This window comes from Plectropomus leopardus, chromosome 3 (assembly GCF_026936395.1).
Source record: "Plectropomus leopardus strain MGB_pleo_1.0 chromosome 3, ASM2693639v1, whole genome shotgun sequence".
In the NCBI taxonomy this organism is placed as follows: domain Eukaryota; kingdom Metazoa; phylum Chordata; class Actinopteri; order Perciformes; family Serranidae; genus Plectropomus; species Plectropomus leopardus.
Genome location: NC_142178.1, coordinates 27,075,827 through 28,162,265, shown reverse-complemented (window position 1 = coordinate 28,162,265; position 1,086,439 = coordinate 27,075,827). Strand labels below are relative to the sequence as shown.

General features: G+C 38.2%; 14 protein-coding genes and 3 long non-coding RNA genes across 22 annotated transcripts; 11 read left to right on the top strand and 6 right to left on the bottom strand.

The window, feature by feature from the left end:
- Positions 1-2,075: 2,075 nt before the first annotated feature.
- On the bottom strand, positions 2,076-32,052 carry prss12 (serine protease 12). 2 transcript variants are annotated; one of them, XM_042485972.2, is made up of 13 exons: positions 31,437-32,052; positions 28,570-28,708; positions 27,376-27,548; positions 26,336-26,486; positions 25,557-25,735; positions 24,036-24,177; positions 23,705-23,925; positions 19,904-20,045; positions 13,880-14,085; positions 13,123-13,201; positions 12,208-12,330; positions 7,385-7,680; positions 2,076-3,485 (listed from the first exon to the last, which is right to left on the bottom strand). In XM_042485972.2, exons 1-13 carry the CDS (start codon positions 31,768-31,770, stop codon positions 3,154-3,156), a joined length of 2,517 nt encoding a protein of 838 aa, XP_042341906.1. In that variant the 5' UTR covers positions 31,771-32,052; the 3' UTR covers positions 2,076-3,153. The 2 variants fall into 2 exon arrangements, with proteins under 2 accessions (XP_042341906.1, XP_087932114.1); XM_088075988.1 differs by lacking the exon at positions 13,123-13,201 and adding an exon at positions 9,169-9,256 and having other exon boundaries at positions 31,437-31,823.
- On the top strand, positions 3,372-13,869 carry LOC148190013 (uncharacterized). The gene is made up of 4 exons (XR_015776285.1): positions 3,372-3,510; positions 11,997-12,109; positions 12,217-12,336; positions 13,128-13,869. It is a non-coding gene; the product is annotated as an uncharacterized LOC148190013 (long non-coding RNA).
- A 928-nt stretch (positions 32,053-32,980) lies between the features above and the next one.
- Positions 32,981-43,489, top strand: mettl14 (methyltransferase 14, N6-adenosine-methyltransferase non-catalytic subunit). The gene is made up of 11 exons (XM_042484301.2): positions 32,981-33,434; positions 34,960-35,048; positions 35,640-35,727; positions 37,415-37,492; positions 39,474-39,561; positions 39,646-39,736; positions 39,859-40,000; positions 41,033-41,125; positions 42,332-42,448; positions 42,637-42,847; positions 43,007-43,489. The coding sequence occupies exons 1-11, from the start codon at positions 33,369-33,371 to the stop codon at positions 43,306-43,308; spliced, it is 1,365 nt and encodes a 454-aa protein (XP_042340235.1). The 5' UTR covers positions 32,981-33,368; the 3' UTR covers positions 43,309-43,489.
- Positions 43,490-60,069: 16,580 nt separating this feature from the next.
- LOC148190012 (uncharacterized) lies at positions 60,070-63,095 on the top strand. Its single transcript, XM_088075130.1, has 2 exons — positions 60,070-61,845; positions 62,943-63,095. Exons 1-2 carry the CDS (start codon positions 60,070-60,072, stop codon positions 63,093-63,095), a joined length of 1,929 nt encoding a protein of 642 aa, XP_087931256.1.
- Positions 63,096-63,138: 43 nt separating this feature from the next.
- Positions 63,139-64,240, top strand: LOC148190011 (uncharacterized). The gene is made up of 4 exons (XM_088075127.1): positions 63,139-63,437; positions 63,627-63,958; positions 64,001-64,146; positions 64,232-64,240. The coding sequence occupies exons 1-4, from the start codon at positions 63,139-63,141 to the stop codon at positions 64,238-64,240; spliced, it is 786 nt and encodes a 261-aa protein (XP_087931253.1).
- A 17-nt stretch (positions 64,241-64,257) lies between these two features.
- LOC148190010 (uncharacterized) lies at positions 64,258-65,054 on the top strand. Its single transcript, XM_088075126.1, has 2 exons — positions 64,258-64,925; positions 64,997-65,054. The coding sequence occupies exons 1-2, from the start codon at positions 64,258-64,260 to the stop codon at positions 65,052-65,054; spliced, it is 726 nt and encodes a 241-aa protein (XP_087931252.1).
- Positions 65,055-65,181: 127 nt separating this feature from the next.
- LOC148190009 (uncharacterized) lies at positions 65,182-78,037 on the top strand. Its single transcript, XM_088075125.1, is given in 29 exon segments — positions 65,182-65,430; positions 65,432-65,519; positions 65,774-65,860; positions 66,984-67,144; positions 67,361-67,425; positions 67,730-67,878; positions 68,004-68,477; positions 68,719-68,924; positions 69,084-69,148; positions 69,380-69,528; positions 69,654-70,043; positions 70,288-70,493; positions 70,652-70,716; positions 70,963-71,111; positions 71,246-71,635; positions 71,878-72,083; positions 72,216-72,280; positions 72,455-72,603; positions 72,718-72,807; positions 73,512-73,762; positions 73,956-74,020; positions 74,111-74,256; positions 74,369-74,757; positions 75,076-75,140; positions 75,231-75,376; positions 75,490-75,881; positions 76,465-76,529; positions 76,643-76,785; positions 77,036-78,037. Coding segments are annotated over 29 exon segments (5,169 nt in total). The 3' UTR covers positions 77,140-78,037.
- A 5,439-nt stretch (positions 78,038-83,476) lies between these two features.
- LOC121941614 (5-hydroxytryptamine receptor 4) lies at positions 83,477-84,535 on the top strand. Its single transcript, XM_042484440.2, has one exon. The coding sequence runs from the start codon at positions 83,477-83,479 to the stop codon at positions 84,533-84,535; it is 1,059 nt and encodes a 352-aa protein (XP_042340374.2).
- Positions 84,536-85,754: 1,219 nt separating this feature from the next.
- On the top strand, positions 85,755-93,611 carry LOC121942318 (uncharacterized). Its single transcript, XR_006105798.2, has 3 exons — positions 85,755-86,260; positions 86,540-86,639; positions 93,474-93,611. It is a non-coding gene; the product is annotated as an uncharacterized LOC121942318 (long non-coding RNA).
- On the bottom strand, positions 92,119-102,325 carry adra1d (adrenoceptor alpha 1D). The gene is made up of 2 exons (XM_042485489.2): positions 100,583-102,325; positions 92,119-93,677 (listed from the first exon to the last, which is right to left on the bottom strand). The coding sequence occupies exons 1-2, from the start codon at positions 101,538-101,540 to the stop codon at positions 93,127-93,129; spliced, it is 1,509 nt and encodes a 502-aa protein (XP_042341423.2). The 5' UTR covers positions 101,541-102,325; the 3' UTR covers positions 92,119-93,126.
- Positions 102,326-206,557: 104,232 nt separating this feature from the next.
- ctnna2 (catenin (cadherin-associated protein), alpha 2) lies at positions 206,558-600,164 on the top strand. The gene is made up of 18 exons (XM_042485341.2): positions 206,558-206,870; positions 237,062-237,168; positions 270,963-271,158; positions 276,382-276,548; positions 278,852-278,971; positions 281,406-281,672; positions 317,521-317,724; positions 485,607-485,687; positions 503,451-503,603; positions 556,448-556,540; positions 558,263-558,419; positions 559,096-559,296; positions 569,998-570,149; positions 576,400-576,513; positions 583,856-584,037; positions 586,442-586,547; positions 597,296-597,430; positions 599,047-600,164. Exons 2-18 carry the CDS (start codon positions 237,067-237,069, stop codon positions 599,332-599,334), a joined length of 2,718 nt encoding a protein of 905 aa, XP_042341275.1. The 5' UTR covers positions 206,558-206,870; positions 237,062-237,066; the 3' UTR covers positions 599,335-600,164.
- lrrtm1 (leucine rich repeat transmembrane neuronal 1) lies at positions 444,651-449,075 on the bottom strand. Its single transcript, XM_042485342.2, has one exon. It carries the CDS (start codon positions 448,930-448,932, stop codon positions 447,355-447,357), a length of 1,578 nt encoding a protein of 525 aa, XP_042341276.2. The 5' UTR covers positions 448,933-449,075; the 3' UTR covers positions 444,651-447,354.
- Positions 600,165-612,769: 12,605 nt separating the features above from the next.
- On the top strand, positions 612,770-727,498 carry LOC148190008 (uncharacterized). Of its 3 annotated transcripts, XR_015776148.1 has the most exons (5): positions 612,770-613,074; positions 662,810-662,915; positions 688,610-688,735; positions 713,256-713,478; positions 726,837-727,498. It is a non-coding gene; the product is annotated as an uncharacterized LOC148190008 (long non-coding RNA). The 3 variants fall into 3 exon arrangements; XR_015776149.1 differs by lacking the exons at positions 713,256-713,478; positions 726,837-727,498 and adding an exon at positions 688,974-689,967; XR_015776150.1 differs by lacking the exons at positions 713,256-713,478; positions 726,837-727,498 and adding an exon at positions 688,971-689,967.
- Positions 727,499-1,015,212: 287,714 nt separating this feature from the next.
- Positions 1,015,213-1,042,077, bottom strand: suclg1 (succinate-CoA ligase GDP/ADP-forming subunit alph). Its single transcript, XM_042485845.2, has 9 exons — positions 1,041,925-1,042,077; positions 1,039,238-1,039,338; positions 1,035,345-1,035,461; positions 1,034,922-1,035,134; positions 1,034,234-1,034,291; positions 1,032,985-1,033,068; positions 1,026,810-1,026,961; positions 1,021,695-1,021,883; positions 1,015,213-1,015,639 (listed from the first exon to the last, which is right to left on the bottom strand). The coding sequence occupies exons 1-9, from the start codon at positions 1,041,956-1,041,958 to the stop codon at positions 1,015,613-1,015,615; spliced, it is 975 nt and encodes a 324-aa protein (XP_042341779.1). The 5' UTR covers positions 1,041,959-1,042,077; the 3' UTR covers positions 1,015,213-1,015,612.
- A 3,525-nt stretch (positions 1,042,078-1,045,602) lies between these two features.
- Positions 1,045,603-1,051,489, top strand: cisd2 (CDGSH iron sulfur domain 2). Its single transcript, XM_042485468.2, has 3 exons — positions 1,045,603-1,045,878; positions 1,049,868-1,050,082; positions 1,050,293-1,051,489. Exons 1-3 carry the CDS (start codon positions 1,045,776-1,045,778, stop codon positions 1,050,380-1,050,382), a joined length of 408 nt encoding a protein of 135 aa, XP_042341402.1. The 5' UTR covers positions 1,045,603-1,045,775; the 3' UTR covers positions 1,050,383-1,051,489.
- A 992-nt stretch (positions 1,051,490-1,052,481) lies between these two features.
- Positions 1,052,482-1,069,956, bottom strand: LOC121942296 (sodium/hydrogen exchanger 9B2). Of its 2 annotated transcripts, none has more exons than XM_042485466.2 (13): positions 1,069,807-1,069,956; positions 1,067,319-1,067,584; positions 1,065,695-1,065,896; positions 1,065,043-1,065,213; positions 1,063,289-1,063,431; positions 1,062,904-1,063,031; positions 1,061,400-1,061,575; positions 1,060,347-1,060,453; positions 1,059,207-1,059,356; positions 1,058,722-1,058,830; positions 1,055,772-1,055,908; positions 1,054,506-1,054,728; positions 1,052,482-1,053,570 (listed from the first exon to the last, which is right to left on the bottom strand). In XM_042485466.2, exons 2-13 carry the CDS (start codon positions 1,067,451-1,067,453, stop codon positions 1,053,509-1,053,511), a joined length of 1,743 nt encoding a protein of 580 aa, XP_042341400.2. In that variant the 5' UTR covers positions 1,067,454-1,067,584; positions 1,069,807-1,069,956; the 3' UTR covers positions 1,052,482-1,053,508. The 2 variants fall into 2 exon arrangements, with proteins under 2 accessions (XP_042341400.2, XP_042341401.2); XM_042485467.2 differs by having other exon boundaries at positions 1,054,545-1,054,728.
- Positions 1,069,957-1,069,992: 36 nt separating this feature from the next.
- bdh2 (3-hydroxybutyrate dehydrogenase 2) lies at positions 1,069,993-1,082,049 on the bottom strand. 2 transcript variants are annotated; one of them, XM_042485741.2, is made up of 10 exons: positions 1,081,922-1,082,049; positions 1,078,364-1,078,454; positions 1,075,891-1,075,969; positions 1,074,775-1,074,871; positions 1,073,493-1,073,601; positions 1,073,074-1,073,134; positions 1,072,819-1,072,932; positions 1,071,720-1,071,778; positions 1,071,456-1,071,548; positions 1,069,993-1,070,331 (listed from the first exon to the last, which is right to left on the bottom strand). In XM_042485741.2, exons 2-10 carry the CDS (start codon positions 1,078,433-1,078,435, stop codon positions 1,070,278-1,070,280), a joined length of 738 nt encoding a protein of 245 aa, XP_042341675.2. In that variant the 5' UTR covers positions 1,078,436-1,078,454; positions 1,081,922-1,082,049; the 3' UTR covers positions 1,069,993-1,070,277. The 2 variants fall into 2 exon arrangements, with proteins under 2 accessions (XP_042341675.2, XP_042341673.2); XM_042485739.2 differs by having other exon boundaries at positions 1,078,364-1,078,451; positions 1,081,922-1,082,048.
- Between the last annotated feature and the right edge of the window lie 4,390 nt (positions 1,082,050-1,086,439).

Sequence of the window (1,086,439 nt, the reverse complement as noted above, 5' to 3'; positions counted from 1 at the left end):
ATAAGCTCATTAGTGCAGAGTGCTATAGCCAGAGGCTCACTGGGAATAGCAAGAATAAAAAGACAAAAGAGGGCAATGCTTTCTTGTTCTGTACATCATTTCATTCAAATGTTTATGCACAATATTTTGATTTTTGTATGTTAAAATATTACAATAATAATAATGTTAAATATTATAATGGAGCAGAAGCACGGGAGTTTGGAAAATTAAAATCAGCAGATATTGCAGGAGAGTGTGCAAAGATATCCAAAATCTAACATCAAAACGAATGAAAGAACAATGCATAATAATAATAATAATAATAATAATGCCATCACAGTTTTTTTAATTGACATTATGAATATTATGAATTCCCTAAAATCTTAGATCCTATAAGCATTTAAATTGGTTTTGTACGTTTTTGTATGTTGTTTATTCATATTTTTTAACATTCCATTCACATGTTTGTTATTTGTCTGTTTATTTCTGCCATTAGACTCATGGGGCTTTTAAGTGCCTTTATGGAGTTTTTAATGCTTGATTGAAAAAAAAAATTATAAGCACTTAAAATGAGCGCTGATGTTTGTAATGTGTGATAATGGCCACAGGAGGGGGCTCTCAGACAATAATGACACCTGTGCTCAAGCAGTTCTTCAAGGTTCAGGCAACCAGTTCACCAGCTGTACAACAAGATAACTAATGATGAAGTTGCACACTTACTCCCACAAACATCACCCCTGCCGCATGCTGTGCCTTCTGGGCTTATCTGTTAATGAACTATCTGCCTCTGTGATCATGTGTGTTCATGTGTGTGCAAGACACCTTAGCACACTATACCAGTGTGCTACCATCGTGTGTGGTTAACACATAATTCAATTTAGATTGAAAACAAAGGCAGTAATGCATGGTGATATTTGCATTTAATTTTTGACAGTGTGTCTCATAAATTCAGTATCTTAAAATCTAGTACAAGCTTATCTAAACACAGGGCCAGGACATAAGTCACATTAGTCATCACTTTGAGAGCTTAATGTAATATGTTAACCACAAGGTGGTGCTATTCTGTTGGATATTAAAACCAGTGGTGGACAAAGTACACAACTCTACTATTTGAGTCAAAGTATAGATCCTCTTTTAAAAGAACTTAAGAATTCAAAGTACTTTTTTCAATCTCAACATATTGTTGTATATTGTCAGAATACATTGCAAACAACCCATTCAATGAACTGACTTGCTTGTAGAACCCGTAGAATGAAAAGCTTGTTGAATATGTTGCAACGCCTGTAGAAATGCCACTGGCAACACAAATTGACAACACAAATAGCGGCTAATGAAAGCCTTCAACAAAATGTAGTAGAGTCAAAAGTACAAGATTTGTCTTAAATGTAGTGGACTCAAAGTAATTATTCAAAAAAATTATACTCAAGTAAAGTACAGATACTCAAAACCGTGTTTAAGTGCAGTACTTACGTAAATGTATTTAGTTACTGTCCACCACTGATTGAAACATACTGTAGTCATATAAACACTGTGCCAAGGAAGTATTTGGCTTATCAGGACAAAAAAACCAAACAAATAGTAAATGCTTCACATATAATGTGCTTTGATACAAGAAGCAAAGCTACAACAAAAGCTAGTCAAAAGTCAATAAATTGCATTCAATATATTTTTGCACATCAGGGGAGAAACGCAAGTGCTTAAAAGATTTGATTTTTATTTATGTTGCCAAGATTTCATGCTGCTTCCCACTGTAGCAGTTGGTCCCAGTTCTTGCAAGGGTGTTAAGTCAACACAACATGTTTGCCTTGTAAATGAGGACAACTCAGAAAATGGCAGCCATTCCCGTCGACACTGTGTGACAAAGCCGTGACACTGTGTGTGGGTGTGTGTGTGTACACATTGTCTGACATGGTGGTGCTCACTTTGACAGTTTGTAGTCAGAAACAAACCTGAAAGAGCTCTCTTGTTCCAGCTGCTGTCCCTTTTTGGATTGGTGGGAATTACACAACATGTAACATGAAGTGCACCAACCACTTAGAGAGTATATACAGTGACACCAACATGGTTTAACATTAAAAGACTGTAGCCATTATCACTTAACTGCTATGTTTCTTCATTAAAGAAACAAAAACTCACTTTTTTATTTTGAAAAATGTACATTTATAAGAAACGTTACAGTACATTAAGCATAACACATAGTCAGTAAACACCAAATAGGAAGGCATTGTAGTTCTTCAAGTGTACCAGATTGTCTGCATTCAGTTGCCAGAACCTTAACAACACTTAACCATCATAAGGAAATTGATATGAAAAATCAACACTTAAAAATGTTATGTGCTTTGATCAGAAAAACTGAAGTCCCTTCCTTTCACTGCAAACGTCGAGAAGCACTGAGACATGGACAAATACTGACTGGAAGTAAATATTAAATGCCTGAGTAATAACTAAGACCTGAAATCTGCTTTTTACACATTAAAACAATGCAGCAACATTATATAAACAATAATGACATGAGGCTGAAGACATGTTTCAATTTGGCAAATGTCAATATGACTAGAATGCTTAACACAAAAATACTAAATATCATGCATAAGTACCAAAAGAGGAGTTTTTAGTGCAATTCTGCAAATTATATCATGCCATTATTTACTGCATACGCATGAGTGCATGCATACTTACTATGTTTGTTTTTTTTCTTTACTGTGGTCCCTTTTCAGCATTTTAATTTCTTATCATAAATTACATAAGCAAGCACAGAAAACATTTCAGAAATACTAAAATGTAGTGTCGTATGCAATGTCACAAAAGACAACAAAGATATTTAAATTACACAGTTACAAAGTGGCTTGAGTTGAGCTTTAACGTCATCCAAAATATTGTAGCTCAAGAAAATATTAAATTGTTAAAATAAGTGCTCATGACTTAGATGAGAGAAAAGACAAAAAAAGGTTCCTCTTTCCAAAAAAAAAAAAGTATAAGAAAATATCTGGGAGGAAAAAGTCCAGCGCTGCCTTGTGCTTTCCATTTGAAAGTCAGATCATAACATCATGACATCAGTTATTTATGACTGAAATATATTGTTGTCTCAGTTGTCACCTGACCAATCGAGTTAAGTCTTAAGTGTCATATTCTCTGTGATCGAGAAGTCAGCTGTTTCATTTTGTCATTCACCTTTCATCGCCTTTTTTCTTTTCTGTCGTCCCGTCCAATCACCTTGCCTATCCAGGAGCTGAAGGCAGACACTTTGGTGTAGACGCCAGGGGACTGTTGCGTCCGGCAGGCTTGACCCCAGGACGTGACCCCGTAAACCACCCAACCCCCTCCCGGACGCTCGCACACCAACGGACCTCCGCTGTCACCCCGGCAACTGTCCACACGCTTCTCTGACTGGATGCTTCCAGCACAGAGCATGCGGCTGGTGAAGGCGCTGTGGAAATGCTGCTGGCAATAACGACGGGGGAGTAAGGAGAGGGGCGCCTGCTGGAGGGTCTTGGAGTATGAGCGGCCTGGGAAAGAGGCAAAGTGAAAGAGGTTAGAATATGATGTTTGGAAGAGTGTGTGTGAGCATCATATTTATGTTCTAGCCATGATAGGGGGATGGCTCTTGGAATGACAACGTAGGCCATCGCCTCTAGCGGCATCAGCAGGTTGATGGGTTTGATTTTGAGTGAAATATCTGGTCAATTTTTGGTTGTTTTGCATTTGGTACAGATATTCATTGTCCCTAGAGGGTGAATTCTAACTTTTTTGATGCCCTTACCGTTCCACGAATGCCATCATCCAATCAAAATGTATCCAAACACTTTGGTTTATGACTAAATCCCTGCAAACCAATGACATTCCCATAAGCCTCAGCTGTATTTGTTGGATGCTAATTAGGGTTTGCATGCAGTAATTAAAGATGGTAAATATTATAACTGCTGAAAATCAACATGATAGCATTATAGCATTATCACTGTGAGCATGTAGACTCACCCACCAATTCTATTGTTTGTGCAATCAAAAGCACGACACACTGAGGCACACAAGCATTCCCAACCGCCTGTTTTTTGGGCTCAACAGCTGCACCCTGAGATACAGAAAGTTTAACTTTTGTAACACAGCAATGCCTGGAGGAAGAATCCAAACTTTGGATTTTTGGTAAAAAGGCTATGATATGGTGCTGGTTATGTTCGCTAAGCAACCTGCATTGGTGCCCTTGAACACTGGCACAGAGTACGCTCAAGAGTATCAAGAGTAGCACGCAGTGACTGACCTGACCTTTTCCAAGCGATAAAAGACATGACATGTTCTGGCTTGGAATAATTGATATTGGATTTTTTTGCCGATGTGCGATATGCTGTTATTTAACAAATCATTTGGCCAATAACCAGTGCCGATATATATATATACATTTTTATCCCCACATCATTTTAGTGAGCATCAAGTCTCTTCTTTAGTGGAATTAACATCATATTATGCATACATGGCCCACCAGCAGATGGAGACATGAAATTCAATCTTTTCAGTGTACGTAATATTAATTTATAATGCATGTTCACTTTGTCTTTAAAAGAATACATATTGGCTTGTGATATTGGCAGAAATTAGCATCTGGCCAATTCCGATATCTCGTTTAAAAGTCAATATCTGCCAATACTGATGACGTGCCAACATTATCGTGCATCCCTAATCCTGGCCCTGAGCCTTATTTTTGTGTGCATGATTGCTGTGTGGTTTTCTGTAACTTATAACTTATACATATAAGCATATGTGCATGACTTGTACATTATCTCCTTGCCTGTGGGCAACAGACTCCATGTCTAAGTCACAGTCCTGATGACTTTTTGGGAAGACTGGACTGAGTATTTGTCAGTCATTTTCTGTAACCGCTTGTCCTCGTAAGGGTCGCGGGGGGGCTGGAGCCAAACCCAACTGTCATTGGCCGGAAGGCAGGGTACACCCTGGACAGTTCGCCAGACCAACGCAGGGCCGACACATATAGACAAACAACCATACACACTCACAGTCACACCTAAGGGCAATTTAGAGTCACCAATTAACCTGAGCTGCATGTCTTTGGACTGTGGGAGGAAGCCGGAGACCCCGGAGAGAACCCATGCAGACACAGGGAGAACATGCAAACTTAGAGGGGGCCCCCGCCCGGACTGAACCCCGTTCTGAGTATTTGTAAAAGTCTTATTTAAGTAACATATATGAGTTAGTCTGACGTTTTCCCTTGGTTGTTTTATTATGAGCAGATTGTGTTTTCTTGGTTCTTGGATTTCTGTTTACTGTGTTCTTCCTCTCCTGTGCTCCTGCTGCCTCTCCCTCATTTACCCAACTACACACCTGCCTTGCATCAGCCTCATGACTCCTCCCCTACTCCTGAGTTTTTCCTTACCAATTAGCCCCCTTCTTCCTCTTTTGCCTAATCAGCTTATTCCCCTCACCTGAGTTACTCTGCCCCATTCTCCACCTGTACTTCAGACTAGGTTTTTAATTTAAGTTCAGTCTTTGTAAGATCCTTGATCCAACCTTGAAATAAAGAATGATCTGTTGGAGTCTGGCCAAGATGTCTGATACCCTCATCTTGGCCAAATCGAAAGGGTTTGACGTCTTCAATGTACTGGATCTGGAGTCTGTTGGACATCTACTTTATTCAGCCTAATTTGTCACATTCTCATCAAAGGCCTTTGGGACCTTTTTTTTTTAAATTAGAGGAGCTGTATGGTGGTGATGGTTTCTGGCAAAGACAAAGAGAAGCTGTTGTTCTTCTCATCTCATAGAGGTTCCCATTTTCTACATCTTTTAATCATTTCCCATGCATGCAGACTGTGTCACTTTATTGTTGACCTGACTAAACACAATGAAGGTGACCAATTATGAAAACTGACCCCAAGCTACAGTGTTGAGTTTATGGCTCTCTTCATGACCACATGGTTACATTAACTGTCAATGGTAGCTGAGGCTGGTGTGTATGAGTAGAATTTGTTTGTGTGTGTGAGATATCAGAGTAGCACATAGCCATCGTTTCGTCTTTAGTTAAGCAGTTACACACTCTAAATAGCCTGTGTTGTCATCACAGTGAAGTAAACCCCCCCCCACTCACACACACACTCACACGTGACTTGAAAAGACACGCCCCTAAACAGGGACTGCATTGCATGTTTTAGCAGAAGCGTGTACTGAGACCCTCTGCGGCCCTCTGTGACTAATTTGCTATGATTAATGACATCAGCATGTAATTTAAAGATCACGAACAGATGTGTGTCGGTGTACACAGTCGAGTGTATGGATGGATACAGAGCATGAAGTGAAACAAGTGCAATTATTGGTTAAGGATTGTCGTGTGCTTTACATGCATTTACAGATAACCTTCAAAATCACTCACATATGGTAGGAATAGTGTTGTTACAGCACATAATTGTCCTTAATTAACTTACTGTTTTTATATCACTACGGTGTTCGGTAATAGATTTCCAGAGCTTTCAAAACCTGTAACGTATCTCCTGGATTCCAAAAGCCCAGGTAAATATTTTGAATTAAATGTGTGTATTTACAAGATGTCGTGATCCTGCTCTGTGTCCAGAGGCCCTCAGACTTTATGTTTAACACTATCTGGCAAATATCTTCAAGATATATTTGTGATTTGTCTTTGTTTTCATATGTTTCATTATTATGAGGATTTGGTTTTGTAGGTTTGAGGTTTTCAGCGTTTTTACTGTTTTATTTTGTTATGTTCTCCTAATGTGTCATGTCTGATTTCACTTCCTACCTTTGCAAGTTTTCCCTCCAGTCTTTATTGTCTGCCTCGCCCTGATTAGTTTCACCTGTCCCTCATGCAGTCACCTCACCTCCTGCTCACGTCTTTGCACTTCCCAATCAGTGATTCCCAAAATATTTACCAAACTATTTCATTTGTTCTTTATCAGTTTGTTGTTAGTCCAGTGCCAAGAAGTCCATTTTCAGAGTTTGTTTCCTAGTGTTTTGGAGATCCTCTTTTTCTTCTGGATTTGCTCGTTACCTATTGTTTGACTGCTTGCTGTAAGTTTATTATTTGAAAGTTGAATCATTTTTCAGGGCTGCCCCCTAAAAGTCAAAGATTTGAGTCACAACTGATGGGTGTTAGTTGCTGGGGTGACAGTTGCAGAGTTGGCCTGTTTTTTGTTTGAAGGTAGTTGCTGGTGGTTAGCTTGCTAAAGTATCAGCCTTCCCATCTCAGCATTGTATTACTGCTTTTTAAGATATCTCTTCTCTGCTTTATATAATTAAGAGTCGTGAATGTTTTACACCTTCCCGTGTACAGTGCTGCTTATGTGTTAAATACAGGAGGGAAATTAAATAATGTTGTGTTTTGCACCTCAGGGCCAGCTTACCCTCCTCCCCTTTACACAAAAACAAACACACACACGCACACCCTCACCCGTATCACCCCAGCCGGTAATGTGACAGTTGCTGGCTTGTTTGAGCACTCTCTCTTTCCTCATGGGCAGACAGGCGGGAAGAACATGACGGCTGAATGACACACACTCTCCCGGCATCTGGCCCACTGCCCCCGGTGACAGACGAACCAAGGCCAGGTCGTAATCGTTGCTATGGGAGTGGTAGCTTGGGTGGAGGACTATCTGATCAACGCCGTACTCCTCCTCGTATTCCTCGGGGACGAGGGAGTGGTAGTCGCCTACTCTGACTTTATACTGCTTGGTGCTGTTTCCGTACCTGCAGAGAAAAATAGAGGGATGGATCAAAAGGGGCCATAAGGGAAACAGTGTGTGTGTGTGTGTGTGTGTGTGTGTGTGTGTGTGTGTGTGTGTGTGTGTGTGTGTGTGTGTGTGAGAGAGAGAGAGCGATCCCACTGCTGATACATAAACCATGAGCGATAAAATGACGAGCTCCGGCTGGGGTTACCTCAGCAATAGTTCATCTACAGCTGGAAAAAGTACAAGCATGTTACTCTGATCGCACACAGTCATAAAGTCTGGGCTAGTTGCATATGAGTAGTGGAATATATTTTAAGGTTTTTTTTCTGATATATTTAAGACTTAAGCTTGTTATTTTTCTCACTGTGGTATTTTGGTTATTTTAAGCTTAACCCTGATGGGACACTGTGTAGCCTGAGATCTTCATGGAGGTGTCTCATGATTGCCCCACCAAACTGCCTGATTTTAAAAAAGTGACCTGATTCTTTGGAACGGTTCATCTTTGGTATTATGTTTTCAAGTTGATTTTTAGTTATATTTTCCATTATATATTGTGTTGTGTTCTCTGTGAGGAGGGACCAACCTTGAAGGAGACGCAAAACAACTAAAAAAGACACTAAATTACCTCAGAGACACAAAACTCCTGTAATGAAAAGCCACCAAATCACCTCAAAAAGACACTACATTACCTCAGAGACAAAACTATTTTGAAAAGAGAAAAACCAAGACACTAAATTACCTCAAAGAAAGGCAAAACTACTGAAAAGAAAAGCCACCAAATGACCTCAAAAACACACTAAGTTACAAATGAAAAAAGTAGCTTCAAGAGACACAAAACAACCAAAAAAGACACAAAATTAACTCAAATAATGATGAAACTAATACAAAAAGACACAAAAATCCAAAACACTACACTAAATTACATCAAAGCAAGACAAAACTAGCACAAAAAGACACAAAACAACAGAGGAGCCACTAATTTGCCTCATAGAGTCACAAAATAACTACAAAAAGACAAAAAACAACCAAGAGACATACCATTACTCCAACCAACCATTACAAAAACCAACCACAAAAACACAAATTTACCTCAAAGAGACAGAAAATCACTACACAGAGACAAAATTAGCCCAAAATGACACTTAACTTTTCATTTTTGTGCCTAGGAGCCTATTGTCTGATAATCCACTCATAAATCTCACTGCCCTGCACATCAACATCGTTCACCGTCAGGGTTGCACACTTCTTGCACAACTTAAAGGGACTTTGCAAACTTGGCCAGAGATTGAGAATAGGCAAGAATGATAACAATAAATCTGTCATTGTGTCTCTGCTGTTTATGCTTCAAACTGACTCATAGCTTGACATAATGGAGTGTTTTCCATGCTTTCCGTTTAGTTGTTGGAGATGTCTGGCCTTTTTGAAACAGAGTGGGAGGGAAGGAGAAGAGAGGAGTAGGGGGGCAAGGAGGGAGGAAAGAGAAGGAAGAGGAGTAAAGGAAGGAGGCCTTTCGATTGAGCCAAGTCTTCGTGTCCAGTTACAACTGGTGGGGTGTTTCCGGAAAGATCTCCTGACCTGTGAATGCCACAACGTTCCTGGCAGAGCAGAGACACTGCTGACCATTCATTTATGTACAGTACATACCGACCATAAAGGCAAAATCTCAGGATTAGAATGGAGTTTAAATGTGACACCTGAGTTACCTTTCTCACGTTATTGTTGTTGCTAAAAGCATTTCCAAATCTGCAGGAGTTGTGTTACTGTTGGAAAGCCTCCGTCTGTACGGCCTCAAGGTATAAATAGGTATAATGTGTTGACAACATGTGAGCTCTGACCTGAGGTCAATCTTTATGAACCTAATAATTGGTAACGGTAATGTATAGGATAAGGTGACATGTTCGTGTAAGTGGCACCTTAACATGTCACTATAAAATGTGCTTGTGTGCCCATTCGAACAAACAGAATGAGTGTGCCAGTTTGCTTGTATATTATGCTTTCTGTGTATTGTGTGACTACATGACTGTTTGTTTGTTTGTTGCTGCATGTGTTTTGGTTACCATATGTGAAAGGTGACACTGTTAAGTCGGAAGTCCCTATCTTGGTCTGCATGCTCTGGCTTGTGTGCAGCAAATTACTTTTCAAAGCTGTCATAGCTGAAGCTAACAGCTTGGAGCAATGAAAACTGATATGTGATCAGGCAGGCAAGAGGACTTTGTAGCATCTGACCTTCCTTGTCTGCTTTTAGTGTCTATAATAACAAATATCGTACATAAAGCTACAAATACCTTTCACAGTTTCTGTGGCATTAATTTGTGGTATTTAGGTGTGCACTTAGGGTATCTTTTGAGCAACAATGAACATCTATGATAATAATTAACTGTTATCATCAGATATTGTTGTGTCTTCATGTTGCTGTGCACATTTTGAGCCAACCTGCAGCAGTCAGCAGAATGCTGCTATTGTAACGTTGTCAGTTTGGATCTGATAAATGAATTCGAAAAGCAACCATCAATAATTAAAACTCATTCAATATAAAAAGTAAAGCCTGAGGCAGTAGGTGAGTAAGCATCTAGGCTATTAAGCACACACCAAAATATAATTAATTTTTTCTGGAAAGCCTATCATTAAATTACTCTTGCACAAGCACGCTATGGTATTTAACTTCAAGAACAGTCTGTTAAAGCTGTAGTTGGTAACTTTTATTTGGAAAAAAAAAAGTGTTGTCATATTTTCTGAAACTGCCAGCATATTTACACATAAATAAATTCAACATAATCTATGATTAAAAAAAATATGTTCCTCTGCCTACTTTATCGCCTTAAAACCCTACAAATGGCATTACAGTACATAAACAAAAACAACCAATCAGAGTGGTTGGAGTGAAGGAGTCTGCAAGGCAGCTTTCAATCATTGCTCGTCAACTGCAGTAAAACTGTCAAACTGGGCAATGCTTATCAAAAATGAACAAAGATTCTTTCACTCCATTGCTTATTTCTTGCCCCAAATGTTTCCAGAAATATTTTTTAGGCAGTGCTTGGTACTTCCGTTGACTTTGCAATATTTGCGTGAGGCATAGTGCACCTTAGTTTTAAACTCAGATTTTTAGTTCTTTGTTTTTGCTTTATTTATTTTTTTAAATCTAACTTTTATTTACTTCTAATTTTATTGTTTTGTGAGAACACAGATTATGTGTCTCATGTACTTCTTTTGGAATACAGTGACAGTTTCAGAAAATATAACAAAACATTATTTCCATAAAAGTTAGCAGCTGTATTTTTAAAGACATTGTTATGGTTGAAATTAACTCTTCTTGCTACCGTAGTGTTTCCTCTTCAGTCCAAGTAAAATTAATTCCTTCAATCTGTAATTACACTGATGGTCAACTGATTGCACTGTTTGTATTAGTCAGTCATAGAAGTCCTGATTACTACATCCCACGTGGTCTTCATTTGCAGCTGTGTATTTCCTGTGTGTCATTTAAAGGAAGAGGATGTTGGAGTCACATCACAAAGTGGATGTAATAGGAGTACTACTCTGGCAGTGGAGAGGGCCTGGGAATGGCTGGAGAAATGGCATTGGAAAGGATTTAGTGAATAACCTCTTCCTTTCTTAAATGTGGAAACATCAGGATTTATAGTGGTAGAGCTGCCAGGGCCTGTAAGTAACTCTGTTTTTCCTAACAAACCCAAACATCGGTCTGATACCCAGTAATGCAACCAACTTACATTGTTCTGAAAACCTTACATGTAGTCTACAAATATCAAATGCACACTCTGGGGTTAGGGCCCCCACAGTATTTTTAGCTCTTCCTTCTTTGTTCACATAATTTCCTTTATATTTTCTTTCCCCTTCCTTCTCTCTGTAATCATTAGATGATTGATTTCAAGCTGCTGGTGCCATGTGGAGGCCCCCAGACCAGAAGTAAAAGTTGAAATGAAGTGACTCTGGCGGTCTCCCGCCGCCTGCACCACAGCCAAACCACTACTGATCACTGCTCACATCATTGAGGTTCTCATGCCTCTGACAGACTTTACTACACTGAGGAAGTCATTAAGTTGTGTAGTTTGGGTGCAACTCAAGCTGCAATAGATGTATGCATAAGCACACCCACTCTTTCATGAATAAAGATGACAATGTAACAGAGAAATGCATTTGTGTATGCAAATGATAGGCAGCTTTAAAAGTGGGTTCACACTCTATGTTTAGAGCACTAAATTCTTGCTTGTTAAAATGTACTTAATGTGTTAATGGTATAGCCTATTATGTATTAATGGATGTAGAATGTGACCACACTTAACAAGCTGCAGACTAACCACTAATCACTGATGCTGACAGGAGGACAGACCAACTGACAAGTGTTGTGGATGCGTTGAGCAAAGCAGCAGATGGGATGACAGAGAAGATGCTTGCTAGGTGTTTTGAAAGGCCGGTAAACAGATAAAGCAAAGGTACGTTATTATTTCCAGGCCTCCAGACTGACCCTGAGCCTTTCAGTCTTTGACAAAACATATATGTGTGTAAGTAAATGTAAGTGTGTGTGTTTGACCTCTTGAAGCAGTGTGCCGAGGTGAGGACCCAGCAGGTGTCAATGAGAGTCGCTCCACACACCAACCTCCCGTCTCCTCGAGATCCTCGCAAACGAACAGCAGCCTGCCATGGCCAGCCACCCCTACAGGTACAAACACACACGTTTACACACAAGCAACTGTAAAAGTGCACAAATACACTAGAAAGTACTATGTAGTAAAAAGTCAGCACATGTGGTTGTTGCACCTTGACTCATAAAAACAGAACCTTAATAAGGCAGCAAACATAGCAAAATGCATATTTTACCCAAATATAATCAATGTTTTTTTCATTTGAGGACACTAAACGTTCGCAGAATGAATTTACATCGGCTATGTTAAGTGTAAACATGCAGGATATGACTTCTAAACATGCACACCCACGCACACACACACACATACACAAATATACAAGTAAATACTCAGTATGAAAAACATTCTTTGGTTTCACATGGGCCCATAAAAGTGACCACACGCACTCGGTTGCATAAATATTGCTTTTATCTGTTTATCCCAATCTCTTTCCCTCTCTCTCTCTCTCACTCACTCACACACACACACGCACACGCACACGCACACGTACACACAGAGCAAGGCGATGAAAGTCATAACCACAGGACTTTTCTATGTTGGCCATTTATGCCTGTTTCTCTTTAATGTAAATCAGTGTAAATGACAATCTCACCTTTCTATCTTACTAACTCACATGCTCTTGCCTGCATATAGTTTGTGCGTGGAAGAACATACAAGTGAATTTCTTTGCCTGTAGCTTCAGATCAGCTGTTTTCCATCAAAGTCTCGTTGACCTGAAAACGTGTCCAATATTCTTTATTCCATACGTCTCTGGCAGCCATTCTCTGCGCTGTTTCTAATCCCTCCTGTCCCCTCAATCTTACCTCAGAGAGTTTTCTCCTCCTATGATTCGGCGCTGGCGAGTGTGTACGAGCCGCAAACCACAAATTGAGCTGACAGGATCTGACAGAGACAAAAGAGGAACCTTTGGGTGTATATATGTGAGAGTGTGTGGGAGCGTCATGATTGTTAAACCATACATTCGGGCTCAGATGTTGCTCTTATTAAATATTTAGACGAATCGAAAAAATAATAAAGTTTGACATTTGTCTTTCACTACTACATTATGAGCCTGAAATAAAGTAAATTAAATAAATGAGAGATCATTTTCATAGTGTGTGTGTGTATGTGATGTTAAAATCTACAAACACAGGCTGAGTGCTTTCAGGAGGTGTAATTTATCGTACTGAAGAGACAAAACACCCTCCTGCACTGGTTTGACTGTCAGTATGTGCACGTGAGAAACAGGAGTAGTAGCATATGTGCAGGTAACAGATAGCATTGCGTGAGTCTGCCCTGATGTGTGACAGACAGGGTGAAGCAATAACACTGCGCTCACTATTTTACCATCTGGAAACACACACACACACACACACACTCAAGTCCTGCCCGCTTTCCTCTCAGAATCTTACCTCCTGACTTTTCTTTAGTCATTTGTTTCTAATTAGTTTTTTAGTGTATATGAACTATGGAAATGTTTGCCAAACACACTATAGTCTCATGTACACTCAATGCACAATTATATGTAAATAAATCACAGGGGCTCCATTTATTTTATGTAAAACAACAAACCTGACTGACCTTTGACCTCTCTGTAGCTTGGCTGCGATTCACCATAGTCACAAATGACTCCAGCGTCCTCACTATGGCGACAGTTGTGTGTGCCGGGTGCTTGTTTGATGCAGTCTGCTAACGAACGCTCCTCGCCACTGCACTTCACATTGTCCACATGGATTGGCCCTGTACCCTCTCCGAAGTATGCCATCACACGGGCCTTTGCCACCCCACTGTGGAGGACAGACAGGACACCAACACATAGACATTTCTTTGCCATTGCCTTATGAAATTATATTAAACTGAAAACCTGTTAATACTATATGAAGGTTGGAGATAAAACGAACTGCAAAAGTATAAGTCTTACAATTAAAGTATTAAATCTCGAAGAGCAAGGAGCAACAAAACTGATGTAACATCAGTAAGAAAGCAAAATCTTGGGGTGCCTGGTAGCTCAGTGGATAGAGCAAGCACCCTATGTATACAGGCTGTGTTCTCGCCGCAGCGGTCCGGGGTTTGATTCCAGCCTCGGCCCTTTGCTGCATGTCACCCCCTCTCTCTTTCCCTCTTTCACATTTGTGCTGTCCTGTCGATTAAAGGCAAAAACACCCCCAAAAAATATATATATATATAAAAAAAATGAACGCAAAATATTAGTAAGCTGAACTGGATGATCTACTGTAATAGTAAAGCTGCTTTCACTCGGCTGTGCTGTAACTCAGCTTCCAGTGTTTCAGTGAGGGGAAGCGGTTGTTGTCCACATGCAGGTGCACAGATTTTGCTTTCCCGCCTATAGTTAACGTGTTGAACTTCTTGCAATTGCTGCCTTGCATTGGCCTATCAAATAGCAGACATCATGGTGTCAGAACGAAAACAATACGGGGAAGCTTATAATGTTGGTGTCTGAATTATGGGCCTGGCAACCAGGAGAAAAAATGTAGCTAGGATGACTCAAACTTTTGATGATCCTTATATTGTCCTAATATGTAGAAATCTTTGGTGTCTTAATTTGTCTTAATACAGTATGCAGCTATAAGCTGACTCACACTTCTTGCACCTGAAACAGACACTTTTAAAAATGCTTTGCTTTTTTGGGGAACACTTTTGCAGGTAGGCAGCTGTCTGTGCAGTTACCGCGCAGCACTGGGAAAGCAGTTTAAGTGGTAAATTTTCCCAAACTTTTGGGGAAAAACCCCAAATTCTTGGTGTCCCTTCATTTTAAACTTAGGTCTTAGAACATTAAGCAGACACTGGTTAGCTGACCAGAGAGACATCAATTAAAAAAAAAGCCTTTTGTACCCTGATGAAGTCCTTAGGGTCGAAACTGGTTGGTGTTTTATTGCAAGTAGCCATGTTTTTCAACCTAATTCAAGTGCATGTGTTCCTGCTCGCATGAGTCCCTTAAGTCTGTGTTTTCCTTTCATGTCTCGACCCATTTTTAAGAGCATTTTTTCTTTGGTTACATATGGTAAAGCCAGTCTTCAAGCTCACCAGTACCGTTTTTGCACAAGTTAAGTTCAAAACTGTTCCTTCACCTAGAGCCTGATAGGTAAGAACCTAAACCTTATAGTAAATTCTAAACTCCACCAGTGGTTAATGGAGAGAGGCCAGCACTGGAGTAAAGTGCTCCCTGCACTTTGTTTTTGTTAGAAGACAAGCTGCAGCATTTTGAACCATTTCCAGATGAGCCACAGCTCCTGTCAGGATTTGAAATGTTTGTGTTGTGCAATAGTATGATAAGATTTTGACAATATCGGACAAATTAAATTCTATTTGCTCGCATTGTTGCTTTGTTTAAAAAAATCACTTATTCAATTAACTGATTACAATTCTATTATGTATTTTATTATTATTTATATCTATATATATACTCTCCAAACTACCATTAATCATGTCACTAACAAAAACATTCAATAGCTGAATGCTTGGCTGTCACATCTCTGTGTCTGCACGTGCATGTATAGATGTTATTGTTTGACATTCTCTGGCTGTGACGCAAATCAGGTCAAACCATTTTTGAGATCTGATAAGTTTTTGTATCACTTTCTCACCTCTGACTTTAATTAGCAAACAGCTAACACGCAGAGGCCTGTAGGTTGCGTCTGTGTGCCTGTATAGTAACTGTGATTTTAATTAAGACTGATAGATAACCGACTGAGAGGATCTCACGTTGCGTCCCTGGGGTTTGATGGGTGGCAGGTCCTGTAGCTCCAAAGGGAATCTCATGTGTCTTATTGAGACATCTAGCATTGTGTCTGTGTCTCCAACAGCTCCCTGAGCAGTACTTAACATGCAAAGGGTGAACCGTCAAGTCACTTGGATCGAAAGAAGAGCCTGACATCAAGCCCGCTCTGTGTGTTTCTATGGCAACACACAGTCACACGATATCAGTCAAACACAATCTGCTTTACACACTAAAGGCTGAAGTTAGAAAGGAAAAAGCAAAGTGTTTTCTCAGAAACATATTTCATGTACTCTCTATGTATTGTGAATTATTTTTCCAATTCTGGCCACTTCTTTGTTAGATCAGTTCTAAATATTGCAAGGAAGGATAGAAGAAACACTTCAGTGATTTGGATAGATTCAGCCACTTATTGTAATTTGGACAAACTTCAAAAAGGTCTTCAAGCAAAGCAAAACCTCTTGCTTGTCCTTTCTTATCACATGGCAACACATTCACTGTAGGACTTTAATAGCAGGCTTTCACTAAAACCCTATTATTCCCTGCTGCCCTCTTAAGCGTGTTGTTTTTGAAAATGGTTTAGTTGATGAGGTGCATGTACTTTGAGGTAGATAGGTAAGCTATAGAGGATGAAGAGGGTATACTCCCCTACATACTCTAGTGGCTTATTGGCTGATTGGTGGATATACTGTTAACCAGAAAAAGACATGGCTTTACTTCATATACTTGTGTGTACCCTCCACAATACCACTGGTTGTTTTTATGTATTCATTTGTATTTTCAATAATTGTCTTTAAATTTGTTTTCAGTACAATCTGAAGTTTAAGTGTAACTAAAGCACACCAAAACGTTCTCAGTATATATAACATATAATTGTGCTATTCAAATAACATTTGTGTTTTTGCCTACCGCTACAGTAGGACAAATTAGTTCACTTTGCCTTTAAGTCAGTTAATTTTTGCGGTATAATAATATTTGTAATGACTATAATGGAATCTTAAAGGACTACTTCCCAACTTAAATGACCATGTTTATATCAATAACTCATCCTCTATTTTGTTGTATTTATGCAAAAAATGTTTTTTTGGCATGCCCCCAGTGAACAAAGAATCCAAAAACAAAATTCTTGATGAATTAAAGTCATAGGGGTACATGTTAATAAACAGCAAAACGATACCAAAACACCTGTTCACAAACTCCCACAGAACTCATGCAGTATAATCTCATTCATAGTTTCATTTATCTCATTTATCTAGTCATATGCTTAGTCCTTTCCCAAAGTGCGGATTGACCAAAGTCAAACAATGACAAAAACTACCATTCAAGGCAGCGGTAGACCAGCAGCTCCTATGTTCGGAGAGGTAACATTGCTGTTTTTGTCAATAGAGTCTGGCTTTGAAGAAAGCATTGGTAAGTTTCATTTAAGGTCAATTCTTTGTCTAAAAGGGTTGACTGTTTGGGAAGTACTGAGCATACGACTGGGTAAATTAGACTTGGTATTTACTGCATGAGTTGTGTGAGTTTGGAAATGGATGTTTTGATGTAGTTTTGCTGTTTTTAAATGCAGACCTTTCTGTTTCTCAAAGTTTCTCCAATTTTCAATTCTTTGTGCAACAGAGGCATGCACGAAAAAAAAAACATATTTCTTAACACATTCAGCATAACAAGGGGTGAGTTTTTAATATACAAATGGTCATTTGGGGGGTGAAGTAGCAGTTGTGGTACAAGTATGAGTCAGTCCTCATTACAGGCTTTGTTTAGACTGTTAGCTAATTAGATTGTTAACAAATTATGTTTTCAAGTTCGATGCTGGCAAAAATGTCCCTTGTGAGTGCGCTGACAGTTTCATAAAGGTCCTTCTCCAAGGTGACTCTGGGTCAAACTGTTGACTTTGAATATAATTTGTGTGAACATGTCTAAGAGTGTGTGTCTGCATATATTTTGTTTTATCACTCCCAGAGCAGCCTCTTACCCTCAGGGACCTGCTGTGTATGTAATGACCTTTCACCACACCCTGTGCAAGACAGAATGATGACCCTAACACGGATTTAACACGCCTCCAACACGCTTCCTCTCTCTCACACTTATGTGCTCCAGATGTGGCTTTCATCTACACGCAGATGTGTCACAGAAGACTGGGTGGCTAAAGGGATGATGATGTCCCATGCTGAGCGCTGATGAGAGTGAAAATGAAGACAGTTTGTTATGGCACAGTTCTCCCTTGCCATCCCTCTGCCGTTGTTTTGGAAAATGGGACAGTGTCTCAGAGGGAAGAGCTAATAGGACACAGAGAGGATGGGATGAGGTAGTTTGCTTCGCCTCAACATATCTGTCACTGTGAATGTGTCATAGGCACAATTGGTCTGCCCTTTAATAGGATGTTTATCTTGGCTCTGCAAAAGAGCATAGCTAAAACCCCCAATAAAGGCAGCTGGCAGCACATCAGAGGCTCGTAAGAAGTACTCAAAAACTTTAGTGCACAATTTGTAGAGAGATTGGATAATAAAATATAGTAATGTTAAATTATTTAAAGCATACTGTAGTATTTTCCATTGTAGGTTAGCATGAATTTCAAGATATGTATGATGAGGTGAAAACTGAAAACAGAGATGGGCTGAGAAATGGACAGATGAAAGACAGATGGAGAAAGCTGGTGCGAGTGTAAGACAAATGCCAGGTCTAAGAAGTGGTGATTGAGTTTGCAAACAGAGAAGGCAGTCTGGAATCACTTAAGTGAGGGTAATGTGTAGCGCGATCACAGTACAATGCCACAGCTCACAGCTGAAACTTTCTCCACCGTGTTACCTCTATTCCAACACCCCACCAGGACTGAATCTAAAATACAGTTTTTATTTTTCAGTTTCAAGCAAGCATTTTCCCAAATTGATCACTTTCAAGTGAATATTTGCAGGTTTTCTTTGCTTTCTATGATAGTAAAATGAATATCTTTGGGTCTTTAGATTTTTACTTCTTTCTGACATTTTAGCCTCTTTTACACTGCCTGTTCAAAACAGGATAATCAGGTCTTGCAATTCTGCATAAAAGGTAAAATCCCAGAATGCAATTGATATTGGTGTAAAAGGGACAGCTGGCAGGACAGGTTATGATGTGTTATGCATGTGACTCATCGTGGGAGATCTAAAAAGCAGCTAGTAGCAGTTACGTAGCAGCTAACTCAAGAAGAACAGCAACCAAAATTGTCTGCAAATTGGGAAAACAGTGAGATTTGGGAGCTCCTTATCTTACTGGCACAGGATGAGATCAGCCACCATATAACAGGGATGGCAAATGACTGTTATTGCCAAGTTATGCCGTTGTTATTGTCTAGAAAGTGCTGCAGGCGCATATGTTTTATATCACACTAGCTGACTCAGTTGGGGTTAAATGTCAAGTCTATCACACCTGTCATGCCTCTTTTGCTTCTGGGATGCTATCAAGTTATCTAAAATCAAACACTGGAGCAGGATGATGCTGCTGATGTTTGATTCTGTGTAAAAATGCAAAGGTGTGTAAAGAAGGGTTTTTGTAGCGGCCCTATAACGCTATGTTTTTGTACCAAAAGGCTTTTGTTAATCAAAAGATTTCATTGACAGAAAATCAAATGCACCAGTTTCTCCTAAAATGCTGTAAAATGCATCCATCTCTTCAAACTTCATAGGTCATCTTTCCTCCCTACTAAACATACATTCATACGCAATACGTGAAATTAGCCTCTTCCAACAGCTTCGTCTGCCCATATGGCAAGCAAAACATTCTTTTGGCTCATGCTCCGGGGGAGTCCCTGTGCTTGTTGTAGTTTTTATCATGTTACCCAGAAACACAAGGCTAACATACAGGCTACTTCGACACACCTGTGCATGCATACCTACCTGTATCCCAACTGTCTGCACACCACGTCTGCGTCACGATCAGTCCATCCATCGTCACACACAGTCCCCCATTGTCCGGACAGATAGAGCTCCACCCGGCCTTCTCTGGGGCTCTCGCCTCCCACAAGTCTTACTGGCACACCTGAAGAACACACATACACACAAACGCTGACTACACAGAGTCACCCTGTTGGCAAAAATGTATTCCTGTTCTCTGAAGTTACCCCAGACCCCTGAGTCTAGAAATACTAAAAGACACTACACATACACGCATTCCCTTACAAACCTGATCCTCCAGGCAAACGTGTCTTGTGAATGGGGCATGTGCACTCATGTTCTCTACTAAGGAAGTAGCTTGAACACCTGTCAGTTCTCATGCACGTAACCACTTGTGTGTCCAGGAGGGGAAATTGTGAAATTCCTGTTGCTATGAAAAGATCATTTATTTCCATCGCCGCTCTGTTTTTCACACGCTTCCTCTCTTGTTCTTTCTCCCTCTCAGATGCTATTCGCTGTTAATCGAATAAGTCTGGGCTTTAGGTTTAAACCATCCATCATCATTTGTCTGCACACAGACGCCCAGTCGTGCACACACAAACACACATAATCTCATTTACGTGAATGCCAATGTCTTTTCCATGTGTGGACACTTTCAGGATCAGTTTACACTCTCGGTGTCTCAGGTATTTTAATGCTAGGATATATATAGATGGTCGTTGTGTTTTGTAGCTCAAACACTGAATACAGTAACACAAACATTTTGTGAATTGCATATCCTGGAACGACTTCAGCAGTAGTCAGTGTAGCTTGAAATAATTCTCTATGACTGTATTAAGTTGAATGGCATTCAAACATTGTGTGTGTGGCACATAGGAATTGTAGGAGGGGGAGAATAAGGTAGGGAGAGTTAATTGTGGGAATGTTTACTTCATTGTTTGTGTTGGCTATTGAGGAAATGCTCATCGTTGTCCTCTCCCTTCGAAATACAAACACTCAGCACACACACACACACACACTGCTGCTCTAATACAACGCTAATGTGATGGTCGAGAGAGAGAGTGAGGGAGAGTTCAAAGCACAGCCTGGCTTATCTGCTTTTTCTCCTTTTCCAAAAACAACAAAAACCAATCTGCCTGTGGCATGTTGCGCGGGAAGGAGGGATTTGCGTACACACACAAACACTCAAACCAATCCACACAAACAAACACACAACAAATGCTACGTGGTAATGACACAATTCTTTAGTGGGTGTTTGTGTCCCTCAGGCTCCTGCCAAAAAACATAAGCTACCTAAACCCAATTTATCATCACTTAAAAAACATGATGTATCCTTTCTGTGACATTCACCAGACTTATCAGACTCTGTTACAATCAGTATCAAGTTAAATGGTGGAGAACTGAACAGTTATATACATGTATGAGGTGAAATCTGAGCCACTACTGGTTCCATCCAGCTCTCTGCTAACACATCTTTATTGGTGTCTGGAGGCAGACAGGGGCTTGATTAATGGTGCTGCCATTTAACCCTTCCTCCCTCTTTTACCAAGTAGTAACACCACTGAACTCATCTGTCTCATCTTATAAAGGGTTAAGAAGTGTTTTGTTTTGGGGTAAAATATCAACCCACTGGTGCCAGCTGGTTATGGTTTATGAACGGTTGCATGGGGGAGACATACTTTAGGTAAAGGTTTGCAGTAGGTCCATTTAATCATGATGACTTTACAAGAGGCCCACTTATTAAGGCAGGACAAGCCAACTAACAGCTGTGCCTATTAGAGTCAGCATGACTTACATCATCCTCTATCTGTCTCCTGGAAAATGTTGGCTTCCCTCTTCTGAGTAGATGAGATCAAATTGACTGCAGGTTGGCTGAGATCTTAGAACCAGATTTCAGATCAGCTTGCACTTCCACTACCGGGTTTTATGAAGTGACGGGAAATTACATAGATGCTTTCATCGTTTGGTTTCCTGTTCTTCATCGCCTATAAAGTTTGTGTACTCTTGTGCAAAGTTTAGCTCCTACAGTGCTTATTTTAAGCTAAACTTATTATGGATTAGCGCTGGGCAGTGTTTTGATATTATATTGATGTCGTGATATGAGACTATGATCTTAGATGTTGTCTATCCCTGGTTTTAAATGGTACATTATAGTAAAGTAGTAATGCAGTTTTCCACACTTAGCAGACTGTTTTAACTGTTACTATTTGCCTTTACCCATGTAGTCATTATATCCACATTACAGATGATGATCTATCAAAAATCTTATTGTCTAAATATTTTGCGAAAGCACAAATAGTCAACCCCACAATATCATCACAATATGGATATCGAGCCATTTGGCCAAAAGAAAAATATTTGATTGCTTTCTTACTCTAATATGTCTTATTTCTAATCTTTATTCTTATCCTTATTATTACAAAGTGCGTGAATAAAAATATATCAATATAATCAGCAAACAAAGTATTTATTTCAGTAAACAGTGGTTGATTTAAAACATCTTGTTAGCCTGGTCTCATCCGCCTCGTTATTTCAGAGTTGAGGGGCCCCGATGGCAAAAGCTGATAGTTTTTAGTGTCCACCTGGGAACCACAAAAAAAGAACAACTAGGATTTCTGGCAGATCTCAGCTAATAGGGGGATAGAGGGGCAGTAGTCAGGAACTAACCCCATATGAGCCATAAAAGTGATTAAAATACACATTCACATCCACTCTGAAATGCACAGGTTGCCAATGTAAAGATGCTAAAACAGAGTTTTATAATCTTAAAAGGAATTTCAAAAGGAGGCTGTGACATCCACAAACTTGTTAAGAATTCATTGTTTTAAACAGGAAAAGAGAGAATTTCAATTATCTAGATTTAACAGATCAAATCTTGTCATTTTGAATCGCTGCGCTGAATTACTGATTTCAGGCATTCATCAAGTCTGAGTTTATTGTTTGATAAATAAGAAATGGTCAATAATATCAAAACTAAACAAAAGATAAGAGCGCTACAAGATCATTAAGAGCATCCTGGTTGCAGTTTCGGTGTCATGACCAACTCTAAAACCAGAATGGAGTTTTTGATAAAGACAATTTCAGTTTATAAAGGTAAATATATGCATCAGAGCTGAATGTCCTTAAATACTGGTCAGTTTAAAGATTGCCCACCTTTTCGCTTGCTAACTTGCAAACCTCCCATCTGTAACCTTAAACATCCCCCATACAGACAGCACATTTCCAGGTGTATAAACCTATGGTTTCAAGGGGCACTGCTCTCTGTTTTTCAAAGTACGAAAACAGTAATGGTATGCACTTAGATTATATAGATAATATCAGAATCTATAACTAACAACTTCAAGGTTACATTAAAACACTCTTGCCCATCCAGGTTTTCTATGTGATCTATAACCTTGAACTCTTTGAAACCTGGACTGAGATCGCTCTTATGCTGCTTTTAGAGGCCTTTCATCAGTATTTTAACCTTTGAATCCTGAGCAAATCAGTGTAATTTCTTTCAAAAACATGGGGGCAATAAGGCAATGAGCAACTTGGCAGGAAATATTCCACAAATTGCGAGACATTGTTGATTTAGAAAATTGTTTTAAAAAAAGCTAGGGGACAATGTTTAGGGGGAAAAAAAGAAAAAACTATTATTATTATTATTATTATTATTAATTTGGACATTTCTGTAATTTCTTCCTAATATTTATTCTTCTTTTGTTGCTCATTGCCTTTCTTCCTGTTTTTAAAAAAGATCAAGCCAATATACCCAGGTTTCAGAGTGTTAAGGTCTTACAGTATAATAAGATTTTGTCTTACTCGTTGGAAGACTCTCTCCATTGCGATCAGGGCTGCATGCAATGTTAACATCTTCATGGTGCGTGCAGTCATGACGGAGCCACTCCTTTCTTTTGCACAGCAGCAGGCTCGGCTCTTTCCCTGTGCAGCTCACATCATCCAGAAGAATTGGACCTGACCCCACCCCAAAGCGAGGGACTGGGGTGATGTCTAGTCCTTCAGAAAGGAGAGTCTCGCCTATTCTGCAAGGTAAACATGAACACACACACAAACACACTTTATTGAACTTTTTAATAAGCACTGAGGGTGCTCATGTTTGTTCCTGTCTGAATGGATGAATACTTTATATTACCTGTAACCAAGCTGTCGGCACACGACTTGTGTGTTCGAGTCTGTCCAGCCATCATCACACACTGTCCCCCACTGGCCGTGATAAAATACTTCTAAACGTCCCTCATAGCTGCTTGTGCCCCCAACCAACCTCACAGAGCCGTCTGGAGACAAAGAGAAAGACAAACAGACAGGCAGAGAGTTAAACAATGCCCTCACTCATGAGAATACTTTGGAAAATGTTTTTTCATGGTCTTTTATCTCCTCAAACCAGCTTTTAAATTAAAAAAAAAATAGACATTTTAGTCTTTGCACCCTCTGAGAGATAGTGTTATTGATCGCAACATAGCAACAAAAATGCTGAAAATTGCATCGCAATTAGTCAGACGACACACTGTTAATGCAGTTATGGTTGGCTGCAGTAATGACCAGAAAGCTCTGAAAGATCCTGCTCAGACTCAATAGCCCGTGTCTGTATTCAGCATTCAGTCCTTAAGACTTCTGCCTTCACACATTGGTCACTTGGCAACACACCAGAGTCTTACTCCTTTGTCTGTTTGAGAATTTTTTCCTGCATTGTTTGCTCAGGCTCAGTGATAATCCAGGCCTGGCCACCATAAGTTTTCCTAAAAGTGCACCTCCAATGCCTTGCTGACTCCACGAGCAAGCTAATGTGATTTTTTTCCTCTCTTAAAACCAAAAAGGTCAATTGCAGGGACACTCAGCTTGCTTTGACAGGGGGGCACTTTGGCAAAATGACAGGAGGCCAGGGGCCAGTTAAACAAATTGCAGTCCTGCAAATTACAGGGGCGTATCTAATAATTGAGATCATTCACAGCTTTAACCTGGACCTCTGTCTGGGGGGTCAGGGGATCCTTCCTTGGCACTTTTTTTATCAACAAGCTTTCTTTTGATGCTTTTTATACACTCCAGTGTCTTATTTACATTCAAAATACAAAAAAAGTTTCAGTGTCAATCAATTTATTTAAATTGTGAATTAGAAAATGGCCTATGTGCCACCTGGCACCCTTTTGCAGGCCAGATTTATCCTGTGGGCTGTAAATTAAATTAAATGTTTGTTTATTTTTAAAGGGACAGCACACAATTGAAAGTAGTTGCACCAGACTTAGCTAGCAGCTAATTGGCATCTGTTGTCCCTGGGAAGGTAAAAAAATAAAACACTGAACAGCAAATAGCCTACACTACCTAAAACATGACAATATGTTTAAGTCCATAAATACAAACATTTCTCTATATAAAACAACATGATACATAAAAGACCCATGATCTGAACATAACATCACATAAACATTTATTAGAATAAAATCAGCATGACAGACAGTTGAGTACAAATTTAGTATCACTGATCAATTGTCTCCTGCAGCAAAGCTTTAGCCGTCAGGATTACATGCAAACCAATCTGCCACAATAAGGTGGGAATTCCTGGACGGGCTTATCTCTCTATGTAAAGTTTGTGTGCATTTGACTTGCATGTCTTTGTGAATATTATGGACTGCTTATACTGAGTCAGGTGGTGTTGTACCTGTAAGGGGGCTGCAGGACACTCCTGCATCCTCAGAGTGCAGACAGTTGTGCTCCCCCCAGGCACTCTTTGGACACTGCTCCAGAGTGAGCTCATTGCCCGTACAACGCACCTCGTCCAGCCACACACGGCCTGATCCCTTGCCAAAATGTGCCTGGCCCCATGCCCTCGCTACCCCGCTACAAAGACAAAAGTAGGTAGAGAAAAAATAGAAGTTTAGTTTGCAGTACTGCAGTTACAATGAAAAACAGATGTAACGACCAACCCTGCCTGACCTACGAAATACAGGGTATAGGATGCAGTATGTGCTTAATCCGGAAACTAATTGTAATTTTAATAAATTTTGTGAAAATTGCTCATCACACACATCTGTGCATGCATAAACATTGCGACAACACAGTACCATACACCAAAAGTGCACATACAGACATGTGCCGAAAGTGCAGTGTAGCTAAATATGCATATCTCTGTGGTACTAGAATTCATGCAGGAACAATGAGCCTGATTCATTATCTGACCCCCAGATGTTCTTTACTGCTCGCTCCTCTCTCTGTGTGTGTCCGAATGGAAAGAATACTTCTCATACTTTTGGAGACAGAGGGAGAGATAGACGACTGGACACCCACATTAAGTCATCTCAGCTTCTTAGTCGATCTTTCTGTCACAATTTTCCCTCTTTTTCTCACGCTCACACTTTGTATTTCCTTTATGCTAATTACTGGCATTAATGTGAATATTAACAATAACGTGTGTGTGTGTGTGTGTGGGCGCCCTTTCACCTCAGCCCCAATTGTCGACACACCACCTCTGCATCACTGTCGTCCCATTGGTCATCACATATGGAGCCCCACTGCCCTGCATGGAAGACCTCCACTGTGCCCTGTGACCCCGACCGACCTCCCACCAGCCGTATAGGCAGCGTCACCTCCGCTGAAATGACGGCAAGCATAAAAACACATTCTCACATAGACTACAAGACTCCGGGCTGGCAGAGATGAAACTAATTAATTGATATCACCATGTAACTTCTCCAGTTGATTACTTACATACAGTAAGGCATTTTTTTTATTGCAGGTTTTCTTGAATTTTGTTTGAATATGCAGATATCTCATGTAACTAAATATGCATTGATTTACATTTATTTCCAGAACAAAAATCTGAACATTGGATGAAGCCAGATTCAAGCTTTTCATTTTATTTTATCTACAAATTAGAGTATTTTTTTTTACTGAAGGACTTTTGGATATATCATTTTATTATTCCATAAATAAGAAAATACTGTCAGTAGCCATAAAAAAAAGCCATATATATATATATATATAAATATTTTGAGAAAATGGCCATGTAAGATGCATATTGTAAAATTCCATACATTTTTAGACAAAAAATAAGTAATCAGATAAATAGGTTAAAAATTTAAACTAATAGATATCACCATGAAACTTGCCCAGTTTATTACTTATATTAAGAAAAATGTTTTCTGCATTACAAGCATTCTAAAAATGTTATGTTTTTAATATGCAGATGATGCATTATCTAATTAAATATGTGCTTTTTTTCCTACACTACTAATCTGAACAACCTAAATGTTTATTTTGGATGTTTTTTTTCCACTACTTTGAAAGTATAAAACCAAAGTAGCCCAAAATCTCAAAACTGACCAGTTTTCACCTGTGGTGTGTAGTATATAGCAAGGGCAATTCCAAAACTGAGCACGGGTTGGATAATTGTTAAATTTATAGTTATCAGATGTCATTATATTCATGCAAACCTCCATCCTTCCATCACAGACCCATAATTCCCCATGAGGAGTGCCTACTTTGTGTCTGTGTGCAAGTGATGGCTGCAGCCTGAGAGCATTCCCCTCCATTCCAGGTAGTCTTAGGACACTGGAGCAGGTCTGGCTCCTCTCCCTGGCAATGCACTGCCCTCCAATGGAGTTTGGCCATGCTTGGACGAAACAGCGGAACTGGACGTGCATGACCTGAGATCCTGGAAGGAGATCAATAAGCAAATGTTACTTTTACTCATCCAAAATGCTTTTTTTTTCAACCTACAACTGACATCAAACAGCAAATCCAGTCTCATCTGATAAGAGGTGCTTATCAAGAAATTTGGACATTTCTTCATGGCACTTCTGTTTTCATTTGAGATGCATCCTGCTGTCATGCTTAGGGCAGCCCATCTCAGAGAAAAAAGTAGCAGCCGTTTTGGCCTGGTAGCAGTAACCTTGAGCCATCTGTATGTTCATAAGCTGCCATTCCAGGGCCATTGCGGTCAGCAGTTTTACACCCAACAGCTTCAATAACCGGCCACGTGAAAGTCATCACCAACGATTCCAGCTGACATATGGCTGACATTTGCCCTCTTTCCTTTCCACTGAGAACTTTCATTGACTCCTGTGTGAATATGCACACACAGGCATGTGTTCATGTCAGCATGCGTGCCAGCGCTGGTGTTAGTGTCAACATGTGTAGCAAGTGCACAGAACGCCTCTGTTCTCCAGGGAAATAAGACGCTTTCTCAGCTAACTACACCCCGGCTTATGAATACTGTCAATATGTATGATCCGTCTGCGGGCTCCCTCGAGATCCAGCAAATCAGTGGCTCGTCTAGCATGGAAACATCTCAGAGACCATATGACACATCATGTGTTTGTGTGTGAGAGAGAGGGGCAAAGAGAGAGAGGGTAACAAGGTAAATAGCTGAGCACTGAAGGTATTTAAATACCTCTGGGAAATGGGGGGTTGGAATGCAAGGGTCACACAAGAAAAGTACAAAGACTGTGGAGAGAGTGGATGCGTGTGTATGTCTGAAGACTTGTGAAAATCGCCAACATTCCCAAATTTCCATCACTCTTTCACCACATGTCAGACCTCCACAAGCAGCTTCACACTGTGAATTTATATGTCAATTGTGATCACACTTGCACCTGTGTCTGAAAACATATGTTAGAGGGAGATGGCAAAAAGTGCATGTCTGAAGGCATCTGTGTGCATGTGTGCTCTCTTACCCCTTGCCCAGCTGTCTGCAAACCACTGCGGCATCTTCGTCCCCCCAGTCGTCACTACAGATGGATCCCCAAACCCCTCCCAGATAGACTTCCACCCTGCCATCGAGCTTGGAGCGGCCTCCTTGCAGACGCACAGAGCCTGGGATGGAAAGGTCAGATATATACTGCAGCACATATAAAATGAGGGGAAAGAGTTGACATGAATAGATGTGTTTGTCACACTATATCAAAATATAAAAGAGGGGGAGTTAGAAGCATGCAAGATAGGAAAAAATGAAAGGGGCAGAACTGGATGCAAAGCATATATACAGGTGCACAACTGTCTTCTAATAATCCAATAAATCTGTCTGCATCAAAACGGCTGCATATAGAAAAGCACTTCATTTAATAACATCTACTGACATAATATTTTATATATGTGCTGTCACATCACAACCCGTCTGTAAAAAGAAAGAAATTAAGACATAGTGCTTTTTAAAAAACACAACTATACAGTGTGAGCGGCTGTTTAACTACATCCCTTCGTTTGTCTTTTTTGTTGTCACATCTAGTGACATATTTAATGATCCTCATAGCATTTTTTTTTCTTTTCCCCAAAGGAATATTTTCTCCTCATATAGTTTATACCTTACTGCCATAGAACTGGTACTATCACTTATTAAAATACTTCTAGCCACAGCCTAGCCAGTGTTGGGAATTGAGTGTTTCACAGTTGTGTAGGACTGCAAGTAACAATTATTTTCATTGTTGATTAATCTGTTGTTTATTTTCTTCATTAATTGATTGGTTTTTTGGTAAATGTAGAAAATGATGGAAAATTTTGAGCCCAAGATTACGTCTCATTTTGCCCACAACCCAAAGACCATCATAGACAGGTAGACTATCAAAGAAACTACAAAATATTCAAATTTAAGAAACTGGAATCAGTGACTTTTTAATCTTTTTCTTACCTCAAACCAGTTAATAATTTCTTAAATTAGCTGTGATTAATTCAATCGTTGGCAACTAATCAAATAATCAATTAATGATTGTAGCTCAAATGTTGTGTGTGTAAACAGTGGTGTAGTGGCAGTTGATGAGAATCAGATTCAGACAACTTTATTAATATTGCCAGGGGCAATTTGTTTGAACAGCTTGTTGTTTGCACATATAGTAACATGTAGACACATAAATAATTAGTAATAATTACAAAATAAAATTAAAAAATATGCCAAGGAGTTCGCTGTAGGTGGGTATACTGCTAGATTGGGAGGTTACCAAAAAGTAAGTGGGTATACTCTCCTGTATGTTCCAGTGGCTTTTCAGATGATGGGTAAGTAGGCCTATACTATAAATGGCCAGAAAAAGAAGCAGGTATCTCCCTTATACCTGCATATACCCTCCACCTCACCACCGTGTGTAAAGAAGTCATAAAAATAACAGTGTGTGTCTGAGTGCATTAAGTTTATTGTTTTGTGTACATCTATTGGATATATTTGGATTGTTACGGCAACGGAAAATAAAAGGGTACATGTTCACCTACACATATGCATAGGCGAGTGCCTGCCTCCTACTACCACCAGCATATCTGAAGTTAAATTAAATATATGCTGTCTTGCAAAAGGTCATAAACATAACAGAGAACAGAATTTGGACTCCACATTTGGCCACACCTCCTAAAGGTGTGTGATTTTCCAAATGTCTTTAATAACTGGCCCAATGTATGTCAGTTCCATGTATCATTTACCGGAAGATAATTTACCCACACTGTGCCAACACACTACAAGACTAAAAATACCACAGGCTACTTGTCTTGTGCCAGATGGAAATGACACACTCTGTTCCTTTCACCACTCTCTCCCTCTTACTTCTCCTCCTTTCATCAATCCAGAGATGTAGGGCCCTCTTTAACCTCACTTTTCATTTTAGCAACACTTAAAGCTTGTAGGCATCGATGATGTCATGTACCCCGTGTCAAATTATTGTAATGTGAGAGAAGTGATTTCATTTAACCTACTCACTTTTACACTGGTGATTCCTTTAACTGTTCCCAAACGCACCATATAAGCAAATACCTGTGTGCTCATTTGAGCACAAATGTGCTTAGACTTGCATCTGCATGCATTGAACTCACACCTGGGACACTGAAGGTGTGTCCTGTGCTGTCTAATTACTTCAGCATGGGCCTCCTAAGTTGAACACAACTGAAGCTTGAAATTCAACACAGTTGCACAACAATGCAAAAAGAAATGTAGTGTTATTCGCTCTTCATCAGGACAAATAAAAATACATATATAGAGATTTGTTGCATTTGTGACAGCCTGCATTGATGTTTAACCCTTTGAAAACTGGATCACCATCACTTTTCTTGAGCAACTTCGTGAGAACTATTCCGCAAATGGCAAGAAATTATTTTGGGGATTTTTTTTTTTTTAAAGAAGCAAGGGAAAAGCGGCCATAGAAAACAAATATTTATAATTATCATATTATTTTTAAAATTATTTTACAGATTTTTTTTTTTTAGAACTTTTGGGGGGTCATTTATCTGTTGTTGTTTTTCTGTTTGTTTGTTGTTTTTTTTCCCATTTCACTTTATTTTTCCTTGGTTTTATTTTCTAATTTTCAGGTAATTTTCCAGTACTTCTTTTTGTTTAAAACAATAATTTTACTAGCTTTTGTGAAATTTCTTTTTAAGTTGCTCAATGCCTTTTACCTGTTTTTTGGAAAGACATCAAGCCAATTTTCTTAGATCTCAAAGGGTTAAATAACCATTCAGTTCATTTGGAGATTTCAGCTCATCTGTATCTAATTCATGTTTTCGACTTATTTCTACAGATTTATGATGGTAAATCCCGACAAAAATACAGTATCCGTGTGGGCCTGTTTACCTTGTTTACAGTCGCAGTAACCCCAGTCCACTCTGCCTTTGTGGTTCCTAAAAAAGCACCAGGGTCGGATCCTGCCGTCCGGGTTGCGGCAGTGATTGTGCTCTCCTATTCCTTTGCCCGGGTAGCGCTCCTTGAAGCCGGCCACTTCGGTCCAGTTCATGCACTGAGTCCCGGACTCGGTGACGTCTATGGCTCCCCGGTAGAAACCGTCTTTCCCACGGCTCTGGACGCAGTCAGTGAACGGCAGGATGAATGAAGGGACGCTGCTGGAGTAACACAAGCCGCTATTCGCAGCCAAAAGCGCGGCTGTTAGAGCAAGAAACGCCAAATTCATGTTAGGTTTCTGGCGGTAGCAGCTGCAGAGAGGAGCGTCTATCACCAGGAGCTTCTCTCATCAGCTCAGGAGACGATCTTCAGTCAGCCTCATCGTCCTGCCGGGGACGAGAGTGAGGACCGGGAGAGGAGAAACGACGCGGATCAATGAAACTCCTATTTGCGTGGGCTAATGGGCAGGCAGCCCCCCAAGGAAAATTCAATAACATATAGGCTATGTTCGGAGTGATTTTGTGCACCATATTAATTAGATGTGACAATTCTATTATTATTATTATTATTATTGTTATTATTATTATTATTATTATTATTATTATTATTATTATTGTTATTATTATATTGTGATGATTAATATTTATAAAATGTACAACTATTTTACTTACTATAATTACCACATTTAATTATTTTTTTTTCATAGGCTAAAAACACTATTTAGAAAAATTACAGGGAGTAAAGGAGGAGCCATTATGTATAATGTGAGGATTAGGTAAAAATAGGTCATGTGTAATGCCTAAAATGAGAAACTGCCCTTTTTTGAGACAACGTGACCATGGCCAAAATGTTCTTTGAGTGTTTATCTTTTGTGTACTTATATGCCAGTGATCCTCAATTTATGGCCCACAGGCCAAATTTGACCCCCAATAAGTTGCTGAAATGTCCTAAAATCTTAGATTCGTCCTAAAATCAGAGAAATTTTCTGAATTCCTAGAAACTTCCTAAAATCCTGGAAACATGTAGGCCTCTTGGGCTGCTGCACTTGGCCTCCTGTCATCTTGCAAAGCTAGATGAGAATCCCTGCTATAGCCAATGCCCTATGACTTCCGATGCTCATTGTCATTTTAAGCAACGTCCTTAAACACCTGTGCTACCTACACTAAACCCAGCCATCCTTTCATATCATTATTTACTTACTTACAAACAACGTCAAAGGTCTTATTAATAGGGAAGCGCAACACCTCAGATGATGCTGTTTGGTGGATGGCCTCTTTATCTCGTTCTCTCTATGCGTGTGTATTTCACATCCACGGTATTTCATGGACACAGTAGTGTATTTGAGATGAGAGGCACACTCAGTGCAGACGCAGCGCCCCCAGTGTCTATATATGTATTCTCTGATTGGAGCAGGGAGGAGGGGATTTGGAAACGTCAAATAGAAGCGACCAGATGACATCATTACACCGCGTCCATTCAATCTCAAATATGTGCACTCCTAAGCCAAACCGGCGTACACCGAAACTCGTCTTGGTTGGTCGTGTCAGCCCTGGAAACAATGCTCTGACCCAAACGGGCTACCAAGATCGCTGAGGATGCAAAAATTCCCCCAGTATTCACGAAAGGGACAACAGCTATCGAGTCGTCGCGTCCGGTTATCTTTAACACTTTATTTAAGCGGCTACGCCAAGGCTTTGAAGCGAACCCGAGCACCCCGGTGCGCATAACGAGCACACCCATTGTGATTTTTAGCGGCTATCACACTTTACTGATAGTTGGCTACCATCACAGCTGGCTAATCACGTCTGTATGTAAAGAATAAAAGAATTAATGCAACAGCGACAAAGGGTGTTGAATAGTTAAATACAAAACTTTACACCTGAAGAAATGAACAGTCGACTGCAAGAGATTCGCGAGCGACAGAAACTCCGGCGGCAGCTTTTAGCTCAACAGGCAAGTGGACAGTACGCCTCTTGTTGTTAGCACGAAGCTAATCTTAAATTCACCAGTTAGCTAACTTCAGCTGTAACGTTATCTGCTGACCGTCCATGGAGCCGCTATATAACTAAATGTTGTATGAAAAACGCATTTTCCACTGTGTGTTGAACAAAGAGTTTGTCGCACGCATGCATCCACGGGTGATGTAAAATTAGCAGACGTACTTCCGCCAAGTGTTTAAATTGGACCTAAAGCGCCAACAACTGTACTGTAAATATAAATGAACTAAACCAGTAAGCTCTTTGACCTATAAAGCTATATAGCTATATCTTGTTATTCTTGGTGTTTATTGTTACAGCGTTGCAGTGATATTTATATTTTTCAATCTTTCACGTGCATACCAGTTTTATACAATGTATTGCACCATGTGTGACACACTCAGCACATTATCAATATTATAATTTAATTATTTACATATTAGTGCTAATTGTTCACTCCTGTACTTCTTACGTTTGTATTTTTACACACCTACATACTCAGCATATTTATTCTAAATATTTACATTCTTGTTTACTCTTGCTGTATTTCTATATAATATCTTTAAATACTTGTGCTGGTACTTATTTTTAATTTCAATATTGGAAATAATGTACTTATTACTTTAATACTTTAATCTGGCAGCTTTAGTGGTTTATAGATGAATATGTTTGCATTAAAAACACAAGAATAGTGTAGAAATTATGACGTTTTGTTATAAATTAAACTACCCTGTAATTTAAGCAAGTACAGCTAAAATGATTGGTTGATTAATCATTTAGCCAAGTGGTATCTATTTTGATAAACATTTAAGTCATTTTATAAATACTTTTTAGTTTTAGTTGGTTTGAGGGTTTTTATTTTTATTTTGGGTGGATTGGGTACTTTGGCAATTATTTTAAGAAACTTTTAAGTCATTTTCTTTTTTTTAAATTGTTTTAAGTTTAAGCGTATTTTTTTTTAATTTTCTGAATTGGGTACTTGGGCAGTTATGTTAAGAAACATTATACAACATTTAAGTAAATATACATTCTTTTTTTCTTCTTTTAAATAACCTTGGATTTTGGGACTGTTTTCTTTCTAGATTTTACTGAATTGGGTACTTTTACTTTTCATACCTAAAGTACAAATTTTTCTGATTATACTTACTTTCACTCAGGCAACATTTTTAATGCAGGTCTTTTACTTATTACAGAGTATTTTCAGTGTGGTATTAGTGTAGTTACTTAGGTAAAGGTAAAGGAAGTGATTACTTCCTTCACCATTGAATACATATTCAGGGAAAATATGCCAAAAGTAATTTACAGTGTATTTATATGATGCAAGATTATATTTTTCATGCCATGGGAAATTGTTGAAGCTGCATCTACGTAACAGTAAAATATATTGAGACAGAAAACTTTGAATACAGCAATTAATTATGTAATAAGGAGACAATATCACAATTTTAACATTTGGGAATAACACAACATAACATGACTTTCCCATTTTTTTCTAACCACAGTTGGGAGCTGAAAGCGCAGACAGTATCGGAGCTGTCCTAAATAGTAAAGATGAGCTAAAAGAGATAGAGGAAACAAGAGAAATATGCAGGTAAGATATGATTCAATACCTGCAAAAAGTGGGGGGAAAGGCTGCAGTTGCTACATGTGTATAAATGCGGGGGACTCTGCATGAAGAAGACAAGAAAGCTTGAAGTGCCAAGCTTGTCATCCAGAGAAGCTGCCAGTAGGGCTGCAGTTACAGTTATTTTCATCATTGACTGATCTGCCTATACAAATAATCAATTGTTTGTTCCATAATGTCAACAAAATGGTGATGTTTTCAAATTGCTTCTTTTGTCCAACCAATACATTTTTGCCTGAAATTTACCTGAAACAGTCAATTGGTTATCAATACGGTTGGGGATTAATTTTATTTCGACCTGCTAATTGATTAGTTGAGTAACTGTCACAGCTCTAGTTATCAGTTCAAGCCTTTTTGAGTTCTTAATGTCATATAGTCCTTGTAATTGTGCACATATTGAGCATGTCAGATTCACCTGCTTTCCTACATTCAACATGATTTTGTGAACATTTTTCTATTTTGCTTGGCAGTTTTGTTTTGTCATCACCAGTGCTAAAATGTTGATTTTGTGCTCCAGCAAGACACTGAATTTCTTAAAGTACTGTTTGTGTTTTGCAGGGCTTCATTTGACAGTTCAGTCGTACCTTCCAAAAGGAAGGGACAGATGGAGGGTGAGGACACAGAGGAAGATGTGGAAGAACAAAAGGTGAACATTATGAATTTACATGGGCTAAAAAGGCTCTAACTGACTGTTGGCTGATAATAAACCTGATTAATATAGCACTGTTCTAACAAGTTCACTTCAATTCAATCCTTTCTTTCAGACTCCAGGTCCATATATTAAAAAAAACATCACAGACAATAGATACATAAACAAACACAGTATAAAAATAATAAACCAATATATATGAATGTTTTACAAAGAGACAACTATACCACCGTCCCCACAGCTGGGATTGGTGACATGTAGTGCTGTACCTTATGTAGGGTATAAATTGTATTATTCATTCTCAGAGTCATTAAGCAGGCAGATAAATGTATACATGAGATTCTTTGTGACAGCTTGGAGGTTAATCACTCTTGCAGTCACAAACATTTCACTGGCACTACACCAACAAGGTCTCTGGAGTAATATTCTCATGGTGTTATTATAAGCTACATGCAAACTCTGTAAACTTTGCTTTTAGTACTTAGACCACAATTGGGCAGTATAAAGTGGTGTACAATATGCTCTGAACAGAGATATGAACACATACTTGATTTATGTGAGGGAATGTTTACCTGAGCATACATCATCTGGCATTGCCTCTGAATATCATCATTGTCTGTCATTTGTGCTGTTATAAAATGTCCAAGATATTTTACTCCATTGCATACATCGAGATTATTATCAGACAATTTGAAGACAGGAAATTTTAGACCTTCGTCCTCTTTGGTTCTATAGATCATGACAACACTCTTATCAGCATTGTGTTTGATATCATGCTCTACACCATATACTGAAATTTAAAGTACGAAAACAAAATTAGAGTGTTAAAAAAATTATCAGAGGGAGACAGCACAAGCAGATAAAACAGAGTGTGTAACAGACGCAATGAGAGAGCAGACGACTAAACTCAGGACACATATTTGAAAAAGAATGTATGGGGGAGTGTTTTAAAAGATGACAGACTGAACAAAAACGTCTTCTCAGGCAGGTTGTTCCTAAGGGCACCGGAAACCAGATTTCGTCCCTCCTAGTCTGTTGTCTGGGCGGTGGGCCTTTGCCTGAGGATCTCAGGCTATTTGCTGGCTTTTTTGAAAGTAGTCTCAGCAGCAGGTTTATGATTTGCTCTTAATTATTTGCTACAGATCCAGATACAGATAGCTACAGATATAATTAATGAAATATTTTCTGGATAATGTCCTCTTTGCAAGTCAGTGTGTGTGTTGCTCTGCTCCATTTGGCTGTATGAGGCTTTAGCTGCAGGCTGTGAATGTAAATTTGGCCACCACCCAAAATTGTTTAACTCAGACAACATAAGCTGCTAACATGATTTATTTGACTCTTTAATATTTTTTTTCAGGTGTAGGATTTGGGTAAATATGACATGTGGGCAGAACAAGGGGGTCAAAAATGTTCCCGCTTACTCTTCTGGCTGACTGTTTTGAAAATTAGAATCTTTACTATTTTATTGTCAGCCCTTTAATATGCTTGGTGTATTTCCCTCTCTTTGTTACTTATTTATTTGTCAGTATGGGTAGTCCCCAAGTGATTGTGATTTCACTCATGTTTGATTTATGATCAGTGTCTTTTCAGTTGAATTCATCCACCACCCACACATGCATCACGCGCATATAAAGGTTTGGCTCGCAGACAAAAATATGAACCTCATTGTGTTTTTGTGCGTTAGGATGAGGTGGAGGTGCAGCAGCCGGATGAAAGCAACCCATATGAGGAGGTGTACAAGGACTCAAGTACTTTCCTCAAGGTTAGAAAACGTACTTTTTCTTTCTCTTACACACACGACGTCTCTTTTTATACATATTTTATATCTTGTCTCACTAATTATGTTGTAACACGGAAAGCCATGTTTTTGTTTTTCACTGAGGTAGATGAACTGGCTGAGTGAATGTAGAAAGTAGCTACATTAGAAAATATCAACAAAAACTAATTGTGACATTTTTGAAATGTTTTTTATTGGATACGTTGGTGTTGTTTTTGTGTTACTCATTTTTAGCCATGACAAGAAACATTTCTAAAAGAGTAGCAGGAAGAAGAGCCTCATAAAAAGATACATATTTCAAGTTTTCAGATTGGGTTTTACTGCCTGACAACTCAGAGCATTCAAAGCATTTTTGGACTGGAAACTTAACTGGAATGAGCTGCTGTGATATATTCACCTGCTGTAATTATTTGTGCCTTCGTGATTGATTGTGGAGACTGATTATATTTCAAGAACTGCATATTTGAAGGTGGCTCTGTTTACAAGTGTACTGCTGTACAGTTTTAAAAGTGGAGATGGTTTTAGTTAGTTAGTTAGTTTGTTCTTTTCCACAGCTGCACACACAGGTAGGAAAGACCGAGTGCATATCACAAATACATGACGAGACAAACAAATGAACTGGTATACGAGACACCACACACTTCAATTGCATTACATATGGGGGGTGAATTATTAAAAGCTTGTATGGCAGAGGGAACAAAACTCTTACTGAAACAAATCCTTCTGCACATACACCCACAAGGAAGGGGAAGAAGTTATGGTGGAGTGGATGATCTGGATCTTAGGTGATAGTGAGTGCTCTGCAGATCAGGGATGAGGTGACATAACTAGATAGTTCTTTTATCATGTCACATGCAATAACACTGTTTTATTCTTAAAGAAATAAGTAATTATGATCCTTTTGGGTCATAATTGTGCACCTTTCATTTTCCAAGGTTGTACATTACGTCTGTAATGTATATTTATTAAATGCGTCTCTTTCAACTTTATAATAACAACAAACGAGAAAGCAAGGCATGGCCACATCAAGGGGAATTAGGTCAGACACACACTGCACATGTCAACAATTCCTGATGTCTTCTACTGCAATGTTTACTTAAAATGAAACAATTCTTATTTTAAATTTCAACTTGCTAAATGTCAGAAGACGCTGTGATGGTAATTAGTCAAAAATCCAAACTTACCCACATTCACAAAATGCTCTAACTAGACTTGGTGATGGTATGATGCAAAATGGAAACCTGTTGCAGCATTTGGCTGACTTGAAAGACCTAAAACAACCCAAACTTTCAGATAAAGTCTGGGGTGTACATCAAGAGACCATTGGCCATTCCTATCCCAAACCATCAAACAGTGACATAAACAAAAGTTTTTTGAAATACCTGATCCAAAACTGGAACGACAAGTTTTCTTTGGCAGGTTGAATCTATGCCTTTCATTTAACCTTGAGCTAAGTTAGTGGAATGTCGCTAACAGTCACATGACTCACCTGGCATCAACCTGTAATTTCAGACTGCAGCATGAATATAACTGGTTAGAACCAGTTTATCGATGGACATGAGCCAGAGTGTGTAATTTCACTGTATAGAAACTATTCATGCGTAACTAGTGGGAATGAGTCACTAAAAGCCTCTGACATAAAGCACACACAAACATAGCATGTGATTACGTGCACACATGATCTCCTTTTGTTGAAGTAAATAGTGTGTTTGCAATGCATTATTTCAAAATTCCAAAGTGTTGTTCAGTCACATAATAAAAAACAAAAGCAAGGTCCTTATGTAGAAAAGTATTTTTCCTTATTAAAAAATTAAAATGTTAAAAAAAATTGTAGATATTGCAGAAAATGGATGAGAACTTGCAGTTTCTGTTAAACCTGCCAAACTAAATCAATCTAATGTGTATTAAAATGCTTGAGTACACATCCTCCTATGCATATGTGCATTGTCACTTTATTCATTTTCAGGGAACCCAGAGTTTGAATCCTCACAATGACTACTGTCAGCACTTTGTCGACACAGGGCACAGGCCTCAAAACTTCATTCGAGATGTCGGTGAGTGTATGCCTGTGTGTGTTCGTTTTATGTACATGTTCATGCTGGTTTGTAGTTCTCATTTTGCTGTTGTCTATGGTCCAGGCTTGGCTGACCGATTTGAGGAATACCCTAAGCTTCGAGAGCTGATCAGACTAAAGGACGAGCTTATCTCCTCCACCAACACCCCTCCCATGTATGTTAAATGATGATGTGAATACTTGAGTAAATATTTACCTGAATGTCACTGTGATTACACCCACAGACAATAGCTTGAATTACTGAGACCGTATTTAGAATGTGTGTCTGTGTGTTTAGGTACCTCCAGGCTGATCCCGAACACTTTGACCTGCAGGATCTGAAGTGCAAGTTTGATGTAATTCTGCTCGAGCCGCCCTTAGAGGAATACTACAGAGAATCAGGCATCAGCCACACTGAACGTTTCTGGACCTGGGATGATGTATGTATGCATGTTAGACTGGTTTGCATTCAGCTGCTTGTGCTAATATGTGAAAAGATAGAGAAGAATAACAATAAAAGACCAGTGTTTTGATTAGTTCAAGGACCACAACATAGAAGGTAGGTAATAATAGTATGACAATTCTAAACTGACATTATATTATATATATATATATATATATATATATATATATATATATATATATATATATATATATTAAAGTAAAAATAAAAAATCAATGTTTTGTGGTGTAAAGGGCAGTGACAGTGAAGTATACAAATACACTTTTAAAAAACTCAAAGCTGCAATTTTTTTGGTAAACGTAAAATGTGTCACAACATAGCATTATTAATGAAGCAATACAGTACTACAGAGATGTTCCGGTCTACAAATTGTATTCCAGCTGTGAGGGAGCATATTTGTTTGGTACAGACCCCGGCAGAAGTCCCATCATGATTATTTCATTTTCGTTTTCTTTTTCTGTGAAAATGAAACGCAGAAGTTACCAACTCTACTAAAACTGCCACTCATATCACAATCTTTATCCATCAATATAATCATAATATGATGGATTTCACATATCATGCAGCCCTAATCACAAAATATAGAGAGAATAAAGACCACTAGACATAATTTTCTTTGGATGATATTTTGCGTTACTCAGACTAATTTCATGCTTAATAGTTACAGTTCTGATTGTTAATACTTTTATTAAGATCACAGTGAAAGACCTCTAACAAAAAAGTAAGGTGTGTTTAATATTGATATGGACATTCCTAACAATGTCAACAGCTTGGGAGTACAAGGAAATAGGAGTGTGCTGACCCTCTCCCAGCAGAGGGCGACAAGGATCCAGAATGACCCTGCCAATGTGCAGACCTGATTGGGATGGCTAAAATCACCTGTTTTTTTTCTCTCGTGACAGGTCTGCCTAAGGGAAAGAAAGAGTTAATTGATTTATGAATACTATATTCACTCTTATGACATGCTGTCCCCTCACACTCTTCTTTTCTCTGCTCTCTGCTGTTGTAGATCATGAAACTGGAAATTGAGGAGATATCGGCTATACGTTCCTTTGTGTTTCTCTGGTGTGGCTCTGGTGAAGGCCTGGATTTGGGCAGAATGGTAACGTGATTCCTTATTTAGTCAGAAGCATTTTTTAAATGATATGCAAACTCTAACTCTATGTTCTTACTGGTTTCATTTGGTTTTGCAACTTCAAGCATGCAAGTTATTTTTAACTCTTAACACATGCTTTGAGTCATTCAGGACCTCAGTGCTTCACTTTGCATCTGACGACTGAGTTAGGCAACTCTTTGTTTGATGTTATGACAATAGCGTTGAAAACCTTTTACGTTTGTTCATACCGGAATATTAAAGGCTTTAGACCCTCCGCAGAGACACCTGGGTTCATGTCCAGGAACCTGTTAGACAAGCGGAGTTATTTACTTTATTATAAGGTTGTCAGTCTGTGTGACGCATCTACTCTTTGAGCTGGTCAATAACACTGAGTCACACTCTTGACTGTGTTTGAAAATAGATTTTGTTGTAACCTTTACCAGGGCACTGCATTCTTTCAATAACTTTATGGTTCACATTAAAAATGTGGACAGGATTTTGTGTATTCTGTGGTAACACAAGGGCAAAGATCATTTAACCAAATATCGAAATATGTGTTAAAGCAAGCTGATGTTACATTTACATTTTAACTTTTATATATTTTAGTGGAGAAAAGGTCACAAGAAAGGAGTCATGGACTAATAAAAAAAACAAACTGTTCCAAACAGCTAGTGCATTTATCACAATCACTAAAAGGTAAGTATCAACAAACTTTGAGAAAGGCAAGACTGATTTTGTTTATTTTAAGATAACAATGTGTTGACAGCTGCTTTTACAGTGGCTTCTCAACAATTCTGTTAACTCATTCAACTACTACAAAGAACAAGCAACCAGCCAAACTGGTATGAAGGCAAAACGATCTTTTGTGTAGATTACTGAAAAACTTGGTGTCAATAACACTGGAAGAATCACAGGCATTATTCCTTAAAGAAACATAGAGTTGGTCATGCACTTTTCAGCCGTCCAGAAATGATTTTCTCAGAAACAGTGGGTTTTGTAATTAAATCTACATTATTTTAATTTGCTGAGCAAAGTGCAATACAATAGATAGGTCAGGAAAATCCTTACTGTGCATGCACTGTGTTGTCTTATTAATACACTAATCCTCTCAGATTAATCAAAAAGACTAACCTATCAATTTTAACATCCCTAAATTGAGTACTTATAATACAAAGTCCATCATAATACCTACCCGTATTACACCTGTTTCAGTGTTTGAGGAAGTGGGGCTTTAGGCGGTGTGAGGATATCTGTTGGATCAAGACCAACAAAAATAACCCGGGAAAGACCAAGGCACTGGACCCGAAAGCAGTATTTCAGAGGACCAAGGTATGGCAAAAATGTCAAATAAATGTTCACGTACATGTAAATATTAAATAATATAATTGATTTGATATTTGTTTTGCTTTAAAAAGGTAATGTTAGATGCACAATTTAAAGTTTACAAGAGTCATGATGAATTTGAAGTTAAACCAGTTTAAAAATGTATGTCTAAAACTATATGACATTTCTTCAAGGAACACTGCCTAATGGGAATCAAAGGAACAGTACGTAGGAGTACTGACGGCGACTTCATCCATGCAAATGTGGACATTGACTTAATCATCACTGAAGAGCCTGAAATGGGAAATGTAGAGAAGCCTGTGGAGATCTTCCATATAATTGAGCATTTCTGTTTGGGCCGCAGGAGGTTACACCTGTTTGGACGAGACTCAACCATCAGACCAGGTGAAATGGAGACACTCTTTTGTAGATGATACCTGCATGTTTGCTTTTAGTCTCAGTGTCTTGCCGTCCTCTATCAATCGATCAATCGGTCTGTCTATCTTTCTAACTATGCTTGTGTCTCAGTAACCATGTTGTTGCTTTTTTGTTTACTTCTCCCAGGCTGGCTGACTGTGGGTCCTACTTTGACAAACAGTAACTTTAACCCAGAGACCTACGCCTCGCATTTTGTCAATTCTCACCTATCTGGCTGCACAGAAGATATAGAGAGGCTGCGGCCCAAATCTCCCCCTACAAAACTGAAGTCAGACCGTGGTGGCGGAGCACCCAGAGGGGGACGTGGTGGGCCAAATGCAGGAAGAGGTGGAGACAGAGGCCGTGAAAGAAACCGGCCAAATTTCCGCGGGGACAGGGGAGGGTTCAGGGGCCGTGGAGGGCCACATAGGGGCTTTCCACCTCGCTAGACGAAAGAGCTCATTCCAACCAGACTGATACTAGGAATCCCCATCTGCCAATTGTATGGTTAGTATGTAACAACTGAAAAGTTAGTGATTGTGATTCACCTTTTTGAATCTTTTTCTTTTGTCTATATTTTTCCTGGTAATTCAATGATTTCACTTCTCTAATTAAACATTCTTTTCACTATTTGTGTTTGTTTGATAATTTTTGAATTAGTTTTTTGTCTTGTCCTTGAATATACAGCACATATACAGTTATGGAATTATTGTCAATATTACAGTTCACTAATATGTAAAGAGAGTGATTAAAAGTCATCATGAGCAAATGAAACTTATCACAAACACTACTGTACAGATACAAGAGCATTTTATAAAGATAATACCTTAATACTTCAATTTTCAAACAGATTCTTTTTTTCATTTCAGCATGCTGTTACACTGTTGTGGTGACAAAATGTGTTATTCTAAACAACGGTTGATTTAATAGGCAGCTAATCACTGATTATCAGAGTTCCCTTAAAAAGCTGCTATTATGGCCTTTAACATTTGTATTCACACATGCATGAGTCTGTGAAAGCTGATTGGCTGTTGTCTTCTGTTCATGCTCTTTCTGCTTGCTGTTGAGCATGTATAGAGAATGTCAACCAGGCAGAGTTAAGGCGCGGTACCATTTGTGGAATGCTGACCTATTCCTTCAATGCAACCTTAAACACACACTCTTTTGAAATAATCCTTGGGTGTGAGTCTGATGTTGTTGCTTAAGGGTTATCTCTTCAAAAGGTAAAATGACCTGAAGCAACATGAGGTCACGTAGCGGTGATCTGACCTGCAACAAATACATTTTATATTGATGTAGGTGTCAATAACTTCAGACTTTCAGATAATAAGAGTCAAAAAGTATAAATGTATAAATAGTAATTCCATAAATATCAACTGTATTTAAAACCGTATTCTAAATAATAGATTTGAAAACATATCAAAACATAGTTCAATAAAACTGGAAAAGATCATCAAAAACCAGTGACACTAGAATCCAGTTGGATCTCCCTGAAAAAACCTGCTCTTTATGTACTGTTTTTCTTGACCTATGAGCTTATATTTAGCTATAGCTATAGCTATATAGCTATTTATGACAGCGAGATAGTTAGAGGGAGGCTGTTGTCACTGTCTTTACCCCGATCTGATCTCTGTTTGATATCTATACCTGCTCCTGTCAAATTTTTGACATTGATCCTGTCTCTGGCTTCTCTAAAGCACATCTCTCCACATTTGTTAACCTTGTTTCATTGTTCTATTTTATCATTTCAGCATGGATTTGCATTTCAACCAAATTACTGTATGCTGTCCATTTTTTTACCTCAGGTCATTCCCGTTACTCACATAATAGTGTTTAAAGCATCTCTTTAAGTGCCCTTTACAACAATACAGTCCACCCCAGGGATGGGTGCATCTGAATTTTGGACAATTTAGTCTTCTGATGCTCTTTGGTTTTTTTTGACACTGTAATGGAGCAAGGCAAGCCCTGCCAGTTAAGAAAAATCCAAATTTAGTCTGTCTCACAAAAAGTTTTTCACTTGTTCATTTCCACTCAAGAAGGCCAGGTGCCTGTTTGGTTTTATGGGGCTTTTAACATCCATTAACTTACAGACAATTGATGCAAGTTTTTAGAACACTGCTGCAGAGTTGGATTTGCACTCCACTAAGGTAGGACATGTAAATGTTCAGCACATAGTTGCATTGCTTTTTAATGCTGTGTTTAATTTACTTATTTTATGTTGAAAAGGCTCTCTAGGATAACTCGGGTAGCATCATCATCAAGAAATTATAATTATCTTCAGTTATATATATATATATTATTTATTATTCCACAGAGAGCATGCACTGACATTGTTAGTTTTATCACTGCTGATGGAGGGTTGAGACAGCATCACTGCAGGACTGTTGCATTTTTCTATTTGACAAATATCTTAACGATCACTTTACTTTGTGGTTTCATGTTGTTGAATTTGTTGGCACATGTGAGCACATCCATAGTGTGATAAAACACAAACATCTCTGCACAGTGTAATCTGTGCCATTTCATTAACTCGTCTTTTAGTGTTTTTCCACCATTTTCTCTTCTGCTATTTCTAAGATTTTACTTAAAATTTTGTCCCTAGGCACATTTTTTTGTATAAAGAAGATTTGTGAATATGGTCCCTAGTTCACTAGTTACTGAGGAAAGAATCAGGTTGAGTGTTTAAACCACATTGGAACCGCATTGTCTAATCAGTAGCTTAAAAATGCATTCAGTGGGTAGTTGACTGTTGAGTTGCATTATAAAACCTTAAAGGTTTCTTTATTCTAATCAGTGACACGATTCATTCTTGCCAATCATTTATCTTTTTTAATTTGTTTTCCAAAGTGATTTTTAGAATTGATTTTTTTTATCATTAATTTTATTACACTTGTTTTTGCCTTGGTAGTTTTATTAGTGAATTAAATTTGTACTAGCCTGTGTTGCTTTACATTTTTAAATTACAGGCCGACAGGCTACAGTGTCGAACATATATATCTTGTTGTTTCTGGCTATTTTATTTGAAGTGAATGAGGTTTTTATGAAATAAATGGACTTTAAAACATGGAAAACTGGGACAACTAGGGACAGTAAGTCCAATTAATTCCTCTTCCAATATTACTCGGACTTGATATAAGGAAATATTAATTGGTGACTGTATATTTTATACTCTATATTGATCTTGACATGAAATCATTGTGCACATTTTTTGTCGAGTCAAAATTTTTTGATAGTGGCTAACTCATATACTGTTTTTTTTCACAGGGAAAATGGATAATATGCAACCTCTGATGTTCCTTCTGCTTGCAGGTGATTGTTGGTGTTTGTTTGCTTTAAAGGCTGCAAAGGAAAGAGGAGAGGGAGAGTACTTCAAAAATTAACTTTTTTTGTTCTCTTGCAGGATTATTGGGAAGATCAGTTACAATGCAAAATATATCTAAAACCACAACAGGTGAGATATCAAACGTAAATTTTGGTTTATGTCAAAATTAAAACTTTATTTTTTCAATTAAGTTACCTTGGAAATCATACATTCGAAAAAATGTAGTGACACACATATGTACTATTACAACACAGTCAAAATACAGAACACTATTTCAGCTTTGTATGTAATTTAGTTGTTCTTTTTTTTAATGTCCTTGCAACTTCAGCACCTGTCATTGAAACCGTGCCAACATTGAACACCACTTCAGTGCAACTGAGTACACCAACGCTAGCCAATGAGACTTTATCTCAGGATCAAACCACTTCATCACAAGCAACTCTGTTGCCTGTGAACACAACAGAAGTAAAATCATCTTCAGCACCAGTGGTAACAACTTTGGAGTCAATCAAGACAACTCTACCACCAGTCTCTGCATCTTCATCTCCAATAAGTCAAACTTCACCTCCCCTTTCTTCAAGTCAAGAGCCACTAAATGCAAGTTTGCCAACACTCAACACGACTTCCTTGCCCCTTGCAGAAACTTCACCAGCACTGGGTTCAAGCTCATTACCGACCACTTCAACTTTACCAACAATCAAGACAAGCTCAAAACCTCACACAAGTTCATCGCAAAGCATTGCAACTTCAGCACCTATCACTGAGAGCTTGCCAGCAATCAACACGACTTTAGTGCAACTGAGCACATCAGCGCTAGTCAATGAGACTTCATTTCTGGATCAAACCACTTCACCACTGTTAACTTTGTTGCCTGTAAACACAACTATAACAAAAGTAAAACCATCCTCAACACCACTATTGACAACTTCAGAGTCAGTCAAGACAGCTTCACCAGCAATAATGTCCACTTTACCACCAATGAATGCAACTCAGGCTGTCACTGATACCTCATCATCAAAAATGTCAACTGATGGTCCATTTACTACTCATGTGAATGTCACGTCAGAAGCAACATCACAAACAACTTCTGATTGGGAAATAACTACAATAGCACCCACTCCACCAGAGCCAAAGATCAAGCTGGGATTTAAAATACAGGAAACTTTTACAGCAGAACTTCTGAATCAATCATCATCTGAATTCAAGAGTTTCGCCAACAAAGTAACTAAAGCTGTAAGTATATTTACAGTTCTCCTATGTAGAAATTTCAGCATAATTTCAAAGTTAGGTCAATTTCCTCATATGTACTATTTTTGTGAAAACTACAAATTACAGGTATTCCTCACTCAAACATTAGCCATATCAAGGATGTTCACACAGTCTAGTTACATTTATTTAACTTTTTCATTGGTATCATGTCATTTTCTCCATTTTCCCCAGATCATTTAAATACTATCTGAATTTGATTTGCAAATTTTGTTTTACAGTTGGACGAAGTCTATGCAAAGGAATTTGGGGATCTCTACAATCGATCTGTTGTCAGATCTTTAAGGTAAACAATGTTTTTTTTTGTTTTTTTTGGGGTTTTTTTTTAATTTTACACTTCAAAACCCATTAATTTCATGTATCATATAAGCTGGTTTCATATAATTCACAAGTATTCCAAGTTTTTTTTATACGCAATGCAAAAGCATGATATCATAGTGTGTCTTGAATGTTTTTGTTTTTTATTATATTCTAATCTTTGTTTTGAACTGTTTTTAACTTCAAATTCAGTTAAAGCTAATACAAGGCTTAAGCACTGTGGATAAGTCATTTAAAGGGGTTACTTGTCAAAGCAAGAGTTTTCAGTGTGAAATGAAGCATTGAGTAATTAAATGACTACTAAATATACCTTGTTTTTTTTTCAAATGCATTAATTGAATCACAACATTGCATACTTCAGCAATAGGAACAGTAATACTGAAATTGTAATGGAGTCACAGTGGTGTTTATAGAATAATTAACAACTGCTTTGAATGTGGCTCAGCCAATGTTTATAAAGGACTAGAGCTATTTGCTTCACAATATACTTTGTACTGTAATGCAGGCAGAGTTTTCTTTTAGAGCTGTAGTGGGACGTACTGGTGGGACGTATGCATACTGGTTCCATAGATTCCTTTTTTAAGACCAGGTGTTTTTGTTCTGTTTTTTAATAGACACTATGTACAAAACAAAATGTAATTATTATTTGTGTAAAATTGTCTAAGATATTTTTACAAACTAACCCATTTGTTTTCTTAATATTTCAGATACATCAACATCAAGTAGTCCTCCCCATCCTACAGTGTTCTCACTGGCAGTCTTGTCACTTGCACTGTTGGCTGTGGCACACGTGCTGACAGATTTGTAGTAGGATCCAATGACTGTCATTAAGTGGATGAATAGATTTTCTATTGGTGTCAAGAGCAGCGGGAGAAGACACCGATGTGCAAAATGGATTTGCAGATAGTGCCGTGAGAAAAAAAAGTGCAGTAGACAACTTTGCACAAAATTTTATTTTCTGTATGTCTGGCTTACTTTTAAGCTCACATTTTCTTCCCATATTATTTAACTCTTAAATGTTAATGTACTTTTGTAATTTTGTTAATTTTTATAATTTGTTCTCATGGAAAGTTTTTAATACACAGTGCTGACACATAATGTAACTAGATAATGTACTGCCACTTATTATGTGTTTTTTTAATGCAAAATAACTTAAATCTTAACTGCAACTCAACAATTTAGTACTGTATGAAAATATTGTACTTTCTTTTTAAATTGTTGTTTATTTGTTTGTTGTTTTGGGTTGGGTTTTTTTTTTTTCAAACCACCTCATGGCTTCGCTCTCAGGCTGCAACTAACAACTATTTTTATAGACAAATAATCTATCAATTTTTGAAACTAATAATTAAATGTTCAGATTGTAAGATGCACAGTTCCTCAGTGGCTCGTATTTAGTAATCAGCTCTCAAATTTAGCTTTAAGTTCTTTTATGCATGGGCTAGCCAACAATAAAGATCAACATTTCGCTAAAAAATACATCTTTTGATGACATTCTTCATCTAAAAGTCTTGACATGGATCACACAGGTTGCTATAAATCAAGCAATCAATCAATCATCAATCTGTTAGTCAACCAACCAAATGACCAACCAACCAATCAGTCAAATGAAATTATGTGAGATACAATTCCCTGACCTTTTGCATGGAAGCATTTGTTGTATTTTGTTTTCATATTTTCACCTTGACAAGATGGCTGCATGGTCCTTCCTCCCGATCACCAGCAGCGACTTTGCTCCTCAGCTGCCTCCAAATGACATATAGCAGTTATCCAGTGTGTCAGCTTTGCAAATATTTCCGTTTAAAATCTTTTGTGGCTTAGTTATCAGTGAAACATTCCATCACTGCTGGGAATTCTGGAAGTGAAGACGTTGCCATGGTCATAAACAGTGTCACTACTGTCATCAGGCAGTGACTCACAAAGTAGCCAATGATTTCACCAATTAAATTATAAATGATAAAAAGACTGTAGGTCATTGGTTTTTAGCTCGACAATGAGATTTACCTGGAATGCTTTGAAACAATAAGTTTAACACCATCTTTTATCATAAAGTGGTTGACAATGCAGAAAAATAGCTACATGAGTGAGGCAGGATGTGGGGTTGTTTGTGGAAGTTTAAGTTCTGGGTTAAAAGCTGAATATGGGAGGTTCAGTTTTCAGTGCCATTTGAGGCAGTTTTTTTTATTATTTTTTTTTACAATTTCTACATACGTACATACATACATACTGTTGTTAGTGTAACTAAAATTTACTTTAATTATTGCCCTTATATGTAGAATTGTAAGTTAAGGTTTTGATTGTACAAGATCTGTCATGTTCTTAGTGAAATGATGGATAGTCATTATAAGGGGCTGGCTCTGCTGTTCATTGTTGCTGTCTGGGCAATGGGACCTTTCATAGCAACAAAAAACAAGAAATAGGCAGTGCTGAAAGATTAATAGAGCATCAAAAGAATCAGTTGAAAATAATAATGCTGAAAGTTTTTCAGCTATAGGTTTACATCAGAGCATGCATAGTGTTTTAACGGCCAGAGATTTTTTAACAGTAACTCTCAAGGAAATAACAGCACAGATGAATGACAGACCACACCCAAAGGAGTGTGACTCTCATAGCCTCAAGGGGGAAGTAAAGAGACAGAAGACAGAGATTTAGGCCAAGTAACTCGAACAATACACACTCTAGTTTTCAGAAATTATTTTTTCAGTCTCACACCAGGTTAAAACAAATAGTGACACTACATTGTCATTTACATCTCAACATACAGTGGATGAGGAAATGACAATGTGCACCTGGATTTGTGAGACCTGATTCATACACTGTAGTTCCCTTAAGTACAATTTATTAGCCCATCTACAAGTGACATTTTGAGCTAATGCTCCTCCTCAAACTTAGCTATATACAAAGACGACATCTTTAAATGCATATGTTCTGGTCACATGATAGCCACATTATGATTCTGGTGAGACACAAAAAAACCCACCCAGTTAACAATTTCCAGTATATATACATTAAAGTGCATATAACAATATTGCCAAGAACACTTGCCTTAAGGGGTAAGAACATATATATATATATATAAAAAAAGAACACTACTGGGATTTTAAAAATGCCTACAGGCATTAGTGGCTGACAATACAACAATTCTACTGTATATGTTTTGCTGTAGTGATTTCTTTTAATGACATTTTGTCAGTAATTGATCAGAATCACTGTTGATTTCTACTATTGTACACAACTGTAAAATGACAAATTTTCATAAATAGGGATTTAGACACACATTGCTTTTCTGGGTGTGGCTTCTCTACACATGTAATGCATGTGTCAGGTAGAACAACGGTTGTCATGGCTTTCTAATATGTATTTAAATGAATGCATACCTTGTAAAAACAAAAGCCTTTTTGACAGATACATAGCAATAATTTAAAAAAACAACACAAAACTTTCCTCTTGGCAATGGGCAGTTTACTCTTGATTGGAAACAAAACAGTATAAAAAGGAATAGTGTAACAGTTAAATTAACATTCAATCAGTTTTTCAAAATTGATTTGCAAGTTTTTAAATATAGAGAAGCCTTTCCTGTTAAATTCATGTAAATGAACATAAAACCTTGCTCATTTAGTGTGCATATCAGCAGCAAAGAGACAAATACTTTGTTTTTGTCTAGCTCCAAAGAATCATCATCAGAATAACTCATTTAAAGTCTAATTTGACCAATTCCTCCTTATGTCACAAATGGACCACATTTTCATCTTTATAATGACTGAGTTTACAAGAGGAAAAGGGAAATAAAAAGAAAAATTCCTGTAGGTGGATCATATACCTGGAATGTTGAAAAGCCCCTGAAGCTTTGAAGCTCTTCTGGTAACCCAAAACTTGTCCCTCCAGAATGTTAGGAAACCTGTTTCAGTGAAATTCTTGTACTTTTTTGAAACTATGAGCACAGGGACTGTGTGTGTGTGTGTGTGTCATAGACATACAAACACCAAAGGTTTTGAAAACTGGGACACCCAGGGTCTTCCATTGTGTTCTTATTCTATTCTAATCCTATTTTATTACTTTTAAGATGTTCTGATGTGATATTTATTAACAACACTTTTTCTCTTGGTTTCAGCACATAGACCCCTCTGTGTTATCAGTTTCTCCATCTGAGAAAAGATAAAGTCACCTGCTTTTAAGTCACCTGCTTTTAACTGCTTGTTTGGCCACTTTTTAAACTTTAGTAACAATATGAAACAGACCAATGGGTTCCCATAGACTTCATGAGCTCAAGAAGATAGATCAAATTATATTTAAAACAATGCATTTCTCTTTTAGAGTACATTTTGCAGAAGGTTAAAAAACCTAAAACTTAAATAAAACCTGTGAAATAGTAATTTGGTCTGTAGTTCCTTAATCATGACAACTATGTAATTAAAAAAAAAAACCAACCTGAGCAAATTGGCTTTATTATTTTCAAAACTTTCAAGACAGTGCTACATTCCACAATATGTTAAGCATTGTGCTGGAGTTACAGTTATTAATATTATTTATACTATATTCAAAAATATCCTTAATTAATTTAATAGAATGTAATAAATTGAATGAATAATAATAAACGAAAATACATTTAATTTAAAGAATGCCTTTCAAGGTACTCAAAGTCACTTTACAAAAGACGTAAAGCTAGCACATATCATAGCAAATAGAGGCATTTCTTTTTTTGTGAATCATACACCTTAGAAAACATATTTTTTGTTGTAATCATTAATCACATGTTTTTTATGAGTACATCCCATACATGTGTCATGTGCATGGCTAGTGTCATACTATACAATGGCTCTTAAGAAAAAATGGTAGAGATTTTTTTGCTATTGGATGTCAGGGGTATAACAATGTAGTCTAACCTGCTAACTGTCAGTACAACATACATAACTCCATCTGAGCAGGGACAAAACATCCTACCCACTGGAATTATGCTCAGAAGGCCCTATGCTTAAGTGACATTTCAGTATTAATTTCACATTTCAGTAGTAAGAAAAAATATTGCCAACTTCCTCCTTCAAACTAAAGAAGCTATAGAATCAATTGTACCCAATGCTGCATTTCTTATACAGAAGTACTTCAGAATAATTTAAATCGCATACATTGCACATATGGGATCTTTTCTGCACTGGCAAAAGGAAACAAAGACATTATTTTTAGCATGAGCAACAAAAATCCTCTGGACATTATTGTGATGTCCCAGGGACACTTGTCAGTTCCTGTTTGGCCTGCCTGTGCTCCTTGTTTCAGGATCCCCCTCCCTGCTTGGTTCCTCCCACCTTGTTATTGGGGTCCACCTCACCTGCCACAACTCTTTTTAAGCTTGACCATTTCCAAGATGGCTTTTGTTTCCTTGTGGTTTGAGGTAGTACCCACACACTTAATGCACCCAACACCCACACCTCATCATTGACTACTGGCCTATATCTTGGTTTGCTTTTGTTGCATTATCTTTAATAAATGTGTGGTTAATTTAGATGGTTACTGTGTGGTCCTCCCTTCTTTGTTATGCTCTTGAATGAGCTGGACATAACAATCGCTGGGGTGCGAGAGGTCCCGGGTTCAACTTCCAGACAACAGACTTGTTATGACACCAGCCTTCCAGGAGTACTCTCTGTGACAAGGTAAGGACAGAAGTTTGGTACTTCACTGTACCAAGTTAAATCAGACCTATTTATCCATCAGGAACTGTTTTGAGAAAACTGCTTTCATCCACTAAGAACAAAGGAAAAGGCCAAAATGAACTAAGTTAGTCACTTTACATTCATACAATCAATTTTGCCCTTATAGCCAATGGGAAAGGGGACACATCTCATGAGTCATCAGCAGTCTGAACTCTGGAACCACTGTTGTTCTGCTGGATGAACATGTGGTGTTTTTCTGTTATAGCATTTTTCTGCTTAAGTACACAAATATCTTTTAATTAATTCCTGTTTCATTTTCAGTGCATCTCATCCACTCTGAAGAGTCCAAAAGGGGGTTTACAGCATGTCAAAGAGCGGATGTCCATGCAGCAGGTGATTAAAGTTGCTCAGAACGTCATTGGTACTCATCTAAGCATCAGTGATATCAATGAGATGAGGTGCCTAGGTGTCTTTGTTGACTTAATGAGAGTCAAGTACCCTAGACCAGAGGTCCACAAGTAGGAACCATAATTGATTAAATTGAACCATTACTGATGCTATACATTTTACCTGTGATTCTCCAGATATAACGAGTCAAAACTCTGAAAAAGTCTACCTGATGAAGAAGCATTCTGGGGACTGGGCGACATTAAAGGGAAACCTTAAAGGCAGATTACGGTAAATCGTCATGGTCTTTTTCACATGATGGGAATGGTGTGGTTTTCAAACAAAATATATAGGCAATGGTCACTGGCATACATAGCAAGAGCACTGCACAGAGCAAGCCACCAAAGGAAAAGCTAAATCATTGTATTTTTGATCAAGATTGTTTTTAAAGGGTTTCTTAATTTGTCATCATCCTAGGTTTATTTGTATAGTGAACATTTGCTCCATGAGCATGAATGGATTACTTAACAGGTCTACTGGGCACAGGCTCAGGGGCCCAAAGTGTAAAAGGGACCCCCCAGATGTCACCCGCAAAATCTCACTCAAATTAGTATGTACCACCTGGGAGGATACCCTAAAAGACCACAAAGAGATAGAAATTGCATTTAGACACAAAATAAAGACAAAGGGGGCAAAACAGCCACAAAGAGATACAAATTGACTGCAAAGAGACACAAAGCAACCAAAAAAGCTACAAAATTACCCCAAATAAACTGACTAATGACTATGAATAGATGCATAATCATCACAAACAGACACAAATTACCACACACAAAATTACCACAAAGACACTGAAAGATGTATAATGTCTGCAAAGACACAGAAACAACAGAAGATGAGGTAAAACCACCTGAAAGCCTGCATGTCTTGCTCTTACATAAGAGAGGTGGTGGGGGTTTTGGCATATCTATGCCCAGGGGCCCACTGTGTCATCATTAGCCTGTGTCCAAGAGGAGGAATTGTCCTTTTGTTAACTCCCAGTCCTTATTTGATTTGAATGTTGTGCCATCTTAGCTGATTAGCTAGCTATGAATCGGTCTAAAATCAGGAATCTCCTGACTTTTATTCATAATTAGAAAGTGTTTCTTGCTTCTGCAAACAGTTACCTTGACAAAGCTTCCTGTTGATGGTCAGTTAATTATTTACAAACCACAGCCTAGCTACCTGTTTAACTACTATGTGTAATTAATTTTTAATTAAAATTAATTAATGTGTTAAATGTGTATCCACAAACCTTTTCCAACAGTCTTTCAGAGCCAAGAGCTGTTGCAGACACTGTCATAAGTAGTTTGAAAAACTACTTAAAACTATAGGCTTACGTTACACAATGTTTCAAACTTTGTTGCTACCTTATCTATCCCCTGAAATAACAAAGAATAATAGTAACTATGTGCAGCACAAAGCATGTTAACAGTGTAAATTGCTGCTTACCTTTCAAAAACTGTTGGTCTTTTGTCATCTTTTACATCATGGCACATATGACAATGTGTCGAAACCATAACAGGAAATGGCTAAAATTAGTTGTGGTCACGTACGTCTAGTTTTGTGATGAGTTGAAAATTTATTGTGGATATAAGCCTTGTGAAAATATAGTAATGATAGAATTTGTTTGATAAACAGATTTTTGCAGAAACTGAGAATTCTAAATATGTTAATGTTGGACATATATAAAAGCACAGCATGTGAAAAGAGGGACAATAAATCTTTATCACCTGATTATGAGATGCGACAAAATAAAAGACCTGATGCCTTCAAGCAACTGTAGCAGACAACCTGCTACAGCTGCAAATTAATTAAATCAATTAAAATGAGCTACTAAGCGTGCTGAATAGGCTTAGTAAACCAGGATAGTACTGACTTTTGAATTTATAAAGAGAAAATAAGGAAAACTACATTAATACAGACAGCAGTTGAGAGGCATTGCTTAAATGCAGAATGCATTAGATGAATGGTCATGGTAATGGCGCTGATTATTTTTGAGGATTTGTCAAAAGTTATTGATTTCATACAATAATGTCTGTGCTGTTACGGACAATTAAACTCTGCAAGACTTCAATGATGCTGGTGAGTTTTAGCACCAGAGGCTGAGACTATATGGTAACACCTTATGGATGTTTGAGATTGCAAGGATGCTTCTTTTACTCACACTGCATTGGTATTTACATAGCTCAACGCCCGTCCCCCACTTTTACATTGTGTCTCAAATTGAAATGGAAATAACAAAGCAGAACAAGTCCTGCAAGTCATGTCAGGGGTTTACAAAACTAAGAATCTCAGTCTGTCTGACAAAATCCTCACTCACTGACAAGTCTTCATTTTCATCCTCACATCCTCCAGGTGTCTGGTGCCTTCTCAGTGCCAGCTTGTTCCATTCATTGAGCAGTTGCTGTGAATATAACAATATTGGTGCACAATTGGACTTGGGAATCCACTACGGTAAGAAAGCATTTATATTGATATTGTTTAAAACGGGTCATTTTAAATAACCACAGGGAATTTGTTTACTTTTTTTTTATGGTGCTACTAATTCACATATTTAGCAATTTGTTTTTTCACTGTCAAATGCTGGATGCATTAAGACTGCATCTGTCTTGGTGATTTTCTGTGCATTTTTTGTGATTGTGCATTGATTTGTGTGATCTTTAATGAATAATTTCAATTTGGGCTCAGAAAGCTATGAACGGAATTCTTATTCTAATTTGTAATTTGTATACCACTTTTAAGTCTCACACACTTTTGACTTCCATTGTGCGGTTATACCATAACTTTCATTACAGTATATACTTAACCCTAATTGATTGCAATGCTTGTTCTGGTGTGGCTGCTCTATAGGCATAGTTTTCTTTCAGCTGAATGCAGTGAATACAATAAGCAGAAATTCTTGCGCTGTTGCAGCTAAGATTGTCTGATAGTTTTAATTAATTAAACCTTTAAAATAAAATTGCTTCATTATATTTTTCACTTCATTTTTCAGTTTTGAGAACAGCGAGAAACCACGGTGATACATAGTTAAGCCATTAATAAATATACAATGAGCGAACAGTACAATTGATTTCTTTGACAGATACATACTGATGACATGAAAACATGAAGATGGTTTCCAATAAGCAAAAATATAAAAAGTATAGATGTGCATGCTAATACAAATTACCTCATTCAAATTCAGTTTTCACACATGCTTTTGGTTCTCAACTTTAATGTGTTTATGGCTTGAACGGATTAATACCACATCAGGTTTGGAGACTAAAATGATTCATTAGTTTTTCTGTCTGATTTAAATACCCATTTAACTGTATCATTATCAGATGATAATAAAATGTTGAACTGCAGAGATTGCAGAGTCAGACTCTAGATCAAAATCCAATAGTATCGTATAATAGTATTATGTATTGTCATTCTCTGCTGAGCTGAACATCAGCATGATATGATAATTCACTTGTTTGACAGACACCTGGCAGAATCTCCTCTCTGATTTTGGCCTGTATGAAAAGTAGTAATTATTTGTTCCTACAGGATGAACTGTTGATAAAGCTTATGAATGCCTGAACACCAGCCTTTCTTAGCTGAGACTAGCTTTGACAAGCAAGTTAAGTAATTATTATCAGAATATCATTTGAGTGTAATTTGATAATTTCCCCATAACTTATGAATGAAACAAAAGAATCAGTAGAAAAATATGCCTCCTAAACTGGTCACTGGTAAAAGAAATTATTTTCCTTTCTGATCTGATATGATGCTTTTATGCCGTGCATAAATGTTGACCTTAAATGTGTGTATATATATATATATATATATATATATATATATATATATATATATATATATATATATATTCTTCAGTAGTCTTGTGGGCGGAGGATAAACCTGCTGTTGGAATCTTGAACAGCTTCTGGGGTGTGACAGTCTGACAATGTGAGATATAACAAAGTTACCCAAACTTGTCTCTCCAGAATGTTAGCATACCCAATTCTGCATGTCTCTCCCTTTGTTAGAGTGCATCAAATCTCTTAAAAGCATCTGCTTCTTTATAAGGAAGGGTTTATCAGTTACTCCCACACAGAGGAAGAGAATAGAAAACCAGAGTTATTAAGTCAAAAGTTTTCTTTTACATTTGAGTTGTTATACCATACGCTTAGTTGCCAGTTCATTATATACATTATGTGATATTATGTGATAAAACTAATGCAGTCTAGTACAACAGCCCTGCAATAAATCCTGCATTCATAAAGGTTTTAAGGTTCCTTTTTTGAAACTGTTTTAGAGTGGTATTTATTTTGGAAGCTGTTCTCTGTGGTGTGTTTGCATTTTATTATGTTGTGCTAAGATATATTCAGTACCCTTGCTGCTGGGGTAGGCTAAATACAACAAATAAGTGAGGAAGGTCTGTTTTTAAGACTGCATTAGTTAAAAGCTAGGTGTATCTAATAAACTGGCTACCAAGTGTATATTAGAATGACATCAGTATGCACTTGTTCTACATGATAAAATGTATTCAAAATGTATTTAAAATTACATATATATTGACATATATATGACATATTTCACAGGAACCAGAAAAAGGGAGGATGGATCCACTTATATTCCTTCTCCTATTAGCAGGTATTTGTTGGAGTGCGTGGCTGCATGTGTGTGGCTGCATGTGTGTGTGCATGCATGTGTTGACAAATGAGAGAGAGGGAGACTATAATACTTAATAATATTATTTTGAATGGAACTGAATTTAATTTTGATCATTGTGACATTTTTTCTGCAGGACTAGTGGGAACAACATCAGCTACAACCACCAATGAAACAGGTAAAATGTTAAATAACACATATTACATGTCATACATTTAATATTTAACATTTAGAATGTTAAATTTTCAGGTAAATTTCATTTACTGATTTCATTCATTCATATCAGAAATCCACAGACAAGGCGACACATCAGTGACTATGTACATAAATAGATCCACATTTATTTACTTATTTATTTTTATTTTATGTAGTTATTGAGAGTGAAACAGTTAAAAACTCAACCATTCTGCTTCATTAGGAATGTATGGGCGTGGGTTTGTTTTTTTAGTTTGTTTTTTTAGTTATGTTTACAGTGGCCTAGCAACATAAGTATACAATTGCTTACTTGTTTTATTTTAGATGTTGCCAGGGTTACATGAGGTACTTGCATGCTTACTGTTTAATTGTTTGGTTCTTATACACCATTGGGTTCCTAAATGTTACTACAGTAGATTTACACAAACCAACAATCCTGCACACATTAGGCCACAGTGCATCAACACTGGAACAGGTTCAGTGCCTTTCTCAATTGCCAGCTAAAAATCAGAAATGTGATGGAAGAATTATATGTTATTGATGCATCTTGAAAGCAATGACTGATTCCCTAAAAAAGGTGAATGTGTGGAACCATGATAGAGTTTGTCATCACTATAGCTATTAAAATACTTGGTAACTGATTTTGGTTTAACATATGCCAGGTTAGCACTGTTGCCTCACAGCAAGAGGGTCCCTGGTTCGAAACCTGGTTGGAATGGGGAGTTTGCATGTTCTCCCCGTGTCTGCGTGGGTTCTCTCCGGGGTTCTCTCCGGGGTCTCCAGCTTCCTTCCACAGTCCTTCCGCAGCTCAGGTTAATTGGTGACTCTAAATTGCCCTTAGGTGTGACTGTGAGCGTGTATGGTTGTTTGTCTATATGTGTCGGCCCTGCAATGGTCTGGCAAACTGTCCAGGGTGTACCCCGCCTTTTGCCCGATGACAGCTGGGATTGGCTCCAGCCCCCCCGCAACCCTTACGAGGACAAGCGGTTACAGAAAATGACTGACTGATATGCCAGTACCTCCTGTACGAAAAGGGTACGCAATTGTGCTCCTTTATAAAAGATTGGCTGTATTAAAAAGAACAAAGCCAGTTTGGGATGTTCAAGACTGACTTAAATGTAAATGTGAGCTGGCAAATAATTATTCATCCTCATTCACAAACCAAATTAAAAATATTGTATTGATCTTGAAATGATTGAAATTGAAATGAGATTACCATTTTAAGATAATAAAAGTGAGGCATAGGGCAGACATGGATATTCAAAAGAAGAGGGAGTCAGTCATTGTTGGATGCTTTGGGGGAAGTTGATATTAAACCAGACAATAAAAATGAACATATTTAAACTAAAAAAAAGTTAAATTCAACTTTTCTGGGTAAATTCCATTCCACATGTCCACCAGCCATGACAACATCATCACCGGTCAACGCATCATCATTGCCAGTGAACATCTCAGCACTTAATACAATCTCACCACAAGTCAATTCTACATCAAGAACAATCAATCAAACATCAGCAGTCATCACATCACCACCCCTCAACACTACCTCAACATCAGTCAATACAACCTCACAACCAAGGATCACAACCTCTCCCACAAGAAATGCAACATCACCTCATCTAAACATGACCTCACGACCAGTCAATGCAACCTCATCACCAGTCTACATGACTTCACCACTCATCATCGCAATCTCAACACCAGTCAATGCAACCTCTACACCATACCACATGAGCTCACCAGTCAATGTAACATCGGCATCAGTTAATGCAACCTCACCACCTGTCAGCATGACCTTTGCACATATCAATGTGACCTCACCACCAGTCAACATGACCTCACAAACAATTTTTATAAACTCACCACCAGTCAATGCAACCTCTACATCATACCACGTGAGCTCACCAGTCAATGTAACATCGGCATCAGTTAATGCAACCTCACCACCAGTCAGCATGACCTATGCACATATCAATGTGACCTCACCACCAGTCAACATGACCTCACAAACAGTTTTTATAACCTCACCACCAGTCAATGCAACCTCACCATCAATAAACAGGACCTCACCACTACTCAGCGCAGCCTCACCAATGATCCCAGTGACCTCATCGCCAGTCAATGCAACCTCATCACTGGTCTATATGAACTCATCAACAGTCAGCGCAGCCTCAAAACAAGTCAATGCAACCTCACCACCAGTCAATGTGACCTCAATACAAATCCATATGACCTCATCACCAGTCAATATGACCTCACCATCAATTAATGCAACTTTGGCAAGAGTCAATATGACATCGCCACCAGTTAAGTTGTCCTCACTACCTGTCAATGGAACCACACAACCAATCAATATGACCTCACCACTTGTAAACCTGACTTCACCTCTAGTGAATGCAACCTCAACATCAGTCAATACAACCTTACAACCAAGGATCACAACCTCTCCCACAAGAAATGCAACATCACCACATCTAAACATGACCTCACGACCAGTCAATGCAACCTCATCACCAATCTACATGACTTCACCACTCATCATCGCAACCTCAACACCAATCAATGCAACCTCTACACCATACCACATGAGCTCACCAGTCAATGTAACATCGGCATCAGTTAATGCAACCTCACCACTAGTCAGTATGACCTCTGCACATATCAATGTGACCTCACCACCAGTCAACATGACCTCACAAACAGTTTTTATAACCTCACCACCAGTCAATGCAACCTCTACACCATACCACATGAGCTCACCAGTCAATGTAACATCGGCATCAGTTAATGCAACCTCACCACCAGTCAGCATGACCTCTGCACATATCAATGTGACCTCACCACCAGTCAACATGACCTCACAAACAGTTTTTATAACCTCACCACCAGTCAATGCAACCTCTACACCATACCACATGAGCTCACCAGTTAATGTAACATCGGCATCAGTTAATGCAACCTCACCACCAGTCAGCATGACCTCTGCACATATCAATGTGACCTCACCATCAGTCAACATGACCTCACAAACAGTTTTTATAACCTCACCACCAGTCAATGCAACCTCACCATCAATAAACAGGACCTCACCACTACTCAGCGCAACCTCACGAATGATCCCAGTGACCTCATCGCCAGTCAATGCAACCTCATCACTGGTCTATATGAACTCATCAACAGTCAGTGCAGCCTCAAAACAAGTCAATGCAACCTCACCACCAGTCTATGTGACCTCAATACAAATCCATATGACCTCATCACCAGTCAATATGACCTCACCATCAATTAATGCAACTTTGGCAAGAGTCAATATGACATCGCCACCAGTTAAGTTGTCCTCACTACCAGTCAATAGAACCACCGAACCAATCAATATGACCTCACCACTTGTAAACCTGACTTCACCTCTAGTCAATGCAACCTCACCACCAGTCAATACGACCTCACCGCCAGTTCACATCACCTCACCACCAGTCAACATGAACACAACAATCCATATGCCATTACCACAAGTCAATACAACCACACAACCAGTCCATATGACCTCACCACCTGTAAACTTGACCTCACCTCAAGTCAATGCAACCTCACCATCACTCAGTGCAACTTCATCACCTGTTAACATATCTTCGCAACCAGTCAATGCAACCTTACAACCAGTCAATATGACATCACCTTCTGTAAACTTGACTTCACCTCCAGTCAATTCGATATCACCATCAGTTAGTGCAACCTCACCACCAGTCCTTATGGTATCACGATTAATTAATGTAACTTTAGCAGGAGTCAATACGACATCACCACCAGTTAACATGTCCACACCAGCAGTCAATGCAACTTCACAACCAGTCCAAATGACTTCACCACTGGTAAACTTGACCTCTCCTCTAGTCGATGCAACCCATAAATATGACCTCAATACCAGCTCTCCACCAGTCAATACAACCTCACCAACATTTCACATTACCTCACCATCAGTCAACATGACAGCAGCAACAATGACATCACCAATAGTCAATGCAACCACACAACCAGTCCATATGACCTCACCTTCTGTAAACTTGGCCTCACCTCAAGTCAATGCAATCACACAATCAGTCAATGCAACCTCAGCACCAGTCTATATTACCTCCCATTCAGTTAATGCAACCTCACAAGCAGTCAAAATGACCTCACCATCAGTTACCATGACCTCACAACCAGTAAATGTGACCTATCCATCAGTTAATGCAACCTCAATGCCAGTCCATATGACCTCACCATCAGCCTATGCAAGCTCACCAATGGTAAATATGTCCTCTCCAACTGTCAACGCAGCCTCAACACAAGTCTCAGCAACCTCCCCACCAGTCAATATGACGTCATCACCACCAAGTTCATATGGACTTATGACCTCACGCCCAGTCAATGTGACCGCAACATCAGTTAATGCAAATTCAACAGGAGTCAATTGGTCATCAGCATCAGCCAACATGACCATACCACCAGTCCATATGACCTCACCATCAGTCTATACCACCTCCCCGGCAGTCAGTATGGCATCATCACCTGTCCACATCACCTCACCACTAGTCAACATGACCTCAACACCTCTGAACATTACGTCACCACCTGTCAATGCAACCCCACCACAAGTCCATATGACTTCACCATTAGTTAATGCAACCTCACCGACAGTCCACATGACCTCACCACCATTTAACATGACCTCCCCCCAAGTCCATCTGACCTCACAATCAGTAAATTCAACCTTGCCACCACTCAACATGACTTCAACATCACTCAAGTTGACCTTACAACCAGATAACATGACCTCAGCACAAAGTAACATGGCCTCAACACCAGGTAATGCAACCTCAACATCAGTCAACATGACCTCACCACCATTTAACATGATCTCAGCACCTGTTCATGCAAACACACATCCAGTCAAAATGACATCACCACTAGTCTCTATTATGTCACCATCAGTTAATGCAACTTCACCACTGATTAGCATGACCTCACCACCACACAATATGACCTCAATATCAGTCAATCTGACCTCGCAATCAGTTAATGTAACCTCAGTACCAGTCAATATGACATCACCACCAGCCTACATGACTTCACGATCAGTTAATAAGACTGCACCACGAGTTAATGCAACCTCCCCACCATTTCATATAACATCACCACCAGTCAATGCAACCTCACCAGCAGCAAACTTGACCTCATCTCTAGTCACTATGATTTCACAACCTTTCAACATGACCTCACCACCAATCAATATCACCATAACTTCACCACAAAGTAATGTGACTTCGCCATCACTCAATGCAACCTTACAACCAGTCCACATGACCACACCACAAATAAATTTGACCTCACAACCAGTCCATATTAACTCACCATCAGTCAATGCAACATCGCCACCTCTCAATATGTCCACACCGCCAGTACACATCACATCACCACTTGTTAACAAAGCCTCAACACCAGTGCATTTGACATTACCACCAGTCAATACAACCTCACTACAAGTCTATATAACCTCAGCCTTATTTAATGCAACACCACCAACAGAACACATGACCTCAACACTATTTAACATGACCTCACCACCACTTTATGCAACCTCACATCCAGTCAACGTGACGTCACCACCAGTGTTTTTGTCCTCACCATCAGTTAATAAAGTATCCTTGCCACCAGCAAACATGACCTCACCACCAACTTATCTGATGTCATTACAAGTCAATGCATCCTCACTACCAATCCAAATGAGCTCATCATCAGTTAATGCAACCTCATCAACAGACATTTTCTCAACATCAGTCAACATCACCTTACCACCAGTTAATAGGACCTCACCACCTATCAATGCAACGGCAGAACCAGCTCACATGACCGCACCCCAAGGCAACATGATCTCACAACCAGTTCATATTACCTCACCATCAGACAGTGCAACCTCATTACCTGTCAATATTTCCTTACCGCCAGTATTTGTCCCATCACCACTGGTCAACATTACCTCCCCACCTCTCAACAAGACCCCACCACAAATCAATGTAACCTCACCGCCAGACCATGTGACATCACCACCAGTCAGTGTAACATCACCAATAATCCACATGACCTCACCACAGTTCAACATAACCTCAACACTAGTCATTGCAACCTCACCATTAGTTAATGCCACCTCAACACCTGTCAACATGACCTCACCACTCCTCAAGAAGACTCCATTACCAGTTAATGCAACCTCACCACCAGTGTACATAACCCCACCAACACTCAACATTACCTCACAACTAGTTAATATGACCTCCCCACCTGTCAATGCAGCCTCACCAGCAGTTCATATGACCTCAACAACAGTCAGTGTGACCTTTCCATCAGTTAATGCAACTTCAGCAGGAGTCAATTGGACATTGCCACCAGTTTACATGACTTTTTCCCTGGTCCATATGACCTCACCATCAATCAAAACAACCTCACCATTCATCAGTGCCACTTCACAACCAGTCCGCATGTCCTCACCATCACCCAACATGACCTCGCCAACAGTCAACATTACCTCAACATCAGTCAGTAGGACCTCACCATCAGTCAATGCAAGATCCTCACCAGTCAGTATGACCTCACCATCAGCCCACATCACCTCACCGATATTCAACATGACCATACCCCCTGTCAACATGACCTCACAACCAGTCCATATAACCTTACCACCAGTAAACATGACGTCACCACAATTCAACATGACCTCACCAATAGTCCAATACGACCTCACCATCAGTCAATGCTACCTCACCACCATTCCACATCATCTCAATCATAGTCAACATATCCTCACCACCTCTTAAAGGTAGGAGAGGGTTATTAAAAAAAACAAAAAAATTTCAACTAGAACATCTCATGGAGTACTCTTTCACAAGCCCTGTTTTTAGAATCGCAGGTCACATTTATTTTTGAATCAATAATATATAACGCTCCACCATAATGTAACTTCTGGTTTAATAAAAATACACTACAATAACTGTAAGGTGTGATTGGCTAGACTGAACAGTCAAGCTTTTATATATAACTTAAATTCTTCTAATTCAAATCTTTTATTTGCAGTTGGCACAACCCCATCATCAGTCAACTTAACATCAACACCAAGCAACACAACATCTCCACCTCCAGTCACCACAATGTCATCTCCAGGTATTGTATCTCCTCCCACAGTCAGTATTTCACTGCTATTTTATTTAATTTCCTAGAACCTTACCTTCAGGGAATTCAAGCTCACCACCAGTCAATATCACCTCACCAGCTAATATGACCCCATCAGAAAACCCAGCCTCCCCACCAATAAACATGATTTTACCACCAGCCAAAACAACCTCACCAGTAACCCAACCTCACTGCCACTAAATATGACCTCACCACCAGCCAATGCTACCTCACAACCACAATCCACAACAAAACCTTTGTCAAGCAATCTCTCCAGCAATCAGTATACCATTTAATTTTCATTACCATCATTACAACTTAAGCACTATCCGCTTTTGAGCTAAGGTGATAGAGCGCTCTTTTTGACAAGTCTGTTTGCCTTTTTTGGGATTGTAGTGTAGTGTAGGCAGTTGCTGCCAGTACAAGAATAGCAATTTTCTCTGCAGGATTTCTGCCATTAAATCAGGCTTTTATGGAAGGGATGCGCAGTTGTGTCTGCATCTGAAGAACGACAAATTGGAACACCTCTCACATAAATGACTTGTGACTTTTTTTTTTTATTGAACCATTTGGTACAAGACTTTCAGTATGATATGCATTACAAAATATACAGCTTAAATTGTGTTAGTTACAATGTTCTCAGTGCCACTGCGCTCAACAAGGCAGCCCACATAACGTAACATGCAATGTGCTGTCTAACCCCCCCACCCCCAGGAGAGATAGAGATGGGGCGGGCAGCATGCATATGTGCACAGCATGCCTGTATATGTGTGTGCATGCGACACAAACCAGCCTGGACTATCTCGAGTATTTAAACTTGATGGCTGTATTAGAGAACAGCAGCAAAAGTTATTTTCAGTTAGAAGATTATACTTCGCTTTTATCCCTGTGTTTGGGGTTGAGCTCTTTATTTTGTGAACCATCACACCCGAGTGCAGAGGTGTACTGCTTGTCTAGTGCCTCCAAGTACATGTGGATTATAATATGCTCAAACTTAATTGTGGAATTTTTTTCCATAGTAACGATAAAAAATCCTACCTATCCCCAACTTCCGTGTTGCATATCTTGCTCTAATGTCATGTTTATTACCACTAAATATTGAATTATTTTCTAGGTAATGCAAGCTCTTCACCTGCTAGTGGAACATCAGCACCATCTGCAACAGTGGAGCCGAAAATTAAGTTGGAATTTAAGTTGCAGCAAAATTTTACAGCGGAGCTTACAAACAAATCTTCACCAGAGTACAAAGAATTAGAAGGCACAGTGACAACTGCTGTGAGTTCATATAAATTCTGTTATTTTTCATCTTTTTATAATCAGACTCCAAATAATGCACAAAATATTATGAAATTATATGTATGTATGTGTAAATATATATATATATATATATATATATATATATATATATATATATATATATATATATATATATATATATATATATATATATATACAGCATATATTTTTAATATATACAAAATTCATTTACAGCTGGACTCGGTCTACTCAAAACAGTATGGAGACAGCTTTAATCGAACGGTTATCAACAGTTTCAGGTATAGAATATTGCTAATTTCACATTATGTTGTATATTGTATATATTATATTATATTGTTTATTTTGTTTGCTAATGAATTGTTGTTGTTGTTGTTGTTGTTGTTGTTATTGTTGTTGTTATTATTGTTATTGTTGTTGTTATGAATGAAAAAAGAGAGGCATGTTGAACTTTGTTGTTATTTGTGATATCGTATGATCTGTCAGTCATCCTTGTCATAAAGCCTTAGCACACAAAGATGGACAAAATAGCACAATAGGAATACAGTATTAAAATGTAACTTTTCAAATATGTCTCTGTTACAGTCCAGGATCTGTTGTAGTAGATGCTGAGTTGGTATTCAACAGTGTGGCTGCAGTACCAGATGCCAGTTCTGTAGCTGACACTATGGTGGCTGCTGCTTCAAACCCAAACTTTACCCTCACTGTTGACAAAACATCTATCACAGCAACCGGTAAGATATCATGCTAGTTCACAAAAATGAATTTTGTAAATGATTATTGCAAGCAAATGCTGACAATATGAAGAAAAGAACATATTTTAAGGGAATTTAATTTATGTGGTCATTTTTGTTTTCAGCTGTTTTGGCACCGACCGAGGCTCCAGTAACAGATGCACCCTCAACACCAGCAGTCAACATGACCTCACCACCCCTCAATGCAACCTCACCACCAATGAACATGACCTCACCACCAATGAACATGACCTCACCACCACTCAATGCAACCTCACCACCAATGAACATGACCTCACCACCACTCAATGCAACTTCACCACCAATGAACATGACCTCACCACCCCTCAATGCAACCTCACCACCAGTCAACATGACCTCACCACCAATGAACATGACCTCACCACCACTCAATGCAACCTCACCACCAATGAACATGACCTCACCACCACTCAATGCAACCTCACCACCAGTCAACATGACCTCACCACCAATGAACATGACCTCACCACCACTCAATGCAACTTCACAACCAGTCAACATAACCTCACCACCAATGAACGTGACCTCACCACCAGTCACCACAATGCCTTTCCCAGGTAAAGTAACCCCTTTTATAATCTATACATAATTTACCTTGAATTACAATCATCTTAACTTTACTATCAGTCAATTAAAGATCATCCTTTTTATACTGCTAAAATGCCTATACTAAAATTATTGAACTGTTTTGTCATTACAGTAGCACAAGCACTGAGTGCCTTTTCCATACTTTCAATAATACAGATATTTTTCTCTAATGATATATTGATTACAAATGAAAATTAAATCTATTTTTAGGTAATGCAAGCTCTCCACCTGTAACTGCAACATCAGCACCACCAAGAAACACAACTATTGATGGTCCAGCAACAACTCCAACAACTGTCACAGCAACAGAGCCAAAAATCAAGTTAGAATTTAAGTTGCAAGAAACATTTACACCACAACTGTCAAACAAATCTTCACCAGAGTACAAAGAATTAGAAGGCACAGTGGCAACAGCGGTGAGTTTTTGAACATTGTAAAGCTTTTTTCATTTTTTCACAATCAAATTGATACATGAAAAAGTTGAAATGATCATATATCTCATTGTATCAGCTTTCTTGCCTTGTATGAATTTTTGGAAATTTCATGATTTTTTTCCAAATTAAACTCATTTACAGCTGGACTCGGTCTACTCAAACCAGTATGGAGACAGCTTTAATCGAACTGTCATCAACAGCTTCAGGTATAGAATATTGCTCATTTCACATGATAAAAAATATTGTTTATATTGTTTGCCAATGTATTGTTTTGTTGTTGTTGTTGAAAGGCATGTTGAAATTTGTTGTTTTTTGTCTATTTTTGTATGATCTGTCAGTCATCCTTGTCATAAAGCCTTAGCACACAAAGATGGACAAAATAGCAATATAAGAAAACAGTATTAAAATGTAACTTTTCAAATATGTCTCTGTTACAGTCCAGGATCTGTTGTAGTAGATGCTGAGTTGGTATTCAACAGTGTGGCTGCAGTACCAGATGCCAGCTCTGTAGTTGATACTATGGTGGCTGCTGCTTCAAACCCAAACTTTACCCTCACTGTTGACAAAACATCTATCACAGCAACCGGTAAGATATCATGCTAGTTCACAAAAATGAATTTTGTAAATGATTATTGCAAGCATATGCTGACTATATGAAGAAAAGAACATATTTTAAGGGAATTTAATTTATGTGATCATTTTTGTTTTCAGCTGTTTTGGCACCGACCGAGGCTCCAGTAACAGATGCACCCTCAACACCAGCAGTCAACATGACCTCACCACCCCTCAATGCAACCTCACCACCAATGAACATGACCTCACCACCAATGAACATGACCTCACCACCACTCAATGCAACCTCACCACCAATGAACATGACCTCACCACCACTCAATGCAACTTCACCACCAATGAACATGACCTCACCACCACTCAATGCAACTTCACCACCAATGAACATGACCTCACCACCACTCAATGCAACTTCACCACCAATGAACATGACCTCACCACCACTCAATGCAACTTCACCACCAATGAACATGACCTCACCACCACTCAATACGACAACACCACCAGTCACCACAATGCCTTTCCCAGGTAAAATAACCCCTTTCATAATCAATACATAATTTACCTTGAATTTCAATCATCTTCACTCTACTATCAGTCAATTAAAGATCATCATTTTTATGCTAAAAAAACACCTATACTAAAACTATTGCAACTGTTTTGTCATTACAGTAGCATAAGCACTGAATGCCTTTTTTCCATATTTTTAATAAAGGAGCTATCTTTCTCTAATGATATACTTATTACACATATATACTAAATTAATTTTTAGGTAATGCAAGCTCTCCATCTGTAACTGCAACATCAGCACCATCAAGAAACACAACAATTGATGGTCCAGCAACAACTCCAACAACTGTCACAGCAACAGAGCCAAAAATCAAGTTGGGGTTTAAGTTGCAAGAAACATTTACACCACAACTGTCAAACAAATCTTCACCAGAGTACAAAGAATTAGAAGGCACAGTGGCAACAGCGGTGAGTTTTTGAACATTGTAAAGCTTTTTTCATTTTGTCACAATCAAATTAATACATGAAAAAGTTGAGATGATCATATATCTTATTGTATCAGCTTTCTTACCTTATATGGCTTTATGAATTTCATGATTTTTTTTCTAAATTAAACTCATTTGTAGCTGGACTCGGTCTACTCAAACCAGTATGGAGACAGCTTTAATCAAACTGTCATCAACAGCTTCAGGTATAGAATATTGCTCATTTCACATGATAAAAAACATTGTTTATTTTGTTTGCTAATCAATTGTTTTTGTTGTTGTTGTTGTTATGAATGGAAAAAGAAAGGCATGTTGAACTTTGTTGATATCTGTGATATCGTATGATCTGTCAGTCATCCTTGTCATAAAGCCTTAGCACACAAAGATGGACAAAATAGCAATATAAGAAAACAGTATTAAAATGTAACTTTTCAAATATGTCTCTGTTACAGTCCAGGATCTGTTGTAGTAGATGCTGAGTTGGTATTCAACAGTGTGGCTGCAGTACCAGATGCCAGCTCTGTAGTTGATACTATGGTGGCTGCTGCTTCAAACCCAAACTTTACCCTCACTGTTGACAAAACATCTATCACAGCAACCGGTAAGATATCATGCTAGTTCACAAAAATGAATTCCGTAAATGATTATTACAAGCATATGCTGACTATATGAAGAAAAGAACATGTATAATGGGGGAAAAAACCCAATCATTTATTTGATCATTTTTGTTTTCAGCTGTTTTGGCACCGACCGAGGCTCCAGTAACAGATGCACCCTCAACACCAGCAGTCAACATGACCTCACCACCAATGAACATGACCTCACCACCACTCAATGCAACCTCACCACCAATGAACATGACCTCACCACCACTCAATGCAACCTCACCACCAGTCAACATGACCTCACCACCAATGAACATGACCTCACCACCACTCAATGCAACCTCACCACCAGTCAACATGACCTCACCACCAATGAACATGACCTCACCACCACTAAATGCAACTTCACCACCAATGAACATGACCTCACCACCACTTAAAGCAACCACACCACCAATGAATGTTACCTCACCACCACTCAATGCAACCTCACCAGGGGTCACCACAATGCCTTTGCCAGGTAAAACATATTTTTCTAAAATAGATGCTTTATTTAATTTTAAATTCTATCATGCCAATTTTACCATCAGTATATCAAAGATTATCATTTTCTTGTTGAAATGACAGGTATACTAAAATGTCACAGCCATTTTGTCTTTATTTTATGACTAGAGCAGAATGCACTGTCCATATGTGCACAATGGCAGCCTGTCATGCTCTAAACTCATATTTATCACAAACACATATTGAATATTTTTTTAGGTAATGCAAGCTCTCCACCTGTTACTGGAACATCAGCACCACCAAGAATCACAACTATTGGTGCTCCAACTACAACTCCAACAGCTGTTACAAAAACAGAGCCAAAAATTAAGTTGGGATTTAAGTTGCGGCAGAGCTTCACACCACAACTTACAAACAAGTCCTCACCAGAGTTCAAGGAATTAGAAGACAAAGTGACAAAAACGGTGAGTATGTATATAGTGTATACAGTATATATATTTCTTTTGCTTTTTGTTCATACCGTATATCTCATTATTTCCACCATTTCCATGTGCATTTTAAAATTTTGTACTTTTTTTAATGTCATTATTTCGCAGTTGAACTTAGTCTACACAAACCAGTATGGAGAAAGCTTCAATCGAACTGTCATCAACAGCTTCAGGTATAAAACTGCTCACTGTCAAATTCTTATATTTTTTGGTAATTTTGTGATTTTTTTATTTACAAATATATCAGTAATCCTTCTCATGGAGCCCTAGTTAAACAATAATGGGCATTATAGCCAAATAAGATTATATCATTAAAAAGTGACTTTTCAAAACTATTTCTGTTTCAGTCAAGGATCCGTTGTGGTAGATGCTGAGTTGATTTTCAATAATGTGACGACTCTACCAAATGCCAGTTCTGTGGCTAAAACTATGGAGGTCGCTGCTTCAAGCTCAAATTTTTCCCTCAGTGTCAACATATCTTCTATTACTGCAACTGGTAAGACGTCACATCTTTCCCAAATATTGTATTTGTAAATTATTATTTTATGCACATACTGATTATGTTATGACTCAATTACTTTGTTGATAATTGTTTTGTTTTTTTATTTAGTTGTTTTGGCACCAACTGAAGCCCCAGCCACTTCAGCACCACCAGTCACCACGACCCCAGTCGAAACAACCTCCACCATGCCACATCCAGGTAATGCGAGTTCTCCAGAGGTTACTTTTGTACAGTTTCCTCGCTAAGTATGAGTCAAAAGTTAAATAAACCTGACTAATGACTGAGGCACAAAAGGGAGAGAGTGGATGTTAACTACAAAGAAGATGGTCACTGTGGCTCTGCCTCACCCTATGCGTGTCAAGCAGGAACTCTTGAGTTCACTGTAGGAGTGAAGTTATTTGTAAATGCTAAATTAGCGCATATGTGTTTGATATAGCCAGCAATCCTGCCCATTGTGGATGACCAAATCTTGGTTTGTGTTCAAACTCCAATGGGTGGTTAGGTTTAGGCAACAAAAACATTTTGGTTAAGATTAGGGGAAGATTATGATCTTAGTTAAACGTTTATTTAAAAACATGTAATACAGTAATGCTGCTGTCACTACAAGTGGATGGTGTATTGCATTGCATTGATTGCTTATTTTACTAGCAAACAAAATATATATTAAACATTAAACATTAAACATTTTGCTGATACATTCAGTATCGACCATGTTTGAAACTTTCCAGGTACATTAATGAGCAACATTTCCTTGTTATATTAATAGGAAACATAATTCAATATTCAGTACCTTTCCCTTAAATTTGTATATAAACATTTATGGGAGACAGGGCGAGCAGAGATGCCTTTATTTCTGCACACAAAGCTTCTGCAATTGTAACAATCTGAATTTGTTGTTACAGGAATTAGTACATCAACATCTGCACCTACATCTGTTCCAACTACACCGATCACCTCAGCAGCCGATCCTAATGCTACAGATGCTACCACTGCTGCACCAACAACTTCAATCACCACTGAATCAACAGATCCTCCTACATCCAGTGAGGGAAGCCTTGGCCTCACGTTTAGTCTCGACCAAACATTTACATCAGATCTCGCAAACTCATCCTCAACGGCCTTTAAAACTTTAGCTGCAGAGGTGGTCAAAGAGGTAAGCTGACAAAAGTGGGCTATGTTTTTGACTCCCAAATAATTGAAATAATTTCCTTTAACATTCTATGAGCATCAGAAGACAAAAAAAAAGTTTATTTATATTACATTACATTATCATCGTCATACATTAAGTTAATGTACAATGATGACAAGATGATTCCCACACAAATCACAGTTTTGTTGTCTTTCAGCTTAACAAAGTGGGTAAAAGTCTGTATGGATCATCTTTCCTCCGCTCCCTCGTTAACGCATTCACGTAAGACCATATTTCAATTCCTGTATTATTTTTTTCTGAATATTTGCCAGTCACTTCCTTTAAAAAGAGTTGCTTTCTCTCTCATTGAAGGAGTGGATCAGTGGTTGCAGACACAACGCTTGTGTTCAAAGATCAGAGCTCAGTTCCCCCAGCAAGCAGTGCAACTTCAGATTTCAGCAGTGCACTTACAAGTAACTCCAGCTCCCTGAATGTCATACGAGGCAGTGTTAACGCAAGTAAGTAATTGGAGATTTGAAAATCACACTTAATTTATGTGTTTATCAGTCTATTTAAATAAATGCATGAAATATTGTCATATTAATGAACAATCCAATTGTATTTGAACAGCTTCCACTTCTTCTGCTGCTGCTTCCACCGCTGCACCTACTGCTTCAGCTGCCCCAACCGCAGCACCTAATGCCACAGATGCCCCTACTGTGGGCCCAACTGGGGCTCAAACTGCAGCTCCTAATGCTACAGATGCCCCTACTGTTGCTCCAACTGCAGCTCATAATGCTACAGATGCCCCTACTGCTGCTCCAACTGCAGCTCCCGATGCAACAGATGCTACCACTGCTGCACCAACAACTTCAATCACCACAGCATCAACAGATCCTCCTACATCCAGTGAAGGAAGCCTTGGCCTCACGTTTAGTCTCGACCAAACATTTACATCAGATCTCGCAAACTCATCCTCAACAGCTTTTAAGACTTTAGCGGCAGAGGTGGTCAAAGAGGTAAACTGATAAAAATGGGCAATGCTTTTGACTCCCAAATAATTGAAATTCAACTTTGATAAATGCCATTCTGTGAGCATCAGAAGACAAAAAAAATGTTTTACATTACTGTAATGCTAAAGAGTTCAATCAACTGCCCCAAAAATTTGGCAGTAGAGTCTGGTAGGTCATCTTTAATCTTGTAAACATATTATGTATGCTGACAATGATGTGCGATGATGATTTGATGTATGGAATAGCCTTCAGGCCAAACCAAGCAAAAGTTGTACATTTGTTGTTAGCTATTCTCTCACAAATCACAGTTATGTTGTCTTTCAGCTCAACAAAGTGGGTAAAAGTCTGTATGGATCATCTTTCCTCCGCTCCCTCGTTAACGCATTCATGTAAGACCAAATTTCAATTCCTGTATTATTTCTTTCTGAATATTTGCCAGGCACTTCCTTTAAAAAGAGTTGCTTTCTCTCTCATTGAAGGAGTGGATCAGTGGTTGCAGACACAACACTTGTGTTCAAAGATCAGAGCTCAGTTCCCTCAGCAAGCAGTGCAACTTCAGATTTCAGCAGTGCACTTACAAGTAACTCCAGCTCCCTGAATGTCATATCAGGCAGTGTTAACGCAAGTAAGTAATTAGAGATTTGAAAATCACACTTAATTATTATGTTTATCCATCTATTTAAATAAAATACATTAAACATCGTCATATTAATTTACAATCCAATGGTATTGGCACAGCATCCACTTCCTCTGCCACTGCTACCACTGCTGCACCTACAGCTTCAGCTGCCCCAACCGCAGCTGATAATACCACAGATGCCCCTACTGCAGGCCCAACAGCAGCTCCAACTGCAGCTCCCACTACCACAGATGCCCCTACTGCTGCACCAACTGCTGCTCCTAATGCTACAGATGCTGCTGCGTCAACTGCTGCTGCCACAGAGGCTACAACGGCAGCTACTAATACAACTGCTGCCACTACTGCTACTACAACTGCATCAACAGATCCACCTACATCCAGTGAGGGAACCCTTGGCCTTAACTTCAGTCTCAATCAAACATTTACATCAGATCTTTCCAACTCATCCTCTACAGCATTTAAGACTTTGGCTTCAAAAGTGGTTGAAGAGGTAAGATGTCTATGCACATAATTGTATGTTGCAAACAAATTGAGGTTGTACTTAGTTACAGTAATTGTTCATGGATATTGTAAGGCAGAGAATCAACTTACTGCACATTTTTTAGCAAATATTGCTGTTGGGGAAATAAATCTTGTCAGTGAGCACAGTGAATATGAGAATACTCATGTGGCTAACATTTTCGTATTAATTTAAAAGTTATCTCCTCATTTTTTGCATTAGGAAACAACATTCTCAGAATTCCAGTTATTCAATATTTTCTTAATTTGCCCAATATTATGATAACTGAATCTGGTGAGCCTTCTTTAACCTTGGAAGAAAATGCAGGTAACGATGGCTAAGCTAAGCATATAGGATTCCATAGCCTCCAAACAAAACAAAATATATTAACCACTGATGAGGCTGACCACATCCTTCAAACCAGTTTAAGCCCAGATCCCCGTGGGGCTCACCTGCAATTGTCCTCAAACCATAGCAATCTCTTTGCCTTGCAGGGTAATTCAAGGAAGTTGCGCATTTGTGTGAGTAATTTGTCGTAATTTTATTTACAAATGACATTAATTTTGTCTTCCAGGTAAACAAAGTGTCCAACAGTCTCTATGGATCAAGTTTCCTTCGTTCCATTGTTAACGCATTCACGTAAGACTAAATTTCCCTTTGAATATTTTAATGATAATTTCACTAATATACTATTACCATACATTTGGCCTTCACTTTAACCAAAATGTTGCTCTCTCTCTTTGCCCCTGTAGGAGTGGATCAGTGAAAGTCGACATGACCGTTGTGTTCAAAGATTCAGGCTCAGTTCCTTCAGCAAGCAGTGCAACTTCACAATATAGTAGTGCGCTTGCTAACTCTACCTCCCTTGATGTTGTAGCAGGCAGTGTTTCTGCACGTAAGTTAATTGAGACCTAAAAGTCTGAGTTTATGAATCTATGGTTTACATATGTTAATCTATTTTAAAAAATTGAATGCATCTTGCAATGTCATGCTTGTAAATCTCTGGCCATTTTTAAATGTATAAGTATGATAAGGGCTCAAGGTCGGAATGAAGCTTTCTTTTAGATTGCATATTGAATTTCTGAAGTTGTGATCAATCCAGAGAATTTCACTGACTACAACCTCTGCTTTCTCTAATTTTTCAGAGTCAACATCAACATCAAGCAGTCCTCCTCGCCCAACAATGGGCGCGTTGGCATTCTTTTCACTAACACTGCTGGCTGTGGCACAGATGCTGATAGACTTATAACCGGCACCGAAGGCAGATGCACTGACTTGGCCAATAGTTTTTGCCATCAAGAGTGGAAAAAAGTGGTTACCAACTGACCAAAAACAAGAGACATGAGTGTGCATAATGAAATTTACAATGTCATGCGGTAAAAAGATGTGTACTGTGTGTCAAGGACAGGTTTTCAGTATTTTCCACATTTGATGTTCCAGTACAATCACTTGTGTTTGGTTTCCATTTTATTTAAAATAAGAAATAGTTCAGATTGTAATTTAAAACCACCATATTTGATTTTCTTTGTGTGTGTGCAATGTTCATTTTGTGCATTTTTTTTCTAACAGATGCCATTCAATGCTGTGTAATGCTGTTCTTTATATGCTTTTTTTAATGCAGCATCAACATTGCATTTATCAACATTTACAAATGCAAATGAATATAGGATAATGTACTGAATATTTATTGCAAATGAAAAGCCATGTACAGTACAACAGGGCACAATTTGCATCCAATGCAATTAAGTTTGAACGGAGGAGTGCAGTTAACACAGTGTGGTGCAAAACATTAAGGGTATAGAGGTAACATGAACATGATGCTGGAGACAATTGATTCATATTACAGCTGAGACCAACCATTAGGTTTGTTCTGTTACATATTTAACCATGAAGACAATTATTTCTGAAGCAGGACCATGTATCAGCAGCACGTGAGAATACTGTAGGGAAGAAAGGTTGCCATTGAATTTTGTAGAATCATCTAGTATCTTGTAAAAGGTTTGGCAAGTGGATTGCAGATTGCAAGTTTGAGAATGTCCAGGTACTATCATAGAATTTAGAAAGATTATTGATTGTAATTGAATAACAGTTCTTCCTGTATGTTTTGTTAGAAGGGGGATTATAAAAATGTGTATCTTTGTTTATCAATCAAGTATTAAAATGTTGCCTTTAAAATGACTGGTGGTCTTGCAAATTTTCCTTTTTGTCTTTCTAGTCTCTCTAATAGATTTTTTAAAGCCCAAAACCAAAACATTATAATCACCAGTGGCATGGATATGATATATTTCAACCTTTTCTTTATCTAAAACAATCTACAACAAGTTTTAAAATCATTGCCAAGACTTATTGCGGACTTAAGGGGGGAATGCAAGGGAATACTTCATAATGTAAAAGTCAAGAAGAAGAAACTAGCCTTTTGTTAACTTGGACCCTTTCTTTTATTTGATTCACATCAGGTGCAGTTCTATTTTATTCTGAACATCAAATATTCAGACCATTATGGTTAATTGTCTGCAATTTCCTGTCATTAACATAAACAGCACATGTGTAAGAACTATTGCCTTTTTTTTTATTGCCTGAAGTGAAATCTTAGTTCACATTTAACGACCACCCCCATGTATTTGTGTATTGTAATATATTGTATTTACTTTAATACTATTTTAAGATGTTTACTTACTAAGTTACTGAGGTGTTTATTTCCGGTTTTATGTTTGTTTAGGTGGGTATGTGTTCTGTGTTTTGTGTTTTGTCTCATATCAGAATTTATGCATACATGCAACATACATACAAAGAACAGTGCAGAGTCATTGTTCAGTCCAAAAAATACATTCTAGAGTTAGCCAGAGCTAATTAAAGACGTCAGTAATTTCAGTTACCCCAATGAACTTTCAACCTTAGTCTTGTCAGAGCAAAGTTTACTCTTTATGTATCTGTTCCCCCACTGAAGCTCTGCAAGGAAACTGTAAGGCATAAAAGAAAAACTACATTGTAAAATTCTTAGTGCTTAACCTTCATTACGATCGTCTGAGCCACGTTCAGAGCAGTTGTAAATTACTCCATAAAGATACAGCTGTGGCTACAAAAGGTTTAAATCTCAATACATATGATAAATACAAAATTTATAAGCAAGTTGTTGCCTTCTGACAGCACCTTGTCATGTGTCTATAATGTACATGCAATGACCCACCAGAAGAGGGCTGCATTGCCCCGAGGATCATCCAAGTCTGAGTATATATGCACATGGGCTTTCATCCCTAAATGTTTTATTCACAACTTTATTTGCTCTGTTAGTCACGCTCTGCAATAGCTATGATTTGACATGAGTTTTAATTTTTTTCTTTTTTAAATAAAATAGCGAGGGAGAACAATTTTAAATTCCAATAAAAATGACAGTAGTTCACAGATTAATGCTGATCAGATAATTTAGAAACAAAGTATGTAATACAAATAAGGTACTTTCCTGCAATGAAATGCTAAAACAATCATCCTTGTACAAAAAAATAGAATGTGGATGAAGGTTTTTTGTTTGTTTTGGGCCTTGATATTTTTATCACAGACCTTTTACTGCACTGATAAATCAGACTTTGTATGGTAACTAAGTACAGTTCAGTTGAGAAAAGGGTGTCTAATTTACTCCACATTATATAAAAAACAAACAAATCAAAAATGGAAACATTTTGTTTGAATCAATCAAAAATTGCCCAACAACAAGTGTATTGCAAGTTCTCTCCCTGTCTGCTAGAAATTCCATTACTATTCATATGTTTGTTGTATTTTCAAGGAAAAATAATTGCCACCTGGATTATGTTCACCAGACACATTTTTGCAACTTTTCAGATTTGTTCATTAAAATAGTTTACTCAAGTATTTTACTTTTAGAAGGAACATGAGGTATAGTACTTTAATGAGTATTACACTGCTGATAATGATATGTGTAATCAGGTCACTTTTATTTGCCCCTTAATGTAACAAAGCATGTAAATCAACCTCTGCCCACTCCTCTTTCAGAAACAAAAGAACAGATGTGCAGCCAGTCTCCCCTGTCTGTAAGGCACACTTGCATTACACATATCAATGACTGGTCTGCAAAGAAAACGCTAGCTATTGAGCCAATGTGCCTTTTATTGCACCCTTCATTAAAATCCCCCCATGTTTAATTAGAACACATCCGCCACACTTGAGATACGTCTGTCACTGGCTGAGGCCCAAGGTATTCAAGCTTGGCAGGATTGACTGTGCTCTACTGCACGCTGAAACACATGAAAGAGATGATGAGAGCTGTTTTAGGGGTATTAAGAAAGTGAAGTTGCACCCATTCAAAACTCATTTAAAATTAGAAGTCAGATAAGTATCTGTGCTTTTTTCAAAATAGGAAATTTGGTTGTGTTTTTGTTTTCCCTCAGTATTATTTAGAGTGGAGTAGGGTATTTTTTTCAAATTACTTGAATTTTATCATGCAGAATATTGAACCAAAGCAATACACAGCATTTTTGCAATGCAGTTTTTATCTGAGCAAGAAACTGCAGTGCTTAAAGGGATTCTTGACTGATTATCAACTACCTTTGTATCATAACAATTTGGGGAGTGTGAGTAAACCGAAACTTCCCTCCATCTCTCCAGAGCTTTGATTTCTCTGCTCATCTCTCAGCTCAAATATGCAGTGGATTTTTCTGGCTCTGGGGATGTATTTGTTCTAACTACACATAGTACTTCCCCATTATTCTTATGTCCGCCACCACAGACACAAAGAAAAGTTGACTGAGAGAGAGACCTGACTTGCTCTCTCAAACGAAGACCAGACTCAGTTCGATGGTAAAACTAGGCAGTGCTGATCAAATATAAATCAAGATTCTGTTACTGTGTTGCCCATTTCTCATCTTAAAAATCTTCAGAAATATTTTTTAGTGCACGGTCTGGTATGGCGCAGTGCATTGTTGTAGGTTTTCTACCTCCTCTAAATGTAGTGGATCTCTGGGTAAGGGTCATTATTTGTAAAGAGTTGGTCATCACCGTGTGTGTAGGATCAGAGTCTCCAAAACGTCTGAATTATAATGATTACAAACTACTCATGCCTGGTTAAGTTATTACAAATAATCCTAAAGGGGTCATGAATGTCTAAACTGGATATCATAGTCAATCATATAGTTAATATATATTTTACTAAGATAGTGAGGTAAGTATGTTACACAGTACATAAGTAAGATATATCTTCTGGGTACTATAAATGTACTGTATATAAAACAATTTTATGACATAATGTTGGACAGAAGTGGACTGAATGACTGGTATTGCCAACCTTAGAGCAACACAAAAAATATGGCTAGAGTCTTTTCCAGAAATCAGAAGAAAAAATAATAATAATTAGTTCTTCGACTGATTTCTACAGAGAAAATATTAAGTGTGTTTTACTGTATAGCATATACTCAGCCTGAGCAATCAAGTTTATTGATTTTCACAGATCTTAATCACTGTTTTTTTAGTGTTGTGGACAACATGATTTTCAATGCTGTGCACTTTTCAAAGTGATACAGATACAGGCACCTTTAATCAGCATACCACAATTAGAATTTAAATGTCAGTCATTTGAATTGAATTGGCAGGGGATCGGCAGCAGACTGTATTTTGTTACTGTGATTATTGTTGCATGCTTTCATTACAGCCCACTTCCCATCTCTCCCATCCCTCTCGTCTCTGTGTAAAAGGTTCAGTATGATGCAGACATGAGGACAGACGATCATCTTTCTTCTTTACAGGTGAGTGTCACTGTTTACACAGTTTTCTTTTGTTTGATGTGAAGTGGTACATTACAAACCTTTGTTTTTAAACTGTATTCAGAAGACCCTGTAGGAAATGTTATTATCTGACTGAGCTGCTCTTCATAGAATCAGATGGAAAGATGAAGAATCTTACTGAAATTTTTGATGTGGCTTTTTCAATTGTCACAATTATTATATCTTCTCAGTGGAAAAAAAATGCACTTCTTGCTTTTATTTTTTACATACCATATAAAAATACAAAAGCCTGTTAATGAACATTATAAGTATTGTTTTCTACAGTATTACTGCACAGCAAATGATGTAACTAGCAAGAATATCCACAGCAAAGCAAATAGATGGTCAATATCTTTTAAAAAATATATGTTAAGGGAGTTATATTACTACCGGGCATATAGGCAAAATTTTACATACTCTTAATTACATTTTTCTTAAGATTGACAGTGAGACATTGTGTAAAGTTTTGTACTAATTATTGTCTTCTGGCAGTGTAAATCACTAAACTGACATCAAGAGCATGATGTTGTGGACAATGACAGATAAGAGGTATTGTGCAAGATTAACAGACGTAAATACAACCGAATAATGCAGACGTGCTGTTACTGACATAAACAGAAAAATTAGAAGGATGGAAGGGAACAATGTGGTGTGCAGGGGGTGAGCTGTCGAGATGACTGCCAAAGTGACCTCTACCTCCCTGAAGAGGGAGTGACTCTATGTATGTATATGCATTATAATGTTCGAGAATAAATTATCGGAATATATATGAATTTATGGAATGAGCTTTGAATGCATTTAAAATGAAACTTGTATATACAGAATGAATCATGAGTATACAGACTGAAACTTGATTACATGGAATGAATAAATATAAAGGCAAACCTGGATGGTGGTGGTGATACGATCTTTACAGAGTGAATAAAAATTATATTTATATATGTATTACTCATTACTTATGGTGACGTGTGTTGGTTCCACTCAACAAGTCTACAAGCCAAACAAAAACCTACATTTCCACTCTGCATCACTTTCCCGTCACCACTGCATGGCCCCTGCGGTGTTCATTAAAATCTATTCCAAGTCAGGTGGAACATCTGCTCCCTGTTCACACCACTGGCACTGGAAATGTAATATTATTCTGTTCATAACAGTCATATGTGTTCTGCTGTGTGATATACTGTGGTGTGCAATGACTGAATCAAGAGGAGCAATCTTAATAAATGCGTAATTGTTCCTAGGGGCAAACACAACTGTGAAATATAGCAAATTACTGTTTTTTTAAGAGAACTCCAATGTTTGTGATATATGTCACAAACAGGATTCAAATTCCTAAATATATCTACAAGAAAAGGTTCCAATTCAACAGACCTGATGACTCAACTGGAGAATTCTATTATGTGACACTTGGTTTGTGTTTCTTGGTTTAGAAGACACAAACAAAAAAAACAGTCATATGTCATTCCCCTCATTAAATCAAGATCTGTGTTGATGAAAAGAACATCTGGTTTTGCTCTCCTCACCTAGCAAAGAGATGGCATTTTAAATAAGGCAACTACAACGAGGAATTTTCACCCACAGTCTCTTGTGATTCCTACATTGAACCAAAGTTTACAGCCAAGAGATTAATTAATAAGAAGTAACCATGGAGCAGCAATTGGCTCAAAACAAACAGAATTCCGGGTGGTTTGTCAATTTTTTCACTGTTAATGTACCAAAGAGGATTGTAGGAATTGAAACATTTCACTTACTGCAAAGTCAGACTGCTCATTACTTACAACTGTATCTGTGTGTTTTGACAGACTTGATAAGACCATGGATAACAGCAGCTTGGGATTGTTTGGAGATGATAATATGTCTCTTCAGACTGAACTTCAGTCCTGCACTACATTGAGGAACCAGGCCTCTCGTGTTTTCCTATATGTGTTCCTCTCTGTTGGCATCGTCTGCACAGTAGTGGGCAACTTCCTGGTGGTCTTGTCCATCGCCTACTTCAAGCAGTTGCAGTCACCCACAAACTCCTTTGTCATGTCCCTGGCAGTAGCTGACTGCCTTGTTGGCCTGGTAGTGATGCCATATAGTATGATTCGGACAGTGGAGGGATGCTGGTACTTTGGTGTCCTTTTTTGTAAGCTTCATTCTAGCCTAGATGTCATGCTCTGCACAGCCTCTATATTCCATCTCAGCTGCATAGCGTTTGACCGCTACTACGCTGTCTGCAACCCATTGGTTTACTCCTTAAAGATGTCCCGGAGTCGGGTAGCTCTCCTTATCGTTGTATGTTGGGCTGTTCCAATGCTCATTTCCTTTGGTCCCATAATGCTTGATCTACATGTTGCCGGTGTGGACATCCTGCTCCCTAAAGATGTATGCGTATTCTTGGTCAATCGCATTTATGCTGTCATGGCTTCCTTGGTGGCCTTTTATTTGCCAATGGCTATCATGCTAATAGCCTACTGGAAGATCTTCAAAGCTGCCAAACGGCAGGCCATGCAGATCAGCGCCATGGAGAGCCAGATGGCTGCTGGAGTGGGCAAAGACTCAAGCAAGAAAAAAAGACACCGAAACACTATGAGAAGGGAAAGAAAGGCAGCAAAAATTTTGGGCATCATCATGGGAGTTTTTCTAATCTTCTGGATGCCTTTCTTTACAGTCAATATTGTGGACCCCTTCATTGATTACAGTACGGAAGTGGTCGTCTGGGACATATTTTTGTGGCTGGGATACATCAACTCCTCTCTGAATCCCTTTTTATATGGTTTCTTCAACCGTTCCTTCCGTAGGGCATTCCTCATGTTCATGGGCTGCAGGGTATGCCTGCCTGGATCCTCCCCTGGGATGGAGCTATCACACACTAGAAAAGAACCTAATTAACGTGCAGATTAACCATAAAATAAAGATAGTATCTGTATATTAGATTTTGTTCAGGCATAAAAAGATCAAGGATTGAGGAAGTGCTCTAACAACATTTTTTTGTTAGCATCATGGAAAAAGGGGAAATTTTAGTTACAAAGGACTGCCACCATGCCTTCAACCGTTATGTATAAAATTACCTCTTTTCCTTCCATGTAAAGGTACCATGCTCTCTGGCACAAACTTTTTGATTTTGTGGCAGAAAAAGAGTCTGGTTTGACTCTGCCACACAGGCTTTTTCCAGTTCCACTTTTAAGTAAATTAACTTTGAATTATGTCCATGTGTTCATGGCCTTTGAGGAACAGTTGCCCAATGTAGGTAATGTGTCAATGATATTAGATGGAAATTTAACCTGAAAATGGTTGTTCACTTCAAAAATAACTTGGCAAAAGATGGCTATCTACCTGCCAGTCACAGTGTATATATTATGTCTATGTCTAACATATGAAAGCAGAATCACTGTAATATTGACCACTTGTATATAGCAACAATAAAGATAAAAAATAAATCTAAAAAATAATTTTTCAATAATAAGGGGAGCTTCAAATGGATGGGGTCAAACTGCACACCGCTCACAACACATCAAAAGTTACAAGTACATAGCACAAATCATCCAAAAACAATGATCATAAGAACTAACAATTGAGAAAAGTACATAGAAAAGTAGAAAAATGTGAAAAAAAAAAAATGAAAATTCATATTTTCTTTGATAGATTTTTGTATTGTCTATTATTGGTCTATTATTTTTTTATTTTTTTATTTATTTTTTTTTTACATTTTTTAACAATCTAGAAAAGTACATAGAAGAAGTATAAATAGAAACAAATCTGAAAAAACCTGAGATGAAAATAAGAATTTTTAGTTTTTTCATACTGTTTCTACTTTTTCTATGTACCTTTCTAGACTGTTAGTTTTTATGATTAGTATTTTTGGATGATTTGTGATATATACCTGTAAATTTTGATGTGTTATGCTCAGTATATTGTACTTTTGAACTTTTGATGTGTTGTACTCTGTATATTCTTGTATAATATTGTTTTGTTTTGTTTTTTTGTTGTTGTTGTTGTTGTTGTTTTCCATGGGTACATGTTCTGTCCTCCATGTGGGAGTGTCAGAGAGTGCCTGTCAACTCTGCTCTGATTGGCCCAATCTGAGTTTTTCAGCCTGAGAATGGACTGTCTCTCAATCAAGCAGATCACAATCACCTGAGAGATGAATGTGTTTGTGTCTTTCTGTGGCTTGCTCTGCTCTGTGGTGAATATTTTAAAATGCCTGACAAAGATCTCTGTTAGATCGAGATCTTGCACAAATAAAATTTACTGGGAGCTTTTAATACAATGCGCAGATTTTTTTTGACTCTTGCTTCAATCTGATCTTTTGATCTAGCACCTGTAAAAGTCCTTTGGATGTGAATGCGCTCCACCTTGCTTGTTCCCAGCTTCAAATGGATCCAAGAGGATGTCATAGCAGATGGGGCCTACGTATTGCTGCTGCTAAAAATAATTTGGTTTCTTCAATCTACGCAAAATTAAGGACTGGAGGAAGATGTAGCCAATTTCACTTTTATGGGAGAGAACACAATTCTCAAGCATTAAAATAGTGCAAAGTAAGATGCGCAAGGCAAGACTTGAAGAGGCCAAAATCAAGGGAGTTTCAGGATGACACAACAGAGATTTGCATCTCAGGTAAGAACCTTGTTGACATTTATAATTCTGCTCTTCCAGGAGACACTGAGTCATTCAAAACCAAAAATTATCTGATAAACAGAAATGACAGAAACTTTTACTTTTAGTATCGTGACCCAAACTGGCTGCATCACAAAGGCTGATAACAATGTCATCCTCTGTGATCAGATAGGCTATATAATAAGAGATGAAAAAGATGATTTGTTGGTCTTATTTAATTGATTTTTAATGTCTCTGTGTCATTACTAAAAATATATCACGTTTTGGAACTCCTTTTAGAAGTCTGTCAGGCTGCCTCTTGGGTCTTCAGACAACTGCAGGACAATGAAAACATCCTGATGAAACCTGCAGAATAGAGTGAATGTGCACACATTTGAAGGTAAGTGTTGTAACAAATAAAATGACAGGCAAAGCACAAATTTGACTGTGCCTGGCATATTTATTGAGGCAATATGTATAACTTTACTGTCAGATCTGCTAGTTTCATTAGTTACACAATCACTGCCTGAAACTGACCCCTTTGCATTTTGCAAGTGAAAGAGGAGCAGTAATGGGTGCAGTTGTTGAACGGGCTACAGCAGGAGCCATGGGCAAAATGTAAATTCTATGAATTTGCATGAAAGCTTACTTCATTAAAATCAAAGACTAGCCAATTTTTATACCCAATCAAAAATACATTGTTTTTATTTGATTCACCAGGACGACAAACTACAAGTTATTGCCACAACATGTCAGTTATTGCATACAAGGGTAACTTAAACCAATTAAAAATATGACTGTACTCCTGTAAATTGATGTTTCGAATAACTTGTACTTTTGGCAAAATGCCAGTGACTAATATAAATTCTGGTATTATGACAGCTGCTGGCCAGCTGCTGATATGAGCTTAAATGTTTCATGCTTGAAAAATGAGCAGTGCAGCCTCAGTTTTCTGCCTTGTGTGAGACAATTTTGGAATAGCCTTTTGCCATTTGAAAATAACTCATGCGCTAATAAACTAATTAATAACTCAAAACTGAAATATAGATACTTCGCCACCTTCAATGTGCTCCTGTCAGGTTCAGCTCAAATTATAATAATTTAGGTGGCATCCCTCCAAATGTGCTTCTTGAGGTGGAAATAAGGTGAAATTACAAACTAATAAGCATAGCTTAGTGCCTAAGCATGCCTTGTGAAATACCTCTCAGGGCTAAAAATGAGAGTGGTTATTAGGAATGTAATTAATATTTATGAGTCCAAAACACTCTGCATATCTGAAATGTTGAAAACGAAGTTTTAATTCAACATATTTTACTCTTAATTTTAAATATAATGTAATTTAATTGGTTGTGGTGTGTCAATGACTTTCAAATGTAGCACAGACACTTAGTTTGAACTAAATTTGTGGCTTTTCATTAAATTTTTTTGTGCTGTTAAATAAAAGATGAGGTGGATTTAATAGGACGAAAACAAATAATAATTTGCTTATCAAGACTATAATACCATTGTGTCATGTTAAACATTGGTTAGTGTGTAATCTTATAGCAAGATTACTTGTCTGAACTCGCTTCCAAGATGGAGTCTTAGGCTATTTATAGGAATATAAAATGAGCTTGTGTTCTGATTTTTCAAATGAAAAGATTGCTGTTGGAGACAGGACAGACTGAATTCAGGAGTCACAGTACGGTTTAGCCACACTAGAAATAACAGGATGTATTATTAGACATCAAGCTGTTGTGACAAAACAGCAGGTGGTGGATGATTGAGTGCATGAGCGTGTATATTTTATCAAAACAATTAATGAAATCCGAAATAAAATACACTACAACTTAATTCTTAAAGACAGCATAAATCTAGGCAGTAATTATAATATATATTGAGGGAACACATCCATTTCCATATTGAAATATAATTTTAAAAAATACCCCAAAATTATTGATTTAAATGGTTTACGACAGCTCAACTGCTATGAGTACACTCACTGTCAAACACTGTACTGTCTCTCGATTTCAGTACTTTCAAACATATTAAGAAGTACAAAACTAAAATATGATATGAATGTTATGTGGCTAATATCAGGACTGATATAGTTTTTGTAAAGTGTTAGAGTGTCATTAAAAAAAGCCATACTGTATGCATTGTTTTCTGTTTGGCCCTCAAACATTTGCTGACTCCCTAAACTGGCACTTAGTTATTTAAACTTTGAAAATCCTTTATCTAGGGTTTTTGTTTTAAAATGCTATAAAGTGGTCTGTTAAGCTGTTAAGTTTCTAAAACTATTACTAGTACTTTCTATCAGAAAGGGAATTCCCCTCTGACCACCCTAAAGGTTAGGGCTGCAGAAGGTGTGGATTAAATTGATGCCCTGACAGATAAATACATTATTTAGTCTAAAGCTGATATTTAACAAGGAGTTTAAATTTTTTTTAAAAATTGAAAAATTTTTTAAAAAATGAATTTAATGTGTCCCATATCTGAATCTTTCACTTGCAACATGTTGCTTTTCTAATCTTAGTTACAAAGTATCTTTAGGTTAAGTTGTGTCATAATGATACACGATGCCTCCTATATGATGGCACAAAAGGCCCTAGATTAATGTATGAACATTTAATAGACTGAGATTTTATCTTGCACAAACTATGAATTCATAGTTTAAGACAGTTTGCTGTACAACTAATACATATAGGTAGGTGTAGCTATGGGTGTTTTGCTTCACATTATAGAGCATATGCAAGTGATATTTTAGATTGAAAAACCTGCATTTCTTTTTAGGTTTTACTCAAAACAGTTATTCTGTGGGCTTTGTAGTCTTGCTCAGTAAGAAATGTACTTGTACAGGGATATTGTTTTGGTATGCCAATGTACTAAATGCATTTTCATGGTGGAATGAGGCTAATGACAGGAAGTAACCGGTTTACTGGTTTTGACAAAGCTAGGATTTCTCTCTCTCTCTCTCTCTCTCTCTCTCTCTCTCTCTCTCTCTCTCTCTCTCTCTCTCTCTCTTTCTTGCTCTCTCTCTTTCTCTCTTTCTCTCACTCTTCCATGCTTTCTAAATTGTCTGTAACCTAAATCTGTTCCCAAAATCACATTCACTGTGTTATTGTAGTTTTTTTTCTCTTTGAGTCACAGTCAGCTCTGTGGACATGTGTTTGGTCCTGTAGGCAGCATTAGAGTTTCACAAACAAAAAGGCGGACTAACTCTGGCTAAAATGCTAAAAATGTTTAGCTTTAAGATTAAAAAAGCAGCCAACCTAACCCCAGGCTATCTCTGATAGAGCTAACGGCTGTGTTTCCATGGTAACACACTATCACATCTGCTGCAACTGACAAAAAGAAGGAAAAGTGATTCCGTTCATGGTTTAACATTGCTGTGAGGTGATGAAGATTTTTGGAAGTCCTAGGAACTCGAAAGTATATGTTAGGCTCTGCTTTTGCTTCACTTTCCTTTTAATTTGTAATCTAATCCTGCGAGGCACAGAGATACCCAATGCCCAGAATACATATACTATTCAAGATAGTCATGGACCAGGCAGCTCTGTGCAAATGATGACATGAGATGTTTATCTGCAGTCTGTTTATTAGCTCTAAGCCATAGTCAAAGTCTATCTTTGTTCAACTAGCACCAGTGCTGTCAGTAGACAATTAGGAGTCAAGGCAGAGTCTGTCTCTTTGGCGCACTCTGTTGCTTTGTGAAAGTGTTCGAACTGTGAAAGTGTAACAACACATTGAAACCCAGATAATTTTATCACTCAAGTTAGAAAATAGCTTTGATGGAGTTTTGCTGTTGTTTCAAGTCTGTTTTCTTTGTGAGGGACAGAGGGGTAAGTGAGGATAAATGGAAAAATGTTTCAAAGGGCATTTGGTAAAGACCACAAGAAAGAGCATTTAAACCATGAAGGCAAGCTTTGTTTTTTGCTCGGTTTATTATATTTCCATACATATATTTCTACCATTTGTGTCTGGATTTGAGAGTAAATCCCATATTCTTGCAATAATTGCTGCTTTTAGCCTTTACTGACAGCAGCTAGTATGTGTTTGGTTTTGTTTTGTTTTTTTTGTGTGTGTTTCGGTCCATGATGGGTTCTCCAACCACAAGAACTATTTGTTTTTGTCACCTTATTGCTGTCCATGCAGATCTTTTTCTGTCATCTATTAGTTTCTGGTCATGATTACAAATAGAAGAATAGTACAAATTCAGCTGTTCGACATTCCCCTTTATCAAAAAAACATTTAAACCCATGGTGGAATGAAGCAAATAACAGGAAGTAATTGAGATTTATTAGTCTTGACAGTGACTCTTTTTTTTTTATCAGTTTCTCTACATCTGCCTGCAGCTCTAGCCTTATGTGAGGGTGTCTGTTTGTCACTCTCTTTGAATTCCCAAAATATTAATTTGTATTTATCAGTCAGCAGATTCTCACTACCCTGTTCAGCTTGGCTGACACATGCATTTAATTTATTTACATCAATTTCATTGGTGTTTTGTCTAAAATCAGACAATTTTTTCTTCCCCTCCTTAACTTTCAAACAGTGTTGTTTAAGGTTGCAGGGATTGTGCAATAGTTTCATGATGCTTTAACAACAGAATATGTGCAATATGTGTTAAGTGCAATGTACGTGCAATATTTTGCATGTAAAATTTGCATTATGTACATTTTATTTGGTGATTTGGCTCAGTGCTGTTTTGTTCATATATGGTTCGTTGTATTGTGACTGTGAAGGCATTGGGCGCAGCATCTAAATCCAAGACAAATTTCCCAACAGGGACGATAAAGTATATCGTATTGCATCGCATCGTATTGTAACGTAACATATCATATTGTTTTGTATCATAAGTCTCTAAGCAGAATAGATGCAGGAGGTAAAACACTGCTGGTTGGGGGAGCTTGTTGTGTTGTGTCAGTGGTTCCTATCATACAGATGAACAGTCAATTGTTAGTTTTTCTAATCATTTTGTTTAAAATTAGATATTTGATGCTATAAAAAGGGAGTGTGAAGTCATGATTGACTCGTAACTGACACAGGCGTGTGTATGGGCAGGGACCATATTGTCTGTAAAAAGAAAGAAAATATGACCTGTTGGTCTTAAAAGTGAAGCCAATGAAAACATGCCTTAAACCTGCATTCTTTCCAATAGCCAGCAGGGCATGACTACACTGTTTGCAAAAAGAGGTCTGATTGTATAAAAGTCTGTGAGAAAAAGACCCTATTTCTCATTTCATTTATTATTATATAATGATTGAGTTTATGTAGACAGTAAAGCAGGGCATGATTTATGGCGTGGCTTCCTTGTGATTGATAAGTTGCTACCACAGTGGTGTCCTGGGGTTCTCGATAAGATTCAACTTAATATGATCACTTCTGGCTCCAAAAAAAAAAACAAGATTGTGACTGCCAAAATTCCAAACTAAAGGCTTTAGAACAGTAGTCCACAAATCAAAAGGTGATGTCACAGCGAATTAACTATTTGTGTGAACTTGATACTGTGGTTCCCCCTTAATCACTACTGCACAGACTCTGGTTCCAAATGAGGACACCAGAGCAAGATGGCAGCACCTTTATCTGGGAAATTTTGGCTAAATATTTGTACAGTGGGAGTGGTAGACTTACTGTCTGTCTTTACATGCAGTCTATCTGTCCTTCTGCCCATCTTTCCCATTCTCGTGAATGCAATAGGAAGGTATTGCATTACAAACATTAAATTGAACTTAGGTTTGAATTGATGAGAAGTTGGTGATCAGAGTTCATTGTGACCTCATAAAACATGTTTTTAACCATAACAAATAATTCAAAATATATATAGTACTTTTCATTAAATTCCTTAAAAGTCTTTACTACATATTCATATAAGTCAGGACATACGTGGATGAAAACCGCAACTTTATTGGCTGGCAGAGGCATACTATGCTATTATAGTTTTCTTAGATCGTGAGTCACATTACACAGGTGTTTTACTGTAATTTAACTGAAAAACAAAGGTGTTGCAACTTATTTTCCCTCATTTTTATTTCTCTTTTCATCTCACATAAACAAACATAACATCGAAAAATACAAAAAAAGCATGTTCATTTCACATTAACACTCACTTGGCAATGCAAAATACAGTTACACAGGCCAAGTAGACACATGAGTTTTTATTCAAACAGTATACATTTCACTGCCAAGTTCATTTATAAATCCAACAGTTTGAATAAATACTGTGCAGCATCTTTATCCTTAGCCGCCATCTTATCTTTACAATGCCTTGTCAAAACAGAAAAATGGCAGATGATGAATCATAAATTATTCTAACAAATGACATCTGATAAAATCAAGACATTCTGGCAACAATAAAAATTGCTTGTATAACTCTTATTTTACTCTGTTAGTTTTCAAAAATATTTGTTTCAAAAATCAGCTGGATATCAAACAAAGCAATCACCAGTAATCATGTAGTGTCAGCTGGCTTGTTTAAAAGACATGGAGACCATCTGATGTAAAATCTGAAGAAATAAGCAGTAATAATGAGGACTGTGTTAGCTGTCTTGCAGAAGATGCGAACACCTGTCAACTGTGATCTGTGTAACATTGATGCACAGTTCTTCCAAGTGACAGCACTTGAAGTAAGTCCAAGAAGATGGCTCCTGCTGCATCCACTTCCAAAAAGTGGCTTCAAGCATCTCACAAGACATTTCATCTAAATAAACATGACCGGAATGAAGGACTGAGATAAAGTTTTAGTCCTGTTTGTGCTGGGATCAAGACGTCATTCTCTGTCCACAGCTTTAATCAAGCTATGATTCTCAGATGTTTCGTTAACACAAAAATTATGTCCTATCGCAGTCTTTCCTGCATGTTGGTCCAACGTGGCCCTTTGAAAAATAAATAAAAGATTCTCTGGTGGCCGTCTAAATGTCAGTCTCCTTCAGGCCATAGCAGTCTGCCAGATCATAGAACTGATAACTGTTCTGCTCACAGGAGTTGTAAATCCCCATAGAGACTGTGTCTACTATATCAATCCGACCTACTGCAGGTGTGGTTCCCTTTCCTGGCCCTCCCTTGATTTTATTCGACAGATTGTTCACTTTCTCTTTGAGCTGGAAGGAAGATTTTTGCAGTGGTGGAAACAGACTCCATCTCTTGAAACTTAGCGAGCGCCCTTTCCCCTTGTGTAACAAAGAGCTGCCACAGGACTCGTGCACGGCATAGCCGGGCTTACAGTCTCCCCTCTGATCCCTCGACATTCCTTTGACAGCTGTCCGCCACCTCTGGTTGTAGAAGCGACGCAGGACCCTCTGTCTTTGGTGACACTGGCACCTGATGAGCCGAGTGAACGCCCGCTGGAACTCTTTGCTGGAGCAGGGATAGATCATGGGGTTGATGCAGCTGTTGAAGTAGCCCAACCAGAAGACCACCTTAAACACAGTGTCGGATGGCTTCAGTGCCGGGAAGAAGGCACCTAAAAGGAAATGGAGCCATGGCAAAAAATTGTGAGTTAACATACAGAAAATACACAATACAAGGACAGCATACTGCTGTCATTTTTTTTTTTTTTACAAAATATAGTGGTAAGAGAATATCTATAATCATTTATTTATAGTAAATGCTAAATATCTGACCATAATTTTTGGTAAACGGATGTTGTGTGCCAGTTTGTCAATCTGGATTTGAATCAGCTTCAAATATTTAAAAATGAATTGACTGGAATACTTTATACTTTATAATAATTTGTCAAAAAATGCCTTAGTCCCGAGACCCAAGCTTTTGTTTGGTTTGCTTTTTTTTTAATCTCTCATAGCTAGTTGGGATCAGTATCTGATATGTATATATTCAAAAAAAAAAACAACTAAGCATTGTCCTTAAACAGTAAGTAGTTTCGGGTAGACAAGTGATGTCCTCATACAGCAATGGTGGGTTTATTTTCAATAGTCACCAGTGTGCAATTCAGCATAAAACTGTTTATTTCAAAGTCTAAAGATTGTTGTGCAAAAACAAAATAGCAAACAATGCAGCATTTGTTCAATGTTTTGTAAATCTTAGGGTTAGGGGTTACTCTTCAAGTCTAAGGTTGTTCAAAACGGTTCATTTCAATGCCTGAACACGACCACACAAAACTGCAAATATTGAACACATATCTAAAAGTTTTGTGATTTGTTTATTTTGTAACTCTGTATAAATTTTCCTTGCTTGATAATTTAAGCTTGGAATGTCCTTTATGTCTATAAGAACAATCTGTCACACTTAATTAGCTGTGAAATGCTGCAGTAATACAATAATAAAGTTCCAATTTACAGTGTCTTAGCTTGTTACTATTGCTGAAATTAGTCAAATTTTATCGGCTATAGACTGACTTGGCAGGGATGGTCGCCATCTTGTTTTTACATAAATTATAATACTTTTCTACCACTATATGGCACCAAAAAAGTGTCCACAAACAAGAACAACAGGTCTAACTTGAGGAGACAGCTGTGCAGGAGGTTAAGCATATGTACAGCTGTATTATGTTTATGCTACATATTTATATTTTTCATTCCTCTGACAGTAGTATATTCGCAGCAATATGGGTATGATGATTTATTGTGCGGCTGTAGCTGTTTGCTTGTGTTTATATATGGAAACAGATGAGGTTCTGACATTTTGTTGACTTTTATTGATGGGGACAGATATTTACGGAGCATGCTTCAACTTGCAAGCCCCAGTGCACACAACTCTTTTCATGACACTTTTGCTTTAGTTGAATATATGTGATGATAAGACATTTTCTTATTAGTGCGAAGTGTTTGATGTTTTTTCGTTGAATGGCTTTAATTGATGCACATTTATCTGACATTAACCAGGCTGTAAAGAACATAAGGAGGATTTAAATGTCCATGTGGTGTGTGATTTCTCTGACGGGATATGGTCAAATGTACACCATGTTTTAATGAGTCAGCACAGAGGTAGTGTGCCAGTACCTGATTCTGCATGTAACACATGTACACTGCCTTGAATTGCACAGGTTTACTCAAACCATATCTTTGTCATTAGTGTCGGTATGATGGAAATTCCTGCCATGGATAACTTTAACTTGTCATTATCAGCTTTTGGGTTGATAGAGCATTAAAATTAAATAGCTAAGACTCTTTCTGGGACATTAATTGTCTAGCAGCATTTTAGAAAATTTGGATTGAGGCCTTTTAATGTACTTACATGTAACAGTCCAGAATGCAAATATACCATTAATTAGTACATACAAGTTTGAGTCAAAGGGTCAGTTTTCTTTCTGCATGCTATCAAACCAAGCCCTAGCTGCTCAGTAGTGCCCTGAGAAGAACCTCTTTAATGCTGTTTTAGTTGTCTATGTAGGTAAGTATAAAACTGGTGCCCTTCCTGGGGGCTGGGTCTAGTTTTACAAGATACCACTACCTACCACTTGTGCCATGGCCCCACCTTTGTGGGTGCACCACTGTAGCCACTCCAGTCCAGTCTCCCCTGACCTGGACTTAAAACAGCTGCTGACCTGGACATGGAGGCAATGTCACAGTGCTAATGTCGAGTCTGTACTGCCTGGGCCCAGAATTCCATTTTCAGTTTCAGTTCTAATGTGAAAGTATACAATTGGCTTGCATGTGATTTTCAAAGTAATGGTTTCCAGCTGCTTTGACATCAGCTGCAAACAACATACTGTGCACTTGATTGTGGCATTTACTCAGAGACAACAGCTGCATATTAAAACAGAGGTCACACTCTTACTTGTAACTTTTTTCTGCAGCATGAACAGTATCCTGAGTGTAGCATTGTTGCATCATTACTCTGCTTTCATCGCTACTGAAAGCGAGTTCTGGCACAACACAGTTAAAAATTAAGATGAATAAAGTGATTAAAGGAAGTGATGTTCTCCATTAACTCTTTTTACTGAAATGACATCACCTTCAAGGCAGACAGCAAATGATTCACCACTCTGATGCACAATTTTCCTATCTTTTAGATTTTCTTTGCCTTTTAGATAAAATTATCCTTCACATCTCAATGTCTGTAAGATAAATGCTCTTTTAAATCTTCTGTGTGGACAGGGTTTTTTAAAAGTTCACATTGGCTCATATCCTAGAACATAAATGAATGCTTTGAATACATATTGAAGTCCATCAAGGAGTCTGGGGACCTGTCCAATTTTTCCCACAAAATTTTGTGATATCTCTTTTGTGTGATCAAACAGAATCCCAATCAGTCCACATTTACAGTGCTTAAAGAATAATCTGCTTGACATCAAATGCTCCAATTGAGGGTCAGCCTTTGATGGCTTTTTAAAACTCCAAAATTGATCATAAATATATACTTTCATTATTTTTAATGGCTAAACTGTTCACTGAAACAGCTGGGTACTGTAGTGTCTTACAAAAATGACTCCGACAGGAATACACAGTGTACATGTTGGGGAATAATTTCGGCTGCAAATTTGCTGTGTTAGTATTTAGAGCAGCAGGACAGAGTACTGAAAATAAACTACAGTGCCCATGTGCATCATAATACAAAAACATGTCACCCAGTGCAACAGTGTAACTCAGTGATTTGTTTTTAATAATTCTTGTACAACAAAGGAGGTCTCTGGCACAGAAAAATTAGGTATATCAGACTTTGGCTTTAAAAGCTACAAATGAGAGCTGCAGGAATGAGTCCTAAATGAGTTAGCATTTTAACACTCCAGGTCTCCTCATCTCAAAGTCAATGGGCTTTTGTCAGATGCCTAAAATGAGATCTGTGGTTAATACAAGCTTCGGAGCCTTTCACAATTTGTTATACAACATAAAATACATCAGCAATACCCCACTCGTGAATTTTGAAGCTTTTTGAGTGTCTTTAAAAAGGCGGTTGCTAACAAGTGCCTACATGAGTAGTGGCTACAAGTGGCTTGTCATCATGCCAAACACAGCTGTAGCCTTGTTGTGGTGGTGACATGGTGGTGATTGCATTCACGCTCAAAATCATAAAAGTGGTGTTCATCTGTGAGGACTACCTTACTGAACCAAACATGTAATCATCACAAACTTTTGTTTGCCACAGAGCAACGCTAACTTCTGTGAAAACCACATAAAACTCATTTAAAAATTTCAACTCATGTAATATTTAAATACATTTTCTGCAAAACAAAGTTATCTCTATCAGACCAATTATTTCAGTCTTCCAGAATATGAAATGCATAATATACAATTTTAAAACAAAGGCAGTCAACAATAAACCTTAATAATCTAAAGCTTGAACATGTATTTCTTTGTGCCTTTATAGTGGTTGGATTTAAATCAGAAACAAATAAAGTAAAACCAGCCTATTATGATACCGTAAGGTATTCATACTTAAATTTTGACTCAACATTCCCAGTGTGATATGGTAGTACTTGAAACTGAGGGACAAATGGCATTCAAAGTAATTCTGAAGGTCTGTTTCCCCGTATTCCATCAGTTTCTAGTATTCATGAGCCTGGTGCACTAATATAGGCAAATCGTGTTAGGGCACTCTCTGGAGCTTCAGATGAGTCAGACTACTCCGTCTAGATTTGCATCATCACAGAGAAAGGGCTGATTGGCACAAGAGGTGCTAAAAGTACATGTCTGCCTCTCAGCAAAGGTTACTCATTAATGATGTGTCTCATCAACAACATCAATCTGTCTGACTGACCAAGTATGGGTAAACAGGGCTTGGAATCGGAGGTTGGGACTATTTCATTCTCGTCAGTCAGTCATTTAGGAAACAACCCCCTAAAGGGATGAATCCATAAAACATAGTGACACGTTATTGATCCCTATGGGGACTATATCCTTTAAACTACTTCCTCTGAGGTGGTCAGCACTCAGCTAAGATTGCAGGACAGCGTGTCTGCGGGGATTCCGCAGGACAGATGGTTTCCAGTAAATTCCTAGTTCCGAGATTTCAGCTTTAGCAATCACATTACAGAGTCGTTCTTGTGGTTTGACTCATATTATAATGCAAATTAGAAACCTCTACCATCTACCAGGATTTATATGTTGAAAACAACTTAAGGTATTACCAGATCTACGTCTTAATTTGGCAGAGCTTTTGTTCTCTCTTTTGAATACTGATTTTTAGGAGTGCCACTCTGAGTCATAAGCCCTTTCAGACTTCTGGGTGGCATTTCCCAAGAGCTGGCTGTGTAATATAATCACAAAGGCATCATATGATAATGAAAATGAAAATGAGTTTGTCAATCAAGGCATGTTTCAGATTGGCCTCAATTTGTATAACCGATATAAAGCATAAAAATGTTCCAATTATATGATAATGTGGCCTATGTAATGTGATGATGTGTTTGTGCCATTGTACATTCATTTATGTTCTTACTAATTTTCAATGACAAGAGAAGTATCTATCCATCTTTGATTTCTGGATACAAATAATCTTGCCCTTTCCACTCCCATTGAGTGCATCAAGTGATTACCAGCTCCCATTCATTTCTTGCACCCTCCCTTCTCTCCCTGCAGGCTTTGCTGTAATATAATTTAATTAAATAAATGTGGAGGTGCAGCAAGAAAGAGAGTGCTGTAAGTGCTACACTCAGTAAGATACTGGCCATTTGTTCATAATGTCCCTCACAATCAATTAAGTGAAATATATGCTAAATTAAAATTCATGAGGCCACATTAAGTGTGTGTGTGTGTGTGTGTGTGTGTGTGTGTGTGTGTGTGTGTGTGTGTGTGTGTTGTGGTAAATACCATTACTTTCTGTAAGTGCAGCATTATATGCATATTGCATACTTCACTTTGATTTATGTATGATCTATAATGACTTGTATTGGTCATTCCAACTGGAGGGCCTTTTTCAACTAACCTTTCCTCATCATTTCCGATACTGCTCTCCATTTAAAAGCTGTTTTTAACATAAACACCTTCATTTTAAGTTTTCAGCATGAATAATTTCTTATTTTTGAGACTTCCAGGTAGAATTTAATGTTATAATTTAGCTGTGACCTTTCCCTGCTGCAAATGGAGACTATGAAACAAACAAATAGTGTCTCTTTGTTCACTTTTTTATGTTGCTATGTGAGAAACAGGGTGTCGCAGTGGGGTGAAAAGTGGGAGCGATTACCTAGGGCCCCACTGGGAGACGGGGGGTTCTCAAAAAGCTTTAATAACAAGTTTTATTTTGTTTGCAATATGTTATTTCTAGGTAAGTAGTGCAATAATTAAATTATATGACTAAATCAGTTGAAATACTAAATTTTGTGTAAAAAAAAAAACAAAAACAGAGGAAGCTCTCTGGGGCTCCATCTCACCCCTTAAAGGTGCAGTACAGTTTAGTCCACCCTTGTACTTCCTTTAAAAGCAGTTAAAGCAAACTTAAGAGTGACAGTCTATGCTACTGGAGCACATAGTCATGTATTTCCCCCAAAAAGAAAGAAATGAAGGAAAGGGAAAGAAGCAAACCCCACCCCCCTACCCGTGGGTAAGACTCTTACTAAAACAGGTAACCCACTGAAAATGATATATGGAATGAGCGGCTATGATTGATGCAAGCTGCTGGAAGCATTTTGGAGTACTCATTAGTGAAGAATGTCAGTCTGTTGTGACTGCTCTTTAAAAAAATGTTGTAATAACCACCTGAAAAAAAAAAAAAACTCCCAGAAATATAACATGCATGAAAACAAGCCACATGAATGGTCACATTACAGATTTGACCTTTTCTGGCCAGAATATTGTTTTTTATAATCTAACAATCTTAGTTTTGATTACTTTCTGGCAGAGTTCCTTAACAATAAATAAATAAACTGAGAATGGAATCCGGCAATCTTCTGTTATCTGCTAGGGCGTAGGTTTTGATTCAATACTGAGGGGAACACATCTTAAAATAGGGGGTTAGGGGTCCTCTGCAAGAAAATTTTGAGCACGTAAAACTTAATTTCCTGTATTCTGTTCATTTTTTTTTCACGGATTTGTGCCTTTTTGCATAAACTTTTTATGCAAATGAGCCCTCAGCTACTTTCATGCTGGGGGGGGGGTTACACATTTTCTAAATATTAAAGGGGATAAGCCCCTGTGATCGTAGTTGTGGTTCGTTTTTTTTAATACTGGCAGCCTCACGTTGGACGCTGTGAAGAGAAATTTTACGCGGCTCTCAAGAGGAGCTGCAGGCTGAAAAAGTTGAATCACTCCAGGTGACGCAAATGCATTAATTACCCGTGTTAAAATTAATAAGCTCGAAAACATATAAATGCAAACGATTTAATCAGTCCAAGGTGTTGAATTAAAAATTCAAATAGGTCACTGGAAGGATTATAATTTCCAAGGCAAAGTACAGGACCATTCATGAAACTTAAACATCCAAAGGACGCACTGGTGTGCAATTTACGTTGAAATATAAAGTTATAAGACATACCCATCGGCAGAAAGAAGAAAAAGGGCAGCCAGCACAAGATGAACATCCCCACAACGATGGCGAGGGTTTTAGCAGCCTTTTTCTCCCTGGAGAACTTCATCAGCCGCACTGAGAGCGAACTTCGAAAGGGATGGTTTTTGTTGCTTTTGGAGCTGGTCTGGCGCGCGTCCTCCAGCACGCTGCGACAGTGTATCCGGAGCACCACTTCCATCGACTTGTTTCTCTCTCGTTTGACGCCCGCTTCGAGGCTTTTGGTAGTCCTACGGGCCACCACGTAGACCCTAAAATACATGATGAGGATGACCAGGAGCGGGAGGTAGAAAGAGAAGAGCGAGGAGAAGAGCGCGTAGCCCGGCTCCTCTGTGATGCTGCAGATCCTGTCATCCACAGGCGGCGGTTCCTTCCATCCTAGCAGCGGTCCGACAGAAATGACCGTGGATGACACCCAGACTAGCACTAAAATAGCCACTGCCCTTCTCTCTGTCATAATAGTCGGGTATTTAAGACAGTGTTTAACACCTATGTACCTGTCGATAGAGATGACGCAAAGGCTGAGGATGGATGCGGTGCAGCAGAGCACATCCACCGCTGCCCAGATGTTACAGAAAACCCGGCCAAACACCCAGCACCCCAAAACCTCTAGAGATGCAGAAAAAGGCAGCACAATAATGCTCAGCAGCAGGTCTGCCATAGCTAGGTTGACAATAAAGAAGTTTGTGACAGTCTGCAAATGTTTATTGCACAGCACAGACAGGATAACCAAAATGTTCCCAATAATTGCCACCGCAATGAAAACAGAGAGAAAGATCCCGACACCGACAACCTGTGAGTCCATTGTGAAGTTCGGGCATGTTGTGATGCTGTCGTTTGGAAAGATTTGGTCCAGGACAGATCCATTGAAAGCTTCAGCAAAATAGATCCCATAGTTGCTTTCGTTCCTCAAGTTAGAGTCTGTCATTTTAAAACGCCATAAAGAGAACTTCAGAGTAAGTTTTCTAAAGAAAGCAGCGTAACAGGCATTGTTTCATCTCAGTCTCTCTTCCCAGTGAAGCGGGCGTCCTCCGAGTAATATTTGAAAAACAAAATTAATAAGAAAAGTCCTTATGAATGTAGGCGAATGCATGCATGACTATGGAGCTGTTGTTTGGGGAAAAATTAAGAAAGAAACACTTAAAATATGATTCAGGTTTTCATTCTGTACTAAGTAAAAGTATAATTTAGCCACAACAAAAAAAGAACAAAACAATCAATTACGTTTAGCCGCATTTTCACGCATTTCTTCCCTGCGATGGTTTTCCACTGGTGGCATCCTTTGCAACAACTCCCCGATCAGAGTCAGAGCTGGTACAGCGGGTCTGAACCTACAGCTCCACCCACACGTCACACATTTACTGTTGCGTTCACAGACTCCAAAACAGAGCATGTCTTTAAATCCAGTCACGAATTCTAAAACACATACTTATTGAACCTGGACTGCCTCCTTTTATTTCTTTTTGGACTTGGTTAAAAAAAAACAAAAAAAAAAAACATCTAAGATGTCTACCTCTGGAGTCTCATAATGCCCTCATGGAAAGCTCCTCGCACCCATCCATCAAAGACAAGACAAAGCAGCAGCAGAATCAGTAACATCATCTAAACAGCCACCGGGCACCAGCAAGACAATTCTGACCACTGGAATGAAAAACTGGGCGCCTTCAGGCAAAGCTGTGATGTTCTCCAGCGACTCTGCAGCTGCCATCCTCAGGCCTGTGTGTGCATTTCTTAGGACAGGCCTGTACAAACCACTGGGGAGCCTGGAGGAGAGGAAAGGTCAAGAGGCAGAGTCACAGAGCGGACAGACAGTCCCTGCATGGGAAAACATCAGCTCAGTGAGTGTAACATACCATCTTTTAATGTGTGCTGTGATGGACTTCAGTGGAAACCTATGAGAAGTGAATCTAATTCCAAATTTACAGACTTTACTCTCTGCAGAGACTAGACTCCTGTGGCAAACATCACATCATGCTGATTGTTCCTTGCTGATTGTAGTATGCACATCAGCTCTCCTTATTTGATTTGGAAGAAATTGATATAATTATCTGAGCATGAGCTGCAGTTTCTTGCAAATTAACCTGTAAATTATCCTACCTGTAAAATCAGTTACTGCCATTATGAACAGTATTGATGGATTGCCAGATATGTTTTATTTGAAGGCAAGGCAAGTTAATTTATGTAGCACATTGCAGCAACAAGGCAATTAGAAGTGCTCTACATAAAACATCAAAAGCATCAAGACAATGTGCAAAAGAAACACATTTTAAAATGACATTTAAATACAATTAAAAACAGTCATTAATTAGCCAAGAGAATAGAAAATAAAAACAAGCCATGATAGAAAAAGACAGGTGTAACATACAAAATAAAAGTTAAAGTGCAGTGTAAGAAACAAATAAATATTTGATAGTAAAAGGCAGCAGCAAACTGAAAAAAGTCTTTTTCAGGAAAAAAAAGAGACTTTCAGTGGAATTTCAGTTTTATGGGAGTTTGTTCCAGATATATGGTGTATGAAAAGTTAACGCTGCTTCAACATGTTTATTTTGACTTGGTGGATAGAATGCAGACCTGTCCCAGATGACCTGAGAGGTCTGGATAGTTCATAATGTAGCAGAAGAGCAGAAATTTGTTTTGGCTTTGTTTTAAACCATTCCTTGCTTAATAAACCAACAGTGGTACTTATCGAGAAATCAATTCTCTGACAGGCATGCAGCCAATGTAAAGACCTCAGAACTGCAGTGATGTGACTCACAGTGGAGCAGCAGCGTTCTGAATCAGCTGCAGCAGATTGATCAATTTGTTTGGGAGACCTTATAGGACACCGTTACAGTAGTCTAATCTACTGGAGATAAATGCATGAACAATTTTTCCAGATCCTGCCAAGACATAAGTCAAAATTTTAAGATAAACTTTTGGGAAACTTCAGTTTTTCCCACACAAAACAGCCAGAGCCCACTAAAGTCCAGAATTACATCTGAGACTGGCTCAAAAAAGTCTAAACATATCAACCATCACCTCCTTGCATTTGTGAGTTTCCATCTTTATCTGCATATTAGTCAGTGTATTACCTACAGTCGATGTAGATGACAGCCGGCATGCTCTCAGTTCAGAGAAGCAGTCTGGAGCCTGAAGCTAAGCAATGTACTGTTGTGGATGACATACTGTATTTTAGCCACCTAAAAAAGTCCCACCTAAAAAAAAATCAATATCAGTTTAAGTGTACGCAATGTTGAGAGTATTTTCACCATTTTACCTTCCTGTCAGACAGCTAGTTTTGACCGGGAAGCCGTTAGCTGCTTCAGTTCCCCATCTATGCTGTTGTCAAAGCTGCCAGTCTCCATTTATTAAAAACTAATTTTATCTCACAGAACACTGGAGCTGCTGGCTTACTGCTGCTTCAATCATTCTGTTATTGTGTGACTTTTGTCATTCCAAAGTGACCCTTTCAAACAGCAAAGTCACACAACAGCGCAAACAAAATAACTGTGGTAGACTATCAGCTCCTGTGCTCAGTGATGTTAAATCGTTGTTTTTCTCAGTGGAGTCTGGCTTTGGAAAGAGCGATATAACAGCTTCATTTTCCTATAGGAAATCCCTATCTGGCATTAAGATAAAGCAGTGAAAATACTCTTAATATAGTGTATATCTAAACTGATATTGATTGTTTTAGGTGGAACTTTTTTTAGATGGTTTAAGTAAGCTTTGTTGCTGACCCCCATCCACAGCAGTAGATTGCTTAGCTTCCATGTGGGACGCCAACCTGCCTGTTTGTAATATACTGTCTGTGGATAACATACAACCCAACATCTAAAGATCTCTTTAATTTTAGGGCCTAAAATAAGGCTTTAAATTCTGATTCAGAATTCTGAAGAAAATATAAGCTTGAAGATGTGTGTCAGAGCATTCAAAGATCATTAAGCTCTAATGCTGATTACACCAGAAAAGAAAATTACTGGATGGATGAAGAATGGAGACAATGTTGCTATTCTTGGATCAAATGACTGCAGCAAAAAAATGTTAAACTTGGCCTGAGAACGTTAATATTGGACCATCTCCCAAAAGTCTGAATAATGTTCAATGCCAAGGTTTTAAAAATGCTTGCTTTCTGCAATATCTGTGAATGTCAGACTGACCATCCATAACTACTGCATTAGCCTGGCTGAAAAGCGCACAATATGTTAGATATTAGCGAACCAGGTCTAATATAGAGTCACTGCTCAGGCTGTGGGTGGAAGCATGTCTGCTTCTAGTCACAGTGAGTCTGCTCAGCTGTCAGAGCACATCCTCATTATTGGATTTTTAAAAAAAGCTACAACCTCATCCAACCCACCTGCTCCTCTGTGTGAGGGGGCTAAATTTGCAGTCATGGGCCACACAGTACAGGAGAGCTTTATTGATGGCACAGAGCATGAGCCTGTGAAAAACGAGCATGTTTCAGATGATGTATGGGATTAATTGTAGTTAAAGGTCACTAATGGTACAGTACACTGTGGCAATGGTAATGCTCTTCATTAGAGTGTTTCATTTTTCTGCTGACCCCTCTACTCCTAACTAATTCTTTTCTGAATTTGTTACTCGAGCTTGTTGAAAGGAAACAATGACTGACTTTTACCAAGCATCAGCCTCTGGAACTGAAAAATAAAGCCACTGTGGAAGTGCCATAAACTGCCATTCTTCAAATCGCCACTTGCTGGCTCTATAAGCAAGTCAACCCTTATAGACTCCCATGTTAAAATGTCTAACTTTTCAGAAGAAATAACAACAACATAATGTTTACAGCCGGTTCCAAAGAAACAGTTTGGTCTCACAATCTCAGGTTTTGAGTTATATTGTGGACTTTGTGTTATGTTATTTGTGTTCTGTTTCCCGTTTTATTTTTGAATTATCTATCCTCATATGTTATGTCTGATTTCATATACTGTCTTTGTGTGTTTTCCCTGATTAATTTCGACTGTCTTTTATCAGTGTCGTTTGTCCTTCTGTTTTAGTCTTTTTTTGTTCCACCCTTGTGTTACCTGCCACACCTGCTTTGGAAAGTTTAAGGAGTTTTATAATTGTCATAGCAAAATGTGCCACAATTGGTTGTCAAAACATTTTTTGAGGGAACCCAAACATTTACCTGGTCCTCCTCACCTGATGTGCACCCTTGACTTTAAGGGTGTTTTAGGGTGTTCAAATCCATAATAATAATAACAATAATCCTAAATGTTCAGCTAAACAAGCACTGACATTTTTAAGGTTAACAGTAAAATGCACTTGACAGTTTAATTGAGCAAGCTATATGTTCCACTTGCTGAAAACCAAACAATAGGCAAAAAGATACCAAAACAAAAATCCTATCCTATACATTATGGTTCTCCATAATTGGGGGTATGCATAAGAAAAGTGCTATACTCACTAATCTGATGTTGACCTGCAGCCCACAAATGAAAGATTAAAGTCAGTACTTTAACCTCATAGCCATTGTTTAGTTGCATATTGATTGTGCTGAGAGCCAAAATAACGAATTACTTAGTGCACCCTGGAGGTATTTTCCGCTTTTTTGCTGTGTAGCTGCTCAGTGTAGCAGAATGCATGTGATTGACTGACTAACACACATCAGTGAAAGGCTCATGTAATGCTCTTTCAGCGTATCTTACAAATGGGTTCAAGGTTTGGCAACACAAGGCTTTTTTAGCCTTTAAATTAATTTCCAGGAGATGGATGCATGTATTTCATAATGTTACACTGTATTGCTGCAGTAATGATGAGTGCATTCCCACCACTCCATTAAGTTTCACTTTTCTGTGATCTTCATTTGTGCATGTTTGCAAAAGAAAATGTCTGTATCATACACAACCTGCTCTTTAGCTGCACTCTACTCACTCAAGAGGCTTTTGACCTCCATCAGAAATGCCTGGTATTTCCTGTGATAATGTACTATGATGATGTACAGTAGGAAAAACATTCCCAGCCGTCTTGCCTGTATCTTTCTGAATAAGTAATTACATCCGAAGTTATCTGTCAAAAAGTCTGTTGTCAGTGTGTTTAGGTTAAAAAAAATCTTTTGAAGGATTTAGCTGATTCTGTGTGTGGCTTTAAATGTTCAAAATGATGTTGTAGACTGACAAGGAAAGGTAGGAGGGGCATTCTGTTGCCTACGTGTATTTCAGGTCCCATTTGTTATGGTGCTAACCCAGATATTTGCACATTTACACATCACACATCACACACACACATGCACACACACACACTTTCACACACACATTCTCTTGCTCTCTTTTCCCTTCACACTCTCAATATGGTAATCTGCCCTAGACTTTGACTGTGTGCCATCTTATCAGTCCTCCACAGAGCACTGGGATTCAGTCGGCCACGAGTCATGTCGTGTTTTGATATCACTTCATACATGACTGTTCAAAGGCTGAAAAGAAAAAGGTCAAATGGTGAGAAGTTTCTCATACTGCTTCTTGGTTTGCCACATTTTGTGGTCAGAAAGACATTTGATCAGCACTGCATTTTGGTTTTATTCACGAAAGTTCTGTGGGTGTCCTCGTATAGCATAGCAAGGATCTGTTTTTGCTGTAAATGGAAGCCTCTTTGCTTCACGGTCAAACTCAAGTTTCACTGCAAAGCAGCAGCAGCAGCATCATATGCTTCTCTCCCTCTCTGCATTCAAAAGTGTTGATTTACACCTTGTAACGGTGCCTGAGAGAGCACTCTTATCAGACGGGGGAAATTAGTTGCATTCACTGTTTTGTGTTAACAGTGTGGAGATGGTTGCATTTATCACACTTTGCCGATGCTTAATTAATGCCATTACAAAAAGGCACCTATCTCCAGGTGAAGAAGGGTGGAAAGAAGTGTGTCATTACATCGTTACCACCTTTTATCAGAAGAGTGCTGTCCTCTCTGGCTTTGACAGTGCAGAGATTTACATTTTTTCTTTCATGCTGGCAACCAAGGTCTTGCATATATATTTTAATGATTAGAGCACCTAAACCAGTCCATGTGATTTAAAATATGATTTATACAGTTTTTGTTTTAATTTTTTGTACTGTTGTGAGGTTCTGAAAGTTGTTTCAATATGTACAGTTTTGGAAGCTTTCAATAATTTGATGCATTTTTACTTGGCAAGCCAGGTAAAAGGATAAAGGCATTTTTGTGACCCTGAGTCAAAAGAGTAAATGTTGGCATTGTACGTTTCTGTAAACCTCGGACATGTAACATTTTTACGCTGATATGTAGTGTATATATCATGTTTTGGGTGTTTTTGTTACACAACTGCCAATAGAAATGCATCGATGAAGTGCTGAAAAAACACCCATTTTTGGTGGCACAATCATAGCTAAAAATGCAGCTAATGTCTCACTAAAAAAAACAACCAGTTTTGTTGTTTGTTGGTCTTAAACAGTGATCTGCAGCTTAGCAGTCATCCTGCCAGTTTCATCCATCATTCCCTCCCCATTTTGTTGAAATTGTCAGCTTCTATACATGTAATCACAACTCCATCACTGTATGTTTATGATACATGTGAATCCTACAATTGTAACATCTCCATTTGCAAAAACAAACAACTTTTTCTTTCAGCGACTGGGTTGTTGAAAACAGTGTCAAATAAGGACGCAATTACTAGGGCAGCAGTGGAATGCAAATGATGATTGTCAGTTTGGATTGGCATGTTATGAGATTATTCTGTTTGTCTAAGAGTGCTCCAGGCCATGGCACTGGACCTGAAAGAGACCAGAGTACCAGCACGCACACAAGGGAGAATCTGAAGCACTTGGAATGATAAGCTTTAAGAATTAGCAATGAGCTACACTGATCTGCAGATATTCTTGGAAAAATCACTTTCCTAATGTGATCATTTTCAGGCCAAATTGAGGGTACTGAATACTTTATTTTAGGATATTATGAATGTGGAGAAATACTGCAAGAATCCAAAACAAATCTAGAGATTTTTTTTCCCATAAATTAACAAGTTAGTGGTTGATTGCCCTGCTTTGTTGGTTTGGAATCTGATTTCTGATCATTTGAGTGCAGGTATTTTAAATAAAGGGAATTGACCCTGGTACATTTATTAGATAATTAGTAAAAACATACTAGGATATACATTATACATAGTACCTGAAACATATTTCTGTTCACATATATGAAGGGCCTCAATACCAAACAATGCAATCTTTTGTTCTGCATTTTGTAACACTGCACGCCTGAGGGTGCAGATAGCAGTGCCTTCTACAAATGTGTTCACTGCATGTGGCTGCAAAGATGGAGCAGTGCTCGTACAATACAGAGCCTTAGACTAATGAGCCACATCCAAAAGACACAAAGCGTCTCCCCTGAAGGTGCCTGGTGTTTGGACCAAATATCCACGCCATCTATTGTTGCTCAAAACAGCAGAAGTGTGGAACTCCATGAAGTCAGTACCTGCTGGCGGTCTGTCTCTCATACATGGTCCAGAAATGGATTGTGAGCTTGCCAGGATGCTTCTTCTGTGCATGTCTGGCCTGAAAGCAAGCTCAATGATGGCAAATAAAGCACATGTGGCTCAGGTGGGAGATGGGGATCCCCAAATTGCTTCCAACTAGCTTTCCGGCATCTTTAATGGCAACCATGAGTGTGTGTGTGGGTATATTAGAGGCTCTGTAGAATGCTTTGTCCAACTGGACTGAGAAGCACTGTGTGAATGCAGTATCATTTACATACTAGTGGACAATGCAACAGGTGTGTGTGGTAGATTATAGATCATCACCATCTGCTATGATACACAAACATACAAGCACCCACACACAATGCTACTACTAGAGGTGTCTCTCCCCCCTGGAGAGAAGACTGGATGCGCAGGTGGGACACCATCTGTTTACTGGAAATCGGCCATGTAATTATATAAATACACTGGCTCAAACAATACAGAAAGATGTAGTGAAGCAAAACAGCAGGGGGAAAACAGACAATTGCAACATAGGCTTAAATGCCATGAGCAGTGAATATGAGCCCCCAGAGTGTTTTGTTGTGTTGGTTTTAAGAAAGAATGATTGGGGGCGTGGGGAAACAGTGCTGTCAGGCACTGCTCGGCAGATAGTCATTTGAAATGTTGATTTATGTTTTCTTGTTAAGGTTTACTTTGGTGTCTTGTTGACAGCCTGATACACCAACGGCAATGTGAGTTCTCTTTGCATTTTAATGTGTTTCAGGAAAATCACAGCTTGCACTGCAGTTTGTAAAAATTCAGTTTTCCTAAAAGATTATTCTGTGCAGTTGCATGCCTATATTTTCAAGGCTGAGATATGTTTGTATTTTCTCTTAAGGCCCAGACACACCAAACCGACATCAGAGAACTAGTGGTGATGGAGGCCAACTGTAACATTGCCCCAGTTAACCTGTGTCTTAGCAAAAATGTTGCACTGAACACAACTTAAAGACTATACCCAATGGCCAACTAGCACATACGTTCTGCACTTGCATGAGAAGACATAACTCTCCATAGAAGCAGGCAGCAGTTTTTTGTATTTGTCATTCAAAAACAAAAACCAAAAGAACGACAGATACAAGTTGCTAGTTAGCCAGTTAACACATAAACAACCCAACCCGATGATGAATTAACAAGTGATATTTAATGTGAGTGTGAATGCGAACAATAACACAAACTATCATAAACCATTTCTGCTAAAAAGCTAAGTGGCAAAAAAAGAAAATCTTACATTACATAACACAATTTCAATCTCTCTTGACTTAAGCCATTTGTTTACTTTTCTCACTTCTGTTTTTCCTCTTGTGCACTGAGCTGAACTGCCAGTCACAGTGTTTTTATTCACCGGAGGGCTCCATCATCAGTGAAGGGCCAATGGTGCAAAACATGAAGCAAAAACTAGAGTGACAGACACTAACTTATGGCCCCAAGATTGATCAAATAGCCAACGGTCAGCGTGGTGTGTCAGGGCCTTTGCATGGAACTTTTAATATGCTTCCTGGGCTGTTGTAATTGACTGAGAATATACAAAAGTTGTCTGAATCATCTGAAATTCATACTGGGGTGAAGTTACCCCAAGATAAGGTGACTCACGAGTGTCCCTGAGAAAAAAAAACTTGGAATTGGGAATGTCAAATTTCCAAAATGGCTATCCACTTGGGAATGATGTCACACAGGGAATGAAGTCAAAGGTATAATGGAAGGACACTCCCATGCCCTTTGGCCAACAGGCTTTACTAAAGCGGTTCTACTGGATCCAAAAGAAACAGTAAAGTTTCATGCTGTGTTTTCTCTGCTCGAGTGGACAAATATGGTAAATGTTATTAGCCAGTCAAACGATATAGATGAAAGTTGAACATTCTTGTTTGCTTTTTCTTTAAAAAAATTGTTGGTACTGTACATGTAATGAAAAAGGGGGAGAAACATAACAGCTCAAAATACAGAGAAACGAAACACCAACTTAAATTGACATATGTAACATGATTATACATGAGAGTTCAAATGAAAGAAACTCCTCTGGCGTAACATCAGAGACCTCACGTAGCCCTGTCTTGGACATTCAACCTGATTTTTTCTTCTGCTCACAGAACTCTACAAATAAAAACTAGACACAGCACTATGGAATTCCCTCAAACACCAAGGTACCAGGATATGAGATTTTCCATCTAGATTAGACCTGTGCCAGCCATCTCACAGGCGAAATAGTCCTTGAATTTTGGTATTTGAAGACACGCAGTGAATCTATACACTGTAAATTACAGTTCAGGGAATGTGGTGGTGACTCAGTGCAGCCTGGAAATTTTATCAAACCAGGAAGCACAGGTTATAAATAACTCTAACTGCCCCTGTGAGGCATTCAGTGCATAAACAGCATTGTAACGTAGTATAATGTGGCTGTAAGCACAAAATAGAAGAAGTTTATTGAAGTAATACATTTGAAAAGACAAAGATTATAGTCATTTGTTGACATGTGTCTCTGGATGCATTAACAAAGCATGAATATTAAAGGACTACTTTATATGTAAATTTATTTTTTTCTAATTACATTAAGTAGCATAATAAATTAACTTATATAAGAAAATGACACTGTGGCAAGCTGCAAGCAGATTGGTTCACACGTTTAGACATCATAATCAATCCTGGGAGGCAGTTTACAATTATGTAATGTATGTTAAATATTTTTTAGTTGAATAAATGCTCATACAAGGATTAAAATTTACAACCAGCATTAACAAATACATACAAATGTAAAAATGTATTTCTGGACTGCAAAGGGAGCAGAGAGAGCACAAAGTATTGCATGCAAAATTTTTCCATCCGATGTTTCTTGTGTGGCATCACAGATTATGGGGTGGCAAAGAGTGAAATATGCTTGGAAGTTTACAGAGACCATTGTGATTAAATCGGCATTAGACCCCTTATTTCAATGCAGTCAAAATAGCTATAAATCAGTATTCTGCACACAGTATCATAAGTGCAGCAGAGATCTAGTCTGGATGTGTCACATTAAGATGTGACAGCACTCATGCTTCGGGGAACATCTTAACTATAAAAAAAAATACATTGAGAAAAAATTATCCCATATTCCCTCCAAGTGGAGATTTAAACCCTACTAACAGTGGATTTGAACAATTTGGGACCTTATACAGTTTTGGAATTGAGTCTTGATGTTTTGGCTGGGTGGGGGGGTCTAGTTATGAGGGGTCAAAAGCAGGACACAGAGACAAGGCAGGTAAGGTTTAGCAATAAGAAAAACAGGTTCAGCAACAGGTAAGTTGGAGCCAACAGGTCAAAAAGAGGAGCAGACAGAGACTGACAACAGTCAGGGGTCATGACACACAGGGACAAAGGTTGCTGCTCTCAATCAAATATCACAGGTAATCAATCAAAAGGAATGACAGATTAGGACTGACTATAGGCAGCTGTGAAAATGACAAATTAATTTTACTTATGTTGCTGAAATAGTCTCTTTTGTTTTTTTCTTTTTGAGTAGGCTAGCCTATTTTTTCAAATCTGAAATTATACTTGTGGAAGTATTTTACTGCTGGAAAAATAAGGCTTTTTTAAATAATAAAAATAGGCCTCTATGCTGTAGAAAGACACAAATACATTTGAAGTGTGTGTTAAATGATCAAGAAAAAAAGAAAGGGGGTAATGCATTTACTTTTGTTTGAGATGTAAAATGAGACAAGCACATTTGAGGACATTTCTAGGTTTTAGGGAAATTTCCTGGATTTTAGGACATCTCTAGGTTATGAGAATCTTAGCAAATCCTCTATTTTGATGCAGTTTTATGCAGTTGCTCTGGCAACGTATATATACTGAGAGTACAAAAACAATCCCTAGTGTGAGTCACTTTTTTTTTTTAAATGGCTGGGGCCCACTTGTCCTTCTATGGGGGCGGATTTGGCCCGCGAGCCGTAAATTGAGTATCACTGCCATAGTAAATAAAAAGCCCCCCCTCCCCGATTCAAAGCAGTCTAGAACCGGCCCTGTTATGGTACAAAACTGGTTGAAAATTCCAAATTATCATTTTTATTCTATATACATCATGCATCAAGAATTGTACTCCTGCTACATTTTAAATTACACATTTAGAACAAAAGCTACATAAAACAGCCATGATAAAGTGTGCGAGAGAGGAACAAAAGACAGAACCTAAATCACCACCCGGTCAAGATGATGAGTGACATAAATCAAACGCACCCTCGACAGGTGCATGCTGGGTGCGACTAAAATGCTAAATTAGCCAAATCTGCGGTGCTGTGGCCCAGGAGGTCGAGCTGGCACAAACGTGACCTTTGCAGTCTAAATTTGCAAGTGTTTGACAAGATACTGAACCCCAAATTGCTCCCAATTTGTACCTTAAGTAGGTGAGTGCGTGTGAACGCGTTACTGATGAGCAGGTGGCACCGTGTATTCAGCTGTAAACTTCGAGTGGTCGCAAATACAAGAAACACGCTATATAGATGCAATCCAGTAACTATCTGTTCAATATGCTTACATATTGAACCGTTGAGATGATTTTTTCGAACTTTTACATTCGGGATTTTGGAGGAGGACTTTCTACTATTTTGGACAAGACTCCCTGTTATAACGGTGCCTGCAGAAACCCACTCAGCTCCAGATGTTTGTGTGGCAAATGCAGCGTCATGCTTTGAGACTGAACAAGCAGAGAAGTTGCACCTGGAGCAGACTGTGGAGGACTTCGTGGTGCACCAGACTCGCAGAATGAGGTCAAGATGGGTGAGTACAACAACACTAACTTGTGTAACTATGTACAGAGGACGTTTACAACCACTGTGTTGCCTGGAAACGTAGAGTTGTGTGTTTTGGAGCCTACTAGCGTGCATAAAACTTTTATTTTTTTTGCCTTAATGAGTTTGTTTATTGCTGTAGAGTTTATAAAAACACACTCAGAGGTAGAGAAGATATTCAGATCTTAACTGTCAGAAGTCCTGCATAGATGTTTTACATAGAAGTATGTAGTAAGTACCATAAGGAAAATGTATAAGTATTAAAAATGAAAGTATTTAATGCAAAAAATGTCAGTTTAATAAATCAAGATAATCAAAATGAAAGTTATTGAATGAAAAAAAACTTAAAATATCAAAATATTTGCTAGCTAATTTCCTTATCAAATGTCTAATATTTCAGCTGTCCTTGTATTTTTTCACGTTTTTTGTGAAAAAAAACAAAAACAAACTAAATTTGGAAAGTAACTCTACTACTATAAAACACAATTATATTGAAGTAGAAGTAGAAACTTGCTTGACATTGGAATATTCAAGTAAAATTTAAGTACTTTAAGTTTCTACCTAAAAATGCCAAAGTACTTGAGTAAATGTATTTAGTAACATTACACCAGTGAATGCATCTCTGTGTTGTGTGCCTTGTTGATTTTTTACTCTGCTGTTGTTAAATGTGTTTTTAAATCTATGTTGCCTGCTTGCACCCGCTGCGGTACCCTTAGCTCTTTTGTGTTGCATTGTTGATTAATTTGTCAAAATGTCTGGATTTTGTCCTTTTTTCTGGTTGATTCTGATATAAAGGCTATAAAGAGGGAGTAAGTATGATTGATGATCAGTTGTTTGCACAGGTTGCAAAGGTCTGTCTGTAGAAGAGGCATTAAGCATGCTGTTGGTTTGTTTTGGATGTAGTCTGTGGTGATCTGTAGCGGGATGTTGTTCCACTTGTGCAGCATCAACATTTGTCAGCCCAAAGACCTCTTAGCTGGAAGGGAGATGGAGCAGGAACCCTCTTATACATGTATCGTTTAAAATTACATTTCATATCAAACTGGACGGATGGAGATTAGCAGGCAGAAGGCCATCAGCCTCAGTCTTCACTTGTATTTGCTTCTTTTAAGGAGAGGGAGGAAACTTCACTTTCACAAAGACAAGTTGTTGCAAAAGGCAAATAATGTTGGATTCATGTTAATGTATATCTTTCTATTTAAATTTTTGGGAAAAAAACAAACTTTCAAAAACTTGTCAAACAATAATGTGGCAGCCCCCCTGCAGTAACTGAGGAAAGCCTCGGGGTCCTGGACCCCCTGCTGAAGTGTATATGCTGACATGTTAATGCACTTTACTTTGTAAAGCTTGTTTTTACTTTGAAAGCTCAATCACATAGCCTTATCATCATAATGTAACCCCCCTCTCCTCCTTTTTGTAAAAATGTAATGCAGTAACATTATAGTACAGAGGACATTTTAACTAACCTAGACTTTAATATCATTTAAGTACATCATACCATGATTTATTTTTATTTGAGTAATAATGAAGTAATTTACAAAAAAAAAAAAATCTAATTCTCTTTACTGTGATATTAGGTCAGGGGCTATTTTAACATAACAGAGCGTCACTAAAAAACTGTCATCACAGGAAAGGGCCCCGCGGAGAGGAATCTTTCTTATAAACATGCAGACACAAACACAGTGACAGAGGAAGAAAGAGAGTCATAAACATCAGTGCAAGCTTGTCAAAATGTTCATTTTCTGGAAACTACAAGACAAGAATGAGGATCAATCCATACAGAAGTCAACGAAGTGTGTGTTTTCAGGCAATTCTATAAAGACTGAATAGAGTCTGCTAATTAGACTGTCCTATTGTCTCAGCACCGCCATAGGAAAAAAAACCCTTATTACTGCAGTTTCTACTGCTAGGACCTTGGGCTGACGAGCAGTGTTTGGTAGATGGCTCTCGGGGGCCTAACAGCGCTGAGGTGGGTCAGGAGTTTGAAAATATAGCCAGGAGGAAGGACGTGCTTTGACAAGATCTGAAAAACAAACTAAAGAGAATTCTGAAATTGATTTGTAGACTACAAGCGTATGAGTCACTCCCACTTCTGCTCAGTATTAGGTGCTTGATATTCACGCTTTATATCCAAGCGGAAGTACCATGAAATTATGTTTAGAAGATCATTCAGAAACAGCTAAAACTAACATAGTGCAGCATTTTGTCGAAATTGAACGCACAGGCATGAATTTACTGTAAGTAAAACAAAAGCACTCATCACTTTTTATCTGCTTGTTTGTCCTGCTGGCCTCCGTCCGACACTGTGTAAATCCCACTTAATTACGAGCCACTGACTGAGTTTACTGAGACATCTCTCCTGAGATCTGCTCTGTGTACTCTGAGTGTCCTCCAAAACACAGGGACCCCGCAGCGCCTTTCTCACGCTACATGCACTTTGTTGAGTGTGTGTGTCTGTGTCTGCGTGTGTGTGTGAACAGAAGAAATCAACACTATCCCCTCTAGACTACGCTGCTAAACACAACACACACTCATATCTCCTTGGCCTGTATTTAGTGTGGTGTAAATATCATGTGATTGCTCAACATGGACTCATTTGCCATGACGGCATGTCATTGTTTGTTTGTGTGTGTGTGTATATGTGTGTGTGTGAGAGAGAGAGAGCGAGAGAGAGAACAAGAAAGGGATTCTCATCCAAATTCTTTCCAACACCATCTCCTATTTACATCCATCATGTTTGATGATTTAATCACCTCCTCCATAATTAGAATTCATGCTTCCTACCTACAGTAATTACACACGCAGTCATGTTGCCCGGGGTTGCACTTTCACTTCAACACAGAAATGAATTCCTTGAAGACTTTTTGGCTTGGAAATTAATCAATCAACTGACACTGTTCACTTAAATATAAACCCCAAACTATTCTTCATCTGTGAAACTGTGGGTTTCATTATTCCAGTCATTACTCCAGATTAAAAATCACTCATGATTTGTCTATTGTAAGTGATGGACACATATTTTCCCATTTTGCATATACCAGTATGAAAACCAACAAACTTTTCACAAGTGCTGAGATGATCAGCGATTCAAGCATTGTCAGCTTTGCAACAAGAAAGCTGTTTGGGGAATGTATAAGTCTGGCATCTTTGTTGTCAGTTATGACAGTGCCTCTGCGTCATTGCCGGCTGCAGTCTTGCTTTGACAATGAATTATATTACTGAAAAGGGCATAGATGCAATTTCTGCCTCAGCACTGACCTTGTGCAATTTCTGCCTCAGCACTGACCTCTGTCATTATGATCAACAAATTATAACAGACCATTTCCTCCGTTTCCATCTACTCCAGTTTCCTAGCAGGCAGGGCAAACAAATTCAGACAGAAATATTGGCAACTCTTTATGATCTTACAACTAGCGTTGCTTATTTGTCTAGTTTAGGCATAGAATTAATGATTATTTTCATTATTGATTAGTCTGTGGATTATTGTCATGATTAATCGATAGTAACGTTACAAAATGTCTATGAAATGTCAAAAGCAGTAATACAGTGTCCATCGCAATTTATCAGAACTAAGTTGACATCTTTTCAGCGACTTGCACCAACAGTCCAAAACCCAAATTTATTCAGGCCACGGTGACAAGGAAGAGGGGAATGGGGACAAAATACTTTATTGTTCTTTTTAAATGTACTTGAAATGTATTTGAAAGTCTTTTTAGATTTTTTCCCTGAAATCCAGCCTGATAATCCTGATTTATTTTTGGATTTAAGATATTCCAATCCTACAAAAAAGTTTCAAGTTTTGCTTCCTTTTTATTACCTCAGATTTATTACTTTTACATTTTCCTAATGAGTTATTAATTCATCCGTCGCTGGTTTCAAATTCACATCTGGAAAAAAACCCCCAAAAAACAAGATGGTGACGACTAAAACAGTAGTACACACACCAATGGTTGGCATCACGGTGGCTGCGTTCACTTCATTTTTACAGTCTATGCTGTAAGCAAATGCTAAACAAACATTGACTTGAGTTGTGTCTTTCAGAGTGCAAAAACAAGCTAAATCTTCTGGAAACTGATTGTATTTTCAGGTTGAGAGTGTCTTCTAACAAACAACAAAAATACAGCATCAGCAATTTACGCGCTTCATATAATATTTATGATTCACTGCAAACCGTAGGGCAGGTGGGCTGTGCGCTGTTTACTTTGTTGCACTTATTGATCCAACATGTACTCCATATTATGTCTCAGGAAAGCAGAAGTACAGTATGGAATTCACAATAGCGAGCTTAGAAAGGAGAGTATTTGGTGATGCAAGACAAAAAAGAAAGAAAATAAATGTGTAAGCTGATGGTTGCAGCTGTTAGAGCAGTACAGAGTAACAGATTCCAGTGCAAGGCGTGCATATAGTATTTTTATATCAAAGCTGCCTGATAAGACACTGGAAATACCAAATAAAGAACTCTTTCTTACTTCCTGTGCTCTACAAATAAAATAAAACTGTAAAAGATACATTTTGTAAAGCTGCACAATGCTGTGACTGATACCTCTGCACACTGTCACAGCAAATTTTAAATACTTACATAGCAACACAGCAGATACACTAAGCTGGACGGGATTTTGTTTTTACCTCTGTGCTGTTCAGGTGCCATGTCTAACACAGGGTTGACACTTATTTACATATAACAATGAAATCTGCACTTTCCCATTATCCTGTCATCGTGATCATACCAACAGCAGGCCTGGTTGCTATGACAACAGCAGCTTGACATTTATCATCTAATTTTGGACAATTATTCTATTATTGGTAACATGGTAATATTTATAACATGCCTGTATTGCTCTCATTGGGGAACACATTTTCTACAGCGGCTGGCTTTTTACTGTAACTACAGAGCTTTAAATGGCAAAGGCATTGACATTAGGAGTAAACCAGTTTTCTGCTCCTCTGAGTATACTAATATGACTTTTTTTATGCTGACATTGGCATTATTTCTGTGCTATACTGTTTGGGGCTGCACGCTGCAAAGCGAAGATTTGAATTATCAGTCAGAGACCCCACAGTTGACTGGAGATTATCAAAGTTTAGCAGTCTTTTTTTTGTGTTTTTTTTTTTGGGTCAATCAGTGTGCAGAGTACTTCTGGGATGTTCCAGTACCCAGATTTAGTGACAGATTGAGCACTCTTAGTTTTCATGCTTGTACAGGCAGCTGTAGATTTTGTTTGATATTTAGCATCAGCAACAAATGTCCTTGCAGATTTTAGATCTGTCCTCAGTGTTGTTGGCATGCGTTAGCTCGGAGGGTTAACTTAGTATGTGTAATATATTTCTATCAGCGTGGCTGTCACCCTGAACGTCCCACCAAACCCCATCAAAGCACTCAGACTCAATATGGAAAAAAAAGGAGAGAATAGTTGAGTATTTGTATGAACAGCCAAATCTATTTTGACATAATTTTACATAATTCTGATTCAGGCACAACCCTAATACTGTTACTTCACAGCACATTTAAGGCAGGAATGCATTGCATTGTCAGATTCTGTGGCACAGTTATTAGCTACAATTAGTCGTTGGTTATTTTGAATTGTATTTTTTATATTTTCTTAGCAGCGGTGGAAGTAACAGCAGCTGAGCAGCTTTGCTGGGGACGTATAGCTGGTCATGGCACGAGGGTGGACAGCCCGTTCTCAGCTCATCAGATATCGCCACTTGGTCAGACATTTCGGTGTTAGACACTGATGCAAAAACAAAAGAAGAAAAAACCTCAGTTTATAATGCCATTAGTTTATAATGGTGTCAGTTTATAACACGGCCAGACGGCAGCTTTGGTGGCGGTTTGATTCACCGCTAGATGGCGTGAGTTGAAACACCGTCGGCAATGAGGAAACAAGGAGAGGTGGGTGAGTCAAAAAAAAAAAAAATTCCAAAATCTTCACCTGGAAGCTCGCTGTTCACCAAACCTAATGTTTTATCTTAACGTAACCCCACTCTTGTGTTGCACATGGAAATAAACGGAAATATAAGGTATTTTAACGACATAAGCAGTTTATTTTGAAAAACTGTATGCATCTAATGAGCAGAAACTGTACATTTCCTGTGAAAACTAAAATGTGTTTTGAAAAAGTACACTCAGGCCTAAATTGATATTATGTCCTGGAATATATCTAAACCTGCGATATTTGATACGTAGGGATGAGAATGTGTCGAGGAAGAACAAAATTTCTGAACTTGACTAGTGTCACTGAAGTGTTACAAAAACAGAGGGGACTAGGGAAACGATAGGGCAAAAATCAATACAATGTGAAAAAAGTTGTGACAAGATGTGGGCAGAAAGAGTGAAATTGATGTCCACTAAAGCGAGAAAAACACTGAGACAAAAACAGACAGCATTCTGTATTACCACAAAACAGGCAAACCTCCTGAACATTGTTCAGTAGTTATATAGAAACGTAAATGTATCGTTATAATACCAACAGTTCTGTTGGACATTTTGTATTAATTAAGGAGAAAGTAGAGGACAAGATGGGTCTGCATATTTAGATTTGAATACACAAGAAGGTGGGAGTTGCTCATCAAGGATTTTGTATAGATGCAGAAAAAGCAAACAAATACAGATTACATTAAGGATTGGCCTAAAAACCCAAAGCATAAATAAAAAAGAATGGAAAGTGGAGAATTCTTTTAAATCAGTCAGTAATCAGAGTAATCTGTGGTTTTGTGGCAACATAAAGCAGCCCGGTGATCTTTGGTGCAGGATAACAGCGTCAGAGTGTGTGTGCCTGCATACATATATGCACCCTGCTTTAAATTGTTCATTCTGTCCTGCGGGATCAAGGAAGCGTTAAGCCTCGGGCCGTATAGACCTGCGTGAACATGAATTCCATCATGCCAACCTGTCTCTGCTTAAACTTATGGAAATGTTGATGAGTAAATCTGCACAGAGTCAGAGTTCATACCAAGCAAATCTTGCACTCCTCTGCTGCAGCTCCTTTACTCCTTACGATAATTTTTTGTGTAAACAACCATTGCAAGATCAGCTGAGGAGCTAAGTCCCTCAGATGCCGGTGTTGCTCAAATCAACAGCTTGGTTGAAGTGGATTGCGTTCTGTCATGCGTAAAACTTGCATACGGAAATAAAAGTCGTACAACAACAGACATTTTATCTCCCTCAACCCTGAACAACCCCACTTTGTTTTGCTTATTAAAAGCAAATACCCGGTCAGAAAGTTCAGAGACGCAGCTAAGTCTGCTTTTTATTAGATTTGTATTTTTTGTATGGTATATTGATCTTTTATCTAATTATGTTATTTGATGCGACCTTTACCCTTTACCCTGTACTGCTGCAACACTTGAATTTCCCCTCTGGGGATCAATAAATGATTATCTTATCTTATCTTATATTTTTTTAAAATCGTGACATAGAAGACACTCTAATTCATTATATACTGCAGCTAAATGTTATAACATGAGTGAGATCATCAAGATCAGGCAGGTGACATTCAGCTTACTGTATGTCATTCTAGTTTGACTGGCACAAAGATGGGTCTCAAAGGATTTACCATATCTCTTATCTCTTTGGATTTGGATAATCCTTTTCAAGGCACAAGCAAAAAGATGCAGCTGCTTACCTCTTTGTGCCCACAGCGCATGTTTATGATTGCATGCTTTAATCAGGGTCTGAACTACAGGGAAGCCAGGGGGAGCCTGGTTTCTCATAACAAGACATGAGCTCCCCTAAAAACATGATTTGTTAAATTTTCCATAGTCTGTAAAATATTGACACTATGCCATCTTTTCCCTTGCATTTCTGTTTTTCTGTATCTTCATCATCACTGATGATGTGTAAAATTAGGCTATTACTGATGTATGAATCATGCATCGAGATGAGTCATCACTAATTCACTTTTATAAAGATACATGCTATTTCTGCCATCACCATAGAAGTGTGGTGGTGCAATATCATAAATTTCACTCACTGACTGAAAGATCAGACAAAAACAAACTTTTTTTAGTCCGACCTAGTCTTCCTGCTGAATTACTATTATTAATTTATCTGATTTGTAGTCAGCAATATTCTTAACATAATAAGGCACCTTAAAATATTTAATGCTCGTACATCTTTATGCTTATATTCTGTTTTACTATTTGACCTATCAGTGTCTTATTTGTGTCAATCAACTATAGAATATAGTACATTATTCTGCAGAGTGTAGTTGGGCTCACTGTATCATACTGTGATACAACACACACACACACACACACACACACACAAAAGTGAGCCTTCTTCAAAGTCATGATAGTTTGCACAATGGCCACAAGCATTTTAAAGGTGCATATTTGAGGCAGTAAGATGTAATTTTGCTGATTAAGTCCAAAGTGCAGCAAACAACAAGAGTCGCTCTGTTTTCAGTCTTAAAATCCATACAGAGCGTAAACTGTCCATGAAATTACACCATAAGTATTTTAACTAAAAGCTTCTCCTTTAAGTGTAGAGAGGGTTCACCTAATACAAAACTGGTTGCTTTTATTTTGGCATTTAAAGGAAACACTGCAACCAAAATCTGATACAGAAAGACTTTTTATAGTGATGTCAATAGGTGAGGCACAACAGTAAGAGTCTGTTTCCCTCACTTTGTGTATAAGTGCATTAGAAATTCACACAGCTGAGAATCTGTATCGCTCATAGATTTACTGTTGATTAGTGAAAGGTGCTTATTAACGAGCTTTAATCCCAAACTGAACGAAAACTGCTACCAACCAGGTTAGCTGTGCAGCATAATACTGCGACTCACCATACCTCGCTAAAGCACTGAACTCTTTTTGTGGTGCACCCACAGGGAGCATATTTTTAAGTCACACTGGTGCTCTTAGTTACTAAATTTAGGAGCACTGTCTCCAAGAATAGTTGCAAAGTGCAACTAAATTGTGGCATTTTAAGGCGCGGCAAGGAGCTATGCAACGTCAATTAACAGGCTAGCGTTAGTAATGTTATATGACATTAATGAGACGGGAAAGGGGGAATGAGCGAACATCATACAGCTTGCTGTTAGGTACTGCAGATGCTGGTAGAGCTGAGGTTGATCCGGCTTTAAAGGCGAGGCAAGGCAGCTTTATTTGTACAGCACAAATTCATACGACAGGGCAAAGTGCTTTATAGAGCAATATATAAAAACATAGCGCAGGATACAGATTTACAACAAAAGGGTAAAGAGATAGAGAAAGATATTAAAGTTAAATTATATACTAAATGATTTAAAAATGTTAAAATAAAAATCACCATTAAAAAAGCAAGAGTGCAGACGAGGTGCAAAGAAAAAAAAGATTGTTTAAAATGATTTAAAATCAAGTTTTGAATAAGTTTGTAGTCATAACCGGATGGAGTAGGCAGTGTGAAAAAGGAACATTTAAAGCAGGTTGAAAGACAACAGAGTATCATACAAGCATGAATCCATTAAAAAGGTAATTGACTGAAGATGCTACTGTAATTAAAGGAAGAACAATTTCTGATTGGTCATTAATAAGTGATCAGGAGACTGGAAGGTGGACAGATGTCACTCAGCCTTCCAGTGTTTGTACCTCCGGAAACGCTAATGATAACTGACAGGCTTGTCTGATTACTCCACAAGCCTACGGTGGCACCATCAACTATTAATGTGCTGTGTTGAGGAAAGATTCATCTACAGGAGTAATCTAAATTTAAGGGTAAAATTTCCTTGAACGTATGGGTGAACAGGTGTATGTTTTCATTAGATGATTTAATCTCTCCTCAGTCCGTGCCGACTGCCTGTTTGGCTCTGCTGATTTGTGGTAATTACTGAAAATAATTTTGGCTCTTCTGCCTTCACAGCTGACTGGGGGAAAACTGACAGGTGTGAGAACCCAGGGCAGTTATGTGATACGAGGTGTGTCCACCAAACTATTACGCCTCCCCATTTTCTGTCGAGTTAGACCTCACACACTCCAAACTGAGGTGCATGCTCAGAAAACTGATGTGAAAACAGTGACAGACGAACTTTTGTAAAAACTCCTCCCTAAATACATATTTTTTATTTAGTTAGGTCTCATCAACATTCTAATCCACACTTATTTTGATAACCACATATTCCTGTATTCCTGTATCAGGTTTTATCGTATTGTCTTAATCTATGGCTGAAGCATTTTTTGTTAAAAAAAAAAAAAAAGTCCAATTTAATTATTAGTGATTTAGTTTTACTGAAAACACTTGAGAAGTTAAATTAGAATATCTGGCCCAACAGACATGTTGGCTGTACGATTAAATCGGCAGATATTGGCCTATCACAGATATATCGATATCAGCATATATGCTGTGCATTATGTACATTTTTTACATAACATAATGCAGACAAAGATGCTTGGTGTAATTTATAATTCTTGAATCCCTGATGAAGTTCATTGTCTCACTGCACTGATGACATTTTTTGACAGTTTGTTGTTAAACTGTAATGTAACTGTAAATGTTCCTGCCTCCGTAAGTGTTTGATAACCATATTTAAGAGATTATTGCAAAGAAATGTATGTTTTTATTTATATATACTATATTCAGGGTTCCCATTGTCATTAAAAAAAAACAACTGGAAAAGCAATGGAATTAACTAATCTTATCTTCCAGGCCTGGAAAAGTCAAGACATTAGTAAAAATCATTGAAAGTTTTGTAAAAGTCAAGGAATTTTGACAGAAATCTTCATTTGTGAGATATTCTTCACCATCAAGTATGTGTCTACATTTTCTTTCAGCGTCCCCAGCGTATAGGCATGCTAACTTGCTAACTGGAATTATGTTTAATAAAACTTAATTGTCTGTGTTTGAAAAATTCCCAAAAAAGGGGGGCAAAAAATCTTGTCGGCCCTTGAAAAGTCATAGAAATGTTTTCAATTTTGTCCATGAAAATGCGTGGGAACCCGGTATATTTGCAATCTCAACCAATATATTGACAAAAGAATAGTTTACTTAGTAATAATGGTATTGGCATTGGCCCCAAAAATCCTGTATAAGTCGGTATCTATTAGAATATGAGGGACCTTACATAACTTTAAGTGGAAAGGCAGACTATGTGGAAATATTAATGTGGGTTTAGATGTATTTGAAGCTCAGCAGAGTAGTTATGTGCACACCCAACTTGTTTTGAGGCCAGGTGCCAGATAAAACGACATATAAACGTAACAAAGAGAATGAATATTCGCTCTTATAAATATTTGTTGGGTTGAAACATGGTAATGTTGTAGTAATTTCAATATTGGAAGCTGCGCTTCAGTGTGCGGATATTTATTCTCTTTGTTTAGATGTGTTTGAGTCTTATTTCACAGGATATAGCTTGTGTTTCTAATTTTTCTTATTGTCAACAAATCCCATGAACAGACGAATCTGTCATCTCAACACTCAACTTCCCTTGTATCTCTCAGCTTCAGTTGTCTCTTTTGTTTCTACTCACACCAAACACCTCAAAAATATGTTTAAATTTTTATGAAAGATTAAATATTTTACTGAAACATCTGGGCACTATAGTTGTTCAGCAAACAAAACAAAGGGAGTAAAAAGTGCATCTTTAGTGGACTTTTTTCTCCAGCTGCAGAATAATGCACATTTGGTGCTCGAGTGAGTATTTACAGCAGCAAGACAGCGTATGTGGTGTTACACTACAGTTCCCATGTTCATCATGTCATCCAGTGCAACGGTTCACCTCATTTATGATCATCAGCCTTGTCCTTTACTAAATATTATTACTTTGATTATGCACACTCTGCAAAATGATGTGATTCTGTTCGTGTTCTCTGTTCGTCTTAACCTCCATCTACATTTTTTAAATTGTGGACTTCAGCAGGTTTATATTGTGACATGTTTATTTGAGCAAAATGTGTTTGGCATTTTCTCGTTACCAGATGCATGTTCTGTAGATTGGCCCGCGGGGAAGCATTTCTCACAAAATCTGTTTATTCTTTTTGGTTAGCTGTGACTCCCAACGTCCCACTTGCAGTATGGGAAATGACTGCTCTTCTCTTTTTGTTCTTCCCAGCAGTTTGCTTTTATCGGCTCTGTAACATTTACAACAACAAACACACTAATTAGCCACTGTAACCTTGGCCCACAGAGGGAGAAGAAAGCCTCTGTGGTCGCTGTATCTTGGCCACAGAGTGTTCACGTGGGTCAGTTCACATAACCTCAGTTTTGTGCAGAGGAGCTAATGTTCGTCTTTTATCTGTAGCTGTGTGTGTTTGCTGCTCTGAGCAGTTGTCTATTTCCTTTTTCACACATAGTTCCCAGTAAATTACTGGCAATACCTTACAGGCCCCACTAGCGATTTTCAGTGTTCACACATGTATAGCTCCACTCAGGGACATTGCTGTCTTGCGCCTGTTCACACATTAAATGGCAATGCAGGTAATAGATGGTGCAGGGCCGTGGGATAAGGCCAAAGAGTAGGTGGCAGTATACACCCTCAAGCTGGGATTTCAATCTGCCAAAAAATGTACCAAAGAAGAAAAAGGGACAAGGCTAGATATACGTTTAACGTACGCAGCAAGTTTGCTTTTGACCTCGCTCTTCTGCCTGTGAATGGTCAACAAGAATGTTTGTAATTTTTTTGTAAACTACGGCGTCTCTCACTTCCATACAGCTGCCAGTAGGGCTGTGCCAAAATGACGAAATGTATTGTCTGACAACAAACATCCATCATTTCATATTCATTCATATTCTATATCATTTATTTTGTTTACATCATCTGATAACGCTTTGTATCAGTTCCTGTGGCTTAGGGGGTGTCTACACAGTGCACGGCACCAAAACAAACAAACGTGGAGGAACTAGAAAGTGATGGGGACTGGGGGTTCTGTGGAAAACTGTTCAGTGTTTTTTTGCCTATGGAGCACCAGTGTGATTTGCAAATACTATTAATATATGAACTGGAGAGCTGTAAGATTTTTTTTCCAGCTTATATTGCAGTTATGGTTTTAACTTTCTGCTAATGCTAACATCCTAACAACTCAGTCAACATCCAACTGTTGACTGAGAAGCTTCAAGTCTGCAGTAAAACCATCAACGCTTCCAGCTCGAGGCGAGCTGGGACCCTCAAAATAAAGGCACAATGGGTTCTGCTTTAATTTATTTAATTATAACAATACTTTATTTAACTTTACTATAACAGTACTTTATTCAACTTTATACTTTATTTAACATTATAACAGTATTTTATTTAGCTGTATTATTACAGCAGTTTATGTAACTTTATTTCATGGCAGTGGCTACTTCATTTGTACTACTTCATTTGGTTCATTTAATGTTTTTTTACTTTAATAGTTTACAGTGGTTTAGAGGAGATTTCAAAAATCGAGATATATATTGTGTATTGTGATATAGCCTAAAAATATTGTGATATTATTTTAAAGCCATGTTGCCCAACCCCAGCGTCTGTCCAGTTTTCAGCCATTGTTGAACAAATACGTCGGTATCCGTGTGGCTCGTTGTTGAGGCTGTTCTTCACAGTCGCTGAGTCGCTGCTGTAAACAAGTTGTGGATTAAATGCGTCATCAGCATCTTTCATCACAGGCATAACTCTTTACTTGCCCTCACCAGTAATGTTCCCACTTCCATTCACAACACAGCCTATAATGTCACAAGGTCTTGAGGTGGGAAATTGCTAGTGCACATTTACCAGAAAATCAATTCTGGCTTTCATTCAGACATGACGCATTACTGGGAAAATGCAAGAATATTACTGGGAAAGGATGCATGTGTGAATGAGGCTTAAGTTTGTGTCTGTTTCAGCATTTTGTCATGAGAAATTCCAGCAAAGGGGGCAGAGTGATCATTTTTTTCCATGAGTTGGAAGTTTGATTACAAATCAGCTGGTGCCCCCTTAATGTCTCTAGCGAATTGCACCTTTCCAATACAATATCAGTACATCTTTAGCGGAGGAGAACTACACAGAGGATGAAAGAGCATTTATCTCAAGGTACTAATGTCCTCTTGACAGAAATCCAGTTCAATTTACTGCAGACCTGTAGTTCATCATAGAATATGATTACAGGATTACATATGCTGCAAGGCAGACTGACTCCATCTGCTGCTAAGATGTGACAAGTAATTGACAATGTAGGATCATCCCTCCTATCTGCAGGCAGTACCGTGTGTGTATGTGTATGCTTTTAAAATTCTTCAGTGTTATGCTTAAGTGGTAAAGACAAATCAGTCAAAGTGAAGCTAAAAATAGCACAGGCCAGTCATTGAAATTCCACATGGCACAGCATCAACTTTAATGGACACGTAGAAGAGAGTACATCTACAGAGACATTTCATTTCTGCATCAGAAACAATACAGAATGAAACAGCACTTTGTGTAATAAGGTATCGTCAGTCAGTGCTGTACAGAGATATGCCCCCCCAAAAAAAAACGCACTGAAAACAATAAACTTTCAATTTCCTCAGTGCTCCTGTTGAATAATGAGATGCTGGTTAAAGAACATTTGGCTGACTCGTGATTGGTGTGATTGCGGCTGAACTGTGATTGAATCTGTTGTCAAAGAGCAAGAGGAGAGTTTGTCAGCTATATGAGATGGAAGAGACAAGAGTTTGAACAGCGTGGTGGTCTGTGAAGGTAATAAACACACAAATCTATGAAATTGTTTTTTTTTCTATTTAGAAAAGACAGTTCAGACTCAAGCTCCCTATGACAAGATGGACATGGCCACTCTGGAAAGGTGGAAAATAAATTTGGGTGAGAGTGCAGGGAGACAGATTGGAGGAGATATAGAGGTGACATTGTTTGACAGTGACACATTTGTTTGTTGTTCTAGTTTACTTTTCTTCTCTTCGGGTTTTTTCCTCCGTGTCCCACAGTGCATGAGCTCGACAAGGCAGAAAAATTGTTGTAATGGTCAGTTTTAGGCTTTTCAGGGTGTCAGGGTCCTTAAAATGTCTTAGGTTTGGTTTTTGTCAAAATTAGGTTTTAAAGTTATTAAATTGTCTTAAATATAAATTTGTGGTGTTCTAATTGCCACAAACATTTTATTTAATATATTTTATACATACTTTAATGTATTTTGGTGAAAATGACTCAGTCGCTTTCATCGACTTCTGATCATCAACATCTTTCAATCTTCCACTAAATCCAAAACTGTCGTTTTAATTTTTACTCGCACCTGTTGGCGAAATGAAGATTGGCTTAACTCAACCTTACAATTATGGTCCTTTTAAAAAACCTGCCGTGTGTGTGTAAAAAGTAAAATGCCCCCCAAAAAAAAAAAAAGTTCTTAAATTTGGTTTAAAATTGCCTTGAAAGGGTCTTACAAATCATTAAATCTAAGTGTCTGATACCTTAAGACACCCTGGCTATTAGTTCTGTTTAGGTCAGACCCCCCAAAGAAGGTAAGACAATTTTATTTTGTATTTTTGGTTGTAATACTATCTCTATGAGCGCAGGCAGAGCCCTCAAACACCAGGACAGGCCCATCAATCCCTCAGTATACTACTACAACTACTTTACTTTACTACTTTATAAGTGCAAACATAGCAGCACTGACCTTCTCAAGAAGGTGAGGGAAGGAAACAGGGAGTAGAACAAGCCCCCACCGGTAAAAAAACTGTGAAAAAAATCCTGTTTTGATGCAAAGAAGGAAAATGACAAGCAGCTCCAGCTGATCTACTTTTCCACATTTTGACTTGCTAAATGACACGTTCTGTAACGTTAATCAGAGAATGCACGGCTGTTAGTGGAATGTTCATTTTCATCAGCATTGTCAACAGCTTAGTAGGAATATTGTCTTTTTCGGAATAGGAGCAAAAACTGGACTATTTTGTGCATGGAAATGTACTCATTGACTCCTATCTCTTAACTGTGTGCAGTTAACTGCGGTGGCTCAGACAGAGTGGGGTTATATAAAGGTGGCTGGCGCAACACAGTTAATAAACTAATAATAAACACTTTTGGACTCTGGCTTTCCGTTAAAGGTCAGCACTTTCCAGGTGATTTGCTGTAATTGGTCAGCGGCTCGTCAGAGTTCACTAAAGTTGAACTCAGTTCCAAGATTCACATGGATGTGGTTTCTCCCTGCAAGCACATCGGCTGATAGTGGCAACAACATTATTTTAATTTCCCTAAAATAATGTTGTTGTTTTTTTAAATGCTGGTGTGACTGAGTGCTCTAACTTTGACCTTGATTGTGACATTGACTATTAGTGTGTATTTTGTTCATGTTTTATTCTTAATGTAATTCTTTCTAACACTTTGCACCCATTGCATACACCTCTAACATTTTATTCCCTGTGGGAATTATTCGCTTTTTCTCATCAACAGTTAGACATATTAACTTGTTTATTGCTGTGAAGCAATCTGATATTGTAACTGTGACACCACAGTGGATATCATGCATCCCTGCTGGTGCAGGTGAAGTTTAAATAAATGATGTGAAAATATCGATTGATATTCCATGAACTTCTCTGCTCCAGGGGCACTTCAGTACACCTCAGCCTCACATCCATGCCAATGAAGGATAAAGAACACAATGAAACTCTTTTTCTTTTTTTGTACTAGAAATGCATGCGAAATACAACCTTGTCTTTTAAAGTCCATATCTTTTCAGCAGTCATGACAGTGTAGAAAAGATGTTTTTTTAAACTTTTTTAAAATTGCACCAGGACATCTGATAAGTTATGCTTTATCAAAACCCTGAAATAAGCAGTTTTTTGTTTGTCTGCTTGTGTTACCTTATTTATGCAGTTATTTATTCAAAAGGTGTGACAGTGTGCCCTTCAGAGTGTCCTCTTTCGCTGAAGTAAGCATCTGCAGGGGAAATAAAACCAAACACAGTGTCACTGACTCAAAACTGCTAAATTTACTCAAATACCTCTGAGAGTTCAGCAATATTACAGAGAAAAGGTGAGCAAATGATGTTGGCTCACTGTGTCCTTTTTAGCGAGCCTTCTAATGGTCACAAAGAGACTTTATTGCCGAATTACAAAAGTTGCAAAGAAAGTAATTGAAAACAAAAAACGCAGTGGTAGATACGAGTTCTTCAAACCCATTGTTTTGTTTTATTCTTGAGTTTATAACTTAATATTTTGTTCTTTGCACACCTTGTTGTACATATTATTTTTCACTCTCCGTCATTGATCTCTATCTCATTTCTTTTTTGTGTAAAGCACTTTATAAACTCATTTTGAAAAAATAAAACATTCCTTGGCTTTTCAAGAATATGAATTATCTCAATAAGACTTTTTTTGGGTTATTGTGCAGACCTGAAAGGACTGCATGTTCTTTGTCACAAACAGCTGCACCTTCATAGTGAAAAGGACACTGTACAGCAGTGCATTGCAGAGTGCATGTCTTTTTCAAACGGGCTTCACTGCACATTTTGCATTTTCCCTGTTTTTCACCGACTTTCCGTAATTGTATTTCATTCCCCTGAACGACCTCCATTTCCGAGAGGTCAGCACAAACAAGGCTCTGCAGTATCATGCCTTGATTAGTACATTCGTCATATTGGCAGACTACGTGCTCTTTGTTATACCAGTTCACTTTGACCCGTGTGTGTGAGCCACATGTGTGGGTACTATGATGCGCTGCCAGCAGTGATTAGTGCTGTGCAGAGGAGGATACGGTTCAGATAAGGTCCACGGCAGCAGCAGCAGGGAGTGAGCCTCAGCCTGAGGCAGCTCTGCAGAGAGTCAGTAACTCACCAAAGAGAACAGCTTCATGTTGATTTTCATCTTCTCAGATAAATGCAGTCTGGATGCTCAGACAAAACAAGGAGAGCATTATTCTGAAATGCTGAATATAGTAAGTGTGGAATCAACAGTTAGAGCTGTTAGGAGAATCCAAGAGCCATTTGTCTGCAAATAAGAGCAAAGTGTGTCAGACTCAGGTGACTGAGGCGATGGATGCCTCTCGCTGGATTCAGAAGAGTGAGGAGTGAAGAGATTTCCAGAAATGGTGCTGGTGCAAAATGGATGCGTGTCGATGCTGCGCTGTTACAGCATATCTTGTAGAGCTGCAAAGTGTTTTGTCTGAGATCAGTACTATCTTTAACCCTTGAATTGGCTAGATATCTTTCAAATATAGAATTGGAAAGTAAAAACTACAAAACAAAACAAAAAACAAGCAAGGACATGACCCGAAAAAAAACGCCTGGCTAAAATATAAGAATTTTGTAAAATAAATTTAAATATATAATTATGATTTATTGTAAAGTTCATTAGACATTTCCCCCAAGCTTTTATAAAAATCATTTTGTAAATTTCTTGCAACATTTCTTGCCAAGTAGCTTGTTGCATTTTTCCCCATATTTTTAAATATTATTTTTATTTAGTTTTTAAAAATATTTTTTTAACCACACCAATTCGCTCAGAGTTCAAAGTTTTAAATACTTGTGAAACGCATCTTAATGCAGCACAAGAAAAGTGATGTTGATGTACGTTTTAAAGGGTTAAAGGTTGTGAACAATCATTTTCCTAATAATCTGCCCTTTGCTTCTTAAATAAATCTGTTTCCACTCACACTACTGTAATTGTAACCTGCAATGGGAACAGTGTTGTAAAAGAACCCCAATTTTACAGTATACAGCAAGAGCACAATGAAGAATAACAACAAGCCTATGACAATTTGAATTATTTATATGCCTTTACTCCAGTTCAGCATCGGGGCTGAACACACTAAGGGAAACCAGTGAGGCAGTTTGACCGATCCATCTGAAGTTAGAGTGATATGTGAAACATGAAACAACCTCCCTATGTGCTTCATTTAGTCACCCCACATGTTCTGTTTCTCTTCTCTGTCATGCAGACATGGATTACAAGAAAAACATAAACCCTGGAGCTTTTCTTCATCCCTCTACCCAACTAAAGTAATCTAAGACAAAGCTCCGACTCCTGGGCATACCAGCAGGCAAACACCAGAAAAAATACCTTTTAAAGAAAAACTCACTCTTTACCTCTCATGTGTAGTCCAGCAGCCAAATCTGAGTTTTAGAATTAGCTTTGAACTTTTTTAAGACCTCGATCATGTGGATACACTTGTCACCCACTGAACAGAGCAGTGATGCAGACAAAGACAACAAAAACATTAAGAGCAAAAATGACAATAAAGCACAAAGAATGTGCTGTGCTCCACATCTTAATTAGCTTTAAATGGGATAATGATATGACGATAATTAAGTTTGAGATCATTTAGCTCAAGAAACCATCCAGCATAAAAAATGATATTATTTGTGCTTCTTCAATCCAGCCTCAAGTCTGATTGCTCAATGTAGATATTTTTAAAAACCTTAGGTAGCTTTACTTGAAGTGTTTCCAACACAACAGTTATCTTATTCACTTGACATATAGTAAAAGCACTTTATAAGTATAAGTATATGTAGTGTTTTTTGTGTGTTTTGTCAGTACAGGGTCAGTGTGTATTTAATCTGAGGCTATATCCTGGAAATATACTGCAGCCAGGGATGGAAATTAGCTCTCGTCCTCTGCCAAATGTGGGTGCAATGGGCTTGTTGAGGGTGGATAGCATCGACCTGTTAGCAGTTAGCAGGTTAGAAAAGGGACAAACAGTTGAAATGCTTTACTAAGGTTCAAACGACGCACACTGCATCTTCATTAGTCGTTAGTCATTTGCACCTTATGAAATATTAAAGTGAATCGTGTGCTCCAGAAGTTTCTTTGGGTGCAGTCCTGCAGTCCAGGCCCATTGAATTGTTTGCTGTAATTTGGCCATTCTGTGAGCACCAACCTCCGCCTGAGGAGGGGCTGAAATGCAAAACATTCTTTCAAAACTGAATTGCTTTGTCTAAACGAGGCTTGAAAGCAGCGGGGATGAGGAGTTTGGCTTTCAATTGTTTTTTCTTGTCTCAGTCATTGCCACATCTTTTGATGCAGTGCGATGCGTTTGGATGTTGGATGTTTTTCCAACTCTCTCTTAGGTGCTGTTGTAGCTGCTGATCAGGATCCCACAGGCAGGTCTCCCCGATATGCCATTTTATTTGGGTTCATTTAAGTGTGTCTGACTTATGGTTCTGCATTACGTGCATCAATCTACATGCAAACCAGGTGGCCTGACAAACAGTATTGTAGGAATTTGATGAAGATTCTGATGAAGAGAAATTCTGAAGCAGAAGAGAGGGATAGAAAGTGTGTGTGTGGTAGATTTTTAAAGTTGTGACTTAAAATGGATCCACATTGCACAGCTGTTAGGGTTTCTGGGTTGTGTTTTTGGCACATTTTAAGGGTATGTTTTGTATGGTTTGAGGAAGGTTGAATTAAAAAATGTGTAAGTGAATAAGTATTTAATTTATACTTTTTATTGGAAAAAATTGTATTAGTATTTATCTTTATTTCAAAGCAGGACAAACGTGTCCGGTCGTACGGAAAGTTCATTTCCAACACTGCCTGCAGTGTTCTTTCACTGTTTACCTGCAATAATCCTGCAGTTGAAGAGCTGAGAATTGCTGAAGAATATCTTTTTTGGTTCAGTCCTTACACCACATTATAGATCAATACTTTCATAAACAAAACAAAGAAAAAAAATGGGGAAAAATGTGTTCTTCAGGGCTAGGAGGTGGTAAGAGCCCCGAGGCTCAGGATCATCCTGTTTCACTCCAAGCATGTTAAAGAGATTAATCTCTTGGCCGCCCTCTCGTTCAGTTGTGGGAAAATTCCTTGGATGTCATTAGGGGAAGCTTCCTCCTTCCGGCCGTACACAAAAAGTGTCAGGAAACTTCACTTAAACGTCCTAAAGTTTTCGCCTCAGAGCAGCAGGTCAAGGACAGTGTTGCCAAACAAGAAAACAACCTACAGTAATGACTGTTTCTCAGTGCAGCCTGAAATACCCGAAACAGACATCTACAGTGAGAGCCACAGCTCCTGTTTAATACATGTATATCTTTTTGTTTTATACCTAAATAATTCATAATGGCAGTAATTCTAAAGCTGTCTGTCAATCTTTATTTGCATCTGCTGTTAAAAGAAAGCAGACTAATGACAGACTCAGTGTGACAAAAATATTAATAGATATAAATACTGTGTGAAATATCTTTGCTTTATTTAAGCCTACCAAAACAAATAAAACAAATAAATAGGTCATTTTATAATTGCCTTCCAAAACAACTTATGAGTTACTTGCTTTTTTTTTTTTTAATCTAGTACCTTTTTTTTTCAACAGGACAGCAATACTTTCCAAAACGTGACTAATCTACCATCTCAATAGTTGAGGATGGGTTAAATTTAGGTGCAAAAACTGCTTTGTTAAGCTTATGGAAAGATGGCTGAAAGACAAAACAACACTAAATGGTAAGAAATGTGCCACAGTAGCATACTTGCCAAGCTTTTGATGGGACAACATATTGACTGCCCACAAACAAAAAATCCATACACAACTACTCTGGCCTAGTTTGTTGCACTGGGCGGCAAAACCGAATGCAAAGATTCATTGACATCACAGTCGACAGTGATAGTCCATCTGCAATATTTAGAGGTTATAAAACATTTATAACGGACCAGCAAACACTAATTGGCTTTTGCTTTGATTTGACCGGCCTGTGTGCTGTAGATCACCCCATGCTGTCATCAAAACAGCTTCCAATCATTAAACCACTTACTAAAATCAGGCAGTAAACTCTGGGTCTGGAAATTTAAACTAATACAGAAGTGCCAAAAACAGCGGTTCTGCAAATAGCCAAAAAGATAGTCAATCCCCATCGCCATTCAATGCCCAACTTTACAGCAGAAATAAATATGTACACAGCTTGGTACAAAAAACAGTTTCCGTCTCAATAGCTAATGTTTGTAACTGTTTAGGGTTAAATTAATGCACAATTAAGGCCATGGCTGTTTGAGGTCAGAATTAGGTTTTATTGCCAAGTACATTTACACAAAAAAGGATTTTGACGTGATGTTTGGTGCAAAACAATTAACATAGAGGAAGAATAAAAATAGTAACTTTAAATAGAATAAGATCAAAATATAGAATACATGAAATATGAAAATATAAAATGAAGAATACAATATAAAGAACACAAAATGTTTGTATGTGACAGGCTGTCTGCAAGGCATCCCCGAAGTCTACGAGTCCCATCAGCCAGAGGAAAATGTTGGCATTGTACGTTTCTGCAAAGCACAAACGTGATACATTTGTATCAATGTTCCTAAAGTGACGGAATATGACCTAACTTTGGCATTATGAGTAGGAGGGGGATGGTGGATGGTGTGGCACCAAGGTGAGATTCCTGCAAAACTGCATATGACTGTTCAAGATCAACAAAGTCATCGTTGTGTTTCTGGTTTATTTTTAGCTGCCAAATGTGAATGTTTTTAGCAACCTGCTGTTGCTGTTTTCCCACCCTGGATCCCTGGATAGAGCTGCAATTTTTTTTATTTTGTTTTTTATACAGAGACCGAAACATCACTTAGATTCCAGCAGCGGTTGTGACGAGTGTGCTTAAGTTTTAACCACACATTAACCAAAGTGTTTTTGAAAAATACTGTTTTGATGTACTCACTACATAATAATGTACAAATGTAATGAACCCATGGTTTGCAGAAAAGTCAATGCCATTTATTCTCGCGATTGGGTCGGTCAGATCCACCCTTCACTCCTTCAAAGCTCCACCCTCTTGTTTGAATATGGTCACGTCTGGCTCAAAAAAATCCAACACGGTGACTGCCAAAATGCCACACTCCAGACTTTACAATGTGAGTCCACAAACCAGTCGGTGATGCCACTGTGGCTGCATTCCTTATTTGTTACAGTCTGTGAATAGAAAAAATATCATCCTCAACAACTGTTCCGCATACATTTAAATAATGTACTGGGTCAGAGTAACAGGAAGTTTTATAACTTAATTTTTAGAGTTAAAACCCACTGGATTCTTGTAACAGTGGTTCTCATGGAAGGGTCAAAATTATAATTGTATTGTATAATCTTAGCAAATCTTATGCAAAGCTCCAACGTCAAGAGAATAAGTCTAATCAGCAAAAGCAAAAAAAGGCAATTAAATTGAAATGAAAAAACAAACTGAAAATTCCAATCTTGAAGCAGGGGTGACCAGGAACCTATAGAGCTAATTACAGTTCCACTCCATATATGGCAGTTTCAGGCTCCTGTTTTTACACCTAGAACTCTGTTATTGGACCACCCAATCTGCTTTACCTAATATTAGACAGAGATTACATAACAGTCATCACGTAAACCCAAGTACTTTTTTTCCTGCTGATCTTGCTGCCAATGCTCAAAGAAACCGTATTGAATTCCCACTTATGGTGGGAATTCACACCCCATTCATTTCAATAACAAAGGCGACAAGAAGCATTTGTCTTGTGTTGTCGCAAATAGGTTTCGCCTCATTTGTGTCCCATAAAGTTCCATCTGTTTAAACTTGTGAAATGGAGAGTTTGACCATTGCTTAGCCAATTTGAAAGACAGAATGGGATTGACTGTTTGGTCAGGAGGTAAAGAACGTTTCTAGCAGAATCAGAGGGTTGCTTGAAGGCTGGCCGTGAGCGCTAAGACAGTAGTGAAGATAGTGTTAAAAAGGTGCATTCATTTTGGTCTGGATGTAAAATATTATCTGGTTGATAATTGTGCACAAGTGCATTTTGTCCAGCCGTATTACCATGTCTTCCCATAATTTCTGTACAGGAAAGCAACTGTTACAATCACCCACTGTGGGCTTCTGTGAGTGAAAAATTGAGATGATTAACACTCAGTTTACAGGAACTGGGGAGGAGGGCAACATTGTCAAAATGTTTTTACACCTATGTACTAACTTTGAAACTGAAGATAAAGAAGAGAGATGTGAAAACGTTATGGACCACAATGTGGATATGTTCCTTTGGTTTGACACATGCCATAAACACTAGGGCTGTAAGTTAATTTTATATGGGCTGTACCAAACTTAAAATTATGCCAGTTGAATGAAATTCGGTGTCAATATGAATATTTGACAATTTGCATGGGCAGGTGATATTTGCCTCTTTTGCCTGCTTTGCTGTCTATTCCAAAGTTTTGCTTTTGCTCACAGTCATCACAATACCATTACCAGATAGCAATAAGTGATTTAAAAAGAACGGTAATCTGCTCAATTCCAATTACATTTCAATGCCAAATAAGGCTGTAAGTTTTGTGTTGTTTTCACTGTATTAGTTCTCTGCTGCATGATTCAGAGATGCAGGCCATGAAATGTACTAAAGTATAAGTTTTTAAGAAAGACGCCTCCTTTGCTTCTTTCCGTGATATTCCATACATCTGCGGCTCATGATTACCACACTGCACAAATATTTAGATAAGGCTGCTTTTCGTAACACAGGCTTAGAACCTGATATTAGTTCATAATGAGTTAATCACACAATCAATATTGTAGCTGCGTGTATGTTAAGAGAGCTGCCAAAGGAGTTGACACAGCGCGGACCATTAGGCCCTATCTGATTACAGCTCATTACCAAGGCAACAAAGTGCTGTTGTGGTCTTATCCCGCCAAAACCCTCTGCACGACTAAGAAGCACAAACACAGGGCACTTGCTTTGGCCAACCATGAGAAGTTTCAGATGGTTCAAATTTTCTTTCTAAACCAGAGAAAAACAGCAGAATACGGTACAACATGAGCCAGGATACACAAGAAAGAAACGAAACCGTAATGTGACAGCAAATCCTCTGCTCGGGGGATTTTTTAATTGCTACACAGAGATCTGGAGGTTATTCCTGGAACCGTTCCCCCTGAAGACAAGTAGCAAGCCAAATAAAAAGCCAGAATGCCTCTGCCGGTGTATGGTGGAAAAAATACACCACATGCAAACCACAGTGAATAAGAATGATCATTTCATGTAAGTTTTCATGAATTTTACCATAATGAATGTGTCCTAAATCAAGGTAATTACATGCCATGGCTTTACTTGATTTGTTGCTCTAATTCCAGTATGACATTGTATTCTTACAGCAGCAAAATCAAACAAGACACAAAACATAACCATAAGTCTCATTGGGCCTCTTTCACCAATCATTCTTATGAAGAAATTTCTTCTTAAAATGCACTTATGCAATTTTTACAAAGATTCTGACATTCATCCGTGTTGTCTTCTTTGGGATTTGTTTTTAGGTGAGAGCATAATCTATGCACACAAAAAAGGCACTCCTGTGCACATTTTGTCCTGACATGTTTGTGCAGAATAATGGGTGTTTTCTTTATTCTAATATGAAATTATTTATAATAAAGTAAAGTGATAATTTATATTATCTAATATTTTTATAATCATTTAAATTATTTGACAAAAACCATGGTCATTTTAAAAGTCTTCTTAAAATGCGAACCATGCCATTTAATAATTGGTGATTGAAATATCACTGGTGAGGATGGGACAGACAGAGACAAAGCAAGCAAGAATTTGGTTTCATAATTAATTCTCTCAACTTCTTGTTTCCATCCTCAGTATCTGTATGTGCACACAGCCCTGCAGGCTCATGTCCTTTCATGGGGATTTGGGGGTGTTTACTTATGCAACTGGCACCATCATACAGTTTACAAGGACAATGAGATTTATCATTATAAGAGCACAGGTGCGAACAATTCTGTTTTGGAATCCGATGTAGACTTTTCTTAGGACATTTCTTAAGATAAAAAAAAACAACTTCTGTGGACTTGGTGAATGAGGCCCATTCTCTGTGATATTGTCATAGGTTTGTCAATGTAACCTTTAATGAATGTGAAAAGCTGTGTGAACCTGTGGCTGTCAATCTGCTTTTGCTGAAAATTAACCCCAAATATTTGTTGGGAAGCACTGGGTCCCCAAATGGGACCAGGATTACGCTCACATCAATTTCCAAGCTAATGGGGGGCATGCAAAACAAGTTCAAACCCATGTATAAATTATATTTCTAATTTTATGTAGACTAACATGACCCACCCCGTGGTTATGATGCTGACCACATCCACAACATTTGTGTTTTGTCCTGCAGGATTCGTGGTAATGCTCTCTCTTTGCAGCCCTGTACTCTGAGAAAATGCAATAACCGTGAAATTAAACTATTCTTTATTTGCAACGAACCCCCTGTGACCCTGTCTGGGACTTGCACTTGACAATCTGCAATATGAGAATCCTGGTAGGCAATCAGCTCCTCAGACAAGATCAGGAGGAGACTCTACAGGGTGGATCTAGTTTCGAAAGCCACTCATTAAAGTGCAGAGTTTAACTGGTGTAAAGTTAGATTAAACAGCACGGCATGTCTGTCTAAGTATGGCCAACTTTTTCTAACATTTCTGAAACTTTAATCTTTCAAGCATCATGTTACTGCTCATCACTCAAATTCAATATTACTTGGATATTAGCACATAATATCTTGCATAAATATTACACAATCTACAGTACCTAAGACATCATCAAATCACCAAAAGCGGCGCTCTGTTATATAACAATGTTTCTTTGCCAAGCACAGCAATCTTTTAGATTTCTTGGGCAGTTTTAAATATTTTAAGGAATTAAATCTCAGCAATGACTGGGGGAAAAGCAGTAAGGCATTTTGACAGTCTTCTTTATGTTGTTCTTAAAAAACAAAAAAATATATTGAATTTTCACTGGCACTTTAAAGGGCACTCCAGTGTTAGCATTTAACATTTGAGGCAGTTTAAAAAAAGATCAAAATTGATGCAGTAGAACCAGAGTTGCTGTTTCTGTCTTTTTTATTCCATGCATTATTCCACTGAGTTACCACTCAGCCTTGCAGCTAATTAGTCCCATTGGCCACTCGCATAAACAAATCTCCTACAGCCCCCACCCCCCCAGAAAACATTTTCCCACTGGACCATAATTACATATAAGCTTTATTATTTGTGATTTATTTATTTTTTTATCCATGGAGGTTTTATATTTGTAAAACCCTCTCAAAGCCTGGAAAACTGACTTTTTAATTTGTGTGACATCATATAAAGTCTATGGGCCGAGAGGGAGTGTGTAGGTGGGGTCTGCAGGGAAAAGGCTAATCCGTATGTGCAGTGGGCTGCAAACAATGAAAGCAAACCTGAAAGTTAGAAAACTTTTTTGGCTTATGCACCAGAAGAGCATGTTTCACCACCCGCTGTCCAGTTCTTGTAATACATCGATGTGTGTTAGAAGCGGCTAATGTGACCTCGAGTTGCTCGCTTTAAGTAGAGATAACAGGGCCTGCAGAGGTCTCAGAAACTTACTTCTTTCTAACTCCAGACTTTCATTTTTAATTTTGTAGTTTTCAGGGCCATCTTATGTTAACTTAAAGGCAGTGAGGTTGCACAACTTAAAACTTCTCCAGTGTGCCAAGATCGGGAGAACTCTGGTGATGGACGCAAAGTGCAAAGGTGCTATCTAGAGCCAATGTTTGATTTGTCAGATTGTTTACTAGAGAAACAACATAGTGGACTCTGTGGGAGAGGACCCGCTATTTCGGCCCGTTTTCAATCCAAACCTGTCAAATAACGCCACTTTGTCAGTGATTTCAGTGTCTGACAGTGACATACTTTTTGCAGCAGTATGATAGGCCACCGGGCAGTGTCATTTTATAAGGGTATCTTTGAAAACGATTGTATGCAGAAGTGTCTTTTAAAAAGACACAAAGCATTTAAGACATATCATTCAGGAAGGTCAACAACAAATGACACCTGGCGCATCACATGTAGATGTGAACGGCCCCAACCAAGCAGCCATATTTGACAAGTTGGGGTGAGAATGTGTTGGCTCACTATGTACTATAGATATAAATGGCTCATTTCAATGCAATGAAAATCCGGTGATTCTTATTTTCAGGTGATTATACACTAAAGAAATATGAATATGCCAAAAGTTGCTCCTAAATCCTGTACACTGGACCTTTAAGTGACATCACTTGAGGCAATTTATCAGATGTCACACAACTCCCTCTGGAGCTTTATACAACTCTCTTCAGGTTTGCAGTAATCCACACCAAGACCTGCAATACATATAAAAGAGCCTGTAAACAAAAGTCAATTGAGTTCCCATTTAAAGTACAGCAGCATCACAGAATTGGACTTAACTTGCCGCTAAAGTAGAGGAAGGCAAAGTCAAAACTTTCTACAGTCGGCTTTGGTTTATAGTGCAGCAAAAGATTGTTAAATGCGTCGACTTTATTCTGCTTATGGTAAGTCATTTGATTTGAGGCCCGTTGGGGCTTTCATTTATGAGCTGCAGATAATAATTCATGAGTAGAAAAGATAAGCGGTGAATGATACAAATACCTTTTGCTCCAAGAAATTAAACTTTGAGAGCCCATTATGAGCTTGAATCGATAAAGAGGTGAATAGTAATTTCAGGTCGACTCAGTGTCGATTTCTGTGATAAATCCCTGGTTTGCCACCACTGACAGAACTGTGTGGGGCAGATTGATCAGTTAAACCTCTAGCAAATCCCCTATCTATATAGGACTGTTCTGCAGTGCAAGGTGGTTATTAAGCTTTGAATTATTAAATGTTCTGTCTAATGATATAAAGGAACCAGGAAAGCTCTTCCTGGGAGCATTTTCTTTTCAAGTATTCTGGCATAAATGGTTTTCACAGCACAAGTTCTGTTTATGTATTCTGGTAATAAATATAGCACGTATCCATGGAGGCACACTTATAGTTGCAACTGTTTTTATTGATAAGTATTAGGTTCAAAGATAGAGCTGTACCCAACTCAGAATTATGCCACTTGAATCAGATTTGGCAATTCAATGGGAATATCCCACAATTTTGTTTTTTATATGTTTATATGTAAGTTTTGCAGTTTGAATGAGGCTCAGAGGGATGTTCAGTGTGACAGCGCCAATCACGTTATATAGAAAACAAGCTAATGGCATTGACATTAACATTTTTGCTGACATTTCTATGTCTTTTGATGTGAAGCACTTGCATGTGTAATTTATTTCTCCTAAAGCACATTGGGCTGCATTTCTTGTATGAAAGATGCTATGCAAAAAAGTTTATTATTATTATTATTATTATTATTGTTATTACTACTGTATTAGATATCAAACAAAAGCCAGAGACTGTATCAAATGAACTTGCTGTGCTCTTTAAGTTCACCACTTCTTCACTTTTAACTTACAGTGCTGTATCTCACTCTCTCTGTGCAGCTTGCTGCTGCTGCCTGCACTTCTGCTGCTTGTGTTAAAGAGTAGCGTAAAGGTCAAGAGTACTCACTCTGCAGCAAAATCTGGAGACCAAAATATCCCCAGAAGCATGCTGTACACCACACTGCCGCCTGAGGGCACTCTATCTGATGATTCATGTCTCAGAATATCAAGAGGCAGCCCTATTTAAAAACATAACTCTCTGGGTAGGACAAACACAAAAATGGTAAAACTCTAATTTTCAGAACAAATTTACTGATACCTTTTCTACATTTCTGTGGATATTCAGCAAATGCTCGGCTGGGTTTCTGGTTGATGCTTTCATGATACCTTGACTTAAGTCCATGCTGCTAACCATTTAAAGGGTCTTGCAAAACAGAAATCCTTCATCACGCTAATTAGTTTCACAAATGCACAGATAAAAAATGTTCTCGTCCATATGACGCTTGTTAAGACAAATATACAGAGCTAATTTTCAACATCTGGATGATATCAAATGGGATCATTCCAAAACATTTTCCGCTCGGCTTTTGATGAGTGGCTCTGTTCCCCATGCATGAAATCAAATCAGTGATTAGTGTGACACTGAAGACAAAGTGTGTGCTTTTAGCTATTGCACCTGGCTGTAAATCGGATTTTCCAAATGCTAAAATGAAACAAAGACATGTTTTGCTGCTACTATAAATGATACATTGCTAATGCTGGAAAAACATTGTGATACTTAGATAAAGGCTCCATATTTCTACAGGCACATCAAAGTTATTGTTATCTATTGCACTTCATTTTTCTTAACAAGGATCTCTATTTATATCTTAAACTTTGCACTCAGCACATATTTCTCCATGCCGAAATAAAAAAAAAAGATCTTGAAGAACTCAATCCAAGCTCTATTCAGAGCAAACCAAGCACTGCCAAGCCATCTCGATCATTACTGCCATTATTCCCATCACAGTCTGCCGCCCAGTTGCTGCATCGGGCAGAATTTCAATCAGGATTCCTTTACTGTGCTCAGTAGCTTCAGCCGCTCCATTGGAAAGTCCGTAGCCAGACAGTGGCAGATAGAGAGCGGCATTTTCACAGACGTAAGTTATGTAAGACTGAGTGTGACCTGACTGCAAAAGCGGGGCCATGAGTCACTGTGTGTGTGTCAGGTTGGAGGTCGAGGCGTCTACACCTGACTGATGATGGGGTCTGGGTGGCAGAGAGACGAAAGAGATAGATGAAAGGAAGATGGAGGAGTCTTGAGGAAGGGGTGAAGACTGTAAATGGGAGGAAATAACAGTGCCGGATGAGCAGAATCATTAAGAGAGAATGAAAAGGAGTTTCTGTGCAGCTTTTCATCTGAGCTTCAACAGGGGTCTTCCTCTCTGTGCACATGCAGACTTGCATTTTGTAGTTACTAATGTATGCAACCAGATCACTTTTCCAGTCATAACATAAGGAGAGTATCTTGATGTATCTGGAATGTCTCAAAATGTTGTTATTGAATGTAGCAGTAAATTGTTTGATTTGTTTTCTGCCAAAAAAAGTCTCATCTTATGATACCATATCTGCTTACAGTGATAACAGCATGCTGAAACATATTTATGGTTTTGGTTCTGCACTTTGAGCACCAAGGTTAGATTATCAGCATTTAAAGGTCCTGTGTGTAGGAGTTCAGGGCTTATTTTGGTAGAAATTGTATGTAATATTGATAACTATGTTTTCATTCGTTTATAATCACCTGAAATTAAGAAAAGTTGTGTTTTTGTTAACCTAGAACAAGCCATGTATATCTACATATGTGGAAAGTCAGATAAAGTGAACATTAGCTCTAGAGAGGGCTTTTTTGCTTTTTTGCACTTTTACATTATCACATTTTTGTGTTGACCAATTCTCCTAAATGCTTGGCATGCAAAGATTTAGTTTTGATGGCTCACCACTTGATGCCATTAGATCCTACATACTGGACCTTTAATCTTTATAAACCGATATCTGCATATGCAGAATCCCTTGCAAATGGTAAAATATTTTGGTGTTAAAAGCGTTCTTTTTCCTCTATTAGTCCAGTTGTAGTCCAAATTGTATTAACCAATCATGTTTGATTGGCAGGTAAACACTTTGTATGGGGAGTTGGAACACATTTGCTGAAACGCAGCCTAACATCTGTCGTCTGAGAGGATTTAGCTTTATATCAGCTTTTGTGTAAAATGTATCTGCATTCATATGCAGATATCTGTTTACAGAGATTAGCAAACATGATCAGTGTCTTGGCCGCAATATCTGCTGGCTACAGTGGTTCCCCTAAAATATTGGTTGTTGCCCCAAGACTCTCGTCAGACTGATGGTTTCCAAGAATGATCAACATTAAATTGAAACTCCAATCTCTCCCAAACATAAACCATGTCCGGGTCTGAACCCTGGACTAGAATGTCAAAGCCCTGCACTTTGTAAGACTGCCTCCACCCTGACCACCTCCATCAATGTAGCGCTTCATTCACTCAGAAAACGGTCCCTCTGAACATAATCCAGACAGCAAATACGTTTTCCAGCACAGCATAATTGGGAAAACAATTTAGTCCAACATAAATGGAATTTCTAGGAGACAGACTGGGGAAGCTGGGTGGTTTAATACTCCCAAAGCCACTATGTAGACCTTTGAATTTAGATTATTTTGTTACAAAAGCAGGTCAGTTTTAAAACATGTCTCAGAAAGGGGTCTGAATTTAAAATAACTTCAGAAGTGTTGCTTCCACTACGGATGCTCTGTCCCAGTGGATGTTCCGTTTCCATTTATTGCACTGACTTATATTTTGTGAGTATACAATTAATGCAAGTGTATACTTTAATTACTAAAACAATACTTTCTGAGCACAATGCAAACTAATCCACAGACCCCCTCTTTAATAACTTTCATTTGAAAATGGAAAAGTTTCCACATCACGGTCTGTGGATTTTTTAAACCAGCCATGACATAATTTCTAAAAAGACTTTATCAAAGTCTGCTGTTACATACTTATTTTCAAATGCAGTTTTTAGTGTAACACAACACAGTTTTATTAATGTCAGCTATTTTGAGGTGGCAACAGAATTGCAGTGGCAGATATCAACATTTTCTAATACATGAGGACAAAACAACACAGCTATGTGTTACCAATGTTAAGTGGGATGGAGTGTTTATCATTTTCTCTTAATTTGGATGATCTTACACTTTAGTTTTCTCTTCTTAAATGCAAAAAATTAGTAGTGTAGTAAAATCAGAGGATAGCTGTTTCCTCAAGGTTTGGGTACTTCTTTCAAATTGTCAGTTATTCAGAGAACCATAAAAGTAATAACACAGATAATATGGCACTTTTCCAATCTTGCGCCCTAGATTGCACCCCACTAGATGAATCTCCTGCACCACTTCAGTACCTATTATATGTTTGGATAATTTCATTCCTCCCCAGCAGCTTTGTGTGATCAGTCCAATGTATGCTGACCTGAATGTAGATAAAAGGTGCCCTTGCCCTTATCTCCTGGCCCTCTCCTGTCTATATTACCCTGAATTTCCACTTACCATTACAGCATAATGTGTGCGATTGTGTAATACTTTGCTAAATGTTTGCAGAAAATGGCTGTAATTTTCACAGTCAAATTACCTGTTCTTTCTGTGGAGGATGTGACTTGCCAAGATGTGCAATTTGAATGGTCAATAAAGCAGTTTTTTCACACGTTCTCTCACGTGGAGTCATAGAGAGTACTTTATTTCTTCTCCTATCTCTCAAAAGTTTTGAGTTTCAAAGTTGCGTTTTAAAATAACAGCTGGTTATTACGCCGTTGATCATTTTTGCATTAAAAAAGACATTCATCCATTTAGATTACAATTAAGTACAGTGAAGTGGAACAAACTCATAACATTTCTATGTTTACCCCGAGGATCCTAAAAATGATTAATGCAAACGTATGCATCAAATAAGAATTCTGCAAGCAGCATACTGCTTACGTAGGAGTTCCTCTCTGCTAAATGCCTGTCTCGAAGGTCTGCCAAAGTGAAAATAGACTCTTGACAATAAGTAAATCTGAATATATAAATCAGAAGTATGTGATTAAAATTCAAAGAGGTCCAGTTACTAAAATTTCCCTCAACACACAACAAACTCCACAACTCAACAACATACATTTCCAGATCATTTCAACAATCAATTTTCAAAGTAGGATACTTTTTATGTGCAGACACAATATTACACGATACACGATATTTTTTTTTATTTACCATAAATAAAATAGTCCATAAAGCTACAGTTGATAACTTTTTTTTAATACTACAGTCCTGTTTGTTGGAATTGTCACTATATATTTACACAGCACGAGACAGGTAATCGGTGAAAAAAAAAAACATATTCCTCTGCCTATGCTACTGCCTCTAACGCGTCAAATGGCATCACTGCCAGTTAACAAAAACAACCAATCAGAGCTCAGACGTGTCTAACATACCTGTTAGTCATTTCAGCCATGACTCATGAATTCATGTGATTTCTGCAAATTTTGGTCGATCTTTTCAAACATGGCAGCCTGATCACAAACCCCGATTTTACAGATGAACAGTACACTAGAATATGTTTATGAAAACATGAGGTGAGACAGAGGCAACGCAGTTACAGAATCTTAATTCACATTTGATCAGAGCAGTTTGACTGCAGTTTACGAGCAGTGATTGACATGATTAACAGCCGCATTAGAGACCCCTCGTCTCTGATTGGTTGTTTTTGGTGTGCCATGGTAGATTCTGGCAAATGCCATTAGAGGTTGTAGGGGGGGAAACATTTTTTCTCACAGATTATCTGTCCTGTGTACTTCTTTCAGAATAAACTGACAGTTTCAGAAAATATGACACAAAACTATATTTCTAAAAGTCATCAACTTTAGCTTTATGGCCAACATTTCAAGTAAAAAGAAAAAAATCTTCTTTAGGAAAGAGTACAAACAGAGCTTTATACAATCCTTTTTCACTTTATTGATTTATATTTATTTGCTTTCTGTCCTTGAGATAGAAATGGGCCTTGAAATGCTCTTCCAGTAATTTAAATCTTGGCTTGAAAGGTGTTAACGCCATACTCGTGCACGTATAGGTGTTCACTGGTGTGCCTGGATTGGTACAGTTCGGTTTTTAACTTGCATCTGTGTTTGAATCAGTGTTTTTTCATATTTCTATGGTTTTAAAAACCACACTGTCATGGAGATCTAAATACACAGATTTTTGGGTCTGAAATGAATCCAGCAACCTTTTACAGCAATGTATCTTAATGGAATAAAGATTATTGCTTGAAACGTCTGGCTCACTTTGAAAAAGAGATTACAGAGTGAGTCTTTGTGGAGCCTGGTCGTCATACCTTTCAGTAATCCCTCTTCATTCAGCCTGAAGAGGGAGTCAAATTCATATTCATAGAGTCACTATGAACCTGAACATGTTACTGATGCAGGCGCACATTAGTGTGCATTACATCTTTGTAACTTAATTTTAAACTTTAAAGTACGAGACATTTCTGCGTGTAACTGCGCAACAGAAACCCTGGATGAAAGGAGAAACTTGTGACTTTCAGGCAACGTAACTACATCCAGTGAGAAAATATACCTCTATTTCTGTGTTTGTACTTTTTTATCATTAAAAATCCAAGTGTTAGCTCTGTGGACTCTCCACAGCTATAATTACAGTGTGCTTTTAACAACATACAGTGTAGGTGTTTGCGGCTTATGATATCGACCATATTATTTGCATGTACACTCTATATTCCTCCTACATGTCAAAATGTCACATGTTTTCGGTCGTCTAGTACAGAGATTTTACCAGGCTTACCACACTGTTATGGATTGACAGTGAAGATTTCTAAATGAGCAACAGACTCACACACATTGCACTCCCTGTAGTTTGGTGTGACATTGTTATTCAGTTGGGACAAGGTTTAAAATAGACTCTCATGCCATTCTGCATGGCATTTAAATATTTTTGCATGGTTGTATAATAGGCTGGACCTCTCAAATTCCTACCTATTTCTGTCGATGCCAGGTTCACTTGTTTGCTGCGGTGCATAGTACCAGATTCTGACAGCATCAGCCAACAGGATCTGTATTCTTTTTTATACCTGCTAACTGACAGGTGAAGGGTGTTTTACATTAGTCCACAGGGCGTGTGTGTATGTGCATAAACACACGCTGTGCGTGTTTTTGCCACATGCTGTTTCTAAAACTCTACACCTCCTTTTCTCACAATAAAAGTAAACTTGTCTCATTACAAGAAATCTGCGTTTTAAATGAACAATAATTTACAGGCTTTATGTTCATCTGTAGAGCAATCAACCTGCATGCAGATAATGTTTTTTAACCATGTGAGGGTAGAGGAATTAGCTCTATTGAATCCTGGCAATCAATAAACACTTGAATCATCAGACCTATCCAGTTTTTATGCACAGTGACCAGAAAATTGGATCACATCTACTTAAAATACATGTAAAACCGAGGAGCACTGTTCATTTGCTGTGTGCCTGCTTCGGAAAAAAATCCAGGTTTGAATCCCATAACTTCTCTATTTATGTGTTGATATTTGGTCTGTTGAGCCTTTTTCCCCTGGTGTTAACTGTCAAAATTGCTCTCTGCACTGTGTCACAATGTCTTGTGACAACAGAATTGCCAGAATAAATGTTGGTATTTTACATTTCTGTTTTTACAGATACATTTTATTTGTAAGTTTATATGTAACAGACACATTGAAACCACAGACTGTAAAAATAATGGAAGGTGGCATCACCCATTGGTTTGTGGAATCCAGTTTTAAAGTTTGTTATTTTGGCCATTACCATCTTGTTTTTGTTTTTTTGGGGGTTTTTTTTGTTTGTTTTTTTTGTTTGTTTTATGGCCAGAGGTGGCCATATTTGGTTGCTGCTTGAATAGAATGTAACATTTCATCAGTGCTGTGGTTACTGTGTCTTTAGGTGTAGGCATAAAAATCACCTGGTTATTGTCAGTAAAAGTTCATGTTTTTGGCTAAGAATGTCTGGTTTTGGTGGCATAAACATAGCAATGGTGAGAAACAACCTCTTTACGTAGCACTGTCACTGGTTGAAACACAGTAATTAAATTAAATTAATTAAAATATATAATTATGATAAAATGATGAATAATTACAAATGTAGTTCTCTGGAAAATGTCCCTAGCTTTTAAAAAAACCTTTCAAAATCTACCAATTTCTTGCAATTAAGAGGACATTTCTTGCCAAGTTGCTCATTGTTTTTTTCCCCCTTATGTTTTAAAAAGAAACCAAATGAATTTGTTTCAGGTTAAAGGGTTCAGATACCTGTCAAAGGTATCTGAATGCACCACAAGAACAGTGTTGACAGTCCAGGTTTCAATGGGTTAACAAGCACCCACGTTTGGTTGCTATAACACTCCTGGAAGAAGCAGTGGTGACTCATTAAAAAGCTTCTGGTTTTGTTATTTTGTTGATCTCAAGCAGTGGTCTGCAGCTTGCCAGGCATCTTGCCTAGGGGCCTCACCATCCACCATCCCCTCTCCTGCCAGGTGACAAAATCAGCTTGTGTATTACATCACTTTAGAAAAATGATACAGTAGGATTCATAAGCAACATATAAATGTAACACATCGTGGGTTGCAGAAATGTACAATGCCAACATTTTCTTTTGGTGAATGTGCTGCTTGTGAAAGGTAGGAGGCGGAAAAATGCTACAATGAAATACTGAGAGGTTTATGATTTATTTTAATGCAGCTTGAGGGGAAAATGTCATGTTTTGCACAATATTTACATCTAGTTTTAATTATAGCAGGCAGCCCAATTTGACTGGGTAATTAAACTGTTCTTCATGATGCATGTTGTAAAACCACAGCTCTTTGATGTTTTTTTTTGTTTGAATTAACTGCAACAGGGTGACACAGTGTCTGGTAAAAGACATATCTGAAATATAATATATTCTGCATGTTATAGTTTCCTTATTTTCTTAAGAAGTTGTATCAGTCTTTGCTCCTATTACAATACAACAAACCTAATGGAAGCACATAACTAAATAAACCTCAACCCTTTATTTGTTACATGCCTGAATTAATTTGGCTGTTCAGTGATATTCATGTTCAAATTGCACTCAATAACAATTCAACCTTTATTTCATAACATGGAAATATGACGTGGCCTTTTGTTATGTCATATGTGCAATAAATGTGTACATGATGCATTCATGCTGAATATTTCACAGTCTCTGACGCGCTTGTCACAAGAGCTCAGAGTCCACTCGTGTGAATGATGCTGATCAGCAATTAGCAGCAATACAGAGGGAGGCAGCTATCTCCATCACCGCTGACCTCATACTCACAAACACACAAACAGGCAGAGAGGAAAAGAGCGAGAAGGGAAGGCAGCTTAAGACACAAAGTGGAAAGGAAATGAAATCACTGATGAGACAGATGAAGAGGAGCACATGCAAAGCAGAGGATATGAAAAAGGGAAAGTCAAATTACCAATGTTTGATTCAGAAATCCTGTATGAAACGGAGTGTGGAAACGTAGGAACACGTGTCTTATGCTGTTCGTGCATTTTACAAAAGTGCAGGGTGACATTCGAAGCATTAAACTTGTGTTTCTAAATTGTAACACTAATACCATGTAGAGCAAGATTAGCATCTGCAGGAGGTATTTTCCCTCTTTTGTTACTGTGCTTTTGACCTTTAGCATTCTTATTACCTCATTATCTAAGGAAAATGTTTCTGGTTGCTTGCTTTGGCTAGTGTTTAATTTCCCCTCATTTCTCCTACCTCTCTTACATAGATATTAAGCTAGAGGTGAAAACTCTGGAAAAAAATACCATTAGGCTGAAATGTGTCACTGTGCAGCCAGGCAGGGACTGAGAGTCGAGGGTTAGGCGAGAAGGGGTTTATGACTCATACCAATGATTACATGGCGTTGCTATGTAGTGATGGAGAGCATGGGGGTGTGTGTGTGTGAGAGAGAGAGAGGGAAGCAGTTAAAAGAGCCACTTGATGCCAACAAAAAGCACAAAAGGACCAGCGCTCATCTCTCCTGTCCGCTATCTATTACATGTGCTGAATTACAAGTGTTTTCTCTTAAGGCCCTCTCAGAAACATGGTGTATCATAGTCAAGTTTATGATCAGTGATGGGAAAGTCATTTAAAGTCCTTTTTATGACTCTGCACTGGTAATAGATGTCGCTGGAGGCAGTATATTTTTGGACTGTCCATCCGTCCCTCCCATTCTTGTGAATGCAGTATCTCAAGAACGCCTTGAGCAAATTTCTTCAAATTTGGCACAAATGTTCACAACAGATTAGATTTTGGTAGTCAAAGGTGAAGGTCACTCACCTCAAGAAACATATTTTTGCCCATTACTCAAGAATTTGTATGCTGACTAATACAGAATTTAACAATTTTGTTTGTTTAAAAGGATAAAATAATGAAGTTTTGACATTATGTCTACAAGGTCAAAGGTTAACTTCACCATGACACCATCATGTTATGCAAAAACGCTTTTCTAGCAATCAATTAATGTTATAACTTAGGAACTGAAGGGGAGACGTGTGGTCAGACACTGAATTGGTGACACTAATCTCGGCTGTCCACCTTGAAAAAGTGGTGACTGAGTGATTGAGAGTGTGTGTGAAGCATCCATGTTTTCACAGACATGGATGTAGACTGTAATTTTAACTTGACGAGGCCGTAAATCCAGCTCTTAATTGGCATTTCTGTGTGGACAGTCATTCTGTGGCATAATCTAAAAAAGAAAGTTTTAAATGTGAGTGAAACGTGATTGATGGCATTAAATCCAGTAGATACACAAGTTGCATTTGATGCTGAACACTTATAAAATTTGCTACGTAGTCACATGCTTGGTGTTGTACTGTATAGAACTCTCCAAACAGGATATTAAACATGATTAATTTGATCAATGAGATTTAGCGTCTGTGTTCTTGTGAATGCAGTCTCGACTTTGCAGCTATTGTAGATTTTTTGTCTTATTTGTGCTACAGAAAATTGTGCCTCAGAGTCAAACAAAGCTTTGATCAGAACATAATAGACAGTCCTAACCTTGTTCTTGCTGCAAAAAAAGGAAAGAATCTGCTTCATTTCAGCTTTGTCCACCAAGAAAAGAGCCTCTCCAATTATTACGTTTCCAGTATTTTCGATCTTCTTGCTTTATCCATTCAGTGCTCCTGGTTTTTCCCCTGCTGTCTCTTTTAACTCCCTGTTGTTCAGCTCTGGAGTCAAAGGTCGTGAAAACCCCCCCCCCAAAAAAACCCACTTCTTTCTACACTCTGTATCAGACCAGACAATGCTGTCAGGAGCACAGGGTAACCAGGATACTGTTTATGGAGAAACGTCCCCACGTGTGTACTAATAAATCAGTAAGCGAGACCATTTACAAGCAGTTATTTCATCATTATATCTGGTGTGCTTTATCAGTGAGATTTGACATTTTTATTAATACCACTCTTTATATGGTTGACTTGTTGCTTAAACAACAATGAAATAAATAATACATGTTCCTACGTCTGTCCTAAGTTCGATGACTCATCTTGAATTTAGGGTGTAAATCTATCCAATAAAATGTGAGCACTTGATGAATTGTAGTAGCCTCTTATATGTCAGAATTTCAACTTTTTTTTTTCCCTTTAATGCTTTACCTGATCTGCGCAGGTGAGGGAGGGGTGGACAGTCCTCTACAGCTCCAAATTTCTCTTCATATGATTATCACATTGTATTCTCAAAGCCCTGTCCACTTTTGAGCAATCCAATCAAATCTGAAGGATCTGATTTAAATTCCTCAGGAAACGATGCCCTGCTCGTACATATAGTTTCATTGGGAACCACTTCACACATCGAGTACAAAGAGCTCTAACTTCTGTCTCGCTGTGACTGTAATGCATCATGATGGACAGGTTGATAACTTATAGCAGCAAACTAGGTCAAGACAGCAAACAGCACTTGTACGTGCACAGGTGGAACTAATATTTTATCAAGATGTGTGAGCCTTGTGAGTCATGGATCTAATCCATCACGACAGAAACTCTCTCCTAAAACTCATGCTGTTGTGTCCATTTGAAAGGTTAATGTATAATTTATATTCCTGTAACACTGATGGGATGAGAAATGTGTCATCAGCTTGGATGAATTGTTGAGTGAAGGGGAGTGACCATGAAAGTAGTCTCTGCAGAAACATCTATAGATAAAGAAAGAAAAAGTAGAGAAGTTTTAAGATTTAATCTCTACCTGAGAGGAAACAGCCCTACACATTTGTTCTCTTCATGTCTCATCTTTACTTTTATAAAATAGATATGTATTATGTGAGCTCCTTCTGTTTCCATCTTCCCACTTTTCAGTAAATCAGATGAGAATTATTAAACTTGCAGAACACAAGCTGTGTTGAGCTCAAATCAGAGACAGGAGGTGTCAGGGTGGTAACATTAGGCAGCAAATGGAGTTGCAGAATCAAATAAATGGAAAAAGCCTTTCTTGTTGTGAATTTATGGCAATGTTATTCGCTCCAATCTTTCAAGCATGAAGACTGCTGAAGCACCACCATGCCCTTCCCCTACAATGACCTTCATCAGTGCATTGTCTGCTTCCTGTGATGTACTGCTTTCAGACGCGGCTTAAAAGCGGGTTTGTTGTTGAATTTCTAGTTTGTCAGAAACTGTTTGGAAAAATGATCTCGCTAAAGCTGCTGCTGTCCTGTGAGAGAGCTTACCAAAATTCAAACCTTTACCAGAAATTGATTGTTGTTACATGCACAAAAATATTGTTTTTTGCCCTTATTCCAAAAAAGACAATATTCCTACTGAGCTGTTAAATGAAAATAAATATCCCACCGATTTTCTTGTTTCCATGCAGCCATACATTCTCAGACTAATGCACTCTGACATGTCGGTTGTCAGGTCAAAATCAGGCATAAAAAAACATCAAGCCAGTGCAGAAGTCTATGTTCCTTGAACTGCCACTTGAGTCTGGCTCCAAAAGCGGGTAATCCCCATACCATAGACACTCATGTTAAAATGCCCAGCTTTACCACAGAAATAAACATGTTTATAATCTGTTACATAAAACGGTTTGGGTCTCTATTGCTCATTTTTCTGTTCATGACAAATGTACGGGAGTGGATTTTTCTAAAACTCTGCTGTTAACATTTTATTAAGGCTTTAAGTTACACATAATTAAAGGTGGGCTGCTTTGACTGACAAGCTGTCTGCAGATAGTGTGCTTTGCTTTTCAGTCAGATCCATCCCTCACTCCTCCACAGCTCCACCCTTTCGTCTAAATATGGTCACTTCTTGCTTCAAAAATTTTAGATGGCAGAGCCAGAAATGCCAAACTCAAGGCTTCATAACAGGATTCCACATACCAAAGGGGCAACATTGTGGTTGCTATATTCATTATTTTTACACTCTATGGTCAAACTATGGAAAAATTGAACCACAGCCAATAGTGACATTTTGTCTCTTGCAATCAAAAGAGGATTTATTAAAAGCTTCCCACTAGAGACGACCCCATTAAACAGTGTTAACACATCCACCCTCATACCTTTAACCACCTCTTCAAAAAGGCCAGCTTTGTGATATTTGCACATATCAAAAAACCTGTTAATATCTAAATCTTTCATGATGTTTAAAAGTAGTTGTGTTTCTTCTCCTGAACAGAAATGTGAGCTTCTGTTACAGGCATACATCTCTACTCTACCCCAGCCCTGCAAACCATTGGTTTGTGTACAACATATTCATGACATGAAATAGGCGATATTACATGAGTTGCAAACTGTGGTGAAAACCCCATTTGAGACACGTATTCCGAAAACGCTGTTTACATGTCCAAAAAAAACTTGAAAAACCCAAACAATACCGACATATCCCACATGTCTTAATCAGAAAATCCTAGATTCAGAAAAAGGCCAAATTTCGAATATCTAAACAGAATAAGCTGTTTACATGACCTATATTGTGGGATATTACTGTGCATATAGTCAGCTGTATTTCCTTCCCTTGATCTTCTGTTTTCACTGGTTCATGTTTGCTTATTGCCTGCCCCTCAGAAGACACATACAGTCTCACTGTGCTGGTATGTTTTTGTCTGCCCGCTAATTTGCATGTCTTCCCCTCTCAGTGGCTTGTGTACCGTCTCAGCAGCACTCATATAGAAAGCCCATGGGATCCAGTAGGTTCGGAGGCTAAGTCAAAGCTTGTGGGAACTTATCTTTACCAATGCATTCTCTTCCGCTCAGATCACCATGCATCTCAGACTGGGGTCATCTCCAGTGTCCTAAACCGAGATCTGATGTTTATGAGGAATGCAGTCAGTAGCTCGGCTGAATGATGGTACTCATGTTTGATATGAGAGGAAACAACTGGTGTCTGTTTAACATTTTTTGGAAGCATACAAGGATAATAATATACAAAAAATCTTAAATCAAATATCAAAAAGCAATTCATTTATTAAATAAAACTGAAATTATGTATTTTATTTTTTAAAAATTGAATGTATTTGTCGTTGGGACTATGTTATTAAGCTCTGGCACACACTCATTTTTACTCAAAGCACCCAAAATGTCCAAATGTATACATTTTTTTTGTGTTTAGAATTCTAACTTTAATAATGGGTGCTTAACCATAATAATTTCCATTTTCATTTAAACCTGCAGGTAAATGATTTTCCCCCTTTTGCTTTCATTAAACTTGTTGAGATTGGGAGATTTTTTCGATAGAGACCTCCGAACAAGAACAAATTTCATGTATCAAACAACCACACAACCAGCCTAAAAACACAGACAAGGCCAGACAACCACAACTGACAAAGAATTTAAAAAAAATAATCATAAGACTCATTAAACGTCAGATAAATGGGCTTTAAAATCTTTGAGAGTGAAGAACAGAATCTAGCTTGACGGCAGCTGCAGTTCAAAAGGTGCAAAGCACCTGAAAGCAGTTCTGCCAATATTTGTATGTGGACATGGAATACCCAATGTCGAGTATTTATTGGATTGTGTACCACAGTTACAGTATTAAAATAAGAAATTATGGAGGTTTATGTCTTACTCAGTATGGATATAGAAATTAATGTGACTAGTTTTGAAACATCAGTATGTCCAACCCTACCCCAAATAGTGCCACCTAGTAAAGGTAGTAATTGCACTACCTTATCTCATAGAAATATGTGAAATGTCCACAACATCTTAACAGTGAATTTGAAAGTCAATAAGGATTCTTTGTCATCGTGGACTCTATGACACAGTTTAACAAGATCTCATAATGGGCAGTGGATACTTTTACAGCTCCATAGGTTTTATAAATCCTGAGAAATTCCACAGAGAGGAGTTCAGGCTGATGGATGGGTCAACAAACACAAGACTTTAACCCCAGACATCACTGTTTGTGTCCCATGTGAAACTTAAAATCACTGAAAGCTTTACGTACTTATGTCCTATTCACATTTCAGGGTTTTTCACACATTCATTTATTTGTGGTGACCTGCCAAGATTAAAACACCATGTGTTGATTTTACATTTTTGGGGCTGGGCCGTTAATTATCTATTAGAATATCAATACTGTTCAGTTGTTCGGAAGCTTAGAGTGTACTCTTGGCACAGATGAAGCAGTAGAACATATAATAATAATAATAACGATAATAATAATAATAATAATAATAAGCACCTTTCATACAAGAAATGCAGTACAAAAGGCTTTACAATAAAAACAGGCTAGCAAGACAATTCAGCATAAAAGGACATTTAAAACAGTTTAGGACAAAACAAAATGAAGTGCTTAAAATCACAAGATAAAATCATAAATCATAAATCATAAAATCAATCAAGATAAAGATTTTACAAGAATTGCAGCAGTTACATGTGCAGAGAAAAAAAGAAACTTTACTTCATTGCTCTCATCCATCGATCTGATCAGCTTTGACCAAAACAACAGATCAATTATCCACCACCTAAATCAGATAGCTGCTTTGGAAATACTCATGAAGAAATCTGCCTTGTCTATGTTCACAGGTTTGCAAAAACGTTTTCTGGCATGACCCTGTCAACTACAACCACACTTAGATTTTAAATCTTTGGAAAGCAGTGCGTTATGTGACCCTCTAATCTTAGCCATGCATTTATGTCCTGTATGCAACAAGCGTAGTTATTTCAAGCAAAAACATGATCTTTTTCAAAACCAACAAAGTAGTCTTGGTGCCTAAAGCCGACAGTACTGCCAACATGTAATTTAATACATAACATGCCACCACCACGAAATGCTGTGTTAACAGTTCCTGGTCATTTTTCTGTGAGATCACTTTGCCCTCCAACTAGTCTATTCTAATCACTTTATACTTCATTACTCAAATTTACAACATAGGTCTCTGGAGAAAAGCTGTCCAGATCACCCAAAGCAGAGGGAGCTTTAAATCAAATGCGTCACAGGACTGAGAGTTTCAAGTCATCTTTATTTTCAGGGTCATTTATCTCCCGAATTGGCTCATCAAGCAGCTTTGCAGCCAGAGCACTTAATTTCCCCTTTACTTCTCCTGCACTTTCCTTGATTTATATTTGATGATCTCATATTGATGCACTGTTTGTTGTGCGAGCTGTGAATGAGCTTGTGTTTAATGTCCAAATGTTTTATTGCCCTGAAAAACACCTGATGTCCACTGCACACTAACCAAATATGATTTAGAAAGAGATGGAGAAGACTGACACAAGCAAAGCAGTACTTTTTATGAGCACTCTGATGTTGACTGTTACTGTCAGCCCAGCTGTACTTGGATTTTGCACTTGTGCTTAATTTTGGCCACACGGGGGCAAAAAAGCAACAACACATACTGAATGATAAACACGTATCTGCAAGTGTCTGCAAGCAGCTCACAAGTGTTTGCCCCCTGATAAATGTTGGTAGATTATTCACCTTTTAGCTCTATTTTGGTCTCTACTAACTAAAATAGACTTTAGTCTGTAACGTGTTTGACAGTCTCCATCAATAAAAGTTCCTGCTTTTTGCTGGGTAGGTAGTGTAGAGATAGTTAATCAGAGTTTTTTTTTTTTTTTTTTTAATTCAACTACCTGCTGAGCTTGATGACAGAGGGTGAGACTCAACAATAGATAGGTAACATGAAAAATATAAAATAATAGCAATAATAAATAAAATGATAAATAATAACATAGATAAAACCAAAAACAATAGTCCATTAATTCTATGTTGATTTGAAAAAGTAATTACATTTGTCACAAGTTAAAATAATACTCTTCAAATTGTAAAAACATAGTAAATTTTTGCAGTGAGCGCATTAATTAGCTTAGAATGTCGAGACAGTGACAGTGTCGCAATTCTTGTAATTTACAGTCAAGTTTTATCAAGTGCAGCCTGCAACTGTGGTGCGTGCAGCTGCCATTTTGTGTCAATTGTGAATTCACATGTTCACAGCTTTGGTTGTCTGCTGCCGGTAATAATGGAGAAAATAAGCATTATGTCACATGGAAATACTTAATAGGCTACGTAGCGATTTTCAACCATATAACCGTATAATTGAATGGTGGTAAACTTACCCCTATCTTGCCATCGCCAGATCTCCCTTCTCATCTCTCAGCTCATCCAGATGATTTTTGCCATCTCTATCTTTATTGCTCAAACTTTTTCTTCTACTTTAGGACAATAAGATTGGTCTGGTGCACCACAGTGCATTCTGGTAGTTGTAGGTCTTCTTCCTCCTGAGCAAAAGTAAAGTATTTGCATCTCCACTGCATAGACAATCCAGTTTTATGAGAAGACCATCTTTCCAGCAGCAATATTCATTTTTAAATATGACATTCTCCTGTAGCTTTTTATTTGTACTTGTGATAAAATGATGTTTTTTCCAAATATATTTGGGTGGACTTTCCCACTGAGGAAACACGACACTGGGTCAATCATAATTGTTTCTCCCCATTTTTCAAAGGCCTAAAAAACTCAGGAATGAAGTGGCATTGACTTTTCTACTTTGGAGAAAGAGCAGCACATTTGATATTTTATGCTTAAGGCTTTGTTTTTTTTTTTCAATCTTCCTAAATTTCAATTTATCGTAAAAACCACTAAAATTCACTGCTAAGGTCGCCAATAAAAGTGTCAGCAAAGACTTCAAAAATGGAGTCAGTCTGACAGATTCAGCCTTTAAGTCTGTGTAGATTCTTCCGTCAATTGACACAGAATAAAAAGCTTTCTGTCAGAGCAGCATGTAACATTTGTACCCAAAGGTACCTCTCTTGCTACAAACACCTCAAACAAGAGCAAAACAGCACGGTATCATAGCAACTTTATCAGAAGACATTCCTTTTTTTCTCCCTTCTGGTATTTCTTCTTCATAGTTTTGCACTTTTATTATAAGTTTTTAAAGGTCTTACTAAGTCAAAATGTCTTTCTCCTAAGCATTAATACTGGGCTGCACGTTGTACCAGAAAAAACATTCTATCATTCAAATTTTTAATGTGGAACAAATTGCTGTTTAGTGTTGCCAAGTTTCACTGTGAGATTCAACACATTTGTTGTAAGAGGATAAAGGTGCCCACCTTGCTTGTACACAGCCTTTGTCTCTACAGAGGCTGACACAAATTAAAATGCATGACTGACTTTTTAATCAGCCTGCAATTTACAACAGGGTTTGTTGATATTGGGTAATGATCAATTGTGAATGCCAAGCATGATGTTTTAAAATGCTCCATCCATTATTAATTCATGTCAACAGGAAGTGGAGAGCAAAAATGCAGCTTGAAAATGTTTAGAAAAAGACATTTCTGTACATTTTTAACCAGCTTGATAGTGGTTCCTAAAAACCATTCAAAATTAATTTGTAAAGTCATTAAAGAACATGTCAATCAGTGAAGGACAGGGAACACAGCAGACTAAAGGAGCTAGTTTAAGACATCACCCGCCTGGAATGAAGAGAATTAGTTGGACGTCTTGTGTAGTGTTCATGTAGTGAGCTGAAAACCTATTTTGAGAACAAAACCCCTCACAAAAAACAACAAGACACACACACACACACACACACAAAGAAAAGGGTCTACTAAGACTGCCAAAAGGCCATAAGCCAAGGAAAGTCATTACTGCACCAGTACCTGTTGATAACAAGCTCTCCCCTGAGCTTCTGATTTCTCATCCGTCTCTCACTGTCGCTGTTTTCTCCAGGGGCTGATCAATGAAAATGGCAGGACAGTGATTAAGAGGCCCAATATATTATACAAATTGGTTTGAAAAGACCCCACCCCCCTATTTTTTGTTGTATTTTAGGTACCTGCTGCCATGTTGCGTGTGTTTTAAGGCACAAAAAGCTGTTGTTTTTTACCGAGACCTTGCTGTTTTCCCTGCTGGAAATGTGTCCTCCAAGAGCAGAGATTTTATTACAAAATATGATCTTTTCCTAACCTAACCATACTATTGTGCCTAAACTTAACCACATCATCTGAATTGGGTTGAGTCCTCCCCAGGCCTCTCTTTCACCTTCCTTCTCAATTTCTTCTCTAAGGATTTTTATTTAATCAGAGCCGTGACAGCATTTTTTGTCTTGATTGAGTGTCGTTTGTGAGATGATAGCACCTGTCTGGCTGGATGGATGGTTCATTAAAGGGATTTTTAGTCATCAGCGTGATGCCACAGATGGCAGTGCTCAACACTTAGGGGCACGCTGGCAATTCTGAGGCTGCATTAAAACATGAAACTCAATTAAACCATCGTTACACAGCTGACCCAGCTAAAAATATCACAGTAGGCTAAAGAGGGTTAATTATAATCATATTTCTAGCCATGTTTTTCCTGGTATATTTACACTGGCGGAGGAAAATAAAGCCCCTCTTCAGGTCAGCCTGTTCTCCACTGGCCGCAATATATTTTCACTGAGACAGATTTATAAAGAGCTGAAAAGGAAGATTTTTATTGCCTCATCTCAAAAGAACAGAGAAAAAGTCAGTTTTTTAATTTAGATGGAAAAATAACACTTCCAGAAGCTGCTGCGCTGCACAAAAATACTGCAAAGAGGTCAGTCATCTTCAGACTCTGCTGATCAGCACAAGTATTCATAGCATACACATTCACATATATTTGTTGCAAGCTGGATATTTTCCACAAGTATATTGATTTTGCATATTTTCATCCTCTTCAATTTTGCTTCATAATTTATTTATTTATTTTTTGCACATTCCTTATTTAATTAATTTTTTTGCCAAGCCATTTTGCCTGATTCTCTACATAATGCCATGTCACATATAAATGCAGGACTGTGTAGATTTTTAAAAAATGGGAACACAAGGAACAGATCACGTTATCCGTTCTCCTTAAGTGCTCTGAGTTCAGCCAGTCTAATGATATATCTCATATATCATCTTATTGCTGTCAAACCCCGCTGCAGATTCTCAAATGTTATCTTTTCAATCAAAGTCATTGTCTGCCCGGAGGCTTCACAATTGCAGAACCCTTTCAGGTCAGAGCCAAACACCTCAGAAGAGTGATCCATGATAAATGAAACAGAGTAAAGGTTAGTCAGGATATTATGTTCATTGCGAAAAATGTCAAGAGGAAACACTGACATTTTCAATCCACTAAGATGTGGCCGGCCTTTGATCAAACTATTGGTGGCTGTGACACGACTTGTTTCGCCTACATGTGCTGTATATTGGCAGTCCTGTTGCTCCTATATTTTACAGTCAATGGTACAGTTTCATTACTGCGTGCATAAAGCAAAACCAAGACGTGTGATATTCCTGCACGCGCACATAGTTGTTTTCAATTACCCCGCAACATTAGACCTCTTGTCAGGTTGAAGCTAGGTGGACCTATGCATGGAATTCTGTCTGTGGTTTCACTAGAACTCCATGAACAAATGTTACAATGGTGATTAATTGTCCGGTCTTAAAATTATAAGGAAATTGTTACACAAGTGTGAATTCCAGCATGTTCTCACTCCCAAATCTGAGGTCCCACACACTTCAAACTATGATTTGACAGTTCCAATTTCTGCTCATTAGATACTACAGTGTCTTCAAAATAAATGCATGTCTTCACAGGAAATGTAGGTTTTGCCACCAAAACTACCTCAGGTGCAGGCAACAATATGGCTTCTCCCCCGATACTACTTAAGATTTATGCAACAATTCTACCTGACTTTCAGTTTCAAAGGGGACACAAACAATGAAAATCTGCTATTGGTTTGACCCAGTCACCCCTCCCTCCAGTCCTCCCTTGCTACTCAGACGTTTTGTACCGTGTTATTGCTGTGGATGGGATTACATCTGTGTTTGCACAAAGTCCTGTTTGTCTTATACAGTCGTGTAACGTCTGCAACACACTGCATGCATGAGCAGCGCGTGATGTCAGCCTCGCTGAACTACAGCGTTTTTCATGCTCACGATGGCAGCGTTGTGGCATGACGCTTCTGCAGGGCTGCCTCCTGTGATGAGTTTTGTCTTGTTTACTCTGATAAAACCCAAAGATATTTAATTTTCTCTATTACAAAAACAGAAAATATTTACATGTAGGAAGCTTGAACCAGATAATTCTGACATGTTGTCAAAAATATTATAATATTATTCTAAACTATTATTAAGTGATTATCGAAAGAGTTGCAGATGATTTTTCTTTTGATGGACTAATCATCGGTTAATCATTGCAATCATAATTACATCTAAAAATAATAAATTCTGTCTTGTATCTAAACTGTTTATGACTCACTCAGTGCATCAGATGTTTAGTCCTCGGTTGCTATGTGGAAAACAGAATGCAGATTTAAAATAAAGCTGTAGCAGACATTCCCTTTTTAACCATGACTCTTGTTGAGGGGAACTAAAAAAATGAATTTTCAGATGAAAGAATGAAAAGATAAAAAAAAAATGTGTTGTCATAAATCACGTACACCTTTGAATCGCAAAGGAGAGGTTATGAATTATTAATATGGCTTTGCATTGTTTATCAAAGGTCATTTGAATGTGCCTGTATTCAGTTGCTCACGGAAGTTCAGGGATAAAGGTGTTATTCACATTCTGTCTGGGTTTTTGTTATTTCAGTTTCACTAAAAGGCTCATTTTTCACCATTTCACTCAAGTGGTGTTCCTCCTGCTGAGGTCTGCTCAGCTGCTCCATAAAGACCGATTCTTCATTCGGTATACTTCATTCGTCCCTCTTTTCCTTTCTTGACCTGGCTTTCTAACCTTTACTGTGTTATATCTACAATGTCCAGAGGTCTGTTTACTGTCTGCACTTCTGCCATTATCCTGACATAAGAGTTTGCACCTGCTCATTAATAATTTAATTGAATGAACATAGGAAATATTCTCATTCAAGTAGTAAAAATATCATTTAGTCTGCACCTCTGAGTGTGTCGCAGTGACCCAGCTATATGCCACTCCATTTTTTTATATAATATACACTTATTTTCATTACTTGCACACTATCAGTTGAGGTAAACTTCAACGTTTCTAATTGTGTTTAGATTATAGACTGTAGTGCTGCTCATAACTGTCCACATCAAAATGAGCTATGGATGCCACAATATACATTATTATACAGTTTGTTTACGACCAAAAGTTTTCCTTTTTTTCAATCTCATGCAAGAACCGCTGTATGCCTTGTTGAGACAGGACTAGGTTATTATGTAATATGTAATAACCCCCTTTAATTAAATTGGAACGGGAACAAATTGCAAATGAAAAATAGACTCGGGCTTTTAACTCTGACCGTTTAACCTCCATCGTCCCGTAATTAGTCAAGAGACTGAAAACACATTTTCTACAGTGTGTTGTTCAAAAAAGGTAAAGCTTGTTGGTTCAGATGTGCTTTTTTTTTTTTTTACAGTACACTCTATGAATGTGGCAGGTTTGTGAGTATGAGAGTTGCATAGGTTTTGATTATATAGTAGATTGCTAATGTGACCAATGGAATTCAAATTGCATGATGGTTTTGTATGTATTCACAATGAGTTTACGAAGTTTGAACTTTCTATTTCTCTATTTACTCACAGTAACAGCAAGTCATCAAACACCAAAATGTGCTATTTGTTTATGCTTTCCAAACTGACCAACATGACTGGGCATTGCTCATTGTAATGATTGCCCAAAATTTCAAAGTTCCGATAATCTGATGGACACAAAGCCAATTTCTCCGGCAACCCGTTATCCCAAAAACAAACACCCATTGCTCTGAAGTCCTGTTTCTCTGGAATTGCACAATTCCTGTGGTTAAACAACCCAGTCACCAGAGAAAATGTTTACAGTGTGCATTTCTGTAAACCACAGATACATTACATTTGTCCACAATGCTTTAATGAGTGTGTGGTTAGATTTAGCCACAAAAAAAGCCTATAGTAATGGAGGGGAAAACAGTGTTTTGGCTTAAAACACACATGTTTGGTGGTACAAAAGTCGCTGGAAAAGCAGGGACTGGTTGGTGAAAAAAACAAAGGCTTTGTGGCTTAAAGACAGATAGGAAAGGGTGGGTAAAAACTGGGAAACAAACTGCAGGCAGTGGATTTTCCAAGAAGCTGGACTTTGGAGCAATGGCTGTCGAAGAAATTGAATTTCCATCCAATGGGACATTATTTAGGACTAGTGGAGTTTCAGGATTTGGTTCTGTCAGAACATGCATGGCATATGACTCACTCCCTTAATTATGTGTGGGTGCACAGTTATGCAATAAGACTTCTACTAAAGGTTAAAGACAGGGCTTGACCTGAGGTCTTTACTGGAAGCAAATGTAAAAGTGAAAACAGTATTGGATAAAACATTAGAAATTCAAGAATAGTCAATAAAACTTGAAAACAAATGATACCATAAACAAGAATCAGAAGGTCATGGTAATTAGAGATAAATTAACACAATAACAAATGAACTAGATTCGAAACATTTTATTTTTTAAAAAAGAACAACATGAAAACTGTAGATCCACTATATGTGAATAGTCTTACGTGCTAAATACAGAATAAAAGCTGAGATAATTTACTAATGTCACATACTACATTTGAGGACAGATTTATTATGAATTTAAGCAAAAACAAAACATCTGATTCAACAGAAGTTTTCCCCAAAGTTCTCAAACAAAAAAAAGAGGAATTTCTTAATGCCAGGAGCTCTGTTTCTGCAATCAACTGCAACAGGTGAAAACACAGCTAACTCCACCAGACCATCATGAAAGGGCGCTGCACACACTCCAACTGTCTTTGTGAGTTTCCAAACTGCCTCAGCCGTTCTCTCCCACTCTTCACCTTTCCTCTCCTCTTTTCTCATGTGTCCCCTTAAGATCCTCCATTAGTTTCACTTAATGTATCTGTGTCAAATGGCAAATCAATACTAAAATGTTGCGGGATCACAGGATGCTGTTAGTCTTTGTGCTGCTCACCTCCCTCCGTCTCAGGGTCATCTGTATTAATTATTGTAAGTTACGGCTACAGCTTGTATTGCAGAATGAAAAGTAGTGCAGACATGTAATGATTTATAATGGAAAAACAACGTCTGGTTTGTGTTGTCAATGAGCAAAAAGTATTTGTACTCATTTCCAGTCAAGTGTATGATTGCTGCGTTTATTTAGGGAGGCATTCATTTAATCTTTTTCACTGTGAAATTAGCCTTTTTCTATAGAGTCAATTCAACAGATTTTTCTAAAACTCTAAAGCCTAAAGGGATTGAATGGTTGTTGTTGTTGTCTCACTTTGAGTTAAACTGATGGGTTTTTTAAATCTACTTTTTAAATGCATCATATTTGGGGTGGCTAAATTGAAATCTTAAACTCTTATTTGACTCTTATTTGGGTAAACTGATCCTTTAATCTCCTGCTTGATTTGTGTCCTCATGTCTTAATGTTTCCCTAGCTCTTACGTCTTTTATCACCATCACCACTCTCTCTAATGTGTCTCTCCATTGCAGGTCTCTCTTTTGACCCAAAGTGAATCTTAAAACATAGGTGAAGAATTAATCATGCAGGGAGACAGAAGAGACACAGAAAGTGAAGCTAAAGGGTTAATGGACAGGAAATCAGATGCAAGAGGGTTTTAAAGGTTGTCTGGTACAGTTCAGTATCTGACGTCAGAGAAGATGTAAGCTAATTTGCAGGACTTTGTACAAAAAAACCACACACGTCAGTGACTGTTTTAGCATGCACAGAATCTTGTGTTTTTCGCCCATATTCTGACTAAGACAGTATTCTTACTGAGCTGTTGTATGGCGGAAAGTGAATACTCCACTAATACTCCTGTTTACGTGCAGTCATGCATACTACAGTTAACATGTTGTCTATAAACTCGAAATATAGAAAAGTGGAATAGCTGGAGCTGCTTGTACCATTTTGCTCCTTTGGAAAGATTTCCACCTGGTATTGGTCTGTGCAAACACAGCCTCTTCCTTGCATTTCTTCAACCACCTTCTTGAAAAGGTCACTGTTGCCATATCAGCGAATCATAGGTTTTCTTAGGACCTGGAAATAGTTTTCTGAATGTGGCGTGAATGAACTTGACTGGTCTGCATGCTGAACAAACTTCGAGCCAGCCCTGCCCACTTCCAAATCAATGTCCAACCCCAGTAATGCTTTTGTGGCTGAATGGGAACGAATCCCTGCAGCCGGCTTCCATAACTTAGTGAAAAGTCTCCCCGGAAGAGTGGAGGCTGTTGTAGCAGCATATTATTAGCCATGGTTTTGGAAAAAGATGTTCAGCACTCACATATGGGTATAATGTTCAGATGTCCATATACTTTTGAGGTACTTTTGTTCAAGTAATCTAAAAGGGGGTATACTATGAGCAGGTGTAATCAAGAGTTTTGTTGATTTCTTGTTTTGCTTTTGAGCTTGAATCGAAACTTTAAAACCGTTACTAATAGCATATACAGTATGCATGTCAGAGTCAGAATCTGACCTGACAGCAAATGACTGCAAAATGTGTTTGACATAAACCACATTGGGCATGAAATCTTCAAGCAAAATTAAGCTGAGATGAGTTTTAGTGAACAGCTGAGCTCTCACGGCATGAGATGCAAATCATCAAGGCACTCTGATCAGTTTCTGGATCCCTGCTGGTGGCACCTTAGATAACAATTATTAAACTCCCAGTCCCAAACCCAATCTCTGTATGCAGTATACTTGCAGAATCGGACATTGATTATAAAAATAAATAAAAGCAGTGATTTTGAAATCTTACAAGAATTTTGTAGGTGTGATTGGGAAGTTTTCTTGTACGAAACAGCGACACTGTGGCCCGAGTCTAAGGGGGCTTTAAGACTGACACTCTGCAGCAAAAACATCTGCATTAAATTAAAAAAAAAGTTGGTTCCAACTTTTCTTTTTGCTTGCTTTACTTTTTAAGTTAACTTTGCAACTTGTATTGCCATGTAATTAGTTTGCCTCACAGGCATCGAGATGGAGAAGAAAATTATTTGTGCCATGCTTAACGTTGCATAGTTGCACTGTAAACTGGAAGAGCTGGCTAATATCTCACATCTTCAAGGTCTTAATGCTGTAGCAACACCCCCGCACAAAAGCAATGATGTTTTTCCAAAGTACAATTGACAGTGTAAACCCTCCCTGGCTGTTTGCATCATTTTCCTAATTTTTTAAAATGATGTGCTCGTGTAGTATTTGGCTGTAAAACAACTGCAACTGACAAATATTAAAACAAGCAAAGAAATAATTTGTCAAAAGAAGCTCTCCCTCTGATGCTGTAATCTGCAATGAGACAAATTGCTTCTACAGTGACTCACTGCCAGTAATTGCAATGGAAGCACGTTACATTTGCTTCAGCGATGCCCAGCTCAGTCTGTAAATCTGCGGTTGGAAATACTGTGAAGATTGAGAGTAATACTGATGACTCAGTCAAAGCTCAATACTGGAGAGTGACCTGTGCTCAAGTCTCATTCAAAATTCAATACTGCCTGTCTAGGTGTGTATTGCTCTTCAATGATTCATCATCAGGTTTCCAATACCAGCATACTCAGTACATGGCTCTGAAAAACCAGCACATGAGCAGAAGATGCATTGTTTTATTCAGCCATGGGGAGATTAAAGCAATGCTTCACCCTCAGAATGACCATTTCTGTATCAAATATTTACTGCGTTACCTTGAATTCATGAAAAAAAAAGTTTGTTTTTATAGCATTCAGCATTCTTCATGAATTGAAATAAACAGGGTCCACATTTAACAACAGAAAAATAACGGGGGACACATCCCCCTCAATATTCACAACGTGTGCATTTTTCCTGCTCAAAAACGACATGAAAGCAGCAATACATGTTTTTAATTTGACATTCACACCATTACTTTATGTAGAAAAATTCACAAATTAGTGCATACAAATTTACCAGGATGCAGGATTTATGGGTTTGATGCTCAACAACTTTTGGCAGAGGATCCCCAAATCTCGCTCAGTGTTGAAACAAATTATGCACTTGTCTAAAAGTCTGTTTACAAACTCTTACAAAACTCATGCAGTGTAATCTAATTTGTCCAATTGTATGCTCAGCACTGCCCAAAAGCATGCATTTTTGTTAAAACATTACAATTTAAAACACCTCAGAACAAACATTCTCGTGTTCAGTTGATTAATATGCCCAGTTTGCACATGCTTTTGAACTATGCCAAAGTGGAGTTCGTACGCACACGTGCTCAGGCATGCTAAGGGCATACTTCTTGTAGATGCAAGTGTTTTGTTCGATTTTCAGCAAAAATTGATGTATTTTGGAAGTATTAAGCATACAACTGCATAACTGACATTTTGACTATACTGCAAGTTAAGTTGTGAGAGTTTGTTAACTGATGTTTTGATATAGTTTTGCTGTTGTAAACCTGCGTCTTCATGTACTTCAATAAAAAATGTAGGTCTGTAAAGAATGTTCTTTTTTGATTCTCTACTCACTATGGAGGCATGAAAATAAGTTTTTCTCAAGGATTTACAGTAACACACTGTGAGCAATCTAAATACAAATGGTCATTTTGTGAATGGAGTATTCCTTTAAATATAACTTCATCTTAATCACAAAAACCCCAACATTCTTCGACATACATGTCAGTGGTAGCTTGCCATGCAGACAATTGCCGTGGTATGTCCTAAGGGTTTGAAAAACATAGTAGTCATGCACATCTGAATGCCATGTGAGGCAGGTGCTGGACAAGAAAAATAGCCGTCAACAAAATGAAAAAAGTCTTCACACTGTAGCTCCCATAAGTGCATTTCATTTACACATCCATAAGTGATGTTTCGAGCCCACGCTCTTCTTCAGTGTGGATGAGTCAATAAATTGCACATAAGGGAGCCACAATGTGCAGACTTCTTTTGTGTTATGTCCTGATGTTTTGACATATCTGCACCTGAGACTTTGGATATCTCCCAGTACAATTAATGTGAATTGAATCAGTCCCACACTGACTTCTGTTGATTGTCCTGATTATACTAATATGTAATACGCTATAACATTCTGTTACTTATGAGCTCATTTTAACAAATTGCCAGAACATTTTTTTTTGTTAAGTTAATTTTTGTGAAGTTTTGTGTTAGTCATACAAAATACAATGCTTTCAACAATTAGAATCTGTTCAGTGCTTGCTGTTGATTACCCTACGGGATCTAAAGACAGCTTTCCTGCAGCTCACATGGAATCTTAATTCTTACGATAACCACTGGAATGAAACAGCTATTGTGAATTAATTGTGAATTTAATCGTATCTAACGCCATCATCTCAGATAGGATGCTCTTGAGGCAGCATGATTTTTAATGAGATTCTGATGATTTTGAGGCAATTTGCATGAGGAAATGAAAAACATAGTATGAAAATTTACTTTTCTTTTTCTTATAATTTTTAATTTTACCAGCGAGCACCAAAGGCATACACATAAGCTGCTGGATAGCATTAGTGCAGTACTAAAAGTAAAATGTGTGTGTGTGTATTTGTTTGTGTGCCCGCGCATGTGTTTGAGTGCAGACACTGCTTAAATATTAGAGAAATAATGGTTGAGTTCTACTGTTGGGAGCATCAACACTAACAATGCAACAATATACACACCAGCTTTTAGGCAAGGCAGAGACTTTAGTGTGCCCTCAGGAGGCTTTTGATCAGGAGGTTTTTTTTTAAATCAAATGATAGCAAATGTTATTGACTATTCTCTGTTTTACAATATCAAAATCATTGTACCATACCAATAAATCCAGACTCGTAAGACTTTTAAGTATCAGATATCAATAGTTAGCTCCAGTGCTTTACTTGATGCTACAAATGGAGTGTATGGACATACATAATTCACATGATATATAACCAATTAGCGCCCTACTAATGACGTTAAATACCGAGCATAAAGTTGTGTATGTTAGGTTTAGGCAAGTTTAGGTTTCCTAGGTTGGAGTGGAAAAAAAACATGGTGACAGCATTCCTTAAAATAACTCAAAGTTCATGTGGTATAACACGGGACACAAACAGCAGTCTCCCAGGTGAAAGTCCTTCCTGATTTACTCCTGTCAGTGCAATGGTCATGTCAATGCAGCCTTACCGATTACATCTAAATTACTGGCTCATGTTAATATGGATTATAAACAAATTCTTCTTTATTACTTTTTGTAGGTATATGTATGAGTGTTGCATGAGAAAAGCCTGAGAAATGTTAACCCCAAAGGAAAAAAACGTAAATCTTATTTGGATACAGACAGTACTGAAATGCAGGAAACACCTCTGGGACAGGCTTTATCAGTCAATCAATGGCTTATATAATATTTTAGATTGCCACTGTGATGTAATTTAATATTTTCTGCTCTGATTAATGAGAGGTTGTCCTCACTGTTTTTGGCAAGAGGTTGTTGTAAATACAGTTTATTTTTTCTGTAATGGCTTTCTTTTGGGCAAAACCATCCCAAGCTATTCGCAGGGGAAAAACTGATTTTTTTTTTTTTAACTTTACTGCTTCTTCCATTCAGTGATGATTTGATTTTTTTTCCATTATCCCTGATTCTTTTCACTCACTGAACTGAAAGAACAAACTTGTTTTTCCTCAAATAAGAGCTTACTTTCAATTATCTGTGAAAGTCTAGTTCTGAAAGTCACCGCTGTGTTTTTGTGTTTTTGACACAGTTTGGTGATTACAAATCTGGGGCTCACTTTTGTGTTACATCGCTGTTTGACTGGAGCTGCTGGTTCTGAAGGAGATCACAAAGATTCCTCATTCTTGGCTTATGATGTTTGTGTAGCCTCGGCTGGGTGAAGGCTGAAAAATGTCAACAGTGGGTGCCTTCCCCGTGGAGGTGGATTATATTATCACAACATGAAGTAACATTTGTGTATGTCTAACCTTGTATTTACCCAGCCCTGTGTTCTAGAAAAATTCATATACAACTGACATGCAAACATGATTTATGCTCACTGGGAACATTTATTGTCAGTGATGATGGATGTCCATTGTGCTCCAGGTTCACACCAGTTTTTTTCTAAAACTTCTAGTCAGTGTTGATGATATTACCCTCTGAGTGCAGTTCTGTCTTGTACTTCTAATAAAGATGTTTTTAGTGCCACAAGTTACCAAAAAGTCTTAATGATGCTCTATAGTTGCTTAAAGCTGACAGTGTATAATATAAAAAGGAAAATGGTAAACAATTCTTAGTTAAAACAAGACAATGAGACTACAGCATACATTGTATAAAATAATGGAGGTGTAGCCGTAACATCACACAGTGGTTTGTGGACTCCCATTTTGAAGCCTTGAGTTTGACATTTTGGCCGTTGCCATCTTGGATTTTTTGGAGCCGAAAGTGACCAGAGAAAAGAGGCTGAAGCTAACCCTAATGCTTGTTTTTAGCTTGGTTTGCACGATGCATTTACAGACATAGTTAACAAAGACAATGCAAATCCAAATTTTTGCTTGTGAAAAACAAGCTTTAAACCGTTAAAATCAAAATTTACTTTATCTAAAAGACAAAATAGTCTATGCAATTCTATAGATAGTTTTTACTACAACAAAATGCTTTACAAGTCTTTTTTAGGGGACCAAAACATTAGTTATTTTCATGAAGTGGAAACACACTGAAATAGCAACGACTACAGCCACACCTGTACTCAGTGAATCAGGGATTACACCATAGTTATGTTACCCAACCAGCACCGTTGCTGTGATAGTGACTTGTTAATGGACATCACCCACCTGTCAGTCCAGCTGCGGCCTCAATTATGCATAACTTTAAGCTTTAACATTTCAACAGTGGGTTTTGAAAAAAAATGACCCCTGTACAGTTGCCATGAAGCTGGAAATTAGTTATAGAGACTAAAACTGTTTTTGCACCCAGCTGTCAACATGTTAATTTCTACCATAAAGTCATTCTAATTTAGTGGTAGTTGGGGATTGAGTCTCACGTGGTCTTTAAGGGAACTACATTTTTTGCCTATGTTTGCTTTATTGTTAGCTCCAGAAGTCATTAATAATACTCATGTAAACATTGTTACATGCTCACAGTAACAAAGCTAACATGCTAATGTAGCAATGTACCATGCTCACCAACTTAGTTTAGTGTTTCAGACCAAACCGCCAGAGTCAAACCTATGGCATCATTATAAGACAAGTCAGCAGATCACCAAAGTCATTAAGATTCATCCTTTGTAAACCTTAGATGCCTGTAATACATTATGTGTCAATCAGTCTTATAGACAGATACTGAGATAATATGTTGGATAAGTAAAAATTTGGAAATGCTGAAGGTGTTAGATAAAAAGCCAGGATCATCGGAGTGAGTCGGATTCATCCACTGTGTCTGAGTGTCTGAAATATAACAACCCTGGATGGAGTGCTTTAAAATGTTGTACAAATAGATATTTCAGTCTGTTCCAAAGTGGGAGACTGACAGTGAACATTTTGCAGCCATGTACATGCTGATTGAATCTGCCAAATCCTCACTGTGGTGTGAAAGTTTTCATTTTTCTTTCCTTTCAGTATCTAATCATATTTTGTTGATAAAAAAATGTTCCCAGGCATGATTAAGTTTCCTTACAAAGAAATAATTGCACAAAAAAGTTAGATGTGAATTTAAAATCTATTATTCCAGCCTTAATGTTCATTCACTGATTTTTCTTTAAAGTCATGAATCATACATTGCAAATTAGACACTGCACATATCAGGAATGTGTGGGAACTCGAAAACATTTTCTGTTTAAAGGTTACCAGAGAAAAATCTCAGTGGGCCACTTTGTTAATGCTATGTCTGTTCCAGCAGTAAAGATGGAGTCTGATTGCCAGTGATAAGGATACAGTTTACAAAGCATGTCTCTGTCTGTAACTTATTGCAGCTGATAAGAATCAGAATGCAGTTTATTGAACAGTTAGGTGTTTACATACAAGGAATTTGCTTTGGTGCATCGGTGCATAACAAACATAGTAGGAGAAAATAAAAATAAAAGTAATCTTGCAAAAATCTTGGAACTGTAATGTAGAGCACAAGAAAATTATAATATAAATATAGGAAAAATACTGTAAAATATGTACAAGACATCTGAATAAAAATGAAAGACCTGTGCAGTTCTTTTTAGGCATGATAGTATGTGCAAAACTATCCAGCGGATGAGCAGAGGGTTCATAGTATGAATTATAAAAGTATGAAAAGCATCTGATACTTACATTTGTCAGATATAGTCCCAAAGATGTGCGTTGACTACTGAGACAAAGCAATCATTTTAAATAACAGCTACAAATGTGTTTATTAAGAGAGAGTGGAAGTGGGAACACCAAATATCACCGCTATTGCTTTTGCTTTGACTATATATATTGTTTTGTCCTTCTTGCAGCTTTCAAAGAACTATTTATAATTTTATCAAACAATCAAGTTTACTTTCAGCTGTGTCATTCAGTGCAAAAGAAGTTATCTGAGGGTAATTTTATTCCCCCTGTTTCACCTTCTCCGTTCACTTGATGACTATATTTATATAAATCTGAATATGTTTTATTTTTCCTTGGCATTAAAGTATACAGTCAGAGGATCAATGTTATGTCAGTGTGCTTGTATGTCCACTGTGCCAGACACATGCAGACTGATACAGTCAGAAAATCTAACGCTGGGTAATAAAAAGCAGCACAGCAGCTATTATCTTTTGTCATTTGTCATGCAGTTCATGTTGTATGACAGCATAATCAGAGAAAAAAGGTGACTGACAAAGATAACACATCCCAGCATCCCAAGATCAATGCACATTTCATGATTGTTTCTCTTCTCGTAACCCCTCATTTATCATCACCTACCAGTCTTTGGTAAAGCTCTCCTGCCCCCTGGTGTAATACATAATGATTCAGTCACTTATCATCCACTTTGCTATTTAGTCTGTCATGTTCAACTTTAATATACTCACTATTCATGTCACTAATTACTCATTACAAATTACTTAACATCTGAGGCAACACCAAATCATTTTTAATCAAGACCAAAACTATTGATGTTTGCAGCAGAGAACAGTTCAGAGATCAATTAATTACTGGAGCGCAGCAGCCCTTCATATAACGCTTTTAGACATCAGCTGATGAACTCTGCAAAATGTTATATTCCAACACTAACATTTTGCATGTGATAACTGCAAAATAAATGGGGACCTTAGACAATAGTTAATTTTTAGAGTTTGCCTTTAAAGCACATCATAAGTTAAAACTGATTTCACCATCATTTAACTCCACTGACTTTTTTAACGTAATGTTTTGGCTGTTAAATGTATTGTCAGTTAATGCTCAACAATGGAGAAGTTTGTGATTATAGCCTACCACCTAGTGGCGATGTTATATACCTACACACCAGTCTGCAGAGTGTATTGGAAAAGGTGTCATCATGGATCCATGATAACAGAGTACACTGTAAAGCAAGGACATTTTGATTAGTTTTTATTGTTAAATTAATATCATCCTTGTAGAAAACATTATTAAATGGGGCACTACATGGGCAAAGGAACCTAATTGGACAGAAAATGTAGATATATGCTGTAGATATCATATATTCCACCTCATATGAAGTACTATTTAATCAACTGAATTACATTCGTAATCTAACGAATTGTTCATCTGTATTCCAGAGGGTATATTTGAGTATTTTTAAGTTAATACACGGTTAAATATTGCCACTGTTGCCTTTATACAGCTTGTTGAAATCCAAAATAAAAATTCAAGGATGCTCTCAGCTCTTGTATAAAGCATGTTTTGAATTAAGTAATGACTCATTTCAAGCTATTTTTGTATATCATTGTTATCTCTATGAGGTGTCTAGACTTGCCAGTACAGTGAAGGGGCTGTAATTGAAAAGTGGTTTATAAATCTGCATCTTCCTTTTATGAAAATAAACTCAGGAAATGGAAGAAATGAATTGACATAAGGAGAGGAGAAGTGTGCCTTCGGGCTGTGAACTTAATTTAGGAGACAAAGTGCTCAAACCTAAGAATTCATGATGTTACTGATTTGGGGCCTTTTTTGAAGACTTTCGTCATGACATTAGGAGCACTGAGCTGCAATTAAAAAAAAACAAAAAAACTCACACTGACAGCTGTCACAAACTTGCATTCATAAACAGCATTAGATAGAGTAGCAAACTTTAAATTGTAAGATACAAATTCACATTAAAGGGACACTTCACCCCCCAGATCAAAATGACATATTCCTCCCCTTAACTGTAGTGTTATTTATCAGTCTAAATCATTTTGGTGTGGGTTGCCCAATGTTGGAGATATTCACTGTAGAGATGTCTGCGTTCTCTCCACTATAATGAAATTAAGTGGCACTCCACTGGTGGTGCTACAAATGCTGAAAAATACATTTGAAAAACTCAACAACATCAGCAATATTTCCTACCAGAAATCATGACCCAGTTACTCAAGATAATCCACAGACTTTGTTGTGAGCAGTTTAATGTTGGAACTATTTTCTCTTTATCAAACTACACCCACCAACCGATTCACTGCACAGAAGGAACTGTGAAAATACTGCTAGCTCACCTAACACCACTGAGTAAGCTAACGTTACAGCTCAGCGAAGCAGGGCGTCATTGATCTTTACGTCACATGATGTCCAGATGCAGGGCTCTTGTCCATGAGTAGATGCACGTTTCCCTCTGTGCGGTGAACGGTTGGTGACTATAGTTTGACAGGCAGAAAAAAGTTCCAACATGAAACTGCTCACAACAAAGTCTGTGGATTATCTTGAGTAACTGGGTCATGATTTCTGGAAAAAGACATTGCTGTTGAGATTTTCAAATGTATTTTTTTGGCACAAGCCGAGTGCCGTCTAGTTTCATTATATTAGAGAGAAGGTAGACATCTCTACAGCTGATATCTCCAACTCTCAGCAACTCTAACCAAAATAATCCAACCTGATAAAAAGCACAATAGGAAAGAGGGAATATGTGTATTGTTGATATGCGGGTAAACTTTCTCTTTCAGCAAACTGAGTCTTCAAGACATTGTATTTTGGTGTTTTTCTGTTTATCAGCTCATCAACTTTATTCTCTGGCCTCTTGTCACTCTCCTCAAACTCATGCCTACACAGTGCGCTTCAGGTACTCCAAGAACAACAAACACAAAGTTAAAAACAAACAAATAAAAGAAAAGCCCCCTGGCACTAAGTTTATAGACTCGTACACAGACAGTTTTTTCGTTCTCTGTCTCTCAGCCGCTCCTTATTAATGAGAGAGTTGTAAAGGGAGTGATTTGGCTGTTAATCTCGGGGCAGTCAGGAGGTGTGTAACATTCACTGTGGTTGTAAAACCCAATGTCCTGCTCTACAGAGGACGTGCTTCATCAGTAAGAAACAAGTCACATAGATTTTGAGATTGCTGGCAATGCTGTTAACATTGTCCATGGACTTCAACAAACATAAAACCCCAAATATATATTAGAAGATTGCTGACAGTGTTTTTTTTTTCTATCACACACTTACAATGCTCCTCTATTCTGTCTGATCTTTCTTTAGGTTCAACTAACAGAGTCATACACAGAAGTACCTGAGGGAAAAAAAACAAACAACAAAAACAATTAACATAGAATTGAAGGTTTACTAGTTTGTATTTCCTGTCTTCTTTTTTATGAAAAAATAGGAACCTAATAACCATGTAAACATCTGTTTATTTCTCTGCGGTTGGAATTAACATATTCTTTCTGCGGATGGGAGTAGCAGGAATGTTGGTGCCCAGGGGCACATTGAAGTGTTAATATGGCCCTGAGTGCTCTGATTAATAAATTTGTTCTTTGATTTTGAAACAGTAGCCTTATGTAATGTTGCTACAGGCTGAATTGTTGAGTCCCTGGACATCACAATTGTTTATGCCACCACCAAATTTGTAGCCACAGAAAAAATCCTGGGTTACTTACTACTAAGTTGTATTAACAGGCATCAGCTCCATTTATGCGTTATCTGTGACATAATTTAGACATCTTTCCAAGCTTTAACCTTGTTATGATGAAGATTTATTGTTTTTTTTATTGCACGATTTTGAACTATATTTTAAAATAATCATTAAATATATAAAAAATACATAAAAACCTGAAAGTTATTAACAAATGTACTGCATACCCCAACATTTACATTCTGAATGTTATATACACAGATTCTGTTTACACGCATATCTAGGCTGAGGCTAAACATACTAAACTTCTAAACGTCAAGAGAGAAATAAATTTAAATGTATAAAGACAAACAGATGTATGATATACATTTATTAAACGTCATTTTAACAGTAAATTGCTCAGTGGGCTGTTTTTCCAGCAGATTAGAGACTTAACAGCTGGCAGAACCATGCATGTAAAAAAAAAATATATATATATTTTGATGAAATGCTTTTGGGCATGTAAACGCATATTTTATCAGATCACTTTTAATTTTTTTAAAATTAATGTAAACAATTAAGTCGAATTCTCTAATCAGACTAATTTCAATCAGACTGAAGTTATATTGCTCGTGTTACCACAGCTACTGATAGAGAACATAATCTGGCCAAACAAAATTGGCCTAAAATACAAAACACCGCCATCACCAAACTTTTCCACAAACACCATTTTCAAGACAGTATGCATTTTTCAAAAAGTGTTGTCACCTTCAGCTTGCTGAGGCGAGGGATAAAATCCGCCACCAATATGAAAGGTATTGTGTTTGAAGACAGGATTGGTGCCAACCGGTTGAGGCTTTCTTTCTCTGCTGGCACGCTGTATGTTTAAGAAGTGAAATCTCTATTAAAACATAATAGCAGGCTGTAAATAAACAAACACCATCTGTCCACTGTTAGCTTTCAGAGCTTTTTTTCTTCACTTTTCACTCATCAAACTTTACATTAAAAGCAGCAAATCAACAGATTTACCATAGCCAGATATATTAATTTAAGAAATTACAAATGTAACAATTAATAATTAAATTTCGGTCATTATTATCAGGACAAAAATACAATGACATGAGGCTAGTCGTGGACAAAGTGTGGGGAAGAGACCTGTGGACGAGTGAAGGGAGATTTCTCCTGTGAGAATTTGTATGCAGCTTCTCCACGGGCTGAACAGACGCCTGGAGGCAAATGACAGAGATTTTCAAAGGTTACCTCTTCATGTGCCAGACAAACTACACCCTTCTGGAGTCAAAGTGATGTTGTTTCTAAGGAGAAAAAAAAATAACACACACATCAGTCAGGACAGGAGCAAATTACAGGCTGTTTCAGACAGCTCTGAATTCTTCTTCTTCTCCTATCTCCGCTGTCTGAGTTCTGCTGTATTGAATTGTTAGTAATGGCAGGTTTCTGCAGTAATAGCCAGGGTGGTATAATTTGGAGCCACTAATATGAAATTTACTGATATAATTTACATAACTGAAAGAGTACATTTTGATTAATGATGATTTACTTTCTTGCCCTGCTGATGTTCAAACAAATGCCACAAAAAGATATGCCACCATTGATGAAATGAAAATCAAAAAAATAATAGCACTGTCTCTTCCTTAATTTGACTTGTGGCCACAACTTAAAATAATCTAAATGATAACTGACAATAACACTACATAAGGTGAAAGATTTTAACTCCACTGTAGATGGAACTTGTCACATTCGTTGCATCATTTTCCTTTTTAGGTCTCAGAAAAGGAAAACATTTATGCGTAAGTGCTTGCAGGCACTGATAACAAATAACACCAGCAAGTCTCTTGATATTTTAAACAACGCAAACTCTCTCTGTGTATGAAAGCGAGAGTGTCTGTGTATGTGTGTGGAGCAGATAGGATTGGCTCGTTCCTCCCACAAGGCTGTGCATGGGCGCTGCTGTTCTTCACTGATACATTTCAGTTTCTCTGATCATATTCCACGTCCCTATCCGTACACGCATCCCGGGCCAACATCAGCATTTTCACATATGCTTGTCCGATAGAGCCGTGTCGTTTGCAGCATTGCAGCACATCTCTGACTTTGAACCGAAAAGATTTTTGCATTTTTTCAGCATTATCTATGAGCTGCAGTGACAAAAAAGGACAGAGAGATGGAAGGAAACGGAAAGTTTTTGCACTCTCACTGTTGTTTAACTAACGAGATACAGGGGATCTGGCCCTGCGTGCAACCTTTTTTTTCTGGGGCAATACTTCACTGAGAGTGTGTCTACAATTGTAACTCCACCACTGGACCTAATTCAAATAGCTAATGAGCTGGAGGATTAGCAGCGAGGTTCATGCTAATGGAGAAGTGATTTCACTGTGAGACAGTTAGAAACCTCTCCAGGTGGAATTAGCCTATCTTCCCAGGCTCTTTTGAAATCCGCTTACGTGTATTAAGCTAATGATCCAAATACAGAAATAATTTTCAATCACTTCAAAACAACACAGCGTGAAACAGTTTTGCCCTCTCAAAAATTCATCCCTCACAGCTTTTAGCAACTCTTCTTACACTTGTCATGTGATGTGGATAGACAACACAGCATTTAAGTGCAACCAAAAATAAGACCAAAAATAAGTCAAAGGAAGATTTGGTTAAAATGCATTTAAATTTCATCTGCAAGCGCAGGAAGAGGGCTGCTGAGGGTTTGCAGCTCCTCCCTGCTGGCCAGAAAAAAACACAGTAGAGCATTATCTTTTTTTTAAAATAAGTATTTTACAGCTGGAAAGATTTTTCATGAAACTGGTCTGTTTGTAAAGTAGGAAGATGCAAATACTTTTGAAATTGGTGCCATATGACAAGAGAAAACAGAGAAAAATAGTATTTGCTTTTGCATAAGGGGTCGAAAACCTACAACTACCACTGAACCGCACTGCACAGAGCCACTAAACGCTCCAGTTGGCAGGAGACAGTTGATTTCAGTTTGTCAATATAGACAATATAGAAGCCAGCTGGTAACAAACAATCTTGTATTACAGCTAAATAGTTCACAAAAATAAGAGCAATGGTCAATACAGTAACAGGATTTTGTTATATTTGATCAGCACTGCCTAGTTTTACACTTTAATGTGAGTTTGATCTGAGTTTGAGAGAGAGAGAGATAGATAGGTAGGTCTCTCTTTCAATCTGTCTGTGTCTGAGCAACAGCCCTCCAATTTATTGTCGTGAAGCGGATTTTTGCTGGTGAACCATCAGGAAGATCTGACAAGACGGGAGGGAAGTTTACCATAGCTCATTTACACATATTACCCACATTGTAATCACACAAAGCCAGTTGAAAATTGTATTTCTCTAATAAAAAAATAATTTTAATAGTTTCTGTTTTAAATGCTTGTTGATTATATTGTGTTCAGGGTTCAAACAACACTGAGTTTGAAAAATAAATATCTGGTTTTCCACCAGAGTATCCTGATGTCACTATTGCTTTCACACAGACTTGATGAAGAGCTAGATATGTCTACTTATGATAGTTTGATTGTGACATGTTTACACATATCATTTTGGCTTAATAAAGTTTAAATTTTGATGAAGTAAAGGAGGACATCACAGTATAGCTGTAAAGTGGGCCATGAGATGGTGCAGTTGTGAAAAAGTGAAGAATGAAAGGGAAACATGATGATCACTGAATGATGTTATTATTCTGCAGGTTGTACATGTACCGCTAAACGGTATAAAACTGTTAAGTGTCTTCTCACTAACCACTTCTGTGTGCCTCTGATGAAGGCCAAAACACTAGTCTTTAAGTCAGCATGATGTTTAAATAAAATGTGGCCCCTCTTTTCCGTTATGTCAGACTTTGAAGGCCACCAGCGCCAGCACAGATCTGCTGGGGTTGAGGTGCCTGTTTTTGTTTTTTTCATCTAAATCAGAGATCTCATAGAAAACTCAAAGAACCGACAGCTGCTGGTACTATTGCAATTTCTGGCCTTGTCAAAGTCTTACCAAACCAGACTCTTTCACCCCTTATTTTTATGTGTTCATTGAAGACACTTTCATCAAAATCCCGAGCGAGCCATGGCACAGCTGCCATGATCCCAGACTTGTGTTCATGTAATCTTGTTTCTACCATCAATTCAACCTCCTTTATTGGCTAGAAACCAGTGAGCCAGTCCCATTAGCTGCCATTAATGGATGGCTTCACACTTACTAACTCCTATTGAGCTAATTGGTGACAAGCTGACTCCAAACTGCATTGCAACAATAACAATACCACACACCACAGACTCTGCTTCTCCTTGTCTGCTTTTACTAATCAGCTGTTTAGCGCTTGTTTTTTTTTTTTTTTCTCCATTCACTTAGAGAATAAGAGGCAAAGAAATTTAGCAATTTCTTTCAGAAGGTTAATTTCTAACTGACATAAAAATGAAATTGCAGGAATTCAACCACCAATTTGCTGGATGTTTCTCTTCAGTGTAGAAGCTGAAAACCTATTTAATTAAAAGCTGTTTTCTTGCGCTGTTCGTATGTGTGCCTACAAAAAGTATTGCACCAAAATTCACATATAACCTGCATAGTTTTAAGACAGTAATTTGTGTATAACTCATGAAATCAGAAAGGCAACAATCATGTGACCAGTGCGCTGATGGGATTAAGCAGGACTTTATATAAAGACTGAAAAGCCGTGTAAGGAAAAAGATTGTGGTGGTGGCTGGGTCATACAACACAGGACTTTCTCCTTTCCCTTGGGAAAATGGCATTCGAAACCATGTGAACTTTACTTTAAGTTACTTGCCTAAACCTAACCTACGTAACTTTACTTGCCTAAACTTACCCTATGTAACATTACTTGCCTGAACCTAACCTACGTAACTCTACTTGCCAAAGCCTAACTATGTAACTGTACATTAAGTATATGACATAATTTGTAGGTTGCCAATTCATTCGATATCATACAAACCATTGTATGTGCATTTTTATAAGATATCATTCAAATTGTTGTATAGAATAAATTGCCCAGCATGCACTGCATGAAAAGCAACAAAACCTGTTTGTAATTTACTTCAAGCAAGTTACCTGCTGCTGCTTTATTCCCTCTCTTGACAAAAACAACTTTGTGCTCAGGAACATAATTGTAAAACATACAAACAGCTCACACAGCATTATTACACCGCACTGCCTATTTCCTTTAATGTTATATTGACATTCAAACTCTGACTCATGAGGTTTGCTTGTACTGTAGCCTATAGTTGATATTCTTCAATTTATATGCAAATCCATGAAAGGTACATATCAAAATAATCCACAAAAGCCCACCTTATTGGTGACATTTTGGTTTCCACAGTGACCTGTTTTCAAGCAATAATTACACAAAACATCCCTGTGTCTGTGCATATCTCCTTCTAACATACAGGGTGACAACATCACCATGACAACAGAGGACAAGGTGGTATTCAACAGGCTGAGAAAATCGCCCTGGACACACTCAGGTTTTCCCCTCAGCGGCTCAGGTATATCTTCTGCAAATGGTTTTGTGTTAGAGTGGCTTCATTATGGGAATACTAATGAAACACACATATTTAGACAGTAGTTCACTATCACAGTAGACCCAGGACTTGTGAAGTGAATAACTATGGAGGATCTCACATCCTTTTTTCACCTTGTGTTGATGCTGGGTGATGTGAAGGTGCTATGGAGAGGGCATCTGCTGTGTCTTGTCTCTGCTGCGCCTCACACTCTGAAAGGTAGACACAGATCCCCTGTGGGCACAGATGACAAGTCCACAATTTCAGGATGTAAACTGGAGTAAATTGAATGATATAGCCATAACAACCAGCAGAAAATGATATTGGATCTTTCACAAATAACAGCATTCCAGCTTGTCGAAACACCTTCAAGCAAGTGCTTATTTGTTTTTCATTTTAACATCTCTCGTTCTCGTTCATGCCAGTGTCTTTGGATCTATTACAATTATTTTAAATTTTCTTAAAGCTGTTTGGTTGTCTTCTGAAAAGGGCAACAAAGTCAATAGAGCCAAGATCATTGCTTTTCAGAACTGCATATGACATCATGTGGCATCAGTTTTTCCCTTTTCTCCTCTCTGCAACAGTACAAACAGAGACATGCAATCACTAATTTCCTCCTCACCTGTCTCTCTTTACATGGTTTATTTATTTTATGTGCTCACAGGAATTTCCTGGCATGACCGAGGAAATATGTAAATAATTGATTAGAGGATTAGTGAGGTGGATCTTCTTGCTGGGACATGGAGAGGCCTCACAAAGTGGAGCCTTATGTCATACATACTGTTTTTCAGTTTTTTTTTCAGACAGACCTTGGATATGTGTACTTGCTCAATTGAGAGTGCAGGCATTTTTGGACTGGAGGAATTTTTCCATAGTTCTAAGGACATAATTAGAAGAACCCCTTTTGTTATTGTGTCCACATCAAAAGAGCTAAAAATGATGAGTATTCCTTGGATACCATTTTGAAGGACTCTTTTAGCTCCTATTTCAGGGTAGATACTCTCTTAGCACAAGAGGAACCATGAGTTACATGAATGTAGATTGGTTAAACACATAAGCTTGCAATCACCATTTTTAAAAAATGTTTAAATAAACAACACAACAGCTCGTAACAAATAAAATTAAAAAAAATGCTGACAGATGAACCAACGGTGAAGTTCAGGCTCTACTTAGCATACATGTGCCGATGGAAATACAACATGATTTTTACTCCTCCAAGCGAAATGTTAAGAATATTTTATAGCCGGTTGATTAGTGCTCTTGTACCCTATTGAAAAACAGGTTACCATTAGAAAATAAGGAGCACATGTTGATACTCTATTTTAACACATTTATTTGAAATTTCATGGGTAGTATATTTTGGTAGACCATTATCCCCTATGGAATAATACTCCTACTACAGAATTATTTTATATTACACCATTACTTACTTCATGTATACTTTAAGAGTGTGTAGAACTGCTGGGTATCACGTCTCAATAGGCAGCACATATAGACAGAACACCAGCTCCCCTGTGGCAACGTGATGTCGTCCCTACTTATTATATTTTGCCGCTTGGGCAGCCTTTTGCGTTGTATCTTGATGCAGAAGGGGTTGGTGGTAAGAAGGGGTCAGCAGTTAGGATTAGACAACAATGCTTGGTTGTGGCTAGGACAAGATTGCAGATGTCACTAAAAACCACACCTGGCTCTGTATGTGGCAGTAAGAATGGGTCAGCAGTTAGGAGTAGAAATTAAACTACCTGGTTATGGTTATGAAAACATTGTGGATGTTGTAAAAAAACACCTGGCTTTGAACAGCACAGATGCCACAAGATAATGTTGTGTTGGTCTTGAACAACGCTCTCCTGGGTCAAAGTCCAGTGACCCATCCACTTCCTCTCCCACCCAGGCTGAGCGGTCTGTCGTGCTCTTTAAACTACGCCCGTTGCTTTGAGAATGTAATGATGATACAGATGGGATTAGATTGGAGTTGGTGGAAAGCTTGGTGTGTCACAGGTAGACACTAAACATTGTCCCCGGCCTCACCTATGATGTTGAGGACATTGCCAAAGTGCCTAATTTTGACGCCTTGGGAGTGAGCCAGGCTGCCAGGCAGTTCCTCTCAGGGGGTCACCAAGAGAGTTTGGTCCACGCTTTGAAATGCTTATCAGACACCAGAACAATTTGTTATAGTCATAAAAAGGATTTTACAGTTCTTACACACACACACACACACACACACACACACACACACACACACACACACACACACACACACACACACACAGGGCTACTGTTGATCAAACGTGGCCTAACACTACTTCACTGGTAATTCATGAAATCTCTAACTGCATTTCCTATCCAGTATCTTGTGTTTCTGGACCTCGTCTTTATTTTTCCGCCTATTAATGACAGGTACAGGAGCTGTAATGGGCAAAACAGATGGCACATTAAATCCACATCACTCTCAGCCAGCATGATATGTAGCAGGCAGCCACAAGGACAAGGGGAAGCAAATTACGAGAGCAAGTAAATAGGAAGACATTCAGCAAGGAGGACAGATGTGATGCAGCAGACAAAGTTGGACACTGGCAATAATTGCAGCTCTGTAGATGCTTTATGTACATAGTACTGTCGAGAAGCCTGGAGTGCACACAAGCTAATGGCTTGTAAGTCTCTGAGATACTTTAATTGTACACAGCAGCAGCAGCAGCAGCAGCAGTCAGCTCTCTTGACAAAAGCTACTCTTCGACAACACCACTGAATTGCACTATTATCCATTTCCACAAGAATTTGTTTTGCTTTCAAAAAACTGTTTATCAAGCACTCAGTGAAAATATTGTGTGTTCTTAAGCTATAATGCTGGGATTTACACTGCTAACAATATAATGGTAAAACTGATTTTTATTAATGTCTTCTCTGTTGGACTAAAGGAGTCTGCGACTTGTATAAGCAGTACCAGATAGGTCAAGAAGCTGTGTACTGTCAGCTTTTTCTTCCTTTTTTGTTCAGCAGGGCTGCTGCTGGTGCATAATTTTATAGCTTATTTGTTGTGTCTTCAAAAAACAAATGATTCGGGCATGTGGGTGTGGGAGCTGCCAAAACTCATTCATTTTTACATATTTTATCCTCATTTTTTCCATTTTCACAAAAATGAATCAAATTAACTGGTCTTCAATCAATTCAGTGCTGGTAACCCACCCAACATAGTCAAGATCATAATAATTCAACTCCCGCACTAAAAATATGAAGTTTAATCAGGAACAGAGAATAAACCACACATGTGCCAAAAAAAAGAATGCATGAATGTAGTTTCGATAGAATACTTAAAGAAAGTATACTTTTTATATATTTTATTCATCCATAAATAATACGTTGTGATAAGTTGTGAGATACAAACCATCTAAGATGTAGTGCACTTATGGATTAGAGTTGTATATGGTTGAATATCTTGAAACTATGCTATTCATGTCGGCTATAGGGTGTGCATTTGGCTCCAAAAATAATACACTATTAATCATATTTTTGTTTAGAGCAATACTCAAATTACATGAAGTGATACACAACACCTCTTTTCCTAAACTTATTTTACTCACACTAAGAGTAAACATACAGAAAAAACAAACCAACAAAATACACAACATCATACACTATTTTTTAAAGGTCCAATGTGTAGCAGTAAGTGCCTAGTGGTGAGGCTGCCGGACTGAAACTACACGAAGCATAGACATGACATGACGGTATCTGCGAAAGAGAATCTGCTATGTATCTAGACATAAATGACTCATTCTGAGGAAAAAAAATGCAATTCTTTTCTTCAGGCAGTTGTATAGTAATGAAAACATAGTTATTATAATATATACCATTTCTGCCAATAGATGCCCCTAAATCCTACACACTACCTTTAAATAATTTGTTTTCTAAAAATACATATAGGGAAACTATTTTTTTTTAAAGCATTGCTTCATTCCCATCCACATAGAAAAGGGAAAGGCTTTGAAAAGGCTGTATGCACAACATTTCAACAGTGTGGCTGAAAACCTGTAATTCTGAGCACTGTAATTCTGAACATATGTGACCACAGATAGTAGAGCTTGGTTAGCTACTGAACTAACAAGAAATTGCAAAGAGCTCTTGATATGTCAAGATGACATGCCTCATCTCCAGATCAAACAAAGGTCCAGAAATGCACCTACTGGTGGAAGAAAGACATATTGTAACCCTTTGTGAGACACATCAGCTAATAAGGGACATATTTATCGTTTTACGCTCTGCTACATCCAACCAATCTTTTCTCATTCTGGATTTGAACTCTGGCCATTTGGATGAAAACATCCTAACTACTGGACCATGTGGGACAGCAGAGATGAGGCACCAAGTTCCCCAAGTCCTAATCAACAAAACAGAACATTTGTCATTGCTTCCCGAAACAACCTATATGAGCATTTTCTAATCTGGAACCAGTAATGTCAGGGCCTTCCAAACAGCATATAACCATAAAAAATAAAAATAAAAAATCACATTGAGGACTTTATCTGCTATATTTATGGTTATGCTTCAGTTACACATAAGCAACTAAAAATGAACATTCAGCGTAAGACATAGATGCTTTAGTTTCAAATAGATGGATGTAAACTATCTATTGTAAAAGTTTATTTTATAGTTATATGGATAAGGTGATACATGCTTTTGGACTGCTCTTAAAATATCTGTATCTTACTCTCTTTTTGCAACACTGAATCATGGCGGGTTGCTTCCACTGTTCTGTTCCAGTGAGGAATAATAGTTCATTCTTGATTTACAGCATTGGGTATCCTGCCAGCAATCGCAAACACCGGCTTTCTCTGGGAGATAATGGAAGCCATTGTTTCAGAGATAGTAAGCTGACCACTCAGCCCTTCCCGCACAGTCAAAATGGTTAAATCGGAAGCATAGCCATCCTTGGCAACCCTGTTGTCTGACAAGAACATGGAAGTATAACTTTTGGACTGACAGGGCGATGCTGATGCCTGTTCTGCTTTTCTATAATTTCTTCAATCCAATCCTGCGCCGAGGTGTGCTATTTTTTAGTATATTCTGTGTAGCCTGTATCGAAGTGTTCCTGGTAAACTCTGTGTTCAGTGATGTTTTGTTGTACAGGGTGAACAGTTTTGCTTTTGTCTTCTCCAACTTTTTACAGCATATTTGGATTGGATATCAGGTCAGATTTGGCAACAAGAACTACATTGATAGTTTTAGAAAAAAGATTATGTTTTAGGTAAAAAAATAAGTATGTAACTTAACAGCAGCATAATGTGATCTAAGTATGTTACTTGAGTGAAGTCAGTGCGCGATGATCATGCATAAATAATGTAACTTTACCTTATAGCAACCTTGACTTTTGGTTTCACACAGTATGTAGGTACTGTATGTAAGTTACATACCAAAAGGTTAAAACAACACTGACCTTAGGTTACAAAGGGGATATGAACTGTGGCCTCCTGGGTAACTGGCTCACCTCCCTTTTACCATACATGGACATTCTTGTTTTTCATACTACGCTGGTTGCTGTCAGTGTCAAATATTGCCGTGCATGGGTTTACACTGGCATTTGCTAAAAGCCCAGTTCATCTCATGAAGATGTTTAAGGGTGCCTTTGGCATTTATATTACACACCAAGGGGCGTAAAAAAGGGTCTTTACTTGACAACCTGGAGATGAGGACTGGCTGTAGCATGCCAGCTGATTTTTAACATGACCTCACGCTTTTGCTGTAAAATCATCTTCCACTTTCACAACATCCAACTTGGGAACACTCCCTTTTCTGCTTTAGCTTAAAATTGTCCTTTCGGTTTCAGCTGCATGTCATCATTCTGGATTTTATTCTCCATTTACTTGACATGTTTGTTTTCTGGCTTTACGGATGCTCTTTACTTTCCACAGACTAGATATGGCTGTGGCTAAAGTGCTAAGGAACGTTTGCTTTCTGATCACATGACTAATGATGCATGTCAATTGACTTTAAGAGACAGCGGCTACCTTTTAGAATTAAAAGATGACTTGGTTATATTCATGATAGATGAGGTATTCTCAGCCACAATGTTTCTCCCACAAGCTCTCTGTAATACAAACCTACCTACAATACTGTTTTATTTTGGCATTATTTGTAGTTTTTCCTTGATTTTATTCTGCGTTTATGTTGTAACGTTGTATGTTGTTGGCTTTCATCTCCTGTTTTATAACATTTATGTACAGCTGTCATCCTGAGAGTGACCAAACATAATTTTGCTGAACATCTACAATGACAAAAAAAAGTTTCTTATGTCAAATCTCTACCACTCTTACTTTTTTCCTTCCTTCCTTCCTTCCTTAGATAACTGTAAGATAGGGGGAAACTGAAACAGGTATTGTCTTCGGTTTTTGTAAAATTGAAATGGAAATGCATCTATCACAGCATGTTGTTTCTCCAGTAATATTTCAAACACTTCAGCCCTCACTGTTTTTTCGAGACAGTGATCAAGAGTTCTGCCATTCAGCATTGCTGCACAGTAATCTGTCTGCATTTGTGTAGAGCTGTATTGTTGAGAGAGAGAAAAAGACATTAAGGTAGGGAATTTATCTTTCTGAGAAATCTTCCCCTCACTTTATACTGATGAAAGCCAAAAAAACATAAAGCTTTACCTTGTTCCCGTTGGTGTTATCAAGCGGAGGTACTGTTTTTCATTTCTGAGACTTTCCACATAAGAACATCAGGAATGAGGGATGCAAGGAGTTTTCCAATTTGGCTTCTGTTCTGTGCTCATTAACAAATACATTTTACAATCTCACAGAGCAAAATATATCTTCCTCTAAAGAAATTTATTGTTCTCATACAGTAACAGCACAGCAGTATTCTTGTGCAATGGAAGCACAGTGGCTCTCTGCTTAGCAGTTAAACTGTCTGGAGGTTCGATATAAACCAGCGATGCTGCACTCCGAGCAAAGCATTCGCGTTGAGACCTCCCTGGAGATCTGTTTATAAATGGATGAGAGTCATTGAACAGGACTTTGTAACAGTGTATATTTCAGATCAAGTGACAGTGCACATACCATAAAACAGCCAGTACTCAAGGCTGTGTGGCCTCCAATCTAGAGTGGCTGTCTGCTGGCATAGTCTTTGTCCCACAGTTTTTATTTGCTTCTGGCTTTATTAGGTGGTGCAGTAAACACTAAAGCAATACATGAACAGTATGAGATGCTTGACATTTAATCAGTTTAAGAAGTAAAGGTGATCTGGTTTCCATGGCAAATCTGATGGAAATGTTCTAGACTAAGACTCAGTTTCAGTTAATTGATTGGATATGTTACATCTTAATATAAATATTGAGCTCAAGGATTTGTATCAGTAATTCCATCAAATGCACACTTCAACTCTTTATTATCATAAGCATTACTTCCCAACTATGATGGCAGTGTGTGCTTATTTTCAAAAACTGAGATTTTAAAAAGATGCTCACTTAGATTAGAATCACTCAGAATAGGTCAATTTCCACTGACTTTGGAAACAACTTATATGAATACCTCCCCAAAGACATATATTACCTTTTTAATGGTTGCAGTTTTAACATGTTCTGTACATCATAAAACGGCCGCAGTTCTACTCCAAAAAGAGTTTAGAGAAGATATCATGGTTCGACATTAGACAAGTACTTTTATCACTACATCCTGTCACATATGTCATGTATGACGTGTCACATAGCTAACGTAGCATGCTACACATACCAACATACCAGGCTATGTTACTAAAAGAGGTCAGCATTGATGTTAAGACACAGACACCAGTTTCTTGGGTAAAAGTCTTGTGTTTGTTTGACCCAACTATCACATGCCTACCCTATAGGGGCTTCTTTGATAATTGTGCAACATTAAGTAGACCTTTTCACTATGCCACGTTTACCTTTGCTTCCTTAAAAATTACAACATTCACTACAAAAAATATGAATATGGGTTGTAATAAGCTGCTTGTGCAGTCAAACTATGTTCATTTTTTGTGAGTGTGAGCTGGATACATTAAAGAATAGACAAGTTCCATGTAGAAAGAAAATAAAACACGAGAATTATCCAAGTACTGTTGATATGCAAATATGTTTAAAAGGTAATTTTAAAGTTGGCTTGGTACCTGAAAAACCTCAGAAAAAAAAACTTACAATGCACAGACAAATAAATAATTACCCAAACTCTTAAACCATTTTAATTGAAGTGGCTGGTGCCTTTTTGTAAAGGTTCAATATGCAGTTCTGGTGAAAATTAGTTGATTGTTTAGTCTATCTCCCAAGTACAAAGACAGACAGTCTTGAGTTGGCATTTGGCAGTTTAGGAATGAGATCAAACAATCACTTATCCTTCTGCACCTTTATCAGATTTTTTAAATGTAGCTCTGTAAACCCAAGATTCACTTTGTGAGCCAAATGACTTCTATAAATCAAGATTATGAAGTCAGGAAGCAAATCTTCTTGCCATATTGTTGCAGATGCAGTGGCAAAGACAAATGATGACCTGCACAGCATCATCAATTGAGGTTAGCTGTCTCTCCGAGGGTGCTTGTTGTCTTGAACTACTTTCACAGCAGCAAGCTGGCAACACTCAGTGAATGCATCTGCCACTCATTTCAGCCATCCAGGAGCCCTGAGTAAAGTCAATTGTGACTGATGGTCACAGTGTTTGCCACTGAGACCTTTAATTGCCACTTCACATATTGAGCAATCTACTTATGCAGTGAGAGGAAAGTGGAAAAAACGAATGTGAGGTTAATAATGAATCCTGCTTTTACATATAGTGGCAGTCATGTTCTTGGTATTTGAGTCAAGTCATTTTGACCTTTATACTGCTAATTCTCTTTAACATTTCAGATATCACAAAAATAGTTGCTATCATTTTGATAATGTTGAAGCTTCTTGCCTTAACTGCAATTTTATTATATTAATTCAAGTGACAGCTAATTTTATAACCACCAACTCAATATGTTATAGTCATCTATTCCTCAGTGGAAAGTTGGCTGCAACCTTTTTCATGCTGTCACAGAAATATCTGGTATAAATAAAACCTTGAATTTTCTTTTTCATTGAAGCTCACATTTCTCAATATTTCCTGAAGACAGTTAACATTATTTTGTTCCTATCAAGTGCAATTCTCATTTTCATTTTAAAGGCAAACATAATTTTGTCTTGCGTTATCTTTTTCTATGGCCCTCCTGTAGTGCAGGGAACAGTACATATATTCTGCAATCATGTAATATAATCATCTTCTCAGTGGGGCTGCTTTCACCCTCTGTTGAATCACATTATTGCCGTACACGTGGTTGCTCCATTAGAGTTTCTAAGTCTGTTGTATTGCAATGAAATAACTCTCTGTTTATGCAATGTGTGCTTGGTTAGGAAAAACCCTTTTTTATTTGTACTCATCATTTTATCATTAAGGAGAGATACCCAGAGGGATTGGTGTAAAAAAATTTTAACTGATGTATTATCTAATTAAATATTTGCTCTGCATACATTTCCAGATCATAAACAAATCTAAACAAAAAAAAAAAGAAAATATCAAAATGAAAGAAAATATAAAAAACATCTAAATGTTTGTTTTGGATATTTTCTTTCTACTAGTCTAAAAAAAATAAATTATGGCAGCAAAATAACCCAGAACATCAAAATTAAAAATCTTTTCACTCTGAGCGTTTCTCCTTAAATTTCCATACATATGCAACATCTTTAGTTAAGATCAGTATTATCAATAACTATGTCAACTAATAATGTAATATTACCATAAAGTGAGCATATATAATAATAACTATGTAACAAATAATATACAACACCTGAATAGAGAGTGGTTTGTGCATCGCAGTTGTCTTAGTGGCTTCTTAAACTGGAATTACCAAAAAGCAAATGTTTACAGATGTCAGTGAGCATGTGAAATTTTAGTGATGCTACAAATGAAATCAGTGATTGTGCCGACACTTTGACACGCACACAAACAAAGAAAAAAACAGTAAAAACAATTTTACATATATTTATATGAATCTATCTTACTTTGTAGCTTTGGCAGTATGGTGTATGGTGTCGCTTAGAGTAGAGAAATGTACAGCGCATGTGTGTGGGAGGGTTTTATCAATGTGATGGGGGTTTGTAATCAATATAAAGCGAGGAACATTTGAACACTTTGATAAGTTGATGTAAATGAAATGGACAGTGTTTGTGTACTGCTGTGTATTGATAAAATGGCCAGAGACAATTCTGGCTTTCCTCCTATTTTAGGGCTTTCACAAGGAAAATTAGCTGCATTTCCTGGAAAAAAGCCAGAGAAGTAATTACAACACCCCCCTAAGGCCTTGTTGGTACATTTACTCAGAGTCCTGTGGAGTGAATTTTGTATCTGAGAAGTAAAAACCTCTCTGGAAATAAACCTGTGCCCCCCCCTCCAAAAAAAACCAAAACATTTTCTATGGATTGTTTCTAGTTTGAATGTACAGCTGCATCCTCTGAACACATGCGCAGGAAGTATGAATAATTGATGCCTCTTTGTCTGTTCCCTTTTCCTACATTCCCTCATTCTCTGTGCTCTGCAATCTCCTCTTGTTTCTGACAGCTGTGAGGAACTAAGGTGGTCTTTGCTGTGGTTGTTCTTGTCTTCCTCATGAAAGGTCATAACATTTCGAGCACAAAGTGCAGCTCCTCTTCTTCTTTAGCAGATGCTAAGGTTTCTCACATCTTCGGAGGGATTTTCTGTCTGTGAAAGATCCAGTATGACATCATCATGCAGCTTTTCAAGGAGCTGGCGGGGTGACAAACATGACTCATTCATGCAATAACAGCTGTGTGTTTGTTTCTGCAAATGTGATGATGAGGGAGGGAGGACTAATACCGTCTTCAATTTCCGGCTTTCACTGACCTTTTGTATGATGGTGTGTGTTACACTGGTTCTCTGCAAATCTCTTCCTCATGTGTAAAGAGGTGACAACTCTAACATGGAACCTTATTTTCTAAAGAAAGTGATCCCATTTCTAAGCAGGTTACAATTAGTGAGAACAACAAACCATGGCGATTATAGTATATAATTATAGTATATGATGCGTGGAGTCCAGCTCGGTCTGCATAACAACAAATGTAATATACAATAAAAAGAGAACACTCACCAGAAATGACTGCCAACAGTGTTTAAAAGAATACTTCACAAACAAAATGACCAATTGTGTTTCAGTAAGTCATGCCATAACCTTAAATTTGTGGAATTTTTTTTTATTATTTTCTTTTTTCAAACCTCCACAGAAAATGGCGTACATATTAATTTATGGATAAACTGGGGATCACTTTTAAAGGTGCAGTGTCTAAGCTTTAGGTGGATATACTGGCAGAGATGCAATATAATATGATAATATTATATTGCATTGATAATGATGTTTTCTTTAGTGTTTAATCACCTTAAAATAAGAATAATTGTGCTTTTGTTGCCTTAAAATGAGCCGTTTATATCTACAAAGCTTGCTTGTCCTATACAGAGATTACCATGTTGCACTGCCATGTTTCTACAGTAACCCAGACTGGACAAACTAAACTTCCATTGTGTTTGCATCAGAAACAAGGTGAGCACACATTAAGTTATCAGAGAAAATAGAGAATCCTCAGTACTTCCCAAACATTTTGATAAAACTTTACTTTTTAAAACTGAACTGAAAGTGAAACTTAAAGATGCCGTCTTCAAAATCAGACTCCTATCAGATATTTTTTTTTTTGGGAAATGCATGTGTTCAGGAAATAATGAGCATATGACTGCATAGATGAGACTGGGCTTAAACTGCACGAGTTGCGTGAGGTTTTTGTTGTTGGATGTTTTGATGAAATTATGCTGCTGTTAAATGCGTTCCCCAATCAATCATTAAATCTATTTGCTTTTTTCTGTGGAGGCATGCCAGAAAAACAAAGTTTTCTTCACAAATTGAAAACAGCACCACTTATTGATATACAAATGGTCATTTTGTGGTTGAAGTATTCATGAAATCAAGCAATTTTTTACTTTTTTGTAGCATTACAACAAAAGCGTATATTTTCAACTTAACCTCTTATTCAGATTTTTTGAAAAGTTTGTTAGAATATTATGAACAACACTGCATGTATTTTGTACTGATTCAGAAGAGCTCACAGATGTGCTGAATCTAGAGACAGACATGAGCCGGGACCCTCAATTCAAGGTTGTGTGTCAGTGTCAAACAGCCACTGTGGTGCCACAAATTGACCTCCCTTCAGCTTGTTTGGCCTGAAGACAAGGAATGCTTGAATAAGGTGAACAAAGGCTGCTTTCATATTTAAAAGTTTAACCATGCTCATCTCATGAAATACTTTGAATTGCACTTGGTGTCAGCAAAATACTTTTTTTGAAAAGTCAAGTGAACATTTTATCTTAAAATTCAGAATATATTCTTGTATAAATCTTAGCAGATGGCATTACTCGGTTCTCTGAGGGCTGTGTTTGGGATCCTCAAATTCACAAACACGCAGACAGAATGATGGGCAGATGCTATTTCATTCTCATATTAAATCCCATTGTAACGTGTGCATCTCTGGGAGATGCCACACAAGCTTATCTGGTCTGCACACTCCCAACAACCTGGGCTGCTAACAAAGCAAGCCGCCGGGTGATGCAGAAAGGGTAACATGATCACAAATATGCCATCTCTTCCCTGAGTGCATAATAATCCACAGTGCGTTCACAAACATAACTGCTTTTTTTACTGGAGTGGAAACTGGCCCTTCAAGCATTTTATTAGATTGGCCGAGACGGATGGTAAAGTAAGTAGAAAAAAAAGTCTGACATTACTATGCTCTGGTATTTTAGCCCTTGAAGGGATGGATAAATGCACCTTCACACGCAACCGTCTTGTCCTTGAGCACGCTGACCTTATGCTGTCGTAGCAACACAAGTGGGGAAAATGTAACGCATAGATACATTGCTTTCTAACGCGATCCATTAGCCATAGCATCACTGTCAGCAGCTGAGCAGTAATATCAGCAGTAGAGAAAGGTAATGGCGTGTTGTTGCAGTAAAGATTCCACTAACTTGTGATCCATAGACTTGAGAACGTTCACTGTGATATGACTTCACGCACACTCCAAAGGGATAAAAGGTAGCCATTAAACCATATCCAATAATATATCATGTCTGACAGTTGTCTAAATGATTAATTTCATCTCATGTATTAAATCATAGGCAATCTTTAATTCATGAATCAAGATGCTACAGAGGCCGTCAGCAAAAAGTAGAGTGCATTATGCTGAACCATAAGGAATACTTTTTCGTGCAATGTATCGAGGCGATGGTTAAAAAAAGAGATTGAACAACGAATGTATAGTTAAATGTCCAAACTAGTACAACAAATCCTCCCTCAGGTTAAAGGGATAGTTAATCTTTTGAAGTGGGCTTGAATGGGGAACTTATCAATTGACAGTATATTTGACACTCTGACTGCACTGGAAAGCTCCTTTCCTGACAGACTGCTCCATCCAAAGTGTGTGAAGGAGCGGCACCGCAGGTCCTTCCTTCCTGCTTCAGTCAGACTGTACAACCAGCACTGCTCCCAGTAGACCACACTCACACACACACCAACTGGACTATACAAAAAGTGCAGTTTTTCACAAGTGCAATTATCTCCATGTGCAATTAGTGTACATATTTTTTATATATATATATTTTTTATATATATATATATTTATTTTTTCCTGTTTTTGTTGGCATATGGTAATTTTATTTTATTCATGTCACTGTCTTTGCACCTTTTTTTAATCATACTTGGCGCCTTGTTTTTTATTATCTAACATTTTAATGATAATTTATATATTTGTAATTATTTTTTATTGTATTGTTCTTTTGCTGGCTGCTTATCCTTCTTCATACCTCATAGCTGCAGTAACATTGTGAATTTCCCCACTGTGGGACTAATAAACGATTATCTTATCTTATCTTATTTCATACAGTAGATGTGATTGGCATGCCCTCAGTCTGAGAAAATGGCAGAAGTCCAACACTGAAGCTAAGCAGTGTATTGCTGTGGATAAGGGTCAATAACAAAATGTACTTAAGCCTCCTAAAAAAGTCCAACAAAACAAATCAATAAAGTACTTTCACTGCTTTACCTTAATGTCACATAGTGATTTCTGACATGAAAATGAAGTTGTTTTATTTCTCACTTTAAGGCCAGAGTCCATTGAAAAAATACTGATTTTACATTGCTGAACCTCAAGAGCTGCTGGTCTATTGTTGCCCCAAACAGTGATTTTGTTTGTACTATTGCATGCTTTGGCATTTAAAAGGGTTAGTTCAGATTCACCAAAGTCACACAATTACACAAAATTACTAAATGATCTAAGTCGTCGTAGTGCAGCAGCTTCTACGTTTAGCGAGCTAAAATGACTGTTTTTGACAGTTGTGATGATGAGAGCACAGATGGGGAACTGAAGGTGTTAACAGCTCTCCTATTAGAACAAGCTGTCTGTCGGAAAGGTGGAGTGGTGAAAATACTCTAAACGTAGCCTGGATTTAAAGTGATTTTGATTTACTTAGGTGGGATTTTCTTTTGTTGGCTAAAATGGATTAGATTTTTTTGATTCGCGAAAGATACCCCTCGAATATGAATAGGTTGGTACCTGTAAATGATGTATACAGCAGAGAGCTGTTTTGTTTTGTTTCCTTTTGTTTGTTTATTGACTTATTTTTTCTCTTCTTTTGTTTATTTCTTTTTCGACTCTCTAATTTTGTTAGAGTAATTAATACAATTATTTTATGAAGTTGGTGCTGCTTTCCCTCATTCACCTGAATGATAAATGGTTGAATTGAAATCAAACACACATGTTTTGTACCCTTTCTTGTGGGATAAAGACTTGGAAAACATCCATCCATCCGTTTATTTTCTTCTGCTTATCAGGCGCCAGGATGCTGGGGCAAAAGTATTCCAAACATCCCTCTCTGTCCCTCTCCCCAGCATATATTTACAAAATATGTGATAAAATATTTACAAAAATATGATGGTGTGCCAACCATCATCTACTATTACTACTACTAATAAAACATTTTATGTAAGGGTGCCTTTCAGGACACTTAAAGTCACCTTACAGAAACAGCAATAATAAAACAGCGAACTATCAGGGCATAAGTAAAACAATATACCGTAAAAAGCAACAAAAAAGTACTGAATGTAATACACCATGGATAAGTATCAAAAACAACCCCACTTAAAAAAATCTGAACTATCCCTTTAAAAAGGCAACAAGGTTAGACACAAGACATTTAACTCCAAAAGAATTCTGTTTTAGTGTTCCTGATTGAAAGCACAGAGGTAATTGTGAGCCTCCCTAAAATCATCATGTAAAGTGGGGCGCTCATTTAAATCTAATCACTTTCGCTCTTGCGCTCTGCATTGAAAAGCAATCTGACACACAACCATGCAGAGACCCTTTTATATATCTTATCTGATTGTCACGTTGAACAAGATTTTATTTTACCCCACGTTTAAAATCTATTTAGAGAGAGGGTGAACAGTCTCAATAATAACCCAGACCCAACGATTCAGTTGTGTTGATGTTAGGATAATGATAACGAGCGAGAATGAAGGGAATGGATTCAGAGGAAATGATATGATGATTGCCGCTGTGATTACATCTCAATGGATGAAAAGATGTGCCTGAGACCCTCCTGGGATTAAAATCAACAGAGGGAAAACTTGTGTCCATTGATGACACTATCAAAAGGCACACCCTGGCCTGATTCACTGATTATGAACTGCCCTCAGGAAACGGATAATGAGTAAGGGTTCAATTGGAATAAAATCTTCACTAATGTGGCCATACATTCTAGGAAGTACTGTGCTGCCCTTCTCTGGTCTTGACAACACAGTGTGTGAGCCTTTTTCTTTCTGCATTTCTTTGCTGCAGATTAACTTGATCCCAAATTAAAGGCCTTTTTGTTGAGAGATTCATTGTGTGTTTGCAGCAGCATTGAAAGTATGATCAGTCATGTCTGTCTTTTTGAAGGCAGTATGAAAAATCACATAGTTTAATAGGTCTTTAACCTTTTCCATTCCTCCCATCCCTATCATAGATCCATTTTTGTCATTTTAGGGGAGACAGGGTGTCTTTAGGGGAAAATAGCAGATCAACAGTATATGCTACATAGATGTTGTAGATATCATCTGAAAGCTGGAAACCTGAAGATTAATTTGGGATGTAGCTAAGCACAGTGTGTCAAGTGTTTCTACTCATAAATGTGCAGTAAACATTTTGTGTTGGTTAGGTGCCTATTCAAGCTTTTAAGAGTATAGGGACTCAGACTATTATGATGGAAGCATATGATGGCCATTCCCATAAATTATTTCTTAGAAGTTCTAGCAGCACTTTTAGGGTCATTTGTTGCAAATATTTTGTGCAAAGCTTAACCATTTTTTGCACTCAAGAATTTCAGAGGATATATATGGGGAGATAACAGGTCAACAGTATAAGTCACATATTAGTGGTATACATCATGTGAAAACTGGGAATATGGAGATTAATTTGGGGTGTAGTTTTTCTTGTCATCAAGCTGTAAATTAACATTTTTTGATTTTGCACCTATTCAAACTTAAAGTTTAGATATTATATGGATATTATAATTGAACTGTATGATGGTCATTGCCATCATGATCAAGTGTGTCTCATTAGTTATTGCAGCAATTTTCTGATTAATACCATTTGTTACACAGATGTGGTGCTAAATTTAAGCATTTTTGACAACTCAAAATTGATTTAAAAAAAAAAAAAAGTTCACAAATCCCCCTTAAATACCACACTAAGAAATCAAGACCTTGAGAAACACAATGGAATGTTGAATGTTGATTTGGTTTGATTTCTGTTGAGAATTGCATTTTCTTGTGATTAGATGGAAAGCACTTCTGTTTTGGAAACTGGAAAATAGTTTGTTGCCTCATGCAGTTTTGTGGGGCAGTGATTACCCTAAAGTTCAAAACAGGTCATTTTATACAGTGAGGTCAAATCTTTAAAAATGGTCTCACTGCAATGAAATGGCTCCCATGGGGTCTAACATTGTTACACATGAATAAAATTGCACTCATTATATCCATGAGAGACTCTGCTTTCCAGTCATACCCAATGTACGCAATTGGCAAAAATAACACATCTCAAAAACAGCACAGTTTTTGCCCCAAACTGCAATCAATTACCATAAAGTGAGCATATATGTAGACAGGAGACTCATGGGTGTCCATAAAACCCATTTTCATTCAGATATATTTAGGTGGGAGGTCAAGGGACCCCTGTGAAAATGGCCATGCCAGGTTTTCCCTCAAAGAAAAAAGCCAAAATAAGCCTCTGAAAGGCAGTAATGTTGGCTGAAGACACTGACATCCTTACAGAATGGAAAAGAATACGCTGCATTACAAGATAAGTGTATTAAGTAACTGGCTATGCGTTAAATAGTTTTTCCTAAGCTTTTACCTTTTAAATAAATGTTATGCACTTACTGCAGTTGTGTAATTTCTTTGCACATTCCTTCAAATAATTCTCATCTGCATTTTAAAGACAATCTCCTGGTTTATTATTTATTAGTCAATTAGTCAATTAGCTGCTGAATAGCATTCATTATCTTCGGGGTGGAACCTTCAACTCTTTCCTAAGTGCCAATACTTTTAGCTGCAAGGCCTCCAGAATAACTCTGTCCATGACCATTCTGGCATTGGAAAATGAAATGGCTCTTGACTGCTGTTTTCAACAGATGTGAATGACTCTCATGTCACAATGGAGGGATTAAAAGAAACAAAGCTCTTCCTCTTGAGATCTGAACTTCCAATGACAGTTTTCAAAAACTGCAGCCCCAACCCTTTTGTCCTGTCCTCTGCATTCTCATCTCTTTGAATCACAGGATAAAGCGTGAGGTTTTGAGAGCCAAGAGACTGCAAAACTTTATTATTCATCCCAAAAGTACAGCGGGTTGGGTGTAGTGATGACCTCATTATGTTAAGAGAGCGGTAGAAGCCGGTCCAGGGACATTTTCTGATTGCAGTCCCTGGAGTGCTTCTCCTCTGGGTGGAGGGGAGGGCCCAGCTGGACACTGTGCAGGAATGTGAATATGTGTTTGAAAACAGATGGGGTTTTATATAAGCCATGTGTATGCACTGCACTTGTTACTTTTGTGCATACATAGCCACGCACACATACGGCACCCTATTGTAGTACATACACGCTGGATGAATAGCGGTATGCTAAAATCTCAGAGGAAATCTGCAGCGTGGGGCTGTGCAGCTTTACAAGCAAAAAGGAGCTTATCTTGTACTGCATTATGCTGCTTGCCTTGTTCTAAATATAATAAAGAAGTTGACAACTCCTCAAAACTCGAAGATAGGTTTATTCCCAGTGTAGCTTTGCTCCAGATGGATCAGGCCAGTGAACCAGATAGTGAAAGGCTGGAATACACTGTGAGACAACTCACTACAGTAACCCTACAGTCACGGTCCCCTAACTGACAAATGAATAATGGCTTGCTAACATGTTGTGCTGGATTGCTGCCACGCACAAAAACATGAGCAGATGGGAGACAATGGGCTGCTGTTGCTGCACTTTTGCTCTCCCAAGACAAAGAAATAAGGGAACAGATAAAGAAAATGTTGGGGCTAAAAACAATACTAACAACTGGCTATAACAACTCACCAATAAGCAATTCACCGTTATCATTATTAACCCCCTCAAATTGGCTTGATTTCTCTCTCAAAAAAAGGGGGTGAAACAAGCAGTTTAACAAGAAATGGCCCCCCAAAAAATCTGTAAGATTATTTAAAATATGATGAATTAGAACTATAAATATAATTTTCTGGACATTTTTCTCAGTTTTTTTTTTTTTTAAATTCTTTCGTCACCTTTTTTTCAGGTTTGCAGAACATTTCATTATGTTTTTCCTTTTTTTTTTTTTTTAAAGAAATCAAACCAATATTCTCAGGTGTCAGAGGTTAAAAAAGGCATCTGAATGCAGCAAGAAAACTGATGCTGATCCAGGTGTTAAGGGGTTAACCATTAGATCTTGGTTCTGCACCTTAAAACCTTTCCATTTCTCTCACCCTTTGCCTTGAACTGGAGACAGTGTTTTAATACTGTTAATGTGAGCGTTTTCCTAAACGATTGCTAATGTTCAGCAAGAGTTCTTCTGCCACAGCTGCATAGCATCAAAGGTCCATCTAATTCAGCAGTATCTTACTGACCTAATATGTTGGCTGGAAGTCCGTGTAATCCAATTTCCTTGGGAGACATAACTTCTCCAAGGCTTTCAGTGATTACCTGCTCATTTCAGACTCTGTAATTGTCCTCAAGTTCAGCAGAGCATGCTTGAAAATAACGTGGTGTGTCTCTCCTCCAAGCCTGTCCTGTGAGCTGACATTTTGATGAATGAGTAATTAATATGGCTCTCTGCCCAAATTAACTGCTTTAGTAAATATATAAAAAAGTGGTAAGATGTGTATGTAATGGTTTGATTAGGTAGATATATTAGGAATAGAGGGGATGATTTGATGCAAAAAGAGAGAAATTTACTCAAGGCATCATTTTTATGGAGAGATATAGTTTGCTTCAAAGTTAAACAAAATAGCTTAAACTATTTTTGAGTAGCATCCCTCCTCATCATGCTAATTGGATGTATTGCAGTTAATTGTAGTATGGCTTACAAAATGCTTAAAGGTCCCGTCTTATGCTCATTTTCAGGTTAATACTTGTATTATGGGTTTTAACAAGAACATGTTCACATGATTTAATGTGTACATTATTTTTCTCTGTCTGTCTGCCAGAATATACCCATATGCAATCTCTGTCTGAGACACTTTGTTTTAGGGCCTGTCTCTTTAAGACCCCCTCCTGAAAAAGCCCAGTCTGCTCTGATTGGTCCGTTTTTCCAAATCTGCACTTTTGTTCGGTCATAGAGTGCCCTAGGGATGACGTTTTTCAGTGGGCTAACCTGGAAGCTGATGTCGCCCTGGTTCCCTCATACAATAGCCTATGGGATTTTTCCATTGGATTATGGATCATTGCAGAAAATAAGCTCTGTGTTAAAAAACCAACGAACAAAAAACATTTCTGATACCCACAGGCTTTGTTCAGCAAGCTAATCTTCACAACTGAACACCAATTTCAAGATATTTGAAACCAAAATGCAATTGTGTGTGTGTCCCACTGGTGAGCTAATCACTGCCACTCTGCACTATGCTCATCATTAGCTTCTAGCGCAGTTAGCTTCTAGTGCAGTTAGCTGCTAGCACAGTTTGCTGCTAGCTGCCAGCTCAGCAACCTCTATGTTGAGAGCCATGTGCAGGCGATAACAGCCCAGACTCCACATCATAGATATGCTGTGAATGTTGCATACAGCTACTTTAAGGTGGAGCAGGAGATCGACAGGTGGATTGCCGACTATGGTTATGCACACACTTCACTTGGGTTGTAGCTGAGCCTGAGGGTAAAGTTCAGGATTAAACTGCGCAATGTGTGATCAAAACATTGCTTATGGCCATTAGCTCTGGGCAGTGGGGCAGCCAAAATGAGTTAACTTGCATTTGGGCTCACCCAGAGGGACAGAGTGAGGAGCTGAGATAAAGTGCTCAGAATTGAGCTGCCCCTCCTTTCCATTACATGTGAAACGGACCCAGTTGAGGTTGTTCAAGCATCTGATTAGGATGCCTCCTGACAGCCTCCCTGTGGACAAAATCTGGGCACATCCAACTGGAAGAAGACCCTAGGGAAGAACCAGGGCAAGCAGGGCGGACTAGGCTGGATTATGTAGCTATGAAAAGGATTGCACAGCGCCCTGCTACTACGACCCAGATCTCGATGAGTGCAGGAGAATTTGAGGGATGGATGGGCATGTTTAGATTAATGCTAGGTCCTCCAGTTATCCAAATATAATCCGTGTTGTCACTGTTGAAGTTCACTTCTGCTGAATTGAACTTTTTAACAGATCCTAGAACTGTATCTGCCACCAGATGGGAGGAAGGGAGGCTGTGCTCGGGCGCTAGTGAAAGCTGCAGCCACATATGACAGCATTCATGTCAGAGTCTGTTAGAGTGGGAGAGGAAACCCCCGTGTTGATATGCCAAATGATGCAAAAACTGTAGGCTACAAAAATACATGTGTTTTTAGAGCTTCTTTCAGCCAATGAATTATATACAATCCCTCTTCTAGGATCACTGTAATGTTTATAGGGGTACTTTCTTTCAACCAATGAATTATATGCAATCCCTCTTTTAGGATCACTGTAATGTTTATAGGGGTACTTTCTTTCAACCAATGAATTATATACAATCCCTCTTTTAGGATCACTGTAATGTTTTTAGGGGTAATTAGCAAGTAGGTGGTCAACAGCGAAAGGGGCACTAATTACTTCAGAGGCACTTAATTTTTCTTCCTCTGTGAGTTTCTGTCTTCTACACTTGTTTCCAGCTTTATTAATTATGCTGTTTTTTTAAGTGTAGTTCAGAAAAATCATGTTTACAGTAAACATTTTGATGTCTGTGAGGCCCTGTCACTGCACTCTGCAGCTGTTTGAGTTGGAACTGTTAAACTGTTGGTCCGACCCAGGGTCATGCATTGTCTCACACAACAGCAGCTGTGTGTTTTCTCAGAATTACTATATCATTTGTTTGTTTTATAGCAAATATATTCTAAACATCTTGATTTTTCAGTGATTTATGGAATCTAAAAATCTGGTTTTACTCCAAATGTTAAAGTGATTAAAGCGCATAATGAAACATCTTGATGAGTTTTATTGAATGTTTGTTGATGTCGCTGTGCCTCCCTGCTCTGACATAATGCAAAACCTCATGAATCGGTAAATGTGCAAGCTCTCTGTTTCAGAAAACGGTATTATCCAGGCTTTAGCCAACTCTGAGCTGAGCTCAGTCAGGTTTTCATCCAGACTGCTGAGCCACTGGTGCTCCATTTTTTTAGGTTAATTCAGAGCACCTTTAACACAAAAAATTGCTACACCCCAACCTGGCACAGCAAATTTGCACCCAGCAACTTTTTTTTTTCTGTCCTCACATTTAACCCTTTGAAAAATGAAAAAATTGACCTGATTCCTCTTATTGTTAGAACATTGTAAGAAGGCAAAGAGTAATTTTACAAAAAAAGAAAAATATTGCCAAGAAATTACCTAAAAAAATAACCTGAAAATTTGCAAAAGAAAATAAAAATAAATTTAAAATTGACCCAATGTGTAAAGAAGCACTAGAATAGATTTTTTTTTATTTTCATTTGTTACATATTTTTAAAGCAGAATTGTAATGAGTAATAAATACTGTTTTCATTATTTTTCCCTGAATATTTTTTTTTCTTTCTCACTTCTTTTTCAGATCATTTTTCTTGTCACCGTTTACTAATTTCTTGCAGTTTGCAGGACACTTTTTTGCCAAGTTGCTCATTGCCTTTTTGCCATATTTTCAAAAATTAATTATAACAATCTGCTCGGGTTTCCAATGTGTAAATGCGTTTAAAAGTTGTCTGAGCGCAACACGAGAAAAGTAATGACGATCCAGGTTTCAAAGGGCCAGCGGACATATTACTCTACTTTCATTTCTACAGTAGGCTAAACATTTCTAAAACATTGACCTCTTAGTCTTTATGTAAAATCCATATGCATCTTTGATAGAATATTATAAACACAGTTACAGTACGAGATATTATATCGATATTAACATCACTACAGCTGGATTGAGCATGCACCCTCCCAAAAGAGGAGCTCAGAAATCCTCCCCACAATGTGCTCACTGGCAGAGCGCATCCTCACCCTGAGAACCACGCATGCGTCAACGACGGCGGCTCTCCTGATTTGACAACCCCGGACCCGACCACACAGCCCACTATATTGCAAGGCTCTCCGCTACTAGCGCACCATCATCTGCACCTGCCTCCTCCGTTGTTGTGGTCGGAGCGCTGGGAGGGGTCACTATTTCGCAGGCAGCCGTAGGAGGAGGAGGCATTTCCGAGACACCGACAGAAGCGTGTAGCTCTCAGATTCAGCACCACAAGATTGAGGAAAGCGTCCGGATTGAGTCGATTTTCACTCTTCACCGTGGGTTATCTGAACAGGAGGACACCATTTTTGGGGGGGAATACTCAGTGAAACCAAGCGCTGCTACACACTTTGTGGACCTGCAAGAGGTGTCATCTCCAACGGTTAAAGGTGCGTAGCGCTGGTTAATTGGATGCTTTGGTTTGTCAACTGGCTGATATTTTTTGCTAGCAGCTTGGTAGCATTACACTTGAAGCACTGACTGACCCGCCGTGCTGCTAACATTAGCTTAGGCGAGGTCCGGCTTTTCATTTATCATTGTGCTGCTTGGCGGTGTAAATAAATGCCCGCACGGACACACTTTGCTGCTCACATGGCGTTTATGTGCTGAGCTGGGCTAAAATCTCAGTGTCGCCCACTCTGCTAATGTTGTCTAACCCGCACTCGGAGCACTGCTATCCAGTGAGCACAGTGCTGAAAGCCTGCTCCCACTGATTTGTGTGAGCCTGTCGGGGAGACACAGGCTAGGCTGCTAGGCTAGTGGCTAAGCTAACTGACACCGGCCACTTTTATGCTAGTAAAACAACGGTCACACACCTGCATTCACGGGTTTTTAATTGCTCTCGAGCTTGTTAGTAGCGTAACCTTTAAATGTATTTACTTGTGTAGAAACCGTTTTGCCACCCTTGGTGTGTTTGCAACGCTTTTCAATTCCTTTGTTTGATAATTTTGCCTCTGTTTAATTCACATTTTCACGCGCGGTCTAAATAAACTGCCGCATGAATTGCAACTCATAGCCTGCTAATCTTTTGCAAATAATTTTAAATTCTTTTTTTTTGCGCCGTCGTGCATTGTTTCAAGTTGCGAAGCACACAGCCTTGCCCTCACTCTGCAAGTGTATTTCATAGTCAAGTCTCTATTTTGCTCTTTTAACAATGGCAACAATTAGTTTGAGAGACCTGGCAGGGCGTTGCAATTTCAGCAGTCAGCTGCCCCTCACTATATTATGAGGATATATATAGCCTATATAATAATGTGCATTCAGAGCTGGCCTATTCAGCCAAATCTCTGATGAGAATATGTTGTTCTTTCATATCGTATGTTCAGTTATAAATCTCTTCTGTCTGCCTTGTGTGTTGCACACTGCAGTGAACTGTTGGCTTGTGATTATGATTCCATCAAACCCTGAAATTGTACATTATCACTGGAGTTTGAAGGTGTGTTGTAGTGGACTTGTTTGCGCGCACACTGTTTGCATTCAGCAGCACAGTGCAGCAGAAGTCAAACCAAAGCTTTTGTGACCCACTGTGGTGTGCCACATACTCCTCCTGTAACTGGAGATATGGGGTCTCAGATGCCTCCAGGGGTCACATAGTGGCTGTATTTAGAATCTGAACTTCTGATTGGCATGGAGGCGTGCTCCGACTCACTGTCAGGACTGTGTGGGTCTCTGTCTGTGCTCCTCAGTATGTTTACTGTGTCCTTTAATCAGCTGAAAGAAGGGACAGTCTCCAAAGACTGATGCTCAAGAATCTGGAAATTCAAATACGTGAAAAATGCCACTGCTGTGTAGTGTGCTGTGTCTTTTGGCTTTTAAATTTTAGAAAAGAAAGTAATGTGGGTGTGACGTTATTTTCCATCATTCATAACTAACTTGGCAGGCATCACAGTGCATTTAAAAAAATTAGCAAGAGCTAAAACTAATGAGTATTTTCATATTCATATACATTTGTTTAATTATTTTTTGTTATTTATTTATCATTTAGTTAAGGCCAGACTGCAATGAATAATCAACTACTTTTAAGCTATTCAATTGATCAGAAACCTTTGATAATCAATTAATGGGTTTAAGTATTTTTTTTTTTTAAAGAAAAAAGCTCAAAAGTCTTCTGATTTTGTTTGTTTCTTTACTCCTCTAAGACAGTGGACAGAATATTTTTGGTTTTGTGACCTAAAAAGACATTTGAGGACATTATCTTGGGAAATACTGATCAACATTTTTCACCAATTTCTGACATTTAGTAAAACTTGATTGATTAAACGAGAAACTAATCAACAGACCAGCTATTGTTTGGTGTTTCCGCCTGTAAAATGACAGCAAACAATTAATTGATTATCAAAACTGTTGTTGATTAACTTTTTGTGGATTCTCTTATTGAATAATAAATGATCTCAGCACTTTTCCTATCTTTTATTTTGACAGAATAGTGAAATGAGTAAGAAAGTGTGTATTTACAGTAATTCTGCTCAACAAGAACTATATAAACTCCCAAATGTATCGTCAAATGAATATTGACTAGAGGGAGAGAAGGCGAGAGTTGTGATTCCAAGTTGCCAAGCATGGACAGACTCTCCTCTGCCCTTTGGGAAAAAAGTTGCATATGTGTATCACTTTCTAACCATCTGCTTAAGACCATCTTTTATGCAAGGCTTATTTCTTTAACCTTTGGGATATTTTTTTCTTTTTCAGTAGATTACATCCATATTCAGCATAGTTCTGTTACACTGGATTGTTAACCATTGCTAAGTATGCTTTAGAAATCAAGATGGCATTTTATAATTGCTGTGTTTTTATCACTGTGCTCCTCTGGGCAAACTTTACAATTTGGTTTTATTTAGGAAAGAAACCACTTGTACAAATTGAAAGGTAGCACATTTGACAAATGCTGTCAAAATGCCCAAAAAAAAAAACCTCATTGTGCAAAATAGTCAAGTTTTTCTCAGACAGAATATTTAATCATCTAAATGTTTTTGGCTTAGTTACTTTACACTATTTGCAGTATGCAGCCTGGTTCTGTTTGCGGGGATACGGAAAAGCCATAATTTATGGGTGAGACTATGCAATCAATGGCAGTCCGGAGTGCATTGTGTTCTCGGTCTCCTGGGAGAGGAAGCGATATTGGCTGAACACCATGGAACCCCCTGTTGTTGTACTGAAGCAGAGCTTTAAGGTAGCCATGGTACCCCCGCGTACTGGAACAGCATTACTTCCCCTCTTAGGCCTTCTCTCACTCCGGCACAAATGTTTGATACTGTTTAAGAGATGAGAGATGAGGCAATCGAAACAACACAGAGCAATCAATACTTGTTGTGCTCTACATCAATTTTAACCCCGGGGTTTGTCCGAAGTTGCAATGTGGAACTGCAGTCAACTGACATCAAACATCCTCACTGACTAATTTTGTATTTCCTCATCTTTAAGGCCACATATTGTGGGTTGTTGGGGGGTAGTTCATTACTTAGCCTACTCAACAGCATGTGACATGAGCATATGTTAGATCGGGTAGATTCATCTGCTGCTTCTTTAACTGTTTATATGACATTATCCCACGCTGAAGTATAAAGTGGAAGAAAAAAAGAAAGAAAGAGCACTTTACTGTTTCAGGGGGACAATAAAGTAGATGACCCAGCAGTGCTTGAAAGTATCGTGTCAGCAGCAGCTTGGTGCAGCAAGAAAGAACGAGGTTATTCTCTTAAGTTCCTTTTCATGTCTATTAGCCTGCCCGAGACCACACCCACATGCAGTTAAAGTTTATTTTGTTACAGCGTAGCTTTATTCTCTATAGGACAATCATTAAAAAGAATCAACCCATCCTTCCATTTCACTGTGGGTGAATTTGATTTAATAACATTTAATCAAGAAACTGCTCGCAAAGCATTGCAAGTCATCAGAAGTCAGGCTGATGTTTTGTCATTTTCTTATGAAGCTAATAGAATTTAAATAAATGAAAAGTGCAAAAGTGTGTGCGCCCCCTGTGTCTTCACAACTTTTCTCGTGTGAAAATATTTTGATAAAAGTTTAATATGTTATGCAGCTCAGATCTTATATTCAGGTTGGAGCTAAATTTTTAACAGCGCTTCAGAAATGTGGGAGTCCTGCCCTACAAACAAAAGCAGCTAACAGATATGCACAGATTTTAATGTGTCGGATGGATTAGTGTGGAATAACATGTTGACCCCATGGTGTGGTGTCCAGATCTAGAAGTCTCTGAGAAGATACTCCCCTTCTGCTGCACTGATTTGCCATATGTGTTTAATAGTTTTCATTCAGCATTAGTCATCTAGGTTGCTTTTTCTTGTGGTCAGTTGATGTAATATGACTTCGCCTGTAGCAGTGTAGTTTATGTGGGATGATTTTCAGCAGTGACCCATCATGGTTTTAGTGGAGCCAAGTACCTTTAAACAAGGTAGTCAATTTCATTCCATGATTTAACTAAATAAACAGTGAAACTTTTAGTGACCATCTTGTAAAGCTGACTATTGATTTGTATTATCCTGTACAGTAGTTTAGTGTACTGTTTTCATTTCCAACAGATGGGAGCCTAAAGGGGATCATGCGTTTGGTTTTGTGTGTGTGTGTGTGTGTGTGTGTGTGTATGTGTATGTGTATTTGTCTTTCCGTAGATGGTATAAACTCACAATCTACTGAACCAGTCAACCCTAATGTTTTGTTTAAACAGATTTATATAATCAAGGACCACGTGTGGTCACTGTGGGTAGCAATTGTTGGAAAAAACTTTTTTTTTTATTTTTTACTTTAGTTGCATTGTTACTGATTGCAGACTCCTTATTTCTCTTAAACAGCTGGGAGGGGCCACATGTTTTTCTAGGCTAAAAATAATAACCTTAACCATCTTCTGAAGGTGTCATTTTAGCCTTTGTTGTGGCTCAAATACTGACATCAGTGAAAAATTTGTCTTATTTTTAACCTAAGTACCTACAAAATAATTCCTTTCCTGGTACGTTTCCTGATACGCATCATGATTTAGTCAGTTGTTTTGTTATCTTTGCCGCCATATCGACTGTCAGGGAGCCCGAAGGGACAATACCACTGGGCACAGCTGTGGTGTGTTGTGGCTGCAATCGCTGCGACCCGGTTTTGTTCCATCTGCTCTGCTCTCTTATTTGTAGGTTTTTCAAGATCAATTTACCTTTTTTTTTATCTCCCTTATTATAATAGATTTATTTTAACAATTTTTTTTTTCTTCTGTGGAAACCATATTCCCCGAATTTCTATCTATAACTTACATTGGGTTTTATCATTAAATGTTTCTATGCAGGGGGTGTTTGAAATGCTAGCTGCTGAAATGTTTCTATCTTTAGCTTGAAAACTGACCTTTTTAATGATAGATGAGCTGGTCTGCTTAAGCGCAGAGTGATAGCATATTGTTGTCATTGATTTGTTTTCCAGAAACTCACAAATCTATGTCCTCAGGCATTTCCACCCTATGTCCTCGGTCCTTTGTCACAAGGGTTTAAGTATCACTTACTGGTTAATAAGATCCAAAGGGCTGTGGTATGGTAAGATTAGGCAACTTAAACTACTTTGTTATGGCTCGGGCTAATTGCAGATCAGGGGTTTCAAGCTCAGAAGACAGTTAAGGTTAAGCTTACTACTGGTACTGTAATACTGTGCTACCAGATTGTACTCTTTGCTTGATATGTTAAAGGTTGGGGCATATGATTATTGTTTTTTTTTTATATTAAACAGACATACAGTAGGATCTTTCGAGAACATAGTCTTTGGTGCATGCAGTGAGTGTGCTCACTTATTGACAAGGAACTTCCAGTTGATCGATTGTTGTTGGAAATCTTTCAGACTAGCAAAGCATGGAAACCAGGCAGCTTTATATACACAATTAAAGTTGTTGTTTGATAACAGCTTTAATTAAAGGGTGAAATTACCTGTGATAAGGTTTTAGTTGTTATCAGTGGAAACAGGGCGCAAAAGGAGTAGCATATCTCCTCAGAACTGAGGGAGAAAAAATTTTCGGTGAGCAGACAGCATCTCATCTCATTGAGATGTTGTAACTGGAGTGTGATGCCAAGCTGCTGCCAAGATTTTTCGCTACTGTTTTAATGATTCTCCCACTGCCTCCCACAGATGTCACAGTCTCTGGGGGAAAATTATTGATTTTGACATGACTAAATTGTTAATAGTATTTTCCTTTGTTGGTTGGTGGCCCCATCGGTTCTGAGGGTATGAAGTGACAACCGAGCCTTTGTTCAGGCAGAACCACCTTAGCTGGTTCTCTGACTTTATCCATCTGATGTGGATCATTTCATCACCTTTATAGCTGGCCACGTTTCGCTTTAAGAATTCATGTTATACATGAGGACCAGGATGCCTTGAACTGTGAGCATCAAAGAGTGTCTTTTTAAGGTTGGAGCTGCATGTCCAAGTCACTTTGAATCTGGTAGTCATGGAAATACATGGATACACTTCAAGGCTTGTTGACTTGACTCTCGAGAATGACTTGACTTTATCAGTGCAATTTGTCATAATGATTACTATAGGTATTTTTTATTCAACATCAAATTGCCTCTAATTTTAGGATAAGGCCAATTAAGTAGTCACTTTAAAGGAGCAGTGTGTAGGAATTAGTGGCATCTAGAAGTGAGAATTGCAGATTGCAACCAGGCTCCAAGGAAGTGCACCAGGCTTTGAAGGTGTATTAACTTCATCACATCCTTCCCTGTGGCCCAGACAGATTTTTTCCCATATACTTTTTAACTCGTTTTTTATACTTTTTTTTCCTGCTATATATGGCGAAGAGACATCTGCAAATCAGTGGATACATTTTTTTGGAGTGTGGCAAATCCTGGTAAATGACTAATTTCTCTTTCTGGGTTTAATTCAATTGATCCAGTAGCATTTGGAAAGTCTATAAGAACCACAGGAGTAAATAATTTTATCTCCATTAGAGTTAACAAAGCGCTGAACTGAAAGCAGCCGGCTCAGCTGGTGGAAGTCTTTAGTGTGCCTGCTCTTTAAACCACACAGTGCAGAAACACAGGTGATCATCTGGGTATTTTTATACACCATGGTTGAACTTTTTTGGCTTCATGAACCACTGAGCAACTTTCATAGGGTGGGGCCCCACCTCCAACACTGTATCCAATTCTCTTAATAAATTCATGACTGCAGCTGAAACTTCTCCAATGTCCAAAGTGTGAATTCCTGGTTAGAATTCCTTCAGTGTTCATAGTTCGTTTTTACCCTTAGCTGAAGTGTCCACAGAGGTCCCTTCCTCTCCAGAACAAACAGACCAGGTAATTTAAACCAGTAAAAACAATGAGTAAAGCAGTTTCATGTTAAAAATCAGTGTTTTTCAATGATGTTCAGCTCATTGCAGAGGGGCTGCTATGGTAACTGAAGCAGAAATACGAATGGCCCTGTCTTAAGCAAGTGCTTGGTTTCTCCACACCGGGCTACTGCAACAAGTGGACGAGGACACACTACCTGATATAAGAGGTTCATTCCAAGGGAAAAAAAACAAACTCTTATTTGCAGGGAATTATACACTAAAGAAAACATTACATACATTGTTGCATTTTGGGTTCTTCTAGTTCTGGTCTGGTTACTGTTCACACTGACTTTTTTACAAGTGAATAAAGAGAAGTGAACTTGAGGTTATTTAGGCTGATAGGTAACTGGTTGATTTGACAGGTTCGGTGATTGTCATTCGTCATTATCAGGACCGACATGGAGAAATAAAAATCTGGGTTTTGAAGTTTATTCAGCACTTTAACGCTTCTGATTTGTATGTTGCTTGGTGTCACAAAGATTTCACACAGAAATGAATGATTATGAGCATCGTTAGAATTATTAGACTGGAAATGGACTGCATATTATAAATAATGACTAACAGGTAGAGACAGGACGAAAAAGTAAGCGTCTTGCTCAGTAATGACTCAGGGCCTATTACTGTGGGATCACCGTCACACTTTTTAATGAACTCAGTGAACTCAAAAAGTTGGATACAAGCAAAGCAGTTTCAACATAAGATTTTTAACTTTAAGGTATTTATTCCTAAAAATCAGGGAACATCTGTCCCGATGAATTCTTGTTACCCTGGTTATTAAATGATTTTCTTAAATCATATACCTTATACAGATCAGTTATGAGATTGTGTCCTATGTAGATTTCACAATCAGCAGAAGCATTTATTTGTACTTAAGTTTTTGAAATCATGCTAAAATCACATATCTGACATCATGAAATTGTTTGGTTGGTGTGTTTGTTTTTACCCCTCAAATGGACCTTACCAAAGTCCACTTAGAAATGAACAGAGATGCACCTTTTGTGGTGGTCTTGGTTTGGTTATTGAGTCCACACCAGACTTTGCTTGACTTTCACACCAGCCTAAATGAGCCCTGAAAACAAGGCAAACAGATATGAGTTTGTTTTGGGTGTGAAAGCACCGTTGAGCAACACATTTTTGTTTTCTGCTTTTGTTTCCTTAACTTGTTTTCCTTTATGCAAGCAACAGTATTTCTCCCAGGTGAATGTGATATGAAATCTGTTCATGTCTGTATCTCAGATCGCTGCAGACATGATTATTTCTTACCTGTTAAGACGTTAATGAAGTTGCAAGCAGAGCAAGCGTGGGTGCAGTCCCAGCCATGGGTTTAAACTCGTCAAGGCCATACAGCTCATAAACTAGTTTCTGTCAGTCTCAACAGTGAGGAGATCTGTCTCACTTCCATGGAAACAGGCATCTGATGAATTTTGTAGATGTAGCATGTAGGCATAAATGAATAGGTACTAACAATGCAGTTTGCTGAACTGTGCATAATTTGTGTGCAAACATCCAGTGTCACTCTCACTTGCAGGTTCTATGAGAGGTCAGGGTAACACACTGCTGCTACTAGAAAGTTCTCTCTCTGCTTCTGCTGTGTCTCTGTCCTTTGTTTGCCACCCTATTGTTTTGATTCTATCAAAAACAAATCTGTGCAGAGAGTCTCGCTAGAGGCCATTCAAGTGTCTCATCCTCACAGTTGTTCTGTCCTTCTGAGGCCTCACGTCTGTCTCATACTCCCTATCCACCCCCACCATAGGCTACATCTGGGACCAGTGAGGGCCCCAAGTGTTGGCACAGCACCTCCCCCACACTGTGTGAGCTCTGTCTTGGTGCATTAACTTTTCTATTGTTAGGTGACTGCTTTTTTTCACTCCTCTTACAGGAAATCAATATGCTGACCAGGGGCGATTCTAGGATTTGACATCCAGGGCTTAGCCTTTAAGCTTGAAGTAAGGGGCTGGAGACAAATTCTTTCAGGGCTTTTTTCCCCCCAAAAGTTAAATACATTTGTTTTATGCAATTTGAAATGAACCTCTTAACTCCAGATGAGATAGATCTTTTCTATAAATAAACCCAAAAACTGGGGTGTTAAAGGCTTAAAATGTGCCAGCTGCTCACAGATTTTCCCAGAAATGCCTGACGGTGAAATGAGCGCATACATTTTTCAGTGTCTTCCCCACTTTCTCAGAAAATATCCTCATATGTTTGTGTTGTGTTCTTCCTGTTATACTCCTCCATCTCTCTCTGCATCTCATCTATGGAAGAATGAACCCACTATTTTATAATCCTGTAAAAAGACCAAGAGACCTTTGCTGTCAATTTTTAAAGAAGAAATAAAATTCCACCCATAGTTTAGAGTGAATTTCCCAACTGCTTTTTAGCTCATTTTAGCTGTTTTCTTTTCAACAAGGGTGTTATCTTGCTTTATTTTAACCAATTCCTAGTGACTGAAATTTAAGCCAGTTGAAGAGCTCTAATTTCTGTAAATCAGCCTAGATCTAATCTGTGCATTTTGCCATTTTTGTGGCAACCAGTTGTTATTTTCTAACTTGAGAAATAGCTGTCAATGTGCCCAACACTAGACCTATTTGAATTGCTAAAAACAATCATAAATGTAGGCAGTGATGGCGGTAGCTCTTAAATTTTATAATATGTTGAAGTGTAAGTCTTTATTTTTAGAGCTTTCTCAGGAAAAAATGTTAGGAAAAAGATTTTTTCTCTGTCCTGAGCTGAAATTGCCATTACTGGTTTTGACTGTGTTGAGTGTGACTTTACCAGCCCCCACACACAGCCAATACACACAGCCTATATAATGTCCACTACAAGGGCAGTGCTAGAGATATTCGGGGCGTGGGGACAGAAAAAAATGACCCTAGCAAGGCCAGTCATGCATGTTGAACATCAATCTAGACATCGAAGGAATTCGGTCTCTTGTTTGCCTCTACTTCCTCACTTGGCAAATATGCAGCTGCAGCTGCAGATGTCTGTGTTTAGGCTTTGTGTTTTTTGGTATTTTGTTACTTCATTAAAAAGAAATATCTGAATAATTTTACACTGTGTCTGACATTTAAATTCATGGATTTAAAGCGCCGATATAGCAATAATTGAAGATTTAGTTGTTAAATGGACCATTTTGGGCATGCAGAAATGCAAAAATCCAAGACCACCTTTTTGAAATGTGTTTAATTTTTTTCCCCCAGCAAATAATTGTTGACTTTTTTCTGTCAGTGCTGGTCTACATTATAAACATTTCCTGAAAGTACATTGAAAATTTAGGGAGAGTAACAAAATTTGTGACTGATATTGTTTCAGGGATGCACTGGTAAAGGGTTGGTTTATATTTTTGTTTTTGTTTGGAGGGGTTTGCCGTGGCAGGACTTGTATGTTGATTAATTGACAGCATTGTCTGTCTTTTGTTTTTCTGTTTGTATTTTCTGAGTCAATCATAAAAGAGGATAAAAAAAGTGCTATAAGTCACTTTCAATACCAAGGGGTTATATCAATAATGTAATCATCCTGTTGTAACAAATTGTAATCCTTCAGCTATTAAAGAAGCCTGTACTCTGTCTTTCCAATCAAAGCGGAGCATTGTCTGCTGTATTGACAGCAGGACTGCAAAGCTCGGTCCGATGACTCATTGTCCCTCTCAGACCGATGGCAAATGCATTATCATCTTGTCAAAACATTTGTGTGAAATGGCTTTTAAAAAGCTCCCTGACTTAACAAAGTGCAAAACAATGCTTGAACCTGCCAGGGGTCAGAATGGAAAGTTTTTAAATTTAAGTTGTATCAATATTATTTAACAAACAGAGGTTGAATTGGTGTTTGAAAATGAACACTTTGAATGATGGGCAAAACAAAGTCTTGCCTGCAAAGCGGAATAACAAGTCAATTCATTAGTGTAACTCAAATAGATGAAGTTGTTTTCACAGTATGGATGAACATCATGGACAGATTTTGTTTAGATAACAGATATGTAGATTTAATTTGAGTAAAGACACTCTGTGGAGTTTTCTTGTAAACACAATTTAGGTTTATATTTGTGTTTTTTACCAAAATGCACTTTTTGTATGTTGAGGCCCTCAATCATGCACTGTTTCTGTTCATGTTTATAACCGACTTCTTTGTCTTTTTTTTTTTTTTTTGCATTGCCATCTTTGTTGGCACATTCTTGCAAGCAAGCATCGATAAGAAGAATCACTGTGTGTGTTTGTGTGCACGATACAAAGAAAACGGGGACCCAACCAAAAAAGCAATTCTCAGTAGTGCTACTAGTAGTTAACAACTCTGCATGGTGCCTTTTAACAACTTGCTCCTATTTCTAATCTCTGAAAAGTAAATAAACATTCCTTCAAGGTTGTGAGTCTTGTCACACTAAAGTAACAAGCACAATTGTTTTAAATTCCATCAGTTTGTCACAAAAACGGGTGTACAGTAGAAAGCCTTTATCTCTATAAAGTTGCAATTAAAGAAGGATTTGCCTTTAATAGCTTTCCAAAGGAAAGTTTGAATGATATTTGCTCTCACAGTGCATACTGATGCATTTAAGAGTTCATCTTGGGAATTAGTTGGGGCGTACTCAAGTGTTCATCATATGCTTTGACTGCAACATCTAAACAGAACACTTCACCAGGTATACACTCATCCTCTACTTTGTGAATCTCATTTTTGGCATTCAGGCTTAGTTTGTGTCTGAAACCTTTTTTTCATATAGAGCCTTTCATAGACGGGCTGTTTACAAACAGTGATCAGGGTTTGTACAAGGTGCTTGAAGTGCTTTAAGTACTTGAATTCGATGCTCCGGAATTGAAGTCCTGCAAAGCCTTCAAAATTAGACATTTTTTAACTTGGTTCTTGAAAAAGGCCTTGACTACAATGAGGTGAGGACAGAACGATAAATTATTTTATGAAATGCATTAGATAAATGTTTTAAACTAGGAAGCAAAGAACTGTTCTGGTTAAAATTTCTTAATTCGATAAACAAGCATTGATTGTTTGGTAAACACCAGTAAATAGTCAGTGCCAGAATGTTTCACTAACCTGAAAAGCATTCACATCAGAGCAGCATCAGCTGTTTGCATGAGATTTCATTGTAGTTTGCCATTAAATAAATGGCAGTTAATGAATAGCCAATTTTTGGCCCTGTAGGGACGTTTGTTACATTTATGAACTTTCAAAATTTTTCTTGCAACAGATGGTTGTGGAGAAAACTATTCATCCCTGAAAATAAAAATCAGCACTTGAATAAGTGCTTGAGGGTCCTGGAATTTGACTTGCCCTTGTCTGTAGGAACCCTGAGTGAAGGAGGATAGGACCGATTTATATAAGACAGTGTAAAGCACTGATTTGATTTGATAAACACTGACTTGCAGGAACAACAATGTATTTCAAACGTGTTTGAGGTGTCCCGATGTAAGAGTTTTATGGGCACATTCCAGCCAATCAGAGGCAAGTGTCTTAAGACGACGTGTTTTAAGAGTGTTTATTCAACTTTGCAGTGTGTGTATTATGTTTTTTAAAGAAGGTTTTTGAATTCCTAAGAGAACACAACTGCTTTGAGAATTTCACAGGTTGTGCTCTACTTTGATCAGCCTATTTTGGCCGCTCTGAAAACATGGCTCTGGAGAACAGCGATATGACAGGTTGAGCCTTGACTTCTGCTTTTAGAGACTCCCCCACTGCTCCACAAAAGTGTGTGTATGCGCTTAACTCCGTTCTGAATCTGGGTCAATGCAGTGTCGGCATATTAACTTTCCATAATGACAAATGACAGGGATTGTAGTCACGAAGTTAGTGTCATATGGTTAAGGAGCTCTGATGCCCATTTTATGCTTTGCAAGCACAGTTTTAAACTCTGAAATATTTTTATCTGTGACAAATATGCATGTATTTGCAAAAGTCCAGGGCCAAGAATAACCCGAGAAGAGTTCTGTCTCACAGTACATGCCATATTAAAGACAGTTATCTCATATTTTACTAAGACAAGGCATGAGCTTAACTGCACTTACTTCAGTGGGACTCCATCTCTTGCCACATTCCTAAATGTTGTTGTTATTTGTCTGTAAAGATATTAACATTTAAGTCTTTGATTTGAATCTTAAAAGAAAAATATTAATAAGGTCTCACCCTCAAAGGTTCTCATTGTGCTCAGAATGAGTAATTATTTAAACTTCTGTCCATGTTTTTGTAAAGAACTATTCAGTTTATAAAAAATCTAAGGCTGCTCTTCTCAACAGCAAAGGGTTATCTACTTTAAACCTTAAAACTGCTTTATACCAATCTTTTAAACTTGGATGTGATTACAGAAAATTGCATGTTTTAACCTCAGTTGCTCCTGTATTCTCGTACACATTGTTGCATAAATACTGTGTTACTGCCACATGTAAATAAACATACGTATGCTGCAAGTGTAATACTAAACCCCATCTGTTTTAGCACTTGGTTTGACCTTATTTCTCCGCTCCCTGAGTGCTTATCGTGTATTAACCTCATTTGTTAATACATTCATGGCAGTCAAGTTAATCCATGGGCTCACAGAGAGATGAGTCTTGATTTTGATTTCGCCTTCAAGACCACCAGATGAGATATAAGTTAAGAGATAGTAACCCCAAAGGAGCAAACTGAAATCATACTGTACCACTTAATGAGCTTTGAAAATTCAATTGATATATTTGAGATATATGTCTGAATAAATCATGAGAGTTTAAAGATGGATCAAGTGGGATATGTTGGTTTGTAAACACAGCATTTCAACCCCCCCCCTCACCTGGAAGATACTTTTTATTGGCTCCTGCCCTCAGACTCTGGGGTGGCTATGACTCAGCAGAAGGTTGCTTGTTCGATCCTAGGCTCCTTCAGTCAACATGTCAAAGTATCCTGGGGAACACACTGAACCCTGACTTGGTCCCGATAGCTCCACCATTGGTGTGTGATTGTGTATGAAATGAATATTTAAAAATTGAGTAGCTGGTGGCACCTTGTAAGGTAGCCTCAGCCAACAGTGTGTGAATGTGTGTGTGTGTGTGTGTGTGTGTGTGAATGGGTAAATGTGACTCGTAGTGTAAAACCCATTTTAATGGTCGAATGATTACAAAAGAGCTATACAAGTCCATTTACCTTACTTACTACCTTACTAACACACTGTTGTTGTCTGGGAGCTTCATTCCACTGCCTAAAAGTTGACGCCCAGAGACTAACCAAACACAGCAAGGCAATAAGATACAAGCAGAGGGAAGAGCCTCTGCAGATTTAGACATTGCCACGCATTTCTCGTGGGTTATAAATGATGACCGAGAGGGATTATTTTCATTGTCTTTACATCTAGTTTTAAGGAAAATCCCACTCATTCTGCATCGAACATAAATGACTAAGCATCACTGTCTTTGCTATGCATGAATGACATTTTCCTCTGTTGATTGACTGATTTTATATATTGAGAGACTGCCCATGAAATGACAGCAGATACGGATCCAGAAATCCATCAAAATACAAATAGACAATCATGCTGATTGACCATGTTTTGTGGAGGATACTAGAGCTGTCACTATTCAAAAACTCAAGTTCAAACAAATTTGATCTAATGGCCAGTCCCCACTGAAAGGGTTTTTAGAAGCGTTTTTTATGTCTGTCACTCAGGTGTCTCACATAAGATAGACTTCTGCTTTATTTTATCAAATGTACCCATTCACACTGACCTGTTTTTTTTTTTTGCGCTTCAAGACCATTTTTTGTTGCATTTACTGAAGCATAGTCTGCGTAGAGAGCTTTTTAAATCACACAAATATGCTGCTGTAGTTTGTTTGGAATTTAGTGAACAGTGCCAAATTAAGGCTTGCAGCCGGTCTGTGAACTTGCCTGTTTCACTACAGGCAGAGTCACCTCATTTGTTACAGTGTGCAAGGAAATAAAATGGATGGATGGATGGATGGATCAATACATACAAACACTGCTGATTTCTTCCCATCAAGCAAACATGAAATTTCTATATTTTGGTTCAGTAAATTTCTGCTGGTGAAGGCAGGTTACCCATCCCATGTCTATTCAGCTCCCCAGGAGCTGCTGCTGACAGATGGCTGAGATGGGCTGAAATGTCCAAACGCAGACAGCTGTTTAAATAATACATTACATGTTGTGAACCTATCTACAACTATCGGTTTAGTCCCACTGTTTCATCACAGACTTTCTGCACATCCCAGAACAGCCCACAACGTCTGGTTATGCATTTACAAAAGACAGAGCTTGCTTAAATCGCGCTTCTAGTGGGACTCCCAGTAACACATCATTTGTTGGAATCATTTTGTTAACCATACTATAATGTGTCAAGAGCAGATACAGGCTACAAGCTATGCCTGTAGTAGAAGCATGTTTGGCCAAATACATTGTTTTTGACCCTTCAATATTGTCCTTGTACAGTATTTTCTTGAGTGGTGTCATTCATTGTGTCTTGCAAATCAGAAGAAGTTCTAAAATTGATGTTGCTCCACTGTTACGCCCATCCGCACGGCTTTGCTTACTACATGGTGGTGCTGCTATTCTGGATCTACACCAAAAAAAATGAGTTGTCCATCATAAAAATTCTGCCAAATATCATTACCACAATTTGATGACAGACATCAAAGATAATGTCCTTGTCAGATGCATTCATGACTCTTTTTCGTAGCATTTGGTGAATTCTGAAGTGTAAAAATCCATCTATTCATTCCTGTCTGCTTGTCCTTCTCTTGGCTGTGGGGGAGCAGCTGCCTAACCCAGCATGCAGTGGGAGAAAAGCAAGGAACAAGCCTGAGCAGGTCACCAATCTGTCAGGGTTAAAAATGCACAAAAAGTCACATATACATTAAAAGTTTAGAGTTTCCAGTTTCCTCGCCTGAGGACACAAAAAATGAAGTGTTTTTCATTGTTGTGTACATTAATACTTGTAACTTGTTACACAACTACATGTAAATTGTTTGCTGACCTGTGAGGTTTTGTGTATGTGACTTCCTCTTAGAGACTGTAAGCATAGTCAAGTGGCAGATGGAGCAGTGGCAGAGGGCAGCCTGCATGATGCTTTTCCATTAAAAGAGCATTTGATTTGGTTCTTTGACTTAGACAGAGGGAAGGCTGCAAGGACTTTAATGTGATGATATTGTGATGTGGTAAAATGGTGTATATAAGTATATAAATGTGTGTGCATAAACAACCAAACTATGATAAATGCCTTTTGCAGTCTTTACATAATTGAATGTAGATATATTATTTATACGTGTATACTGCCCCAGTTAAGTATACACAATTTAATGCATCACAATGTGAAATGTTGAACAATTTATAGATGTGATAAACTATATCTGAATACAGCATTCTCAATATTTACCTATTGCAGAATTTGTTTAAAGCAAGTGGAATGACAAATGGTATTTTTCCTGCTATCAGGCAGTCAATAATCATGTTTAATGAATAATCCAGTGCAGTAGTGAAGCTACAACATCAAAACCACAGGCACCACACATGGCGTAAACAGCAGGGGCTTTCTGTTTGTGTTAGCTGGGCCAACAGTGTTGAATAGTACTTGTCATTGCCATCTGTTTTCTTTGGTATTGCCAACAGACCGCTGCATGGAGCGGCTCTTAGACAGGTGCTCAATCAATACAGACACACAAACAGAGCTCTGAGTCAGCAGAATCTGTCTTGAATGCTAGCGCTGTATTTACCTGATTTGTTGAGATGCACTGATCATCCTGCTACATCTTTTTTTAGTTAGGTGTCTTAAATACCAATGTAGTCTGTGAACAACAAAAGGCTGAGAGATTTTTTGAAAATGTACTTCTTTTCAGACAGGCTATAGAGCTAAAATATAATTACAAACTTGTTATTTTGTTACGTGATAAGTCTCTATGTCTCTATGTGGGGAATAAATGTTTTGACTTAACATTTAGACTTCTTAGATGTCTTTTTTCAATATTCATGAATTGAACTCCGGCTTCTGGATCACTGTTTTTTTGCAGAAAGGTTCCTTGTGGTTTCAGAAAACTCCTTTACTTCTGTCTCCAGGAGATTTCGTATTCGGCAGTGACTTCACGCAAGGGTTCAGCTTGTGCCAAAAAGTTACCATTGTACCACTCAACTATAGCCATAACTTTGTCCAGCTGCAGTGCAGAAATACCCCTCAAGAAGCAGTCTGTACTTGATTTCCTACTGTGTCAGAGATTGCAAATTCAGTTGGTGAAACAACTCTCCTGCTTGATTTTTCTTCTGCAACATGTCCCTCAGGTGTGTAAGGTGTGTCATTTGATGTTACATTAATCAAAGTGTCACTGAGTAAATGACTCTGTACCTGACAAGATTAAGTCCATGAGTTGATGGAGTTCACTGTAGGCTAAATGGACATCTTAATGAACTGTCAGAGGCTGTTTCTGCATCTCTCTGTACTAGTTGTTATTAGTACAGTTGAATTTAGCTTGGTCACTTTCAAAATGAGATCTTCAGTTTAAGTTGAGTTTGCTGAGCATATAAATCTGTGTTGAGTTTGTGGTTGTTTACATTAGGTTGATCTATGACAAAAAATCAATTCAAGAATGAGGAAAGCTATTATTTTGGCCAATGCAGTTTATTTTATACCTTACTTTTCTGGTGAAGTAGAACGTTACAGTGCAGAAGCCCTTGTGGTGTTATTAGTCTTAAAAGTTTGGCACATGGCAGATGGGCCAATAGCCCAGCAATGTCAACCTTTGTTTCTGATCCAGGCATTCAGGAGGTTTTTGCTGAGTGTTGAATTATTAGTTGAGGCCTCAAAAACAGTGAAAAAAACAGTTTCACATTACAAATCAGTGTTTCTCCCATGCTGTTTGGCAAGTGGCAGATGAGTCATTAGCCATGTCCCTGCTACTGTGTGCTCACCTTTTTTCTCTGATAACTTCAGATCCAGAAGTTCAGGAAGTTTTTACCCTGAGCTGAATTATCTGCAGAGGTCTGTTCCTCTCCAAGACAAACATACCATGTGATTTAAACTGGTAAAAACGCTGTATAAACCAGGTAAACATTAAAGAAGTCTGTGTTTTTCTGACGCTTACATTGCAGAGGGGCTGCATACTACAATGGCCGGTGCAAAAGGCGAGTAGAGCTATATAGAGCCAGTTTTTGGTTTGTCCATTCTGGGCTACTGTAGGAACATGGCAGTGCAACATGGTGATCTCTGTGGACAAGGACCCGTCTCCTATGTCTATATATACTGTGCATTTCAGGATAACAAAAACACAGTGACTCCTATTTTCAGGTGATTATACTCTAAAGAAAACATAATTATTATATTATATTACATTTCTGCCAGTATATCCCCCTAAATCCTTCACATTGGACCTGTGATACATGAATAAGTACATGGTCACATGGCTGTCTCTAATGTACTTTGTTTATAGATGGCAAGTTCTCTCTTGTTTACTGCAATGAATAATTACAATTTATGAAGTGAAACTATAAAAAAACGATCACATATTGTTTAAAATTCATCTCAAACCACTGCTTGTCTTGGCAGAAAAGAAAAACATGTAAATCCCATCCTGGTCACCCAATCCACGCAAACACACAACACACACAGCTTAGTTAACACCTGGTTGACTGAGGTAATTACTTTACATCCGTTAGCAGTTGTCTCTCTGCCATGTCATCAGCATTATTTCAGAGAAGAGCTGACACAAGCAGAAGGTAAGGTAATAATATTGTTTAATGGGCAATAAAAAACAAACAGTATCGCGAAGACCCTACATTAGGTGACAAATGAGCTGACTTACAGGAAATGGCAGCATGTGGCGGGCTCGCTACAGATGCCATTGTTACCACTCCTACATTGTTCCCACCCTTGCATTCTGACAATAAAACATGTCATTCCATCAGCAGTGACAGGATGTTAAATGTTTGTCCTGCTGCTCTCAGCGTCTGTGTACACAAACCCTTCATCTCCTCAGTTTTGACTCACGTTCCTTTGCCCACATTCACAGTTCAGTTCTTGTTATGGATATTTGGCTAAAATTAGATGAAAAAAGAATTTTGAGGGAACAGAATCAAAGTCACTGGAAGCAATCACAACAGTAAGCATTTTGCAGTAAAAAGTTTAATGTCTTGCCCTTCTCAACTCTAGCAGTGACTTGCTTACATACTCTGTCACATTTGTGCAAAATTCAACACCACTATTAGGTTAGAGGGGGCAGGACAGCAATGCAGCTTTGAAGGTGCTAACTTAGGAAAAGGTATGTGAAGCCAGAGATTTAATACACTCAGAAAATAGTGTGTTTCTGCACACAAGGTTGTATGATTTGTCAGCATATGATTTGTTATTTCAGCTAATTTATGTCTGTTTTGATTCCAAAGTGCAACTAAAACAGAATCAGTGTTCAGTATATGTATGCTAATCCATTCATTACTGGACAAAAAAAAATCCAGACTAGAGTTTATTGCACAGGTGTACATTGGTCTGCATTAAAGTAGACTTTAGAAACCTTTAGAAGTGTTATGATGTGCAGCTGGTCAGGTGGACGATGCTTGACTTGGCCGTAGATATGGTTATGGGCAGTGTCAGTTCATGACACAGCTAGATGGAATCTGTTCCAGCCATATGATACGCTGGACTGCGTCAGGTTGAAACACAGCTTGTTAGAAGGTACTATAAGGACTGCAAAGGTGCTTAAAAGGCAGATGGAAGGGATGGCGGATGTGTACAACAAAACCCCGGACTTTTACCCCAGAACCTGGTGTTTGCTTCACGCATTAATTCAGAGCCAAACCATAGCATATTTTCTAAACCTGACCACCCATACCTTTGTTGCCCAATCCTAAACATGTGCTTTTGTTTACATCCTGGCATTGGTTGCAGCAGCCTGGAATGTCACCAGCACATGCAGGTGGATGCCTAGAGCGTAATATGTAGATGTGGAAATCCACTGATAAAGCGGTGATATTTGCCAACTTGAGATGAGAATGTGTTGACTGACCATAAAGTTTAATAGGTTAGGTTTAGGAAAAGAAACATGGAGATGACAGACTTGAAAATAACTAAAAGTTCACTTGGTTTGACACAAACACCAGTCTCCTGGGGAAAAGTCCTATGTTATGTGACCCGTCCACCACCCCAACCTGCCTTCTTCGGCGGACTGTTTTGGTTTGTTCATAAAAAGTCAGTGTGAGCAAGAACAAGACTAGAACTGAAGTGCAACAATGTATCTTTTTCCCCCCTTGGAAAAAACAAATAAATCAAACTACAGGTGTGAAAGCACCCTAAGACGGCCACTTTGTAGTCTCAGCCTTACCCACAGTATTAAGTTTTAGACTGAAACACCTAGAGTGAACCCACTTAAAAAAGAGAGGGATATGGACATTCGACACAGCCCTGCAGCACTAGCCACTGAGCATCTGGGCTGCCCATCTGTGTGCTTATCCCATTACATAGTGCTTCTATAAAAGAATTTACAAGAGCAACAATATCATAACCTTAATCAAGATGTTTTTATTTTATATGTGTATTTAGTTGCTCTTGTCTTATGATGGGTACGCTGTACTGCATTAGGTTAATTATGATACTGTAACAGATTCAGTATCATGCCAGACTCTCTAGAGGGTATGCGTCACCCCCCCGCCGAACACGCCCCCCTCAGTCTGACTGAGTGGCAAAACATCCATCAACCTGGCAGAGTTTAGCAGTGGAAACGGCAAAACCAGGAGTAAAACAAATGATTATCTGCTCAAATTAAGGGACGTTGGACTCAACAATGATCCTTATGACTTACCGAAGAACCAGTGGTCCATGCACATTGACATGTGGCCAAGAATTGGGTATCCTGACATTTATATGTACCTGATTTTGATGCCGGGAAAATACACGATGCAAAAATTGAAGGCATACAAAAGCCTTGACACATACGTATTATAAAATGTATTTGTTTGATCAGCCACTTAAAACAAAGCAAAACTGGTTGTCGGTTAGGGATTTTGGAGTCTTGCCCCTAATGAAGATTTTCTTTGGGTGGTATTGAGGAAGAAAGGCGGTAATATGTGATTATTAATTCCATATTCTACACAATAATACCTTTTTTGTGATTTGCATACCTAGTTTTTAGTTTTTAATGTTTTAAATCAATCCATTAATCATTCCTTTATTTGTCACATGGAATTACATAAGGCACATCTCCATTGTTGGCTGCTGGTTTATACTTGTCCATGTTTCTGGTAATCCATTGTGTGTGGTTGTGGTATGATTTAACTGTCCACACATAGTTTTCATTATTTAGGCTTTCCTTTTACCATTAGAAAGAAAAAACACTGCACCAAAACTTCTTGAGTAGGTGGAAATGATTAATGACCGGAGATAACATGAGTATTAGTTATGCCAACAAGAAACCTAATGATCAACAGAACTAAAGTTTGGCGATCATTTCTCGCCAAACACAGAAGGAGCAATATCTGCAGGCTAGTGATGAATTGAGCAGTGAGAAGCTGCTTTCCAGCATGCACTGAAACAAATTGCAGAACACCAGCAATTGGTTGCACCACCAGTATCACTTTTAAAATGCTGAATTAAGTTGTAGTTTAGTTTTTGAGGCCGCAAGTAGCTGTGTTGTTGAATTAGACCTGATTCAGATTGAGTTTTATTTTACATACATGAGGGGGGTAGAATATTCGCAACACATCTAAATGTAATACAATGATAATCACAGTAACTACAGTGTAAAATGAGTCTACACTCTGTTGAGGTTGTAGTACATTCATTATGAACACTGATTGAGTGAAATTAGCATGGCAATACACAGAAGCCATGAGTGCAAGCAGTCAGGGAAAGCTCTAGCACTCAAGTTTCTCTTTTCCTCACTTTACTTGAATGTTTGTCTATATATCAGTGTCTACTCGAGAGGACTAGAATATTTATGCGAATACTTCTGCTGTGCTTTAGAATAAATCCTAAAAACTACCAGATGGCCCATTTTCCTCCCTGCATATTGTGTTACTCAAAAACCTTCTGAAACTTCCACAACCTTTCCCAAAAGCCTGTCCTGGGGCTGAAGACAATGCTCATTCCATTTATTCAGAATGTAAGGAACATGACAGTAAACAACACTTGCTTTAACTGTGCACCATCAAAACATAGATTTACAAACACACAGTGCACGTACATGCAAAAAGACACACATTTTCTTTGCAAAACACATGCAGTTGCTTTTTTAAAAAATGCTCTTAACACACTCTATCTGTATTCAATCTTATTTTTCTCACACCGTAAATGAATAATTTTCTGTTCTACTGTCTTGTTTTGCTCTGATCATTCCTCAGTCTCTCTCTCTCTCTCTCACACACTCACACACACACACACAGTTGTACACAGCAGATGGCGGGACATCTCACAAATTACAACAACTCAAATCTGACTCATGCTCTTCACCAAAAACATGTTTGTTGAACAAAACAGATCTGAGAGTAAGAGATTTTATCCCTCCTCAGAAAAAGGCTCATGCTGCGGTATGGGAATACCTTGGAATTTGTATAAAGGACAGACTTCAGATCAGTGAAATCCTGTGGAAAATGTGGTACCACAGTGATAGTGGACAAAATAGGATGCATTACTGAACTCGTGACTTACCTGAACATCTTGATGCATTGCATGTTTACCCCTGTTTTGCTATAGTACATCGCTGTGTAGGGTAGTGCTGATGTATTTGTGCCAGATTACTTCTCTTAGTTTTGTGGATGTGTTTTAAACATCTTCCAGTGCTGACTGTTGAGAACACAACACCAACTCATTAAAACTGTGGGACAGAATGCATGTTGCTCCCCAAACTGTCAGATCACATTGTGGTTTTATTAAATTTTATAGACAGTGCTGATGTCATAGCTGAAAACCTGTCACCTTTTGGGAAATTTGATAGTTTAAATGAGAAATTATTGGACCCCCAGCAGATCCAAAGATCCTAAAGTTATTATTTGGGGCCAGGGGATGTCTGCACTCTGCCTGCAGTGCATTTAAGGCAGCTGCACCTACTTGACCGTACATGTAAGGAAACAGTTTTACTACATTAGTGAAAACGTTGCTGTTTATAGGGGTCGACTGACCCGATGTCAGTAGAGATTTTTAGTAGTTAATGAGACTGATTACTGATATTTGGAACTGATCTGCATTTACAACAGAAATATTTCTGTTGAAATTTAGAATTTGGAGTACAACAAACAAACAAACTTCAACACAAAACTTTGTTGAAATGCCTTTAGCAAATGTGTAATCAAAACTGAAACTTTCATGTATAGCATCTTCCCAGCAACCTTTTTTATAAGGTTCAATGAAAATTTAAATAAAAAATGAATGAATGAAAATAGCAGCCTGATGTTTTACTGTACATTGTAAGAGATCCTCCCATGATGACACTTTCTTTGCATGTATTGCAGACTGCCTTCACTGGTGTTGGTTGAGTGTAATACGCAGACTTTTTCATTAGTTAATCAGCAAAATGCCAAATATCAGGCCTGATAATCGGACAGGCCAATAATCTGCCAACCCCTAGATGTTTAACACATTCTGCAAAGGTACCTTCAACTACGGCCTCAAATTCTCCTACAACCCTCTATTCCTTCAGGTTGCAAAAAATGCAACAGATGAGTGAGAAAGCAGTGATTGTAGGAGGCATTGTTTCATGGCACAGTATTGAGTGAAGTGGGGACTAGGTCAGAAGACATTAGGGAGACTGACAGGCCACCACTCATTGTAGGAAGGATAGTGACGTAGAACTGGTGGTCAGAGCTAACAGCCATGAGAAGGTACTGACAGTCTTTGTCTCTGTGCTGGAAAGACAGGGAGTCTGTTGAAGCTTTGAACGCCACTAGAGGCACATGTAGGGCCCTTTGAGAGTTACTGTCTGGGTACCTTTGGTATAGGTGGGCTTGAAACTCTACTACAAGAGGCTCTCTGGTGCTTTTGTCTGAAGGAGAGTGTCGTATGTAAGTGTACGTAGCCATAGCCATGCTGTTTATCGAGGTGGGAGTCACTGTCCATTGCTTTGAATATGCTTGTCACATTAACTCTAAATAGAGCACTGGTTAGTTGTGGGCCAATGTGTTATATTTACTGCTGCCGATGAACAAATATTATTTTTGTAAGACATCAGTTTTCAACACATTCTCACACCATCTCATCTTAATAATCTTCCGTTTTCACAGGAAATGTGCAGTTTCTGCTCATTAAATTCATAGTCTCTTTTAAAAAAAAAGTCATTTTTATGTTTACTTCATTAGGTTTAGGCAATAAAAATGAAAGGTTAAGTTTAGAAAAAAACATCATGGTTTAACTTAGAATAAGTCCATTTGTTTCTAACGTAATGTAACATCCCAAGACATACTGTAAGTCACATACTCCATGTGACATATGTGGTATGGTACACACACAGTACTAGAACACTATGTTGTTATTAAAATGACTTGATTGACTTGGATTCACACGAGACACGAACTCTGTTCCCCCAGGGGAAAGTCTGAAGTTTCTTTGACCCATTTATCACCCCATCTGAATGCGCTGTACTGACTTTTTTGCTCTTTTTGCTATGGCAGTTGCTCTGAGCATAAAAAAATGCCGTTGCCTGGTGTGTGTCATATCCCTGCTAAAGGCTTCCTTGGTGTGTCTTGTGTATCTGACGCTGAATGCCTCTGACCAAGTGACAGTATTTAATGAGTTGACAGTAAGACTGGGTTGCATTTTAGACCACAGAGATTTCCCTAGTTTGCCAGGGAAACTTTCAAATCCAAGCAGACACATAATGCAAACTTGAGCAGAAAAGGCTTTTTTTTTATACACACATGAATAATAAGTTAAGTGTAGCTAAACTCTGCAACATGGATCTCAATAAACTTGGGAACGACATAAAGTTTGATGTATGCCAACTGTGCGATGACATCAACTACTGAATTTCAGACCAAGACCTATGTCGATCGACGCAAGTACACAAAAACAGATCATTGTCAGCGTGCGTCATCGCCACTTTAATGGTAAGAGAAAAATGTAAACAAGCAAATCAAGCCCTCGCTATAGTGGCATTTATGTGTGTCTAAAAAAATCTGAAGAAGAGTTGGAGAATGTGGACGTGTTTGTGGCTGAGGAAAAGAGTCCAACTTGGCATGCTAATTTTGCAGCAACAGCTGGAGGTAAATATTAGCATCTACTGACATTAAGCGGTGTTACGCTAATCAGTGCATCATTTCATGCTGCATTTCTATTGGTTGGTTAGTCGACGTGGGTCGTAACAGCAGTCACACAGTGAGAGGCTCATCCTAAATTTCTGACACTGTCAGAATTTTATCCCAGGCTGTCTTTGATTGCATGACTGTGACAGCAGCTATCCTTGAACCTCTCTCACTGTGCAATGTAGGACCACCGCCTTAGAGCCATGACCAAAGACATTGCCACTTTATGTCACAATCATCATCTTTTGTCTGGGATAGCCCAAAATCACACAATGTATACTGGGCTTTAGACACACTGGTGTTAGACTTGTAGCCTATTTGTATGTTAATTTTTAACTTCAACTATTCTATTGAGCCAGAAGGCATGTTATTTACAAGGTAGACGTGCTCTTTCATTCAACGATAAATGGAAAACAGACTTTAACAGAAATTTATCTCAGAAATGCTTCAGGATATCATTCTGTATCAAAACATTTGTTGTTAAACAGTGCAGCTGAATAATGAGATTATAGATGACAGTGTTTTTGACAGATGACTGTCTCTCACCTTTTTTGTTCTAGCTTCACGAGAGACTCCCTCACAAACACCTGTGATGGAATTTCACTTTGCTTCGCTGATTATATTCTGCATTATCTGAAACCTCAGTTCTACTGGTTTTGAAGATTTAGTGTTTTCCATAATGTGGCCACATTACAAATACAATGACAATGATGTTATACAGAGTGACACATTTTTACAATTATAAAATATTGGTGTAAAAAGCGTTCACAGATAGAGTCATTACATCTACAGAGATCTCCACCAACAATAAACTATATGAGTCACCAGAACATTCGATGTCACCGGCACTGATATAATACTATTATGCACTATGATAATCATGCTTTGCTTTCAGTCTGCTGTCTTTCGGTTAAGCTGCTATTGTAATGATGACAGCATTTGTGTTTAAATCAGATCAAAATTTTCCCCCAGTAGCTATAACACTAGGTCATCAGAAAAAAATCTCTTGGTCCCAACCACCCACCCAGAGCTGAGTAAATCTGCCTTTTCCTATCACACCCTGCAAGCTTGGAATGAGCTGCAAAGCATGCTAAACTTTAAAAATTCACCCTCTCTGGATATTTTTAAAAATAGTTTGAATTCAGGATTTACAGAACAGTGTTACTGCTTTAAACAAGTGCCATCCTTTGCCATGATTATTTTAAGCCCCTGATCCCTGTATGTTTTGTCACTGTTATTGTTTTTTTGATATTTTTGTAATGCTGTCTTTCTCCGTGTGTACTTGTGTTTGAAACATTTAATTTTGCTGCCAGTCTCGCCCAGGACTCACTGGCAGAAGAGATATTCTATCTATATTTCAGTAGGACCTTCACAGACAAATAAAGGATAAATAAATCATTTTTTTTAATCCATTGGTTACTTCCAGACTCTTTAAAGATTTGCTGGACCTTCGTTATAGAGAATCATAACTAGCATGATGCCAAATGTATTATTTTTGTTTAACCAACAATTCAAAAGCCAAAGGCATTTAGTTTACAATGTAATGAAACTGGGAAAAAAGGGATATCCTTACCACAGAGAGACTAGAACCAGAAAATGTTTGGGATTTTTGTCTTCAAAATAGTTAAGGATTGATTTTTGTGGTGATTAAATAATTAAATAATCAACCAATTGTAAAAATAATGAAATAATATCTTGCCGAACATCTTCATAGTGCTTTTTGTTCCTTTTCATAGGTGGCTTGTAGTTGTTGCCGAAGCATTTGTTTCCCTCCTGCTTTTTACATTATTTGTATCATCTCTGCCGGGAAACCTTTAGTGTCATAAAGGAAAGCTGCCAAACTGGTCTTCAAAAAGAGCAGCTGTCAAAGGCATCATTTATTCTCAGTTACTATCTAACCAGCTGGCTGCTAAAGTAAGCTACCTGAAACTGACATCAGTTAGACTGTTACCATAGAGAGACTACTTTTTTTATCCTTCCTGAATGGCAGAAAGATGCAGTCTGTTTTGAAATGGCAACAGTAAGTTCCAAAATGACTAAAAAAAAGTTATTTTCTCTGAGAAATTCTACATAAATTATACACACACTGGCTCACAGAGTGCATTTATTGGGAAATAATCCACAACTTCAAAGTAAAATCATCAAATATGAAGTCAGCTCTTAGGAAGAGAATTTTTTTTTTTACATACTTTTTTCTATAAATATGTTTTGTAGTTTTGCCAGAAGTTAAGAGTATGAAACTGTATTCAACATTCATCACCACCTTGATACATGTAATTTTGAAAATGTCAGAAGAGCAAAATTACATGTATCATTCTCTCAGGTTCTGTCAAACTACTGTGTGTGATAGATTGATAAATTGAGAGATGCACAAAACCCAATTCATTCTCCCTGTCCACACTTCCCTTTGGGGACAAAAATGAAATGGCACCAGCATAAGTGATGCCCTTACATTTTTTTTTTTTTAATCTTAAGGTCCATGCTCTTTTGAGAGAACTATAATGTCTGGAATGTGGTTTCATCAATAGTGCCAGGTTGCCAGATTTCCTACTGTTCATCCATCTTTAACCCACTGTGTGTCGTATTAGAGGCCTCTGGCCCAGATCTGTCATTCTTATTCACATTCTTTATTCCCTTCTGCCTCATTGACATTGGCAGTAGACGGAGCCAGTCCCAGCTGGCTCATTCTGAAATTGCTTACTGTAGAACCACATCCCCACAGTAAAACAGACTGCTTCCCCCATGCCAGCTGTTCAGCCCTCACGTTCACCTAATATAACCCCAGTGAGCTTAAGGGTTTTAAAACTGTAATGAAAAAAATATTCCAAGTTAAAGAGCAGGTTGTCAAAAGGACTTTACAATTGAGACTCATATTGCAGAGCTCAGCAGCACCTCAGGAGTGCATCTTCTTACTTATATGACTCGTGGTTCTCTAGAATACAGAAATGTGGATCTTAAGATGATTGTTGGATTGGCTGAATGAATTGAACCTCAGGTTAATTTTATCACCAACTTTTCTTCTGTTAATCTTTGCTTTTACCTCCTTTCCTTGCTATTTTTTCTTAATTTGGACTCTCATAGTGCAACACAATATAATGTTTAAACCTGAATGATTTTAAGTAATCAGCAATGTGGACAAGTCTATGCCAAAACTCCACTGAGTGACATCTGGCTGGATTTACTCAAGCCTTACTCAGTAAGTTCCAGCTTTGGATAGATACATTGTAATGATGGAGTTAATTAAAAAAGTTAATTACAGAAATTTAAGGCTAGAGACGTGACCATTGGTTTATTTGTGGTTTGCTGGAATTGTTGATTGTGCTTTGTTTTATTTGATGTGCACAGCCAAGATGTGCTGACTGTTAACGGTTACTGGACACCCACAAAAACCTTGCTGTTGAGCCAGTAGTTTTGGACCTCATTGTATTTTGTGGAATTGCTGACATGTCAGTGCGGTTACTGACACAAATCTCATGATAAAATATAATCTCTGAAAATTCTAGTTTATTACTGGTTAAATGTTATTTGCTAAGTAAGGAGTAATTAATTACAATACAGGTTATGTGGTCATTGAATAGATAACTTAATGACATAAAGGCTATTCTCTGACACAGAGGGGGACTGAAAGGCTGCACTACTTTTAGAGCGACAGAGTGGTTTATCATGTTTGTCCCATGGCCAGTTTTTGGACAACACAATTTTTAATTTGAAATTCCATGACATGACACTTTGGCCTGTATCCTAGGCCTCATATACAGCCTGGAATCTGTGATCAGTCATCCGCAGGCTGTTGGGGCTGAGCGCTTGCACCCCATTGAATTGTTTACTCTTTCATGCCATGTTCACGCAGTAAGTGTGTACTTGTATGTGCCTTTAAACACTGTCAATTCTATTTCACAGTGACACAATGCTGATAATATTCATGTCTAAAGGCCTGCATACATCAAGGGCTTGACCAATAAACAACACAAATATGCAAAAAAAACTTGCTTGCATCAAAAATATTCATACCAACAGCAATGTGAATTTGCAACAGTTGCAAAGGCCCTCCGTTGTTGTGATGTGTTGTTCGTTATGTAAAACTTGAAGCTTTTTTTTGCTGGTACAAAAGCTCAGAAAAATCAACCATGGCCTTAAGTCCCTTTTTTGGCTGTGTAATATCCACATTTTGTGTGAAATTACTCTTGATAAAAATGATAGTTTGGAAAAAAATATATTAATGTAAAAATTAATAGCATTAAAAAAAAATCACCTAGTTTGTTTTGTTTTACTTTACTTGTAGTTTAATAGGATTCCCATTCACTAATGCCCTATCATCTGGTAGTTTTCCTGGGATGCTACACATACATCATACAAATTCACAAACAATGACTGTATAATATAATGCACACACATTATATATATTCAAACATGACATTACATACAAAAAAAAAAGAATATATCAAAAGGCCATAAAAACAGTAAGTCAACTTACAGAGAAAAAGTCTGGAGTCTGGCTTGACACAGTGACAAAAACTTCGCCGTCAAAAGAACATGAAGTTGACATAAGGAAGACCAGAAGTATTACAAGGTGAACATCCCAAATGATCACTTCTGGTCATCAAACAACTCCTTTCAACAGAAGTGCCTGTGGTGATACAGTAGGAAACTCAGGAGAGCTAACCTGGACCAAATAAATGCTGTCAGTTTTTTACCAGTGCATTACGGAAAACACACCATGTGCACACAGTGGGGTAGCAACACTGCACAGGTGTGACACAACTAGCACTTAAACAACACAATGCTACCCTAGCAAAAGCTTCTGTATCTATAGGTTCTGTTATCTCTGTGCTGTCTTATCAACCTGTCAGCTTTTTAGGAACATCTGTACCTGCAGACTAATATTAAAAAAACTGCTTCTTTTTTTAAAATATTTTCAAAGAACTGTTACTAAGCTGAACACTGCCTACAAAATTTGTGAACACTTCTCGCCACCCTGTCCTCCAGGGCATGTGTAATGTGAAATGTGAACTGTCATAACGGTTATATGTCTCATTGAACTGAAAGGTTTTCACATTTTTCTAACCATTCATCTGTTTTTGCTTCCAACAGAGACCATGACGACCGCCACCTCCCCCATCCTGTTGAAATGGGACCCCAAGAGTCTTGAAATCCGCACTCTGACTGTGGAGAGGCTTCTGGAGCCCCTGGTCACACAGGTAGCTCAGTTAACTCTGTGATGCAAATGTAACTAAAGAGTTGCTGATGGGACATTTGTTATAGTTCATAATGACAGCAAAATTGATTACTTTGTGGTTGCACCTTTGCTGGATCACTTGTTGTAAAGATGTTTAACTCTACTGGGTAACTGCCAAAGACTTTGGCTCATCGCCACTGACTTTGCTTGTCTTCTTTCGCTAAACAGATTGCTGAACATGACTTTGGTCACCCTAGCTTCTGTGACAGAGTGTGTCTAGGGTTGGGTATTGTTTTGATTTTGTGGTTTCTGAACCCAATGTGTATACTGAGTCTGGCCAAAGTCTTACTGAATCCTGGTTCAGATGATAGTCATATTATTTGACAAAGAAAAATAAGAGCTAATGCATTCTGTAAGTCAGATCCACCTTTAGCCTCTTCAGATTCAGGTTTCTGAGAGAGTTTTTCACTTGGTGCAGAGCATGTGTAAAATGTTTGTAAGGTCTAGGATTAGGGTCAAGTCTTGGAGGTTCTTACAAGGCTGCTGTAACTGCTGTATATCATCCAAAGCAGAACTTGGGTTTTTGAATTGATTAATGTTCTCTCCAGCATCTGCATGTATCATCAACTGCATTACATTGCAGCAGTAACTAATCATAATGGCTAACTTCGTCATAAATGATACACAATTTGCTGTTTACAGTGATAATTTAACCCATCTCAGGCAATGTTTAATGCTTACCAACTGCAACAATGCATGATGACTGGTACTGTTTCACTTTTTTTGAGTGTGTGTGTGTGTGTGTGTGTTTTCATGGCATATGTGCTACTTGAGATACCTACTGTAGCTGTGAACTACCACAGAAGCTGTTTTGAGTATTTTGCCAGTTGATATTTCTGTGTGTCTGTCTGTGAACAGATTTTGTTAACGCAATAGCATTGCAACCATGCAAAATGCAGATACAAAACTTTACAGGTGTGTAGTTGAGAGCAAAATGAAGGCTGAGTTTGAAGATGGGTTTGGTCTGAGCAATGGCGCTGGAAGTAGGGGGGTAAGAAGTATGATGAAGAAGTAGTATGAAGAAGTATGAGGACATTTTTTAGGATTTAGTGGCATCTAGTGGTGAGGTATTAGATTGAAACCAACTGAAACTTCCTACGTGAGCCAAGGAGATCCACGGTGGCTGACTTGAAAAGATGATAGCCCAACTAGAGTCAATGTTTGGTTTGTCTGTTCTGGGCTACTGTAGAAACAACACGGCGGACTCTTTAAAAGACAGCCTGCTCTGTATGTACATATGATTGGCTCATTCTAAGGTAATATAAACACAGTGGTTCTTAGATTCAGGTAATTATACTCTAATGGAAACAATGGTCTAAATATTAGATTTCATTTCTGCCAATATATCCCCCTAAACCTTAAACATTGAACCTTTAAGTTGTGGACCACTGTATGTCAGCTGGAGTGATCGATTTTCAAGTTCATGGTGATGCTGTGCTGAAAGGAAATGAAACTGATGTCTACCTAGAAGGTACTATAGGAGACAAACACAGTCAGAAATCTAAAACTCTTTGGTCTTCTTTGGGAAATAAATAAACACTGTTTGCTTGGTAACAGAATAACAGAACACAGCAGCTTTCCCTAGTTTTTCAGAAATCCCACCACAAAATCAACCAGACTTACTCACAGTAGTTGCAAAATGAGCGCAGCATCCAGGTGGGACTGTACCTCTTTATTCCAGGCCGACATCCTTGGCAACTATCCCGTTATTTCAGGATGTCTTCATAAAGCTGCTTCATTGAAGGTTGTGGCTGACCAACTGACTCTGGTGGTTATTAGATTTGGAAAGGCTAGATTTACTCCCAGCCAGGGACTCAGAACACAGCCTGTTTACTCTTTGGTCCCCTAGAGAATGTATTGTTGGTATTGATTGTAGACTTTTCGCCAGCTTTACCTGTTACAGCAGCAATACACAACCGTTATATCTCCTATTGTCAACTTTTTATGTTTGCTTTCTTTTGGAGACAATGGATTATTATAGTGTCTGGGTTTATCTGAACTTAGACACAAAACCCTGATATACCCTCTTGTTTCAAAACCCTTTTACAGTATATGACTCAGAACTGTGATTACTAAGTGATTGTTTTGTAACTCACAAAGAAGTCTCGGATCTTTGCACTCAAGCCCACCATCCTAAAGAAGTCGTAATGCATTTTTCACTAAATTAAATTTAAGGTACAACAGGAAGTTTGTCAAATAGAGAAAGACATGGTTCATAAAATTTGTCCTTATTACTTTTTTAAGCTTCCATTGTTATACATGTGTAGCCTAGAGACACTTCAGTAAACAACAGAATACAAAAAGCTGTTGTGCAGTTACACATGAAATGAGATGGATGCTGTTTTTAAAATACAAAATGAAAAGTGCTGAACTGAACATTGCAGATTCTTTAGCGCAAACATTAGCAGGAATTGATCTTATTCTTCTGAGATATAATGTCTTTGCAAGCTTTCTGTAGTAGCCGATGCTTCTGTTTTAACAGATATGTTATTAGTAAAGACACCTCCACTTTGGGGTTGGGTAGATTAATACTGCAGGTCTTTTGAGTCCCATGGCACCAAGTAAAATCATAATAATTTGTCCAAGTTGAGTTGCAACCCTTTTTGATATTGTCAAGTCAAATCACAACATTTGTACCTCCGACTCAGGTTGGGTCTTTTAACTCAAGTCCAAGACTTATATTGAATGTGTTTTTTGCTGTTATCATATAGTGACATTGACAAATGCATGACACCACAGAAATGCAGGCTCTGGGAATAAAATCTTCTTAGTGTTATGATGTTCATATTAATGTCAAATATAACCATAGAAAGGGTTGTTAAGCTTTTGAACAGGATCTGTACAGGCAGACATTGCTTATTTAATCAATTTAGACAGCACTGTATACGGCATGCCTGAGTACAAATCCTGACCATCAATGAGCAAGTTTTTCTCCTAGAAATTATGTTTGTATAGTACTAGTTGTTTTTTTAATTACATTGTGGTGAGAGAGTAATCACTGCCTGCACTTTGTTTGGAGACAAGAATTTTCTGAGTTAGAAAACTCTTTATGTACCACACTGGATTCACAGGGTATGGGGAGGTGGCTGGGGTGGATGGGGACATACAAACTGTTGCACCAGGGTCCCAGTTTAGAGCCCAGACCGCTGTCTGTGATTAAAGCGATAAAAGCCCTTTTGTTTGTGATTTTGGGTGCATGATATTAAAAAAAAAGGTAATAATGACAAAATAATGCTGTAGTCACTACAGGTAGATAGTGTTTTACAAGGTTGCCTATTTTGGTGGAAAACGGATGACATACATTGTCCTTAAACATTTTGCTGATATATTAAACATTTTTGTGGCTTGCCAGGTATGTTAATTACCAGCATTTCTTTATTATGTTAACTGAAAAGATAATTTGATCAGCATTACTTTTCCCCTAATACATGTATTTGCTGATTCATCAGTTGTATATAACCACAATTTCTATACAGGGCTTTAAACCATATGTACACTAGACTTGCTTACTTGATGTTTTTGATTGCTTGATATTTCCTGTAACAGCTAAGTTTGTGCCCAAAGTTAAGTTCATGGCAAATCACCAAAATACCAATAAGAATGCATCAAGAGATGGCTGAATCAGAGCAGAATCTGAGAATGTGTCTCCCTCCTAATTTATTTTATAGGATTTCTGAGCTTGAGTTATTGTTGGCCATCCGTCTCTTCATCCCTGCCTGTATAACTTTATAGGTTTTGGGCTTATTTGCTGTAATTGGATTACATAAAAACTTCCAGTGAACCACCATTACTGTTTGCTTGGAAGAAAACCCAGACATGCATTTTTCAATTGGCATCATCTCCCTATTTTGAATAACATTGGCATGAAATATCAGAATAAATTCTATTAAAATATACACTCTAATTTTGGGCAGTGTATAAAATCCAGCTCAGTTGGTTTCCATTCAGACATGCTGTAAGCCACATCCTATGTTTGTTCTTATAAGTGGTCATCAAAATGACAGGTAGTTAATTGCTTAATATTAGCAGGACGAAAGGGTGATAAGCTTCCTCTCTTGACACATAGTGATCATTATTAATTCCTTTCTACAGCGATGCCCGGCTGCCCTTACAGCAAATTATGTGTTTGACTACCAAACTATTTCTATTATTATTCTATTTTAAAATGACGTGTCTTCCCCTTGACATCTTAATTTCTGTTTATTGAAATCCATTTTCCTGTTTTTGCAGCAGTGATTCCTGGGTTATTTCAGAAAGCTTCATTCTGAGGGTGTGAACTCCCAACACAATGCTTATCGATTTAGCTAAAACAGAAAGAATTCAGATGCAGGTCTTTTGTCAGACACGTCTGGAAATAATAAACATCTTATCCTTTCAGGTGTAAGATCCAGGGGAGTTGTACAGGCAGTTGCTTGACAGTGAGATTCCAACTGAGAAATGTTGCGGTATTCGTCTTATATAACAACTTTTAAATAAATGATCTGTAACTTTATTTGCTTGCACCATCTGACTGTTAGCTCTCTGAATTGATGGATATTACGGTTAAAAATAATTCATCATCTACTCTGCCGCACAATAATAGTAAAATGCTGCAACAAAGATGATATTGCAGCAAAATGGATTCTCTGCACACCTTTGGGAATGAGCACAACAGCCAACTATAGTAGTTCATCTTTACTGCAATTGCATTGGAAGCATGGAGCATTTTCGGATATAAACGAGACACTGTGATTGTTTTTCCTGTCAATTTGGATGATTCAGTGTTTTTGGATGGAATAAAAGGTTGCCTCAGGAGGATAGACAAACAGGCTCACCCTGACATTGCTTGAGATAGCAGGCTCATTTATCATGACCAAGCTTCTCTCACCCCTGCTGGAGTACTGGCCAAGTCCATAGCTAATAACACTGAGGGGCTTACTTTATCACTGCGTATGAAGGCAGCATGCCTCTGATATAGTAAACATTTTTATACTGCAGGCGGTGGCAATATATTTTGAAAGAATTATAGGGAGGTAGCCTTGAGAGGCAGGTGGGAAAAAACAGGTACTAGAAGTTTGGCTGTTTTCATTTACTACAGTCTAGACTTTATATATGTTGGTATGGAAATGTGGAGGCACTGAACAGGAACCAGTAGGCCATAATGGTATATACATGGTTATAAAACGTGGAAAGGCTGTAATATAACGATGGAAATGATAACAGAATTTTGGTGCTGGACAAACTTTTGCTTTAACTAGCTTCACACACAGGCAGTCAGTGGATACTCTACGAAACTTTTAATCAAACTTTGGACACATAAAAATGTACAGCAATGAACTTTGCAAGATACCAGTTCTGGCCTCTGGGGTCTCAGTTATTCATGTGTACACACACACACATAGTTAAAGTAGTATCATTACATATGATAATTGAGGAAATGTGTTGCATTGATCAATTTATATTCTTTGCGTTGTAGAAAACATTGCACTATCCCCTATGAAAGGAGAAAATATAGCTGTTAATATACGTAGCTGATAATTCTTTGCTCAAACAATTGTGATTACTTAATTTCTGCCTAGTTAAATGTAATAACATTTGGGTGACAATCATAGACTGTATAAAATAATGGACATAGCTGCTGTGATGTCATCCATTGGTTTGTGGAGTACAGTTTTGAAGCCCTAAAGTTTGGCATTTCTGTCGTTGTCATTAGGCTTGGGTGGTATCATGGTATTACGGTATACTAGGGCATTTAGAAATCCCAAAGGTTTGATTTTCAGTACCATCATACAGGCGCTCCTCTTTGTATCAAACTAATTGCATGTAGTGCACAGCACACACAACAGTTCAGTCTCCGGTCTCTACTGGTGGAACAAGCAGCTGATCTAAAAGATCACCTAGTGATGAAGGTATAAGTTTTAGGATTGTAAATTGCCAGCAGAGAAAGACTGTGGCGGCATGGTTTTTTAAAAAAAAAAAATCTAATTAAGAACTGATTCCATCTGGTTAGCTCCCCACACTTATACCTTCATATACTGTATACCCCAGTGAAATTTCAGGAAGGTATAAAGGTAGGTAAAGGTATGAAAAATTAGGTATCACCCAGGTCTAGTTGCCATCTTTGTTTTTGGAGCCAGAAATGAACATATGGACAAGAGGGTATAGCTATAGAGTAGCAAGGGGCGCATGTCTTTAAGCCTTAGTAAAATGTAAATTGGTACGTTTTATAGAAAAATCTGCTCCGTTCAGTTGTCAGGAATGTTGAAATTAGTTATAGAGACCAAAACGTTTTTTTGTTTTTTTTGCACCAGCCTGTAAACATGTTTAATTTTGCTGTAAAGTTGGACATTTTAACATGCAGTCTATGGGGATTGACTGTTTTTGTAGCTAGCCTCAAGTGGCCGTGCATTGACTTAAGTTATCAGCCCCGGAGTTTGCTGCTTGGTAATGATACATGTATTCATTTGAGAGAAATAGAAAAAAACTCTTCATTATTATTATATGCCCTTGGATAGAGAACAGTACAAGGAATCTGAAAGTCAATATTTGCTCAACAGTGTTAAATCATGAGATCATTTAAAGGGATTGTTACATTCATTTCTGGCATTCTTGTGCATATGAGTGTAAACAAACAAACTTAAGTAATTGTTTTGTCACCCTTGCACAGATATTTTTTAGTTTTTATTTTAAAAAGGACTGTCGGGGCCGCTGCACAGTCTAATGTTAACTTCATATCAGCATTATGGTTTACTGTCAGTGAGCATAAAAAAAAAAAACAAACAAAAAACAGGCTTGCTGTTCTCTGTGTCGCGGTGCTTGTCTTGCTGATACAGTAGATTTGCACTTACAGTAAAAATAAGAGTGCTGATCCCAGGATTCACATCAGTCTCGCATCGTGTAGTGTGTCTCCTGTAATCGTTTCACAGCAGGATCTACTAATGAGGTAAAAACACTCCAACCCAAATATTCAGGGTGAGAGGTGTACAGAGGTTCCTCAAAGCTTGCATTGCTATACTGTCAAACACTATTTGATCAGAGAAAAGACAGTTTCTTTTCTACCCTACCTCTCTTTCTCTCTTTCTCCCTGACTCACTCACTCAAACACGCACACACCCACCCACACACAGATTTTATTTTAATAATTTCATTGGTTTGCATGTTTATTAAGTCTTTGTCTTCACTTCATCCTCACCCATTTCATTTAATCTTAGCTTGCTATATGCATACTAATAATACTTTGTTTATCTGTGTTTGCTTTATTTGTTGCTTGTGCATATTGGACTTCCCTTTCTAGGAACAACTGACAAGGTCAAGAATGACTATCCCATAATAAAAAAAATAAAATAAGTTAATTAAAAAACAAACCAAAACCAACCCAGAGGCATTCATCAGGTTTAAAAAACAAAACAAAAAAAAAAGATTTTTTTTTTTAATGTTAGGCTTGATATTCATCAGTTTTTGTTGACTTAAAAGCAACCAATGTTTGCTGCTTTAAATAAATACTTTGCAGTAAAAGACACATTTCTTCCGAACTTAATAGCCTATAACAAACGAATTCAACATTAAAATTCTCGCTAAATGGCTTTGACTTTCTCTGACAATGATTAAGACTAGCAATCCTGTAGACCAGTGGTTCTCAAACAGGGCAGGCCCCCTCGGGGTATAGAAGCACTGTGACAAGGGGAAAAATATGGAGTGAAACAAATTTGAATAATTATGATTTATGTAGGGAAAATAAACAAATGAGTTTGCTGATGCTATCATACTGACCTTTATGTCACTAAATTTCAGAATAGAATCTTTTTTAATAGTTGCTTCCCCAGTTATTGTTATTGATTGTTTAAAAAATAAATGCATTGTGGAAATTGACTTTTTTAGCTTCTGAAGGGGGGCATGCTCTAAGCAGTCATTGTTAGGGTTTAGTACTGTTTGGGTTTTTTCTGATACTGGTACAAAAATGATACGGTACCAAAATGGTGCCTGAACGAATACTTTTTTTAAAAAAAATAAATCACAAAACGGCAGTGAATAACTTGAAAGAGTAGCTTTTTTATTGCAAAGGTCAATTTTAGCCAACTTGAAATTAAATAAATGACCTTAACAGTTTAAAGTACACTTTGATATATAAATATGAATTAATATAAACAGTATTTACAGATTATAACACATTTACATAATCAATAAAAACTAAATCACCAACAATATTTATCCGCAGCCAGAGGTGTCTCTATTATCTGTTAAGGAGTGACAACAGTGGGAATAGCTGGTTCATTAACAGTCCACTTTAAGGGAGCCTGCTCACTTTCTAATGTGAGGCTAACTTGGCTTCCAAACTTCGGGGCTAACTCCATTTACCGTAATCAGCAGGTGGCAAGAATGACACGGGAGCTCTGCTTTAGTGTTGAGGAGTTTTAGCATTTATTCACTGACAAATAGCCTAAACTGTTCACACACTGCACTATTGTTTTTATCTTCATACTCTCTGCTCCGGTCACTGCAGCCTCACTGTCTCCACCGCCACACAGTGGCAGATATGCACTCTTTTCCTTTCTGTGCTGCACACTTGCAAAATATGGCACCAAAATGAGGCATCCAAATCTGCATCTGGATTCAATCTGGTAGGTAGCACTGGTATAGACTCTTAGACTGAAAACTACCACTGTTTATAAAGTAGTTAAAGCTGGCTACATCTTGTCCAGCTACAAGTGTAAAATGCTGCTTTTACATTGCTGCTCAGTGTCAACAATTTCATTCATTCATTCATCCGCAGAACTAGAACTTTACTTTATAATAATAATAAATAAATAATAATAATAAATAATAATTAGTATAATAATATAATATTAAACTTAATTATGTAATATTAAAAATACTTTTACTTAAGTGGGATTTTAAATGCAGGACTTTCACTTACTGTAAAAAAAGGATCGGAGTACTTGCATCACTAATCTAACTTAAATGTATCTCCTATTGGCCCTTAATGCATGTAAGCCAAAGGATGCAATATAAGACATTTTTGTTTTCCTGTTCTTGGAGCCAGTCTTGGCTGAAGGTAATAGCTGTAAACACTGTCATTATCTGCCGTAAAACACCCCTCACTCTTGACATTTTTTTCCTGTTATTCTGCTTTAAAATTGTAGGTGTCTTTTATTCAGGATAAGTCTGCAGTCTGAATTGGTAGTATATTGTCTAATTAATGTCAAAGGTCCTTTTGCTTGGAGGCTGTTGTTTAATTATTATGCAGTTGGATGCAGTAGGTAAGGTGGTCTTTTGCAAAGTTAGTCTTTGAAGTGAGCTCTTGTTATTGGGATGTGCATACCAGTTTGATTGGTCTTAGGGATTATAATTGATGCCTCATTAAAAAAATAATGATAAGGAGATGAAGACTCCAGCCATACTTAGCATTTCATGTGTTCCAAGTGCACTCTCTAATGCCATGTTTAAATCCAGCTGCCCTGACATTGATAGATTTCACATTTTATGTTGAGTATCACTGCATTTATGCCATGTATATCAGCCACATACCACATACCTAACAGAAAAAGTGTTGCTCTTATGGGGTTAAAACATGACATGAGTACCACAACAAAGTGGATTTACCCCCTGATCCCTCCGCCCTAATTCCGCCTCTTGGATGGGATTTCCACCACTGGGATGTTTGGTTGTTGACATGACATACTGCCTCCATGTGCTGCAGGGAAAAGCCTCTCTTCTACACTGTCTGTCCAGTTTGCTCAACCAGAGAGAGCTATCAAATGATTTCCTAGTTATGGTTTCTTTTTTTAGGGGCCTCTGATTCCCATGGTTGCTTTTGATACTCTAACATGGATTTGTTCATGGTGAGTACTCATGCCAGCCTCATCGGTGCAACTTTCTTCTCTTAATGAATGTTTGATGTCAGAGGTCATCTCCTTAAGTATTAACTATGTATAATAACAGAGCTGGAAGATGGTCTGTGCTACATGCACAGCTGATTCTGGTCAAGTACTGTATAAACTTCTTCAAATGTGAATAACTGACAATTAGGAGCTGTATTACTGTATGCATTCACTGAGCCACAGTAGGTAGTTGGTTCCCTTTCACTTTCACATGGGTAGAGTGAGCACTGGCTTTGAAGGCCTTTAGGAACAAGTCCTGCTCTGGGGGCAGACAAGAACTCAAAATAAAAGAGCAACATTGGGGAATATAGTAAATTAAGAGACAACAAATTATGAGTGAGGCGTTGTCTGTTTTGCTGCTTATTTATATTCACATGAATCATAGATTAGTCGTGTTTGGGAGACACGGCAAAACAGTGCTGTTGTGGATATATCCTTATTTCTTTGGGTTTTCTTGGTTATTACACTGGAATCTTTTTCCTTGGCATACTGGCATATTGACTTCAAAGCCTGGTAATGGGCTAGCAGGGGCACCTGAAGGGCAGAGTTGGCTGTCAGCAGTGGATGCTTTAACCCCCTTTGTTTTTGTATATCATCCAAGCCCAATGTTTGGCTCCTAGTATTGGTTGGCACCTGACACACATACACACACGTGCTCTAGTCAAGGGGCTTAACATAAAGGGAGGGGAGACGACGGCGGCAAGGGGATTAAGGCTTCATGCTGCATCACTGTCATAATCCATTAAGCTAGCGGAAAAGGAGGAAGCCTGGACCTCAAACAGACACTTTTTGGAGGCAAGGAGGGATGGTATACTTCTCCTCATAGTTTTTATTGAAACGACAGAACAGTTGCTCTCAAAGGTTTTAGAGTAGTCATAATTTTCGTGGTATGACGACATTGTGTTGACAACACTTGCATCTTGTTTTTCAGGGAAAAGCAAAATAACGTATGATTTTATCTAATGACTTTGGGTTATCTCAGAAATAACCCTTATTGAAGACATGCATTTTCAGATATTACAAAGTATTGCCTGGGTGTTGGATGCACTGCAGAAAGTGGTGAAGCTCATCTTCATTTTTGAAAGCTAAGTACTGAAAAAGATGGGGAAAAAGCTGGATTTGAAGATGTGAAGTCCTCCACTCTTTGTACTCTTTTCTATCCCTTGTTTGAATTTGGATGACAGTATTTCTAAGAGGCTTTGAACCCTGTCAGAGGCGGTGATGTTCAAAGGCAGTCTGGAACCCCCTGCTTCTTGGCATGCAACTCATCGGACACTTGCCATGTTACAGGAAGCAATCCTTAATTTAAGCTGGAAGAGGGGAACGTGGAAATGAATTGGATAGCTGGAAAAACAGTGACATCTTAACAAGACAAAAGTATGTCTTAATGATAATTTGACACCAGTGGGTTGATGATTTATTTTTTTTTACAATTTTCCCAATATTTAGTTTTCCACAATAACTTTGCAGTTTGGATTTGATGTGATGCTCAAATACGTTAAAGGGTTAAAGTTTGTATTTTGAGTTTTAAACAGTTTCCAATAATGAGGAATCCATTCTAAAACAGTGGAGGATGAAGCTCATTATTGGTGATTAACACAAATCTAAGTAGATTTAGCATGCAGACCCCATGCATAAAATAAGATTTTGCTCTCTTCTATCTTTGGTGTCATTATGTCACACATCTGACACATTTGGTCTCCTTTATTGTTGCCTCAGTTGGCCCTCCTGCCTCGCGTGATATCGTGACATTAGCTCAGATCTCAGATGTGTCCCACACCTGCTCCACTGAAAATGTTTAGCCTGTATCTTTGTTAGCCTTCATAATGAAACATTTATGGTATTTTTCCCTTGTGAATTTTCTTGATCTTGAATGCATGCAACACGAGTGTTTTGTTATTCATCTCACTGGCATGAAACCCAAATATAGACTCCTGTAGCTACTTGCCATTTGTCAGTCTTATTTTGTCCTCTGGCTAAAAGGATATTACCATGTAAGTGTATTTGATGCTGCGACGTCAAGAAAAGAAAAGTTATATGTTGTGTTATGTAGTGGTTATGTGTAATGGAAAAATGGTATTTGTATGGGTATCAACTATGAAACACAATTCACTGATGACATATTGTGACTTTGTAGTGAGTAGTATTGAGGTTGGAAATGCGTAGTTTTACGTTAAAAATTATAACATGACTACAGTCTAGTCTCACTCCCAGGGTGTTAAAATATCCCTCTTAAGCAGTGTCCCTGGCATCACTGTAAAGGTCGTGACACACCAAACCAAAGGTCGGCTGATCGCCCACGTTAAGCTGACAGTGAGCTTCAGTGGCCCTTGTCGCCATAGAGTGTGCCACACTGTTGGCCAAGGTCGACCCTTAATGTATTTTTTTTTATGCTGATTCAGCCTTTTAGCCCATCGCTGAATTAAATCACTTTTATTGGCCGTTCAGCTCAGCGCTAGAGAAGAGAAACAGAAGGCAGGATGTAAATAAACAGCTTAAGCTAAGGATTGAGGTTGAAACAAACTTATTCTGTAAGATTGTTTTTCTTTAACCAATGAGCTCCTAACAGAATTGTTTGTTTTTTTGTTCATGGTGCACAGTAAATATGTTTTGTTCTTTCACTATTGGGTTGTGTTGTTAATGTGCTAACTGGCTAACTAGTGTCATGGCGATCTTTGGTTTTCCTGTTTTGAATGATGAATGACGACCTCCTTCTGCTGCTATGGAGTATCTCCTCTCACACAGGTGCAGAACAGACATGCTTGTTGGTTGTTGGTTTGGTGTGTTCCTGTAAAATGTTTTGGCGGAGAAAAGGTGAGGTAGCGGTGCAACGCAGCGGGGCGACGCAGCGGGGCGACGCATCGGGGCGACGCATCAGGGCATTTTTGTCACAGCTAGTTCTTGGATGTTGTCTTGGACTCTTGCAGCCTTAATGTGTCCGGGGACATACTTTAGATTATGATTGGCCTACAATGAGCTTTGACTCGACTAATCTGTAAAGCAGTTTGGGTTGCCTTTGGGTATGAAATGTGCCATATAAATAAATATGCCTTGTCTTGCCTTCTGCCCAAGCATAAGAACATGATAAGTCGGGACGAGATCACTTCAGTGATTAAGTTTATATCTGTTTACCATTACTGTATTTTATCTTGGATCCTGGGTACTCCAGTAGTGAGCTGATCTTTCCATGTGTGGTTGCATGATTCCTTTTTGTCAAACATGTGCCCAGATGAGGGTCTTGTGACAAAAATCTTGACTTTATCAAACCTGCATTGAACACCAAGTACCTTCTGTTTGTATCTTCGTGTTTTCTCGTGGAGATGAAAGACCTTGGGTATATTGGTTTTGGTCACCATACCTTTGCATATAATTTGAATAGATTGCTGCTGGCCAGGACATTAATTTCTCAGTTAATCTGGGAGTGACCTCACAGCAAATTTGCAATTTGGAGGTCTCAACTGCTCTCAGGTTCCTGTGAGCATTTTGCTGAAAATCAATGCAGTGTTGTTTTTATTCAACTCAATACTTGAGCTCTTGAAATCCCAAACAAACATGTACAATACAGGAATGTAACTGCATGTTCTTCTCTGTCTCTATCTGCTACTCTCTTATTCTGTTTCCCTACATCACACTTGGCACTGTTTCCTCTTGCTCTCGCTCTCCATTCTGCACAAAAGTGTCAACTAACACACATACAGTGCATTTTAACTGGTGTCCCGACAAAGGTGATGATAGAAAGTAATACTTTATTATTTACACGGTAGTATGATAAGGATGACAGCTGTGTCATTATGCAGAGTGCCCCCTGTTAGCTTCTGTCTTCTCATTACCTCTGCCAGTGCCTCGGGGTCAGTGCTGGATCTTGTGAAACACACTTTCATCTGTCTTCGGGCTGTATCTTCTGACACCTTGCTATGTCAGCATATGGCTTGCCCCAGGGTTCTGAACAGCAGCCATGCACAGATGCTGGTTGTTCGCTCTCTCTCTCTCTCTCTCTCTCTCTCTCTCTCTCTCTCTCTCTCTGCTTTTCTGCCACAGAAAATACACCACATCAGATTGCCTTAGAAACACAACCCTCCTCATTTTAGCACTATTTCAACAAGCAGCTTCCACTATGATGACTAGTTAAAAACAATCTAAAACTATATATTATTTTTGCTGTTGTTATTCATGGCCCTAACTGAAAGACCTGTCCATATGCATTTATATTTATATATTCATATTCATAGTATCAGCTCTTAGTATGTGTGAGTGGACTGTACTGCCAATTCTCTTTTAAGTTTTCCATGCCTGATTGATTCTATATTAGTTAAGATACAAATGAAACTAAAGATTTGGATGCCATTTTGTTGGTTTTTCAGTTGATTAAAATTAACATTCAGCACCAGCTTATTAATAAGACTCACAGCCAGCATTTTGACTTGTAACAGTAGGAGACATCTCAGGTGTAAAAACATAAAGGACGGCTCCATTCTATTCAGTTTTCACAGTAAGACATGTTAGTGAGCGGTGAGCCAGCATGCACAATACCAGGACCCAAAACTGAAGCAGCTAATGGAGCTACACCTGTTTTTTTCCCCAAATTTGACATGTCAAAATGTCTTCTATCATAAAAGTACAGGTACTCCAAATAAATACATTCTATTTTAAAGTCAACATTTTGAATATGTAAGGTGACAATATTCAAGTGAAATAATTTGTAAGTGAGGAAACAGAACTTTAAAAAAGTGCATATCACTTTTGACACTCTTGATTTCATAAAATGTCGTTTGTTGCTTGTTATTCACTGGTCTGTTTTATGTTTTTGACAGAGAAGCAATGATTTATTACAAAATAGGAACATCATAAAATTTTTAACGATTTTTATGATTGTAAAAGAAATCAAAGGAAGACTCGGTCTATACTGTTATACTTTTTTAGGACAGGGGTTGCCTTTGGAAGTTAGTGCAGTGGCCCAGAGCAATACCCATTTTATATCAAGTGTATCACTATAATGAAGGAAAACAAGAATCTCTCAGATGGCGACTTTAAATTTAAATTATTTCCAATTCATGGAGAAAAAAAATGTCTGTGTATGTCCTCCTTTTTAGTATGCTGAGTTAATTTGACTGTGGTCCTAAAAAAATACTCTGCATCTTTTATGAGAACAGCCCTGAGTAGTTGAAGGAAATATTGCAATCATATCAACAGTTTTTAGAATAAAGTTTTGTTGCAAAATAAAATCTCTTCATTTGAACAGTCTGTACATCTGAGGCTGCATGATTTCAGGAGTTTCTGAGAATGCAAAACTTAGTTTGAACATCACAACATACTGTATATGATTTCCTCCTCAGAGTGATTGGGACATCAAGGCTAAAGAACAAAAAAAAGTGCTTCTTTTCTTTTAAAGACAAAGCAAAAGCTTGCAAATGCACACATTTTAAAACCTTTACAGACAAAATTAAAAAAAAAAACCCCAAAGCATCCTTTTGTCTTTTTTAGTGTGACAAATGTTTTCAGTTGCTTGAAGACCACACATTGTGCTCATCATTCAAGAAAGTTTGAACTGTGTAGACTAATTACTTATATCCTCACAAACCGTTTTTTGTCTTTTTAAGATTCGCTGAATTTAATTTTATTACAGCTATCTTGAAACGTTTATACTTTTTCATCCAGTGTTATATTCACTTCATCTCCCTTCAGTTGGCAGCTCTAAAGGCTGCAGTTTTCATTGTACTTCTTGAAATAGTTTACCATGCCACAAGCACTTATTCCTCCAACAAGGAAAAAAATACTGTATTTAAAACTTTTATTAAAAGGGGTGAGAGAAGGAAAATGGGAACGAAAGACAGAGAAAGAGAAAGAGTCACAGTGTTGCTATATTCATTATTGAATAGTGCCTGTCTGTGCCTGAGAGCTGTGGGAGCAGCAGAGGAGAGTCCAAGGTCAGCACCGTAGGCCGTAATGTCTGGTAATCTGTGAACCAGAACACTAGGATACATTTACTTACTGCCACCACCCATAGAGTTTTGGCTTATCAGATACTTTGTAAACCAACACAAGCATACACTTACTGTACAGTGCCATGGACTGATAAGACAGCCGATGCTGTGAAGATGCTGAGCAGATCTACGGGTGAAATACAGCTGATCCGTTTGGGCTCTTCAAAGGACTCTGACAGTATGCCAGCAGGGGTCTTGCCTCCCCTGTTCTGTCGTCTGTGTGTAAGAGCGAGACAGAGAAGCAGAAGATGAAAGGGAAAGAAGCAGACAGATAATCTGAGATGCTGATTCTCTGCATATTTGACTGTGAGCAAGATCAGCACAGCTGTAATCTAAATGAGGCTGAATAGTCAAAAATGAGTTTGTTGTTTCTCTATTCTTTGATATGTTTGTGCGCTGTCTGTGTTACTCTTCTCTGTACAGCTATCCTCTTCCTCTTTGACCCATAAACCCAGGTCAATTTGATGAAAATTGTCTTTATATTTTACAGAAAATAACATGCCACAAAACAAGCCCATTTTCATTAATAATTTACCTACCCAGCTCAACTGCTAAACTACTTCTGTCTACAGTTCTCCTTACGTTTTGGTCTCACTTTGCTGAGTTTTGTATTTATGTAGAGGCAGCTTTAGTGTTCACTGTAAAACTTTTGCTATGGTTCCCTGTAGTGCTTCATTTGGTAATTCTGTAGGAAGTTGCATCACTTTGGTTGCATAAGATTGAAGCCAGTAATTACTTTAGTTTTTTTTGTGGTAAATATTTCATCCTTGCACTGCATGAACTAAATTATTAAAAGAACCCTGAAAATCAAATTCTATCAATTTGCGCTGATCTCGTAGGCACAAAAATCGGTCATTGTGCTTGGGTTCTTGAACTCCATTCCGCAAACACTCCTCTGAGAGGGACTGTCAACCCTAACGCAAGATTTAAATTGTGCTTTTCTATGATTTTGTCAAGTAAAGATTTCAACAACAAGGCATGTACATTCAGATGCACAGATAAGTCGAGCTATGGTTATAGCCTTACTAAGCCATTTAATTAACTGTCCTTGTCCCAGTATACAAGCACTGGGGGAGAATGGATTTATTGATGGAAGTATGTTCAACTCCACCATGGAGGTTGGCGATATGCCCCCTTTCAGCTAGTTAAAATAGACCTATATTATTTATATAGTCTTTGATATAGACAGAATCACAGTCACAACTGTTTATTTACAGTAACTTCAGGTTAGAAAACAAATGCATCACGTACATAAAATCTAACGTCACTGAGAAAACTCTGCCTTTATTGATTAGTTTTAAGCCACAAAAAAAAGTGTGTGTGTATATATATATATATATATATATATATATATATATATATATATATATATATATATATATATATATATATATATATATTTATATATACAGCCCTTACCAACAGGGATTTGAAGCTGTTATATCAAAAACACCAAACTCAGTTCAGAAAAACAGTAATTTTACTTTGCTGATGGGGTTGTTGAGTTGTTTGTCTACCACCACCTTGATCAGCTGCTGTGGAGGGAAAAGATGAACGAATATTAAAATAAAGTGTAATTTTAAATTCATTTATTTTTTTAGTTGGCTAAAATATGTTTTGCTGCGGCCTGTCTGAAGCAGTACATTGCTAAGTGTGCTGTGAGACTGTACTTTATTTATCAGAGGAGGGGGGTGGCTGGAGGGTGACTTTTTAATCTAAAATAAATACAAAATACTACCACCTAAAGTTGTATATCCCTCACCTGAGCCAAAATTTGAAAAAACAAATCCGTCCTCAGTGCTTGAAAAAAAAAAAAAAACCTTACCCGTTTGGCAGCGCCCCTTCACCCCTCATAAATAATGCATAGTCCCATGCCTAACCACTGAGGGAGGTGGCTAGGAGCGTGCGAAGAATGCCTAGGCCATTTAAAGTCTGACTGAGGTGTTTACATGATGGAGGGGTTCGACCTCCAATAGAATTATATAGGTGTGTTAGTCTGACTTTGAGAAATTCAGTTTAGTCTGATTTCAGTTGGACTAACACATTTACATGTATTTAAAAGTCCAGTTTTTGTCAATCTTACACACTAATTCAACTTTTTCTAACATGTATATGCACTGAGTGTGATTGTAATACAAGGTTTGGTGTTTGGCATAATTTGGTGTGGGCTACACGGCATTGGAAAGCCCTCAGCTTACAGTATGGCTGAAGTGTTTTTAGACCTTTTGACTTCCCAGACAGAGGTAAGATTAGACAAAGACAAATGTTTCTTTTGGGAGGAGAATGTTGTTGGACTAAATATGGATGAATTCCTAAATGTGTAAGGCTTGAGGTGCTGTGGAGTGGAAATGAAGGTTACAGAGAGAGCGAGGGAGACAGAGAGAGCATGTGTGTTGCTGTGATCACGTGCAGAGGATGCCAGAAGAGTTGTAAGTCCTTTGATTAGTTTACTGGAGGTGGACTGCAGTTTGGGAATCAAAGAAGTTGTGCATAGTGTGCTGCAGGTATACATACCCTCTGCTGCTGCTGCTGAATTGTCTCATCTGAACCTTATTGTTATATTCTCACAGTTTTCATAAAGCCCTGTTTTTAATGGATTGCTGCACTGATTTCTCTGCCACTTGTCATTGTGACCATATCTCACACTTGAAGCCATTTCAGAATAAAATTTGAGAAACTTTTATGAGGTCTGTCTTTGAAGTGAACAGCATTTCAGACGCCTCATATTCTGCCATTTGTTGTGAAGATTATGTGAACACCTCCAGGCACGTCATGCAGAAATTAGTCAAATGAGGACTCATTGGCATCTTTACCAAATAAACTGGCAAATCTAACGCAAGCATTCAGTAATTTCTTTTATACATATTCTAAGTGAAGGTGGAGAGTTTGGGAGTTAAAAAGAATCCTGAAATGTCCTAATTGGCCAGTGTTGCACATTGATTTCAAAACCCACTCTCTCGTGCTGCTGTTTTCCTTAGATTAGTTCCCCAAGGACTAATCGTTGACTCTTTTTTTTTTCCACACACACACTAAATTGATGGTATTTTTGGGTATTTCCAGGCAACCAAACATATTGTTTTCGGCACAGAGAACAATGTGCTCCAGCTGATATTTAGATCCAGTTTGGTTCCTGCATTTGGCTATGTGGAGAGTGTGTGATAATGGGTGTAAAACTGTTCTTATATCATGGTTGAAAGCATGCCCACCTGAAATAATTTAATGATCCACTCTGTGAAGATCAGCTTCGTATTAGAAAGTGTCCTGTCATACTTCAAGAAATGAATTTAGTAAGCTCAGTGATAGCAAAAGATATCTGTGGTGAGAATGATAATGAAGGAGTGGGAGGATCAAACAGAGTATAGGAACATGGGCTAAGAGGGTTACTAATGAGGAAATATTATGAGGAGACTGAAAGTTTATTGCACTCTCAAAGCAGAATGAATGAATGCTGCTCTCAGAAGTTCACCTTGTAAAATGTGAGAATCATTATCGCAGATAAGCCATTGATTCCACTGGCTCTGCTTTTCTACTGATTCACGTTTTCTCAAAACTATTTGTTACTTTCCACAAGTGTTTATAACATAAAGTAAGTAATGTGACACCTAATATATTCTTGTGGTGTAGGAAATCGTTTGAAATGCAGAGTTCGGATATCAGTGAAAAAAGTTCAGCAAAACTGCAGGTAGTGGGATAAACCTGACAATTTAGAGCAAATCTATTCAAGTAGGACAAGTAAACCAAAAAAGATGAAAATATTTGACAACTAGCACCATGTTTTATTATTCATCAGTTTTCCCCCTTATCCATCTTTGAATAGCACAGTTCCTCTCCAACATTCATCTCTAGGCTTTAAAACTAAACATGTTTCCAGGAGGTTTTATGAGGATCTGGTTGCAAGCGAACATGCTGCATGGTTAAGACTGTCAGAGCTCGACACGATGGCAAAGTGACACTTCCTGCTAAAACCCTTCCTCTTTGCCACCCAGAAACCCATTCAGGTACCGATCTTAATGCTTGCTAATCCCCACTGCTTTGCTCCACAGCACTTGTTAACTTCAAAAGATATTTGAAATAACAGAAAAGTGAGTGCAACCTTGGGCTTGAGAATCTTAGATACGTTTTCATATGCAGCTCTGCGGGATTTGTCGGCAGGGCTGTGGTGCTGTAGCAGGTACACTTGGCATTCACTTCCTCAGGAAAACAAATATATGTGTGCATGTTTTTCCTAACATTCAAATTTGCAATGCATGTGTGTGCTGTTGTCTGCATTTGAATGTTTATCTGCCTTGACTATATAAATAGCATGTGTATAAAGTAGTGTGCAGTGTTTCTACTGGCCTGAAGCCATCATAGCAGCCACCTTATGCAAACAGGTTCCCATATTGTCCTTTTCACAGCTAGCTGATTGATTCAGTCACTTGGAAAAAAATGAAGAGGACCCCTCGTGCTTTTGTCCCCTGAGCTTTTGCACACATTATGCACTTTACACATGGGCATAAACGGCCTCATCAATTATTTAACAGGGAAGGTTATGTATATCACTAACTGCAGGATTGTGCCAAAGGTTAACAGAAACACTCAGGAGCTCTGTATTGGTGTGCATGATGATACATGTGTGCAAGTTGGCTACACGTGCACACACATGCACATGCCCTTCCCTAATGTTCAGCAGTTAAAGTGCATCACTCATCCGTTGGATGCTAGTCTCAGAGGCTGAAGGCGGAAAATTGAATGGCTACGCAGAGCCACAGGGATTTACTACTGAGTGGACAGTCCACTGGCCAGTGCTCTGGAGAGGAAAGGCCGCATGGCATTTAATACTATTGATCAGCAATAAAATGGGAGGGCAAGGCAAAACAACTCCTTAGCCCTGAAGGAAAGGTTAGTCTCACCACTGCCGCAGAATAATCCCTTACAGTATTACCTGTTAACTGTTTACTGACTGAGTCTGGATATTGTAGGATCATTGGAATGCTTTAATATGTTATTGCATTTGACAAAAACCAAAAAAAAAAATGTCTGATTCTGTTAAGGGATTATTCTTTATTTATCCCCCCATTTTGCGCCTCCCCTTCATAAATATGGAACAGTCCCTAAATGAAGAGGGGTTTAAAGTTGTCCAACACTTCACTGGATTCCCAGCACGAGTCCATTTTAGACAAATAAAATAAAATCTGGATGCAAAGGCTGTGGTAACAACTTGATGCATGTTTTTGTTTGAGATTGGCTTTGTTCATTATCATTCCGGCACAACATTTCAGTGCTCAATGATGTGCAAATATTTGTCATCCAATCAGCAGCGAGCTTCCATATCTGAGTTGCAGTGCAACATCCTGCATACTTGAGCAGGATTTAAAAGCTGGGGCTAAATCAATGAATTCAGGCAGAGGCAAGGCTGCTGATGACGAAGGTGTGAGAAATAAATGGAGTTGGACATGGTTGAGTTGAGGATGGGAAACCGCTAGAAACATGTTGCTACAAACTAGATGGATCTAGCTAAGCTGTTTTTTCTCCATGTGTTTGAAGAATTTGCAGTTTTGCAGTCGCAGGGGGTTTAAGTGCAGGATAGGTCAAATGTCTGAAGACAGAGGACATATACAGTGCACAAACTAGCTGTAATTTCTCTAATGAGCTCAACAAATAATTTGTTGCTAATGGTAATACAAGCCAATCCATGCAGATGCGATTTCTCCCCCCTTGTTTTAAAATCATCACCCTCCTCCCACCCAAATCTCCATGAGAACCCTATGCAAAATGTGTTCTTGTGTCTGCTTGGGTATGGCTCAGCAGTTTTTGTGGATTTGTTCTCATTGCGCATCTGTGGTCCTGCGTCTTTCCTGCCCAGTGACCGTGTCTTGATGTGTCTCTGTGGTCATTGCTGTGTGTGCGTCTCCTTTCTTACACAATCAATCTTTGGGAACATTTGGAAATGTTCCTAGGGGAGAGCACTGGCCCAGCTATTGCCTGTGATCCACATTCACAGTAATCAGCTGTCCACATGTCTTGTGTAATATTTGCCCTGTCAATATGAGCCCAGACGTATTTATTTGTAGTTGGAAGCATGACAAGCACTGATTCTGTTCGGCTGCCAGTTATTATAGATTTTTTGTTTGTAATGATTAAAACCATTTTTTTGTGGACTGTCGGCTTAACCCTTGAGTCTCCACACTCATGCCCTGAGACCTCACTAGTAAAACTAATACATGAGTGCACAGAGTGGTGCACTAGTAGTTGATGAGGTGTTTGTACTTCAAAGTAGGTGGGTAGTTTAATTAGGAAGAAGTCGGTATAATCTTTTATAAATTTCGATAGCTTTTGACTGATAGATGAGTATACTGTAAACAGCTAGCCAGAAAATGCAGTCCGGTCTGATTCCCAACTCGTCAAATAATGACACTTGGTCAGTAGAGCCTGCCAGTGGTGAAGTGAATGTGAAACCAAAAGTGAATTGAGTTATTCTAATAACATGATAATTGTTAAAAAAATAATTTGTGTGCTTACATGTGTTGCATACTATACTACTGACATGTGTTGAGGCGTTGTTTTCCCCTCAGTAACAAACATACTCATTTTAAGCCAAATCATGTTCTTTCTTTTCTTTTTTTCCAAGACCGAACCATGTTGTTTTGTTGCCTAACCTAGGGGAGTAATTATAACCTGTATTCAATGTTTATTTTGAAAAGACATTTAATGAGGAGAACCCTTTTTTTTTTTTTTTTTTTTTTTAAAAGAAAATGCATGTAACAAGTTTAAATTGACATGCTGCCCTGGAGCACACAAAACTGAAGCAGGAGGGTGTACAGCACATCATATTTTGACATGACAGGCCACTGACCAAGCGTCAATATTTGATGAATTGGGAGTAAGAATGTGTTGGAAAAGGAGATGGATATATGCTTGAAAGTGTTGAATTTTATCACTGTTCTTTTAACATTATTGCACAGCAAGAGCAGGAGTGATACTGCAAGACAGCACGTGTAGCCAGGTTCATAAAACTGCACAGAATAAACATCCTGCACAAATGCAGAAATATGCGTGCACACTCTTCACAGATTTGAAAATCTGTGCATGCACATTGTTCAGTCTCGCAAATCTCACTCATTGTATGATTGTGTGCACGTGCGTGAACCTGAATTCCACTTCCACAGTTAGTTATAGATGAGTGTAACTGTTTGCATATGAATAACAATGTCTGCTTCATTGGTGTCTAAGTGAAAAGCCTGCCAACAGCGCTGGAGTGACCATCCTTACACAGGGCCATTATACACGGCTCTACTATTTTGGCATTTCAAGTGTTATAAATTAATTCATCTCACACACTGTATCTCATTCATCATCATCAGAGATGTACTCAACAATTATTTTGATTATAGCATTTAAATTGTAGCAGACTTTAGACACTAAAGGATAAACAGCCATTAAAATAAAGCCTGTAATGTGCATTACCTTACTGTGGTGAATTACTATGGATTCCAAAAGAATCTTCATTGTTTGGATTTCATTTGGTCTCCCACATTATACTGTGTTGTTTACCTCTTTACACCCACATGCAAAGCTTGCTCCGGAAAACCTTGTTTTATTTATAAATACCAATTAATATGTTTGAAAAGGCAATAGCATGAGCATGATTTTCGTGCATACTTATTGTGTTTACATCCGCCCCTGGAGAACCATAGCATGTAATATAGCATGTTTAAGAAGCACCATTTACTAATAATGCTGTGTCGGACCCCATGTGGTTCAACACATAAAAACATAATGAGCCAAACTGTTCAGCGTGTTTCTTTTCACCCTCAAGAAGCGTTCACACAGACATTTTAATTCTCCCTTCATCAGGCAGCACACGCACCCGCAAGAGTCTCCCTCTTTAGCTGGCGAGGAATTAAATGTTTTATACTGTTGCATCATGTGGGAAGACATTTCCTTATTCTTCCCCTTTAAGTCGTTTTTTCCACCCCATCACGTATGTGCAGTCATATAAATCTGCTGATCTACATTTCAGTCTTCACGCTATCGTAAAGATTGTGCTTGCTGGCTGATATTTTTATATCCTTGGTGCAGGCCAATTGTATAATTGGCTTAAGTAATAGAGAAAAGTAAGTTCATTTATTCCCACGAGTCACTGCCTTGAGTCATATTAACACATACCATTTCACATGTGACCACATATGAAGCTACACTGTCATTAAGTCTATGATGCTCATTTCAAGCTACTATCATTTGCATTTGGCATTTCAATATTGCTGAGTGGTGATAATGAAACTCACATTAATGCTCAACCAAATATGAAAGAACTCTCATAAGTTCTGTGTAGTATAGCTCTTTACAGGTTGTACTATATATGGCCGTAGTCTACATATTAAAGCTTGTGGTGTGTGAGCAGTCGTGCCAAACTTAGGATATGACATAACTCGTGGCTGTATGGAAATAACCCCAGTGTGGTCTTGCATAAAATCCATGCAGTGCTGCTAATACACACAATAAATGTGCTTGCCCAGGGCCAATTACCAGCTGGCAGAAAAGGGCAAGGCTGCCTTTCCTAGACACTGAATTTATTTTGTTTCGTGTTAGGCCACATTTGGATGCACTAGGCAAACATTACTGTGGCCCACTTCATTTCTTTTTCGCAAACTACTTTTGTTTCTACCTCCTCCCCCGAGGGATCCGTTTGATTAGTCCATGTGCTTAGTTCTTTTTTTCTTTTCTTTTTGCAATGTTTTTACTTGCATTAGCTATTGAAGGATTCAGACTTTTTTCATATTAAAGTCATGACATGCACAACGTGGCTTTATGACACCATTTTTCATTTGGCTACAGAGTGCTACAGTATGCCCTGTGGCTATATGAGAGAACAGGCTGGATCCTTTATTAACCACATGTGCCCACGCAGGGAGAATACGTAAAGGACATATGTTGAAGGTCACTCAGATGATTTAGGTTATATGATAAATATGTAAAGTAATGTCAATTAAATCTTGCAACCTGTTTCCGGAAAGGGCAATCGCAAATCTACTGTAATAGAGATGTCTTTAAATGTCCTTTTTTTTTCTTAAATCCCTTTCAGCTGCCCCCCCTTTTTTTAATTAGATGTTAGATGATTTACCTTATTTATTTTTCATTTTTTTAAACCAATCTGCAAAATGTTTTTATCTGTATGATACAATTTAGAAAACCTTAAAAAACTCACTCAAACCCTATGAAACTGAGCAAATTGGCTTGATATCTTTCAAAAAACATGGGAAGAAGGCAATGAGCAAGGAAAGAAGAAATGGCTTAAAAATGTACTGAAAATTTGTAAAAAAAAAAAAAAAAAAAAGAAAGAAAATGAATAAAAGAAGAAAATATATGACTTGAAAAAAGTGCATAAAATTATGAGAATTCTGTAACCTATTTTTAAAAATGTTTTTGTGTAATTCTAAAAATATTTTTCGCCTAGATATTATTCCCTAGCTTTTTAAAAATAATTAATAATAATTCTAAATCTACTATTTTTTTGCAATTTGTGGAACATTTCTTACCAAGTTGTGCATTGCCTTTTTCCCTTGCTTTCAATTTTTATTTTTAAAGAAGTCGCACCAATTTGGTCAGAGTTTACGCTTGTAATATTTGTGAAAGGTATCTGAAAGCAGCACAAGAAAAGTGGTGTCGCTCCAGGTCTCAAAGGGTTAAGCTGTATTCCTGGATATATGCCACTGCTATATAAAAACTTCAATATGCTAGTAACTTGCTGTGTCTACTTTACCCAGCCAGAATCTGAGACAAGCAAGGAATATAAACTGAACACTCTTAAATAAAAACTGCTCCAATCGATCAGACACCAATCGTTAAAAGCCCAGATTCCTTCTAAATAATTTTAAGGTTGATCAGAAGAGCCGATCACCTGCCTGTCCCGAGTACAGACACACTGACTCTCTATCCTCGCTCGCCACACACACACACACCGAACTGAACAAAATGATTTGATGGTGAGATTTTGTTTTCTGTAGTGATGTGTTTTCTTTGCTCTGTGATGTGCGTGTGTATGTTTGTGTATTTATTCAGGTTGATCTGTTCTTGTTTTCTCTTAATTCTTGTTGGATTTGATCAAAGAGTGTATGGAGAGTATTGAGGCAGAAACTGGGAATATTCATGTTTAAGATTATTTTTTTTTTTTATTTTATTTTATTTTTTTGAAAAAATTAATATAAAGGGGTAGGATTTTAAGTATTCACATCCTCCTACTGCTTTTCGGATTAGATACCTACGTTGTTTACGGAATATGTCCGATGGGCATTCTGGTGTTGTTTTTCTTATTTCTATTCTATTTTCTTCTCCTATTTTAATTGATGATGATGTAAACACTATTTTTGTGACGATGTTGACATTGAGCTTTGTTTTTTCCTGTATTATGCCCACACCACCATCTTGGCATCTTACTGTACAGCACCTGTTTCTCACCTGCATTTCTTCAGGATTTAAATTGTTTTTTTTTTTCACTGCGACTGGAGATGCAGGATTGAGTAGGGGAGACAGGGGGCAGTTGTAACATTTTATGTTTTTGATGTTACTCAAAAACCTTTTGAGTTATTTTGATACGTTTATTATGAAAATAAGATCTGTGTCCAACATGTTAACAGTCATCAGTGGGCTGAATAAGCAATGTTAGAGTCACAACACTGATAGAAACACTGGATGTCAAAAATGGGACCTGCCCCCATGTGCAGGAGCCATTACAACGGTATATGAGGTATAGGAAGTATTTTATAAAAAGTAATACAACATCTACAACTGTGTCCAAATATGTTGCTTAAGCTCTTCTTGTGTCAGTGGACGCATTTAATATCTTGTGGCATCCCGAAATATGCACTTCAGCACTGCTGCTGAAAAAAAAATCCTTGGCGAAACACTGCACGTAGTAAGATGTTACAAACTCATTCTTGACACATGGTTGTGTTTGTAGACTTGTGAGTATGTTTGTGTGTCTGTGTGTGTCTGCGTGTTGAGGGTATCGGCGTTATCTTTAAAAGCATACTCATTACTCGCAGTGTTGCAGGCTTACATCATGTTGCAGCATTCTTTCCCTGTTTTCTTGATAGGCTGAGTTTGAACTTGATGGCTGTCAGTGCAGAGCATGTTTCTAAAGTTAAACAGCCAGGCTATTTGTCATATGCTGTGTCTCTCTTTGAAAGTGACAGTGATTAAACTTGGATGCCTCAGCAACCCCAGTAAAAAGCTGTAGCGTCTAAGGACCTTCAAAATGTAATGTCATTCAGCCTGAAAACAAAAGCACTGTCTTTCCTGCTCGCAATGTTTGTCCCTCCCAGGGATGTTTGTTAAATTAGATTTCCACGCTTCATCTAATCAGTGTAAACTCTGTTGCCCATTTATGTGGGACCTTCAAAATTAGTTCTCTCTGTATGCTTCAGGAAGTACACAGCAGCCTGATCACTGCTTGTATTTCCTCTCAACTCATCTGACTTCAAAGAGTAATTTAAGCTGGAGTAACACCATACACCATGTGAGGGTTGACAAGATCATGTAAAGGCACATGAAAAATATAGTTCAATTCTAAAGTAGCAATTATAAACTGCTAGAAAGCTGTGTGATGTTATGTTCATTGTCAGCTGACAGCACCTTTCAGTTATAAAAAGCAAAATTATCAGAACCTTATTATTAATTGTTGAAGGAACCAGTCTCAAAAATCATGACGGCATATTATGTAAATGTTGGCGAACTGCACTGACAAAGAGGAACAGCAGTCAGTAGTTGAAACCATATACTGTGGAAGATAATTTGACATTTGCTTGATTATGTGCTGATGTGCTGCGGTAAGCCTCATTTTGGGTTGTTGTTTGGGATATTAGTTTTTACAGTGGCTAATTGTCCTGGTCTCACTCTTCGGTCGTCGAATCCTGACGTTTGGTCAGTGGCCCTATTGGCGATGCACAGAGACACCCTCAAGTGGTGGCATTAGGCACTCTGGGTGGCGGCATTTGCTGATGCTCTGGGAAACTGCTGTAATAAAAAAAGCGAGAACATCTGCATAGAGCAGGCAGGAGAAGAAGTGGATGGGTTATACTTACTTTGGACTTTGATCCAGGAGCATGCTGTTTGTTTCCCATATACTAAATGTAGTTTATTTGTAGTGTTGGAGGAGAGGCTTATTGGAAGCGCGGCTCTGCGCCATGGGAACTCTAAATCCAACTCTGTGTCACAGTAGTATAAATATTAAAATTAAATGATAGCTTCGGCTTCAGGGTCCTGGTATTGTGCATGCTGGCTCACTATCACACAGTGCTTGTTGGGACACTTGAATAACAGAGCCATTGTTAATGTTATTAGTAACACCTGTGCTTTTCCTGCCATGAAAAGCCAAAATATCTGCCGTGTCAAGGGCTTGTATCAGTTTGAAACTGCTTTAAAAGTTAATTTATCATGAAGTGTTAATGTTATTTTCTCTTTCCACTATGGGTCCTTAAAGCCCATTCTGAGGATATGCAGCCTGGCATCTGTGTGCAGACACAGCAAGATATGTTCATAAAAATAGCACAGTTAAATCTGTATGAAGGTGGATAAATTGAATCAGCCTGAGTGCATGCTGTGATGTTATTGTGGGCATAATTAAATATACATCAAGCTTTTTTTAAAGGCACTGTTGCAGAACAAAACGTCAACAAGCTTCGACTTGACGAAGTCAGTCCCTTTGGAAAGCTACATGGCACATGCAGGGGCCTTATCTGGGTATTCCACAGGCCCAGTCCTGTGTTAATAAATAAATGAGCATTTGAAGTGCAGATGAATCATGCAAACCCGTTACTCAGTATGTTCTCATCCTCTGTTCCATGGAAGAGTTGCAGAAGGCATGGTGCAGGCAGAAAAATTTAAGGTCTCATTAACTCTGAGGTTCAGGCAAGATGAAAGAGAAATCCTTACACTTGACCACTAATCTCTCAGCTAACATATCTGAGGGAGACAGAGGCTGCAACAGAAGGCACCAGAAGTTTGCAGTTATGTTTGCCCACAATTCCTTTTCTTCGACATTGTTTAATGTAATGACTCTATCTGCCTCAAAAGTAAGAGAATCCCTGGTGCTGTAGAGAACTAAATTAACCTCTTAACTCTCTCAAAGGACATATATTTAAGCTCTTTTTATTTCAAAAATCATCTCATTTTATAATTCGGAACCAGTCACGTGTTGAGAAATTAGGGTAAACATCTATTGAGCCAGTATAATGGACTCAGAACCCTAAACATCTAGCATCTAAATAACAGCGATGTGGTGCAATGACTTATCTTTCATCCCTATTCCTACAGACATATTTACAGTGCTGCCTGTAATCCAGAGTGTCTGTTGCCAGCTGTTGGCAGTGAATCTACTGTGTAATGGTATGGGCAGCCAACTAATGGATGTCATTAAATCCAATTATTGCTCTGCTTGATTAAAAAAACAGCTAAAGGATATCATGCCATTTTAAAGGACCAGGTGCACTGCAAACAATATTTCCATGTGATGTTACTGCCACCATGCACAATGCCAAACAAATTCAATTATGTTTTCATTTACACTGCAATGAAGTCAGATGCCTTCCATGGCCTCCCCAGTTTCCACTTCTGAGCAGTGAACCTTAATGGGATTTTATGAAGCGCAACATGATCATTGATGAAAACATATCAAACACTTAACCACACGTGGATTAAAACTTGTATCCAATTGTTCTGTGGCACATTTAAGTTGTTCTGCAAACATACAATCTGATCCTTGCGAGATAGTTCTGTGTAAAACTGAGCTTAATGTTCAGTGCCTTTTATTCTCTTCGACTGACGACCTGGTACTTGTGGAATACAATGCTATTTCTTTCTAGCAAGAGTTAGGCAAGTATTCTGTTTAATGACGTTAATGCACCACAGTGAGCTGAAGAAGGCAATGAAGGGAGCTTACTCGTTGTTGAAGGCAATTTCTTGTGTTAGTGCCCCACAAACTCCAGACAGTGTGTGTGTCCAAAACCAACATTTCATTGTTGTTAAACTCACACCCTGCCTTTGCCTCCTCCTTCATTGATCGGCTTCACCAGATAGCCTTCTTTCCTTTTCAATGACTGTACCTGATCTAAAGTTATCATAGTTTTGGATTTTAATTAATTTTTTGTTTCATTTTTAATTTTTATTTTAATTCAGTTTAGTTAAAGTTTGTTTTGAGATTGGGCTTCTCATTTAAGTTTAGTTTTTATTCTTTAAAAATGTTTAGTTCTGTGTGGCACCTGAAAGCTCACCTGGTAGAGCAGGCACCCAGTGTACAATAGCTGTGTCCTTACCACAGTGGTTGCAGTTTCCACTCCGGCCCCGGCCGTTTGCTGCATGTCATCCTCTCTATCTGCTCATTTTACTCTAGTGCTGTCCTGTCAAATAAGGTACAAATCATTTTTTTAAATGTTTGTTTTAGTATAGTTTTGTGTCATCATCATTATTATTATTATTATTATTTATTTATTTTAATTATGATACAGGGAGTATTTGTTAGGGGCAAAATTTGAAGGTCCAATGCTTAGGATTTACATCTAGGATGTATTAGGATTTACATTAGGATCTGCATCTATTGGCAGAAATGGTATATAATATTCTTAACAATGTTTTTTATTAGTCTCTAATCACCTGAAAATAAGAATTGCTTTGTTTTCCTTACTTTATGAAACTAGCGCACTGACAAAGATATGTGGCTTAACTGTGAACCAGCTGCTTATATCTGGTGTCCTGATTTATGTTTTAAAACAACACTTGACAGCCCATCAGAAATTAGTATTTCCTGTCCTCATTACCAGGTGCATCACTTTTCTCAGACTCTGCAACATGATAGAAAAGACTGTTTTAGGCTTTAGCACGAAGTCATGTTAATCAAAATAACAGTAAAGAATATAGGCTACTGTAATGTAAAAAATAATAGACCTGCAAAGACAGCAGGCACATTTCTACGTCACTGGCTTCTACAGTCTTGAATCCACCTGGACACATTAGTGTGCTGTCGATATACCTGCTGAACAACAATCACAAAAATTCATGAGGTAGAACTTGAAAGAATACGGAGTCTGTGTGTGTCTGTCAGTGGTGGCAGATCTACGCTTTCATGTGGGCAGCCAGCATATGAGCGCTTGTGTGTCTGTGTGTGAGATGGAGGGAGTTTGTGTGTGCTTTCATGTGTAAATATAATGATGAGTTATTGATTGCACAAACTTAGATTGAAATAAACACACCGCCGCACTTCATAATGAGCACTCGTTCAGCCATGTGAGGTGATGTTGAGCGGATGAGCTGACGGTAAACATATGTATCAAAGTTAGTCACCAGGGCGGCTTTGAATACAGATGCTTAAAATAATAATAATGTCATTAAATTATGAATTACTTTTTCGCCAAAAAAAAGGCTTTAAAATGACTGGAAAGGTTAACTCAGTCTCATATCAACTCGACTATTTCTGGATCCATCCCGAGCAAGGGCATACATCATTAAAGTTTTTATTCCAGTCTAGAAGCCCCTAAGTAATGCAGCCTAGACAGGACATAACTTTGCTCTTAGCAGCTTTTCGAGTGGAAGCCTCTGATATATTCCACAAACTAATCATATCACCCCATTGTGCAGGTTCGTCTGCTGTCAGACTGATACTCCTACAGCACAATCTGACTGGAGTGTGTAATGAGCAATTCTGTCCATGTGCTTCCTCACTGGCCTCAGACAGACATGTGCCATTGTGTTCAGCAACGATGTCAACAGTATACAAGCGGTGAAAAAAATCCCACCCTTTAATGAATTATTGACAGACAGCAACGATTGCTGCTCTTCTGTTGCCTGTCCTGTAGCCTGAGTGAGTTTAGTGTATTGCTTGTTTCATAGCTTCCTGTTAATTACATTTAAAGTACCCTTTCAGATGAGGCCATCATTTTGGTTTGATGATTATGACACTTTCATCATAGCTCAGTTTAATTGATATGGTTCGTTTGAAAGCTTTTCTCTCACATTATTTTTGTTGAAGAAGCCAAAACTAAACACACTTAATCGGTGCGTGTCCTGATTAACTTCAAGTGCTGGAGAGATATTTCTCAACCCTGAGGCTTGCATGTTCTTGAGACTGCCATAGGTTTGCTGATTAGCTAAAAGCTTTTAGCTTGTAGGGAAGATGCCTGTTCCTTGTGATTTTTATGCCTCTGCACTGATGGTAGCTGTGGCTGGAGGGGTTATGTTTTCAGGATGTCTGTCCAATTCTGTTGAACTTGATATCTCAAGAACCCCATGAGGGAATTACTTCAAATTTGGCACAAACATTCACTTGGACTCAAGGATAAACTGATTGAGACTTTAGTGGTCAAAGGTCAAGGTCAGTTAGACCTTGTATCTGTCTCATACTTGTGAAAGCAATATCTTAAGGACACGTGGAGAATGTCTTCAAATTTGGCACAAATGTTCACCTGGGCTCAATGATGAACTGAGTTTGGTGGTCAAGAGCCACTGTGACATGACGTCTGTCTCATTCTCTTGAAAGTAATATTGCAAGAACACCTTCAGGGAATACCCTCAAATTTGCCACAAATGTCTACTTTGACTAAAACATATACTTATTAGAATTTGGTCAAAGGTAACTGTGACAAGTTTTTTTTGCCCTTACTCAAAAATGATTATGCTAATTATGACAGAATTTCACACAGATGTTTAATTGTATATTATGATGAAGTGATGACATTTTATATCCAAAAGGTCAGCTTTGCAAAAAACACTTCGTCTGGCCATAACTCAGGAAGAGAAGAGGAGACATTTGGTCAGATACTGATTTAGTGACACTAATCTTTGGAGCCCACCCTGAAACTGTGCTGATTGTACAAATCTTCTGTGCTGCCGGGGAAAGATGTGTGTGACGTATCCATGTTGTCACAGGTGTGGATGTTAACTGTAAGTGCAAGTTGGCTGGTGCACAGAGAAAGCATACATCCCCCAGGCCATATTTCCAGTTTTTTCTTGTGAGACTCATGGCATCGATAACATGAAACAACACCTTGTTTTTGTATGTCTCAGTAGAGTATGTCATCTTCTTTACTGACTGTCTACTGTGGTGAGAAATCAGTAGTTCAATACAAAGAGGTTTCTTGACTGTACAAGAAGCTTTCTTAATGGAAAGTATCTTATTACATTTCTTATGCACAACATACTATTGCAAAAGGCTGACTGTACCAATACAGTTAGATCAAGGGCTCATTTTGTAGGATTCAGTAACACATCATCCTATTGATTCTGTGCAGTGTAGCCTATCCAAAAGGGCTGAGATCAAAGGAATTGTTGCCTGAGGCTCATTTCAGTTACATTTTTTTTTTACAGTGAGAAGGACAGCTCAATGGGCCGACTGTATTTTACAGCACTCCTTTTTAAACTGAGGGATAAGTATTTTTTTAGTGAGACCTGTCTGAGATGAGGCTTTGCACCTGATTTATGCTATGTGAAATTAAGCATGTGCTTGTAGCTATAATAGCATTTCTAACATTTTATTTTTTAACTAGTTTAATATATTATATGATTTATATGATTTTCTAGTAATCCTTTTGTTCATTTACTCTCAGCTGTTGACATTATAAACCATACAGCAGGTAATAAACTTGGAGCAATTTTTAATCTTTTAGACAACATTATTCTGCACTGAAAAGAACTGAAAATAAGTAAATAATTCAATATGTACCAACATTTGTGTCATTTCTTCAGTTGAAGTGTTATTCCTATCAAAGTTCTATTTGCTCTGAATATTAGTGACTGATCTTCACAATGGCAATGTGCCATAACCTCCAAAACAAGGACAACGGTGTTGCGATTAGAAATGCACAAAAGCTGCAGTTTGTCACACTTGTCCATATGTTTTATATACTGTTAATGTTAGTCAACCAAACGTAATGACCTATTGTCTTTTCCAGGTGACTACCCTGGTGAACACCAGTAACAAAGGGCCATCCAGTAAGAAGAAGGGCCGCTCCAAGAAGGCCCATGTCCTGGCAGTGTCTGTCGAGCAGGCTACCCAGAACTTTCTGGAAAAGGGTGAGCAGATCGCCAAAGACAGCCAGGACCTCAAGGAGGAGCTCATTGCCGCTGTGGAAGATGTCCGTAAGCAAGGTGAGCTCGGTGAATGTTAATTTGCAGATACTATTGTATCATAGCCTTGCTTTGATGCTGGTCAAATAACTGTCAGTGCGCAGTTTACCTGCTTTTCCTTTGGGCATTTACAGAAGTAATTCCTTCCAACTCTCAGCAATATTATATTATTGCTTTTTCCTTCATAGAACAATATTTGACTCACATACTCTATCTGTAGTACTGTGGTGGTGTGTGACTGTGGGTTGTTTCTAAACTTTCCAGAGGATCATCCATCATCAGTCCAGGGCTGCCCACTTGTAGTCAGTCCCCTTGGACTGGAGTCCCCTTGGTACTTATGTAGCCATGTCCAAAGGCCTTGTCTTCTGTCTGACAATTTTTTTCTAAATAACTTTTGAAAGTACACACTTTTAAAGTGTGGCTCCATTATTCATTGTTTGAATTTGTTTGGACATTGTTGTATCATGCTATAGCTTTCCAGTAATGTTTCTAATGCTGTCAAATTAGTAAATTCAAATTGTGGTATGTTTAAGCTTCAAAATGCTCTTCTTCCTAGGCCCTCTAAAAACCTTTCCACATGCAACATGACGTACGTAGGTCTCTAAACAGTGTCGATGCTACATAAAGACTAAACTGACATACTGCTATTGATGCCACGTTAGTTCAGCTCTAAAAGTAATACAACAGCACACACAGAGGAAGCCTTACGTCAGTTTTTGCTTAGAATGCCATTACACCAATACGTCTTCACATAGCAAATAGTTTTTTGCTGCTATATTAATGTTCTGTGTGTCATATGCACCTTCAACATTGTAAGATTGCACATTTGGCCTTGTCAGAGGTCTAGTTTACAGGTCTAGAAGGTCTAGGTTTCTAGTTATTTTTAGCTTGTAATTGTCAGTGCAATCCGAAGACTCTTTTATTGCAGGACGAAAGTCATATAATCAGAAAATTACTGTGAGATACAATGTCCATAAGGTAGACACAGAAACATCAACACTTTTATATAACTCAGTGAAACAGCCTAAAAATACAAACAACTTCTGCAAAGGTTGTAATCACATTGATGAGTCAGAGCTTAAGCATCGCATCACAATAATAAGGCTGTTTGTACTGTGCTTCTCCTCACTGCCCACTTAATATGTGTACAGTGCAGATATGATATATCAACAAGAAACAAAGTCCCATGCTAAAATCATGATATAAACTGAAGCTTCAGCCATAACAACAAAGTATGGAACATTGAAGTAATATGACTTAAAGTATGAACAGGAGTTAGTTGTGGTCATGGCACTGTTAATAAATACCTCATGTTGAGGTATGCAGTAGCTGCAGCCTCAGAATAGCTTCCTAACTACTGCATTTTCAACATGGAATTATGCAGATTCTACAGATATTGTTGAGTGGATCTCAACTCAGCATCATTTCCAGCTGAAATGATTAGCACTGCTGGCACCGTTTCCTGTGAAAGGGCTGTCGTGCCAACATCTTTTTCAAGCTTTGAAGGCTATACACAGGGAGGGTAATGGCTGTAAGTGTAGCGTTTGGAGAATGTATTAAGTCAGCTGTCAAAAATTGTGTGCTTTAGACAGATGTGGAGTTAAGAGTGGCAAGGCAAATCCATTAGATATAACAGATTAGTAGCCATTAGTTTGGGGCTTCACTTGGTGCACGCAGCTTCATGAATGTAATGAGCCTAATTCTGGGGTTGTTTACCCTAAAGTCATGCATCGTTAAAGCTTCGACTGTCTGTGATGGTGGGGAGCCTCGCTGAATTTTTACAGAAGCCCATTCTCATTAGCGACAATTTGGAAATCTCACTAACAATGAAACTTCTGCATGGACATAAATCTTCACTTCAGCAAATCATGCTCAATCTTTTGGGGAGCTCTTGCTCTGACGGGGGATTGTCACAGTTTCCAAAGTTTTTTTTCCTGTGCTGAGAGCAAGTCAGTGAGCCTTTATGTGTATCAGATGTTTGTCCCCAGAATGGAATTGGATTCCCCGTTCAATAACTACATCAGCAAAAAGAGCAAATGGAGCTTGCGGACAGTATGTTGTGTTGAGCCGTATTCCTCATCCTGCACTGTCAGCTCCACTTGGCCGTTGCCGCTGTTGAACACTGACTTGAATGCGTCGGCACTCAGCTCTTTTGAGGCGTGAAATAGACTGTTGCCATACAGGTCATCACCACAGCTGACATCAAAAAGGACAAGATCAATCTTCCCACCTGTTTGGCATGCGATCCAAAACCAAAGGATGCTGAGTTAAAAAAGTTTATGGAGGACATTCTGTATCTAGAAGGCATGTTTTGACTTATGTAGCACATTTTAATTCTGTCTTATTTGTGCTCATGAATAATTACACTGCCCTTTCTGATTCTTTTGATGGTGAGGCTGTGCCCTTTGAAAAAGGTAATGAATCACACTCAGCACCTACCTTTCCCAGGAAAAAACTTTGGCTGACCAACACTAGAATGGGAGATAAAAGTTAATGCTGCACATCTCTTAACCTTTTACTGCCATTATGAAAAGATGGGCATGCTCAAAAGCTCTTCAGCATAGAATTGGGCTGCTGATGGGACACTCTTCATTCTCTCTTCACACACTTTTTTTTTCAAGGTTGGATATAATTACATGTCAGAGAAAACTCTTTTATGATAATAACACTGGAAATATGAGGTCAGAAATAGGCTGTTGACTGTGTTCAGCAGACTTTAAATGAATATCTCATTTTTACAAGCGGCAGTTAGAGGTGTCCCCAAATGGCATCATCGGCCTCCTTAAGGTCATTGTGAATTGTAAAATACTGTTGAATTTGTCACTGCCTCATCTGACCTGAGTCATCATGACTTCATCATCCCCCAAACCCCTTTATCTTGTCATGATTAAATTATAGATGCTGATTTCAGACCACAGAGGGGTTTGTTAATCAGGCTCTTTGTACTGTCACTCTTTACTACCTCATCGCTGGACCAGACAGACTTGTGACACTACCAGCAACAGTCTGTGTTTGACTTTTTGCCATGTGTTTGTATGTCAGGTGCATTTTCTGTGCTTAGTTTTTTTTTGTCCGTTTACAGCCATTTATACTGTGTTCATAACCCCACCATAGGACATCTGGCTTTATTTCCTCAGCATTTTAAAGATGAGATGGCATGAGATGATACTTTATTGTCTGTTTCATGAAAAATTGTCTTGAATCCTCAAGCTATGAACAATCACCAGAATGACATAAAAACAAATAAAACTCATTTACAAAAAAACAAACATTTGTAAGGTCGCCCTCCAGCGGTCATGAAAAAGACTATACAAAAAGTGACCATTTATCCCTCTGATGAACACTGTTGTAACAAACACATCCACATAATATACATTGTATATTCAGAAAAAAACCTGATCCAATCACAATATGTGTGTGGGGAAGAATTCCAATCTGTGTTGTGTTGCTGATTGTAAGTCCTTGCCTCTATCACCTCTGCTCTGGTGATAGATAAATTATGTTTTCAAGTGGTCTGTCCCATTCTAATAAACACAATATCTAAGAAACACCTTCAAGGAATTTCTTAAAATTTTGCACAAACGCCCACTAGTACTCAACAATAAAGTGACGAGATTTTGGTGGTCATACATCAAACATCAATGTTTCTGTGACCTCGTTAGTCTCATTCTCATGAACACAATGTCTTGAGAGCACCTTGAGGAAAAGTCTTAAAAATTGGCACTAACGTCGACTTGTATTCAATGATGAACTGAACACACTGATGGCACCGATCAAGGCCACTGTGACATCATCTGTCTTATTCTTGGGAACACGACTCTCAAGAGCACCCAGAGGGAATTTCTTCAAGTTTGGCTCAAACGTCCACCTTGGGATAAGGATGAACTGATTAGATTGTTGTGGTTAAAGGTCAAGGTCACTGGGACCTCACGCAACATGTTTTTGGCTGTAACTCAAGAATTCATTAGCAAATCATGACAACATTTCACACATAGGATAAAAAAAATAAAATTATTAAGTGATGGCATTTTATATCCACAAGCTCAAAGGTCAGCCTTACTGTGACATCATCATTCCCTGCAAAAGAGAACTTTCTGGCCTTCGCTCAACACCATAACCCAGGGGCAGAGGGTGAGACATTAGATCTGATACTAAATTGGTGACACTAATCTTGTGTGTCCACCAATAACCTCTGCTGATTGTATAGATCTTTTGTTCTACTGGGTTGAAGAACTGTGTAAAGCATCCATGTTTTCGCAGACGTGTATGTAAACTGTAAGTGAAACTTGAGTCGTTCGCAGAGGCATGCAACTACGAAGCTGTAGTTGTACTTTCTGTACAGTTTTTTGGGCTGTTTTAGGGCTGTTTATACTGAACAGATAACATCACCACAGGACAAACATTTGCTCAATATGTTTAATTTATGCTGAGAGAGCTGGCACTGGCACACCCCGATGAAAGCAAGATAGCCTAAGATTTTTGGTGAGTAAAGCATGGTGAACTAGAGAGTTGTTGCTTTAATTTTGAGAACTGGTACAGCCAGTGTTGACCCGCTGCCACTTTGCTACTGACCCAGCAGGAAGCCTTTAGCATCATTAATTGGAAAATCGCCTATGTTCTCAACAATACTGGCAAACAAACTTCAAAATTATATTTCAGTGTTGGAAAAACACCAAAAAACCATTAACTACATATGCAGTTTGTCTTCATGGTTAGAGCTGTGAGGGTTGGGTTTTGCTTGTGGACATGGATGAACTGATACTTTCTGCAATGTTACTTGATCTAAGATGAAATGGGTGAAGGGAGGTCATGACTAAACCACTTTGCAGCACATTATGTAGAAGAACAGCTCACCAGTTATAACGATTTAAGGCTTCTAGGTTACAAGCTCATTGATTTCCGTGCTTGTGTGGGTTTGAGAAAACTTGGGCTTCTTTGAAGTGAAATTCGGATCTGTTTCTTGACAAACAACACAGTTTTATGAGCTCTAAATCAGATGAAGGAAGTTAGTAGTGGGTCTAAATGGGTTATATACAATGCAGACACAGATTCAAGGAACAATCAGTCATATTAATGTATTTATACTATAGTAGCTTACTTTTTCTTCAACTGGTGTTTATATACACATTAAAAAATGGGTTTATGGTATGCACACACACAGATGATGACATATTGCCCACTTTAAGATAAAATATAATGATGTAATTCTCTTCCACTCACAGTTTTCTCCCTTCGCTCTTGCAGGGGAGACGATGCGCATTGCCTCCTCAGAATTTGCAGATGACCCGTGTTCCTCTGTGAAACGTGGCACCATGGTGAGGGCTGCCCGCGCCCTGCTCTCTGCTGTCACCCGCCTGCTCATCCTTGCTGACATGGCTGATGTCATGAGGCTGCTGGCACATCTTAAAATTGTAAGTGCGGTCATCACCCTGTGTTAACCCTCTGACAACCCTGACAATCTTTTTTAGGGGGGGCAGGGGATCTTTACAGGGAGATAGCAGGTCAACAGTAGATGCCACATAGACATGGTACACATCATCTGAACAAGGGAACATGAAGATTAATTTGAGATGCAGCTCAGCGCTGTGTGTCACGTTTTGCCAGTCAGAAATCTGCAATAAATATTATGTTTTGTTTGGATCAAACTTTAAAATTAGGTGTGTATAAGGTCTTAGAACATTACGATGAGGGTGTATGATGACCATTCCCCTGCTCATTTATGTCTCTGAAGTTGTTGCAGAAATGTTGGGGCTGATACCAAGTGAAACACAGCTTCAGTGCTAAATTTAAGCAGTTTTTTTTGCTTAAGAATTAATAAAGAATGGTCAAAAACCCCTCGAAAATACCGTATTTATACACCAAGACCTTGAGGAACACCATTAATTCCCAGCTGTGATTTGGTGTCAAATCACTGTAGATTTCTGTAAGAATTGCATTTTTCAGCGATTGGATGGCAAGCACTTCTGTTCTTGAAACTTGTAAGAAACCCCCTTATTGTCAATATACCTATGGAAGCTATATGTCATCTGAATGCGCAGGGCCTCTAGTTCGTGGCTGTAAAGTTTCATGAGGCTGTGATTATCCTAGAGGTCACAACAGGTCATTTTGTACGTGATGTCTGTGTAAAAAATGGCCTCACTACAGTTAAATAGCTGCTATTTTCAGTAACATCATCAATAAAACTGGACTCATTAAATTCACAAGAGTCTGAGCTTTCCAGTCATATCCAATTTATGCAATTCCAATACTGTTTAGGGAGCACAATATGCAGAAATATTCAAATAGAATAGGCAAAAATACCACATCTGTGCTGCATGCCAAAAGCTGCATGGGTTTTGCTCCTAACTGTATTGGATTAACGTAAAGTGGAGATGTCTATAAAGGGGAGACTCGCGAGTACCCATATAACCCATTTTCATTTGAATATCTAGCCTATATTTGGAGTGGCATTTAGCTTATCTCGTGACAAACTAGCATGATGTGCGAATCGCTTTAGTAGGTCTTCTACTTTCATATGGTACCAGTATACTCAATCTAGCTTTAAAACTTCCCCCCACGTTAACCTCTGGATGCAGGTACAGTGACGTCAGCCCAGATCATCCCGCAGGTGTCTTAAGAAAATATGATGTCCCTCTGCCAGAGATAAAAGTGTACTTCTTAAGCAGTAGTTCAGCACTGTGTTAGGTGATTTATATGACCCTGTGACCTCATCGAGTTATGAAGCCATGGTGTGGTGCATATTGCTTATGTGCATTAGAGTTAATGCAGGTCAAGGTAAGAAGTCAGAAGCTTATATCAGTATATCAAAAAAGCTGTAAAAAGACAGAGTTGCCAAATCGTTTTGCAAGTGATAGCATCAAGTGCATTGATAAAGCCGATGTGAGATCAGATGTTAAAGAAAGAACGTCCTGGTGTACTATAGTCCACTGAAGCAATGTATGCTTTTATCACAACCTCTGCACATATTAGCATATAGACGAGGCGTGGAGGAGTGTCCTGGGAGCACACGTCTGATTGTACTGTATTAATATCATACCATAGAGCCCTGGTGTGATTAACTCCACGTAGCCATCCCACTCGCTGACTGTAGAGTGATTTCTAGAACGAAGGTTTCTCAGTCCTTTATTGTGAAAATGGCTCAGGCCTTTCAAAGAGAAGTTAATACAGGGTGCTAGAAATAATGATATGCAATTGGAATAATCTGAAACCAACTCAGGCCTCCATGCGCCTTCATTCACTCACTTTGTCCGTCTCTCACAAACACACACACACACTAACGCACACACACTCACACACACACACACTCTGAGTGCTTTTTTTCCAAGCTTCATTCTTGAGGCCCACAGAGGGGCTTAACTCTAGCCAGTATAAGCCCTGCCATCAAAGGCCACTTAAAAGTTATCTCTCTCTCTTCTCTCTTTTCCATTACATCTTGTGCGTCACTTTCATTAAGGATAGAAAGGAGTTGAGAATCAGAATGTACCAGCAAAAAAGGATGGAGATTGCTGAAGTGAGACCCATTAAATTGCACAACTAAATGGTTATTGTCTTTTTAAACCCAGTTGCAATTACACAGTGTTCTATTAGTGTTTAAATGTGTGTCGTGTCATTTATAGTTTAAGGTTTATTACTGAATTAAACTATATAGATCAATGTAGTTATCAGCCGCATACACAGAATTTTTGGAAGATAAAGTATTATTTATGTATTACAGGTGGAGGAGGCCCTGGAGGGAGTAAAGAATGCCACCAATGAGCAGGACCTTGCCAACCGCTTCAAGGAGTTTGGGAAGGAGATGGTGAAGCTTAACTATGTGGCAGCCCGCAGACAGCAGGTAACTGGAAGCCCCCTGTCTCCTGCTTTGTCTTTCTCAGACAAAGTAAACCACTTCTGACTCGTATCACATTCAGATACAGAGAGTTCCCGCAGGAGAACGCTCCTACAAGTGTCGGTACTCCGGCTCTCTCAGACTTGATTATTCCTAAACGTAATTTTTAAAGTGCGGAGCAAAATACTGCTGAACAACTGCAAATAAGGTGTGTCATTATGGACAAGAACACTAGTGGCTCAAAGTCAGACCAAGTTTTAACTAATCTACTCAGGAAGGAAGTGTATTGGAAACAAATACAGCCACAATCTGACTTCTGCAGACAGTCTGACAAGACAAAACTATGTTTACATGAACACTATTATTCTGAATATGTCAATATTCTGAATGTGATACTCTGGATATATCAAATAATGCTTTTTTTTGATTGCAACATTTTCAGAATAAGACATGTAGGATGTGCAGGCCTGCCAACAGGGGGGTTAAAGGGATGATGACCCTACCCGAAGGCCAAGGGGGGACCCATGAAATGGTCTTTGGTAAAACATTAAATGGGCCCAAGGACATCAACGCATTTACTGACTTATATCACTGACAATATAATTTATGTTTTTACATGATAAATATATATTATGTAGGCCTGTATTTTTTAAAAATCAAAACACATTTCAACTCGTCATCTCATACGCCACCCCCGTACTTACTGTGAAATGGTGTGGTCCATCTGACAGCCTGGGTCGGAGACGCGCAGAATGCACGTGAGCTGCTAATGTAAAGACGAGAGGCAAACTGCGGCCTGGCTAGCAAAGTTAAAATGATTCACCAAAAATCAGGGGACCGAAAAGAAAAGCCAGGGTGCAGAGAGGACAAGAGTATGGAAGGAGCAGAGAGAAAAAGGCCAAATGTCCGGACAAAAAGTGTGAAAGCAGCAGGTGTGACGGGCAGAGACGCAGGTGAGGAGTTAGCAAGCAAACAACCCGCTGCAGCGCGCTCAGTTTTAAAGCTGAAGTGAAGATACAGATATCATATTAAGGCATCCGTTGGTATCAATCATATGATGCTTTCTTGTTGGGAAGGGGCATAATAACGCTCCAAAGTTTTCCAATTTTGGCGAGGGAGGGGTGGCATTAGGGACTTTTCCAAAATTATACCATTATCATAAAAATGTAATTTATGGTGGAGTATAGTACCCCCCCATCACTCTGATGAATATTACCATTTTTCAATACAGTTTATTTAATATTTTTGTGTGTGTAATGGGGGTATTGTTTTGTCTATATTTTGACGTGATAAACGACTTTTTAGTGCATGTGAATCAGAGTATGCACAGCTGCATTTACATAGGAATATCAGTGGAATATTCATTTTTATTAGCAATGTAAACACCTTCAATGGAATATTGTCATTCAGAATAAGGTCAAAGAGGGAATATTTTCTGCATGTAAACATAGTTACATAGTGTCAAAAATCAGAGGAGATATTGGCCTCCTCCTTAAAGATGAGCAGTTTTATCTCTTTTACATTGTTTCTTTAAGTTTAGCCTCCATAGAAACACAAACCCGCTGACACCATGATGTTATTAAACAAGATAAATGATTTTCCTGGGAAGATTTGGTTATTGTAGCAGGAAAGGAGTCTATTCTCAGTCAGTTATGGAACTAATAGTTATGGGGTTTGCAAACAGCACTGCTGGTTCCAACATATTTAAAGTTGACATTATGATGTTATCAAGACATTATGAGCAGTTTCTTTCTATATAGTGCACATTGGTATTTTATGGTTTTAATAACAGCTTATAGGCAATAAAAACTGTACTTTGTAACATTTAAGCAAAACATAAATGGCACTGATCATTATAATGACTTTTAACTGAAATGAACAGTAAGTAATGTATGCAAGAAATTCCTGTTTTTCAGCAGTATTTATCCTATTACTGTAAATCAGCGAATTATCCACATCAGCGCTTATTTTACCCAAGAGGATAACACATGAAAGTGCTAGAATATCTAGCATGGCCTCCAGTGTGACAGAAAGCTTTTAGATGATTTTTCCTACAAGTGTCATGTTGGCAAGCCTCCACCCTGCTCAACTGTCCCAGAGCAAAACACAGCGCTGAATATCGCCCAGCTGCAGGGTTGCTGATCTGCTGATGCTGCCCTAACGTTGTGCAGTTGGAACAATACCAATTCATCAGATGGGACATGAACTTATGTTTTGACTTGGAATTTCTTGAACAGGCATCAGTGTATTCTCTGGTGTGAATTAATGATGCCATCAAAATTCCCTGTCATTTTTCTGTTCTTGATGCAATACTCAAACATTTTGAGAAATGCACTCTTTTCTGTTACATAATTGATTTAGGATGTTTGTTTTTTTTAAAATTTGAAACATGCTCTATAGCTTTTCTTTGTGAAATGACTTTTACTTTGTCACCCTTCAGGAACTGAAAGACCCCCAGTGTCGAGATGAGATGGCAGCTGCACGTGGGGCCCTGAAGAAGAACGCCACCATGCTGTACACGGCCTCACAGGCCTTCCTGCGCCACCCAGATGTGGCAGCTACACGTGCCAACCGAGACTACGTGTTCAAGCAGGTACAGGAGGCCATAGGAGGCATTTCCAGTGCTGCACAGGCCACCTCGCCTACTGATGAGAAGCATGGCCATGCTGGCATTGGAGAACTGGCTGCTGCCCTCAATGAATTCGATGTAAGTCAGCAAGCTTTCTTTTACTGCTTCCACACTCAGCACGCGCATATATACCACACTTAGCACATATCTATTTTAGACTCACATATATCTCTTTGAGAGAAAATCTGAGCCGGTTCTCTAATGAACACACCTAGATTTCAATTGTGTCTTAAAGCTCACAGAGACATCTAAATACAGTAACTGTTTTTCTTTTTTTCCACTTGTGACCTTTTCACATAATGACACATGCTACATGGGTTAAAGCGGCCTCTACTTAAACATAACAGTGAGAAAAGTATAGCTTTGGGTTAAGTAGATGCATCAGCAATGATCTGACATTTTCAGCTCTGATATGTAAGATGGCTAACATTGTTTTCTGCCCATGAAGAAACACATGATTTAGATTATGTGGGATACACTGCCTCCATATATTTAAACTATCATTCTATTCAAATTTGTCATGTTGCATCAATTGTGTGCATGTTAGACACATTCATTAAACATTATTAGGAAACGTGTGATGCATCAGGACGAGTTCTTATCTGCACCATTTTTGATAACTGCCACAGTTCAAAACAGTGTATCTACATGAGCTTTCACACTGACATGTTTTATATCTGAATCAATTTATTTTCATTATCACCATATCATATTCACATATTATTTCTCTGTTGCTGACACTCATTTGTACTCAAAGCTGACTTTTCTACATACACATGATTCGCTGCTGCCATCTAGTGGTTATATATTGATGGTGAACTTTTTGGTGTGCTTAAAGCTGGGAGCTTTTTGTCATTTCGGCGATCATGTCTCTTAAGGTCAGGACATTGACGTGGTTTTTGGTGTTGGCTCAAGATCTGGTGTCCTGATTTCAGACATCCTCATTAAAATGTGTTGTGAATGCGAAAGTGTCTTGTAGGATAAAAACAACATAGAGTACCCCTGGAGGCCACTGAGGAACAGGCCTTAAAATTGACTGTTTTAGGATGAAATTGCTAGTGTGATTTATGTGTCACATTTACTCCGTTGTAATTTGCGCTTCAGCCATTGTCATGCTTGATGAAACCCAGATTGTATTCGTATATATGTGGAGATCTTTGACATTTAGCTGACTCATAGAGAGCATCTTTACATTAAAGCTGCAAATTTCCCTTTTAAGACTCCAGGCCTTGCAGCACTGTTACATCAGCATACAACAATCTACTTCTTCCTGATAATATTTTAAATCAGACCCACACAGCATAGATAGTTTCAGAAAAATAACAAATATTGCAGCATTTGAGACATTTCCCCTCTCTGGCTCCAAAATAAGGCATCTAACAAGTATGAGCAGCTAACCAGTTCACTTTATTTCATTTCCTGCTTTATATTAACTTGTCTGCTTTATCAGTCACTGCAGCCTTGAAGAATATGTTACTAATTTAATAAATATTAAACCTTTTAGAAGCCCCAAAGTGCTATATTGTATCATTATAAAGCTCATCCAATCCACCTTAGTGATATTTAGGTTGACAGCACATTTAAACTGTCCTCAGTCCCCTGTAGTACATCCTTGGCAGCAGAAGCAGTCTTACCAAATGGAAGACTTTTTTCCACTAAAAAATATGACTTGTTACATACTGCCTCTTTTGCTCACTGGGATCAATAGTTATATCTTTCTCTAAATCATCTAATCTGGCTCTGTCTACAGAATGGGATTGGCTATTTGTTACAAACCTAGCTTTTATTGTTAGATATTGACAAATGGCACACGACTGTTTTTTTTGAGCACAGCTGTACCTTACCCAGTTCAGTTACTTGGATAAGAACCAATATTCTTAAGATAATTTTTTAAAGGTGTGCTATACAAAAATGTTGATTACTATTTGTAAACACTCCCACCAGCAAAAGTAAAAGCCAACCACAGATTCACTCTTGTTTGGCGTTTTTGTCTTGCAAAATTTGCATTTTTTTTTTTTTTTTTCGAGCTGTGTCTCTTGGATGCCTGCTGCTTACGGTCCAGCAGCTGGTTGCTATCTTTTCAAAAAAATTCAACCTCACCTGAGCGCTGTTGAGGAACACACCTGTAAACCTTGCAAACCCAGAAAATAAGAATAAAAAGAGGCTGTGGGAAGAATCTCTGCAGAAAAATACAGCGACATACACTACTCAGAATTGATTGAGAGGGATTACTTCTGTGCTGCTCCATGCATACTTTTTCAGGAAAATTATGCTTAATAAATATGTAATTCTGGATTACTTTTCTAAGTAGCCAAGGTTTAGATGACATAATTCTCATAGGAAACACAAGACAAGCTGTAAGAAGTATAACTTATTCTGCAAATTCCCAAGTACAAAGAAGTATAAGTAGTTACTTAATCTCTAAATGATACAACATAGCTGAAGGGGAATGCTGTGATTGTATCTGTAATTACAAATGGGAGTTTCCCATTGAAGTAATTTTGCTCAAGTTGCCTTCTTAAGAGTGATGACATGATTGCTTTGATATGGGTTACATGAGGTTCTTATTGATGCTGCAGTTGGAAATTAATATTTTTTATATAAAGAAAACTTCACTTTGATTTATTTTAAGTAATTTTAAGTAATGTACATGTACTGCTGCAGTGCTGTGATCAATCAAAATGCATTACCTTTCTTTATACATACTCTACTTTGAATTTTTAAACCCACATTTATGTGCATTTTTTTAACATACAGTAAGCTTGGTGGTTTAGTTTTAATCACAGAGTACTTAAGAGTTTTTTTCTCTTTGGTCACTTGTATTTTCCCCCCTCTCTCACTTCAGTTTGTACTGCTGTGCTGTTGTGTATTTTAATGGGATGCACGTAGTCTATGAAAAATGTGCTATACTTCATAGTGTTACTGATGTTTTCAGTCCATAACGTTACTACTGCTACTTTACAGCATGTGGGTGACCCCTTGTGGTAATATCTGGAAGTTGCAAGTAGCTTCTATTTTTGTCTCACTGCTGCTGCTGCTGTGAGGACAAAATATCAAACCAGTTGGGTGAAACCGACTCTGACATCTTATATGAACAACTAAAAGCTATCCAGCACTGTGGGCTTAGACGCTTTGAGAAGAACTAAATTCTAGTTTCTTCTGAACCTGTTCCTCTGCGCGAGGCCGTGGCCTGTAGTAATCACATTGACTCTGTTTTTATGTAAAACAGTACGGCTTTTTAGAAAAGCAAAAGACCTGCATAATTCGATTCTCTTCGGCAGACAGGCAGCAGTTAAATGAGACAAATTGCCCTTTGCTCAGCCCTCTGTGCTTGCCTGAAGCTGGTGCATGTTTAATTCCTAACTTACCACAGAGACAGACTATGGTCGGATCCTCTCAGAATAGTAATGACCTGATGTTCTGAGCTATGAGGCGTGGCAGTTGCAGGAGTTTGTGTGTCTGCATGACGGTTAATGGGCTATGTGTATTGCACACATGTACTTTCCTTAGTTGTTTGGTGCATATAATTGGGAATGTATATGTTCCTTTTATACGATGATGCAATGGGGGCGGTCTTTCTGATACCTCAACTTCTCTTTTTCTCTCTTTTTGGCTTTCCATCCACAAAAAGCCACAAAACTCACGTGCATGCCTGCTTTGTTTCTAGTAACGGAGTTTCTCTGCAGTGCTGGATGATTGCATTTATCTGTTTTGGGGTGCTGTTCCTTGTCTTAAGTCAGCTTTGATCTGTTATTCATTCTTGGACTTCTCTATATAGTTGGATGCATGGATGGCAGACCTGAGTACAGCACAGACCAAGCCTCGGATAGAGAAAAAGGCTTTTAATACTGAAGCTAGATTCAGTTTTTTGCATTTATTTTTTTGTTTAAAGAAATATGTAACAGATAAAGAGGGGATCCTCACTTAAAATTAGGGCATCTCTGCAGTAGAAAAAGGAAAATACTTTTAAAATTTGTGCTAAAAGGCCAGAGAAAAGGAAAAACAGAAGAAAAAAACAGAGGAAAAGGACTGTGGCATTTGCTTCTGGTCAATAGGTGGAAACCGTACAACTGCCAGAATGCATATTGCCATACCAGACCAATAAACACTCCTGCTGGTGGGTCACATAATGTGAACTGGTCTGTATAAAACAATGGCAGCCGATGATCTTGTAAAAAATTTGAGGCAAGAAATAGGCAATGCAGTCACAGAATCTTGATCTGTTCTACTTAGTTTTACTGTTTGATCAACATTTTTTGCTTCCATTTTCACTTTGTATAGAGCAGTATAGCGCCATTTCCTGTTCACAAACTTTTAGTATTACAGCTAAACCGAGTGTTAAAATATGTATCTGAAAACATTTTAAGGGAGAAATATGCAGTAGAACATTATATTGATTTTATATTCGATCATCACTGGCTAGTTTTACTGTTTGTTCTGATTTTTCTTTCCACATTGTTTTGATACAAAGCTGGCTGAAAGTCGGCAAAGTAGTCTTTTAACAAGCTGTTGTGTGATAGTCCTGATTTCATAGTGGATGCAGACAAGTTGTTCTCTCTGCCAAACAGATGTCGTCATTTTGAATATTGGTTTAGACTCCTTCATTTTCTATTCTGTCACCAGTGTTTCTTAAAGCCTCTTTCACTCAGACATGACAGGACATTAATCACACAGAAATGCAGATGTGTCTCAGTGATCACAATAATTTATATCCATCTCACACTTACTGAATAATCTTGATCACACTGTAAACAAGTATTCCTTTTTGAGTAGACTGGAGAAAAGAACATAGAGTACCTTTCATCCCCTCTATCTCACTGCCAAGAATGTGCCATCATCTGTAAAAGCAGCACAACAGCACAGACGGATCAGTGAGAATATAGATTGCCTGCTATGTGGAGTCTTTTCCATCTTTAATTAGGGGAAAAAAAACATCCTGAGGACTTTGTTTATGAAGGGCGATTGTGCCTCATATGCCACTATGATGAAAATGGCAAGGATGTTGAGCGCAATACCTCAACAGCTCCTGAACATGTACAGTCGGTGACACAAAAGGTTAGACAAGATGTTTAAATGCAGGGCACAGACGCGGGTCTATAGCTGGAATGAAAGGGCAGCTTATGAATAAGACAAGAAAGAGGGGTTGACCTCATCTGTACTTTTTTTTACTGACACCCAGAATTAGTTTGGAATAAGTCAACTTAGGACACTGAGGTACAGGATCTATTAAGAGGGAAAGGGGAGGTCAGCATCAGTTCAAATTCACTCAATTTCATTGTCGTTTGGCATATAACAAAGAGGCAACACAAACCCCCTCTCGAACCTTTTACATTTAAGAGTTCCTCATCAGATATTTTTCAAGGGTTTTTTTTTTTTCAGAAAGATGTGTACATGAGCTACTCTCGCAAAGTCAGAAGTCTCAAACTTGTAATGTCATAGAGTATTAAGTCTAAAGACTGCAACTGAAATTCTACACTAACATGCTATCTAGTACGCAGAACTGTTTGTGAGGTTTTTTTTTATGTCCCTTTTTGTATGTTTTTTGTACTAGTTTCGGTGAAATATTACAGTATCCAAACAATGGACACTACACCAGTCTAAATATCCAACAATGCAATGCAGCTGAAGATGCCGTTCATGACAAACAATGGCGCACAGCAACCAAGACAGCTCTGTAAGGTCAATAAATCTTTAATTTAAGTGCATGCATAAGATTTTATGTTACTAGATGTTAAATCTTTTTCAAATTATTTTTAAGTTGATGGTTGATCTGAGGTTTGCAGGATTGACTATGGTTTTGTGAAAAGGGTGTAGATTTCATTTTAACAATGAAGGGGGGACACAAATACAATGGAAAGTTTGTGCAATTTTTGTTTCAAGTTAAGGTGTAAATGTGTGTAAGAGTCCTCTGCTCCTTTTATGTTTTATCCCCCCCCCCGAAATCCTCACCTGTGGTTACGCATCTCATACCTGCAAGGAGGCTGTCAGGAAGTGATATGCTAATTACAGCTCCGTGAACACGAAAAGATACACCCTACAGTTTATTCAGACAAAAGCATGCTAAATGATAGTACACATACTGATTATGTGGTGCAAAGTGTGCAATTTTTGTCTCTCAAAATGAATGGGAGAGTGATTTTGTGGTCCCACAGATTTTGTTTTCATGTGTATGCTGCTGCGGCTCAGAAATAGAGCAGGTGGTCCTCTAATCGGAAAGTCAGTGGGTCGATCCCCAGCTCCTCCAGGCAACGTGTCGAAGTATCCTTGGGCAAAATACTGAACCCCAAATTGCTCCTGATGCTGTGTCATCGGAGTGCGAGTGTGTATGAATGATTACTGAGTAGCAGGTGGCACCTTGTCAGGTATCCTTGGCCACCAGTGTCTGAATGTGTGTGTGTGAATGGGTGAATGTGACATGTAGTGTGGAAGCATTTTGAGTGGTCAAAAAGACTAGAAAAGCACTGTACAAGTATAGTCCTTTTACCATTTTTTCTATACCCAAATGAGCTTTATTCTGATGTGCTGTACTCTGTTCTGAAAATGTCCTCATATACTCAGAATATTTCCCTATATTTTTCCTGTCATCTATAACATCTCTCAAATCCATTGTCTTTGGAGCATTACCAGACTTGTACTTGATGACATCACAAAATTAGAGTATTTTGGATTTGGGACAGAGTTGTTCATGTTCAATAATATATTTGGACTGTCTTTGACCATTAGAATAAAATGTTTACATTTCAAAAATGGACTAAGTTCCCCTTAAATAGTATTCATTTGGGATTTTAACATCAACAGTTTGTTACAAATGGTCTTAAACCGTAAAAATGCAATTAAGGGTTTTTCCTGGCTCAAAAATAGGCAAACAACCCTTTCCACTGAATATTATAGTATCATTAAGTTATTGAGAATTATTATTTTTGTTCAAATAACAAGGTGGCGCTGTTATCAAAAATCTTCAAACAATAAATCTTACAAAGAATGTTGATAGAGCACTTCATCTGTTTAAATGCAACTCTGTGAAAAGACTCAGCAGAGAGTCATTTAAGGACAGCGAGGTTGATATTTGGTTCACTTTTTAATTTTTTTTTTATATTTACTTGACTAGTAATTAGCAACAATTCTGTCTTTCTACCCTAATGTAGCTTTTATTAATTATATTAATTATGCCTATAATGGCCAGAGCTCATTAGTCAGCATGTCATTCAAATCCATTGTCTTTTCACCTCGCACCACCCTGATTTGATTGATTCAGTTGTTGCAGTAACATCCAACAGAGAGGGGATTTATAACAACAGTTCTGAAATAGTTTTATTATTGAGGTCACGGTCAGGTTTTTTGGTAAAGGCGGTGCAGAATTTGAGGATGGCCACCTTTAAATTCGCTATGCAGGAAAAGCCCTGTCATGTTGGAATGAAAGTCTTTATTTGGGGATCTGAGCTCAGTGGGAGGACAGATGGAGTCAGGGCCCTGCGGGTATGTGGGTAAAGACACACTATAGCACACACAGGCATAGATTTTTAGGTCACAGCACACATACTCAGTGTGGCAATTCTGTTAGGTTTAAAGGACACAAAAGTATGCCAGGGCAGTGAATATATTTTACAAAATATTGAGATGCATGTGAGTTGTTCATATCCCTGTAGAAAGATCAGGTCACTATCTATGAGCATTTACATGCATGCCGGAAACAGACGGGCTGTAACTCTCTCCCTCTCACCTTGTAACCGCTGTGCACATTTCAATATGCAAAAAAAGTCTCTTGTTGTCTCCCTGTCATTCTCCTGCTTTGACTCTCCTTATCCTCATATAGTCAAAAGCATGAAGCACCTGATACAGCCTTTTAAAACTGACTGTTGGTCTTCCCAGTTCGCTCACACTTATTTGAAGAGCCACACATAAAGACATTAGCTTGTCAGCTCCAGCAAAGTAAGTACTTCTCATACACATTTTTTTTTCAGTATGAAGAAATACAAGATACACTATGACTCAGGTAATGTAACTGAGCTTGGAAAACCCTGCCAGTACAACTATGAGTTATCGAAGGTCTTTCCTTTTATTCCTCTGCCGCTGCAGCTGCTGCTGCCTTCGATTAGATGAGCCAAGGAGAGTGGGGAGAAGATGGTGTCTTTTAACATAATTGTGATTGCATCAAAATGATTACCCCGTCCTCAGCGCTCCTTCTTCTCTCAACCAGCAAATTAAATTTGCCTCTTTCTGAGCAGGGATGGACGTTTTTTTCGTATTATTACGTCAAATTTGGCTTGCCGCTATGTCCTTTGTATGTCACATCTGCTTTGGTTGGATCAATGCAAACAGGTGGTCAAAGGTGCACCTGCTCACATGCATAATCCTCCAGACTCAAGCCATCACACAGCCATGTTCACACCATGACCAGCAGATGGCAGTGTTTAATTACTTTCATCACTTGTCCATCCTCACCCGCTTCTTTTTCCCCCCACCCTCTCTCTAGCTTTTCCATTTTTATCCTTTTTTCCTGCAAGTCCTTAGAAACAGAGATTTTCAGTCTGGCTCGTTCTCTGTTCAGAGCAGGAAGCCTGCTTCACCTTGTATGCTTATGTGCCATTAATGAGATGGAAACTATCTTCTGATGCTGAAACGGTCCAATGTATGATCCTTGAATTGAGCTCTGTCAAAGAAAATTCAGCATGACCCGCTACAGCCTAACCAGTTTGATGCCTCAGCCCACATCCGCTGGATATTAACACTTTTCTCTCTTCTACAAAGAGAGGACAACGCAGTTGGTAGACCTGTGCTGTACACTTACCCAGCCCGGTTGTGTCATCACAACTCTCGTACACCTACAGCTATCTGACATGAAAACACAGTGAATGGTGCTCGGCTGATTTTCGTGTACTGTATACACATTCATTCACACACAGCGCAGGCATGCATACACTGGCAGAGCATAGCCTTGAGCCTGCAGCAGAGATCCAAGTCGTACCAGATCATTTTTACCACGGTTTTTGTTTCCATCTGCTTGTCCTCTACCTCTTTCTTCTTTTTCAGGGGGTTATTTACACAGCATCTTTCTCACTCCCCCTCACCTCCTTGTCTTCTCCTATCTCTCCCTCCCTTCCTGGCTTTGTTCTCATTGTCTGATGTGTCTTGAACCAACAGAGGTGTTTGAAAATACTAGCGTGCTTACATGCATACTCTGAGCCCCATTTGGTAGCAGCATTGTATTTTCATGCAAAACTCTCCTCAGTATATTGCAGGGCCTGTAGTCACACTGCACAGGCATATGCTGGTCCGCTCTCTCTGCATACATTATGGGCTAACTATAACCGGATTTACTTGCTAGCTCAGGGAAAGTGTGCATGACAGCCAGTCCTTTGAAATTCACTGTGGCAAGCGAGTGTAAGTCGCTTTCTGAATGCCGCATGCGTCCATCTGTGCAGTGACAGGTAATTGACCACGTTCATGTTTATGGAATGACGCACTGAGACGCTGCCTTGAATTACAGCCGATATGGGAATTCCAATAAACATCATAGACATCAGAGCAGTGAGGAGAAGCTGATGATTCCTTTTTCTTGTGAAATATGTCTGTGTATGAAGATAGACTTCTCCTTTTCTTTTTGGGAGTCTGTTTTCATTCTTCCCTTGCCAACCAGATGGATTTCTTTCTCTGGTATGAGCACGATAGATGGGCTCTTCATTGTTAATGTGTGCGCAGCGACTGCCCAGCGATGACCTTTTCGTGTGTTTCATTTTAGGCATGAGACGCTGCCGAGCCAACCTCAGAGAAACAGTGGCTAGAGAGCAAACCCCTGCTCTAATGTATGTAGATGTATTCCTAACTGAGGGATAGCTTTCTTGGTAATTGCTATATCAATCTGTGCACTCCTATCCTCGCTGTCTCATTGCAGACTCTCTCTTATTTCTCTCCTGCTTTCCTCTCCCTCAGACACACACGCAGAGTCTGGCGCTTTTTCTCCCCCCCGCATTGTCTCTCCTTTCCCGATTTTTCTCTCTCCTTGACTCACATTGATTCAGCGCTTCAGCATGTGGGTGTTCAACACATTCCTGAATTTGCCTGTGAGAAACTGGCAGGGAGGAAAAAGTATATCCTGATCATTGCACCCACCGATACTTGCCCGGGAAGGTCAGACACAAACATGCACAGATGCACAGTCATGTGCAGATGCGCCACGTGGACCCCAAGCATTAATAACAGCATTGAACACAATGCCAAGTGGCAGCGGTATTGACAAGAACCCTGTTGTGTTCAATAAAACTCCACTCCCTCCGTCATTTTCACCTTGGCTGAGCCATGTGTTAGCCCAGAGGTACACCTCTAAATTACGACATCCTCTGCCTGCCGATTGAAACACTGCCTCATTCTCCATGGACAGATGCACCTGTCAAGAGAAATATGAATAGGGGAACTAAGCTGAAGTAATGGGACATGACCAGGGAGATAGAGGGGTATTGGTTTGTTTGTTGCTGTACAGTAATTAGCCACTGCCTGTCTTGTCTTGATGGCAATAAGGCATGGGAGAGAAGCAGGAGGGTGGGACGGGTCATTGGTAAACAGGATTCAGAGATCCATACTAGTTACAGTTGGAGCTGATAGCCTCGGGTCCATTGCGGCCAGCCTCTCCATTTCCCTTTTAACATAAAACCCAGTTTGCAGCTTTCTGGAATTACTCAGCTCCTCTTGTTTATCTCCAGTTATAGATTTAGTCTTGTTAAATTAGACTGACTGATGTTCTGCCAAAGCACTTTGGCAGTTTACATTTACATGTCTCGATGATGCACGCAGCACAGTGAAAGTACTTTAGGACATTTATCATAATACATCAGATGGCTTATCATAACAATACATCCTCAAGTATGTCCAGACTTTTGAGGCTGGCTTTAATTTATCTCTGCTAGTATTGCTTGTTATAAGCAAAATTCACACTGTTTTTCTTGGCCCACTTTCTCAAGGAAAGACATGATTAACGGGGTGTTAGTAATATTCTAACCGCTCTCTCCATATATGGACAGCCACCCTAAATTAAATGGTAACAACAACCAGCGTGAATCGCCTCACTGCATCTTCCGACCTCTCAGCATAAAACTCTGATTTCTGAGTAGGTGCAGCAAATTACTTTTTTTAAGGCATCTTGCCTTCCAGTCAAGGTCTTCTTTGTTGGAGCCCCACCTGCCAGCTTGCCCACACAGCTCTCTTTAATCTCGTGGATGCGGGGGCATGCTGGCTCATGCACATACAGTACATGTTGCATATGCAAGCACACACTGACAAACACTAACATACCAGGCTATTTGTATTGTAACGGATTGTCCAGTTTTGCTGAAAGGAAGGCAAAGGTTTCGAATGAATTGCCCTCTGGTCAAATTTTTCTCATGTTATACAGGTAAATGCACAAACAGAGAAGCAAGGCTTGGAGGCAGTAACTCTGCTTCAGGCCAATCTAACTGTCCTTGCCAGCCACACAAAGCTACAGCACTTTGCAAAAGGTTTTGATGACTTTCTGAAATGCATTATTTCCTCCCACACATTTTCTTGCACATCTCTGAACAATAATACGTGTATGTGCAACACATACACACAAGCACAGAGTCCTGTTATGGAGGCTAGCGTTTCTGCAAAGGGATATATCTGGCAGGAAACTCCTAGTGGATTTGAGACAAACCCTAACTAAAAGATTATAAATGAGCCGCTTGTCTGATTTTCAGTCTCCATGTTGCTAAGCTAAGCTCCCCTACCTCAAAGTCTGACTGTATAGAAATGCAAAGTAGTGTCTTTTCTCTAGATGCAATTCTACAGACTTTCAGTGGTGTAAACATTTTAGAGAACCTAAAAAAATCCTCTACAGACTTTAGCTACCAGCTTTTCCTGTAATTTACATATCGGTATGTGCTACATTAAGCATTGGATGGTGAAACTTTACAGCATACATGTTGCAACCTTTTTAATTATGCCTAGTGGTATCCAGCAAACATTAATTTACACAAGGCATTTTTTAATAGACTGATAAGCTTGAGGCGTAGAGGGGGTGTACAGTCTGTTAGGGGACGGATGAGTCCTCAACAGCCTGGACTGAAGATAGTGGTGTTGCCTTGGGGATTTACCAGACACACATTCAGGAAATTTAATTCACAGGAGTTTAAGGCAGTAATGCGTCAATACAGAGTTGGCTGACTTAAGCTACCTGCTTTATGGGCCGCTCACACCAAGATGCTTGCCACAAAAGCATTGCCAGCAATACCATTGTTTTACTATGGTACAGCGCACCTGTTAAGCGCTCATCACTTGCTGCTGCGCGACACGTTTTTTGGGGGGGTTTTGGGCACACATAAAAGTTAAAATATTTCCAATTTTTCAGCTCAAGGCACAGAGTTGCATTGCCATCGTCAGTGTTACTTTTGGCGACGTGCACGCTGCTCCACAAGCACTCCCAGGTGTTTTTCCAGATGCACTTCCAAGGCAGTTTTGACGTGATGCGTCTCTGTGGGATTGGCCCTTTAGTTCTGTAGATAAGTTAGCAGATATACAGGGAAGGTACTCAGCTAAGAGCCATAAAGTTGATGCTCATTTGGGGTGCCAGATCCAAAGAAAAATATTAAAATTTGCAGTTTTTTTCAAAGGGGCTCTGTGTAACATTCATGTGTAAGAGTTAACTCTGCTAACTCAGAGACTTTATAATTAAGATGAACAACATGGCAGTACCCTAAAAGTATAGTCAAAACATCTTGATCACCCCCTGTGGTTGGCTACAGAATAGGTCATAAACCCTCAGCTCATATTTGTATGTGGGGCCCATATGGGTGGTAAATGTGCTTAAAAAAGGGCCCTATAATGCATTGTCCACAGGTTCCATAATGGCCCCATTAATATTGCCCACATGGGTGGTTCATTGGTGGGCTCCAGATAAGATGCCCATTCTGTGCAGGTAGCCCGAGCATAACCCACGTGGGTCCTCATGGGGTAACCCGCTAATGTTGGCAGATTGGCCAAATCAAGCTGCTGTATGTTTAAGGGTTTGTTTTTCAGATTAGTTTGGACTAATTTAGTTAGTTGAAGCTAGAAAAGCACTTAGATCTCTACAGCGCAGATTCTGGCTCTGGATGACCAGTGTAAGATGACAGTGTTCAAGATATTTTGGCTTAATTTTTGTACAGTGGAAGTTGAGACACGTGGTCCATCTTTATATGCGGACTTTGTGCTTAATCCATAGACAGTGCTAAAAAAGAGCATTGGTGCTAACAGAGCCAGCAGTGTTAAGTAGGATGGAACCAAGGAGGGGGGGGCTACGCTTTCCTAATATCAGTCCTCTGCTCAGAGGGCAAGGAGCCCCTGAATTTCACTGTTTTCCCAATTAGCTGACATTTATGGCTGCTGTCCTTGTTCTTTGTATTAGCTGCTAATTGTTAACAACCACTTCATTCATCTCCTACGGTGGGTCGCATACATAAACACGTCGACAAAACGTCAACCTGTTCCGCCTATGATCACATCTTTCCAGCTTTAGGTTTTACACAGACAGAGACAGACTGATCCCGGCTCAGTGGCAAGATCACTCTTTCACCCCTTTTCTGTGATCGAATGTTATACACAGAACAGTGAGATGGCATAATGGCATGATATTCCGGCCTTGAACTGGCAGTGTAAATGCGGCTATGCACTAAAATGTGCATGTAGCTGGTTAGCACAAAAAAAAACGCAGAGAGGCTCAGACTACTACAACCACAGAGGTCACATGACTTTATTCTCTGCTCAGGATGCCAATATATCTTCACATAGCAAATAGTTTTCTACTTTGTTAATGCTATGAATGTTGCATACAGAACTTTTAAAAGACTTAATGTGAGTTGTTGACTCGATATATTAACAGTGGATGAATAGATAGATATCTTGAGTGGCTGCTTTTGATAAAACCCAGTAAAGTTCAGTTCCCTTCACTTGAATTTGAAGCAGCGAAACAAAGTACTCTGAATTAGAATGAATAACACCACCAGCTGTGTGCAACTATACTTCAGCAGGACTTTGTTCCTCTGATTGACTGTGCTTGATTTTTCTCTTCTTTTCACCTCAACTTCTGGCAATCATTAACAAAATACTTAAGCAGCTCAGCTAAGATTTTGATAGGCAAGGGAAGCCAACCAATAGCCAAGCCTGCATGTTTGAATAGTGCAGCACTTAGAAACTCTCTAATTTCCCCCTGTGGCTTCCAGAACGGAAGAGATGCCCCATATCCCTGATCTATGTTTGGAAGAAGCACTAATGCACCAGTGAAGTTGCTTAGATGAGTGTAGCTTTGTTGACAGGCCAATTTAGCTGTCATTTTGAGATAATGGAGTGTTCTGTGGCAGTAAGTACATCCGCATAGAGCGATGATCCAGAGCCCGGCTCTCCCAGCTCCTAACCAAAGCCAGTTCCTCTCCTCTCTTGCTCTTTTTTACTTTTCCAACTCTCAAGAAAAAAAGATGAGGGAGAAATTCTGAGACTGAAAGTTGGTCCTAGTTATATGAATATGTGAACATTTCTAAAGCTCCATCAGACAAAAAACACTAATAATATGAACTTCCTTGAAGGACAGGGAGGTGTTCCCATTAATAGCACGTCAAGTTTAAATTCTCATTAAACTGGTGTTTTGATAATCTCAAGGTTCAACACAGTGGGTTCAGGAGGTATTTTTCTTTTCAACTTGCAAGTTGAAAAGAAGAATACTCCTTGAGTGATAACTTAGCATAGAGTCAGATGATGCTCTCCTTCTCATCAGCATAGCTTTTATTGTCAAGTCTTCTTTTTGCAGCAATGAAATTGACTGCTCTCTTTCATGCTCTTGCTTTGCCGGCATTATGCCTTCATCTTGTTAGTTCCACATCTTTTGCCTTTATCCCTTTTCCGGTCTTTTAAATCCTATAATGGTGCCTACTAAAGCATCCGCAGTATGTACATCACCATTGTGCGCAGTTGTTCTCTCCTTTTCAGCCTCAATGGCATCCAATAGCAAATGCGTCTTGGCTGAAGGTTGTGAGCTTCTTCTGTTTCTTGCAAAAGCCGCCGCAGTTAAATGAGAAACTTTTGAAAATGATTCTGCCATCCCTGCCAAGACCACTGGCTGCCGGTTCCCCCTCGTCCCCATTGCCTCTCCACACAGAGGTAAATACCCAGTTGCCTATTCACTAGCGGATGCTCTGCTGATACATCCCTTCTCATTTAACAAATCGTGTGAAACCCAAACAAACGATTGGACATCAAACAAATGACTGTCAACCCTAAGTTAAAGACCATGATGTAATCTGCCAGTGTGAAAACAGTGTGCCGTTTCACTGATCTAAAGTGTTTCATGCTTTGCAAATAAGGAAGTGAGTGATGTAGAAAATATTAATTGCAATTTTCACTGGCAGCCTTGTTCTTTTGTGCTGCCTTTGCATCCACATCTCAACAGTATAAATTGCCAGTTCAGTGGGGCGTTCTGGTCTCTCAGTTTGGTGGTACAAATGACACAGACATGTTTCCTGCTGTGCTGCTGCCTGGCTGTCTGCTATTTTAACCTTTGTTCTTAACTGTTCTATCAAAGTTTTAATTCGTGGAGGAAGCTGACAGCTCTTCTTAAATTAACATTAGGGACTTACATAGGCATTCCTGAAAACAATCTTTGAAAAATGAGTCAGAGTTAGAAGACTGATTGTAATTCCTTGCTTATGGGCAGATGTTAAAGGAGCCCTGTGGAGTTTTGTTTAGAACAAACAAGTTATGTTTACATTCTTTGTTACTTACTGGAACACATTTTGTGTCTCCTTGAGGTCTAACAAACATGTTGAATGCATTTCTCATAAAATATTTGCAAACCTGATGTTTCATTTTAAATGTTGCATTGTTTATATCTGTGTTAACAATCCAGCAGTCCTCTTCCCTGCTGCCTTTGCTGGTGCCTTGCTGTGTTGCTTGGTGCATTAAAGCCACCTATAAATCAATGAAATAGCTTGAAACCATTGGCAGGACTGTGTCTCTTGTCAACCGCACGTGTGTCCTCGTGTGTATCCAGGAGACAAACTAAACAGGGTCCAACTCAAAAACAGCTCCATACTGCTGCTACAGGTCGAACATTCTACAGGATACCTTTTAAAGCAGCCTTGAAATCAAATGAATGGCATTTGTTGTGGCAAGCCACAGAATGCACATGGTTAATTCAATCTCACAGTTTAAAAGAGCAACAAACAGCATGCATGGACATAATGCATACACCCATTGCGAAACACAGAAAAAAAGAAAAGAGAGATGCTGCATGGATTCAATTCCATGAAGGAAAGCAGGAGATGCAATTAAAAGAGGGGCAGAGGGATAAAACAATCATGCACTTTTGATCTGTTGTCATCGGTCTGATCTGTCAGTAACAGTTTCGACTGAATCATGAAGGAGTTCCCTGATGTGAAGAATGCAGAGTAAAGGCAGATAAAAAGATACCTTATGTATTCATTATTATTTGTAATTCTGTGTTGTAACACTGAAATACTGCACCCCACCTGGCATTGCATGTGCACAATCTTCTGTCAGTTGACTTTTATCTAATGGAGAAAGAAAGTATTGTATTTGAATTGAGTATTTGAAGTATTTTAAACTAGGTTTACATCTTTACAGAGCTAACAGTAAAGCACTCTCTCTCTCTCAATACTGGACCAATTTCAAAGTATGCTGTTTTCACTAACACTTACACACAAAAACATGGGAAAATAAAGTCCAGGTTGACTAAATGTCTTGGCCAATAAACCTGTAGGCTCACATCATGTTGTACTCATAACCAGAAAACACAATTTCCAAAGCAAAGAAAATACAAGCCTAAAACCTTTACAGAGCGTACACACACACACACACACATACAGAAAAAAAAACCTGTTGTTCCGTTGTGGGCTGTCTGCATGACTGAGGCCTCTCAGTTGTGCTGGCTATAGGTCACCTACCACAGCCTATAATAAACACAACAAGGCCAGACATTCAGGTCAGCCTGCAGATAGACACAAAATCGAGTTGGAATGGATTATAAGTGTAAAGATGGTGAATTAGCCCATTTTGTCACCTATAAATAGTTTTTGATAGGTAGGTTAGAGTTGGACTTGTTTACAATCTGTCTAAGGACTGTCCTTTTTTAGCCTAATTGGATTCTGTTATAGAGTTGTTTTTTATCCAGCAAAGTAATTGTGCCCTCTACCTCTACAAGAATAAGGATGAGTGCAGTGTTACATTGACCTATAGCTACACAGACCAACCCTTAACAATGAAACGCAGGTTGGAAAAATATTGAATCCTCCTTCTGCTTTTATTCTGCATATACAGCAGTCACACGTCCTCAAGATTTTTTTTCTTTCTAGAGGAGATGCTTTTGTGAAGTCCCAGAAGCCATTGTATGGAGTGCTGATTTTGAGAACAGCTGATTTGGTAAAAGGAAAAGAGTGAAGGGGGCTGGGTCGTTGGGAGGGACATAGGCAGTGTCTAGCGGAATGATTTCTATTGAAGGGGTGGCAGCGAGTGAGGTTTGGGGTTATCATTTCGCTAGACTAGAATTTTAAAAAGCAGAAAATGAAATGAGAACTGTATTCATATTCAAATAGAGACAAGTCCCCATGTGCCTGCACGGTTTTCAATTATGGGGGATATGTATATTTATGTCTGCTCCAAAGGAAACTGGACAGGGCCGCTCGATGCTTTTGTGAGGCTGAGCATCACAAGTATGTGGTGTGTTATTCTGCTGACAGTCTGAGGTCTGTATTTGTATTGTTGGGTGACCAGACTTTTAATATATATATATATATATATATATATATATATATATATGATTTGTACATATAGTACTCTGTGATGCATCAGCACCAATGGTTTATTACATACAGTATCTTAAACAATTCTTTATTGTTGTTTCCAATGGTTTTATTTATTTCACATCATGAGGAGAACAGGATGGACATTTTATCCATGCACTAGTAGCAGGCTGTGCAACCACAGAACAAGACACTCAAAGTCTGATAAAGAATCAGACAGCTTTGGAAAAGGATTTCATCTGTTCTCATCTGTGTTCCTTCTCTCACTGCCAGCCCACCAGGAAAAGTTATAGTACTTCAGATTGCCAGTCTGCCCCGGGGCATGCTAGTAAAAACCTTGAGCCCTGACCCCTCTAACATGGCTGTGTCTAAACTCTCTCTCCCTCCTCACTTCTGTTCTTTTAGGCGTGCATGTTTATTTGTCTGACAAGCAAAAAAAAGAGAAACAAATAAGAAAAAAAGCATAATAATAAGGTTCAGTTCCTTATGTTGGTGTAAATATTTAGTAACAACTAAATTCTGCATTTGAGTTTGTTTTGTTTGGTGTGCTTTTGACTCAGTGATGCGTTAATCTCCACTGACTTTATAACCAGCCTCTTGACCTCAGGAGACCTCTATTGCTAGTAATCTGACAAGCATACACACAAATCAATCAATATTTGATAGCTCACCCATAAATGTCCATCAGTAATATACAGTTGTGCTGTGGCAGCTACACTGAATGTAAAAGCCCTTGTTACTGTGTGTCTGCAGTGTCTGATAGCATAACAGGAGATATATGGTGTCATGGCAACACCTCTGGAGTGCACCTACTGTGTGCAACGTAATTTCCCCTGGTTACTGTGGACATTCAGACACCTTGCAGTATTGTGAGCAGTCTTAATCTTCATTTAGACACAGGGGCATCAGTCTGACTCAGTGCCACAGAGCGAATGAGAGGGTCGACTCAAGCTCCTGCTGAGTAATTAGTAAAGTCCTTTTCTTTCCAGCCCCTTTTCTCCTCGGCTAGCCCAATAGAGCAAAGGGAAGGACAAAGAAACCTAAATTTAAATGTTAATTGCATCTTTATATCCCTGTAATTTCTAATTACCTTTACTTTTTCATACCTGGAATAAGTATTGGTTAATAAATGGGGATTAGCAGGTGAGCCATGATGGCAATAATTACCCACCAATTCTCTGTGGCATATATCTCACTTAATATTTATTCATTTTTTTTATACCTTAGAGATAATGTGGCATGTTGCCACGACTGTGGTAGTGAAGACTTTGTAGTCCTTGGAAAATTAGATTTCCTCTAGTTTTCTTGACTTGTTTCTTTACCTTCGCCATTACTTTTTGCAATGGCAACCGCTCCACTGGGTGTTACAGCTACAACCAGGAATAAACCACCATGTCATACACTATCTCTATGTCACCTATATATGTGGATCACCAGAGCGCAGCGACTCAGGCATTAACACCCGCCTGTTACATGCTCTGTGCTCAGCTGGGGGCGGGGGGCATTTATACCCCACTTTCCTTTACACTCCACAATCATGCAATCCCCTCTGATATTCCCCTCATTATGGTTTAGACAGTCACTGCCTGGAGCTAATACCAGCACCGAGAAGCCCCCTGGCTGATGGGATAATGTCACAGAAGCAGACGACTGCATGTGCGCAAAAAAGATACATGACAGGATAGCTCAGGGAACATGCAACTTTATATGTATTCCTTATGTGCCACCCAGGTGCTCTGTCACAGGTGGAGAAAAAGACCTGTCAAACCTGAAGAGGAGATAACAGAAAATGAAATATTACATTATCTTTTTTTCTTTTCCCACTTCTCCTGCTCTGGTAGTGGGTGGCTGGCAGGTATGGCACTATCTAGACTTTCACTTACTGACATTTTGGCCCCAACTAAACTGTGAAGGCCACTGTCACAGGTATTTAGAGATTGGTTCTGAGAGCGAGGGGGAGACTTCGGTCTGTAACAAGATCTTATGGGTAACACAGACTCACTAAACCTGGGCTAGAGGTCAGTTAATCGCCTCTTCTCCTCGAGCACTGTTACAGAATCTCAGAAGACTGATTGATGTGCAGTTGCTGTCCTCGTGCTACATTGCTTTTGGTTTTGTTTGCTGTTGTTAAAGGGCAAACTTAATCACAACCACTTCCAACAATGAGTCTCTCTTGGAGACTTAAAATTCTGGAGATTGGTACTGATGTCTCGGTAAATTGCCTTCATGCCTTTTGTCTTCTTTGAGGCTTCTATTAATTACCTGTGGTGGACGTTTTTTTTTTTTTTACCATCACAACTATCTATTTTTTTGAGAAACATTTTTCAGGAACATAGTTTTACTTGGAATTTAACTGTAATTTGAGATCCTTTATGACCAGCCAGCCATCATATTGTTTCCTGTGGAAAAAACAGACAAGCGTTCTTTGCAACACCCACCAGCGGGGGCAGTTATTGGTCTGGTGTGGGACAGTGCATTCTGGTGGTTATAGGCTTTCTACCTCTTGAGCAAAGGCAACATATACAGCCCTTTCCCTCTGTATTCTTTGATCATGTAGCACCGATTTTAAAAGTATTTGTCTTTTTACTGCATTGACAGCCCAGTTTTATGGAAAGGCCACCTGTCCAGTAGTGAAATACTTGTTTAACTTTGCAGAAACACTTACCATCATTAATCATTTATTAAGATGTGTTCCCCACATTGACACAGATCCATTTGGCCAGTTGTTGCTATTTTTGTGATGTTTTCCTGAAAAACGTGTTGCTTTTTCCTGTAACCTGCCAAGACGTCATTATCTCCTTATTAAGCAGACTCCCAGGTATAGTGGAACAGACTGACTTCCAGCAACATTGATTCCACCTATCTCCAGAACACATCAAATGAGATTAGTCGGGGAGATGGCAGGTGTGCCTTTGCTGATGACCCCCAGTATGTGTCCTCTCTTAAACAACTGGACACATGCTGAAAGTGACCATCTGTAGGACTTGCTCCTGCTTGTTTGGCACCTGCAGGACCGTAACAACACTGCTGATTTTCATTACACAAGCTCATTAGGTAAAGCACACTAAAACATGCATACCGCTAAGTGAACACAGTAACCTTGTGACAATGCACCTGTGTTTTGACCATCAACAGTATTGTCACTCTAGCTTTGTTGAAATTATACAATGATCCAATTAATTAAGTAGTATGTAAATGTAATTAAATTAATTTCAATATATGGAAGATCTTTGACATTGACCCACTGATTAAATGAGTGCGAAAAGTGGTTAAGCCAAAAGCCACAAAGCTATAAATTTCAGCCATTTCAGAGATCGCCCCACGGAGCCAAATATAGGTCTCTGATGATAGTAGTGGGTGGTGAAGGGCGAAAATGACATACATTTAAATGTCAGTAAAGATAAGCAACAGGTGAGGCAGTTAAATACCCCTCAGCAGGATAATATCATCAGTTGACAGACAGCCTCACATAAACATAAACCTGTGAGTTCATTGGTTAATAACTGAGAGGCTCAGACCCAATGTGATTAGAAAATTAGAATGATAATTGTCTTGCCACTTGAACTTGCACTAAAAGCTTTATTTGACATGCAGTTTGCTCACTGGCCTTAATGGCTTTAACTGCAGAGGAACTCAGGAGGAGGAAAGCGCCTTAAGAGCAGTTTGTCATTTTGAAGTCGAGGGGAATGTCGAATTTAAAAAACAGCCCTGAAAATGTTATGCGTAATTTAATAAAACAAAAAAGTCTTTTTGAGTAAAAATCACAGACTTCAAAATTAATGGACATAGCTACTGTGACATCATGCATTGGTTTATGGATTCATATTTTGAAGCTACAACTTTGGCATTTTGGCTGTTGCCATATTGGAGCTAGAAGTGACCATATTTGGGTGAGGGGCTGGTGCTGTGGAGGAGCAAGGTGAGGACACTATCAGCAGACAGCCTGTCACCCAAATGTGCCCACTCTTAAATATGCATAAATTTAACTGTTTAAAACCTCGATCAGCATCACTTTTCTTGTGCTGCTTTCAGACGTCTTTGACATGTCTTTAAATCTTTGAACACTGGTTGGATTTCTCTCAAAAAACATGGCAATAAGGAACTTGGTTAAGAAATTTTGTACAAATTGCAAGAGGGGAAAATATCTAGTGAACAAAAGAACAAAAAGCTAGATTTATAATCATAATTACATGTTCAAAATTGTTACATAATTATATTATATTTTTAAAGCACTTTTGTTTGTTTCTTTACTTTCTTTTTCTTTGTGCTGGTTTTCTGGGAATTTTTCTTGTACTTTTTACTAGTTTGGTGCTTACTTTGGGATAATTTCTTCTGGAGTTGACCTCTCCATGTTTTTTCAAAGAAATCAAGCCAGTTTGCTCATGTTACAAAGAGCTAAGCCTTAAAAAATGTAAACGAGTGACTCTACAGCTGTCAAGGATGGGGAAATTAGTTACACAGACCAAAACCATTTTTTGTACCAGGCTGTCAACACGTTTGTGACTGCTCCTCAAGTGGACGTTCAAAGAACTGCAGTTTTTGGCACCTTGTGTTGGCTTCATTTTTCAGCCTCATGGGTTGCCGCTTGGTAAATATGCATGGCACAAAACCAAAGGCCATTCTGATATAAATATTCAATATATCACAACTTTCATTTCAAACCAAATGCTTATTTTATTCTCTTGTGTTATTGAGATCAAGGGTCAAAGGAAAACTTCCAATATCCCCACGCCATCACCCATACAGTGAAATATTGGAGACTGTCTAGTGTGTCCTGCCAAACCCTGTTTCCTACCCAAATCCACCCCCACCCAAAGCTCCCCTGCAGCTTACTGTGAGTCCACACTGACAGTCTAATGCCAGAGAGACTGGGCACATCTCCAACTACCATTACCTGTGCAGACGAGGAGCCTTGTTGGCCTTATTATGCTACTGTACTGTATGATTTATGACTCTGTCTATGTGCATCTGCTACATTAATAAACATTCAGGCACACACTCATAATTTAAGCTGCACAGTTTTTTAAAAGATATTTTTTGGGGCTTTTTATTGCCTTTATTTGACAGGACAGACAAAGCGTGAAAGGGGGAGAGAGAGAGGGGGTGACATGGAGCAAAAGGCCGAGATCGGACTCGAACCGGCGGTTGCTGCGGTGAGGACACTGCCTCTATATATGGGGCGCCAGCTCTACTAACTGAGCCACCGAGCGCCCCAACCTGCACAGTTTTAAATACATGTGATATCATGGCTTCAGTATCATGAGCATCGCTGCCGAGGATCACATTGGTTAAGAGTACATCATCTTGCTGATAGCCTTTTCAGGCCCCATGTGCTGCGCATCATACAGCACCGCCATGTATTTGTTCAAAGACGGGTGGTCTTCAGTTTGTAGTTAAGTGTAGCAGGAAGAAAAAGCAGCTTTTGTCTTACTCTTCTATGATATAATGTTTCAGAGGTTGTCATGGTTACAAAGCCCAGATGCAGACAATGGATGGAGTTTCTTAGTTCTGTTTCCAGACATGCCACAGCAGATATGTCTGAGCCAGGCAAGAGGAAACAAAAAAATCATTGCTCTTCTGTTGAAACGGCTCTGAGTCAGTTCGTCATTTTGTCTCCTATCAGTGTTTCGCTTTTTGAGCAAACACACAACACAAAAAAAGAAGGAAAAAAACAGAGGGGGAAAGCAATGAGATGTCAAGCAGCGCTAACCCAGGGGGACCATGGGAATGAGACAGGCATAGTGTTACCGAAGAGGGAATGTTGATGTCTCGAACGATATAAACATTCAAATGACGTGCATTTGATTATGAGTTTTCAGGCATATTTTAAGGGAGCAATGCCCACAGAGAACTAAATTTGTTGATGTTATGTAAAATGTTGATTATACTGAAAGTTGTTATTTCTTCCCCCTAATCAAGTTGATTATATGCAGAACCTTGATGTCTCCCCTTAGGTAGAACCTACACGAGGCAGGTCACAGCCAAACTTGACATAATCAAACCAGCAGGATATATGTTCAGTCATTAATCAAGATGTCCTGACCACTGGGATTCGTCTCACTTCTAAATGTGCAAGTGAAAGCAGTTCATTTGCTATGGAAAACTATTCAGCATGTTTTTGCGGCTGCTTCTTTTTTCTTCAGATCTGTTCGGCTTTCTCTACTTTTCCCCTTTCTTTCACCTCATTTCCAAATAAACAACACCGCTCCGAAATATTCATATACTGTATAATTCCTCAAACACGGCGAAGACATCTGGAGAATAGAGTCGGAGTGTTGACTGAATATGTCCCTGTTTGCAGTTGGGATGGCTTTTGTCTTTGTTCAAAGTGCAGTTCTAATTAACATGTGTACAGTAATTCCAGTCTTGTTTATGTTTCAACTAAGCTTCAGCAAGCATGTGTCTGCGCACATGTTTTATGGGAGATAGTTATGGGCTTTATTATGAAAATGTATTCAAACCGAACGAAGTGAGCTCAATGGGGCATGCGCTTACTATTTTCGGAATAATGCACTTTTAGCTTGATATCCTGCTGGTTACACAATTTTACCAATTCATGTGCCTTTTTCTTTTCTCTGCTCCAATTCTCCCTCTTTTTTCTTTTCTTTATCAATTATTTAAGATTGCTTTAATGTGATATTTGAGTGGTATTTTTACCCTTCAGAGGACATGCTATATTCCATAGCAAGGTATGCTTGCACAGCATGTAGATGCAACAAAAAGGACAATACCACTTAACTTAATTATTCATATCGCCCTCCAATGGCCGTGGGAAGACATTTACAGTCATGAGCATCTTTTCCAAATGGAAAGCTTCACATTTCCTTTTGGCTGCTATTCAGTATCCGAATTTACAGCTTGCAATAGAATAATTTTATGGTATCTAGACTTAAATTTTCAAACTCTGATTAGCTTTTACCAATATTAGTGCTCTTAATTTTAGTTGTATGGTTGAATATCTTTTTTTCAATGAACTACACACTTTGTCTATTTGACGTCATTGTCAAAGCTGTGATTTGAGCTTCTTCAGCCCATTCTCATTCCCCAGATTCACATACAAACGTTTTGTCACACCCCTCATCTCCATTGGATGCGCCGGGCTTTTAACTAACTGTAACATAAATCCATCTGCAGCAAAACCTGATGCTGAGAGCGACTGACATAGTACAAAAAGTGAGAAAGTCTGCGTAGGGCAGTGAACGGAGGTAAATGGGTCAAACAAAACAGGACTTCCATCCAGTAGACCACTGTTTGTGTTCCATGTGAAAACCAAAAGTCAATGTTGTTTTAACTTAATGTCAGGCAACTTTCGTATCTAAGTCTTGTGTGAAACCAAAAGTCACCATTGTTAAACGTAACGTTATGTACTCTATGTAGGGTCGTCACACACTGATTTCACTCATGTGACGCATTTACGTCACGTTGCATTATGTAACAAACAGGGTTGGAAATTAGCACCAGCCACCTGTCAAATGCTGGTAAATTATGCAAGATTTAAGCTGGTCAGCATGAATCTAGTTTCTAACCATTTTTCATTTCAGTATGGATTATGCATTATAATTATATACATCTGAGCTCTTTTTGCTTGACATCTGATGAAAGTGAGTGTCCTCTATGCAGTGGCAAAAGCATATAGAAGTTGTACTTTGGTTTGAGTGTTGGCAGTCTAAAACCGTTTTTTTGTCCTTTTCTGTCGGTCTTTGAACTGTATAACTAAGGAAAAAGCAAACTCAGGGTATTGCATGGTGTGCTTTTTAACCACCAATACAGTGGACTCCAACAGAAGACACTGTTGGTAACTAATTTAAGGTTGAGTTGCCTCCAATTTTTTGCGCCACAATGTTTGATTGCAATCCACTTATTATGGCTTTTATTTTTTGACTGAACAAAATTACACATGGACGTGTGGGCAAAATAATTTGTGGCCTTATTTAGTAATTAACCAAACAATTATTTTTCCCCCTTTCGGAGTTTAAAAAGCAATTTGAGTGAGACAATGCTTTTGAGGAACTAATAGTCGTGTTCTCTACCTGTTGTTGTGTTAAAGTGTTTAGAGATACGTTTTAGTTTTTTTTTCTCTCTCACATTGTGTCTGTTGATCCATGAGGCTTAGTGAAAGTCCTTTCACCATCCACGTGCTAAAATGTGTCCTTCACTGTACCCTTCTATAGTATTATATAAACCATAGAGCACAGTTTAGTGAATGGCGTCATGCAAGGATTGAATGTATTGAGGTCTGTTTTCTCAGATGTCCTACTGTTTTTGTGTATAAAAGATTCATCGCTGCCCAGTTTAGCTTACTTTACAATGTAAAGACATGGTAAAAGCTCAACCTTGAAATATTTAGTGTACTGCAGGAGGTCTAACAGCTGAATAAATTGATGAATGGATAGCCGTTTGTCAGAATACACATGCATAAATTATTTTTTTAACTTGAGAGGTCAGGTAAAGAGCTCTACGCTAATCTTTTTTCATAAGGAGTACTCCCAAGTGGAAATAAAAGTAGGAGCACAAAAAGAAAATAAGGAGCACAGTTCACAATGTTGTTGCATACATATTTATACTATGTGTACATTTGTTTTCCTTCTCTTCTGGGATAGTTTTTTCCCTCACTGTGAGTAAGGTTGCTGGTAGATAAAAAAAATCCACTGGCCAAGTATATGTTTTTACCAGCACAAATGATAAATATTCTTTTTTTTGGAGTTTCACACATACATTTCTTTCAGTATATCTCGTTGAGATGATAATGTATTATGTTGAAGGAAAACTTTAAGAATAGGCCTGAGCAATATCTGAGACAAACTTATTTAGATATATTGAACAACTCATCAGCACAGCATGTTAATAAGTTCTATAAGTCACTAATTCTGTTAGACATCCTGTAGTACACTAAATATTTCAAGGTTTAACTTTTACCATTTCTTTATAAATCATTCACACACATTCATACACTGGTGATTGGGGCTACAGGGTGCCAAATATATATATATATATATATATATGAATAATTTCTTTATGAAGACAGGGGTTGTCTGCTTTCCACCTGGCCAGACATATTGCACCTCACATTGGACCCTGCTTGACCTCATGTTTATTTCGGTTGCTGTATCTTTAAATGTTACTAGGGTCAACATACAAAATGGATTTGGAAGTGTTTCCTTGTTTGTCCCAGTTAAAAGGACCAGAAAATTTAGCTGAAAACCAGCTGTCAAATTAAAGCCGTTTTAAATAGGTTTTATTTATATGTAATATGAATTTGGTTGGGAAAGAATCACCAGTATTAACACCATATGCCGAAAAGAATGTATGTTGTTATTTGTACTGTAAAAACAAGTTAAGTGGTTAGTTCTTTCTACTCTACTTTTGTTTGTCATAGTGGTAGTGGTGACTCAATGAAAGCACTGCATTACAAAGGGAAGTCCACCCCTGTTCTCAGAATTGTCACCTTTTCATCTCACTAAGTTTACAGGGCCTGATAATATAGCACACATACACCCATCTCCTGATATGTACTACAGCTCTGCAGCTACGTTTTTAAAATGTGGAGCAGAGGTTTGCGGAAAATTGACTCATACTGTATCTGTGCCTGGAACTTCGCTTACTTTCACACTAAATGCACAGCTGGCCAAATTGCTGCTAGTGTAACTTTTGTTGGTTTTGAAGGTTATAAAAATTGGGCAACAGATGCCCACCCCTCCATTTGAGGACAGAGCTGTCAAGGTGCAGGGAGTTGAATTGCTGAAGGCAGGCAGTGGTGGGTGTAGCAGTGAGGATGCAGAGCTCGGCACTGCTGTACGCAAATACAATGAGGACCAATTGCCTATTTAGACCTCCTTGTGTCAGAGATAGAACGTGGACAAACATAATTGGACGACTATGAGACTTAGACAACTTCTCTTCCCTTAACTTCTGAAAAGCTCCATCAAGCAGAAACACTGATGGGATGTCATGATGATGTGACTGTGTGAGCCAAGATTTAATGTTTTTAATTACACAATCACAAATGTAAGTAAACTCACATTTGTTTCTGGAGTTAATTTTATTTCCTAATTGATGAGTAGTTTTAAAGTGACTGAACTAATCCACTGTTGTTTACCACACCAACACAAATTGGCCTTTTCAAAGCCGCCTTCCACTGTGTGACAATAGAAGGCCAGCGCCTAACCCTGAGTCAGGCGCTCTTCATTAAGGTTAATCAATCAGAGAGTAGGTTATGACTAATGCCCCTCCTGGGCCAGTGTGGGCAGAGCTGTGTCAAACAGCATATTAGTCACAACCAAAAAGCCCTTGAACCCTGGAATGGGCCCACCAGAGGCAATACAGTGGTACGTTCAAGACTTTGTTGAACTTCCCTCTTAGACAAAATAGTTGTCATCAAATATTGGGAAGTCCTGGAAGGCGTGTTTGACATGGGATGATGTGACATGTGCCCTGTCTCACTGGTTGATGCCCCAAAGTGGGGTCAAACTAATAACCTCACCCTTTGTGGGGCAAACACGAAGTTGCCTCTGGCTCTGATACACTGTCAAAATCAACATTCACATTGATTTACAGGCTTGAAGCACGACCTAGAAATGAGTGAGGGATAAAACTTAACTCTTTCATGTGCCTGCAGGTAAGATCTGTCTGACTGCTCTGTGCAAATAACCAAGCATAAAATTGCATTACATTTTTTTTCTAAACCATCTGGAAGATCTTTTAAATAAAAAGATTTTGTGGGAGTGCATTTCTTTTACCTGTACAGGACATTAATAAAAAGTAAAGAGTACATTTGACCTGGCACTATGCTAATATAAATTTCCTCTTTTCTTCAAGGAATTGAATGGGATGTTTTAAGATTTTGACATACTGCAGTGAAAGACTTCAAAATTTTCTGTCAGCAAATATGCTCTGCTGAATTATCCTGGAACTCTACGCCAAATCCCCATTCACCAGTCACAGCGCTCAGAAGCTGACTCTGCTCTGTGAACTTCCAGAGAAGGGGAAAAAAGTGAAAATAAAAATTCATGATATAGATTTGTCAAATATCATTTAAGTCTTGCAGAGCATGCTCCATGTGAGGATCATTTACGAATAAACGATCTACAAAGGAAAAAGTCATCCTGAGGTGCTCCAGTATTGAAACATAAGGTTGCCATCGAATAAATCACTTATATAAGGAAGCTTTGAATTTCACAGGCTTTGATTGTGGCATCATTTACTGTCTGCACATGTCAGAGATACTTTTCACAAATGCCGGCTAATTTGGCCCTTTAAAGCAAACAACAAACAACAAAGTAATCAATAATGAGGTTCAAACACAGCAAAAGTCCCAAAAAATGTGAAGCTCGCTGAGAGAACTGACACTATGAGTCACATTAGTGAGCTTCTTGGAGGATGACTTGAGCCATTGCCAATTACTTTGAAAACCTCTCAGCCTTTGTCAACCCGACATTTGCTACTCTTTCGACTCTGCCTATTCCCAACTCCCAGTGATAATTGCAACCTGACATCCTGTGTGGAATAACAATTGAGTGAAGGGTGTTCTCAGTTTCCCTTCATGTTCTTTTCTTCTTTGCATCTTTCTGTGTTGAGCTCCGCAGTGTATTGAGCTTTGTTGTTTCCCATTTTGCCTTCTTAAAGCTCTAATTTCTCACACAGAAGTCATAAGGATAGCCATTCCACAACAAGGGAAGGCAGGGAAGGGGAAAGACATTGGGACATGCAGACTGCATTGATTGATGTGAATGAAACTGATGTCTTAGCATTAACAATATTTTGTTTGATAATCAAAATCGAGACTCTGTGTCAGAGGATAAAACTCTTAAGACTTAATGTCAAAGCTGTATTTTCTTGCAAAAAATACTTTAAAGAACCAAAAATGCTTTTTTGGTCTCTTAATCGGTCATTTGAGAAGCTTAATATGAATATTACCTCTCAGGGCAATGATGCATATGAGACACTTAGCATTAAACTGGAAGCAGCTAGCTATGCACAGGGGTGGGAATCACAGAGTAATTCAAGATATGATACGATACGATACGATACGATACGATACGATCATGATACATTGACCATGATACGATTGGTATCTCAATACAGCAATTCCTGATACATTACAGGACAATCATCTTTGATACATCATGATGTCTGTGTAACTGAAGAGGAAAACTAGAATTTAAAAATCAGGAATAATGTATTTTGTACATTGTAGTGTCACTTTAACAGACAACTGAGATGACACAATTCACAAAAAGTGCTGTCTTGCAGAAGAGGTTAATCTAAGCTTAGTCCCTCTTTAATGCACACATACACACGCACACACATGCACACACACTCACACGCATGCGCACACACACACACACACAATTTTACTGTAGACTGACTTACAGGTGTGGTATCATCCTATGACCACCAAGACCAGTGACGATGACGAAGCAGGGTACAGGCATGTTCCCTGTGTACAGTTCTTAGGTATGACATTGTGTTGTAAAAGCTAAAGTGGGCCTAGACTTTTAACTTGCGTCAGTGCCTCTCTGATGTGTTTTCCATTGCTGTCCGCTGTGTCCCCCACCACTGACTTTCCGTTTCACTGCAAGTTAGAAGACTTTGTCCACTTTGCCCTCATTCTTTGAAAAGAGCCACCCAGGAGTGACTCGGTAAGTCAAATTGGCATCTAGAGCTGTCCATTTACAGCACCTACATTTTTTAATAAAAAATATCAATATTTACTGCCAGCATATCTATGACTCATCACAAGAGGAAATAAAACAATATATATTCATATCAAAAATTTGACTGACCCTTACTTATCTACACATGTTGTTCCTTTATTCAACACCTGTAGTAGTATAATCTGAAAACATTGAAGATTTCGCTTTAGGAGCAGGTGGAAAGAAAGACAGTAAGAAACATTTCCGTATTTTGTTAGTTCATACTTCTCTACTAAATCAACTGCTACTGTTAGCACAGGTGGACTTTTAGACAACAAATGGCTTGATTATCACTTTGTCCACATTATGCTATTATTATTATACCACACAACAGAGATAGCTGTAAATAATTTTTTTGAATATAAACTAGAGTTGATAAAATGAGAATGAATGTGAGTACAAACACTATAAAATGTATTACTATTCAAAGCTTACGCTAAGACTTAAGATTACATGGCTTAATGTTTTTGTTATGGTATCCCTGAGAAAATGTGCAGGTACAATAACATTTTTAAAACTGTATGTAATGTTATGAGTTTACAAGCTTATTGGGAATCTCACTTACTGCTTTTCTTTCATGTTTAACCACTATTGACTGTCTTTATTTCACATTTTTTTTTCTGTTCCAAATTTATCTCTTCCTCTCTTTTCCACATTTTCTCTCATATCTCGCCCTCACATCTCATTTTTTATATTTATTTTCTGTAGCCCGAAACTCTCTCTTCCTTTTCCTTTTTTTTCCGTTTTTATTGCAAAATCTTGCATTTACTGCTCTTTCCTGCCAGCTGCAGATGAAAAGTAGGTTATGCTTGGTGCTTGCTCTTTCTTACCTTACATGGTATTATGCATCATTTGACAGTCTGTCATCCTGCCCCAGGACTAGACTGGCTGAGGAGAGACCAAACACTGCACCTTTGCGCCTTACTTTTACCCACAATCGTGGAACTCGTCATGTATGCCGCAGAGCCACGTCTTCTCAGTTATCTGGGAATGTTCAGTTAATTTTCAGCTTAGATGACACTAAAATACAATATTGGTTGGGCTGGGTGCTGAAGCTAAAGAAGCTTTTTATTTAATTGGCTGTGTTGAACCCTAGGATAGGAAGACTAAACTGGAATTGCTATTAGGTAAATGTTCCCCTGTGAATAGATGGAAAGGGAATATGATAAAACACTGCAGTAAATTGCAAGGCACATGTTGTTGTTCTGCTTCATGAATTTGTGTCTCTATTCACTCATCCATGGGTATTCCTATCTCTGAACTGAGCAAAACAAGATAAGTCAACATTAATATAAATGGCTTTATTACCACATTATTCATATTATTGTTGGAGAAGCTTAGCGAGATAAACACATATGTGTTTAAAGCTAAGTCCTATTGTGCTCTATACTGATACTATATCTCTTAGAGTCATATAATCATGTGTACAAAGACAATTGCCTCGAGGCAAGATTGGAATCTAGGTATAAGAGAGACTATAGGAGCTACTGTAACAAATTAATCACATACCAAGATATGCTGCTTCATTCCACTGCCATCTGCCTTTTATTCTGGTGTATTGTCCCCTGAATAATGTTTGACGCAGTTTGAGTAATGTTTTATATATGATGCAAAATTACCATACCTTGCAAGGGGGGTAAATCTCCATTTTATTGCAATGGGATATTTTTAGTCCCGATTTATTTATAGGTTTACCAATATTATCAGCCGATATGAGCCTCTCAGACATATTGGAGCATATCAGCATCGGCGTATTTTTTTTTTTTTTCGATATGTGCCAAAAAGAAAAAACATTTTTACAGACCATATGATGCAGAAAACGATGCTTGGGTATAGAAATGATTTCATTATATAGTTTGTCCAGCAGAGTGGGCTCCGACTCCATTGTTTACACTACTCTTAGCACTCTGGAGTGCATGTAGTAGAGCTAGCATCACAGCGGAGCAGAGGGTGTGGCAGTCAGTCAAGCGTTGTTTTCACAGTAAGCCACACTGAAAAACATACTGTTAGTTAGTAAACAACAGCCCATCATTTTGCAAATGAACAAGATGATCTAAGGTCCCAGGGTGACGGGAATACTACTAACGTGCCGATTTTATCGCTATTTAGCGGCTTTTTGGTGTCTCTTGGCGTTATGTTTAAAAAGCAATAAGAGACACATTTAGTGACTTATTTAGATTATCAGGGAACAATGAGGAAATATGCTGTCATTTAATACCATGCTCGCTGCTCTCAGTAACCGCAGAACACCGCTGTAAGCCACCGTCTCCCACTCTCTCCTCCTGCGCCAGATGTGTGTGTGACAATGATAGGCAAGAGGAGACACTGCTTGCTATGTGAATTCAGGTGTAGTGAGTTTCCAGCTCCGTTACGGTGAAAGAATAAACTGATATCTGATGTTTGATTCCTTCTAACACACAACAAGCAGAACAATATGTAAATATGCAGAGATCACAACAAAGCCATTACTTAGGGACTGTTCTGTAGCTGCGGTGCTTCCTGACATTTTGGGTATTGTTCCACTCTATAGTTCCTCTATAACTCAAACAGAATACTCCTCCACCCTCCTCTGTCCACAGTGAGAGGGTTTTTGCACAATAGTGAACATTTATAAGGACAAGAGAAGCGCCCTGGCAGGTGTAAATGCTGAGAAGCTATGTTTCTTGTTTTACAGCCTGCCCCTAATTGACTGGCAGTATTGAAATAGTCAGCAATTGACTGATACTGAACAGTACTGATGTTTATTTAGCTATTTATTGTTTTGTATTTATTTTTTATTTAGATGGTCAGCAAAGACCATACAGTACTGATGTGTATTTTATTTTTGTATTCTTTATTTGAATGGTCAGTACTGATGTTTACTTTATTTCTATTCTTTATTTTTGTTTGTGTGTAATTTTAAAGTAGTAGATTGTAAAAGAAACATTGTTTGTGTGAGAAAGCAGCCTTCTGAGTACTTCTGCTTAGTCATATTGGTGCAAAATCCACATAGAAATGATGTATTTTCATTCCAGCTCAAAAATTCACTATATCGGTCGCCATATAGGTAATCAGTGATTTTTTTCCACTATAAAATCTGCATCAGTCGCAAAAATCCCATATTAATCAGGCTTTAGATAATATATCAATTCTCTGGAAAAGGATGCAATATTTGTTGAAATCACAAATGTCACAATATGATTTTGATTTAATACAGTTCAGGAACATGCAATTGATATGAGATGATTTCATATGCCCATTTAACAGTCCCTTACAGAAGAACATTCCACCTCTTTCTTTTTTGCTTTTGGCCATGAAAGAAAAAAAAACAAAAAACATTAGTAATTGTAATTGATTGATTTAATTTGTAGCGAGGACTTTTAATCTGAAACAAGACGTGGTGGCATATGAAACGCAGTCTTGGACTTTCGTTGTGGCTTTCGCTGTTACAGCCCTGGCCCTGTTGTTACAAACTGGAAACCTCTCCCAGCAGCCATAAACCATGGATTGACAAGAATGTCATTGAAGTATAAAAATTGGCTCAATAATTACTGTCAAGGTTCAAAGACAAAACTTTCTTTTTTTCCCTTTCACCCATTATTATATTCAACACTTTTACATTGCATAAGTTAGACTATTGATTAGCTTGCTTGCTCTACTCATAACTTACCAAATGACACATGTTATATTCATTTTGTTACTCCTGGTTAGTTTACATCACTGCATCTCCCAACAGAACAGTGGTTGAATCTCAGCTTGCATGCATGTGTTTTTAGTCTAACATTGTTTAAATAGAGCAAATTATGTTGCGATATGAAAAGTTAGCAGGGTGAGAGGACTGGTTAGGCTGGTACACCGTGTTATGAGTGATTGATCTTAAAATGACGTTGTTTAGATAAGGCATGTGGTTTTTATTTTAACCCATAATTTCTCCAAAATCCAAAATATTTTCACTCTCCTGATTCATTCCTTGGTAAGTAAGGTTGTCTTCATTGTCTGTTTCATGGCTGCTTGCCATTTTCTTGCCTGGCGCTGGTTGATAGTGACACTGAATTTCAAAATAAAGGCGCATCGTAAAGATGATGGTATGGACCAATGTTTTCACTTGGCATTGATAATATTGGATCGTTGGCTCGATCATATTCAGTGGATTGTTTCATCACTATATGTTACATACTAATGAAATCATTTAGCACTTTGCTTCCATCTTCACAATGTAAGCTGTTGCTCACTTGCAGAACACACTCTGGAAGGCACCAACTGCACTGATCATCACAGTTGAAAACCCATAGCTGTTTGTCTGTATAAAAACGATATGCCCCATGCTCTCTGAGTTCTGAAACAACTCACAGGGCACACACAGCACGAGGCAGAGTGTTGATTTGAGTGCAGCATGGCCTTGCCTCTTAACGTCACAAACTGCTTGGAATGCCACATTTGAATAGTATGAGCATAATGACCACAGAGTCAATACCTTACTGCAGAAATCATATAAAACAATCTCACAATATAAGGTATGTGTGTTAACTTTGCGTCATTTTAAATATATTATCTTCAAATCACGTTACCCCGTGTTTAACCCTGTCTATGCACCCCTGGTTTTGCTTATCTTAGTCATGGTAGCTGATTCTTGTTCTTGTGTTTCAGCCTCATTCAGTGCTACAATTAACATACATCTTAATACATTTTTAAACAAACCTTTCTGAATATGCGGCTATTGTTTGCCCATGTTTTAAAATCTGTGGAAATTTTATGTTCTTTAAGCAAAAATAACTATATGCACCTCTGAGATAGATGCTCATATTTCTAATTATACTTTGTAGCATAGAGACAACAAGTGATTTAGTTGTGTGTTTTTAACAAGAAGATGCATTTTAGTTTGACTTCTATTTTCTCCTTGAAGGGATTTATTACAAAACACTTTATCCTTTTAGAGGAAGAGGAATGCAGCTTGAAATGTCTCACTCAATATTTCAAAGCTCTTTTGTCCGCAGAGGCCCAAGATGGTTTCCAAAATTTAATGGTCTCTCATACTGTTTGTTTTTATCACACATCTAAACATTTGCTTGAAATCTGTTTTAAAGTCTTCTCTGTTTACCCCCATTTGTTTTGTACCTGCCTTTGAATTAATACAGGATTATATATGCACAAAGAGGCACATTGTCCTATTTTTCTGATACGCTTGTTAAAGCATTTAATAGTTCACTAGCTGGTTAGCAGGCATGTTTTTATATGGTTAAGCGATAATACTGCTGTTGATATGTTATCAGTAGTAACCTACAGGCAAATGCTGCTGTGTTGTGCCACTAGGTACAGTCACAAAATGAACTGAGATCACTTTATTACACTTTCTCAATGTCTATGTAGCTTGTTACATTGTCTCAATTTGGTCCTTCCTGCTTTAGCGCAGCCGGGCCTGCAATACTTTCTTGACCTTCTATTTGTCTTTTTGCCCTGCAGAACAAGATCATCCTGGACCCTCTGACATTCAGCGAGGCTCGTTTCCGGCCCTCTCTGGAGGAGCGCTTGGAGAGCATCATCAGTGGTGCCGCTCTAATGGCTGACTCCTCATGCACACGCGACGACCGCCGTGAACGCATCGTGGCTGAGTGCAATGCTGTTCGACAGGCCCTTCAAGACTTGTTGAGTGAATACATGAACAATGTAAGTTTTCTCTTTGATAATTTTATACTCATTAGCTAACTGCAAGTACAACACACATACTCATTTGTGCACCTCATTTCAACACACACATCATGAGACAGATGCAAAAGCTGCTTATCTCCTTTGACAACTTCTCTCTCTGTCAACACATCCACTGGTCAGATCTTTTTTTGTTGAAAGGCAAAACCTTTCCTCACTTTTCTTCGAGGCTTATTTTTTCTCTCCTGATGCTTTCACATGCCGCATTATACCTGAAGCAAAAGCCTTCTTATTGGGCTTTCTCAGCCTTACTATCACTTGTTTGACCATATGGGGCTCAGTTTTTGTAGCTGTTGGAAACACCATGTTCTGCTTAAGATATTTCCTTACCTTGAACTGTTCTTTGCCAACGTCTTTGGTATGATTGTTGTTAGAGTAATGCAACAGGTGCAAAGGTGGGAAGTGATGAGACAGTGGAAGGCAAGGTGTTAGTGTTGAGCAGATTTTTAAATTGCAGAGAAAAGATATTAGAGGATCAGGTCCATTTTCAGCACAGCATCAATAATTTTATGAGCCAATCAGTAAATGCCAAGTTATGTCTTGACAGAGAATGCAGAAAAAATCAATGGAGGGTCTAACTGCTGCAAGCTGGGAATAGTCACACTGCAGCTAATAAGCTATTTACACTAGATTTAACTAATTTACACCCATTCCTACCACACATCACAATGCGTGTTGTAATTGACTAGTACTCATCATGTTGATGTGTTGAAGTTAAACGTGATAAGGATTAGAACAAAGTTGTCATAGTTGGGGAATTTTCCAATCTCAGATATTCACTGAGATTGAGTGGTAAACTCCACAAAAAAATAATCTCAAATCTGCTGCCAGACAGTCATGTGATGGAGTGTGAGGGAGTGAGATGTGGTGGATAATTGGTTTTCAGTTTTTAGGATGTATAAATTCCTGCAATGCACACAATGTACAACAATTTTAGCAGAATTGCTGACTATACTTGTTCAAATTAACAGCATTGCAGGGACATCCAGGAATATGAATCCAAGTGTAAATAGCAACATTGGTTATTTACATCCCAGATGTCAAAAGCATTGTTGATGATACGGACATCTCTGTTTTTGCCTCTAACAAAAAAGTAATGTATAATGACGCACAGCAATCATCGTTTCAATGACTTGCGGGTAAACATAGCTACATTTTACACTGTTCAATATCATTAATCATTTCAGGAAAACTAAAAGCAACCTTTTTAGGACTTATAATATGGGTAACATCAGAGTCACTGAGTGAACAGGCAATAGTGGTTTAGATGACAATACAATGGCAATACAAAAATACACTACGTAACTCTTGGAAAACATGACAGAAGAGGACTTTCAATGCTCTTACAAGTGTCAATTTAAGTTGTAAGGACACATAATTGCCGTTATGCCACGTACAACAATGGCAATGTCATATGTGTGCATGTTGCAACACTAAACCTCCTGAGCAGCACTAGTATTTTTCTCCTTGGAGAAGCCGGTCTAGACTTTTCCTCTCCGTTTGCTGAGCCATTTTCCTCATGCACCACTGTGATTGGCACAGCTGTTTAAAGGTTATGCGACTTGCCAAGACAATGATTAATCATCACACACATCCAATTTATATTCTTCTTCAACAGAGCCTTTTTGTGCATAGGGAGCTGAGTCTACATAAGCGAAAATAGGAGATACACTTGGATACACTGTCATTGACCTTGCACATACGAGTTAGTTCTTTGTGTCCGACTTTGCGACCATGCCATTAAACCGGTGCCCTAAGATTTCTGAAATGTTCAATGTCAAATCTCTTAAATGTCTGATCTCCTTTTATCATCTTATAACCATGCTCTCTGTCTGCAGAGAAAACTGCTGGCAATATAGTATATCTTCTAACACCCATATGCATTCGTCTGTCGTGTCTTTTGAATTATACCTAAGTAATAAAACTTGATCAGAATATAAATTTTAAAAACTGGAAATTAGAATATTTAAGGGTTCACAGCTAATGAACCCATTAAGGTTAATTAAGTGCATATGCAGTAGATTACATTATCTTAATTAACAGATTAATGATAATGAACCAAAAAAATTGCCATGCGTGGACCTTAGTTTTAGACATACATGCGAATCAGCCATAGCTGCCGAGTAAATGACATACATGATGATAAAGAATAGCTAGATCTGTTTTCATTAATACACAACAGAAAGGACTATTAACAGAAGGTGAAGAGAGGAACGTGTGGAGTTCTTTTACAACTCTCTTTACTGGAAAAACGCTTATGGGATTACATTGCACTGGCACTGTACCTTATATGATTACATGGGACACATAAAATTGATTGACTGATGACGTTGGAGCTGTTATTTTGTTATTGACTGGGAGCTTGGCAGGCTTTTCACATTAATACTGTATTTGTAAGAATAACACCAACAGTGTGAGCGAAAATAACAACGATTGTAAGTATACATATTTATCTGGGACAAACGCTTAGCCAAAGTCTGAATCGTTTCCAATTTAGACATGCTTTTGCAAGGTTCTCAAGGAACTGGTAATGTAAAGTTAACATTGTGATACTATCAACATGGCAGCCTTTCAGGTGCCCTAAATAGAGCCATACATCACTGAGCATGGTAGCGCCTATATCTTCCACTGTAGGGCACTTAAGAGGGTAGCCTGCATTCTTAGATAACCCCTTATGGGCCGCGACTGTCTGTGAGTTGGTGCTGTGTTCAAGATGACTGTAATGTACCTGTGTGTTGGACTAAACCGGGACCCAGAGTCCACATTGTTTTTTTGTACCCTGAGGTAGTGCAGCCATCTGTGGAGGAAGAAGCTCAGGAGATGTTAATACCTTAGTGCTGCTGGTGGTAAATAAAGGATTAACAGTCCTCTAATGTGTGCGCTCAACATCTTGTTATCCCGTCCTTTGTTTTTAACCATTCAGTTCCCATTTTTTTAAACCAGTATGTACTCCTAAAATGAAAACAGGAAGGGTTTTAAAAGTGTACTGGTGATCTGAAGTGGACCATGAGTGCTGCTGCTGTAACAAAGAGGGAAGAGTGTTTGTGAGGGATTTGATTTCTTCTTAAAGGAAGGAGCACTTTAGTGCCTTCTTCACCACTGTGAAAATCTAGACCAGCCTGAAAGCAGCTCTCAAAGAGGCTCTTTTTGATATAAAGTCAGTATAACAAACAGCCTAATAAACTACAATTTTTAACCCTGCATTATTTGATGTATTTTGACTTTTGTCCAATGACCAAAGTGGAATCTTAATGATTATCCATTGGATTTCCTCATGTGCTCTAACGGTCAATGCAGCATGTATTAAGTGTCACTTGTGGCCATTGAGCAATTGGCAAGCCAGCTGTCTATTGATCCTCACAGTATCAGTTCTCCTGCTGGCAAAAGCCCCCTGTTATACTCTATAATCTTCAGCCTAATTATGTGTATTTGTTATGGCATCGAGGCTCATAAAGTAATCTAGAAAAAATGATGGGGGGGTGCGCTAATAGATGATGGTCCTTATTAGATTAGAGATCCTTTTTGGTTGTAATAGAATATTAACAGTGCAACTACTACAGAAGTTCTGCACTGTGTGCATGTTTGTGTGTATGAATTAGGGCTGTGACATATATCGTCCATGATGATATGGTATAGTTTTTAATATGATTATATTGCTCTTTCATTCAGAAAAAATGGTGCAGCTCAGAGTATGGTGTTAAAGCAACAGAGATCTTATCCTTTTACTTACTCTTGAAAAGAAAAAACAAAACAAAAACTAAAGTCATGTGTGTGTTTATGAACACTCAGATGCCCTTTTCCCCTCTTAAGGCACGACAGCTTTTTGCTAAAGTAATTGTGCCTTGCTTCATTAGGCCCATGAGTTGTATTTTAGAGGCTACAGCTGGGAGACTGCTGACAGCCCCTGGCTGTCCTAGCAACGAACAGAGTAAATCACAGAGACACAAAGAACAAAATGCTTCCACTTCTGAGTTCAGCTTCCCAATGAGGGTAAATCAACAACCAAGAGTTAATATGGAGGATATAGGTACCAGGTCTGCTCATAAAGTGTATTATTCAATAAATAATTTAGATGCTTAAAATACGTGTACATCTTTAAAGAAATGAAGGTTTGTTGAGCCGAGCCCCTCTCTGAAAAACAGTAGCAACTGTGCATGACCTTGACACAAGATTTTTTTATAGTGGTGCGTTTGATCACTGCCCAGCACAACAGAAACCAAGGTTTTTTTTCTTTTCTTTGAAAGAAACTTTCATTCATTCCTCTAATGGGGACGTTTAAGATCTTCCTAAGTGGTCTATTAAAGGAAAGAATCATGCTCACATGTAACACCCGGTGTGTATTACTGTGAATCTGACTGACATTTTGATTTATATGCTTTTACTGTAGTTCAAATTATATTAAAAAAAAGAGCTTGAATGGCAGTTGGCAGGGTTCAAGCACCATGGGGATCTGTGACTCGACGGCAGTGCCATGTGATAGACTTTGTGCTCTCAATGTACCGCTCACATTGTCAGATAATGAACATTTCCTTCAACTAATTACTGGACAGGGTTTGATTGTAGATCAACATACTTATTTGTAGGATGCTAATGCTACTCTGAACCTAAATATATTACATTGGAGCCAGAGTTGGGTGCCACTTCTGTTAAAGTCACTGTGGCAGGTCACACTACAACCCATCATATCTTTGTGGAAGCTTTGACCAAAAATCAGTCCACAAAAAGAACAATGTCACATGACGTGATGCTGACTGACATTTTTTATCTATATGACCAAACGGGACAGGTCTGACCTGTAACCGCTGACCAGACTGCAATAATAACCAAATCGGAAAGTAACTATTGGTCTGCTGGTATCTTACCACTCACTCAAGGGATAAAGGTCCAGATTTATAGAAGCATATATTACTTGGCAAGTAGCCCGACCTACTGACAACAACAGTAAACACTGCTGATAGAACTGACTTACATTAGCCCTTCTGAGTATTTTTATATATCATATCAATACATCAATCAACAGTTTGACTGTTGGTTAGTTGTTCATAATCAAATGCATGTAACGTGACAATACTACCTGCTGTAAGGAGAAAAAGGAGACAAAGTAAAACCACTGCAGCCAACTCACTGTTCGCTTTTCATCGAATCGAATGATCTCATAAGCACTCTTCCATGTTTTGAGTTGTGTAGTTTGTCTATATTGTTGTGTTTAAATTATTGTTCTCTTTAAAATTGCTTGAGTAAATGACAGCGCTACTGTAAAGTTAGACTGTCATTTACTGCCTAGAAATTTTAGCTTTTATGTTTCTAATTTTGACGGAATATTCAGCACAGTGGTTAAAGTCCTAAAGGGTATGACTGTTGGGAGTTGAAATAACTTTTCTTCAAAACTGCCAATTTGTAATTTTATGACTGGTTGTGATAAATTTAAGCTACATGGTATCCATCTCTTGATTCATAACGTTACAAATTATCTAAATAAATGTCAAACAATACATCAAGTGTCAGCTAGTTAACGGTGAAACAAATGATTGATTATTTTGCAGAGTTACGATCAGTTAAAATGACAGGTCATAAATGAGGAGATGGTGATCCAACTCTTCTCCTGTAATGACGGACAGAGCCGTGATCTGTTTGGACACCAACATCACGAAATGCGCACATTAAGACAAAAGAAAGTCAGTCAACAACAAGTCACCTTATATATTCATAGATTATAGTGTGATTTGCCGTGCCTGCCTCATTAACTTCAATGGAAGTGGTATCATACTCTGGCGCCAATGCAAAATTTAAACACTGTTGCTGATGTTATATCCTCTCCTTTTATAGTTTCCTCAACTGGTAACAGGTAATAGTAACAAGAACTAACTTTAAGTCTGAGCTCAATCGGACATCCTTCTGAAAGTACAAATATAGCCACTGAGAGACCACAATAGATTATGGATAATGAACAAGACTTTGTCAATGATTCCAACTGCAGAGGATAGAAATAGTCACCCACTCAATGTGAAATGTATTATTTAAAGATATTGTCTATCACTGAAACATCCAGACACATATTTCCCCCCAGCTAAATGTAACCAGCCGCCACTCTGACAAAGTTGTTCTGGCTGTACAGCGAAAGTCCTTTTGTTCAAAGTTTACTGAAGTAATGTAAACATCCACTTGCCTTTATGTTTCCTCCTCCTTCATTCAGCCACACACCCCCCTCCCTCCCTCCTTCCCCCGCCACACACACAAATTTTTATAGGAAGCTTGAACCACAGCACAAGGTTAATCAATGTGGTAGCTGGCAATAAATTAGGTTCAAGTGACAGGAGAATGTCCATACCTGTCTCAGCTGCTGGTGATCTGTGATTGGTGACAGCAGGCCCGGCTCCCTGGCTGGTGCTGAATCATCAGGAGCAGCTGATTTAGTTACGGCAGCTCCGACAGGGCCAATCTATCAATTGATCTGGGGAGTAATGCATTACCAGCTTGGGTCAAGGGAGCCTGGGCAGAATATAGCCATAGCCAGAAACCACGGCAGGTGAAAGGGGGCAACTCGGCAGGACTGTGAGCAGCGGGGAGAAGGATTTAGGGAGTGTGATAGCGAGCGCACTAATCTCACTGTTAGCTGGATGTGGCACATAAAACTAAAGGTAGGATGATCATTAGGGAGAGACTGATGGGCGTCTTGCTCACACAGCTCCTGTGGGAGTTGTCTTGTAGAATGCTCAATCAACAATCGGTGTGACTGATCACATACTGTAAAATGCGTGTGTTTCTGTGTGCTTGTGCTGTCCACATCAGACATATCTTCTTAACCTCCAGTTGTCTTTAAAGTGAAAATGAGGACAACGGATAAAAGAGAGTCTCACTGTAGTGAGGGCAGACAAATCTGCTGAGCACTAAGCATTGGCAGGTGCAGGGAAGGGAAGGTGTTGGCAGTGATCAATAGTGAGCCCGTGGGCTAAAGGCCATTATATACTTATATATAAAAGAAGTGCTGTTTGGACAGTCTGAGAGCAGTGAAATCCCCTCTCTCAACAGTTGGATATGTGTAGGCGGGGGGACCCACTGTATTTTTATGCCTCAGCATTGGTGACAGCATTACGTGATATCTCAGGAGGGAATTTCCTCAAATTTGGCACAGACTTTCACCTGGATTGAAGGATGAACTGATAAGATTTTGGTGGTCAAAGTCAAGGTCATTAAATCTGTCAGAAGCCGTACTCGAGTCACTTGGCCTTGTGTCAGAATTTTAGAATTGACAAAACTGACAAAAAAGGCTTGCAATTTGACTTGGACTTTAATGCCAATGACCCGTGACTTCACTTGGACTTCAGCATTTTGACCTGAAAATACTTGATGCTTTCCCCCAAGCCCAAAGATTAAGGTATGTTATTTAAAATGTGCACCACAAATCAATTCATTTCCCTTAATTTCATAACCATCTAACATTACCACAATGTATTCCCAGCAAGTGACTCTTAATTCTCCAGATCCAATGAAGATGAAGTTTTAAATTTTTTTTATACCAAATATTATTTTTTCAATGCAAAAACTTGTGCAGTGGTTAAAGAAGAAAAAAACTGTATTATTCATATTTGTGGTAAAAATAAGAAATAAAGTAATTACAAATGTAACAAATAAATGGACATTTTTAAAAAGCATTCACAAAATAGATACATTTTATATATTTTTACATTGTAATTTAGATGACATTACATTTGATGAAGAGTGCATTGTAACTTCTTTAGAACTCCAAATTTAAAGTTCAGAACTTGGGACTTGTCAGTCTTGACCTAGGACTTTACTCAGATCTTGCCTGTCTAGACTTGGGACTTGAGCACAAAGACTTGAGACTTACTCGTGACTTTTAAAGCAGCGACTTCGTTCCATCTCTGATCTCCTGCACAAATGTGCAGTTTGACTCAATGATGAATTAATTAGATTTTGGTGGTCAGCGGTCATACCTCAAAAACCTATTTATTTTTGCCATATCATGGCTACACATGAGTCTGGATTGACATGGATGTAACTTGCAACTTGGCTGGTTGGCAGAGGCACACAAGGATGAGGCGATGATTCTAGTTTTCAATGAAACCGACAATCCGGCTGCTGCGACCGCTTCTGCAGCTGTCTGTGTTCACTAATAAATTGCAGCAATGGAGTGGTGGTTTAGTTTGCTGCACTTTCAAGATACTATCTACTGTGGATACAAAAGAAAGTTTTGGAGAAGAGGAAATATTAATGAACTCCTAAAAAGCTATCTTAATTTTTTTTGTTTAGTCAAGATAAAATCTGTGTGTATGAACACTTAATGAATGCGGCCCTGTGGCTGTGTAAAACTCCTCTTCTCATCTGAGACCATCTTGTCTCAGATGGGAAGCGTCAGTCTGGCAAGATAAACCGCACAGAGTCAGCAGTTGCCCACACCGTCTCTTCTCATTGTCTAGAAACCCCCGCACAATGTATTTGTATCTCACAAAACCCGACACTGCCGAGGAGGTACCACCACAAAACACAGAGCGAGCCTGCTGCGGTTTTGAATCAGTCTTATGTTTACAGTGCAGCGCAATCTCAGTGTCGCAAGGTTTGAATTTGAAGAAGCTGAACAAAAAGAGACCTAATCAATACTTTTTTTCGTCCCCTTGCTCCTCTGATGTGCTTCACTGTCCATCACCCTAAGCTGGCTGAAGGGCACAGCTGTAACAGATGCAAGCAAGCTGAATTTACCTTGACAGGGTTTTCTAACGCTAATTGGCTGTGTGGAGGGCTTCAAAAGTGATGCCACTGATAGGTTCTGTCACAGGGGACGAGGTATTTACTGCAGGTCACAATTTCAATCCATGGCTTTCTTGTTTGGTTCTAGGCTGTTGCTTTTGTTGTTGGCAAGTGATAAGTGTGATTTAAAAAAAAAAAAATCTTAATCTAGAATTACTATACCAGAATTGCATACAATAGCCCGAAAGTAGTTTTTATGAAATATTTATAACCGAGAGAGTGCATTGCTTGGATAGTACAACCCAATGGCAAGAAGTAGTGTTGTCATTGTTTGTTTCTGCAAAGTACATGTGTTACATTTGTATGCTGTTATTTAGCTGATACATTGAAACGTTATATTTCTAAAAATAAAAATAAAAATGACAGGAAATGACCTGAAAATTAGCTGGGGAGGATTCTAAGATCTGTTCAAAAAACAAGGGAAAACTGTCCAGAAACTACATTTATCGTTCACTTTTTTATATATTTAAAATTATTTTGCAGAAAAAAAGAGAAAAACAACAACAAGGGATTATTATTATTTATTATTACCAGTTTATCAGTGTAAAGATGATGCTAATTAAGTGTGTTAAAGAAAGTCATTTGACTTTTTCTTTTTTTCTTCTCTTCATTTGGCCCGTCCGACAAAATGGTACACGCAAACTGTGTCTGGGTGAAGACTTTAGGGAAGTGGGCCACTTTTCCATCTGTTTTTATTTATTTACCCTGGCCAGCTGACTACATGGCTCTTCTGCCCTATTTTCAGTAATAAAATTCATATACTCCAAAGTCCATGTTTCTGATAAGGCTCTTGTCACTCCTAAAAAAATGAACACATACCTCACCTCGCCACTCAAAGGTCTAGCAGTCACAGGCTAACAAAGTAAAATAAGGAGAGGGATGTGTTTTTGGGTTCCAGTTTGTGTTCCTTTTTAATCACGCTTCTCTAGTATAATGTACTGAGCCTGCACTGAATTTGTACTTTTCTTTGCTGTGTTTGTGTTATTTTAGTCTTCATTTCTCACTAGTCAGATCACTTTTTATGGTGCTGCAACCACACTGCAACTGAATGACCTGGCTGGCCTTAAATTAGATGTGAAGTTACAGCAGAAATATAATGTTTATTAACTCCACATAATCAAACAACAGGCTATCCTCATGAATAAGATTCTTACTTTACAGTTGTCTGGAGAACGTGTGATTGGTCTGTTGACTCTTCATTTATCCTGTTTATTACCTCTGCAAGCCAATTCACACACAAATTACATTGGTCGTCCCAGCTCTATGCAGCAGCTGACATTTAGCAATTCGGTTTGAAAGTTTACACACATTAATGTTTAATGTGTTACACATAAATGGACACTCAGATATAATAACAAATCGGACTAAATATAATAAATTTCCGTATCATCACAAAGCGGTGTGCATGATAAACCCTGCTGTTTAACAAATGTTTTCCCAGAGATATTCCTGCCACACACGCTTTTCTCAGTGCCAAATTATTCATTTTAGGTGATCACAGTGTAACAATAAAATTAAAATGAACTTCCATCATCTGAAGTTTAAAGATGCAGCATTTGCTTCAATTTTGACAATAATTAACATTACACTTATGTACAATGATAGCTAGATCTCACTGTTGGAGATAAATTAAGTTTATCAAATCATATTAAAACATTATTATTACAGATGGTGCAGCAGGTTTTGGGGTGTAACCAACATGCAGTCTACGACACACCAGTAGACATGTGTGCAGGGAGGATTCACTTGTGCCATGAAACAAGGAAACCCAACAGTACCCGCAGCTATAAAGCTGGCCTGCTATTATCTGTGCGTGCCCACTACTTTGTTGCCTGCTGCGTCTTGCTGCTCTCTCTCTCCCTTTCTCCTCCTCCTTGCTTGTTGCTTTCTCTCTCTCTCGCTCATGCTTCTCTTGCCTTTTTTTATTTTCAGTCAGGTAGGTGGTTACATGAATGCTGTTAAAATGCAAATAACATTGAACGAAATTCCCATCAATAATATGCGTTTGAGGTGCTTGCTAGTAGACCCTTGAGGTTTCGTTATTATTCTAAGAGATGCACAAGATTTCCTTTTTACAGCCATGCAAATGCTGCCACATGATAGTAATTTGGATTTAAGGCCAGAGTTAATCAAAACCTTCCTTTAATGATTTGTGAGCAAATTTGCAGCACCGCCTCTCTCTTTTTAGTTATTCCCTTTGTTTATTCCTCTTTTTTTTCCAATTGTCCTCACATCACAGTCCCTCCAGATTCAGCACTTACACCCCGTTAAGTGTCCCAGGCCCGGCAATAAATCATTGGTTCCCCACAGCGTCCCATGCCCTCCCTCCCATCTGTCAACACCTAATGCGCCACACGACAAGCTGCAATCCACTGTGCACCAACAAACCACTCACTTTAAACAACGTAGCTTTCTCAGCCATTGAAGGCTGGCTCAAAGACATAGCCCCTGAAGGGGATTGACCAGAAGGCCCAGGTAAAAACTGTAAGTCTATTTAAGGCCCTCTGGAGACTCAAAGGAGTCCTTTATTCCCACCACTTCAGTCTGAGAGCGAGTTGGAGACAACTGAAGCAGCTGACCCGCAGTGAATGTCCTCTACTGAGATAGCAAGGCCACCTGCCGGCGAATGGACCAGAGCTCAAAGAGGCTCCCTGCTGTGAAACATTCACAAAAAAACCCTGTAGGGTTTAAGAAAGATATCCTTTCTTATACTGTAACTTTGCTAAGCTCAAGTCCCATTCATGCACAGGATCATTCATTTTTAAGTATTTTTCAAAGCCTTTGAACAAAATAATTGTAGCAACCTACTAAGAATGCGGCAGCACCCACCACTCACACCTAACCCCTCTACTCCCATCTGACACAGTTTCAACCAAAAAACTTCACAAGCCATACAGACAGCAGTTATTGAACATCTGTTATGTTAAATTGCATTGCACTTTATCTACCAGAGACATCACAGAGATATTTTTTGGGCTTTTTTGGCCTTTATTGGATAGGACAGAGAGTGTGAAAGGGGAAGAGAGAGGGGAAGACATGCAGCAAAGGGCAGAGGCTGGAGTCGAACCTGCGACCACTGCGGCAAGGACTCAGCCTCTATACATGGGGCACCTGCTCTATTCAATGAGCCACCAATGCCCCAGGATGTGTCCCTTCAGGATACGTCATGCCCACTTACTGGTATTATGCAGCTTCTGATGTTTTTGGGCTGTGCACTCATGTTGCAAACATCTCACTCAACTAGATTCCACAGGCCAGCTGTTTGGTTGAGCTTCAGAGACAGTACTCACCATTGGAATAAAGTTAAGTCAAATAGTTACTGTCATATTTCCAGAGCTTTTTGATGTAGGGCTTTAATCCTGTTTAATTATTTATGTTAGAAATGCTGTTGCCCATGAATGTATGGCAATAATGCTTAGATACACTGTCCACTTCCCTTTGTACAAAGAGGCCACTGTTTGCTTAAAAGTATATATTCTGCATTTTACTGTGCTCCTTTTAAAAAGGCCACATTAAGGATGAAGAGAGAGAGAGAAACCAAGTCCATGTCCATGGTCTTTTAATACTTTGGAGAAAAATTTTGCAAAGGTCACTCCTACAATGTTGTATAGAAAAATCAAATTTAAAAAGATAATTTCAATCTTATTATAACTAAAAAGACTGTAACAAGTGATGAACATTTGCCTCAATTTAATCAGGACATCTATAGAAGTGCTTCAGTGGTTATCATTTAGTTTCGGTGATGACCCACTGTAGCCGCATCATTCTGTTTTGAGCTGACATGAGCAGGAACTGACACGTTCTTCTGCTGCTGCAGACTACAGTTTGTGTATACAGAAACCACACACCACTGTTGCACTATGTCATTTGTAATGTGGCATGTGTGGCATTTCTTTTAACTTGAAAGAGAGTTGCTAATATGCCTCTGACCTCTGTTGTTACTTATTTTCGCACACACCCCGAGCAAAGGAAACAATTTAGTTTCAATTACTTTTCATAACCTGTAGCCCTCGTATGTCCAATTTACATTAGGATATGTGCGCACTTCTGTTCCATGAGCAACTGTGATCAAAGCTTGTGATGCAGGAAAGGTGTGAGGTGTTTTACATATAACAGGAATGGGGGTGTACATGTTACTTCATGATTGATGAGGTCTGAGCTTGGCCAAACTGCAAAAAGCACTTGTCGCCTTCAGCTCGTAATTAAATCAAGTCTTTTTGGCTGCACATACTGTACATGCAATATGCTTTCTTTACAATAGCCCCATTTATTTTGCCTGTTCACGGTGGGAATGCAGCCAGCCTCACAGTTCTGCATATGTGGTACTGTCACGTCATAGAGGTAGTAACAGTGTTGTATTGAAATCTGTGTGAAAGGGACAGCTGACAGGATGGGACAGGTATGATGTTATGACGTCAGGTTATGTGTGTGACCCACCACTGGGAGATTTAAAATCCACTTGCAGCAGTTGGAAACTAACTCAAAGAAGAGTAACAGCAACCAAAAATGTCCACAAATTGGGAAGCCAATGAAGTCCAGGAGCTCCTTAACCAAGAGCAGATTATAAGATCAGCCACCATTGATTCATATGTTAAATGTCACTCTAGAGACCGACGCTGTTTTGTTACATCTTGCCTCTTTTGCTTCCAGAATGACGGCATGCTATCCAGCATACTGGGGTGGCATCGTGCCTGCGTTGTTTGGTTCTGTATATAAAAAGCAAACCCAGCGCAATCAAGGGTTTTCATTGCAGCCCTATCACGAGATCTCTGCCTAAAAAGGGCTAATATGAAAACCTGTTTCTCTGCCAAAAAAGGAGAACATCCCCCGTATTTTATTTAGACTGCTTATCTCTCACAATGAGTTGCAAAAATCTATGCCTAAGGCTGGACTTCCCTCTAATGGCCTTACAATTAAAGGCCTCCAGTAGTTCACCAGTGAAAGGATTTTAATGACAAGCAGCTGCAGAAATTATTCACTTTGCATGAGTGGCACCTTAACAGCCACAGCCATCATCGATGGTACTGCAAGCTGTTGCCTGATTGTTGATGGGGATTTGTGGGTACTCGGTCATTATTACTGGGTAGTCCACCCACTAATCTCTGTGGTAGGGAAAACACTGAGTAGCAATGCTAATGATTTCAATAAAACGGTGTTTTCAATACAACTGGCATGCTTTCAATTAACCCAGCTCTGATGAGTCCTGGTAAGACATCTGTTGCACAGGCTAGTGTCAAGTTTAGGGTTCATGTTTGCCCAAAAGTCATAACAAAGTGGCTCTTTGATTTACCAGCGGGGTACTTGGCTAACCGGAAGTGTCCATGAGCTTACCAGAGGTACACTTGGGGTGCACTAAGGCCAGATGGACATTTGAGTGACACTTATGTGGACCACAGAGCTACTCATGCTGACCACAAAGGCACTTGAGAAGTACTTGGGCCAAACAGACACGCTATTGAAGGATTCATAGGTTAATTAGAGGGGGTGTTGGGCCAACCAGCAGGGCACTCAGGAGACCCTTTGCCCAGTCAGAGAAGCTGTTGGGGCAAATGTAAGGTCACTTGGGGAGCTCTCAGGCCAACCACTGAAGCATTTGAAGGCACTTGGACTGACTAGAGCACCACTGTGGCCAACCAGACTGGCCCAGCACCATTTAAATTAGTCAGCTCATATGCTTTTTAAGTGTTCTTGTTTCACTGAAGGAATATAGACTGCAAGTTCTTATTAGGGCACAGACATACAGTTTTTAATACATTGAAGATGAGCAGAAATTGCCCGGCTGACCCCTGTGCACACCACTGGAAAGTATATTTGCGGAGCGAAGGATCTGCCCTTTAACTCCTTTGCCATCTGCACTGGATCAAGTTTTGCTTGGACTGATCAGAGCAATCGAATCTGGCATGATCTCTCAGCGTTTGTCAAAATCTTGCCAAATGGAAATCCCAAAGCTATGATAATCGCAAACTGCAAGAAAAACCCAACTGACTTAAAGGTCTTTCGGACTTAATCATTAAGTCTAATAACGTCCAGCTTACATCAATTATTGTTTGGACCTTCACACTTTATAACATAGTTTATCATATCCCCTAAAGTCTGTGAAATGATCTGTGTAACACCTCCTCATGCATTAGATAACAACAAGCCCCGAGATGCAGCTCTTGTTTAGTCTGTGTTCTTACCAATTGTTCAAGTGGTAGCTGTAATATCAGCTTGAGCCTGCCATACTCCCGATTCCAATTATGCCTTGCTGTGGCTGTAGAAGAAACAGAATCCTCTGTAGGCGGATGCAAGCAACTATCACATGGCTGTCTGAACGCCCTCATGTCACCATCTCCGATTGAGGTGATCGGATAAATGAGACTTTAATTGGGTTTTTAGGCTAAGTCATATTAGAGATGAGATAGAATTATCCAGGAACATATTAATGTAATAAAAAGCTCTTAGATCTGGAAGCTCTATTGCATTAGAAAACTGCCAGCCCTTCTCCTCTCTTCAACCTCCCTCCGATGCCAATACCCCTCAAGGGCTTGCTGCTCTGAGCAGCGCTAACATGATTGACATTGATAGCTGGATCAAACTATAGAATCAACCCTAATATCATTAAGTGAGCAGACATGGAAGCAAAGACCTGGGCTCTAACTGTATTAGCCGCTACATATGTTAGGGTTATGGATGCAGGGGGCTAAATGCATTGGGAAATCAAGCATGCAAGCCACAATTTGCCTGTGTATGTGTGACCTTTGTGCCTTTGGATGTGCGCTGGGGAGTGTGTGCAAATGCACATTTGTGCAAATGTGGGACTATGTAAAGTGCCTCAGGTTGGTGTTTGCTTGCTTTCTACATTAGTCAGCCTTGGTTTCCTGTTGCAGAAGAGTCACTTCCTTATTTTACGTAAATAAGATGAGACTTCACGTCCCTCTTTCTGTCAACAGCTTTTTCTAATGAAAACGGGATTAGTTGGGTATCCATATGTAGTAATGACTAGTAATGCTATTCCAATAACTGGAAAATGAACACTATTCCACTAACAAGGGTGCTATTTCCACTAGCACTGACAGATGGTTTGGTATTAGTGAGCACAACAGATTAAATAACTTCTAGTCATCCTCCACTCGCCAGGTCACACACCCTCCTGTTTGTTCCAGGAAACTGTTCCACCCCTGTGCAGGGGGGGCTAGAGTACTGAACATCAATCCTCAAGTACAATTACACGCAAGTTAAGGTGAAAATTACCATTTCAGAAACCTACTCAAGTAAAAAAGAGAAGTACCTAGTTAATAAATTACTCAAAGCAAGTTACTTTACATTTTAATATTTTCAGGGCGTGTGGTCCAACAATAGAAAACCATAAGCATCACCGCAGGCAGGCTACTTTGTATTGTGTAGATTTATGTGTATGTTAGCTGGTAACTGTTTTGGTGGCATATGTAGTTCTGATGAGTTTAGGGCTTCATTAGACAGTAAGTTGCAACATAGGCTGATATCATATGAACACACCTGGAGGTATGCAGTGAAGTATCCAGGCTTCTTTCCTTCCCTTCATCCTCGTCTAATGACCATTAATATTTAACTCCAATGTCATCTATGGAAATATGTTCATCTTTGTGATGCAAAGTTTGCTAAGATGATTGTTAATTTAATGAGCGCAGTCATATTTTGGAGCGCCGTTGGAACACAATAGCTTTCAGCACCACACTGTTGGAGCTACAGAGCTCCGAGTACAGTAAATGTGCTTACTTTCACTTTTCTTTGATTCATAAAGACATATAGAACGCTCTGTTAGAATCACAGCGCTGTCTTTTTGGTGTAAGACATAAAATTGGATTAAGAAATACACCCTTTGATTAATCTGCCAGTTGAAGGGAGGTTTAAATGGCAAATGTAGAGAAGTAAAAGGGAGATTACTGGTTTAAAATGTGCTTGATAGAGAGTACAGTGTAAAAAGGAATGTGAAAAGTATGCATTAATTTAAAAAATTACTTTTTTGCTTGTGTGTATTACTTGTAATGTTACTACCCATCCCTTCCTCTGTGTTCTTGGTTATTATTGATTCGTAAACAGTAGTCTTTTTTGATGAAACCACTGTAAAATAATAGCCAAGTTCAATTGTTCTCTTCATGTTTTTTTTCTTCACCCTATGAAGACATTGGAAATTACAGCAAAATTGTATTATTAAAAGCAAATGACTGATTTGTTTACAGATAAAACAGGCTATGATTGTGATGCTTTACTGTGCCACGTTTAGATTTAAATCATCTTTACAAAGTTCATGTTTTTAGAATGAAAAATTGCAAAATAAATGATAAAAGGGCAGCTAAATCCTCACATTTTTAGTTTTGCTTCCTGTTTCTTCATTCCCTAACCCCATGTCCTGTAAGGTAAGAAAAGTACTGTGAACTTCAACTTGTGAATTTTCCAGGAAAATATCTGACCCCGAGTCTTGAAAAGCTAATTCATAGGGAAGCACAGAAATCAGCGTGCAGCCAAGCACATGTAAGATTTTTTTAGCATTCTCTCTCTCTTTCCTATCTTCCTTTAGACTTATCTCCCTTTCTGTCTTTACAGTCACATCCCTTTACCCTCGCTCTCGGCCCTCCTCTCTGTGATTGAGCAGTTGTGTGAAATGTAGCGGTGCCCCCGACACAAAGCTTTGCCCCCTCTCATGCGAAACAGCCAACTGCCCTCTGCGGCGTTTATATTTCAGACGTTTATATTGAGTTTCTGTTCAACTGTCTGCTTTTGATGATGTGTACAAGTCTTGAGTCGCCTCCAAATCCCATAGTGATTTTACTACTATCTGTCTATCTTTTAAGCTTCCTTATGGTCCTGTCCAAAGCAGTGGAGAATCTGAAACAATGAAAATGGGTGGACGTGTTTCTGCAACAATGCATAAGTGTCTCTCTTTCTGTTAGTGTTTGCTTTCTTAAGGAGCAGCTTGAAGACATGGTGTTAGCAGCCTGCTCCCAGTCATTACTGTCTGGACAACACTGATCAATTACACTGGTCTGAACTGGGTTCTGTGTAACCCAGTAAAGGAGCTGTGGAGGGGTTACAATAAATGAATAGGAGAAGAGCAAGACGAGAGAAAGCACGGGTGCTGTAGATTATAAATAGAAGAGGATGACACGCGAGCTTGGGTGTAAGATGAAATGTATGGTAAAATAAATTACGTGTGAGAAAGGTCTAGTAAAAAGGCAGAGAAAGGAGTGGAAATGAGCGAAGCGAAATGGCACTACACTTCAAACTTTAATCGGGAGACAATCTTGCTAAAAAAATGCTGGTTATCTTTGCAGATATTATGATTAAGACAATGAGAAACCCAAATTTTGGTCTATGCTGAAGACTTCTTAATGGATGTATTATTACAACCGTAATCTCAATCCATTTGCGTTGACCAGTCTGATAATTTCCTCAAAGCACTGCATCACTGATGTGCGCTGGAATCGAAAAGCTTTCCAAATGTTTTTCAGATTTCCTCCCAAGATTATTGGGCCTATTAAGACATTCTCTTAATTATTTTTATTTACTAATGAGTTTAAAGTTATCCCATGACTTCATTACGTTCGTCGAGACACTGACAAACAGTTGGAGCATGTATCATATTGATTCTTCGCCTCCCTCTGCTTTTTATTATATTGTTGCTCTGCAGCACAGTCAAATTTCATTACACCCTCTGGATCCATATAACAGCACAAACTCATCTTCGTGTCACTAATAAAGTGATTACTTAGACGGAGAAAGGGTCTGAAATGCTTTTTCATGGCTTCTGGGTGATAATTCCCTGAAGTATTGGGAAAATATGAGTGACTATAGTGTCAGGAAAGAATGAGAGGGGGGCTGTGCGGTTTGGGCAGGCTTTATAGCTCGCTGACCTTTTAAAGAAATAGATTGTTGTTCTGTTAAAGCATGTACTCCATACACCCAGTTCTTGCCTGTTCTTTTATAATGCATTATTGATTTTTGTTAGCTTTATTACTCTATTTAAAGGCCAGAAAAAGCACTTGCATTTCTATCTTCGAGGTAAGGATGGGCAGGGAAAATGAGTTATTTTCTGTTGTATCAAGCCTCTATGATTTACTATGTATTCTGAAGTTCATTAAGAACAGGACTTGGCATGAATCAACGCTGACTAGTAACAAATTGACTTTGATTTTTGCTGCCACTGAGTTGGGATGCTTTGAAATTTGTCTTTGGTTGATTTTGAGCAACTAGTGTTTGGGTTTATTAATTCGTCGTTGCTAATTCATGTTTATTTTGTGTGTGTGTGTGTGTTTTAAACAGGTTTATCATTTTATAAACCTTTTCTTTAACATTTACCACAATCCCTTGTTTTGAACAGATCTTAAGAGCAAGTGTGCACTAGTTTACCAGCTCCGCTACAGTCTTCTTGTTTGATTGTTGCTGCAAATGGATTCTCAAGAGTGCCCTCCCACACACACACACACACACACACACACACACACACACACACACACGCACACACGCACACACACACACACACACACTTGCACTTAAAGTCTCATACTCTTACACAGAACTGATTGATTCCTCTGCTTTATGTTGCTTTTAAGAAGTTATTTATAAATTAAAATCATTTTCCACAGTAACGCTGCCTGCTTATAGCCTCTCACCAATCAAAAGCTCCCCACCCACCATCATTTGAAAATCTCCAGAGATCCATTATTTTGGTTAAGTGTATGCAGCAAAAGATGAGTCTGAAAATGTGAAAATGTGTCTCTGTTCAAAAAGAGAAACCTAAACTGAACAAATTAGTAAAAATGCACGTAAACAGAAAGTAAATAATGTTTAAATTTCAAGGCAAACAGGAGCTGAACATAAATAAAACATGATTGCAATATTATCTTCTTTTTATACTTTCCATTTTCACATAAAATGTATACTAAATTGCAAACAAGAGTTTTTTTTATCTGGGAAACTACATTTTTCATGGCTTGTGATCCATGTTTTGTCCCTGATTGTCAAAAAAAATCATTAGTTTTAGTAGCATAGAAGGTAGAGTGGAACTCTCCAAAGATATTAATATTTCAGATTATCGTTCAAGTTTTCCAATGAAATTGAAGCTATTATAAAATAACAACAAGACAGTTTCTACACAGACTGAACCAAACTCATTGAACGATTGTTCTGCATTTTCAAACTCTCTTGCATTTTAGATTATTTGATTTTGGGCCACCATCAGGCCTTCTTGAGCTTCAGTTCAGTATGAAACCGTTTACAATGTTAAGTTGATATCTAATGCATACAGAATCTCACATTTTGAAGCACATACTTTAAGATGCAACATAAATTAGCATGGGCTTTACAACTGTTGCTATAGTACTGACCTTACATGTCCTTGGGTCGTTTGTTTGGGAATTGTGTATAACTGAGCTAGGTGCTCGATGAGGTGTTGGTCTTTTGGTTAAAAATTGGGTCTTTGGTGTTGGGCCAAGAATAGATATCCACATAACAGGGACCTCATTTTTCAAAGCACGCAAGTTCTATATCTGTGTGTAAGACCTGCCTGTATGCACAAAGAAGTTGGTATTAATCAAACATATATACACACCTGTATGCAATGAACAATGATAAATTCTACCTGTTCTACAACCATCTGCTTGTGCAGAAATGGGCTCATTTGCATAAGGAAACACCCTCAATTTGCTGTACATGGTAAACATCATCCTTTAAAAGAAAACTCAGTAGCCTGGATGTAGGACAACTTCTGAGAAAAAATGAGCAACTGAGAGAGAAAAGAAAGACAGCCTTAAAAAAAAAAATAAGGTTGAGGCACTGCTAAATCTGGTCCACATAAACCAAGATGGATTTATATATTGTAAAAATAAACAAACAAAAAAGACATAAGCACAGGAGCAGGTGACAACACTATAATACACACAGGTTCTAAAAATAAGCACGTGGACAAACGAGGGAATTAATAAATTTGTTTTGACGTGTCAAAACAAGTGTTTGCGTATAAAACTCAGCTAAAAACTCAGCTGTGTGCTCAGCTGAAATGCCTCAGGTCTGCTACCAGTAGGCACGAACTAAATGCTCAGCGTAAATGCACACATTTGCAGGATAATGCTGAATAATAGCTTGACCATATGTTGCCCAGCAAGAAGAAAAAATCCAAGTTTTAACCTTTGGACCCTTCTTAGTGGTACATGGCACTGATATGAAGTTTTCATTCTACACATTTAATTTGCAGTTTTCAGAAATACATGATGTATTTTATCACGAGGCTTTGGCTTTGACTGTAGTCTGGCTTAATAGGAGGCCTAATAAATCGTTCAAAGAGGTAATGTCCTATCTCTCTCCATCTGTCGCAGCTTTTAAGTGGAGGAATACTGCAGCGCCTAAGTCCATTCTGGACAATTACACAGGCCAGGACTTGGACTGAAGCTTCAATGGCTGGAAATCAAAAGTCAACCAAACATTTTTATTGATTCATTTTATTCTCAAATTAATAGAAAAATATAAACAAACCAGCAAAACACAGCCATGAGCCTCTGCAGCACGTATAAAACTGCACTGGCCCCCCAGTGAACCATACTGGCACATGGCCGAAGCAAGTTGCCGGCCCCTGCCCTACAGCCAGGATACAATTTGGCACCGTGTTCTGGCATTAAAAAACTGCACTTATTGGCCTGATTGGGTCTGATAGGCACACTTTGTAAAGCCATAACTGCTTCACCTTGGGTCTACTTTTAATTAAATTTAATGTCTGTGTGCAAATCGTGGGGGGGATGTGTGTTATTCGTTTTTCCAAACTGTGTGAGATCCAAAGTAGCTTTTACATTTTCATTCTTTCTCCCTGCAGTTTGCCTTATCTCATGTTAAGCATAGTAACAAGTCCTTCTTTTCCTTTTTCTCTCCACCTGATGCTGTTTTTCAAGTGCATGTCTATCCTCAGAGAATACTGAAATGGTGATGACCTAATTTGCATGAGAGGATTTGTAAAATGGGGCCAGAACTGGAGTCTTCTGCCCGTGTTAATCTTTTAGTGTGTGGTAATGCTGCCCTTAGTTGATTTTGACCTGTGACCGCACCTTATTATATATTCCTTTTTTTTTCATCATTTGAAACATAAATCTACGCAAACACAGGCATGACATAGAGAGAAAACAATATGCAGAGGTAAACTCATGCAAAGCATACCAAGCCTTGTGGTGTTAGAGGGGGTTCTTGTAACAATTATTGACCGCAACTAGGACCAAAAAAAAAAAAACAACCTATTTTGAATATGCTCTTGTGATAATATAAAATAAGACGGGGTCACTAATAATATAACTTTAGTGCAATTGCTAAGACACAGCTGCAGCTCCAGCTTGGAATGAGACAGCTGAGAGAGCAGGGAAAAAAGGCCAGAGAGTTTTCATTATACAACTGTATCACATCTTCCTCTGCTGAACATTTATGAGACAGTTTGCAGTTATTCAGTCTGCCATTTAGGTTGAATCAAATTTTTATAAACCACAAAAAGGGATAAAGATCCCTAGCATAGTGCACTACATTATTAGAAGATCTCAATTAACCTCTTGTTTCACACAGGACACAAACAGTTTCTTTCTCACTCTTTATACCACAATTACTGTCCAGAGTAACAAAACTGCCACCTCCAGCTGCGTCTCATACCGCTGCTAAAGGTAGCCTCGGTGCATCGGTGTCTGACACCCAGAGCTACTGGCCAAGCAATGGTATTTGTCAAGCTGGGAGTGAGACCTGGTTGAATAAAATCAAGTTATTAATATATATTTTTTTAATCTATAAATATATTTATTAGAGGGTGGCAGATTTCTTGGTTTGGTTGATTAATTGGCACGGATAGGACGTTTGCAAACTTCAGTTATCGGTGGAACTTGCCTTCAGTCGCGGCTGTGATGCCTTTAACAGTCCCACGGGCCTTACATCACCAATTGAAGCTGAAAATGGAGGGATTGGGTTGAATAAAGCAAAAAGGAGATGATCAGTAGGTCCAGCTTCAGAGAAGTCATTTTTAATGTCAATATATATTTACATACATATTTGGCTCAACTGCAACAGCAGGTAATTTCCTGTTTCAAATTAAAACCTTTTGTTTCACAATTAAAGTCCTCTAGTGTTTCATATACATATATTTTAAAAACAAAAACATTTTTTACCATTTACAAAATACTCGAGTAATCAGGATACATATTTAAAATACAAGTAATAAAATGCTGCCTTTCTCTGATCACTTTTGTATGGAAGCTCCATACATGAAGTCAAGGTAATGCCATTGCGTACCTGAGAATCTCAGGTTGACTTTTAGGAAAAATCATAGCTTAAAATAAATTAAAAAACAAAACAAGCTTACGGTTAGTTTGATGTTCAGTCCAGATGTCTGTATACAGTACATTTAGCCACGTATTACTTTAACTTAGATGTGCAGTTAATTTGCTACCATTAACCTTCGCATGAAAATCTGAATGTCAGGCACTCTGTTATTCTGCAAGTTGAACAGTCATGTGAAACCATTTCCCTACTTACTCTACCTACAGAGACACACTCACACTCAGATACACACAGAGACTGAGGCAAAGCACATACAGAGACCGTTTAGACGGATATATTAAGATATTCACTCTCTACCCACCTACATCATTCGTTTCATTTCTCCCGCTTTCCTGAGCAACCTTTAACCACTCCCATTCGTGCTTGGCTATGGAAGCACTGCAAAATCAAGTGTAATCATGTGTGATCAACATAAATGGAGCATGTGAAAATTCACACCAGTGGAAATCAGCCCGAGGACGTGTGTTGTTTGCAGTGAAACTGGAGCTGTCAGATAGTTTAACCTTACAAGTGCCTTGGCTCGCAGCACAGTGAAACTCAAGAAACAGTCTGAGGCGCAGCTCCAAACGGCAGCGAGCTTGGCCCTAAGTAGGACAAGAGAACTCTCCAGGCTGGTGTTGAAATTGAAACAGTCCCTCTAGGAATTCTCAAATTTGCAACCACAAGAATTTTCTCAATCCGCACTTAATCACAAATATTGCAGGGATTTGCAGTTTTTATAAATCAACACAGTTTATGCTAAAGTTTGTTGCATTATTTACTAAACAGTTTTTACAAATTGTGCAATCAAAAGTGTATTCAGAGACACATCACTAAGATGAGAAATCATGTCCAATGTTATACCAATCATCATGTTTGCCTAACAGAATTTACTTATCGACAGTTAGACTACACTTCACAGATAAAATTGATTCAACGTGCTATGATGAATAAGGCAGAAACAGGTCACCTGTTACATTTTCATTTGCTCACCCCTTACTAACAGGACAATTGGTAAATGACTGAGTTTGCACAGCCTACGGTACAGCTGGTTGACATTAAGGTTGATACTAAAGATGAAGATAAAATTATTCACTTTTAACTGGTGTTGAACAAGCACATGCTTGAGTTTTCAAGCAAATTACTCTGAAATGTTCACTAAGACATTACAAAACCAAATGTGTGCTTTGAACTGATTCTCTGCAAACACCAACTGGTACATGATATTTGATGAGTCGTCTCTCCCAAAGTATTTACATTAAAAAACATGCAAGTTATAACTGAGTGCAGGGCTCCCTTTTCACAAATGAACTGGATATTGTTGATTTATATTACACAGAATTTTGCTGTAGTTAATTTTAGAAAATGTGGGCATTTTAACTTTCTACAAACTGTGGATACATTACATATGTACATTTCCCACTCATATCAACATTCCTTCAGTTGTAAATATGTGCTGACTTTTTTAATCTGAAAGTGGAGGGAATAGTGGATAGTGTGACTCAGCTGGCAAGCTGCAGCCTGTTTGTAATAAACAAACAACAAAACAGGTTGTTTTTTAACAGGTCATTGCTGCGTTTCCAGGGGGAACTGTGGTACCAAGAGCCGGCTATTTTAAGCCTAAACATTGTCTTTTCCTAACCATAACCAAAAGGCCTTTGTGCTAAAACCATAATAATTGCTGTAGCTAATGCAGTGTTACCCATTGGTTTGTGGACTGCCGTTTTGAAGCCTAGGGTTCAGCATTTTGGCTCTCACCGTCTTGGGTTTTTTTAGAGCCAGAAGTGGCCATATTTGAAACAAAGGTTGGTGCTGTGAGGGAGTTAGGGGTGGATCTGACTCATAGACTGTAGCACAGTGATGCCTTGCAGACAGCCTTTCACTCAAACAGCCCTGCCCTATACATAAATATGTGCAACTTTAGGCATTAATAAAATGATGAGTGATAGAATAATTCAAATCCCATACAGTTGTCATGAATATTGGAATTAGCTACAGACATCAAAACTGTCTTTTGTACAAGGCTGTTAACATTTTTATTTCTGCTCTTAGGTTGGGCATTTTAACATGTGTCTATGGGGATTTACTTTTTTTTTTTTTTTTTTGGGAGCCAGCCTCAAGTCGCCATTTAAGAAACTGGCACTTGAGCACTGGCTTAATTTTTCAGCCTAGGAGGTTGCTGCTTGGCTTCAGCATAACCACAGGTTAACCACACATCCGTGGTTTTGCAAAAACGTTCAATGGCAACATTGATTCTGGTGATTGGGTTACTATCTCACAAACTCTCCTTTTAAAAACCTGACTGTGCATTGTATCATTTGAAAAAAAAAAAAAAAAAGGTTAATTACTTCTCGTCCCCTTTACATGTCTTGGTACGAAGAAGTGGGGAAAGTGGCATATCTCATATTGGGAGAAAGGCCTATCCAAGACATATTTATGGTCAATTTATCTCTGTCACAATGATGTATTCCTCTCACACAGTGAACTGTAATTGTTCTCACACTTGCAATGGTTGCTCTCTTACCCTCACAGAACAAAGCCGCACTACTGGCTGCACTGCATTTTCTTCCCTCGTCTCATGCAAACTTGACTGACATGTATCAGTAAAACATTAGATCTGTCCTGTATACATCAAGTTTAAACTTGGCTTGTTTGCAGCCCCACTCCTAGTACTGCTGAATATTGGATGTTTGGGGTTTTGGTTTGATGGAATCGGTCAACATGGCCAAAAAATAGAAACCTTTACTTTGCTTTGCAAACTGCTGCTGCACATTTTCAACTCAGCCAGAGAGAAGACGGTGCCTATTTGTAGTGCAAAAGGGATGTTCCAGTAAACAGTAGAAAAAAAGACAACACAAAACAGGAAAGAATGAAGGTCATCAATAAAATAATTTATTTTAAAAAATACCTGACAGATTTCTTGGTATCTTCTAAATGGGAGGAATTTCAATAATAAAGGTCAGTTGTCCTTTATTCGCATTGATACCTCCAGTGTGTGAATGTATTTTGCCCCTCCGGGAAATTTAAATTTTTTTCTGTGTATTGTATTCATAATCACTTTGTACATTTTCCTCTCGTGTAGTGGAGATAGATTGGTGCAGGATGTAGAGCAGGCGCTGTTTGCCCCAGGAGAGCATAAGTGCCTCGTGTTTTATACAGCATAAGCATAAAACTTATGTTTTGTTACATCTTTTAACATGGCTCCAAGTGCATGGAAAAATAAGTTACATAGCTAAAAATGTCTATGTTTTCTTTGTTGTATAGTTGCAATGGTGCAGTCTTGTATACAGCCTGTGATTTGACTTGTAAATGTGCTTTACGAAGGTAACTTTGCCATAGATATATAGTATACATGCGTCACATGTCAGGAGGTGAATGTGGGCTAACAGACTTAATCACACACAAGTTTTCAGACGTGATACAAATAATCTGTGGTAGTAGTGGCAACTCTTTGTAGTCTGTTTACTGTAGAAACAGCAGGATAAATCCGGTGAACACATCAAGAAGGATGATTTCAGTCTGACAAAAATACAAACCAAGTGTTTGATTTGCCAGCAGTCTAAAGAATTTGTAATCCAAATGGGCACATTGAAGCACTGTAAGATTGTTTATCCCACAAGGCGTGACTGAAAAGTCCTGACAAGTGTCGTCTCAGAGTTTTGCATTTGGACTGTTAGTGTAGTGAGCTCTGTGGAAAAACTGTGAATCCTAACTCAGCATTTTATGCAGTTTTACACCGTTTTTCACTCCAGCTTTTATGATAATTACTCTAAAAGAATCTTCATGATGCAGCAATGCTTTGTCAAGCTCTTTTTATTCAGCAAGTCTCAGTGAGATCGAGATATCTTTTGCAAGAGAGACCTGAGAACAAATTACTCACAATATATACAAGATTACAACTAAGACAGTGCAGTCAGGAAAAGCAGCAGTTAAACACACTCACGCACACACACACTCACGCATGCACACACACACTCTCTCACACACACACACACACACTCGTGTGCACACACACACACACACACACACACACACACACACACACACACACAGAGTAATTACACAGTATATTAAAAAACATGAGAAACTGAAACAGTGAAGTGTAGCAGAGGAATGTGTCCCTAACTTTAAATTGCATTGCCATTTATTCCAGTTGGAAGGTACACACTACGCGTGACCACTTTTTCTCAATTCGGGGATGGAGCAAGGACCTATTAAAGCAAGTCTATGCTGTGATGTGGTGCCATTTTTATAGCGTTTAAATCAACTAAGGATGATAAATATCTTGGTAGCTTGGAGAGCAAAGCCTTGAAAATGAAAATACTGTTGTGTTTAAGACAATAATGATTGCAACACCCTACATGAGGGATGAATAGAATAGCACTTAAAGGAATACCCACCCCGAAAATGACCATTTGTTTATCAGTTGCTTGACGTGTCTTGCCTTTAATTGTAAAGTAAAATGTTTTTTCTTGCATGTCTTGTCACAGTGAGCGGAGAACCCAAAAAGGACAAACATTTTTCCTAAATTGAAGTAAACGGTGTCCATGTTTAACAATATCAACATTTTATCAAACATCTGTTGACTTACTCTCACACAGCTCGTGCAGCATAATCCAGGTCTCATTTTCCCAGCTGTATGCTCAGTACTTCCCAAACACATGCATTTTTTGCTGAAGTGTTACAATATTAAATACTTCTGCCGACTGGTAGCACGCCCTTTGCTGAAGCAGAACTCAAACACATGCACATGCTTAGGCACGCTTCTCAAGCTTTTTGTACCATAGACTGTATATAAAGATGGACAATGCATCTTTACAGCCTACTACTGTACAAAAATGAAGCTGAAAAGTTGTGGATAGAGCTGCCATACACCCGTCCAACCATTCATGAGCAGCACCATTGATCGCCAGTGTACCAGTTGGCACACACAGCTGTCATTCGAAACGCCCAACCCCCATTTTTATAGCCCCAAATAATAACTTCTAATCCGACTCCTGAAAAAAAAGTTCAACATACGTCATCTTGATTAGAACTACATAAACTGACAGAAACCATATTTGGGAAAAAATTAATTTGAAGTGCATTTTGAGTTTTAAATGTTTGCCATTTTTGGATTATCCATACACCACGGTGGCATGAAAGAAGAACCATGTTTTCTTCACAAATTTGAAGTAACACATGTTGAGTAAATGATATGCAAATAGTCAATTTCGCTGGTAATGTATTCCTTTTAATGGCATCCAGGGGTTTGAGGGTTGCGGCAGAGATATGAAAACAGTATATAGGATATTCATAAGCAACAATAGATCATTAAAAGGATTTTATAATTTTGTTTAAAGTGAACATGCTCAGTCCAGAATGAATCCAGTTTGACTTATTAGTTCACCATGACTTTTAAACATATGCTGTAGCTCAGTTTAGTCTTTTTATAGCCACTACAGGCATCATAGTTGCAGAGTTTGTGAAATCTACCAACAGTATCTCCATATTAAGAATAACAAATAAACATAAACCAGGATGGCAGATGCCCCTATACATATGTATAGGCACTGTAGTACTCAATATCATCTCAGAAAGTTCAAGCTCAGGAAGTTACATTAAGCTTACAGCACAAGATGTTTTCAGCCAGCATACTGTGCTTATCTTTTAGTAAAATATGAGACACAGTCGACTAAATGCCTCCAACCTTTTGTAGAGCTTGTTCACAAGCCTTAGTTAACAGTTAAATTTGAGCCTCGCAAATGGAGGGCAAATTATCTGTGCATTTTATTCACAACACACCTACAGAAAAGTCACACTTACATTACAATAATTACAAAAAATCTCCAAAAGAGCTCCTTTACTTTGCATTAAATCAAGTTTCCTCACTTAATGCTGTTATCATGCTTTTCTTTCCCTCCTCTCTCCCTGTACCCATGCAGGGATACCAACATGCCACCGCTAAGGCAGATACAGTGGGACATAAATTATTCTGCCCTGTAGGCATGCAGCTCCGGAGTTACAGTGCATATGGAGTAGATAGGATTAAGTGAACCCTGTAAAGGGACAAGTTTGCTTTGTGTGTGTATTTACATATGATAGTTCTGTATTTTACATATGAACCTTCTACCTTGAAAAACAGATTAGTGAAATATAAAGGAAAGCTCACAAAAGATGTTTTTTTTCATGAGCATATTCTTTTTCTCTCCTCCAGATTTACATTGACATGGCATGTGTGAAATTAATCTGCATTTTAGATATGCATACATTTCATGAGGGAGGCACAGCAGCTCAGTGGTTCACTAAGTGGTTAACGCTTGTTCTGGGTTTATCATTTGTTTTTCAGGAAGCAGCGCAACATTCACATAGTGCAGCAAACAGTAATGGTGTGTCAAAATGTCAAGCATTGGACAAGTGTATGGAGAGTCAACACAGGTTACCCACTTCTTCATACCTCTACAGTTATCTGTGGGACATTTGTATTATATAACCATAATCGTGATTTTTACACATCGGTAGTTAATATTTGTATATACCTATACTTAAAGTCCCCATGAAATGAAAAAAAACACAATTTCCCAGTTTTAATCCTGTGTCCCTGTGTTAATTGATCATTTAATTCTCATTGTATGCCAAATATGTCAACAAAATTAGTATTTTTACATGAAAATCCATGTCTTTACTCGTTCTATAATACAGTTTCAAATGTTTGATGACTTAGCCTGCACTCAGGGGCACTGACTAAAGTTCATCCAATTAAATAACACTTTGGGTGACTAGCAAATCCCACCGGTCTTGTGAACCCGCACTTTACCATTTGTGGGTTGTCGTAGCTAACAGAGCAATATGAAGAGAGGCAGGACGACATGTGTTAAGATATCAGAGGGCAAAAAAAACTTTAATATGAACACAGATGGAGCCTTCAGCCCTACTCTGCATTTCTCCTTTTCATATTTGGGCACATTTTCTTTAAACTTAAAGAAATGGGAAAAAAACAGCAATACTACAGGGGATAGTGGCAACAGTGAAGTGTAGTTTTAGAGAGCCACATTAATTGGAGATGATCGAGAAATTCAAAATATGGTGGAACACAACGAAATTGATAATATAGTAAGAAGTATTTTCAGTCGAGGTTGCAATTTATTTAATGGCCCCACAGACTGCCGCCATCATCCAATACACTGCCTCCCTTAAAAGTTAACGACCTCCTCCACAGTCGCTTTGTTTGTTGTCATTGGAACTTTCGACTCTGCCCTCTAGTGCCTCTGTTGGCTGTATTTATGGCAACATAAAAGATGTTTACAGTGTTTAAAACAGACATACCTATATGCACAAAGGGAGTCTGATTCATTTGTCTCTTGTCCTTCCTGATCTAACGATGATGGAGGTGTGGGTGGAGCCATCGGTCCATTGTAGCTCCGTGTCACAGCTTTTTAACAGTCCAATCAAATGCAAAAGTTTGATTTATATTCCGCTTGTAGCTGTACAATGCTCAAATATACAGTTTCACTCGGAAATGTGTCACATAACAGAAGCTAAAGACACTCTAACTTTGGTTTTACAAGGATTTTAAGCTGCCTTTGACAGATACTGCAGGAATGAAAATCAGAATCAGGAAATTTAGGAAACATTGGTAAGGAATGTTTTGAAGATGCATGAAATGCGAAGTTTATGTCTGAAAAGATGCTTTAAAGTTGCTCAAACCATACTACATACAATTGCTAACACAGTGTAACTAAAATCAGATGTTAAGCTTCTCACACACACACACACACACACACACACACACACACACACACAAAGACAGCCACAGATCATTTATAGCTGAACATTGGAGTTTATATGCAAGATTTTTTAGTTTCTCTACCCTTGTGCATTGTTCTAATAGCACATCAAGCTTATTAAACATTTTCATGTGACAGCTATTGCCATGATAATAATACTTATGCCAATGTCAGACTATGGTTTTATTGTCCCAGTGGTACAGTTGTCCAGTCCGTGTTGAATATCTATGATAAAATGTTCCTAATTGTGCCTTAAGTGTCATTCATAGACTGTTGTCATCATCAGACTTGAGTGCATTATTTTTATCCTGAACAACATTTATTTTTATTTGATGCGTGAGCCTGGAGCTCACTGCTCTGTTTTGCCGTAGGACTTGTCACTGAGAATAGACCAGAGTCTTGGGCAACCCAGCAAGCCTTCAGCCAAACAAGGGCCATGGGTAAACAGGCGGAGCGAGAAGGGAGCGAGAGAGATAGGAGGCCAGAGGACCAAGACGTGAAACAAGGGGCAGCGGGAGAGGGATAGACAGAGGGGTCAGGGAAAAGCTGCAGTTCTTGTGACCTACCTTGGGGTTAGTGCAGTGAGAGAAGAGATCTAATTAATGGCTTTAAGAAGGCCGTTCTCATAGAAACTCCTCGTGGGTGATTACTCACCTCAAGGCTGTAGCCCTCTCAGAGATAGCCTGTGCCCACACGTGGCCCTCAGACACAGTCACACATGCAAGCCTCATCAAAAGTCTCTTTTGCTTATCTCATTAATTACAGCGCGGGCTTCATTAGCAATATGAGGCATCAAATGCAAGCAATTGTGAAGTGAAGCATTGTTGTTATTTCTTAAATTAAAATTGTGCTTATTCGCTGTGGGGTGGAATGAATAAGTCTCACCCTCTTAATTGTGGAAAGCATGCACAGTTAAACAATATTCCATCAATAAGCATGACACTAGCTAAAGCAGGATTTGGAGGCTTCCCCTGGGCATTCAGAAAAATATTTTTTCAACTGTTAAAAGAGATGCGTGATGCTCTGTCGCAGCTTAAAAATAAACATCTAAACAATGTTGGATATGTTTAGCTCTCTTGCAATTTTTGCCGAACAGCTGGTTACTGAGAGCTTTTCTAGAAGAGATTAGTAGACACAAATGACAGGTGAACATCTCCCCTCTTGGCTCCTTGTACAGCCAGGGGAATCTGTTAGGCAATGCTTTGTTTTACCGACAAGTCTCATTTACGGTCTGCATCTGTGAGAATTTCAGCACTCATTACAAACTCTGGAAAATAAGCAAGAGAGAAGACGCGAGCAAAGACATTTGTGTTTGTTGAAGTTCCAAGTTGACAAAAGTAGTGATAGGGAAAATAACAAATCAGTCGTGTTGTGATTACCGGTGCATGCATGTAAGCAAATACAATTGTGGGCTCTGTCACATCAACTGGCAGGAGATAAAACTTCCACAGGCACTGTCTGTCTGTCAACTGCTCAACTGGTTCACACAATGGAAAATGAAACCACTTCCAGATATTTTAGTTTTTGTTTTAAGTACCTGGTGGCTCAGTGTTTCATACTATTGACGTGTTTATTTTATAATACCAAAAAGCAGGTTACAGACCACCTCGGTGGTTTGGGCGGAGCGCTGTGGCCTTTAGTTTAAAGGAGGCAAACAGGCACAGCATTCTGGCAGTCAGTTTTCTTTAAGATTCACCCAGGTACACGGCTTGAGAGGTCTTAGAACATCTGATAACTACGGTTAGAATATAATAAGATAATTACCGCAGGTGACCAACTTGGCTAAATTGACCTGTTGTTGTCCTATGAGGACAGTTGCAAGTATGAAGGGCTTGATCATGTATGTGCGGGTAGTGACATTGATTACATTTACATGCTCAAAATGTTTCTCAAAATCTGTTTTTTTCCCTTTTATTCTGAAAAAGACTATACCTAGTAAACACTTTTGGCTTAAAAAAAAATCTACAATACTCCTAACATGTCATTTATCATGTTGAAATATGCAACAGTGGAACAGCTGGAGCCACTTGTCATTTCATGTCTTTACTTCAAAAAAGGATGATTTCAAAGTTTCTTACCGCTGGTGGACTTCTTGGACCCTACAAATACAGCCTGTCATTCCTTCAGCCTCCCCCTTGAAAGCATTGTTGCTGCAATATTTCCACAAACCTGTAAGTGAGGGCTTTTCTATCGGGTGTGCATCTGTACCACAGCCTTGCAAACTGTTGGCAAGTTGGTTGGTGTACCACGTATCCATGATAACACGCAGAACTGACCATAAACAGATGAGAGGCTGTGCGTTGCAAACTGTGATAAAAACCCCAATTAAAACATACTGCATATTCTGAATGCACTGTATACATGTCCAAATAATGCTGTTAAAACCCAAATAATCGGCATGGCCCATGTGTTAATTTGGAAATGCTAAATTCCGAAAAAAGACCTAATTGGGAATATCTAACCTGTATCAAATTCAAAATATTGCCATTTTGGAAAAATAGAAGAGAATATTATTGTGGAAGTAAATGCATTAATGTGTCCAAGTCATTCCTGTTCATGTGTGTGCAATATTGCAAATAGTGAAATATGCTCATATCAGACCTTTCCAGAGTTGTGCCAGTCATGTCGTGCATGTCAAAAATGGTTCTTGAAAGAGAACAGAGACTAGACAGGATTTTCTTGGGGTTTTTTTTGTTTTTTTGTTTCTGTGAAGGTTCAAAAAGACAGGGGGTGAAATTCAACACCAGAGCCAAAAACAGGCACTCTAACATGCTTGTATGTCCAATTTGTGTTTGTGTTTTTCAAAGAAAATGATCCATCCCGTACAGACTCTACAGCAGAAGGAAATCTAACCATTTAAAGTACAAAAAACATATTAGTGTCTCTTATTTAACTGAGCGCAGAGCTAATGTGATGTAATGATGAGGCATGCATGATTCAATGCTTCAGAAACACGCAGCACATCCCGCAAGTCCAGATTCCTGGATAATTTTATTGAGGGAAATGGCCCATCCTGCCCAGCACAGACTTTGCTAATTACAAAAAGAATTGTATTTTCATGCGTTCTAATTGAAGAATTCAATCAAAGTAAGAGCGGCAAACTCACCACAGATAAAAAGGGTTTTCTTAAATTGGTCTGTGTCTGTGTGCTACTGTTACTTAAAGCCATTACAGTTGTATAACTGCTTTAGAGTCAATAGTGCGGTCTTATAGTAGACATGTACTTACAAGTTCAATCACATGTCAAAACAAAAAAAAATAATAATAAATTGCTCTGCACCATCAGAGCTGCATAAACATACACCCAGCTGTGCCACTTAACATCAATCTGCTGTCGACTTTTGAGACAGCTGAGAACATGGTGACGGTGAAAGCATCAGCTGTATGTTTTCTGCTACAGGTCCTAATTAAGAGTTCAGTATTAAAATCAAGGCTGTTTTGAAGTAGGAAATATCAAACACAGTAAGAAGATGGTTTATTTATTAATTTACATAAGCCTAAATTTATAGTGGAGTTTTTACATAAATGCATATATATATAATTGTAAAATGAATGCAGTGGAGTGCAGTCAGAAATGCCTGGTGGAGATTAGTGCAATTTAAAGAGTTTCAGGAAAAGGGTGAGTTTGTTCCTTTTTTGTAATGAGCAGAAAAACAGAAACAGCTGGATAAGTATCTGTCTGCAGGTCAGACTTAATCCCCTCCAGCAAGTAAGACATTCAGATGTCTGTCTGTGTGTGTGTGTGTGTGTGTGTGTGTGTGTGTGTGTGTGTGTGTGTGTGTGTGTGTGTGTGTGTGTGTGTGTGTGTGTGTGTGCGTGCGTGCGTGCGTGCGTGCGTGACGTATATGACGTATAAGTCACAATAATATAATGGATTGGGGCTTTAATGGAGCATTGACACGGGGAAAACAATTGTTTGTTGTTTTGACCTTAATAGTAGTTTAAGATGCAGTCTGTATCTTGATTTACAATCAGCAAAGAGATGATTACCAGAATAAAATGTCAATCACTCTGTGACCTACGGCCTCAAAGTAAATCTGCATTAACAAGTGGATTTACCTGCTTGATGACTTCAAGGCTGCCAGCTGAATGACAGCTCTGGTAATAGACATTCCTTCATTCTGATTTTCAGTCACATACTCATGTACTCTCCTGTCAAGTTGTTGAAAGATGTCGGTTTTCAGACAACAGAATGATTCTCAAGACCTCTATTGGGCTTACTGCCTCTGACCCTGTAGCTCATCTGGAAAAATACATCAGATGACTTTGAATAACAATGGATTGGATGTGTGTAGTGGGCCAAGCTTATTCAGGCATCTCTGGACTTGGAAATTAAAGTCAAATTCATTTAACGATAGACAGACTTACTTGACTAGAGTCAGTTGTACAGCTTCAATCGGCATGAAACTTTCCCGGTTGAATTGTGAGTAAAAAGATTAACAGCGGTATTAGAAAATATCTTTCATCAAGAATTGATTGTACGTGTACAATGTGCATAAAACTTAAGTTTAAAAGACTTCCAAGGTGCCTTTTGGAAAGAAATATCCAATCACAGAGCTTGACATTCTGTAATATATAGCAGCTAAAGATTGAGCTCTTGAGAAAACAGATTTTACGAAATTATATAGGGAGTGGAGTGTCATTTTAGACCGCTTAGTAGCTCAGAATAGAAAACCCAAACACTTGCTCTAGATAAAGCCATTTGCGTTTCCAGATTGTACAACATAGCTACCAGCCCCGTTGTGACAACAGTGCAAGAAAAAAACACTATTTTTTTAAGGTGAGACTAATTTATTTGGTATTTTTACCTGTTTAAATCACAGGGTCTGTTTGTTTTGGAGAGAAAGAGACCTCTGCAGATAATTAGACTCACAGTCTAAACCTTTTGAAAAATGAATTCTGAATTCTAACCAAATGGAATTCCAGCTGGTTACAATCTGCAATCCTCACCAGTAGATGCCAGTTAATTCCCCTAAATCTTAGTCACTGGAACTTTAAACCAGTTCACTCTTAATTTCTGGGTCAGTTTTTAATTAATTTAGCAACTGTGCTATCTTTTCCTCTCAACTGAAACACTAAAGCATTTTTAATTCTTAATCTCTCTGGTTCACTCCTCTGATTGGCCTCTTCTCCATTACAACAGCAGCTGAGGCTCATGGGTTTTATGGTATTTAGAGCTGTCCATCACGCCAAAATTGCTGCCAAAGGAAGAAGCTGAAACAAGTGAATAAATATTGAAACTTGTGGTCATAGCATGAACTAATGGGGCTCTTAAATTACCCATGGAGAGTCTTGTGTCTCTAAAAACAACAACAAATAAAAATTACTGAGACTTCAAGCCAAAAATAAAAATCTCTATTTACCTGACAAGCTCTCTATGCAACACAAGGGCTGGTACTCAAACCTCTTGTTTCTAAATGCAATTTATAAACCCTATGATGGGCCATTGTAGTGTCTATCATTTAACATAGAGACTACTTTTTGTAGTGTCATAGCTGCCGCTGTGCTTTCTCCTTTTAATTTAGGATATGGTTAATTTGTATAATGCCTAAAATTATCCATCTGCTGTTAAAATCTTCATGGGCAAAAATAAATAAACCTGAATGAATGAAAATAATAACTTTAACTTTTTTTTATAAGCAATTCTACAATAATAACTACAGGACATTTTTTTGATATCAGTTCAAAACATTGATGTTTCGGCCTCATGTATATAAGAAAATCACCTGAGTGTCCGAGTCAAGATCTAATCTTTGTTTTTTGCCTTTTTGAAAAGACAGTTAAGTATAGAACAGTGAAGTAAGAGGGACTGAGAGTGGTCTGTCAGTGTTGATCTGAGGTCACACCAAGTTATTAACCCCTCCACTTGAATCACTCTGTCACAGGTAAACAGCCAGGAGTAAATAATCGCGCTCTGCTTGCCCCCGTCTCACCTCTGACCAGTCGACATCTCCTTGGACAAACATCCAGCTGATTTTTTTCTCTCTCCTAACATCACACATAGGTATTGTTCCAAAATAATACACAGCCAGGAGGTTGTGCCATGGAAGTCCCATGGGTTGTTTTGTCTACAGGGCGCGCATCCATAAATCGCATCCTTTCTATTACAGTTCTTGTCCGTACAGCATCTGACATCTTAACCAAGGGCTCTCCAGAGACACCTTCAAACAGTGATTTGTCATGAAATATGGATACAACTAAAACAATAAATCAAAGTTATGATGCGCGTTGTTTAATAGATCTTGACGGGAATCGGAGACTGATGTTACACTTCCATTTAAAACCACAAACCTGATAAAAAATTAATGTAAAGTACTCAATTTTACAATTGTAATGTACATGTTGCTTTTTTTTTTTTTTTAAACTCATCCGCTTGGCTTATCATTATAAGCTAATGGTATTTGCAAGGACACAAAGCATTAGCATGAAAATGGAAATGGACACATTTACTTCTTTAACTTATCATTATGAAGTTAATGTTGATTGCACAATGTAATGGCTATAGAGTCGTTACACTATTGTTCTTGAGATTAGTTTCCTATTCACTTAACCTCCACTTTACAGTTCTGTCTGCCAATGTGTAAAATATCCCGGGAAAACTAAGGCTGTATTGTCAGCACAGAGGAAGTGTGTTAACCATTTCACAACCAAAAGGGGGTGGTGCTTTTCTTTTTCCTGGTAGTTATCAGTAGCTATACTTAACCAACTGTGTATGTTTTGTTTTAACAGAAAATGTCCCAAAGTTGACATCTTCAAATTGTTGGATTTGTCAGTAAAGTAGCAAAATTTTTAAATCTATATGTTGTTTTGGTTCAACATTGCATCAGACGCTTAAATTCCTGTATTCAGGATTTTTTCAGAATTTTCAGACCAGTTTCAGTTTCTGAACGTATCCTCCAAACCCCCCCCCCCAAAAAATCTACAACTTTCCCAGTTACCAAAGAGTTGCAGTGTTAATTCTTTGAAATTACTATCCCAGTAGTGGAAATAGTGGGTGTTGAACCAAAATAGCTGTGAAAAACAAAATGCGTCCTGTGTTCCTGTGGTTTCTAGGCTCTGAGGAAAACAGAAAGTGATGCGGTTGTTTTTGCGTCAGCACACAAACAATATTACCACGTAGATAAGCCGGGGGAAGTTGAAAAGTTTTCTGTTTCCACTTTAAAGGTACTATATGTAACTCTGGAGAGAGATAGTTGATTGTTGAGTCTTATTTGCGGGTTGTAAAGTAACAAGGTTTTGGGTTAGTGATTCAGTCTGACTAACCCAAAGCGTAAGTATTTGACAACTTAGGAATGAGACTCGGCAATAAACCATCGTTCGTGTTACATGCAGCACTTTTAAACATGTTAGTCAGCTGCCATTTTTAATCCAAAACCCTTACAATATTATCCGAATTTTAGTTATTTTTATTCATTTTTTTTTACCATTGTAACTGATCTATAATGACATTTTTAACACAAAGTGGACAAACATGTTAAAACATATAACAATTTGAATGTTTATTCAGAAGTGTTCTAATATAAATTCATAGTCCACATACAGCACGCCATTATCAGTGGAGGATTTGGATGATCAGATAGAGTATTAGTGTAATTATAGGACGTTTGGTTGCATTCTTTTATAATTGTTGCTTTTTGTTAGGTAATTTCCTTTAGATGGTGCTGTTGTTCATCTGACACCTACTTGCTGAATTTTACGTGCCGTTGTGTGACATCTGAGCCAAAAGCTTAAACGTCAGGAGCAGCTGTGGGTAAAGTTGGAGTGGAATTACCATAGCCTTCATAAAGTCTGTGTTCTGGCTGTCATGTCCCCTTTTTTCTGGCAGAGCTGTCATCGGCACACAGGCAGAGGAGCTTTAACTCTGCTAAGGTCTCGTTGGCTTTGAGCACACAAGTTGCTATTCCTTTACAAAGCTGAAATCAGGATTTGTTATTTGTGTGTATGTGTGAGTGTGTGTAGGGTAGGGTCTCAGGCCTCCACCGTATTGCAAACTAAACACTGATTCGGATACAAGCATACATAGTAGATGTTTGACTCGCTGGCAGTGAGGAAGCTGTGTTTTTGTGAGAGAAATTGAGGAATGCTGTGAAAGACAGTGATGCAAATTTAAAAAAATCCAGTCACAAATACATGGAAGACACCAGAAAAGAAACCATGAAAACTGATGTTTCATACTTGAATCATAAAAAACTGGGAGACCTTGCACACTTGTATTGTTTGAAGTAAAAACAATCTGTAATAAACAAAACTCAAAACAAAACTGTATCAAAAGCAAGCAAGAGAGCTGTAATATGAGACTTATTGATTCTCCATATTGACCTTAAAACCAAGCTTGAGGTGATGAATGTTTGACAGGAAAATGTGAATATAGAAAAAAGCAGTGGCAGAGAAGCCATCCCACCTAGATACAGAGCCATATTCCTTTTGATTTTCTTCTACTTTGCTGTCTGCTAAATGGAGTGCTGACAGGAGAGAGTGAGAAAAAGGAGTGGGGGGTAGGGGTGGGGGGACCATGACTGCGCAGTGCAAATGCAATGCAGTTGCTATATAACTGATAAACAGCGTCATCTCAATTGTGCTCACTGAAGCAGTGCGAGGGTAACTGGATCATAACCAGATGATCTGGCTCTGTTACAAATGATCCACCCTCATTTGGAGCTGCAGAGGCCCGGCCAAAATGGCTCCTTAGCTTTTGAACGTTGTCTCACATCTTCCCTCTTTCCTTCCAATTATTATGTTAATTGATGCATGGGCTGCTTAATACTTCAGACATGCTGTGAAAACACTGATGCCCAGTGTTCTAAGGTAAGAATAATAATTTAAAAAGAATCAGTAGAGACAATCTGTGCACCACCCGAGCTGGATCTCAGTAAGTTCCTATTAACATCTGTGTGGTCCCATAAACAGGCTATGATTTCCCCCATGGGATCCCACGGTCCTAGGTCATGCAGTGGGTGTGAAGTCTGTCAGTTCACTAACATTAAAGCGGTCATTGGGGTCATATGTTCAATGTAAAAACTTGCATTAACTGTATGTTTATTCATTATGAGGTACTATCGACATGTAACAGGGAGTAGGAAAATGAATATTTATAAACATGTACGCATAAATTAGCCTTACTGGACATTATGTGTCAGCCCTGCGATAGTCTGGCGACCTGTCCGGAGTGTACCGTGCCTCTTTGCTTTGATTTTTTAAAAAATATTTCATAGTTAGATTTGTATGATAAAGAATGCAGATCATTTTGCATCATACACCAGAGAGGATTTTTTTTTCTTTATAGACAATAGTCTTTTATATAGACGTGGACCTGCTTAGAGCTGACACAGTTAGTCTGAAATGAAGGAGCAAATTTACAGCAAATTGATATACTCTTAATATTCAAGATTTAAGATATGCATAGGGAAAAATAGCCATATACGTCAAACAAAAAAATTCTCAGTTGCCAGTTTCCCTTCATGCGAATCAAGCATACAATTAGAATAAAAGTTTGATTTAAAAATTTTAAAAAAGGTGGAAACAAGTATTGCAAACACATATTTCATTAAACCTGGATTTAAAAGTAATGTGCATTTTGCCTCGCGCAAATATTGCAAAAAAATCAGCGCACTATGCATTCATATAATTAATAATATATATATTTAAGAGCAATAAACCAAGTTTTGCTGGTTTCAGAAATGTTACAATGGTTACTTGTTTTTATTATTGTAAATCCCTTACTTATTCTTGGTGCTGAATATTTTTGAGCGATGTTCGATCACTGCTTGAATGGAGACGTGTTTGTGGCAGCCTGTCCTTGCATCTTGCCGGAAAAGGGTGAAATTCAGGGCATCTGCCTGACTGTTGTATTTCCATCTCTGATGATAGAAGCAGTCTGAGCTGGAACTGATAAGTATCCATGGCTACTGCAGAGTCATTTGTCCCAGGAGTCAAAGTCGATTGTAACCTTTCACCGTAAATACAAAAGCCAGATGTTAGCAGGTGTTAGGGAGTTTTTTTTTTTTTGTTTGTTTTTTGTGCATTGGGAAAGGAGACTTCGTAGGATAAAACAGACAATTCAAAGATGTCATGATGCCTTGGACTCTGAGAAACTGAGCTTGACATTTTTTTCCACAGAGATTTCTGAGATTTATAGACCAAATTATCAATTGGTTAATCAAGAAAGTAAATGGCAGATAAATGTATCAGGAAAAGATCTATTAGTTGCAGCTATAGACGCACTTACACTCATGACTTTTCTCTTGCACACACACACACATACACACACACACACACACACACACACACACACACACACACACACACACACACACACACACACGCGCACACACACACGCACACACACAGACACACACTTTTCTTGAGCCCACTTTAATTTCTTCCAATGCACATTTTGTTGTCCGCCTTTTAGAGTTTTGATTACACTCGCATTTTCTCATTCCAGGTCAGGTCATTGCTTCTAAAATCAGTTTTCTTTATTAGACCGTCCAAAACAGTGAGATTGTCATGGAGTGCTTGTCACAGTCTGCTTGACAAATCATGGCTTATTTCTTAATCAGCACCCTGCTGCTGAAAAAGTTTCACATTTTGCCATTTTTCAAATGAGTCTCCAGAAGCTGACAATGGATGGCATAATGAATAGATGCATTGTCTGATTGACTGTTTGGACAGTTTCATCAAATTAAATAAGTCCAGTTATATAACTCAGCACTGCTGAAATCTACTAAACATTCAACTGGACAGAGTACAGTACTCCCCTGATGGGCTTTGCACTAAAAAAAAAAAAGGCCACAGCTGCTGCCCCACCTGTCTCTTGTTAGCACTTGCAATGTTAGGTGTATTGAAAATGTGACCCTTTTCTTTAAAAAAATGTCTGTGCATTTTGACCTTTTTACTATAAAATAGCAATCGTATATCACAGAACCAGATAGGCTTCTAGTATTTAAGTTAAAATTCATAGTGTTTACAAGGAGAGCTCTCGATAATACTTTTCTATGTTGTACACAGTGGGGGACATTTTTATTCCCTCACTTTACGTCAAGATGTCATTACCTGTCATCAGCGACTTTAAGTAACACTAAGGAAACAAAGTGATGGACTGTTCTTTCATCCCCAGACATAAGCTGGAGAGGCAGACACACTATGGAATAAAGATAGATGATATTTTGCTTTGTTGGTGTCATTAAAGCAGCACGGTTAAATCCCTCCTCCTCTTTTTCTTCCCGTAAGCCATCACATATACTGCAAAACCTGAGGCTAAAGCCACGGTGATGCTGTTGGAAGATGTACTCTGCTTTCACAGCAGGACATATACCTTTAAGCGCTGCTCTCTAAATGCATTTTCATTTATAGTCAATGAATTTTTTTCATAATATAAAACCGTCGAAGACATCTTGTACTGGCATTTGTAGACATATCAGGCTTTGATCTTTGAAAGACTGTAAATGGTACGTCTTTTTAATCTCCTGCCATATAATTTAGAGGATATATCCAGTAATTTAGGAGGATTATAAAACTGTAAATAAAGCAAGCATGTTTTTTATTCCTTCATTTGCTTTTTTCTTTTTTTTCCCCTTAGAGCATATGGGAAACAAAATTACTGAATTAATAAATATGCCACGTTACCAAATTTGCCAAAGCTATTTTGGAAATTCCAAATGAATCAATAGAGGTTTGTGAGATAATAAGACTTTCAAGGTCTTCTTGGTACTGAACAGTGAGGTCCTCTACTTGCAGATTTAGTTTTTGTTTTAAACAAGCAAAATAAAATGGAAAATATAACCAGCAGATATATTCAACAATGTGCACAGACACAAGTATTTCATGTCAGAACAAGAGTTAGAGGAAGTGAATACAAATCTTACACCAACATGTCCCATGTGATCTTTCATAAAGTAGATATTTATGGATCTATATTATACATGCACGGTAATGGAATCAGGCTCAAAGCTGTATATTAAATAAATGTCTTCGATCATCACTGATATCAGTCCTGGATATCAGCTTGTAACATCCCTCTGAGTATTTAAAGTAGCTTAAGGTAGCCGCTTAAGGTGGACTGCCAAGGTTAGGCAATCCAGATTTTAGTGATGGTTTAAACACAGTTAGGCTCTAATAAAGAGGATATGCTGGCATAAAGAATGGAGTGTCTATTACACCAAGGTGAAAACAGCTGCACTGCATCTATTTTCCTGTTTCTATGCATCCCTCCATCACATCATTGCTGAGCCCACTGCACACTGTGTTTGGCTCGTACAGCTTACATCAACATGTCGAGGTCGGATGTGTGCAAAGATGTCATGATTAGGACTAGTACTGGTCAATCTTGGATATTCTTTTAGATTAAATTGGTCAATTTACACGAAAAAATGTACAAATGTTTAACCTGAAAGTCAGGTTACATAGTATTTGGAGCGTCACAGTCTATGTAAGGAGGAAGAAATGGTGGATGAATCAGTGAAGAACAGGGCTTTCACACAGGAAGACTGGGTTTTGAGTACTGCGTGAGTCTAAGTTGGTTATTCTTAGACTGAATTGACTTTATATTTTCAGTTTTTAGGGATGTAGAAAGCCGCTGAATGCACACTGATTTCTTGCGTTTTAGCAGAATAGTTAAAGAGATGCATTTGTATTAATGTGATATTTTGATGTTGCTAAGATGCCCAGAAATAAACTGTTTATACCCAGAGTGCAAATAGCATTGTTGGCCACAGACACTTTGGTTCTAATAGCATCTGCCTCAAAAAAAATTGTGCGCTGAAGAAAACGGATTGCAGTCATGACCTTGATGGCTTACCTCTGAGTTGTATGTGACTGGCACTACTGAGAAAGTTAACATGGAACACAAAATTGCTAATTTTTTGTTCTGTTTCCTCTTTCCCACATGTGCTGCTTGGCAAAAACTCTACGCTCACCTTAACAGGTAAGTGTTTTTTGTAATCTCTCTTATTATCAGTCCATTCATATATCTCTTTGTCTTTAGAAGCCAGTCTATGACAAATTTATCCATTTATCTGTTACTAAGAAAACTGGTATTGCATCATGTGTGAGCAAAAAGATACACATACAACATTTTTTTTTTCTTTTTACAGAAAAGTTTGATTCATGAATGTGTTTTTTTTTTAAACAAGAAGTCACTTTGTGATGTTTGTGAATCATCATTATAACCAGACACTCAAAACTATTAAGCGAAAATGTCTGCCAAGTTGATTACACAGCTTCTTCAATCTTAACTCGTCTCAGAGATGTTGATTCCACGGGCTGGAAGCAACTCATACACTGCACCAATTTCCTCTGGGAATGTCTCATTTTCTACAAAAAAAAACAAAAAAACTTCTGCCTTCAGAATAATTTGAAAGATGCTGTAATAACACAACATTCCGAAGGACTTAACCAATATGACCCAAATGCTACTGAAATCTTGTGGCATTTTCTTGAGGAGTTCTGTTTAGGTTTTGAAGAATTATTTAGGGAGAATCAAGAAAGGTAGTGGCCTCTAAATTAAAAAGCCTCTATATCTGCAATAGTTGAAGCTCTATTTTTTTGCTTTTTTTTTCAAGAGAGCTCGAGGGCTCAGTCTCACAGCTGAGCTCATCATCTTTTTGCAATCCTAGGAGATGTTAAGGGCATTCTTTTGATATTATTTATTTCGCTGCAGAAAAAAATACAAAATAAAGAGGGACAAAAAATAGGAAGGAATTTTATTTTATTTAGAAAAAACAAAAAAAGAAGCAGAAGCGCTCCTGCCTCTTGTGCGGTTCTTTTCTTTATAAACATTCTGAGTCTTTTCAGTATTTGTATTATTAATGAATTTATTTATTTTTATAATTATACAACATTCATGTCATAAACATGTGTCCCATCAGTACCCTGACAACAGCAGGAAAAACTTAATGATGTTTCATTGGAAAAGTGAACATGCATTACAACAATGATGGGATGATTGCAGCACTTTGTGAAAAACCTCCACACATCCATATTAATGCATAACACTTTACACAGTCCTGTGCTACGTAGCATTTTGAAAATGTTTCCTCGGTTACCGCTACTTGCAGTCATTTCCTCCTCCTCGTAAGATACTTCTAAACTACATAAAAATCTCCTCCCTAATTACAACAGTCCTTCGCTCTAAGCTGTAAATGAACACGAGGACTTGTGTAAAGTTTAAAGACAAGACACCCCACACATACCGACTGACTTCCACAGGCAGATGTTTAAGTGTTGCAGTCAGAAGGGATTACACAGTACTTAAGGAACTGTCTTAAAATAATGCTTCACTGCTGTTATTTTAAATGTCGGTGGATCTTGAATATTTTCTGTGTTTTGAAAGCTAAATCAGAACAAATACACGCATCGGCCAAGAAAAAGCATTTTTCTTCTTACATCGAGACTTCCCATTTCTTTAAACTACTCCATGAGTTTCTGCCATGTAGGCTACATTTGAGCAAGAAGCTAATGTATCAGCATGCACAACACCCAGAAGTGGCCTTTAGAGTGCTCTAGGAATGACATCAACTGTGATAACATCTGTATTTTCTAATGAGATCAAGTTTGTTCATCTCACCTCACAATTATTTGAATTGCAGCAAAATGTATCTGGTGGACTGAAAATGCAATGGATTATAATTTTCTTGTAGGGTGTGAAAGTTAAATTTGTATTTGTAATATTAATAATTTATATATTAAAAAATACTTAGGGTCAGTGTATCAATACCATATTGCCACACCAAAAATTGCGATGCTATGCAGTATTGACCTTTTTTTCCAGCAACCCTCATATTTTAGCACTCCTGTTTCCCTCGTCTTGAAGTCAATGTTGTTGTTTTTTTTAAATTAATTTGTGGTTAGATACCTGAAATAAGGTCTGTGCCGGACACAAGCTTAAGATTTTTTTTCACCTTCTGTTCTTTGACAAACATCAGAGCATTTCCCAATCATGAATTTTGAAGCTTTTAATGTTTCTTGAAAGATGTGGTTGCTAACTAGTGATTAAATGAGACTACAGAACATCATCACACCAAACACAATTTTAAAACCCAATTGTGGAAGTGATGTTAAGTCATGTGACTGTGGTATTTTGTTTGTAGCTGTTAATGTTAGCTTTTGACTTTTGGCAATTGCATTTAGGCCTCAAAATTCATAAAAGTGGTGCTCATTTGTGCAGATTATCTAGCTGAACAAAACATGTAATTATCATAAACTTTTATTCTCCACAGTTCTTATTTTTTTACAATAATACAAAACCCAAATGAAAAATCCCATATGCTTTTTAATGAGGGAACCAGGGCAATGCTAACCCTCCCCTCACCTTACAGAACAAACATCATTGCAGGAGCACTCTCTAGGCACCATTAAAAGGAGTTTATTGAAACACTCATCGTCCCAATATTTATGATGCTAACTATCTGTTGTTCGCAGCTTTATTGGCCACATTTTAGCAACCGTGCAAATTGGGCCAACAGACCATATGCTCTTCCTTTTCTGGTTTACACAAGGGTTTTGGCTACACCCTTAAAACCCATTCCCAAGTGCAGCTGTAGCCCCTAGTTGAACCTGCAGTGGGGAGTTACAAGAAGACATATAAAGAATGAACTGAGGACCTGGGATAGTCAGACTGTTGTATGAAAAATCAGATTTATTCAGAGCCCTGGGTTTTAATAACATGGTAGATGCTAATGTAGAGAGAGAGTGGGAACAGAAACTGGTTTCAGGTGAGGCAGCTCACTCTGGAACAGCTTAATGTTTATGGCTGGTTTAATGAGAGGTGCAGCAGTCAGGCTGTATGATCAATGCTTTGCTCTCTGAGAAGTACGTCAGGCCATGTAGAGTTTGAATGTCATGCTTGGTGCTTGGTTGCAGCTGCTAGTTGGATATGGGATTTGACAAAGAAGGCACGCTTATGGATTTCGATAGAAAAAAAAAATTCCTGATCATTTTTATGGGGAAAAACACGTTTATGGTAGAATGTGATGTGCATAGAGCATGTTGATGTGTCCTCTCTGATGTTTCACTGGGGCTGGTTTAACGTTACTTATTAATTCCTTTGTAGACACATTGATCTACATAAATACAGATACATAAAAAAACAGTATTTTTGTGTGTTTTTGCAGTAGAGACATAATCGTAGACATAGCCACATAGGCGACCAGTATGGAGTCTGAGTTATTACAGTCTCCTCATACTACAGGTTTTTTTTTTTTTTTTAATACTGCCAGGTCAAATGTTACTCATATTTCAAATATAAGCAACAGTATAATATGATATTAGCACGTTGCCTGTTCTGTTGTGTGTGCTGCCTTGTTGATGGAAGTGGCACATTACATTTCATACAATTTAAGCCGTGTATTTTATTTTCAACAAAACAGAAAACAAAATAGAATTAGTTAAAAGAATCACTGACTGTTGTGACATGGACATGAAAACCTGTTTATGAGGCTAATCACAGTAATGATCATGTTTGGGATACGGTCTTTACATGAGCACAGAAAACCGGGTTATTTATATCCCATATACACCCCAGTTTCTTAAGAGTACATATTCAGTAGCATATTCAGGTTTCTCATAAACTGAATATGCTGTTTACATGGTGACATGGTCACATAAAAAAGATACTCCAAAAACCAGATCATGTCATGTAAACCCGCTCATTCGGTTTGTAATGCTTACCGATTACTTAATACTGAAGGGTTAAATGCCAGTATGTGTATTGTCACACCCCTACTAAATAAGCATGTTTATTGACTCAGATCTTTTGACATAAATAATGCATTTTCTTGTAGTAAACAGAAGTTACATTTTGCATATACATTTGATATAACAGTTTTCTTCTCCAGGGTTTGTATGAGGTCAGAGTTTGGGTGACACAGTCTGAAAATATACTCTGAGAAGGCTGTGTTGTTGAATTATTATTTTTCTGCTAAAAATAAACAGAAAATGGGCAGTTTGGACCAGCTAAAACAGATGAAAAACAGTTAATGTTTCCTCTCACACATCTTATTTGCACAGGGAGTCATCTGATAATCTCGTCACTTAAGATCATTTCAGAGTCAATGCTGTGAGTTGGTGAGTCAAAGTTTGAAGATCGTCATGAATCCCATTTGGTTACTTATTGTTTCGACACTCCATCACAATCCTTACAGGGATTTTGAATAGCTTATCCTGCCTCTGTTATATTCAGTGGATATTAATCTCCCATGCTGGGGCCAAGTCTAAAGTAAAGAAATATACAGCCTGCCAGAGCCTATCAGACTATAGATTCAATCGAAGGGGGGCCTGAATGGTATCCCTGTAGATTTTCGGCAGCTATTTCTTTTTTGTGCGGAGGGGGGTCCCAGAGGGGTGGTGTATATTGAGTTTGTTTTTAAAGCGATGCTTCCATTAGATGGGAGTCAGTCATCTGGCTCAGTGCTAACACTGGCAGAATGCCTGATTCAGCATCGCTCTGTGGGCAAGTGTGATGGAACACTGCACCATTCAAAAAGGACTTGAACATCAAATCATCCAAAACTGAGAATGAATTAATGTTGATACATGAGTTTAACACTGCAGGACTTAATCTTATAAGCATGCGTGTTAACAAGATAATTATTATAAGTTACCAGTTTGTATTTGATGTGGTATTTATTAGGTTGTTTTTCCCATTTCTGCTTTTACATAGTAGATTATTTAGTTGCATTTTATGTGCTTAGTATCAGAATTGACCTCTGGGCATAACTAGCACCTCCTCTCCACTAGTATGTGCTGCGGAAAAGGAATAAGGTCCAAAGTGTGTTCCAGCTGTCTGTCTCGGTTTGATATAATAATCTGTGTGCATGACGTGCCGTTTGAGCCAGGGAATAAACACATTAATAAACATTATGCCATAATAACAAATTCAAAGGTGCTTATTGCTTTGAGCCAGGTTCTAATTAAAATCACTTTTTGTCAGTGTTTTGCATCCATTATTTAGAGTTTCTGACCTTGTTTGTCAACTGACAGCCAGTCACTCTGCTGATGAATTTATGCGTTATAAGAACAGATTAAACCGTGCTCTTTGTGTTGCTGATTTGCGTTGCATATACAATGGATTTGTAAAACCGAATAGAGTCCTCATGGTCTCCTATGGCCCGTGTGATCAGGCCACTCATTTAGCCAGAGCCCTCTCTTTACAAAGTCAGTTCAGACCAAATTGGTTTATTATGCAAAATGTAAGCTCATTCAATGCAGTCCTTGTAACTTCAATAGATTTTATGTAACCCGGAATAGCTGGCTTATGCAAAATGTTCCTCCACATCCACAAATGTTATGAAAACAAATTACTAGACTGAAGTGTTGTTATTGAAGCAAACACATGAATGGATGAATGAATTATTAATGAATGCAGATCTGGACCTTGATGACCACCCAGGGTAAAAGAACCGAAGGTACAAATACCGCACAGTTCCGTGATCACGTCAGCTATGAGTCGTGGTCAAGGTCTGCACCATAATTCACAAGAGCTTCCTCTACAACCTACCCCTTAATTCTTTCCTTTAAAAAAGGCAGCACTGTAAATTTGGCATGTTCTGAGTCAGCACAAAAGCAAAGCCATGAAACAAAAATGGGAACATTCTTCTTCACACCACAACCTCTCCTGCAATCTCTTTGATGCCCAGAGATTTGTCTTCTATCAGATGTCTGTAATAGGTGCAATAACATAAAAAGATGAACAATATAAATTTCAATTATGAGCCTTTCAGAGTTCCACACAAGCTGCGCAGTGAGGCAGACACCATTGTGCCACGCAGCACACTGTGTTTTGTCTTATAAACAATGGACAAATCATCTCTCTATCTATTGCATCTTATCTGTCTACTATATCTATCTGCCTGGCTGTCTATTTCTCTGCAGTCAGTGCCATTGTGTCACCTCTTGTTGTGAGGACAAAGAGAGAGAGAGAGTGGGCACAATCTGAGACAATTGACAGTTACTGACAAGTCTTATTTATAAACTGTTTAGACAGGTCCGACTCTCAATGATCATTATTATTACGGCATTTACTTTAACTTTTGAGATAGAGGAGACTTTATTGATTTTTAACCCCAGGTGGCCATCAGGTTGCAACACTGAGTTTCGTGATTAGGTAGTGGAGGAAAGAAATATAAGGAGACACACTTTAATGTTATAAACAATCGAAGTATACAGTTATTTATTTAATTGTGAATGTGTACAACAAGTTTCTCCATTTCCTTCAAAACTCTATACATTGAAATAGATTCACACGGACTTGAAATATACAGAAATGTTTCACCCAGGTTTTACCCAGTTTTTCACATTGACACTTCGAGCTGCTGTCTTTTTTTCTTCCAAGCTGCCAATCACTGTTGAAAGCAGTCTGAAAATAAAAATGAAGAAAGTACTGTTAAATTTATTAGTATCAATATTATATTTTAGGTGTATTTATTTTTAATTTCATGGGGCTATGTGCAAGTAATCAGGACTTTACAAACATCCCTAGAAAATATTTATGGATCCCATAAAACATCATAATTTTTGTGTTTTATCTATGTTTTATGAATGGGATCAATTTTTACTGTATATAACTGTCTTTGGTATTCAAGTTTTACCCATCTGCCTATTTCCATCTATCCTAATATTGTAAAGTAGGACATAGTTTTGTGTTTCTGTTTCATTGCAGTGACTCATACACAGAATTACACAACATTTGTAGTGCCAGCTGTGCTTTACAGCTTTGATATTACATGCATAAAATAACCTCTTTTTTCCCTCAATGAACTGTAATGCAAAAGAGGAAGTGTAGGTGGGTTGTGTGAGTAGACACAGCAATACATACTGGTTGTCCTCTAAGAGAATATCAGTTATTTGTGATTCCTGTTGTGACCACCATTTTGCCCAATCTATAATTAAACCCAAACTTAAAAGCCAAGTGCTTTGCAAACGACCCGGGGGTGATGCTGACTTTTTGTTGCACTTTAAGTGGGCATTTATTAATACATGGCAGTGTTTTCACAGTTTTCAGAACACATTTTTATAAAAGACTTTTAACTTCAAGGCACATATTCCCCTAAAAGGCTTAGGGATAAAGAAGGGCATCATACTTATTGCATGAGAGCCACTTCTTGTTTAATTAGAGAAGTTGCTTTTATTTATTTACAAGGCTTTCAAGGGAGCATTTTCTGCAGTACATGATTTCCTCTGGATGTGATCTGTAATTAAAAATATGTATCACACCTCTTAGTGTAAAATTATAAAGAGCAGCTGAGGTCCCCCACTAACTACAACTGTGGTAAAATGCTCCAAGCTCACACATCCTTCAGGGACCTGTGACAGAGAGAACAGGCATTGAGGTTACAAATCTGTATTCATCCTCATCTACCTGGGTCTTCAGGACATTTCAGTTGTTAAATTCGCTCGATCTAATTGCTAGTCCCTGTGGGAGATTCCTTTTTGTTCACCTAAAATAAGATGAGCTTAAAAAAAGGAAGAATCTTGCAAGTTATTTGGGCGCTTTCTCACCTTGTTAGAAGGCAGACAAAGGGAGCGGAGCAAATTGTTAGGAAGGTGAGTCAGAGGCACACACACAGTGATTGATGAATGTTAAAGGTCGGGCTAGCTCTTACTGCTTTTTCTTGACATGGTTTTTAGAAAATTCTGCTTAATAAACTTCAAGTCACTGTGAAAGAAAAGCCTTAAAATCCCTTTTTATGTATCTCCTCTTGGGCTGCCATTTAAGATGGCTACACATGGTGTAATGACTCTATACCCAAAGCCTTGCAGGGTAAAGTAGTCTATATGAAGATCTCAGTGCCTTTTCTTATGTTACTCTATTGTGGTAGGTCTGGTAGTTGTTTGACTGTGAAGTCACTGACTATTCAGCAGTTGCTGTTTTGTTTTTAAACATAGACACAGAATAAATACTGTGAGTACAAAGACAACTTCTGACAAATTAAGTCATTTAAGGTGAGACAGTTGGTACCCCTTTGTGTGGCCCTGAGGTAAACATTATGTACATCACGTCAAGTTCGGTGCTTGGGTACATAAATCTTAACAGCCATTTGCATAACTGTGCAGCAGTTATCTTTGCTCTGCAATATGATGGCTCGTTTCTTTAGGTGATAGTGGAAAATAACCACCCTCAACAATTTGATCAGCCTGTGAAAGCCTCTTCATATAAATTGATCTTTCTTTAAATGGATCACTTTTGTCAGTTTGCACCTCACTGAATTTATACACCATATATAATGCTTTTATTCTTGTGTTTTTCAGTGTTCTTTGCATTGGTGGTTATTGCCGACAGTGCATTTTACTGTTTCCTGCCAAGTAATTCTCCCAAATCCCAAAGTTTTCCTCTGTAACATGTTGTATTCAAACTTATTTAAGACCTTGTCCTAAATCTGTCACTTGGGAAGTCTCAAACAGAGTGTGATTTTTGTTGGAAAAACATCAAAACATTGGAGGGGGGAATTTTTTTTTAAAAAAAAAGATTGTATTTTTTTTATCGTATGAGTGGTCAAGCTTGAGTAATAACTGTTACAGTAACCTAAAGCTAAGTCAAAAACCACTCAGGTTCTATGAAGTATCTCAAAACAATGTGCTTTGGAAGTTAATCTGGATTTAACACTTTAAGCTTGTATGTTTTTTTCTGTCTTTGAGATTAAGCTGTTCTTTTATTCTTGTTAATTTATCTTCGAAGTCTCTACTCCCTTCAGTACCTCTATCATCTTACCTGCACCTGTGTATGCGACAGTTACAAAGGCAGTGTGTGACACTTTTTTCTCTTATCAATCAGAAACAATAATGTTGTTCAGTCAACAGAGTATCACAAGTCTTGTTTATTTTCAGTCCAAAAGTCATTGTTTTATATTTCAAGACAAGCTGTCCAATCATGTCAATATGGGGACATATAATTCTGACATATAATAGGATTTTGTGATAATTTTTTTCTCATTTTCAATTCATGATTGAAATTACTTTCAGACTGTTGGTTGGTATCCAGCTAGAATCACAGGTATTTGATGCTCCTATTGACTCTACCAAGTAACAGAACTTGCCGCAAACAACCATGAATGACATTTCATTAACAAATACATGTTTACAGCCGCTGACAAGAGACAACAGGTACATATTGTAATGTGCAGAATATTTTATATCAACTTGCCCTGCCGCTGAGGAAAGGCTCCACTTTAGAGGTTTGTGATACATAACACACTCAGTGGCCAAACCTCAGTGGGAGTGTGGGTTCAACAAACTGATATAGGAATAAAACACTGATTATGAGTAGCTAATGAGAGAGTTGCACACAGAGGCGATGTCCAAACAGAACCCATAGGAATCGTCCAAAAACAGGCCTCAGGAAATCTGTTTTTTAAGGCTATTTTAAGGCATCAAAGCACAACCCTATACCCAAAATAAATGTTTGGCATTGTGCATTTATGTTAATAATGGTAACATTTGTACATTGTTATGCAGCAGATATGTTGAAACTTTCTACAGCACTGTCATAAATGGCTGGTTATATTTAGGCACAAACAACTTGGTTATGGTTAGGAAAGATATTTTGGCTTGAGATACTTTTGATACTACAATCGCAGCTGGAAATGCCACCAATGTCTCACTCAAAACGACCGGTTTTGTTTTATGTTGATCTTGAGCAGTGGTCTTCAACTTGTCAGCCATATCTCCCCAAGGTGTCATTGATATCCACCATCTCCTCCACTTTCCACATAAGAGGTCGGTTCAAATGAATGTAATCAGAACTTCTTTATTTCAGACATAAAATGATATGTATGATACTACAAATGCAACAGGGTTTGCAGAAAGGTACAATGCCAACACTTTCATCTAGCAACTGGGGTTGGAAGAAAAGCTGGAAGCAAATCCAGTCTTTCTCCCTCATTGTGATATTTGCTTTTGGTAAACTTTGCTTTCACTTCCCGCGTTCTCCAACGCTTCCTGTGTTTGGTTGACCCATGGAAGTGCAGGATGCATAAAGGTGTCGAGAGTTTGTGATAGATGAAACAGAGATATTTACCTACACGCTTTGAGCCTCAGTCAGATGAGGAGTCTGTTGTGCACCAATATTGGCAATGAGCAGACATTTCAGGATGGTAGGTGTAGATTAGCACCTATCGTTTATGTCATCTCTCAGTTTGTTAGCTTGTAGGTGAACTGGCAGCAACAGACACCGAGTTAGCGTCTGTGAAATATACCGGAATGTCTACTACAATGGTGTTTTTGGTAGATGGTGGACTCTCCAGGGGCTGTTTTACATCCACAAACTGCTCTATAGGTTACTGTCAAAACTTGCTATGCTAATGCTAACTCTGCTCTCTGTACTGACCACAGTGCTCTGCATCGGAGGTTTCAGGTTACTTTGCCAGTGTTGTGTCAAAGTCTGTTCCCCTGTTTATAAGTTCTCATATTAAACAGTGATTGGCATTTTTGTCAATACCCAATTTAGCTTACCCAGCGTATGTTTGAATCTCAGATTTTAGGAATGTGTACGGATATTGCCCCCTTTACTAGAGGAATGTACAAACAGCTCTTTAGTGGCAAACCTTGCACAGATTTAAGTCAGTATAGCCAATGTAATTCACTTTAGCAGGTGTAAACTAAAGAAAAACACATTTTTTAGTGGAGGAGGACTTTAGAATTTGATTTGAAGAATTAACACATAGGTGCATGCTTTGTAATTCTAAACTTTAGCCATGTTGATGGGAGATGTTTAATCTTTTACTTTTATGTGTGTAGCCACTGAGGACCATCCCTGGCTAATACATTCAAATAGGTAGATCTTTAAATATACTACATTTAACATCTATCCAATTATGCTAGTATTTGGGTACTTTTCAAATCAGTTAATGCACATGTTTCTTGAGGTAGTTTGTAGGTTTGATACCGCTCTGTGGAAGAAAGCATTTTTGTAGTTAAAGATACACAATTTGAATAAATGATCAGAGCTTGCATATCAAAAACCTTTTATTGTTTCTGCATATGTCAGAGCCATCTGTAGAAATTAAACCTCTATATATTGCCTATAATGTTCCCTGCATTAATAATTCAACGATTTTTTTTTTTTTTATTCCAAAAATTCCATCTTTACTATCATTCACAGAACAAAGTAAAACTCCATGTTTCATTCTTAATGAAACACACTGGGCTCAGTTACCGGCCCTTGCCTCAGTAATACATCATGTTAACTGGAGAATGAAGGAAGAATAATGGTTATGCCTGTTGCTGCCACAAATCTGGGGATTCATCAGTGAAAGCCAAGATGAATGGGTTGCTCCACCTGACTTCAAATTTCACTGTTTTGGAGACACTTTTATCCACTGGCCTTCTTTTAAAATGAGAGCTGCTTTGTATTTTTAACTCATCCCTGCAAGCCATGAGCAACCCTAACAAAGCTGGTTAAAACCAACGTGAGATGACTTAGTTACATAAAGTTCTTAAAGTGTGTCAGGAAATATGCAGAAAATCTATTCACATCCACACTTAAGCGAAGCAGGTGCTTAACTCAGATATTTGTCAGAACACTCAGATATCAGTTGTTCATGTCCTATGGTAATCTTTTTGTTTATTTGGCTTCACAGTGAGGGGTTTTAAAGGGGATTTTTAAAGACACCTTTGATCCTTATAATGGTTTTCATCTTACTAACATGAAAAATGACCTCCACATAAAACAGCATGAGCAGGTGCTTTACATATTTCCTTGTTCTCACAGGTCTTTCAAATAGTTGAAAGTTTCTGAATTTGAGAAAAAATAATGGCATTAAAAGTTTTTCGAAAACAGACATAAATAGACATGGGTCACTGAAAGTAATTTAATTTTGTGCAAGAATCGAATCTGTGTGTCTCTGTTGCTTAACTTACAGTATTGTTTTGCTGTGCTGTATAACACAGACTGCCATCGCTGTTAGACAGCACAGCTGGGAAGTGTTCACGCATTCAAGTCTCTTTTTCATTTTAATTGTTGTCTGTGAGCTTCTGTAAAGCCTGCTCGTTCTCATGATGAAAATTCTCAGAGTTGTAACAATAATTAACCTTGATCCGTGTCTCAAACTATGCTGTGTTTGATCTTCAAAAGGCCTTTTTATAGCATGTATGCCATTATTTTGTCACTGAAAGGTGTTTAGTTTTTATGTGTAGGTAAGCATCATCTAACAGGCTACTGGGATTGTTTGACTATCTCACAGTATATTAGCAATACAAATATACATTTATTTTCCCATTTATCAAAGCTTTCTCTAGGCAGGGGTCCAATAATAATGTTCGAATGTAGTTTGACCATAGACTGTATGAACATAATGGACGTAGCTGTGACGTCACCCGTCTTCTGGTCTACCGTATTGAAGTCACGACTTTGGCATTTTGGAGAGGGTGGAGCTGTGGAGGAGCGAGGGGTGGATCTTCCTCATTGACGTTGAGTGACAAATTGCTAACAGCCGGCCACTTAAAGGTGCTCCACTTATTATGCTTAACTTTAAGCCTTAATTAAATGTAAAGGGGTGAGTTATATGATTCACCCCTTGTACAGTTATTGTGAATGGGGAAAATAAGCTAAATAGTGTAAAACGTTTTTTTTTTCTTTTCTACCAGGTTATAAACATGACTATTTCTGCTGTAACGTTGGGCTTTTTAACATGGGCGTTCATGTTGAATGACTCACTTTTGGAGCCAGCCTCAAGTGGCCATTAGATGAAATGCAGTTTTTGGCTCTACCTCACTGATTTTATTTTTTAGCTTCAAAAGTTGCCACTTGAGTTTAACACCTGTACTAGCCTGCTGAGTACAATTCATCATCATAACTGATGTCATTTGGGGCCCTATAATAGCATACAGGTCTTGGCCCTATTAACAAAAACAGGATAATAAACCCCGACGATACAGTGGGTGTTTTTTGTCAGCTGTCAAACACCTTTGACATCACAAGATTTAGTGAACTACTTTAGCAAAATATGTTTTAAAATGTCTGAAAGTCTATGAGAAGCAATACTGTGACATGATTTATTGTATCAGTCAGAGTCAGTTAACACCTTAGTCACACTCTTTAAATCATAAATATTATACATATATATTATTCCTTTAACAGGCTTGATAATTATTAATTCTCTCAGTGTAGGAGAAGACATACTATAATATTTTTCAGTGTCTACAATATCTGGATTCTTTAGTCAAAATGTCAGATTCTTTCACTTTCTTTGATCTTGTTAATTCATGGCTATGCTTTCACTCTTCTTTTACCCTGCCTCAACAGTGTTTTCCAATTTTAACAGAAAGAAAGAGACAAAGGGGTCATGAAGTGGCTTTAATCTTGCCTTTGCTACCAGTTTCACCAAGATCACTTTTGCATGCTTATTCTCTGAAAATCAAAACGACTGTCACACTCTTTTCTTTTCCTCTCCTTGACTTCACGCTCGTGTTCATTGCAATTAAGACGAGAGCACTCAGGCGTATAGATGAGGGGCCTAAATATTTAATTAATAGGATGGTACATATACACACTTTGGGTGCATGCTGATGAGTTTGTTTATTAAATACTGCCTTTTAATTTGGAAAGTTGAAAGGCCTCGTTTGGATTTAAATTAACAGCCCAAGACATGGCAAGAAAGAATTATAAGAGTGATTTCTCTCTCTTCCTTTTACCATTTAGATGGCATTTCAGAAAGGATGATTTTGTTTTAAAGAGAGCTCTGTCATTTGCTTGCTCTAAAATATGAATGCATAGGATTTCTGGAGTCAAAGAATAATTGATGTTTTCTCCTGACATGCAATGAAGTCAATGCACGTCTCCTTCATGTCATCAAATCGCAGTTGCCTTCAACAACACGCCCAGCAGAGCCTACACTACAGGAGTTAGCCCGACTGACGGCACTAACAGCCAACAAAGAAATATTAAAAATCATAATTATATGCATTTTTATGAGGCTTTTGTAAGTCTCTACAGCAAACTGTCAACTTCAAGGTATCTTTTTGCCTCGGGGAAACATAAATGAAAGTACAAGAAAGCAATTATGATATACACAAAGAAGTTTCGAACTGCAAAATCCAAAGTTGTGACATTATTGATATTTTGGGGTTTCTTCATTTTTTTTCTTTTCAACAATAAAGGTGATATTACACTGTGCTACTTGCTGTGACACTAGGATTTGCTCATAGACAGCAATCAATGTGGAGTGTTCCAGAGCTGAAAACCCTGCAGATAAACACAATAAGACAGGCTGATGGGATTACTCTGTCGCCATGGTGAACATGGCCTTGTTAGATGTGACCTTCTCTTTGACCAGCAAAAAGGCCTTCACACAGATATATTATTATACATTGCTGTGTGCTACTTAGTTTTGAGCATGTCATTGTATTTGTAAACAGTCTCCCTGTAGCTCAAGATGCTGTGGTGATTGAAGATTTAAGCAGTTTGACCATCCCAAATTGTCACCACTTTGTCAGTGGATCTCTGTGTCCACATAGTGTACTCTAGGTATCCTCTTAAGTCTGCTGGATGACGCAACCAACACCAGGATGTCAACAAAAGTGCATGGGTAGGATTAGGCAACATAGTGTTTAGGTATAGGCAACAAAAGCCTGCGATTGAGTTTAGAAAAAAAAAAAAAAAAAACATCATGGTTTGGCTCTTCATTCATATGGGAAGCAAACACCAGGCTACCTAGTGAAAGTCCAGTGTTTGTTGTACTCATTTACCACCTGTCCTGCTAGGGACAATCTAGCTCCATATATTATGTTGTTAATGGTAGCGTTTCAACCTGTTGCCTTCCAGTAGCATATCATACAGCCACAACAGTTTCCATCCAGCTGTGTTTTAAACTGACTTGCCTATCTGCATATTACACTGCCACACCAGATGCTGTCCAGCCAACTTGCAGCATATCATTACACCCCAAAAGCTTCTGCCCAGCCATGTTACAAACGGATGCTACCCCGCGGCGTATCATACCGCTGCGAAAGGTGGCTTTTGGCACGAGTGTCTAATGCCAAAATCACTGACAAAGCAGGGGTATGACTACTTAGGAATTAGAACGGGCTAGATTTTTGTGATTTGATTTGATTTAGGGGGGTGTGATTCATTGGAGACAACATTATACCCCCATGTAGCACAGTTGCTGACACTGCTACTCTCTTCTTTTTTGCTTTTGGCCATGAAAAGAAAAGGAAATGGTTAAGTACAGTGAAGTTTACTTTAAATTGATCCATCAGCATACATAAACATAATGACATTCAACAAAAGTATAACATTTAATTCAATTTCTGTCAATATTCACAGGCAAAACTGTTTTTTTGTGGGGTTTTTTGCAAGTCTCCAGTTTTACCTTAAGTATATTTACATTGCATAAATTAGCGGAGCAGCTAGCAGACCTTTACTCACAAATGTTATTTTTGGTTGTTTTTTTTTTTACCCTCCATTAATTTACGTCACTGTATCTCGTAGCAGAACAGCACAGTTGAATTTCAGCCTATATACTCGTTTTTTCAGCTTAACATCGTTTACACAGAGCAGCTAATGTTGCTGGAGCAAGGGCAATGAGTAAACAGAATTGTTTAAATATGGCATGCACTTTGTCTTTTGCCTGTCATTTCTCAGAAATCCAAAATTATTCCACACTGCTGATTTTTTCCTGAGAGGGAAGTAAATATCCTCATAGTCTCTGTGTTGGCTGCTTGCCAGGACTTTTAAAATAAAGCTGTATCTCAAAAAGGATAATATAGATTGATGTTTTCCATGTGCATCAATGATATTGAATTATTGATCATTTAATCAACACATCGACCCAGATTGATGGATTGTTACACCTCTATTTGACACTGGAGTTTGTGGAGGTCCTTTCGGTTGAATAAAATGCAGTAGCATTTTTTTTTACCATAATTCAAGAGAGGCCAAAAGCTCTGAGATTCAATTATTTTCTTTTGTCAGCTGACAAAAGTTTGTTTTTTTTTTAAGTAAAAGCTATGTGTTGATCAGTTTGAGGCAATGTGCTTCCACAGTACAGGCAGTCATGTTGGAAGGCAGGTAAAATTCGCATCAAATACTAAGCACCTAAAAGTCAGATATGGTCACTGTCTATCCACTGTGAGACTGAATAGTCAGGTTTGCTATTTTTGTGTACTGCAATCATTGGTCCTTCTTCTCTTACATTAAAAAGTATAGAAAGCTTCAAGTAGAGGTCACCTCAGAAACCTGTACTTCAGACAGCCTACGGTCTTGCTCATGTGTGGGTTTCTTTGTTCAGTATGCATATTTTTTCAAGAGTTCTCTACTGCAGTCTTTGGTTTCCTTATTTAAACAAATCTGGTGGACTGGACTCTCTGAATTATTCTTGTTAGTTAGTTAAGGAGAGTGTTATTATTTATACCCTTCCTGTATTGGGCTGGTCACCCATCCAGACTGTTTTTCTGCCTCCAGTACAATATATTTAATGCCTTAGACTTACACAGATTTGTGATTTGCTCAAAAACCCACACTCATTTCACCCTGTGTGTATTTTGATACATTTTCAGTTACAGGCAATGAAAAAAAATGACAGCATGCCTCTCTGCAGCAAAAGCATTATCTTTACAGCCTCAAAGTTAAATGACATGGATGGAGATCACGAGGCAGGTGGAAGCTGTTAGATCCTGCAGAGAACTGTGTTCTCACGAAGTTGAAAGAAAGCAGTTTGATTCAGAACTTTTCACTTAAAAGCAAGGTTGCAGCCAGGAAAAAGACCGCCAAGGCCCCAGGAGGAGGCTGCCAGTATGCTCTCCCACACCAAGCACATCGGTGCTCTCATTAAAGATGTGTCGTCTCTGGCATCATTCTAGATGGGAGCACGAACATCATGCCCAGCAATTTACTGGCCGATAATTGGTAGGCAGTGTCTCTGGAGTCCATATTATTTTGGACTGCAGGATTTTTGGTCTTGTGAAAATTCCGCAATTACAGAATACACAGCATTCACAAGTCATTAATTGAAATGTCATTTATATAAACTAAATGTCTTTTTTCTTATCAGTGAAGCCAATCTAAGATTTTCGAGGGGTTTCTCTGTTCATTCTGAAACTGCCTGGGTGAAAATGTTATACTGTAATTTAAGAAAGCCGACAGCTGATAGTTTAGATGAGGCTATATTATTAATAATCCTTTGAGCTAATGGAATATCACACTTTGTTTGAACAAAGTCTCTAATGCTGAGTGAAAGGTTTGCTTAGAGGAAAAATAAACATAGCCACTGATGCTTTTTGGTTCATGTTTGGGTTAAGAGTGTAATTATGTCTGAGATTAAAGTTTAAAGAAGTAGAGATGAAACTTCAGTAAGCTTGCTAAGTAAAGGCCCCTATGGTCCATTAAGACATCAGTGGCTGCCACTCCTGGTATTCGAGTTTTTAAAACCTCGACATTTTTGGATACTTTTTGATATGAACATTTTAACAAATGACTCCATAGCATGAAAGGGTGGATTGTACTAACAAACCCACTGGAAATCAACACAACAAACTCAGCAGTTCTTCATAACTCTGATCTTAAAACAACTTTAAAGAGGACCTACTGTGGTAATTATTATATCTTGAGTTTCTATTAGAACATGTTTATGTACTTAATTGGTCAATTGACATGTTTTTTTTTTTCTCTATACAAGAATAGCAGCACATTTGACTGTGAAGAATCACCAATAAAAGCTGCTAAACACAAACGGGTATGTTCCAACAGGAATGTGAACCTGATAAGGAGAGAAATGAACAACATAATCAACGAGGAAAACATGTTTTGCTGATGATAGCATGCAGTTACATGTATGTTTGCAGTGAGCTTGCAGCCAGGGGATGACTGTAATGGAGAATAGCAGCAGTTTCTGTCATGAAAAATCAACAATGAAAGCTTTTAAACACAACTGGACATGTTCCAGCAGGAATACAAGTCTGACACAGGGAGAAATTAACAACATAAGCAACCAAGAATACATGCTTTGCTGATGTATGCATGTAGCTACATATGTTAGCAGTGTTCTTGCAGCGGGGGAATAACCGTGATGGAGAATAGTAGCACTTGCTATCTTGAAAAATCAATTAAAGCTTTAAATTAAAGATCATTTTCCAGCAGGAATATGATCTGAAATCAGGGAGAATTTAACAATATCTCACACCAAGAATAGCCTAAATGTTTCGTTGATGTTAGCATATACATACATGCACATGAGCAGTGCACTTGCAGCTGGGGAATGACTTTAAAGCAAAACAGGGGGAGTGTGAAAATCAACAACAACAAAAGCTTTTAAACATGACTAGACATGTTCCAGCAGGAATATTATCTCGAACTGGTAGAAAATATACAACACAGACAACCAAGTTTACATTTTATATTAACATGTTGCTACATGTGGCAGTGTAAGGTAATATGGACATACTTCATTGTAACATATAACGCATGAAATCTAGAAAAACAATTTAAGTTCCCCTTTAAACGAATTTTCAGTTGTACTGTCTCATTTCAAGAGGGTGCTTTTTTTTTCATAAAATACACTTGTTGACATAAACTTAAAAACTTTTTGACATAAAAAATACACATTTTAGTGATATGTTTTTCTAATCAATATTGGTTTAAATTTTTTGCATGTCTAAAACTCTAAGCTCAAAAAGCCTCCTCGCTGCTCAATCAACTGGGTGTTTTTTCTCAACATCCAAACCTTAGCATAAATTGCTTTGCAGCAGTGATTGATTCAATGTGGACCGTCAGATATGCTCTATTTCCACACACTGCTGATTTGCTGAACAGTCACTTGTGTTTAGCAGGGTACAGCAAATTGAGAAATTGAAACAAGCAGTCTGCCTTCATGCGTGTTTGTTATTTTCTTCCTCCTCCACCATTTTAGATTTGTCAGTTCATGCCTTTTGTGGCCTTTTGGTTGGATTGACCATCGACCATGTTGCCAACTTTGGTCTTTTCTTGTCCTCAGTAGGGTGATAAAGACTCAAAACCTGAAGTAATTATACAAGATTAAATTAATTTTTGTAATTTAACACCTCTACATTTTTAAAGATTACAGGTTCATCTTCCTCTTCTTTGAAATTGTAACCTGGAGGTTCATTTTCTAATTCTGTGGTTCAGCTAAGTGACATATGATGCCTGTGAGTTATTTCAGTGTAAAAGTCATGTCATAGGCTACCAAGTAAGCAGCTGCACAAAATTAGCTACTTGGTTTCTTGTTGCTTAGGCAACCAGTCTAAAACAATACAGCAAGCTATAGTCCCCTCTTTCTTATTTTCTTTCTTTTCTTTCACTATTTCACTTTGCACTGGGGTCAAACAGGAGATTGTATCAGCATGCTGCATGGCACAGAGGATTTGGACACTATTTGATTCGGGAGACCGCTAGGATCAATTTCAACCTGGCCGGCTCACTGCTTGGGTAGCCTCTGTGGCTGCCAGTTCAGGGCTCTGACCTGGATTACAATGCTCAATCAATGGGACTCAGGAATGTTACCCAAAGCAAGGAAGAGATAGAAACTTGGTCCTTGGGCATGTACGCCCATGCATTCTCATGCTCTCATCTGACTCATTTTTCATTCTCATTCTCTAAATTCAAACATATGTTCTGCCAAGCGTGTTTGTCAAATTCCCCTTGTGATATCTGACGATCAAAGTGCACATATACATCAGTGTGCACATACTGCAGAGGAATGCATATGGATTTCCATGTTGTCTTTATGATGGTTTGGGATTTGTTCAGAGTTGATTTTAAGTCTCAGTTGCACTGCCTTAACAGTAGAAACATGGTGCATATGGAATCTTCAAATTATATGTCAGTATGACAGAATTTGTTTTTTGGTCCATCAAGTGGTCCATTTACAGAAAAAAATATAATTTAAGATACATTTTGCAATAAATAGTAACCTTCCTTTTCTCCTCCTCTCTCTTTATGTTCTGCTGTGCATCCTGATTGCTCTCCATCGGTTTCCTTTTAGGTAAGTCAATATTTATTTTTTATCTGTCTGTCTATCTCTCTGTCTGTCTGTCTGTCTGTTCGTCCATCAACCGATCACCAAACCCTGAAATGAAGTTACAATGAAATACCTTTTTTTCATCATCTGCTGGTACACGTGTGCACCTGAACCGATGCATGACTCTGCACTACAGCAGTCAACACAATAAGGTGCAACTAAACAGTCTTTGCAGTTAGTGACTATTGAGTGACCAGAAAAAAATGTACACGCTCTTTCTAGTACAGAAAGTGTGCTGCAGAGATGGTATGCGTTATGAGGACAGGAGTATGTTATTACTTTTAGTGGGCATGTCAGGCTTATGTCTGTAATACCTTCTCTTGTGGAGGACATTTTTGCAGGTTGTGCATCTGGGTGATGTCTTTTGTGGTATTTCCACAATATTTAACCCAAATATTGTACAGGTTACATATGGCTTTACTACCGTCCAGCTCTTTTCTGTCTTTATAGTTTTTAAATCCTGAATGTGCCCAGGCATCTGCCTTTAGGCTTGGCAGTGCCTTCAGAGGAGCAGCTCCCGACAAGTTTCAATTTGGTTTGATAGTCACTCTGGCTAGATCTTGTTGCACAAAAATATACGGCCACACTAGACTAAACAGGTTAAAGCGTTTCGCATCCATGGGAAAAGGCATGTAATAAAAGATTGATCTTGAAATTTTATCATTCAAAATCAGATCAATTAAATAAGGATTGATCTTAAGTCATTACTCCTACAAGTGTGGAACAGAATAGATTCCCTCAAGTAAAGGATTTAAGGAAAAAAAGTGATGTGGCAGTAACATAGTTAGAGTGGCTTTAATAGCTAATCGATGTGATGATAGTGTGGCAATTTATTGATAAGTTCTGTCTTTTTAATTTGCAGTTTGGATGATGCAATTACTGTTTAAAAGTTGGCCAGAGTGGAAATTTCCCCAAATCCAAATGGATTCATAATACTGCAGACCATTTTAGACAGAAACATTCCTGATCTAATTTACTATTATGGCACACACAGTTGCTCTTGGCATAATAGTTCCATTCAAATCGGCTGTCCTGCCCAATCAGGAAGTTATAATTGGTAAGGCAAAGGCAAACCCCAGCAGTGTGATTACAGTAAAAGGACCCAGGTGAAACTGTTATTCAGGGTTTATCTGCATACAAATGTGAGCACATACTGGATGATGGGAGTTTATTCAAATGCTCAGCGTATCAGAAATAGCTTAACTAGTAGTTCATGCTGCAGTATGGTTAAAGCTTCTAACCCATTAACAACAGTTAGCAAAAGCAGTGGCATCTATTACAGTTTAAGTATGGTAATATGTGTGTGTGCAGGTGACTGATCATCAGTCAGAGATAAGTGATCACATTGCTCATTCTTCTTTACTGTGATAGTGTGCACCAATACTGTCGTCTAAATTAAAACTTTGGGTGTTTTGACATTACTCAAATCAACTGACTGATATTTGGTGTATTTTGGTATCATCCTTGGGAGTTTGATAGACCAGTTGAACATGTCAGACATGATTTTGTGACTTTTCCACTTTGCAGACGGCTAGATATGATGAAACTGCTGTCAAAATATTCTTTATAGGCAATGATTTCTATTCAGAAGAGGCATTGTTTATTTTGGTTGCAAGGTCTGAAGTTCTTCTGCAGAAAGCACTTTTTAAATGTTAACTGCCAAATAAAACAACAAAATCCCACATTCAGATGATGGTAAATTCAGACACTGAATAAACCTCCTCTCAAACAGACACATCAACTGTTATATCCTTCACTGAACATATGTAGTACATCTTGTAGTCCTATGTTAACATACTAAGGAGCATAAAAAACGTCAGTGTATGACTGCATCTTAGTGTGCCGTATTGTATTCCACCGCTGCCACACTATCATGAGCATTGTAAGTCCTGCCACTCAAACACTGGGTCTCTGTAAAAGATCAGAGGGTTCAGGTAGTGTCGAGTGCCTGTGGATGGATGGGTGCTTTGAGGCAGACAGCCATGCTTTATGGCTCCTTGGTTTTGGAGTGGCAGTGCCAGACTCAAGTGTGTCGACACAGCAATGATCGCTCAAAGCTGCCGATGCAACCCTTGACAGCAGACATGGTTGCTTTCGTGCACATGCACACATATATACACACAACAAAAATACAAAGAAACATACCTTGTCAACAGCTGACTAATAACAAGAACATCAAGTAAGGTCAAATTAAAGCAGGAAAGAAAAATAGCCAAAGAGAATTGTAGCCAAGAATCAGTGAATGATCAACACACATGTATAATATCCACATAAACAGTGCACAAAAAGCCAGACGAAGAAATATTCAGAGAGATTTTGTCAATTTCTAATCCCATCCAGGTACCGACAAAAAAAAAAAAAAGCACTTGAAGCCAGCCAAAGCTCAGAGTGTAGCAGGTGCTTTCTTATACCGTTAAACTTTCCCATCACATATCTCTTCTCTTTAAATAGGACAGAGGAGAAAGAAAGCAACAGAAGGAGAGGGAGGTTCAAGGACAGAAAGGGGAAATGTGATTGATCTAAAGGGAGATGTGTCTGGCCAGGCTCTCAACTATACCCTCCCCACCAACCCTGTTACAGCCCATAGATCCAGCCGTCCTACCTAAGTCAGGGTGATGGAGGACCTTGTCTGCTTCTGTGCTGCAATGAGAAAAGAGAGGGGGAGAGTGCAATTGTACAGGCAGTTCTGGACAAGTCTAGGAGTGGGCCGCCGCAGACAGTAACCTAACACAGTCGAGGTTTCAGGGCCAAGTCTAATAATATCCGGTTTCTACTTCATATTAGAGCACATTACATAGAGTGATGCTGTAGGAGTAGATATAATTGAAGTAAGAAAAAGTTTACCAAGTTATTGAAATATGTCTGCTGTGACCATGAAAGGCAGAATTTGTACATCAAAAGGTAGCCAATAATTAAGGCTGCAATTAATTTTCATGGGCAACTATTTTCTCTGCTAATCAGTTAGTTGTTTGGTCTATAAAATGTCAGAAAATGGTGAAAAAAATCAATACCCAAAGTTCAACACAAAGATATTTAGTTTAATTTCATACAAAATGAAGAAAGCCAGAAATAATTCACATTAGTCAATTTTGACTTTTCATTCTCGAAAAAGTACCCAAAATGATCTATTGATTATCAAATTAATTGGCAATTAATTTATTAGGTGGCAAGTAATTGATTAATAAAGGTTGTACATCCATATTAAAGTTATAATTAAAATGCCTAACCCTAACCTTGGTAACACTGAAGTTTTTTATTACAGTGTTCAGAATGGACATCAAAATTGGATATTTACTTGATATAATTGTTTTATGTAATATGTGAGGAAAAAAAACAAAACAAAATGGTATAATATATATATATATATATATATATATATATATATATATATATATATATATATATATATTTTTTTTTTCACCCCACTAATGTTAGAATAACACACATATCTTTGAAATTAAGTTAAAAAATAATTCATTTATTTGTTTGTTACCAGTAGAGGTATTATTAATATTAATATTTTATCATTTAATATAATAATGATAATTATTGTCATATAAGTATTACATTTAAGTTGGTAAATTCTTTTTCATGGATTTTCTTTATCTTAATCGCGTTTGACTTATGTAATATCCAGTATCTGAAATGTATACATATATTGCATATATCTATATGCATATTCATTTTAAAAGGCAATACAAAAAATACTCACCTTGTCATTTCAGCTTTTAATGAAGCTGTACAAAGATTCCTAAAATTTACCTTGAATTAGCAAGCCTGCTGCATCTGAACTAGTAGAGAAAGCTCACAGATCTTTTTTTTTTTTTTTTTTAGGCAGCTGAAATACACAAAAAATGGCCTAAATGGTCTGCCCTCCCACCGCAAGCCATACATCTTGGGGATTCAAGCAGAATCATTTACTGCAAGGGCGGATGTAGCTATGAGTGGGAGTGGATGAGCAAGGTTGGGAGAATGTGCTCTTGGACTGCAATGGGGGATGTGACTTAACTCATTTAGTTCCTCTCTCAAAATGAATCGGCCATTTCGCTCTTCATGGGGTTAAGACTCCATTGTGATGTCTAAGACCTCCCTGGGTGACTTTGTAAGTGGAGTGCTTCATTGTACGAGTGATTAGCAGGGGAAGGTTTTCTGAGATTTAATGACTGCCTGCTGAAACAAAGAGACAGAGGAGGTGACCAAAAGAGATCACATGCTGGCAGAGAAGTAATAATTAGGCAAGTAAGAAAGTGAATGAATGAGTGACATTCTCTAAAGTGTAGGAGGTCAGGGGAGGAGGGAGTTTTTGAGAGGAGATTCCTCGCTGTTGATGATGGAAGAGAAGGGCCCCTCCTTGTTGGGGCGAGAGGGCTTGATGTATCCCTGGAACCACTCCAGAGTGCCTTCTGGCCGTCCCCGAGGGAAGTGGGTACTCTGAAAGCTCCTGGCTAACCTGTGGACAACCTTGGCATCAGTAATGAGCCTGGTGGGGCTGAACCTCTGCAGCAGACTGTAACCCAGGCAACAGGCTAGCCACCACATGCTCCCTGAGATTGTTTACAAAATGACAAGTGGCTTAGGTGTGAACCTGCAGCTAAATCAAATGTGTTCGCCTCAGCTGAACTGACAGGGGCTTTATAACATAAAGGTCTGTTTATTCTTCACCCATTGGTATTTAAAAAAAAAAAAATATGTTGGGATCTTTGGTGAGTTTTAAAGCAAAGCATTCAGAAATCAGAAATCACATCAAGGGTAGTTTGATCTATGACTTTCTTGCTCCCCCTTGGCCCTTTTCGTCTTTGCTCATTGCTGTTTTTGTTTCTTTTCTTTAGCTCCAAAAGGACCATTATTGCATGCCCATAAGTCCCTCCGTAATCAAATTTGATCAATATTTTTAATCACCCTCTGTAGCTCAGACAAATTTAAACATTTCATGTGGATTTCAAAGTGCAATAGATTACATATGGTTGCGCTGCACAATACCAACATTGTAACTAAGAACTGTTTAGCCTGCCAACATTTGTATCTGGGGTCCATGTGGGTAGTAAATGGGCTGAAAAATTTGCCCTACGTGGCATTGTCCACAGGTTCCATAATAGAGTGCCGCAGGGATAACTTTTTTCTGTCTGCCAACACAGAAGTTAGCTTAACCTTGATTCCCTCCTCAAAAAGCTTATGATATTTTTCCTTTGGATTTTGGATCGTTGCAGAAAATATGCTCTGTGGTAAACAAACATTTATGATACTTACACGTCTTGTTCAGCCAAATAACCCTCACAAATGAACACCACTTGAAGGAGTTTTGAAACCTTGATGCAATCGCCAGACGTAAAAAGCTAATGTTAGGCTATGAAAAAACTACACTACTGTTGCATAGCCACTGCTACGAGGCTGTAAAGCCTTGCTCAGCTTGGTTTGGTGTGATGAGGTTCTGTAGTCTCATTTAGTCACTTGTTAGCAACAGCCTTTTTTAAGACACATTAAAACTACAAAGTTCTCAAGTGGGGTATTTGCCAATGTCTATTATGTTGTAGAGCAAAAAGACCTTATTTAAGGCTTCTAACCAAAAAAACAACTGAGTTTGAGACAAGGGAACTGGAGGCGCTGAAATGCTAACTGATTTCCAGGTTTTGGGACTCTTTCAAGAGGTTTACTATGGCCCCATGCTAATTACTCGCATAGGTTGGCTTACCCAGATGGACCCCAAATGAGTTATGCTAGGGCTGCCTGGGGACCAAGTGAGGATGGGCCCAAAATGGACATCCTGTCCGAGACCCACTAGGGTAAACCTAATTAGCATGGGGCCATCATGGAACCCGCAGACAGTCCCATTTAGGGCCCATTTAAATGTTGGTTTTGTAACGACATACTGTGCATAGGCACAATAACTTTTATGAAGTGAGCTTTGCTGTCTGCAACTGCAAGATAACTAGTTTACAAATAAACCTTCTACTGACATGCAATAACACCTCAAGGATCACTCTCTAAACCACTGAACCAATTAGCTATAGCAGCATTATGAAGTTAGACAACTATGCAGGCCAACAAATGTTAGCTAGTTATGTTAGCATCATTGTTATGCAAGCATTACCTTTAACTCTGTCACTCAGTGAGCTGGCTGTGGTAGAGAGCCCTTAAATTTATGCCACACACATTTCAAACACGTCATTCATCTTGATGTGTTGCTGGTCTTTAAAGTGACTGCCTTTGCGCATGTTGAGTCACTGTTCACAATGTCTGAGCTTTCTTCTGGGAGAGAGGGCTTGTTGTTTTTCATGTCATGCCCACCACATGTTGGCTAGACAGCTAATTACCAGTCAAGATCACAATGACACATACAAAAACACACACATGCACTCTAATTCTCTCTCTCTCCCTCCTAAAGAACAACAGGGAAAGTTGGAACAGGATAAGTTGAAGGAAAACAATAAATAAAATGAAGAGTGCATTTGCAGAGAGCACTGGTGCTCCTGTTAATAAATGCAAGTCCCTGTCTCTCTGAGAACCATTGTGCTCTTGAGTTGTTTGCACTTGTGCAACTATAGACTTAAACTACAACAGAATAGGATGCTAAATTAACACTGCTATAGCTTTAACATAACCAGATACATCCTAATTTTTATCCATGTATATGTTTGTATTTAACAAGAGAAAATTTACCCATCCATAATAGATGACAAACTCTGGGTTCTCTCATACCAGCCCATGTGATGAAACACATCTAGTGACAAAAAATATCACAAATTGATGTGTTTTGTATATTTGAAATTGTGCCACAATTATGCCACAAGCTGTTGGACATTTTGTACTGTAGTAGGTGTAGTGGCAATTGCATGCTTGCAAGAATTAGTTTCACAGCCTCCAGCTGTCCAGAAAAAAAAAAGAAATATATTTCGAAAAAGTCTGCACATCCAAAGGGAGTCATGGGCAATATTCACAAGAGGGATATAAAGTATAGGGTATTACTCATTGGAAAGATTTGAAGGAGTGGCCAGCTGTCAGAAATAATAGTCTGAGATAGCGTCTTGTTAATGGAGAAGTAAAACATCTGGTACCACCAAATTCGCAATTTAAACTGTAATATTACTTGCTGTCAATCAGTCGTCTGAATATGCTGTGGCTGTGCATTGTTTCACACTTTATCAGTTCACAATGTTTGTTAAGTGTTAAGAGTACTAGGCTGAATAGGAAGGTACAATGAGAGAGAAATGTCAAATAGGTCACAGACGGCATATGTTGCACTGTGTTTTGCTTCAATTTTTTTTTCTTTTATTTATTCAGCTGTACTGCAGTGTTAGACCAGATATGTCCAAACTTACCAAGGAAGTTGCACTATTCAATTATACACCCTGGTGCTAAAACATATCGGCACCTTGGTCGTGTCGTGAGCCGAAATGTGCTGGTAAGATGTGGAATTGGTGTGCAGTGACCATCGGCACTCACTGGTGTATCTAAGGTTGGTGGGAGCTCCGTTTCCTCTGGAAGGCATTTGGGAAAAGTGAGAAATAGCTTACCTCTGACTTTTATCTCTGGATACTCTCCAGCGTTACACAGCCTCAGTGATCGGGTGATGAAACTTTCTAAAAATATACACCTTTCCCCGTGCTAACGAGCTATGAGTGATGTTTCTGGCATCGATACAGAAAGAGGTATTTAACAGCAGACATGTTGCTAATTTGCACAGGTCCCTGCTGGTTCCAATAGCTGCAGGGCATCCTATCTTGTAGTATACACATCTCATCTGCCCATGCATAATGATGACTACAAAGTTGCTTAAGAAAACAATGATATTTGTAAAGTTAAGTGACATTTGCAGGAATTGTACCAAAAAACAGGCTTCCATTGTCTGTTGCTTCCCTTTTTAATTTACTTAAAGAAGTATTTCAATGCTGGAAAGATGGTCTTTCTTACAACTGGACTGTCTATGCTTGTAGAAGGGCTCAAGAGGTGGAAAACCTCCTTTTGTTTGGATGATGCAATGCAAGTTGGTTTTGGCTGGCTTATCTGAGAACAATATGTTGGTCTAGCTGATTAAAAGAAAAGGTCTTGTATCACAGGTAACAGTAAGCTAAATAAAAGTTTCTGGAAGCACTTTAGTTTCCCACATACCTGTTCACAAACTCGCATACAACAGCTAAACAGCGCACTAAAATATGTTTCTAAAAACATTTTAGACAAGAAATGGGCAATACAGTAACATTCTTGGTTTATATTTGATTAGCACTGCCTTTTAGAGAGAGAGAGAAAGAGAAAGGAGTTTCTCTTGGTCCACCTGTATACTGTGTTTTTCACGGTGGCAAAAAAACTGCAAAGTATCCTTTTCAGATATTAAAATGCTGCCTTCCTTTAGTATTGTTTTTAGAGTGAATGAGGTGCTACAATAATGTGCTGACTGTAGTTGCAGGGAGGTAATTGGGATGGATAGTGGGTGTACAAAGGACAGGAACGTGACACTGGTGCATCCCAAGTCCCATCTGTGGCTTGATGTAACAAGTGGTTAAGGTTAGAAAAATGTTGTGGTCTTGGCAAACTGTTAATAAACAAATCCTGTCTAATGCTAAAGTCTGTTATAAAATCAAGACAATAATCTTTCCTTGACCTTCACGACAGAGCTTTGGGTGCTTGAACACATCCATCGAAAAAGTTTAATAATGCTGTAGTTGCAACAAACGAATATTGAATCACAAGGCTGGATATTTTGGTAAAAATTGTTTCAGTGAACGCAGAAATAGTTTCACTGCAACAACATTTTTGCAGCTTGCCAGGTATTTCTTGGAGACAGGGTTGTTACTGTACATGTGTTGCTGTAACAGATAATCCAAGCCATTGCCTGCAAAGGAACAAGAAGCTCCTTTTTCTTTTTGTTTTAACAACTTGTAAAGTCTGCAGGGGGTGATTGTTACTCATACTCAGAAGTATGGGTAGTGTGATGTCTCAAGCCACAGGACATCAAAGAAAACTCTCTGGCTGCTTGTTAAGAACTGTGTGACAGATACATGTACGTTTTTGATTATTTAAAATAGTGTTAAAATTATTTGTGTTTTTTAGGTTGGTCTTTTTTTTAGGTGGCTAAAATATGTTTTGCTGCTAACTCTGCCACAGAAGAACATTGCTTAACTTAGTTGTTGGCACTCTACCATGCTTCTCCAAACTGGAGGCGTGGCGACCACCACATACTGAGCACACTTACTATAGATAAGTAACTCATGCAACCCCACTTTAAAACATCTGAACTGTTAGTTTAAAAGTATTGTTTACTGATGGAAAATTAATACATTTTGTTTTAGAGATGTCACTTTTTTAAATTCATTTTTTGAACAAATGGCATTCGTTCTAGTGCATGTCATATGCATCCCAGGTTATTTCTTCATTGACCCTGCCGTAATGAAAGAAATAAATTGTTTTGTTTTTTGGTCTTTCAACTCTAGATGTGAATTGCATTGTCTCAGAATTCAAATCAACTATTCTATCTGACCTCATCTCTTTGTTTTGACAATCACATATATTGTTTAATCTTAGGACACAGTAATCCACAATCTTCTACTGTCACCTGATATATTTTTTTCCCTATTGAGAGGCAAGTGGGTCCAAAGTGCAATCTGGATGGGCAGATTGTGGAGCTTGGGTGGTTCAAATTGGCATAGCACCCCTCCCCCACTCCCATCCCACCATCCCCTGCAACACTGCCAGTTTCTCCCTTCAAGCTTTCTCAAGCTTGCTGAATTGCTGGCCTGAAGCTTCGGTGCAAACCCCGATTTAGGAGGCTTTTGTCGACGCAACACACCCATGAATATGAATATCATTATCTGCTGACATCAGGACACAAGGCAGATTAAAACACGATTATCCGGCTTGTTGTTATTGTTTCAGGCAAGAGATTTAAACTAAAATTTGAAGATGTGAGAGCTGAAATAATTTACATCCAGCTGTGCTGTTTGTTTACATGTCTCGGGGTATCATGGGCCTAGTTAGAATTTATGTACATGAGTTGTTTTTGAATCTCAGTAATTGCCATCCTCCTCCTCTGTGTTTATGACTGCAGTATTAAAATAATGACAAGAGGGCATATCTAGTTTTTGGACAAAACTAGAATTCAGATGCTTGTGATGAAAAACCTTATTACAAAACCCATCGCAGAGACTTTCAAGAATGTTTTTATTATGTAACCCATGACTCTCTGACACTGAATAGCACAATGCCATTATCTGATATTCAAAGGTTTGGATGTGAATCCTTTGGATGTAGGTCCCACTTTTTCATTAATGTTATGAATAGGCTGGCGCTATCAGTTTTCTCCCTCACTTTGCCTCTTTGTGACCATTTTCTTTCTCAACTTTGTCATGCACGCCATCAGGGTCTGTCACAGACAGGCAGGTGACAAAGATAATCTCAGAGCCTTTGACAGGGTGTCACATCATAGGCAAAGCCCTTTAAACACAGCCCATCTGAGTTAATGGCACACTCTGAAGGGAGAAAATGGATAGCCTGAGAGACAGAGGGGTGTGTTGACAGCCCAAAGCAAGAGGACACACATGAGCCGTCATGTGATCCTCACTCGGGTTGTTCTGACATGGGGCACAGCAGGTATCTCGGATATCGCTTTCCTGACAGCTGCAAAGACACAAAGGCTTTCATGCTCATTTCCTAAAACCGCAGCTTGCGAAAAAAGTGATGATAACTGTTACTTCTGCTGTTAGACAAGACAAGTTCAACCAAGACGCAGTGTGATGCTGTAGTGATGTTTCCGCCACTCAATCCTAGATATCGAACGGCAGTGACTTAAATATACACTGAGCATTTCGTCAAAACATTGCATTTTGTCTTTTATATGACACTGTAATCTTTGAGATAAAACCCACTGTAGATCACCATGTGTATGCGTGCATGCATATGCATGTTTCAAACAATTGTGATAACCCCCACCCCCAGCCCTGCTGATTTCCATACCTCTATACAGTGGAACAAGTGGGTGCAAAGTGCTGTGACTCCACCCCTCAGGCATTCTATATATTTGTTTATTTGTCTACATTCATTTCTCCTGTTCCTGGCAGGGGCTGGGGAGGGTAATTACTGGTGTGGAACAGCAGGAGAAGAAGCCAATTTAAGTGCGGGCACCACTGAGGTGTGGGGCCGGCCCCAAGAGGCTCCGGCTCCTCACCTGTTCCATTTAGGCTTGGAAGAGAAGAGAGGCCACTGGGGCTAGCCACAGTATGGGATTAGACACAGCATTTGGACACACACGCACTCTCTATCTCCCCATCTCTCCCTCTCCAAATCAATAAATAATAACATGGGGACAAAAATGTTCCATCTAACAACATATTTGAGTGAAAAGATATTTCATATTGTCCCATAAAGAAAGCTGAGAGTTATTAGCCCACCATGCAACCAGAAAATCCAGATCATTACATTTGTTTGGGAGAAAAAAAACTTTGAGACTGAATAGTATCTGAAATCTATCTCAGCTTCTTACCTGTTTTTTTCTGTGATGCCAAGCATCATATCAGCTTAAAAGCTTAACACACCTGAATCACACAAATCAAAAATGACAATAATAGCTCCACTCTTTTAAATAGACAGGGGTATGAAGAATAGGTATTGGGTGGAGGAAATAAAGGACAGAGACGGACACCAACTTAGAGCGTAATAACTGGATTTCGAGAGAAAAAACATTAGCAGACCTGTGATGACCTTCCTCAGAAGCTCAGGGCAAGGTCATGGAAATTGTGAGTTTCTGTAAGTCCCTCCAGGGGGACAGGTGTGAAACTGGAAAACTGATTTTTCTACCATGATCACTCCATTCCAACACCCACTGTGAAACCCAATCACCTTCCTTCGACTTTTTTTTTTTTTTTAAATACCACCGGTAAACTCTTCGGTTGCTGCAAAACATTCTCAGTGCTAACTGCAAGAAACAAAAATACATTGAGGTAGAAGGATCTGTTATTTGTTTTGTTTAAAAAAATCTTGCTCTGAATGTTCAATTTTCAAAGATTAACCCTCAAGACACAAATTGTTTTTTTGTTGACACACTACACATTTAAAAAATGTATTTCAAATAAAAGTATCGCCCCCTCACTCATAGAGCCCGAGAGAGGGAATCCAACAGGCATGTCAGCACCTAGCCTGTAGCCAGAAACATTTTGCAGCGTGCAACATCTTAAAAAGCTTCAGATCAGCCCTGTGTTACTTTGCTTCAGCTACCTTCTTTCCCAACTGTATCCTACCATGTTAACATGTTACAAAGCATCATCCCCAAAATGATTGATGCATGAAAAAAGTGTATATTCCTGTCAGATTGTTAGTCTTGCTTGCAGGGGATACACTCAGAGACATGACCACAAAGGCAAAACCTTATTTATCAAGGTTAGCATACGACAGGCATAACTATTTCAGTCTCTTTCAGTTCAAAGCTGACAGTGCACTCACTTGACATTGGCCAAAGGCACATTATCCCATCACAAATATCACAAGAAAATCAACCATACACTTACCAGTGCATTTTATTTTTCTTTTATCAACAGTTTCACAAATTCCTCCTAATCTGCAAAATCCAGCAAACGCCCTGTTCCACAGAGGATTAGTTTGATGAGTACTTACAAGTACATAGCCTATAGCTAAGTTCATGTTCAAGGGAATGACACTTGATGAGGACAGTGTGCATGAACAAATAAAATGCTTTCATATGAAATAGAATGATAATCTTGTAGAATTCAGTAGAGTGTGCTTGGTACAGGTGTAACAGGAGGCAGCACATGGGTACCTAGAATAAGCAAAGACATTTCTGGGCTGTCAGAGAGACATAAATTTCAGCCACCCACAAAGAGCTGCACACAGATTAAATTCAAACAACATCTGCATCTCTTTGTGGAAAATGTGGTAAACAATATAGTCATAAACATACATGACAGTTTATGACATTATGCAGTGCTGCTTCCTAGAGATTCAGTTTGTATAAAACTGAATTGTTTTCATAATTAAGTTATGGTGAGAACATAATTGCTGCATGGATGATGTTCAGAGGTAATGGTTTTCTCTGAGTTCATAAAACAATATAATTGTGTACGGTGCTGGATTAAGGGTGGATGGAGGACATACAAAGTGTTAGTCCTGGTTAGGCCTGGGCGATATATAATGTTTAATACCTTCCTGAAATGTCACGAGGGTATACGATATATGACTGTATATGTGTGTGGAGTTCACACTCCCACTTTCTCTTGATCAAACAAACTGATGAGGCTTAATTGCCTTGTTTACTCATCATAAAACAAACTTCTTTTACACTCAACAGAAACAAAATAAAACTCACCCAAATCGCCTTGGTCACTCTTGATGGTAATCTAGTTGGTAAGTCCACTGTTCCAACAATCACCTGTCAAAATAAATCCTTAATTCACCAAGCTAGATGTAAAAAAAAAAAAAAAAAATCCCCACAGTCTCTCTGCTGTTGCTGGCCGCCAGCTGTTTATGGTCTTGTAACTTACCACTAGGCGTCGTGGTGTCTTTCAGTTCAGCTGTCTCTTCCACCAGTACAGACCAGAGACTCTGTTGGTGCGTGCTGTGCACTGCATACAATGAGTTTAATAGAAAGAGGGGTGCCTGTATTGATGGAATTAAAAAAACATACCTTCAGGATGTCTGTATAACCTGGTATACTGTAATACTGTGATACCACTAAAGCCTCGTCCTGGGTTAACATCCACACTTCAGTGTCTGGTTAGGTTTAGGTAGCAAAAGTACTTCATCTAAGGTTAGGGAAAGTAATATTAGTAATATTAGTTTAAATTTTAAAGGTGTTGTATGCAGGACTTGTTTGCAAAACAAAAAAAAAAGTTGCAAAGTGAATTTCAGCCTCAGCTTTGTCTGCTTGACATTTGGCCTCGCTACTTATGCTTTTTTTTCGATGCAGTGTCCTGAATTGTCAAAGCTTCCTTTAGGATTCCTGCTATTTATGGTCTGGCAATTCGGCTTTTGTTTGAGTCCATACTTACCTGCAGTGTATACCTTTGATGAAAAACATAATTATAGAAAAATATTGCTGTAGTCACCATGAATGGATACTTTTTTGGCAGAAAACAAATGAAATGTGTTGTCAGTGAAATCTTTGCTGATTCGTTCATCAACATTTTTGCTTGCCAGGGATGTTAATTAGCAACATTTTCTCATGTTCATAGAAAATGAGAATCGCTCAGCGTTATGTTTTACTCAAATGTATTCACTGTTTTAAATTAGATGTAAATAAACATTATTCCAAGGAGACAGGGCTGCATTATTTAACCATAACTCTAACATTCTTAGGTTCAGCAATAGTGTTGAAGATTTAATCCATTTTCTACAATGCATGTATTTCAAATATGCAATTTAATTTTGGACATTTAAGTGTAGTGTTCTTGTTTTATCTTGTTTTTTTTAAATAGTGGAAACCAGACAGTGTCTGTAAGAATAAAAAACAAACAAAAGAACTTTGATCTACAGTGGGAAGTCATAAAAGTATGTCAGCTGTAGTGCAATCAAGTGAATGTTAATATTCATGAGTATATCAGTGGCAATTATCAAGTTTCACTATTCCACCCAAATGGTTTTGCAGCTTCCACGCCACAAATGAATTATTAAGAAGTTTGGATAACAATATTTGGAAAGCATTGTCTCTCAAGAAAGAATTATATGATTGTGATTAATGAAGGAATCTCCACATGCATACAGTACATACAGTATAATACTGGAAATACCATTCATATGTTCATATATGAATAACACTGTAAGCAGTTTTTTTTTAGGTTTGCAGCATTCTTGTAAGAGCATTTACATAAAGCCTCAGTCCACTGATTTTGTAACGAGTCAGAAGTTGGACATCTATTGGAAATCACTATGTTTGCCATTTACAAACGCAACCAGGCTCCAGCTCTCTCTCTCCCTCTCCCCCTCTCCCCCTCTCCCCTTCTCTCCCCATTTCACAAACACACATGCACGTACACACATACCGACATGCAAAGAACCATATGGCCACTGGGCCATATGTAAGCTGTTCTATATAGCCTCTTCCATGCTCCAGTGGTCCTGAATTGGACGATCTTTCTCTATTTTTCCTTTCCTTCCACCTCAGTGTGGATGACACTCAGACTAGTTCTGTCCAAGGTCTGCTGAGTGCTGACTTAGCTAACTGCTGTTGTTGTTTATACCTCATCTCCACTGTACTCATCTAAGGTCAGTTTTATCTCCTGTATTTAAGAGTTGCCTGAGGCCACGTACTATTAAAGCTTCCTCAGTAATTCCAACTTGTCGTACATCATGTTTTGACACTTAAAGAATTACTAAATCAAACGTCAGTCCTTATTAGCAACTCGTAAATGAACTCTTTTCATGTTATTACACTCGTGTCTGTGAAAACTGTCACGCAATTTGTCAAAGTTGCACATGCCAGACAGGCCAGCATAGTTTAGACTCCCATCCTGATTGAAATTGACTCTCCTCCTTTCCCTGACTAGACCAATACTTCTGCTTTAACTGCAGTAATATATTGGTGTGTCATGGTAATCGCATTACATTTGACTACCAAATGGCCTCAGAGCCTGCGCTCATCCATATTCTCTGATACCCCAAAAGTGACATTAATCAATCAGCTGATCCATACTCAACCATGCTCTGTAAAGCTTTGCCTCATTCATCTCTGTCTCCTGTCTGTGTATGTCTCAAATCTTTCCCACTATCTGTCTCGCTCAAATCCTGTCCTTTGCCTCAGTTTTTGTTCTCCCCCTTATCCGCTGTTATATCTACCTTACCATGGGTATTCATGTGGGGTCTATTGTTTTGGCTTTATGCCTGTTTTTCACATTTTTCTGATGCCATACAGTGTTAGATCCACCCGGGACTACTCCTCAAAACTCTTCTTGCTTTTTGTTTTCATCTCTTGATGTGCATGTTTGTTCTTTTCCCTAAATCTGAAATGCTAACTTGCACCATTGTCATGGAGGTTTTCCTCTTTTTTTGTGTGCTGCCTTTCATCTTCACTTGCTGCAGCGATAATAGGAGCAACCAGGGGACATCTCTTACCATATGTATTTGCTCCCGCTGATATGGAGTGTTGTTTTGGAATAACAAGATTCACCATCTCCCTGTCCCCAGACACAGTGCCTATAGATCTGTTCTATTTGAATTTTTTTGCAACCCATGGCTGTCTCCAGTCATCACCCATGGCAGTGTTTGTGTTTTTTATAGCCACTCTGTGTTGATAAGTAAATTCTGTTGGTTGTAATTAGATTCCCGTCACTGTCTCCTTCCCCCTGGCTAATTTTAGAAAACATGCCAGGAATCTAGCAACACAATTCTATATTAGAAGTCCAAGAAATGTGCAAAATCAAGTGTTACACGCTGTATTTTTAAATTGCAGTTCTATATTTCCTCAAGATATACACAGTCAATCTTGAATTTTGGTAAGCAAACAATTGATATTTGTGTCATAGAAAGCACAAACTTGCATATACAGAGGTGTCAAGATAGACAAAATATCACTGAATATAATCATATCCAGTGTCAAGATTTCAACCCAGATTTCTTTTGCCAAATGAACTAATTTTACACTTTGTCTGATATGTTATTTCAACTTATTGCAACATCTACTTAAAACATCACTCTATATCATCTCTGATTGAAGCTACCTCTCTTTATCCTTCTTGGGCAGAGTTCTGAAAATTTAAGGAGCACAGATGGCCCCAGTTCAGTGTCTGACTTGGCAAAGTCTAAGTAGAACTTATTCAGTGAAACATATGTACAAAAGTGGCAGCAGACTTAAGGAACACATGAAAGTAAATTGTCTCTTTTTAGAAAGATATGAGGCTTCTGCATAGGTTCAAAACACATCTTATCATTCACCACTTTACCCAGATGGCAGAGGTTGCCTTTGCACTACTATTTGCTTTGTTAAACTCCTCCAATAGTCTAGAGTCAGCATGATATGACTCATGATATGCACTGCAACAGGCATTAGTGAACAAATATTGAAAATCAATATTAAGTCAAGGGTGGTATGTGTTGATGTGACACAGCAAACTATTGGCCTTGCTTGTAATAATGTGAAGCTCAGAAGCCCCAGACTAACCTATGCAAATCCCTATGCACTTCGATATTATACTTTAAGAGCCGTTTTCCTTTGCACCATGTTTATGATAATATTACCATTACCAAGAGGCCTGCCACAGGGACCGAAGTAATTCTTGTTACTGTTTGCAGATTTACTGTTGCTTTCTGATTTGTATTGTCTGTTGAATCATGAGAATTGATTTTATTTGTCTTTGTTGATGAGATAATTTGCATGCATTGTTGCTGATTTCATGGTATTTTCAGGGTTGAGAACCAGAATGGCGTCAATGACATTGTGAGTGAAAATGAGATATACAGTATATCAAAAAAAGCTCTCGATGATCTCTTTCTACTGCCAAAAGGGTACTTGTGAATTCTATACCAATCCAGAGTTATTAATCAAAAATCAAAACACAATGAACACACTGAAATATTTGAGGCCAAAAGCGCATAAGTGCACTTACTCACTGTCACCCTGAAACCATCTCATTTTTGTAAATGCAACATTTTAAAACCACCTTAAGGGAATTTTTCAAAAAGTTGACCCAAACATCCCGTTTGAGTCAAGGATGAACCAGGTCCACTTTAATGGTGAAAGGTAAATGACAATGTAATCTTGCTTTCATCTCATTCTTGTTAACACAATATCTCAAGAAGGCCTTGAGGGAACTTCCTCAAATTGGGCACAATCTCTTGTACTCATAAATTAACTGATTGGAATTAGGTGGTCAAGGTCAGAGGCCAATGTCACTGTGACCTAAAAGACAAACATGTTTTTTGCCCATTACTCAAGAATTCATACTCTAATTATGAAGTTTCACACAAATGTCTAATAGCATAAAATGAGGATGTAAAGACATTTCATATCTAGAAGGTGAAATGTCAACATGACATCATAATGTCTGGTTATTACTGAAGATTATACTCAGGAACAGAAGGGGAGATATGTGGTCAGATACTGAATTGGTGGGGCTAATCTGGGGTGTCCACCTGGACACTGTGCTGAATGTGTAGATCTTTTGTGCTGCTGGGGCAAAGACGTGTGAGAGGCATGCATGGTTTCACAGACATGGCTGTAAACTGTGACTGCGACATGATGAGACATACTACTGCAAGTGGTAATTATAGTTTTCAGTAAATGTCAAAACATTGGTCAATTGGTAATTTTTTGTTTTGTCAAATAGCCCTTATGCCCGTCTGCTTCTCCCAGCTCGATGTGATCTATAGGCATATATAGTACATGATATGGAGATATACATATTGCATTGAGATGCTCTGCAAAGGCCAATCTGAAACCTCCCATTCTCCACATTTTATGACATTCAGCTTAAAGAAGGCGAGATTCACACTTAAATAAACTTGATAATCTCTAAAGAAAACCATCTGTGCTTCTAACAGAGCAAAGGAGGGAAAATACAGAGAGAGGGTGGAAAGGTTGAGTCAGAGGAGGTGCAGAAATTACGAAAAAAGGGATTCTGTAGATGTTACCAGCGGATGGAAAGATGCTGAGAGAGGTATTAGGAAGAAGGTGTGAAGAAGTGACTAAGAGGTGGAGACAGAGAGAAAGAAATTGAGGACTGATGCTGCAGACTGCTTGCTAGTGGATCTCTCCTCCTCCCTGCCTCTTTAATCATTTCTTTTCTTGTGGAACTGGCCTTGGGCCCTATGTGATGCTGCTCACCTTTACTCAAACAGGTCAGTCAGACAGTCGGCCTAGCACTGATGAAAGCTAAGCTCAAGGATTCGCTGAAAGACACTGGAATCAGCATTCACAGCACATTGATGGGGGGAAAGAAGGGTAAAAAACAATTTCTTGTGACCTGTCATCTTGCTATCATCGAAAGACATGCTAATGAAGTGGTGTTCCGTCAGCAGATGTTGTCACTTCCAATATTTTCCTAGTCAACCGAAAGTTCCTTTCATGGTGTTTGTTACATTTATTTGGTGAGAATAGCATCCAGCATGTGTTTTGATTTCTTTTTTATGCTCCATTTCACGGTTACAAACACATGTTTGAAGCTGCCACAATGATTTTAGGCAGTGTCACCCTGCTGTTTTTTTTTTTTTCTTGTGACACTTCACTTGACACATAGAGCCTCTCTGTTTCAAATCTTTTCTTTATGAAATTGCAACAAGGCAAGGAAGAGCAAGAATTGCTCAGACGCACTGTCAGCTAGAATTCAGGGGGAAAAAAATGCATTATGTGTGTGAATGGGTTGGGATGTAAAAGCCCCACTTAAAAGGATGGTAGACAGCAGGTCCTGGAGTTGTAAAGTTGAGAGAGAAAAAGCATCTTTCTGTTGATTTCATTCTCTTTGTTTATCTTTTCAAGACCTCAAAATTTTTTTACACTCTCCACATGTCATCTTGAGGGAGCGAAATAACAAGGAATTCGTGCCACAAAGAGTCAGCAGTTCCCAGTCTCACAGTAGGTTACACACTAATCAAAGCAAGCCAGCAGAAAAGTCCTGTTTGGACCAAACCTATAAATGAAGCAATAGTCCTGTTGGTCTCCGTGGGCTTATAAACCAGCTGTTTAGGATTCCATTGTGGACATATGCTCTTCACAGAGCTCCCCTTCACTTTTAGGAATGATTTATTAGATCATTAGTAGTGCTTCAAAGTCATTTGTCCTCTCTGGGACATATTTCTTTCAGCAACATGCTAAACATTTAGCATGCTCTAAAACTTTGGCACTTTGTGGGTGTTTCCTGTTGTTTCTAAACAATTAAATGAACAAATAAATGTTAATGAGTGCTTATGCTCAATGCTATAATCAGCAAGTATTTATTCATAACGTACTGTAGATATGGGCATTATAGAAAGTGTTTCCAAACCACTATAACATCGAAATGTGAGCAGTAATGGGGACAGTGTGGATGAGTGTAGGTGGGTCTTCAAATGATTTCAGAGGGAGCATATCTGTGCCTGCTTTATATGAAGACTTACAAAAACAGTTCTTTTCAAACTGACTCTGTCCTTAAACTGCAACAAACATATTTTGGAATCAAACAACATAGTAAGCTCCACATATAGAGGGACATGCTTGGGACATCTCCTTTTAATAATTGCATAGTTACCTTATGTGATTCAGAGATAAAGGGTGTCTAATCATTTTTCGCATTATGCTAATACCATGCAGCACATTATGGGAGAGTGATAAAATTCCTGGTAAGCCTTGCTAATCCGCCCTAGTGCTAAAATAATGATTGCTTTTTGTCTGCTGTTGAGAAAGTGGTCCACACCATGTGGGTCATGCGCCGCCTGGAAAATGTGTATCTGCATGCTTCATTATAATACCTCTCTCGCTCTCTCTCTCTCTGTCTCTCTTTTCTCTGCATCTTGCAACAAAGCCTATTTGCCACTTTGAGTGAGCCCTGGGCATTTCTATTAACAAACGGTGTATGGACAGATGTGTGCAAGTGCTCATACAAACGTGCACACACCGAAACAGAATTGCTTGTCTTCTCTCTCACAGATGCATCCCCCCTTCCCCAGTGCGTACGACACTGTTGTTGTTAACTTTTCACAGAGAAATCCGCAGGAGCATAAAAAGAGCATGAGAAGTACATGCAGGAGAGCAGATTTAACAGTTCTCATATGGTTATTTGCTCGTCTGCCAGTAGACAGCATACTGCAGCAAGTAATAACACTTGACAGGGACCCAGGGGCTTGTGTCCTGCTGCAACCCACCACCACCACCATGGCTGCTGTTTTTGTTGGCTTGATTGTGTTACTCAAAGAACTGCTGCAGCACTATTGCTCATTTAATACATTTGTTTGCCCGGATATGCCTTTGCTCCTCTGCATGAAAAGACAATGTCGGAGAGAGAGATGTCTCTCTGTGTTGCTGTAGCTTTAAATGCGGTTAAAGCACTCTCATAAAGCCCCTAGAACCTCTCAAGCTCGATAAGACTCGGTTTGGAGGCTACTGTGTGAGTAAGCAGGCCAGCTGAATACAAAGTTCCAGTTGTAGCACTTGAAAATCCATGTGTGCTTTTGCCACAGTGGCTCATGTCCATAGACACTGGATCATGGCTGACAGAGCTTACAGAGTATAAGAAGGTTTATTCTATGCAGTACATCCAGATATTTCTGTACTTTTTGATTTAATTTTGAGACGATTACCTGATAATATCATGATAATTCCATTGATTATATTTAGTAATGCTGCCAGAATGGTTTAAGTTAAGACGCGTTTGTTGTCGAACAGCAGCGACATCAGTGTCCACAGCTTCAAGAGAGATAAAAGACCAGCGTAAACGCCGACCCTTACTGATACATAACATCAAAGCATTGTTGTTTTGAAAGAAACGAGAGGATATAATCTTAATGTAAATTGCCCCCTACACAAGATCAAAGCACCGCAGTTTCAAACGAAATGAGGGGGGTATAATGTGAATTACTCCCTGTGTACAAATCTGTTCTTCTGTGTGGGGGCAGTAAATACATTTTCACTTGTCATTATACTTTCCCTTCATGAACACAGCCCACATTATGCATTCCCTGCTCCAACTAAATGCATAATTAAAAATAAGCATCTCTCTGCATTCCAAACAATCTCTCTCCCTCTCATTTCCACAACCGGGCAGAAAAAAAAAGGAGCAGCCCCGGAGTACGTTTACCACTGCAGTGTCGTGTGCACTAGCTTCACGCACACTGATGGATGTGTGTTGCTTTGATAAACATTAGACCGCATGCCATCGATTGCTCTTTACTCTGATTTGATGTGTGTGATGGCTGAGCTGCAGCTAGCTGTGAGGGGGCTGCGCCATGGGCCGAAACCACAGACATCAGCAGGAATGGAGGCCCAGCAGAGAAACAGGAAGGAACGAGGAAATGGAGGACACTTGCCAACTGAGAGGGCTAAGGGGGCAGACTGTTTAACAGGAGAATGGATGGGCTGGCGGTGTGGGGGAGCGTGGGGGCGCAGCAGTTGGAACAAATCCTTTGATGCAGCAACACATCGTTGAATGTTTGTTAAATCCTTGAATGAGGTTGGATCCATAAAAACAGACGGATAGAAAATATTCGATCAGAGGCAGAAACATTTACAGTACAGTACAGAGCGGTGACTAAGTAGAAATAAGGAAACAAGCGAGCCAGACTTCATGGATTGAAGATAGAAGAGCAGCATTGCCTCAGCTGCTGGTCATCTGCCATTCATCAGCTCCCTGCCAGCTGCTAGGTTGGCATGCTCCAGGGGCAAGAGGCAGAGATATGTGTTTGTCGGGTGGAGGAAGGGGGTAGTCATCACTGGTCATTGCTGCTTTTCTAGCCACAGACATCAACAAACCTCCAGACGATGTCCTCTTAAAATGAAATCCTCTAAGTAGGGAGGCTATAGCTTGAAATTGGCCATGTGTCCGCAGTCCTTCTGTAATTAAGCAGGCTTTTGTGATAGTTTTCACTCTGACGAAAGATTACTTTTCTTTTAATCATAGTTGCTCCGGCAGGACCCCTCGAAGGGCTCTGGAGATGGAGATGTAGAGTGCCATTAGACTGAGGAGCTAAATTAGAGGTTTCAGTGGGCCTGAAAATTCAAGCATTCGCTTAACTGTCCCATGTGTGCCGAAGCCTGAGCCCAACTAGACCTTAATTATCCTTCGCATACTCATGGTGGTGCACTGAAAACCAGATTGACAAAAATGTGTATTTTCTTTCATCTGTCCCAAGGACTGAGGGAAAAGGTTTAGGACACTAAGTGAAAGCTATAACTCAGCTTCCATTTTCAGTCTCAGAATTAATTGTTGATTGATTGTAAGAAACGAAAACATATTCAGTAGAGCCTCGTGTTTTTCCAACTTTAATCACATTTGGCTGCCTTGAAAACTGTGTACAATACAGAGCTTGGAATATTTTTTATTGAAGCTTGCCAGTTTCTCAGTTCCTGTCTGCTGCCCAATAAATAGCTGAAAAAGCTGCTCAAAGGCACTATTTTAAGACATTTAAAGAACCCAACGGTGATGGTAACTATTTCTTGTCAAGGGCAGTAGGCTTTGAATATGACCGCTTATGTCAATGATAAAACAGTATGTGTAGAATATAGCTTGCCAGCTCTTTCCTGCAATTATAGGCTTAGCTACACAATATGCCATGATCATATGAGTGTTCATTTCAATATAAATACTCTAGAGAAATTGTTATTTTTAATGTGCATAACACAAAGGACAATCTGAAAGCCACCTTACATAGAATTTCTGGTCACAGTGGCCTCTGACTTGAATAAAAAGATCTGAGCTAAATGGAGCCTTTGACTGTCTTCCGCTCATAACGGCGGAATTTAAGAACATATAGGTCTTGCTTGTGGGAAGGCAGTTACAGTACTTTCACTTCAAAGTGATTTTTCTTTTTATGTATATTGCATGGTGTTGCTGTTGAAGTCGTCACTGGAAACTTTCCCAGGAATTTCATAGCGGTCAAATGGGTTCCTGAGTAAGACATCACAATGCTTCACAGCATTGGTTGATGCACAAAAAAACCCCACAAGTTTCATTTGAATATTCTAAAAAAGTTAACTTCTGATTATAAAGTTTAATATTTGCCATCAAAGACTGTTAGAAAATCCTGAGCATTGAGTCAGCGGGCTAAGAGAAGACAGGCATTACATGAAGTGTATGAGCTTCTTTTAGACATGTAGTGTGCCTGATACATAGAGGGACATTCTGTTCATTGTTATCGATATCATAAAAAAACGGGTTCAAGCAGATCTGTGAAAAGTCTTAAAAGGCACTGATTAAATTGATCTAAAAAATAATCCCTAAATTGGTATTATGTCTTAGCTCAATTTTGTAGAAGTCTTAATATATGTTATGACATGGGAAAGAAGGTTTTATGAATCATTTTTGGACAATTCATCTTAAGAAGTTGAAATAATAGCTAACATCTGTAAAAAACTGTTGACTTTACCAACACTGGGACACCAGTAACCATTTGGAGGGAAAAAAACAACATGGTATAGCATTCTACATTCATATTGGAAACAAACAGTGGGCTGCCTGGTAAAAGTCTAGGGTTTGTTTGAACCATCCACCCTCCCTCCCACCTGCCCTATAGGGACCTTCCAGCTCCTAATATCACATCTTTAATGGCAGCGTTTCAACCTGACCTCATCCAGGAGCACATCGTATGGCTGCGGCAGGTTCTGTCCAGCTGGTTTATCAAGTGACGCCAACATTTGTGTATCACACCGGCAGAAAGAAAAAACGCAAAGTGGAAACAAACCAGAGTGCCAGTGTTTCCAGAGGTCTGCCACAAAGCTAGCAAATATACCTGTACATAAGATTTTATATCTTGGCACAGCAGAAGTACCCATGGATATATTAAGGAGAACCAGATATCATGTTTAAAGACAGCACCCCATTTATTTCAGTGAAATTGGTTCACCGTGTGCATAGGCTGAAAACGTCTCTGCTGGCTTCCTCATGTTTACACAATTTTGGGCCCATAGAGCATGTGCACTGAGTCCTTCCCTAGCTGAACAAGTTGAAAGCATGTGCTTGCAAGACTTCCGCTGGCCAAGCCTCCTGACTTCCTGTTTGCTCCTCTGACACATGAATGCGATAACATATTTGAATCATATGAATCGCCCCTCCTTTCCTAATGATAATGAATGGAGAAAAAAAAAAAGAAAAGCTTTTTGGGCCGGTGATGAATGTGAAGTTGCAATATCCCGTGCGGCACCACGCCAAAATCACTTCACAGCCCAGCTCCGTTCCTGCGGGCTTGGAAGTACCCCCGCTCCTCGTCAGCAAACATGCTTTCTTTCCTCTGACTGTCTGTCTGCTCGGGTGGCAACGGGAACAGTTGGGGCAAGGGTAATCAGAGTTTAATGAACTCTCACCAGGGAGCAGCATGGCTGCCATCAGCATAGATATGCCCTCACCATCGCAGCCAAAAGATGCAAGATAGTGGATGTAATTTATTGTAAAGAGACAGCAGTCACTGGTGGATATTCACTTATTCACATTCAGTTATTTCTTTTTTAGCTGCACTTGTCATTGTTTGCATTTTTAAATAGATGCATATAGAGTGAGAGGAAGATAGTGTTTCTGTGTGAGTCTGTGCACATGTGAATGAGTGTGTGTAAGCAGGTGCAGGATTTCTGCCTACCTTATTTACATCGGGGACTTGTGATGTTTTAGTTCCCGTCAGTGCTTCTGAGCTGAGTTGACAGTCCAGTTTATCTTTCTTTTGGCATTATTTATCTGTGATTCAGTGGTGACTGTGTGCAAAACAACGCAGCGGTTGATATGATGAGACACTTATCCCTCCACTCATGGCCCCTCCTTGCTACAGACAAATACTCAGAGAGAATGAAATCACAAACAGGGCAGCAACGGAACAGGAAAGGCAAAAAAACATAATTAGGAAAACAATTTGTCTCTTCCAATTTTCCTCTCTGTGTCTTTAGTCTTTCTGTCTGTCTTCCTGTCTCTTTCTCTTTCGCTCTCTCTCATCATCTAATAACTCTAAAATCAAATTGCATTACGCTCCACTTTACTGGTCATTTGGTACCTTCAGGACTGCCTCTTCTGCTGGCCAAAGGAGAAAATGGCTAATGACCCATGATGTATTAATTGAATCATTCCTCTCTGGCCAAATCATTCTGACAATGTCACCACTAAATTTCATAATTGCCCAGAATGGCACCCTTAATTCTTCTGAGTGTTACTGGTGCTTCTGGGTGGCTGGGTGAGGGCAGGGGGTGCAGTTCTTTGCAGACTTTTTTGGACCACAGGCTCTCATCTTTACATCGACAGAGAAGCACTGCACAGTATGTGAATTTGTGTGATTTGCATGTGTGATAAATGTCAGCACATGTGTTTTGCCATAGTGTAATATAGTATTGTATGGGGAAATATCTTATTATGTAATTTATCACCCTCTACATGCCTTTTCATTTCAGGGACATGAATCACATATGCATGCAATGTACAAATAATGTGTGTGTTATGCATATATATATATATATATTTATATATGTACATATATCATATATATATATATATATATATATATATATATATATATATATATATATATATATATATATATATATATATATATATTTATATATGTACATATATCATACAATAAGGGTCACAAAGTAGACTACTGTTTTACAGCTCCAGTGTTACTTTTATTACCTTGGTGGCACTGCTGCCTGTAGTGTTAGTTTCAATTACAGGCTCCAGCACAACATAGTTTGTTTTGAGTGCATAACAATTCTGATTATTTTTTTTTACTATCCAACAAGGGAAATTGAATTTGAGACAATATTTCATGTAAGCACATATTAAAACATCTAAAAACCATTATTTCTTTGCAACATTTATTTTTCTTATTTAGTCATAAACTACTAGTACTGAAAGTACTGAAACAGCCTTTATTCAGTATTCGTTGGTTTAGCTTGTCATCCTGCTGCAGTGATGCACATGTCTAATCCAGGACCCTGTGACATCTTTTGGAATATGTTCACAGCTGTAACATTCACCACACCCAACCGCACCCATCAGTGAAGCTGGCTATGGTCAGACACAACACAGACTTTGAGCCAGAGAGGGCAGTGACACACTGCTTGTTAAAGGACTGTCTGGCTTTGATCAGATTTGATTGGCAGTGTCCTGGCAGCAAAAAAACAAAACAAAAAAAGAAAAAAGAAACACAGCTGTCATCAGATTTCTACTCAATTTTTTCTGTTACTGGTACACTGAAGTATGTGAGAACACATTTTTTCTCCAGAGGACACCTGTCCATTTCAAACCAGTAAGAGGATCAAAGATAAGACCCAAATGTAAAAAAATCTTGTGCAAAATAATTGTTGTATCTTAAACAGAATATTAACTGTGTATTTAGGACCCCATGACTCAGAGTAGGCAGCTTAATGAGAGAATGATTATTGACATTGACAACACAGATGTTAATGTGAAGAAAAATGCTACTTGTGATCAAATTAGATAAAAACCACGTAGTTGCATATTACCTCAAGCTTATAGATAAAAAAAAAAAAAGCTGATTACTAGTTCAAATGTAAAACAATATCTATATTATAAGTAAAAGGTGATTTAGAATCTCTGTCTTCCTTTTTTGATTCAGCTTGATTTACTATAAAAAGCAAAAACTGTTCCAGTACAGTTCAGACATGCTCCAAAGCAAATCTACATGTTTAAAGAGCTTTCTGGGATCAGCTGGTGTCACAGTAAAAAAAAAAAAAAAAAACTTACATCAAGAAGGTAATTTTACGAAGAAAGATGACAACAGTGCTGCTGCAATATCTGAAAAATGTTACTTTTAAGTACTTTGAAAACGCCAGCGTTATTCTCAAACATCCCTCTATACAACTTATTTTTGAATTCCAGAAATGTCACGTATTTGACATTCTCGTGTGTCACTGCTTCCCAACCAAGGAGCATGTCCATTACCAGGTTAAATATCTCATCATATAGTAGCATTAGCCGGCAGCCTAGTGCTACTGTAGTTATTGCAAAAATGGTCTTGAATTTAAAAAAAAAAATCCTGCTGTACAAATATTCTCTCATTTCAGCTGCACTGTGTTCAGAATCAGACAAAATACAGCGCTGAAGCTTAAACCCGCATAAGCGTACTTTATTTTCACAAAGAATATTGATTAGGAATCAATAAGGGTGTGGATAAAGAATTTGATTAATAAGCAGAACAGATAATTGCATTGGTATCGATAGTATCTTAAAAATAGCTTTCTCTAACAGTAAATATGTGATCTGTCGTGCAAGTATATACACCAGGTTATTTGGAATTAAGTGAAGTCATTTTGTTGGTTTTGGGTGAAGAAATGCTTGGCTTACATAGTTTGTCCGTTCTAATAATGCTTATATATTTAAAATACTCTACACATCTGTGTCTATACAGTAACTGACAGATGTATTTTTACACTCTCTGAATCTCAGTCTGCTGTAATGTGTAGTTTTCACAGTCCCACAGTTTCACAGTGTTTGTGCATGCTTACCTGTATTCAGGTGTGAGTGGGTGTGTGTTAGCTCTGTGATGAGCTGGTGACAAAGTTATTTATACTTCCCATATACAGAATAAACACATACAGTATGTGCTGAAGTTGTATGGGGACTACTATAGAGCCAGGCAGATGCCATGGTAAATAATAATAATAATAATAATAATAATTTGTGCTTTCAATTTATTGATTTATTTGATTTGATGTATTTATTTATTTTTTTATATAAAGACACACCTTAATGGAAAATATACATTTAGATGTATGGGTTAATACAAGGCCTTTTTTTCCATATTCCACTCTTAGATTGGTCCATAAACATAGAATTTGAAAGCCACACATTTTGAGACCTTTCTGCAGTCACAAACACCTCATTCACCTTGGTGAGTCTGTGTTCACATGTCACTGAATAAGATGTTTATTATTAATTATTAAAAACCTGTAGCCATCTCTCAGCAGCAGGAACAACAAGCGTGTTTTGCAAATTAAGAATGGGCATTTTTAAGCATGTGGCACAGCTGCTGTAGCCTCATTAATTATTTATACTGAACAGTATGAAACTGTTGGGGTGGGGAGGAGGGCTGAATCTAATATTTCATCATTCGATAAATAAAAAAAGCACGACCCTCCCGAGCCTTGTTAATAATTTTTTTGGACCCTTCCCTTGACATATTTTTCACTCAATATCTCAACATAATATATCTACATTATTATGTAACATAAAATACAGCCACTCTACTTTTTAAAATAAAGACCTTCTAAATAAATCGTTATTCAACAGTTATCGCTGAATGAGTGAACCAGACACAAGCTCCAGCTCTCCAGCTGATGAAGGGCTTGAGTACTGCAATGTTTTTTTTCCATGTGCTCCCAAATTACAAATAATGGCTTTAAACTTACTATATATTACATGAGATGATGGTGGCTGATATGCATGAAATATCTGAACATCCTTCATAAATTAAGAGCCAATTATGTGCAGAGTTGAACGTCCGGTTCTGCTGGAGTGAGTTCATCCATGCTCCAGAAGAGCATACAGTTAAATGTCAAAGCACACATTAATACTGTCAGTGCACTGAAGTTGAGTGTTTGCTGACGTGCAAAAGCTAGTGAGAGAGAAAGCTGTGTGCTGCGTGAGTTTTTTACTCTGTTGACCGCTAAGCTCTTTTACGCACAGCTGAATTGGCTTTTATGTACAGTGACATGAACAGTTGTTACCACTGTAACTGAATGAGCAAAAAAGGTGCTAGTTATTTGCCACCCTCTGGATTTAAAATATGAATCAGAAGTATATCAGATGATATTGTAGCCTAATAAAGTATGACATCGGATGTCTGAATTTCAGTCGTGTTTCATTAAATGATATCTAAATCGCTGCCAGGCTTATTGGAGAGTTAAAGTCAGGTAGAGTGTAGTATCAGTATGTCAAATTTGACGCAGCATATGAGCAACAGAGTCATATTCTTATGACACAGAGATTACCTAGATAGAGTCCCAAAACTGCACAGTGATTAAGGAACATATTGAAAAAGAATCCCAAAACAATGCCAGTTGTTCTAAGTGATAAATCTTGCAACCCATAACCACAATAAATGTTTGTATTGTCTGTTTCTGCAAACCACACTTATGTAATGTTTGATTGTTATTATGTAGCAATTATGTTAAAACTTTAAGTGTCTTTACGTTTCTTTAACACTGCCGTTAATGTATAGTTATGTCTAGGCACAAAAACCATGTGGTTATGATTAGGACAAGATCATCTTTTGATATAAAACGGCCACTTTTGGTGGCACAATCGCTGCTGGAAATGCTGCCAATGTCTTGCTAAAAAACAGCCAGTGTTTTGTTTGTTGGTCTCAAACAGTGGTCTACAGTTTGGCAGCCAGTTTTGGTGGCTGGAAAGGCTGCCGATGTCTTGCTTAAACAACCAGATTTGTTTGTTGTTCTCAGACAGTGGTCTGAAGTGGTCTGCAGCTTGACAGTCATCTCCTCCTGATCTCACAACCTCCACCGTCACCTCCACCTAGATGACAAAAAGCTCATAATCAAAACTCACTTCAGAAATGTTGATATTATATATGTGAAATGTACAAATCGTAATGTTTCTGTTGTTTGCAGAATAGAATGATGTTGCCAACATCGGGTCCTAGGATCAGCACCTTAGGCAATGATTATGACACACTTTCAATAAATGATCCTCCTTTAAAACAGGAAGCCTCTATTGACTGCTAATCTACTGACAGTCTTTGACTTTTAATACAACTAAACATTATTTAACATCAGTTGAGTTTTCATCTCATTGAGGGATTGTTATCCAGAAGCCCGCAGGCAGATAAAGTCACATTAACCTGAGGTGGAAACTAAAAACACAATGGAGATAAGTGGGTCGATATTGTCTTGAAAACAGCTCACAGCTGTCCAGCAGTTTGATATCAGCTGTTTTTTTCTGTTTACACATGCAAGTCCTGAACAATTTCAATTTCACTATTTGTAAGCAGTATGAATCCTTTAATATTGTTGTGATGGGGAAGTGTCAGTCATGTGATGCGCGTAAAGACTATGTTTTTTACAGTCGTGGTCCAATGTCCTGTGGGTGTTTCTGCTGATGGTAAAGGTGTTTGATGAAGCAAACACACATTTTTTAACAAAGCTTTTGGGCAAATTAATCTCGAAATATTTTAACATCGGCTCTACTGTGTGGCATTCTGAGCAAGGTTCCAGTTACCTGCTCTGGCTTCTGAGGGCCTTGGGCACCACAATATTTTGCCCCACTCCCTCATTCGGGATTGTAAAACTTGATATAGATTACATCTTATGACTTTTCCTTAGATGAGTTGTCTGTTATAATTAAACCAATTAGGCTACATGGCTTGGAGTACATAACCTAGTTATGCAGGCATGTTAACAGCAGCTGCTGGAGGTTCAAAGGGAACTGGCCATTGAACAGTAAGATAAAAATGTAATGCTGTATACACAAAAATGATCATTCTTGTAGATTATTGTATTAAAAATTGATTAAAGCTGTTTAACACATGGATTTTTGTCAAAAAAAATTGCAGGGCAAAAAAACAGATTAATTTTCTTTTAGGATAGTTCCTTTTTCTTTTCTTTTCTTTTTACCTTTGTATTGATAGGACAGCTGTAGGCAGGAAAGGTGGCAGAGTGAATGGGGGTGACATGCAGCAAAGCACAGGGCGCACAGACTACCAGATGAGCCAGAGGTCGCCCCATAAAAATGGATTTGAAGGGTTCTTATAAATGCTTGAATGCCTCTGTGGAACATTCTTGCAGGAGAAAAAATGTTTAGATGGCCCTTGAAATAAACGTTAGACCAGTGAAATCCTTTTGTCCCAACTGATGTCATACCTCCAGGTCATAGCTAGTTTGATGCCAAACTGGGCAAAATCTTATCAATTTGGTTCCTTCGTGAGCAGGGACACTCACTTGCTGATATTCAGCTGCAGCTGATATTCACTTGCTTGAATGTTATGTTGGTCATGGTCTCAAACAAACAGAATACATGGGTCTTTTTTTTGCAGAATAATGTCATCATACTGCCAAGTGCTAGCTGTCAGACCGTGATCAGACAACCCTTTATCCCTGGTTGGCATAATATAGCATCCATGCAGCAGTGATATTACAATAGGGCTAAATGATGTTCTGTTGTACGTTTTTGATAGCACAGGACCTGTTTGCACATGGATTTTCCATATTTTGGTAGGACACTGGTCAGAAATGGCTTTTATTCAGCAACATTTTGACATAATGAACAAGGTTTATTAATCAAATAGACTCGGACTCTGTTAAATTGCAGAGCAAAAGAAAAGAGGCTGAACTCATGATTTAGTGAGAAAATTGTGTGTGGACTTCTGCCAACTAAAGAAACAGAAACTGCAGCTTTTGTCAGGGAGCTGGATTGTGAAGTAAAATTTTCAGACATTGACCTGTGTGCGGAGGCAGCAGTTAACCTATACAGCTACTGTATACTTTTCATTAAGGAGCAGTCGTGTTACTTTTTTTTGTTTGGCAAGGGAGTGAAAGCAGAGCCCGAAAGTGGCAAATTAGCTTTTTGTTGTTTATCAATGACACCCCCTGGGCTCTGTAGACTCATGCTAAATATCAGTGCACATATACCATGTTTCAGACTTGGGACAGACTGTCCTTACTTAATGCTGGCACCGTATTTCACATTTGATGGGGTTTAATAAGCTTAACCTGGAGCCTGGCACCCTTAGTGTTTGTTTACATGTTAAGTTAAAACTTTTGAGGCTACAGTATCTGTTGTGTTAGAGATGTGTATTGGGGGCGGGCATGTTGGGAGCAGGCCAGTGAGCTGTCTATCTTTTGTCAGCCACAAAAGGCTGTAGGCCATAAATCACTATCAAAGACAGAACTGAATGATGTATTCATTCCACACACACAAGTCATCCCCATGCTTCAGGGCTAAAATGTTAACAAGTATGATTCTGTATTCAAGTCAGTGGATGCAAATGACAGGCTGCAAAAGAAGGACAAAGATATGGTACTCGGAATAAATATTCCAATGCGGCACAAGCTCCAATAACAAACCTTAAATAAATGTAGTAAGGCTAGAAGGCACTCAGAGTGCATATCTCCACCAAGGCCACACAATCACCTTAATTGGTTATTTTATTAATAGAGAATGTTAAGAATATCTTAAGCCTCTTTCACACATAGTTCCCTGTAAATTACTGGGAAAACTGCTAGTGAATTTCACTTTTCACACGCCATGGCAATGCTGGAATAAATGGGGCAAGGGATAGTCCACCAGATGGCCGTAATGCAACACTTAAGGACACCATTCCACATAGAACAAGCTAAATGCGTGACAAAGATGTCTCTTTTTTATTTGTAAGAACAATGGGGGCAAGGGAAGGTTTTTGTCCAGTGCCTATAAATGACAAGTTTGCTACATAGGTAATGTGTTTCAGAGATCTACTTGAATTAGAAACACACGTTCAAATGCGTCAGTGTGCGTCCTTTGATTTGTTTGCTTGCTCCATGCAAATGTACCTTGTTGGAAGGGTATAAACCTTTTGCTTGATCCTGCAAAGTTACTGCTTTCATTCACAACACAGCCATACTGGCATTTTCCCTAGGTCTTAAGATGGGGGATTCACTATACAGATTTCCCTAAATATCAATCCCCGCTCCTATTAAAACATGACCGCATGCAGGAAATATTCCCGCACACATAAGGTAAGGAGCTTTAGTCTCTATGTAGACCTAAATGTTCATCAAAATAAGCATGTATCTTGTAACTTGTTGTTACAAGTATACATACAGCAGAAACTCAAGTGAATCATTTGAGTCTAAATCTAAATAGATTTTTGTAACTGTAGTTCTATCCACCTCCAGGAATTATGAGCCAAAACATAAAGAGCTTTTAAACAACCACATGGTGTTGCTGTCCATATCCATAGCAAGAGTGTTACATTACCTTGATCATGCACATGTATCTATATCCTCTTATTGTACATTTGAGAAGCACTTTTGGGTTCACTCTCTAGCTTAGCGACACATTAATATGATAGAAACACCAATCCTATACCTTACAACGGTGAACCATAATGGTCTTCACCATCTGAGCTACTGCTGCTTGAGGTTTTCCATGCTCATTGTAGCCAAATTCTACAAATTAACAAACATGACAAAAACATGACAAACAAATATGAGAAGATATGGTATGACAATATGTGTGATAGTCTTTGATCTTTAAACCGGTACTCCAGAGATTTAGTATTTCAATTTCAAGAACATTAAACGTAAAAAAAGAAAAAGTTGGTAAAGACAGAGGCCAAGATATTTTTATTTGTACCCAATATGGGTCACCAAAAGCACTCAATTTCCTAAAATGCAACTGAACAGAATATTCTGCTAGGCCTTCCCTGCTTAGTAATAGCCCACACATTTCAAGCTTACACCTCCAGTTTGTAACACAAGCTCTTATAAATTTCAAGTCTAATCCAAGATACTCCTTTTGACATCATTAGGGTTATTTTCTCAGAAGAACATCGTACAACTGGTACTCTTTGAGACAGGTCAACTGATCCTCAGATATCTGGAGTATTTACAGTAGCTTTTTTTTTTTTTTTTTTTAGAAATTCTTACAACATTTGAAAATCCAGCAACAGGGCTTTAGATTTGACTTGATCTTGAACTGGTTTACCTTTTTAAAGATGGCATGCTATGCAGTTACTGTAACATAATTGACTGCTGAGGCATGTGTGTGTGTTCACACTGTAAATGAGTGCCCTTAAGGATCAAAATAATCAAACGTGGTGCAACATGTATAAGGTGTTCATGGTCATTGATCTTAGACCACTCAACACTCAATGCAGTCGACCCTATAGAATAGCATTGATTTTTTTTTTCCAGCATGACCTCTTTGTTCTATCCATACATCGCAGTGTGTTCACAACATACAAACAAAACATGCTGTGGTTTTGATAATAATTAATTTATTGTGTTAATTTATCAGAAGCTGGGTAAACTTAAGTGAAAACAACATATATAGGGTATTAAATGTAATAAAATATGTTTGTGAGATATGAGAAATTAAATGGATTTTTAAATTATAACTCTGTGCACTTCGATATCGTCCATTCTAAATTATGCTCTCACCTAACTTGCGTTGTGAGTCATCAGACGTGTTTTATATTCTTGGTCTATTTACTTTTGAACAAGGTTAGATTGCACTTAGTAATGAAACACGCCGCCCACTCTGACAATTAATGGCTGGGGATGCAATGGGTGGGAACCAATAAAAGTTTATGGACTTGTACATGTTGCAGAGGCTGGTTAGTGGCTCTTGTTGGAAACAAGGCCCCATATAGTTTAACGAGCTCATTATAACACGAGCGTCAGGTATTAGCTTGTGTCATGTCTTGTCTCTCACAGAGATGGGTCTTAGAAGATATAGACACTTAAGTCAGGCTGGTCGCACTCACGCAGAGATGGGCAGCTGTTTTATAAATCGAGAGGTTAAGACTGAAATTGTATCTGTGCGATGGGTTACAGTAATAGGATACACAAATTACGCCTATTGTGGCTTATTGGATCATAATTGAGGGAACATCTGTTGCATTATGTTCAGTAGGCTTACATATAACTGGCAACAAGCCCAGGTTTTCTTTGGTTCATCTGTTTTGTATTGAATATTTAATATTGCTTTGAGAAGAGGAAAAAAAGGATAGTTTGACAATTTGAAAAAAAAAAAAACAACAATTTGCTGGGAATAACATGAAAAGACCAATACCACTCTCATGTTTGCCTAGATAATATAAAGCTACAATCAGCGGCCAGCCTCATCAAAAGGTACCAAAATATGCATTTTTGACCCTCTTAAGCTTTCTAATTAAGATGCTATACGTTGTTTAACATTTCCTTAACATCCCAATGAGTTTGTGACCTAGAGTGGAGACTCCAGTGGGCCTTTTCGCACAATTGAAGGTGTGTCTTTAACTGATGACCGCTTATGTTGAGTTAATGATGTATAAAAGCAGCGGACTGATCCTTGACTAAAAGTCCCCCTTTTATTTTCCTGCAAGTATCGGAAGTGCCAACAGAAAAGTCCTACAAGAAGTCACTGTGCCCTGCAATGAAATAGTGGTATATAAAACCTCATCTTATTTTTTTTATACGCGTTACACAAACAAAATGCGTTACCAGTGACCGGCCAAGCTGATTGCAGCGGCTCTACACAATTCCAGCAGAACCGCTGCAGCATGTTTCATAAGTCATAAGTTTCATATTTGTATAAGTGTCTGTCTGAAGCCTATCAGAATATGCACCTTACCCAAGGCATGTTTCAAAGACCAGATCGAGGTGTGAAATTTAGATACACTGTAATTATAAGGATGAATATATCTTCACTGAAACACAGCCACAAGTCTTTGATCTCAGTCATTTATTAACCCTGTAGGCTACAGCAACACAAAGTAGTATGTAACAATGAATTAAAATAGACAAAAATAAGACACCATTTAACTGCCTGCTTACTTACATATGATAGAAGCACAAACAACGGAAGAATTGCTTATTTTCGCAAGTGTTCAACTGACTTATGCATTTTGTGTCATGTGTGAGTTTACTTTATCATAACATCATAAAAATTAGGTATGGATTTAATCTGCAGATGCTCTAGTTCAAAATGAGACAAACTTTTCTATAGATGTCAGGTTTTGTTTTTTAATATGACAAAGGCCAAAATGTGGCTTGTTGTTTTAAGCTGAGCTGGTTTCCATAAAACTTGTGGTCCATACCAGCTGGTCAAGATGAAATAGCAGGTATAAAACAGTCAATAGAACAAATATTTTTGACAAGTGTAATTATGACAACCACAAGAGATCCGTAAGCATGCATATATGTGTGTCACAAATATGCACACAAAATATCACGCTGACTGATCCAGTAGTTTGCAGGATAATCTGCGAACAGACAAATCTCACACACACACACGCACACACACCAACACTAAATGCATAATTCTCTCCAGACTTATGCCTGGCAGAGATAATTAGAAAACATCAGAGGTGTTGGTTCTGTAGGTGGATTGTGCTACCTTTAAAAAGAGCCAGGCTTGTTGTTTCTACCTGTTCCCAGTTTTACATGCAAAGCTAAGCTAATCATATACAGACTGCAGCTTCATATTTACCATTCAGGCATGAGAATGGTTTCTTCTCATCTTATTCTCTGCCAGAAAGTAAAAGGACCTGAAACTGCTTCATTTGCACAGTTTAGCCTTTAATGGTATACCGACATCATTTTGTCCAATCCTGTACTTGGAGATTTTATTTAGAGTCAGAAAGATATTTCTTATGCAGATGCAAATGATTTGGTTTTGTTTCATGAATATCCAAGGGCATGGCATGGACCTCACAGTAGCCTTAATAAATGAAAACAACTGATAACATTTCCTGAGGTACAATATGTTTGCAGGGAGTTTTACAGCTTTCTCTGAGGGTACTATGGTTTATTGCCTCAGATTTGAGATGCCATGCAGCTTGGGCTAAATATGGCTCTGCAAATCATTGCTATGCATCGTGGGATGCTAGTTTTTCATCTTCTCCCTCTCTTCTCTCGCTCTTTTCCTCTCTCCCTCTCATTTATACTGTCTTTTTTCCTCTGTTTCTTCCTCTCACAAACACACTCACACACTCAGTCTCTCATGTGACTGGATGAGTCTGACTGGTCTGACTCTACTGTAAGTCCAGCCGTCCATTTAGAGCCAAAGCTACCCATGAATTGCAGTCCCCATCTGTATTTATTTATGCACTTGTTTAGACTTTAATTAGTCAACTGGAGAGCACTGCCAAACCCCCAACCCCCCAGGCAGTGAGGCACAAAACTTGAACAACTCTCTACAATTCCCCACGGATGCTGACATGTTAAATTGCAAAAGCTGGTGGGTGCCTAATGGTGGGGTCCTTTCAAGATGTAAAAGCAGGAATGTAGTGGATGAGAGACTTTGGATGTTTTTCAAGACAAGGGTGAATGTGCAGCTTGATCGTGGCCTGCAGAGGTTACAGAGTCGATTCGGTCTTCCACTCTCCAGTCATCCGACATTCCCTTAACCACGGTGGTTGCTATGACAGCTCCTGTGCTTGCGAGTGTGTATTGTGGGTTTGTGAAATACTTTTTCTGATGACAGACAGGGAGATGCTAACACTAACATCACAGCCCATCCCCATAAAAACTCACAGACTTTGATTGATGGCCCTTTTGGTTTGTGGGTTTGCTCAGATGGGCCTCCATCTGTCTCAGGATCCTTGTTGCCTGCACAGTGATCCTCAAAGGATGGTGATACAACAATTATCATTTGTTAATGTCAGATTTTTTTTTCTGTTTTTTTTTTCAACTTTCTTTTCAAGCATCAGTCACTCTTTTACTAAAAAAAATCCACTTCAGTACTTATGTATTGCTGTAACGTTGGCCGAGGTCATTGGCATTAATTCATTCACTTGGTTTTTGCTCTCATGTTCATTAGCAACACTGATCTAATGCCATGACTCACAGCCCCTCTTGAGCTTATTTCATTGTAGCACATAAATACTGTCAGTGAGCTTTGTTCATTTGTCCTGTGAGCCAAAGCTTTACTCCATGAAACAGGTCTAGACAGACAGAACTACCTGCCTCATAGCAGGCCACATTATCAGCTAAATAGCTGTGGATCTATGGGGATTCAGTTAGAGGCTATTCTGGCCTTTCCATCAATCATCCATAAGTAAGCTGTGAGATATTACCCATTTCGAGCAAGAGCATTTTCCTACAAGTTAACTACTGGATGTCATCAACGATAAGGTCAGACGCAGGTCACAAAGTCCTATTAAAGGTCCAGTTTGTAGGATTTACGGGCATTGATTGGCAGGAATGGTATATAATATTTACAACTATGTTTTTATTAGTTTACAATCACCTGAAACCAAGAATTGTTGTGTTTTCATTAATTGCTGCAGGCATTAGTCCTATAGCCTGGAATGAGTTAGCATTTTAGCACTCCAGGTTTCCTCATCTTTAAGTCCATGGGTTTTTTTGAATGGGATTTTTGTTAGATGCCTGAAATAGAGTTTGTGGTTGACACAAGCTTGAGAGACTTAGTTACATCTGGTTCCAAGACATAACACACCACATCAAATGTCCCACTTGTGAATTTTGAAATTTTGGATGTCTTAAAAAGACAGTTGCTAGCAAGTTGCTAAGTGAGACTACAGAACATAATCACATTGGATGCGGCTTTAGAGCTCCCTGTGGTGGTGACATTAAGGTTTGTGACCATGGCGTAGTTCATTTACAGCCCAACGTTAGCTTTTTTCGTCTTCTAATTGCATTTGCACTTCAAAAATAATAAAAGTGCTCATTTGGGAAGATTATCTTGCTACACAAAGCATCATAGTAACAAGTATAAACTTTTGTTTGCTGCAGCGCATTGGCCCACAGAAAAAATCATTCCTGCAGCACTGTATCACTACATCGAGTCTTGGAGTCAGCCATGTTGTTTACGGTAGCCCAAATTGGACAAATCAAACACTGGCTCTGGACAGGGCCAGTCATGTTTTTGTGTTTTCACCTGGGCTGCCCAAGTTTTTCTACACACTTGACACACAGGAGAAATTTCATTTCTGCAACCTCATCACTAGATGCTACTAAATCCAACACACTACCTTAAAAATACAAATGCCTTCAAATGCCATTCCCAAATACAAAGCCAACCCCCATCAATAAGACAATTATCATTGATCCTAAGCTTTGTTAACAAACTTTCTTTTGAACTGAAAATATATAAGCCATTACGTTTTGGAACATTTTTTTGTAGATAGTTCCTGCGTATGAGGCCATGCCAAAGCCACTACTGAAGTTAGTGATGTAGAAGCCAACACTCCAAAGTATTAAAATATCCAGCGCAACTACAGTGATTTATTACTTGTTAAACTCCATCAAATCCACCAACTGTGTGCAGAAATTCTGGAGTCTGAAGTCTCACTCCCCTGAAAGCCTCTCTCACAGAACAGCTTTAACGATCAGATGATCAAACACCCATATTTACATTTCTTTCACACACCAAGTAAAAGTGCCAGCCAGAATGACATCACAGTTGCTGTTATTAATCCTTCCTCTCTAATGACAGTAGCTAAGCACTTGTTGCATTTCCAAATCCAATGGTGTTATTTTTGCCATTGCTTACACTGTGGACATACGGAAGTGTGATCCTTCCAAAAAAATTAATCCTCCAAAAGCTTTTCACTGAGGGCTGAGAAAACTGATGTTGTCAATTGTTTTTGTTTGCTCTATGAGCTCATTGCACCCTGCTAACACAGGCACCAGACACTCCCTGCCTGGCTGGACCTGGAGTCCCACTGCGGCCAAAAATACAGGCAAAGGATGATCGGGCTGTATTTGACTGACATGACAGTGGTTGCTTTACATATTTTAACATCTTTTTTTGATTGATTAGCCTAGCGCAAGACCACCAATCAAGTCATTTGTAATGCAAATTCTCCCCTTTCCTCCTTGTTTGTTCGCAGGGATTCGGAAATACCGAAGTCCAAAACCTGAGCTTAGTGGGATGGGGGGGGGGGGTGTCTTCCTGTCCCGTATCTCTTTCCTTCTCAAAGCTCAACTTGTATTGATGGAGTCCTTTTATTTTTGTCTGTTTTAGTAAAGCAAGTAAACACAGGGCCATTTAATATTTATATGCAGATGTTACTGGCATGATCTCACAAATAAAACAAAAAAATATAGCAATGAAAGTGAAACCGACTTGGCAACATCATGATGGATGGCCACATCTAAGGCCCGTTTCACACAGCACATGTCAGCAGTGCATGAGCAGCGCTGAACGTGTTGTTTTTTTTTATTTTGGCGCCCATGTTATCAAGTTTGAGCATTTACACTGCCCGCCAGAGCAGCGCTTGTCCCGTACTTGTCAGCTGCAGTAAATCGACAGAAACGGTGGCTCGCCGATTTTTTTACGCATGTCACGCATGTGTCAGCAGAAGTAGACAGTGAAAATTGTTTTTTGATGATTATATTGATTCTAGACCACCTTTTACTGCAATTTTAAAGTCTCTCTCTGTCGCAGAGATGAGGAAATACAAATATGCCTGTTTTATTCCAACTTCCCTGCTTCCCTTTCAAAATAAAAACCCTCTGTCAATGTCTCTGTGGACAGAATCACATCAGTTACTGACACAAGCCATTTTATTTTGAAACATTTACAGGACCGTGTTGTTGGCTGTGCAGGAGCTTGTACAACTTTATAAATGAGTGGAATTTCTGCTCATAAATATAGAAATACATTACTCATAGCAGCAGGCAGTGATGCAGCAACAACACTGAATGTGTAAACACCACAAGCATGAAACACACTGCAGTTTGGCGAGGCTGCAGTCATACACAGCTGACGCGTGCTGTGTGAAATGGGCCTAAGGTAACACATCTGCATAATATTCATCGGATGATGTCCGGGGATGAGTGAACTACAAGCAGTCAACCAGTAAAATAGTTACCTGTAGTTACCAGGATCAGAACTTCATAGATTCAGCCGCCTGGCCGGTTTTCTCAAGCTATTGACACAATCAAAGAATGAGTTGAAGAAAGATTTGATGATGATAATACACTTTAATTACAGAGCGCTTTTCACACAAGGAATGCAGCTCAAAGTGCTGAGATGAACCACTTCACTGTGCACACAAGCAATGACAGCAATCAAATTAGCAAGTCAGTGTATCTTTGCTGCACACAAGTTAAGTAATTTTTAGGCAACTACTTCCCAACTTTTATTATTTGCACCTCAGAAAAAAATAGAGGAGAAAATGTTGACCTTAGTGTTGTCAGTGGTGTGTAAGGCCACGCTTCCCTTCTCTCCTCAACCTTCAATACTGATCTCTGCCGATCATTTACAGCACTCTCCTCTATGTTATCTAAAATATTTATGAATTTTATTCTAACTGTAGGTAATTACTTGACTGAAGATATTTCAGTGTATTATTTGATAAATACTGTGGTATGTCCAGCATTCAAAGCACTAAGGTTATGTATAGTAGCTACTCACCCACTCACACTAAAAGTAAACTCTTTCTATGACATATTACTGCCCATTAAACATGATTAACACACAAATCATATGAACTTTCTTCTGTTATTGATGGACACTTGGAGAACAACACGTTGTCAGTAGGTAATAATCTGTATGTGAATCATCCAGCCGACTAAAGACACACAACATGAGAGCACAATGCAGACTTTTACCAGAATTTCTTTAGTGATGACATCACCGCTCACCTGACTGCTACCTCCCTGCATCAACTAAGGAACACAGAGGTTCAATCAAAACTAAAATGTTCTACCTATCTTCTATCAATAATGGACATCAAAGTCAAAACAGGAGCCTTTTGTACACATTCACATCACTATAAGCTGGTACCTGGTAGTACCTGGTACTACCAGGTACCAGCTTATATTCAGTGTTAGTAACGTATTACAGTACACATTTTTTTGTTTTTTTTAACCATATCTAGCTATAAATGCACAGTTTTTATTTCATACTTTTTACCTTTGTATTTTATTACTATTATTATTATTATTGTATGTTTTATACATTTTCAGATATTGTTTTAGAAATGTTTAATACATATTTTATCTCACCTCTTACATTCTTGTATATTTTGCCAATGCCCTTTTTTTTTAGAATTTATCTACAGACCTTTGAGACATTCTCTGTGTAATCAGGCAATAATAAACTTAAATTTGACACAACTATTAGACAAGAGGTGTAAAAGTAAAGGCATCCTATTGCACCACAGTGGTACCTCTGTACTGCTGTCCTTTATTACAAATTAAGAATCGATCAGAAAATGTAATGAAGCACACCGCATTATAGACAGATTTGCTTTCAAAGCCAGTAAAGAAAGTGTTTCCAGCATCATGTTCTGAAGCAGCTCCATCAGCTATGAATGATGCATGTGTATACAGGCTTATTGAATAAAGTCAAGCTCAAAGTGGATAACATTCCACTGCACTGCTGCAGACTGTATAACTGTTGCTATGGATGTGAGAGGATGAGCATAACGGATCTGTCTCTTTGTTTCACTGTTCTTTATTTATCTCAGGCTTTATGCATTTTTACACTTAACCCAAACCTGCCTCCACACACTAACTCCTGCAGATGACTGTTAATGTTAGACATGTGCAATAAGAAAGACACCTCTGGCTTCGCTTTTGCCCTTTTTCGGCAGGTCCTTAAGGCCCAGTGTGTGGGTGAGGCTGTCAGGAACAGTTACCTTCTACAGATATTATGCATATGAAAGTTTGATGGGGGTTCACATAACATAGATTGTTTTGGTCAGTGCTCCCCAACTGCCATCTACACCGAGCTCTGGAGAGATTCATATCTGTGTGCATGCTTTTGTGTGTAATGGTGACATGGCACAAACTCATTTTCTTTACCGATTTATTCCTGTTCAGGTTCACAGTGTCGTCTTCCCAAACGTGTCTGAAAAGATGCAAATCCAGCAATGAGAGGTCCAGGGCCAGATGTAGTGAGGGGGCAGTGTTAACTAGAACTTCCTGTTTTGATAGTGTAGCTTAGAGTGCCATTATCTACAGTGATAACAGCTTTATAATACAGCTGGTCTGAACAGCATTGCACAGCACAGGTGAACATGTATATACGGATATGTATGATATGTAGGTCACATTCACGGTGAAAGGCAATACATAGATTCTGAAATTGTGAAAGATGCAATTTCATGGCTTCTTCTCTGGACTGGTAAGGACAGATAAAGCTGGTATTAAATAAACTCCTCCTCTATCAACTTTAATGGGAAAACATGAGAAGTATGTTGATGCTGTCTAAGGGCCCCCGTGCATGCGAGAAGGGCACCACATAGACCCTTGGTGCTATGGGAAACGCTGTCAAGAGCACCCATGGCCTAGATGATGAATTGTTCCTTTAACTGTGACCGATGCCACCCGATTTCCTCAAACAATGGTTCAGTGTTGGAGGGAGACCGAGATGTTGACTACATAATGGCAAGTGATGTATTATATGTTGGAAGGCAGCGGGGAACAGGCTGTTTTTCACCCATCCTCTGTGACATCTATGCTGAGGTCAAGATCATGAGAACGTAGTCCAATTGGTAGCTTTTGGAAGAAGGCCCGGGGCGGCAGACTGCAGTTGACCCCGTAGGTCAGTAATTCCCTCTTTAGTGAATGGATGCCTTTAGTCTCACTGTCCCAAACTGTTGCTGGTTTTGTTCTCAAGCCAGGCATGATGGATACACACTCTGATACAGTGTGTGGAAGGGTACATTCAAAACTGCAATATGAATTTATGCCTCCTTAGAATAAACAATTGGGTCACTATTTCCATGACAATCTTTAGTTGTTGAATAGTTCTCTGTCTCTTCAAACTGAACTTGATGTGCCTCATTTGCGCTTTCGCCGCAGCACTGGCAATCTAATCCAACCCACCGAAAGTTCCCATATATTAAAAACAATTATATAAATTAAAAAAAAAATGGGGGGAATGTTTTAATAGAGCCAGGTTTTTTTACGTTTGTCTGGAGATCCACTCTTTTTTTTTTATTATAAAGCATTATAAGCAACTATAGTAGTTTTGAAACAAGGCATTGTTATACTTGGCAATGACAAAGGTAAAAGCAACTCTATATATATATATATATATATATATATATATATATATATATATATATATATATATATAAATATATATTCATATTATATATATATATATATATATATATATATATATATATATTATTGCAGGTAAACCATTCAACTAAGATCAAATTAGTATTTATTGTATTAGCCACACAAATGCACCATTAGCCTGGGAGATCAAGGAAGTTTTAAGCTTGATTTTAAATGTGTAAAAGTTCGCTATATGACATTCAGAACATTAATATTAATATAGCAGCAAAAAACAATTGTTATAGCAGAATAGAGGCTTCCTGAGTAGAGAATGAAGTTGCGGTCCCTCCATGTGTGTGTGTGTGTGTGTGTGTGTGTGTGTGTGTGTGCGTGCGTGCGTGCGTGCGTGCGTGCGTGCGTGCGTGCGTGCGTGCGTGCGTGCGTGCGTGCGTGCGTGCGTGCGTGTGCGTTGTAATCTAAGCTTCATTGTTCTTTGTCCTAGTAGATGGGCCAGGTAAACATACATGTCAGTGCATGAGTTCCTATGTGTGTATCCCACAAGCTTGCTAATCACCACCACTCTGCATTGCGCTCATACTGTGGTTACCATTGGTAACAATATCTCAACTCGTGATGGCAGAATGGCAGCAAAGAAGCAGGAGCTCTACTGATCTACTAAATTGGAGTAATCTTAACACAATGATAATCAACATATCGTTTATGTATCATGTACAATACAAAATACCATATTCTTCAAAAGTGCATCACAATATTAGTCCTGTGCCCTCTCTTACATCCCAAATTAGAAGATAATAATTGACTACAGCTGCCGATCTTATCAATATGAACCCTGCTTGAAATTAAACGGGAAAATGAGCTGGTGCCACACCCAGACCAGACCCGTGAGCAGCTTGTCCTTTATCCAGACCTTTCCTTCCCTTTTCCCTGCCCTACGCTTTTTCATTACAGCAAAAGGGGACAGGATATTAGTCTTCCTCAAGGGCCGGGGAGCGAACTGTTAGTCACAGAGCGGAGAAGTGTTGGCTATAAGGAGATGATATGGAGCAAGAGAGCCACGTAGCTTAGGGTGGGGTTGGGGGTGTTGGGTGAGTAACGCTGAGCCGTGGTCAGATCTGAAAATGGGGCTCAGCATGCTCCACTTTTAGAGGAAATAATGAGAGATATGAGCAAAGAATGTTACTTATTCTTCAGTGGATTGACCACTTTTTAACCAACGATGTGACTATAGTTCAGCACAGTCTTGTGACGATGACATGATGATTTTGGTTCTTATGATAAATCAAAACATTCAGTCACCACTTGCTAGTGAATCGTCAAACTGAACCACATCTAACAGGTATGTTTGTATGTTCCTGTTAATAGAGATATTACCTCAAAAATAGCAGACTTGTTGCTCAAGTACACATTGAAAAGTCATTAAAACACCACACCATAAGTTTGAATTTGTCCCGTTTGTTTAAATCATTAAACGTAGATTAAATGTCATTGTGACAACTTTAAGTCTTATTGCATCCTCAAATTTTGTAACAGGCCTGTACTTGATAAGATAATACACAGATGAATATTTCTGTTAGCAAATCAGTGAAAAAAAACAAATATCAAATTAATTAAAGAACATTTGAAAAAAATAAGTAAAAATTAAGGGGTTGGGGGTGTTGGTGTCTTTGCAGCCATATACACACACATTAATCAAGAAAAGATACATTTTACACGCACACACAGTTTGCTGTTCTAATGCACTTTTGTTTACAAGCAAATCATTCATAAGGTGAATTTCAGAAGGGTTTCTGGAGCTTGACAGTCCCTGGTGGTGCTTCCTCTACGAATTAAATCCCTTAGATCACTGAGTAAATGATTTATCAGTGGCTGCCATACATTTATAGAGCTGCTCTCATTTACTTTACTTTTTTGGCACCGAGTCTTTCCATATGAAGTACTCTGAGGATTCCTCTGCATTAGCAATGAGGTTTTTTCTTGGATCCAATGAAAAAGAATGTATTTTCTTGCAAGGAAAAGACATTTACTTAGCAACTTGGATCTCCAGGAGTTAAAGTCTTCTGCTCTGGAAGGCAATCCTAATAAAAATTGTGCCGCATCTTTACAAATTTAACATTTCAGAATTGTACTGAACTCCTCTGCTGTACATGACAAAAACTTAAAACAGTTTTAATGAAAGATATAATAATAACAATGTTATATAAAATTAACCCCCTGTGAATTGGGAAAATTAGCTAAAGAGACCAATACCATTTTTTATACCAGGCTTTAAACTTGTTTATTCCTGCTGTAAAGTTGATCATTTTAACTCAGCCATCCATGGGGACTGACTCGCCTTTGGAGCCAGCCTCAAATGGCCATTAGAGAAAACAGCAGCTTTTGGCACTTCATGAGGTTGATTTTTCACCCCTGGAGATTGTTGCTTGGTCAGAATGAGCACTTGTGGAGCCAAAATTTCAGGGAAACATCTATTTGAGGAAATTTATCTCAACTTGTGACAAAAAAGAACTTTATAGCTTTACTGTAGTGTAATAGAAAAGCAGGAGTGAGTAAAGTATGCAGTGGTTTAAATACCTGAAAGTATTTTCATCTGTCTTCTTGAAACATCAGTAAAATTTGTAACTCATTCATCTATAGTCGAATATTGCTTTTTACCTAATGTGTTAATGTGTATGCTTTCCATTCCGTCGGGCTGCCTGTTTATCCTTTTGTCCAATTGCATGTGGGATTTAATGTTTGTGTGTGTGTGCTCTGTAGGGGATGGTGGACAACCTAAAAACCAAAAGCAGCCAGGTTGACCTAAATCAGGAGAGGTGATAACTCAGACAGATAGCTGGAGATTACCCAGGGATCAAGAGGCTCAGTGGCCTCTCAAACAACAATGGCTGGAGAGCATATCCCTTCTCTCTCCCTCCCCCACAGAGACCCTTATGGCTGGTGTGAACCAAAACATTCATGCCAGTATTCTCCATAAAAGAGCTTTGCCACATGGTCCTCTAGTTGTTGCTTAATGGAAAAATGAGCATCATGATATTACTTAAGAGACAAAAAAACACTGTAAGCTCATTTTGTGAATATAAGATGCTTTTGTTGTTTTTTTTTAATGTTCAGATACAGTACTTATCGTCCTTTTAATGCTGTAGAATTATAGGATTTGTGGCATAGCAACAGAGCCTGTAAGAGTGATTTTTTTTCCTCCCCAACAATCATTTAGTAAATGATTACAGCTATTGAATTACAGCTCAGTTTAATGAAATGGCTTTTGTGATTTCATTTTGAATCATGTGTGTCCATGAGGCCAGGAGTATGTGCGGTTGTGGCGACTGCAGGAGTGCATGTGTTTCAATGAGATGGCCTCACCATTAATTCATGATTGATTGATGAGTCTCCTACACTGTGGCCAATAACAAGCCCATCTTCTCTCAGTATATCTGTGAGTGTGGGATGTGTTGGTGCGTGGGCTTGTGAAAGAGGGGCAAGAGAGGTTGCTCGCTGATTACTTTGTGCTTTGCTTCATCCAAGGAAATAAAACCATTTGTTCAGGATATTTAGATACGTCTTTTCCATCCTCAATGCCCTCACCTTTGATGCCAAAAAGACAGGCTTTTTTTTAATGTGATGGAAGCTGAGAGAATACATAAATACCCATAAGAAAGCACAATAAAACAACAGGATTCGACTCAAGCAACCCAACATGGAGCTTTTTATGCTTCTAAAAAGTAAGAATGCCACAGCATCTTCTGCTGAAAAGAACAAATTATCTCATAATCACCTCCAGTTTCATGTCTTAAACAGCACAGATAGAGTTATACAATTGTGGATGTCTTTAGTGTCATTCTTAAATACATGAGAGTGTAGCAGGGGGATGTTTGGTGTGGCTCCATGCTTGAATGTACAGTAAATTGTGAAGGGGGGAGGTAGCTTGCTCTCGGCGATGCTTGTTCCGGGGACCATCTGGTTGTATTGGATTTTGGCATTGTCGACTCTCTGTCCTCCAAACCTTTAACTCGCTTTCAGTCTCTATTGTTCCCCTCCATCTCATGTTACAAGGTTACAAATACAGTTTCACTATTAACCTGTATAATGTGTTGTTTATTGTTGCCTTTTAAAATTCTTGGGTGCAGAAAGAATTAGGTATATAAATGTCTCTGTCTAATTATCAGTAAAAAATTAATTGGGATATGAAAAGCAGACTGACTTATTAATTTCAGCTCGTTCTTTTTGGGTTTTCTTGTTGCGCTTTCTCAAGTTTAGTTTGCAATGACTGATGATGGTAATCCACATGTGTGATAGGTTCCTTAGTGCCCACTTTATATTAAAATGAGAGGAACATATAGCTTAGGTTCTATGGAATCTCAATAATCGTCACATATCTTTGCATTAAAGTATCTGAAACACGTCAGTTTGAACAGTAGGAGAGATACAGGAAGACTGGAGCTACTACAGTATCTGACAGAGCTTGACAGAGCTGTGGGTGTGGAAGTATATTGACGAGAGAAGATATGAAAGAGCACAAAGTGATTTCGAGCACTACTCAGTCTGCATGTCAACCTTTCAGAGCACACAGGCATGGATTTGCAATCATCCAGGCAGTGCCTTAGAAAAACTGTGGACATGCAAGACGCAGAATAGATTGTGAAACATTTAGTTTCCTCTCTTTATAAATTTGTAGGAGCTGAGAAGTCCTTGTAAGATGGATGCAATTTAAAGAAATTGCTGCTTGAAAGGGAGTTAAGAGAATTCGATGAATGTTTTGTTATAAAAACTTTACTATGTGATTATATATTCATGTGCAGCTGGTCAGATTGAATTGTGTCATTTTTATGTATTTCTTTTCTTTTAGACTTAATTATTTAAAATGTGGGTTGAAGGAAATTCCATATATTTAAGAACCTTAGAGGATGTTGGGTCAATTAATTAAAATATAGATGTTGCACACTCTCTACTAGCACACAAGATACTGACCCTAAGGCTGAGAAATTGTAATGTATGTATTTATTCACTAATATGAGTAGCTGACACATTTACAGCATAGGCAGATTTACTGGGAGGGTTCACCCCAAAATCAAACATACATGCTTTTTTTCTTATCCTTAATGCTTTTTATCAGTCTAGATTGTTTTGGTATGAGTTGCGCAGTGTTGGAGATATTGGCTATAGAGATGTCTGCCTTTACAATAATGGAACTAGATGGCACTCGGCTTGTGGTGCCAAAAATACATTAAAAAAAAACTCAACAGCAAATGTGTCTTTCCAGAAATCATGACCATGCAGAAGAAAGTGTGCATCTACTCATGGATGCGAGGCTTTTGCTAGTGACAGTGTGAGATGTAAACGTTGATGGCGTTCTCCTGGGCTGATCCATAATGTTGGCTTGCTCAGTGGTGCGTCAGCAGTAGATGAACACTTCCTTCTGTGCGTTGATTTGTTTGGTGGGTGTGGTTTGGTAAATAGTTTCTACATGATACTGCTCACAACATGGTCTGTGGATTATCTTTAGTTATCAGGTCATGATTCCCGTAGAGAAACATTGCTGATAGTTTTTCAAATGTATTTTTTGGCAGTATGAGCACCACCCAGCCCGGTGTCATCTAGTTCCATTATATATATTACTTGCAGACTCCACAGCCATGATCTCTAACTCTCGGCGACACACCAAAACAATCGACATTGATAAATAGCACTACAGGTAAGAGGAAAAAAAAAATGTTTTAATTTGTTGTGAAATGTCCCTTTAAGAGCCAGTTGTTCTTGTAGTTTATAAATATTCCCAAAATATTAGATTCATACATAAGCCGAGATATGTTCGCATATGTTTATGCATCTCTTGATTTAGCAATCAGGTTGTGAATTAAACTGCAGTGTTTTCTGTTCCTCTGCTTTTTTCTGTCGGATTCATTTTTGAAAACTGATCTTATTTTGCATATTCTTGCTGCATTAAATAGGACTCAACATTAAAAGCACAACTCTTGACTTTTTTACCTCCTGCAGAGTCTTTGTTAAACTTTTCTCTTTGTGGCTTATGCATTACTGTCGTGTGTTCTGTTCGGCTTTCGGCTGTTGGTAGATACCTAATGGTATGTGTTTGAAGGTTCTTGCCATTTTTTATTAAAAAAAATAATCGAAAAATACTCCTAGGTTTGCAGTCATGGGACATTAAAAACTTCAACCATTTAAAGAGCACCATATGGCAGCTTTTAAAAAGTTACTGAAATGTCACAAAACTAATGTTATGGATCTATTTTTTTTTTTTTTTTCCTGTCATACTTCCACATACAATTTCACACACGGACACACATGCAAGGCCAAACACGAAGCAGAAACTGGACCACATACTTTCTCATCAAACATCCTCCCATTGTCATTGCAAGCCCATGGGTTTCATTAGTGCCAGCTTTAAAACAACAACTCTCATTCCCACTCCCACACTGTAGTCCCAAATGCTTTCAATGGAGGAGGAAACAACACTTGCCTGAAGGGTACGTGCATATGAAATTCCACAAAAAATAGTGTGATTTATATTCTCCACTCTCATTTGACTGGCACAGGAGAAACACAGAGATTGATCAGTTCTAATATTAATCTACCTTTTTTTGCAATGCAGAGATATAGTTGCATTGACTAGCTGTATGATCACGTGTGCTTATCACGAGCTTGTAAATTTGCAATCAAAGCCAACTGTAGGCCCAAATCATTTCATGCTAAATATTTAGGAACTGACTGAAATGAAAGACTTTGGTCGCCGCAGACAGCAGGCAGAGCAGGTGATCACACTGGACGCCTTTTTGGCAGTGAACGCTGCCTTTTGTAAATGTTTTCACTGGATCTGAAGGGTTTTGTGTGCTGCTTAAGCACCCAGGGCGTCTTGCTTTTATCCTCCCGACACACCTTGCATGTTTTTTTAGAAATGCCCTGAGCACCCCAAGTTGAAAAGTATTCAACTGTGTGCAGAAAAAAACGACAGCCTACGTCACCACAGCTTTTGCTATCTAATCAAATGGCAACAGAGGCAAGGCTTTATTCTGGCTTTCTTTTTCCACATCAGAGTTGTAAAGAGGGAGAGTGAAAAAACAGATAATATTGGTTGTTTCTGCCCACTGTCTCACCCTGAAGGAAAATCACAATAATTGGCATTGGTTTTGCAGCATCGTGACTGAAATGCTATGGTTTTTCACCCCTACAATTAGAATTACATTAACTGATGTAACAACAAAGTAGTGGACAGCAGTTAACTTTGTGGTTGCCTAGCAACAGTGTGAGGACGCTTCCAGGGTCCTTACCACTGTAGGTTTCTCAAACTAAAGGCAGAGCACAGTAATGTTTCACTGTAGAGCCTGTAAAGCATTTCTAGAGCTTTATGTTTGTTACAGTATGCTGTACATTGAAATCCCCATTCCATCCAAATCCCCATTCACTTTAAGGTTATTTTGCTGGTTATTTGTGAGCAAAGGTTGACTGAAAAAAGGTTGTTAAAAAGGAGAGATTAACTAGCTAGAGTTGGAAATTCACTTGAAAAACTGCTCTGGAAAAAAAACCTTCTGCATTCTTTCATACACACATCCAGACAGTTCAGGGTTGTGTTTTTGTATGAGCATACCTGCTTATACTTCAGACTTTGTGCTGCATGTTGAGAGTTTTCAGCAAGCCTACAGGGACAGCATATCTAGAGCGATCAGACATTTTACCATTGGACAGGGGAGGAAGAGCTGGATCCAGGAATCCCAGCCCAGGAGGCTGACTTATTCAGTATTCTGCCGATGTATGATCCTGACCTTACTGTTGCATGTCCTTGGTGCATGCGGAGCGCAGCAAATGCCTTTTTGGGGGATTGCATGCTCCAGCCCATTTTAATGTGCCTTTTCATTCTCTGCACACCATCACTAAGCCCCACAGCAGGGGCTCAGAGCAACCATTTTGATTATGAGAATGATTGAATTAATGCTGCTGAAGTTGACACTTAATGGATTATAGTGGTCAGAATTGTTAAAACACATGAGGCAGATCTGTGTAAAGACATCCTAAAGCCCTTTATTTATCACACTCCCAGGGAATAGGTTTTAAAAGTCTAACCCTGCTAATCTTGTGCAAAGTCTAACCTATTAAAAATGAGGTCTAACACATACAAACAACAAGCATTAGTCCTGTAATAAAGTCCTGGATGTAATACATAAAGAGTACCTTCTCTGGCATAATTCCAAACCATACATGGCTCACTGCTGGAGCAAAGTTATCAATATGAAATCACTATTGTTGTTTTTTCTGAGATAGACACTGATATGAAAGATTATTGCAGCAAAATATCTGCAATTAATGAATTTTCTACTGTCACCCTTTAATTTAGTGAATCTCACTCTAGCATATTACCACTATGTGTCTGTTGATTATAAGTAAATTAATTACCCAGTCATGTGCCAGGAACGTATGAGTGTGCATGCATTTAGGCGAGACGGCTGCCAGCTGCAGACAACTGTTCGAGATAAACAACAAACAAATCTGGTTGTTGTTCAGGGAGACTTCTGAGCTATTTCCAGCAGGAATTGTATCCCTCAAATAGCTTTTTCAAAAAAAAAAAAAAAAAAAAAAACTGCTCAGACGTACTTACATTGGTGGTTCTTTTATTACAAAGAATGTGCATCCCGCTTTGTCAGGTACAATTTGTCTCTGGACGACATGTTCCAAAAATTTTTAGATTTCCTTTTGAATGGTGGTGGACATCCAGTGGTTTGTTCCCTGAAGCCACTCACATCCCCTGGGCAACTCATAACATTATGTCCACTTATCTGCCACTCCATCATAAGCTGCTATAAAACTCCATTCTGATGGATATACCACCTCAGTAGAAGTCCCTCACCACCAAGATATTTTATTGATCTAAAAATCAGCTCAAAAACTGTCCTGGCAAATTTCTGGTCTTTCCCAGCCTATTCAGCCTGTCTGTGCTATTGATTAGCTACTGCTACTGAAAAACTCGTCCCAAGTTTAACGTTTTACTGCACCATGGGCTGACCCCCAGCATTTTACTTTGACCTAATATGATGACGTTGTCTCATGAAAATTGAAGAATTAATTAAATTTGCACATTTTAAACATATTTTGTTCATTCATTTTCTGACATGGTAAAATAGCCAGCTATTTACAGACTGTGTTGTACCAATGCCCTTATCAATAGGGGGTGATGCAGGACCTTCAGCACCCACCTTCCCCCATGCACATCTATGATGATTGCTTTTTCTTTCGTTTTCTTTCTGTTTTTTCAGTAATCAAAGAATTTTCAGCTTTGTTGTTGTTACACTATTTTTCTGACTGTTACCTTTCCTTTCAACATAAAGACCTAAGCATCCACCACGGTTTCTATTACAGCAAACACTCACCACCCTCTGTTTTACTGCTTTGAATACTGCAGTGTTCCATAATCTTTGTTGCAACCGTTGCTGTGGAGTAGCCACAGACCTGCATGCTTGTCATCATTGTTTTCACGTCGAGCAATGCTCAAAGCTGCAATATGTTTGATTTGTATCTTTTTTTCATTTCCTTAAACTTAGGTTTCTTGTCTCTTACCTTTGTATCCTTCTCTTCAAATGTCATTAAATACTGTTGCAGGAGGTTCCTTCGGTTGATTCCTGGCACTTTATGTTTGTATGCAGTTTTAGTTTTTTCCTTCTTTTTTTTCTGCATTCTCACTATTCAGCTGGCAATGGAGGCTTTATCAGGCAACCTTACATTTTTCATAATAAATGTACAACAGTGAAGACAAGCAATGAAGGAAATTCGTCTTTGGATCGCACCTATTTTCCTCTTTAATGATACGACATGAATTGTTCTCATTTGTCATTAATAGACTTGCTGAGAGACTGGAGCCAATTGAAATTTGTAAGGCATTAACTAAAAGCAATATCGCTGTCACAAAACATTAGCTGCAGTGATCTGATTGTAAATGTATTTTGTTCAAAAAGTTATTAGGTTCGTTTTGAAAAGTTATTTGGTTCATTTTCGAAGACGATCAGGAGAGCCTGCTTGTGCATTGGGGAACTCTCCAGTCCAAAGCAGCCAGGAAGAAATGTAATGGCATATTGACTGAAATGCAGCCTTATATCTCAAGGTTGACATTTACCATAAATTCACTGCATATTCCACTTCATTTAGTCTTAAACTACCATCCACTGAGTGGTAACAATGCCAAAACAGATGAGAATTTATACGCTGAATTTAACAGTGATTGATTCCATAAACATTTTTACTAGCAAAAAAAGAGGAAAGCTCTCATTTATACAGTTCTACCCAATCAGCTCTTTTTGTTCTCATCTGTTTCACAGAGAAACATCCAAATAACTCAAGAACCCATAAATGCTGAGTTTAAATGATGAGAAAATGTGCACATATCAAACCATCAACTCCAATATTTAAGAAGTATGTATGAATGGAAAGGATGAAGTACAGCTTGGATTGCAGCATAGTTGAAATGTCTTAAAAATGATGGACTGACAAACATAAAGTAAGTTCTGTTAAACTCTGGAGGAATTAGTTTCTGATATTTAATAAATACGCATTCCTAGATAACGGTTACATCTCAAGTTGGCAAATTGACGCATAACATATATCAGTGCAGTTTACACATTCACAGATGGTGATTTGACATTATGGGCAGATTCCTGGAATATCTTATGAATTCAGGAATTCAATGTCAATGTCACACTTTATTTAAAGTTATTTTTATGGAATTATTGTTAGGTGCTGATGGCTGTACAAATCCTTGAAAACAAAAACTTTTTCATTTCATTGTATGTGAGTACAAAAATAGAAAGCAGTACTGTACAACTGTAAGTTTCTTTATTTTCTTACTGTGAACGGTTCCCTCTCAGATATTTTGATTCACCTTTAATGAAGAGGAGTTAAATGATAACATTTTACACAACGGAAATGGTTAAGTTGAATTCTTGTAAATGTACTTAGTTATTTTCGATCACTGTCCCAGTATACATTTGGCTTATGGTTACACCTGAACACATTGGCCATCAATGCTTAACGGAACCCCCCCCCCAAAAAAAAATATATATATATATATAAACTTTTTTCTCCCTCTTTCCTCCTACCTGTAGTGATCTTTATCAGTGTAGCATGTTTTGGTGGGAACTGCCGCACGTTGGAGATATTGACGTATATATGTCTGCTTTCTCTCTATTATAATTAACGCAATGGCACTTTGCTTGTGGTGCTCAGAGTGCCAAAAACAGTAATGGAGTCCTCCTCAGCTGAGTTGTGACGTTAACTAGTTCAGTGGTACAAGGTGAGCTAACAGCAGATGCATGCTTCCTTCTGTGCTGTGATACGTTTAAAATAGTTCCTACATAAAGCTGCTCAAAACAAGGTCTGTGGATTATCTTGAGTGACCAGGTCATTTTTGGAGAGAGACATTTTTCCGAATTTATTTTTTGGCACCATAAACCAAGTGCCATTTAGTTATAGCATTATATCAAAAAGAAGGCAGACATCTCTTCGGCTGCTCGACGACTCAAACATCAAAACAATCTAGATTGAAAAATAGCTCTACAGGTATGAGGAAAAATACATCATTTTGCTTTTGAGGTGAAATGTCCCTTTAATCAGGTTTACACGGATAACTTATAGAGTCTCCAGCTTATTTGTATGTTTTCAGACTTTTGAGAAACTTAAAGCAAATCATTAAACATAAACTTACACTTCTCTCAGGAGGAGTCAACACTCAAACATGTGTCCAGTGGCAGGCAGCAGTGCTAACTGGTCAACCCGTGGCACTTTTCTTTAATAGTTTGTGTAAAGCAGTAACAGCAATGATGTGATCAAGCTCTAACATCCATACAGCACTGTTTATTTGCACTGAAGCATGGGGTGTTATAAACTTATATAGACTTGTAGTGTTGTGCTGCATGGTTGACAGAGTGGGATGCCAGTGTCACCATCAGCTCTTTGTCAGCACAGTCCCCCAATAAAAGGTTGTCTTTCTGCTCTTCCTCTTTTTGCTTTCAACAGCAATGGCTGTCGCAAGTTAGACATTAAATGCGCCATCAGTTTAACTGGAGTTCTGCAGGCTCTCTGCTCTATGCAATGCAAACACTCCATTGCTCTGCCATAGGCTGTCTGATTTCATGCCAATCTGTTGCACTCTTAACTGACTGTGTGTTTTAAGTGTGTGATTTCTAAATGAGTAAATGCTTCTGTATGGTTGAACATAAGGTTGTTTTAATAGATCTGTTCTGATTTCAGAAAAATAATGCATTTTAACAAGGTTTTTTTCTTCTCTCTATCTCTCTTTTGGCATTCTTTGTGGATCCATTGGTCTTCTGCCCTGCAATTAATATGACAGGTAAGTCCATCTTTTGTATTTATTTTCAAGCCTCTGGGCTAGATTAGCTTGTATGCACCAACTGTCAGTGAGTCTGTGAGTGCGAATGTTTACAAAAATTGCATCTTAAGTACTTGCTGCACCAGGGATACATTTTAAAACAGTGGTTTTGTAAACAGTGAACACATTCTCTTTGCTTAGCTGACACTTGGAGAATGGGGCAATTCCATTTATGCAGCCAATCGCATTGGCTACTGGAGAGATGCCAATCTGCCCTCACAGATAGGGAAGAGAGAGGGAGCAAGGAGAGCGGGTAGAATAGCATTTATTCATCCTGACACTGATCAGATAAATGGGAAATGATAAATGCTGTCTATTTTTACTTTGCTTAACCTGTGTTAACTTTTTTTTCAAAAAGAGGCTCCTACTGTCTTGCTGTGCCGTACCTTTGAAACCCTTAATCAAAGTGTTGTTTGGGATTCAGTATTATTTGAAGTGATCTGACTATGAATAATGAAACACCATGCAGTTGTCCTGATGACTCATTTAGCATAAATGGTGAATAAGTTGAGCTGCTGTCTGTCTGCTGGGTAAAAGAATACACAGTCTTTCACAAAGAAGACAAAAAAGGATTTTTTTTTTAAATAGTCCCCCAGTATGCATTTTTTATTAATTTTCCTTTTGTTTGTTTGAGTTCTTTCAGAAGCCGCTGGTGTCTACATCTAACACAGTAAATTTAAATGTCCAATCAGGGCTGCCCAATTTATATAGTTGTTGAAAAGGCCATGATGTCCCCCGGATGGCAATGTGGCTGATATTTAACTCTGAGGTGCAAGGCCTGTAAGCCTTCATAATGTTAATCATAAAGATATGTGATATTTATTTTTTCACTTATTTATAGACTTCTTACACTTTTTACAAAGAATCATGATCTGTTCTAGTATGCCATGTGACAAATGGTTTGAATCTCATTCAACACTTTTTCTTTAACATTAGAATTTAATTGATTAGCTGTTCAAATTCAAAGTAGGGTTGGACTGATGGCATGGCATCATCCATTAGTCGTGATTGTCAGTCATTGACCAATGAGCCCAACACTCATCATTATCAACACAGGTTTGAGATGGTGCTTATTGCATACATTAAGTGCTTAAAAAGTAACAATTCTGATTTATCTACCAGTTGTACTCTAGACTAGCAAATGGGCAAAGTGATACCTTTGTTAGTATCCAAATTTTTGTCTGCCATTGTGAAGATTTGCCATCATCACTATTCAATATCTGTTCACATTGCTTGATAAATATTGTGGGTTTGAATGGGCTTGTCAGAAAGTGACATGGTAGCACTCTGAATAAGTTATCTAAAAAGAAACAATGTATGCAATAGCCCACCTTCCACATTCTCTTCCCTTTGCTCTGTCTCTCTTTCTCTTTCGGTGAAAAACACATGCAGCATTGCTCTGTCCTTGCCTCAGCCCTCAGTCCTGATGATTGGGCTACTATAATGCCTAAAATTTGCACAGTACAGGTTTGTGTGGTTAATTAATGATTATTGTGGGTTCTGCAGTGCAGATTGACTCTCATAATTGGCCCCCATCCCAAAGAAACGGCATCTTCATTGGTGTTTCATTGTGGACAATGTCATATGCCAATTTGGTAGACATTGCTCAACCCTTATTCAAAGTTAGAAACACATTTAACATGTTGATGGATGTAGTTTGGTATATTTTTCACTATCTGGAAACACTCATTTAAACAGTTTGTTTCTAATGCTTTCACTATAATTGTCTTCCCTCATTATGCTACATTGTTTCACCCTTATGCTGGTTAGTGCAGCAAAAAAAAAAAAAAATTCTTAAGCATACATAAAAAGTACTGTTTCATTATTGAAATTATTAGTTTCTGCTCATTGTAGTCTCCTATAGGGCATACATGCAGTTGCAGAAATATCAGCTATGTATTAGTATCGATTGCTTCTACCTTGTGTGGGTACTGGAGTACAGTATGTGTTAGACGCGTCTTTAGACATCTAAGTTGTAGGACTATTGACACATGAGGAAAGGAACTGGACTGACAAATAGATCAAAGATGCATGAACCTATAAGATCTGAGGTGTAAAAGTGTCAGCCCAAATGACCTTGGATATGTTTTACATCTCATTAATTACCCCAGAGTCTATCTGTAAAGGTATGAATAACATAATACAGGATAGAGAATCCTGGCTCCAGTCCTGGATAAGTCTTTGTAGTTCAGCCACCGTAATACTCTGAATAATAGGCGCTGACCCACATCTGCTCATATACGGGTAACATTGAGCCCCAGATGCAGACCCAGCTGTTGCCATGTATTATCTCACTGACTGACCCTAATGTTAAATGCAAGACAGAGCATTATCATGGGCTAATCCAACCTAGCTATAGCAAGAAAGTTAAAAAGGCTATATGTGGCATTTACAACATTAACATAGTAGCAAACCACTTGCTAAAGATACAATAGAGTTATGGTGTCTTGGGCAGAGGATGATGTCACACTACCTCTCTGTGTGTTGTATTCATAGATTTTCTGCGTAGTGTTGTGGTAGACAGTCTTGCGTGTATGTTGTCACATGAGTCCCAATAAGTGTAGCCCAGTTTAGCTAATTGCTGCCACCCTACACTGGGCTAATACAGCAGTTGCTGCTGATATCAGAACGCCACCATCGGTTTCCCCCCAGGTTAACAATGTTAGTTCTGTCAACGCTTTGGCTGCTAGCTGTTGGCTTAACCACTTCTATGTTGAGAACTGTGCACAGACAACCTGAATCACACTCTGAATCATAAATGTGCTGTGCGTGTTGTATACAGCTCCTTTAACTAGTAAATACACACTAATGATAATAATTAACTATAATGGGAAAAGTCTGTATGTCTGTCCTTCGATATTCTCGACAATCATTCATCCACTTACAGGACGTATTGTTGAGGACACATTAACCCTATTAACTGTCACACCCCCAGACTGCATACAGGGTTCAGCTCAGTCTCTGTTGCTTGTTGCCAGACATTTGAGAACAGATGAAGAAAAAGAAACAGGGGAAGCTGCATTGTAGCAAACTCAGCGATGTAACTCTTGGAATAAATGCTTTTGTTCCCACTAATAGCCTGTTCCCAAATAACTAGGGGTTTGCAAATGAAGCATATACTCTAGAATTGCTTTGGGGTGCAACTACATTATCATGGCATGGCTTGGTCTCACTCACAGTGTGCCAATAAACACCGCTTGGGCAGTGGCCCTCGGCATCAGATACAGACACACTGTGCATCTGTATGAAATGCATCTGGCTTTCTACTAACTCCAATATAAACCCATTCACAGTATTATTAGACATTTAAAGCTGCAGGCATTGTATAAAGAGTGAGAAAGTCTACTTAGAGTGTGTGGGACTTGAGGTGGATGTGTCCAATGTGCACAAGACTTGGACCTAGGAGACTGGTGTTTGTGTCCCACGTGAAACTAAAAGTCAGCATTGAGATATTTTGTCTGTTGTTAGTCATTTGAGTCATCTGACATGGCTAAAATTAACCACAATCTTTTCCTAACCATAACCAAGTGGTTTGTTGCCTTAACCTTACCGCAACCCCTTGCGTCAAGGTGCAATGCAAAGGCTGGCTTCTGCCCAAGTGTTGAAATATGACAAGAAGGGATGAGATCACGTTGTATAGCAAGTGTACTACTCAGGACCCAAGGAAATGCAGTCGAGTGGGAAGTTGTTTAGATGAGCTGTCCTCAAGAAAGTTGCAAGAGCAATACCAGAGGCCATGCAATCAGCCTACTCCAGACATTTTAAAGTTGCGCTGCACTAGTATTAACAAAAACAATACTGTAATAATAATAATCAGAATAATAATGGCCACCAGTACTCTCTCACCCTCTGACTCACTGTCATGAATATTCAGCTGCCAACTTTGCCCCCGTTCTCTAACCAGTTCCACCTTCCTCAGTGGCCACAGTTCTAACTACAGTACCATGTGTAGGTAAGAGTAATGACTCCTTAGTCATTATTATTAATTCAGTGTTGCTTGAGGATGGTGCATGTAAATGAAGTCAGAGGCGTAGAGAGCTATAGGTTGCCTGGAGAGTTAGCCTGAGTAATGAATGTATAGTGCCCTATTGGACTTGTGTCTGTTTTAGTAAAGTTATTATTTTGACAGTTTGTTCAATTTTTATAAGGGGAGACTTGGAACTGAACCGTAATCTTTCCTTCGCTAATCAAATTCAAACGGGGATCGCTCTATATAATGTGTTAGTTAAATTTCCATTTTCTAGCCTCTTGTAAATTACTCGCCAGCTTGCATATGTAGGTTAGGCAAACACCAGGATTTGTTATTGTTGAATTCAGTGCAGTAATATCACATTCATGACAACGGCAGCAGCAGTGTTTGAAAGGAGGCGAAAAGAGAACATAGAGAGAAAATATTGTGTCCGAGGTTTTGGATTCAAAGATAATGTTGATGATGATTAGAATATTGATCCTGATAACCCACCTGTTATAAAAGAAGCAGTGGAAAGCCACCCACTCATTGTCATTAGTCATCAGCAGCTCCTTACAGCCTACTGCAGTATGTGCTGCCACCCATGATTTAGCTCTCCATCCAGTTATGAGGGGGTGTTAAGCGTTTATTATGCAGCACAGTCCTAGTCCCAATGAGATGGCAGAATGTTGCCCGATCGATACCCCTCACAGGAAGCCAGGTTAATTTATTTTTTAAGGATTTGTTTGCGTCTCTAAGCCCCCCCCTCCCCCCCCACCTCGCTGCAGGTTTGTGATGCAAGCTATTTCCCAGAGATCTGCAGAGTGATGTTTTGTCACTGACACCACTGTAAAGGCAAAGGCGCTGTACCTGCAGGCATACTGGCATAAAGATGCATACACCATTTTGTCTACTGCTCCACTCTTTGTTTTATGTTATACAAAACCAATGATGCTGTTTTCTTAGCGCTGGCTGTGATTGCTTGTTGATTGATAGTGAGTCTAAATTTATTATGATGTCAGCTAGCAGCCACGTCTACAGTTTGAGACTGCAGGGTCGCTCCATTGTTAGTGTTTGACCTTTAGAGCTGACCCATGCTTGTACACAATGCCCCACTTTTTGCTCAAAACACCCGCTCTGAATTTTCTCATTTCATTGTTGCAACCTTTTACTCTTTGTGTCAGTAACTCCACCTTTACATCCATCTTTCCTTTATGACTTCTCATCTTAGCGTTGCACTCAATTTTATAATATGGTCCTCGACATCATATGATTTCTGAGGTGTGTTTGGCTTATTCTCAGCCACACATGTGCATATACCACATGCTCAGTATTGCTTTGCATAAACTACAAACCAATTGCTCCAGACCTTTTAGCATGTGCATTGCCCTTGTATATCCTCTGGCAGGGAAACAGCTGCGGCTCTGTGAAGCACAGAACAAATGTCACGTTTTTTTGTCCAACTGCTCTTGAAAGAGGCAGATCCTCACACTTTTTCTCTGATCTGATTTGTTATGAGACAGACGCAAATCACACTGTCAGTTTCTTATCATCTTCTGCATCAATCCTGGATTTACATATAAATAAAACATAACCTCATCCATCAGTTTATGCTTGAAAATGTGAGGGAGAGATGAATACATTTGTTATCACTATGATCATTTTGGTTACCACTCATCTGTATTGATTTTCACTGAGCATCATCAATCAAGGCATTTGCAATGGATGCTGTCTGAGAGCACATATCTTTCCTCCGGGAATTATCACCCCAGGGTTAGGTCAAGCAGAGATTTGATCTATTGTCAGTTAGATGAATTGATGTTTTTCTCTACATTTACTGTGTTTTATGGGCACGAAGAGAGAGAACGAAGGTAAAGGTGAATAGGGATGGAGATAAGTCTGAAGTAGTTTAAAGTCAGCCCTCAGGACTCAAAGCTTTTAAAATATTCAGAGCCATTCTCCATCACCTTTTGCCCCGGTTGCTTGTTCAAGAACAGAGTGAAATGAAATCAATAGCGGTGCCAGTGCTGGCCTCTATGCCAGGCATCATCCAATATTTATACAAATGAAGCTTCACAACCTCAAATTTACCCAGCAGTTGCATGTTTAAGGGACTGTGAAGGACTCAAAGGGGGGTGAAAATTTAGACAGTATGTGAAGACGGGAGAATAAAATAAATCTGTGTCCCCATCATGATGCTGTAGCGTACATACTGCAGTCATTTGCATTCACTTGACACGGCAGGGTATGATTAACAGCTATGTTGAGTCTTAAAGTGGGACGCCCTTGGTACCATAAATAAGAAATGGATCATAAATCCCACATGGCAACTTTAAGCCATTATCACTTCCAAAAATGTCTCCTCTAAAAAAAATATCCATAAAGTTTAGTGCTTTTGTTAGTTGAGCAATACATGCAGCGCATGCAATTTCCAGTGATTTGGTTGTTTCCGGGACATAATCAAACCTGTTAAAAGCCAAAAAATATAAATAAAAATACATTGTGGGTATATTGCTCACACTTCACCTTTATTTTTCATCCTACAAGGGCCACTTCCTCAGACACTGGTTGGATGTTAATTAATGAAACAGGGTCCCGTTAATGTCACAGACCACTGAGGTCAGTTTCAAATGAAAATTAAGATAATTCACTGCCATTTTGCATGGGTGCATGTGTGTCTGATGACAAACTCCTTGAACACAATTATAAGCAGAAACTCACATACAAATCTTCATGTTATATTTTGAAAACTAAATGAGAAATTCCATGTTGAAAGTGAAACTTGAACATTTTTAATGAGGCTTTTTAGATTATTGTGTATTTACCCCATGTATTTATATTATATTATATAAAATGCATGTTTAATACTGCTTGCATTTATTGAGAAATGGAATAAGAAATAGTTTCAGTTCAGTGGATTCAAATGTGAATCACTAAATTTCCAGCATATCCTTCATATTAATAAGCATGATTAGTATGTGGTGTGATTTTACCTGAGAAAAATCCTATGAGCTGTGGGAGACAGGGAAGGTAATTTGATATGTATACCCCATGGCTCTCTTAATCAGATCTTCCGGGATTTGACCCATCTTGTGATTACAAGAATTAACACAAATTGAATCAATTATTTTTGAAAACTTGCAAATTTGTCCAAAAAAAGAAATCTTTTCATAAAATATTGTAAATATGCTTGTATGTTTTACCAAATTCTACCATTTTCAGCTGAAAATATTTCATTTAAGAACCACTCACAATGAGCCTTGGTCAAACAAATAATCTGCATCCCCAGCAAAACATCTTTGTTCAGACATTGTTGTCCGAAGGACATATGCACTCCTTCTCAGGCTCTGTATCCACAACATCTACCAATTTAAAACCCACCAATCCATCTGTAACTCTGTAAGAACCATTTCTTACCTGTTCTTCTGACCTGTTGTTGCGTATTCTTCAAAGAATAACAGAACACCAGCTGCACTTACAATGTTGTTGATATGTTTGGTGATAACTTTTTACTCTTATTGGAACTAATTATGTAATGATTGTCAGTGAGTTCTTAAAACATTTTTATTCCTGCTGACTTACAAGTTGTAAACATTATCTTAATTTATCGCAAAATAACACAAAAAATAATGCAAATTGATGCATTGAATTTTTCCCAGAAAAGCTGCTGCAAATTCAGTATATTGATGTTGCCCCCCCCCGCTGTGGAGGTTTGCAGAGTATGGTGCACAATAGGTAGAATGCAGCCACAGTATGAGAATATGCACACTAGAGAGCAGTCTGTTCCCTCTTTCTGCAGTCGTTGTGATCCTCCATCTCCCTCTCACACCCGCCTCCCACCTTCTCACACAACATACTGTTCATGTCAAAGGACCCAGGAAACACAACATCTGTCAGTGCACTAATTTACACAATGAACACCAGAGGAAGAAGGATATATATACACCTCAAAATGGCCTTGTATTCAACAAACATTTTACATCACATGAAAACACAGTGAAGAATATTGTATGTGCAAATCTTCCTTTAAGCTGCTGGATAATTTCTTCAATGCTTCTGGTACAATTTGAAATTGTATTTTGACTTCAGTATGCATGGTTTTGATGATTGTTGCCTTTAGTGTGCTTGATTCGGTGAAGGAGGCGCCGCTCCTCTGTGAAAGCCAAATAGTGAGAGGCAATGAAAGGCATAGCTTTAGATCTTTGACACTCTGCTTTCTTTACTTGGATGGTACACAAGTAGTGACGTAATAATATGGAAATATGCTAGCCGATTGAAATGAAATAGATCATTTGAATCTATTCTCATATAGGCAATGGGAAGGGGGAAAGAAACTACACTGATAGCGAGCCAACACAGTGAATGATAAAAACAACAAATATGAGATTTAAAACAGAGATCTAAAATTCAGACCATGGATTTTACATTGAAGATGAGATGCAGATATCCCTCTGCCCCCTTTTTTCTCTTTTTTTTTTTGGTTCGACACACTGCAGAGACATGGCTCTCCAGTCCACGAGCGCAAAGACTGCGTCTATTGTCATTCATCCTTTCTGACAGGCTTCTCACGTACAAATGAGTTTACTGTGAATAGCAATTCATTTATTTAAACATTTTTTGTAGTTTACAAAAGAAATAGATTATCTTGTTTCATTTTTTGTCCACACTTGCACTTCTTCTTTTAACATATTTTACACAGACTTTTATTTTTACAGTTTGAATCCAACTTAAACATCTTTTTTTATATTTTAAATGCTTGTCAAATATTGTGTTTACCATAATACAAATGGTTTGATTTTTTTTCCTTTTTTTTCTTCTTTTGTGTGTCCCCAGTTTCTTTTTAAACAATAATTAAATGTCCTGAAGTAGAAAGACACATTAAAGCTCAAATATCCACCCATGAGAGAAAAGCCTCTGTGCCCACAATGTATTCCTCTCTGTGTTTCTGTAGAACATCAACAGGTCCAAGAGTCAGGGGCCCATTATGCCCCGTGGCCTCGAATCAGCAGTAGATAGCAGTAGCAGTAAATCCACTGCGTTATAGTCAGCCGCAAAAAGCACACTGCTTCCACATCACAGTGAGAACGCTGTGTAAAAAGTGTCCAAAAAGATCCCTTTATTCCTTCTGTCCCGCAATTTTCCCCTCCCCAGTGCATCCAAAAGAGGGATTGACTGTATATCCAGATAATCACAGGTAAAGACGTACTCACAAAGCAGGGTCACACCTCACACTCCCGAGAAGGTTGCTGTTGGCAAGTGCAAGAACCATATTCATTGATGATTACCAGAGCTCCCTCAATGTGGTTGGGTTTATAGTCAACATAGTACTCCGGCGTAGAAATTGCAGCCATCTGCTGCATGCTTTGCTTTTGCTTCTGCTTACGGCGCTGACTGCTGAAGCACTGCCTCAGTTGTCTTATTCCGGCTGGAAAGCACTTCCATGCCACATACAGCATGAGCACGATGATGAGAAAGGAAAAGATGAGTGCCATGGTTCCAGTCACCACCTTGTGGATCTGCATGGTGCTCTCTAGGTCATCATGGCCCACTGTGACGGTGAAAGAACTGGTGACCACCTCACTACCCTCACCCTCGTAAGGGTTGGGGGTAAATGGGCCCAGGAAAACGGAACCACCCTGGGCCAGATCCCTTGTCGAGGCGTACAGGCCCGCTGTAGTTACCTCCATTGTGGGATCCTCACATAGCTGAAAAGCATAGACAGCATCCAACACATCCTCGCCCTGTGCGGTGTCGGGGCTTGAACACAGCAGGGAATTGTCACGCTGGCCTCGGAAGGCACTCAGCCAAGAGGCCAAGGCACACACGTTGCGACTGCACTCCCAGTCATTCCCTGCCAGGGTAATGCTGTCCAGAGATGACCATGAATCCAGGATGCGCTGGTCCACAGAGGTCAACCGATTGGAGTCTAGCATCAGCACCTTGAGGTTAGGTGCGCTCTCAAAAACATGTGGCTCAATGTACTCGATTTCATTGGCTGATAGGTCAATCTTCTCTAAAAAATGCCATGTCCAGTCCAGTGTATTGACAACAACAGTGGCACGATTGTTGTGCATGTACAGAGTACGTAAAGAGATGAGGCGAGGGAAGTGGGCTAGGTTGACTTTAACCAGCTCATTGTGCTCAAGATGCAACTCAGTCAACTTGAAGAGGCCGGCGAAGGAGTTTCGTGCCAGGCTCTGCAGTTGGTTGTATCCCAAGTCCAGAAACTGCATGCTCCGGCAGTCTTGAAAAATCCGCACTGGCACAAATTTGAGAGCATTGTAGCGCAAATGCAAATTGGTGAGCTTTCTAAGGCCGTGGAACAGGTCAGGCTCTAGTGCCTGCAGCCTGTTGTACGAGAGGTCCAGGATACGAAGGTTGGGGAGGGGCCTAAAGGTACCATTTGGCAGACTCTCTATCCGGTTGCTGCTGAGGTCTAACTCCTTGACCCGTCTTAGCCTGTCAAATGCACCTTCCTCTACAATGTCAATGTTGTTGTGATCTAGGTAGAGCCAGGTGAGCTGTGACAGACCAACCAGTTGGCCTTCACGCAGCTCGGTCAAGTTGTTCTCTCTCATGGACAGGCCCATGGCACTGCTCAGATTGCGGGGAATGTCTGTGAGGTTGAGCCCCTCGCAGTACAGCAGCTTGCTGTCGCAGCGGCACAGCCTTGGACAAACCCCCTCTACCAAGGGAACCGTTCTTAGAAAAATCCCCAATAAACACAGTATCAACCCAGGGGGCTTCTTCAGTGGCCACTTTAAGTACAGTCCAATTAGAAGGAAATCCATTAGCATAAATATCCAGGGATGTCTCTGAGAAAATGTCCATTGAACCACTCTGGATATTGTTTTCTGCACCTATCACATCATATTTATCACATCATATTCAATCAGTTTAACAATCTGTTTTGTTTTCTTTTGTATTTTAGCTGTCAACAATGATATATATATATATATATATATATATATATATATATATATATATATATATATTTTGTCAACCAAGGGAATCCTTGTCGAAAATGCAAAAGGATAAAGGGCAAGTCTCTCTGCTTATGTTAGAAATCAAGCAGTGGGTGGAGAGTAGAGGGGATGAGAAAAATGAAATTTTCCTCATTGATCGATGTTATTTGAAAAGATTCCTACTCACCCCTATCCAAAAGCTGACAATCTCCATTCAGCGTCTCGCTTTGTGCCCCAACACTAATTATGTGCGAATCTAAAAAAGACCCCACTGTGGTACAAATTCTCCCCCCCTCCCTTCACTCTTTTCAGTGGACACCAGATCCTTGGCAGGCTTACAATGTCTTAGTTCTCCTCAAGTGAAAGAGCCAGAAAGAGAAGGAATCCAAGTAGCTTTCAGCTAGATGGTAGGAAGTGCAAGTTCCCCTGTCTGCATGCATGAGCTCTGTCTCTTTTGCTCCTCCGCAGTCCTCTGCTGCAATGATCAGAGGGAAGAAGAGACAACCAGGGAAAGAGAAAAAAAACCCAAGGAAAATTCTTTTTAAATATCTGTCTTGCTCTTTTCTCCTCCCCTTTCCTGCTTAACTAACAGCAGATCTGTCACCACATATTATCGTCCATCTCTGGAAGCAATCACTGACTTGTAAGGTTTAAATCCATTCAAGCGGGTAATCATGCTTTCAGTGACGGACGCAGGAAAAAAAAAACAGGATTTAAAGAGGTGAACCCTGTTCACTGTTGTCTTGTGTAACAGTATTCCTTGTCATCTCAGTGGCTCATCTCGGTTAAGAAGCCGCTCGCATCCCCCGTGGCTTGCAGTTTTCGTTCACTCCCTTGCTCTCCGGGTGTTTTTTCAGCCAGCTGGAAGAGGCTGCTGAAGGCTGGTGCTGGTAGGCAGGCAGGGGCGGTAAATGTGGGAAGCAAAGGAGCGCGCAATCCCTTGCAGCAGAGCAGTACACTGACAGCGCATGCAGAAGCACCTTCTGTTCACTGAGTGTCGTAAGCCACTCACAATTCAGAGTGCTCGCTCTCTTTCCCCTCACTCTCTCTTGCTCTCTTTCCCTTGATCGCTCACTCACTTTTTCATGCTGTTCCCTTCCTCTTTCTCTCTCTCTCTCTCTCTCTCTCTCTCTCTCTCTCTCTCTCTCTCCTTCCCTCCTCGCTTTTCTCTTGCTGTGTTTTTCTCTGTGCCTCAGACATTTACATATTCAGAATGGGCTGGGCTTAAACCAGGAGCTTTAATGAAACCCCCCCTCCCCTCTCTCTCTTCCTCTCTCCCTATCTCCCTCCCTCCCTCCCTCCCTCCTTCACTGACTGTAATGAATTGGGCCATATAATGACTGCCTCCTTTGACGTTGCTGTGAGAAAGCAGTTTTCTGATTTCAGAGTTGCAAAATAACATTCATCCGACGAACAAAAGGGTGTCCTATATTTGTTCCACCCATAACACAGAAAGCCATTTGCATGTATATTAACAATCAGTTGAGTCCACATATGGAAGAACAAAAACAGGTGGAAATAATATAATTACGATTCATCATATTCTCTCCCAAGATCACAGCTCCACACAACACACGGAAGTGATTATTCTCAGTAATGATGATACAGTTTAAATGTGCCTATCATCCTATGTCCTATGATTTCAAATATGACTTTGTGTAATGAATCAGTCTCTGTCTATTGATATTCATTGTTTAGCCTTGGCAGCTATAAAGAATATAGTAGAGTCAAGTATGACATTCTTCATTTGATCAAACTGTCCTGTAGCCAGGCATTCTGTGTCATTGCCAATTATGGCAAGGCTATCCATTCTGAATACAGATGTAATTGCTTGCCACATAATATTAACATTAAGCTATAACATAAATATTCTTCTCAGAAGGCCCGCTCTCGTCTTGCTCCGCTCTTCTCTGGAATCACTCCTAGCCTTGTCATCTTTCTGCCATTAATTTTCAAAGACAATGAGCTGTGACAGCGCCTTACATTCCTCATATCAGCCAAGTTTCTTACCATCTGATCTTTTCTCCCCCTCTCTGAGGTCATTACATTTTTACTGACAGATGCCTTATCTTTGACATGAAGCCTCCTTGTTCATTGCTTTTTTTCAAGGGGAATATAGAATTGACAAGAACAAAATCAATTTGAAAAACATTTTTAATTACACACAATCCAGGCTTAGTGATGAATATAAAGCCAAATAAATACTGAACAAGGAAATATCTTTTGATGGAGGAGAACAAAAGCTATAATAAATATCCGCAGTTTGTCTCTCTTTTTTTCTGCAAAAAAACAACAAAAAGACTGCATTTCTTTTGCAAAAAAGAGTTACAATTGGGTTTTGGTTTTTTTCCCATCTTGACAAAAAAGAGTTGACATTTTCTGACATCCGTATTGTGTAACTGCCGCCAGAAAACCTAATGTTATTCTACTCTCATAATAAAAGAAATAAATAACTAAATAAATTAAACATAAATAAATACTAGTAATACATGATAGAGCTCTTTTTAAGATTTTCAGAGATTCCTTCCTACTTTGTAACTGGGGTCTTGTAAAACTACAGGGCTAAACTGAGAAGAGGAAAAAGCGCATGTTGTTTCTGTCAAGCTTCTGCAGATGTTTACCATGTCACTGTGTCTGTTTCTGATAGTATGGCATAAACATTTGCTGTTGAATAGCTAATAATAATAACTAGCTAATAACTCATAATCGCAAACTGGGTGCCCATTCCTTGCATAAGAAGAGTTTTAAAGGAAGTGGGTGTGATTTAAATTGGAAGCAGGTGGGACCTTACTCGACATTGTTATTTTAAGCTTGAAATCGATGTGGGTTGATCAGAAGTTGCCATATTTATGATTTATCAAAAGGTTTTTACAGACCAGCCTCAGAATTGAGCTTCAGATCATTTCCAATCACAAGAGTAAGAGAAGTATTTAGTCACTCAACTAAGGATCTTCCCTCATCAAAAGCAAATAGATAGATTTTACTTGGATGATACTCGTGCTCTTAAAAAGTGCAATATCTGCATCAGGTACTTCAGTCATCCGAGTATTCAACTCAACCATATTCAGAGTGCTGGTTAGATTAGATGGTTTAAATGCATCAAAATGTATCAAACAAAATGAATTCCAAGCCTGTGATATAGCTCAATGCTACAGCAACACCACAGGCCTTTCAGGCTCTTACACTACCATCATTTTAAGCTGTTTATCCAACTGAGCCTTGCTGAAAAGATAATGAATCAGCAGCTAAGATTTGGTCTAGATGGTTGTTGTTGACTGTATATTTTAATCACTGTGAAGATGTATCTTTTTTGGATTACATAAGCAAATAATGCCAAACAGGTTCACACATGCCAATGTATCGCCAAATGCTTTCATATGCAGCACATCAAAAATGTTTCCATGTGTCGTGACTATGCTATACAACAAAAAATGCTACTAGATATAAAAACATCCAAACATATTTTGTTTATTTAAGAAAAAAATAACTCACTTACTTATCAATACCCATCTTTCATCTGTATATTTTGTCTTTTCCTCAACATTTTATTCATTGTCTACTTGTTTATCTGGCACCACTTACACAAGTTTTTACAGAAAGCAAATCTGGTTTTGGGCAAAACAGATTTTCTGGCTGCATCAAGTGTAACATGGGCTAGCTTGGAAATGAGGTGGGAGTTTGGCTCTCTGTTTGATTACAATAATTACACGAAGGAACCACAATTACCTAACAGCCCTGTACTTTGTTCTGACCCTGTCTGGAACTCGACAGCTTAATCTTAAATACTGCATTGACCACCAGGGACTTTACAATACTCACCAAAAGTCTCTTAACAATTTTGTTACAGTAAAATAACTGACAGGTCTTGCACTAATGTTACTTTTGATTGAAACTTTTTTTTAAAAAAATGTGGCTCAGATTTTCATTTTTAGCTAGAGAACTCATCTGTAGTTCATGGACAAGTGAAAACTCCAGTGTTAATACAAGCTTCATTGGATGGACGTGAACATTTTTAATTCAGTAAGCGGATTTTACCTGAAATTGCTCTGTCTTAAGATCTGATCCAATTTTGTCATCCCACCATGATCATCAAAGTACTCAGTTATGTTTGACAGTTACAAAGATATATTGAACACCAAAGAAAAAGAAAGAAAAATTGTCCTTCACATGATCTGGACATCTTAAAGTTGGAATCATCTCTGCTTTGCCTTTGCTATATTCCCTCTTAGCTGTAATGGATGACTACACCATCAGCTAATGACTTGGTGCACTATAATGACTTGACACAGCGAACAGGAGATGAGAGTATCCAGACCATCAGTTTTCAGACTTTAAGAGCTTTGGCTCTCTGCTCTGGAGTTAAGGTCAGCACAAGTGTGAGTGAAAGTGTGTGGCTGTGTAGGGGGGGTGAAACACACACTGACACACTCACATGAACGCAGTCATATAAACAGATACAGCAATATTACAGATTGATGGCTGATAAGGATATGGATTTTTTTTAATGAATAACCTTTGAGTAACCTTCTTTTTTTTTCTTTATAAGCATACATCGTCCTTAAGTGTTGGGGTTTATGTCTGAATCTAACTCAGCATCTTTTCGTATCTAATTGTAAACCATGTCAACAAATTCATCCAGGATCTTTGTCACCTTGAGGAAGTAGCTGTGGCTTTATTTGTTGCTATGGAGCAAGCAGATAGCACCCAATAACGATTTTAATCTTTTACCACAAAATTTTGTTTGATGCATTTGAGAGTCGCATCATTTTTTGACTAATCACATGATTCAATATGCCCTCTGGCTGCAGAAAGATGTAACTGCTGTGGCAAGCCATATTGTGAAGCTGCTCAATGTACATTTGCCATTATGATGAGTTATCTAGCTAGTGGTGCTGCACCGCTGGTTATTTTACCGTTAGTTAGAAATCAATCTTGAAACAAGAAAATTTCAGTTAGGTTAAGTCAAGTAGTATATATGAAGAAAAATTAAATCACTATCCCTAAGGGGTCGTCACTGGGTCAGTTATCGGTTTGATAAAGATAAGCCTCTGGGGGCAACAACCAAAATTCTGGGAGATCTGATGTAGCAACTGGATCCTGGGCCGTGACTTTTCCCTCTGTGCATTGATCATTTCGGCTAATATCCCTTTCTCTCTTTTACTCTCATCCCAACTGGCAGAAGCATATGGTCACCCTTGCTCTCGGTGGGATTTGTTTTTTGTAATTCATAAATTGTTTGGTCTCTGTAAGTTAAAAGAGAATGGCGTAGACCTGCAAAAAATGAAACAAGTCCTGTGATAACTTTTTTTTAATGATTTGGCGCTATATGAATAAAATGGACTTGATTGTCTATGAATAGATATTTGCATATGAGTGTGATTCATTTTTTAAAAAGTTAATATAGAAGTAAGGTTGGATGATAGCCAATGTGTTCTGAGATCGCATTTATGCCAAAGCGTTAATATTTCTTTTGCCTTTCACGTGGACTGTTTACCTGCTGCTCAACTGTGATTGGTCACTTCTACTCAGACTTCAAATAGAAACAAAAGGCTCCTGATGCAGATATCTCTTTAGAAAGGTTAGTAATGCAATGACAAGATTATGATCCCTCACTGGCTTCCCATCTGACCACTGCTTTGCCTGTTTTAGAAAGGGAACATTGCACAGCACCTTTGAAATGTTGTCCTACATCTGACTGACTTTGAGAGGACAAGCCGTCACTGGACAAAAGTTCAGTTTGTGACCATGTTGGTCAGGACTTGGTAGTCTCTTTAAAATAGGACTTTGTTGTGTGTAATCAAGCGTGCAAAATTTAGATGGATTTCCAAAGTATAAAGCATGTCCTTATAATTATGTGATCCTTTTATTTGATAGTCTTGGATAGTTTCTATGATGAAATGGCTTGAGGTTGTTGTGTATTGTTAGAAGACTGAATGGATTCCAGTGATCAAATAAGACTCAAAATTATCAGCATCTATGATTACAGGCCCATTATTTAAATCATTTATCGAATCAGAGGACGCCTGACTGTGCGAGCCCAACAAAACAAGGCAGATGATGACTAATTGGCCCGCTGCAGAGATAATGTTGATGGGCAGCTGGGAAAGGATTGTGGTGGGGGTCGGTAGAGACACTTATGCCATAGAGCGGCTGTCAGTGATGTGGTGAGGAAACAGCAAGAGATGGCTCTGCATGTGCAATTGAGTGCAACCTCCAGCAGATGGAGGTTTGTCTTGGTTTGAAAGGGTCGCAAGTGGACAGAACACTGAGCTTATTTCAGTTTTAGTTCTTATTTTCGATCTTCTTTGGTACTTAAGATGACATAATCCCATTATATAATCAGCAACTGAGGATGAGCTGAGGAACAGAGGAAATGCACTCAAAGATAAATTGCGATAGCCGTGGGCATTTCTAATTATCACCATCAGAGTCTTATCTCAGATATATATCAACTAAATCAGAAGTGTGAAGACTGAAACTCAGTCAAGGTTCGTGCCAGTATACTTTCTGCAGAGTACACAAAAATACTTCATCGTCCTTTGATCAAAGGAGTTCATACTATTTGCAACTGAGGGAAAACCAAATAGGAAAAACATACCATCATGAGGCTCACTGGAGCATGTGACAGGGGGGACATGCCTGTCACTATGGGTTGCAACTCCTTGAAGCATGTTTTATGTGCTACAAAGTTTGCTTCAGTAAGCACAGTCGACTGCGCAAACAGAAAAATCGATATAGCGTCACCCTCATGATTAGCCCATGTTTGAGGCTTTCGAGGTGGGTGATAGTTTGAGCTGAATGAATGAATGGATGATTTATAGAGCGATGAGGAAGTCAAGCTTGGCAAAGCTCTGATATTTTGTCCATGGTAATGTGAACATAAGGATCTGCATACTGTACGTATTAAGAAAACAAAGATTAAAAAAGATAGATACTAAAAAAAAGTATCTGTCTGAAAAGGCCAAAGTAGGTAAAGTAAAGAGAGTGTGTATCATCTTTGGTAGGAAATAAAATGTGTACCAATAAATCTGGGGGTGGCTTTTGGAAGCAGCATGATCTTAAATCGCCTCTAGTTTTATGTTTCTCTTACGCCACACAAATAACATTTTGCACTGTGCAAATTGGACAGTCATGATAAAACATTTCTCAGCTGTCTCTATTGAATGCAAACTGGCAACAACATGTTTAAAACTTTAAATGTTTGTGTTGTTTTCCTAACCCCCTGCCGTTTTTTTCTTCTCTGCAATCCTTCAAATCTAAGACATCCAGAGCTGTTTTTGCCTCTTCACCATCTACAACGATACATTTTCATTTTAAGTTCGGACAGCAAAACTTTCAGTGTAGGTTGGATGAAAGACATTGCCACTTCAGAAGTTCCAACAAAGCAGTGGTGACTGGCCTTGGCAGAGAGTCTAATAATCACAGTGTCCATGTCACTACTGCGTGGAATTGTGCCCTGCTTTCTGTATATAAGTGTCTGACATATTCTAATTCAAACAGACATCTTAGAAGAGGTATTTCATAAGACATTCTCACTCCAAATTCGTCAAATGTCAGGACCTTCAGCAGCAACCTATGCCGTTTTAGGTATCCTTGTGCGTCAGCTGTTTACGCTCCTGGATGCCGTTACGGTGATGTAAACACATGCATGTGGTGGGATGACACCGCCCATTACTATGATGTCAACAAATGCAAGCAACAAGCTCCCTATGTTTACACAACCATTCAAACTTTCATGATAGTTGGGATCAGGCAAAAGAGGCACATGGTAAAGTGTAGAAACAAAACACACACACACACATCCACACAGGAATTGAACTCTGCAATCCCGCGCAAAAGTCCGTTGTTTGTAGGACCCATCCACCTCCCTACCCAACCTATAAGCGCTCTGGCGCTCTTTACAGTAGGTGGTTAACGGCAGTGCTGACATTGTCCTTCAGCATTTCAGGCGCACGCAAATGGTTTTGCCCATTCCCGTCACATGTGGACATGCCCGCTGCCATCCGGCTGTCCGCCAGCTAAGAACGCCACCGCTTCTGTCTGACCACGTTATCATCTGATGCATCTGTGTGTGTTGACTGTTGACACGGAAGTTGGCTTTTGGCGTTGCACTTGTACGCCAAAAGCACTGCAAGAGCAGCATTATTTGACGAGTTCGGAATGAGAACGGGTTGTTGTTTTAATACCATTTTTTCTTTCCCAATAAAGATTCAGATACCTGAATTTGCGCAGCCGCCAATACCGAGTACCGGTCCAATACCATTGTGTTAAAGAAACAAAAAACATCTGTATACTGCTGACTCTGCATGGGTGTGAGGTGATTGTTGTCATTGTTGTGTGGCTTGACTTAAGTTAAAACCTAAACGGGTGGGATTTTCCAGTGACATTTTGCCATCTAACCCTGATTCTAAAACAGTGTTTGCCAATAGTTCCAGAGCACAAATTGCTGTGTGGGCTGCTGTTTCAAATCTACAAGAAAACTGCTATTTTATCTGAGTTTGAAACTGCTTAAAAGTTTTCCCATAAAATAGCATTTCCTACATTGGTATCAGTATCAAAACAACTCTTAGGATATATGATGCATTATTAGTATTTGACTACATATTACTTTTACCAACACAAAATGGGAATGGAAAAAAAAAAAATCTTTTGTTTGTCCATTATACTCTGTTTTGCTTAAAAATCACAATCCTCCCATAATGTTTCAAATTAATTAAGATGCTCTAGGCCAGGCTCTTTCTCGTGATCATGTGTCCACTGAAGCCTCATGTTCTGTTCCATCGTACTTCAAGGTTTGATGAACTGCTTGCGCTTTCAGAAACGCTCCCTTACTAACCACAGTTGTACTGAGCTGCTTGATCCACTTGTGGTCTCCCTGTTGTCTTGAACCTGTTGTCCTTCTCTTTCATTGAAATGCTGTTGTGCCCACAGAACTGCTTCTGACGTTTTTCATTTGTTACGCTGTTCTCTGCAAATTCCACACAGTTATGCTCAAACAGTTCAGGTGGGTGGCTGCATCCAAGATGCTGAGGCTTTCACGTCTGGCATACAATCAATCCCATCGTAATGTAAGGCTAAAGAGTTACTGTGCCTCCTGACCCTGTTTCCCCTGAACTGCAGCAACATTGTTTGCTATCTGAAGGTCCATGCATGTTGCATTGACTATTATTTGGTCCTTACAACATGTCTAAAAATTATATATTTGCAGTGCAGAAAACATATGTGCAGAAAATATCTTTGCTTCTTTAGAGGGAATGAAAGAACAAAAAGTGATGGTCGTAGAAATTTTGTAAGCAAGCATGTAGTTCTAATAAGGACTGAAGAAATTTCTGATAGATAACAGACAGTCAGAATCAGTTAATATCTATATCAAGGACTGCGCTTGAGTAGCTTAGGCGTGTAATTTTGCCACTGATCAAAACATGTTATGTAGCTGTTACTCACATTTGGTTAATATGTAGAAAAAGCAGAGATCAGAAGATGGATGAGAGCTTTGCCTACATATGACAGTTGGATATGACATCTGCATTGATGTTGGTGTTGCAACAGACTGTTTTGATCTCCTTCTCCATCATATCCTCCCTTGTGAACAAGACCTCGATATATTTGATGCACTCTACTCTAGGCGTGCCACGGTAGTCGGTGTTACCAGTGTTATACAGTCTTCAGGCATACACAAATTACAATACTTGCCGTCACTTTGCTTTTTATAAAATCAAAACTTTGTCCGACAAAGGTGCTTTTTTGACAAATGCCATAAATGACCATGGTCTTGTTTTGTAGACACATTTTTTTGATGCATGATAGCTGTAGTCACTGACAAACATGTTGCATATCCTGTGACTACTTCAAAGGCCAAATAGAGACAACTTGTGTTTTGCCAGTGAAGTTGAGACGCTCCAGTCAAAAATTTAAGTAACAGATAACATCAAGAAACTTACCCAGCTGATTAATTACATGAAGATGATTATTTATTTCAATTAGAAGTTTTCTAAAAATTTGTTTTTTTAAGATATGCAAATCAGGCATTTTCTAATTAAATTTTCACTTTTGCATACATTTCCAGAACAGAAATCTGAACTAAGATGAATTTATATATGTACATATTTTGGAAATTTTTCACCACAAGTCTGAAAGAAAACATATTATGGATGTAAAAAAAAAAAACAGATTTTAAATTTATCAATGCATGAAAATGTCCTCACAAGTAGTTTCTCTGCTTTAATGCCTTTAAGCTGCAGCAGTAGGAGATGTTCGGTTTGCATTAGCAGTAAATAATACAATGCTCTAATGAGCATTATCACAAATAGCTTTTCTGTTAATGTTAATTGTAATTGGTATCACTGTTGTCACAAATTTATTTACCTGTGGGATAATTTCCTTATTGTGGCATCCCTACTTTACTCTAAACCTAAAGCTCTAAATCTTTGACAAAAAGGATAGATGAGATTTTAAAGTCACCAAACCATAGAATGTCCACCCCTTTACCTTTTAAATACAACTGCTGTCTTTAAAAACTAGTCAACTGTCTACTCCGTTTGGCCCTACATGAATGATTTATACAAAACATTGATGATGAATAGTTTAAATGATGCCAATTTTCATCAATGCTACTTTAATGTGCTTAATAGCAATAGTGACGGAACTAGTAGTTTCCAAGGTTTGTGTGTTGGACTGTGAAGAGAGTCCACAGTGGAAGTGCAATGTGTGTTTGTGTAAAAGAGAGAATTAATGGGTCCAAATCACTTCCAGCTATGTCCAAAGCAAGGTGTTCCCTGTTGAGAGAGAGGGAGGCAGTGATTTTGCCATGTCACTACACACAGCAGTCACACTCAATGTTAGACATGCTTTTATACAAGAAACAAGATCAGAATTCTTCACCCGCCACCACGGCTGGTAGCTACCTGCCACAGCCAGTTTTCTACCCGGCTCTGGCGGGGTGTTGTGTGGGGGTTTTGCATTTACAGTATTTAATTGAATTATGTGTTTTAACATTTTCTCTTAGTGCGTTTCTTTATGCATTTGTGTTCTGGCTCTAATGTTTTTGGCTTCAGAGGCTGCATCAAGCAGCGCCTGCGACTCGGCTCTGTCTGCCAGAGGAACTTTGTTCTGCTGTCAGATGACGCAGAAATCCCACTGAGAGCCACCAAGCCCATTTTCAAAACCCTGCTCTCTGGAGCAGCATGCCCCCACTTTTGATAGCCCTGACTACCCTGGCCTATTGCCTCATCCAGAGCCAAACAAGCCTCTACATCCTTCATGTGTCCACTAGCCTCTCTCATGTTGGGATGAAGCAGGGCAGAATACAGCGAGTGGAGGAGTCTCTGATGCAAAAGGCTGAAACACTTGTAAATTTGGACTAAAAATTACTTGTGCCTTTATCCCCAGTGTCCTTATTGCAAGGTAAGGTAAGAACCCCAGACTAGAACTCTGAATAAAACTCTCTTAGAGAGCAGTCGCACAAAGGACCGATGAACCTTGTATTATATGAAAGGGCTTTGTGTTTCACATTTGACGTATTAAGTCCTGCATTAGGAACCTTGAATTAAAATGAGTTGAATTGTTTTACACATAAATAAAAACTCAATTAGTGAGCAATGCATATGCAGTAATTATGTACTAGAAACTCTGTTTTTGCTTTCCTCCAGGCTTCCTTGCTTTCTTCTCTTTAATGTTTACATTCAGCCAGTAGTTTTGGACACAATTCTGCATCACTCTTCCAAACAGCCATAAATTGTACATAAGATGGCCTTCCAATTTTCATCAACTACTGATATTTATGCAAATGTTCTTGCCATTACTTTTCTGGGATACATTTTGTAAACAGGTATCACTATGCAGATGTCCCAGGAGCAGTTAATACTAAAGAGCACTAGTGTTTGAAAAATTATCTTAAAGAAATATGTCACTCCCCAAATGACTAGTATATCAGTTAGTCACATCTTGTCATGTTAAGTTTGTAAAGAAAACTATTTTTCTTGCATTGCTTCAGTTAACAAAAAATCCCCAAATAGAGAAAATACTTGATGATTTTTTTTCCATGTTTAACAACAGCAAAACCATATCAGAATCTCTGGTAAACTGTTACACAACTCACACAGAATAAAGTCTCATTTATCCAGCCGTATGTTCAGTATTTCACAAACTAAAAGTGAAACTTCTCTATGCTCTCTTCAAAGCCAGACGTCATAGACAAAAACACTAAATTTTCCTTCACCGAACATGGGAGCTGCTGGTTAAACACTGCCTCCATCAGTTTGTTTGTTTTATTGTGTGACTTTGGTGAATCCAAACTAACCTTCTTTGGATCCTTAGTCCTTAGTCCTTAGTTCACTGTAGGCCTGCAAGAAAAACAAAGTTATCTTGTCAAATTAAATGTAACAAGGGGTGTGTCATTGTTATGCAAATGATAATTCATGGATGAAGCATTCCTTTAAGAGGAAAAAAAAGTCTGGAAGATACCATGAGACCCCACTGCTGCTCATTCAGTGTCGGTGCTACCGGTGGTGGTGAATGAGGGAGTCCTTTTTCTCATAATGGTCTCACCTTGATAGGAACAATGAGTACCAGGAAGATAGGATGACAGTTAGATTCATTGCATAAGCTGTGGCGAGTGACCCAGGTCTATTTAATATGTCACTTGACTTTGAGTGAACCCAATGACACATTCAGCATGTCAAATGTCAGACTGACCATAAAACAAACACACAACATACACATGTATAACACAGCAATTTAATTTGACCAAAAAGAAGATGGCAGCTTTTAGAAATACAGTGAAATAGGCTCATTGTTCATATCAAATGGAAAACATTTTAATTGACTAAATCATATCTTGCTATATGACTAATATCTCGTACTTTTTTATTGAACATATTTTAATTACTACGTAGTAGAATATATCAATTTTGAGATATAAACTAGTAAAACACAAATTGCATAATAGTTTTTCCACATTGTGGCCCATTATAACTTCACCTAATTTCACTTGCTTTTATTTACTCCTTGATTTGATAAATTAGGAGATGCCACGAGGCAATGAACTCAAAATTGTCATTACTGTGTCAATGAAGCGCAGGCATTTTAAATGGTTGGACCTGTTCATTTAGAAAACACTTTCCAAACTACCACTTCCAGATCGCTAGCAGCATTCTAAGCGATTAATACAGGTTGAAAAATAAAATACATTGGATTGCAAGAAAAAGAGATCAAATGCTGACTTGTCATGAGATGTTTTTCTCTACATGCTCCAGTCTGAGGGGTGGCATTCTCATATTGCACAATGGCATGTCAGATATTGTACAATGCCACCTACACCAGGAAAGCAGCCATCGTGTTTGGTATCACCTTGCCCCGTAGGCCTTTTTCACAAAGACATTTTTGCCATGTCACAGTAGGACAAGCACAGGCGTAAATAATGAATTTAATGATGGCAGAATTCCATTTAGCTGCCTCAGTGTCAGGGTCCTGGTACTGTGCATGCTGGCTCACTGTCACACTGTCATGGCTTACCATTACTTATGTTATTAGTAACACCTGTGCTTTTTCTTCTGGGAGAAGTCAAAATGTCTGCAGTAAAAAGCTTTTTTGACATTGTGACATTGATTGTTTTCTAGAATTTGTTGCAGTTAATTATGACAAACATGAAGTCATGGTGGAAGTAAAAAAGTAAAAGTCTTCTTGGCAAATTACTTTTTGGCATAAAGCAAAAGATAACTGGTTCAGACTGGAATATTTCTCATGATTTGTACCATTAGAAGTCTGTAAAAAAAGGAGAAAAAAGGGATATAGGGTGTTAAGATTTGATAGAAAGACATAACCTTTCATTTTCATTCACTGCTTTACCATTGGAGTCTCAGCATGCCATATGTGTGTGTGTGTGTGTGTGTGTGTGTGTGTGTGTGTGTGTGTGTGTGTGTGTGTGTGTGTGTGTGTGTGTGTGTGTGTGTGTGGGAGGGTCACCAGCAGATTCTCATATTGCCTTATCCCAACTCTTTCGCATAGAAAGCATGTGCACAATGTTTATAAATGAGGTCCCTCTACTAATATTATGAGAAACTACAGTGTGCCTCATCCTCTCTCCATACGCACAAACACATTTGATAAACATCCTCAGACATTTTTCTTCCAAGGCCCGAGGTGCGGGGGTACTCTTTTGTACCAGTAAGGTGTTATTCCTCCTAGCTCGTCAAACTAGCAAAGCAGTGTAAACACAGAACCGTGTGCCCCGAGCGCGGTGTCTGCCCGACGAGGAGCTACACTAAGAGATCGAAAATGCAGTCTGAGTTGTTTCAGAATAAAATACGCTTGTTGTGTTGAAGGAATATGTCACCCAGTGTAACAGTATGACTCTTTCATGTGTTTTTATTGGCTTCTTGGTGACAGTTTGGTGGCACAGAGACATATGCTGAGGTATATCAGGCTCTGACAACACAGACGTTATTTTGTCAGATAAATTAATTGCTGGTGTTAGTCTCTTGCAGGGATATGTTGATAATAATGAGAAAGATCAAATAACGCAGCTGTGTCCTTTAATGGTGGGCTTCATGTTGCCACATGCTACATAGACAGCAGCCAGGGTCAAAATACTCTATTTAAGGGGAATTCAGTAGTTAGGTTAACGTCTATAGCACTTGATAAAATTACACAGACATCGGCAGTTAATCCTTTGAAACCTCGAGCACCATAACTTTCCTTGTGCTGCTTTAAGACGCCTTTGAAAAGTATTTCAACCTTTGAATCCAGAGCAAATTCGTGCAATTTCTTTCAAAAACATGGGAAAAAGGCATTAGGCAACTTGGTAATAAATGTTTACCAAACTAGTTAATTTAGAAAATTATTTTGGAAAAGCTAGGGAAAATGTCGAGGTATAAAAGATAAAAGCTAGGGAAACATTATATTTCTAACTTTTTTTTAAAAAAAAAAAACAACTAATTTTCATTCTCTTAATTTTCTTTAATTTCTTCCTTTTTTTGTCATTTCTTCTTTTGTTGCTTAATGCCCTCTTGCCATGTTTTTGAAAAAAAAAAATCGAGCCAATTTGCTCATGTTTCAAGTGGTTAAACACTGTCATCTGGCACTCAGATATGTGAGAATGCTTGTGTTTGTGTGACTTGGTGTGCATGCATTATTATTCACCAAGACAGATACCGACCTCATTCTTCACTCCATTGCAATAATATATTAAACATTTACACCCCATATAAAAGTGAAATCCTTCATAAACCTTTGAGCGAAATTGATATAAATGCTAAAGTAAGTGGAGACCAAATGCTATGCTCTTCGCCTGCTAATTGTTGCCTGTGGGCTGCATTCAGTCCAGGTAGCATCTAATGTAATTGTCTCATAGATCAATTTGTCATGTCTACACACAGAAAAATGTGCCGTTACACAGTAGATGTCAAGCTTTTAGAGCTTGTGCATAATTTATTGTTACAAAAGTTATTTTAAGTCTGTTACAAATGTAGCATACAACTATCTTTTCTCTTTATCTCAGTATGGTGCCCAAATATCTGGCACACCTAGAATTCAGCACAAAAGAGGGATGTCCTTAGTGTGCACAGGGGGAAGCCCCACAACACCTCTTTATAATGACCTGAGGGGGTTGTTAAAGTTGTACTTTAGTAATCCCCATGGGGTGCTCAGCTCCAGTCCTTAGACCAGTGCCTTGGTCAAGGGTAATGAAAGGATAATTCCTGTTACCTAATGTTCATGTGTCCACTGGTGTGTGATGAAACTAGGCTACCTTTATGAAAGCTATGTGAACAAAGGGAGGACATTCTGACTTCCACCACTACGCCATTGTGCAAAAGAAGTTCACAGGGACATTTTGTCTTTTGAGCTTTTTATTTACAGGTCACAGTATTAAGGGAAAAACAAAGAAACTGTTAGTTTACATAGACCATGCAGATTGTTTTACTGGCAAGTTGGAATAGGGCTTTGGAATTAACATTCCGTTGTGATGCCTTGAGGGTATTTCAGTGCCTAGTGTGTCATAGTAGTTGGCAGCTGGTGTTTGTTTATATGTGGCGCAAAAGACGCTGGTGCTCCTTTTGGGTACATTTCATTGTATATTTATGTCTGAAAATGTGCATTGTGTACAACCCATGGCAGCCTGACAAAGGATGGAGTAACATTACTATTAAAGTTGCAAGAAACAGGGGTGGATAATAGAGTTAACATACAGTAGTTTTGAAGTTGGATGTATCCTGAAGCAGGCTGCTCTCATGCACTGTTTGCATGTTTTCCTACAAGAAGTGATGCACCAAAATGTGTACCTATGTAATGTAATCATGAGGCATTTTGGAAGGCTGTGATCACTTGAACACCAGGGGAGGCTGTGCGGGTCATCCACTTATCAGAAGGTTGGTGGTTCGATCCCCGGCTGCTCGAATCCACGTCAGAGTATCCTTGGTCAAGACATTGAACCCTAAATCACTCCCAATGGCTTTTCCATTGGTGTGTGAAGGTGTATAATGTTTAAAAACTAAGTAGCTGGTGTCACCTTGTATGGTAGCCTCAGCCACCTTTGTGAATGAGTGAATGCAGTATAGTGAACAATGTGGAAGCGGTTTGAATGGTTGAACTAGAAACGCAATTAAGTCCAATTACCGTTTGTGCTTAAACAGTGACAGAAGGTACGAGGGTAGCATTGGGGTTGTGGATGGTGTCATACAATTCTCAACTTCCCATTAAGACTGGTGTTCTGAATCACTTTTTTTTTGCTTACATCTAACGTCTGCAATCTCCTAATGAAACTGAAACTACATACTCAAAATTAAAAATGCACTGATTAAGAGATATCATTACAATAGATTAATACATCAGAGGAGTGCCATTATTAATGAAAGTTGAATATATTAACTGATACTCTCATCATAAAATACAGTGGAGATTTCTAGTTATTTCAATTAAACTTGAAATAAATCATAAAAATATCCTCCTTAATAAGGCATGATAGTATTCCTAAACATAGTTGAAGTGATTTTGTGATAAATCTTGACAGGTAAGCCAATGTTCGGCAGGATTTGACTGTGGTTGCTTGTTTTGTAATTCACTATAGTTGATCACCCTAAATAGGTACTGGCATTTATATATTTGTTTGTTTTAGGTGTCCTACTTGCTCAATTTAATCATTATGTACTGAACAATTGACATTAATAATAATATTAATAATAGAAAATCTTTAGAGTTCTTTTCAAAATCTATGTTACAAAGCAAAATATAACTGACAGGCCACAAAAACATCCAGTTAATAATAATCCAAATTACACATGTATACAACAAAAATTTCCCATTATCAAGAACTAATAATCGTGCCAATGAATTTATATCCACAAGATTTAATTCAGTCTAAAAGACCTGAAAACTGTGCATTGCAAATAAAATGGTGTCTATATACTGCTTTGCCTCCCTTAGAGAAAATGCTTCTCACCAGTGTCTCTAATTGTATACAGTTTACTGTAACATCGCATGAAACTGACCAACTTGTTTACCTTTTCACTGGCTGAAGTTACAGCCTATATACAGTAAGTCTTTGTAAAAACAAAACCCATACAAGCTAGCATTATGTAATCCATACCATGGCATTATGTAAACTGACCACAGGCAAAATGTACAGATAACGAGATCTCAGTAAATATGGCAGATCTGTTGATGTGATGGTACAGGATGACGCCTCCCCAAGCCCTACACAGCAAGTAAATTAAAAAAAGCAATTGTTATCACATCACAAGGCCACTGGATTCAGAACTGCGCCCTTGATTAAAATGCAGAGTACTGTCCCTGGCAGCAGACAATGGCAGCTAAATCCTCTGACAAGTGAAAAAATTCTCAGCCTCACTTCCTCTCAGTCGTCTTTGTGCTCGTGTGTGTGTCTATGTGTGTATTTTCCTCAGTGTCTAACTGCTTAGAAATGTTTTTGCGTGATTTACTCCAGCCCAGTAATTTCAAACCTAGAAATCTAGAAACCACTCAAAATCACCCTTTGTTTACAAAGTCATGAACTTGTGGACAAACTGCGGAGACCCAACACTGTGGATGGTGCCTGTCAGAAAATTCTGTGTAGCTAAAAAGCCTTCAATTCAGGGGAATGATTTTAACCTGTAGCCATGTTGTCATCCTTGATAAAATAACAAAAGCGTTACCCAACATAATCTGTAATTTTTTAATCTAAATAGCCCAAAATACGAACAAATTTTACATTTTCAGCCCCACTCGCCAGCCTTTTCTGTAGCATAGTGTGCAATCTGGATTGCATTCTTTAGGTGTTGCTTTATTGTTTCAGTCTAACCTGAGTGACAAAGCACTGGCTACATTATCTATCGGCATCAGTCTATTGAAGTTGCTAAGGACGGGGACTAGGAATCGACATTATTCATCATGTCATTCTTCTATCAGCAACTGTCTGCTGCAGCTGCCCACCTGCACCAGAGCCTTGTCGACCAGATGGGCCATGCATAATTAAGACAATAACCCTCAGCGGAGACCTGACCCTGTCACAGCATTGAAAATAAGGCTGGCCAGCCCAGGGGCACACTTCACCCTCCTTGTGATGCCTACAAGTTCCTGCTATGCTGCTCACGCACTAACCTAACTATTATTGCCAGAGCATTCGTGGTGTTACAATTGCCAAGGTTTTCCAAAAGTATTGCTCAGTTTTCAGGAAAAGTCTGTAAAATATTATATGCGCGTCCTTGTGACTCTATCATATTTGTCATTGTTTGTTTATTGACTTTCCTGCATAGAAAAGCTCATATTTACTTTTAATATAAATATATATTCATGTTCTTTAGACACTCAGTAGTTATCACTGGCATCATTCTCATAGCCTTCACCTTTGCTTGAAGAACATTGACACTAATTTAAAAGATTTTTACACAAGATGAACACAGTGATGTGAACAGTTTTACAATGCAGTGCAAAACAGCACATCAAATCGCTACAGACTCAGTACAAGAGTAAATTAACATTACAAAGGCCTTCACAAAGGTATTTCAGACCTAATGGTTGTGATTGCACGAAGTGTTCCATCTAATTATGTACACCCATTGTAAATGTGTTGCACTTTAACAACATAAGTCCTTCATCCCATGCTACCACATAGGTCCCATGTTCTTCTGAATGTTGTTCTGAATGAACCTTATCTCCTAGAACTTGCATTTAAATGTTACTAAACTGCTGTCTTAATCGAGTTGTTGTGGCAACATAACCGCTGCCTGAATTATGTTCAGAGACAGTTTTTCTCTCAGGTGACTAAACACTACATTCTGGTACTGTGTATGCTTGGCAAAGGGGTGGTTAGGGAGGATGGTTGGGCTTAAAGAGTGCAAGACTTTGACACCACAACCTTGAGTTCTTGAACAGATTTCTGCCTTAGGTTTAGAAAACAAAGGCCATTTGGTTATGGTTAGGGAAATATCATGATTTTGGTTAAATGTTAATGTTAAAAAGAAGGTAGTAAAAAAATATTTATGATGTACTCACTACAAGCAGATACTGTATTGCAAGATTGGTTTTCTTTGGCAGAACACAACTGCAGTAGATCATCAGCAAACATTTTGCAGATGTGTTTAATAAAAACATTTTTGCGACTTGCATGGTACGTCAATTAGCAACATTTCCACATAATGTTGATAGAAATTTTAGTTTGTTCAGCATTACATTTCTCTTTTTTCTATTAGAAAATAGATCATGGTTTGAGTTTAAATAATTTTGTTTTTCACTAAGCTACCATAACTTTTCGTATCTCACATGACATAGGTGACATATGTCACATAGCATAAGTTAGATTGTTAACATAACTTAGCACTGAGTTTTTGGTTTCACTTGGGACACAAACAAGGGTCTTCTGGATGAAAGTCCCGTGTAGATTTTGTCACTCTTAATGGTAATTCTGCATTGAACAAAAAAAAAAGACTCACATACAGAGATGCATACATTCTATATAAATATGGAACAGAGCAGATGACGAATCTCTCTGGTAAATTTCAGTTACCATGGCTGATCATTTGCTATTTGGTCCTTCCCATGTAGCGTATGAACATTTTGCAGCACCAGGCATCCCTTGAGTTGCCAAACACATAAATTAGGGTGTGTGGTATGTAAATAAGGGACTGTTGCAGCATGTCCTTGTTTCCACAGCTGAATCAATTTATCAGTCCGTGATCAAATCAGTGCTCATTTAGATGCTGTGCGACAGTTTAATAAATCAGATGTAGAGAGGATCATATGTCTCTCCTAGTGCTTGAATCTGTGCTGTTTCCAAGACGGTTTGATGAATGACAGCCAATATTTTCAAGGATGATGTCTACATGTCATTTTCCTGAAAATACTGCTTGGACGCGAACAGCAGTGACCATTGTAGGAATACATTTTGTAAGTCAGCTTAAGGAAGAGAATAGATGTCCTTTGAAAAGACATCAATCCCCAAACACCCACCATGACAGTAAGTCCTATCCCCTAATCCATCCTCACGCAGTGCACTTACATCATGTCCAGATATTCTGTGGCTTTACTGTTCCTTATTCCTCGTAACTAATAGCAGCAACAACTCTGTTAGTGGCTTGTGCCGCTGCGTGGCTGGACTGATAAAGCCCACATGAAAGGATAGTGGGAGACATAATCATTTCACCAGTTCAGCCAGCTCCAGCAGTCTTTGAAGTTGCTGCACCCTGGATCATTACAGCAAGGGAACACATTGTTGTCTAGCTCTGTACAGTATATCTGTGTTGTTTGTGGACACAGTGGCTGTCTCTACGGTGGGCTCAGTCACAACAGGCAGTAGGTATGCCAGCGTTATCATGCTATCATTAACATGTGTTTATTTGATCCAGTGCTGGCTACAGTTTGCTGTCAGACTTAAGGCCATTTTTCTTCCCTTTCCTAAACCACCCTAATCCCTGATTAGTGCTACCTACACACAGCAACCCACCCAGAAGAGCGGCTTGAGTCATCATTATCCCGGTTTACAAAAACATGCATATCATTCTTCCTTGCCCCGGCTATTCCTGACAACCACCACCTTCACATTGATAGCAATTGGCTGCCAGCTGTGGTGAATGGTCACATTATTTGAATAATTTAAAAATATTCAAATTGTTTTCCTGTGCAGTGAACTATGTGAAACCTCTGTGTGTGATGGAATTTTACCAATATGCGGCAGCGTCTACAAGCTTGTTTTCTCCTCAGTCATTTGAGTTTCTGGAGCAGCTGTAAAGTAAAGTTAAGAGGTCATGTAGAGAGGGGTGGCTTTGAAACCATCAGGCGAGCAGGGGTGGAATCTGAGGCAGTGTGAGGGTGGCGAATGTTTGGACATGACAAGTCAGTCTGTTCCCTTGTTTTTCTGCCTCTACACATTTTTACCTAGAGCCTGTTTATACCTGTTATTGACATCCATCTTGGATGATCTGATTGCAAGTGGACAGCTGAAAGTCAGTCTGCCTACACCTGGCATCAGAATGTGTCTTGAGTCACCTTTTGTTATCGCATATCACTTCCCACTGTCAATGTAAATAAACACTTGAATAATTTCTTTTTGCAAAAACCAAATGCATTGCTATTTTTAACCTGTGGGAAGTCTGTCTTATTTTATGAGGTTTGTCATACTTAACAGCTTACAGCCATTAATATTGAAATTCTATAAAATCTTATTTCACTGTGGAGCTGGGCACAGCACATTGATTCCCCAAACCCCTCTTTGCCCTGCTTCTCTCTCTCTCTCTCTCTCTCTCTCTCTCTCTGTTTTGGGAGGGGGAGTTTTGAGCTGTGCACAGTTGGTGACTGTCTGTCCATACAACACAGTGACAGGGCTAACTGTTAGCATCACATGGCTAATATTACGGTTAATGATAAGTCGAGCCATTTTGGTGATGGTGTATTCTTGTTGGGACCGTTAAATATCTGCTGCGGTGTTGGTTTGTACTAACCCTGCAGAAGTTGACATGACCCATCACTGGCACGGGAGGAGAGTGTCTTTCAATGTTGCATCTACCAGCAGCCAGCAACACAAATTTGCTTATCTGCAGGGAGTCAACAGGAACATTATCTGGGTAGGTGGTCTTTCAGTGTGGCCAGGACACATTACTGTACACACTGCTGAAAGAATGTGAAAGAATGTGGCCTTATGTGGCCCAGATCACCTTTGAGTATGATCTGAAGGATCAAGATGCATTGAGGAGACATTTAGTGTGTTAACACCTGTACTTAGAGCTGTCCCACTGTTCCAATCACCCAAGACAAATGTTAATAGTGGATGTAAACACGGCCTTAAATTCATTCATGAAGTTTGTTTCTACAGTATGTATGTCTACATAATTACATTTGCATAAAATTTACCTTTAACATATTTTGATTAGAATGCACAGCACACATTAAAATCTTCAGAAAAGTACAGAAATGAACATGGGATTGCTCAAAAATAACTATTTTCTTACCCAACAATATGAAGCATGAACACTTATAGAGGTATTTTAGTTGGTTCATGTGATACATATTCCCTCTTTCTTCTAGCACCTAATCATAGGTTGTGAAAACTCATGCTGTCACAGAGCATAAAATCTGACATCCATCCGTATTGACATGACAGCCAACGTCAATAAACAGTGTTTACAGGAGACATGGATGAAACACTGTGAGGATATTCTTCTTTGAGGGTGTCTAGCGTAGACATCATTTTATTAGAAAATTACTTGAGAATTCGACCCTCACGGCTGACACTAATATCTATTTTGTGTCCATTGTCTCCAGCGCGGAAATCCCGTAATTCATAACACGTCATTGTTTAGTCTGATCCTCTACAGAGCGTCAGAGGATGATGCAATGCAGGAAAGAGAAAATGATGATGAAATGGGATTATGTCTCCTTGTATTAAGAACAGGTCCTTGAATTGGATTGACCTACAGTAGAGTCTGTTTCAGGTGTTCTCGCCGATCTGTTGCATTTGACTTGTACTGAAGCTTCGCTCTCTTCAAAAACAACCCCAGAAAGCTGCGTCATGTTTGTGCATGTGTAGGCAAGTGTGTGCGTGTGATAAATTGACTTTTTTTAAGCTCTGCGGTGAAACAAAAGTACATCAATGATACTCAGACCTCCTTCTCACCCCATTGACTTGCTTTTTTTCTCTTCACCACCGTTCTGCTCTCATAGATATCACACCACTCTCTTATTTTCTCACCCTCTCTAACCTATTCTCAGCCTCTCCCTCCCTTGATTCTCTTCTCTCCTGCTGCCCTTCCTTCAGTCCCTCCCTCGCAAACTACTTGCTATTCAGTTCAGGGAGGCTGCAGGCAGCATTGCTCTAGCTCCCCATACTGCTGCTGCAGGACTAGACTTTTTCATCCCTGGCTCTCTCTCTTTCTGTCTGATAACCAGACATTTCCCCTCACTCCTTTTCTTATTCTCCTGAAACTATGTACCTAAAACCTTGGCTTAGAGCCCAACACGCTTAATATTTAACCCTCCCCCTACTCGTCGTGCTTCTATTCTTAAACCCCTGCATCGCTGCGTGACGTCCCATTACATGTAACTATGTACAGAGATGTTTTTTTCAGGAATGCATGAGATGAGTAAGAATCAGTCAGACCACATTTTTTCCCTTTTGAGACATTTCACATTGTACATTCAGCACTGGCATTTTCAAACCATTTTAACTCTTAGGATGACTTTTGTCTTGGCCTTAAATGTTTTGCAGGAAAGTGTCTTTTCAAGTAGGCCAACCTTTTTTTTCTGTCAGAGTTTCTGTATCTTAACGTGTTGGATACATCTTCCAGGCATGCCTTGAGTATTTTGTGGAGCCCTCAAACATCCTTTTTATGTTCCAGTGTTACCTCTAAGTTTCTGTCTTAGTGAGCTCAGTCACTGGCATGCCTTTATTTTTCAGGCTTTTTTTGGGATACTTTCTACTTCTTCCTACTACTGTAAAAACAGAAATATGGAGGTTGATAGTTTACAGCCTCCTGGTGCCATTGTATTGACTGTATTGAGAAGGATAATAAAGTCTTTATAACGTCTGTAACCTCACACTGTGAGAACTATCTTCTGTCAGAGAATTCAAATGGCAAATTATCCAATAACAAACTTAACATTTGGCATTACTACTTGTCATCTCTGCAACAATACTTAGGGCAGTATCTCATCCATCTATAGCGAACTGTCTGAAGTGCATAGCACAGATGCATTTGGGGTGTGTCTAATTCCACTTTGCTTGTTAAACGGCACATTATCAGGATGTGAAGCAAAGCACAAGCAGAATAGGGGTTGTATTTAGTCCCTTAATTAGTCATAGGTTTATTTTTGGTGCTACATAAATTTAACCAGACTGTAATCTCAAAATTCCTTTAAAACCCAAGTGTTCCTGAATCTGGCACTCTGCTGTATAAGGTGGATTTGGCAAATTGGAGAAACAAGCACTTTTCTGCTGAGAGTTATCCAGTAAGAGCGATAATATCACTGCAGCAAATATTTCAGAGCATTAAAGCCACAAAATTAAAAAAAATGTGTGGTTATAAATTTGACAGAGGAAACAGAACTGATCTTTTAGCTCCTAAAATATAAAAGCACTTTATGTTGCTCCTCGTGCGTAAACGTGCACAGTGCCTCTCTTAATGGGGTGTCAGACAGCAGCAGCTCTGCTCTGCTCTCTGCTTTGTTCACATTTTAGAGAATGTTAATTGATTTTTTTCCTCATTAATGAAGTATTACTCCGCCCACCTCAGTCCATCCATGCATCCCTGTGCAAGTAACAAACAGAGTGTGCGCATTGTGAACCCACCTATGAAGGTGCATCTTAGCTGAGTCATGCACCCTTGAAAGAAGGAAAATACTGTGCCATTGACTTGCACCAGTTTTTTGTTGGTCTATGGTGCAATCATTCCCTGCTGCCTGGAAATAGCAAAGTGCCATCAATGCACCTGACCACACCTATTTTGAAGACCCACAAGGCCATGGGCGCACAGATGGGCTCAAGTAAATTTACTCTTTACGCAATGTCATCGCTGGCCGTGAAATTGATAACTCTGTCAGCCTGAAACTAGTGATGACAGTTGCTCTGTGATGTAAGACAGGAGCCTTAATTTTTAATCCCCAAAACCTAAATTTCTACATTATGCCAGTATAAAAGATAAAATGTGCTTCTTGGTTCCATTATAATCTTTTTCTGGTAATTAAACAAAGGGCAAAACGTGACGACAAGAGGAAAGACACGCAACTAGATGTCCTTTGCTCTGCGTCTGTCTTTGTTTCTGTTTACTTTTTGTCAGTTCCTGCCAACGCCTCTGTCACTGCTGCAGTTTCTGTTTCGTGCCTTCTCGCTCTGCCCTCGCTGTTTTCCTTTATTTATGTCCAGTCAGATTTTTAGTTGTGCTCTTATCAGTGTTATATAAACAACCATCTTGTCCAGTTTGTATGCTGCCATCAGTAAATATCTAAAATAAGCTCCATTGGGTAATTTAGATTTGCTCCAACACCCAGCCAAATTCTTGTGATAACATTATGTTAACATATGCAGAATTGGTGGGCATCCCCATGTCCTTGTGGTCCGAGATGTGGACCATTGCAGTATTCCCAGTTCAATTCTGGCTCAGGACCTTTGCTGCATGTCATCCTTGTTGCTCTCTTCATGTCGACTGTCATTCACTACTGTCATCTCGAATAAATGCAACAACGCCTCCCCCCAACAAAAAAATGATGTTTGGAAAAAATCTTGTCCTATCAGCTCTAGTGCATTTGGTCCATACAAGGTCTTTGCGATATAGTGTATGTACATATCAGCTTATTCTTTAATCGTAATTTTTATTACCCCGTTTTGTTATTATGTTGCGTCACTCTACCAATTAACCATGTATTCATGCACATGGGGTGTTAATCCTTTATTCTGTGTTTACCCCATCCTAAACAAACTGCTCATTTCGTACTTACGATGTGCTTGATGATAAGCCAGATGCTTCCTCTCATCCACAGCCTGCTTGACCACAGATGCTAATAGCCAGTGACAGGCCCTCAGTCTAAACATGAGCCAGTGTAATGAGAGGAGTAAGCAAACGGCATCAGCCATTAAACATAAGAGAGCTTGTGCCAGGAGGCACTCCAGCTCCTCCTCAGGCAGCGCCATCCTCGGCTGCATTAACTCTAACTTACAGGAGACTGCCAGGCTCAAACAGCAGCGTTATAGATACTATGGGCAACCATGTGAGAGGAGAAGAGACATGAAGCTCCTGTATAAGCGGCACGTGGGAGGTTGGCAGTTCACTGGCTTTCCTGAGGCTCTACAGGAGCTCTGGATACTTATTCATTCTCCCAATGCAGAATTTTAAAAGGTTTGAGTGTGTGAAAATATACAAATGTATGTGTGTATTGTTATGCATTATTGAAATCAAATTATGAAATACTCATTTAAGAATTATTGTTATATTGTATATGGTCACTTAAGAGATTATTGACCTGATATAAAATTCTTTGCTTATTTATAGCTTGATAAAAATATACTTTATTTAATCATTTACTGATGATTTAGTAACAGTTTAAAGCTACAGCAGGTATCTCTTATAACAATAACTTTTTGTCATATTAGCTGAAACAGTCACTGTAAACTGACAGTAGTACATGAGAAAGATAATCCGTAAAAATGATCAGATTGCTCTGTCTCCTCCGAGTGCTCCTAATGACATTTGCAAAAATCCACCATGCCATCCTCAATGGAAAAAATAACGGCAAAACTCTATGTCAAGATGGACGTTTTTTTTTAAATCTATTTGCTCCTATAATTACTTAATTTAGAAAGTGATACCAAAGTGATAAGATGCTGCACTGATTTTATTGGTATGTCAGCCAAAACAGACATGTGTCTCTTTTAGCATATTTTTTAAAAATCTTCTTTTATTTTATATTTTATTTTTTGAAGACTCCTCTCATCTGAATACACATGTTGGTATGATTTATAATGTGTATGTTTGCAGAACCATAAATGGTTCTTATTTCTTTTTTTTGTATCTACTAAAAAAGAAGCTAATTCAAATTTGAATTAACACTTTCTCCACCGTGCCTGAACAGAAATACCCAATCAGAGCCCAAAGGAGTCTGTGGTGCAGTCGTAATTACTACTTGTGGACATGCTGCATAGTCCCCTTACATGCTCTCACTTAGTCAAGCTTAGTATCTTCAGTGTGCTGATTCAAGAGCTTTGTAAACACAATGGCTGAGAAACAAACAAACAACAATGAAGAAACTGACCACCCCTCCTTTGCTAACAAAAGCATACATGGCAAAGACAAGTTTAACAAAAGCAGGCTACTTGGAAAGTGAAAGCAAACTTTCTCTTCAGTGTTCCTGTCCCATTTACTTGTCTTGTATGTACTTTGTCATGTACACTGTTGTTGGCAGCACAGTGTGTGCAACATCAGTAATTTACTCTACATTAGAGACTTCTCCTTGGTTGTTTTCATTCAGGCATGGTGGATTCTTGCAAATGCCAGTAGGAGCATTAGGAGGAACATGATGAAATTATGTTTCACGTACTACTGACAGGATATGGTGACAGTTTTGGCAAAAATGACACTTTTTTTTTTAAACTAAAATGACCTACTGCAGCTTTAATCCATATGTTTTGTTAAAACACTTCAGAAAACAAAACAATGTTTTTTGGTAATCCAGGTGAAAAAAAATGTTTGAAATTTGATCTCAAAACTGGTCGCCATTACAAACATCAGTGGTTTTGTTCTGGACTCCAGCTCAGTTTTAATAGGCTGGATGAGCATTGTATGAGCCCTCCTCAGAATTGTAACTGATGTGTATAATTTGTGAAACATAAAGGATAATGAGTTGCATGTGGTGCACCAGGAGTCCCAAGGACAAGGATTGAGAGCCACTGCCTTAGGTCATTATCACTTTCATTAAACCTCATTAATAAAAAAGAAAGTCTGGTGTTCAGACCTATATGCATGCCTTTGAAGACATTACATAAACAGTATGAGACTCATCTGTTAATCAGTGCCTACAACAAGATTTTTCCACATGACTGAAGAGACTAACTTTTCATTCCCTTATTATTTCACTGTAAACAGCTGCATGAAAGAAAAAAAAACTTGTTTTCAACAGAAAATAGCAGAAGCACGTAAAGCCCCGGGAGGCAAGATGTAAAAATAATGTGTCCGGTCAATGTCATCCAAAATCTTGTGTACAGTGAAACGCTGCTCACCAATCTTCAGCTCCTAGCTCTGGTAGAACACAAATAAAGGTCAAGCTATGACTGCACCCTGCTGCTTTCTTGCTAAATCAGTTTTCTGATCTGTGTTGTGGGAGGTGAAAAACAAGTGCAGCTAATCGTGCATTTTTGAGTTACTAAACTTTTATTCAACATGGACTGTAAATGTATTTTACAAGTCATACAGATGCGTAAAACAATGAGACTTTTTCATATCAGTGATTGTTTGGAGACCCAGTTATACCAGATCTAAAATTTCTTTTAGTTAGTCTATCATTCAATTAGTCTCAAAGCTTCTCCAGCTCAACAGATACATCATATGTCAATAAATAACTTTTTGTAAAGCAGTAGTGGCTAGTCTGCATGCTGCCCCCATGTCTACATGGGTTTCCTCCTGGTGTTTTCTCCCTCGTTGAATGACAAAGTGAATTGGAGACTCTTAATTGCCTGTAGATGTGAGTGTGAGTGTGAATGGTTGTCTGTCTTCATGTGTTAGCCCTGTGATAAAATAGCGACCTGTCCAGGCTGGCTGTATGCCCAACGTGAGCCAGGGGAGACACAATCCCCCCACAACCCTGCACAGGATCTGCGGGTATTGAGGATGGATGGATGGATGGATGGATGGAAGGAAAAACAAAATGACATATAATCTTTCCACATTTTATCTCTGCAGAACAATAATCAGCTAACTAACCTGTTTAAATGTGCATACACTTGTAACTGACATTTCTGTGCTTATTTGCTTCAGCACTGCATTGTGCATGTGCTCTATATCTATCAGTTTCCCAGGGGGTTATAATGGCTATAATGAGATTATGATATGGCATCTATTTCTGTACCATGTTGCTCTGTCATCTCACTTAGTAAAAAAGACGGGGAAAAAAAACAATTCTAATCGGAGCCACTCATCTGGAAGTATATTTTCCAGCTGCAGGCTTTGTTGCGTGTTTTCTTTCTCAGTATCCTGTAATCAAACTAGCTGATAGCCACCGCTGCACCTCTTTAAGTTCCACTTAATGAGAACAAGTCAAATTGGCCCATCTATGGCACTACAGCTGAGGGAGCACAACTTATCTTAATGAGGATCTAGCTACCCATTATCAGCTGGTAACCCGACCAACATGTTACCACTATTATCAACCCCCACCCCCAGGCTTTCACATACACAAACACTTTCTCACCCTTTCGTTATCAGCTTGCCTTCCCCTTTAAGCCGGCTGCAGACAGTGTAACCACATTGGACAGTAATTGTACCTCTCGCTCCTGCCTAATTGAATTGACAAGGAGCCGGAATTGATGTCATTTAACACATTGATCTTTGGAGACAATGAGACAGAATGCCTCATGCAACCCCCCTTTTTCCTCCCACCTGTCTTCTATTTTCTTCCCTCTGATTCATCTGCACATTCCTTTGATTTGCCATGTTATTGCCGATGAATTACCAGATTCATTCCTCACTTCTTTCACCATCACTCCGTTTCAGCATTTTCTCGCTTTTGTCATTTTTTTATTGCATTAGTTTCGAGGCAGGTACAGAGACATGGCAATAAAAAACAGAATTTGGTCCAATTAAAGAGTATATTTTCTCTTTAATGCTTCAGAAATATATTGATCGCCTGCATTTTCATTAAGTCTGTTGTTTTTGTTAAAGCCAGAAATAAATGCTCTGGACTTTCATTCACATAATACTCACAAATACCATAAAAATAAATACAGATTGTCTAGATCAAGAGTTTAAAGAACTCCATATATTGTGTTCAACTGCTACTAGAATACATTTAGCTACAAAAACATGTTTATTATTAAACCCATATATTCAATGTATTTGAAACAATATTTTCAGCCAGAACTGTGACGGTTAAAGATATATAGTTAAAAACAGTGGTCCGACCTTTCTGCTGTGCTTATATACTTTGTGGCTTTCTTAGGAAATTTGATAAACCAAATTCAGCAACACTGGATTACTGTGGATGGCAATTGCAGTAAAACACATTTTAGACAACAAAAAGAAATTCATACTAGCACTTTGTAGTGGACTTGTAATATGCATAATATGTAGACCGTGTCTACATGTCACGTTCTCCCTCCATCTGCTGTTTATGTTCCACAATGTCACTACAGAGATGTCAACAAATGTACGTGTTGGGATCATGCTACACATGGTTATGTTTAGGCATCAAAAGCACATGGCAGCCAGCAGGAATATCAACAAACTCACATGCTGGCAGGAATGGTAAGGTTTAAGCAAAAGAGGCACATGGTAAGATGTAGAAAAAATCCCATCATGTCCAGATGGGAAGCGTACACCAGACTACCACATTAAAGTCTGAGATTTGTTGGACCAATCTACGCCCCTCCCACTCACCCTGTAAGCACCCTTGCGGTCCTTATATTGCGTAATTTCCAGCAACGCTTCTGCTTGACACCTATCGTAAACAAACATTGTGATTTGGTGTGTTTGGGTATATTTTCTGTAGCAGAACTAAGAACACCACAATAAAATAAAGCTGATTTTGGTCTAAAAACTTAGAACATGTTGTAAATTTGCAAAATAAGTCTCCCATTTATGACAGTAGAGCAGCCCCAGACTGTAGAGTTGATGACTGCACAAGTTTGAGACTTATGTCTCTGTTTTCTGGCTTTGAGAGAGAGTAGCTCATGCTTACACATACTGAACTGAACTTTCCTGAAATTCTCAATTTAGATGGAGTTCCCCTTTAAATTCAGGCCCTGCCTCTTTTACATTTCAAAAGAAAATGGAAAACCAACATACCTGAAACCAAGTGCTTCATTCTTCAGTGCATTATGCAGCGACTAGTGTATGTCTTATTCCACCATTACAGGGTCAGAAGTGCAGTGAAGCAGATTGCACTGCAGTGCACCATTGAATTACACAACTTACTTTGCGAGGGCCTGAGAGAACGAGGGCCCTCAGCCGTTCCACCAGCATGCACCATCCACCAGCCATCTCCTGAGTGGGCAAGAAAAACTCCACATGCTACTGCCTCCATTACCCTGCACACTGGATGCTTATTTTCAGGCACCCTCCTCTATCTTCCTCTCCCCAGCTGAGAATGAATGAGTGCACACCGGGGGGTGCAAAATAATGGATGGGGACAGTTGGGAACAATGTCTGCGAAACACCACGGGGACTTGTGTTTACCAGACAAAACTGAACATGCACATTCCATTATGTGGCAGTCAAAAACTAAGCAATCAATGTTTCTGTATGGGAGACAATTGAATCAACAGGCAACTGTGTTGTCAAGCTTTTAATGGCTGTGAATTTGAGAGCGGAATTGCCTGCGCATACAGAGCACACCTGGATGGCAATGTAGGGAAGTCGAATAGTTTCCCAGATAAACACCACAGACACACAAATTCAATAATGTGGCTCGGTTTGTCTCTCTCACTTTGTATCACACACACACATACGTGCACACAGCACACACATACATGCACATATCAAAGACCACAGTTTGGATCATGCCGGGCTGAATATGAGCCTGACGCATTGACTAACCTATGATTCATCATCCTTGTGTATAAAGTTTGTGATGGGGGATTCATGCATAGTGTTTTTAATTGGGTGCTTTATGTTTTTGCAGCGAACCCAACATGAGCAATACATTTTTCACTGCGTGCTGAAGCAGTTTTGACATATCAAAGCACAAGCGTAATAACAGTATAAGGAGAGCATATTTTTAGTAATGGTAGCCTTTTTTTGACTTACTGTAACTGTCATGCATGTTGCACTAATCTTAAAGATACAAGATTATACAAAGAGCTGCAGTGAATGTTAGAAAATATGCTCACCAATAACTACTGCTGGGTTGTCAATTGGAGGTCAAAAAAACAGGTGATGGGGGTTTTATTCCCTTCAGACTGACATCACTGTGCTGTTTTAATCTCCTTAAGTCAGATTAAAGAGTTCAGAGTTTTGAGAAATAAAACAGCTGGGATTTCTGATTCCAGAAAATGAAAAACAAGCACACCAATTTTGTTTCACAGTGCGTCTATTTAATGAGAGCTGTTTGTGTCATGGGCGGCCTGACCATTTTCTCCTTCTCGCAGTTCAATTAAGGCTGTCGGTTATACATAAAATCATGTGAATATATTTGAAGTGTCCTCGGAAAAAAAAGGTTCAAGTTAAGCCCCTTTTTATTTTTGGCGGTGAACATCTTTAATCCTATGCGTCCCTCTGGTGCCTTAATGACACATTAGGCTCTTTAGGCAGCACAATGACTAATGTTGTCATGTCCTCTGCTTTGGCATAGAAGAGCTTGTCTGTGCATGCACATCAAAGTGAGAGTGCTTGTATGAATGTGTGGCACATAATGGAAGGCAACTGAATGTTATCCTCATTTCCTCTTGTCCCAGACGTCAATCAATGATTCTTTAAAAGCCTTTTTGTGTATGTTTCAGAAAATGATTTTCGAATATAATGAAACCAAATGCATAGTAGTGTGGTTAAGGTCAGGTGTGTTTTTCTTTGCTGGATTTTAAACACATTATGAGAAGCGTTTTTTTAGTTTGGTGCATTGCTCTGCAAAGATGACTGCATTGTGTGATTGCTATTAGAAGAGAGGGTGACTAACTGTAGTATGAGCTGGGAGACAAATGACTCATTCCTAATGTTTAACATCCATATGAAAGAAAAAAAAACTTGTGCTATATGAGCCTTGGACAAGGGCAAGCAAGCGATACATTAGTCCAGAAAAGGGAATCATATCTGTTTTTATGGCTACAGGCTCTTTTTCATTGAACAGCACTTTCACGTCAAGTGACCTTGCACACATGTGAATTCCCCCGCAGCGATCACCCGCATCGAAACGCATGTCGAGCTTGGGAGTGTGACAAATCCAAAATGAAGAAATTGCGAAAAGATTGCGGCTGTTTGTCCTCAAGTTGGTGTCTCCTTGAATGTCAAGTCTTTTGTAAGTCAAGAGAAGAGAAAGTGGGTTTGGACTAGTTGTTTAACTTCCTGAAGTGGTGCCCGCTCACTGACAGTTACATCACAACTGACGTTCTTTGCTAAAGCTCACGTACTTCCTGAGCCAAATAGAACCTCAAAGAAAGAGCTCAGGTTGTCAATGTCACCATGTTGTGGGCCTGAGTTAACATTAGCAGCCCTCCCTCACTGCTCTCTCTCACTGTTTGATAGGAGGCATATTCGGGACTAATGTGGAAACAGTGGTTTTACAACGTGATAGTGACCAAGGCATTGAAATTGACAATCAGTTTCAACCTTGGGGGTGAGTTTACTATGAGGTGGGCGTTTGATGGGGTCTCGTTTAGTTCTTGGTGACACGGAGATACAAGGCGCTCTGTTCCACTCAATTATCAAAAGGGCAGGACAATAGTGCAGCAACAGAGAGATAAGCAACCACATTTTGTGTCTCATTAAACAGGATAACGACTAAATAGCCCCTCTACTTAAAGCCCTGTTGTTCTGTGGTCAGTTTGCCTCAAAGAAAACCTCATTTAAGGATTCAGCAGGCATGAATGAATGGGGAATACATGACACCAGGTATGTGTTTTTTCTGAAAAGGCTGATGATTTTTGATTTTTTGGTTGTTCGTCTTAGTGCTATGCCGGGCAGAACTGTCAGATGGTTGCCTGGCAACAACGCAACTAATTTTGTATGCTGTTATTGCTTTGACAGAAGATCACCGTGTCTTACAATCTGTTGATCATCCTGCTCAACCATGTTTTTCTTCTCTGCAAAAAGGAAGTACTTTAATAAAAGAAGCCACAGAAGACATTAAATCAGCAGATTTGATTGCTTGTCTTTTTGTGTTGACTTGTCAAAATGAAGCGCAGCATTTGCATACATTATTTGCATACATTATTCGCACCATCCAGAAACGTCCTCTCTATAAAAAGGATCAATATCATGTTTATATAAAGCTCAGTCTTCAAAAGAGAAGGGCGAGCCACACCTTTTTCATTTGTCAGTTGTCGAAATAAAAGGACAGAGTAATTAACATGAATGATTGTTTATAGACCTTTAATTCGAGCAGCGGTGGTATTTGACTTCATGAGGTAGCTGATTGAGAGGACCTGAGGGAGGGTTATCAGCATAGCAGTAAATGTAGCACATTCCTCACTTCTAAGATGGAGCACAGTCTTTAGCTGTGTCCCAATTCCCACACTCCTTTTCATTTCTAATGTTGTTGTTATCCATTAATTTTACTCAGTTACCTTACTTATGCTGGCCTTACACCAAACGACTTTTTAAGCGATTTTACTGTCACAGATGAATTTCCAATGCCAAAGTAAATTTCTTAAGAGTTATACCTCAGTTGGTGTGAGCTTCCGTGATCATGATCATTTGGTTTAAGGGGGGTCATAAAACTCAGTCTGAACTGTCTTTAGTCAGTTTTCTAGTCTTTATGTTCTGACAAATCATAACATGTTAAATATTATTGTCAGTTTTTTGTCTTGGCTAATGCAAATACTAAAGGAGAGAGTTGTGGAGTTACCAAGAGTTTATGTTTAATTTGGCTTGTGTCTAATCCATAAACCAGCACATATTTTCATGAGACATCTTCATTTTTGAAACAATTTGCCTCCCATTTCAACGGTCTTCTCCCTCTAGAATACATATAATACAAGAATACAATAACAAATAACAAATACATATTCTGTATACAAATTCTATAGATTTTAGTGATACTGAGTGATACATATGATGCCTTTTATCTTGTGTTTTTAGAGTTCTGTGTTTTTGCAGAGATGTAAGAAAGTGTTTATATGTTGTATTTCTTAAAAAGAGTTCGACATAATAAAGGAATCTAGTTGTAGTTTGCAAAAAAGTGACTCTGCAAGATCTCCAGTCTTTTCAAAAAAGTGTGTGACAAAACGCTCACATTGTCTTTCGATGTGAGAGGCTGTCAGATCATGGTAAAAGACAAGACAGCCCACTGTCAGTGGTGGTGGTTGTGGATTTTGGGTGAAGAGTTGTAGGCTTTGGCTCTTGTCTAGGTGCCTCATCTCCCATTCTCGTTCCATTCCTTCTTCTTAAAATATTTCCAAAGTCTTGTAGTGTATGGTAGGTTTGTAAAACGCAAAGGGTTTAATTGAAAAAAACGGACATACTGTATAGTAAGTATATCTTTTTCAACCCAGATTGCCTATTGTATGCTTGTAATTAATGCAGCAAAAATTTTACAAACTTTAAGCAACCAGACAGTTTCCTGCAGTCATTCAAACTTCAGTCTTGTTTTGACAGGAACAGAGACTGTAATACCCATAGTCCTTGCAGAGAAATTAGGGAACATCCTTTATCATGCTGTAGCAACTCATTAAGTGTTATGCAGTTATCTGTTTAATAAAGCAGTGACAAAACTTTTCATTTATCTTTGTAAAACTTAACCTTTATTCACATATGGTACATTCAGTACAGCACCATTTGAATTTTACCACTTCCCACTGCCTGAGACACATGTATGCGTTTCTCTAGAGGGATCAGAGTACCGTATCATTTATATGTGTCCTGGAGCAGAAGTGGTTCACTCCAAGACACTGACAGCATCTTTATAACCTCCAGGCTAAGCTGCCATACCAAGTCAGATAGTAAAAGTGAAAATCTAATAACTGGAGTTGTATAAATCACCCTACTCTTCTCCATGGTTGCAGAGCAAAACAGTAGAGCTTGTAAGTGGTAAATGGGGCGCCCAGGTGGCATAGCGGAAAGTGGAGCCTCTTTCTTGGCCAGGCGTCTCAATGAGCACAATTGGCAATATTTCTGTATGAAAGGCAGCACGAGATCCTGTCCTAGTTTCTGCTTGTTAACTGGAGAGTAGGGGAAATCTGGAATAGCGTGAAGCTCCGTGCTGCTCTCCCAGTGGAGCTCGCCCCCTGTCAGGTGAAAAAGAAGCAGTTGGTGACTCTGTGTGTGTCAGGTGGAGCACATGGTAGTCTACACTCTCCTAAAGTCACCAGTAGGAGTTGGCAGTGACAGGAAGTGCTTCACACAGGGGAATTGGCGACAACTAAATTGATACTTGCCAGATAGGGTAGTTGCAAAGAAACATATCAAAATGTTTGAGTCATGTTTTCACTGACTGCAGTCTAATCATGGAATGCTTGTAATGTCAACACATGTTCAGTGACAATGTGTGTTTTCAGAATTGGCAGTTTACAATTAAAATACCCCATAGGATTTGGTCAAGTCACTTCAACAGGGAAACACTGTGAAATATACAGTGCAATGTTGGGAGGCAAACAGAAAAGACTTTAATGGCATGTATTTGTAAAAATATGAACTGTAACTGTGTTAACATAGTGCTTTTGTTTCCTTTCACAGACTGGCAGGAAAGAGAAAGGTGACCCATTGAACTCAGCCATCGATAAGATGACCAAAAAGACCAGGGACCTGCGCAGACAGGTGAGTGTGTCTTTCATGCTACATCTCAGTCTCTTTTATACACTGTATCTACCTGCTTAAATTAAGTCACTTTAAAGGTTTTTTTCTGATGTTTTGTTGTGGTTTCGTCCATCTCTCAATACTTTCTTACCCTACTTGTGGTACACAGCCCCAAGCCCATTCTTTCCTACTAAGGACTTTAAAAACGTAGTCGTTTATTTTTTAAAAAGGCTAAATAATAACCTCAAACAGCTGGGCACTGCAGCTTCCAGCAAGCACTTTTCGAAAGGGAGTAAGCATTTGTTTGGGACTTTTTTCAGCCGCAGATTCTGTGCTCTAATGTTTATTTAGAACGTGGGGACAGTTTATGTGGATCTTTTCAGATAAAAAACTACAGTGCCCTAAATTTTCATCTCAGTCAGAGAACATGTTACACACAGTGGCACACAAGTGGTGGGGAGCCCTAATACAAATTGCTGCCCCCCCCCGGCGAAATAATTGGAGGTTGAAATAACTGTCTTTAAAGGGGTAGTTTGGGATTTTTAAAGTGGAGCTGTATGAGATACCTATGTAGAGTCAGTGTATTACATACAGTTGCTGGCGGCTGACAGGGCACGCACCCCGACAAGAGTCAATATCGAAACATATTTTAGCCACTTTAATAAAGACCTAACTAAAAAAAAACATCAGTCCAAGTAGACACTGTATTTAGAGTATTTTCACCACTTAACCTCACTGTCACACAGCCTTTTTCTTTAGCACTACATTTCTCTTCTGCTGCCAATCAGCTGTTTTGTTCAGAAAGTGCAGTTAGCGGCTGTTACACGATCTGACTGAAATGACTTCACGTTAAAAACAGCATCCACTTAGACGGATATTGTATTTTTTAGGTAAGCATTTATTAAAGTTGCTAGAATACATTTTGATATTGGCCCCTGTATACAGCATGGTAATGCTGAGCTGTGGGTGCATTCCCCATCTGTTTCTGCAAACTGGGAGCTTGTTGACCGCCAGCTACTGTATGTAATACATTATATATACATAAGTGTCTCATTCAAAAATCCCAATATATCATTTTAAGAGGTTGTGACGTGTTAATATTTTCTTAGAGTCAGCTTTTTTTTTGTTTTTTTTGCATTCACATGGACTCACACCTATGGCATAGCTATCAGGACTAATTTATGGTTCAGCATCTTGACACTTCGGCAGGCGGACTGGAGGAGCTGGAGATCAACCACCAATCTTTCGATAAGTTGATCTGTTCTATCTCACAAGCCACAGCCACTTCAGTATCCAGTGAAACTGAACAACTTAGGGCAACCATTGCTTCCAACCATGTTGGCATAGCATGATGAGAAGGTGGCTTAATAAAGCACCAAAGATAGGCTAAATTTTGGATAGAGAACAAGTGGCATGTCCATTTTCAAGTGCTTTAACTTTCATCTCAACTTATTTGAATCAAAATGTGTTCTGTGTGTATCAACAAGTCTCCCCTGAAGTTTAGAGGGCTTAAGTTTAGGTTTTTTCCCTTACGATGAATGTCCTCATTCAAATTCAAGTTGTATATTTGTCTCTAAGGAAAAGGCCAATCAGTCAATTTGAAGAATAATTAATTGTCTTTCACATATAAAGATAAAACAGGATTATTGTGGAACTGCACATTTTTCATTGGCTCTATCTAGCCATCCCTACAAAAATCTCTTGGGATGCGACTGGTTGCACATTTGAAAATTGTTGCTCACTGATGTGTTCTTGCTGTTTTATGTACAACAGTGAAAATACAATATCTTTTTGACAGTTTGACAGTAGCAAAACCTAAACTTATTTTTTAATTACTCTCTCTCTTTCCCATACAGTCACCGTTCACAGTCTCAGAAGCATTGTACAGAGACAGACATCAATACAACATTTAACACAATGAATAAAAATCAAAGTATCTGTGAGACACGAGACAGCAGCATGTACTGGGCCAAGCCTCGTTGCTGCCAAAGCTTGATATTCCATTCTGATAAAGCATCACAAGGGTTCAGGGACAGGTCACCAGTAACGGGGTCAGAAACATGCCGTTAAATTACCTCCCAAATTACACTGTAACAGAGATGAATAAGAAGGCGATTCATGCTGTGATATGCAACATAAGAACTCAAAAGCAATATTGATTTATTTTTCATCATCATTGAGGACGAAATTAATCTTCCCCTGTTGGATCTTGCAGAGTATGAAAAACATAATCTGCACCATTGTTGGAAAAAAAAATGGACACTTAATGAGCACTTGCAAGTGTCTGTTGATGTAATACAATCATTCAAGTATGCTTCTGGGATACTCTTTCAATTCTTATTAATTAAAACTCAAGTTCTAGTGACTTGTACCTCACACCTTTAAGTAAAGATTGGAGCACGTTTGAGCACGCATCTTGCCCCAGAAAAAGCAGGGCCCATATATAAGCCATCAGGACATGAGATGTGTTCCCTGAATACTGTTTCACTCCCAAACAGCCCTTTCCTGTCATGCTGTGCAAGATAGGTTTTTTGTGTGCAGGAGAGGCTCTCCGGCAAAATTGACAATAGCAACTACCTGCACAGAGTCGTGGTGGTTGTGTCCTCTCTGACCTCTTAAGACCAGGGGATCATTCCAGATGGGAGGCTATAAGTCACCCTCCCGTTGGGCATTTGGTTGGGCTGCCTGACAGGCTGGCAGGCGGTACTCACTCTGACAGGATGCTCTATTGACTCAGGGTTTGGCTTGACAGAATGGGCGGTCTGTTTGAGCTTCGAGTTTAGATGGGAGGGCAAACACATAGCACACATGCAGGCATTACATAGAGCTGTGATACTGTAATTATGCGTTTAGCAAGTCAGTGGCGCCGTGTAGAGACACAAGACCTTCCTGAGGGGAGGAGCACAATTGCGCATTCAGGCTCCATTGTGAAAAGGAGGGATCAAATATTACAGCAGACAAGTACAAATGACAGACAACGTTTATGAAATGGGAGCAGGTAAGACCGAACAAGCCTTGTGACAACACCGCCAGAGAAATGCAGCATTGTTTTTTTCTTCTTTTTTTTTTTCTCCCTTTCATGCTGTTGTTTACATGCAAGACAATGCTAAGCTGTCTGTTATCCAGGGCAAATTCAGTAGATGTCAAACACATCGTTCCCACCCCTTTTTTTGTTTTCTTAATAAATGTAAATTTCAACAACACTCCCTAGTGTGATGAAGACAATGCTGCATTTGTCATCATGCAAATGTTAAAAGAATGTTTGATCACAAACATGACATTAGAGTATGTTTTCTATCCAAACCAGATAAATGATGGATGTGAAAGGAAGTGTTGAACCAACCTTCACCACTCAAAAATTACAGCCTGGCAACCTGTTGTTAATCCTGTCTCCATCCACAATGATTACACGGTTGCCTTTTATTTACAATAGATATTAATCATCCACATCTCCTGACGAGAGCTGTTCAATCACCACCGAAGTCTATATTCACAACCATGTCCATTTACTCAGCTTTCTTTTATTTTGGTGTGTTTCCCACAATAGCAAACATAACATTTTTTTTGCAGTTCCACAGGATTGTGCACAAAGGCAGGCACACACATAAGCACACACGCGCACGCACACACACACACACACACACACACACACTAACTTAGACAATGATAAAATGTAAAACAAATAGCCGAGCCTCCCTGAAGGCTTGACCGTGCCCCTCTGTGGGCCAGCACATGAAATTTACATATGTTCGAATTTACATATGTTATTGGTTCTTGGTTTAAAGATACATGCAGATTATTTTGCAACTCTGTGTTTAATGATGCTTTTTTTAATTATGAAAATCTAAGTATTGGTTTCTTTAGAGAATCTGTTTTTGCCAGGACTAAGGACAAAAGGCTGATGATATATGAACTAAACCAAAACTCTGCACTTTTACAATTAAAAAAAAAGAATATGGTACAGAGAATTATGTTGTATAATTTCTCCAAAAAAAAAGCGAAAATCTCTCTGTGCTCAGCTGAGGACTGTTGAAATGGTATGTTAATTTATAGAAAAGAGGATCTGTCTAATGTGCTGTCGAAAATTAGTTCCATTTTGTTTTCACAAAATTAAAATAAATGAAATGAAAAATAATGTTCTCATCAGACATAAAAAAGACAGCAAATATCTAGGTTATCTGACTATCAAAACTACATTTTATGCACTTTCATCACCTGACAACAAGCTCTGGTTTATTTTTATCTAAAACTTCTCTCTAAGCCAGTGCCCCTTATGTATTACCAGCCTTCTAGCAGCAGGTGACCCTCTGCCTTCCTTGCTGTACATCTGGTGCTGGCAGCAGTGGGGTTTCATTCATGCTGACCTTCTGGTACAGGATGTAGGCATAATTTATAGAGGCACTGATCATTCCCATGCGATGCATCATTAATATAATAAAAATAAAATACTAATATTGTGGCGTTCAAACATAAAATAGACATTTCAATATAGGGCATACAATATATTGAAGTAATATTGCAGGTATTCGTAGAAGCAATAACCAACCTCTGCCTTATGAAGGAAGTATATTGTATACTCTGTTTGTGAATAATATGGACAAGAGAAAGAACATTTGGAAAGCAATAAGCAACCTTAATCTGGTCCTTGTGGCACACCAAGAGTAACCGAAGGAGAAGGAGGAATACCTGTTAAAGCAGATTAAAAATAACAAAAACTGGTTAAGTCAGATTTAAATAGTGTCAGACTGTGTCCAGAAACTATGCTGTTGTAAGACCCAGTGACGTCAGACAGGGCACTCAGCTGAATTTCAGTATTCTGCACCACTGAATGGAGTAACCTTGTTTTTGCAGATTTTCAAGGCAAGATATTTTAGATGTTCTAAAGAAAATGATTTAATTATCTGTCAAACTTCCAAGGCAGCCAGAATGTTATCTCTGTGGCTTCTTGAATTGTATCACACATTTTCGAGGTATAAAGGTGAATGATGAAAGTTTGATTAAAGTGTTTAATAATTCTGACTAACCGATGTTAATCCATTATACTGTTGTTGATCTGAAATAGAAATTGTCAATAATGTGTTCTCTAATTTAGTACTGCCTTTTTTGATAGTAAATCAAATGCTTTCATGTATTCATGCATGCATAGCTTGGATGTCACTGAAAATGTGACAAGGTAGAGGAGTTGAAAGGAAAATGGTCTGGGCTGGATACTATTCAGCACAGTAGATGTAGTGTAGGTGTAGAGTTGGAGGGGAAGTGGATGTGCATGCAGCGACTTTGGCTTTTATGCAGGAGTTCGCCTACAGTCACAAAATGTTTACATTTGCCTTTGTATTATCTGCAACCACTTTTGATCTTTCCTTAACCTTAAAAAGACTTTTAGTTGCCTAACCTTAGCCATAATTTTTGAAGATTTGCTCAGAGGAGGGATGCTTGGAGGGATAGCATCTTTTGATACTATGTTTTGGTAACTTTGAAACTTTGAAAGTCCCTACCTCCTACACTTTAAATGCACAGAGCCTCTACTCAAATCAAGCTTGCACAAACTATAACTCTTGACAAAATGCTGATTATCTGAGCTGTTGTCCTTAAACAGCTCACCTGCTATTGAAGAGCCCCTGAGCTGCTCATAGCATTGAGTATTCGCATCCTTGTTTGTTAAGCATTTACATGCAAATTTGCAGTGTGCCTAGGGATGAGTGGTTGAGCCCATAAAGCCCCATTACAGAGCAAAGCCCATGTGCCCATAAAACTTGGGGTTATAATTCTAAGTCATTGTTTTTAGTCAATTTAATTAATTTATTTCAAGTTTAACTTCAAATTGGCAGAGCTTAAACCTTATTTCCGCATAAGAAATGCAAAATGCCAGATGAGATGTCTTAACAGATCAGAGGAATAAAATGTCAAGACAAGCTAATGAGTAATCCAGTTGCCCAATAATAACAACATGAACTCAAGTTTGAAAATTGGCAGTCCTTGTTGTTTAGGATAGTGGCCGGTTTTTTAGTTCAGCTTATTAATAGACACAACAAATCTGGAGTGTTTTTTGAGGTTCTTTATATAATTTAATATGCATGTGCATTCGCTTGCCTGTTTCATCACAATAACACCAAAATATTTTGTCTTAGCCAGACCTGATGTCATTACTGTGCCAGAGTTGTGCAACACGATGTCGAAAGATGTAGTCTCATTTTCCAATTCAGCGGGCTTTCACATCAGCGACCCAGGTCAAGTATATTTGACTCCAAGTCCAGTTTTCTTGATATGTGTGAACATTGTGTATCGCACCTACTTTAAAAGGTGGTCTTGAGTACAGTTCATGTATACTCTGGTGTGGCACGATCAGGTGTGAACAGAATTGTACTAAACCACAAAGGTGGACTATTTAATGTGACTACAGGGAGTTTTTAACTAGCTACGAAGAACTGTCAATTTTATACTGATAACTCTAAATCGGACAGTAATGCAGCCCACCGCGGACAGACCGAGATCGAACTTTACTGCCATCTTCAATCTGCAGTATGAGTTCTGGCAGGAGTTCTTTTGATGTGCTCATAGGCTTCTCAGGGGTTTCTCAACTCTGACAAGAGATAAAATAGACAAAGTTGAGACTTGAATTTGAACACTGAGACAAATTTCTGAAATTGTGCACACTCATTATAAACCAGTCAAGTTTTTTTTGGATCTTACTCTTATCTCAAGAGTGGATTACTTTAGACATAATAAAAATGACTGCAGTGTGGGAGAGAAAAAAGAGCATCTTAAGATCTTAAAGAAGGATTTGGCTGAGACAAGAGGAAGGCGAGCTGAATTTAAGAAGTATGAAAAAAATTGGTCAAAATTTCATATTGATGATTAATTGAGCTCATTGTCTAGGAAAAGTAGACTGGACAAAGATAAGATCTTATTTTGGATTCTCTTTTCCTCTAGGTGATGGTGTGATGTTCTGTGTTCTCACAGAGCCACTTGTTAGCAACCACCTTTCCTAAGACACATTAAAGTTTCAGAGTTTGCAAGTGTGGTACTCACTGACGAATTTTATATCATGGAACAAAATGGAAAAGCCTCTTAAACTTGTGTTAACCGCAGACCTAATATAGGGCTTCCAACCCAGAAACCCATTCAGAAAACCAATTGACTTTGAGACAAGGGAACCGGTGGTGCTGATATGTTAAAGGATTTCTGGGTTTTAGAACTCATGACTGGGGTAGTCTATGTGAAAATGCCCTTATTTTAAAAATGTAATGTAAAAAAAGAATGTACTAGATTGTGGTCTCTCAGCTGACTTAGTTTTAAGCATTCTTTACTCTTCAAGTCTGTCATCCTCCTTGACTTGGCTTTACTAAGTCAATGTGGTCTTCAAGCCTACATTAGTGTTAATGCACTTGAATTATAGCCCTGTTTACTTAATGTAAAAGTTACTTTTCTTCTTAATGAGCAATTATTGAAGGAAGCTGCCTCTTGGCTTGTGCATCCGATCATGAGACCATCTTGAACTTTGGAGAGACGTCACCACCCTCTATTTTGCATGGATGTCAGCAGTAGCTGTATTTCAAAATACACTGATGACATAAAAGCACAACCATTCTCTTAGTACGAATAAAGTGCTGTTCAAGTTAGAGGTCTTTGGTTCATGAAAAGCAGTGGTTGTTTAGCTGAGGACTCTTGGAGAGGAGGCTTAGTTGAGCTGTCTAAAATTCAAGAACATGGAGTGGATGGCTCAGTTTCACAATAACAGAGAACTGGAGCAAATATGTACATACTTAACAAATATAATGCCTTTATCTGAAAAAAAAGTGCAGCTCATTCACGTCAGACATGAGTATGCTTTAGCCTCTGGCCTTTTTTGAGAGTTTCGCATTGAGGATGAGCTGACAACTACAACCTGTGCATCATTTTTATTGTTATTTTTGTAGACGATGTTTTGCTTTTAAAACCAGGACTGTAATCAACAATGCCAGTGCAACAAAGATTACCTTTTCAATGTGAAAAGAAATTAAGAGGTGGCAGCAAAAAATTTTTAAAAATAGTTCCTCTCTTTAATTAGTATTCACTAGGTAATCAACCAGACAAAGTTGTTGGAAATGAGCCATGTGTTCTGCCCCCTGTCATCCTGTCTGTAATGAATGCATCTGTCAAGTCATCTCTCTGGGCCGTATTTTGACTGATGGTTGACTCCATGATTCCCTATAGCACAACTGCCTCGCATATTTTTTCTCTCTTCCTGCTTTGGGATGTTGAAATCATTTCCATTTCTGCCATTAGTTTCTTGATTAGTACAGCTGTTTTTAATTGTTATAATGTTAAGGAGGAACAGCTGCCAGGGAATTTGTCAGCTGTTAAGTAACTCTTTTTTGGGACTAACAATTTAAGAATATTTGTGAAACCTTTCAATCTTTGCCTGCAAAATGTTTAGAGGCTTTGCTGTTATGGTTCATTCTTACCGCTCTCATCAGCATCAATTCCAGGTGCAGCTGTTGAGGTGCATACAATTAGTATGCTAGATATTTCTCCTTTGGGAAGATAGAAAACAAAGCTATAAGGAGAGCGAATATTGGATTTACATTCACCAGGTAGCCAGAGACAAGACTCCAAATGACCCATAATGTTGCCTTTTATCTGCAACTGTTTGCCAAATTAGCCATATCAGCTGTATAAGATGATAATACTAGTATGTCAGTTTTGTTTCGACAGCTCATTTCTGCCACAAAAGTGGACAAAAATAACAAAAAATAGTATCTGTATAAGTAAATGTGTATAATATGTTTAGACATATCACAATCACAGCCCATTATAGTACAAAACGATGTAGTCTGGTAAGGGCCCTAGCTCGCTGAATCCAAACTGCTTGATCACAGACTAAGCTTCCTCACACAACCCTATTGCCAGAAAGAATGTTGATATGGGACAATTCTGCAAAAGCCCAGATTGCATTCAATGACAGCTTTTGTGGTTGTCATGAATTCCAGCCAAATTTTTGTTCATCAAGACGAGTTTGGGTTTCACAGTTCCAGTAAATTATACACACAGTTCAAAACGTGTGCAGTGTTGGAAGGGTTACTGATAAAATGTTTTGGATTACTGAATACATGTAACTTGTCGCATATTCCATTAGATTACTCACGCCAAGTAACCTATTCTAAATACTTACGGTTAATTTTTGAATACTTCAAACTGAGCTCAACTGTTTTGTTCTTATTCCATGCCAAAAACACATTCCTGACAGTGTCCTGTCCGTGCATCTCCTCTGCTGTTGACATCTTTAAAAAAAAAAAACTCTATGGTTATGGCATGCTTCATATGAATTTCTCTCTGCGCCCTAACAGCAAATGAGCATTGCTCTCCAACCACACTGAATAAATTAAATATGCACTCCTGTTACATCATGTAATGAAACCATGAAGGCTACCTATAAGCTGTGCCATCGACATGAACGTCAACATGACTGTTGACATGAACCATTTTATAGCCAATAACAATTAGGTTGTCATTAGAGATTGTCATTTTCCACAACGTTTAGACCTCTAGCAATCTCCCCAGTTTTTGTAGTTAAATGAGGAGTTGTTGAGTAGATAACACTTTATTCAACTTCAAAAATCAGCCATTCTTTGTTCATTGTGGACCTCTAAAAATGAGCATTAGGGAGAAATAGAAACAGGTCTTTGACAAAAGCTCAGCCCAAAAGGTCAGCATTGGGTTGCTTTAGACCACTTAGAACTAAAACAGAAAACAACGCAATCAAACTGACTCTTGCTCACGTTGAATTCAGATAGTGCACATGTCAGAACAAGTAAAACAAAAACAAATTCAACAAACCCTTCAAGTAATCTGTTTTTAAAGACTGTATTCAGAGTACCACCAATTTATAACTGTTAGGGAATACAGTTACCCCTGTTTTGTGTTTTAAACAAGACATTACTTGTATTTCATTGCTCCCCAACCCTGAATATGTGTATTATTTATAATAATTTAGTAGTTAATGGTTAGTGGGGTGAGCTGTAATAGTTTTTTACTCTGAATGTGAACTATGGCAGAAAAAAAATAGGTGGGGAAACACTTTCCCAAAGGCTTGAACACTCAGTAAGAATGCAGCAGCCCTGAAGGTTGAGAAGGGTGTCTCACTGATAAATCACTACCCTGTGAATGCTCTGCTACCTCTATTGGTGTTAAACAGTCCGATAATCCCTGGCTTTTGTCCTGAGGTAAGCATGGCTGCCAGGGCTCTGCTTGCCACCTCAAACACTGATTTGGTTTGCACATGTTCTTACATGTGATTCTAGTCAGTGGAACTGGTCGGTCAATTACTACACAGTCAATTGCATGTTATGATCAGATAATCGGAATCCTATAATCATTTTAAAAAAAAACTGAGCTAGATGGATGTGATCAACAGTCACATCGTCTCGAACAGGTTTTCCTTTAGGAAGATAGAAACTTAGATTTTAAGCACCCTTGATGCGCCCTTTGCCTTGTGTCTAAAACTGGATTCCCCTGGCTAGTATTGCATTTTGCAGGACACATTAAATGAAGGCTCTGAAATGAGGTATTTAATGTGTTTGTCCTCAGACTGTTGATGATCAGTCAGTCCCTCTTCCCCCCTTTCATTTCTCCACTCTCCTCTTACTAATCATCTTCCCATGCTCCCTGATGGATATCATATATGAGAGCTATTACTTAATTTTTGATTTGCTCGGGCTGTTTCCCCTCAGCCGTGACTCCGGCCGTTTATGCTGTGATTGCTCTTGACATTTTAATAAGAAACTTTCCTGTGCTGACCCCAAGGTACCTACTGCTGTGTGTTCTGAATCACAAGTGAAACATAACAGAAACCAAAGTGTAACTGTAAACACTGAGAAATTCAACATAGTGTTCCCTTTTCAAGTGCAAATTCATGGTTTCCACCTTTCCACCTCTTATATGTGTTAAGACCATCAAACTGTAGACAAGTCGAGTTGGCAGCCTCTTAATACTTGTGTTTACGCATGATAATTCTCCATGTATTTTTGCAGTCCTTTTAACATTTATGTACTTGTGAGTTATATGCTGACCATAGGAGATGTTCTTAACATCTGATGCATCTGTTTTTAGGGCCAAGCAGGTGTCTAATCCCACCAAATACAAATATTCCCCCATTAAAAAGCAAATGTGCCAAATTAATGCTAATCTCATCTTTGAAGATCACACAGCCCTCCTACTTATCAGCGAGCATCACAGTTATTCCTCTGTCAAGTTTTGCTGTGCATATGCATCATCTTAATTATTTCACAGAGCTTCTTGTTAGCCACTTCAGTATCAGGTAGGATTCACTGCTGTTAATGTTAGCTATTTCCCCTCTGTGGATGGCAAAAGTAAAGAGATGTATAGGATAAGAGGCGTGATGGAGGGATACGTGGGAGTGTAATTGCACTATTTTCCATAAAGGAACGAATATTTATTCTTTATTTAGTCATTCATTCATTCATAGTCTCCTAGTCTCCACAGTCTCCTAATGGCTAATTGAAACAGGATCGTTCTTTAGGGTGTAATGTAAAATTAATTATGCACCTATGGATCCTCACTCTATGGCACAACTGTGCTAAAACTAAGTATGTAGACATCTAAACATTACACCCATATTTGATTGTTGCAAAAGCATTGCCATCAATATGCTGCTGAAACAGCCCCCAGTCTTCTCGGGAGGCTTTCCACAAGATTTTACAAGATTCTGCTGGGATTTGCCGCCATTCAGCCAAAGCATGGTGAGTTTCGGCACCGATGGTGGGCGAAAAGGCCTAGCTTGCAACTGATCTTTCAATTCCCCGTAGATAAGGTTGAGGTCAGCGCTACGTCCAGGCAAGAGTCCAACACCAAACCAAAAAAAACATTTCTTTACACATGAAAGTTCAAATTTGACCTTGGAAAAATTAGCTTTTAAGTGTGTCTCATGCAGTGTTAGGGAGTAGTTAACTACATGTAGTTCTATTACTAGTTTAACTACAATCTGCAGGAGTTGGTTAGCAGTTTAACTGTATTCAAATCTCAGTAGTTGTTTTAGTAGCTAACTGCTTTGGTTAGTGTAGTTTAAGTAGTTAATTTAATATCCATATTTAAAGTGTTCTCATGAAACGTCTTGGCAGTACAGCCTGGCACAGTGCTACAGCTCATTGGCCACAGTTGTCATTTTGATAAGTCACCTGTTATTTGACTAAAAGTACCTCGTTTGCAACAAAATGTTTGCAATGGAACACTATACATTTCCCCAAAAAGTAATATTTTCCGGATTCCACCCCAACAATTGCCCCTATCATCTCCTTAAAGCACATCTTTTGGCTGCCTAGATGAGGACCCTACTCCCTAAAACAGACTCACCTACCCTTTACTTATGATTTCAGTTTTAGTTCCATGTAACATTATGAGATTCCAGACAAAGATTGTATAATTTCCTTTGATGTAGTTTGGATGAAGTTAAACTACTCTCTAAAACTAGTTTTAGGTGAGTAGTTAAGTTGTATTTAACTACTTTTCATTGTTAAGTAGGTAGTAGTTTGGGACTCTACAGTTTTAATATACAGTACAACACTGGACTCAAGGACCTCGATGCGTTCCTTTTGGCATTGGCATGTTGAAACTAAAAACCAATTCTGAATCAAATTATTGACCCAAAGTTGGAGGCTTACTATTGTCTTCAATACCCCTGTATCTTGAAACATTAAGATCTACCTTAATTGAAATTAAGTGACCTCATCCAAATAACGAAAACAGCCCAGATGTGTCCACATACTTTTGCCCACATAGCCTTTCTTTCTATTTCTCTACCTAACTGTCTGTCTGCTTGTCTGTGTTTGAATCATTACAGCAGTCTTGGCTCACTGCTGTGTTTCATTTGTAATATGTTTTTTTGAGTCTTCATGCTGCCAATACCATCTTTGGAAAAATAAAATGTATGGCCACAAATGACAGTCAGAATGCAATTCCAGCACAAGTAACACTTTTTCAAAAAGTCTCAAACATTAATATGTAAAACAAAAACCTGATGCATTCAGAACCTGGAATCCACTGTGGCACTGCATGACTGGGGAGAAAAATAGCTGCCCCACTAACTTATAATGAGCACAGCCTGTGCTATCTATTGGAATTCCAGGTCTATTTCCTTTAAGTGTTAGTGAAATACAGAGGGAGTGTTAGAGGAGAGACGGCGGGGGTGGAGCATGGAGGAGGCTGAGATCTGAAAGATTGAAGATGGATTTCTGTGGGAGTGGTGTGTGGGCATTAGAATGCTGATGGTGCAGGAGAGACTCTGACTTGGGAAATCACTCGTCTGCATCATTTCTCCGCTCAAACCTACCGTCATAATCAGTTTCACTGTCGGGCATTTATGAGCATCCTGAGGCCCAGCTCTCTCTTACATTTATCCTATGCATATGTGTTTGTACGTGCCATTGACTAGTGATAACAACAACAACAACAACCTGTAAGGAATCTTTATACTTGGTAGATGTCCAACAAAGAACCCCACGCTCTTATAAGTCCTTTCAATTCTTTTATAATTTTTTTTTTAATCTTTTACACTCCAAACCAAAAGCAGTCCTGATGACTAGGCTCTTCATTATTGAATTTAAATCAATTCCTGTCTGACTCAGAAAAAATGTAAAGCCTTTGAAAGCCATTTTAACAGAGATCAGGATATACTGAATAGAGAGAGGATCATTTTATGACTCTGCTGGCTTTCATACCCTAGTGATCTGCATCACAAATGGAAAAGGTAGAATGCCACAACTGTCTACTACTGCATCTTGATCCGAATCAATTTTGATGTAGTATATGTCTCATATTGTTTGTCAATTACATATGTATTTGCTATCCTTGTTCATTATATATATATATATATATATATATATATATATATATATATGCTAGAATGAGCCTTCCACCAACTAGGCATTGCATTCTGGTACTTTCTGCTCTGGCTTTTTGTGTGCAATTCTTCAGGTTTTTCAGACATACCATTGTCAAAGTCTCCATCAAACACTTTCTTACATCTAACTTGTCAAATACTGATGCTTGGTCAGTGGACTACATGTCAAAATATAAGACTTTGGGCACCCCCCCCAGCATCAGTTTTGGAGGTTGGGTGATAGGGTGCTGAATTTATGAACATTATATGCATCGTGGCTTTTCAAAAAAGGGCCCTTGGGCCCCTGTTTACAAGCTTTGAATAGCTTATCAGGGTGTCCCATTTCACATGTCTAATTTTACTTAAATCATGTTTGTATTTACATTTTTGATAAACTCTGTGAATAAACAATAAACAAACAAACAAAATAAAATACTTCAATTTTCACAGGAAATGTACAGATTCTGCATGTTATATGTATGCAGTGTCTCTAAGAACATAGCTACAAAATGAAAAAAACATTGTTTTTAGGTTTAATTCATTAGGTTGAGGCAACAAAAGCACAATTAGGTGAAGAAAATAAACTCATGGTTGCCTTAAAATAAGTACGTTTGTTACTAAGGTAAGGGGCCGGGGTCAGGGTTAGGTGTTAGGGTTAGGTAATATAAAATCATGTTATATGTCACTAACATAGTATGCTACACATACTAGCATGTTACTTTGTAATGTTGATAACTCAACTGACTTTTGGTTTCACCTGGGAAATTATTAGTCTCCTGTGAAAGGCTGGAGTTTTTCTGACCCATCCGCCTTCCCTCCTACCCACTCTATGCAGACTTTTTCACTCTTTATACTATGGCAGTTGCTCGGAGCGTCAAAAAGTGCTGTTGCCTGATGCATCACATACCACTGCTAAGGGCTGCCTTTGTGTGTCGGTATCAGACGCTGAGGGCAACTGACCTAGCATCACTGTTTGATGAGTTCGGAGTAAGACTGGGTTGTTCCATCACCATGGGCTGAATACAAATGATAGAAAAAAACACAAGACTAGAATTTGTGTTGTGTCCCAATATCCCCCATTTCTGTTTAGTGTAAGAAATGAATGTACCACTAGAAAATGATACAAGATGTGACTGACATCAGTAGCACTGCATTGTTTATTATCTCCCTGATCTAAGATCCACATTTTTATTATAATTTTTAACTGCTGTGACAATTTCTCACAGCTTTCCCATTTTGTTTGGGCACTTTAGTATGTATACTACCACCTTTGAGTATGCTTAACTTTGTCACTTTCCCAATGTGAACACTCCACACTCAAAGCCTGGTAAGAATTAAATATTAATTTATGACACAGTGATAGGTTACGGGTAAGGCTGTTAATTTTCCACATGCAAATTGCAGCTCAACAACATCCCCCCCAATCTACTCCATTACTTTATTTACTGCAGTGAGATCACTGGTGAAGTAATCACAGCTAAGGCCTACACACAGCCCACATCTTCTCCTCCACCTTTCCCAGAACGATAGTGGGTTCTGTCACACCTTCATCCAGTGCTGCAACAGCACTAACATAGTGGGAAGATAGTTCTGGCAATGCAAGATTTTTATCATGCCTGATTCCCCACCTTTCCCAGCAGGTGACGGGATAGCAAGGTTACACAATTGCACTGATGCAAGTCTGTTCTCTGCTGAGTGAAAAAGCTGCAATAGTCACAATTCAGAAATGTCAAAGTTTATCATCCTTTGAGAAAAAATAACCTGATGTTCTGGACGTGCATTGGATCTCACTACACATCTCATCAAATCAGTGATCCAGGATTTTTGGATAAAGGAGTGCTTTCAGAAAGTGTGGGCTCCAGGTTGTTTACAGCATTTGCAGACCTGTCATGTCCACTAGACTGGCCAAATCTATTCTCTCTCCAGAGGCAATAGTGATGGATTATCTGCCCTTAGGAAGGCATAATTCACTATTGTTCTCCTCCACTCTGTGGACTGGCAATCAAGTTTGTAATTGCTGCAGGTTATTTAAGTGCGATGACTTACATATGATTTTTTTCTTCCCTTAAATGAAATTTTCCCTTGTCAGTCACAGCTGTGAGCTTTCTTTCTCCGTTGCTGCTTAAACATTTTTAATTCAGGAATATGGTCACAGTGTTTGCTCTACATCTAATTATAGAAGATGGCTTGAAAAGTCAAACAAATCTCTTTCATCCATGTTGTTAATTAAATGCTTTTCACTTTAATGTCTTCATTTGAATGTGTGGAGAAGGGATAACTGCTATTTTTTTGTGTGGTGTGCATACAGTTTATGCTCTTTGAGTGTGTGTAGACCTTAATTGTGTAATCATTGAATCTTGCATTCCTCCTGATGGTGTTGTGTTTAAAAATTTTGAAAAATGTTGGATTAATGCCAAAAACACACCAAAAAGCTGCAAAGTGTGGCTTACTGCTGGAATAAATTTTTTCTGCAGCCGGGAGACATTTTCATGTATGTCAGTTGGATACAGTGCCGGACCTAGCACATCTGTTGCACTAGGCAAGCCCCCCAAGACAAGTTAACAACTTAGTTACCAAATAATAATAATAATAATAATAACACTACAATAATAGAATACAGTTTGTGCAAATTTGCACATTTTGGCTTCTTTTTTTTCTTTGTTTGTACTGTGTCTTGTGTTACTTTTGCTTTTCTTTTTCTCTTACTCTAATGCTCTCCATCCAGACCAGCTATAGGAATTAGATCTTTGGATCATTTTTCCCTAATGTTTGGGTTTTTTTTTTGAATGTCAGAAAAGTAAATAAATCAATAAATGTGTGGTGTGGGGTGGGGATTAGGGGCAACTCTGGGTGGCACCCTCAGCAGCTGCCCATGTTGTCTATGGGAAGATTGGCCACAGGTTATGGGAAAATCCATGTCAAAGAAGTCACAGGAGTCTGTTGACTCAGTGGTTATTCTGCAATCTGCCGCCAAAAGTGAAACTGTCGGAGCAGCTACCACAGCTTTATATAGACATTGCATGACAGCCACCAACAGGCTGCGCTTTAATGCTGCTTTGTGTATTTTCAGCGCAATAAAATGCTTTGACTTGTATTATTGCCATTGCATTTTATTTTATTTCCTGCATTAATTGTTATGTTACTTTTATAATTAAAATAACAGTGATGTATTAAAACAGAATGTTTAACTTGAAATTATTATGTTCATAATTATATACAGGGTGTAGTCTAATTAATTAATGATGGAGGCCTTAAGGTTGTAAGTTGCCATATAACAAATGAATGGTGATGCTACATGTGCGGGATCCACCTCTTGTCCCTTCAGTGTATTCTTGTCTGTCTTGGTCTCATGTGACTAACTCTCTCTTTGTGTTAGATAAAGGACTTGTCTGTTGTGGTTTCTATACTGTTCCCTCTGGCATCTCATCACATATCCCAGTGAGGAGCATCAGGGTCCGTTTACTGTCTTATAAAACAACCAGTCCCCTGCCAGTTTGGTTCAAAACGATTCCATAAACAAAGATATAAGTTGCAAAGTCTTCCCCAAAAGCCCTTATGGGAAAAATGACACCTTACAAGCAATTTACACTCCTGCCCGTTGAGAGTTCTCCACATCTTTTCCCCTCTCCCTCTTCCTCTGCCCGTCCTCTCACCTTATTATGCTGCTACATTATATTCATCACAATGCTAAGTGATATGTAATCATTGCCAAATGTAATACAGTGAAGTCATCTGCAATATTATTAATAATATGACCTCTTCCCCATCTCTCTCTCTCTCTCTCTCTCTCTCTCTCTCTCTCTCTCTCTCTCTCTCTCTCTCTCTCTCTCTCTCTCTCTCTCTCTCTCTCTCTCTCTCTCTCTCTCTCTCTCTCTCTCTCTCTCTCTCTCTCTCTCTCTCCGGTGTTGCAGTTGAGAAAAGCGGTGATGGACCACATCTCAGACTCTTTCCTGGAGACCAACGTCCCTCTGTTGGTGCTCATTGAAGCAGCTAAGAGTGGAAATGAGAAGGAGGTCAAGGAGTACGCCCAGGTGTTCCGTGAACATGCAAACAAGCTGGTCGAGGTCAGTCATGAATTATACATTGGAGCACATGCATATACCCACATAGGTCTATTCCTATTCTCCGGTTCAGAACTAAAAAAATAGCTATGTGCAAATATATGAGCAATACAGGTGAGGTCATTATAATGGTGTCTTGAATGAAGATAAAGAGCACACAGAGGCATTTCTCTCTTGCTAAGCAATACAAACAGTCCTCATAAAACAGAAAGACAAGAAATACAGTGTGCACTGCTAGCTTAAAGCATGAATTTACTTTTTAGAAATTCTGATATGGTTAAAAGAAAAAGAAGAAAGAAAAAACATAAGAAAACAACAAATTCATTACACTGTAAAGCAGAAATATAATTAAAATAATGTGCTTGTGCTAACTAGAAAGAAATTTTGCACTTTTTTCCAGACACACACACACGCACACACACTTGAATTCTGCACTAATCTTGTATGCACATTCTTGCTTTCACTAGTTGAATGCCATACAAATAGCTTTTCTCCCAGACAGTGGGGAGGAAATGTTATTAGATTATTTGCTATGTGGTAACAAAGCAGAATGGAGGTACATCTCGCTTCTAAACGTGCTCTTCATCTTAACTGCATGCACACAGACATTTGTGGCAAAAATCACACTGCAAACCACAACTTTAAGCTTCAAACATCATTGACTTTTATTTTAATTTTAGAAATAACATGCTCAGCGTGCAGCTTGGTGTGCAGAGCTCAACTGCTGTGAGTGATGTTGATGAAAAAAATAGACCTGTGTCCTTTTTCCCCTCAGTGTTTTATTAAGGTGATGCAAGTAGCCAATCACAGCCTAATTTAGACCGTCCTGAATATCAGTTGAATTTTTTTGACTTACTGAGGCAATTATATGCATTTCAGACAAATGTATTTGCATTTACATCATGCAACAGTTACTGCTTTGTTGTGATGAATAATCCCTTTAAAAGAATACTGTGTTGTCCCATACACTAAAAACGCCATCAGAAACAAACATGCTCATAATGGGCACCTGCCTGTCACAGCTCAGCGTTTCTAAAGGTTAACAAACAATGATCACAGCAACAGTAATTAAAGCTTTCAGGTATATATATTTTTCATGCCATACGTACCTCTGTGTAGTGATGTATAGCTATTGTTTACCTGTGTGAGGCTACAGGCACTGAGGGTCTGTTTACACACAAATCCACTGCTGTCTCTTTTGGCTTAGTTTGCAGCAAGAAGTCGTGCCTGTAAGGATGTGCCATGAATAAGTCTGACTCCCTCTTTATAAGTCTGTTGCATTTTACTCATATGAAGGCAGATTTAATCTAAAAATAAGCTCACAGTCCCTCAGTCAAAATTGGATCCTGCAGTAAGAGTAAATTACAGATCATGTTACTGCCACATGCTGCAAGCACACTAATACTCTTGAATTAGGACAGGTAAATAAGGCAGGAAGTGTCATTTGGCATTGTTACATATTGCAAATTTCTACTGTTTTCAAACTATAAAGAGTTTATTCTCCTCTTCATCGAACCAGCATCTCTGCATTTTTTTTTTTGTATTTTGCTCAACAAACAAACCTAAAATCATAATGTACATGTTAAGGTGCCAATTAGTGTTTTATTTGTTACTGGAGTTGCTAAAATGTCACAGTTGTTCAAAAGATGCAACATCAGTCCTCATTATTTTCTGATACGTTCTCCTTTCTCACATTTAGAGATGTAATGGAATAATTTTTTTTAGTTTGCACATTTGAGGCGAACTCTCTGACATAATGTCAAGAAAATGTATCTTTTTTTACAGATAAAATCATTAATTAATGTAGCAGAAACAGTAAAGCAGGTGACAAAACCAAAGCAAAAGAAAAAAACATTTGACAATGTGTCTGCCAACCACAACGTTCAGTTCAGCTCAGAGTATCCAGGTTTCTGAGACTGTGCATGTGGTTCTGGACACAGTTCCCCAAGGTAACTTTATAGTCCTATTGGGTTATTTTTGCTCACATAATTACAGAGAAACTTTGACGGGGTGATTGGGAGGAACAGCCTTCCAGATCAAAGACTGAGTAGTGTTTTGTTACTGGACATCTGTGCTTATCTTGTCGAATCATTTACTCCACCCTGACGGAGGGTGGGGACATGCAAGTCTGCCCATCAGTCTGAATGTGTTTCCTGGACCTGAAGAGGGCTTATGACTGTGATACTCGAGTTGTCTTGAGTACTGCGGAAATATGGGCTGTCAGGACTGTTACAAGGATCCATCTAGAACCTTTAATCAGCACATTGATGCAAGACCGCCTGGTCATAATCTACATGTGTTTGCTACTGTGGGAAACAGACATCTTTTGTTGTAAATGTTGTTCAGACAATCCATGATTCAAAGGCATCAAACTGCCAAAAGGGGATACATAAGGTGCAATTCGCCAGAAAAAAAATGTTGGCATTGTACATTTCTGAAAAAAACACATGCTACATTTGTATGTTCTCATTACGTGGACAAGTAAAAACTATATTTCTTTAAATTTCTGCAATGCTATGGTTATATTAAGGCATAAAAACCTCTTGGTAATTGTTTTGAAAATATCATGTTTTGGCTTAAAATACCTGGTTTCTTGGACTAAAACACAACAATGTCTCTCTAAGCTAAGCAACCATGCCAACCATGGAAAAAATAGTGACATGCATGATTGGTGGCCAAAGGGCTACTGAAAATACAGCAATGACTTGCCAAAAAACAACTGGTTTTGTTGTATGTCTTGACCACTGGTCTGTAGCTTGGCAGGAATCTCTTCTAGGTGTTATGGCATTCCCTCTACCTCCCAGTTACAGTTAGTTCATGTACTTTACACTTTAGAAACAATGATGTAATACATATAAAGCATGCAAATGTATCGTATTTGTGGTTTGCTAAAATTAACAATGCCAACATTTTCTTTTGGTGACTGGACTAGAGGACAAAATATTGTGTTACTCAGGTCGGGACTCTTTTCAGCTTTTACCCAAAATGCGACACTTTTTATTAAGGTTTATACATATACTGTCTCACATAAGGGGTTTGGATAGAGTTTTTTTCTTGGTCGTCCCTTCCTTCAGTGGGGTAGGAGGAAAAGTGCTTTGATAAATTCCTCTGTCCTTAGGTGGGCGTTGCCTTTTGTTCTCATGGCTCTTTGAAAGGAGCCTTTAGAACCCTTTATGTGAGCCTCTCTTAACATACTGTCACTTACACCGGTACTGCTGCTTCCTTTGACATCAGCTAGAGAGTGAGTGATTTGTGTGCCCTTTTGGTCGGCCCCAACTGTTTGCTGATGAGGGAGGATCTGACTGATGCCACACTCAAAATCTGTCCTTTGCAACCAACAGTGTTAAAACTTTGCTCAGCCCAAGGACATTTCAGGCATACTATTATTGTGATGAAAGGAAATAAGGGGGTGAGATGTCGCATTGCTTTGCCCTGTGCATATTTTGGTTTCTTATGTAAAGCATGTGGCAACATTGAGGTACACAGCAGTTGTTCAAGCAGAGACTCGCTTACTGGCTGTTCAATGGCCTATCTAGCTTGTGTGTTGGCAGACATGAACGCCCATATAGCTATTTGTGTGCAATTGTTGTACGAATTAATTCATATATTTAAAAAAGGCAATTTATTTGTGTGCAATAATATTCAGCATAGTGGGGGAAATTGGATAAACGCTACCAGTGATCACAAAAATGTTACTTAAATGGAATATGGTGCATAATCATCCCATTTGCTCATTTGCATATTTTTCTTCACTTTACTGGGTGCATTCTCTCAGCTTTGTTCATCACAAGAGGACCATTTGTAGCAGCAAATGTGTGGCAACAAAATTGAAATCTGCTCTTCAAAAAAATGGTGGGTGAAAATGATTTTTTTTAAATTACCCAGAACTACAGCAGTGAAGCCTTCTTTAAAGGTATATGAGTGGTGATGATCTGTGCAGGGTCGTTACTAATACTCTGTCCTTTCATTGGATTTTATAGTGAACCTGTGCGTGAGGAATAATAGCTTCAAGATGTGGCGGTAACACAGAGACGGTCTCAGAGTCAATAAGGGCTAGTCGACTCATGTTAACAAGATGTTAACATGAGTCTTGGTCTCTTCACGCCTTTCTGGGTTGCCTGTTGTATGCTGGTTCACAGTTAGCTGGGGTGGTTACATAGCAGATTAACATCAGTGCCATGTTAGGGGTTGATCTAAATGGGTTTCATTTACTAAGCTAATAGAGGTCTATTGTTTTGTGCAGCATGGTTTGAATACAGCAATCTCTATGGTCAAAGGTAGAGCCTATAAATGAGTGCTCCATGAGTCAATGCAGACTCTGACTTTTCCCTTTGTTGAGATAGAGCGCTGCAAAGTAAAGGAGTACTTCATACCCAAATTGACTGTTTGTATAACAACAACTGTATTTTTCTGGCATGCCTGAGGTGATTGAAAAATACAAAAAGTGAAATTTCTGAATTAAAGTAATAGTTGGCTATGTTAAACAGCAGCAAAACTATATCAATACATCCATTTACAAACTCTCACACAACTCGTGTGTTATAAGCCAAGTCTCATTTATTCAGTCGACTGCTCAGTACTGCCCAAACAGAGAGTCCTTTCTGATTGGGAACTGAATGGAAAGGGAATACTTAGATATGTTTTTTTCACAGCCAGACTCCATTGACAAAAACAGTAATTTTACACCACCGAACACTGGAGTGGCTGGTCTACCACTACTCTTGGTTGTGTTATTGTGTTATTATTGTGTTATTGTGTGACTTTGGTGTTTTAAGTGGTTAGTTTGGATTCACTAAAGTCACATGATACTACAAATTACTGTTTGAGGCAGTAGAAGAACGACAGGTGATGTGATCAGCAGGGCAAAATCACTGTTTTCGTCAACTGAGTTTGGCTTTGAAGAGAGCATAGTTAAAATTTTCTCTTTTAGTTCAATTTCCCATGAGGCGGGGATGTTTATTTGAGCATACGACTGGGTAAATGAGACTTGGATTATACTGCATGAGCATCCTGAGAGTATGTAAATTGGTATTTTGATAGGGTTTTGCTGTGTTTTTAAATGTGACCCCCATGACTTCAGTTCATCAAGAATTCTCTCCAGTTTTGCATTCTTCATTCACCATGGAGGCATGCCAGAAAAACAAAGTTTTCTTTACAAAATCAGTACAGCACAGGGTGAGTAATTGATATACAACTGGTCATTTGTGGGCTAGAGTATTCCTTTAAATATGTTCATCACAATGTAAGTGGCAGAGCAGGACATGCATACAAATTTGGGTTTTCATGAGATGATGAGGTGCTTTGTCAGTAAACTCCTATTAGAGATGTCCAGCTGTGATAGTAGAGCCGTGGTCATAGTCTTTTTGGAGAAGTGATGGAAATGAGTTATTAGTCGGGTGGGACATTAGCTGTCATGCATTAAGAATTAAATTGTTTTAGACAAACTTTTTAAAATGTATTGATGTGATATTTGCATCTTAAATGCTGTTTTTATTCATGCAAGTAGTTACACTGCAGATGAGTATTTTACCAGATGTTGTCTGCAGCACTATTTGTATTAAAAAAAAAAGGTCACATTGCTCTGTATAAATGAATACTTTATAACTCCAGAACATACCGTCCATCCTTCCCTCTGACATCCAAACTATGTATCCTCATCACTTTTTGAGCCAGAGAACAACATACCACATATTGAGACATGTAGAGCACAAACTCTAATGAGGTGCAGTGCAGAACTTTATCCTTTTGTCAGGGTGAATATGCACATTACTGGCCTTTGCTAGCTGAATTGCTAATACACTCAAGGCTATCCTATATACTTGGCAATATCATTGTCATTGCTGTCATCATCATTATTCGCACCATCACAGACACAGTCATCATAACCGCCACCATCACAATCTTCTAATATATTAGGCTAATTAACATCCTGATCAATGTCACTGCAGTCATCTCCCTGATGTCAGGGAGGAGCTGTCTTAAGTCATTAGCCTGGAGTTTGGACATGATCAGCGGTGTCAAGGAAAAAAGTGCCCCCCTCGTCATGTCTACATTGTTTTTATTTGATTTTTCTTCCATTTTGCTCCACCTTGTACAATATCTCACTTTTCTCCACCATTGTTCTCAGCTCACCTCAGAGTCGAGCCAAGTTCACCCCGAGGGCTCTCCTAATCACATCACACTCATTACACCATCTTGACCAGTAGCAGGAAACCACTAATTATTAAGCTGGGTATATCATTGGCTTAAGGTCGTGTAATGGATCTGTGAAATTTAATGAAATGAAGCTGAGATATTCAGGGAAATCTTCTCCATGACTCCAGAATTAGATTTTAGCATTAGTATTGGTAATGTCTTCTTGTTTAGCTCAGTATTTATAGAAATAGTTGCACACTCACCATGTATACAGCCCATGTGTGTAGTCACAAACCTTTACATGAATGTTCTTTCTTTAATCCTTCATGACAAGATGACACTTTGGCAGACAGACAAAAAGCTCTTGCACTGCAACTGTAATGCCTGTATGATATGACAGTCTCCATTCCTTTACTCCACACAGAGGTTGGGTTATTTTAGCTGTCTCTGTAGTAATTTCTATATATTTATTGTGGAAAATCAGGAGGAGGTTTATCGACACAGAGGAATGGAGAGCTAGTTATCCCTCAGTGTTTGAGAGGTAAATTGTGGGTATCATTGTAACGTTGGTCTATTAATTCAGGATTTTACAAATTATTCCCGAGGCTAACTTTAATGAGAAGCCACCCAATCCTAACCCATCACCGATCCAAACATTTTCCAGTTTGAAAGACATAACAGCAAGAGCCCCGTTTTTGCTGGTGTTTCTGTGTGGTGTTTGATATTAATGGGATGTTAAATGGATTTAGATTTAGCTAAAACATTCCCCATCATTTAAAATATCAGTCTGTGTGCTCAGTATTTAATATTTGGAATAAATTGAACTCTAAAAAGTTCCATCTTGGCTTTAACAGTCATAACTTCTATATAGTCTCTTTTATTGAATTGTATATTCTGCGTGTTTTTTAAAGTGTAGTCAGGATCATTTGGCTGAGAAGTATCACAGCAATTATCAATATTTCAAGTCAACTGCTCAATTCTGGCCTCTGCTAATGGAGATATTATTCCTTTTTCCAAGTCGAATGTGAAATAACCATCTAAAATTCTGTTTAAATGATCTGCTGCAGCGATATTTTAGGTACAACATTACTTTCAATTAAATTTTGAATATCCTGGTCCATTAACATCTTCCATTATTGAAGTATTCAATAGCAAATGTTCCTCTTTTTTACATTTACAAATTATTTGTGTTGAAAATATACTCTTATTGCTAAGCAAAATCAGAAAACACAAAATATAAAACTAGAACAGTCCACAATACAATATAACCCATGTCTTCTCATCTGCTCTAATGGTCCCCACATCTCCTCTCTCTCATATTGATCAACTAAAAGCTACAAATCAGGGATTTAAGAGTCCAGACTTCTTATCCAACACGTAGCACTTTTTTATCGCACCCCATTTAACTGTCACCGTGTGCTCACATCGCTAAGGGAGTAGAGTACACAGCCCCTTGAGCATTACACAGCACAAGTGCAAGCACACAGATATGTACGTATACACAGCTGTTTATCACCCCCGTATTACTCATCAATTGCATACAGTTACCTTGGAAAAATGGACACATTAATCATAGCTATTGTAGATTGGTCAGAAACATGTATGGAAGTAGTGAAATCAGTTTTGAAATATACAGCAGAATTAGTAAATGGTTTCTCCAAATAAATGTTTATGGTGAAAAAAATCCATTACTTATCAACTGTACTATATCTGTATGTCTGCTGTTGTGGTAAAACATATTCTAACAGTAACAGTTTTAATTAATTAATCAATTAATTAGTTAGCTCATTAATCAATTAATTAGTTAATTAATTAACAAAAATCTCAGTGCACCTCAGTTGTTCTCATGCTTTTTCTCACTACGAGCAACAACGCAACAGCATGACCAGCTTCATTATCGCCACGTCGCCGTTAAAGTCTTGCTCAATTGCTCATTTACATAATATGTTGTCATGGGTGTTTCTGCTGCTTGCAGCAGTACAACTTGTCTGAAAGTCACCTAAAGTTTGTATTCCGTCCGAAAAAAAATTCTATTTGTACATCACATTTTGCCATTCCATTAAATTCCCGTGTGCACTGCATCGCACACAAAGTGAGCATAGCATCAGCTTACAAAGCTAAACAACACAGAACCAAAGCTAGAATCCAAAACATATTTGGGTTAAACTTAACAACATCATCATTAGAACGTTGAGGCCAGCACAACTTTGATTTATCAATCTATTCTGGCTCCCGATGCGTCAAATACCGATCCTTGTTCAGGGGCTCTGGCGTCAGATGACAACTCAGTGGGATAGTGGTGGATTGGGATGCACAAGGCAGGCATTGTTTGATTCTTTGAGCAACTGGTTGGAGTGAGTGTCTATGGATCAAACAAACTCCTGAGAGTCTACTGAGTTACTCTTACATGAACGTTAGTATGTGTAGCATTCTACGCAAGTGATGTATGTCACAAGATGTTACATTAAGTTGACCTAAAAATTAAGTATTTTTTCACGTACACTCTGATATTATTTTGAAAAGAGTCTGTATGCATTTATAGAGTCAAAACTGAACATTTTCTTTTGAAAACAGGTGTTTATTTTGAAATAACACAATAAATTAATAAAGGGTAAATTGACACACTGTTCCTGAGCGTTCAAAATTGACGTTGAGGTACCTGAAGCATCATATTTTGACATGTAGGGCCACTGACCAATCACCAGTATGCGATGAGTTGGAAGTGAAAATGTGTTGGATCGGTGGTGTATCATGTCTGTGTGCAGTGACAGGAGTTAGGCATCAGTTTGCAGCTTCATGTCACTGCTTTCATTAAAATGACTTGTCTGTTGCTGTGTCACTCCCAGTGTGTACACACCATTTCTTGAATATAAAAGTTTGATTACAAGACAAATTTCCTATCAGAGAAGCCTTTGGCACAGCATGTGGTCATGGACAGAGACAGAAAACATGCAAGGGCACTGATGCTTCAGGGGTCAACTACATGTCAATGTGCAAATTAAACACTCTTTGAGACACATAATCAAACATTTCTTTTTGATCAAAAGTTCCTTTACATCTATATATATATATATGTTTTATCTATTTCTCTCCCATTTCACACCATTCAATGTGCGCATATAATCACCATTCATCAGTTTTTACTGGCTTATATCTCCCTCTTATATTGATGCTGCAAGCTGAGCTCTCCTTCTAAATTAGAGTTGCCTACATGGATATGCTCTTGTTAATTCAAAGACAAGATGAATATCCAATCTTTCAAAGTTACCATGGTTCCTTTTTATTGCCACTGCAGCATGAATGTACACGTGCCAGCAATTCTTGGACCTCTAAAGGACGTTACGCTCCATCACTATTCTAATGTCAGAATGAGGTTTTCTTCTGACCTTGACACCTTCTCTGAGCATTTCTCTTTGACAGCTGTGGCATTATGAAGGACACCTCTGTATCTGCCTTATCTCTAACAGGCCCTATCTCTGCTTGTGGCAATCAAGACCATGATTGTTCCTAGTCTTCATTGTACATGCATGCAATATACTCTTACTTCTAGTATTGCTCTTTGCAAACTAATGTGTATTGTCTTCTAATGTTGTTTTGATTGTAATTACCCTTTTAATGTGGTGGTTTTGTATCTGCATTTGCATATTTTGTCACTCCCTACTTTGCAGTCTTTAATTTGCCCTTTTCTTAATTTGCTTTCTTTTTTGACACTTGGATTTTTTATCATTAATTAGGTGGTATATTTTTTGACACATATCCTGCAAATAACAGTATAATCCACTGAGCTGCATATTAACCACCTTAATTACAGCACATGTAGTATTTCCTTTTTAAGGAGCAGCACATTGCATCTTTGGTCATAGAGCTTCCTCCATACATAGCTACATTAAGCTCGGTTGTTCACTTTACCTTCGTCAGTTCATTAGCTTTTCCTTCTTTGGATTTACAGCAGTGACCTTACTTTGGACATGAGCAGAGTCAAGGGGAAAGCCATACCTCCAGTGATTATGCATAATCAATACAAAGTTGAATGTAACCAATACTGAATTGGCCTTCAGGGCTCAGCGACATGAGACAGACTGCAGCAGTAAATATTATTCTGGGGCCCACTGCATTAAGCACTTTACTGGACAGTTAACTGGAAAGGAGGATGGATCATTGTTGGAACAGGTCTATTTGTGATGACCTGCACCTTTAGGCCAACATTAATCCTTTCTTTTCATACAAAGTTATTAGCCTCAGAGGAAATCTGCCTTTGGAAGGTGTAGCCACAGAGGTGTATAGAATGATACATCAAGCCCCACCTAATCCACCTTAGGTATGCCTTTTTCAGAGTTATTTTTAGGTGAGCTCACAGCCAAAAAAATGTCAGACGGAAAAGAAAGTAAATACTCAAACGTTGTCTCACTACAACAGATTTCTGTCACTGAGATTCTTACAACAAAGCCTGCAAGTGAATTCAGATATGTGCACATTGCCTTTATCGACTATAATTTTACTTTTCTGTATTTTAATGGAGAAGTGTGTAGGATTTAGTGGCATCTAGGGGTGAGGGTTGGCGATTGTAACTAGTTGAAACTTTGTGTGCCAATTGTGAACTCCATTCTTCATCATTTCTTCACCATTTTTTACCAGAACTATCCACAGAGATCACTTTCTCCCCAAAATAACAGCTCAAGTCACACAGGCCACTACCTCACACCTGCTAATGTGTTCTCACCTTTTTTGTGTGAGAACGTAACATCCAGACATTCAGGAGGTTTGTACAAGGAGCCACACTATTGACAGTGGTCCCTTCCTCTCCAAAAAACAAACCCCAGGTTTTAAACTAGTAAAAACGCCAACAAAAGCAGTTTCATATAAAAATTAGTGTTTTCCCAGTGCTGTTCTGCTTGTTTGGAAGGGACTGCCAACTACTGTGGCCAACATGAAAACACAAAAAACATAAATGGTCCTATTTAGAGCCAGTGTTTGGTTTGTCTATTCTTGGCTACTGCGGCAACATGGGGATGCAACATGGCAGACAGTGTGGACAAGGACCTGCTCCCTTGGCAGATACAACCATATCACCCTTTTTTAGGTGATTATAAACTAAAGAAAACAAAGTTATTGTATTATATTAAATTGTATCGAGTCTAGATTGGTACATAACAAACAACGGAATGGGTCAAAATCTTGCTTTTTTTTTTTCAATGACCCACATAAAATTACCCATAATGCTACTGGAAATATAGCATTGTATTTAGAATGAACCATTGTTGTGGTGTATGTCAGCTAGGTTTCTTCTGGGCTTTTAATTTTATTTTATTTTATTTTATTTTATTTTATTTTATTTTATTTTATTTTATTTTTTCAAGTTTTTAATGGTTTTAGAGCATTCACAGTTTTTACTGCCTGACTGTGTTTTTTTCCGCTTGAGTGCTTCAAGCTGAAATCAGCTCAGTGTTTGAGAGACACTCTGCTCATCAGTGTTACTTTTCATGAACTATCCAGTCACACCAGAGGAAGTGAGAGTTAATGCTATTGTTTATCATAAAGGAAATAGGGGGGGGGAAACTGACATTACCACAACAAAGAGAGAAAGGCTGTTTGATGGGATCACAATGACTGGACACTGAATCTGCTTTGTTCTGTTGTATAGGCAAGGGCTTTTTTATTCCTCTATATCCCTTTGGTACCTCTGGAGTATTTTTTTTTCTTATTTTCTGGTGCTTGTTCCTAAAGCCTCTTGGCGCTTTTCTGCCTATCAAAGATGTCTAGTTGACTATCATCTGAGTTTCTTACACATTGCAGGGCATGTCAGAACAAAAAGTGTACAGTCATCTCAGTCCATTAGAATTCAGAGACAGAATTGTGAAGAGGCATCGCTCTAAGGAATAGTAAAAAGGGGATTTTGAAAGTATAAGGTCTAACAAAAGCACAGTAGGCTCCATCATTAGGAAATACCAAAAATTGATATCAAGACTTGAACCAAAATGGGCAAGAGGGTCCTCGGTCAATGATTCAGGTCAAGAGAGTATAACATGCTGACAATATAATTGATAATGCCAAAGTCTAGGTGTCATTCTCATATTACCAGCGAGTTCTTTGGCTGTGACAAGAAAGATTTTATAAAAAATATGGGCTATCTAAGGTCCAGTGAAAATGGATAGAAAAAATGAGGACATTCATGGTATTTGTTTACCTGTTTAAAGGTTGTATTTAACTGCAAAATAAACTGATAAATTAGTTCAACTGATGTTATTTTCCGAGGTATAAGAGCCATTTAGTCAGACACAGTTGTCACAAGATACAATTATTACTTTATATAAGAGGTTAAACAGTGAGCCTGTTTATACCTGGTGTTATCATGCATCTCAAAGGATCCAATCAATAGTGGACAGCATTAAATACAAGTCAGACGACCAACAAGACGCATTGTCAAACCACTTGTCAAGGTGGTCTGGGACATTTTCCACCACATATCTTTGTAATCCTGATATGTACCCAATAAAGACTACAGCATCGGTGCAGGATGTAGTGGATGCTATGTAACTTGTCCATTGAGTTGGACAAAGAGTTGTGGGACAGTCCATCATTTTGCTCTATGGATGACGGCATGTTGAATTCTGATGATAGCAATATCTCCATGTATGTATAAAGAGAACTGGATACTGCATTGGTAAGTGGAGCCCTGTTTATTACTATGGAAGTTGCTAAGTGGTGCATGAAGCCAAATTTTGTTTTCCCAAAATTCCCAGGGATCTTCCGCATCATTGGGCCAATAGAGCAGCCAACATATTCCAGCCGAGTGGCTAACTTCTGGTTCAGCACTCAGCTAACTTGAAAGGGGATAATGTGATTTAATCTTGGGACTCCTCTCAACGTTCAAAATGTCTATCAGACCAAATGGATCAGGCAGGTTTGTGACCTGAAAAAAAAAGTTATCCACTGATTTATAGATTTCTCTTTCACAACGTAAGTCTATGGTGAAAAAGTCTCTCTGGGCCCAGTGACATCACTTGATGGACCTTGGATGGCGTAATTCCACTTTTGGCCACTATATAAAATTGACTTCAAGGCCTGATGCTGTACCTGGGAGCTTCGATATCACTGGCTGTTTTGACACAAGTGCAAGTATGTTGGCGAGCAGCTAGCAGGAATGTGGACATAATAACTGTGCACAGGGCCTTTTACCTGCTAGTATAAGTGATGTAGGCAGTAATGCAATCTGAACCCATGCTGGCGATGTATAATGGACACAGGTGTAAACAGCAATGTCCACTGGTGCTCTGATTACCGAAATGCATGTCAATACCAGATACAAACAGTCCCTGTGAGGCAGGCAGGACTTTTGGGGACTTCAGGGGGTGTTTAGAGGAGGAGGCAAAGACACTGTGTGGGGTGAGAGGGCCAGGCGCTGCTAGTGTTCTAAAAACAACAGGATGTCATTTTACTGTAATGTGGCTCGCTGATTTTGCCCACATACCAACATGGTCAACAGTAGAGGTTGCAACAGGGACTGTGACACACAACTCATGCAGTCAATTGAGGTACCTGAAATAGAAAAATTAAGTGATTTTTAAACTAAGAGCATCACAGCCTGAAACTACAGGAGCTAAACCAAAACACTGAAAGTATGATGAATAGTACCTTGCTGAGCTGATTTTATCTGGACTGGCTCACTCACTTCACCATCAGAGTGTGATTTGTACAGAAGTGCTAGTTAATGATTGTATGCGACCTGCACCACAAACAGAGACTGGAGGGTTTTTCAAGGGGAGAGGCCTTTTAAGGTGAACCTAAGTGTAACTGAGGCTTCATAACAAGTTGCACCAAACATTGTAGAGGCAGAAGAAGTCCATGTCATTATGGAAACATGCATGTAGACATTCAACAGGTAGATTTATATGCATGGAAATCATCATTAATCCATTCATGTTCTTCTTAACAAACCCAAAACAAATACTTTCGCCTTAAAAAAAGCATTTGAACACATCCCTTGTTAACTTTTTCATTTCTTGTACTAGGAATTCCTCAGGTTTCAAGTAGAATGAGTTTAAAATGCGCTCTATCTGAAAAAGGACAGGGCACACAACTTTGAATTGACACACAAGTTATAGGAAATAAACAAAATGTGCTTATGTGAGTCAAACATGCACAAAACTCTTGTAATTCCAGACTGCCATTATATACACAGATAACATTTTTGCATTCACAAATAAAATCCAAAACGAAAGTTTAATTATAGAGGGAATGTACTGGAAAAGAATTTCCAGCACCGTCAATTTAACATCTAAAAAGCGTACATAAATGTTGGTCTTTAAGTAAGGCATCAATTTTCCCCACCTTTTATGACAAAGGCAAGATGCTGTTTTTCGACCAAACACATACCTATATGCAGCTATGAGTTTATTAATTACATACTAAGATTTATATTAAAAAGATGTAAGAGGGAGCTGGAGAAAGTTAAACAGGCCAAACAGATTCAGTCATGAATGCTAAGGATTTTTCCGTGAAGCCTGTAAGGACTGGCTATATGAAGAGGAAAACAAACTAAATCGATCTATCAGCTGATGTCAGAAATCTTCCCCCTCAGCAGTCATTACTGACAGCAGTGTATTAAGGGTGGTCTTAACGTGATGAAACCTTGATGTATGGCAATCTGATCAATACTGCTACAGGTCACAACCAGTAAGTCCCAGTCAATGGGAGATTCCCACTGCAGAGTAGCACCTGCTTAAGCTTTAATCACGTATTTGTCTCCTGTGTGCTTTTCAGCAGTGCTGTGACCTGTGCATTTACCCCAGTGTTGTATGTTGGTAAAATTAGGCTTAATTAAGAATATCCATTTTGTTACTCAATCTGTGTGCGTCACTACGGGGAAAATATTTACTCCACTTTCAGATTAATCAGACAGTTGTAGTTATGTTTAGCTCATAAAAAATATAATAATCTTAAAGTGCAATACATTGTTTAAGATTTGACTAGAAATAGACAAATATTTTTTTGCTTCAGTTTACCATCAGGTAAATGTTATTTGCACTATGTAAGGGCTAATGGCTTATATCAACTTAACTACCCAACTGTGCCTTGTTAAGCATGCTGTTAATGTATTTGTTACTCGGAATTTTGTTCTATTTTATTAGGCTATAAGTTATATTGATTTGTCTTGTGTGTGTTTTTGACTGTGTTTTTAAGGTTTTCATTATTGCCCAACCAATTGCCCCTCTGAGGATAAATATACTTAGACTTGACTTGGCTATAGAAAAAATGACACCAACCATATTTGTTCCCTATCAGCCTCACTTGCACTATGCAATTCTGTTTGCCACCAGGGTAAGATCCCCTGGGAGTATGAAGGCTCATTTTACGGCTCAAAGAAAGGGCGTCGACCAATTGCACAACCAAAACAGGAAAAGGACATTGATTTTTGTTTTCTCTGGTATGGTATCTTACCCCCAGTTACCAAGGATTATCCAAGTATTATCATAATACCAATTGGAAACACTAGCCATGGGGGAATGGGTGCACTTAAAATCAATGTTTGTGATCCCTCAGTGTACGAGGCTAACACAGGTAAAACTATTGAATATTCTACAAAAGACTAAATGGAAGTGAAAAGCCCTAAAATTGATCAACATTTTCTGTAGTGACACTTTCTCTTTTCTTTTTTCCTACTTCAGTATTCATCTCACAACCACCCAGATTTATCATGTGACCCACTGGAAGGAACTGTATCAAATCTCTGGATTAGATAAATTATTTGCACATCTATCATTTATTTTTTTTAAAAAAAAAAGTTACATACACATTGTGGCATCAGTATTAATCAAATGTTGGCATTACTTCAGTATATGTATATACATATATATTTAGTTTTACTGAAGCAAAGGATCTTGTACCTAACACCATTGGTATCCCACATTGCACGTCAAATTAGTATTATAACACAGTGTGCACTAAGTGCCTTTCTGCTTGTAAGCTTAAAGGTAATGTAAATTCAATATAGCAAAACAATAACATGAATTGTCCTCCTGCAGACGACTGCCAGATGACACCTTATGTTTTATTGTGGCCTTTTAAAAGTTGTTTTATTGAATGCAGAGCACCGTATGACATTCAAACACAGTTTTATTGCAGTAAATGCAATATAAAAAACTGCATCATTAAAAACACAATATACATACTGTACATAGATAAGGTACATACACAAATCATTTTTGGGACAGTTATTCTAATAATATACACTGACATTTGACTTTTTTATCTTCCTCTTGGCTTCTTTGTTAATTCCCCTGTGACTCAGTGAACAGTCTCAGAGGGAATTGGTCATCAGTCCTTTTTCTGAAGAATTACAGCTGTGCCCTGGGATGCAATCAACCAATTTTTTTAACCTCAAGCTGACATTTATATTCTTTGTGTTACATCTCCACTGTCCCTAAAAGGGGAAAAGAGAGATAAACAAATGGAAATTATACCGGCATCAAGCATGTATTCACAAGAGTGCCCCCGACCGTCCCCTGCAGGCTTAGGGGAGTCATCTCAAGGGCCCATTATCTCTCACAAAATACATGCATTGGTGGCAATGTTTGTGTGACACATTTTACCAAACCTTGCCCTATCAAATTGCCGTGGAGATAAGCTTAGCTGTGAGACAAAAACGTCAGCATCCCTGCTAAAGAGCTGGGATAGCTTCTGTAAAGGTGTTACTCGACAAGGAGCGGAGGAATTCCTGTCATGTTATTCAGATATGACACTAAGTGGATTACACGAGATTAAGTGCGACAAAAGAGAAGGCAAAAGAGGAACAAGACTTGACACTGCACCATGCTTCTGTGAACATAGACTTCCTATGGTAATATGATATATAGCCAGGCATAAATCCTTAATTATGTCATGTGCCCATGGGGGCTTAGTCATATCACTTTTGATGTCCCATAATGCCTTTTTGCCTCTGATTCATGTATCATCTTCATTTTTCCAGGATGTGAACAATACAATGTTCCAAGGTGCGGGATGTGCTCAGACACGTCCCATTTCGTCTCTAATGTAGAGACTGTACGTAAAACCGATTTTATCTCATTAGTCACAAGATGATTAATGTTCAGTATTTGTTCTGGGGACAAAATCTTTTCTGAAAATCTAGTGGAGAAATGATTAGATGTTGACCTTGACCTCCATGTCATGTTGTTGAACAATTTATAACATCATATAAAATTTGCTCTATTGTGTTTTTACCTCAATTATAGATTTATCAATGAGGAAAGAACTGTAAACAATATCATGCAGCAAAGCAAGGCATTCACTCTGTAGTTGCACCCTTGCCTGATACTCATCAGTGGAATACCGTGGAAAATATGTGCGTGCATTTGTGCACACTTTTAAAGAGCAGTACATTGGAACCTAGTATATGTACTGTTTTCTTGTTCAATCAAATATGAACTTCAGTTAGTTATTGATTCTGCAAAGGGCATATACTTTATCTCTGCGCTCAACAATTGTATTGTATGTTACCTTCATAATTGATCGCATCTAATCTTTATATATCAAACTTAATAATGACGATAAGCACTGGATGTGTGCCCTTCCTCATAAAGATCACTTCCTATTTGCTGTTCTTGTAGCGTAGCGGGAGACCAGAAAATTCTCGCTCTCAAATGGGAATGTGAAGCGCGCTGTCACTGGAGTTATTACCCGTCATGCGAAAACCCTCTGTTCGTCTGTTCTTGCATGCTATGAAACCTCAATTAATGTCTGTCATTATTTTACTCCCAGCAAAGGATATAGAGTGTATTAGAGCACCCTTTCCATCCCACAAAAGGATACAGTGTACACACAGATACATCCAGCTCCGTAGTGATATTATAGTCCATTCATGTGTGTGTGTGTATATTGGGATATTTGTCTAAAAGGTTTCTGCAGATCTGATGTCAAAAGGCGGCATATTAAGCATTTAATCATGCCAAGGTGATTTTCCCTTTGGTGGACTGAAAAGCACATAGCTGTGTGTGATGATGATGTCTTTTTTGTTACTGTCATTAGGTGTCATCAGAGTCAGAAATGTTTAATTCTCTTAAGTTCTTAAAAAAAAAAAAGAAAAGAAATATGTACAATTTAATTCATTTTATTTAGACTCGAAAATCATTGAGGGCAAGCCCTCGTTTACAATGATGTTGAGCAGATAAAAAAATAATGAAATGCAAGAATAACAAAAAAGCAATAGTAGATAAAATAGGCATACAATTAATCAGTAATGTTAACTTCACAATCAGTTAAAACAGGTGCAATCAGAAGTAAAGAGCTTAACAGTTAAAGATCTAAAACCACCATAAGAAACCTGTACATGGATTTTTAAAGTGCTTTGTAGTGGGTTTCAAGCAGATTTGCAACCCAATCACTAATAAAAATTGGCATTATACATTTCTGCAAAAAGGGAAGTATGTAATCTACATTACATTTGTACATTATATATGATTTGTGAAATTGGTTTTATAGGTAAAATTGAGTTGAATTATGTAGTGGATATGCTGAAATTTTACGTTTCAACAACACTGTTGTCAACGGGAGGTTAGATTTAGGCACAAGGTTCACAAAAAGGTGGTTCGAAAAAAAATTCCATGCGCTTTTGGTGGCATAATATGGACAGGACACACAGTGATGTCTTTGTAGAATAAACAACTATTTTTTTGGCACTATCCCTAATGGAAACACAGCAATGTCTCCCTAAAATAACACCCGTGTGTTAGCTAAAACGCCACTGGAATTGCAGTGGACTCCCTAAAAACCAGCCAGTTTTGTTGTTTGCTGGTTTTGAACACTGGTCTGCAGCTTGGCAGGCTTCTCGCCTAGGTGACTCACCATCCATCGTCCCTTCCACCTCCTCATAACACAGTCAGCCCATTTACTACATTACTTTAGAAACACTGATATGATATGTATGAAACGTACAAAGGGAACATATCTGGGATTTGTAGAAAATACAAGGCCAACATTTTCTTCTGGGCTGGGCTGAAAATCCATAATACACACAAAGATGACAGTAGTAAGTGTATAAGACAGGCTTGTGGGTCACTAATTCAATATTTTATAGTAAATCATTTGCAAAGGTAGGACTCATTATTGTGTTCAGTCTACAGCAATCAGTACAATTTAAAAAATTCACCTACTTACCTGTTTTTTGGAGAACACCCATGTCTAATTTAGATTTTACGAGCCAGAATGGGCATGATATAGGTCTATTCATATGTAATGGATCAGCAGACAACCTGCAATACCATGTACGCACAGAACAGCCTATAATTTTCAATCTTTCTCTTCTCTCTTTCATTGATGGAGAGACCTTCGCTAGCCATCTTTTGTCTATTAAAATTTATCATCCATAGAGCTACAGTAATGGACGGTGAGGAGAGCACATAGAAATCTCTGGCAGCTTATTTCAAAGTGAAAATTGACTCTTTGTACCCGCTGATGGATATTTCTAAAGAGAGATCTTAAACTCATTGCAGAGAAGGCCCAGCCCAAAGACAGATAAATGAAAGCACTGGCTGACAAAATAAAACATTCTCCAAAAATGGAAATCATTTAGCCCAGTGTGTCAACTAACATCTCCATTTCCAATAAATTTTACTAAAAAAAACAATAAAACAAAACAAAATAAGAGTGCTTCAGAAAATATTTCAAATGATTTTCCTTTTCAAATTGGAGCATTCCTTCATGAGAGGCCTGCCCAGATCCATATTATTAGTCTTATAGATTTGACCACAAGTATAGCAGTGATTCTCAGAAAGCTTAGATTGATTGGGGATATTGACTTCTCTTCCAGTTCCTTACTCAACCTGTTCACAGTCAGCATTGCTAATTTACCAAACCAGGGGTGTAACTCTTTTCCTGTGGCTCATCAATTCAACGACCTCTTTATAAAAGGGTAAATTAAACCACGTTCCACAGCCATTTTACCTCACCGACAGCAGGTTAATGGCTCATCAAGAGTCTGTTCTCTCTCCTGAAACTGATCTCCTCATTCTCGTGCCCGCTCGTCCTTATACGGCTCTATTGATGACATTGTGCTGTGAGAGTGTGTGTTCAAGCACACATGCAGGAGTTTGCATGCTCACACATTTTTGTTCTTTTGTATGCACTTGCATAAAAAATTCTGTTTTAAAATTTAGAGTAACACGATGCCAGCCTGCAAGCTGACATGCGTGGTTGTGGTGTGTGGTTGAAGTCAAAGATGCAGAGAAAGGGAGACCTTAGAGAGTGAAGAGCCACAAACAAAGGAGTCAGTTTTCTGGCTTCATCATCACTGAGCTGTCCAGTGGTGGCTGTGGGAGGTGTGGGATTATCAGAGGTTGGTGCAGCAATAATGAAGGACGTCTCCCAGAAGACACAAACTGGCCATAGGCTCCTGATAGACCGGGGGAATTGCTTCTAGCACACCAGTGAAACAGAGGAGAAGACAATAGAGATCACTGCATCCTGCAAGCCACAGCCAAGACTGTATGTTGTGTTTTAGATTACTGCACAAGGCTTAAAACGGCTTTCAATTTCTGAGTTATTGAAAAACTCAGGGGGAATTTAAGGGAAACATTTCTTGGTATGGCATACCACATAAAGTCCCATAGGGGAGACAGAGCCTTCACTGTTGTGGCCCCCAAACTCTGGAATGAGCTACCCCCACCTTGCCTTTTTTAAATCTCGTTTAAAAAGTCATTTATTCTCCTCTGCGTTCTCAGACCATGTATGAGAGTTGACAGTTTGTGCAGTTTTACCTTGTGGTTTTATTGCCTTTTTAAATAGCTTTGGGTTTTTTTCTTCTTTCTTCTCTTTTGCCCTCTGTTATGATATTTAGGCTATTTTTTATTTATTATTTTTATTACTATGGCTTTTTAATTTATTTATTGATCTGCAACACTTTGGTCAACTTTGGTCATTTTTAAATGTGCTGTATAAATACATATAGATTGGATTGGATTGGATATTATAAATCTTAAGGTTGTGTTTAGTCCAGTTTCAGATTTGTGAAACAGTCATTTCACTGAAGAAAACAGGAGCTGCTGGATTTTGCTGTTTTGTATTTCAAAATACCCTTTGTGGTCATGAGTAGATCAGGTATTATTCTTTTTATAATTTCAGAACACATGGTAGATGGAAGATGTTCAATTTGAATTTTGTGTGTGTGTGTGTGTGTGTGTGTGTGTGTGTGTGTGTGTGTGTGTGGCCCTGAGTGTCAAATCGCATTGACATTTCACAAAACACAACATTTCAGAAAACTAATCTACATTTCACAAACCAAAAAGGCATTTCACAGAACAATCACATTTTGGAAAAAAACAACCTCATTTGAAAATGCAAGTAACATTTCAAAAAACACAACCACATTTCATAAAACACAAAAGCATTTTACAAAACAACCACATTTTAGATGACATAACATTCCACAAAATGCAGCCACATTTCAAAAATCACAGCGTTTCAGAAAACACATTTAAAACAAGAAATATTGACATTTCACAAAACACAACAACATTGTGGTGTTCTGTAGCAAAGCACAACTGAGAGGTGTTCACACATTCAAGCCTCTCTCTCTTTTTTAATTGTTGTCCGTCAGCTTCTTAAAGCCTACTAGTTATCTCATTATAAAATGTCTGTGCTGTATTAATAATTAACCTTGATCGGTTTGTCAAACTATTCTGTGTTAGGTCCTTGAATTTAAGGAAATTGGGCCTGGAAAGTCCTTCTGTGTCTATAACAAGTATCAGTATGTTAAAATAAATAGTGTTTAAAAATCAGCATGCAAGATGAGGGGGAAAAAAAGGTTAAAAACCTACAATCTCTGAACAAATTTTAGTAGTTTGACTTGTTTCACTGAAGTCTAGTCGTCAAATCGCTGCTCGCATCTATAATTGTTCACCATCTTCCTCTGATTCTAAAAGCCAACGTTAGCTGCTGCCAGAGTTTCTCAGCTCTGGGAAATATTTTCTCCTGTCAAACGACCCAAGTAGGCATTGATTTGATATCATCCAGGTGCATCGAAGCAAAATTGTCGATCCCTGTGTAGTAACACCGATTTAAGGGACTGGGTGCAGTCCCAGTCGACACATCTCTTGATTTTTAAATACAAACTACTGTAACAGCTCTGCTGTTTCATTAATTATGCCTTAACAACCGAACACACCAATGGCCACAGTGGGTTTTTTAATTTTTAGCTATCGTTTGCTAGCCCTTATATATTTTACTTTATACATTTAATTTTTACTTGATGCCTCATTACTAGTATTTAAAAGTAGAACAATCCTTCTCTGTAATGCGACTGCAAAAATATGAACTGCTCAACTCCTACCAAGTAGGATTGCATATGTGGAAGTGATCGAAATCTCGAAGGAGCTGCTCCACAGCCCCTTCTCCCCTTCCCTGAGGTGGAAAGCCCTAGTTTGAGTGTTCACTTACATCATCAAAGGCCCCCTCTGTCTCATGTAATATTAACATGCGCTAAATCAGTTGCAAACAGCAGCAGCAATGTTTACACAGCATTAGCACAGGCTTGCAAAGCCACATAGAGTGGGGCTGTCTTTGTGTTCAAAGATTAGGAGGCCCTGACACCCATGGGAGGCGACGAGATTATAGCATATATGGGTTCACTGTTTTACAAGGTGCAATTTAGGCACAATGCATCTGTTCTCCACTGGAGCAGCTTTGTAGAATATTTAACAAATCTTAATGTTTGCACGTATCTTGGGGTTTCTTGGCTTCCGTAATGCTATCTACAAAAAACACCACACTGTGCATGAAATGCCTAAAAATTAAAAAAAAAATTAAATCCATTTTATGTCAAGCTTCTGAGAAGGACGGTTAGACAGTGTGTGGGTGATCGGGAGAGGACAGGGCAAGACATTCATCTGTAAGATGTTTGACTTCTTGACACAGGCTTAAATCTAATAATCAGAAAGCTTTCGAGGGGAAGTGGGCTGTCACCGTGAAGTCAAATCTGCTGGAAATTAAGTCCATTAATCACATAGTGCTTCATTTAGTCCTTTTCTCTGCACACCTCTGAATTATGTCTGTGTGGAGGAGTAAGAGAGAATAAGGGGCTTCAGTTGGAAAGAATGTTTGGTGGTGCAGAAGAAAAGCCATCAATTCTCATTATGGAAAATAGATCATCTCTCCTAATTAGAGCCACGGCTTTTTGCCACAGTACAAATGCAGAATAACACAAGCTAGCAACGCCAGGCGCCACCCACTCGCTGATTAATTAGGTGAGAGAATAAAAACCTACAAGGAGCATGTGATTTTGCCCCAGATAGCTTATTAAAGGTAAAGCAAAATATATTGCAGTTTGGGTCTTTTGGGAAAATGTATGTGGGGATGTAATCATTCGCAACACCTTTATGATGTGCTTCTGATGAATCATGACTGTCCCACTGTTAACTAAATTTGTCTCACAGTGTGTAGCTTAAAAAGTGTGAAAAGAGCAACGACAGTAACTTGCACCTTGCTTTATTCAGTGGCATAATGAGAGAAAAAAGGAATGAAATATGATATGGGAAGAAAAACAAAAGAATATTGCAAGTGAAGTTTTATCAAACAAATATGAATGTATGAGCCTCAGAAATCTGTGTTCTGCATGCCAAATGACTTCTCACAGGGCCGCATACAGTAGAATTCTCTTAATTTTTATTTTCAGTTAAGAGAAAAAATATGATAAGCCAATTCCAAATGCACCATCTAAATCTGCTTTTACCCAGGTATGCTAACTGATAAATCCCAGTGGATCATAGGTCACCTGCTAGCATAGGTAAAGCCCCCTAAACACTATGTAAGGGCAGGTGCCTAGCAATGTGCTAGGACTCTGGCAGATGCCCAAAATGTGAAGAGATGCCACCAAAACAAGAGGTTCTGCAGTAGTGAAATCAACATTCTGTTCAATTAAACAAACTAAACGTGATTTTCCAGAGTGTCAGTTCTGGCAATAAAGGAAAATCAAAAAGCAAAACATTTGTAATGCTTTAAATGCCTTGTCAGCAACAGTAGTGAGATCTTTTATGAAGTAAAATTACTAATACCACACTGTAAAAACACCAGGTTACTAGTAAAAGAACTGCATTGAAATTTCTATTCAGTTGACTCCTCAATTCAGCTGCATTTGTAAAGTTTAATTTGTAAAGTAACTAGTAATCAAAGTTATAAAGTATAAGTATTTAGTAAAATACAGCATTTTCCTTTGAAGTATAGGGGAGAATAGGTAGAAAGTGGCATGGGATTAAAATATTCAAAGTAAGAGTGTTTGTACAGTAAATGCACTTAGTTACATTCTACCACTGGTCACCAGAGGGACACACTGTAACTGATATTACAGTAATTGGGATCAATGGACCAAGTATTTCTTGAGCTCACAAATTTAATAATCCAATAATTATAATAACTCTAACACATAGCCTAAATTTGATAGTATGATCTACATGTGTTCTTTTATATTCCTCAAATTTAAAAGTGGTTTCCTGTGGGCTGTGAAAATTAGAAGTAATTGTTATCTTTTTTTTTCTTGGTAAATGTTCTCTAACCAATTGAAAAACATTATCTTATTTAAGAAATGAGCAAGATAAAAAAAGGGGAAAAAAAAGAGAAAAAGGTAATATCAAAATAAGAACAAAAAATGGACACAAACAAAAATAAGAGAAATTTGTTCAAAAAGTACCTCTTCCTGCATAGGGCCCAGGGTGTCCCAGAATTCAAGTTAAGATGCTTCATACTCATCCCTTCTCTAATCACCATAGCAATCTGAAGTTATCAAGTAACACGCATTGGCATTTGTTCAATAATCATGAGACAATAGAGTAGATGGGTGGAGAGGGATTTGTTCCTTGTCAAATGTGGAGTGACAGGTTTGGAGAGGAGGGGAATTTTGGCACCAACACAGAGACATTGCTCGAGCGAGGAGCACTATAGATAATTGGGATCTTCCTTTTTAGATGATTAAGACGGTGTTACAAATTTGAAAAAAAAAAAAAAGTAGCAGGCAGGAAGGGGGGGGGGGCCATTAAGGTAAAAAAGTTCTATCCTCTTTCTTATGATGAAATATTCAAAGTACAGGAGGTTCATCTAACAGCTTCTTCTAAAAGCTTCTCAACTATTAAGAAACCTGTGTCATATATATTCAGAGTTATAGCACATGCCGGCACTCTAATTGCACTATACAGTCAATATCATCCATAAACAGACATCTTCTTGTCTGTGACATTCGACCCAGTTTTGCAGACGACATCCCACCTGCAACTGGTCCCAAGACATTGTGACTTCATTCATATATTAACCTACTTTGAGGTCCATGTCCAGTCATATCCTATTTTTGCCTGTGAAATTCATGACCACTGCGCTTAGCATATCCACATGTCCGCTTCAACGCTTTTTTACTCAAACTAAATAAATAAACCAGGAACATAAATCCAGCCAAGCACAAACAGGACATACACCTAATTTCATTTCCTCTCTTCTCTGACCCAACGTAGCCTTATCTCCCTCCTCAGCACTTTTTGTGCTTTGTCTATTTATTTTCACCTCTCCATTTCCCAGTTTCTCCCAAGACTTTAAGCCAGATAAGTTGTGGTTTGTTTAGCAAAGATCACAGGTGAGGAGAATATCCTGGATAAGGTGCAACTTGGAGGGAAAACACGGCAGCGCAGCTCAGGCCTAAATGGACTCATAATTCAAGCAGAACATTGCCTGGTGCATATTCATGAAGCAGGCACGCTCATCACACTATCTTTGATCCGATTCACAGAGTATGCAAATGCATGTGTGTGCACAGAAGCACACAAGGCATGTATCGCCCTCCTGCTACCTGCTCAGATCATCAGACCACACCACCCAGAGTTAGCCACATTAGCTCACTGTTTTCCAGGATGCATGTGGTAAACACAGTTTACTGGACTATCAAATGCTGTTAGTACAAACTGTTCTGTTTTTGTGCGTTAATGAGAGCGTACAGTGTAATGGGATGCATTGTGTGTTGCAAGTGTAATGTGTGTTATTTGGGGTTCATTTGATCCATATGCATTCATTGGTCTGATTTTATTGCATTATAGGCAGCCCGGGGGGGGGGGGGTGAGGGGTGGGGGGGTCATTTCACATGTTGTGCAGAGTTACACGACTTGGAAATTAAGGGTAACTTGGAAAAGCAATGCGACATGTGAGTGCATACATCTGGGTGTCATACAGCTGTTTCACACAGATGTGAGGTTGGCTGTGGGCTAATGTGTGATCTGCCAAGCCAGAACACTATACAGACTCTATCTCTCATGGAAGCAAGTAGATGGTAGACAGCACATGGACAGTGCCTTCCAGATGCAGGATTTCCTACACCTGTATTTATTTTCTGGCCTGCGACGTTTACAATATCTAGGGCCAACTATTCATTTTCTCTTTTTGGAGATGGATTGTACATTAGGTGTGCTGTTGGAATACTATCGGTTTATTCATTGTACCACACTCTCAGAGTATAGAGCATACTCTGGGCACAGACGGAGCAGTAGGAGCAACAGGCACAGTGACAGTGAAACTAAAACATTCACTACCGTGGTTCTAAAAATTTGCTTACACTTACCTCTGCAGTATGCTGCTCCTCTTGTCCATCGATCTGATCAGCTGCAATCAGTTATCCGTCTTGCGACTCAAACTCTGCAGACTGCTGCTGGGGAAAATTAATCAACAGTTGTGCCTGGACCGTGTTAATGGACGTGAAAAACGTAAAAAAATTTAGAGAGGGGACACAATGATGAAGGGACACATACACACACACACACAGTCCAATCTAATGGCAAGACAGCAAAACAAAATATTCATGGCAGGTATATTGCAATGGTGATGTTTAATTATTTACAAAGTATGGATTGAAAATACATAAATTACAATTAATTTGTTTTTTTAAATTTTATTTAGTTATTATACTTGTAGTTATGTCCAGTAATTGTCCAAATCACCCTTGTTTTTGTATTGTGTGACGAAGCTAAGTGACAGGAATTGTTTTGCAGTGTACAGCAAAATATTATAATACCTTACCTTTGAATGGCAATGCCATCAGCCATTAAGGCTCATTTACACTCCATTACACATGAAAATAGATATGTCCATTTCAAACTTAAGTGTTACTGTCCTCATACTTCTGTGGGCCCTTTATGACAGCATAGATACAGTCAATAGATGGCACCAGAGTGCAGAGTGAGAGTTTCAGACAACCACAAACAAGGCTACAATGGAAGAGTTTGTAATAATGTACCTTTTGATGGAGGCAGCGTTAAAGATGGGTGCTATCTGTGAGGCCACATGTGGAAATCTTTTCACTATATTGTGAATTTGGTCCGTTCCACCAGTCTTCTTCATCTATGGTTCTAGCTCGCTTGAATTACTTTACACTGCCTCCATGATCTCCGCTAGTACTGCTTTACTCTGTCCATATTGGTAAGTTTTCATAAAACATGCACAAATATGTAACTGTTCACCCTGCTGCCATCTGGCAAAGGATACAGAAGTATCCGCTGCCATATCTACCAGACTACAGAGCGGCTTCTTTCCCAGGCTGTGAGACTCCTAAACTCACTCACAAATTTTCATTTCACATTTGAAATCATGTTTAAAAAGTGACTAATAAATATATACCTCGTAACTTGTTTGGATGAAATGAATGCAGAGTACATAAATGACTCCTTACTGTTACCCGTATTCCCTGCTGGAATCACCTAATTTTATTATTCTGCTGTCATCCACCTAAATGTTATCCAGTTTGCCTGGTTGGTGTGAATGCAGCATAAGAGTGCAAACAAATAACTGTGCACTGTTTGACAGTGGACCGGGTAGAAAGGTAGCAGAAACATAATAATAACCACTGACCGTTATAAAAGCCAAAGTGAAAGCATCCCTTGTCAACAGAAGATAGGCTCTGCCTATATATCAGTTTTTATGGCCGACGGACGTAGGTGGATGAAAGCATTCACAATGCTCAATGTTTGGGTAGAATTAAATGTTTGCAAGTTCAAAGTTATGTTTTTTTTTATTGTATAGCTTAAAAAGAGGCCAAATTGCAAATATTGCGCCGACGCAAAAGGCTGAACAAATGCGTGTGGCATTTGTTTCCAATCAGATCCCTCAGAGCCCTGCACCGCCACTGGCTGGCTGAAGTGCGGATGACTTGAAAAATATGCTACTACACTGACCACTTGACGAGAGGCAGAAGCAAGAATAAAGAATCGATTGGTTTGCCAGAAATCACCAAAACCGCAGAATACAGTTGCTGTAATGTGAAATCCTATAAAGGAAAATACAGAAGGGTGACCCTCTAGGCTAGCCTTATAAAGGCTTTATCTGATGCTCTTATTGTTTTATTTTGTTTTCATTTTTCATATTGTTACTGAAACAAATACCAGTAATGGTATTTTTGTTGTTATTGCACTTTATACTGAACTAAAAATGCTGAAAGCTTGAACACTGCTTTGTTGCTGAAGCCAACGAGAATGTTTTATTTGGTTTGTTTTATTTTTTTGCAGTATTGTAGAAAATTGTTACTAACATATTCAAACAAAGCTTAACTGTAACTGGAATACTGTTACGGTGCGCCAGTACTTTATACGTTTTTTTATTATTTAAACTAAAGATTTTGAATGCTTGAATGCTTGTCCCAGCCCCCCCCTTAAAACCTTATAAACCTTAAGTGAGTTAGTGTTAGTGGCGGAGATATTATGTGTATTTTTGTAATGTAGAATGATAATGGTTCTACTGACAACTACAACTAGTGACATGAATATATTCAACACACTGGTAAAATAAACATTTGCTGGCATAAACAAAGAAGCAAAGCAACCTAGATTGTAAGGGCATTTCAGCTCATTATTGCTGTACCTGCAGCAACAGGCAAATGACACGGCACAGTAAAAACTTTTAATCCTTGCTTGTCTGTCTTTCAGAATGGCAAATTATGTTTCATTTTGCTCTTTGTTCGGTCAGTAATGAAATACTGTGTCAGCCCCTGCTTTCTCAGTCACCATGGCAACAAACATCCCCCTGGGTAATAAAGCAGAAGAACACTCAATCAAGCCTGAGACATTGAGGTTGGAACATTTTTACCCCAAAAACAATGCTCGAATAAGCAAGAAGATGCTCTGAATGATCCAGGGGTGTTTCAGATGCTTTATCAGGATAAAGGAATTTTCACTGACCATCTTTATTTAAAGAAAAGACCCTGATTTTATGGCTAAAGCATCATAAAACCTGCCCACTTTACTTTCATTCCATCATCACAACTTTAACCCAAAAAGTGCATTCATAGTAATTTACCTATATAAGATTAGCAATTTTGACCCTTTTATTACTAAACTGTTTTGAGGCTAGTACACAGAAAACAAGAAAATTAACAAAAAGAAATTTTAGATTGGTAAAAAAAAATCTGTTTACAGAATCAGTTTAATCATAATCATCTTTCTTTATTTGTATTGTTTTATTTTCAGGGCCTTTTTTGATTTGCTAGACAGCGACCAGACCTCACAATGCAGTGGTAGGTTTCCTAAACCCTGAGAACACGAGTCCTAATATTTTAATTTCAAAATGTGGCATGCTGAAGACTGGTACCACCTCTTGCACATTTCATTTTATTTGTATTAATAATAAAGCAAGTGTTTTAGATCAACTTTTCACATATTCTTTTTTAATAATTTCTCTCTTTCACTTTGGCTTTTATAGCAGTCTCTCTCAGGTTGCAAGGTGTCATTTCCATTATATATTTCATAATGTAAGCATTATGAAGAACAAAAAGGGAGATGTAGGCAAGATTCAGCCCCTTTATTTAAGGATTCAGAGTCTGAGCCGCGATTGTCTGCACATGGCTCTCAACATGGAGATGGAGGTGGCGGCTAGCAGCCAATGTACGTAGCTAACATTGCAAACAGTGCTAACAATGGTAACAGTGCTGACAGAGCTAATGATGTTGAGCAAGGGGCTGGATGGGGGTGCTATGCTTTTGCATCATAACAGTTGCAGTTGTCAGTGGCTACCAACGAATGAGTACAGTGCAGAGCAGCAGCAATTAGCTAGCTAGTAGGATACTTCAGTGCAAACACATGCACATATAGTAGGATCATCTACCAACAAAATTAGAAGCTTTAATTACAATACACACAGAAGTAGCGTGACTTCATTGTCTGCTCAGGACTCCATTACTCCACTATATCTTTATATAGCATTTAGTTATTATTTTGCTATATTGATGCCCTGCTGTATAGAGAGCCTTTAAAATAGGGTTATACAAATAAATGTATGCTCCTTGACCTCAGGGTGAGATAATCACATAGCGTCATTGATAACTTCAGTCACTACCGTGGGTAGATGTGGCAAAGTCACACCCAAACAGATCTGTTACATCAACTCTCTTAATATGGGTATGAATATTTGGCAGTTAGCTTGACTCAGAGTGTCACACATTTAGTTAAGAAGCCCTGTCTGCTCTTGTTGTGTGGGAGGCCTATTTTTCCACACTGACCTCATGCTATTCTGGGCCAGCAGCTCTGCTATTTGACAGCCAACTTCTGGTCACTATTTCCCCGAGGTTAGGCTGAAGCAGACATCTCTCCTACGAGACGCAGGGCTAACAAACAGAGCCTGAGCTCCTGCGGACATCAGCAAGCAACACATACACCACAGAGCAGATGGAAGGGGATGTTTCTACTACCTAGACCACAGGGCTGGCCAAAAGTGCATCATAGCCTTCCAAAGTCTGATTTAACTTGAGGCGCCAACATAGCTCACAAGTGCATCTTGAACAGCTAGTGATTTGTTCTGCAGTCTAAACTTTACCTATTGACTGTTGTAGCACTGCTGCAAAATTACACTCCAATTTTTTGCATTTGTTGTAAGAAAAGTAGTAAGTTTGCACATTTTTTCCCATTTGCTTTCTCTGTGATGCAGAGTGGTTACAGTCAGGGTCATAACTGTAATCTGAATTGTGTAAGATATGGGCATTTAACAAACCACAAATTAATTATAAATGTACCAATTAATTAAATTTCAAGATGAATGAATAAAATAAAAATGAAAGTAGCACACTGTTAGTGTAAAGCAACATAAAGCCTTTGTCAAAAGTTAACCGGGTTCATTTGAAAATGTATCTTTTTTCTGCATTCATGCCATCTGTCTAAATTTTTCCCCTCAGCAAATTTGGGGCTTTTTTATGCTCTGTCAAGCATTTTACACCTAAATTAAGTTATGAATGTTTTAAACAATCTGACCTGATGGATATCCAAGTTGGACTGAACTGTTTCTTTATTTAGCTCAAGTGGCATTAAGTAAGCATGTAGACGATGCCTTTTGTTTGTTAATGACGTGCATTTAATAACTCTCCTTCATTATAGGATTCCAAGAACATATTTCCATATTTCTTTTGAACGATAATAAGCATTTTACTTGATAACCAGGCTTTCCAATCCTCTGAACTGGAGCTTTTGGGGTAAGCCCCTACAGAATAGCCCTTTATAAAACATCATGCCAACCATGAAGCTCATTCACAATGAGATATTGTACTGCATAGTATGTATTTGTCATTGACTGAAATATTATTTTTTTTGTCAGTTATTAGCCTACTTCCAACTTAAAAAACAAAAACAACAACAACGACAACAACAAAAAATGCAAACATTGCAAAACAGTGCTAACAACAGCAAAATTGTAGTTCTTAGAAGTGTGTTATTTAATGACCAGGCTTTCCAATGCACTAAACTGGCACTTTTACAGAATAGCACTTTCATAAACACTATGCCACACAAAAAACTCATTCACAGTTAACCGATCACAAATCTCTCAGGGTTTCATATAGCCTGAGTGGCTCATAGATGTTCTTGAGGAGGCGCACTCTAGTTCTGTAGACATCACAAAAACTGACAATTCATGGGAGGTGGCTAGTTTTTATTTGTTCTTTTTTTTTTTTAAACTGATTTCACACAGATTTTTGCTCAGGGTAATGTCACGTTGCTTTTTGCTCTCTCTGTGTTGTTCCGGTACACTGACAATCTCAGATGTAAGTTCTGGGAAATCTGACAACTTGTCTCAGCACTATTTTGACAGTTTTCTTAATACACTTCATCAAACCCTTTTATCAGCTCTGGTATGTGACATCCTCCGGTAACCATGGACACCAGTGCAATATAATCTGGCCTTTGTTTGCTGCGACTCCGTCTCTCTTTATTTTCTTTCTCCTCCTCCTTTGCTGTCATTGCCCCTGTTGCATTCATGCATAGATGGCATGCTAAGTGAAAGAGGAGCCAATGGGGATGAGCAATGCCTGCTAAGCTGGTCTTAGTCACGGGGCATTGTCATTAGATTAATGGAGCAGAAGGAGCCATCCGTTCTCTCTCCAGAGGGGAGCTTTACTTTTGGTGGGGTGGGGAGAGGAGAAAATGAAGGGGAGGATGTGGCTTTGCCTCAAATGGAGGATGATTTGGCACTTTGCACCGCCCCCCCTCTGCTCACGCCTCCTGCTGTTCTCATATAACAATCTCGTCCTCAGTGTGGACTCTTGAGAACCTCAGGTCTCTGACATTGTTACTATGGGAACCCCCAACAAAATACACTCATGAAAATATTTGTTTTAACCACAGTTTCACTTAACCCAACTTTTGATTTGACCAAACACAGAAATACTTAGATACACAGTGGCAGCATTTCCCACAGGAATAACTAGGCAGCTGCCTAGGGCACCATCCCTAGGAGGGTGCCAAAATTGCACCCAGAAAAAAAAGTTCAAATGAGAGTCATCATAATCTAAAGCATGCACAATGTTTGGACGTTGGAGGACCTTTTTAAACCCGCCTATCAGCCACAAAGCCACTGGGATATTTAGAGGAGTATATCTACTTCCTCCTCTGTAACCCACCCATGTACGTGATGGTACACGCACCTCAGCTATCACTACACTACTAAGAGGACTGTATGTAGAGAGGAAGAGGAAAAAAACAATAACAAATGTGTGTTGAAATCAGAAGAAAGAGAGCTAATTAACATTACCTCTGAGCAGCTGCCAACCAAAACGAACAGCTCGCAGAGGTTTCATTAAGTTACATTATGATGTGTTCAAGCTCTATTCAGTAAAAATGAGCATTTAAACATTTATTTGGGTAATTACTTTGGAGGATTGGTAATTGCATTGGAAGGCAGTAATTACATGTGGCTGCTTGTTAATATGTAATTACATATTATTGTGTGTAAACAGGTCCTTAAATTTTCGTAAAAATGCACAATAATCACCTCACTGTTGTAATTACAATATTCCCCGTTGTGATCGACATTGTCTTTTGTACGGTCATTGACTGTTCATTAAGTAGTAAGTTCTTTGTAATTACTGTGCTGTCAAATGAAGTGCTACCCAAATGCTCTTAAAGCACAACTTCACAGCTTTGCCCGCAGCATATAAATTCATATCAACACACTTCACTCAGTTTAGAATTCAGTTCTTGCTCCAGTGAATTAATTCTGGCAAGAGGGGCAGCAATAAAGAGGAAACCTGTGGAGACTAAAGTTGCACAACAGTGTTGGCTGAAGAGACAAGACAACTGTTACCATGGCAAATAATCCAGAAATTCTTTGCTTTACCATTTCTAGCCAATTACCTCGAACCTCTGGCTCATCTGGATGGCAGAGGTTTTTGGCAGAAGATTTGCTCTCAGCTCTGATGAGTAATTCACCACACAGTAGCACATCAGAGTTTAAACAAGTTAGTTGTTGCTATGCCTTTGTTTTCTGCATGTTTTGCACTGAGGTGTATTTCTCCAATCGCACATCTAAACTTATCTGACTACTCAACCTTAGCTTGGCAAACAAAGACATATGTTTTCCCAATCCATTCACTGAAGCAGTGAAATGATATGATTATCTGCCTGGTTGCTCTGTACTTCCAAGTGTTACAATGCCAGGCCGCTGTGTTGCTTGTACATTTTAAAGTGACTGCATTTTAAATGTGCTTAACAATGTAGCAGTAATTTGTGGTGGGGATGAGAGTGTGGTGTTAGGGTCAAGCACTGTCAGCCAAGGTTTAAGTTTAGTGCTTGAATGGAGTGTAATCACTTGTGCTGCTGTGTCAGAAGTCACTACCTCTTTTACTCAGTCAGACCACCTTTATAATGGACACTCAGCAATTTACTCTTCTCTTTTGGACTATAATTAAATCATTACATTACATTTATTTCCAGATGCTTTTGTCCAAACAGCATGCATAAATACATTGAAACAATAGGAGCAAGAGCAGGTTACATTTAAATTTAGAAAAAGTTTAGATAGTTTGACTAATAAGAAAAACAGTTTTTGAGTTTGGTACAGTATTTAGCAGGAGTGCTGCAGCTGGCAGCAACAAAACAGGCTACAATGTAACCACTCAGCACATGTCATGTTCGCATTGTCAGTTTAGATCCACTAAAAATTGCTTATTTTTGCCACTGACGGGCTCAGAATATTTTAAGTATTTGACACATTTTGGAGAGAAACCCTACCACAAACAGCCCCAAAGTCGCTATCATCAGTCCTACCAAACTCCCTTTAAAAAAATAAAAAATAAATACATATATAATATTTTTTATATCCTAAAGCACACTTAATTCAGAATGAACATGAACAAAATAACTCACAAAAACCTTCTTAGTTTCTATCCAGTTAGTTGTGAAAACATGCTGGCTCTATACATGCTTAAATTAGTGTTCACTTAAATGGAGTCTGATGGGTTTGGTGATAGTAGAAATGATCTTGCCATGTAACCAGAAGGTCTTTTTCAAAATCCTTTCCATTAATTTGCAGAAACTTAGAATAATAGTTTGAGCTGATCATTGGCAAAATCAAGAACTTTTGCAATGAGTGGTTACATCGCAGCCGGTTTTGCCACTGCCGGTTGCACAGCCATTTTTTTTAAAATGTTATCATTAATTACCTGGACACAGAAACATGAGAAAATAGTGTTCAGGTTGATAAATACCATTCTTATCCTTAAACAAATAACTAAAAGTATGTTTAATGCTTCAGTACAATGTAAATTTCTACATCTATAAAATACAGCACATTGCATTGTAAGTATTTAGCAGAAATTTGTGCACATGCCATAAACATTACTGTTTTTGTTCCATTGCTGGAATCTGAAGGGGCACTAGGAAGAGAGAGTATTACACAAAAAAAAGTTGGACACTCAACTAAAATAGTGGACAGTAAGTAGCAGTAAGTGTGCTGCACTAGTTAATACCATTCAGGCTTGTTTGTGGCAGATAGTGTGTTACTGCCTGATTTACAGTCAAGAAAATGAAGTCAAGCATTGAAAAAAATGCCAGTAAACCAGTAACAAAGGAGCCGTTTTTCTACATTTTCTTGGAATGATGATTGTTTGTCAGAAGCTACTTTAGTTTCCCCTTTAGAAGACATAATATGAGAGGGTAAAATATGTGTTGATTGGACTGGCAGAGAGAAAACTCTAAAGAGAGCTGTGGTGTTGAAATTGAAACAAGTTATCTGTCCCACTGAGACCAGCAGCAATTAACGTGTATTCACCAATAATGCTATCGGTGGTTTTGTGCTTTGCCACAAAGGAAGGAAGAAAGCAGAAAAAAAATAATGGGAATTAATTATTCATTGCATCAAGAGTAAACACTGTCCCTTTCCTCAAAGTCTAACCAGTCAGACTTTAAACTGTTAGTTTTAAAATCTGTCTGTCCGTCTGTATTTAACGGGACATTAAAGATGTAGCTCGAACAAGTTTGACCACTGACATGAGAATTTAACCTTTAAACAAACACAGTGTTTTAGACACATTTTTATAAGGCATCAGTATATCGACAGACCAGAAGTGTTTAGAAAATTGAACCGTGTCAGGAGGGGTCATCTGAGTTCGATCTATGCAGCATGAGAGAGATACATCCTCTCTCACTGCCAGAAAGACAGGAAGTCAGCTCCTCTATAAACAACTGTTCACATAGGACAAATATACAAAAGCTGTTATCATCACCTTTACATGAACATTTTTATTGGATAATAACATGCCACTGTAGAGTCCTGTGAGGCTCTAAATGTGATCAGGATCTGTACATGTAAACCTAACACAATGTCAGTTTAGGTGCGGCTGCAGCCAAAACAGACAGCCTGATTTTAAGACAAATATCCAATTACACCGCATAGCAACAACACCCCTGGGATGGCAGCTGTGAATATGCCCTGATGGTGACTCCTGCAACCTGCCGTCTGTTATTTTGTGGAAATAACCTTAAATGCTACAGGCTGGACCCCAGCTGGTCATAAGGTAACATTAAGGCACCCGTTTCCCAAAAGTGGTTGATGAGAGTGACATGTTTTAATGAGTTCTTTAGAGCGTTTTTCAAGGTGGAAAGTGAAGAGTGGGAGCATTATTTACTGTGGAAATGTCCAGACACCACTCCCCAAGGAGCAATAGGTGCAGCGGTGTTCAGTTCTCAAAAGCTTAATTACACCAATCCTAAATTAATTGGACCCACAATTTATAGTTTATCGTCGCTACGTAAGAAAAGCACCCATAACACATTTGGTTCCAGGGTTCACATTAATTGGCAACCCCAGGGCAAAAGTTATGTCTTCCCTTTAATGAAGTAATTAGCTAAAGCCATTGCATCAAAGGCTCGCGGTGATTGCATATTTGATTTTGTCTGGTCACTGGGCCCTTTAGACTGGCTGCGATTCATCTATTATTTCAGTGAATGTCCTCCGCCAAAAAGTGTGCCAAGGCATTACTGTTGGAATTCGAAATACGTCAACAGCCTTTTGTAAAACTGACATCAATCAAAGATAGATGTGCAACGTCACTAACACTGCCAGTGCAAAACATTTGTCTTCATAAAGGCAGTAAGGAGGAAAATGAAATGTTTACAGTGATTTTTTTTTCCTTAAAGTGGCCAAAATTCTGCTGTATGAAGTGACAGGAGAGGAAATTATCTGAAGACAAAATGGCTCATAGAAAAAGTTTCTAGATCTCCTTTTTAATCACTTTGTCTCTCACTGTTTTATCACCTCGAGTCTTTATCGCTGTGCGGAAAATGTAGCTACACTAAATGCACAGTGCACTGCAGCGTACAGTATATCACCACAGACATACTTATAAAACTGTTCGAATTTCACTAAGAGCTTCGATGTACGCTGCATATTACATGAGGTGTTATTTATTAACACCCTAGGAATAATATACCAAGATGGAGGGGGACTAATGGCCGTCGAGGTAGAGACTATTTTAATTGTGCTGTTAATTCTGCTCACAGCCAGTGCCATGATGGCCTTTCACGTCTTCACACTTCCCTGTTCTCACCTGAGAGAAAATCACACAAGCATTAATTTAAAAGCACAGGAATCAATGTGACATATTCATTGGCACATTTAGACTTCCTAAGACGGAAATACACCAGATAGATCAGATTAAGAAGTCCATCTGACGCATCTGGGCGTTCTGAAAGGATCACATGTTGTTTTTACACAACTTAAATGCAGAAAATCAGCTTTTGTACTTACAGAAAAGGAGGTGCAAAATGATGTGATGCTAATAAAATCAATCACATCATCCCTTTTCATCTGCATCTCTTGATGTATGAGATAGTATAGATTTCAGTATTTCACAGAGGATGTGGCTTATTTTGTAAGCAGATGGAAGGATGTAAAGCAGAGTTTTTCCGAGCGCTGAGCTGTACTGTTTGCATTTCTCCACCATGCTTCACGTGTGTGACATGAAATGAGTAATTATTGATTCTCATAAATCATCGTCACCGACTCCTATTCTCACTGTTCATTTTTTTTATTTCATCTGCCTTCACCCATCCCCCAATTTAAAGGTTGAGGCATTAAGGACCGACAACCGCTGACCTTTCCCACTGCGTGCATCTATCATCCAACAGGACTAATCATGCTTTTCTTGTGCCTTGGATAGATGTGAGAAGGCAGAGGGATGTGATGTGGAGAAATGTCAAGGTCTTGCCGTGTTCACATTTTGTCTGAGATTGGTGTGTGGTGTTATAGATCCTTTGGATCAACTGAGAATCTAGACCTGTATGAAAGAGGGTGCTAATTTTCTAATCTGTGAAAGGCCAAATGCGACAAAGGTAATACAGATAACATCTCAAACATGCTCATTAGCTAAAGTGTTAGATATGGAAGCATCACACCTTGCATAACCTTTGTTGCGGGACACATCTCATCTTATAACCTGTTGTTAGGAATAATTAATTTTCTATACTTAAAGGGTCAGTTCGCCTCAGAATCAATTATATATTTTTCCTTTTATCTGTTTTGCTATTTAACCATCTAGATTGTTTTGGCGTGAGTTGCCAAATGTTGGAGATGTTAGTCGTAGAGATGTCTGCCTTCTCTCAAATATAATGGAACTATAGATGGATAGACAGATAGATAGATATAAATAGATATAAATATATATGGAAAAACCCAACAGCAATGTCTCTTTCAAGAAGTCATTATTTGATTACTCTAGATAATCCACAGACCTTGTTATTTCCTTTTACCAAACTATACCCACCAACTGTATCACCGTGCAGAAGGAAGTGTGCATCTAATGCTAGCTCAGCTAGCACCACTGAGCCAGCTAATGTTACAGCACAGCTGAAGAGGACACCTTTAATGTTTACATCTCTTGTTGTCATGAGCACAAGCCTCTTGTCCATGAGTAGATGCTTGCATCCTTCAACGTTGGTATAGTTAATGTTGGAGGCAAAGACGGCTAGCAGCATTAGCTAGTTAGCTGGAAAGGCGATTAACTAACAGAGTTGACAGGCGATGAAATGGAAATTTCCACACAGTTATTTCATGCAGTACTTAACATTGACCATACATTCCAGGTCTCCGCAGCACTTTATTCTCTCATTATACATGAGCAGTAGAACATAGACAACACATCCTGCATCTAACTCACTACTGTTTAGAGTCCTCTTGTGTAGGTGTTGGTCGGAGGAGTGTAGCGACACTGTGTGCTCAACTCTGGTACACTAGTAGGCTGTTAAAGGCTGGAGGGTGTAGTTTGGTAAAGAGAAAACAGTTCCTATGTGACACTGCCCACAACAAGGTCTGTGGATTAGCTTGAGTAACCAAGTCATGATTTTTTGAAAGAGACATTTATTTTAAGTTTTTCAAATGTATACTATGCCAACTAGTTCCATTATATTCAAGAGAAGGCAGACATCTCTACGAACAATATCTCCAATATTCTTCAGCTCACACCAAAACAATCTTGATTGATAAGTAGAACTCTAGGTAAGAGGAAAAATGTTTATTTTTGATTTCAGGGTGAACTGTCCCTTTAACAACCAGTTGACAGCAGCTCTTACTTGATGGCATTTTGCACTGAAACATAACACTAAGAGCTTGAGCAAGGAAGCAGTTTTATCTGCAGCTACTGTATCTCACGTCGTGCTGCAGAGTTTAATGTCTTGAAAATGGGCCTGATTTTGGCTGTGTCATTTGGGTTTCACTGGCCACTGAACTGTAAGTTGGGGGAGAGAGCAGCAATTGCTGTCTGAGACTCGGCACTTTGTCATGGGTGCCACACAGTATAAATTGATGCCAGCGTTTGACAGAAACTACCGAGCACTCAAATCTCACTCTGCCTCGGTAGGTAGACTTCTACGGCTCTGCTAACAATATACAATGTGGGACTGCATTGTATTGGCATTTCCTGATAATTATTTGCTGAAAGTAGTGACGCATCTGTTATGCCCATCATTTAGACAGCAACTGATGTCGTGCCACCAATAAGTATACTATTCTTTACAGTACAGTGGGTTAAACATTTCAATTCCCTTGAAACCGTTTTTAAATAGCTTCTGCTGCAAAGGGACTGTGGAATGTACAGATAGATTAAAAGAAACAACCCAGAGGTCCATTTTCATAATTATGTTTTGGTGCCAAGCCCGACTGCTTGGCTAGCACTCTTAGGAAGGGAGGGCGGGAAGGAGAAAGAGAGAGAGAGAATGCAAAGAGAAATCAATACTTGAGTTGAAACAACCCTAGCTGCTTTTTGTTTTTTAGTTTTTTTGTTGTTGTTTTTTTCGGGGGGGAAAGAGGAATGGAGAGGAACTGTGAGAGAGACAGTCTGGCCCCTGTGGCTGCAGCGCCAGCTTGAGCAAAAGGCAAAAGATGTTGTAAAATGAACAAACTACTGTACTACCTACCTGGGAGACACAACTTTTTGACTGTGTAGGTGGTACCAACACTCCCCGTGCGAGTGAGCGCTCGTAGCAAAAATGAAGAGAAATCCATCTAGCCGGCCTTTGCTCCTCGAGACTAGAGCACAGCAAAGCAGCAAGACACCAAAGCCAGCAGGAAGTGTGAATAGTTGCCCTCCGCCTGAGGGAAAGTGAGTCAGCCATTTGTTCCCCCTCTTCCTTCTCTCTTTAATTCCCTGTCAGTCACAGCAGTGGGAACGAGATAATCCAATATCCAGGCCTTTAAATTGGAGCTGTAAGATGCTCATCTTGTGCATGTGCACACACACACACACATACATATAGTATATCCTCGTCCCAAGTCAGTTCTGTCCAGCTAGCTTTATGATTTGTTTATATTGCTTTCAATTACCTCTCTGTGTCCCTTGTTGAGCTCAATAAAATTTTATATTGTGGATATTATTCTCTAGGTGCCCATCCTCTTCCTATAGCCTTATGCATTTAGGCATTCAAATTTCAATGTAAATAAATCACATTGTGAAGCCTCTGTTTATGTGGTCGCTGACAGAAACTGCTGGTCCCTGACATTAAGCACTAGAAAGGGGTGAACAAGCTGCGTACCGACTGCTGCAAACAGATTGCTAGCGTCTCCTTTTGTATTACATCACCACTCGCCTTTCCAGTGATGTGTGTCTATGTACGTCTGCAGCCGTGTGCATGCGTGTGTACTCGTCTGAACTGTGTTGTCATCCACCCCCGCTGCTGTCTCATGTACGAGTCTAACCTCTCCCAACCAGCGGAGCTGGTTCACCTCCCTGGCAGCCTGCAGCAAATTATCATATTTATCGAGAAGCCAGCCATGGCATTAGCAGGAATACCCACTCCTCAGCTGCGGCTCCAGTGAAACGACCACTGTAAATCACACTCTGTCAGCCTCTCATGCAAGCTCAGTCATGGTTGTCAAGGAGACCATGATGTGATTGTGAAGGCTATTCTGTTTTGATTCAGAAAGCATATAGATTCAAAAGAAGAGAAGAGTTTTCTTTTCTAGGTAAAAGTGAAAAGGTTAAGTCAAGTCAAATCAGTTTTGTTTATATGGCCCAATATCACAAATGTGCCTCAAGGGGCTTTACAATCTGTACAGAATATGACACCCTCTGTCCTTAGACCCTTGCTTCAGATGAGAAAACACTCCTCTAAAGTAATCCTTTAAAATTGAGATGAAATGAAAAAAGGCCTTTTTAACCCTTTTAGATCACATACCCAAATATTTTTTTGACCCATCTATAATTATATTTTCAAAAAAACAAATCAATTCTTTATATTCTTATATCAAAATCCAATTATGTTTTCCACCTGTAAAACAAAATATGACATGTGCTTACGTAAGCTTTACCTACCAATTTCAGCCAATACGGGGTTTCCTATGGATCTTGAAAAGTCTTAAAAGGCATTGAATTTAATAACCTAAAACTTGGGTCTTAATTTGTATTAAAATGTCTTAACTCAATCTTTCAAATGCTCAGGAAAAGTAAAAGTTTATTAATGTTTTTGTTTGTTTGTTTCATTGTATTATGAAATCTTAAAATGATAACATCTATTTTGTCTAGCTGTCACCCTGGAGGACATACGTACAAGTACAGATCCAATGAAAATTGCTAATTTTACCAAGATTTTTTCATCATAGCTGAAAGCCAGTTCAAGAAAATTCATATTTCATGCAAAAAGTTTCGGGAACTTGGCATGATAGGAATTAATGCAGCAGAATGACACACAAAAAGCCATGTTTAATTTTACAAAAACAATAATAACCATTTGGCTAAAATTGCCCCCAACCTCCAGTCACTGATGTCAGTTCATGTTTCTTTCCCTTATTTTTGTATTACATTTTGCTAAATTCTTCTGAAATTTCATCCCAAGTGGCATTCAAAAAGTCTTTAAAAGTCTTAAATCTGACTTGCTTTTAGTTGTAGGAATCCTATATCATATCTATCCATCAGTCTGCAACCAGAGCTAGTTAGCTAGCTAGCAATAGCATGCTACGCCTGTGTGTCTTTGTGTCCCCAAAATACATCAGTTATGGGTCTGGCCTGGAATATATTCACTTGGGAAAGCTTCAGATTATGCACAAGGCATCTTAAAGTGGACTGCTTCAGCAACTAGCATTACACTGAGCATACAGTGGGCTTCATCGCGCTCTCTGTCTGAGATACATTGCCCTATTGGCTAACACCGTTGGGGGCTCAATGTTATGACACACTCACTTTTTAAACAATCAATTTTTTTGTTTTTATTTCCAAAACACTGAAGCTGAGGTCTAAATTGTTCATTCATTAATGTTGTTCATTAGTTCAGTCATGTCTCCCTCGTCCTCCTGATCTAAGGCTGAGGGAGGTGTGTGCGGAGCCAACAGTACACTGTAGCTGTCAACTGTAGCTTCACTAAATTCTCAACCTGCCCATTTGTAACAGTCCAATCAAATGTGAAGGATTGGATTTAAAACCCTGTTTTATACACCGACTAAATATTCTGTTTTTCTGGGAAATACTTCACAGTATGGAAGTTAAAGACACTTTAACTTTTTTTGTCACTGGGACTTTTACAGGGAAGAAATATTAGAAACCTCAGGAAGAGCAGCTGAGGAGTTACTCTCCTTGGACAGACCGACATGCAGTACAAGTTGTGTGTACAGAACATTTAAAAACCAACATGTGCCTTTGCCAAACCGTCCTGTCTTTGTTGCCTAATCCCAACCATCATGAAAGTCTACACTGTTGTGTAAACATTCGGATCATGCTGCTTTATCCCATAATGTGCATTTGTTGACATCACTTAATAATAATAATATAATGGAATAATGGAAACCTAAAATTTTATGAGTAGACGTGGAAGGTCACTGACAGAGCGGCACCATGTGATGAGTTGGGATGACAACATGTTGGCTCTAGATAATGCTATTCACATTTTTTTGTTTTTGTCTCCTTTCAGCTCTTCGCAATATGCAACGTCACGACTAGATGCCCCTAAATTCTAGACACTAGACCTTTTAATCAACAGCCAACAGTCTCAGACCAACATGAGTAAAATCAAAACTGCGAATGGACACAAAAATAAAAAATCATGGCATAAAATGGTGAATGAGTAAACTATTTAAAATTCAAAACCTCTTCCAACCTTTTTATTTTTGAGAAAATAGGACCTCTGAGAGATGTTCCAACGTTAAATAAAATAGAATGTGTTATGAAGAGCCTGTCTTATATATTTCAAAGTCACAGAAACAAGGCATCCAAGAGGAGCAGAGCTCCAAACCTGTAGCCACATGTAATCAATAAACGGCCCTCTAGGTTTGCAAGTATAGCATCATCAAAGTCATAGTGAAAAAACAGACGATTGACAGATTGTTTATTTTGTTAGTTCAGAATTTCAAGTGTCTATCTTGATGGAGTGGAGCTCTGTTGAGGGTTTTGGTGTCCCAGCTACTGTAGGTCCAAGGAATAAAGGTGTAGTTTTTTTAGTTCAGTTTTTGAATCACAGATTTTACTTTGTTAGTCTTAATCTTGGTTTGTTTTAGGGGGCATTTCATGTTTTTGTTTTAGCTGAAATTAAGAGTTCGGCTGGCATTATCAAAATCATTCAAAGCAGGATTAAAGAGAATTTCTAAATGTTTGTTTTTAGAGTACTTGAGCTACAGACCTCAGATGCTGTAAACAGTATTGATCATGAAATGAAAGGACCAAATACAAATGCAAGGTCTATCTCTCACTGCACGCATGTCTAAATGAACAGAAACTGAACACAGCAGTGGTCCATTAAAAATGGCGCTGTCAAAAAGCAAGCTTAATTATCTAACACACTGAGGAGCAGCATTAAACACATTACAGGGTAATTAATGGAAGTCATTTTTCAGGGAAAGAAAGTTGAGGCATAGAACTATAATGGATGTACTGCAGAGTGGACTGTCTCATTTCCTCTGCGCCCGTGTGCACACCCCCACCTCAGTCACACCTGTGCATGCTCCTATTGTAAAGTTTTAGTTAAAGGGGATGTGTACAATAGCTTTTGCTGACCCAGAGGCGGCTTTGTTATGGATTCATTGACCGTATGGAGTCGGGTCAGTGAACTTCTGTGTTGCTATAAAGGGCCCTCTGTGGATGTCTTCACCTGATTTCTTTAAGCACCTTACAGAACAGCATAAAACCCCTGGGTATACACGCACTAATAAACAACAATTAAAACCTTTGTTTTCTGTAATGTATTTAATTTCAATTAGTTTTGTATATTTTGTCACGTTGTAGTTTTTGTTTGATTTTGTTCTCTTATTTTTTAATAGTTCAGTTGACAACTGTCTTTTTTAACAGTCAAATTGTCCACACTCATTTTTACAGTTATAAAAACACTGGCTATAATGTGTAGTGGAACCTACATGCCCTGAATGCTCTATTAAGGAAATCAGTACAACAGCTGTCACCTTAACAAAGCTCATTGCCTGTTTTTGATAAAGCTTGTTGAGAATTCAATTGTATTATTATTGAACCTTGTCACAATGGACTGTGTTATATGGAAATGCATTTCTAGTATGCTTCAGAATTTATGTTTGCAGTTAAGTTTGTTATTATTTTAATGTAAAGGTATTGTTTATGGCTGAGCTGTAGCACTGGATCAAATTAGATTTCACAGGTGTACCGAAATAAAGTGGCCAAAGAGTGTATATAGTAGGGTTTTTCATATTGCTCTATATGGCACCGTGGTAATGGTTCTTCTTTTTTTTCTTTTTTTTTTGCAATTTAAACATGTTGTCTTCTTGTATGCAGGGTTGGGTGATGTAACGTATAACCCGTGCAAAGGTAGAAATGTGTTCCTTTGTAGAGATTTGGCAGTGTTGGTACCGCAAGAGGTATTTGCGGCTACGTAGAAAATCAAGGCTGGATGCTTGTGTGTCTGATTTTTGTGTGATCCTGCGAGTCCAGCTGCCTCGCAAGCTAACATGATTTGGGCAGACATGGAGGAGGAGAGTGAGGCTGCAAATACAGAAACCTGTAACTTCTACAAATATTGTCTTTGGGAACCTTAAAGCTTTCCTTTAAAAATAATCTTAAATTTACAGTTTGAGTTCATTGAGCTGATGTTGTCAATGTGAGCTATTGTAGTTATGTATGTAATTATTTTTCTTCTTTTTTTAAGTTTCAGTTGAAACAAAAAATAATCAAATGTGGTGAAGTGCAGTTATTTTAAACAGTATATTATATTAATTAATTGAAGAGGGGGGTCAGTACAGCATAGTATCGTGATATATTGTGTGACAAGATTGTGTCGACACACAGGTGCAAAGTATTGATTTTTTATTTTAAAAACATATTGATATTATAAATACTAATTTAGGTTTTGGTAGAGAATTAGAATTATAAAATCAGTTGCATTTCCAGTCCAATAGATACATTTGTTGGAAGGAAAATTTTTGAAGTGAGAAAGTTTATCTTATTAGATAAAACAGATGCTGACTAAGTTTTTGTCTTTTGGGGGCAGAAATTAGTTACAAAAAGGTAATAAATAGCAATATATTGCGATGTATGTTATACCAATACTCAGCACACTGTAAAACATCCAAAATCACAGTAATATTATATTGTGACTAAAGTATTTAGTCCTCGGGTGATTCCCATCCAGAATTCCTCTACCCTGCTATACACCGAAACCACGATATAAAATTACATAAACTGGGTTAAAAGATTTTGGCCCTATCGCCTACCGCCACTGCATGTCTTCCTATTCACATGAAGTCAACCAAGAAACAGAAGTGTTCCCAACCCACACCTTATATTTAATCCTCTTGATCTAATGCAGGGGTGAACTCCTGATACTCACTCTAGTGGGTGAACACTGATCTTTTATCTCCAAAGATCTGGGCATTGCAAATAATGAGAGACAGGCTTTGTTTCTGTGTGTGTGTGTGTGTGTGTGTGTGTGTGTGTGTGTGTGTGTGTGTGTGTGTGTGTGCGCGCGCGCACGCGTGTGCGTGTGTGTGCATGCTTTTATTTGTGATAGCGGCTGCGTCTCGACGCATGGAGTTGACGAACTGAACCAGGGGTCCGCTGGGAGGCAGTGTGTGTGGAGGAGTGTAGGGTTGTATCCCAGTCAGCCACATATTAGTGGACCTGTCACTTAGTAAACAGTGACTTAAACTCATTTCCATTCCGAGTTAGGAAGTGTAGAGAGAACTCCTAAGTGCATTAGAGTCACTCGCAATTTAGGTCCACTTTGTCTCTCAGGCAAGGGTGGGTGGGGAAATGGGAAAAAAAGGTAGCAGGGGGAGCAATTAAAGTGCAATCTGCAATCAAAATGACTCAGAAAGCCATTCCCTAATTTCACATCATGTTCTATCCTCACATAGACTGTTTATTGCATTGTTTTCCAATATATTTCACAGCATTAAGTCTGAGATATTACACAAATAAGAATTTATTAAAAATGTCAAATTTGTTGGTCTAAAATTAGTAATCCACCAAAATCACAAACTGCTTTCATTTGAACAAGATCCAAGCGTATGGTAGACATTACAACCGTTATCATGGCGAACATGCTTGAAAATGTATTACCTTTGTTCTTGTTATTTCACACTTTTCTTGTTTAATATGCTGTAAGGTCTGGCATGCCTTTTGATGTAGTTGCGAGCCCGGTGGGCATTCTTCCTGAGGCAAAACGCACTTCAATCCTTAATAGGCATTGATTTTCAAAGGCGTGGTTTATAGTCACACACAGCAGGTCGTCCGCTCCCGTTGCTTGATATTCCCTGCAGACTTGACCTTCACACAACCTTGACATGTGGTGTCACCTAATGTGATGCACCTTAACCTGTTTCTGTCACCTCCTGTCTATGAGTTGCATTCACAGGCGTCCCGCTGAAAGCTGACAGCTCCTGACTAAAACAAATAGAAGCACTGCAGCGAGGGTGGGCCTGTAATTGTTTCACAGCCTGCATACTATATTCCCCTGTTACATGTTCTGCTACATCTATGTTGACAGACTGATTTATTTATTTATTGTGAGTGTGTGTGAGAGCATGACGGCGCTCATGTGTGCACAAGCGGTAGAGAGGCTGAAAAAGAGCAGTGAGATATGTGGTGAGATACATGTCAATAAAAACTGCCATAACCATCCATGCAACAAGTAGGCTTCCAGATGACATAAAGGAGCACTCTGGAGGATATAGTGGCATCTAGTAGAGAGGATTGCAGATTGCAACCAGCTGAAACTTCTTCCCTGTAACAAGCATGAACTGCCTAGTTCAATTCCTTCAAGGTTCATTGTTCAGGAGGTTTTTTATTGGGGGTTAAATTATCAACAGAAGTCTCCATCTCTCTAAAACAAACAGTAAATAAAGCAGTTTCACATTACAAATCAGTGTTAATTTGATCCTCTTCGGCTTGAGGAACTGCTAATGTGTGCTCACCTTTTTTCTTTGATAACTTAAGAACCAAACATTCATGAGGTTTGTACCTGGAGCCAAATTATCTAGGGAGGACTCTCCCTCCTCCAAGATAACAGATCCTGTGATTAAAACTGGCACAAACACTGAATGAAGCATTTTCATGTTAAAAATCTGTTTTTTTCAATGCTGTTTGGCCCATCACATAGGTGCTGCTAACTACAATGGCTGACACAAAATTGTGAATGGCCCATTCTGGAGCCAGAGTTTGGTTTGTCCACTCTGGGCTATTGTAGAAATATATTGGTGCAACATGGCAAACTCCATGAACAAGGACCCGCTCCCTGTGTAGATATAAACGGCTCATTCTAAGGTAATGGAAACACAGCAATTCTTATTTTCAGGTGATAAAACATACTTGTTATGCTATATTTCATTTCTGCCAGTGGATCTCCCTAAATCCTACACACCGAACCGTTAATAAAACAAACTGCTTTGTCACGTCATCCCTACTGATTTCTCCTTTCACTCCCAAGCTTCTCCTTTTCAAGCCCGCCTCTTGCTTCCTACTCGGGTGAAGCTGTTGCGCCCAGAACCTTGGCTGACACCAGAGAGTTAGTAACTGGAAGGGAGATTTGTGTGATGGAGCTGCTCGAAAATGGCTGTGGAGATGGTTTACGGGGGTGCTGACCGTCCTGAGTGAAAGTAAGGAGAGTCCTCTTCTGGCTCCGCCTTCCTGCTCATTGGCACAGCAAGTGTTCGCCCTGTCCAGACCGATCAAAGATATAAAATATAATACATTTTAAAAATTGAAGGAAAAAAGTAATTTGTCAGAAGTTTTAAACCATACAGAGGGAAGAGATTCAGGAGATTACTCGGATAAACTGATTATGTGCTTTGTGCAAAGACAGTGCTAAATAGCAATGAAGAGAGACTGTTAAGATGTTCTCTAATGTATTACCATCATCAGTGTTTTCCCGAGGATAGATTTGAGGTTCTAAGTAACAACCTCCTGCATAAAAAAATGGGAAAAAATGACACTGTCAGATCTATTTTCAGTTACTCAGCTCCATTTAGGTGATTTAGATAGCATACATGAGAATGCCCATCTCTCCAACTGCAGTGGAAACCTTCATCAAATTAGAATTGAAGTGATTATCCAGGGCAGAGCAAAAGGACAAAATCGATAGTTCTTTGTTCGAGGCTAAAATGAAGAATGAGCATTCAGCAGGGATCTCTCTCTCTATTGCTCCCTCTCTCTCCCTCTCTAACACACACACACACACACACACACACACACACCTCTTTGAATTGCATATTCTGTTCCAACATCCTTGACCGTATCAGCATTAGGCTTGCGTGGTGTAGTCTCAAACCTTCTGTCTTGGTTTTTCCCTCCTCTCTTTGAAAAAAAAAAAAACAAAACCTCAAAGGAGAGGCACTTCCTTAGATAATTGCAATTAGTAGTTTTGGCTGGATGTTGCAGCATTGGCCCTGGCCCAGCTCTCTGTTTTGGGATAAGAGGGAGTGGGCCTTTTGGGCATGTTTCCAGCCTCTAGAAAGCCCTCTGCCCCTTTAGCCTCACACGGGGCCCAGCAGAGCCTCACATTGGCCGCTGGGCCCGAGCAGAAATACAGAAAGGAAACTACAGTATAAAGACAGAAAAAGGGGGACTTGCTTTCTCCGAGTCAGGTACCGCAATTATGCTGTAATTGGAAAAAGAGCTAAATGGAAAAAGTGCTGAACCTTTGTCCTACTTCTTGAAAGCCAGCTACTTTATGGAGACACAGCGAAGAGCGAGGCTTTGTTATTCGACGTGAATGTCAGCATGACTTCAGTTTCAGCCCACAAACCTGCACCGAGTTTGATTGGAACAAAAATATCACGCCATCAATCCCTCGAAATTGGTCCATTGCATTTAGGAGAGATCAGACAAGAGAGGAGAGTTTTACATGCTAATACAATGGTAAGTGTTCCATCAGTGGAGAACCAATAGAGAAACCAAAGCAGGATGCTTCCTCCAGCTGTTATCCATTAAAGTAAAAGGAACATATAATTAAATTTTAAACAATAACGGCTTTATTTGCTCACTGTATTCTCTACTGGGAGTGTATTGTAGAGGCACGGCATTCATTTCAAGACAAGGTAAAATGTGCAAATATGTCATAGCATAATAAAGGTTCCGAAAAATGCTGTGTATAGTTTACTGCAATGTAAACCAGTAAGTGAGTGCAGGAAACTCAAATTATGCCGCAGTTGTCCTTTAAATTATGCTTTGTGTGGTTTTTTTTTTCAAACCTTCTGCAAGCAGCCACTCACATTTACGTGGAACACCGACTCTGAATCACACCCTGTTTCTCTCTTTCAAACACACACACACACACACACAGTTTAAACACATACGCACACTGCTTCACATAAAGGACTGCAATCCATCAATGTGCTCATTGCTGTCATGAGTAAAGAGACAGAGCTCTAAGCAAGAGTCCTCTAACACAAATTTGATTTACCTCAATTTGCCTCAAACAGTGACATGTGAGCACTAGAAGTGCTAATACAGACTGGCACCTTTTGCTGCCAACAGGCATGTGTCTGTTTAGCTCAGTTTCAAAGCCTGGGCTCATGCTGCAATCTGATTTACTTAAGGATGGTATTGGATTATATAGAGTTTTAAGTTATGAAAATTAACTGTGATGTGGAGAAAAGTGATGACTGCACATGGGGATACAGCAGACTGTGTGTTTGTGTGTGCATGTGTGTGTGTCAAGAAGAAACTGATAGAGATGTGGTTATGGGTTCCAGTATTGTATACCATCTTTTTTAAAATTATCCAAACAGTTGCCATTAACCAAACAGTCTGTATTATACACCGCATCACCAAATCCTCAAATGCCATCAATCAAACATATTTGGTTAAAAAAAAAAAAAAAAGAACTGCAGAGAGATACATTTGCTAAGATGCAAGATCATCTTGACATGATTTTAAAGAATTACTGTGAAAAGCTGGATCCAATCGAAGAGTCATGCTGGCAACATGTTATCAAGAAGCTGTACCTTAGAAGGACAGACATAAATCAAGGTAACGGTTGTTTCATACATAAAAACCATCTGGCACCTTAATTATACAATAAAGCACCTCTTTGCACCACCAAGCCTCATAATGATTTAGGCATGCTAGTCATGCATCACAGGCATGCTGGAAATGTCAACCTAATGAGTTAGGCTTTCTCTATACATATTGTGTGGACCTGGCCATTTTGGATCTGAATGAATGCAATTACTTTGCAGCAACTGAGCGCTATGTTCCAACCTGTGCTGTGTCACTCTGCTATGTCACAAGCACTCTTGACATACATGCCCTCCACCGTGATGTTATTGCAATAATTTGGAGGACTGTGTCCCATCAGGGGTCTGTACAAAGGAGTTCTCACCCATTATATGTCAGACTGATAACATCTGTGACGTCCAGCTATGAGTGTATTTCCACAAACTGTGCAGTACAAATGTGACATGCCAGCTGTGTTATCTAATGTGATACTGGCTATTCTGTGTAATTAAAAACAAGGCCAGGAGTGCTGTTGGAGTGTTTGAGAATGAAATAGGGATGTCAATGTTAAACTGTTAATCGGTGAACTGTTGAGAGCATGTGGGTCGATAGAGTACCCCAAACCCAAAAATAAGTCAGTTTTGGTTAGATGTCAGAAATGAGGTCTGCGGTTAACACAAGCTCAAGAGACTTTCACATTTTGATCTGCGACATAAAATATGTAAGTAAATACACCACTTGCACACATTTTGAAGCTTCTGTTTCTTGAAAAAGACAGTTGCTAAAAAGTCGCTAAATGAGACTGCAAAAGCACATCATGCCAAGCTGTACTGAACACGGCTTTACAGCCTCATTGTGGGGGTGAAGTCAAATTATATTGTTCATTTTTAGCCTAATGTTAGCTTTTTAATTCTGGGCATTGCATTTAGGCTTCAAAATAGTAGAAGTGGTGTTCATTTCTGAGGACTGTCTTGCTGAACAAAACATGTAAGTGTCATAAATGTTTGTTTCCCACAGATCTGCAAACCCTCTTTGGCATTGTTAATTATGTTATCACTGGTAGCACTGTTAGCACAGCAAGTGATGTTAACATAGTTAACAATTCTAAGGGGGCTGGGGGAGACTACAGGGTGTGCATGATAAAAAAAAACACCATAAAAAAATGGAAAGAATCTGCACACTAGCATATGCTCCCAAAAGATTTATAAAATACATCCACACGTGTGATGTTTCATGCAATCGCCCTTGCCCCCGAAACGTCACACATGTGGAGGTATTTAATAAATCTTTTGGGAGCATATGCTAGTGTGCGGATTCTTTGCTTTTTTTAATGTCTGTTTTAGGCTTGATCCAGCACCTAGTTCTCATCGCCTTTGGATGTGCACGCTGCTTGAACTTTTCTTCATAGTGACACCATCCCACACTAGGACTATGTCATTGCTGAATGAGTGACACTGCTAGCTGCCGGACTGGTGCAGTGTGCATTGCAGAGCAGCCAAGGTTGGCTAACCATCGAAAACCAGAGGATAGGCAGTGGGGACTATGTTTTTACATGTTAACATGGCCAGCCCACTGTCTGAAAAAAGGCACTAAATTTACAGCACAAAACATGAACGTTTTAACATATTTAAATGGATGGTGCTCTGGATTTCAGCCCTCTAGTTCACTCAGTCAGTGGAGCACTGGACTTAAAGGACATCCCTGTTGTATTTCAGGTCATTTTCTGTTTTTTGTTTGTTTGTTTGTTGTTTGTTTTCTTAAAAATTAACCTGTTAGTTGCTACCAAAAGCAGAATTAATTGAAACCGACACCCCTAGAAAGAAAGGTTAGGGGAAAAAAAGCAGGGTCTCTTTATAGCCTGTAAGCAAAGAAGAAACAAATACGAAAACCAAGGAGTGTTTCATTGTACGTGTGGGCATGTGAATGTTGTTTTAGGACCAGACAAATTGGGAACCTGTCCACTTCAGTCAGGAGTCTGCCAGTGTGGCAGTGGAAAAACTTTTTGTGTACGTGACATTTAAGTGAAATGCATTCTGTTTTAAGTGTTGTGTCCTCTCTTTTTTGCTTGTTTACTCAGGTGGCCAACCTGGCTTGCTCCATCTCCAACAATGAAGAGGGTGTGAAGTTGGTTCGAATGGCTGCCACCCAAATTGACAGCCTATGTCCACAGGTGAGGACTTCAAATACACTTTCATCCAAAAAAAAAAACAGCTCTATTCACAAGCACTATGGCCAAAATGTTTTGGTAATTATAAACTCTTCTGAATTCATCTCAAAGGAGTTTCTTTAGAGAGAGTTTACAAATTGGAATAGTGAGAAATGACAGGGAAAGAATTACAGTTGGCAGAATGGGAGGAAGAGCTATGAGTAATGTGTAGGTGGACCTTGTAGTACTGGTTCTCAGGATGCAAGCAAAGTAGGAGGCTGATATTGATCCATTGTTTCCAAGGTTAACGGTAGGCATTCGCACGGGACTCAACATAGTAATGGAGGAAAGAGATGGAGAAGGCAGGCTGAATTTAAGATTCAGGACCTAATGCATGGGCCCCACTATGCACACCTGCTGAGACCCACTTACTGTGAAAACTTGGGAAGGAACTGTCTCCTGCTACCTCTTGGCAATGCTCAACACAGACAGATTAAAAAACATAACAGACACAGACTTAGTGGCTGGGGAAGGAGGAACAAAGAGGGGGTGGAACAAAGAGAAATATTTCCATCTGTTCTGGGTAGAGTTAACCCAGGTCCCCTATCTTCACACATGCAAACACACACACATGCACAGACAAACACACAGCCACAGCGATTGCCATGTCCAGATCACAGCGTCTCTTTTTCTACATCAAATCCATTTAACTACAACTACATCTAATAAGCAAGAAGTGAAAAAGAACAGGAAGAAGAAAAAAAATGCTACTTCTGGTTAAAGTACACATGCCAGCTGTCAGTGATATGATTAATACTGTGTGTCCTACGAGTCTGTTGATGTGAAGAGACACAGCAGGATGTTGCTGATCTAAAAAGAAAAAAAGAATATAAGGACTTAATTTGTCTTTTTTTATTTTCATCTTTTTAAAATCCTGTGACGTGTTGATCTCTTTTGGCCTAAAGCCAAATGTTCTATCTTACAACGATCAGACTCTTGAAGTCAGGATACTTTGTAGAAAAGATAACCTTGCTCACTTCAAGCTGCAGGAAGAGGTACGTTTCTTGAACGCATCCATGGGGTTTCTGGACAACAAACATTAATGTTATGTTTTAACAAAAACATGTATCACTGAAATTCCACATCTGCGTGCTATTTAGTAGACTAAACTAGCATGCAGGATTTTTTAAGTATGTCTGTGACTTAAGTATGAAACCAATAGTATTTGAACTGCGCACTATTTCTGTAATAATATTGTGGTAAGCAAACACTGCACACCAGCAGGCATAAGTATTCCACATTACAAAGGGGTAGAGGACAACATTAATTACGGATAGTGACAAAGACAGTTCTGTAATGTCAATATTGCTGTGTTTGTGTGATAAAAGTGTGATGTTTCACTTTGTTAGCCGTAATTTAGTCATAGAACTATTTTTAAATTGCTTGTAGACCCCAGGTAGCCACAGGTTGCCATGGTTACACATGAGTGATTGGATCGGAGATACGTCTAGGTGGGTGTATACCTGTATTTAGCACTATCCAGTAGTGATGTGATTCCCAAAATGCAGGTCTAAATAGAGGAGGCTTTTATGGAGGCTTATGTAAGATGATCATTGGTTTTGGTCTTTTAATGTTTTTTTTTTGACAATGTAGAACAAGGCCAGTCTTATCCTTGAACATAATACAATATGTGTTGTTGTTGTTTACAAACCTTGTCTAACATTAATGATCTGTCTTCTACATCAGGTTATCAACGCAGCTCTCACTCTGGCTGCCCGCCCCCAAAGCAAGGTTGCTCAGGACAACATGGATGTTTTCAAGGATCAGTGGGAGAAGCAGGTGCGCATCCTAACCGAGGCAGTGGATGACATCACCTCTGTGGATGACTTTCTTTCTGTGTCAGGTATGAGCACAAATTCTTCACTGATTGGCTAATTGAAGAAAAAGATCCACATATTCCTAAAATCTGTCACAGCCATTTTTATTTAGTGGCTGAAAGCTTCAGACATCAAGTTGAAGGGGTTTCTTGGCTCAGTGTGGAAAACAAAATCATTATTTGGATTATAACAAATAAGAAACTACAAAATCTGAAAAACAATAGAGCAAATCAGAGAAAACACAAAGTCAGAAAGCAAAACAACCTGAAAGCAAATTGCTGTTTGTATTTTGTTTCATATATTTGCATTTCATATATTTTTGTTTCATATATTTTTCATTTATTTGTCATCTTCTTAGGATTTAATAAATCTTGACATGTGCACCAAAGTATAACACTGTAAGTCTATAATGAGTTTGTTGTCACACTACTTCACATTCATTGAGGTTATGTGTGCACTTTTGTTTGATCGATAAATATAGTGGAATGTTTTTTAAGAAGAAGTTCAGAAAATAAAATGTAATTGTTCAGCATTTTGTATTTATATATGGACAACAACGCTTTCACTTTCAGGGACAAACATGAAACATGCTTCATCTCAAGCACACGCAATGTTTATTTCACTAGGAAATTTGAAGAATCATGATTATATGAGTTTCCAAATCCATTCAATGTTGGGGTTTTTTTTTTTTTCTCTCCAAAGAGAACCACATCCTTGAGGATGTCAACAAATGCGTAATTGCTCTGCAAGAGGGAGATGTGGACACTCTTGACCGAACTGCTGGAGCTATCCGGGGTCGAGCTGCTCGTGTGGTCCACATCATTAACGCTGAGATGGAAAACTACGAACCTGGGGTCTACACTGAGCGTGTGCTGGAGTCCATCAAGCTTCTGTCTGAGACCGGTTGGTGTTCTGTACACAAAGCTCATGTGGCACAAAAAGTCACTTTTTCATGTGTATTGTGAAGATGAATGCAGTATCCTTCACCCTAGTACTGTGCTTGCATCAAACATTCTGCCACAATCCTTTTGGTCAGTTCAGCTACTTTCATGAGAAGAAGTGAAACACACCCACACAGGAACAAACACACACTAGCGCTTACATTAGCTCCCAAGCCTGGTCAGTGACTTACAAACACACCTTAATTGTCTGGATGCCGAGTGTCCCACAGTTTGGATCAGTGTCTTGGCTCTAACACAAACCTTGGACGCCACCTGTTCACTCCTCGGCCACTCTTGCCTCTCATCCATTTTTCATTTGTTATCTTTTTTTCTCCATCACTGTGCAGCGTCTGTGTCACGGCACTTTCCAGGAGACCTGAGTTTATCCCTGTGGCAGACCAGATTCAGGGCCAACATTTGTTTCAGTCCCACCTAAAGATTGGCTCCCCCCACATGTGACTGAATACTGCTCACAGTATATGGGGTGTGAAGAAAATGTAGGGAGTGAAGAGTGAACTTTAAGAGTTGTGTTTAGTGCTGTGAAATTTAAATGCTCTGTTAGCTTGGCATATAATGGATTAGACCTCTTAATTTATATATCTTTGGAGTTTTTATGATTTTTTAATTAAAAAGCTGTGTTCACCCTACAAGCGACACAGCAACAGGCTACAAGTCATTTTCAGTGGAAGCCGATGACATGAAGTTACAAACTGCTGCTGTTACATGCTCCTGCTCAAAACTGAGCTGACCCTAACTCTTTTCAGTGCTCCTATGGTGAAGTAAAGCATCAACCAGTCATATGTTTTTGTTTCTAGCTGTGGTACTGTGTTATTTAGCTATATTAGCTGACGCTATGCCAGCTTCCTGTGTATTTCAGTGCACATGGGGATGTTTAACATTGATAAAAATTATAGATCTTTTTTGACCAAATGCAAACTTTTGATGAGTCATGATGCTTTGTTGCAGTAGCAGACACACACAAGCCAGTGACAACGAAACTATGTCAATGAGCGCTTGATCGGTAGCTCAGTGATTATGTAGACGGCCATGCTGTTGCTTTGCCCTCATAAGATTGAGCAAAGTAAAAGACAAAGCAGGCCACAAGACTGCAAGACCGACCAATAGAATCTGCTACAGTATTATTGAGTGGAAGCAAAACAATGTGAGCTTCATTATCTTTTAGGAATATTAAGTTGTAGGCCACATTAAAGGTGCTCTTTGGAGTATTTGACTCCATAAGATCTATGGAACTCTTTTTCTATGCATGGTTCCCCAAATTGTCTCTTTCACATTCATGCGTGGGTTACACCATGCACAGTCCTACCAATGGCGTTGCGCCATTGCATTGATTTAAAGGGGACAGTAACTCACTGAGATACGCTGCAAAATGCCTGAATGTCTCATATAGAACCCTTAAAAGCCGAGTAAGCAGGAGAAGGTGAAAGTTTTTTTCAATTTTTGAGTGCAAGGCTGTGGCTATTTCCTGCAATCAGTATGTACCAGTGCAAAGCTTGTCCATAACAAACTCAGAAAAGTCTCAGTAGAAAAGATCGATTTATTCATTTTTGCCTGGGCTGGTTATCTTTCAGCTTTGTATGTCACAACAATTTTTGCAAAATAGCATCCTTTTAATGTACAGATGGTTCAGACATTTAATAGTCAGTGTTTCTTTTCATTTACTCAGTCTTGTTTGACATATTACATAAGAAAAGAAGAAAGGGTCCGGTGTCTATATTTTCTTGAGAACCATTTTTGCTACATGAAATGGCTCCTAAAATTTCTTAGAAGTAGGCACTAACATGCCTTAAAAAAATACCATTATGAAAGGCAGACAAACAAAAACACAGGATGAAAGGAAATAAGTAATTTAGAAATTACCAGTCCACAAGACTAAAATTGTACTTTTTTTTTTTTTTTTTAACATCCGATCCTCGTTCTTTTTGTTCTCCATTCACACCAATCCATCCTCCATCCTTCCCCTGGTTTCTATCTCTCCCATTAGAGCTCATTTAGCAATGCGCTGTAGCTATTGTTTTGCCTTTTACTTTCATCTGCTGGGATAATTGAGGGACACAATCACCTCCCCCCTACACTAGCTGATAAGTCACAAACAGCATTACGTGAATCACGTATCATGTGTGCACCCCTCTGCTGACGCTCAGCCCCACCATAATGGACTACACAGAGTGCTAGTTATATGGTATCTTAAGCACATTCTGTTCTATTATTGCATAATTTAGTTTAATTGATTGGGGTAATTAATTGATGCAGTACCGTAGCAGTATCTCGTGGACACTTAAGGTCAATTTTGTATGACCATAACCCTGTCACACACGAAGACTATTTAATTGTGCTGCTGTTCTATTAATCCTCCATGGTGTATGGAGCTTGTTTCTAGAGTCAGCAGGACCCCAGAAGTGTTATGTCAGCACTACTGAGAACAACGAATGGAGAACTGTTGATGTTGCAGCATCATATTGATTGCTCATTGATTTTTATTTATCATGTATTTGTTTATTTAACAGTTACTATTATAAGGTATAAGTCCTGCGGCTCAAAATGAGAAGCATATTAGTGCAATGCTTAATACAAAAGAGAAATGGAAAAGGTTCATAAATTAGACTCTGGATACGCAATATACCTGGCTAAATGCAACCCCACAAACAGACTCAGAACGAAACATCTACCCATGGATGGCTTACTGAACTGGTCTACCAGGCACAGGCCCTGGGACTCAAATTATCAAGCCCAATCATGGCCTACACTTGCAAAATGACACCCAAATGAACACATACAGACGAGATGCAAAGGAACTGCAAGGAGACACAAAATGACACAAAGTCACACAAAAGTACTAAGATACACATATCTTAAAGAGACAGAAAATTATTTTAGAGATCCAAACAACTGCAAAAAGACACAAAACAACTATAAGGAGACACAAAATGACAATAAAAAGTAACAAAACAACCAGAAAAAGACATAGAATTATCTCCAAAATACACAAAATTGCCAAACAGAACCACCACAAAGACGGTGTGTCTTGTTCCTTTATAGAAGAGATAGTGGGGCCATTTGCATATTTTTGCCCAAGGGCCTATTATCTCATAATCCGCCCATGTACTTACCCAAGTACAGTTTTAATATTGTATCACTTTATTTAAGCATGTCTTTTTTTATGAGACTGTACTTCTACCTCACAACATTTAGGAAATTCTGAACTTCTTTTCGACATGACAAGGCTTTTACAACTTAACAGAAAGGGATTTTACATGAAAAAGTCCCTCTGGTGTAATGTGACTGATTGTTGAAGGTGAAACATAGCCAACAGCTGTCTTTATGGATTAGTTTAACCACCTACACATTAGGATGCTGCACTGTACTTCTTACAGTTTTTACTGGAACCTGTGAAAACTGCACTGTGGGCTGCATTAATACATTAAGTACCAAGAAACTTATGCCACAGTATTTTGGTCTCAGCTCTACTTTAGGTTTTTGCTGATGACACATTACAGTTTGAATACATTTTCCCTGTGATATTATGATAACACACAGATCAGGAATAGCCAGTACTGCAGCCATGGACTTGCATTTTTGGCAAATCTTTTTTACCTTGTTGTCAAGAAAAGTAATAATTGCAACAGTTTAGACGTGCACATGCTGATGTGTACCATCTATAGGAAAGTAATGGCTTCAGCAGATTTACCCCTTGTGCCCCCAGGAAATGAGTGCTACAGCAACACTATTTTCTTTTCCATAGCTGCTGTTGCTATGTGTGTATTTGATGTTTTATATTTTATACTAAAACCTGCAAAATGTAAGACTTTTGTGAACCGGTGCAGCTTTCCATTAAATTCTGGGAATTAAAGCGTTCACACTGTTCTCAGTGTCAGTGCCAGATTTTATATGTCCAAAGAAAGAGAGCAGGGGTGGTGGGATACAGAGGCCAACAAGAAAATGACCAACGTGGGTTTGCTTTGCTCTTTGGTGCTGAATATTTCAACTGCAAACTCTAAAGTCAGTGAAATAATTTACACATCTGTTCATTGGAGACTTCAGCAGCTTTCTTTGTCTGTACGGGGCAAAATCATCAGCTATACAGTTGGAGGTCTAAGCTGCAGCTACAACTTTGCTCTCATATATTTGAGGCAGGTTTTCCTTTGCCTTATTTAGTATGCACAGATGTATGAATATGCAAATTAGTTCTACCCATGGGTGCATTACCAAACAGGCCTACTGGGCCAAGGCCCATGGGCCCAAGAGCTCAGAGGGCCCCCGCGCCAGAGCCTCTGCAAGAAGTTGCTGTTATAAACTTTGCATTTTTTGTCAAAGGGATAAGTAAAGTCCTTAAAAAAAAAAAAATTCAAAAATGTTTCTACGCTTTCAGTTTATCTACAGTACTGAGTAATCTATACAATTTTGGCCCTTCACAGTTCTGTGGGGAGAAACAACAGCATCTTGCACCTGCCCAAAGAGGGGGATAGGGGCCCGTGTACTTGTACAGGGGCCCAGGTGCCCACTGTCTTATATTCACCCATGGTCGGTCCCATCAGCTGCTGGCCCACAGCTCAAGTGTACCCACTCCATTAAACTCTGCTAAGCAAACACACAAAACTGTGCTTGTGAACAATAAACTATAACATGAGCCTTCAGCTTATTAAATAATGTGTTTATAATGTTAGGCAAACGTTGTTCCCCATCACCACCTCTGACAAGCTGAAGTGAAACTCAAACTTAGCTTGCAATAAACAACTTCTCCTCTGATCCAAAGGTTACGTTGCAATTTCTCATGTCCTTTGACGTCATTTTGACGAGTCATAAAAATTCAAATCAGACTACTGTCTGATACCCCTTGGATTATTGTAGCGTTATGGGATTGGTCCCTTAGATTTGTGATGTAATAAAACCTGGTTGTCTGATGCTGTGTTTTTTAAGATAGTTACTGATATACTGCAGTTCCAGGGCAAAAATACCCAGCCAATGTGTTGACTGCTAATTTTGCTCAAGATATGCCTGGCAGTATATATAAAACACCATATGGACATGTTAACAGGTTTATAATTCAATTTCACCGGAGGTGGTCTTTAAGGTAAGGGCTTAGATGATACAGCCTATATAGATGCAACAAATAGTCAAATCTCACCGGCTGCGTGGCCTTAGGGAGGACTCCTGTCTTAAACATTAACGAGGCCTCGTGTCCTCTCGATTGTAGGTGCTAATTGAGATGTTAAGGCGGGGAACCGGCAACTGTGTTAGACCAGCGTTTCATCGGCTCCATATTTCTCTTTGATGAAGAGCTGTTGTGTTTCCCCTTCCTCTTTCCCTCTTAGTGGTGGTACTTGGGTTTTTTTAGGGGCTCCCATGCACATCTGATGTGGACCATAAAGCACTTATTGATCCTTGTGAACTTTTACCTTCCTCTCCCCTCAGTCCTCACAGGCCTGATGTCTATGGATTTGAACACAGTCAAGGAGAAATCTATAGCTGGGGGAAAGATGATTAAGTGTTGCTGAACAAAGCAAGAGGATATAGGACCACACACTTTTTAGAGGGTACTGAGTCCAATTAACTAGACTCTACCAAGAAATCTATAGCTGTCACCAAGGATTTCACTAAGCGATTTGAGCAGGGGTTTTAGTGGAATTCATTGATGTGGTCCCCTTTTTTCCTTTTTTTCAGTGGTGTGCATGTGTAAAACATTTATCCTCTGCCTGAGTGTGTGTGTGTGTGTGTGTGTGTGTGTGTGTGTCTTTGAGTTGGCTGTTTGTGTTTTTATTTGATGGCCTCTGTGTTTATGCCCGGGGCCACTTGTGCCAATCGCAGCCACTTGCCTGTCTTCCTGACAGCTGCCACATCAACACAGGATGCTTATCGCAACTACCTGCCCTTTGACCTTGTCCAAATTTGCCCATCCCTCTCTCTCCCTCATATTGAGTGTGGTCAGATTTACTGCCGGGCCAAATACAGGCAGCCAAGGCATACAACTCTTTGGTGTAAAGCTGAGCCATAGATTCCTGACAGACAGTCCACACATGGGCCTGGGATTGAAGCGTGTCCTTGAGAGGGAGAAAAATCAATAGCCTAATGGGAAAGTGGTTATGGCTTCTCTCTCTTTTCCCCCCTCTCCCTCCTTCTTCCCCGAGACACTTTTCTGCCCACTAACTCCCTGTGTTTAAACTAATCTTCTCCTCAAAAAAAGGGACAAATTTTAAAGTCGATCATTAATGTGGTGCCTGGAGAGGGTAGATTAAAAAAACTGATATATGGCCTAAGTCAGTGTGCCATTTAGAGAAGCAGGGTGGCGTTGCTCCTTGTTATTACATCGGGGCACAGTAAATGGGATTTGGCCGGGGTTTTGCGGTGAGTAATAACACACATGCACACACTGCCACCCACATGCCATGTCTGTAAATCAGTGGATCAAGTGCACTAAAAAAGAAGTGCAGCAGGGACTGAGGGAAAGACGTAAAGACACTTCACACTGTCTACTTTGAAAATAATCGCTCTGAGCTCCAGACTTTGCGGCTAGCCCAACTGAAAGCAACTCACTATGAATATTGAGCTTTTTTTCTTTTTTTTAAATCTTTAAATCAGAATACCTTGTTAGTGGTGTCAATGAATCAATTTGTGCTCAAGGACACTGACTGGGTTTGACACTCTGTTGTTATAATGATGGTAAAAAGAGGTTTTAGCCAGAATGGGAAGCAGATGGCAAACTCATAGCTTGCAAGGAGAGGAGGTAAGGCCTCTTAATCAGTGGGTAAATAGGGGTGGGAGTTACAGTATGAGAGAGTGCTGATGAGGAAATTGCTATGAGAGGAGCAGTGCGGTATGATGAGGAAGGACAAACATTTAAACAAGGTTAGACTGTGGAAGAGCAGAAAAGAGCAGGAAGACTAAAGTCCTCTAGAAAAACGTCAGAAAAAGGGGGAGCGTTTTTATAAGCAGGGTCATCTTTGGGTCAATACGATCTGTCAGCATTACATATGCATTCATTGTTTAGTGAGTTCAAGAGCCATTTAAGCTGTTTTCCATTTATAAGTGGAACATTGAAATGAAAGACAATTTTCAAGGACTACATGTTGTATCAAATGTAAAATTATACCTTTGTGTAGATTTAAGACTATAGAAGTTTATTGCAATGGCCCCACCGAGGGGTGGCCAGAGGGGGCCATGACCACCCTGATACAATTATAGATCATCAAATATAGATTTATTGCCAAGAAGGTTTTCAGTTATAAGGAACTTGCTTTGGATGTTTGGTCCATAAAACTTACATTGAACATTTTAAGGGGAATAGAAATAAGGCAGAGTACTCCAACACTCAGAAAAGAATGGAACTAATTACAATAAAAACATGATTAAGATACTTTTAAAAAAAAGTACTATAACATAACAAACATGTACAATACAGCTGTTTCAGAAAAAGCTGTACATTTTTTTGCAGGAGGTACAAAAATATTAAGCAGAAAATGTGCAAAAGTTTCCAGTGGTGCAAGTATGTGCAGACATACAACACATGTATAGAAACACTACACATTAAATTGGGATTGTTACGGAATTTAAAACTGTTAAATGTACCAGTATTAGTTTAGGTAAATCAGAGAATTAGTACGATTAACTTTAAAATAAGAAACCAAAGTACTGTATCTCAGTATGGGATTCCTTAACACTCATATAGACATCATTTTCAACTAGCCTGTATAGAATCTTCAGCTGCATAAAAGAATTAATTTATGGCCTTTGGTTGAGGTGTGTCACCCCAAGATATTCACTGACCCCTTCTGGCCAACCCTATAAACTTAGTGAACCACTGCTTAATTGATCTGCTGGGTGAGGCTGAATGAGATGAGAGAGATGAGCTTACATTGCAATATTATAGATCATATATAATTGAATTGTGCCGATGTTTGTGTGAAAGTAGTTCAGTAGTGTAACTATGCAACCATGATGTTTGTGCATTCACTGTGAGATTCATTTGAAGCCATGTTTCGGGCCAATTCTTTTAAGTCCATTATTCATCCTCCTTTTACTGTAGCTCTGTTTTAGTTTTCACCAACTCCTGAGGAAAGGAAAGTTTTTTGGCTGTTAAATGCTCCACTTTGTTTACTAGCTAGCTGCAAGCTTTATCTGTCTGTTGTTAGTGCTGGGAAGTTATAGCACACAGTGGATTTAGAGCCTTTTTGCTGAAACTAGTAACATTGAGCTGTGGGCCACACAAGAGAGACAACGTGCTGAAAGACACTATATAGCTCTGAGCTAAGGGGAACTGAGTGATTCTCCGTGGGTTCATTATGACTGTTTTCACATATAAGTAGTCATGTTACCCTTCATTGATGAAAAATGTTCAGTATAGTTTCCTTAAAACATACAATGTAGAATATGTGCAGTGTATGTAGCATACACACAATACAATAGAAATACAAAACTATGAATATATGTTATAGAAATAAAAAAAAAAAACATAATGGAACATATAGTATCACATAAAAAAAATAACAAAACAGTAGCGATGTAGAATATTTAGAATTACTATGAAATGATATAAGATGATGATATAATATAATACTTTGCAGTGTCTTCATGGATCCCTTTAATTCTTCATGATTTTATTAGAATTCAACTGTGAGTTTTTTCAAGCCTGAACATTAATAAGCATCTCAACATGTACACAACTTGTAATCTAGGAGTTAAATCTGTGTACTCTAAAAACAAAACAAATCAAACTTTTGGCACGTCCAATTTTTGGTTTGAAGTTGTACTTAATGATTTAAATTATTTTTTGTTTGTGTAATTGCTTTTGATTTTTCCTCTTGTAACATATTGCCTAAATTGAGCTGTCTTCTTCATGCAAAATTGAGGTTTTGGCACCCAAAACGGTACAGTTTGTTGGGTCTGGAGCTCGTTAAACACCTCAGTGGGGCACGCCATCTCTGCTGTGAGGTTTTTAAGCATTCATTGTACTTCCATAACTTCTCACTTAAACTATGCTTAAGCCTGGGGGGTGAAAAAAATCCATTCCTACATGGTCACATTTAATTCCCTTCATCATTTTTCAACTGGAATGAGTGAAATTGCTCCTTACCATCAGCAACTTTGCTCATTAAGAGCTTGGAGAACATTTAAATATTTCTATTTAAAACGCCTTCCCAGCAATTCCCAAAAGCCTATTTTACGCTTCTCCAGTAAGTGGATTAAACTGAATTAAAAATGAAAAGAAAAAGGGAGAGACTTTTTGTAGTGCCTTTTATGTTTGGTGAAATATAGCTTATGTTTTATATCAGACAAATAAGTATACTGCAGATACACCTTTAGTGCAAGCTGGTTAATTGATTTAGTTCACTCCGCATGTAAGAGAGGAAGAAAGTGTGGAGAATGATAATAAAATCACACAGTTGGCTTTCTGGTGGAGGCTCACCAGCTAAACTGCAATACTTTATTTGTCTTTTTTCCACTGTTTTGCTTTTTTCTATCCATCTGTCCTCATTAGACCTGTCTTCTCCTTTCAATGAGTGTTGTCTTAAGTCAGCGCGAGTCTTCAGAAATCCACTCTTTATGTATACTTGTTATTGATTTTCAATGCAGCCCATGCATCTTTTTATAGCATATCATAAAAGAAAAGTGTCTTCCTCGTCATCTGTCTCTCTGTCTTTTTCTATCTGAAATCATTTATATGTTTACCGGGATTCGTAGAAAAACCCTTGTGGACCTGAAGCACAGTCACAAGTAGCGGGGTTACAGGCATCTGTTGTGTATGAAAAAGCCCCCATAGATAATACAGTATACAGAGCCTGACCTTTTTCTTGCTGACGACTGTCTGTCTAGGTAAACCTTAGCTTTTGTTATGATAATTTCCGGCAGGACAGCGTCCAAAAAAAAAAGCCCACGTTATTAAACTTTGCATTCAATTATTGTGGCTCAACAGGAGATTACGTAGAAAGGCAGCCTGCTAAATATTCAAAAATTCAGTCCGTATTCGTGAATATTTAATAATGTCTATTCACATTCAGCACAATTCATTTGAACCCACAAAGAGCATAAAGCTCTTCCATCAGGTCTGGCCAATTGATACTGACAACAAAACCAACCATTTTTATGGTCAATAGGGACTTTTCTTTTGTTGCCCGGCTTTTGTTCGGCTGAAAAGACTTTGATGAATTTGATTCCCCTCATTGTGATTTGACAGGCTGAGCTTGCAAGTTAGCATCCTTGTACTGTAACACTAAAGCACACGCATGCAGCCATCTTCTCACAGATTACAACCATGCGCAAACATACACACTTCCACATGCAGAACGATGGTGTTCACACAACAGATCCCTGACCGACAGGCCAATCTTCCTTTTGGATAAGCCAAGGTGAAATTGCTAATTGGCGTGCATTTTGCAAACGGCACATTGCAGATTACACCGTGGTTCAGGGTGACATCTTACCTCTCCTGAAGTGCACAAGTGAGCAGAGACTGATGCAGGAGGAGCCTCGCTGCTGTAAAATTTGAGATGAAAAGGTTGTGATCACAGCCTAATGATTGTGCTTTCTCCATGCTCTTTTCTTTTTTCTAATTATAAGCTTGGTCCTGTTCTGAAAGATTACTAACACGTGTGATATAGCTGACTCTTATATCTTTTTTTTGTCCTCTCTATCTACCTATTCCTTCCTGCAGTCATGCCCCGCTTTGCTGAACAAGTGGAGGTTGCTATCGAGGCACTGAGTACGAACCCTCCACAGGCTTTTGAGGAGAATGAGTTTATTGATGCATCCCGTTTGGTCTACGATGGCGTACGTGACATCAGGAAAGCTGTCCTCATGATAAGGGTATGTCTATTACCTCGTCTGAAAGAAAACACTCACTGAAATTCTAGTTTAAATGCTCAGCATTTAGGAGTTCGACAGAAATGAATGTGTTTGGAAATGCTGACCAAGGCCAACCACAGTAATTTATTTCTGCCTTCCCCCATATATTTAAAACAGTTGATTGGGTATTTTGTGAATGTAGACATCTGAGTAAATTGTTTATGTCCCAATGTTGCTGAATGGTCAGTCATTGATTCTGGGATTTAGCATATTTGGTTTAAATTTATGATCAATCTTTGTTGCATTCTATAATCAATCTAATACATATTTTATTGTCTTTTACCCTCTAATTAATGAAATACAAAGGTAGAAACCAAAGCGTTTCATCAAAAACCTGTGAGAATGAAATCTTCTGATTCACTGGGATCATCCCCATGATTCATGAGACACATTCGTCACAGACACCTTTCCAATCTTTGCCTCTTTATTCTCATTCTACGTAGCAACACATCTGTGGTACGTCAGTGTCAGAGCAGACTGTGCTGCTGACGATCATAGATGACAGTGGATTTTCTCTGACAAAAATATATCTGCCCTAAGGATAAAGACAGACAAAATTGAAATCTAAAATTCAATTGAATTCCCATTTGAGATGTCACACCTGTCACATGATTATGTTTTCTAAAGCTGGCAGAACATTTTACAGCATGTCATTATAAAAATGCTGCATAACAACATAACACCAGCAGCTCTGCCGCCTCACATACCCACTCTGATATTACGGTATCTGCATTTTTCACCCCAACTGGCCCTTCTTCTCTTCACCATGTAATTCATTTATTCAACTTTATGCAGGCTGGAAGGTTTCCCAGTGCAGCTCTGGAAAAAATCTAATTATGGAAAATAATTTGATGTTGGTAAATAATGTAAAACAGGCAGCTTTGAACTGCCCGGGACCAGCTGGCTTCATAATCCCATCCAAGTTCAATTACTTTCTGAGGAAACAACTTGGAAGATCCTTGCTTTCTGTTGTCTAACTCCATCATATAGATAGCAAATGTTGGTGCCACATGTAATAGTTTTATGTGCGCACATTTCCAAGCGTCTGTGTTATTTTTCTCCCACTTAAGCCGAGTAATGGCTCCCTTAGAATTTTTACAGCACAGATCTTATGAGCAGTCGATGGATTAAGAAACCAATTCTCCACAGTGTTTAAAAATTGAGGCAGGTCTCGAGAAGAGTGTAAAGTTATAATGAAAGTTCTCGAAAACATAGTTTTGTCCTGGCCTTTATGTGCCCACGCAGACACACACACACACACACACACACACACACACACACACACACACACACACACACACACACACACACACACACACACACACACATACACACACACACACAGAGCAGAGTAGTGCGATAGAGTAGCAAGACCGAGATGCAGTGGAACATGTATGAAATTGAACAGTGGTTGGAGACTGGCAAGTGTAATATAACCAGTGTTTACACTCTCACCTATTCTCAACAAACTGACCTACAGCCTGTCTCAAGCAGAAAGTTCAACTTTAACTGGAAGTTCAGAGTGAAAGGAGCACTACATTACAGAAATGCAAGGAGCTGCATTGATGCGGACATGTTGTTTCAGGTCCCAGTGAGATGATTAAATACAATCTATCAAGGCTGGTTTTAATCTGAGATTCCTGGGTTTAAAGGCTTATGGGATGCCAAAAGTAGGTCAAGTTTTTACAACAAAAAAAGTTATCACAATAAGAATGATTTCATCATCTGTTTCAATGATCACGTAGAAGCCTTGAGAGGTAAGGTGGAAAAAATATTGAGGGCAGTGGCCAAAACATAAGTTTATCTCCTATGTAAGAAATACTATCTCCTATAAATACAAGATATTATCTCCCACATATGGGATATTATCTTCTAGAGGAGATTTTTTTTCCTATGTAGGTGAAACGTAGGATCTCCTAATTCTCCTACAATATTACTAAAAAGTTAATGCAGCCTTTCCTCTCATGAGACACTGAGATAGGCTTAATTAGGCTGTTTTGAGAGCGAGAAAGCCATGCAGAATGAAGTGTTTAATGCACTATTCAAAGGGCATTGAAAGTTCAGCTAAATGCAGCATAAACAAAAAGCTTCAACCTTCTCAGTTAACTAATTGCATGTGTCCACTGTTAAAGATAATGAAATGTTGCGATTTCACTATCGCATGTTTCTATGAACTGTTATGACTGTTCACCAGTGGTTTGATGCATGCCGTTTTGCACATGGGAGCAGTTCATCATGTCGGCTTTTTGGTCAGCCTTGCCTATGAATAAAAATATGTTAACCTTGCCTTTCCGTGTAATTATGAGATGAAAAGCAGTTTTACAATAACAACGCAATCTATTGCACTGCGCCAACCCAGTGGCTCCACTGAAATGAACAACCAGTCTCCAAAAGCTGCTGAACATCTAATTCTATTACCAGCTATATGAATGTAAATGCATGAAGATCATAATGGTTGTCAAGTATGTTTGAATTTAATACTAGATGCCATTTATATTTCCCAGGGAGATATAAGGTCAGAATAGATGAAAAAAGATTATGATTAAGTGGGATGAAATAAAAAAAGCAGGTACAAACCTAGCAAAACTAAGCAAAAGTAACAATCATTCAAATAATAAAATAAGTTAAACCATAAACTGAATAAAATATCATCATGTTTCAGTAGAATAGATTGGTGCTTTTATGAATGAATATGAGGCTTATATAAGTGCAAAGTAATGGTGTTCCTGCTGCTGAGGAGAAACTCAAAGGCTTAAAATGATTTTTTTTTTTTTTAAAAAAAGAATGCTTAATGAAGCTGTGTATGACCAGAACATTGCACCAATTAATTATTAGGAGTTACTTCACAGTGGCCGTGGATGCTTTTCCCCGTTTTCTTTTATATAATTGTCATCTCATTGAGTCCATTAGAGGATGTGCTATTCATAGAGTTGTGTCATGTTCTGCTGTGATTGAATATGAGTGCAACAGATCAATGACTACTGGGAATACTAATAAGGTCATTCATAACAATGACTGGCCTGTGCTAACCTGACATCACCAAAACCAATTGTGAAAGCAAGTTAGTCTAGAACTTTGGTTGTTTTTGATGCCACAGGACATATATTGGGTGGACCTAAAACCAATCAGAACAATAAAACATGACATAATGCCAAGCAATGGACAAATGCAAACAGCATTCAACATGCAGAGATGAGCTGTGATGGTGTAGCATTAATATGTCTATGAACAGATGTTTCTGTTTTTGCCGCTCGAATTTGAAAACAGTGGCCATTTTGGTTGTTTTTCGAAAATACCTTAATGGCGCACCTCTTTACTGAGATAGTTTTATACTCACTGTAGTATCCACATCTTGAGGGCGCACAAGCCAAAAATATAATGTCATCATGTATTATTTATAAAGTTCAAAGGCTCCGCAACTTGTCATTCATTGTCTTAAACACGTCCTATATTAGAAAAACTGTTGTGATTGGCTTGACCCGGGGCTTGTCAACCCAGGCTCACTCCTACTCATACAATACTGGTCAGTGGCCCTCAGCCTCAGATACCAACAGAGCAAGGCACCCTTTAGTGGTGGTATGAAAAACACCAGGGGACAGCATTTTTTGACACACTTGGCAACCTCTATAGTACATAGAGTGAGACAGTCCACCTAGGACGGTAAGGAGTTTACGTGGATAAGTCTATCAAAATAAGAACTTTTACACAAGAACTCACTGTTCCAGTAAATCTAACCACGTCCTTTTTTATTTTGCTCAAATGTAAGCAAGTGAGCCTAAAATGATTTTTTGTTACCTACATTTATTTTGAAAAGACACAACACATGTAACAGTTGTAAATTGATATGTCGTCCCTAACGTTCAAAACTGATCCTGGAAGGCTATCCAGAGCATCATAGTTTGATGTGTACGGCCCCTGATGGAGAATCAGTATTTGACAAGTTGGGAGTAAGACCAGATGTATCTGCCAGACCGTATAAAAGATGAGCTCACAGATCCATCTGGTTCCCAGGCTAAGCCTATGTCAGTATACAGTAAATGTAATTCATTATTGCCATAGAAACTGGCCTACTAGCACCCTGTTGTTTGGTAGAAGTTCTGCTTTATAGCCAGTGGGAGCACTCGCTTTGTGTAAAACATGAATTATATCCCTAATATCTGTAATATAATTAATCATCATGGAGAGGCAACATTCTCGCAGCCTATAAATAGAATCACTGTGCTTTTCATAAGGACAACTGTGGCAGCACTGTGAATGCACGGCTTTTTTAATGTCAGCCTCATGTAGAAAAGATGACTTTACACGTGTACATGTTTTGATCTCATATTCTTCTCTGCAGCAGGTAAGCCATCCAGCAGAGGTTACCATGGTGATGTAGCCCAGTTAAAAGTGAGCCATCTTCATGAGATCAACAAGTCTGTGTTGAAGTTATCCAGCTAACCCACTAATCTTATTTAGTGAGACAGTGCTTTGTAGCCAGCAGAGAGGAAATAAATATGATTATTAATCATTTAGTCTCTCAGTTTGTGCAGATGCTCATATATAACTCAATTACGTTCTATTTTGTTTATTTGATGAGAGTCCACAAATTACTTGTGCTCCTTAAGCTTTTTTCAAATTGTTAAGTATGGTGGAGTAATGCTCTCTATGTCCTGCTTTACACAGTGCTTGTGATTCTGCTTTTCTCTTTTGAATTAAGGTAATTGTGCAGAGACAAACTGTGCCAGTCACAATGTACTCAGATAAAAGCAATACAGCTGACATTTTTGTAACATTTAAACTGCTTCCTCTTTATAATATAGTCCTGCTATGAGTTTTCTAATTTTAGCAGTAGTATTCAGCAGTGGATCTTGAGAGCATTATCACCAGTCTTGACAGAGACACTCTACAAAATACTGTCTAATCCTTTAGTTGCAGCTTAAAAAAAAGATTTCTGTAGTTTCAGGTTTGTTAATAACGAATCAAGTAATTTATCAATTTATCGACATTAGCCATGTCACTACCATTTAAAGATATGGTTCCTGCAGCCATGGAAATGCGAAAAAAAAACGTGAAATTTCACCAAGTCTTTTCACATGCTTAGGGAGGTTGTGGAATTGGTAAACTGTGATTTTTTTTGTGAATTTTGACATGTGTAATGAAATTTTTACAGTTATAACTGTTTTCATAATGTAACATAACTGCTGTTTTATTTTCTCTAGCTGTTGGGAGAAACATAGCTCAATTATGGGCCAATATTTACCAAAATGTACATTTTTTAAATCTTTTTTTTATAATTCTGGCTCTCCCTCCATGTGTGCAAGCTAGCTGTTGGAATAAAGTCTGAATCTGAAGCAGAAAAATATTATTGTGATAGTGGGATTTACCATGTAGGGACATGAATTCCAAAGTTGCCATTCCTATTCAATGGCTCAATAATACTTTTAAAATGAGTACTTGAAAAGTCATGGAAAAGTTTAAAAATTTTGTCCATGAAAATGTTTAAGAACTCAGTAAAAAAAAGCATTACTCTCTAAACCACTCTGCCCTCTCCAGTGTGAATAAATTCAGTGACCCCCTTTAATACAATAAATCTAGACAGCCCTTGTTGGCACACTTTTATTTAACACCAGTGTATATGGAACCATAGTTGCTGACCCAGGTAATGTGCAAATAGGTCCAGATATGAACCTGTGAAAACGGTGAGTAATTGTTGCTTTTTATACCCCTACATTTCATCTCCTGGTTTGCTTGATGGTTTTGTGTTAAAAGACACTGACAGCTGGGTTGTTTTTTTCCTATCAGGCATTTTCCCAAAGCCAATACATTAATGCTGTTATTTAGAAAAAACCCTAGAATTCCAAATTTCTGCATTTTCAAAGAGTGTCACCCATTTAGAATTCAATTTGACAGAAGATAGGTGAGAGGAGGTATATTATTCGGAGAATAACTCTAAATGTGGTTTTAATAAATTAGTCTCTTTTTTGTGTGACATCTCCGTCTGTCACATGCTGAGTTTGGTTGGGAGCCAAAACTCCCAATGAGGCGCTGTATACTGAAAACGACAACACAGGAACATATGCTGTCTGTTACTCTGAATTTCCGCACAATGGGGCATGAAGTCAAAGAAATTTGCCCTTTTGAGCTGTCAATTTAGGAGTGGTGTGATTTTTCTTTTTCCATTTCTCTCTGTCTGACTGTTTGCCTGACTTCGCTTTTGTGTTTCTCGCAGACACCAGAGGAGCTGGAGGATGACTCTGACTTTGAACAGGAGGACTATGATACTCGCAGCAGGACTAGTGTCCAGACTGAAGATGACCAGCTTATTGCTGGACAGAGTGCTCGGGTGAGTGGATGTTCACTTCCCCACTGTGCTGAAACTTCCTGAATGTGCCCCAGTTATAGAACATGACATAAAACAAAAATCCAGAAAGATCATGTTTTTGGTTTGGGTAAAGGTCGGGCAGCAAGCCCAAATTCATCATATAAGTGACTGTAGTGTTAAAGCCTCAGGCGTAGGCTGAGGCTCAAGTTGAACTGCATCCCACCTCAACACCCACCCCTGTTCCTTGGCCATACTGGAATCGATTCATCCAAGTAGTTCCACTTACATAGCATGAAAGTCCATTTAAATGATCCTAACAAGCAGGATTATTTTAAATAAACACTGTTCGGGGGTGGCAGGTGTAAAATTGCAATCACAAACAAAGAAGTAATTACCAAATTCCCTTCAGATGCCAGACAAAACACAAAATACAGTATTGTGCTGCGCCAAGGCTTCAGTTGCGATCACTAGGGTCTGGGCTTTGTTGCACATTAGCAATTTTTCACTTGGGCCCAGCTTAAAGAACATTAAGAGGGTATCAGTGCTTGCTTCCCTCCAGCAACACAGAGGCTCTAGCGGTGTGTTGCATGTTGAATGGATTGTGGATGGCAGGAATGTGACTTGGCCCGATGCCTTTCCCTATGGCACAGGCCTGTATTATACTGCCTGAGTCTCTGCACAGTGTGCACACATGGGGGTGATGCACAAAGACGGAAGAAAAAAATAAAACCAAAATCGCATCTTATTGTTGCTAAATTTATGTATTATGCAGCTGTTGCCCTGATTATGATACCTTCTGATAGTCGTTAAAACAAAAAAATACCAGCTCAGAAACAAGAGCACCACAAACAGGCAACATTTATCTTTAAGGCTAGCACAAAACACTGTACATAAAAGTGAGACCAAGTCACCATTGCTGAAAAGCCGCCACTGTGGCCACTAATTGTAATAATAGGCAATGATTAAAGGAATACTTCACCCACAAAAACAATCATTTGTAAATCAATTAGCCATGCTGTGTTCACTTCAATTTTGTGAACATTTTTCTAGAATGCCTTCATTGAAAATGGCAAATGTATGGATTGATTGATTGATTGATTGATTGAGGCTTGAGCAGTGTAATTTAACTTTAATTTTTACATTTTTGCTTATTTTTGCTTTTTCTAAAACTTTGCATTGGAGTCTAGCTTTAAAGAGAGCATAGATAAGTTTCACAGTGACAGTTCAGATTTAAATATTATGGTTTTAGTGAAAAGGCGTGTGTTTTGGAAACACTGAACACATGACTGGGTAAATGAGACATGGATTATAGTGCACATGTGTGAGAGTTTGTAAATGGATGTTAAGTGTAGTCTTGCTGTTGTTAAACAGGGTCACCAATCAATCAGTAAATCAATATGTTCACCATTTACCATGTTCACATTTTTAAATTTATTAGACATTCTACATGTTTTCAATTCTGTACTACAACTCTTGCATAAATTTACCCCTTTGACTGAATAGTCATTTTGGGTGGATGAAGTATAATGCACTTTATGTTTATAATGTGACCGAAATAGAGAAGGGTTATAAAATCAGCAAAGTGACTCAGTAATGTGGATTACACAGCACCTTAATCAGGTTGTAGCTGCAAAACTCCCATAGTCTACTGAGTTGAAAAGCTAATGAATTTCTGTTAGGCGAAAGATCATTTCTTATTTCAGAAGTTACATGGTCTTGCTCTAAATTCCATGATCTCCACCATTACTTATTTTCCTGCAGCATTTTAAAATTTATAAACAAATGTGGGTCCTCAATAAAATACCCAAACTATTTCAAAGTGTTGACTCATTTTTCTGTGGGTGCAGCCAAGAAGTTTTTCAAACTAAATGACAAAATATGTTGTTAGTCACTGCCCGAGAGAAATGACACATATGAGCTTTTTTTCATTGTCCAACACTGTTTGTTAGTCTTCCAAAACTGTTGCTGTTATTTGACTATGACAAAAAATGTTCATGTGACCTTCATCTGCCACCTATATTATTAAGGTTTTTTTAAAGGTTAAAACACATGAATTACTCAAAGTTTATGTTAAAAAGACTACTTGATCGAGGTTAAGGAAAGATTGCATTCATGGTTTTAAAAAAAACAAACCTGTTTCTGTGTGTTTAAAACAAAATGTAATAAATTCTACAACCAGTCAAGAAAATCCAAATTGAAAAAGTGCCATTCAGATCTGATTTAATGTTGCAGAACACTGTAGTAGTAAATAAGTTGAGTTTTGTTTCATTATTTGAACATAACTGTTGAACTAAGAGAAAATATTTTTTAAAAGTTTTACATTTTCACATCTGAACTCCAACCATGAACAAAAAGAACAGATCCATGCTTTGGGAGCACAATAGCTTCTCCAGGACGACTGTGGGGGTCCTGGGTGTGAAGTGCTTTGAGTTTGTTGAACATATACTCCCACTAAGGCTCCCGCGGCGTAACATTGCAGGGCCATCTGAGCTTAGATGCACCAGCGCTGCCACACAAGGGAGCTTCACAGCACCAAACTGTTAACTAGTTTTCCTGGCACTCAACTGTGCTTTGAGTGGGCAGCTCTTCTTGGGAACAGTTTGAAGTCTCAGCATGTCCCCTTTGTCATAACTTGTTGCTGTAATACAAGTGATATAAGGTGGATTCAAGGGTGACGTGGCAGAATGCAGTGATTCTTCATGCACCCTTAATTAGAAAGCCATGCGCTCGAGCTCGCATCCAATAAACGCACGACAACGTATCGCATCGTGTTATCAAACGAGTTTACATTTGTGCATTTAGTCCGCATTATCGTGTACAACATCCTTTACATCTGGCGCACTGACAAAGCCTCTCACACAGTTAATTGATATCGCCTGTTTTTCCACTCGTAGACACTGTTATGCCCTCAGAGACTAAACATTTACACACGCAGAAGGCAAGCACATCCATAAAAGATGTATTTGCCGTGAACCACTGGTGATCTGCCCAGTCGGCCTCAGCCTGTCGTGTCAGGATAAAGCTTGCTGTCCTCTCACGGTCATGCCAAGTGCACACTGGTGCTTCTGTGTTTCTATTCAAACAGACAAGAGGAAGCGTAATCCATTTTCTCCATAGGAGCTGACATGAGCACACTGAGGTTTACAGTCATGATCCCCCCAAGCCCCTCCAGTGTGCGGGTCTCACACACAGGACACATGCATAACATCTTTCTTGATCTCACTGTCTCCCTCTTGCTCAGCGTAGAAAGAAATCAAATCAAGTCCAGGGCACTCCCAGGAGCCTTTGTTCCCAGTGCTTTTTTGCCTTGTGTGGTGCTCCACTTGTCACTTCTTTTATACTTATGCGCAAAGCTAACTTATTAGAGCAAACATGCATAATGAGAAGGCAGAAAAAGACACAGGGGACAGAGGCCTGTACATATTGTCTCTTTCTATTAGAACATGCAGGCGCAAACTCTCTTTCTATAACACACACACCACGGATAATGCACAGAGAGGCAAACACAACGCGCACACACATACGCACCCAACATCTCTTAACACAGTGATTGGATAACACTGTTGATAGGTCATCCATAAAATTGAACTCTGAGTGTCTGGGCAGTTTATTTCAAATGAAACAAATTAAAGTCATTTCAAGACGCCGCGCTCGGTGAAGAAACCCGGAAAGCGTTCTAATCCCTGCAGACGCAGCCGAGTCGCAGAGTGTATTGGCACAGCACTCCCTCGGCCGGATTTGCCACTATGTTAAGCTCCCAAGGCCCGCTCCTTGTTGTTATCAGTAAAGTAGGGGAAGGGATTTGGGGATAAGTGAATTCTAGAGAGCAGAGGAGGAGGGAGAGAGAGGGAGGGGGCTTCACCAAGTGCCTTCCTGCTCCCCTGACGTCCCAATTGGCTCATGTGTTTACCCCTGTGCTGCAGCTTTCTTTTGTATTCAGAAGCCTCTCTCTCTCTCTCTCTCTCTCTCTCTCTCTCTCTCTCTCTCTCCCTCTCTCTCTCTCCCTCCCTGATGCTCTCTCTCTTTTGTCACACCATTTTTAGAGTAAATTTGAATACCAACCAAATCCCTCACTCTCTCTCTCCCCAACCTCCCTTGATCCCTAATTTTAGAAAAGGAATTTCCAATCCAAATTGTTGAGTTTCAAGAGACTTTTTGCTCCCTTTAACTGTTTGAGGGAGCACTTCATCTTGGTTTAGTGCAGCTTTAATGTGCAGAAGACGGAGGGAAAACATTTTGTTTGCACGTACAGAGATAGCCAAACCGAGAACTACTCTACGACTCTTAATTTGCATTCTTTATCTGACTCGTTACAGTGGCATTTAGCAAAGCCATAACTGTACTTCTTCTCGATGGTGTACCAACCATTTTGACACCAGGGGCATACTGCTCAGTGTAATTATAGAAACAAGTGAATAATTGATGCCTCAACAGTTGGGTGCAGCAAAGAAATGAGCAGTGAAAGATATGCAAATAACCGCCCTCGAGTCCAGAGGTCAGAGAGATGTGCCTGGTGGCACAGTGCACTCACCTGTGTCGCTATTGATTAGGCAGCAATTACTGTACAGCTTTGCCTACATTATGTTTTTGGCTACGCTGAACATGAGTGTCTAATCAGTAAACATACCCCAGGGAGCTGCTGGCTAACCAGAACCACAAGCTGAGAGACCAAGTAAAGTGTCTCGACTAAAATGCCCTTTGTAGTCCTCAAGTTTATATTTATAAATCTTTTTGCTTTTATTCAAACTGATTTGAATTTAAAAACAGGTTATAGTTGAAATGAACAGCATAAATAAGACTTTAAAATGAGCAGGTGTTGTGTTATAAATGACAAACTCAAAGAAGCAGGAGGTCAGTAAAAATGTTGTTATAAAACCCAATTCCGAAACACCCCTTTTCCCTAATCAGCGCCCGTCCTTTCTGCATGTTCATGCCGAGGGGTAGGGTATCCAGATTCTTGCTGGGATATATGGGTAGGGCAAAGTGTTGTGACTACATGGCCCCACAAATGGAGGCACACTTCAAACTGAGTGCTAAGAGAGATAATTTAAGATGGCTGCACAAGTAAGCTAACAAAAGTAGCCACAAATGTTTTGGTTTTTTTTCAATTACAATACCCATCAAAATATCTTAGTTTAATGTTTCAGTGCATTATGCTCCTTTTCTTTGAAACAACAACAACAAATGAAATCGCTAGTATGCCAACATCTTGATAGCTAACTAGCTAGCTAGTTACTGGTGCATTGTTATTGCTGATTTTTGCTTTAGGCTATAGTCTCAAATATTGGCAAACTTTAACTAGTCTTGCAGTGAAGTTGCTGGACTTGTTAGTCTACAACCCCCAATAAAAGTGCAAACTGGCAGGGTAGGAGCATGCGTTACTAGCGTAAGCCTAAATAGCATTGCTAGAGATTGCTAGTGTTCTTTTCTGTTTGATGACTTGTTAGACTGATTGTTAACGTGAACTTAAAGGGGAGCACCACCTTATTCAAGGGTTCTAATATGTTATTTCTATAGCCTGGGAAAGTGTAATCAATATTTGTGAACATGTCCTAACATTTTACCCTATAACATCACAAATATTGAGTTGTAGCCTTCTAGTTTTTGGATTTGGGAGAGTTGGTCATGCTTACTAGTACTATTGGACTGTCTTAGACCAAAAGAATAACATATATGAAAAGATTTCAACCACTATCCCTTGTAGCTCTTTTTGGGGAGCAAGGTGGCACTCAAAAGGAGGAGTAGGGGTAAAAATAACAAATCTGATTGAGCCTTAATTTAGGAATCTGTCTGCTAAGTAAATAGAGGTGTGCTTGACTTGTGGATAGGCAGACTATAGGCGTTTTGTCATAGATAAAATAAATTGGTGCTGGGCCCCAGAGCCACTGCCGGCTGTGTGCGGCCCATAATTCATAGCGACACCTGCAAAGTGAGTACAAGTTTGCCCCGCTGGAATCAGTGGTCTGTTTTAAATTGTTTATTCCTCATTGTGCAGTTGCAATACATATTAACTCTGTATTTGTTTTAAATGTGAGCAGTGTTTTCACTCCACACACAGTTTAATGGGATTTGCTGCCTCGCTGTTGTTTGTGTGTCTTGGCACCAGCAGCAGAGGAAATCTACACTGGGCTTAAGGGGGCTGGTTTTGCTTGTTTGTTTATGCCGTTCGTTTTTTTTTTTTTTTTCTTTTTTTTCTCAAGCTAGCCGCCATCAAAGCTTTTGCACCACTCTGCTCACACAGTGATCAGTAGGCCAAAGCTCATGGACACATCTGTTGGCCTCTGATGAGAAAGTTGTGCCACCATGCCTCTCTATTTCCGTCTGTAATTTCGATTTTTGTTTTCTCTCTTTCATTGCGGCCCCCCTTCTGTTTCGGCTTATTTTGTTTTCGAAGAATTTCAGAAGGACAAGTCATCTATATTTTTTGTTTTCAATTCCCTCCTGACACATCTAGCAGGGGACATGAGCAAAGTGACGCACTTTCTCACTGAGCTCACCCTGCACCCCCACACACCAGCTTTGCTGTGAGAGAGGGAATAAGGAAGTGGAAAAAAAGGAGGACAAGGGTGATTATTTCATTAAGAGAATAGCAATTCGTGGAGGACAGTCAATAATAGATGAGGTTAAAAAACAATGGTGACTTTTCTTTTTTCTACTGTACTCGTTTTCTCTCTCTGCCTCTCGAGTCAATAGAATCGACCTAATGGAAACCAGGTTACTCTTCCTTCCATCTCACCTCCCTGACATAATGTTGAACAAATGCATTATTCATTCTCTGGTCTAAGAAGCGAGGTAATTATACATTTATCTCCCAAATAATACCGGGTCCTTACTGCGCCTGTGACCTTGCCACAAGATTTATGCCATTTTGGACCTGCCCCCGAAGGCCGCTGAGTTAAAAATGAAGGCAAAAATGGATTTGCTCTTTATGGATATAAGATGTCAAGGGGTTTGAAAAGGTCCAGTCATTAAATGTAAAGTTTAGAACTTTATTTTGAAGCGTTTCAGAAGGGCAGGGATAGTCAGACTCCAAACTTAGTGTTTAAGTTTTGTAGGGCGGATTAAAAAGTAGACTGGACGGGAAAAAATAGAACAAATGGAGCTACAGCTCTCCCCTTTATATTCTTCCCTTTATTCTCTTTCCCCTTAACTAATCCTTCTTCTTATTCGCCCCTTTCCTCATTTCCCTATCGTTCTCTCCTTCCCAACCTTATCTCCCTCCTTTACCTAAATTCTTCTCCTCTGTCATTTCCCTCATTCTGAGCAATCCTTCCAATTTATTCCGTCTCAAATTTACTCCCTAACAACCTCTTCCTGTTCCTCTAATGCTTTTGTTTCTTCTGTGCTCCCCTGTGGCCTGCAGGCTATCATGGCACAGCTTCCCCAGGAGGAGAAGGCTAAGATTGCTGAGCAGGTGGAGAGCTTCAGACAGGAGAAGTGCAAGCTAGACGCAGAAGTGGCCAAGTGGGACGACAACGGCAATGACATCATCGTGCTGGCCAAGCAGATGTGTATGATCATGATGGAGATGACGGACTTTACCAGGTAAACATGACACGTAAAGGCAGTGGTGAATTTTCACATTTTAAAGGAGCAGTGCGTAGGATTTCGAGGCGGTGAGAACTGTAGATTACAACCAGCTGTAACTTCCATCATGAGTCAAATGTGAACTCACAGTTAGAATTCCTTTAGTGTTCATTGTTTAGATGGATTTTAGTAGGCTGAATTATCTGCAATGGTATTTTTCAACTTCAAAACAAATGGACCTGGTGATTTAAACTAGTAAAAATAAACTAAAAAAAAGCAGTTTTAAAATAAAAATCTGTGTTTTTCTTAAAACATTTGAATCATCATAGAGAGTCTGATAACTATAGTGATGCAAATGGCCCTATCTAGAGCGAGTTTTTGGTTTGTCCATCCTGGGCAACTATAGAAACATAGCGGTGCAACATGAAAGAGGATGGCTTCCTACTAAATATAAATGTCTCATTCTAAGGTGACGAAAATACAATTCTTATTTTCAGGTGATTTTATCACTAAAGACAATATACTTATAATATTATATTCCATTTATGCCAATATATCCCTCTAAGTCCTACACACTTGACCTTTAAAATTTATCTGGCTAATTTGTTGCTTAAACATCCATCACATATAGAAACTGTTGAACAAAATATGTCTCTTTTGTTGTTAAATGCATCACAGGGATTTGGGCCCTGTACCGCAAGCCCCCTCAGTTGTATTTTTTACATCCTCTGAATATGCTTTATGTATGTATGAAAAAATAGCAAAAAAGACTAAATTAATTGCCAAGATACATTTCCCTACGGTCTAACTGTATGTGGGGCGCTGTCCTTGGTCCTGAAACAGGGAAGCGAAGATTGATCGACATACAGAACAGTTCAGTTTCTTAGCTTGCTTGTTTTTTGTGGTTCTAAATAGAACTTTTGTTGCTTATTCCATTTCCCCCAATTGTAGCAATCAACAGACAGAAGCTAAACAACAGGGAAGTGAAGAGACAGTCAAAGAGAGAGAGAGAGAAACCTGCTACAGCTCATTCAATGTACCTCCCCCTGCTGACTTACAGAGAGCTGTTCAGAAATGTAGAACATACTATGTAGTGCTCTCCCAGTGCTGTGTTCTGTGAGCACTCTGATTAATACATGTATTAATCGGCTATTTTAGGTATGGTTAATTAAATGAATTTTATTTTATAAAACAAATTGCCCCCTTTCAATTTTTAAAAGCCCCCTCACTCACTTTCTCATGGCACCTGGCCTTATCACTTTCTAGTCACTTTGTTTTTCTGCTTTTTGGTGCCAAGTATACGGAGAGTATCATTTTTTTTTGATAAAAACAGGTGCCTGCTGTATCTGTAAACAGGATGATGGTGGCAGTGTGTGTTAACCCAAACAGATAAAGAGTGCTTTACAACCAGAACCATGAGCTCAAAAAAGCTGAGAAGTTCAGTATATCTGAGGGTGAGACATGTTAGGTGATAATTCCCTGTGGGATGATCACTGTCTCACATAGAGGCAGTGTTTTCTTCCATTGTTTATATAAAAACATTGGAGCAGCAGGTAAATAAAGCAACAAAAAGACAGAAACAATCTTCCCTTTCCCTCAAAGCTGTTTTGTGAAAGGCAGAGTGACCCAGACAACCTTTGTTTTGCTCAGACGACTTAGCGGTGCTTCGATTTAAAGATATAATGTAACAGATAATCTGTTTGCATTTGCAGTCTTGTTGCTTATGTTTACTAAAAGCCAGCAGCTTTCCTCTCAATCTCCCCCATCTGGGCCCAACATATCAGGGAAATCCCTAATGCCTAACTGATGGTTATCTGCCTCGTGTATGGATTTGTGAACCCCTCCACAATTATACTCCATGGAACAAACCAAAACGAGAAAAGAGAAATCAGAGCCATGAGTCATTAGTCATGAGTGATTATGGCTGTGGTGCTGTGACTGCACTATTATTACTTGGCATTGACCCCAGTTATGCAGATTGGCATGAACAATCTGAGTGGAAATTTCAGTTTAGCACAGACTGAAACATTTATTTAGCCACAATAACTTTCCCTGTGCTGGCAAATCAAGAAAACAAAACACAGAACAAAGGCTCAGTGGTTGGCCATTATTCCTCGATCCCGTTCTGTTTCCTACTGTAACAGCTCTGAAAAATCTCCTGTTTTGTTGCTATAAACAAATCTTTTTTTCTGTTTGTTTTGATAATGACATATCATTAGGGACAAAGGTATACCACATCCATTATCTGGGAAATCTGCTGGTTGATTGTAATTTCTCACACTGCTCCTGACAGCCAAAGCAAATTAGCTGCTGCTGAACGAGCTCAGTGGTGAGCTCAGTCTTGAATGGGAAGCTCAGTGTGTCCTCTGCTTCTGTAACTCCACCCACATTTCCTTCTTTCTCACCCCTTGAATTTTCCCAGAGGCAAAGGCCCCCTGAAGAACTCCTCAGATGTGATCAACGCTGCTAAGAAGATTGCAGAGGCTGGCTCCAGGATGGACAAATTGGCCCGTGCTGTTGCAGATCAGGTATCCCTGCGACTGTGTCATGTCATTTTTATCATTGTAATCACCTTCAGTCTGAAACTATCTGTGACTGTGTCATAGTAGCTTGTGGCAGTGCAAACTTTGAGCTTGAGTAAGTGGCCATGGCCGTTGGAAATCTTTAATGTGGACATTGACAAGCCCAGCTAGAGCGGTGGGCTGTGTTGCTGCATGACTTTGTCTCCCAGTGGGGCCAACACTGAGAGAGCAAGACAGCAGAACCAAGTTATGTCTCTAATATAATTAGCTCCTAACCGAGGTGTTGCATTCATTATCAGATGAGTATCTCTCTAAAACACGCTGACAGACCATTTTCAATATCTAATCAATCAGTGCTGTGCCTAGGGAAGACGGGAGTGAAAAGAAATAGGTGTGTACGCTGTGTATGTGTGCATACAGCAAATGAAGTGGGAGGTATTTCAGAATGCAGCACTCCAGGTAATGCATAATGTTCTTCTCCATTTCATCTGTCTCTAATAAGCAGTGAGAATAAACTTAGGCACAAGACTCACTGATTTATTAAGGCAGCCTGTTGTCATTGTAATTGCAACTGCTGTTAGCTAGCAAACCCTTGGAATAATTATTGTTGGTTTCAGTATCACATGCTGGGCCTCCTTCCAGTGCTGCTTAGCTGAAGAAATGTTGGAGCTCACATCAAAATTCAGCATCACAATCACATCTTTTAACTGAAGTCCTGAAACTCGCATGAGGCCAGCACACATGATGGCCAGCATGGCTGCTGTACCTGCGGTTTCATGTGCCAAACTTCAAACATGTCACCGTACTTGGTGGTTTAAAATTTTAGAGGAAAATTCTCTTTTATGGAAATGAGTGTGGACAGTCGTGTAGTAGTGATAACTAGAAAGCACTCAATGAGTCATACCTCCGCAAAGGCTGCACAGTCCGTTTTTGGCCACTTTTGGGCAGTGCAACAAGGCTCTAAACACAACATTGACATATAACACTGCCTTATAAAGTTGATATAGCAAACAGTGGCTTATTTACACATCCAGCAGATACAGAGCAATGCAAGTCCAATATTCACTTTCCTCTCTGCTCTGTTTGGCCGCCAACCCCTGAGAAAAGAGACAACTCGCTCACTTTGTCTGTCTGTCCTTTGGAACTGGGCATGCGGTGTCCAGTTGGTTTGTCAGAGCCTTGTTTTTGCCACCTGTTATATCTAGAAACAATGCTGATGAGAGCCATGAGTCTGACTTGAATCAGTTAAGTTGCAGTCCAAAAAACTAAAACCATCAACAGTAGGTGATATAATGCTTCACAGATAAAGTAAACTCCAGAGTTGGGTTTATTATTACATAAGTGAACCTTTTCACATTAGATGTGGTTATTTGATCCACTGTTGTAAAAATATTTATTATAGAAGCTTTAAAGGTTCTGTATGTGACATCAGAGCATTAATATACAACCCTAATTCCAAAAACAATTTGGGACGCTGTGTAAAACATAAATAAAACAGAATGCAATTATTTTCACATCATTTTCAGCTTATATTCAATAGAATACAGTACAGAGACAAGATTTTCCAACTGATTAACTTTGTTTTGTAAATATACACTCATTCTGAATTTGATGCTTGCAACACGTTCCAAAAAAGTTGCGACGGTGGATGGTTTACCTCGGTGTGACATCTCTTTTCTTTTAACGCTCAGCAAGTGTTTGGGAACTGAAGACGCTAATTGTTGAAGTTTGGAAAGTAACAGTCTTTTTCGTTCTTGCTTGATATATAAGTTCAGTTGCTCAACAGTCCGGGGTCTCTATTGTCATATATTGTGGTTCATAATGCACCATACATTTTCAGTGGGAGACCTGTACCTGCATTCTTTTAGTCATGTTGTTGTAACGTGCAGAATGTGGCTTTGCGTTGTCTTGTTGGAATAAGCAGGGATGTCCCTGAAATGTTGTTGTCTGGATTCCAGCATATGTTGCTTCAAACCTGGATGTACCTTTCAGCATCTGTGGTGCCTTCACAGATATGCAAGTTAATCCATCCCATGGGCACTAACACACCCTCATACCATCACAGATGCTGGCTTTAACTTTGTGCTGGCAACATTCTGGATGGTGCTTTTCCGAATTTGTGAATTTGGACATAGGACTGGTTCTTCTCAAAAAAAAGAACATTTGTTACTTTTGAGATTCCAAACTAACTGAAAAAGATAAATGAGAAAAGTTAAAAAAAAAAAAAAATAGACTGGTTTGCAGTTAGAAGAACCCTCAACACAGCATGAAAAAAAACTTTCAAAGCCTTCATGCCTATTTCCTGTGAAGGCATTTTATACTTTAATTTATTATTAAACTTTATTAAAATCATTTCACATTCATTCAGGAGGCGTGGTCCCATCCAGGGTACTGAATGTTCATAATCAAAGGATCATGCAGAGGTTAGATTAGAGTACCCACTGAAATGTTGCTCAGGGTGCCATATACTCGAACAGAGAGAGATGGTTTTCCCCCTCTTCTGTATTGTTCCTCATCCTGTGCTTTCTTGTGACAATATGTGACTTTACAACAATGTATGGGCAAGCCTTCTGCTGTTAGCACGCCACAGAATGCCTGTCAGTTTGAGCGGCCGTAGAGTCTGCTCAGCTTTCAGCTGACCAGAAGGCATCTTTAGTCAAAGCTGGCTCAGTTCTCCTCATGCGACACTGTCCTGCTCTCTGGAGCATATTGCACTACACAACAAAGTTTCAGGCCATGAATGCGTAACTCTGTCTGTCACGCAGTAATTACCACAAACACAGAGAGGGAAAGCAACAGTTTGAATCTGTATGTGCCTTGTTTATAAACATTTCTGCATGTTTCCATGTGTGGGAACATTTGTCTCTGGGAGCAGGTCTCGGTCTGCGTCACGCCTTGTGTACGTTGTTTAGTATGGGATTGGGGACAGAAATGACAAAGTAAGCATGAACTTGCGTTTGTGTGCTTATGTATTCATTTCTTGGCTTGTGAGCTGCCGAGTGATGATCAGTGTTTAACAGGGTTTAGGTGGGAGTGAATCTGTCACATGGCAAATCACTGGCAAAGCCTGTGTCTGAATCAACAGTTGCTGTAATGAAAAGAACAGGTGGCTTGCCATTTTTAATTCTCACTTAAATGGTTTCTAGACCAGTGTTTACTGAATATTCAAAGCCTTCTGTTACACTTCCAGAGACATCAGAGCTGTGTTCAGGAAATAAAGAGGGGCTTGAGGACATTTTCATTTCCAACATGTATTTAGTATAAAAGTGTTTTCATGTGAGGCTTCTGGGGCATCTGTTTGCCATGCTATTCAGTGAATGCAGTGAGTTATTAAAAGTTAAAAGAGCAAAAGTTTGCTTTTTATGAAGCATCTTAATGGAATTACACAACAGTTAACATCCTTGATTATTTGTCTTTATTCCGGATGAAGAAAACAAGTATTTTGCATTCACACATTATGGTAGGTAACCTGTGTTTGTGGAGAGCACTGTGGCTTGATGCTAAGTATAAAGGCTGCTCCGCTGCTTTCAGACAGGTCCCTTAAGTAGCAAACCTTGTCGCCATGACTCCACATCAGCCCTATTGATGAACATGTGCGAAGCAGAAGGCAATTCTGCGTGGAACGGTGGAAGGATGGCGAGCTCTTTCATAGTCATTTAAGCACAGCACTTGACGTAGAAAAACCCCTCGAGGCAACTCACCCCATTTCACTCCAGCAATGCCTTTTTTTCTACTCTATTTCTCCCACTCCATTTTCCCTACTCGGCTCCATTCTTAAAAGTATGCCTCCTACAGACACAAGCTAGCTACTGTAGTGGAAGAGAAGCTGTACAAACATAATGCACACCCCTACTCTCAGACATGCATCAATCATTGAGTGTTGTGAACAGCAATGGCAGGTGACAGTATGTATCACTAAGCATCCTTTGGATGCAGTGCCATCTGGCTTCACATTTACCTGTGCAGGTGGTGTTGATGTCAGTTCAGTTGTGTACTTATTTTACGGTGTTGTATTGTAGAGTATTGTTAGGCTGTATAAAATTCCTAAAACAGGCGTAAATAGTGCAATTCATGTACCTTATTGAAATGTTATTGCACGATTATATGGGAATTATTTGATTCCAGCGTCCTAAGTATGGGTTAGAAGGGTCCTGGAGCAAGAAACTTTTGTTTAATATGCTGCTATCAGTAGCCCTGCTGCGTCAGTTTTTGATGTTAAGGGATGGCGTGTCAATATAGGCCTTGCGACATGCATTGTGCCTTTCAAAATAAACTTCCATTTTCAGAGGGAATGCACAGTTTGCATTTGTTCAATGCATGCAGTCTGTTTTCAAAATTAAGTAAGAACATACACGTAGAAAAATGTCATTTTGAGTTTACTCTCCTCGGTTTATTCAACAAAAGCACATGGTTAGGTTTAGATGTTTTTAGACATGGATTAATACAGTTCGGTGTGCTTGTGGGTATTTAAAGCAGCAGAACACTGTATGTGAGACTGACTCACAGTATACTATACTTGCATACTGATGTGTTTTTTGTAGCTTAAAAAAAATATGGCCAAGGAAATACAGTATATCAGGCTGTGGCCACACAGATAATACTAAATCAGTTCATTGTTGGTTTGTTGTTTGTTTGTTTTTTTATGTGATTTGTTGACAGTACCAAAAATCTAGAGTGTGTTTTGTAATGCTTTAATTGCTTTTCCTGGTTTATTTCTTGCTCTCAAGAATGCTTTTCTTTTGCATTGCATTCATTTGAACTGCCAGTTTGAGCACTAAGTGTTGAAGGACTTAAATAACTTAGGTGTCAAGTTATTGTTTGTATCTGCTTCTAAGCCCATGCAAGTTTGACGCTAAGCATTCAGACTCGCAGGTTTCACTTTAGTTGTCTCAGCGGAAGGTTCTGTCGCATCGAGTACAGAACAACAAGAGCAGAGCTCCTGTCGCCTCTACTGACAGCAGTGAAACCAAGTGTGACTGATGTGTAATTAAAAGCCTTCTCAGTAAAAAAAAAACAAAAAACTACAGCTTAACAGGGGCTGACTAGGGAGGAGTCATGACTAACTATCCTCAAAATGTAATGCTCTAGCTAAATGAAAATCTAGTATCATAGAATTGTTTCAAGAAAAGTTTGAGAAACTCACCAAAATACATTTTTAAGGTTTTTTTTCTAAGAGATTTAAAGATTTTTCTGCTTTAAATCTAATATATCTATTATAATTATATAGATAGATAGATAGATAGATATTATAATTATATAATAATTATAATTATATGATTTACAATTTACAGCTCTACAATTATATGTTTAAGTTTCTACATGGATTTATTGGACATTCAATTGTGATTAGAATAAATGTTGTAAATAATCGGAAAGTGCAAGTAACACTGAGGTTAAAAATATGTGTAGCATGTCTGTTTTTTTTTTTTTAGATTTGAGCTGTTATTCTATAGTTATTGAGTCATTTTTCTGAAGCCCATTTTTCCAGTAGACAAAAAAAACCCACTTTGTCTTTAGTGAGAAAGATAATAATTTCTAGGACAAATGCCTCTGCGCCTCTGCACTCTTTATTTATTGGGTCAAGCTTTGGTTGGCAGTGATGTTAAAGTGACAATGGGTTGGACACGCTAGTTTTCGCCCCTTTTTGGTTGTGGTGCTAAGATGCATGTTGGTAACTTTTGCGATTCAATCAGCAGCACTCAAACAACATTACAAATTAGTCATTAGCGAGTTTGAAAGAGAGACTGAATAGGTAACAGATATTAAAAAAAAGAAGAAGCCACCATAATATTTCCAGTGGGCTCCATACTGCTTTCTACTGTTTACTGTGACTGATTTCTGGCATGTTTGTGGTAGAAAACAAAAAAAACATGCTTGTCTATTGGCTATGGGAATGGAGGTTATTGCCTTTTTAGGTGGGAAAAGGCTATATAAAGTAGTACAATCCAGCTGGGGCAAATTAAGGAATTAAGGTACTGACAAAGCTTGAGCCAAATGTTTATTCAATTCGGGAGACCCAAATGAATTTCGGGTGTTAGAAGTCCACTGGCAGAAAATTTTCAGCATCAAACACAATCACACTTAAATTTCCTGCATTATGGGGAATTTTTCCTCATCATTTTACTTTAGTCAAAATAAAAGTCCTCTGGTACTTACATGATTTTCTTGGGATGGGGGGAACAAGTGCACATGTTATAAATAGTTAGGGGGACATCTTCTCTGTGTGCCTCCGAAGTCTCTGCTGCAGCACCAGCTTTTGGCCAGTCACCTATTTGCCGGTGTTCTTGGACCACCAGCTCGCATCTGTCCCATCCACCGCAGACAGTATTTGCATCAACCCGCCCCAGAGCCACTGAGTTCATACTAATACACCATAAAAACATTAGAAAAAACGCATTTCATGCTCTCACACCACAAAGAGACTGTCTTCTAATCTGTATGTTGCAACATGACAGCTTGCAGTAATGTCTTCCAATGTAATGCTAATATGGCAGATTACAGATTCAAATAAATTGATTTTTCTAAAACAACAAGATGTTTGAAAAATGTACATGAACGACTACACCAAGTTACTTTAGTAGTAGTCAATGGTGATCAGTGTTTTTTTTTCTGTTGTAAATTAAATGTGCAAAAATGCCAGACTGTGGAATATAACAGATGGAAGAAGGGAAACAAGAACATTAGGTAGCCACTTAAATCTAATAAATGGTTTCAATATGTGCTAGAACACAGTGGTGTTCAGTGTTTGGTGGAGATGCCAGAGATTGGATGAGCAAATAGAAAGATTACCAGCTTTCTTGAAGTAACTGACAGATGACAGCTTACCATCAGAGGGACTGTAGTTGTCCACTCAGCTAGAAGGCGTATTGTGTAACTGTGTGTAACATACTCTATTTGAATCTGTCAGTGTCTTTATGTCATCCTTTCTCTCTCTCTCTCTCTCTCAAACATATCTTTACTATGGGACATGCAACTGTGCTGAAATTATACAAAGAAGTGTTGTGATTACAGAGAAAAAAAAAAGAGGTGATGAAAATAAAATACCCTGCTTGTTATTTTTTACACCTTGAATAATTTAGGAAAAAAGGTCAGCCTCAGCCTGCTCATAAATGCAGCATCAGTGCGAGGTGTGACTTGTGTTTTGACAGACTGCCACACTCTGATAGTGTGTTGCCCTCATCTCAGCACCAGAGTTCACATCATCTTGCTGAATTATCCATCGGGAGCACGTTTCGTTCATTTTTGGACCCAATTATGCGGCAAAACAACAGAGAAAAAAAAATCTCACCTGTTTCTCTGCTGGACCGAACCTAAAATATTCCTGAATTGCTGAGAGCAGCACTGAGGTCATAGGGAGTTTCAGAAAGGCCGAGTAAAGTCAGGCCACAGTTTCTTCTCCAGTCTGTAATAGACGCTGTTTTGCTCTGAAGGACGGAGAGAGATAAAGAGAGTGTCAGTGGGCCTGGCAAAGTAATGGGCCATACAGTTTATTTACATCAACAGGGAATCTGCAGAAGAAATGGACTATTAGTCAACTGTACAATAAGAAACAATTGTGTCATGTCTGCATCAAACTTGCCTGAGGCAGCAGCGTGTGTGTGTGTGTGTGTGTGTGTGTGCATGCCAACAGTGTGAAGTGCAGTTAGCAGTGATGCTAGCCAGGACTGGCGGTGCAGTGATAATGCCCGGGGAGAAGCTTCCCTCTGCCTCACTGGCTGCTCTATGAGCTAGTTGCTCCATTCTGCATTCAGAGGAAGCTGGATGCTGGTGGCAGCTTTCCTCTTATTTCCTGCTTTACTCAAACTCCTACTCTGATAGTGGCCATTAGGCTTTGGTGGTATGTAATGTTCCATACCATCGTACCTTCCTGAAATTTCTCCAGGGTATACAGTATAGGTGTATGCCACTACCCCCCCCCCCCCCACACACACACACACACACACACACACACACGCACAAAATGTGAAGAAAAGGGATATTCTCACACCTAATAAACAGAGAAATACAACTGTACACCTATGGAACTCATTTTTCCCTTGGTCACAGAGGACTGGCAAGGCTTAATTGCCTCCTTAACTCATCATAAAACACTTCATTCACACTTGACAAGACAAAATATAACTCACTCAAACCACCTTGGTTACGCTTGCTTGTAATCTAGTTAGTAAAATCCACTTTTCCAACAATCACCAGCTCCGGTGTGGTCAAAATAAATCTTAAATTTACTCAATTAGATGTCAAAAAACAAACATGTTGGTATTGTATTTCCCACGGCATCTCTCTGCCATTGCTGGCCACCAGCTGTTTACAGTCTTGTAACTTATCCCTCCACCCCTGGGTGTCTTTTAGCTCAGCTGCCTGTTCCGCCAGTAGAGACCAAAGACAGAGCCCTGGTGGTGCATGCTGCGCACTACATACAATGAGTTAGGAAGAAAGAGGGGCACCTGTAGTTATGACAGTTTTGAAAAAAATACCTTCAGGATCCTGTCATACCATAATACTGCAATACTGCCTGAGCCTTGTGGCCATATCTATAAATGCAAATATGCTTTGAGTTACTCTTTGTGGTTGTATTTGTAGGTTGGAAAAACAAACAAGACTGTGTTTTACTAACTATCTGAGAGCATCAGTGGAGGGCACTTGTGGCCAATCAGTAGTATTTGCCTTAGCACGAGAGGCCTTTTTCTTACATAGAACAAGAGAACATCGGCGGCCATGAAAGCTGCAAGTCCTGGAGGGGGTATATTCATATCACAGCTCAGTGTTTAACTTGCCATCCCCCTCTACCAGAGCCCACAAGACAAGGAAATGAGCTGTGCATTTCCCCACACAGAGCTGCTGAATGTCCTAGTTAGGACCGTTTAATATTAATGGCGAGAAGAAAGGTGTTGCTACAAAATGATGCTCACAGTGTTTAAGCAGCTGATGCAGTGTTCTTAACCCACTGGGAGCTTAGTGGGCCATAGCTGACTCCTGGAAGGTTTCCAGATGGAATAATAGGGGCAAACTGTGTGATAGTAGGAGACCTGAGGAGGCTGTCCTCGTATTCCCTGTTGGTCCATTTGCTGCACTGTATGATTGGTTTCTTTGCCGTTCAAGTAGCACAAAGGCCAGCAGGACCAGGTCAGAACTTCTGGTTTAAAAAATGGGGAAAAAAAGAGGAAAGAGAAGATGAAGAAGACGAGGGATAGATAGAAAGCCTGTGGAAGCAAGTCTATGTATTTTATGTCCATTCATTGCTGATTGATCTGTTTTCTTCTTGGGCAACATGCTGTGACAAACTGGTTTTATGTGAAATGAATGAGTTTGACACCCTGCAGAGTAACTCAACTTGCCTTTGAAACACAGGCTTGCAACAAACCACTGCTGAAGAAAAAAAAATGCTGAACATCTTCCCGCCGTGGTGCAGAGAAATGCAATTAGCAACGCAGAATGCTGGAACCATACTGTTTTGGTTAGGATTGTTGTTCTTGGTTTTCTGCTTTTAAATCGGCCGCAACATCAGAGACTGTGATTCCAACAAACAATCCAATTTGGTAGAGAATTCACATCTCAAACCTATTTGGAAAAAAACATACGCCATTTAGAACCAGATGGCGCTTCTGTAATAAGTAGCTTTAGATTTTGCCAGCAATGCCTGAAATAAGACCAAGAACATTTTTTCCTCCAAAATTCTTTGGCTCTGTGACAAATCTGGTGCCTTGATGGCTTTGTTTTCTGTCATGATATAATTTTACATCCTTTCTGCCAGCTAGCCTACCATTGCCTCTTTGTTCAGATGATCCCATTTTTAACCTCAAACAAAAACACGGACCTCCTGGATTAACCAGCATTACAGCATTTCACAGCAGAGCATGGTGAGAGTCACAACAGTTTGGCTGTTGTGCTTGAACTGAGAAAAAATAATCAGACATGCAAAAAGGAAATGAGATTGTATTGGCTGTCATTAACTCCTAAATGATTGGTCCTGAAATATTTGTGGCTGTGTGGCTCAGTACAAATCGATTATACACATTTCTCATCATCTTAACCTTAATGGATTATGAATTCTGATTTAATTTTTTTAATATTTTTTTTTTCAAGTTACAGTTACATCGGATCACATCATGGTATTATGCATTTTCAGAGCCAGTATCAATGTAAAATAAAGCAAATGAAAAAAAATCATAGCTGGTCAAAAGTTTTTTTTGTCATATAAGTCAGAGCCAGTCAGGAAGATTTAGAAACAGCCAGGTCCACGAGGATGAAACAGGCTAACCTGATTAAAAAGACAGTGATGGGCAGGTATAATAGGCTACTTTATGGATGAGCCAGACACATACTCATTGTGACCATTGTGTATTCACAAGGATCGACTGAATTCGCATGAATTGTTGTGATCATAACATCCCAAAATCCTGGAGGGACTGATATGTCCAGATGTGTGTCAGAGGACATTAAGATGTGCTGTCACCACAAGGCCAATCATTGCACAACAGCCTCAATTTTGCAAATAGATCATTAATCATATTTATTTCTGCTTTATTTTTGTATTACAGTATTGGAATATGCATAAAATGGCTGATAGTAGAGTAAATACTTTATGTCACAGTGAAGAGGCTTAATACAAATATCTGCCAAGGCCTTAAAAGTGTGTCAAACCACTCTCGGCTGCTCTGTAAAAGCCAGTGCTCACTTGTGGCTATTATTAATATTATTTGTGTGTGTGTGTGTGTGTGTGTGTGTGTGTGTGTTTGTGTCTCTTCTCCATTCAGTGCCCTGATTCAGCGTGCAAGCAGGATCTGCTAGCCTATCTGCAAAGAATTGCCCTGTACTGTCATCAGCTTAACATCTGCAGCAAGGTGAAAGCTGAGGTTCAGAATCTGGGTGGAGAGCTCATCGTGTCTGGGGTAAGTCCATCCATACAAAACAGAGCATCACATGGCCGGTTCTACTATCATTTATTCTCTAGGAAGGCTTTTAGGCTTGAATCATCAGACTTGGCAAATTTAACATGATTTTTATGCTTGGCGCTGCGGGTGGGCAGACCTTTTAGTTCAAGGTCACGATGAAGCTTGGAAAACACGATGAGGGGTCATGCAGAATACAACTGATGCAATTATTTCAGACTGATTGCTGTCTGATAATACCAGAAAGATGCCAGCTTTTTTCCATTTGTGTTTTTCATGCCTCATGAACCCTATTATCACTGGTCAAACTAAAATCAGTCAATTATCCCATACTGCTTGCATTTCACATTTAACTTAATGAATACATGGGCAGCATATTCTCCATTTCAAAGCTTTCGTTTAAATGAAAAAAACATTCTTATTTTAACCAGAATTATTATCTTAATAATTCAAGTCTCCTCTCAACTTGATATATCTTTTGCTCTTTTGGTGAAATATAATGAATCTACCTGCAAAGCCAACACTTTTATCATGTGAAAGGATATCATCTCCTCATAAAGCTTATTCTTACTCAAATGCACGGAAAGTTATCCAATACATTTTTTCAAGCACTCATCAGTTGGAGAGATGTAAGATGGTTTTCCTTTTTTTTTGGGCCTTTGTTAGAAGACAGTTTATTATGTGGCATCTACATAACCATTTAATCATGTGATCAGTAAATTTAATATTGTCATTGTTGATCAGTATGTATGTAAGTGTATGTATCTGTGGAAAGATATTTTATGTAGTTTTTTTTATGCATTTTTGTTGTTGTCATTGTTTTTTTTAATACACTATAGATAGATAGATTGGTTGGGTTTTTTTTGGTAAGCCATGTTAGATGTCATTATAAGCAGTAGGGAGAGGAAGAGAGACATGACTTTGTTCACAAATTATTACAAATATTCTTTCAGAATACATTAAAAGTTTCAGCAACTATGACAAAAAGTGATTTTCATAAAAGTTACCAACTGTAGCTCAAAGGATCAGATTTTCAGGAGAGAAAAATTGGATTCCTACTGTTTTGTTTGTAAAGAACTTACTTAATAACTTCCTTAATGATGATTTCTCCCTCTAATTATACTCAGACTTGACTTTTATCTTTCCTTTACACTTCCTTGTATCTTGTGTTGATAGAGTTCTTCATGATTCCACAGGATTCTATTATAGTTTGTCTCACATGAGATATATGCAAACCCTGCTGAGATTTTAACCTTTTCATGGTGGCCAGCTGGAGTCCACACTCATTAAAACTAAACAGTTGACTCGTCTCAGTGTGGGGTAGGAGGAGGCCCACTGCCCGCCGACCCTTAAATGTCAGCCAAACAAAACAGACGGAGACAGAGGTACACCTGACCCCTGCCTCCACTAATTAGGAACTGCTAAAATAAGGTGTCACATAGCGAGGGTCATGTTTTTATCCCATTTAATTACCAGTGGCGGTACAGACCTCCCAGGTACCGGATGTAACTATTATGTCCTAATGTTCTTGGGTGCATGGGCATTGTCGTACTTTTTCCAGACACATTAACTTTTTTTGACTTTACCCTTAGTGTTTCTTTTTTGCCCCCCTGTAGCTGGATAGTGCCACCTCTCTGATCCAAGCAGCCAAGAACCTAATGAACGCAGTGGTGCTGACTGTAAAGGCATCTTATGTAGCCTCCACCAAGTACCAGAAGGTGTACGGAACAGCGGCTGTTAATTCACCCGTGGTGTCTTGGCGCATGAAGGCCCCTGAGAAGAAGCCTCTGGTAAAAAGGGAGAAGCCCGAGGAATGCCAGACGCGCGTGAGACGAGGCTCCCAGAAGAAACACATCTCCCCTGTCCAGGCCCTCAGCGAATTCAAGGCCATGGACTCCTTCTAAAAATAAAAAAAAAAAATTAAAAAGTCATGCTTACCCAAGAAAAACAACAAAACATGACAGCGACAAGTTGAAGAAAAAGTCCCTTTTTACATTGTGTTAACCCACCTCTGTTTGCCCTGTGTGTGCTTGGTGACACCTCAGGAGGACTACAGTACATACTAAACTGCCACACTACGGCTCCTGTGAACACTGCGGGCCCCGTGGCTCGCAGGCAGCCAGCACACACCCAACACTATTTATCAATCTTAATGTAGCTTAATATGTGAGAGCCAAAATGTGACACAAACACTTTTGAAAATATGGGAGCTTAAAAAAAAAACATATCAGAGGAGTGGCATTTAGAAAAAATTGTGGCAGTCGATATTCTAGCTATATCTTTATGTGCTACTGATTGGCTGCTTGTATACACATTTAAACTGTCTGAATGGAAATCCTGAAAGGTTCAGTAGAGGAGTTATTCTAAAGGGAATATGTCGGTGTTCGTATGCTCCCTCTTGATATTTTTTATTTTCAATTTGAATGTAACCTGTAGTGCTAGGAATAATTTATGTTTAAGAAACCTGGAAGTGTCCAAGTAGTTTCCTTGTTCCTGATGATTATAATAATTATCCATATGGTGTTTTTTTCCAAAGCACACTTATGGTCTATTGTATTGCCTTTTTAAATTCAATTTATTTAATTATCACTAACTATGATGACCTTGATTGGAAGTGTGTAGCGTATAATATATAGACAGAGAGGTTTGACTAGGTGTGGTTTGCTCAGAGAATAGAAATCCCTGCATACAGTACCTTTATATTCACCCTTCTCTAATAAATCCCTCAACTTGACCCCTCTAGCTATCATGCGTGTTTTTTACCATCACATTTTGCAGCACTCTGCAGAAGTTACCAATCTGTGAGTGAGCGTTACGGCAGCCATGCCTTTTATTAATCTGGAGGATCTAATATAATCATTAGAGATTGCAGCATAAGACCTGCACATGAAACAGATTCCAGAGGTGAAAAAGAAATCTATTAGAACTAAAAGCTTACATGAAAAGGCATATTGATTCAGGGTCAAAGGTCAAGCCCCATTACTTCACTGTGACTTGAGATAATTGGTCTTAAGTCAGCACAGATTCTGCCATCTTTGTGATATTTTAGCAGGTCCTCCACTCAAACACCATTATACCATGCTCAACAAACTTACATAATAGACAGGTTATTTTGAAATACAACCTTTGAATTAGCACAACTTCAACCATACAAATGACACATCTTTTAATATGACATTCTTTCACATAAAAAACAACTTTTAAAAAACTGCCTCAAAGCCCTTTTTACTATACATGATACATCATAATTCCCCCACTAAGATAATTTTTATATTACTGTGAAAACATCTGTAACAACTGTATGAGTTTCTCACCAAAAACATTTTTTATAGGATTACATTTGACAGGCTGTTCTCATGCACTGTTCATGATAAAATTATAATTTACATCCGCCCGATACTCATTGTTACTGGATAGAAATCAGCATAGAATGCCTCATAATGCAACTCAATACAATCTCTGTTAGCTGTTAGTTCTGGCCAGCGGCTGCTAACAGCTTACAGTAACTTGCTCTCCTGCGAATTTTAAAATGGATTTGTTGTTCAAAATGTAACACTATTAGGAAAAAATAGGATGTGTTCCCTGACGTGTACAATGTGAGTTTACTGAATCTTTTTGTCCCAAAGGTGTCCCAGGAAGATTTCTGTTTGTCCAAAACAGATTTTCTGTTGTCCCCAGGACAACAGGATGTCATTAGTATACAGTTCTTCATTTCAGCCTGTACGAAATTGATGCGACACAATGAAAAAACAGACCACTGCCACTGGTGAAAGTTATCTTCTGTGGATTGGCTGATGGCAGCTGGCAAGGTGAATATTGGTCAATACTGATTTTGGCTGAAAAATTGGTGGATCCCTATTCATGAAATATAGACTACTTTTTGGCCACCCTAGATTTGTGGCTCTAGGGACAGCAATGTTTGTCGGTCTGTCTGTTGGCCCACCATTATGGTTGAAATATTTCATCCATCAGGTTGATTCACATAAATTTTGTGCAGACATTCATGGTCCCCAGAGGATGAATCCTTTTCGTCTCGCACCACCAGCAGGTGTTAAACTTTAAACTCATCCTGAAGAAGAAGGGAAGGGAAAGAAGGGAACGCCTGCACACTTACTCCATGCCACACAAATGTATTCAAGACAACGTTTCGATCCCACTTGGCTCTTCGTCAGGTCAAAACTGATCCAAGATCAGTGCGGTCAAAATGTTGTCTTGAATAAAGTTGTGTGGCATGGAGTAAGTGTGCAGGCGTTACCTTATTTCTTCATTCAAGTTTTCCAAAAGCCTTGCACCTATGCAATGTGCGTATAACCACTCTTTTTCAACAGCATGGATGGATTAACACAAAATTTGGTACAAACATTAATAACTTCCAGATAATATTTCCTTGGTAATTACTTGGCTTTTCCTCTTGCACTGTCATGAGGTACACTGTTTTGTTTTTTATTGAAATTTTCACAATTATTGGATGGATTGATATTAACTGTGGTTATCAAGCTCCCCTTGAAATTATTCTTTAAAACTATGTTGATGTTATCTAGCGCCATTTAACATCAGCATGTTAGCATTGCCTTTGTGTGTTATGATGTTCACATAAAGCTCAAAGCAAACTTCTAGCCCTGTTAATACATTTCTTTAAAATTCAGTCTGTCTGTTAGATCGCCATCCATCTAATGAGCAGTTAAAGCTGTTTCCAGTGCTCTCGGTCCTAAAGTTAACTGCTGACTCCATGTCAAGGTACATAAGCTAGTATTGACCACTGAAGGCCCTGTCAATCTCTCTTAAGCCTGCTGTGTTGTTAAGGGAAAGGAAGGATGGATGGGGAAAGAGGAACAGCAGTTAGGTATCCGGGACTCCACAGACACCTGACACATCACCAGTCAGCAAGACAAGAAAACCTCTGAATGCTCGGGGTTATGACTGTTAAAGTTTGAGATCTCTAAAGGCAAGGAAAATCATTGTGGATACTACAAATGTGAAGTTTGTACAGCTCGTCAGGTCCTTGAGAAACCACAGAGACCTGGCTGCAACCTCCCTTCATGCAGAGTGATTTCAGTGAATTAGTTCATTTTAAGAGACAGTACAATGCATTTCTTTTAGAGAGCGGCTTTATCAAGCCCCCTCAGGCACACCATGCCTTTAAAACAGAGAGAGTAAATCAATTGATTGCTTAACACGACCTTGATCCCTCGTGAATCAAATCAAAAGCATCGACAAGCATAATTGTTCCAATAATGGCTCACGGGACACTGGTTTAGATAATTCAGCAGTTTAGTCATTGATAATGAATAAGGTTCTTTATGTATCAACATTGTACCGCTAATGGCCATTAAAGACAACATGCATCAAGCATCCATGCATCACCAAAGTACCCCCCTGTTTAGGAGACAGGGCCCTGGGAGAGGAGTTGTAACATGGTCCAGTTAATGGAGGGATTAATTCCTGGCTGTGGCGCTGTCTAACTAAAATAATCCCTATGTTTATCCATCGTTACCATCCAAATAAAACATGACACGATGGCTGACAGCCTGTTCTCTTTGAAAATTAAAAAGAAATAATTAAAAGAAATATTGACAGTAGCAGAAATTCCACTGCAGTGTAGAATATCGGTGCTGTGATTTCAGATATGTCTTCATGGGATGTGCTGTATTAAAAGGATTAAAACAGAGTTTTAATCGAGTTAAACAAACCTCCCTCCAACTATAAAAATAGACGGAGAGGAAAATTACTTAAAAGTCCCAGAGGCAGAATGGTGTTGAACAGCATACAACCAGCTGCTGCAATATGTTTTTTGGCTTTCGATCTCTGGTGTCAGATGCCCTCTGACGCTGAGCACACTGGAGACAATACCATCTGCACAGATGGACATCAGCGCTGTAAAGGAACCTTTTATATGGCTGCACTTGTTTCATAATGCAATGCAAAAATTAAATCAGAAAAAGTGGACTTGAATATCATTTGACCTGATAGTTGCCTTACCCCTGCAAAGGTTAAAGGAGGATGTCACTGGCAAAATGACCATTTGTACGAGTCATTCCCTACTACCTTGAATTTGTGAAGAAGAATGTTTTTCTTACATGCTTCCACAGAAAACAGCAAGATATTGATGTATTAATCGAATTAATCGAATGGGGACCTTTTACAAACTTTCATACAACTTTCTGCACAAATTCAAGTAAACATGGCATGATTAACCCTTAAGAACCTGGATCGACCTTAGTTTTGTTGTGCTATCTATCTATCTATCTATCTTTATATATATCTATCTATCTATATATATATATATATATATATATATATAGATATATTTTATTTTTTTTTTTGCCTCCTTTCATTTTTTACTTTTCTTCCTTTGCTTGCTTTTAGGTAGTTTTCTTGTAACTTTTTACTACTTGTACAGCTTACTACTTTTACTACTTTACTCTCTTGCTATTTTTTGGCCATTTCTTGTTAAACTGCTCAGTGCCTATTTTCTATTTGCTTCCCAACAAGCGAATTTGTTCAAGCTCCAAAGGGTTTATTGGTATACAATTTGTAAATATGTTGTCTGTTAAGTATTTTTTTGAAGACTAGACAGGTTGTCAACTGAATAGAAACATTACGTTTGAAAAGACACCTGAAGTGTCCTTAGCTAACAACTGAGGTCCGGTAGAGGCACAGATTTTCAGTTTCATTTGGATTCCCCTTAAGCAAAAATATTTGTGATAAAATTCATGAATAGACATTTTTTCTGTGGAAGGATAATTTCAACTTGTAACCCTTGATACATTACTACTACAAATCAATTGTAGTCAGTTATGGGGAATTATGAAATTAAACCTCAGGCGTTGCCTTCTTTATTTATCTTTACTTTTAGCTCTTTCAATGTTCTTCCAGGAAAGGGTCAAACCGTTTCTAATTCTAATTTTCTCTAGTAAGCCGACAGCTGTGGCAAGTCCAGAAATTTCCTGATCTTTTCTGAATGCTGGGATATGTTCTGCAAAAGTCTGGGTAACACACACACACACACACACACACATATTTTCTTGTGCCTGTAATTCTTTTTGCATGCTTCCTTCAGCTCAAACTCAACTCCTTGAATGGTCTGAGGAGGTCAAGTGGGCATGGCATTTCAGTGTGGCTGCCCAGATTCAGACTCCTCTGCTTGACTTTTTCTATGTTTTCAATCTGAAAATTCAGACTAGGAGGATGTAAATGGTTTTTGGAGGTATAGCTAATGATTAAAGCAAAAACGTGATTCTGGTAGACTGTCGATAATTCGGCCATTGTGCCGGGGGAATGGCCGAATGAAAAGGTCCCACTAGCAGAGACTTGGACAGTCACAGCTGAGAAAGGTGTTTAGGCCTGGTCACAGTGACACAGCAAAATTCAATCTTAAATCTTTGCAAAATATTTAAATACATTTTGTGATATAGGGATTACTTGCAGGTCTAGATGGTGAACTACTGTAGCAAGTTAAACATTAATACACCAGCCATTGAAGAACACCAGTCACAATAGCCCCCAGCCTGGTTTCTCACCCAAGTCATCAAATACAGAGCTTTGTGACGCCCCTCAGCTAACTCTAATGTCAACCCATCTGCAGTCATACTAGATGCTCAGAGCTTTAAATAGATACAAAATCCCTGTGGGGAGGATGTTTGAGTGAAACAGATTGGTCAAACAAATCCAGAACTTTCACAAAGGACACAGCTGTTCATGTCCCATGTGAAACCAAAAGTCGATACTGATTCATTTTAATATAAAATAACATAAGTTAAGTATGTACATTGCATAGTTATTCACGTGTTTACATCACATTACATCAAACTGTAACCCCGAAACTTAATGTAACCCAAATCATGATGTTTTTCCAACCTAACCAAGTAGTTTTGTCACCTAAGCAGAACTGCAGCCATTTCACAACATAACCCATGTGTTGCAATGTCTTTTATCCAGGAAACAGATGTGCATCTCATACAAACTCTAAAGGGTGCCTAATGTGTTAGTTTCAGATGCTGATAGGGCGTCACAAAGTGTCACTGTTGGAACATCTTTGAATGAGAATGGGTTTCACTCCCCCTTCTTTCTTTATAGTCTGTACCCTGCTGTTACCTTCACCCTGGCATTGTGTTCTTGGGCTTGAACATCATTGTAAAAAGAGACATGGAGGTACTGAAGAAGGGAGGGGAAGCTATCCAAGATAAGAAGCTTACTAATGGTCAGTGAGGACCTAACTGTGTGAGCTAACTGTTAGCATGGAAGCTTGTTAGTTTGTTTCACACAGTTTAGTCAAAAGACATATTTGTACATGGACTTCTGTACCATAACAGTCTGTAAACCATCCCTCTATTGTGGAGGAGTAATTACTCCAACAGAACGGAGTTGAATAAAAGTGGATAGTTCAACCCAGATAACAAGCTGAGATTCCTTTACAATTTTCATCATGTTCGGACCTCAAGTCTGACACTTGGAAATGAAAAAGCTAATTCTCCAGGTCTTCAAGATCTTCTATGCTATGACTCTCTATGTAAATGATTTTGTGCTGATTGGTGTTTGCTATATAAGCTATATATAAAAAATAAAAAATAATGGAAATGATAAACAAACCCCAATATTCTTTTACTATTTACAGAACAATCATCATCCTTATCTTTGTGTGAAAACAGTGCAAAACCTTTGATTTGCACATCGTGATGCTGTTATAGCTGCTATAGAGTCCCATTTTAAATCCAGCTCTAATCAGGACATGTTCATAATATATACTCACACCTTTTATTTTTCATAAAATCATGTATTTTCACAAACACTGTAGTCTTCAGTTTAAGACTTCCAAATAGTACTTTGTTTAAACAGATCTGCTGTTAAGAGCAGGTTGCTATGTATCTGCCTATTCTGCCAAATCCCAGATTTCATCAATACAATGTTTTGAAAATTCTATTTTTACAAGTTTGTGCATGGCTACTTAAGTTTGGTTATGGTCTTGAGGTTATGGCACATTAACTATGGTAAGGGTATGGTTAGGTTACACAACTAAAGGGTTAGATTAAGGGCTAAGGTGCATTGGAAAGGTTAAAAGTAAGCTAGTTACAGTCTCCTGCATGAAAGTCAGATATACATGTGGACACGCTCATCCACCACTCCAGCCTACACATCCTAACTTTGCTAGTTCAAGAGTACTCCACTTCCTGTATTGGCGCAGGACTTAAATTTTCCAATATGAATATTCAGCCCTCACTCATCCCAAGTCTTCACACATCGCCGCTTTGTCAGTGGACTACATATCACTGTCTAGGTGTCCTCCTGGGACTGCTGTTGACATTCTGGGATGCCCCAACCAATGCCCGGATGTCAAGAAAAGCACATGGTTAGGATTTGGCAACAAAGGTACAAGTGGTTATGTATATATATATATATATAAACATCATGTTTTGCCTCTACATTCATTCAGGAAGCAAACACCTGGCTCCTGGGTGAAAATTTGATCCATCTCCCCTCCTGCCCACCCTTTAGGGACCTTCCAGCTCCTTATATTACATTGTTACCGGCAGCAGTTCAACCTGTTGTCGTCCGGTGGTGTATGATATGGCTGTAACAGGCTCGTCCATCCGTGTTATGCCCTGTCATAGCCCATTGCATATCCATCACACTACCTGTGTGCGTATCAGGTGGAGGCAGGAGATGCCATTTAACTGTCCGCCAACATACAATAATACCCTGACCGGTTTTGTCTAGCCACATTCTCGACTGATGACGTCCGCTAGCATTTCATGGGCACAAGAAAGGTGTCCTTTGGCGTCGCGCTCTTACGCCAAAAGCACTGACAGAGCAGCGATATTTGATGAGTTTGGAATAAGAATGGTTTGTGTGTCATACTGCCACTCAAGGTGCCATTCAGCCAATGCCTTGCAATGAATCATACCACTGCTAAAAGTGTCTTTTGGCATCTGCATCTTATGCCGAGATCACTGACAAAGTGGTGTTATTTGACTTGGGCTGGAATATAATACTCAGGGTTACTGGGCTGGATATGCTGCATATACTGCAAGATATTTGAAGGATAGCATTGCATTTTTCTCATTTTTAGGGAAATCATCCCAAAGTCTTTCATCTTATCAGTTCTGTTGTTCTGACATTTTTTGTGATCCACCTAATGTAACACTATAACCACTTTCCTCTAGTCCTCCTACGTATCTCCACAGATCCATACCATAATGAAAGAGATGTCAGAGAAGTGCCAGAAGTTATGTCTGAAATTTGATGTGTAGACAGTAAACAAAAACTTTGCTCAAAGCCTCTCAGCCATGTTGAAAGACACTTTATATTATTTGATTTTTCATGTGGGTTTGGTATGCAAACTAAAGCGAGCCAGTGGAGTCTATTGCCAGAGGCCCTGCAGCAACAACCTCCAAAAAAGTTTTTATAATGTCCAAGGATATGTTGAACAGCCAGAAGAAAACCACCAGTAGCTGGCTGGTACATGTTCTGTGCACTCTGGATGCTGTCAGAGGACGCTGCCTTGCTTGGGCAGAACCTCCCCAATTACCTTCTCACCTGGATGGCAGTGATGGACAGTCTGCTTTGGGGAGGGAGGGAGGGCAGGGGCCACAGCGCTGTCTCCAGGTGTAATGAACAGTGTAAGAGTGTGGAGAGGGACCAGGGCCATAGTGTTGTGTTGACCTTTAGAGTGATGGACAGTTTGGGGATGGGGGGCTGTTATTTTGTCAGTTTCATTCTTGTCAGTGAAGAGGAGGGTGAGAGATGGGCCATGTGAGTGAGGGGTACGTGGCCATAAGTGGTGTCCTATTAGGGCTGTGTGTGGAGGTGGGCAACGATACCTGGCCTTGGGCCTTCCTGTCACACCTTTTGAAACACAGGTTTACAGAAAGTTGACAGTAACGCTTCACCAGAGTGCATGTGGGGTGTGTTGGATTGCTTCTTGTATAGGGTAAGTAACTTGTTTTTTGCAGTATTGCAGTCATGCATCATGCAGTATTATATTATATTATATTAGAAAGAGATGTTCTACATTTAAGATGAATTGTAAAAACTCTAACTTTTCATTTGTATACAGATAAATTAATTTTGGTTCAGTAAAAGGTAGAAGAGTTCAAAATTTTTCTCTCTCTCTAACTCTTTGACATCTTCTTTGGTTACAGTCTTTGGACAGTTTACTTAATCACTGATGACTCACAGATGGGATGGAATAACACACAATTTTACAGCCTGATCTCCCAACAGGACTTTGGACCCAATAGACTGGTGTTTAAAACCGATGTCCAGCAGCACACAAAGAGACTGCTGAGCAATCAGTGATTAAAGAGGGAAAAACAGACTCCATACACACTAACCTCAAAAATGCAAAAAATCTTAATCAAGCATCTGCATTTTACACATTAAAAGATACGATGCCATTTTAAATAGTTGAAATGCCCAACTTTTTAGGATTGTACATTTTCCACTAAAATATGTGTTTAATTTTTGATGCAATAAAAACACTTGTTTCTCATCAAGGTAAGGTAAGGTGATTCCAGGATGTTTTAGTGGCATTTTTAGAATTTTAAGCATATTTTGATGAGTACTGGAATAATATCTTAAATTGAGTTAATTCCTGCCAGGATAATTGTGACATGATATTTTTAAAAACTACCCAATGCCTAACTCACGATACATATATTTACACATATTAGCAATACACACATTTTTGCCTACTATTATTGTCTCTTTCTGTTATTTCTGGTCAGCCACACGTTCACATCAGCAGTAGATCTACAAGAAAAGCAGCAGTAAGCTCAAATCAAAGGTACAATCTGTGGTTTGCCACTTCAGTCATTCAAAGTGCATTCAACCTAAAAGTGGGAGGGCACAGGTGTCTTGGCCCAATTACAGTGATGACAACTTACACATGAAACTAGTGTCAGATCTGGCAGGAAGTCCTGTCTGAAGAGAACAAGTCGTTTGAGTCTGACTTTGAAGCTTAAGATAAAACATACTGTTGGTCTCAAAAAGCAATCACTTCATGTCTTTAGGCTGCTCTGAAATTATTATCTGTACCTGATTTTTATTAAATATTTCTTGTAAATCAAGCACTGTTTTGATAGAAATAACTTAGTTGGTGTTCTGAGTCTTTGTTCATATCACAAAATTTTCATCAGCAGATGGAGTCAAGAAGACAGTCCTTTTCTACATTTGCTTTGCTGTGTACACTGGATGTCTTTCTGTACATATATGGGCTGTGAATCTGCACAATGGCCAATATCTTCTACAGTTACTGCAGAGTTTTCTTAAAGTTTTAAACAGACTTTGACCAAAACATCTCACTAATGAAATATTGTAAAATTTGAGAATTACACTCTTCTTTCTTTCTTGCCAAAATTTACATAAGAAGATTGATACCACTCTCATGTATGTCTGTTTAATCAAAAACTATGGTGGCATATTAAATGTAACATGTCAGTTAATGAGCTGGAGAGGTGCAGGAGGGTTTATTTTATTTATTTATTTTTTTAACCTTTGTACAGAGCTAGGATAGCTGTTCCCTCCTGTTTCTCATTTTTCATGCTAAACTTAACTAATCAATTGCTATCTTTATATTTTATGTAGCCTACAGATGAGAATGGTTTTCTAACTCGTGGCGCAAGACACCAAGTAAATATTTCCTGAAAACACTGAACACTTTTTTTTTTCAGCACCAAGACAGATTTGGCAAAATAAAGTGATCATCTATTGTTGTTAAAAACAAAAATGTTATTGGCACTGAGCTTATCTGTAAAACTGACAACCAGTAAACAGTATGACAAAAAATGATGATCTGAAAAATACTGAAGGGCTTAAATAACATTTCTTCCCAGCTAATACTTACTAAATGCAAGTACAAACTGATATTAAACCTCTTGATTCTGTCTGAAAACTACTTCTGTTTAAGTGATGTACTGCAACAAAAAAACAACAATAGACTTTTAAGCTTAATTTTTTTAAAAATTAAATTCAGGGGTATTACAGTAATATACAAATAACAATATATAAACTTTCTCATATTCTTCATGCATACAAGTAAATTTGTTAATTATATTAAATCATTGTTAAATAGTCAGTGTAGGTTGTATTTATTTATTTATTTCTGTGTTCTTACTTTTTCCCAAGTGACCTTGGGAAGGCTCTATATAAATCCAAGTTGTTGTTGTTGTTGTTGTTATTATGATATTATTATTATAATTATTAGGTGAGAGGATATAGCAATGTATATTCTGATCTGTGTGCTCAGTGATATGGGATAATTTGTTTGAAGGGCTCTGGATTTCAACAATACCTTGGTGAGAATATGCTACTTATTTGAAATAATGTTATGTTAAGCTGTAATAAAAGTTGATGTCAGCAGTTTGCATTATACGACTAGTAAGCAGACAATGGATGCAGCTCATTAGTTTTGATTAGCACCACCTCTTCAGTCTTTCAGCTCCAGCTTTACAGATTGTTGAGCGACTGTGTTTTGAAACTAGAAAAATCTTTTGCATGACTGTTGAATCCACTTCAAAATGAACAAACCAAAAAAAAACAATTTTAACCAGGGAATTACAAATCTAGGAACTTTAGTATATCTAAGCACCTTATATTTTTTATTCATCTTACTATTTTGGGTTTTCATGCATTTTTCAGTCACGATTTACTTTTTGGATTTTTATCTGTCAAATACTGCTGCTACAATGTTTTGCAAGAGCCTTGTGTACCGCAGGGACAATTTTAAGCTCCACCAAGACGTTATTGGTCAAGAAGTCAAGAAAAAGAGATGTATCGATTTTGATGACCTCTTTCGCATTGCAACATCATAAGGAGAGACTCTGCCTTCTCTTATATAACAGCTTGTGTATCTATCCAGCACACTGTTGAATGTGAAAGTAACAGCTGACAGAGAAGATTATTAGGCCCTGTTGGAGGTCCACACTCTATTGAGCGCTTTCTTCTTTCATTTAGCATTTCACCAGATGGTACCTTAATGAGCCGAAGCTGTCACTGTTTAAATTACACAGAGCGGGGGATAGAGAGGCAAAGAGTAAAATACCCTTTGCAAATTTGAACAAGGTCATAATAAAGTGGTCAGCAGTCGCCCAAAATGGCTGGAGAAACAGCTTGATTTATGCCCGTCTGTAATTGAATGAGGAAAGAGAGAGTGACCTCTACTAGGCCAGAGCCTTGGCCAATCAGAGGGAAAATTGTATCACACAAGAAGGACGCGGAAGAGTTATTTCTCCATCACCAACTATCATCGTCCCTACAACTATTAACTATATACTATTAACATTAGCTTTTAAAGAGAGTGGATACATGAGGGGCTCATCTGCTGACATCCATATTTACCCATCAGGGGGGATGTGCTTTCACAGAGGTTATGTGGGTAGAAGTGTTTCACTGATGAAATTTTAAACATTTCTTTGCCAGGTCAGCAGCTTTTTATGGGTAATTCAGCTGTAACAGTAAAACACAGAAACTACTAATATAAATCAAACGGTGATATAAAAACACTTTTTTATGTTTCATCAAATAATGAGAGTTTTGCTCAGGCAAGGATTCACATGTTGAAAACCATTGTGGAGAGTGTCAATGCTGCGGTGGAATTGAGGACACTGAATCACTTTGCCCCTCAAATGCAACCACCCATTACACTGAAAAATAGCTACATAAGCATAATGTAACAAGAGTCTAATGCCACACACTTCTGTAAGACTGTGTATGCACAGTAGTGCTTTGAACTAAATGCTATCATCAGTATGCTAACTCACAATAACAATAACATTATGATATTCAGCAGGTATAACATTATCTACGTAAATCATTGTGAGCGTGTTTCTTTAGATTTGTTAACTAGCATTTACATAAAGTACAGCTTGTCCAAATTTCATGATGATTAATGCAATACTTAAAAAAAAAGAACTTTAAGGTGGAAGCCAGCACCGACACCAGCACAGACATGAAACGAAAGAACTATTTTTTTTAAGCTGGCCTTTTGTCAGATCAACCCTATCAATAAATTAAGTAGGGTGATATTTTTGATCTCCTGTGCACAAGATAATGGCTTCACAGTAACTTGCAAAAAGCAAGTGCAGACAATGGAAGTTGGAAAAAATAAAATAAATAATTTGTCTCCACAGGATAAAACAATAAAAATTAAAATCATCTTTGAGAATTTTAGTTGCTCCACAGAAACTTTTAATTGTTGTTCATTGCAAAATGTTCTAAACATTTTTTTATGAAGAACCTTTCCGCATCTTTGCTGTATATTCAAAAAACAAACAGACCAAAGAAAAAAAAAAAAAAGGTTTAGCCCGGAAGTTGGCGCAGGCGATTTTAAACGTGACCGGAAGTGGATGCTACACTAACTGACGCTAAGCTCTCCAACTTGCAAAGAGGCATGAAAAAATAGCTCGTAGAAAATGTTTAGTTGTGACCTACAGACTACACCAGCAGTTGGGCGAATATATGCGGCAGCACTTAAGCACTTGACAAAGTAAACTTCGGGAATAAGGCGTGCAACGACAGAGGAATATCAACTTTTGAGACAGACACCAGTCGGAGCTAATAAAGCTAACACCTGTTAGCCAGGTGCAGTCCGTCAGCCGCTGCCTCCTCCATCCAGCGGCTGTTTGAGAGACGGTAGATTCAACGACTTGGTGAGTGAAGTTTAATCATAACTAATGGCATTATTGTGCATCTGTTGCGCAGTAGATTACTTTGTAAGTTCGTGTTTGCGGTCATGTTGTGTTGATTCTGTGGCTGTGTTAAACTGTGCACCGCAGTGTTGGTTAGCTCGGGGACATGTTGTTGTTGTTGTTGTTGTTGTTGCTGGATTCAGTTGTGTGTTCAGTCATGTTTGGCCTGGCGGATTCACAGTGTTCATTTATCATAGCTTTCTGGTTATATCCTGTTGTCCCAAGGCTTCTTGTGTGTTAACTTTGTTACGAGTTGTTTTATTTGTTACCTCCACCTCTGAGCTGTTGTTAAAAGTAATGACGTAACTAAGTACTGAAGTACTAAGTATCACTTTTTTGTACTTATATTTGAGTTTTTCTGTTTTGTGCTACTTTGTAAATATATTCTATTCAGAGGCAAATGCATATGTTTACATTTATTTGACAATTTAGGTTACTAGTTTTCTTGCAGATTCAGATTATGACGATAAGATTGAACTTTATTTATCCCGAGGGAAACTACTGTGCTAGTTGCAGTACAAAGTTAGAGGGGCATGCAATATAAGGACAAAAATAGTATAGCAGAAAAAGCAATTGTATAGTGAATAAAGCATATTAAATCTTAATATGACCAACAAATACATTATATTGTCTTACTAAAGGTTGAATAAGACTTCATCAATTCCTCCACTTAAATCTTCTGCCACATTAATGTACACATTAATGCTTTATTAATAATAATCTAGTAATATAATATACTCTGAAATAGGCTATTCTGCAGATTGAGAATTGAGTTTTTCTTTTGATATTTCAAGTATTTCAAGTATCAATGTGAAAAATTTTGGACATTTACTTTAGTCAAACTTCACATGCAGGACTACTTTTACTCAGATATTTACAGCCAGTTTTGCTCACAAAAACTCGTGTGTTTCCTTTGAATGCATTTCCTTTGTGATTGTGGATTTTTAAAGTATATTAAATCCAATATTGTTATGTGAATGCATGTGCATATCTCTCTGTGTGTGTGAATGCAACAAAATAATCAGGGGCCCTTTAGAAAATACAATCTATATAAATTAATTATAATTATATAATTTTTTAATTGTCTTTTTTAAAGTCAAATTTCACATAATTGAACAGCGGGATTACCCTTATCGTAGTCAATTGTAGTTGTAGTAACGACTTTTATGGATGTAAATTGACACATTATAAAAAAGTTGTTTTTTGTTTATTTATTTTTTAAAATTTAGATAAGTGAATAAACCAAAGACAGTAGTTGAGCCTGCATATAATGACGTCATTTATTCAGAGCATTATGCCCCATTAAAAATGCAATGTCCATACAAGAGACAAATAGTTAATCACTAAACATTAAACATGCTGAATCAACATTATAGCACACATATCAATTTATATGTGGTCCTAAAGATAACAAACACCCATTCAATTACATACTGTAAAGTATATTGTGGTTTGACATGAAAGGGAAATTATGGCAAGTATTATACAAGCAATTTAATACCATTTATAATTAAATCCACGCACACAACTTTAAAGTATTGCATGACTGCAGCAAAATCTTTTGAGTTTCTTTGAGCATACAATTAGTGTTGAAAGCCCAACTCATACAGTACTGCATCTTTGAACAATCTATGTAATGGTGACACTCTTTCTACATAAAACATCCTCAGCATTTTATTGTCATTCTTTACTGTAATATCTTGTTAGTTATTGCCCATCTCTGTGTTGTATACTGTTGTCCTTTAGCCGGGTTGCCTATAAAAAGATAAATTGGCATCGCATGAAAAGCAGCTGTTACTACTTGCTTTTTTTCATACATGAAACATTATGGTGTAGGCCTTTTGAATGCACAGAAAGCCCTTGTTTGATCCATTTCTGTTAATTTAAGATACACAGTCAAGTTTCAGCTTTCTCCTGATGCTTTTAGTCTCGTCCATTTAGGTATCTTTCGTCCGTCACCCTCTTGTTTTTTTTTTCCTTTATAGACCAGCTGAGTGCTTGGGTTAATGTCTCTTAAAATATCAATAACATTCAATTAGATACCCTAATAGAAATTCCTGTTTGCCAAAGCCAAACAGAGACTGACCCCCATTGAACCCAGGTTGGATGATACACGTTGACCCACGAAGATCAACCGCCAACACAGTTTTACACTGAAAGGGGTATAACAGGATCTATCCTGACCTATCACTCCATTAACCTTGCTGCTTATTTGAGCAGCGTGCATGTTTTTTTTTTTTTTTCCCTACCGAGAGAGGCAGGTGGAGTAATGTCCTAAGGCTTCATATATCATAACATAAAAACAGACCTGTTGTGTTTGATTCCTCTGTCGGTACATTTAAACAATCCTTGCCAGGCCTGGAATCTAATTCTCAGTTAGTTTTCACACTATGGTACTGTCACGTTAGCCAGTGCCTCATTCTGTCTAATTGAGTAATGACAGCAGCTCCACATTGTGACACCTCCACTGCAAGGTCAGTCCAAAACGATGCCAGCTTCACACAGAGAAACTGAGTCAAACCCACTCCTACCACAGAGCACACAGCAGGAGTGATCCCCAAATCCAATAAATCTAACTGCAGGTATCAAACACACACATGTGCAGGAACATGCACACGCGTACACTGACTATAGTGTGTTGCTACAAGACAGATTCAACGAGAGGGTTGTAGTGACTCCACAGTTGGCATTGTATCATCACAGCAAGAAGCATCTGAATTGATTCATGGCCTTTTTTTAATGTGCTGTTCGCATCAGCCTTTGTTTGTGCCGCTATTCACGTTACTCTGGATTTAACTTAGATTTCAAAGACACTGAAGTCAACTTTAATGAAAGAAAGCGGTTTATAGCCATAAAGTGGAATGTCTGTCTGTCTGTATTTGTCCTTGTATGGATCTAATTAGGGGCCCATTAGCAGTTGTGGGACAGAAATAATGTGCACATACAGTGACAGAAATATAAATATGCATCCTTTTTCATCAGATTTAGCCAGTTTCTGGCGCTAATTTCACAATGGGCGGTATCATGATATTACAGTATAAAAGGTTATTTAGAGATCCTGACGCTGTGATTTTTAATACCGTCAAAAATATGGACCCTTATCTTTCTATGAACTTCATACAGGAGAGGCTGTATTGAGGATGTTTTGCATGCAGTGCACATCACAAGCACTGGAGGTTTAGCCCAGGCTACTCTGCACGCATGAGCAGTGTGTGTTTACATGGGCAGCGTTTTTTGTGGTGGCTGTAGCACAGCTGCCTACTGTTATAACTGCTGTATTTCTACAATTAACTGCACATACTCCACTCATTTATGCAGCCTTGCAGCCACCGTATTTTCAACAACACAGTCCTGTAAATGTGTCACAGTGAAAAGCCTTGTGCTGACAACTAAGGGGCTTCTGTCTACAGAAATGTTGTCAGAGGGTTTTTATTTTGAAACAGAAACAGGAAGGTTTGATTGAAACAGACATGTTTGTATTTCCTCATGTCTGTGACAGATTTAGATACTAAAACTGCTGAACTCTAATAAAAGGTGGTATAAAATCAGTTTAATGAGCAAAAAACCATTTTCACTGTCCGGTTTTGCTGAAAACTGTGCGTGTCATCCGGAAAAAAATTGTGAGACTCTGTTTCTTTAGATATGCTGCAGCTGAGCGGCTGCCAAGGCCGTGCTGCCCCAGGAAAAAAAATTAATTTAGAAGGCTTATGGTACATACTCGCCAGTCGGCAGGTTTACCTTCCAAAATGAAAGTACAAATATGATGAATGCATTTCCTTTTATACGAAACACTTGCAATTTTTTCTGCATTGTAAACCTGCATTGTTTGCATACATGTTTGCTAGGTTGCAGACTTCCTCTTCACTGTTTTTGTTAATGCATTATTGTGTTTCTTGGCATGTTACTGCCACCTGCTTTCCCTTTTTTCATGGGAGTGCTACATATTTACACTCTACTAAAAATGCCAGCAGCGTGATGAGGCGCTGTGCATTTTATTCTGCGCATTTTCCTGATCACTGAGAGTTGAAAACATTTAAACATTGGGTAAACAACTACAGCTGATCGTCATTGTCACTTTTTACCCAGCTGTCCAATCATAGTGGAGGTGCGACAGGGCAAAAACCACGAAAACCACTTTGCGAAACAACAACAATAGAGGACAACTTGACACTGAACCCACAAAGACTGGTGGGTGCTGACATTTTTTATTCCATTCATATTCTGTGTCAAAGCAAGCAGAGCAGCTGAAAAAAATGCTGTGCCCTTGTTTAACTATCAGTTTAAGTAATTTGCAAAAACAACAAAATATGGTAGTAATAACACAAATTGCATCATTGAGCTGCCTTAATCACCACATTGGAAATTACTTTACCACAACAGCTTCTGTGTGCTTTTGCCTGTGCAGAAGAAAATCTCCACACAGTACCTTTTTAATGAAGAAATTTTTATTTGTACAGTCTGTTTCTGACCCTGTTTTTTCATCTCCACCTGATAGGTGAAGTAGGGGTGGGGGAAAAATGATCCGCATAAGAGCCATGTTTCTTACCATATATTCACAAGTGGCCAAAATTGATTTCTGCACATTGTTTTAGGTTTTGCTGAGGGAATGCACAGGCCATAGTTAGCCTTGTAAATACATGTGTGCTTAAAATCCATAGTAAAGGAAAAAATATTGGATCAGGTACATGTCTGTTTAGTACACAGAGGAAATAAACTCCTGATGAGTAAAAAATGAGATGAATGCATCTCCAGATGTCAAGGACAGAAGCACACCAGGGACCAAATCTTTGGTACAGAACTGCTGGTGTCACAGATGATGATGAGCTTAAAAACACAGTCTGAAAAATGTCTGAGAAAATCAATTTGACCTCTTCCAACAGCTTGACAGAAGTTTGAGTATTTGGCCGATAGACAAGCAACATTTATTTCATGTTTTATGTTTAACTTGTATGCGTTCCATTCAATTTGAAAGAGCGATAATCTAACTTTTTGTCCTTAATAACTGATCATGTTGTTCATTAATTTAATTTGTTCCTGTGTTTTATGTCATCCATACAGGCTCTTTGCCTATTAGGTAGGATAAACTGTGGCTTGTCTGCAGATCTTAAAGAAATTAAATATGAAGAGAAAATGAACTACATGTCTAAAGGCTTTACACTCCATGTGTCAGCTTTGTGCCCCCTGGTGTGTCTTTGTTCAGGAATAATGTCAAACATGTCAAGATGACCTTAGTTCACTTTAGGATTAAACACAGGAGGAAATGTGTACAATAACATAATCTCTCTCCTGGTCCTTTGATGGTCTCTCCAGTGCTCATTTTCTTCAAATCTTGTTCATGCCTTTTATAATTCCATTCCAGTTGCACTTAACAGCATGGTGAGGTGTTGTGAGAGCTGAGAGTAGGGCAACAAGGTGCTCCTATAACCATTAAAATGTTCGACTGCCCATTAAATGCATCTGTACCTTTTTGTAAGTAGCTCTATCCATCACTATTATTACTGGTATATTCTCTGTACATGGTCCTGAGGAGACTGCTGATGCTCAATTTAGGCTCAACACAGAAATATGGTCTACTTAATGCCATGTTTGAGCAATGAAAAAGGAAAAGAAAGAGGAATAAATGGGAAGTCATCGCACATAAATTTAGGGGAACACTGAAACATCTTGAAAATAATGAGGCATCTGTTTAAATATTGATCTTGACAAAAAACCCATACAGGACATTTTATCCCTTTATCCCATTTTACACCTTTTACACACACTCAAGTGCTGCTAGAGCTAGGTTTGCACAGTATACCTTATCTTTATGCCAATGTTATAATTAAAATAATGTCAGAATTTTTTTTTGTTTTAATGCATTTTACATGTTCTCCGTATTATTCTGTTTGTATCTTATTGAGAGAGTGATATCTATATCTATATTTATATCTATGTCTATATCTATAGAGTGTATGCATATACAGTGTATATACATATATATGCATACATACATACATACATATGCACGCACGCGCGCACACACACACACACACACACATATATGTCTCTCAAGCAGTATACATATATATATATTATATTATTTACATTGGTCATAAAAAAAAATGTACTACTTACTACTTAAGTTTGTGGTGTAGGCTTAACCCTGTGGATTTGGTAGATTCACCAACATGCTTTTCTCTGTCTTTTATTTCTTTTCATCCATCCCCTGTTGCATAATGCATGAACTTTGTTCTCTCCTGTGATTGATTATTGATCAGTCAGATCTGGGTTGGCTTTTTTTCTCTTTTTCTGTTAATTCCTCTGAGACAATCTCATGATTTAGGGCTTTGAACATAATGTATAATTTCTCAGATAAGATTTTCTGATTAAAATAACACGTCTTAGTTTGTCTTGGACTAACAGGTAAAGGAAGCGTTAAGATGAGTTGCACACACGGTCATGTCATACACACATGCTGGTCCAAAGTCAAGTTGTTTCGATACAATATTTTCAACCCTGAGCTGCACAGATGAAAAAAATAAAAATATTTTACCTTATTTTTAGGTAGTATGTTGACACCTCCCCTGTCGTCGGCTACTGCCACACTTGGATTTTAATTCTATAGGAAACACTGAGTGGCCATAGTATTTACATTTTGATATTGGCAGTAGCATTATTGGTAGAAGTAATCGTGATAGAAGCAAGTAGTTTTATTTAACAAAATGTGAAAAAATCAAACCTTAGTTATTCCAAGTAAATATTTTAAAAATTTTATATTGAAAAATATAGACAAAAGAACTCAAAATATCTGATGTAGGATTTGGCCCACTGGTGGAATGAGGGCGCATGTACTCAAAAATCCTCATCTGATGCGCTGTTTTAAACCTCATGATACCTGGAGTTAATATCCACAAATTTAATGGCATACAAATAAACAGTCAATGCATACAAAATGTTGGCATCCTTCCTCTGTATTTTTATTTTCATTTCTTTACTGAATTTACTCACTTATTTCCAAACTATTATCTGGTAATTTTCCCTTAATGGCTTTTTGTCCAAACTGGTTACAGCAGATTTGTTTAGCCTACATTTTCTATTTGATCCCTGACAATTGTGGTTATTACAGCCTGCTGCAGAGAGCTAAGTAAAATCTGTTTTGCACAGAGAGAGCCCTCCCCATACAATCTTATTTTGATGCTATTGTTCTTGGACCCAGATGTGAAAGTAATGGCTCTTCATCTCAACGACAGGCACTTGGTGGGAATGAGGCTTTTAAGTTTCAAAATGACTTAATGGAAAGCTAAAAGAGGACTAAAATTAAAAAACATGGCGTCTAAAGTGAGGCATTTTCTTCATCAAGCCAGCCCCAGGTGCGTCCCTTCCATGGTCACGCATATAAATTGCTCACATCCATATTAACTACACAGCTGTAGGGAGATGTCTGTATGCTTGGGCAGCACTGGCTCATCTATTTCAAAACAGCATTTAGCCACTGTTCGAAGTGCCATCAATGCATTTAGTCCCTGTTTACTTTGAGTCTCCCTGAGTTTAAAAGTAAATTGTACACAATGTGGTGGAGAATAACATGCTCAGAAATGTCATATGGTCAGAGAGCAGCCTTTTCATGTGATAACAGGCTCTGGATGGCAGTGGGGTTTTCACACGTGTCTAGCCAAGTGTTTCTGACAGGAGGAGGAATATAAGGCAGCCGGTCGAGCACACCAGCACTAACCACTTCAAAATGGAGCCTTTCATCTTGCCAGCAGTCACTGAGACATTTCATTCAAAGCTCAAAGGCAGTAGACATTCTTGTGCAGCGGACCAAAGGCCACAGATGACAATGCTTAAAATCCACAGGCTGGCACATTCCAGTTAATCTCTGTGTTTAAGACTTTAAGCTCTTAATGAGTCATATACATATGTATGCATGTATTTTAGTTTTATGCATATACGGCCATCCAAGATTTGAAATGTGAAGGGAAGTAGACCTCCAGGAGAGACTTAATGTGCAATCTATTTCAGCACATAAATGGTGAAAGTATGTCGTCTGAAAATTTTAGGAAGCTGCCAAGTCTTAAGTATATTATTGCTGCCATTATACCAAATTATTTTTTAACCAGCTGCAGACAAATTTCCTATGTCTGTGTGAAATCATGAGAGTTTGCTTGAGTTGCAGTATTGTCAAACATGTTTACCATTGTAGTAAAATTACAGTCTTGATGAAAAAACAAAAAAAAAAAAAAAACAACTGAAGTTCAGTGATACAGACATTGTTAACAACCAACAGGTGCTTTCCCCAGCATGAAAGAGGAAGCAGCAAACCGTGTAGACAGCGATAAACAAGAGTTTTCTTGGACTATTGAAAAGGAGAAGAAACTGATGGAGTTGTGGAGTAAACAAGAGTGCTTCTTTGATATGGCCTCCCATTTGTGCCTCAAAAAAGTGGACTGAAATTGCTGCATGCCTTCAAAATCCACAGCAAGTTAATGCGATAAAGTCTCTCTGGCTTTTGTTTGACATTTCGTGTCGGCAAAAATCTTGTTATGCATTTGCCATCTGTGGTTAGCGCCATTAGCTTGTTTACTATATTACATGAATGCTACTGTCAGACTGAACGTCCCTCAGAGCCCTGTTCTAACTTTCAAACTTTATGTAGAAAAAAAACAAAACAAAACCTGAATCGCTGGATATTCGTATCAAACTGCCGAATCTGATTCAACTGGCACATATCTGAGTTGGGTATAGCACTACTATGTGCTTTAACTAGCTGGCTACACTGTCCTGAAAGTCAATTTGTGTTTCCTCAGATAGCGAAGAATTAACCCACCCCATTCTCCTTATGATTGGCAAGTACTTTTTGCCCTCGTTGGTTGGATTGGTTAGATTTAGGCAAGTTTAGGATAGTAAGGATTGGGGTAAGAATGTCAGGGTATGCCAGTCAGAGGCAGTATAAAGCAGAGCGGGGCCGGTCATGCCTTTAGTTTCCTAGGAGACGCAAATTTGCGTCCCAAATGTCAATTTATTTCCCAGGATGGCAAAGGCATGACTCACTTTACTATCTCTTTGATTCACTAGTACTCATTGCCTTCGTTGGTTGGGTTGGTTAGGTTTGGGCAAGAGGAGTTAGCTTGTTTAGGGTAAGAGTAAGACTGTCAGGGTAAGCCAGTCAGAGACACAGGGCGGGTCATTCATTCGCCTTCCTAGGAAAAATGTTAGCTAAATGTACTTCTTTGCTGAAGATTGCTAGATTGCTAAAAAATCATATATTATCATTGATATGATTTAAGCAGTGTCACATTATCATATAATTGAAGCTAGTAATTTTCAGATAAATGAATGGTTAACTCGTAGGCTAATAGCAAATATCAGTGTGTGCAATGAATGAAATACCGCCGTAGTAGCCGTGCTATACAGCTTTGCATTGTGTGTGTGTGAGATAAAGACGTTGGGGTGAGGCTTACTTTGCCTGTTTCTGAGGTGACTATAGTGCATTACTGTTCTGCTTGGTAGCTGTGAGTGTTTTTTTTGCCACCTGCAGCTGCGCATTTACCCACGATGGACCACTGTTCAAGGAATCCAGTAAGCAGTGTTGCTGATAAATTTCACAGCCAAATCAGAGAGTTGTACAGTAGCACTGCAAACAAAGTCTTCCATAATAATTAGCAAATAAAAATTGTTTGAATGTTGAAAACAAGCACCAAATGCTGGTAAAATATGCTGCTGGATTTGCTTCATTCACCAGCCACAAAGACAATGGCATTCTATTGAGCAGCAGGTTTACAAAAAAGTTAACTTACCAGAGTCAACTACTCCTGAAAGGTATTTAAGACAATTTCAGCATTCTTGCATTGATATAGTGTATTTATTTTAAATGTCATGGAAAATTACTTTTTTTACTCCCCCGTACACAGAAGTTTAACCATCTCAAACTACAAGACTTTTATACTTGCCACAAATTTGTGACTTGTAATACTAAACTTTAAACCTTTAAAGCATCAGAGCTATGTGCAAAAAAAAAAAAGGACATGAAGCCCTGCAGTCTTAGCAAAATCTTACACTCTGTGACTAAAAACTCTGTGACTTATGACACATTGTCTTTAGATGTGAGTGTCTTTTCAAAGTCTTTGAGTGTATGGTGGGCATAACAGGGAATTTGCAAAAACAACTTCCCACCTACGTAAGAGTTCATTTGTATGTCTGCAGAAAAGCAAATAATTACAGTGTAATTTAAGTTTGCTCTCTACATTGTAAATTGCAGATTATTTGTCTCTCTTTTTTTTTATTTTTGCATTTTTTGTCATGCTTTACGGAAAGGGGGGAGGATAAACCCAGACATCGCTCTTTCTCTAAACATGCAGTGTATATTATTTTTCAATTTTATCTATTATAAACACACAAATGTTCTCTCTAATCTAACTTGTGCATCCCCAGTGTGATTCAATTTTAGGGTTCTACCTCTTAGAGCAGTGAGTTAAATGTTGGTAGTGGGGCTCCTTTGATTTCCAATTTGGAGTCAAATTGGAAAACATAAAAATTGCCATTGTAGCACAACTTGCTTAGTTACATTTTTCATTTGTGTGTGATTGTTTGTACTCAACAGGGAGCAATACTTGATGTCTACATTTGCATGGTGTACATTTTGCTGAGTGTTCTCCTTTTGAGCTACCACTGCAGGCATCCACCCTATTTGTGCAGATCATGTTTGAATTATTTCTGTGTAACTGAGCCATTGCTTTCCCTCAGAGAGGAGGCTGGTGTCACCAGATAGAGTTGGGTTCAAATTAGGGCAACAATCGCTCATGTATTTGCGCTGAACCGTCACCGTACAGGGTTCACGGTTTGGTGCATGTAGCAGTACTCTGAATACATGGTATGTAGATTGATGCACGCAATGCAGACCCACAGTTCACAAGCACAAGTGCAACTGCACGTAAACATTCAGCAGTATGCCAGTGGCAGTTGGTTCTGAGTTTGGAACAATAATAAAAGGTGTGCGAGTCAGTCACACTGTGGTAAGTGACAGTAAAACACCAGGGCTGGAATTACGGCCTGCGAGTTCCTGGTCAGATACAAGAGCAATGAAGAGTTGTGTATAAGATGATGATGTGATTGTGTTGCTCCACTGTTGTAGAGCATGTGAATGGAAACACACCAAACATGCTAATGTACATTCAGCTTCACTCAGATTTCTTTATTACCTGAATGAGACAAAAACAAACTAGAACAGAACACCTTATCCCTGCTGCTCTCAGGCAAGCTAAACCTAAAAGCAGAATGGGAGAAAAAAAATACTGAAACAATTACATTAACATTTTAAAATAGTCAAGGGGGAACAAATTGTAACACTATTCTTAATAACATAAGGCTGAACGGTATAGAAAAATAATCAAATTGTGATTGCATTTTTATTTTTTTACCAGTATTGCGAAAACATTTTAATATGAAATGTATTTATTACTTATCTTCCTTGATTTTTTTCCCTTTTTCCTCTTTTTTTTATAATTACTGTTGTTGAAAAATTGGTAATTTATTTGATTTCCTCACACAAACTTACGAGCACAATGACTATAGAGCGCTCTAGGGATGACATTTCTCTGTAAGCCTATGTGGAAGCATTGCCCGGTTTCCTCGTCAAAAAGCAGTCGGCTATAAACACACTGCACAACACTACAACTCAACCTCCCCATCACAACAAGGCTGTAAAGCCATTTACACCTGTCACGTGTATTTTCCATTTCATATCATAACAGATTTTTTTGTTACCATGCAGCTATGTAATGTAGCTTTAATTAGAGTGGAAGAGAAGAGCTATTGCCTGATGGATATTGGGTCTTGTCAAATTGCCATCGAAATAAACAGAATAAAAAGACCTCTACAGATCTACTGTGCAAATGATGATGATTAAAGCACAAATATAGATTCCATAATCCCATTAGGTTGGAAAATCAGATGTGTGAGGATAAATAAAGAATATCAGTTCAATGTAATTCTCAGGGATAAAGCAACAGTGCATTAAAAGGTTATAAAGAAGCCTTTGAAACCCAGCCTCTTTAATCTATCCACTGGTATTGTGCTCGTTTTCCTGCTGTACTGCAGCACTCCCCCATCCTTCCTTCATTTCTCTGGATGTCTCCAGAGGCCTCCACTTCAGAACAAAAACGACATTAATGAACTCTTTAGCCTGCGCAAATGCTTTCAGGAAGAGCAGAGTACAAAAAATACCTCTAATGCTTTGTTTTTTCTCTTGATTTTCTAAAACGATCAGAGACAATCCTGAGTCACTAATTGCTGGCAGTGATAGGAACATTTTGACTGTTTTATCCCTACAGAGTTGAGGAAATAGCGAGAGGGAGGCATAGAGAGCAAGATCATTCAGCTTTGACTGTCAGAAAGGGAGAATGGCGAGACTTGAATGAGCTTGGGGGCCCACACTCTGGATTCTCTTTATAGCTCTGCCATCCCATGCAAAAAGGAATTTTGAATGTAGCTCCTACATATTTAATACAAAACTTGTTTCACAGATGTTTCTCCAGACATTTTCTGCCTCATAAAACAGGTCATATCATTTTTTAATAAGCCAACATCTCCTGTTGTTATGAGGATAGGTTATGAAGCCCATCAGGGTTGCTTTGATGTGAACGTTGACAGATAGATGCATAAACAGGAATGACAGGAAAAAAGGACGCAAACACAACGCTTACATGCAACTTTGTGTGTGGTAATGCATGATGTGGATAAGTAAAAGAAAAGTCCTGCAACTAGAAGTAAAAAGGGTTCTCTGTGGTAGTTGAGCTAAAATATTTAGCGAATTAATTCATTAATTCATTAATCAGCAGAAAATTGTTCAACAACAGTTTTAAGATCAATTTGTCTTCTAAATTATGTTTCAAGCAAAAAGCCAAAAAAGAAAAACCCAAACCAAATGCTAGTTCCAGCTGCTCAAATGTGAAGCTTTCCTCTTTTTTTTTTATTTATTATTTTTATATATATTATAATATATATTTTTATTTCTCTATGGTAAACAGAATATTTATGAGTTATGACAGTTTGTAGGACAAAACAAGTGTATAAAGACATCACCTTGCATTTTTTTTCTAACATTTAATCGACCAGATGATTAATTGATTAATCTACACAATAATGACTATAAAACTGCTAGTTAAAATAATTGTTTGCAGCTCTAGTTGTAATCCATGTTATTCTGTCTTTAACAAATTCCATTAGGGAATTTTGTATGTAGTTTTTTGCAGTGACAATTCATCAATTAATGGATTAGTCTTCTGACAGAAAATTAATTTGCAATGATTTTGATATCAGTTTAATCCTTTAAGTACTTCTTTCTGGACTGCATCAAAATGGGACCATCCCTGTAAACATGAAAATGAGACCGAGACTATGCCCAAAAGCATGTACTAACATACTATTCATACTAAGTATGACGTAAAATTAAATATGTAATGTGCTACATATCATGTTAGCTATTTGTACGCAAGCTCAGATTTTTCCTAGATTGGCAAGAATTTTGTAGTATGAGACATGAGCTTACTCAACATATTCAACTGATCCACAATGCCTTGCATCTCTTTAGATTGTGCAACAGCCTGCAAGAGTGGAGCCTTTGAGTCAAGTAAAATAAAAAGACAATTTATTAACTCTGCCATGTTTTGTTTGCATGTGTAAGTGTGTCTTTTTGTCCGTTCGTGGCTAATCTTGCAAACTACTGGAACAATCAGCTTTATATTTTGTGTGCACATCTCTTGTAGTCGCAGTTTCAGTTTTATATTATCATTAACTGCTGACTCCTCACTCCTCTGAACTGGCAGCAAGTATTCCAGACATTGCCTCGGCTAAAAGGAACAAGCTTTGCCTTGTTTGTTGCAAACCACATTTTGGCCTTTGTTGTGGTTTAAAACAGACATCCAGTGAAGAGTTTGGTCTCATTCTGAACTGGAGCATGTGCAGATTAATTTTATACATGATATGTCAATGATCCATTAACAATTTCTCTGACGAGATTTTGTCTGTCAGTGTTTTCACTGTTATCCTGTAGGGGGTGCTGTGACAGATGTTGTGCAATAGAACAACATTTCAGAACAAGACTTTAATGCTATTTAGCGGCTTTTCAGACCTGCTCAGCGGAGTTATTTTAAAAAGCAACAAGAGACACATTTGACGACATACTCAGATCATCAGTGAACAAGGTAGAAATATACTGAATTTATTCCCGTGCTTGCTGCTCAGAGTAACTGCACAACACCGCTGTAAGCGGCTGTCAGACCAATGTACCCCCACTCCCCCCTCCTCCTGTGCTGTGTGTGTGTGTGTGTGTGTGTGTGTGTGTGTGTGTGTGTGTGTGTGTGAGACACAGGGTGACAGGTGGGAGGAGACGTTGCTTGCAGTGTGAGTTCAGTTGTAGTGAGTTTCTAGCTTGGTTATATTTAAGGAATAAATTGATATCTGAGTGTATGATTGCTGCCAACTCCCAACAAGCAGTTCTTTATTTTGATATATTCATTGTTTTCATATCCAAAACACAAAATATTCTGGGGGTCTTGAAAGATTAGTAAACATGAACAAAAATGCTGGTGCTGGCTGGCAACATAATAATACTATGACAAGGAAGGTGTTAAAGTTAGGCATGATACGATAAGCTCTTAAGCTGCCTATCAACTATGATTGATACAGATTCTGGTGGTATACCCCGAGATTAATAAAAAGATTTCAAACCATGTGCAGCATGCATGGTAATGAATTATAACTTTTAAAATTGGCCTGCATCAGTTCTGACAATGGTTGGCACATGCATGTAGATTTGATCAGCACCAGATCACCTATATGTGAAACTGACCTGCTGGTCACCAGTCATAGCTATAAAGCCAAAAAGCAGCTGATTCTAGTCACCAGCAGATTAACTGGTGCATCTCAAACTTATATGTGAATAAAAATAACAACGAGAATCTGCTCTTGTTGGTCATTTGGGTTTTTGAACACATGCCACTTAAGCCACGTTTATGCATTATACAATGAATAATGATAAGTAGTTCATAGTTTATTTGTTTCATAAAAACCTTGAGCTTCACAATCAATTTTTTTTCTGTCATACAGGACCCCAGCACTTAGCTGGCTCTGTCATGGTCAGAGTTTCATCTGTCATCAGAAGCCAAGCCTCAGTATTCCTCCAGCAAACAACGGAGTCAGCGCTGTGTTTTTTTGACACTGTTTCAGTGTGCTGCATTCATGTGCTGGTGGTGAGCTGACATCCAAGCTGAAATTAAAATGCTTGGAATGTAACAAGCACTGCATCACCCAGCCATCATTGTATAAGATTGCGTCTTGTAGTTGAAAGTTTGTACGTCATGTGAAGGCTGGAGCCTTTCTAAGAGGTTTATGCATGTTATTCCCATGTATGTGTGGGTTTCCTGTGGTTGCTTGGGTTTCCTCCCACAGTCAAAAGACACATAGGTTTTGATATTGGAAAGTTTAAGAAAAAATGCCTTTAGGTGTCGATTTGAGTGTGTAAATGTGTTAAACCTGTTCAGGCTGTGTCATGGCTCTCGTCCGGTGTGCTCTGGGTTTACATGTTTATAGAAGATTGATGGATCAACAAAATGTGTTTATAACATATTTTATATAAGATCAACACATGAGTGGCATGTGCTGTGTACACATCAAAGTGGCTGCTTTACAAAATTGACGTGTGAGATTTCGTTTTCTACAAAGTACACAAGACATTACATCAGGCGTGTTCATTAGCTAGCTATGGCTTTTGGGGCCATTGGTCAGCCATTGGTCGAAGCCAACTGCTTTGTGCTTCCTGTGCTGACTGTTAAATATGAAAAAGAACAAAAATGAAATTAAGTTAATTTTAACTTACTAGCAGGCACACACTAATTCTGTGCCCACAAAATTCCAATAACATCTGACAGATTTGAGATGTAAAGACAGTTTTTTAAATTAATATTGTCTGTCATGGTATAAATACTCATGAAAAACATATACTGAAATGAAAGTGAAAATTACTATTTAAGTAAAATCAAGTGAAAGTTAAAAAACAAAACAAACAAACAAACAAACAAAAAAGGTTAATAAATTACTTCAGCGCCTTTTTACTAGTTCATGCGGGCCAGTGCAAAATGATGACCCCTCACCCCCCGCACTGATTAGTATTATATGATATTGAGATAGAAAAATCCTCTCACATCTTCATCTTTTCTTCTCCAATACTTGCTTTTTGTCACTCTTGATATATATAATTATTTTTGTGTTAAATTTTTGAGATTTTGTATTATATTACTGAACACACTGTACTTGAACCCAGATCCTCTTTTGGTATTTACTTGGATTCAATTTGATATTGTTTTATGGTTTCTTGAGAATGGCTGAGGTCAGTTTGACTACAGACTTCAAACACTGTACTTTGTGCATTTTTGATGCTCTTGCCTTCATAAACAATTGTTTTTGTAGTGGTTTGTTTTTGTTTTTATTGCAGTTTTATGGACAAGGCTTCCCCGATGCAGTCTGAATCTCATATTTTTCTTCAATTCAAAATCTAAACTCACTCAACTCATGGATTTAATTAGACATCATGACACACTAAATTGCTTGAGGGTATTTTTTTCTTAAGAAATGTAAACCTCCATTTATAAACCTATAAATGGCAAAAGCCTCCACACAAAAGAGCAGATACATGCAACTCAAAAGAGAAAAAAAAATGTTCACCTTGTCAAAGCTGCAGTCACAGGTTTCTGGGTCTCTGCTCCTCTATTCTACGTATTTAACTCTTAAATCCTGTTATACTGCCTCAAAGAGTGTTTTCTAGCAATGAATAGGCCTACATTATACCTTTCTAGTTTTGCACAGTGGACAGTTTTTTAGTAGGTGGCTATTCCCCTCACCCAGCTTGGAGAAGCCTTTGAGGAGCACCTTTGAAATTGTTGGAAGTTTATTATAAGCCTTTTAGCAGAGTGGATTCATGCTGAGCTGTGAAAGTGCTGAAGGAGAGCATAACAGGTCTGCCTGTACAGCAGCATCCCGAGCTGAGCAGTAGGTTTGATCGCTCTGAATCGTTTAAACTACCACACTACATCTTCTCTGTGCATTTTCAGCGAGAGACTCTGCAGGGATGGAGAGAGAGACAGCACTACAGCTGCCTCTTTAATTTGAGAAGCTCTCCTTAAAAGTAGCTTGACATTGTCTGAGAACAGAAAACAGCATTGCAAAAGGTGGGAGAATCATTTGGGGAAGTCGAGCTGCCACCGCATTGAGCTCTGCACACAAGTCATTAAGTCGTAATCATTAAAAATCAATTCCACCAGTATACCACCTTTCTCATATTGTTCTGAACCTCTTTTGCATAACACAGGTCTCACCAGGCTCAAAGCTCAAAAATCCATCTAAATCCTGTCTCCTCCCTTTCATGAATGAAATTAGTGGGTGAATCTAGTGAAATGAAGACTCTTAACTTTCGCAACTGATCCAGTCAATCTATTCATGGGAAGAGCAGTAAATCCTAATATTTTGTAGAGGATATTATAATGGAGTTAGAATTAGACCATGGAAGATGGAAAGTTGTCATTAGTGAGGATGGGGGTGTGGGGGACTATGAGGGAGGACCAGTGGGTTTAAAGCAGCTGAGACTTCAAACAGGGGTGTTTCAGCTGTAATATATTCCTGTTCTTCTTGTTATAAAAGGTCCTAAAAGTTCCTTTCAAACAGGACAAGGCAATATATTGATATTATATCAATATTGCAATAACATACTAGATATTAGATCTTATATAGTAAGTGTGGTCCTGAAAACATGGACAAAAAAATAGTTTTGCTGTGTATACAGTGTAGGGGTGATAACGGTACACAAAATTAACAGTTGACTATGTATCTTGGTTATTGGGTCATGATTTATTTTGCTTTTGGTACAGCAGGTAAATCAAAATAAATGCAAATTATATTTTTTTTAAATTTATTTTTAAAAAATTTAAACATTCAGCATTGGCCGTAATTCTTACTTAAAGAGTTAAGTGACTCAAATACTGGAATATTGTCAGTAAGATAAAAAAAAACAACAACAAAATCAATTGACACAAATGTCACTAATGCTCAGTCATGAGACTATGACCTGTTAACTCCTGAAGACGTCAGCGAGCTGTAGCTGCTGACGTCTGTACAGGTCAGGCACAAAGGACAAACAAAAAGGCACCCGTGAAGGTTCAGTGTATTGGGGCTCAAGCACTGTGACCACACATTTTAATTTGGCATTTTCCGCATTTTGCCATATTATGCAAGTGTGGTTTCACAACACTATATCATCACATCATGATCACAATCTGTAGTGAGAGGCTGCCTGAACACTGTGAGAGGAAGGACTCGCCCTCAATCTGTTTTTGTCTCATTCTGTTGAAGTATTTTCACAGATAAACCATACTTTGGCTGAACAGTATCGACATACATTTAGACACAAATCATTCATTTAGCTTGACTAACCAGCTAACAGGGCTAGCCAACTAGCGTGCTTCAGCTGAGCGACAGCAACTAGTGCACTGCCAAAACTTTGCAGGTAAATCTCTTGCTCAGGAATTTTTGTACCACGTGTGTGAGTAGTAGACATGAATAGACTATTTTGGCAGTAATTATTTGGGTCACAGGGTGTGCCAACCGTGGATGTCTTATATTGAACCTAATGTCAGCGTTACAGGTACTGTTACACCCCTGAAGTAAAAACAAAATTAAGTATACATCATCAAACATACATTTTAAAACAATTTGCAATAGTTGTTGGCAACAATATCAGTACATTCTGGATCAAATCAGTTTCTCTTTTCATAGATGTGATTTGCCTCAGCAAAAAGAAAAGAGGAAAAAAAAAGACCTTGAATATACTGGAATGGTGGGAAAAAAACAAAAAAAAACAAAAACGTATGATGGACATTGGCACACCAGCTATAATGGCAGTGTATCGTTTCTGGCAGCTGTGTCAGAGCCAGAGCGCAATGCAGCGAAGCCTTTCCAAAGCCTTAATTGTGATACAGCACTGGATTGAGTTTTATAATACATAATAAAACTAACAAATATCATGCCAAGTCATGCCACCCTGTGAAAGTGCAGCTCTCTGGAAGCTGAGTGGCCAACTCCAGGTGTCTGGCACAACAAGCTGTACCCCCTGTCAGGGAAGTCTTTGCTCCTTGTGCAGTATTGGCCCAGGCACTAAAAGCAGAGATTTGATTGGCTCTTGTGTTTGCATGTGAAGTGCGCCTCACCCTCAGTTCCAACAGTAAACTAGAAGAGATGAATGACGTGCCATGCCGATTAATGCGGCAGTTCCTCTGTAAGTAGCCATCATGATTCAAAGTGGGGATATCCAGCCAGCATGGACAGATCCCCGCCATTATCTGCATAATATGCTGACAAGATTAGAATTCTGGATTTTGTTAAATCCAGTTTGGAGTTTCACCACTGTCCTTCACTCACTGCAGAATTAAATCATGGTGCTGCTCTGACCAAATACTGGTACTTCTTAAAAAACATGTCACATGCAAGCATTTTAGCTAATCAGATGCAAATTCTTTATTTCCTCACAACACCATTATGATATGATAAAATGTTTTATATTTGGAACTGAGCCACAACATGTAAATGACAAAAGCTAGCTGCCATGGGGATTTGGACTTTCCCTCTGATGAATTAATCTACAGTTGTCTGCTGCAGAGCCTTCTGTGCATAAAGATTGGGCAAGGTGCCATGCTACATTATGTTACCAGGACTGAAATATATAGTTGGATTACTGTGCTGTGACTTGCTCTTTTTTAGATAATTACTCAACCAAAGGACCCCCAAATTTAGAATTTAGTTTTCATTGAGACATCACTGAATAAAGGATAGGACAGCAATGCCAACTGGACCATAAAAGATATTGTTTACTCAATTCTCCTCCTTAACCCCTGTCCTTGTTTCAGAGTCACCCTCTAAAAATAGATGAGTGAGAGAAAGCAGTTTGCAACAAAGGTGTGAAAGGTCGTCTATTTCATTCTTGTGGTGTTTAATAGCAGGATGCCTCCAGTTTAATGTTGCTGTCCATCTTTATTCTTCAGTTATTCACAAGTTCGTATGAGTGGCCCTTGATGCCAAGCTCAGAGGAAGTGAAACATCTCTGTGTACGGAGATGGGGAGGTCTAAAATGTCATCTCACAGAGTGATTTGTATTGGAGAAACCACTATGTTTGACATGAATGGATAATCAAAAGGGGAGAGGCCAAGGATGAGGAAAGACATTAGCCTGTCTCTTCCCTATCTTTTCTGAAACTTCAGATGACCACAAAGAGATAGAGTTGAAAAAATAAAAAGATTATAAAGGTTACTAAAACTGCAATTCAAACCTTGGAAGGGGTTCTGTATTTTCTTCCTTTGGAGCTGCTTCAGTTACAGTAAGACCAACTGGGGCAGTACTCAGCACCCATATCCCAGTGCTGTGCACATCACAAAATTATTTTAGATGTTTACAAGTTAACCTAGAACTGGGAAATCGTTGTGAACCATGTACACTTAATATAAGATGTGTTGTCAAATAACACACAATTTTTGATTTCTGGACATCTTGTTGATGGGAATGATATGTTTTAAAAGCCTTCACTTTTTCAAAAGGCTATTTGTAAGACTTTTTAACCTGGCTGCAGGAATTGGCTCACATTTAACAAGTGAAGTCAGGCACTGATGTTCAGTGATGTCTCACAGTTGTTGTTCTAGTTGCGGTTGAGTGATTATAATTTTTCCTACTAATTATATTGCTTACAAAAACAGTACATGAAATTCTAATTCCAAAAAAGATTAGGAGAGAGACGCATAGATATAATATTTATGGAATGGAGAAGCATATGTTGAAATACCAAAAATGTATAGATAGTGAGTACTATTTTACACAAGGGTATGTTGAGCCTGAGATCAGTAAATCAGATCAATCAACTAGTGAGGTTGTTTTATTCAATAACACATTTAACTGCCCCATACAGCTCCGCCACGGTTGACTGTCATATATATATTTAATTTATTTATTTTTTTTAAAGATTATTTTTTGGGGTGTTTTCCCTTTATTTATAGGACAGCTTGAAAGAGACAGGAAAGGTAGGACAGAGAAGGGGGTACGACACCCAGCAAAGGGCCACAAGTTGGACTTGAACCTGGGCCGCTGCAGAAGCCTGAGGCACATGGGACGCATGCTCTACCCAGTGAGCTAGAGGTCGCCCCACATTTACATTTTATTGTCTTTATGAAAGCTCCAAAGATTGAGAGTTGATTGATTCAGCGTGGAAGGGGCTTTGGTCCTGTTGCTTTTTGTGGATGGACTCAGTGGCAGGCTTGTGTATACTGTTGGATGTTGAATTTTTAGATGGGAGTAGAGATTTGTGTTTTTTGAATTTGTTTTCCTATATAATTTTTTTCCCCTATTCCCTATTTCATTGTTTTTAAATACCACAACTTAAAAATCACTTTGTTGACATTGTCTGGCTCTTGTTTTCTAGTTGGTTTTAAACCAAAGGATTGCCAAATTGCTGAAGGTAGGGCTACATTGATAATTACATACAGCATAATTGCATGTTGTTAATTTTTTTTTACATACATACATCACATACATTGAAGCATCGAGAATGCAATAGCAGGTAAGACAGTGTCTATATATTGCACAAATTTCACAAGTGGCATTGCATAATTGACTATCTTTCTGTTATTGTGGAAACATGAGCACCATTGTCTATAATCTTGTAATGTCACTGAAGCCTAGTTGTAGTTCATTCCAAAGGTGTTCGATGGGGTTGAGGTCATAGACTGTATAAAATAATATATGTAGCCACTTTAAAATCACCCATATGTTTTTCGAGTCCCGCTTTGAAGCCTTGACTTTGGCATTTCCACTGTTGCCATCTTGCTTTTTTTTGAGTCAGGAGTGACCATATTTGGCCGACAGGTTGGAGCTGTGGAGGAGCGAGTGATGGATCTGACTCATGGGCTGTAGCAGCGCCACACAGACAGCCTGTCACTCAAGTGGCCTCGCCCTTAAATATGTATAACTTCAAGGCTTGATAAAATATAAACAGATGAGTTATATAATGCTGAAATTGGATCTAGAAACCGAAATGTTTTTTTTGTACCAGGCTGTAAACATGTTTATTTCGCAGTTGTGTTGGGCATTTTAACATGGGGTTCTTTAGGGATTGGCCTAGGTTTGGAGCCAGCCTCAAGTGGCCATTTGAGGAAATGCAGTTTTTGGCACTTTCACATTGGCTTCATTTTTCAGCCCTGGAGGTTGCTGCTTCATTGAGGTCAGGGGCCTGTGCGGGCTTGTCAAGTTCTTCCACATCAGACTTGAAAAACTTTATGGACCTTACTTTGTGCATGAGTTGTCACGTTAGAACAGGAAAAGGTCGTCCCCCAAGCTTCGTTTAAACATCTGAGAATTCATGTCAAGAATGTTGAGAGTGAGAGAGTGAGACACATGGTCATCTTCATTACCCCCCTGGATCATCCCATCCAGAGCGCTGAGCACAGACAGGGATCTGTGGGATGATAGGCAGTGGACCCACTGCTATATCTCCAGCAGCCTTACTTGTCAGCATACGTCCTTTTGAGTGATACTAGAATGTAGAGAATCACACCTTTTCAGGAGCTTTTATTAAACTACAACCTGCGATAAATAAACCATCTTCTGAAAATTATCTGGAAGCTTTCTAACTGTACTTGGACTTTGACTAATAGGTTTCAACTTAAAGGAACGTTTCACCTACAAAATGACCATTTGCATATCAGTTACTCACAGCATGTCACTTTAAATTTGTAAAGGAAGCTTTATTTCCTCACATGCCTCCATGATGAATGGCGAATCCAAAAAAAGTGAACATTTCTGACTTGAAGTCTGATGAATAATTGAAGTGGGTGTAGTATTCCTTTAAGCAGTGGACCCTGAGCTGTGTAAGAATCCTGTCATACTCATTCACCTGACTAAAACACACTATAAAACATCTGCAACATGTTATATGTGTGTACTTCTGCCATTGTTCTGTGCATTCCCATATAAGAACATGCTATTGCAATGGGAGAACAACTTAAGAATATACATAAATCATGTGGATAACAGAGCACTTAATGTGGAGAATGCTTTTGCTTGGTATTGAATCAGCATGACATCTTATGTATACAGTGTCATCCCGGCTCAGTCAGGAGGGCAGTCGGCAGGATGTAAGACTGTCATATGTTGTACTGCACTGTTGTTTCAAAAGAGCTTCAAGGTACATGTCTTTCATATTTTATAATGTGCATAAACAATTTATATGTTCTGAATACATACATTCCCTATTTTATTTTAACATTTTTGAGAATGTTTGGCCTCATAATTACAGAGATTGAAATTCACAAAAAAATATAGCCACTAGTTTTTTTTATTGGAGGTAATGAAAGTCAGCAGCCTCTACCTGCCCTCTTCATTTACCCCTCTCTCTCCTTCCTCACACTTCTTTCTCCATCTTTCCTCTTGGCATTTCTACAGGACATGAGTTGTGATTTGAAGCTGTTCATGTGCAATGTAACCCTTCCTGACTTGTGCACAGAGGTCATTTCCATCCCATCTGTGGAAGCTCATGAATTTCTTCCTTGTATTGAAGAGCAAGAGGTTGTCAAATCTGCCAGCTTCATACTATATTACCTAACTCCATGCTGAATTCGTGCAGAAAGCTTTACTGCGTGGTCTATACCAATATATTACTGAGAGAATGAAAGCATGAATTTTAAGAGATACAGAATGTAACAAATATTTAAATGTATCCAATCCATAATTTTTTCAGTTGTTTCCTGAATACTGTTGTGTGAATATGTAGTTTGGCAGGGATCTCCCTCGATTACGATCAAACACTGCCTGCATGCATGTCAGTCCCTTTATTAATATTAGTTTTCGGGTCTTCCAGTTGTCCTCTTTTGTATAATTAGAATAAAACATCTACACATTACAATATGCTGTTAGAGTTAGCCTTGACATAACAACTCATAGTGTTCTGCTTATCTGAAGGCCAGTGCAACTGTGCGTTCCCTACCTGACTGAACAAACTCAAGGCATAACACAATGTTCTAGTTTTATCTGAAAACTTGACAGCGCAGTTATATAGATGTCAATGTAGGGTTAACAGATGGACAAATAACATACAATTGATAAGGGGGGCCCACAACCCCAGCAATCAACTTAATGAATTATTATAGTGTGAAATTAGGACTGATGGGCAGATGTGCACAAGTGAATACAAGTTAGTGTGTTGTAGCAAGTTTTGTAAGTCAAAGTCTCAGAAGCAGTAGTCTGTTTTCTGTGCATCGACTATCTAAACTAGGAGGCACTAAAATAGTGTTCGGAGTGTAATGAGGAATGTGAATTTCAAGTATGCAAGATATGAAAGTCCTCAGTTAGACAGTAACAAAGAGGCACAGCGGGCACTCATGATGTCCAGGGCCAGGCTGCGGAGAGGGGTCAAGTCAGGTTAGTAGACATGATGTTGGATAAGCGTCATGTTTATTGTCTTGTACCACTGAACAAGACAGAAACATGTACACAACAATGTATGCTTAAAAATGGCAAGAAAGCAAAAAAATGCATCTTGAATTTTTTTTAACTGTAGGCTTGGGCTGTGTCTGTCTACAGTATATCATGGTATTTGTGTAAAAAAACAAACAAACAAAAAAATATAAATTCTAACAGACACAGCACCTTTTTTTTATTGTGGCTGTTTGTTTGTTTGTTTAAAGATTTTATAGAATTTGAAACTGTTTGCTTCTTTTGATGGTTTCCAACTGGTAGTCTCGCTAAAACCAAAATGTCTGATATCATGCTGTACAGGGTGACTAGAGCATCTGGCTGATTATGGGTGCGCTCATAAATCCAGTCTATTCTACACACCATGAGAGTGCTGTTGTTTGAAGAAAATGAGCGTTATGACATCACTAACAGTTACATTTTTTGCTTTCACTGCACTTGGTGCTTTGCTTTTCTCTCATCAGAGCGTGCAGAGTATGCTCTGCCACTCCTAAAGTGTGGTGCTCTGAATAAAAAATGAGAGTGCTGCACTGTATACCACTGTTAGAAGTATACCAATAACCTGCCATTACAAAACTGTTCTATATTCCATTTTTTAAGAACCAGTACTTAAAGAATGACAGCATTTTAATAGGAGACATAATTCCTTTAAGTTAAGTTACGTTGATGTGTGACACTGGCACAGTTCGAGTAGCACTCTGCAGGGCTTGGTGCTTGCTTGGGGCAAGCAATCTCTGTATATGGGCAAGAATAATACCTCATGCAGTTGTCCTATCGGGCAAGTGAAAAAATAGATGAAATGTAATCTTAAAATAACAACAAACTGACTTTTCCAGTTTCACTGCGTCTCACCACCAAGTCTATTTCTGGTCATATTATAGGGCTAGGCAATATATCAGTGGTGTTAATTTCATGATATGAGACTAGACATTGTGTTAGATTTTGGTTATTGTAGTATTTTAAGTTTCTATTGTTGGTCTTAAAGGCTGCATTACAGTAAAGTGATGTAATTTTCTGAATTTACCAGATTATTCCAGCTGTTTTGTAATTTGACTTTACCCATTTAGTCATTATATCCACATTATTGATGATTATTTATCAGAAATCTCACGGTGCAAATATTTTTTGGGGCCATCAATAGCCAATCCTACAATACTGATATTAAGGTATTTGGTCAAAAATATCGTGACATTTAATTTCCCCATATTGCCCAGACCTAATGTAAGAAGTAGATTATTTTAATGAAGGAAGAATTGTGAATGTGATCACTGAGTGATTAATTTACAGTTGTAGCACTGGGCAATTGAGTGCTGTCTATTACATGAAAAGCTCCTTAGACTTTTATGTATTTATGTTTATGTATTCTGTAGTGTTACACTGACCTTTTTTGCAACTTGAATGCTGTATCTGACAGAAAGCTCACTAGGGACATATTTCTGCAAAACACATTTCCAGTATGTAAAATGAGTATAGAGGTTGTACCTTGTAAAAGCATGACTTAAGTTAACATCATCTATGTCTTGAAAGGGAAAAAAGTAATATGCTTAATAATAATGCCTAAATCCAGCACAGTTCACTGAAATAAATGGTTTAACACACACAAATGTGCAACATTTATCTAGCTGCATGACACATGGTGTTGTGCAACATTCATCGTGCTGCTATTAAGAGTCTTCAAATCACTGCAATCATAAACCAGGCTCCAATATTTTTACACAAAATGTTGTGGCCTTGTTCAGTGAAATCGTTTTATGGCTTTTTTTGTATGTATGTGTGTAAGCAAGAGAGGGATTTATATGTGAAGTGTGCATGCATGCATGTCCACATTTGGACAAAAGGCTCTGTGTATACCCTGCATACTGTATGTTCCATCTCCTTAGAGGGCTGGAGGCTGTGTGCATCGGTCAGGCTTGAATGCGTAGCTCTGCCAGAGTTAGCAACAGACAATGAGCTGAGGGGGGAAGGCTCTAGGTCTGTCTCCCTGGAGAGCACCTGTGGCTAAGGAGCTTGTTATTGATCTAAGTAGGGGGAGGAATGAGAGACAGAGGGCAAGCCGGGAAGCACCTCTGCCCTATCCTGCCCTTCAGTGTCCCATCGGACAGAGCTGTGAATCTTTATCAACTCCACAGCCTGGCTAAGTCAAAATAGAAAAACTAGCATGGATGAGGAGATCAAAGTCCCACAAGGATGAAGATGATGTTCCTGGAGCTAAAATTTAACCATATCAAACTTTTAAACAACCTTTTCTCAACAGCATTTCCTTCTGAGAATTATGTTCAGATGCAACTATTTTGCAATGCCAAAAAAGATGAATGACTCAACTGAAAATTATCAGCAGCAATTATAATAATTGATTCTTCATTCACTCTTCTCAAATGTGAGGTTTTGCTGCTTTTTAAAAAATATTCTTCATCAAAAATCTTTGGGTTATTGAGTGTTGATTGGTCCAAACAAGCGATTTAAAGACACTGAGCATTGCCTATTCCTTATTGCATTGATGTGCAACTATCCTCAAATGAATAACATATGAATGTAATTCACAGCTTTGCTTTTAAAAGCTATTTCTGGAGTTCAAGAATACATCTTAAGATTGAAATTGAGTAAGAAATGATGGGCTTTTTGTACATTTTACTTAGCTGTTGTGCATATCACTTGACCTAAAGTGCAGGAACATCCTGCTGCCATTGCACCATGAATAATGATAATTTGGTAGAAAATGAGCAGCAGTGACTAAAGGCTTAAAATCATGATTATCTGATAGAGTAAAACAAGATCAGGAGGAAAAGTTCCTCTCCTACACTTTTACTCTACTCTTTGCAACATACGTATGTGTAAAGTGCTTTTTTGCAGTTATGTTGTCAATGGACAGCTCACTGTTTAGTTTTACTACTCAGCTTACAAACACTGCTAATACCACTGTTGTTGGTTAATATGATATCGTTTCATCATCGCCACCCAGCACCCACCTGTTGGCCCTGATTTCCTCTGAGGAGTGGTAGTCTCAGCACCTCAGATCAGAACAGCTGCCACTGAAGTGGTGCTGATGGGTTGCTTTTGATATGGGGCCAGTTTAAACAAGGTGTTGGTTGAAAAATAACTTCAGTTGATGTTGGATATAACTACTCAGTGAGACACATCAGAGCATGAGGGACTTTATTCAAGAGTCAACATGCCAACATGACCAGAGTGTTAGAAGCAAAAAACAAATTTGCCTCCTTGCTTGCCCAAGCGGGGTGAAAGAAAGGGAAAAAAGGGTACAGCAGCAAAAAGCTCCTTGTGCCTGAGTAAAAGTGGGCAAAGTGAGAGTGACGATGTTGCCAAAGTTTGCTTTGGTCCCCACACACATCCCTTTGGTAGAACTGGTCCAGAAAAAATATGCAGAAAAACAACATCATAGAGGCTGAGGCAAGCGGCTCTGTGTGAAATTCTTTGCCACTGTAGCCTACTCTAAACCATACCTGCCAAATGACTCACTCACTACAGCCCTTTCTCCTACACATTATGTAAATATACATCTAATTTAAATGGATAACATGTTTTTGCTGAAAATCTTATGCCACCCAATTTACATATTTTATCAACATTACTGAGCAGAAAGAGAGACTGAAAAATGTAACGATGAATGCAAAATGTTCATACTGAACACATTTCAAAACATTTGATGCAAAAGTTATTTGTATACACTTTAACTAAAAATAATAAAGTTATTAAAACTTAGAAAAAGATCATGGTCTTAGTAAAAATAATGAATAGAATATGTACAGTTTATTGTGGGTCTGAGGATGTGGATGAGAGCTGCACAATTCTTGATTGATATACTGTTAACTCTTTTGGAACTGAGATCACACATCTCTCCAGATTTTCTTCTAACTGAAATAAATTATTGCTATTTGCATTATTGCTTTTCTTGTCTGTGAAAGCTTCCAACTACTCAGTAAAATACCTTCATCTTTATCCCCATCCACTAAGTTGGATAAATATTGCTATCAGGTCAGGACAGTTTCAAGTAATTTGCACCAAAGATGGAATGACAAGTTGGACTTCGCAACAGGCAGTTTAAACCAGCCTACATTAGGCAACACATTTTGTCAGACATGCATTATGGGAAATTACAGTCAGCATACCCAGACAGAATAATATGTTTGTTAAAATGTTGGTCTTGTGGTTGCTGCGAGGGGTTGGCTTGTCAAACAGCAGGTATCATGGAGGCAGAGATAAGACAAGATGGAGGAGCTGATAATATTGGTGTCTGAATACCTGTAATTACAGTGCTACCAACGTATGCGTAACCATATTCAAATGCCTGTTTAATTGTCTAATTTTTTCATATTTTCTGTGATTTTTGTTGTCTTGTGACAGCATGCAGCTACAAGCTAGCTTGCACTTCTGCTAGTGTTTACCGAAGCACCTGCCCATCATTGCAGCCCCTGACAGCAGCACCAGCTTTTAAAATCACTTTGCTTTTGGGGCTAACATTCTTGCAGACGGGTGTTTTTCAGGGTGGTTACTATGGGACAGCGTGAAAGCAGCTTGAGGCAATTTTTGGCTTGTTAGTTGAAAGTTCTCTTATTTAGAATCAGCTGCTTGAATTCTTCAGTTCGTACTCACATTATCAAAGCCGTATAATGGCCAGGAAACCCTGAAAATCTTTGAATATTTCTGGTAGAGAAAACATACATTTAATGCATGCAAAAAAGCTTTCTGTGGGAAAGTTTTGTTCACCTCCAACATAACTGCAACCAGAGAGTGGACACTTTTTGCAGCAACCCTCATGGATAGCTTTGTGGCTAATGTGATTAGAATGTTAATTATTGGCAAAGTGGAAGTTTAGGAAGAGTCTGAAGGCCTGGAGGTGCATTTGTGCGTGCCAAAACAGGGACAGTTTATTAGCACTCATTCTAAATATATAACTCTTCAACGCAATTTGGCATAAAAGTTGTCCCTCCAAAAAGAGATTGCCTACATGCCTGAATCAAGATTATTACCTTTTGATAGCAAATTGTGCAGTTCTTATGTGAATAAACAAAGACCAACAGGACAAACCAAAATCCACAATCCATCACATCAGAAAAGCTCTGATAGATTATGTTTTGGTAAATTATAGCTGTTCACTGGGCTCATTGGTTTGCACCATAGTATTCCGATTGAGGTTGCTGAATCAATCTGACAGCAATGATTAACAACTGTGCTGGAATAAAAGCAGAGGATTTGCCACTTGACTTCAGAACAAAAAAAACCCACTGAATAAATTCCAAAATGTTTTCAGCTCCACAATGTAATGTTCAGAGGATTGTTTCAATTTGAAATGACAACTGTTTGAGACCTTGACAAGCCTTAAACTTAAAGAATAAAATCTTTAAATCTTCATTTTGCACAGACTGGAGTCACTCTGTGAAAATAGTTGTATATTGCATTACAGACAACAGTATTATGTATTATGCTCTTTGAGTCAGGGACAGAGTTGGTAAATATTAATAGTATAACTATAATTGAACTGCACGACCATATTGCAGCTGTTCTCTATATACTGCACCACTTTTCTGTTAAAAGCTTTTAGTCATCATATTACATTTTTTTGAAACTATGAATAAATATCATAATTGGTTAGCTCACTCTTTCATCCAACACACCAATATACTCCTGAATTAAAGGATCTGTTGGGACGGTTTGCTCAGTAGTGGTGTATAGGTACCCCTTACATCTAAGGATACATCCAGGTGTAAGACTGCTATCAATGTCAGTGAGAGCGTACAAATGATTGAAAGCTTTTTAAAGATTCAGGATCCAGATCGAAGCCTTGGCTCCTCATTGCTAGGTGATGTATGCCAGGAGTGTGAGCAAATTGACCTTGAAAAGGCTTAATTGAAGGCTAAATGCATTCTGTGTTACTGCTGAAATGTGGCAGTGTTGTATAAAAGGACAAGATTACTTTTGCAACTTGTGTCTATCAGTGGAGACAAGTTGATGCCAGTATTCCGAATCTGTGTTGATCTTGATAGTGCAATTACTGCACAGGCTACAAAGTCTTAGCTACAGCAAATGTGAAACACTGAAATAGATTGGAAAAAAACAACAACAACAAAAACAGCACTAATGGGTGTTTAAGGGAGTAATGTAGCATCAAATTAGCACATTACCAGCATGCAAAATATGGCATTTAACTTTTAAGCTTATTTGTAGCTTACCTAACAACCAGGGAGTACAGAAGGAAAGATAAATTGAGATGAGATAAAATGACTGAAAAAAACAACACAACAATTGTGAAGGGTAAAATGATTTTGCCAGCTTTTCAGGATGCTATATGCCTTCAGAAAACCCTGAACAAGAGCAGTGCCCTGGCTCTTTTTACCCGAACAGTATGGGTCAAAAGAAAGCTCAGAGAGAGTTGTTTGTTGTGCAGATCCCTGCGTGTTTGTGAACACCTATTTATTTATGTGCATCCAGATTAGCTTTTATTTTATTGAGTGCTCTTGCTGAGCATAATTCTGTCAGGAAATTGTTGAAAATAAATGTATTAGAATTTGAATGAGGATGTGCGGACTGCTGCCATCTCACTTTGTTGTTCATCACCAAGTCTCCTGACCGTGTTGTTTCTATGGGAACGACAAGGTGGAAAGAATTATGGTACAGTCTTAATTTTTTGCAGACAGTGGGCTCCATACTAATTTCCATCCATGCTGTACGCATGCTGACACTATTCACATTTGCATTTTGACATTGTATTGGCTTTTCTCTTTAGTACCTTTTACAATAATTATTGTTTTCTATTTCATGCACCTGATTTAATGCTGCTTATGTTCTGCGATTGTCTTTATGTTTCTAACTGTGGAAAGCTCTTTGTGCAAGAAAAGTGCTCAATAACTAGCTATTATTATTATAATTATCATACAATTGTAGTATGAAATATTCGGATACATTTAACAATTGATAGATGTCATAGGATGCATATGCCTTTCCAAGTAGGACAAACAATTTGAATATTTCAATTGGACTTATACTTACCGGTTGTTTATTAAGATGTGCAGGACCTTAATACTAAAAATAAGCCTCCTTGGCGGTGTAGTTATGGGGAGGACTTTATCTGCCTTTTGGATGAGACAAGGTACCTCAGATGAAACAAGACTTGATGTTTTTGCCTTGGATAAAACCAACAAATTAAAGTAGTTCTTTTTGTGAAAATACCAAAAGTTTGCTGGTCCTAATTCTCAACTAGGGCTGCACGATTATCGCCAGAACAATGACCCAGGCTCTTTTGGTTAATACTGAGATCACAATTATTATTATTGACATTGATATTTGATTGATTTTAGGGACAAATCATTTTTATCACACTTTACCATTTAAGGAAACAGAGTACTGCTTTCACTTCTATGTTGTGCTACATGTCTATTAATGTACAAATCCTTGCATCAAATCATGACTGGTCCTTATTCATAGTGCATCTAATAGAGGCAAAATATATAAAAAGAAATTGTACCAAAACATTATCAACCAAAATTAAATTAACAGAGCATTGTTTTTACTTTCACGTGCTACAGTTGTGCTGGAATTAACAAATCTTGCCTTAAAATAAGACCTTTTTTCACCTAAATTCAGTGCATCTCTTAACAAAATACAAATTGTACCCAAAATCTAAACTAATTAAAAATGCCAGTACAGAATGCAGCCAAATAAAAATAGTGTTTACTGAATATAACTTTGAACATATGGAATGAAATTGTATTTGTATTTTCAGTCAGTGTCAGTCATGTTGTCTGTTATATGCTTCACAGCCTCAGTATTACAGAATAACTCCTTTCCTAAATCCAAAATACTATAAACAACTGATGATGATGATGATGATGATGATGATGATGATGATGATAATGGTGAATGAACAGATAAAATCTGTTTTGCCCGTCTGGCAGTCACAGCATTCAGGGAAGATTGTCACATGCGACTAGGGCGCATGCTTAATGGCATGACAGCACTTCAGAATTCGAGCTTGGCTGTTAGTGTAGAAAGTGCTCTGTTTGATATGCAGCTGAGTTTAAAATGTCAACATTGCAGTTGATCATGTTGATTTAATTATTGGGAACCAAAATTCAATTAATTGTGCAGCCCTTTTCAAAGTACAATGTTTTGCTTTGATTGTCTTTTACTATCATCAACTATCTTTTCATTTTGACTGTTGTTTTGCCAAAAAAATATGTCACAAAGATGTCACCCTGGGCTTTGAAAGACTGTGGTGGGCTTAATTTCTCCATTTTGTAGTGTTTGAAAGACCATTAATTAATCGATGTCAGCTAATAAACAAGTCTAAATAATAATCAAAATGATTTTACTTTGCAACTACACAAAGCAGAAATGTACTCACTCGTCTTTGGCATGTTTGGCATTTGCATTAACACAGAGAACTAGTGCAGTGAGCACTGGTCAATTTTTAAAAGGAAATATGATAGCCTTGTAGTATCTATTGAGCCTTCATAGAAAGTTGTGTAGTATATCAAAATAAATGACTCATGAGTTAATGAAACTTTTATCTATATTTCAACATGTGCTCTTTGGTTGGTGTGCAACTTTCAATTACTGAAAAGCTAATGAAGCTTGACATTGTGTGTAAACCAAGTAGTTTATTATTTAGGGAAGATAACAAAGTAAAGTAACAACAGTAACTTTCTGTAATGTTAATTTCAAAGTAGTTCCTTTTCAGTGATCATACTGTGCGCTCTGCCAGCAGTGTCACCATCCCTTCCCTCACATGTCACTTGCTGTCTGAGCCCACAGGAACTGCTCAGTTGACTCATGGGATGTGGGAGGAGTATTTGTCACAAAACACCTGTACAGCTTATTTCAAAAATTGGGAGAGCAAAACTAGCATGCATATAATTAGATATGTCAATTCCTACCCTGCAACACTTGATATTAGCCTAGTTTGTAAACACATGCATATTAGGACTGGGCGATATGGAGAAAATCAAATATCACAATATCATTGACAAAATATATCAATATTTACTTTGCAACAATATTGTATGGTTGGCTGTTGGTGCTGTAACAAAATATTTACACAGTGAGATTATTGATAATTAATCATGAGTATTATGAATAAAATGATGTGAAGAGGTCTCAGTTCTCATATACTGTTTAAAGGAGGAGAAACTGGTAGAGTTGTGGAGTGAAAAAGAGTCTGTGTTTAATTCAGCAAGTGTCTGATCCCCCAGTCGGCACTTAGTTTTAGTCTGAATTCATACGTTTTGACGCTGTTGGCCTCTTATCCACGGTCTCCTCCCAGCTAGCCAGCGAGGCTGATAGTGAGTTCAGGCAGCAAAATCCAAAATGTAAAGTTTGTACTGCATAAATACAGTTTATCTCAGCTGTTTATACTGATGCTGAATTTACAAGAATACTGTCAACATCTGAAGTCTTTTATCTTGTGTTTGTAGAGTTTTGTTTTTTTGAACACGTAAAGAATTGCTAATAAGTGATATTTCCTAAAGGGAGTTTGGCATAACCAGGAGCAAAATGGGAAATAATTGAAAAAATAATCTAGTTGTCCCCTTGCAAATAGTGACCCTGCAATGTCCCCAATCCTTGTAAGATCTGTTGGTGTGTGACTAACAGCTCATTTTGTCTTTCAGTGTGAGAGGGTGTCAGACTATTTTTTTCACAGTCTGTTCAAAGTCTTGGAGTGTATGTTAGGCATTCAGAAAGAAAGCACATACTTACTTGTTGTACATCTCTTCAGTCTGTGAGCAAACTGTTTGATTTGAACAGCTGGCCAGATCTCAAAACGTCTCTCTGTAATCAGAGATTCAAAACATTTTCAGATTTGAGTGTTGGTATGTTTTATCAGAAGCACTTTGTGTGTTACTGTTAATTGAAAACTGTGCATTTGGAGGCCAAGTATAACGTGCTACACATTTAGGCTTGATTATGGCAAAAATCATAATCCTGATTATTTTGTTCAATATTGAAATCACAGTTATTTACCACGATTTCTCATGACTTTGTAAACAAGTTGCATTTATTGAACATAAAATACTTCTTAATACTTTTCCCATTGAGCTTCTTTTAATTCCTTGCTTTGTAAAATGTGTCTTAAAGTGATGACTGCGTTGCCGTGGATGTCGATGAGGTTGTTCTGTTCTCCTTTTGTTTTTCTATCATTTGTTCATAGGACATTTTGTGTTTAAACTTATGATTGAAAAGATTTGAAGCGTTGTCATGTGGTGCAGACACCACCGTGTAGCAAATCTTGCATATTGTTCTGTTTTGCTCCACGTCGGATGCCTTTTATCCAAAGTGTTCCCACACAACAGAATTTGTTCTGCCTCATTTGCTCACCAAACACTGTTGCTCTTCTTCCGTCATCTTTCCTCATGTTGATATAACTTGGCTCACTGGTAGCATTGGCTGCAAATGTTGAGCTTAGGCTGAGGGAAGGAGGGGCCAAAATGTGGCTTTCAGGGCACAAGACAAAACAAGGATACACTTGCAAAACGGAATGTTGAAAAATAATTGTTTTTTCTTGATTACATTGTTTTTGTAATTTTTGGGAGCTGAAATTGAAATCAAAATTCAATTAATTGCACAGCCCTACTACACATGCTATAATTTCTGTGCATTTCAGCCGAGCCCAAAGTAAATGAACATTTAGAGGCAAATTACTTGCGTAATGCCTGATGCTTTGAACAGGCCACTCATAATTGCCAAAATAACACACTTTAAATGGCTGTAAATAAAGTCCTCGAGCGGACCCTGAGTGCTGATGAATTCCTTGAGACGGAGAAGGCCAGCAGTTCTTGTGGCCGTTTTTCAAAAACATGTTTATAAAACCATCCTCTGATTCTTTGTAAAGTTATGTCCTTTAGAAACAATAAAAGTGTATCAACCTATGTGCTAAATGCTCATGTCATATAAATGAGGTAATAAGACTTTCCAGTGGATTGATTTTAGAGCAGAAAGCTAATACATTCACTCACAAGTCTTGAGTTATGAAAAAGCTTTCTGTTCGATGTTTATTTTACAAGTTAAACATTGTTGTCCAGTCTTTTGCTGGCCATTTTTATGTTTACTTTAAATTAATTTAAGAGAGTGTTAACAAGATAAAGGAAATGTCAGACTGATCAAAGTGTTCCTGGATTAGACTCGGAGACAACATGTCCATGTGCTTAGAGAAATCAAACACATCAGGCTACAGATCTAATGCTTGCTAATATTTGTCCAGTCTGCTGTCAGTGAGAAGTTAAAGCCACTATGTGTGGGATTTCAAGATGTACAACTTCAGCGTTTTCTACCAAGAAAGTGCATTTGCACATAATTGATTGTGCTGCAGCAAAAGTAGAGCTAGGTTTAACTCTTTTGCCAGACAACCTTGTTTTTTTTATTTTTTTTTTGTTTAATGTTTTATTATTATTTTGCTGTGACTCTCTATGTCAGGATCCAAGCAGTGCCAACATAGTGGTCTTATTGAAGGCATGCTAATGACGGTCTAAACACTACCTAACACCCTCTACTCTCCGCCTGTGTATTCAACCCGGGGATACAGAGACAAATGGGTTAAAAGTAACATAGACTGCACCTATTTTCACCAGGACTGTCATTTTTCTTCGAGCAAAGTCACGTCAAACTACATGAAAATTCTGCATATTTAGGTTTCAGTGAGGAGGTGATCAAACTGCACAAAAACAAAATAATTGACATATAGAAAGTTGATGAGAAGATACTTGAATAAAAGGTTCGAATATATTACACATTTGAATGAAAGATCTGAACTTTTAAAGCTTTTTGTTTTTACAGCCTTGACTAGGCTGGAGTTTTACATTCATAGCTTTTCCATCGTCCTTTTTGTCTTTTTGAAGTGAAAGGAAAAAAGGTTGAGGAGTCCTTTTTTTCCCCCTTTTACTTAAAAAAGATAAAAGAGACACCTCGACCTTCGCAGTTCAGTGTCATCCAAAGAGCATATGTGGGTGTAGGCTAAGGATACTATACATGCCAGAGTATGTTCTTTAAATTGCTGTTCTTGAACATTTATGCACACATTTCTGATACACAGCCACGACCTGAATGTTGTAAACAGCAATAATCTTGCCTTGAAGGTTAATGGCAGTGATAAATATTTACCCCCCAAAAAATGTTTCTGCTGTGGGAGTTAAAATATGGCACTATGCACCTTGGATTATTTTTCACACAGCTTCACATTCTGATCATTAAAACGGAGGGAAGACGGTTCATCCAAGATAAATGCATGTGTTCTGACAGCAATGAACTGCTGAACTGCTGGAATATAATGGTTCAAGTCCCACTGACTACTAAGCTCCAACAACGTGGCTCGTGTGGTGTGTGTGTGTGTGTGTGTGTGTGTGTGTGTGTGTGGGGGGGTCGCATTATACAAGCAAGTTTAAACTAAAAGGTGACTTTATGAGGGATTTTTTATTTTCACTTTGTTTTGTCACAGTCAGTTAGGAAACTATATACGCTGGTCTCTTAAGTATTTATTTTTCTCAAAAAGATCAGTTCATATTTGTGAAATAGTGCACCACTGATTTCACTGCATGTTATATAAATTTAGGCCCACTGGCTGTCACTTATGAATAACTCGAACTCAACAGGTCTGCATCAACAATTGCTGATGGAAACGATTCTTTACAAAATAAAATCCAAACAAAGATAAAAGGAATGAAAAATAAATGGCAATAAACATGGGCGAGGGAATTCCAAGAAAACCCGTCCCTCCTTGGTAGGAAAAAGTATTTAAAAAAGAACAGATGTAGCAGCAGCAGTTGAAATACATTACAACACTGTGTTTGTTTAGATAAGACTACATTCCAAAAGGACCAATTTAATGAGGCTGCTTTCCTGAACTATAGATGAGTTTTTATTTTATATAAATTACAAAGTTGTCCACAAACCAAAGATGCAACTTCCTCAATGGCAGCTGGATATGTATTTCAAATGAAGGGGACTCTAGAAGAAATGGCTCTGTTTGCTACTTGAGATAATGAGGAGGCCTGTCTGCTGATATGTTACAGCACATTAAAGAACAGTCAGTAGGAGGGGATACGTGGACACTTACATTGAAACCATTAATGCCTCCTTGTTTGAGTTATTGCTGCAAGTGTAAATATTATTTTTTATTTTTTCCCCAACAGAATGGCATTTAAGTTTGGAAGTTTTCTCTTGTGTGTGTGTCTTTCTCCCTCATCCATTTTAAGGTTTTTTCTCTGTAAGATAAAGGAAGAAATAGAAAAAGATATCATCAACTCATATTGTGGTTGGGTTGGTTAGTATGACACTTTGAGAAGACATAGATTTGTTATCTAATAGATTTTTTTTTTTTTTTTTAGAAAATGAGTGGTTACTCCTCTAATATCTTCAGATGTTTTTCCAAGGGTTTTGTAAATCAATGAACAGGACTGCATTATGGCAACTATGGATTAAAAATAAAGTAAATATAGTTAGAAAAAAAGGTATATATGGGTATCAAAGCACAACACTTTATTTTTACAGATCAAAATAGCTCTGTAGCACTAACTATGTACCCAAGTACCCAAAGTTGGCATTGTATGTCAGGTCAAAGACTAGACTATAAAGTATGTTGGCAAATTGGCTTCTTGTGTCTGGACTGTAATTAACTTTGTAGAAATATAAACATGGTTTCCTACAATACCCCTTTGTATTTAACAAACAATGCACAATTTCAAAGAGTTAAGTATCAGAAGTATTGTTTTATTTCAAAACCAAATCTCAGGTATTGCAACCTGTTCTCACTTCCAGGTTGTCATATACAGATGCTTTATCACACCCCTTGGTGTGTGATAGCAAAACACAGGGCACACTTTAAGGTCTCTGGATTGCCAAAAAACATTGTACCATGTAGTTAATGCTGTTAATGTGGTGATATTCATAGTTAGGTTTAGGCAAAGAAACTATGCGGTAAAGTTTAGAGAAATTATTATGTTTTAGTTTAAAATAAGTACGTTTGCTATCTAATGTTAATGTAGATATGTCACATGACTTAAGTCAACATGTAACAAATGTACATTAATTACTTAACATTACGTTAAAACGACTAGGCGTAGGCACTTACATATGGGTTCACGTTGCAAACAAATCGTGGTCTCCTGAAAGTCTACATCAGTTGTTCTCAGTGTGTCAAGTATTGCTACATATGGGTATTGATATGGGTACTATTAATTTAGTTTAAAGCCTGGTGTGTCACAATGAATTTTTTCCATGTCATCCCTATCTGTATAGTATGGGTTAAAGCATGTCTGCATACAGTATATTTAGGGGCTCATGACTGAGCTTTGAGAGGAAGGGATTTGGAAAAAGGGATCTGTCACTTACCATCATAAAATAGTGAATGAAGGCAACAGAATCGGCAACTGCACTGTTGTGATTTGGACTGTTTTTAACGCGTGAGTCAAGAAGCGGAGCCCTGTAAGACTTTCAAAGCCATAACAAAAGTGTTGCACGAAACGTGAAATTATTGTTGTTAGAGATAAAATAAGGTAATACCTATGTGCACTTACCTTTTTGTGCAGGTTTATACTGTAGATTGTACAGCCTTTACAGCGTATTTTGGTTCTAGTTGTGTTTTTTTCAGTTATGCTCCCTGTGCCAGCCTCTGTGAGCAGAGTTTGCATTATGTTCAATTGCAGTAACCCGGCGCTCCTTTAACACATCTGTCAGGCTGCTGCTGAGCCTTTCAGGAAAAGAGCCGGCTTGTTGTGAAACATAGAGGGACAAAAATAGAGAATGTCTTTGCTGACAAGTAGCAAAGGTTAAATAGGGTGAAGCTGTATTTCAGAAGTAACTTAAGAAGTTCCAGGGTTACTTGTTACCTATCAAACTAAAAGGTCTTGGCTAAGGGTTATATTTACATGGATGTACTGCCAACGGCAGATAGATACATAGTAAAACATGCAGGCTTTTCCGAGCTCTGTGTATGCTCTTACTTGCCTGACCTATCACTGCCAGACTGAAGTGAAAGAAAGATAAGGAAATGGAAAAGACAGTGAATAGCTAAGAATAAAAAAAGATTTTAGTTTATATTTAATTTATTAATTTGGCTTGAGTTGTATTTTGGTGCTTAAAATAACCTGACATTTGTGTGTGCTATATTACTCTGCATGAGCTTATTAATTTTGATTTGATTTGAAAGGAAGGGAAATATTAAGTTGCCTCTTTATGATTGTTTACCCGTGACTCACAAAAAAGTCACTTTAATTAAAGATATAATTCTACTGCTTTTAGTTCACGTAGTTGGCCAAAGGCACTTGTGGGCTGTTTACAATTTTATACCAATATAATATAAAACCTTAGCCCTTCCGCAATGACTCAGGGATTTTGTTTTTCTTTGGAAGCCACAGCTCTACCAAGCTGTCCAAAAGATTTAAGCTATACCAGAGAGAGTCACTTTAAGATCTAATCTTTACCTTGAAATGGTTTTCCTTCATGTTTACCTCATTATCTGCTGCACATGAAATGCGGCAGTTTTTCCAGTAAAAATTAATAAGCTGTACCCCAATTTTTTTAATTTCCTTTTTGGACATCATCAGGCTTTTTTGGTGCTGATCTGCTGCTCTTTTAGAACATTTGCATTCAAATCAAGTGATCACCAAGACATTAAAGTAACACTAAACTGGCCTTAACAAAATTATGACATGAGTTGGCTCATGCAATTACAACATTATACTTCAAAGAAAAATCAGAAACTAGATTATCCAAACACATCTGTCTGACAAATAATTGAAATGATTCCCACGTACAAAAAAATGTTTTAAAAGTAGATTTCTCTTTCTAGCTTTAACTGTCTTCTAGGGCTGCATGATATGAGGAAATATGCGATGACATTGTTTATTACATTACATTGTTGAATAGTTAATTGTGATTGGTCAATTACAGCAGAGTGAGTCATGTCAGGGTCCTGAATCACCCTATTGGAATTAATTTCACAATAATGACCTGCTATCTGTAGACGATCCCTTACTGAATAAAATTAAATTAAAATTGCAGTTTTGTACTTATACTGTCAAAACAAACTCATGAAATAATCTCAAGTTTGTATTTGGATGACAATAAAAAAGCAAGATATTGTGCAGCAATAGAGACAAAATATACTCACAGTGTTATAATGTAAATGTACCACAGTGTTTATCAAAGTATTCAAAATAAGAGGTAATAGGTATAATGGTTATCCTGTTAAGTAAGAAAGGATTTATTTTTTTCGTCTGTGTGGCTTTTTTGCTTTTATTTGCTCTGAACTTCGCATTTAAAACATCTCAGGCTGTTAAAGATTTTCATTCATTTTAACATGTTATAAATACATTTTGATGGAAATCTAATGCCACCTGGATTACTTCTTTTAACATGACATGAGAAAATAATGTCTACTAATGCATATGCAAAGTCACAGAAGCAGTTAAAGCATGATTCAGCTTTTATATGCTTGACACTCACAGCAATTGGTTAAGATTCAAGAGAGATCGTGTACTTGGTTAAATATTGAAAAGGTTCAAAGTAACTTGAAGGATGAGACATGGCAGTTCACTTTATTCACATACAGCCAAAACCACACTACCTCTTTCTTTACTTTTACTGAAGCACAAATATTGAGTTACAATCAAGCCCTAATTATAAATCAGTAATAAAGGGGGGTCGACAGATTATCAACATGGCGTGTTTATTGGAGCTGATATTTGGCATTTTGCCAATTATCTGTATCAGCGTTTTATTTTAATAATTGCAGATGAAATTAATTGATGAGGAAGCGTGAACATTACACTCAGCGAACACAATGGAAGGCAGACTGCAATACATGCAAAGAAAGTGCCAGCATGGGAGAAACTTTTAGTTTGTAAAACCTCAGGGAGCTTTTTTTATTCATTCAATTTTTATTTAAATTTTCACTGAACTTTATAAAGAAAAAGTTGCTGGGAACTTGCTGTATACGATGTTGAAAGTTTCAGTTTTGATTTAACATTTGCTAAAGGCATTTAAACAAAGTTTTGTATTGAAGTTTGTTGTATTCCAAATTCTAAATTTCGACAGAAATATTTTCATTGTTATTGTAAATGCAGATCAGTTCCAAATATTGTTAATCTGTCTCATTAAGTACTAATGATCATCATCGGCATCAGCCCTGAAAAAACAGTATCGGTTGACTCCTACAGTAAAACTACAAAAGCTTGTTTCAAATTTGGTTAAGTGATGATAGACAGTTGAACATTATGTTTCCTGCTTGCTTGGTTTGTTTAGATCTTTTGACCGTGATGACTGAAAAAAAAAAAAAAATCACTGCAAGAGACCACACAGAAAGGAAATGATATCAAGACAAATGACAGCCTATCACACAAGAAAAAAGTAACAGCGAGACAGAGAGCTAGACACAGAAGTCAAGAATAACTAGGCAGAGAGTAATTGTGAGCCTTTGAGCAGAAAAAATACACATGGTAAACATATCCTGGCACACCAGACAGAGATGAAGTAGACTGAGCTCACAAGAGACAAGTGTGAGGAGACTGGCATTAAAGCTCTCCACATGCCACCACAAATTATGCCTCCGGACAACAAGACAGAAGAATGGCAACCATAAATAAATGTAGCTTGTCTCTTAAACTGTCTGTGTGTGACACATAAACCATGTACTTGTGTGCGTGTGGTTATATCTGTATGAGTGATAATGAAATGAATGTTTGAATGGGTGAGCATGTGTTAGATGTGTCACTGCTGCATGCACCCACTTGCTTGCATCTTTAAGTGTGCGTGTGTGTGTGTGTGTGTGTGTGTGTGTGTGTGTGTTTGTGTACATGAATGCTGGGGTCAAGGCTAAAAGTTCTCGATAACAATTTCTCTGTGGCCATAAAACAAATCACACAACTATAGGATAAAATAACAAGTGGAATGTAAGGGTACGTAAGAGGTGTAAAAACCTGTCTGCCAAAAGATCAATAACTCCAGCAGATTTATGTGAAAGCTAAACTTTTGCTTCCTCACTCCAATTTTTCTTCTACTGACACTGTTGTTTAAATTACAAGAGCAAAGAGGCACATAAAAAATACAAAACCACTATCCAAGAGCAGGCAACAGTGACTGGTAATTCAATGTATTGACAGCCATCATCGCAGGAGAGACTGTGTTTAATCCACAAAGCTCCAACAAACACTTGCAAGCGTACAGCACTTTACAATCCAGCTAAAGGAGAGTTGATTCATTCTTTTGTCTCTCTGAAGATGCTGCAGTGGTGGTTACATTTAGATACAACTAGTATTGTGGGCTGCTGGTTTGTGTTGTGCTTCAGATTCTCTACACGTGGCTGCTAATATGAACCATCCTTATTGCAAGGCTGAGCACAAAGTGTAGTTCACAGGCAAAGTGTAGTTTGGGTTCAAGGCACTGACATTTGCCAGATAGCATGATAGTTATGTGTGATTTGAAAAATGGTAAAGCCTACTTCAGACCTTGTAATTATATATGCTTAACACAAAAAAAGCTCATGGTACCTATCCTCCTTTTGGAGAAGAAGAATCCAACAGTCAGAAAAGTGTTTGACAGCTGTTATCATATTTGTGGCATGTTGTGGGTCACTTAGAACACAATAGGGAGGTGTAATAGTATAAATTGTGTGTGTGCATGTGTGTAACAGTGGTAGGAAGATGCTGTTTTAATACTGCAGTGTTTTTGTCTTGCAATTTTTTCAATCAATTCAAACTGAATTGCAACTTTTATCTCGTAATCTATGAGTTATGTGACATAATGTATGTCTGTTTTTTTATCCACCACTTTTCTATGCATTGCATGATGGTGCTAAAATAAAAGTCTCTAGAGTATTATGCAACTTTTTGGTTAAAAATATAAACAAAAATAAACAAAATGATGAATTGAATAAAATGATAGGTCTTGATGGAATTGCAATGTTTAAAAATTGAAATACAAATTTAATAGGTACCCAGTTATAGTGATAAGACAAAAAGGAAGACAACCTTATTTTCCATGTCATTGGTATGATAGGGTACTGAACACTGTTTTGTTCTAATCCCTGCTTGATTTTAGCACTTGATGTCAAATAGGATATGTATTGTAAAAATGATAAGCTGCAGCCTCAGCCTACATCTTTTTCGTACTGTAGAAATGTTTATGGTTTACTTTTGTTTTGTATTATTTTCAACTCTGGTATTTAATAAGTTGTCTCTCTTATTTATATACAGTTTTAAAAGTGTATTGCCTCTATTATTCTTTGCAGACTGCAGTAAATTGAAATCAATAAGGGTTGAGATAGTGCTGCTGCTAAGTTTGGCATCTTTGGCACCTTTAAAAACAAAGTTAGAGTGCTGTACAGTAAACAGAAAAAGTAATCATGAAAGAAGTAAATCATTAGAAATAAAACAAGACAAAACAGTTCAAGAAATATACAACAAAAACCTTAAAAAGAAAAGCCGTAAGAGTGAGTTTTAAGACTAGATTTAAAGGAAGACATTGAGTTGATGCGTCAAAACTTTACTCATTTTTCTACATGACCGCAACACGATTCTGCTGCTGATCACGTGCAGAGGTGCTTAACAGGTTTTATGTGTGTATTATGTTCATACAACTGAAGATACATGTTTCCATACTTAATCTGCTCAACTTTTGAGTGTGTTGTTGGTGGACACTATTGTCCCACAGTGCTGCCGGCAAAGAAATGGGGGAGCTGGTAAGACAGCTTCTGAAAAAACTTTAAAAAACTTTTAATAATATACTTGTAATTTAATAATAATTGGATATATTTTTCTCTTTACATTCAATTAGCAGAAACATCACAGTTGTTGTTTTTTATTAAAATGGGCCTGTGTAATTTCCTGTAAGTACACAAAAGTAATTCCTGCATATAACTGCAGACTCTTCACTATAAAGATTGTTATTATGTATGGCATTATGAGGTATGTACTATACACAGAGCAAGATAGAGGACGTCCACTTCTGTGCGTTCACCTTGAGTCTCCCACAGCATGTGGTCCTCTATTTCCTGCTGCTCTCTGCCTGCTGAATGAGCAAAATCTTACAAATAATACAAATGGAGATACTGAGAGGTTAAATTGGAGAGTAGCGAAGAGTTTGTGTCTGTATGCAATGGGAGGACATAGTCAGTGCGTAGGCCCTGATTTCCATAGCATGACTCACTGCAGTAGTCTGAGGGGTCACTTAAAGGTCTGGATGCAAAATTCAATGACTGTGTATGTGACAGAAATCATCCTTTTGTCTGGTGGAAGGCTAGGAGCTGACAGCAAAGCCTATTAGTGCTCCGCCAGCCTGCAGGCCTGGGTGTTCGTTTATGTGTGTGCGTTTGCATGGTTTTATAGATGCCTGTGTTTGTGTGTGGTTAAGATTTGCGTCCCATTATGTTTTAAAATGTGGCTAAAAACACGTACCCCACTGTGACAAATGAGGGAGAAACATTTTCTTGTTATGTAAATGTTGTGCTTGTTGGGGACTTTTTTATTTTTGAAAAAGACTTGTTTCTTTAATGGCAGATGATGAAGAATTTCCAACAGATTGCCCTGGGATAACTCTGCTCTCATTTATATTTTGTAGTCTGCACATTGGTCTTTTAATTGTGTGCCACAGCTTAGAAGATTTTACTGATAAATCTCTACATTGTTGTATCAAACTCACCCAACGTCTCCTGTGTTTTTATAAGACTCTTTGAACAGGTTTAGTCTTGTGTGTGTGTGTGTGTGTGTGTGTGTGTGTGTGTGTGTGTGTTGTAAATCTTGCCCTCTTTTCCCTTCAACATGAATAACACAGCGTAGCCAACTAACCATCCTCTAGACTGCATGACATCCACCAGCCTGAATTTAAGTGCTGGTTCTCTTTTCATATGGTCTGAAATGAAACAGACATGATATTGCATGCTACCGACAGCATGGAGCACTTAGCATGTTTTGGCTGTCAGAGTGTTGATAGCTGGAAGCAGGAGTAGAAGGGGTGCTTCTAGGATTTTTTTGCCCCGTGAAAACAGCTCAACAACTCTGACATATTATATCAAAATTGCTTGCATGTTCCAGGGCTCCTGTCCAGTTCTGGATCCCGGGGCTGTAAATAACAACAGATTTTGTCTAAAAATCATCATACACAGCTTTTCATGATGTGTGCTGAAGGGATGTAGTGTAGTGCTCACAACTCCTAATTCACATTCAGTCACATTTGACATTGTGGACTCACCTCCCGCAGGGAGAGGCATTGGGGTTGGGTGTTAGTGGGGTGGCAGGCAAAGGCAGGTTCTGGGGATGTGGAAATGTGGGGGTGGGATTGTACAGTCCACAATAGACTGTAAAAAAACATCTCAATCATCCACCAGTGCAGTATAGTTCATTAACCCCATCCCCTCCTTGTTAGGAGATGGGACATGTGTTAGACAAATAGTCAAAGTACATGTCAAATTAATTTTTCCCAAAGATCTTTTCTGTCGTTTTAGATAGATTTTAACACGCTGGTATATGTTCAATTTTCTGTGTTGTCATGTTTGGTTTAAAGTTTTCTTAAGCTATAAAAAATAGGGCTGCCCGCAGAAAGTTGGAGATTCCAATTATCAGTCAGAGACCGCTTAGCTGACTGAGATTCTTCAAGTCAAGCAGTCTTTCTTTTTCTTTTCTTTTGCTTGTCAGCACTCTGTGCTGTGTATGTATCGCTGAATATTCATATTTAATGGCTGAAATCTCATTCGACTGGCATAATTCTGAGTTGGGTACAGCTCTTATAAAAGTGGTTGTGACGTAGAGCTTCCCCCTGAAAATCGATGATTCAAGTTTTGAGTTGACTGAGATTTTCTTGGGTTGACCGGTCTTTTTTTTCAGTCTGTGAATTTTAGTGATTTTTCGGTCCCCAGACAGCTGCAGAGTGAGCGCTCCTTGCTTTCACGCTGCTCTCTGATACCGGCAGCTATGCACCCAGACTCAAGGTGGGTCTGAGTGGCATGGAGGCATCTGCCCAGAGGAAAACAAGCTTTGCGCAGCCCGGCTGTGATATAATAATATGAATAATAAACAACTTTATTACATAGCAGGCTTTACACAAGAAATGCAGCACAACGTGCTTTACAATAAGGGCAAAGACATTTGAATATAAAAGGACTTTTCAAAACAATAAAAAACAAAAGTAAGAGGGCATCATAGTTCAGTATAAGCATAGCTAATGTTATGTCTTTTCTAAGATAATCTTACGTCTTGTGTCATGTCTTCTGCTTAGAAGTGGCACATGTACAGCTCAAAACAACTCACAGTCTCTGGCTTTAGTTTAATTCAAATGTTGTAGCCCCAAAGGTTTTCAGGTAACTTATCCACATCTTCTAAACATGCTCTCATCTTTTGGGCTAATTGCATGTTTTTTCATTGATATATATATAGTATATATATATATATATATACACACACACACACACACACACACACACACATTTGATGTATATTTTGTCTGTTAATCATTCAAAGCTATTTCTGCTTTTTTCCCAGATGTGAGGTAATATAGTAAGTTTGCAAAGAGTTCAAGCATCAGTTCAATTCCTCCTCTTACTTAATTATACTGAAAAAGGTAATGTTGGGTGAATGTGCAGCATGAGCATGCAATAAGACATTGATGTATTTACATGTAAAGGTACATTTCCTGTCTTTTTACTGAACACAAAAATAAGTGTACCTTTTAAATAACAATCCTCTCTTTTTCTTATTCTTTTCTTCTCCTTTCCATATGCATCAGTGCTCCAAACAAAAGATTAGTAGACCTATCGGCCACTGAAATTCCAGACAGAAAAGATAAATGAATGGGACACAGCGTTTCAGGGCCTAACCTTTAGACTAACGAGTGTAAATAACAGGAGAAATATCTCTTCAGAGGTCGGGAATTATTAATGTAAAGACCTGATTATGGCATAACAAGGGCAGAGCTACGCTACTCATATGGGAGCAATAAATTATAATTACCCTACTAATGCGGAAGGGTGGAACAAATCACCACAACAGCCATATACACTCTAATATTTGAGGTGCTCTACACTCAAAGGCATCACATGCTGAAAAAAAGTCCATGCTGATCATCATATGAATGCATTTCATTTGTCATTTTATAGTTTCTCCTCTACGGTACAAATGTAAGCACGAAATTTACTCTACAGCACATACAGTACAGATAGAATACATTCAAGCCTCCCTATGAATTTATGCTGCTTCAGAGGTAGATTAGATGAGATTAGATTAGGTTTAATTAGAGTTGATTGGATTAGATTAACAAATTGCATGGCAAAATGTGATCATGTTCACTTTAATGGCTCATATATACAGGAGTGTGTTTTGTGAAGCCATGAGGATGTGCACAGAGAGTACTACAAAAACCTCTTAACATATTAACTGTAAAAACAGCAATGCAGATTTCCAAATGGAAGACTCTTACAGAGAATGTTTCTTGCAGGGCACATGCAAATTTTTTAGTATGCTGCAATCACTGAGTAAGCATTCCTACAAAGTGCAACTTTAATGTGACATTGTAAAGGGAGGGGGTCTGCGTGAAACAGGCTAAAAGTCTGCTTTTATATCGCTTTTTGTGTAACCCAGAAATAGCCTTTCCACTGCTGTGAGATCAGCACACATGTTGTGAGCTAAATTGGCAATAAAAAAATACTATCACTTCTCCTCATGTACTGTATATCAAGAGCTTTTCCCCCTGATCTGCTGTTCTTTAGAAGCCACACAACACTTAATTACTAATTCATATGGTTTTCCATGCTTCCTTTATGGGCATCGGGGTATGCAGGGCAAATGGGAGCCACCTTTTTTTCTATCTTTCTGTAGGAGCCTGTTGTTAATAAAAAGCTGTCCAAAACGATTATAACTTAACCAGGAAAGCTTGTAACCTGTTTGGATATATTTCTGTGAGCCCTTTAAATGTCATGGTTGCAGCACACCCGTGGCGCCCATTGCAGCTCTGCTCACAGTATTTCAACTTAAACCATAAAACATGTGGAGGCAATGAAAGCTCAATAGACATTTATTGATGATTTCTTCTGGAAAGGATTTTATTCTGACAAATAAGAACAGATAGTAAAATAGGTTCTTTGGGGGAAAAGGTTTCTACCTCTAAAGTCTGCATACGGCTAGTGCTGTGCTACATTTTCTGGCCAGAGAGGAATAATGTTAAGTTACAGCTGCCCAGTGTCTGTATGAATTATATCAATTTCATATGATTCCACAAGTCCCAGTTTATGTCAGTGCCAATGCAGGAGGTAGTTTGGCCTCTAAGTAAAAAGGCAAACTGCTCTTGTGGAGGACAAGGTGGTGAATCAGCTTGTAGCATCTTGTTCAGGACACTGTAACAATGATATGTCCCTCAATGAAAGTTTTTATTACCTTACTTTATTTTTACTTTAATCATATGTTATTTACCATGAACTTGATCTTTCCCAAATTTCAACTGTACTCTAGGTTTCATGCACAAATATCATAGAGAGTAAAGATTTTGAAAATGTTGGCAAAATATGTCCATGTAATATAAGGTTTTGAAGAATTATTTAACATGAACTTTTTGTCTTATGGAAATGTTTGTTATACACATAACATATTATATAATATATATAACATATTTTCCTAGACTTGGACGACAACAATGTCTAATGTTGCAAGGCAGGTAGACGGACAATTTGGTATGTTGGTATGTTCCTTTGTTCTTGTTTAACAGATACTGTTAGCACATAGAACAGATGAAAATGACAAATACTGTTGTTTTTGTTACCTTACTCTATCTTTACCTTAATCATATGTTCTAGTTTTTTTTTTTTTAACCATTTACTTGATCTTGCCCAAATTTGAAGCATACTCTATATGGTATATACTATAAAAATAAAATAACGTAATGTAATCTTGGGTTTTGAAGAATTGTCCAACATGAATGTTTTATCTGATGGAAATGTTAGTTTTAACAAAATGATATCATAAGACTTGAATGTCTGTAATTTTCTATTGTTTCAAGACACACAAGAAGACATTTTGATATTTATCTGTTTTTGCTGTATTTGCATTTGCTTGTTTTACATTAACTGTTTGCACATTAACCAGATGGAAATGACAAAATACAGATACTGTGGAGTGGAAATGCTATAAATGTGAAAAAGGCCAAAATATGCAAAACTGATCTTTACAACATTTTGTACAGGTGCGTGCCATGTGATTCAGAGGTCTAGAACCAAACCACACTACATCCATTGTGTGCTGAGCATATGTTTAACATCAACCTCCGGACCCAACAGACATGTTTTAAGGTATGAAAAAAAAATGCTATATAAAAAGTTGTTTTTTTCTTATTTTTTAAAAAACTCTGAAAGGGAGTTGGAACCAGATCTACTCTTTCTCTATCATTAAAAAAATCTGGTCTGTCTGTTGTTCACCAAAATCGGCAGCTTGACATATCAGAATAAGAAAGTGTATTTATCAATTTGTCTGTTAGCTTGTAGGTTAAATGGCAGTGGCTGAAAGTGTTTTTTTTTTTTAAGATTATTTTTTGGGGGATTTTCCCTTTATTTTATTGGACAGTTGTAGATTGACAGGAAATGTGGGAGAGAGGGGGAATGACACGCAGCAAAGGACCACAGGCTGGAATCAAACCCGGGCCTCTGCAAAGGCCTCAGCATATGGGGTGCACATTCTAGCAGGTGAGCTAGAGGCCGCCCCAGTGGCTGACAGCATTAATAATAATAATATCTGCTATGATGGGATTTCTGTAGGTAAGAAGGAAGCTCCAGGGTCCGATTTGCAGCCTCAGAATCCGCACACTCTACCATGTTTGCTGTCAAAACTTTCACTATGCAATTGCAAAGTCTTGCTCTCTGACAAGCCCACTCTTATTTGGAGGATTCAGGTGTCTGTGCCAGTTTTGTGTTGAAGTCTGTTCCCCAGTCAGTCAGTCCCATAGTAGACAGCGATTGGCTTTTGTAACAGCGATGCACCTAATCTAGCTTGCTTGAGTTGTAGAGGACTGTAAAAACACTTCTTCAGTGACAAACTTTACACAGATACAAGTCCGTACAGTCCAGGGACGAAAGCATAAGAAAAAGATATCTTTGAGTGGAGGGGATCTTCAATTTATACTGGAAAATGTTTGTCTAAGATTTCGGTGTACATATGAGAGTTTCATATGATGCTTTTCGCTTTAAACGCTTCAGTGACTCTCACGCTGAAGCACTCCACTCCCCTGATTCAGGGATTCAGGCCTGGTAGGAGGTAGCAGAGGGAGGCCAAAAGATCATTTGAAATTCATGAAGGCATCTGTCAGCTGTACGCATGAGGTAATTGGTTCAATAATAAAAGAACATGTCAGTCCTCTTCAGGTGGCACTGTGAATGTTGTTTCTGTTTGTGTGAACAATAATAAAAACGTTTGATGTTACTACATCAATGTCAAGCCCAGTATTCTCCCCAGGCATTTAGTGATGACACCTTCCCACTTTCATTTATCTTTTAATACTTCTTCTAAGACTTTGGCTGACTGCCACTGATACACAGGGAAATTCACTAAGTTGTTTGACAAATATCCTCCAGTTCATGAGGGGCGCAACTAATGAAATCTTACTGAGAAACATGCATTTGTTTAATCTGACTGCAGAGTGAATGAAATGGTCATCTTACCCAAATCAGATTTTTGAAGATTTAGAGATTCAACACTGATACTTGTGTCAGTGAGGTGATTTCAAACTGTTTTAATAGCAACATGTATTTTGAAACAAGATTTACAGACTGTCCATTACAAGAACAATAAATACAGATAAATACAGGCTCTATAGGCTGTAGGCTGTATAATGGATATAGCTACTGTGATGTCACCCAGTTGTTGACTCCCATATTGAAGCGTTAAGTCTGGCATATTGTTTGTTGCTTTCCCCCCCCCCCTTTTTTTTTGGAGTGACCCCATTTGGACGAGAGGGTGGATCTGACTCATTGACTGTGGCAAAGCTTTGCAGACTGCCTGCCACTCAAGCATTTTTGACTTTTATTCCTGTTGTGAGGTTTGGTATTTTAATATGGGTGTCTATGGGGATTGACTGGTTTCTGGAGCGAGCTTCAAGTGGCCATTCAAGAAACTGTTGTTTTTGGCACTTCTGCGTTGGCTTCATTTTTCAGCCCAGGAAGTTGCTGCTTGGTCACAGTGCATGCTTGGTGTAAGGGTCTACAGAACTTTACCGCTCATCAGTGTGGAGGCCTACATCGATAACATGAAAGGTACTGTTGCTGGTGTGGATGGCTCTTAAGAGTTAAGACTTCTGTTATCGGCTCTGTTGGGGTGTTCTTAGGCACAGTTGTACTTTGAGCTCCATGCTAGCATTTGCATGCTAACATACTCATAACAGAAATGTTAACCTTTGGATGTTACTGTAGTGTTGGCAATGTTCACCTTCTAATTTCAGTGGTTTAGCATGCTTAAAGCCTGGTTCCTTATTTGATAATAAACCAAAGTATTGGACAATGAACAACTTTGCTGGTTGTGCTAGATGAACTTAGGAGATCACCAAAGTCTTTTAGATTTATCCTTTGGGGTTCTCAAATGTCATTACCGATTTTCTCAGGAATCAGTCAAATGGTTGTCAAGATATATTTGACAAGAAGATGTCACAGAATTACAAATATCTTGGTAACTCATGATAATCCACAGACTGCTCTGTCTGCAGTTTTCATAATGATTTTTTTTCAAAAGAGAAATTGTCTCTGAAATATGCTGACAGTTGTGATGAAAAGTGTTAATAATTCAAACCACAATCTTCAAAGAGAAACAAAGCTACACTGATGACTATATATAACATAAAAATATAACATAAAAAACAATAGATCTAAGGTTTTTACGTTGAGATGATGAGATAGACTTTATTCTTTCAGGGTAAATGTGTTTGAGAACACTGAGTACATATGCCCTCCTCACAGTGATGAGTTAGATCTTGCATAATGTGTCGATGAAGTGCACTATCTTCTCCTAAGGACATTTATTCAATCTTCAGAGAAGAGTTTTCTCTGTGTGTGTAGTTATTCATATTTGGTACATTTTTCTGTGCATGCATAGATGCACCCTTTTGCCTAAAGTGTGTGAGCATTGTGGTGAAAATGGCTATTATGATTTCACAGAAACAAAGGTTAACATGTAAACTGTTTGCTTCAAAACCTCACACTACAGAGGTTAAACAATAGAATAATTGGCATTGTGCTTGAAACAATTCTGAAATCAGAACAGTTACAGATTCATTTTCTGTCAAATAAGTATTGAATAATGGTCTAATTGTTTCAACTCTAGCTGTTATACACCCTTGTTTTTTTGTTTTTTTTTAACCTGCTTAATCTGGTAAGCAATCATAGTTGAGGAGGGCTGAGCCAACCACAGCAAAATCCTCTGCCTTTTACCCACATTTTTACTTCCATGGATATTCTGGATCATAGTAAATAGACACAATCAAAGCGTTTCAGCTGAAAAAAAGCTGTGCCCTAAACTTTGATTGAGGACACAATTAGTGATCAAGTTTCATGTCATCCCCCTCTCTCCTAGTCTTTCTCTTTTTACTTTGATTCATCACGTAAAGGTTAAAAAGTAAAAAAGTCCAATAAATACCATCTCGTACCACTTTAAATACAATGAGGGATGACTCATGCATGCACACAAAAACATGCTCACACACATACTCAAATCGCAGTCTCCTTTTAAGATACAAATGTGGAAATGAATTCCAGCAGCCTTTTTCATAACAATTTCAGCACACTGTAAATACAATAATGAGAGCAGTATAGAAGCCCTCAGTCTTCTGCTTGTGAATCCATCTGATGCATTTTTAATATATGCCCCACTGTGGCTTTTGTAAGCCACTCGAAGAAGGGATGTTCATATGGTTGAGCTATTCTTTATAGTTCATACTGTAAAATTTTTGCATAGCCCCCAGCCAGAACTGTAGTCTGAAATTAAACTTCCTCCACGAAAACTTAGCAACTCTCTGTCTCCTTACATGCTTTCATTGCCGTTAATCAATGTAACATCATAAACCAGAAATGACATCTGATTATACTGTGTGGCTGCAGCTTATATTTTATGGAAGTCTGTGGGACTGTGTAGAATAGAAGGATGAGAGTGAATGCATAGCAGGATCTTCTCATAATGTTAGAGTTCCCACCAAACAGCATCCTTAAAACCAGTCTTTGTAGTAAGTAGTAAGTAGCTATAGAAATGTGCATACAAAGTGGTAGACATACAAGGAAGGGAAAACTAACCATTGGTATAATTTCTAAAATAATTTTTATCTGTGCTGTGTTCATGTGGAATCAGAGAGACAGTACACAGCAAAACCGATATAGTTTTATTGGACAGAAGCAGGAAGGGTGAAATAAGGCCAGCAGAGAATACAGTTAACGGTAATGGTAGGCAACATTGCTATTCAAAGTTAAATTTTTTAACTTTTACTGTTGTCCCCAACGCAATTTATAAGTTAATGTTATATAGCTCTCTTGCACAAGGCGAAAATTTGTGTGATCTGGACAATTACTGGACATGTCCCAAAAAATTGCATAAATTAATGAGCACAAAATTCGAATTTTATTTAAAATATAGATATTTGTATATGCTTTATAAAGTATCACCATTGCAACATATCACAATACATGTTTTGTTTACCATTCAGTCAGACTGTTATATTGCTTTCACTCGTGCTTTTAGAGGTGTTTTCTGTCTGCCTGTTGCCAATTGAAAGCACCCTAAATCTTATGATCTTGCTGCAGTCTGAATGGCCTTCTATTAGTGTGCTTTAGCAGGACAGATGTCCTGGAGGTCTAGAGAATATGCTGTATAACCAACCAGTTCAGTCTTACATTTTTTAAATGAAAATCATAGTGTTTTTTTATTTATTTGTTTTCAAATCTTTAACTTCGGCTTTTAAGAGTATTTCTTTGTCTAAGTTCTTTGTCTTCGTCTTCTGTTCTACAGTTGGAACAATAATGTATTTATAAGAACTCATATGTCGATGTGAAAATAATAATGACAAGTTTTATATGTCCAAACATCTTCAAACATTTTTCCATAAGCTCTCCTGCAGATTTTATCACTTTTCTTGTAAAGGCCAAACCACAGCATGCAGCTTCTCTAATAGGCTCAGTGTGAATTTAGCATTTCTGGCGATTGTTTACAAACCTTTCTTGATCACTGTTGTGTTTGGGTCCCAAATGTTTGCACAAATTGCAAAGAAATAAAACAGTGACAAAATGCTTCCAGATATCTCCTGTAGATCCGGTGTATCAATTAATGGTACATTTTTCTCAGGAAGAGCTTTCTGAGTGCTCCACAAGATGGGCAATGCAGTTATTTAAGGTAGCCGTTCAGACGTGTGACAAATTAAAGGACATAGATAAAATGTCTTTGTAAAATGAAAAGCCACCAGGAGCTGCCAGAACAGCTGCAGTGCTCCTTGGCATAGATTCTACAAGACTCTGAAACTCTACCAGAGAGTTGAACACCAAACTTTCAAAGATATCACGTTGTGTGGTGTTTGGATGACAGTGTTAGACAGTCAAGTCTAAAGTCTCCCATAGGTGTTCAGTTGGCTAGACTCTAGTTAATAACTTTTAAAGGCAATAAATTTGCAAGGTAGTAACTAATTTGGGTGTCCATTAATTCTTAACAATATAAGTGTACTCCTAAAGTGCATTTGAGCTTTTTGAAACTGGAAACATTAAATCACAAAGATTGAAATTATATATTTGCATAAGGGATATCACAAAAACGAATACCTTTGTAACAAGTAGAGGCTATCATTCTAAAGATGTGACAATACTCCTTTTTATTTATTTATTTATTTAATTCTTAGTACGGTAGTTGCCAATAATGCATTCTTCCAGACCTGATGGGGCAGCATATATAATTTTAAGTCTTCTAGTCTCCCACTTAAGTAATACTTCACACACAAAATGACCATATCTTTATCAATCAGGAATTACCTTCCTGAGTGGAATTACCTTCCATTCATTAAGAAAATTTAACAGAAAACTATGTCAAAACATCCATTTACAGCCTCTCACACAACTCGTGCAGTATGATCCAGTCCAGTTGTATTATCAGTACTTCCCAAACACGTGCATTTTCACTAACACCTTATCATTTAAAACTGAACTGAAGTGAAACCTATCTCTGTTCTCTTCAAAGCCAGAATCCAATACTTTTTCACTGAAGATGCAGTAGACCTAAAGGTAAGTGTCTCGCAGACAGTCCAGATCCCACAACTGCCCCCATCTGTCACAGTGGGGGGTTTCTGAAATAAACCTTGCTGAAGACCTTTTCACAGGTAATCTGAACAGACCTTTGCCATCCCAGTAGTAAAACTGCCAGAATGACACTATCCAGAGAGGGTTCTCTGGGTCTCGCAAGCTCTCAGAGAGATGCTTTGACCAGATAACTGAATGAACAGCGGGACATGAAAACCACCCAGTGACCTTTGGGGTCAACCCACCCCACAAATCACATTACATTTTCCAAATGGCTCACAACCCAAGGAGTTGACAGTGGAGGAGAAAAAGACTGAAATATGTCAAATCATTACCATTTTATTATATTATTACTGTCCTTTTTCTCTGTCTCTCTTTCTTTCTTTATGTCACACATACACACATCATACAAACACACACACCATCACCCTCTTCCCCTCTTCTTTCTTACCCTGGTGATAATGATCTAATGTGCCAGACCTATGTTATACATTTTTGGTTGGCATGTCTGACTAAAATCTGTATTTTCTTCTGCTGTTTTAGTCGAGTTTGTAAAATATTCAGATGTGCTTCCCTGTGATATACAAAATGGCATAAATAGAAAAAAACTAGATAACAGTATACTTACATGGTAAATAATACATTAATATTTATCGTGTGAGAAAACTAGTATCTAGTGACCATGAATGGTTATGGTAAAATTGTCTCAGTGTAGAGGAATGAGTATCATTTGGCCTTCAGCGTTAAGTATTTATTCATAATATATTTATATAATATATTTATTTAATCAATTTATTTATCACCTGAAATACAAAGTACAATATTAGAGCTTTTTTTTTAATTAAGTAATAAATTAGATATTTATGTTAAAACCACAATTAATTGATCATAGTTAAGAGTAAAAATGTGACTTTAGTGCATAAAACACAAATAATAATTCACTGTAGTCTGAAGACTCAGCCGCTACCAAGTAAAAATTTCAAACAAAGGACTAGAATATTCATTGGCGTTTCAGCAGGAGACATCTTCTTAACTCCACTTGCTGCAACTTCAAATACCAGACTAACTGATTTGCACAGCTGCCGACTGTTCCTCACTGAGCTCAGTTAACATTTTGATTTCATAAGCTTTTTCTTAGATGTCGTTCTCAAATTTTCTTTGTTCCTTGCATTAAATGTGTGCAATCTAAATTCCTATAAACAGGCCACAGAATACCTCCGTGTTGACAGAGAAGTCTCCTTTTTATCCTTCATTATATTTTGTACCACCAAGCCTCACGTTTTTCAAAGCGTTTTCTTTTTGAAGCTTATTAACCGGCTAAAATCAACAGAAGCCAGTTGCCAGCCCACATCTTAGAGCCTAAGGTGAACCACACAAGTGACTATTTCTTCCATGACTGCCGCTGCTGCCTCTGAAGTGAGACCTATGGGCTGTTACGCCCTCGGGCCCTCATCTGCTCGGCAAGTGAATGCCTCCGGAATCACATGGGAGCATTACCAGCAGTAGGGCTTCTTAGCGGCATTATCCTTGCAGGCAAACAGGCCTGTATCTCCCCGGCAGTCGTGCCAGCGGACAATGAGGTAGAGTGTGACTGAAGCCACAACGCCCACATAGATCAATTTTTCAGGAACTTTTCTAACCGCCGTGTCCTGTTGAGAAATCAGTGGCTATGTATTTGGTTGTCAGTGCGATTTTAACAAGTTTTGGTCATTCGTAAATCATTTTACCATTATTTGTGACTTTGATCAAACAAGTGTGGCGTACTAACAATACCTTAGTGTGACATTATCATAACTAATTTTGTCCAGTGCAATCTTAACAAAGCCAGCTTCAGCATTGATGCTAATAATGTAATCAGAATCAGAATCAGAATCAGAATACTTTATTCATCCCAAGGGAAATTCTGTTTGTAACAGTGCTCCGCTCAACAACAACAAACAGGTAAGAAAAACAAGACAATGCACATAGTGCACATGCGGGTAGTGAAACATTTATTGCTAGCTTGCTAGCCACTTTGCAGGCTGTGTCTCTTTATTGAATCAGTAAACATTGAGTCTTGCATCAACTGCTACAATATTTTTGTTGAGTACTTCATTCTTGTGTTTTCTTAACGCAGTACAAGCTTTTGTACATCTTATAATTTGGAATATGTGTGCTTGAACTGCCACTCTGAATGTCCATATGAGCTGTTGCCTCTAAAAAAACATTGTTGTGCGATGAGCCAATCATAACAGTGGGCGTTCCTGTCCTATGTAAACCAATTATTTATGGCAATGTTTCTGTCATCCTGTGTGGCAGAAACCCCACAACAGTTGTAGTTAGAGCCATCACACATGGCATAACACTCAGCTGAATGGTAACCTCGGCGACAACGCTGCAAACTAATGGGCTAAATCCTTCTCTCTTGTAATTAGAGGTGATGTCAAATAAAATTAACTCCCTTAGAGCAGTTAATTGCTCTTGCAGCAAGCATCTATTTTTTTGTTTTGTTTGGTTTTTAAATACTTTAATAATTTAACTACCTACTTTACACCACTATTACTCTTTAAGGTTTATGACCATTTAAAAGTTATTGTTCTCAGTTTGATTATTTTTCTTTACCCTGTACTCATTCTTAATGTGTCATTTATTTATTTATTTATTTATTGGCATTTAGCTATAAATACATGTCTTCATCAAAGAGATTGATGTCTGTGCGTCTTAGAAGCAGAAGCCAGAGGTCACTATAAAGATCATGATTACAGTTTATGATACTTATTCATTTGGGTTATTCATACATCCTTCTAATTAAGTGGGTGCCCCAATTTTAATGAGTATAAGATTTAATTTCTGATGTCATGCCTCTACAAAGTCAATATGTAAAACCAAGCATAGTATCTTTTTTTACACGCACACATGCATACACACGCACACACATACGTGCACGCACAGACCTATACCTCCCGTCTCCCCAGTGTTCACAGCTCTGCACTGATGACCCAGGTGTCACAGTGGCAATGTGAGACCTCATCTTAACTGACCTTAATGACTTCTGAATCCTGCCTCGATTACCCACCTTCCTCCTCCTCTCTCTCTCCCCTTTTCTGTGTGTCTACCTCGATCTTTCCCCCCCGTCTCACACGCAACCTATTAGCATGGTGCTATCTTTAACTTACCTCTCTCATTCTTTAATGAAGCAAGGGAATAGGTGAAGCGTATTTAATGAAATCAGAGTGTGACCAGCCCTCCTAAATCATGGGCGCAGGTTAAAGAGCAAATGGCTCCTTACACTCGATCATGCAGACTGTGAAGCTGTGTGTTCCAGATTCTAATGAGTTTGTCATGGTCCAGCTATATGTAAAATTTGTAAGTGGCAGTGTAATTTTTTTACTGTGTGATAAAGATGAGAAAAAAAATATATAAGGAAAATAGTGCTCACACAGCAATCAGCTGAAACAACTGAATCAAGAAGCTGTAATAGTTTGAAGTTCCACCGCTTACTTTTTTTATGGCCAAATGTTTCAGGGGAAAGAAAGTGAGCTGCGAGACAGATTGTGTGAGGGGGAAATAGAGGAAAGGAATTGAGTCATTTGAGAGAAGAGGGTAAGCTGAGCGAGGAAAAGACGAAGCGAATGAAGTGACAGGTTGAGCCCACCTCGTGAAAGAACAGAAACAGTAAAACTGGTGATACAGGATGTATGTGGGTTTAAAGGTGTGTCTGAGTGAACAAATCCATGTCTGTGATAATATTCAGATTGAGGTGTCGGTTAAATATAGTGTGCATGGAACGGGTTTGGTTTAAAACACTTATTTTTAGGCCTAGCCAACAAACGGCTGCAAAACATTCGACAAACTACATGAAAAACCAGGAGCCAGATGCATAAAACTTTGTGTAGATTCATGACTTAACTCAAAAGACTGAAAAAATGGAAAGTTCTCATCAAGATTATGAAGCTGCCTGTACGCCTGGTTTATTACAATGTATGTCACTTATTGTAAAAACTGTGCACTTGTGCACAACCTTCTACTTTCATCCCACAGTTAACCACATATGGATGAAGTCACACTCTTAATCAGCTCGTTGCATAAAGTGAGGGTCAAAGCACAAAGTGACATTCATTGGTCCAAGCAAAATAGGTGGCACAGGAAGCTTGGTGATGTACTTCATCCTTGTGGAACTAGTGATGTGAACTGATGTGGCTGCAAAACTAGTCAATAACTTGCTGAGAAACCAGGCTTTCTTTCTCTTTTGTTAAAAACAACTCGGAGGGCACTCGCTAGGGCTAGGTATTGGTTTTCGATAGCTTCAAGGTTCGGTGCCTTCATGGTCTTTCTTGTACTGAATGACTATTTGTATGGTTTTGCTTGTAGCCAATTACTGCAAGCTTTCTTTGATTCAGTGTGACTGGCCCTCTATGGCAGTGGCCGTAAACCCATACAGTCTTTAGTGAAGTCAAGCATCGTGTATCTGACAGAGTACCCACCTTTTTTTGTTGTTGTTTACAGTACACCTACCTATAAGCAAAAAGCCATTTATATATGAAAGTACATTCACTTCCTCTTTAGTAACCTACCTATTTATTATTTAAGAGTACACATACCTCAACAACTACCAATACACTGCTGAATAAAGGTATCAAATGAAGTATTCAGTTGATACTGGTATCGCTTTAAGGGTGCTTGTATCAGTTCTGATATTGTCATCTTTTAAGTGATACCCAGCCCAAACCTCTCACATTGTAAATGACATTGTGAAAAAAAGTATGTTTAAGCCCCATGATTCAGGTCTGCTTCAAAATTCAATGGGTTCCTCCTCTGCTCATGCTTAACCCTTTCACTAAGTTTCCAGGAAATCATGCCAGTAGTTTTTACCGTAATCCTGCTGAGACAGACAAACCAAAAAACAAAACAAACTGTAAACAGATCCTCCTTGGCCGAGGTCATAAAATGTTATTGAAAAGGGAAAACAAAGCCCTCAGAGCTCGTTAGATTAGCTTGGTCGCTAACGAGACATGTTCTTCACACAATTTATTTGGAAGACATGTATTGTCAACTACTGTCTCTTAACTGTTTGCCAACCAGTGCTTTTTTGTGGAACAGTTTTTACTCCAAACAGAGGAAGTTAAATAAAATTGACTGGTGCAGCACAGCCAAAAAGCTACAAGAGCTTCCTCTAATTTTAAGTCTCTGTCCCCTTAAAGTTCAGCACCTCAAAAAATTTACATGTCAATGTTCACCAAAGCTAAACTCTATGCAGAACATTTTATTGGATTAAATTCCACAAGTGTCCTCTGAACAAAATGTCACTGTTTGAAATCCTGATGTTCAGGCCTTATCAATACTTCTGCCCGCTTCATCAGCTATTAGACCTATTAATTAAAACAACAGCAAAGTCGTGCAATTTCACCCAAATTAATGAGGCAACTTTCTGTTAATTTGGCCAAATTCTCAATCAATGCCTGAGCAGCTTTTACAACTGTTAAGCAACTGTTACTCTTGTTGTGGCTATTTATAGCTCACCTTCATTAATTAATAAAATACTACTACTCCTACTAATTTATCACGTCACATCATTTTCAATCATCAGTTTTAAGCATCTAAAAGTCAAGAATGCCATTGCCAAAACCCACTCAACAGTGTTTCACACTAAAACGAAATAAACAGTGACCAAGGTAAATAAGACTAATAAAATGGATCTTACAAAATTAAAAGCGACTTTTTGCTATGACTGCATCTTTAATGGACAAAAGTAATGAGTGAATTTTTTTTTACAAAAGAACTAAAGAACTAGAACTTTTATAATAAAAGTTTCTTTCCCAATCTTTTTAACCCCTCTTCTTAACTTTGTCATATTACATGCAGTTGGTTCTAGAAAATTGTGTGTATACGGGGTCTTTAGTATTGTTCCTGGCAGGCAGGTTTATGTTTGGGAAATGGCGTATGCATGCTTTTTGTGTTTATGCGTTGTTTATTCATCTGGCCCCAGGTGTAGTTTCCAAAGCCATATATTCAATGGCAACTGGATGAAAGCAGTGCCACTGAAAATAAACTGTGGTCCAAATACACCAAACACACACATAAACCCTCACTCAGCCTTCCATGTGCGGAGCTGATGACTGATAGTTAAATGCAGTGTTAAGCAAACACAATCACCATCACAATTCACACTTTTCACCCAAAACATAGTTTGAATTTATTGCCAAATAAAGCCTGTCTGTGTACCTTCCATAAAACACGTTATTGCATTAGAGTGCTAAGTGTGAATGTTTGGGAAAGGTCACTCGGAAAGTGGGACATGATTGGCGAGTGGTTATTTGCAGTCAGTCATCGTTGTGACGTGAAAATCCATAGGGAAGAAGAGTTGCCTCTCTCTCCCTGGCTGAAATTGACCACCAATCGATGGTCTAGGAAATTGGTCGGTGGTGCAGAGCTATGGGGTGTGGAGCAAGGAGGGGCTGAAACTGTTTGGTGAAGCATTAGCTAAAGATTATTTATGATCATACATATATTTCTGCTGACACATCAGCCGTTAGCTTCTGGATTACGGGTCTTTCATTATGCGCCAAATGTTTCTGTTTTCTTATTGTAAATGGCAGACTTGGAATTGTATTTCTCAGCAAATGGCTACTCTGTGATTACACACTGGAGTCCAAATGAGGATCATTTACTCATCTACATCGTCCTCTGATTTTGGCTCAGGTCTGCAAGGTCCAAATGTGATGCGCTCTCATTGCCGTTTTCTCATTTTATCTCTCACTTTCCTCTGTCTCAGCCCTCTCTCCCTCATTTTTCGCTGGCTCCACTGGTCTCATTTCCTTCTTTCATTCGCTCCCTCTTTCTTTTTCTCATTTTCTCTCTTTTCCCAGTACCACAGAGACTTGGAGATGAGCTTATCACTTTCTGCATCACAGGACCAAGCTGTCATGCTGGCTCTGAATAAGCTCTGTGTGTGTATGTGTGTGTGTGCGTGTGTTTGTGTGGGTGTGTGTGCATGCGTGCATTCGTGCGTGTGTGCGCGTGGGAAAGGGGATGTAAGGAACAGCTTGCAAGTGTAGGTAGACTCTAGAACAATACATTTTTTTCAGTTTTGCTTTAGAACTTGCTTCCGTCTGGGTACATTTCTCGCATGATACCTCTGATGGGATGCATCCACAGATTTTGACCATTTGCTGCTTTGTTGTTGTGATACACTGGCGACCTGTCAGGGGTTTATTCCACCTTCTGCCTAATGTGTGCTGGGATGTGCTCCAGCCCTATATGACCCTGAACAAAACAGGCAGTTAAAGCAATGGATGAATGGATGTAGCTTGACCAATAGGTGGCAGATGTGTCTTTAACAATTACAAAAATAGCACCACATTGTATTAGAAACTCAGAAAATGACTTTCGTAGTAGTTTACATATCCATGGAAAAGGTTGCCTGAAATTGTGAAATACAGTAGGTGTAAAAGAAAAACATTTGTTTTGCATTGCACGTTAGGGCTGTAGTTTGGTCGATTGGTTGTTCGATATGCCCTTGTCCGACTAAAGTCTCATTGGCCGGACAAAAGCTGGTGTTATTTTCATTTGCATTTGCCAGATGCTCTTTTGAAAATGCACAGCTGGGGAACCCAATCACCAGAATAAATGTGGCATTGTACGTTTCTGCAAACCACGGATATGTAACGATTGTACATTATTATGCAGTAGATACATTGAAACTTGGTTGGTTGTGGTTAGGAAAAGATCATGTTTTTGCTTAAAATAACTGGTTTTGGTGGTGCACACTGCTGAAAATACATTGATGTCTCTTTAAAATACAACTGCTTTTTGTGGCATTATCACTAGTAAAAACTGAGCAATGGGTTGCAAAAAAAAAACCAAACTTGTTTTTGATGGTTAAAAAGCTTCTGGAAACAGCCATTATTCACTCAATTGTTTATTTTTAGTTGTTAATTGGCCTCACACAGTGGCCTGCAGCTTGATAGGCATCTCATCTAAGTGTCATGCCGTCCACAATCCACCTACCACTGACAAAGTCAGCTTACATAGGTCTACGTCGTCAATTCAGAAACGTTAATTATAATATGTATGACATGTGCAAATGTAACGTATTTGTGGTTTGCAGAAATGTACAATGCCAGTATTTCTTTTGGCGACTCGGCTGAGCTTGGGACATCAGAGTGCTTCGAGGTGGAGCATTTTATCAGCTGAGATGTTATGGTTGTGTCTGGTTGCTATGATACAGAATACTAGCGAAAGAAGAGATGTTGGCACAAGGCAGAGCGCTTGCTTTGGCCTTTACTCTGGATGAAGGGGAGGCTTAAGCTTGTAGGGAGAGAGGACAGACCTACCAGTCTATGTTGCCAGCAGTGTTAATTTCTCTGCCATTGTTATTGTTGTTTATCAACACCAAAAATAACACATGCTCTTTTTTACATCAGCCATATGTTGAATGCTTGTTATTGAAGTCATCTTAATACTTATCAGATCGGAATTTGCAAACATAATATTTAGCAGTGACACATTTTGTTGATCTCCAGCTGCATGTTTGGATCATTTGAGTGTAGCATCTCTGCTCATTGGACCGTATTCAAAGGATAAAATCCCTCTGTGTTCAAACATGGCTAAATTTAATTCATCTGCAGCAATCAACTCAGAGCTTCTTATACCATCCTCAAAATGTTTTCTCCATGTTTCAAAAAGGGATCTGCACACTCTCGGAGTGGACTTCAGTTTCTTCTTTGCAGCTGGTGCAGAGCTGGAGGCACATATGTGGAGATGATTCCATTTCTGTGGGTTAAACCTGTTAAACACAACTCATGGACTAAATCACCAAAACCAACTAAAATGACCACACAGCATGTATAACAGCTGTGAGTAGAAGGCAGGAAGTTCAAGTTCTAATCCCTAACATATTTATCTTTTATGTTGTGCATTGCATATTTCTTTTTCTCCTTAGCCTGGGAACCAGACAAATCTATGAGCCCATGCTTTATTTGCTCTGGCAGGAGCGTCTGGTCCCCCTCCTGTTCAGACAGATTTCCTACCGACCTGGCCAGGGACAGGCCAATCACCATAGTTTATCTTGAATGGGCACTTTATGCAAAATATGTGATGGCATCATTTTTGGCTTGCGCACCCTTGTGCTGGGGGCGAGCATAAACCTAGGGTAGCGAAGAGGAGTGCCATGAAAGTGTTTTGGAAAACAGCCAAGATGGCTGCAGCTGGCACGGAACTTTCTGTTGAAATATTATTTTCATATTCTGATGGCAAAAATGGTAACGTCTCGTTTACAGACATGTTTATGCTACATCATCATAGTTGTAGTCTCTGTAAGAAATTATGGGGTTTTTTGGGTCGAAATGGAGGCTTTGCTCTGGTTCCAGCATGTTCTCATCCCAATTTGTCACATATCGCCGCTTTGCAATGGACTTCCACGTCTACATATCACACTGTGCTGCTGGCTCCCTAGTCAAAAAGGCTGTAAGATTTTTTTCTTTGGATTCAATCATTTTGGAATATTCCTAAAAAATAAGCTCTGTGCCAAACAGATGTTTATGATACTTTTTACGTTATGTTTTGTTCAGCAAGATAATCTTCACAAATGAACACCACTTATTTGAGTTTGATGTGTAAATAAAATGGCCAGAGGTAAAAAGCTAACATTAGGCTTTACTAGAACTACACTCGCATGACTACATGTTGCCACCATAATGAGGCTGTAAAGAAGTGTCTGGTGTGATGATGCTCTGTCATCTTGTTAGCAACTGCTTGTTTTAAGATACCTAAAATCCTCAAAATTTACGAGGGACATATTTATTGTTTTAAAACTAATGGTGAAAATCTTTTCAGCTTGTGTTAACCACAGACCTTTTTTTTCAGGCTGGAGATGTCACTGAATTTGAGGAACTACAATATGCATTCCATGCTTCACAGTTTCAAAGGCAGCGGCGCATCTGGTTTTGTTCCACAATGCATGACTTTTAACCAAAGCAGGAGGCCTTTTGTAAGTTTCTTTTGCCACAGTAGCATCAGGTGTTAGAAGATGGCATGTGCATTTATGATGCTATAGGAGCTGATACTCAAGGCCATCGCTGCTAACTGAAATAGACATCTCGATTCTCACCCATTAAGTGACTTTAATCTCCAGAAGCACCATGCACCATATGATGGAGTGTCTCTCCACCTTTAATGAACTTTGAGCCACTACCTGTTGTCCCATTGTGTGTGAGCCTCCTGTGCATCTGCTAGCCAGAACATCTTGCTCAAGAGGTCTATTCAATGGAAAGTGACAGCCACCAGCATGCTGTCCTGCAGTCCAGCAGGCTGTTGTATTAGCTTAATGATTGACAGATCTAATCATGAAATGATTGTTCTCTTCATTCTCTTTGCAGCTTCCTAAATTTTTAAACACAGCATTTTTCTTGTCATTACTGTATGGTGAGTTTCTGTCATATCTTGAATCGTGGTACACCAACCAGGGAAAACGGTTGGTTGCGTGCTCAAATGAATTTGAGCAAAAGCTTGTCAAGCAGTGCCTTTGTTACTGATGGAAAATGCATTTGTGATCTTTGCATTCTACTTGAGTTTTTTTTTAGACTTTTCTCTTTCTCCTGGACTTTGTATTGTCTGTAGACATCTCCTGTTCCTTGCAGTGAACCCTCAGTTCAAGAAAACTATTGATAAAACTACAAGGGATTAATTATAAACTAGACTGAGCATCATTACATACACAAGCTTACTAAAAATCATAGGCAGTGAAAACTGCAATTTATTATGTAATATGACAATTACTGCTGTAACAAAAATGTATTTTAAATTATGTGAACAATTTCTCCGCAACTTTTCAGTAAGCCTTCAAAGTTATGCATATGTGTTAGGGTGGTTAACCTTATATTAAAATTCATGTATAAGGCCAAGCTGCATATCAAGAAACTGAGATAAATACTAAACACAAAATATTAAATAGGCGTACTAAGCACCAGCATTTCACTTAAAGGCCAGTTTGTTTTGCACCAATGCATACATTAAATTGCTTTGGACTTGAAAGCAAAAAAATTGGAAAAAAAAGAAGATTTAATCAATTCTGGTAGGCAAAGGTTCCGTAAGCATAGAACTTTTCACTGCCAATAATATTTCTGTTCAGTGTAGAAACTGAGGATCATGTCTCATTCAGTGCTCTGATAAAACTGCATAGCAGTAGGCTGTTACTTTATGCTTACATTTAGGGATACAACAGGAATAATCAAACATTTTAATGTATGATATATTCTTACAGTGTTAAAACTGTGGAAATAAACTGAATCTAAAGAGACAGACATGCCTGCTTTTTGTCAGCTCAGTGTCTGTGCAGTGCTCTGATGTTCTGCTCTCAAATGAGCGTCTACAACTGGAGCAGGGTGTCACCTGACAGGAGGAGCTGCTAGCAATGTCTAAAGTGCTATAGATTAGCAAAGTGCATGAAACCACAGGTTTCATAAGTATTTTTAATGGTTGCCTCTTTTACACTTTAAATCAAAGGAGTGTACTGGTCAGTTTAAAGAGCACCCATCACAACTCCCGTCTTGACTCACCTTGCATAAATTCACTTTGCAGTTACAAGCAAGAGTACCTCAGTACTCATCAGTACCAAAGACTAAAAATGATAGATATAGCCACTGTGATGTCACCCATTAGTTTGTCAACTCTCATTTTACTGTCTTATTTTTTTGGAGACAGGAGTTACCATATCAGGGCTGTTGAGGATTGAGGGGTGAATGTGACTGAGAAACCAAGGACACTTTTGGCAGACAGCTTGTCACTCAAAGTGGCCTGACCTTGATTATACGTAACTTTAAGCTTCAAAAAATGTTAACAGGGAGTTATTTAAAAAAAATCACTCCTGAAAACTTATCATGAAGGGAGAGTGCACCAAGCTACTAATCGGACACACTCAAAGAGTGATTTAACACTCACTAAAAATGCTGTTCTTGCTGAGCTCTGGTGGTTTAGGAAAGCAAGTATTAAAAATAGTAGCTATAGCAAACTAAATATTTGGGTTTTTTTTTGTACCAGGCTGTAAACATGTTTATTTCTGCTATAAAGTTGGACATGTTAACATGAGGGTCTTTAGGGATCGACTGACTTTTGGAATCAGTCTCAAGTGGCCTTTCAAAGAGGTTGCAGCTTAGTCAGTACAACCCAAATGTCAGTAAGATAAAATGTAAGCATTGGGCATTTCTGCAAACCATGGATACCTTTGTACTTTAGCGGACATATTGAATATTCATGTCTTAACAACATCCAGGTTAACATGTCGTTAGGGTTAGGTACCAAAAAAACCCACTTGCTTGTGGTTAGGAAAAGATCATATTTTCCCTCAAAATACCCAGTTTTGGACACATAATCCCCACTGGAAAAAACGGCCATGTTCCTGTAAAAAACAACCACCATCTGTGGCACCATCCCCAGCAGAAACACATCGACTGGTCACTAAAAGTCATCCATGCTTTGTACCTATAAACCACTGGAAAAACAGCAATGATTCACTAAATCACAGCTAGTTTTGTGGTTTGTTGGTCTCAAGTAGTTGTCTGTAGCTTGGCAGGCGTCTCACCTAGGCATTCACCATCCCCTCCACCTCCTGATGACAAAGTGAACTCATATACTCGTCACTTTAGAATCATTGATATGGAACCTATAAATCATGCACATGTAACGAATTTGTGGTTTGCAGAAATGTACAATTAATAGAAAAACTCTGCTAACTTGGCTGATCAGTGCAATGAGGCACACTTTTGACCACACCCAACAACACCAAGTGATGATGTTGGTTAAACAATCTGTTATTTATTTCTTTTTTTACTTCTAGTGTTTAGTTTTCCTTTGATTTTTATCAAAGATATATTTTTCCCATATCTGCAGAATGTAATTTCAAGCTCCTACAAATTACACCTGTGTTACTATATTGCCAAAAGCAAAGCAGAAAAAAAGCTTTTTTTTATTTTTTGATTTCTATCAAATGTCCTAGTGTGTATCTGCTCAGTTTTATATTGCACACATGGGTGTATTAAATGCCCAGAAGAAATACTTTGTCGATCACTGTCTTACTAAGAGTGAAGGTCGGTCCGTACATAAACACGCTACTTTCTGCCGAAGGTAGTACCTTGAACTTTGATTGTTGCTTATTAAGTCATGAATGTTAAATAATGTACAGAAATACTTTTGATTTGAAGTCAGGTTTTCAGGCACTTTAAAGAAGAAAAAAATGTAGTATAGAATAATGACTTCCATTAACTATGCATATTGGTGTCCCATTCTCTGCCTGTCTGATTTTTAACAAGGACCTTCCAATGAGATGTTGCAACACACAAAAATGGCTTTTCGTGGTACTTAGAAAGCTTTAGAAATATTAAATTGTTTAAAATTCAGGATAAAAACAGAACTGTTTTGACCTTTTAGAAGTCTTTGTATCATGCTTAGTTTAATATTGAAAAAAAATACAGGAAAAGTATTTTTTTTATTGTTCTAAGTTAAAGCATAAGGGCTTAATTTGAAAATGTTATGATATCAAGTCTCTGAAGCAATCATATAGCAATCAAAAAGAGGAAGATGCTTGTGTGCCCTTAATTTTAGGGGGCATGATGCCTAGTACATTACACCAGTTCTTGAAAAATCTCATGTATTACACATCATAAATTATTAGTTCATATAGATTAGTAGAGAGATGTTTTAACACTAACGTAACACTGGTTGAAAGTTTCAAGCCTGTTTCATCTCTGTGTGCTTTGTTGCACAGGTATACTCACTCAACAGAGATGTCATTGGGTCATGGGCTGAAACAGTTCCCTGAGAAACTAAAGGAACTCAATTACTAAATCAAAAAATGCACATTATCTGAATCAAGGCTTCATTTAATGCACGTAACTATATACAGTGCACTGTCTTTCGCAGTGATGAATGTTAATGTGGCACAATGTGCAAAGCCTGGGTAACGTAACATGAAGAAGACACCTCAGAATCATCCATCCATGTTCAAAATAGAAGACGTGAGTTGATAATGTGGATAGCAAAATGCCGAAAGATTATTAAAAAGAGAGGAGAATCAGGATATAGAAATACACAGAAACTGTTTGAAGTTTGGGATAATTTCAAGCTAAAACTAACAAAAACTCTGTACAGTGCGTCTTTTGTAAAACCAAATGAAATTACCACAATACCACAAAGTCAGTACCCCAGCATCTCAGCAGAAAGCATCCAGTCCACTGAGCGGACCTGGCACAAGGTAACATTAATGTTAGCATTAACTTTAGCTTCCTGCCAGCACATGGGCGGAGAGCTCTGGGCAGCACAGATGGAAACGAAACACCGCTCACCGTTCTATAAAAAGTAGGCTCACTACGATGACACAGAGCACAGTTTACTTTAAAAACATAAATCAACTGCAACATTGTTTTTTCTGTGTTTACTTTCTTAAGCAAAACTGAACTAACTGAGACACAATAAAGTGCTTAATTTCTGAAAACCTGAGCATCATTCATTAGTATTATAGATAGTCACACACATACACACAAGAACACACACACCTTACTCTCCTCACAGCCATGCATGAAATACCCCAAAAAGCAAAATATCAGGTGGTGAAAGTAGCAATTGGAGTCTAATTATTGTTTGCAGTTGAAGTGGCTAGTCAGATTTAATGGATCTTCATGGAAATCTGAGTTTCCAAGTCCAGATTTCACCAATAAAGTTGGCAAGAATGCAAATCAGAAGTAGGAAAGCCAGCAACAATAACTCAGAATGAGAACATGGCATTACTGCCTCAAGCCTCCTGCTATGTGAACCCAGATGCAAACAGTCAGCAGGGGCCAGCAAATACACAAAGTAAGGTAATGAAAATAAAAAATTAAGACAAGAACACATGAGCAGAGGCAGAATGATCCAGCTGCTTTGGCACAATGAACAATTTAGCAACAAGTAAGCCTGGATGAGGCTTGATGTTGGAATGAAGTGTGGGCATGCTTGTGGGTGTGGAGGTCAGTACCCAGTTGTTTAAATAATTTATTTGGCTCAGAATGATCCAGGGGTCTGTTGCACCAGCTGTGCGGAAGTTTGAACGTAGCTTAATTATATTGTGGGAGGTGATTTACGCTATAACTTAATTTCAGTGGTTACACCATACAAGTTAGTTCTGACGGATGGCTAAGATATAACTAAAAATTTACTCCTACTCCCTACTAGGTTTAAAATTATTCGTAATTCAACCGATGACCTTGCAAATGACTACATTATTTGGAAAAAAAAAGTTTTTAAGGTGATGACACTTTCTTTCTGATTTACCCTGGTCACGCATTCTGCGTGACAAACTGCATCCTTTTGATTTTTATGATGATGTTGATATGCACTCTCAATACCGATTTTGCTGAGCAGAGATGCAAAAAATAGTGCTGATCTACAGCACTGATGCTGGTGAGCTCTTTGGTCCACTTCTCATCTCAATACAATACACTAATGATAAAGACTGCTGAGGACAGATATAACCATATTGAGCTAGCCTCGTGTTTGAACCTAAATATAGCAACAGTGTTAGCATGTTTGTAAGTTTTGATGAAAACTGACAGAAACCTGCTGACCAAATAGGGCCTTTTTTTTTAACATAGCCCACTCATAAACACCACCTCAAAAATAATGCCTTAGACCAATTGACCACAGAAAGTGAAAATGTCATTTGCTGCAACAATATTTTGGTAATTGTGGACTTTACACCAACGTAACGGTGTCACTAAGATGAACCTTATGTCTCCATAGTGCAACCAAACATGCTTGGACTATTTTCTTTTCATGCTAATTTATACTTTAACTTTACCACATTTCAGAGGAAATATTGTACGTTTTACTTCAGTACATATATCTGACAGTCAGATTATTTGCATTAAAAACATGTGAAGAGTTAATGAAATATGTTTTGTTATAAATTAAATAACCAAAGAGTTAATACAAGTACAGCTTAAACAATTAGTTTATTAGTCAATCAGTAGATTCACAACCATTTTTAAACATTTAAGTCTTTTTTTATTTTTATTGATTTGAGTTTTTGGGGTGTTTTTATTTTTATTTTAAATAATTTTAAGTTTTGTGTGTTTTTTTTGTTTCTATTTTAAAGTTTTTTTAAAAAATTATTTTGACTTTTTTGGATGTTTTATCCTTCTTTTTTCTTCCTTAATTCACCAACGCTTTGTGCGCTCGACTAGCTCCCTTAAATATCTTTTGAATGCCTGTTTCTTCTGTCTGTCATTTTCTCTCCTCATCTCATATTTGTTCTCGCTATTTTATTCCAGTCAAGGGACTCAGAGGAGATCTTTTCTGCAGGTGACCAACGTCTCACCTTGATTCTCCTCTTTGTGGGCTGTTTCTGTGCTTCAGTAAACAAAGTGCTGTCATCATTTTGTCTTAGCTTCCTTCTGATGGTCAAAGGCTTGTTGTCTTCAAAAGATAAAGGACTCTCACTCCTTGTTCTCTGCCCTTTCAAAGTGGTAAAAGGGTTGATGTTTGCAAAGGACAAAGGGCTCTCCATGCTCCTTCATTGGAGAAGGGTTAAAACTAGGGTCTCTTAGTCAAGGTCTCAAGGAGACAAAGGTCTCTCACCCCTTCCTTCGTGTTTTGTGCTTCGTTCAAGATTATGGAAGGGTCAAGTCTTTGGTTAGGAGAGAAAATTAAGGGGGTTGGGACATCTTCCCCCATCTTAACCTATGTTTTGTTTTTTTTAAAACTTGTAATAGATAATGTGGCTAGGTATTATGAGCAGTGTGAGCTGGAGATGTGTATCCCTCTAAGGATGATGGAGTAATATGCTGTACATGGACACTGTGTTTATAGGGCCCCATCCTTTGTTTAAGGTGACCATTGACCTTCTGATGTCATTGTCACCCCTAATGATGAAATAAACTAATGGTGTCATAGCCTACATATTTTGGCCACAGTGACCCTGTGACTCAGGGAGCTGCTGAGTCATAGTCTCTGAAGCTTCAGCCCACTTCTTAAAGTCCCCCTCCAGACATGTCTTAAAGTATGTAGAAATGATCTGCTATGATAAGTGTTTTGCTTACACACAAAGAAAGTATTTTAAATATAACGTTGAATAGGGGCCAGAAATAAATCTGTTCTTTCTCCCTTATTGAGAAATTCTAGATTTGGCGTTTGCCCTGCCCAGATTAAAGCAAATGGTGATTTACACAATATTAGCGGTTGTAAAATATACAATAATAGGCTGTCTGCGTCATTGTAACAGTGTTTTCATAGTGCTTTTATGTATCTATATACCAGAGGTCTAATCAAAATTTGGAGAAAGTTATTTCCTTTGGCTGAGATTTTTATTCTACGTGTTATAAGGCTGCTCTGTGCTGGAGGTTTCAGGTTTCTTTGCTGGTGTTTTGTTGAAGTCTGCTCCTCCATCGATTTGTTTTCCATTTTTGACTCGATTGGCTTTATTGCTTGTGATGTACCTGATCCAGATTGCCCGGCATAAATTTGAATCTCTGATTTTAGGGAAGTGCACACTTCATCTTTGCTTTCAGTAGAGAAATGTAAAAGCACCTCTCTGGTGACAAACTCTGCACATATACAAGTCAGTATAGCCAAGGTCAGACGTTTTAGGGGACATGACCGATTTTTGAAGAGGTCTTTAGTTGAAAACCCTACTAAGACTAAAACACTGTTTTAGAAAATAATGCCATATATAAGCACAAAATCTAAAGACCCACAGTGACCTTGTGATACTACTATTCCAACTCTGATTTGCCTCCTTTCTGTATACAGTGCTGGCTTTGCAAAAAAAACCCCTGATCATTACAGCACTATTGTTGATGTTTTGTTTCTATTAATTTTTTTTTCCTGATTCTGTTGAAATTAGCCTAATTGGAAATGGCAAAAACAGCAAAACAAGAATAAAGTGTACTTTGTGTTTTTATTAATAAACACATTTTTTGTGAATTAGGACTGATAAGATATTATGCAAGGCACTTCTGTACTGTACAGTTTGTATATGACTTTAGTTGTTTACAATTATTCATGCCACCCATGTAAAATATACTGACAGAGTGAGGCATATCATTTTAGGTGTTCTAATTTTATTAATCATTTTATTGAAGAAAGCAGTCACAATTAAGAAAAAAAATGGCGTTGTCTGTTTCTGCAAACCGTGAATAAGTCTCATTTGCATGTTTCATACATAATCATAACAACATTTTTTAAAATGATGTAGTATAGCAACTGGCTTTGTCATGGGGAGGAGGAGGGGATGGTTGATGGCCAAGCTGCAGACTGCTGTATGAGACCAACATACATGCAAACTGGTTGTGTTTTAGTGGCTTGTAGGAGCTTTTCCTTTGGCTTTTTAGCCACCAAAAGCAGTTTTTCATGGACCGATCAGTGTTTTTCATTGCCACAAAAAAGTGAAATATATTTTCTACATAATAATGTTCAAATGTAACATATTAATCATTTGCAGAAATGTATACTGCCAGCATTTTTTTCTGGCCATTGGATTGAAAAAGAGCAACGTAAAAAGCTGGCCAAACATATATTGTAAGCATAAATGCATTAAGTACTGCAGGATTCGCTGTGGCTGTTACTATTACGATACTAGTCATTTTAGGATAATAGTGTATGATCTAATATAGATTCACTTTGTGGTTCCAAATTACATTTACAGTCTAATGACACTTAAAGTCAAATTAAATTACATTCTTTCTTAATTTACCAGAGATTTTTTCTGAAGGGGGGGACAGACTCAGGAAGCACAACATTAGTCCAGTAGCTAGGCTCAGGGCCGATGGCTCAGATACAGCAGTGGGGCAGAATTTGATGGCTCTATTGGGGGAATTTTTATCTCCGTGCAGCTCTACAGTGAAGAGACATAATTAAATCAGGGCCCTCACATAAAAATGCTGTAACTAATTAACCAATAAATTATCAGTTGCTGCTCCATAAATCATGATGTGCAGATCAATTTTTTTATGAGGCATGGGCAAGAAAAACTCAAACGTGCCAATATGAAAGCGAGGCTTTCTGACAGAATGAGCTTTTGTATTTTTTAACAGAACAACTAGTATAATAAGGAGAAAAAAATTTCATGTATTGACATTTTTTCAAATTCAGATCTTGCAGATTCACTTAAAATAATTTTTTTTATAGTAGCAGTATTTTTTTAATAATGTGGCCCATAATCTGAAAAAAAATACAAGTAATTACATGTTTGAGTAATACATAAAATCTGCAATCAATTATTTTTTTTTGGGCAACTTTGAGGCAGTAGGAACACGAAACATGACACAAGTTACATGTGCATAGCAATTTGTGGGGTGATTTTTTTAATGGAACGGATTGGAGGAAGAAGTCAAACAAAGTAAAAATATCAGACAATATTAAATATCCAAACAAAGAACTGCTGTAAGATGTAGAAATGAGGAAAGGGAATGCTGAGCACGCTTACAGAAATGCTATTAGTTTTTTTTTTAAATTCATATTTTTTTTCTTTTTCACATTTTTGATTGGGTGAGGTTGTTGATAATATATGAAAAAGATGAACATAGTGACTAAGTTGTTGGGACACTGATAGTTGGATTTTATTGAATATGGATTAGTATAGACAAGCACATTTCATCTTCCTGCTCCATTTCAGACATGAATTGTTAATTCAAGTTGCTTATTAGGTCTGTTATATACTGTATGTTCGTTGTCATCTTTTCGTTCTTGCTGTTTATTTTACTGAAGAGGGCTGTTTGTTTATTCTTTGCATGCAGGTGCTGCTTGCAGGCGATGGAAGGATCAAACATACAGGAACACCCTCCCTCCACCGAACCACCATCTCCCAGACTTTCCCCAGGTGACTGGTGTTTGAAACCACGTGAACTGTGAGGCATTTTAAGGTATGTTCCTGCCATGTTTCATTTCTTAAACCTAACCTAGGGCTGCCCCTTAAGAGTCAGAGATTCAAATTATCATTCTGACACTCTAAGTCCACTGAGACTGTTTCAAGTTGAGCAGTCATTTTTTGTTTTCGCTTGTCATTGTGCTGCGCAGTGTACTTCTGGGGATGTTTTGGTCTCCAGATTTTGCTTCAGAGTGAGTGCTCTTGACTTTCATGTTACTCTTTGATTGAAGCAGCTGCAGCATGGAGGAGATACTTGGCATGGAGGGAGAAGAAGACTGCTCTTCTGCATAGCAGTGCTGAGGTTACAGCTCACAGCAAGTTAATACACTGTCTGGCTTTAGTTCTATATCTAGTGTTGGCAAGAAATGTTGCACGTTTGCAATCTGTCGTTGGCATTGTTCGATTGTTTCCTGTATTATGTGAATGCTGCTGTTACACTGAACTTCCCCTGGAGCATTTTCAAACTTTAAAACTTCATATGGAAAACAAAATTAATTGTTGAATACTCGTATTGAAAAGCCAAATCCAATTACACTGACATAATTCTGAGTCGTTTTCAGCCCTAACCTAATCATAATACCCTGACTCGCCTCAACCTAACCTAACCAAATCTAACCTAACCTAACCTAACTTAACGTAAAGTATGTAACGTCATTCCTGAGGTGCTAATTCCTAGAAAAGCATATGATCGTATGAGAAAACGTTGCACGCACACCTGTAGTTCCATCTCCTTCAAATAATTGTGGCATCATCTACTGATGCATACTTTTTCTGACAGTTTACAAGACATGTCCCAGTCATTATTTTTCAATGAAACATTAGAAATGGAAGTATTTTACCATGCTTTGCTCTAGAAATGTCAGAAATTACATTTACTGAAAATATGTAATAATATGTTCTTTTCTAGTAACAGTAGTGCTCAGGTTACTTAATCTCCAGATAAATGTGTGACTTGATAATGAAATATTAACTGTAAAAATGAACTATGGGTAGGCGGAAAAAAACAAAGAGTGGAAAAAAGCTTATTGTGAGGCAAGGCTCAGTTACGGTGCTTGTGGTAATGCTTATACCACACACACTAACAGCAACACCATCATTAACTTTCACCTGAGAGGCATTTGGAGAAATGTTGCCCCTTAAAACCACAGCTTCCAGTGGCAACAGCACAACCATTAACATGCACTAGCAGCATGCTCTGAGGCCGTGTATGTAATCTAGGAGTGAATAAATGAGCCTGACATTAAATGATAAATGGATGTTAATGAGTAATCATTGAAGCACAACAGATATGAAGTCTACATGCACTCAAATGTGACAACCAATATAAGATGCTTACTTCCCGCAGTTCACCCCCCCCCTGCCCCCTGCATCCATAAACAATTAATAATCATCAATTCAAAATGGGCTGCTAAACTAACAGCAGCCTCAGATAAAGCATTTTATAGCATATTGCAAAGTGATGACCATGTGTTTAATTATGGCACACATAAAGAAATAAATGAAAAATCACGTAACTGTATATGACAGGAGGAAAACAGCTTGAAAGCTCTCTCAAGTAATTACCCCCCTCTATGAATCTCCATGCACCACTGCAGGATTGCAGAACACTGACATTAATGTCCGGTGGCAACAGAAATATCTGATTAAAGGCTAGAGTGAGAGGCATGTCACTTTTTTTCATTATAGCATTTTTTCTGCTCTGTGTTACCTTTGTTGTGTTTTGTTTGTAGATGAAATGGCTTAGATCTTCTTAAAACTGACAGGCACACTGGACAAATTATTCTGTTGCTAGCTTTGATCCCCCTCCTGGCCTTCTAGGCCTGGGGGGCTTCAAAGAGGTGCATGACTGAAAGACGAAATACTATCTTACAAGGAGCCCTCTGTATGCCCTCGTCAACTAGACACAGGTCACACTGGCAAGCTTGCGTTCTACATATACAAATGTATGTCAGGTTATGACAGCTTCTGATTTACTTTTCCATCATTTTATATACGTAATCAAGGAGCACGTGAAGAAATACAACTTTTAAGGGGATAATTTGGCATTTTAGATATTTTTACTTCTTTATTTCCTTGCAGAGACTTAGTTGAGAAGATTAATAGGCTACCACTCTCATGTTTATGTGTCAAGTATTGAGCTGCCAGGAGGCGTTTAGCTTAGCTCAGCATAAAAACTGGAAGCAGGGGATAACAGCTAGCCTGGGTCTATCAAAGTAAAAAAACAAAATTCAGCTACCTCATGAAAGCATACTAATCCAGCAATGACTGAGACATTGCATAAATGTCGTTTGAATGTCCAATCAAGACGTCCTGTTAAAGCTCATTTATATTGCCTTTACGTATGAAAATAGATGGTAACACTTTCTATGAAGACCACATCTATAATGCATTATAAGGGCATTCATAGTGAGTTATTATGCATTCAAGGTAATGAGCACTAGCCAATCAAAGCAGAATAGGGCAGGACCAGGTGGATAATGCATGCAAAAAAAAAAAAAAAAAACACTGTTTCGGTTCTCTGAATTTCAGGAATGTCAAACCTTTCCTGTATTCTGATAACTGCTATGTCAGAAAGACAAAGTGTTTCTACTGAGCTGTTAAACAAGTCACTCGTTCCAAGTCCTTTCAGTTAATATCCACTGGACACTATGCTGCCTATTGTGCCACTAAGTAAGATCTCACCTCGAGATAATTACTTTAAAGAAGTATGAGAGAAACGTCTTTTAATTGACTCTTACTGCTACAAGTGGAGAAAAACCTGAATTCACATCTCAAATTCCTCAGCAACGTTCTGAGCCAATGTACAGAGCATATTCGTCCCTTTCGGCCCATGTCTAATCCTCTCCTAATTCTACACCAGTAATCCTGTATCTGAGCTGAGATGTGATCTTTAAAAGGGAGTGCGAAAAGAGGTTTGCTGCCAAGGCTGTGAGGAAAAAGTACTTATTTGATAACCTTATTGTAAATGCAATTTCCTGAAAAGGTGGGAAAGCATATTTGTAGCAATATACAATAAAGAAAAAGGGGACATGGGGGCATCAATTCAGTGCAGCCTCATGTTTTCTTCTCAACAAGGTTTGCTGGCTATAATTTAATCAGAGCTCTAGGGATGGACCAAAGACAGCAACAAATCAGAAACTGGTCAAGCATCAAGTTGAGAAAACATTTTGAGGAAGGCCTGTTTTTTTTTTCTTGTGTCTTAGATAGGGATGTTCCCCAATGCAAGACAGTATTTCAAAAAGCACATATCATAATACTTGATGTGGATTCATTACATTCGAGCATTAGAACATTGTGACAACAATAAAATATACACTACTGTAATTGCAAAGTGAACACCGGTAGTTTCCTTTTTGTCACAGATTAAACATTTAGCATAAATGTGTTTTTCTAAGACTTGGTTGAGTAGCATATGTAATTGAATACCTCAAAAATTACCCAAGATTACAACAACTGTGCTTGTTACTGTAAGTAAGAACAATAAAACGTTGTGAGTAAAAAGCCAGTACTTTATCACCGTAATACATGTACTCAGCCAGAATAAACAATGTAAACATGTGGAACCTGAAAATTCAATCTAGAACCGAGAAACAGCGATATTCATTTCTAACCCTTTTCTGTTTCATTCTTTTTCAAATTAGTATATTTTCTAAAAAGTTGCTCTCGGTGTCACAAATTGCTGCAGATTGGTTTACATTGGAGTTACCTGAAAGCCCAGTTCTTCTTTTAAAGTCCAGGTAAAGTGAATTCAGGGATTTGTTTCAAAACATTCTAAATGTCGGAAACTGATTGTTGAAAACATGTTACAAAGACCCTTTACTATATAGTAATGAATTGTGGAGTTAGACGGTTGACTGTTTTCTCACCATTTTCTTGTTTTAAGATTTTTGGGCAGGCCTAAAACCATAGCTCAATGATGCAATGGAGCTACACTCAGCATAACCCCGCCCCTGACAATGTAGCAGTATAAAAATGAGAAGCATCATTAGCATAGTCCTGCAATTGGGCGTGGCCTCCGCTCCTCCAGCGGACACGACCCCAGTGTTTCAGCTCAGAGAATACTGTGCATTTTTTCAAGTTTTTGAGAATTTCTGTTACATACTTACCAATTTCTTTGGTCATTCAAATTTGGTCAGGTTTTTAATAAGACATTTTTCTGTGATGTGACAAACTCAGAACACATTTTAATTATCACTTTACCTGGACTTTAAAGATGCTAAAGGATGTCTTTGGTGTCAATATTATATACTGATTGTCTGTATTTAATGACCTGGGAAACATGTTGAAAGACAAATGTCCTTAAACAAATAGATGCTTATTCACACCTGTTGTGATTTGCCTGAAGGCAAAAGTTCCTAATCACTGCCAGAAGGGGAAGCAAAGATATTTGGTATAGAAAATGTAGGACTTTACAGCATTTCATCACAAGATGATTCCTGGATGCAAAAGGATCCTAGATTGATGGTAACAGTTCAAACATATCTGACAATGAAATTTCCCTTAAAGCATTGTCATTGATTATTCACATTGATTATTTTGAGACAAATGCTGGGTGATGCTTATTAAGATCATTATAGAAGCTGTGATGAATATGGCTGCTGGCTGAGTGAGAGGCTCAGCACAGACCCTGATACATCTCCACGCTCCTTTTATTCCTTAAGAATGGTCTGTTTAATTATTTATGGTATAACGTCACCATGAAGGCGCAGCGCTGTTCGTTTATTTTGCCTCTGGGCACATTACCCTTGTCATGCAGGGTCACTATCATTTGGCTATTTCTCGCTGGGCTCCATGTCTTCTCATCTTTTCTCTGAATATTTTCTTCCCCTCAAGGAGAGACAGTGCGCTCAGAGTAGAAGGGTGCAGCAACATCAGTGCTCTTATGCTGAAATCAGAATGACTGGTCACCAGAATAACACCTCTGCAAAGGAATGAAAAGGGACAATGTCATAATACTCAAGGAGCATTTTGTTTTTTTGACTTTAAGCAGCATATCCTTAATTTAGGAACCACATAAATATTTTGGATTTTTAGGACTATCAACAACAAGTGTATATGTCTCAAAGTGTCCTTGGGCAAAATCAATGAACCTCAAGTTGCTTCTGATGTAAAAGCCAGCGCCTTCTATGGCAGCTCTGTCGCCGGTGTGTGTTTGTGTGTGTAAATGGGAGGCGAATTGTAAGGTGCCTTGTCAGTTACGGTAGAAAAGTACTGCATAAGTGCTGTCCATCTACCATTTCTTTCTCACGTTTGCCGAGAGAGAGAGAGACTTCTGGAATTAGTAACAAGCAATAAGTCCCTTTGTCTGATTTAAAACTACTGTGTGTAGGATCATTGTATATTGTGACACTGAAGCTGAAATATGATTGAACTTAAAATGTACATGAGCACATGCATGGTGCATTAGAAGAAATCAAAAAAAGACAAATATGCAGAAGAATAGAATAGAATTTCTTGTATATTGCCACAAAAAAAAAAAATCCAGTCTCTCCAATCAACGGTATTCAGATGTTCAGTATACATAAACAGTCACTGCAAGGAGAAGGAGCATGAGTTACCACATCCTCCCAGACAGTCTGGGGATTTGAACCATTCAAGCGCTGACAGTGCTGTTTTGAAGTTTGAATTGAAATATTTCATCTTTCAGAATGCCACTCCAACTTCTGCACCAACAAATGTTTACATTTTCAAACTCATGCAAGGAAATCATCACTGTGATTAAATGACCCTGGTGGTATTGACAGTTTACTGACCTTCTCTTAATCTTCCCAAACCACTGGCTTTTGTAGTGGTTGATTACCACCATCCCTTGATTGTCTTTACATTTCCCTACACAGCAAACAGTCTACATAGGTAATATTGATATGTATTAAATTTGAATGCAGTGTTTATTAAACTCAAGATTATACAAAGGGGGGGGGGTGGCACCTGTTTGTCTGTTTATGATAGAATTTCAATATTATAATATAATAACAATAATATAACTTCAGTGTTAGGATAAATAGTCTTACCAAAGATGTAAAGGAAGAAATTAAAAGCACCAATGTCCTTCTTGCTTTGAGAAAATGAACTGCAGTTCTGGAGGACAGAGAATGTTCACCAGAAAGATGCAACTCCAGTAGACAGAAGCCTTCAACAGATTGGTGGGAGTGAAGGACAGGGGACTAATTGTCACACAAAGCTTTTTTAAAAAAAGAGAGAGAGAGAGAGAAATTCAAGGTATGTTAAAACCTTTCACGGAGTCTTTCCCTTATCTTTCTTAAAGGGACTTTCATTTTCATCCATCCATCACAGAAATGATGCCATTTTGAAAAACGAACATTTGCTGATGTAGCTTCAAGTGGTTTTCACTTAAAATGCAACACATTAAAACAAAACCAAAAAAGGACAAACATTATAAGACAGTAAAAGGACAGTAGACGATAAAAAATACCCAATGGAAGGTAAAAGCGAGAGAGACCAGAAAGACTGAACAAATTAGAGAATAGATTAAGGAAGAGAATAAAATTGTTGTTAATATTCAGATTTTATATTTCTATACCCTTTTATATATTTGTTGTTCTTCATATCATATCAGAATCTGATTCTACATGTGGTGGTAGCTGACGGTGGTATCATTCTTTGCCCTCTCTTTATTCGGAAGTTTTTGCAGGTCCGTGAACACAGCAGAGGCAACACTCATCATGAGCTGCTTTTAATCCCTCTGCAGCAGTTTAAGTTGCAGCCTGGATTATTGATGAAATGATCTGCTCATAGCTGATCAGATTAATGGATGAGAGGAGAAGCAGAGTGCAGAGTGAGTAAATGCAAACTTTTAGAACCAGTTTAATGAATGGTTAAGTTTCACCTGATGTTCTGCTGCTCTGTGTGTGACAACAGTATGTTATGCTGTGCAGTGAATAACTGCACGGTGTATATATTTCAATAGAGCTAGAAAATCAATTTGTGTCAGCCCGCCACAAATAAATAAAAATGATGCAAAGCCTGCTTCTGATCAGGCATTTGTCATTATGACATTTTGATAGGTTGTACAACTTACCAAGTACTCAGCAACCAGTGCCAATAGCCATCACTGGGCTAAATCCCTCTAGTTTTGAAATAGTAATAAGCAAAATAACAAAACTCAGAACATAACATTATGTTCCCTTACAAACTGACTAACTGAGCTTTAGTGTCTGATAGGCTGTGTTCATGCTGAGCCAATGCCAGCAACATGAAGCGGCTGCTTAGTCAAGCAGGCACATCGTGGTAAAATTCAGTATACTCGTCCAGTCCAGCGTTTAGTTTAATATCAAACCGGTTTGGAAAGTTTTACACCGGCCCAACATCACGCTTTGCCAGCTGAGTTGTAATCTGAGTTTTAAATAACCTCAAATAATCATCAGGCTCCTGCACAATCTTCCAAAAAATCCTTGCTGTTGAGCTCTCACTGATGCAGAGCGCGAACACGTTACAGATCTGTGCTTTAAAGTTTGCAACAGCATGGCAGAATTTATTGACTTTACCCAGCTTAAAACTTTGTCATTGTTTCTGCCAAATACATAATTGCCAGGCAACAAGCTTTCCTCTCAACAGTAATTAGGTTATTAATATTTATTTGTTTAGTTATGTGTTATCCATTTATTGCTTAGCAACAGAATTCATATCAGGATGTAATAACTGGATCAATAGAGCTTTCAAAAGAGTTTTTGTTGTTCATTTTTAGTGAGGTCGTTCTGTACCTAGAGAGCTGAGAAATATGTCAGAAATGAATATTAGCACTAAATTTGTGGTGTGAAACATCACATCGAGCCATTTTCTAACTATGCTGGAATATTTGATTTTTGAATGAAGGTAAAGCCTGTACACCTTTTCATTCGTCGCTGCAGAAATTCCCCTGGGTTTTTTTCTCTTGATGTATCCTCAGAGCTTTTCAAAAGTACTCGTATATGGGTCACTTGATAGTATGATAAATGAGGAAGAGGTGCACCAAGGGACATTAGTGTTGAATCTTGGGAGGTAGTGGTAGTCCCAAAGCAATGTTCGCTGTGGGCTTAGCCCAACTTCCCTCCCCAAGGAAATGTGTCACTAATATAGTCTCCAAGTTTGAAAATAATTGTTATCTCTAGGTTAAGCTCGCACAGGCACGTGTAGTGCTGTATTTTGGAGAGGCCACAAAATGCTTAATTGGAGTGGTCTTGAACAGTGACATCAGTTTTCCTTGGGTTACTCTGATGTCACAACCTTTTTTGCAGATATTGTATATCCTGTGGGAAATTGTTTAATTTATTTCACAGGGTAAAAATGTGATCTGTGATCTAACAAGCCAGAACCAAATGATGAAGTCGCTTTTTTCTCTCTTCCTGTCCCAGTTATCCTCTCTATGCTTTGTGTCTTTCCTCTCGTTTGACCCATTATCCCTCCGTCACTCTATTTTTCACTGTCTCTCTAAGTATCTCTCCCTAACCCCTCTTCTTTCTCTCTCACTTTCCCAGAGGCTGGTCCTTGCACTCTTAACACAACGCTTCATTAAAGTAATGCTTAACAACATTGTTTCACTCACTCTTGCTGTAGCCATACCTGTGTGTATGTGCATATGTGCACAGTGTGGAAAGCCAAGCAGGTTCTGCACCTATTGAGATGGCCAAGACTGAAAGAGAGTCCCCTGAGGCACATTGCATATGCCAGTCCCTTTCAGAGTAGGACCTGAATGTGGCTGCCCAGGAATGTGTTCCAGTTTTAGACTCACTGGTGAAAGTCGGCAGGTTTGGAGGAAAAAAGAACATGTGATGGTTTTATAATTTTTGAAGCTTGTCCCTGGTCTGGCACAGTAATATAATGGACAGGAAGGAAAATGAATTTTCAGCTCAGTTTATTATAATGGACCCCAGCTCCTCTTACTTCTACTACTTTAAGTGCTGATAGTGGTCGGTGTGATGGTAAATTGGTAATTTATTATTCATATTTTTTTTTATTGTTTATGATCAAAGTGTTAATTGTCGGTAAAAAGTATTTATCTGCAAGCTGCAGTTTAGTAATAAAGATGAAGTTAAGCCAAAGCATAAAGTTTATCGCTCTGAAAAGCACTTTAAAGGAAGATTGTGCTGCGGATAAATTTGACCTTGAATAAAATCATCACAGACCACTTGAACAGTTGATCACAGAAATAAAAGGGAGACACAGCTAGTTTAGCATTAAACTTTTTTCTCTGCTGATAGAAAAAGTATACTGCTGACAGTAAAATCCTCAAAATCACACCTTTAAACCATCTGATCTGAGGAGCTGTTTTATACTGGAGGAAATTTAAAAGTGCATTTTCTACTGTACTTGAGTATACTATTTTGAGGTACTTGTACTCAACTTGAATATTCCAGTCTTATGATACTTTAGACTAGACCTTAACCAGCTATACAAATGAAATGCTACTGATGCATTGCTTCATCATAATTAACAACTGACTATAGTTCATATTGCAGTCTTACATAAAAACTTGTTTTTAATGTTGTTCAGAATACAGATGTACAGAATATAACATCAACAATTATGGATTATCATGTTGCTTTTCTGCAGCCCTAAGGCCACATTGTTAATATATATATATATATATATATATATATATATATATATATATATATATATATATATTTAAAAATATAACTGTAAAGAAAAATGACAGTACATACCTAAGCTACATCAGACTCCCTATATTCACAATGTTATAGAGGTTTTGTTTTATTCTACACAAACATTGTTGTTATGCTTTTTACAGTTTAACCAAGAAGACTAAATAAAGACCCCACATACACCTGTTACTAATGAGCTAAACCATTCATTATTATTGGCTATATAAAAATACAGTATGTTGTGATAGATTAAACTTAAACTTTGGCTGTTAACATCTTACAAAAAAAAATAGCGGCTAGTTGGGGCCCCTAAATTCCAAATTCTTGTGAATGATGTCATTTAAAAAACAGATTGTGGCCCAGAGAGGTAAAATTATCCATTATTTTACAACAAAAAAAGATAAGATATAGGTAACGTAAAATATAAGATACAACTTATTTAACCATGCTTATTTTATAATTTTAAACAAGATCCCAAATTTATCAAGTGACCCTTTAAAGTGGGCCAACCCCTAGGCAGGGAACAACTGGGAGAAAAATGCGAAATTCCACTTAAAGTGGAGCTCTCCCTTAACCAGCCATGAAAATTAAATGCTACCAATGCATTGCTGCATCATAGTCAAAAAATCAAAAATGATTTTATTTACTTTCTTGGGCATTTTTATGTGGAACCAGTGCCTTTATATATAATACTTTAAGATGGTTTAGCTGAAAATACTTATGCACTTTTACTTAAGTAAGATTTTGAATACAGGCCCTCTGCTTTTAGTGGAGTGTATTTATATTTTATATTGTATTGGTAAATTTACCTATGTTAAAGATTTAGGTTCTTCGTACACCACTGCTTTTATGTTGTGCACTTAAGTTGTTTAAAGCAGTATTTAGATATTTGCAAAAAGCTTACAAGAGCAAAGAAAGACCATGTGCCTTTTCTTTCAGTATGAATGCATTCAGCCTGCAGCCTGCAGCCAGCACAGTACAGGATATTATAAGAGAAACTCAGAGACTGTTAAGTCTGGACATCCTGTGTTGAAACGTAAGCCTCTGTTGAGGTGTAAAGTCAGTGCAGATGTTTTTGGCTTCTGAAATTGAAATTGTATACATATAAAAGGGACACATAATTTGCAGGAGGGAAGTCTTGAAGTTTTTAAATTAGTGTGGATAAAAAAATCTAACTTTGCTAGTATATATGGCAAGTCCCAAATATTTTCCACTGTTTATCATTACCAGCACACACAGTGTAAAAATAAGGTTTAGCTCCAAAAAAGTAACATCCAATACAGTTAAGAATTTGAAGGCGCACATAACTGAAGACACGTCATTTCATGATCAGCCAGTATATATTTTTTTCTCAAATTGGCTGAGCTGCCAGTTTTATTAACTGTCAAAATAAATATACAGGCTGCATAACTGGGAGGTGGCACTTTGCATCTAAACCAGTTATTGATCTTTTGAGCAAGCTGCTGCAAATTGATTACCTTGATAAGGTGGGAAGGCTGCAGTAGGCTAAAACCTTGGTGGGGTAATACAGCATAAGTGCTTTGGAGCAATGCTTTCAGTAGTGTTCTCAGGTTAACATTTGATTGAACAAGACATCAGAGCCAGTACATTGAATCAACATGTTGTCATGTGGCTTATACAGTCGAGGCTCCAGTAACATCTGAAACATACTGTAAAAAGATAGAGCTAAAATAAAAAATATATATATATATATATATATATATATATATATATATATATATGACAAAAGATGATATGTTGTGGTTATGAAGCTATAGCTTTCCAGAGATGTTGTATTCACTTTGAGAAAGTCATTTTTTTTCTTTTAGGAAATAGCAACTAAACCTAAATGGAAATACATAGGAAACAATGAGCTGTTGCTGTCTATGTGTCGGCTCGACTAGCATCACAGTAAAGTCAAGTAGATTTAGACAACAAAAAAAAGTTAAACCATAACCAATCTCAGGGGCAGATATAATAAGCCTTAAATGCCATTTTTTCTGACTTAGGTATTTGGCAATAGAGAGGTGCAGAAATGAGTCCTAAAACCTGGAAATGAGTTAGCATTTCAGAACTCCCAGTTCTCTCGTCTTGAAGTCTGTTGTTTTTTCGATCAGGTTTTTGGTTAGATGCCTGAAATAAGATCTTGTGGTTACACAAGGTTAAGATATTTTCATGTTTTGTTCCACAAGATAGAATAAGACCTATTTGTAAATTTTGAAGCTTTTACATGTCTTAAAAATGACAGTTGCTAACAAGTGGCTAAATGAGGATACAGAGCGTCACTACCCCGAACTTTGCTTTATAGCCTTCTTGTGGTATTGATGTCAAAGTCATGCAACCTAACTGTAGTTTGTTTATAATCAAATGTTTCACACCTTTTATATCTGGTGATAAACTTTACTTTGCCACTTTTGTTTTCTGCAGTAATCTAAATACAATGGGAAAGTGCCATTAGCTTTTGTGGGAACCAGGGCGGTTTTAACTCCAGTAAGAGTAGTCATAGCTCAGGTAAGGTTTGTGTTAAGGCTCACTAAATTTCATAAATACAGCCATAATAATGATAAGATTCAACCCCCCAAAAAATCTCTGAACTTTAAAACAAATTAAAAGTATTCTTTCTACCCTGCAGCAACCTTCCAACTCCGGGATTCAGTACAGTAAATCTGTGAACATGATACAGAACATTGAAACAATTAGAAATCCCTTGAATGAAAAAAAGTACAATTTTGATCTGTTAATCATTTCAGCCATTTATAAAGGATAAATGCAAAATATTTACTGGTTCTAGCTACTCAAATGTGAGAATTTGTTGTCTTCATCTTATTACATCAGTATAAATCAAATAGATTTGAGCAAAACTAATTGCTAGTTGCTAGTGCAGATTTCACCTTGGGCTTTGGAGAGAAAGATAGGCATATCAAATGAATAAATAAATACTACAAAGATTAGTGTTGGTAGTATAAGTACATTAAGTAACTAAAACAAACTAAAATGTTGGGTGTCACTGAGAAGATTTTTTGTCCATTTAGAGCAGGTATTGGTTCCTGTGCACCGCTTAACAATGCTTGGCAACAGCATTAGTCCCGCCCCGGGCGCTCATTGGTCCTTTTTTTTTCTTTTTCAAGAACTACAGACCAGTGTTTCATGTCACAATGCCAGACACAGTAATTGCCAATTAATTGACTTGATAATGACAATAAAATTTATAATAAAATGGTTTGCCAGCTGCAGCACTGTGTGTTATTGGATTTGCTAATGAATGTGCTCCTACTCTGTTTTTTGATATTAGACAGAATTGTCAACTCCCTACTTTCCATCTTCAGTCTGGCTTTGCGTCCTCTGTAACAGATTTCTATAAAGAAAGGGGATTTGATTTTCCTTAACCAGTCATTATAGACCCATGTACTCCCCAGAATCTAGTCACTTTAAGACCACAATGATGCGTAGTCATGCCAAAATACCTGTTTTGCTGGAGTTTTGAGCGTGATGCAGAGAGAAGTAAAACAAAGTGATGATGGGTGATGCTGAGAAGAAATGTCAATGTAGCACAGCCTCGATAGCAGTACCTATCTTAACTTTAGTGCTCGTCATTGTTATTGTTACTTCTCATTGGATGCGACACAACTCTTGTTTTGTTTTTTTAACAGCTTTTTATTGAATTTTCATTCCAAAGCATATTTGTATGCTGTTAATTAATGTATTTATAAATGTGGGACAAATTCACGATACAAATGAATATACCCGTGAGGATACATTTATATGCCTTTATTCCATCAAGAATTCTTCTTTATAGGTCCTGTTCTCTCTTTTCATTTGAGGATCTTGCAACCACTGTATATGCATATAGAGCCTTGGATACCTTATTATATACGTGACCCTAACATAACGAACCCTCTGGTATTCCCTGTGCAGTATGGTTTATAGTACAGTATATTACATCTATAAGTGCTTTTATTTCCCTCAATGCCGCACATGCTGAAATTGCCTGAGCACATTTTACTCATGCCCCTGCACTCAGGAACAGCTGGAAAGATCCTATCATGTATGCATATATATTTGCATAATTGTTAATATACCTCACAGCATTGCATTAAAATTTAAATTTCTAACCACAAACAGAGAGCAGAGGGGAGCACGATGCTCAACAGACAAATGCAGGCAGAGAGAAAGTTGATACCATTTGCATAGCAGTGAAGTGACATCAAGGAAGGCTGCAAGGCATTGTTGGTCCACAAAGTATTCTTTCACTATATGAGCGCACATCCAACAGTTAGTGTAGCTTAGCATGCACATGAGGCAGGTGTATGTGCTGAAGGGCTATTTTAACACAGGAGTCAAGCACTAATTAGCTTCTCCACATCAGCATGAACAAATTGTCAAGGGGTGAGTGGTTGGGAGTAACACCCCAAAGGTTTCCTAAATAACAAGCAAATCAAAACATCCATGTATGCAGTTTTCTTGTTTCTCTGTTGTTGTGGAACAATATTCACTTTCATTATCAAACCACATATTTTTTTCTCAGTGTCCCTGGTAATAACAAATGGCCCCTTTTCTCAATAAGTTGGTAGGAAGGCAACATATCTCGCTATTTTGAGAAGACGTTCCAAGGACTTTCATTTTCAGTGCCTTCAGGAGATAAAAATGTCTGTCATTTGTACAGCAAAAGCGTCTGTGGTTATTATAGCTTTCATCTGCAGCCCTGCTTTTCATCACAATGCATCTATATTGAACATTAATAGCATTTTAGTCTATAAAGCTGTATAGTACGTGGCTGTGTACATGGAACGATGTTTGTGCATAAATGGAAATAGAAGCAGAAAATAGTTCTGTCCAATAGATGGCCTGATAGTTATCCACCTACTAAACTCCTGCATATGTTGGCATCCACAATATCCCTCTACAGTTTCTTAGCATATAAAGTCACTTCAAGAGATCTAAAAATATTTTGAGTCATCCATATGTTCATAGTAATGATGGGATTCTATTGCTACTGTTGTTAAAGTGATATTTTTAATGACAAAGCATGACAGAGGTCGCTCTTAGTGATTAACCAATGAAATTATAACCTGAATCTGCAGCCCCTTTCATCATCCATCACTGTTAGTATTCATATCTATGAAAAGGAATGCACTGTTATTGGTATATAACCCATGTAATGTTGAGGCAGGAGGCTTTGATCATGTCAACTACGCGTTGTAGGCTGTCATCAAATCACAAGAGCAAAGGAGGACGTCAGGTGTAGTGGAAAAATTGTCAAAGTCTGTGTAGATCAGGGTCATGGATGGATCAAACAAACACATGACTCTTACCCTGTAGACCACAATGTATGTCCCACGTAAGTCCAAGTGAACTTGCAAGGTACATATGTCATATGCCATCCTTTTTATGTAATATGATGACGCCCAATCATGGCTCCTTACTGAAACTTAACCTAGCCAGTGGGGGCACAAATTTGCAACATAGCATGGTGCATATTTGTAAGATATATAAACCATGTGAATAAATGTTTGGGCAGTTTCATAGGAACCATTGTTTCAAGATATGCTCCTGCATCACTGATATTTCTTGCAAGTTTGACCTCTTATTTATCTGCTGTGCAACTGTTTTGGTTGACTCTCTCATAGCGTTGTTTTCGGTCATGAAAAAGCGGAGGGAAAGAGCTTTAAAAACCCATTTTGCCAGCCAGATATTTCCCTTAGGTGTTGGTAGAGACCAAAAATAGAGCTAACAGAAAGTGATTATTGGTCTTACATTCACCAGGTCACCAGAAATATTTCAAATAAATGATTATGCTGCTCTGTGTAACTGCTGGATTTGTAAACAGGTAATATGTTTGCCACATCATTTTAAAATGGGATGATATATTAGTGTTGTTTTCATGACTTGTTTCTAGTGCCTTAAAGAACACTGAACAATTGTGTAGCTAAATTTAAAGCAGCAATGCTGAGAGTGAGCAAGTGACAGATACCATAGCAAAACTGTGGTTATCTATTACACACTCAGCAGGGCAGTCTTTGTTGAGTGTATGGCCTTTTGCCCCTTTTAGTCTCCCTCTTCCTTTCTGCACATCTCCTTTTTAACATTGATTCAAATATCACAATGCCACTCAACTCTAAAACCGAGATTCTTTTCAGCTATCCATGAACAATATGAAGTTTTTAGAGGTCCTTTTCAGCCAGAGAGGAGCATAGGTCAGGCAAAACTATGTAAAAGAATTAAGGATTTATTCAGTGTTAGAGATGAAAGGACCTCTGGTTTCATCCAATGGACTTGAGCAATTACTAATACTTAGTAAAACACAGCAAAAATCTGGTTAAACCTAATTCTAAATACATTGTTGGCTATTCGTCTTTCTAGCTCATCTGAATCATGCAGGGCTGAAAGGGAGTTTATCCTGTCAGACAGTAAAAGTAAAAGATAAACTCATTCAGCGGCCAGTCTGGAGACCGACAGCTGTCATTTAGTTTAAAATGCTAAAACGTTTTTACACTGATGACCGATGTAAATAAATCTACTACTTCCCTACAATATGTGGAAGAATTTGAATTTCATTATGTTTATTTTTAGAGCAATGAAACTAAAATGTTAGTTTGAGTTAATACACAAAATAAATGCACAGTTTCATAATTATTACATAATACATTCATGATACATTCAACACAAAGACAAAAAGCTAGTCAGACACAAGTGAGTGGTGCAAATAATAATATATAAAAAATGTGAAATTCTCAAATGACAAATCCTTTATTTGTAATAATATTGTTTAGAAACAGATAAATAGATCTTCCTCAGTATGCCATTTAATTATTTCTCATTTATTTCTTTTGAAGTCTGAAAAATAAAAAGAGATATTCCTCGCTTTGATGAGAAATATTTCTCACATGCTCATTCTGATTGCTGCTGTGCACATCAGTTTTGTATTTGTCCTTAATGGCCTCTATCTGGCTGCCAGTACATTTGCTTTGAGAAATAACTGTTGATAATAATGAGAGACCATATGCCTGAGCAATGACACAAGAAGTCATTTGGAATGTCATATCAAACTGATTTGTAGTCTGAACACACACTTATCATGTAATGCAGAAAAAAGGGTACAATTTGATGTACAAACTATACAGGAATTTGGAAGGCTTTGAAAGCACATGTTTTCGTGAGACCAAGAGATGTCGCACAAACCATATATCGTGTATGAATGAGGGCTTGCTGAATTAAACATTAGGGCCGTGGGTGGCATGAAGGTGGAAAGGTTACTAAGTGCCACATCCATCTATGTATGGGTTCAGTTCACCAAGGGAAAAATGTTTTTGTGTAACATTCCCAGAAGCAAATGATTTATAATTACTGCAAGCTCAATATAGTACTATTACATATCAAGGTAGAGTTGATGTCAACCTACAGTACACAAAAGAACCACTGCAATGCAAGACATGGTTTTAATAGATTATTGAGAACACAACTTTTCATGCTAAGCGTCAATCTTTGAAGTTTTTAAACTAGTTTTCTTTCTTTTTTTCTTTCAAGAAAGAACGAAAAAATTGCTTTTTATTGTTGGGTTAAGGTTGGGCTCGCACTGAAAAGCAGCATGAGGCTTGTATTTTCTTGGCGTTATAGGAGATTGTTGTAAGTTGTAAGAGAGCACTCCTGTTTGCTGTCTCTGTCATGTCAAAGCTGGGTGCAATATTATGCTAACAGATAACAAGCTTACAGTATTTAGGTGAAAACTTTGACAATAACCTCTAGCTCATAGTAGTTTTTATTTTAAATTATCCTTTATATTCTTCAGTTTTCTTTATATACCTGAAGTTGCAAATTGAAAGCAACAGATATTTGTAGCTCCTACCTGTAGAGAGAGGGATATGGAAGAGAGATGCGCAGAGATAATGAATTAAAGTTGTACCAACATGAACTTTTTTTTTTTGTATATTAGTTTTACTATCCAATTAATCCTTTGTATTTAGTCTATGTAAAAGTGACACATAACAATACCCTATAGTCCAACGTGACATCTTAAACTTGCTTGTTACTTCCAACCAAAAACATCTAAAAATAGAATTTGTTGAATATACAATAATACAAAACAAAAAAGCAGCACATTATCAAATTTCAGATCATGGAACTAGCAAAGTTTGGGCATTTTTGCTTAGCAGTTAGTCCTTCCTAGGTCCCATCCCTTTTCACTCTGTGCTCCAATAACAGTTGAGCTAGCTTGTTACCTGCCAGGACCTCTATCTGCTTTCGTCTGTGCTGTTATACTTTGGTATGCTATGTGCTAGGCTTGTCTATGTTTAGAAGAAAACCAAATTTTGAGGATGGTAAAAATATGTGGCTTGGTGACAAGCCCAATCTTCACAGACACATTACTGTATTGTATAATCATAGCTTAAGTTAGCTAACTTTAGCAAAACACGGGTAGATGAGTATCTACATCAAGAAGAGTTGGTTAGTTAGTTAGTTAGGTAGTTGCAAAAAAAAAGATGTGTCTTAATGGAATGTCAAAAGTTAAAAGTGTCTTTGTGCATGACACGTGCAGTCGTGCGAAGACAATTACACAGTGTGTTTGCACGCTGTTACATGGGAATATAAAAGTATTTGTTCAGTTTTGATTCTGTAGTCTTGGGGATGAAAAAACGAGAGTGTCTGAGACCTCATTCATGATTTGTCTGTCAGGAAGATGTTGCAAAGAGTTGCATAACCCTCAGCAGGCAGTTGAGCAAAGATTTGAATTTGATTCATGCACAAAGGACTTGAAACAGATGACTTTTACTGAGTTGGTTATTCCTGGATGAATAAAAGAAGAAACATTTATGTAACAGTGGCTTAGACACAGCTATATGTTTTGAATTGGTCAAGGTCTGAAGAACAGGGTTCATTTCAACAAAAGGGGTTTGGTGGTAGAAAGAAAGGCCAAGGATCAGCGGGTGCAATATAGTCTCTGATGCTCCACTTTGGCACAAAAGATTCTCAATATAACACACAAATATACACACAATACATGTGTCTTTTCCAATCCAACATGTAAATTAATTAATGTTAATCAAGAATGGTCAGGTGTCTTAATGGTATGAACTACGCCATTAAGACAAATGACATTATAAAAAGATTGTTTTAATGACTGGAAATTTGCTTGCAATGTGTGTTTACTTTATGTAACACAGAAAGACTCCCTTATGCACGTCACTTTTAATTTCACAAGATACAGAGTTGAGGCACGCTAAGTTTGAATAGGTCCCATCACAGTGCAGAAAATAAGCAACCAGCTCATTGCATTATCCCTTCAGCGTTATTAACATGCTGCAGCACACATGAAACCTGATTAATAATTAAATCTTTATCTATTTAGCAAAATGCTGTCAGTCAGATGGAGGCAGTATACATTATGCAGATTGGACATTGCCTTTCAAGGAGAACTAATGTGCCATGGTGCAGTCAGCCACCGTGATATCTATATATGTTGACATTTTCATTTAGAGGAGAGAAAACGGTAGGTCTGTCGCTTTGTGCCACTGTTCTAGGGGTGAAAGGAAGATTTCCTTTTGGGGATTTGGTCTCACTTTCAATAATTTTTAAAATCGTGCATTAAGTTAGATGTTCCTTCGCCAGTAGACTGTATTATAGTTCTTAAGAACTTGGAGAAGAATTCATGAATGCAACCGCTTTTGTGGACACCAACAGAAAATAGTTTGTCAATTGTAAATTCAGAGGTCATTTCGAAAAGGTTAATCTAATTTGGAATATGTTAGTATGTGCTATTAAAATTAATACCGTTATTCATATTCAAAAAGCTGAGGTAAAGAAATTACTGGAGGGATCAGTGGCCTCCGGTGCAGAAGGCACTGATGTAAGGGAGGAGTTGCATCGTTCCTTTCATTAAAATGAATATAGCCTGGCGTCTGTCCTCACTATCTTCTCCAGAGATGTATCCAAATATAATTATACTTTTCCAGGTGAGGGGGCCCAGGAGCTCAGTGCTGACTGAGGAAATTACACTAGCACACTTTGATATAAGCAGAAAAAAAAATTGGGCCAGATGAGTGAGTCATTGATGAGTGAGTCCAGAGGTGCTGTCATATGGACAAGCTAATAGACCATCACCATCTCAAATACAGTATGCTCAAAAATAGTGAAGGTGTGAGGTAAACTTGACCAGAAAGTACTAACCACGGATGAGATTTTTGTCTATCGATTTTAATTATATTGTCATCTAACACATACAAAATGTTTTAAACCATCTGCACAAAGAGTTTGACATGCTCCTGACCAGAATTAAGATTTATTTGTCTATTTATTGCCATGTTTTTTAATTATAACTTGTTTGAATCTGCCTAAGCTTTATTAAATGTTCAGCTGGCAAATAGCCCAAATTGTTAAACCACATTTAACCATTTGATTACTTCATCTTTAACCCAAAGGCAAAAGTCAGCATTTAAATTTTAAAAGAAAAAATGACTTGACTTTTATAGATTGATAATTATCCATAATACCTGATATAATTTTTTTTAAATTGTGAACATTTTTAAAATTGCTTTGCCCAATGTCACAGTCTTTTGAAGGCCTTTCAAACTATGCCTGCAAACCTGAAAATCTAATGATCTAATGCAACACATTTTTCACATAAAGCCCTGAAAGGTCAATCAAATTAACCGTATGTATAAAATCAGTTCAGGAAAAGTACATTTGCTTTCCTTGAGCCCTCACTTGAGTGAGATGAACAGATTGTTTACAAGAGTTCTCGAGAGATAGGGGAGTGTGTGACTTCTAACAGAGCTGAATAAGGTGGCATAGATATAACTGTGCTCGTAATAGGTTTTATTATAGGTGCTCATTATGAAGTCAAACAACCTTTTTTGCACCACACAAAGACCTCACAAAGATGGAATCACACCAACGCTTAACATTTTTACCATTGCTGTCTTGTATTTTTCGAACAAATACATTTTGATCTCCAAGTCATCTGTAATTTTCACAATTCTTCTTCAGTTGTGGTATAAATACCCCCCCCCCCCCATCACATTTACTGTATACAGCACACCACATCTATAATACTGAAACATCCAGTTAAGTCCTAATTAAAAACAGCTAAAGAAATCAAATAATGGATTGAAGAATGGGGTAAATAAAAGGAAACAGGCAAGGATAATACAGGAAAACAACCTTTTTCGCCACTCTTAAACTGCCAAGACCCAAAAGTCTTGTTTTACAGTAACAATATTTATTAAACACTCCACTCCTCAAGAGATGTTTCTTGGCAGAAAACAACCATTTTGAACTGCATCAACACCATTTTTTACAATTCACATTCACTAAGCAAGGGTTAGGCTTTTTTTGATCTAGTGTGCATGTGTCCCGTTTTTTTTCTTATTAGTTATTTTTATTCCTCAGCAGCAGTTTAAGTCGCAGTGTGGAAATTTGATTTGTTTATCTGGTCAGGGCAGATTGATGGATGAGAGAAAAGGAAGAGTGTAAGAATGCACGAATGCCATGTTTTAAATGAAGCACGATTAACAGTTTGTTTCACTTTCACTGCCTCTGATGGACTGTTTCTGCGACTGTGACAACAGTACGCCTTCCTGTGAAATGACTAACAACACGCTATATATATTTAAATAGTATTAGAAAATCTACGTGGCAGCAGATGACTTAATTGTGGAAACAAGCCACAAATCAGTGAATGTGTGGGGAAACCCTAATGTTGAACATATCAAAGCATTTCATGGCATATACCTAGCTTTTGTGCTTCTGCGCAGGCGTTAACTGTGGCCAGAAGAATTGTGTTTTATGATTGTATGTCTGTCTGTATAACATCTGTACCCAACTCTGAATGATGCCAGTGTAATCAAATTTGGCAGTTCAATACAATTTGATTAACATTCAGTGTGACAGTGGCTTGTGTGTAATATAAAAAACAAACTAGTGGCACTAAGGACAGATTGCAAATATGCAAGGTTTTTTGCAGACACTAGACATCTAGAGAAAGTCAGTGACGAGATCTTTCTAACTTGCTGTGAGCTGTTAATTCACCACTTCTCAGCAGAAGAGAGAAGACAACATTTTCTTGGAGTCTCTGTGCAAAGTCACTCCTTCTCTGTTCTGCTGTATCATGTCTGCAGCTGCTTGTACCGAAGAGTTGTATAAAAATCAAGAGCGTTTACCCCACTACAAATCTTGGGACCAAAATGTCCACAGAAGTACACTGCGCAGCACACTAATTGCCAAAAAAACCCCAAACAAAACAACAACAGCTCAACTTTAAGCAATATCAGTCTACTGAGGGGGCTCCGACATTCTCAAAATAGTAAATTTTACTCTGTCACTGAATGGTGAGTTTAGAAAATGCTTTGTTATCTATATCATTTTAGCGTACAGTGAGCATTTTGTTGACTATACAATAGATTTTTTGACATTCTGTACTAGTTTAATCAATATACCAATCTATGACTTGTGTCAACATGCAATTCTGACTTATAATCATTTTCTTCCACACATTGTACCATGTAGTTTTTCACATACCATACTTTTCTTTATATAAAACTTTGAATTAAAATTTTAAAAAAAAATTCAAAAAAGCATTCTGACTTTTTATAGAACATTCTAAATTTTGCCTTTTATTGAAACGCTATACAATGACTTTTTTAAATATACTAGATCATGCCTTTTTTTGATGCACTGTACAATGACATCTTCTAATCACACCATTCAGGTTTTTTAGAGTACCATACTCTAACTTTTAAAGTTTATTTTAACACAGTATTTTAATCCATTTTTTTAATATATTACACCATGACTTTTATCAATTTTTTTATAAAATTGATACTACTACTAGTACTACTACTACTACTATACCATGAATTTTTTTTATGCTACCTTGGACAGCTTACTTTCCTATGACTTTTTATGCTGTTGTGGACAACATATTATACTGTGACTTTTTTTGCTATTTTAGACTAATTAAGTTACTTTTTTATCGTATTTTGGACGACTTACTTTACTATGAAATTTTTTATGCTGTTTTGGATGACTATGACATCTTTATGTTATTTTACTTTTTTATGCAGTTTTGGACATATGATGATGATAAGATATTTTTATGCTTTAGGACGACATACTATAGTATGACTTTTTAAAGCCATTTTTTAGGACACACTATACTATGACTTTTTTATGCCATTTTGGACGACACACTATACTATGATTTTTTTATGCCATTTTGGACGACACACTATACTATGACTTTTTTTATGCCATTTTGGACGACACACTTTACTATGACATTTTTATGCCATTTTGGACCATTTCGGAGGACATACCGTACTGTGACTTTTTTATGTTATTTGGACAACAAACTATACTATGATGTTTTGATGCCATTTTAGAACAATTCAGATGACGTTCTGTACTATGACTTTTTATGCCATTTTGGATGACATACTTTACGATGAGGTTTTTATGCCATTTTTGACCATTTTGGATGACATACTGGCTTTTGTTTACTGTTTTGGAGGATATTCTATACTATGACTTTTTCATGCCCTTTAAGATGACATTTTTATGCTGTTTTGGAAGAGATACCATAGTATGACTTTTTATGCCATTTTGGATGACATACTATTCTATAAAATTTTTATGCTGTTTTGGATGACATCCAATATTTTGACTTTGTTATGCCATTTTGGATGACATGCTATACTATGACATTTTTGTGCCCTTCTGGAAGACATACTCTACTGTAGCTTGTTACGCTAATTTGGACGAAATACTAGTATTATTATTTTTTAATGCTATTTTGGATGACATACTACACTATGATTTTTTTATGGCATTTTAAACAACATATATAGTACGACTTTTTTATGACATTTTGATTGACATAGTATACATTGACTTTTTGATGGTATTTTGGACAATATACTATAATATGCCTTTTTTATGCTGTTTTGAACGACATGTTATACTATGACTTTTTTATGCAGTTTTGGATGACATACCATAGTATGACATTTTTGTGCTATTTTTGACGACCTGCTATACTATGACAATTTTAAGCCATTTTGGATGACATACTACATACATTTTAATGCCCTTTTGGGCAACATTCCATAGTATGACTTTTTTTTTTTAAATCCCTTTTGAACAACATACTATCGGATGATTATTTTATGCTATTCTGGAAGACATACAATAATATCACTTTTTCTTAAGCTGTTTTGGACAACATAGTGTAATAATATGACTTTTTTTTGCCATTTTGAACAACATACTATATTATCAATTTTTTCATACCATTTTGAATGACAAACTATACTATGATTTTTTAATGCTATTTTGTATGACAAACTATAGTATGACTTTTATGCCTTTTTTAACAACATGCTATACTATGACTCATTTCATGCCGTTTTGAACAACATCCTATAGTATGACTTTTTTTCATGTGGTTTTGAATGACATACTATACTATGGCTATTTATGCTATTTTGAGAAACATACTATGGTATGACTTTCATGCAGTTTTGGATGACATACTGGACGCTTTGGTTCCTTTTAATTTTTTTCATGCTGACATAATGTATTACAGTTTATTTATTTTTTTTTACATATCATTCATAAGCTTTTTTTCCAACATAGTGAAATGGGTTTTTTCTATACCTAATGTTTTTCAACACGTTAAGTATGACTGTTTTACAATATAATTTACAACGATTTTTTCAACATTGTACTATTAGTGAAACTTTTTTTTTCCCTAAATTTTTACCATCTAGCTCATAAAGTGAAAAAGGAGGCCACATAATACCAGATCTTTTTGGTCAAAAACACGTTTTTTATTAAATCAGAAGAAATGAAAACAAAATCCAAATTTAAACAGCTTCCTTGTACCAAGTGTGTCTGACAAAAATTCTTCTGTGTGACAATAAGGTGAGGAATAATGGCCGGCGGAAGATTTCAAGGCGTTGCAACATTCTGGCTGGCCCTGCACATGTCGAGCTCCTGCTGTACCCATCTGATTGGAGGAGCCCGATAGGATGCTGCTCCAGTCACAGTCTCAAACCTGAAGACAGTTGACACCATCTGAGGCAGACCCAAACCAAAACACAGGACTTCACATCCTCATTTGCACACAGGAAAACTGTAAGAGAAGGTAAGCACAAAGAGAGGTAGTTAGGCATGACCAAAACAAATATACAATATACTATGATATATACGTTCCATTTTGACATTTCAACATGTCAAAATTTGACAATGGCCTTTTTATGCCATTTTGGACCATTTTGGAGGACTTACCAAACTATGACTTTTTTTTCTTGTCATTTTGGACAACAAACTATACTATGATGTATTTATGCCATTTTGGAACATTTCGGTCGACGTTCTATGACTTTTTTTATGCCATTTTTGACCATTTTGGACGGCATACTATTGTATGTCAACATGCAAAAAAATGTTGAGAACAACATGCAGAAATGTTTTTTCTGTTTTTGAACATGTACTATGACGTTTTTAGACAAGGTATAATATGTCATTTTAAGCTGTTTTTTCTACATGCTATATTATGTTTTTGGCCTAATTTTGGACATAGTATACTATGACAGGTGTCGACAAGCTATAATATGACATTTCCAGCCATTTATTCGACATGTCACAATTTGACAATTTTGACAAGTCGTTTTAAGCCTTTTTTTCGACATGCTGTATGCTGTTTTTGACTGTTTTTTCAAACAAGTATGACATGTCACCTGCTATAATGTCTTGTTTTCAGCCGTTTTTTCAACATTTGACATTTTTCGCCATACTATACTATGTCTTTTACAGGCATTTTTCTGCATGCTATAGTATGACCGTTTTTGGCTGTTTTTCTCAACTTAATATATTATGACATGTCTCGACATGCTTAAATATGTTGTTTTTTGTCTTTTTTTATGGTGTTTTTGACATTCTTGTCAACTTTCTATGCTATGACATGACTCAACATGCTATTCTAAGTTGTTTTGAGTCCTTAGGATGTTTTTGGCCGTTTTTACAAGATGCTATACGATTGCATGCCTCTAAACACTATTTTAAACTACTTTATGGGGTTTTCAGCTGCTTTTGAGACACATTGACATTTGTTGCCATACTATAGTATTGCATTTTAGGTCGTTTTTTTTTCAGATGCGAAATTAGGGTGTTTTTGGCCGCTTTTGCAACATTCTATTCTATGGACTGTCTTGACATTCTATTTTATGCTGTTTTCAGCTTTTTTCAGCTATTTTTGGACTTGTCATATTCTAACATTTTTCGCAATACTGTAATATTGCATTTTGGGTCTTATTTTCGACATGCCATATTAGGGTGTTTTTGGTCGTTTTTGCAACAATCTAAGCTATGGCCTGTCTCTGCATTCTATTGTTAGCTATTTTATGTGGTTTTCAGCTAACATTCTATGCTATAGCGTGTCTCAATACACTGTTTTAGGCTATTTTTAGGTGTTTTCAGCTGTTTTTGGGACATATCATATTTTGACGTTTTTAGCCATACCTTGCCTTTCCGATCATTTTTTCAACATGCATTATTATGGTATTTTTGGCCTTTTTTGCAACATTCGTAGCCATGGTGTGTCTTGGCACACTATTTTAACATGTTTTGAGGTGTTTTCAGCTGTTTTTGGGACATGCCCTTTTTTGACCTTTTTTGCCATACTATAGCCTTGCCTTTTCGGTCATTTTTTTAACATGCTTTATTATGGTGCTTTTGGCCATTTTTGCAACATTCTATGCTATGGCGTCTGTCAGTACGCTACTTTAGGTTGTTTTGAAGTGTTTTCAGATGTTTTTACAACATGTCCTATTTTGACCTTTTTTGCCATACTATAGCCTTGCCTTTTTGGTCATTTTTTCAACATGCATTATTATGGTGTTTTTGGCCATTTTTGCAACATTCTATGCTTTGGCGTGTCTCAGCACGCTACTTTAGGTTGTTTTGAGGTGTTTACATCTGTTTTTGGAACATGTCCTATTTTGACATTTTTGCCATACTATAGCCTTGCCTTTTCGGTCATTTTTTCAACATGCATTATTATGTTGTTTTTGGCCATTTTTGCAACACTCTATGCTATGGCGTCTGTCAGCACGCTACTTTCGACTGTTTTCAGGTGTTCTTAGCTATTTTTAGAACATGTCCTATTTTGACCTTTTTTGCCATACTATAGCCTTGCCTTTTCGGTCATTTTTTCAACATGCATTATTATGTTGTTTTTGGCTATTTTTGCAACATTCTATGCTATGGCGTCTATCAGTACGCTACTTTAGGTTGTTTTCAGGTGTTTTCAGCTGTTTTTGGGACATGTCCTATTTTGACATTTTTGCCATACTATAGCCTTGCCTTTTTGGTCATTTGTTCATCATGCATTATTATGTTGTTTTTGGCTATTTTTGCAACATTCTATGCTATGGCGTCTATCAGCACGCTACTTTAGGTTGTTTTGAAGTGTTTTCAGATGTTTTTACAACATGTCCTATTTTGACCTTTTTTGCCATACTATAGCCTTGCCTCTTCGGTCATTTTTTCAACATGCATTATTATGTTGTTTTTGGCTATTTTTGCAACATTCTATGCTATGGCGTCTGTCAGCACGCTACTTTAGGTTGTTTTGAGGTGTTTTTAGCTATTTTTAGAACATGTCCTATTTTGACATTTTTTGCCATACTATAGCCTTGCCTTTTCGATCATTTTTTCAACAGGCATTATTATGTTGTTTTTGGGCATTTTTGCAACATTCTATGCTATGGTGTTTGTCAGCATGCTACTTTAGGTTGTTTTGAGGTGTTTTCAGTTGTTTTTGAGCCATGTCCTATTTTGACCTTTTTTGCCATACTATAGCCTTGCCTTTTTGGTCATTTTTTCAACATGCATTATTATGGTGTTTTTGGCCATTTTTGCAACATTCTATGCTATGGCATGTGTCAGCACGCTACTTTAGGTTGTTTTGAGGTGTTTTCAGCTGTTTTTACAACATGTCCTATTTCAACCTTTTTTGCCATACTATAGCCTTGCCTTTTCGGTCATTTTTTCAACATGCATTATTATGTTGTTTTTGGCTATTTTTGCAACATTCTATGCTATGGCATGTGTCAGCACGCTACTTTAGGTTGTTTTGAGGTGTTTTCAGCTGTTTTTGGGCCATGTCCTATTTTGACCTTTTTTGCCATACTATAGCCTTGCCTTCTTGGTCATTTTTTCATCATGCATTATTATGTTGTTTTCAGCCATTTTTGCAACTTTCTATGCTTTGGCGTGTCTCAGCACGCTACTTTAGGTTGTTTTGAGGTGTTTACAGCTGTTTTTGGAACATGTCCTATTTTGACATTTTTGCCATACTATAGCCTTGCCTTTTCGGTCATTTTTTCAACATGCATTATTATGGTGTTTTTGGCCATTTTTGCAACATTCTATGCTATGGCATGTGTCAGCACGCTACTTTAGGTTGTTTTGAGGTGTTTTCAGCTGTTTTTGGAACATGTCCTATTTTGACATTTTTGCCATACTATAGCCTTGCCTTTTCGGTCATTTTTTCAACATGCATTATTATGTTGTTTTTGGCCATTTTTGCAACATTCTTACCCATGGTGTGTGTCGGCACGCTACTTTAGGTTGTTTTGAGGTGTTTTCAGCTGTTTTTAGAACATGTCCTATTTCATCCTTTTTTGCCATACTATAGCCTTGCCTTTTCGGTCATTTTTTCAACATGCATTATTATGGTGTTTTTGGCCATTTTTGCAACATTCTATGCTATGGTGTTTGTCAGCACGCTACTTTAGGTTGTTTTGAGGTGTTTTCAGCTGTTTTTGAGCCATGTCCTATTTTGACCTTTTTTGCCATACTATAGCCTTGCCTTCTCGGTCATTTTTTCATCATGCATTATTCTGTTGTTTTTGGCCATTTTTGCAACATTCTATGTTATGGCATCTGTCAGCACGCTACTTTAGACTGTTTTCAGGTGTTCTTAGCATATTTTTAGAACATGTCCTATTTTGACCTTTTTTGCCATACTATAGCCTTGCCTTTTCGGTCATTTTTCATCATGCATTATTATGTTGTTTTTGGCCATTTTGCAACATTCTATGCCATGGCATCTGTCAGCAAGCTACTTTAGGTTGTTTTGAGGTATTTTCAGCTGTTTTTGGGACATGTCCTGTTTTGACATTTTTGCCATACTATAGCCTTGCCTTTTCAGTCATTTTTTTCAACATGCATTATTATGTTGTTTTTGGCCATTTTTGCAACATTCTATGCTTTGGCGTGTCTCAGCACGCTACTTTAGGTTGTTTTGAGGTGTTTTCAGCTGTTTTTGAACCATGTCCTTTTTTGACCTTTTTTGCCATACTATAGCCTTGCCTTTTCAGTCTTTTTTTCAACATGCATTATTATGGTGTTTTTGGCCATTTTTGCAACATGCTATGCTATGGCGTCTGTCAGCACGCTACTTTAGGTTGTTTTGAGGTGTTTTCAATGTTTTTAGAACATGTCCTATTTTGACCTTTTTGCCATACTATAGCCTTGCCTTTTTGGTCATTTTTTCAACATGCATTATTATGGTGTTTTTGGCCATTTTTGCAACATTCTATGCTATGGTGTGTGTCAGCACGCTACTTTAGGTTGTTTTGAGGTGTTTTCAGCTGTTTTTGGGACAAGTCCTTTTTTGACATTTTTGCCATACTATAGCCTTGCCTTTTCGGTCATTTTTTCAACATGCATTATTATGGTGTTTTTGGCCATTTTGCAACATTCTTACCTATGGTGTGTGTGCACGCTACTTTAGGTTGTTTTGAGGTGTTTTCAGCTGTTTTTGGGACATGTCCTATTTTGACATTTTTGCCATACTATAGCCTTGCCTCTTCGGTCATTTTTTCAACATGCATTATTATGGTGTTTTTGGCCATTTTTGCAACATTCTATGCTATGGCGTCTGTCAGTACGCTACTTTAGGTTGTTTTGAGGTGTTTTCAGCTGTTTTTGAGCCATGTCCTATTTTGACCTTTTTTGCCATACTATAGCCTTGCCTTTTCGGTCATTTTTTTCAACATGCATTATTATGGTGTTTTTGGCCATTTTTGCAACATGCTGTGCTATGGCGTGTGTCAGCACGCTACTTTAGGTTGTTTTGAAGTGTTTTCAGATGTTTTTACAACATGTCCTATTTTGACCTTTTTTGCCATACTATAGCCTTGCCTCTTCGGTCATTTTTTCAACATGCATTATTATGTTGTTTTTGGCTATTTTTGCAACATTCTATGCTATGGCGTCTGTCAGCGCGCTACTTTAGGTTGTTTTGAGGTGTTTTCAGCTGTTTTTACAACATGTCCTATTTCAACCTTTTTTGCCATACTATAGCCTTGCCTTTTCGGTCATTTTTTCAACATGCATTATTATGGTGTTTTTGGCCATTTTTGCAACATTCTATGCTTTGGCGTGTCTCAGCACGCTACTTTAGGTTGTTTTGAGGTGTTTACACCTGTTTTTGGAACATGTCCTATTTTGACATTTTTGCCATACTATAGCCTTGCCTTTTCGGTCATTTTTTCAACGTGCATTATTATGTTGTTTTTGGCCATTTTTGCAACATTCTTACCCATGGTGTGTGTCGATATGCTACTTTAGGTTGTTTTGAGGTGTTTTCAGCTGTTTTTGGGCCATGTCCTATTTCAACCTTTTTTGCCATACTATAGCCTTGCCTTCTTGGTCATTTTTTCATCATGCATTATTATGTTGTTTTCGGCCATTTTTGCAACTTTCTATGCTATGGCGTGTGTCAGCACGCTACTTTAGGTTGTTTTGAGGTGTTTTCAGCTGTTTTTACAACATGTCCTATTTCAACCTTTTTTGCCATACTATAGCCTTGCCTTTTCAGTCATTTTTTCAACATGCATTATTATGTTGTTTTTGGCTATTTTTGCAACATTCTATGCTATGGCGTGTGTCAGCATGCTACTTTAGGTTGTTTTGAGGTGTTTTCAGCTGTTTTTGGGACATGTCCTATTTTGACCTTTTTGCCATACTATAGCCTTGCCTTTTCGGTGATTTTTTTCAACGTGCATTATTATGGTGTTTTTGGCCATTTTTGCAACATGCTATGCTATGGCGTCTGTCAGCACGCTACTTTAGACTGTTTTGAGGTGTTTTCAGCTGTTTTTGGGACAAGTCCTTTTTTGACATTTTTGCCATACTATAGCCTTGCCTTTTCGGTCATTTTTTCAACGTGCATTATTATGGTGTTTTTGGCCATTTTTGCAACATGCTATGCTATGGCGTCTGTCAGCACTCTACCTTAGGTTGTTTTGAGGTGTTTTCAGCTGTTTTTAGAACATGTCCTTTTTTGACCTTTTTTGCCATACTATAGCCTTGCCTTTTCAGTCATTTTTTCAACATGCATTATTATGTTGTTTTTGGCTATTTTTGCAACATTCTATGCTATGGCGTGTGTCAGCACGCTACTTTAGGTTGTTTTGAGGTGTTTTCAGCTGTTTTTGGGACATGTCCTATTTTGACATTTTTGCCATACTATAGCCTTGCCTCTTCAGTCATTTTTTCAACATGCATTATTATGGTGTTTTTGGCCATTTTTGCAACATTCTATGCTATGGCGTCTGTCAGTACGCTACTTTAGGTTGTTTTGAGGTGTTTTCAGCTGTTTTTGAGCCATGTCCTATTTTGACCTTTTTTGCCATACTATAGCCTTGCCTTCTTGGTCATTTTTTCATCATGCATTATTATGTTGTTTTTGGCCATTTTTGCAACATTCTATGCTATGGCATCTGTCAGCACGCTACTTTAGACTGTTTTCAGGTGTTCTTAGCTATTTTTAGAACATGTCCTATTTTGACCTTTTTTGCCATACTATAGCCTTGCCTTTTCGGTCATTTTTTCAACGTGCATTATTATGTTGTTTTTGGCCATTTTTGCAACATTCTTACCCATGGTGTGTGTCGGCATGCTACTTTAGGTTGTTTTGAGGTGTTTTCAGCTGTTTTTGGGACATGTCCTATTTTGACATTTTTGCCATACTATAGCCTTGCCTTTTCAGTCATTTTTTCAACATGCATTATTATGGTGTTTTCGGCCATTTTTGCAACATTCTATGTTATGGCGTGTGTCAGCACTCTACCTTAGGTTGTTTTGAGGCGTTTTCAGCTGTTTTTGAACCATGTCCTTTTTTGACCTTTTTTGCCATACTATAGCCTTGCCTTTTCAGTCATTTTTTCAACATGCATTATTATGTTGTTTTTGGCCATTTTTGCAACATTCTATGCTATGGCGTCTGTCAGTACGCTACTTTAGGTTGTTTTGAGGTGTTTTCAATGTTTTTAGAACATGTCCTATTTCGACCTTTTTTGCCATACTATAGCCTTGCCTTTTCGGTGATTTTTTTCAACATGCATTATTATGGTGTTTTTGGCCATTTTTGCAACATTCTATGCTATGGCGTGTGTCAGCACGCTACTTTAGACTGTTTTGAGGTGTTTTCAGCTGTTTTTGGGACAAGTCCTTTTTTGACATTTTTGCCATACTATAGCCTTGCCTTTTCGGTCATTTTTTCAACATGCGTTATTATGGTGTTTTTGGCCATTTTTGCAACATTCTTACCTATGGTGTGTGTCGGCACGCTACTTTAGGTTGTTTTGAGGTGTTTTCAGCTGTTTTTGGGACATGTCCTATTTTGACATTTTTGCCATACTATAGCCTTGCCTCTTCGGTCATTTTTTCAACATGCATTATTATGGTGTTTTTGGCCATTTTTGCAACATTCTATGCTATGGCGTCTGTCAGTACGCTACTTTAGGTTGTTTTGAGGTGTTTTCAGCTGTTTTTGAGCCATGTCCTATTTTGACCTTTTTTGCCATACTATAGCCTTGCCTTTTCGGTAATTTTTTTCAACATGCATTATTATGGTGTTTTTGGCCATTTTTGCAACATGCTGTGCTATGGCGTGTGTCAGCACGCTACTTTAGGTTGTTTTGAAGTGTTTTCAGATGTTTTTACAACATGTCCTATTTTGACCTTTTTTGCCATACTATAGCCTTGCCTCTTCGGTCATTCTTTCAACATGCATTATTATGTTGTTTTTGGCTATTTTTGCAACATTCTATGCTATGGCGTCTGTCAGCGCGCTACTTTAGGTTGTTTTGAGGTGTTTTTAGCTGTTTTTACAACATGTCCTATTTCAACCTTTTTTGCCATACTATAGCCTTGCCTTTTCGGTCATTTTTTCAACATGCATTATTATGGTGTTTTTGGGCATTTTTGCAACATTCTATGCTATGGTGTTTGTCAGCACGCTACTTTAGGTTGTTTTGAGGTGTTTTCAGTTGTTTTTGAGCCATGTCCTATTTCAACCTTTTTTGCCATACTATAGCCTTGCCTTTTCGGTCATTTTTTCAACATGCATTATTATGGTGTTTTTGGCCATTTTTGCAACATTCTATGCTTTGGCGTGTCTCAGCACGCTACTTTAGGTTGTTTTGAGGTGTTTTCAGCTGTTTTTGAACCATGTCCTTTTTTGACCTTTTTTGCCATACTATAGCCTTGCCTTTTTGGTCATTTTTTCATCATGCATTATTATGTTGTTTTTGGCTATTTTTGCAACATTCTATGCTATGGCGTCTATCAGCACGCTACTTTAGGTTGTTTTGAAGTGTTTTCAGATGTTTTTACAAGATGTTCTATTTTGACCTTTTTTGCCATACTATAGCCTTGCCTCTTCGGTCATTTTTTCAACATGCATTATTATGTTGTTTTTGGCTATTTTTGCAACATTCTATGGTATGGCATGTGTCGGCACGCTACTTTAGGTTGTTTTGAGGTGTTTTCAGCTGTTTTTAGAACATGTCCTATTTCAACCTTTTTTGCCATACTATAGCCTTGCCTTCTTGGTCATTTTTTCATCATGCATTATTATGTTGTTTTCGGCCATTTTTGCAACTTTCTATGCTATGGCGTGTGTCAGCACGCTACTTTAGGTTGTTTTGAGGTGTTTTCAGCTGTTTTTACAACATGTCCTATTTCAATCTTTTTTGCCATACTATAGCCTTGCCTTTTCAGTCATTTTTTCAACATGCATTATTATGGTGTTTTTGGCCATTTCTGCAACATTCTATGTTATGGCGTGTGTCAGCACTCTACTTTAGGTTGTTTTGAGGTGTTTTCAATGTTTTTAGAACATGTCCTATTTCGACCTTTTTTGCCATACTATAGCCTTGCCTTTTCGGTGATTTTTTTCAACGTGCATTATTATGGTGTTTTTGGCCATTTTTGCAACATGCTATGCTATGGCGTCTGTCAGCACGCTACTTTAGACTGTTTTGAGGTGTTTTCAGCTGTTTTTGGGACAAGTCCTTTTTTGACATTTTTGCCATACTATAGCCTTGCCTTTTCGGTCATTTTTTCAACGTGCATTATTATGGTGTTTTTGGCCATTTTTGCAACATTCTATGCTATGGCGTGTGTCAGCACGCTACTTTAGGTTGTTTTGAGGTGTTTTCAGCTGTTTTTGAACCATGTCCTTTTTTGACCTTTTTTGCCATACTATAGCCTTGCCTTTTCAGTCATTTTTTCAACATGCATTATTATGTTGTTTTTGGCTATTTTTGCAACATTCTATGCTATGGCGTGTGTCAGCACGCTACTTTAGGTTGTTTTGAGGTGTTTTCAGCTGTTTTTGGGACATGTCCTATTTTGACATTTTTGCCATACTATAGCCTTGCCTCTTCGGTCATTTTTTCAACATGCTTTATTATGGTGTTTTTGTCCATTTTTGCAACATTCTATGCTATGGCGTCTGTCAGTATGCTACTTTAGGTTGTTTTGAGGTGTTTTCAATGTTTTTAGAACATGTCCTATTTCGACCTTTTTTGCCATACTATAGCCTTGCCTTTTCGGTGATTTTTTTCAACGTGCATTATTATGGTGTTTTTGGCCATTTTTGCAACATGCTATGCTATGGCGTCTGTCAGCACGCTACTTTAGACTGTTTTGAGGTGTTTTCAGCTGTTTTTGGGACAAGTCCTTTTTTGACATTTTTGCCATACTATAGCCTTGCCTTTTCGGTCATTTTTTCAACATGCGTTATTATGGTGTTTTTGGCCATTTTTGCAACATTCTATGCTATGGCGTCTGTCAGTATGCTACTTTAGGTTGTTTTGAGGTGTTTTCAGCTGTTTTTGAGCCATGTCCTATTTTGACCTTTTTTGCCATACTATAGCCTTGCCTTTTCGGTCATTTTTTTCAACATGCATTATTATGTTGTTTTTGGCCATTTTTGCAACATGCTGTGCTATGGTGTGTGTCAGCACGCTACTTTAGGTTGTTTTGAAGTGTTTTCAGATGTTTTTACAACATGTCCTATTTCAACCTTTTTTGCCATACTATAGCCTTGCCTTTTCGGTCATTTTTTCAACATGCATTATTATGTTGTTTTTGGCCATTTTTGCAACATTCTTACCCATGGTGTGTGTCGGCATGCTACTTTAGGTTGTTTTGAGGTGTTTTCAGCTGTTTTTGGGACATGTCCTATTTTGACATTTTTACCATACTATAGCCTTGCCTTTTCAGTCATTTTTTCAACATGCATTATTATGGTGTTTTTGGCCATTTCTGCAACATTCTATGTTATGGCGTGTGTCAGCACTCTACCTTAGGTTGTTTTGAGGTGTTTTCAGCTGTTTTTAGAACATGTCCTTTTTTGACCTTTTTTGCCATACTATAGCCTTGCCTTTTCAGTCATTTTTTCAACATGCATTATTATGTTGTTTTTGGCTATTTTTGCAACATTCTATGCTATGGTGTTTGTCAGCACGCTACTTTAGGTTGTTTTGAGGTGTTTTCAGCTGTTTTTGGAACATGTCCTATTTTGACATTTTTGCCATACTATAGCCTTGCCTCTTCGGTCATTTTTTCAAAATGCTTTATTATGGTGTTTTTGGCCATTTTTGCAACATTCTATGCTATGGCGTGTGTCAGCACGCTACTTTAGGTTGTTTTGAGGTGTTTTCAGCTGTTTTTGGGCCATGTCCTATTTCAACCTTTTTTACCATACTATAGCCTTGCCTTTTCGGTGATTATTTTCAACATGCATTATTATGGTGTTTTTGGCCATTTTTGCAACATTCTATGCTATGGCGTCTGTCAGCACGCTACTTTAGACTGTTTTGAGGTGTTTTCAGCTGTTTTTAGAACATGTCCTATTTTGACCTTTTTTGCCATACTATAGCCTTGCCTTTTTGGTCATTTTTTCATCATGCATTATTATGGTGTTTTTGGCCGTTTTTGCAACATTCTATGCTACGGTGTGTGTCGGCACGCTACTTTAGGTTGTTTTGAGGTGTTTTCAGCTGTTTTTGGGACAAGTCCTTTTTTGACATTTTTGCCATACTATAGCCTTGCCTTCTTGGTCATTTTTTCATCATGCATTATTATGTTGTTTTCGGCCATTTTTGCAACTTTCTATGCTATGGCGTCTGTCAGCACACTACTTTAGACTGTTTTCAGGTGTTTTTAGCTGTTTTTGGGACATGTCCTGTTTTGACATTTTTGCCATACTATAGCCTTGCCTTTTCGGTCATTTTTTCAACATGCATTATTATGGTGTTTTTGGCCATTTTTGCAACATTCTTACCCATGGTGTGTGTCGGCACGCTACTTTAGGTTGTTTTGGGGTGCTTTCAGCTGTTTTTGGGACATGTCCTATTTTGACATTTTTGCCATACTATAGCCTTGCCTTCTCGGTCATTTTTTCATCATGCATTATTATGTTGTTTTTGACCATTTTTGCAACTTTCTATGCTATGGCGTGTGTCAGCACGCTACTTTAGGTTGTTTTGAGGTGTTTTCAGCTGTTTTTAGAACATGTCCTATTTCATCCTTTTTTGCCATACTATAGCCTTGCCTTTTTGGTCATTTTTTCATCATGCATTATTATGGTGTTTTTGGCCATTTTTGCAACATGCCATGTTATGGCATGTGTCAGCACTCTACTTTAGGTTGTTTTGAGGTGTTTTCAGCTGTTTTGGGACATGTCATATTTTGACCTTTTTTGCCATACTATAGCCTTGCCTCTTCAGTCATTTTTTCAACATGCATTATTATGGTGTTTTTGGCCATTTTTGCAACATTCTATGCTATGGCATCTGTCAGCACGCTACTTTAGACTGTTTTCAGGTGTTTTTAGCTATTTTTAGAACATGTCCTATTTTGACCTTTTTTGCCATACTATAGCCTTGCCTTTTTGGTCATTTTTTCATCATGCATTATTATGGTGTTTTTGGCCGTTTTTGCAACATTCTTACCCATGGTGTGTGTCGGCATGCTACTTTAGGTTGTTTTGAGGTGTTTTCAGCTGTTTTTGGGACATGTCCTATTTTGACATTTTTGCCATACTATAGCCTTGCCTTTTCAGTCATTTTTTCAACATGCATTATTATGGTGTTTTCGGCCATTTTTGCAACATGCTATGCTATGGCGTCTGTCAGCACGCTACTTTAGACTGTTTTGAGGTGTTTTCAGCTGTTTTTGGGACAAGTCCTTTTTTGACCTTTTTTGCCATACTATAGCCTTGCCTTTTTGGTCATTTTTTCAACATGCTTTATTATGGTGTTTTTGGCCATTTTTGTAACTTTCTATGCTATGGCATGTGTAAACACGCTACTTTAGACTGTTTTCAGGTGTTTTTAGCTGTTTTTAGAACATGTCCTATTTTGACCTTTTTTGCCATACTATTGCCTTGCCTTTTCGGTCATTTTTTCAACATGTATTATTATGGTGTTTTTGGCCGTTTTTGCAACATTCTTACCCATGGTGTGTGTCAGCACGCTACTTTAGGTTGTTTTGAGGTGTTTTCTGCTGTTTTTGGTTCATGTCCTATTTTGACATTTTTGCCATACTATAGCCTTGCCTTTTCGGTCATTTTTTCATCATGCATTATTATGTTGTTTTTGGCCATTTTTGCAACGTTCTATGATATGGCATCATTCAGCACGCTACTTTAGACTGTTTTCAGGTGTTTTTAGCTATTTTTAGAACATGTCATATTTTGAACTTTTTTTGCCATACTATAGCCTTGCCTTTTTGGTCATTTTTCAACATGCATTATTATGGTGTTTTTGGCTGTTTTTGCATCATTCTATGCTTTGGCGTGTGTCTACATGCTATTTTATGCAGTTTTCAGTTGTTTTTGGGACATATCATATGTTGACATTTTCTGCCATATTGTAATAGGGCATATTTGGTCCTTTTTTCGACATGCTGCATTATGGCATTGTTGTCTCTTTTATCGAACCATTTTCCAGTTTTGGTCAGGGCGGCAGACACTGCCTCCAGTTTTTTAGGGTAGACTGAAGCCCTTCCTCCTTGATAAGGTCTTTTTTTCTTCTCTTGCTCCCTTCTTCTGCAAACACTCATGTCTATTTACTGCATTACATTAACTCGGTTGCCTGTCCGGAGCTTTTGTGCTCCCTTTTTTTTTTTTTTTAGTTTTTCTGGATCCTGACTTCAATCTTTGTTGTGCCTGATGGTGGTGATAGCTGTGCTGGTGCTGTGACCCTGGCTCTGGTTGTGCTCCTGCTGTGGCTGCATGGATACTGTACCTCCGTCTCTCCTTGATCATGGTCTTGGTTTTGCCATTGCTGTGGTCCTGTCTGAAGCTGCGCCTGTGTCATGGGCTTTGTTTGATGCCATGATCCTACTTGATGGGACCTTCTACTGCCATTATTATGAGTCGTGCCTCCACTATGAATATAGGCATGGGACTCTTATCAACACCTACAATATCTGCATGTAGCATCACATGCTATCATAGAGTGCATTTAAGTAATTTTACACCTATCACTATTGTTATATAACATGCTATTGTTAACATTGTTGCTGTTGAATCTTGCCCCCTCTGATTCCCCCTCTCTCTTTCTCTTTTCCTTTTGTCATTATTGTAATTTAATTGTTATTTATGACATCTGTTGCACATATGTCCGTCCTGGAAGAGGGATCCCTCATCAGTCGCTCTTCCTGAGGTTTTTTACAATTTTTTTCATTCGTTACAGGGTTTTTTTGGGAAGTTTTTACTTAGACGATGTGAGGGTCTAAGGACAGAGGGATGTAGTATGCTGTAAAGTCTTCTGAGAAAAAATTGTTTTGGAATATTGGGCTGAATGAATAAAACTGATGTGAATTAACATGACTTTTGTCTGGCCTTATTTGGTATTATTGTTGGCTCATATTGTTATGATTTCCTTTAGAGACATCCTTTTTGCTTCTGTTTGTTCTCTCTGTTGAAGCACAATGTAAACTTTGTTTTTAAAAATGCTATATAAATAAAATTATAATTCTACAATGTTGTTTTTCGATCGTTTTCTGTGACATGCTTCATTATGATGTTTTTGTAATTTTTTTCAACTTTCTATACTATGACATGACTCAACATCATATTCTATGATGTATTGAGCCCTTTTTTTGACATGTTAAATTTTGAAATTTTTTGACACCCTATAGCCTTGCCTTTTCGGTCATTTTTTCATCATGCGTTATTATGGTGTTTTTGTCCATTTTTGCAACTTTCTATGCTGTGGCATCTGTCAGCACGCTACTTTAGGTTGTTTTGAGGTGTTTTCAGCTGTTTTTGGGACATGTCCTATTTTGACATTTTTGCCATACTATAGCCTTGCCTTCTCGGCCATTTTTTCATCATGCATTATTCTGTTGTTTTAGCCATTTTTGCAACTTTCTATGCTATGGCGTGTGTCAGCAAGCTACTTTAGGTTGTTTTGAGGTATTTTCAGCTGTTTTTGGGACATGTCCTGTTTTGACATTTTTGCCATACTATAGCCTTGCCTCTTCGGTCATTTTTTTCAACATGCTTTATTATGGTGTTTTTGGCCATTTTTGCAACATTCTATGCTATGGCGTCTATCAGTACGCTACTTTAGACTGTTTTCAGGTGTTTTTAGCTATTTTTAGAACATGTCCTATTTTGACCTTTTTGCCATACTATAGCCTTGCCTTTTTGGTCATTTTTTCAACATGCATTATTATGGTGTTTCTGGCCATTTTTGCAACATTCTATGCTATGGCATGTGTCAGCACGCTACTTTATGTTGTTTTGAGGTGTTTTCAGCTGTTTTTGGGACAAGTCCTTTTTTGACATTTTTGCCATACTATAGCCTTGCCTTTTCGGTCATTTTTTCAACATGCTTTATTATGGTGTTTTTGGCCGTTTTTGCAACATTCTTACCCATGGTGTGTGTCGGCACGCTACTTTAGGTTGTTTTGAGGTGTTTTCAGCTGTTTTTGGGACATGTCCTATTTTGACATTTTTGCCATACTATAGCCTTGCCTTCTCGGTCATTTTTTCATCATGCATTATTATGTTGTTTTGGCCATTTTTGCAACTTTCTATGCTATGGCGTGTGTCGGCACGCTACTTTAGGTTGTTTTGAGGTGTTTTCAGCTGTTTTTGGGACATGTCCTATTTTGACATTTTTGCCATACTATAGCCTTGCCTTTTTGGTCATTTTTTCAACATGCATTATTATGGTGTTTCTGGCCATTTTTGCAACATTTTATGCTATGGCGTGTGTCAGCACGCTACTTTAGGTTGTTTTGAGGTGTTTTCAGCTGTTTTTGGGACAAGTCCTTTTTTGACATTTTTGCCATACTATAGCCTTGCCTTTTCGGTCATTTTTCAACATGCTTTATTATGGTGTTTTTGGCCGTTTTGCAACATTCTTACCCATGGTGTGTCGGCACGCTACTTTAGGTTGTTTTGAGGTGTTTTCAGCTGTTTTTGGGACATGTCCTATTTTGACATTTTTGCCATACTATAGCCTTGCCTTCTCGGTCATTTTTTCATCATGCATTATTATGTTGTTTTGGCCATTTTTGCAACTTTCTATGCTATGGCGTGTGTCAGCAAGCTACTTTAGGTTGTTTTGAGGTATTTTCAGCTGTTTTTGGGACATGTCCTATTTTGACATTTTTGCCATACTATAGCCTTGCCTTTTCGGTCATTTTTTCAACATGCTTTATTATGGTGTTTTTGGCCATTTTTGCAACATTCTATGCTATGGCGTCTATCAGTACGCTACTTTAGACTGTTTTCAGGTGTTTTTAGCTATTTTTAGAACATGTCCTATTTTGACATTTTTGCCATACTATAGCCTTGCCTTTTTGGTCATTTTTTCAACATGCATTATTATGGTGTTTCTGGCCATTTTTGCAACATTCTATGCTATGGCGTGTGTCAGCACGCTACTTTAGGTTGTTTTGAGGTGTTTTCAGCTGTTTTTGGGACATGTCCTATTTTGACATTTTTGCCATACTATAGCCTTGCCTCTTCGGTCATTTTTTCATCATGCTTTATTATGTTGTTTTTGCCATTTTGCAACATTCTATGCTATGGCGTCTATCAACGCTTACTTTAGACTGTTTTCAGGTGTTTTTAGCTATTTTTAGAACATGTCCTATTTTGACCTTTTTGCCATACTATAGCCTTGCCTTTTTGGTCATTTTTTCAACATGCATTATTATGGTGTTTCTGGCCATTTTTGCAACATTCTATGCTATGGCATCTGTCAGCACGCTACTTTAGGTTGTTTTGAGGTGTTTTCAGCTGTTTTTGGGACATGTCCTATTTTGACATTTTTGCCATACTATAGCCTTGCCTCTTCGGTCATTTTTTCAACATGCTTTATTATGGTGTTTTTGGCCATTTTTGCAACATTCTATGCTATGGCGTCTATCAGTACGCTACTTTAGACTGTTTTCAGGTGTTTTTAGCTATTTTTAGAACATGTCCTATTTTGACCTTTTTGCCATACTATAGCCTTGCCTTCTCGGTCATTTTTTCAACATGCTTTATTATGGTGTTTTTGGCCATTTTTGCAACATTCTATGCTATGGCATCTATCAGTACGCTACTTTAGACTGTTTTCAGGTGTTTTTAGCTATTTTTAGAACATGTCCTATTTTGACCTTTTTGCCATACTATAGCCTTGCCTTTTGGTCATTTTTTCAACATGCTTTATTATGGTGTTTCTGGCCATTTTTGCAACATTCTATGCTATGGCATGTGTCAGCACGCTACTTTATGTTGTTTTGAGGTGTTTTCAGCTGTTTTTGGGACAAGTCCTTTTTTGACATTTTTGCCATACTATAGCCTTGCCTTTTTGGTCATTTTTTCAACATGCTTTATTATGGTGTTTTTGGCCGTTTTTGCAACATTCTTACCCATGGTGTGTGTCGGCACGCTACTTTAGGTTGTTTTGAGGTGTTTTCAGCTGTTTTTGGGACATGTCTTATTTTGACATTTTTGCCATACTATAGCCTTGCCTTCTCGGTCATTTTTTCATCATGCATTATTATGTTGTTTTGGCCATTTTTGCAACTTTCTATGCTATGGCGTGTGTCAGCAAGCTACTTTAGGTTGTTTTGAGGTATTTTCAGCTGTTTTTGGGACATGTCCAATTTTGACATTTTTGCCATACTATAGCCTTGCCTCTTCGGTCATTTTTTCAACATGCATTATTATGGTGTTTCTGGCCATTTTTGCAACATTCTATGCTATGGCGTGTGTCAGCACGCTACTTTAGGTTGTTTTGAGGTGTTTTCAGCTGTTTTTGGACATGTCCTATTTTTGACATTTTTGCCATACTATAGCCTTGCCTTTTTGGTCATTTTTTCAACATGCATTATTATGGTGTTTTTGGCCGTTTTTGCAACATTCTTACCCATGGTGTGTGTCGGCACGCTACTTTAGGTTGTTTTGAGGTGTTTTCAGCTGTTTTTGGGACAAGTCCTTTTTTGACATTTTTGCCATACTATAGCCTTGCCTTCTCGGTCATTTTTTCAACATGCTTTATTATGGTGTTTTTGGCCATTTTTGCAACATTCTATGCTATGGCGTCTATCAGTACGCTACTTTAGACTGTTTTCAAGTGTTTTTAGCTATTTTTAGAACATGTCCTATTTTGACCTTTTTGCCATACTATAGCCTTGCCTTTTTGGTCATTTTTTCAACATGCTTTATTATGGTGTTTCTGGCCATTTTTGCAACATTCTATGCTATGGCGTGTGTCAGCACGCTACTTTATGTTGTTTTGAGGTGTTTTCAGCTGTTTTTGGGACAAGTCCTTTTTTGACATTTTTGCCATACTATAGCCTTGCCTTTTTGGTCATTTTTTCAACATGCTTTATTATGGTGTTTTTGGCCGTTTTTGCAACATTCTTACCCATGGTGTGTGTCGGCATGCTACTTTCGGTTGTTTTTAGGTGTTTTCTGCTGTTTTTGGGACATGTCCTATTTTGACATTTTTGCCATACTATAGCCTTGCCTTCTCGGTCATTTTTTCATCATGCATTATTATGTTGTTTTGGCCATTTTTGCAACTTTCTATGCTATGGCGTGTGTCAGCAAGCTACTTTAGGTTGTTTTGAGGTATTTTCAGCTGTTTTTGGGACATGTCCTATTTTGACATTTTTGCCATACTATAGCCTTGCCTTTTTGGTCATTTTTTCAACATGCATTATTATGGTGTTTCTGGCCATTTTTGCAACATTCTATGCTATGGCGTGTGTCAGCACGCTACTTTAGGTTGTTTTGAGGTGTTTTCAGCTGTTTTTGGGACATGTCCTATTTTGACATTTTTGCCATACTATAGCCTTGCCTCTTCGGTCATTTTTTCAACATGCTTTATTATGGTGTTTTTGGCCATTTTTGCAACATTCTATGCTATGGCGTCTATCAGTACGCTACTTTAGACTGTTTTCAGGTGTTTTTAGCTATTTTTAGAACATGTCCTATTTTGACCTTTTTGCCATACTATAGCCTTGCCTTTTCGGTCATTTTTTCAACATGCTTTATTATGGTGTTTTTGGCCGTTTTTGCAACATTCTATGCTATGGCATCTGTCAATCGCTACTTTAGACTGTTTTCAGGTGTTTTTAGCTAGTTTTAGAACATGTCCTATTTTGACCTTTTTGCCATACTATAGCCTTGCCTTTTTGGTCATTTTTTCAACATGCTTTATTATGGTGTTTCTGGCCATTTTTGCAACATTCTATGCTATGGCGTGTGTCAGCACGCTACTTTAGGTTGTTTTGAGGTGTTTTCAGCTGTTTTTGGGACAAGTCCTTTTTTGACATTTTTACCATACTATAGCCTTGCCTTTTTGGTCATATTTTCAACATGCTTTATTATGGTGTTTTTGGCCATTTTTGCAACATTCTTACCCATGGTGTGTGTCGGCACGCTACTTTAGGTTGTTTTGAGGTGTTTTCAGCTGTTTTTGGGACATGTCCTATTTTGACATTTTTGCCATACTATAGCCTTGCCTTCTCGGTCATTTTTTCATCATGCATTATTATGTTGTTTTGGCCATTTTTGCAACTTTCTATGCTATGGCGTGTGTCAGCAAGCTACTTTAGGTTGTTCTGAGGCATTTTCAGCTGTTTTTGGGACATGTCCTATTTTGACATTTTTGCCATACTATAGCCTTGCCTCTTCGGTCATTTTTTCAACATGCTTTATTATGGTGTTTTTGGCCATTTTTGCAACATTCTTACCCATGGTGTGTGTCGGCACGCTACTTTAGGTTGTTTTGAGGTGTTTTCAGCTGTTTTTGGGACATGTCCTATTTTGACATTTTTGCCATACTATAGCCTTGCCTTTTTGGTCATTTTTTCAACATGCATTATTATGGTGTTTTTGGCCATTTTTGCAACATTCTATGCTATGGCGTGTGTCAGCACGCTACTTTAGGTTGTTTTGAGGTGTTTTCAGCTGTTTTTGGGACAAGTCCTTTTTTGACATTTTTGCCATACTATAGCCTTGCCTTTTCGGTCATTTTTTCAACATGCTTTATTATGGTGTTTTTGGCCGTTTTTGCAACATTCTTACCCATGGTGTGTGTCGGCACGCTACTTTAGGTTGTTTTGAGGTGTTTTCAGCTATTTTTAAAACATGTCCTATTTTGACATTTTTGCCATACTATAGCCTTGCCTTTTCGGTCATTTTTTCAACATGCATTATTATGTTGTTTTTGGCTATTTTTGCAACATTCTATGCTTTGGCATCTGTCAGCACGCTATTTTAGACTGTTTTCAGGGGTTTTTAGCTATTTTTAGAACATGTCACATTTTGACCTTTTTTGCCATACTATAGCCTTGCCTTTTCGGTCATTTTTTCATCATGCATTATTATGTTGTTTTTGGCCATTTTTGCAACTTTCTATGCCATGGCATCTGTCAGCACGCTACTTTAGGTTGTTTTGAGGTGTTTTCAGCTATTTTTAAAACATGTCCTATTTTGACCTTTTTTGCCATACTATAGCCTTGCCTCTTCGGTCATTTTTTCAACATGCTTTATTATGGTGTTTTTGGCCATTTTTGCAACATTCTATGCTATGGCGTCTATCAGTACGCTACTTTAGACTGTTTTCAGGTTTTTTTTAGCTATTTTTAGAACATGTCCTATTTTGACATTTTTGCCATACTATAGCCTTGCCTTCTCGGTCATTTTTTCATCATGCATTATTCTGTTGTTTTAGCCATTTTTGCAACTTTCTATGCTATGGCGTGTGTCAGCAAGCTACTTTAGGTTGTTTTGAGGTATTTTCAGCTGTTTTTGGGACATGTCCTATTTTGACATTTTTGCCATACTATAGCCTTGCCTTCTCGGTCATTTTTTCATCATGCATTATTATGTTGTTTTGGCCATTTTTGCAACTTTCTATGCTATGGCGTGTGTCAGCAAGCTACTTTAGGTTGTTCTGAGGCATTTTCAGCTGTTTTTGGGACATGTCCTATTTTGACATTTTTGCCATACTATAGCCTTGCCTCTTCGGTCATTTTTTCAACATGCTTTATTATGGTGTTTTTGGCCATTTTTGCAACATTCTTACCCATGGTGTGTGTCGGCACGCTACTTTAGGTTGTTTTGAGGTGTTTTCAGCTGTTTTTGGGACATGTCCTATTTTGACATTTTTGCCATACTATAGCCTTGCCTTTTTGGTCATTTTTTCAACATGCATTATTATGGTGTTTCTGGCCATTTTTGCAACATTCTATGCTATGGCGTGTGTCAGCACGCTACTTTAGGTTGTTTTGAGGTGTTTTCAGCTGTTTTTGGGACAAGTCCTTTTTTGACATTTTTGCCATACTATAGCCTTGCCTTTTCGGTCATTTTTTCAACATGCTTTATTATGGTGTTTTTGGCCGTTTTTGCAACATTCTTACCCATGGTGTGTGTCGGCACGCTACTTTAGGTTGTTTTGAGGTGTTTTCAGCTATTTTTAAAACATGTCCTATTTTGACATTTTTGCCATACTATAGCCTTGCCTTTTTGGTCATTTTTTCATCATGCATTATTATGTTGTTTTTGGCTATTTTTGCAACATTCTATGCATTGGCATCTGTCAGCACGCTATTTTAGACTGTTTTCAGGGGTTTTTAGCTATTTTTAGAACATGTCACATTTTGACCTTTTTTGCCATACTATAGCCTTGCCTTTTCGGTCATTTTTTCATCATGCATTATTATGTTGTTTTTGGCCATTTTTGCAACTTTCTATGCCATGGCATCTGTCAGCACGCTACTTTAGGTTGTTTTGAGGTGTTTTCAGCTATTTTTAAAACATGTCCTATTTTGACCTTTTTTGCCATACTATAGCCTTGCCTCTTCGGTCATTTTTTCAACATGCTTTATTATGGTGTTTCTGGCCATTTTTGCAACATTCTATGCTATGGCGTGTGTCAGCACGCTACTTTAGGTTGTTTTGAGGTGTTTTCAGCTGTTTTTGGGACAAGTCCTTTTTTGACATTTTTGCCATACTATAGCCTTGCCTTTTTGGTCATTTTTTCAACATGCTTTATTATGGTGTTTTTGGCCGTTTTTGCAACATTCTTACCCATGGTGTGTGTCGGCACGCTACTTTAGGTTGTTTTGAGGTGTTTTCAGCTGTTTTTGGGACATGTCCTATTTTGACATTTTTGCCATACTATAGCCTTGCCTTCTCGGTCATTTTTTCATCATGCATTATTATGTTGTTTTGGCCATTTTTGCAACTTTCTATGCTATGGCGTGTGTCAGCAAGCTACTTTAGGTTGTTTTGAGGTATTTTCAGCTGTTTTTGGGACATGTCCTATTTTGACATTTTTGCCATACTATAGCCTTGCCTCTTCGGTCATTTTTTCAACATGCTTTATTATGGTGTTTTTGGCCATTTTTGCAACATTCTATGCTATGGCGTCTATCAGTATGCTACTTTAGACTGTTTTCAGGTGTTTTTAGCTATTTTTAGAACATGTCCTATTTTGACCTTTTTGCCATACTATAGCCTTGCCTTTTTGGTCATTTTTTCAACATGCATTATTATGGTGTTTCTGGCCATTTTTGCAACATTCTATGCTATGGCGTGTGTCAGCACGCTACTTTAGGTTGTTTTGAGGTGTTTTCAGCTGTTTTTGGGACAAGTCCTTTTTTGACATTTTTGCCATACTATAGCCTTGCCTTTTTGGTCATTTTTTCAACATGCTTTATTATGGTGTTTTTGGCCGTTTTTGCAACATTCTTACCCATGGTGTGTGTCGGCACGCTACTTTAGGTTGTTTTGAGGTGTTTTCAGCTGTTTTTGGGACATGTCCTATTTTGACATTTTTGCCATACTATAGCCTTGCCTTCTCGGTCATTTTTTCAACATGCTTTATTATGGTGTTTTTGGCCATTTTTGCAACATTCTATGCTATGGCGTCTATCAGTACGCTACTTTAGACTGTTTTCAGGTGTTTTTAGCTATTTTTAGAACATGTCCTATTTTGACCTTTTTGCCATACTATAGCCTTGCCTTTTTGGTCATTTTTTCAACATGCATTATTATGGTGTTTCTGGCCATTTTTGCAACATTCTATGCTATGGCGTGTGTCAGCACGCTACTTTAGGTTGTTTTGAGGTGTTTTCAGCTGTTTTTGGGACATGTCCTATTTTGACATTTTTGCCATACTATAGCCTTGCCTCTTCGGTCATTTTTTCAACATGCTTTATTATGGTGTTTTTGGCCATTTTTGCAACATTCTATGCTATGGCGTCTATCAGTACGCTACTTTAGACTGTTTTCAGGTGTTTTTAGCTATTTTTAGAACATGTCCTATTTTGACCTTTTTGCCATACTATAGCCTTGCCTTTTTGGTCATTTTTTCAACATGCTTTATTATGGTGTTTCTGGCCATTTTTGCAACATTCTATGCTATGGCGTGTGTCAGCACGCTACTTTAGGTTGTTTTGAGGTGTTTTCAGCTGTTTTTGGGACAAGTCCTTTTTTGACATTTTTGCCATACTATAGCCTTGCCTTCTCGGTCATTTTTTCATCATGCATTATTATGTTGTTTTGGCCATTTTTGCAACTTTCTATGCTATGGCGTGTGTCAGCAAGCTACTTTAGGTTGTTTTGAGGTATTTTCAGCTGTTTTTGGGACATGTCCTATTTTGACATTTTTGCCATACTATAGCCTTGCCTCTTCGGTCATTTTTTCAACATGCTTTATTATGGTGTTTTTGGCCATTTTTCCAACATCCTATGCGATGGCGTGTGTCAGCACGCTACTTTAGGTTGTTTTGAGGTGTTTTCAGCTGTTTTTGGGACATGTCCTATTTTCACCTTTTTTGCCATACTATAGCCTTGCCTTTTTGGTCATTTTTTCAACATGCATTATTATGGTGTTTTTGGCCGTTTTTGCAACATTCTTACCCATGGTGTGTGTCGGCACGCTACTTTAGGTTGTTTTGAGGTGTTTTCAGCTATTTTTAAAACATGTCCTATTTTGACCTTTTTTGCCATACTATAGCCTTGCCTTTTTGGTCATTTTTTCATCATGCATTATTATGTTGTTTTTGGCTATTTTTGCAACATTCTATGCTTTGGCATCTGTCAGCACGCTATTTTAGACTGTTTTCAGGGGTTTTTAGCTATTTTTAGAACATGTCACATTTTGACCTTTTTTGCCATACTATAGCCTTGCCTTTTCGGTCATTTTTTCATCATGCATTATTATGTTGTTTTTGGCCATTTTTGCAACATTCTATGCTATGGCATCTGTCAGCACGCTACTTTAGGTTGTTTTGAGGTGTTTTCAGCTGTTTTTGGGACATGTCCTATTTTGACATTTTTGCCATACTATAGCCTTGCCTTTTCGGTCATTTTTTCATCATGCATTATTATGGTGTTTTTGGCCATTTTTGCAACATTCTATGCTATGGTATGTGTCAACACGCTACTTTAGGTTGTTTTGAGGTATTTTCAGCTGTTTTTGGGCCATGTCCTATTTTGACATTTTTGCCATACTATAGCCTTGCCTTTCTGGTCATTTTTTCAACATACATTATTATGGTGTTTTGGGCCATTTTTGCAACTTTTTATGCTATGGCGTCTGTCAGCACGCTACTTTAGACTGTTTTCAGGTGTTTTTAGCTATTTTTAGAACATGTCCTATTTTGACATTTTTGCCATACTATAGCCTTGCCTTCTCGGTCATTTTTTCATCATGCATTATTCTGTTGTTTTAGCCATTTTTGCAACTTTCTATGCTATGGCGTGTGTCAGCAAGCTACTTTAGGTTGTTTTGAGGTGTTTTCAGCTGTTTTTGGGACATGTCCTATTTTGACATTTTTGCCATACTATAGCCTTGCCTTCTCGGTCATTTTTTCATCATGCATTATTATGTTGTTTTGGCCATTTTTGCAACTTTCTATGCTATGGCGTGTGTCAGCACGCTACTTTAGGTTGTTTTGAGGTGTTTTCAGCTGTTTTTGGGACATGTCCTATTTTGACCTTTTTGCCATACTATAGCCTTGCCTTTTTGGTCATTTTTTCAACATGCTTTATTATGGTGTTTTTGGCCATTTTTGCAACATTCTTACCCATGGTGTGTGTCGGCACGCTACTTTAGGTTGTTTTGAGGTGTTTTCAGCTGTTTTTGGGACATGTCCTATTTTGACATTTTTGCCATACTATAGCCTTGCCTTTTTGGTCATTTTTTCAACATGCATTATTATGGTGTTTTTGGCCATTTTTGCAACATTCTATGCTATGGCATGTGTCAGCACGCTACTTTAGGTTGTTTTGAGGTGTTTTCAGCTGTTTTTGGGACATGTCCTATTTTGACATTTTTGCCATACTATAGCCTTGCCTTTTCGGTCATTTTTTCAACATGCTTTATTATGGTGTTTTTGGCCGTTTTTGCAACATTCTTACCCATGGTGTGTGTCGGCACGCTACTTTAGGTTGTTTTGAGGTGTTTTCAGCTATTTTTAAAACATGTCCTATTTTGACATTTTTGCCATACTATAGCCTTGCCTTTTTGGTCATTTTTTCATCATGCGTTATTATGTTCTTTTTGTCCATTTTTGCAACTTTCTATGCTTTGGCATCTGTCAGCACGCTATTTTAGACTGTTTTCAGGGGTTTTTAGCTATTTTTAGAACATGTCACATTTTGACCTTTTTTGCCATACTATAGCCTTGCCTTTTCGGTCATTTTTTCATCATGCATTATTATGTTGTTTTTGGCCATTTTTGCAACTTTCTATGCCATGGCATCTGTCAGCAAGCTACTTTAGGTTGTTTTGAGGTGTTTTTAGCTATTTTTAGAACATGTCCTATTTTGACCTTTTTGCCATACTATAGCCTTGCCTTTTTGGTCATTTTTTCAACATGCATTATTATGGTGTTTCTGGCCATTTTTGCAACATTCTATGCTATGGCATCTGTCAGCACGCTACTTTAGACTGTTTTCAGGTGTTTTTAGCTATTTTTAGAACATGTCCTGTTTTGACGTTTTTGCCATACTATAGCCTTGCCTTTTCGGTCATTTTTTCATCATGCATTATTATGTTGTTTTTGGCTATTTTTACAACTTTCTATGCTATGGCATGTGTCAGCACGCTACTTTAGGTTGTTTTGAGGTGTTTTCAGCTGTTTTTAGAACATGTCATATTTTGACATTTTTGCCATACTATAGCCTTGCCTTTTCGGTCATTTTTTCAACATGCTTTATTATGTTGTTTTTGGCCATTTTTGCAACATTCTATGCTATGGCATGTGTCAGCACGCTACTTTAGGTTGTTTTGAGGTGTTTTCAGCTGTTTTTGGGACATGTCATATTTTGACATTTTTTGCCATACTATAGCCTTGCCTTTTCGGTCATTTTTTCATCATGCATTATTATGTTGTTTTTGGCCATTTTTGCAACTTTCTATGCTATGGCATCTGTCAGCACGCTACTTTAGGTTGTTTTGAGGTGTTTTCAGCTGTTTTTGGGACATGTCATATTTTGACATTTTTGCCATACTATAGCCTTGCCTTTTCGGTCATTTTTTCATCATGCGTTATTATGGTGTTTTTAGCCATTTTTGCAACATTCTATGCTATGGCATGTGTCAACACGCTACTTTAGATTGTTTTGAGGTGTTTTCAGCAGTTTTTGGGCCATGTCCTATTTTGACCTTTTTTGCCATACTATAGCCTTGCCTTTTCGGTCATTTTTTCATCATGCATTATTATGTTGTTTTTGGCTATTTTTACAACTTTCTATGCTATGGCATGTGTCAGCACGCTACTTTAGGTTGTTTTGAGGTGTTTTCAGCTGTTTTTAGAACATGTCATATTTTGACATTTTTGCCATACTATAGCCTTGCCTTTTCGGTCATTTTTTCAACATGCTTTATTATGTTGTTTTTGGCCATTTTTGCAACATTCTATGCTATGGCGTGTGTCAGCACGCTACTTTAGGTTGTTTTGAGGTGTTTTCAGCTGTTTTTGGACAAGTCCTTTTTGACATTTTGCCATACTATAGCCTTGCCTTTTCGGTCATTTTTTCATCATGCATTATTATGTTGTTTTTGGCCATTTTTGCAACTTTCTATGCTATGGCATGTGTCAGCACGCTACTTTAGGTTGTTTTGAGGTGTTTTCAGCTGTTTTTGGGACATGTCATATTTTGACATTTTTGCCATACTATAGCCTTGCCTTTTCGGTCATTTTTTCATCATGCGTTATTATGGTGTTTTTAGCCATTTTTGCAACATTCTATGCTATGGCATGTGTCAACACGCTACTTTAGATTGTTTTGAGGTGTTTTCAGCAGTTTTTGGGCCATGTCCTATTTTGACCTTTTTTGCCATACTATAGCCTTGCCTTTTCGGTCATTTTTTCATCATGCATTATTATGTTGTTTTTGGCCATTTTTGTAACTTTCTATGTTATAGACTGTGTCAGCACGCTACTTTAGACTGTTTTCAGGTGTTTTTAGCTATTTTTAGAACATGTGATATTTTGACATTTTTGCCATACTATAGCCTTGCCTTTTCGGTCATTTTTTCACCATGCATTATTATGTTGTTTTTGGCCATTTTTGCAACTTTCTATGCTATGGTATCTGTCAGCACGCTACTTTAGACTGTTTTCAGGTGTTTTTAGCTATTTTTAGAACATGTCATATTTTGACATTTTTGCCATACTATAGCCTTGCCTTTTCGGTCATTTTTTCATCATGCATTATTATGTTGTTTTTGGCCATTTTTGCAACTTTCTATGCCATGGCATCTGTCAGCACGCTACTTTAGACTGTTTTCAGGTGTTTTTAGCTATTTTTAGAACATGTCCTATTTTGACATTTTTGCCATACTATAGCCTTGCCTTTTCGGTCATTTTTTCAACATGCATTATTATGTGTTTTTGGCCATTTTTGCAACATTCTATGCTATGGCATGTGTCAGCACGCTACTTTAGGTTGTTTTGAGGTGTTTTCAGCTGTTTTTGGGACAAGTCCTTTTTGACCTTTTGCCATACTATAGCCTTGCCTTTTCGGTCATTTTTTCATCATGCATTATTATGTTGTTTTTGGCCATTTTTGCAACATTCTTACCCATGGTGTGTGTCGGCACGCTATTTTAGGTTGTTTTGAGGTGTTTTCAGCTGTTTTTGGGACAAGTCCTTTTTTGACATTTTTGCCATACTATAGCCTTGCCTTTTCGGTCATTTTTTCATCATGCATTATTATGTTGTTTTTGGCCATTTTTGCAACTTTCTATGCTATGGCATCTGTCAGCACGCTACTTTAGGTTGTTTTGAGGTGTTTTCAGCTGTTTTTGGGACATGTCATATTTTGACATTTTTGCCATACTATAGCCTTGCCTTTTCGGTCATTTTTTCATCATGCGTTATTATGGTGTTTTTAGCCATTTTTGCAACATTCTATGCTATGGCATGTGTCAACACGCTACTTTAGATTGTTTTGAGGTGTTTTCAGCAGTTTTTGGGCCATGTCCTATTTTGACCTTTTTTGCCATACTATAGCCTTGCCTTTTCGGTCATTTTTTCATCATGCATTATTATGTTGTTTTTGGCTATTTTTACAACTTTCTATGCTATGGCATGTGTCAGCACGCTACTTTAGGTTGTTTTGAGGTGTTTTCAGCTGTTTTTAGAACATGTCATATTTTGACATTTTTGCCATACTATAGCCTTGCCTTTTCGGTCATTTTTTCAACATGCTTTATTATGTTGTTTTTGGCCATTTTTGCAACATTCTATGCTATGGCATGTGTCAGCACGCTACTTTAGGTTGTTTTGAGGTGTTTTCAGCTGTTTTTGGGACAAGTCCTTTTTTGACATTTTTGCCATACTATAGCCTTGCCTTTTCGGTCATTTTTTCATCATGCGTTATTATGTTCTTTTTGTCCATTTTTGCAACTTTCTATGCTATGGCATCTGTCAGCACGCTACTTTAGACTGTTTTCAGGGGTTTTTAGCTATTTTTAGAACATGTCATATTTTGACATTTTTGCCATACTATAGCCTTGCCTTTTCGGTCATTTTTTCAACATGCATTATTATGTGTTTTGGGCCATTTTTGCAACATTCTATGCTATGGCATGTGTCAGCACGCTACTTTAGGTTGTTTTGAGGTGTTTTCAGCTGTTTTTGGGACAAGTCCTTTTTTGACCTTTTTGCCATACTATAGCCTTGCCTTTTCGGTCATTTTTTCATCATGCATTATTATGTTGTTTTTGGCCATTTTTGCAACATTCTTACCCATGGTGTGTGTCGGCATGCTACTTTAGGTTGTTTTGAGGTGTTTTCAGCTGTTTTTGGGCCATGTCCTATTTTGACCTTTTTTGCCATACTATAGCCTTGCCTTTTCGGTCATTTTTTCATCATGCATTATTATGTTGTTTTTGGCCATTTTTGCAACATTCTTACCCATGGTGTGTGTCGGCATGCTACTTTAGGTTGTTTTGAGGTGTTTTCAGCTGTTTTTGGGCCATGTCCTATTTTGACCTTTTTTGCCATACTATAGCCTTGCCTTTTCGGTCATTTTTTCATCATGCATTATTATGTTGTTTTTGGCTATTTTTGCAACATTCTATGCTTTGGCATCTGTCAGCACGCTATTTTAGACTGTTTTCAGGTGTTTTTAGCTATTTTTAGAACATGTCCTGTTTTGACGTTTTTGCCATACTATAGCCTTGCCTTTTCGGTTATTTTTTCATCATGCATTATTATGTTGTTTTTGGCTATTTTTACAACTTTCTATGCTATGGCATGTGTCAGCACGCTACTTTAGGTTGTTTTGAGGTGTTTTCAGCTGTTTTTAGAACATGTCATATTTTGACATTTTTGCCATACTATAGCCTTGCCTTTTCGGTCATTTTTTCATCATGCATTATTATGTTGTTTTTGGCCATTTTTGTAACTTTCTATGTTATAGACTGTGTCAGCACGCTACTTTAGACTGTTTTCAGGTGTTTTTAGCTATTTTTAGAACATGTGATATTTTGACATTTTTGCCATACTATAGCCTTGCCTTTTCGGTCATTTTTTCATCATGCATTATTATGTTGTTTTTGGCCATTTTTGCAACTTTCTATGCTATGGCATGTGTCAGCACGCTACTTTAGGTTGTTTTGAGGTGTTTTCAGCTGTTTTTGGGACATGTCATATTTTGACATTTTTGCCATACTATAGCCTTGCCTTTTCGGTCATTTTTTCATCATGCATTATTATGTTGTTTTTGGCCATTTTTGCAACTTTCTATGCTATGGCATCTGTCAGCACGCTATTTTAGACTGTTTTCAGGTGTTTTTAGCCATTTTTAGAACATGTCCTATTTTGACCTTTTTTGCCATACTATAGCCTTGCCTTTTCGGTTATTTTTTCATCATGCGTTATTATGGTGTTTTTAGCCATTTTTGCAACATTCTATGCTATGGCATCTGTCAACACGCTACTTTAGATTGTTTTGAGGTGTTTTCAGCTGTTTTTGGGCCATGTCCTATTTTGACCTTTTTTGCCATACTATAGCCTTGCCTTTTCGGTCATTTTTTCAACATGCATTATTATGTTGTTTTTGGCCATTTTTGCAACTTTCTATGCTATGGTATCTGTCAGCACGCTACTTTAGACTGTTTTCAGGTGTTTTTAGCTATTTTTAGAACATGTCATATTTTGACCTTTTTGCCATACTATAGCCTTGCCTTTTCGGTCATTTTTTCATCATGCGTTATTATGGTGTTTTTAGCCATTTTTGCAACATTCTATGCTATGGCATGTGTCAACACGCTACTTTAGATTGTTTTGAGGTGTTTTCAGCAGTTTTTGGGCCATGTCCTATTTTGACCTTTTTTGCCATACTATAGCCTTGCCTTTTCGGTCATTTTTTCATCATGCATTATTATGTTGTTTTTGGCTATTTTTACAACTTTCTATGCTATGGCATGTGTCAGCACGCTACTTTAGGTTGTTTTGAGGTGTTTTCAGCTGTTTTTAGAACATGTCATATTTTGACATTTTTGCCATACTATAGCCTTGCCTTTTCGGTCATTTTTTCAACATGCTTTATTATGTTGTTTTTGGCCATTTTTGCAACATTCTATGCTATGGCATGTGTCAGCACGCTACTTTAGGTTGTTTTGAGGTGTTTTCAGCTGTTTTTGGGACAAGTCCTTTTTTGACATTTTTGCCATACTATAGCCTTGCCTTTTCGGTCATTTTTTCATCATGCATTATTATGTTTCTTTTTGGCCATTTTTGCAACTTTCTATGCTATGGTATCTGTCAGCACGCTACTTTAGACTGTTTTCAGGTGTTTTTAGCTATTTTTAGAACATGTCATATTTTGACATTTTTGCCATACTATAGCCTTGCCTTTTCGGTCATTTTTTCAACATGCATTATTATGTGTTTTGGGCCATTTTTGCAACATTCTATGCTATGGCATGTGTCAGCACGCTACTTTAGGTTGTTTTGAGGTGTTTTCAGCTGTTTTTGGGACAAGTCCTTTTTTGACCTTTTTGCCATACTATAGCCTTGCCTTTTCGGTCATTTTTTCATCATGCATTATTATGTTGTTTTTGGCCATTTTTGCAACATTCTTACCCATGGTGTGTGTCGGCATGCTACTTTAGGTTGTTTTGGGTTGTTTTCAGGTGTTTTTAGCTGTTTTTGGGACATGTCCTATTTTGACATTTTTGCCATACTATAGCCTTGCCTTTTCGGTCATTTTTTCAACATGCATTATTATGTTGTTTTTGGCCATTTTTGCAACATTCTTACCCATGGTGTGTGTCGGCATGCTACTTTAGGTTGTTTTGAGGTGTTTTCAGCTGTTTTTGGGCCATGTCCTATTTTGACCTTTTTTGCCATACTATAGCCTTGCCTTTTCGGTCATTTTTTCATCATGCATTATTATGGTGTTTCTGGCCATTTTTGCAACATTCTATGCTATGGCATCTGTCAGCACGCTACTTTAGACTGTTTTCAGGTGTTTTTAGCTATTTTTAGAACATGTCCTGTTTTGACGTTTTTGCCATACTATAGCCTTGCCTTTTCGGTTATTTTTTCATCATGCATTATTATGTTGTTTTTGGCTATTTTTGCAACTTTCTATGCTATGGCATGTGTCAGCACGCTACTTTAGGTTGTTTTGAGGTGTTTTCAGCTGTTTTTAGAACATGTCATATTTTGACATTTTTGCCATACTATAGCCTTGCCTTTTCGGTCATTTTTTCATCATGCATTATTATGTTGTTTTTGGCCATTTTTGTAACTTTCTATGTTATAGACTGTGTCAGCACGCTACTTTAGACTGTTTTCAGGTGTTTTTAGCTATTTTTAGAACATGTGATATTTTGACATTTTTGCCATACTATAGCCTTGCCTTTTCGGTCATTTTTTCATCATGCATTATTATGTTGTTTTTGGCCATTTTTGCAACTTTCTATGCTATGGCATCTGTCAGCACGCTACTTTAGGTTGTTTTGAGGTGTTTTCAGCTGTTTTTGGGACATGTCATATTTTGACATTTTTGCCATACTATAGCCTTGCCTTCTTGGTCATTTTTTCATCATGCATTATTATGTTGTTTTTGGCCATTTTTGCAACTTTCTATGCTATGGCATCTGTCAGCACGCTATTTTAGACTGTTTTCAGGTGTTTTTAGCTATTTTTAGAACATGTCCTATTTTGACCTTTTTTGCCATACTATAGCCTTGCCTTTTCGGTTATTTTTTCATCATGCGTTATTATGGTGTTTTTAGCCATTTTTGCAACATTCTATGCTATGGCATCTGTCAACACGCTACTTTAGATTGTTTTGAGGTGTTTTCAGCTGTTTTTGGGCCATGTCCTATTTTGACCTTTTTTGCCATACTATAGCCTTGCCTTTTCGGTCATTTTTTCAACATGCATTATTATGTTGTTTTTGGCCATTTTTGCAACTTTCTATGCTATGGTATCTGTCAGCACGCTACTTTAGACTGTTTTCAGGTGTTTTTAGCTATTTTTAGAACATGTCATATTTTGACCTTTTTGCCATACTATAGCCTTGCCTTTTCGGTCATTTTTTCATCATGCGTTATTATGTTGTTTTTGGCCATTTTTGCAACATTCTTACCCATGGTGTGTGTCGGCACGCTACTTTAGGTTGTTTTGAGGTGTTTTCAGCTGTTTTTGGGCCATGTCCTATTTTGACCTTTTTTGCCATACTATAGCCTTGCCTTTTCGGTCATTTTTTCATCATGCATTATTATGTTGTTTTTGGCCATTTTTGCAACATTCTTACCCATGGTGTGTGTCGGCATGCTACTTTAGGTTGTTTTGAGGTGTTTTCAGCTGTTTTTGGGCCATGTCCTATTTTGACCTTTTTTGCCATACTATAGCCTTGCCTTTTCGGTCATTTTTTCATCATGCATTATTATTTTGTTTTTGGCCATTTTTGTAACTTTCTATGCTATGGCGTATGTCAGCACGCTACTTAAGGCTGTTTTCAGGCGTTTTTAGCTAATTTTAGAACATGTTATATTTTGACATTTTTGCCCTACTATAGCCTTGCCTTTTCTGTCATTTTTTCAACATGCACCATTAAGGTGTTTTTGGGGCTTTTTTTGCAAGATTCTATGCTATTGTGTCTTGGCACATGTTCTATGCTGTTTTCGGGTGTTTTCAGGTGTTCATGGGACATGTCATATTTTGACATTGTTAGCCATATTATAGCCTTGACTTTTTTTGGTCTTTTTTTGACATGCCATATTAGGGCGTTGGCTGTTTTCACAACATTATATGCTATGGTGTGTCTCGACACTGTGTTTTATGTGGTTTTTGAGCTGTTTTTCAGCTTCTTCTTTTTCTTGTATTTTTTTTTCAAATTTGCCATTAATGTTCACTGTACTCAGTGATGAAATGATTAAATCTTGGTGGTCAAATGTGACCTTGCATCCCACTCATCCTTGTAAACATGATCTGTCAAAAGCACCGTGAGGGAATTTCTTCAAATTTGAGACAAATGTCCACTCAGACTTCTGGTGGTCAATTTGGTGGTCAATTTGGTGGTCAAGGTCACTGTGACCTTGTGTCTGCCTTAGTCTTGTGAACTCAACACCTCAAGAAAGCCATAAGAGAGTTTCCTCAAATTTGTCACAAATGTCCATTGAAACTTAAAAATAAATAAATTAGAATTCAGTGATTAAGGGTCAAAGGGCAAAGTCACTATGACCTAAAAAATTATTGTTTTGGGCCATAACTCAGTAACTCATGCCCTAATTGTGACAAATGTCACTCAAATGTTAAGCAAGATAAAATGATGAAATGCTGACATTTTACATTTAAAAGATCAACTTTGCTGTGACATCATAATGTTCTACAAAAACACTTCTTTGGACACAAGTCAACTTCATATACTGAATTTGTGACACTAATCTTCAAACTGTGCTGGGGGATGTGCATGAAGCATTCATGTTGTCACAGCCATGGATGTTAGTTGTAAGTGTAACTTGACTGGGGCGCAAAGGCATAGAACCATGTTGCAGTACTTTTAGTTTTTAAAAAACAACCTTTCAATGCTCCTTCAGTTGACCTCATGAGCAGTTCTTTTTAATTATCGTTTAATGCCACTGCTCAATGAAAATCAGAACAAATGGAAGTGATATGATTGCTCTCTAAATGGCCATTTACAGGATAAAAATGCAGGGACAGACCTCTTTACTACTAGCACTGCTGATTATTCTTGGAAGCAAAGGCAATTCTGGCTGTGTAAAGATGTTAGAGACATTACCAGTCTGGGGCTTGGCACAGCAAGGGAGCAAAATAAACACAAAAGTGCTCTTTACTTGTTTTAACCTCTTGTGCTTTTCTTAAATAGGTCACAGTCATCAATATTTCATTAGTATCCTGTTGAACACAGAACATCACAGAGATAAAGGATAACTGCAAATCAAAAACTGATTTGAACAGTTTAAATTAATAATGGCATTTTTAACATACATTAATTTTAATTTACAGGGACTACCAATTTATGCACATTCTAATTAATGTATTCTTTTTCATCTTTGTTCATTTGAAGGCGGTGAGAACCTCACATTTTGTTGTATCATACAATGTAGACATGCTTTTGTCAAAGTCAGCTACAACCTTGACATTTACTGCACCCACTTCACAGTGGTGAGTATCCACATTTACTTCAGTCGTAGAGTACTTTCCACTGTCCATGATAGCATGTTTTGGTCCAACTTGTCTTTACTACCTTCTTCAGAATTGGTTTTACAGTTTACAGAGTATTGTGGTAGTAGCTTTCAATGTTAAATATAGGGCTGTCCCAAAAACCACATTTAGGGCATTGTTCAGAAATAATTAATTAAAGCTTCAAGGGGGTATGAGAGACATTTTTTGGCATCAGTTGCACCTAAAATAATGTGACAATTAGCCCTTTTATTAGCATGAAGGTTACACTTTAGGCACAATAGCTAGAAAAATGAATACTTTACAAAATGACTAAACTGTTACTAACAGATTTTCGGTGATTTGCCAAGCTGGTTGTAGATTTGTGATATACTAGTTTCCTATGGCATATTTGGAACACATGTATACCCAAAAACAATTTTAACTTTGCAGTTTGCCTTACTTGAATGTGTTTGACTCTCTCACCTGAGATATTTTTGTCCTGGAGACCAATCACAACATGCTACTTGGATAACAGGTTCCGTCTGGCATGGGAATGTCCTTGGAAGAGGTGGAGGATGAGGATTTGGTGAAGGACACCTGAGTTACCCTGCTGGATCCTGCTGCCACTGTAACAGAGAACATGAATAGCTATAATGAAGGGAAAATATTCAATGGCATGAGGAACAGTGAAGTAATTAGTTTACCTAAGCATGACTTTCTTCATTAAGGTGTGATTTTGACCAAATGTTCTTGGCAGTGTGTCCCGCCTTAAGATTTGTAACTTCAGACTTAAGAGTATGACTTTGCAGTGAGTCACTGCTCAACAGCAAAGCAACTTTATTTTCTTCTAATCTCATCTCCAGCCTGAGGACATTACTCATGCTCTTTTTCATCAAGATTTCCTGGGCAATGAATACTACCAGTTCCTAGAGTCCTATTTACCAAACTCCCTGGGGTGCTCCCACAGTCTTTTGAAAGCTGGGAGTGGTGCAAATAGGGCCTGTTGTATCAAATGTGAATTTAAGTGTGAGATATATGTATGCATAAACCGAGACAAAGTGACATTTACCAAAACTCAAACTAAAAAAGCACAAAACTCACTGCTTGCTTTTACAATGAAAAAAAAACCCAAAACACTAATGAGAAGACTGATCAAAACATATGAAGCTAATTCCATAGGTTGACATCCAGGTTGCAGTCAAGACCACCTAAACTGAGAGCAAGTCAAGACCAAGACTAGAGTGTATTGAGACCGAGACAAGAACAAGACTTTGAGGGTGTAAGATTCGGTCAAGACCAAGAATAATTCTTCCAGTTGTCTCAATCTGAATATCTCATCATCTAAAAGGTCAGCAGCTCACGTCCAAAACTAGTAGTTACAGTGGAAATGGAGTAAGACAGTGTGTTGTGTTTATCAAAAAGAGAGAGGGTGCAACCAGGAGTCTTGAGGAGTACTTTGTGGTCTGCCTGTAAAGTAAAGCATTATTCTTTTTTTAAGTCACTGAAGTAGAACAGAAAGTGATTTAATGGTAGAAAATTGAGCGGAAAGTACAGAATAAGTCTAATGAAAAAGTTATGATATAGAGGAGTAAATGTTGAGAAAATAAAACTGAGGGTAAATTGAACACAAAATTGTATGCTTTTTTGGTGTCTATAATAATCTCCACTGGTGCTCTGTGTTGTTGTGTCATAAGATCTATAGAGATGTTAGGGTTGTTTGTTTGTTTTTTATTATTTTTGATTGATGCATGCTTTGACCGCTCACATGTATGGGTAAGATAGGTTTTTCTTGGGTTCTGTATTCAATTCAATTCTATACTTACATAGAAGTAGCCAGAAATATGGCTATTTAAAATATATTTTGATACAGTATCTTTGTCTTGTTTGCACGGTTTAGGACACATACGTTGCAGCTAGGCCTGTTTATTGGTGAGATTCTGGCAATACGATATGTATCACGATACAAGGTTACAATTCAATATATAACGATATATTCCAATATTGTAAGCAAGGTAATATATTGTTACTGTTTTTTTGATCTAGTTTTAGGAACACCAGCATATGCATAAAAAAAGTTTGCCTCTTTTATTCATTCAGAACCAGTCCTATATTAATATTTATCATAGTCCCTGTAACACAACATCATAGCACTACTTTTTGTGCATTTGAGCAATGGAATCAACAACAGCCCATATCACAGAAGTAAACAGAATAAAAGTGCTTGCAAGATTTTTTCAGGAAACAAAGTAAGAAAATAAAAAAAGTAAAGAATTGGAAAAATAGTTTTGAAAGCCAACATCATATCACAAAACATTGTATTGCAATACTATAAAAAGTGTAATGATATGTTCTTCCACCCCTAACTGTTGCCCTCTTGAAAAGAAATGAAAATGTTTTTCCAAAGTGAATTCATCCCTGACCTTGTCAGACAACAATGAACGAATTGAAATTTTTGGCCAGGCTTTGTCATGCTGAAATTATTATGTTTTATGTGTTTGTATTATTATTATGTTTTTCAAGTGATTTCTACTTTTGTATTCTATTATTAAGAGCTTAGAGGTGGAGATCTTACAAGATACTGATGACAATGGATTTAGCAGCAATAATAACATAAAGTTTTAATATGTGCTCATTCCTGTTCCTTATCCTCAACATGTGTAACCTCCTGAAAGTAGCCAAAGTTCTTAAAGTACCTGGTCATGCCCTCCCTCTCCTATTTGAACAAGCTCAGGGGTGGGTGGATGAGAACCTGAGCTGGAGAGCAGCCAAGCCGTGGCAGACACATTAGACAGTTGTAAGCACAAAGTAAGGTCATGCTCAAACTTAAGTGGCCAAGACTGTGAACCCCGGCCCCGCTCACTGGAGAGGTTAATAGGGATTAACAAAGAGGGGCTCCCTCGGGAGACACTGTTGTGTTGCCTGTTTTTAAAGTCGTACGTAGACTTCACAGCAGAGCCTACAACGGACAATTGGAAATTGTAGTTCCAGGAGCCATAATTGGTACCAGTTTCTTCTTATCTTGTTGAAAAGTAGAGACAAAAATATGTGTCTGTTTTCTCATAGCTGCATGTGTCGCTGTTTATACATATTGTATTAAGCTCCAGTGCAAACAAGTATGTATCAGCGTCAGTGTGACTGCAGAAAGATTGATAACGGTGAGATATTGTGACATGGACCTGTGGCAGTTTGGGCTGGGTTGGTAATCTTAATCTTTTAAAGACTTAGGCAATAAACAGAGAGTGATGTTATTAGCACCGTGACAAAAGTAGTACAGTGCCAAATTATCAGTACAGGATCATTATTAACAATGCACCATTTCTGAGAACTAAGAAAGCCTTAGCTGTGAAATCCAGTCTTAAAAAAATACATGGGATTCAATACGGTGTTCATGTTTATAAAGTCTGGCATGCTATGCCCACTCCTCTACCATTTAGTTGAAGAAAAAAAAAGAAAATCTGTCTCCTGGAAGATAATATCAGAAAAAAAAAAAATTATTTAAAATATCCCTTAGATCAGCCTAAAAACTGACAGAGATTGTTTAGAAATAAAAAAAATAAAATCATAGTCCTGCATCCTATTTAAACATGGGGAAAGAACTTTAAAAGCTGAGGTGGGCAGTTTAATTCTGGCGTCATTGGGCAAAAATCCCACAATAGTCTTTGAAAATATTGTAATTCAAGAGGACAGAAAGAAAACTAGACTTCTGCACCTCCTCTTAGCTCTGTTTTCAGGCTTTAGAAAATCTAACCCATAAAAGGAGACTCTGGCCTGTCACAGGTCATTTCAGACAGAGGGTGTTCCTGTTTGCTTTTCTACAAATGCAGATGTCCATGAAAGCCTGATTCACTGGTGGAGAATCCTGCAGAGAAAGTTGCAGTTCCAGCATTTGCAAAAACTGCATTCACTGCAAAGCAAGAATCTAAAGAAGAGCCAGGCATTAAAGAAACAAAGTATGACTCAATATCAGCAAAGCATTTCAGAGATGCATGGCCTCAAAATGTTGCTTATTGCCTCGAATCACAGTGTGTCCTCCATTCACTCCACAGACCACCTCACTGAGAAAAGAGCCACCAGCTCACTGTGACATCCGTTTCTGGGGCTGGGGGGTTGCACTGTCGAATTTGAGCCGTAGCAACCGCTGACCCTGAGTCCGTCACCTAAGCTGCTGCCCGCTCTCCTCAGCAGCAGGGAAGGAGGCAAGTGGACGATGGGATGGCTTACGTGTGCTAGGTAATTCTTGTCTCATTTGTAGTTTGATACACAAACAGAGAGAGAGAGAGAGAGAGAGAGAGAGAGAGAGAGAGAGAGAGAGAGAGAGAGCAGGGCATTAAGGGGCTGAGTGAATACATTTCTACAATAAAATAAGATATATCAAAGTGTGGGGAACTCTGGGTTATAGTGTGAAGCACATACATATGCCCATGGACATCTGGTGGAAGGAGCTTAGTTTAGGATAGAGAGAGTAGGAAAAAAAGCAGAGGAGGGTGTATTTTTACAATCTCCCATTAAAAAAATTAACCCTTTGAAACCCGGAGCAACATCTCTTTTCTTGTGCTGCTTTCAGATGCCTTTCACAAGTATTGACATTATTAAAACTTACTACTACCTGTTATAAACTATATTTATAAGTACCACAATAATGTTGCACAAAAAAGTATCATTACTAAATAATTTTATTGGTCATTCTTTTGTTTGTTTTCTTTTTAACTTTCTGTGTTTTTTTGCCTTCTTCAAATGTTCTTGAAAGTAAATAAACCAATCTGCAGGTTTCGAAGGATTAATTTATTTTCTGCCTTTCTCCGATATCTGCCTACCCAAGCTTTAAGTTAAACGTGCACGTACTTAGCTACACACTTTAAGTACCAGGTAATTAGGTAGTACTTAATTCAATTTATTTCCTCTTGGCAGGTAGCATGTAGTTGTAACGGCAGATATTATAACCTCACATTAATACCCGATAGGGCACAACATAAATTAGGCAAAAATAAAGTGGGGAAATATGAGCACATCTGTTAGCAGTATTTATATCAGCTAGTTGAATCCAGTTTGCTGTTTTGGTGCAGTACTTTTTACACAGTAAAAAATGACTTAACAAGCATTTGCACCATGTTAGTTCTCCTTTAGTGAGTGATTGAATGTAGCAATCAAGTCATAACTCTACAAAATGAGGATTATGTTATGAATGAATTAGAAGTGGAAACTGAAAAATGTAACCAAAAAATTTACATTCTGAAACATGTTTCTTGGAAGCCAGAAACTGTGTGTGCCAATAATGCATGAAAACTCTGACGCGACACTCCCAGCTTATGTTTCCATCCATTTCACTGCCTCTGTTACTCTCCATATGTTATTCTGTTAGTTTTTCTTCCCTTCTCATTCCACTGTTTCATCATCACTTCTGTCATCAATGATTGGTTTCCTCTCTTGCTCCTCTTTCACCTTCTTTACCCATTTTTCCCACTCACTTTTAGCACATCCCTTCTTTTTCTCCCCTTTCTTTCATCGCAACCCTTCCATCATTTCTTTTTTGCCTACCTCTCACCTATCACCCCCTCCTCCCTCTTTTACTTCATCATTCCATCTTTGTACTGGTGCAGCTGCAGAAATGAGACTTGGCTGTGACTAATCTGCTGGCAGAGCCTCCTAGGGCCCCTTGTGGTGGTGCCTCTTCACAGAGGACACATGTGATTGATTGAACCTGGGGAAAACTTTGTCAGGCTGGCCATCATGACTGGATCTCTTGCCTGATAATAAATTCCCCTCTCCCTCAAGTACTGTAGGGAGACACAAGTGTCATGTGGTGCATTTTCATGACACATGGTGCCCTAGACTGTTACAGTTGATCCACATTGCCTGATTCTGCTTTCTCTTATACCAACAGCCTCACCCTCTTTTTACTCCCATGGCCACATGCCCTTGACCCTAAACCAGCACACTCATTTTTTTTATATACAGGATGGGTTTGAACAGGATTCGATGGAAAAAAGAAAAAAATAGGAAATGTGTTTGTGAGTATTTGTCATTGTGAATATGGGCATTAGTCTGTCCACATATAGAAACACAGTGTGTGTGTTTGCTAAGTGTCTAAGCGTGTGAGCAATCATTCCAATAACCCCCCGTCTTGGTGCTAAGCCTAGTGTGCATATCAGATGAGGACGAGGGAGAGGGAACGGGGGAATTACTTTTATCGGCAAAGTGTCATGACAAATTGATTTTCTCACTTAAATCCCAGACAATGGACAAGACACAGCAGGTTGACTGTTTCTCTCCCTAAATGGCCCATTTTCTCTTTCCTTCACAGATCAACGCCACTGAGTCATTAAGAATGACGAGGTAGACCCCTGCGCCAAAACCAGAGGGGCTGCAGCACCAACTCTCTGTCTCTCTCTTCACCTCTCCCCTCTCCAGCCCACACATGTTCATTTATCAAGTCTTCTCTGATGGCGCTGGAGCACGAGTCTATGTGTTTTATCACAGGCTCGGTCATCCATTGAAAAGACTCTGAGGTACGTTTGTCATTGGGCTGCTAGGCTCTTAGTGAGGTTAGCACATGAGTCCAAAGACACACACACACACACACACACACACACACACACACAAGTAAAACACTAAAAATGGCATCTTTGGTTATATTAACTGCTAACCAGCAGTAATTTTGCTGACTGATGGCAAAATTATGTGATGGTCACTCTGCATTTACACAGGCGTTAACGTGTACAGTGAATTTATAGATTACATGAATCTAACAAGTTTAAAGTTTCTTCTAGCAGATTGTGATGCTTTACTCAAAGAGGTGAGAACAAATTGCTTCCTGGACAATAGGAAAAACACTGTCAGCAAAAGCATTGCACTGTGTATTATTAAAAAAATGTTCAATAGTAATCTAAATAACATATGCTTTGCGTACTCTTAAACAGACAAGAGATGTCAGTTTGTGGGAGAATCTCCATCGTATCCCTGTTTTTCTATATTTAATTTTGTCTTATTTTATTTTGGGGAGACAAGGACTAATACTCGTATTGCACACTTTTACAAATATTTTGTCCAAGAAAATTTAATTATATGTTATTAGTAGAACTATTTATTGATTACTCTAATTTTATTATGTTAATCTTCTCCGTAAAGAGGAATGTTGTATGCTGTAAAGCTTTGTGAGGCAAATTGTGAATTATGATAATAGGCTTTATACATAAAAGTGACTTTGCTTGACTTAAATTCTGAATTACTTCTCAATAAAACTACATACTTGGGACGATGTAGGCAACATTATGAAAGTAGATCTGACTATGCAACCTGACCTTTAGAACCTGATTAAATCAGCATGACAGCACACCTTCCTCATCACTAAAAATAATTGCTCTGACATTTCCATGGCAACATTATAACTTAAGAGCTGAAAAGAAAACCAGCAAATTAAAATATTAACGTGAAAGACTGTCTTCCAGTTATTAGTATTACCCTATGTATTTCCATTGTTTACTAGTAAGATACCGCTAGCAAAAAGTGTTTTATTTTGAGAGCAAATCAATGTCAAAAAACAATGTCATTCCATGTGGATTATATCTTTCTTTATTGTTGGTAAATAATTGCAATATTACATTTTAGGTTGACTTTATCATCATTATTAGGACAGCAGTGATGCATCACTAAAGCACACCCTCTCATATAATATTGCTTGAATTAAACTCAAGCTTCAGAAAAACACATTCCAACATATTATATGTTAAGTTTTACAACTCTCAAAAACTGCCTGTTTGCATGGTCAGGACTTTGTTGGTGTTGTTTGGTCAGATTAGATTGACAGTGACCTGGCAATACAATACAAGCACAGAAACCACACAGCAAATTTGTCATCAGATTTTGATTGTCCTGCAGTGCACACAAAAACAGCACAGACAGAAATCCCTCAATAGCCAAAAACTGTATAAATCTGAATGAAAACTGTGTTCATGTAGGACCCCAGTGAACAAAGTAAGAAGCCATTTGAGTAAATAGGTTTTCACATTGCAGGCTAACTCACTCTGGATGTCTGCGTCTTCACAGGCTGACTGGTAAGGAAACAAAATGTCAGTGTTCTACATTAAACTCTCTGAATTGGCAAACCCATGCTTTGTGTACAGCTCATCTGGTGTGTATGTCGTGTGTGCACGTTGTGTGTGTTGCCCTTTCGTCCCTGCACCTGGTGAAAGTGATTAAAAGCTATAGCCATGTTCTCCAGTTTTCTCTTGGGCTGCTACAGACTGAAATTTACAGTGGACTTGTCCTTCTGTGAGAGCACTGGTCTCAAGGCTAAAGCACATGACACAGTTGCTTTAAGATAAGAGCATTTGCTTTCAAATTAAATCATCAACTTGGTGAAGAGAGCAAAAAGGTGAACTATATTTTTGAGAAAGGCTTCCAAAAACATGTAATGCTGTATGCACTGCAAGGAATATTTGCTAATAATAAAACACATGAACTGTGCACTGCTTATAGGCAAACTGCACTTACAATTTACAAGTCTTAGGGCATTTTTGTGGAAAATCACTTGAAGAGGAAGTACACTCTCCTTTTGTAAATCCACTATAATTCATGTGAACAGTCTCAGCATGAGTGTTAAGTTGCCAAAACGAAAAAAGAAATTCATACATAACAATGTAACAATGTAATGTTTCTGTGTATTTTAAAGTAAGTGCTTTTGCAGCTGGGTAACCAAAGCGACCTTTGGTGTGTACACTTATCCTAAACTTTATAGCTCCATAGGGGGAGAGTCCACAGTAGTTCTCTACACAGACATTGCAGAATTTTTGTGAAAATTCCTTGCCAAGATGTTAAAGGGATTCTTCACCACCTTTGTATTAAAACAATGTGGGTAGCATGTGTAAATGAACTGTGGTTAACTCCCCTCCGTGCAGCCAATTCTGAGATATCCCTCCTCCTCTACCCAACGAAACTCCACTGGAAGATGCAAATTGATGCAAAACGTTATCCAGCTGAGGTTCACTGTCTTTTATGGGCTGTTGCTAAAACTAGATGCTGTGCTTTCTCATTATCGTATTAACCACCACCAATGATGCCACCACAGACACAAATATCATTATATAAGCAGACCAAGTTATGCTCCTGTCTCTCGTTTCTCAAACCCAGATCCAGATCCAATCAAACAGTAAAACTAGGCAGTGCTGATTAAATATAAATCAAGATTTTGTGACTGCACTGACTATTTCTTGCTTAAAATGTTTTTAGAAACACATTTTAGTGCCATTTTAGCTATAATAGGGAGAGTTTTGCAAACCAGAAGTGGGTGCTATTCTATTTCCTAAAGAGTGAAAATGGGCCCAGAAAATCCATAGACTTTAATAATAACCAGGCAGCAAAACAAAAAAGGTGCCTGTTCATTCCTATGGAGTTGCTCACCTGGCGCATATGCTGAAAAACTTTTCCTGTTTCTGGGTTTACTTCTAAGATATGCTACCCACTGACTATCTGCAGTAGTGTTTTGCCCGCTGGCTCCGCCCACAAGTTCCCACAAGCCTCAGAGACTTTGTGATAATGTCATGGATTTTTAAATTGTTTTTCTCGGTGAGAAAAGAGCTTTACAATTATAAAACCACCATGGCTCAAAAATTAACAATAGAAAGATTCATAATCTACCTTATTTGCATGTCAAGATGACCTGTCGATGGTTTTGCGGACATCTCTTTTAAAATGGTGGCCTTTGGGGTAAATGCTTTCAGTGGGGGATGCAGAGGATCCTTTGGTTGCAAAACTGCAAGTGGCCAATAAGAAAAGTTTGCTGCAAGGGGGAGCAGCTTTCCCCGGGGCCTGAGAAAATCCTAAAAAAAATCGAGATTAAACTGTAAAACTAAGCAGTGCTGATCAAATAACCACAATTCTGGTAGTAGGCTGCATGTTTGCCCCACAAATTTTTTCAGATGCGTTATGAATCACTGTTAAACTGTAATTCGAGATCCTTTCTTACCAGCCGACTGCTATCGTTTTACACCAACAGGGACACATAATGTCATCAGGTCATTACATCATCTCAGTGGCTGCCTGTATTGGTCTGATGCGGCGCAGTGTATTCTGGTAGTTGAAGTTTTTCTCCCACTTGAGCAAAAACATAAAATGATGTCCAAAAAGTATTTGCATCTTTCTTCTCTATAGACATCCTAGTTAAGTTAAATTAAAAGGCTTTCCAGCAGTGAAATCTTTCTTGAAACAGTAAAACTAAATGCTGGATAAAGAGAAGATGCATTTTCTCAACTGCATTGAACCATGACAACGTCTGATCGCTCACAGGCACAGAAGCCTGACTGACTGACCTGAATATGTCTCTTAATAACCATGGAAGTAACGTAAACCGTGACTGAATTGCCCATCATATTCTTCAGCACAGTAGTAGTGATTACAGTCATGGTAGTGAGACTCATTTGCCAACATCTCTCAGATGGCCCAAAACCATCCTCAACTACAGTGAAGTCCTTTGTCCCCTTTGCTTCCACTGCCTCCATATATTAACAACCCAATTATGTCTCATTTGTACAACAAACACATGGGACGCTGGTTTCTGCACATTTAGCCACACGAAAGAAAAGCAACTGAAACAAGCCATGACCTCTAAATTACACATCAATAACTGGCTTCCACACTGGAGGGAAGAACAAGTTTAATCGTGTTGACAATTCCTCGACACAGCAAAGGCCTACACATGCATCTATGAAAGAAATTTGTCAAGGCGTATTTGGAAAAACATGAGGCACAGACACTATCAGAGGCAGGGGAAAACACATTTGATTGGGTTGTCATCTCAGTTTCACTCTCTGTAGGATGGCTTTTCTACAGCCAGACACATGAATAGAGGGGTAAATGCAATACTAAAACTCTAGCATATGAGGAAAACATTCATGCCTTTAGAATCAGATGTCATGCACCTAAAACTGCTCATTATATTGTGTGTGTGTGTGTGTGTGTGCATGTGTGTCAACAACACATATCTGGTACCCAAATGGTCTGCTATCTAGCAACTCAGCGTGCTGCATTTTCCAGAAACATCTCTGAGGATGTTTCATCGTCTTAGAGGGGGATATATTGGTTCACAAGTGATGTGCTGCCAGGAAACACAGAATTGCTGCATGTTATTACATGGCATGCTGTGCCACTTTGGAATCCAGCTTTCACATTTGAGCATCAGCTGACTCAAAAGTGCCTTTTCAGCTGGTGATTGTTGTCAAAATCAATCATCATGGTACTGTACATCCAATTTTGTGAACCTATGCTGCTTTATAATCACAGTAATCCTGTAAATTACTATGGATTAAGATGGAGGTCAATACATGGTGACTGGTATTGACATTATATACAGCCATACATTATTTTCTATACCTAGAGAGGAAAAAAAAGTTAAGTGTCAAATGTATTGTGACATTAAGTAACTGAGATAAATGAAAATTGCATGATTCAGGCAGGAAAGGGAAACCTGTAATTTCTATTTTTGTTAAAAAATTATTAAGTGCTGGACAGCTTTTAATTGGTTCTACTTGACCATTTACGAACCTTAATAAAATTTTATATGAGGTTACAGGTTACATTAGAAAAGCCCCGCTCAGGATTGACGCATCAACTGCTGTGGAACATCAGTCCAAGAACTAGAGCTGGGTCGATTTCTGGTTTTGCCAAGAAGGCCACTTACTCATCTTTTAAGTGGTAACCTCTCAAATCTGATCTTGAGCGCATGTGATATTTACATGGTTTGTGTACATTAAGTGACAGAATGGATTTTTAATGGATTCAATGTGGACAGAGAGCTTTGATGTTATGCAATGCGACTTGAACACATAGATGGACATCAGGATGTGACTATGTTCCACTCCAGTGTGGCAGTCAAGTGCGACACCTAGTGGTAAAATTTGGTACATAGGTCCGGTCTGGCTCCTAATATCAAACCGCTTTGAATTTTTTTTCTCCGACTCATCCCTAGAACTGTTTCATCCGAATGAGGTTGATATTAATGGCTCTGTTGTTTTCTGTACTAAACTTGGGCAAGTTTACAATTAGTAGTTTCTAGAATTTTGTTGCATTGCTTGTTAAGCAATGCGACATTTGGTCTTTGTGGTAAGGCTGTTTGTTTCCCACTCCTCCACTGTGATTGGATAGCTGAGTAAAAAGTGACAATGATGACTGCAGTGTGTTGCCTAAAGTTGAACTTTTTTAACATTTTCATTTTTGTAATTACACAATGCCCCAATTTAAGAGATAAAAAAAACAAAAACATCAACATGGTGGTTGTAGGGGTTGCTCTCAATCTCCTGTGGTTAGCTTGTCAATAGCACAGTATTGCAATATTGTAGATATCATGACAGCTGTATTACACACCGATAAATCCTCAAAACCTTTATCTATAGAATTGAAATATGATTTTTTTTAATTCTAACACTGTACTATATTACTAAATAGCAATACTCTACAAGTAGCAGATCTGCTGCTTCTCTATGTTCATGTCTTCTACATTGATCATTAACTGAGGCTGACTTTCTGCCTGCAGCATGTAAGCTGTAGCCTCAGTCTTTTTTGCATCATTACACACCACATGATTAGCATATCGTGTATGTAGTCATCAAGCACATATTTAGGATGCTTTTGCATGATTTCTAATAAACAAATCAGCTAGAGACATGAAAACTCAGTTAAAGACAACATTTTCAACCCTACTCACAGGGTTGTGTTAGCAACAGCAAAAAAATCTGTCAGCGACAGTTGTTATTTTAGCCAACAAAATAGAGGATTTACTACTGGTGTCAAGGACCCATATAAAAATCAAAAATAAAAAAAAAACACAGCAAATTATAAGTTATAAATCTGTCACCATTATTATTGCACACTGTAAATGTATAGAGCTAGATTGGCTAGCTTGACAGGTGTCAAAACTGTAGCTAAGTTCTGATATTTAAGACTCCAGATTGATGCTGAATATTGACAATCTTTGTACACATTTTCACCTTTACATAAGTATGCATGCCCTAATATTTATAATAGTTCCAACTGCCACTTGACAGCTGTAAAACGTCAGTCCTTAAGATGGGATGTTTGAAGTTGTACAACACATCTAATACAGGGCTCTAACACAGTAGGAGGTGCTCTTGAAGGCACACAAACCCAGCAGCCCACTGGGAAAACTCTACTCTCTCTGTTACCGACTGATCCACCGCTGCTTTAAGCCGCATGATTTCCCTGATTAAGTGCAATAGGGTTACTATACAGAGAACGTGACAAGTAGTTGAAACAACTAATTTAAGACACAAATTAAATTCACCAACTCAATGTGGCTGAGCAGCTGTTGGTGAAGCTCTGAATGTAAATACGGGGATACGGGGACCGGGGGTTAGGACGGGTGAAGTCATGTGACGTGAACTGACTGACAGCAGCCAAAGCATGTTGTTCACAGTACAGTTCATTTTAAAACAATTTTCCTCAAAGTGCAGACAGGTATTTACAACAGAAACAGAAAAAAAGCCTTGGCAAAGGCTAAGGTGTTGGTATGGCCTCCCAAAGGTGTCATTAGTAGCAGTAGTCAGTGCGACCATCTGCCTGTGATAGGATTATGATATTGCTTTATTACGGCAAATTAATGCAAGAATAGAGGCCATGATTATGATACAGAATACAGAATATTGATATTTTGTTTGTGTGTTTTGATTTTTTTCCTCAAAGCAGTACACCTTGACTTGACATGATTTACAAAGCACATACTGTATGTAGGCTGAAATAGAACCATGCATTTTAATTTCAGTGAGCTGTAATGTAACAGATATGATAAATGACAACTACATATGGTATTCAACATTAAAACCACTATGGTATTCTTTCTCATATGACTGTTTTGACATAATCTTTTTTTTTTTTTTTTAAATAACACAGGCACCCTTCAATACAAAGAGAATATTGATGAGCAAACATGAGATTCTGGTGAACTGTTGTGCCACCTGCCTGCATGTGGGTGGACATCACTGATACAGGCTTCAGCATCATTAACACCTTCCAATTTTAATCCAAATCCTCCTCCACCTACTTTACATAATTGTATTAATATGTGAGCAAGGACATGACATGGCATGGTTTCATGTGAGTTGCATCGACATTGTTACATCCACCGTTTTGTCAGATATGACCCAGTAAATATTGACTTGCCTTCTGTCTACTCTCCAAATGTACTTGGTGTGATAGCAGTGGTTGTTACTCTCTTTATTATCACTGTTTTGTAATTTTTGATTTGTATTTTTTATCTTTGTCTGTGACTGGTTCACTACTAACCAAGCTAGCCATTATACTGGTTGCCTGAGGCTAATGTGTTGGTAATAGAATATTCTAAATGAGTGTTACTTTTCCATCGGGCTAACTTATGATCTTATGATCTTATTTTACTCATTCAACTTTTTACTAGATTAGTTAATGTGTTATACTTTTTATGGGGACTTAAAGTAGTTCTTCTTTTACTAGTGATACATTGTTTCTTTGTGGAATGAGGGACAGTATAACTTAAAGAAAACTGGTAAGTCATCATTTTCTGATTTGTAACCACTGATTGAAATGGTTGTTTTTTTTTCATGCCACCTTCTGTCTTCAACCTTTAAAATAAGTGTATAAAGCTTACTGCACAGTTGTGCACCTACATGTGTAGGGAGGACATCAATCGTGGAATTTATGAGTGTGGCTATCTGTTGCCTCTGTTGCCTCTTGACTTGTTGCATGTGCCGCCCACTTTATTGGTCCCATGTTGGGAAACACTGTCATTCATGTGAAGACAATTTACTATTATTTCCCCATCTTGAATTATGGGTATATTTTTCTGTGTCTTATCTGAGATGACACTGTGCAGAGTGTTCCTAAGCACATTTAGGAAGGTTTTTTTGGTTTTAGTCTCGCATAGACAGACCTAACTTGTGCTGTAATGCTGGAGAAAGCTCTGGCTGAATGCATCATAATTCTTTTGCAAAATTGTGTTGGGAGGGAGCTTGTTTTGGTGGAACATTTGGGCAAGGGGAGGCCAACCCCCACTTTTAGGGAACTTATTACTTTGTACTTATTAACTTAGTATAGGTTGCTAGCTTTGAGGTTTGAGGTTGGTTGTTGTTCCACATACAGCACTAAAACAAAGTGTGGAGATAGATTTGGCTCTGCTGGGATAGTTTTATGTATTGACAGGCATTTTGAAAAATGGTAGTGGAAGCGGGAAAGGGAGGAGAATTCAGTCTGAAATAGGCAGCCAAAAGCAGGCTTCTACCCACAGTCTACATCTTGTGAGCTAGACTGTAAAGGATTCAGTGCTTTCCACAGAATTCTTTGTGTGGCAGCAGGAAATTTTGTGTTGCTGCTGTTACACAGGTTAGACACAGACATATCAATATAAATGATTAAATCTAAAGTAGGTTGGAAAAACGATTGACTCGGGCTGTACCGGACTCAGATTTTACTGATGATTAGAATCTCTGCGTTAAAAGGGGAAACCCTGAAATAGAAAAAGTGAATCTGATGCTCTACACTCAAATGAATGTGCTGCTGTTCTAAGAAATAGAGGGTTCTATTTCAAAATGAATGAACAAATTCCGGGAGTATGGTGACCTGAGCAACACAATGGTATAAATTTCTACTACGTATCCAATTAAAAAACTGCACAGTTTGTGCCAGAGTGTGCTTGGCACTCGCAAGGACTATTTACAAACACACCCAATGTGTTTCTGTGAGAAAGCGGGAGATCAGGATGCGCAGCTCCGAAAATAGAAAATCAAACATGGCAGTGATGCCAAAATTGTCCATCTTCATCACCACCTGAATAATATTGATGTTTGTGTTACCTGGTTGGTCAATGACATTTTCATTACATACCACACAAGAATGCACAACCAGTAACCAAGCAAGACTCGCTGTCTACGCTGTCATCTGTGTTTCATATGCAGAAATTTCCTTCAGCTTTTCCGTTCCTCTATTGGCCTTGCCGCCCTGATCAGATATCTCTACATAAATCGGCCTCAGCTGGCTATAACAGTCATCACAGTCTGGGCTTGCAGCTAACTGTTTAAAACACTGTTACTGACATCTTGTGCAGTTATTGTCATTCTACCGCAGTCCGCACAGCTACAGAGAGGCAGCGTCACAGCGAGCCAGAGGTTGTAATACACATCACGACATGGTGTTCATAGGAAAAGGAGGATTAGTCCTGGGAGAGTTGTGGCTTAAAACCACTTCAGACAGATGCAGTGATGCGTTCTTCTGGATCCATTTGGCAGTTTGGCGGGTGTTAATTTCAAATCCTGTTTGTGAGTATGTTTTTGACAAAGGTTTCAGATACTGTTCCGTTGCATTCCTTAAAGAAGTATTTCAACGATATAAAGAAGGCCATCACATAAAACTAGGCCGTCTATGCAGTAGAAAGATGCAAATACTTTTAAGATTGGTGCTACATGACCCGAGGAAACAGAGAAAAAGGGTGCTTTTGCTCAAGAGGGAGAAAATCTACAACTACCACAATGCTAATCACCTGACATCTGTGTAAAACAAGCCAGATTTCATAGAACAGCTAAACGGTATGCTAAAACATGGTTCTTAAAACATTTGAGGCAAGAAATACGCAACTCGGTAGCAGAAGCTTGGTTTATGTTTGATCAGCACTGCTTATATTTACAGTTTGATCTCTGTTTCTGGCTTACGTTTCGCTGTGCAGGAAGTGATATGGCGCCCACTTCGTATTCACAAACTTGCCATTATGGTGAAACAGGGTGTTAAAATATGTTTCTGAGAACATTTAAGATGAGAAAAGGCAATGCAGCAACATAACTGTTATTTATATTCGATCAGCACTGGCTTGTTTTACCATTTGATCAGATTTTGGTGCGGGTTTGAGAGACAGAGAGATGGGCAGGTGTGTCTCTTGGTCAGCTGTATACTCTTTGAGTATGTGTTGGCAGCAGCACGGTTGGCGGTGGTTGGCAGGCAATACTAAAATGCGGTTGAACAGCCTGTAGTTTGAGTAACAGCTGAAAGAGCCAGCCACAGGGGGAGAAGGGATATCTAGGCACTGGTTAGATGGAGGGAGGTTCACCACAGTTCATCTACACACACTACCCACATTGTTTTGATACAAAGCTGGTTGAAAATCAGTAAAATATCCCTTTAGTCTTGTATGTTCCCTCAGAGAGAAATTCTCGGTTGTTTTAAGCTGTATTTATAGGCATTTGTGTGTTAATGTGTGTCTTACCAAGATACAAGGCTTTGAATGCCACGGAGGAGCATAAAACAGATGACCTTTTAATGATAAGCTTTTCATTGCAGGGTTTTATTTCTTAATCACTGCCAACCCAACATGTCAGAGACAGAAATCCCATCGTATCTATTTTTTTTCCCCTCTCTGTCTCAGTGTGAGAGTGGCTTTAGGCCTATCCCTTCTATAGGCTTGTCATGGCTTTGCAGCCAGTCAGCATGCTCACACTGAAACTCTCTAGGGGTTCAGTCTGTGATGACCATCCTGTAAAGCAAGGATTCCCATGTAAGGCCGTCCCAGTTTATCACCCGGGCCATGTTTCTCTGTGTTCTTCTCTCCGGACCTCCCAGGTGACCAAGGTATGACATGTGTCAGCGATGCGTGTTAGTGTTGGGAGATGGAATGGGGAAAGGACATGGTTAGCCTCCATTGTATCAGAAGTCAATGATTCACTGGGGTGAGAAGGACATTCTGCAACAGTGAACAGTTCCTCAATAGCGCTCTCTCTCCTGCATGCAGTGCTGTCCCTTGCTTAATGCTGTGTGTCCTGTCTTGTCAACACTATTCATGATAATGCAAAAGATGCTGTACTTCTAAATCTGTTGATTATCATGCACCAAACAACTGAGGAAGTAGCTATATTATAAATGCTGAAATATTTCACTTATTTTACATCATGAATAAAGTTTGAACTTAGAACACATTGCATGATGAGTACAAATACCATTGATTCACGTATATAAAGCATACAGTCAAGAAATAACTTCTTTCTGTTGTGATTCCTCTTTTACAAAAGGCAGCAATGTAATGGACTGTGTAAGGTGCATAAATGCACCAGAGTTTCTCACAGAATTAAAAGCTATGCGTGATGTTAGCTGTTGGAGGTGCTTACAAGTTATGGTAGCCAAGAATTAATGCATTGACGTTGTGTCTGCATATGGATGTTTGCCACATTGATAAGTCCAACAAGATTAGCCAAATGATTATCATTGTCCTTGATTGCCTCATCAGACTCCCATTAATAAAAAAATTGTTTGCCTGACACTAAATAAATCATATTCATTCTAAGTGGTATATATACAAGTCAGCTGGACTTGCTTTGGTTTCTTTAAAATGTTTCAAATCTGAACCAAGATAATTCTTCAGTTTTTAACTGAAGAAGCCTCTTGGATCCATTCAGAACTGAAGACTCAAGCTAGTCAGGTTTCAAGATTTAAACTTCTTTTCTGTGAAAATTATAGGAAAATTATTGAAAAATTATTTTTAATTATTTCTATTTTAATGATTTCTTAAGAAAAAAAGTCAAAATGTAACACATACTCTTTAAGCCAAAAAAGGGCTTTAATGCTTTATGTTTAACCAAGACATCCATGGAAAAGTTGTTGCTACCTCATGGTTCAGGAGTTTTAAGCCGTAATATATAGTGTTTTACAAAGGGCCATATGGGGATGCTATCCATAACAAATCAGTTTAGGTTTTGTTTTTCATGGCCAATTTATTAACTTTTCACCACATTTCTGTGAAATCTGTATTTGGTTATTTTCATCTTTGTCTCTACAGGAAACTATTAGAGCTGACACAAAATAAACTGGCAATTACAACATAATGCTTTTTCGTAATATTATCCTTCAGACAAAATAACAAGTAAAAACTTGCCTGCACTGTCCAAAAATATTCCAAAGATTCATACAGCAAGCCAAGATTTTCTCCCATGTTGATCTGTAATATCCATTCATTTGCACTCTTTCTTGAGCACATCATTAACCTTACTTTTAAAAACTAGAGATATTGAAGAGTAATTCTACCTTTCTTATGTTCAATGTCAATGTTTCTAAAGAGTTTTTAACTTGACTTTTCCCACAATATCTTTTCATTTTTACTTCAATATCTCATAGATGACTGAGACATATTTCTTAAAGTCGGCATTGTTGTTGAATTTTCTCTAACTACCCTCAATTCTGCCCTCAAAGCTTGTGCATACCCGAGTGGAAAAAAATTGTATGAGCTTGTTTATCAAATGTGGCATCATGATTACATCTTTTCTGCTTCTCAGTAGCTGCATCTCCTGTCCAGTGAGAGTGCCACTCCACAAGACGTCTGTGCATTGTGTTTCAGTGTTCTTGTGTTTTTTGAAGCTTGTGCAAGCTGTTTGTGTAATGTGATATATAATGATCTGATCTTATCCTTTCTGGGAAATGTGCTGTTTTTGTATTTTGAAAAAAAAAGAAAGAAGTTTGGATAATGATACACGTCCATTTGTAGTCTGTATTCAAACACATTCTGATGTATTTTTGCACATTCTTGGCAACGTCAGAATCCAACCAAACAACTGCCAGCACTTGGCTGATATCACAAGTGCATTTTGTCAGCAGCCTAATAATACATTACCAGTCTACATACACAGCAGCAGTTGAGACCAGCGCTCTGCAGCTGGCAGTCTGCTGTGGGACAAATGTGTCAGCCTGCTCCAAATATGACAGCATGAATAAACAAATCACACTCAGCTGACCACCAGATAAATGTATCCCGTAACTTTAAACTTTCAATCGTCAACTGCAGGCAAAAATAGCAAATAGCTACAAAACATCACATGAGCAAGGCAGGAACAAATAGAGCCAAAATATTATCAATGTCAATTTCTTCTAGGCAGTCATACACGCCATAATTTTAGATAGCCACAAGTATTGGCTGTCATACTGCATTAAAAAAGAACATTTCTTTGGGTGCTATGAGGCTGCAAAGTGGGTTACATTTCTTTTCCCTGTGCCTTACATGCAAAAGGAGTTCCAAATTGTCCGGAATTTTATGCCTCTGAGCTTATCATTTCCTTTTATCTATGCCCTCATGTTTTTAAGACAGCTTCACAGTGCAAAACAGTGACATTAAGGTAAACGCCTAGAAACATGCCACAAGGAGTGATAAAGAAAGGCCGGAAAAAGCTAGTTTCAAGCAAGGTTCGAAACATTAGCAGTATGCTGAAACATCTTTCTGTGCATCATGGGCTTAAATTCTGTGCACGAGTGCCAAGCCTGCATGTCTGTTGTAGAGGATAAATATCCTGCTACACGTTATGATAACACTGGTGCCACACAGGCAAGCTTTGCATTTTTTTTCCCTTGACTTAAGAAAACCTAAATAAAAGGATGTCCCGATCTGAAGCATTTTCTAGCTGATCAGGTTTATTGAGACCATATGAACCCAATCCAATTCTTTGTTTTGCACAGCAACGCAGAGTGCAGCCGTCACTAACTCTCCAACAATCTGCTGTCCGTCTCCCCACTACTGCTGAGCTCCTGTGTGTGTGTGTGTGTGTGTGTGTGGAAGTGAAGGGTCACCACACGCCATAAACGACAGCAAAGTGCAGCACAATGATATTTATTTCTAGTATTTACCAAAGTTATGTGCACTCCTTTGATTTCAGTTCAGTGTGAGATTTTCTTACGGTGTGCTGCCATCTATAGCACATTTCACCATGGGCAGAGAAGAGGCAGGCAGCAGCACAGAGCTGACAACAACTCACCAAACCACTGCAAGTGCAACAAAATAGCAAAAGGTTCATAAAGAAATAAAATAATGTAGCCTAATATATACAAACATACATATGAAGAAAATAAACACAAAACAGAACAGAGGTACGCTGACAAAAACTGCACCAAAGCAACAAACACTCTTGAGTACTCTCTTAAAGGGACAGATAAATTCCCTCCAGAGTGCAACAAAGTCAAAAAGATTGAAGGGAGGGTTTGTTATTTCATACGTTGTTATTTCTAAATAAATTAATAAATATAGAGATATAAAACAACAACAACAACAAAAACATCTGCAAAGAGCTTGGATGCAGGGAGTTTTTTTTTCTCAATACATTGCAAAGCTATACAATTGTGTGGTCTATACATTTGATTGATTTTTATAACTCTGAGGTACTTTAAGCGTACTCTGAAGCTGTATTATTTAGGAAAATAGAGGTATTGGGACTTGCTATCAGAGGATACTCAACATTATATGACTCCGATCGGGATCAGGGGAAAAAACATATTAAATAAAAAATTAATTTAAAAAAAACATACAAGTATTCTCTCATTTCATTCATTAGGTAATATCACTGTGTTGCTACACACCGAAACTTGATCAGAAAGTCGAAAAAGAATGGGACCCATAAGCACAATTGATAATGGCACTGGTATCAGTAATATCTTATCATTTTCCATCTCTATTCTCATATTTATTCAAAAAAGGGGAACATGTCAGTCAGTCACATAGAGTCTACGTTTTTTGGCACACCATGAAGCTGGAGCCACTGGGTAACAGCGTTTCTTCTAACAGTAAAATAGCGCCCAGTTGGAAATGTACCAGTTCTGTACCTTATTTCCTAATACATGCATCCCCTCCTGTGCACAGATGAGATTTCCTGCCTCTGGTGGGTTTTGAACAGTCCAAACACATTACTTTGATTTAAATTGAGGCTATATTTTAAAGTTACATAATACAGATTTCCGGAATCATTTTACAACTGTAGCTGCCAGAAAAGTGTGAAAAACAAAGTGAAAATGAACCAGAAAATGGATACTGAATAGAATATAAGCTGCTACCGAAGATATGTTACATCATTCTGCTCATTTTAGAGGTTTGCATCTGTGCATGCGTGGGCGTGTGTGAAAATTTTGAGCATATATGTGTTAATGTAGCGGCCATCAAGTGACACATTGCCGTCTCCCTTGAGGGGTTAAAGTGTCATAATCACCCGGCGCTCGTTCGACTGGCCTTGAGGATGTTAAAAATGAGTGCTCTTGGCAATGGAGGTGACATGAAACTTCTTTAAAAATGATGGGGAAACTTTGATAAGTCCTCAACAGGGACAAGAACTGTCAGGAAGACAGATACCTCAAGTGAAGCAGGGACCTTTCATTAATGTAACACAATCCCTCTACCATCTGTTTAAGCTGACATCGAGAGGGTTCTTTTGACGCACTCGTGATCCTCATGTGTGAACCACCCTACGGCATTGCTTATCATTGACACTCCTAGGACTTACCAAGTGATTAATCGTGTGTCTTTGTCTTACAATACATATACAGAACATGCATGGATTCTCAATAATGTCTGTTGTGTAAGTCATTTTGAAAGGCTGCTATATTCTGGAAAACTATGCAACTTTTAAATTGAAGAACAATGTCTGTTAATCTAATTCTTTGTAGTTGTATATTTAAATGTCACCAGACTGACCAGATTTTTCAATCACATAAAACATCAAATGTCCTTTTGGGCTTTTAAAATATTAAGCTTTACTACCATATTTAACTTGCAAGAAAATTACTTTGAATTTATCTAACCTTGTCCCTTTTTATCCTGTTTTCTTTATTTCATTTCAGAAGTGGGTTGCTTTTGATACAGAGTTAAAACAATACAGTAGTGGAGCTAGCTAAATGGCTAATGATGGAAAAATGACAAAAGCTGAACTTTAAAGTATGTTTGCTGTTTGCAGCTGATCCAATATATTTTTACTTCAGACATATTTTACCAGTCTCTAGACGAAACTGCTTATCAGTTGTGGTCACATTTAGTTATTTTTATCCTACAAAGTTTTAGTCAATATTTAAACGACAACGATTTAAAATGTTCTAGTCCATTTTAAGTGGACAGAAATTAATTTCATTTTAGTCAACTTTTAGTTAAACATATATTTTTTTCTCTTGAAGCTGATACAGGTATTAGAAATTGAAATCAAAATGACAGGTTGTATCAAGTGAAATTTCATTTAGACATTTATTTTTATGAATGCACATTTGCAAACTTGTATTTCTCCTTTAGTGTTCTTGATGTTTTTTAAAGCATGATTTTCTAACATACTTTTCTAACATACTTTTCTGGGCTGCCAAGTTCAAAATGTTAAAAAAAAAAAAAAAAGATCCTCCTCTTTATGCATGCACGTTGCCACTACTAAAATTTTAGTCCCACTAATGTCTTGTCTTATCTTATCAACAGGATCTTATCAACAGTTTTGACTTATTTTTTGGAACCAAAATTAACTATTTATTGTATTGTGCATGTTTTTTTTAGTATTTGTTCCTATATTGTTATTAGTTTTTTCTATCCTATATTTATATTTCTGGATTGTTGCAATACTTGCTCTTATTTTTATTTTCATTTTCTCTGTATTTATGATATTTACAAATATACCAAAGCAAATTACTTATGTGTGAAAACATACTGAATTCTGATTCTAGCTGATTCTAGCAAGACAGGATGGGCCTTTAAGGATCTTGTCGAGTTTTTGACCACTAGTAGCGCTGTGGAGTGGTTTTTCGATGGGTGGCCCCCCAGTTTGTCTTGCTTGGCACATGAGGATGCACATGCATGCAGGTGATTCAATGCACAGTCCAGCCACTGGTTGAACACTATTCCACTGTTGCCAAGAAATCTGCTTTGCAACCGTTTATGAGGAAGGAAATGCACTAAACACACAAGGATCCACACAATGCCTTTTGTTAAAAAACATTGAATATAAACATAACTTTTGTTTCTTTACATGAAAACTCCCCAGGCATCTTTAACAATTGCGACTGATTTAAGGACATTTAGACTGTGCAAGCAAAGGGTGACTGAAGAACATAATATTGCTACTTAATGGTATTTTAAATTAAGTACACCTCCTAAATGTTTGCTAAGAAGTTGTTTTCTCTCTCTTCTTACTGCTACAATCATATATCGACAGTCTGAAGAGTGTATTGTGTTTTGAGATGCTTTTATTTCCACACATTCTAAATGCGTCTGACCTCAAAAGAAGTATTGTATAATAATTGGACTCATTTTAATGAGTAATTTACTTTTCAGTGTTATTATCTTTAACATAAAGTCCCAGAAAGCACATATAGACCATTATCAGTTATCAGAATCAACAGAGTGATTGACAATTGGTAGGAAAGGAGGTTTATCACATTTTTAAATAAAAGAGATACTATAACAATAAAGCTGGTGTTATTCTATTTTTTTTGTTTGTAATCTGTCAATCAAAACTCAAAACACATTTTATCTATTTTACATCTTAGGTTCTCATTTTGTGTTTACTTGTGTGCCTTTTATACACATTTAATTTTGCATTGTTGGAGCATGAGATCCAACATTTTCCACGGTAACAACTGCCTCTGTAATTGTTGTGTATGTATTTAATATATAACTTTAACTTGGACTTAATTTCCTTAAACAGCTAGGGCACTGTATTGTTCTGGAAATGTGATTTAAAAAGGGCCAAATGGTGCATTTGTTAAAGAGTTTTTTCTCCCTTGGATTAATAATTGGTGCGTAGTGTTAACAGCAGAATGCTGCATGTGGAAATGACTCAACACACACTACAGCACCCACATTTATGGTAATGAAAAACATGTTGGTCATTGCATTTGTATTTCTACTGAGCAGTTTCCATTCATTGACATGTATTTTATAGGTTTTGAAAAACAACAGAGGCCTTTGGTTAGACAGGTAGTTTATAACAAATCATTATTTTGACTGATTCAAGGACATTTCAATTCTGCAAGCAAACACTGATAGAAGAACAGTCCATTGCTATGAAACTGACTTTGATTTAAATTTGTATTCTTACTGTTTGCTAAGAAGGTGTTATCTTTGTTTCCCTCGCATACTGACCACTCTAACAATGTATTGTGTTTTGAGATGCTTGTTTTGTTCTCGTCAGATTTAAGGATGATACAACACATTCTCATCCCAACTTGTCAATTATCACTGCATGTCAGTGACATTCACATCTACATACGACGTGCTGGGTTTTCTTTGGTGTCTGTTGTTGACCTTCCAAAATGGTTTGTCAATTTACGCCTGTTAAATTCATTGTTTATTTCTAAAACACATTTCCTTTTTTTTTGTACAGGAAATGTATAGTTTCTGCTTGGCAAATACAAAAGGTCTTTTTCATAATAAACTTACGTCATTGGTAAAAAACCTTGTGACTAGCACATGATTAGGAGTCTGGATGTTTTTGGACTCATTCAGTGCTCCTCCCATTTTGCCTACAGGGATTATCCAGCTCCTTATATTCCATCATCACCAGCAGTATCATACCCCCACAACAGGGGCTGTCCTGTCACGGTATAAACTGACATATGACCCGTGACATGTCATACCACCGCCAAAGGTGGCTGTTACAAAATCAATGACCGAGTGGTGGTTTTGACAACCTAAGAACATGTAAAGAAATTAACGCCAGCCACCAGACAAATGCTGTTAAAATATACAATTGGCTGCTAGATTTGCTTCACTCACCAGCCAATAAAACAATGGTAACCTATTAAGTGGCTGGCAGATTTCTGAATCTACCAGCCACAGTGGCAGGTGGACAAAAAAGGTTCATTTCCAACCCTGCTAGGGAATGAGAACAGGCTGGATGATGAGAAAAATGTAGAATATCAACAGACTTTTCCTGACATATGTCACACAGGATCAAATTATATCTCATCATCGCATGAGCCCCTTGGGAGCACGTGACTAATTCTTACAGCAAGTGATGATTTGTCACAGAATTTTTATTCCCTGCTGCATGTACTTTTTATTCCATTCATTTTAATCCTGATTTTTAAAAGTGTTACTCTATACAAGTTAAGTTTTAAAGACATACAAAAAAAGTGCACAGAATATAAAGGCTTTAAAATTGCATTATGTTTTGCAAAGTCATAGTACTATAGGCAGATGAACAAAAGAATCTCACATGCCTCATGCGCAGCCCCATAAAACTACAGGTGGGATACAGCTCAGAACTGCATTGGTATTCCAGCTACAATTGTCTGCACTATCGCCACTTCTTCCATTTATAAGCCTCCTCCACTACAATTCTTCTGTGTCCGCCTGCAAATAAAAATCTCTGGCCAGCACACTACTTGATCAAGATGGTGTTGTATCTTCTACCCTCCACTATCAGTATTCATGGCACAGGGCTTAGACACATTTTCCAAACAAAGCAACTGCAGCAGACAAAAGCTCCCCCAAAAGCGGGCTTAAGAACTCACTGGAGTAGGCCAGAAGGGGAGCTAATTTTTCATAATCAGTGACAGTTGCACTGATGTCAGAGCTTAAGTAATCATTAAGCACAAGCACAACTATCTTAGGAGGCGTCTGACTGAGTGACAAGAGTCTAAAGGGAAGAAGGATGGAGTGGAAGAGAGGAAGCACGAATGCGTGTGACAGGCCAAAAGAGAGGAACGAGAAGTAAAGTGCTGAGCCTCTAATGAGGGACTGTAGACACTAATTAAATTTGAGTGGAAATCTCAATGTGAAACTTTATTCTAAAAGGCATGTCTGATAAAAGGCGCTTCTCCTTGAACATGTTGCCTCTTTATTTTTGGTGAGTGGTGGTCAATTAAATTGGTGGTCATGCGTGACTGACGGAGATGTTCAGTAGTGCAGACAGGCATGCAGACACAACCCTGAGAGATCTGGTGTCCACTGTGATGGTGTGAAGTGACTGACTATGCATTGATGGCCAGATTAAGCATTTAATTTACAGAATATAAAAAGGACAGTTTGCTCGAAACTAAGAAAGAAAAAAGAATTACCACCATGTGGTCGTATGCCTCTGTGCACTTGTCAAGTTGTACTTAGAATTTACATCCGGGTCTGTGAAAACATGACACTTCACACACATCTTTCCTCTGGTGGCACAGAGGATCCAAACAATCAGCACAGTTTCAAGATTTTTAAGTTAATTCAATATCTGACCAAATGTCTCTCCTTCTGCTCCTGAGATACAGAGTTGAGTAATGGCCAGAAGTGTTTATACAGAACATTTTGATGTCACACTGAAGTTGATCTTTGACCTCTTGACATAAAATGCCAGCACTTCATCATTATATCCTATTAGACATTTCCATGAAATTTTAGGGTATTAAATCTTGAGTTATGGCCAAAAACATGCGTTATGAGGTCACAGAGACCTCTGACCACCACACTGTAATCAATTCATTCTTGAGTACAAGTGGACATTTGTGCCAAATTTGAGGAAACTCCCTCAAGGGCTTTTTTAGATACTGCTTTAATGAAAATGAGATGGATGGAAGGTCACAGTGACCTTGACCTTTGACCACCAAATTCTACTCAATTCAAAGTGAATATTTGTGGCAAATTAAAAGAAATTCCCTCGTGGTGTTTGTATGATTGCGTTTACCAGAATGAGACAGATGCAAGGTCACAGAGACCTTGACCTTTGACCTATGACTTCTAAAATATAATGTGTTCATCCTTGAGTCTGAGTGGACGTTTTTGCTAAATCTTAAGAAATTCCCTCAACGCATTCTTGAGATATACGAGGTAAAAAGAAAGGGGTGGATGGAAAACCTGAAAACATGATGCCCTGGGCCACAGCTATTGCCTGCGCAGATGCACAAAATAGTTTTTTACGTCTTTTCTTATTTAACCTGGTCTTAGTGTCTCTTTTTAACATGTTTTTTTTTTTTAATTTTATTTTTACAAGTGTTCCCACTGTAAAACCTATGCCTTATCCAAGTATTAGTATTGTAAATGGACTCCACAGCCTCAAGTCATGGTTACATTTTTCTCAAGCTCATACTGTACGTGAGCATATTAGCCTTGCCTGCCAGACGAGTCTGGCGAGTTGATCAGACTGTGAATCATGTCTAGCCTTTTTCATCTCTCCCTTCTGTTATCTCAGAATTTAAAAGTGTGAATGGAGTTTTTTTTTTTTTTTGTAGTTTTTTTAAGCTGCAAAAGCATATCTTTTTATCTGAGGAGAAGATGTTGCTGCTGTTTTCCCTAATGGAGTTGGAGAGTTCAGTTGGTATTGAGATGAGAAAAAAAGGCACAGAAGAATAAAGTAATAATCAATGCTTGGTTTTCATTGGTCATGGACGATGCACAATATACAAACTGTCACTGCCACTTCAGATATCATCTATGGATGTCTGTGTTTGTTTGTTTGTTTTTTCTTCAGAAAAGCCCAAAGTCATAATTGATGAATGACTGTTGAAATATGTGCTGAATTCATCTCTATTTTATCAAGGGAATCAGACTGAGTATGGTGTTCACATTCTATACAAATGGGAAAATATTGCGAATGCGTTGAGATATGAACCAAGGTTTGAGAAGACTGTGGGCAATCCTTCTTTAAACGTTGTTCTAAATACTGTGGAAATTTAATATCAATACAAAGTGCATAGTTATCTTTTATAAAACAATGCATGCCTTAACTTGTTCTGAGAAGGAAAGAGGCCATACTGTAGGTGTGATCAACTCACTAGTCTCATCTGGCTTATGAGGTTATGAAAACATGTTTACATAGTTAGCGCATGGACACACACATCACACAGCACCTTAACACAACAGTTTGTAGAAATGCTCACTAGTAAAATACAACTGACCTTATGATAATATGATCATTCAAAGTGAGCAACAAGCCATGAGATTTATGTTTACGCTTTACATAATGTTGCTTTAGTTCGTCTCTATTGTCTCAACACACTTATCATAATATCACACAGTACAGTGCACCACAATATATATGATAAAATATTATGTAATGTGCTGTCTCTGTAGAGCAACATACAGTGCCCTGGACTCTCAATACTCCTGATTCACTAGAAATACACTCATAAAATAACACGACTAACATTGCGTGCTGCAGCTGCCCTTACAAAGTACTTACCGTTGCATGAAGGATGCAGACAAATGGGACATACTTTTGTCATAAAGTTGTGCCTTGAACTTCGACCCTCTAGCTCATATATCCTTTGTAGTCTTTAGCACCAAATTTGAAGCAAAAAGAAAAAGTATGTAAAAACAGTATATGCAGTAGATATTAAAATAATCACTTAATAATACCTTAGAGATACAAAAAACGGCAAAAAAATTCTATCACCTTGCAGTCAGTATATGTATATATATATATATATAATCTTTGTTTAGAACATTATTTACAGAATAGCGCTAAACCCGAAAAAATATTACCTGATGGAAATCTCCTATGTTTTGCAGATGTTTGTTGTTGTAATGATGCTAACAGAAAATTCACCAATTCAACAATTTCTGAAATATAAGTTCATTTACTAGAAATTTCTTGGCAATTCACTTAAAACACCAAAGTTAGAAGGATTCATTGTCTGGAAGTTTTTCTATACCAAACTGTACTGTAATAGTCTAATAGTTATTAAAAAACTTCAGTCTAGACCGAAATTTTGGACTAACTAGCATTCCCATCCTATGAGTCGCACTGCTAGCATGGCTAAAACATTATTGGAAGCATATCATCATTTAAAAAAGACCTCTACATATATTTTAACATTACTGTCTCATCCTCTTTTTACAATGCATCCACACACACACTGAAGATATATCAAACAAGGCCCGAGACCATCACTTCACATTATTTCTGAAGCTTGACTGTCATTGATATGACTGAATGTTTGTAACAGTTTTGCACTGAGGGAGCCAGAAACTTTTATTAGAACGTAGAAATTGGAATTTGGAGCAAAAGGATATGAATGGGGTCAGACACTGTTTTCTTTGGCTGTCTGATATCAGACAACTCATACAGTCAATGGACTGAAGAGATGGGTATTCTATTATCTTCACAGCAGTCAGTAGCAGACAAGTCATTTGGAATTCCAGTTGTTCAGATAAATTACCATACTATGCTGTCATTTTCTGTCTGATAACGCTCTCTAGGACTGGATTATAAAAGAGCACATACTTCGGCTAAACACCTAAATCAGTGTACAAAATATATCAGCAGTAGCAGGAAGGAGCAGACCTTCAACTTGGGCTCTCTAAATGAGTGTTTTATCAATATGAGCCCCAAGGGCAGAGCTAGATGATGGCCGTATATGTCATCCCGCCTCTGATCAATTACTTTTCTGGAGACAAACACAATCACTCCAGTCTTTTTCACTTATAAAATCTGGGCACATATTTATCAAACCGATAAAAGTGAAAATTTGGACTTCAGTGAAAGATAAAAGCAGAAATCATTGACTTGGTGTGACAGCACAAAACACTCTATTTCTATAAATTGTAATAAGGTGGTTTTACCTGCTATTTTGTTTGACTGGAACATGTGACAGGCTGTTGCATCACTTTTGCTTTCCCTTCCTTACTTGAGGGGTGCAAACAATAAGTATAACGCTGCATTAATTTAGTTTGCAATGACTTTCCATGCATCTTCATTGTCTTCACTTGGCCTAGTAGTGCTAAATTCTTATTGATTTCTTGGTAACTTCATACTGTTTAAGGATTTCAGACAAATATAACAAACTGCAAACAAAATCACTTAAATTGTTTTGCAGAAAAATACATAAATGTCAATGTTTTCCCTATGCAGTACTGCTTATCCTAGGATAGCAAAAGGATGAGTTGTGCCACTCGCCCTATGATAGCAAAGTACTTGTTACCATCATTGGTTGGATTATTTAGTTCAAGGCAAGAGTAAGACTGGTTTAGATGTTATATCTGCCTAAACATTCAGGAGCAATTGTGACAACATATGGGGTATAGTAAGCATTTTATGAAAAGTAAATCAACATCTACAACTGTATACAAATTTGTGTACCCTTCACGTGTTAGCTGACTTGCTAAATAACTTACAGTTTTGCAAATTGGCCTTCAGCGCTTCAACACTTCAATATAGCTGCTGGAAAAAATCCTGGGGGAAACACTGACTATTAAAATCACAATCAACAATGGGGACAGGTGTGGGGTTAATCATTGTCTTTGATTGTGTAGTTGTTTCTTAAGTAGCAATGATGTGTGGAAGATGAAGAAACCTCCGCGGACACCGACTTGATTGCATAATAATCAATTTATTGCAGCAAAGTTCAGCATCCACCAGGCCCCATGGTCTGCCTGGGAGAGGATTCAGGACCAATGCGAATCTCTCTCTTTCAGCTCATACAAGTCTCTTATATATGTACAGGCATCAATACATTTGTCAGTAAAGCAACTCTTCACCTGCTGTGATCAATCACAACACACCACAAATATCTCCTTATTTGGAAGGAGCCTCATTCCATGTTACTTTTAGCCTGGCGTCAGTATTCTGCACACTTGGCTTCCAGGCCTAAACATCCCTAGACCTCTGACCTCGAGGCCTCCTTGCCTGACTGAAATAAGAACCTTAAGAAACTGATCATAATACACCACAATTGGCAGTTGCGTCTCTGAGCGTACATATGGGTAATTATGTGATCACTTGGGAGCTGCTCTTAAAAGTTACTCCTACACTTAGCTGTGTTCTCTGCACACAGACCTAACATGTGACTGCACAAGTGAATCCACAGACTTCACTTGAAGCTACTGCTCACTACTACTCATACTGCAAAAATGCAGTCACACAAAAATAATCCGCAATTAGTCTTATTCCAGCATGTTAACCGGTCACATAACATTTTCTTGCGTTCACATTTTGGATGATTCGTGATGCGATATGCAACAGTATCCGCTGGAGTTCCTACTGCTGTGAAACAGCTGCTTTTTTGCTGATCCAATCAAACACAATTAGTATCTCCAACATAAACACTCAGCTTTTTTTTCCTCATCTCTCTCTCTGTCTCTCTCTCATACACACACATTCCCACAATTGCATGATTTCCCCCCTCCCTTTATTAACACCACTTGCCTACAGGGAGCTGGCAAAGTTAAGTGAGCTCTCCATCTGTTAAATTAGGGAGTGTCAAAACTTTTAGCTGCTGAGTGATCCAGAGACATAATCCCATGTCTCCTTGGGTAATGAATTGTACTCATGCTAATTAGCACGCACATGGCCAGCAGTAGCAGTGAGAATGTCCTAATCAAATAGACTTATGGTTTTGTCATGTCTATGGTTTGTCTCTGGGGCTGGCTGGAGGGGCCTAAACTCGGACCTCTGGTTTTATTGGACACAGTGCAGAGTAACATTAAACATAAGCAGGGAGAGGCGGATGACATGCGACATGGTCCCTAGTTGCGCATGAAACAGGGACGTTGCGGTGACATGGTACATATTTTATACTGCTGGAACACTTCGGTTTTGAGTGATTGATTCTAAATCCTTGAGGCGGACTGTAGAGATGACAGAGAATATTTTGGATTAACAGCATCAGAATAGAAAAATACACCTAATGAATAAAACGTTAAAAGACAACATCAATGTTTTCAATAGACAGACAGCCGCTCAAAAAGTGCATTTCTCATATGGGTGCTATCAGTCTGTGCGATAGAGTGATAGAACAGGAGAGTGAGAGTGACACAGAGAAGGAGAAAGTCTTCAAGGGTGAATGGAGCAGAGGCTGTCTGTGTTGCTAAACACTGGCTATAATAGAGGCCAAGGATTAGATGGCAAACTTTATACCCCTGCAGCCCCCCACACACACATACATTGTATTCCATCAGGGCTTTATCTGGCCTTTTATTTGCCTTTATCGAGCATGGCGGAGGCAGCCCGCTCGGCGTTAACAATGTCGGGCTAAAGTCATTTCACACAACACTACTTGGTCATGTAAGCTGACAACTTTTATATTCCCTTATGTCCTTGGCTTGCTCTGTCGTATGGGCTTATCAGGAGCCGGGAGTGGTGCAACCAGTTGGTTTTCACCACCAAGACGTGCCACAGAATGGGGTAAATTGTGCTAATTTCAAGCCTGGAGGAACCATTACTAGGAGGTGAGCATAACTCGTAGTGGCAGACAAAACTGCCTAGAAAGAGGGAGCACACATTGCTCATGGATCTGCTACATGCTGCACTGGGTTTAAGTGTTCAATACTGGGCGTTGGTGTGCATCAAAGCTTTCACATGCAATTTATTCTTTGGTTGGCAAAGGGCGCAAGCATGTCTGTGTGCCTGTGTGTGGTGCTTTTGGGTTGGGGGTGTGAGGGGTTCATCTGCACAGTCTTTTAATTAACCTCATGCCCTGTTACTATCCACACTGCCAGGACTTGGCTGACCTTACACCGATTTATGCCGCAATAAAAGTGACAAGGTTATGGAAATACAGGCTGATGCGGGACGTGACAAAGGGGTTGCTGGACCAACCTTTAACAGGCTGACAGAGGCCATTATCCTTGATGTCAGATGAAGAGGTGCAAGATGGAAATGCCCCTTGCATTTTATGCTGCACTGTCTGCTTACAGTAACATAGGGACAGCCACCAGGAAGATGAACTAATGGTGGACAGCTAAAAGCCTTCCGTTGACATAAGGAGGACTCACAAAAATAAGCCTTAGTCATCTCTTGCGAAGAGTGAGGAAGGATATTTAAAATTAGCGGTCGACCAGTATTGGCAGATATAATAATATATAAAAATAAAAAAAGTCGATTAATGTGCTAGCAGCTAATGAACTGAATATGAAATCTAAAGTCATTCAAAGTCAGAACTTTATACTGTATATACAAACAAACACACACACACACACACACACCTATCTATCTGTCTGTCTGTCTGTCTGTCTGTCTGTCTGTCTGTCTGTGTGTGTGTGTGTGTGTGTGTGTGTGTGTGCGTGCGTGTGTGTCATACAACCATAACAAAAGCCTTTCTAAAATAAATGAATAAATCTAGAATTAAACCGTAAAAAATCTTTTTTTTTTACTATTTTTTTTTTTTTATTTTGTTTCCCGAGACTGTCAGGTACATTACCTTGACATCATGTTTGGAGCCTCCATGCAAAACTGTGATCAGAAATGGGCAGAATTATTCTAATATGTATTATTTGAGTGGGTCTGTTGACTAACGTCTTTCTGGTAATTGCAGATAAATTAATTAATCATTTGGTGTGGAACTGGTCATAACAGTGAAAAATGCCTACCACAAGCGGACGCCTTCAGTTTGCTTGTTTTGTTTGACAAGCCATCCATGATACAAATATATTCAGTTTCCTATCACCGGGGGAGCTGGAATTACTGAATTTTTGTTTGAAAAATGACAACAATAAATCTATTCATCATCTGTAACTAATTATCTTTTTCAGGGTTGCAGGAAGGATGCAGCCTAGGATACAGGATGCAGCTGACACTGGGTGAGAAGTGGGGTACACAGGAGTATCGCAGAGCTGACACATAGACAGACAACTATTCACGCTTGCAGTCACAGCTATGGGCAGCTTAGAGCCAACATACATGTGTCTGGACTGAGGGAGGAAACTGGAGAACCTGGAGAGCGCCCACACTGACACAGGAAGAACATGCAACCTCCAAACAAAAGGCCCTCAGTCGGCTGGTGGGTTCATACCCAGAAGCCTCTTGCTGTGAGGCCATTGTGCGAACAACTGCACCATCATGCCACCCGAATTAAAGCAATTGTTAAAACTGCTGCTGGTTAATGTCCTGACCATCAACTAACTGTTTAACCCCTTTTTTTTCTACACACTGTATTTGGTATCCACATATCTTCCTCCACATGTAGAGCCAACTTCAATGTGTTTGGTTCAGCTTTTATATACGGGACTCATAATTTCATTTATTCTCCATTTCATAATGTGGCATGTCACTTTCTATGGCTGCCATATACTATTAAGCTAATAGTACTGGATTTTGTCACTGAGTCATTTCGGCACTTCTTTTTCTCTCCGTTATGTTCTTGTTTTATTTCTCCATCATTATTCAGTCCTTAATCTGAGATGACATGGGGCAGATACAGTGTATGAATCACTTAATAGGGGACCTGCCATAACTGTCTTAAAACCACCATGTTTATCAATTAAATGATAAAAACCAAGGGAGAGCACAATAATCCAATTCAGTTTTGGATGGCTTGTGGCTGAGCAGATTCAGCAGAGGGAAGACGCTTGATTGAATATTGTGGGGCTTTTTTTCTCTCTGTATTGCTAAATCATTAAAATGTGATATGGGTTCATTCAGCAGCACATAATTATCTTGTCATTCCAGTTAATTAGCATCCTATAAGGACACACAGCCGACAAGGTACCTGCCCATCAAACAGCAGGGCAGATGACTACATAATAAGATGACTTGAGGGAAGCGCACTCAGGTCAAAAGGTAGGTCTCTTTCCCACTGGAGATGTGCACAGTAAACCTCGGGGTCACAATGTACTCCAGCTCTGAAGCATACAGATTAACACCACATCCAGCGTTAGGCCTGGGACACATCGACATATGGCCATCGGTTGAAATATGGGACAAACAGGGTTTTAACTGTATAAGATTTTCACAGTGTGATAACCGTCACAGAAAATGCAGCAGTTTCACTGTATCACCATATTATAGAATTATTGTTATTATCAGTCAGAATGACCCTTAAAGAAATGAAAACAGAAGAGTTAGTTTTGAGCAAATGTTTCAGTCAGTTTCAATGTATCAGTGTAATTAAAGGACCTATATGTAATATGTAAGTATCATTTTAGTTTAAAACATTCAAACAATGAACTAACCCTATCAACATAGGGTAAAGAGATAAAACTTTGAAGTAAGATCCTTATGTACTGTATTGCAGAGATATCCAATGCTAACAGCCAGGGATGGGCCGTCCATTCTGTAATAATACATCCTGGCCTGAAAGACGATAGTGAGACACTTTAGCCCCCTGTGTGCCGCAGGAGAGGAGAGGATGGAGAAATTGCGTCGGCCGGTGTTGTGTCAAAGTGTGTTCCGCTGTTGAATAGTGTTTCTTAGCACCCCCCTTGGTGGTCATGGTCAGGGCAGGGTTTGGGTCAGGTTTAGGTGGAGAGGAAACACATATTAATGGGGAAACAGACCTCAACACAACACAGATGGATTCAATGGATTCAGCTTAGGAGTTACAGTTTCAGTGAATTAGTTAGTTAGCGTGTAAAAAAAAAAGATCATGGAAAGTGATCGTTTACCCTATCATAAGCAGAAAAAATAGAGTAAATATTGGTGTTTCTTTTCAAAGCTGGAGATAGCTCTTGATGAGTAAAAAGATGCAGTTTGATGCTGAACTTGCAATGTTTTTTTTAGACTGATAAGTAATATCTATCGTTGACTATTTACAGAAACAGATACAGGTGAAATACTGAACTTCGGCTGGACTGGGTTGCTGGAAATTACAAATAGCTCCTTTATAACTTCTTTTATAGAAGTTTGTGAAAAATGTCTCCCATTTGAAAATACCTACAATAAAGGTGAGACTCTTCATCCAGTTTTATTTATTTTTTCAATATTGTTGATAAGCAAATTTACATGGTATGATAAACATCAACTTCCACATCATGGTGTACCTTAAAATCAGTATATCACTGCAACCACTGCAACCCTAGGGATGGATTTGCCAGGTAGGATACAAAGTAATAATTATTAGAAGATTCAGCAAGTGCAATAATTGCTCCTAATTTTGCAGCCTATCTGTTTTCTCATGCAAATGGAAGAAGAGCTTGGACTGTATGTGGAGAACAGAGGATATTTATGAAGTTCAATGAATTTGGTCAGTTTTATAGGGCTCCATTTAATATTTATTTTCAATTTGCTTTATCTGCCATCTGTTATATCCTCAATTAACTGATTAAATGTTTAATGAGAATGTCAGAGGACATTACAAAAAATACATAAACATATAAAATCCACCACAATTTCCTAAAAAACAAAATAATGGAATATTTTGAGAGGTTAGCCCCTTGAAATGTATCTTACTTTAAAAGGCTCATATAGACATGGATACAAATTATAACAATTACAAACAAAAACAGCGTTCCATAATAAAAACACTTTTCAAATTACAAATACACAGATACAGACAGCTCACTCACCCTCTCTCAGCCTCAGCCTTCAACTCTTATACAAGAGAAATTGGAAACAATGAACCAGGTAATCAATCAAATCTGTTAAATCAGCATAAGATGTAAAGAGAAATCCAAGCAGTTTGTCAGTTATGCCACTTTTTCATTAAAAGCAAAAGCACTGTTGTTTGGAGATTAGCTAAAAACTTGAATAAAGAGGCTCAGGCACACCTTCAATAACTTGAAGGCAGGTGTGTAGGAGGAAAATGCTAATAGGTAAGAAGAGAGAATTCCAGCACACTTCATCTAAAAACTTTATTTAAAACTCAACTGAGCTGGTTGCCTGATTATTTGATTAAAGTCTTAGGGCTAAAACGTGGTGTACTCAAATAAAGTTCAATGCCAGTTAAGCACAGTGTGCAAAAATTCTCTTCTCCATTTTAAGATGAGAAAATAAAAAAGTCATTAAACCGCTGAAAGAGGTTATGAATGTGAGAACTAAAGGAATGATATTTCAGTCACATTGAGCTAATAGAGTGATCTGCATCTGCCCTCACCTCCAAAGCCAACCAACAATCCAAAATGCACAGATATTTTGTTTATTATGAAATAATACAAAGTAAAACAGCAACTCCCCATGAGTGAGAAGCTGGACACTAACATTTTTGGAATTTGTTTTGTTTTGTTGTGTTTTTGGATTGTTTTTTTTTTATTATTTATTTGATGACTGAATTATTGTTATTTACAGCTTTAAAATAGTTTGGAAAATTCAGTATATATCATGCCAATGACAGAAAATTCAGAACATCTGTTGCATTCCTACTAACATTTTTTCGAACTCAAGTCATTTTAAGTTTCTATTCCCTATCACCATGTATACTGAAGTGAGAAATACTCTGAACCAACAGCTCAACACAGCAAACACACAAACAACTAATCCAAAATTGGAGATAAACTGTCGGATTTCAACATGCTTTTCAGTGTTAATAATCAATTTGCAATCTGGTGATTTCAGTGACTTGTGGCCCTCTAGCCAAACAGACACAATGCCAAACACAAAGGCAATAAAACAGAAGCATCACTTGAATCATGCACTAAATCCTAACAAAAATACAATATGTGTGTGCATACAGTCACACATGATCCCGTCAGGCATGTCCTTGAACAAATAAAATAACTAATCTTACAATCCAGGTCTTTGATTATAAAATCTTGCTGGTTTGCATCTTAACACTCTGCAGACGTCTCTGTTGCCTTTCTGTAGAGTTTGTTTTTTATGGTTTTGTCCTGCTATGTGAATAGCTTCTGGCGATGTTCATTGATCTGCCGCACGTTGTGTCTGGATGTTGTTTTGGAGATTGGGCAGGATGAAGCAGCTTATGTAAGCAACAGTTGAAGTCATCAGGGGAAGGAGAGATTTAGCCACACATCCATGTTAGAGGAGAAGTGATGAGATATTACCAATATCAACACACTCACGCTGTGCTTAAGCACATCCATGGATTCCAGAGCCCGACGGCTGATAGAGACGCTGCTGCAGAATGGTAAATATCACTGCTCTGCATGAACATCTGTTCATTACATTGAAATTGCTACATTACAAACTGTGGGAATTAACTGGGATCTTGTGCCATAATGCCACTCAAGATGGGGGAAAATACACAGTTTTTGAGGATATATGTACAGTATAAAAAAACAGGGTCTCCACCAACTCCTGTGGGAAATACTACTTTATTCTCTTTATTTACCAGTTTCTCCACTATGTTCACCAGATAGTTGCTATTTTTTCTGTTTGCTGTTTGATGCTGTGCAAGTAGCATTCTGTTGCTTTGTTAGAGTTGCTTTTGTTTTTTTTAAATTTAAACTGCTTCTGCTGGAAACAGGGCGATGAGAGCAGAATTGACAGGTCAGAAAGCCAAAACAATGAGCTGTAAGATAAAACACTCAGTAGAGCAGAAATGAACAGCAGAGGTGGGCAATAATTCCCGCATGGGTTGTCCGCATACTGTACAAGTGATGTTTTTTACATTGCACATCATCGAATCTTCCATTGTTATTGTAAAAATAATGATTACTGCAGCAAAAAGAACAAAGATTTTTGTCATAAATCTTAAAAATGCTAAGATGTTGCATTGTGAAGTCTCAAAATAATTGTTAAGATTGATTAAATTATTTTTTTAAAATCAAATTTAACGTCACGCAGATCAGGAACGACCAACACTCTCATACTCTACAACACCCAATCAAATGAAAAATAAACAAGCTTTTTTCAAGGAATGGATACTTATAATACTGATAATATGTTTACTGTTTTTTATGAGTTTTATTCTAGAACATTAGGCTTGACTAAAATAGTCATGTTTAATGCTGAAATAAACATTTAGGCAAATTGTCCTTAACCCTTGGTAATTTATGTTAGTTCATAGCTTTTTCTTCAATTTGGTTAGTCTTACATCTATTTACAAGTACTGTCAAAAAAACCCTTTAAGTCTTAAAATGTCTTAAATCTAAATGTCTTTAAGCTATAGGAATCCTGCTAAGTATATTGACATTACCTCAGTACATATTAAATCTAGTCAACCCTTTATGGCTGTTTAGATTGTCCATGACATCAGAGCATGAATTATTCAATGACAATTGGGGGATAGACCTTTTTTCAGGGTGTAAAGGGAACTGAGTAAACACAGGCGCATGCTTCAGTGAACTGAAGTCTTACAATCCTTACGGTATCAGTCCTTGCTAATGTAATGTCTGCAGTCTGTAGATGATGCTGAATCAAATCCATTATACTAGCTCATGGGGCTTGTACCAATGACATTTTTAAAGTTAGGAGTCACCAAGAAGTATTTTAAAGCAAAACTTTCAGCAGGTCAGACGCTGACAGTGTTACTAACATACAGAATCTAGGCCTGTGCCTGAAAAAAATTTAAGTCCATAACACACAAAACTGACATCAATGACTTAGCAATGACAAAAGCAGACTGTCATCTGTGTCTCAGTCACAAAGTTGCACATGAACCCACCACAAAGAATATAGCAATCAGCCAACCAGCCTGTTCTTCGCCTGTGTGAGAGGAAATAACTCTGCATACAAGCATTGCTATTCAAAAAGGGAAACCAGAAGACCGTCATGACCCTAGTTAGCCAGCTGCACACTAAAAAAAAACAATCCAATGTTGAAGCATATAGCATATTTACCATGCACCAGTGAACATAAACACAAACCATCAGAAAACCTTTCTGCGAGAGAGCTCACTGGCTAAAGAAAAACAATCTTACCTTCTACAACAAGTTGTTTCGATGTCAGTCTCTCTTTAACCTCGTCTTTTGTTTACTTTCCTCCCCTCTCGTGCGCTGAGCTGAACTGCCAAATCAGGATGATTTCATCCACCAACTGGCTCCACCATCTTAGATGCCTATTCAACATGCTGCTCCAACGCCGACGACAGACACTCACCAACAGCCAGCTGTCAGCTTGGTGTGTTTGAAGGCATAGAACACTTATTAATCTCAATGTGTCAGCTGTTTTGTTTCTTTGAAAATAGTCTGCAGTAATGGAAATCAAAAAAAGAAAATCAACACTCCACATTGTAGATCCTGTACTGATCCCAATACCAAAATGAATGGATATGAATGGATATTTATCTGGTTCAGCTCCAATCTGCAGAGATGAAAGTAGGACACACAGGTAGATGCTAATTTTAGCCCCTTTGCCATTGCCAGCACGATAATGACTGGCTGTCATAAAATACCATCCTTCTTCGTCCAAGCGCTTAAGTACTCGAACATCGTTCCAAATTAGCTGGCACTGAGTATGAGAGGGAGCAACATTTTCACTGGCCTCCATGCTGCTTTCTCCTGTTAGCTAACCTGTTTTCTGGCCTGTCCATTACATTGAACACAACACACACACACACACACACACACACACATGCACACGCACACACAAAAAAAAACACAAAAAGGCATACTCATCTGCTGAGTTGAGCTATGTACACAGCTCTACTGGAAATGGGACAGAGGTCTATTGCCTACTTTAAGTGGATTTTCACATGTTAAAGAAACCAACAAACACACTCTCTTTGATGAAAAAGGGTACTACTACTTTTAAGGTTAAAGTTATAGCCTGATATTTGGGTAGTCTTTGCCTTTAAGCAGTGGCTAGGCTAATGCTTCAGTCTGTCTCCAGAAGCCCAGTCTGCTCTGATTGACCAGCTGACTCTCTCTAAGCACATTTTATTCCATTTGTTACATTGTAATATCACTACAACTACTGTACTATTTCAGCTATTTCAGGCAGCTTAGGAGCAGTGCCTTCTGAGGGGACAAAGTAAACAAAGACAAATCAATTCAGTACAGCTGCTAGTCTGCTGACAGTTAAGGTGCTTCTCCCTAACTTACCACAACAATTCACTTCACTTTCTATTGCTACAGTTCTGTAACTTAGTCAGTCGCCAAATCTAACGACTGGACTGCGTAATTCGAGGGCATAATTTAGCAATTCAAGTTCACAAATTATTAAAAAACACTAATTACTGAGCACCAATTATCAGACATTTTGCCCCAGAAACTCACCCAAAGGGAATAAACAATTAATTACCAGTGACAATGCGCTCTGTCTACAAAATGCATAAAAAACAGACGAGAGAGACATGATGAGGTGGCAAACATAAGCAACATAAAACACTGCTAATAATAAGACCAACTAATGGACAAAATATAAAAAGACTCCTAACAAGGAGTGACGTCTAAGAGTACAAAGTGCTCAGAATCACAACAGTCCTTTCAAATAGATGTGATTAAAAGATGTCCATATTCGCAGCTGAATCACCACCTGAGTGATTAAGCTGCACTTAAAACGAGAGACGGCTTCATTTTTATGACTGTGTTACATCACCAACAGGCAAAGGTCACTCACAGCAGCTGTTTTTTCGCACAGCACATCAGTTTGGGGGTAATTCATTTTAGTAAAGTAGCACAGCTTGAAACAGCAAAGCTCGGAGGACACTGGTGACATTTTGATGTTTGAAGTGATTTTGTTTTCAGTCCATTGAACAATATGTCTCTTCAAGAAATATTTTAGAAGGTGATTGACATTATATCCAACCGTGTTATTGTACACTTGGTTTTACCCGTGCCTTTGTCAACATTGGGCACAAAAAGCACATCCAGTTAACCATTAAATATGAGCTTAAGTGACAGTTGGTGCCTCCTCTCTGTTACTCTGTCCATGCCAGAGCTGGATGAAAACATCAACAAGCAACCTGCAGTCTTTTAAGGGTGATATAGTATGTGTTAGAACTGTGTAACTGTGTAAAAGAGTTTGTGCTATTGAACAAGGAGGAAGGAAAACCAAAAGAGTCAGAGAATCATTTTCTATTTTCAGATGACCACATTAAAAGCCTCCTTTGAAGAAATTTGCATTGAGAAAACTCACAGCATATTTGTTCCAAGACCACAAAATTGGTGAATTCCAATTAAATAATGCCCTAGGACATTTGAATATCAGAGTGCTGCAACTCAATGAAAGATAACCTGTTCAAAGCAGCAACGGTAATGAAATAAAAATGAAAATTACTAACAATGAAGTCAACCTTAAAAAATGAATCCATAACGATTTGGGCATACGCAATTTATAGGACATGACGGCATGAAAGTCAGTTAATAAACTGCTCTGCTGCCTACACAGATTTACAAAGTCAAACAGGCACCATGCTACAGCATGGTTAAGGGGTGCTAACGTCACATCACTAATCTGAATTGCCCCTGTAAGCCCCCTCAAGCATTTTGGTGTTTTTTTTTTAAATAAAAAAATGTAAAGACTAATAAGAAGCCACTCTGTTCACAATCCAATCCTTAGCTGCTTGACAGTCAGCTCGTTTAACACCAAGTGTGCAGAGTTGACAGGGTGAATGCGCTCTTCTCTGTGGCTGCATCTTGGATATTATTCCTTGAATTTCTGCCATTATAATATATTCTGTTACATTTTAACCAGTGCACAGTAGGATGCATGCATATCTCCAGCCTACAAGTGATTTCTGTTTGAAATGGAAATGTTATAACTAAGGTTGTGATGACAGACAGTTCTTTTTATATGTTCATGGTTAACAGGTTAAATACATGGCACTTCTGCTGCACTGCAGATATTCTTTATTTTGTTTTTTTGTTATGTTGCAATAACCATTTTTTCTAAAACATTTTAACTAATTAACAGTTGTCTGATATGCATTTGGGATAGATGGGATAGATGTACTTCCTGTTGCAGATGGATGTATTGTGTTATTAATTGTGGCTGCATGGGAGCTGTTGAGTGCTTAAGTCTTTTACAGTTGAAAGACATTTTTGTCATTGGCTTGTTGTATTAGGCCTGCAGCTATTTTGTTAAACACTCTTTGGCCAAATTCAATTAAAAACGGCATGTATATCGAATGTGCTGTGTGCCATAACTGCTTTTTTTTTTTTAAAAAAAACCCAAACAAACCTTGAACTACTTTATAATGTAACTCATGAAATTCAACTATTTTCATGGCACCCCCAGGTATTGGTCAAGCTCCTGCATGGCACTGGGTGAGAAAAACCTGCTGCCAGTCATGAAGTTAAATATTCTGAATACATCCAACTAAATGTATCATGCGTACCCTTATATGTAGTATTTTGTGTTTTATATAGTGTTCATAATTCTGACTAAAGGCCATATTCTATGATTTTACACAAATGTACTACTTTTGCTCGTTGTGTGACAACATTAAAACTGCACATTAGGGCTGTCTTGATAACCTCTGTATTGCAATGCTGAGCTACTGCTTGACTTTGAGTAAAATGCTGCAGCTGCTCGTCAGCCACTTTTTGCTCAGCCATCAAATCACAGTGAAGGGGAGGCGGGACAAATACCACAAAGATCAACTGTCACACCTCTGACAAAAAACAATAATGGAGAAGAAACTAAAGTTGAACCCACACAGACCAGCAGATCCATCCTCTCCCCCAATGTCCTTCAGTCTTCCCGTCATCCAGAGCAAGTACTCTACCTTGAGCCGACATTTTTCATTCTTTCATGGATATTCTATAACAACCAGACACAACCAATGCTTCTCTGGTGACCTTTTAATGCTCCACAATAGAGTGTCTTAACACATTGCCTCACAATGTGATATGCTGGCTGCTCAGCAGCTGACAACAAAGCTTTATAGGGGATCATTAACATAGCCCAAAAAATTATTGGCTGCCCTCTTCTCTCAATCCATGACATTGCCAACACTCACTACCTCTCCAGAGCCCAAAACATTTTTAGAGACTGCTCTCACCTTGGTCATCACCTGTTTGACCCCCTGCCCTCAGGCAGTAAAAGCCGTCAGTTCAGCAGCCTTTGGACACAGCTGCTAAAGGGGATGATAACTCCTACAACTACATTGATTAACAGTATTTTTTACTTCCCAAAGTGGTTTATATAATACATCTTATTCCCTTCAGCCTAAAACATTTTAATTGAATGATTTGGTTGTTGTGGATTATCATAGTGTTGCTATTAAGTCTGCAAGAGGGGTTGTTATCAAATCTATTATTACAAAATAAATTTATTTCATAAAACATTTTAGTCAAGAGCCTCCAACATTCCTCATTATCAGGGTTGTAGTTTGCAACAGCTATCAGGTTTTTTAATAGAGGCAAAACAAACACACTGAGAAACTGATCAAGTTTGACTACTTTGACTTTTACTTCAACTCTTTAAATCTTGGATCAACATCATTTGTCTTGTGCTGCTTTCAGATGCCTTTCACAAGTATTGAAACCTTTGAACCCTGAGAAAATTGGTCTGATTTCTTTCAAAATAAAATAAAAAGGCACTGAGAAACTTTGTAAGAAATGTTCCACAATTTGCAAGAAAAATAAGTACATTTTGAAAATTATTTTTAAAATGTCTAGAAAAATATATTAATAATGATCACATACATTTTTTTCAGGTAAATTCTGTGTTTGTTGGTTTTTATTTAACTTTCTTTTTTGTGCTAATTTTCAGGTAATTTTCTTATTCTTTACTTTTCTATTTTTTTGGCTGATTTCAGGGTAATTTCTTCTTAAGCCTTTCTTCTTAGGCATTTTTACCTGCCTTGTTTCTCTGTTTGTTAAAGAAATCAAGCTAATTTGCTTAGGTTTCAAAGGTTTAAATGGGGGCAAAAGAAAAAGACTCAAAAAAGTGTTACTTGCTGAAATATCAAAGCACATTACCTGCATCTCCAGGAAAAAACATTTTTTGGATTTATCACGAGTTGCTGAGTGCTTGACTGCATGTTCAATTGTTTAACAAATCCACAACCAAACAAGTGTTTTTGATTTTGACAACTGAGGAGCTTACTGCCTTGATTATACCATCTTTTAAACTTTTTCCAAAACACAGTAAAACTTTCTATTGTCCCAGTAGCTCTAAAAATTTGCATTCAAAGGGACATATTCACCCAGTGGGACATACACTCTTATAAACAATGACAAACTCTTTCATGAATAATACATTTGGTGGGACTGCTTTGAGAATGCTTAAGTTATGAGAAGACCAGCCCTCCGTTTTTTTAGACCAATTGTATGTCTAAAACAGTCAAAAATGCTCTGAGGCATAATTTTTCACTTAACTTTGTCATAAAAAATACAACAGAACAGTAAATGTTTTAATAAGTTGTGTGCATTTTCCTTAACTGTATAGATCCCTTTGCCACAGGAAACCAAATCAAGGAGCTGTGTTTGTTTTTAATCATTCCCTGACTTAATTGCTCTATTAGATAATTAGTTATTTATCTCTCACCGCTGGAAACCCATACAATTACTCCATAAGGGCTGCTCCTGTACCAATCTGTTGGTGTTTTAATGTGCTGCTTTTCTTCTTTTTTTTTTGATGGGAGTAACAGGTAGAGCAAGCGACAGAGACTATACATCCAAATTAGCATTAATGATGTGAGTTATACGAGCACATATGGTAACAAAGAGGCCAGGTCTTGAAAGACACTCAATATCAAGTGAGGGAGTGAGGTGAGAGGGAGTGTGTATTAACACACAAGGAACTTCCTTGACACTTTTTAATTGCTACCTTAACCTCTGGTGTCAGAGCCGTTTAGTCACCACAAAGGCATCACATGCAAAAATGAGACAGAGAGGAAAAAACATCCAAGCTGTGCACTGCATCAACCTCACTTATCCTCTTTAGCCTCTGACACTGTGCTCCCCTATAGAGCTTCGCCAATAAACCACTAAAACTCCCAGAGGGCTTTGGTACACATGACAAGCCCACACTGCTGTTATGACCCCTCTCGCTCGGCGCTGGTAACTGTGGCTCTTAATTGCCATCTTCTGTCATCTATGTGAACTGTCGACCTGCAACCACAGGCATCAACGGTTGTGGAAAGTACATTATATAACATAAACTCACCCATAATGCATAATGAAAGGCTCTTTGCTCTGAGGATTACAGTTGAAGAAGAGGTGCAGCAAAGGAATGATGCAGGAGTTGAAAGATGACAGATGAACATAAAGTGTTTACTGAACTGAGGAAAGTCAACTTTTGCACTACATTACAAAATGTTTTATTATTTTTTTCCACTTCCATATAAATCAATATCCAGAAATACAATTTAACCTCAACTAAAAAAACTGAACACACATTATAAATAAAAGTAAAAAAAAGATGCCTTCAGTCCAATACAAACATTTATTTCTCTTTGGAAATTTCTCTGGGGCAGGTTGAGACACTGGTCAGTGATTTTAAAAAAATTTAATTCAGAGAGAAAATATTTGGGGGAAACACATAAAAGCTTCAAAATATACAGCAGCGCATTAAGTCTTTAGCTATTTTATGCAGTAAAACAAAACATGAAAATATCTTAAACTTAAGCTAAACAATTCCAGGAATCTAACAAAATAAATAAATAAATAAAAACATTAATTCATTTTAAAATGTCATTTCCAGGTTTTAGCATTTATTCATGCACCTTCTTCAACTTAATTTTATTTTTTTATGCAAAACCCTTCTCTGATTTTAAAATGAAACACTTTTCTGCATAAAGCTGTGTTAACTGTTATTAACTGTCAGCGGAGCACTGTGTCACAGCTGAGGGTTAAAGGTGAACTGTGTTTTTTAGTTTGTGACGAGTACTACTGTACTGCATTTGAGGAAAAAAAAGTTGTGGTGGTAGAGGGAGCTGTACAGAACTTTAATTCCCTCAAGCAATGTCAACATTGGAGACAACATTGACTACAATTTTGAAAATAAAAAAAAAGTTTTTATTTTGTTACTTTACAAACATAATCAACACCAAGAGATATATGTTTTCAGCTGTTTTTGCTAAATACTGAATCACAGGTTAATAATGAACATGAAACATAAAAAACATTAAAAACATTACTAAGCCTGCTAAATGGGGCTTAACATAAAGCTGTGATAATTTACATTCTGAAAGGGATGTAAACACCTTCTATTAAAGCATTTGTATGGATGATTACAGATGTTTTTATAGTGATCTTGCCAAGGTGCCTCCACTGTAGTCTGTCAGATGTTTTTTTTAAATTTTGCTCTATTTTTAATCAGTGCTGTGGATTGAATCAATATGAACCCCCCCCCCCCAACTTTAGAAGACAATTACCTCTTCAATCTCAAAGCAATCAAGAGACCTGTTCATCATTTCAACATATTCAATTTGTCTTTATGACCACAAAATAAATAAACCAGAAAAGCAATCTTATAGAAATGCTTCAGGGAAATGTTCCAGTGATGTATTTGTCATGTCTTTCTCCTGAGGAAAATCAGTTGTTGACCAACACCTAATTTAAACACTAATAAACTGAAAAACTGCACAGATATCATTAAACAAAAGGTTTTGAAAATACAAATGCCACCATCTCTTTGATGTGAACCGTAATGTGCTTTTTAAAACCAAAGTATCCCGACGCAGGACTTCAATGTATTCCATATTCATCTGTGTTTGTGGTTAGTCCTGGACAGTTCAGCAGACCATGATATTTCCTTAAACTAAATGTCATGAAGGCATTCAAGCATGAAATGTCAGACTAATTCAGGGCACAAGCACAAAATGTGAGCTCGCAAAGGACTTTGCTCAAACCATACAGAGCAATTCATCAAAGCGAAAAGGTAGACGTAAAAAACAAATGGTGTGCAGACACAGCTTAAATTGATTTTGCAAAAGAAATTGTGCTTAAAATCTATCTCAATTTCAATGAAACATTGTCGTGCACTGAATTTAAGAGATAAATCTATAACTTATGCCATTTTATTAAAGGCCTGAGAAGGAACATGGAGGACAACTGTCCTTGAAAGATTAGTATTGACCTCATATTTGGCTGAAAATGAATTTACAGTAACGCCAATGGAACTTGGCACAGGTTCAAATAAACAGACCCGATAAATATTTTGAATTATATTTCATGAGTTATATTATAATTCAATAGACAAAGAAAGAATAGAAATGACTGTGAAAAGGACATAAATTCAGACTTTAGGACCGCTGGAAAGGTAGCGAGTCACTATGCCAGTAAATCTGAATACTATATACTTTGGTGGGCATGGTTCTCATTAGTTGAACTCAATGATTGAATTGTGGAGAATCTACCCACGCTAACCAAGTGTAGCATATCCATACTGACAAACGTTTAATTAAACATTATATTATATTTTGATGTGCGCTGCTAAGCCACTTAGAACTAGCCCAAGTGGGTTTAAAGAGGTTAAATATTCTGAAAGCCAAGGCTGTTTAGGGGTTGGGGGGTATGACAACAGTCTCACAAATGTCTTTTTAGTTCCTATTAATCTCCATCCTTCTCAACATATCATAAATACACTATAATGTTTACAGATCTCATACACTGTATATAAAAATGTAAAGCATGACAGTTCCCCCAAAGTGTAGCTTTTCAATCTTGATCGCCCCCTGGTGTCTGTCTGCATTATAGGTCATAAAGTCCACCCCTCCATGTTAGTGAATGGGAAGTAGGTTAAACTAAAACCTAAAAGCACATATCAAATAAATATTTTCCAAAGACGGTTTCTGTCACTGAAGGTAGATCTCATTACGCTGATGTTTGTGAATGTGTGTTTGAAGTGTTTGTTTTTATGATATGTTCAGTTTTAATGAGTTAAGCTATTCTCCAAGAAATAGATTTTTCCGCAAGGACAACTGTGACAGCCAAACCTTGCATTTGCATTCAGAAGGGCTGCTCATGATTGGGTGGATGGGCGTTTTGGCTGGAACTCCCCCACCGCAGATATCGCTACTGCACAGACTCTGGCTCTGAATGATGTCACCAGTGCAAGATGGCAGCAGCCGTATCCAGGATATTTTAGCTTCACTTAAGCATAGCGGGTGAAGTGAGGAAGCATTGTTCATCTTTAATTAAAGTCTATGTTATACTCAGACAAGGACTTTGCTATTCTTTAAGATAACACTAGCTACCTAATATTAGTCACTTAACCGCAAATTGACAGCTTTTGCCTTTGAGTTTTCAAAACAATTTAAGCCCCACTCACACCGCTGTAAATGAATATTCAGCTGCAACAAGTAAAGCCCAACATTGCCAAAAAGTAACACAGAGTATGTCAAAATTAAATCACAGACAGAACACAGATTCACATTCATCAGCATTTTCAATACAATGAGATTTAATTCACTATTATTACATTTCTAAGAACATGTTACTTAAATTAACTTAGAAAGCTAATTCCGGCCCTCTCATCAGACATAATTGGAAACATGGAAAAATTAGGTAAATTCTAATCAAGATTTATTACAGGTGCTGGACTCAAATTAATACTTACTAAAAGAGACAGTCTGGGTCAAATGTAAAGTGACAGTGGAAGTTCATTTACCGCAAGCAATTTCACATCTCTGCATCCTTGGCTTACACTGCCATTACACTGCTATGCTGAACTTTTGCCACACAGAGTAATGAAGAGCCTTAACAATCATATGTAATTAGCAACTGAATATTCATCAGCCTAAACCACAGCATGCCTCAGGATTTGTAGAATAGTATCAAATATTCATATCTATGTAATGAGTGTAGCAATTTATAGAAGAGGGAGGATGATGAGAACAGATGTTATTATGAAGTCTGATAAGCTGGATAAACACTGTTTCATCAGTTATGCAGAACACACTACACCTAACACATAAAGCCAGATTTGTTTTATTGCTCGTAAAGCTTAGTCTACAAGGTCTTGCTTACTCAACTCAGCTAGTTGACAATTAAGTGCTGCATGCAAAAAAAGACCCAAATAATTTAAAAAAAATCAACCACCACCACCGACAACTATTATTATTATGAGTATTATTATATATTTAATAATAGAATAATATAAACAATCTATATATAAAAATAGCTGTGATACTCCACTCCATTCTATTTACTGTATATAAAAAGCTTGATGAATGTTTAGGCTTTAAATTGACCTTTAATCTGACGACACAATCCTTTACGCAGCCCAAAACACAGTACTTACATCACTTCAGAATAGCTTCCTTAGGCCCAATCCCCGTTCTTACTTTTTCCCCTGGCTCTAATTTTCAGGTGTTTTTTTTTTTTTTTGGAACAGAGTTACAATTACAATGTAAGGTTAGGTAGCTTGCAAGTGAGCTACAGAGACATCAGCATTCTACTAGTGTCTTTTTTGTTATACTTGTTACAAAAAAAGGACCATAAAACTTTGAAACAATATTAAACTAAGATTATACAAAGTTAATTTTTTTTAAAAAATCTTATTGACAAAGAAATACATTTGTGGGTCTCTTTTGTTGCCTGTACAGCCATTTTGCTCATGATTTCTCCACACACTATGTTTGGAGTATGCCTCTGAAAAACCTCCATTGGGAGGGCCATGTTCATTTTGCTCTACCCCTCTATCCCAACAAGGATCCAGACACCCTTCCTTTATATGTAAATGCATATAATGGAGGGGTAACGGCCAAGTAGTAGGGGCAGGGGGTGTACTGGGATTGAGCCTTTGGGTCCAACAGGCCTCCTCCACCCTATAACTTTTGTTTAACATCACCAAGACCAAGGTTATCTGGTTCAGTAGGGATGTTTGTTTGACCCTTCCAGCTCGAGATATCACAACCCTAAACGAGGCTTTCCTAGACCTGGTCTCTGGCCTCTCAATCTAATATCTGGTTTGCTGCATGCCCCTTTCCAGACACACCAGGGCAATTTTTTACTTATCTGTCGACTGATCATCTTTGCACACCTGTCATATTCACTGGTTCATGCTGATCAACAAAACTCTGGAACTTAACCAGAGACCTACATCATCAGCTCTGCTTGCCATTTCCTGTTAAAAGCTCCTTAAACAAATACTGTACCCAGTCAGACCTCATTCTGGTCTGCTGTAGCCATAAACTGGAACAATCTGAAAAAAAAAAACCCGCTAATACTGCACAATTATGTCTACATGAGCTTTCAAGGACTCTATTATGGACATTATTTCTGATACATGCAGCTGTTTTCCAACCCACTGATATTCCCTAACCGCTGTCTGCCTGCTGCTTGCTGTTGTCCCATGCATATTTTTGTTCTCTTGCAATTGCCTGTTTGATTTGCCCTTTTGTCAAAGGGCTTGTGCAAGGGCATAAGAGCCATGTTATACTTGTACATGTATTCATTTTTTTTCTTTGAAACAAGGATAGCTTGTTCATGTGATTCAATGATTATGATGTTCCTGCAGTAAACAGTTGCGCCTGAGGAAGACTTGTAGTTGGTCAAAACTTTACTGACAATATCAAAATGTGCTGTGGTTCCATTGTATTGCAATGAACAACAAACAAGACAGACTTATGCAATTATACGTGAAAATACCGGAATACAGAGTCGCGGTCTGATGCACTATTCCTATATTTTGTCGGAAACCAATAAGTGGCAGTTTACGGACAAATGAATGACAAAAAACAAATGACTGGAAGGAAGCCAAGCTATATTCCAGCACACCCATCTGTTTCCTGAAACAAATCCATTATGTTTTTAATCTGTTGTTTGTAGAGGCCATCAATTACAATGAAAGGCCACAACGCAAAAATAAATATATGTCTATTAAATAAAGGTAAAATATATAGCAACAAGACAATATTTTGATCCTGTGGAAATGATACAAATATAACACTCTGCCCATGTTGTCTATTTCTGGATTACACCCCGTCATCATTTCGGTGAGTGCTGATATTTCTCTGTGACGGCATTAATGTCCAGCAGCAAAAAGCCCTGCTGCTCTGATGGTCATTGATCACTAATATTTATGGGGGAAAGTTGCTGAATCAGACAGGGAGCTTATTTTACTGCTACAATTGACAGAAAAATATCAATACTCACAGAGCAACGGAGGCGGACTGAAATGAGTGAAATGATCAAGAGAAGATGTAACTTGTTTTCATTAGGGAGTGGCTGATAACATCAGATGATTAATCACCATCTTCCCCGCTGTTGTAATTCTCTACATGAGCCAGAGGAGATCTGAAGCAACCAACCACAATAAACTATTCTCTCTGGTATAAATCAGCCTCAACACAGTAGACGTCTAAGAGGGGAAAAAAAGAGAAAATGTTTCATGTTTTAGCTGGAATGGATTCACAACCTCACTTTTGCTGATATTATTATAAGATGCCTGTGTTATTTTAAAAACTGGACTATTTATACAAGCAATGGGCATTTTACTTTTGTTGGTTAAACAAAGGAAAGGGGAGAAAAAAGGTATCTTTGAAGTTTGCCTTAATCCTTGAAACAAAATGGCTCAGAAAACAACCATCATACATAATGCATAGTGCATTTCTCTCTCACATGATTCAAGTTTTTTTTTTATCTTTAGCTCTGCTGGAGGCACATGAAAAAGAGCTTGCACAAAGTGAAAGCTCAGTTTCCCCGTGTTTGTAGTGGACCAGGGCATGCTGCTCTCACAATGGCCGATTCACCAGGCTGGCTCGATTTCCCTGGGGATATGAAAGCTGTCATATCACACGGCCCTTCCTTTCAACTCTTTCCCCGTTCAATTTATCGGGTACAAACATGGTTCAGATCCTCAACAAGAATCCCTGCGTTGTGAGATTCAAAAATTATGCCTTTAAAACTACAATAAACATGTTGAGGAGGATGTCTCCGTCTCAGATTTACACTCAAGTGCAGCATCAAGTTTGTGATTCACATGATGAGAAGAATTCCTCTGCTACCTCTGACTGTGATAAAAGAGAGCTGAAGAATTAATTAGATATAAAAGGAATGTGTGATTAAATGTTATGTCTGAATTTTCAATTACATTTTGAAGACTGCTTCACTCTCAAGCACCTATCTTAATGTCACCTATCAACCTAAACCCTTTAATGCATACCCCTGGTCTTTAGGGGTCAGGGACCATAATACAGCCAATTTAATTTATCCATTTTCCTTCATTAAGCCTCAAACTATTTTTTTTCTCTTTTTTTTAACCCTGATGTTTTTCCATTAAAGCTTTGGAAAAAGAAAAACACAAAGATGAAGAGGTCTTTTATTTAGTTTGCTGTCACAGTAACATGATGGCGCAGGACTGGAGGGTTTTGATGACAGTATCTTTGAAAATGTAGATGTGCCTGAAGAAAATGATGACGACACCTTTTTTTTTTGCAGAGTGATCAATCAGATCATTTAGAAGCAGAATAGGAGTATGAGTATGACAAAGAAAGCTCAGGGGACAAGTGCCTCACGAAAACAGTGAACCACTAAACGCAATGCAGTCAACACAATCGTTTTACTATAACCAGAAGACTATGAATGTAAAATGTTGGCTACGGGAAACAACAACATCAACCTCCAAGCTAACGACCTAAATATTAATAATGGCATGTTTGACGGAGATTTTGATCTTGTGATGAAGCATACCAACAAAAATACTGACCCTCATCTTTCAGTTAACATCATCCTGGAGAGGCTGACATGATAATGCACTGATAAAATCATACACTGTATACCCTGGTGAAATTTCAGGAAGGTATGTTAGTATGAAAAAATAGATATCGCCCAAGCCTAGTGTACAAATAAAATACCTTATGAATTCACCTTGGAAAAGCCCAGACTCCATCTCTCAGGACCCTCGTGGCTATTGTTGATCAGTTTTCTGGCAAGGCCAAAATCGTCGAAATAAACAATGTCCTACAAGAGCCAAATACAGCTAGCAAATTGTCTCTGGTTTGAGTGGGTCCTACAGCTCCTCCAGAGAATAGTTCTGAGGTACCAAATTATGTTTGTCTTTTTTATCAGTAAAAGTTGAATTACACAATCAACATATGTCTGTTACTGTTTTCTCTGGAATCTGAATTAGCTATTTTAAAGGTTCATTATTTAAGCTCCAGCAACAGAGTCCAACTGATAAAGAGACAGTATTTTACCCTTTAAATGTCGGTCTACTTCTGTGTCCATACAACTACAATTTACAGTCACCAGTCATAAATGAAGTCAAATCATAACTGACAGCAGAGCCAGAATACTGCCGGTTAAAATAAGGCTGCTGTCTTATTATCTTTGTGTATAGTTTACTTTATAGCTTACTTAGCTCAGTTTGAACAATGCCATCATAACAAGAAAAAAAAAAACAGTCACATCATGCCATTTTAAAAGTTTACTGTGAAATGCAAGCCTAAATAGCCAATGATAGATGTTACTTATCAGTCTAAAAGAAATGTTGCAAGTTCAGCATCAAAAAGCATATTTTTACTCTCCAAGAGCTGTCTCCAGCATTGGAAAGCCACACCAATATGTACTCTAGTTTCACTTCGTTTACATTGCTCCTTTTCTTTGCTGCGGAGCATTGCTTCTTTCCAGGAGCTACTTGTGATGGGGATGACAGTTGTTTTCTGGAGCTTTTGCCATGTGTTTCTTACACACTAACTAACTAATTCACTGAGACTGTAACTTCTATGCTGTATCTATTGACTCTATGGTCTGGTCTACTCAGCCTCTTCATCCTCTCCTCTCCTGCGGCACACTGGAGGCTACAGTGACTCACTATCGCCTCTCAGGCCAGGATGTATTATTACAGAAGGGGCGGCTTGTTTCTGGCTGCTTAGCGGTGGATATCTCTGCAATACAAGAAGTAGGCATCTTGGACATAACATTAAAGATGTTCCTTCTTCACACTCTTTTGATAGGGTGAGTTCATTTTTTGAATGTTTTAAACTAAAATTATGTCCAGATCTTACATAACGCACCTTTAGTGACAGGGCTTGTCTCCGATGTAATGTGTGCTTCCAGACCTTTCTCTAGCACTGACACACCGCTGTGGAGACAGAGACCAAACCTCAAGGATCCACGGTGCATTATGGTGATTAAGACTGATGTAAACAAATATTCTCTCTTTGGAGCATCTTTAACGGATTGGTCCCTAAGGACCAGCTTTATGTGGGAAATTTTGGTCAAAAATCCATAAATACAAGGGTTAAAAATGCAGTCTCTGACCCCTTCCCCGATCATCAGATATTAAGTGCAAAAATAAAACAGATTCAAGAACACCAAAATTATTTCTTAGGTCATAATTCACTGATTAATAAAAACCTATGCAACTTCCATGTCTGCAAGGGTAAGAGTATGCCCTATTTTTGGTGGGAAAATGTCATGCCAAACGAAAAAATGCGACAAAATTAATGTCTCCATATTTGCTGACCTTATTGAAGAGAAGAAACTCCTTGCTGAAGACCAAGTAATTCATACTTGTGTCAGAAAGAGTGTCCATGGCCAGGAAGCTGCTTATTAAAACTGCCCTGTAAATCTAGCATGGACAAGTCCTGGCCTTATTACATCGTGGTTTTAATAAAGCTGTCAATTCTTCAAATTACGCCAGTGACCTCTTTTTATGTAAGCCTTTTAAATGCTCTCCTGGGACCAGTCAGGTTTATAGAGTTGGTGCCAAATCATCTTACTTAATCAAACACCTATAGCCTTCCCCTCAATTCTGAATTTATGATGTTTATAAGCACAGCATATCATTCAAGTCTGTTTGACAGCAAATCACTGCAACAAGAATAGCATCTGTCTGTAACGACACATGTCTGAAGGTTTGTTTAAGTGTCATAGCTATTTGAAATTAGTGGTCAATTTAAAGATTGAATCATGGACTGAAATTGTGTTGACAGATTCTTACATGATCCAAATCTCGTTCCTTTTAACCCTGTCAATGATATGTACCATCTAAACCCCTTTTCATATCAATGAAATTAGATCATCATATAATGTGCATGTCACACACCTCATAGTTGCTCTTATAATAATCATTATATTCTGAAAAAAACAAACAAACCCAAAAACCCCACAATCATGATTAACAAGGCATGTTTAGGACTGGAGGGTTATTTAAATCTTTAGTTTGTGATTTGGTTTTTTGAAACATACCAATTTCAATCATAAAAACAGCTTATGAGAAAGAAACCCAGCACCATTCAGTGTGATTACAAATCTAATTTAGCTCCAAAACCAGGGACTCAACTACAATCTATTTTCATCCCTGTGTTATGAAAACAAGCTGTGTTCAACAACGCCTGCATGCTGCCAGTCAGTTACACATGCACAAATCAGTCCTCTCTTTATTGCAAACTACAGAGAATAAATAAATATTTCTACAGAACTGGTGACATGAAACAAAGTGGTTACTGGGGCTGCAGTACACACTACGGTACAAAAAGGCGACCCCCCCCCCTCAGCAGAAGACATGTTAATCAGGAGCCAAACTTAGTCAACCAGGATGCAGGTTTGCAACTGCTACTACTAACATACTGTATGTGACAAATGATGTTCTGAATTGATTAAGTTTGCCCTGTGCTAACAGAGCAAGGCTCACTCTGTGCGACAGCTACACTGTGTGCTTATTTTAACAACGGCTAATCTACAAATATCACATTAGTTTGTGGGTGGCTGTTTTACAGCTACACTTTCACTGTGCTTTGTTTATAGCTTGTTAAGTCTGTTACAGAGAGTGTGTTTTTTCTCTTTTCTTTTATGGTTAGTGCAACATATTCTCAATCCCAACTCATCCAATTCTGACGCTTGTTCAGTGGCCCCGAATGTTGGACTACGATCTCTGGTACCCCTCATGCATCACTTTTTACATGCATTGCTTCAAATTAAACTTTAGTTTTTATAAGAAAGGTTACCACAAAATGCTGCTGACGAAAAAATTACTCATCGAGCTGTACCTGTGCAGATTTCACTGACCTGAAACACCCTCCAAATTTAGAGAGGGGACACAGAATGATAAAAAGCGACACACATTTGCAAAAGCATGTGGTTTCGAAAAAAATAATCATGGTTTGTCATGAAAAAAGTATGTTTGTTACTAACATGATGTATGTGACAAACATGACATATGACATATGTATGTCACATACATCATGAGCATAGCATGTGGATAAAAATATCCTGCTTGACTTTTTTTTTCACACGGGACACAAACACTCCTGGGTTAAAGTCTAGAGTTTGTTGACCCACTTCCCCGACCACTCTTCCACCCACCCTATACGGACTGTCTTGCTCTTTATACTTCAGAAGTTGCCTGAAGTGTCAAAACTGCTGCCACACAGTGATCTTACATCGCTGCTAAAGAGTACCTCTGTGTAATGCGTCTTACTCTGAGGGCCACTTGCCAAACATCAGTATTTGGTTAATTACTTTGGGAGTGAGGATGGGCTGGTTAATGCCAGTCCTTTTTTATTTCCTGCAACTTCATTCAGCTGCATTAGACACAAGATTGACATACAGTATCACTTTTTAGGCTCTTTCTGACCACCTGACAAATGGAAGTGCATTATTCACTCTGCTTTTAGCTCTTCTGTACCAACTCCTGAGGTAAACATCCGGCTCTTTGACTGTAAATTACCCCACTCTGTTCATCAGCTGGCCACTAAGTTTGTCATTTTGTCATTTTTGCTAGGCAGCTTGCATAAAGAGGGTTTTTACACAGGTTTTTTTGGTGTGTGTGTGTGTGTGTGTGTGAGTGTGTGTGTGTGTGTGTGCGCTAAAAAAAAATCAACTAACAAAAACAGCTGTCTGTATCTGGAACAAAAGCCAGTGAGAGCAGAGAGAGTAAATCAAAACAGTTAAGTTGTGGGGTTTACAAACAAACCACAATGAGCTGAGAGACACTTCAGAGCTGCATAGAGCCGAGATGAACTGCAGACGGGTGATAATTATCTTTGAGTTTCACAGATCACTACGAGCGACACCTTTCACATTTCACAGAAATTGCATTCATTGTTAATATAAAAAACTAGAGCAGCTTTAAAAAACAATATTTTAACTTATTGTCTTATTTTCTGCATTTCATGTGCAGCAGGTGTGCAACTTTTTTTTGTGTTTTGGTGAAGTCATTAGAAAGACTTTGGACTTGATTCAGAAAACAGGATAAGAAGGTGGTTTTCCAGGTTAGCATCAGTGAAAGAATGTCATAGTTACTAATTTGCACGTGAGCATGTGTGCCGCATGTGCAAATTACATATTTCTGTTGGATTTCTGCCTCTAATGAGCTATCAAGCATCATGAAAACATTTTAAGTGTCAGCTATGCTGTGCACTTGTTAATGGAGAAGCAGGACTGGTGTGTAGGGTCCAGCAAACAATTATTACAGCGGTTATATGTTCTAGTAATAATGATGTTCCTACTAGTTTCTCGTGGAGGACTACAATAATCACGAACTGTTCAGTCTTTGTAAATGTGTTTTAAAAAAAAGGTGTCAAGTAGGTGTCAAAAATATCCAATACCAGCTTCAATGTAATATTATTCATGTTTCAAACAACACACACATGCACGCATGCATGCATGCATGCATGCAGGCACGCAAACACATAAAGACATACACACACACACACACACACACACACACACACACACACACACACACACACACACATTGGTCTTTTCAGACTTTTATGGCAACATGCAATAATTAAAGACTGAGTGCTCTAGCCATTGTTACATTTTGAGCCCAGAATTCTTTAAGAAGCACAGATGCAGACATTAAGTAACCCATCTTGAGCAATTTTAAGATAAGACGCCATCTATGACTTTGAAGAAAACAGGAACCTTTTGAGGGCTCTAGAATTTATAGAAAGATGTAACTGAAATGGGATTTTTGATAGAAAAAGAAAATTGGGACAAATTGTAGTGTAGCCATTATGGGGAGGAAAAATCTTAAAGACAAACAATAGTTGTGTTATTTATTTTTCCAAGAAAGAAGGCAGCAAATGGTCGGAAATGATCTCCAAATAGCAGGAGCAAATAATTTCAGCTCAGATGCAAGAAGAAAATGTCAGCATTGTATGTTTCTGCAACTCACAGATACGTTACATTTGCATGCCACAGTGACATCGTATATGAATTGACTTTGTCAACAGGAGGTGGAGGAGGACATAGTGGAAGGTGTGAGAACTGCCAACTGCAGATCAGTGTTTGAGTCCTGCAAACAACAAATCAGGCTGTTCATTTAGTCATCACTGTGTTTCCAGCTGCTTTTAGCCACAAAAGGTGGCTGTTTTTTGTTTTAGCAACCTGTTGCTGTGTTTCAACAGGGGATAATGCCACAAAAAATGTTGCTTTTTACTGAGACATTGCTGTATATTTCAGTTTTTGAGGAAATATCCTGTAAAATGGATATCAGTCTGCAAAATCAGAGAAAGGCTCAAAAGCTAGTGGAGGGCATGTAGGGGCTTTATCATCCCTTGGGCTTATTAAATTGTTTACAGAATTAAAGCAAACATGTCTTGACTTTCTAAAAATAGGTAAGTTAATTAGGCTAGTAGGGAAGAAATATATTCCTTGACCCAGAGTTCAGACGTCAGAATCCAACCAGCTGTAGCGAAGACATGGCAAGTGTCTCAGTTTTCCTGCTGCAGTTGTGCAATCTGCAGCAAAGACATGAAAAAAATTACAACTGCATGCACATGAGTAACTATGACAAACATGAATGTTTCAACCAACAGAGAATATAGCAACAGATATATTTCTGTCTAGTCGATGCCCAAAGTCATGCCTGGTTTTCAGGCTAGTTTGCTTTCTATGAGCTTTCCATCTACAGTGTATTTTTTTCCATTTGGGAGGCTTCCTTCATAAATCTAAAGCTGAAACATGATGGTGTCCTTTCCTGATCATATTTTAAGCTAAATTGGTATCTAATACTATTCTGACTGAGAAAATGGGAACACCTTATCATTTAACTAAGATTTAACAACTATTACTTTTTTAGCATTTGACAACTGCAGCTCCCATGTGTCTGACCCCTGTCAAAACCCCACAGGAGCCGGAGCTGCTAACATAGTCATATGACAGCACTGTGCTCTAAAGTACGTGACATTTTGGGAGACGTAGACTAATTGGCAAATTGAAAAATGATCCCTGTCTCTGGTTGGGAAACTAATCTGGCCTTATTAATCGTGTGATTAATGAGACCAACACAGTGACTATCAGGAAAAGAAAAGGAGATGCTTCAGACTTTTCTCTCGTGCTCAGTCAATTAGTAACTAAATTGCCTTTGATTTATCTTCAGCCACAGCAAAGGCAGAAATTAGCTAGCCTTGCCTTTTGTGAAGAGGAAAATTAATGCCAACAAAACTCTAACTGGACCAAATATAAAAAAAGGTTCTGTATTTTTAACAAAGTCTAAACTTAGATGCTACAGGTTCAGAATAGGAACAACAGTGTCAGTATGAGTCATTCAACAGAAGGTTGAGATGTCAGGTCTTGCTCAGACTTGGCATAAAAAGAGGCCATGTAAACTGTAAAGTAGATATGCACCAATCGATTTTCAGCTTGATTGGCCGTGACCAGTGACCGGCAAGTCAGTCGCAAATATAGCTGATGCTGTGCAGCGCATTCACGTGCAAATACAGTATGATGGTTCACGTCCCAAACAGCAGCTCAGACAGTAACTCTTGTCAGAGCAGCTGCAACCCATTCTAAAAAAGTTTAATTCCTAACCATCCCGCACATGCTCTGAAAGCTAACAGAGTGGGTCAAACCACCCAACACTGTATTATTCACCGAGTTGATATGCTCCTCAAAAGTGTTGCATAACAAAGCTAATGCTAACCATTTCATTGAAGTGTATGGAAGATGTATTACTCAATTAAAAAACAAATATGGGCCGTTTACCCCTGTCTGCTAGTTAGCTGATTAGTCAAGGAGCAGACTACTGAGGTAGTTAATAATAAGCTTAAACGTTTCAAAATGAAAAGCTAATGCAATCTATTTCATGTAAGGGAATAGAAAATGATAAGACAAATACTGTCGTATTCGGTGAGGTATAGTTAAATAAAAACATTGAGTTGGGTGGTCCTGGTTTTCTAGCTAGACTAGTTAGCTTTCTTACTAAGTAGGATCTGTTCAATGGATTGGGTTGTTTATTCCATGGCACTAAAAAGTTGGATTGAGAGGAAAATAAAATGGAGACATGACTTCAACTGATAGGAATCTGTCAGTCAACTGTGATCTGATAAGGCCATGTGGTTTCAGCAGCCATTTAAGCTGTTTTTCAACTAGATTTTCTAATAGCTATAAACATATTTATTTTAATAAATTTTTGTGGTTGCTTAAAAGGACACCCGTCTTTGATATCACATATTCACTTTTACTGTTTAAAGCCAAGTTTCCAGTAGCTTTCAAGAAAAGTTCAAGAAAAGAAAAAAACAAAGCCCACAAACCAGATAATGCTCCCATAAATATTCAGTTCAATTACCACCATCGAGCTACATGTTCCTCACTGTTTTCTCCTCTCTTCTGTTATTTCTTGTCTGGCACCTAGTTTTTTTGACTTCTCAATGTGCATGCATTTGTGAACTTTTAAAGAAAAGTTCAAAATATGTTTGTCCTTGCTGTCATGAGTAGTTCTAAGCAAGAAAGAAAACTGCAACTGGCCAAAATCAGAATTGGCAAATTAGACTGGTCAAGAACATGGCCAATGGTGCATCTCTACTAAAAACCTGTGTGAACCCAAGAAAAGACACATGAATGATGCCCTCAAATCCAGCTGTGTTTATTTGACCGTTGTATTATTGACTGTGCTTAATCACCCATTACAAATGATTAGAAAGCTATCCATTCATTAATGGTTAATAACCACAGTAGCCAGGCTAGACTAGTTATTGTAAAGTGGGTGAAGGGGTTCACACTTTTACCTGAGGCCCATCTGGGCTCAATGGAAACAGGTCTGACCACCAGAAATTGCAAAACAAGCACCCTTCCTAAGTCTGTCTCCAGCAGTGGGCTCTGGTTTTATCTATCAGAATAAGGTCCCTCTTTCACTAAGATGCTGACAAAGATGACACCAATTTGTCTTGGGAGACATCACCGTTACCTAATGCCTTGACATCACAGATCTATCAAAGGGGCATGTAAATACATGACAATGATCTTGCCAATAATCAGAGAAGTGCATTTTATAGCATGTGTGTAATATGATGTCCCTTGCTAAAGAAAACAGGTGTAAAGATGAATGCACCCTAAGAGAGAACATAAAAAAATAAATAAATAAAATAATTTATAAAAAATGCTCTTAAGGAGAAATATTGCAGCAGCCAACAGTAAATTAACACACTTTCTGGCAATTCTATGAAATTATTGTACTTTAGCACCAAAGAGGGAACAATCAAAGAACTGCTAATCCATTACAGCAATTGCAGTCATTTAATGAGGCATTTACAATTAGTGGAATTAGGCAGAAATTACCTCGAAATTCATGGAAAAGCTCCACTGTGATGCTGCTGCTGCCATGTCGAGTCACTCCATGCTGTGGTTTGAGCACAAAAATAAAAATTGAAATCCTTTACTTAAAACTTAAACCTGGATAATTTCTAGGAGACTTACAAATAGACATGCATTCATAATTCACACAATTTATTGACAAAGGTTAACCAATGGGCACACTGACGCCTTTCCATCATAATAAATCTGTCCTCCAGTGTCCCTTTGTGAACTTTGTTTTATCACACCTTTTATGTAATCCAGTAGTCAATTCTGGAACATTGCGGAAGCAGCCTTGAAAACACAGACTGTTTCTTGAGGCTCCCTCAACTAGATTTAATGCAAAATTTACAACCCCTTTAACCAAAATCAAGGCTTTTTGAACCATCACTCTCGCTCTCACTCTCACTCTCACTCTAACTCTCACTCTCTCTCAAATTCTGTCTTTCAAATTTGCCACAATCACCCATTTTCTGTTTTATGAAATCCAGTCTATCTGGTCCCAGGTGCTTCACAATTTGAGAGTCCTTCTCTCAAATCAATTCATTAGCAGCGCCTGACCCATGCTGTCAACCCGTGCAGACATTTGGGGCCAGGGTAACATCTCTGTTTTAGATCCTTAGCAACACCCATTCATTTTGTTGAGGGCTTTTTTTTCTTCCAGCCCTGATTAATGTTATGCAAATAGAAAGTCACACAGAATCCACTCCTCCCTAACAGGCTGCTCTGACAGGCACCCTGTGGTACTGACACATGGCCTAAGGCCTGCTTCTTCTGAGTAAACACAGGAATTTATAATTGTATATAATTAACTTATTAATACTTGCAGAGAAAGTAGGATTACGCCTGAAAAAAGATTACTGGTATGTCTCTGTGCTGTTTGCCACAGATAGGTGCACCTACACACTGACTGTGCACATGCAAATTGTATAACAGTGACTCAGACACCCGCACTATAGATGGACAAACATCAATTCCATTCATACTTGTGAAGATTAACCATTTGAAACCTGAGTAAATTGGCTTGATTTCTTTGAAAAACAAAGGAGGAAGGCAATGGCCAAAGAAAGAAGAAATAACCCCAAAATTAGCAAGAATTTGAGTATAGAGTAGAAGAAAGCCACCTGAAAACTACTTTCAAAGAAAAAAAGAGAAAAAGAAATTTAAAAAAAGTGTTTTAATAATAAGAATATTGTAACATAGTTTTAAATATGTAATTATAGTAATTATAAACTTAGTTTATCCCTAGCATTATTTTTCCGCTAGACATTTTCCACTAACTAAAAACAAAAATGATCATTTTCTAAATACTAATTTCTTGCAATTTGTGGAACCGTTCATAGCAAGTTGCTCATTGACTTTTTCCCATGTTTTTTTTCAATCACACCAATTTGCTCAGGTTTGAAATGTTAAAATATTGTGAACAGCATCTAAAGGCACCACAGGAAAAGTAATGTTGCTCCAGGTTTCAAAGGGTAAAACTATAGATAGCAAAGTGTTTGCATGCTGTTTTGTTTCTCTTTTTTAATAAGCTGGATCTTAGTGCTGAAAGGGCAAAAAGTAGCAAAAACAGTAAAGAACAATAATCCTGTTGAATAATACACTGGGACCAAGTGCAAAACACAAAACTACGCACAATTTCAGGTTTACATCTAAAGCATTCACGCTGATTACAAATAATATACTATAGGTTTATGGCTTTAGAGTAAGATTATATCACTGAGAACACATTGAAATTTGAAAAAAAGAAATATACAGTGCTCAAACATACAACACTCAAAAATAAAATTATATGTTTTGAATAAATAATTTAAACAGAATCACTACTGCTCCTGTTTATTTATAAATTATTGACTATACACTTTATCTATACTGAAAATAGCTGGAATACCAAAATGTCTGCAAGAAAAACTGAACAGCTTATTTATAATGTGTGGGTATTTCTACTTTTTTTGTTACTTGTGGCATCCATGTAGTGCTAAACCAAATGTATTTGTACAAAACCTCCATGGTTTGAGCGTTTCAGGTACATGCAACCGGTTTCGTCCGGCTGTGGTATCACCTCATGCGTCCGTGCGCTTTGCATGAGGACGTGGAAGGTGGCTTTTGGAATCACCCAGAACTGCTGATCACTGGGACGAGGGACAAAACAAAACAGTGTCCAACTCAATATCCCAGATGCGCACAGCTGGCCTTTAGATGCAAAAGCAGAGTGGGATAAAATAATTACTTTAAATTACCATTTAAATAGCCAAGGTAGAACTAATTGCAACACCCTTCCTAATGCACAAGTTTGATTTTTAATTATTCCATTTACTTGATATTTTCAATAATAGTATAAGAGAGGCTCTTTTTTTGTTTTAAAGCCTGCTTTGACCTGTAGTCTTTTGCAAAAGTGTTAAGTGTTTGTATAGTGAAAAACAGTGGTGTTTGAAAATGTGTTATTTTTATGATAAAAGAAGTTCACCAAAGATGCCAGTGGGCAAAATGTAACCTAAGACCCCAGCAAAAGAATTTAGTCTTTCTTTGACATTTTCACTACTGTGTATGCATCCTTATGCATTTGGAATTTTTTTATGCTGCACTGAACTCGCACTGAACCATGACTTCTGTGTACTGTTAGACCCATACAGCTAAATAACCAGCACAATTGGCAGTGTGGTCCATTAATATTGCCAAAACCCATATGAAGCAGCTTAGAGATACAAACGTCACACAACCTCATGAATATAACTGCAGCCAAGTATGTTTCTAAAGACCATTTCTTGAGGCTTTGGCTCTACTAAGCCATTGACAGAATGCCCCACTGGCCTAACATCTTGGCTTGGTGACGCGAAACCAACAATGTGGCCAATCTGCTCAGCCTGTTCTGTTCTGTTGTTCATACCAGACATTTCTAAGCATTCGACTTGTTTAAATTAATTTTGATATTGAAAAAGTAAAAAAAAAAAAAAACTGCCTGTTTAACTGCCCTATAAATAAAAGGGAAAATGCCCCAAAAAATAATCTTAAAAAGGTTATAGTTTATACTGTAGCATGTGGAAAAATGGTTGAAAAAGTCATTTTTCCAGATGTCAATAACACTGATGGTATAGCATTTAGAAGAATATTATAGTGTAGAATGTTGAAAGATTGATCCAAGATTGAAAATGTTGAAAAAAGTCATACTATAGTATGTTGAAAAATACTGTACTATAGCATGCGGTAAAAACTGTCAAAAAAGACCTAATTCCAGATACCGATAAAAATTATGGTACAGCATTTTGCAGAAGTTTATGGTGTAGAATTTCAAAAGAACGGCCTAAAAAGTCAACGTTTAAAGGGTTTAAATCCTGAACTGGTCACCTTAGACAGGTATGTAATAAGTCAATATTATTTATGAAATATATTACTAGACAAGGCTTTAAATCCACATATGAATCTTCTTTGGTGGCTAAGGCTGAAACTAAGTTACCTTTGTTTCACCATCATCATATTACAGTTTTTAATCTCACATAGCCACAAACAGCTGTTTCAAACAAGAAAAGTAGTATTAAAATCATCTTTACCTCACTTGCTTCCAAAACAAATGCATGTGCTGCTCAGATCAAGACCTTTACAACACTATGCGGTGGTGCTCATGGAAACACCAACGCTTTTACCCAAAGCTGCTGCTAAAAATAGAAATAAATACATATATATATATTTTTAAAGCTCTTTGTAATATCTTTTAAATGTTGTTTTCTGCTGACAACCTGTATATAAGACTAACAGACTAACATCTAACAATAACTGTTTGTTTCTCATGCAAACACTCCATCTTTACATTTCACCTCTGGTTGATATATACAATACAATATTCAGTTTTGTTTTTTAATCCATGACAATCGCCTGTTCATAAGAGTGCAAATTAATATTTCTTTCTCTCTCATAAAACAGCTTATAATAATATATATTTTACATTATATTATTCTCTACTGTTTGTGTGTATGAATTCTATACATTTTACCTCACTGAATATTTCCTGATGGCTCTGCAATGACTGTCTCCGCAAATGATCAACATGTACAACATTGAACTCATTGCTCTTCTGTTCATATTTCATGTGAATAACATCTAATTATAAACCCCATTAATTAAAATCTATAAAATATTTGTCAAGCCACTTCAATGTCAGATTTAATGAAAGCAGGTAAAGAGATATTGAATAAGGTGAACCCTGAAGACGGCAGCATACACAGGTAAATGCAACATGTACTGTTACTTACATAAGGTACCTGTGGCAGAATTGAATTGACATATTGATTACCGTAGAAACAATGGAGTGTGTGACATTGATGGCTCAGTCAAATGAAGCACAAATGAAAGGTTTCATTGTCTCAGTTAATTAACTCTCTGTGCCAGAAGATAATCATACGCCACATTTATTGTGGATTGTTTTTGTTTATTTAATTTAATATATATCTGAAGTTGTTTGCTTTAACTCTAATTTCCTTTCTCACTGCGACAACTGAATCTTATCATAAAGCTGATGAATCCCTCTGTGCTGTGTTTTATTGGCTTTTTGTTGCAAACATTTCTTTAATCTTGCTTGTTTCTATAGACTGACTGGAACATGTATAGGATTATAACCATGTTGAAACGCTCACCACTTGGTTATATAAGTGCCCTTTAGTCTTAATAAAAAACTGAATACATGTTGTTCTCTGTATGATTTTTATGAGGAATTCCCAAGTGATCATAAACACCATCATAGTTCCATTATAGTAAAGTATGTTGCCACAAGTAAACATAGGTCCCTGTAATTGAAACCAAACTTAAGGTCATGAAATTACAGTGTGACAGTGATCTAACTACAAATCATAGAGGTTACTTGTTACAGAATATTAGGTGTTTTTCCTTGTCTTCCCAAATGCAGTTTTCCCTTTTCCCACAAGAGGTTTTTTCAAGTGGCAGTTAAATGTTTTTCTGAATCTTTGACTGTGAAAAATGAAACCCCTCTTGTAGCGTCATTCTCCTCAGCCATACTGCTATCATTCTCTTTTTTTCTGAGTACGCAGCAAGTATTTCAGAGGTCTAGCCATTTGTTTTGTTTAGGTGTCCATGCTGATGTAGCTAAAGGTTATACTTGCCCTCACTTTTTTGAGAGTGGCAAGATCGATGACGCAGTGCTGAGTTATAGTCAAAATGATGGGCTGAGTGCTTTGTCAAATAATCCCTATAATCCGTGACAGCTCTTTTTGGGGGGGTTAAAACACCTATTTCTGTGTCGGCGTTCACTACAATCTCTGCTATCACAGAATATCTGGATTTAGTCACCCCTGTCATGGCAAACCAGTTAAAGATGCTTGAGAGATAGGAAGCTTGATGGGAGAGGATTTTAATCTCTGCTGTTTTCATCTGGGGAGGGGAGGAGCGCACACATTAGTGTGAAAAATACAACACATATAGGAGAAAAAACTCACATAGAAAAATAAATACTTAAAGCACACCTATAATGCTTAATTTCAGGTTCATACTTACGTCAAATAGAACATGTTCACGTGCTTAAATGTTCAAAAAACACTATTTTTCGCTATACAGGAAATACCTGTTCACCCTCTGTCTGACATGCTCAGTTTTAGCACCTGTCTCTTTAAGACCCCCAGTGTGCTCTGATTGGTAAGCATTACCACTGTCTTTTGCAAAAAGAGTGTCCCAGGGATGACGTTTTCCTGCAGGCCCATCCAAAGCTACATCACCCTGGTTTCCTTAATTAAAAAGCCATTAGGATTTTTCCACTGGATTTTGGATGACTGCAGAAAATATAAAGTAACAGAGTAAAGTGTCGATTTGTGCTACTAAGAATCACCAATAAAAGCTTCTTGACTAATATATTTACTCCCAACAATGTTGTTGAGCAGGAATATGAAATCCAAAATTGGGAAAAATAAACAACACTGACTACACAGAGATGACTTGTTTCCCTAAAGTTGGCATGTAGCTACATGTAGCATTGGTCAGCCAGAGAATGACTGAATCACTATAGTGGTACTTTCTACCAAAATCTTCACAGCTGAAGATGTTCCAGCATGATCCCTTATCGGGAAAAAATATATAACACCATCACCTTAGATTACACGTTTCTCTGACGTTAGCATGTAGCTAAATATAGCCGTGCATGTAATGTTAACTCTTGCAGTACTGTTCCTAAAGCAGTTGACCACACAAATAAAAAATGTCACAAAAATGTCTCGAAAGGGGAAAAACCAGCTGCAAGCAGTGTATTTGCAAAGGTCTGAAGCCTGAGATTTTTCTCACAGGGATTACTTTTACATTTATTTAACTTTGGCTGTGTTAAAAAAGGTAAGTAAAGTAGGTCCCCTAATACAATATATAGTTTAATTTGTCAATACGGCTAAAAACAGTTCTAAAGCAGTTGGGCACTGTGATGAAAATGTAACCAGGAGTATAATGCCGGGTGCTTATCTCATCAACTTTACTGCCAGCCCTCCCTGTTTTCCAGATTGTCACAGCCATTTGAAATTATACAAAATGATATATTTTCATTGTTACGCTTGAATCTAAATTACTTAACACAGTACATTAAATCTGAGGATGCAGTTTTTGGACTGCATTTCTGTGATTACAATCCATAAGAAACATATGTTATCCAAATGTTAACGAATATGAGGCCCTACTATTGAAATTTAAAAATAAAACCTGTCAGCACAGGCAACTCTTAATACATAAACGAAAAAAGTTAGATGGTTTATTTATTAAATAATTTATCTTCTGTGATGCTGTTGAATGTTTGCTTACATTAGTAATGTTTGAAAAAGCCCTGTAATTTTAATCATAATCATTTGAGAAACACACCAAATGATGATTTAATTGAATTTGATTTTTTTTTGCTCTTGGTTGTGCATATATATATTCCTAAAAATACAACCATATATGGTTGTATTTTTAGGAATATTCCAATGCATCTCCTGCCATGAGCTGATATCAAACCCTCTCTCTTTTCAAAAACGATACAAGTCGCTGCCTTCAACATAGTAGCAATATACCTAAAGTCTGAACTTTAAATGTCTGACATTAGGAGGAAAGTTTAAAAACTTTCATGTAAAAGTGAGAAGTCTGAGAAGAGGGACATTCTGCAGCTTAACGCATATCTTAAACTGCACAGAAATATATTTATTATAGTGAAGATAATCATCATGTATATTTGGGCTTGTGTAACATTTATGCTACAGTAAGATGTCATACACAATGCACAGATTATCCCTCTTTTAGTATCAATCATTACATGTTCATTTCTTTCTTTGAAAAATGGGGCAGATTGTACTTAGAAGACATAGCTTTTTTGAATTTAACTTTGGGCACATCTTCAGGGGTTCGATAGCTCAAAACACAATTCTGTTGTTTGAAGAAGGTTCATTAGGCAATTAGGATGTTTTGGGGCATTAATCTGCATCACTCTCAGCAAGCAAATGGTCTCGCTCTCTTTCTCTGTGGGGGCGTATTGGTACCAGAATACTTAGAAAGATGATTTAATTTTTTCCATTTGACTGCCAGCCTGCAACAATGTCACTTTAATTGATTGAATCTATTCTGAACTGCTAACTCGATTGAAAACAATGTGTGCACTGCAGCTGAACAGATCTCCAAACCAGATAGAAGGCTTGTGGCATCCCCTTGTTTCCCGTGGGAGCATGTTCTGTCACAGTATTTAGTCTTTCAAATGGGTGTCTGCCGATGATGCTTCCCCTTCCCGTCTACCTCACGCTGGCTAAAAGGCAGGGATGACCTTTTCGAGTGTTGTCAGTCGGGCCCTAACAGCTCAAGCTTATTTCTTCATGATATGGTCCAGAAATAAAAAAAAAAAAGAAAAAAAAAACCTTAAACGTAGTTATACACTATGCAAATGCCAATGAAGCACAACCATGTCCCATCGCATGTCATGTCACCTTTTTAGCCAACAAGTTTTCAACTCAAATGTCAACACATTTCTTAATATAATACTGTGAAGTGTTATGAAAAAAATTGAACTGTAACATTAGTATTATATCTCAGGAGTTGGCTGTTATAAATGAATATTATCAAACACAGATATTTGTCAGGGTTAAAAGCAATGCTGCTTCTGCTATTAAAGCCAGCGAACAGAAGTGCAGGGGTGTAGTTTAACTGTGTTGGCTGAATAAAAAAGAAGAGAAGAATCCTTGACCACAAAGTTTCATGAATTAATTATTGTAAAAGTTCTTGTAACAGTGCAGATATTCTTTATTATTAACAAAAGAGCTTTTTACCACTTGTCATTGATGCGGCGCAGATGAACACTATAAACTTCTTCAACAAACTTCTCACGTTCCCCAAGGCTACAATGATGAATATGGTTTCCCTATAGGCTTAAACAATCCCTTGTGGGAACCTCAATTTAAAATATATAGAGAGGCTATATACTGTAATAATTATTATGCAATTCAGATAGTACGTAACATGGAATATCACTAATTATTGATACCTTGGCAAACTAGACAGATTTTTTAGAAGCCCTCTTTAAAGGAAGAGTAGGCACACAGCTGCAATATAATTCTAGGCATGTATCTCTAATTTCATCTTTAATTCACTTGGTTCCAGACCAGGGATGGGTATCGGTATACGTCTCTTTAAATATTTGGTGAAAAAAACAGTATCAAGTAGTATCAAAACTTATCTGGTCAAATGATACCTGCATTCAGTCAATTCTGTTTTCTGGAGATGAAAGTTCAGCATGTCGAGATGCCATAAAAAAATGTAAAAGCATGACCCTAACACACACCTGTGGCGTCTGGTGGGATTTATGCGACGGAATGCTTCCATTCACATAATGGGTATTTAAGTACTGTACTGGTATCAGCGTCACTTTAAGGTTACTGGCATAATTTGGGTACAGCCCTATTGGTTTCATCATTTTTAAAATGATACCCTGCCCTATTCCAGACCAATGCATGCCAGCACCAATCTCCAATTCTTTTCAGCAATTCATATAGGCAATGTGCTGACATCTGTTTCATCAGTTGGAAAAACAAAAAAGTCATTCTGAGCTTTGTACGTGTGATTACAAATTGGGACGTGATCCTCCTGTGCCAGAGCATGGACAATGGCAACAGAAAAACTGTCACCGAAATGGCAACAAGCCAAATAGGTTGTGGTAATGTCAACTTACAGATACAAATCTTCCTGTAGGCATAGTGAACCAGTATGAATAATGTAAACTGCTTCTGCAAATTACATCTCAAAACCCCTAAAACTGGCTGATGGAGACACCAAAATACAAAGCAGGAAATTTTCCGGTTTACAATGTTTATTAATATTGAAGTATTCTGATACTTTCCTACTTTTGACATGAAAGAGCAGTACCAAAACCTGGATTTACTTAATAGAAAGATGGCAAGAAAAGACATATTAGCCATGCTCAATACTAGACACCCTCAACAGTCAACTAGATACATTTATAATCAATGACAGGAACCTATTTAGAAGCAGGGCTGCAAAAAATCGGTGGTTTGGCAACTAACAACACAGCAATAATGTGTTCAAATGGAGGAGTTTAGATTAAAAGTTCAATTAAAATGAAAAGTGGATAAAAGGGTTCAACCAGGATGACCTTTTATGCTATTTGAAATAGCTGGATTAATCATACAGTATTTTCATAACCACATTAAAACTTTTTATTTTTTTTAATACTCCTGTGAAACAGAGACACTCATTTTATTTACATGGTAATACTTCAAGAGTTTTCTCAAAAAAAGGTAACTTTTTTAAAATGTACAAAATCTGACACCTGGCTTTAACAGCATCTATTGTGAGGATCTTTTTTGCCAGAGAGCTGATTGGTTATGAGACAGTTACTTCCACTAGTTTGAGTCCTGATTTAAAATAAATTCTAACTTATAAGATGTGCAGCAACGCTGGCAAACCAAGATTAGGCACACTATTAGCTGTATAACCCACAAATGTTGCGTTGTACAACATTCCCATTGTGCTCTAACACTGTGAACCTCCAGATCAAGATCTACTTTACACCATATTTTCCTTCGGGTTGTGTCATCTGCAAAATTTCATTTTTAGATCCATGCCATCTAACGATCCGGTTGTTGTCTTACCACACTGACATTTGCTTAGATGAATTAAACTGTCTCTGTAGAGGTGACGCTGCCCTAACTCTGGCTCTGGTTGTGTGATGTGAATTTAGTTTAATGATAATTTTGTGTATATGCACAATATTTCAAACTTTTCTGTTGACACAGGTTTTCAGTCACAGACCTTAACCCTTAGACATTTAATTCAATTTGTTTATCAAATAATCCACCAAAACTACATCTCAAAAATATTTGACTATAAGACTCAACTCCAGAACCAGCCATGGTCCACCTGATACAGTTTCTACCTTGAATTTTTCAGTTGACTGAATTTCAGAAGACACGTTGGATCATTACAAAATTACTAGAACTGTACCAACTCAGAATTCTGCCAGTTAAATCAGATTTGGCTGTTCAGTATGAATGTTTATTGTTACAGTGTATCTTTAAGTGACTGTTGCATGGTCATTTTTTAAGCAAGTACAAAGTTTGTGGTATTTTATGAAACATAACAACATAAGGTTTAATTTGGTACTAAACATGTCGGTATAGCTTGTTGTAAAAGGGGCTAAATGACCTTAAGATATCTGAATTGAAATGGGTTCTACGGGTACCCACAAGTCTCCCCTAAACTTGATACATTTTTTTCTCAGCAAATATTTTGTTGTTTACAATCAATGCACTCCTAAATAGAGCTTTCTATATGCATTTTTAACAAAAATGGCAACCAGCCCATTTGAAGATCAATTAATCATCTTACATTTTCCGATATGTAAGACATTAAAACAGGATTTTTGTCAAACTCATAATGTTACCTGCACAATCTCCATGATTCTCTTTATTGACATAGTTTTAAACTAGCCTATATGCTTTAACAGCATACAGATTTATTAAAATTCAGTTATGGCTTTCGGTTTTAGTTTGCCACCCTAAGACTTTCGGTGCCCCATCTGAACCACCCCCATGAAAAATTTCTGGGTGTGCCACTGCTTTTGCCTGTCCCATACATCTCAATTGAAAGCAGAAGTCAAGGCAATTAGGTTTTGCTCGTCATATCACCAGAAAAAGGGGCGGATTAAAGCAATTAGAAGTCATCACTCTGAACATTGCACTTTTGTATTCAGAGGCTTAGAGAAAGAGCTCAGGTATTCATCCCGGATCAGCCTGAAATCACGACTTTGATGACAGCGGTGCATTCATTACAGTAGACTTTACTGGGCACAAGGCCAAGGGCTTTTTTCTACAGACCCTTCGGTATGGGTGGCAGATGGATTGCCAGTATACAGCACATACAATACTGGCCTTAGGACCTGTACATCCCACAAACACATTTGACGTACATGTATTGCTTTCATGCCGAGTATTATTCTGAAATCCGTGAGCTCTTGTGATGGCTGGATCAGGATGGGTGGATGTGGTTAGTGTTGGCAGGAGCAACAGTGTTGAATGCTAATTGTTTTGAAGGGCACAGGATTCATTGGTTGTTATGGTAACAAGAGACTGTGCACAGGAGTGCAGTGGAGACATTGGGAGTGAACGACAGATAGACAGATGGATGGAGAGATAGAGAGATACATAGATAGATATAGAGAGTGATTGAGAGAGAGACAAATAGATACAGTATATTGAAAGATGGACGGGTAGACAGATATAGACAGAGAGAGAGAGAAAGATATCGCTAAGACCCACACTGCTGTGAGCTTAATTTAACACTCTCTATGCCCTGGATATACCATCCTTGTGTCTGAAAATTTGGTAGGAGAGCTGTGTTTGGGATGTAATTCATAAGGTAGATTGGAAAAAAAGATCAAAACTTTTCTGAACAGCAAGGAGCTTTAACAAAAAAAAAAACACTACAAAAATGGAGCTTTGATTCTCTTTTTTTCTGCAATTGGAGCTTACCCAAGAGATTACCAAGGTCCTCAGTGGTGAATACACATCTTACAAACCCCCTGATACAAAATCAATAAATATGATTGCATTCAGTTTTATAGCATCAATCAGACATCTATCCAACTATCCAACTATCTATCTATCTATCTATCTATCTATCTATCTATCAGATAACAGATAGATATGGCTCACAACCAATAACAAGCTATGTGATAGGCACATTAAAAAAAAGGTGAGGCACTAAATAGCAAGAAACTCATTATTTCAGTAAAAGGCTAAATGTTCAGAGTTAGCTTAGTAGATAAAGGAATCCTGACCATCTAAGCCTACAACTCTGTGAGAACATTGCTATGATATGCTCAAGAGAAAAGCACATAAAACGAATACAATATAATGAGGGGCTTTATAAAGTTAGGCTTTCATGGACTTAAAAGATTAATAGGTCAAAACCACTGTAGAAACTTGAAATTTGTGAATTTTATAACAAGCTAACTGGCCATTTCTGATGTTTCTTATCATCTTACCATCTCCCCAGCACCACTTAATATAGTAGTATTATAGTATATAATATTAATAACTATAAGCTAAACGTGGACACCAATTTCTCGAGATAATACTGTATACTCTATACTACTAGTAAATGGAAGCTAATTGACGACTCTAATTGCCCATCAGAAGCCTCCAGCCTTATAGGGTGATGTAAACGGATAAATGGAGAGAGAAAAAAATGTTGTTTGGGATTTCTGTGATAATGCGTCCTTCTTCACAGGGAGCAATGCTCAAAATACGTGTTATACAACTTCAGTCATTTTTTGCATGACTTAGTGCATCAATTAAAACTGAAAGACCCAACACTGATCACATTTGTAACAGGTAAAAACAGAAACCAGTGCTCATAGATTCCTCTGCAGCACCAGTCCCTTAAAATAGTGAACACTTAAACGTGAACAGAATGGTAAGGATTTTTTTGGGTAACTAAAAACTAAGCAGTTGAGGCGGCATTACCTCAGTGTCACTTCATTTCATGTACATGAACATGGATTTAGCATCTGTAAGCTATTGTAAACATAAAATGTAATTGATTTTACAGGGGAAATTACCACACTACTGTAGGTGAGAATCATAAGAGACATCCTTTCAAGTTATGGGTACACACAGAAATATCTTAAAATCACACTGAAAACACCACACCATGGTTGCAAATTAATACTCTGCACTGCCCTCCAAGTTGTTTGACTTGACTTAATGAAATGTTCTTCATTTGGGCAAAATTGTCTACAAAGAAATAATATTTGCAGATTACTTGACATTGCCCCTCCGGGTCGTTTTCTTACATCTTATGCTGCAAGCATGATGTGCTGAGTTTGTTTAAATCAAGCAGATGCTAATGCTAGCAAACACTAGAAATAGAAAGTTATGACATTAGTGATTCCTCTGTTATATTTTGTCTCAGGTTAATGAGAGTGTTACACCTTTGTGTCATGGAGCCATTGTTTATATAAGTCAGAGGTGGCTAACCCACCAGTGGACTGAGCTGATGGCTGTGGATATTTGTCCTGGTCAAGATAATGGCTACAGCTGCTATTAGGATGTCTTTTGCGTTCGCTTTCATTATTAGGTGAGACGTAGGGTTCAGGTCAGCTACAGCCACTTATGACCAGGCTTTTCCATGCTAAAAAATAATGCATCTGCTGTTCAAAAGCTGCCCAAGGTATAGCACCTAACGGCAACTTAGCTTGCTTGGAGGACCATCTACACTGACCATCTCCACCATCAGACCAGACTGATGGCTGATGACATGGGCGTCCAATCAACAGTGCAAGCCTTTATAAGGCATTTGGTAAACCAGATGAAGAGCCAGATGCGCTGCTCATGTCGCACACAAGCTCCTCTGAGTCGACCTATTGTGTGCTGAAGGAGCATCAGCCTCTTCATCTCTATTTTCTCCCTCTGTTACATTTCAATCTGCTAACGAGCTGTTGATGTCACATTTTAAGAAAAAAGCTCTCTCTTTCCCCCTGACCGGCAATTGCTGCTTGCATGCTATTCTCTCCACACTGTGTTGTGTACATTATCATCTCTCTGTCTCCCTAGATACCTGCTCACAGAGCTTTATCTCTGCAAGGACCGAGCTTTGCAGCCCGACCCCCTCCTTGGCTGGACAGTACATCGAGCAGAAGATACGCACTTCAGTTCAACATCAAACTCCTCCCTTCTGTCTCCAACAACTCTGAGATAATGGTGTTGTAAGAGGAAATAGTGTCTCCTTTGATTCCTTGGGAGGAGCTATACATGGGTTCTGATTACTTGTATGTTATTGTCCCCTACATGTCAGGGGGCGTGCGGCTGATACTGGATTTATGGTTTCTAAAGCCACGTATTGCAAAACAGCCATTGTGAATTTATATGATAATTACACAGCTGTTGAAATGTACATCCCAGAGGCTGGATGACATCCGTAAATGACATGAATGCTTAAATGTTCTTATTGTACTCTATTACAGGACATTTGTACATTTTTGCCCTTAGAGGTTTAATGTTCTTCTATGGCCAGCTTCCCTCCGGCTACAGTCTGCCCCGTGCACACGCCCTAAGTGTGTTGAAACAGTGCTGAATGGTTGATTCTTGCCCCTTCACAACAGGAGGTGGAAACACCACACCTCTCTGGCATTTCAACACATCACATGTCAATTCTAAGAGGTGTTTGGAGATTTTGCTGCTCTTGCACGAGCACATGCAGACAGCCCATGGGGTCACTGGGGAGCTGACCATGCTCCCGCCAGGGTGCATGTCAGCAGCTGGGGCTGCTGCACTTTAGATAAAGATGTCCTGATCAAATTTCCCTGCAAATACAGAGTCCGATCCAATACTTTTACTTAGCTAAATTTTGAATAAATACATATGTATTTAGCACAGAGAAATAACATAAGTGACCTAGCGACTTTGGCTCACAGGGTTTCCCACACTTTGTGGAGTTTTTATTTGTGGCAGGTCACCACAATTAAAACACTTGCCACCACAAATAGATTTTTTTAGCATTATTGAAATATATATACTGTGCCGTTGTTAACTGCACCACACTCACATACAGAGTATACTGCTGTCACAGACAGAGCAACAGAACGTCAGGCACAGTGAAAGTAAAACTGTTGATTTTACTGGGTCTAAAAGGTTGCTTTTACTGACTCTGCACCCTGCTACACCTGCATCTATCAATCTGATCAGCTCTGAACCGGTCATCTGATCAATTATCCACATCACAACTCAATCTGGTGCTGAGGGATAAAAATAACTCATGATGAGTTTCACGTGCACTGCGTTCACGGACCCGGAAATACATCCATTTTTAGAGAGTGGGCACAGAATGATTAAAAAAAAATGGACACATGCACAAAAGATTAAAAAACATGGACATTTGCAAACATCAACCCATACACCCCACTGCCAGCCACACATAGATTTACTGGCTCGCCTATATTTTTACAGAAAAAAGGTAAGGTCAGACCAGTGGGTGAGAGAAGCAGCTGCTACAGAGGGGTGTGAATGCAAACTTTTTGCTAAAGATTATTGTTTTGGCTTTTACTTTTATAGCTTATGAGTCTAAATAATCAAAATGAATCCTAAAATAAAAAATGGCCCAGTGTAATCTTTTTTTTTTAGAAGTCATGGCTTGCTAGTGCCATTGACAACGCTGACGGTGTGAAATTTTGTATGCTGTGGTAGACATCCAATCTCATTACACATGTTCTGAGCAACCTGATAATGATGACACATACTGTATGCATTATGATACTCATGCAAGTGTCATTAACTTAAAGGTGTAAAATCAGGTCTGTATTTGATTAAACCACTCATTCCCTTCCATATTAGCCTTAAACCATTTTCCTCTGTAGTGGAGCGTGACTGGTAAATTTGTTCAACTTTAGGAGAATAAGAGAAGTACTGACAGTCACTTCAAGCCACACTGACTATACAGCCTCTCTTCAGCTGCACAATTTGGTAGGCCACAATGTGCCATTGTGTCTAACATTGGAAAGGGAGGTCAGCACTGTTTTATGTTTCTGTATGATATAACTCACAGCCTCTTCAGTTCTTTCTCTGCCACACTTTTCTCGCATGGACAGTGGGAGAAAGAATAGCAACTTATAGAAAACGTCATTTTGAGCATAGAAACTGGCAAAGCTGCAGCAATTTATTTTTATGTGCTTGCCTTGAATTCCCTGCATGTGTCCTTTTTGTATCTTGAACATATCAACAATGTAGTCAGTCAGTCATTCTTGGACAAGCAACTTTAAGACTTTGCTGGTTGCCTGGCAACTGCTCAGAGCCAACAAATGATCCAGTAGGCTATATAGCCTCTGTGCGAAAACTGCTTTCACCAGGTTTAGAGAAAACGAATTAACATGTTAATTAGTAAGCTAATGGATGCTAGTAAAACAAATTTTGTTATTTTATTGGGGAGCCAGGCTATCTGTATTCCTATGTTTCCAGTCTTTAAGCTAAGCTAAACTAATAAATGGGGTGTTACAATCCATCGATCATGATCGATGTATGATTCAATGAACGGACAGAGCACATGCTGTATATAAACGATGCCATTATCTGGTAAATTAAGCAAGACGTACCTGCCTGGCTGGGCATCTCACTCTGCTGACTTGTTGCAGCAACATGTGTTCTTGCTGAGTTGATCTTGAGTATCAGGATCATGAATTCTGCAAAGAGACATTGCTGTTAAGTATTTCAAATGTATAATTTTGGGACTTTGAGCACAACAAGACAATTGCCAACTCGTTCCATTATATGCATGACAGGGCAGACATCCCCTGCCCAATGTCTACAAAACTCACACAAAAACTCTCTGGATAGATAAATTTCCCTTGTTAGTTATTTTATTGACACAGCAAATAAAAACTTTTGGGTCAAAAAATATATTTAAAAAAATCCATATATAACCATTAGTAAAAAAATGTACTTTTTATTTTGGGGTGAACTGTCCCTTTAAGAGTCTATCAATCCTCTGCAATTTTCCAGTGACATGCTGGTGAGATTATTCACCTCATGTCTGCAAACATATGTCAGGCAGTATGACTTTCAGGTGATCCCACAACCCCAGATACACAATGTGCTGCGTCCAGATTTCATTTTGGCCACAAACAACACAAGTGATTAGGCCCCGGTTGTTTACTGGCTATAACCATAACCATCACATTGCTGTAATGCTAATGCTTGAGGAGAAGAATCCAAGCAGTCTGTATCCAAACAATTTACCTGTGTTTGATGAAAAACCCTCTAAATATCCTCCCACTGTCTCCTATTTGCAGCTTTCTGTTTATGAGAGTGGGAAAGGTTGTGTGCATCTTCCAGGAGGTTCCTCTCACACACTGTCTCAGTGTCCCTGAAGACTACTGCAACAAGGCACATGACTATTCATCCTTTCAAAAATAAAACAGCTGTTAGGGGCCTAAGTGTGTGAGGTAATGAAGTACATATAAGCTATTTGGACTGGAGTAATCATTACAAAACACTTGGATAATGCTGCACAAGCTGTTCAGAGTATTTTAACTTCATGGACTTGTGCTATTTAGTTAAATACACATGGGCTCTCCTTTTGTTCACAGAGATTCGAGCTGACTGGGAAAAAGTAGCCACCTAGGAGGGAGTGTGTGGTTTCCTAGAGAAGATTGAAGGTCGTGAGGCATCCATCTGGGGTTTCCACCCCCTTTTATAGTTTCTGCTCTATTAAAATAGAATTAAAAGGCCTTCAGAAAGTGTATTATACTGACAGAGATACTGACAGCTTTACAGGAGGAGAATACCTCACACAGTTGTGATGATTTACAAAGAACGCACATCAGCAAATCCTAACACGTGTAAGAGCTTTGGATGTTTGACTATTTAAACTGATACAAACATTATAAGCACACCCTGTCGGCCTATTTAGGCTATGTAGTTTGTGGTTACAGCAACTTATTAAACTTATATCTGGGTTAATGCCAGAAAATTTGAGGGATACCCGAATCAGACTCATGCCAGTCAAATCGGATTTGGCTGTTCAATATGAATATTCATAGATTCATTTTGTTCTCCATACAAAGTTTTAACGTTTGAATGGGCTTACCTGGACGGTCAGTTTGATATGGTATTCATGTCAGATACGATATCAACAGAAGCCAGAGATTATGTCGTATTTACCAGCTGTGAGCTGTAAATTCACCACTTCTTTGACTTACAGTGTGGTCCCTTTCTCCCTCTGTGCCCCTGCAGTGTGTCTGCAGTGGCAAAGATTGGCATGAAAGTCAAGAGCACTCACTCCACAGCAAAATATAGAGAGCAAAATGTCCCCAGAAGTACAGTGAACAGAAAAATAATGACTGTTCGTTTTGAAGTAATCTCATCTGACTTTTGGTCTCCGACTGATGATTTGAGTCTCTGACCTTCAACAGGCATTCCTAGATAACAAATTTATCTCATGTTTGACCTTTTCAATAAAATGAATGGCTGTCTAGAGAAGCAGCATACTTAATACATGTGCACTGGGAACGGTTCTGGAGTTGTTCTTAAGAGTTATTTTGGTGCCAGTCTGAGAGAAAATGGCCAACAGGCATTGTAGTCAGCATACTGTAATCCTTTAATTATTCAGCAAAAAGCATCAGCAAGAACACACACTTCTTTATTCTATAGCTCTCTCCATAAACATGACCCAGACATAACTGGTCATGAGTTAAATTATTCAAACAAGCCAAAGTTAGCATAGTTGCAAGTGGTGTTGTGAGGCTAAATGGGTTTTCTTTTTCAATCTTTGTTTTTGGATGATTCGCCTCTGCTTAGGAGAAAATGAATTGGATTTTGAAGTGGGGCTCTGTACCACTGTGAATAAACAGAGGAATTTACACATTTTTCAGGCTTGTAATTGTGTTGCTGGCTGTCTTTTTCAAGAGATCTAATGGTCATGTTATACTCATGAAGTGTTTGCCTTATGTTGTAACAAGAACACACATAAGTTTTAATGAAATAAATAGAAATAAAGAGAGACAAGAGACAAATGAAAATGCAGGGTGGAAACAGACACACAGGAAAATAGTGACATACATCACTATGGTATGCTAGGAATACTAGCATACTGCACTACATTATTATAAAAATACTTGGTTGATTGGTTTAACACAGGACATTCCTGGGAACAAGTCCTGAGTTTGTTTGACCCATCCTTTGACCCGATACGCACTGTCTTGCTCTTCATACTACAGTTGCTCAAAGAGTCAAAAAAATGACGCCCCCTTGTGTCTCACACCAACGATAGAGGTGCCTCTGTTGTTTTGTATCTGACACTGAGGGCCCCTGCCCAAGCTCCAGCATTTCTTAAGTTCGGATTGAGACAGAGTTGCAGGTCTAGACATTTTTATCACTCAAACATTATTTGGTTACAGGGAGAAAACAACAGTGCATGCCAGAAGATATGTAATAGTGATGGATAACTAAACATTAGGATTTTTTGATGCATAATTATTAACACAAAATATTAAAGTGGTATTGTTAGAAAAACTGTACAGCAGATCTCCCTTCTGTGTTTTGATATATGAAACATATGCAGCTCAGAAACCAAATTTTAAGTTGATAGCATTTTTCTTTTCAAATCATCAGCAAAAAGCGGAAACTGATCTGTAAATGCAGCAACAGGCAACAAAGTATGACATGCCAAGAGGAGACTGAATTATTATGCTCAGATCATGTTACAATACAACTGGCCAATCACTAAACAAAAAGTCTGTATTTCAGGCTCTTGCAGGTTCTTCCAATGAAGACATTTCATACAAGCAAGAATAAACACTTAGATTGCTATACTGAAATTAGGTGTACTTTATCTGTAACTTTATGAGTAAAATGTGAGGTCTTACAACCCCTGTACATCTTAATGATCTCGCTAACAGTTTCTAATAAGCACTGCCCAACAGCTTTTAAACCCATTGCACCATTAAAAACCAGTTGCACATCTGTTCTAAACGAATCCCAATATATATGGCCGATAGTATGCGGGAGGGTAAAGGTTGAATGGTGTCAGGGGAAACATAAAATATAAATGCCACCTCTCATTTATTGTAAGGACCTGTCTGCTTTTATAACCATAAAATATGCAGCATTTTTTTTTTTATTATTACCTTGTTGTCGTGATGAAACTAGAAGTTGCCACCTCATTTGTCATTGCCTTGAATTTCTGCAGCTGTAGATGCTGTCAGTAGGTGTGACGAGGACATGGCATTTGAGACATTTTAAGAAAGTGCAATGAACGCTGCCAAAGTCACAAAATAATGGGCTTTAAATTAACATACTAATGACTTGTAAGTTATCCATACAGAGATGTTGTAATGAGTGCTGAAGCTGACAAATAGGTAAGCATGCCTGTGTCAGACTATTTGGAGGCTCAGTTTCTTGGAAAAAGTGTATTATTTTGTCATGCTTGGTCATAAACCTCTAATGCATTTGAAAACTGTGTCGCATTTTACATGTTTTGTCCATGGAGTGTAACACAGGGACAAGATTAAGGAGAGACTTGTGGGAAATGCTTTAGAAAGCACTTTGTGCAGCTCTCATCAGCGGTAAAAAGTTAACTGAGCTGTTACATATATACAGCATGGTAACATTTCAAACACAGTGCTCATCCTCCTGTCCCAGGTGTTAAACCTTCATTATAACACAAAGACCTTCCTCTGAGCCAAAAGACAGTGTAGGTGATGTGGATCGTTCTCCCTCGTATCAAGCCATTAAATCACCACAGAGGCAGTTGTGGCCAAGATCCAGCACAGGACTTGCATGTGTGTCCACTGCCAAAAAGACACTAAAACCTCAGAGGATATTATATTAGTGTTTTAGGTTATAGCATTATCATAGTGTAAGGAATCTGTACTCCGCCCCTTTCTTATGGTTTGGGTTTAGTATGGGTCATGATCTCGAGTTTAGGTATTTGAGTAAGATTTAAGGAAGTAAAGGTAGAATTGGCACCTGCCTAATCTACACAATGATGATCTAACCCTTGCCATTATTGCAAGGCTTTTACAGATCCAGTCTTGAAGTTTTGGCCAAAAGATAGATTTTAAAATCCTGACCTTTTACATTCATCAATTCAATCACAGGTAAGGCACTTTTATTATAAAAAATAATTACAGTAAAGCCCGGGAAATGACTTTTTTAATTATTTACCTTAATTAAATGACCTCCCAGTCAGCCTTTTTTGAAAATTACCTATGACTCCAGGGTGAATAAAATATATTATGTAACTCTATAACACACACACACGCACGCACGCACGCACGCACACACACACGCACGCACACACACACACAAACACACACACACACACACACACACACACACACACACACACACACACACACACACACACGTTCTACAAACCTTACAATCAAAGGCTATAGTTTGATTCTCCACGTGTTTCCTCCACATCTGTATTTACATTTAGGACATCACCGCAGTGGCAAAGACTAGGTTAAAAACTGATATTACTACTAATATTTTGTTTAACATGGTTTTCCCACATACCAGTTAAAAAATTGAAAAAGGGACTGGTGCTTTCGGTTTCTTCTTCTTTCTATCAACTGTTACTTGTGCTTGGCTGACCAATGAAAATGTGCAACAAGATGACTAGCATTAAAGGAAACATTGCAGAAATGCAGCTACACTTGTTTGAACCGCAGTAAGACTTAGACTCAGATGTGGATGCTATTGTGCCCCAGAATCAACAAGTAGCAGACATATCAGATTGCAGAATTGTTAGCATCTTTTATTTATGTTGTTTGCTGGCTTATTAGCTTGTAGGGTAAACGGTAGTGGCTGACAGTGGTGGTTATTAAAAATACGAGAATATCTCCTCATATTAGGGTTTTGGTAGATATTGGAAGGAAGTTCCTGGATCTTGTTTACATCCAAAAACTTCTCTACCATGTTAGCTGCCAAACTTAAACATGTGCAATTGCACGCTTTGCTCTCTGCACTGACAAGTGTGCTCTGCGCTGAGGGTTTCAGGTTTTCTTTGCCCGTCAAAATCTGTTCCCTGGTTGATGCTTATTTCCCTTATTAGACAGCGATTGGCTTTCGTATTTCTAAGTACCTTATCTAACCGGCCAGGTGTATGTTTGAATCTCAGATATTAAAGAAGTGCATAGACATCTCCCCCTCTGTCGAGGAATTTTAGGGGGCATAAACATACAAAAACACATTTTTGACTGGAGGGGGACTTTAATTTATTGACTAGACATTCCCCCTGGTTTAAGATTAACTCTTTATAATGGCCAAAAATAGTGTAAATAATGTGATTTCATTCATCCTTAACAAAAAAAAACATCAAACATACTCTGACAGAAAGAAAGAGAACTTCTTGGGAAATGGACATCCATTGAAATCATTTGGCTGAAAACCAATAAAGAGTGTACTAAGATGTGCTGCATAATATGATGTGGACATAACCAATGTGTACATACACAAAAGGAACTGATTGGAAAGGCTGTGCTTTAGCTAGGGGTTCAAATAATTGTCATTGAACAACAGACAGACACTTCCTGACTCTTCAAGGGGGGATGTGACTGAATGAAAACAGGGTAATAATTTATTTGGACTGATGAGTTTAAGTGCATTTAGAAGAGAAGTTTAATAACATCCACTGGGGTTCATGGGATCACTGCACTGCCTCCCACTACCACTTGGCTGGCTACAGCTGATAACTAAGATCTACAGCACATCTGCACATAGCATTTTAAGGGTTTTCTTGCATACCACACAGCTGAAATATTTTGCAGCTCCTCATCCTCGCGCTGCAGCAAGGGAGGATACCACTTGCTCAGTGCAAACACAAACTCAATGTAGCTGTTGGACATCTGACATTGTTCCTTGATGAAGAGAACAGATAGCTCAAATACTGATGCAGACAGGGATAAAAACAGTGTCCTGAGAACAGAAATTCATGAGTTTGCGACCAGATATGAATCCCTGAGTTCATGTGAGCCTTTTATGATTTTTGATCTTTAAACATGGCCACAGGAGAGGAGCGATATCCACACATCTGGATGCAGAACAATCACTGACATGTTCAAAAGATAAAAGTCCTGCTTATCTGTTGAGCCAGTGTCTTGTGAGGGAATTGGTGCACTCGAAAAGGAAGTTGGAATAGGTTTGTAAGGTTCTTACATTTATGGGTCGGTCAAAACTATTACCACAAGCAGTTCAGACTCCTTCCCCAACATCGGAAAGATGCTGCTGTTATCGATCACAATATATGAGAAACACTGTAAGAGTGATTACTTTTAATTGTTAAAGCCACAACAACAATTAACAATTAATGAAATGACTATGTGTGATGTGAAGGAATAGTTTGTAGAGATGAACAAAGAATTATCACAGATATTGCAGCTACCATTAACTGGGGAAAAAACTAAATGTATCACAATTACTTTTAATTGATTCTCTAATATCTGACTCAATAAAATTCAAATGTGGAGGTGAAAAGAACTTGCTAATTTTATTGTGGTTGTCTACTAGTTCCATGACATCATATTGGTTTCAAGAAATACAAAGCTAAGGTGAAAAAAATGGCAGACAATCCGAAAAACACAGTCCTAAAGCTGTTTGAAATAGCAACTCAGTTGCAGCTCGGCCAGCACAAACTCCCCACCAGGGCAGTAAACTTTCTTTTGCTGCCATTACATGGATGAGACCCAGTCTGCCGTGTTGTGTCTGTTGGAGTTGCCTCAGCCGCTACTGAAGATCTGTTTCCGGAGCTGCCACCAGCTCTTCCTCTGGCAAATAGTCTCGCAGCAGCAGGCAATTTGTGATAGTTTTGTGACTCTGACTTGATCTCATCTAACCTCAATCACCAGCAGTCCAGCATTACCTAAACTGGGACAGTCTGACCACCCGTGACAGGCTTACAGATGCAATAAGCAAGATGTCCACAAAGCCAAGCACCTAAAATAGTTTAAACATTTGTGAAGATGACCCCCAAAAAGTTGAGTGCCAGATATGCAAAAGGAAACTGGCATATAACAAATCTACAACCAGCATGGCAAATTACCTGAAATCTGTGAGTGACAGCTTAGCTGTAATGCAAAGTATTCTTTTCTCCCTAGCTATTATCACTAATGTTACTTTGATACGTATGCTAAAGAGAGGATAATTGTTAATTTAGGAAAAGTTATGTTTAAAAAAGGTCGACTTATGTCCTCATCTCTAATGATATACAGTCTCAAGAAGTTCAACTTTTTCAAATGGTCTAGTGTTAAAGAAACTACAAAAATATTCCTAAAAATGAAGCATAATTCTTGCAGAAGCTCAATAATTAAAATCCACAAGACATATATAAGGGAGATAATCATATTGTTTCAGCCCTGCCCTCTGCTCCAAAGAGTATTTCAGTATGTTTCAGCTCATTGTTTTGATTTTATTGCTCGCTACTTCACTTTTTTTTTTTTGACATCTGCCACATGTGTAAATAAGCAATTGTTTGCTCAGACATTCACCATAATAACTTTGTAAGTTGAGTATCAGCCTACATTAACTGTTACTGACTATGAAGAGAAAATAGTTGCAATCCTGATTATAAACCATAACAGTCACTCTGAGGACTGATGTCAGCTGCCCTGACCGTATCATGAATTTTTAATATCTACGACCTGACCTCTAAAGTAGACAGATTTTGAAATGTGTGAGGAAAATAGATTCATTCAACAGTAGACACCCCCACAAGCTGGGTTCAGTATATTTCAGCAAGCTGATATGTCAGAGTAAGAGTATAAAGTTTGGTTAATGACAACAATATGATAATGAAAATGGACTATGATAAGGTAGAAACTAATATGGAAACACTTGAATTCAATACTTAAACATTTAAGTTCCTACTATAACCTTTTTCCTCTGCTTAGTTCTGAACTTTATTGCCCCAAGAGAGGAAGTTACTTTTGCAGAAAAGGCTGCACAAAATATAAAAATATCAAGTACACACACAATAAGATTGCTTAAGATATGAAGAGTGCTGGTACGATACACAATACAGAGCACGATGTATTATGAATGCTTTATTAAGATGTTTACATACTGATTCATGTTGGATGGTGCTAATAGCAGTGGTAATGGTCTTGATGCTTTGAGTGTTGGGAGTCAGCAGGTTAATCATTTCTTAATGAGTGATGCATCACTATAGCCTATTTAGTGTAAGTATATTTACAGTATAACACAGACGCCAGAAATTTGTGAAATATGTTTTGTCTGTAATACTGTGCTTTTAAAAAATTGCTGAGGGTTTTTCAAATAATTTCAATGCTTCCAGAGTCTAAAAAGCCTCAGGCTCATACTGTAGTCATCATCCTGCATTAGGACTATTTGAATAAAACAGGAGCTGCTCTCAGGAAGAACATTGTTAACCCATGACATTTAGATCATGGCTGATTTGTCATCACTGTGGTATTTGGTGGAGGTTCAACAACATGTGCTGACTTTCTTCTTAGAATTATAGAAACACAGGCAATTTCATCACCTTAAATTTACAACTAAGTGGGCATCTCATAGAATGAGGTAGGAAGTATATAATAAAATAACCTCTACTGAGTTGAAAGTGTGACTAAATAAACAAATATTGGCATAAACCAGTTTGTGGATATTCCTCTGAACAGCTTGATGATCAAGAGGAAGTGCTTGTCTTCTTGCATTGGAAAAAGAATAGAAATACTTTTGGTTCACTTACTAACTAAGACAAATGTTGGCAAGAGTACATACAGTACAGCATGCAGAAATACTTTGAGAGATGAGAGTCAAGAGTCATTCAAAATATGATCTAGTTCCAATAAAAATCTGGACTTTGCTTGGGACAACAAAAAGACTAATTTTAACAGATTTTCTTTCAGGTGCTTTGAGTATATTGTTCAATAGAAGCATGTGCTTTATTTAATGCAATTGTGGTGCATTCCTGCTCTTGTTTGCACCACTTGATGTTTTCTTATGTTCAGTGGACCTTAATTTGTTTTGTCTTAGAAACAGGCAGGAACCTATTTTATAAATAATCTAGAAAAATAACACATGCCAAGGTTTGTAGTGAGGTGCTGATCACTTGCAGTGGAATTGAAAGTAGGAAACAAGTGTTGCATACTCCATAAGTAGCACTGAGAAAGAGATTTTACTTCATAACATGAACTATGAAGGAACCCTCCATTTAGGGATTAAGGCTGTTTCTCTTGTCAAAAACTCAAGTTTGAGTGAATTTGAAGCCCTTCTGGACCAGAAATTTCTTCTCTAGCGGCAGATTCTCTTACAGAGACAGCCGATCGAGAGGCAAGCTGCTCTACTTCCCTTGAGGCTCCCACTGTTGACAGTGATCCAACTTTTGATCACAAGGGGAGACCATTACGCAAGCGACTCTCTTTCAACAGAATTCTCAAGAGGCTGCTTGGTACAACCATTACAGACAGTGGATAAAACCTAGACCATCCAAGGGACCATAGTCTCCAGGCCAGCCTCCCAAGGCATTTGTCTGGAATTTGCAAAGGAACTATCAGTGATTCAGGGAGTCTGTTCAGCCTCACATGGGAGGTTCATGCTTTATTCCACAAGTTCTACCCCCAACTGTGCAGATGCCTTAACCAATGGAAGCCATCGACAGGGACATGAACCCTTGCTGGCTTTCACACTAAAAAACATGGTCAATTGTTGTTTGCTGTAACAAATACCCAAGATGTAGTACAAAGACTGAAAATCAAACCCTGGTCCACATCCAGTTGTGGTAGACTACAACATAAAAACACCTTGTAATTGTAATGATATTACTAATATGGTAGCTGTCAAACTCATCCCACCCATCCTGATTACTTCAGTTAGTGGCAGAATTTACTCTCCTTCAATAACCCAGACATGAGTTCCCTTTATGTGACAAAACTGTTATTATCGCCAATATAATTTGTGCATTCGAAACATTAACTGAAATGTTGCAATGCATGACATCCTCACTCTATAAACTTTTAAGACTTTCTTGTCTCATGCAGAAAATAAGTAGTCATATAAAAGGTAAAACTCAACTTTGATAAGACCAATCTTCGATTTATGCCTTTAATCTCATCACTATGGGTAATATGTTTCCCAAATGAGCCATGCAGGTTAAAGGAATTAGAGACATAAAGATGATGATCTCCTTATCTGAAGTCGCTGCTTTCCTTGCAGATTTGAAAACACTGATGGAGTAGCGCGTGAAAATAATTAGGTTACCTGTGAGTTTTATTCTTTTTGTCTGTTTAATTTTTAGTGGTGATGCAATGAGGTGATGCCTTTTGGATCTATATCTTTTATTTTATGCAATAACAATTGGTGAAATAAAAAATATTATTATTACCTGGTTCAAACTAGCACACAAAAGGCCCACAAAGTAGCACAATGAGAGAAACAAGACACATACTTGGCAAGTGGCCTTAGTACAGTGGTTACCAAACTGTTTTAAACCACAGCAGCGCTCCACAGTGATTTCTTTTCATGAAGTGTTAACCACCCCCACAGCCCACAGGTTTGGCCATCCAAGACTGTGTTCAGGGCTAAGATGTAACCACATTTCTTTGAAAATATCCAGCGTGAGAAATCTTTCCATTGTATGTTTTTGAGCCAGTTGTTAAAATGTGCACATTTTGGAGCATTCTTTGCCCTTCCTTAAGGGTGCAGCAGGCAATTCTAATTTCTAAACACTTTGTCAAATGCAGCAAATATCTCCTAACGGTCTTCTAATTGTCCTGTGTGAAACCTAAAAAGGACAGATCTAGTGTTTATACACAGCCCTGGTTCTGTAAATATAAGACAAAGAAAGTGGTGTCCACGAGGAGCAGAGGTACCCCATAATAGTAATGAAACATAAATAACATCAGTGATACTATCGAAGCTTCTGAGGGAAAACTGATGGGAGGGATGTGTGTGTTCGGGTGTTGAGTTAATATATCAATCTTTCTCCACAATTGATGACTCCATCTTTGAAGTTACTCAGAGATCTGAGTAGTCGCACAATGGAGCACTGCTTTGAGCATAGAAACAGAATGAATAGAAAGGACATTTAACTGTCAGCCATTGGACGAGTACAAAATAAAAAAGCAACTGCTGTTAGTTACAAGACACATCAGAAGAGTGGTAAAGTGTGTCACACTCACTAGATTCAGAATTCTGTTTTGGCCTATTTCTTTTACACTTATTGTCCTTATTATTCAGAAATATGATGTATTATAATTATATTACAATTATTTGAAAATTCATTCCACTGCTTGTTTGGTTGTTACTATCAAAACTTCACCTCAGTGATTTTGCCACTTGGCTAAAGATGAATTGTTTAGACAGAAATTAGCCCGCTATAACTGTTGTGATGGCAATGATACACATAAAATTGGCCGCCCTCACGAACCACTCTACTACCCTGATTTTAATGGGTCTGTTCTACTCTTATTGTCTTTTTACGGCTCGAGCAGTTCCTCATTTTGTTAAAATCTCGTTCACACGATGACACAGTCCTGACGGTGTCAATCGGATTTACCGATTCACAGATGGCAGTGAAAGCATGCCATGAAATGTAGCAATGAACCAACAAAGGCAGGGAAGACGACGACTGCCAGCAAGCAACAATCACCTCGACTCTTTAAATGTCATATGACGAAAGTCATTCAATATGTTTCTTAGGCTGCAAAGATACATATGTGCATACTGGTGAGATACATTGAATGGGAACAAACATATGTTTGTTTACATGAAAACTCCACATTGTATCTTTAAGGAGCTCAAGGTTTGGAAACCACTGCCCTGTAAGTGTTCCAGCAGGCATTAAAGTGACCTGTAAAAGAGATTTTTCAACAGCAAACTAAATGGGTAAGTTCATTTGTGAAAGACCGTTTGCAGGGAGGAACAACAGTATTATGGTGCATGTAGTGTGAGTTAAATCCTATGGTATAAATTCAACTCAAGTAGAGGAAAATAATTACAAAAGATAGAAGGAAGAGATATTCCATCCTTTCTATTATGCCCACTGAGGGATATACGGTAGGACTTAAAGCTCAGTCTGGTTCCAGCATATCTATGAGTTAAGGCATTTTAACCTGACCGACCCATTCACAGCTTCTGCTACAAAAGCTGGATTACCTATTGCATCAGTATTTCAAACTAACAGTACATGTAACATATAGCACAGCAGCAGGGGATGTTCTGATAATATTTACACATGTTTTTAAACTGAGTGTGAGTGTGAGAGAGAGGTGAGATGCAAAATTGAAGATCAATTGAGCACAAGTGCATTTCATGCTCAGCTGTACTGCTATGACCATATTGTTTCCCTGTTGATCAGCTGGCTTTGTCCTTTTAAATTAACAAACAATAGGGGGGAGGCGGCAGATGGCTTGCACTGTCAGAGTGCTGGGATCATGTCAGGTAAATGCTGAAGATCAAAGGGTGGGTCACTTCACAATTGGGACCACGATCAGTGGCACTGTGTGAAAGTCTCATCCCCCCTGGCTAGGATTGTAAGAAAACTACTAATCACGGCTTTTTGAGGAGCTCTGTGGCACTGAATCACCTACCACCTGTCACCGCACATGTTTAGTTTGATGCTACGATACCTCATAAGACCTGCGGGCACCTTTGGGTCATCTTGAGGCAAGGGTTGTGTCTAGGTAGCTCAACTGTAACTGTCATTACTTGGTATGATGTGAATTACCAGGAGTGCATCTGAGTACACAGGGATACGCAACGTGCTTTGCCAAAGGGCCACTTTTTCACAAAATGCCAGTTAATAAACAACATTAATAATGTGTATCAGTATATTTAACAACTGAGTGGCCTGTCTGTAACAATTCGTTGTTTGCTGTCCATACTCATCTTTGCAAAGAAGCAAATCCAGTCACGGCAGCCCTGCAGGTCAGGTGTACCCAGAGGGGTTTCTAGGATTTGAGGACATTTGGGGCTAAGCCTGGACCTCACACATGGCTAAAAAAAACAAGCTCTACTTTATTTTTTTTAAAATCTACTCTTGCATATAATTTACAGTCAAAGTGCAAGAAAAACTTGCTTTATTTTCATTGTGAATTAGAAAATGGTCAGCAGGCCACATGCAATAACCAGTATTAATTAAAACAAACTGAACAGGTAGTAAAAATTGACCATGGGCATTTCTGACTAGAGGCTTTCAATTATGGCCAACATGCTAATCATGATTATTTCACAATTATTTTTTTTAATTCAAAAAAATATTTTCATTACACATTCATAATTATATAAACAAAGCATTGCTTTCACCTTAATGTTTTGCTGCATTCCTGCTAATGTACAAATTTTTCCATCAAAAGATTGGTCCTTTTTCACATTGCAGCAAAATTGCAAATTGAACCAAAACTTTTTACACCAAAATTAAACTGACAAAGCACTGCTAAGTGCATTTGGTTATATCAGTCAGTCAGTCTTTGAGAGCTGGGTGAATATGTATCCACCACTATATGTTATTTTATTTTTTTAGCTTTACAGTGGAAAATGTACTATGACATGCCGTCATTGTTGTTCTGGATATTTAAGGTAAGACAGGACAAGGATGGGGATTCAGTGAGGTAATGTTAGCTAAATTTTGTATCCTTTTTTGTATTCATTGGGCTGCAGATTGTAGTCTTTTTTTCAGGTGGCTGAACAAGTAAGTGGGGCCGCTTTGTTGTCTAGACACAAAGCTCATGCACTCTATGATTTCTTTCTTTTTCTAAATCAAAAATACTTCCGAAAAAAAAGATTATGGTGTTTGATGAATAGATGATTTTTGTTTCACTCAGAATATTCTCCCAGGATGTGTGCATAGTGGAATGGCAGCTCTTCAGAGGTAGAGGCTGCTGTTAGCTTAGACGATGCTTGATTTGATATGCAGCAGAGTTTTCTATGAGTGAAGCATGCAGTTGAAACATCAATATAGCAGACAATTACATGCATTCAATTGTGGTATGCCAAAATCGTGATCCTGCCTTATGTTAGATCAGTTGTTCAAGCCTAATTTTAAACCCACTTGCCCAAAGTGAATTTTTTGTCCCTATAAAAATTGTTTTATTTATTAGCAGTTATCATGTAGTAACAAACACTTCTGTTTATCGCCATGTTTTATGTTAATGATTAGGAAAAAGGAGTGGTTATACACACATCTCTTTTTTTTTCTTTTTGGTGAAGGTGCAGGGCAATTGATGAACAGCAGGAAAAAAGGAAGGTATGCCCGCACACTTACTCGGTGCCACAAAAATATTTTATTGGATCACAACGTTTCTACCAAAGGACATTTTTGTGGCATTGAGTGAGTGTGCAGGCACACCTTCCTTTTTCCCTCATGTTTTATATTAATGTCTTGTTATATATAAATAAATCAGAACAAGGCAAGTGAGTTTCTGAGTTAAGGAGCCCGGCATGGCATTTTACTTGCCCCTGGCAATCCCTATTATTTAGCCCAGGAGTAAACATGTTCGTTTTAAGCCATGTAAGGATCCTGACTGGGTCAGTCACATATTGTGCAATGTTCTTAACCTCTTCCACACATATGTGAAACTCAGACATCCGTTTCATGCTGCAGACCATGGCAACAAACACACAAAGAGTGGGTTATAAGTTGGTGTGAAGCAAAAAGAGATGTCACCACACCAATAAATGGTGTAAAAGAGGGAGCACCAGCACAAAAGTGGAAGAATGGTAAAGAGGGAAGCATTCGGAAACCATTTTAAGAGGAGGAAAGGGGAGATTTTTCTTTAATCCCTGCGAGGCAAAGCGACTTAATGGAAACTTCCTCTTATCGGGCATGATGCAGAGACCTTACCATTGCCTCTGCTTCACTTTGATGTGTTTTGAGAGAGAGACCACTAAATACTGCTCCACCACATGCACGCACACATACAGCCTTGCAACCCTTTAGTAGGCTGCACTGCGCAATAGATCTTTGCTGCACAGATATGGTGTTCTGAAAGTGCTGGGTTTATTGTTGTTCCCACCCTCCGTTCTATGTACTTAATTCCAAAAAGCCTTTCAGTTTCAAATCAGATTCCCATGTGCAGCCCAGCTCACAGATATTGCTACTGTGCACTAATATGCCTCTGTCTTTTTTTGCCGAGCTTATATGAGAAATTGTACGTAAAAGCTTATGCAGGAAAACCAAAAAAGAGAAACAGGTGCACTCTGATCCTGCAGATTTAATTTCTACTCATCTGCTTGAACAAACGTCAGAAAGGTTCACTTTTTAGTCATCATAAGTGCAAGTTATTTTGAGAGAGGCTGGATTGTGTCAGGTGCTTTATCCTGATGTGAGAAAGCGGTTGCACACATAAAATGTGTCCTTGCCATCATTTAGCAAGAAAAACAAAATTTTGACCAGTTAACCACAAATAAGTCAAATGTGAAGCTATCCTTCATGCAGTAATTGAGAGAAGGGTTTGTGAGCTTGGAACATTATTGCAGTACTGATAACGCTGTGTGTGGAGCGGTTTGATGAAATATTAATACAATGGTAATAACACAATGCCTTTGCACACTGTGCCAGAACAGAAGTGGCATATCCCCTGCAGAGATAACAGCAGTATTCTGTAATCACCATAGTGACAGTACTTCTGGTTTTAATCAAAACACTGTGATGATCATGTAATATTAGCTGCCCACATCCAAACACTGCAAGTATACAAAGGCAGAGAGAGACTGTTCTGTCACGAGCACTTGTCGATTCTCTTCAGGCGCATGGGGAGCCTTGATTATGGCCTACTTATGTGGCTGTCCCATTTGAGAAACAAAGGGATGGCACTTTTTTTTCCATGCCAAGAGCATGTCTACATGCAATCATGCCACATACAGTGGCAGGACTGAGGGGGAAACAGAAAAAGTTGATGGCATGAAAATCACATAAAAATGGGCATCAAAATCCCTACTTCCAAGTTTTTTTACAACTTGGAAATGGGGATCAAGTGCTAAGTTTATTGTTTTTTTTTCATGGCTGATTCTGATCATTAGTAATCAAGAAGACTGATAACCAATACTTGCAATCGCTCTACATTTACAGTAAAAAATCTTGGTGTCAAAATTTTGAAGAACAAAACCTCCAACACAAACCTCTTCTGAAATACCTTAAAGCATGTTCATTTAAGAGAGGGGAAGAGAGAGAGAACTGAAGTTTTGCAAACTTTCCAAATGATTTATTTTATTGGATATTGCTCAAAAGAAAAAAAAGATTCTGATAATAATAAAAATGTTGAATACCATGGCTGATAATCTGGTCAATTCTTAACTGTCTAATTTTGATTTTGAAAGGGGGAAGAAAATCTTCTTCCAAGTGTGTCTATTACATGTCCCCCAGGCACAATGTTTAGCTCAAATTTTCAGGAAAAAAATGAACAAAATGAAGAAAATCTCAAACAATTGCTCAAGTCTATGAAGCACAGGTGTGACGTTGTCGCACTTTTGTCAGAGCTGGCCAATGTTACGCTATGATGCAGGACTTAAGGATTGGCTTATAACTACCTTAAATATTTTTTGTCTAAGATAAGGTCCCAGGGTACATTTTATAGTAAATCAGTGGAAAAGTTGTTGGATAAAATAATCAGACTGGAAATTCAGCAAACATTAAACCATAATTTAGCATTCCTTATTACATCGATGCAGAAATAATAAATATTCAATACTGCCAATACTGCCTTTGCACACAAAAGGGTTTATACATCCAGAGATATTAAACTGACATCAATGGATGACCATGGTATAGATATTGGGGGAAAAAAATCACTGACAAATTAATATTGTCTTATCACAAATATTGCCATATCGTGTAACACCAAATGAATTATTTCCCATGTAATGTAGCACAGAATAAGCTCTTCAAAGAGTTATTAAATGAATAATTAAATGCTCTCTCTTTCACATACACACTCTCAAACAAATGATGTATCATATCACATTGGATGTACAGCATGGACTCATCAGCTGTGACGGATGACTCGATTTCAAAAGAGAAATTTCCCTTAAGAAGGAAAGAAAAAAGACGGAATTAAAAGCAAGACGCAAGACAACAAAGAGGAGACAGACAAGTAAGAGCAGCAGGCGACCAGAGAGGGAGAATAAAAGACAACGCGAGAGAGCGGAGACAAAGACGGAGCCAGTCACCTGCCATTCATACATTTTCCGTCTAAACACACACTTCTATGGATCTCATCATCAGAGCTATTCCACGTAAACATCATATGTTAAAAGAGCCACTGTGAAAATAAATGTAACCAATGAAAACAAAGTAGCAATATATTTTAAAATGACAAAGTTGGCACGTCAGCCTGTCAAACTAAAATCACTGATATAATAAAATGTTATCGTATGTGCGACCACAATTGTCTCTATCAGCCACACTGGTTTTTTAATAAAAGCACTACTTGTAGTTGACATTGAGAAGTTGAGAGACTTTTAAAGTACTCACAAATATAGAAATCTGGCTGCATCACACACACACAGAGAAATGTAACAGATGATCTGCTCTTGAATTATGAACCTCACTCAAACTACAAGATTAAACAACAGTACATCACAGACTCCAGGATATTACTAAGATTATCTTCCCACTGGAGCTACACATCACCTAGCGTTTTCTCTCTCACACACACACCTTCTCATCTCCTTCATATTCAGATTTGACAGAAATCTGATTCATTCAGGATGCTACAGAACACCTTGCTTTGTGTGCTTATTAAATGTATCCCTTGTAACAGCTGTCTGCACTTAGAAGTTTTAAAGTCTTTATTTTGAAAGGAAAGACAGTGACTTTATTCACCATATTGAAACACCAGTTGATCATTATTCTTTCTACTTGGCTGTGCAGTAAGTAAGGTTCGGGTGTTGTCCAATTGTTTATCAGAGACTTTTATGTTTGAGTGTTTAATCTTTGAAAATATGTTTCAGAATCTTCTCTTTATCACTGGATTTTTCTTTAGAATTTCTTTTTGGTCTCCCTTTCTTTCTGGCACAACAGTAAAAGCATATCTGTCGATAACTAAAATACTTTTGTATCTTTAAGTTTTTAAGTATTTCACTGCTGAGGAGATTGCCCTTTCATAAAACTAGGCTGTAGTAGAAAGACACAAACACTTATGGAATTGGTGCTACATGCCCAGAGAAAGGAGGAAAGAGGTTGTGGCATTTGTTTTGGCTAAAGATAAAAAAAAAAAACTACAACTACCAGAATCCACTGTGCTGCAACACACCTGTAAATGTTCCCTCTGGTGGGTGATGTTTTTTTGTTCACCGGCTCATCTGAAACAGTATGTCGACCAACTTTAGATTGCACTAAAAATGTTTCTGAAAACACTGTAGGAGAGAAATGAGCCATACAGTAACATAATCTTGGGTCGTATTTTATCACCACTGCTTAATTTTACTGTTTCATCAAAGGTTTTTCCACATCCTGTTCACACATTCGCACATTCCAGTAAGTACACAACAGTGCACTAAAATATGTTTCTGAAGGCATTTTTTCGGTGAGAATTAGGCAACAGGTAGGATCATTTTTATGGAAAAAAACACTGTTTAATGGCTGCAACAACTCTAACTCCAAGAGACTTTAAATGGAAACTTCTACCTTGTAACTACAGACCCAGTCAGCATCTGGTAAGTCTCTGCAATGAGAGGGAGCAGTTTAAGTCTGCTGCACTACACTATTTATTTCGCATGATGTATTGCAGAAGGCCTGTTTTGTGTCATCATTTAACCTGATCTTCCAGATCAGTAAAAGGACTACACTCTGCCATGTTAAGATGACAAATTGCAGGGACGCTGCTCGGACAGAAAAAGGACCATCGTTTGCCTCGTTCCCTTTCACACATTACTCTTGGTTACAGTTAATGGTGCTAAGAAGCGGCAGTGGAGTGCGTTGAAATGGCAAAATCAACATTGATTTTTAATTAATAGTGTGGGAAAAGTAAACAGCTCTCCAGTGTGCGGTGATGTTTGGTTTCTGTCAGTCCTGTATCAGTGGGGAAAGTGGGAGGTTCCTTGTGGTTTCTCATTATCAGACTGCATCCTACTTATGGAGTACTTTTGATATTGCAAGGCCATGCTATCGCCTGCCTGGGGTTACCACCTGATGAATAAACAACCAGATTTAGTCGTGCTCGCCACGGGGGAGGATCCACATACATGATGCATGATGCAAGTAGCATGGTGGGAGGCGGCAGGGCACAAGTAGGAAGAAGATGTGCATGGCCTCAGTGCACTGCAGGCCTCTCTGCTGGGATCCATTTACAATCGCAGCATAATGTTAAAAGGCAGTGGTGGAGTGTGAAGCTGTGAAAGTAAGTCTGTGCGTGAGAGCCAAAGTCAAATTTGGTGTTGATTAATTGCAAACGAGCTACAGCAATTAAATAAACTGTAATGGCAAGGTGTTTTTCTTTTTTTTTGTTGCCCACTTTTTTCTTAAGACTCTCGGCAGTCAGAAATAAAGAAGCCCTATTAAATCTATTGATTTTTTTTTTTTAAAATTCCTTATTTTTACTCATATGCTGTGTTTTCTGTTTAAATATTTCTTAATTCTGTGTTTCACGATTTAAGTACATTTTCTCATCAATAAAATTCATCAATTTAATAAGCTTTTTTTTTGTTTAAAGTTTAATGAATATCCCTAAACTTGATTTAAAACACACACTATTTTTTCGGTAATTTAATGCTTTCCTTCACAATTTAGTTTAAATAGACTGTAACTATTTTTTTTGTGTGTAAATATTTTGTAAAGGCACCGACTGTTAATCCTGCAATATCTTTGCAATACTGATATTGAGACATTTGGTTAAAATAAAAAGTCTAGTTGCAGTCTAGGTCTAGTTTTAGTTAAGTTGCCCATATTGTCCACTAAAGTACAATTAGTAATTTATTTTCCTATTGCAGTAGCATTTCTTGTTCTTAGTGTCTAATCTATATACAATTAGAATGCAAATTAGATAACAATTTCCTCTTTTTTTAAAAAAAAAAAGAAGAAGAAATTAATATAAAAAATGGATTTCTGTCAAATACAGTAAGCAACAAACTGGTGAGACAGAGAACAGCAGGAGAGTTAAGATAAGCTTAGTTACTCAGACTTCTTTGGCGGTGCTCCGATGTCTATGTAATGACATTAGATTGTGCCACAAGACCAAACATTATTGCTGCAGTATGTCATCCTTACATTTATTGCAGAATCCATCTCTGCCTACCTATGATGATCTCAGGAGATGAAGCATTGCGCTGTTATCCACTTGAAGTGAAACTTCCTGATATAAGTTGGGAATATAGAAGAAGGGTGAGATCTCCTTGGTGCTGTCAAACACTACGTGAAAGGCTCAATAATTGTGTTAACATAAGTGGAGCAGATGTCAAAGTTGGTACTTCACTTTGATTTAAATATGTTTATCACACCACAGCTGAATATTTCATGACACTGTGCTCTGCTGCCACAGTAGCAACTGATTAATAAATATGTTTTTTTTGTTTGTTTTTAATTCCGTCAATACACTGATTTTGAGTGTTTGTAGGATAAAAACAGTTGAATCAGCTCCTATAATCTCACTAGACCAGCTAACTTAAACTGAAACATTGAGGTAAATACTGTACATGTAATTGGACCATATATGAAGCCTATGATAAATTATGCAGCTTGCAAATGGTATTTCTCCATGCCGGTGAGTGAAATGGAACACAGCCAAGTTAATGGATCATTGCAAGCAAATTGATAATAAATTTAACTTCACTGGTCATTTATCACTCAGTTTCAGTGGCCCAGTGCTGCATGTTCTCTGTATAAGTAGTGATTAAATCGGTCTAAGGAAAAAATTATTAGACGATTACAACTTGAAAGTTTCAAGCCTTTTAAATTCTTGACATATTACTCATGGATATTCATCAAACTGAGGTCATACAGTCACATCCGATGTCCTTTTGACTGGTCTAATGAATTATTTGTTCTTTTCAGACTCATTGCAGACGAAAGCAATAGAAATCAATTAAACGAGACAGACAGAGTGACCAGGCCAGTATTGATGTACAGGAGCAAGACAAGGACACTGGACAATGGGGAATTGAAATTACAGATGAAGAACAAGGTGAAGAAAGAAACTTGAACACTATTAATAACCATGAGAGGGACTAAAGCAGGATGTCAGGCCAGACGCAGGAAGACACTGATCAAAAAGAAAAAGATATCGGGATCAGTGAAGGCACCCGTAACCAGCAGTAGACTGAACAAGCAACAAACAAGCAGTATTAATAAGGAAAACCTTGGTCAAAAACAATCAACCAAAACAATCTTACCTTAAGCTTTTCTAGAGCGTTTTATCATATCACATCAAATCATATGATTATCGTCCACAAAAGGACTTTGCATAGTTGTTTGCTAATATTGCAGTTACCATAGGGCTGCATGGCATAAAAAAAGAAAAGTCAAACTGATTATTTCAATAGATATCATCACTTATTACAATTGCGATGTCAGTTGCAATTTATGTGGAAATTGTAATTATTGCATTCAATTTTTACTGAAATAAATCTAAAAGTAATGATCAGTGATTTTTGCTGGGGTCTCTACTAAGGATGCACAACAATATTGGCATGTTATCGGTATCAGCAAATATCTGCTTTAAAATGAAATGTCGGAATCAGCCAAGGTGCTGATTTCTGCCGATATCACAAACCTATATTTATTTATTTACTGACAAAGTGAACAGGTACAAAACATCAACCCTAAGTTGAAATATTTTTCTTATTTTGCACAATAAATGAAAATTACATACAGGTTTTGAAAATTCAACCTTTAAACTTTAATAAGACCTTTACGGGCTCAGAAATGGACATTTTTCTGACTATCTGGCCAGACTTCTATAACATCTATAAATTATAGATGTTATAGACATCTATAAATGAAGGTCAATATAATGCGATTAAAAGCTCCAGAACAGCAACAGTGTTTAATGAACTGCTGTTTCCAAGGTCAAGAATGAACTTTGAAAAACAGAAATGGCCTTTTCATCTTAACTAGTTGGACAGGCCATGCTGTGTATTTTGTAAAAAGGGTGTTTTGTAGCTCAGGTGGTTCGTTCCTCATCTCCTCCTGTCCACATGCACACAACCAGAAATTGCTCTTGATGTGTGTGTAGATGTCCTTGGGTAAAAGCATCTACCAAACAACTGTAATTTTGTGTAATAAAACAAATAAAATAACATGTTATGCTTGTGCATGTGAAGGATTTCGTTAACAAAAGAGTCGTGAAAACTAGTGTCAGTACAAAACAGTAAAAGAAAGCACTGTTTATCTTTTAAAGCACTAAGAAATTACACTCACATATAGCACTCAGTTTTGCATGGCATCACTACTAAGAAGTTCCCATACCAGCGCCTTTCATTGAAAAGATAAATGCCACAAAGACGCACGAAATAACCGAATGAGTGGAGTATTGTGGCTGTTTCTGCCTTATTAGTGAAGCTGGGATGAAACATTCCAGCGAAAAGCAAGGTTGACCCTTTTCAATCGGCCTGACCTCTCTCTGCAAAAGTATCAACTTCCATCTTGTACCACTTACAAGACGCCATCATCCCAGAATGATATGATAGAATGCTGCACACAAGAAATTGCAAATGTCATTATCTCTGAAATGAAGCACATCACACTACACAATGGCCACTGAGGCGAGAGATGGACACTCAGAAGGACTGCTGGTGTGTGCAATATATCTGTCAGAGTGAACGGTTATGGAGCAGCTTCTGGCACTGACTTGAAATCTGTTGATGCACAAACTGGCAGAGATTCTTTGCAGTGGCATCATCAAGGCAATGGAAATGCCAACTTTAAATGTGAAGTCCACACTTATGACAGTGATGAGGTCATAGTGGGACAATACCCGGTGTATATGATGTCAATCTAAAATCAGTGAAGTTTACAGAAGTATGAGACTTGTTTTTATGTTTTAAGCTGTCTAGACATGCCAACTTCTGTTAGTGCAAGTCAGACAGAACTATCAGGACAAGACCTGAAGTTGAACTTCTTGCTGGTTCTCTGAATCTTTGTCACAAGGATTCTCTGAATACTTTAAAAGAAAGCCTGTTGAGTTTGCACAAAAGCCACTGTGCATGACAGTTAAAAACAATCACTTATGCTGAGTCTGAAGATCTCTATAATGGAGTTAACAGCCAGTTCTTTAAGAATATAGGACACGATCTTGAAGAATGAGGAATGTTGTTGATACAAAATCAGGGCTGGTGTTCCAGGTTTTTTACTATTCAGATGAACACATTTCTCTTGTAAAAGTTTTGAACCTTTGAATAGTACAATAGTAAGCACAGGTATGTTGGTGTGTATGTCAAAAAGTGTGATAATGCTGAACTTTCAGGCTTCCTACAGTCCTGCTGGGTGTTTTAATCCAATTCAACTGACCCTGCAAAGGCATACATGTTGACCATATCAGGGTTTTATGCTTACAGTTTTTTAGGTGTTCCTACATTAAAAATTGGGGGCACAGACAAAATTAAGGGACAGTTATTTTTTCTAAATAAATAAGGTATCACTTTCTTTAACATTAAACATACAGTATACATAGGACACAGGGGGAAAACTGACTTACTCTGGAAACTGCTAAATAATTTTGAAATATAAGATGATAAGACATAAAAAGAGTACATGGATGCATTTAGTTTTAAGAACACATCCCTTTTCCAACAGTCATTTAAGGCTTAAAAATTAAGGTTATGGTTTTGCAGTGGTATTTTATCCAATCCAATCTAGTATTAAATTTGGTTATTTAATCTCAATCATTTCAGACATCTTATTAAACCCATTTATGTTTAACTTGCAACTTTTGTAAGTTACTAAATTTATAAATAAATACAACTATAACATTCCAGTCTAAAACTGTTGGTTGAGAAGACAGAATCAGTTTTGAGTTGTAATTAATGTTCACAACTTAACGTAATACATAGCAGCAGAAGATGTGAAACGTTGTTTGCAGATTTTAGCACTGAAATAAGTTAGGCCTACTGACTTTAGCATACCTTACTTTTTCGAAATCACTTGCTCCAAACAAAGAAGGTCCTTATTCAAAGCTAAAACATGATTAGTTTAATTAATTAATATAATTGAAATATGACTGAAATTTTAACTAAATCAAAAGATTTAGTTATATACTGTGTCCCACAGTGATGCTTCTTGAGCCTCAAAAATAGTCTTTGGAAGAGATGAGACACCAGTGTCAAGTGTGCTTCCCCACTGATTGTCAAATCAAGTAACTCACGCCCAATGAAATCATTTGGGGCGACAGAGTCCAGACTGAGACAGTGAGAGAAACAGAAAGTTGAGCTCATGTTATCAGGCTGGTCTTACCAGGCTACCAGTTGTTGTCTACAATGCTTAACCTAAACTCAACTTCACTGCACTTCTTGGCTCACAATCACTTGTGAGGTTCCCAAGGGCTCTACTTTTGGGCCTTAATTGTTTTAAATGTACTGCAGGTTCAGTAATCCACAGTCACGATGTTTCTGTTTACCATGCTTACTATACATGCGTATGCATCCATAAATCCAACAGACCTCTCCTTTGTAAACTACTTCACAGAATACAAAATGAATGTCCAGTTACTGTGTGATATGTGCAGATAAAACAATCTAGTGGTCTAATACAAATAGGGTACATTTTGGAAGCCCTTAGTCCTATTAGAAATCTTTTAGTGTTTTTAGACTCTGATTTCAATTTCATTTAACAGTTTAGCAACATAAAATTAGCCATCTGTCAACATGGAGTGTCACCAAGAAACAGCAGGAAACACAGACCACTTTTACTTACTGCAACCCAATATTCACTGCACTGCACTGACTGAAATCAGTTAAAACAAAACATAGTTGTAAGGGTACTTAAAGGATGTGGGAAAACTGACCACCTTTCCCTTAGTTTAGCCTTCCTTCAAAATGTACTGAAACATTTTATTAATTGCTTTTAAGGTAAACCTGGGCCTGGCCTCTCCCTACATCCATCTTTATAGATTGAAGTTTTCCAACCGGTTGCTAAATAGAGGGTATTTGTCATCATGGCTAGACAAACAACTTCACGTCAATGTCTCTTTCATATCATTGTTGAAGTCTTCTTTTATCTGCCTTTTAATTAGTTCTCAATTTTGTGTATTTCTGTGTACTTTTATTATCTGTGTTCTACTTGTCTTTTATGTATCTAAATGTGGAGAGCTTTTTGAAATGTTCTACACATTAAAATTCAAGGGTACACTCATTATTAGTGTTAGTATTAATGGCAGCAGTATTAGCAATAGTAGTATTATATAAAGGGTGCACATTGTCTCTTGAGCTTTTTCATTGGGCATTCAAATTAATAGGCAATTCACCATGTTTGAAATAAATCGATGGTGCTGTGCAGTTGTGTGCTGTTGATGCTTCTGTGGCTCTGTGGATGCTTAAAATTGTAGCCATTTACATGGGATACATAGAGCAGCTTTTCCAAAAATTAACTTTGTGAGTGGTAATTAAATGGGAGGTGGCTTAGGTGTCTGCCAAAAATCATGTAGCAGTCTCACACAGGGGTCATATTTTATGAAAATGTGCTAATTGTGGCTTTGGCGCCATGAGAAGCTAATAAGGATGGGCCAATATTTGCAAGAGGTGGTGTTTGACAAGTTCTTATAATAGCCTCTTTCATAAAGCACTAATGAATAATAATAAAAAAGAATACAAGACGGCTCTTAGCACCTGTGTAGATCATTTGGACTACAGTCTCATCAGGTAGACTTTTCTTTTTAACAAGCAGTGACAAAATGAAGAAAATGTTAAATACCTCTTAAAGGCTTTGAGTAGAGTTAAGGGGGGATATATTGGCAGAAATGAGTAAAATATAACAAGTATGTTTTTTAAGTGTATATTCACCTTAAAAATAATTATTGCCGTGTTTTCATTACTTTAGAATGAGCCCTTTATACCTCCAAAGGGAGTCATGTTTCTATAGTATCCCAAAACAGAAAACCAAACACTGACTCTAGGGCCATTCAGATTTTCACATCAGCCACAATAGTTAGCAGCCCCTCCGTGACAAGAAGTCTCAAAAAAACTTTTTTTTTTAAAGGTGAAACTGCTTTACTTAGTGTTTTTAACTGTTTGAATCACTGGGTCAGTTTGTTTTGGAGAGGACGAGAGCTCTGTGGATTATTTGGCCTTGATAAAAACTAGATCTTTAGTTATCAGAGAAAAAAGGTGAGCACACTCAGACAGGTTCAGAATTATTTCCTCTGTATACTAAAGGAAGATAAAGATGGCTGTGGTGGAGCAGAGTGCATGATAGACTGAGACATGCCTCCTATTACATATGGAAAAAAGAGTAGCACGATAAGAAATCATTGTAATTCACTGCATCAAAAGGCTTTACAACTCTGAGAGGTGCTGTAAAGAGTATCAGTTAATCGAGAGCAGTTTGTCCTGGTATTTAGACTGACAATCCTATAATGAAGAGGTAAAAGGTCAAAACCACCGTCACTTGTGCTGTCAAATCGTCCTTGGGCAAGACACTGAACCCGCGAGCTACAGAATGATTGAAGTCCTTCTGTGAGGGAACACCAGCTGCAGTAAATGTCTTGCTTGTAAATAAATTCTGTGTGGTCCTTTGCAGAGGCAGAATTTCAACATTCAGATGGGTTATTTAGTGATGGATAATAAAGTTCATCAGAAACAGGCAGACGAACTGTCTCGAAGAACAGTTTCAATGAAATGTTGCAGAAATTTGGTTTTACAAATCAATAACAGCCAATTTAACATCTCCCTCTTTCTGCCTTTAACTGCTCCAGCCATCCATTTTCTGTAAAAGCACACGACGTGCCTCCGCTGATATGCTGTAGTAACTCAAGTGAATTTCCAATTTAGCTAAACTAGCTCTGGTGGGGAAATAACATTGGTGTAAGAAAATAAAGAATTAAAGCTCTCCCCCTAAATCTGGATGTTGTGGAATCTGGGGACTTCATGTCAGGAGCAAGCAGAAGACAAATATATAAATCCCAGGTTTGACAGCCCAGACAGCCTCTGGTTAGAAGTGACAGTGCATCAGCTACAAGCAAATAGAGGATAATGCATCAAACAGTCATTAATTGGACAATAGAGTCGAGGGAACACTAAGTCTGACAAAGGTTGAGGACAAGGTGTCTTCTTGCGATTTGCTTAATCAGGTCCATAGACACTCAGTTGCTCAAAGTTATCAAAGAATCCTTTCCTCCCAAACTTGAGATACACATTCCAAAATATGAATTATGTAACTCCTTATTCACCAAAGAGTGCAACTGGAGCAGCATATATTTTCAAAAGGAGTTTCAAAAAGTGCCTAACTCAAATAATATGGCTTTAGCAAAAACTCTGAAAAGCTGTCCTTCTTAGAAGTAGGGTTAAACAACTTGAGAAAAAATATGTATTAAATAAATTAATCTCAAAACTAACATTATTAAGCAATGGCTGAGCAAATCTGCAAGGACAAATGCTATTATAGAAGGTGAGTAATAGTCAGTGTCTTAAACTTTCAGTTATTTAAGCTTTTTTAAGTAGAGGTATGCAGAAATCTGGAAAAGGCAGAAAAAAGGCAGAATTTGAAAATACGCCCTCCTCCTGCAGTTCTGCCCTCTCTGCCCTAAGCCCCTCCCACCAAACGACCATGGGTATATGCACACACTTCAAACAATAACCCAGTGTGTCACATACATTGATTCATTTAATCTTATTTCATAGTAGGACTGGGCAATATGGCAATATATATCACAATATTTTGACGCCTCCTCAAAACTACTGTAAAGTACTAAAATAAAAAAAGAATATTACAACATCACTTATAAATTTACCTCATGGCAGCGCTTTACTGATTGTTCTTTTGAGTGTGTGTGTGTGTGTGTGTGTTTGTGTGTGTGTGTGTGTGTGTGTGTGTGTGTATGTGTGTGTGTGTGTGCGTGTGTATGTGTTTGACAGACACCATTAATCACACTTCGAAAATAATTTGCTTGGGATTCCATAGGATAAATTTGTAATTTTCATGAGCTTAGGCATACTTAGCATGCCCCAAAACTCTATCTATTTCTCCAGCCATCCATGCATTCAATTAGCAGGAATCCACTGCAAAGCCAGGTAGGCTCCTTAATCAGTACACGCCTCTCCTAAAGGCATCCAGGAAACCTTGTAATCTACATATAATTGGTGACAACTCACCCATGTTAGGCACAATGCAGAAAGTGCTGTGTATGGAAATATGTGCCTCATATATGTTTTGTGGCTGGAGATAATGTAAGTGTAATGAGAAATATGATTTGATCTATTCATGGAAACAAAAGTAAAAAAAAAAGTTTGTGCAAACTCCAAACCAAAACATTCCCTTAATTGGAATATGGCCCAAAGCTGAGTTACTAAATTCCTATAAATGTAGTCAAAGTTAAATAAATTAACTGAGAGGCTCCGGTGCATAACACAACTTAAAGGTATATTTCATGGAGCTGATATGGCTTAATTTTGTCTCTCTGATAATGTCTTTATTTAGCATTTATTCATAAGTGACGATTAAAAATGTGATTGCACTTTATAATGTTATAACACGTAACTGCTGGTAGCATTAGCTTTAGCATGACTCATGAATGCAGATGGAAAAATGAAATTTTATATGAACGAGATTATTCCTCAAAGACATATTTAGAGCCAATGTTGGGCGGTATTACTTCCCTAGCAATGAGCAGTGTAACAAATTACAAACAAAACTTCAGTGATAATATTAATATTACCCCCCAAACAAATAGCTTGTTAAAGCCTTATTTTTGTTGTCATCTCCCACTGATATGAAATCCAACAATCAATCATATCCCAGGATTATGTTTTGTTTTAATATTTGCACATGTTTTTCAAAAAGCAGCAAGCTATCTTAAAAGATGGAAACGCTCAAAACATTCCCAATATTTTGCTTATGTTGGGGAAAGATGACAAGAACATTGTTGTGAAATGTAGTGGTAAAAAGACCCTTTCCACTGCGAAAAATACAACTTTACACATCCTATAACCAAACAATCAAAACTATATTTTAAACATTGACAGCTACATCTGACAAAAAATAGCAAAGCTTGTGGCTGGAAATGTGGATAAAATGCTGCTCCACAACTGACTGTTTTATTTTAGACAGACGGGAAAATAACTCACAGGTGACAGAAGACCCCCAGGTAAAAAAAAAAATCACTTGCAAGGTACTAGCCTTAGCTGTGCTTACTGCAAAGTGCTTTCACACAAAAAGGTGCATATGCTAAGTCTTAATTATGAGGAGAAAGGACATGATTTCTGATGAAATCTAATCTAATAAAAAGAGAAATGCAATGATTTTTTTGCAGGGTAATGTAAAGTAATAGCATAATGTTGGAAAACTGTACAGGTTATGTAATACATTCAATTTTTTCGAGTAAGGAGCCTAACACTGTTTAGGGCAGACATTTTCATTTTCCGCCGCGGGGCTAACTGTGGCCTGCAAACTGATTTTAAATGGCCCCCAGCTTGTCTTTCAAAATAAAATACCATACAACATTGGTTCATCAAGCAAGTTTGCTTTGAATTTTTTCTGCTCACTTTATGATGGCAGGACCATCATACAGTTTTGTAGACATGCGCCAGGAACTTCACAGGTGGAACTAATAACTTTTCCTACACATGCAGTAAACAAGCAAACAAAGTTACCCAACAGCTGACATATGGCCACAGCAAAGAAACAATTAGTTGACAGTGAAGGCCACTGCTTTTAGGAGTAAGAGTTAAGTTAAATACTTTTTCACTTAAAGATAAATCAGTTGTGTTTCTCTCATTTGTAAGTTTTTTTTTTATTTTTTTTTTTAAAAATCCAATAACCCATATAATGCAAGAAGCAGCTGCCCTGTTACTTTCACATTATATAGCCTGGCCCCCACTCAAAAAAGTTTGAGCCCCTCTGTTTTAGGGCCTACAAACAGTAACATCAATTGTGATCAACAGCATAGCCACGGTGTGTATGTACTGACTCTCTCCAGCAGCCATACACACAGTGAGAGAGCCTCTCATTGTAGAGACACTATGACATTCGCAGTTTTTCCTTTGCAAACAAAGAAAAATGCTGAAAAATGGAACCGCTGCAATCAGTGTTCTCTATTCTGTTAAATCAAGACATTTTACAGCAAGTACCTTCAAGTAGAACAAGCTTAACTTCTATGACACTTAACAATTCACCTGCTCAATTCACGTCTAAAGAACTCACCTATTTATATGGAAATTATACTTCTTTTTCCTACGGCGTGTTAGCTTCTACCTACACAGTCACAACAGTCTATCATGAAAAGCCTGTCATCCTCTTTATGGAGCTCTCCACCTTGCTGTTGCATTCAATCCTGGTCTCTTTTGACTCTGACAAGCAAATGATTTTATCCATAATTTATTACTGAGAATATGTAATACAGCACATCAGAAACATTTTACTGAATTCTTTTTCTGCCATAAAATGTATGTGCGAAAGACACAGAAAAACTATAGAAATTTGCAGAGCAGACCATGACTCTTCTAAGTTGATAAGCAATAAAGTAGTTTGACTGATCATTTACACACTGCTAAAAATATAGCATAAACACTTACTAAGACACATCAAACAAATCAACAAATTTTCAGATTGAACAGCCAAATCCAATTCAACTGACTCAATTCTGAGTTTGGTACAGCCCATGGGTACGCATTTGTGGTTTTCAAAAATGTACAATGTAATTTTTTTTTGGCAACTGGTCTTGCTATTAAGTGGCTTCAGAGAGATTTCACACATTATATGAAAGCAGTATTTGCATTAACACTAACTGAGGCACATGATACTGTATTTGTGTGTGGTGCAACACATGAGGAAGAAAGAACAAATAAACACAGGTAAACAACAGAATAGCAGTTCAGCAGGTTTAAAATCAGAATGCCAAACACCATCTGCACAAATCTGGTCCTGATATTACCTTCTAATTTCCTTTATTTGAGTCACAGATATAGAGCAGACTTACAATGTTTTCATAGCTCTCTTACTTTAACTGAATGGACTGTCATTACATCCCCCACAGTTAATGACAGTCACAGGACAATGAATAACCAGAGAGCGGAGAGAAAAAGGTAAAAAGATAAAAGAAACTGTGATGGAAAAGAGCACAACCCAAGCATTTTGAGCCTGCCAAGGGAAGATATCTGCATCTCTTTCTCTAAAAACAGACTAAGAGAAAAAAGTTTGACTTTATATATATATATATATTATATTCCAACATTAACAAGTTTCAAACCTGGTGCTTAAAAAAATGAAAAATCTTTTCTTGCAGCAACAGTGTACCTGAATTAATTTCCACAGAGCTACGAAATGGTCGCACTAAACAGCTCTGTGGGGAAAACATGTCATGTTTTATCACAACAGCAGAGACAGATGAATTGGCAAAATTCAAATTAAATCTGTATTCTGCAAACCTGGGGAAACCTTCACTCCTTTCAAATTATGCACTCTGTATTTTTTATGTAAACAAACGTTGGGTTTTGATAATGTGCTTACCCCCAAGAGTGTCGTAATTTGTCAAGGTGAGGAGCTTTTCACAAGGCTTGATGAAGAGCTCCATTAATTGTTGAGGTTTGCGGTTTGGGGAAGGAGAGAGGGGGGTCGGAGCAGAGAATACAACCGAAGAGGAGGAAAAATAAATGTTGGAAACAGTTTTCATTTCATCAAGTCGTGGAGCCCAAGGAGACGGGGCCACAGTGATGAGAGGTGGGAGGGAGGAGGAAGTGGAGGAGGACGAGGGGGGTCAGTGGAGAAATTAATTGCAGAGGGGAAATTATTACTGGGCTGTGAGCTAGAAAAAGGGATGAAAGAGATGAGGTGGTAGCAAGGCTCAGGATGGAGCAGGGAGGTCAGTCATGATCATTTTAAGAGCGAAAATAAGTCTGGGCTTTCTCTCCAAAGAAAAGCGATGTGCAAACATTTCTGCAAGTACTGTCAAAATAATAATGGTAACAAATGAACAGTGAAGAGTAACTTTAAATAGCATCTAATCCACAATCCACCCACATTTGCATTTACACTTGGAGCTAATAATTCCAGGTGTAAAAAAAAAAAAAAATTTTTTTTTAATATATCACAATATGAATATGAATTGAGTGGGATTGGCAGTTGGGTGGGATTGGCAGGCTGGAAAAAAACATGTCCAGCTGCTCTCACTGAAAAAAATGACCAAATAGATCCAATGTGCAAATTGCTTCTTACAACCGATATTGACATATATTGGAAGGCAGCGCCCTAACACAACATTGAAAGTATTTGCTAATGTTGTGAAAAAAAGGAGTGGTGGGGAATTGGTCACACAAACACAGAATTTCTACCCAGGACTTGATGCTCCAAAGTCAAGGTTAACATCTTTTCATAACAAAATAGCCAAGTATGCTCGTCATGTAGCATGCTAGACTGTGCCATCCATTTTAATTCCAATTACAATACTTTCTGTGCGTTTTTAAACCTTGCATAATATTCCCTAATCCATGAAGAATATGCAGATGTTAATTAAAAGTTAAAAGTTCCTTTCCCTTTATCACAGGCGTTTTAGCAGTTTAAGAAATAATCTCTATTCACACAAACATGCCTGCAATCAGATAGCAAAAAGTAAGACCAGAGATTTTCTTGCCTGAACTAACAGAGCTGAACCGTTGCTGAAGGTTACACATGAGTATATTGTGGTCAAGGCAGCGCAAAACCAATTGGGAGTCTTGCAGAGTAAATATGATGACCTATCAGTGCAATACCAGGAGCATTATTACCACTGATGGGAAAGGAGTACACACACAAGAAGTATAAAATCACAAAAGGTACGAAGAAGAAGTAAACCCATTTGAATTTTCCATGGCTGATATAACAACAATAGTTTGAAAAGGAAAGGGCTGATGGCTTATTAACCAGCTGATACTCAGACAAGGACTCACAAATTTAGTTCAAGTGCTAATTGTGCTGGACCAGCTGTTGCAGTCCAGGGAAAAACTTATCTAAATGCACGTTAAAATGCAGAACACTTAGACACAGTCACACATCAGGAGGGACCAGCTCCCTCTGGAGGTGCAACCACTGATCAAGCATTTTTTACTCCATTTAACACAACCCTCCCCTCTTCAGTGATGTAAATTATGTTCCTGCATGACCAGTGCAGGCTGCGCAGCCATCAGCCAATATCAGAGGCAAGTTCCGCCAAAATGATAACGTGTAAAATGTCCTCTCTGTGCCGATCTATTGGCCAAACCAATAAATCAGTCGACCTTTACTATGTCGACCTAGCTCTGATGTTTTAGCTTTACATGTTGTGACTGCTAACACCTTATCAAGACGCGAATGTGGGTGTCTGCATCATCATTTTTAATAGTCTCCATATCCACCCATCCAGACTGAAACGCGACCCGGGAGTTTTCAAACTAAAATGGGTCAGCACATTTTCAAATGTTTCAGTTTAAGGGGCTCAGAAACGCCACAGCAGTGTGAACACTAGGTGTAAACATAGCAATGTTTTAGCGCTTTACAGGACTCCTACAGCTTCTAAGACTTTTTAAAATGCCACTCAGAATGAAATTTAAGACTAATTTTACAAATAAAACAAACAAACAAACAAAACAAACATGAACTGACATGCATTACTAAAGGTTGTGAAGATATTTGCCCAAATATTCATGGTAACTTAAAACATGACTTTATGGTGACATAAATACGAAATGCAATGGTCAGTTTTTTATTTATTTATTTTAATTTACCAATTATTTTAAGATTTTACAATTTGAAGTATAAAAAACAATTAAATTCCACATCCCATGCCTTTGAATTTTTTTTTAGACTTTTGAAATATATTATATATAATATAATATTTATTTAAAATAATGTAATACCAATTAAGGCCTAATTTTTAGATTAATGAATTCAATTCCTTTTTAGACTTTTTAAGGCTCTGCGAGAGCTCTGTTTTTAAAAGGCATGGTGAAGCTACTCTTTACTGTCCATCTGTTGGCGTAATGGGAAATAAATACCAGAGAAGAAAAAAAAAACATGATTTACGAGCCTCTAAGTGCTTCTTGAAACTTTGGGCTTCTTCTCAAATTCAATCAATTAAATATGAAAATTTGACAAGATCGCAGCTTGTGGTCCATGACTCAGTGCTGGCCTAATCTGAAGGAGAAATTCAATTACACATAGCTGCCATCATCTTGGCCTTCATTTAACTGTCTTCATGCAGTTTCAGGGGGGAAGTTCAAACATTTCACCTCTGCTGATTGATGGCAGGTAGTTGGGTGACTCGAATTGCTGTTCTCACCTCAGTTATAAAACAAGCCACCTCAGCAGATAGTAATTGCTCTGTGCTCTAAGGTTCATCAAAGCATTAAGTTATTGGCTTGATTAAAGTTATTAGTCATACAGAGGGGAAACTGAGCGGTGAGGATCCCTCTCCATTTTTAGAATGTGAATAAAGACGGCCAAAGGACATCAGCGTTCCTTATTGCCAAAATCAGCTGTGAGCTCACATATACGGTCTGTGAGAGTATCAGGGCTGCTGGCAGGAATCCTGCTGTTCTTGCTATATGAACTTAATATATCACAAAAAAGGGAAAAAACTACTAGATGGAAGAAATCCCAACATAAAATGCAGTTAGGTACCTCCTGATGAAAAGCTGTTAATACATTATTAGTTGCCACTAATATGCCTCTGTGAGGATATAAATCATCTTATTTGCCCACAAAAGGTGCACACTTGGTTCGGTGACAATTCAGTTCAAGACGCTATCTGACATGATCTCATGCCCGAAAAAGCATCAATACATGCATGTAAAAAACCATTAATCGAAATATGTGTTCAAGTATCCCATGCATGCTTCAATGCAAAAACACTACACAATTTATTGGGGAAACTAAGGGCTTTCCGCAATTATGATAATGGAGCTATTAAAGGGTCAGTTCAGGAAGTAAAGTGGGAGCATGACATGCCTGTCCATGCAGAGACAAACAGTTGGTGTTCATACTGAATAGACGGTAGTTCTGGATAAATTGTCAAGTGGGCCTGTGGACATTTTAATTTCAATCAGGTCAAATTAAATACCAAACTTCAGCTTTGCTGTATGGCAGCAGGTGATTTAACTTACTTCTGTGGTTTCATAGGTGGATGGACTTACTCTTATAGTTCTCTTTTAATGCTTATTTTAGTGCTTGTGAATTGTATTTTGGTTTTTTTTATGTCTCTGTCTGCAATTTTGTGTTTTTCACTGCTGACTGTCTTGGCCAGGTCTCCATTGAAAAAGGGATTCTTAATCTCAATGGGACCAACCTGGTTAAATAAAGGATAAAGAAAATAAATAAAAATAATACTGTAAATTGCTCATTCGAAAGTAAGGAAAACATGGGGAAAATATTTTCAGGTGATTGAAGGCAATTATTTTTATGTTAAATTCTATTTAGGCCCTATATATGTCCCCCTATATATGGACCTTTAAAGCATTATTCAAATAAAGAGGTTAAATCAGGAACACCCACATCAGGAGGCTGGCACTAAAGGGATGTTTGCTCTGTGCCTGTGTGGAACTCTGAGACAATTCTGCTCTGAGTTATCACCTAATTTTGCCAATTTGCTGCCCACAAACTGAAGACTATTGTCTTTAGTGTGAAGAACACAAAACATCACCATCCCTCCCTGTTTTATCAGGGGAAACTGTCCATGCGTGGAAAAATTTAAACATGGATCATAACTAATTTTTGGGACAAGGATCATCCTAATCTAACTGACAGAAAAAAATACTTATAAATTGTGACTGTCATGATTTAAACAGCATTTCTGGTTGCCCTGTTGCTGGCAGAATAAAGAACTGTGACTCCATAAAACCACAGCAGGCTACTTTCCTGCAAGAGAGTTAAGTAACAAAGACTTTAGTGGATAAAAGGAGAAAAGAATAAAAGTGATATTTTAATAGCTCAGAAAAAAGATGGTGTAATTTCTTGAATAATGGATTGGCGAACACTTCCGACAACCTATTACAATAACCCTAGCCTAAAAGCATTTGTATGGCTTTGGCTAACTTGAATACAAAGGTTGAACAAGCTTTGTCCCAAGCAGTGCAAGGACACTTTTTATTGTTATTGATGAGAATATTAATCAAACGTCAAAAGGCTAATAAAGGCCAAAAAATTAATTGATTTATCATTCTGAATGGGCTGTTTGATGGAGAACTCTGTGTGTAGGACACTGACATTGTCCCTTTCATTCCAAAACAAGTGCAGCAGCTAAATTGATGGGTGATTAAGGTGGGACAAGATTGATGGTTTTGCATCAGCAAAGCTGACCGTGACCATCTGAGGAAAGTTTATGGGCATGAGAATCCTTTTATCTCGATGTAGCACTTTCGCCCTTTTGCATCATCCTCTCCTTTAAGGGCTATTTATACTAAAGATTTAGCCTTAATCTTGCTTCTCCGTAACACTTAAATACCAAACCTATAGACAATATGCCAGGACTAATGATCAGGTGCACATAATACCACACCACCAGACCTCTTTGTTAAGACTTTAACTTACTGGTCAAAAACTGAAAATAAACATGACGAGGTGATGTATGTGAGTATGAGAAGTATGTGTGTATATAGAGTATGCTGGTAAGTCGTACTGCTGTTCTTTAAGGTCAACAAAATGTGGTATGACAAAGTATTATCTTTTAGTCTGTGTTAGTCTGTGATCATGTTTTTTGTTTGTTATTTGTCCCTTCAAGGGACAGAAATTGGAAATTAGCAGTAGCTTTAAATGCTATTAATACCTTGCATTGGATAAAATAAACTCTAAATGAAATAAAGCATTTAAACAATGCTACTTACAGCTGAGAAATTATGCAATAGTTCCATGATGTCTCAACAACGGGGTGTGCACTATATGTTATATGCAATATATAAATGCAATATTTTGTGTTCGCTATTAAGGTTATGTGCCATTTATTGTTGTTTTGTTCATATGTGGTTTGTGTTGTTAAAGGCCTATATGGGCGTAGCATCTCAGTCTAAGTCGAAAGTATATCGTAGCATTTTTATCGTATAGTATCGCTTCGCATCGCATCACATCGTATCGAATGACAACGGAAACTGGGAAGAAAGTTAAAGGGCTTGCCAACTTGTAGATACTTTTGCACTTTTAACCACTCTTTCTTCAATTGCATCTAGTCTTTACCTGATATATAAACTGTTTGGAGAGGCCCCCTAAAAAAATGTTTTAAAAAAGTTAAATTATGGATATTCAAAATCATTTGCCTATGACTGGATAAAAAAGACTTTGCATTTGTGCTAAGTTAAACAGGAACTGTATTGTGCAGCAGCAATTTAATGGATTTCATCTTATAAAAGAACACTGATTATCAATTTTTGGATTGACAGTTAATGCAGAGAAATATCTGAAAATAATCAGCAATTTTTTTACATCAATACTTGAATAAGTGTATTTATCTTGATGAATTGTCTATTTTTCTTACGTTTGGTGCTAATTTATTTTATATGGTATGCTGAGACTGCGGCCGTCAATCTTTTAAAATTCAATCTCCTGTAATGATTTGAAGGATGTTATTTTTGTTATGTTATTTTTCATATTTTTTGGGCTCTCTGTCCTTAAAATAACAAATGTAAAATTCAACATGTGGCAAACCTCATTATTCACTTGGAGAGGGTATGGGTTTAACTGGATACACTGATGTCGCATGATCAGCTAATGATTTGACTAGAAGATGTATCACTCTGTTGGAGTAGTTGGAACTAAAAAAACAAAAGCAATGGATCAGTCATGTTACAAAGTCGAGCTTTTTCCCCACACGAACAATATTTGAGTCACTACAGACACAATTTTATTTTAATTTGACAACAGCCAGGTTTAACTATGACCCATCAAAATGTTAATCACAGAACAAAGTAAAGTACAGTTAAGTACAGTTGATTTGCTTAAATTTAGCCAATAGTGATACCAAACCTGATTATAAGCTCGGGAAATGTCTACATGCACATCAGGAAATGTGTTGTACTCCAGCAGAAGGTGTTCTTAAATTGAGGTGAACTACTGCATGCCCTTGTACTCAGTACTGTTCCACTGATCTCTTCATCAACAATTGTTGAAAACACAAATAATAATTACACTGTTTGTATGAAAAAAGATGCAAAACTCTAGCCCAGTTGCCAGAAGAAAATGTTGGCAATGTACATTTCAGTAAACCACAGATACATTACATTTTTACATTTCATACGGATCATAACAGCATTTTTAAAGTGACATATTATATGAGCTGACATTTTCATCAGGAGAAGGAGGGGGTGCCTAGCAAGCAGCAGACCAGTGTTTGGGACAATCTAATAACAAAATGGGTATTTTTCAAGAAAGTAATTTCTGCATCCTATAGCAGCTTTTTAGTCCCCAAACATGGTTGTTTCTAAGTGACTGTTGCTACTGAGACATCTCTGTGTGGGGTGTGCCCCTAAAATGGGGTATTTTGAGCCAAAATAAGATATTTTCCAAACATAACCAAATTGTGTTTGTCATACTAAATCTTACCACACATAAACTACAGCACTGTTGAAATCTCAAGGTATCCCAACGTATACTATATAATACCACTATATAATATGGTACGAATTTAACATATCGATAGTTTGCCGAAATGTACAATGCCAACATCTGTCCTTGCAAACAAGTTGAAAAATCCTCACAAAAAGCTTGTTCTTTTCCTCACACTGGCTGTCACTCAGAGTATTGATTTCAAAATCTTGCTGCTTGTCTATAAATCTCTGACATGCTTGTGACAGATGAACCTTCTCGGACCCTCAGGACATCTGGGGCTGGCCTACTGACCGTCCCAAGAGTTGAGGAGAAAACATGGAGAAGCAGTGTTTTGTTGTCATGGAGAATAATCCTGGAACAATCTCTCAGACGATGTTAGATAAGCCACTTTTCAGTCAAAGCTAAAAATGTTTCTTTTTTTACACTGCCTACTTCACCTGGTAAGGACTGCAAACTTCTTTCAAAACTTGATTTTTAAATCATTTTAAATTATCTTTTTATCTTTGCATCTTGTCTACACTTTTGCTATTTCTAATGATTTTTATTTAAAAAAATAAAAAAACCCTTTAGTAATTAATGTTACCTGTTATATTTTATCTCTTTAGTCCTTTATGTTTTACATTGTATTGCTCTGTAAAGGACTCTGAATTGAATTGCTCTGTTGTATGAAATGTGCTTTACAAAAATGCCTGTCTTGCCTTTTGTTGACTTTGTTAAATGCAGCCTCCTTAGAGTAACGCAGGCACGACAACAAATCTGAAGTCACCGGTTTGCTTATCACTCAAGTGAAGCAGTAGAGACAAAATGAGGCAAGACGCCACTTCTGCAGTGTAGTTTATGATTTGGCAACAAACAAATCAACTGTGCCTTTTTTATCCAGCCCTAAACGACACACACCGGATATCACATCAAAACACATGACAGTCACCTGCTGGCAAACCATCCCTTTTGATTCACTTTTATCCTTGTGAGCATTCCCCTCCCTCCATTTTCCCCAGACTCTCCATGCGTTCACAATAAACTTTAGCGAACAAAAAAACCTGATTATGGTGTCAACAGGGCTGCTGAATAGTTCATTTCCCACCTATCAATCCTCTCCTGTGGTGCAACAGAGCAATATTGTCCTGTTTTCATTCCAGCCAATTCACTGAGTAAAATGTGCCAACTTGACAGTCTTATCCACTGAAAATAGACATATCCTGTTGCAAATGCGCAAAGGATACGGAACTAATGTCTTGCTATATCCATTTAATCTCTCTCAGTGTTCTGAAAATCACAACATATCAAACTGTATTAATACTTAAGACAAAAGTGAATCTTCACGTCTATGCTTGTCAACACTCAGACGGGCACACCTTTGTTAATTACCAGAGAAAATTCTACACCGCTCTGGAGGGATGATGGATCACAATATGCATCCTTCCAGGCAATTATACCTTTGCAGCACATGTAATTAAGTAGAGAAATATAATGTAGCGAATTAATTATGATTAATGGAGCTAATTTGAATGGACAGATTAAGTACAGTGTTTTAATGCTCTCATATTTTACCTCCTTTATGAAAGCCATCGCAGTTTGAACGTTCTCACTGCCTCTCACCGCACATCAGTCTCTGGAGACCTGAAGGTGACAGAAGAGAGATGGTGCAGTTGACAACCCTGCCAGGAGCTTAATTTAATACTCAACATTTTCTCAGTATTTCACAAGCATAGTCCTACATTGTCAGAGTTTGGACAAACAATTATGAGCATTTTGATGGCACCAGTGGAAAGTGTGGATGTGGAAAACCACACAATTATGCAAAACTCCCTTTGCATTACAACTTTGAGGGATGTCTTATAAGTGCTAATGCTTTTCTTTGACATTTTGTGATACTTTTGTCCACAAAGAGCTCTGTTACATCATCATTACTGTCAATGTTACTATTTAGACATTATTAGAGCGAGACATGAAGACTGCAGTAAATGCCACCCAGTTCAAACGTTATCAGTCTATTAAACAGACAGTAGTGGTTATCAGCATTATAGATATAGTTCTGGAGGCTCTTTCTACACCAACTAGTATGTTTTGAATGCTTCTCTCAGCTACGAACAGCCATGATTGTTGGTATGCAGCAACACGTATATGAGCTGACACTGGAAGATCAGGAAGTGGAGGGCATGTTGAATGGCGTGACGTCAAATCAAGACAGCTGCCAAGTTGCAGACCACTGTTCAAGACCAACAAACAACACCCTTTGTCCATTAACACGACTCTGAAGCCTTTCCAGCGTCATTAGTGCCCCCAAACATGTGTGTTGTTAAAGCAACCCATTGCTGCGTCCCCCTCAAGTGAGTTGGCTTTTTTTCTTTTTCTGAGTAAGTCGTTGCTGCTTTCCCATCGCGCATGTGCTTCCAAACATAGGTGTCCTAAGTAGCCAATCACATTTTTTCAAGACATGTTTTGAGCCCTCAAACAGGGGTGCTTTTTAAGTTTTTGCTGTGTTTTCAGGGACATTAAGTGCCCCCAAACATGGATGGATGCATATCTTAAAGAAATGTGTTGCTGCATTTCCAGCAGCAAACCCGACTGTAAATGTGAGTGATTTTTTTGGTGGGTTGTCGTGATTCAAACAGCATTTATACCTGCAAATGTGGGTGTTTCATTAGGAACCTGTTGCTGTGTTGTCAGTGGATTTTGTGACATTATACAAATGCAAGTCAAGTCCAAGTGTAGGTTAACTGCGATGTGATTAAGGTCCATACATAATTCATCTTTATATATAATTGTTTTTTATTCGCGTTTGCCAACATTTCAGTCCTGTACCGGGCTGAGTTTTAAAATGGCATGGTCATTTTACAGGAGTCCCTTGATCTCTGACCTCAAGATATTCAATGGGCACCCATGAGTTTCCCCTTTACAGACATGTCCACTTAAGTTTTTTTCCTGTCATTTGATACATAATCAAGACAATCTCTTAAGAATTGCTTTACCTTATCGCATCAAAACTGTTCTGAAATGCAAAATAATGGAACTGAACATGTTATGAAAAAATGCAATTTAATTGCAATTTACTGTTGAAATTCTGTAATTAATCAAGATTTCAAAAAATGAATGCCTTGCCAACTCTAGTTTTAAAATGTGCATTGTTTAATTTTAAGCCTTGTCAAAGGAGAATGTATGTCTTTTGTGACAGACAAAAGTTTTACTTATCTTATTTACTCAACCCTACTTGGAATAGGCAATGATTGAGGTGACACTTACAAATTGGCAAAGTAAATAATGACACTACCTCTGATTGTTTCATGAGCTACTCAGTTACCACAAAAGGATCAATCACACATATAAACAACACACACAAACCTTCTTTTAAATGGGACTGCATCCAGAAGCCACTTATTCAGTAATGTCCTTGTGCTGCTGAGCCCTGCAGGCCAAAGACATACATCAGTAGTTGTCATGACTGGTATTGAAAAATTGACATGTAAACAAACATGTACATCAATTATGTTCTTGCAGAGCAGTGATTGGGATTGAGTGTTTACGGCATATCAATTGAATGGCTGACAAGGCCTGTCAGTCAAGTAACTTTTTGCAAAGAAGAAAACTGCAGAGGAGGTTAGATTAAAAGAGTGCTGCCCGGAAACAGCTCCTTTAAACATGATAAACATGTTTTGCCATGATGATGTGTAAAAAATGGAAAATTCTAAGTCTGTCAAAGAAAGTAACATTTAAATTGTTATTCTACAGAAATAGTTCTTTTTTTCTCACATCTACCTTTTCATTGATTGAATACAATTGTTTTGCCACGTATGTAGTTCCTTATAAGTTCCAGCATGAGCAACTTTAAATGAATGAGCAACTAATTGCAAAAAGTTCATCAAAAAAACGTGACATGGTGACAGAGCTTTATTTGTATGCAGGTGTTTATGTAATGCCTGCAAGCGTAGAGACAAAGGTCAAACACTGTCTGGAAGACAATGGCCTTTACTCCTGTATTTCTCTCAGCCTCTGCTGTCGCTCAGCTCTCCAGCTGTCTTTCACATAAAGCAAAGAAAGTCACATGGCCAATTTCAAAAATTACAGCTTCCTACCAGCCACTTGTGCCCTGTGTGCGATTTATGGCTGAGTGTGTGTGATTTTGTCTGTGAGAACACGCTGCAACAGTGTGTTTGTGTACTGGACAGCTATTGTCAAGCTGCGTGTGTCTATGCTGCAACCTGTCTGACACTCTTCTCGTTAGTTTGCAAATGCCCTGTCCTACAAATGACAGGCAGACACATGGGAGTGTGAATTAGAATTCACCTCTAATCACTCTCTAATTCACCTTCTGTCACTCCGGAGGCTCGCTCACAGCACTGTTTCTGCCACATAAGCATTTTGTAGGTGAATGCTGATGTGAGGATTTGGAGCACAAGAACCCCTTCAAAACGCACACACGAGCGTGCGCGTGCACACACACACACACACACACACACACACATACACACAGCTGTAACTATAGATTGCAGGTTTGCATTCTTGAATGGAGTAAACAAACACAGTCACCACAGTGACCCTTTGCAAAACAAATGTCGAGACCTGTATGTGAGGCACAATCCATACACTATATTTAGCTTTATAGAATAAAAGTTTTGTCCTTCTGTGTTTGTTAATTTCTCCCTCCACAAACCGTTCTTTCCATGTTCCCCTCCAAATCCTACATTCATTTGTGCAGTGACATTTTTCAAGCCAAGGAAGTGGTTTTACATTTGAAAGTAATTTCAGCACTGATTTCAACTCTGTGTGTTCTATATTTAGAGCACCGTGGTGCTTAGAGTGGAGGCACAACTAGCATGGATTGTCCTCCGAGCATACACACTATGCTAAAGCATTAGCTAACTCTGTGGTAATTTAAATTAGCACTGGGCGCAGAGGTGAAATTGCTCTCAGTCTTATCAACATTAATTTGGTCCAAGAGCTTTTGCCCCAAAAGGTCTGTGTATTTCTTTAAGCCTGAAAGAGTTCATTATTGAAATGAAATGCACAATATGTGGATGATTATGGAGGACTTTTAACAGGTGACCTGTTTGTTTGCAACATTAACATACATACATACATTCATACGTAGTGGTAATAATGTTGAGAAGTAATTATCAGGCATTTGTGACTAAATTACCTAAAGTCACTGAAAGTTGATGAGGACAAAAATGCATTCAGTTTTTAGACAACTATGGCGATGCTTTCTATTATATAAATGTATTAAAGGAAAATTAATCAGCAACTATGTTAACAATCAAATAATTGCCTACAACATGTTTTTAAAACAAAAATTCCACGGGTAAAGCATCTTAATTTGAGGATTTGCTGCTTTTTGCTGTTTTATATCATTGTAAACTTCATCTCTTAATCGTTTGGACAAAAAAGACATATGAACATGTCACCTTAGACTCTTGAAAGTGGGAAGAATATTACACATTTTTCACTTTTACTTATTTAAAGAAATGCAATAGACCAAATACTTTTGCTAATAAAAGAAAATATCACCAGATTAATTGATAGTAAGAGCCCATCTCGCAATGGGATCACTTCAGGCGCAATACACTAATTCACAACTTAAACAAGTGTTAGCTAGGAGAGTAAAGTGGATAGGCAATGGCCTCTTATTGCTCCACTGCTTCAAGTGCTGCTTGGAACACACCCATCTCTGAACTACACGCCATTCATTTTTTTCTTCTCAACTACACATCTGTACAACTCCATGTTGCAAAGTTGAGGTTGTGATGCCATCACGTTGCCAAATAAACACTTAATACTTAAAACAGCTTCTGTAGTAGTTCCCACTACACACAAACACGCACACACACACACACACACACACACACACACACACACGCACACACACACACACACACACACACACACACACACACACACACACACACACACACACCATTTGTCATATCCCCTATTATAACTCACAAACTGGCTTTCATAGGGAGGCGTCTTACTAGTGACAAGTTTTTGTGAGGTTGTATGTGTGAATACAGCAAAGCATGGATACATGCACATATGTGTTCACAGCTATTGCTAATTTGTGCTCATTTGTCCTAAACTTGGCTGAAGCAAGCCTCTTATGTAGATCTGCACTAAAATTGTAAGTCTCAAACTCTACCTGTAAAACTAAAGACATAAAAATGTCTCTGAAAATATTCAAAAATGTTGAACAGTACTAAATGATTCAGTGCAGCTATTATCTACGGTCCTAATCTTATTGTATTTTGGGCTCATAAACCTGACTATGTAACAAGATAACAAGGTGCTCATAACAGCTTGTGGTTGTCAGACCATGACAGGAAAACAGTAAATAAATGGAGTAAAGAGTTTGATGAGGAAAAATGCTTGTGAGACTTGCAAACTATTAACAAGGGAGTTGCAGCAGCGTAGTCTGTTATTATGTGTGTGTGTGTGTGTGTGTGTGTGTGTGTGTGTGTGTGTGTGTGTGTGTGTGTGTGTGCGTGTTCAATAGGGAGAGAGAGAATCACAGAAACACACAGATGGGTGTAGGCAGGTTGGCTGCAGTAACTGTAAGTTATTAGTCACCAAGGACTGAGGCTGAACTCAATCATTTGTCACCTTGAGATGCTAAACAGTGAGGTAAACAGAGTCAGGATGTGCTCTAGTAGGCATCATCACTAAGATTACAGTACATTATTGGCTTAGAGGGATGCCGCTATAATTACAATGCAAAATGACGGTTACATTTCATCTACCTTGAGCCTGAGAGAGTCACGCAGATTGAAAGAAGATACTTCCTCCAAGGGCACAGCCAAGGATTTATTTCATAGCTTATTCAAATGAGTCATCATCAGCATTAACTGTAGCAACCTAAGATTTTCCTTCACCTCTGCATCCACCTTACATCACACAGTGATTGGCTCTTGGCACACCTCGAATAGTTTAGGCTAAAGTTGGATTAAGCTATTCAAATACACTATTCTGCACATTTTTTGTAAGTATGCAACAAACAAGCAATCAATTTAAGTGTTTCTTCTAAAATAATCTGCCAATCAATCAAATCACGGAGGGATTTACATACACTTGACCACAATAGGGAGGACCACTCAACCTTTTTCACAGCAAGCACCACACTGTGCTGTTAATAATCAGAGCCGTGTTCTCATATGAACCCCAGACAATGTCCAGAGAATCAGGTCACGTGTAGCACATGACAGGAGACAGTCTGCGTCAGAGGCGCTCTCACCTCCTGAAAATACTCTGGTTACGGGGAGGGGTAGAGCCTGCAGGAGGCAGGACATGAAGTGGATCATCAGCTGTCATGCAGCTGGTTCGTAATTTGGTCATTAATAACAGTCTCTTGCCATTTCTTGAATTTGTCTGATAGTTTCAGCTTCAGTCCTTACAGGCAGAAGTACCCGAATCTGGTCATCTCCTCAGTGAGACATTTTTTGTAAATGTCCCTTCCTATTCACCCTCAGATGTTTAATTTCTTCAAGGTTTGCATGAGTGGAATGATAAACGTCATCAACACACCTGCTGTCTTGCAATGAATTTGTAGGACAATTACCTGCTCTATTCAAACATGGGCTCAAATGGAGTTTGAGCCCATGTTTAATATGAAATCCAACTGATTTGTACATTTGCATTCTCACATAAAGCTTCTTAGGTAACATTTATAGGTAATTTCGTGTTTGCAGTGCATGTGTGAAAGGGGGATCAGGTTTTGCACGTTTGTATCGACTAAATATTAAGTTAGAGGTATGGGTCAAAACTAGGGCTGGACAATATACCAGTCTTGTGCAGCATTGTGATATGAGACTATATTGTCTTATGGAAATAATAAAATCATGTGTTGTCATTTCTTGGATTTAAAGGCTGTATTTTGGTAAAGGGACATAATTTTCTTACCGGACTATTCCAGCAGTTTGTTTATTGGTCTATTTCCCAACCTATGTCCTTGCTGTGAAATCACCAATGGTCAGTCTCATGATATTACTGCAATATTGATGTTGAAGTATTTGGTCAAAAATATTGTGATATTTGATTTTTTCCTCAGCCCTAGTCAAATCACTGTATACTGAATAACGTAACTGGAGAAATCTGTATATTTTAAGCACTTGTATGGTTTTTAGACCTTGAACTGCTGTGTTTATTGGCAGTACTGTGCTTATGCTTAGTTTTGATCAGGTGACTGGATAGAGCAAGGTAACAATGCGCTGTTAATAATCTCAGGGACTGCCTAGAAGCTTTGAGTAACTGTCTGAAGTGGCTTCTTCCACTACAGTGTTGCTGCTGTGAATTTCAATCATTTAAATGCTAAAAGAACAGCTCTACATGTGCACTGTGAGAATGACACTTTTGGTTAGTTTAAGCCCTGTTTCAACTCCTTTAAAATATCTGCCAGTCTTGTGCCAAATGTCTCTCTCCTTCACTTAACTGAAAATTCACTCGTTTTAACTAATGTTCACCATTTCCACCTCCAGTACTTGATTTATCTTTGGAGATGTATTTGTTAAGTATACTTTTTTCCTCTGCATTCATGTGAATTTTGCCTGAACAGCTGAAGATGTTTCACATTAACATCCTCCCGCCTGCTGCCAACAAAATCAAAAACACTACATGTAAAAAAGTGTCCTGCAGGTCAAAGGGAATATTTTAAGTATCTTAAAGCAGCACAGGAGGAATTTTTGGTGGGGAAATTATTTTTTTGACCCCTGAGTCTTTTGACAGTCATTGTGAATACTGCTGCTGATACCTGACGGGTGCTGTTTCCAAAAACTCATCTGCTGTAAAACGTTGTGTGGGAGTCCATACAGATGACACATACTGCATTATGTTATAGTCAGAGGAGGGTGATATGCTGTAGAGCTTTATATTAGTGCCAACAGAATAGTATAAGAAAATGTGTAATACAAAATAAGACATGTCTGAACCATCCATTTGACATATTAACAAAACAGACACCGCTTTTCATTTAAAAGCTCCAATAGCAGCACACAAGATAAAACCATCACTGACAGATACTATATCTCTGAAACAGATAAAACATGAGTTGCAGATAACACCAGGCCTTGCGTCCACCAGGCTTCCCCTTTGTGGATGAAAATTGCTGGCAGGTGGTTGGGAAATGTAGGGATGAAGCACTTCAGTGAAGTGAGAAAAAAAGCACTGCATGTGGGCTTTGTCCCTATGAAAACATCTCACCTATCCATCTGAAGTGAAAAATGCAGCACGTTACCAAAACCATAAAACATTTTTGCCACAAAACACAAAAAAAGCTCTAAAAATGGAAATTGGGCTCAGGATTTTTTTTTCAATGAAAGTGAGTCACATGTGCATTCCCTCTCCCTGCTGTAAATAAAAAATATAAACATACTACTTTATTATCGTCTATACTACTGTATAGACTATAATAAAAAAGAAAAAAAAAAAAAATGTGCTTGTCTGGATCTATTGCCTGTCTAAATTTGTTAAGCATTTTTTGTCCCTCTCTAGCATCAGACAGACTTGTCAAAAGGGCATTTTGAATGTACTTTGTGAACAAGGCTGATTATACTCAAGCATCTGCAGGTACATGAACAGTTGCAGTGACTCATTGTTTACCTGCATTTCTAATCAGTATTTCAGTATTATCATCAGAATTTTAATGTATATATGATTATTGGATCGCTTTCAACATGTATAATGTAAACATAACTCTACCACAGAGAGTTAACAGAGGCCCCACAATACAATATTATCATAATACATATCTCACAATATAATAGTATTTCTGTTTTAAACATTTTGCAATTAGCTGAGTATTGTTATGCATATAATGCAATATATTGCATTTCATCAACTTTTTCAACTGCACATCATGTCCTCAAAGAAAAACTTTGTCAACATCTGTTTTCTCTAATGAGGCAGTTTTTTAGACTGTTCATGTCACTTCAGCCCTTTGTTATTGCACCAATATGTATTTAGCGGACTGAAAAAGAATGTGCATTATTTTCCTAGTAGGCTACCAACATTTAATTTGTAATTGCAATATTGAAAATGTATACATTAAATTATATTTGTGTATCAATACAAATGTGCCCACAAAATATCATGATACTATCTCCTTTCCATCTTTCCCCCACCCCTAATATTAAAATATGCGTAGTTCAAAAAAAAATATCTGTTGTTGACCATTAAATTTATGCCGTTGTGGTGTTTAGTCAGCTACATCTAATGTGGCTGTAAATAACAATTAGTGTCATTTTCAATTAATCTGCCAATTATTTTCAAGATAAATCCTTTAGTCTATAAAAAGTTTTTCAAATAAAATTAATAAATGCTCAGCATTACCAAATGCCCAAAGTTGCGTCTTTACTTTGCTTCTTTTGACCAACCAACAGTCGAGAACACAAAATCATTTCATCCAATTTTATAAATGACAAAGAGCTGAAAAAAAGAAAATCAATATCAACATAGTTGGCGATCATTTTTCTTGTGATCGACTAAGTGCTGCAGTTATTTATGTTATTTTTAGATAATTTTCTTCATGAGAAAGCAAAACTTGTTTTTGGGTATAAGCCTTTAAAAAGACACACAAAGAAGGGGAAAAAATGCAGAGCTGTCAACAGTATGACTCAGTCAGATCTAAATGTATTGCCAGACAGGCCTTACCAGCACTTTGCAGTTCTGGCTACGGCTGAGCAAAATGGAAACCTTAATGGAAACCTTAATATCAACATTGCGGGGTTGAATACTGGTGCTTTCACAAAACATGAACACTTTTTTGATAAATTATCGTCAGTAATGCGGATATGATGACTAAGTAGGTTAAGGTGAATAAGAGAACAGCTAGAACAGTCTGGTTCAGAAAAGTTCAGAAAATTACATCACTTTACTTTAATGCAGCCTTTAAAACCAAGAAAAGACAACGCTTCCAGTATCCAAAATCTTAGAGAATATCTTGTCTCATATCACAATACCAGTACAATATCAATATATCGTCCAGCCCTAGCTATGATCATTGGTGAAAAATGACTTGAATGACGTACCACTTATGAATGTGATGGCCATTATTTCTAATAGTCTAATCTCAACTCCACTAATCTAACACTTTACAAATCTTAATTGTAATTGTGCTTAATTGTACTTATTTCCCGCTCAAAATTAAAAACAAATAGGGAAAAAAAATCAACATTTGCCTCAGAACATTCATTCATAAGTTTGACAAATTGATATAAATATCACTGCTTATCAATATGAACAAGACATTGTGTTTCACAGTTTTCCAGTTTGGTTTTATAAAAATCGGCAGTGATCACACAGAATTTGCCACGATCGAGCAGGGGGAGTAATATATCAGTAATACAGTGGAGGACACGATTTTAGCTAATTTTCGCGTGAGTCATGTCCGAAAACTGAGATGTCACTAATCAGATTTTGGCAAATGATGCGTCACACTGACAGATACTTTAACACACTTACATTTTAAATTAAGGTGACACATTTAATGCTGATTGGACACAAGATCATTTGTGTCCAATGCCCTTTTTACTGCTGCCTGGTGGATTCTTGGAAGCAGTTAGTTCAACATTCCTTCAAATAGCACTGGCACTGAGTATTTTGCTGCTTAATGACATTGATTGCATTGCTCTAATTGGATGTTTGAGGCCATGGTTTGTTAATCACTTCTCTTTTTTACACTCTTTTACTGCTATTCTTTGTTCTTATACACATATTCCACACACACCATGAGAACATATGACCTCAATGTAACAGCCTTTAGAAAAATTAGCTCTTAATTGATTGATTGGTTGATATTCTGTTATGCTGCATATTCAAGAGAACAGCAGATAAAAACAGTTTTCAACAAAATCTGTAATCTCTATAGAAACTTTGATAACCCCCTCCTCAAACAGAATACAAAGCTTTTTTTCTTGCCTGTGATTTGACATGACAGTGCAGAAAAATGAATGAAATGCAGCTGGGGTAAATCATAGTGTTACACACACTTGACAGTCTTTATATCCGCAGAAAGAGGGGGTAAATTATTCCCTTAGAAGCTGAGTATGCCTTAAAAGAAAGCAGAGGAGAAAGTTAATTGGCCGTCTCCTGGCCAACTGGGATCTCTATTCACTTTAACATGCAAAAGAACCACTAATTATAGGACACAATGCACTGCTATCTTCTGGCTCACAGCATACTTTGCAGGTCAGACAATCAGATGCTCCCTGTAAAATCAAAGAAACACACATCACAGAGGAGAGGCTGTAATTGGCCTTCACTCTGCAAAAACACGAGAGCCGGGATGTTTGAAAACATGCTGAGTGATACTATGAAAACAGAGAGAGAGAGCAATCCTCCCTCCTAAAAAATGCATTCACACAAAACTAAACTAATCCTATGCACTAGTAAATACATCTATTTTGGAAATGCAACGCCAGCCAGATTACATTTTGGATAGAAATGTCAGTCGGCCTATAAATTGGTTCCTGACTGAAATGTCTCAACAATTGTTAGACAGATTTACATTTATCATGTCTATTTGTCAAATACTTTGGTGTATGACAAAATACATGGAAAACTGATGACACCGATCAGCCTAGCTCCATTTCGTGCTTTGTGCTAATAAGTAACTGTCAGCATGTTAAAATTTTAAACTAATACCCCTTTCCCACCAAAATAAGCACATGCACACAGGTTTTTCAAACACGGGTAAACCTGCTAAAAGCATGCTATAGAGTGCATTTCCATTGCCAGCAGGAGACCTGTGAACACAGTCCTGCAGCAGACGAGTCTGCCTTTCTGTCAGATTGTGTGTGTAGATTGCTTTGTTAGTGTGTTTGTGCGATGTCACGGACAGGCGGGAGAACAAGTTAACTGTAGAAAGCAGGATGGACAGAGGTCTGTGAAAACTTCACAGTGGTCACTTCTCTTTCTACATCTCTTAATTAGACAGTCTCTCTTTCAAACTCGGTGCAGATTCCTTTGAATTGATGTTTTAGTGCTGCTTAGTAGGAGACGGATGGTTATCAGTAACTGCATATCATTGCATCTCGATGGTTATGGAGCTGAAATTAGTGCGTCCACCCGGCTGTTGTGTTCCCATCAATGTAAATGTGGCCAAAGTTTCAAATAATAAGGTCTATGTGAAAGTAATCCCTGTGGGCAAAAACTTCCAGCCTGTTCTCCTTACCGACTCATTAAATAAAGCCGCTGAGTCAGTGATTTCGGTGTCAGACACCAACGCAAAAAGGCACCTTTCACAGTTGCATCAGTTAATAACATGGCTGGACAGCAGCTTTCGCAGAGGTATGATACACAATCATCAGTTTGAAATGCTGACTGTAACAACGCAAGAAGAGCTGGGCAATCGTCATAGGGAAGGCAAAAAGGATGAGTCCAACAAACCCCAAACTTTCACCAAAACATGGCTTTTTTGTGAGGTACCTTAAAGAGACAGGTGCAAAAACTTAGCATTTCAGAAAGGGAATACAGGTGTTCCAGTACAGACGGTATGAGGACAATTAATATTTATTTAATTAATTAAATTATTTATTTATTCATTTTTATATTAAAGCATGTAGGGATGTTCTGGTAGAAACCTTCAAGACAAGTAGACTATGAGCCTGAAAATGAGCGATTGTTGTTGTGAAGACACTTTCACTACTGCACAGCCTGCCAGTAAATCTGAAGTATCACAGTCCCACAAATGACTGGAGCAAAGGATGGAAAAGATGACTAATTTAATTACAGCACGAATAAGATTATTTTTCAAATAAGGTACAATAAAGAATGTTATAAATGGGTTAATTAAGTAAACACTGAGACACCATCCACCAAGCAGACATTTTAATTAAATTTGAGGAATAAAGTTTGAGCTTGGAAACTGAATCTTCAAAGGTGGACTTTGGACATATATTAGGATTATGGTTCTTTGAGTCTGTATAAAAAAATAAAATAAAAATAAAGCAGTTAAGGTCAGGGAGGGATAAGCCTTGGATAGAGTTTTTGTTTAATTTTTTAAAGTTTTTGTTCATTTTGTAAATGTAATATTTGAGAAAAAGTAAGCACCTACATTAAGAGATGTCGCTTACTGCAGAGATAAAATGTGCTTTTGCAGTTTTGCAGTGAATGTTATACAATTAAAGAGCTACATTTGAATACATAGATTACAATGGTGCTGTCTCCTTAAAACTGTGTTTGACAAATGTCTGCACATTTATCCAAAAATCTGCATGCTGTATTTATTTACTGTGTATCTTGTTATTGGAATGTCTTGCAATATCGAGAAATTATTTATTATCCCATTGTGTGTTTATATGTGTGTGTGTGTGTGTGTGTGTGTGTGTGTGTGTGTGTGTGTGTGTGTGTGTGTGTGTGTGTGTGTGTGTATGTGTGTGTGCGCACGCACCACAAAGGACGATGTCCAAGTTGGAGGCACACACTACAAAGCCATCAACTGGCCATAGAAGCAAATCAAATCCATAAAAACAACAATTAAAAAATCATAAAATACTAATTATGATGAAGAATGAACCATTAAGAAATAGAAAGACCTATCATAAAGAACTGATTTTATTTTTTTTTTTTTTTTTTTTTAAATTGAATTTAAAAAATAGACCATTAGACAAGGTCAATATAAATTAATTATAATGAAAAAAAGTAACTAAAAAAAAAAAAATAAAACCAGTAAAAGTAAAAACACAGCTAAGTTTAAACAAATAAAATAAAATGAAATCAAATTACAATTCAGACAGTTCAAACAGTCGTATGTAAATATATCTCACATCAAACTATAGTTTCTACATGATGCAACAGGGATGTTCATGATGGAGAAACAACAATTTCCAAGTCAGGTGAGGAGCAAGGAGCAACCAAATAAAGGAAGTGGGAATTACCCCTTGACAACTGAGCAAACACTGACTACTGTTTCCAAGGTCAAACAAGACCTGTCAACCACGTGTATTTTTATTCATAAATAATATATAAAAACATACATTCATTGGAAAGTAGTTAGTCATAACTTTCGGATAACAATGAGAAATAAAACTTTCACCTCTGAGTTTTTGGAACTAGTAGATGATGTCTCTATGTTATAATTAGCCGTATAAGAGTTGGTGCTATTTCATCTTCACCGAAGTTTGGGAGTGGAAACTTCACAGGGGAGGGTCACGGTTTCACTCTTGACCTCTTTTAATCACAGGCTTCCTAATGATCAGAACTAAAACAAAGTCTGTTTGAAGACACCGAAGCAGGGCTCTTGTTACTGCTTCTGTGCTTCGGCAGTTATAAGGTAATGTTTTCTTTTAATCTTAATGAATTTTTCAGTGAAAACAATACGATAGAAAAATGTTATATATCAGCCCAGGAGGAGCTGTCACTTGTGGATTCTTAGAGAAAAAGGAAAGATGAAACCATCTGATGAACTGTTTGTGTTTTTGGGTATTTCCCATGTATAGCTTTTAGGATGTTGATCACTTTTATTAATCAGTAAAGGTAATTCAATTTGTTCCATCGCTATGGAAAATCAGTCAACCTTTATTCTATGTGAAGGTATTTACAGTAAAATGCATTATGTAACTATCTTTAGCTATGATAGGGAATAAAAATCAAATTTGATGCATAATTATGTATAATTCATAAACTGCTATGATATTCACTTTGATACCACCAGTCATTCTGCAACCCAGTGCAAACTACTAAGAATATGTGTGCCCACACACACACACACACACACACACACACACTCACAAGGAGAGCTGTGTATACTGTACTGAAAACTGGAACAAGGGTTTGGAGTATTTGGAATTTCAATGTTGTGTTGATTGTTGCTATTTGTGTATGTACTAATTATACATACATACATATAATCACTGCATCTGATATCGCCTAAAATCTTGGATCATGTATCTGCGAGTTCAAAAGTTTATACAACGATGAGATACATTGAAATTTAATAAACTGTAAAGTAACATTACACCCTGATAAAACGACAGCTTTCCTGGAAATCAATAGCTGCGACGCTCTAAAACAATAGCATACACAGCAAGATGCACTGTGCAGCCACTGGCAACTACTGTTCTAGAGCAGCGAAGAAGAGCTGATTTTTGGTTTGAAGAAATAAGGGCCAACATTAACCATTACTAAATGTCAAACTTAATATTAAAAGACAGTTTTATGGTGTTCATTCTCTGTATGTATATTTATCCATGTCCCATCATAAAAGGTTTACAACAATGAAAGCAATAATTTCACAACCATACAGGGTTGTGGGCAGATTTGAACTGTGAAGCAAGTTAAGGAAATAAAACATTGGGACAGAAAAAACGGGTATTGAAACGCCTCTAACAGTTACACAAAATTTAACTTGTGTACTATATATTTGGGACATGCCAGTATTTGGGTTAAATGTGGGTTTAACATGTGTTTAGTTGACCTTAACCATACAGAGTCTCTCCTGTATAAGATACTGTATGCTGATTGAAACATTTTTCAGTGACGACGAAGGTAGAGACCACCACAATATGACTCATCTCCCAGGCCGGACTATAATCTTACAGGTCAGCACAGTTATCTCCTGCTGGGAGGACGCAGCTGAAATGCATATTATAACCACACAGCATGACATGACCACCCGCCCCCGCTCTGCGGAAGAGAGCCATACATGTAGGCCTTGCTCCCTCCTAGTGTAAGTGCTTTGTCTCATTTATTTTGATGGTTGGACTTTTACTTCCGTGGTTCAGCTCAGTAATTGTGTTTGGACTCTGTGTGGAGCCAATCTGACCTCTGACCCCTCACATCATGGCTCTGTAGCCAGTGTAGCATGAGTTAGCGCCTAGGTTTGGGCCCTTGATGCAAGCTCAGTTTGAGTAAAATTACAGTCTTCAGCCACCTGAGTCTGCTTCAAATGTCAGCAATTCACTGGCTCATGGAAAAGGGTGGAGGGAGTGCAGAGTTAAATGTCAAGTAATGCTTTTTAAACTAATTGCCTTCAGTGTCTTTGGAGAAGCCACAGTGGGCTGAGGCTGATTAGAAAAGGTAGCTTCATGAATCTGACCACCTGATGAGCAGAAGACTATTGTTGCACTTTTATGGAAAAATCCCTGAGTGGTCTAATAAGAATGTAGCTGCGAAGCGCTGACCACGGTGCTCGTTTAGTCTTACAGCACATTAAGTTTAATAGCTGCTTGGTTTTGTTGCACACGATTTCAGCTATATTAATTTATTTCTACAGTGGTGCTCTAACCATTTGCGTCATGCCCTCTGCAGTGAATAATGTCAGTATGACCTCACAGGTAGTTAGACTTCATTTGTACAAAAACAAAGGTAATGTTTTTCATCTGGTATGTAAATGAAAGAAAGTGGACTGAATAAGCTCCAACAGGAGCAAACAGTATGTTTGATGTAAAATATTTTCCGCTGTGGACTGATTGTGGTTTTGGGTTACTCTACATGCACTGTCTTGCTGCTGTCAAAACTCAAAAGCAGCAATGTCTCTTTCCATTGTAATAAAGGAACATATCAACCAGTGTTGGCTCAATGGCACAGAGGAGCAAGCTATACCAGGAATAGAAAATAGAAAATAGTTGTTGGTAGGATCAATTCATTGTTGTTTCAGGCTTTTGATTGCCAAAAAGGCAAAAAACTGAAGAAAATATGAGTAGCAGCATTTTAATACAGGCCATTATTAACCTTTTTTTCCACTGTATGATGTCAAAATGCGCGCTTTATATTTAAAAATGGAGGAGGGGGGATAAGAAATTTCTGCTGATTTTTGCAAAAAAAAATTTACGAAATTTTTGTAAAAATTTCTGTGAATTTGATAGAATTTTTGTAAATTCTTTGTAAAATGTTTGTACATTTTTTTGTAAAACATTACAATTGTTTATATATATTTTTCCTTTCTCTCAACAGGCTCATCAAGTATTATGTTTATTAATGAATAACATCATGTATGGGGAATTTCAGTAAAGTCGGGAAAAATCAAGACTTTGCGAATGCGCTGCACATTACAGATATTGAGGTTAATTTCTTATATCACATTACATCTCCAGTTAATACTTGTCCAGTGTGCAAAGGGCTTACATTAAATGTTCATGGAATTTTATTTTTTGTACTTTGGGTCCAACTACTTTAATTACTAACATTGCAGTGCTTTACATTTCTGTTTAGAGTTTACTTTAAAAGATAAAAAGACCTACCAATCACAACAAACAGAGTGACACCACACAAATGTAAAATAAAGCTTCCACACTTCTTTGGAAGAAAAAAGTACAATAGCAAGTACAAAGTGCCAACAAGATTAAAATAAATAATCCTGTGTGAACAAACTTTTCAACAGTTGCATCAATTTATTTGTAAAATAAGTCTGGCTAGATACTACTCTGACACATTACTGCCTCAGGTTAAAGATTAAATTGCACCTATAAACGCTTATTCAGTTTACTGGTCAAACAGTTAAAACTAACTAGGTAGATAGCCAGTTATAAAAGGGTGGCACCTGGGGTGGTTAATCAGATTTCAGGGGTGGCCCATGCCACCAGGCCACTCCCTAGACACGCCCCTGTCAATATTCCTGCTCCAGCAGCTTCACCACACATCCACAGAACCTCGCAACCGGGAAACCCAGCACAAATCACTCCAGATTTTATATTAGCATGTTTCTTCACTGGTTAGAATTTCAAATAGTAAAAAGGGGGTGAATTTTACAAAAACAGATATATATATGTTTTTATTTATTTTATTAAATTGTGGTTTGTTTGTTTGTTTTTTTCAGTGCAATTTAGGGAATATCAATCAAACTGGTTTTGAGTTGTTTTGATAAGATATCACTTTTTCCTTCATATGTGATGTGTTTTTTTTGCACACTAAAGGGAATATCAATCAATTTGGTGTTGGTTTATTTGTTTTAAGTATGGCTTCCATCCGTTTTTGTAAATTAACTCTTCAAAAGCAGTAAACAGAATTACTGATTACATCTATGATATTATATCTCAATATTGTGATACAGAATTTTCTTTTAATGTATGACTAAAAATATTAAATGTCTCTGTATACCTAATCATTACCACCAAAACACCCTCACTTTCATCAAACAAAACAAGAACATCCCACTCGCTATATGACAATGTCAGTGTGTCATGATGGAGAGTTAAGTGTGTGGGCTCTTTTTCATTCTACGTTACTTGTTGATATGTAGTTCTTACATCATGTGATTGGAGGGAATAGAAAGCAGAGTATTTAAAACACATTGTAATTTTATAAATAGGATGATATATCCTCCTCCTTATTCATCTTTACATGAAGTTTGAAGCTTGTCACAACTTTTATTTTTTATTAAAAATAAATGAATGTTTTGCATTCTGAGAATACATTCTACTTATTTGCAAATTATACACCTCCATTCGGGCCTATATGATGTCACTTTAAGGTGCAAGTTTCAGAGGAATGAAAAATGACTCACTAATTAGACAGTGACAAAAGTGCAGAACCTCAGTCTGTTTTGGTTTCTCACATAGATATGAAATGAATACCAATTTAGGCCCTGGCATGCAAATTCAAACTGCACTGAAATACAAGAGATTGCTTTTTCATCTGGCCATCTTCATCTCAATAGAGGAAATGATTTATTTTTGTGCAAATAAATTCATTCACTGAGAGCTTAATTAACCAGTGATTCATGATTTGGGTTAAGCCCAACTCTCCAAAGCTTTCAGAAGAATCTCATTTTCTAGGACAACATTGATTCTTTTTTATTTCTTCAAATACCCCTCCCTATTCACTCAACTGATTAGTTTAGTGCTCGTCTGACTCATGATTTCCTGTCTTGATTGAATACAGAAATCACAAATACAGAGAGGGAATTAAAAATTCCCCTAAATGTACTAATCATAGGAAGTAAAAGTCAGTGCCGAGTACAGTCCTGTCTAAAGTAAGCAGCAACACACATGCGCGCGCGCGCGCACACACACACACACACACACACACACACACACACACACACACACACACACACACACACACACACACACACACACACACACACACACACACACAAAAGAACATGAGCTGTTAATTTTGTGTTTTGGAGCATTAAGAGAAACTGCCTTGTCATTGCCCTGATCTTTGGTGTTGAAGGTTTGCAAGTTTAAAGTGGTTTTAAATTATATTCTGCAGTAACAAGATGAAATATGAGTTTAAACTTTGTCTAAAGGTTTAGAGCAATTGTGTTCTGCAAATGACAAATGTACATCTGATTTTCAATGAAAAATACATTTTGAAGGAAATGTAAATGCCCTGATAAAGCATTTTCTCAGTCATTTCATATTGAACAGAAGATGCTGAGTCTCACTTCAATACGTTTCTTTTTTCCTTATAACCAAACCTGTTTCCTGTAAATCACATTCTATATAACTTTTTTATAACTATATAACTAATTACAGCAGCAAAGACAAAATGAGCGTCACGTGCGTAATACAATGACTTGAAGAGAACAGCATGTAAAGCTTCATCTAAACTCATGCATTAATAGAATATGACGTACCAACAGCAGTGACATAGACTTTAAAGTTAGATCTATACAAATTATTATTATACTCTGAACGGGCTCAACAGAACGTTCAGTGTGACAGCGGCATTCACGTCATTAAGTAAACAAGCAAACAGCACAAACAACAGATCTCAAATGCACACTAGATATCAACAAAAAAAACAGAAACTGTTTCATATTAACTTGCTGTGAGCTGTAAATTCACCACTTCACCTTATGTTGCGGCCTCTGTCTCCCTCTGTGCCGTTACCTGCATGTCTGCAGCTGCAAAGGGTAGCATGACAGTCAAGAGCACTCAAACATCCCGATAAGTACAGTGCACAGAAAAAAACAACAACTCGATTTCAAGCAGTCTCAGTCGACTGAGGGTCTTCCAATCATGTTTCAAGTCCTCAACTTTCAAGGAGCAGCTTGGCTCCTCGGCTTGGAGAAGTGTACAATGTCAATATTTTATTCTGGTGAATGAGGTGCGAATCCAAAAGATATGCAGTAGCTACCCTGTAACTTCTCAAAAAAACGTAACCACATGTTGGAGATCCCCCAGTTACAGAGAGACCATATACAAACAGACATGTGATTGGCCTCTATAGGCTGCTAGTATTATCTTCTGCAAGTTTACTGATGCCAGTAGAGATTGTCAGGTGCGAAGAGATGAAGCAAGTTTAAAAAATACACAGGTATTTTCTCTTTTTCAGTAACACACTTTAGCTAAGCCATTTCCATCCCTGCTCTCTATCACAGTGAATGAAATAACCTTAACACAGTTACTGTCAGGAATATAATTAGAGCACGATACAGCCCAGTCAAGCACGAGTGTTGCAGGAGTGTTACCAATGGGGGAAATCCAACGCTGTACAATAAATCAAAGCCTTGTCCTGTTAACCCCTGAAGTCAAGTAAAAATCCAACTTAGCGATAAGCACTCTTTACAAGGACCAGACCTACGTCTGTATCAGTTAAGTAATATAAAAACAGTGTTACAAATGCTTCAGCTTTGATCAAATTAATAAGCACATTTGCTCTCTCTTTTATCATGTGCATTAGCGTTGATATTTTCAATTGAGAGTCAGCATCTGCTGACACTGTGAAATGACTGGGACACCCCTAACAAAACACTGTACTGTGCAACTGCTATCTGTGCCTCCAGCTACGGAGTGGTATTCATTGACCCGCATGGTTGCAGAGGATGCCAGATACCTCTTATGGCTTGGTGCTTCTGGGAGGAACAGTGATTGAGTTACACTCACAGCTTCACCATCTGGAAGGGCTCGTCAGACAGGCAAACAGCATCTCCCAGAAGACAGCCCCCTCCCTACTGCTGCAGACCTTGAACCACTTCTACATGTCTTTGTGGGGGATGATATTCCCCTGCACTCAACACAGCAGTCATCCTGCATACTAACATGTAAAAGAATGAAGACACTGAGCTCGCCCAGGGTGTTGTCAGGAAGCTGCACCTCCTGGTCCTGGTGAGGCCTTCCCTCAGTGTGCAGTAACAACACCGCACAGTAGTTGACAGAGACTTCCAACAACCTCTATTCACCTGCTGGTGAGGTGCAAAGCCAGCACCAAGAGCTCCAAGTCAATGCCTCCACTGCTCACCCCCTCACCTGACACCATCCAGTCTGCACCTCTAAACAATTCACAATCTGCTCCCCAAAACAAAGGCTCAAACAACCAAACATGTCCCAAAAATAAGCTTTGTTACCCTTTTGTCTCAATGAGTCTAATAATGCATTAACTACTGGAGGTCCGTGGGGCCATCTGAATTTTTCCCACACATTTGATTATATTGCAATTCAAACGAGACTTCACCAGTGCGTGTGTGTGTTTTTTTTTTTTTTTTAAACAACTGTTGTAAATGTTGAGAGCGGCAAAACTAGCAAGGTTAATTGTAGTGACCTAGGAATGATTAAACTGTTGAATTCTCAAAACGAATTCTTACTTCAGTGGAGAAATCAATCCCCTAATAGCAAAGATATTTAATATCTTTTCTTATGAAATAATTTAAGGATCATAGCTTCAGATGTTACAGTTTTTCTAATCCTCAATTCTATCGGTTGGCTACAATGCCTGGATGTACACGTGTGGACAGGCACATACATACTTGTCATAATTACATTAAATATATATATATATATATATATATATATCTTCTTTTTACATACATTTATATAATACAAATACCTATCTTTTCACATATATTTGTGTATAATGAACCTATCTATTTTTTACCTTTATTTTTCCAGCTTTGTTTCCCTTGTCCCTTGCAGTTACATCTATTTATGTACATTTGGAGAGATGCCAAAAATCTGTGTTAAACTTCCTGTATGTGGACACGTGCTTTGCCAATCAAGGGTATTCTGATTCTGATTATCAGACACTTCAGGGCACTTTTTAACTAACTCTGAAATGGAGAAAAGTTTTGGTGGCATAAATAAACACGTTTCCATTACAAAAAGTTAAAACAGATTACGAAAAAAAAGTTCAAGCAGGAAGGGAAGCCAGAGCAACATACAGCGGTACCTACTGCTACTTGATTGATAAATTTGCTGAGGAGACTGACAAGATGTCACAAGGGGACCTCATTTACTGGAGAACGAGCACCGGTAATATTTTACTGCGCCCTGGGCTGTCTTGGACATTTGCATCAGATATCTTGTTGACTAGACATTTGTGTGTGCAAACTCTGGTCCTAAAGCAACTCTCCAGACACTTTATTTATTAGGAATGCGATACTAACACTAGCTTGACCATCTACGTTAAAGGTTCTACAGCATGTGTAACTTCTATTTCAGTGCTGACCTCTATGTCATCACCCTGCAGTTTGATTGACAACAAATCAAAGAAGACACACAGCCCAAGTCCTCCTGCAGCACATGCCCACTGGAAACATTTGATTATTGTTTGCACTTCCAAATTGATTTCACACAGAATAGCATGATGCAGTGTCCAGTTCATCTGGTAGGGCATAAATGTTCTGTCTTGACATGGTTTAAAGAAAAATAGATGCAAATATTTCTCGAAAAGTGGAAACTACTGAAACTACATCGTGAAACACATTTTGTGGTACTGTTTGAAGTAGAGACATTTTACCACCTTAAAAATATATTGTCTGGGTATTGATCTTTTGTATAATTTTTAAATCAGTGCTGGCTAAATTAGCTGGTATATTCTCAATTCATATGCCCTTTTAATCACTTTCCCTGGGCGGGTGTGGTACCATAATTTCCTGTTCTGGATGAGACTCGTAGGCAGCCACTGCTGACCAGGCCAAGGCAATCTGCATATTGGAAAGCAGGGGGAAAGGGTGGTTGAATCACCATTTGGCTGCTGAAAAAAAATCTTTATACCCAATATAGTCATGTAGATCAACCACATCTGCGGACAATTTAGATAAATACCTGTCGCAGGAAAAGCCAGGTGTAAATGGAGCTCTATTCCATCTGATAGACTAAAAAAAGATGCATGATTCTTCAAAGACGGGCTTTTGCTGTGTAACTTTTTAAACCCTGATCCTGAATTTTACTCCAAATTGTCCCACAGTGTGTGAGGAGTGCCTTTTCTCTATGACACAAGTAGTTTAATGGATTATTTATAAAATGAATGATACCCTTACTCAAAAATACAAATTAAAGGGAGGCGATAATTGCGCTAATTGAAATTTATTTAAGTGTGCTGGTGTGCCACATTTCTAAGATTACAAAGCAACTATGCACTGTGACAGCACTGCGACAAGCCTTTTCACATACGCACAATACCACCACAAATAACAGCATCAAATGACAATGTGCTCACATTACTTTCTGCAGAGAGAAAGTGGGAGAGAATCTGGATCAAATGAGAATCCAGCTAATGGTAGCTCATTATCAAATGAAATTTTTACTGAACAAAAGTGTTCATAATATGCACCAGCTAATAATTTCAATTTTGTACTCCAGACTATGAATATTTAATGAGTGGCTGTTTACTGTGTAATTTGATACTTTATCTTCAGTATTTACACTTATTTCGACTACACCTCACTCGTATATACTGTGTCACACATGTATAGCGCTGTTGAAATATAAATTAACCATTTGGTTATGCATTGCAGCACACTGCCAGAGCACAAACCATAATCTGTACACAGACGAGGCAGTAGAACGTCACATTTTGCTGGGTATAAAAGTTTGCTTTCACTCCCAAACAGCCACTTCTCTCATCCACTGATCCGATCAGCTCTGACTCAATCAACAAATTATTTATTAACCCTGCGAAACTGTTGCTGAGGAAAAAAGAGTTCATGAAGAGCTTCGCTTGAGCTGCATACATGGACCACTGAAAACCCCCTAATTTACAGAAGAAACGCAAAATGATACAAAGGGTCACACATGCATTTCATAAAACAGAAAAACAAAAAGGGTTGCTGTCATTGTCATTTTGTAGAAGGCAGCTGGCCCTGTTTACTGGCCCTGTCATCGGCTTGATACACATTTAAATACCTTTTAGTCCTGTCAAATAAAACTGATTTGTTGAAGTACTTGTATAAAGCTATCTTGTGCATTTAAACTCCTCTCTGAGATATCAAATTGAAAAAATGAAATCAAGTAGGAGAAGAACTATGAATAATGATTTGCTCTATTTGAATAATAAAGACAAAGCAAATTGGGGCTCTACACAACTGAGAATTATGTCAGTCATATTGGATTTCACTGGTCAATACAAATACTCAACTATTTTATTTTTTTCATAGAGTTTGATTGTCTGAATGAGGTTCAGCAGTGACATTTATGACATATAGCCCAGTAAACAAGCCAAGTCAACCAGAGAAGCTAATGCCTGCTAACTACGCTGACAGATAGGAAATGAGTAACATTTTTCGCTGACACTACATATTAAACATAGGCCAGAGACTGTATCAAATTAAGTTGCTGTGAGCTGTAAATGTACCAATTCTAAGCAGAAGACAGAAGATAACATTATCTTGGAGCCTGACCAGAAAAAAATCTCTCTCCCTCTGGGCAGCTGTCTCTGTCTCACTCACCCTTAGTCTGTAACTGCCTCTACCAGAGAGCTACACGAAAACAAAGACCTCTCACTGCAGCTAAATTTGTCTGTCACCACAAGTACACTGCACACTGACAAAAACATTATACGACTGTTCAAAATGAAGAATCTCTGTTAACTGAGAGGTCTGCAACTAATGATTCAAATCTTTGACTTTTTAAGGCGCAGTCCTTCAACAGATTACCATAAATGTGTAAGGAAAATAAATTCACTGTGGTGGAATATTGCTGAGGTAAGATACTACATGTCCACAACAGACTTTTGTTTGCCTTCACTCTGCAAAATTTTACAGCCTATCAAGTGTTGCCAAAACGGCCAAAGTGCCCATCGTAAATCTCCTTCTAAAGTACGAACAAATGGTCGTATAACAATCTGGAGCCAAATCTATTTAACTGCTTTGCTGTAAGAAAGTTTGTCCACCTGTTTTGGAACAAACGTGCCTTGAGTATTCAATTAAGTCTCTGGTTTGAATCTAATTTAAAGTTTGCATTATTTAAAACTTATTTGGGTATTCAGCCAAACACCTATAAATGTAAGCATTATTGAAATTTGTTTGCCTGCTTAGCTGTCATGGCTTCGGGTCAAGAGTTGCTATAAATTATTTCAAATAAATCTCCAATTTAAGAGGTTTTCTTTTTCTTTTTTTTTTAAATGTAATCTTGTTTCTCTGCATAATAAATCAGCACAGGATTACAATAAAAAAAACTGACATACTCATCTCTGAATTGAGATACTGGGACACTGCAGCGGGCAACAAGTATGTACAGCTGGGTTGATTGTTGGGTGGTAGATTAATTGAGTCCCCGGCGTAATTACTCAGACAGGACAGCGGGCAGACACAGATCCTCAGCATCTCTGATTATGTGGTGTTTGCGCTGTGAAAGGGGTCATTAGTCACTCTCACCACGGCAGCTGGACGTCTTCCCAAAATACTGTGTGTGTATGTGTGTGTGTGTTAGTGTGGGAAAGAGACAGAAATGAGAGAGAAGGAAACAGGAACATCGAGACCACACTGAGAGCACAGAATGTAAAAAATGTTGCTCCATGATACAGCATCCCAAATCGAGGCATTTAGACTTCCATAGTGTAGGGCTGATACATTTTATAGTATAAAAAAAATAAAAAAAAAAAATAAATAATAATATATATATATATATATATATATATATATATATATATATATATATATATATATATATATATGTTACGCTATTTTTAGTACCAGTCTTTTCTGTTCTGGCATTCTTTCTTGCATAAAATATCATTTCAATGTTTATATTAAGCAATGTTTTCCATCGTTGTCATCTTTTATTTTTATTGCTAAAGCCCCAAAGCCGTGCCTCTGCTTTCTGCTGGCACGCTGCCCGAGACAGACTTGGCATAGTCCTTTCCAATTTGGTGCTTTGCTAAGATAGATATGTGTGCTTTTCTTGCTGCTGACAGACCCCCTCACCTCAAAATAAATGGATAAAACAGCTGAACTTTCTTTTCTCAAGTTAGTTATGAAGTTGCAGAGTAGGTTCAATCAGGGAGATCAGCTCGTCCCAACACACATCACACATGTAGTGTGTTTCTTTGGTCAAAAAGTCCTTTAAATGAAACAAAAAATAATAATTCTTTATCCATGTCATCTCATTCATCCAAAACTAAGGCTATACCCCATTCAGAATCACGTCAGTCCAGTCTGATTTGGCCGTTCAACACAAATATTCAAGGGTTCTTTTTTTCCCGTCAATGTTAAGTTATAAACTTTAATGGAGCTCAGCAGGACATTCAGTGTGACAGCAGCATTTATGTAAAATATTTAACGATCTAACACCTCTAACGATGAACCTCTGCCAAACAGTCGCATGACAGTCAAGAGCACTCACTCAGCAGCAAAGTAGGGGGACCAAAACATCACCATAAGCACACTGCACAGCAAACCCACTGGCAAAAAAAAAAAGTACAAAAAATGTAATGCTCTAAAACACCTGATAATCTAAAACACAACACATGATAATTCACTTGAACATAAAGCATGTTGTTTTGGGGCACATGCTCAAACAACTATGCCATCCTTTCCCCTGCTCTCTACCAAATCAACTTCTCCCAGGGGCCACTTTTGCAAAATGACAGGAAGTCAGCAACCAGCAAACTAATATTAATATTTAACAGTTGATTAGCCCACACCTATCTGATTGTCAAGGGGATCCTTCCTTTGCACTTAAAAAAATCTTTATCTCTGTTTTCATGCTTTTTATCATAGTGTGAATCATTTGATTTTCATTGTGAATTAGAAAATGGTTGTCAGGCCACCCAGTACCCTGATAAGCAAAGATGACAACTACTACTTTAAACCATTCAAAATATGTAATTGGTTGTCATTTTCTATAGTAATTGCTATAGAAATGAAAATATCAACAAGTTGTCAATTGATATTGATGATTGACTGCTTATAAAAAATAATAAAAATCAATAATAAGTTATATTCAAATCAAATTAGACTGATATTACGTAAAAATTGTGCTTATACTCCTGCTCTGTCCATATACAAGCGTACAAAGATGTTTTCAACAGGTAAAAGTCTGTTATTTAGAGGAAAATCAGCCGATATAATTATTTCCTTCTTTTATTGTCTGCTCTCTGTAGTATTCTTACATATATTGATAAAAAAAAAATCTACTGCCCTGAAATTGGTGGGAAAAATTACATTGGGGAAGTGTTCCTGAAACAAAAACTTAAAAACAACAGCAAACATTGATTTTTATATTCTGTAGAACTAAACAGTAATGGACTCACTTGTAAGTTTGTCTTAAAAACTCGGTCAGTGAGATTCGCTCGCTGTTAGCATGAGACGGCACTAGATCCCCGTCGTGCTCTGGACTTCTCACCTCCAAACCATAAACTCAGCACATTTTTTTAATCAGTCAACTGGCCAGCCAGTCAGCACTGAGCTATAGCTCTGTCCACTACCTGTCATCTCAGCTAGGCCACTTCTGCCTAACAACCCAAGGGGAATAATGGCTGCACCCTTCATCACTGACACTGTCCAGCACAAAGACGGATTTCAACTGATGGGAGAAACCACACACACACACACACACACACACAACCTCACACAGGCCAATGCCCTCAGATCAGCAGATTTGTTGATTTGTACTGCCACAGCCCTATTTGCCCTGTTTTTAAAAATGTCATGAAAAAGAAAACTCAGACAAAAAACAAGACATTTATCTGTGCTTGCATTTGTTGTTTAGTAATGAGCTTTCTTTTCATTTTACAATGTATATTGGTATATATACTGTATATACTGGAGTATGTTCTATATGTTTTAGATGCATTTTATCTTAAATGTACCCCTCTCATTACTTAAATACAGAGTGGTAGCCATTTAGTTCACTGCAGAAAGCTGAAATGTAAACCTGCATGAAAGCTCGGTCTCCATCTGAATGAAAAGTGTTTGTTTTAACAGACACCCGGTGCAAACTGAGGGCTTTTCATCAGGTTTGTAATTAGAATAATTTTACACTGTGACGCTTTTTACACAGACCTGAAAATGAGTTCTGAAAACTGCTTCTGTGGCTTTTGCAAGTTAAAAAGAGAGGATTTTGAATGTGTCACTTGGCATATAATGACACACCTGGAGAAAAAATGTGGTACTGGAAGCCAAGGGCGATCAGAGCTTCGACACAACAGAGAAAAATCAAAAGAAGGACGCTTCAGCAATGTCAAGTCAGTGCTGTGGAAAATAACACTGAACATATAATGCCACAAATGGTATATATTATGTACATTGTGAATATGTGCTGAGGTCAGTCTCGACGAATACTAACAGTGATATATTTTGTGAGAAAATTAGATGTTTAACTACAGAAGAATAGAAGGGAGGAGGTAACAGCTGGGAGTGGTGTAGGCAGTCACCAAAAAAACAATGCCCATAATAAACACTATCTGCCCAACTGCATTTTTGAACAGTAGACAAAAACACAAATGAACTCAACTAAACTGGTGCACAATGTAACTAGAATCTCTGCCTCAAGGGTGCATGCTTCTGCAAACCAGTCAAGTTGCAGTTTACAACCATGTCTGTCCAAACAAAACAGACGTAGTGAATACTTTGAAGAAATTAGGAAAGGTATTAAGTAGGGATGCTCGGTAATATCTGCACATTATCAGTATCGGCTGATATTGGCTTTAAATGAAATATCTGAATCAGCCAACATGATGATTTCTACTTCAGGAAAACTCCCCACTCGACCTCCCCAACTATTATTTAGGGCTCAGTTGTTGAGACAGTGGAGTGCTACATGTACCTGGGAACAGTGATCAACAAAAATTTGACTCATGACATCAACCTGCAGAGACTTCACTTTGTGCACAGACTGAATACTTTTATATGTGGACAATAATCTGATGGTTTTATTTTGTAAGACCTTTATTGAGTCCCTTTTAACTTTCTGTATCATTTTTTGTGATATGGGAACCTCATGTCTGTCCAACATTGTCAAAGAGCCAGTAAAATGATTGGCATACAGCAGCTTTCCTTGGCAGCTATTAATGACAGACAAGTTTTGCGCAAAGTGCAGTCAATCTTGGTCAGCCTTGATCACCCACTCCTAGAAGAATTTACTCTTCTCCCGTCTGGGCGGAGATACAGGTTCCCCAGGGTTAGAAGCAACAGGCTTAAATTTTCCTTTGTTCCTTGTGCAATTAATGCACTCAATTTGAGTCTTGTTTTAACTTGAACGGTGAATTTAACAGGAAGATCTTGTTCTTTTTATTCTTTTTATTCTTTTATCCTCATGGCTGCTGTGATTGTATGTTGTTACTAATGTCTTTCTTTTAACTTTACTGCTAATCAATTTTCCTCTTAAGGGACAACAAAGAACTGAACTGCACATGCAACACAACATTTTTTTTTAAATGACAAAGGGAACACATAACAAACATCAACCCTGAGTTGAGTTTTTTTTCTTCTTTTGCAAAATGAATGAATATCACATACACTGAAAAGCACTGTATTGTACGTCTCCATCTGCTGGTGGTCCATCACGACAAGGGTATGTATAATAATGTATAATATGATGTCAAATACAGAAGAGACTTGATCTCTAAAATTAGGTGGGGAAAAAAGTGAATATATTGCGTTATCGGTATTGGTTTTCAGCCAAATTAATTGTTATATATTGTTATATTCTGCTTATGTTGTACACAACCTTGCTGCTGTAACAATGCAAATTGGGACCAATAAAGGATTGTCAGATATCGGCAAAAATGCATTATCATGCAACCCTTGTATTATGTGTATGTGTTATGTGTATTTTTTTTAGCATATATGATTCCAGTGATCATTCAATGAAAAACAGGCTGTGTTTGCTGCAAAGAAGTTACAAACGTGGATAGTTCACACACATCTTCAACCTGGAAGCACAGTTTTGTTGGACACATAAGTGTCACCAATTCAGAATCAGAACAAATGTCTTAACTTTATGTTCCTGAGTTATAACATTGAGTCATGGCCTGAAGATTAAGATGTCAAAGTGAAGTTGACTTTTGACCTTTTGGATATAAAATATCATAATTTCATCTTATTAGAAATTTGTGTGAAACTTTATATTCATGGTGTGTGAACTCTTAAGTTATTGCCAAAAACCTTTGACCACTAAATTCTAATTAGTTGAGTCTAAGTGAATATTTGTGCTAGGTAGACAAGGGTAAAATTCCCTTCAGGTGTTCCTGAGATATCAGGTTCACAAGAATGGGACATAGTTGACAGTGAACTTTGACAGATAAAATCTTTTCAGTTTATCCTTGAAACTAAGAGGACGTTGTGCCAAACTTGAAGAAAATACCTGACGTCGACCTGTGATATTGTGTTCACCAGGGTACAGGACGGATGGATGATCCGAACACATAATGCCTGCAGCCATGGCTGTTACCCCTGCAGAGGCATAAAAACTAAAGAACTCAGCAGAAGACACTCGAGTCTTTGCTGTGTGATGTCCAACAACATTCTGTCCCCCAGCATCAGTTTGCTTTACAACAGCTACATCACCAGACACCCCACAAAATGTTAAATAGCTACATAAAGGATACAGCTGTCCTAGGTGGTTTACAAATTCAATCCATCTTCTCTCCAACAGGGTCAGTTGAATATATTCTCAGTTTGCCTTATTAAAGATGTTGCCATGACCTTGCTGCCTTCCTGGAGATCAGCAGTGCCCTTTTCAGTATTATCAATGAATATTTGATGTTTCATCAATTGCTATTAAAAACTTCGATCAGTCAACAATACACTCTATCACCCGTAGTCGATTTGGCAGCAGATGCCTAATGCAATTTGACCATGTCTAAGTGATACATTTGTATTCACCATAGTCCATCTATTTATTTTCCACAGCTTATCTTTGTCTAAGTTGCAGTAGCAAAAGGCTAAGAAAGGTAGCCCATACACAAAAAGTCCTTCTTCCAACTTTGTCCTCCAGCTCTTTCTGGGGGATCCCGAGGGGTTCAGTGGCCAGATGGTAAAATCCCTCCAGTGTATTCTGGGTCTGCCCCCACTTCTCCTCCCAGTTATTTGTAACTTTTACTCTGAGAGGCATCAAAACATCTTATTCAGATGCCCCAAACACCTCAGCTGACTCCTTTTTTATACAAAAGGCAATATTCAGAGTGTAACTAGGATTCAGAGGTTGTCTGCACATGGCTCTCAACATACAAAGTATGCACTGTTTTATGCAGTATGCACGCAGTTGGGACACACTTCTACTTCATAACATTGTGCCCTTAACTTTGGCCCTCTTGCTCATATGTCTGTTACCACGGCGATCAGAGAAAATGTAATTTGTGGAGCTTATCAGAGATGGATATCAACCCAGAGAGCTCTGCTTTTGTTATTTGGCAATGTATGCTATTTAACCCTTTAGTTATAACTGCATACATTGTGGATTCAAACATTAATATTACTAAAATTAGCTTAGATGTGCATTTTTTTTATCACTGTTTCATTTTTTTTCTTTGTTGGTAATCTTTATTATTATAATGTTCACCTTAACAGTTCAAATATAATAGAATTGTATTGGCCTACTATTCATCAGTCACTGAAATGTGCTGTCATCCGTCACTGCAGCGTTTGTCAGCTGTCAATCAATCAGCTGTCAATCAGCTGTCAATCAAGCAGCTGTCAATCAGCCCTCATGTGTTTGCTGATCAGTCGATGTGACGTATCGGCTGCTGCGCAGAGGATCGTCAATCAGAAAAGCCAGAGAAGCATGTTAGTTTACATACTGCAAAATTTGACCGGATGTAGTAGAATATCCTTGTTTTTTTTTTGTTTTTTTTTAAATACTGCATCTGACATACTATGTATTGGGACATACTAAATCTTTTTCTGGCATACTACATATTATGGTACTATGTGTATGGGAATGCACAGTGAGTCAGCCTCTAGCAGCTAAAGGGTTTAACACCTCAAACAGTGCTTACAATGACAACACTTCTGATAGGACTAACGGCTCAATGGGGTGGGATCCCAGGGGTGGGTAATATGTGTCTGTGACACCACTGTCATGATAAGAGCAGGAAATGCCATGTGAGGGCAGTGAAAGCGATGGGGATTAGCTAGCCAGTGGGATACGCACACAGGAATCCACATGCACTAAAATTTACACACAGCAAGACAATCTACCACAATAAAGAACGGAGAAGCCCAAATTACAACAACCAAGGACGTAGCATGACTTCATTCTCTGCTCAAGAAGCCATTACTCCACTCTATCTTTACAAACTGCAGAAAATTGTTGTGTGCTATATTAACACTGAACATCGTGCAGAGCTCCTTTAAGAGCTTCACCAGAGGAAGAGGAGAGTGGAGCGAAGCACTAGTAAACGGGGAGCACAATCAGAGGGATTTTGGACAGTGTGCGAAGTTGATTTTTTTAAATAGTTGGAGCCTTGCCTAACCTCCCAATCCATCCCACTCCAATTTCACTCCAGTACTGCTTACAACCGTTAAGTTGGAGGATGATGGATGCCCAACCCAGAAATGCATCTGTTTATTGCACAAACAAACACTACTTACTGTCAAAAATAGGCTGCTGTGAGCTCAACAATGGAGTTTACAAAGTACTTTCAAAAGAAAACTTAGCGGAGTGGCCTGGAGCGGCCTCGAACGTGAGAGCTGAGGGAGCAAACAGCACCGTGAGCAACGAGCGGAAATGCTCACCACTCCACTTCGCTCACATCTTCTGCTTCAAGCTCACCACCCATCCTCTCACTTTCTTCTCTTCATCATACAGGATTTAATTTCATTTCAGTTACTACACAAAATCATCATCATCTATAGAAACAGCTGTCAAGAGCATATGCAGCATTTGAGGGCTTTTATGGAGTCCTTAAGGCTGCTGATGATCACAGCCAACCCAAGGAAGTGTGAAATTAGACAGATTGAGTTACCATATACTGTATGATGCAATTTAAGCTTTAGGCACAGTTTTTTCACATATACCAGATAAAACACCAATTTTAATGGTTGCATGTGGATATCATGGTTTCTAAGGCTAACCCACAAATAAAGGCATTTTATAGCAGATGTTGACCAATTGTACTAAATATGTAACAGGTTCTTTGCAAAGAGCTTAACTAGTCGTTTCTTTCTTCCAAATCAAGGTGAATGCTTGGGGCTTGTCTTGTCCTCTAATCTGGGAAGTATTTTTGTATTTTGGCAGCAAGTGCTCACAGCGTGAAGCTAATCACAACCAGACATAAAAGTATGTCTTTCCATCAAGTGGTTATGTTTTGCTCCTTTCTCTTGAGAGACCTGTGTTATAATTCCACACCACGGAAGAGGCTTCACTGCATTAAACATGCACACACTCAGATTAATTGTGCGTGTCTGAATTTATATTTTTTAATTGTACAGTGAACTATTGGGGCACAAACACAAATGGGAAAAGAGGTCAGCAGGCTAAATAGGGCAGCAGGGGAATGTGCAGGGAAAACACTATCTGAGCTAGGGAAGCTCCCAAATTGAATATATTTGGAAAAGCAAAAACAATGTGATCGAAATACTGGTTTCATTTTTCTTGCTGTATTTGGATGCAAAGATAGGTACGCCTGTAATCATGAAGAAAATGTACTCCTCTTGAAATAACCTCACTGTCTTTTCTTGCTTAACTCAAAGAAAAGGTGGGTGAGGTTTGTTTGAGCTCCGTGTCTACCTGTCACATACGAGATGTGAGGGAGAGACACAGCGAGACAGAGACAGAGACAGAGTTGTTTATTTGTATGCTCTGTGTTTGTTCCCCAAATAGTCTTTGTTACCGTTTGTCCTTGTAAGTCTGATCTGCTGATACACACTGCGAGGGGAAGTTGTCTGGGAGTGGATGAAGAGTGTCTGTCTCCGGGGACACTTTTTCAAAATAGCATACTATAAAGTCTAAAAACTAAACTGTAGGGTTTTTGATTTGTACCCTTCAGATATCCTTCCCACTTTGTCTACGCTGTCCCACTATCCTCCCCATCTGTCTACTGTGGATGACTAAAACCTCATTTAAGCTTTACATAAACATTGGGATAGTTCTTTCATTGACAGGACTGTGAATTTTCCTTCCCATCACTTTTATAAAAAAATGCAAAATTATAGCACCCAAAATCTGAAATAATTGCTGTTTTGGCTAATAGTTGTTCTTCTTCACACTGTGCAGACAAAAATCACCTAGAGTAGTATTGATAAAAGGGTCTGAATCTGATGCTGAGAAAACGATTTCAATTTTCTTCCTTTCTAAGCACTGTGATTATCAGCATGCATGATTTTTTTTTGTTACCTTTCTGCAAAGAAAATTCAAATGTATGTTCATAATAAAACATGGACTATTAAATTAATCTTACATTTCATACAAACATGCACCAAGTAGCAGGACCTTACTCTCATACAAATTTAAAATAAAAAATTAAAATAAACAATTGCTCAATGTTACTGGAGAGAGCTTTTTATATGAATACAATCCACCTGAAAAGGGATTGGTATCTATCCTGCTGTATCTAACATGTTGTATTTTCCTAAAAGAGAACAGGTGCAAAAGATCTATAAATACCCCCACAAATGATTTACATATCAGATAAGAAAATACTCAACCCTGTATGTGTAGACCTGTCATAGAGTCAACTTTTTATTATCTACCTAAAATGATGTATTTATATACATGTTTACAGTGGTGTAATGTAACAAAACAATATTACTTTGTATTACTAAGTATTTTTGTACTTTACTTGAGGTTTTATATTTCTTCCAACTTTCACTTTGACTCCACTACATTTCCCCGAAGTATCTTAGCTGCTACTTACTATGAAATAGGGAATTAAGAGAGAAAGAGAGAAAGGGAGAAAGGGAGAAAGGGAGAAAGGGAGAGAGGGAGAGAGGGAGGAAGGGACAGATAAAGGACTAAAGAAATGGGAGGGAAGAAAAAAAACATTTTGTTTTTTAAATCCTTTAAGTTTAAAAGACAACATATTTTTCTTCTAGTGTAATGCAGGCTTCATTTTTAAGGAGATGTAGGTTACAAAGAAATACATTTCATAGAATTCTGACTGCTGGAACTAGGCCTTTCATTAACAGCATTTACTTTTACTTTCATAACTTAAGTGCATTTCATATCATAAAATTACTTTATACTTAAGTACAGTAAATATCAGAAACCTAAAGATTTTTTACTCAAGTAATATTCTAATAGGCTACTTTCATTTCTACCAAAGTCCTTTTCTGGTAAGAAATCTTTATTTTTACTCAAGTGTGGTTTTCAGGTACTTCATCCACCACTTCCTATTTGAACAAAATTATTTGAATGTAGTTTGAATGTAAAGGTGTGCACACAGAATATATTAACTCCTGCAGTGAGCAGAGTCTCATCTCCTCTCGTCCTGCCTGCCTAATGCTTGATTTACGCTTGACGCATCTGTGAGATGTGTCTGGACAGCGAAAGTGACATCACATCATCAGATACGGCCTTTTGCAGGGATCCTACGCAGTGGGTTTTTGGCTGTCCGTGAACATCCAACATTTTCTATTCAGTCGGCATGGATGGGCAGAGAACCATGCTGTACATGTGAGTTTAGAAGAATATTGGCAGCATGCATGGAATCCAATCGTCTGAAAAAGTCTCTTAATTTGTCACTATTCACTTTTCAGAAATGAAGTCCCTAAGAGGGTCTGAAAACTTGCAAACCAGGTGGCGTGACAAAGCATTTGATGTCCTGGGAATGAGAACAGGTTCCAGTGGCTGTGACAATAGTCAGTTATTCGATGTTCTGCTGTGCGCTCAAACATCAAACAACACATGAATGTACATTCGATCAGCACAGAATCACTGTTATCTGAGACCAACCAGCTGGCCACTGCCAATCAAGCTGAAAGTTCAACGAACTGGTCACCAGCCCATCGATCAACTGGTAAATCTCTAGTTGTAATTTTGGAATCTGTAACCTAAAATGCATCAGGCATACTGAGAAAGAGTAATTATCAGGGTAACACCACAAACTATTTATTCTTGAAAATGTGGTTGTTTTTTTCCAAATCTTCTGATGGTTTTAAAGAGTCCTCGGCAACTTCACTGGTGAAAATCCTGTTGTAATATAGTTTACTTCAGCTTTTCTTTACTGTTGAGGAAACTGATCCTATGTCAGGGAAAATTCCAGAGGAGTATCTCATTGTTACTGTCTCCTCCGTCACTAACCTATTGGTGCACTGTGCTCTGCTTGACATCCCTTTGTGTGGGAGTGCCTGAACTATGTCTGGAAAGACTGAAACAGTGAAGATATTGGAAGGAGCTTTATTATAGGTCAGCCTTGAAGATGATGCCATGTGTGAAGATCAGTGATGCGAAAACACATGAAGAGGTAGATGGAAAGAGGCTGCTGTGTTCCCAAAGGAGGAAGACACAGGGCCTCTTACTGCCATGTGTCAGACTGGGCTCTCACCTGCAGTGTGGTGTGTGTGTGTGTGTGTGTGTGTGTGTGTGTGTGTGTGTGTGTGTGTGCGTGTGTGTAAGAGAGACAGTGTTGGCTACACTTTATTTGCATGCGCAGATGAAATTACTTCACAGGGAAACCAGGTTAAGGCAGGGAAACAAGCATGAGGAATTACAAAAACTACATGCGGATGGTCAGTAATGAGATTTCTATTCTTCTTTTGTCTTTTTTTTTACCAAAGCTAGCATATTTTATCTTTACTGTATTATGATAAAATATGCTTCAGCCTGAAGAGCTTTCCTTCCCTTTTTGCCAGAGCATCGTGAAGACAAAAGAAAGTCTGTATCAAAAGAAAACATAGTTTTTCTTACTGTACATAAAGGTGCCTAAATTTTACAAAAAAAAAACAAACTACAGTTGAGCTATGGAAATTTATATATTTAAACATATATGTTTCAGCTTTAATAAGACTGCAGCAATACTGTCTCTATGTTCATAATATGCTCTTTTAAAATTGAAATCCAAGAATCCCAGTTAAAGGGTATACATGAAAGAAAAAACAGCCTCTGTGAACCAGTAAATTGTCTTCATGTATATATGGCATTACAAAACATGGTTACTGCAGAGAGATGAAAATAACTAGGTTATTTAACTGCATGTAAATTCATGAAGTTAAAGCACACTTTTTAGGTCATTTAAGGTGCAAAAAGAGTTTAAGCAACAGCGATTCACAACAATTCCTTTAGTGTAATGGCCTACCTAATTTTTAACTCATTAAATTATAACAATAAGAAGAAGACACTTGTTACCTGCTACCACTATTTCCAAAAATATATATATATTTGCAATATGCTGAGCAAAAAACAGGTTTCACAATCACGACCTAGAGACGGTTTGATGTGGTCTGAGCCTCAGCTGTGCCTTTGATACGGTGTAATCAGTGCACATAATGAGGATGTCTGATTTGTTGCAATTTTTTCTCTGAGCATCTTCACAGCTTTTAGGTGGGAGAGGAGCAATTCTCATGATAAATCCACAAATGGAGTGGGAGAGCTTTCTGGCATCAATAGAGAGTGGTTTATAAGCCCTAAATGATCCATCTTGTCAGCCTTAATTACCTGGCTCATTCACTCCCTCACACTTGGGTCATGTCAGCTTTTTTCCCCTTAGTAGTGAGAAGTGAGGAGGTTGAGGTGCTGGCTGAAGGAGAAGGAGCAGAGTGAGGCCTCTTGCTGCATGCTACGAACATCATTTTTGGAAGAGTTGAGCACCAAAATGAGGCCCTTGTGTATGTGTTGTTTATGGGTGCTTTCACACCTAACGGTTCATATAGGGTAAGGTTAAAGCTGTTGTTTGTACCTCGGTGCGGATCAAACAATCGAACCCACATAAGCTTTAAAGTGATATTATAATTAAAAAGGATTAGCAACCATGGTAACACCAACGTGGGTATTGTCCATGATTTACGGGGGTGGGGGGCGGATGGACGGACTGCTGTGCTTGAATCGACTCTGGGGGGAGTTATAGACAAGAGGATATTTTTTAAAAGACCAGTTCTCAGTCAATGCACCTAAAATAAAGTGACAATTTGGCACTTTGTCAGCATGCAGGTCACAGTAACACTTTGCAAGACAGCCAAGCTGTTAGTTACAGTTTTGGTTTTTTTTTTTTGGTGATTTGCTAAGCTGGTTGCCGATTTGTGATATTCCTTTGGCAGATCTGGCACTTGACTTTTTGAGAATCACCTTTGTAAATTTTCAAACTATTTCAGACATTTTATTTTTTCTACATCTTGCTATCTGTAAGCCATAGTCAAAAAACTTGGCCTCAAGTTCAAATGTACTAATAAATTATGTGGATGCTAGGGATGCACTAGTTGTGAAATTCTGGGCTAATACTGATGTTTAAAATGACAATTTAGCTAATAGCTGATACCAATGTTTTTGTTGTTGTTGTTTATTTTCAGATTGGTGTTATTTATTCCCCTTTTTGTGCTGTGTAAACCAATCTTTATTATAAAAAGACATTTTTTTTAAATTACTGCTTCAAAATACTTTTCACTATATCACCTTTAATATATAATTGTTTCCCCAGTAATATGTATTTTAAATTACTGTGAAAACAACAACAACCTCCTTCAAATAAATGTATTTTTTTTCAAGTTTCTCGCCAAAAACTGAATTTTACAAGATTACATTTGAACACATCATGATAATGTTATAATGTACCTTCACCCAATGCTAATTTTTACAGAAGAGAGCTTGACCACATCATAATGTAACTCACTGCGACCCTGTCAACAGTTAGTTCTGGTCATCGCCTGCTTTAATCTAAAATTAACTAGCTACTTGCCGATATCAACATGTAGTTGTTGTTCAAAGTGTAGCCTTTTCAGGGAAACAATATTACATCCCCTAACACATCAGTATTGTGTTTACTGCAACATCTTTTCCCAGCAGCATCCTGGGGAAGATTTCTATTTTCCCCTGGACAACGGGACACCATTAGTTTCGAGCCCTGCTTTGTATCGTGAGCAAAACTGATGTAAAACTACAAAAAACATTGGCAACTGCCATCAGTGAATGCCATCTTATTTGCAAAAAGGCAGACGGCAGTCAACAAGGTGAATATTAGTGATACCGATGTGTCGCTAATAAATCAGTGCATCCACAGTTAATGCAAAAGTTATTTTATGGGATTATTTATTCTTAATTTATGGAAGAATTGGGATGTTTGGTGAATTAGTAAAGAAAAACTGAGCATTCCAATACTGATTGGACATATTTTACCATGGCAAAGATCAAAGCTTTGAGGCATATGGGTCCGCCCGAGTCTGGACCAAATAGATAAATAAATAAAACAAATAAATAAATAAACGCACTACAGGTGTGTAAAGCAAACTTTGTGTTGGAAAAAAATAAACAGATTTAAGATTTAAAAGCCTTACAATTCTATTTGTTTTTATCCACAACCTAACAGGTTATTTATTGATGCTGTGCCTCTTCATTTTATTTTGCCTTGTAAAGTTGTGGTTTAATTGAGCAATTGATTTAAAAAAAAAAAAAAAAAAATCAACATTCAGTTTGAGTGTTAACTTCTCTGGGGCGCATCCTGTCAACACTTTCCCAGAGGTCTTTTATGTACCATTTCTATCCATTTATTGTATGAATCCTTCTATTGAGTGTGTGTGTTAATCAACAAAAGCATTTGTAAAGGGCACATGAGGCTTGAAATTAGAAAACTACGAATGCCATGCATTCCCACTTCTTGCATATGTATGCATTTGATAGATAGCAGTAATTGTAGGAATCTTTTATGCCACCTCAAGACACCAAGGAAGGTAAACTGCTTTGATTGGCAATCTCACCGGCCTTTTTAGCTGATATGGCCTTCTGAATGCCAGATGTTGAGGGATCATTTTTTTAAATAAAGTTTTTATATTTAAAGAGTTTCCTGGATTCAGAATTGAACCCACTTGAGTTTGAAGCAGATGATGTATTATTTTCCCTTTCAGAGGAAGATACTGCATCTGCCTAATAAGTCATTTGAAAACATCTTAAATGTGGTGATTAGAAAAATGGTAATTATGTTGAAATGGAGTCAAAAGGGAGAACGGGTACCTAAAAGGAGCAAACAGAAATAAAAACATTTTAGGATTGTTTTTGCTCAGTCAAACACAAAGGTGCACACATTACTGTGCCTCGGAGGTCTGACAACTGTCATTTTTCTAAAGGCTGCCATCAAAGGCGAGAGACGGTGTAGTCATAGGTGTGTGACCGTTTGAGCCTGCAGGATCAAGTTCTGGCTGTGATAATGAAACTTTGATTGGTAAACAATGAGGGCATTGCCTTTAGGTGTGGTGAAACAACAGTGTCACAGAGTCGAGTCCCACCTCAGAATCTCAGACAGTACTGAAGGTGTCAAGAACTTTGACTTTGGAAGTTTCAGCGCACATACACATATAAACACTATTTGCAGGTTGTACAAACCTCAGGTCAAACTTTAAATCCAAGGTTGTGTTCGAACTACCACTCCGTGTTATTTCCCAGGGTTGACGGCCTGTTCAAAAGCAAATAGTAGGTACAACGGTGGTGTGCCATGCATGCTGAAGCAGGAACCTGACCTCACTGAAAGCACAAGATCATAATGTTACTGACAGTATATATGAGTGCAGGTATCACCAACTCTGTTACTGTTGAGGTTTCTGTCAACAGTAACCATTTTTCTCCCCATCAGTCATTTATCAAGAAAACGTGCTACATTACAGCTTCATACTGTGTGTATGTGTGATAATTTGCCACACCTCTCTGTTGGGTTAGCACGAGAAAGCTCATGCTGGTCTCCATAGATGGATATTAGAATGGTTTTCCATCAGATTAATGCAGGGAGTACTATCACCAATCAAAAAATATAAAATCTAAATTCAACAGCACAAAGGACATGTGCTTCACCAAACAAATTATGTATAGCAGACAAAAAAGTACAGCTAAATATCAGTTGGACTCCATTGGACACACAGCCCCTGGATGTATGTTTTTGTACATATTTGAATAAAGTCTATGTTGCCTACAAGGAAATCAAGTTATTCTATTGAAGCTGAGTTGTCTTTACTCTTCTGGTGTTGATTTTCTATTGATGTTCAGTCAAGGTCTTTACAATAAAGAATTCAGTGCAGCAGTTACAGACCATTTTTGGGAAAACTTCAGCGAGGCCACTCACTGATGTTTTAAATATATATTTGCAGTATTTAATTTAAGATAAAGCCAAAGTCATCCAAACTATCTATTAATAAATTATATTGACAAAATCTGACTCGTCTACACATTTTAAAAACTTTAACTCTTGAAAAAGAAGGTTATTTCAGAGCTTTGGTATTCAAATTAACCATATAAAGCAACAAGTTAAATGAAATCGGACCTTTCAGAAAGTTGAAACAGAGGCTGATTTTTATAATGTATCAACTGTAGATTTATATTATTGTTCTTCAGCTGTAAGATGTGAAACCCTGAATGGTTTTCTGCTACAATGGCATATCAGACCAGGTGTCCCACTTTATGTGTGACAACACATAATTCTAATCTTTTGTCCTATGTCGATCATATTGAGACAATGTCCCACATTTTGAGTTTTCAAAAGTCAAACCACAGCAGGACAGATGCTCTTCTAAGCAGGGAAGGCTTTCATCACGGGATTGTGTCTGATGTCAAACAGACTGTGCACACTGCACAAGTGTGTCAAGTTCAGGTGAGCATGTCACCGTCGTAGGCCTTTATGCTACGCCCTGAGGGGAAAATTGTGCTTCACTACAAAGTCACAAGCTATGCAGATTTAAGCAGGATAAACGGGGAACTACAACAAAGAAAAGGAAACTCTGCTATAACAATGACTGGGACACTACTTACAACTGCTGGAAAGCAATTCTCTCAGGTAAGAATTGCTTTACCCTAACAATATTGACCTGTTTTGTAATGCAAATTAATGGAATTCAAAAAATGCAATTAAATAATGAGATTAATCACAAATAACTTGAAATTCAGAGATTAATTGTAATCAAAAAAATGTTTGATATATATATATATTCCCAAACAGTTCAGATGCTAAAGATGCTGATGCTGTAAAATCTAAATAAAAATAGGATACAATGATTTGCAAATCTCATAAACCAATATTATATTCAAAATAGAACGCAAAAACATCTTAAATATTTAAATGAAGAAAATGTACCATTTAAGAAAAAAAGAATGTAATTTTGAATTTCCTGGCAGCAACGCTTCTCAAAAAAGTTGGAACATGGCCATGTTTACCATTATGTGCCATCCCCTCTCCTTTTAACAACACCGCCCGCCTGAGAGCCCGAAGATCATAAGCATCTAATATTGACCTTCAGCCTTGTCCGTTGCACACAGAGATTTTTCCAGATTCTCCGATATCATGTACTGTAGATGGTGGGATATTCAAAGTCTCACAATTTTACGTTAAGGAACATTTTCTGAAATTGTTCCACAATTTTTAGACACAGTTTGTTGCAGACTGGTGACTCTGCCCCTCTAAAATGCTCTTTTTATACCCAGTCATGTTACTGACCTGTTGCTAATAAACCTTATTAGTTGCAAAAGGCTCCTCCAGCTGTTTTTTTGTTCATACCACTTACATTTCCAGCCTTTTGTTTCCCCTGTCCCAACTTTTTTGAGATGTGTTGCTGCCATCAAATTCAAAATGAGCAAATATTACTATTAATATAATATAAATATTATTAATACTTAATACTTAATACTATTAATATTTTTCATTCAATAGTAAAATGTCTCACTTTCAACATCTGAAATGTTGTCTATGTTCTATTGTGAATAAAATATCATTGCATTCTGTTTTTATTTAAATTTTATATATATATATACATATATATATATATGTATACACACACACATTTTTTTTGAAGGTAGGGTGTACATTACAATAGAATATCTTGTTAAACGTAGAGGCAACTTGAAGTGAAAAAAGTATATTTAAAAAAGTATATATATATTTGTAGTAAGTATATAATTAATACTACTTAGAAAACAAAGATACATGAATGTTATACATCATGAAAAGGACTTTACCACATCCTGTCAGCTCACTTTTGCTAGGCTGTCAACCATTTCTTGAGAATTGGTTTCTAGATTTTCCGGAAGATATTTTCCTCAGTGGGAACTTTCTATGGAAAGCCTTCTTACATAGACATTTTTGGACAGTGTTGTTCTTGTTCCTTACACCTGTTGCCATGCCCTCCAGGTGTGCAAAAGCTGCCCACCTGTTATTTATAGTTGAAGTATTGTGTCTGTACATGTATTGCAGCACATTCTGCTGATTGAACTGTCAGGATTTCATTCACGGGTTTAAATGAAATGCCACGGCTGCCCTGCAGTTATGCACTCGAACTAGCTGGGGTCGAAACAGGTGCTGTAAGACACAGGGATCTGCAAGGACTTTTCTGTCCAACCCAGAAATACATAGAGGGCTACTCTGTTAAGTACTTCTCTGCGCTCGTAGCAAAGTTTCAAGATGTCTATCTATTTTCTTTTGAAGATTTACTTAGATTGATGGTGGGAGTCTGCTGAATGTGTTAATGGTTGCATAGAGAGTAAACACTATACATTTTTTCCTTAGACTTTCTTAAATATGTAACTTCCTGCATTCAAAGTACGAACAAAAAGAGTTTTCAGTACAACCTGGTGAGAGTAGACTCTGAAACAATAACTAACACAAAGAGCACACTCGTAGTGATAATATAGATTTTAGGGTTTCCCACACATTCATTTATTTGTGACGGCCTGCCAAAATGAAAACTTCTGATGCCACAAAGTGATTTCTTATGGAACTGGGACGTTCGTTAGGAACACTATTGGATTATATATATACTGTTCGCTCATGCATTGCACCACACTGTCAGAGTGCAGGGCATAATCTGGGCACAAATGGAGCAGCAGAACGTCAGGCGCAAATAAAGTGAACCTTAATCGTTCATTGTGGGTAAGGGTTAGGGTGCACCGTGTGGGTCTAAAGTTGGCAATCACTCGCCTCTTTGCTGCGCCTGCTCCTCTCATCCATCGATCTGATCAGCTCTGACTGACGATTGACAGATCAATTATCTACCCCAGGCCTCAAACTCCTCAAACTGCTGCTGAGGGGAAAAAAAAAACTTCTAAAGAATTCCACCTGCGCTAGGTTCAGGAAACCACACACACACACACACACACACACACACACACACACACGGCTAGAATAACAGAAAGTTAGAAAACAGACCAGATGGAAGAGAAAATAGACCAGACAGTTAACTACTGCAGCAGATCGGCACTGCAGTGCAAATTTCGGTTCACTTGCTTAGGGGCACTTTTGTCTTCGGTCTCATGTTGAACCCAACAGTTCGGTGGACATCCTTGGCTGATTGCAAGGCTTTGGGGCTCTTTGTGGCATTTCCCCTTCGTGTCCAAACCCAATGTTCTGTCCTGGATGCACTCTCACGATCTGAATTAATTCGGTCTGTACCCTTTCAAGTACTGAATTCAGCACCCAACTCAAATTTCTCATAAACAATTTTCTTTGAATCATAGCTCGAACTGGTAACATCGTGATCAATACAGTGATGAGATGCCGAGAAGATGTGTTGCTTGAATATGCAACAGCGTAAACAGACTGTTGTAATGGCAAACTTATCAGTTTAGTAGGAAATATGCAGCACATAGTTATTTCGAACACAGCCAGTTATGCTAGTGGCAGCTAATACAGCCTTGAGCTGCGAGCTTCAATCAGAGATGAGAAGCAGGCTACAGAGGTCTGGTAAGCTTATGTCTTTCCTGCTTCACATCCCCAGATATTATTCATTTTCTAACTTGGATTACTACAACTTTTTTTCACATATGCGATGGCACTTCCCAAGACCTTTTAACAGACTCAAATGTGTGAAATCCCTTTAACCAGTGCATGGTAAGAAAAGGAGAATAAAAAAGAAAGACTAATTCCTACAGAACAATAAAGAAAAGTCAAAAATAGGGGGCTTCAGCCATTTTTTAACATGCTTTGATTTTAGGCAAATTACAATTATCTTCAGACGAGAGCCGGTAGATGCCACAGTTGTCAATACAAGCAATCTTTTAATCAGCACAAACGTAAACCATGACTATGAATGTTATTTAAGACATTGCTCTGAGAAAGCAGCTCAAGCAGCTGTGTAAAATGAAGAAAAAAAGAAGCTGACATCAAAGTCACTGAGAAGTTGCTCTCCTTCAGATAAAAGAAGTAAAAATATAGCAGATAAATGTACTGTGACAACATCAAACTCATTCAGTGTTGACCAAAATGGCCTTAAGGAAACAGAGAAAACTCTGGGTTCACTGTAGATAATGCTAACCCCTAATAGGGAAAGAAGGAACCAAAGGTATGCACAGGGAGGGAGTGAACTTTACCTCCACTCTTAGATAAGTACTTAGTAATAGACAAGTAAAGGGCAGAGGCGTCACATGTCAGTGAGCTCAAAGACAGTGAGCGATGGTGCGATTTATCTTGGCATCATTTAAGACAGCCATGTGCCCTCTCGCTCAGCTGATCAATACCTAACAAGACCTTGGCATCGTTCCTCTTTGGAAGAATACCATATATTTGTGTTTCTTCTTACATGCACAAAGACATTACTGAGGAATGCATGTATACAAGAGATATTTTACCCATTACGCACACTAATGAGCTATTTCCTGATTTAAATATGCATATAAAGTGCACTTCATCAAATGGCAAGAGCACCACATCAGCCTTTCATGTAGCCCATGGAGCGGGAAATGTTTCTGTGCCCTCCTAATAGACCCCCAACGATGATGGACAGAGGTTAAATTTACTGTCATGAGGACCAAGCATGAAATCTCCCAGTCATTTCAAGATTTTGATTAACAACCAGGCTGCCTCTGCTCAGTTGCTCGTGACGTTTAAAATGTTCTCAGTCATCACATACTGCTTAATTCATGTCTTCCCAAAAAACAACCCTTGTTTATCTGCAGAACAGTCTTCCCAAGCCTGTCTGAAAATTTCATATCATTCATTATATTCTGGCAAGGTCCAGGTTGACAGCAGTAGGAGGGGTGAACTGCAAGTGTGCGGTACACTAGCATTGCCAGAAGCATTAAGCAAGAGAGCAGCACTATGGGGAAAAGTAAGAAGTGATCTTTGACCTCGAAGAAGTGGAAAATTGCGATGCAGTAAGTTGAAATCTGCCATGTACTGTCAACAAATGCCAAAAACTGTTGTTTTTCTAGTCACACAATCCACATTAATCATCTATGGAGGAGGATTATTCAGCAAGTCTATTGACTATTTTAGTAACTGATTTACTGGCAGATATTCCAATTTAAGGCCAGCTTCTAAGTTTTCATTTAATCTGATGCTTTCATTTGTCTTGTTAATGGATTATCTTCAGGTTTTAGAGTGCTTTCCAGACAAAACAAGCTATTTGCATTACATTTTTTACATTGGGCTTTAGAAAAAAAAATAAGGCACATTTTTCACAATTCTTGGATATTTTATAGAGCATATGGTTGGGAATCATCAAATTAATTAATAAAAAACCTTCTTATAGGTTATAATAAATGTAAAAAAACATCAAATGTATCCAGTTGAGATAGCACCTTCTGTAAAAGACAAGTAAGTCAAATAGGTGATTGGGAACTTGGATTCACTTTCCTTCCTTCAACATGCCCCTTTATGAATCAGTGAGAGTTATTGAAGCCAATAAATTATTCTACATACATAAATCCTACAGAGCCTCACACTGCTGATGTCCTCTACTTAGACATTAGATTTATTTCTGCCATGTAACCTTGCTACAGTTAACACACTTGTAGTTCCTCTCAGACACTTTGCATTTAAAGTCTTGTATCTGATTTATGCATCAACGCTGGACACTTCCACAGTGGATGGTCTCTACTTTTCAGACCTTCATGAAATTTCACCAGAGGTATACAATTTATGACAGTACAAACCCCTCGACACACTCATGTTAACAAGATCTCTCTTTTACGAATACTACTAATAATAATATATATAATATATAATAAAAATATATAATAAAAACTTCATTGTCCACAAATGTGAAAATTTGCCTTCAGTTTCACAGCAAAATACATAAAAGACATAACCTGAGAACATTAAAACATAAACGACAGCACTACATTCCATGTAAAAAAGTATTAAAAAAAGTTTAAGCTCTTTTTAGTCTTATTTTCTTACACAAAACAGGAAGAACAAAAATCTACAACTTCTGAAATCAAGTTTTTCTCTTTTACTAAAAGTAGCAAAACTAGTTAGTATAGCTAGTTTTCTTACCAAGTAAGCTTCTTTTATTAGATTTGGTAGTTTATTCTGTTGCAGCAAAACATTTTAATGCTAGAAACTGGCAGAGAAAAAAAAATGGTCATGTTACTTGAGCTGAAAAGGAGCTGTCAATCAGCCATGACCAGGTAACGCGCCACTATTCTGAGAAAAGGTTTGAGCAGCCAAATGTGCTGTTTTTTTTAAATTTATGAATATATCCATTTACACTCCAACTTTTTGTAATGCTTAATCAGACACATACCTTTGATATACACATTTTGACCTTTTCAAGCCAAGTTTTCAGTTGCTTTAAAGAAAAGTTCCGAAAAAGGTTTGAGCATGCTGTCAATTATAGGTCCCCAATGAGAACGAAAGCTGCAATCGGCAAAATTGAAATCGGCAGGTCAGACGTGTCAGACTCAGACTGTTGGGATACTAACAGTATAATTTAATACTTCCTCGAGGTCAAATTTCCTCTACATCTATTCCACAGAACTAAAAGTATTTGTAGCAAAGTGCACTTATTAAATTTGTCCATCACATAGCCATATCTGCCATTAACTGGACATTTAGTACCTCACATGCTGCTACGTCCATATGCTATAAAGGATTTCTGAAATGACTGAAATTAAGTTAAAATAAATTGGTTGTAAACGTTATGTGCATATGTGTTGCTTATCAGTGACTTTTTAATTTCTCTATGAGATCTAATTGCACTTGATGCATTACACTTATGAGGGCTGCGATTCTGCTGAAGTCAGTTTTGTTTGTATATTAGCTAAAGTTATGATAGCAATGTCATGAGTAACTTAAACCAAACTACTCTTTAATGTCTACAATTAATTTTTAAAAACATTAAAGCCATAATGTCGCACCTTCATCACCGCAAAGCCCTGTGAACTACAGGTTTGACCATAACAATTGTCCCATCTAGGATTTTAACTATTTATCTGTTGTACATCAGCATTGGCCAATTGCTTTTGACTGCTTATGGCCAATTAGCAAATAAATGACTTTCACCAATAGCAGTGACCTATGTTCATGTTTATTTTGCTCAGGTTAAAAAGCAGGGCTTGAAACTAACATTGTTCTGTTGTCCCCGGGACAATAGTAAATGTGTTAAAGATGAACATGGATCCTCCCTGAGATGCAACATAACATTGGGGAACAATCTATTGTTTCCCTTGTGAACAACACATCCTAGATAACATCATTAGAAGGAGAGCTAGTTAATGTTTACTGTAAGCAGCCGTCAGCCAAAACTGAACTAAGTTACATTATCATTGTGTTCAAGCTCTATTCTGTGAAAATGAGTATTGGGCAAAGGTAAAGTTTAATGTGAACATGATGTTGTTTTTTGTGCGTTTGTTTTCTTTACACACATCTAACATAATTGAAAATATTAGAAATTATGACCTGTTTACCGGTCATGATTTCCGAAAAATAAAAAGAGAGAGAGAGAGAGAGAGAGAGAGAGAGAGATTGTTGTTGAGTTTTACAAATTAATTTTTTGGCGCTTAGAGCACCAAAGGCCTAGTGCCATCTAGTTCCATTATATTCAGTCATCTCTACCGCCGATATCTCCAACACTTATAGACTCACACCAAAACAATCTAAACTGGTAATCAGCACTACAGGTAGGAGGGGAAAAACATGTATTTTGATTTTGGGGTGAACGGTCCCTTTAACAACTGTTGAATGCAATTCAAACAGAATGATCACTATAATAATATGTACTGTTGAGAAGGTAACGGTGGATGAGATGGAAGGAAAAGGGTCAGGTCATACTGAGAAAATGAAAAACAATGCACAGGAGGGGAAGTGAGAGGGAAATGCCTCATTGGTATGTGCAATCTTAACCAGGAGACAGGAAAACAAAGGAAGAATGAGGTGAGAAAGACATGTACTGATGGGGAAAGGATGATTTGGCAAGAGGAGAAAGAGAGACTGAAGTCAGAGAGAAAGAGAGAGAGAGACAGTACGAGAGAAACGGAGAGAGTGTGACAGCTCCACCCAGTGGTTAATGACTTTCACTCTTCTTGGCATAATAAGAGGGGAGGTCTGTGGCTCTCATTGTGACGGAAAAGGGCTGAGCAATGATATTGCAGATGAGAACAAGAGTTATGGACACACACATACAGACATACTGCAGCCACACACACAGACAAAGCATTCAAAAAACTGCAGTTGGGTTGGTGTGAAAATTTTAGAACTGGATTGATATTAAGCCAAAAACTGGACCGGACCGGATTGGTATACTGAATTTTATTCAGGTTTCCAATTGACCCAGCAGCTGCTTCTGACTGGGACCTAATGACACCTTGTCCCCAAAAAAATAGAATATGATAATAGCATAGCATCGTGTTACATAGGAGCTCTCTGTCCACACAGAATCCATTAAAAATGCACGTCTTTTACACCATGCAGGTTTTCCCACATATTCATCTGTTTGTGGTGGACTGCCACATTTTTGGAGCTGGACTGATTGTTAAGAGCACTATTGAAATATATATACCATTGGAGTATTTATAGGGTACTTTGAGATGCATTAAGAGTTAAACTTAACCGTTATTCTGGGTCTGAAAGTTTAGTTTCACTTACAAACTGCTGTTCTCATCCATTGGTGTGGCCTGATCAGCTGTAAAGATCAGCAGATTCCCAAGAATGACAAACGGCTGCTGAGGAGGGACGAGAACTCATGGAAAGCTCTGTCTGCACTGCGTTCATGGACCCGCAAAAACGTCCAAATTTAGAGAGGGATGAAACAAAGGAATATACAAGCATTTTAAAGATGCCAAAAAAGCACTGCCATGTTAACACACCACGTAGCTATCAGCTGTGCGCTCGAGATCCCACTGGAGAAACAACTACTTAAAAGACTGACAAGTAGCCTACTGGCTATTTTCCTACATTTGTAACATTACTTTTAAAACAGAAATTAGATTATTTTTTGCTGTGATGTTTACAGGAAAAGACATTCAATATAGCCAACAGCAAGTTGGTTGTTATTACCGATGGTCATTTACCAGGAACTTGGCGTTCTCCCTCCAGCCAGCTCCCACTGTATTTTGGTTTTTGTAGCGAAACAAAGCAATTAATAGAATTAATAGAAACATGGCATGCAACTGAAGTTAAGCTCAAGATAGCGCCTGCAGCCAGTTAGGACACCTCTTCGGTCAGCTTTATATGCAAAATGTTGTCATAGTGGCCCAGTTTTCTTGAGAGACTACCTCTGCCATATCTCCTCTTGTCATCCCCAAAAAACACATGATCTTCACTGATACAGAAATTGACCCTCCTCTATAGGCAACTGTGTTACTGTCACTATTGTGTTACTGCAATATTTCTTTTTATATTTTGATTTTTGGCTCCACAGTAAATTGTACCACATTGCTAACTTTATTTTACTTCTACATGGATTAAGCATTTAAAATAAAGACAATAAATTACAGATGAAGTAAATTTAGGGGAAAAATGACACTGTTTCAATTTAATTTCTAATTGTTACAGCAGATTTAACTGCCTGTTTATTTCTATTGTGAAATAACAACCTTTGAAAAACATTTCTCAAAAATAAATAGATGAGATTTATTACTGAGAAAAAGTAAAATGCAGTTGCCTCATTAACTAGTGGATGCTGCTCTTTAGAGATTTCCAATGCCTCTCGTGCTTGCAGTGTATGAGCATCCCAATATTCTCTTTATCAATCATACTCAGACTCCTTAGCTCAGCTCTTGAAAGCTACTCCTTTTAAGAACTTGCATGTTCTAAAAAGGAGTTGCTTTCAAGAGCTGAGCTGGAGAGTTTTACACTGACAGTTAGCATTTCTAATATGATTACTGGCCTCACTATCTTCAAACATGAATTTAGTTTATGACACCATTTTGACAGTCTTTTGATGACTCTGCCATACTGATTACAATGGAAAAAAAATTGCGTCATAACTTCTTTCCCTCAACTTGTCACTCCCCGCACTGAAATTGTCAGGTGTTGCATTCTGTAGTTATAAATCTAGTTTTCAACCATAACTTGGTTTTTAAATAAATTTAGCTCATATTTAGTAACAAGCAGCAGCTGTCTAGTCTACCTCAAACAGATAACAGATAACCTCTGTAGGTTAAACTAGGTTAGCTTAGCAGACATAGACATGGTGCTGACTAACTATGCATATGTATACTCACACTCAGTATCATCACACTGTTTCACTATGGCAGTAATTGTGTGCAGACATGACAAATATCAAATTTAGTCAGTTTGGATAATTGTATAAAGTGCTCTCTCTAACTGCTTAGAAACTTTCATATATATATATATATATATATATATATATATATATATATATATATATATATATATATATATATATATATATATATATATATATATATACACACACACATACATATATATATATATATACAAAGATACATATATATATATAAATATATATATATATATATATATATATATATATACTATGCTTGCATTGAAACCTTATGCATGACTGCAACAGGTTGACATGAGGAGAGGGGCATAACAACATGTCATGGGAGCTATTCATGTGATACATTTTCAAGGCCGCTACATTCAAAGTGTATAAGCCGATGTGATTTTTCCCTTAAATTAGAGTAGGAGGAGGGGAATATATTCACAGCAGCAGTCTCTTCATATTCTATTCTGGTAATATAGAACATCTTTTGATGCAACAGTGGAAAGTCATTCTGGGACAAAAATGATATAACTGTGATATTTAAAAGAAAAGGGCGGACTGCATTTTTCAGCGGAGGAGCTATGATGGCAAGCTGTTTTTTAATATATACTGACCTCAGTCTTTTGAGGTAAGAAATATCTTCAATGAAACTGGGTGTTAATATATTGTTCAGGTTGGACTTACAGAAGCCCATTTCTGCCTGTATGATGAGAAAAAAAAAGGTCCTGTAAGATATTATGGTGAGAACAATCTCAAAGTAATGACTCTTTATTTAATAGAAAGACTTACTGGTATAAAAATAATAACTTACCAACTCAAAACAATGACTTAGTATCACAAAATCATCACTTACAATTTTAAAATAACTACCTAGTACCTCAAAATCATTACATTTTATCTCAAAATAATGACTTAGTAACACAAAATAATTACTTTTTTTTTTTTGATTATTACTTAGTCATCCCAAAAGAATGAATAAGTATTTAAAATAATTACTTGGTACCCAGTAATTATTTTTTTTTCCCAGTGTTTTTGTTCAGTCATCAAACATAATACAGTAAATACAAACAATACAAACTGCATGAACAAAATCAACAGTCTGTGTATCAAGAAGTGACTGAAAAAGCTCGGGAAGAAGCAAAAGCTTCTATATGCCTGTCCTACATTCTTATCTAAAAACAATTATTTAATATTTTGAAAAACAATAAAACTTGGTCATCTCAAAATATATATTTTGTATCAAAAATAATGACTAAAGTATCTCAACGGGAAGCTCTCTCAAAAATAATGAGATGGTGATGAAAAAATTTGAAACTCCTAAAATAATGACTGAGTATTATTTCTTATTATTTAGTTATTTTGAGAATGTTTATCATGATTTTGACATATTCAGTCATTATTTTGAGAAACTTTCTCATTATAATGACTTACAGGGTCTTTTTTTAATCCTCTGGCAGAAATAGGCTACAAATCTATACTTCACTTAGGTAAAAATGAATGAAAAATGAACTTACGTTTGACATACCAAGCGGTCCAAATACCTCATTAGCATGTCAGACAAATTGAATTTTTGATTGCACACCATGCATGTCATAATGTGACAAATATATTATATCAAGGTTCCTGATCCATATAAACATTACTTAGTGTCGTTAATTACACAAATATTATATCCAGTTCATCATACTACATTTGAGAAATCAAGTTACTCTCATATTAAGAGAGAAATACATTTCTCTCAGCTAATAAAGCACTGTAAACAAAGTCTCTAAAGAGCACTTGTGTGTACAAGAGTCATCACAAAGGCAGCTGTGCAGTTTGCCAGTATGATCCATGCTAATAAGGCGAGGGTAAACAGGCAGAGCTAGTAGAAAAATTAGGATATAACCTAACTGCCGTCTGCTATCTCAATGAAACAAAATACTGTAGCATGTATTGGTAAAATATTTACAATTTAGCCTGCTAATTATTCCAGCTTGTGTGTAATGAACAGTAGGAATTGCTTTTGCTCACATACAAAAGCAAAAATAATAGAAACTTCTAGTTTTCTTATATATGTAAACTTCGTGTTTCTGATGACATTTATTCATGCTGATTTGTTTTAGCATTAATAATGGTACTTTCCTAAATTATTTTAGCATATACATACTTTGAACATAAAATCTGTTTTTAGGTAAGCTACTCCAGCACTGTAACTCCAACTTGCACAACTGTACAATCCCTTCATTTCACCTTTTGAACATACATTTTGTGTTTTTTATAATCTATCTTTTCATTTTATATTTTTAAATTGCTTCTATATTTTTATCTTATGTCTTATTCTATTAAATTCACTATTTTATTCTTCCTTTATGTTATTGTTTTGCATCAAAATACCAAGTCATAGTCTTGTATATGTAAATGTACTTGGCAATAAAACCGGATTCTGATTCTGAAATAGATTTTTTAGTTCCTACACAAATCCTACAAATAGTGTTTGAAGAGTTGTTCAAAGTGACTGACTCATTTAAAATACATATTTCATTTTGAGTGACAGTGCAATTTTTATTTCCATTTCAAAAGACCAAATATGGTTTCAATCAATCATAACAAATCGTATTTTAGTATTGCACTTTTCACTTAGTTGTTCCAATAAAAGTAGGGCTAATCTTACAAGACAAAGTGCCAAATGAGTTTAAATTATTTTTTTTAGTATTATTCCAAGCGAAGCCAATTTTTTATTACTTCTGTCAGTTGTTTTGATCCATATTGTTGATAAGTATTACACAATTGTTTACACAATTTAATCAATTGACGTGGCTGTAATTAATTCCAAATTTAAACCTTAGAAAATGACTTAAAGACAGATGCACCAAGAGCTACTATGATTCAACGTATCCTCATACAACGGTTCATTGGGCACTTTTCACCACCCGATATTATATTGAAAAAAAAAAAGATTAACTGATTAAGGAAAAGTGCATTGGTCATTAGATTCAGCTACAGATGGACTTACCAAAGCTAAATGAAAGAAAAATGTCAAAGTCAAGGATTCATTCATTCCATTTAAAGACAAGATAACACTGATTAAAGGTAGCTGTTTCATAATGATGTAAGTGCATGTATGGTGCTGGACAAAAAAAAAATCACAGAAGGATGAAAAGCAGCTGTGAGATCACAAACATCGGGGAGCGCTCAACAAACACTCCTGGCAATGCAGTTAAAAGAATCTTTTTTGGCTTTAAGCTAAAGTGAGACAGATGTAGATGATTAAAATTTGGTTTTTGTAAAAAAAGATTCTTCTGACTAAAAATGGAAAACAGCATGATCCTCACCTAGTCTGACATACTTGAAATGCACTCTGGTTTGGATAATATTTCTTGAACTGTGCTCCAGATGAAAGGCACTGAATAACACTTTACCAGAATTTTGGCTGTATGCTAAGTGGGTCAGTAAAAAAGCTATGTATTCCCTCGAAAACATGAAAACAAATGCTTAAATGTCACAACATATTCACACATAGACCACTACTGACCCTGCCAACCATCGTTATTTCCTCGGATAATCCCATGTTATTTAGAGCAATAATTATAGCCTAAAATGTCATCTTCAGGGGCTGTTTGGCAAAGATTTTAAGTTAATGCACCACATTTCTGAAAGAAATGAATGCAAAGTACATACAGCTATATTCAAGTTACAAGTGCTGTATTTGTTGTCATGGCACATAATTACAACCTTTTTCACATAATTACAGGGATTTTGTCTGAAATTGCAGTTTATTTCTTTTGTGTTCCACTGCGTAGACTATTTTATTAGTGATTTAGAAACACTTGACAACAGAATCTTCCTAAAATGCATTGTAATGCTATAGAAAATTAGATTAAAAATTGCATTAAAAAAAACTATCAAGGCTGTCTGCCCTCTTTGCCTAAAGCATGCCGAAAAGGCTGCAGTCATCAGCAATCATGAAAAGGATTCAGATTGTGAATGAAATGATAAACTTTCGTAACGCGTCCAAAGAAATACATGGTCATAATAGTCAGACGGGGAACAAACAAGAGCAGGTGTCTGCTGTCACTTCTTTCTGACAAGTTTTGACAAATTAATTCATAGTAATGATAACAGCTGCATAAAAACGCTTCAAGCTTCTCCTCAGTTCTTGCCTTTGGCATGCCTCTTGTCATAGATAAATTGTTCCTTCAAAAAGTGAGAACAGGTGCCTCAAACAACACGATATGCCGAGCATTTGACATTTTTCTATAGGCTGTAATTATCAGAAAAAGCAGAAACATGTTGCGTTCTCTGTGAGAGAGAATAATCAGATTTAAATGAGGGAATTTGAAATGCTAATGAATGCATCTGTAATGCCAAAGTTATAGAGTGTACTTAAGGATAGCTGCTGTGCACTAAATAATATCTAGAATCTGGGAACGAGATGTGGTGTACTTTGGCCTTGCAGGGGCATGAGCCGGGTCAGCAGGTTTCAACTCCTAATAAAAACTACAACAGCTATAAAACTAGTAATGAGGACGCAGGCAGTGAAAACAAGCCAAGATGCCAGAAAATGTAGCGAATGCAACAATCCTAATTCTTTCTCACGCAGAATGGGATTGCGCTGACCAATCGACAGGTTTTTCAGCACTTTTGGGCTAGAGTAATGTGTCTGTTGGTCCATACAGTTTTCAAGATTCCTTGTCAAACACAATCACAGTCAGAACACTACAGCTGAAGCTGCCTTTATGATGAGCGGAGAAACATCTTCAAGAAACTAGAGCAAGTCCACTTGCCCTTGACTTCTGCTGGTACTTCTAAATAATGGATCAAATGGTTATGTGAAATGTGAAAGGTCTTGCTTGAGGTGAACAATTCACACGCAATTATGGGCAAACTTTGCAGTTCCCCTTCAGATGTATAGAGCTTTATAGTGTCTTAAAGCTCGTTATTCTGGTTTTCGAGGCTGCACATTCTCCTCACATCAACCTTGTTTTTAGCAACAGCACGCAGCTGTAATCAGCAGAAAAGCTCTGGTAAACTCACTCTACAATACCTGCAATGACAGACCAAGTTAGCAAGCTGCTGGTCATATTTAGCAGCTGAAGAGCCAGGTATTTTTCTCAGGAGTTTCTGGAAACCACAACAAAGCCAAGCAGGTGAGTGGATATTGAACTAAAGGTTGTTGGTTGGCCAAAGACGAAATTTAAAATTAATTCTCACATAATTAATGGAGCTTCAAATCAAACTGTTTTATCTTGTAAATAGTTGAAAATAACCTGTTTGCAACTCAGTCAGCGACAGATCAAATACAGAGTAACTCAGGCACTGAAAGAGATAAATGTGAAAGAGAACACATTCATGAGAATCTTGTGTGCTTTTACAAAAGACTTTTTAAAAATCCCACTCAGAGTGAGATTCAAGAGCAATTTTACAATTACCAAAAATTGATTAAAAAAGCAAAAACAAAACAGGTATCAACATCAATTTCTTAGAGTTAGGGAATATTTTGCTCAAATGTATTTTAATCCATGAATTTCTTGGCATGATGACAACTGGGAATACGTGCTGATTGTTGCCTGCATGGTTTTCTTGCAAATTGTGTGCTTCTCACTCTGCATGTAGCATTCCACTGCCTTATATCCTGCCTTCTCATCATGCAGAGTTTAAGTTTTTTGAGTGTGCATATATGCATTACCTTGTACCAGTTTTAACCATGCTGCAAATAGCCGTTTTTTGTTAATTTTGCATTTTCCAATGTTGTTTATGGTCCAGTGACAGCTAGTAAGTCCTTCTTTCCATGTCTTAGAATTTTTTAAGACTTTTGAAAGATTGATTTAAGACATTTTAATACAAGCTAAGGTCTTATTTTTAGATTAATGAACTCAATGCCTTTAAGGCTTTTGATCTGCAAGAATCTGCATGAAGATGCATGAAGATGCATGGCAGGAGCAACACCTGTCAATGCTTGACATAATGTTGCGGTAATAAAGAATGGTATTTTTTGTAATTTTATGCAATCGTAATCAAAAATAAGAACACTTGTGTTACTGTCTTTAAGTGGAGACTGAAAACGTTACTCCTAGTGTTTCTAAGTGTTGGCGTCACTGTCACAAAGACGACAAGATAGTTTTCGTTTTTTTCAGAGCCTAGCAACTACCGACAAACACAGGACACACTGCATTACGTTTTCCACAGTAACCACCATTTCCCCTACTTGGGATAGTAACTGCAACAAAACTGATTCTCTTTTGTAACTCGGGAGAGCTACCGGGAAAAGCACAAGTGCTGTTCTCTTCCTGTTTTGGTTGCACAATGGTTGACGCACTTCCTTTGTGCCATAAATCGAGCCGTTGTTTTCCTGAAAAATCATACCCAGTTAAAGACAGAATTGCATATTAAAAGCGAGGCTAATAGGGAACCAGCCTAAACACAGACGGTGTCATCACTCTATAGCCATTACATTGTGCAATCAACATTTAGTTCATAATGACAGGTTAAAGCAAAAAACTTGTCTATTTCCAATTTTCTCTCAAACATTGAGATCAAACCTTTGCCTGAGCTTTTTTTTTAGGTGATCCATTATACCAACATCAAATCACTAGCTGCTGCACAAAACCCAAAGAGACCTCGTGTGAATTATACTGAAAACACTCAGGATGAGAGAGATATACCAGACACTTCTCACCCCTTCCCCCAGTCCACTTTCATTACAATTCATTCAAATGTGTTCGTTTCACAGAGCTCTGTGATATGAATAATATTCCAGCAAATTTAAAATGTTCACCAAGTTAGAAATAAATGACCATGTGAGGCGGGTGCAAAAGTTTCATACATATGCATGGGTGAGCTATCCCCTATTTATACCCCTCAGCTCCCTCCTCTCTCTTTCTCTTTGACAGATATTACAATGGGTGAAAGATTGCTGCCCGAAAAGCATAACCAAGGACTCATAGACTGCCTGTGATTATAGGCTGGAAAATACAGCCAGCTAAAGATACAAGATACTGAAGTGACCTAAGCAGATCTGGGATGTTTGTTTGACATTTCGGTGAGTGTTTGGAGGACAGCAATTGCAAATAAAACCTGCCTCTCCAAAAAACCTGTGAAAAATAGAGAGGTTGCTTTGTTGACAGGAATCTCATCAGGGCAGGTTACAGGATGTGGAGTATGATATTTCACAGAGGTAATCAACTGATGAGCAACTCTATCGCCTCCACTGCGCTATGAGGCACCACTGATTTGTTTGCTCAGCTCAAGAAATGGAGTGTTTCATTGGCGCTCTGTCTCAACTTCCAGGACTGGTGTTAATAGGACCAGTCTAATGTATAGTCTACAGTGACGGTGCTTTCACACCTAACCTATTTGGTTTGGTTCGTTTTGTCTGGTGCGAAAGTCAGTCAAACTCAGATGAACAAACGGACCATGAATGCCTGAAAAAGGAAACCCGTGATCAGGTTCCAAGCTAAATCTGGAGCGCTTCTTTTGTGATACACAAGCAAAACAGACCAAACCCAGGATTCTGTGAAAGTAGATAAGTGGTTTCACTGGGAGACCCCATCAGAAGCATCCGTTCCATTTTAGTCCACACAGACTCTGCCCTGCGTTCTGCCATCAGTGTCCTCAGACCGGGCTGTCCTGTCAGCAGCACGGAGACAAACTGTCCTTACCAGGCTGACTGACATTTGATAAAATAGAAACGCATCTGTTCGGTGACGGAAGCCAAAAAACTTTCTGTGCGGGTTGCCTTTCAGTATCAATTCAAAAGTTAAAGTAATCAGAAATCCATATGCTGTTTCTCAACTGTCAAGAAAGCAATTTTCTAAGATCACCTGATGGCCATGTGTGCATGTCAGCCATGTACTGTTTAAAGTAATGGACGTAATTACAAGTTACTTTCAGCCTTAATAGCATTATTGACGAAAAGTGTGGTAATGTGGCGCGAAATGTTTGCCTCCACTCACAGCGGGCCAAAATACAATAATTAATCTCCTGTTGTTATTAGAACACTAGCATGAAGCCTCCCTCCACAGCCCCTCTTCAACTCTCCTCTGCTTATATATGAGGGACATTTTGCTCCTGCTTCTGTTTGGATCAGCTAAGAATCATGGAGACAGCATTTAAAGTTTAGATTTGGGAAGTAAAAGGCTAAAGGTCATGCCAGTCTTAGCAAAATCACTCTACCTTTGCTGCAGCAGCAGAAAGAATGGTCTACCAGCACATATTTCTGATAGGATCAGTGACAGCACTGAGCTCATGATTCAGCAACCACACAGTTTCATGTTAACAGGTGACTGATGTGTGCAGACCTTGAAGAGGGTTCAATTTAACTCCTCCTTGCCGTTTTCCATCATTAACTCAGCAGCATTCTGAGGCTAATTGGATGGCTGGCTTCATTCTGGTTATTAAGTGTTGTAGGGGGACTTTGAAAGAGGTAATACAGCTCAGAGCCAAAGGGAAGGGAAATGGCAAAAACCTACTGGAGCCAATTGGATGATTATTATTAATGGCCAACATCTGTTAAATGAGACAAATCAGGCCGAGTTTACTACCAGGAGGCTGCAATTAAACACACAACATTCAGTTGATATCTGGACAAAATATGCACGTGTGAGTGTGTGTGTCTCACACTTATCACACACTATGTACATGACTAAAACAGCCTAGATGTGGTGGTCCCTGGCTATTGACAAACTGCTCCTAACATCCATGTACAACATGCAGGGACATTTTTATGGGTCTATTTTATGTGGTATATTTACCAGCGACCAATGACCACTCAAACACCTGATATACACCCTGGTCATGCTATAAGTTTCTGATGTTATCAGTAAATGGAAGCTGACTGAATGCAGCCTTAGGTCACACTGACAAAGACTCTAATGTATTACCCCACGCGTCTCAACTGTACATTAAATTAATTAAGTGTAATTTTTTTTTTTTTTTTTTTTGAAGCTGTGTTTAAGATAGGGGAGATAAGTGCAATTAGTTGGTTGTTGTGTGAAAAATTGTCTATACAACAGACTTTGAAACAACAAAAAGCAAAAGACTTACAACACTCGCAGGGGCTACCAAAGTAAAGTGAAACCAAGAGTGAACAGAGTTATTCTGATAACAATGTAAAGCGCTTAAATGTATAACATACTACGCTTGTGAAGTGTGTCACATGACATGACATTACATTACATACGGAACTAATGTACTTAAAGGCAAACCATGTTGTTTTGTTACCTAACCTAACCTCATACCTTATTTTAAATAACTGATCAATCATTTAAGAAATTAACCAAATAAAAGCTCCTTAGACTTGCTGGTTCCAGCTTTTCGTATGGGAGGATTTACAGCTTTTATCTGTTTTATATCATAATAAATCTTTGGGTTTTGGACCTTTTATCAGACAAAACACGAGAAAACTTGCTGAACCATTTGCAGCCTTAATGTTATTATTAAGTGGTTCTACAGTGTAAATACCACTGTTTGGCAACTACAAATACTTTTTGAGAGAAATAAGGTGCCACATAAACTTTATCAACATATCAAGGAAAAGCTCTTACTGAACTCATATGGAAAGTCCCAAAACATTCAAACTTACATAAAACATATTTTATTTGTTGTTTCTACAATATATGCTCATAGCAGCTAAAGCTTGATAAACAAATGTATGGTTATGTTTATGTACTGAAAGCAGCATCTCTTTTTGGAGCAGCTTGGGCTTGGGCTCTGAAAAGGTGCAATGTGCAAAATAATCCCTGTTAGCAGCCGTCATTTACAGTCACAACCAAAGAATCTGAGAATATCGTTTGTCCTCTGTCAGCTGCAGGACAGGCTAACAAACCTCACAAACCACAAAGCTTGGGATACTAACAGATCTACACTTATTCAAGAATCTAGACATCAAGAATCCAGCAGCACATGCATGAGTGAGACCACAACATGAACACAAGAAAAAATGTGGCCTGAATTAGAGACCTTCAATTCCCACAGCACCCAACAGTGATCATTAGCTCAACAGAGCGACTGACAGCTCATCCCCAACCGGTGGCAGTTCTCTGATACATCATTTCTGCTGCTGCTTGTTTGTTTACTTACTCAAGCAGAGGACTGACATTCTGATAAGAAGCTGACAAAGAGCCCTCGGGGGGAGATGAAAAATAAAAATGGCGTCAGATATTTAGACCTTATCGCAGTGTCTTCAGTGTAAAGGACTGTAAAGTGCAGAATGGGGGGGGACACCGGCCATGGAGGAATATATGAGACAGAAAAGACAGACACAGAGAAAGGGGACGGAGGGTAAAGCATTTTCATCGTCTTTACAGAGAGATTAATGATGAGGGGAAGGAATTTTGGCGTGCCACATGAGCCGCTGGGACATGGTGAAAAGGCAGCATGACATCTGATAAATCCAGCAGGGTCCTGACAGTGTTAAGGAGCACTGGGCGGGGGAGCTCAACTTATTTTGCTGTTTTACTGCTGTGTCCAGTTGTTCTACCTTGCTTGTGTGGGCAGTGCAAGTAAATCAGTATCTCTTAAGACTTCTGTTGCCCGGGCAAAGAGCTGAGTTAGAGTCCAAAAAACATTTCCTGTCAGACTGTGCTAATAAGAAAACTAAAGAGAAGTGCTGCTGATGCTGTGAGGTCATCTGTAGCACATATTTTAATCTAAACCTAACATGAGTAAGCTGTTGCTTATGAAAATAAAGGATAAGGGTGGCATGCTATATATTTGTCACTTAACCAAAATCAATAGTCTGTCTCTCACTCTCACTTTGTCTTCTCTAATCTGTCTGTGTCAAGATGGAAATCTTCTAATAGAAAACAGCAGGGGATTTTAGTTTTTACCAAATCTTACTCAAACAAGAGTAAATAAGATATTTGTTGAGGACTATTTTCAGCTGCAGATAAAACATTTTTAGTGACTTAGTCAGGCTTTACAGCGGTGACCCAAAGAGTTTCCTTTAAATTAAATGTTAAAAAATATTTATTTGGCCTATATTAAAAAACAGTACATGACATCAATGTTAGGCTGACTGTTACTAGGTTTGGGTGCCAAAACCCAGTGTCAATATGGCACCGGTGCCTACACAAGTGGTACCTAATAGACCAAATCACAATGCAGATTTCGATAGAGAGAAAGAGAGAGAGAGAGGGAAGGAAAATTATTAATTCAGGCACTGGCAGTGATTTAAAGTATCATATCTGCACTGGTATTGATACCCAATTCTAAATGTTACCTGTGAATCCTTGTGCAATGATGCCAGCTGGCTAACCCTTCATCACTATGCTGCACTTATCCATAATGGCCAAGTGAACTGTTAAGCAAACATTTACGCGCTATTGAAACACATTGGCCAATTAGTTGTATCATTATTTCAAGATTCGGACATTCTTGAGCACCATTCTTGAGCATTTGTTAATTTTTGAGCAGGAGACTGACATACCTTAGCAACAACTGGCAAAAGCAGTATTGCCAGCTCTTTGTGAAAGCAGGCTAAAAGTCACCTGATGACATCATATGCTCATTTGCATAATGGTGACATCAGCATGCATAAGTGGAAGGATTAAAACTTCAGCAAATTAGATACTGCAAAAAAATCCTCAACAATACATCTGAATGGCATGAGACTATAATGCACCTGAGAGCAAGAGCTTAACCTTAACCATAGAAACTTACTAATCCAACTGCAAGCAGGGTCTCCTCTCCTCCAGCCTGTCACATACCGACTGCACAGCACAAGAAGAAAGAGGGGGAGAGAGTCAGAGCTGATGGCGAAACAGCCTCGAAATGGGATGATGTACTCTGAGAGGCATTCAAGGGAATTAATTCAAATATATTTCTCTCTTTCTTCCTGATGGTCTGAATAAGTCACTAAATTTGTCCCTTGTTGCTTTTTAGAAGTGTGTTGCCAAGAGGGCTTAACAAGACGCAAAATGTAGCAACAAAGTCGCCAAGCAGGCAACACTAGGCAAAAGTGCAGATGGTGAGGCTCATGTGTCTAGCCATGCTACAACTGCTGCGGACTTAGCAGCAAACAAGAGAAGACCTGAAAATAATTCAGGTCTAAAAGATAATTCTCTGAACCTATTCAGAGAATTATCTCAAGTACAACTCAACTTTGGTCCCTGTGTCATCTCTCTTTGAGCTATAGGGGGTCCTTGGCCTGAAAAATGTTGAAGAGCCCTGGACTTTTTTATTAAGTTATTGTTTTGGTCAATGGGATTCAGTTTCAATAAGAAAACATAGAAAATACTGCTTGATAAAAGACCTTTCTCTTTAGGCAAACCATAGCAGTATGCAGTCATTTTACTGCATGGACAGATAAATATGACACTGGAAATCACAATAAATGGAGGAGATTTGGTTATTCTGGAGAGCCAAAGTAGCCGTGCTGCATTCATAAATTTGAAGAGTGAGAATGTCTCAGCTGCTCTATATTTATATCAAACGCAACAAAGACGGGGTCATGTACAAAAGCAGCTGGTCTTAATTTTCACCCATTTGTAAAACAGTGCTCCGTTCTTTTTCACTTTTTCTCTGTGTTGTAAACATTGTTTCCCTGAAAATATCCAAGAACCCATGACAGATATTTACAGTTCTATACCAGTGTGCTACTCTGATGGACGAGTGAACCAGTGGACAGATCCAATCTCATTAGGTTGGGACTGACAAACAACTCCTGTCAAAATGTTAGTGCCTCCTGTGGCTCAGATAGAAGCTGGATATGTCACACAGGCATACAGGTTAAACTGTAGTCTGATATGGCCTCACCATCTAACACAGGGCTGAGGACATTAATCTCTTTTATGACAGTCTCCAACTGCTGCCTACACCACAGCACTGGTCCAGGTTTATTGTGAGGTACATGGCAGATAGCTATGACAAAGGAAATTCTATCTACGGAAATGTGTTTGCAATATATCCTTCCATATTATGTTTTATTATATCAGACCTTCAATTGTAGTACAACACTTACTAAAATGGTAGAATAAAAAAGGTTAATATAGTGATGTTTTGATCGCAGCAATAAAATCTGTCAGTAGAGTCAGCGGCTACACGTTTTATTATACATGATGAACATAACACTGAGCACAATTGTAATTTACAAGGAGATCTTATTCTTGTTGTTTGTATGTTATTGTTCCAACTAAACATACAATCAAAGGTACAGGAGGTGAACAAAATAATGGATACATGACACACTATTATGCTTTTCCATAGTAAAAACATCCAGTCCAGCTTCCCCAAGATTTTCATTCATATAGGACAATATAAGCTTGAGCAGTATAAAGGTGGCTTTTTCAAAATCCCGAAAGTATGATTTTCAATACAAGCAAAAATCCAGATGCTCCCACTGTGCTTTTATTTTGAAGGACCGGCTCATCTCGGGCAGGAAGTGTTAATGTTTTTGCTGTGCTGTGGACTTGAAGCTTCCGGTCATTAGTAGGATGATAGCGGTAGCAACAGTTAAACTGTACCTGTGATATGAGGATTAATCCACTGTGAGCGTGAAACAGTCTAACAGCTCCATTGTCACAAAATGTGCATAAATAGTCACAGTCTGGAGCGCTGCAAAAACCCTGCTTTGTGTGTGTGTGTGTGTGTGTCTGTGTTTGTGTGTTCAGTATCGCTTCAAGCTTTTTTATGTCTGTTTTGGTGCCATGCATTGTGTAGACGGCCACAAGGATGGATGTGAAGCATTATCGGAGTATGTAAATGAAATAAACGATATAGCATAATATGAGATTATGGACTGTTTTTATAGTCAGATGATGTATTTCATCATATTGCAGAGATCGCACACATAATTAATTTTGAGATCAGCTATCACCACACATACACTGTAAATGTTAATAATTCCATCCAAAGTCAGACTAAACCTGAAACTAAAACAAAGTAGTCTGTAGAAGTCTAAAGAAGTCACTGTCCACCGCTGAATATTTGGCTGTTTGTTCATTAAGACACTTTGGTGCTGTGAAGAGAAACTCCGCTCTGTTTGTCGGTCTCACTGCGAGAGTTGGCTACCCTGGTGAAAAAAGGATTAACAGAATTTTTAAAAAAAAATTAAAATGACATGGCAATGACCGACGTGGGCAACATTTCATCAGTTAGAGGATCTGAATGTCAATTTCCATTTATTTACGATTAATTGCCATCATAATAATGATAATCATAATTTATGTCTGATGCCAACATTAGGTACTAATTATGAAAAAGAATTTAGTTTCCTAACCACTAACTGAATTTTAACCACAGTTTGTTTGCTAAAGTCACATCTTTCCCTAACCTTTGCAAGGTTTTGCAATGCAAATTATTTAGCCAGTGGAGGTGGTGAGGTCTGCCCCCTGAGATTACATCTTGGTGCATATAAAAGGTATGACATGCATGAATTTTGAAAATGTGTGTAGTTGCCCTTTTACATCTCTCTTCGGGTCAACAAAAAACACCAGTAGTAGCGTTTACTGGTCAAGGATTATTGAATTTCATCATAGTATACATGTATGTTTGTTTACCTCCTTCACAAACAGGACAACAGTGGAGACAACCTAGACAGGCAGTGTAGATACAATTTACTGTTGTACCATAGCCCTTGTTATGCTAAATGGGCCATAGGGATATTTCACTTGCTGGGCTGTTTGGCAGGTTGTATAAGTCCAGGATGGATGGATGCCGCACACTCTCTGTTAAAAAATAATATGTATTTGATTATGTGCCATGCTTTACTATCTCTGGACTATTTTTGTGGTTGCTCTCGCTTTTGAAGGCTGGTTCTCTCCTGGCAGGTGTCATCAAAGAGAGATGTGATTAAAATATGTCGAACTATTCCTTTTAAAAGGCTGTATCCAAAAGGTTAAAGTAGACAACACTTTTTTAGAGAGAGCCAGTGCACTCTGTATGGTGTATTTAAAAAAAAGGAGTGAGACTGGCAGCTATGAGAAAGGCAGAGCGATCTAGCGGGGACCTCAGTTAAAGAAGATTTGTGATCACGCCTTGGTAAGTGTTTAAAAAAGGTGCTTGCCAATAGCTTGGAGAGATAACACTGCCAATTTTTTATTCATAGAGATGCGTGCGGATTTATATGACAGATGTATTTCACTTCAGATTAGCTGGATTGGTGGAAGAGAAAGTTTAGCACACCTCTATATCAAAGCTAAAGCCCCCTTTCCCAGTGGGACATTGTTGTTGGGTAGTGAGGGAACAAAAAACAAATAGATACTTTGCAAGTGTTTTATTTGCCAGTTTGCCTTTTTTATGGATATATAAGAGCATAAATAAAAGTAATATATCTAAAGGGGCGATTTTCAAAGCATTTAGGAGCAGTGAAGGAGAGGCATGTCTACTCTATATATAGGTTGTCTTTTAAAGTCTTGGCAAATTAAATGAGAAAAACTAAGGTGCTGGAGTCAGCAGAGAATTAAGTCAAAGCCTAAAAGGTCTACTGATTCAAATCCAGAAGAGAGAAGAAAATAAACCTATTATTTTAAATTTTAACAGCAGTGATCATAAATTCTTCTTTTAAATATCATTAGCTATAATAAAATAAATAAGGAAGGGGGCCTAATGGGACATATCATCAACTAATTTGTGAGAGACAGTAAAGCTGGAGACCATTAGGGATGGGCATGAGTACTCAAGTACTCTACTTGGATCTCAGTGTTCATCCAAGATATAGGGTAAATGCCTTTCCACCTAACATATGTGAACATGAGTGTTATATTTTTCTACTATTTAAAATGGTTATTGTCTTATATTATTATGGGGATGCATGCAGTGTATTGCTACACTCAGCACCGCCTTACCCCTCTGGTGCGCTGTCGCAGTTTATGGGACTATTGCTGCATGAGTGTGAGCTCTGCACCTGGTAGCAGTTAGGGAGTAAAAGCCCGACGCTCACACCCACAAACAAACACACACACACGCACACACACACACACACACACACACACACACAAAATGACAAAGCAACCTGCTAGCATAACCTGACTAAAGTTACCTGATGGCTCTATTGAGACTGTTACACAGCTCGTCTGCTCCAGACTCTGGAGCACTGAATCTAACCTGTAACCGCAGAGGCAACAAGTTCTGTTGTAAACCCTGACTTTATGGTTTAATAGGTTAATTGAAGCCTTGTTGTTTGATAAATGAATTTCAAATTGCACTTATTTTCCCTTATTGTCTAATTCACATTTCTTTTCTTACAGTAGATTTGTTTTAGTACTCAGTAACTTGATAATGATTTGAAGTAGGGCTGGGGCGATGCATCGATGTAATCGACGTAATGGATTATGTGAATACGTTCATTCACGTAACGTGTGTCGACGCATCACACTGTTTTACACAACGTGTGTGATGAGAGCGTGAGCAGTGCTGAGCGTGTTGTTTTTTGTTTTGGCGCTCATGTTATCAAGTTAGAGAGTGCACACAGCCTGTCAGAGCAGCAGTGCTTGTCAGGCGCATCTGAGCTGCATGTCAGCTGCAGCACATCTAGTGAAATGGTGCCTCACCGTTTTTTTTACGCGTGACTCTCACGTTTGTTGACTCTACACCACTTTATACCGTAGTTTAAAGTCTCTCTCTGTCACAGAGATGAGGAAATATAAAGACGTTTTACCTCAATGTCCTTGCTTCCCTTTCAAAACAAAAGCTATCTGACTTTGTCTCTGGACAGAATGCCATCAGTTGCTGTTACAATGCTTTTCATTTTGAAACATTTACAGGATGGGGTTATCAGCTGTGCAGGAGCTTGTATAACTTCATAAATGAAGTGGAATATGTGCTTATAAATATGAAAATACAGCACTCATATCAGCAGGCAGCGGTATGCCTTAAGGCCCAGTCAAGGTTGGACTATTCTGATGCAGAAAGAATGTATTAGTTATAATTATTTCTGTTAGAGAAATTTATAGTGTTATTCAAATTACACTTATTATACTGTAAGATGTTCTGTTGGAATTCTAGATTTGAGGTTTGTTACTGTAACAAAGAGTAACTAATTTGTTACTCCTCCTAAAAGTGACTTGAATTTTACATTGTTTAATTTATTTTGCTGTTGGATTGCCAAATGTAGATTGTACTACATTCATTTTACTTGAAAGGAACAAGCTCTTGCATTAATTTTATTTTGGACAGACTTAATATCAGACTCTAAAACACAGATTACCAGTTAAGACTGGGCTATTTTTTGTTGGAGAATAATGCCCTGAAGTGTATGACAAGTTTTAAAATATTATTTTCAGTAAATTCTGTGTTACATTAATAGTTAGATCAATGCAAAAAATAATCGATAGATTAATCGATAAAAAAAATAATCGTTAGGTGCAGCCCTAATTTAAAGTGAGTACTTGGATACGGAAGTTACTTAAAATGCCCATTCCTAACGACCATCTTGCGATGACATCACACCAGCTGCGACACAGTGATCCACAACTTGTGAGTCAGGGGCAGAAAGTGGAGAAGCCAGTGGCCCCTTCCCTACCTCATACCCTACTCTTTCTGGCACCTTTGCTCAGACCACACCCATCTTCGAACTTGGCCTTAGTTTGATTTTATCTACACAACTGTTAAGTTTCGTGACTGCATCTTATAAGATTCAGTCACGAAACTTAATTACACAGTTATTATGTCAGCGACAATCTGTTCACAGGCAGACAGATGTATAAACACCTGCCAAAGTATTCAAAACTGCTTCTGTGGTAGCTGCCAGTACAATAGGTGTGTCAAGGACCACATTTTGCCATGATGACTGAAACACAATCAGACTCAAAAGATTAAAACAATACCAGCCCTGCCATCGCCACCACTGAGAAAAATTGAAAAGACACGCCTGTGTCTGCAACATTTACTCTCTTAGTTGATTATCAGAAAATATCAAGCGTAAAACACAAAACATTCAAGAAAAATTTTCTCAAATGTAAGGATCTGTTGAATAGCCCTGTTCTATAAAATTGTAACATTTTTGTATTCTGGTTAGTCAGATAAATAATGTGATGTGCATTAATTAGTGCTGTCTCAAATACCCATACTGGAGCTTTGTAGCTTCAGTTTTGTAGCTTTCCTCACCTAATTTAGTGATCATCTAGTCTTTTCTGTCATCTCATGCATATGTTGATGTTTTGTGTCTTTTCACTTTATACATATATATGTATAGGTTGGAGATATTTGCAGATCAGTATATTGGCCAATTCTGAAATTGCATTTTAAAGCCAATATCAGCCCAAACCAATGATGTGCCAATGATGTGAAGCAGAAGTCAGTGACTGCGCTGAGTCCACTTGCCTCATCTATGTCCGACACTTGATGACAAAACAGAAAAAAATGAAGCATAAAAATACTGATATGGACTTCCAATTTCCATGGATATGATTGTAGCTTTGAAGCATTTGGGTCAGCCCTAGCATTGATCACTTTCTTCTGACATTTTATATACACATTCATCCATAAGTTGAGGAAAGTAACAAAAAAACAAACCAATAATTAAAAAAACAGTTAATGAAACCCATACCTATGGCTTCATAACTGAACTAAGAATCAGGTATTATAACCTACACAATATCTATGGATAAGTAAAGCAGCTTTTCATACAACAGACAGTGCATAGTATAAATCTTTGATGATAAATCGTAGTGACGTGTATGCCTACTGATGATATAAACAATGCTCTCTCTTCAGTATGTTTCCTGTGAAAAACAGAAGCTCTTTGAACACAATGCTTCAGGAAGCCTATGTGCCTTTGTGTGTGTCTGTTCCAAATATCAAGAAGTGCCCTCAGGTTAAAATGGAGATGAGATCAAAGCTGACCGAGAGCCATTCACACACAGAGGCCACTGCGAATGGCCCTCCTTCAGCACCTGTCCTGAGGCTGTAGCTCAGCTGACATTTAAAAAGAAAGACTTGGGTTGCCGTTTCCTCTCTCTTTTCAGAGCTCTGCAGGAACTCCACTAGACAGACACAACTCTCGGACTAGCTCTCACTTAGTTTTATGTCGGAACGCTTTACTTTTTTTTTTTTGCCTTCGTGTCACATAGCTCATGGGCTGCTGCATACTTGGAAGATATCTATCTGCTCTCTGTACGTGAAGTGCGTAGTTGCTAAAAGATGTATGCATAAAGACAGCCTATTCACAAGCCGCTCTTAGACAGTATATGTACACATGTCGGCTTCAGGTCAAGCTGAACGACATTTTAGACATGAAAACACCCACCAGCTTCATTTGAGTCAAGAGGAAATATGAAAAAAAAGGAGGAGGAGGAGGGTCGAGACGACTTCAGCTTCGCCCTGCCCCTACGCAGAGCTGAGAACCATCGCAGCAAACAGGAGAGGGCTGAGGAGAAGGAGCCAAGTGGGAGTACAGAAGTGGAGAGAAAAGGGAGCAGGAGGTGAGGAGGGTGTTGCTGGGGCTGGTGTGAGGATGAAAATTGATTTATTGCGGCGCTGATGAGGAGCGGCATGCCAGGAGACAGTGGGTGCTCTCCAAGCCCTTGCTGCAGCAACATAAAACGAAACAGGGGCCCTCCCTCCCGTTATAATTGCTGCAGAGATCTCAGCAAAGGCTCGAGGTCTCTGTGTTGAAAATTTATGCAACCCTGACTGTTGGTACCCTGCCTGTTATTACCAATCTCCATGTCTAGATGCCGCAAGTCGGGATATAGGACATTTTTTGCTCTGCACTATTGGCAGCTTTAACTTACAGTGTAAACATCAAACCCACCAACACACAAACACACACACAGATCAAAGACTTACTGTAAACATAAACACACATTCATATAGGATACACATCAGTTGGTTTATCTCACCACCCTTGAGCAAAAGCACTAAGAGAAAAATAAACAGCCCTAATGTGGTCAACAACCTAATCAGCAAAAAGGAAGTTTGATTTTTTAACTCCAGCAGTGGGCTGTTGCTGCCGGTCAAGTGTGAAACTTGTACGCCAAGTGGGCCTCAATTACAGCCATCTGAATTCAGATAATTCATCAAGCCATGACTCATTCTTCTTCAGTGTAACTAACATGCCTGTTGCCGAAATAAGACTGTGAACCGAGCTCTGGCAGCTTTTCTTTAAATGCAGACAGATCTTTTGAAAAGGGTACAAAAAAACAGCACAACACCATGTTCTGACCTTTTCACTGAATTGTTTAGCACTCCCACTGTGTGACTTTTAATCAGGAAAAATGGAAATATTTCACAGTGTTAAAGATATGTTTAAGCATTCACTTGTGGCTCATTTGTGTAAAGCACAGCGCTAAATACAAGGGGAGGTCATGCTTGGTAAAAATGCAAATCTGTCTCCAAGAAATTAGGTTTGTATGTTACTAAACTGCTTTCTAAATTAGCCTACAATATTGTGGGAACATAATTGTGGCCTGGATTTTTTTTCAGAAATAATCTCTCATGTACAGTGCAGGCTTTGGACTAAGGATGCAAGTTTCAGTTAAAGTTGCTTTCAATAGGCTGTCACCCATTAACCGGTAACTAACTTTAGCCCAGTGCTCCATTGCCTCAGTGTGCATTTCAAAATGCTATATGTTTAGAGGTGGTTACATCCTAATGTATTGTTATGTAAATGCGTTGCCTTTTATTTTACTTTCTGTTGACTTTGCTGTCAGACAGCTGGCCAGCTGCACTAACATATGAAATCTCTAATCAATCTCCACTGCTTCCTCAAAACATCACCTGGGTCACCTGGGAGCTAACTTTAGGCAGCTAGTGGCAACTTCTCATTTGTTGATCACAGCTGGTAATGCCATCACCTCCCCACTGGTTGCTGATGTGAGAAAGAGGCTAATTTTTTGTTGACTAAGCACAGCAACACTGTTGGGTCAGGATTGCATTGCTAGCATTAATGAGCGATGCTGCTAGCTACAATAGTAGCTGGCTGTTGCGCAATGCAGTAAACTGAAGAGTAGGCAAAATTTATGTGCAACCAGTCAAATTGTCCTTGGGGTTAAGCAATTATAGGTTAACCACTGACATCGCTAGTTTGGACAGAGGTGGTTGGGGAGGATAGTAGGTTTACAAAGTGCAGGATTCTGACACCAGAACACTACGTTTGTGTCCAGACAGACTAGTGTCTCATGCTTAGGCAGCTTTGTTTAGGAAAAGATTGTAATTTTGGTTACATTTGAATAAAAAAGGTAATAAAAAATAATAACAAGACTACCTATTTTTAGTTGCAAACAACTGAAATACTGTCCTGTGAACATTTTGCCAATGGGTTCAGTATCAGCATTTTTGACACTTGACAGACACTTAAAATAGAAACATTTTCTCATTACATAAATAGAGAACATAATTTGACGGCATTGCATTACCCTCAAAATCTATTTTCTGTTTATGAATATGTATATGAAAGTAATATTGAGGTGACAGGGCTGAAATATGCCTGTCTAACACACAAATAACACAGAATGATCCAGCAGTGCTTGGCTACTGGCGACTGTCTCTGCTGCACATGCTCTGTACCATATAAACAATCCATAGTTTTACGCTGGACATTTTTGTAGTGCCTGACGCTTTGACAACAGAGGAATTTACTTGAGCACCCCAAAGAGCTTTAGAGCATGCTGCAGTGGTTTAAGGCAGACACAGCATGAGGGCGGGGGGATGCAGTGAGGGGAGTTAGCCAATACTGCTGACAAAGGTGGTGGTAAGCTTGTTTGTCTGTGCGTGTCGGTGTGTGTGTGTGTATGTGTGTGTGATCTGCCGACACATGTGGACGTGTAACTGGAACTGACTAACACAGGCTGTGAATTCAGCGGTGTGAGAGGCTGTTTTTCTTCCCTCACATTCAAATGCCACTTTCTGTAATCATGGGTAATCTTCCATCAAAATGTCTCAAACAAATCAAAGCAAACCCCACAATAATCTATGCTGATGCTATCGCTGTGCCATCACTAATGACACCTTGAATGACAATTACAAATGGCACACAGTGATGACTAGCACAGAAACACAACTGACTGATGCAGCTGCACACAAAGTGCATCAGCACATGCTCATTTCAGAGGAGGTCAGCAGAGCATGAGCTGCAGGTCAGCAGCTGATCCTGTGTCGGGGCGGATGGCTCTTTGGAGAGTCTCCAGCACTGAACACTAAATGTTTCTTGAAATATTCATCACAGTCATCTAGAACTGAAATGATCATTTGATTAATATATTAGTCATCTGACAGAAAATTAACCACGAGCTATTATTGATAAATCATCTGAAAGTACCTTGTGGAGTTCTTCAGACTGTAAAGCCCTTTGAGGAAAATCTGTAATTTGTGAAAATGTGCACTGTACCCAACCCTATTGATCACTAGAAGTGCTATGTTGTGTTTGATATGTTTTAAAGAATGAGTCGCTGTTTTGTTTGTGTCTTGTGCTCCAGGAGGTATGAGATAAAAACTCCTAATCAGGGTCAAATGTTTTTAAAAACATAATGAAAAACAGCAGTGTGAATAACTTCAAAAATCTAAGACAATGTATAGTGGTGCATGGTTGTGGTGACAATCAAAAAAGGAACAGAACACAAGTGCTCACAGACAACTTTCCTTATTTTGATATGGAGAAAAAAAATCGGACGTGTTTCAGCTAATGAGCCATCACCAGCGTGATGAGCCTCGCTCTTTAGCTGACACGCATCCATTTCTGTTCATTTTTACCCATATTAAATAGTTTGAATTTTCTGTAAGTGCTGCCTGTGCTCTGCTTGTTTTATTTTTTTTCTCAAAAAATGTAGAAAAAACATTTGTAAGGTCATATTCCAACTTGTTCTAATATTTATAGATGTAAAAGGTAATTGATAAATCAAGAAAATAATAATATAAATCCAACTGTTACTTGTTGCCCTGTAGTTTTCATCTCCCTATGTCTTTTGCACCTGTTTACTTAGCTGATTTTACCATTTTGTGGAAATACAACATCAGGGGGTTTCTGAAAACAGCATGGGACTGTGGAACAAAACAAGTGGAACAGCAATCAGGCTTCAGCGAAAGGGTCTAGCAGAACATGTATTATGTTAACTAGCATCAGTCCTCTGCTCTAAATAATTGATGCTCCTTTTCCTGCTCATGGGCCAACATCTAAAACTTAATTCCCACCAAGATGAAAGAAACAAAAAAACAAGAAGGATGGATGGAAAGAAGGTGAATTGAAAGAAAAGGAGCTGAGAGGGCTGCACAGCTTTCTGCTGCAGAGGAATTCACGAGCTGCCAGTGATGGCTGAGACTCAGAGGAACAGCAAACCCAGGAGGCCTGCAGCAGCGCACAGTGATAGGAATGTAAAATGAGATGAAGAGCTACCTCAATGAGATCTTATCAAAAGCAAACACAAGCTGTCAGGGAGGGTGAAGGGGGGGCTGCAAGTTTCATCAGGGCAGGTTTAACCTCCTTTTAACCTTTGTTGACAAATGCCACAAAACTGATGAGACGCGTGAAAGTTGTAGTCCAACAGAGAGACGTCTAGCACGATAACTGAGGTAGGCAAAATTAATTTTGGTTGTAGCAGTTTTGTTTTTTTTTTCTTTTAGGGGTTGTGTTTGAGGCTCGGGCTGGTAATTAACCTCAAAGCTGTGGCGAAAAGAGGACAAAAATCCTGCCAGGCTTTAATCTGCTTGTCTGTGGTCGGTCAATAAGAAGCCCTGGGTAGACTGCTTTATTGAAACACTCTCACAGGTTAGCCTGCCAGGTAGCCAGGCATTAATATTGGCTCCGGCAAGAAGCTGTCAGGATTTATTAGTCAGTATCACTGGTACTCAGCCAGCAGGTGTCAGCTCTGGCAGAGAAGGAGAGAGCGAGATAGATTCATAGATATATACAGAGAAAGAGCGACGGAGCAGACAGTCAGACGGACAGATAGGCAAAGAGACTGGAAACAGAAAACTAGCTTTTCTTTTCTTGGTGGGCGACAACAAGCCTGTAAGTGTGCAGGTGTGAGCACGCTGTATTAATAATACTTATGACTTTGTCAGTGCACCACTGTAAAATTGCTCCGCTGTTAGTTAGGACACTCTGTGATGATGAAAGGAAGGACAAGCAATTAGGAAGACCGTAGATGCATGTGTTAAGAGACACTAATTTCCTGATTTCTGAAAGATGCTGATGTTCTCTATCTAGGCTATCAGAGTGTGGGAACACCCGCATACACAAGCGTTTATACACACTCACACACACACTCGCACACCATATTCACTCTCTTCCAACATATGGTCTCCTCTCCTCTTTGATCTGTGTTTTGGCCTTCAAAAGTTAACGTAATTGTTTACCGTTTTGCTCCTCTTTGGACTACCTTAACATCGCCAAGCACTCCAGAAGGGGGGCATTTTCCTCTGTTGCTTAGCAACAGGCACAGCCTAACCATCGTGCCAAGGAATACACAGCCGAGCAGTTAATGAGGATACAAAAGATTCAACTTCAAATGCCCGACGTTGCCATAGACAAAAATCAGTACTTGTGATTTGGGCTGGAGGATGCTTGTAACTCCAAATGAGAAAGCGCTGGACAACACAACTCACGCTCGGTATTCCATAGACTTCATGTCCAGATATGTGTGTCCTTTAGATTAATGTCTCCATCTAGTGACAAGTCCCTAAGGCAACTTATAGACACACTGAATGTCCAGCAGAGATAACCACCAGAGGCATCAGGTTACAGATGAAACAGACTATACTGTAACTGTGATAAAGCACAGTGACATGCAGCGGTTACATACTGCAGCATGACATACAGAGATACATGCAGTTTAAAGGAGAGGCACAAGGATTTTTTTTTTTTTTTCCAAAGTATTGTTCAGGCTGAAAGTAGGAGTGATCCAAATGCTTCAAAACTTTGATTGTTGCCTTTGTAAATTGGCATCAGAATCATGGTTGTCTAACATTATTCATGATGCATCATCATTAACCATTTGAACTCTGCAGTAGAAATGGATGCCTGTGCCTTCATTGGTATTCCATTGTGATATCATTTCTTTAAGTGCTTTACATGCCTATAATCTGTTCAATCCAAGCCAAAAAGGTTATGTAAATCAATAAACCACAGTAATTTCTAAAACTATAGAAAGTGTAACATTTTTTTTAAGTGGACATGTTTATTCATTAGATTTGACAAAAATAAATAAATATATATATATATACTAAAGTATCTTGTACATTTTTGAGATGTACTCATTTATGAGCAGAGAGCGAAGGCGTTGTGATGCATTGATCATTCATCCTCTAGCGCCACTTTGGGTTTTTGCACTGCAGGTACCGTAATGCAATGTAGCCATTACTAGAGTGCAACATGATGAAAAGGAAGACTGAAACATCGGCTTTCTGTTGTAAAAAGAATGAGTGCTCTCGCTATTAGGGTTTTTATTTCATGTCTATATATATATATATATATATATATATATATATATATATATATAAAGCATTATGGAAAAAGCAGTCTCATGCAGCTATTACTGGGGCAATACTGTGAAATACCACAATTAAACGGCACGTAAGGTAAGGTGATGAAAGGTCATGACATGATGACAGCGAAGACAGAATCCTTACCTCTCTGACACAAAAACAATAAATGTTCTTATTTAAGATCTTTTCAAACAGGACCTTGCATGTCAGACAAGGGCACGTCAACTTAGTCAAAGTTTTGTGATCCTGACTCTCTCGTCTGTTGTCAGTCACGACCAGTCCAGCTGACACTAGGACAGTCTGACCACATCTGACAGGCTAACAGATATGCCAGCAAGATTTCAAAAACGTTAGTTGTCAGTTTTTAAAATTGCAAAGATAACCCCCAGAAGTCAAGTGCCAGATATGCCAAATAAAACTTGTACGACACAAATCTATAACAAGCTCACCTAAAAACAGTAAGTAACGGCTTAACCATCTTGCAAAGTATTCTTTTATTAGCTGGTACAGCTAATGTGTGACCTGCATGCCAACAAAGTACGGTAGCTACTTGTCGGCTGATGTTCTTCTCTCTTAGTATGCTCACTTGTCTTGAAGCTTCAGTTAATTATGAATATGTCTCACTGAGGCTTCAATGTCCGAAAACTGATATTTGGGACTGGTGTGGCTGAAATAATTCCTTTGTTGATCTAGTAGTCATACAACTAAAAAATAATGGGCAGCTATTTTTTAAAGCTGGTTTTAGGTCATTTTTTGGGAGCAAAAATGCAAAACATTCTTTGGTTTATCTGCTAAACAATCATGAATTAATCTAGAATATAATCTTCTGATCAATATATGATTTTTTTTGTAGTTTATGTTGATAATCATTTAGTCTCTGAATGATTTTTGAAAATTTGTGACAAATGTCTGTCACAATTCTATGATGATAGTTTCAAAATGTTTATTTTGTCCCCCAAAAAAACTGTGAAAGCCCAAACAACAATGAAAATCCTCAAGATTTACAATGTCAACAAGAAGTAGCTGTATCTTGGTATTTCTACTTGATTACAGACTGAAATGATAATTTTCTGTTAAAATGCTAATGAATAGTTTGACTTAACCTTTCAGCTATAACTGTAATCAAGATGAAGTACAAAATCATTAAATAAAAATAAACATGCTGAGTTTTAATTGACAGAGTAAAGCAGTTGTACTTCTAATCAAAGAAGGGGAGGCTGGTGCCGAAGACACTGATTTATCATGAAAGATATGCTTGTTGTTCAGCACGTCTGTCTGGGTGTTATCAGCCTGAAACTCGTTGGGAAAATAAGTGCTTGATTGTTTATTGTAGAAAGAACATTATTCCTGAGGCAATATGCATTGTTACAGCATGTGTTGCACAGTAAATTCTGCAGAGGTCCCCTGGTCTCCAATGAAATTTAAATAGCTGCATGTCCCAGAGCTAATCCCTCTTTCTTTTCTGTTCTTGGCAGGTGTACTCCTTAGGAATGTTATTTCATTTTACATTCATTCAAGAAAAAAAAACACTTACATAGAGCCAGAAGTTTATTTAACTTTGCATACTCTGGATAGTTGACCCTTCTTATATTATTCTCTGACATGACTTAGGTTCATTGCTCAAGGCGAAGTCGTATTATTTAACACTAATGTATGTGAAGGAGTGTTGACAAAATGTCCTTGCAAACAAATTGCGCTGCTGGAATGTAATTAATTCTTATTCACAGAGAGGAACGCTTCTTAGCTGTGCCTAAGTACAAGCGGAAAGCCTTGAAATCAGCCGAAAGAAAGCAGGTGTTTAAGCTCGCAACAGACAATCTTATAAAAATACACACATTCCTTTGATATTTCAGAAAGACTTTGTTCAACGCAATTTCTAAAGATGTCTTTGAGACTTTTTCAAAGCATTTTTCAAATGATCTATTGTAATGAGGAGGTGTCTCACTCCCACAGAGTGTTGATTCTACAAAACTGCAGCACGTCACTGGATCGCAAAAAATTTGGGCTAAATAAATTCCTATGTCATGTCTGTAGTCCTGCATGTGAGCCATTCTATACTGTGAGCCTGACACATAAACTGTATAAAATAATGGACGTAACTACCGTGGCCTCACCCATTCAGTGTTCACTCTTAAATATGAGTAACTTTGGGCCTTAACAAAATGTAAACAGGTAATTAAAAAAAAAAATTTAAATCACTCCTAATACAGTTTTTATGAATGTTCAAATTAGCCATCGAGATCAAACCTGTTGTTTGAAATTCCTGCCAATTTTTCAGTGATTAAATCAGCACCAGTAATAGTAACAAAGCACTACTGTTTTCACAATATTGGAATTTCAAACTCGAAGAGTAACTTTGGAAAATATCAAACTCAGTGTTTGACATTAAGGGCTTGCAATTAAATTTCTCTACATGCACTGACGTTATTGATTACAATAACAGGCATATGGTGATGCCAGACGGAATAATATAATCTAATATATTGAACATGGCATCACCACAGCCTCAGCATTGTGTGTGTGTGTGTGTGTGTGTGTGTGTGTGTGTGTGTGTGTGTGTGTGTGTGTGTGCGCGCAGACAGACAGACAGACAGACAGACAGACAGACAGATATACAGTAGATGTGAAGGTTTTTATTTGTGGTTTTACATTGCGTGTCTTTTTCTTTTTTATTGCTATGGACCCTCTTGTGAGTGTGAAATTAAGTTTGAACTGAATTGAATAGCAATGTGGAAAACTTTTCTGAGTCTTGAAAGAAGGCCAGGAGATTGTGACACTGAGAAGGAGAGTCCTTCAATTGGTCTCTCTCCTCCAAGCTACCATTACTTTTCAAGGTTGCATGCCACCTCCTTGTGGTCTGACTATTGATTTAGACTTCACTTGAAGAAAAGTAATGCACACTTAGTACTTGAATTAACTTTAAGTTTGTTGGGTAAGCATATACAAAGTCTGTTTTAGTCACCAATTGTCCATTTCACAAATATCAAGCTATGACTGTTTATTTTATGACACATTCTAACACCACCAAACCAGCAGGGATCACAGATCAGCTGAGGCAAGTGTGTGACTCACAACAAGTCAGGTACTACGATGCAGCACCATCAGCTGCTGGAAGATATGGGAAAGGCACATTCTGTTTCATATTGACCCCGCAGCAGTGCAGCATGACTAATGTAATCGTTAACAAGCGCTACAGAAAAGAAATTCAATGCAATCTCTAATTTTCAAAACAGGCATAACATGACAGCTGTGTGGGAGTGCAGGAGTGCAAGTAGTATATATATAGGGGGTTATGTGTATATCTGCCCCCATCTACAACCAGTTTGCACCTGTGGGGCTAATTAAAGGAATGATTGGACTTGGATCAAAAGAGGTAAGACCATGTATCTGCTACAGTGAACTATGAGAGATGGTGAAAGGCCTAATTGCTGCGTCAAAGCAACCGTAGAATGGTGAAGCTCTAAGAATTTTGTGGGAGGAATGGAAAAAAGGGTATTTGTTACAGAAAGTTTAAGTGTCTATTATAAAGCATACATTTGGAGAATGATTGCGTCTTGGTTTGAGAATGCATCCATTCCTTTGTACTGTGTGTTCATATTATTTCCATTATAGAAAAGTGCACTCTGTGGAGTGCAGATCTCTAGCAGGTGATCGCGTTCCAATCACCCGGGCTGCTCACTGCCACTCCAGATAAAAGTTGTATTTTTAGTAAGTAAAGCATAGCCATAAATCTGTTATCTATGTCATTCATAACTGAACCTTTAATGATATTTACTGTCTGTAGGCTACCACACAACAATGTAGGAAATAATAACAATCCACAATTCATCTTGTATCATGCCCACCTATAGTGGATGATAACTTATCGGGTATGGAATTAATCTGCAGATCCTCTGGTTCAAAATGATATAAAATTTGCTATGGATGTCAGTTTTTGAGCCATGATGAAGGCCAAGATGAGTCAGACAACAGACGGTAAGGCCTGTTTTTTTTCAGCTCCGACCGACACCTTCAAGCAGCAATCAGTGGAATAAAAAATTTAAAGTTTTATAACAATTGTGAATCCCAATTCACCAACCTCAAGAGATGCCTGAGCATACAGTTCTAAATGTGCACACAAAATATTAGACTATTTATTGCTTGTAAAACACTTTCAAAGCATATGTTATATCTCACACAAGAGGCCGATGCTATGGTGTTACATGTCATGCCTGTCCACCTCTTTTGCTTCCGCGATTCTGGCATGCTAAAATCCCAAACTGGAGCAGCATGATGCAACTGTTAATAAGTTCTGTGTAATACAAAGGCGAGATTGTGTAACCTTGATTTTCGAGAAAAAGGACAGAAACAACTTGCAGCTTTGAAGGTGGAAATGTGAGGAATGTAAGTCATGTAATGAATTACATCTCAGAGGAAAAAGTGTTAATTAATGGAATAGATTTTTTAAACCTGTTTTGCTTTTTTGCTTAAAAGGTAAACAGACAGACAGACAGACAGATAGACAGATAGATAGATAGATAGATAGATAGATAGATAGATAGATAGATCTTACTGCTAACCCAACTATGTAAAAATTATTTTAATGCCTCATTTCACATCCAGTTTCACTGTATGTAAATCTAACTTTTAATGATTTCACACACACACACACACACAGCGAGAGAGAGAGAGAGAGAGTAAAAATTCAATCACACAGAGAGAAATCTGTTTCTGTTATGTTGTCTCATTCATTGTGTAGTAATATGTGGCGGTAAAACTTGACTCCATAATGAAGTCTGAACCATAACACACAGTACATAAAAAAGTGGTTGCAGAGTGCTCAAGATGCAGCTGCAAGAGGGTATGTATGAATATGTGGTCTACTTGTCTACTAAGGGTCAACAGTTCCTCAACTTTGCTCAGTTTCATATTGGACGAAGAGAGGTTTCATCATGCACTAGTGCAGCAGTTCAATAGAAGCTATAATCCCAGCCAGGAATATCAATACTGTATTGTCCAGCATATTCATCACTCCAATTTTTTTCTCCAGTGTTGTGACAGAAAGTCTACAGACACAAATCTCATGTCCTGGTCACACTCAACGAGGTCACAGCGTTTGCCTCAGAGGACATCACTGCAGACAAAACGCAAAGGTTAGATTTGTTGAAGAATGCTTTTTTTGGGTTGTTATTCAAGGTGTCTGGTCAGGGGCAGCATTACAGTTGATGTGATGTGGATGAAAATCTAAGGCCTTACATAAGAGAGAAGATACTGACTACAGATGTTAACTTGATACACTGTGTCAAAAAATAAGCTAGTTTGTTTTTCTGTCTTTTCATTATTTTTGCTGATTGTATGAAGAGTTTTGATAACAACATAATTTGGAGTGTGTGTTTGCAGTCTCACAAAACAGAACACAGTTTTGGTGTTTGTCTCATCTATTCTCAAAAACTGAGCCAATTGTCTCCACCAATGCATCTGAACAATGAAGAAAAGTTTGCAGTTTTAACCAACTTATCTACCAGAGATTTGTAAGCTACAACCAAAATATAAGAGCAATGTATATGAAGAAAAATGGCGTAACAAAACACCTTGATTGTCCCAGCTGGCTGGCTGCAGCATAGGTCATAAACCCTCCTCACTCTGAGTTAAAACTACTCACTCGTCAAAACCAAAGAAAGATGGTGTCTGTTATTTTTGCTAGTTGTTATCATGCTGATGTATGTTCAAGTGTTGGTTCTTCAGATAAGTTTGGTTGTAACTAGTCATTTTATGCTATAAAAAGTAGGTTTGATGGCATTTATTAAGACCTGTTTGTGCCAATCGATGTGGTCATGATCTATGGTGCTGCTCACAATTAGTCAGGAGGTTGTACGGGCGGGAACTCAATACCGAGAGGACTCTGGGTCAAAATAATGTCACCAGCGCAAGATTGCAGTGGGTGTATCCACGATATTTTGGCCCTATTTTGATATAGTGGGAGGAAGTGAAGCAACATATACTGATATAACTAGCAAGGAGCTGCCAATGAATGACATTATGTCCTTAACGTAAAGTAAATAATATAAATTTACGAAGGTTATGTTTAAGCTAAGTCAATTTAAGGAAAAGAAGCATGACTCAAAGTTCACTTAAAGTTTACATGGTTCCAAACACTGTTCTCTGAGGGAACGTCCTGTGTTTTATGACCCCTCTCCCACCTAACCTGCCTCCGACATTGACAGCTTGGGATCACTTTCTTATTTAATCGTCAGCTTATTGGTCATACCATGACCGCAGCCTTCCGAAGTAAGTGAGTTATGCACCAAAAGTCTCATCTTTATATGTGACATGCACACATTTTGGTGCTTTTTGTAGGAAAACATACCAACAGTGCATGAGAACAGCCTGAATGGGACGCTTCATCCATCGTAATTTACAGTCATTGACTACAGCATGCACAGTAATAAACTAGCAGTGAAGGTGAATAATTAATCCAGTTTAGCGTTGTTTCGATTTCACTTTGATGTGTTTGGTGGCAGCTAGCAGAGTTCAAATAAAAACCTGCAATCCAAGTTTCACCTGCAAAGTACTATCAGGCAAATTGTCTGAAAATGAAAGAAAAAGGAAGTGACCTTTGTTTTAATGGGAAGAAGGGGAGTGTGCATATAAACAGCCTTCTTTAACTGAGTCATTTCAAAAGAGGGATTTCCAAATTTTATTAGATTGACTCTAGAGTGTGATTCAGGTAAGTCTTGTAAGTAATGTAAGATGAGAAAATACTGAAGAGTGAGCTTGCTCTTCTTAATAGTGAACTGCACTGACTACCAATACTGCATGTTACATTGGAAAAATGGAGATATTTAAACTTTAAGGTGGAGGCAAGAGACAAAAACAGTGCTCTCTCTAGCAATAGTGAGAGAGAGAGAGGTGATTTCCATTCCCATTCAGTGAGTGACTACACTGCAGCACAAAGCAGTGGGCAAAGGAGCACTGAGAGGTCGAGAAACAGACAAGACAAAAATACTGGAGAAAAATATCACCTGTATGTCTGTGTATGTGTGTAAAGCAATGGAAAAAAGAAACTTAATGACTAATGCATAACCCAGTTTCGCACTACAGATGATGTTCATATAAACAGTTGAGATTGCAAAGATGTTTGACAGTGACTGACAAAAACCCCTCCCTGCCAGCTGCACCAGTTACATGTATGAGAGCGTCACTTTCTCTCATGTCAGCTATCCCAAAAGTCCTTCAGGAAAATGACATTAAATGACAAGAGGCAGTCATTCATCAAGTGTGCCCTCTTCTTTAAATGGGATTATCTGAACAGTGAAAATTTAACTCTGACAATGTCCATCAGTTTAAAAACCAAAGGAAGCCTATTTCCATAGCAATGGTGGCTAAAGCCAGTCACAGCACAACGCACCAAAATCTCTGGGCTGTCAAAAGATTATTAAAGTATTTAAGGCTTTTCTTATACTACTTTCATACAGGAAACCCATGTATAACATGCTCTACTGAACACATATTCGACCAGCGTTGGACCCATTCGTAATCCCTGGTGGTCAACATTCAGAGACTCAAGTCTGCATCCGTAGTTTCACATACGGGACCGCTAAACCACAGAATTACATTGAATGACAGAATTACTTTTGACTAAAGCTTCGGTTTCAGATATCAACAGTTATTATTTTTACATTGGACAAACTTTCAATCCCAAAATGAACATGTGTTTACCAAAGTCAAGCAGTGAAGAAGAGGAAATCCAAGCTGCACAACTCAGGATAACTGCAGAGCGGGGCTGGTGTTTAATTCGAGTGCCAAATCTATTGTCAAGTTTCATTACCAAAACTAAAACAATATTCGATATCTAACTTTGTAAAAATGTATAAACATGTTGGGGTTTTTTACTTGAAAAGAGCCACAAAAGTTCCCAGATATTGAATGTTGTCCAAACACACGCTGGTGTGCACGAGCTACAATAAACATGGTGAAAAAATGGTAAAACCTGATAAAAGAATAAGTATTTACATAACTATCTGATGAAGTAAACAACACCAGACATGAGATGCCAAATTTAGATACTTGTGGAGGTTTGGATAATTGCCATAACTCAGTCAAGAGGTAGATTTGTAATTTGTCAAGAGATAAAAGATTACTCAACTAGTTTGATCATTCATACAATTCCAGTGTTTCCAACAGAGTTAGATTGTATGTGTTGTCGGTTTTGCAGATCCGTGAACACATCGCAAACAGAACTCTTCATGAGTTCTTTTTTTCTCCCAGCAGCAGTTTGTGAGTTTTGGGGCTGATAATTGACCAGTTGATCTATTCAAAGCTAATAAAATCAGATTCATGAATGAGAGCAGCAGCTGCTGCAGAGGCGAGTGAAAGCAAACTTTTAGACCAAGTAGAATGAACGGTTAAGTTTTGCGTTCACTGTGCCTGATGTCTGTCTGTGCCCAGAGTATCCATTGTGCTCCAAGAGTATGGTGCAATGAACAAATTTTAACAGTGCTTCTAAAGAATGGTCCGGCTCCAAAAATAGAAAATCTGTATGTGGCAGCAAATATTTTGATCGTTGCAGGCTGCAAAGAATACATAAGGTTCTGAAAACCCTGAATTCATCACCCGAGTCACTTTTAACAGAAAAGAAATGCCTGTTCCAGCTTCTCAAGTATGTGTTATATGACAAATTAAAATATGTCACTTTCTGGTCTGTGATGACTACTTTGTACTATTTCTCCAAGCACCAGTGACAGAGCTGTGAGGACATCTTGGCACAGTGACGATGCTTGCTAATGCATGATTATGTGTCACACTCTGTCCCAGAAATACGTCTTCCTCATGCAAAATAATTCCAAAAACATCCATGTTGCTTTTATAGACAAAACAATAAATTTTTTAGAATAAACATTTGCAGCTGTAATTAACACCAAGCACGACTGCAGGTGTTGTAACTAATAGGCTGAAAGGAACAATAATGTCATTGCTACAAATAGTTCTAGCATAGACTTAGCTGGGTGTTATGCCGAAGTTAAAAACTAACTGTAATTATATATATATATATATATATAAACACACACACACACATATATATGTATATATATATATATATATATGCACATGGAGATCCACATTTCACCTCAACACATCAAGCACAATGTGAGACAACTGACAACTTGCACTGCACAGCAACAACTCTTTCTATTACTTGTCTTTAGCAAACCCCCAGTAAGTGCCCTAGGCGTTGAGGCAAATTTAACACAGTGGCCAAAATTGGAATTACACCATCAGGTGATTCCATGGGGCCCAGAAATACTTTACCCAATGACTTACATTGGGAAAGAAATGTTTATAAATCAGTGGATACATTTTTGTGAGCTTAAAAACCTCCAACAAATGAGTCATTCAAGATTAGATATATTTGGTTTGATAAGATTTAGAATGTCTAAAGGCGCCACAAGATTAAATTATATGATCACCATTCAAGGTAGCTGTGCGCTAAACAGGAAGTCAGCCGCTCTGCCAGCGTAAGTCATCGCTCAGGCACAGTGTGCATGCTCTATGGGCCCCATAATGTGGAAGATTCAGGTACTTTCATACTGCAGAAAAGGAGCTTTTTTTGCTTCAATGACAGAATGAACAGGGGCCCACCTCCATGCTGTAACCAGGTTTCTTAATAAATCTGTGGTCTTTAGCCACTCTGTTTACTTTAAAAAAAAAAAAAAATTAAAAAAGGCAGAAATGCCACAAAATCCTATTACAGTAGCTTTATCTGCAACTATGTCTGCTTGCACAACTTAATATAAAGAAATGCTTTAATGTCCCTGCTCCACATGATGCCTACAGATATCAGGTGCAAGAATTCATACATGTTGTTGGGTGTCTTAGCATTTATTGGCGAATAACTGCCTCCAATCCTACATTCTTCTGATATTAATTTATTGTTGAGAGAGAAAGCACGAGACAGAGAATTCATAAGAGATCACATGGTCAACAACATATCAATCACTCAGCCTTGGGTAACAAAGCAAAGTGCTATATTCTCTCTTTTGTTTGATGACCCCAATTTACCTCTGTCACCCCTCGTCCCTGCTGACTCAAACAAGGCTAAAAAGAAAGCCATGTTTTCAGGTTTTCATTTTGTCCATCAGCACTATTCTATTGCTAAGGGGGGCTGGAGGGAGGGGGGGCTTTTTTACGGCTACCTCTTCCATCTTGATGTTCCATCCAGCACAGCAGGTTTGGCAGCACTACAGTGAGCACATTAGCGCACGGTTGTGAAGAAACCACATGTTATCTCCTCTTTGCTGACAAACACAGAGAGAGCAGCGGAATACGTGCCGGCCCCGCTTTTTACAGGACACCTATCATCAAGAAGCTTTTTGTTAGATTATAAAAAATGTACAATACTTTGCACCATCTCTGGGTTGTAAAATTTTAATGGCACTCATTCCTCCTACAAAGACCACAGCAATGAGAGGGGCTGGTCCGAGACCGCTTTAACAGTTGAGGTTCAGTATTTCTAGTAAGATACAGTTAGCGGAAGAGCCAAAAGGGATAAGTAAAGTAGAAGCATTTCACAGAACTGTATTACCCATTCTAGTCATACATGCTCAGATATTAAACATTATGAGCTTCTGTATGAGTAAACAGGACAATAAATAATTTAGATTAAAAACTACAAGGCTCACTTAATAAAATGCAGTTTGTTGAAAACCACTGCAATCACAGAAAAGAGAGAGAGAGGGAGAGAGAAGGACAGAGAAGGCAGTTATCTGGGGGTCCCAATGCTTGAATAGAATAAAACTAGAATATGTCTTTATTCTCATTGTACAAGTACAACGAAATTGAAAATGCAATCCTTGCAAGAAGAGATATAAAAACTATCTAAGAAAACTACTCAAAAGGTAAAAAAAACAACTATGAAATAAATAATATAAAAAAAGGATGAAATTAATAAATAAAATAAATAATTAGAAGCCTCAAACAGAAGGCACACTACACACACATCCACGTGTGTGTGTAATGTGTCTCCTGTGTAGGCGCAGATATGTTGTGTTTAGCAGTGACCAAAGAGGATCATTTCAAATCTTTTGCAACACAGTACAGCAGTACATGCTTTCAATGGAGCCCTCAGTGATTTTTTTTCCTCCAGGGTCCACAAGCAGGCCCTGTTTGGCCCTGGATCGGGAGTCTATCAGAATATTTCATATTTGATGGTGACTTGCATTCGCTTTTTTTTTTTTTTTTTAATCCTACGGGGTTACAGCATCAGGGTCAAAACACAAAGTTAGAGCATGTTTCAGACTGTAATTTTCAATCACATTTAACAGTTTCCATCATTTCAATGTTTTTTAGGGTTGTCAAACAATTCATTTTATAGTTGTGATTTTAATTGCAGAATTTTCATAGTTAATCACAATTATTTGCATTTTTTAATCACATCTTTCCAATACATTATTTTGCATTAAAAACAAAAAAACTGTAACAGGGAGACTCATGGGTACCCACAGAGCCCATTTTCATTCAAATATGTTGGGGTCAGAGGTCAAGGGACCATAGCCAAAATTCAGCCTAACTTTGGAGCGGCATTTAGCCCTCTTACTGAGAAGATAGCAAGACCATGAATTGCATTCCTTAGGTCCTCTAGTTTAGTATGTTATCAGTGTCAACACGCCATCTCAAAAACTCAGCCTATTACAGCCTCCGAAAGACAAGAGTGTTGTCCAGCAAGCAGTGTTGATTCATGCAATAACAAAAAAAATACTAAAAGAACACAATGTGCAGACCATAATCGCATCACGATTAACGCAGTAACACTGACAGCCCTAGTTTTTTTTGCATTTGTTAAAGATTTCTGGAGGCATTGTCTTAGCCATGTTATGGTTTGTTGAATATCAACATCATACTTCTGTCAAAATTTCCATTGTCTCGTTATAACTACTGATCAAATATAAAAAGCAAGATATAAATTATACCACTTCTAGGACTATGGGTCCTGTCTGACAGCTGGTACACAGCAACTGTTAACAGCACCTACATTGTATAAGCAGGGAATGTACTTGCGCCCATCTGTGCACCCAAGGTCGTGTAGGTCTTAGAATGAGGTTTGGTCAGGTGCATTTTTGATGTATTGCTATTTTGAGACAGCAGAAAGCATTGGCGCCACTGACCAACAAAAACCTGCTCCAAAGTTAAAAGTGCAGTATTTTCCTGCTATTTACAGGATGATATTGCTCAGATCATAAGGTGTGCCTACATAGCAGGTTCACCACACACTTTCACTCTGCTTGTTTAACACATAGATATGTGCAGATGGGTGAAATAATACATCATTAATGAGGAAAATAATAATTTCTTTCTCTAAAATGTAAACATAGAAAGCAGAGCAAAGCAGAGCAGAGCTGCAGTCCGACGCTGTGCAGATTGACACTCTAGTAGCAAAGTAATATCACTTATTATTACAGAAGCTTTAAGTTTAGTTCTGTTTCCTTCTGTCAAGTTTTTAAGTATATTTTTTAGTTTTGCTGCTTTAATGTCCCACAGTTCTTGCTGCACTGATAGTACTGTTCAGCAGAAAACCGCTTACCTCTCCAATTTGCCAAATCCGCCATATAAATAGCAGCGCGCCAGGTGCACCTGCACCTGGCTTTCAATGGGAATATGAGATGACAGTTCGATAGGTTGAATTCACATTACACTCAAAACACACTTATAATTACATTAGTAAATACAAGGGCTGTAACGATTCACTCAACTCACGAGTCGATAGGATTCACGGTACTGGGTTCACAATAGATTTTCTCACGATTTTTTTAAAACACAAAATTAGATTACAGAAAAATTATGACTGAAAAAATTCTGCTAATTATTTCAAACCAAAATTATACAAAATACTAAATTTTCTCTTCTTTTCTATGTCAAATTAAAGACTCCCTTTTTATTTCTGTGGCAGGGTATAAATGCAAAACACAAACTATGCAATTAAACATTGACAATGTCCACTGCAGTTAAAAAAAAAAAACCTTTCACATGAGACAAAGGTGGCTGGTGTGGAAAGGTATGCTTTTAGAGGGGAAAGCAGAGAGGGGGAGTTTGACGAACTAATCTGGCCATTTCGAACTCGTGGGTGATAAGTTGGGCACTCTCTTTGGCTCTTGTACTCGTTTGGGTGAGCAGGGTTGCAAATGTGCTTGGTTTGGCCGTGTAGTTCTTCAGGAGTAACGTGCATGGGTGGACCGGAGCTCATTAAAATGATGCCAGCTGACATGCTGCATCATGTTAGTTGTACTATTTGTGTAGTTCAACACTTTCTTGGAATATTTACAGACTGTTTCACAATCGCCTGTCACGGAGCCTTTGCTTTGTCTTATTTATGTTGGCAACCTGTCTCTAGACTCGGACATGATGGAGAAAGTTGAGCACGTAGTGACATAGCACATCAAGCAAGCAAAGGCAAAAGTAGATTACACCCTCTGCTGTTCAAAAAGAGTATTGTGGTTCATTTTTCATTTCACCAATGTAATTCTCACATACTTTTTATCGATTTTTAACTAGCTCACAATGCATCGTTACATCCCGACTAAATACCCTTAGCTCTATGTGCCTTATTTTGTCATGCACCATTTAGCCAGCATAAGAGGACTTAACACACTTGGTCATGCACTTCAAACCATACACTATAGATCGTGTAAACAGAGCATAACATTGGTATTCAAGTAGCCCTCCATGTCCCTCCAGGTAATCAAAGAGAAATGATGCAACCACTAAAAAGGTCATTTCACAAGTCTTTGCTTAATGCATTTGTGAGATACGAATGTTAAACATATTTACTGAGTTTAATAACAGCAGAATGTTGCAGTGTCCCAAAGCATGACATAAAATCAATTTGTGTATACGTAAATTGACAATGACAAATTAATCTGTCATTTTTTTATAATTTTAAATCAATTAAACACTAAAATATCTCCTCTAGAGTCTAGAATGTCCTCTCTTTTCATCATTTAATATTTTAAGTTCTTTGTCATATCTAAATATTAACTTCATGTTAAGATGCAATTCATTTACGTACCAAATTTTTTAACTGTATTTCAAGATGCTGATTACAAAATGATTCTCAATGTATCTTGATGCCTTTTGATTTCTAGTTTCATCCTATTTTATCTAGAGTTTGACCACACTATAATCCTATACTTAATACTCAGCATACAAAAAAAGTCAGACAAATGCCCTTCCATTATATTTAACACAAGAGATGTTCTGTTAAGTTGGATTTCATGTTTAAATTTGTCAATAGCATGTCACCCTAATAGCTTTTCATTAGGCTGCTTGTGGCATATTTGTTTTTAGGATTTTTAGAGTTTTTACAGTTTCTGTTCAGTGTTATAATACATAATATAATAACATGGTTTCTTCTATTATTATGTAACACTGTATCTCTAATGTCCTGTGATGTTATTTCACAGTAAAACATTATTATTTAAAACTAACAAATATTCCAATTTAAAAAAGCAATAAAGCAACACAAAACAAAATAAATGACATATGCACACAAATGCATTGTAGCAAAGTGAGCTATAAGAGAGGATTTAACAGATGTTGATTCTGCCTGCCAAAATCCCTCACCGTATTTTGCAAACAAAGACTATATGCTCTGCTTGGTTAACCTTAGTATCAAATGCTGATAATCTATGAAATGGATTCCAGGCTTAGAGATGGTTGTTCACAGCAGCTCTGTGATGCAGTGATACGGCTGTGTTTTAGGTGAGTGTGTTTCCATTCTGCTCTCTTATTGCCTCCTGTCTCTGCTCAGATTGTGTATACATTTCCCAAACCTCACCTCGTGCAGCCTTTCACAGAGGGCACTCTACCATGCTGCAGACTGTATTGGGCTTTAAATAAAATTTTGGAGGGTATGTCACTGAAATGACTGAACTGATGCAGTCTCGAGGAGGACAGAGGAGGAGGGTGTCTGAGGCTGGTGGCTGATGCGGTGTGCATTCATAAAATACACCTAATGGCTTGTTTTATGAACAGCAGTGATTCATTCTTTCCTTTTTTTCTGTTCTTTTCTTTGAGACTGATTGGTTTTGAAAGATTGAGACGATAATGCTGTGAGATACAAATGAGGAAGCTGTGAAAAATCTCATTTGAAAAAGCAAGGGGAAGCGTAGCCTTGTAAACAAAATTCTATTTCACATTGTTAAAAGGTAATTTGTCTCCATCGTGCCTGGCAGAGCCTTCATAAATAAAACAGTGCACATTGCAGGTGAGCACTCCTTCTCCTTTCTTTTGTTTTTTCTCCACTTTTTGTTTTGTTTGCTTGACTGCTTGCATGCAAATTAGACATATATAGTCAAATGGAGGCTATGAATGGAAAAAATTAATAATAGGTAATGCCTGTGGCTACACTATTCGGTGAGATTTTAATTGCAAATTTTTAATAATATAAACATTCTGAAATTTGTGGAAAGTGTAAAAGGAGATTGATTCTCTATTAACTTAAGATTGTTGAAATTTTTCATTTAAAGTAATGTTTTCTTTTACGTGACTATCCTAAAATCACTTAATGCAATAGTGATGGGCCGCCAATGCCTATATTGGTATTTTTGGTTGCTGTGATGTTAATTCTTGGAGTATCTTCAAATGCTTCATATCCCTAAAATCCGTACAACCTAAAAAAACAAAAGCCTTAGCTCTCTGCTGCAAAAAGAATGTATGCTCGAGATGTTATGGTATTAATTTTAGATCATTTTAAACAGGATCATGCAAACACTCTCCTGTGGCTGTCCACAGAACGATGTTACTTAAAAGAGTTAAAAGCCACGTGAATGGCAGGAAAAATGAATGATATTAGACTGAATATCTTTGCAACTTCAATACATCACAGTTGTGACTGCAATTTTTTTAAACTTTTTGTCTGAAATGTTATAGAGCAGAGGATTCATTTTAAAATAACTGGCACATGCATCAATAATTAAAATAATCGTTTGCCACAGCTTTACAATACACTGTCATATCTTCAGCCAGTTTTGAAAAAGTTGATGTAACTGTAACAGTTTAAGAAATGACACAGGCTCTAAAGGTGTGTTATATAAGTCAACTGTAGTCCAAAGAGTATGTTGCACTTTTGTGCAGCAGAGTATGTTGTTCGGTTGAATATCAGCTTTCATGCCCATCTACTGCCCTCACTTCAATGTCCTTAGATTCAAGTGCTGTATCTCAGTTTCACACAAATGCTGTTTCAAATGTTTCTCACCTTCTTCACACTTCAAAGACATTTTAAGGAGTGGAAGTTATTTCTAGAAGCTTTTTTAAAAGCCTAAAGGCCACGCAGTTTTAAGAGGGAGAGCTACTGCTGTGTGTTTTGCCATTGTGGTTATCTGATAAAAGCACACTTCTCTTCTCTTGGTGCTTCTTTGCTGCACTTACTAATGTTATTGCTGCAAAAAGTTGTGCAATCGTATTTTTAAATATATGAAATTTTATAGAAGATGTCTTTAAGCTCCTTGCATTTTTTGTTTCCTGCAGTTTTTAAATATACATTGCATTGCAACACATTAATTTAGCTGATGCTCTTATCCAAAGCAAATTTACAATAAGTGCATTGAAAATTTTGATCACCACCACCAATACTGCAAGAACCAAGCGAGTACATCAACTTCATCAAATATGCTGACCTACTTGAAGTGCTGCATGAAGAGAGACGAGATAAAGTATGAGTAGGATACTCAGAAAATGTCTTGCTTAGTTGTGCAGTAATTTATTTTGGTCTGGATGTGTATGGCATTAAGGCTGTATTGGGTTGCAGTTACAAATGCAGCCACTGAGGCAAAAATCAGCACACATCATTGCTCCCCTGTCTGCCTTTATCCCAAACTCTCAGCTACCGGGCAGGTGCAGATCCTGCCTCTCTATTATGTGCGGGCTTTGACACATGCTGTCAGACTGGAGAACAAGTCTTTCTCTGGGAAAAATACACCTGGAGACAAAACCAACCGGTGCCTAGCAACAGAAATTGAGAGTAAATTGTCAGAAATAAACTTACTGTCGAAAGAGGATTAAGTCTGTCAATGAAGGAGAAAAGATCTGTAGGAAAGCCATTTTGGACACGACCAGCAACTGATAGTGGATTTAGAGAAAAATCGTGGATGGTTTAAGCTTAAAACAGTGGATAAGATAGCATTTTACCAATGTGTGCTTGCGCCACTGTTGTGATTATTGGTTGATAAACAAATTTGATCCCTTTTACTATAAATAAGCACACGTTATCCTCTGCTATTTGAGAAGGTCTTCTTATTAGATAATGTAACTGGTATCAGGTGACTGTAGGGCACAGATAGTACAGTATAGTTTTGATATAATATCACTATGCAAGATATCTTCAAACTATTTTGTGGTAAATATTTCCCATAGTCCTAAAAAAATGTTTTTAATGGCACAATCCTAGCTAGAAATGCAGCGACGGGTCACCAACATTCAGGCACAGAAACACCGTTTGAACCGCCTTGACATCTCAGTCGGTGCCTTCCACAATATACAGCGCACCACTCCACACGTAACAGCGAGGGTTGGGAAAGCTGTTTAAATGGAGCAAAATCTGTCAGCCGGTGGCAGCAACCTCGTAATTGTCAGCTGAGAAAACAAACAACGTCGGTGGACAAGCCATGGTACCATTTCTGGTTGATAAATAAATGCCTGCAGTGACAGTGAAGTTCAAAATATGAAATTATTTAAGCCTGAACAACATTCAACAGTTCTGTGTTTTAACCTTCTCTTGACATGTTTGTGTTTGTAGTGGGCATGTGGTCTTGGTGACGTACATGCCGCTCTCCCTTCTCAAATTTAGCATCGGATGCGGAGTATTTGCTGGCTACGGTACCCATCAAATGGTGTGCAGACTCCACCAACTCGGCGCACCGCAGGCCTACGCCGGCGTGGAAAGGGTGCAGACCCACTAATAAACAAACAGTGCTGCTGTTTTGTTGCTTTTGAACACTGGTCTGCAGCTTGTCAGCTGTCTTGCCTATGTCACGCTATCCACTATCCCCTCTACCTCCAAAAAACAGATCATATAACTGTCTCTACACAATCGAAAAAACTGCCATTTAACAGCTGCATTCTGAACATGCTTGTCAGTGAATCAGGGGTCTTCTCACATACATCTATAGTGCTCCATCATCTCACAAGTTGTACAAACAAGTGAAAATACTGAGCCAATTGATGGACTAGATAAACTCCAGTTTTGACTTGTTTCAGAGTAACTAGGCCTTGATACAACGTTCCATTTCATTTTGACAAAGCACAGTGTGTTTGCTTGTCTGATGAAATGTGCATTTTGTAGGTAACTATAACAGATATGCACCAAGTTATCAGTTTATTAGATGCAGCTCTACACCTGATCCAACAGCCGTGCAATAAATACTTTGCGAAGCTTATGATATTCAGTGTTTTTTTCCAGCCTCAGAGAGGTGTTGATTCAACACCACTGAGATTCTGCAGTTATTGGTGGTGTTGGATTGCATAATAAAACATTCTGCTTCTCTCATGTATGTAAATGAAGGTCGACAGAGCACTGCATCAGATTGTACAAGTAGGCTATGCCTAATAAACTAAAAGCCCTTTTTCTCCACAGTCCTCAGCTAATGTTTCCAGCATTTTGGCTTTTTGCTGCAAGCAAAAAGGAATAACATAAGATCAAATATGTATTGAAGAAAAGGCCCTCAGAGCCTGTAACCTCACCTCGCTACACTGCTGGCAATGTTACTCAGAGAGATATCACTAGGGTCCATTTTGGCTGATAATATGCAAGTAGAGCAATTTGATAGCAAACCTTAACAAGAAATTTTTTTTTCACCTGTGCAACATGTGTAAAATAAATGGTTAATGTTGCTCATTGCTCATGCTTTTATCTTAATGTTGTTTGTCTTTAACTATTGTACATATTGTATCTTCATATTGTTGTTTTTTTATTATTATTATTTTAGGATGCCTATTAACATCAAGCAAGGTGAAAACTAGCTCCCTGGATAACTCAAGTGCATTTACGTTTGTTTAAATGTGGATTCATGTACATTGCCCCTTTTTAAATAAATCCATTTCAAATTACAAGCTAGAACAGTCTGAAAAGTTTAGAAACTCACATCACCTTACTGTAAAGCAGCCTTTAAAACCAGGGAAAGACAACACTTATGGTATTACAGTAGTCTAATATCACGATATCCATACTGACATATAACCTGAACCTAGTTGAAATTCATTACTGGAAAATGAAATTGTGGCTCTAGTGGTGACACAAATATGAGCCAATTCAAAACCATGGTTGAAAATTATGATTAAAAGGAAGTGAGCTAGTTGCTTTCATGTGTATCCAATTGTGAAATGACAAGGAGCTGTAAAAACAAAGCAAAACCAAAAACCACTATGGCCATTCATTCAGTATTTCTGGACATAACAATTCACTACTGCTGCAGCTGCCAAACAAAAACAGGGCAGCACACAAGTTTTGCACAACACAGCCGGCAACTGAGAGCAGACGCAAACTCATATACCATAGACTTTAATAATACATAAGTATTATACCAGTCTTGTACCAGCTGCATGCAACAACGACAGCAGCAGCAGGAGGACATACCACCGGGGCTGGAAATTAGCACATAATAGCACATTATATAAACATATAACAATGGAGAGGAATCAACAAGACACATTTTGAGATATAAATTGTGCACTCCCTTCCACCTGGGATACCCACACCCCCAAGGCCCCCACAACATACACCCAAGTACATACAAACATATATACAAATACATTCAAATATACATACATGCACACATCCTCATACACAAATATACCCAAAATATACACATGGACAATCAAATAAAAAACAAAAAAGAAAAACCCTGCCCAACTGCCCACAGCTGAAACCCAGAAAAGAGAGAACAGCTATGTGGCAAAGCCAAACTCACCAGAAAGGGCGGACAACACACACAATATGCATAAGCTGCACGCACAAACATAAGAGCGATGCAACACCAGTATAACACTGCAATATATTTGCACAATGATCAAACCAGCTGACAGGCCCAGACCACCACGATTCGACTCAGACAGAACACAAAGCACTGCAGTAGAGTATTTACTTGCAGTATTAGGTTTGACCAACGACTCATGTTTTTTTTTTAATTGGCAAAATGCAGCCGGGCTGTGGAAAATTCTAACTGTGCAATGTCCTGATCGTGGATGTATTATCATAAAAGGTCCTGACAGGAAGCAGACATTCTCTCACAGATAGATGTTTTCCATCAAGCACTCTTTTTTTCAACAATCACCTTCCAAGTCATGCAAATCCAGCAGCAACCAACACTCGAATTAAATTAGCTGTATAAAATGCAAGCAACAAACAATAACAAGTGAGCAAAAAAAACACATGCTCTTACCTTCGGGAGTTAGTCTTTCTTGTTTCTTGAAAAAGTCCTTCATGTTACCGAGAATAAATACGTTCGTAACAATCCCGTGACACTTCTCGTGAGTTGTGGAGACTTTAGTCCGTTAAATAAACCCCGAAATCCGTCCGTTATGCTAACTGGTAGCTTGCAAGTTGCTTCTGCGGGGCTCAGCTCCATCTTCAGTTCCAACTGTCAACGCTGCAGCAGCAGCTAAAACTGACCAGGGATTAGCGTCAGTTTGTGCAAGGCCTCCTGTTTTTCGATGTATTTACACGTGGGTGTGAGCTACGTGCACATAGTCAGCTTTGCTAGAAACAGCAAACGTTAGAACTTGTGCTCTTGTCGGAAATTATTGTTAAAGCCGCAGCAATTGTTTTGCTCTGTGAAAATCCACTGTTTGAAACATGCCGCCATCATATCTATCCCGTAGATGCAAGCCGTGGTGGGGCTACCTGCGCAGACGCACACCTAAGCACTCGTGCATTCGCGGAAACTCTCGCGCGATTTTACGTACTACGTTTCATTGTCTTTTAGTCTAGAATAGACTGTATATAAAGATCGTTATATATAGACTATAATCTAGATTGAAAAGTAGGTCCACGCACATAGGTGGATAATTTATCACAAACTGTTAATTTCTCAATCCTTTGAAATGTCTTTTTTAAGATTCTATCAGGTCCCAGGGTGAAATAATGTCCCATGGGGTTTATTTTTAACCCCGCATTAGCCTACACTCGAATAGATGAGGCAATTTTACAACTCTGAACCTTACAGGTTAATAATAAATAGGCCTAAAGAAAATATAGATGTGATTTTAACATTTTCTTCTGCTTTTTTTGGCCCAAAATAGTGTCAAGATATATTTGAATCTTAAAAATAAAAAATTGTTGAATTCCTTGGGTCAGAATTGTATGGTATAATGTCTTCGTTTGCCTTTGTAGTATGTTGTTAACTTCATAAGTTATGCCATTTTCTTTCTTTTTTTTTTCAGGTTCTGGTTCGGGGTATGTGTAATAAAGGGTTAAATATATACTCCATTGGCCAGTATTTCACCCAGGGATCTGGCAGAATCTTAGACACATCAAGGATTAAGAAAAAAAACAGCTGGCACAAAAAGAACGCCTTATGTGCGTGGACCTATTCTTCTGTCTACACTATAGGCATAACAGAAGTATCATATTTCCCTAACACTAACCAAGTGCTTTTTCTGCCTAAACATAACCAGAATTTAACCACAACGTTTTCACATTAGAAAATAGCAACACCAGAGTATAGAGACTCCCCAGGGTGTCATAAATCTAGGGATTACCGTCTTGACTTATGTAGGGCTACAGTTGGCCTACCCACTTAAATCTTAGCTTTGCGGCCACCCTGTGGTAAAACCGTACCAGTACAGCTCCCAAAGAACTCATTGTGTTAGGACCAAATACAAAAATAAATCTATGACATTGACATATATCTAGAGTATTTACAAAACTTTAGCTAATCTGAAGTCACTGTACAACCACATTGCCTTGGATATAACATTAAAACCAAACATTAACTTGCAAGTCACTATGTCCGTTAAGTGACAGTGATGAGAGAGCCTATAGAGGAGAAGTAGCAGACCTAACAGCATGGTGCCACGATAATAATCCCTCTCTAAATGTCAAAATAAATCATTGTCATTGTCACACTCCTATTTCCACCAGTGGGTCATCTGTTGAGAGTGGTGATAACTTAAAATGTAGTGGTAGACACATCTCAGACACCTCCACATGGTCAGCTATAACACCAACTGCATCCTTAAGAAGGCACAACAGAGATTGTACTTTTTCTGAGTTGTCTCAGGAGGTTTAAACACCAAAACTTCATTAAACTTATATAGCTGTATGTACCATTGAGAAAGTTCTAACAGGCTGTATTAATATTTGGCAACCTAACTGGTCATGACCACAGATGCCTACAAAGGACAAAAGAAAGGAAAAATCACTGGCAAAGAAAAGCTTCATGACATTAACACCACACGATGCAGAAGGAAAGCCCAAAACATCATTAAGGACACCTGCCTGCTCATGCTCTTTGCTCGCTTTTTCCATTGAAAAACATTACAGGTGCATCAAATCACACACCACCCGTCACAGTTATAGCTTCTTCCCTCAGGCAGTTAGGTTGCTGTATAGTTGACGTGTCCATATGCACTGCACTTGCTTATCAGCTGCAGTATTGTACATTGTTGATGATGCCTTTTTGTACAGTGCCACTGAGCACAAGCTTTTCATTGTAATTTTTTAACTTAACAAGTTAACAATAAATTTGATCTTGAAACAGTACACATTAAATTGTCAAAAGCACATCATCACAACTACAGTAGATAACATTTCCAGAGTAGCCTCTGTCATGGCAGCAGTGCAGTCCATAAATGATGAACAGCCACGAAAAGCAACATTTTTATTGTGTTACCTTTGTGACTGAGGACTGAGTCAGTGATGTGAACTGATAACAGCACTACAACAGGATAAGGAACAGCTATCTGAACTTGTGTTATTGTTGGCTCTTGCCCTAATCAATCGTAATGCAGTTAGCCAGCTGTATCTCGCCTAATGTTTCTCATGAAAATGATGCAATGCCATCATAAAAGACTAATGTTTCTGCTGCCGGTCTCAGATTTCTTCTTTATCTACTGCAGAAGCAACAGAATGGAAAAGGTCAGCGGTGAAACATTTACAGATACTGTATGAAGGAGGACCCGCACCCTCACAAGGGCTATAAGGTCTATAAAATGGTTCATGTGTCTATTTATTCTAACAATCCCGCCCCTGTATCTTAGCTAATATGAACTCCTAGATCAAATAGACCATAATATGTCAGGTCTGCATGGCCACAATGCAACAATATTGTGCTTTCGTGCCATTCTGACATACCTTACTTGAGTATTTACATTTGATGCTACTTTATACTGCTACTCCACTACAGTTCAGCAAGATATATTTACTTTCTCAGGGCATATTCAAGTCTTAAAAAGTTTTAAATTCAGTTTCTGAGGTTTTAATTGCTACAAACATTTTATCTAATTTCATTTATTTGTCTTTAATGTGCTTTTGATAAAATGAGTCAAGCTCCCCTGTATAAAGGTCCAAATTTCTGATGTTACAAATATTTAAACATACCTTTTGGGGCACCCAGTAGCCAGTAGACCTGGCACCCCATGTACAAAAGGCTATGTCCTTGCTGCAGTGGCTGCAGGTACAATTCCGGCCTTGGCCCTTTGCTGCATGCCATCCTTTCATATGCTCTTCACGCTGTTAGTGTCCTGTCAAATAACGGCAAAAGCCCCTAAAATATCTTACAAAAAAAGAAAAACATATTATTGAACCTAGTACAGTCCTTTTACTATATATTTGCACCTACCTGGAAAAATGTAAACTAACCTAACTCATTCTAATAACTTTATTCTTACATAAAACCTACCTCTGCACATGACCACTTACCTTTACCTGCAATGCTTGAAAAGGAACATAAAAAGATGCCTGTCTTAAATTTGGCTCAAACTTTCTTGAAAAGGACTTAAATTTACATTCAATTTTAAATATTGAATACCTGTAGACAAGCTTATTTGTCTGACAGCTATAGTTATATTTCAGATTAGGATTTTTTGATATAAACAACACAACTGGGCTGATGTATAAAAATACAACACACTGTTTAAGGTCAAACCAGTCGCTAACAACATTTTTGGCTTTTGAATCCTCACTAAAAAACTGTGTCAGAGTCCTGTGTCAGAAGTCTATAAGTAATCAGCAGTTCAACCAAAGAGACATTTCCTTTTAAACCTTCCACATGGCTTCATTTTAATAACTGTTCATATTATCCAGCAGTAAATCAGCTCTGCTGTAGTTACAAGCTTGATCTGCTCAAATCGGCAGTGAAAGAAATACAACACTTGGGTGAAAGTGCTTACTTTTGCCCCTTTATGTCACAAAATACAGTCCATCTCTATTCAAACAGTGCTTCAAAATCATTCAAAATAATCACCACTGAGTTTGAAGCAGAGACTGAAAAACTAACTTGTATTTTATTTTTTAAAATAAAGAAGAAAGAAATAACTGCTGTAACATTTACACTGGGCTTCATGCTGCTTTCTGCTGTTTACTAACCTGTTTTCTGGCGTGTTCATGATGCTAAATGTGCCTCACTAGTAAAAAAGAAAAAGACATATTCATCTACTGCTGGTGTGTAAACAGCTCTGGTCTTCTGGACATGAAAAGGAGTCTATTGCCTATTTTTTGCATGTTTCCCTATGCTTGCAAAACTTGCATATATGCACCATTTATAGTGAAAAAAGGGTACATGTTTGTCTTCTTTCCTCCACCATTAATCATTATTTGACCTCTCTGCGTCTCTACTTAACGTCCATACTTAAGTGATATTTAAATGCAGGGGGGGGGTCGAGGGTTCGAATCTGCTGTCGGACTGCAGATTTCCATAAGTGAAGTCTGCATGTTTTCAACATTGTCTGCATTTCGAGGGGATCCACTGGTCTGTAAAACCTGTTATTTCAGATTTTCCACTTACTATATGAACATGGTGTCTGTGATGGACTGTAGCTATTAAATACTCTTTACAGAGGTCTCTGGGCACTTTAGTAAACACTAACCCCTCCATGGGAATCCAGTGATGTTGTAGATACTGTAATTGACTGCCCACTTCAAGAAATCGTAAAAGTAAATTATAATGAGGCAATACAGTACTTATTTTTAGTGGGGGAGATAGAGAAATGGGCAAAAGCTGCTTTTCTCATAACATTAAATCAAGACCACCTGCATCTTATGCACAGCCAATCTCACCTTCATTTTAACCATATGGAGTAAATCAGCACAAGGCATTAGTCCTCTTGGCATTCATTCATAAAAAGCAGTAATCGGGAGTAGGATAATTTTATTAAATCTGCCAACACATGCAAAAACACAGCCACTGTCCTCTAAACAGAAAGCACATAAACGCCATGTTTTTCTAACTTACAAGCACTGTATTTTCTTGTGCTATAATAGATATTTTGATTCTGCAGTAGTAGTTGGACAGCAGCTGCATCTGGTAAAAACAAGAAAGCAGGATTTTCCGATATGTTGTCTCGGTCCTTGTGGGATTTGCTTGTCTCAAAGCAGCAAGGTGCAGTTTTCGCTTTTTGAACCAAGCAATAAAAAAAAAAACTGCATAATAATGAAAAGATGGACACATCAAAACAATCTGATGCTCTTTTTTTATGAAAGCTCATCAGTGTCAGAAGCCAGATATTGAAAGATATGAATGTTAATGTTCCCCTCTGCTCTCATCAATGTTAATATTCTTGGCTACAAATGCTGTCTTCAAAATGTCATTAGACTGTTGACAATATGCCTCATCTGATGTTTCTGTTTTTAAAGGTTTCTTGGGTCAAAAGTAAAACTCATTAAACAAAACAACAAAGCATTTCATACTCAAAGTGCGTCATTCGTAACACACCAAAAAGCTACTGTGTTTTTGGGCTTTTAACAAGCTGTGGGAGGTGATTATATTTTTGGAGGGCAGATTATTTAAAGCGACTATAATCAATACTTTCATGGTTCTAAATGAATCAAATGAGCATGTGAAAACAATGTGAAAATGGTAGCTCATAATTATAATTATCACCATCTGCCGCTCATTTCCTTTAGCTTTTTGGTAAGTTACAGCTCTTTGTGTTAACTCTCCAGTCTGCATTTTTACTGTTTAGGTTCACCCCTTCTGCACTTAAAGCATAGTTTTTTTAGTTTATTTTTATGTGAAAAAGGTCTACATGCACTAGCTCAACATCAAACAGTAATTATCAACTACAATAAGCTGGTGAAAATAGCAGTGCATTTAGCAGCTTAAGAGCCACATAAATCCTTCGAAAGTTGGTAGAAACCAAAATCAGAGAGAAAATCTATTTGACTGAAATTCACCAGCTGTCACAAATAAAACTTTATATGAATAACAGTGTTGCTCCATAACTGCCGGGTGTGTGAATAAGCATGATGACATGTCAACGTTGTGTTTACAGCTTGTTTCCACTGCCCCCAAGTGGCCAAAAACACCACGACAGTTCTCAAGAAGTATTTCTTGGTAGAAAGATGGTCTTTTTTTTGTAGAACTCATCTGTCTATGTAGTAGAAAGATGTAGATAAGACACAAACTTGGTGCTATATGAACAGAGAAAACAGAGGTGGCATTTGCTCTTATTCAAGAGGTAGAAATCGACAACTACAAGAATGCACTGCACCAGGTTTTGGGAAGGTTACCTCTGAAATGTAACAGGTTACAGATTACTGGTTACCCTGTTAAAGGGACAATATATTCGGATTTAACCCATTTTTTAATTACTAACATTTTGATTAGTTACTGTAATTTAATTAGGCTACACATTTTTTTCTCACCAACTGTAATTACAATTGCATTTAGTTTGTAATTCAATTACATTTAGTAACTCCCCAGTATTGACTGCACCTGACCAATAATGGCTCCTGCTGGTGGGTCACAAAGTGACACAGGACACAATATAGCAGCTTGCTGGTAACAAACGATCTCAAATCACAGTGAAACAGCAGGCTAAAATATGTTTGTTAAAGTATTTTAGGCCAGGAAAAAGCAACGCTGTAACAGATTCTTGGTTTATATTTCATAATCACTGTCTAGTTATACCATTTGATCTCAGTTTTTTCAGTACCCTTTTTTACAACACAGGAAACAGTGTGGCACCTACTTCCCATTCAAAAATTCTTTGTATTACAGACAAACATTGCACTACAACATATCTTTTTTTTTTTGATCAGCGCCACCTTGTTTTAAAGTTTGAGAAAGGCGGCGGTTCTCTTTCCCTATCTACTGCTATATTGTTCGAGTCTGTGGTGGTGGTGGTTTACAAAAATGCTAAAGTACAATCTGTAGTTTGAGCAACCACTCTAGAGCAGGGTGCATTAGGTGCTGGTAAGATGGAGGGAAGTTTACCATGCTTCATTTTCACATAGTACTCACAAAGCTGGTTTAAAACTGGCAATGTATTCCTTTGAGTTGCTACAGTATTCTCCCACAAGTGTGAATACTTCAGTCCTGCATGCCCTGATTTTTTTCATTCCAGCAGTCAGACAATATTGCAAAGCTTTTACAGTGCAGAAGAGAATTCAGCATGATTCCTATGTCAGACTGGTTGACACAAGGCCGCCCACCACAGCACAAACAGCTCTCCAGCCAGGAGCACAGGAGTCATTAGAAATGCTGTGTATTATTCATGCACACACTTGCAGCATCTGCCCAAATACACATTTTCTGTTGAGTGTGTTGGAAAAAAAACTGTCCGGCCACTAGACGCCTGGCATGGAGCCTGATTTAAGATAGCATTGAGACTTAATTTAACTTTCACACTGGGACTCACAGCATCATCCAGGAACACTTACTGTAGGATTAAATCATCATTTGTGGCTCTGTACGCACATTCACTTAACAGGATTTACATTGATAACACAGCAGTGGTGAACACAGATGACAAAGAATGTTTCTTCCCAAGTCAAGCCAGCTTTAAGTAAATGTGCCCAGAGACTGTAAACTTTGCCCTGAGATCCCATTATGTCATGTTAATTCACATATACCTCCTGGCTAAAAAAATAGTACGCAGACACTGGTGACCTACCAAACCCATGCAGTTGCATAATAAAACTGTACTGTAACATCATTCTCAAGGATGTTGGATTTTTTTTGTGACAATAAATAAACTGCATTAGCTATCTGAAGATCTGAACTCATTACTTATTTATGAACTTTAGAGAAGTCATATTTTAAACGCTCTGATTGTACTACAATACAATACACACTGAAAAAGAGGAGAGATGCACAAAAATCTGAGAAAATGACGGAATAAAAAATTGATTACTCCACATGTTCCTTGCCTTTTCTTAACATCTGTTGTGGTCTTTACAGATGCTGGTTGCATCAGCCCCAGGGCTAGATGCTGTTTCGAGGCAACTTGTCAAGATGACTGACAATGTACTGATGCCTCAGCAGCTTTAAGGGAAAGGAGGGGCAAACTAGCACCATACAATGAAAAAATGCATATTGTGACTTTAAATGTTCAATCTGTAACTTGTTAAAGAAGAGTTTGAGAGTTGAAGTCAAACTTTAGATTATACAGTATGTTTGCCCAAGTTTGACCAAGGTTTTATTTTGGGGATGACTGGAAATGGTTTGTCCATTTGCTAAACCACATTTTATTTCAAAGTTATAAAGCAATTTCAAGAGGCAAACAAGAAAAGGATGTTTACAGTAGAAATAGGGGAAGAAAGCATCACAACGGAGCCAATATAGACGGGAAGAAAAAAAAACAGTTTCTGAAAACTAAGTTTTTACTTCTGTGTGCAGATAGTCCAATAAAATCCTCTCAGGGCTGCTATTGTGAAGGTTCTTGTGAACCCTACCAGCACCTTTGGGCTGTTATCAGTGGAGCCACGTGTTTTCACTGCAGCCTCTCTCTGTTGTATTCTCGCTCAGGCTGGAGGTACATTTTCTCTGCCACAGCAGCTACACACAATCTCATTTTAAACAAAAAGTAAGTAACTGGTAAACATGCACCAGTCAATCATGTGAGTTGTGGGTGCGCTGTAGTTGAGTAATTAGTGTGTTTCCATGACAGCTGTACACACAGAAAACACTACTAATTGTGACAGACTTCTCAATGAGGGATAAATAAAGTTCCTCTTCTTCTTCTCAGCTTGTTCTTATTCAGAACTTGTAAAATAGCACCACATTGACAGCGCTTTTGACACAAGTTCACAACACCAAAAGGCACCTTCCACGTGCACATGAATCGCTGCTGGATAGCATCACATGAAAACATAGCCAGACAGAACCGGTCATGCTGTTATTATACACTAGTGGAAAGCAGGACAGCACCTGCCGCATATACATGAAAGGTGCCAAGATGGCGTTAGATTGAAATGCTACCAGTAACGACGTAATATAAGGAGCCTGAGGGTGCCTATAGGGGAGATGGATGGTTCAAACATACCCTGGACCTTCTGTCAGGAGTCCAGTGTTTGCTTCCCATCTGAATGTGATTACCATGTGCCTCCTCACTCTAATTTTAACCATCCATGCCGTCATGTACATTTCTAATGTCCCAGCATTAGTTGCTTGTGGTGCCTAAACATAACCACGTGCAGCGTCATCACACCATGTGCATTTGTTTACATCACACCAGCAGCTCTATGAAATGTAAACAACAAATGCAGAGGGATACCTAAAACATAATAGTTAGATGCGGAAGTCCGCTGCAAAGCTGCAACATGTGACAACTTGCGATGAGAATGTGTTGACAAGGAACACTGAAGGAATCCTAACTAAGAGTTTAAGCTTAGCACTTAGTTCGTTTGCAATCTGCAGTCCTGACCACTAGATTCCTCTAAATCCTACACACTGCTCCTTTAATTCACGATGCAATATAATAACTAGGCCAGAAATAAGCAAAGTGTAATACATTTTATAAGACCCTCTCTTCAGGTCCATACCTCCAACAAAATCCTCCTTTGGCTGGCTGGCCCTTCATGAGCTTGGGGAAGGATGGGAGTCTTGAGACAGAGGACGACCTCGCCCTGACAAGTGTTACTTTAAAACGTGTAAAACACTGGATCCACACATGGAGCATCAAATGTTAAGGGTTTGACCCGCTCAGTGATGCAGACCTGAGGGCCTGGGGTGTCAGCTTTAAGGACATGACCCTGAGAGGTGGATGATGGATAATTTGGTTGGAATGAACATCACCTTGTCACTAATTCCATGTGCAAGTATGTGGTGAGGTCAAACAGGCCTTCAACCAGGTACATCTCTGAGAGCTGGCCTGGAGGAAGGAGACGTTGATGAGAGGAGTGTCCCAGCTGGCTGATGTGAGAGTGAAGAGAATGGCACAAACAACTGGTTAACAACAAGACTTGCACTTGGTGTGGGTTGCTGTTTTCTGAGCAGTGTTTATCTGGTGCCCACAATATGTTGCTCTCTCATGGAGGGCAGAATGGTTTCAGGAATTTTCAGTTTATAAAAATAAAGTTTTTTTACACACAAGAAACAGATGGAGGACTAGTGGTCTCAAACAGGCAGGAGTGAAGGCTAACAGGAGTCCACAACAAACAGGGTTGTTGTTTTTTTTCAACTGCTAACAAGTAAATACAAATAAGACACTTGAAAAAATTCTTAATTCAGCAACATACCTTCACCACACTGCCAAATCATTGATTTTATTTAGCTTAAAACCACATTTTGTCCATTAACCCTTAACCCTAACCCCTGACCCACCTGATGTTGTTCTCGATGTTGAAAACAACATCGAGAACAACATCTTATTATTTTATATTTGATTATATTTTTTCTGTGATATCATTTTTAAATATAAAATTATTGTAATTATAAATACAGTTTTCTGGAAATTTGTCCCTTTTTTGGATACCCTCTTTTTTTTAAAACTAGTTTTTGGATAATTTCTTGTCACCTTTTACTAATTTCTTGCAGTTAGTTCCAAATTTGACATTTCCTGCCAAGTTGGTCATTGTCTTTTCCCCCCATGTTTTTGAAACCAATTTGCTCAGGTTTTAAAGGGTCATATAGCTTGAGAGGCGCAGCTCAAGAAGACTGATGTTGATCCAGGTTTCAAAGGGTTAAAGACAAAGTCTGCATTTCAAAATGTAAAAAAAAGTTCTCATATACTCTAATTCTACAGCCTGGTAATACTATCCTGAGCTTAACATTTGAAAAAAAATTCTGGTTTACAAATGCTTTATGAGAAAGGAAATGCATTACATACATTTGTTTGACATCAAGAGTACACACAATCAATTTGTGGATAAACACTGAAAGTAACCAAAACATGTTTGTTTACAAGAAAACTCTACAGGGTGCCCATATTTGAAGTCAAGGTGCCGATTTAAGTTTGATTGCTTTAATATTTTGATCCTTTGAAAGTGAGTGAGTAACTCATCAATATCATGCCCCATGTCATTAGTTATGGATTTTGAAAATATATAAAATAGATAATAGAAAACGCACATGAGGTAAAACATGAGAAAAGACAGTTTAATATCAAAAAATGTTGTTGATGTGAAACAAAAAATGATGAAAAAATGATGTGCACTTCGGAAATATGAAAGAAATGTAACTAATGCACCCCTGTGTCACTGTGGATCAACAAGTCAAGCACGAATGTTGATTATGCTTATACCCTGATTATAATGACCCTGCTCTAATAAATTTAATTAGGTATAGTTGTCAATACTTCTAGTAATCAGTGTTTTGCCTCACATTATGAGTGTGCATGTAAACATTATCACAAAGATTAACCTCTAATATTACAGCAGATACATTTACCAATATAAAATAGATGCATCTAATTGACTGATTTTTTTAATTCATTTTAGAGACAGAGGCAAAAAAAGAAATCACTGAAGCTTAATTACAACTTTGGTGATGTTTTTTACATTTAAAAAACATCATCATCATCTGTTACTTCTGAATCTGGTCCAACATTTTCCTTATTCCAAAATATGTCTTTCTCTGATAATTATAATTAAGCTTATCGCACAACTGTAGTCTTGTAGATTAAGCATAATAACACACAAGTGAGCATGAATTTAAATGCTATTACATAACCTAACATTTGATCTAATTATGTTTTAATACATCCAATTATTCGAGGCAGATAATTCTTTACCATAAAAAAAGAATCAGTGGCTTGAGAAAACAGTTTCTAAAAGTGTCTAAAACATCCTATTTTGCAAAATTAAGGTAAAGTAAACAAATAATAAGACCCCGAAAGCTGCTCTAAGGAGAAATCAAGGAAAGCTAATTGAGAAAAGCAATTTATTTAGCTGATTTAAAGTTTCATAGTGAATTTAATTACCACTCAGTGAATAATTTCCTCAAGTTTTTCTCATTTCACACAACCAGGGCCGTAATTCTCAAAGTTAAACACAGCGTCATAGGGCTGTTTTTTTCTGTCCCTTACAAAGCTCATTATCCACTGCCTTCTCCTCCTCCCTCCCTCACATCTCCTCCATCCTCTGGCTTACTTTACTTTCCTTCTTCGCAACTCATCGTGTTCACTGCAGCCAATTTAAAAGCAGCTTAATCCTGGAGAGAATACTGTTGCTGCTTCCAGTTGCACTCCTGTGATTGATGTCTGGCAAGATCTAATCTAATGCGCAATGTTTGTGTGATTGACACCACACAGGTGTGCTCCTACAAATGCTAGTGGATGCACAAAGCACGCTGGGAGTTTACTTTGTGCTCGCTGCCTGCTTGGAGATTAGAGCCGCATGGCAAGGCTGCAAAACTAGCAAGTGCTTTCTGATTGCTCTTGAAATCAGCTTGCAAATCAGGGCTTCTCTTGTCCTCTATTGCCGTCTATTTCTGTAATTTTCTTTTTTTATCAAAATATTTGCAACAACCTTGATTGGCCAAAAGGGTGTAACTGTGACATTGTGTATTAAAGCAAGCTCCTCTAAAAAAAATAAAATAAAAGTGGGACATGTAGCCTGAGGGTAACATTTCATAAGCAAAGTTAACCTACTGGGATTTAATACACACATAGATTTTGTTGCATACAACAAACACAACGTTTACTCAAAGTAACAAGAAAAAAACAAAAACAAGATGCAGGTTTCTGTTTATATTCCCAAGAGGCAACGCATATATCAAATGCATGTCGCACACACATCTCTTGTTCGGAAAAAATACTATACAGCTAATTACCCATGGGCCCTTCAACGGATCAGTGGGTGCAGCTAATGGATGTGTTCATAAATGAGCACCATTATTTTTGAAAGACTCCTGTGTAGTTTGTTCAAAGCGAAGACGTGTAGTATTAACTACATATCGATTTCCAAGATGGTACCTATTCAGCCCAAGGGAATTGCTCACATGGCGCATGTGCCCAAAAGTTTCTAGCTTCTGGGTTTACTTCTACGGTATGCGCCTCACTGAATATACACAGTATCGTTTCTTCTGTTTACCCCGCCCATCAGTTCCCACTTGACTTAAAAGCTTTAGGTTGTGATGACATCACAGATTCTTGAATCACTTTTCTCAGCTTGAAGACAGTTTTTCAAATATTAAACCTCCATGGATTAAAAAAATCATAATACAAAGAGTCATAACTGGGATTTTTTTGTAGTTTAAAAGAGGTGGATGGAAACTCACCTCGTGTCCTCTTCTTAACCACCTTTGTTGGTGCATTTCTATTTGTTTCACTACTGCTGCCAAATGTAAAAGTTTACTGAATACAGATTGTGTCAGTACACTGGGACTCCACTGTTCCTAACTCTAGTGTAATTTACAAACTTTAATACTTTAATCTCAACGCTAACAGTGACCAGGATCTATTGTGCGTGTCTCACGAGGTGATTACTGATAAGATATACCATTAGAAACTGTATACACCGTCTCTACTGTATATTAATAACAATGTATCACATCCGTTGCTGTCATCACAGCAGGTGAATCCAATGATCTTTCTTTTGTTGTACCTGAAAAAGCACATTGTGGGAATTTTCAGAGTCAAGAACAAAGGTATTAGTCTTTTAAAGCAGCATACTGAACATAAAGAAAGACCTGCCGTTTGTCTCAAAGGGTACAAAAACAAAAGATCCAGTGTTTATTGTATTTAAGATGCCAATACAAGCGCTGACATTTTGTTTGATTGAAATATCATTAAAGATTGTTAAAGAGCTACAGATCACCCACCAATAAATGGATGTATCAGGTTCACCCCGCATCATCTCGGAGATGTACAGCTGCATGTTCTTTCATTCCTTCCCTTTCATGATTATTTCAAATGGCACCGACAACTTCAAAGGCCTCCGTTGTCGGAAGATGTTGTCTCTCCCTACTGTTGTGTCTCCAGTCTCCTGCCCAAACACTTCTTCAACACAAATGGAATAAAATTAATTGCTAAGGAGACTAGCAGCTGGCAGGATGGCAAGACACGACTCCCATTAATATGGAACAGATTCTTTATACAAGAGAATTCAAGAGTATAGAGAAAAGTTATCAGCTTTACTACATATATCTACATATTCTTCTTGTATATCTGCATAAATATTGTGCTCATGTGTCCTCCCTAGTACACTAGTTTAACCCTATATTCAGAATAATTATTGGCATACTCTTCTGCAGACTACAAATGCAATATATTTGTACGTCATTATGGAATGAACATCGAAATCTTAACTTGTCTTTACGCCTGTTACAGTGCTGTGGTTAATGTGTGGTCAGGGTTAGGCACAAAAACCACTTGGTTTTGGTTAAAAAAAAAATCATGTCTCTGCTAGAAATTCAGGAATGTTTTGATAAAAAACAACCACTTTTGTGGCACAATCCCAAATTGAATTGCAATCTCTCAGTAAAAAAATTAATGGCACTATCTCCAGCTAAGATGCTGCAATGTCTACATAAAAAACAACCACTTTTTGTGGAACCATCCCAGCTGGAAACACAGCTTTGTTTCAGTATAAAACAATCGCTTTATGTGGCACTGTCCCAGCTGGCAATGCAGCTTTGTCTCGATACAAAACAACCACTGTTCATCACAGTATCCCCAGCGGAAATGGAGCAGTTTTATTTGTAAAAATTAACTACTTTTTGTGGCACTATCCCAGCTGGAAATGCAGCTTTGTCTAGATAAAAAAAACAAAAAAACAAACAGTTTTCTTGTCTGTAGGTCTTGAACCTGGGTGATGCAACATTAACCATTCAATCACCTTCAAGTTGACAAACTTAAACACTACGTCACTTTAGAAACTTTGATGTGATATGTTTGACACGTACAAATGTAACTTATCTGTGGTTTGCACAAACATACAATGCCAACATATTCTCCTGCCGTCTGAGCTGACCAACTTTTCGGTCTTTCAATTGTGAGTCTTGAATGTAAAACTTAAATATGTTTTCCACAAAACCCAAACATGCAGACTTCAGTTTTTTTCTCACATTCTGCATGATTCAACCTCCTGTGATGCATAATCTGAGGTTGTATTGATCTGTCAAAGTAATTTCAATGCACAGACATATCTTTGATTAGGAAGAATGTTTTTTTTAACTCTAGAAATGTGCCTGTTTTTATGCATGTAAGTTGTGGCAAAGCAAAATTTAATTGCCAACGATTTGCATTTAGGAATCTGTTAGCATCTTAACTGCTTAAATCACTTAACAAACCATATCAAATGCTCTTGTCTGGCCAGCACAAATCACATAGTGTATCACTTAATTTGTTAGTCATGTTTTAAGTGCTCTCTGCTTGCTTGAATAAAAAGTTTTCCTATTAACTATTTATTGTTAATGCAATTTGTTCATTAAGAAGGACATTAATTGCACACAGAGCATCAGATGGGTAATTTACTTACATAAAATACAATTAATTGACGCCACTACTTTTACATGGCAGTATGTCTTATCTTTAAAATGTACAGCACAGTGTAGCACGTCTTCAGGCATCACACACACGATACAGATTTTCTTTACTTTACGCCACAGAGTTCCTACTTGATCTGAAACCATTAAGGCACTGCAAGTGCACACACACACACACACACACACACACACACACACACACACACACACACACACAAATGCACATGCAGAGTAGAGAACGCCTCTCTTTATATGTGCCTGGCATCTCTGAATTTAATGAGTAGGTAAAGTGTCTCACAGCGCTCACTGCTGCGCTGTTTGGCAAGCACAAAAAAATGATCGTCGAGCATGAGAGAATAAAAAATAAATTGCTGGAGAGGAAGGAGAAATAGCATTTCAATGTAGTGGGAGATATTGTTAATGCCACCTGTGCACCCTGGGATACTGTACAAGGGCACATAACCTACATTTCCTGGCACACTATTATGTCATTTCTGGACAAAAGTTACATAACATCATGTCACGAAGGCTATTTAAACAAAAAAAACATGAATTTCAATGACCTTTCATTCTCTTTCTGTCCAATAAAAGAGACAAATTTGGACAAAGTCAGAGGCAAGGGTACTTTTAAAAGTACTTTTCTATTGTGAAAGTACCACACTCTAAATCCTACAGTTCTACAAATTATTCATTATCTAAAGCCGTGGTTATTTTGGCTTCAATATATTTGCTTCATTTCAGTTTATCACACTATCACATTTGCCACGGTAATGCTATGAATTTGTGATTAATTATTTTTACCCCTTTGCAAAGTGTTCACACATTTCCACCACTCTTTACTCATTTTACTGTCACGACACGTCGTGCTGATAATCCTTATATCAGCTGTCCACCCACTACCGCCACAGATAAATCCCTTTCATTTTTGAAAATGTTGTTTATCTCGTACTCTGTGGTTTCGGTAAATAGGGAAGAACTAAGACAAATGTGCCCCTCAGTGGGGATGGCTGCTCCACATATGCCTGATTTAAAAAAAAAAATCCTCAGAGGTAAATATTTATAATTAACATCTAATTAGCTTACCAGCTAAAATGGCTAGCTGATGCCCAGCAATTTATTTGATGTGATTAGTCAGCGCAGTGGTACTGTTGTTAAATGTGTCAACACAAATTATTTGTTACAGCGAAGCAGCCGTTAGAGAAAATCACTTAATAACTAAGTGTGCTCTCCTGTCGCACGCTGAATGCACCTTAAATGAAAGATAATGTGGTGCAGCAGTTAAATAGTCTCCAGTTTAATTACAACCTTCAAGAATAAGTCTAGTAATCCACAATAATAAAAATTAACAATAAACTGATCCTGCCAACAAGTATTATCTGGTATAACTTAATCTTCTGTGTCCTTAACCTCTAATTCTGTCCTAAAACTATTAAAAGCAATCAGTGTGTGGTTGCACTGGGTGACATGTTCCTTCATTATGAACATAGGCATTGTAGTTTATTTTGCGTCAATCTCACATGAACTGTCCTGAACACCAAATGTGTACTCATCCACAGCTGAAAATAGTCCCTAACAAATGCACTGTTCAATGTTTGCCAAAAAATGTAGTTCCAACTTCTTTTAAGAAATCATTTAGCCTTTTTTAATAATGAAAATATGAAATGACCTCAGTTTTTAATGGATAGATTTAATAGACATCGAGTGGTACAACTTGTTATTTGGGTCTTTCATGGCATTTGTGTACAGTAATTAAAATATAGAACAACACCAGTTTTCTTTAAAGGTCCAATGTGTAGGATTTATTGGCAGAAAGGGAATATAACATAATAGGTATGTTATCTTCAGTGTATTATCACCTGAAATTAGGAACTGTTGTGTTCCTTAGAATGAGCCATTTATATCTACGCAGGTAGCGGGTCCTAGTCTAGGGAGTTTGCTATGTTGCTCTGCCATGTTTTTACAGTAGCCCAGAGCAGCAGAACAAAACATTGTCTCTAGATAGGGTCAGTTACGTTTTCGTGTTTTTGTGTCGGCCACCAGTTAGCAGCCCCTTTGCGACCAGGGCATTGGAATACTGCTGGGTTTTTAATGTGAAATGGCTTTATTCAGTGCTTTTACTGTTTGTTTTTTTACTGGGTCCATTTGTTTAGGAGAGGAGGAGACAATAATAATAATTCGGCTCCTGGTTAAAAAACCTCCTGAACAATGAACACTGAAGGAATTCTAACCAGGAGAAGTTAATGGGCTTCCATGGGAGAACGAGATCAACCTTTTATGCTAAGATTTTCCCAAAAGATGCACTTTTAGTTGACTTATGTATGTCGAAATTATTCTAACTGGGAGTTGAAATTTTATGAGATTTGTGATAAGCGTTTGAACAATAAACTGCTATACTGTAACTGGTACTTTTAGAAGAATGGTAGTTTTCCAAAATACCTTGGAGATGACACCCAACAGATTGTTTACCTGTTGTTGGACAACCACGTCCAGCTTCACACCTGTGTCCGATATCACCAATGTTACTAACGTTAAAGTCACCAGTGTTGAATCTGGTCCAGTTCACAAATAAATCACCAGTTAAGTTTGTAGCAAGCCAGGTGAATTAAATCAAGTTTAAGAATAGCTCTCATACCCTCAAAAGCCTTCATAGTGCCAGTAAGTTTAAATTGATAAATGAAGACAACAAACCACTAATATCATATCATAAAGAAGAGAGAGAGGGAAAAAAAACCTCATTAGGAAACATGGAAGAAACTTCAGAATGTGTCTGACAGAGAGGGAAACCATCTTGTAGGCAGGCGTGGAACGGGCACTGAGAGGGGGGTAAATGGAGATTAAATGCTGAGAATAATTTGGAATATATTAACAACAAACAAAATGATTGGGAGAGTGCTGGAATGAACATGTTGGTGATTTGGGGGTATACAACTGCCATTTCTTGTCATCAGAGTCATCATACCACTGACTGACTGACTGACACTGAGTGCAGTGTGCATGAGTGGAGTTTAACTTCAGGTGTGAAGTTGTTTAATGGGATGGATGATATGTTTGAATGAAGCAAATAAATTTACATTTAATTTCAGAGATTTTTATAGCATTGTCTCAGTACAAATCAAATCAATGAGTAGAAGAACTATTCCATGTAATGTTCCCAAACTCCAAAACATCCCACTTTATTTTTTTGTTTTCTTCAGTTTTTGATATTGTAAAATTGGCTGCAAATATCATTCCAAGTTGCCTTAAATAACTCTTTAAAAGTCTTAAATCTAACTTGCCTTGAACTGTATGAACCCTGTATCAGCTATACTGTGTTGGTGTCTACACCTTGGCCTTGGATCAAACACAATAGATAATGAACCGATGAGATGCTTGACAAACAGGCTGGAAAAGCTCAGCAGTTTTGGGTGATGCTCAAGACACCACGGGGACGTGTTTGCTTGTGTCACCTAAGCAACTAGAAGAATTACACAACTTTGATACCCATATGATGACATTCAGCACATTTTCTTCTGCTGCTCAAAGGCTATATTTCATAACATACAGTATGAGACTGTTAACTGTTAGGATCTCCCTGGAAGGACACATTTGAACCTGTATCATTGATTTTCGGCAAATTGTGAAAAGCAGGGCTGAAAAATGAGGCCACACAATAGTCAAAGTAGTCAAAAACTACAGTTCCTTGAATGGCATTAGACGCTGGCTCCAGAAGCAAGTCTATTCCCACAGACACCCTGTTAAAAGACCCAACTTTACAGCAGAAATAAACATGTTTACAGCCTGGTACAAAAAATGGCGTAGCCTACATCTCTATAGCTAATTTCAACTTTGATGACAACTGTAAATAAAAATATGTTCACTTCTGGCTCTAAAAAACCAAGATGGTGACAGCCAAAACACCAAACTCCAGACTTCAAAACAGGAGTCCAAAAAAACCCCAAAACAAATGGTGTAATGGTGCCCTTTTTGGCAAACAAACTGTAAACAAACATTGGCATAATATCACCCAGTAAAGCTTGTGTGGTGTGTGTTAGCTCCTTGTGGTAATTTTGTGTATTTTTGAGGTAATTGAGGTCTTTGTAATCATTTTAAGTCTCTTTGTGGTTGTTTTGTCTCTTTTTTGGTCTCTGTTTTAAATTTTGTGTCTTTCCGATGTAATTTTGTGGCAGTTTTTTGCTTTGTGGACATTTTGTGTCTCCTTCTGGTTATTTTATGTATTATTGAGGTAATTTTTGCATCTTGTTTTTGTATTTTGTGTCTCTTTGTAGTCATTTTGAGTCTCGTTGTGGTTTCTTTTTTTTTGTCCCTTCATCATCATTTTCTGTCTTATTGTGTTGCTTTGTAGACATTTTGTTTCCCATTGTGATTGTTTAGTGTCTTTAAGTCGTCATTTTTTGTTTCTTTGTGGATGTTTTTGCAGTTTTTATAGTCAGTCATCTGTGTAGTTCCTTTGCATGTCTTTGTGGTAATTTCGTGGCCATTTGAGTCTCTTCCTGGTCAGTATGTGTTCATTTGAGTGTCATTTTACAGCAAAGGCCACAGGGCCCCTGGGCCTGTGCCCTTTAGGCCCATTCAGTAATCCATCTATGCCTGTTTGCTCTAATGTCTGGCTCTTTAGTTGCTCATGCTCCACAATGTTCACCTGCTTGTCTTTGTTTTCACTTTAGTGCTGGGCAGATAGCATACAGTGGGATTATCACAGCTCTTTTCACTGAAAACAGTTGCCTGCTGGGGCTGGAAACCAAAACAGACCAAAACAGTAAAGCTCTGCAGAGATGAGGGGGAACTGCAGAGTCAGGTGGTAATTCGCTTAACACTGCTTCCGTTGGCTATTAACTTAATTATAGGGACAGCACCTTTTGAATCAGTCTCAGTGCTCCATCTCTCTCACAGAGTTGAAAAATACCTCAAGGCCCTGAAAGAGAGGAGTGGTCTTTCACCCTTCAACTTCAATCAAAGGTTGTTGAGCCAATGGAGCATGAGCAGAACTTTTGAAGTATTTTTCTGAGAGTGTAGCGGCTAAGAATTGACCACAGAACACCTGTCACAGTAAATCATCCAGCGTGTAGATCACATATTCTAGCCGGTGAAGTTTACCTTTCCCCAGAGGATGCTACAGTCTGATATAGTTAGTGTATCGCAAGATGACATCCTCCAGTCTAATCCCGAGGAATTGTTTCGGCTCTGAATATGAAAGCCCCCCTGGAGTATAATGTCAGAACAATAGTGTTAGTGCAGTGAAATCGCTGACTGACTGGCATTAAGTACAGGAAGTCCAGAAACTTTTTGCTGCTCGATATGCTCATTTTATTTTATTTTATCTTGCACATGCAACGGAGTCCAGCGAATTAGATTACTTAAAATGTCCTCGTCTCTCTGGTCTCCCCCCAGTAGACTGGGGGGCTGCTGCACAGACTGCAATGCAAATCCCTGAGCACATCACTCCTGTGCTTAGACCTGTACATTGGCTCCCTTTAAGCTTCCCGAATTTACTTTAGGATTGCACTTTTGGTTTATAAAGCACCAAATGACCTAGCTCCACAATACATTTCTCACTCGCTCAGTGTTTATCAGCTGCAGACCTCTCTGATCATACGGTAGGGGGAATTTTTGTTGTTCCAAGAATGGAATCAAAATCTGGCGAAGCCGCTTTTAGTCGCTCTGCCCCGAACCCGTGGAACAGCCTGCCAGATGACCTCAGATGTGCCCCTAATCTTATCAATTTAAAGAGTAGGCTCAAAACATTTTTCTTCTGCCAAGCTTTTTATTAGTTTTTATCCAAAGCCCTTGTGTAAGTGTGTGTAAGTGTGTGTGTGTGTGTGTGTGTGTGTGTGTGTGTGTGTGTGTGTGTGTGTGTGTGTGTGTGTGTGTGTGTGTGTGTGTGTGTTTGTGTGTTTTGGCAGCTGTGAGGAGGCTGGTTTAATCTTGTGTCATGCATTTTGGACTCAGTATTTTACATTGGATGTGTTGTTTCTTATGTGAAGTTACCTTTGTATGGTTGCACAAGAGGTGGACAAAATAAAGGGACAGCTGTCATAGAATTTAAGGAAAGTATAGTACTGTTTGATTATTAATATCATGTGTGTGTTTTGTAAAGGAATAGTTGAACACTTTGGGAAATAATTTGCTTAGTCTCGATGATGAAGACACATATATGGCTGAAGCTACAGCTCAGAGGCCAATCAGCTTAACTTGACATTAAAAAAATAAAGAAATCAAACAAACAAAGAGAAAATCAATACAAGACACTTAAAACTACAAAGAGACACAAAACAACCACAAGGAAACAAAGGGTTACCTCAATCTGCCACAAAACCATAAAGAAACATAAAACAGCCACGAAGAGACACAAAAATACCAAATAAATGCAAACAAACTGCGGAAAGAGAGAGACACAAAATAACTACAAAGAAACACGAAACAACCACCAGGAAACACAAAGAAACCCCAAAAAGCTACCGAACTACTAAAAAGAGACGTAAAACAACCACAAAGTTACCTAAAATGACTTCAAAAACACACAAGAATACCAATAAAATGTAAAGGAATTGCAAAAAGACACAAATTAACTACAAAAACAGTCAGAACAACCACAAAGAGCTACAAAAAGACCATTGCAACACCAAATAGCCACAAGGAGATATCTACAAATAGACACAAAATCACATAAACATGGGAATGAAAAAAGGCAAAAAAAAAAAAAAAAAGAGCCAAAACCACCACAAAGTCTGTGTGTCTTACTCTAATGCAGGAGGGACCTTTTGCATATCTGTGCCCAGGGGACCATTTTCTCATAATCCGCCTGCATCCACATGGATAACAAACTGGTGTGGAGGGTCCATGTGGAGGGTGTCACCTCCAGGGTGCAACAGAGGCTGCTCATCCTGAGAAGACTCAAGGACCTTTAGCATGAACCGGGAGGTGCAGTTTTTGTCCTGTCATGCAGTAGTAGGCAGTCTCCTGCGCTATGTGATTTCAGTTTGGTAATCTGACAGTACAGTCAAAGGCCCAGATCACCTGACTTTAACAGACAGCCATGAAGATCATGGGTGACTGTCAATATCCCATCCTCAGGCTACATTTTAACAAACCCTAATCGGACAAACCGGAAAAATCCTCTCAGATCCAACTCCAGACTCCAACTAGGTCCTCTACCTATCAGCTCCTTCCCACAGGGGAGTTCCCCTCAGCAGGCATGACCACCCTAAATATCCTGATGTCCCCATCCATGAAAGCCCTTAACACCACCTACGCTGAACTATGTGTATGCTGTTCTTTTTTGTCACTGATCACTGATATGTATTGTACTCAGGGTTTCTATACAGCTAAAGGCAAATTAAATTTAATGGGCTTTGTTACTGAAAAATGGAAAACACTTAACTGTAGTGACCAGGTAATCATGACACCAAACCATCTGAAAGGTAATGTGTGGAAGCAATTTGAATTCAACACCACAGACAGAAAGATTGTGGACAGAGGTGAGACTTTTTGCTGACTTTGTAAAATTAAAGTGCATTACAGTGCTTTAGCTTGTCAGCGGTGGAGGCACTATAAACGAACACAACATTAAGTCTACAGTGTATATTAGGACTAGCTACATGGCTTGCATTTGAATCATTTCAAACAAAAAAAGTGTAATTAAAATGTTCAAATTAATTGGGGAGAGTGACTTGTGGTCTGATGTGTCATTTGACCCTATAAATGCAAAATGTAAAATATTTATACAATTAACTATTACAGCTAAACATGCAGAGAGTGATGAACGGATTGAAAAATTAATTTCAGAAAGATGTGAATGAAGAAGATTTCAGATGCTGTATAATAAAGCAGCTAATATAAATCATACATACTATTTGATTATTTTTGATGACACTGCATTGATTCAATTCAGCAGCCTCTATTTTAACGCCATTACTTATGCTATTGTTGCCTTGGATAGCATGATATAGCGAGGTGTTTCTGTTATTTTGTCCTCCCTAGATATGTGGACGGACTGTGCTCCAGGTCTAAAACTGCACAGGAATTTTAAAGTGGTTACAGAAACACAGTCAGGGGCTTTGTCGCCGTTAGCACACGTGGATGGGTACTTGTACCACAAACACACACACACGCACGCACGCACGCGCACGCGCACGCACACACACACACACACACACACACACACCATATGGCCATATACTGTTAACAACAACATGGGCATTAAACTTTATCTCAACACAATAAAGCTGATTTAATTTTTTGACAGCATAAGATGTAAACAGTAGATGCTGTATATGAATAGCCATTAAACTGAAGTGTGGGGTACACAGGAGAGGATCTCATTGCAGAGATGTTTTTATATTTATGTTATGATTCACAACAAGAACATATTTAAAGGTTTACAGTCATTTACTTTTGGGAGGAAGTAAGGAAGTAAACAATGAATAGTGAACAAGCATTTAGCGCTGCTTTACTTCTGCAACAGTGTGTCAGATTTAGTGGCATCTAATGGTAACGATTGGAGGTTGAAACTTCTCCAACGTGCCAAGATTGAAGTCCTGGTGAGGATTTCTTCAGTGTTTATTGTTCAGGAGGTTTTTACCAGGAGCCACATTTTCAGCAGCGGCCTCTTCCTCTCCAAAACAAACGGACCAGGTGATTAAAAGTGGTAAAAACACAGAACAAAGCAGTTTCATGTCACAAATCAGTGTTTTTCTGATGCTGTTGGATTGTCAGAGATGGGCCACTAGATTAGATTAGATAGACTTTATTTTCCCAGAGGGAAATTTGCCTTGGACTTCAGTGTCTGCAGTATAAAAAAACCCAATAGAAACAACAATACAAACACAGTGAAATCAATTGCATGAGCCAAGCATCTGTTAACATGCGATCACCTTTTTCTGATCCATACATTTGTGAGGTTTTTACCAAAAGCTGAATTATCCATAGAGGTCTCTTCTTCTCCAAAACAAATATATATTTGACATGTTACACATACTGTATATCTTTTAACTTACATACTAGTTTATACATTGCATTGTAGCATAAGGCACAGTTTTATATTTTTTTACACTTCACACACTCAGCGCATTATACATATTTTAATTTTATATCCATATCCTAGTGCTATTGTTTAATAATGTATTTCTTTTATGTTTTATATTTTTTGCACTTTAAATACTCACAACATTATACATACTTATATTTTAAAATATTTACATACTTCTGTGGATTGTTTTACTACTACTGTATTCCTATTTAATATTTATATTTGGACATACTTTGTGCTGGTACTTATTTCTAATTGATAGAATTCCATATGCTTGGCATCACAGCGATTGTAATGGACCACAATTTTCCTCCAGGGGTCAATAAAGTATAATAATATAATAATTTCCTTATCATTTCCCCAGAAAAAAACTAAATGCATTTGTTATTAAAGTTTAAATTATTATTCAAGATATAAAATTGAAAAAAAAAAAAAAATCCTAAAGAATAACGGCACAGTGAAAACCTGAACACAGCTTATATGCATAGAGCATCTCTCTGCTAAACAGCCCTATCCTCATCCCTTAGCCTCATTAGAGAAATATGAAGTAAAATTAAACCAAAGATCTAACACAACAATGGCAACATGTCAGGAAGAACACTGCATTTGTCAAAAAAAGAAGCCTATTGAGTATGTATGATTATTAGAATAAAAGTACAATAAAGAGAATCATATTATGATATAATCTAAGGGAAATCAGGAAAACTTATCTCTGATATTCACAGGAAATAATCTGTTTCACATTCATCCAAATCAGTTGTTTTACACAGATGTCCTGCAGTTATTCTTGCATTCACTATTTGGGTTTTAATTATACAGTTTATCAGTCGTTCTGTACTGTTATTGTTATGACTTGGATATAATATAAAATATCCATAAAACATAGTCAGGGGTATTCAGTTTACTTATAATAGAAAAAGGGCTCCCTTATAACTGGACCTTTAAAACATGACTCCTGATTATTGTTGTTTTTATTGTAAACTGATGTTGGAAAGCTGACGGATGATGAGGACAGTAGGGCCCAAATAAGGACTTAACATTTATTTTTAAAACATCTGCTGGGCCATGATTGATTTCTAGGATCAGCATAACCATAATGAGATCCCTTCCATCTCACTTCTGATTGATTTAAACAACACTGTCAAACGCTTCCTTCCTGGCTAATTTAAAACAGATGGCATCACCCTTTTTTGGCAGGCACCTTGAAGCAAGCCAAGCTATTAAACAAGTGAAAATATGTATACATTATAATGGTCTATTGGGATTGTTTTTCTCCTCACAAGGAGCCATTGATTAGTTGTCAAATGACAGCAGAGGATATACAGTAGATGTCTGGAGGTCGTCTAATCATCAGAGAGCTCGTCAGGTGAAGCACTGATCTTTCCTGCTACAGTACAGAATTATTACTACAATTTATTATTCTCAAATGGCCTCAGACAAAATGCCCAAAGGTGATTACATCATGTTCATATTCGGACTAATTGGTAGACAAGAACCAGAGTACATGATTGAAAGACTACCTGCCTGCTAAAGGCAGAGGGAAAAGATGCCAAAAAGATTCAAATACAAAGCAGTTTCACAGAATTGGAGTCAATTTTGTGAAGTTTTCAGTCATAGCAAACCTAAAAGAATAACTGAAGAGTCAGGACAAGTTTGAAAACATTCACTTCTGTGCGTAATTATCACTAATTAAGTCATGAGGGAAAAAATCACTTTGAACATTATCTCTTTTTTAACATAAAAGTCTGTGCAAGCACTATGCCATTAGGAAATGCACAGATAAAGGCACTTGAGCAGTCAGCAAGACGCCTCACAGAGTCTGCCAGTATCTCCCTCTGGGTGCAAGCTATCTTGTAGTGCTGCAGCCAAAGCGGTGTGATTGAGCAGGGCAGCTCAATGAATGCAGATATATTTACTCAGAGTGTTGCTTTGGGAAACATCAATCCAACAGGCGTCGTCTCTCCAAAGTTGAGGGATCATTGATCCACAAAACGTGCTAAATGATTTAAGAGTAAGCATTTCTCCAACAGTGCTTCTGCACCAGCCAAAGGGCAAAGCTTATAAAGGAGAAGAAACTAAGTTTTATGTATATTTGCAAAGAAAAAAGAGGACACGCTCCACCAGCTGCAAAACAGAAACAGAATAAAAATGTATGCTGTAGATCATCCGACTGTATCGCAGCGCCATTTAAAGCTTCATGGCAAACTCGCCCTTAAACAACCCCGGCTGAAATCATGAATAAGTTTTGCTACTTTACGTAACTGCCTCAGATTATCTAGCGTGACCCCTCATCGAAATTACTAGTATTAGCTCAACATAATAATAAATATATTCTCAAGAAAAAGGCCGAATAGAGGCAGCTTTAGGCTGAATAAAAATAGTGGCATCTCTGCTGTATTCACAAGCAGAGGCTAGAAAATCAATATGAAGTACATACTAAATGTTGCAAAGAGTTTTTATTTCCTGTGCTGTTGAAGGCACTTAAACCGATTGCTTGCTTTACTGAAATGCCCCCCTGACAGGACTGGTTAAGTGAACACATACAGACATTTCAACAGCCGTCCTACATGCATGAGTTGTTGCTGTTGCAGTCGGCTCAATGTGCTTCAGGTGAGTAACTTAGTGTCTGGCAGGTAGTGTGTGTCCAAGTGATGCAAACTGTCGGAGCAGGAAACATGTGCCGTCTGTGCTGTCTGACATGCTGAAACACTCGACATGCTGTGAGTTTTGACATTATTCTGTAAGATGTAGGTATTTATAGTTTCAGTCGACTACACAAATGATCATTTATTATTATTATTATTATAATTATTATAAGTGCTACGGGCCTATAAGTTGAATGTACACAGATCACTTCCATATTTGTATATAGCAATACATTCATTTTACCATTTTACAAAAAAAAAAAATAGCTGGTTTTAAGGTGAGAGATCCCAAGTCAAAACTGTTTTTTGTTGGTTAGTTATTTACTTAATTTGTTAGTTAGTTAGTTTTTCTTGCTTCGGTGGTCAAATATTAGATTTTCAGTTATTTTGCTTTCATAACATTTCTTCTTTCAGCCAGACTGAGGTGTTAATTTTAGCCCAGGGTTTCGCTCTGGAAATGTATGCAAATCACTACATTTTTTATTAGATAATGGCACATTTTCACATCTAAACATACAATTTCAGAGAATTTGTAAAACACAAAATAATCGTTTTAATGTAAGTAATCAACTGGAGAAGTTTCGTGATGATATCAACTGTGTATGTTAAATATTTTACCTGTGGTTTCTCCCCTCGATAATGAAAATTAAAAGCTGACTCACCCCAGATTGTGTTTCTTCAATTTCTTGAAGGAATTTTGTCTAAACATTGACATTAAGTCAACTTTGGGAACCCTTAGATCAAGACCCTTTCAGTGTCATGTGTCCATGGAAAGAGGAAGTGCCTTTTCACAACAAAGCAGTAAAAAGTAGATTTTATATTAATGCCTTTTTGAAAAATTCAGATGAAGCATATTAATTACAGATTAGGTCAGTGATTCTCAACCTTTTTCTTATCAAGAATCCCTAAACTGATGCAGGTCATGGTCCTCCTTTTGATAAGATTTCCTTTTAGGGACCTCAATCTGAATAGATTTTGGTTGTTAGATATGAAAAAGATTAGAATGCTACATTACATTGTCATACATTATAAAAAATAATAATTGCTTTGGATTTTTGGACTGTTAGCTTGATGAAACATCTAAAGACATCACCTTGGCCCATTGGAAATTCCACACATTTTGTCAACAAGATAATGAATCAATTAATCAAGAAAGTAAGAGGCAGATAAATAAATAATATAAATACACATTATTTATAGCCAACAACTCCATTGCCAACTAAGAAGATAAACATGGAGGAATTTAAACCTATGATCGTCACTATTATTACTCTTCCTTAAATTAGGCTCACTTTTATATTGAATTAAATGGAGGAAACAATGTGTCTCTGGAAACCCCCTGGAAAACACCCAATGACCCTTGGGGATCCCCAAACCCCTGGTTGAGAACCACCAGATTAGATGATGAGAAAGCATTTTTTTCTACCATTGGCTTCATTTGAATGATGCTGAATACTACCAACCAAAACACCCAGTCATAGGTTGTTTAACAAAAAATGAGTTATTGGTTGATCTTAGTTCTCATATATATATATCTTGATTATCTTCAAACTTGAACATTTCGCGTGATTATCCAGTCTTCTGCTGTGATCTGCAGTCTGTGGAGCATTGCTGCCCCCCACAGTCGATAGCACACAGTTTCTTTTGAAAAGAAGAACTGGTATCACATCAAATCACATTTGTCGTGTTGTCAACAGCATCCTCAAGAAATGATGTAAAATCCACCAAGAAAACCTTGGCAGGACTAAGGTAAAAATAAGGGGGCAGGTATGATAGTGAGGTGTGGAGAGATAAACAGTTTTTACCTATGGGTAGGTTGTCTTTAATCATAATTTGAGGGGCACTCTACAGATTTTACATGAGGATCAGTTTACTCAGCTTATTAAAACTGATGTATCGTCTGTGGTTCTGGAGGAGCTTTCTAAAAGTCTGATGTCATTGTTGTCTTGGCTTGGGCTCAGAGACTACAAATTCAGAAAACTGTTGGACATTAAAGAAGTGGGCATTTTTAAGGCAGGGACGGTCTACTGGAAGTTAAAGTTGCATTATGGGAATTATTTCTTGGACCTTTACCCATACTAGGCACAAAAAGTCAGGATATTTCCATCTCTGCTGCTTTGATTTTGGTCCTTTTTTTCATTAAAATCTGTCTCTTATGAGTTCCCCAACTTTATGGAAGTGCATCACTAAATCGCTGGAGCGTTCCTGTAAGAACATTGAGTTCTTATACTTAATTAAAACTACTTCAGAAAATGTCTCCAATTTCGTTCCTTGCCAAACTACCATGAATCTAAATGAAGCACGAGGACCTCTTTCCCATGCACAAAAGGTACGATGTCAAGGACGTCAGCCTCTCAGACCAAAGCAAAGCCTTTGAGGACACTGGTTTATTGTGATCAGAGTTAATGCACCTGATCATGTGTTCATGATTTGAGTCATGCAGTCAGAGGCCCCTGTTAGTTTACCAAAAGCACTCGAAAAGAAGCCACCAGCTCCATGTGTTTTTAAAGTGACAGTTTATGCTGAAATCCAAAACACAAATTGTTACTCTCACCTGTGGTACTATTTATAACTCTAGATTGTTTTGGTGCAAGGTGCCGAGGGTTGGAGGTATCGGCTGTAGAGATGTCTGCCTTCTCTCACTATAATGGAAGAAGATAGCACTCAGCTTGTGGAGCTCAAAAAATTACATTAAAGCTTCAAATAATAGCCCAGGCTATTATTTGCTTAAACCACTAAACTCAACAGGTTTATATTTGGGACAGGTGTCTCAGTGGGACAAAAAAAAGCTGTTGCTTAGCAAAGATGAAAATACAAATTGTTTTGTTAAAGCTCTTTTTTTTTTTTACATTTCTCATTTACTTCATCGGTATTACATCTTGTTTTGTTCTCATGTTTTCAATAAAATTAACTTAATTGAATTTTGGAGAATCTTACCAAGCTCACCATGTGGGTAGCATGTCCATATTGACACTAGTTTAACATTTTATATTTATATGTGTTATCTTAGCAGCTAATTAAAATGAACGGAGAGCCAACAACCTGGTTTTATACATCCAAAGAACCAGACCAGGCCTCTAATTAAGAGAGGCCTTTATTTGTCAAAATGTGTTGCCAAACCAGGCTATTAAAATGGACTGGGCGTCTAATTGGAACAAAAGCTAATATTTGCAGTTTTACTGTATTTTGAAAAGACGCAATACATGTAGAGCTGTAGAAAAATTATAAATATGAGAGTATGTGAATGTCATCAGGCATAATAATAGTTTGTGCAATTGTATGGGTGTATGATTCATCATGGTTCGGTATTTATAGAGGTCAGAGTCCTGCACTGTCTGCATGCAGGCATGTGAGGAGGCTCCATGGAGTCTGAAGGTTAAGATTAAGACCTTGTAGATGTTCAGACTCCAGTGTTAAACAGTGTATCTTTTCTCCCCTCTCCTTTCTCTTTCGTTTTTGTCATTATTGTAATTTAATTGTTATTTACTACATCCTGGAAGAGGGATCCCTCCTCAGCTGCTCTTCCTGAGGTTTCTTCCATTTTTCCCCTTCACAGGGTTCTGTTCGGGGAGTTTTTTCTTAGGCGATGTGAGGGTATAAGGGCAGATGGATGTCGTATGCTGTAAAGCCATCTGAGGCAAACTGTGTTTTTGAAACGGGTGGGGTTTGGACCCAAATGCAGTACACAGGCGTTCAGGAACAGCTGGTAATACTGCAGCAGTGTGACAGGAGGGGAATGAGAGACAGGGGCTGTGACAGTTTAGTGACAATGGGCTTTATAAATAAAATTTAGTTGAATTGACGGTGTCATCTGGTTTATTCTTTTAATCATCAAAATGAAGACTGATAAAGAATTCCCAAGCAGCAAACTCCAAGGCTTAAAAATGAAGCCAACTGCCAAAACAGGAGTTCACTGAATGGCTACTTAAGGCTGACTCCAAAAAGGAGTAAATCCCCATAGACCCCCATGTTAAAATGCTCAACTTTACAGCAGAAATAAACATGTTTACAGCCTGGCAAACAAAATGGGTTTAGTCTGTTTGAAAATTATATGAGGGATGATTTTTTTCCTAACTAACCATTTATATTTTATTAAGACCCAAAGTTATGATAATTATGGACAGGGCCACATGAGTGACACGCTGTCTGCAAGTGCGCTACGGCTCACTGCAGTCTGTGAGTCAGATCCACGCCACCCTCCTCCACAGCTTCAGCCCCTTGTCCAAATATAATGACTTCTGGTTCCAAAAACCCAGGATGGTGACGGTCATACCAGACTCGAGGCTTTAAAATGGCAGTTCACAAACCATTGGGTAATGTCACGCAGCTTACATCCATCATTTATACAATCTATGGTTTTTCCACATCATGCAACAAGCTTAAATTGACATGCTGTACCTAAACTTCCAAAACTGACACAGGAGAGTACTAAGCATTTCATTTTGTCATGTAGGTCCAAGTAGCAGCATTTGACGAAGAGGACACCATTAAGGTTTACATATCACGCTGTCAGGGGCATGAGCCTCTCACCAATGAGTAGATGTATGCTTCAATCTGCACAATGCGAGTTGGGGGGTGTAGTTAGGCAGAGGGAAAATAGTTCCTAAAATGCTTACAAAAAGGTCTTTGGATTATTGTAAAAAAAACAGGTCATGATTTCTGGAGAGACACATTGCAACACAACAGGTAAGTAGAAAAAGGTGAACTGTCCCTTAAAATCACGCTATTGGTAGCTTGCCAATGTATAAATGACTTCACAACATCACAATAACTGCAGTTGTACTTGCCCCAAAATACATTTTAGTGCAACAGAACCGAAAATAAAGAGATGACATAGAATTTTTTGTCTTCATCTCTGCTTTAGGTTTTCTGTAACAACAACAAACAAAAATGCACAGAGATGAAAACAGCAACAACAGTCCCCTTTTAATGGATAATTAGCAGGATGATAAAGTCTGTATGAAGTGACACTTCAACACTTCACTCAGCAGTTCTCCTACATCGGTTCTCTTTTCCCCCGGCCCGCTGCTGAGAGCAGGTAATCTGCTAAATTAGTTCAGCTAATTAGCCCCATAAAGATCTGTAAACCAAAACAGAATATAGATATAAATACATATCAGAGATTTCAAATGCTGCAGTATCTTTAGAGGATGGTGCTCAAAACAACATTCAATAATTTATGAATAACCTTAATGTGCAAACCGTAATCGTGCCGAGAAGTTCCCATCCTTTAATGTGAACAAGACGACAAGATGTCTTAAAAAAAAAAATCGAAAAAAACAGTGCATCCTTTAGCGAGCGGGATTTCTCTCTCAGCTAAGTCGTTATGCAAGTGTTCAGCTCAGACACTTGCTCATTCACAATTCATGCTCATTGCTCGTACACCCACACACCAAAACCTCTCCACTGCCTCCCTGTTTTTGTGTCCCTGCTCCCCCAAACTGTAATTTTTTTAGTCCCACAACACAAAATATGTCTTCATCATTTCATTTCGCACTCAGCTAATGGTTTGTGCCTCCTGGTATGTGTGAAGCTGCATGTCACTTCCAGGGCAGGCTGTCATTTATTCAGCAGCAGACAATTTGTATGGTCTTTGCAACATTTCTCTCGTCATCTTGTTATCCCCTCCACTACGGGAATAAGAGGAAGCCAGCATGCTGCTAGCTGTTCTAATACATATTATAGGCAGGGTGAGTGGAACAAATGTTAGCAAGCCGTGAGAGTCCAGTGTTGCAAAGCCAATCTTGTATAATGGTAGTAGTTATCTAATCAGAGAGTACTGCTCTCTAGTCACTGTCTGATTGCCTTCAAATTGCTTTAGTCTCCAGCAGAGTGTTGTGCAGAACACAGTATGTACAATTTGAATGCCATTATTTAGTTGCGGGCGTCCAGGGTAGCAGAAGTGATATCCTTATTAATGTCCCTATCCAATGTCAGCATTTTAGTTTGTTCCCACACATTGGCAGGCAGCAAACTGTAAAGTGAAACAGAACCTCCGCACTGTGAGAAGCAAATTAAAACGCAGTATGAGTGGTAGCCGGCCATCCTAATTAGGCCCATTTTGTTAAACGCGCCTAAAAACGATGCTCACATTTTCTTGTGGGATAAATGCAGCATTTCAGGGAGGGACGATGGGGATATCTAAAAAAATTTAACACCTGGTGAGTCACACAGGGTCAACACTGTTGTTCCACGAGAGAGGAGTTTGTTGTCTCTCAGGAAACGGTGAAAAAAACACACAGAAAAGAAGGCTCGGAGACCAAGAGATGTACCTCTGGGATTAGGAGTCATCTTTTGATGTCAGTGTTAAGAGGTGCAGAGATAATAATCCACCTTGGGACATTCTCAGACATCATTATGATATTATAAGAGCCAGGTGATGGGCAGAGCAGAAGCTGAAAAACATGCAGTTCAGGTCCCTCAGTTTTGCACCAGTACACACAAAAGGTAGTGATGGCGGTGATATATTTTGCGATGAATGCAAAAATATGACATAGTCAAAACTGACCGCATTACTGTTGCTACAACTGTCAAGTTTTACGTTGTCGCACAGCACATGCAGTTTTGTCTCAAGGGATGTAAGGGCAGCCCCCTGGGTTACTGGGTGAAGGACTTAAGGACCTATGTTTGATGTTGATGTATGTTACTGCAGTGTTAGTGTGTAGGTGCACCATCCCTGACATTTCCTCTGGTTCCTCTCTGATCAGCAGCAGAGAAAAACTCTGTCACTGAGTTAACTCTGTGAAACCTGGATCATCATCAGTTACTTATGCTGTGTTTGGGTGCCTTTCACAAGCCTTTTGACCCTAAGAAACCTGAGCAAATTATTTCAATGTTTTTTGAAAAGATTGGGGAAAAAAAACAAGAAATATCCCACAAATTGCAAAAAAAGTAAAATGTAATAAGAAAAATAGTTTTTAAAAATAGTTTAAAAAAGAGGGAGGGTTATAAGAAAAATATACAAAATAGGGAAAATATCCCAAAAACTATATTTACAATGGAAATTGATTTATGTCTTAAATTACCTTACAGAAAAAAGTATAGTAAGATAAACAAAAAATAAATTAAAATGTTTTTGTTTTTACTTTTAATTGATTCATTGATTCATTTTTAATTTTTTTTTTTGCTTATTTTCAGATAATTTTCTCATAACTTTTTTTTTAATTTCACTACTTTTGAGCCATGTCTTGTTAAAATAATTTTTTGCCGTCTCCCCGTGTTTTTGAAAAAAAAAACCAACCAATTTGCTCAGCTTTCAAACCCTTTCAAAGGGTTAAAGTGTGGACCTCAGCTTGCCGCAAAAATTGATAACTGTAGCAGATTTACCATTAAATTCAGAATTTTTGAAACTTTAGGTCTTTGGTTTCAGAGATAGGTAATTAAAAAAACAGCTTTAGCATTTCTAGCTGAATAACATCAGTTTTGCCAACTGAAATGACAACTGTAAGTTGCAGATTTTTTTCAGCTGTGGCTAGCAAGCTAATCAATGCTAACTCTGTGAGCTGGTTGAAAACACTTGAGGACTGACTCATTTTAAAAGAGAGAGCCTTGTCAAAGACTGAGGCTAAAGCTACACCCCAGGTAAAATATCAGCCTCCTCACCAGTGAACAAACCAAAGGCATCTTTGGACCAAACATCTCTGGAGAGAGCAACTGCCTACAGGGCAGCTCCCTCAAAAACTACATACCTTCACTGGCTTTTTTTCTGTTGCATTCACACCGCCTGAGCACTGAAGTGAAGTGACATTCTGTAAACTGGCTGGAGGTTGGTATAGACTTTGCACCATCATGTCAATATTACTGTATTTCCACTGCAGTATTTTGATATGTCAAATAAAGCATGGAAATTTACTGTCGCTCCATTTTGTGGGCGTTGTCTTCCAATTCTTTTGTTACGAGCTGCTGTTTGTGTTTTGTGTTACTTACAGGGTTACAGGTTATTAAAATTGCCTTAATCTTTGATGTTTCGATTTGGATTTTCTTGGGGTGGGGGGGTGGGGGGTTATCAAAGGTCAATCATGGCTCTTAAAATGACATACTTTGTCAAAACTGTTTTTAGTCAAATTCATGAGATACAGTGTTCATTTTCTGGCAATAATTAGATTTTTTAGGTTTAAAAATGATTTTTTTAATGGTATACTTTCCTTTTATTGATAGTGAAAAATAAAGAGAAAAAAAAGGCAGGGGAGAGAAGAAGTCGACATGCAGCAAAGGTTCTGGGCTGGAGTCAAACCCACGCTGCTGCAATAAGCACTGAGCCTTAATGGTTTGCTCTCTACCAGGTGAGCTATCGGAGCGCCCCTGGCTTCCATACATTTAAATAATAACAGAGGAAAATCTCACCTATCCATACATACATATAACCTCAGCCCTTTTAACACACACACATACATTGCAAGCAACAGGATGTTTCCCACCACTAAATTACATTTTCATTTCATTTGTCGAGATGTCCCAAGGCTGCTATGGCCCTATTGACTGATCCCCAGGCTGTGATCTTTATATCAGACCTGCAGTGCTAATTAATCTGAGCACAGTGCTACATTCAGAGATAGAAGCAACACCTAGGCTAATACAGGCAGCCTTCCTCTCAGACAATTACATTTCAGGCGAAAGCATTGAAACCCTATGTACACACTCCGACAGCAAACGTATGAATGTGATACTCCCCGAGCTTTAAGGACAGGTTGAACTGATAATAAAGATTTAAATAAATGTTGAGGAGAACCTGTGCTTTATCTCGGGGATATAATATCTCTGGGAACAGTTGGCAGAGAAATTCATGAGACAAATATTTGCACCAAAAGATAAAAGTAAAGAGCCAGGGATTTGAGTCCCACACCTCGCTGAGCACTGCTGGTTTGGTATTCATTTCCCAGCTGGATGAGAGCAGAATTTAGTGGACACATAGATTATTCATCTGTGACTCTAGCACAACCACTTACAGCCCTATTTCTCAACAACACAGCAGAATGTAAAACTGACTACAACTTGCTCACTGATTGATGGTGAGCGTGAGATATTTATGAGGGAAATGCACTGTCCTAAAACATGGCAGCACATCCACTTCAAACCATGTCATTTTACTCTAACAGCTATTGATGGATACAGACATGGAGAAGTCAGACATGTTATCAGAATGAATTATTTTTGACAGCACTATTTGATTTTTAACTTTTTTTCTCGTTTTTATTTATAGAGCAGGATTGGCAGGGAAAATAGCATTCACCCAATTCCATTTTTGATGCGATCTGGGGATTCTTAAGTGAGTGTGAGTGATGGACTTAAAACACGGATGAATAACTGATGGCTGGAAAACAGCTGAAATTGAAAAGAAAAGCTCAGAGCCTGTCTCACACTCCCCCTCTCGCTCTCGCTTGTTGTTCTCTCTCTTTTGGATGCAGCAAAGCATTTTCAATGAGTTACCATAGAGATGATTATTGCAGTTGCTGTTGTGAAAAATTTGATTCAAAACCTTAGGGACAGTACGAGCATGGCAGCTATGCAGAGCAACAGAAAAAAAATAAATAAACAGACGTGCTTGAATGAGAGTATGTGGAGGTTTTTTAGGATTGAGAAAAGCCAGTCAACCCTCTACTAGAATTTCAAAAGGCATCAATATTAATTTTGCTTTTCATTTTTCTATGTATATTTATTTTACAAGAAGCTACATCAAATAAAAGCACACAGACGGGGGTCATGCCAGGCCTCGGAGGGCTTGTCACCACTTTCGTCCAGGTGCCCTTGAGTAAGACACTTAACTCTGTTGCTCCACTGGAGCCGCTCAGCGGTCAACAGTTGAAGACTGCGGCTGCACTGAGCTGCTCCCAGGCGTGAATGTGTGCAACTGTACCATGAATGTTAAGCAGGGCATAGCTGGAAAAGAGCAGGCATGCTCAGCTGACTTTCCCCAAGATAAATAAAAGTAAAAAAAAGAAAAAAAAAAGAATCCAAAGCTGCTGAATTTAAAAGATATGTCATTTTTCAGCACAGTGAACTGTGAGTCAAAGGTTGAGACTTACAAAACCAGTCCGGATAGAGACAGAGCTGTCATACGCCAGATAAAAACAAATGAGAGATCAAAGGCTAGAGCTGGTAAAATCTGAATTTTTCAAATAAAAGCAATGTCATCTTTGTCTGTTTTTTTTTTTTTTATACGTGTTGAGGCTTAGATGTTGGCCCCGTAAAATAAAGAAGTGTGTGTGTGTGTGTGTGTGTGTGTGTGTGTGTGTGTGTGTGTGTGTGTGTGTGTGTGTGTGGAGGAATTCAAAGAGGTTTAGGTGGTCCATGACTTTATGCTGCAGCAGCAAGTAGGTTTATACCAAGCAGCAACTTCCGGGGCTAATAAATGAAGCCAAAACACTAAATGAGCTCAATAATTAACTGTTTCAATAAACAGAAATACAAAGACAACGATTTATGGTCTTTCAACACAACACGTCGCCAAATACTTCCTATGCATTGCCTTTGCTGGCTGCCTGACAATGTCACTGTTACTGTTCACACAGAAGAAATTACAGCGTGTATGGCTTAAACAAATGCAATAAAGTATGTCTAAATTAGCAAACTTAAAAGCAGCTGGTGGTCAGATTTTGAGCAATGGACAAGGCCAGGCTAGTTGTCACCCCTGCTTTACACAGTAAAACAGTCTGACATGGAGTCACATTTCCTCCATTGCATGAATATTCTTAGCCAAAAAAGCTGATTCTGTTTTCAGTCTTTATGCTAATAAGCTAATTGCCTCATTCGCTTCACACTTATCGTACAGACGTGAGAGTGGTATCAATTTTCTCATCTAACTCTCTGCAAGAAAACAAATAAGCGTTCACTATTCTAAACTGACTAGATTTTGACACAGAGCTTCAAGGTGAAGATGCAGGACACCTCTTGAGGCCAGGTGTTATTGCCCTATAGTCGAGAGTATTCTCATATTCCCAAAATACGTTGCAGTTAATCAAATCACCATAAACCAATTTCTACACAGCGATGTAGCGGTGTTTTGAAGGCCACTGGGAGTCCCAGGGCTCTAGCCATTTGCTCAGTTGGTAGTCCAGCTTTGGTGATGGCAAAACAGACAAAGAATGTAAAAGAAAGACTAAAATGGGGCAGACAACTTTGCTTTATTTAATACAGACTGCAACCAACTGAGTCTTCTCAATTGTAGGATTCCTTTAGTGTTCGTTGTTCAGGAGGTTTTAATATCATTCTTAATCTCACACACTGGGCCTTTAAATTATTTGATTTTTTTTTTTTGAGCAACAAACTGCCCTATACAGTATATTCCACTTTACCCCGAGACACTCACAGCATTCACGAGCAAACCGGATTTCACTGGACTGCAGACTGCTGCATCAGTTATTACTCAGGTATATTTTACCAGAAGGTTCTGGTGTTATAAGCCTCCCTGTGGGGTTTAAGACCAATGAAAGTGCTCAAATTTTCTTCCTTTTGCTGGCTTCAAACCCGTGACCTTTAAATCACAGGGGACTCTCTCTCAGCCTTTTTCCAAACTGTTGCTATACAGAAGTCGTCTCCTCCTTGGATTTTTGTCTACCTATCAACCTGCACAAAGACACTCCCTTGCGTACCTACACTGGCACTATATTTAATAAAGGCACAACATAGAGAGAAGCTTAAATTGTGTTAAGTCTTACATTACTGGATCTGTTGTGCTCACTTGGGGTATGATGGATAGGCAGCAGTGAGGAGGCACTCCACAGTAGTCTGCTGTACGGGAGTGAGTGAAGGAGGAGATCACTGCCTTTCTGATGCGACTCTTGGCTGTTAGGAAGCCATTATGCGGCAGAATTCGAAGTCCTTCAATCTTCCTCTTATCAAAAGCACAGGTAAACTTACCTCTGTGCTGCAAGGAACTCCGCCGTCGCGATCGATACATCAATCAAGAGACGATACCCAGCTTGAGGTGGCTCTAGGCAGTGATCATCCTCTTCAGTCATCCTTTTTGGATGAAATAGACGTTACAATACCTTTATCATCGTTGGGACTGTGTTTACGATGGCCCAGAGGGGCTATGAAGGGGACAACAGTTGAAAGGGCTGAGCTCTGCTATATACTATGTCCACAAAAGGTCAACAAGTGGATCAATAAAACCATGACACAGTTAAAAAGCTCTCCTAAAGAAGTTCCACAGATCCTATTTTGTTAGTTTCTTTGAAGGTGCAGCATGCAATTTTAGAAAAAGATTGTTGACTGCTGAGTCTCATTCCCAGGTCATCATATACTGATGATTTGGGCTGGAAGATAAAATAAAGGACGTAGCTACCATGATGTCACCTAATGGTTTGTGGACTTGAGTTTGGAAACCATCTCCTCGTTCTGCATTTTGGCCATTGCCATTATGTTATTTTGGGATCCAGAAATCACTATATTTGGACAACATCTCTCACTCCCATGCTTGGGTAGTGTTGCTAGACATCAAACTGTGATAATGTAGGTTCCCCTCCTGCGTCAGTTTTGGATGCTCGGGATGTGCTTATTAAAAGAATACGTTTTCAGTCACCTTTGTATCACCACAGTGTAGGTAATATGTCTCAGTGAATTGTGGTAGATTTCTTCCTATCAAACCACGATCTAAATTTCCCTTCTTGTCCCTTCTCTACCCTGACAGCCAGTTTCGCTGGCCCTCAGGGTTGTTGTACAAACTGTAGACAGTACTTCCACATTTTCATATTGCCCACCACCCATGCTGTCCGATGCTGCCACGGTGGACACAAAGAGGATAGCTATGGACCAAGATACAAACGTGCCCCCTCTCACTTAATCACAAACTTAACAAGTCAAAATAGGCAGAGCTGACTTAATATAAATCAAGAAAGTTTTACTACACTGCCTATCTCGCTCACGAATTTAGCCAGAAACTTATTTTAATACCCTATTTAGCTGTAATAGCAAGAGTTTGTAAATAGGAAGTTGGCGTCATACTGTTTCCTGCATAGTGAAAACTAATCAAACAGTAAAACTTAGCAGTGCTGATCAAAAAAGAACCAAGATTCTGTTACTGCGTTACATATTTCTCACCTTAAACATTGACAGAAATACGGTTTAGCTTACTATTTAACTGTAATATAGGACTGTTTGTTACCAGCCGTCCCTCATTGTGTCAAACGGATGAGTTTGCATTACACACAAACACAAACTGCAGCATTTATTGGTTCAGTGTGGCACAGTGCATTCTGTTAGTTTTTTCTGTTTTTCTACCTCATGAGCAAAAGCTAATGCTCTTTTCCTCTGCTGTCTCTGGTCATGACAAACAAATGTCAAAAGTATTTGTGTCTTTCTTTTGCATAGACAGCCTAGTTTTGCGACAAGATCATCTTTCCAGCAGTAAAATACTCCTTTAAAGGTTAAGAATGCAGTTCTTGAAAAAGATTATTTTAGAACTGCAATGAAATACAGACGCTTGAGGTTGGTAACTGGACTGAACTATCAACCAAACGCATCAGTATTTGACAACCTTGGAATGAGACTCAACAATCAACCATCTTTCTCCACAATACTCCACCTATAAAGCTGAAAAATGAATGCACTTGATAATGCACCTCATGTTCTACAGCACCTCAAGTCCTAAGGCATGGCCTGTAGCTGCTAATCATGACACGTAAAGAGATAAATCCATTCTCTGACTGCAGACAAACAAGCCAGCGTTTAAACTGAAATTTAAATAAACATTTAAGGATCAGAGGGACATATATTCATTATACATCCCTCTTTAACCTCAGCTTAACACAGGTAAGCCTCTGCAGAATATATCCACAACATGAAGAGTGTCAGTAGTCCTGCATAACCAGGCTCCTGCTTTGTGTTTCGGCACAATCGGAGTAAAAAATGAACGAATGTTGGCATGAATAAAGATGATGGTACGACATAATGTGTGAGGCAGATTGTTCATGAAATGATATCGAGGCACACATGATAGGAATTGTAATGTTCCTGTCAAGGCCTAGTCTGCCTTTTAGATTGCATATACTTGTCAGTCCTGTTCTTATTTTGCAAACACCATTTGTGGCTGACAAGCAGACTAGAGGCCACCCATGTTCGTATCAAAAAATATACCCTTGCACATCAAAACCCATCTCTCCTCGGGATAAACCCACACGACTGTCATTCCCACTGGGAGGAATCCTGACGAGGAGCCGCAACACCGACTGGTCGGACATGATAACCCAGCATGTGATCTCACCATTACAGCCATTACAGGGCCACCAACAGAGATACATGTAAACTCATTCTTTGTTTTTTTTTCTCCAAGTTCACACCTTTTCTCTAGTGTGAGGTACAAACACACTGCCACTTTTTACTCTTTACACAGGGTTTATAAATTGTTCCTAACGCCTTTAAATAATTTATTGTTTTATATAAAAAATTTAAGCCATTAATAAGCCATAAGCAGGCTTATTTTCACAGCCTTTTTACCAAAGCAAATTAAAATACTTTCCACAAGGCATAAAAGGCCTTAAGAGAAGACATCAATGCAACACAAGTTGACATAACATGACACATGAATAAGCTGTGAAACAATGCCTTAAATCTGGTGTTAATCCTCCTCATCTTTTCACTTTCTGATCAATAAAGGGTCACATGTTTCACAAGTTTTATGAGCTTTCAGCAGAGGTACAATTATGAATATTAATAAGTTATTAATTGTTGTTATCAGTCTAGTCTGCAGGCGTAAATGTTAATAAGATGGCAATAAATGGATAGTCTGCAACCCGTTTTCTGGACGCTAATGGTTCTGATAACTTATTTTATCCACTCCTTACTATGAGCAATGAGGTACTACCTGCACATACAAAGTAATGTCTGCAGTTATGTTGACTTCATATGAGTGATTTCAGTGCACTGATCAGGAATTAGCAATGTTTTAATCTGTCAGATGACAGTTGAGAGGCTAGTTTGGTCACTGTCAGTAGCATTTGAGTGTTAAACTCTTACTAAGTAATCTGCAAAAATGTTTTGTTTGTTATTTTTACTTTGAACTTTATCTAACACCAAGCCTTTCTTTCACTGGCTCTAAGGTAAAGTACAGTCTTGTACAACTTACGCTTATCAGTAATATCTGTAGATTTTGCATAATTTATGTCACTTATAACAGCACTCTACTCAGTGCCAGAAACAAGTCCTGCAGCAGCTAACAGAATTTTTTTGATCATGCAGGTTGTTAACATGCCAGCACTTTTGCTAAATTAGCTACCAAATCATCATACCTGTAAAAACTACAGACTTTCACCTACTATACTTGCAACCAATTGCCAGAAGAAATGTTGGCATTTCTACATTTCTGCAAACCATGGATATGTTACATTTGTACATTATAATGTAGGAGATGAAACCAAACCTATCAGCAACACTGTGATTAATGTTTGGTTTGGTTTTGGTGCAAAATGCACTGGGTTATGTTTAGGAAAAGATAATTTTTTCACTTAAAATACTCGCTGAAAAACATCCATGTTTCATGGTTAACAAAACCACTAGAAACGTAGTGAATATTCACTAAAAAAAAAGTTTTTGTTGTGTTTTGGTCTCAGTCAGTCTGCTGCTGTCTACAGCTTGGCAGCCGTTTAGATGCCACCCCCTCCACCATGTCCTTCTCCTCCCAAGGACAAAGTCAGCTCATATTCTGCATCACCCTTAGAAACTTTGGCATAATATGTATCAAATGTACAAACGTAACATATCTGAAACATACAGTACCAACATTCACCTAATTTAACAACTTTGATTGTCTGATCACGCTTTCTTTTTTCCCCCTCATTGAACGCAATTTTAGTAATGTAGCAGAATTCTAAGATCTCGGAAGTTAGTTTTATGAAAGTACAAAACTATCACAACCAATGCCATGAAGCCATGGAAATAAAACCCAAGTTGTAGCAGACCAAAAATTTCCTCTAAACTTAGTCACTTTCAAGTCAGTGATGTATTACCAAATATCCCAAAATTTCAAACTTTTTATTTTCTTATAACAGATTTAAGACAGAAATTGCCACAGATTTATAAACCATTAATGAAGCTTTGGTTACAACCGGAGACTCAAAGGTGTCTTGTTAGAAAGTGGTACCCAAAATAACACAAAATATCATTTTTAAATTACATATTTTTAGAAAACTTCACACAAGGCTGCTCTGTTCGCTTTTGTCATTGAACAGATGCCAATACTATGAATGAATGTGCCAAAACATCAATTATGTAAAGGGAGCAGCTCACTCTCTGTATGAAGCATTGTCTTGTGTCTTTCTATCATCATAAGCCAGGCAAATATAACCTTTCCTGTCTGAAGGAGAAACCAATCCACAGCTGACTCGAAAACTTGAAAGAAGAATGGGGCTCTGCTCCAAGATCCCCATACATCCGCTCCTCTGTCCTCATTCTTGCCCTCAATTCCCAAAGCAATCTCAAGTCAGCGGTTCTATTAAAACAATACTGCCTCATGCAAATTGCTACTGTCAAGCCCCCTGGTTTTATTTCTTGTCTTACCACTGCACTCCCTCGCGTTAATGGAGATTGTGCCAGGCAGACTGCGTAGCATCAGGTAGGATCAATGGTATCAATAGAACAATCTGACAATGATTGCCTGCACTCTTAGGCTAAAAAAGAGCAATATGTGACAGTGAATGGATGAGCACTTCATTGAAAGCTGCTGCCAACAAACCAGGTAATTACAAACAAGGGCAACAAATCTAACCTGCACCTGTACGGCTTCCAGATTGCACAACTTTTTGGTACAGCAACATAATTATCCTAATTGGCAGGTGGCAGCCTGTGCTATTGTTACGTTTCAGTGGCAATGTTAATGATTGCCGTACACAGCATGTTAGCTGCTACTTATCCCCGAACACGGCGCGGAAATCAAGAAAAAAAAAATCCTTCCTCTTAACATAAGATTTATCTTGTCTGTTTCATTAGCAACCATTTAATTAAATACCTGATTTACATGCTGGGCACTTGGGCGCTGCTCAACTTCTCTCCACATACATTAGTCATAAGGTGTTGCAGTGTGAGCAGGGGCACTTGCAGAGTACCCTGCTGAGTTCATTAGGACTGTCGTCTGCTCCGTGGAATATTATTTTTTTTTCTTCAACTCAGACGATTGACTCGGCTGAGGTCGGCACTCTTTTAGTAATGAGGCCATTGCTGTAGGTCTGTGGGTGTATCTCAGTCGGCCATTCGTCCATGGGTGTAATTTATGGGGGGGATGGGTGGGTTGCAACCCACCCAATAATTTAAACCAGCCACCACAACCCCCCCAATATCATATCATAATTATTTAAAATGAATGTTAGGTATTATAAACACGACAATGTGGTCGATTTTCTCAATGGCAGTAAAAAAAAAAAAAGACTGGTCTGCGCCCCCCCTCCCGCGCTGAGATTTGGTTTCGCCCACCACAGACCTGAGTGTCCCTTTAACGTTATGTTTCGGAAGCATTCGCGGTGGTATGAAGAGAGCTGAGGGGAGGCTCGCTCAACTTCGTCGGTCGCTTTGACAAGAAAGTTTAAATAAAAAAGTCTCCAGAGAGTTTGGACAGTCATCTGATTTTACCAGAAAGTTGGCAACACTCATATAGTGGTCTGGAAATCTCACGATCTAGTGTGTTTGAGGCGAGCCGACAGCGGCGTGTTCTTCATACATGTTAAACAAACTCCATAATTTCTCTATACCCGTCGATAACTTCTCCATCTCTCCCTCCCCTCAGGTTAAGAGTCTGGGTGTCATCCTCGACAGTACCCTCTCCTTCGCCTCCCATGTCAATAATATCACTCGGTCTGCCTTCTTCCATCTTCGTAACATCAACCGGCTTCATCCTTCTCTTACTCCTCACTCAACTGCTGTTCTTGTTCACAGTCTGGTCACCTCCCGTTTAGATAATTGCAACTCTCTTCTCTTTGGCCTTCCACATAAAACCCTCCATAAACTACAACTGGTCCAAAACTCAGCTGCCCATATCATTACACGCACCCCTTTAATCCATCACATCACACCTATTCTACAACAGCTACATTGGCTCCCCATCACATACCGCATCAACTACAAAATACTCCTCCTTACCTTCAAAGCTGTCCACAACCTTGCCCCACCATATCTCTCTGACCTCCTCCACATTGCTACACCGACCCGCACCCTTGCTACACCGACCCGATCTTCTTCCTCCATCCATCTCATCATCCCCCCCGCCCATCTTGTTACCATGGGGAGCAGAGCATTCAGCCACTCTGCTCCCCAGCTCTGGAACTCACTCCCACCTGACCTCCATAACTCAGACTCACTACCACATTTCAAATCCAAACTCAGAATCCATCTGTTTAAACTGGCTTACTCCCTCTGATCACAATTGCATTGTCTAATTTTATATTGTATTTCTATATTTTATTTTGTCTCTTTAATATTGTGTCTGCTTTTATGTTGATGATGTAAGGTGACCTTGAGTGTCAAGAAAGGCGCCTATAAATAAGATGCATTATTATTATTATTTAAATATATAGAGGGGAGGCGGCGAGTTGCTGCGCGGTGTTGTGAAAGCTAACGAGTTTTCTAGGAGAATAAGTTCAAATGGAAAAGTCGATGAGAAAAGAGAAGGCAAATTAAAAAAAATAAAATAAAATATGAGCTAACATGAGGTTCAGTGGCAATGCTGAAATTAACCAGCTGATTAGCAACAACTTTCGTTTCGATTGTGCCGCCTTCCTCTCATTTAAATGAATGATGGTGAGGCGGCGAGGTACCGTGCAGCGGTGTGAAAGCTAACGCATTTTTCAGAAGAAGGAGTTCAAATGGAAAAATCCACGTGAAAAGAGAACGGAAAAAATAATTTTAAAAAACATACAATATATACTATAATAGGATACCATAATAATGCCGAAATTAACCAGGTGATTAGAAACAGTTTCCACTTCCCTTGTGCCGCCTTCCTCTTATTTAAATATATACAGGGGAGGCGGCGAGTTGCCTCGCGGTGTCGTGAAAGCTAACGAATTTCCCCAAAGAACCAGTTTAAATGAGAAAAGAGAAAAATAAAAAAATAAAATATGACCTAACATAACGTGCCGTGGTAATGCCGAAATTGACCAGCTGTAATCTAGTGGTTGTTAAGTCTTGACCACCTTGTCAGTAGCTAAAATAAGCACAGACGGTGTGCTATCGCCCTACATCATTATGTGTAGTTTATTTCATAGCTGCTGGCTGCAGCGCTCTTGCTGGGCCAATTTCAAAAATTTAAGTGTCCTACAAAATTATGGAAAGGACTCTACAGAAAAATGAAATAATTTTGTTTACCTCTCTTTATCCAGCCTGTTTGTTACTGTGTTGCTGCGACAACTCAAATCACACAACTTCAGCATGAGACTTCTCCTTCAGCAAGATGTGGTTAGACACAATAAAAACAGAACAGCTCTAATAAATGTTAAAGACAACGAGTTATTTCTTTGTCAAAGATTTGTAATAATAATCTGAACCTGTCAGTGGCAAAAACAAGCACTTTGAGTCGACGTACATTGAGAGTACGCCATTGCCCTTGTTATCGTTACATGGCAGTCTACTTTGCGGCTGCTACTAGACCAGTTTCAAAAATCTCTGTTCCTTGTCACTTAGACACAAAAAACATGAGAAAATAGGGGCCAGGTTGAAAAAAACACAAGTTTCCCCTGAAACATTTTCAAGATGGGTTTGGTGACGCAGTTAAAGTTCCATTTTGAACCTGAAATTAGTTGCACTCGTTGTATAACAGTCAAACACAGCAGCCAAACACCACTAGCAGGCAAACATTGGCCTCCTTTACATCTACTATATGAGTCAAAGCGAAGCAGGATACAGCTTGGCAACTTCAGTACAAGAAGGAACTTCTGAGCCTCTAAACAAATAAGCTTTCTGTTCCACTGTCAGTCATTATGTTAATTCGCTAATGCAGATTAAAAAGTAATTGTTAACAATGTGTACACAGAATAATCTGCCTTGGCTGACTGCTGTGGAACAGATAAGAATAGGCTGTAGAGATGTCCAGTGTAGGGCATTATATGCTTCATTACACACTTTTGTTCCTGGCGTGTTAATTTAAAAAGATTCAGCAGGAGCAGAACCAACTGTAACCTTATCTCCCCCTTTCATTTTCCTCCACTCAGCCGAATTTCACCTTGTGTACAGTAATGAGGTGTTAATTTAACCTATGGCTTGCTCCTGGAACTTGGAAGATTTGTCATAATTAGAGGCCGACCAGAAACTTTGCACCGAATATTCACAGTAGCTGCATGTTTACAAGCCGAGACGTCAGTAGTCATTTTACAACTCAGGTTCCAAGTTAGTATAAAATAAAACTGAGGGATAAGAACAAAATCTACCCTTTACTTGACGGTGTAATAGTAGTGAGGCCTGACAAAACCCACAAAAAAAAAAACAAAACTGAAAAATAATCCAATGTTGTGGAATTGTGCAACTCTCACTGCTAAAAAATGTAATTTATGATTATTAGTATTATATGCCAATTAAGTTTGTCAAAAGTATTCATGCTTATTCAAAACCATGTTTTGGTTATACTGTAAATTAGTTTCCAATTGGTGGGTTCCAGTCCAAAAGTGGGTTGTAAGTCCATTCTGAATGGACCGCATGTGAAAAAAATCCCAAAACATTTTGTTCTGGATTTCTGGCAAAGGGGTTTTATTTTGTTTATTTAAGTTCTGTTTCCAGCTGTTCAGTGACTACTTTAACATGCTGTACCTTTGCAGTGTTTTTATGTCACTGATAGTAATAATATGCACTTTGTGGTTGCAGGGGTGTATAAGTAACTGCACTTTATTCTTAATTCTTTATACTTAATATGTTTTATTTCAATGTGCACTAGGCCTACATGCTGTTTCCATTTTGTGAAAATCGAATATTTTTCTAACGTGTGGACCTTGAGCTAATGACCAAGGACAAATTCTGGACCCTGTGGTGCAGAAATAAGTCCTAAAACACGAAAAGGAGTTGGTGTTTTAGCACTACCAGTTCCCCTTGTCTTGAATTCAGTGGAGTTTTTAACTGGGTTTTGGTTAGATGCCTGCAATAACGTAACACGAGCTTAAGAGACTTCCAAGTTTTATTTTACCACATAAAGTACGTTAGTAAATACCTCACTTGTGTACTTTGAAGCTTTTATCGGTCTTAAAAGATCTGGTTGCTAACAAGTGGCTCAATAAGTTTACAGGACGTCGTCATGCCGAACACAGCTTATATAGCCTTGTTGTGGCGGCGATGTTAAGTCATGCAATCGTGAGGTAGTTTGTTTTTAGCCTAATAGCTACTTACTTCTGGTGACTGCAAATAAATTCATCGACAATCAAAAAAATGGTGCTCATTTGTGAGGATTATGTTGCTGAACAAAACTTGCAAACCAAAGTTTTGTTTGCAAACAAGCATATTTTCTGTAATAATCCAAAATCTAATCGAAAAATCCCATTGACTTTTTATGCAAGGAACCACAGCAACACTAACTTCTGTGTCTGCCTACAAAAAAACCCTGTCATCTCTGCAGCATTTTGTCCAAAAACTCAAAGAAAGGCAGCAATTCTTCATATTTGACACCAACTAGCCCACAAATGACTAACAGTCCAGTCACACCTACAACCTACAACATCTTCTTCCTCCATTTCGGAGGGCGCTGCTCCTGTAGCAGCTGGCAGCAGCTGTCTGTCTCGTGTGTGCTGTACCTTTATGACGCTCTTCTACAGCTCCACGGTAGATTCAGCCATCACCTTCTCTATTATTACTTGGTTTGGAAGTATCTCTATAGGTGACAAGAAAAGGTTGCAACATATGGTTAAGTAAGATCTTTGGTTAAATATCTGATCTGTTTCATATCATCTGTGAGAGAGTTTTTTTTCTTAAACCTTTTTTTTAGGCTTTTTGTTGATGTAATGTAGCTGACTTTGTCATTGGGAGGTGGTGGGGAAGTTGGATGGCATGTCACTTGGATAGGACACTTGCCAAACTGCAGACCAATGTTCAAGACAAAAAACAACACCTGTTGTGTATTATTGACCCTTTGCAACATTTCCAACAGAATTTGTAGCATCAAACCTGGTGGTTTTAGCAGCAAATTGCGATGTTTCCCAATGAAATTTGTGGCACCGAACTTGATAGTTTTTTACTGGCAGGTCATTTGAGGCACCAAACGTGGGTGTTTAACGTCGAAACGTGATCTTTTCATAACCATAAGTGGCATTTGCACCAAATTCAACAAACAATTCAACATATCTGCTACAAAATACTGTACAAATGCGACGCATCTGTGGTTTGTTAAAACGTTCAATGCCACCATTTTTTCTGTAGACTGGGTTGGCTTTATACCTGGCTGCAAGACATATTTCTCCTCAAGGACAATAAAGTTGACTATCTTTTGGCAACCCTTTTCGGATCTTCCAACAGTATTTTTAGCATCAAACCTGGTGTTTTTAGCAGCACATTGCAATGATATTTGTGGCAACAAACTTAGGTGCTTTTTACCTACAGATGGATGTGTTTCCCAACTACATTTACGGCACCAAACATGGGCGATTTATGTCAAACATGATCTTTTCATAATCATAACCAAGTGTTTTTTGTGCTTTAATCAAACCCAACATAAAGTTTCAACGTGCCTGCTACAAAATATAAAGGTAACACATCTGTGGTTTGCAGAAATATTCAGTGCCAATACTTTTTTTGGCGATTAGCTTGGCTTTTTTACCTGGCTGCAAGAAAAATTTCTCCTCAAGGACAATAAAGTTGACTCTCTGGCTCTCAAATATCAGCACTGAAAAAACATCTTGCTGATGTTTAACAACATGAATTTGTTTTCATTTCAACAGAATCCGCAAAAATGTAACCAATTATGCTTTTGATGGACTAATCCATTAGTCTGTTATTTCTGCTTGACCTTGATAGTGTTTTAACGGCATGACTAAAACCAAGTGAGATCATTTTACATGTAAACCAATAAAATGAAGGAGAGTGAGTTTTCTTTTTACTCTAAACATTAAGACATACGGTATGAAAGCATCTTCATCTTCCTCACCCAGTCACTGATTCTATATGTACCATATGTCACTGAAAAGCTTGTAAACATCACACCTACTCAACATGTGATACCTTTGGTATCCCCGTCTGTTCTCTTACACATGTCAAGCTACAACAAAAAAAAAAAAAAAAAAAAGGTAGAAAACTGGAGGCTGTTGAGTTTGTTCAATAATTAGACATCTGCTTCTCAAATGTGCCACATTAAAGTACAGAAACAACACAGCAGGAAAATGATATGAGAAATATTTCTTATTTAGGTGGACAGCCAGTGAGATGAGTGATGGAATACGGCTTACAGCAGGAGTATAACAACAAAACAGACAACCGAGGTTACCATGGCATTCTTCCTTGGGTTGTCTCTACATTGTGTGGAGGAAGAAAAACATCCATAAAGCTTTTACACTGTGTACAATGAGCTCTTTAAGATACAATTAGGACACTATGTTTTATTCTCATTATGTGCAAGGTACAACTTTATGGCAGAAATTACAATATAAACACAGCATGTGCGCTTCGTAGTTGAAATAATCAGGGTTTACAGATACTGTCAGGCATATCCACCTCCAGAATCAGGCTGTTCATCTCAGTTTCAGGGCAGTGGGGTAAAAGGTCGACTGCCTTCTCGCACAATTTACAACATCTTCCTCTTCTCAAACTCCTACAGAGATGGACAAGAGAGGGAAAGAAGGAAGACACCACGTGAAATGAAGTGAGATAGAAGTGAATGATTTATTCATGCAAAATTCACAGTCTCTGTTTTGATCATGTGTATCAGATCTGCCATTGAGGCGGGGGAGAAACAGAGGCGGCTGGAGCTCTGGAAAGCCTGTTGTTCTGTTTTTTTTTTTTTTTTTTCCTGGAGAGTGCAAATCGCTGTCAGTAAGTTCCAGTTGTCAGCATTAAAACAGCTCACTTCCTGTGATTGATCGAGGCTGCACATCTGCAAAAAAAAAACCCTGATTTATGCGAGGTTACAGTGGCTATGTTTATCGGCACGGTCCGACCATGTGACTAAAAATGAGAAAGCATTATGTTAGCCATTAAAAAGGATGTAGCTATTTACATATTCAATTTGGGGAATATCACACAAACCGCAGGGTGATAGAATATGTCGTTCCCCAAGAATTTTCCATTCCACAGGGGGAAAGTAACTTAATGCAAATGTCATTTATCAGGTCTGCAGAACACACAAGCACTCATGCACATGTTGGCCCATTCCTCTGCGGCTTGTGGATACCTGAAGGTCTACTGCCACCTAGAGGAGGAAATATTTTCATGTTTCTGGCTTGCTCGAGAGGCAACCTTGGCCTCTTTAACCTTAACTTTCTGGGAAGGACGAAACGAATGAGGAGGAATTTTGGGTGGAGGGGAGATTTTTGCTTTACAGATGAGGCGGCGTAAAAGAGGGAGTGGCACGGGGCTTTTTTAATTAAAGCTGTCGAGGAAATAAGAGGACAAAAAAAAGGAGTAATGGGATGGAAAGAGTGACGAGACAGAGGGAGGAGGAGGGTGTGTGTGACATAAGCAGACAGATGCTAAGCTGGTCCGAGGTAACAGACAGTAACTCAAGGGTACACGACAGGAATCACAGCACCAAGGTAAACGCAGAGCTGTTTGTGACAGAGAGGGGTAAAAAAAAAAACTTTTTGTCTGAGACTGACTCAGATGCCTGACAAGTCGAGTCAAGAGGAAGAGCGGTGGAAGTGAAATGAGGAAAGTAGAGGTTGCCACTCAAAAGGGACAGGTGAAAATATGTCTGGATAGAAACTGAGGAGAGCGAGGAAAAAACATGACGTGAAAGAAAAGTCAGACATTTACAAGCTGGCAGTGACAACAGCTTTAACACACCTGGGGCCAGATGTATGAGGGGCGCAGGCATCATAAATACACTCAGCCTTCACCTCTTTGAATTTATTGCACAAACAAAATCTTGAGATTAAATGCATTCGGCTCCTGTTTGCCTGCACACATCTCAACACATGTGCACACACGCTTCACTGTGAATATTGAGCAGGGTGGGATAATGCTATCTGCTGGTGCGATTAGGAGTTTCAAATATTTTGTAAACAAGTAAAAGGTCATAATTATTCTACCTCGCATATGAATTAAGTCCTTCTCAGATAAACTCGAGTTTTCAGATATCTTGTCCTTGCACCAGTGGCACTGAAAATTCCTTTGGTTATCAGTGCAAGTTCAGCATATGATATTTTTTCTCAACACAGTATTTGTCATTTTCATTGTTAAAGGCCCTGAAATCACATTTTCACGATCGATATCTTATGTCCTACATAAGTCAAATTTCTTTGCCGAAGTTAAATAGTTTTGGTTGTTTCACTTGAGAGATTTTTGTATTTGTGTTTTTGTCCTGGCTTCTCTCACTATTATAAGTGGGCAAGGTTTTAACAAGGTTCGTATAGACAAATCAAATTCAAGGACTTTCAAGTACCCTTTCAAGCACTTACTTTTATTTTAAAGGATGAAATTGTTTTCTTCACAACCATGTGTTGCAAGAGAATTGTGCAATTTGGTAAATGGAGCAAACATGCCACCAGGACCTGAAATTAGCCTATCCTTAATTCACTGGTTAAATTATGCAGGCATGTGGGTGGTGGAGGACAAAAAAAGCAGAAAAAGAGCTCCCTGTACCCAACAAACTCAAAAAATCTATTTAAGATCAACTATTAGCAGTCACACACACAGGTGCTTATTTCCTGTCAAATTACAGCAAAAAAAAAAAACCCCGGTGTGATTGTTCACTGGCGAATAAAACATCCTGGTGCCAAACACTTACTGTTTTTTACTGTTGTTTTGTGATCGGTGCTTGGAGCTGATACGGCATTTACGGCATTAGGAACTAATTACAAACGCAGTCGTTCTTGGCTTCTGTATTTAAAACATGTCTAATACCTTTCATGAAATGATTTTTCATTGTCTTCTCTTCTTTTATATTTAAGTACTTTTTTAAAAAACAAGTTAAACAAATGTCTGTTTTTCAAGGTATTCCAGGACTTAAATTTCAGAATGTCAAATTCAAGTACTTCAAGCAGTTTAAGCGCCCTGTATGAACACTGCCTTAATTGAGTCAGTTTTAAAATAGATTTTCGAATTCTTTTATTGGCATTGAAATCACCCAGCACCTGAATACCTGTCGGACATACTCCTGACTTACGCTCCTCTGAGATCGCCATGGTCCCCTGACGCTGGCCTTTTGACTGTTTCCTGCCTGGGTGCGTACAAAGTACTATGGGGAGGCAGCATTTCGTGTGTATGGGTCTTGCCTCTGTCTGCCAGAAGAGCTGAGGGCATCACAATCAGAGTATACCTTCAAAAGGAAGCTTAAAACCTACCATTTTTGTCTTAATCTTGATTGAATTTTATTCTTTCAAAAATGTATGTTAATTTTCAATCGGCCCCCTATAATTCCAATATGAACTTCTCATAATATTGCTTTTCACCCACTGTATTACTGTTTATCATTGTATTTACTGTTATGTTGTATTTGAATTGCTGTGTTAAGAACCATTGTAATTTTGCATGATAGGCACTATATAAATGAAACTAAAGTTGAGTTGAAAAACATTTGTAAAGCTAGAAGACAAAATGTGCAAAAGAAGAAATTTTGCATTGGCAGAGCTTATTGAAAATACAATGTTTCAGTTGTGGATTTTCATCAGACATCAAATTCGCACAATGAAACGACAATTTCATTATAATAGAAACATAGGCTGCAATAACCGATCAAAATGAGAGCTAAACCACAAACACCTGAGATTAATAACAGATAAAAGAAAACTCAAAATGAGAAACAACACAGTATATTTAAATATGCATAAAATAAGCAAACTTGTTATATTTGGTAAGATTATGTTTAACCTATTGAGCTCTGGCAGAAACAATTTGTAATTGTTTGCTAGCGTAGGTTGTTCTGTCACCGTTGTGTCAGTTTTCAGCTTTCCCTGTTTGAATGAGGAATACAGACCACTGCCGCCTGCTGAGTTATCTACTTACAGGCAGGCGCAGACTGACGTGCTAGTTGGCCGTCAGCTGTGCTTTTTGCGTTGTGTTCAACTTTTGGGCCAAGACACAGGTGACATGAGGCAACTTTGGGCCTTTAACGTTATAAAGATATTTCTGGTTTACATATGAAACATAATCTGGTTTGACTGTTCTCACCCGAACACCTCGTTCTTGTCCTGGCACTTTACTCGTTAAAAAGTACTTATTTTGCATTTCCCTGTGCCCAAAGTCCAGATGGAAACATATTTATAAAAACTTTGCACTTGCACTTTAATCTTTGTGCCTGTCTACCAGGTGTGCATTAGAAAGATTAAGGAAAAAAAAAACACGATCCGAGGTACAATTATTATTTTGTCAAAAGGCTAGAAGTGGAAATGCTAGAAATTAAACAAGGCAGTGATGGAAGCACAGGAAAGCTGCATCCTGTTTACGCTATTATAGGGTTGACAGAGTGCATGTAATTATTATTATGATCAATAGTGTGCGAGTGTGCTGATGCCATTTTGACAACAAAAACATCTTCAGCAGGGGTTTGTTCAATAGGATGACATACTTCTCAGGGGTAAGAGTCTTTTGAGTTTTCTGAAAACTCATCAAAATGTAACATCCGTCTTTTGGATTCTAAATGCATCAAACAGCCACTTGAAACACCAAAAGAAAATATGATGCGTGTATCCACTTCAGCAGATACAAGTTTCCACCACTTGTGTCTCAAGAAGTTGAGTGACAGCAGACATGCTCTCTGCCGCCCCGAGCAGCCGAGACCGCGGGGAGTCGTCATTGTTTCTGCCCACACCTGAAGCAATTATGCCTACTTGCTTCTATAACTTCGATTACCGCAGTCAATGAGATTAACAGAGATGTATGAACACAATGTGCGGCAAAATGAGCAACCACAACGCACGTTTTTCATCATTACACACAATGATTATGAATTAAACTTTGGGGGGAAAAAAAGCGTGTGTAAATCTATATCGGCGTGCAGTAGTGCCGGCAGTGGTAATGAAGGCATAAGATGATGAATGGGTGTAATACATGCTTTCACTTTTTATACATCTTGTTAACAAAGCTTCCCCAGAGATAAATTGAAATAAAAAGGCAGCGGTGCCAAGTCAGCCACTGTCAACACACGTTTATTAATTTCTGCCCTTCTTTACGGCATATTAAAAGTTCAATCTTAAACCCTGCGACTCCCAGAAAAAAAAATTAATTCTTCTTCCCTGTAAACTCTTTCACATTTGTAACTGCTCAGGGATGAAAGATGGTGCTTCAAAAAGACAAGAATAACAAGATACTTTGCTCTGAAGCCAAAAGAGAAGTATTATTACTGCATTATTACCATCGGATTATATTATGACAGCTCTGAGTAGGTCCCTTTTTCATCTGTATAATGGTAACGTAACATGAATACATTTTCTTTATAATAATTTGCATCAATTTCAGCAGTTCTGAGGAAAACAACAAAAGTTATATCAGGCTATTTGTACGAATCTTTAACAATTTTCGGGCCAAGGACCCCTTCGCTGAAAGAGAGACGGAGCAGGGATCTCCAACTACATAAACATACACTGAATATGTATAAATTGCATCGCATATTAAAAAAGCCAGATGGAGAATGTCAGGCAGGATCATATCAGCCTCAGGCTGCAGTCCTGACCTGTATCTGCTTTTCAGGTAGGTGAGGGAGGAAAGCCCCACGGACACAAAGATGAGTTGTATCAAAAGGCAAAATATATTAGTATTATATCAATGTATATTTTCAGACATATTTTGATTTTTAAAATGAACAGAAAACAATAAAAAAATAATTTATCAAACAAGCATGTGGTGCCCAAACCTACAGTAACTCTGAGGACCCCCCTCAGGGACTCCCAGGGACTATAAGCGAGTGATAACTGTAACCAATCTTTTTTCTTTTTCTTTATGAACGTTATCTCTGGATTAATTTAATCGCTTACAGGGCACTGAGTGAACTCTACCTGGTAGCGCTGTGCGTACACCAAAGCGTTGTTTCTCTGAGGCCAGTGATATTTTTCTTATTCTTTGCAATGTGAGCAATATTTTTGTACACAATGCTGCAAACGCCAAACAGTGTGATGAGGCGCTGAGAGTTGGCCTTTTGGCATTTTTTTTTCTGGTCGCCAAGTTGATAAAATGCTGCACTGTTACGTTCTACCCAACCGCCAAATCAAAGCAAAGGAAGGGCGGATCAACCCCCACATCTTACATGTACAAAAGCTGATCATTAACAGTGAAGGAGAAATGAAGACTGCTGGCCAGTAAGAACAGCAGGTCCACACTTTCTCTGTACGAGCTGCAGCCCTTCCTTTATCGACAGCAAGTAATCTACTTTTTGCCATCATTTTTACTTGTGCAACTATTCAGTATCATAGCAACCAGACACAACCACAGCATCATAGCTGAAAAAATGTGCTTTCTTGCGCTCCCTGATTGGTGTTTTTCAGAGAGGTGCCTGGCGTTTTCGGCCGATTAAAAAAACACTTCCACGAACACATAGCCTTATGAAAATAACACCAACAATAAGACCTATTAGAATTTGGTGACCAAACGGTGTGAGCCCTATGAAATAGAAATATTCAACTATGATTCTGAGTTCAAGTGCAGTATCACTATTCATGATTTCTATTCTTTTGGCCTCCGTATACAGCAAAACCCGGCTGGAACAACAGACTCACCTTGAAAATAGTGCTGCCCAGCTGGGCAGGCGACATGCTGACAACAACTCCTGCTGACTGGAGGGCTGCAATCTTCTCTTTGGCTCCGCCCTTTCCACCAGCGATGATGGCGCCGGCGTGGCCCATCCTACGGCCGGGAGGAGCAGTTAGCCCCGCGATGAAGGACACCACGGGCTTTGAATTAGCACCCTGTACATAGGAGAGGGGAAGAAGAAAAAATATGAGCTTAAAATTGAGTTTTAAAAAAAGAGAGAATATGCCAAAGGGAAAGTGGGAGGATGTGAGTGCAATCGGCAGGGCAACAAAATGGCTGAGGAGGAAGGAAGGTAGCAGAGCAAGAGAGAGGGGTGTGTGTGAAAACAGAGAGAATTAGCTTTCTGCACCTGCATTTTATTCATTCATTAGAAATTAAACACCCCATGTCCTCCGATTACAGAGCCCCCGTGATAACAGGCTTGTCTAAGCAGCCATCTCTGTCTCAGCCTGCATTATTAAAACAAAGGGTCAATCAAGCCATTTAATTGCATGGGTTGGTGTATGACCAGATAGGGTCTCAGGCTCCTGCCATTTCATATCATCTCATTTCTGAGATGGTAATTAGTCATGCAGGCACTGATTAGCTCAGCGCCTGTCTATGCTGCTTGCTCACTGATGGATGTTACATTCAACTGTTAAGATCATTTCCAAGGTGAAGAGAGCTAATATTTCATCTTCAGCAATAACATCATAAGCAACGGGGACGGAGTGTGTGTGTGTGTGTGTGTGTGCAGCTAATATTTCATACTTAGGAATAACAACATAATTGTAGAGGACGGCTTTGTGTGCGCGCGCACACACACACACACACACACACACACACACACACACACACACACACACACACACACACACACACACACACACACACACACACACACACACACACACACACACACACACACACACACACACACACACACACACACACACACACACACACGGTCCTGTGCTTTCAACGGAGGCTCATCTGGCAGACTGCTTTCAGAGAGCAAACGTGGCGTGTTCGACAGCCAAAGCAATACAGCGAGGTCCTTCAAAGACACCCACTTCCACTGCAGTTTCAGCTCCAAAATTTCAGACCTTACACTGGCAGGGACGAGACGGCAATCGCTAATATGAACTGGAGATGACTTTAAATAATTGAGACTAGCAGGACGTACTGTGCGTCAGCCAGGGAACTGTTGAGGACCTTGGATGGAAATGTGCCGCAGCTAATGAGACATTAACACTTGCACATTTAAGGGGGAAATGAAGAGAGAAGGAATATCACTTTAAAAGCACTCTAAATATGTTACAAGCATCTGTTCTGTGCGTTGAAAAGTGTAAGCACAAAACAAATTAGCAGCGAAACCCCACTCGGTATTCAAAAGTCGAATCACGTTCTGAATAAACAAACCACCCTCGTGTGAATCAAGTCCTAAATCTACCTCAAACGAAAGGGGTTTAATTACTCTATTAATCCCTGCCTCCCTTGATACTAAGTACTAACAATGCATACAGGGAGGGGAGTTATGCTATCATTCACTTTGCCCATCTTTTGTCTTCCACTGTTTGCGGTTCAGATATATTACCTTAATTATGAGAGCAATAGGGTGGTTCCCCCACCTCTGTGTGCCAACATGACGGGAGGAGGGCTTTGTTTTATAATAACAAAACAGCATTGCTCCTAGGTGAGGAATTGTATTCAAGCTTAAAAAAGCCAAACGGAAATAATTACATGCTGCTGTAAACATGACAGGTAGGCATGAATGAAACTGGCACATGGAGCTAACCAACACTTTTCTAAACCTTCCTCCAGACTGCAACCTGCGCTCCTTCTCAGTGTTGTTTTCACAGAATTACAAGGGGTTTAGCTAAGCTCAGTGGAGACAGGCTGGGCTAAAAATCAAGAGGCTGAAATAGAGAAAAATTCAGTAAACCCCCACGGTGGCTTAGGTGCCAAATACTCCGACCTACTTGATATGCATGAAGCACATTGTAATATGGTTATTCTGTGTAAAACCTATTTCTGACTTCAGAAAGCCTGTGCAACTCTGGCGATGATAGGCAGACCTTTGATACAGGTGACTTTTAAGACCATATTATGTTGGCAGGTATCGCAGACACTGATGAAGACTGAACCCTGAAATATGCCCTGCATCATAAAATCTGACAGCAGAGTCTGGTGGGAAGTATGGGGTTGTTTTCTTGATTTTTACAGAATTAAGGCGTCGGCAGATAAACAGTCTGCAGTGACTCAACTGAGCACTGACGGATACAGAAATCAATATTCCTTCACCTTTTGGTATAATGCGTCATTCTCAAATAGGAGCTCAATACATTTAATGTTGTGTGACACAAATCAATCATGACACTGGACCTTCAATTTCACAGAGCAATCTGAACTTAATGTGCCCAGTGTGGAGGATTTTGTCAAGTTAATGTGAAATGCAGGGTCTTAAAAAACAACTATTTTTCATTTAACTTCTTACTATCAGTGATGGCATCCTGTTGTACATGAACACAATTTGTCTGTCAAAGTGTTGTGTATTTCACATGAGGCATTTCTGTCTTTCAGAGCTCTTCACTCCGGTTTGAAGTCGGCGGGGTTTCAGTTAGAAAAAAGTGAGGTCAAGTACTTTTGAGGACTCATCAGGATTCATGACATAGCCTGATGACCAGATTTAAATTGAATTTGTCTAGCACACAAAAAACATTTTGGTTTTTGCACTTATCCTGAAAAAAAAAACATATTCCTACTATTCCGCTTCCATGGCTAATAAATATTGATATTCCACTGATATTACTATTTACATGCAGTCGTGTATACTCCGATTAACATGCCCTAATATGACGTTTATGTCACTGTTCCATATGGACAGAGCTAAGACGCCAGATGAAGAAGGATTATGTTGAAGTTTTCGATCTTGCCCACAAAGCTCTGATTGGTCTGTTGTTCAGCTGACCAGCGAAAACAGCCTTCAACAGACACAACACCAGACCCATTCAAAAATCACTTGACAAATGAGAGGTCTTCAGAGGTCTGACACCAGTTATTTGCTGCTGATGAAGCAAATAAGATGCTTTTTTGAAAGTTAAACTCTATAAATGACATTTAAGATTGTTTGTTACATTCCCCTATAAGTGAAAGTCTGATGAGCTTCAGGCTCTGTTGGCCTCAAGTCTAGCTCCTCTTCCCCTCTCTAGTGCCACTGAATCTGGGGACCTGCACCCAGTCAGTCCGACTGGGGTATAAAAAGGCTGAGGAGCTGCTCTTCTAGTCCTTGTGCTGCCTGTCCTGTACATGTATTGGTGTGCTATCCTGTCAGAATTCAAACCATAGCTCTTCTTTTGTAGCCTCGTCAAATTGAGGTAGCAATACTGTTGTTTTTACTTGCTCTACGTGCTCTTACCTGTTTTCATCTTAACCTTTAAGTTTATTGCCAGGAAGCCCTGTATAGGGAGAGCTGCCAATTTTATTACAACCTTTTCCTTTTTCCCTGTGTTGTCAAGGAGTTAGGTTTAGGACTGTAGCTTTTTGTTTTTGGATAGCTTAGTCAGCTTACTTAGGGCCAGTTTGTTACTTTGGCTGGGGCTCTTCCTGATGCTTTCTGCGTGCTTCTGGCAATATAGGTTAAGATACACCACTTGACTCTTCATTTTCCTCAATTGGATTTATGTTAGTCCCCTCTACCCTAGACCAACTTGAAGTCGTCACCTGATTTAATAAGGCAACAAAGACAGACTTCAGGGGCTTAAAACACCCAATCACATCATTCTTCAGCAATGTGTATATCAATAATGCAATACAAGGTGATGATATTGATTTAAACTACTTACGATTCAGAAATTTATCTTTCCCCATTCATCCTTTAAAAGCAGAGTAAAGTGCTCCATCATGCATGAGTATGCAACATGTTGAAAGATTTCTCTAGCCCATTCAAAGCAATAAATTCAAGTCAAAGGTAACATGCAGTTTATACAACAGATCAATGTGGCATCTCATAAAGAAGCTCCTGAATTGCTAAATATTCTCAACCATCAGAGAGTAGAAAAATCTATCATCAACCTCAGGTCTTCACTTTTTTGTAGTAGTTATTTATTCTGTCTGAGCTCACCTGCTGCTTCTTTCCAGCAACACTCTGCTTCACATTAATAAAAAAAATCACATACTGGAGCTGCCCTCTGTTAGTGTATTGGCACACAAATTTAAATGTATTTAAATCAAGTAAAGTTTGGGCCAAAGAAAAAAAGTGTCTCCAGCCTTTTTTTTGCTCTTCTCTTCTCTATTAAGGTCCAAGTGAACCATTTTATGTACCATGTTGTACACAGTTGACTTTCAACAGAAGATCTGCAGCTTACTCCCACGCTCCGCTGGGCTTTTTCATGCACGTGTTTCATTTGAACTGTCCCTCGCTGTCAACAGTCTGGGTGAGTGGGTGAGGGGTGTTTGTACTTTATTTGTTGAGAGAGAGAAGTTATTCTCCTGAGACGCCAGCGGGAGATTTGCATGCATTAGAGAAGCCGAGGGCAAATCAAATCCATTTCTCAGCTCAAGAGCACCCAAAGAGCGCGCACATGCACAGAAACAAACACGTGCACGCTGACAAAATTAAGAGATTAAAAGTCATCTGCAGGGAGCAAAATTCCAAGTACAGGCCTGCTGAAGTTCAAAATGACAATTACAAGTTCGCAGCCACTTGGCTACATAAGCCAATAATCAGCATACTGCTCTTTATTATATGTAGGCATTGGAAAGGTTTACTGCTCGTCAACATGGCAGATTTCTGAAACATGCCCTGTGAATCATACCTTCATCCCATCTGTCACTCTTTATCTTTATCACACGGACACAGAGAAGTAAGAGAGACAGCCTGAGGCTGTGATCAAAGAGAAAGGACACTTTGTTCCAGACATAATGATGATTTCCACTGTTCACTACAGCTGATGGATTCCAAAGGGCATGACTAAGAGTTAATTCAGGGAGGATAAGTTTTACATGAACAGATAAGATCTGCAAAGGTGAAGCCCTGTATCAGAGGATGGTACAAGGAGAGTGAGGTAAAATAATAGGTGTACAGTGTGTGATTTTCTTACAGAGTTGTGCTGTTTAAGGTACTCGGCTGCATTCTCCTCAGCATTGCCTCCGATTTCTCCAATAAGGATGATGCCCTCTGTCTTGGGATCCTGCAGGAACACCTCCAGACAATCTATGAAGTTTGTACCGTTGAATGGATCCCCGCCAATACCTTACAGGAGACAAAGCAAACAGTTCTTGTATACTGAAGACTCTGGGTGGATAATTCATGTGAATATTTGAGCATCACATGGCTGTTCAGACAGAGAGTGGAATAAGAAGCAGGTGGAACCGAGCTTTCTGTCAATACAGTCTGATAAAAAGCACTTTGTTCACAGGTCTTCACTGGGGCTGCCAGAATTTGCACTGCCTGAGATGGTTCATGTGAGCACAGTAAATGTTTCTTGTTAGGTTTAGCATGATGAGACATCTTTTGCAACATACATTACAGGGATAGTTTGGTTTTTTTGATTTGGGGCTGTGTGAGGTGTTTATCCAAAGTAAGTGTATTACATACAGTAGATGTCAGTTTGCACGACCTCAGTTTGGAGAAGCAGGCTGGATTACTGACTAAGAAGCTAAGCAATGTACTGCTATTTAAGGGGGACTGCAGCAAAACTGTTTTTAGCTACCTAAAAAAAAAGTCATCACACCTATGTACAGAGTATACACTTTAGGCTATGTTTAGAATACCCTGACTACTTTACATTGTCATTACCTTCAGTTCTCATTGGAAAATCTGTTCAGTCTGTTATCTGGATCTCTTGTCTATCAAATCCAGACAGCATTGAGTAAAACAGTGATTTAACATCACTAAATACAGGAGCTGCTGGTGTACCGCTGCCTCAATGGTTAAGTTAGTTTGTATTATTATGTAACTTTGTTGTTTTTGGTTTGACTCACCAAAATAACAGAATTACACAAACTAACTATCTTGTCAAGGCAGTGGTAGAAGAGCAAACTAAAATGACCTAAATTTTGTTAATAGAGTCTGGTTGCTGTGACAAAAACATAGATGGGGAAATTAAGCTTCCCCATCCAAAAGGGCTGCATTATGGAAATGTGAAGTAGTGGCAATAATCTAATATAGTGCGCACTTAAACTGTTTTTTTTTTTGAGACCTTGTTTAGGTGACTAAAAATGCTATGCTGCCTCTGTCAAAAGCAGTATACTGCTTAGCTTTAGTGACTGCACATCTGCCTGCTTCTCCAAACTAAGGGCGTGCAGACCGACATCTAATGTATGTATGTTACAAAGTTGTATGTTATACACTGGCTATGGATAAGTACCTCATCCAACCAAAATCTAAAAGATCCAAGCTATGCCTTTAAGTGACTTCAAGAAGAATTCTATTTAATTAATGTATTATCATTACTTTTAACATATTTTGCTACTGAGAGATGTATTTTCTTTGCTAAAGCACTCTAAACATCTTCAATAATAACCGAAGGAAAATATGTGTCTTTTAAGCTGCTAAATGCTCCCGTTGTTCATCAGCTAGCTGCTAATGGTGTGCATCTTGTGTTCGATGTGGAGCAGGTAGTGTGCAGTGAGCTTTAAGAGCTTTTTCATTTTATACCAGCTGCCTGCTGTGTATGGAAACAAAAGCGGCAAAGAAAACAGAGACACAAAATGACACAAAATGACCTCAATGTGACAAAAAGACTACTACAAAAGGGACACAAAGCCACAAAAAGATGCATTACAACTACAAAGAAATGCAAAACAAGGACACAAAAAGAGGCTACACACCTATAGAGCGTGTCTTGATTCTATGTGGGAGAGGTGAGGGGCCCTTTTGCATTTCTGTTCGCAGGGGCCTATTGTTTGATAATCTGCCCCTCATCCAAACTGTGCTGAGGGGAACTGCAGAGTGGGGTGATCATTCTCTGTAGGTTTGTCACTACAGGTGACCCCTTTGTTAATATAAAACTATAGCTATTTTAAATTGGGTGTCTAACGGAGCAACGTGCAGAAAGTGTAGATGAACAAAACTTTTTCTTTAAAATAATCGGAGCAGCATTTTTCAATTTTACTTCAAAGTCACTTTAAAAGTTTGTTTAATTTTTTATCAGTCCCCGTCCACCTTTACCTCTCATTGTAGTTTAATGACACCTTTCTTTTCATATCCTCAGAACATGACTCACTAAGCTCTTCCAAATCACAAGGGTCCAATAATCATTTGCAAAAATAATTTCCACAAAAAAATGATACAAGGATCTATAAAAGCTTGGACAAACCTCCCCAAGATAAATCCTCACAGACAAAGCGTCACCCAGATTTATATTCTGACCATTAAAAAACCTGGCAACACCAAGAAAAATGAATACTAATCAAAGAGAAGCACATTACCAGCAACAAGGATGACAGAGATGTTAAATATTGTATTAACTGTAATTTGCTGTAGCCCCTAGGTCACACTCAGACTTAAGGAGTCACAAGCAGAACTACCAATAAACCTCTTTAATGAACTCTGCAATATTTAATACTGTTGCAGCACTGGCTTTATGAAGTCTGGCTAGAGGACACTCCATAATTAAAATGTCTAAATAATAATGAAGCCAAGTTGTTTTTCAGTTAATTTCAGTGTCCACAAGCTTTTTATCAAAGATCTTCTGGTGGTAGAGAAGCTGGCCAAAGGAATCTGTTTTTGTAAAAAAGTCAATCTTTATATTCACAGTGTTGCCAGGAAGTAATATGTGTGCTGGGTATAATGGTATTAATGGTATCATTACAGTACGTCTAGATGATTTGATGGAATTAAATGCCTGATTGTCCCAGTATGGACAGCTGCATCAACAGCAGACATGAAATGAGCTTTTAAATAATCATTTCTCTAAGAATGCAGCGTTTCCTACACGGCTGAAATATACTTATGGTGGTAGCCGGCAGAAAAGGCCAGCACAAAATGGTCCACTAAATATGGCAAACAAAAATACATGTGACCGTTCACACATTTATTTGATTTATTGAATATTTCTATTAATTTCAGAAATATCACATAATGCTCTTTTCCTGGCACATGTAGAGTTGATCTTTATCATGATTTTGTCTCTATCTGTCTCATTTTGTGTGTGTGTATAAAATATGTTAAATATGTTAAATAATTAGAATAATATTTCTTTTTAAAAATGTAATAATTAAAAAAACACAATAACTAGAAGCAGTAATACTAGGGTCCTCCGAGGTATTGCAGGGAGTTTTTTTCCCAGAGATTACAATATGTTTTAAAATAAATATTAACATAAAACCAATACAATATCAGCAAAGATACGTAGATCTGCCAATGTGTGTAAAAAAAAGAAAAAACAAAAAAATTTAATTTACTTTTCATAACATTTGATAGGCTGTTACCTACGAATCCTTGTCAAATTAATCCATGATGTATAAATATATGAATCTGCCAATAATTATTTGTATAGCTTAGTGCTGTATGCACTATTTAGAGTTATATTTATCCATAGCACTGTAGGCTGCTCTACACTTTATTGTACGCCCACTTTAATATGCAAATCATTTTTATATATGTAGCAGGGGGTCCCTGCTCCATCTCTCTTTCAGTTAAGAGGTCCTTGGCCTGAAAAACATTGAAGACCTGTTTACTAAGCTACGATATTTCTTATAAAAACAGAGGATGGGAAAATTTTGAAATTCCATCATATGGGCGGATAAGAAATTTGAGGCTCTGAGATTGCAAGTAAGTGTTGTGTGACCAACTCTGTTTCCCTTATGTGTTTTCCATGACCTATATCTGAACCAACCACGGCAGAGAGCTCTACCAGAATGATGATTTTAACTGGTTGTAAACACTTTTTGACAGGGAAACAGGCTTTGACAACACCGGTGCTTCAGGGCGCTACTGCCACAGCAACATTAAAGGAACAAACAGCAAACAGGTGTGGAAAGAGAAGAGTGAAAGGGAGAAACGTGTCGCAAAATATAGCCCCAGAAAAGTCTGTGTGTGGGAATTGGGTTGCAATGGTATGAGATTTTCATGGTTTAATAATTGTCTCATGGTAAAGAATTGTTATTATTATCAGTAACGATGACGAAGAAGGGGTCTTTTTGGTTGAACTAACGTTTTATTGTTATGATTGAAAACTGAAACCATTCTTTAATGTGTAGACAGTCTTTTGCTGTTTTTTGTCTCTTTCTTTTTTATGTTTATGTTTATGTTTACATTACCAGTCAATTACCTAATCTTCACACCACGATATACCTTAAAACCAGTATACCTCTGCAACCCTGTGTGGTAAACACTGGAATGACAATGAGTAGCAACACAAGATTGATGAGTGAACTAATTAAGATAATTAGAAAATGGAAACGCTGTTCTTTATAAAATCCCAGTCTCAGGTTGGGCTATAAACTGCGTGTGTTGCAAATCAACTGGGAAATTAGTAAATAACAGAAACAAGGTGGTGAATTCAAATAGGGAGGAAAAGTAAAGTAAAAACAGGATGATAAGAGGATGGAAATTTCCACAACTGAACTTGTGAACTGCAGTCATTACTGTATTACCTGCAATTTATACAGAGCCTGGTATGCAACGACTCAGTTTTAAAAGATCGAGCTGCTTCAGGAAATCAATCTTCTCAAAAGAGATCATGAATTGAAAGACAAGAAGCAGCTAAAAAGCATGTATGAAATCAATGCTCTATGAATGCCTTTGCTTCTTGAGGATATTCATGGAATACTTTACAGCGAGGTCTATCAGTTTTGTACCTCTTTGTCTCATGTGATAATGTGATATAGAACCACAGGAGATGAAACGCACTTTAAGATTTTCAGGACAAAGAGATTTGAAAGTAGGCAGACAAAGCTTCCACTTGTGTCTGAGCCACTCGATCATCCGTTCAATCTCAATGGTGCCCTTCAAAGATGGCAGCAACTTCAATGCTCAGATCTGACAGGAATATTTTTTGCAATGATCAGAAAGTTGTTAAGTGCTTTTTCAATACGAAGTGTCTGAACCATTCACTGGAACGCATCAGTGGCTGATGGGTTTTAGTGCAAGGTGAAATTTAGCTCATTTACATTCGCTTTTTCTATGAACAACAGCCATTTACGACAGCCATTTTTTAGTACATTTGTGCTGTATGTAGAATCCAAAATTAATAATTTTTCGACTCACCACCAAAAATAACAGTAGCAAGCTTCAGACCAAGTTTATTTCTACCAGCCAAAACATGTGTATTGAGTATGACTTTAATTACTTAAAAATGCTGCTGTAAAACAACTTGGAAATGATCACAGAGGTACTTGGGGAATCTGCCAATGTAAAAATGATTAAGATATTGTCATGATTTTAGCATGTTATTATGAAAAATGCTGTAGCTAAAAAAAAAAAAAGAGATTTATATATGTGTTTTAACAAAGAAAACAACATACACAGTTTTTTACTATGTGACAGTTTTGGTACAAACATTTACCTGCCAGTGTGGCAAATAACCTTCAGAGATTTACTCGCAAAACAGAAAATCTACCTCATTTGGCACTTAGTTGGTTTTGGTTTTGGACCGGAGCTGTACGATATGAGGAAAATATGCGATGTGTGGCAACATGGTTGAATAACGTGATAATGGTATTACTTGCAATAAATAAACAGACATTAAAGTACTCAGTCCATACAGTCCAACATATGTTCATTAAAAAAACTGAATACTGAAAGCAACAAAAAAGGCAACAATAAAAAAAGAATAGTTACAATTTATAGTGCAAATTTTCTTCTGATACTCCAAACTACATACAAAAAGTCCCTGAGTGCAATATTTCAGTCTTTTATCGCTCAAGCTGACGCTGCACTGATGATAAAAAAGAACAATGTATTGTGAAGCCCTATTGATCATTGTCTCTTCTCATGTCTTATAACTCAGGTCTTCAGTCTTACCAACATTCTCAATCAGGCTAGTATTAAATATGAGGACGTAATGTTGACTGTTGGTGTAAAGTGACCATCCCGTCTTCAAGCCAAATGTTACACATACTTAAAAAATAAAATCTCCCGTTAGTCTCTGATCAATTTCCTCAGCATTCTCTTCCAACACTCATAAAGTGATACACTGTATTGGGATTCATTTGTTCTTTAGTCTCAGCTAATTGCTTGTTTTAATATCGTCTGGATATAAAATTAAGAGCCGTGTTAAGAGTGTGAGCTAGATTTTAATTCAATATCACAGATCATTGGTCACCTACCAACACAGAGTGACTGGCCCAGGCCGACTTGTGTAGTTTGGTGCACAGCTTCGTATGTCAGGGTACCCGATCTAGACACAATGCCTGGGAAAAAAAAAAAAGGTAATTTTTTCGTGAAATCCCGGCTGAAAAACTGCTCCAATCAAGGGTGATAAAATAATATAATATGCAGCTGTCATCTTCTGTCCAACACTGACTGAATTGTTTCATCATGACAGTAAAAAGAGAAGAAATGGCAGCTCTGTAACAGCTGTTCTCTGTATGCTTTGGGAATGATGGCAGTCAATTTACTATAAAAACAGACTTCCTGTAAAGGTTCACTGGTCAACAGCAGCAAACACTGTTTATCAAGCTGTCAACAACAAAAGCTCAATCTAGGATTTAAGTACAGTGTTTAATGTTTGATTACGGAAAAAAGGTGTTAGTATGACTTTTTTTCCTTTTTTGTTCCAATTACACTTCTGACATTTAAATATTGCACCTCCCTCAGGATTTCTGTTCATAGATACAAACATTTAAACTGATATTCAGCAAATATTCTTAAAATAATAATCTGCCCACAAAATGTCAACCTGTATATCAGTTACTCAATGCATGTTTCCTTGAATTTGCGAAGGAAACTTTTTTCTCACATAACTTCAGGGTGAAAGGAGAATCTAAAGGTGAACTGAAATAAATGTGGACCAAGATTAACAACAGCAAAACTTTATCAAAACACCTTCATATAAACTCTCGCACAACCTGTACAGTCGGCTATAATTCAAGTCGCACTTAGTCTCACACATGCATTTTCACTAAATCCTTAATATATAAAACTGAGATGAGTCAAGCGCTTTATACTCTCTTCAAAGCCAGACTCAAGAACCAAGGATTTTTTTTCGGTGGCAAAATGCAATGTGTTTGGCAAGAACTAAACATATAAGGAGTTTTTAAACGAATGTTATGATTAAGTTTTACCATTTTTAAATGTGAGCCCTGATTACTGTAATTTCTCTTTCGGATTCTTTGTTCACCGTGGAGCACGCAAGGAAAAAACAAAACTGTTTTCTTCACAAATTTAAGGTATCACACGGTGAGTAATTGATATACAAATGATTATTATGTGGGTGAAGTATTCCTTCAAATAAAATAACCCTTAGCACTTAAACAACTTATATTGCAATGTATTAACTAAATGCTCAAAGATCCAAACAAATCATTTAAACTGTTTGATTTTTAAAAAATTCATGTACAAATCAGATAATCTCACCAATTCTTCCTTTCTTGTGAATATGGCCTGGCATGATCCCAATCTTGCACTCTCCAGGCTGCAGAAAAGATAAATTTACAAATTTAATCACATTTAAAAAACATTTACATTGACATACACGGATATCAGTACGTTTTTTTAACTTTACTCCTTCTACTCTATATCACTGAAAATGCTGTATTACCAGTTCCCCAACTTTCAACTTAATTTTTTTCTTTACTCTAGAAAAGCTTTTCTCTGTGGAACACATTCATTAAATATTAAGCTTTTTTCCTACGCCATAAGCTCACTTTAACTAAACCAGAACAAATTCAATGAATATTCACTGCACAAATTCTCAGGAGTGAGGATAGCTACTTTAAGTTTACTTTGTCAAAATGCAAATTTTTACTTTGAAATCAATCAAAAAACTGGAATATTCAACCCAAATAACTGATATTACTTATTACTACCAAAAACACAAACAAAAATAAAACACAACAATAGTATAAGTAGTATAAGTGTGCTCCTTTAAAGTTGCCTTGCATTCAATGTTTAAAAACTAACAGAATATTAATGCATTAAATATGAATTATTACTGGATCCTTGAGAGGGAGACTGTTCTTTCAGCGCTCTGAGCCAAAAATAAATAAATAAAGCACATGCATTAGTATACTCTGTGTGTATGTGTGTGTGTGTGTGTCCTTACATTGATGACTCCTGGGCAGTTGGGGCCAATGAGGCGGGTGGCGCTCTGGCGCAGCAGCTTATGTTTGACTCTCACCATGTCCTGCTGTGGGATGCCCTCAGTGATGCACACCACCAAGGGGATCTCGGCGTCAATGGCCTCAATGATGGCAGCCGCCGCGAATGGTGGAGGCACATAAATCACAGTGGCGTCTGCCCCTGTGCCCTCCTTAGCCTGAGGCAAGGAATAAAGGTAATGGTGGAACACTAAAACTGAAAAGTTATGAAATAGTGCCACCTAATGTTTCTCTAAAATGCATCTATAAAACCTTCACAGGATATTGTCAGCAAATCTGTTAGATCCATATCACTGATTTCAGCTTCAATATATGTATGATATATTTTAAAAAAGGGACAACTAAGAAGGATAAAGAGTCATACATACCTCCTTGACTGAATTGAAGACAGGCAGGCCGAGGTGTGTCTTACCACCCTTTCCGGGGGAAACACCTCCAACTAACTGGGAGCCATAGTCGAGAGACTGCTGACTGTGAAACGTTCCCTGCAAGGAAAGAGGAGACAGTGTGTATACGAGTGTGTAATGAAGTGAGGTACAGCCACTTTCTGTAGCGTCAACCTTGAGATATCATTACAGACAGAGAGGAAGGTGGAAATATGCTGCCATCCAGGATTAATCACCTGTGCCGCTGAGTAAAAGGATGGATACAGGAGTGAGGCAGGGCTCTTCTAAGGGATTCAGCGACTGGTAAATATATTCGATGAGAGGAAATCGAAATGTTCTTGACAGATAAATAATGATGTAAGCTTAGTTTAATCTCCTCGTGGAATATTTGAAAAACAAATCAAAAGTGTCTCTGGATATTCTCCAACACTGACTCTAAAATATCTCCCAAGACAGATAGTTTACAAAAATACTTCACATACTGTCACTGTATAGGAAACCTGTCATGGCCACCAGAGCTGAAAGATTTCATTCCTGACATTCATGAGGTCCATTCATTCACTTCAACCCAAACAGACACACAATTCATAACTTTACATTGAAGACGTTTTTCTCGATTTTATCTAATCCACAAAAGATCCCCATAGAAAACATGCACAACTTATATTGCCATAATTAAACTGACATTAATAAAACAAATTCGAACATACATCTAATGCTGTACTTTTGAGGAGATATAGACCTTAAAACTGTGATGTGGTCGGAATCACAAATGAATCAACTACACAGCCTGACCATTACTGGATTACAATTTAAACTCGTGACAACACATTGAGTAGGGTCCTGATGGGTATGCAAATTGGTAGTAGTATTTGGTTTTGTTCAAAAATGCCAAATTGTAATTTTATGGCTTATTGTTGTTTTGAAAGCCATTAAACAAATGGCTAATGTAAACTAGCACTTTGGGCCAAACAGGGTTGTGGTACTATGACACTTAAAGGAATGACTTGAAAATGGGCTTTTGGGACAATTTTTTACCTCTATAATTGAAACCTGAAATCATTTCTTTAAATTAAAATGACTCAAATTAATATAATACTTTTTTTTCATAACCATGTACATGTTATGATAACTGTCACTTTTCATAACATTATGATTTTGATCAAGCTATATTGTAAATACACACAAATGAAACATCAATAAATGACATAAAATGAAAGAATACTGTTATTTTGTTGCCTCTTTTTCTCATGATAAATATTGTTAAACTGAGGAAACTATTCTCTTTCCTGCTATGTGACCCCGGAGGGGCTCAGTAAGATGCTTTTAAGCTTATTTTATACTAATAATAATAAAAAACACAAATATTTTGGCAATTCTGTTTTGCAATTTCTTGTAACTTCTAGCTTTGTATTTAACTTTATAGTGGAGTGTACTATGTTAACCTCTTTTATCTAACAAACACACCAGAGGGCAAATGAGTACCAACTCAGGCTATGCAGCCAATCTTTTTTTTAAAACCCAAAGAAAACAAATCTGTCAGGCATATGGGGAAATAATATATTATTTAAAAAACAGATACAAAATATTTCAAATATTTTCATTTTAATGGAGAAGTGCAGCCATAAAAAACCCAAAAACAACAACATAAGACTCTAAGTTGAGCAAGAAATTGCATTATTGACCATATAAATTTGCAAAGTTTCTTCAAAATGTAACTTAAGGTTTGAATATTTAACATTAAGCTTCACTGACAAGCTGATAAAGAATATGACGGGGGTGAAATAAGATGAGTTTTCCACCTTTAAAACTACTTTAGGGGAAAAAGGTGGGAATTGGATGTTATGAGGTTAATATGCATAGGTGAAGAGAGGACACTGTTACTGGTAATCTCTGCCAACTGTTATTACTTGGCGTCGATCGGGTTCTGTGTTTGGTACAAATATCACCATCAGGCCTCATTTGAAAAGAAAACAAACAAGATAAAGCAGCAATTATACTAAAGGGAGTACATCACATTTTAGGAGGTAAAATCTTGTGACTGAATCTCAGTTGTGCTTTCCAAGAAAATTAGTGCATCAAGGCGGTGTAAATTGATTTTCTGCTGAACAAATCCCAGAAGTCGTAGTCTGTTAATTATTACTGAAGATGCAGAAACAATGTAGATAAAGAGGCAAAGGGTCATAACCACAAGTGCAAATAAATGACCTTCATACAGAAATTACAACCAGCCTATTAAGGGGAATTAGAAGCTATGAATCAGCATTTTCCCCCAAATTGGAAAATATTCCTTCACCTTCTGCTAACTTTGCTGTTTTTGCCAGTCATTATTATCGCAAATGTTGGGACAATAAATTTGAAAAATCACTTGCTTATCAAGCCAGAAAGACACGACAATGTGCACTCAATAGCACTTGCTTCATTTCTCATCCCTTTCTAATTACCCGGAGTGTTCACTGGAACTATATTTAACAACCTTTTATTATGTTGAAGAGAAAATGGGAGATGAAAAATGGAATGTGTGTAAGGACATAGGGAGGATATAAATCTGTAAAGTCCACATTTCTGGCTTGTTGAACACACTTGCCAAGATTTTTTTATTCCTCTTGACTCAACACAGTTCAAAGTGAATCATCTGAGCTTTTTCATGCTCTTGAAAAATAACTGGAAGGATCAACAATCTGCCAAATATGTTACTGAAACAATGACTAAGGGTGGTAACAGGGGAAAAAAATAATGTCAAAGTAAAATTCAATTTCCAAAGAAAAAAAAACAAGCTGAAACAAAAACAGTAAAAAATTTGTAAAAGAAACTACTCTCTCAACAATTATACTATACAACAGTGAAATACACTGAGTATCAACTGATGCAAGGACATCTTTCAGCATGGATAATGCTTCAAATTTCAAGAAAGTGAAAGAAAAAAAAATTCTGCTCTTCAAAACTCTTTAAATTGTAGGGCAATGCAGGAATTGCCCTTTCAGTTCCCTCATCTGAACGTAAATGGGTTTTTGAATGAACTGAATGAAAAGCGTAAGATATTTCCATGTTTTGCTCTATCGCAGGGAACGCATCAGTATTCCCTACTCACTTTTTAAGATGATGTTGAAAAAAGTTTGTATCTTTCACGTTTGTTTGCTACAAAGCTCAGTTGCTGCAATAATCCCAAATTCCATGAGCGATTGGTTGAAAGAGTCTAAGACGAAGATGAATCCTGAGTTGGTCAACAACAACAACTAAAAAACCCTGCAGCACTCTGTAGTTGATATTTATGTAATAATTGCAGTGTTATTCTATTTTTCTCTATTGCCATTCTACTAATGGTACTTATGTCTTTTGGTATGAATAAAATCCATCACAAGTTTGTATGCCATAAGAGGGACAAAAAGTCCCACAGCAATTTGTTTCAGCTGTAAAAGAGTCCTGCCTGAGTTACACAGGTATTGACCAGGACATTTTGTTGCTATTCCTGATGCAGCAGATAAGTTAACCTTTTCTTAATTGAGAGTCTAATAATAAAGGGTTCTGTATGTTGTACCAATTTGAAAGACTGAGACAAATGTATGACTGTGGCATATATTAATAAAATAACTTTGACTTGAATGTCTTAAATTATAGAATTTAGTAAATGTGACAGGTACACCACAGTGGAAACTAACTATAAAGATATTAAGTGGTGACAGAAGTTATAAACTTTTATGATCTCTTCTCTCTGGTGATCTTAGTCAAACAGAATGGCTTTGACACAAAGAATAAGGTATTATGTGTTACTGTGTGTGTGTGTCTAGTAAGGAAAATCTGGGATTTCACAACAAAATTACAGTAACCCAATGTGATGTGGAGTAATAATAAAAAGTTGTGTTGTCAGTACAGACCTGCTTCCCTGTGAAACCTTGGCAGATGACCTTCGTGTTCTTGCTGATGTAGAGGTTTTGTCTTGTTCCTGTATAACAGTGTCTGACTGCGCTCTGCTGCACTGAATGGAGAAAGAGAAAGGAGTCTTTCTTAGCTGTGTTCTTAACATGCATATGAAACTTTTTTTGCATTAAAAAAATGTGGAAATGAAAAAGATTTCATTTAAAAATGGTGTGGAGGTGAGGAAAACTTCACAAAATCCATTTTTTCCAACAACAAAGCCTCCTTCTTTTCACTGAGAAAAAAGAGTTACAATAACAAGTGTCTATTTACTTTTCTTCTGAGACTTTAAACTCAGAAATGTTTTGGCAATGATCTCTTTGCTCCTGCAATCACCTTTTATTGTTGCTGAGCAACAATTTCAGCCTTTATTCAAACCTGACAGAGGACTTTTACTGCACCTTAGTTTTCCAAGATGTGCTATGAATATTTTCATAATTAGAAATGGTTGCTTATGCTATGAAGTTTTTATGACATCAACTGAAGGAAATGTAGGATAATGCTGTCAATTTCAAGACTATGTTACCAGCACATCTTGTATACTATACTTTTATACTATAAGCTAAAATTGCATGTTAACTACAAGCATTTTAAACTATATTTTGGAAGTGGAATAACAGTGCTTCACTACACTTAATACAATTGATATTACATCAAATGATTTCATGCAGTTGTAGGGACAAAGCTCACAGACAGTTATCATCCAGCTCTGCAATATTTACATTATTTTAGCTCAACGTTTTGTCTTTCCAGCTCGCACATTTACTGCATGGTTCAGTTTAGTCCCACAGCTCTTATCATCTCTGTTTCCAGCAGCTACAGACAGTTGTTTTCAAATCTCAGGTTTGCACACACTGCAGTGAGGAGCGATTCAGGTCAAAGTGCAAGTGAAGAGGCTCTGTCAAGTTTTATTCTACTGTGAGGCAACTCATAAGACAAAGACCAAAGTTGCTCTTTAACAAAGTTACCCTGCATGTAAAAGTAGCAACATGTACACAATCAATACCAAACAATACACACCTTCACCTGGAGGTACTGCAGAAATAGTTAATATAGTTAGACAGATGTCTCAACTGAGCATTCAGTAGGGTTTCATAGGTGTTAAATCATAGCTGTTTCTCTATATGTCTTGAATTCTGTTTATTTGCATATATGTTTTAATGTTTACATTCAAGTAAATACAGAAATCCTCCTAATATTCTCCTTTTAAACTCATGTTAGTACACAAATATATTAACAGTTTAAAAACAAACAAATTCAAGTTTTATAGCATGGTGTACAAAGCTTTAATCACCATGTTAATTGCTTAAGTAAAAAAAAAATATATGTGTGTGTGTATGAACAAGATGACTGGATGAACTACTGTGAATCAACAAAAAGTAATGACATTTTTGAAAATAAATTAATGGTTTATGGAATTTATTAAGCAACAAGGTTACACATTTGCTGGCTGCTGCTGCTCAGATATCATCCAGAGTGCTGGGAAATTGAGGTGGCTTTTTATCACTAATTTCTGAAAACTGAGAAAATAACTTTTAATTGCAACCTTGGACTTCTTAAAGAAGACTTAATTCAGATTTTAATCAATAAACATAATAAATGACAGTGTGACCTCCATGCGCGCTACACTACAACTGACTGTGTCTCTTCAGTGGACTAGTGTGACAAACAGATGATCTGAAAGCTTAACCTAATTAATTCCATTTATCAGGTTAACAGGTTTCCCTCATAGGTTCAACACTGCACGAATGAGCATCATCAACCAAAAGATGCCTGCTTAACAAAATAAAAGATAAAGAAAGGCAAAAACAAACAACAAACAAAACACCTTAATAACTGACAGTGATCTCTGTGTGGGTTTGAGGCTTGTGTCTCGATTTTGCTCTCAAATATTTGACAGTTTTGCACTTTTGAGTTTTACTGTGGGGAATAAAAACAGACTTTTGTGACTAGGTTAACCTTAATTAGCATTATTGACCCTCATTGAACTTTGGTTTGCTGTCAGAAACAACTTATCAATGACCCTGAGCAAAGTTCAGCTGCTCAGTGTCTCAGTGTCCTTGCAATGTGACAGCTACAAAACTACGGATATGTTTAAATCATTAAGCAAACTGAAGTCTTGCCAGTGAATTGTTTAAATAAATTGAAGTGTCAGATATGTAAAAATATTCAGAGGTGTAACACTGAGCGTGTAGACTGCAGACACACTGAATCGGACAGCTAATTTAGCTGCCTCCAATCACTGCTGGGTGACAAATAACATCAGCTGTTGTAAAAAGAACAATCTCATAACAGAAAGGAGACACTACATTGAGTCGAGAGGACATGCAAGGTCAAAGATCGATACTTGCTCTGGCCCGAGAGCAGGCAGGCAGGCAGGCAGGGGGTTAAACTTAGAGTTCATCTTGGCGTTAGCGAAAAGCTGGCTAGTTAGCAGGTTGGCTAACTGTCAGTGAACTACAACAACATAAACGGCTAATGTGGCTAACTAGCCTGGGAGCTAACGGACAGCCAAACAAGGGGAGCTTAGAGCCTGCCAAGCTTAGCTAATGCACAGCAAAGAGCCTACGAGTGAACTTCTGTTGCAGAAACATTGCTGTCAAACACTTCAGGTGTTTCAAACAGGAATTTACTAAAAAATACTTACAAAGCAGCCTGGCAAACAACCTGCTGTGAGACATGTTCGGTCATTCACCAATGACACCGGAGGCTGAGGACCCGACACACGGATCTTAGCTGACTACATATATCCCCGTCAAATATTGTTGTTTAAACCAGCTTGAAAACATTTTCCATTTCTACTATAGAGTTCAGGATTTTCCTACTTATTTAAAATCATCCGCCGGTAGTTTCATTTATGAGCTGTGAATATAGTGCTTAAAACAGATACTGACATGAAAGAAGTTACAGGCAAAATAGTAGGCTGCTTAGATTCGCAATGTTTTCTGGGTAGAGTAGTTCTCTTCAGAGCTCTTGATAGAAGCCTTATCAGCCACCAGCACTGGAGGGCGCATCAACCAAATGGATAATTTTAGTCACCTTGGTTGCCCTTGGCTAAAAATTAAAAGTTTGTTTACTACATTTTCCAGTTTTCCCACACACTTAAAAAACTGCCCTGCTGAGTGAGTTTCTGTTTATTTTAAGATAATTTTTTGGGGGGGGGGGCTGTGGAATTAATTACACCGAGATACCGTTGGTGGGTTCAAACAATAATCTAACTAGGTCATAGTTGTCATAAACTACATTTACACACACACACACACACACACATGTATGTATGTATATATATATATATATATATATATATATATATATATATATATATACCTCATCTTGCTATTCAGTATTATAATAAATATCTTCCTGCAAATGTAATCATTTTTTCTCTATTTCAAGCAGTCATCAACTACATTTGTCCAAGCGCCAAAATTATTTATCTATCTATCTATCTATCTATCTATCTATCTATATATATATATATATATATATATATATATATATATATGTATGTATGTATATATATATATATATGTGTGTGTGTGTGTGTGTGTGTGTGTGTGTGTGTGTGTGTGTGTGTATATATATATATATGTGTGTGTGTGTATATATATGTATATGTATATATGTATATATATATGTCTTTGTGATCTGTTTCACATAAAATAAAGCAACACATATATACAAATTAAAATTTAGCCAAACATCAAAACCACTACAAACACTGTAAATCACACCACCCAGTATAAAAAGTGGCCACACATGCCCTTTATTAAATATTTTTGCTCAAAATGAAAGTACAACATCTTTTACATTTCTGAACTTGTCAAAAATCCACCTCAGTGATCAAGGTTTATTTCTATTTTATTTTTTATTTATTGAAAAAACTGATGACAGGAGCCACCAAGTTTTCAATAGGAAAATATACATTTGTACCTCAGAGATATAATGAAACATTATACAAAGCTTATTGGATCCAATATGAAAAATTAGCTCCTTGAGTGTACAGTATGCGGGCGACATTAACAGTAGAGTCACTTCCTACATTGTCTCCTCTTGTGAGCAAGTTATGACATGTGACGATTTTGACTTTTACAAGAGAACAGGATTGTCTAGAGTTTGCCAGGAATACAGCTGGTCATGTATGTTGTAGACTATCTAAAATGAAGTTACAATTATTATGTAGGAGTCACTGTAATCAGTGTATTTACTGTAAATGGGACCGAAAAGACCATTATTAGGTACTGGGGTTTTGCATTAGTAACTTGATTTTGATTTCGTTGCTCTCACCACAGGGAAATATTGTATTTTTTATTTTGCTAAATGAACTAACAGCGACTTATATGAACTACTTCTAGAAAACAATGCATTGCTGTATCATACAAGGCCTATATGGACCACCTACAACATTATATATATTACATGGTTAGGTATGTAGACCTCTCATTAACAGAGATTTCATACAGTGAAATGCACCAAGCTACATTGCTCCAACTAAATATTTCTTCAGTAAATTGACAGTAAAGATATGACATGTGACCTTGACTTTTAATAAGAGTCTTTTTCTATTCCTGTAAATCTGTGAAGAATCTCACAAGCTTGCTACACCATTTGTTAGAATTTAGTTTTTTTTATTTCGCTGAGGTCAAAAAAATTCATAGTTTCCCAGGTCCTGGTCCTTGAGCTAAGAGCTTGGCTGGTTACCAGCTTGTCATCTCCGCTCATCTGCCACCTATTTCCCAGAGTCTGGATAGTGGGTTTATGCTGATTTTCTGCTTTGCTGTCATTGGATTTCTAGTGTTTTTCAAAGATACAATTGTTGCTTTGCAGACTTTCTCATAACACCCACCAATAACCAGCTTGCACAATTACATCTAATTAACATACCCATATATGAAGTCAAGTTTCTACAGAAAGCTATTTTAAGAAAATGAATTTTGAGTCTCAAACCATAACTGTAACAAGGTGCAGTGTACAAAAGTAACCTGAGGGCATTTTCTCTCATAAACTATTTGTCTGTGGTGAATCAGTGCCTATTAAACTACCCATATGCACACACATATATGTGTGTGTGTGTGTGTGTGTGTGAGTAAAACTGTTTTTTAAATAAGTCAGAGGATAAGTGCACAGTGAGGACCTGAACACAAGCTAGAAAAAAGAAGCCTAAGCTAGCAAATGCTCCAAATTAATCCAAGTCTCTAGTTTTGCAAAAACTTCCTGCAGTTACTGTACAGTTCTTCTGCACTATTATTGCATGTCATATAACATAAAATATCAGTACGAGTTAAAAAAAACCCCCAAACAAACAAAAAAACTTGCAGTGTGTTATACTTCTGAAGTATAACCTATGACTATTATTGACTATTATTGTCAAACTGTGACCAAAAGACTGTAGAAAGGTGATCTTGAAAAGTTAATATTTGAAGAACCAAAGTTTCATGGTTGATTGGATCAAAGTATCAGCTAAAAGAGGGTTGTGTAAAAAAAGTAATTATATATAAATGATATATAGATTATAACATTATACATACATCGTATTTTGTCAATACACTTTATTAAAACGTGTTTATATTTATTCAAACTGTTATTTATTTTAAGCCTTATTACGTTTTTTTTTTTTTTTTTAAATTGTATGTTTATTTGGAATGAACAAACAAGTACAGCATTACATTGTTTAGAAAAACTGAAACAAGTGGCATTCCAGTTTTTTTGTTTTAGACCAGAATAAAAAGAGACATCCATCGTCCAGGCATCAAAGTTCAGAGAAGGATAAACTCAAATTGTGGATCAGGTGTCAGTCCCCTCCAGAATCCACTCTCCTCATATTAATGTGATGCGGTAACATAAATAAGTGCACTGAGGTAGCACAGGTGGAGACAGTTTTCACTTAAAGCCTGGATTTACTAAAAGCCCAGGACAGATAGAGTCCATAGATAAGCACAAGTTCGCTTGTAGAAGGTTCTGGCATGGTTTTAAGCGAGCAAGAACAGTTAGTATAACATGTTAATATAACATAACAATGTACAAAAAACATGGGGGGGTATTCCTGCCTCCGCTGCCACATAATTAGTCGACAATAGCCAGTCACAAAAATAAAATAGGTAAGTTACAGAGCAATATTACCAGTGGGGTCAAATAAAGTCTGCTCTTATGGGGGTTATGAATGAGATCCAGTTTTTCCAGATTTCTTATTACGTTTTTAAACGTTGAGGTTTACGAGGAGCACCTGAAGTACACAGAAACCACCAATTCAAGCTGTCCAATCAGGAGCCACCAACTCCTCCGACGCTGATTGGTCACGCACTTCAGCGTCACAGGTTTGTCGCTAAGTGTATTCACGAAACACATCAACGCATTTTCTCCTCCGGCTGTCTCCTGTATTTTCACGGTGAGAGTTTACGATCGGCGACAAGCTGCGCTCAGAAATGAACGCAATGACATAAACGAGCCCCAGGAACTACCCGAGTCAAACACCAAACCTGACACTTTGAGCGATCCAACATGGTTTTAGAGGCGATTTCAAGGATAATTAAAGTCCAGCTTCCAGCCTATCTCAAGAGGCTCCCACTTCCGGAGACGATCGGTGGATTTGCGAGGTTAACAGGTAAATTTAACTGCAGCGGTGTTGAACTTCTGACAGTCAAGTGAAGATGACTTCTCTCTTCATCGATGACACTTTGCGGCTCAGAGCTCTTTACTTTAGCTAACCTGCAAACGAAAAGTCAGTCATTGTCCTGCTGTAGCTTTGAGTGTCCGACAAAACATGTTATGTCCTCAGGTGCATCTTAGTTCTCCAAAAAACTCTTTATCGTAGTTTTATGATTATTTTGTTTATCAACACAAACTCTGTAATTCCCTAAATCATAAACCATGCTCTCTACTGTTATATTTGCTCGTGTTTTGAGTGTTGATACAGCTTTGACCATGAAGTGCATGAGTTGCAGCCTGTCCTCTGCTGTGTAAACTGATATCCTGATAATCCCAACAACTGGAAATGTGATGCTGTGTTCGCCTCTAACCCAACATGTAACCAGCTTAAACCACCAAGTGATGCTGCTTGATCTGAGACTACATACTGTCTCATAAAACGGATCACTTTCACAACCTCTTCAGGTCTATGACCCCATTTAACGTCCCCAAATTCCCATGACCCCTGCAAATTGAGAAAATGTGTAATCATATCAGCTAAAGCAGAGCATCAACAATGGTATTAATTAATAGTTTAAGTCATTTTGCAAGCAAAAAAAATACAAATATTTAATGGTTCCAGCCGTTTTTTATTTCATTTCTTTGGGTTTTTGATTTATGGTCAGACAAAACATGGTATGTCTCCTTCTGTGTGGGCTGTTTTCTGGTGTTGCACAGAGGTCGCATATCACCCCAATCCTTTCTTCATTGGTTACCAGTTAACTTAAGGATTGATTTTAAAATTATTTTTAATAACTTTTAACTTTTTGCCCCCCAGTTATATAGCTGAGCTGACTGACTTTGCTCGATGTTGTGACCCTCTCTGGACTTTTTCCCTCTCTGCGCAGTCTTTTTCTTAGTTCTTAAAATAATTTTTAACGATTGCAACTATTTTCTATTTATTTTAATGCATTTTGCAACTGTGTTTAGAAAAGTGCTATGCAATCTTTTTTCTATGTACTTTATTTGTATTAAAAATAGAGTAATTATGATTTTTATTGTGAGAAAATATAGCCTATAATTAAGCAAAGTAGGACAAGCTTCTTTCAGTAGCTATAGGAAAGATTATTTCAGGAATTATTTTTAATACATTAAACAAATTTCATGGCATCAGTCTCTGGGCATGCATGATCCAAAGCAGAGGATGGATATCTGCATCAATACTGACATTTTTGAGTGCATCATCCACCTGAAACAACACAAGAAACAAAATAATACATGTAATATGTATAAAATGTCCAATTAAAATGTGAAAGTCAAGCAGAAAAACAAAACACAACATATTAAATTGCGTTCCATCTTTGTTCAGTTTGGTTTACATTGGGATTATTGCTAATGTGTTTCTTTAGAAGTCCTTTAATATTTGCCTTATTGGGTGATTAAATGATCATTTTTACTTTTTCCACATTGTGATGCTCAGTCTGTTTACAGATCTGCATACAGCATCAATTCTTGGTTTTTGTTACACTAGATAATCCCTTATCGACTGGTAGTGCGACTACGTTGATCTCACATAATATATTTATGAGTGCAGACAATTTGGTTATTGTATGCTTTAACAAATAAGAACATTTGATTACATGCCAACCTATTCTCTGCTTTGAGCCATGAAAGACTGGCATGCGTTCTCTCTGTACACTACCGTCACCTAAAAGACAGGACAGTGAAAGCCTTGCAGCCTTTTTTCTGAGCTATGTGGAGCTTAGACAGATGTTTTATGGCTGCACCAGACCAGACTACTAAGAAGTAATCAGTATAAAATTAAATGTGTCTGCTATCATTTACCTTCCAATGTCTACACTGCAAGTTACAGGCCAGCAGATTTTAAATTTGGGGAAAAGAGAGCTCTTGTAATGGATCCATCCTAGTTGCTGGCAGATTTTCTGAGATGAGGGTATCACAGTCAGTATTTGAAGAGAAAAATTGCAGATTGTTGCATCAGAAATCTCCTTGGACTGCTTTTGAAACTTTAGTCTCGATGAATTTCAACTGGCATCTCCTGCACCTGATAAACTGAGAACACAATTAATTCCTTTTTAATATTTGCAACAACAAGACTCAACACTGAAATACACTAAACTGTCTTTACAGCTTCTAGCTCAGAAGGTGCAGTGTAAATGAAGGAGAGCGAGCTAAGAACAGCAGTGGTTTGGAAAGGCAAAGTGAAAGTCCAACCTGAAGCAGACAGACAACTTCCACTTGACCTTTCAGCCAACACAGACTGCTGGAAAGTGTCAAATTTAACCTAAAAATAGCCCTAAAAGAAGAAAAAAACTGAGTCAGCCCTGCATGACAGAAATGCTTATGTGACAATTGACAAGTTAAAACCATTTGCCACTAAACACAAAACTATGGACAAAACACAATGGATGAATATTTTAATGATTGTGCTAATTACTTCTAATTGCTAGGACTGGTGAAAGTCTTGCCGTAATTGGTTTTTAAGTTAAGACGTCGCCTGAAGTTTAAACCGTTTCTTAAGTTGTTTTTTTTATCATAAATTAGCAAATTAGTCAGTCAGTGCAGATTATAAGATGAAAGATTTATTAAACGCTCCTACGTGTGAAATATAATTCTTTAAAGAGATTAAGGATTAGCAATGTCCCATTAGGCATCGAAATCCTTTTAGTAGAAGTATTTTAATTGCCATAAGAGTATTATAAGAAGTTCCAGGAGCCGGGGAAGAGCTCATAGCAAAATTATATAACTGTGGTTAATCCTCACTGTCTGTCCTCTCCATGTATGTTGGACTGTACGATGGGTTTTCCCAAAGAGCTTTTCTGAGCTCAGTGTGACTTCCCCCTGAAATACAGACAAGAGGTGAGCGAGTCCTCCAGCAGCTGGTCCAGCAGATACAGTCTGTTACTTCACCAGCATGAGGAGGAGAATAAAAGTAAATGTAGAAGTTATACTCACTTTAATACTTTTTTCCTGAAACGGAATTGCAGATTACGTAAATACTGTAACTTCAAGGGATATTTTGCCAATTTTCAACCAGCTCTGTATCAAATCAATGTGGCTAGTATGTGTAAATGAACGATGGTAAACTTCCCTCTGTCTTACCAACGCCCCGATCTCCCTCCTCATCTCTCAGCTTAAATCTTAAATGCGTCACCCAGCAGATTTGTGTTTGCTCTAGGACTGTTTCTGGAACTACATGTCTGCATTTGTATACGCCCTCCACCACAGACACAAAGAAAACAGAGGTGGGTCAGATCAAACAGTAAATCTTTGGCAGTGCTGATGAAACATAACCAAGATTCTGTGACTGTATTGCCTATTTCTCACCTAAAATGTGTTCAGAAACATATTTTAGTGCACTGTTTGGCTATAATTTGAGAGTTTTGGGAACCATACTGTTAACTGTATCTAGATCAAAATTGGTTTGGCAGCTTTGAAAGCTTCAAGCCTTATCCCCTCATATGCCAAATGCAGTTTTAACCTAACACTGTTTCCAGTTTACACTCGTTACACACGGTATGCAGTTTAAATAATTATTAGGGATGGGAATCGAGAACTGGTTCCAGTTTATAAACGGTTCCAAATTGTCCAACCCATTCAAATTGTATGCCTCCAAGCTTATTGATTCCTTTTATCAATGCTGGCATGCTTTTCTAAAAGTTTGCACTGCAAAACAATGACGCCAAACTCAGGTCTTAAAGTGCATTGAAGGAAGACAGTTCAAAGTTTGACGTCCTGTCACACAGTAAGATAACAGCAGTGCAGCTTGTAATATCTGTAAAATAATCATTTTAAGTGAAGGTGGAAAAACCAGCAGTATGCTAAAACAACTTTTTATGTCACATGGGCTTAAAATACATATATTTACATACATATATTATATCAATATATTTTATCAATTCCCTCCCCAAATAGTTTTTCTCCTCTGCTTGCCTATGTTTGTAGTGTCTGAGTGGCTCCGGTTGCTGCCTCTCCTGGGTATCCTGGCTCTGCTGGGCTATCTGACTATTCGCCCATTCCTGCCTAAGAAGAAGAAGCAGAGAGACAGCCTGATCAACCTGAAAATCCAGAAGGAGAACCCGAAAGTGGTGAACGAGATAGACATCGAGGACCTGAATAGCGCAAATGTGTGTTACTGTCGCTGCTGGCGCTCCAAAACTGTAAGTTGTACATCTTCTACATGCACGAGATACACGCTTTTAGTGACTATTAACTGACAGTTATTTCTATTTCTGACATAGACTGAGAAATAAATACAGCTGGCTTACTTACATCACATTTTATGTATGTATTTTTTAAAGTTCAGGATAAGGAGGTCAGTGTTCCTGTATCTTGCCGATCAGCTAATATCAAGTTGTTTCCTGTTCTAGTTTCCTGTTTGTGACAAGTCACACTTAAAGCACAATGAGCTAACTGGAGACAACGTGGGACCGCTCATACTCAAAAAGAAGATACTATAATCGGCCACTGATGGGAGTTTTTCTCTCACCTCCCCAGTCTTTAGTTTTCATTTCTTAACTTTTTGTTCTTTGTCTGTTTTTTTCACTTAAGTCTTGGTCTTGCCTGGGTGTCATGTTTATGTTGCTCTGAAATGTGGAGTCTTTATTTGAAGTGGTCCTTAAAAAACCTGAAAATGCAAAATTCCAGTCTGATTGTGTGAAAACTGTAGTTAAGGTTCCTTAACGTTAATTTGCAGTTAGGACGCTTTTTCTTTAATAGACTTTGGATCATTGTTTACTTTTGTTGGATAACAAAGTAGCCTTTTCATGTGACTGTAAATTCAATTTTAGTCATGTCTCAGTCTTTTGGGAGTCAGTTACAGATCATTGGGACCACTTTGAGGAGAAAACTTGAAACATAACTGCAGTGACTTTATGATGACGTCTACTTATCTGAACCCATCAGATTAAAGGTTTTTTTTCCAGTTAAATGATTGTTTAAATGAAATACTTAGTACTAGTCCAACCCTTAATCAACATTTTGTACTGTACTGCCTTTATTTTGGACGATTCTCTGGTATGATTTAACAGCCAGCCTTCTGCCTGTGTGCCAAATATCAACATGCTGTTCACTCTTCGAGGATGTGATGTATTCTCTTATAAGTTATTGTGTAAGCTACTTATTATTCTTCAGATGTGTTTTGTTCATAGCCACTAATCATTTAAGTTTTACATTTTTTTATCTAACTCTGTTACCTAATGACATCACAAACCACTGCACAGTAAAGTAATATGTAGTTATACACAACTTTAACCTCACAGCTGTGTTGAGGTTTCGGAAAGTAACTTCTGTCGAATTTTCCTCTGTCGATTTTTTTTAGCTTCTGTATTGTCATAATGGCTGTATATAGTTGACCCCCTGCTGGAATATTTCTTCTTCATTCTTTAGCAATATTTTATACATAAACGGCATGTATTGCCAGATCCGTACTTCCACGACGATACCCATGAATGAATGAGTTTGTGAGAGTTTGTAAAATAATGGCTTGATTTTTTTTTTTGTTTAATCTGTGAAATGTATAAAGGAATAGTCAGATTGTTAAATTCAACGGTTTTTGGCAAACAGAATTGCAGCTTCATTCCCGTCAAACACTTCACGCCACCTTGAGTTGAAATAATTTAAGATGAATGAGGTAACTGGGTACTTGGCTTTTTAATTGTCTGCTACTCAATTGTTTAAGTGGATCTTATTTTCAAGGTCATATTCCTACAAAAGTGCATTACGTTTGGCACTTCTGTCAATACAGCTTCAAAAAGAGAAAAAAAAAAGACACCGATAGCATCTAATGTCCTCATGCTCATGTATTTTGCAAATTAATAGCAACAGAAACAGGACTGAGTCAGTTGCTAGTGGCTTGGGGTGGGAAAGCGGTATTTGTTGTCTTTTTGAGTCTCTTCCTGATTAGTATGTCATTTCATTTGAGTGGCAGTTTGAGCGTGAAGGCTAACGGGGCTTGTGACACTTTGGGCCCCTGACCCTGTGTCCGGTGTTCCTGTCCACTAATCCATCCCTAATTAGCACTAAATAACTACAGTTCAGGCTAATGGGATTGTCATTAGTTTTTTCAGGTATTTGGCCATGAACTCAAAATTTAAATTTTGACCTCATGGTAATAGAATTTGTCTTGTAAGAAACATAAATGTCTGCAGCAAATTTCACAGCAATCTTTTCAACAGTTGTTGAGCCCTTTCAAACCTAACGGAAAAATGTAATCTTCAACCAGAAGATTCATTCTCGGGGCACCGCTGGACCAATCGACACACCAACGCTGTCATCCCAAGAGCCACGTTGCTCCAATGGATGAACATCAAACAGATCAGAAACCTAAACTTAAAAACACAGGGACTTTAATTTAGCATGTAATAAAATAGTAGTAAATCAACTTGTACAAATATGTTGCATAGAAATAAATGAATTGCCTGATATGAGACAGAATTGTCACAGAATGAACGGATTAAGAGGTATGGACCCAGGCAAATAATTTAAGCTATTATCCTATCACTAATTAAAAACAAGTACTTAAAATACATTCAGAATGCCAGAGAAGAACAGTTCTTTGTATGTTTTTATCATTTATTTTATAAAGAATATTTGGTGAAAAACTAATTCTCAATATTTTATTTAATTATAAATAGCTGCTAAAAATACACAATAAGGAAATGTAAATAATTCAAAATCAAATTATATAAGTTACACTGCATACTTCTGTAATAAAAAAAATGTCACAATGTGAAAAATCGACTTTCCCTTACAATCAATCAAAGATTGGGTTTGCATGAATGAATTGATTATGGACATGATTACTGCTGAGCATTTGTGACACTGAAAGCTTACAGAGACTTTAAGTGACGATGGGAGTTTCAGCAGCATAATATATAAACCAGAGGAAAGTGTGGATTATTTTCAGGTTACTAAGCAAAACCTTCTCATCACCAAGTCACAGCTATTACACATTTTTTCAAACACACGCAAAAAATACACATACATATACAGTAGCTGCATAAATCCCATACTGAATACAAAACACCTAAAAACTCAAATGTGTGGTCTAATTTAAAACAATAAAATATTGCTACTGACAGTGCATTCAATTATGTAACCTTCAAAGGAAACAGCCTCTACTACAATACAGTAGTACCACTTGTTTAAGTCCAAATACACCAAACAATTACCCGATATGCCGTCACATAAATGGGCAAATAATGAATTCAATGAATATGACGGGCAGAAAAACATCCACCTTAAACTGTAAACCATAATTATGCCTCACACTAATAAAGCTGATGAAAAGATAATTCTGGACCAGAAACAGGACCACCTTTTGTACGCTGTCATACAGCATGAAAGAGCAGCCGTGGGTATGTGGGTCATTACTTTGGAGCCTGAGACCTGGAAACCACCAGAGACTATAAATACAGAGTGATTCATGTGTTCCTGCAGCATGGCAAACATCAGGAGCTGACGGCAGTGAGAGAGACAAACAGAGCCACTCGGTGGCTAAAGCAAATTAGCTCAAATGTTCAAGTTGTGAAAGCACCTTTAAATTGCTTTAAATGTCCTCGCTTACTGAATGAAGACAGGTGATGTCAGAGCGTGCTCTCATAGGTGACGGGAGTTTCAGAGTCATCGTCGCCTGCTGCTGCAGTGCCTGGGAGAGATGGACGAGACAGGAGGGAGAATAAGTCAATAGAAAATCCTCAGTAAAATTCAGATTACATGAGAGTCACAGGGTTACTGCAGCATAAAGAGAGACATTTCAGACTATTTAAGATGTTTTAAGCAACTTTAAGACCAGTTTTCTAACAACTATTATTGAAGAATTTTGACAGAGTGTTTATTGTAATATTAAACACATGTTTTTTGGCAAGTGAAAAAAATATTTTATCTTTGTCAAATTTTGGGAAAAAAACCCCAAAACAACTCCTTTTAGAGTGGAGCACATGGAAGCCCATGAACATATTATCATAAAAGTATCCATTTGGTTTACCAACAGAAGTGGGAAAAATCTGGCATTTCTGGCCAGTTTTCTTGACAATTTTGTGTTTCTCACTCTGATGCAGTGAGAAAAAAGCAATGCCAGATGTTGGAATGTTTTTTTTCTGCAAAGCCAGAGAGAAACAATTCATTAAACATATTACTTCACAAGTGTGAGCATTTTTAAGACATCTGAAAGATTAATTTAGGTCATTTACATAAAATCTAAGGCCTTATTTGAACATTGATAAATTCAATGTTCAATGCCTTTTTTGAGGATTGGCCCTGTTGTCAGATTCTGTAGTAAACAACAAAACAAAAGCATACAAGTATGAGTTGCTCATCTGCACTGTGGTTAATCCAGTGTAGATTTGAACTCTAAAAAAACAATGCCACTGTTGTCTGGATGTAAAAGACATGAGGGCATGAATGACAAGGTAAACAAAGGAAACCTACAACTATGCAAATCCATGTCTGAGTGGACACATCTATCGAAAAGGTGAAGAAGGGACAAGCTTTACAGGAAAGTTTATTCACTACTCAAACACAACTACGAAGCCGGGTTCCTCGGGGGATTTCAGCTGAGATGAACTTTAGAACTTTACATACCCAAGAAAAAGGCTGATAAAGTGGGTTTGACTCGCTCACCACAAGCAGAGCTCTTTGGTTTCTGTAGCAGGTAAGGTCCAGCGAGCCCTATTAAAAGAGCTCCTACAGGAGCTGTGAGAAGGATGGCCAGCACGGCCACGGTCAACACATCCATGCCGTACTTCTGCAACTGCTCGTCCTTCCTTGTCCTGGCCATGTCTAAAGCTGTGGAGCCTATGGCTGCCTGATGTACAAAAAGACAAGTGTTTTTTCTTTACTCACTCACAAATGACATTCACCATCACACTGAGAGGACACTTGAAGTTAGGAAAAACATGATGGGTTCCCACACATTTTCATGGACAAAATTTCAAATCTTTTTCACGAATTTTCAAGCCCCCATGATAATTTTGTTTTTCAAATGTATCAAATTCAAACATAATTTCAGCTAGCAGGCACACATGAAGGGAGAAACGGGACGTGAAAAGAAAACATAATAAACGTACATGATGGTTAACAAAATGTCATATTGATGCACATTAGAGCTACGTTACATCGACAGCTAGAGAAAATGAAATTTCTATTATGTTACATAATCTGGAAGGTTATCCATTCCTGTAACACTTCCATTACACATAACAAAATTCCATGACTTTTCCAAAACTTTCAATGATTTCTAACCCTTTGAAACTGATTTATTCTTGTACCATGTTCAGACACCTTTCAAGTATTTCAAGTGCTCAGCAAAATGGTTTGATCTCTTTTGAAAACATGGGAAAAAGGCAATGAGCAACTTAGCAAGGAATAAATAGATTAAATAAAATTATACTTATCATAATTATATATTCAATCATTTATATTTATATATTCAAGATTATATTACCATATTGCTTCTTTTTAAAAGTGTTTTTTTTAAGCCATTTCCTTGTTTGTTTAGTGTTTTTTACATTCTTTTTTTCAGGTAATTTTCTCGTAATTTTAACTAATTTGTTGCAAATTTTGGGTTAAATCCTTCTAATTAATTTCTCATTGCATTTTTCCCATTTTTGAAAGAAATCAGTCCAGTTTGCTCAGGTTTCTATTCAATGACTTTTTCAAAACTTTAAATAATTTTTTACTAATTCCATGATTTTTCCACTTTTCCAGGTTGTTCATGACAGTGGGAACCCTGAACATGTGTGGTATTTTAATAGCGAAACATTTGCAGACACATGCTACGAAAAAGATTCACTGGAAAAACTCAGACAGATGACTGTACCACTGACAAATATTTCAGTGCTGACATACCTGCACTGTGGCTTTGGGCATCCATGCGAGGGCTATGAACAATTTTTCCCTGAGGTTGAAGCCCGCCCACAACACACAGACGAAGGTGAACAGGACTCGAACCAGCAGGGCAATGAGCAGAGAGGCTATACCCAAACCTGGATAGGAAATTAAGCAAGTCATACCGATGTGTTACAAATGTAAATTCGGAAAACAAACAAGGCATTTAAAAAATAACATGCAGACACATACAGCAGATTATCTCTTAGTTTTTGGTCTTTCATTAAACATTATTGCAACATGTGCTGCTGTTAATACTGTCTCTGCACAGAACCTTTGTTTTATCTCTTTACCTCCATAAGTCTATGGATAGTTGCTGCTCAACATGCACAAAAAGACACTGCAGGTTCTTTATTATCGTAAACCCATCGGTGTGGAAGATCGCAGTGAGATGCGCCTTGTCTAGACCGTCGGGAGCGTGCCAAACACATTTTTGATCATTTTGTGGCCAGGTGGGTACAATAAAGTCTGTGACAATTCAGGGTTTGTCACATTCTCCCCCCTTTTAATCACAGATTTCTCCTCGTCATGACGCACTGACAGTTTGGAAATCCTGCTGAGAGTTTTCCTCTGTCGACACTTATTTTTGTCTGGGATGCAATTTTTTTTTTAAAGTTTAGTTTTGAATCCAAACAATCTCTATCATTTCACGTTGCTCATCACAGCCACACATCTACCTCTATTATAAGTAAAAATGTGGAGCTCCAGGGGACATTTTTGCAAACCTTGTTTGGAAAAAGATGACTCATGCATTCATTACAGCAGCTAACCGTCATCAAGGATGAAGATACCTGGGCTGTGTTCAGTCCCGATAAAACATAGCAAAACATTAATTTAAACAGAAACGGTGGTGTGTTGAACATCCTGTTTTGTTATGTAGGTGCACTGCCTATAAATGCTGTGGGGTTTATTCAGCTTAAATCAGAGGGGATTTACTAGCATGGGAAAAGTTATATCTTCGCTATCTAAATAAGTATGGAGTAAAAAGTAAAAACAAAAAAATCTATGTACGAGATCTACCAGAAACTGGTTTATATTAGTGACGTTGCTGATTGGGTACACCTCTGACACACCCACCAAATGTGAGAAAACAAACCTCAAAGCTGGTTTCTCACCATTTTTAGTTTCACGTCATTCAACCTGGAAACCGTAGCAAAATGGTGCACACCATTTTAAGAGTGAACATGCCCCAGGTGAAAGGCTGGCAGGTGTGGATGGTTTAGAGCGAGTTATAAGCAGTGAGGCGTTTTAAGAGATTCTTTTAATTATTTTTTGTGTCGTTTTAAGAACTGCTTTCCTAACGTTAGTCTCCAACATGCCTGTTGGTATGCAAAAAGAATTGTGTAGAATAATTCATCGAAAGACACATTTTCTGTGCACATAAGCTTGAGGAGATCTGCAGTTATTTTACAACAGTCCGACGCTGGCTGCACAAATGTAACCACCAGATCTGCTGTATGTAATTGTGGCTCGACAGTGACAGCGTCACTCCGGTTAGAGACAGCAGATGGAACAGATACCTGCTGCCTTCAGACGGCTGTGAAGACCATCACCAGTATTAAGTAGTTGTACGAGGAAGCATCAGAGAACATAAGTGTTGATTACATGTTGAACACTTCCAAGCTCCTGCGAGCAATTATGGCAATAACTGTGGAAAACTGCACCATTGTGACATATGAGAGTTCGATCCAGCCATGACTCTACTCCATAACATATTTTTAAAAATGCCTTGTCCTGCTTATCAACTTGAATAATCTACTGGGGGTAACGAGATGCATTTAATTTATTCAGTCTGACCAGAAGGAGGGATAACACGTATTCCCACTGGAGATTAAAAATGAATGACCACGGGGGGGATGTCAACAGCGAAGAGGGAAAAATCCCCCCTGGCAAACTGCCCCCAGGAAGTTGCACTATATTGGCTATACTGCTTTAAAAAGACAATTATTATATCACCATTACTTCCTCTTAACAGCTGTGGGAAAGGAGGGGCACAATGGTGGTGAAAAACAGAAAAACACACAGGCTGGTGGTTATATAATGTTCTACTTACTGTAACTGGGCTATGTGGGGTGCATTTACTCGTGCACCTATATCATCACATTTCCTCTTACACCTCAGAGTCATTTTACTGTACAAAATACAAGGAAATAAAATGGCTGTGGAGGAGAATTACATTGACATATATTTAAATAATTTTTCAAGGAAATGTAGTGCTAGTTATGCTAATTGCGTTTCCATTACAGCTCTTTACAGCTACAGCTATTACAGATATTTTTGCAATTTGTTTTTCATATAAGGTTACTTGGGAGAAATATCTTATCTCTTTCCAATCTCCAAAATGGGAACTTCTATGCTTTTTAAGACCTTTTAAGATATTTTTTAATCAAATTTAAGACTGCAGGTTAGTATAAAGGTAAGTATGTGTGGCCCCGTGAAAAGGGAAGGTTTTATGTAGTAATATAGTCATTAGAGTGAGTTGGTTTAATGTACAATATTAGATTCAGTTGTATGTGTAAAGATTTGCAACATCAGAAATGTGGACTTTCCTGCAGAAAACCTCGACTCATTATGATAAAAATAGATTTAAAGATGAATAGTTAAAGTTAGATAACATGTCTGTGCCAATTAAGACAAAGACTGACTTTTATGGCAGAATATTAATAAAATGTCTTAATTTTAAAATGTTCTAAAGACTTGCAGACACCCTGTGGAAGTACAGTGTATGAAAACTAAAACAGACTCAGGTTTTAGTGTTTACTGTACATAGACAGATAAAAATCTCTCAGGACTTCTTTTCTTCGCTATGGAAATATATTTACATCCCCACAGCAACATTTGAATGTCTCACAGTGATGACAGCCACCTCATTGTGTTATTTTGTGTGTGCATGTGAGCGTTTTCGTCTCACCAACTGTGAGTCCCTCCAACTCAGAGATTCGAATTTCTGCTCCTATCAGTCCAAAGAGTAGAGGCTGAAACACGTCCCATGCCCACCCCACCACTTCCTCCACACGTGCCTTAAGACAAAGGGAGCACACAGAAATGTTAAGTAAAATTATCTTTGAGATGCAGAAGTCTAGACTAGAAATAACTAACTGTACAAGCCATTACATTGATAAATAACATACTTAAAAAATGTACTGTAACAAAAAAAACTTCACACATCTATTTCCAAACAAGTGTGTAGGAGAGGGGCAAGCAGAACATGATTCCCGCACACTGTCTAACTTGCAAACCTTGCAAAGTTGGACAGTGTGCAGGAGTTTTTATCCAAGTTCTGAAAATAATATTGTGAAATATATTTCTCTGACAAGTAAACCTCATTAAAATTATAACTGATAACTGAGAGTAGAGAGCTGCTGTACGTACAACATGGCATGCACATGTTGTTACCTTTTCCGACCCCCAGCCAAGGCCGGCCAGAAATGCCAACACCAGGGTGCAGAGGCCTCCGGAGCCAGGAAACCCGGCCACACCGCTGCCGAACACAGCAAAGACAGACAGGCCCAGCACCAGAAAGGATCGCTTCATTACTATGTGTTTCTAGGTGAAAAAGACAGCCATTAATTAAATACAGAATATCATGAAATCTACAAGTACAAAATGCTCAATATAACAGTAGTTGGTGGGTCATGAAATTTAATATATACAGTGTTCACACACATTTTAATGAAGAAAATTTTAAAACTTTTCCATGACTTTTCAGGACTCAATATAAAATCTAATGACCATTCACATTGTATAACACCAGCAGAATTGTATAGCGCACTACAAATATTAATTTTTACTAATGCATTGTGCTGCCATGCCAACAAAACTGATCAGTATCAGTTAATATCGTAAAAAAGTTCCTTGTTATAGCAACATATTTTTCATGTTTTAACAAGATACAAACTTATCTCGCTATAACAACAAACTTTCCTTGTTACAAACAAGACATTATCTATCTTCTTATAATGTGATAAGTTTGTATGAAGTAATAACATGAAAATATCTTGTTAAAACATGAAAAAGATCTTGTTATAATGCGATTCTTTTCAAGTTATTTCCTGATACTGACCAGTTTTTATTTCTGGCATGGCAGTGAGATGCTTCTGTAAATTATTGTATAAATATAAGGTTTTCCATGACAGTAAGAACCCTGTATAAAGAGGTGGTTAAACTCGAAATGTAGTCTACTTGTGTCTAACCAACACTGATTCAAACAGGAAAATCTTGACAGGCTATTAAAAAACATGGGTGAAGTTGAGAAAGTGCAGTGATTTCTGTTATGTAAGAAAACCCATGACCCCAAGAAACATTTCATCTATTATATCCATGAATACTTTCCCACTTAGATGAATCCAAAGAGCTCTCATCAAAACTCCTGAGCAGTCATCATTTCAAGTGGACACTTCACTGACTTTTTACACAAGCCTCTGTTGGCTCTTCTCGAGTTGTTCTCACACTCAGGCTGAGGTGTCAATTGGTGTAAGGATGACTATGCAATAGTAAAACTAGCTAATATTGTGGAAACAAATGCAGCATGCATACCTGGTCTACACTAGGGAAGTACTGAATGAGGAAGCCAAGAAGAAGCCCAGCAACCATCCCACCGCACACCTCCAGTACCCCTCTCAGGAGGTTGTACCAAGTGGAGCCTAAAGAGAAAATATATAATTATTAGAGGACAACAAACTGAATCAATTGGCTGAAATTACAGTCCTAAAATGTGTTTTAAATGCAGTTAATCATAGCCCTACTGAGGCTCTACATTACCAGGATTCCTACAGCTTAAACCAAGTTAATTTGAAACACTTTAAATTATATTTTAATGCCACTGAAAATTAAATTTAGGAACAATTTTAAAATAACCAAAACTGAAGAAAAAAAATGGAAAAAAAAAAAAAAAACTGAAGAAAAATAAATGTATTTTTAATCTTACCCAAATATTTAATTCAATATAAAACATGAAAAAACATTTTTTTGTTTGAGTTAAAAAGTTAGGTGATTTAAAACTTTCTAGAATGGAACGTGGGAAAAAAAAATGAAATTATGGCTTGATCATTTTTCATTGGATTGGGTGTTGTAATGCATATGCATATATGCCTGATGTTAAATTTGGTGAATTATTGAAAAAAAAAAGATATTACCAATTATTTTCAGATTTTACAATGCAACGTCAGAAACAAAGGTTCATGTCCTACTTCCCATGTCTGAGCATTTTAAAGAGTTTAGAAAGACTGATTTAAGACATTTTAATACAATTTAAGGCATTATTTGTAGATGGATTTAATGCCTTTCAAAACTTTTTAAGGATCTGTGGGAACCCTGATTGTGGTAAACTTGAATCATGAAACATAAAATGCACTGTTAACTGGCACAAAAAAATAAACAGCACACTCACACCCTCTGCTGAGCTCCTTACAAACTACAGCTAAAACTGACTATTTCATATGCTTCTCAGTGTTGACCTTCTCTGCAGTACACTGAACTCGCTGCCACTCCCCTGGAGATAAGGTGGTGTTGCATTTCAACAAAAAGACCATTCAAGTCTTATTTACCTTCACCTCTACACGCACGCAAACACACACATCCACGGGTTACCTGTGGCGAAGGCCATGCCCAAGCATGTGGTGAACCCCGTGATGGCAAGAATGTCGTCAAAGCTGCCTGCAGCCATCAGCAGGGTGGGGATGCCTTGCTCCACGCCATAGCCGTCCTTCTGCAGCAGCAGCATGGAGGGAACCACCACTGCTGGAGACACAGCGCCCAGCACGAAGCTACGATGTAGATTACAAGGATCATTAAAACTAACAAAAAAAAAATAGCCTTGGGAAACCTTTAGAAAGCATAACCAGCCTTCAAATATACATGGAGACGTGTAAAACGGAGATGTGTAAAAGGGATGTTACCAATTATTATGAGAATTATTTTGAGATTTCACAATGCAATGCCAGAAAAAAAATCATTTTTCCCATGTCTAAGCATTTTTTCACGACTTTTGAAAGACTGTCCGTCATTTTAAAGTAATTTTAAATACCAATTAGGGCCGAATTTTAAATTATAGAATTAAATGCTTTTCAAGAATTTTTAAAGGATCTGAGGGTACCCTGTAATCATTAAAGTTCTGCAACAATCTTAAGAAATGAACATAAAACTACAGCAATCTTATTTCTTGTTTCTGAAATGACACAAGCCTCAAAATTTACATTTGACTTGGGCAGAGCAAAAATATCTGCATAAAAAGCCATTCATCTATGATCCATCTTACTGTTCATCGTCAATCAATATGTCTGATTGCCCAAACCTATTAGACATCAGACAACAAGTAGGCCTAGGTTGATAAGTGGTCAGAACGTGATGCAGTGAGTCTAGGGGTTTGTGTTTTCTGCTCTGTGCTTCATGGGAACATGTTCCTTGTACTGTAGATACAGTGTGTTTGCACAATACCAGTCAATCAATACAATACAATATCAGTCTAACTTTGTCTTGACATTCTGTATCTGTCTCAAAGGAGGAACATGCTTCTGCAGCACAGAGAGTATGTTGTGAATTGAAAATTTCTGTTTGGAAAACAATAAATATTGCACAAAAAGGAGACCCTGTGATGCAGAAATCAGTCTGCATCTGAACTATGCCGATTACGGGTTTAATTATAACTTGTCCCCTTGTTTCTCTGCCAAAGAGTGCTTGAAGACTGCCTGTTTTTCTTTGATTAGTTTATTCATCTTTAAGAGCCCTTAACGTTTCCTGGTTGCTTGAATATACTACTTATGAAACTGACTGCCTCTTCATTTGTTTTCATATGAAATATGTCATTTAAAATTGAGGCGGTATCCAGTTGTCCTTGTGGTTACAGCTCATACCGTCCCTGTTTCCATACCTTCGGGGCACCTTTGTCATATGTCAGCTCTCTCTTTCTCCCTACACCTCTGTCTGTATCCTCACTGTTGGACCATTCGGTAACAATAAAAAAGATTAGATTAGATTTATTAGAGGAGTTGTGTCTGTCTGTCCTTGGTGTACAATAATGGTAATATACAGCTTGTTATTAAACAGAAAATGAAAAGTGAAGACGAAGTGGGATAGTGAGTAGTGTTATATTTACCCGAGGATGAAGCCCCACACCCAGGGCAAGCCCATGAGGAAGTGAGACACCAGAGCCGTGGTGCAGGCTTCGATAATGCACGGCCCACATGCCACACGTACGCACACGGCTTTCAGTTTCTTCAGAGCCTGACGACAAAGACACATACATCACTCCAGAGTTTGTAACAGTAATTAATTAACTTTTAGCAGAGAGGATTAACAAATGTAGTGATGCGTAGTAGAACCGAATGAGTCGTGGATTAATTGACTAAAAGGTCTGAAAACTGACACAGAAAATGACTTCATAACACTGCTAGTTACATCTTGTCCAAGGCTCTGAGTTTTTTTTTCTTGCATTATATGACTATTATACGTCCAGATACAAAGCTCAGTATGTTGCATACCGTGGGATCCAACCCCAGACCAGCTCTGGCCAGAATGACAGCCAAGGCGATGTTCCTCAGTGACGCCGACCATCTGAAGTCAATATACACCCCGTCTGTTACCACTGGGATGTTTCTCAGCAGGAAACCCATTAGCAGCATACCTGCAACAGAGCAGAGGTTGTCAGGGAGGAAAAGTGATCCTTTAGGACTGTCTCTCACTGAGATGGAGAACAAGGATAAAGACCACCTGTTGCTTTTTGAACTAACAGTGCTCACTTTGGACACCTGAGACACTGAGACTTAACGTACAACTGGGACTGCTGTCTTATAACACTAATAATTCACCTTTCAACTGTGCTAATCTTCTCTTAAAATTCATAAGTCATCTGCTAATTCTTATGTTTAAAACATGCAACATGACTCAGAATATTACATTACAATATTACACCACAGTTTTGAGGACTTTTAAAAGTTATGCTACATATATAGCCCCCCTGACACAGTTTTAAGTTTTTGGAAAGATCAGTGATGAATAAAACAAATTCAATACAGAAAGAGTAAATATTTAAAAAGTTCATGATTAAGGGCAGAGGATTTCGCTCTTAGCCTTCAGACTGGCCAGAATCTTTTCATGTTGTAATCAGAAACAGACTCTAAAATGGTAAACAAAAAAACTCTTGATGAAAAACACAGGAAAGGAAGTTGACATAGATAGATCTTGAGTTTTTGGGTCCAAGTTGTACTTCAGTCTACCTCTTGATGTTATTTGAGAAAAAGGAGTGGCTCAACATTCTTGATTTTTATCTTGTTGGGGATGCAGCTGGTGGCTTATCATTCAAAATTCGTTCCAACAGGAATTCACATTATAAATATATATACTAATCCAATGCCTGTTGCTAAAAAAGATGACATTCATACTTACATTTTCTGATCAGTGCCATGATTTCTTACAAGCCAGTATAAATGACATAAAATAAAACCTTAGACAGCAGTCCATCACCTCAAGTAAACAGGGCTTACTGAACCAGACCCTGACCAGGACACACATTTCTTACATATCATAATTAGGGAAGCATGTGTCTTTTATCCCCAACATTAAAAGTCAGATCACTAATTTGTATTTTCAAGCTAACAGGAACAGAATCCAGCGGACAGCAGCTAATATGATCTTGACTGAGGACAGAACAAATGAGTAACATGGTTGTACAGTTAATCAGGAACCTTTGTCATGTTATAAATGATAAAGGTAAAATGACTCAGTCAGTAGATTCCTTTGTTGTAAGTCACCAACTGAATATGTTTGTAGCTTTAAAATGTGCAATAGTCACTACATTACGCCACTGGACAGGCATATCACCTCTAGATAATTCACAATATAATTTCTGTGCCAACATGAACATTTGCTTAGCCAACTCACGCAAATCAAACGCTTCTCAAAGACATTTGGGTTTAGTTTTTAGATTATTTAGGTGTTTCCATTTTGATTCATAAAACTTTAAAATAAGATCTAAGTCTCCTTTGAAAAGTTATTTAAGACACTTGCTCTATTATTGGGATAAATAAAATTCTTTCTACTGTACACACAGAATACATAATATCCATTTGTGGTTATCTTAAGTCAGCTTTATGTTGTCAATTGCTTTAACAATTGATCAGTAATCAGACGGGCATACAACTGTTAGACCCCTGGAGCAAAACAAAGACAGCTGAATTAAGGTGTGTATAAAAACTCACCACCACTAAAAGCATAACCATTAAATTTTCAGCCTTACCAAGGAGAGGTGGCAATGGCGGTAGTCTGGGCAGACGGATGAGAGCCACCAGTTTGCCCCCGATGAGTGCACAGATGAAGAGGATTGTGATGCCAAACAGGTTTCCTCCTGGAAGACACTCATCCTCTGTGACAGACCAGACCACTCCGAAGAGCACAGCTGCCAGAAGGACTGCAGAGGAACCAAGAGACTGATGTCAGATTGTAGTATCATGGTATATGTCACTATAGTGTTTGTGAGTATTGTCAGTATTCATGATATTTATGTCATCTGTCGTTTTTCATAATCTTACGTGAACAATGGGATTGACATGAAATACATTTACTGTGTAGCAATAATAGACTGAAAAATAAATGTGGACAACATGACGGCTCCCCAAAAATGAAGCTAAAAAATCTTGATCGCTCCCTGGTGGCTGGCTGCTATATAGCTGCCTAGCTTGAAGGAAAATGACTGATGGTTTCATGTTTGTAGACATAGTAGAAAATCAAAGCACACGTCAACATTTTTTTCCCAGACTCTGGCTCCAAATGACGTCAACAGCGCAAGATGGCAGCTGTCATATCTGGGATATTTTGGCTTCATTTTGATAGAGTGGGAAGAAGTGGATATGCATTGTCCATCTTTGCGACCAGTCATTTCGTGTTCTTACTTTTAGTAATGAGAGAGGCCAGAAGGCCTCTTGGTGGACATGGGCAAAATCTGTGGAGCAAGGGGCAGCAGACCACTGGAGGGTCTGTGTTGGTGCCAGCATCCGCCACAGGGTTTCGAGGAATAAAATATGTGGTCTCCTCTGTGACATTTGGACTGGAGCAGCGCCGAACCACCACCTGGATCTGGTTCACATTTAGGTGCTGGAGAAGGAAGATCAGAATGAGCACAAGAACCGGTCGATAATCACATTTGAATGGTGGACATAATGCTTTGTTAGATGCCTAAAAATCACATCTTTAAAGGTGTAAAATATAACTTTTTAAAGACCCAAATGATGTTTTAACTTGCTGGATGCAGATTAGCATAGAAAATGTAATATTTTTTGATGCTTTCAAAGATGAGCACTGACAGGATTATTAAACATAGCACATATACTGTATTTATCAATATCCAGGCTTTACACAAGTGCCTGAGCAGTCAACATAAACGGGGTATCTACAGCAACAGACTGACACAAATATGAATTCATTTCTTATGGTAGCTGTCCCTGTTGCCTCTTTAATTGTTTGAACCCTTGAGTATCGTGCCCTATCGGTATTGTTGACACAGAGGTACGTCATACAGCAGACTACAAGATCCTGTTTCTTGGCAAGTAACAGAGTGAAGATATGAACTTGCTGATAACTGCGACTCCCAGAACACCCTCTTTGTCATATTGCTCAGGTGACTACATTGGCAATGCGTTTCAATCTTGCTGGTGGCAGCATTTTAGTTAATTCTCACATTAGAATAATAACAGCAACAAATGAGGAACAATTCATCTCAGGAGAACAACTTACTTTACAAGGTTAGAAAATGGTACGTTAAAACATACAAGTAAAACAATACAGGGACTAAAGTGAAGGCAAGACCAGAGTCACATGGCAGCAACCACATAATTTATATGCATCTTAAAATTTCTAACTTAGTGAATTTACAGTACTGTGCAAAAGTCTCAGGCCACCATAGATTTGTTCTTTTAGCAAAGTTATACAGAGAACATGCACACTGCATTCAAACAACACAAAAGTCAGAACAAAATGTCTTCTTCAGACCGTCAATATTTAGTGTGAAGCATGAAACTGTACAACCATAATAAAAGGTAGCTCAAACAATCAAGCTGAACATGTCTTGAATGCAACCTGGTGTAGATACACCAGAAGGATAGTATTGTAAATCTCTTATTACCTGCCCAAAAGACTTCACAAAGTGCTAGGTGAAAAGGGAGGTCACACTAAATACTTGCCACTTTCACCTGCTGAAGTGGTTTATTCTGAAAAATGTGCGTTTTTAATACTGTACATATTTACTGTATGTTCTGGTTGTATTTTAGTAGAGAGACTACTGAAAAATAAATATGTATGATCATTATAATCTTGCTAAAATAACAAAGTTTAAGGTGGCCTGAGATGTCTGGAAAGCACTGTAAAAAAACCTCACAAAAGCCACGCAGTTTCCCTATCAAGAAATAATATGTAATGTCAGGCTTCTCGACACACATTTCAGTCCTATCAAGGCAGTGAAAACTGACTATAACAATCTGAGTAACAGTGTAATAAAAGCTTAATAGTAAAACACTTTACCTCCACATGGTTCGCTGTAGGCAAAGCAATTCTATCCAACAGTGGGCTGGGTGCTGGACTGGGTGCTGGACTTGGTGCTGGACTATGTGCTGGACTGGGCTCCGGCGTAGCGGGCTTGGTCTGAGTCTCCTCCATGGCAATCGGCTAAAGTATTTCTGGTCCACTCACTTTTCTCTCACAGTACATCAAGCCAAGGGGTGGGGCTGGCCATTGATGGGCAGTTCCTTCACTCCTGCTTCTGTATGTCCAGCTCTGACTGCAGACTCCTATCCACAAAACATAGTTTTATCAGAAGAGAAACAAATGATTGTTTACTCAATAAACAATGGAGACCAGTGGTGTTGGTACAGGTGTGGAAATCTGGCATAGCATGAAATGATAAGGTTAATCTCACACACAAGCCAAACATATGGGCTTTACAATGAAGATCTCCATTTAAAAAAAAGCTTTATTTAGTTTAAAAAATACTGTACTGGGAGTGACCAAAATGTGTTTATGAGGGAAAAGAAAACTAAAATCTAATCATGATCAAGGATAGGGTGTCAAAAATAGAGCCTGTGGCCCAAATCCAGCCCGCCAAAAGAACAAGGCCGGCCCACTGGATAACTTTGCACATCTCATGTTGATACACTGATGAAGGCTTAAGCCCCCCTGTCCATCAGAGTGTTTTTTCTCAGCTGAAAATGCCAGCCGCCCGACAGGAAACACCCAGCTGACAGTGTTTGAGAGCACTTTGGGTGCACACTGTGTTTTCAGTGGAGATGTGTTGGTTGCTATGAGACAGAAAATTCAGGGAGGTTAACATGTCGGCACAAGGAATAGTACATCTGCATAAGGGGAAGGCATGTACGGAGAGAGTATGGACCTGTTAACTTCACCTGCTTCCCTGAAAGCTTCTACTTTGGTTTAAAGTGGTGATGCCAGCATTACTACACAAGTGTGGAAATGCATAGAAAAATGCACATGTAGAAGACTAACTTTAGTTGGAAAAACTGAGACATATCGTTGAACCCCCCTTTAAGGACATCTCAGGTACATGGAGGAACATTTTCTTAGTGTGCCTCCTCAGACTCAACAACAGAGGAAAAACTGGAGGTGTTGTTATTTATAGGACAAGTTTTTTTCTGGTATGTAGCCCATAAAAACCATAGATACTCAACTTGCTTTGAAAAGGGGCCACTTCTGCAAAATGACAGGGACCAGGGGTAAGTTGCAGCACCCCCATTCAAGTTTCTAAGATTTTAGGACATCTCTAGAATTTTAGTGCATTTGTGGGATTTTAGAACGTTTCAAAGATTTTTGGAAATTTCTCAGATTTGGTGACTTTTCTTGAAATGTAGGGATGTTTCTTGGACTTGAGGACATTTCTAGGATTCTAGGACATCAGTGGCTTAGCTAAGACCTCTGTTAGGGGGTGCGAGGGGATCCTCCACAAGCAGATTTGGCAGACCATAAGTTCAGCATCATTGCCATAAATTTAAGTGAGTGTAACACCCCTGATCTAAGAGGCTAATATGTAACATGACGACTACTGTTTCCTGGTCATTAACAATGGACAAATAATTACTCAACTGTGTGCTCCACTTCATAGCTTTAAGTAAACATGTCATACACAAACGCTGACAAGTCACTAGCTCATTTACAATAAACTACTACAATGTTTTGACAGTTGCTTGTGGCAACAGACGTTGGTTAATCCAATTGCGAACAGACCACACTAATCAATGCTTACAGCTCGACCATATGGCACATCTAGCTAGCTAACGGAGGGGAAGTAGGTTAGAGTTAACTAGCTAGCAACTGTCAACAACATTAAGTTAGCTATCGGACCGGCACCAGCAGACATCTAGAAAGCAAGTAAAGCAAAGAAAGGTCTGTCCCTGTTTCAGTGTGCAGCTGCAGCGGCGGACACACGGAGTGATAGCTGAAGTAATTAGCTGCTAACGTTGATGAGGAGGTAAATCCACGCCTCGCGATAAACTCATTATCGGACAAGAGCATGCTTTCTGAGCAGCGCTAGCCAACGAATGCTACTACCAACATTTCCTCATATTAGCTTATCAAGTTAGAATAATAGACTGTCATTTCACTGGGAACCGTTTGACAAAACGACGTTAGGTTGAGATAGCGTCGGAGAGCTGCATTAGTACTTTCAGCCGTTGCCATTAACGTTAGCTGCAACGTGAACAGCTTTAACGTTAAACCCAACCGTCTTGACTACTGTTAAACGCTATCAGTGCTAAACCGAGCCGGTCACCACCGTTTTTTAGCACAATTCGTCTCTCTAGTCTGACACACGTGGGTTAAATAATCAATATTCAAGAGGGAAATCCTGTCCGATATTGGATTCCTTGCCAGTAGCTGGCTGTGTACTCCTGACCAGCAGCTGTCACTGAACTCGCCACAGGCACAGTAGCCTGCTACAGACACCGCTCCTGGCTCCTCTGACGGGGCTCCTCAGATATCAAATGAAGAAAATGCAGCTCACCTCATACCGTAAACATGACCATTGCGTGAGAAGTTTCAGCGTGCAGAGTTCCTGGCAGCCATGAGGCAGATAGAGCAGCTGGGAATTGGGAATGAGGCGGATTAGTGATGACCAGGCAAGTATGTACCGCGCGCAGGAGTGCGACGTTAGGGGGGAGTTAGGTCAAAGACACAAGCCATTCAAGGGTGTTTGTGAAGACATTTTAATTGATATTAAAACATACTTAATTATAAATCGCATTGATAGATTGCTTTGTAAAATGTTAGGTGTTAATTATAAGGTGATAGCACCTGTACACTGTAGCTGTGATAGTCAATTTATTACAGTAAACATATTGACATTACGACATTGCACAGATTTGAGTTGAGAATTATCTGCCACAGAATCAGTAAACATAGCAAAATCAAAAAAGTCAGATTTTGTGTACTTTTTTTTAATAGCAGTCTCCACTCCTTTCTTGCAACAGTTTTCTCAGAGTGACCATCCTCCATCAATGATTTGCTCTGTTCCAGTCACATAGGCAGACTGTGAAAGAGACGAGAAACATCACATCACTGAGAAACAGTTTCACTACTAACCAATCAACAATTATTTTGTCTACATCCATACCTGTGGAATATTAAGTTTAGTTTGACATTAAGCATGCATACACCCAGGGACATAACCAGTATTTTAGATATTCTCTTGTCATAGGTGTAGATTTCAGGGCTGAGGCAGGGGACACAACCCCTTCCATATTTATAACTTGCAATTGTGCCTAAATATAAAAAACATTAAAGTAACAAGAGGACTTTTTTTTGGATAATCAAAGACATTTACACAATAAATTAATGTAAATAATGCACAAATTTGCTGCATTAAAAATCCCCCAAAATGCAGGACATTGAGTGTTAGATGCTCAAAATATTCTGGCAGAGTACCCCCACACACCCAAGTTTTATGTGTGTCCCCCAAGTGTAGAAATGAAACCTTTGCACTTGACAGAGGTCATGAGTAGCATTTCCCTCTCAAAATACTTAAACAGAAAATAGTGATGATAACAATCAATGGACGATCGATTAATCAGTCATTAAGAATTTAATCAAAAATGTAAAATTTAAGTGATTATACAATAGGCTGTGAAATGCTGTCAAAGTAATGCAATATGTTGCTTTTAGCTTTGACGAAGGAAAAAAATGCATATGGTACTGTTTGAAATAAGCATTTTTTTTGATTAATCTATTGTTCATTTTACCAATTAATTGATTAAGGAAAGTACTTTCAATTTGCAACCCTAACAGAAACCAAATCTTTCAATAGTACATGGTGAAATTTAAAAAAATGTTCAGTTATATTGTCAGTAAATTTTAATTCACACATCAAGGACCGCATTGACCAGAATACATTTCTGGAGAATTCTTTATTTAACTCTGTAAGTATGTTTTTATTGATATAAAAACCGTTAAGTTGAAGTATACTGAGTCTAAAAAGTACTGAATAATTTTAAATGCCAACTCTAGGCTACAGAGCCCCTTACATTTTTAGAACAAAGTCAAAGTACCTGGACCTCCATGCCTTTAATGTTAGCTATGGGCCTACAAATTCTACCTGACTGTATATATTATCTGTACCACACACTAAACATGGATCACTTATCTGCAAGCACTCACCTCATCCGAGGCCAGGTATACACACAGGTACGCCACCTCTTCAGCTGTGCACATTCTGCCAGTTTTCTGTCGTGCCATGAAATCCTTAAAAGCCTGGGTAGTTAAGGAGAGAAAGAGTTACAGTTGTAACATTCATTATCCTTAATACCTAGGATTTCTTCTTGTGGAAAGTAAGACAAGATGTGCCTGTTAAATGACTCATGTGAGTATTACTGTCAGATTAAGGCTGGAGAAAATGACAGAGTAAATCAAAGCCTAACGTACCTGCTCTGGATCAGGTTGAGCCTGGATCCTACCCCTCAGTGATGGAGTATCAACAGTGCCTGAGAAAATATAACAGAGAAACATTGACTATCTTCTTATACCTTCATTATAACAACAATACTGAATAAAGAAATACAGATACCTTTAGACCAGTTCAATTATTTTGACACATCCAACTGAGTCAAATTAATCTAACATAAATCAAAAAGCACCATTTATGTAATTAAATCAAATAAAATGTATCATTAATAAAATTAACTATACCTCAAAGAATTTACCCAATTTTCTCCGCCGTTCATGTAACATAAACCAAAAAGTACCATTCATGTAATTAAATCAAACAAAATTGATTACAAACAGAATTAACAAGTAGAATTGACCTAATATATTCTGACAAAGTTTATGTACATAACATTAATACATTCTGTGTAGCACTTAAATTACTATCTGACAGAATTAAGTAATCCTTAAGTCTTTCTAATGTAAACCAAAAAAAAAATACAATTGATGTAATGAAATACATAAAATTGGCTATAAGTGAAATTAACTATAGATCATAAAATTTACCACATTTACTATTGCAAATTCTTTATAATTACTGTTGATAAATTCTGTATAATTAAAGTATGCCGATCAACATGTTTGAAATACTCAAAATTTCATAACAGTAATAACATAAACTTTGTTAATTAGGTAAATTCTTTAGTAATGCTATAGTAAAATATATTCTCATAGTCTAGTCATCTCATTAAAAAAATGAATAAATTGTACTTTTTTGGTTTATGTTAGAAATACTTGACTCAATTGGAGGAAGATTTTATATGTCACTGAATATTTTTTTTATTGTAGATATGATGGGGTTAGATTCAGATCTGTTGAATGAATGATGGCAGTTATTTAGACTTTCATAGGGGACAAAATCAAGGCCTGTATATCTTTGAAATACACAATGTCCTCAAATAAAAGATTATTTTTCTAGAACATCAGTTCAACTGGTTGTCAAGGATATCTACAATATATTATCTATTAAAATACTGAGCCTCAGTAACACTTGAAGAGGAATCAGCAGGTTTTGTTGTGCATGTTGATCTAAACTTACCAGGACAAACACAATTACAGCGAATGCCTTGCTCAATGAAATCGGCAGCTATAGATTTAGTGAGCCCAATCACTGCAGCCTTGGAGGTGCTGTAGACACACCGGTTCACAACACCTGTGTGGAGGAAACACATAAACACACACGCAGAGCAATTACCTGAGCTAAGAGGATTACAGTGAGCATGGTCATACTTGAGCGACTTAATGTCCCTTTAATTTTACTTAATAGTGAAAAGATCTGTGGAAGTTCATTTACCTTTTATGCTTGATGCAACAGATGCCATGTTTATAATGTTCCCTGACTTCTTTGCCAACATCTTGGGGGACAAAAAAAATAGGAAGGTGGCATGTTAACAGAATATAATTGGCAAATTACAGAGTGAAATCATGCAATGGTCATTTTTATGTAACAAATAAATTTACAGTGTACTACAATCCAAGCTAAAATTCCCCTTTGAGACAGTTTGGTTAGTTTGCAGCTAAAGCTGGATTAGTGATTGGTCAGTCGCCGCCCATCATGGCACAGGCTCAGAGTAATACAGCTAATCCCAGCGGACAAAGGATGAGAACAAAAGAAAAGCATATGTCACTCAATTTACAGCAGTTGAGAGAATTGTAGCCTCTCAACAACAAGATGAACTGCTTTAAGTATTTGGTAAAGTGGGCAAAGGTCACCTTGGGCAGGAAAGCCTTGCACATGAGGTACATGCTCCGGACGTTCACGTTCATTGTGAAGTCCCAGTCGGCCTCTTCACAGTTCAAGATGGAGCCGTGGTGCACAAACCTGTGTACAGTAGAGGACATGCAAACACAGAAATGACAAAGGACAGTACTACATGTAATCATCCATACACATGGCTTTACTAAGAGGTAATATACCTCATATTTCAATCAGAATCAAAATAGAAGAGCGTAAGAGGTCGATAAAAGATGTAAAATTCATACAAAAATTTAAAAATGCATATCTTTCCTGTTACCTTTAGTGCTATTTAACAGTCTACTTTGTTTTGGTGTGAGATAACTGCCGTCGAGACGTCTGGCTTCTTTTGACTATAATAAAACTCAAGTTTGGTTGAAAGAAAATAGTCCCTACATAAAACTGCTCACAGTGGGGTCTGTGAATTAGCGTGAGTAACTAGGGCATGATTTCTCAAACTAAAACACTCTTGGTTGATAAATAGCACTGCTGGTAGAGGGAAAATATTTATTTTTGATTTTGGATTGAACTGTTTCTTTAAACTAAAAATAAATGCTAAATTCTTCGTTAACCGCCTCAACATTTTACCGAGCCCTAAAAGGTGTCAATTTAGAGACCTTTGTTAAGGAGATTGACAAAAGGTCAAGTAGAGGTTAAACCTTAACGTATAGGGATTTGGAAATGAAGTTAAGCAAGGGATGGATAAACATGCTTAATGTGAAGACAGCATACTGGAAAAACAAGTGAAACATTTATGTATTATGCATGTCGAAAGATATGGCTGGATATATTCCATGAGTTTGTTATCGTCAAGAAATCCCCTGGCAAACCCACTCACTGTCTCACTGTCAACACCTCATCCGTATACTACTGAGAGTGTAAATCTGTGCAAAATATGAAGCATAGTTTTAAGCAAAAAAGTCAGGCAGATTCTAAAACATCCAAGCACTGTAGTTCTTCAGCAGATTTTACTCAAACAGGAGTAAATAGTGCATTTGCTGTGGACTATTTTTAGCCATGGAGTTTGTGTGCTAATTAATACTTACGGCGCCATGATGGTGCATGTGGGAATTGACTCAAAATAAATTACACTGTCTATTTTAATGGGTGATGAAGGAACATGTCACCCAGAACTGCAGTTCAACAACAGATTATCATTAGATTTATAGGGCCATAAATCCTACAGATTGGACTTTTAATGCTCTAGGTAGAGTTTATCAATAATACCACTCTACTACAAGGTAAAGAGGGCAAACGTACCCAGCAACGTTGAACAGCACATCCACATGATCATGTTCTTTGGCCAGAGCTTCAACTTGGTCCCTCTTAGTCACATCCACGATCTTGGTCTTGATCCCTGTTATTGAAGAGAGAAGAAGAGGTTTGGCTTATTAATAACACTCTCTGAATTAGAAAACAATTAAGATCGAATTGCCTCACTGTGTCTAAGTATTTAACATTTTATTGCAGGATATACTAGTTTTAGACAACACATTTGTTCAATTACAAACATTCACACTTGGCTGCTTCCTGTGCCACCTCTATCATTTCCTGCTGGCCACTCAGCAGCTCTACAGAAAGCAGTTAGAGATGAAGTGATTGTAAATGACCTGAAAGGAGGTGTGGAGTGAGCCGAGAGTGTTGATCAGTGTTTATTCAAACCTGGTATAGCTGGGGCAATTTTGTGCAAGAGGTCTTCTTCCTGAATTCATTGCTGACTGCTTACAAACCCGGCACATTAAATATTGTGATTCTGTGTTTAACAATAAAATCAGCTAAATTCAAAACAAATAAAAAGGTTGGTAACAAGGACATAACATTTAAGACACTGTGAAAATCAATAAAAAAAGCAATAGTTAATGTCATAGCACACTGTACATTATGATTTATAATGTTATATGATGGGGACAGCATGGTTTAGTAGTGATTAGTCTACTGTCCCCTGAATGTTGATAACTAAAACAGTATATACATCAGTGAGCTGTAATTCATACAACAAAAATGAAATAAAATGTAACTATTAAAAAAGTTACATTTTCACTTTTAATGATGCTGTCATAAGAAAATTCCATATCTGCTGAACTGAATCATGCAAAAAATGATTTTTAATAACATTTTAGAGCTGAAAGGAATAGTTTATTAATTTAATTTAAAGGTAGATTGACAGGAATGGTGCTGTACAACTGAAGTTTATTATTATTATGATTATGTATCAAATGTATCTTATTAAAAGCTTCAAAGTTACAGAGGTTACTGCATAACTAAGTTGTGGAAAAAAACTGACAAAAAGCCGAAAAAAATGCCGAAGCTATCCTGGCCACATCACAGTAGTTACCCAGCAGATGGCGGCCTCACACCAACAGAAGTGAATCTCACCTGGAATCCCATCCAGCTCTTTCAGCTTCTCTCCGTTGATGTCTGTTGCTGTGACTTGAGCTCCCTCCTTTGCAAATGCCTATAGGAAAAACTTCAGTCAGTACCAAGTGGTTTCATAATGCCTGCTCCTATCATTGCACAACCTAGTTGGATGTTGGATCTTCACTTATGATGCGCAGTATGCAGCACTAGTTTATTTTTAAGGGATAGTTTGGATTCTTTGAAATAGGGTTGTACACTATACTGAGAGTATTTTCACCACCTAACCTCAGATCAGACAGCCTGCTCCAACAGGGAAAACGTTAATGTCTTCAGTTCCACATCTATGTTCTCGTCAATGCCACCAGACTCCACTGAGAAAAAGTCATTTTGGCAAGCTGAACACAGGAGCTGCTGATCTACCGCTAACTCCATCAGTTAGTGAGTTTGTGTTATTGTGCTATTGTCTTTTGGTGATTCTAAACTACCTTTGAGACACCCATATCAAACAATAACACAAAAAACCAACTGACAGAGGAAGTGGTAGACCAGCAGCCCATGTGGTCAATGATGTTAAATCAGTTTTTTTTCTAAATTAACTCTGGCTTTAAAGAAAGAAATGTGAGAACTTAATTTCCTTGCTGGAAATTGCTGTCTAACTGCAAGGTAAAGCAGTGAAAAATTTCTTAATATATTGTGCATTTACATTGATACTGATTTTTTTTCGATTGGACTTTTTTCTGTGGCTAAAATATGTTTTACTGCTGACCCCATCCACAGCAGTGCATTGCTTAGCTTCTATGTCAGACACCAACCTGCTTCTCCAAAACTGGGGGCGTGCCAGCTGACATCTACTGTTTGTAATACACTGATGATGGATAAATAACTCAAACAACCCCACCTCAAAAGATCTAAACTATCCCTTTAATAAACAAGGCCATTCAAGGCATGTTATCCTTGTATTACATATGCTCTGATACCTACAATCTTAGATCAAGTCATTGTCTACACTTAAAGGAGCCACTTATGTGGACTGTGGATGATATAAGGAATATGTATTATTACTTGAAATGACCTTCCAGCTGGATTCAATCAAGACCCTCTTATCTCTAACCAGTTATAAATAAACTTTAATAAAAGTCTTTACCACAAACTGCTCTTGCTACAAGGCATAACAATTTCAGCATGTCGTCATGCCTTTTTGTCTGTATGTATTTTACATTATCTGTATACCTTCATCTTCTTTTGATGCATGGACAGTAGTTTTTATATTCTGTACTGTTTATGATGTATTTTGTATGTTATTGTATGTATGTAACAGATGCATTCTCAGGTTAGTTTGCTGCCTTCTTGGCCAGGCCTCCACTGAGATTATATCTCACTTGGTTTCAATCTGTTTACATGAAGGTTTAAACAAAATAATCATGGTAAAAAAAAACCTTGCAGCCAAGAGTTCCCTTTTAGAAAAAGTTAGAATACTTTGTCGGATCCCATGATCCAAAAAGTATGTTTTAATTCTAAAATGAACTGAAATCTGTTTTGTTCCAAAGGTTGGAAACAGTGATAGGCAAAAAAGCTCTTCTATAAAAAGGCTGCCTGAGTGCACACAGTCACTTCCTCTGACTTCAGACAATAATTCAGGGCATAGTACTGACACTAAGAGTTCATCATCACCTATCTATAGACAAAATGGTCAAAATTCAAACCTGAATCTTTCAACCATCACTTTAAATCTATTCCATCTCCGGTCAGCTAATGGCTGATGGAGTGACCGCATCATTAAACACAGAGCAGACCGCATCAGCTTAATACACCTTTTTAAGTCTAAATGGAAAAAGCTCAATCGATCCCTTACACCATATGTAACTTAATACCATGTGATTGGAACCTAATGACCTGAGACATGAATAGATCTCTCTGTATTTGAATATCTGCAAACTACACAAAAAACAAACCCCTGTAATACAGAGGATTGTGCTGCCCTGAACCCGTGTGAACATCATTTTTAGAACCACTTTTACAGCTCAGTTATTTACACATGCATGTAAACTGATGGCTACTACAGAAAGTGTATTCTTCAAGTAAGGTGGAAGAAGTTGTTTCAGTTACATTATGTATTGACTAAATCCTCTATATTTCTTAATGAAATTATGCTTTTTACCCTGTTTAGAATATAAAAAGGGGTAAAACTAATACTTAACTAGGTGTATAGCAGCACACAGCAAAGTAATTTGGAAAAAAAGTGTTTTGGATCACCTATATTGTTGTAGTGCTGCACTTTTACACTTTAAAATGGATTTAGAGAAGATATGAAATACGACAAGATGTCAGCAACATTCAAATCTTCAATTTGTGTGACACAAAAACTTGTTGAAATATGTAATGAAGTCAAAATAAACACTGCCTGGACACCACAAGCTATTCAATAAACAATTTTTCATCTGTGATTTGGTAAGAAATGCATCAGTGAGAAGTTCTTATTTAAGCTCATTACTATTGCTGCAGCATGTCCAATCCCCTGCGCGGCGGCTGACAACACAATCACTTTCCCGTCGAGGCGGCCCATAGTGTGCCTTTCACTGCTGCTGTGAACAAAACAAACAAACGAAAAAAGGGTATTGTACAATAACAACAGGTTTATTTTGATGATAAAGCCTCTCCTTCTTATATTAAATATCTCCCACTGAGCATTCATTAGATATTCAAAAATGTGTTTATGAGAGATCATTTAAACTGAAAGTTTGCCGTAATGAATGATAAATACTCAATACAGCAAATTTATGTAAAATAACCAGTTTACTGTTGTAATGTCTGTGTATCTGTTCTGTTGTATTTGACTTACAGCTTCAAAGAAAAACTGTATCACATGAGCACATGTATTACTAAGCATTACAAAATCAATACAATGTCAAATTGTTGACCCCCTCACCATCCTCCCTGGCGGAAAAATAACTGGGGGCCGATAGTACTGTGTTTAGAGGCCCTGACACACCAAGCAGACTGTCAGCCGTCAATCAATGTTGGGCCACTGGTGAGTGTCTGTGTCCCTTGTCTTTGCAGTGTGTCACATAAAGTTGGCCCTCCTTGGCCTGGTCGGCCTTTTTTTAGCCAATCTAGCATGCTGAATCAGTGTTTTGATTTTCCGTTCAGTTCAGTGCATGAGAAGAGAAATGGAAGTGGAGAAAGTAAACAAAGGGCTAAACAGAAGAGGGAGTGAGATAAAAACAAACTTAATCTATCAAGTGCCCCAGGGATGATGTTTTTCTGTAGGCTAATGCGGAAGCTAATGTTGCCCTGGTTCATCAAAAAATGGGATTTTTCTATTGGATTTTGGATCACTGCAGAAAATAAGCTCTGCAACAATTTTTGATAGATACACATTTTATTCAGCACGATAATCTTCACAAATGAACACCACTTTCAGGATGTTTGAAGCCTAAATGCAAGTGCCAGGAGTAAAAAGCTAATGTTAGGCTGTAAACAAACTACATTACGGTCACATCGCCCTTGCTACAGGGCTGCAAAGCCGCGTTTGGCATTGCTCGATGTGGTGATGCGCTGTAGTCTCATTTAGCCACTTGCTAGTAACTGCCTTAAGACACCTTAAAGCCTTAGCATTTGTGAGTGGGGTATTTCATGATGTATTTTAGTCGTAAAAAAAATTTGAAAGTCTCTTCAGCTTGTGTCAACCCCAGACCTTTTCCAGGCATCAGTGGCCCCGTCTGGCCACCCTGGGGCCGACACTGAACTTACAGCAGAGATTACATGGTATAAGTATCACATCTTACATCTGAATTCATCAGGCAGCAGTGTTAATTACTGTGCACTTTACAGTGCTCTGTAACGGATAGTTACAAAGTCCCTTGGCCATAAATATTCATGTCAGTTTTATGACAAGCTCACTCACAATTACATGTAGCTGACAGTGACAGGCCTCGTGAGAAAATAATATTACAGAATATCTTGCCATAATAAACATTAGAGAATACAGTACAAAACTGTGCAGCCAGACCTTTTATGGCTGAAAGAGTTTTTTGACAGTGGTTGCATGCAACTTTCAATTTCCAACATTCCCCTGATTCTAACCTTCAACAAGTTACGGTAAACAAACATTCGCACTAATTACCATCAGAAGTGAACCAGAGGTGCACCGTCTCAAAGGTTGGCCTTGGTGAAGCTACAGCATAGTCACAGGGGAAACTACCTCAAGATTTCAAAGAAACAAATCCAAAGTTGTTTTGTTTTCATCAGTGCCATCACCAAACCAACAGTGGCGTGTGTGTGTGTGTGTTAGCCTGTCCTTTTTGCAGTTTGTCTGGCAGTGTTTGCTCTCCTCAGCACTCACCAGCTGTCATTTGAAAGAAGTTAGTGAGAGATAGCTAGCTGTTTCACCCAGTGAGTCGTGATTTCACACACTCATTGCAGTTTTTTCCAGGTCTGCCTTTACTTTTCTCACTTAGCGAGGAAAAGATGGAGGGCTTACAACACCAGCAAAACTTTTCAATGCCACATGCCTTCTTTCTTCACACTTATTCTCAATTTGTATTCCTGGAATTGCCATTTAATCTGACACACAGTGCTGTGATGTGTTTTGCCACATTTTGTTCAGTTCCCCTGCAATGTTCTTTTGAACAAAAATAGACTATATTATAGTTATTATAGCCTCTCAAGCAGGTGCAGACACATGCAGTGTGTTCAAATGCTGCTATGAACAGAAGATGTGAGGAAACAGTTGTCAGCTTTTGTCCACTTTATATGTATTTTTAAGTTGTACTGGTGTTTTAAACTAGATTCAGATTTATTTTCTCTGGACAACAAATGGGGATGGAGAGTATGAACACAGACCAAGATAGCAATACAAAGGTAAACAACCAGAATAGATCATTACCACAAACTGAGACATTCATAGAGGGGCAGAACATTACTCAGAAAAATGTCCTTGGTTCAACTGTCTGCAATAATGACAGACCGTGGAAAGGTGACTTGCAAAGTATTTTAGCCGCATTTCTTCATATTTTCGAAAATGTTCGAGTTTCTACATTCAAACAAAATGTAATAATCGGGTGTACGCCAATTAATTCCAACTAGTGCCTATTAAATAGCTAAAATAATCTGTACTGGGGTCAATGCATTAATGTAAATATGCCATTTTAAGCAATATTTATTTGTTAAGTCAAGCTTTCAGTCCAAATGAAAGCTTTATTGGTGCAAATATGAATTACAGCTGCAGTATAATATTCCCAATATTGATAACCTTAATATGTAATGTGATTCAAAAGCAAATATTTAGCAATTCAATAACCCTAAACTTCATTTTGAAATCACAACATACATATCTACTGATGCAACATGTGCTCCACGAAGTTCGTTTGAAACAGTGCAGGTGTAAGTGCACCCCCTTAGATATAACGGAAACAACCTATTTTGGCAAATTGGCACTACAAAAAGCATGCTTAATTAGACATTGCAGTTAATATTTTCTAATGTACCAACTGAAGTACAAAGAGCCATCACTGGATTAATGTGATGTTGAAGAAAAGTTTAAAACGTGATAATTCTCGGGCAAATTCTGTTATAAGGAGCGTCTTTCCCCCCTGTGGTGTTTATGCGAATTCAGGGATGTATGAACAACTGTGTTTAGCCATTGGTTTCAATATGAAGCTCAGAATAAGGGTGCAATCTTTTCAAGGGCGAGTCAATAGCAAATGTCAACTTACTTAATCGCAATAATATTTTAAGTTGGTTTAATATTGATGAGGTGCACACGTGTTGCAGTGTCTTTCCTCTACTGCTGCACAAGACTGCACAATTCAAATGATCCTGAATGACATTTTCCTCGGACGCCTGCGGTGATTTCTTTGATTCAGATCGTTGCATAACACGTTTCTGCAACGTGCCTCACCAACTCTACACTTCACTTCTGCAGCAAAGAGGGAAAAAGCAACAGGTCGCTGAGCAAACTGTGTCAAACTTCACCGTGGAATTCGTGCAGCTACTATTCATAGACTGCAAAGTCAAACACAAACCTAAAAAACTTAATTTAGAAACTCACCCTCAGTTCAGGTCCGTGCCGGAACGTCTGAACGTCCAAGATCAGAAGGAGAAACTTATGTGACCCTCTGCTTGTAAAGCTATTGGCTGAAGACCCGGAAGTGTTCATGACAAAACTTTGTAATGTGAGACAAGATGAAATTGAGAGCAAGAGAGTTCAGCGTCCTTAATGTGAGAGCAGGTTTAGTTAAATATTAATGTTTTTTTCTGCGACTTTTTCTGAGACTTTTCTGTACTTTTCTGTATTGGATCATGTATTAAAAGCTGTTTTCTGAGGCACCTGTTTGCAGTAAATTAATTACAAAATAATTGTAACTGTAGGCTAATCAGTAATGGTTACTGAAAAAATATGGAATTAAATGTTGGTGATTACTCTTTTTTTCAGTAAAAAGTTAATGTGTGGAATATTACATTCATCCTGTTTCTTTGCAACTTTCAGCCATGCATGATCACCTTCTTTTGTCATAGCCGATTTCCAGACAAATATTAGCTTTATTGCCCAGTTTCAAACAATTTTAAAGAGGTAATTAAAAATAATAAAATGCAATGAGCACCTCTCATTACTTTGAGCAAGTAATTACTATAGTTAGCCTGTACAGTTCTTGTTTCATTTTTAACAGGGTAATCTTTAACCCTCCCAACACTGACACCTCACAGCCTTACATTTGTGTGTGTAATCAGCTAATAAAGCATGCAGGCGTTGGAAATTTACCTTTGAGAACTACTAAACATTTTTCAATGACCCAGTTTTATCATTGCTGAGAGTTAATATTTTGCAAAAATAATATTTTAACTGAGGTAGGCTATATAGCCTAAATGGCCGCATGTGTAAAATAAAAAATATATCCTTCTTTTTTAGGAATATTAGCTTTTTTAATCAAAGCTAAGGCTTTCATTGCTTTTCATGATTCAGTGTGTGTTCTAATCTCAGTGCCAAATATTTTCCATTGCTGTCCTTCAAGTACACCGTGTTCAGTAAACCATTACCTGGGAGCTCAGTAGCTCGAGACTGAATACAAAAGCAGTCTGCCATCACTTTTTTCAATCATTCATTTCTCACTATAGACCTAACCACTTAATACTAATACTAATACATAAAAAAAAAGAGAGAGAGCGAGAGAGAGAGAGAGAGAGAGAGAGAGAGAGAGAGAATAAAAGTAGAAGTATGCAGTACATCATGTAAGGGATGTTTGAACATTTCAACTGTGTTAATTTCACGTGTTTCTTAATAGATTTCAAAAAGTCTGCACTCAAGCAACAAGAAACAATGTGACACAGACCCTTTATGATGTTTCTGTTAGCTTGTTAAAAATTAATAATAATGTAAAAAATGTCTCTACAGCATTTATCATCTCTTTTGTCCTATTTCCTGTTGTTTTGTAGCCCCAGGGAGGGCCAGCCAACACTTTCCCCATTCAAAGCCCTTGCAAGCTATGCACGTATGTTTGGAGCCCAGAGGTTTTCTGCTTTCTGAGGAGCGATCCAATAAGGTCTCCCAGGCACACTGAAAATCTCATGCATTTCTTCAAAACAAATGATACATTCAGGCCTCAAATAACCACTGCAAATGACCAAGTAGGACCCTACACTAAAATTATAGTGCAGAAAGTAACTGATAACGCCCATTTAATGGGATAATCCAATTCGAAGCCTGTGGGTTTTTTTTTTTTTGACACTCGATCTGCTGACTTACAATAAAAATGTATATATGTTCTTTATAGTTTGTATTTTTGTACGATGACTGCAAATGTTTTTCTTTTTCTTTATATAATTTTGGGGAACTCCACCAGTTTTACACAGGGTCGGTTTACATGTCAGGATGAGTGGTACTCATTCAGACTGCTGGTTTAGACCAGTTAAAATTGTATGATATCATCAAGGTTATTTCAGCAAGAAACCATGAAGATTAGGTCGAGCCAAATACTCAGATGAAATGAGAATCCAGTACAAATACTGAAATTCATCTGAGTAAAATCTAGTGTCGTGTATAAAGTAAAAACTTCTGGTTTAGTGTCACCCCCTTCAGGAATAAACTTTGTTCATTCGAGTACAGAAACAAATGCAAATGATTTGGTTGATTGAACAGATACAGAATAAAATGTACTTGCTAATCTCTCATGAAGACAGAAACTCTGTGTTACAAACTGAGGATGTGGAGATTACAAAACATGGACATTTACAAGACCTGGATTGTAGAAAAAATTCACTCAAGGTTCACTTACTGTCTTTTATTCTAGAGCTTTAAGTTACCACTGTCTTCAAACTCCATCCTCTGATAAAGCAAGTAGACCTTGAGTTGATTTGTTTTTTGCCAGACTTTTTCCAAGATTGAGCTGTCATGCTCATGTTATTGTTGTATTATGGGATATGCAGGGTGGGGAAGGACTGATGGTCGGGGCTAAAATAAGCTCTGCCTCTGGTGCTTTTTAATATTCTTTTTCATAGTCTGTCGTGTGAGATATCTCTGGAAGCTTGATACTAAAACACCCTCAGGGGTTATCATGGTTTGAGCGGATAGACTGCAGATTCATAACAGAAAGCCTGTGCACAAACGGGTGATGTGAAGTTTGAAGGATGTGGGTTTTTACTCTAATGAATAATACTTTGGGTTTCATTATGGACACTTGGGACTGAAAGTCAGCATATCTCTGCTTTTGTTCATTCTTTGTGTCTCTAATGAAATGCAAAACTAAATCACTGCAGTATACGAATCAATGCATTTGTACAGAATCTACATCAGAAGTGACTTGTAGCGAACCTTTAACAACCTATTGATTGAGTTGGAGGAGAAAATTAAAGTGTTTCGCCCCACCAGGCTCAATTTACCTTTAATCCAAAACAATCTGTTAACACATTTTACAGGATTTATTTACTTGTTTCAACCAAATTAGTCAATCCATGTAGAGCCATTATTGTACATAAACAGTTTAAACTATGGTCTCTGTCTCTGGAGAGATCTTCAGTTTATGCTTCAATGGATCGAAGACTATTTGGTATCCACTTGTGCCTGAGAATAAAAATGAGGACAAGTGATTCTATACAGCATACAGGGAGAGTGATGGATAGATTGGACTTGTAGGTGTAACTATATCAGCATTATGCATATGTAATGTGTCACAGTTTATAAGGTATCTGTATGAATATTGGTCTAAAAATTACACACAAAAGCAGCTATAAATAGCAACTGTAACATGAACAGTGGCCCCTATTAATATGGACAATTTTTGTGTTTTTTTTTCTTGGTTTTGGCTATGATTTTTGTTTTACTGTTATTCCTTTTTCTTCTATTTTATTTTCAACTTCACTTTCAACTTTTTATTATTATAAACGTTTTGTTGTACATATGTTTTGTATTTCTAATGCTCTTTTCATTGACTGTAAATGGTGATGTTTGGGAAGTAATATCACCATTAAGATGTACTTGGTAGTGTTAAATAAGGACATAAAAGCACCAAAGTATGGGCAAAAGTCAGTCAGTCAGTCATTTTCTGTAACCACTTATCCTCGTAAGGGTCGCCGGGGCGCTGGAGCCAATCCCAGCTGTCATCGGGCAGAAGGCAGGTTACTCCCTGGACAGGTCGCCAGACCATCGCAGGGCCGACACATATAGACAGACAACCATACATGCTCACAGTCACACCTAAGGGCAATTTAGAGTCACCAATCAACCTGAGCTGCATGTCTTTGGACTGTGGGAGGAAGCCGGAGACCCCGGAGGGAACCCACGCAGACACGGGGAGAACATGCAAACTCCATGGGCAAAAGTTAAAAAAAAAAAGAAAGAAAAAAGCAGCTATAAGAGTTATTACCTGTTGGTACTTCAATAGTTAAAATTACAGCTAACAAACAGGATTTCTTTTACTCTGACAGCAATTTGCCACATGTGAAAGTCTGACATCCTGCTTTAATTTATGTTTCATTATTACAATTACTGTTTAGTTGTACATATTTGAATACTTCTAGTGCTCTTTTCATTGACTGTAAATGGTCACATTTGGGAAGTAATATCATGATTGAAGATGCACTTAGTAGGCTTGAATAAGGGCATGAAAGACCAAACGTATGAGTAAAAGTTTAAGGATGACATCCTGCTGTTACTGTCATTTCCTATAGATGGTGCCGGCTGTCACAAGCAGAACAAGTCTGACCAAACAGTTCCTTCATGTGTTGATACAAACAGTTTCACAAAGTTCTGAATATCTAAAGACAGTATAGGAAGTAACCAACTCAAATGTGTATGTAGAGGAGGGTATGATATTTACAGTATATTTAACTATACAGACCCAGCGTTGACAAGTCTTAAATGTAAAGACTCATTGTGTTGCTCATAATTCTATTTTCTTTTTCTTTGCTCTTTTTGTTTTACACTTTTATCACAATGCAGTTTTGTTTTAAGGTTTTGGCAACAAAAACACAACTGCTGTTCTGTGGTAAATAGGTTTTGATTTGAAGGAGTTATCATTAGGCCTGGTAGGAGTTTCACTGGCATCAGACTATTCAAAACAGTCAATTCCCGTCA

Bases quoted from the DNA above. Each gene is read 5' to 3' on its own strand.
- LOC148190010 (XM_088075126.1), top strand. From the start codon at position 64,258: ATGACCTCACCACCACTTTATGCAACCTCACATCCAGTCAACGTGACG. The intron at 64,926-64,996 runs GTACATAACCCC...CTGTCAATGCAG, and splicing joins AATGCAACCTCACCACCAGT to CCTCACCAGCAGTTCATATG.
- LOC148190012 (XM_088075130.1), top strand. From the start codon at position 60,070: ATGACAACATCATCACCGGTCAACGCATCATCATTGCCAGTGAACATC. The intron at 61,846-62,942 runs GTCAGTGCAGCC...AGCCTATGCAAG, and splicing joins TCTATATGAACTCATCAACA to CTCACCAATGGTAAATATGT.
- mettl14 (XM_042484301.2), top strand. From the start codon at position 33,369: ATGAACAGTCGACTGCAAGAGATTCGCGAGCGACAGAAACTCCGGCGG. The intron at 33,435-34,959 runs GCAAGTGGACAG...TTCTAACCACAG, and splicing joins GGCAGCTTTTAGCTCAACAG to TTGGGAGCTGAAAGCGCAGA. The intron at 39,737-39,858 runs GTATGTTAAATG...CTGTGTGTTTAG, and splicing joins TCCACCAACACCCCTCCCAT to GTACCTCCAGGCTGATCCCG.
- lrrtm1 (XM_042485342.2), bottom strand. From the start codon at position 448,932: ATGCTAATGGATTTCCTTCTAATTGGACTGTACTTAAAGTGGCCACTG.
- prss12 (XM_088075988.1), bottom strand. From the start codon at position 31,770: ATGAATTTGGCGTTTCTTGCTCTAACAGCCGCGCTTTTGGCTGCGAAT. The intron at 28,709-31,436 runs GTAAACAGGCCC...TTTCCATCCCAG, and splicing joins TTACTGCGACTGTAAACAAG to GCTCTGTGCGTCTGCAAGGA. The intron at 26,487-27,375 runs GTAGGCACTCCT...CCGTCATTTCAG, and splicing joins CACTTGCACACAGACACAAA to CGGAGGTGACGCTGCCTATA.
- LOC121942296 (XM_042485466.2), bottom strand. From the start codon at position 1,067,453: ATGGAGGAGACTCAGACCAAGCCCGCTACGCCGGAGCCCAGTCCAGCA. The intron at 1,065,897-1,067,318 runs GTAAAGTGTTTT...TTCCTTCTCCAG, and splicing joins CTACAGCGAACCATGTGGAG to CACCTAAATGTGAACCAGAT. The intron at 1,065,214-1,065,694 runs GTAAGAACACGA...GTTCCTCTGCAG, and splicing joins GGCCTCTCTCATTACTAAAA to TCCTTCTGGCAGCTGTGCTC.
- LOC148190011 (XM_088075127.1), top strand. From the start codon at position 63,139: ATGACCATACCACCAGTCCATATGACCTCACCATCAGTCTATACCACC. The intron at 63,438-63,626 runs TTCAACATCACT...AGTCTCTATTAT, and splicing joins TTGCCACCACTCAACATGAC to GTCACCATCAGTTAATGCAA. The intron at 63,959-64,000 runs GTAATGTGACTT...CCTTACAACCAG, and splicing joins CACCATAACTTCACCACAAA to TCCACATGACCACACCACAA.
- ctnna2 (XM_042485341.2), top strand. From the start codon at position 237,067: ATGACGACCGCCACCTCCCCCATCCTGTTGAAATGGGACCCCAAGAGT. The intron at 281,673-317,520 runs GTAAGTCAGCAA...TTTGCCCTGCAG, and splicing joins CTGCCCTCAATGAATTCGAT to AACAAGATCATCCTGGACCC. The intron at 570,150-576,399 runs GTATGTCTATTA...TGTTTCTCGCAG, and splicing joins AAGCTGTCCTCATGATAAGG to ACACCAGAGGAGCTGGAGGA.
- adra1d (XM_042485489.2), bottom strand. From the start codon at position 101,540: ATGACAGACTCTAACTTGAGGAACGAAAGCAACTATGGGATCTATTTT. The intron at 93,678-100,582 runs GTATGTCTTATA...ATTTCCTTTTAG, and splicing joins TTTCTTCTTTCTGCCGATGG to GTGCCTTCTTCCCGGCACTG.
- cisd2 (XM_042485468.2), top strand. From the start codon at position 1,045,776: ATGGTTTTAGAGGCGATTTCAAGGATAATTAAAGTCCAGCTTCCAGCC. The intron at 1,045,879-1,049,867 runs GTAAATTTAACT...CTATGTTTGTAG, and splicing joins TGGATTTGCGAGGTTAACAG to TGTCTGAGTGGCTCCGGTTG. The intron at 1,050,083-1,050,292 runs GTAAGTTGTACA...TTCCTGTTCTAG, and splicing joins GCTGCTGGCGCTCCAAAACT to TTTCCTGTTTGTGACAAGTC.
- suclg1 (XM_042485845.2), bottom strand. From the start codon at position 1,041,958: ATGTCTCACAGCAGGTTGTTTGCCAGGCTGCTTT. The intron at 1,035,135-1,035,344 runs GTATGTATGACT...TCCTTGCCTCAG, and splicing joins TCTTCAATTCAGTCAAGGAG to GCTAAGGAGGGCACAGGGGC. The intron at 1,033,069-1,034,233 runs GTGAGATTATCT...TTTTTTTCCCAG, and splicing joins TCACAAGAAAGGAAGAATTG to GCATTGTGTCTAGATCGGGT.
- LOC121941614 (XM_042484440.2), top strand. From the start codon at position 83,477: ATGGATAACAGCAGCTTGGGATTGTTTGGAGATGATAATATGTCTCTT.
- bdh2 (XM_042485741.2), bottom strand. From the start codon at position 1,078,435: ATGGGCCGCCTCGACGGGAAAGTGATTGTGTTGTCAGCCGCCGCGCAG. The intron at 1,073,135-1,073,492 runs GTGACCTTTGCC...TTGTCCCCCAAG, and splicing joins GCAAGGCTTTCCTGCCCAAG to ATGTTGGCAAAGAAGTCAGG. The intron at 1,071,549-1,071,719 runs GTACGTTAGGCT...TTAACTACCCAG, and splicing joins CTCAACCTGATCCAGAGCAG to GCTTTTAAGGATTTCATGGC.